The sequence below is a fragment of the Pleurodeles waltl genome, chromosome 12, assembly GCF_031143425.1.
Source record: "Pleurodeles waltl isolate 20211129_DDA chromosome 12, aPleWal1.hap1.20221129, whole genome shotgun sequence".
Classification (NCBI taxonomy): Eukaryota; Metazoa; Chordata; class Amphibia; order Caudata; family Salamandridae; genus Pleurodeles; species Pleurodeles waltl.
Genome location: NC_090451.1, coordinates 579,988,161 through 581,045,585, shown reverse-complemented (window position 1 = coordinate 581,045,585; position 1,057,425 = coordinate 579,988,161). Strand labels below are relative to the sequence as shown.

The 1,057,425-nt window shown below is 47.8% G+C and overlaps 1 protein-coding gene across 1 annotated transcript; it reads right to left on the bottom strand.

Annotated features, from left to right (window-relative positions):
- Positions 1-170,923: 170,923 nt before the first annotated feature.
- Positions 170,924-759,355, bottom strand: LOC138268246 (E3 ubiquitin-protein ligase TRIM39-like). The gene is made up of 6 exons (XM_069217726.1): positions 758,867-759,355; positions 618,472-618,567; positions 616,731-616,961; positions 489,917-489,939; positions 325,575-325,690; positions 170,924-171,549 (listed from the first exon to the last, which is right to left on the bottom strand). The coding sequence occupies exons 1-6, from the start codon at positions 759,266-759,268 to the stop codon at positions 171,032-171,034; spliced, it is 1,386 nt and encodes a 461-aa protein (XP_069073827.1). The 5' UTR covers positions 759,269-759,355; the 3' UTR covers positions 170,924-171,031.
- Positions 759,356-1,057,425: the final 298,070 nt, after the last annotated feature.

The window sequence follows — 1,057,425 nt, the reverse complement described above, 5'->3', positions numbered from 1 at the left end:
ACCGAGGTCCTTTATTCCTTCCCTGGCTCCAAACTCCAAAGGTGGGCAGCCCTTTGTGTGAAGGCAGGACACAGCCAATTAAGGTGTAAGTGGGAGGCTGTGCCCAGCTCCTCCCTTCCATCTGGCCCAGGATGGCACATTAGGATGTGAATGGGCCATCATGTCACACCTAAGCTCTCTTTGTGTGAGGCTGTCTAGAGGGAAAGTACAAAGCCCAGCTGTCACCCACCCCAGATGTGAATTCAGAGACCAGCAGTAGACGCAAGGGGAATATTTAAGAAAAGTGGTGCTGCACACAGTGCAGCACCACTTTTCTTGTGTGCCCCTTAGTGCATCCCCCAACGCCACCATCAGTGCATCATATTTAAAATACAGCACACCATGGCAGTAGTTAGGGGACTAGCGTCAGAATTTTTTACGATAGTCCAGAGCTTTGAAGGATGAAAATGTTGCCAATAATCATGCAAAGCCCATTGAGGCCCATTTTAATCAATGGTGTGCATCCTTTTAACACCTGCTCTGAGCAGGAGTTAAAAGTGCGGAAAAAAATGACACAAAAAAATCTGTTAGCTTTCGTTGCACCATTTGTTTAGCCCCCCCCCCGACAGGGGAATGCCCCCTTTGCATACATTAAGCTTTGTGCAACCATAATGTAGCGCAAAGGGTTACAAAGTGGCACAATCTATGCATTGCGCCACTTTGTAAATATGGTGGGGGATTTTGGCCTTGTTGGGCTACATTACCGTAAAAGAAATGATGCTATTGTGGCGAAAGGAGGAGCTAGGAACTCTTGAATATGCCCCCAAATGACTAAAGTAAGAAAATGGCAACTTTCTAAAAGTGAAAAGAAAGGGCTTGGGTCTTTTAAATCAGCAAGGTTGGACCACTTACAAATCAAAAGTAGCAAAATATACATCGTATGACATTTTTTGACAAACACAAACCCTTTTTTCTTTGATCAAAAAAATTAAATACCTTGACCACATTTTTCATGTTATATAAATATTTTGCACCTTTAGAGCAAACTATTTGTTTTTGCCTATTATATCATATACATTTGGGAGTCATTGACATTAAACAAAATCCAAGTCAATTTTTAAATCAACAATCTTTTGTGTGTCACTCAAGAGAGAACTTTATTTCGGCTACAAGAGCCATAAAAGCACATAGTAGCAATAAATAAATACACAAGGTTACGTAAAATGTGTATAGTACATGTGATTAGATAAAAATAATAAAATTAAATGCACTCCCAGAGTGAATTGATACATTCTTGCTAAAACCATTATACACAGATAAAAGTTTTTCATCTGACAATCCAACTTGCCCAAAGGAACTTGGCAACAGCAATCACTAACATTGGGCAAGTGTCTGATCTGAGAATTCGGAGGGCTGTGTCGGACCTGTGAACTCCCAGCTGTCTACAAGCCAGGGCCAGCCATTTCCTACGAGAGGAAGCACATGCAGGGCAGACAAATAGGACATGAGCGAGGTTTTCAATAGGTGCTTTGCAAGCTGGGCAGATGGTTGTTTCTTCATGTGACCAGCAACTGGTAAGTAATGTTAGTGGCAAGGTGCCAATGCGGAACTGAAAGTACAACTTCCTTTCTCTTGGCACCGTGATTATGTCCCAGAAAGCCACATATTTGCACGTCTCTTTTAGGTAGGCAAAATCACATGATAGTGTAGAGTGAAGTGTAACCCTCAGATCGTCAGAGTCTACCATATGCCAATACTATTTTTTGAGGTCGCTTTTTGAAGGAAAGGAGGTAGTAGTTGGAGAATCACAGAGTTCTCTAAGCCCAAGAGAATAAAGTAGCCCCTTGATGTGTCTGAGCCAGGGTATACTATGAGAATTGTCAGCATCTAAAATGACCTGCAGGGCTACAGTAAAGGAGGCAACCTCTGGGGTAGTTCAATGACGCCGCCAGTACAAAAGGGGACGTAGGTGGGCTTTGTGGCCAATGCGTTTCATGCCTGGGTGTAGGAGGCTGGACTGGCTTGTAGTGAGTACCAAGGGGTACTTGCACCTTGCACCAGGCCCAGTTATCCCTTATTAGTGTATAGGGTGTCTAGCAGCTTAGGCTGATAGATAATGGTAGCTTAGCAGAGCAGCTTAGGCTGAACTAGGAGACGTGTGAAGCTACTACAGTACCACTCAGTGTCATATGCACAATATCATAAGAAAACACAATACACAGTTATACTAAAAATAAAGGTACTTTATTTTTATGACAATATGCCAAAGTATCTTAGAGTGTACCCTCAGTGAGAGGATAGGAAATATACACAAGATATATATACACAATAGCAAAAATATGCAGTATAGTCTTAGAAAACAGTGCAAACAATGTATAGTTACAATAGGATGCAATGGGGAAACATAGAGATAGGGGCAACACAAACCATATACTCCAAAAGTGGAATGCGAACCACGAATGGACCCCAAACCTATGTGACCTTGTAGAGGGTTGCTGGGACTATTAGAAAATAGTGAGAGTTAGAAAAATAACCCTCCCCAAGACCCTGAAAAGTGAGTGCAAAGTGCACTAAAGTTCCCCTAAGGACAAAAGAGTCGTGTTAGAGGAATAATGCAGGAAAGACACACACCAGCAATGCAACAACTGTGGATTTCCAATCTAGGGTACCTGTGGAACAAGGGGACCAAGTCCAAAAGTCACAAGCAAGTCGGAGATGGGCAGATGCCCAGGAAATGCCAGCTGCGGGTGCAAAGAAGTTTCGACTGGACAGAAGAAGCTGAGGTTTCTGCAGGAACGAAAAGGGCTAGAGACTTCCCCTTTGGTGGACGGATCCCCCTCGCCTTGGAGAGTCGTGCAGAAGTGTTTTCCCGCCGAAACGACGCCAACAAGCCTTGCTACATGCAAATCGTGCGTTTGGCGTTTTTGGACGCTGCTAGGGCCCAGGAGGGACCAGGAGGTCGCAAATTGGACCTGAAGAGAGAGGGGACGTCGAGCAAGAAAAAGAGCCCTCACTGAAGCAGGTAGCACCCGGAGAAGTGCCAGAAACAGGCACTACGAGGATGCGTGAAACGGTGCTCGCCGAAGTTGCACAAAGGGGTCCCACGTCGCCGGAGACCAACTTAGAAAGTCGTGCAATGCAGGTTACAGTGCCGTGGACTCAGGCTTGGCTGTGCACAAAGGATTTCCGCCGGAAGTGCACAGGGGCCGGAGTAGCTGCAAAGTCGCGGTTCCCAGCAATGCAGCCCAGCGAGGTGAGGCAAGGACTTACCTCCACCAAACTTGGGCTGAAGAGTCACTGGACTGTGGGGGTCACTTGGACAGCGTCGCTGGATTCGAGGGACCTCGCTCGTCGTGCTGAGAGGAGACCCAAGGGACCGGAAATGCAGCTTTTTGGTGCCTGCGGTTGCAGGGGGAAGATTCCGTCGACCCACGGGAGATTTCTTCGGAGCTTCTGGTGCAGAGAGGAGGCAGGCTACCCCCACAGCATGCACAAGCAGGAAAACAGTCGAGAAGGCGGCAGGATCAGCGTTACAGAGTTGCAGTAGTCGTCTTTGCTACTATGTTGCAGGTTTGCAGGCTTCCAGCGCGGTCAGCGGTCGTTTCCTTATCAGAAGGTGAAGAGAGAGATGCAGAGGAACTCGGCTGAGCTCATGCATTCGTTATCTAAAGTTTCCCCAGAGACAGAGACCCTAAATAGCCAGAAAAGAGGGTTTGGCTACCTAGGAGAGAGGAAAGGCTACTAACACCTGAAGGAGCCTATCAGCAGGAGTCTCTGACGTCACCTGGTGGCACTGGCCACTCAGAGCAGTCCAGTGTGCCAGCAGCACCTCTGTTTCCAAGATGGCAGAGGTCTGGAGCACACTTGAGGAGCTCTGGACACCTCCCAGGGGAGGTGCAGGTCAGGGGAGTGGTCACTCCCCTTTCCTTTGTCCAGTTTCGCGCCAGAGCAGGGGCTAAGGGGTCCCTGAACCGGTGTAGACTGGCTTATGCAGAATTGGGCACATCTGTGCCCAACACAGCATTTCCAGAGGCTGGGGGAGGCCTTCACACCATTTTCCAAAGGGAGAGGGTGTCACACCCTCTCTCAGAGGAAGTTCTTTGTTCTGCCATCCTGGGCCAGGCCTGGCTGGACCCCAGGAGGGCAGCTGCCTGTCTGAGGGGTTGGCAGCAGCTGCAGTGAAACCCCAGGAAGGGCAGTTTGGCAGTACCAGGGTCTGTGCTACAGACCACTGGGATCATGGGATTGTGCCAACTATGTCAGGATGGTATAGAGGGGGCAATTCCATGATCATAGACATGTTACATGGCCATATTCGGAGTTACCATGGTGAAGCTACATATAGGTAGTGACCTATATGTAGTGCACGGGTGTAATGGTGTCCCCGCACTCACAAAGTTCAGGGAATTGGCTCTGAACAATGTGGGGGCACCTTGGCTAGTGCCAGGGTGCCCTCACACTAAGTAACTTTGCACCTAACCTTTACCAGGTAAAGGTTAGACATATAGGTGACTTATAAGTTACTTAAGTGCAGTGTAAAATGGCTGTGAAATAACGTGGACGTTATTTCACTCAGGCTGCAGTGGCAGGCCTGTGTAAGAATTGTCAGAGCTCCCTATGGGTGGCAAAAGAAATGCTGCAGCCCATAGGGATCTCCTGGAACCCCAATACCCTGGGTACCTCAGTACCATATACTAGGGAATTATAAGGGTGTTCCAGTAAGCCAATGTAAATTGGTAAAATTGGTCACTAGCCTGTTAGTGACAATTTGAAAGTAATGAGAGAGCATAACCACTGAGGTTCTGGTTAGCAGAGCCTCAGTGAGACAGTTAGGCACCACACAGGGAACATATACATGCACACCTATGAGCACTGGGGCCCTGTGTGACAGGGTCCCAGTGACACATACATATAGGCCACAAACCTATGAGCACTGGGGTCCTGACCAGCAGGATCCCAGTGACACATAACAAACATACTGAAAACATAGTGTTTTCACTATGAGCACTGAGGCCTGGCTATCAGGATCCCAGTGAGACAGTGAAAACAGTGACAAACACCCTGACATACACTCACAAACAGGCCAAAAGTGGGGGTAACAAGGCTAGAAAGAGGCTACCTTCTCACACAACCCCCCCCCCAAACGAAGGACAATAAGGCTAACCTTGGCCAGTTGAGACTTTATTGTCTAAGTGGTGATAAGTAGAGAGTAGCTCTGCAATAGACTGGTTACTCCCTTTATCATCCACTATATGGTTACTTCCCTGTGGGGATGTAAACCACCCTGTTTGAAGTTTTTTGGCTAAGCAACAATGTGAAGATGTATTTTCAGAGTTTCTATCAGTAAGTTTTAGTTTAGAGCAGTGGGAATTGTCCACTGAACCTATTTGTAGTGATGGAAATGCCAGACAGGGATGCTGTCTCAGAAAAGCCATAGCTGGGCAAAAACTTTATCCATATGGCTGGGAGAGAGAACAGGGATGCTGTTTCTCTTTGGTTGGAGCAGGGCAGGGATGCTGTCCTATCAGCTCCACACTAGGGCAGGGATGCTGTCCTAAGTGTTGTGAGGCAGTGCAGAGTTTCTGCACTAAAGTTTCTCTGGGAGGGTTGGAGGGATGCTCCATGTTAACTAAAATGGTGTTCTTTTTCTCACCAATGATAGTTATCCCACAGAGAGGTACTTCCACCTCAGGGAGTACAGTTTTGCTAACTGATGATTCCCTTGGAACAGGTGCCACCCCAGGAGAGGTTTCTCCCACCACAGGAATAGTATCCTGAATGGTAGGGTGGTTAGGGGATACTGTGATACCCTTTTTACCTGTTGATGGAGAGGGATCCTGAGTTTTCAGGCCTTCTCTCCTTTGCTTTTTCATTTCACTTGAAATGAGAGGGAACAATTCCTCAGGGATGCCCAGCATGGCTGCATGGGCATAAAACTCTACATCAGCCCAACCTGAGGCCTCTAGGTCATTACCTAAGAGACAGTCTACAGGTAAGCTAGGTGATACCACCACCTGCTTAGGGCCAGTAACTCCACCCCAACTAAACTGAATTATAGCTAAGGGAAGAAACTTAGTGGAGTTATGGACATCAATAATCTTATACTGTTGTCCAATGATGTGTTGTTCAGGAGGCACTAGGTTTTCAGTCACCAAAGTGAAACTGGCACCTGTGTCCCTGTAGGCCAAGGCCTCAACACCATTTATTGAAACTGTCTGCCTGTACTTATCCATTGTAAGGGGACAAGCAGCCAGTGTGGCAAGGCCAGTGCCACTAGGTGTGACAGAAACTGTCTTGGGACTGATTACATCAGTTTCCACTATGGACCCATAAGTGAACCCAACTACACCCTTTGCTTGACTGTTGCCAGCAGTCCCACCACTAGTACCACTACTGCTAGGGGCACTAGAGCTTGATGTATTAGTGGTGGTAGGCTCAGGGGGTTTACCTGGACAGGACTTATCCCCTGGCCTATGGCCTCTATTTTTACACACAAAGCACCAAGGCTTTTTAATGTGTGCAGGTTGGGAAGAAGAGGAAGAATTTGTTTTATCCCCACCCTCTGAAGAGTGTTTAAGATTTGAAGTGGGATCTTTGGTTTTACCCTTATCCCCATGCTTATCTTGAGATTTTTCACCATCTTTCTTCTTATTGCCATCTTTGTCACCCCCTGTATGAACTTTTCTGTTCACCCTTGTTCTGACCCATTTGTCTGCCTTCTTTCCCAATTCTTGGGGAGAGGTCAGATCAGAGTCTACCAGGTACTGGTGCAACAAATCAGACACACAATTATTAAGTATATGCTCTCTCAGGATTGTGTTATACAGGCTTTCATAATCAGTAACTTTACTGCCATGTAACCACCCCTCCAAGGCCTTCACTGAATGGTCAATGAAATCAACCCAGTCTTGTGAAGACTCCTTTTTGGTCTCTCTGAACTTTATCCTGTACTGTTCAGTGGTTAAGCCATAACCATCCAGGAGTGCATTCTTAAGAACTTGGAAATTATTGGCATCATTTTCTTTCACTGTAAGGAGCCTATCCCTACCTTTTCCACTAAATGATAGCCATAGGATAGCAGCCCACTGCTTTTGAGGGACATCCTGTACAGCACAGGCCCTCTCAAGTGCAGCAAACCACTTGTTAATGTCATCCCCCTCCTTATAAGGGGGAACTATCTTGTGCAGATTCCTGGAATCATGCTCTTTTGCAGGATGACTATGGGGAATACTGCTGCTGCCACCATGGGTATCTAAACCCAACTTCTGTCTTTCCTTCTCTAATTCAAAAGACTGTCTATCCAAATCCAGCTGTTGCTTTTTAAGCTTCAGTCTGGTTTGTTCCACCCTCAACTTATTGAGTTCCCTCTCTAACATTCTGTCATCAGGGTTGGTGGGAGGGACATTCCTAGAAACAGAGCTATGATGGGAATGAAAAGAAGGAGACCTGTCCCTTACAGAAGCCACCCTAACAGCTTGGTTTACAGAAACATTACTACCAGTATGGTGAGAATAAATGCTTTTGCTATGGTGTGAGACAACACTATTTATATGGTGTGGCTCATCATCATTACCACCTATGCTAGATTGTCTAGTAATGGGCAGGCTAGGAAGTTTCTTTCCTGAATCTTTTCCTGGGGGAGTCCCTGAATCAGATTGAGAACTATTAGGTACTTTTTCAACAGATGGGGCACCTATGGCCTTATCCTGTTCTCTAAGCATGTTAAGTAACAGTTCCAAGGAAGGATTCTTCCCTACACTCAAACCTCTCTCTATACAGAGACTCCTTGCTCTTTTCCAGCTAAGGTTGTCATATGCAAGTTTGGACAGATCAACACTTTGGCCTGTGCCAGACATTTTTTAGAGAGAGTTAAAGTGATAGAAAAAGAGAAAAAAGTTTTCAGAACTTTTTGGAAAGACAGAAAAAAACTTTTTAAACTTTTAAGAACTTTTTGAAAGTTTAGGAGTACTTTTCAGCACTTAGAAAAGAGTGAAAAGAGAAAATGCAAAACTTTTTGGTTATGTGTATATACACTGACCTTGTTTTGTATATTTTTCTCTTATGAAAAGTACAATGACAAGAGTGGTAAGTAGTCTCAAGCACTTATCCCACCACTGCACAACCAATGTAGGAGGCTGGACTGGCTTGTAGTGAGTACCAAGGGGTACTTGCACCTTGCACCAGGCCCAGTTATCCCTTATTAGTGTATAGGGTGTCTAGCAGCTTAGGCTGATAGATAATGGTAGCTTAGCAGAGCAGCTTAGGCTGAACTAGGAGACGTGTGAAGCTACTACAGTACCACTCAGTGTCATATGCACAATATCATAAGAAAACACAATACACAGTTATACTAAAAATAAAGGTACTTTATTTTTATGACAATATGCCAAAGTATCTTAGAGTGTACCCTCAGTGAGAGGATAGGAAATATACACAAGATATATATACACAATAGCAAAAATATGCAGTATAGTCTTAGAAAACCGTGCAAACAATGTATAGTTACAATAGGATGCAATGGGGAAACATAGAGATAGGGGCAACACAAACCATATACTCCAAAAGTGGAATGCGAACCACGAATGGACCCCAAACCTATGTGACCTTGTTGAGGGTTGCTGGGACTATTAGAAAATAGTGAGAGTTAGAAAAATAACCCTCCCCAAGACCCTGAAAAGTGAGTGCAAAGTGCACTAAAGTTCCCCTAAGGACAAAAGAGTTGTGTTAGAGGAATAATGCAGGAAAGACACACACCAGCAATGCAACAACTGTGGATTTCCAATCTAGGGTACCTGTGGAACAAGGGGACCAAGTCCAAAAGTCACAAGCAAGTCGGAGATGGGCAGATGCCCAGGAAATGCCAGCTGCGGGTGCAAAGAAGTTTCGACTGGACAGAAGAAGCTGCGGTTTCTGCAGGAACGAAAAGGTCTAGAGACTTCCCCTTTGGTGGACGGATCCCCCTCGCCTTGGTGAGTCGTGCAGAAGTGTTTTCCCGCCGGAAGGACGCCAACAAGCCTTGCTACACGCAAATCGTGCGTTTGGCGTTTTTGGACGCTGCTGGGGCCCAGGAGGGACCAGGAGGTCGCAAATTGGACCTGAAGAGAGAGGGGACGTCGGGCAAGACAAAGAGCCCTCACTGAAGCAGGTAGCACCCGGAGAAGTGCCAGAAACAGGCACTACGAGGATGCGTGAAACGGTGCTCGCCGAAGTTGCACAAAGGGGTCCCACGTCGCCGGAGACCAACTTAGAAAGTCGTGCAATGCAGGTTGGAGTGCCGTGGACTCAGGCTTGGCTGTGCACAAAGGATTTCCGCCGGAAGTGCACAGGGGCCGGAGTAGCTGCAAAGTCGCGGTTCCCAGCAATGCAGCCCAGCGAGGTGAGGCAAGGACTTACCTCCCCCAAACGTGGGCTGAAGAGTCACTGGACTGTGGGGGTCACTTGGACAGCGTCGCTGGATTCGAGGGACCTCGCTCGTCGTGCTGAGAGGAGACCCAAGGGACCGGAAATGCAGCTTTTAGGTGCCTGCGGTTGCAGGGGGAAGATTCCGTCGACCCACGGGAGATTTCTTCGGAGCTTCTGGTGCAGAGAGGAGGCAGGCTACCCCCACAGCATGCACAAGCAGGAAAACAGTCGAGAAGGCGGCAGGATCAGCGTTACAGAGTTGCAGTAGTCGTCTTTGCTACTATGTTGCAGGTTTGCAGGCTTCCAGCGCGGTCAGCGGTCGTTTCCTTATCAGAAGGTGAAGAGAGAGATGCAGATGAACTCGGCTGAGCTCATGCATTCGTTATCTAAAGTTTCCCCAGAGACAGAGACCCTAAATAGCCAGAAAAGAGGGTTTGGCTACCTAGGAGAGAGGAAAGGCTACTAACACCTGAAGGAGCCTATCAGCAGGAGTCTCTGGCGTCACCTGGTGGCAGTGGCCACTCAGAGCAGTCCAGTGTGCCAGCAGCACCTCTGTTTCCAAGATGGCAGAGGTCTGGAGCACACTGGAGGAGCTCTGGACACCTCCCAGGGGAGGTGCAGGTCAGGGGAGTGGTCACTCCCCTTTCCTTTGTCCAGTTTCGCGCCAGAGCAGGGGCTAAGGGGTCCCTGAACCGGTGTAGACTGGCTTATGCAGAATTGGGCACATCTGTGCCCAACACAGCATTTCCAGAGGCTGGGGGAGGCTACTCCTCCCCTGCCTTCACACCATTTTCCAAAGGGAGAGGGTGTCACACCCTCTCTCAGAGGAAGTTCTTTGTTCTGCCATCCTGGGCCAGGCCTGGCTGGACCCCAGGAGGGCAGCTGCCTGTCTGAGGGGTTGGCAGCAGCAGCAGCTGCAGTGAAACCCCAGTAAGGGCAGTTTGGCAGTACCAGGGTCTGTGCTACAGACCACTGGGATCATGGGATTGTGCCAACTATGCCAGGATGGTATAGAGGGGGCAATTCCATGATCATAGACATGTTACATGGCCATATTCGGAGTTACGATGGTGAAGCTACATATAGGTAGTGACCTATATGTAGTGCACGGGTGTAATGGTGTCCCCGCACTCACAAAGTTCAGGGAATTGGCTCTGAACAATGTGGGGGCACCTTGGCTAGTGCCAGGGTGCCCTCACACTAAGTAACTTTGCACCTAACCTTTACCAGGTAAAGGTTAGACATATAGGTGACTTATAAGTTACTTAAGTGCAGTGTAAAATGGCTGTGAAATAACGTGGACGTTATTTCACTCAGGCTGCAGTGGCAGGCCTGTGTAAGAATTGTCAGAGCTCCCTATGGGTGGCAAAAGAAATGCTGCAGCCCATAGGGATCTCCTGGAACCCCAATACCCTGGGTACCTCAGTACCATATACTAGGGAATTATAAGGGTGTTCCAGTAAGCCAATGTAAATTGGTAAAATTGGTCACTAGCCTGTTAGTGACAATTTGAAAGTAATGAGAGAGCATAACCACTGAGGTTCTGGTTAGCAGAGCCTCAGTGAGACAGTTAGGCACCACACAGGGAACATATACATGCACACCTATGAGCACTGGGGCCCTGTGTGACAGGGTCCCAGTGACACATACATATAGGCCACAAACCTATGAGCACTGGGGTCCTGACCAGCAGGATCCCAGTGACACATAACAAACATACTGAAAACATAGTGTTTTCACTATGAGCACTGAGGCCTGGCTATCAGGATCCCAGTGAGACAGTGAAAACAGTGACAAACACCCTGACATACACTCACAAACAGGCCAAAAGTGGGGGTAACAAGGCTAGAAAGAGACTACCTTCTCACACTGGGTCCTTAAAAAAGGGGGAAGAGTGGAGTACTTGGTGGGAGGGACACGAGATTTCTTGGAAATTATTTTCAGAAATCGTCATTTCTTGGGCTTTGGCATAGCCCCACAGTTCAGCCTCATAAAAGGCTGAGCTTACAGCGTTGGCTTGATATATCTGAATTGCAGGCCATATTGGTTTGGTATGCGAGAGGTTAAAATCCCTGCTGTTTGCTTTAGTGCTTGCTTTGCAATATGTGATTTCCAAGACATTTTTTCAGTTAACATTATGCCCAGGTAACTAAATGTGCCCACCTTTTCAAGAGGAGTACTCTTGAGAATAAACTTCCCTCTACAGGATCTGTGGCGATTGAGCTTCATCAGTTTCATTTTAGAAGCATTGATTTCAAGTCCCCGCATGGAACAAAATTCCTCAAAGCACGTGAGGAGTTTCTGTAATCCGATTGGGGTCTTGGATATCAGGGGTGTATCATCTGCAAAGAGCAAGACCGGAATTTTCTGTGTGCCTAACGATGGTGCGTCAGCCTCCACTCTAAGTAGAGAGGGGACGATATCATTAAAGTACAAGGAGAACAGCGTGGGGGCAAGGACACACCCTTGCCGTACACCCCTTGACACCGGGATTCTGTCAGTTAGCTGCCCCTTGTCATCCCACCTGACACGTGCATAATTACCCTCATGGAGCCAAATTAATAGCACAAGAATGTGTTTGGGGATTCCCATTAGGGAAAGGACTTCCCACAGCTTGTTACCGGGTACTAGGTTGAATGCAGATTTAAAATCCACAAAAGCAACATACAGATTCCCTTTGCCGATAAAAACTGTTTTCCAATATAAAAGCAAAAACCTAAGGGCTTGCTCAATGGTAGATATTTTTTTACGAAAACCTGCCTGGAGGGGCCTAAGGATGTCGTGTTCAGTCATCCAGTCTTGAATCTTACCCAAAAGGCAGTGACAGAACACTTTCTGCAGCAATCTATTAAGCTAATTGGCCTATAATTACAGGGGAGGGCTCTGTCACCCTTTTTTAAAATTGGGACAACAATGGCCCCCGTCCAGGACTCAGGGATTGGCGTCCCAGATGCTAATGCATTCGCTATGATGGTGATATATCCTGACCAGATTGCAATATCGGTTAAGAATAGGTCTGCTGGAACACCATCCAAGCCAGGTGCCCTACCACGCTTTAGAGTACCTAAGGAATATGCTATGTCCGCTTGGGAGAACAGTTGCAGCACTGGAGGGGTGGATGTTAGAGTAATATTTGAGCAAGGGTCCTTATGTTCAGAAGTTGTACTGTCATGGTCATAAGAGTACAACCCACTAAAATGGTCTACCCAGTCCTTTGGAGCAATATTAGTTGTAATGTTCAATTCACTGTTTCTTGGGCCGCACGCTACCAGGGACCAGAATGCACTACAGTTCCTCTCTTGTGCAGCGTCACTAAGTGCTGCCTACCACTTGTCATCTTGTTCACACTTGGCTTTGCACATAGCTGATTTGTAAGACTTTCTAACTGAGCGAATGGCATTTACATCCTTAGATTTAATAGCTTGGATTAGATGCTTGTTTGAGGACCGTCACTCTTTGTTAAACCAGCGATGCCTACCCTTAAACCTCTTGCTATCAGGAGCTATATCTACTAAGAAGTGGGCCGCAATACCCTTGAAGCTTATTTCCTTGTTGGGGATTCTGGGACCCGCCTCTAAACCCATCAATGTGGTCCTCAAGGTGTTGTTAGCAGCATTGATGAGCGTGGGTCGGGTCAGAACGTTATTCCACTTTAGGTGACATTTGTCATTAACAAGACTAATTCACTCTGGTGCTATTACTGAGGTGTTAATCATGGACAAGTGGTTACACAAAGCTGACATATGGACTGAAAGAGTGTTATGGTCGCTTTCAGATCTCTCAATGACCATCATGTCACTGGCTAGGAGCCATAGTCTTATGTCGACTAGACAATAATCAATTCTACTAGCATGGTTGACTTTGTTACATTGCGTCTGATTTGGTCCTGCCGTTAAGTGCCCTGAGTCCAAATTCCATGGTCAATGATTTTACTTGGACAGCAACCTGCTTCCACCTTTTAATGGGTGGAATATCCAGGGCAGGGATAGACCATGCCCGATCCTCCTTTTGGGTGGACCCAAGATCATCCCAGTCAAGAGGTTCAACTGTGACATTGAAGTCGCCTGCCACAATGATTTTATGATGCCGGGGACAGTTTTGCAAAAATGCCTCCAGAATACAGAGGGTTTTGCAGACCCGAACCTCCCCAACCCCTTTAGTGTGAATATTAAAAATGATCACAACTGTGTCTGTCCCAAATGACAGGCAAAGACCTAACAGGTCAGGAGAATCAATAGATAGCTGTGATATGCAGCAGTTTAGTGATGTTCCAGTCCAAATGGTTAAACCCCCGGAAGACCTGCCCCTGATACTGGACAAAGCAGGGATATAAAAATGTGAATAGCCAGTTCGAAAGAGTGGATCGGTCGACCATGTCTCCTGGAAAAGACATATGTTGTGCTCCTCAATAAAGGAGGTAAAGGACGGGATGGGGAGGACAGATCTCAAACCTACCACATTTCATGAGACAAGTCGTACCCCGGTGGTTGGAGGGACCGCCCTGTCCACTGACATGATATTTGAAGGTTTAGTTACCAGAGGTTGGTTTAGCAGGTGGAGTTGGTTGAGGGGGGAGGAGTCGTTATCACTATTGCCCTGCAGGTCCTGGGTTGAGTAGTGGTATCCATCTAGGGGAGCTGGCCTAACCCTACGAGAGGTGTGCTCACGCTCAGCTGTCTGTTCTTGGATTGGTAAGTGATTTTCGTGGGGGAGGTAAAGTACAATGTTATCACGGTTGTGCAATGGGTCATGGGCGGTCCGGTGGAATCTGTTAGGAAGAGGAACGTGGGTACTTGTGGTGATACTGTTGGGAACTACAGCCATACCAGGGACAGTTCTTTTATGTAAGTCGGAGGGAAGTTCAACATGTGTTTTGGATGGTACTTCAAGTCAATATTTCTGACTGAGAGCAGATAGATTACCCGTTGGGCAATGAGTAGGGCAAACCCCATAGTGCACAGGTGGCCTAGGGTATTTGAACTGAATAAAGGATTGCCCTGGAGCACTTGTCGTTGGGTCTAAGGCCACCAGGTTATCCACCATGCTCCTGTCCCTAAATGTCAACTGTAGCATGTCACTGTGTGTGCCTGGATCAGGTCCTCTGACTGCATCAATTATATCCTCAAGTATTACAGAGTAGCAGCCTCTTACGTGGCAAATCCAATGAATTGCCTTATTTCAGATAGAATCTCCCCCTTCCCTTTGTGCCAGTGGGTGTAGCTTTGGAACGTTGACCATTACAACAGTGCTTTTAGATTGAAACCGGTCAATGGCAGGCTCTGTAGTGCATTTAGGGACAATGTCGCTCCTGAATTTGGGGATTTGGTAGCAGGCATCAGATGCCTTTCCTGCACCTAAGCTGTTGTTTGGGGGAGCCTGATAGAAATTCTTGATCTTAGGACCAGCTAAAGGTTGGCCAGCACAACTGGTTGCTGGCAATTTGGGAAACTTCAACAAGGTACCTAATGGATTTGGTGTTGGGCTACGGATATAATTCATGATGGTCGTGGCGTATGAAGGAATTAGCTGCCTGACTATTGCAATTACGGAATTAACCATAGACTTGAGTTCCGACACCTCTTTAAATCTTGTATGCATAAAATGTGCTGGGTATTTGTGGGCTGAATACACATTTACATCTACTGACCCACCCACCCTAGTGCCTGGGTCGGGGTCATCATGTGGGTCTGAGATATTTATTAAAGGGCTAAGGCGGTTGGTACACTGAATAGAGTCACTAGGATCTGGTGGTGGCTCATTCGCTGATAATGAGGGAGCATGGGTGATGACATTCCTACCCTCCGCTGCCCTGTAGTGGCTGTGACCTGTTGGTCGGGTTTTACGAATATGTCAGCAATTTTCTTCTGACGCCGCTTAGGAGGCTGGACTGGCTTGTAGTGAGTACCAAGGGGTACTTGCACCTTGCACCAGGCCCAGTTATCCCTTATTAGTGTATAGGGTGTCTAGCAGCATAGGCTGATAGATAATGGTAGCTTAGCAGAGCAGCTAAGGCTGAACTAGGAGACGAGTGAAGCTCCTACAGTACCACTAATGTCACTTGCACAATATCATAAGAAAACACAATACACAGTTATACTAAAAATAAAGGTACTTTATTTTTATGACAATATGCCAAAGTATCTCAGAGGGTACCCTCAGTGAGAGGATAGGAAATATACACAAGATATATGTACACAATACCAAAAATATGCAGTATAGTCTTAGAAAACAGTGCAAACAATGTATAGTTACAATAGGATGCAATGGGGACACATAGGGATAGGGGCAACACAAACCATATACTCCAAAAGTGGAATGCAAACCACGAATGGACCCCAAACCTATGTGACCTTGTAGAGGGTCGCTGGGACTATTAGAAAATAGTGAGGGTTAGAAAAATAGCCCACACCAAGACCCTGAAAAGTGAGTGCAAAGTGCACTAAAGTTCCCGAAAGGACATAGAAGTCGTGATAGGGGAATTCTGCAGGAAAGACACAAACCAGCAATGCAACAACGATGGATTTCCAGTTGAGGGTACCTGTGGAACAAGGGGACCAAGTCCAAAAGTCACAAGCAAGTCGGAGATGGGCAGATGCCCAGGAAATGCCAGCTGTGGGTGCAAAGAAGCTTCTACTGGACAGGAGAAGCTAAGGTTTCTGCAGGAATGACAAGGGCTAGAGACTTCCCCTTTGGAGGACGGATCCCTCACGCCGTGGAGAGTCGTGCAGAAGTTTTTTCCCGCCGAAAGACCGCCAACAAGCCTTGCTAGCTGCAAATCATGCGGTAAGTGTTTTTGGATGCTGCTGTGGCCCAGGAGGGACCAGGATGTCGCAAATTGCGTCAGGCGACAGAGGGGACGTAGAGCAAGACAAGGAGCCCTCTCAGCAGCAGGTAGCACCCGGAGAAGTGCCAGAAACAGGATGCGTGAAACGGTGCTCACCCGAAGTTGCACAAAGGAGTCCCACGTCGCCGGAGACCAACTTAGAAAGTCGTGCAATGCAGGTTAGAGTGCCGTGGACCCAGGCTTGGCTGTGCACAAAGGATTTCCGCCGGAAGTGCACAGGGGCCGGAGTAGCTGCAAAAGTCGAGGTTCCCAGCAATGCAGTCTGGCGTGGGGAGGCAAGGACTTACCTCCACCAAACTTGGACTGAAGAGTCACTGGACTGTGGGAGTCACTTGTACAGAGTTGCTGGATTCAAGGGACCTCGCTCGTCGTGCTGAGAGGAGACCCAGGGTACCGTTAATGCAGTTCTTTGGTGCCTGCGGTAGCAGGGGGAAGATTCCGTCGACCCACAGGAGATTTCTTCGGAGCTTCTAGTGCAGAGAGGAGGCAGACTACCCCCACAGCATGCACCACCAGGAAAACAGTCGAGAAGGCGGCAGGATCAGCGTTACGGAGTTGCAGTAGTCGTCTTCGCTACTTTGTTGCAGTTTTGCAGGCATCCAGCGCGGTCAGCAGTCGATTCCTTGGCAGAAGGTGAAGAGAGAGATGCAGGGGAACTCTGATGAGCTCTTGCATTCTTTATCTAAAGAAATCCCCAAAGCAGAGACCCTAAATAGCCAGAAAAGAGGGTTTGGCTACTTAGGAGAGAAGATAGGCTAGCAACACCTGAAGGAGCCTATCAGAAGGAGTCTCTGACGTCACCTGCTGGCCCTGGCCACTCAGAGCAGTCCAGTGTGCCAGCAGCACCTCTGTTTCCAAGATGGCAGAGGTCTGGAGCACACTGGAGGAGCTCTGGGCACCTCCCAGGGGAGGTGCAGGTCAGGGGAGTGGTCACTCCCCTTTCCTTTGTCCAGTTTCGCGCCAGAGCAGGGCTGAGGGGTCCCTGAACCGGTGTAGACTGGCTTATGCAGAAATGGGCACCATCTGTGCCCATGAAAGCATTTCCAGAGGCTGGGGGAGGCTACTCCTCCCCAGCCCTGACACCTTTTTCCAAAGGGAGAGGGTGTAACACCCTCTCTCTGTGGAAGTCCTTTGTTCTGCCATCCTGGGCAAAGCCTGGCTGGACCCCAGGAGGGCAGAAACCTGTCTGAGGGGTTGGCAGCAGCAGCATCTGCAGTGAAACCCCGGGAAAAGTAGTTTGGCAGTACCCAGGTCTGAGCTACAGACCTGTGGGATCATGGGATTGTGCCAACTATGCCAGGATGGCATAGAGGGGGCAATTCCATGATCATAGACATGTTACATGGCCATATTCGGAGTTACCATTGTGAAGCTACACATAGGTCACTACCTATGTGTAGTGCACACGTGTAATGGTGTCCCCGCACTCACAAAGTCCGGGGAATTTGCCCTGAACAATGTGGGGGCACCTTGTCTAGTGCCAGGGTGCCCACACACTAAGTAACTTAGCACCCAACCTTCACCAGGTGAAGGTTAACATATAGGTGACTTATAAGTTACTTAAGTGCAGTGGTAAATGGCTGTGAAATAACGTGGACGTTATTTCACTCAGGCTGCAGTGGCAGGCCTGTGTAAGAATTGTCAGAGCTCTCTATGGGTGGCAAAAGAAATGCTGCAGCCCATAGGGATCTCCTGGAACCCCAATACCATGGGTACCTCAGTACCATATACTAGGGAATTATAAGGGTGTTCCAGTATGCCAATGTAAATTGATAAAATTGGTCACTAGCCTGTTAGTGACAATTTGAAAGAAATGAGAGAGCATAACCACTGAGGTTCTGGATAGCAGAGCCTCAGTGAGAAAGTTAGGCATCACACAGGGAACACATACATACAGGCCACAACTTATGAGCACTGGGGTCCTGGCTAGCAGGGTCCCAGTGACACATAACAAACAAACTGAAAACATAGGGTTTTCACTATGAGCACTGGGCCCTGGCTGGCAGGATCCCAGTGAGACAGTGAAAACACCCTGACATACACTCACAAACAGGCCAAAAGTGGGGGTAACAAGGCTAGAAAGAGGCTACTTTCTCACAATTCACAAGAAGGTTGTCAATTCTGTCCATAACACAGTTTTTAGCTGCATGCTTATGTCTTTTCTGCTTAGTTTTTAACACCACCCCTGCTCCACCCTCTGTTGCTTTCCATTTACCCATCAAAGGACTGTCATTGGTGAATGTGTTCCATAGAGAGTTAGTTCAATGATACAACCTGCAAGAGGATACAATAATAAAAAACGAGAGTTAACGATACCTGCTTGGAGATAAATGTTAGGGGGGTGGCTCAGCCTAGCCCCCCCCAGGCCCTGATGGGCGTGGACGGGCCTGTCCTTGGCCCGGCTTTTGCCAGGGCTTGGCCCATGCGCGTCCCAAATTGCCCCCACACGCTTTATAGCACTCGTTGGTCTGGTCAAGTAGATGCAGGTGCTGGTGAAAATGGCCGCCTCCTGGGGCCCCAAAGCAGTCTGGGATATGTAGTCCCTTGCCAAAGTAGCTAGCACGTCCCGCACCGCGAAGTGCCCCCACGCTCTTCATAGCGCTCGTTGGTCTGGTCAAGTGGATGCAGGTGCTGGTGAAAATGGCCGCCTCCTGGGGTCACAAAGCAGTCTGGAATATGTAGTCCCTTGCCAAAGTTTCTAGCACATTCCGCGCAGAGAAGTGCCCCTACGTGCTTTATAGCGCATGTTGGTCTGGTCAAGTGGATGCAGGTGCTGGTGAAAATGGCCGCTCCTGGAGCCACAAAGCAGTCTGGGATATGTAATCCCTTGCTAAAGTTTCTAGCACATCCCGCGCAGAGAAGTGCCCCACGTGCTTTATAGCGCATGTTGGTCTGGTCAAGTGGATGCAGGTGCTGGTGAAAATGGTTGCTCCTAGAGCCACAAAGAAGTCTGGGATATGTAGTCCCTTGCCAAAGTTTCTAGCGCGTCCCGTGATGTGAAGTGCCCCCACGCGCTTTATAGCACTCGTTGGTCTGGTCAAGTGGATGCAGGTGTCGGTGAAAATGGCCACCTCCTTGGACCACAAAGCAGTCTGGGATATGTAGTCCTTTGCCAAAGTTTCTAGCGCGTCTTTTGGGTGATTTTATCACTAAGCATTTACATCAATAACAACCCACACCCATTTCCAAAAAGTGATACAAATTCAAACTCAATAAAATGCACTAGTTTAGGACTTTTCTGAAGTAAGAAGTGACATATCTGCATAATTGATTAAAGTGCAACAGGGGTTGTAACAACTTATTTTTTTGAGTAGGGCCATGCACCAACATTTCTGTCAGGGGTGCCAACAGACAGAAATCACTTTTAGAGCTCCTTGGTGCATATATTGTCAATGTGTTTCAAACCCTCTAATTTTGGGTTCTCCTCAGGACTGGGTGCAACTTTTTCAGTTTTTGATTTCATTAGTTTCCAGTGAGCGGGTGGAGGTGATTCTCTCCAAAATTGAAGGGGTTGCAGCTTTTTCTGTTTTCACATTTATTATTGAGTGGCATTATTGCAAAGTTCAATTTCTTTGCTGGGGTAGTAGCCATTATCTCCCTGACCTTTCATTTTGTTCTTCTTTTTTAACACTTGTGTCAGCAACTGGCTGTGTGCTTCTTCCTGAAGAGATTTTAGATAGAACCGTGCAGAGGTGAAATCTAAATTGAACTGCACGCTTACGCCACCTGACAGAAACTAAACTTGGGGAAAGAGATGGATAAAAAGCTACTAATGGGTTCATTGAAGTTGTTTTGGAAAATTAGTATGTAAGAGGGACTGTATCTCTGCTGATTACTTTGCCCCATGCAGGTCATAGGTTTCATGGGCAGATGTGAGTGCCACTTTTTTTAAAATCAATAGTGCTTTTACTCTGCTCAGGTTGTCGAAATTGACATTAGAAGTAGCAATGTGAGGACACAAATTTGCTACTATTTTAAAGACGGTTATGTTTAGCATAAGCTTATTCCTGGAGAGGAGGTTTTGGGAACTTATCCATTTCTTAAGGTTTGAGATAGGTAAATGTGCATGGTTAATTTGAGACTTTGTAGGTGAGGCTTACTGTTTTAAGGTGGTAGTGTTTTCAAGGTTCAAACTTTGAAGGAGGTGTAGGCCATCGCAATGTGGTCATTACTTTCATTTTTTTTAATGTCTGTCCTGCTGTGTGAAGGAACTCTCTCCATGGAAAAACAGTTATTTAATTGTTTCAAGAGTCCGTTAGAAAATTAACGTGGGAGAAGATTAAAACCTCAGCAGCTGTTTTGTGTTCTTCAGATGGAACATTTTTGATGATCTTCATTTTTCAGCTTGACTCTGGCTGATTTTCCCACCGTGAAGATGTGGTCTTTATAAACAAGCTTTTTATTTAGGATGAAACCAAATATCTTGGCTAAGACTGCATGATGTCAAGATGCCTGGGTGTATTTTGCCAAGAGAGCTTCAAGTTATGGCATGATTAGGGTTAAGAGGAAGGAATTCTGTCTTTGGTTCATTAAATTTGAAATACATGCATTTGATTCATCAATTTTTGCAACTTTTTTAAGATTTAAAAGTTGTAAAAGATTCATTAGAGTCAATTGTTGGATATAACGGGGTGTTATACACATAGAGGAGAAGGTTAGAGAGCATATACCTGGGAGATTCCACACATAGGTGAAACATAGTTGTGTGCCAATATGGAGACTTGAAAAACACCTCTTCCACTTATCCTTTTTACCTTATGCTTAACTCATTTCCTTTCCTCTTTTCTTTCTGCCACCTTCAGTGCACATCTTATGGTGAAGGGACAAGTGGAGGGAGCAGTTGATTTTGAGTTTGCAAAGTTCCTAGAAGGTCTAAGGCATACAAAGAGCTAACAGTACGGCTCAAGAAGCTGGTCAGATCTGCTCTTAATGTCCTTGCCCAAGGGGGAATCATCCCTTTTTATATCATACAATCTTTTTAATGAAGTTGGGTGAAGTATGACAATTCAGCTACATAGCAGAGAACGGTCATCACATGTGACCTTACTCTGCTCAGTGCTTTACATGGCGATTGCTATGGCTCCTTGTAATAAAATTGTCTGAAACAAAATAGAGAAGAGGCTCAAAAACAGAAACAAGACCCATTTGCAATTAATTCATTTTAATTGAATGCAAAGGACATTCACAGTGTGTGTGAGAAGTGTACTACAGCCAATACTTTTAGGGCCAGATGTAAAAAATTCTCATTTTGCATTTCCTAAATAGCGACTCCTTAGAAATTGCTATTTAGGAAATGTGAAATGGAATGTACAAAAATTGTGATTTCCTAATAGTGATTCCTACAAAGTAAGAATCGCTATTAGGAAATCGTTATTTAAGAAATGCTAAATCATTCCTTTCAATGAGTCTAATGGCCTATAGGTAGGATTCTTTTTTCATTTTCTAACAGGAAATCACAAATTAGGAAAAGCAATAACAAGGGAGACAATGGCCGTAAGGCCCCCCTTGATGTACCCAAAAGCAGGTGGTGCACATGTAGCGTGCACAAATGCCCTAGGGGCATGTGTGCGCTTCATGTAACTTTAAAAAATGCATTTTGGGTGCATTTTGTAAATTTGCATATGGTTATCATCAAATTGGAGTCGATGGTAATTGCATTGCCTAAATGCCCATTTCACATTTAGAATGCTTTTCACATGTGCTTAGGAAATCACAAACAGGAAATCCTTATTTGAGATTTGGAGATCACAAAATGTAATTTCTACTGGATAGAGATCACATTTTGCAGTTCCCTAAATGCCTTTGTACATATGGAAAAGTAATTTAGCATTTCTTAATGGACTGAAATTGTGATTTGGTCTGTTAAGAAATGCAAACTACTTTCGTACACCTGGCCCTTAGTTATAGGCATAAACAGAAAATCGCAAAAAGATACAAAGGATGTTTGTTGTTTAACTAACAGCTAGCTGTCATGGCAGGGCGCTGTAGCTCACTGGTGACGGCTGGTAATAGAGTCATCAGCAGACAGGGATCACAACATAATGCTCCATGGTTAAACTTGTCCAATGGCCTTAGGGGGCATTAAGGACCTGGGTGGAATTGAGGAGCACTGTATAGAGTGTGCCAACTGTGGCTAGTCGGAAGCAGTTGAGATCTTGTTATACTCCATTCAGACAGTTGGAGAATGGCAATAATGCAAAACACCTAGGGCACCATGTGCATCACTGGTTGATTTCCATGGTTATCATGTTGAGGCTGCCCAAAGCTACTGCTTGAGCAGTTGGAAGGACCAAGCATATTGTAGTTGGGCATGTAGTGTCTGCCAATGAGTTTCACTTTGTTTAACAAGCAGATAACTTGAGTGTACTGTGTGCACACTTATGGCTTTTCCTCTACATAGGGAGGCTGGGCATCTTGCTGGCTTTTGTCATGAAAGTGTTGGGCCAACAAATGCTCCGGTTCTGGAGGGGCAGTTAGTAGGACTAAGAGTACTCTGATTGGGCATGGAGTGTCTGTCAATAAGTTTTGGTTTGTTTAACAAGCTGTTGGCGTGAATGTGCTGAGTGCATACTGGTGGCATTTCCCTGCGTATAGGTTAGCTGGGCATTTTTCTGGCTTTTGCCAGGAAAGTGTTGGTCATACAAATGTTCCAGTGCTGCCTAGAGTTGTTGCAATAGCCTCTGGTGGGATGAAGTATATATTCCTGATAAGGAAGACAGCCATGGGAATACTCAGCAATAGTGTCCACTAGGAACCAGTTTAGGGCTACAATGTGTACAGTGGTGTTCTCCCCTGGGACAGAGTCCACTTGTCTGACTTCTGCTGGGAGTGCATTGTTTGTTTGCTTTGTTTGCTACTAAGGTGCACTCCGGGTGAATTAGTTGCATTTAGGGCGGGGGAATCTGTGCACACCAGTTATCTACATGCACTGTGGCAAACAATGTGGTAAAAACTAAAGATTGTGGATAGGTTGTGGCACCTGCTATCAAATTAAAATTGGTCTAAACTAACTCTGATGTGGGTTGCGGGGTAGTTAGGGGTGAAGGGGCTTCTGCTGGTACTCTTTGCCTTCTAGATCTACTGTTGGCTTGCTCACGTTATGGTTTCTTCATTTGCTGGGAGCCCTGCAATATGTCTAGCAGGACTACAGTGTCAATTTAGAAAACAGTGAAACACACTGACAAGCAGGCCATAAACCATAAGAACTGGGGTCCTGACTAGCAGGATCCCAGGGACACAGTAAAAAACACACTGACATTAGGCAGAAATTGGGGGTAAAATCCCCAGAAAGATGGTACTTTCCTACAAAACCCCTCCCTGGTTATGTGGCATCCATCTGGTTGTAGGAGGCTGGCCTGGTTTGTAGTGGGTACCTTGAGTACTTACACCTTATACCAGGTCCATTTATCCCTTATTAGTGAAATGTAGTAGTGTTCTAGCAGATTAGGCTGATAGAGGTAGCTATAGCAGAGCAGCTTAGGCTGAACTAGGAGACATGCAAAGCTCATGCAATACCATTTATAGTTACACAGTACGTATACACAAGTAAAGACAATACTCAGTGTTACCAAAAATAAAGGTATTTATTTGGGTGACTGTAGGAAAGTACCATCTTGCCTGGCATGTTACCCCCATATTTCACTGTATGTAGGTTGTTTTAGTCCTTGTGTCACTGGGACCCTGCCAGGAAGGGCCCCACTGCTCATAGTAAGTGCCCTGTATGTGCTCCCTGTGTGGTGCCTAACTGTCTCACTGAGGCTGTGATAACCAGAACCTCAGTGGTAAGGCTCTCTCTGCTTTCCAAATTTGTCACTAACTGGCTAGTGACTAAATTTACCAATTCACATTGACATACTGGTACACCCATATAATTCCCATGTACATGGTACTGAGGTACCCAAGGTATTGGGGTTCCAGGAGATCCCTATGAGCTGCAGCATTTCTTTTGCAACCCTAGGGAGCTCTGACAATTCTTACACAGGCCTGCCACTGCAGCCTGCGTGAAATAACGTCCAAGTTATTTCGCAGCCATTTACCACTGCACATAAGTAACTTATAAGTCACCTATATGTCTAACCTTCACCTGGTGAAGGTTGGGTGCAAAGTTACTTAGTGTGTGGGCACCCTGGCACTAGCCAAGGTGCCCCCACATCGTTCAGGGCAAATTCCCCAGACTTTCTGAGTCCGGGGACACCATTACATGCGTGCACTATACATAGGTCACTACCTATGTATATCGTCACAATGGTAACTCCGAACATGGCCATGTAACATGTCTAAGATCATAGAATTGTCCCCCCAATGCCATTCTGGCATTGGGGGGACAATTCCATGATACCCCGGGTCTCTAGCATAGTACCCGGGTACTGCCAAACTGCCTTTCCGGGGTCCCCAATGCAGCTGCTGCCAACCCCTCAGACAGGTTTCTGCCCTCCTGGGGTCCAGGCAGCCCTGGCCCAGGAAGGCAGAACAAAGGATTTCCTCTGAGAGAGGGTGTAACACCCTCTCCCTTTGGAAATAGGTGTCAGGGCTGGGGAGGAGTAACATGTCTAAGATCATGGAATTGTCACCCCAATGCCATTCTGGTATTGGGGGGACAATTCCATGATCCTCTGGATCTCTAGCACAGAACCCGGTGTAGGAGGCCAGCCTGGCTTGTAGTGGGTACCAGAGGTACTTACACCTTGTTCCAGGTCCAGTTATTCCTTATTAGTGTAGAAGAGGTGTTTCTAGCAGCTTAGGCTGATAGAAGGTAGCTATGGCAAAGCAGCATAGGCTGGACTAGGAGACATGTAAAGCTCCTACTATACCACTGGTGTCATATGACCAATATCATAAGAAACCACAATACACAGAAGTACTAAAAATAAAGGTACTTTATTTTTATGACAATATGCCAAAAGTATCTCAGTGAGTACCCTCAGTATGAGGATAAGATATATACACAAGATATATGTACACAAACCAAAATTATGCAGGTAATAGCAAGAAAAATAATGCAAGCAGTGTAAAATTACAGTAGATTGCAATAGGAGCACATAGGTATGGGGGCAACACAAACCATATACTCCAAAAGTGGAATGCGAACCATGAATGGACCCCAAACCTATGTGAGCTTGTAGAGGGTCACTGGGACTGTAAGAAAACAGTGAGGGTTATAAAAATAGCCCACCCCCAAGACCCTGAAAGGTAGGTGTAAAGTGCACCTGCTACCCCCAGAGAGCACAGAAGTCGTGATAGGGGGATTCTGCAGGACGAACAAACACCAGCAATGCAACAACAGTGGATTTCCAGACCTGAGTACCTGTAAGATAAGGGGACCAAGTCCAATAGTCGCGACAGTGTCGAGAGTGGGCAGGAGCCCAGGAAATGCCAGATGAGGGTGTAAGGAAGCTGCCACCTGTTGGAAGAACCTTGGCATTCTGCAAGAAAGAAGAGGACTAGGAACTTCTCCTTTGGAAGACGGATGTCCCACATCGCGAGGAAGCTTGCAGAGGTGTTCCCATGCAGAAAGACCGCAAACAAGCCTTGCTAGCTGCAAGGGTCGTGGTAGAAGTTTTTGGGTGCTGCTGTGGCCCAGGAGGGACCAGGATGTCGCCACTTGGAGGAGGAGACAGAGGGGGCACCAGCAACTCAGGGAGCCCTCACAGAAGCAGACAGCTTCCGCAGAAGTACCTGAACAGGCACTTGGAATAAAAGTGAACCGGAGTCCACCCAAAGTCACAAAAGGGAGTCCCACGACGCCGAAGGACAACTCAGAAGGTTGTGCACTGCAGGTTAGTGTGTTGGGGACCCAGGCTTGACTGTGCACGAAGGAAAACCTGCAAGAGTGCACAGGAGCCGGAGCAGCTGCAAATCCCGCGATACCCAGCAATGCAGTCTAGCGTGGAGAGGCAAGGACTTACCTACACCAAACGTGGACTGAAGAGTCACTGGACTGTGGGAGTCACTTGGACAGAGTTGCTGAGTTCCAGGGACCACGCTCGTTGTGCTGATAGGGGACCCAGAGGACCAGTGATGCAGTTTTTTGGTGCCTGCGGTTGCAGGGGGAAGATTCCTTCGACCCACAGGAGATTTCGTCAGAGCTCCTGGTGCAGAGAGGAGGCAGGCTACCCCCAGAGCATGCACCACCTGGAAACAGTTGAGAAAGCCGGCAGGATGACGCGATACAAGGTTGCTAGTAGTCGTCTTGCTACTTTGTTGCGGTTTCGCAGGCGTCCTGAGCAGTCAGCGGTCGAACCTTTGGTAGAAGGTGAAGAGGGAGATGCAGAGGAACTCTGGTGAGCTCTTGCATTCGTTATCTGAAGAATTCCCCAAAGCAGAGACCTTTAATAGCAAGAAAAGGAGGTTTGGCTACCTAGGAAGGAGGATTGGCTACCAAGAGAGGTAAGAGCCTATCGGAAGGAGTCTCTGAAGTCACCTGCTGGCACTGGCCACTCAGAGTAGTCCAGTGTGCCACAGACACCTCTGTTTCCAAGATGGCAGAGATCTGGGACACACTGGAGGAGCTCTGGGCACCTCCCCTGGGAGGTGCAGGTCAGGGGAGTGGTCACTCCCTTTTCCTTTGTCCATTTTCGTGCCAGAGTAGGGCTGGGGGATCCCTGAACTGGTGTAGGCTGGCTTATGTAGAGATGGGCACCATCTGTGCCCATCAAAGCATTTCCAGAGGCTGGGGGAGGCTACTCCTCCCCAGACCTCACGCCTTTTTCCAAAGGGAGAGGGTGTTACACCCTCTCTCAGAGGAAGTCCTTAGTTCTGCCTTCCTGGGCCAGGGCTGCCTGGATCCCAGGAGGGCAGAAACCAGTCTGAGGGGTTGGCAGCAGCAGCAGCTGCAGTGGAGACCCCGGAAAGGCAGTTTGGCAGTACCCGGGTTCTGTGCTAGAGACCCGGGGGATCATGGAATTATCCCCCATATACCAGAATGGCATTGGGGTGACAATTCCATGATCTTAGACATGTTACATGGCCATGTTCGGAGTTACCATTGTGACGCTGTACATAGGTAGTGACCTATGTACAGTGCACATGCGTAATGGTGTCCCCGCACTCACAAAGTCCGGGGAATTTGCCCTGAACGATGTGGGGGCACCTTGGCTAGTGCCAGGGTGCCCACACACTAAGTAACTTTGCACCCAACCTTTATCAGGTGAAGTTTAGACATATAGGTGACTTATAAGTTACTTAAGTGCAGTGGTAAATGGCTGTGAAATAACATGGACGTTATTTCACTCAGACTGCACTGGCAGGCCTGTGTAAGAATTGGCAGAGCTCCCTATGGGTGGCAAAAGAAATGCTGCAGCCCATAGGGGTCTCCTGGAACCCCAATACCCTGGGTACCTCAGTACCATATACTAGGGAATTATATGGGTGTGCCAGTATGCCAATGTGAATTGGTAAATTTAGTCACTAGCCTGTTAGTGAGAAATTTGGAAAGCAGCGAGAGCATAACCACTGAGGTTCTGGTTAGCAGAGCCTCAGTGACATAGTTGGGCATCACACAGGGAACACATACAGGGCACATACCTTTGAGCAATGGGGCCCTGCCTGACAGGGTCCCAGTGACACATAGACTAAAACAACATATATACAGTGTAATATGGGGGTAACATGCCAGGCAAGATGGTACATTCCTACACAACCCCCCGCCCCCAAACGAAGGACAATAAGACTAGCCATGACCTGATGAGTCTTCATTGTCTAAGTGGAAATATCTGGAGATTCCATCTGCATTGGAGTGGGTATTCCAAGGTCTATGTGCCACTGTATAGTCCATTCCCTGTAGAGATATGGACCACCTCAACAATTTAGGGTTTTCACCTTTCATTTGCTTTAGCCAAAGTAGAGGTTTGTGGTCTGTCTGAACAATAAAGTGACTGCCAAACAGGTATGGCCTCAACTTCTTTAGTGCCCAGACCACAGCAAAGGCCTCCCTCTCTATGGCAGACCAGTGCTTTTCTCTAGGGGTCAACCTTCTGCTGATAAAAGCAACTGGTTGATCCTGGCCCTTAGAATTCAGTTGTGAAAAGACTGCCCTTACCCCTAATTCAGATGCATCAGTTTGAACAATTAATTTCTTGGAGTAACATGGGCTTTTTAGGACAGGTGCAGAGCACATGCCCTGTTTGAGCTCCTCAAAACCTTTCTGACAGCTAGCTGTCCACAATACCCTTTTAGGCATCTTCTTACTAGTGAGATCATTAAGTGGGGCTGCTATGGAGCCATAGTTTTTAATGAATCTCCTGTAATACCCAGTAAGGCCTAAGAAGGCTCTCACCTGGGTTTAAGTTGTAGGGGGAACCCAATCCATGATTGTTTGGATTTTCCCCTGCAGTGGTGCAATCTGTTCTCCACCTCCCAGGTGTCCCAGATAAACCACCTTTCTCTGCCCTATCTGGCAATTTGAGGCTTGAATAGAGAGGCCTGCCTTTTGCAGGGCCTCCAAAACTTTCCAAAGGTGGACCAGGTGCTCATCCCAGGTGGAGCTAAAGACAGCTATATTATCTAGATATGCTACACTAAAAGTCTCCAACCCTTGCAGGACTGTGTTCACCAACCTCTGAAAAATGGCAGGTGCATTTTTCAAACCAAAGGGCATCACTGTAAATTGGTAGTGCCCTCCTATAGTTGAAAATGCAGTTTTAGGTTTAGCATCCTCAGCCAATTTGATCTGCCAATACCCTGCAGTCAAATCAAAGGTGCTTAGATACTTGGCAGATGCCAGTGTATCTATGAGCTCATCTGCCCTGGGTATAGTGTGAGCATCAGTTTTTGTTACCTGATTGAGACCTCTATAGTCTACACAAAACCTCATCTCCCTTTTTCCATCTTTTGAGTGAGGCTTTGGTACAAGCACCACAGGACTCGCCCATGGGCTTTCAGAAGGTTCAACCACTCCTAGATCAAGCATTTTCTGAACTTCTTGTTTTATGCAGTCCCTGACATGGTCAGGCTGCCTATAGATTTTACTTTTGACAGGCATGCTGTCTCCAGTATCAATTGTGTGTTCACACCACGATGTGGTGCCTGGCACAGTTGAGAGGGGTTCAGAAAATTGTCCAAGGAGATTTATGCAGTTGTCTTTCTGTTCAGCAGTCAGACAATCTGCCAAAATGACTCCCTCCACTAAAGCATCATTTTCAGTGGTGGAAATGAGATCAGGGAGAGGGTCACTTTCTTCTTCCTGTCCCTCATCTGTTGCCATGAGCAGGGTGAGATCAGCCCTGTCATAGTAGGGTTTTAGGCGGTTGACATGAATCACCCTAAGAGGACTCCTGGCAGTGCCCAGGTCTACCAGATAGGTAACCTCAACCTTTTTCTCAACAATTAGATGGAGTCCACTCCATTTGTCTTGGAGTGCTCTTGGGGACACATGCTCCAATACCCACACCTTCTGTCCTGGTTGGTACTGAATCAGAACAGCCTTCTGGTCATGCCATTGCTTCTGGAGCTCTTAGCTGGCCTGAAGGTTTTTACTGGCCTTTTTCATGTACTCGGCCATTCTGGATCTTAGGCCAAGTACATAGTCCACTATGTCCTGTTTGGGAGCTTTTAAAGGTTGTTCCCAACACTCCTTCACAAGTGTTAGAGGACCTCTTACAGGGTGTCCAAAGAGGAGTTCAAAGGGGCTGAAGCCCACTCCTTTCTGGGGTACCTCCCTGTAAGCAAAAAGGAGGCAAGGTAACAGGACATCCCATCTCCTCCTGAGTTTTTCAGGGAGTCCCATTATCATACCTTTGAGAGTTTTATTAAACCTCTCTACCAGTCCATTAGTCTGTGGATGATATGGAGTGGTGAATTTGTAGGTTACACCACATTCCTTCCACATAGCTTTCAAGTATGCAGACATAAAGTTGCTAACCCTGTCTGATACAACCTCTTTAGGGAAACCCACCCTGGAAAAGATTCCCAGGAGGGCCTTTGTCACTACAGGAGCTGTAGTGGTCCTTAGAGGGATTGCTTCAGGATATCTTGTGGCATGGTCAACAACCACCAAGATAAACCTATTGCCTAAAGCAGTAGGAGGGTCAAGGGGGCCAACTAGGTCAACCCCTACCCTTTCAAAGGGGACCCCAACCACAGGTAGTGGAATAAGGGGGCCTTTGGTGTGCCACCAGTCTTGCCACTGGCTTGGCAGGTCACACAAGACTTACAAAAATCTTTAGTGTCCTCTGACATGCTAGGCCAGTGAAACAGGGGGACAAGCCTTTCCCATGTTTTGATCCGGCCCAAATGCCCAGCCAAGGGAATGTCATGTGCAAGAGTTAGGAGGAACTCTCTGTACTGCAGGGGAATGACCAATCTCCTGACTGCTCCAGGTTCTGGGTCCCTTGTCTCAGTGTACAAGAGGTTGTCCTCCCAGTAAACTCTATGTGAGTCACTGACATCCCCATTTTGCTGTTTGACAGCTTGCTGTCTGAGGCCCTCTAATGGGGGACAGATTTTCTGTGCCACACTCAGCTCTTCCCTGGCAGGCCCCCCTCCACCCAAAAGCTCAGCAGTGTCTGCTGCCAGCTCATCTGGTGAAGGTTCTGCACAGGGAGGAAATTCTTCTTCCTCAGAAGGAGAATCATCTGTAGAGGGAGGGATAGTGGGTAGGGATTTACTCTTGCTACCCCTAGCTTTATGGAGCACTTGGTCCATTGTTGCAGGATCCAAGTTACCCTGTCCTTTTTGCTTTTTGGCCTGAGCCCTTGTCAAAGCACAAATATGCCCAGGAATGCCCAGCATTGCTGCATGAGCCTCCAACTCCACTTCTGCCGAAGCTGATGTCTCTAAATCATTTCCTAGTAGACAGTCTACCTGTAAATCTGAGGCAACTACAACTTTCTTAGGACCAGTAACCGCCCCCCAGTTGAGATTCACAACAGCAGTGGGGTGGCTAAGAGTGTTGTTATGAGCGTCTGTCACTTGGTACTGCTGACCAAGTAGGTGTTGTTCAGGGAGCACCAGTTTCTCTATTACCATGATAACACTGGCATCTGTGTCCCTGTAGGCCTGAACCTCAACACCATTTATTAGGGGAAGTTGCTTGTACTTATCCATATTAAGGGGACAAGCACCCAAGGTGGCCAAATCAATGGCACCTTCAGAGACTAACACAGCCTCTGTGGTCTCCCTAACAAGACCAACCCCAACTAAATTACCAAAAGTGAGCCCAGCTACTCCCTTGGATTGGTTATTCGTAGGTTTGCTCCCACCACCACTGCTATTACTAGGGGCACTAGAATTTGCATTAGAGGTTGTGGTAGTGGGATGTTTGGTGTTTTTCTTTGGACAACTGGCATCAGTTCTCCAATGGCCTTTGACTTTACACAAATAACAGCAAGGCTTTTTAGGTTGATTATTGGAAGGGGATTTGGATGCACCACCCCTACCAGAGGACTTTTGTGGGCCTGATGAAGACTCAGTTTTACTTTTGTCCCCACCCTTGTCAGAAGACTTACCATCCTTCTTCTTGCCATCCTTGTCACCCCCTGTATGAACGTTTCTGTTCACTCTTGTTCTGACCCATTTGTCTGCCTTCTTTCCCAAATCTTGGGGAGAGGGCAGATCTGAGTTCACTAGATATTGGTGTAACAAGTCAGACACACAGTTATTCAGAATATGCTCTCTCAGAATAAGATTATACAGGCTTTCATAGTCAGAAACTTTACTGCCATGTAACCACCCCTCCGAGGCCTTCACTGAACAGTCAACAAAGTCTATCCAGGCTTGTGAGGACTCTTTTCTGGTGTATCTAAACTTAATTCTGTATTGTTCAGTGGTTAAGCCAAATCCATATAAGAGAGCATCCTTCAAAACTGCAAAATTATTAGCATCACTTTCTCTAACAGTAAGGAGCCTATCCCTACCCTTTCCATTGAAAGATAGCCATAGAATAGCAGCCCGCTGCCTTTGAGGGACCCCCTGTACCATACAGGCCCTCTCAAGCGCAGCAAACCACTTGTTAATGTCATCCCCCTCCTTGTAAGGGGGAACTATCTTGTGCAGATTCCTGGAATCATGCTCTCTCACAGGATTACTATCAGGAATACTGCTGCTGCCACCATGGGGTCCAAACCCCAATCTCTGTCTCTCCTTCTCCAGGTCTAGGGATTCCCTGTCTAGAGCCAGCTGTTGCTGTTTAAGCTTCAGCCTGGTCTCTTCCACTCTCAACGTTTTGAGTTCCCTTTCTAATATGTTGTCTTCAGGGTGGGTGGGTTGGGAATGCTTGGACACTGAGGATATATTGGAACCAACAGAGGGAGATCTCTCCCCAACAGCTTGGACTCTAACAACCTAGCCTCCAGGAATAAAAACATCCCTACTATGATGGGAGCTCCTATTACTACCAGCATTGCTAGGTGGCCTGCTAAGGGGCAGATTTGGAATAGAACCCTCCTCACATCCCTCAAGGGGTTCCCCTGAGTCAGAGTGTGAGGTATCTACCATCTTCTCAATTGAAGTGCCAGCTAGGGACGTATCAATCTCAATGAGCAAATTAAATAGAAATTCTCTTGAAGGATTCTTTCCTATCACTAAACCTCTATCAATGCAGAGACTCCTTAGGCTCTTTAAGTTTAGATTGTCATAAGTATTATTGACCATTTTAAGAGAAGTTCCTACATCAGACATGATAGAAGAAGGTTTAGAAACAGTGAGAAGAGAGAAAATGTTTCAGGGCTTTTTAAAGAACAGAAAAAAAAACTTTTTCAAACTTTTAGAAAGTTTAGAAGTACTTTTCAGCACTTAGCAGAAAGTGCAAGAGGAGAAAAGCAAAACTTTTTGGTTAGGTGTACATACACTGAACTTGTTTTGTATATTTTTCTCTTCTGAAAAGTACAAAATGACAAAGTGGTAAGTAGTTACAAGTACTTATCCCACCGCTGCACAACCAATGTAGGAGGCTGGCCTGGCTTGTAGTGGGTACCAGAGGTACTTACACCTTGTGCCAGGTCCAGTTATCCCTTATTAGTGTAGAAGAGGTGTTTCTAGCAGCTAAGGCTGATAGAAGGTAGCTATGGCAAAGCAGCTTAGGCTGAACTAGGAGACATGTAAAGCCCCTACTATACCACTGGTGTCATATGCACAATATCATAAGAAAACACAATACACAGATATACTAAAAATAAAGGTACTTTCACACAGTCAACACAGCTTTATTCGATCATTTGACCATGAAAGCAACATAAAACGAAGCTCGTGAATATACAAAAATAAATAATCATTTTTGATAAAATACAGCAGCTTACACATCAATAAATTAATTTGAGATCATAAAAACATAAAACATTAAAACAGTAAAAGCTCAACTTGCACATAAAGCTCTAAGAAGAGATAATAACCTTAAGTTGCTTTTTGGAAATGGCAACGTATGCGCCAGGCTGTCACTAAATACTTGCTCACTGGAAGAATTACATCAGCTGAATTATGACTTTTTAACACCCGTAGAGCCTACAAGTGTTGCGGATCCATTTTGATCGCAGGTTCGCATAAGCTGGACAGAAGAACATAAAGTGTTCAATGGTTTTGGAGGCACTGCCACAAGCAGGTCATATATCAGGGAGACCGATCGGCCCCCACCTGTAGGTCAATGACATCAGAGGCAAGGAGCCGAAACGAAACCTTGCATATAGGCTTTTGCCACGCAGATCCGGTATAATGTCCAAATAGGCTTCAAATTTTGGAGTCCATTTAAGATCAATAAAAAAGTTAGTTAAACGACCATGAGATTTACAGGTTATGTTCTTATCCCTAACATAAGACCAATAAGTTAACTTTAAAACATGTTTGTGCCGTCTCTCTAGCTTGTGGGGATTTTCCCAATAATCACCCAAGCCAAACAAGCGGAACCAATGGGACACATGGCAAATCCAGGGGAGAGTATTGGCATTTTGGCATTTTAATAGATCAAGTAATGAGATCTTATATATATCTAGTTCAGGGGTAGTCCATAACCTGATCCAGTACAAGAGAGGTCTTAAAATAGCTAAGTCTGCTGCTCGACTTAACCCCAGATCCAAAAATATTGGGAGCAGGGGTGTGGAGCGTGAACACTCTATCAAGGCCCTCGCAAAGTTGTTTTCTCCCACTGAGATCTTGTTACAGTTGGAGAAACCTCCGCTCCATACAGGGCTGCACCTTGTGCCTTGGCTATATAAATCTTTAATGCTGGAGAAACAGCTTTTGCAACGGAGCCCTGATAAAAGCGCAGTATGGACGAAGCTCTATGTTGTAACAACCCTGCGCTTTTTGTGATCTGCTCTTCCCATGATAGTTTACTAGTTAACCTGACTCCCAAATAGTCTATAGAACTAACTTCCTTCAGGAAAACACCATCGATGTGGATGGAACATCTTTTACTAGGCCCTTTGGATAACACCATTAGTTTTGTTTTGTTAATGTTATCCTCCAACCCGTGATCGCGACAGAATGAATAAAATTGATCAACAAGGATTTGTAACTCCATCGGTGTCTTGGAAATGAGGAGCGAATCATCTGCGAAAAGCAGGATAGGGATTTTTTGTGTGTTGAGGGAGGGAGCGTCATTCTGGCATATGGACACAGTCTTCACTACTTCGTTGATAAATAGAGTGAATAATAAGGGGGCTAGCACACAACCTTGGCGGACTCCCCTTCTGATTGGGATCTGTTCTGTCAATTCGCCTTGTTCGCCCCACCTCACTTGGGCATAGGTATTTTCATGTAATCGTTTTAGCAGGAGTAGTAGGTCCTCTGGAACTCCCAGTCTGCCCAGCACTTCCCACAGTTTAGCTCTTGGAACCAGATCAAAAGCAGATCGCAGGTCTATAATTACTACATATAGACATTGCTTGGCGATAAGGACATATTTCCAGTGCAATATAGCCAATCGAAAGACCTGGTCTACCGTGCTAGTTTTAGCACGGAACCCGGCCTGTAGTTGAGAAAGAATTTGGCGCTCCTCAACCCAGCTAGTTAGCCTCTGCAGAATATGTTTAGCAAAAATCTTTTGCAAGTTATCTATAAGGCTAATTGGCCTGTAGTTGGTTGGAAGGTTAGCATTTCCTTTTTTGTAAATAGGTATAATTTCGGCCCCCTTCCATGTGCTCGGGATATGTCCCCCTGCAGCTATACTATTTGAGATGGCATTGATATACCAGGACCAGATATTTGGTTCAGATTTATAAAGATCTCCAGGGAGATTGTCCGGTCCGGGTGCTTTGCCAAGTTTCAGACTGTTTATAGCCTCAAGGGTTTCTTCTACTTTAAAAATGAGATGACCCTTGGGGATACACTGGGCCCCCACTTGGACTGGCGTACTTGGGATCAAATTCAGTAGCATAGGTGAGGAGTTAACTACATTGGTGTCCGTTGAGCCCTCTGGTAGGGCATAAAGAGTGGAAAAATGTTCTACCCAGCTTTCTGGTTGTATGTGGTTGCTGGGACAACTCCTGCCTCCATTATCTATTTTAGACAGGAGTTCCCAGAAGTGCTTATTATCCTTCTCTCTAGAAGCATTTAATAATTCCTGCCACAGGGAGTCCTCCCACTACTTTTTTGCATTAGACACGGTTTCTTTATATAGAGTCCTAGCTTGTTAGTTGCGGGATCCCACACAGCTCATCCTCTTCGTCAGTTAGGTCACTAATAAGGGTGGAAGGTTCAAAGGTACAATTAAAATCTCCAACTACAATTAAAATAGTCGAGGGGTGAAGGCTTTCTACAAATTCAGACAAAATGGCCAAGGTATGGGACTCGGAGCTACATGAGACCGATCGTATATAAACATTATCAATAACAATTGATAACGTTTTTTTTAACGTAATACACATAGCTTTTATATCTACAGAATCAATTTCCAGGAGCTTGTAATCACACTGCAGGTTCTTGTTTACAAGTAGTAACAATCCACCTTTCGCCCGGCCCAACCCCTTCTCTGGAGGTATAGCAGGAACACTAAATGAAAGAAATCCATCTATAGTAGTAGCCTCCTCTACCCAATTTTCCTGGAAGAGACAAACATCTATATCCTTAATAAAAAAGGCCCATTCGCTATCATCTAGTTTCTTTGCCAACCCAGCAATGTTCCAGGACATGAGTGTAGGAGGCTGGACTGGCTTGTAGTGAGTACCAAGGGGTACTTGCACCTTGCACCAGGCCCAGTTATCCCTTATTAGTGTATAGGGTGTCTAGCAGCTTAGGCTGATAGATAATGGTAGCTTAGCAGAGCAGCTTAGGCTGAACTAGGAGACGTGTGAAGCTACTACAGTACCACTTAGTGTCATATGCACAATATCATAAGAAAACACAATACACAGTTATACTAAAAATAAAGGTACTTTATTTTTATGACAATATGCCAAAGTATCTTAGAGTGTACCCTCAGTGAGAGGATAGGAAATATACACAAGATATATATACACAATAGCAAAAATATGCAGTATAGTCTTAGAAAACAGTGCAAACAATGTATAGTTACAATAGGATGCAATGGGGAAACATAGGGATAGGGGCAACACAAACCATATACTCCAAAAGTGGAATGCGAACCACAAATGGACCCCAAACCTATGTGACCTTGTAGAGGGTCGCTGGGACAATTAGAAAATAGTGAGAGTTAGAAAAATAACCCTCCCCAAGACCCTGAAAAGTGAGTGCAAAGTGCACTAAAGTTCCCCTAAGGACAAAATAGTCGTGTTAGAGGAATAATGCAGGAAAGACACAAACCAGCAATGCAACAACTGTGGATTTCCAATCTAGGGTACCTGTGGAACAAGGGGACCAAGTCCAAAAGTCACAAGCAAGTCGGAGATGGGCAGATGCCCAGGAAATGCCAGCTGCGGGTGCAAAGAAGCTTCGACTGGACAGAAGAAGCTGAGGTTTCTGCAGGAACGAAAAGGGCTAGAGACTTCCCCTTTGGTGGACGGATCCCTCTCGCCTTGGAGAGTCGTGCAGAAGTGTTTTCCCGCCGGAAGGACGCCAACAAGCCTTGCTACACGCAAATCGTGCGTTTGGCGTTTTTGGACGCTGCTGGGGCCCAGGAGGGACCAGGAGGTCGCAAATTGGACCTAAAGAGAGAGGGGACGTCGAGCAAGACAAAGAGCCCTCACTGAAGCAGGTAGCACCCAGAGAAGTGCCAGAAACAGGCACTACGAGGATGCGTGAAACGGTGCTCGCCGAAGTTGCACAAAGGAGTCCCACGTCGCCGGAGACCAACTTAGAAAGTCGTGCAATGCAGGTTAGAGTGCCGTGGACCCAGGCTTGGCTGTGCACAGGGGCCGGAGTAGCTGCAAAGTCGCGGTTCCCAGCAATGCAGCCCAGCGAGGTGAGGCAAGGACTTACCTCCACCAAACTTGGGCTGAAGAGTCACTGGACTGTGGGGGTCACTTGGACAGCGTCGCTGGATTCGAGGGACCTCGCTCGTCGTGCTGAGAGGAGACCCAAGGGACCGGTAATGCAGCTTTTTGGTGCCTGCGGTTGCAGGGGGAAGATTCCGTCGACCCACGGGAGATTTCTTCGGAGCTTCTGGTGCAGAGAGGAGGCAGGCTACCCCCACAGCATGCACAAGCAGGAAAACAGTCGAGAAGGCGGCAGGATCAGCGTTACAGAGTTGCAGTAGTCGTCTTTGCTACTATGTTGCAGGTTTGCAGGCTTCCAGCGCGGTCAGCAGTCGTTTCCTTATCAGAAGGTGAAGAGAGAGATGCAGAGGAACTCGGATGAGCTCTTGCATTCGTTATCTAAAGTTTCCCCAGAGACAGAGACCCTAAATAGCCAGAAAAGAGGGTTTGGCTACCTAGGAGAGAGGAAAGGCTACTAACACCTGAAGGAGCCTATCAGCAGGAGTCTCTGACGTCACCTGGTGGCACTGGCCACTCAGAGCAGTCCAGTGTGCCAGCAGCACCTCTGTTTCCAAGATGGCAGAGGTCTGGAGCACACTGGAGGAGCTCTGGACACATCCCAGGGGAGGTGCAGGTCAGGGGAGTGGTCACTCCCCTTTCCTTTGTCCAGTTTCGCGCCAGAGCAGGGGCTAAGGGGTCCCTGAACCGGTGTAGACTGGCTTATGCAGAATTGGGCACATCTGTGCCCAACAAAGCATTTCCAGAGGCTGGGGGAGGCTACTCCTCCCCTGCCTTCACACCATTTTCCAAAGGGAGAGGGTGTCACACCCTCTCTCAGAGGAAGTTCTTTGTTCTGCCATCCTGGGCCAGGCCTGGCTGGACCCCAGGAGGGCAGCTGCCTGTCTGAGGGGTTGGCAGCAGCAGCAGCTGCAGTGAAATCCCAGGAAGGGCAGTTTGGCAGTACCAGGGTCTGTGCTACAGACCACTGGGATCATGGGATTGTGCCAACTATGCCAGGATGGCATAGAGTGGGCAATTCCATGATCATAGACATGTTACATGGCCATATTCGGAGTTACCATGGTGAAGCTACATATAGGTAGTGACCTATATGTAGTGCACGCGTGTAATGGTGTCCCCGCACTCACAAAGTTCAGGGAATTGGCTCTGAACAATGTGGGGGCACCTTGGCTAGTGCCAGGGTGCCCTCACACTAAGTAACTTTGCACCTAACCTTTACCAGGTAAAGGTTAGACATATAGGTGACTTATAAGTTACTTAAGTGCAGTGTAAAATGGCTGTGAAATAACGTGGACGTTATTTCACTCAGGCTGCAGTGGCAGGCCTGTGTAAGAATTGTCAGAGCTCCCTATGGGTGGCAAAAGAAATGCTGCAGCCCATAGGGATCTCCTGGAACCCCAATACCCTGGGTACCTCAGTACCATATACTAGGGAATTATAAGGGTGTTCCAGTAAGCCAATGTAAATTGGTAAAAATGGTCACTAGCCTGTCAGTGACAATTTGGAAAGAAATGAGAGAGCATAACCACTGAGGTTCTGATTAGCAGAGCCTCAGTGAGACAGTTAGTCACTACACAGGTAACACATTCAGGCACACTTATGAGCACTGGGGCCCTGGGTTACCAGGGTCCCAGTGACACATACAACTAAAACAATATATATAGTGAAAAATGGGGGTAACATGCCAGGCAAGATGGTACTTTCCTACAATGAGTTCTAATGTGCATTTGCTTTTGTTTATCACCACAGTTGAGCAACCAACGTCCCCTGGGCCCAGGTCATTGTTACAAATGTCGAATATTGGTACTTTATTGTTCCCCTTTGAATGTGAGACCTTAGAGCATGCCATCACATGAGTCACTGGTTCAGAAGTCAGTCATACAAAATCAGGCAGCGGCCCAAAATCGGTAGCTGCCTTACATACAACACCTCCACAGGAACTAGTTGAGCCATCTGGTCCATCCGGTCCCCTATCTGGTCCATGATTGTATGGGTTTAACATAATTCTTATCCCCCCATAGTTGTTGCTCTGTTCAAGTGAGTGCAAGAGTCAAAATCCATTAGTTGAGTCACCATAGTCTCATCTTCAAAATGAATAGTAATTATGTCAAAATTGGTCCCTGAGATGCTGTTCCTCTCGGCCGATGTTATATCCGAACGAATGACAGAAAGGCAACTTTGTCGGGAGCGTATCCAGTGTGTGACTTTATTAATCAAGGAGGCTTGGTTCTCAACTGACCCTGGCAATAATTTTGGAACATTAGTCAAATAGATTTAATTTGTTCCATAGCTTGTACACAAATCCTGTTCTTTATTAACTGTGTTCTCAATATTGTTTCGGGGGGAGTTGCTGTTATAGAAGGTTTGTATAGCCTGTTAGAAGATTGTGTAGAATTGTCCCCTTGGACAGTTTCAAGGGGGTCGGATCTGTTGATCCTACCTCTGGCTCTACCACTAGTTGGATTAATCGCCCAGTTCCCTAGACAATCCCGGTTTCTGGGTGCATTACCAACCCTCCCTTTAGGCCTCAAGTTATCTTTGGTAGGGTTGCGGCGGTTAACTTCCCTCCCTTGTGGAATTGTCCCCCCTCTGACGGGGAGACAAGAATTAACCCTTGGCTCAGCCCCCTTGTTTGGGGCAGAGGAGGGGAATACTTCTGTGCCTCTGACCTCTCCACAAACCCTACAAATCCCTTCACAAGCACAGTTATCCCCATGCTGGTGCGCAAGATTACTCTTCAAGAGATCTATTAATACTAGAACCAGTCCCTTGACTTCGTCAACTCTCTGGAGAACTTTAACCAGATTGCCTCTGCAAGCTGCTGGTTCATTACCTTCCGGATCGGGCTGGGAGATCGATGGAATAACACGAGGATTAGATATTCCAACTACAGGCTTGATCGCACTCACAGGCGGGTCCTCTGTTGCCAACAGTGTTTCAAAGCGATTAGTACACAATAGACTTGGAACCACTTTAATCACCGGGCTCAACGGAAGGAAAGACAGAGTATTTGGTACATATGGGGAACCCCCCTGGGGTACTAGGGGACTCTCTATGCTAAAAGTGGGTTTTGGAGTGGGATCCCTACAAATGTACGGGGCCCCATCCCCATCATCCTCTGTTGTTAAATCTGGAGGAATCCTCTTCCCCTTTTTTTAAAGGTACTTTATTTTTATGACAATATGCCAAAAGTATCTCAGTGAGTACCCTCAGTATGAGGAAGACAAATATACCCAAGATATATGTACACAATACCAAAATTCTGCAATAACAGCAAAAGGAAGTAATGCAAGCAGTGTAAAGTTACAATAGATTGCAATAGGAGCACATAGGTATGGGAGCAACGCAAACCATATACTCCAAAAGTGGAATACGAACCACGAATGGACCCCAAACCTATGTGAGCTTGTAGAGGGTCGCTGGGACTGTAAGAAAACAGTGAGGGTTAGAAAAATAGCCCAACCCAAGACCCTGTAAGGTAGGTGAAAAGTGCACCTACAACGCCCCCAGAGGACAGAAGTTGTGACAGGGGGATTCTGCAAGGAAAACCAAAACCAGCAATGCAACAACAGTGGATTTCCAGACCTGAGTACCTGTAAGACAAAGGGACCAAGTCCAAGAGTCGCGACAGTGTCATGAGTGGGCAGGAGCCCAGGAAATGCCAGCTGAGGGTGCAAGGAAGCTGCCACCGGATGGAAGAAGCTTGGTGTTTTGCATGAACGAAGAGGACTAGGAACTTCCCCTTTGGAGGATGGATGTCCCACGTCGTGAAGAAGCTTGCAGAGGTGTTCCCATGCAGAAAGACCACAAACAAGCCTTGCTAGCTGCAAGGGTTGCGGTTAGGGTTTTTGGATGCTGCTGTGGCCCAGGAGGGACCAGGATGTCGCCACTTGGATGAGGAGACGGAGGGGGTGCCCAGCAAGTCAGGGAGTCCTCACAGAAGCAGGCAGCACCCGAAGAAGTACCAGATCAGGCGCTTAGAAGAGGAGTGAACCGGAGTCCACCTGAAGTCACAAAAGGAAGTCCCACGACACCGGAGGACAACTCAGAAGGTTGTGCACTGCAGGTTAGAGTGTCGGGGACCCAGGCTTGGCTCTGCATGAAGGAAATCCTGGAAGAGTGCACAGGAGCCAGAGCAGCTGCAAATCACGCATTACCCAGCAATGCAGTCTAGCGTGGGGAGGCAAGGACTTACCTCCACCAAACTTGGACTGAAGAGTCACTGGACTGTGGGAGTCACTTGGACAAACTTGCTGAGTTCCAGGGACCACCCTCGTCGCGCTGAGAGGGGACCCAGAGGACCGGTGATGCAGTCTTTTGTTGCCTGCGGTTGCAGGGGGAAGATTCCGTCGACCCACGGGAGATTTCTTCGGAGCTCCTGGTGCAGAAAGGAGGCAGCTACCCCCAGAGCATGCACCACCAGGAAACAGTTGAGAAAGCCGTCAGTATGAAGCGATACAAGGTTGCAGTAGTCGTCTTTGCTACTTTGTTGCAGTTTCCAGGCGTCCTGAGCAGTCAGCGGTCGATCCTTTGGCAGAAGGTGAACAGGGAGATGCAGAGGAACTCTGGTGAGCTCTTGCATTCGGTATCTGAAGAATTCCCCAAAGCAGAGACCCTAAATAGCCAGAAAAGCAGGTTTGGCTACCTAGGAAGGAGGATTGGCTACTAAGAGAGGTAAGCGCCTATCAGAAGGAGTCTCTGACGTCACCTGCTGGCACTGGCCACTCAGAGCAGTCTAGTGTGCCAGCAACACCTCTGTTTCCAAGATGGCAGAGGTCTGGGGCACACTGGAGGAGCTCTGGGCACCTCCCCTGGGAGGTGCAGGTCAGGGGAGTGGTCACTCCCCTTTCCTTTGTCCAGTTTCGCACCAGAGCAGGGCTGGGGGATCCCTAAACAGGTGTAGACTGGCTTATACAGAGATGGGCAGCATCTGTGCCCATCAAAGCATTTCCAGAGGCTGGGGGAGGCTACTCCTCCCCAGCCATCACACCTATTTCCAAAGGGAGAGGGTGGCACACCCTCTCTCAGAGGAAATCCTTTGTTCTGCCTTCCTGGGCCAGGGCTACCTGGACCCCAGGAGGGCAGGAACCTGTCTGAGGGGTTGGCAGCAGCAGCAGCTGCAGTGGAGACCCCGGAAAGTCAGTTTGGCAGTACCCGGGTTCTGTGCTAGAGACCCGGGGGATCATGGAATTGTCTCTCCAATGCCAGAATGACCTTGGGATGACAATTCCCTGATCTTAGACATGTTACATGACCATGTTCGGAGTTACCATTGTGACGCTATGCATAGGTAGTGACCTATGTATAGTGCATGCGTGTAATGGTGTCCCCGCACTCACAAAGTCCGGGGAATTTGCCCTGAACAATGTGGGGGCACCTTGGCTAGTGCCAGGGTGCCCACACAATAAGTAACTTTGCACCCAACCTTCACCAGGTGAAGGTTAGACATATAGGTGACTTATAAGTTACTTAAGTGCAGTGGTAAATGGCTGTGAAATAACGTGGACGTTATTTCACTCAGGCTGCACTGGCAGGCCTGTGTAATAATTGTCAGATCTCCATATGGGTGGCAAAAGAAATGCTGCAGCCCATAAGGATCTCCTGGAACCCCAATACCCTGGGTACCTCAGTACCATATACTAGGGAATTATATGGGTGTTCCAGTATGCCAATGTAAATTGGTGAAATTGGTCACTAGCCTGTTAGTGACAATTTGGAAAGCAGAGAGAGCATAACCACTGAGGTTCTGATTAGCAGAGCCTCAGTGAGACAGTTAGCCATCACACAGGGAACACATACAGGGCACACACTTATGAGTACTGGGGCCCTGCCTGGCAGGGTCCTAGTGACACATAGACTAAAACAACATATATACAGTGAAATATGGGGGTAACATGCCAGGCAAGATGGTACTTTCCTACACTGACATCCCCATTTTGCTGCTTGACAGCTTGCTGTCTGAGACCCTCTAATGTGGGACAGGTTTGCTGTGCCACACTCAGCTCTTCCCTGGCAGGCCCCCCTCCACCCAAAAGCTCAACAGTGTCTGCTGCTAGCTCATCTGGTGAAGGTTCTGCACAGGGACGAAATTCTTCTTCCTCAGAAGGAGAATCATCTGTAGAGGGAGGGATAGTGGGTAGGTATTTACCCTTGCTACCCCTAACTTTAGGGGGCACTTGGTCCATTGTTCCAGGATCAAAGTTACCCTGTCCTTTTTGCTTTTTGGCCTGAGCCCTTGTCAAAGCAAAAATATGCCACAGATGTGCCCAATTCTGCATAAGCCAGTCTACACCGGTTCAGGGGACCCCTTAGCCCTGCTCTGGCGCGAAACTGGACAAAGGAAAGGGGAGTGACCACTCCCCTGACCTGCACCTCCCCTGGGAGGTGTCCAGAGCTCCTCCAGTGTGCTCCAGACCTCTGCCATCTTGGAAACAGAGGTGCTGCTGGCACACTGGACTGCTCTGAGTGGCCAGTGCCACCAGGTGACGTCAGAGACTCCTTGTGATAGGCTCCTTCAGGTGTTGCTAGCCTATCCTCTCTCCTAAGTAGCCAAACCCTCTTTTCTGGCTATTTAGGGTCTCTGTCTCTGGGGAAACTTTAGATAACGAATGCAAGAGCTCATCCGAGTTCCTCTGCATCTCTCTCTTCACCTTCTGCCAAGGAATCGACTGCTGACCGCGCTGGAAGCCTGCAACACTGCAACAAAGTAGCAAAGACGACTACTGTAACTCTGTAACGCTGATCCTGCCGCCTTCTTGACTGTTTTCCTGGTGGTGCATGCTGTGGGGGTAGTCTGCCTCCTCTCTGCACTAGAAGCTCCGAAGAAATCTCCCGTGGGTCGACGGAATCTTCCCCCTGCAACCGCAAGCACCAAAAAGCTGCATTACCGGTCCCTTGGGTCTCCTCTCAGCACGACAAGCGAGGTCCCTCGAATCCAGCAACTCTGTCCAAGTGACTCCCACAGTCCAGTGACTCTTCAGTCCAAGTTTGGTGGAGGTAAGTCCTTGCCTCCCCACGCCAGACTGCATTGCTGGGAACCGCGACTTTTGCAGCTACTCCGGCCTCCGTGCACTTCCGGCAGAAATCCTTTGTGCACAGTCCAGCCTGGGTCCACGGCACTCTAACCTGCATTGCACGACCTCCTAAGTTGTTCTCCGGCGACGTGGGACTTCTTTGTGCGACTTCGGGTGAGCACTGTTTCACGCATCCTCGTAGTGCCTGTTTCTGGCACTTCTCCGGGTGCTACCTGCTGCTAAGAGGGCTCCTTGTCTTGCTCGACGTCCCCTCTACCACCTGGTCCAATTTGCGACCTCCTGGGCCCTCCTGGGCCACAGCAGCATCCAAAAACGCTAACCGCACGATTTGCAGCTAGCAAGGCTTGTTGGCGTTCTTTCGGCGGGAAAACACTTCTGCACGACTCTACAAGGCGAGAGGGATCCGTCCTCCAAAGGGGAAGTCTCTAGCCCTTTGCGTTCCTGCAGAAACCGCAGCTTCTTCTGTCCAGTAGAAGCTTCTCTGCACCCGCAGCTGGCATTTCCTGGGCATCTGCCCATCTCCGACTTGCTTGTGACTTTTGGACTTGGTCCCCTTATTCCACAGGTACCCTAGATTGGAAATCCACAGTTGTTGCATTGTTGGTTTGTGTCTTTCCTGCATTATTCCTCTAACACGACTTCTTTGTCCTTAGGGGAACTTTAGTGCACTTTGCACTCACTTTTCAGGGTCTTGGGGAGGGTTATTTTTCTAACTCTCACTATTTTCTAATAGTCCCAGCGACCCTCTACAAGGTCACATAGGTTTGGGGTCCATTCGTGGTTCGCATTCCACTTTTGGAGTATATGGTTTGTGTTGCCCCTATCCCTATGTTTCCCCATTGCATCCTATTGTAATTATACATTGTTTGCACTGTTTTCTAAGACTATACTGCATATTTTTGCTATTGTGTTTATATATCTTGTGTATATTTCCTATCCTCTCACTGAGGGTACACTCTAAGATACTTTGGCATATTGTCATAAAAATAAAGTACCTTTATTTTTAGTATAACTGTGTATTGTGTTTTCTTATGATATTGTGCATATGACACTAAGTGGTACTGTAGTAGCTTCACACGTCTCCTAGTTCAGCCTAAGCTGCTCTGCTAAGCTACCATTATCTATCAGCCTAAGCTGCTAGACACCCTATACACTAATAAGGGATAACTGGGCCTGGTGCAAGGTGCAAGTACCCCTTGGTACTCACTACAAGCCAGTCCAGCCTCCTACATTGGTTGTGCAGCGGTGGGATAAGTGCTTTGAGACTACTTACCACTCTTGTCATTGTACTTTTCATAAGAGAAAAATATACAAAACAAGGTCAGTGTATATACACATAGCCAAAAGTTTTGCATTTCCTCTTTTCACTCTTTTCTAAGTGCTGAAAAGTACTTCTAACTTTCTAAAAAGTTCTAAAAAGTTTTAAAAGTTTTTTTTCTCTGTCTTTCTAAAAGCTCTGACAAACTTTTTTCTCTTTTTCTATCACTTTAACTCTCTCTAAAAATGTCTGGCACAGGCCAAAATGTTGATCTGTCCAAACTTGCATATGATCACCTTAGCTGGAAAGGAGCAAGGAGTCTCTGCATAGAGAGAGGTTTGAGTGTAGGGAAGAATCCTTCCTTGGAATTGTTACTTAACATGCTTAGAGAACAAGATAAGGCAAGAAGTGCCCCATCTGTTGAAAAAGTAGCTAATGGTTCCCAATCTGATCCAGGGACTCCCCCAGGAAAAGATTCAGGAAAGAAACTTCCTAGCCTGCCCATTACTAGACAGTCTAGCATAGTTGGTAATGATGAAGAGCCACACCATACAAATAGTGTTGTCTCACATCATAGCAAAAGCATTTATTCACACCACAGTGGTACTGATGTTTCTGTTAGCCAAGCTGTTAGGGTGCCCTCTGTAAGGGACAGGTCTCCTTCTGTCCATTCTCACCATACTTCTGTTTCAAGGCATGTCCCTCCCACCCACCCTGATGACAGATTGTTAGAAAGGGAGCTCAGTAGATTGAGAGTGGAACAAACCAGACTGAAGCTCAAGAAGCAACAGCTTGATTTGGATAGACAGACTTTAGAAGTAGAGAAGGAGAGACAGAAACTGGGTTTAGAAACCCATGGTGGCAGCAGCAGTATTCCCTATAGTCATCCTGCAAAAGAGCATGATTCCAGGAATCTGCACAAGATAGTTCCCCCTTATAAGGAGGGGGATGACATTAACAAGTGGTTTGCTGCACTTGAGAGGGCCTGTGTTGTACAGGATGCCCCTCAAAGGCAGTGGGCTGCTATCCTATGGCTATCATTTAGTGGAAAAGGTAGGGATAGGCTCCTTACTGTGAAAGAAAGTGATGCCAATAATTTTACAGTTCTTAAGAATGCACTCCTGGATGGTTATGGCTTAACCACTGAACAGTACAGGATAAAGTTCAGAGAGACCAAAAAGGAGTCTTCACAAGACTGGGTTGATTTCATTGACCATTCAGTGAAGGCCTTGGAGGGGTGGTTACATGGCAGTAAAGTTACTGATTATGACAGCCTGTATAACTTGATCCTGAGAGAGCATATTCTTAATAACTGTGTGTCTGATTTGTTGCACCAGTACTTGGTGGACTCTGATCTGACCTCTCCCGAAGAATTGGGAAAGAAGGCAGACAAATGGGTCAGAACAAGGGTGAACAGAAAAGTTCATACAGGGGGTGACAAAGATGGCAACAAAAAGAAGGATGGTAAGTCTTCTGACAAGGGTGGGGACAAATCTAAAAATGAGTCTTCATCAGGCCCACAAAAACACTCTGGTGGGGGTGGTGGGCCCAAATCCTCCTTTAATCAAAACAAAGAAAAGAAACCATGGTGCTATTTATGTAAAGTAAAAGGCCATTGGACAACAGATCCCAGTTGTCCAAAGAAAAGCACCAAGCCTCCTACCACTACAACCCCTACTGCTACCCCTAGTGTCCCTACTAATAGCAGTGGTGGTGGGAGCAAGCCTACTAATAGCCAATCCAAGGGAGTAGCTGGGCTCACTATTGGTAACTTAGTTGGGGTTGGCCTTGTTAGGGAGGCCACAGAGGCTGTGTTAGTCTCTGAGGGGGCTATTGATTTAGCCACCTTAGTTGCTTGTCCCCTTAATATGGATAAGTACAAGCAGCTACCCCTAATAAATGGTGTTGAGGTTCAGGCCTACAGGGACACTGGAGCCAGTGTGACTATGGTCATAGAGAAACTGGTCCACCCTGAACAACACCTACTTGGTCACCAGTACCAAGTAACCGATGCTCACAACAACACACTTAGCCACCCCATGGCTGTTGTTAATCTCAACTGGGGGGGGGGGATTACTGGTCCAAAGAAAGTTGTGGTAGCCACAGATTTACCTGTAGACTGTCTACTAGGAAATGATTTGGAGACATCAGCTTGGTCAGATGTGGAGTTAGAGGCACATGCAGCAATGCTGGGCATCCCAGGGCATATTTTTGCTTTGACAAGGGCTCAGGCCAAAAAGCAAAAAGGACAGGGAAGCTTGGATCCTGGAACAATGGACCAAGTGCTCCCTAAAGCTAGGGCTAGTAGAAGCAAACCACTTCCTACTATCCCTCCCTCTACAGTGGATTCTACTTCTGAGGAAGAAGAATTCCCTGCCTGTGCAGAACCTACACCAGAGGAGCTTCAAGCAGACACTGCTGAGCTTTTGGGTGAAGGGGGGCCTGCCAGGGAGGAGCTGAGTGTGGCACAGCAAACCTGTCCCACATTAGAGGGTCTAAGACAGCAAGCTGTCAAACAGGCTAATGGGGATGTCAGTGACTCTCACAGAGTTTACTGGGAGGACAACCTCTTGTACACTGAGCACAGGGATCCTAAACCTGGAGCTGCCAGGAGACTAGTGATTCCTCAGGAGTACAGAAAGTTCCTCCTAACTCTTGCACACGACATTCCCCTAGCTGGGCACCTGGGTCAAATGAAAACTTGGGACAGACTGGTTCCCTTGTTTCATTGGCCTAGGATGTCTGAGGACACAAAAGATTTTTGTAAGTCCTGTGAAACCTGTCAAGCCAGTGGCAAGACAGGTGGCACCCCAAAGGCACCCCTTATTCCACTGCCTGTGGTTGGGGTTCCCTTTGAAAGGGTAGGGGTTGACATAGTTGGCCCCCTTGACCCTCCTACTGCTTCAGGCAATAGGTTTATCTTGGTGGTAGTGGACCATGCCACAAGATACCCTGAAGTTATTCCTTTAAGGACCACTACAGCACCTGCAGTGGCAAAGGCCCTCCTGGGAATATTTTCCAGTGTGGGCTTCCCAAAGGAAGTGGTATCAGACAGGGGAAGCAATTTCATGTCTGCATACTTAAAGGCCATGTGGAAGGAGTGTGGTGTAACGTACAAGTTCACAACACCCTATCATCCACAAACAAATGGACTGGTGGAGAGATTTAATAAAACTCTCAAAGGCATGATTATGGGTCTCCCTGAAAAACTCCGCAGGAGATGGGATATCCTTCTACCATGCCTCCTTTTTGCCTACAGGGAGGTACCCCAGAAAGGAGTGGGCTTTAGCCCCTTTGAACTTCTTTTTGGACACCCTGTTAGGGGTCCACTCACACTTGTAAAGGAGGGTTGGGAACAACCTTTAAAAGCTCCTAAGCAGGATATTGTGGATTATGTACTTGGCCTCAGATCAAGAATGGCTGAGTACATGAAAAAGGCCAGTAAAAACCTTCAGGCCAGCCAAGAGCTCCAGAAGCAATGGCATGATCAGAAGGCTGTTTTGGTTCAGTACCAACCAGGGCAGAAAGTGTGGGTCTTGGAGCCTGTGGCCCCAAGAGCACTCCAAGATAAATGGAGTGGACCCCACACAATTGTTGAGAAAAAGGGAGAAGTCACCTATTTAGTTGACTTAGGCACTGCAAGGAGTCCCCTTAGGGTACTCCATGTAACCCGCCTGAAACCCTACTATGACAGGGCTGATCTCACCCTGCTAATGGCAACAGATGAGGGGCAGGAAGAAGACAGTGATCCTCTACCTGATCTCTTCTCTTCCACAGAACAAGATGCTCTGGTGGAAGGTGTAGTTTTGGCTGATTGTCTTACTGCTGAGCAGAAAGACAATTGCATAAACCTCCTAGATCAATTCTCTGAACTCTTCTCTACTGTGCCAGGTACCACTTCTTGGTGTGAGCACACTATAGATACTGGAGACAGCTTGCCTGTCAAAAGTAACATCTATAGGCAGCCTGACCATGTCAGGGACTGCATAAAGCAAGAAGTCCAGAAAATGTTAGAACTAGGAGTGGTTGAGCACTCTGACAGTCCATGGGCTTCTCCTGTGGTACTTGTACCAAAACCCCATTCCAAAGATGGAAAGAAGGAAATGTGGTTTTGTGTAGACTATAGAGGTCTCAACTTGGTAACCAAAACTGATGCTCACCCTATACCCAGGGCAGATGAGCTCATAGATACACTGGCATCTGCCAAGTATCTAAGCACTTTTTACTTGACTGCAGGGTATTGGCAGATCAAATTGTCAGAAGATGCTAAACCTAAGACTGCATTTTCAACCATTGGAGGACATTACCAGTTTACTGTAATGCCTTTTGGTTTGAAAAATGCACCTGCCACTTTTCAGAGGTTGGTGAACACAGTCCTGCAAGGGCTGGAAGCTTTCAGTGCAGCATATTTGGACGATATAGCTGTCTTTAGCTCCAGCTGGGATGATCACCTGGTCCACCTATGGAAAGTTTTGGAGGCCCTGCAAAAGGCAGGCCTCACTATCAAGGCTTCAAAGTGCCAGATAGGGCAGGGTAAGGTGGTTTATCTGGGACACCTTGTTGGTGGGGAACAGATTGCACCACTTCAGGGGAAAATCCAAACAATTATTGATTGGGTTCCCCCTACCACTCAGACTCAGGTGAGAGCCTTCCTAGGCCTCACTGGGTATTACAGGAGGTTCATTAAGAACTATGGCTCCATTGCAGCCCCTCTTAATGACCTCACTTCCAAAAAGATGCCTAAAAAGGTATTATGGACAGCAAACTGTCAGAAAGCTTTTGAGGAGCTGAAGCAGGCCATGTGCTCTGCACCTGTCCTGAAAAGCCCTTGTTACTCTAAAAAATTCTATGTCCAAACAGATGCATCTGAATTAGGAGTAGGGGCAGTCCTATCACAACTTAATTCTGAGGGCCAGGATCAACCTGTTGCTTTTATTAGTAGGAGGTTGACCCCTAGAGAAAAGCGTTGGTCTGCCATAGAGAGGGAGGCCTTTGCTGTGGTCTGGGCTCTGAAGAAGTTGAGGCCATACCTGTTTGGCACTCACTTCATTGTTCAGACAGACCACAAACCTCTACTTTGGCTAAAACAAATGAAAGGTGAAAATCCTAAATTGTTGAGGTGGTCCATATCCCTACAGGGAATGGACTATACAGTGGAACATAGACCTGGGAGTAGCCACTCCAATGCAGATGGACTCTCCAGATATTTCCACTTACACAATGAAGACTCATCAGGTCATGGCTAGTCTTATTGTCCTTCGTTTGGGGGGGGGTTGTGTAGGAAAGTACCATCTTGCCTGGCATGTTACCCCCATTTTTCACTGTATATATGTTGTTTTAGTTGTATGTGTCACTGGGACCCTGTTCACCAGGGCCCCAGTGCTCATAAGTGTGCCTGAATATGTTACCTGTGTAGTGACTAACTGTCTCACTGAGGCAGAACCTCAGTGGTTATGCTCTCTCATTTCTTTCCAAATTGTCACTAACAGGCTAGTGACCATTTTTACCAATTTACATTGGCTTACTGGAACACCCTTATAATTCCCTAGTATATGGTACTGAGGTACCCAGGGTATTGGGGTTCCAGGAGATCCCTATGGGCTGCAGCATCTCTTTTGCCACCCATAGGGAGCTCTGACAATTCTTACACAGGCCTGCCACTGCAGCCTGAGTGAAATAACGTCCACGTTATTTCACAGCCATTTTACACTGCACTTAAGTTACTTATAAGTCACCTATATGTATAACCTTTAACTGGTAAAGGTTGGGTGCTAAGTTACTTAGTGTGAGGGCACCCTGGCACTAGCCAAGGTGCCCCCACATTGTTCAGGGCCAATTCCCCGGACTTTGTGAGTGCGGGGACACCATTACACGCGTGCACTACATATAGGCCACTACCTATATGTAGCTTCACAATGGTAACTCCGAATATGGCCATGTAACATGTCTATGATCATGGAATTGCCCCCCTCTATACCATCCTGGCATAGTTGGCACAATCCCATGATCCCAGTGGTCTGTAGCACAGACCCTGGTACTGCCAAACTGCCCTTCCTGGGGTTTCACTGCAGCTGCTGCTGCTGCCAACCCCTCAGACAGGCATCTGCCCTCCTGGGGTCCAGCCAGGCCTGGCCCAGGATGGCAGAACAAAGAACTTCCTCTGAGAGAGGGTGTGACACCCTCTCCCTTTGGAAAATGGTGTGAAGGCAGGGGAGGAGTAGTCTCCCCCAGCCTCTGGAAATGCTTTCTTGGGCACAGATGTGCCCAATTCTGCATAAGCCAGTCTACACCGGTTCAGGGGACCCCTTAGCCCTGCTCTGGCGCGAAACTGGACAAAGGAAAGGGGAGTGACCACTCCCCTGACCTGCACCTCCCCTGGGAGGTGTCCAGAGCTCCTCCAGTGTGCTCCAGACCTCTGCCAGCTTGGAAACAGAGGTGCTGCTGGCACACTGGACTGCTCTGAGTGGCCAGTGCCACCAGGTGACGTCAGAGACTCCTTGTGATAGGCTCCTTCAGGTGTTGCTAGCCTATCCTCTCTCCTAAGTAGCCAAACCCTCTTTTCTGGCTATTTAGGGTCTCTGGGGGTGATTCTGATATTGGCGGGCGGCGGGAGCCGCCCGCCAAGCGGGAACAGCCAGAAGACCGTACCGCGGTCGAAAGAGCGCGGCGGTCATTCTGGGTTTCCCACTGGGCTGGCGGGCGACCGCCAAAAGGCCGCCCGCCAGCCCAGTGGGAAACAGCCTTCCCACGAGGACGCCAGCTCAGAATTGACCCGGCGGAGTGGGAAGGTGCGACGGGTGCAGTGGCACCCGTCGCGTATTTCAGTGTCTGCATAGCAGACACTGAAATACTTTGTGGGGTCCTCTTACGGGGGCCCCTGCAGTGCCCATGCCATTGGCATGGGCACTGCAGGGGCCCCCAGGGGCACCGCGGCACCCCCTACCGCCATCCTGTTCCTGGCGGGAGACCCGCCAGGAACAGGATGGCGGTAGGGGGTGTCAGAATCCCCATGGTGGCGGAGCACGCTCCGCCGCCATGGAGGATTCTCAAGGGCAGCGGAAAGTCGGCGGTACACCGCCGACTTTCCGTTTCTGGCCGCGGCTGAACCGCCGCGGTCAGAATGCCCAGCGGTGCACCGCCAGCCTGTTGGCGGTGCTACCGCGGTCATTCGCCCTGGCGGTTTTTACCGCCAGGGTTAGAATGACCACCTCTGTCTCTGGGGAAACTTTAGATAACGAATGCAAGAGCTCATCCGAGTTCCTCTGCATCTCTTTCTTCACCTTCTGCCAAGGAATCGCCTGCTGACCGTGCTGGAAGCCTGCAACACTGCAACAAAGTAGCAAAGACGACTACTGCAACTCTGTAACGCTGATCCTGCCGCCTTCTCGACTGTTTTCCTGGTGGTGCATGCTGTGGGGGTAGTCTGCCTCCTCTCTGCACTAGAAGCTCCGAAGAAATCACCCGTGGGTCGACGGAATCTTCCCCCTGCAACCGCAGGCACCAAAAAGCTGCATTACCGGTCCCTTGGGTCTCCTCTCAGCACGACGAGCGAGGTCCCTCGAATCCAGCAACTCTGTCCAAGTGACTCCCACAGTCCAGTGACTCTTCAGTCCAAGTTTGGTGGAGGTAAGTCCTTGCCTCACCTCGCTAGACTGCATTGCTGGGAACCGCGACTTTTGCAGCTACTCCGGCCTCCGTGCACTTCCGGCGGAAATCCTTTGTGCACAGTCCAGCCGGGGCCCACGGCACTCTAACCTGCATTGCACGACCTCCTAAGTTGTTCTCCGGCGACGTGGGACTTCTTTGTGCGACTTCGGGTGAGCACCGTTTCACGCATCCTCGTAGTGCCTGTTTCTGGCACTTCTCCGGGTGCTACCTGCTGCTAAGAGGGCTCCTTGTCTTGCTCGACGTCCCCTCTACCTCCTGGTCCAATTTGCGACCTCCTGGTCCCTCCTGGGCCACAGCAGCATCCAAAAACGCTAACCGCACGATTTGCAGCTAGCAAGGCTTGTTGGCGTTCTTTCGGCGGGAAAACACTTCTGCACGACTCTACAGGGCGAGTGGGATCCGTCCTCCAAAGGGGAAGTCTCTAGCCCTTTGTGTTCCTGCAGAAACCGCAGCTTCTTCTGTCCAGTAGAAGCTTCTCTGCACCCGCAGCTGGCATTTCCTGGGCATCTGCCCATCTCCGACTTGCTTGTGACTTTTGGACTTGGTCCCCTTGTTCCACAGGTACCCTAGATTGGAAATCCACAGTTGTTGCATTGTTGGTTTGTGTCTTTCCTGCATTATTCCTCTAACACGACTTCTTTGTCCTTAGGGGAACTTTAGTGCACTTTGCACTCACTTTTCAGGGTCTTGGGGAGGGTTATTTTTCTAACTCTCACTATTTTCTAATAGTCCCAGCGACCCTCTACAAGGTCACATAGGTTTGGGGTCCATTCGTGGTTCGCATTCCACTTTTGGAGTATATGGTTTGTGTTGCCCCTATCCCTATGTTTCCCCATTGCATCCTATTGTAACTATACATTGTTTGCACTGTTTTCTAAGACTATACTGCATATTTTTGCTATTGTGTATATATATCTTGTGTATATTTCCTATCCTCTCACTGAGGGTACACTCTAAGATACTTTGGCATATTGTCATAAAAATAAAGTACCTTTATTTTTAGTATAACTGTGTATTGTGTTTTCTTATGAAATTGTGCATATGACACTAAGTGGTACTGTAGTAGCTTCACACGTCTCCTAGTTCAGCCTAAGCTGCTCTGCTAAGCTACCATTATCTATCAGCCTAAGCTGCTAGACACCCTATACACTAATAAGGGATAACTGGGCCTGGTGCAAGGTGCAAGTACCCCTTGGTACTCACTACAAGCCAGTCCAGCCTCCTACAGTCAGTGACTCACATAGAGTTTACTGGGAGGACAACCTCTTGTACACCGAGGCAAGGGACCCAAAACCTGGAGCAGCCAGGAGATTGGTCATTCCCCTGCAGTACAGAGAGTTCCTCCTAACACTTGCACATGACATTCCTTTGGCTGGGCATTTGGGCCAGATCAAAACATGGGAAAGGCTTGTCCCCCTGTTTCACTGGCCTAGGATGTCAGAGGACACTAAAGACTTTTGCAAGTCTTGTGTGACCTGCCAAGCCAGTGGCAAGACCGGTTGCACACCAAAGGCTCCCTTTATTCCACTACCTGTGGTTGGGGTGCCCTTTGAAAGAGTAGGGGTTGACATAGTTGGCCCCCTTGACCCTCCAACTGCTTCAGGCAATAGATTTATCCTTGTGGTAGTGGATGTAGGAGGCTGGCCTGGGTTATAGTGGGTACCTTGTGGTACTTACACCCTGGGCCAGGTCCAGTTATCCCTTATTAGTGTAGAAGAGGTGTTTCTAGCAGCTTAGGCTAATAGAAGGTAGCTATGGCAAAGCAGCTTAGGCTGAACTAGGAGACATGCAAAGCTCCTACTATACCACTTACATAGCACAATATCATAAGAAAACACAATACTCAGAGTTACTAAAAATAAAGGTACTTTATTTTTATAACAATATGCCAAAAGTATCTCAGAGAATACCCTCACTTAGAAGGTAAGTAATATACACAAGTTATATGTACACAAACCCAAAACAGGTAAGTAACAGTAAGAAAAGTAGTGCAACCAATGTATAATCACAATAGGATGCAATAGGGGGACATAGGTCTAGGGGCAACACAAACCATATACTCCAAAAGTGGAATGTGTAGGAGGCTGGCCTGGCTTGTAGTGGGTACCAAGGGGTACTTACACTCTGTACCAGGTCCAGATATCCCTTATTAGTGTAGAAGAGGTGTTTCTAGCAGCTTAGGCTAATAGAAGGTAGCTATGGCAGAGCAGCTTAGGCTGAACTAGGAGACATGCAAAGCTCCTACTATACCACTGGTGTCATATGCACAATATCATAAGAAAACACAATACACAGATATACTAAAAATAAAGGTACTTTATTTTTATGAAAATATGCCAAAAGTATCTCAGTGAGTACCCTTAGTATGAGGATGCCAAATATACACAGGATATATGTACACAATACCAAAAATATGCAGTAATAGCAAAAGGAAGTAATGCAAGCAGTGTAAAGTTACAATAGATTGCAATAGGAGCACATAGGTATAGGGGCAACACAAACCATATACTCCAAAAGTGGAATGCGAACCACCAAACCTATGTGAGCTTGTAGAGGGTCACTGGGATTGTAAGAAAACAGGGAGGGTTAGAAAAACAGCCCACCCCAAGACTCTGTAAGGTAGGTGTAAAGTGCACCTACAACCCCCAGAGAGCACAGAAGTCGTGATAGGGGGATTCTGCAAGGAAAACCAACACCAGCAAAGCAACAACAGTGGATTTCCGGACCTGAGTACCTGTAAGAGAAGGGGACCAAGTCCAAGAGTCGCGACAGTGTCGAGAGTGAGCAGATACCCAGGAAATGCCAGCTGAGGGTGCAATGAGGCTGCCACCGGATGGGAGAAGCCTGGTGTTTTGCAAGAACGAAGAGGACTAGGAACTTCCCCTTTGGAGGATCGATGTCCCACATCGTGAAGAAGCTTGCAGAGATGTTCCCACGCAAAAAGACCGCAAACAAGCCTTGCTAGCTGCAAGGGTCACGATTAGGGTTTTTGGATGCTGCTGTGGCCCAGGAGGGACCAGGATGTCGCCACTTGGATGAGGAGACAGAGGGGGCACCCAGCAAGTCAGGGAGCCTTCACAGAAGCAGGCAGCACCCGCAGAAGTACCGGATCAGGCACTTAGAAGAGGAGTGAACTGGAGTCCACCCGAAGTCAGAAAAGGGAGTCCCACGACGCCGGAGGACAACTCAGAAGGTTGTGCACTACAGGTTAGAGTGTCGGGGACCCAGGCTTGGCTGTGCACAAAGGAAATCCTGGAAGAGTGCACAGGAACCGGAGCAGCTGCAAATCATGCGGTACCCAGCAATGCAGTCTAGCATGGGGAGGCAAGGACTTACCTTCACCAAAATTGGACTGAAGAGTCACTGGACTGTGGGAGTCACTTGGACAGAGTTGCTGAGTTCCAGGGACCACGCTCGTCATGCTGAGAGGGGACTCAGAGGACCGGTGATGCAGTCTTTTGTTGCCTGCAGTTGCAGGGGGAAGATTCCGTCGACCCATGGGAGATTTCTTCAGAGCTCCTGGTGCGAGAAGGAGGCAGACTACCCCCAGAGCATGCACCACCAGGAAACAGGCGAGAAAGCCGGCAGGATGAAGCGATACAAGGTTGCAGTAGTCGTCTTTGCTACTTTGTTGCGGTTTTGCAGGCGTCCTGAGCAGTCAGCAGTCGATCCTTTGGCAGAAGGTGAAGAGGGAGATGCAGAGGAACTCTGGTGAGCTCTTGCATTCGGTATCTCAAGAATTCCCCAAAGCAGAGACCCTAAATAGCCAGAAAAGGAGGTTTGGCTACCTAGGAAGGAGGATAGGCTAGTACGAATGGTAAGAGCCTATCAGAAGGAGTCTCTGATGTCACCTGATGGCAATGGCCACTCAGAGCAGTTCAGTGTGCCAGCAACACCTCTGTTTCCAAGATGGCAGAGGTCTGGGGCACATTGGAGGAGTTCTGGGCACCTCCCCGGGAGGTGCAGGTCAGGGGAGTGGTCACTCCCCTTTCCTTTGTCCAGTTTCGCGGCAGAGCAGGGCTGGGGGATCCCTAAACTGCTGTAGACTGGCTTATGCAGAGATGGGCAGCATCTGTGCCCATCAAACCATTTCCAGAGGCTGGGGGAGGCTACTCCTCCCCAGCCTTCACACCTATTTCCAAAGGGAGAGGGTGTCACACCCTCTCTCAGAGGAAATCCTTTGTTCTGCCTTCCTGGGCCAGGGCTGCCTGGACCCCAGGAGAGCAGAAACCTGTCAGAGGGGTTGGCAGCAGCAGCTGCAGTGGAGACCCAGGGAAGGCAGTTTGGTAGTACCCGGGTTCTGTGCTAGAGACCCGGGGGATCATGGAATTGTCTCCCCAATGCCATAATGGCATTGGGGTGACAATTCCATGATCTTAGACATGTTACATCGCCATGTTCGGAGTTACCATTGTGACGCTATACATAGGTAGTGACCTATGTATAGTGCACGTGTGAAATGGTGTCCCCACACTCACAAAGTCCGGGGAATTTGCCCTGAACAATGTGGGGGCACCTCGGCTAGTGCCAGGGTGCCTACACACTAAGTAACTTTGCACCTAACCTTCACCAGGTGAAGGTTAGACATATAGGTGACTTAAGAGTTACTTAAGTGCAGTGGTAAATGGCTGTGAAATAACGTGGACGTTATTTCACTCAGGCTGCACTGCCAGGCCTGTGTAAGAATATTCAGATCTTCCTATGGGTGGCAAAAGAAATGATGCAGCCCATAGGGATGTCCTGGAACCCCAATACCCTGGGTACCTCACTACCATATACTAGGGAATTATAAGGGTGTTCCAGTATGCCAATGTGAATTGGTGAAATTGGTCACTAGCCTGTTAGTGACAATTTAGAAAGCAGAGAGAGCATAACCACTGAGGTTCTGGTTAGCAGAGCCTCAGTTAGACAGGTAGGCATCACACAGGGGACACATACATGTAGGCCACAAACTTATGAGCATTGGGGTCCCGGCTAGCAGGGTCCCAGTGACACATAACAAACATACTGACAACATAGGGTTTTCACTATGAGCACCGGGCCCTGGCTAGCAGGATCCCAGTGAGACAGTGAAAACACCCTGACATATACTCACAAACAGGCCACAAGTGGGGGTAACAAGGCTAGAAAGAGGCTACTTTCTCACAGAATGCGAATCACGAATGGACCCCAGACCTATGGGAGCTTGTAGAGTGTCGATGGGAGTGTAGGAAAACAGTAAGGGTGTCCAAAATACCCCACTCCAAGACCCTAGAAAGTAGGAGTAAAGTTACCTTGCTACCCCAGAAAGACACAATAGTTGTGATAGGGGAATTCTGCAAGAACCACAAGCACCAGCAAAACACTGAAGACGGATTCCTGGACGTGAGGACCTGCAAGGCAAGGGGACCAAGTCCAAGAGTCGCGATAGTGTCCATGGGGGGCAGGAGCCCTGGAAACCCCGGATGAAGTTGCAAAAGCATTGCCTCCGGGTGGAAGAAGCCGAAGATTCTGCAACAACGAAAAGGGCTAGGAACGTCTCCTTCGGAGGGAAGATGTCCCACGGCGTACTGGATGTTGCAGAAGTGTTTCCTCTCAGAAATACCGCAAACAAGCCTTGCTAGCAGCAAGGGTTGCGGTACAGGTTTTTGGGTGCTGCTGGGTGTGAGAAGGTAGCCTCTTTCTAGCCTTGTTACCCCCACTTTTGGCCTGTTTGTGAGTGTATGTCAGGGTGTTTGTCACTGTTTTCACTGTCTCACTGGGATCCTGATAGCCAGGCCTCAGTGCTCATAGTGAAAACACTATGTTTTCAGTATGTTTGTTATGTGTCACTGGGATCCTGCTGGTCAGGACCCCAGTGCTCATAGGTTTGTGGCCTATATGTATGTGTCACTGGGACCCTGTCACACAGGGCCCCAGTGCTCATAGGTGTGCATGTATATGTTCCCTGTATGGTGCCTAACTGTCTCACTGAGGCTCTGCTAACCAGAACCTCAGTGGTTATGCTCTCTCATTACTTTCAAATTGTCACTAACAGGCTAGTGACCAATTTTACCAATTTACATTGGCTTACTGGAACACCCTTATAATTCCCTAGTATATGGTACTGAGGTACCCAGGGTATTGGGGTTCCAGGAGATCCCTATGGGCTGCAGCATTTCTTTTGCCACCCATAGGGAGCTCTGACAATTCTTACACAGGCCTGCCACTGCAGCCTGAGTGAAATAACGTCCACGTTATTTCACAGCCATTTTACACTGCACTTAAGTAACTTATAAGTCACCTATATGTCTAACCTTTACCTGGTAAAGGTTAGGTGCAAAGTTACTTAGTGTGAGGGCACCCTGGCACTAGCCAAGGTGCCCCCTCATTGTTCAGAGCCAATTCCCTGAACTTTGTGAATGCGGGGACACCATTACACGCGTGCACTACATATAGGTCACTACCTATATGTAGCTTCACCATGGTAACTCCGAATATGGCCATGTAACATGTCTATGATCATGGAATTGCCCCCTCTATACCATCCTGGCATAGTTGGCACAATCCCATGATCCCAGTGGTCTGTAGCACAGACCCTGGTACTGCCAAACTGCCCTTCCTGGGGTTTCACTGCAGCTGCTGCTGCTGCCAACCCTCAGACAGGCAGCTGCCCTCCTGGGGTCCAGCCAGGCCTGGCCCAGGATGGCAGAACAAAGAACTTCCTCTGAGAGAGGGTGTGACACCCTCTCCCTTTGGAAAATGGTGTGAAGGCAGGGGAGGAGCAGCCTCCCCCAGCCTCTGGAAATGCTTTGTTGGGCACAGATGTGCCCAATTCTGCATAAGCCAGTCTACACCGGTTCAGGGACCCCTTAGCCCCTGCTCTGGCGCGAAACTGGACAAAGGAAAGGGGAGTGACCACTCCCCTGACCTGCACCTCCCCTGGGAGGTGTCCAGAGCTCCTCCAGTGTGCTCCAGACCTCTGCCATCTTGGAAACAGAGGTGCTGCTGGCACACTGGACTGCTCTGAGTGGCCAGTGCCACCAGGTGACGTCAGAGACTCCATGTGATAGGCTCCTTCAGGTGTTAGTAGCCTTTCCTCTCTCCTAGGTAGCCAAACCCTCTTTTCTGGCTATTTAGGGTCTCTGTCTCTGGGGAAACTTTAGATAACGAATGCATGAGCTCAGCCGAGTTCCTCTGCATCTCCCTCTTCACCTTCTGATAAGGAATCGACCGCTGACCGCGCTGGAAGCCTGCAAACCTGCAACATAGTAGCAAAGACGACTACTGCAACTCTGTAACGCTGATCCTGCCGCCTTCTCGACTGTTTTCCTGCTTGTGCATGCTGTGGGGGTAGTCTGCCTCCTCTCTGTACCAGAAGCTCCGAAGAAATCTCCCGTGGGTCGACGGAATCTTCCCCCTGCAACCGCAGGCACCAAAAAGCTGCATTACCGGTCCCTTGGGTCTCCTCTCAGCACGACGAGCGCGGTCCCTCGAATCCAGCGACGCTGTCCAAGTGACCCCCACAGTCCAGTGACTCTTCAGCCCAAGTTTGGTGGAGGTAAGTCCTTGCCTCACCTCGCTGGGCTGCATTGCTGGGAACCGCGACTTTGCAGCTACTCCGGCCCCTGTGCACTTCCGGCGGAAATCCTTTGTGCACAGCCAAGCCTGGGTCCACGGCACTCTAACCTGCATTGCACGACTTTCTAAGTTGGTCTCCGGCGACGTGGGACTCCTTTGTGCAACTTCAGCGAGCACCGTTTCACGCATCCTCGTAGTGCCTGTTTCTGGCACTTCTCCGGGTGCTACCTGCTTCAGTGAGGGCTCTTTGTCTTGCTCGACGTCCCCTATCTCTTCAGGTCCAATTTGTGACCTCCTGGTCCCTCCTGGGCCCCAGCAGCGTCCAAAAACGCCAAACGCACGATTTGCGTGTAGCAAGGCTTGTTGGCGTCTTTCCGGCGGGAAAACACTTCTGCACGACTCTCCAAGGCGTGAGAGATCCGTCCACCAAAGGGGAAGTCTCTAGCCCTTTTCGTTCCTGCAGAAACCTCAGCTTCTTCTGTCCAGTCGAAGCTTCTTTGCACCCGCAGCTGGCATTTCCTGGGCATCTGCCCATCTACGACTTGCTTGTGACTTTTGGACTTGGTCCCCTTGTTCCACAGGTACCCTAGATTGGAAATCCACAGTTGTTGCATTGCTGGTTTGTGTCTTTCCTGCATTATTCCTCTAACACAACTCTTTTGTCCTTAGGGGAACTTTAGTGCCCTTTGCACTCACTTTTCAGGGTCTTGGGGAGGGTTATTTTGCTAACTCTCACTATTTTCTAATAGTCCCAGCGACCCTCTACAAGGTCACATAGGTTTGGGGTCCATTCGTGGTTCGCATTCCACTTTTGGAGTATATGGTTTGTGTTGCCCCTATCCCTATGTTTCCCCATTGCATCCTATTGTAACTATACATTGTTTGCACTGTTTTCTAAGACTATACTGCATATTTTTGCTATTGTGTATATATATCTTGTGTATATTTCCTATCCTCTCACTGAGGATACACTCTAAGATACTTTGGCATATTTTCATAAAAATAAAGTACCTTTATTTTTAGTATAACTGTGTATTGTGTTTTCTTATGATATTGTGCATATGACACTAAGTGGTACTGTAGTAGCTTCACACGTCTCCTAGTTCAGCCTAAGCTGCTCTGCTAAGCTACCATTATCTATCAGCCTAAGCTGCTAGACACCCTATACACTAATAAGGGATAACTGGGCCTGGTGCAAGGTGCAAGTACCCCTTGGTACTCACTACAAGCCAGTCCAGCCTCCTACATTGGTTGTGCAGTGGTGGGATAAGTGCTTGAGACTACTTACCACTCTTGTCATTGTGCTTTTCATAAGAGAAAAATATACAAAACAAGGTCAGTGTATATACACATAGCCAAAAAGTTTTGCATTTCCTCTTTTCACTCTTTTCTAAGTGCTGAAAAGTACTCCTAAACTTTCAAAAAGTTCTTAAAAGTTTAAAAAGTTTTTTCTGTCTTTCCAAAAAGTTCTGAAAACTTTTTTCTCTTTTTCTATCACTTTAACTCTCTCTAAAAAATGTCTGGCACAGGCAAAAATGTTGAACTGTCCAAAATTGCATATGATCACCTTAGCTGGAAAGGAGCAAGGAGTCTCTGCATAGAGAGAGGTTTGAGTGTAGGGAAGAATCCTTCCTTAGAACTGTTAATTAATATGCTTAGAGTACAAGATAAGGCCATAAGTGCCCAATCTGGTGAAAAAGTAGCTAATGGTTCTCAATCTGATCCAGGGACTCCCCCAGGAAAAGGTTCAGAAAAGAAACTTCTCAGCCTGCCCATTACTAGACAGTCTAGCATAGTTGGTACAGAGGTTGAATCACACCATACTGATGGTGTGCTCTCACATTATACTGGTAGCCAAGCTGTTAGGGTGCCCTCTGTAAGGGACAGGTCTCCTTCTGTTCATTCCCATCATACCTCTGTATCTAGAAATGTCCCTCCCACCCACCCTGATGACAGATTGTTAGAAAGGGAGCTCAATAGATTGAGAGTGGAACAAACCAGACTGAAGCTCAAGAAGCAACAGCTGGATTTGGATAGACAGTCTTTAGAATTAGAGAAGGAAAGACAGAAGTTGGGTTTAGATACCCATGGTGGCAGCAGCAGTATTCCCCATAGTCATCCTGCAAAAGAGCATGATTCCAGGAATCTGCACAAGATAGTTCCCCCTTATAAGGAGGGGGATGACATTAACAAGTGGTTTGCTGCACTTGAGAGGGCCTGTGCTGTACAGGATGTCCCTCAAAGGCAGTGGGCTGCTATCCTATGGCTATCATTTAGTGGAAAGGGTAGGGATAGACTCCTTACTGTGAAAGAAAATGATGCCAATAATTTTACAGTTCTTAAGAATGCACTCCTGGATGGTTATGGCTTAACCACTGAACAATACAGGATAAAGTTCAGAGAGACCAAAAAGGAGTCTTCACAAGACTGGGTTGATTTCATTGACCATTCAGTGAAGGCCTTGGAGGGGTGGTTACATGGCAGTAAAGTTACTGATTATGAAAGCCTGTATAACACAATCCTGAGAGAGCATATACTTAATAATTGTGTGTCTGATTTGTTGCACCAGTACCTGGTAGACTCTGATCTGACCTCTCCCCAAGAATTGGGAAAGAAGGCAGACAAATGGGTCAGAACAAGGGTGAACAGAAAAGTTCATACAGGGGGTGACAAAGATGGCAATAAGAAGAAAGATGGTGAAAAATCTCAAGATAAGCATGGGGATAAGGGTAAAACCAAAGATCCCACTTCAAATCTTAAACACTCTTCAGAGGGTGGGGATAAAACAAATTCTTCCTCTTCTTCCCAACCTGCACACATTAAAAAGCCCTGGTGCTTTGTGTGTAAAAACAGAGGCCATAGGCCAGGGGATAAGTCCTGTCCAGGTAAACCCCCTGAGCCTACCACCACTAATACATCAAGCTCTAGTGCCCCTAGCAGTAGTGGTACTAGTGGTGGGACTGCTGGCAACAGTCAAGCAAAGGGTGTAGTTGGGTTCACTTATGGGTCCATAGTGGAAACTGATGTAATCAGTCCCAAGACAGTTTCTGTCACACCTAGTGGCATTGGCCTTGCCACACTGGCTGCTTGCCCCCTTACAATGGATAAGTACAGGCAGACAGTTTCAATAAATGGTGTTGAGGCCTTGGCCTACAGGGACACAGGTGCCAGTTTCACTTTGGTGACTGAAAACCTAGTGCCTCCTGAACAACACATCATTGGACAACAGTATAAGATTATTGATGTCCATAACTCCACTAAGTTTCTTCCCTTAGCTATAATTCAGTTTAGTTGGGGTGGAGTTACTGGCCCTAAGCAGGTGGTGGTATCACCTAGCTTACCTGTAGACTGTCTCTTAGGTAATGACCTAGAGGCCTCAGGTTGGGCTGAGGTAGAGTTTTATGCCCATGCAGCCATGCTGGGCATCCCTGAGGAATTGTTCCCTCTCATTTCAAGTGAAATGAAAAAGCAAAGGAGAGAAGGCCGGAAACCTCAGGATCCCTCTCCATCAACAGGTAAAAAGGGTATCACAGTATCCCCTAACCACCCTACCATTCAGGATACTATTCCTGTGGTGGGAGAAACCTCTCCTGGGGTGGCACCTGTTCCAAGGGAATCATCAGTTAGCAAAACTGTACTCCCTGAGGTGGAAGTACCTCTCTGTGGGATAACTAACATTGGTGAGAAAAAGAACACTATTTTAGTTAACATGGAGCATCCCTCCAACCCTCCCAGAGAAACTTTAGTGCAGAAACTCTGCACTGCCTCACAACACTTAGGACAGCATCCCTGCCCTAGTGTGGAGCTGATAGGACAGCATCCCTGCCCTGCTCCAACCCAAGAGAAACAGCATCCCTGTTCTCTCTTCCAGCCATATGGACAAAGTTTTTGCCCAGCTATGGCTTTTCTGAGACAGCATCCCTGTCTGGCATTTCCATCACTACAAATAGGTTCAGTGGACAATTCCCACTGCTCTAAACTAAAACTTACTGATAGAAACTCTGAAAATACATCTTCACATTGTTGCTTAGCTAAAAAACTTCAAACAGGGTGGTTTACATCCCCACAGGGAAGTAACCATATAGTGGATGATAAAGGGAGTAACCAGTCTATTGCAGAGCTACTCTCTACTTATCACCACTTAGACAATAAAGTCTCAACTGGCCAAGGTTAGCCTTATTGTCCTTCGTTTGGGGGGGGGTTGTGTGAGAAGGTAGCCTCTTTCTAGACTTGTTACCCCCACTTTTGGCCTGTTTGTGAGTGTATGTCAGGGTGTTTGTCACTGTTTTCACTGTCTCACTGGGATCCTGATAGCCAGGCCTCAGTGCTCATAGTGAAAACACTATGTTTTCAGTATGTTTGTTATGTGTCACTGGGATCCTGCTGGTCAGGACCCCAGTGCTCATAGGTTTGTGGCCTATATGTATGTGTCACTGGGACCCTGTCACACAGGGCCCCAGTGCTCATAGGTGTGCATGTATATGTTCCCTGTGTGGTGCCTAACTGTCTCACTGAGGCTCTGCTAACCAGAACCTCAGTGGTTATGCTCTCTCATTACTTTCAAATTGTCACTAACAGGCTAGTGACCAATTTTACGAATTTACATTGGCTTACTGGAACACCCTTATAATTCCCTAGTATATGGTACTGAGGTACCCAGGGTATTGGGGTTCCAGGAGATCCCTATGGGCTGCAGCATTTCTTTTGCCACCCATAGGGAGCTCTGACAATTCTTACACAGGCCTGCCACTGCAGCCTGAGTGAAATAACGTCCACGTTATTTCACAGCCATTTTACACTGCACTTAAGTAACTTATAAGTCACCTATATGTCTAACCTTTACCTGGTAAAGGTTAGGTGCAAAGTTACTTAGTGTGAGGGCACCCTGGCACTAGCCAAGGTGCCCCCTCATTGTTCAGAGCCAATTCCCTGAACTTTGTGAGTGCGGGGACACCATTACACGCGTGCACTACATATAGGTCACTACCTATATGTAGCTTCACCATGGTAACTCCGAATATGGCCATGTAACATGTCTATGATCATGGAATTGCCCCCTCTATACCATCCTGGCATAGTTGGCACAATCCCATGATCCCAGTGGTCTGTAGCACAGACCCTGGTACTGCCAAACTGCCCTTCCTGGGGTTTCACTGCAGCTGCTGCTGCTGCCAACCCCTCAGACAGGCAGCTGCCCTCCTGGGGTCCAGCCAGGCCTGGCCCAGGATGGCAGAACAAAGAACTTCCTCTGAGAGAGGGTGTGACACCCTCTCCCTTTGGAAAATGGTGTGAAGGCAGGGGAGGAGTAGCCTCCCCCAGCCTCTGGAAATGCTTTGTTGGGCACAGATGTGCCCAATTCTGCATAAGCCAGTCTACACCGGTTCAGGGACCCCTTAGCCCCTGCTCTGGCGCGAAACTGGACAAAGGAAAGGGGAGTGACCACTCCCCTGACCTGCACCTCCCCTGGGAGGTGTCCAGAGCTCCTCCAGTGTGCTCCAGACCTCTGCCATCTTGGAAACCGAGGTGCTGCTGGCACACTGGACTGCTCTGAGTGGCCAGTGCCACCAGGTGACGTCAGAGACTCCTTGTGATAGGCTCCTTCAGGTGTTAGTAGCCTTTCCTCTCTCCTAGGTAGCCAAACCCTCTTTTCTGGCTATTTAGGGTCTCTGTCTCTGGGGAAACTTTAGATAACGAATGCATGAGTTCAGCCGAGTTCCTCTGCATCTCCCTCTTCACCTTCTGATAAGGAATCGACCGCTGACCGCGCTGGAAGCCTGCAAACCTGCAACATAGTAGCAAAGACGACTACTGCAACTCTGTAACGCTGATCCTGCCGCCTTCTCGACTGTTTTCCTGCTTGTGCATGCTGTGGGGGTAGTCTGCCTCCTCTCTGCACCAGAAGCTCCGAAGAAATCTCCCGTGGGTCGACGGAATCTTCCCCCTGCAACCGCAGGCACCAAATAGCTGCATTACCGGTCCCTTGGGTCTCCTCTCAGCACGACGAGCGAGGTCCCTCGAATCCAGCGACGCTGTCCAAGTGACCCCCACAGTCCAGTGACTCTTCAGCCCAAGTTTGGTGGAGGTAAGTCCTTGCCTCACCTCGCTGGGCTGCATTGCTGGGAACCGCGACTTTGCAGCTACTCCGGCCCCTGTGCACTTCCGGCGAAAATCCTTTGTGCACAGCCAAGCCTGGGTCCACGGCACTCTAACCTGCATTGCACGACTTTCTAAGTTGGTCTCCGGCGACGTGGGACTCCTTTGTGCAACTTCGGCGAGCACCGTTTCACGCATCCTCGTAGTGCCTGTTTCTGGCACTTCTCCGGGTGCTACCTGCTTCAGTGAGGGCTCTTTGTCTTGCTCGACGTCCCCTCTCTCTTCAGGTCCAATTTGCGACCTCCTGGTCCCTCCTGGGCCCCAGCAGCGTCCAAAAACGCCAAACGCACGATTTGCGTGTAGCAAGGCTTGTTGGCGTCTTTCCGGCGGGAAAACACTTCTGCACGACTCTCCAAGGCGAGCGGGATCCGTCCACCAAAGGGGAAGTCTCTAGCCCTTTTCGTTCCTGCAGAAACCTCAGCTTCTTCTCTCCAGTCGAAGCTTCTTTGCACCCGCAGCTGGCATTTCCTGGGCATCTGCCCATCTACGACTTGCTTGTGACTTTTGGACTTGGTCCCCTTGTTCCACAGATACCCTAGATTGGAAATCCACAGTTGTTGCATTGCTGGTTTGTGTCTTTCCTGCATTATTCCTCTAACACGACTCTTTTGTCCTTAGGGGAACTTTAGTGCCCTTTGCACTCACTTTTCAGGGTCTTGGGGAGGGTTATTTTGCTAACTCTCACTATTTTCTAATAGTCCCAGCGACCCTCTACAAGGTCACATAGGTTTGGGGTCCATTCGTGGTTCGCATTCCACTTTTGGAGTATATGGTTTGTGTTGCCCCTATCCCTATGTTTCCCCATTGCATCCTATTGTAACTATACATTGTTTGCACTGTTTTCTAAGACTATACTGCATATTTTTGCTATTGTGTATATATATCTTGTGTATATTTCCTATCCTCTCACTGAGGGTACACTCTAAGATACTTTGGCATATTGTCATAAAAATAAAGTACCTTTATTTTTAGTATAACTGTGTATTGTGTTTTCTTATGATATTGTGCATATGACACTAAGTGGTACTGTAGTAGCTTCACACGTCTCCTAGTTCAGCCTAAGCTGCTCTGCTAAGCTACCATTATCTATCAGCCTAAGCTGCTAGACACCCTATACACTAATAAGGGATAACAGGGCCTGGTGCAAGGTGCAAGTACCCCTTGGTACTCACTACAATGCGAACCACGAATGGACCCCAAACCTATGTGACCTTGTAGAGGGTCGCTGGGACTATTAGAAAATAGTGAGGGTTAGAAAAATAGCCCACCCCAAGACCCTGAAAAGTGAGTGCAAAGTGCACTAAAGTTCCCCAAAGGACATAGAGGTTGTGATAGGGGAATTCTGCAGGAAAGACACAAACCAGCAATGCAACAACAACAGATTTCCAGTTGAGGGTACCTGTGGAACAAAGGGACCAAGTCCAAAAGTCACAAGCAAGTCAGAGATGGGCAGATGTGCAGGAAATGCCAGCTGTGGGTGCAAAGAAGCTGCTACTGGACAGTAGAAGCTTAGGTTTCTGCAGGAACGACAAAGGCTAGAGACTTCCCCTTTGGAGGACGGATCCCTCACGCCGTGGACAGTCGTGCAGAAGTGTTTTCCCGCCGAAAGACCACCAAAAAGCCTTGCTAGCTGCAAATCGTGTGGTTAGTGTTTTTGGATGCTGCTGTGGCCCAGGAGCGACCAGGATGTCGCAAATTGCGTCAGGAGAGAGACGGGACGTCGAGCAAGACAAGGAGCCCTCTCAGCAGCAGGTAGCACCCGGAGAAGTGCCAGAAACAGGCACTACGAGGATGCGTGAAACGGTGCTGACCCGAAGTTGCACAAAGGAGTCCCACGTCGCCGGAGACCAACTTAGAAAGTCGTGCAATGCAGGTCAGAGTGCCGTGGACCCAGGCTTGGCTGTGCACAAAGGATTTCCGCCAGAAGTGCACAGTAGCTGCAAAAGTCGTGGTTCCCAGCAATGCAGTCTGGCGTGGGGAGGCAAGGACTTACCTCCACCAAACTTGGACTGAAGAGTCACTGGACTGTGGGGGTCACTTGGACACAGTTGCTGGATTCGAGGGACCTCGCTCGTCGTGCTGAGAGGAGACCCAAGGGACCGGTAATGCAGCTTTCTGGTGCCTGCGGTTGCAGGGGGAAGATTCCGTCGACCCACGGGAGATTTCTTCGGAGCTTCTAGTGCAGAGAGGAGGCAGACTACCCCCACAGCATGCACCACCAGGAAAACAGTCGAGAAGGCGGCAGGATCAGCGTTACAGAGTTGCAGTAGTCGTCTTTGCTACTATGTTGCAGTTTTGCAGGCTTCCAGCGCGGTCAGCAGTCGATTCCTTGGCAGAAGGTGAAGAGAGAGATGCAGAGGAACTCGGATGAGCTCTTGCATTCGTTATCTAAAGTTTCCCCAGAGACAGAGACCCTAAATAGCCAGAAAAGAGGGTTTGGCTACCTAGGAGAGAGGATAGGCTAGCAACACCTGAAGGAGCCTATCAGAAGGAGTCTCTGACGTCACCTGGTGGCACTGGCCACTCAGAGCAGTCCAGTGTGCCAGCAGCACCTCTGTTTCCAAGATGGCAGATGTCTGGAGCACACTGGAGGAGCTCTGGACACCTCCCAGGGGAGGTGCAGGTCAGGGGAGTGGTTACTCCCCTTTCCTTTGTCCAGTTTCACGCCAGAGCAGGGCTAAGGGGTCCCTGAACCGGTGTAGACTGGCTTATGCAGAAATGGGCACCAAAAGTGCCCATGAAAGCATTTCCAGAGGCTGGGGGAAGCTACTCCTCCCCTGCCTTCACACCATTTTCCAAAGGGAGAGGGTGTAACACCCTCTCTCAGAGGAAGTCCTTTGTTCTGCCATCCTAGGACAAGCCTGGCTTGACCCCAGGAGGGCAGAAACCTGTCTGAGGGGTTGGCAGCAGCAGCAGCTGCAGAGAAACCCCAGGAGAGGCAGTTTGGCAGTACCAGGGTCTGTGCTACAGACCACTGGGATCATGGGATTGTGCCAACTATGCCAGGATGGCATAGAGGGGGCAATTCCATGATCATAGACATGTTACATGGCCATATTCGGAGTTACCATTGTGAAGCTACATATAGGTAATGACCTATATGTAGTGCACGCGTATAATGTTGTCCCCGCACTCACAAAGTCCGGGGAATTGGCCCTGAACAATGTGGGGGCACCTTGGCTAGTGCCAGGGTGCCCTCACACTAAGTAACTTTGCACCTAACCTTTACCAGGTAGAGGTTAGACATATAGGTGACTTATAAGTTACTTAAGTGCAGTGTAAAATGGCTGTGAAATAACGTGGACGTTATTTCACTCAGGCTGCAGTGGCAGGCCTATGTAAGAATTGTCAGAGCTCCCTATGGGTGGCAAAAGAAATGCTGCAGCCTATAGGGATCTCCTGGAACCCCAATACCCTGGGTACCTCAGTACCATATACCAGGGAATTATAAGGGTGTTCCAGTAAGCCAATGTAAATTGGTAAAATTGGTCACTAGCCTGTTAGTGACAATTTGAAAGAAATGAGAGAGCATAACCACTGAGGTTCTGATTAGCAGAGCCTCAGTGAGACAGTTAGTCACTACACAGGTAACACATTCAGGCACACTTATGAGTACTGGGGCCCTGGATACCAGGGTCCCAGTGACACATACAACTAAAACAACATATATACAGTGAAAAATGGGGGTAAAATGCCAGACAAGATGGTACTTTCCTACACAACCCCCCCCAAACGAAGGACAATAAGTCTAGCCATGACCTGATGAGTCTTCATTGTCTAAGTGGAAATATCTGGAGAGTCCATCTGCATTGGAGTGGCTACTCCCAGGTCTATGTTCCACTGTGTAGTCCATTCCCTGTAGGGATATGGACTACCTCAACAATTTAGGATTTTCACCTTTCATTTGTTTTAGCCAAAGTAGAGGTTTGTGGTCTGTTTGAACAATGAAGTGAGTGCCAAACAGGTATGGCCTCAACTTCTTCAGTGCCCAGACCACAGCAAAGGCCTCCCTCTCAATGGCAGACCAACGCTTTTCTCTAGGGGCCAACCTCCTACTAATAAAAGCAACAGGTTGATCCTGGCCCTCAGAATTAAGTTGTGATAGGACTGCCGCTACTCCTAATTCAGATGCATCAGTTTGGACATAGAATTTTTTAGAGTAACAAGGGCTTTTCAGGACAGGTGCAGAGCACATGGCCTGCTTCAGCTCCTCAAAAGCTTTCTGACAGTTTGCTGTCCATAATACCTTTTTAGGCATTTTCTTGGATGTGAGGTCATTAAGAGAGGCTGCAATGGAGCCATAGTTCTTAATGAACCTCCTGTAATACCCAGTGAGGCCTAGGAAGGATCTCACCTGAGTCTGTGTGGTAGGGGGAACCCAATCAATAATTTTTGGATTTTCCCCTGTAGTGGTGCAATCTGTTCCCCACCAACAAGGTGTCCCAGATAAACCACCTTACCCTGCCCTATCTGGCACTTTGAAGCCTTGATAGTGAGGCCTGCCTTTTGCAGGGCCTCTAAAAGTTTCCATAGGTGGACCAGGTGATCATCCCAGCTGGAGCTAAAGACAGCTATATCGTCCAAATATGCTGCACTGAAAGCTTCCAGCCCTTGCAGGACTGTGTTCACCAACCTCTGAAAAGTGGCAGGTGCATTTTTCAATCTAAAAGGCATTACAGTGAACTGGAAATGTCCTCCAATGGTTGAAAATGCAGTTTTAGGTTTTGCATCTTCTGATAATTTGATCTGCCAATACCCTGCAGTCAAATCAAAAGTGCTTAGATACTTGGCAGATGCCAGTGTGTCTATGAGCTCATCTGCCCTGGGTATAGGGTGAGCATCAGTTTTGGTTACCTGGTTGAGACCTCTGTAGTCTACACAAAACCGCATTTCCTTCTTTCCATCTTTGGAATGGGGTTTTGGTACAAGTACCACAGGAGAAGCCCATGGACTCTCAGAGTGCTCAACCACTCTCAGTTCTAACATTTTCTGCACCTCTTGCTTTATGCAGTCTCTGACATGGTCAGGCTGCCTATAGATCTTACTTTTGACAGGCAAGCTGTCTCCAGTATCTATAGTGTGCTCACACCAAGAAGTGGTACCTGGCACAGTAGAGAAGAGTTCAGAAAACTGACCCAGGAGATTTATGCAATGGTCTTTCTGCTCAGCAGTAAGACAATCAGCCAAAACTACCCCTTCCACCAGAGCATCTTGTTCTGTGGAAGAGAAGAGATCAGGAAGAGGATCACTGTCTTCTTCTTGTCCCTCTTCAGTTGCCATGAGCAGGGTGAGATCAGCCCTGTCATAGTAGGGTTTCAGGCGGTTGACATGGAGCACCCAAAGGGGACTCCTGGCGGTGCCTAAGTCAACTAAATAGGTGACTTCACCCTTTTTCTCAACAATTGTGTGGGGACCACTCCATTTATCTTGGAGTGCTCTTGGGGCCACAGGCTCCAAGACCCACACTTTCTGCCCTGGTTTGTACTGAACCAAAACAGCCTTCTGGTCATGCCATTGCTTTTGGAGCTCTTGGCTGGCCTGAAGGTTTTTACTGGCCTTTTTCATATACTCAGCCATCCTTGATCTGAGGCCAAGTACATAATCCACAATATCTTGTTTTGGAGCTTTTAAAGGTTGTTCCCAACCCTCCTTGACAAGTGTTAGTGGACCCCTAACAGGGTGTCCAAAGAGGAGTTCAAAGGGGCTGAAGCCCACTCCTTTCTGGGGTACCTCCCTGTAGGCAAAAAGGAGGCATGGTAACAGGATAGCCCATCTCCTGCGGAGTTTTTCAGGGAGACCCATAATCATGCCTTTGAGAGTTTTGTTAAATCTCTCCACCAGTCCATTTGTTTGTGGATGATAGGGTGTAGTGAACTTGTATGTCACACCACACTCCTTCCACATGGCCTTTAAGTATGCAGACATAAAATTGCTTCCTCTGTCTGATACTACTTCCTTTGGGAAGCCCACCCTGGAAAATATTCCCAGGAGGGCCTTTGCCACTGCAGGTGCTGTAGTGGTCCTTAAAGGAATAGCTTCAGGGTATCTTGTGGCATGGTTCACTACCACCAATATAAACCTATTGCCTGAAGCAGTAGGAGGGTCAAGGGGGGCAACTATGTCAACCCCTACCCTTTCAAAGGGAACCCCAACCACAGGTAGTGGAATAAGGGGTGCCTTTGGAGTGCCACCTGTTTTGCCACTGGCTTGACAGGTTTCACAGGACTTACAAAATTCCTTTGTGTCCTCAGACATCCTAGGCCAATGAAACAAGGGAACAAGCCTGTCCCAAGTTTTCATTTGTCCCAGATGTCCAGCTAGGGGAATGTCGTGGGCTAGAGTTAGGAGGAACTTTCTGTACTCCTGAGGAATCACTAACTCCTGGCAGTTCCAGGTTTAGGATCCCTTGCTTCAGTGTACAAGAGGTTGTCCTCCCAGTAAACTCTGTGAGAGTCACTGACATCCCCATTAGCCTGTTTGACAGCTTGCTGTCTTAGACCCTCTAGTGTGAGACAGGTTTGCTGTGCCACACTCAGCTCCTCCCTGGCAGGCCCCCCTTCACCCAAAAGCTCAGCAGTGTCTGCTTCCAGCTCCTCTGGTGTAGGTTCTGCACAGGGTGGAAATTCTTCTTCCTCAGAAGTAGAATCCACTGTAGAGGGAGGGATAGTAGGAAGTGGTTTACTTCTACTAGCCCTAGCTTTAGGGAGCACTTGGTCCATTGTTCCAGGATCCAAGCTTCCCTGTCCTTTTTGCTTTTTGGCCTGAGCCCTGGATAAAGCAAAAATATGCCCTGGGATGCCCAGCATTGCTGCATGGGCCTCCAACTCCACATCTGACCAAGCTGATGTCTCCAAATCATTTCCTAGTAGACAGTCTACAGGTAAATCTGTGGCTACCACAACTTTCTTTGGACCAGTAACCCCCCCCCAGTTGAGATTTACAACAGCCATGGGGTGGCTAAGTGTGTTGTTGTGAGCATCGGTTACTTGGTACTGGTGACCAAGTAGGTGTTGTTCAGGGTGGACCAGTTTCTCTATGACCATAGTCACACTGGCTCCAGTGTCCCTGTAGGCCTGAACCTCAACACCATTTATTAGGGGTAGCTGCTTGTACTTATCCATATTAAGGGGACAAGCAACTAAGGTGGCTAAATTAATAGCCCCCTCAGAGACTAACACAGCCTCTGTGGTCTCCCTAACAAGACCAACCCCAACTAAGTTACCAAAAGTGAGCCCAGCTACTCCCTTGGATTGGCTATTAGTAGGTTTGCTCCCACCACCACTGCTATTAGTAGGGACACTAGGTGTAGCAGTAGGGGTTGTAGTGGTAGGAGGCTTGGTGCTTTTCTTTGGACAACTGGGATCTGTTGTCCAATGGCCTTTTATTTTACATAAATAGCACCATGGTTTCTTTTCCTTGTTTTGATTAGAAGAGGATTTGGGCCCACCACCCCCACTAGAGTATTTTTGTGGGCCTGATGAAGACTCATTTTTAGATTTGTCCCCACCCTTGTCAGAAGACTTACCATCCTTCTTCTTGCCATCTTTGTCACCCCCTATATGAACTTTTCTGTTCACCCTTGTTCTGACCCATTTGACTGCCTTCTTTCCCAATTCTTGGGGAGAGGTCAGATCAGAGTCCACCAAGTACTGGTGCAACAAATCAGACACACAATTATTAAGAATATGCTCTCTCAGGATCAAGTTATACAGGCTGTCATAATCAGTAACTTTACTGCCATGTAACCACTGTGGTTCTAAAAATTCTGGACCCATGTAATTTACTTTGCCACAGCAGTACGATTTTAGTATCAAAAGACCGATAATGACTAGTACACTAAGCATGAGCATTTTCGCTCAATTCCAGCAGCGTTTTCACCTCGAAATCGCCATTTTCGTCCTGCACTCGTGGCTCCCATTTTATACACGGCAGCCATTTTAAAAGTTGCCCTCACATAGGCTTATAATACAGTCAGATTTGATTCCAAGGACACGTACACCTTGATTGACTTTTCTCTGACCTGGGCAAGCTGGAACCATTGCCTCAGGCCAAACCTGTTTGGTCAGTCCCTCTCCCAGTGGCCGAATCAGATAGCATCAAGGCACACCATGCCATAAAACCCTTATTATCGCTCACACACCCTGCCTAATCTTGCTCACACCTGCACCTGCTCTTTTCTTCTTCTTACTTTACGAGGGGGAGGTGCCCGTTTTTATTGGGGGTCCACACTTATCTGATGTAAAATACTAGGCCTTGCCGGGTAATTGATTATGGGTTGGATGACATGAAATATGAGGTTTCATCATGACACTGTTTTTTCCTTTGTAGTGAAAACATTTGAATTACCAACCAAAATGTCAAGAATGTTTGCCTGAAGCTTAAAAAACTGTATATAAGGAAACCTGACTTTGCATTGAAACACAGTCTCCTGAGAACATACAAACCGTGCTGTTGTACTTCTAGGACGCTTGTTACTTGGTTGCAGCCAATAAATTCGATCTTTGACTTCACCTAGAAGACTCTGAGTTTCTATGGTCTGAATCAGGAAAGTACCCGAGGTCTTTGGGTGTACCCTGGCACCACTGGGTTACCGGATCAGTACCGGTTCTGAAAAACCCAGTACCTCAGTTGGCGCCCAACGTGGGGCGATACCAGCGGTACCGGTCCAAGCCTGAGGTCCGTGGGGAGCTTTGTGTGAAAATTCTGGAGGAAGGCCGCCACTTCATCGACCCCTGCATGTCGACGTGGTCCGAAAGTCTTTGCTGCGAGGTTCCCCGCTTCCCGACGGCTAATAAGGACTGCTGCCCTGGCTATCGCCCTGATTTGGACCCTTGATGTTTGGTAGAGCGAAACGATAAGACGAGTCTTCTGGTGACGTCATCGATATTTTCAGTTAAGTATAAGTGGAGCGTCTCCCAGTCCTTAGTTGGACACTTGGTTTGGTCCTTAAGTTGGACATTTGGTTTGGTATCCCTTTGGGATCACTTTGATTTGTAACTTGCAAGTACCAAAGCCGAAGGACTCGTGTATTCACGAGACTATCGTAAACGATAATCCTTTGAAGTTTGAAGCTAGACTAGTGAGCGAAGATGCCTGGTCTTAGCAGACTTGGAAATTTGTTTTGTCTTGGTTGTAAAAGGGACTCCTGGTTGGAGGACTCATGTCCGGTTCCTCCGATTGGAACTCCAACCTATGAACTATATGTGAAGCACGGAGTAGGCCCCATCACGTTTAATAAAGTATGGGTCCGCTATTCTTGGAAATAATTGAGAAAAGTTTTCTTTTTTTCTTGTAAATATGACTTACAACTAGGATCTGCAAACGGTTCTGTAAGTAAATTGCGACGGCGCTATTTATGAAAAATGGCTAAAGCGCGCTGTATTGTGTGTACTGAGTGTTTTCTGTTTATATCTGAAATGAGCTCAATGTGTGTTTGTGGGTCTTCTTGATGTTTACAGTTTGTTAAGTAAAATGTTGGTTAATTAATATTAAGTAGAAACTTAGAAAAAATCCAGAAATGAACCATGTGATGTGCTAACATAGCTATATGTTGCTCTTTAATTTATAGAATGAGCAATTGTGCACATATACAAAACTGCCGTTAAATGCCTAATAAATTAGAAAACACATTCAATAGATATAAATAGGGCCCCAAAAAAAAACCCGAAATTATCTATTTTTGCAAAAAAATAAATAAATTTACAGCATTTTTCTTAGATGCATTGTATTAGATGTTCACAGGCAAACTTTTCAGCTGCAGTATATTTGATAGGAATGTTCAATTCAGCCAGCACTTTCCCAGTTAAACACGGGTGGAATTTTGCATAACCTTCCTTTTAAATGAAAGTGGCGCAAAAATGTGACGCATTTCAAGTTAGGCTTATGCGCTTAGGCTTGTGAGTTAATGTATCCCAAATAATAGGCAAGGGATGCAGCTTGCTTTTATATGTGGAATTATCACCAAAAAAAGAATAATTGGGTTTTTATTTTTTTTTTTAAAGAAAATTATTAATTATGGAAAAATTATTTAAAAAATTAGTGCCTTTCAAAATCGTTTTTTAATATTTATAAAGCTTAATACCTATACTATGACCTCCTAACATAAAAATTTAATTTAAGTCATGTTGCACCGCTAAAATGACATTTGTATGTGCAATTTTCCCTTGGCGCAGGAGCAAACAAGCTCATTTCTATAAAGTATAAGTTAATATTTTCAATGGCTGACTCATGGATTGTGTAATAGACATTCTGGTAATGCATATTATGCAAGAAAATTGTAGGATATTGATTTTTTAATGCCTAAAATATCAAAGTAGATTTTGGGCAAAAGCACTGTTTAAACTGCATTTTCTTTCATTCAGAGTACTTTTTAAAGTGTCTCAGGCTTCAGTAAATGCATACATTTAGGTTTGATATATATTTGCAGGTTGTGCCTTCTTATGATTCAATGAGTCAATGTGCCAGTACAAAGGCTTGTTTTAATATCGAGGTTGAAGGTTCTAACTTCAGCTGGGCCTACTGAGACGTTCATTCATTCGAGGTTGATGAAATATGTACCATTGCATGGGATTGCAACAAGTATTTATTCTAACAACTGGTATGTGTGTTATTAAGGTTTGCGAATTATTCACAGTAAATGTAGTTTAATAATCTGGAAATAGAGATAAAAAAATTTTAGCGCCTAAAAAGGAAAACATTTTTTTTTGTAAATAGAGTGAATTATTGCAGGTTAGAAGGAAAATAGGAAGGCCTACTGTCTTTGACAGATTCAGAGTGGCGGAAGCTAGGAGAGCTACACAGGCTGGCTCAAGTCACGCTGCTGAGATGCTATCTTTAGTTTTCCCATAAACAATGGAGGAGGCTGTCATGTTGACACTTGTGACCTTTTAAATTAGGGCCTTGTCTCTGTGAAATGCAGAATGACCCTACGGGCCTCTAAAAGTGGGATTTCTGGTTTCTCCAGAAGAACATCAGTACAATTAAAGAACTTAATTCCAAAGGGAAAATATAAAAAAAAGGGGTTTCTTCGAAAGTCCCAACATCATGTTAAATGCTCTGCAGAACTGATACATTTGTGTCTCCGCTCTAAAAAAATAAAATGATGCCTGCTAGTTGCTTTTATTTGACAGAAAACGAAGTGTTGCATTAAGTCTTAGACAGAAAATAAGATGCAGCCCTTTTCTAAAATTTTGAAGGCTACATGCCTTAATGAGAACGATTTACCAATTAAGACTTATTTTTCACAGTGGAAATTGTAGGTGCCAAATTAATATGGAGTGTCAGTGTAACAATTTTTACTTTTAGAAAGGTAAAACTAAGGTGGCTTGATGTTGCGAAGTAACTGACAAGAGGGTAACAGTTAAGTAATGGAAATTTATTTTCATGTATTTGGTCCTATCATGAATTGTTCTTGCTGGTCCTGTATGTTAGAAGAGAAACAGTAAAGTTATATTTGACAGCAGATTTCCATTGCCTGGTGATCTACTGTCAAAAGGAGGGTAAGGATTTTAAACCTGACAAATTAAACAGGCCCAAATATTGGGTTTTGGGCTGCAGGTTTACAGTCCATAAAGTACATGACATGGTGTTGTGTGTCACCGCTTATTCACACATGCTATTGTTTTGTCTATGCTTTTTCTGCTTGATACACAGCAAGTATATCTGATGGCTTGACGTTTTGTGCGTTTTTATTATTTTTTATTTGTTTTTTTGCATGTTTGTTGCTGCTTTTGATACTATTACAAGCTCCCCTGTGTTGTGAGGGGATGGTCATGACGATGCCCATCGCTACGCAACAGTTGGTTGAACTTGTTCTGGTTACTAAATTCCACAAGATAATGATATTTCATGCTGTGAACATAAAAGAAAACACTTCACCAGTGCATGTCTATTTGGCTATAATGGTATTGAAGGAAAATAAAAAGAGATATACAGGATCAAAGTGTGTCCCCTGCAGTTAGTCACGTTACTGCCCCTTCCCTTAAAGGAACAGGCAGCCCTACATTTATGTAGCCTTGATTGGACCTAAGGATGAAATTATAGATCTGTGACTCAAGGTGGCCTAATTTCTATATTACATTAGTTAATGATGTTCTGTTTCCTAAGTAGCATATGGCTTTCGTTCCTTAAAAGAAAACCAGGTTTTCATTTTTTTCTGAAGAAGGAACTGAAACATTAGCTAGGAGTACCGTATATGGTGTAGTCACCAACGGTAGAGTTAAAATTTGTGTAACTTTGGCCTTTGTGTATCACCCGTACTCTCGGTGTTGTGTCACATGCCTGACTATCACCCAAATATTTTTTTTTGTTCTTCCTATAGATTTTTTCTTTTGTTACTTCCCCTGACCAATGTCGCATCATGCTTAGTTATTGAGATTTTAGCTATGTCCTAGTCCCATTTCTCTTTTTCAAATTCCTTTCACCAGTCAGACCTTTTATTATTATTGATGTATTGTTCAGGTTCACATTTCCAGACTGCAGTGATGTACCAGGGACCCCCATGTTATGTATAATTCCCTTTGGTATGACCAGACTGGTTTTCAAGAATTTGCCTTAGGCCTGCTTCAATGTTTTCCAGCCTGACTGTCAGGGTAGCGATAGACTGGTTAACTGACTCAATATTATAGTAAGACAAGTTTTCCATTTCAATAGGAGATATCTTATGTTTACCTTTTTTGAACATGACGAATTTTCAATGTCTATTTTAATTTGGTTTTCGGTTCCCTTCTGTTCCTGCTACTTTAATTTTTGGTGGGATCAGATGTGTCCTAATCATGCAAATATCAGGACCCTCTAGTTCTTGTCTTTTTGTTTGCACATTTGACCATTAGCCTGTGTATTGCATAGTGCACCTGATGCACAGTTTTTAAAGGAAGGTTTCTACATGTCCCTGATAATCGGTATCATGTGATTTCTCTATTGAGATGTTCTAAGGTAAGGAGGAACACCTAGACTTAATCATTGAGGAAAATATGTGTTTACCCCATTAGACAATGCCACTGTGTGAGGAAATCCATTCAGATAGAATTCTCATGTAGCTATAGATGGCAGAGAATAATGGAGAGAACCCAATTAAAGATGCTAGAGACCCTGTTTTGCCCTTCTGCCTTTGTCTTTGTATTTTATGCCCATGGTGTATGGCTACTCCTTTGAAGATTGCAGACCACCTGCTTGCAGTCCCCTTGTTAAAAACCATGAACTGTTTTTGTACTAAATTGAAGGAAACTAACAACTGTGGCACATTTCCTACGTCACTAGATTCTGCGGGTATCAAGTCATAATAACCTGCAGGTCATTGATTTAAGCCTAATTCCCATCAGTGACAGCTACAGATGAAAGACGGACGTTTTGGCCCTACAGTCTCAGCACCCAGAAAGTAGCAAAGCTGGACAGCGATCGCCAGCGCATGGTATCGTACTTGCTCCATCAGACGGCGTTGGACATCACAAAACCAAAGTTTCAGTGTAAAGGAGCTAAAGAGAAGGATTCCTGTTGTTGATGGCAGAGCTGTTTTAAGGTTTCATTTCTCTACCTGTCATGTGCTGGTAACCTCTGACAGTGTGCAATCCCTTGAGCCCCTTGGCCTGAGTTTTGGCCACACCCCCCCTTTTCTTTGCTCCAACGGAAGAAGGGCAGTGCACCGGAGATTTCAAGTTTGGAAAAAGGCACTATATTGTGGTGCCCAAGAAAGAGCAGCTTGAGCGTCCTCTGACACTAAATAATGAGTGTTGGAGTCTGAAAGTGCTGCTGAGCTTGAGCTATTTCCCAATTAATGGTGCTTGGGTCTGCACGAGATGATTTGTGCCCTTGATCAATGAAGAGCACATTGTTTGTAGTGTCTGCCACAGAGGAGAGACACTGGTGCATTGCTTTAAGACATTGAGACTTTCGAGTGAGCTGTGGGTGTTTGCCAGGAGGGCACTCCAACTAAGCAGTACTTTTCTCACGAAGAGGCCTGAATTGAGAGGCCCATGCGAAAGAAAACAACAAAAGAAAATTTGATGGACAATAGAAGCCTGCCAGAGAGGCTTTTTGAACGGACTCTGGCCATAGTTGGTTTCACAAGAGGTTTCCGTGTGATTGTATAGACTAGGTGTTAGGAGACTGATTGTTTTGCTGGCATTGTTTTAAAGTACTATTCTGTTTAGTAAAAGCAGAATAAAGTCCATTTTCTGTGGAAAGAGTACCCCCTTTTCACCTTAGAGCATTGATGAGAGTCACCACTGTTCCACCTGAACATACAAAAATTACTGAAATGCAGAGGAGCCCTAAAAATGTAACTAGATAATTTTAGGATTTGCTTTTTGGTTAGGATTGTGAAAAATTATTATTTCATTTGTACTAGTGGTCACTACTTTCTCCCGTTGTCTATATGTTCTTAATAACGTGTTTTCTAGTGTCTTTTAAACATGACGTTGTCATTTATGGGTGGGATTGTTTTTCTCTACTCAATTGACTTCTGCACCCACTTCCCAACCTATGTCTTTTCCTACAATTGTTTCTTTGCACTCTTTTCACCCTTTTCCTGAACATGAGCAGGTTAGAAGATCAGAATTCGTAAGCAATTCTTTTGTACAGCTTCTGCATCAACACTAGTTAGTAGTGACCATCACTAATTGTTGGGTGTGTGATCTTATGCCACCTACTGCAGATAGAGGTATTCCTTATTTTGTCCTGCCATATGTGGCCTTTTGTGCTACTTCATGTTCAAGGAGACCTGTCCAGAGAGAGTTACCAAGTACTAGAATTTTGCTCCAGCAACATCTCCATGGCCTTATAAACATAGACCTGGACTCAGATTAGCATGAGAATAGGTTTATTGCCTATGTAAGGGCAAAAGGAGGGTTTGTGGTTCTAAAAATTCTGTACCCATGTAATTTACTTTGCCACAGCAGTACGATTTTAGTATCAAAACACCGATAATGACTAGTACACTAAGCATGAGCATTTTCGCTCAATTGCAGCAGCGTTTTCACCTCGAAATCGCCATTTTCGTCCTTCACTCGTGGCTCCCATTTTATACACAGCAGCCATTTTTAAAAGTTGCCCTCACATAGGCTTATAATACAGTCAGATTTGATTCCAAGGACACGTACACCTTGATTGACTTTTCTCTGACCTGGGCAAGCTGGAAGCATTGCCTCAGGCCAAACCTGTTTGGTCAGTCCCTCTCCCAGTGGCCGAATCAGATAGCATCAAGGCACACCAGGCCATAAAACCCTTATTATCGCTCACACACCCTGCCTAACTTGCTCACACCTGCACCTGCTCTTTTCTTCTTCTTACTTTACGAGGGGGAGGTGCCCGTTTTTATTAGGGGTCCACACTTATCTGATGTAAAATACTAGGCCTTGCCGGGTAATTTATTATGGGTTGGATGACATGAAATATGAGGTTTCATCATGACACTGTTTTTTCCTTTGGAGTGAAAACATGTGAATGACCAACCAAAATGTCAAGAATGTTTGCCTGAAGCTTAAAAAACTGTATATAAGGAAACCTGACTTTGCATTGAAACACAGTCTCCTGAGAACATACAAACCGTGCTGTTGTACTTCTAGGACGCTTGTTACTTGGCTGCAGCCAATAAATTCGATCTTTGACTTCACCTAGAAGACTCTGAGTTTCTGTGGTCTGAATCAGGAAAGTACCCGAGGTCTTTGGGTGTACCATGGCACCGCTGGGTTACCGGATCAGTACCGGTTCTGAAAAACCCAGTACCTCAGATTCTGTCGACCCACGGGAGATTTCTTCGGAGCTTCTAGTGCAGAGAGGAGGCAGACTACCCCCACAGCATGCACCACCAGGAAAACAGTCGAGAAGGCGGCAGGATCAGCGTTACAGAGTTGCAGTAGTCGTCTTTGCTACTATGTTGCAGTTTTGCAGGCTTCCAGGGCGGTCAGCAGTCGATTCCTTGGCAGAAGGTGAAGAGAGAGATGCAGAGGAACTCGGATGAGCTCTTGCATTCGTTATCTAAAGTTTCCCCAGAGACAGAGACCCTAAATAGCCAGAAAAGAGGGTTTGGCTACCTAGGAGAGAGGATAGGCTAGCAACACCTGAAGGAGCCTATCAGAAGGAGTCTCTGACGTCACCTGGTGGCACTGGCCACTCAGAGCAGTCCAGTGTGCCAGCAGCACCTCTGTTTCCAAGATGGCAGAGGTCTGGAGCACACTGGAGGAGCTCTGGACACCTCCCAGGGGAGGTGCAGATCAGGGGAGTGGTTACCTGTGAGAAGGTAGCCTCTTTCTAGCCTTGTAACCCCCACTTTTGGCCTGTTTGTGAGTGTATGTCAGGGTGTTTGTCACTGTTTTCACTGTCTCACTGGGATCCTGATAGCCAGGCCTCAGTGCTCATAGTGAAAACACTATGTTTTCAGTATGTTTGTTATGTGTCACTGGGATCCTGCTGGTCAGGACCCCAGTGCTCATAGGTTTGTGGCCAATATGTATGTGTCACTGGGACCCTGTCACACAGGGCCCCAGTGCTCCTAGGTGTGCATGTATATGTTCCCTGTGTGGTGCCTAACTGTCTCACTGAGGCTCTGCTAACCAGAACCTCAGTGGTTATGCTCTCTCATTACTTTCAAATTGTCACTAACAGGCTAGTGACCAATTTTACCAATTTACATTGGCTTACTGGAACACCCTTATAATTCCCTAGTATATGGTACTGAGGTACCCAGGGTATTGGGGTTCCAGGAGATCCCTATGGGCTGCAGCATTTCTTTTGCCACCCATAGGGAGCTCTGACAATTCTTACACAGGCCTGCCACTGCAGCCTGAGTGAAATAACGTCCACGTTATTTCACAGCCATTTTACACTGCACTTAAGTAACTTATAAGTCACCTATATGTCTAACCTTTACCTGGTAAAGGTTAGGTGCAAAGTTACTTAGTGTGTGGGCACCCTGGCACTAGCCAAGGTGCCTCCACATTGTTCAGAGCCAATTCACTGAACTTTGTGAGTGCGGGGACACCATTACACGCGTGCACTACATATAGGTCACTACCTATATGTAGCTTCACCATGGTAACTCCGAATATGGCCATGTAACCTGTCTATGATCATGGAATTGCCCCCTCTATGCCATCCTGGCATAGTTGGCACAATCCCATGATCCCAGTGGTCTGTAGCACAGACCCTGGTACTGCCAAACTGCCCTTCCTGGGGTTTCACTGCAGCTGCTGCTGCTGCCAACCCCTCAGACAGGCATCTGCCCTCCTGGGGTCCAGCCAGGCCTGGCCCAGGATGGCAGAACAAAGAACTTCCTCTGAGAGAGGGTGTGACACCCTCTCCCTTTGGAAAATTGAGTGAAGGCAGGGGAGGAGTAGCCTCCCCCAGCCTCTGGAAATGCTTTGTTGGGCACAGAGGTGCCCAATTCTGCATAAGCCAGTCTACACCGGTTCAGGGACCCCTTAGCCCCTGCTCTGGCGCGAAACTGGACAAAGGAAAGGGGAGTGACCACTCCCCTGACCTGCACCTCCCCTGGGAGGTGTCCAGAGCTTCTCCAGGGTGCTCCAGACCTCTGCCATCTTGGAAACAGAGGTGCTGCTGGCACACTGGACTGCTCTGAGTGGCCAGTGCCACCAGGTGACGTCAGAGACTCCTGCTGATAGGCTCCTTCAGGTGTTAGTAGCCTATCCTCTCTCCTAGGTAGCCAAACCCTCTTTTCTGGCTATTTAGGGTCTCTGTCTCTGGGGAACCCTCAGATAACGAATGCATGAGCTCAGCCGAGTTCCTCTGCATATCTCTCTTCACCTTCTGATAAGGAATCGACTGCTGACCGCGCTGGAAGCCTGCAAACTTGCAACATAGTAGCGAAGACGACTACTGCAACTCTGTAACGCTGATCCTGCCGCCTTCTCGACTGTTTTCCTGCTTGTGCATGCTGTGGGGGTAGTCTGCCTCCTCTCTGCACCAGAAGCTCCGAAGAAATCTCCTGTGGGTCGACGGAATCTTCCCCCTGCAACCGCAGGCACCAAAAAGCTGCATTACCGGTCCCTTGGGTCTCCTCTCAGCATGACGAGCGAGGTCCCTCGAATCCAGCGACTCTGTCCAAGTGACCCCCACAGTCCAGTGACTCTTCAGTCCAAGTTTGGTGGAGGTAAGTCCTTGCCTCACCTCGCTGGGCTGCATTGCTGGGAACCGCGACTTTGCAGCTACTCCGGCCCCTGTGCACTTCCGGCGGAAATCCTTCGTGCACAGCCAAGCCTGGGTCCACGGCACTCTAACCTGCATTGCACGACTTTCTAAGTTGGTCTCCGGCGACGTGGGACTCCTTTGTGCAACTTCGGCGAGCACCGTTTCACGCATCCTTGTAGTGCCTGTTTCTGGCACTTCTCCGTGTGCTACCTGCTTCAGTGAGGGCTCTTTGTCTTGCTCGACGCCCCCTCTCTCTTCAGGTCCAATTTGCGATCTCCTGGTCCCTCCTGGGCCCCAGCAGCGTCCAAAAACGCCAAACGCACGATTTGCGCCTAGCAAGGCTTGTTGGCGTCCTTTCGGCGGGAAAATACTTCTGCACGACTCTCCAAGGCGAGAGGGATCCGTCCACCAAAGGGGAAGTCTCTAGCCCTTTTCGTTCCTGCAGAAACCTCAGCTTCTTCTGTCCAGTCGAAGCTTCTTTGCACCCGCAGCTGGCATTTCCTGGGCATCTGCCCATCTCCGACTTGCTTGTGACTTTTGGACTTGGTCCCCTTGTTCCACAGGTACCCTAGATTGGAAATCCACAGTTGTTGCATTGCTGGTTTGTGTCTTTCCTGCATTATTCCTCTAACACGACTACTTTGTCCTTAGGGGAACTTTAGTGCACTTTGCACTCACTTTTCAGGGTCTTGGGGAGGGTTATTTTTCTAACTCTCACTATTTTCTAATAGTCCCAGCGACCCTCTACAAGGTCACATAGGTTTGGGGTCCATTCGTGGTTCGCATTCCACTTTTGGAGTATATGGTTTGTGTTGCCCCTATCCCTATGTTTCCCCATTGCATCCTATTGTAACTATACATTGTTTGCACTGTTTTCTAAGACTATACTGCATATTTTTGCTATTGTGTATATATATCTTGTGTATATTTCCTATCCTCTCACTGAGGGTACACTCTAAGATACTTTGGCATATTGTCATAAAAATAAAGTACCTTTATTTTTAGTATAACTGTGTATTGTGTTTCCTTATGATATTGTGCATATGACACTAAGTGGTACTGTAGTAGCTTCACACGTCTCCTAGTTCAGCCTAAGCTGCTCTGCTAAGCTACCATTATCTATCAGCCTAAGCTGCTAGACACCCTATACACTAATAAGGGATAACTGGGCCTGGTGCAAGGTGCAAGTACCCCTTGGTACTCACTACAAGCCAGTCCAGCCTCCTACATTGGTTGTGCAGTGGTGGGATAAGTGCTTGAGACTACTTACCACTCTTGTCATTGTACTTTTCATAAGAGAAAAATATACAAAACAAGGTCAGTGTATATACACATAGCCAAAAAGTTTTGCATTTCCTCTTTTCACTCTTTTCTAAGTGCTGAAAAGTACTCCTAAACTTTCAAAAAGTTCTTAAAAGTTTAAAAAGTTTTTTTCTGTCTTTCCAAAAAGTTCTGAAAACTTTTTTCTCTTTTTCTATCACTTTAACTCTCTCTAAAAAATGTCTGGCACAGGCCAAAGTGTTGATCTGTCCAAACTTGCATATGACAACCTTAGCTGGAAAAGAGCAAGGAGTCTCTGTATAGAGAGAGGTTTGAGTGTAGGGAAGAATCCTTCCTTGGAACTGTTACTTAACATGCTTAGAGAACAGGATAAGGCCATAGGTGCCCCATCTGTTGAAAAAGTACCTAATAGTTCCCAATCTGATTCAGGGACTCCCCCAGGAAAAGATTCAGGAAAGAAACTTCCTAGCCTGCCCATTACTAGACAATCTAGCATAGATGGTAATGATGATGAGCCACACCAAATAAATAGTGTTGTCTCACATCATAGCAAAAGCATTTATTCTCACCATACTGGTAGTAATGTTTCTGTAAACCAAGCTGTTAGGTTGGCTTCTGTAAGGGACAGGTCTCCTTCTGTTCATTCCCATCATAGCTCTGTTTCTAGAAATGTCCCTCCCACCAACCCTGATGACAGAATGTTAGAGAGGGAACTCAATAAGTTGAGGGTGGAACAAACCAGACTGAAGCTTAAAAAGCAACAGCTGGAATTGGATCGACAGTCTTTTGAATTAGAGAAGGAAAGACAGAAGTTGGGTTTAGATACCCATGGTGGCAGCAGCAGTATTCCCCATAGTCATCCTGCAAAAGAGCATGATTCCAGGAATCTGCACAAGATAGTTCCCCCTTATAAGGAGGGGGATGACATTAACAAGTGGTTTGGTGCACTTGAGAGGGCCTGTGTTGTACAGGATGTCCCTCAAAGGCAGTGGGCTGCTATCCTATGGCTATCATTTAGTGGAAAAGGTAGGGATAGGCTCCTTACTGTGAAAGAAAGTGATGCCAATAATTTTACAGTTCTTAAGAATGCACTCCTGGATGGTTATGGCTTAACCACTGAACAATACAGGATAAAGTTCAGAGAGACCAAAAAGGAGTCTTCACAAGACTGGGTTGAGTTCATTGACCATTCAGTGAAGGCCTTGGAGGGGTGGTTACATGGCAGTAAAGTTACTGATTATGAAAGCCTGTATAACACAATCCTGAGAGAGCATATACTTAATAATTGTGTGTCTGATTTGTTGCACCAGTACCTGGTAGACTCTGATCTGACCTCTCCCCAAGAATTGGGAAAGAAGGCAGACAAATGGGTCAGAACAAGGGTGAACAGAAAAGTTCATACAGGGGGTGACAAAGATGGCAATAAGAAGAAAGATGGTGAAAAATCTCAAGATAAGCATGGGGATAAGGGTAAAACCAGAGATCCCACTTCAAATCTTAAACACTCTTCAGAGGGTGGGGATAAAACTAATTCTTCCTCTTCTTCTCAACCTGCACACATTAAAAAGCCTTGGTGCTTTGTGTGTAAAAACAGAGGCCATAGGCCAGGGGATAAGTCCTGTCCAGGTAAACCCCCTGAGCCTACCACCACTAATACATCAAGCTCTAGTGCCCCTAGCAGTAGTGGTACTAGTGGTGGGACTGCTGGCAACAGTCAAGTTAAGGGTGTAGTTGGGTTCACTTTTGGGTCCATAGTAGAAACTGGGGTAGTCACTCCCAAGACAGTTTCTGTCACACCTAGTGGCACTGGCCTTGCCACACTGGCTGCTTGTCCCCTTACAATGGATAAGTACAGGCAGACAGTTTCAATAAATGGTGTTGAGGCCTTGGCCTACAGGGACACAGGTGCCAGTTTCACTTTGGTGACTGAAAACCTAGTGCACCCTGATCAACACATCATTGGACAACAGTATAAGATTATTGATGTCCATAACTCCACTAAGTTTCTTCCCTTAGCTATAATTCAGTTTAGTTGGGGTGGAGTTACTGGCCCTAAGCAGGTGGTGGTATCACCTAGCTTACCTGTAGACTGTCTCTTAGGTAATGACCTAGAGGCCTCAGGTTGGGCTGATGTAGAGTTTTATGCCCATGCAGCCATGCTGGGCATCCCTGAGGAATTGTTCCCTCTCATTTCAAGTGAAATGAAAAAGCAAAGGAGAGAAGGCCTGAAAACTCAGGATCCCTCTCCATCAACAGGTAAAAAGGGTATCACAGTATCCCCTAACCACCCTACCATTCAGGATACTATTCCTGTGGTGGGAGAAACCTCTCCTGGGGTGGCACCTGTTCCAAGGGAATCATCAGCTGGCAAAGATGGACTCCCTGAGGTGGAAGTACCTCTCTGTGGGATAACTAACATTGGTGAGAAAAACAGCACCATTTTAGTTAACCTGGAGCATCCCTCCAACCCTCCCAGAGAAACTTTAGTGCAGAAACCCTGCACTACCTCACAACACTTAGGACAGCATCCCTGCCCTAGTGTGGAGCTCATAGGACAGCATCCCTGCCCTGCTCCAACTCAAGAGAAACAGCATCCCTGTTCTCTCTTCCAGCCAGATGGACAAAGTTTTTGCCCAGCTATGGCTTTTCTGAGACAGCATCCCTGTCTGGCATTTCCATCACTACAAATAGGTTCAGTGGACAATTCCCACTGCTCTAAACTAAAACTTACTAATAGAAACTCTGAAAATACATCTTCACATTGTTGCTTAGCTAAAAAACTTCAAACAGGGTGGTTTACATCCCCACAGGGAAGTAACCATATAGTGGATGATAAAGGGAGTAACCAGTCTACTGCAGAGCTACTCTCTACTTATCACCACTTAGACAATAAAGTCTCAACTGGCCAAGGTTAGCCTTATTGTCCTTCGTTTGGGGGGGGGGGTTGTGTGAGAAGGTAGCCTCTTTCTAGCCTTGTTACCCCCACTTTTGGCCTGTTTGTGAGTGTATGTCAGGGTGTTTGTCACTGTTTTCACTGTCTCACTGGGATCCTGATAGCCAGGCCTCAGTGCTCATAGTGAAAACACTATGTTTTCAGTATGTTTGTTATGTGTCACTGGGATCCTGCTGGTCAGGACCCCAGTGCTCATAGGTTTGTGGCCTATATGTATGTGTCACTGGGACCCTGTCACACAGGGCCCCAGTGCTCATAGGTGTGCATGTATATGTTCCCTGTGTGGTGCCTAACTGTCTCACTGAGGCTCTGCTAACCAGAACCTCAGTGGTTATGCTCTCTCATTACTTTCAAATTGTCACTAACAGGCTAGTGACCAATTTTACCAATTTACATTGGCTTACTGGAACACCCTTATAATTCCCTAGTATATGGTACTGAGGTACCCAGGGAATTGGGGTTCCAGGAGATCCCTATGGGCTGCTGCATTTCTTTTGCCACCCATAGGGAGCTCTGACAATTCTTACACAGGCCTGCCACTGCAGCCTGAGTGAAATAACGTCCACGTTATTTCACAGCCATTTTACACTGCACTTAAGTAACTTATAAGTCACCTATATGTCTAACCTTTACCTGGTAAAGGTTAGGTGCAAAGTTACTTAGTGTGTGGGCACCCTGTCACTAGCCAAGGTGCCCCCACATTGTTCAGAGCCAATTCACTGAACTTTGTGAGTGCGGGGACACCATTACACGCGTGCACTACATATAGGTCACTACCTATATGTAGCTTCACCATGGTAACTCCGAATATGGCCATGTAACCTGTCTATGATCATGGAATTGCCCCCTCTATGCCATCCTGGCATAGTTGGCACAATCCCATGATCCCAGTGGTCTGTAGCACAGACCCTGGTACTGCCAAACTGCCCTTCCTGGGGTTTCACTGCAGCTGCTGCTGCTGCCAACCCCTCAGACAGGCATCTGCCCTCCTGGGGTCCAGCCAGGCCTGGCCCAGGATGGCAGAACAAAGAACTTCCTCTGAGAGAGGGTGTGACACCCTCTCCCTTTGGAAAATGGTGTGAAGGCAGGGGAGGAGTAGCCTCCCCCAGCCTCTGGAAATGCTTTGTTGGGCACAGAGGTGCCCAATTCTGCATAAGCCAGTCTACACCGGTTCAGGGACCCCTTAGCCCCTGCTCTGGCGCGAAACTGGACAAAGGAAAGGGGAGTGACCACTCCCCTGACCTGCACCTCCCCTGGGAGGTGTCCAGAGCTCCTCCAGGGTGCTCCAGACCTCTGCCATCTTGGAAACAGAGGTGCTGCTGGCACACTGGACTGCTCTGAGTGGCCAGTGCCACCAGGTGACGTCAGAGACTCCTGCTGATAGGCTCCTTCAGGTGTTAGTAGCCTATCCTCTCTCCTAGGTAGCCAAACCCTCTTTTCTGGCTATTTAGGGTCTCTGTCTCTGGGGAAACCTCAGATAACGAATGCATGAGCTCAGCCGAGTTCCTCTGCATCTCTCTCTTCACCTTCTGATAAGGAATCGACTGCTGACCGCGCTGGAAGCCTGCAAACCTGCAACATAGTAGCGAAGACGACTACTGCAACTCTGTAACGCTGATCCTGCCGCCTTCTCGACTGTTTTCCTGCTTGTGCATGCTGTGGGGGTAGTCTGCCTCCTCTCTGCACCAGAAGCTCCGAAGAAATCTCCCGTGGGTCGACTGAATCTTCCCCCTGCAACCGCAGGCACCAAAAAGCTGCATTACCGGTCCCTTGGGTCTCCTCTCAGCACGACGAGCGAGGTCCCTCGAATCCAGCGACTCTGTCCAAGTGACCCCCACAGTCCAGTGACTCTTCAGTCCAAGTTTGGTGGAGGTAAGTCCTTGCCTCACCTCGCTGGGCTGCATTGCTGGGAACCGCGACTTTGCAGCTACTCCGGCCCCTGTGCACTTCCGGCGGAAATCCTTCGTGCACAGCCAAGCCTGGGTCCACGGCACTCTAACCTGCATTGCACGACTTTCTAAGTTGGTCTCCGGCGACGTGGGACTCCTTTGTGCAACTTCGGCGAGCACCGTTTCACGCATCCTCGTAGTGCCTGTTTCTGGCACTTCTCCGGGTGCTACCTGCTTCAGTGAGGGCTCTTTGTCTTGCTCGACGCCCCCTCTCTCTTCAGGTCCAATTTGCGACCTCCTGGTCCCTCCTGGGCCCCAGCAGCGTCCAAAAACGCCAAACGCACGATTTGCGCCTAGCAAGGCTTGCTGGCGTCCTTTCGGCGGAAAAACACTTCTGCACGACTCTCCAAGGCGAGAGGGATCCGTCCACCAAAGGGGAAGTCTCTAGCCCTTTTCGTTCCTGAAGAAACCTCAGCTTCTTCTGTCCGGTCGAAGCTTCTTTGCACCCGCAGCTGGCATTTCCTGGGCATCTGCCCATCTCTGACTTGCTTGTGACTTTTGGACTTAGTCCCCTTGTTCCACAGGTACCCTAGATTGGAAATCCACAGTTGTTGCATTGCTGGTTTGTGTCTTTCCTGCATTATTCCTCTAACACGACTACTTTGTCCTTAGGGGAACTTTAGTGCACTTTGCACTCACTTTTCAGGGTCTTGGGGAGGGTTATTTTTCTAACTCTCACTATTTTCTAATAGTCCCAGCGACCCTCTACAAGGTCACATAGGTTTGGGGTCCATTCGTGGTTCGCATTCCACTTTTGGAGTATATGGTTTGTGTTGCCCCTATCCCTATGTTTCCCCATTGCATCCTATTGTAACTATACATTGTTTGCACTGTTTTCTAAGACTATACTGCATATTTTTGCTATTGTGTATATATATCTTGTGTATATTTCCTATCCTCTCACTGAGGGTACACTCTAAGATACTTTGGCATATTGTCATAAAAATAAAGTACCTTTATTTTTAGTATAACTGTGTATTGTGTTTCCTTATGATATTGTGCATATGACACTAAGTGGTACTGTAGTAGCTTCACACGTCTCCTAGTTCAGCCTAAGCTGCTCTGCTAAGCTACCATTATCTATCAGCCTAAGCTGCTAGACACCCTATACACTAATAAGGGATAACTGGGCCTGGTGCAAGGTGCAAGTACCCCTTGGTACTCACTACAAGCCAGTCCAGCCTCCTACATTACTCCCCTTTCCTTTGTCCAGTTTCGCGCCAGAGCAGGGATAAGGGGTCGCTGAACCGGTGTAGACTGGCTTATGCAGAAATGGGCACCAAAAGTGCCCATGAAAGCATTTCCAGAGGCTGGGGGAGGCTACTCCTCCCCTGCCTTCACACCATTTTCCAAAGGGAGAGGGTGTAACACCCTCTCTCAGAGGAAGTCCTTTGTTCTGCCATCCTGGGACAAGCCTGGCTTGACCCCAGGAGGGCAGAAACCTGTCTGAGGGGTTGGCAGAAGCAGCAACTGCAGTGAAACCCCAGGAAAGGCAGTTTGGCAGTACCAGGGTCTGTGCTACAGACCACTGGGATCATGGGATTGTGCCAACTATGCCAGGATGGCATAGAGGGGGCAATTCCATGATCATAGACATGTTACATGGCCATATTCGGAGTTACCATTGGGAAGCTACATATAGGTAGTGACCTATATGTAGTGCACGCGTGTAATGGTGTCCCCGCACTCACAAAGTCCGGGGAATTGGCCCTGAACAATGTGGGGGCACCTTGGCTAGTGCCAGGGTGCCCTCACACTAAGTAACTTTGCACCTAACCTTTACCAGGTAAAGGTTAGACATATAGGTGACTTATAAGTTACTTAAGTGCAGTGTAAAATGGCTGTGAAATAATGTGGACGTTATTTCACTCAGGCTGCAGTGGCAGGCCTGTGTAAGAATTGTCAGAGCTCCCTATGGGTGGCAAAAGAAATGCTGCAGCCCATAGGGATCTCCTGGAACCCCAATACCCTGGGTACCTCAGTACCATATACTAGTGAATTATAAGGGTGTTCCAGTAAGCCAATGTAAATTGGTAAAATTGGTCACTAGCCTGTTAGTGACAATTTGAAAGAAATGAGAGAGCATAACCACTGAGGTTCTGATTAGCAGAGCCTCAGTGAGACAGTTAGTCACTACACAGGTAACACATTCAGGCACACTTATGAGCACTGGGGCCCTGGATACCAGGGTCCCAGTGACACATACAACTAAAACAACATATATACAGTGAAAAATGGGGGTAACATGCCAGGCAAGATGGTACTTTCCTACACACGGTGAACGCAGACAGCCCTCAGAGCATGCAACACCAGGAAGCAGTCGAGAAAGCCGGCAGGATTAGGCGCTACAATGTTGCTGGTAGTCGTCTTGCTACTTTGTTGCGGTTTTGCAGGCGTCCTGGAGCAGTCAGCGGTCGATCATTGGCAGAAGTCGAAGAAGGAAGTGCAGAGGAACTCTGGTGAGCTCTTGTATTCATTATCTGAAGGATACCCCAGGGGAGAGACCCTAAATAGCCAGAAAAGGAGGTTTGGCTACCAAGAAAGGAGGTTTGGCTACCAAGAGAGGAAAGAACCTATCAGATGGGGTCTCTGACGTCACCTGCTGGCACTGGCCACTCAGAGCAGTCCATTGTGCCCCCAACACCTCTGAATCCAAGGTGGCAGAGGTCTGGGACACACTGGAGCAGCTCTGGGCTCCTCCCCTGGGAGGTACTGGTCAGGGGAGTTGTCACTCCCATTTCCTTTGTCAGTTTCGCGCCAGAGCAGGGCTGGGGGATCCCTGAACCGGTGTAGACTGGCTTATGCATAGATGGGCACCATCTGTGCCCATCAAAGCATTTCCAGAGGCTTGGGGAGGCAACTCCTCCCCAGCCCTTCACACCTATTTCCAAAGGGAGAGGGTGTAACACTCTCTCTCAGAGGAAATCCTTTGTTCTGCCTTCCTGGGCCGTGGCTGCCCAGACCCCAGGAGGGCAGAATCCTGTCTGAGGGGTTGGCAGCAGCAGCAGCTGCAGTGGAAACCCTGGAAAGGCAGTTTGGCAGTACCCGGGTTCTGTGCTAGAGACCAGGGGGATCATGGAATTGTCACCCCAATACCAGAATGATATTGGGGTGACAATTCCATGATCTTAGACAAGTTACATGGCCATGTCCGGAGTTACCATTGTGACGCTACACATAGGTAGTGACCTATGTGCAGTGCACGCGTGTAATGGTGTCCCGCACTCACAAAGTAAGGGGAATTTGCCCTGAACGATGTGGGTGCACCTTGGCTAGTGCCAGGGTGCCCACACACTAAGTAACTTTGCACCTAACCTTCACCAAGTGAGGGTTAGACATATAGGTGACTTATAAGTTACTTATGTGCAGTGAAAGATGGCTGTGAAATAATGTGGATGTTATTTTACTCAGGCTGCAGTGGCAGGCCTGTGTAAGAATTGTCTGAGCTCCCTATGGGTGGTAAAAGAAATGCTGCAGCCCATAGGGATCTCCTGGAACCCCAATACCCTGGGTACCTAAGTACCATATACTAGTGAATTATAAGGGTGTACCAGTATGCCAATGAGAATTGGTAAAATTAGTCACTAGCTGTGAGAACGTAGCCTCTTTCTAGCCTTGTTACCCCCACTTTTGGCCTGTTCGTGAGTGTATGTCAGGGTGTTTTCACTGTCTCACTGGGATCCTGCTAGCCAGGGCCCAGTGCTCATAGTGAAGACCCTATGTTTTCAGTATGTTATTATGTGTCACTGGGACCCTGCTAGCCAGGACCCCAGTGCTCATAAGTTTGTGACCTATATGTATGTGTTCCCTGTGTGATGCCTAACTGTCTCACTGAGGCTTTGCTAACCAGAACCTCAGTGGTTATGCTCTCTCATTTCTTTCCAAATTGTCACTAACAGGCTAGTGACCAATTTCACCAATTCACATTGGCATACTGGAACACCCTTATAATTCCCTAGTATATGGTACTGAGGTACCCAGGGTACTGGGGTTCCAGGAGATCCCTATGGGCTGCAGCATTTCTTTTGCCACCCATAGGGAGATCTGACAATTCTTACACAGGCCTGCCACTGCAGCCTGAGTGAAATAACGTCCACGTTATTTCACAGCCATTTACCACTGCACTTAAGTAACTTATAAGTCACCTATATGTCTAACCTTTACCTGGTAAAGGTTGGGTGCTAAGTTACTTAGTATGTGGGCACCCTGGCACTAGCCAAGATGCCCCCACATGGTTCAGGGCCAATTCCCCGGACTTTGTGAGTGCGGGACACCATTACACGCGTGCACTACATATAGGTCAGTACCTATGTGTAGCTTCACAATGGTAACTCCGAATATGGCCATGTAACATGTTTAAGATCATGGAATTGCCCCCTCTATGCCATCCTGGCATTGTTGGCACAATCCCATGATCCCACGGGTCTCTAGCACAGACCCTAGTACTGTGAGGTACTGGGTTTTTCAGAACCGGTACTGATCCGGTAACCCAGCGGTGCCAGGGTACACCCAAAGACCTCGGGTACTTTCCTGATTCAGACCACAGAAACTCAGAGTCTTCTAGGTGAAGTCAAAGATCGAATTTATTGGCTGCAACCAAGTGACAAGCGTCCTAGAAGTACAACAGCACGGTTTGTATGTTCTCAGGAGACTGTGTTTCAATGCAAAGTCAGGTTTCCTTATATACAGTTTTTTAAGCTTCACGCAAACATTCTTGACATTTTGGTTGGTCATTCACATGTTTTCACTACAAAGGAAAAAACAGTGTCATGATGAAACCTCATATTTCATGTCATCCAACCCATAATAAATTACCAGGCAAGGCCTAGTATTTTACATCAGATAAGTGTGGACCCCAAATAAAAACGGGCACCTCCCCCTCGTAAAGTAAGAAGAAGAAAAGAGCAGGTGCAGGTGTGAGCAAGATTAGGCAGGGTGTGTGAGCGATAATAAGGGTTTTATGGCATGGTGTGCCTTGATGCTATCTGATTCGGCCACTGGGAGAGGGACTGACCAAACAGGTTTGGCCTGAGGCAATGGTTCCAGCTTGCCCAGGTCAGAGAAAAGTCAATCAAGGTGTACGTGTCCTTGGAATCAAATCTGACTGTATTATAAGCCTATGTGAGGGCAACTTTTAAAAATGGCTGCCGTGTATAAAATGGGAGCCACGAGTGCAGGACGAAAATGGCGATTTCGAGGTGAAAACGCTGCTGGAATTGAGCGAAAATGCTCATGCTTAGTGTACTAGTCATTATCGGTCTTTTGATACTAAAATCGTACTGCTGTGGCAAAGTAAATTACATGGGTCCAGAATTTTTAGAACCACAAACCCTCCTTTTGCCCTTACATAAGCAATAAACCTATTCTCATGCTAATCTGAGTCCAGGTCTATGTTTATAAGGCCATGGAGATGTTGCTGGAGCAAAATTCTAGTACTTGGTAACTCTCTCTGGACAGGTCTCCTCGAACATGAAGTAGCACAAAAGGCCACATATGGCTGGACAAAATAAGGAATACCTCTATCTGCAGTAGGTGGCATAAGATCACACACCCAACAATTAGTGATGTTCACTACTAACTAGTGTTGATGCAGAAGCTGTACAAAAGAATTGCTTACGAATTCTGATCTTCTAACCTGCTTATGTTCAGGAAAAGGGTGAAAAGAGTGCAAAGAAACAATAGTAGGAAAAGACATAGGTTGGAAAGTGGGTGCAGAAGTCAATTGAGTAGAGAAAAACAATCCCACCCATAAATGACAACGTCATGTTTAAAAGACACTAGAAAACACGTTATTAAGAACATATAGACAACGGGAGAAAGTAGTGACCACTATTACAAATGAAATAATAATTTTTCACAACCCTAACCAAAAAGCAAATCCTAAAATTATCTAGTAACATTTTTAGGGCTCCTCTGCATTTCAGTAATTTTTGTATGTTCAGGTGGAACAGTGGTGACTCTCATCAATGCTCTAAGGTGAAAAGGGGGTACTCTTTACACAGAAAATGGACTTTATTCTGCTTTTACTAAACAGAATAGTACTTTAAAACAATGCCAGCAAAACAATCAGTCTCCTAACACCTAGTCTATACAATCACACGGAAACCTCTTGTGAAACCAACTATGCCCAGAGTCCGTTCAAAAAGCCTCTCTGGCAGGCTTCTATTGTCCATCAAATTTTCTTTTGTTGTTTTCTTTCGCATGGGCCTCTGAATTCAGGCCTCTTCGTGAGAAAAGTACTGCTTAGTTGGAGTGCCCTCCTGGCAAACACCCACAGCTCACTCGAAAGTCTCAATGTCTTAAAGCAATGCACCAGTGTCTCTCCTCTGTGGCAGACACTACAAACAATGTGCTCTTCATTGATCAAGGGCACAAATCATCTCGTGCAGACCCAAGCACCATTAATTGGGAAATAGCTCAAGCTCAGCAGCACTTTCAGACTCCAACACTCATTATTTAGTGTCAGAGGACGCTCAAGCTGCTCTTTCATGGGCACCACAATATAGTGCCTTTTTCCAAACTTGAAATCTCCGGTGCACTGCCCTTCTTCCGTTGGAGCAAAGAAAAGGGGGGGTGTGGCCAAAACTCAGGCCAAGGGGCTCAAGGGATTGCACACTGTCAGAGGTTACCAGCACATGACAGGTAGAGAAATGAAACCTCAAAACAGCTCTGCCATCAACAACAGGAATCCTTCTCTTTAGCTCTTTTACACTGAAACTTTGGTTTTGTGATGTCCAACGCCGTCTGATGGAGCAAGTACGATACCATGCGCTGGCGATCGCTGTCCAGTTTTGCTACTTTCTGGGTGCTGAGACTGTAGGGCCAAAACGTCCGTCTTTCATCTGTAGCTGTCACTGATGGGAATTAGGCTTAAATCAATGACCTGCAGGTTATTATGACTTGATACCCGCAGAATCTAGTGACGTAGGAAATGTGCCACAGTTGTTAGTTTCCTTCAATTTAGTACAAAAAAACAGTTCATGGTTTTTAACAAGGGGACTGCAAGCAGGTGGTCTGCAATCTTCAAAGGAGTAGCCATACACCATGGGCATAAAATACAAAGACAAAGGCAGAAGGGCAAAACAGGGTCTCTAGCATCTTTAATTGGGTTCTCTCCATTATTCTCTACCATCTATAGCTACATGAGAATTCTATCTGAATGGATTTCCTCACACAGTGGCATTGTCTAATGGGGTAAACACATATTTTCCTCAATGATTAAGTCTAGGTGTTCCTCCTTACCTTAGAACATCTCAATAGAGAAATCACATGATACCGATTATCAGAGACATGTAGAAACCTTCCTTTAAAAACTGTGCATCAGGTGCACTATGCAATACACAGGCTAATAGTCAAATGTGCAAACAAAAAGACAAGAACTAGAGGGTCCTGATATTTGCATGATTAGGACACATCTGATCCCACCAAAAAAAAAAAAAAAAAAGTAGCAGGAACAGAAGGGAACCGAAAACCAAATTAAAATAGACATTGAAAATTCGTCATGTTCAAAAAGGTAAACATAAGATATCTCCTATTGAAATGGAAAACTTGTCTTACTATAATATTGAGTCAGTTAACCAGTCTATCGCTACCCTGACAGTCAGGCTGGAAAACATTGAAGCAGGCCTAAGGCAAATTCTTGAAAACCAGTCTGGTCATACCAAAGGGAATTATACATAACATGGGGGTCCCTGGTACATCACTGCAGTCTGGAAATGTGAACCTGAACAATACATCAATAATAATAAAAGGTCTGACTGGTGAAAGGAATTTGAAAAAGAGAAATAGGACTAGGACATAGCTAAAATCTCAATAACTAAGCATGATGCGACATTGGTCAGGGGAAGTAACAAAAGAAAAAATCTATAGGAAGAACAAAAAAATTATTTGGGTGATAGTCAGGCATGTGACACAACACCGAGAGTACGGGTGATACACAGAGGCCAAAGTTACACACATTTTAACTCTACCGTTGGTGACTACACCATATACGGTACTCCTAGCTAATGTTTCAGTTCTTTCTTCAGGAAAAAATGAAAACCTGGTTTTCTTTTAAGGAACGAAAGCCATATGCTACTTAGGAAACAGAACATCATTAACTAATGTAATATAGAAATTAGGCCACCTTGAGTCACAGATCTATAATTTCATCCTTAGGTCCAATCAAGGATACATAAATGTAGGGCTGCCTGTTCCTTTAAGGTAAGGGGCAGTAACGTGACTAACTGCAGGTGACACACTTTGATCCTGTATATCTCTTTTTATTTTCCTTCAATACCATTATAGCCAAATAGACATGCACTGGTGAAGTGTTGTCTCTTATGTTCACAGCATGAAATATCATTATCTGTGGAATTTAGTAACCAGAACAAGTTCAACCAACTGTTGCGTAGCGATGGGCATCGTCATGACCATCCCCTCACAACACAGGGGAGCTTGTAATAGTATCAAAAGCAGCAACAAACATGCAAAAAAAACAAATAAAAAATAATAAAAACGCACAAAACGTAAAGCTATCAGATATACTTGCTGTGTATCAAGCACAAAAAGCATAGACAAAACAATAGCATGTGTGAATAAGCGGTGACACACAACACCATGTCATGTACTTTATGCACTGTAAACCTGCAGCCCAAAACCCAATATTTGGGCCTGTTTAATTTGTCAGGTTTAAAATCCTTACCCTCCTTTTGACAGTAGATCACCAGGCAATGGAAATCTGCTGTCAAATATAACTTTACTGTTTCTCTTCTAACATACAGGACCAGCAAGAACAATTCATGATAGGACCAAATACACGAAAATAAATTTCCATTACTTAACTGTTACCCTCTTGTCAGTTACTTCGCAACATCAAGCCACCTTAGTTTTACCTTTCTAAAAGTAAAAATTGTTACACTGACACTCCATATTAATTTGGCACCTACAATTTCCACTGTGAAAAATAAGTCTTAATTGGCAAATCGTTCTCATTAAGGCATGTAGCCTTCAAAATTTTAGAAAAGGGCTGCATCTTATTTTCTGTCTAAGACTTAATGCAACACTTCGTTTTCTGTCAAATAAAAGCAACTAGCAGGCATCATTTTATTTTTTTAGAGCGGAGACACAAATGTATCAGTTCTGCAGAGCATTTAACATGATGTTGGGACTTTCGAAGAAACCCCTTCTTTTTATATTTTCCCTTTGGAATTAAGTTCTTTAATTGTATTGATGTTCTTCTGGAGAAACCAGAAATCCCACTTTTAGAGGCCCGTAGGGTCATTCTGCATTTCACAGAGACAAGGCCCTAATTTAAAAGGTCACAAGTGTCAACATGACAGCCTCCTCCATTGTTTATGGGAAAACTAAAGATAGCATCTCAGCAGCGTGACTTGAGCCAGCCTCTGTAGCTCTCCTAGCTTCTGCCACTCTGAATCTGTCAAAGACAGTAGGCCTTCCTGTTTTCCTTCTAACCTGCAATAATTCACTCTATTTAAAAAAATAAAAAAAATTCCTTTTTAGGCGCTACATTTTTTTATCTCTATTTCCAGATTATTAAACTACATTTACTGTGAATAATTCACAAACCTTAATAACACACATACCAGTTGTTAGAATAAATGCTTGTTGCAATCCCATGCAAAGGTACATATTTCATCAACCTCGAATGAATGAACGTCTCAGTAGGCCCAGCTGAAGTTAGAACCTTCAACCTTGATATTAAAACAAGCCTTTGTACTGGCACATTGACTCATTGAATCATAAGAAGGCACAACCTGCAAATATATATCAAACCTAAATGTATGCATTTACTGAAGCCTGAGACACTTTAAAAAGTACTCTGAATGAAAGAAAATGCAGTTTAAACAGTGCTTTTGCCCAAAATCGACTTTGATATTTTAGGCATTAAAAATCAATATCCTACAATTTTCTTGCATAATATGCATTACCAGAATGTCTATTACACAATCCATGAGTCAGCCATTGAAAATATTAACTTTATACTTTATAGAAATGAGCTTGTTTGCTCCCGCGCCAAGGGAAAATTGCACATACAAATGTCATTTTAGCGGTGCAACATAACTTAAATTAAATTTTTATGCTAGGAGGTCATAGTATAGGTATTAAGCTTTATAAATATTAAAAAACGATTTTGAAAGGCACTTATTTTGTAAATAATTTTTCCATAATTAATATTTTTTTTTTTTTTTTTTTTTAAACCCAATTATTCTTTTTTGTGTGATAATTCCACATATAAAAGCAGGCTGCATCCCTTGCCTATTATTTGGGATACATTAACTCACAAGCCTAAGCGCATAAGCCTAACTTGAAATGCGTCACATTTTTGCGCCACTTTCATTTAAAAGGAAGGTTATGCAAAATTCCACCCGTGTTTAACTGGGAAAGTGCTGGCTGAATTGAACATTCCTATCAAATATACTGCAGCTGAAAAGTTTGCCTGTGAACATCTAATACAATGCATCTAAGAAAAATGCTGTAATTTTTTTTTTTTTTTGCAAAAATAGATAATTTCGTTTTTTTGGGGGGGCCCTATTTATATCTATTGAATGTGTTTTCAAATTTCTTAAGCATTTAACGGCAGTTTTGTATATGTGCACAATTGCTCATTCTATAAATTAAAGAGCAACATATAGCTATGTTAGCACATCACATGGTTCATTTCTGGATTTTTTCTAAGTTTCTACTTAATATTAATTAACCAACATTTTACTTAACAAACTGTAAACATCAAGAAGACCCACAAACACACATTGAGCTCATTTCAGATATAAACAGAAAACACTCAGGACACACAATACAGCGCGCTTTAGCCATTTTTCATAAATAGCGCCGTCGCAATTTACTTACAGAACCGTTTGCAGATCCTAGTTGTAAGTCATATTTACAAGAGAAAAGAAAACTTTTATCAATAGTGTTCCAAAAAACTGCAAAAACAGCCTCACAGACATTTATTTCCAAGAATAGTGGACCCATACTTTATTAAACGTGATGGGGCCCACTCCGTGCTTCACATATAGTTCATAGGTTGGAGTTCCAATCGGAGGAACCGGACATGAGTCCTCCAACCGGGAGTCCCTTTTACAACCAAGACAAAACAAATTTCCAAGTCTGCTAAGACCAGGCATCTTCGCTCACTAGTCTAGCTTCAAACTTCAAAGGATTATCGTTTACGATAGTCTCGTGAATACACGAGTCCTTCGGCTTTGGTACTTGCAAGTTCCAAATCAAAGTGATCCCGAAGGGATACCAAACCAAATGTCCAACTAAGGACCAAACCAAGTGTCCAACTAAGGACTGGGAGACGCTCCACTTATACTTAACTAAAAATATCGATGACGTCACCAGAAGACTCGTATTATCGTTTCGCTCTACCAAACATCAAGGGTCCAAATCAGGGCGATAGCCAGCGCAGCAGTCCTTCGTAGCCGTCGGGAAGCGGGGAACCTCGCAGCAAAGACTTTCGGACCATGTCGACATGCAGGGGTCGATGAAGTGGCGGCCTTCCTCCAGAATTTTCACACGAAGCTCCTCACGGACCTCAGGCTTGGACCGGTACCGCTGGTATCGTCCCATGTTGGGCGCCAACTGAGGTACTGGGTTTTTCAGAACCGGTACTGATCCGGTAACCCAGCGGTGCCAGGGTACACCCAAAGACCTCGGGTACTTTCCTGATTCAGACCACAGAAACTCAGAGTCTTCTAGGTGAAGTCAAAGATCGAATTTATTGGCTGCAGCCAAGTAACAAGCGTCCTAGAAGTACAACAGCATGGTTTGTATGTTCTCAGGAGACTGTGTTTCAATGCAAAGTCAGGTTTCCTTATATACAGTTTTTTAAGCTTCAGGCAAAAATTCTTGACATTTTGGTTGATCATTCACATGTTTTCACTACAAAGGAAAAAACAGTGTCATGATGAAACCTCATATTTCATGTCATCCAACCCATAATAAATTACCCGGCAAGGCCTAGTATTTTACATCAGATAAGTGTGGACCCCCAATAAAAACGGGCACCTCCCCTCGTAAAGTAAGAAGAAGAAAAGAGCAGGTGCAGGTGTGAGCAAGATTAGGCAGGGTGTGTGAGCGATAATAAGGGTTTTATGGCATGGCGTGCCTTCATGCTATCTGATTCGGCCACTGGGAGAGGGACTGACCAAACAGGTTTGGCCTGAGGCAATGGTTCCAGCTTGCCCAGGTCAGAGAAAAGTCAATCAAGGTGTACGTGTCCTTGGAATCAAATCTGACTGTATTATAAGCCTATGTGAGGGCAACTTTTAAAAATGGCTGCCGTGTATAAAATGGGAGCCACGAGTGCAGGACGAAAATGGCGATTTCGAGGTGAAAACGCTGCTGGAATTGAGCGAAAATGCTCATGCTTAGTGTACTAGTCATTATCGGTCTTTTGATACTAAAATTGTACTGCTGTGGCAAAGTAAATTACATGGGTCCGGAATTTTTAGAACCACAACTGCCAAACTGCCTTTCCCGGGGTTTCACTGCAGCTGCTGCTGCTGCCAACCCCTCAGACAGGTTTCTGCCCTCCTGGGGTCCAGCCAGGCTTGGCCCAGGATGGCAGAACAAAGGACTTCCTCAGAGAGAGGGTGTTACACCCTCTCCCTTTGGAAAATGGTGTTAAGGCTGGGGAGGAGTAGCCTCCCCCAGCCTCTGGAAATGCTTTCATGGGCACAGATGGTGCCCATTTCTGCATAAGCCAGTCTACACCGATTCAGGGACCCCCCAGCCCTGCTCTGACGCGAAACTGGACAAAGGAAAGGGGAGTGACCACTCCCCTGACCTGCACCTCCCCTGGGAGGTGCCCAGAGCTCCTCCAGTGTGCTCCAGACCTCTGCCATCTTGGAAACAGAGGTGCTGCTGGCACACTGGACTGCTCTGAGTGGCCAGTGCCAGCAGGTGACATCAGAGACTCCTTCTGATAGGCTCCTTCAGGTGTTGCTAGCCTATCTTCTCTCCTAAGTAGCCAAACCCTCCTTTCTGGCTATTTAGGGTCTCTGCTTTGGGGATTTCCTTAGATAACGAATGCAAGAGCTCATCCGAGTTCCTCTGCATCTCTCTCTTCACCTTCTGCCAAGGAATCGACTGCTGACAGCGCTGGAAGCCTGCAAAACTGCAACAAAGTAGCGAAGACGACTACTGCAACTCTGTAACACTGATCCTGCCGCCTTCTCACCTGTTTTCCTGGTGGTGCATGCTGTGGGGGTAGTCTGCCTCCTCTCTGCACTAGAAGCTCCGAAGAAATCTCCTGTGGGTCGACGGAATCTTCCCCTTGCTACCGCAGGCACCAAAGAACTGCATCACTGGTCCCCTGGGTCTCCTCTCAGCACGATGAGCGAGGTCCCTTGAATCCAGCAACTCTGTCCAGGTGACGCCCACAGTCCAGTGACTCTTTAGTCCAAGTTTGGTGGAGGTAAGTCCTTGCCTCCCCACGCCAGACTGCATTGCTGGGAATCGCGGCTTTTGCAGCTACTCCGGCCTCTGTGCACTTCAGGCGGAAATCCTTTGTGCACAGCCAAGCCTGGGTCCACAGCACTCTAACCTGCATTGCACGACTTTCTAAGTTATCCTCCGGAGGCGTGGGACTCCTTTGTGCAACTTCGGATGAGCACTGTTTCACTCCTCTTCGTAGTGCCTGTTCTGGCACTTATGCGGGTGCTGCCTGCTTCTGAGAGGGCTCCTTATCTTGCTGGGCGCCCCCTCTGACCCCTGACGCAAATGGCGACATCCTGGTCCCTCCTGGGCCACAGCAGCATCCAAAAACTCTAACCGCACGATTTGCAGCTAGCAAGGCTTGTTGGCGGTCTTTCGGCGGGAAAACACTTCTGCACGACTCTTCACGACGTGGGACATCCATCCTCCAAAGGGGAAGTTTCTAGCCCTTGTCGTTCCTGCAGAATCCTCAGCTTCTACTGCCTAGTAGCAGCTTCTTTGCACCCACAGCTGGCATTTCCTGGGCATCTGCCCATCTCCGACTTGCTTGTGACTTTTGGACTTGGTATCCTTGTTCCACAGGTAGCCTCGTTTGGAAATCCATCGTTGTTCCATTGCTGGTTTGTGTCTTTCCTGCAGAATTCCCCTATCATGACTTCTGTGCTCTTGGGGGAACTTTAGTGCACTTTGCACTCACTTTTCAGGGTCTTGGGGTGGGCTATTTTATTAACCCTCACTGTTTTCTTACAGTCCCAGCAACCCTCTACAAGGTCACATAGGTTTGGGGTCCATTTGTGGTTCGCATTCCACTTTTGGAGTAAATGGTTTGTGTTGCCCCTATCCCTATATGTCCCCATTGGATCCTATTGTAACTATACATTGTTTGCACTGTTTTCTAATACTATACTGCATATTTTTGGTATTGTGTACATATATCTTGTGTATATTTGCTATCCTCATACTGAGGGTACTCACTGAGATACTTTTGGCATATTGTCATAAAAATAAAGTACCTTTATTTTTAGTATATCTGTGTATTGTGTTTTCTTATGATATTGTGCATATGACACTAGTGGTACTGTAAGAGCTTCACTCGTCTCCTAGTTCAGCCTAAGCTGCTCTGCTAAGCTACCATTATCTATCAGCCTAAGCTGCTAGACACCCTATACACTAATAAGGGATAACTGGGCCTGGTGCAAGGTGTAAGTACCCCTAGGTACTCACTACAAGCCAGTCCAGCCTCCTACATTGGTTGTGCAGCGGTGAGGATAAGTACTTGCAACTACTTACCACTTTTGTCATTGTACTTTTCATAAGAGAAAAATATACAAAACAAGTTCAGTGTATGTACACCTAACCAAAAAGTTTTGCTTTTCTTTTCTCACTCCTTTTCTAAAGTGCTGAAAAGTACTTCTAAACTTTCAAAAAGTTCTTAAAAAGTTTTAAAAGTCTTTTTCTGTCTTTCCAAAACTTCTGTAAAACTTTTTTCTCACTTTTTCTATCACTTAAACACTTTCTAAAATGTCTGGCACAGGCCAAACTGTTGATCTGTCCAAACTTGCTTATGATGACCTTAGCTGGAAAGGAGCAAGGAGTCTCTGCATAGAAAGAGGTTTAAGTGTAGGGAAGAATCCCCCTAAAGAACTGTTGGTGAATATGCTTGTTGAACAGGATAAGGCCAGAGGTGGCACTTCTGTTGAAAAGTTAGCTGATGGTTCCCAATCTGATCCTGGGGCACCCCTAGCAAAAGATTTAGAAGGGAAACTTCCTATCCTGCCCATTAGCAGACAACCTAGCATAGCTGGTACTGATGTAGAGTCACATCATACAGATAGTGTGGTCTCACATCACAGTAAGAGTATTCCTTCTCATCATAGTAGAAGTGCTGTTCCTGTTAGCCAAGTTGTTAGGGTGCCATCTGTTAGGGCCAGGTCTCCTTCTGTACATTCTCACTATACTTCTGTTTCTAGGCATATCCCTCCCACCCACCCTGATGACAGAGTGTTAGAAAGGAAGCTCAATAGAGTGGAGAGTGGAGGAATCCAGGCTGAAGCTCAAGAAGCAACAGCTGGATTTAGATAGGCAGTCCTTAGAGATAGAAAGAGAAAGACAGAAATTGGGTTTAGAAACCCATGGTGGCAGCAGCACCATATTCATCCTGCAAAAGAGCATGATTCCAGGAATCTGCACAAGATAGTTCCCCCTTATAAGGAGGGGGATGACATTAACAAGTGGTTTGCTGCACTTGAGAGGGCCTGTGTTGTACAGGATGTCCATCAAAGGCAGTGGGCTGCTATCCTATGGCTATCATTTAGTGGAAAGGGTAGGGATAGGCTCCTTACTGTAAAAGAAAGTGATGCCAATAATTTTGCAGTTCTTAAGAATGCACTCCTAGATGGTTATGGCTTAACCACTGAACAGTACAGGATGAAGTTCAGAGAAACCAAAAAGGAGTCTTCACAAGACTGGGTAGACTTTGTTCACCATTCAGTGAAGGCCTTGGAGGGGTGGTTACATGGCAGTAACGTTACTGACTATGAAAGCCTATATAACATAATCCTGAGAGAGCATATACTTAATAATTGTGTGTCTGATTTGTTGCACCAGTATCTAGTGGACTCAGATCTGACCTCTCCCCAAGAATTGGGAAAGAAGGCAGACAAATGGGTCAGAACAAGAGTGAAAAGAAAAGTTCATACAGGTGGTGACAAGGATGGCAAGAAGAAAGATGGTGAAAAATCTCAAGATAAGCATGGGGATAAGGGTAAAACCAAAGATCCCACTTCAAATCTTAAACACTCTTCAGAGGGTGGGGATAAAACAAAATCTTCCTCTTCTTCTCAAGCTGCACACATTAAAAAGCCTTGGTGCTTTGTGTGTAAAAACAGAGGCCATAGGCCAGGGGATAAGTCCTGTCCGGGTAAACCCCCTGAGCCTACCACCACTAATACATCAAGCTCTAGTGCCCCTAGCAGTAGTGGTACTAGTGGTGGGACTGCTGGCAACAGTCAAGCGAAGGGTGTAGTTGGGTTCACTTATGGGTCCATCATAGAAACTGGGGTAGTCAGTCCCAAGACAGTTTCTGTCACACCTAGTGGCATTGCCCTTGCCACACTGGCTGCTTGTCCCCTTACAATGGATAAGTACAGGCAGACAGTTTCAATAAATGGTGTTGAGACCTTGGCCTACAGGGACACAGGTGCCAGTATCACTTTGGTGACTGAAAACCTAGTGCATCCTGAACAACACATCATTGGACAACAGTATAAGATTATTGATGTCCATAACTCCACTAAGTTTCTTCCCTTAGCTATAATTCAGTTTAGTTGGGGTGGAGTTACTGGCCCTAAGCAGGTGGTAGTATCACCTAGCTTACCTGTAGATTGTCTCTTAGGTAATGACCTAGAGGCCTCAGGTTGGGCTGATGTAGAGTTTTATGCCCATGCAGCCGTGCTAGGCATCCCAGAGGAATTGTTCCCTCTCATTTCTACTGAAATGAAAAAGCAAAGGAGAGAAGGCCTGAAAACTCAGGATCCCTCTCCAGCAACAGGTAAAAAGGGTATCACAGTATCCCCTAACCACCCTGCCAATCAGGATATCATTCCTGTGGTGGGAGAAACCTCTCCTGGGGTGGCACCTGCTGTAGGAGGCTGGACTGGCTTGTAGTGAGTACCAAGGGGTACTTGCACCTTGCACCACGCCCAGTTATCCCTTATTAGTGTATAGGGTGTCTAGCAGCTTAGGCTGATAGATAATGGTAGCTTAGCAGAGCAGCTTAGGCTGAACTAGGAGACGTGTGAAGCTACTACAGTACCACTTAGTGTCATATGCACAATATCATAAGAAAACACAATACACAGTTATACTAAAAATAAAGGTACTTTATTTTTATGACAATATGCCAAAGTATCTTAGAGTGTACCCTCAGTGAGAGGATAGGAAATATACACAAGATATATATACACAATAGCAAAAATATGCAGTATAGTCTTAGAAAACAGTGCAAACAATGTATAGTTACAATAGGATGCAATGGGGAAACATAGGGATAGGGGCAACACAAACCATATACTCCAAAAGTGGAATGCGAACCACGAATGGACCCCAAACCTATGTGACCTTGTAGAGGGTCGCTGGGACTATTAGAAAATAGTGAGAGTTAGAAAAATAACCCTCCCCAAGACCCTGAAAAGTGAGTGCAAAGTGCACTAAAGTTCCCCTAAGGACAAAGAAGTCGTGTTAGAGGAATAATGCAGGAAAGACACAAACCAACAATGCAACAACTGTGGATTTCCAATCTAGGGTACCTGTGGAACAAGGGGACCAAGTCCAAAAGTCACAAGCAAGTCGGAGATGGGCAGATGCCCAGGAAATGTCAGCTGCGGGTGCAAGGAAGCTTCTACTGGACAGAAGAAGCTGAGGTTTCTACAGGAACGAAAAGGGCTAGAGACTTCCCCTTTGGTGGACGGATCCCTCTCGCCTTGGAGAGTCGTGCAGAAGTGTTTTCCCGCCGAAAGAACGCCAACAATCCTTGCTAGTGCAAATCGTGCGGTTAGCGTTTTTGGACGCTGCTGAGGCCCAGGAGGGACCAGGAGGTCGCAAATTGGACCAGCAGAGAGAGGGGACGTCGAGCAAGACAAGGAGCCCTCTCTGAAGCAGGTAGCACCCGGAGAAGTGCCAGAAACAGGCACTACGAGGATGCGTGAAACGGTGCTCGCCGAAGTTGCACAAAGGAGTCCCACGTCGCCGGAGACCAACTTAGAAAGTCGTGCAATGCAGGTTAGAGTGCCGTGGACCAAGGCTTGGCTGTGCACAAAGGATTTCCGCCGGAAGTGCACAGGGGCCGGAGAAGTTGCAAAAGTCGCGGTTACCAACAATGCAGTCTGGAGTGGGGAGGCAAGGAGTAAGTAACTCCACCAAACTTGGACTGAAGAGTCACTGGACTGTGGCAGTCTCTTGGACAGAGTTGCTGGATTCAAGGGACCTCGCTCGTCGTGCTGAGAGGAGACCCAAGGGACCGGTAATGCAGCTTTTTGGTGCCTGTGGTTGCAGGGGGAAGATTCCGTCGACCCACGGGAGATTTCTTCGGAGCTTCTGGTGCAGAGAGGAGGCAGACTACCCCCACAGCATGCACAAGCAGGAAAACAGTCGGGAAGGCGTCAGGATCAGCGTTACAGAGTTGCAGTAGTCGTCTTTGCTACTATGTTGCAGGTTTGCAGGCTTCCAGCGCGGTCAGCAGTCGATTCCTTATCAGAAGGTGAAGAGAGAGATGCAGAGGAACTCGGCTGAGCTCATCCATTCGTTATCTAAAGTTTCCCCAGAGACAGAGACCCTAAATAGCCAGAAAAGAGGGTTTGGCTACTTAGGAGAGAGGATAGGCTACTAACACCTGAAGGAGCCTATCAGAAGGAGTCTCTGACGTCACCTGGTGGCACTGGCCACTCAGAGCAGTCCAGTGTTCCAGCAGCACCTCTGTTTCCAAGATGGCAGAGGTCTGGAGCACACTGGAGGAGCTCTGGACACCTCCCAGGGGAGGTGCAGGTCAGGGGAGTGGTCACTCCCCTTTCCTTAGTCCAGTTTCGCGCCAGAGCAGGGCTAAGGGGTCCCCTGAACCGGTGTAGACTGGCTTATGCAGAATTGGGCACATCTGTGCCCAACAAAGCATTTCCAGAGGCTGGGGGAGGCTACTCCTCCCCTGCCTTCACACCATTTTCCAAAGGGAGAGGGTGTCACACGCTCTCTCAGAGGAAGTTCTTTGTTCTGCCATCCTGGGCCAGGCCTGGCTGGACCCCAGGAGGGCAGATGCCTGTCTGAGGGGTTGGCAGCAGCTGCAGTGAAACCCCAGGAAGGGCAGTTTGGCAGTACCAGGGTCTGTGCTACAGACCACTGGGATCATGGGATTGTGCCAACTATGCCAGGATGGCATAGAGGGGGCAATTCCATGATCATAGACATGTTACATGGCCATATTCGGAGTTACCATTGTGAAGCTACATATAGGTAGTGACCTATATGTAGTGCACGCGTGTAATGGTGTCCCCGCACTCACAAAGTTCAGGGAATTGGCTCTGAACAATGTGGGGGCACCGTGGACGTTATTTTACTCAGGCTGCAGTGGCAGGCCTGTGTAAGAATTGTCAGAGCTCCCTATGGGTGGCAAAAGAAATGCTGCAGCCCATAGGGATCTCCTGGAACTCCAATACCCTGGGTACCTCAGTACCATATACTAGGGAATTATAAGGGTGTTCCAGTAAGCCAATGTAAATTGGTAAAAATGGTCACTAGCCTGTTAGTGACAATTTGGAAAGAAATGAGAGAGCATAACCACTGAGGTTCTGATTAGCAGAGCCTCAGTGAGACAGTTAGTCACTACACAGGTAACACATTCAGGCACACTTATGAGCACTGGGGCACTGGGTTACCAGGGTCCCAGTGACACATACAACTAAAACAACATATATACAGTGAAAAATGGGGGTAACATGCCAGGCAAGATGGTACTTTCCTACACCTGCTCCAAGGGAATCATCAGCTGGCAAAGCTGTACTCCTTGAGGTAGAAGTACCTCTCTGTGGGATAACTAACATTGGTGAGAAAAAGAGCACCATTTTAGTTAACATGGAGCATCCCTCCAACCCTCCCAGAGAAACTTTAGTGCAGAAACCCTGCACTGCCTCACAACACTTAGGACAGCATCCCTGCCCTAGTGTGGAGCTCACAGGACAGCATACCTGCCCTGCTCCAAATCAAGAGAAACAGCATCCCTGTTCTCTCTTCCAGCCATATGGACAAAGTTTTTGCCCAGCTATGGCTTTATTGAGACAGCATCTCTGTCTGGCATTTTCCTCACTACAAATAGGTTCAGTGGACAATTCCCACTGCTCTAAACTAAAACTTACTGATAGAAACTCTGAAAATACATCTTCACATTGTTGCTTAGCTAAAAAACTTCAAACAGGATGGTTTACATCCCCACAGGGAAGTAACCCTATAGTGGATGATAAAGGGAGTAACCAGTCTATTGCAGAGCTACTCTCTACTTATCACCACTTAGACTATAAAGTCTCAACTGGCCAAGGTTAGCCTTATTGTCCTTCGTTTGGGGGGGGGGGGGGGTTGTGTGAGAAAGTAGCCTCTTTCTAGCCTTGTTACCCCCACTTTTGGCCTGTTTGTGAGTGTATGTCAGGGTGTTTTCACTGTCTCACTGGGATCCTGCTAGGCAGGGCCTAGTGCTCATAGTGAAGACCCTATGTTTTCAGTATGTTTGTTATGTGTCACTGGGACCCTGCTAGCCAGGACCCCAGTGCTCATAAGTTTGTGACCTATATGTATGTGTTCCCTGTGTGATGCCTAACTGTCTCACTGAGGCTCTGCTAACCAGAATCTCAGTGGTTATGCTCTCTCATTTCTTTCCAAATTGTCACTAACAGGCTAGTGACCAATTTCACCAATTCACATTGGCATACTGGAACACCCTTATAATTCCTTAGTATATGGTACTGAGGTACCCAGGGTATTGGGGTTCCAGGAGATCCCTATGGGCTGCAGCATTTCTTTTGCCACCCATAGGGAGCTCTGACAATTCTTACACAGGCCTGCCACTGCAGCCTGAGTGAAATAACGTCCACGTTATTTCACAGCCATTTACCACTGCACTTAAGTAACTTATAAGTCACCTATGTGTCTAACCTTTACCTGGTAAAGGTTGGGTGCTAAGTTACTTAGTGTGTGGGCACCCTGGCACTAGCCAAGGTGCCCCCACATGGTTCAGGGCCATTTCCCTGGACTTTGTGAGTGCGGGGACACCATTACACGCGTGCACTACATATAGGTCACTACCTATGTGTAGCTTCACAATGGTAACTCCGAATATGGCCATGTAACATGTCTAAGATCATGGAATTGCCCCCTCTATGCCATCCTGGCATTGTTGGCACAACCCCATGATCCCACGGGTCTCTAGCACAGACCCTGGTACTGCCAAACTGCCTTTCCCGGGGTTTCACTGCAGCTGCTGCTGCTGCCAACCCCTCAGACAGGTTTCTGCCCTCCTGGGGCCCAGCCAGGCTTGGCCCAGGATGGCAGAACAAAGGACTTCCTCAGAGAGAGGGTGTTACACCCTCTCCCTTTGGAAAATGGTGTTAAGGCTGGGGAGGAGTAGCCTCCCCCAACCTCTGGAAATGCTTTCATGGGCACAGATGGTGCCCATTTCTGCATAAGCCAGTCTACACCGGTTCAGGGACCCCTCAGCCCTGCTCTGGCGCGAAACTGGACAAAGGAAAGGGGAGTGACCACTCCCCTGACCTGCACCTCCCCTGGGAGGTGCCCAGAGCTCCTCCAGTGTGCTCCAGACCTCTGCCATCTTGGAAACAGAGGTGCTGCTGGCACACTGGACTGCTCTGAGTGGCCAGTGCCAGCAGGTGACGTCAGAGACTCCTTCTGATAGGCTCCTTCAGGTGTTGCTAGCCTATCTTCTCTCCTAAGTAGCCAAACCCTCTTTTCTGGCTATTTAGGGTCTCTGCTTTGGGGATTTCCTTAGATGACGAATGCAAGAGCTCATCCGAGTTCCTCTGCATCTCTCTCTTCACCTTCTGCCAAGGAATCGACTGCTGACCGCGCTGGAAGCCTGCAAAACTGCAACAAAGTAGCGAAGACGACTACTGCAACTCTGTAACGCTGATCCTGCCGCCTTCTCAACTGTTTTCCTGGTGGTGCATGCTGTGGGGGTAGTCTGCCTCCTCTCTGCACTAGAAGCTCCGAAGAAATCTCCCGTGGGTCGACAGAATCTTCCCCCTGCTACCGCAGGCACCAAAGAACTGCATCACCGGTCCCCTGGGTCTCCTCTCAGCACGACGAGCGAGGTCCCTTGAATCTAGCAACTCTGTCCAAGTGACTCCCACAGTCCAGTGACTCTTCAGTCCAAGTTTGGTGGAGGTAAGTCCTTGCCTCCCCACGCCAGACTGCATTGCTGGGAACTGCGTCTTTTGCAGCTACTCCGGCCTCTGTGCACTCCCGGCGGAAATCCTTTGTGCACAGCCAAGCCTGGGTCCACGGCACTCTAACCTGCATTGCACGACTTTCTAAGTTGTCCTCCGGCGGCGTGGGACTCCTTTGTGCAACTTCGGGTGAGCACCGTTTCACTCCTCTTCGTAGTGCCTGTTCCGGCCCTTCTGCGGGTGCTGCCTGCTTCTGAGAGGGCTCCTTGTCTTGCTGGGCGCCCGCTCTGTCCCCTGACGCAATTGGCGACATCCTGGTCCCTCCTGGGCCACAGCAGCATCCAGAAACCCTAACCGCACGATTTGCAGCTAGCAAGGCTTGTTGGCGGTCTTTCGGCGGGAAAACACTTCTGCACGACTCTTCACGACGTGGGACATCCAGCCTCCAAAGCGGAAGTTTCTAGCCCTTGTCGTTCCTGCAGAATCCTCAGCTTCTACTGCCTAGTAGCAGCTTCTTTGCACCCACAGCTGGCATTTCCTGGGCATCTGCCCATCTCCGACTTGCTTGTGACTTTTGGACTTGGTCCCCTTCTTCCACAGGTACCCTCGTTTGGAAATCCATTGTTGTTGCATTGCTGGTTTGTGTCTTTCCTGCAGAATTCCCCTATCACGACTTCTGTGTTCTTGGGGGAACTTTAGTGCACTTTGCACTCACTTTTCAGGGTCTTGGGGTGGGCTATTTTTCTAACCCTCACTGTTTTTTTACAGTCCCAGCGACCCTCTACAAGGTCACATAGGTTTGGGGTCCATTCGTGGTTCGCATTCCACTTTTGGAGTATATGGTTTGTGTTGCCCCTATCCCTATGTGTCCCCATTGCATCCTATTGTAACTATACATTGTTTGCACTGTTTTCTAATACTATACTGCATATTTTTGGTATTGTGTACATATATCTTGTGTATATTTGCTATCCTCATACTGAGGGTACTCACTGAGATACTTTTGTCATAAAAATAAAGTACCTTTATTTTTAGTATATCTGTGTATTGTGTTTTCTTATAATATTGTGCATATGACACTAGTGGTACTGTAAGAGCTTCACTCGTCTCCTAGTTCAGCCTAAGCTGCTCTGCTAAGCTACCATTATCTATCAGCCTAAGCTGCTAGACACCCTATACACTAATAAGGGATAACTGGGCCTGGTGCAAGATGTAAGTACCCCTAGGTACTCACTACAAGCCAGTCCAGCCTCCTACACTAGCCTGCAGTGACAAATTTAGAAAGCAGAGAGGGCATAAACACTGAGGTTCTGGTTAGCAGAGCCTCAGTGATACAGTTAGGCACCACACAGGGAACACATACAGGGCAGACACTATGAACACTGGGGTCCTGCCTTGCAGGATCACCAGCGACACAAGGGCAAAAACCGACATACATACAGTGAAAATGGGGGTAACATGTCAGGCAAGATGGTACTGTCCTACAGTGGACCATGCTACTAGGTATCCTGAAGCTATACCCTTAAGGACCACTACAGCACCTGCAGTGGCAAAAGTCCTCCTGGGAATATTTTACAGAGTGGGTTTCCCTAAGGAAATGGTGTCAGACAGAGGTAGCATCTTCATGTCTGCATACCTCAAAGCTATGTGGAAGGAATTTGGTGTAACTTATAAGTTCACTACTCCTTATCATCCACAGACAAATGGTCTGGTTGAGAGGTTTAATAAAACTCTCAAAGGCATGATCATAGGACTCCCTGAAAAACTCAGGAGGAGATGGGATGTCCTGTTGCCATGCCTTCTTTTTTGCTTATAGGGAGGTACCCCAAAAAGGAGTGGGCTTCAGCCCCTTTGAACTCCTCTTTGGGCACCCTGTAAGAGTTCCACTTGCTCTTGTGAATGAGGGCTGAGAACAACCTTTAAAAGCTCCCAAGCAAGACATTTTGGATTATGTACTTGGCCTCAGATCTAGGATGGCTGAATACATGAAAAAGGCCAGTAAGGACCTTCAGGCCAGCCAAGAGCTCCAATAGCAATGGCATGAACAGAAGGCTGTTCTGGCTCAGTACCACCCAGGACAGAAGGTGTGGGTATTGGAGCCTGTGGCCCCAAGAGCACTCTAGGACAAATGGAGTCGACCCCATCTCATTGTGGAGAAAAAAGGCATGGTTATCTATTTGGTAGACCTGGGCATTGCCAGAAGCCCCCTTAGGGTGCTTCATGTCAATCGCCTGAAACCTTATTATGACAGGGCTGACTTAACCCTGCTCATGGCCACTGATGAGGAGCAGGAAGAAGATAGTGACCCTCTCCCTGACCTCTTCTTACCTACCACTGAAGCCGATGGCTTAGTGGAGGGACTTGTGCTGGCAGATTGCCTTACTTCTGAGCAGAAGGACAACTGCATAAATCTCCTAGATTAGTTCTATGACCTCTTCTCACTGATCCCAGGTACAACTACCTAGTGTGAGCACTTAATCGACACTGGAGACAGTCTACCTGTCAAAAGTAAGATTTATAGGCAGCCTGACTGTTGGACCTGGCTTTTTGACAGGGTCATCCTCAAACTTTTTGCCTTCTTCCTCCTCCTTTTCTGACCTGTTGTTGTTGGCTTTTGACCTCTGGGCACTTTACCACTGCTAACCCGTGCTAAAGTGCATATGCTCTCTGTGTAAATTGTACTATTGATTGGTTTATCCATGATTGGCTATTTAATTCTAACACTGACCATGTCAGAGATTGCATTAAACAAGAGGTACAGAAAATGTTAGATCTGAGAGTGACTGAACCTTCTGAAAGTCCCTGGGCTAGCCCAGTGGTACTCGTCCCCAAACCTCACTGTAAAGATGGTAAAAAGGAAATTAGGTTTTGTGTGGACTATAGAGGTCTCAATTAAGTAACCAAAACTGATGTTCACCCTATACCGAGGGCAGATGAGCTAATAAATACACTGGCTTCTGCCAAGTATCTAAGCACTTTAGACTTAACTGCAGGGTATTGGCACATTAAATTGTCAGAAGATGCTAAACCTAAAACAGCATTTTCAACCATTAGAGGGCACTATCAGTTCACTGTTATGCCCTTTGGATAGAAAAATGCACCTGCCACTTTTCAGAGGTTGGTGAATACAGTCCTCCAAGGATTGGAAGCCTTTAGTGCAGCATATCTAGATGATATAGCTGTCTTTAGCTCTACCTGGGATGATCACCGGGTCCACCTGTGGAAAGGTTTGGCGGCCCTGCAAAAGGTAGGACTCACTATCAAGGCTTCAAAGTGCCAGATAGGGCAGGGGAAAGTGGTTTATCTGGGCCACCTGGTAGGTGGAGAACAGATTGCACCACGGCAGGGGAAGATCCAAACCATTATGGAATGGACTCCCCCCTACCACTCAAACCCAGGCGAGACTCTTCCTAGGCCTCACAGGGTACTATAGGAGGTTCATTAAGGACTATGGCACCATAGCTGCCCCTCTTAATGAACTCACATCCAAAAAGATGCCTAAAAAGGTATTATGGACAGCTAGCTGTCAAAAGGCTTTTGATGAGCTCAAACAGGCCATGTGCTCTGCACCTGTCTTAAAAAGCCCTTGTTACTCCATACAATTCATAGTCCAGATGGATGCTTCTGAATTAGGGGTGGGGGCAGTTCTATCACAGCTTATCACTGAGGTCCAGGATCAATCTGTTGCTTTTATCAGCAGGAGGTTGACCCCTAGAGAAAAGTGTTGGTCTGCCATAGAGAGGGAGACCTATGCTGCAGTCTGTGCCCTGAAAAAGTTGAAACCATACCTCTTTGGGACTTACTTTATTGTTCAGACAGACCACAAACCTCTATTATGGCATAAACAAATGAAAGGTGAAAACCCTAAATTGTTGAGGTGGTCCATCTCCCTACAGGGAATTGACAGGGAGTGGAACATAGACCTGGGAGTACACTCCAATGCAGATGGACTCTCCAGATATTTCCACTTAGACAATGAAGACTCATCTGGGCAAGGTTAGCCTTATAGTCCCTCATTTGGGGGGGGGGGTTGGTGGAGTTGTGTAGGAAGGTACTATCTTGCCTGGCATGTTACCCCCATTTGTACATGTATGTAAGTTTGTTTTTGCCTGTCTCACTGGGATCCTGATAGCCAGGACCCCAGTGCTCATTATTTGTGGCCTGAATGTGTGCACCTGAGTAGTGACTAACTGTGTCATTGAGGCTCTGCTAACCGGAACCTCAGTGCTTATGCTCTCTCTGCCTTTAAATTTGTCACTATAGGCTAGTGACCACTTTTACCAATTTCAATTGGCACGCTGGAACACCCTTATAATTCCCTAGTATATGGTACCTAGGTACCTAGAGTATTGGGGTTCCAGGAGATCCCTATGGGCTGCACCATTTATTTTGCCACCCATAGGGATCTCAGACAAACCTTTACACAGGACTGCCACTGCAGCCTGAGTGAAATAGCGCACACATTATTTCACAGCCATTTTCACTGCACGTAAGTAACTTATAAGTCACCTATATGTTTAACCTTCACTTGCTGAAGGTTAGGTGCAAGGTTACTAAGTGTGAGGGCACCCTTGCACTAGCAAAGGTGCCCCACATAGTTTAGGGACATTTGCCCGGACATTGTGAGTGCGGAGACGCCATTACATGTGTGCACTACATATAGGTCAATACCTATATGTAGCTTCACAATGGTAACTCCGAATATGGCCATGTAACATGTCTAAGATCATGGAATTGTCCCCTCATGCCAAATCTGGTATTGGGGTGCCAATCCCATGCATCCCCCAGGGCCCCACTATGGACCCCGGGTACTGCCAAACCAGCTTTCTGGGGTTTTCTCTGCAGCTACCGTTGCTGCCACCCCACTGACAGGGTTCTGCCCTCCTGGGGTCTGGGCAGCCCAGTCCCAGGAAGGCAGAACAAAGAATTTCCTCTGAGAGAGGGTGTTACACCCTCTCCCTTTGGAAAGAGGTGTTAAAGGCTGGGGAAGGGTAGCCTCTCCCAGCCTCTGGAAATGCTTTGAAGGGCACAGATGGTGCCCTCCTTGCATAAGGCAATCTACACCGGTTTAGGGAACCCCCAGTCCCTGCTCTGGCACGAAACTGGACAAAGGAAAGGGGAGTGACCACTCCCCTGTCCAACACCACCCCAGTGGTGGTGTCCAGAGCTCCTCCAGTGTGTCCCAGACCTCTGCCATCTTGGATCCAGAGGTGTTAGGGCAGTCTGGAGGCCTCTGAGTGGCCAGTGCCAGCAGGTGTCTTCAGAGACTCCTCCTGATAGGTGCTTACCTGACTATGTGGCCAATCCTCCTCTGAGGGCTATTTAGGGTCTCTCCATTGGGCTTTTCCTCAGATTACGACTTGCAAGAATTCATCAGGGTTCCTCTGCACTTCTCTCTTCGACTTCTGCCAAGGATCGACTGCTGACTGCTCCAGGACGCCTGCAAAACTGGAACAAAGTAGCCAGAAGACTACCAGCGACATTGTAGCGCCTAATCCAGCCGGCTTTCTTGACTGTTTCCTGGTGGTGCATGCTCTGGGGGCTGCCCGCCTTCACCCTGCACTGGAAGCCACAAAGAAATCTCCTGTGGGTCGACTGAATCTTCCCCCTGCTCCAGCAGGCACCAAACTTCAGCTTCACCGGTACTCTGAGTCTCCTCTCATCCTGACGAGATTGGCCCCTGGAACACAGGTGGTGGACCCAAGTGACCCAGTGTAGGAAAGTACCATCTTGCCTGGCATGTTACCCCCATATTTCACTGTATATATGTTATTTTAGTTGTAGGTGTCACTGGGACCCTGCTAGCCAGGGCCCCAGTGCTCATAAGTGTGCCCTGTATGTGTTACCTGTGTTATGACTAACTGTTTCACTGAGGATCTGCTAATCATAACCTCAGTGGTTATGCTCTCTCATTTCTTTCCAAATTGTCACTAACAGGCTAGTGACCAATTTCACCAATTTACATTGGCATACTGGAACACCCTTATAATTCCCTAGTATATGGTACCGAGATACCCAGGGTATTGGGGTTCCAGGAGATCCCTATGGGCTGCAGCATTTCTTTTGCCACCCATAGGGAGCTCTGACAATTCTTACACAGGCCTGCCACTGCAGCCTGAGTGAAATAACGTCCACGTTATTTCACAGCCATTTACCACTGCACTTAAGTAACTTATAAGTCACCTATATGTCTAACCTTTACCTGGTAAAGGTTGGGTGCTAAGTTACTTAGTGTGTGGGCACCCTGGCACTAGCCAAGGTGCCCCCACATTGTTGAGGGCCAATTCCCCGAACTTTGTGAGTGTGGGGACACCATTACAAGCGTGCACTACACATAGGTCACTACCTATGTGTAGCTTCACAATGGTAACTCCGAATATGGCCATGTAACATGTCTAAGATCATGGAATTGCCCCACCAATGCCATCCTGGTATTGGAGAGACAATCCCATGATTCCCCGGGTCTCTAGCACAGACCCGGGTACTGCCAAACTGCCTTTCCCGGGGTTACACTGCAGCTGCTGCTGCTGCCAACCCCTCAGACAGGTTTCTGCCCTCCTGGGGTCCAGCCAGGCTTGGCCCAGGAAGGCAGAACAAAGGACTTCCTCAGAGAGAGGGTGTTACACCCTCTCCCTTTGGAAAAAGGTGTTAAGGCAGGGGAGGAGTAGCCTCCCCCAGCCTCTGGAAATGCTTTCATGGGCACAGATGGTGCCCATTTCTGCATAAGCCAGTCTATACCGGTTCAGGGACCCTTCAGCCCTGCTCTGGCACGAAACTGGACAAAGGAAAGGGGAGTGACCACTCCCCTGACCTGCACCTCCCCTGGGAGGTGCCCAGAGCTCCTCCAGTGTGCTCCAGACCTCTGCGATCTTGGAAACAGAGGTGCTGCTGGCACACTGGACTGCTCTGAGTGGCCAGTGCCAGCAGGTGACGTCAGAGACTCCTTCTGATAGGCTCCTTCAGGTGTTGCTAGCCTATCCTCTCTCCTAAGTAGACAAACCTCCTTTTCTGGCTATTTAGGGTCTCTGCTTTGGGGAATTCCTTAGATAACGAATGCAAGAGCTCATCGGAGTTCCTCTGCATCTCTCTCTTCACCTTCTGCCAAGGAATCGACTGCTGACCGCGCTGGAAGCCTGCAAAACTGCAACATAGTAGCAAAGACGACTACTGCGACCTTGTAACGCTGATCCTGCCGCCTTCTCAACTGTTTTCCTGGTGGTGCATGCTGTGGGGGTAGTCTGCCTCCTCTCTGCACTAGAAGCTCCGAAGAAATCTCCCGTGGGTCGACGGAATCTTCCCCCTGCAACCGCAGGCACCAAAGAACTGCATCACCGGTCCCCTGGGTCTCCTCTCAGCACGACGAGCGAGGTCCCTTGAACTCAGCAACTCTGTCCAAGTGACTCCCACAGTCCAGTGACTCTTCAGTCCAAGTTTGGTGGAGGTAAGTCCTTGCCTCCCCACGCTAGACTGCATTGCTTGGAACCGCATGTTTTGCAGCTACTCCGGCTCCTGTGCACTCACCGAGGATTTCCTTCGTGCACAGCCAAGCCTGGGTCCCTGGCACTCTAACCTGCATTGCACGACCTCCTGAGTTGTCCTCCGGCGGCGTGGGACTCTCTTGTGCAACTTCGGGTGAGCACCGATTCACTCCACTTCGTAGTGCCTGTTCCGGCACTTCTGCGGGTGCTGCTTGCTTTTGAGTGGGCTCTTTGTCTTGCTGGACGCCCCCTCTGTCCCCTCACACAATTGGTGACATCCTGGTCCCTCCTGGGCTACAGCAGCATCCAAAAACCCTAACTGCAACCCTTGCATCTAGCAAGGCTTGTTTGCGGTCTTCCTGCGGGAAAACACTTCTGCACGACTCTTCACGACGTGAGACATCCATCCTCCAAAGGGGAAGTTTCTAGCCCTTGTCGTTCGTGCAAAATCCTCAGCTTCTACCATCCAGTGGCAGCTTCTTTGCACCCACAGCTGGCATTTCCTGGGCATCTGCCCACTCCCGACTTGATCGTGACTTTTGGACTTGGTCCCCTTGTTTCACAGGTACTCTCGTCTGGAAATCCATCGTTGTTGCATTCCTGGTGTTAGTCTTTCCTGCAGAATTCCCCTATCACGACTTCTGTGCTCTTTGGGGAACTTAGGTGCACTTTGCACCCACTTTTCAGGGTCTTGGGGTGGGCTATTTCTCTAACCCTCACTGTTTTCTTACAGTCCCAGCGACCCTCTACAAGGTCACATAGGTTTGGGGTCCGTTCGTGGTTCGCATTCCACTTCTAGAGTATATGGTTTGTGTTGCCCCTATCCCTATGTGCCCCCATTGCATCCTATTGGGACTATACATTGTTTGCATTGTTTTCTATTACTATTACTGCATATTTTGGTATTCGGTACATATATCTTGTGTATATTTGCTATCCTCATACTGAGGGTACTCACTGAGATACTTTTGGCATATTGTAATAAAAATAAAGTACCTTTTTTAGTATATCTGTGTATTGTGTTTTCTTATGATATTGTGCATATGACACTAGTGGTACTGTAGGAGCTTCACTCGTCTCCTAGTTCAGCCTAAGCTGCTCTGCTAAGCTACCTTTTCTATCAGCCTAAGCTGCTAGACACCCCTCTACACTGCAGCAATGAGGATAGCAAATATACACAAGATATATGTACACAATACCAAACAATATGCAGTATAGTCTTAGAAAACAGTGCAAACAATGTATAGTTACAATAGGATGCAATGGGGACACATAGGGATAGGGGCAACACAAACCATATACTCCAAAAGTGGAATGCGAACCACAAATGGACCCCAAACCTATGTGACCTCGTAGAGGGTCGCTGGGACTATTAGAAAATAGTGAGGGTTAGAAAAATAGCCTACCCCAAGACCCTGAAAAGGGAGTGCAAAGTGCACTAAAGTTCCCCAAAGGACAAAGAAGTTGTGATAGGGGAATTCTGCAGGAAAGACACAAACCAGCAATGCAACAACAATGGATTTCCAGTCGAGGGTACCTGTGGAACAAGGGGACCAAGTGCAAAAGTCACAAGCAAGTCGGAGATGGGCAGATGCCCAGGAAATGCCAGCTGTGGATGCAAAGCAGCTGCTACTGGGATGTAGAAGCTGAGGATTCTGCAGGAACGACAAGGGCTAGAGACTTCCCCTTTGGAGGATGGATCCCCCAAGCCGTGGAGAGTCGTGCATAAGTGCTTTCCTGAAGAAAGACCGCCAACAAGCCTTGCTAGCTGCAAGTCGTGCTGTTAGCGTTTTTGGATGCTGCTGTGGCCCAGGAGGGACCAGGATGTCGCCAATTGCGTCTGGGGACAGAGGGGGCGTCGAGCAAGTGCTCATAGGTGTGCATGTATATGTTCCCTGTGTGGTGCCTAACTGTCTCACTGAGGCTCTGCTAACCAGAACCTCAGTGGTTATGCTCTCTCATTACTTTCAAATTGTCACTAACAGGCTAGTGACCAATTTTACCAATATACATTGGCTTACTGGAACACCCTTATAATTCCCTAGTATATGGTACTGAGGTACCCAGGGTATTGGGGTTCCAGGAGATCCCTATGGGCTGCAGCATTTCTTTTGCCACCCATAGGGAGCTCTGACAATTCTTACACAGGCCTGCCACTGCAGCCTGAGTGAAATAACGTCCACGTTATTTCACAGCCATTTTACACTGCACTTAAGTAACTTATAAGTCACCTATATGTCCAACCTTTACCTGGTAAAGGTTAGGTGCAAAGTTACTTAGTGTGAGGGCACCCTGGCACTAGCCAAGGTGCCCCCACATTGTTCAGGGCCAATTCCCCGGACTTTGTGAGTGCGGGGACACCATTACACGCGTGCACTACATATAGGTCACTACCTATATGTAGCTTCACCATGGTAACTCCGAATATGGCCATGTAACATGTCTATGATCATGGAATTGCCCCCTCTATGCCATCCTGGCATTGTTGGTACAATTCCATGATCCCAGTGGTCTGTAGCACAGACCCTGGTACTGCCAGACTGCCCTTCCTGGGGTTTCACTGCAGCTGCTGCTGCTGCCAACCCCTCAGACAGGCAGCTGCCCTCCTGGGGTCCAGCCAGGCCTGGCCCAGGATGGCAGAACAAAGGACTTCCTCTGAGAGAGGGTGTGACACCCTCTCCCTTTGGAAAATGGTGTGAAGGCAGGGGAGGAGTAGCCTCCCCCAGCCTCTGGAAATGCTTTGTTGGGCACAGAGGTGCCCAATTCTGCATAAGCCAGTCTACACAGGTTCAGGGACCCCTTAGCCCCTGCTCTGGCGCGAAACTGGACAAAGGAAAGGGGAGTGACCACTCCCCTGACCTGCACCTCCCCTGGGAGGTGTCCAGAGCTCCTCCAGTGTGCTCCAGACCTCTGCCATCTTGGAAACAGAGGTGCTGCTGGCACACTGGACTGCTCTGAGTGGCCAGTGCCACCAGGTGACGTCAGAGACTCCTGCTGATAGGCTCCTTCAGGTGTTAGTAGCCTATCCTCTCTCCTAGGTAGCCAAACCCTCTTTTCTGGCTATTTAGGGTCTCTGTCTCTGGGGAAACTTTAGATAACGAATGCATGAGCTCAGCCGAGTTCCTCTGCATCTCTCTCTTCACCTTCTGATAAGGAATCGACCGCTGACCGCGCTGGAAGCCTGCAAACCTGCAACATAGTAGCAAAGACGACTACTGCAACTCTGTAACGCTGATCCTGCCGCCTTCTCGACTGTTTTCCTGCTTGTGCATGCTGTGGGGGTAGCCTGCCTCCTCTCTGCACCAGAAGCTCCGAAGAAATCTCCCGTGGGTCGACGGAATCTTCCCCCTGCAACCGCAGGCACCAAAAAGCTGCATTACCGGTCCCTTGGGTCTCCTCTCAGCACGACGAGCGAGGTCCCTCGAATCCATCGATGCAGTCCAAGTGACCCCCACAGTCCAGTGACTCTTCAGCCCAAGTTTGGTGGAGGTAAGTCCTTGCCTCACCTCGCTGGGCTGCATTGCTGGGAACCGCGACTTTGCAGCTACTCCGGCCCCTGTGCACTTCCGGCGGAAATCCTTCATGCACAGCCAAGCCTGGGTCCACGGCACTCTAACCTGCATTGCACGACTTTCTAAGTTGGTCTCCGGCGACGTGGGACTCCTTTGTGCAACTTCGGCGAGCACCGTTTCACGCATCCTCGTAGTGCCTGTTTCTGGCACTTCTCCGGGTGCTACCTGCTTCAGTGAGGGCTCTTTGTCTTGCTCGACGTCCCCTCTCTCTGCAGGTCCAATTTGCGACCTCCTGGTCCCTCCTGGGCCCCAGCAGCGTCCAAAAACGCCAAACGCACGATTTGCGTGTAGCAAGGCTTGTTGGCGTCCTTAAGGCGGGAAAACACTTCTGCACGACTCTCCAAGGCGAGTCGGATCCGTCCACCAAAGGGGAAGTCTCTAGCCCTTTTCGTTCCTGCAGAAACCTCAGCTTCTTCTGTCCAGTCGAAGCTTCTTTGCACCCGCAGCTGGCATTTCCTGGGCATCTGCCCATCTCCGACTTGCTTGTGACTTTTGGACTTGGTCCCCTTGTTCCACAGGTACCCTAGATCGGAAATCCACAGTTGTTGCATTGCTGGTTTGTGTCTTTCCTGCATTATTCCTCTAACACGACTCTTTTGTCCTTAGGGGAACTTTAGTGCACTTTGCACTCACTTTTCAGGGTCTTGGGGAGGGTTATTTTGCTAACTCTCACTATTTTCTAATAGTCCCAGCGACCCTCTACAAGGTCACATAGGTTTGGGGTCCATTCGTGGTTCGCATTCCACTTCTGGAGTATATGGTTTGTGTTGCCCCTATCCCTATGTTTCCCCATTGCATCCTATTGTAACTATACATTGTTTGCACTGTTTTCTAAGACTATACTGCATATTTTTGCTATTGTGTATATATATCTTGTGTATATCTCCTATCCTCTCACTGAGGGTACACTCTAAGATACTTTGGCATATTGTCATAAAAATAAAGTACCTTTATTTTTAGTATAACTGTGTATTGTGTTTTCTTATGATATTGTGCATATGACACTAAGTGGTACTGTAGTAGCTTCACACGTCTCCTAGTTCAGCCTAAGCTGCTCTGCTAAGCTACCATTATCTATCAGCCTAAGCTGCTAGACACCCTATACACTAATAAGGGATAACTGGGCCTGGTGCAAGGTGCAAGTACCCCTTGGTACTCACTACAAGCCAGTCCAGCCTCCTACACAGACAGTTTCAATAAATGGTGTTGAGGCCTTGGCCTACAGGGACACAGGTGCCAGTTTCACTTTGGTGACTGAAAACCTAGTGCACCCTGATCAACACATCATTGGACAACAGTATAAGATTATTGATGTCCATAACTCCACTAAGTTTCTTCCCTTAGCTATAATTCAGTTTAGTTGGGGTGGAGTTACTGGCCCTAAGCAGGTGGTGGTATCACCTAGCTTGCCTGTAGACTCTCTCTTAGGTAATGACCTAGAGGCCTCAGGTTGGGCTGATGTAGAGTTTTATGCCCATGCAGCCATGCTGGGCATCCCTGAGGAATTGTTCCCTCTCATTTCTACTGAAATGAAAAAGCAAAGGAGAGAAGGCCTGCAAACTCAGGATCCCTCTCCATCAACAGGTAAAAAGGGTATCACAGTATCCCCTAACCACCCTACCATTCAGGATACCATTCCTGTGGTGGGAGAAACCTCTCCTGGGGTGGCACCTGTTCCAAGGGAATCATCAGCTGGCAAAGCTGGACTCCCTGAGGTAGAAGTACCTCTCTGTGGGATAACTAACATTGGTGACAAAAAGAGCAGCATTTTAGTTAACATGGAGCATCCCTCCAACCCTCCCAGAGAAACTTTAGTGCAGAAACCCTGCACTGCCTCACAACACTTAGGACAGCATCCCTGCCCTAGTGTGGAGCTCATAGGACAGCATCCCTGCCCTGCTCCAACTCAAGAGAAACAGCATCCCTGTTCTCTCTTCCAGCCAAATGGACAAAGTTTTTGCCCAGCTATGGCTTTATTGAGACAGCATCCCTGTCTGGCATTTCCATCACTACAAATAGGTTCAGTGGACAATTCCCACTGCTCTAAACTAAAACTTACTGATAGAAACTCTGAAAATACATCTTCACATTGTTGCTTAGCTAAAAAACGTCAAACAGGGTGGTTTACATCCCCACAGGGAAGTAACCATATAGTGGATGATAAGGGGAGTTACCAGTCTATTGCAGAGCTACTCTCTACTTATCACCACTTAGACAATAAAGTCTCAACTGGCCAAGGTTAGCCTTATTGTCTTTCGTTTGGGGGGGGGTTGTGTGAGAAGGTAGCCTCTTTCTAGCCTTGTTACCCCCACTTTTGGCCTGTTTGTGAGTGTATGTCAGGGTGTTTGTCACTGTTTTCACTGTCTCACTGGGATCCTGATAGCCAGGCCTCAGTGCTCATAGTGAAAACACTATGTTTTCAGTATGTTTGTTATGTGTCACTGGGATCCTGCTGGTCAGGACCCCAGTGCTCATAGGTTTGTGGCCTATATGTATGTGTCACTGGGACCCTGTCACACAGGGCCCCAGTGCTCATAGGTGTGCATGTATATGTTCCCTGTGTGGTGCCTAACTGTCTCACTGAGGCTCTGCTAACCAGAACCTCAGTGGTTATGCTCTCTCATTACTTTCAAATTGTCACTAACAGGCTAGTGACCAATTTTACCAATTTACATTGGCTTACTGGAACACCCTTATAATTCCCTAGTATATGGTACTGAGGTACCCAGGGTATTGGGGTTCCAGGAGATCCCTATGGGCTGCAGCATTTCTTTTGCCACCCATAGGGAGCTCTGACAATTCTTACACAGGCCTGCCACTGCAGCCTGAGTGAAATAACGTCCACGTTATTTCACAGCCATTTTACACTGCACTTAAGTAACTTATAAGTCACCTATATGTCCAACCTTTACCTGGTAAAGGTTAGGTGCAAAGTTACTTAGTGTGAGGGCACCCTGGCACTAGCCAAGGTGCCCCCACATTGTTCAGAGCCAATTCCCTGAACTTTGTGAGTGCGGGGACACCATTACACGCGTGCACTACATATAGGTCACTACCTATATGTAGCTTCACCATGGTAACTCCGAATATGGCCATGTAACATGTCTATGATCATGGAATTGCCCCCTCTATACCATCCTGGCATAGTTGGCACAATCCCATGATCCCAGTGGTCTGTAGCACAGACCCTGGTACTGCCAAACTGCCCTTCCTGGGGTTTCACTGCAGCTGCTGCTGCTGCCAACCCCTCAGACAGGCAGCTGCCCTCCTGGGGTCCAGCCAGGCCTGGCCCAGGATGGCAGAACAAAGAACTTCCTCTGAGAGAGGGTGTGACACCCTCTCCCTTTGGAAAATGGTGTGAAGGCAGGGGAGGAGTAGCCTCCCCCAGCCTCTGGAAATGCTTTGTTGGGCACAGAGGTGCCCAATTCTGCATAAGTCAGTCTACACCGGTTCAGGGACCCCTTAGCCCCTGCTCTGGCGCGAAACTGGACAAAGGAAAGGGGAGTGACCACTCCCCTGACCTGCACCTCCCCTGGGAGGTGTCCAGAGCTCCTCCAGTGTGCTCCAGACCTCTGCCATCTTGGAAACAGAGGTGCTGCTGGCACACTGGACTGCTCTGAGTGGCCAGTGCCACCAGGTGACGTCAGAGACTCCTGCTGATAGGCTCCTTCAGGTGTTAGTAGCCTATCCTCTCTCCTAAGTAGCCAAACCCTCTTTTCTGGCTATTTAGGGTCTCTGTCTCTGGGGAAACTTTAGATAACGAATGCAAGAGCTCATCCGAGTTCCTCTGCATCTCCCTCTTCACCTTCTGATAAGGAATCGACTGCTGACCGCGCTGGAAGCCTGCAAACCTGCAACATAGTAGCAAAGACGACTACTGCAACTCTGCAACGCTGATCCTGCCGCCTTCTCGACTGTTTTCCTGCTTGTGCATGCTGTGGGGGTAGCCTGCCTCCTCTCTGCACCAGAAGCTCCGAAGAAATCTCCCGTGGGTCGACGGAATCTTCCCCCTGCAACCGCAGGCACCAAAAAGCTGCATTACCGGTCCCTTGGGTCTCCTCTCAGCACGACGAGCGAGGTCCCTCGAATCCAGCGACTCTGTCCAAGTGACCCCCACAGTCCAGTGACTCTTCAGCCCAAGTTTGGTGGAGGTAAGTCCTTGCCTCACTTCGCTGGGCTGCATTGCTGGGAACCGCGACTATGCAGCTACTCCGGCCCCTGTGCACTTCCGGCGGAAATCCTTTGTGCACAGCCAAGCCTGGGTCCACGGCACTCTAACCTGCATTGCACGACTTTCTAAGTTGGTCTCCGGCGACGTGGGACTCCTTTGTGCAACTTCGGCGAGCACCGTTTCACGCATCCTCGTAGTGCCTGTTTCTGGCACTTCTCCGGGTGCTACCTGCTTCAGTGAGGGCTCTTTGTCTTGCTCCACGTCCCCTCTCTCTTCAGGTCCAATTTGCGACCTCCTGGTCCCTCCTGGGCCCCAGCAGCGTCCAAAAACGCCAAAGGCACGATTTGCAGCTAGCAAGGCTTGTTGGCGTTCTTCCGGCAGGAAAACACTTCTGCACGACTCTCCACAGCGAGAGGGATCCGTCCACCAAAGTGGAAGTCTCTAGCCCTTTTCGTTCCTGCAGAAACCTCAGCTTCTTCTGTCCAGTCGAAGCTTCTTTGCACCCGCAGCTGGCATTTCCTGGGCATTTGCCCATCTCCGACTTGCTTGTGACTTTTGGACTTGGTCCCCTTGTTCCACAGGTACCCTAGATTGGAAATCCACAGTTGTTGCATTGCTGGTTTGTGTCTTTCCTGCATTATTCCTCTAACACGACTTCTTTGTCCTTAGGGGAACTTTAGTGCACTTTGCACTCACTTTTCAGGGTCTTGGGGAGGGTTATTTTTCTAACTCTCACTATTTTCTAATAGTCCCAGCGACCCCCTACAAGGTCACATAGGTTTGGGGTCCATTCGTGGTTCGCATTCCACTTTTGGAGTATATGGTTTGTGTTGCCCCTATCCCTATGTTTCCCCATTGCATCCTATTGTAACTATACATTGTTTGCACTGTTTTCTAAGACTATACTGCATATTTTTGCTATTGTGTATATATCTTGTGTATATTTCCTATCCTCTCACTGAGGGTACACTCTAAGATACTTTGGCATATTGTCATAAAAATAAAGTACCTTTATTTTTAGTATAACTGTGTATTGTGTTTTCTTATGATATTGTGCATATGACACTAAGTGGTACTGTAGTAGCTTCACACGTCTCCTAGTTCAGCCTAAGCTGCTCTGCTAAGCTACCATTATCTATCAGCCTAAGCTGCTAGACACCCTATACACTAATAAGGGATAACTGGGCCTGGTGCAAGGTGCAAGTACCCCTTGGTACTCACTACAAGCCAGTCCAGCCTCCTACAGTACCTCAGTACCATATACTAGGGAATTATAAGGGTGTTCCAGTAAGCCAATGTAGATTGGTAAAATTGGTCACTAGCCTGTTAGTGAAAATTTGTACAGAGAGAGCATAACCACTGAGGTTCTGGTTAGCAGAGCCTCAGTGAGACAGTTAGGCACCACACAGGGAACACATACATATAGGCCACAAACTTATGAGCACTGGGGTCCTGACTAGCAGGGTCCCAGTGACACATAACAAACATACTGAAAACATAGGGTTTTCACTATGAGCACTGGGCCCTGGCTAGCAGGATCCCAGTGAGACAGTGAAAGCACCTTGACATACACTCACAAACAGGCCAAAAGTGGGGTTAACAAGGCTAGAAAGAGGCTACTTTCTCACACAACCCCCCCCAAAACGAAGGACAATAAGGCTAACCTTGGCCAGTTGAGCCTTTATTGTCTAAGTGGTGATAAGTAGAGAGTAGCTCTGCAATAGACTGGTTACTCCCTTTATCATCTACTATATGGTTACTTCCCTGTGGGGATGTAAACCACCCTGTTTGAAGTTTTTTAGCTAAGCAACAATGTGAAGATGTATTTTCAGAGTTTCTATCAGTAAGTTTTAGTTTAGAGCAGTGGGAATTGTCCACTGAACCTATTTGTAGTGATGGAAATGCCAGACAGGGATGCTGTCTCAGAAAAGCCATAGCTGGGCCAAAACTTTGTCCATATGCTGGAAGAGAGAACAGGGATCCTGTTTCTCTTGAGTTGGAGCAGGGCAGGGATGCTGTCCTATGAGCTCCACACTAGGGCAGGGATGCTGTCCTAAGTGTTGTGAGGCAGTGCAGGGTTTCTGCACTAAAGTTTCTCTGGGAGGGTTGGAGGGATGCTCCATGTTAACTAAAATGGTGCTCTTTTTCTCACCAATGTTAGTTATCCCACAGAGAGGTACTTCTACCTCAAGGAGTCCAGCTTTGCCAGCTGATGATTCCCTTGGAACAGGTGCCACCCCAGGAGAGGTTTTTCCCACCACAGGAATGGTATCCTGAATGGTAGGGTGGTTAGGGGATACTGTGATACCCTTTTTACCTGTTGATGGAGAGGGATCCTGAGTTTTCAGGCCTTCTCTCCTTTGCTTTTTCATTTCAGTAGAAATGAGAGGGGAACAATTCCTCAGGGATGCCCAGTATGGCTGCATGGGCATAAAACTCTACATCAGGCCAACCTGAGGCCTCTAGGTCATTACCTAAGAGACAGTCTACAGGTAAGCTAGGTGATACCACCACCTGCTTAGGGCCAGTAACTCCACCCTAACTAAACTGAATTATAGCTAAGGGAAGAAACTTAGTGGAGTTATGGACATCAATAATCTTATACTGTTGTCCAATGATGTGTTGTTCAGGATGTGTAGGAGGCTGGACTGGCTTGTAGTGGGTACCTAGGGGTACTTGCACCTTGCACCAGGCCCAGTTATCCCTTATTAGCGTATAGGGTGTCTAGCAGCTTAGGCTGATAGATAATGGTAGCTTAGCAGAGCAGCTTAGGCTGAACTAGGAGACGTGTGAAGCTACTACAGTACCACTTAGTGTCATATGCACAATATCATAAGAAAACACAATACACAGTTATACTAAAAATAAAGGTACTTTATTTTTATGACAATATGCCAAAGTATCTTAGAGTGTACCCTCAGTGAGAGGATAGGAAATATACACAAGATATATATACACAATAGCAAAAATATGCAGTATAGTCTTAGAAAACAGTGCAAACAATGTATAGTTACAATAGGATGCAATGGGGAAACATAGGGATAGGGGCAACACAAACCATATACTCCAAAAGTGGAATGCGAACCACGAATGGGCCCCAAACCTATGTGACATTGTAGAGGGTCGCTGGGACTATTAGAAAATAGAGAGAGTTAGAAAAATAACCCTCCCCCAGACCCTGAAAAGTGAGTGCAAAGTGCACTAAAGTTCCCCTAAGGACAAAGAAGTCGTGTTAGAGGAATAATGCAGGAAAGACACAAACCAGCAATGCAACAACTGTGGATTTCCAATCTAGGGTACCTGTGGAACAAGGGGACCAAGTCCAAAAGTCACAAGCAAGTCGGAGATGGGCAGATGCCCAGGAAATGCCAGCTGCGGGTGCAAAGAAGCTTCTACTGGACAGAAGAAGCTGAGGTTTCTGCAGGAACGAAAAGGGCTAGAGACTTCCCCTTTGGTGGACGGATCCCTCTCGCCGTGGAGAGTCGTGCAGAAGTGTTTTCCCGCCGAAAGAACGCCAGCAAGCCTTGCTAGCTGCAAATCGTGCGGTTAGCGTTTTTGGACGCTGCTGAGGCCCAGGAGGGACCAGGAGGTCGCAAATTGGACCAGCAGAGAGAGGGGACGTCGAGCAAGACAAGGAGCGCTCTCTGAAGCAGGTAGCACCCGGAGAAGTGCCAGAAACAGGCCCTACGAGGATGCGTGAAACGGTGCTCGCCGAAGTTGCACAAAGGAGTCCCACGTCGCCGGAGTCCAACTTAGAAAGTCGTGCAATGCAGGTTAGAGTGCCGTGGACCCAGGCTTGGCTGTGCACAAAGGATTTCCGCCGGAAGTGCACAGGGGCCGGAGTAGCTGCAAAGTCGCGGTTCCCAGCAATGCAGCCCAGCGAGGTGAGGCAAGGACTTACCTCCACCAAACTTGGACTGAAGAGTCACTGGACTGTGGGGGTCACTTGGACAGAGTTGCTGGATTCGAGGGACCTCGCTCGTCGTGCTGAGAGGAGACCCAAGGGACCGGTAATGCAGCTTTTTGGTGCCTGCGGTTGCAGGGGGAAGATTCCGTCGACCCACGGGAGATTTCTTCGGAGCTTCTGGTGCAGAGAGGAGGCAGACTACCCCCACAGCATGCACAAGCAGGAAAACAGTCGAGAAGGCGGCAGGATCAGCGTTACAGAGTTGCAGTAGTCGTCTTTGCTACTATGTTGCAGGTTTGCAGGCTACCAGCGCGGTCAGCAGTCGATTCCTTATCAGAAGGTGAAGAGAGAGATGCAGAGGAACTCGGCTGAGCTCATGCATTCGTTATCTGAAGTTTCCCCAGAGACAGAGACCCTAAATAGCCAGAAAAGAGGGTTTGGCTACCTAGGAGAGAGGATAGGCTACTAACACCTGAAGGAGCCTATCAGCAGGAGTCTCTGACGTCACCTGGTGGCACTGGCCACTCAGAGCAGTCCAGTGTGCCAGCAGCACCTCTGTTTCCAAGATGGCAGAGGTCTGGAGCACACTGGAGGAGCTCTGGACACCTCCCAGGGGAGGTGCAGGTCAGGGGAGTGGTCACTCCCCTTTCCTTTGTCCAGTTTCGCGCCAGAGCAGGGGCTAAGGGGTCCCTGAACCGGTGTAGACTGGCTTATGCAGAATTGGGCACCTCTGTGCCCAACAAAGCATTTCCAGAGGCTGGGGGAGGCTACTCCTCCCCTGCCTTCACACAATTTTCCAAAGGGAGAGGGTGTCACACCCTCTCTCAGAGGAAGTTCTTTGTTCTGCCATCCTGGGCCAGGCCTGGCTGGACCCCAGGAGGGCAGATGCCTGTCTGAGGGGTTGGCAGCAGCAGCAGCTGCAGTGAAACCCCAGGAAGGGCAGTTTGGCAGTACCAGGGTCTGTGCTACAGACCACTGGGATCATGGAATTGTACCAACAATGCCAGGATGGCATAGAGGGGGCAATTCCATGATCATAGACATGTTACATGGCCATATTCGGAGTTACCATTGTGAAGCTACATATAGGTAGTGACCTATATGTAGTGCACGCGTGTAATGGTGTCCCCGCACTCACAAAGTTCAGGGAATTGGCTCTGAACAATGTGGGGGCACCTTGGCTAGTGCCAGGGTGCCCTCACACTAAGTAACTTTGCACCTAACCTTTACCAGGTAAAGGTTAGACATATAGGTGACTTATAAGTTACTTAAGTGCAGTGTAAAATGGCTGTGAAATAACGTGGACGTTATTTCACTCAGGCTGCAGTGGCAGGCCTGTGTAAGAAGTGTCAGAGCTCCCTATGGGTGGCAAAAGAAATGCTGCAGCCCATAGGGATCTCCTGGAACCCCAATACCCTGGGTACCTCAGTACCATATACTAGGGAATTATAAGGGTGTTCCAGTAAGCCAATGTAAATTGGTAAAAATGGTCACTAGCCTGTTAGTGACAATTTGGAAAGAAATGAGAGAGCATAACCACTGAGGTTCTGATTAGCAGAGCCTCAGTGAGACAGTTAGTCACTACACAGGTAACACATTCAGGCACACTTATGAGCACTGGGGCCCTGGGTTACCAGGGTCCCAGTGACACATACAAATAAAACAACATATATACAGTGAAAAATGGGGGTAACATGCCAGGCAAGATGGTACTTTCCTACAGGATGCACTAGGTTTTCAGTCACCAAAGTGATACTGGCACCTGTGTCCCTGTAGGCCAAGGCCTCATCACCATTTATTGAAACTGTCTGCCTGTACTTATCCATTGTAAGGGGACAAGCAGCCAGTGTGGCAAGGCCAATGCCACGAATTGTGACAGAAACTGTCTTGTGACTAACTACCCCAGTTTCTATTATGGACCCATAAGTGAACCCAACTACACCCTTAACTTGACTGTTGCCAGCAGTCCCACCACTAGTACCACTACTGCTAGGGGCACTAGAGCTTGATGTATTAGTGGTGGTAGGCTCAGGGGGTTTACCTGAACAGGACTTATCCCCTGGCCTATGGCCTCTGTTTTTACACACAAAGCACCAAGGCTTTTTAAATTGTGTAGGTTGAGAAGAAGAGGAAGAATTTGTTTTATCCCCACCCTCTGAAGAGTGTTTAAGATTTGAAGTGGGATCTTTGGTTTTACCCTTATCCCCATGCTTATCTTGAGATTTTTCACCATCTTTCTTCTTGCCATCCTCGTCACCACCTGTATGAACTTTTCTGTTCACTCTTGTTCTGACCCATTTGTCTGCCTTCTTTCCCAAGTCTTGGGGAGAGGTCAGATCTGAGTCCACTAGATACTGGTGCAACAAATCAGACACACAATTATTAAGTATATGCTCTCTCAGGATTAAGTTATACAGGCTGTCGTAATCAGTAACTTTACTGCCATGTAACCACCCCTCCAAGGCCTTCACTGAATGGTCAACAAAATCAACCCAGTCTTGTGAAGTCACCTTTTTGGTCTCTCTGAACTTCATCCTCTACTGTTCAGTGGTTAAGCCATAACCATCCAGGAGTGCATTCTTAAGAACTGTAAAATTATTGGCATCACTTTCTTTCACAGTAAGGAGCCTATCCCTACCCTTTCCACTAAATGATAGCCATAGGATAGCAGCCCACTGCCTTTGAGGGACATCCTGTACAACACAGGCCCTCTCAAGTCCAGCAAACCACTTGTTAATATCATCCCCCTCCTTATAAGGGGGAACTATCTTGTGCAGATTCCTAGAATCATGCTCTTTTGCAGGATGACTATTGGGAATACTGCTGCTGCCACCATGGGTTTCTAAATCCAATTTCTTTCTCTCTTTCTTTACTTCTAAGGACTGTCTATCCAAATCCAGCTGTTGCTTCTTGAGCTTCAGTCTGGTTTGTTCCACTCTCAATCTATTGAGCTCCCTTTCTAACAATCCGTCATCAGGGTGGGTGGGTGGGACATGCCTTGAAACCGAAGTATGGTGAGAATGGACAGAAGGAGACCGATCCCTTACAGAAGGCACCCTAACAGCTTGGTTAACAGAAACATCACTTCTACTGTGGTGAGAAGGAATACTCTTGCTAGGATGTGAGACAACACTATCTGTATGGTGTGACTCTATATCAGTACCAACTATGCTAGGCTGTCTAGTAATGGGCAGGCTAGGAAGTTTCTTTCCTGAATCTTTTCCTAGGGGAGTTCCTGGATCAGATTGGGAACCATTAGCTACTTTTTCAACAGATGGGGCCCTTCTGGCCTTATCTTGTTCTTTAAGCATGTTAAGCAATAATTCCAAAGAAGGATTCTTCCCTACACTCAAACCTCTCTCTATGCAGAGACTCCTTGCTCCTTTCCAGCTAAGGTGATCATATGCAAGATTGGACAGATCAACATTTTGGCCTGTGCCAGACATTTTTAGAAAGTGTTTAAGTGACAGAAAAAGTGAGAAAAAAGTTTTTCAGAACTTTTAGAAAGACAGATAAAAAACTTTAAAAACTTTTAAAGAACTTTTAGAAAGTTTAGAGGTACTTTTCAGCACTTTAGAAAAGAGGTGAGAAAAGAAATGCAAAACTTTTTGGTTAGGTGTACATACACTGAACTTGTTTTGTATATTTTTCTCTTATGAAAAGTACAATGACAAAAGAGGTAAGTAGTTACAAAGTACTTATCCCACCGCTGCACAACCAATGTAGGAGGCTGGACTGGCTTGTAGTGAGTACCAAGGGGTACTTACACCTTGCACCAGGCCCAGTTATCCCTTATTAGTGCATAGGGTGTCTAGCAGCTTATGCTGATAGATAATGGTAGCTTAGCAGAGCAGCTTAGGCTGAACTAGGAGACGAGTGAAGCTCCTACAGTACCACTAGTGTCATTTGCACAATATCATAAGAAAACACAATACACAGATATACTAAAAATAAAGGTACTTTATTTTTTTATGACAATATGCCAAAGTATCTCAGAGTGTACCCTCAGTATGAGGATAGCAAATATACACAAGATATATGTACACAATACCAAAAAATATGCAGTATAGTCTTAGATAACAGTACAAACAATGTATAGTTACAATAGGATGCAATGGGGACACATAGGGATAGGGGCAACACAAACCATATACTCCAAAAGTGGAATGCGAACCACGAATGGACCCCAAACCTATGTGACCTCGTAGAGGGTCGCTGGGACTATTAAAAAATAGTGAGGGTTAGAAAAATAGCCCACCCCAAGACCCTGAAAAGTGAGTGCAAAGTGCACTAAAGTTCCCCAAAGGACAAAGAAGTCGTGATAGGGGAATTCTGCAGGAAAGACACAAACCAGCAATGCAACAACGATGGATTTCCAGTCAAGGGTACCTGTGGAACAAGGGGACCAAGTCCAAAAGTCACAAGCAAGTCGGAGATGGGCAGATGCCCAGGAAATGCCAGCTGTGGATGCAAAGAAGCTGCTACTGGGATGTAGAAGCTGAGGATTCTGCAGGAACGACAAGGGCTAGAGACTTCCTCTTTGGAGGATGGATCCCCCACGCCGTGGAGAGTCGTGCAGAAGTGTTTTCCTGAAGAAAGACCACCAATAAGCCTTGCTAGCTGCAAGTCGTGCAGTTACCGTTTTTGGATGCTGCTGTGGCCCAGGAGGGACCAGGATGTCGCCAATTGCGTCTGGGGACAGAGGGGGCGTCGATCAAGACAAGGAGCCCTCTCAGAAGCAGGCAGCACCCGCAGAAGTGCCGGAACAGGCACTACGAAGAAGAGTGAAACGGTGCTCACCCGAAGTCGCACAAAGGATTCCCACGTCGCCGGAGGACCACTTAGAAAGTCGTGCAATGCAGGTTACAGTGCCGTGGACAAAGGATTTCCGCCGGAAGTGCACAGAGGCCGGAGTAGCTGCAAAAGTCGCGGTTCCCAGCAATGCAGTCTGGCGTGGGGAGGCAAGGACTTACCTCCACCAAACTTGGACTGAAGAGTCACTGTACTGTGGGAGTCACTTGGACACAGTTACTGGATTCAAGGGACCTCGCTCGTCGTGCTGAGAGGAGACCCAGGAGACCGGTGATGCAGTTCTTTGGTGCCTGCGGTTGCAGAGGGAAGATTCCGTCGACCCACAGGAGATTTCTTCGGAGCTTCTAGTGCAGAGAGGAGGCAGACTACCCCCACAGCATGCACCACCAGGAAAACAGTCGAGAAGGTGGCAGGATCAGCGTTACAGAGTTGCAGTAGTCGTCTTCGCTACTTTGTTGCAGTTTTACAGGCTTCCAGCACGGTCAGCAGTCGATTCCTTGGCAGAAGGTGAAGAGAGAGATGCAGAGGAACTCTGATGAGCTCTTGCATTCGTTATCTAAGGAAATCCCCAAAGCAGAGACCCTAAATAGCCAGAAAAGAGGGTTTGGCTACTTAGGACAGAAGATAGGCTAGCAACACCTGAAGGAGCCTATCAGAAGGAGTCTCTGACGTCACCTGCTGGCACTGGCCACTCAGAGCAGTCCAGTGTGCCAGCAGCACCTCTGTTTCCAAGATGGCAGAGGTCTGGAGCACACTGGAGGAGCTCTGGGCACCTCCCAGGGGAGGTGCAGGTCAGGGGAGTGGTCACTCCCCTTTCCTTAGTCCAGTTTCACGCCAGAGCAGGGCTGAGGGGTCCCTGAACCGGTGTAGACTGGCTTATGCAGAAATGGGCACCATGTGTTCCCATGAAAGCATTTCCAGAGGCTGGGGGAGGCTACTCCTCCCATGCCTTCACACCATTTTCCAAAGGGAGAGGGTGTAACACCCTCTTTCAGAGGAAGTCCTTTGTTCTGCCATCCTGGGCCAAGCCTGGCTGGACCCCAGGAGGGCAGAAACCTGTCTGAGGGGTTGGCAGCAGCAGCTGCAGTGAAACCCCGGGAAAGGCAGTTTGGCAGTACCAGGGTCTGTGCTACAGACCACTGGGATCATGGGATTGTGCCAACTATGCCAGGATGGCATAGAGGGGGCATTCCATGATCATAGACATGTTACATGGCCATATTCAGAGTTACCATTGTGAAGCTACATATAGGTAGTGTCCCCGCACTCACAAAGTCCGGGGAATTGGCCCTGAACAATGTGGGGGCACCTTGGCTAGTGCCAGGGTGCCCTCACACTAAGTAACTTTGCACCTAACCTATACCAGGTAAAGGTTAGACATATAGGTGACTTATAAGTTACTTAAGTGCAGTGTAAAATGGCTGTGAAATAACGTGGCCGTTATTTCACTCAGGCTGCAGTGGCAGGCCTGTGTAAGAATTGTCAGAGCTCCCTATGGGTGGCAAAAGAAATGCTGCAGCCCATAGGGATCTCCTGGAACCCCAATACCCTGGGTACCTCAGTACCATATACTAGGGAATTATAAGGGTGTTCCAGTGAGCCAATGTACATTGTTAAAATTGGTCACTAGCCTGTTAGTGACAATTTGTACAGAGAGAGCATAACCACTGAGGTTCTGGTTAGCAGAGCCTCAGTGAGACAGTTAGGCACCACACAGGGAACACATACATATAGGCCACAAACTTATGAGCACTGGGGTCCTGACTAGCAGGGTCCCAGTGACACATAACAAACATACTGAAAACATAGGGTTTTCACTATGAGCACTGGGCCCTGGCTAGCAGGATCCCAGTGAGACAGTGAAAACACCTTGACATACACTCACAAACAGGCCAAAAGTGGGGGTAACAAGGCTAGAAAGAGGCTACTTTCTCACAGGGGGCTATTGATTTAGCCACCTTGGTTGCTTGTCCCCTTAGCATGGAAAAGTACAAGCAACTACCCCTAATAAATGGTGTTGAGGTTCAGGCCTACAGGGACACAGGTGCCAGTGTTACCATGGTAATAGAGAAACTGGTCCACCCTGAACAACACCTACTTGGTCACCAGTACCAAGTAACTGATGCTCATAACAACACTCTTAGCCACCCCATGGCTGTTGTGAATCTCAACTGGGGGGGGGGTTACTGGTCCAAAGAAAGTTGTGGTTGCCTCAGATTTACCTGTAGACTGTCTATTAGGGAATGATTTAGAGAGATCAGCTTGGGCAGAAGTGGAGGTGGAGGCTCATGCAGCAATGCTGGGCATTCCAGGGCATATTTTTGCTCTGACAAGGGCTCAGGCCAAAAAGCAAAAAGGACATGGTGACTTGGATGCTGGACGAATGGACCAAGTGCTCCCTAAAGCTAGGGTTAGTAAAGGTAAAACAGTACCTACTATCCCTCCCTCTACAGTGGATTCTACTTCTGAGGAAGAAGAATTTCCACCCTGTGCAGAACCTACACCAGAGGAGCTGGAAGCAGACACTGCTGAGCTTTTGGGTGAAGGGGGGCCTGCCAGGGAGGAGCTGAGTGTGGCACAGCATACCTGTCCCACACTAGAGGGTCTAAGGCAGCAAGCTGTCAAAAAAAGCAAATGGGGATGTCAGTGACTCTCACAGAGTTTACTGGGAGGACAACCTCTTGTACACTGAAGCAAGGGATCCAAAACCTGGAGCTGCCAGGAGATTGGTGATTCCTCAAGAGTACAGAAAGTTCCTCCTAACTCTAGCCCACGACATTCCCTTAGTTGGACATTTGGGGCAAATGAAAACTTGGGACAGGCTTGTTCCCTTGTTTCATTGGCCTAGAATGTCAGAGGACACAAAGGAATTTTGTAAGTCCTGTGAAACCTGGCAAGCCAGTGGCAAGACAGGTGGCACTCCAAAGGCACCCCTTATTCCACTGCCTGTGGTTGGGGTTCCCTTTGAAAGGGTAGGGGTTGACATAGTTGGCCCCCTTGACCCTCCTACTGCTTCAGGCAATAGGTTTATCTTGGTGGTAGTGGACCATGCCACCAGATATCCTGAAGCAATTCCTCTAAGGACCACTACAGCTCCTGCAGTGGCAAAGGCCCTCCTGGGAATCTTTTCCAGGGTGGGCTTCCCAAAAGAGGTGGTATCAGACAGGGGAAGCAATTTCATGTCTGCTTACTTAAAGGCCATGTGGAAGGAATGTGGTGTGACATACAAGTTCACCACACCCTATCATCCACAAACAAATGGACTGGTGGAGAGATTTAACAAAACTCTCAAAGGTATGATAATGGGACTCCCTGAAAAACTCCGCAGGAGATGGGATATCCTTTTACCTTGCCTCCTTTTTGCTTACAGGGAGGTACCCCAAAAAGGAGTGGGCTTCAGCCCCTTTGAACTCCTATTTGGACACCCTGTGAGAGGTCCTCTAACACTTGTTAAGGAAGGTTGGGAACAACCTTTAAAAGCTCCAAAGCAAGACATAGTGGACTATGTACTTGGCCTCAGATCTAGGATGGCTGAGTACATGAAAAAGGCCATTAAAAACCTTCAGGCCAGCCAAGAGCTCCAAAAGCAATGGCATGACCAGAAGGCTGTTTTGGTTCAGTACCAACCAGGGCAGAAAGTGTGGGTCTTGGAGCCTGTGGCCCCAAGAGCACTCCAAGATAAATGGAGTGGACCCCACATAATTGTTGAAAAGAAGGGTGAAGTCACTTACTTAGTTGACTTAGGCACTGCCAGGAGTCCCCTTAGGGTGCTCCATGTCAATCGCCTGAAACCCTACTATGACAGGGCTGATCTCACCCTGCTCATGGCAACAGATGAGGGACAGGAAGAAGAGAGTGACCCTCTCCCTTATCTCTTCTCTTCCACAGAACAAGATGCTCTAGTGGAAGGTGTAGTTTTGGCAGATTGTCTGACTGCTGAGCAGAAAGACCACTGCATAAATCTCCTGGGTCAGTTTTCTGAACTCTTCTCTACTGTGCCAGGCACCACTTCTTGGTGTGAGCACACTATAGATACTGGAGACAGCTTGCCTGTCAAAAGTAAGATCTATAGGCAGCCTGACCATGTCAGAGACTGCATAAAGCAAGAAGTACAGAAAATGCTTGAACTAGGAGTGGTTGAGCACTCTGAAAGTCCATGGGCCTCTCCTGTGGTACTTGTACCAAAACCTCATTCCAAAGATGGAAAGAAGGAAATGCGGCTTTGTGTAGACTATAGAGGTCTCAACCAGGTAACCAAAACTGATGCTCACCCTATACCCAGGGCAGATGAGCTAATAGATACACTGGCATCTGCCAAGTATCTAAGCACTTTTGATTTGACTGCAGGGTATTGGCAGATCAAGTTATCAGAAGATGCAAAAGCAAAAACTGCATTTTCAACCATTGGAGGCCATTACCAATTCACAGTAATGCCTTTTGGATTGAAAAATGCACCTGCCACTTTTCAAAGGTTGGTGAACACAGTCCTGCAAGGGCTGGAAGCTTTTAGTGCAGCATATCTAGATGATATAGCTGTCTTTAGCTCCAGCTGGGATGATCACCTGGTCCACCTATGGAAAGTTTTGGAGGTCCTGCAGAAGGCAGGCCTCAATATCAAGGCTTCAAAGTGCCAGATAGGGCAGAGGAAAGTGGTTTATCTGGGACACCTGGTAGGTGGAGAACAGATTGCACCACTTCAGGGGGAAATCCAAACTAATATAGATTGGGTTCCCCCTACAACTCAGACTCAGGTGAGAGCCTTCTTAGGCCTCACTGGGTACTACAGGAGGTTCATAAAGAACTATGGCTCCATTGCAGCCCCTCTTAATGACCTCCCATCTAAGAAAATGCCTAAAAAGGTATTATGGACAGCAAACTGTCAGAAAGCTTTTGAGGAGCTGAAGCAGGCCATGTGCTCTGCACCTGTCCTGAAAAGCCCCTGTTACTCCAAAAAAATCATTGTCCAAACTGATGCATCTGAATTAGGGGTAGGGGCAGTCTTATCACAACTTAATTCTGAGGGCCAGGATCAACCTGTTGCTTTTATCAGCAGGAGGTTGACCCCTAGAGAAAAGCGTTGGTCTGCCATAGAGAGGGAGGCCTTTGCTGTGGTCTAGGCACTGAAGATGTTGAGGCCATACCTGTTTGGCACTCACTTCATTGTTCAGACAGACCACAAACCTCTACTTTGGCTAAAACAAATGAAAGGTGAAAACCCTAAATTGTTGAGGTGGTCCATATCCCTACAGGGAATGGACTATACTGTGGAACATAGACCTGGGAGTACCCACTCCAATGCAGATGGACTCTCCAGATATTTCCACTTAGACAATGAAGACTCATCAGGTCATGGCTAGTCTTATTGTCCTTCGTTTGGGGGGGGGTGGTTGTGTAGGAAAGTACCATCTTGCCTGGCATGTTACCCCCATATTTCATTGTATATATGTTGTTTTAGTTGTAGGTGTCACTGGGACCCTGCTAGCCAGGGCCCCAGTGCTCATAAGTGTGCCCTGTATGTGTTACCTGTGTTATGATTAACTGTCTCACTGAGGCTCTGCTAATCAGAACCTCAGTGGTTATGCTCTCTCATTTCTTTCAAATTGTCACTAACAGGCTAGTGACCAATTTTACCAATTTACATTGGCATACTGGAACACCCTTATAAATCCCTAGTATATGGTACTGAGGTACCCAGGGTATTGGGGTTCCAGGAGATCCCTATGGGCTGCAGCATTTCTTTTGCCACCCATAGGGAGCTCTGACAATTCTTACACAGGCCTGCCACTGCAGCCTGAGTGAAACCACGTTATTTCACAGCCATTTACCACTGCACTTAAGTAACTTATAAGTCACCTATATGTCTAACCTTTACCTGGTAAAGGTTGGGTGCTAAGTTACTTAGTGTGTGGGCACCCTGGCACTAGCCAAGGTGCCCCCACATTGTTCAGGGCCAATTCCCCAGACTTTGTGAGTGCGGGGACACCATTACACGCGTGCACTACATATAGGTCACTGCCTATATGTAGCTTCACAATGGTAACTCCGAATATGGCCATGTAACATGTCTATGATCATGGAATTGCCCCCTCTATACCATCCTGGCATAGTTGGCACAATCCCATGATCCCACAGGTCTGTAGCTCAGACCTGGGTACTGCCAAACTGCCTTTCCCAGGGTTTCACTGCAGCTGCTGCTGCTGCCAACCCCTCAGACAGGTTTCTGCCCTCCTGGGGTCCAGCCAGGCTTGTCCCAGGATGGCAGAACAAAGGACTTCCTCAGAGAGAGGGTGTTACACCCTCTCCCTTTGGAAAATGGTGTGAAGGCAGGGGAGGAGTAGCCTCCCCCAGCCTCTGGAAATGCTTTCATGGGCACACATGGTGCCCATTTCTGCATAAGCCAGTCTACACCGGTTCAGGGACCCCTTAGCCCTGCTCTGGCGCAAAACTGGACAAAGGAAAGGGGAGTGACCACTCCCCTGACCTGCACCTCCCCTGGGAGGTGTCCAGAGCTCCTCCAGTGGGCTCCAGAACTCTGCCATCTTGGAAACAGAGGTGCTGCTTGTAGGAGGCTGGACTGGCTTGTAGTGAGTACCAAAGGGTACTTGCACCTTGCACCAGGCCCAGTTATCCCTTATTAGTGTATAGGGTGTCTAGCAGCATAGGCTGATAGATAATGGTAGCTTAGCAGAGCAGCTTAGGCTGAACTAGGAGACGAGTGAAGCTTCTACAGTACCACAAGTGTCACTTGCACAATATCATAAGAAAACACAATACACAGTTATACTAAAAATAAAGGTACTTTATTTTTATGACAATATGACAAAGTATCTCAGAGTGTACCCTCAGTGAGAGGATAGGAAATATACACAAGATATATGTACACAATACCAAAAATATGCAGTATAGTCTTAGAAAACAGTGCAAACAATGTATGGTTACAATAGGATGCAATGGGGACACATAGGGATAGGGCAACACAAACCATATACTCCAAAAGTGGACTGCGAACCACGAATGGACCCCAAACCTATGTGACCTTGTAGAGGGTCGCTGGGACTATTAGAAAATAGTGAGGGTTAGAAAAATAGCCCACCCCAAGACCCTGAAAAGTGAGTGCAAAGTGCACTAAAGTTCCCCAAAGGACAAAGAAGTTGTGATAGGGGAATACTGCAGGAAAGACACAAACCAGCAATGCAACAACGATGGATTTCCAGTCGAGGGTACCTGTGGAACAAGGGGACCAAGTCCAAAAGTCACAAGCAAGTCGGAGATGGGCAGATGCCCAGGAAATGCCAGCTGTGGGTGCAAAGAAGCTTCTACTGGACAGAAGAAGCTAAGGTTTCTGCAGGAACGACAAGGGCTAGAGACTTCCCCTTTGGAGGACAGATCCCTCACGCCGTGGAGAGTCATGCAGAAGTGTTTTCCCGCCGAAAGACCGCCAACAAGCCTTGTTAGCTGCAAATCGTGCGGTAAGCATTTTTGGATGCTGCTATGGCCCAGGAGGGACCAGGATGTCGCAAATTGCGTCAGGAGAGAGAGGAGACGTAGAGCAAGACAAGGAGCCCTCTCAGCAGCAGGTAGCACCCGGAGAAGTGCCAGAAACAGGCACTACGAGGATGCGTGAAACAGTGCTCACCCGAAGTTACACAAAGGAGTCGCCGGAGACCAACTTAGAAAGTCGTGCAATGCAGGTTAGAGTGCCGTGGACCCAGGCTTGGCTGTGCACAAAGGATTTTCGCTGGAAGTGCACAGGGGCCGGAGTAGCTGCAAAAGTCGCGGTTCCCAGCAATGCAGTCTGGCGTGGGGAGGCAAGGACTTACCTCCACCAAACTTGGACTGAAGAGTCACTGGACTGTGGGAGTCACTTGGACAGAGTTGCTGGATTTGAGGGACCTCGCTCGTCGTGCTGAGAGGAGACCCAAGGGACCGGTAATGCAGCTTTTTGGTGCCTGCGGTTGCAGGGGGAAGATTCCGTCGACCCACGGGAGATTTCTTCGGAGCTTCTAGTGCAGAGAGGAGGCAGACTACCCCCACAGCATGCACCACCAGGAAAACAGTCGAGAAGGCGGCAGGATCAGCGTTACAGAGTTGCAGTAGTCGTCTTTGCTACTATGTTGCAGTTTTGCAGGCTTCCAGCGCGGTCAGCAGTCGATTCCTTGGCAGAAGGTGAAGAGAGAGATGCAGAGGAACTCGGATGAGCTCTTGCATTCGTTATCTAAAGTTTCCCCAGAGACAGAGACCCTAAATAGCCAGAAAAGAGGGTTTGGCTACCTAGGAGAGAGGATAGGCTAGCAACACCTGAAGGAGCCTATCAGAAGGAGTCTCTGAAGTCACCTGGTGGCACTGGCCACTCAGAGCAGTCCAGTGTGCCAGCAGCACCTCTGTTTCCAAGATGGCAGAGGTCTGGAGCACACTGGAGGAGCTCTGGACACCTCCCAGGGGAGGTGCAGGTCAGGGGAGTGGTCACTCCCCTTTCCTTTGTCCAGTTTCGCGCCAGAGCAGGGCTAAGGGGTCCCCTGAACCGGTGTAGATTGGCTTATGCAGAATTGGGCACATCTGTGCCCAAGAAAGCATTTCCAGAGGCTGGGGGAGGCTACTCCTCCCCTGCCTTCACACCATTTTCCAAAGGGAGAGGGTGTAACACTGTGAGAAAGTAGCCTCTTTCTAGCCTTGTTACCCCCACTTTTGGCCTGTTTGTGAGTGTATGTCAGGGTGTTTTCAGTGTCTCACTGGATCCTGCTAGCCAGGGCCCAGTGCTCATAGTGAAAACCCTATGTTTTCAGTATGTTTGTTATGTGTCACTGGGACCCTGCTAGTCAGGACCCCAGTGCTCATAAGTTTGTGGCCTATATGTATGTGTTCCCTGTGTGGTGCCTAACTGTCTCACTGAGGCTCTGCTAACCAGAACCTCAGTGGTTATGCTCTCTCATTTGTTTCCAAATTGTCACTAACAGGCTAGTGACCAATTTTACCAATTTACATTGGCTTACTGGAACACCCTTATAATTCCCTAGTATATGGTACTGAGGTACCCAGGGTATTGGGGTTCCAGGAGATCCCTATGGGCTGCAGCATTTCTTTTGCCACCCATAGGGAGCTCTGACAATTCTTACACAGGCCTGCCACTGCAGCCTGAGTGAAATAACGTCCACGTTACTTCACAGCCATTTTACACTGCACTTAAGTAACTTATAAGTCACCTATATGTCTAACCTTTACCTGGTAAAGGTTAGGTGCAAAGTTACTTAGTGTGAGGGCACCCTGGCACTAGCCAAGGTGCCCCCACATTGTTCAGGGCCAATTCCCGGACTTTGTGAGTGCGGGGACACCATTACACGCGTGCACTACATATAGGTCACTACCTATATGTAGCTTCACAATGGTAACTCCGAATATGGCCATGTAACATGTCTATGATCATGGAATTGCCCCCTCTATGCCATCCTGGCATAGTTGGCACAATCCCATGATCCCAGTGGTCTGTAGCACAGACACTGGTACTGCCAAACTGCCTTTCCTGGGGTTTCACTGCAGCTGCTGCTGCTGCCAACCCCTCAGACAGGTTTCTGCCCTTCTGGGGCCAAGCCAGGCTTGTCCCAGGATGGCAGAACAAAGGACTTCCTCTGAGAGAGGGTGTTACACCCTCTCCCTTTGGAAAATGGTGTGAAGGCAGGGGAGGAGTAGCCTCCCCCAGCCTCTGGAAATGCTTTCTTGGGCACAGATGTGCCCAATTCTGCATAAGCCAGTCTACACCGGTTCAGGGGACCCCTTAGCCCTGCTCTGGCGCGAAACTGGACAAAGGAAAGGGGAGTGACCACTCCCCTGACCTGCACCTCCCCTGGGAGGTGTCCAGAGCTCCTCCAGTGTGCTCCAGACCTCTGCCATCTTGGAAACAGAGGTGCTGCTGGCACACTGGACTGCTCTGAGTGGCCAGTGCCACCAGGTGACGTCAGAGACTCCTTCTGATAGGCTCCTTCAGGTGTTGCTAGCCTATCCTCTCTCCTAGGTAGCCAAACCCTCTTTTCTGGCTATTTAGGGTCTCTGTCTCTGGGGAAACTTTAGATAACGAATGCAAGAGCTCATCCGAGTTCCTCTGTATCTCTCTCTTCACCTTCTGCCAAGGAATCGACTGCTGACCGCGCTGGAAGCCTGCAAAACTGCAACATAGTAGCTAAGACGACTACTGCAACTCTGTAATGCTGATCCTGCCGCCTTCTCGACTGTTTTCCTGGTGGTGCATGCTGTGGGGGTAGTCTGCCTCCTCTCTGCACTAGAAGCTCCGAAGAAATCTCCCGTGGGTCGACGGAATCTTCCCCCTGCAACCGCAGGCACCAAAAAGCTGCATTACCGGTCCCTTGGGTCTCCTCTCAGCACGACGAGCGAGGTCCCTCGAATCCAGCAACTCTGTCCAAGTGACTCACACAGTCCAGTGACTTTTCAGTCCAAGTTTGGTGGAGGTAAGTCCTTGCCTCCCCACGCCAGTCTGCATTGCTGGGAACCGCAACTTTTGCAGCTACTCCAGCCCCTGTGCACTTCCGGCGGAAATCCTTTGTGCACAGCCAAGCCTGGGTCCACGGCACTCTAACCTGCATTGCACGACTTTCTAAGTTGGTCTCCGGCGACGTGGGACTCCTTTGTGTAACTTCGGGTGAGCACAGTTTCACGCATCCTTGTAGTGCCTGTTTCTGGCACTTCTCCGGGTGCTACCTGCTGCTGAGAGGGCTCCTTGTCTTGCTCGACGTCCCCTCTACCTCCTGGCGCAATTTGCGACATCCTGGTCCTTCCTAGGCCACAGCAGCATCCAAAAACGCTAACCGCACGATTTGCAGCTAGCAAGGCTTGTTGGCGTTCTTTCGGCATGAAAACACTTCTGCATGACTCTCCACGGCGTGAGGGATCCGTCCTCCAAAGGGGAAGTCTCTAGCGCTTGTCGTTCCTGCAGAAACCTAAGCTTCTTCTGTCCAGTAGAAGCTTCTTTGCACCCACAGCTGGCATTTCCTGGGCATCTGCCCATCTCCGACTTGCTTGTGACTTTTGGACTTGGTCCCCTTGTTCCACAGGTACCCTCGACTGGAAATCCATTGTTGTTGCATTACTGGTTTGTGTCTTTCCTGCAGTATTCCTCTATCACGACTTTTTTGTCCTTGGGGGAACTTTAGTGCACTTTGCACTCACTTTTCAGGGTCTTGGGGTGGGCTATTTTTCTAACCCTCACTATTTTCTAATAGTCCCAGCGACCCTCTACAAGGTCACATAGGTTTGGGGTCCATTCGTGGTTCGCATTCCACTTTTGGAGTATATGGTTTGTTTTGCCCCTATCCCTTTGTGTCCCTATGGCATCCTATTGTAACTATACATTGTTTGCACTGTTTTCTAAGACTATACTGCATATTTCTGGTATTGTGTATACATATCTTGTGTATATTTCCTATCCTCTCACTGAGGGTACACTCTGAGATACTTTGGCATATTGTCATAAAAATAAAGTACCTTTATTTTTAGGATAACTGTGTATTGTGTTTTCTTATGATATTGTGCATATGACACTAGGTGGTACTGTAGGAGCTTCACTCGTCTCCTAGTTCAGCCTAAGCTGCTCTGCTAAGCTACCATTATCTATCAGCCTATGCTGCTAGACACCCTATACACTAATAAGGGATAACTGGGCCTGGTGCAAGGTGCAAGTACCCCTAGGTACTCACTACAAGCCAGTCCAGCCTCCTACATTGGTTGTGCAGCGGTGGGATAAGTGCTTTGAGACTACTTACCACTCTTGTCATTGTACTTTTCATAAGAGAAAAATATACAAAACAAGCTGAGTGTATATACACATAACTAAAAAGTTTTGCATTTCCTCTTTTCACTCTTTTCTAAGTGCCGAAAAGTACTTCTAAACTTTCTAAAAAGTTCTAAAAAGTTTTTTTTCTGTCTTTCTAAAAAGTTCTGAAAAGTTTTTTCTCTTTTTCTATCACTTTAACTCTCTCTAAAAATGTCTAGCACAGGCCAAAATGTTGATCTGTTCAAACTTGCATATGATCACCTTAGCTGGAAAGGAGCAAGGAGTCTCTGCATAGAGAGAGGTTTGAGTGTAGGGAAGAATCCTTCCTTGGAATTGTTACTTAACATGCTTAGAGAACAAGATAAGGCTAAAAGTGCCCCATCTGTTGAAAAAGTAGCTAATGGTTCCAAATCTGATCCAGGGACTCCCCCAGGAAAAGATTTAGGAAAGAAACTTTTAAGCCTGCCCATTACTAGACAGTCTAGCATAGTTGGTACTGAGGTGGAGTCACATCATACAGATGGTGTGCTCTCACATTACACTGTCAGCCAAGCTGTTAGGGTGCCCTCTGTAAGGGACAGGTCTCCTTCTGTTCATTCTCATCATACCTCTGTATCTAGAAATGTCCCTCCCACCAACCCTGATGACAGATTGTTAGAAAGGGAACTCAATAAGTTGAGAGTGGAACAAACCAGACTGAAGCTTAAAAAGCAACAGCTGGATTTGGATAGACAGTCTTTAGAACTAGAGAAGGAAAGACAGAAGTTGGGTTTTGAAACCCATGGTGGCAGCAGCAGTATTCCCCATAGTCATCCTGCAAAAGAGCATGATTCCAGGAATCTGCATAAGATAGTTCCCCCTTATAAGGAGGGGGGTGACATTAACAAGTGGTTTGCTGCACTTGAGAGGGCCTGTGTTGTACAGGATGTCCCTCAAAGGCAGTGGGCTGCTATCCTATGGCTATCATTTAGTGGAAAAGGTAGGGATAGGCTCCTTACTGTGAAAGAAAGTGATGCCAATAATTTTACAGTTCTTAAGAATGCACTCCTGGATGGTTATGGCTTAACCACTGAACAATACAGGATAAAGTTCATAGAGACCAAAAAGGAGTCTTCACAAGACTGGGTTGATTTCATTGACCATTCAGTGAAGGCCTTGGAGGGGTGGTTACATGGCAGTAAAGTTACTAATTATGACAGCCTGTATAACTTGATCCTGAGAGAGCATATTCTTAATAATTGTGTGTCTGATTTGTTGCACCAGTACTTGGTGGACTCTGATCTGACCTCTCCCCAAGAATTGGGAAAGAAGGCAGACAAATGGGTCAGAACAAGGGTGAACAGAAAAGTTCATACAGGGGGTGACAAAGAGAACAATAAGAAGAAAGATGGTGAAAAATCTCAAGATAAGCATGGGGATAAGGGTAAAACCAAAGATCCCACTTCTAATCTTAAACACTCTTCAGGGGGTGGGGATAAAACAAATTCTTCCTCTTCTTCTCAACCTACACAAGTTAAAAAGCCTTTGTGCTTTGTGTGTAAAAACAGAGGCCATAGGCCAGGGGATAAGTCCTGTCCAGGTAAACCCCCTGAGCCTACCACCACTAATACATCAAGCTCTAGTGCCCCTAGCAGTAGTGGTACTAGTGGTGGGACTGCTGGCAACAGTCAAGTTAAGGGTGTAGTTGGGTTCACTTAAGGGTCCATAGTAGAAACTGGGGTAGTCAGTCCCAAGACAGTTTCTGTCACACCTAGTGGCATTGGCCTTGCCACACTGGCTGCTTGTCCCCTTACAATGGATAAGTACAGGCAGACAGTTTCGATAAATGGTGTTGAGGCCTTGGCCTACAGGGACACAGGTGCCAGTATCACTTTGGTGACTGAAAACCTAGTGCACCCTGATCAACACATCATTGGACAACAGTATAAGATTATTGATGTCCATAACTCCACTAAGTTTCTTCCCTTAGCTATAATTCAGTTTAGTTGGGGTGGAGTTACTGGCCCTAAGCAGGTGGTGGTATCACCTAGCTTACCTGTAGACTGTCTCTTAGGTAATGACCTAGAGGCCTCAGGTTGGCCTGATGTAGAGTTTTATGCCCATGCAGCCATGCTAGGCATCCCAGAGGAATTGTTCCCTCTCATTTCTACTGAAATGAAAAAGCAAAGGAGAGAAGGCCTGAAAACTCAGGATCCCTCTCCATCAACAGGTAAAAAGGGTATCACAGTATCCCCTAACCACCCTACCATTCAGGATACCATTCCTGTGGTGGGAGAAACCTCTCCTGGGGTGGCACCTGTTCCAAGGGAATCATCAGTTGGCAAAGCTGGACTCCCTGAGGTGGAAGTACCTCTCTGTGGGATAACTAACATTGGTGAGAAAAAGAGCACCATTTTAGTTAACATGGAGCATCCCTCCAACCCTCCCAGAGAAACTTTAGCGCAGAAACCCTGCACTGCCTCACAACACTTAGGACAGCATCCCTGCCCTAGTGTGGAGCTCATAGGACAGCATCCCTGCCCTGCTCCAACTCAAGAGAAACAGCATCCCTGTTCTCTCTTCCAGCCATATGGACAAAGTTTTTGACCAGCTATGGCTTTTCTGAGACAGCATCGCTGTCTGGCATTTCCATCACTACAAATAGGTTCAGTGGACAATTCCCACTGCTCTAAACTAAAACTTACTGATAGAAACTCTGAAAATACATCTTCACATTGTTGCTTAGCTAAAAAACTTCAAACAGGGTGGTTTACATCCCCACTGGGAAGTAACCATATAGTGGATGATAAAGGGAGTAACCAGTCTATTGCAGAGCTACTCTCTACTTATCACCACTTAGACAATAAAGTCTCAACTGGCCAAGGTTAGCCTTATTGTCTTTCGTTTGGGGGGGGTTGTGTGAGAAAGTAGCCTCTTTCTAGCCTTGTTACCCCCACTTTTGGCCTGTTTGTGAGTGTTTGTCAGGGTGTTTTCACTGTCTCACTGGGATCCTGCTAGCCAGGGCCCAGTGCTCATAGTGAAAACCCTATGTTTTCAGTATGTTTGTTATGTGTCACTGGGACCCTGCTAGTCAGGACCCCAGTGCTCATAGGTTTGTGGCCTATATGTATGTGTTCCCTGTGTGGTGCCTAACTGTCTCACTGAGGCTCTGCTATCCAGAACCTCAGTGGTTATGCTCCCTCATTTCTTTCAAATGGTCACTAACAGGCTAGTGACCAATTTTACCAATTTACATTGGCTTACTGGAACACCCTTATAAATCCCTAGTAAATGGTACTGAGGTACCCAGGGTATTGGGGTTCCGGGAGATCCCTATGGGCTGCAGCATTTCTTTTGTCACCCATAGGGAGCTCTGACAATTCTTACACAGGCCTGCAACTGCAGCCTGAGTGAAATAACGTCCACGTTATTTCACAGCCATTTTACACTGCACTTAAGTAACTTATAAGTCACCTATATGTCTAACCTTTACCTGGTAAAGGTTAGGTGCAAAGTTACTTAGTGTGAGGGCACCCTGGCACTAGCCAAGGTGCCCCCACATTGTTCAGGGCCAATTCCCCGGACTTTGTGAGTGCGGGGACACCATTACACGCGTGCACTACATATAGGTCACTACCTATATGTAGCTTCACAATGGTAACTCCGAATATGGCCATGTAACATGTCTATGATCATGGAATTGCCCCCTCTATGCCATCCTGGCATAGTTGCCACAATCCCATGACCCCAGTGGTCTGTAGCACAGACCCTGGTACTGCCAAACTGCCTTTCCCGGGGTTTCACTGCAGCTGCTGCTGCTGCCAACCCCTCAGACAGGCTTCTGCCCTCCTGGGGTCCAGCCAGGCCTGGCCCAGGATGGCAGAACAAAGGACTTCCTCTGAGAGAGGGTGTTACACCCTCTCCCTTTGGAAAATGGTGTGAAGGCAGGGGAGGAGTAGCCTCCCCCAGTCTCTGGAAATGCTTTCATGGGCACACATGGTGCCCATTTCTGCATAAGCCAGTCTACACCGGTTCAGGGACCCCTTAGCCCTGCTCTGGCGCGAAACTGGACAAAGGAAAGGGGAGTGACCACTCCCCTGATCTGCACCTCCCCTGGGAGGTGTCCAGAGCTCCTCCAGTGTGCTCCAGACCTCTGCCATCTTGGAAACAGAGGTGCTGCTGGCACACTGGACTGCTCTGAGTGGCCAGTGCCACCAGGTGACGTCAGAGACTCCTTCTGATAGGCTTCTTCAGGTGTTGCTAGCCTATCCTCTCTCCTAGGTAGCCAAACCCTCTTTTCTGGCTATTTAGGGTCTCTGTCTCTGGGGATTCTTTAGATAACGAATGCAAGAGCTCATCCGAGTTCCTCTGCATCTCTCTCTTCACCTTCTGCCAAGGAATCGACTGCTGACCGCGCTGGAAGCCTGCAAAACTGCAACATAGTAGCAAAGACGACTACTGCAACTCTATAACGCTGATCCTGCCGCCTTCTCGACTGTTTTCCTGCTTGTGCATGCTGTGGGGGTAGTCTGCCTCCTCTCTGCACTAGAAGCTCCGAAGAAATCTCCCGTGGGTCGACGGAATCGTCCCCCTGCAACCGCAAGCACCAAAGAACTGCATCACCGGTACCTTGGGTCTCCTCTCAGCACGACGAGCGAGGTCCCTTGAATCCAGCAACTGTGTCCAAGTGACTCCCACAGTCCAGTGACTCTTCAGTCCAAGTTTGGTGGAGGTAAGTCCTTGCCTCCCCACGCCAGACTGCATTGCTGGGAACCGCAACTTTTGCAGCTACTCCGGCCTCCGTGCACTTCCGGCGGAAATCCTTTGTGCACAGTCCAGCCTGGGTCCACTGCACTCTAACCTGCATTGCACGACCTCCTAAGTTGTTCTCCGACGACGTGGGACTCCTTTGTGCGACTTCGGGTGAGCACCGTTTCACGCATCCTTGTAGTGCCTGTTTCTGGCACTTCTCCGGGTGCTGCCTGCTGCTGAGAGGGCTCCTTGTCTTGTTCGACGCCTCCTCTGTCCCCTGACGCAATTGGCGACATCCTGGTCCCTCCTGGGCCACAGCAGCATCCAAAAACACTAACCGCACGATTTGCAGCTAGCAAGGCTTGTTGGCGGTCTTTCGGCGGGAAAACACTTCTGCACGACTCTCCACGGCTTGAGGGATCCGTCCTCCAAAGGGGAAGTCTCTAGCCCTTGTCGTTCCTGCAGAAACCTAAGCTTCTACTGTCCAATAGCAGCTTCTTTGCACCCACAGCTGGCATTTCCTGGGCATCTGCCCATCTCCGACTTGCTTGTGACTTTTGGACTTGGTCCCCTTGTTCCACAGGTACCCTCGACTGGAAATCCATCGTTGTTGCATTGCTGGTTTGTGTCTTTCCTGCAGAATTCCCCTATCACGACTTCTATGTCCTTTGGGGAACTTTAGTGCACTTTGCACTCACTTTTCAGGGTCTTGGGGTGGGCTATTTTTCTAACCCTTACTATTTTCTAATAGTCCCAGCGACCCTCTACAAGGTCACATAGGTTTGGGGTCCATTCGTGGTTCGCATTCCACTTTTGGAGTATATGGTTTGTGTTGCCCCTATCCCTATGTGTCCCCATTGCATCCTATTGTAACTATACATTGTTTGCACTGTTTTCTAAGACTATACTGCATATTTTTGGTATTGTGTACATATATCTTGTGTATATTTGCTATCCTCATACTGAGGGTACACTCTGAGATACTTTGGCATATTGTCATAAAAATAAAGTACCTTTATTTTTAGTATATCTGTGTATTGTGTTTTCTTATGATATTGTGCAAGTGACACTAGTGGTACTGTAGGAGCTTCACTCGTCTCCTAGTTCAGCCTAAGCTGCTCTGCTAAGCTACCATTATCTATCAGCCTATGCTGCTAGACACCCTATACACTAATAAGGGATAACTGGGCCTGGTGCAAGGTGCAAGTACCCCTTGGTACTCACTACAAGCCAGTCCAGCCTCCTACAATGTTCAACTGCTCTCTTCGGATGAAACACTGGGGCTCCAAACAAAGGAAACATCAGGTCTTCCAAACATCATCCCCCCCCCCCCCCCCAGCTGTTGCACTTAGGGGGCTCACTTTCTAACCAAACTCGGTTGAGGCCCTGTCAGTGGTAGCCAACTAAAAGATCTGTTTAGGACGCCTAGTTTGGATATGCTTCTGTAACAGTGATATGATCAGCATACTTGTCTTGGAGTTCAGACTTTTATTGTACCAGGTTAGTCCTTCTTTCCCGTGGTCTATATTCTTGTATTTATGAGATACGGACACAGATACACCCACCGTACAAAGTCATTGTACAAGTCCATCCTCTCCGATCTTACCTAGACCCTCCATACAATTCCCCCACACATGAGAAATTGATATTGCCATTCACCAGTGTTCAATAATTCTGATCTGACATGGAGCCATTCCTACACTGTGCTGGCTCACTGCTCAAATATCCAAGACCATGAAATCAAATTCATAATACACCACAATACAGCTAAAGTGATCTCAGAGAACCAAATGTAAAAAAGGATGAGAGAAGTAAAAGAAATGTGGTGCTTAACAGTAACAAAGGAACTGGTTGTGATGTTTTTTGAGTTACATTTTCTATATGAGAGGCAGTTTATTCACAACTTCTTCTCAAAAGCAAAAAAAGGTGTCCCTTCATTTTTATTCTGTCTCATTTAAGAATGGCCAGAATCCCAGAATCTAAGAACTCATGAATACCATCAAGTTGTAAGACAGAATATTACCTGAGAACTTTTTGGGTGTCAGTACATTAGGTTCTCGGTGATTCAGTCAGTTGGTGAATTTGGTTACACTCCCTTTTCCTATTCAATTCTGTGCCTTTATTCTGACAGGACAGTAGGTTGAAACTCGATAAACTGTAAGATTCCTGTTCTGGAACTCTCATTTTGGCACTCTTAAGAAAGGCAGAGTGAACCATAAACACTAGGATCTACAAGTCGCTCTGGAAGACTGTGTTGATGTCGCAGGGGAACGTTGCACCTATAAGCCTTGCTCCAGACTCCTCAGTAAGATCCCTGCACTATCTGGTGAGGGCATGAGGAAGCGAGCTGCAAGAAGGGAACCCGAGGGGAGAAGCAACAAGGTAGTGCAGCAGCGAGGCAGCACAGCGGCCATGACCGCAGAGGTCCTGGGACATCCAGTGGCTCTCCAGTTCTTGCGACTCCTCTCAAGAAAAAAGAGGGGTGAGGGAGCTCTTATATGAACCATACAAGCCTACCACCTAATATTACAGCCATCAATTGCCACACCCATCAGCACTCACCTACTGCCACCACTTCACCGCTAAATATTGTGCCAGTGCTCTGAGTGATCAGGCGGCCTATTCTGGGTCTACTCCAGGCAGTGCAACAGCAGATTTGGAGGTGAGCAGGAGGGCTGGCAGAAGAGAGCGCAGGTGCAGCAGGTGCGGTGGGGGGCCATGCAGGTAGCTCCAGTGTGGTGAGCTGTGGTGCAGTAGTTGCTGTGGTGAAGGGTAGAGAACTGGTAGAATTGAAGTGGCTGGTTCAGTGAGCCTCGTGGCTTGTGCAGCAGCTCTCCCCTGCCAAGCGTGTTCCCATCTTCATTATGCCAGAATTGTGCTTGCACTAAATCAATCAGGCTTTGGGGGACATAAGACCAAAGGGAGGTCTGTCCCCCGGGGGCATTGGAGGGATAGAGGCACAGCCTAGATGACTGTGCTTTATGGGTCACATCCGGTGAAGGACGTAGCCCAAGGATTATATATTATGCCCTTTTAGGGCTGCCACCCACCATTTTATGATGGGTGAGCACTGTGGCAGCCATTAGCGTTACAAATATTTTTTATTGGTATTTGCTAAACTGTAAAACATTAGTGTTCACAGTTATTACGCAACATTTCATTTTTTGCTCTGTGGGATTTCAGGTGCCCGCAAGGCATATCGCAGCAAATATATTTCTCCCTTACCTGTGAGGCAATGTTTGCAGCATTGGCACTCAGAGCATAATGAAAAATTAGCGTGTTTAGCAGGCGCTCCAGCAGTTGTCGGAAGCAGGGCTCCTGAACCTCTTAGTTAATGCAGTGCGCCTGCTACTTCGGTGCGGCCGGCGAGGTGGGTATCTAACAGAGTGTTGGCTGCCATGTTGGCATTTTCTCCAACGCGTGCCAGGACATTAGGCATTGCAGAGGTGAGTGTTCGGGGGCTGTCTGCATGCATGGGAGTGGCCCCTGCAGCAAGGGTAGATCTGGGTGGGTTGAAGGAGGGGCCACTGCCCATGAATGGCTTAACAGTGGGCGGAGCTGGTTGGAAGGAAAGCAAGGCAATCAAGGCCTTTACAAAAGTACACGGGTGGGGCAGCATGATAAAAGCTGCCCTTAGGACGATGCAGTTGGGCAGGAGAGGTGGCCGTGGAACACACAGAGCTTGAGCAGTCAGGCCCATAAGTGGGAGTGGGAGATGTGGAGCCGGCCCGTGGATCCATTTTAATGAGTTTTGGGGCAGATAATAAGGACACTCTGTCCTTGCCCCTTTTAATGTAGTGACCATCTTAGCTCATGGAAAGGGCCTCATCTTCCCAAATGAGGAGTTTTCGGAGTGCGAGTGCTAGGCATGCCAGCTTCTAAAAAAAAGACAGAAATGAGGATGGTGGGCCTGGTCCCCATGTCAGGTGGTATGGGGAATGGGACTGGTTGGAACGGGCTCCAGAGGACCTTCTGACAGGGGGTCACAGAGACCATCAAGCTACTCAGGTGGTGCAGCACAACCCTGAGTTGCACAGAAGGGCAAGCTATCAGCGATTGTCACTGCCATGCTAGCATGGAGCAAAAAGGATGAGATGGACACAGAGAGGGGGGCCCCTATAGTCAAGCCCCAAAAGGTATGTGCCAGTAGGTTTAAGAGGGAGCAGGAGGGTGGACGCAGCTATTCAGTAGGCAGATGTCAAGTTTCTGACATTTTCCAGACTAGGGGGAGCACAGTGTGGCTCCCACACTCCGGGGAGAGAAGAAGGCATGATCCAGAACAGCCAGTCGGACTGGGGCATGGGACCCCACATTATATGGCACTGAAAGGTCCAGGGAGGCCTTACCATGGAGATTGCAGGAGCGGCGCAGAACATCTTCAGATTGGGCAAAGCATGAGTCACTACAGCCTGCATCAAAGGAACTGCTGAGAGGGCTTGGTATGGCCCCTTGCAGTGTTACTTAAGGTAGCCCTCTGAGAGGCCAACAGGTGCCACATGGTATGGCTGGAATGCACGTGGTTTGGAGAAGGCCACATGGCAGGAGGAGGTTGAGTTGCATTTCGGAGTCTTCAACAGTCTTGAGGAGGGAGAGATTATTGACATGGAGAGGCTGCGCCTGCCAGCACAGCACAAGGGGCACATTGCCATCAGGTGGGTGGGCGGGGTCAACCTAATCCCATTTCTAGTCCTGTTTTGCAGGTTCCATGGATGGTACCGAGCCAGTCAACTGACATACAAGGGGCAAGGAGGCAACTTCCACTGGCAAGGCAGCACGCTTCGGAGTGAGCGCTAAACTTACAGCCAGGTAGGAGCACAAAGACAACTGCTGCGGCGGGGCTGGTGTTGGTCTCAATGGGTGTGGATATGAGTGGGAAGAGAAAGAGGCATGACTGATGAAGGGTAGGTGCATCAGGGACACTGGGTTAGTGACAGGTGAGAGGTGGGGACAGACATCAGCGTCAACACAGAAGACGGAGATTGATTGTGCAGAAGGAGGCAAAGAAAAAGGGACCACCCCAAGGGCCAGTGAGTAATTAAAGCAGGACCACAAGTGTAGGTGATGGGGACAACCAAGGGGATAAGAGAAAGGCAGATGAATCAGAGGGAAAGGAGAGTACGGAACGCAAGATACGAAAACTCCCCAATTTGGGGGTACCTAAACCACCGGGGGCACATTTGATGTTGTCCACAAAAGAGAAAACGGTCAACTCCTGCATGGGGAGCTCAGGGCCACGGAAGGTCCAAAGAGGAGGAGTATGAACTGGCAAAGCATCTGAAGGTGCCCATGAACATTGAAAATTAGACAGCAGCCTTTTTTAAGTATGCCAGTGTTTATTGTGAGGAATGGGCTGAAAGAAATGTGGCAGTATTTAAATATATAAATGTCATACGCAAGGACCAAATATCCTTTGGCAGTAATGCCTGGGCACAGTAGTACAATACATTTTGGGAGCGCATGGCCTGGGACCTGGACACTAAGTGGGGGGCGATAGATGGACCTATGGCAACAAACAATGGGCCCGGCAAAGTTTGGTATGACTATATTTACAGCGAACAGATTGCCAATAGAATATAGGCCCTTTCAAGCACATCCCACTCCCACTCCCATCTCACTGCAGTCAAGAGTCAGGGAAACACCCAAGGGCCTGTTGGGACTTCAATAAGGGGCTGTGCATGAGGGAGTATTGTGAATTCAGAAACACAAATGCTCAAAGTGTTCAGGGAAGCACTCCCTTGAGCACTGCTGCGGAAAAGCAGGTAGTTCATCAGGGACCCAGCCAAGTGGTCATAATTCACAATGGCAACAGAATTCAGGGGGAGCAGAGGCACACAATGCAATGAACTACAAGGGAGGTAGCAGGACCTAATGGGAAAAGCTCATACACCGGTTAAGTAGACAAGCCCACATTTTGGCTGCCTTCTTACTCTAACAGGGAAGATGCACAAATTCTTCAGAACGGTTTCACATGGGGATTCAGGTTGAGATATGAGTGCTGCGGGTGAGATATTGGGAGGAACATTTGAGGACAGTTAAAGCACATACACAAGTGGTGAGGGATAAGTTAAGTAAGGATGTGCCGGAAGGGAGAACGGGCAGTTCTTCGATGCATGGCCACTGGATGACTTGATTGTCTCACCGAATGGGGTAGTGCCCAAGAAGGAGAAAGGGTAATTCAGGCTCATTTAACACCTGTCATGGCCAGAAGGTCAATAAATAAATGATTTCATTGATGAGGAATTGACATCAGTGTCTTATTCCTCAATGGGTGTGGCAAAGGCCATGGCTAAACAAGATGGACCATGATCTTACATGGTGAAATGTGACATAAAATCAACATTTTGCTTGCTACCAGTACACCCAGATGATTTTCAGTTACTTGGGATTCAATTTGATGGGTAGTGGTGTGCTGACAAGGCTCTCCCAAAGGGGTACTTGATTTGTTGTGCTCTGTTTGAGCGTTTTAGCACTTTCCTGCAGTGGCTTATCATTCAAAGCACAGGACATGAGAAGGTTACACACTATATCCATGATTTCTTCCACGTCACTGACTCTGTTTCTGCAGACTGCCAGTGGCTGCTGGTAAGTTTTTAGGAGCTCATGGAGGATGTGGGGATGCTTTGGCTCCGGAAAAGACTGTGGACCTGGTGACAAGCATTCCATTTTTGGGGACTGAGCTGGATTCATAAGTGATGGTGGGCCGCCTTCCATTGGAGAAAATGTTGGCAATGCAAGTACCGTTGAACACGATGCTGGCAAAAAAGAAAGTCACAGTTCAAGAGATACAGGTACTTTTGGTACTCCTAAATTTTGCATGTAGAGTCATAAGGGGTGGCAGGACGTTTTGCATAGTGGTTTTGCACTATCAGGGCCGTCTCTCTCCCACCATCATGTCAGGTTGTCTGCAGGAGTGAAGGAGGATTCACTAATGTGGTGTTTCTTTTTGGATTCTTTCAATGGCATTCAGATTATGGCACAGGAGGAGTTTGAATGTGATATACCGATCTACTCAGATACCGCAGGTGGCATAGTCTTTGGATTGTACTAGCAGTGACACTGGTGTGTGGAAGAACGGCTAGACAAAAAAAGAGGGACGAAGTAAAGCATTTCTCGAGTTGTTTAATTTGGGGGGGGATCTGTCATTTTGTGGGGTGGGTTGCTACAGTACAGGAAGGAACTCTTTAGAATAGACAACATGGCTGTGGTCCATGTTGTTAACAGGCTGTCAGCTAAGGACATTCAGGTTCTCAAGCTGTTAAGGGTGTTTGTGCTTGAATGTTTGTGGCACAATATTTTGTTTAAAGTCCGGCATGTATCGGGTGTGGACAATGACATTGCAGATGCTTTGTCTTGCTCACAGTGGGAGAGGTTCCATGGACTGGCCACAGAGACAGGGACAGGACTCGGATTTATGGACAGTCGGAAACAGAAGATGTTTCAGCTGGTAGCAGGTTCCCTGGCTGCATTGACCCATAAGGCATATTCTCAGGCTTTGGAAGAGTTTTTGAGCACAGGAGTGTGTCACAATTCGGGGAATGGGAAAGGGTAGAAGACGTGGCACAGTTCATTTTAAGGTTCACAGAAAAAGGTTTATCTAGAGCCACAATTGTAGAAAAACTGGTGGGCATTACCTTTATGGGGAAAATGTTGTGGGGGGGAGGGTATGCACCATCGGCGGGGGATTTGGGTAAAAGGATGTTAGAAGGTTGGGATAGGGAAAAGGTAAGGTTGGACAGAGGAGGAGGTCCCTTTCTTGGCAGGATTTTTGTAGAGAAATTGATAGTCCTCTAGAAGTTTCTTTGTCATCGTAAGAAACTGTTTTGTTTTCCACACTGATGATGTGGATTTTTGGGGGGCTTTTAGGGTTTCAGAATTGCTAGGGGGAGGGGGTTTGGGAGGAAGTTAGCATGAGGCCAGAAGATCTGGAAATCCGCCTCCATAGGTCCAAAATGGACCAACGGTCAAAAGGAACAGTAATTTTGCAGGCACAACTGGGAACTGTCTGTCCAGTGGCATGGGGTAATTACGGATGCAGACAGGGAGACATACTGGGGTGGTTTTCACCCACAAACAGGGGGAACGGGTCACTGCCTTCCAGCTATTAGCAGTACTGAGAAAAGCAGTAACAAGGCAAGGTTTGGTGGCAACCAATTTCAGTACTCGTTCTTTTCAAATCAGGTAGCAACAGAGGCAGGCATGAGTAGGTGGTTAAGGGAGCAAATAATGGGTTTGGGTAGTGTTTTCAGAGGTATGTCAGGACCAATGATGGGGAATGGTTTGTCATAGCTTGTGCAATGTTTTTACACCATTTTCTTTTTCCAGGTTCAGTTCCAGTTCCGTTGGCTGCTGTCCTGTGAGTGTGAATTGTGGGTAATTCCTTCATAAAGTGGGCTGACCCGGCTGCAGGGAAGAGTGCATGGGGAAGAAATCCTGCTTTCGACAGCAGCCCTTTGTCAGTAGCATGGTATGGCAAAGGAGGCATGAAGTGGAGGGAGCTCTTAACCAAACTCAATGAGATCATGCACAGGAGTATTTGCCTGGACATTTAGCTGATACATTTAGGGGAGAACAACAAGGTGGTTGGAACAGGTTTGTCATCACTAAGAATGATGAAGCATGACTTGAGAGAAATTAAATCCCAAGAGTCAGGGTGTTTGGTATCTTTGATGGAGTTTATTCTCAGGAGGTGCTGGAGAGGAGCATCCAGGTCAGTAGCTATAGACAAAGCTAGGAGGAAGGTGAATAGAGAGATGAAGCAATTCTACAGGGATGAAGGATTAGGCAGAGTGGAGAATGTTGACTTGTGTTACGAGGAGGCTGAATATTTCAGGGATGATGGGGTACATCTCTCTAGGTACAGGAGAGAAGTATACCTGATGGAGATGAGTGAGCTTTTGGTTGGGACCTTGAGAAGACAGGTGTGAACCGTTCTGGGAGGAGAGGGCAGAAAAAGACTGGTTGGTGGCTTTTACTGGCGGCGGTTGGACCACAAGTTTGCAGGCCTTTACTTAAGGTTATTTTATTAACATTGGCTGAAAGGGAGGGTGTCAACAAGCCCACACATGAAGTTCTGGAGTTTACAACATGGGAATTTCAACTGGAGCACATTAAATGGTTCACCCTTAAGCGAGAGGGGAAGTTTAAAGTGATACAATCATAGAAGTGAAATAGGCCATGATGCACATTTTGAGGGTTATGTACATAGGGGGTGGGGTTAAGGGTTGGGGTAAAGAGTGTAGGTTATTAAATATAAGTGAGATTTTAGTTCTAAAGCATTAGGCTGAGGATGTTTTCTGTGATGCGTACCTGTTTCAATAAAGCGGCTTCTTTCACACATACAAGGAGTTAGTGGTCTGTGATGTGCCCCAGTTTCACCCAATCTGGTTATAGAAGACAGCAGACCAAAGGGAGGGCTGTCCACCAGGGGCATTGGAGGGATAGAGGAACAGTTTAGATGACTGTGCTTCTTGAGCTACAACTGGTAAAGGACGTAGCTCAATGGTTATATATTATACCGTTTTGGGGCTGCCACCCACCATTTTATGGTAGGTGCACATGGTGTCAAAAAGCATACACTGGAACTCCTTGAGTCAAAGTTTAGGTGTAGGAAAGTACCATCTTGCCTGGCATGTTACCCCCATATTTCACTGTATATATGTTGTTTTAGTCTATGTGTCACTGGGACCCTGCCAGGCAGGGCCCCAGTGCTCATAAGCATGTGCCCTGTATGTGTTCCCTGTGTGATGACTAACTGTCTCACCGAGGATCTGCTAACCAGAACCTCAGTGGTTATGCTCTCTCTGCTTTCCAAATTGTCACTAACAGGCTAGTGACCAATTTCACCAATTCACATTGGCATACTGGAACACCCATATAATTCCCTAGTATATGGTACTGAGGTACCCAGGGTATTGGGGTTCCAGGAGATCCCTATGGGCTGCAGCATTTCTTTTGCCACCAATAGGGAGATCTGACAATTCTTACACAGGCCTGCCAGTGCAGCCTGAGTGAAATAACGTCCACGTTATTTCACAGCCATTTACCACTACACTTAAGTAACTTATAAGTCACCTATATGTCTAACCTTCACCTGGTGAAGGTTGGGTGCAAAGTTACTTAGTGTGTGGGCACCCTGGCACTATCCAAGATGCCCCCACATTGTTATGGCAAATTCCCCGGACTTTGTGAGTGTGGGGACACCATTACACACGTGCACTATACATAGGTCACTACCTATGTATAGGGTCACAATGGTAACTCCGAACATGGCCATGCAACATGTCTAAGATCATGGAATTGTCACTCAATGCCATTCTGGCATTGGGGAGACAATTCCATGATCCCCCGGGTCTCTAGCACGGAACCCGGGTACTGCCAAACTGCCTTTCCGGGATCTCCACTGCAGCTGCTGCCAACCCCTCAGACAGGTTTCTGCCCTCCTGGGGTCCAGACAGCCCTGGCCCAGGAAGGCAGAACAAAGGATTTCCTCTGAGAGAGGGTGTAACACCCTCTCCCTTTGGAAATAGGTGTGATGGCTGGGGAGGAGTAGCCTCCCCCAGCCTCTGGAAATGCTTTGATGGGCACAGATGCTGCCCATCTCTGCATAAGCCAGTCTACACCAGTTTAGGGATCCCCCAGCCCTGCTCTGGCACGAAACTGGACAAAGGAAAGGGGAGTGACCACTCCCCTGACCTGCACCTCCCAGGTAAGGTGCCCGGAGCTCCTCCAGTGTGCCCCAGACCTCTGCCATCTTGGAAACAGAGGTGTTGCTGGCACACTGGACTGCTCTGAGTGGCCAGTTCCTGCAAGTGACGTCAGAGACTCCTTCTGATAGGCTCTTACCTCTCTTAGTAGCCAATCCTCCTTCCTAGGTAGCCAAACCTCCTTCTCTGGCTATTTAGGGTCTCTGATTTGGGTAATTATTCAGATACCGAATGCAAGAGCTCACCAGAGTTCCTCTGCATCCCCCTCTTCACCTTCTGACAAAGGATCAACTGTGACTGCTCAGGACGCCTGCAAAACCGCAACAAAGTAGCCAGACGACTACTAGCAACCTTGTATCGCTTCGTCCTGCCGGCTTTCTCTACTGTTTCCAGGTGGTGCATGCTCTGGGGGTAGCCTGCCTCCTCCTTGCACCAGGAGTTCTGAAGAAATCTCACGTGGGTCGACAGAATCTTACCCCTGCAACCGCAGGCAACAAAAGACTGCATCACCAGTCCTCTGGGTCCCCTCTCAGCACGACGGGCGTGGTCCCCGGAACTCAGCAACTCCGTCCAAGTGACTCCCACAGTCCAGCGACTCTTCAGTCCAAGTTTGGTGGAGGTAAGTCCTTGCCTCCCCACGCTACACTGCATTGCTGGGTACCGCGTGATTTGCAGCTGCTCCGGCTCCTGTGCACTCTTCCAGGATTTCCTTCGTGCACAGCCAAGCCTCGGTCCCCGACACTCTAACCTGCAGTGTACAACCTTCTGAGTTGTCCTCCGGCGTCGTGGGACTCCCTTTTGTGACTTCGGGTGGACTCTGGTTCACTCCTCTTCTAAGTGCCTGATCCGGTACTTCTGCGGGTGCTGCCTGCTTCTGTGAGGGCTCCCTGACTTGCTGGGCGCCCCCTCTGTCTCCTCATCCAAGTGGCGACATCCTGGTCCCTCCTGGGCCACAGCAGCATCCAAAAACCCTAACCGCGACCCTTGCAGCTAGCAAGGCTTGTTTGCGGTCTTTCTGCATGGGAACACCTCTGCAAGCTTCTTCACGACGTGGGGCATCCATCCTCCAAAGGGGAAGTTCCTAGTCCTCTTCGTTCTTGCAAAACACCAAGCTTCTTCCATCCGGTGGCAGCTTCCTTGCACCCTCAGCTGGCATTTCCTGGGCTCCTGCCCACTCTCGACACTGTCGCGACTCTTGGACTTGGTCCCCTTGTCTTACAGATACTCAGGTCTGGAAATCCATTGTTGTTGCATTGCTGGTGTTGGTTTTCCTTGCAGGATCCCCCTATCATGACTTCTGTGCTCTCTGGGGGTTGAAGTTGCACTTTACACCTACCTTACAGGGTCTTGGGGTGGGCTATTTTTCTAACCCTCACTGTTATCTTACAGTCTCAGCGACCCTCTGTGAGAAAGTAGCCTCTTTCTAGCCTTAGTACCCCCACTTTTGGCCTGTTTGTGAGTGTATGTCAGGGTGTTTTCACTGTCTCACTGGGATCCTGACAGCCAGGGCCCAGTGCTCATAGTGAAAACCCTATGTTTTCAGTATGTTTGTTATCTGTCACTGGGACCCTGCTAGTCAGGACCCCAGTGCTCATAAGTTTGTGGCCTATATGTATGTGTTCCCTGTGTGGTGCCTAACTGTCTCACTGAGGCTCTGCTAACCAGAACCTCAGTGGTTATGCTCTCTCATTTCTTTCAAATTGTCACTAACAGGCTAGTGACCAATTTTACCAATTTACATTGGCTTACTGGAACACCCTTATAATTCCCTAGTATATGGTACTGAGGTACCCAGGGTATTGGGGTTCCAGGAGATCCCTATGGGCTGCAGCATTTCTTTTGCCACCCATAGGGAGCTCTGACAATTCTTACACAGGCCTGCCACTGCAGCCTGAGTGAAATAACGTCCACGTTATTTCACAGCCATTTTACACTGCACTTAAGTAACTTATAAGTCACCTATATGTCTAACCTTTACCTGGTAAAGGTTAGGTGCAAAGTTACTTAGTGTGAGGGCACCCTGGCACTAGCCAAGGTGCCCCCACATTATTCAGGGCCAATTCCCCGGACTTTGTGAGTGCGGGGACACCATTACACGCGTGCACTACATATAGGTCACTACCTATATGTAGCTTCACAATGGTAATTCCGAATATGGCCATGTAACATGTCTATGATCATGGAATTGCCCCCTCCATGGTTGGCACAATCCCATGATCCCAGTGGTCTGTAGCACAGACCCTGGTACTGCCAAACTGCCTTTCCTGGGGTTTCACTGCAGCTGCTGCTGCTGCCAACCCCTCAGACAGGTTTCTACCCCCCTGGGGTCAAGCCAGGCATGTCCCAGGATGGCAGAACAAAGGACTTCCTCTGAGAGAGGGTGTTACACCCTCTCCCTTTGGAAAATGGTGTGAAGGCAGGGGAGGAGTAGCCTCCCCCAGCCTCTGGAAATGCTTTCATGGGCACATTTGGTGCCCATTTCTGCATAAGCCAGTCTACACCGGTTCAGGGACCCCTTAGCCCTGCTCTGGCGCGAAACTGGACAAAGGAAAGGGGAGTGACCACTCCCCTGACCTGCACCTCCCCTGGGAGGTGTCCAGAGCTCCTCCAGTGTGCTCCAGACCTCTGCCATCTTGGAAACAGAGGTGCTGCTGGCACACTGGACTGCTCTGAGTGGCCAGTGCCACCAGGTGACGTCAGAGACTCCTTCTGATAGGCTCCTTCAGGTGTTGCTAGCCTATCCTCTCTCCTAGGTAGCCAAACCCTCTTTTCTGGCTATTTAGGGTCTCTGTCTCTGGGGAAACTTTAGATAACGAATGCAAGAGCTCATCCGAGTTCCTCTGCATCTCTCTCTTCACCTTCTGCCAAGGAATCGACTGCTGACCGCGCTGGAAGCCTGCAAAACTGCAACATAGTAGCAAAGACGACTACTGCAACTCTGTAACGCTGATCCTGCCGCCTTCTCGACTGTTTTCCTGGTGGTGCATGCTGTGGGGGTAGTCTGCCTCCTCTCTGCACTAGAAGCTCCGAAGAAATCTCCCGTGGGTCGACGGAATCTTCCCCCTGCAACCGCAGGCACCAAAAAGCTGCATTACCGGTCCCTTGGGTCTCCTCTCAGCACGACGAGCGAGGTCCCTCGAATCCAGCAACTGTGTCCAAGTGACCCCCACAGTCCAGTGACTCTTCAGTCCAAGTTTGGTGGAGGTAAGTCCTTGCCTCCCCACGCCAGACTGCATTGCTGGGAACCGCGACTTTTGCAGCTACTCCGGCCTCTGTGCACTTCCGGCGGAAATCCTTTGTGCACAGCCAAGCCTGGGTCCACGGCACTCTAACCTGCATTGCACGACTTTCTAAGTTGGTCTCCGGCGACGTGGGACTCCTTTGTGCAACTTCGGGTGAGCACCGTTTCACGCATCCTCGTAGTGCCTGTTTCTGGCACTTCTCCGGGTGCTACCTGCTGCTGAGCGGGCTCCTTGTCTTGCTCATCGTCCCCTCTGTCTCCTGGCGCACTTTGCGACATCCTGGTCCCTCCTGGGCCACAGCAGCATCCAAAAACACTAACCGCACGATTTGCAGCTAGCAAGGCTTGTTGGCGTTCTTTCGGCGGGAAAACACTTCTACATGACTCTCCACGGCGTGAGGGATCCGTCCTCCAAAGGGGAAGTCTCTAGCCCTTGTCGTTCCTGCAGAAACCTAAGCTTCTCCTGTCCAGTAGAAGCTTCTTTGCACCCACAGCTGGCATTTCCTGGGCATCTGCCCATCTCCGACTTGCTTGTGACTTTTGGACTTGGTTCCCTTGTTCCACAGGTACCCTTGACTGGAAATCCATCGTTGTTGCATTGCTGGTGTGTGTCTTTCCTGCAGAATTCCCCTATCACGACTTCTATGTCCTTTGGGGAACTTCAGTGCACTTTGCACTCACTTTTCAGGGTCTTGGGTTGGGCTATTTTTCTAACCCTCACTATTTTCTAATAGTCCCAGCGACCCTCTACAAGGTCACATAGGTTTGGGGTCCATTCGTGGTTCGCATTCCACTGTTGGAGTATATGGTTTGTGTTGCCCCTATCCCTATGTGCCCCCATTGCATCCTATTGTAACTATACATTGTTTGCACTGTTTTCTAAGACTATACTGCATATTTTTGGTATTGTGTACATATATCTTGTGTATATTTCCTATCCTCTCACTGAGGGTACACTCTGAGATACTTTGGCATATTGTCATAAAAATAAAGTACCTTTATTTTTAGTATAACTGTGTATTGTGTTTTCTTATGATATTGTGTATATGACACTAAGTGGTACTGTAGGAGCTTCACTCGTCTCCTAGTTCAGCCTAAGCTGCTCTGCTAAGCTACCATTATCTATCAGCCTATGCTGCTAGACACCCTATACACTAATAAGGGATAACTGGGCCTGGTGCAAGGTGCAAGTACCCCTTGGTACTCACTACAAGCCAGTCCAGCCTCCTACACCCTCTACAAGCTCACATAGGTTTGGGGTCCATTCGTGGTTCACATTCCACTTTTGGAGTATATGGTTTGTGTTGCCCCTATACCTATGTGCTCCTATTGCAATCTATTGTAACTTTACACTGCTTGCCTTACTTCCTTTTGCTATTACTGCATCATTTTGGTATTGTGTACATATATCTTGTGTATATTTCTCATCCTCATACTGAGGGGACTCACTGAGATACTTTTGGCATATTGTCATAAAAATAAAGTACCTTTATTTTTAGTATATCTGTGTATTGTGTTTTCTTATGATATTGTGCATAGGACACCAGTGGTATAGTAGGACACTGGGTTGTAAGGACACACCAGGAAGTCAGAAATCTCTCTGAATTCGATAGGTGTTGACAAGATCCTCCGTGTCGAACAGATTTGAGGTCTTGGGAGATGACAAGTGAAGGGTTTGCTGTTTTGAGGTTTAACGTCAGTATTTACATGTCTCCTAGTTCAGCCTAAGCTGCTTTGCCATAGCTACCTTCTATAAGCCTTAGCTGCTAGAAACACCTCTTCTACACTAATAAGGGATAACTGGACCTGGCACAAGGTGTAAGTACCTCTGGTACCCACTACAAGCCAGGCCAGCCTCCTACATTATGACTTAGGAATATCAAGTTGGGCACATGTTAATTGATTCACCACTAAGCAGGAGGGAACTTTTACAGTGATACAATCACAGAAGTGTAATAAGTCCTGATGCACATTTTGAGGGGTATGTATGCAAGTGCAGGATTTAGGGGTGGGTGTAAGGAGTGTAGATTATCAAATGTATAGTGATATTGTAGTTCTGTAAGGCATTAGACCAAGGATGTTTTTATGTGATCCGCACCTGTTTCAATAAAGTGGTCTTTTTCACACAGACACTGAGTCAGTGGTGTTTGGCACTAAATTCACCCAGTGCTGAGTCCTGCTGCTGGTTTCTGCTGAACTGTTGAGAACAATGTTTCGGTTTAACTGTGAGACCACAATCTAGGCCAACTGCAGAGGGCTGATGAGGAGGCACAGAGGGGCAGAGAGAGCCTCATATGCACTAGTCTAAACTAAAAGAACTCCGGGACGTGAAATGCTCATGACACATTTGCCTCCACAGTGAGTCAGTCACTCTTTGCCTTTGGGGTAAAGCTTTAGGATTAACAGACAATCCCCACTGTAACTGTAAGCAAGCAATGAGGGGATTCTGTTGCCTGTTGTCATCAACAAAGCTATGAATTATCAAATTCAGTCATGGAGGTATAAAATAACAAAAACATCAATGCAAATAGCAAACCAACATATAAAAACTGCAAATCAAAATGCAAAATATCTTGATGAAAGACAGTAGAGCCTCATGAGCATACTTGAAAACTATGCATAGTTAAACTTAAAATTGTCTGCAATTCAGACATTTGTTTTAATAATAATATGTAGACATGTTTAGCTGCATGTTCAATGGTAATTGACGTATGGAATCCGCCGTATATTTAGTATGTTATGAGTTCAGTGTTATTTCTGTTTCCAAGTGTCTCAGCCAAAAGAAAGGATATATTTTCTCATGAAATGAGGCAGTAAAAGTGTACAGACGAGCCATAGTGTCAGCATTGAAAAATGAGAGCCATCCTCCTTCGTAGTCTAGATATATTTTAATTCTGTTGAGCCTCTCCTTTGCAAGGGTTGTCATCTCTGGAAAGGTGTGGGCATAGTTCTGGCCATCAAGAAGACCAATTGCCCAGAACCCCTCCTGTGGGTCTAGTCTGACTGCCCCCTTCCTCCTTGCAGATTGCTTAGTCACGCCCACAGCCCAGCGTTCAGAATCATTCACTTTGATCAACCAGCAACATCTTCCCGATGAGAAGCCCTGGGTTGTAAGGACACACCAGGAAGTCAGAAATCTCTCTGAATTCGATAGGTGTTGACAAGATCCTCCGTGTCGAACAGATTTGAGGTCTTGGGAGATGACAAGTGAAGGGTTTGCTGTTTTGGGGTTTAACGTCAAATCCACTTGAGAGACTAGAATTAAATAAAAATGTAGAGATTTAGTTTGAAAGATACTCTCACAAAAGAATGACAAATATAACAATGCAGAGAAATTGACAATGGAATTCGTAATTCATCTGAATGAATCCCAAGCCGGTGCTCAACTGATAGGAAATAGTAGAAATTTACAACAATGATTACTTGTTTTTTTGTGCACAGTACTACCTGGAAAATATTTAGGGGACTCTGTAATGAGTCCCATAATATTATTTAATTAGAAAGTAAAACTACATACACGTAATACAACTTAGTAGTATACAGTGTAGGATCAAAATACTGATACTTAACTAGCCAAAACTGTAGAAAAGTCTATCTGCAAATACACAAAAGGAGAGCACTGGGAGTGTTGCTAGCCCACACCGCCTCCCTAAAGAAATCTATAATCACTAAAGGTGTGGGGTAGTAGGGAACCGAAAGTAAGACTGGGTCAGTCTTAAATCGGTGTTGGTTAGGTCGCTTTGGATCCTAACGCGAGGGAATCATTGTTGGAGAATATCCAGACAGGGGGGGGGGTTTGTTGCTGTGTAGTCCCACAGGGGAAGGGGGAGTCTCCCTTACGGACTAGGTGGTCTCACACACATAATAGTGTCATGCTTCATCATATGGCCACCTAGCCCCACCCAAGCAAGATGATACTGCTTGGGCGGACTCAACCTCTTGGTTAAAAGAACCAGAGGGAGTACTGAAATTAAACTTACTGGGTAGTTACTTAGATCCAGATGAGGTGAGTAATAAAATTACCAAGCATGTCACTGATAGTTGCTGCTAGTTTTAATATAGGTGCATGCTGGTAAGACTAAAAGCAAGGGGAAGAGGCTCGTTGGAGGGTAATGTCTCCTGGAGTCTAAAATCAAAAGTGGATGACCAACATGTTTCTGCCCTCACTAGGTGCTGGTAGGTCAGGGGCATTCATCAGGGTCGGAGCACACGCAAAAAGTGGGGTGCTCAAAGTGGATAATGAATGGCCTACCTGAACGGGTAGTTCACGGTGGGGTAGGTCTGTGATAGTAAATAGATAGACCACAGTTATTCAGAACATATTTAGAGTGAGAAAAACCGTGGCAAACCACTGCAAAGCACACAGCACAAGGTGAAAAAATGTAAACGGCAATCACACACGCATGCAGATGTGACTTACCAGGGGGTAGGGGGCGATATGCCTCTGGTCTGGCAAATGCCGGGGAGGGGTTTTCCCTTGTAGTCACACTCTGAGGAGATTAGGCGTTTAGGTAGAATGGGAGAAGAAGATAAAAAATGTGTAGAGAAAGGGCTAGATAGGGAAGACAGGAAAGACAGGGAAAGCAAAAACAGGGAAAAAAAAGGGGGGGAGGGAAAAGGGGAAAAAAAAGGGAGTAATATAGGTGCATGCTGGTAAGACTAAAATCAAGGGGAAGAGGCTCGTTGGAGGGTAATGTCTCCTGGAGTCTAAAATCAAAAGTGGATGACCAACATGTTTCTGCCCTCACTAGGTGCTGGTAGGTCAGGGGCATTCATCAGGGTCGGAGCACACGCAAAAAGTGGGGTGCTCAAAGTGGATAATGAATGGCCTACCTGAACGGGTAGTTCACGGTGGGGTAGGTCTGTGATAGTAAATAGATAGACCACAGTTATTCAGAACATATTTAGAGTGAGAAAAACCGTGGCAAACCACTGCAAAGCACACAGCACAAGGTGAAAAAATGTAAACGGCAATCACACACGCATGCAGATGTGACTTACCAGGGGGTAGGGGGCGATATGCCTCTGGTCTGGCAAATGCCGGGGAGGGGTTTTCCCTTGTAGTCACACTCTGAGGAGATTAGGCGTTTAGGTAGAATGGGAGAAGAAGATAAAAAATGTGTAGAGAAAGGGCTAGATAGGGAAGACAGGAAAGACAGGGAAAGCAAAAACAGGGAAAAAAAAGGGGGGGAGGGAAAAGGGGAAAAAAAAGGGAGTAAAGAACAGGGGGGGGAGGAAGGGGTTGCTGGGGTTAGCGGTTGGTGACAGAGAAAGGAAGAAAGGAAAAAAGAAAAAAAGAAAAAAAGGAAAAAAGAAGAGGAGGAGAAAAGAAGAAAACAAGGGAGACGGGACAAAGAGAGAAGAGAAGAAAGAGACAAACAGGAAAAAAGGAAAAAGAAGAAAAAAAAAAAAAGAAAAAGGGGGGAAGGAACGGGGTAGGAGCTAGGCAGAATGAGGAAAAGAAAGGTGAAAGAAAATATCCAAGGGGCCAGGGAGGCCAACACTTACCACTCCAAAGGGAATACCATGGGGGGTACCTACATGCCGGAGCCAGGCCGCTCTGGTACTGACTGAAGGGTTGATCTGCAGTTTATGTCGATCCACAACCAATAGGCAAGAGGCTGGGAGGCCTGGGGGCGGGGTCCGGAGTGAGGATTAGCAGGTGTGTCGGGCGTGTTGCCTAAAAAAAAAAAACCCCGATACTCGAGGAGTAATTCTGCCACGCCTATAGACCGGCCGCACCCCCCATACGGGGTGCGCCGGTGCTTCAATGCGGAATCCACCCGCGGGACCTCTAAGGAAACGGGGCCCGCGGTAGACGAGTTAGAAGATGTGATGAGGATGTGTTGCGGCTGGCAGGCGCGGAAAGCGTCCTGCCGAGATGCGTCGCGGGAGGCGCGGCGCGTCATCTGCGCCCGCGGGACTCTGGGAAATGGAGTCCCGTGGAGCGCGCCTGGTAGTCCATGTAGGACGCCCAGGCCGAGTCAAGAGAAGAGAGAAGGGGCGGGCGGGGGGAGCCGGGTGAACAGAGAGGGAAGAGAGAAAAGGGGGATGGGGGGGGGAAAGGGGAAGGGAAAGGAGGGAAGGGGGAAGGGAAGGAAAAGGGGAAAAAAGGGGATACAGGAGGAAAGACTAAAGAAGGGGGTGGGGGGGTGGGGGGAGGGGGTTTGGTGTGGGGATAAAGAGGGAGAGGAGGAGGCGGGGGGAAGAAGACAAGAAGAAAGAAGAAAGACAGGAAAAGGGATAAGAAGGGATGAAAGGGAAGGCTAAAAAGGGGGGGGAAAGGGTGAGGAAAAGAGGAGAGCACAGAGGGTAAAAACATGAAGGGGGCGAGTGGGAAAGAGAGGAAAAGAAAGAAGAAAGACAAAGGAAAGTTGAGGAAGGAGCACAAGGGTCGGGGAGAGGAGACAGACGGGATGGATGCGGAAAGGGGAGGGTATCAAAGAGAGAGAGCGACAAGGGGGGGAAAAAGAAAAAGAGGAAGGAACGGGGAAAGAGGAGGGAAAAGAAGACAGAGAACGGGTGAAAAGAGGGGTAAGTACAGGAGGGAAAAGGAACAAGATGAGAGAGAGAGAGAGAAAAAAAGAAAAAATGAAAAAATGAGCGACAATAGCTCTGATGGCAGGAGAGGGGGGACTAATCTGGTTAATAGGGGTACAACCCTGGTCAAAAGTAAAAACACAAAAATGAAAAATAAACACATAAGCGAGAGGGTGATTTAACACACAATAGGGCATTATAAGGCCCCAGGGGGGGATCTCAGGTGGCGGGGGAATCGTAAAGATATCTAGTCATCAACCTAAAGATGACCACTGGATATTGTCATTCAATCCTCTAGTGTCTGTTTGCAGCCTCCATATCCACCTCTGTTCATATAGTAGTAGTCTATGTTTGGCATTGGTTGTTGTTGATTTCAATTGGTCCAACACCACCCATTGCATGTGGTCAGGATGGTGATTGTTGGAGATATAATGCTCAGTGAGTCTTGTGGCATCTCTTTTACAACGGATGGTGCTCCTATGTTCGACGATGCATGTGCCCACTTTTCTCGTTGTCATCCCAATGTATCTCTTGTCACAGGGGCATGTGATCATATATACCACGTTTTTGCTGTTGCAGTTCGTTAATTGTCTCAGTTCCCAGGGCGTCCGTAGTCCTAAATCAAGTGTAAGGGTTTTCTTGGTGAATGCGCACACGCTGCAGCTACCGCAGGGAAAGTGTCCTTTGGGGGGAGGAAGGTCCCAGAGGGTCCTTTGTCTAATTGTGGTAGGATTTACCCGTGGGCGTGTATGTATGATCATATCCCGAATACTTTTTGCTTTTTTGTAGGCATTCATTGGGATCTGAAAGGGGAGACCACCAGAAGTGAGGATTTTCCAGTTTTCATTTAGTATCTTTTTGATCATATTAGACGCTGGGTTAAATGTAGTCACACAGATCAATGGTTCTCCCTTACTGGCTCTACTGCTAGGATGTAGTAGAGTGTCCCTCGGGCTCACACGAGCACGTTTCTCGGCTCATCTCAGTAGGTGGTCCGGGTATCCTCTTGCTTGGAGTTTCTTAGTGAGCTGCTGCGCATGTTTTTTATAATCCGTTAGTTCGGTACAGTTCCGCCGAAGACGTAGAAATTGGCCCACTGGCAGGTTTTCCTTGAGGGAGCGTGGATGGAAGCTCTGAAACTGAAGGAGAGTGTTTCGATCAGTCGGTTTGTAGAATACTTCTGTTGCCAGTGAGCCATTTCTTTCTGTGATTAATAAGTCAAGGAAGGAGACCGCTGGGTCACCCAGTGTGGCTGTGAATCTCAGAAAGGGATTCAGGGTATTTAGCCAAGTGACAAAAATATTTGCTTCTTCCCTTGTGCCTCTCCAGATGACCAGGATGTCATCGATGTATCTCTTCCACAGCCTGATATGATTGACATATGGGTTCTCTTCAGTAAGGACCATTTCTTTCTCGAAGTGATCCACATATAGACATGCCAGGCTTGGAGCGAAGGTGCTACCCATGGAGGTGCCCTGGATCTGTAAGAAAAAGTTCTTATCGAACTCAAAGAAGTTTCTAGTAAGGGCCAGATGAGCTAAGTCCAGGATAAATTCTGGGGGGGTAATGTAGTTCCAGGTACCCCTATTTAGTAGGTCACTGATCACTTCCAGAGTTGCTTCCTGTGGAATGTTGGTATATAATGATTCCACATCTAGTGTTATGAGATGTTCTTTGTCTTTATCAAATTCCAGGGTATCTAGAAGGGAGAGCACATCTGTTGTGTCTTTGAGGTATGTGGGAATTTGTTTCACGAGTGGTTGGAGGAACCAGTCGCAAAATTGGGACAATGGTTCTAATATAGAGCCAATTCCGGAAACTATTGGTCTTCCCGGGGGTGGGTGTTTATTTTTGTGAATTTTGGGCAGGATGTAGAAGTACGGGGTTTTGGGGTCAGATTGGTTGAGGAAGGCGGCCTCATGTTTAGTGATCCACCCGTTGTTCATACCCTTGTCAATCAGGAAAGTGATTTCTTCCCTGACCTCTTCTGTCGGGTCCCTAGAAAGTTTCTTATAGTGATGGTTGTTGTTCAGTAGGCGTAGACATTCAGTATCGTACATCACTGTGGAAATTATCACTATGGCCCCGCCCTTGTCGGCTGGTTTAATAGTAATGGAGGAGTCATTGGTAAGGTTCTGGAGGGCTGAGAGTTCTTCGGTACTGATATTGTGGAAGATCTCCCTTTGTGTATTCTGTAAGTTGTCGATCCTCCTACTCACTGATTTCTCAAACGCCAAGACTTCTGGTGGCATCAAGTGAGGGGAGGGGGTGAACTTGGATTTGGGACGTAGCCCGGTGTTCCTTATATGATCACATGCCCCTGTGACAAGAGATACATTGGGATGACAACGAGAAAAGTGGGCACACGCATCGTCGAACATAGGAGCACCATCCGTTGTAAAAGAGATGCCACAAGACTCACTGAGCATTATATCTCCAACAATCACCATCCTGACCACATGCAATGGGTGGTGTTGGACCAATTGAAATCAACAACAACCAATGCCAAACATAGACTACTACTATATGAACAGAGGTGGATATGGAGGCTGCAAACAGACACTAGAGGATTGAATGACAATATCCAGTGGTCATCTTTAGGTTGATGACTAGATATCTTTACGATTCCCCCGCCACCTGAGATCCCCCCCTGGGGCCTTATAATGCCCTATTGTGGGTTAAATCACCCTCTCGCTTATGTGTTTATTTTTCATTTTTGTGTTTTTACTTTTGACCAGGGTTGTACCCCTATTAACCAGATTAGTCCCCCCTCTCCTGCCATCAGAGCTATTATCGCTCATTTTTTCATTTTTTCTTTTTTTCTCTCTCTCTCTCTCATCTTGTTCCTTTTCCCTCCTGTACTTACCCCTCTTTTCACCCGTTCTCTGTCTTCTTTTCCCTCCTCTTTCCCCGTTCCTTCCTCTTTTTCTTTTTTCCCCCCCTTGTCGCTCTCTCTCTTTGATACCCTCCCCTTTCCGCATCCATCCCGTCTGTCTCCTCTCCCCGACCCTTGTGCTCCTTCCTCAACTTTCCTTTGTCTTTCTTCTTTCTTTTCCTCTCTTTCCCACTCGCCCCCCTTCATGTTTTTACCCTCTGTGCTCTCCTCTTTTCCTCACCCTTTCCCCCCCCCCTTTTTAGCCTTCCCTTTCATCCCTTCTTATCCCTTTTCCTGTCTTTCTTCTTTCTTCTTGTCTTCTTCCCCCCGCCTCCTCCTCTCCCTCTTTATCCCCACACCAAACCCCCTCCCCCCCACCCCCCCACCCCCTTCTTTAGTCTTTCCTCCTGTATCCCCTTTTTTTCCCCTTTTCCTTCCCTTCCCCCTTCCCTCCTTTCCCTTCCCCTTTCCCCCCCCCCATCCCCCCTTTTCTCTCTTCACTCTCTGTTCACCCGGCTCCCCCCGCCCGCCCCCGCCCCTTCTCTCTTCTCTTGACTCGGCCTGGGCGTCCTACATGGACTACCAGGCGCGCTCCACGGGACTCCATTTCCCAGAGTCCCGCGGGCGCAGATGACGCGCCGCGCCTCCCGCGACGCATCTCGGCAGGACGCTTTCCGCGCCTGCCAGCCGCAACACATCCTCATCACATCTTCTAACTCGTCTACCGCGGGCCCCGTTTCCTTAGAGGTCCCGCGGGTGGATTCCGCATTGAAGCACCGGCGCACCCCGTATGGGGGGTGCGGCCGGTCTATAGGCGTGGCAGAATTACTCCTCGAGTTTCGGGGTTTTTTTTTTAGGCAACACGCCCGACACACCTGCTAATCCTCACTCCGGACCCCGCCCCCAGGCCTCCCAGCCTCTTGCCTATTGGTTGTGGATCGACATAAACTGCAGATCAACCCTTCAGTCAGTACCAGAGCGGCCTGGCTCCGGCATGCAGGTACCCCCCATGGTATTCCCTTTGGAGTGGTAAGTGTTGGCCTCCCTGGCCCCTTGGATATTTTCTTTCACCTTTCTTTTCCTCATTCTGCCTAGCTCCTACCCCGTTCCTTCCCCCCTTTTTTTTTTTTTTTTTTTTGTCTTCTTTTTCCTTTTTTCCTGTTTGTCTCTTTCTTCTCTTCTCTCTTTGTCCCGTCTCCCTTGTTTTCTTCTTTTCTCCTCCTCTTCTTTTTTCCTTTTTTTCTTTTTTCCTTTCTTCCTTTCTCTGTCACCAACCGCTAACCCCAGCAACCCCTTCCTCCCCCCCCACCTGTTCTTTACTCCCTTTTTTTTCCCCTTTTCCCTCCCCCCTTTTTTTCCCTGTTTTTGCTTTCCCTGTCTTTCCTGTCTTCCCTATCTAGCCCTTTCTCTACACATTTTTTATCTTCTTCTCCCATTCTACCTAAACGCCTAATCTCCTCAGAGTGTGACTACAAGGGAAAACCCCTCCCCGGCATTTGCCAGACCAGAGGCATATCGCCCCCTACCCCCTGGTAAGTCACATCTGCATGCGTGTGTGATTGCCGTTTACATTTTTTCACCTTGTGCTGTGTGCTTTGCAGTGGTTTGCCACGGTTTTTCTCACTCTAAATATGTTCTGAATAACTGTGGTCTATCTATTTCCTATCACAGACCTACCCCACCGTGAACTACCCGTTCAGGTAGGCCATTCATATCCACTTTGAGCACCCCACTTTTTGCGTGTGCTCCGACCCTGACGAATGCCCCTGACCTACCAGCACCTAGTGAGGGCAGAAACATGTTGGTCATCCACTTTTGATTTTACACTCCAGGAGACATTACCCTCCAACGAGCCTCTTCCCCTTGCTTTTAGTCTTACCAGCATGCACCTATATTAAAACTAGCAGCAACTATCAGTGACATGCTTGGTAATTTTATTACTCACCTCATCTGGATCTAAGTAACTATCCAGTAAGTTTAATTTCAGTACTCCCTCTGGTTCTTTTAACCAAGAGGTTGAGTCCGCCCAAGCAGTATCATCTTGCTTGGGTGGGGCTAGGTGGCCATATGATGAAGCATGACACTATTATGTGTGTGAGACCACCTAGTCCGTAAGGGAGACTCCCCCTTCCCCTGTGGGACTACACAGCAACAAACCCCCCCCCCCTGTCTGGATATTCTCCAACAATGATTCCCTCGCGTTAGGATCCAAAGCGACCTAACCAACACCGATTTAAGACTGACCCAGTCTTACTTTCGGTTCCCTACTACGTGGTAGTAACCTTTAGTGATTATTGAAAAGTCTATCTGTTTCTGTTTTGTTTTGCTTTTTGGACTGCTAGGGTTTTGAATCCTGAGGTTGCCTTATGCCTACTAAATAGGACTCTTCATATGTATGCCCTGTATAAACGTCATCTTTAACCTCTTCAAATTAGGCTAACACTGGGAAGTGCAAAATACTAATAATAACTATATAGAATCCAAAATCTTGTACAGATTAGCACATATTTTTGATTCCTGTTGCATATGTGGTCTAGTTCATCGACTGTAAAGAATACGTATCATATACAAAACCCGAAGTATCTCTGTAGGAGGCTGGCCTGGCTTGTAGTGGGTACCAAGGGGTACTTACACTCTGTACCAGGTCCAGTTATCCCGTATTAGTGTAGAAGAGGTGTTTCTAGCAGCTTAGGCTGATAGAAAGAAGCTATAGCAGAGCAGCTTAGGCTGAACTAGGAGACATGCAAAGCTCCTACTATACCACTGGTGTCATACCCACAATATCATAAGAAAACACAATACACAGATATACTAAAAATAAAGGTACTTTATTTTTATGACAATATGCCAAAAGTATCTCAGTGAGTACCCTCAGTATGAGGATGCCAAATATACACAAGATATATGTACACAATACCAAAAATATGCAGTAATAGCAAAAGTAAGTAATGCAAGCAATGTAAAGTTACAGTAGATTGCAATAGGAGCACATCGGTATAGGGGCAACACAAACCATATACTCCAAAAGTGGAATGCGAACCACGAATGGACCCCAAACCTATGTGAGCTCGTAGAGGGTCGCTGGGACTGTAAGAAAACAGTGAGGGTTAGAAAAATAGCCCACCCCAAGACCCTGAAAAGTAGGTGTAAAGTGCAACAATAACCCCCAGAGAACACATAAGTCGTGATAGGGGGTTTCTGCGAGGAAGACCAACACCAGCAAAGCAACAACAGTGGATTTCCGGACCTGAGTATGTGAAACAAGGGGACCAATTCCAAGAGTCATGACAATGTCGAGAGTGGGCAGATGCCCGGAAAATGCCAGCTGAGGGAGTAAAGAAGCTGCATCCGGATGGAAGAAGCTTTGGTTTCTGCAAGAACGAAGAGGGCTACAAACTTCCCCTTAGGAGGATGGATGTCCCACGTCGTGAATAAGCTTGCAGAGGTGTTCCCATGCAAAAAGACCGCAAACAAGCCTTGCTAGCTGCAAGGGTCGCGGTTAGGGTTTTTGGATGCTGCTGTGGCCCAGGAGGGACCAGGATGTTGCCACTTGGATGAGGAGACAGGGGGGCGCCCAGCAAGTCAGGGAGCCCTCACAGAAGCAGGCAGCACCCGCAGAAGTACTGGAACAGGCACTTGGAAGAGGAGTGAACCGGAGTCCACCCGAAGACACAAAAGGAAGTCCCACGACACCGGAGGACAACTCAGAAGGTTGTGCACTGCAGGTTAGAGTGTCGGGGACCCAGGCTTGGCTGTGCACAAAGGAAATCCTGGAAGAGTGCACAGGAGCCGGAGCAGCTGCAAATCATGCGATACTCAGCAATGCAGTCTAGCGTAGGGAGGCAAGGACTTACCTCCACCAAACTTGGACTGAAGAGTCACTGTACTGTGGGAGTGACTTGGACAGAGTTGCTGAGTTCCAGGGACCACGCTCGTCGTGCTGAGAGGACAGGTGATGCAGTCTTTTGTTGCCTGCGGTTGCAGGGGGAAGATTCCATCGTCCCACGGGAGATTTCTCCAGAGCTCCTGGTGCAAGAAGGAGGCAGGCTACCCCCAGAGCATGCACCACCATGAAACAGGCGAGAAAGCCAGCAGGATTAAGCGATACAAGGTTGCAGTAGTCGTCTTTGCTACTTTGTTGCAGTTTTGCAGGCGTCCTGAGCAGTCAGCGGTCGATCCTTTGGCAGAAGGTGAAGAGAGAGATGCAGAGGAACTCTGATGAGCACTTGCATTCGTTATCTGAAGAATTCCCCAAAGCAGAGACCCTAAATAGCCAGAAAAGGAGATTTGGCTACCTAGGAAGGAGGATAGGCTAGTAACACAGGTAAGAGCCTATCATAAGGAGTCTCTGACGTCACGTGCTGTCCCTGGCCACTCAGTGCAGTCCAGTGTGCCAGCACACCTCTGAATCCAAGATGGCAGAGGTCTGGGGCACGCTGGAGGAGCTCTGGGCACCTCCCCTGGGAGGTGCAGGTCAGGGGAGTGGTCACTCCCCTTTCCTTTGTCCAGTTTCGCGCCAGAGCAGGGCTGGGGGTTCCCTAAACCGTTGTAGGCTGGCTTATGCAGAGATGGGCAGCATCTGTGCCCATCAAAGCATTTCCAGAGGCTGGGGGAGGCTACTCCTCCCCAGCCATCACACCTATTTCCAAAGGGAGAGGCTGTCACACCCTCTCTCAGAGGAAATCCTTTGTCTGCCTTCCTGGGCCAGGGCTGCCTGGACCCCAGGGGGGCAGAAACCTGTCTGAGGGGTTGGCAGCAGCAGCAGCTGCAGTGCAAACCCTGAAAAGGCAGTTTGGCAGTACCTAGGTTCTGTGCTAGAGACCCGGGGGATCATGGAATTGTCCCCCCAATGCTAGAATGGCATTAGGGTGACAATTCCATGATCTTAGACATGTTACATGGCCATGTTCGGAGTTACCATTGTGACGCTGTACATAGGTAGTGACCTATGTATAGTGTACGCGTGTAATGGTGTCCCCGCCCTCACAAAGTCTGGGGAATTTGCCCTGAACGATGTGGGGGCACCTTGGCTAGTGCCAGGGTGCCCACACACTAAGTAATTTAGCTCCCAACCTTCACCAGGTGAAAGTTAGACATATAGGTGACTTATAAGTTACTTAAGTGCAGTGGTAAATGGCTGTGAAATAACGTGGACGTTATTTCACTCAGGCTGCAGTGGCAGGCCTGTGTAAGAATTGTCAGAGCTCCCTATGGGTGGCAAAAGAAATGCTGCAGCCCATAGGGATCTCCTGGAACCCCAATACCCTGGGTACCATAGTACCATATACTAGGGAATTATAAGGGTGTTCCAGTATGCCAATGTGAATTGGTGAAATTGGTCACTAGCCTGTTAGTGACAATTTGTAAAGCAGAGAGAGCATAACCACTGAGGTTCTGGTTAGCAGAGCCTCAGTGAGACAGTTAGGCATCACACAGGGAACACAAACTTATGAGCACTGGGGTCCTGGCTAGCAGGGTCCCAGTGACACATAACAAACATACTGACAACATAGGGTTTTCAATATGAGCACTGGGCCCTGGCTAGCAGTATCCCAGTGAGACAGTGAAAACACCCTGACATATACTCACAAACAGGCCAAAAGTGGGGGTAACAATGCTAGAAAGAGGCTACTTTCTCACAATCTCTTTCACACATGTAGAGTCACACTGCTGGCTCTTAGTCTGAAATAATGTTCTCCAATATCAGCCATATCGAATGTGTCAAACTCCTTTCAGAGGGCCACAGAGAAAGCAAGAGCTACTGGGTCCAAACATGGTGGTCGGGCCTTTTACTCCTGATGTCCCGGGGCTTGACCTACTATGGTTCTTGACAGATGGGCCAAGTACTCTTTCAGCCCTTGACTCAGTGATAGCATGGGTTCAGCAGCCCAAGGCTTCTCTGTTGGGAGGTAGGTGCGAGGTAAACACAGGCTCAACACTCAAAATACATCCAACAACCCCAATAAATGAATGCCCAGACAGATACTAGCTTTTATGAAAAAAGCAGGATTTATATAAAAATGCAAAATGAAATATGACATGCACAAACAATATACATAGCCTCCTATGGCCAGCTTTCTGGCGTTGTCCAGGTACAGAACTGAGTCCCACTTCTTGGTCCATTGTAAAGGAGGCAAGCATGGTTTGTAGTGGGTACCCTAGGTACTAACACCTTATACCATTTCCAGTTATCCCTTATTAGTGAAATTTAGGCAGCGTTCTAGTAGCTTAGGCTGTGTAGAGGTAGGTGTAGCAGAGCAGCTTAGGCTTAACTACGAGACATGTAAAGCTCATGCAATACCACTATAGTTACACAGTACTTATACACAACAAAAGGCAATACTCGGTGTTACCAAAAATAAAGGTACTTTATTTTAGAGACAAAAGGCCAAAAATATCTTAGAGACGATACTCCTTCTGGAGATAAGTATTATACACAATATATACAATAGAGACCAAAATCAGGTAAGTAAATAGTCGTAGAATAGTGCAACAAGTAGAAAATAGAATAGAATGCAAAAGCCATAGGGGCAACACAAACCATATACTAAGAAAGTGGAATGTGAACCACAAATTCCACCCCCTAGGCAAGTGTAGTGTATAGAGGTGTGCTGGGAGTGTGAGCAAATACCAAAGGTAAGTAAAATACCCCACCCCAGAGCCCAGGAAAGTAGGAGTAAAGTACTGCAAGTTTCCTCAGGCCACACTACAAGTCGTGATCAGAGTTATTGCAAGAACCAAGCAAGACAGCAAACAACAAATGGTGGATTTGTGGACCTGAAGACCTGTATAGAGAGGAGACCAAGTCCAGAAGTCACAGAAGATTCCAGGAAGGACAGGAGCCCCTGCCATCCTAGAAGATGAGGAGGAATAGGGGGCTCTCAGCACTTCAGAGAGCCCTCAGGATGCCAGCCAGCACCCCCGGGAGTCACAGGACATGGGGACAAAGGTGGTGCAAAAGTGGTTGATGCAGCACAAAAAAGGAAGGTCCCACACCGCCGGAAATCAGCTCACCGAGTTGAGCGTTACAGGATGGAGTGCTGGGGACCTGGGCGAGGTTGTGCACGAAGGAATTTTGCATATAGTGCACAGAGGCCTCAGGAGGTGAAGAAGACGCAGCTCACAGGGGTACCATCGCTCTCTAGGAAGGCAAGGTCTTACCTCCTCCAAATTGCGTCAGCAGGACCTCAGTGTAGGAAAGTACCATCTTGCCTGGCATGTTACCCCCATTTTCACTGTATGTATGTATGTATGTTTTAGCCCCTGTGTCACTGGGATCCTGCTAGGTAGGACCCCAGTGCTCATAGTATGTGCCCTGTATGTGTTCCCTGTGTGGTGCCTAACTGTATCACTGATGCTCTGCTAACCAGAACCTCAGTGTTTATGCTCTCTCTGCTTTCTAAATTTCTCACTGCAGGCTAGTGACTACATTTACCAATTCTCATTGGCACACTGGTACACCCATATAATTCCCTTGTATATGGTACTTAGGTACATTGGGGTTCCAGGAGATCCGTATGGGCTGCAGCATTTCTTTTGTCAGCCATAGGGAGCTCAGACAATTCTTACACAGGCCTGCCACTGCAGCCTGAGTGAAATAACGTCCACGTTATTTCACAGCCATTTTTCACTGCACATAAGTAACTTATAAGTCACCTATATGTCTAACCATCACCTGGTGAAGGTTGGGTGCAAAGTTACTTAGGCCCATATTTATACTTTTTGACGCTAAACTGCGCTAACGCAGTTTAGCGTAAAAAAATTTAGCGCCGTCTAACGCCATTCTGAAGCGCCATGCGGGCGCCGTATTTATGGAATGGCGTTAGCCGGCGCTAGCAGACCGGCGCTGCCTGGTGTGCGTGGAAAAAAAACACGTAGACCAGGCAGCGCCGGCGTAGGGGGAAAATGTCGTTAGGGCGTCTTAAAATGGGGCAAGTCAGGTTGAGGCAAAAAAATCGCCTCAACCCGATTTGCGCCATTTTTTTCGACGCCCAGACGCCTAAGGCCCGTATTTATACTCCGTTTGCGCCGAATTAGCGTCGTTTTTTTCGACGCAAATTCGGCGCAAAACTAACGCCATATTTATACTTTGGCGTTAGACGCGTCTAGCGCCAAAGTATGGGCAAATAGCGCAATTTTTTTGCGTGAACGCCTTCCTTGCGTTAATGAGATGCAAGGATGGCGTTCCCGTCTAAAAAAATGACGGCGACGCAAATGCATCGTATTTATACTCCCGGGCAAAAATCACGCCCGGGAGTGGTCGGGTCAAAAAACCCCGCATTTGCGCCACTTTTTAACACCTGGGTCAGGGTAGGCGTTAAGGGGCCTGTGGGCTCAAAATGAGCCCACAGGTGCCCTCCCCTGCCCCCAGGGACCCCCCCTGCCACCCTTGCCCACCCCAGGAGGGCACCCAAGGATGGAGGGACCCACCCCAGGGACATTCAGGTAAGTTCAGGTAAGTATAATTTTTTATATATATTTTTTTTTTTGGTGGCATAGGGGGGCCTTATTTGTGCCCCCCTACATGCCACTATGCCCAATGACCATGCCCAGGGGACATAAGTCCCCTGGGCATGGCCATTGGGCAAGGGGGCATGACTCCTGTCTTTACTAAGACAGGAGTCATTTAAATGGCATCTGGGCGTCGAAAAAAATGGCGCAAATCGTGTTAAGGCGATTTTTTTGCCTCAACCTGACTTGCCCCATTTTAAGACGCCCTAACGCCATTTTCCCCCTACGCCGGCGCTGCCTGGTCTACGTGGTTTTTTTCCACGCACACCAGGCAGCGCCGGTCTGCTAGCGCCGGCTAACGCCATTCCATAAATACGGCGCCCGCATGGCGCTTCAGAATGGCGTTAGACGGCGCTAAATTTTTTTACGCTAAACTGCGTTAGCGCAGTTTAGCGTCAAAAAGTATAAATATGGGCCTTAGTGTGTGGGCACCCTGGCACTAGCCAAGGTGGCCCCACATCATTCAGGGCAAATTACCCAGACTTTGTGAGTGCGGGGACACCATTACACGTGTGCACTATACATAGGTCACTACCTATGTATAGCGTCACAATGGTAACTCCAAACATGGCCATGTAACATGTCTAAGATCATGGAATTGTCACCCCAATACCATTCTGGTATATGGGGGATAATTCCATGATCCCCGGGTCTCTAGCACAGAACCCGGGTGCGGCCAAACTGCCTTTACGGGGTGTCCACTGCAGCTGCTGCTCCTGCCAACCCCTCAGACAGGTTTCTGCCCTCCTGGGGTCTAGGCAGCTCTGGCCCAGGAAGGCAGAACAAAGGATTTCCTCTGAGAGAGGGTGTTACACCCTCTCCCTTTGGATATAGGTGTGAAGGGCTGGGGAGGAGTAACCTCCACCAGCCTCTGGAAATGCTTTGATGGGCACAGATGGTGCCCATCTCTGCATAAGCTAGTCTACACCGGGTCAGGGATCCCCCAGCCCTGCTCTGGCGTGAAACTGGACAAAGGAACGGGGAATGACCACTCCCCTGACCAGTACCTCCCAGGGCACCAATAGACTGCATCACCGGTCCTCTGGGTCCTCTCTCATCCTGACAAGCGTGGTCCCTGGAACACAGGAACTCTACCCAAGTGACTCCCACAGTCCAGTGGCCCTTCAGTTCAAGTTTGGTGGAGGTAAGTCCTTGCCTCCCCACACTAGACTGCAAACCTGTGTACTGCGTGATTTGCAGCTGCTCCGGCTTCTGTGCAGTCTTCTAGGATTTCCTTTGTGCACAGCCTAGCCTGGGTCCCCAGCACTGCGTCCTTCAGTGCTCAACCCGCTGAGTTGGCCTCCGACGTCGTGGGACCCTCTTTTGTAACTCTGCGTGGACTCAGGTTCACAAATCTTCCAAGTGCCTGTTCAGGTACTTCTGAGGGTGTTGCCTGCTTTTGTGAGGGCTCTCTGAGTTGCTGAGCGCCCCCTCTGTCTCCTCCTCCAAGGGGCGACATCCTGGTCCTCAGCAGCACCCAAAAACCTCTACCGCGACCCTTGCAGCTAGCAAGGCTTATTTGCGTTATTTCTGCGTGGGAACAATTCTGCAACCTTCATCGCGACGTGGGACATCTTTCCTCCAAAGGAGAAGTTCGTAGTCCTCTTCGTTCTTGCAGAATTCCAAGCTTCTTCCGTCCCGAGGCAGCTTCCCGGCATTTTCATCTGGGATTTCCTGGGCTCCTGCCCCCCCTGGACACTGTCGCGACTATTGGACTTGGTCCCCTTGCTTTGCAGGTCCTCAGGTCAAGGAATCCGTTGTCAGTGCACTGCTGGTGTTTGTTGTTCTTGCAGAATCCCCCTATCGCGACTATTGTGCTCTTTTGGGGTAGTAGGTATACTTTACTCCTACTTTTCAGGGTCTTGGGGTGGGGTATCTTGGACACCCTGACTGTTTTCTTACAGTCCCAGCGACCCTCTACAAGCTCCCATAGGTCTGGGGTCCACTCGTGATTCGCATTCCACTTTTGGAGTATATTGTTTGTGTTGCCCCTAGACCTATGCTTGCCTATTGAAACCTATGGTAATTCTACACTGTTTGCATTACTTTTCTGACTCTTACTTACCTATTTGTGGTTTTTGTACATATAACCTATGTATATTACTTACCTTCTTACTGAGGGTACTCACTGAGATACATGTGGCATATTGTCATAAAAATAAAGTACCTTTATTTTTAGTAACTCTGTATTGTGTTTTCTTATGATATTGTGCATATGATATAAGTGGTGTAGTAGAAGCTTTACATGTCTCCTAGTTCAGCCTAAGCTGCTTTGCCATAGCTACCTTCTATCAGCCTAAGCTGCTAGAAACACCTCTATTCTACTAATAAGGGATACCTGGACCTGGCACAAGGTGTAAGTACAACAAGGTACCCACTACAAGCCAGGCCAGCCTCCTACATTGGTGGCAGCGGTGGGATAAGTACTTGTAACTACTTACCACTTTGTCATGGTGTACTTTTCATAAGAGAATAATATACAAAACAGTTCAGTGTATGTACACCTAACCAAAAATGTTGCTTTTCTCCTCTTAAACTTTTTACAAAGTTCTGAAAAGCATTCTAAAACTTCTAAAAGTTTTCTAAAAGTTAGAAAAAGTTTTTTTTCTCTGTTCTTTAAAAAGTCCTGAAACTTTTTCTTCCTTCTCACTGTCTCTAAACCTTTTGACATCATAACTGTAGTAGAGTCAGCTCTTAAAATGGTCAATACAACTTATGACAATTTTAATTACAAGAGCCTAAGGAGTCTCTGTTTAGAAAGAGGTTTAGTGATACAAAAGAACCCTACCAAATAATTTCTATTTAACATGCTTATTGTAAATGATGAGTCCCAAACAGGCACATCAAATGAGAGGTTAATCGAAGGTTCCCAATCTGACTCAGGAGATCTCCTTGAGGGAGGTAGGGAGGGTTCTGAATAGGATCTGCCCCCTAGCAGGACACCCAGTAATGTTGGTAGTAATGGAGGTTCCCATCACAGTAGGGAAGTCTTTATTCCTAGAGGCCAAGTTGCTAGGGTCCAGTCAGTTACGGACAGATCCCCCTCTGTTGTTTCAAACTAGTCTTCTGTGTCCAAGCATTCCCAACCCACCCACCCTGATGATAACTTGTTAGAAAGGGAACTCAAAAAGTTGAGGGTTGAAGAGACCAGACTGAAGCTTAAACAGCAACAGCTGGCCTTAGATAGGGAATCCCTAGAAATTGAGAAGAAGAGACAGAGGTTGGGGTTAGGACCCCATGGTGGCAGCAGCAGTATTCCTGATAGTAATCCTGTTAGAGAGCATGATTCCAGGAATCTGCACAAGACAGTACAAGGAGGGGAATGACATCAACAAGTGGTTTGCTGCACTTGAGAGGGCCTGTATGGTATAGGGGGCTGCCTCAAAGGCAGTGGGCTTCTATATTGTGGCTATCTTTCACTGGAAAGGGTAGGGATAGGCTCCTTACTGTTAGAGAAAGTGATGCTAACAATTTTGCAGTTTTGAAGGATGCACTCTTGGATGGATTTGTCTAACCACTGAACAATACAGGATTAAGTTCAGAGACACCAGAAAAAAGTCCTCACAGGACTAGACAGACTTCGTAGACTGTTCAGTGAAGGCCTTGGAGGGGTGGTTACATGGCAGTAAAGTATCTGACTATGAAAGCATGTATAATCTTATTCTGAGAGAGCATATTCTGAATAACTGTATGTCTCACTTGTTACACCAATATCTAGTGGACTCAGATCTGACCTCTCACCAAGAATTGGGAAAGAAGGCAGACAAATGGGTCAGAACAAGAGTGAACAGAAAGGTTCATACAAGGGGTGACAAGGATGACAAGAAGAAGGATGGTAAGTCTTCTGACCAGGATGGGGACAAAAGTAAAACTGAGTCTTCATCAGGCCCACAAAAATCCTTTGGTAGGGGTGGTAGGTCCAAATCCTCTTCCAATAATCAACCTAAAAAGCCTTTGTGTTATTTGTGTAAAATCAAAGGCCATTCGACAACTGATGCCAGTTGTACAAAGCAAAACACCAAACCTCCCACTGACAATTCCATGATCTTAGACATGTGACATGGCCATGTTCGGAGTTACCATTGTGACGCTATACATAGGTAGTGACCTATGTATAGTGCACGCGTGTAATGGTTTCCCCACACTCACAAAGTCCGGGGAATTTGCCCTGAACAATGTGGGGGAACCTTGGCTAGTGCCAGGGTGCCCACACACTAAGTAACTTTGCACCCAACCTTCACCAGGTGAAGGTTAATCAACAACAAAAGGCAACTCATAACTTGAAATAAATGCACATTCTAAACATATAGGAAAAAACTTTTGAGTGCTCATACACTGACACACATCGTTGCCTTGATATGTACTTCCGGGTTTACAATAGTAGACCCGTTTTAATAATGAACAAACAATTCAGTGGGGCACATCAACAATCAATGTCTAAACTATTATATTATCAAAATGAGATGACATGAGAGAAACTAGTATGATCAAACTAAATTGCTAATTGATAAATCTTCCTTTTCTGAAATAAACAATAACTAACCAAAGAGAAAAACCATGTACTCATATAAAACTAACCAAACAGAAATGTCCATGCAAATAGAGAATTTTAATACAAAAGAATATATCATATTATACACATAGACATATAAACATATATACACAACATGTAGAAAAAGAATGAAAAGCCATCAGCCTACACATAAACATATAAACATATATACACAAAATGTAGAAAAAGAATGAAAAGCCATCAGCCATGGCTTTTCATTCTTTTTCTACATGTCTATGTGTATAATATGATATATCTATATGATATTGCTGTCTTTATCTCCACCTGGGATGAGCACCTGGTCCACCTTTGGAAGGTTTTGGAGGCCCTGCAAAAGGCAGGCCTCACTATCAAGGCCTCAAAGTGCCAGATAGGGCAGGGAAAGGTGGTTTATCTGGGACACCTGGTAGGTGGAGAACAGATTACACCACTTCAGGGGAAAATCCAGACAATCATGGATTGGGTTCCCCCTACAACACTGACCCAGGTGAGAGCCTTCTTAGGTCTCACTGGTTATTACAGGAAATTCATTAAAAACTATGGCTCCATAGCAGCCCCTCTTAATGATCTCACAAGTAAGAAGAAGCCTAAAAATGTATTGTGGACAGATAGCTGTCAGAAAGCTTTTGAGGAGCTCAAACAGGCCATGTGCTCTGCACCTGTCCTAAAAAGCCCATGTTACTCCAAGAAATTAATTGTTCAAACTGATGCATCTGAATTAGGGGTAGGGGCAGTCTTATCACAACTGAATTCTGAGGGCCAGGATCAACCAGTTGCTGTTATCAGCGGAAGGTTGACCCCTAGAGAAAAGCGTTGGTCTGCCATTGAGAGGAAGGCCTTTGCTGTGGTCTGGGCACTGAAAAAGTTGAGGCCATACCTGTTTGGCACTCACTTTATTGTTCAGTCAGACCACAAACCTCTATTTTGGCTAAAACAAATGAAAGGTGAAAACCCTAAATTGTTGAGGTGGTCCATATCTCTACAGGGAATGGACTATACAGTGGAACATAGACCTGGGAGTACCCACTCCAATGCAGATGGACTCTCCAGATATTTCCACTTAGACAATGAAGACTCATCAGGTCATGGCTAGTCTTATTGTACTTCGTTTGGGGGGGGGGGGTTTGTAGGAAAGTACCATCTTGCCTGGCATGTTACCCCCATAATCCACTGTATATATGTTGTTTTAGTCTATGTGTCACTGGGACCCTGCCAGGCAGGGCCCCAGTGCTCATACGTATGTGCCCTGTATGTGTTCCCTATGTGATGCCTAACTGTCTCAGTGAGGCTCTGCTAACCAGAACCTCAGTGTTTATGCTCTCTCTGGTTTCCAAATTTGTCACTAACAGGCTAGTGACTAAATTTACCAATTCACATTGGCATACTGGTACACCCACATAATTCCCTAGTATATGGTACTGAGGTACCCAGGTTATTGGGGTTCCAGGAGATCCCTATGGGCTGCAGCATTTCTTTTGCCACCCATAAGGAGTGCTGACAATTCTTACACAGGCCTGTCAGTGCAGCCTGAGTGAAATAACGTCAACGTTATTTCACAGCCATTTACCACTGCACTTAAGTAACTTATAAGTCACCTATATGTCTATCCCTCACCTGGTGAAGGTTGGGTGCAAAGTTACGTAGTGTGTGGGCACCCTAGCACTAGCCAAGGTGCCCCCACATCATTCAGGGCAAATTCCCCGGACTTTGTGAGTGCGGGGACACCATTACACATGTGCACGATACATAAGTCACTACCTATGTATAACATCACAATGGTAACTCCGAACATGGCCATGTAACATGCCTAAGATCATGGAATTGTCACCCCAATACCATTCTGGTTTTGGGGGAACAATTCCATGATCCCCCGGGTCTCTAGCACAGTACCTGGGTACTGCCAAACTGCCTTTCCGGGGTATCCACTGCAGCTGCTGCTCCTGCCAACCCCTCAGACAGGTTTCTGCCCTCCTGGGGTCCAGGCAGCTCTGGCCCAGGAAGGCAGAACAAAGGATTTCCTCTGAGAGAGAGTGTGACACCCTCTCCCATTGGAAATAGGTGTGAAGGCTGGGGAGGAGTAGCCTCCCCCAGCCTCTGGAAATGGTTTGATGGGCACAGATGCTGCCCATCTCTGTATAAGCCAGTCTACAGTGGTCTAGGGATCCCCCAGCCCTGCTCTGGTGCAAAACTGGACAAAGGAAAGGGGATTGACCACTCCCCTGACCTGCACCTCCCAGGGGAGGTGCCCAGAGCTCCTCCAGTGTGTCCCAGACCTCTGCCATCTTGGAAGCAGAGGTGTTGGGGGCACCCTGGACTGCTCTGAGTGGCCAGTGCCAGCAGGTGACGTCAGAGGCTCCTTCTGATAGACTCTTACCTCTCTTGGTAGCCAATCCTCCTTCCTTGGTAGCCAAACCTCCTTTTCTGGCTATTTAGGGTCTCTGCTTTGGGGAATTCTTCAGATAACGAATGCAAGAGCTCACCAGAGTTGGCAGTACCCGGGTTCTGTGCTAGAGACCCGGGGGATCATGGAATTGTCCAATAGCATTGGGGTGACAATTCCATGATCTTAGACATGTTACATGGCCATGTTCGGAGTTACCATTGTGACGCTGTACATAGGTAGTGACCTATGTACAGTGCACATGTGTAATGGTGTCCCCGCACTCTCAAAGTCTGGGGAATTTCCCCTGAACGATGTGGGGGTATCTTGGCTAGTGCCTGGGTGCCCACACACTAAGGGCCATATGTACGAACACTTTTTCCCATAGGCACAGAATGGGTAAAAAGCTTTGCTACATCTGGCCCTAAGTAATTTTGCACCCAACCTTCACTAGGTGAAGGTTAGACATATAGGTGACTTATAAGTTACATAAGTGCAGTGGTAAATGGCTGTGAAATAACGTGGATGTTATTTCACTCAGGCTGCACTAGCAGGCCTGTGTAAGAATTGTCAGAGCTCGCTATGGGTGGCAAAAGAAATGCTGCAGCCCATAGGGATCTCCTGGAACCCCAATACCCTGGGTACCTCAGTACGATATACTAGGTAATTATATGGGTGTACCAATATGCCAATGTGAATTGGTAAAATTAGTCACTAGCCTGTTAGTGACAAATTTGGAAAGCAGAGAGAACATAACCACTGAGTTTCTGGTTAGCAGAGTCTCAGTGAGACAGTTAGGCATCACACAGGGAACACATACAGGGCACATACGTTATATAGAAAAGCGTTGGTCTGCCATAGAGAGGGAGGCCTTTGCTGTGGTCTGGGCGGAAGAAGTTGAGGCCATACCTGTTTGGCACTCACTTCATTGTTCAGAAAGACCACAAACCTCTACTTTGGCTAAAACAAATGAAAGGTGAAAAGCCTAAATTGTTGAGGTCGTCCATATCTCTACAGGGAATGGACTATACAGTGGAACATAGACCTGGGAGTACCCACTCCAATGCAGATGGACTCTCCAGATAGTTCCACTTAGACAATAAAGACTCATCAGGTCATGGCTAGTCTGATTGTCCTTCGTTTGGGAGGGGAGTTGTGTAGGAAAGGAAAGTACCATCTTGCCTGGCCTGTTAGCCCCATATTTCACTGTATATATGTTGTTTTAGTCTGTGGGGGTCATTCCAACCCTGGCGGTCGGTGTTAAACCAGCGGCCAAACTGCAAACAGGCTGTCGGGAAATTTTTTTTAATTCCGACCCTGGTGGAAACCTCCAACAGAGACCGCCACATTACCACACCGCCCGCCACGGCGGCACAAACAAACAGCGCGGCGGTCACCGCCAACAGACAGGCGGGAGACAATGTACCGCCCACCCTATCACAACCTACCAATCTGCCACCTTTTCCGGGGCGGCAGCCCCGCCGATAAAAACACGGCGGAAACAGCCATTTCGAAGGGAAAACGCTCACCTCCATATAGCCCACGAGGAATCAGGACAGCATGGAACCCGAACTCCACATACTCCCAGCGATAGTGTTCCTACTCCTCTACCAGGAGCACGAACGCTGGCGCAGAAGACAACGGTGTGTACTGCACCTACGACACAGGGGAGGGGGGAGGAGAAAATATTACGGGTACACACATACGCGACACCCCCACCCTCACCCACTACAACACACACATCAATGCATAGCAACACATCAGAGTGACACCCCCCAAACCCCCCGGAAGAATGCAAATACAAAAGGAAATTATTCTAAACATTGGAATATATTGTATTACTGGCTTAAAAATATATATACACATCAAAAACTCTTATATACATAAATGTACAAGTCCGAGCATAGTAGCAGGCATTGTCCGTGGACCACTGGGCCCAAATCACATGGGCAAAGCCCACACAGGATACCTGACTCCAACGGAGAGAACACTGCAGGGTCATCAGATAGCAAAACTACAGGCACCACAGGGGGAAGGGAAGGGGGGCACCTCAGCCAGATGAATGTACAACGCCAGATCCACGAGGGGCCTCCATGGCCACTGTACCATCCTGGGGAGTGCAAAGCCACAGTCTCTCAAGTCTCTACAGTGGGTGGTTTGCCCACTGTACCATCCTGGGGAGTGCAAAGCCACAGTCTCTCAAGTCTCTACAGTGGGTGGCTTGCCCACTGTGCCATCCTGGGGAGTACAAAGCCACAGTCTCACAAGTGGATAACAGTCTCCAGTGGTTCTGGAGGGGGACTGGTGCCCAGAGTGCTTCGAGCAGCCCTGCCCGACACAGATGCGGGCCAGCCCCTGCCGCTCATGGGGCAGCGGTACTGGAGATGAAGGGCCCAGTGCAGCGGTACTTGAGATGAAGGGCCCAGTTCAGCGGTGCTTGAGATGAAGGGCCCAGTTCAGCGGTGCTTGAGACGGCGGTGCCCAGTTCAGCGGTACTTGAGACGGTGGTGCCCAGTGCAGCGGTGCTTGAGATGAAGGGCCCAGTTCAGCGGTGCTTGAGATGAAGGGCCCAGTTCAGCGGTACTTGAGATGAAAGGCCCAGTGCAGCGCGGTACTTGAGACGGCGGTGCCCAGTGCAGCGGTGCTTGAGACGGCGGTGTCCAGTGCAGCGGTGCTTGAGACGGCGGTGCCCAGTTCAGCGGTACTTGAGACGGCGGTGCCCAGTTCAGCGGTGCTTGAGACGGCGGTGCCCAGTTCAGCGGTACTTGAGACGGCGGTGCCCAGTGCAGCGGTGCTTGAGATGAAGGGCCCAGTTCAGCGGTGCTTGAGACGGCGGTGCCCAGTTCAGCGGTACTTGAGACGGCGGTGCCCAGTGCAGCGGTGCTTGAGATGAAGGGCCCAGTTCAGCGGTGCTTGAGACGGCGGTGCCCAGTGCAGCGGTGCTTGAGATGAAGGGCCCAGTTCAGCGGTGCTTGAGACGGCGGTGCCCAGTTCAGCGGTACTTGAGACGGTGGTGCCCAGTGCAGCGGTACTTGAGATGAAGGGCCCAGTTCAGCGGTGCTTGAGATGAAGGGCCCAGTTCAGCGGTACTTGAGACTGCGGTGCCCAGTGCAGCGGTGCTTGAGATGAAGGGTCCAGTTCAGCGGTGCTTGAGATGAAGGGCCCAGTTCAGCGGTACTTGAGATGAAGGGCCCAGTGCAGCGGTGCTTGAGACGGCGGTGCCCAGTGCTGCGGTGCTTGAGACGGTGGTGTCCAGTGCAGCGGTGCTTGAGACGGCGGTGCCCAGTTCAGCGGTACTTGAGACGGCGGTGCCCAGTGCAGCGGTGCTTGAGATGAAGGGCCCAGTTCAGCGGTGCTTGAGACGGCGGTGCCCAGTTCAGCGGTACTTGAGACGGTGGTGCCCAGTGCAGCGGTACTTGAGATGAAGGGCCCAGTTCTGCGGTGCTTGAGATGAAGGGCCCAGTTCAGCGGTGCTTGAGACGGCGGTGCCCAGTTCAGCGGTACTTGAGACGGCGGTGCCCAATGCAGCGGTGCTTGAGATGAAGGGCCCAGTTCAGCGGTGCTTGAGATGAAGGGCCCAGTTCAGCGGTACTTGAGATGAAGGGCCCAGTGCAGCGGTGCTTGAGACGGCGGTGCCCAGTGCTGCGGTGCTTCAGACGGCGGTGTCCAGTGCAGCGGTGCTTGAGACGGCGGTGCCCAGTTCAGCGGTACTTGAGACGGCGGTGCCCAGTTCAGCGGTGCTTGAGACGGTGGTGCCCAGTTCAGCGGTACTTGAGACGGCGGTGCCCAGTGCAGCGGTACTTGAGATGAAGGGCCCATTTCAGCGGTGCTTGAGATGAAGGGCCCAGTTCAGTGGTGCTTGAGACGGCGGTGCCCAGTTCAGCGATACTTGAGACGGCAGTGCCCAGTGCAGCGGTGCTTGAGATGAAGGGCCCAGTTCAGCGGTGCTTGAGATGAAGGGCCCAGTTCAGCGGTACTTGAGATGAAGGGCCCAGTGCAGCGGTGCTTGAGACGGTGGTGCCCAGTGCAGCGGTGCTTGAGACGGCGGTGTCCAGTGCAGCGGTGCTTGAGACGGCGGTGCCCAGTTCAGCGGTACTTGAGACAGCGGTGCCCAGTTCAGCGGTGCTTGAGACGGCGGTGCCCAGTTCAGCTGTACTTGAGACAGCGGTGCCCAGTGCAGCGGTGCTTGAGATGAAGGGCCCAGTTCAGCGGTGCTTGAGACGGCGGTGCCCAGTTCAGCGGTACTTGAGACGGCGGTGCCCAGTGCAGCGGAGCTTGAGATGAAGGGCCCAGTTCAGCGGTGCTTGAGACGGCGGTGCCCAGTGCAGTGGTGCTTGAGATGAAGGGCCCAGTTCAGCGGTGCTTGAGACGGCGGTGCCCAGTTCAGCGGTACTTGAGACGGCGGTGCCCAGTGCAGCGGTACTTGAGATGAAGGGCCCAGTTCAGCGGTGCTTGAGATGAAGGGCCCAGTTCAGCGGTGCTTGAAACGGCGGTGCCAAGTTCAGCGGTACTTGAGACGAAGGGCCCAGTGCAGCGGATCCGGCCATGGCGTGGAGGTCATTTGCCACCTGTCCTGTGGCTGGCGGGGCCTTCCTGCCCATCTGTCCTGTGGCTGGCAGGGCCCTCCTGGGCTGCAGTGCCGGGCCTGTTGGTGGCCTCCTGCCCACCTGGGATGGGGCTGGCGGGGCCCTCCTGGCCAGCTGGGCTGATGGCGGTGTTGTCGGGCGTGCTGCCCTTCCCAGCCTTCCCTGATCGCCTGTGGCCCTTCCCCACCTTGGGCGGTGTGCCAGCTGTCTCCACACTTCCTGCCGGAGCCATGGTAGGGGTTTTAGTCCCTGGTGTTTTCACCCTCTCGCGCCGGCCACTGCCTATCTTGGGATGTTTTTCCGGGGGTGGGCTGCCCGTGCCTTCGCTCCGTACTGAACTGGCTGCCCTGGAGGGTGGGGGACTCCACAGTCCATGGCAGACTGTCATGACAGGGCCCGGTTTTGTCGTGGCTGAGGTGCTGACTGTAGTCCTATGACATGGACGGGGTGGGGGAGTTGGTGGAAAGAGGTTAAGTTTGGACAGGAAAAGCTTTTTAGGAGCAGTGGGACAGGTAGGTGTAGTGGGTATGGGAGTGGAGGAAGAGGTTGTGGTTGTAGGAGTTGTAAGTCTGGTGTCTTTGGGTGCAGGTGCTTGGGCTGGAGGCTGTCGTGAGGTGGATGGCTGTTGGGTGGGTGGCTGCCTGCGTTTGTGTATCTTGGAAGAGGGGGTCACAGACACACTGGGAGAGGACACAGGGGACGTGTAAATGGTAGTGGGGGTGGTGACTGCACGTGTGCGGGGGGTTCTGGTGTGTGTGCTGGTGATGGACGTAGTGGCTGAAGATGTTGTGCATGCAGGTGTGAGTGGAGACGTGACAGGGAGGGAGGAAGGAGACGAGGAGGAGGGGGACACAGTGGAGGCAGTGGGTGTTGGTATGTCTGTATGTGGATGTTGCTTGTGTGAATGCCTGTGTGATGTGTGGTGCTTATGTCTGGCTGAGCTTCCCTTGGGTGTTGAGGTGTGTGCAGGCTGGTCTGATGGTGTGTCTGGGATAGGCAGAGGTACAGGTGATAGGGTATGGGTGGAGGAAGTTGGAGGGGGGAGGCTAGAGACAGGGACAATGGCTGCCATCAGTGCTGAGGCCAGAGTGTTGAACGATCGCTGAAGGGCAGCCTGACCAGAATGAATGCCCTCCAGGTATGCATTCCTCTGGTGCACCTCTCTTTCGACACCCTGGATGGCATTCAAAATTGTAGACTACCCAACAGTGAGCGTCCTCAGGAGGTCAATGACCTCCTCTCTGAGGGCAGCAGGGGTGACTGGGGCGGGGCCTGAGGTGCCTGGGGCGAAGGAGATGCCCACCTTCCTGGGTGAGTGGGCACAGGGCAAACGCTGAGGGGCTGCTGGGAGGGCGGTGCTGGTGCGGTGGGTGGCGGCTGTACCTGTTGTTGCGGGGGGCACAAATGTTGCCGCCACCACAAGAGAGCTCCCTTCAGAGGACGAGTCTGTGTCACTGATGTCTGCCCGAGTCCCCGCTGTGGAGCTCCCCTCGCCCTCCGTCCCACTGGTGAATTCGGAGTCCGTTGCATGGCCCTCCAAGGCCATGTGGGATGCAGCTCCCTCGTGCTCCGATGCCACTTCTCCTCCGCCTGATGATGCTAATGCACACATGAACAGGAAGACCACAAAAAAGGGGAGGGGGGAAATAAAGACATGTTGAGTGCATGCATTGGCGACACCGTTGGCGGACAGGACAGACACAGAAGCCGCCTGCACTACGCCGCGCACTTGGGGTCCACTACTCAATCCGTGGGACATGGCCTACAAGCCTATGGACGACATCTGCACACATAGATGACACAGGGGCATGAATAGCTGTACTTGGCACCCTACAGAGGTGGGGGGCGGCGGCACAGGGCCATGCCTTACGGAGGGGCTTAGCCTACAGAAATCGCCCTGGCCTAGGGATACCCACAGCCCTCCTCCCCCACCCAGACACCTCCACTGTGCGCAAAGTCACCAGGATGAGAGTGTACTCACCCCCTTGTGTCTGCTGTGATGTCCTCACGCGCCCATCCAAATCGGGGTAGGCCACCGCCAGGATCCGGGACATCAGGGGGGTCAAAGTCCGACTGGCACCCCTCCCACATTGGGAGGCCATCCCCAGCTGAGCCTCCGCCGTCTTCCTGCTCCAGCGTCGGATGTCCTCCCATCTCTTCCGGCAGTGGGTGCCCCGTCTGTGGTGGACCCCCAGGGTCCGGACGTCCTTGGCGATGGCACGCCAAATATCGATCTTCTGGTGGGCGCTGACCTATGTGAAATGTACAGGGGGAGAAAAATAGTCATCACCTTCTGCATGCTCAATGTGAGTGGCCCCCCATCCCTACCCTTGCTATGTGGCACATGCTCTCATCCGTCGTTTGATGCAAGCCTCAATCGCTCCCCTCCCCACCATCTTTCGTCCACCCCACTCAACACAGGCATTGCCCACAATGCATGGTCCCAGTGTACTACCTGTTGGTCTGGAGGACCGTAGAGTAGCCCATACTGGGGGAGGACCCCATCCACAAGTTTCTCCAATTCCTGAGCAGTGAAGGCAGGGGCCCTTTCCCCAGTCGCATGAGCCATTGTCTCTTCCAGACCAAGGTCACAGCAGCACTTGCAGTGTAGGTCCTCTCCTGTCGAAGATCAGGTATCGAGTGATTAAGCAGATAGAAAATGGCGGTCACGCCCGCAGCGGTGCGTACCGCGGCGGAGAGTACTGCGACCGCCGGTGCACATCGTCATTGGCTCCTGAGCCCCATAGGGTTCATGTTAACCAATGCTGCTTTGCGCCGCGGTCTTCGACCGCCTACCGCCATGGTGTGCCACGCCAGCGCATTTACCTCACATCCCATTGTCGCACTTCACATGTCAGGCAGCCGCCATTTCAGGGGCCCACATGGCTTAGTTTCTACTGCGTCACACATACCTAGGGCTTGAATAAACACTCATACAACCCATTCAATGCATTGGGAATCGTGTTATGTGCAAGCTGTGGTTACGTACCTGTGGGTTGATTGACTCTGTTGTCCTTCATAGGCACCGTCCGCTGGGACAGGCGAGGAGATGGAGGAATCTTCCCGTGTACAGACCGCTGGTGGACCTGTCGACAATGGAGGAAAGACATGTCATACTGACATACAGGCTTGACCGAGCCACTATTCATGAACTGTGTGCCCAGCTGGAGCCAGGCCTGATGTCACCAATCCGCCAACCCACAGGGATCCCCCCTATAGTGCAGGTGCTGTCAGTACTCCATTTCTTTGCAAGTGGGTCATTTCAAACAACAGTGGCCATATCATCAGGGATGTCTCAGCCTATGTTTTCCAAGGTGTTGTCCAGAGTGTTGTCTGCCCTGCTGAAACACATGCGGAGCTACATCATTTTCCCTGAGGTGGGGGATTTGCCTACAGTGAAGGGTGATTTCTATGCCCTTGGACATATCCCCAACATCATAGGTGCCATTGATGGGACACATGTGGCTTTGGTACCCCCCAGCAGGAGTGAACAGGTGTACAGAAACAGGAAGAGTTATCATTCGATGAATGTACAGATGGTGTGTTTGGCAGACCAGTACATCTCCCATGTTAATGCCAAGTTCCCTGGCTCAGTGCATGACGCCTACATCCTGCGGAATAGCAGCATCCCTTATGTGATGGGTCAACTCCAGAGGCACCGTGTGTGGCTAATTGGTGACTCTGGTTACCCCAACCTGTCATGGCTACTGACCCCAGTGAGGAATCCCAGGACAAGGGCAGAGGAACGGTACAATGAGGCCCATGGGCGAACTAGGAGGGTGATCGAGAGAACCTTTGGCCTCCTGAAGGCCAGGTTCAGGTGCCTCCATATGACAGGTGGATCCCTATTGTACTCACCAAAGAAGGTGTGCCAGATCATCGTGGCCTGCTGTATGCTTCACAATCTGGCTTTGCGACGCCAAGTGCCTTTTCTGTAGGAGGATGGTCCAGATGGTGGTGTTGTAGCAGCTGTGGTGCCCGTGGAGAGTGAAGACGAGGAAGCCGAAGAGGACGACATAGACAACAGGAACACAGTAATACAGCAGTATTTTCAATGACACAAAGGTAAGAATACACACCGGCATTTTACATATACCTAAACACTACTACCTCTCTACTGTCTGACCTTTTCCCCCAGTGTATGGTAACTGAGTTGTGACTTTCCCTTCCGATTTCAGAGATGTGGGCCCCACTGCGTGACATCTGCTTTGTTTCCACATGGACTACAGCTGTGTGACAGAGGTATGTTGGCATCACAATGTAAATAAGCATTTTGGCACGGTAATGTCTAATACATTTGTACAAAATCACAGCCAGACTCCTGAATGTTTTGTGCAATAACTGTGTTTATTACAGTGCTTTATATTGGTGGGTGGTTGCAAATCGGTGAGGGGTGATGGTGGAGGATTGTCCATGGCAGAGTCCAGGCTATTTGTATCACAGGTGCATTCCAAATGCCTGTGGAAAGTGGAGCAGGGTCAGTTTAAGGATGGACAGGGTGACAATGTGGGACAGTGGGATGACAATCAGGGAGGTATCCTTTCCTGGCAGGGGTCTTGGCATCTTACTCTGTCTTCTTCCTGGATCTCAGGGCCCGCTTGCGGGGTGGTTCTCCTTCTGCAGGGGGTGGGGTGCTGGTGGCCTGTTGGTCCTGTGGCGGGGCCTCCTGTCCACTAGCGCCGGCAGAGGTGGTAGGCAGTTCTTGGTCCATGCTAGTGTCAGGGGCCCTTTGTGGTGCCACAGTGTTCCGCAATGTGGTGACTACCTGACTCAGAGCCCCTACAATGGTGCCCAGGGCGGAACTGATGTTTCGTAGTTCCTCCCTAAACCCCAAATAATGTTCCTCCTGCAGGAGCTGGATCTCCTGAAACCTGGCCAGGACCGTCGCCATCGTCTCCTGGGAATTATGGTAGGCTCCCATGATGGAGGAGAGGGCCTTGTGGAGAGTGGGTTCCCTGGGCCTGTCCCCCCCTGTCGCACAGCAGCCCTCCCAGTTCCCCTGTTTCCCTGGGCCTCTGTCCCCTGGACTGTGTGCCCATTACCACTGCCCCCAGGTCCCTGTTGTTGTTGGGGTGGTGGGTTAACCTGGATGCCCTGTAGTGGTGGACACACCGCTGATTGATGTGTCCTGGGGACAGAGGTATGGGCCCGCTGGGTGGGTGCTGTGCTGGTGTTCCCAGAGGGGGGAAGGTCTGCTGTGGCCTGTGGCTGTCTGAGGGGAACCGACTGTCCCGAGGTCCCCGATGGGCCGGGCTGGTCATCTAGATCCAGGTCGACAGAGGTGCTGTCATCACTGTGGGCCTCTTCTGGGGGTGGAGTGGACATTTGTGGACCCTCCTGTGCGGTGACGTGGCGTTCGGGTCCTGCAGGGGTATAAAAGTATGGTTATTGCATCTGTGTGTGCCATAGCGTGCAATGGGTTGGTGCCCGTGTACCCCAGTGCTGGCATTCCCGTGTGGGGGCTTTTGTGACGGTGGTTTGGGGGGGGGGATGGGTATGGTCAGTGGGCATGCTTTGGTGATGGGTGTCCATGCTTTGTGGTCGCATGCAGGGCTTGGGGTTGGGATGGGTGGGTTGTGATGGTGAGACATTTGCAAGGAGTAGGTGTGATGGGTGTGAGGGTGAGGGTGGGGGTATGAGTTGGCATGCTGGTGGGGTGGGGGGATGAAGTAGTGAAGATGAGACTTACCAGAGTCCATTCCTCCAGATACTCCTGCGAGGCCCTCAGGATGCAGGATCGCCAAGACCTGCTCCTCCCATGTTGTAAATTCTGGGGGAGGAGGTGGGGGTCCGCTGCCAGTCCGCTGCACCGCGATGTTGTGCCTGGATACCATTGAACGCACCTTCCCCCGTAGGTCGTTCCACCGCTTCCTGATGTCGTCCCTATTTCTTGGGTGCTGTCCCACAGAGTTGACCCTATCGACTATTCTGCTCCATAGCTCCATCTTCCTGGCAATGGTGGTGTGCTGCACCTGTGTCCCGAAGAGCTGTGGCTCTACCCGTACAATTTCCTCCACCATGACCCTGAGTTCATCCTCAGAAAACCTGGGGTGTCTTTGCGGTGCCATGGGGTGGTGTGGGTGATGTGTGGGGTGGATTGTGTGGTGCCAAGTGAGGTGATGTGTATTGGTGTGTTGTGTGAAGTGCGTGGTAATATTGCTGGGTGAAAGTAAAATGCGCGCCTGGGTGCTCGGATCTCTATTTCTCTGTGCGTGGTCCCAATTCTGTTGGAGTGGAGGTTTGAGGGTGATGTGGGTGTGTGTTTTATATTTAATTGGGTGTGTGGGAGTGGTGTGTGTATGTGTATCAGGTGTGTGTATTTTGAATTGTCCAATGTGGCTGTGTTTTGTAAGAGTGTGTGTATCTTGAGCGCGGCGGTGTGTACCGCCAATGGAATACCGCGGTTGAAAGACCGCCGCGTGGATTCGTGTGTCGTGATAGTGTGGGCGTATTTCTGTTGGCGTGACGGTGGAGGTTTGGTCATCGCCAGTTTCTCGCTGCCCTTTGGTGTGGCGGACTTTTGTGGATGTCTGTATTTTGGCGGTTTGCCTGTTGTGGGTCAGAATGACCGTGGCGGTTTACCGCGGCCGCGGCGGTATGTTGGCGGTCTTCTGACAGCGGCTTTTACCACCAAGGTTGGAATGACCACCTATGTGTCACTGAGACCCTGCCAGGCAGGGCTCCAGTGCTCATAAGTATGTGCCCTGTATGTGTTCCCCGGGTGATGCCTGTGAGAAAGTAGCCTCTTTCTAGCCTTGTTACCCCCACTTTTGGCCTGTTTGTGAGTATAAGTCAGGGTGTTTTCACTGTCTCACTGGGATCCTGCTAGCTAGGGCCCAGTGCTCATAGTGAAAACCCTATGTTTTCAGTATGTTTGTTATGTGTCACTGGGACCCTGCTAGCCAGAACCCCAGTGTAGGAGGCTGGACTGGCTTGTAGTGAGTACCAAGGGGTACTTGCACCTTGCACCAGGCCCAGTTATCCCTTATTAGTGTATAGGGTGTCTAGCAGCTTAGGCTGATAGATAATGGTAGCTTAGCAGAGCAGCTTAGGCTGAACTAGGAGACGTGTGAAGCTACTACAGTACCACTTAGTGTCATATGCACAATATCATAAGAAAACACAATACACAGTTATACTAAAAATAAAGGTACTTTATTTATATGACAATATGCCAAAGTATCTTAGAGTGTACCCTCAGTGAGAGGATAGGAAATATACACAAGATATATATACACAATAGCAAAAATATGCAGTATAGTCTTAGAAAACAGTGCAAACAATGTATAGTTACAATAGGATGCAATGGGGAAACATAGGGATAGGGGCAACACAAACCATATACTCCAGAAGTGGAATGCGAACCACGAATGGACCCCAAACCTATGTGACCTTGTAGAGGGTCGCTGGGACTATTAGAAAATAGTGAGAGTTAGCAAAATAACCCTCCCCAAGACCCTGAAAAGTGAGTGCAAAGTGCACTAAAGTTCCCCTAAGGACAAAAGAGTCGTGTTAGAGGAATAATGCAGGAAAGACACAAACCAGCAATGCAACAACTGTGGATTTCCAATCTAGGGTACCTGTGGAACAAGGGGACCAAGTCCAAAAGTCACAAGCAAGTCGGAGATGGGCAGATGCCCAGGAAATGCCAGCTGCGGGTGCAAAGAAGCTTCGACTGGACAGAAGAAGCTGAGGTTTCTGCAGGAACGAAAAGGGCTAGAGACTTCCCCTTTGGTGGACGGATCCCTCTCGCCTTGGAGAGTCGTGCAGAAGTGTTTTCCCGCCGAAAGGACGGCAACAAGCCTTGCTACACGCAAATCGTGCGTTTGGCGTTTTTGGACGCTGCTGGGGCCCAGGAGGGACCAGGAGGTCGCAAATTGGACCTGCAGAGAGAGGGGACGTCGAGCAAGACAAAGAGCCCTCACTGAAGCAGGTAGCACCCGGAGAAGTGCCAGAAACAGGCACTACGAGGATGCGTGAAACGGTGCTCGCCGAAGTTGCACAAAGGAGTCCCACGTCGCCGGAGACCAACTTAGAAAGTCGTGCAATGCAGGTTAGAGTGCCGTGGACCCAGGCTTGGCTGTGCACGAAGGATTTCCGCCGGAAGTGCACAGGGGCCGGAGTAGCTGCAAAGTCGCGGTTCCCAGCAATGCAGCCCAGCGAGGTGAGGCAAGGACCTACCTCCACCAAACTTGGGCTGAAGAGTCACTGGACTGTGAGGGTCACTTGGACAGCGTCGCTGGATTCGAGGGACCTCGCTCGTCGTGCTGAGAGGAGACCCAAGGGACCGGTAATGCAGCTTTTTGGTGCCTGCGGTTGCAGGGGGAAGATTCCGTCGACCCACGGGAGATTTCTTCGGAGCTTCTGGTGCAGAGAGGAGGCAGACTACCCCCACAGCATGCACAAGCAGGAAAACAGTCGAGAAGGCGGCAGGATCAGCGTTACAGAGTTGCAGTAGTCGTCTTTGCTACTATGTTGCAGGTTTGCAGGCTTCCAGCGCGGTCAGCGGTCGATTCCTTATCAGAAGGTGAAGAGGGAGATGCAGAGGAACTCGGCTGAGCTCATGCATTCGTTATCTAAAGTTTCCCCAGAGACAGAGACCCTAAATAGCCAGAAAAGAGGGTTTGGCTACCTAGGAGAGAGGAAAGGCTACTAACACCTGAAGGAGCCTATCAGCAGGAGTCTCTGACGTCACCTGGTGGCACTGGCCACTCAGAGCAGTCCAGTGTGCCAGCAGCACCTCTGTTTCCAAGATGGCAGAGGTCTGGAGCACACTGGAGGAGCTCTGGACACCTCCCAGGGGAGGTGCAGGTCAGGGGAGTGGTCACTCCCCTTTCCTTTGTCCAGTTTCGCGCCAGAGCAGGGGCTAAGGGGTCCCTGAACCGGTGTAGACTGGCTTATGCAGAATTGGGCACATCTGTGCCCAACAAAGCCTTTCCAGAGGCTGGGGGAGGCTACTCCTCCCCTGCCTTCACACCATTTTCCAAAGGGAGAGGGTGTCACACCCTCTCTCAGAGGAAGTTCTTTGTTCTGCCATCCTGGGCCAGGCCTGGCTGGACCCCAGGAGGGCAGCTGCCTGTCTGAGGGGTTGGCAGCAGCAGCAGCTGCAGTGAAACCCCAGGAAGGGCAGTCTGGCAGTACCAGGGTCGGTGCTACAGACCACTGGGATCATGGAATTGTACCAACAATGCCAGGATGGCATAGAGGGGGCAATTCCATGATCATAGACATGTTACATGGCCATATTCGGAGTTACCATGGTGAAGCTACATATAGGTAGTGACCTATATGTAGTGCACGCGTGTAATGGTGTCCCCGCACTCACAAAGTTCAGTGAATTGGCTCTGAACAATGTGGGGGCACCTTGGCTAGTGCCAGGGTGCCCTCACACTAAGTAACTTTGCACCTAACCTTTACCAGGTAAAGGTTAGACATATAGGTGACTTATAAGTTACTTAAGTGCAGTGTAAAATGGCTGTGAAATAACGTGGACGTTATTTCACTCAGGCTGCAGTGGCAGGCCTGTGTAAGAATTGTCAGAGCTCCCTATGGGTGGCAAAAGAAATGCTGCAGCCCATAGGGATCTCCTGGAACCCCAATACCCTGGGTACCTCAGTACCATATACTAGGGAATTATAAGGGTGTTCCAGTAAGCCAATGTAAATTGGTAAAAATGGTCACTAGCCTGTCAGTGACAATTTGGAAAGAAATGAGAGAGCATAACCACTGAGGTTCTGATTAGCAGAGCCTCAGTGAGACAGTTAGTCACTACACAGGTAACACATTCAGGCACACTTATGAGCACTGGGGCCCTGGGTTACCAGGGTCCCAGTGACACATACAACTAAAACAACATATATACAGTGAAAAATGGGGGTAACATGCCAGGCAAGATGGTACTTTCCTACACAACCCCCCCCCAAATGAAGGACAATAAGACTAGCCATGACCTGATGAGTCTTCATTGTCTAAGTGGAAATATCTGGAGAGTCCATCTGCATTGGAGTGGCTACTCCCAGGTCTATGTTCCACTGTATAGTCCATTCCCTGTAGGGATATGGACCACCTCAACAATTTAGGATGTTCACCTTTCATTTGTTTTAGCCAAAGTAGAGGTTTGTGGTCTGTCTGAACAATGAAGTGAGTGCCAAACAGGTATGGCCTCAACTTCTTCAGAGCCCAGACCACAGCAAAGGCCTCCCTCTCAATGGCAGACCAACGCTTTTCTCTAGGGGTCAACCTCCTACTAATAAAAGCAACAGGTTGATCCTGGCCCTCAGAATTAAGTTGTGATAGGACTGCCCCTACTCCTAATTCAGATGCATCAGTCTGGACATAGAATTTTTTAGAGTAACAAGGGCTTTTCAGGACAGGTGCAGAGCACATGGCCTGCTTCAGCTCCTCAAAAGCTTTCTGACAGCTTGCTGTCCACAATACCTTTTTAGGCATTTTCTTGGATGTGAGGTCATTAAGAGGGGCTGCAATGGAGCCATAGTTCTTAATGAACCTCCTGTAATACCCAGTGAGGCCTAGGAAGGCTCTCACCAGAGTCTGAGTGGTAGGGGGAACCCAATCAATAATAGTTTGGATTTTCCCCTGAAGTGGTGCAATCTGTTCCCCACCAACAAGGTGTCCCAGATAAACCACCTTACCCTGCCCTATCTGGCACTTTGAAGCCTTGATAGTGAGGCCTGCGTTTTGCAGAGCCTCCAAAACTTTCCATAGGTGGACCAGGTGATCATCCCAGCTGGAGCTAAAGACAGCTATATCGTCCAAATATGCTGCACTGAAAGCTTCCAGCCCTTGCAGGACTGTGTTCACCAACCTCTGAAAAGTGGCAGGTGCATTTTTCAAACCAAAAGGCATTACAGTAAACTGGTAATGTCCTCCAATGGTAGAAAATGCAGTCTTAGGTTTAGCATCTTCTGACAATTTGATCTGCCAATACCCTGCAGTCAAATCAAAAGTGCTTAGATACTTGGCAGATGACAGTGTATCTATAAGCTCATCTGCCCTGGGTATAGGGTGAGCATCAGTTTTGGTTACCAAGTTGAGACCTCTATAGTCTACACAAAACCTCATTTCCTTCTTTCCATCTTTAGAATTGGGTTTTGGTACCAGTACCACAGGAGAAGCCCATGGACTGTCAGAGTGCTCAACCACTCCTAGTTCTAACATTTTCTGAACTTCTTGCTTTATGCAGTCCCTGACATGGTCAGGCTGCCTATAGATATTACTTTTGACAGGTAAACTGTCTCCAGTATCTATAGTGTGCTCACACCAAGAAGTGGTGCCTGGCACAGTAGAGAAGAGTTCTGAAAATTGTCCTAGGAGATTTATGCAATTGTCTTTCTGCTCAGCAGTAAGACAATCAGCCAAAACTACACCTTCCACAAGAGCATCTTGATCTGTGGAAGAGAAGAGATCAGGTAGAGGATCACTGTCTTCTTCCTGTCCCTCATCTGTTGCCATGAGCAGGGTGAGATCAGCCCTGTCATAGTAGGGTTTCAGGCGGTTGACATGGAGCACCCTAAGGGGACTCCTGGCAGTGCCTAAGTCAACCAAGTAGGTGACTTCACCCTTCATTTCAACAATTGTGTGGGGTCCACTCCATTTATCTTGGAGTGCTCTTGGGGCCACAGGCTCCAAGACCCACACTTTCTGCCCTGGTTGGTACTGAACCAAAACAGCCTTCTGATCATGCCATTGCTTCTGGAGCTCTTGGCTGGCCTGAAGGTTTTTACTGGCCTTTTTCATGTACTCAGCCATCCTTGATCTGAGGCCAAGTACATAATCCACAATATCCTGCTTAGGAGCTTTTAAAGGTTGTTCCCAACCCTCCTTTACAAGTGTGAGTGGACCCCTAACAGGGTGTCCAAAAACAAGTTCAAAGGGGCTGAAGCCCACTCCTTTCTGGGGTACCTCCCTGTAGGCAAAAAGGAGGCATGGTAGAAGGATATCCCATCTCCTGCGGAGTTTTTCAGGGAGTCCCATAATCATGCCTTTGAGAGTTTTATTAAATCTCTCCACCAGTCCATTTGTTTGTGGATGATAGGGTGTTGTGAACTTGTAAGTTACACCACACTCCTTCCACATGGCCTTTAAGTATGCAGACATGAAATTGCTTCCTCTGTCTGATACTACTTCCTTTGGGAAGCCCACCCTGGAAAATATTCCCAGGAGGGCCTTTGCCACTGCAGGAGCTGTAGTGGTCCTTAAAGGAATAGCTTCAGGATATCTTGTGGCATGGTCCACTACCACTAAGATAAACCTATTGCCTGAAGCAGTAGGAGGGTCAAGGGGGCCAACTATGTCAACCCCTACCCTTTCAAAGGGAACCCCAACCACAGGCAGTGGGATAAGGGGTGCCTTTGGAGTGCCACCTGTCTTGCCACTGGCTTGACAGGTTTCACAGGACTTACAAAATTCCTTTGTGTCCTCAGACATCCTAGGCCAATGAAACAATGGTACCAATCTGTCCCAAGTTTTCATTTGACCCAGGTGCCCAGCTAAGGGAATGTCATGTTCCAGTGTTAGGAGGAACTTTCTGTACTCCTGAGGAATCACTAATCTCCTGGCAGCTCCAGGTTTAGGATCCCTATGCTCAGTGTACAAGAGGTTGTCCTCCCAGTAAACTCTGTGAGAGTCACTGACATCCCCATTAGCCTGTTTGACAGCTTGCTGTCTGAGACCCTCTAATGTGGGACAGGTTTGCTGTGCCACACTCAGCTCCTCCCTGGCAGGCCCCCCTTCACCCAAAAGCTCAGCAGTGTCTGCTTCCAGCTCCTCTGGTGTAGGTTCTGCACAGGGAGGGAATTCTTCTTCCTCAGAAGTAGAATCCACTCTAGAGGGAGGGATAGTAGGAAGTGGTTTGCTTCTACTAGCCCTAGCTTTAGGGAGCACTTGGTCCATTGTTCCAGGATCCAAGCTTCCCTGTCCTTTTTGCTTTTTGGCCTGAGCCCTTGTCAAAGCAAAAATATGCCCTGGAATGCCCAGCATTGCTGCATGGGCCTCCAACTCCACATCTGACCAAGCTGATGTCTCCAAATCATTCCCTAATAGACAGTCTACAGGTAAATCTGAAGCTACCACAACTTTCTTTGGACCAGTTATTCCCCCCCAGTTGAGATTTACAACAGCCATGGGGTGGCTTTGTGTTATGTTGTGAGCATCGGTTACTTGGTACTGGTGTCCAAATATGTGTTGTTCAGGGTGCACCAGTTTCTCAATCACCATTGTGACACTGGCACCTGTGTCCCTGTAGGCCTGGACCTCAACACCATTTATTAGGGTTAGTTGCTTGTACTTCTCCAAGTTATGGGGGCAAGCAACCAAAGTGGCTAAATCAATAGCCCCTTCAGAGACTAAAGTAGCCTCTGTGGTCTCCCTAATCAGACCAACCCCAACTAAATTACCAAAAGTGAGCCCAGCTACTCCCTTGGATTGGCTATTAGTAGGTTTGCTCCCACCACCACTGCTATTAGTAGGGACACTAGGTGTAGCAGTAGGGGTTGTAGTGGTAGGAGCTGTGGTGCCTTTCTTTGGACAACTGGGATCTGTTGTCCAATGGCCTTTTATTTTACATAAATAGCACCATGGTTTCTTTTCCTTGTTCTGATTAAAGGAGGATTTGGACCCACCACCCCCACTAGAGTGTTTTTGTGGGCCTGATGAAGACTCATTTTTAGATTTGTCCCCACCCTTGTCAGAAGACTTACCATCCTTCTTTTTGTTGCCATCTTTGTCACCCCCTGTATGAACTTTTCTGTTCACTCTTGTTCTGACCCATTTGTCTGCCTTCTTTCCCAATTCTTGGGGAGAGGTCAGATCAGAGTCCACCAAGTACTGGTGCAACAAATCAGACACACAATTATTAAGAATATGCTCTCTCAGGATTAAGTTATACAGGCTGTCATAATCAGTAACTTTACTGCCATGTAACCACCCCTCCAAGGCCTTCACTGCCTGGTCAATGAAATCAACCCAGTCTTGTGAAGACTCCTTTTTGGTCTCTCTGAACTTTATCCTGTACTGTTCAGTGGTTAAGCCATAACCATCCAGGAGTGCATTCTTAAGAACTTGGAAATTATTGGCATCATTTTCTTTTACAGTAAGGAGCCTATCCCTACCTTTTCCACTAAATGATAGCCATAGGATAGCAGCCCACTGCTTTTGAGGGACATCCTGTACAGCACAGGCCCTCTCAAGTGCAGCAAACCATTTGTTAATGTCATCCCCCTCCTTATAAGGGGGAACTATCTTGTGCAGATTCCTGGAATCATGCTCTTTTGCAGGATGACTATGGGGAATACTGCTGCTGCCACCATGGGTATCTAAACCCAACTTCTGTCTTTCCTTCTCTAATTCTAAAGACTGTCTATCCAAATCCAGCTGTTGCTTCTTGAGCTTCAGTCTGGTTTGTTCCACTCTCAATCTATTGAGCTCCCTTTCTAACAATCTGTCATCAGGGTGGGTGGGAGGGACATTTCTAGATACAGAGGTATGATGGGAATGAACAGAAGGAGACCTGTCCCTTACAGAGGGCACCCTAACAGCTTGGCTACCAGTATAATGTGAGAGCACACCATCAGTATGGTGTGATTCAACCTCTGTACCAACTATGCTAGACTGTCTAGTAATGGGCAGGCTGAGAAGTTTCTTTCCTGAACCTTTTCCTGGGGGAGTCCCTGGATCAGATTGAGAACCATTAGCTACTTTTTCACCAGATTTGGCACTCATGGCCTTATCCTGTACTCTAAGCATATTAATTAACAGTTCTAAGGAAGGATTCTTCCCTACACTCAAACCTCTCTCTATGCAGAGACTCCTTGCTCCTTTCCAGCTAAGGTGATCATATGCAAGTTTGGACAGTTCAACATTTTTGCCTGTGCCAGACATTTTTTAGAGAGAGTTAAAGTGATAGAAAAAGAGAAAAAAGTTTTCAGAACTTTTTGGAAAGACAGAAAAAACTTTTTTAAACTTTTAAGAACTTTTTGAAAGTTTAGGAGTACTTTTCAGCACTTAGAAAAGAGTGAAAAGAGGAAATGCAAAACTTTTTGGCTATGTGTATATACACTGACCTTGTTTTGTATATTTTTCTCTCATGAAAAGTACAATGACAAGAGTGGTAAGTAGTCTCAAGCACTTATCCCACCACTGCACAACCAATGTAGGAGGCTGGACTGGCTTGTAGTGAGTACCAAGGGGTACTTGCACCTTGCACCAGGCCCAGTTATCCCTTATTAGTGTATAGGGTGTCTAGCAGCTTAGGCTGATAGATAATGGTAGCTTAGCAGAGCAGCTTAGGCTGAACTAGGAGACGTGTGAAGCTACTACAGTACCACTCAGTGTCATATGCACAATATCATAAGAAAACACAATACACAGTTATACTAAAAATAAAGGTACTTTATTTTTATGACAATATGCCAAAGTATCTTAGAGTGTACCCTCAGTGAGAGGATAGGAAATATACACAAGATATATATACACAATAGCAAAAATATGCAGTATAGTCTTAGAAAACAGTGCAAACAATGTATAGTTACAATAGGATGCAATGGGGAAACATAGGGATAGGGGCAACACAAACCATATACTGCAAAAGTGGAATGCGAACCACGAATGGACCCCAAACCTATGTGACCTTGTAGAGGGTCGCTGGGACTATTAGAAAATAGTGAGAGTTAGAAAAATAACCCTCCCCAAGACCCTGAAAAGTGAGTGCAAAGTGCACTAAAGTTCCCCTAAGGATAAAGAAGTCGTGTTAGAGGAATAATGCAGGAAAGACACAAACCAACAATGCAACAACTGTGGATTTCCAATCTAGGGTACCTGTGGAACAAGGGGACCAAGTCCAAAAGTCACAAGCAAGTCGGAGATGGGCAGATGCCCAGGAAATGCCAGCTGCGGGTGCAAAGAAGCTTCTACTGGACAGAAGAAGCTGCGGTTTCTGCAGGAATGAAAAGGGCTAGAGACTTCCCCTTTGGTGGACGGATCCGTCTCGCCGTGGAGAGTCGTGCAGAAGTGTTTTCCCGCCGAAAGAACGCCAGCAAGCCTTGCTAGCTGCAAATCGTGCGGTTAGCGTTTTTGGACGCTGCTGTGGCCCTGGAGGGACCAGGAGGTCGCAAATTGGACCAGGAGAGAGAGGGGACGTCGAGCAAGACAAGGAGCCCTCTCAGCAGCAGGTAGCACCCGGAGAAGTGCCAGAAACAGGCACTACGAGGATGCGTGAAACGGTGCTCACCCGAAGTCGCACAAAGGAGTCCCACGTCGCCGGAGACCAACTTAGAACGTCGTGCAATGCAGGTTAGAGTGCCGTGGACCCAGGCTTAGCTGTGCACAAAGGATTTCTGCCGGAAGTGCACAGGGGCCGGAGTAGCTGCAAAAGTCACGGTTCCCAGCAATGCAGCCCAGCGAGGTGAGGCAAGGACTTACCTCCACCAAACTTGGACTGAAGAGTCACTGGACTGTGGGGGTCACTTGGACAGAGTCGCTGGATTCGAGGGACCTCGCTCGTCGTGCTGAGAGGAGACCCAAGGGACCGGTAATGCAGCTTTTTGGTGCCTGCGGTTGCATGGGGAAGATTCCGTCGACCCACGGGAGATTTCTTCGGAGCTTCTGGTGCAGAGAGGAGGCAGACTACCCCCACAGCATGCACAAGCAGGAAAACAGTCGAGAAGGCGGCAGGATCAGCGTTACAGAGTTGCAGTAGTCGTCTTTGCTACTATGTTGCAGGTTTGCAGGCTTCCAGCGCGGTCAGCAGTCGATTCCTTATCAGAAGGTGAAGAGAGAGATGCAGAGGAACTCGGCTGAGCTCTTGCATTCGTTATCTAAAGTTTCCCCAGAGACAGAGACCCTAAATAGCCAGAAAAGAGTGTTTGGCTACTTAGGAGAGAGGATAGGCTACTAACACCTGAAGGAGCCTATCAGAAGGAGTCTCTGACGTCACCTGGTGCCACTGGCCACTCAGAGCAGTCCAGTGTGCCAGCAGCACCTCTGTTTCCAAGATGGCAGAGGTCTGGAGCACACTGGAGGAGCTCTGGACACCTCCCAGGGGAGGTGCAGGTCAGGGGAGTGGTCACTCCCCTTTCCTTTGTCCAGTTTCGCGCCAGAGCAGGGCTAAGGGGTCCCCTGAACCGGTGTAGACTGGCTTATGCAGAATTGGGCACATCTGTGCCCAACAAAGCATTTCCAGAGGCTGGGGGAGGCTAATCCTCCCCTGCTTTCACACCATTTTCCAAAGGGAGAGGGTGTCACACCCTCTCTCAGAGGAAGTTCTTTGTTCTGCCATCCTGGGCCAGGCCTGGCTGGACCCCAGGAGGGCAGATGCCTGTATGAGGGGTTGGCAGCAGCAGCAGCTGCAGTGAAACCCCAGGAAGGGCAGTTTGGCAGTACCAGGGTCTGTGCTACAGACCACTGGGATCATGGGATTGTGCCAACTATGCCAGGATGGCATAGAGGGGGCAATTCCATGATCATAGACATGTTACATGGCCATATTCAGAGTTACCATTGTGAAGCTACATATAGGTAGTGACCTATATGTAGTGCAGGCGTGTAATGGTGTCCCCGCACTCACAAAGTTCAGGGAATTGGCTCTGAAAAATGTGGGGGCACCTTGGCTAGTGCCAGGGTGCCCTCACACTAAGGGCCTCATTATGACCCTGGCGGGCGGCGGAGGCCGCCCGCCAGGATGCCGCCCTCCAAAATACCGCGCCGCGGTCAAAAGACCGTGGCGGGTATTACGAGTTTTCCCCTGGGCTGGCGGGCGGATGCTGAAAAACCGCCCGCCAGCCCAGGGGAAAACGACCTTCCCACGAGGATGCCGGCTCGTAATCGAGCCGGCGGAGTGGGAAGGTGCGACGGGTGCAGTGGCACCCGTCGCGTATTTCAGTGTCTGCAAGGCAGACACTGAAGTACTTTGCGGGGCCCTCTTACGGGGGCCCCTGCCGTGCCCATACCATTGGCATGGGCACGGCAGGGGCCCCCAGGGGCCCCGCGACCCCCCCTACCGCCATCCTGTTCATGGCGGCTTTCCCGCCATGAACAGGATGGCGGTAGGGGGGGTCAGAATCCTCATGGCTGCGGAGCGCGCTCCGCAGCCATGGAGGATTCAAACGAGCAGCGGAAAGTCAGCGGGAGACCGCTGACTTTACGCTTCTGACCGCGGCTGAACCGCCGCGGTCAGAATGCTCGTTGGAGCACCGCCAGCCTGTTGGCGGTGCTCCCGTGGTCGGTGGCCCTGGCGGCCACCGGACGCCAGGGTCAGAATGACCCTCTAAGTAACTTTGCACCTAACCTTTACCAGGTAAAGGTTAGACATATAGGTGACTTATAAGTTACTTAAGTGCAGTGTAAAATGGCTGTGCAATAACGTGGGCGTTATTTCACTCAGGCTGCAGTGGCAGGCCTGTGTAAGAATTGTCAGAGTTCCCTATGGGTGGCAAAAGAATTGCTGCAGCCCATAGGGATCTCCTGGAACCCCAATACCCTGGGTACCTCAGTACCATATACTAGGGAATTATAAGGGTGTTCCAGTAAGCCAATGTAAATTGGTAAAAATGGTCACTAGCCTGTTAGTGACAATTTGGAAAGAAATGAGAGAGCATAACCACTGAGGTTCTGATTAGCAGAGCCTCAGTGACACAGTTAGTCACTACACAGGTAACACATTCAGGCACACTTATGAGCACTGGGGCCCTGGGTTACCAGGGTCCCAGTGACACATACAACTTAAACAACATATATACAGTGAAAAATGGGGGTAACATGCCAGGCAAGATGGTACTTTCCTACACAACCCCCCCCCAAACGAAGGACAATAAGACTAGCCATGACCTGATGAGTCTTCATTGTCTAAGTGGAAATATCTGGAGAGTCCATCTGCATTGGAGTGGCTACTCCCAGGTCTATGTTCCACTGTATAGTCCATTCCCTGTAGGGATATGGACCACCTCAACAATTTAGGATTTTCACCTTTCATTTGTTTTAGCCAAAGTAGAGGTTTGTGGTCTGTCTGAACAATGAAGTGAGTGCCAAACAGGTATGGCCTCAACTTCTTCAGTGCCCAGACCATAGCAAAGGCCTCCCTCTCAATGGCAGACCAACGCTTTTCTCTAGGGGTCAACCTCCTACTAATAAAAGCAACAGGTTGATCCTGGCCCTCAGAATTAAGTTGTGATAGGACTGCCCCTACTCCTAATTCAGATGCATCAGTTTGGACATAGAATTTTTTAGAGTAACAAGGGCTTTTCAGGACAGGTGCAGAGCACATGGCCTGCTTCAGCTCCTCAAAAGCTTTCTGACAGTTTGCTGTCCATAATACCTTTTTAGGCATTTTCTTGGATGTGAGGTCATTAAGAGGGGCTGCAATGGAGCCATAGTTCTTAATGAACCTCCTGTAATACCCAGTGAGGCCTAGGAAGGCTCTCACCTGAGTCTGAGTGGTAGGGGGAACCCAATCAATAATTGTTTGGATTTTCCCCTGAAGTGGTGCAATCTGTTCCCCACCAACAAGGTGTCCCAGATAAACCACCTTACCCTGCCCTATCTGGCACTTTGAAGCCTTGATAGTGAGGCCTGCCTTTTGCAGGGCCCCCAAAACTTTCCATAGGTGGACCAGGTGATCATCCCAGCTGGAGCTAAAGACAGCTATATCGTCCAAATATGCTGCACTGAAAGCTTCCAGCCCTTGCAGGACTGTGTTCACCAACCTCTGAAAAGTGGCAGGTGCATTTTTCAAACCAAAAGGCATTACAGTAAACTGGTAATGTCCTCCAATGGTTGAAAATGCAGTCTTAGGTTTAGCATCTTCTGTCAATTTGATCTGCCAATACCCTGCAGTCAAGTCAAAAGTGCTTAGATACTTGGCAGATGCTAGTGTATCTATGAGCTCATCTGCCCTGGGTATAGGGTGAGCATCAGTTTTGGTTACCAAGTTGAGACCTCTATAGTCTACACAAAACCGCATTTCCTTCTTTCCATCTTTGGAATGGGGTTTTGGTACCAGTACCACAGGAGAAGCCCATGGACTTTCAGAGTGCTCAACCACTCCTAGTTCTAACATTTTCTGGACCTCTTGCTTTATGCAGTCCCTGACATGGTCAGGCTGCCTATAGATCTTACTTTTGACAGGTAAACTGTCTCCAGTATCTATAGTGTGCTCACACCAAGAAGTGGTACCTGGCACAGTAGAGAAGAGCTCAGAGAATTGATCTAGGAGGTTTATGCAATTGTCTTTCTGCTCAGCAGTAAGACAATCAGCCAAAACTACACCTTCCACAAGAGCATCTTGTTCTGTGGAAGAAAAGAGATCAGGTAGAGGATCACTGTCTTCTTCCTGTCCCTCATCTGTTGCCATGAGCAGGGTGAGATCAGCCCTGTCATAGTAGGGTTTCAGGCGGTTTACATGGAGTACCCTAAGGGGACTCCTTGCAGTGCCTAAGTCAACTAAATAGGTGACTTCACCCTTTTTCTCAACAATTGTGTGGGGCCCACTCCATTTATCTTGGAGTGCTCTTGGGGCCACAGGCTCCAAGACCCACACTTTCTGCCCTGGTTGGTACTGAACCAAAACAGCCTTCTGATCATGCCATTGCTTCTGGAGCTCTTGGCTGGCCTGAAGGTTTTTACTGGCCTTTTTCATGTACTCAGCCATCCTTGATGTGAGGCCAAGTACATAATCCACAATATCCTGCTTAGGAGCTTTTAAAGGTTGTTCCCAACCCTCCTTTACAAGTGTGAGTGGACCCCTAACAGGGTGTCCAAAAAGAAGTTCAAAGGGGCTGAAGCCCACTCCTTTCTGGGGTACCTCCCTGTAGGCAAAAAGGAGGCATGGTAGAAGGATATCCCATCTCCTGCGGAGTTTTTCAGGGAGACCCATAATCATGCCTTTGAGAGTTTTATTAAATCTCTCCACCAGTCCATTTGTTTGTGGATGATAGGGTGTTGTGAACTTGTACGTTACACCACACTCCTTCCACATGGCCTTTAAGTATGCAGACATGAAATTGCTTCCCCTGTCTGATACTACTTCCTTTGGGAAGCCCACCCTGGAAAATATTCCCAGGAGGGCCTTTGCCACTGCAGGTGCTGTAGTGGTCCTTAAAGGAATAGCTTCAGGATATCTTGTGGCATGGTCCACTACCACCAAGATAAATCTATTGCCTGAAGCAGTAGGAGGGTCAAGGGGGCCAACTATGTCAACCCCTACCCTTTCAAAGGGAACCCCAACCACAGGCAGTGGAATAAGGGGTGCCTTTGGGGTGCCACCTGTCTTGCCACTGGCTTGACAGGTTTCACATGACTTACAAAATTCCTTTGTGTCCTCAGACATTCTAGGCCAATGAAACAGGGGAACAAGCCTGTCCCAAGTTTTCATTTGTCCTAGATGCCCAGCTAGGGGAATGTCATGTGCCAGTTTTAGGAGGAACTTTCTGTACTCCTGAGGAATCACTCATCTCCTGGCAGCTCCAGGTTTAGGATCCCTATGCTCAGTGTACAAGAGGTTGTCCTCCCAGTAAACTCTGTGAGAGTCACTGACATCCCCATTAGCCTGTTTGACAGCTTGCTGTCTGAGACCCTCTAATGTGGGACAGGTTTGCTGTGCCACACTCAGCTCCTCCCTGGCAGGCCCCCCTTCACCCAAAAGCTCAGCAGTGTCTGCTTCCAGCTCATCTGGTGTAGGTTCTGCACAGGGAGGGAATTCTTCTTCCTCAGAAGTTGAATCCACTGTAGAGGGAGGGATAGTAGGAAGTGGTTTGCTTCTACTAGCCCTAGCTTTAGGGAGCACTTGGTCCATTGTTCCAGGATCCAAGCTTCCCTGTCCTTTTTGCTTTTTGTCCTGAGCCCTTGTTAAAGCAAAAATATGCCCTGGGATGCCCAGCATTGCTGCATGGGCCTCCAACTCCACATCTGACCAAGCTGATGTCTCCAAATCATTCCCTAATAGACAGTCTACAGGTAAATCCGTGGCTACCACAACTTTCTTTGGACCAGTAACCCCCCCCCAGTTGAGATTAACAACAGCCATGGGGTGGCTAAGTGTGTTGTTGTGAGCATCGGTTACTTGGTACTGGTGACCAAGTAGGTGTTGTTCAGGGTGGACCAGTTTCTCTATGACCATAGTCACACTGGCACCAGTGTCCCTGTAGGCCTGAACCTCAACACCATTTATTAGGGGTAGCTGCTTGTACTTATCCATATTAAGGGGACAAGCAACTAAGGTTGCTAAATCAATAGCCCCCTCAGAGACTAACTGTAGGAGGCTGGACTGGCTTGTAGTGAGTACCAAGGGGTACTTGCACCTTGCACCAGGCCCAGTTATCCCTTATTAGTGTATAGGGTGTCTAGCAGCTTAGGCTGATAGATAATGGTAGCTTAGCAGAGCAGCTTAGGCTGAACTAGGAGACGTGTGAAGCTACTACAGTACCACTTAGTGTCATATGCACAATATCATAAGAAAACACAATACACAGTTATACTAAAAATAAAGGTACTTTATTTTTATGACAATATGCCAAAGTATCTTAGAGTGTACCCTCAGTGAGAGGATAGGAAATATACACAAGATATATATACACAATAGCAAAAATATGCAGTATAGTCTTAGAAAACAGTGCAAACAATGTATAGTTACAATAGGATGCAATGGGGAAACATAGGGATAGGGGCAACACAAACCATATACTCCAAAAGTGGAATGCGAACCACGAATGGACCCCAAACCTATGTGACCTTGTAGAGGGTCGCTGGGACTATTAGAAAATAGTGAGAGTTAGAAAAATAACCCTCCCCAAGACCCTGAAAAGTGAGTGCAAAGTGCACTAAAATTCCCCTAAGGACAAAGTAGTCGTGTTGGAGGAATAATGCAGGAAAGACACAAACCAGCAATGCAACAACTGTGGATTTCCAATCTAGGGTACCTGTGGAACAAGGGGACCAAGTCCAAAAGTCACAAGCAAGTCGGAGATGGGCAGATGCCCAGGAAATGCCAGCTGCGGGTGCAAAGAAGCTTCGACAGGACAGAAGAAGCTGAGGTTTCTGCAGGAACGAAAAGGGCTAGAGACTTCCCCTTTGGTGGACGGATCCCTCTCGCCGTGGAGAGTCGTGCAGAAGTGTTTTCCCGCCGAAAGAACGCCAACAAGCCTTGCTAGCTGCAAATCGTGCGTTTGGCGTTTTTGGATGCTGCCGGGGCCCAGGAGGGACCAGGAGGACGCAAATTGGACCTGAAGAGAGAGGGGATGTCGAGCAAGACAAAGAGCCCTCACTGAAGCAGGTAGCACCCGGAGAAGTGCCAGAAACAGGTACTACGAGAATGCGTGAAACGGTGCTCGCCGAAGTTGCACAAAGGAGTCCCACGTCGCCGGAGACCAACTTAGAAAGTCGTGCAATGCAGGTTAGAGTGCCGTGGACCCAGGCTTGGCTGTGCACAAAGGATTTCCGCCGGAAGAGCACAGGGGCCGGAGTAGCTGCAAAGTCGCGGTTCCCAGCAATGCAGCCCAGCGAGGTGAGGCAAGGACTTACCTCCACCAAACTTGGACTAAAGAGTCACTGGACTGTGGGGGTCACTTGGACAGAGTCGCTGGATTCGAGGGACCTCGCTCGTCGTGCTGAGAGGAGACCCAAGGGACCGGTAATGCAGCTTTTTGGTGCCTGCGGTTGCAGGGGGAAGATTTCGTCGACCCACGGGAGATTTCTTCGGAGCTTCTGGTGCAGAGAGGAGGCAGACTACCCCCACAGCATGCACAAGCAGGAAAACAGTCGAGAAGGCGGCAGGATCAGCGTTACAGAGTTGCAGTAGTCGTCTTCGCTACTATGTTGCAGGTTTGCAGGCTTCCAGCGCGGTCAGCAGTCGATTCCTTATCAGAAGGTGAAGAGAGAGATGCAGAGGAACTCGGCTGAGCTCATGCATTCGTTATCTGAGGTTTCCCCAGAGACAGAGACCCTAAATAGCCAGAAAAGAGGGTTTGGCTACCTAGGAAAGAGGATAGGCTACTAACACCTGAAGGAGCCTATCAGCAGGAGTCTCTGACGTCACCTGGTGGCACTGGCCACTCAGAGCAGTCCAGTGTGCCAGCAGCACCTCTGTTTCCAAGATGGCAGAGGTCTGGAGCACCCTGGAGGAGCTCTGGACACCTCCCAGGGGAGGTGCAGGTCAGGGGAGTGGTCACTCCCCTTTCCTTTGTCCAGTTTCGCGCCAGAGCAGGGGCTAAGGGGTCCCTGAACCGGTGTAGACTGGCTTATGCAGAATTGGGCACCTCTGTGCCCAACAAAGCATTATCCAGAGGCTGGGGGAGGCTACTCCTCCCCTGCCTTCACACCATTTTCCAAAGGGAGAGGGTGTCACACCCTCTCTCAGAGGAAGTTCTTTGTTCTGCCATCCTGGGCCAGGCCTGGCTGGACCCCAGGAGGGCAGATGCCTGTCTGAGGGGTTGGCAGCAGCAGCAGCTGCAGTGAAACCCCAGGAAGGGCAGTTTGGCAGTACCAGGGTCTGTGCTACAGACCACTGGGATCATGGGATTGTGCCAACTATGCCAGGATGGCATAGAGGGGGCAATTCCATGATCATAGACAGGTTACATGGCCATATTCGGAGTTACCATGGTGAAGCTACATATAGGTAGTGACCTATATGTAGTGCACGCGTGTAATGGTGTCCCCGCACTCACAAAGTTCAGTGAATTGGCTCTGAACAATGTGGGGGCACCTTGGCTAGTGCCAGGGTGCCCACACACTAAGTAACTTTGCACCTAACCTTTACCAGGTAAAGGTTAGACATATAGGTGACTTATAAGTTACTTAAGTGCAGTGTAAAATGGCTGTGAAATAACGTGGACGTTATTTCACTCAGGCTGCAGTGGCAGGCCTGTGCAAGAATTGTCAGAGCTCCCTATGGGTGGCAAAAGAAATGCTGCAGCCCATAGGGATCTCCTGGAACCCCAATACCCTGGGTACCTCAGTACCATATACTAGGGAATTATAAGGGTGTTCCAGTAAGCCAATGTAAATTGGTAAAAATGGTCACTAGCCTGTCAGTGACAATTTGGAAAGAAATGAGAGAGCATAACCACTGAGGTTCTGATTAGCAGAGCCTCAGTGAGACAGTTAGTCACTACACAGGTAACACATTCAGGCACACTTATGAGCACTGGGGCCCTGGGTTACCAGGGTCCCAGTGACACATACAACTAAAACAACATATATACAGTTAAAAATGGGGGTAACATGCCAGGCAAGATGGTACTTTCCTACACAACCCCCCCCCCCAAATGAAGGACAATAAGACTAGCCATGACCTGATGAGTCTTCATTGTCTAAGTGGAAATATCTGGAGAGTCCATCTGCATTGGAGTGGCTACTCCCAGGTCTATGTTCCACTGTATAGTCCATTCCCTGTAGGGATATGGACCACCTCAACAATTTAGGATTTTCACCTTTCATTTGTTTTAGCCAAAGTAGAGGTTTGTGGTCTGTCTGAACAATGAAGTGAGTGCCAAACAGGTATGGCCTCAACTTCTTCAGAGCCCAGACCACAGCAAAGGCCTCCCTCTCAATGGCAGACCAACGCTTTTCTCTAGGGGTCAACCTCCTACTAATAAAAGCAACAGGTTGATCCTGGCCCTCAGAATTAAGTTGTGATAGGACTGCCCCTACTCCTAATTCAGATGCATCAGTCCGGACATAGAATTTTTTAGAGTAACAAGGGCTTTTCAGGACAGGTGCAGAGCACATGGCCTGCTTCAGCTCCTCAAAAGCTTTCTGACAGCTTGCTGTCCACAATACCTTTTTAGGCATTTTCTTGGATGTGAGGTCATTAAGAGGGGCTGCAATGGAGCCATAGTTCTTAATGAACCTCCTGTAATACCCAGTGAGGCCTAGGAAGGCTCTCACCTGAGTCTGAGTGGTAGGGGGAACCCAATCAATAATAGTTTGGATTTTCCCCTGAAGTTGGGCAATCTGTTCCCCACCAACAAGGTGTCCCAGATAAACCACCTTACCCTGCCCTATCTGGCACTTTGAAGCCTTGATAGTGAGGCCTGCGTTTTGCAGAGCCTCCAAAACTTTCCATAGGTGGACCAGGTGATCATCCCAGCTGGAGCTAAAGACAGCTATATCGTCCAAATATGCTGCACTGAAAGCTTCCAGCCCTTGCAGGACTGTGTTCACCAACCTCTGAAAAGTGGCAGGTGCATTTTTCAAACCAAAAGGCATTACAGTAAACTGGTAATGTCCTCCAATGGTAGAAAATGCAGTCTTAGGTTTAGCATCTTCTGACAATTTGATCTGCCAATACCCTGCAGTCAAATCAAAAGTGCTTAGATACTTGGCAGATGCCAGTGTATCTATAAGCTCATCTGCCCTGGGTATAGGGTGAGCATCAGTTTTGGTTACCAAGTTGAGACCTCTATAGTCTACACAAAACCTCATTTCCTTCTTTCCATCTTTAGAATTGGGTTTTGGTACCAGTACCACAGGAGAAGCCCATGGACTGTCAGAGTGCTCAACCACTCCTAGTTCTAACATTTTCTGAACTTCTTGCTTTATGCAGTCCCTGACATGGTCAGGCTGCCTATAGATCTTACTTTTGACAGGTAAACTGTCTCCAGTATCTATAGTGTGCTCACACCAAGAAGTGGTGCCTGGCACAGTAGAGAAGAGTTCTGAAAATTGTCCTAGGAGATTTATGCAATTGTCTTTCTGCTCAGCAGTAAGACAATCAGCCAAAACTACACCTTCCACAAGAGCATCTTGATCTGTGGAAGAGAAGAGATCAGGTAGAGGATCACTGTCTTCTTCCTGTCCCTCATCTGTTGCCATGAGCAGGGTGAGATCAGCCCTGTCATAGTAGGGTTTCAGGCGGTTGACATGGAGCACCCTAAGGGGACTCCTGGCAGTGCCTAAGTCAACCAAGTAGGTGACTTCACCCTTCTTTTCAACAATTGTGTGGGGTCCACTCCATTTATCTTGGAGTGCTCTTGGGGCCACAGGCTCCAAGACCCACACTTTCTGCCCTGGTTGGTACTGAACCAAAACAGCCTTCTGATCATGCCATTGCTTCTGGAGCTCTTGGCTGGCCTGAAGGTTTTTACTGGCCTTTTTCATGTACTCAGCCATCCTTGATCTGAGGCCAAGTACATAATCCACAATATCCTGCTTAGGAGCTTTTAAAGGTTGTTCCCAACCCTCCTTTACAAGTGTGAGTGGACCCCTAACAGGGTGTCCAAAAAGAAGTTCAAAGGGGCTGAAGCCCACTCCTTTCTGGGGTACCTCCCTGTAGGCAAAAAGGAGGCATGGTAGAAGGATATCCCATCTCCTGCGGAGTTTTTCAGGGAGTCCCATAATCATGCCTTTGAGAGTTTTATTAAATCTCTCCACCAGTCCATTTGTTTGTGGATGATAGGGTGTTGTGAACTTGTAAGTTACACCACACTCCTTCCACATGGCCTTTAAGTATGCAGACATGAAATTGCTTCCTCTGTCTGATACTACTTCCTTTGGGAAGCCCACCCTGGAAAATATTCCCAGGAGGGCCTTTGCCACTGCAGGAGCTGTAGTGGTCCTTAAAGGAATAGCTTCAGGATATCTTGTGGCATGGTCCACTACCACTAAGATAAACCTATTGCCTGAAGCAGTAGGAGGGTCAAGGGGGCCAACTATGTCAACCCCTACCCTTTCAAAGGGAACCCCAACCACAGGCAGTGGGATAAGGGGTGCCTTTGGAGTGCCACCTGTCTTGCCACTGGCTTGACAGGTTTCACAGGACTTACAAAATTCCTTTGTGTCCTCAGACATCCTAGGCCAATGAAACAATGGTACCAATCTGTCCCAAGTTTTCATTTGACCCAGGTGCCCAGCTAAGGGAATGTCATGTGCCAGTGTTAGGAGGAACTTTCTGTACTCCTGAGGAATCACTAATCTCCTGGCAGCTCCAGGTTTAGGATCCCTATGCTCAGTGTACAAGAGGTTGTCCTCCCAGTAAACTCTGTGAGAGTCACTGACATCCCCATTAGCCTGTTTGACAGCTTGCTGTCTGAGACCCTCTAATGTGGGACAGGTTTGCTGTGCCACACTCAGCTCCTCCCTGGCAGGCCCCCCTTCACCCAAAAGCTCAGCAGTGTCTGCTTCCAGCTCCTCTGGTGTAGGTTCTGCACAGGGAGAGAATTCTTCTTCCTCAGAAGTAGAATCCACTGTAGAGGGAGGGATAGTAGGAAGTGGTTTGCTTCTACTAGCCCTAGCTTTAGGGAGCACTTGGTCCATTGTTCCAGGATCCAAGCTTCCCTGTCCTTTTTGCTTTTTGGCCTGAGCCCTTGTCAAAGCAAAAATATGCCCTGGAATGCCCAGCATTGCTGCATGGGCCTCCAACTCCACATCTGACCAAGCTGATGTCTCCAAATCATTCCCTAATAGACAGTCTACAGGTAAATCTGAAGCTACCACAACTTTCTTTGGACCAGTTACTCCCCCCCAGTTGAGATTTACAACAGCCATGGGGTGGCTTTGTGTTATGTTGTGAGCATCGGTTACTTGGTACTGGTGTCCAAGTATGTGTTGTTCAGGGTGCACCAGTTTCTCAATCACCATTGTGACACTGGCACCTGTGTCCCTGTAGGCCTGGACCTCAACACCATTTATTAGGGTTAGTTGCTTGTACTTCTCCAAGTTATGGGGGCAAGCAACCAAAGTGGCTAAATCAATAGCCCCTTCAGAGACTAAAGTAGCCTCTGTGGTCTCCCTAATCAGACCAACCCCAACTAAATTACCAAAAGTGAGCCCAGCTACTCCCTTGGATTGGCTATTAGTAGGTTTGCTCCCACCACCACTGCTATTAGTAGGGACACTAGGTGTAGCAGTAGGGGTTGTAGTGGTAGGAGCTGTGGTGCCTTTCTTTGGACAACTGGGATCTGTTGTCCAATGGCCTTTTATTTTACATAAATAGCACCATGGTTTCTTTTCCTTGTTCTGATTAAAGGAGGATTTGGACCCACCACCCCCACTAGAGTGTTTTTGTGGGCCTGATGAAGACTCATTTTTAGATTTGTCCCCACCCTTGTCAGAAGACTTACCATCCTTCTTTTTGTTGCCATCTTTGTCACCCCCTGTATGAACTTTTCTGTTCACTCTTGTTCTGACCCATTTGTCTGCCTTCTTTCCCAATTCTTGGGGAGAGGTCAGATCAGAGTCCACCAAGTACTGGTGCAACAAATCAGACACACAATTATTAAGAATATGCTCTCTCAGGATTAAGTTATACAGGCTGTCATAATCAGTAACTTTACTGCCATGTAACCACCCCTCCAAGGCCTTCACTGCCTGGTCAATGAAATCAACCCAGTCTTGTGAAGACTCCTTTTTGGTCTCTCTGAACTTTATCCTGTACTGTTCAGTGGTTAAGCCATAACCATCCAGGAGTGCATTCTTAAGAACTTGGAAATTATTGGCATCATTTTCTTTTACAGTAAGGAGCCTATCCCTACCTTTTCCACTAAATGATAGCCATAGGATAGCAGCCCACTGCTTTTGAGGGACATCCTGTACAGCACAGGCCCTCTCAAGTGCAGCAAACCATTTGTTAATGTCATCCCCCTCCTTATAAGGGGGAACTATCTTGTGCAGATTCCTGGAATCATGCTCTTTTGCAGGATGACTATGGGGAATACTGCTGCTGCCACCATGGGTATCTAAACCCAACTTCTGTCTTTCCTTCTCTAATTCTAAAGACTGTCTATCCAAATCCAGCTGTTGCTTCTTGAGCTTCAGTCTGGTTTGTTCCACTCTCAATCTATTGAGCTCCCTTTCTAACAATCTGTCATCAGGGTGGGTGGGAGGGACATTTCTAGATACAGAGGAATGATGGGAATGAACAGAAGGAGACCTGTCCCTTACAGAGGGCACCCTAACAGCTTGGCTACCAGTATAATGTGAGAGCACACCATCAGTATGGTGTGATTCAACCTCTGTACCAACTATGCTAGACTGTCTAGTAATGGGCAGGCTGAGAAGTTTCTTTCCTGAACCTTTTCCTGGGGGAGTCCCTGGATCAGATTGAGAACCATTAGCTACTTTTTCACCAGATTTGGCACTCATGGCCTTATCCTATACTCTAAGCATATTAATTAACAGTTCTAAGGAAGGATTCTTCCCTACACTCAAACCTCTCTCTATGCAGAGACTCCTTGCTCCTTTCCAGCTAAGGTGATCATATGCAAGTTTGGACAGTTCAACATTTTTGCCTGTGCCAGACATTTTTTAGAGAGAGTTAAAGTGATAGAAAAAGAGAAAAAAGTTTTCAGAACTTTTTGGAAAGACAGAAAAAAGTTTTTTAAACTTTTAAGAACTTTTTGAAAGTTTAGGAGTACTTTTCAGCACTTAGAAAAGAGTGAAAAGAGGAAATGCAAAACTTTTTGGCTATGTGTATATACACTGACCTTGTTTTGTATATTTTTCTCTCATGAAAAGTACAATGACAAGAGTGGTAAGTAGTCTCAAGCACTTATCCCACCACTGCACAACCAATGTAGGAGGCTGGACTGGCTTGTAGTGAGTACCAAGGGGTACTTGCACCTTGCACCAGGCCCAGTTATCCCTTATTAGTGTATAGGGTGTCTAGCAGCTTAGGCTGATAGATAATGGTAGCTTAGCAGAGCAGCTTAGGCTGAACTAGGAGACGTGTGAAGCTACTACAGTACCACTTAGTGTCATATGCACAATATCATAAGAAAACACAATACACAGTTATACTAAAAATAAAGGTACTTTATTTTTATGACAATATGCCAAAGTATCTTAGAGTGTACCCTCAGTGAGAGGATAGGAAATATACACAAGATATATATACACAATAGCAAAAATATGCAGTATAGTCTTAGAAAACAGTGCAAACAATGTATAGTTACAATAGGATGCAATGGGGAAACTTAGGGATAGGGGCAACACAAACCATATACTCCAGAAGTGGAATGCGAACCACGAATGGACCCCAAACCTATGTGACCTTGTAGAGGGTCGCTGGGACTATTAGAAAATAGTGAGAGTTAGCAAAATAACCCTCCCCAAGACCCTGAAAAGTGAGTGCAAAGTGCACTAAAGTTCCCCTAAGGACAAAAGAGTCGTGTTAGAGGAATAATGCAGGAAAGACACAAACCAGCAATGCAACAACTGTGGATTTCCAATCTAGGGTACCTGTGGAACAAGGGGACCAAGTCCAAAAGTCACAAGCAAGTCGGAGATGGGCAGATGCCCAGGAAATGCCAGCTGCGGGTGCAAAGAAGCTTCGACTGGACAGAAGAAGCTGAGGTTTCTGCAGGAACGAAAAGGGCTAGAGACTTCCCCTTTGGTGGACGGATCCCTCTCGCCTTGGAGAGTCGTGCAGAAGTGTTTTCCCGCCGAAAGGACGCCAACAAGCCTTGCTACACGCAAATCGTGCGTTTGGCGTTTTTGGACGCTGCTGGGGCCCAGGAGGGACCAGGAGGTCGCAAATTGGACCTGCAGAGAGACGGGACGTCGAGAAAGACAAAGAGCCCTCACTGAAGCAGGTAGCACCCGGAGAAGTGCCAGAAACAGGCACTACGAGGATGCATGAAACGGTGCTCGCCGAAGTTGCACAAAGGAGTCCCACGTCGCCGGAGACCAACTTAGAAAGTCGTGCAATGCAGGTTAGAGTGCCGTGGACCCAGGCTTGGCTGTGTACGAAGGATTTCCGCCGGAAGTGCACAGGGGCCGGAGTAGCTGCAAAGTCGCGGTTCCCAGCAATGCAGCCCAGCGAGGTGAGGCAAGGACTTACCTCCACCAAACTTGGGCTGAAGAGTCATTGGACTGTGAGGGTCACTTGGACAGCGTCGCTGGATTCGAGGGACCTCGCTCGTCGTGCTGAGAGGAGACCCAAGGGACCGGTAATGCAGCTTTTTGGTGCCTGCGGTTGCAGGGGGAAGATTCCATCGACCCACGGGAGATTTCTTCGGAGCTTCTGGTGCAGAGAGGAGGCAGACTACCCCCACAGCATGCACAAGCAGGAAAACAGTCGAGAAGGTGGCAGGATCAGCGTTACAGAGTTGCAGTAGTCGTCTTTGCTACTATGTTGCAGGTTTGCAGGCTTCCAGCGCGGTCAGCGGTCGATTCCTTATCAGAAGGTGAAGAGGGAGATGCAGAGGAACTCGGCTGAGCTCATGCATTCGTTATCTAAAGTTTCCCCAGAGACAGAGACCCTAAATAGCCAGAAAAGAGGGTTTGGCTACCTAGGAGAGAGGAAAGGCTACTAACACCTGAAGGAGCCTATCAGCAGGAGTCTCTGACGTCACCTGGTGGCACTGGCCACTCAGAGCAGTCCAGTGTGCCAGCAGCACCTCTGTTTCCAAGATGGCAGAGGTCTGGAGCACACTGGAGGAGCTCTGGACACCTCCCAGGGGAGGTGCAGGTCAGGGGAGTGGTCACTCCCCTTTCCTTTGTCCAGTTTCGCGCCAGAGCAGGGGCTAAGGGGTCCCTGAACCGGTGTAGACTGGCTTATGCAGAATTGGGCACATCTGTACCCAACAAAGCATTTCCAGAGGCTGGGGGAGGCTACTCCTCCCCTGCCTTCACACCATTTTCCAAAGGGAGAGGGTGTCACACCCTCTCTCAGAGGAAGTTCTTTGTTCTGCCATCCTGGGCCAGGCCTGGCTGGACCCCAGGAGGGCAGCTGCCTGTCTGAGGGGTTGGCAGCAGCAGCAGCTGCAGTGAAACCCCAGGAAGGGCAGTCTGGCAGTACCAGGGTCTGTGCTACAGACCACTGGGATCATGGAATTGTACCAACAATGCCAGGATGGCATAGAGGGGGCAATTCCATGATCATAGACATGTTACATGGCCATATTCGGAGTTACCATGGTGAAGCTACATATAGGTAGTGACCTATATGTAGTGCACGCGTGTAATGGTGTCCCCGCACTCACAAAGTTCAGTGAATTGGCTCTGAACAATGTGGAGGCACCTTGGCTAGTGCCAGGGTGCCCTCACACTAAGTAACTTTGCACCTAACCTTTACCAGGTAAAGGTTAGACATATAGGTGACTTATAAGTTACTTAAGTGCAGTGTAAAATGGCTGTGAAATAACGTGGACGTTATTTCACTCAGGCTGCAGTGGCAGGCCTGTGTAAGAATTGTCAGAGCTCCCTATGGGTGGCAAAAGAAATGCTGCAGCCCATAGGGATCTCCTGGAACCCCAATACCCTGGGTACCTCAGTACCATATACTAGGGAATTATAAGGGTGTTCCAGTAAGCCAATGTAAATTGGTAAAAATGGTCACTAGCCTGTCAGTGACAATTTGGAAAGAAATGAGAGAGCATAACCACTGAGGTTCTGATTAGCAGAGCCTCAGTGAGACAGTTAGTCACTACACAGGTAACACATTCAGGCACACTTATGAGCACTGGGGCCCTGGGTTACCAGGGTCCCAGTGACACATACAACTAAAACAACATATATACAGTGAAAAATGGGGGTAACATGCCAGGCAAGATGGTACTTTCCTACACCCAGTGCTCATAAGTTTGTGGCCTATATGTATGTGTTCCCTGTGTGATGCCTAACTGTCTCAATGAGGCTCTGCTAACCAGAACCTCAGTGGTTATGCTCTCTCTGCTTTACAAATTGTCACTAACAGGCTAGTGACCAATTTCACAAATTCACATTGGCATACTGGAACACCCTTATAATTCCCTAGTATATAGTACTGAGGTACCCAGGGTGTAGGGGTTCCAGGAGATCCCTATGGGCTGCACCATTTCTTGTGCCACCCATAGGGAGATCTGACAATTCTTACACAGGCCTGCCACTGCAGCCTGAGTGAAATAATGCCCACATTATTTCACAGCCATTTCACACTGCATATAAGTAACTTATAAGTCACCTATATGTCTAACCTTCACCTGGTGAAGGTTGGGTGCAAAGTTACTTAGTGTGTGGGCATCCTGGCACTAGCCAAGGTGCCCCCACATCGTTCAGGGCAAATTCCCCGGACTTTGTGAGTGTGGAGACACCATTTCACGCGTGCACTATACATAGGTGCGACAATTCATGTATAGCGTCACAATGGTAACTCCGAACATGGCCATTAACATGTCTAAGATCATGGAAGTGTCACCCCAATGCCATTCCGGCATTGGGGAGACAATTCCATGATCCCCGGGTCTCTAGCACAGAACTCGGGTACTGCCAAACTGCCTTTCCAGGGGTTTCACTGCAGCTGCTGCCAACCCCTCAGACAGGTTTCTGCCTTCCTGGGGTCCAGCCAGGCTTGGCCCAGGAAGGCAGAACAAAGGACTTCCTCAGAGAGAGGGTGTTACACCCTCTCCCTTTGGAAAAAGGTGTCAGGGCTGGGGAGGAGTAGCCTCCCCCAGCCTCTGGAAATGCTTTTATGGGCACAGATGGTGCCCATCTCTGCATAAGCCAGTCTACACCGCTTCAGGGATCCCCCAGCCCTGCTCTGGTGCGAAACTGGACAAAGGAAAGGGGAGTGACCACTCCCCTGACCTGCACCTCCCAGGGGAGGTGCCCAGAGCTCCTCCAGCGTGCCCCAGACCTCTGCCATCTTGGATTCAGAGGTATGCTGGCACACTAGACTGCTCTGAGTGGCCAGGGTCAGCAGGTGACGTCAGAGACTCCTTCTGATAGGCTCTTACCTGTGTTACTAGCCTACCCTCCTTCCTAGGTAGCCAAACCTCCTTTTCTGGCTATTTAGGGTCTCTGCTTTGGGGAATTCTTCAGATAACGAATGCAAGTGCTCATCAGAGTTCCTCTGCATCTCTCTCTTCACCTTCTGCCAAAGGATCGACCGATGACTGCTCAGGACGCCTGCAAAACCGCAACAAAGTAGCAAAGTTGACTACTGCAACCTTGTATCGCTTCTTCCTGCTGGCTTTCTCGCCTGTTTCCTGGTGGTGCATACTCTGGGGGTAGGCTGCCTCCTTCTTGCACCAGGAGATCTGAAGAAATCTCCGTGGGTCGACGGAATCTTCCCCCTGCAACCGCAGGCAACAAAAGACTGAATCACCGGTCCTCTGGGTCCCCTCTCAGCATGACGAGCGTGGTTCCTGGAACTCAGCAACTCTGTCCAAGTGACTCCCACAGTCCAGTGACTCTTCAGTCCAAGTTTGGTGGAGGTAAGTCCTTGCCTCCCAACGCTAGACTGCATTGCTGGGTACTGCGTGATGTGCAGCTGCTCCGGCTCCTGTGCACTCTTCCAGGATTTCCTTCGTGCACAACCAAGCCTGGGTCCCCGACACTCTAACCTGCAGTGCACAACCTTCTGAGTTGTCCTCCAGCGTCGTGGGACTCCATTTTCTGACTTCGGGTGGACTACGGTTCACTCCTCTTCTAAGTGTCTGATCCGGTACTTCTGCGGGTGCTGCCTGCTTCTGTGAGGGCTCCCTTACTTGCTGGGCGCCCCCTCTGTCTCCTCATCCAAGTGGCGACATCCTGGTCCCTCCTGGGCCACAGCAGCATCCAAAAACCCTAACCGCAACCCTTGCAGCTACCAAGGCTTGTTTGCGGTCTTTCTGCATGGGAACACCTCTGCAAGCTTCTTCACGACATGAGACATCCATCCTCCAAAGGGGAAGTTTCTAGCCCTCTTCGTTCTTGCAGAAACCAAAGCTTCTTCTATCCGGTGGCAGCTTCCTTGCACCCTCAGCTGGCATTTCCTGGGCATCTGCCCACTCTCGACATTGTCGCGACTCTTGGACTTGGTCCCCTTGTTTCACAGGTACTGAGGTCCTGAAATCCACTGTTGTTGCTTTGCTGGTGTTGGTCTTCCTTGCAGAAACCCCCTATCACGACTTCTGTGCTCTCTGGGGGTTATAGGTGCACTTTACACCTACTTTTCAGGGTCTTGGGGTGGGCTATTTTTCTAACCCTCACTGTTTTCTTACAGCCCCAGCGACCCTCTACAAGCTCACATAGGTTTGGGGTCCATTTGTGGTTCGCATTCCACTTTTGGAGTACATGGTTTGTGTTGCCCCTATACCTATGTGCTCCTATTGCAATCTACTGTAACTTTACACTGCTTGCATTACTTCCTTTTGCTATTACTGCATATTTTTGGTATTGTGTACATATATCTTGTGTATATTTGGCATCCTCATACTGAGGGTACTCACTGAGATACTTTTGGCATATTGTCATAAAAATAAAGTACCTTTACTTTTAGTAGATCTGTGTATTGTGTTTTCTTATGATATTGTGCTTATGACACCAGTGGAACAGTAGGAGCTTTGCATGTCTCCTAGTTCAGCCTAAGCTGCTTTGCCATATGTAGGAGGCTGGACTGGCTTGTAGTGAGTACCAAGGGGTACTTACACCTTGCACCAGGCCCAGTTATCCCTTATTAGTGTATAGGGTGTCTAGCAGCTTAGGCTGATAGATAATGGTAGCTTAGCAGAGCAGCTTAGGCTGAACTAGGAGACGTGTGAAGCTACTACAGTACCACTCAGTGTCATATGCACAATATCATAAGAAAACACAATACACAGTTATACTAAAAATAAAGGTACTTTATTTTTATGACAATATGCCAAAGTATCTTAGAGTGTACCCTCAGTGAGAGGATAGGAAATATACACAAGGGGCCATATTTATACTCCGTTTGCGCCGAAATTGCGTCGTTTTTTTTGACGCAATTTCGACGCAAAACTAACGCCAACTAACGCCATATTTATACTATGGCGTTAGAGGCGAATAGCGCCAAAGTTCCCGGAATGTGCGTCATTTTTTAGCGTGAACCCCTTCCTTGCGTTAATGATATGCAAGGGAGGCGTTCCCGTCTAAAAAATGACTCCCAGGCCTTTACGTGGTATTTATACTCCCGGGCAAAAGAGACGCCCGGGAGTTGGCGTGGCTAAAAACGGCGCATTTGCGCCACTTTTTAACGCCTGCTCAGGGCAGGCGTTAAGGGGCCTGTGGGCTCAAAATGAGCCCACAGGTGCCCTCCCATGCCCCCAGGGACCCCCCCTGCCACCCTTGCCCACCCCAGGAGGACCCCCAAGGATGGAGGGACCCACCCCAGGGACATTCAGGTAAGTTCAGGTAAGTATAATTTTTTATTTTTTTATATTTTGTTTTGGTGGCATAGGGGGGCCTTATTTGTGCCCCCCTACATGCCACTATGCCCAATGACCATGCCCAGGGGACATAAGTCCCCTGGGCATGGCCATTGGGCAAGGGGGCATGACTCCTATCTTTACAATGATAGGAGTCATGTTGATGGGGGATGGGCGTCGTTAAAAAATGGCGCAAGTCGGGTTAAGACGATTTTTTCGACGTAACCTGACTTGCCCCATTTTAAGACGCCCATGCGCCATTTTCCCCCTACGCCGGCGCTGTCTGGTCTACGTGGTTTTTTCCCACGCAAACCAGGCAGCGCCGGTCTGATTGCGCCGTCTAACGCCATTCCATAAATACGGCGCCCGCATGGCGCTTCAGAATGGCGTTAGACGGCGCAAAACTTTTTGACGCTAAACTGCGTTAGCGCAGTTTAGCGTCAAAAAGTATAAATATGGGCCAAGATATATATACACAATAGCAAAAATATGCAGTATAGTCTTAGAAAACAGTGCAAACAATGTATAGTTACAATAGGATGCAATGGGGAAACATAGGGATAGGGGCAACACAAACCATATACTCCAAAAGTGGAATGCGAACCACGAATGGACCCCAAACCTATGTGACCTTGTAGAGGGTCGCTGGGACTATTAGAAAATAGTGAGAGTTAGAAAAATAACCCTCCCCAAGACCCTGAAAAGTGAGTGCAAAGTGCACTAAAGTTCCCCTAAGGATAAAGAAGTCGTGTTAGAGGAATAATGCAGGAAAGACACAAACCAACAATGCAACAACTGTGGATTTCCAATCTAGGGTACCTGTGGAACAAGGGGACCAAGTCCAAAAGTCACAAGCAAGTCGGAGATGGGCAGATGCCCAGGAAATGCCAGCTGCGGGTGCAAAGAAGCTTCTACTGGACAGAAGAAGCTGCGGTTTCTGCAGGAATGAAAAGGGCTAGAGACTTCCCCTTTGGTGGACGGATCCGTCTCGCCGTGGAGAGTCGTGCAGAAGTGTTTTCCCGCCGAAAGAACGCCAACAAGCCTTGCTAGCTGCAAATCGTGCGGTTAGCGTTTTTGGACGCTGCTGTGGCCCTGGAGGGACCAGGAGGTCGCAAATTGGACCAGGAGAGAGAGGGGACGTCGAGCAAGACAAGGAGCCCTCTCAGCAGCAGGTAGCCCCCGGAGAAGTGCCAGAAACAGGCACTACGAGGATGCGTGAAACGGTGCTCACCCGAAGTCGCACAAAGGAGTCCCACGTCGCCGGAGACCAACTTAGAACGTCGTGCAATGCAGGTTAGAGTGCCGTGGACCCAGGCTTAGCTGTGCACAAAGGATTTCCGCCGGAAGTGCACAGGGGCCGGAGTAGCTGCAAAAGTCACGGTTCCCAGCAATGCAGCCCAGCGAGGTGAGGCAAGGACTTACCTCCACCAAACTTGGACTGAAGAGTCACTGGACTGTGGGGGTCACTTGGACAGAGTCGCTGGATTCGAGGGACCTCGCTCGTCGTGCTGAGAGGAGACCCAAGGGACCGGTAATGCAGCTTTTTGGTGCCTGCGGTTGCATGGGGAAGATTCCGTCGACCCACGGGAGATTTCTTCGGAGCTTCTGGTGCAGAGAGGAGGCAGACTACCCCCACAGCATGCACAAGCAGGAAAACAGTCGAGAAGGCGGCAGGATCAGCGTTACAGAGTTGCAGTAGTCGTCTTTGCTACTATGTTGCAGGTTTGCAGGCTTCCAGCGCGGTCAGCAGTCGATTCCTTATCAGAAGGTGAAGAGAGAGATGCAGAGGAACTCGGCTGAGCTCTTGCATTCGTTATCTAAAGTTTCCCCAGAGACAGAGACCCTAAATAGCCAGAAAAGAGTGTTTGGCTACTTAGGAGAGAGGATAGGCTACTAACACCTGAAGGAGCCTATCAGAAGGAGTCTCTGACGTCACCTGGTGCCACTGGCCACTCAGAGCAGTCCAGTGTGCCAGCAGCACCTCTGTTTCCAAGATGGCAGAGGTCTGGAGCACACTGGAGGAGCTCTGGACACCTCCCAGGGGAGGTGCAGGTCAGGGGAGTGGTCACTCCCCTTTCCTTTGTCCAGTTTCGCGCCAGAGCAGGGCTAAGGGGTCCCCTGAACCGGTGTAGACTGGCTTATGCAGAATTGGGCACATCTGTGCCCAACAAAGCATTTCCAGAGGCTGGGGGAGGCTAATCCTCCCCTGCCTTCACACCATTTTCCAAAGGGAGAGGGTGTCACACCCTCTCTCAGAGGAAGTTCTTTGTTCTGCCATCCTGGGCCAGGCCTGGCTGGACCCCAGGAGGGCAGATGCCTGTATGAGGGGTTGGCAGCAGCAGCAGCTGCAGTGAAACCCCAGGAAGGGCAGTTTGGCAGTACCAGGGTCTGTGCTACAGACCACTGGGATCATGGGATTGTGCCAACTATGCCAGGATGGCATAGAGGGGGCAATTCCATGATCATAGACATGTTACATGGCCATATTCAGAGTTACCATTGTGAAGCTACATATAGGTAGTGACCTATATGTAGTGCAGGCGTGTAATGGTGTCCCCGCACTCACAAAGTTCAGGGAATTGGCTCTGAACAATGTGGGGGCACCTTGGCTAGTGCCAGGGTGCCCTCACACTAAGGGCCTCATTATGACCCTGGCGGGCGGCGGAGGCCGCCCGCCAGGATGCCGCCCTCAAAAATACCGCGCCGCGGTCAAAAGACCGCAGCGGGTATTACGAGTTTTCCCCTGGGCTGGCGGGCGGTTGCTGAAAAACCGCCCGCCAGCCCAGGGGGAAAACGACCTTCCCACGAGGATGCCGGCTCGTAATCGAGCCGGCGGAGTGGGAAGGTGCGACGGGTGCAGTGGCACCCGTCGCGTATTTCAGTGTCTGCAAGGCAGACACTGAAATACTTTGCGGGGCCCTCTTACGGGGGCCCCTGCCGTGCCCATACCATTGGCATGGGCACGGCAGGGGCCCCCAGGGGCCCCGCGACCCCCCCTACCGCCATCCTGTTCATGGCGGCTTTCCCGCCATGAACAGGATGGCGGTAGGGGGGGTCAGAATCCTCATGGCTGCGGAGCGCGCTCCGCAGCCATGGAGGATTCAAACGAGCAGCGGAAAGTCAGCGGGAGACCGCTGACTTTACGCTTCTGACCGCGGCTGAACCGCCGCGGTCAGAATGCTCGTTGGAGCACCGCCAGCCTGTTGGCGGTGCTCCCGTGGTCGGTGGCCCTGGCGGCCACCGGACGCCAGGGTCAGAATGACCCTCTAAGTAACTTTGCACCTAACCTTTACCAGGTAAAGGTTAGACATATAGGTGACTTATAAGTTACTTAAGTGCAGTGTAAAATGGCTGTGCAATAACGTGGGCGTTATTTCACTCAGGCTGCAGTGGCAGGCCTGTGTAAGAATTGTCAGAGTTCCCTATGGGTGGCAAAAGAATTGCTGCAGCCCATAGGGATCTCCTGGAACCCCAATACCCTGGGTACCTCAGTACCATATACTAGGGAATTATAAGGGTGTTCCAGTAAGCCAATGTAAATTGGTAAAAATGGTCACTAGCCTGTTAGTGACAATTTGGAAAGAAATGAGAGAGCATAACCACTGAGGTTCTGATTAGCAGAGCCTCAGTGACACAGTTAGTCACTACACAGGTAACACATTCAGGCACACTTATGAGCACTGGGGCCCTGGGTTACCAGGGTCCCAGTGACACATACAACTAAAACAACATATATACAGTGAAAAATGGGGGTAACATGCCAGGCAAGATGGTACTTTCCTACACAACCCCCCCCCAAACGAAGGACAATAAGACTAGCCATGACCTGATGAGTCTTCATTGTCTAAGTGGAAATATCTGGAGAGTCCATCTGCATTGGGGTGGCTACTCCCAGGTCTATGTTCCACTGTATAGTCCATTCCCTGTAGGGATATGGACCACTTCAACAATTTAGGATTTTCACCTTTCATTTGTTTTAGCCAAAGTAGAGGTTTGTGGTCTGTCTGAACAATGAAGTGAGTGCCAAACAGGTATGGCCTCAACTTCTTCAGTGCCCAGACCATAGCAAAGGCCTCCCTCTCAATGGCAGACCAACGCTTTTCTCTAGGGGTCAACCTCCTACTAATAAAAGCAACAGGTTGATCCTGGCCCTCAGAATTAAGTTGTGATAGGACTGCCCCTACTCCTAATTCAGATGCATCAGTTTGGACATAGAATTTTTTAGAGTAACAAGGGCTTTTCAGGACAGGTGCAGAGCACATGGCCTGCTTCAGCTCCTCAAAAGCTTTCTGACAGTTTGCTGTCCATAATACCTTTTTAGGCATTTTCTTGGATGTGAGGTCATTAAGAGGGGCTGCAATGGAGCCATAGTTCTTAATGAACCTCCTGTAATACCCAGTGAGGCCTAGGAAGGCTCTCACCTGAGTCTGAGTGGTAGGGGGAACCCAATCAATAATTGTTTGGATTTTCCCCTGAAGTGGTGCAATCTGTTCCCCACCAACAAGGTGTCCCAGATAAACCACCTTACCCTGCCCTATCTGGCACTTTGAAGCCTTGATAGTGAGGCCTGCCTTTTGCAGGGCCTCCAAAACTTTCCATAGGTGGACCAGGTGATCATCCCAGCTGGAGCTAAAGACAGCTATATCGTCCATATATGCTGCACTGAAAGCTTCCAGCCCTTGCAGGACTGTGTTCACCAACCTCTGAAAAGTGGCAGGTGCATTTTTCAAACCAAAAGGCATTACAGTAAACTGGTAATGTCCTCCAATGGTTGAAAATGCAGTCTTAGGTTTAGCATCTTCTGTCAATTTGATCTGCCAATACCCTGCAGTCAAGTCAAAAGTGCTTAGATACTTGGCAGATGCTAGTGTATCTATGAGCTCATCTGCCCTGGGTATAGGGTGAGCATCAGTTTTGATTACCAAGTTGAGACCTCTATAGTCTACACAAAACCGCATTTCCTTCTTTCCATCTTTGGAATGGGGTTTTGGTACCAGTACCACAGGAGAAGCCCATGGACTGTCAGAGTGCTCAACCACTCCTAGTTCTAACATTTTCTGGACCTCTTGCTTTATGCAGTCCCTGACATGGTCAGGCTGCCTATAGATCTTACTTTTGACAGGTAAACTGTCTCCAGTATCTATAGTGTGCTCACACCAAGAAGTGGTACCTGGCACAGTAGAGAAGAGCTCAGAGAATTGATCTAGGAGGTTTATGCAATTGTCTTTCTGCTCAGCAGTAAGACAATCAGCCAAAACTACACCTTCCACAAGAGCATCTTGTTCTGTGGAAGAAAAGAGATCAGGTAGAGGATCACTGTCTTCTTCCTGTCCCTCATCTGTTGCCATGAGCAGGGTGAGATCAGCCCTGTCATAGTAGGGTTTCAGGCGGTTTACATGGAGTACCCTAAGGGGACTCCTTGCAGTGCCTAAGTCAACTAAATAGGTGACTTCACCCTTTTTCTCAACAATTGTGTGGGGCCCACTCCATTTATCTTGGAGTGCTCTTGGGGCCACAGGCTCCAAGACCCACACTTTCTGCCCTGGTTGGTACTGAACCAAAACAGCCTTCTGATCATGCCATTGCTTCTGGAGCTCTTGGCTGGCCTGAAGGTTTTTACTGGCCTTTTTCATGTACTCAGCCATCCTTGATGTGAGGCAAAGTACATAATCCACAATATCCTGCTTAGGAGCTTTTAAAGGTTGTTCCCAACCCTCCTTTACAAGTGTGAGTGGACCCCTAACAGGGTGTCCAAAAAGAAGTTCAAAGGGGCTGAAGCCCACTCCTTTCTGGGGTACCTCCCTGTAGGCAAAAAGGAGGCATGGTAGAAGGATATCCCATCTCCTGCGGAGTTTTTCAGGGAGACCCATAATCATGCCTTTGAGAGTTTTATTAAATCTCTCCACCAGTCCATTTGTTTGTGGATGATAGGGTGTTGTGAACTTGTACGTTACACCACACTCCTTCCACATGGCCTTTAAGTATGCAGACATGAAATTGCTTCCCCTGTCTGATACTACTTCCTTTGGGAAGCCCACCCTGGAAAATATTCCCAGGAGGGCCTTTGCCACTGCAGGTGCTGTAGTGGTCCTTAAAGGAATAGCTTCAGGATATCTTGTGGCATGGTCCACTACCACCAAGATAAATCTATTGCCTGAAGCAGTAGGAGGGTCAAGGGGGCCAACTATGTCAACCCCTACCCTTTCAAAGGGAACCCCAACCACAGGCAGTGGAATAAGGGGTGCCTTTGGGGTGCCACCTGTCTTGCCACTGGCTTGACAGGTTTCACATGACTTACAAAATTCCTTTGTGTCCTCAGACATTCTAGGCCAATGAAACAGGGGAACAAGCCTGTCCCAAGTTTTCATTTGTCCTAGATGCCCAGCTAGGGGAATGTCATGTGCCAGTTTTAGGAGGAACTTTCTGTACTCCTGAGGAATCACTCATCTCCTGGCAGCTCCAGGTTTAGGATCCCTATGCTCAGTGTACAAGAGGTTGTCCTCCCAGTAAACTCTGTGAGAGTCACTGACATCCCCATTAGCCTGTTTGACAGCTTGCTGTCCGAGACCCTCTAATGTGGGACAGGTTTGCTGTGCCACACTCAGCTCCTCCCTGGCAGGCCCCCCTTCACCCAAAAGCTCAGCAGTGTCTGCTTCCAGCTCCTCTGGTGTAGGTTCTGCACAGGGAGGGAATTCTTCTTCCTCAGAAGTTGAATCCACTGTAGAGGGAGGGATAGTAGGAAGTGGTTTGCTTCTACTAGCCCTAGCTTTAGGGAGCACTTGGTCCATTGTTCCAGGATCCAAGCTTCCCTGTCCTTTTTGCTTTTTGTCCTGAGCCCTTGTTAAAGCAAAAATATGCCCTGGGATGCCCAGCATTGCTGCATGGGCCTCCAACTCCACATCTGACCAAGCTGATGTCTCCAAATCATTCCCTAATAGACAGTCTACAGGTAAATCCGTGGCTACCACAACTTTCTTTGGACCAGTAACCCCCCCCCAGTTGAGATTAACAACAGCCATGGGGTGGCTAAGTGTGTTGTTGTGAGCATCGGTTACTTGGTACTGGTGACCAAGTAGGTGTTGTTCAGGGTGGACCAGTTTCTCTATGACCATAGTCACACTGGCACCAGTGTCCCTGTAGGCCTGAACCTCAACACCATTTATTAGGGGTAGCTGCTTGTACTTATCCATATTAAGGGGACAAGCAACTAAGGTTGCTAAATCAATAGCCCCCTCAGAGACTAACTGTAGGAGGCTGGACTGGCTTGTAGTGAGTACCAAGGGGTACTTGCACCTTGCACCAGGCCCAGTTATCCCTTATTAGTGTATAGGGTGTCTAGCAGCTTAGGCTGATAGATAATGGTAGCTTAGCAGAGCAGCTTAGGCTGAACTAGGAGACGTGTGAAGCTACTACAGTACCACTTAGTGTCATATGCACAATATCATAAGACAACACAATACACAGTTATACTAAAAATAAAGGTACTTTATTTTTATGACAATATGCCAAAGTATCTTAGAGTGTACCCTCAGTGAGAGGATAGGAAATATACACAAGATATATATACACAATAGCAAAAATATGCAGTATAGTCTTAGAAAACAGTGCAAACAATGTATAGTTACAATAGGATGCAATGGGGAAACATAGGGATAGGGGCAACACAAACCATATACTCCAAAAGTGGAATGCGAACCACGAATGGACCCCAAACCTATGTGACCTTGTAGAGGGTCGCTGGGACTATTAGAAAATAGTGAGAGTTAGAAAAATAACCCTCCCCAAGACCCTGAAAAGTGAGTGCAAAGTGCACTAAAGTTCCCCTAAGGACAAAGTAGTCGTGTTAGAGGAATAATGCAGGAAAGACACAAACCAGCAATGCAACAACTGTGGATTTCCAATCTAGGGTACCTGTGGAACAAGGGGACCAAGTCCAAAAGTCACAAACAAGTCGGAGATGGGCAGATGCCCAGGAAATGCCAGCTGCGGGTGCAAAGAAGCTTCGACTGGACAGAAGAAGCTGAGGTTTCTGCAGGAACGAAAAGGGCTAGAGACTTCCCCTTTGGTGGACGGATCCCTCTCGCCGTGGAGAGTCGTGCAGAAGTGTTTTCCCGCCGAAAGAACGCCAACAAGCCTTGCTAGCTGCAAATCGTGCGTTTAGCGTTTTTGGATGCTGCCGGGGCCCAGGAGGGACCAGGAGGACGCAAATTGGACCTGAAGAGAGAGGGGACGTCGAGCAAGCCAAAGAGCCCTCACTGAAGCAGGTAGCACCCGGAGAAGTGCCAGAAACAGGTACTACGAGAATGCGTGAAACGGTGCTCGCCGAAGTTGCACAAAGGAGTCCCACGTCGCCGGAGACCAACTTAGAAAGTCGTGCAATGCAGGTTAGAGTGCCGTGGACCCAGGCTTGGCTGTGCACAAAGGATTTCCGCCGGAAGTGCACAGGGGCCGGAGTAGCTGCAAAGTCGCGGTTCCCAGCAATGCAGCCCAGCGAGGTGAGGCAAGGACTTACCTCCACCAAACTTGGACTGAAGAGTCACTGGACTGTGGGGGTCACTTGGACAGAGTCGCTGGATTCAAGGGACCTCGCTCGTCATGCTGAGAGGAGACCCAAGGGACCGGTAATGCAGCTTTTTGGTGCCTGCGGTTGCAGGGGGAAGATTCCGTCGACCCACGGGAGATTTCTTCGGAGCTTCTGGTGCAGAGAGGAGGCAGACTACCCCCACAGCATGCACAAGCAGGAAAACAGTCGAGAAGGCGGAAGGATCAGCGTTACAGAGTTGCAGTAGTCGTCTTTGCTACTATGTTGCAGGTTTGCAGGCTTCCAGCGCGGTCAGCAGTCGATTCCTTATCAGAAGGTGAAGAGAGAGATGCAGAGGAACTCGGCTGAGCTCTTGCATTCGTTATCTAAAGTTTCCCCAGAGACAGAGACCCTAAATAGCCAGAAAAGAGGGTTTGGCTACTTAGGAGAGAGGATAGGCTACTAACACCTGAAGGAGCCTATCAGAAGGAGTCTCTGACGTCACCTGGTGGCACTGGCCACTCAGAGCAGTCCAGTGTGCCAGCAGCACCTCTGTTTCCAAGATGGCAGAGGTCTGGAGCACACTGGAGGAGCTCTGGACACCTCCCAGGGGAGGTGCAGGTGAGGGGAGTGGTCACTCCCCTTTCCTTTGTCCAGTTTCGCGTCAGAGCAGGGCTAAGGGGTCCCCTGAACCGGTGTAGACTGGCTTATGCAGAATTGGGCACATCTGTGCCCAACAAAGCATTTCCAGAGGCTGGGGGAGGCTACTCCTCCCCTGCCTTCACACCATTTTCCAAAGGGAGAGGGTGTCACACCCTCTCTCAGAGGAAGTTCTTTGTTCTGCCATCCTGGGCCAGGCCTGGCTGGACCCCAGGAGGGCAGATGCCTGTCTGAGGGGTTGGCAGCAGCAGCAGCTGCAGTGAAACCCCAGGAAGGGCAGTTTGGCAGTACCAGGGTCTGTGCTACAGACCACTGGGATCATGGGATTGAGCCAACTATGCCAGGATGGCATAGAGGGGGCAATTCCATGATCATAGACATGTTACATGGCCATATTCGGAGTTACCATTGTGAAGCTACATATAAGTAGTGACCTATATGTAGTGCACGCGTGTAATGGTGTCCCCGCACTCACAAAGTTCAGGGAATTGGCTCTGAACAATGTGGGGGCACCTTGGCTAGTGCCAGGGTGCCCTCACACTAAGTAACTTTGCACGTAACCTTTACCAGGTAAAGGTTAGACATATAGGTGACTTATAAGTTACTTAAGTGCAGTGTAAAATGGCTGTGCAATAACGTGGGCGTTATTTCACTCAGGCTGCAGTGGCAGGCCTGTGTAAGAATTGTCAGAGTTCCCTATGGGTGGCAAAAGAATTGCTGCAGCCCATAGGGATCTCCTGGAACCCCAATACCCTGGGTACCTCAGTACCATATACTAGGGAATTATAAGGGTGTTCCAGTAAGCCAATGTAAATTGGTAAAAATGGTCACTAGCCTGTTAGTGACAATTTGGAAAGAAATGAGAGAGCATAACCACTGAGGTTCTGATTAGCAGAGCCTCAGTGAGACAGTTAGTCACTACACAGGTAACACATTCAGGCACACTTATGAGCACTGGGGCCCTGGGTTACCAGGGTCCCAGTGACACATACAACTAAAACAACATATATACAGTGAAAAATGGGGGTAACATGCCAGGCAAGATGGTACTTTCCTACACCATAGCTACCTTCCATCAGCCTAAGCTGCTAGAAACAGCTCTTCTACACTAATAAGGGCTAACTAGACCTGGCACAAGGTGTAAGTACCTCTGGTACCCACTACAAGACAGGCCTGTCTCCTACATTGGTTGTGCAGCGGTGGGATAAGTACTTGTTACTACTTACCACTTTGGCATTTTGTACTTTTCATAAGAGAATCATATACCAAACAGTTCAGTGTATGTACACTTAACCAAAAAAGTTGGCTTTTCTTCTCTAAAACTTTTGACAAGGTTCTGAAAAGTTTCCTAAAACGTCTAAAAGTTTTCTAAAAGTTAGAAAAAGTTTTTTTCTGTAATCTTTAAAAAGTTCTGAAACTTTTTCTTCCTTCTCACTATCTCTAAACCTTTTGCTATCATGTCTGTGGTAGATTCAGCTCTTAAAACTGTCAATGCAACTTATGACTATTTGAATTACAAGAGCTTAAGGAGTCTCTGCTTAGATAGAGGTTTAGTTATAGGAAAGAACCCTACAAAAGAGTTTCTGTTCAACATGCTTATTGTAAATGATGAGTCCCAAGCTGGCCCATCAAATGAGAGGTTAATAGAAGCTTCCCAGTCTGACTCAGAGGAACCCCTTGAGGAAGGTGGGGAGGGCTCTGTCAAGGGTCTGCCCCCTAGAAGGACACCTAGTAATGTTGGTAGTAATGGAGGGTTCCATCACAGTAGGACATACTTTATTCCTAGAGGACAAGTTACCAGGGTCCAGACAGATAGGGACAGATCCAAATCTGATGTTTCCCATTTGTCATCTGTGTCAAAGCATTACCAACCCACCCACGCACCCTGAGGATAACATGTTAAAAAGGGAACTCAAAAAGTTGAGGGTTGAAGAGACCAGACTGAAGCTTAAACAGCAACAGCTGGCCTTATATAGGGAATCCCTAGACATTGAGAAGGAAAGAAAGAGGTTGGGTTAGGACCCCATGGTGGCAGCAGCAGTATTCCTGATAGTAATCCTGTTAGAGAGCATGATTCCAGGAATCTGCAAAAGAAGGTCCCCCCTTACAAGGAGGGGATGACATCAACAAGTGGTTTGCTGCACTTGAGAGGGCCTGTATGGTACAGGGGGTCCCTCAAAGGCAGTGGGCTGCTGTTTTGTGGCTATCTTTCACTGGAAAGGGTAGGGATAGGCTCCTTACTGTTAGAGAAAGTGAAGCTAACAATTTCAAAGTATTGAAGGTTGTACTCTTGGATAGATTTAGCTTAACCACTGAACAATACAGGATTAAGTTCAGAGACACCAGAAAAGAGTCCTCTCAAGACTGGACAGATTTTGTGGACTGTTCAGTGTAGGCCTTGGAAGGGTGGTTACATGGCAGTAAGGTATCTGACTATGAAAGCCTGTATAATCTTATTCTGAGAGAGCATATTCTGAACAACTGTGTGTCTCACTTGTTGCACCAATACCTAGTAGACTCAGATCTGACCTCTCCCCAAGAATTGGGAAAGAAGGTAAACAAGTGGGTCGGAACAAGGGTGAACAGAAAAGTTCATATAGGGGGTGACAAGGATGGCAAGAAGAAGGATGGTAAGTCTTCTGAAAAGGGTGGGGACAAAGGTAAAAATACTGAGTCTTCATAAGGCCCACAAAAATCCTCTGGTGGGGGTGGTGGGTCCAAATCCTCTTCCAATAATCAACCTAAAAAGCCTTGCTGTTATTTGTGTAAAGTCAAAGGCCATTGGGCAACTGATTCCAATTGTCCAAAGAAAAACACCAAACCTCCCATTACCACAACCCCTGCTGCAAATTCTAGTGCCCCTAGTAATAGCAGTGGTGGTGGGAAACCTACAAATAGCCAATCCAAGGGTGTAGCTGGGCTTACTATTGGCAATGTAGTTGGGGTTGGTCTTGTTAGGGAGACAACAGAGGCTGTTTTAGTCTCTGAGGCCCATATTTATACTTTTTGATGCAAAGCTGCGCCGGCGCAGTTTTGCGGAATTTGTTTTACCGCCGGCTAACGCCATTTCGATGCGCCGTTCGGGCGTCAAATTTATACTTTGACGCACGGCGGCCAACCACCAGGTGGGAGTCATTTTTTTTTACGCACATCGCGGCATCAAGTCGTAAAGGAAAACGACGTTAACGTGACGTAAATGACTGTAGGTCGATTTACGACAGCGCAACCCGGAAATCGCCGTTTTTTTTTAAGCAATAGCGTCAAAATTACCTGCGAACACTGCCCTTTCAGCAGAGGAGAGCCAAAATGGATCCCAGATGCCACTACAGACCCCAGCAAGATGATAGCAGACCAGGAACCAGCCAGGATGATCCATACAGGAACCAGGACATATATAGAAAAAAAAGAAAGTGTCGCTTCAGTGCAGAGGAGCAGGAAATCCTGGTTAAAGAGGTGACGGAATATCAGCACCAACTGTTCATCACCTCTAAGTTGCCAATCAGCAGGAGAGAGGCCATATGGCAACAAATTGTTGACAAGATCAACAGTGTGGCTGAAGTACGCAGAACAGTCACCGAGTGTAAGAAACGCTGGCATGACTGCAAACGTAGGACAAAGGAAAAAATGGCCAGGAACAGGAAGGCAGCACTGCAGACTGGAGGGGGGAGTCCAGCACACCAGGAGGCCCAGGACCACATGGAGGAGATGGTCACAGCCGTCATCCCTGAGGAGATCGTCACAGGGATTCAAGGACAGAACAGCGCAGACTACCACGAGACAACGCACATGCAGGGTAAGTCGCATGGGGAATTATAATGCAATAATGTTAACTGCAACCGGGGTGGGGAATACCTACTACACAATGCATGTAAGTCAGCATATATATGGAGTGGCATGGGTAAAGGGGCACGCCAGGGGGGCATGCCCTGCACAGACAGAAGCTGGGGCACAACATTACACAACACCAACAACAGTCCCATGGGGGCATCCTGTCATGTCAACAATGGAGCTAAGGGAAATCCTCGACAGGTGGGAAGGCCACTACGTCAAACTTACATCCTGGCACTCGTCAGACAAAATATCTCCTACATCAACTAGGTCCCTATCAGTAATCCAGTACCCAAACAACAACTGCAATGTAACTGCAACAACAGTTGACACTAACACCTCTGATCTCTGTGCAGCTATAGTAGCCAATGGCAGTAACCTCCCCATGGAACATACATACCTAAATTAGGGGGTGAGGATGACATCTGCAACAATCTCCTGAAACAAGACAAAGGCACCAATACACTCAAATGTCAATGCCCATAGTTGTCACATACATCAGCCAAAGTAAACAGCAATAGGAGCCACACAGCACTAAGGACACACACATGCTGCATATGTCAGGGTCCTTCACGTGCCTGGCTAACAAGGCAACATCACAAATGTCATACTGCTCAGACAACAACATTGAGGAGGGGACACATGCAACTGGTCCCTGAAATACACCTGCACAGTCAGAGGACCAAATAGGACATTGATACTATAAACAGGGCAATCCAATTAAACACACATTACCCAACATCAGCTGGAAACATTAACAATGTCTACACCATATCACATCGTAACATTGCCATGCATAGGGTATGCCACATAACAATTACAATTAGGTCAATGTGAACAATCAGAGATTGGGGCAGGTCCTGAGAGGCAAGTGTGCTGCCAGGGCAATCACAACACCCACAGCCAGTGAAAGGTCTCACCATAAGAATAGATATACACGGAGGGTCGAGTAGGACAAATAAATGGCTATTCCCTAATTGGTACAAAGCAACACCTAGAGGCGATTAGGCAGACAAGTCTGATAACTCTATATCATACATGTGACACACAGGTGGGCCATAGGCCTATAACAATGCCCATATGAAGGACAGCAGATACCAATACCAAACAAGATCACAAAGTAAATTCATCCAAAGGCTTGCATGTTACGGCAAAATTGTCACACTAATTGTCCCCTGTTTCATTGCAGAGGGACATGGATCTCCTGCCGATATGCCTGTCCCTGATTTCCCTGATGACATGGATGACGAGCCCATAAACATTCCCCAGGAGACCATCCAAAAGGTCCTTGAAACCCTCCAGACCCCACCTTCAGTCACAAGGAGGAGCACAGAACAAGCAGCCATCACAGAAGAACCACCCACCACCCCAATTGCAAGACCTGCCAGCTCCAACACAGCTGAGGACTCTGATGACACTGGCACCAGCTTTGAAAGAATTGTAGTTGGAGTACAGCGGGAGCTGGCCAAGGAGGTGCGGGTGGGGATGCAAACTATGGCAGCCAGCCTTGAGGGGGTGCGCTCGTGCATGATGTCATCTGCAGATCAGGAAGCAGCTATGCAAGCCCTAACATCCATACTGCAAGGACTACAAGAAACTATAAAGGAATTCACCACTGCAGTAAGGGAGTTGCCACAACACCTCGCACCCCAAACTTTCCACTGCATGCACGAATGCAATCATGATTCCCTCAGGGCTGACCTGGCTGCCTACCATTGTGATGTAGCTGCTATTCTCAAAAACCAGCAGGCCTTCCTTGCTGCAGTACTGCCCTTAAGAACTTCACAGGGAGCAGCGACCGGGATGTCTGACTCCACGTCTTCTAACACTGAGGTGTGTGTTGCCCCTTCACAACCAACAACAACAAGGAAAAAGCAGGCAACACACACACCAGAAGAAGAAGACATGGAACAGATCACATTCTCACGGAAGAGTACCCGGAAGCACTAGTCCCTGCACCATGGCCTACTTTGACCAAGGTCCTACGTTTTGTCAATTGCCAGTCTCACTACAACTATACTCAATGACTGTTCTGCTAACCACTGTATGACTTGTCAGCATTGCCAGTGAATGTCTCTCTCCTACTATTCGGCAAATTCTGTCCCTCTGCATTGTCTGTTACATCACCCCAGCATGTCAGGAGCATCATCCACACCCCTTCTGTAGGATCACCATGTAAGAATGCACCAGAATGGACTCAGCAAACATGGACAATGTACATTTTGCACTACAGCACCTATCAATAAATAGCACTTGCACACCTAATATGTCTCTGTGTTATTTGACACATCAACTGTGCAGTAGATAACTCTAAAGTGCCTGTGTGACAACCATGTAGCTTGTCAATACAACTGTCCTGACATCATGTAGTCTGATACATCTGTGCAGTGGCCAGGATTGCATCATAGCCTGACCATCCTGAGGAGAATAACTGATGAAGGGACAAACCACACACAATTATGCTGTGTTGGACAGAATAATGCTCCTACTATAGCAATCAAAGTCAACTAATGGTGGCTGATAAATGTAGGCACCATGCAATACTAAAACATGAAATTATGCAGTATAATCTAAGCAAACACAACTAAACACAGCATCAATCACCCTTTCTGAGTATACTTCCATGAAGGGAAGTCATGCTGAATTTTTGCACACATGATTTATGTCAGCAATGAAGACAACAAGACAAGAGTGTTAACAACACCTCATCTACAAAGATGTCCCTGAACATCACACTGCAGTCCGACCTAATAAATTACCCACAATACCAAGTCTGGAAGCACACTTTGTGATGTAGAATACCTACTCATCAACACAAATCCTTGGTGATCCATGTAAACTACTAATGGTGGGTCTATCAAATGGTGGATACTTCCCAAGTTAGCACAGGGGTAGCTGCCATGTTAAACATCTATTTTCTTTGGTGTGTAGCATAGGACCCAAATGTCATAGAAAAACAATCACCTACACTGATGTCAAGGCCATGATCAAGTAGCAGTTAACACATAATGCAAAGGGTTAACTATATGTTTATTCATATGTATTCACACCAGAGGCAACTAAGGGAAAAGTCATACCTACACTAATCTAACCTGACTACTCCTAACCCACAACTGTCCCTAACTAACCTAAGCTAAACTTACTCTACACATATAACGAATCGATCTAAACATCAACCCCCCACCCACCATTATGAGACAGGACACATGCAGGACAACACATACTAACCTACACACATACTATACTATCCTAAACAATCATATATATATATATATTTTTTTTCTAAACAGACAGGAATCCCAACATTGACCCACACACACAAAAATGAAAAATAGAAAGAATAAGGACCCCCCACCCTCCTCCCTAACACTAACTAAGCTAACAACCTATACTAACCTAACACTAATCCCCAAAACCCAACTATCATGACAAAAAGGAAAGAGGAGAGAGGGGAGGGATCAATTTAAAAGAATCAATTAAGTCCTAGAGGTTGGCCCTCCGTAGAGTCCGCCTGATGGACCTAACCCTCTTCTTAATGTACGCCACATCCTGGCTCAGCTTGTCCACCTTACGAATAAACTTGTCCATTTTCCTGTCTAAAGCCTGGAATGCCGCAGGGTCAATAGGAGGGGCTGCTGCTGTCTGTGTGCTGGCAGAGGTGCTCGGTGTGGGAGTTGGTGATAGTCCTGCAGCTCTGAAATTGCTGGGTCCAGGTCGTGCTGCAGAGGCAGGGTCAACTGTCCCCGCCGTTGCTGGGGCCACTTGGGGAGAACTGGTGGATGTGGTGGCTGTAGTGGGCAACATTGGGCCACCCTGTGGTGAGGCCCACCATGCTCCGGAGGCCCGATCCGCTTGGTATTTTCGGGCCATCCTTCGGAACCCCGACTGCACCTGCAGGATGTGCCGGTATCTCATTGCCCGCCTTTCAAAATCATGTCTCTGTGCGGCACTCATGTTTGCAGCTGTGAAGAGAAAGGGCAACTATTTACCATAGGAAATGCATTGGGTGTAATAGCACAATGGGTCAATTGCACATTACTTTTACTGTAGTAGTAACAGCTATTTTCACCACATAGATCATTGAAAGTCTCAGAGGAAGTACATGGGAAGCCTGCATACAAAAGGGCATCTCACACCTAGCATATCCATGTCTCTACATGATGGGTGACATCGGTCTCGAGGTACCAAGAACCTGTGTTGCAGGAGGAACATGGCGGACAGCTAACGCGCTGGCCGTGAATCTCTCGTCGGGCGAGAGACGCCAAACAACGCGCGACCTCAGACGTGAGACGGATCTCGCCGTTAGCGTCCAGGAGAGCTGCGGCGGTACACTTGCGACTCCGGCATCGGCATCGGAGCCCACCCGGCGAGGGGGTGAAGATTGGAGGGACGGTGCGACGGTGCGATTCCGGGGAGGAATCCTTGGAGGAATTCTTCTCGCGCATTGTCGCGCGCTTCTCCCTTTCCAGCGTTCGGGGAAGCCCTTGGAGGCGCTCCAGGAGGATCTTTTCAGCGGTGTGACGGCGGTAATATTGACTGTGCGCTTTAGGCACTTTAGGCGAGTCAGGGTATACACGCTATACACATTCTGGTAGGCGCCTTTGTTTTTTTTTTTCTTGGACAGAGTGTACCATCGGGGCTGCTTCTCCAGGAGGAACAGGTATTACTCTAATCCTGTTGAAAGGGCTGCAACTTAAGTAGGTGCAAGGGTTTGTGGAGAATTTGAATACCCGGCTTTTGGCTTTGCGCTCTGCATTCTGTCAGGACTTATTAGGCTTTCCTACATTTAAACTTCTGACATTTTCTTTGATACTGTATAACTTGACTGCGCAAAAGGGGTTTAACGCTCCGATTTGTATTGGGTGGTGAAACAGACACCGTCTACCTGGCGTTCCCGTGTTTCATCTTGCACTGTTTTTTCCAGCTTTACCTGTGAATATGGCACGGGCATAAGGACTCTGGTCAATAGGCGTGCTAATTTGTTTTTTTCCCTGATAGTGGTTGGTTGGTCTTTGAAACCCCCGTGGTGGACTGGTAACCTAAAAAAAAAAGGGGGGGATGAATAATCTCTCCTATTAGGCCACGTTAGTTTCTAAATCTCCCCCTCCGAGTGGTTTTTTTTTTAGGTCGGAAATAAATTAAGAAGAAAAAACGGCGAACAAGAAGGGGGGGTTATTGCCCTCGGCGAAGGGTGGTGGGGTGGTGACCTGGAAGCAGGCATCGAACTCCAGTATTTGGACAGAAGCAGTGAGGGGTGTGCGACGTGGAAGATCTTTTACCTCTCGCTGTTATCTTCGTGGGAGTATACCGGAAACTCCGGGGGTCTTCACCAGATGTAACTTAAATGGGAGCGGAGTAAGAAGGGATTGCGAGAGTGTTGGAGCCTCACGGTGCATGTCACCAATTAAACGTCGTCCCAGGGGGGTTCGGGCAGAAGCCAATGACCCGATTGTTGCAAGGAAAAGTAAGCCCGGCACCAGGGGTGGGACTGTTAAGCTTCGGACTCAGTTATCTGGGACAGTAGAGGCAGGTAGAGCAGACCTAGACCTCAAATTGCACGGTGAGGGGATTGACTTTACAACATCATTGGGGGGGAACTCTCTACCACTTCTGGAGGAAAGCCAAATGGAGCCTCAAGGGAGGAGTGAATCTTTGATTACAAGGTACTTTCAGACTGCTATTCCTCCACCACAATCTATGGCAGGCGTTCAGCCGGCCTTAGCCGACTCTGGGGCATTAGATCTAGTTGAAGGCTGTTTAGCAGTAGATTCAGCCCAAAATCCACTAGAAGAGGAACCAGTTAAGCAGAGAGAGGGTCCCTCTAAGACAGCACCCTTGTTGGAAGTTGAGGGTAATTCCTCTAGTGGATTAGCATCGCGCGACATGGATGTTCAGGCTTTGTTAATCTCTCTTACTAATGAGATTAGGGGAAAATTTGAGATTTCAGAGAATAATCAAACTAGGATTCGGGAGGCCTGTGAAGCTTTGGAAAGTAAAATCAATTTGCTAACCGACCGGTTGGGGAAGTTGGAGGCAGTGGTGGAGGCTCATGAGGAGCGCGTGTTAGCCCATTCTAAGGATATTTTACAATTAAAACATGGAGAGAAGATGTTGCAGGACAAGTTAGAGACATTGGAAAACAACATGAGGAGAAATAATATCAGGCTTTTAGGAGTCCCAGAGGGTTTGGAAGGGGAGAACATTAAGGGCTATGTGATCGCTTTGATCAAGGAGGTCCTCCCCATTACAGTAGGGATTAATGTGGATGAGGACATCCAGAGAGTTCATTGTGATCCTTTCAAGAAAAATCCCGGAAGAAAGAACCCTAGGAGGATTTTGATAAATTTAAACACATATTCTATTAAGGAAAGAATCCTGTCTGAAGCCCTTAAAGTTGGAGCCTTCTCCAAGGGGGATTGGTCTTTCAAGATAAGATCAGATGTGTCTAAAGCAACGTTAGACAGGCAGTGGGAACTGGGAAACTTTATGCGGGAACTTCGTGCCCTAGGGGCTACAGTTCAACTAAGGTTCCCGGCTGCTCTCCGTATTATGTGGAAGAATAAAATGTATAACATGAGAGACCCCGGGGAGGTTAGCGCATTTATAGATCAGATTAAGGCGTCTCAATAAGACCTAGTGGAAAGTCCCGCCCGACGAGGAGTTCAAAACAAGGATAACAGGTTGGTTATCCTAGTAGAAATAGGGAGGGTTCCTCCGGGGGGGGGGGTGGTTTTGGGGGCGTGTTGGTGTTGGGTGTGGGGGTGGGAGGCACAGGGTGTAGGGGTTCGGTTTGGGTAAAGGGGTTTGAAAAGGATAAAAACATGAATAGTCCTCATAACTTGTCTAATAGGTTGGGGGGTTCTGCGTTTTGTGTTCTTCTTTTCCTTTACGATGTCTGAGTATGGCAATTTAAAGCTGAGATTTCTTTCTTGGAATGTGAATGGGTTAAGGGTGCTTGGTAGGAGGAGGAAGATTTTTGAATACTTGCGATTGGTGGAGGAGGAGATCATTATACTACAGGAAACCCACCTTCAACAAAGTGAGTGGGAGAGCTGCCTTAAACAGTTGAACTGGGTTTCATTTAGCGCTTGTTCTTCCCAAACTAGCACAATAAAAGGTGTGGCAGTTTTGGTTAAGAAATTTACGAGGTTTAAGGTAGGATTGGTACAGGTTGATTTCAGAGGAAGATGGGTAGTGGTAGAACTGTGTGTATGCGGTTATTGGATCACTGTGGCGGGTTATTACGGGCCGAACATCGACGATCCAACGCCATTTCAGGATTTATTTAATATTTTACTTTCAGCTAGGTACCCAGTGGTATTAGGTGGGGATTTTAACATTTTGTTAGACCCTGCTCAAGACAAGTCAACTCCCCGGGGTACAGTCAATTCACCTAAAACAAGGGCATTGGTGAAACAAGCGATGCAGGTTTAGGCATGGTAGATGTTTGGCATTGGAGAGGGGGTGAAGGAGACAGATACACATTTCACAATAAAAAATATGGGCACAGATCTAGAATAGATTTTTTTTAATTCATAAAAGTTTATGCCCAGAGGTGAGAAGGGTAGCCCACAATATACCATATCTTTCAGACCATTCAGCGGTAACACTACACTTGGGTATCAGGGTCACAAACAAGGGTATTAGAAGTTCAATTAATCGTGCTTTACTTTTAGACAACGTAATAGTAGAAGCATTAAAAAAAGATACAAGAGAATTTTTTCATATGAATCAAGGTACTGCTAGTTTATGGTGTGTTTGGGATGCATTCAAGGCTTATATAAGAGGAAGGTTAGTGAGTCTAGCTACTTACAAGTATCGAGAAGAGAGGGAAAAGCTGGGCAATATGGAATTGTCATTAAAAACGCTTCGAGTCTCAATGTATAATGCACGGTTAGAAGGGAAAAACGATCTATTAGAGGAGCTGTCTCGGCAAGAGGAAAAGGTTCGGACTTCCTTAGACGCGTTTTTGGAGAATCGCAGCAGGTTAAAGTGGGAAAGTAGTCAATATGCACACTTTGAATATGGAGAAGGTTGTAGTAAGCTGTTAGCGTGGAAGGTTAAGTCGGACCTTTCCAAAAGGCATATCCTATCAGTTAAATCCGAACTTACGAATCAGATCTGTACGGAGCAAGAAGAGATTGAGGCGGCATTCGTATCTTTTTTTCAGGAGATATATTTAGAAAGTTCGGTTAACTCGGAAGAGTCGGTGAGAGAGTTTTTAGATAAAGCATCTCTCCCAGCATTAGAGGAGTCTAAAATGCGCTCATTGAATGATAAGTTAAGTAAGGATGAGCTTGTTGAAGGTATAAAGGCGTTGAAAAAAGGAAAGGCAGCTGGGCCAGATTGTCTACCCAATGAATTATATAAGGCTTTGGGGGATGAACTCGTTCCATTCTTACTAGAGTTATTTAATTCTATGTTGATAGATGGGGCCCAAATACCGAATTCCTGGAGAGAGGCGATAATTTGTTTATTGCTAAAGCCAGGTAAGGACTCAATGTCTTGTTCATCATATAGGCCCATCTCCTTGTTGAATGCGGACTACAAACTTTATACAGGGATCTTAGCTAAGAGATTGGGGGGAGCCATTGGCAATTTGATACATTTGGATAAAAAGGGCTTCATGAAGGGGAGGCAACTTCATGAAGTAACTCACGAGTTATTTGCTGCAATAGATCTAGCGGAACAAGAGAAGGCCCCATTGGCAATTTTGACTTTTGATGCGGCTAAGGCCTTTGACCGTGTTAATTGGTTGTTTTTAAGGGCTGTGTTGGAAAAAGTAGGCTTGGGAGTTCCCTTTGTTAGGGCGATAGGGGAATTGTATAGATGCCCCTTAGCGAGAGTTTTGGTTAATGGCCATTTATCACAGGAATTTAGGATCTGGCGGGGTACGCGTCAGGGTTGTCCCCTATCTCCTTTGCTCTTCAATTTATACATTGAACCCTTGGCTATTTTACTTCGGTCTTGTAAGGAGGTTATTCCATTTCGAACTCGGGGTGGGAAAAAAAACTAGCGTTATACGCAGACGATTTAATGATATATATATGAGCGATGTTAGGTCTACTTTACCCAGGGTCAACACCTTGATGGAACAATTTGGTAGATTTTCTGGGTACAGCATAAACACAGAAAAGACGGAAATAATGTGTTGGAATTTGACGTATGTTTCCCCCTTAGTTAAACAGGAGATTAGATACTTGGGGATTCGATTAACAACTGATCTTAACGAGGTAGCTAAAGTGAATTTTGACATAGTACATAGGGAAACTAAAAAACTGTTAAAGGCGTGGCCCGCTCTTCCTCTCACGATAATCGGTAGATCCAATATTTTGAAGATGTGCATTCTTTCAAAATTTACTTTTTTGTTCAACTCTATCCCATTAGAGTTTAAGAAGAGCTGGTTTAAATAACTACAGGGGGACCTATCTTCATTTGTATGGGCTTCTAAGGGAGTAAGGATTTCATGGAAAAGGATGAGTAGGAAAAAAGAGTGGGGGGGTATTGCATCTCCGGACCTGTTTAGGTACTATTTGGCTTTTCAATTGAAAAACATTAGAGTCTTATTGAAGAAAAAGTCAGAGTATGTTTTAGTCTGGAGAGCGTTAACAGCACATCTTGAGGAAGGAGCAGATCATTTCTTACACAAATTCGGACATCCTAGGTATTTTAAGAAGGTTCGTTTGAAACTTCCCAGACAGGCATGCAATGTTTGGATGTATTTTCGGAGGGTGTTAGAGATTCCTTACTTCTGCAGTTCTGCCCCCATTTGGGACTCACCTGGTACCCCTGAATGCCTCATCGATAAATTATCAATCCCCTTGAGAGCGAGTGGGATGGTAAGATGGGGCCAGATAACAGATGGATCTGAAGTGTTAAGTTGGTCTGCTTTCCAGGATGCTACTGGGGGGACAGTTTCTAGATTCAAGTACTTTCAGATATCTAGTTGGGTAAAATCTCGACCAGTAGGAGAAATAGGGAGGAGCGTATGGGAAGGGAAATTAAACCAGATAATAATGAATAAAGAGGTTGCATTGTGGTACCACGCTCTGTTGGAAACAGCAGAGGATAGTGCATCCCTCCCCTTGTTGAAGTGGGGGGCGATCTTTCCAACATTAGATGTCATAGCACTGTGGCAAAAGTCTTGCTCAGAATTGTGGCTTACTACTAGGCTAGCAGGGTTGAAGAAAAATCACCTGTTTACACTCCATAGGGTGTATTGGACACCGGCCAGATTAACAGCCATCGGGAAAACCCATAAAAACTGTCCAAGATGCGGGGAAGACAAGGCAGACGATATTCATATGTTTTGGCAATGTTCTAAGTTGTTGAGCTATTGGGGGGCTATAGGGAATACCTTAAAGGTAATCTTCAACATTAATTTAGTCTTAAATCTATCAACAGTGGTGTTTGGGGTCTGGGAACAGGGTACAAAGTATCTGAGACTGTCAGTACATCAGGAGCATTTGTTGTTTATATTAATCCTCCTAGCTAGACGAGAAATATGTCGTAAATGGATTGATCCTTTTCCACCCCGTGCATCGGACTGGCAAACATCTGTAAATCGAATATGCACATTGGAACAACGATGCCCCCTTTCTAGAAAAGACAATTTTTGGATGCATTGGGAGAATGTTTATCAATAGTGTATTTTTTTGTTTTTTTGTATAGGTTTCTGTTTGGTCTCCTCCTCCTGAATTTTTGAATTCTCAAGTCCAATGATTAGAACTCCCCCTTACCCTTTTGGGCGCTGCTTTGGTTATGATCAGGTGCTAGATAATAATATTACTTGATCGATGATATACGTCTGGGAAAAACACAATTAGTGGAACAGGTGGGGCGGCTTACCTGTGGTATGGATTATATACCCGGAGATTTGCCGTGGTCTGACGAGCCTGTGCTTTTCCCCATTAACCAAAGCAAGGGTGATGAAATGAGGACAAAAAAAAAATGATGGGTGACATCAGCCTAAACTTCTCATCCAAATAATTGGTAATGCAGCTGACATTATGGCTGCACCTCTTCCGCCTACTGACTTCACTACATATGTCAGTCTATGTGATAACAATCACAACCCTCAATATCTTCCATTTGTAATTGATTTTTGCTATTATAGAGCTCATGTGCCATAACCAAGTGTGTTCACTAGGTTCAAAACAAAGTTGCAAATGGTCACAAGTATGTGTAACATACTGGTTGCTACAGTCCTAGGTACCCTATTCCCAAACACATGGCAGTCTTTGAGGGTGGGGTGGGAAGAACAACCAACAATCCCATATTCAATGCACACCCAGGAGTGTCTAGAAAGGTCAACAAGTATTTGCCTCCACACACAACACCAGTGAAGGCCTAGCAACAAATTGGAGTCAGCTAAACCTTGTCCTATCCAAGGTCCACACATGTCAAAATGTACTGACTTAGGCCAACATCACATACTACCAGTGAGGCATATTTTACCACACACACAGAGGAGCAAGAACACCCATGATCATGAGTAGAATGTACACCTAGGCCATTGCACTGTAGTCCCACACACTTCTAGTTCAACTTGTGGAAGTACATGCCCCCGGAAGATCCAACCTACAGTGTACTCAGTCCATCCTCAACTAGGGAAGCACCATATTTCAGACAAGCCTTTTGCAGAAGCTATCTGGGAGAATGTCAGTCTGAAATGCAGACTCAGTCCGAGACAAGTCCCAGAGCAACTCTTACATTAACCAGTGTATTCCACATGACTCATCCCATTCCCCATAGCGGGCCCTACTGGAATGGCCTACAGACCCAAAATCTGAGAAATGGATAAGCATAGGTGTACTCAAACTGAAGTGATATTTGAAATCCCACTAATGGAACAATACTAATGAATGGGCAGCGCATCAAGCTTTGAATTCTGTTGAACACACAGTAGTCCATCATGCATCACCAGCAAACAATAAAAATAGCACACATGCAACACTCACTGTAGGTGTCGGGGTCCTCAAAACGAGCCACCTCTCCCACTGTGTATGGTGCAGGTCCACCTGCAAAGCATAGAAGGAAGAATATACTCTGAATCCGTGCCTTGACAAACAATTGCAATTACAAAGACAATGTGAGAATATGACATGCGTAATGAAACACTTTCACACATGCTCATACTGCATGGAATAATTCTTGAGCAACATTTACATTGGATGAGTCTCCTGCTACAGATACACACCCTACTACACACATGCAGTGGCCTGGACAGTCATGTGGTGTCAAAGATGCACCTCCATTAGTATGCCCCAACAATATAGGGGTGCATTTATCTCATCATGTGCATCCAAGAGAGGCATCCAAAAGCTGGTTACTTGAGGATTGCATGACCCCTCAAACTCAAACAGCCTATGTGGTCATTTTCTCCACACACCAACCAGACTCACATGTGACATATGTGTGGACAACATAGCTAACTTCAATTGACGTTAAGGCAGCACTCATTTATAGCATCATATTGGGTTTACAAATGTCAGTCTAGCTATGGCGTCTACATATGTAGGTATGATGTTTCAACATCCATTTTTCATTGGCTATTGTGACCTGTAGAGTTCAAAATGAGTCATTAAAGTGTTGCTTGTCTGACACAAAGGCAGCACTACATTACATACTGCTACAGGCAACCGGTATGTGTAGAAAACATGAGCTACCTGACTGCTAGCATTTTTCTTCCCAAACAACAAACACCCAGTAGGTTTCCCTAGCATTACACACAGTCAGCTACTTATCTGGCAGATTGGGTAACAATCATCACATGTCCCCACACAGCTTTCAATTGTGCACATGTAATTGATGTGTACTCACCAACATGGCCACCAATCCTGATTCCCAGGTGGTCCAGCAGATCTTGCTCCCTGGATATCAGATCAGCCCAGCAGTGCTTAAGTTGATGGTCATTCCTCAGGCTACCATAGACACGGACCAAGTGATGGCGCACCTTCCCCCACCGGACTTTACGGGCCTCCGTGTGATACCCCTGTATCACACGACCCCCAGCCTCCAGCATGAGTGGGAGGAAATGGCAAACAAGCCATATAAATCCCCCCAATTCCTCCTCACCCATCCTGGCAAGCCGTGGACTTCCTGACATCTCTGCACTGACAAAGTGGAAAAAGTTGGAGAAAAAGGAAAAGGGGGAAATGAGGAAAGGTAGAGTAGTGAAAAACAAAGAAAACTTAAGAAGAAGAGCCCAACTAACCCCTAAATTACACTACCCACAACAGACTCCCACAGACAATAAAAGAAACACTGGACTTGACAAAATAATACAATACAGACTCAGACAGTATTCAACAACAATACAATGATGACAAAAGCACAATAGAGAAGGTACACTGGACACAAAAGCACTAAAACACAGGACAACACTTTCCACACAGCCACACAGTCTAGAATAATCTGAGACTGCAAAGTGAAAGTGAAAGTACACCCACAGTACAGATTCTGTAAACAGGATATCCTATTACATCACATCACATTACTGCATCACATCACATTACTGCATAAAATGGCCGCCGTTTTTTCCCCTCTATGCGTAATTTTTTCACGCATACAGATTGTGCGTCATATTTTTTGACGCATAGGAGTGCTCATAATGCAGAGTCAAAAAAAATTCCATCATTGTTCCCTTATATTTGTTTGAGGCTTATTTTAGAGTTCTAGAGTTAAAATTTAAGCCGCTGGCAAATATGATATCCAAATATGAAAATTAATTTTGACTCAGCATTATCTGCACTCCTGTGCGTCACAAATTATGACGCCCAAGCTGTATGCGTGGAAATATGACGCATTATAAAAAAAATGGTGGCCATGTAATGCTGGTTATTAATATATTTATTTGATTTTTTTGACTCAGCATTATGTGCACTCCTATGCGTCAAAAATTATGACGCCCAAGCTGTATGCGTGGAAATATGACGCATTATAGAAGAAAATGGTGGCCATGTAATGCTGGTTAGTAATATATTTATTTTTATTTGATTTGTTTGACTCAGCATTATGTGCACTCCTGTACGTCAAAAATTATGACGCACAAGCTGTATGCGTGGAAATATGACGCATTATGGATAAAAATGGAGAACATGTAATGCTGGATAGTATATCTATTTTTCATTTTTTGTTGACTCAGTATTATGTGCACTCCTATGCGTCAAAAATTATGACGCACAAGCTGTATGCGTGGAAATATGACGCATTATGACAAATATGTCTTTAATTTGTCAAATTGTGAAAAGAATTTTGTCATGACCAAACGGTGCTAAGTGATACACATTTGGGGTTAGCTATGGCAAATGTCCCTTATAGGATGTATAGAAAGTATTCACAGTGCAATAGTAATGATTGCTCAGAATGGTTATTACTCATAATTGTACTCATATGTGGGTAATTGCTGATGGCTAATTTCAAAATATGAATGGGATACCAGGATGTATTCCTTAGTAAAAATGTGTCCACATTTATCACGGTAATCAAAATTATATATAGGCCAAATAGGTAGTGCAATTGTCACCTACACTTTTTAAGGGGGTGACCATGTCCTAATTACGAGTTTATGTATCTTATATGTGTTTTACTTTTGACATGTAGGCCACACATGCGCCTTATGCATGTGTGTGCTTCACATGTGAATATATAATGTATATTTGGGGGGCGGTAGAGGTGGACTTAGGCCCCCAGCACCCTAGGGTTTGCTCTTCCAGACAAATTTATGCAAGGGTTTCCCAAATTCAGTAATGCTAAACCTGCAGCAGCAGGCTCATGGAAGCACATAGGGTATGATTCACTGTTTGCCATTCTGTAATCCCATTTCCCCATTTGACGTTTGCCCTATTGATTATTTGGAGAAATCTGACATACCATTTTGCATTGATATTTGTAGCTAAATCTCAACGTTCCTCATGTGCTGATGACAAATAGGTTGTTGATGTATGTGTCCCTTTATGCATTACCTGGTTTAGTGGCATGTTTCATTCTTCCTGCTAGGTTACAACTGGGACACTACTGTGATCGGCTGCTTGCAAATATTTTGTTGATTGGATGGTACATGTTTATGTGTGTGGTCCAATATAGATCCACTATCAGCTGTCACGGTGTATGTTGTCACTGTAACTTCCAGGTCTCCTCATGAGTTAGTGACAGCTAATCTTGTTTCAATTGGGCATTTTTTGTAGCAAAAATGGAGAGAAGCCATTGAGGAAATGGTCACCTACACATGGATGGTCCCACCCTGTCACTGAATACGTGTAATGAGACTTTCGAATGGGCAACCTTGGTGTGCTGAGTGATAGAATGTCTCAGGTGTCTGGATCTGGCATGTGTAATTGCAACATTTCTATTCCAGTTGGCCTCTGTGGATGGTAATGTATCATGAAACATCATAGCCTCTGTGCAAAAGTAAATGGCTGGTATTCAACACACAACTCATCTTTATCATTTGAAAAAGTGTTACTCAGCGTTTTTAACAGTCAGGGTCCTCATATGTGTAACCTTTTCATGGACATTATCTGAGGTTGCTGGCTTTGATAGAGGCCATTTACACCATCATACACTATGGTCCTGGTCCACTGTCACACTTTGTAGTTTAGGCATTAATGAAGGTCAGACAACGGAAGGGCCAAGATTTGGCTATTCATGGGCACTGTCACAAATCAGATGCAAATGACAGTCAGATGATGCACTACTATGTATTTGAGTATACATTGATGAGGCTAATGACAAATTAGTGTCTGAGGTACAAAAGGTTTTGGACAGCACGTGTGGTCCATAGGTGGACCCCAGGTATCTGTAGAGTGACCCACGGACAGGTGCCAGTCAGGCTGACAGGATGCTGGGTCAATCAGGAGCAAGCTCTTTCAGTAATTACATGATCACGTGTTCTGACTAGGACTGGTCAGAGGGAGCATTAGACAGTTGAGATGTCACACTGTGTATGTCCTGTGTTGCTTTGAAGGTGACACATGAACCCAGATAAAGTTTTCAACTGCAACATTTGTGTCAAAGCTTAATGATGTAATAGCTCACATTCAAACATGTATGCAGTAGGAGGCATCTGCAGGGACGGGGTATGTACATTTGGGTGGTGTGCATGGAGGGGATCACAGGTGTGGCCTCTATCTGTGTCTCACTAGTCCTGTCAGGTGGGATTTGCTGATAAAAAGCCTACAGTACCTTTCACAGAAGAATCAATCTACAGGTGATACCAGGCCTTATAAACTCCAATGCAGTGTATTATATGAGCTGTGTTCCATGCAGTGAGATGGTAGTATGACAATGGTAGGCATAGTAAAGGGTGTGGCACACTGGATGACTCTTGTGAGTGTGTGTGTGTAGATGAGGGAATCTCAGTGTACACAAATCGGCATTCCAGGGACCTCTTCAGACAGGTGGGGTGTGAGCAGCTGCAAGTGTGTGTAATGTTTTTAGAAAAGGGCTGACATGTAGATGGGATGTGATGTGCTGGATGCTTGTCATAGGTGTAGCACTTGTGCTGTGTATGTTCTGCTTATGTGTAACTCTAGTGACAGATAGTCATTGCAATGATAGTAAGTAGTTGGAATTACTGTTGGCAAGAGTCTAGTCCTACATTCCTGTTCCTGAAGCATTAGCATGTGAACTGCCTGATGTATGAGGCCTGTTTTCCCCTAGTTGAGTGATGGTGTTTTAGTTGTGTGCCATCTGCTGCGATGATCCATGTTTCCTACATGTATGTGAGCCATATGTGTGGTCCTCAGCTATTGCCCTTCAAAGGTGAACTGTACAGGATGTCTGTCATTTACATGGTGTGTGTATTTGACCATTGCATGGTGGCCATTACATTTGTGGTGTATTTTTTAGTGTCCTGATTGTTATATCATTATTGCTCAAAGAGACGACATTCTTCTTTAGCTATTTCAAGCTAAAGGTGGGCAGAATAGAATAGGCCAAACCATGATGTGGTGTTTGTTATCAGTGTTTATTTACAATAGTGCATTAAGTGGTGATAGTGATAATTATGAAAATAAATTATTTACAATGTGTTGGCGCCTAAGCACTCCAGCAGCCGTGTTTGGTTGTTCCCCCTCCTGTTGCAGGCCAGCATCTTTCTCTTTGTCTTCTTCAGGCATGTATGGGTCTGGTTCCAGGAGGGGAATGTTCCTTTTTACACAAATGTTGTGCAATATGGCACAAGTGAGTATGATCCTACAGACCATCTCTGGGGAATATAGTAGGCTACCGCCAGTGATGTCAAGGCAGCGGAACCTTGACTTTAGGATCCCAAAGGTGCGTTTGACAATGCTGCGTGTCCTCTTATGGGCCTCGTTGTATGCCCGCTCTGCAGCATTAGTCGGGTTCCCAAATGGTGTCATTAGCCATGGCTGGATGCCATACCCCTGATCAGCTGAAAGAAAAACACAGAATGGGATCATGTAGATGTAGCTGGCACTATTGAAAAGACCTTTAATGGCAGTAGTTGTCTTGTGTTGTCTGTGACTCTTTTGTGTACTAATGTGACATCCTATACTTGTAGGCTATACCATCTGCATTGTGTTTTTTCCTTGGCTGAGCAAGTGTTTGTCTGCTAACCGTTTGTCAGCAGTATGTTTTGGCATTTGCAGTAGAGTGTGCCCTCCCTAGCATTGTGACTTGTGATACAGGTGTCCGTGTGTCTTTACTGAGGGTGAGATGATAGTTCCATGCACATTTAAATTTGGAAGTGTTGTTAACACGTTCATATCAAAGTACCCTGTACATCCCATCCCTTGAAACTTATGCAATGTATTAATGTAAAGGCTATTGTGACACTTACAATTTGCAAGGTGACATTTAGGTAACCACACTCATTAATGTCTTCACATTAGGCTGTACAGTAAATTCCAATGTGTGACAGGTTCAATGGTGACATAAGAAACATGGCTAGTGATGTAAGGACCTCAGTGTGTTCCTGTCGAGATGTTGCTGTTGTGGTGTATGTGTTGTGTGTCCTAGAGGGTTGCTGTGCAGTGTGTATATAAGTAGGTTTTTGTACTTACCAACAGGTAGTCCATTGCCATACCGTCCATCCTGGAAGTGTTGGTTGATGGTGCTGTGACGGAAGATGAATGAGTCATGTACACTCCCAGGATATTTAGCCACGATGTTGGTGATCAATCCCTGGTGATCGACTATGGCCTGGACGTTGATTGAATGTGTGTGCTTCCTGTTGCGGTAGAGGTGTTCAGTTGCAGCAGGTGGCACAAGGCGTACGTGTGTGCAGTCGATTGCACCAAGGACGTGTGGGAAGCCACTGATGGCATAGAACCCCTGTTTTGTTTCCTGCTGCTTCTGCAGTGTTTTAGGGAAGCAGATGTGGAGGGGTGTCAGGTGAATGATGGCATCCAGTACATTGGGCAGAAATGCGGAGAATGATGGTTGTGATATTCCGCCAACCAGGGCACCAGTTGTTTGAAATGAGCCACTTGCCAGCAGGTGAAGTACGGCAAGCAGCTTTTTTCTGTTGGGATAGTGCGGGGTGTCACTAAAGTGGGGGCCAACTGCTGTTCAATGTTGCGCAGCAGCTGCTGAATGGCCTGCCAGTTCAACCGGTACCTCTGTATGATGTCGTGTTCCCTGAGGCCATGCAGGGTTGTTCTTGGGTGGAATATCCTCTCCAGCCTTCTGCGCTGCCTTTGGGGTCCCTGCTGGTGTTGTTGTAGCTGCTGTTGTTGCTGCTGGGCTCTGCGTCTACGTGCACGCTGATCACCTCCATGTCTCCCTGTTGCTGCTTTGCTGCTCTGCTGTTTGTTCTGTGTGTTTTGATTAAATACAGGTGTGTTTGCCCCATTTTAACGCCTGCCCTGACCCAGGCGTTAAATTTTGATGCAAATCGGGCTTTGCGTAATTTTTTTGCTCCGCCTCCCGGCCGAGAGTCATTTTTGCCCAGAAGCATAAATACGACGCACTGCTGTATGCGTCGTATTTTGGACGGGAACGCCTACCCTGCATATCATTAACGCAGGGCGGGTTGCCGCATCCAAAAATTGACGCACATGGCGGATTTTTGTCATCCGCAGGCTCGGGCGTCAGAGTTTAAATATGGGGCAACGTTTGCGCTGATTGTGTGTTAAATGTTTTGACGCACAATCGGCGCAAATGGAGTATAAATATGCCCCTGAAGGTGCCATTGATTTGGCCACCTTGGTTGCTTGTCCCCTTAATATGGATAAGTACAAGCAACTTCCCCTAATAAATGGTGTTGAGGTTCAGGCCTACAGGGACACAGGTGCCAGTGTTACTATGGTCATAGAGAAACTGGTCCACCCTGAACAACACCTACTTGGTCAGCAGTTCCAAGTGACAGACACTCATAACAACACTCTTAGCCACCCCATGGCTGTTGTGAATCTCAACTGGTCCAAAGAAAGTTGTGGTTGCCTCAGATTTACCTGTAGACTGTCTACTAGGGAACGATTTAGAGACATCAGCTTGGGCAGAAGTGGAGTTGGAGGCTCATGCAGCAATGCTGGGCATTCCTGGGCATATTTTTGCTTTAACCAGACTCAGGCCAAAAAACAAAAAGGACAGGGTAACTTGGATCCTGGAACAATGGACCAAGTGCTCCCTAAAGCTAGGGGTAGCAAGGGTAAATCCCTACCCACTATCCCTCCCTCTACAGATGATTCTCCTTCTGAGGAAGAACAATATCCTCCCTGTGCAGAACCTTCACCAGATGAGCTGGCAGCAGACACTGCTGAGATTTTGGGTGGAGGGGGGCCTGTAGGAAAGCACCATCTTGCCTGGCATGTTACCCCCATATTTCACTGTATATATGTTGTTTTAGTCTATGTGTCACTGGGACCCTGCCAGGCAGGGCCCCAGTGCTCATAAGTATGTGCCCTGTATGTGTTCCCTGTGTGATGCCTGTAGGAGGCTGGCCTGACTTGTAGTGGGTACCAGAGGTACTTACACCTTGTGCTAGGTCCAGTTATCCCTTATAAGTGTAGAAGAGGTGTTTCTAGCAGCTTAGGCTGATAGAAGGTAGCTATGGCAAAGCAGCTTAGGCTGAACTAGGAGACATGTAAAGCTGCTACTATACCACTGGTGTCATATGCGCAATATCATAAGAAAACACAATACACAGAAGTACTAAAAATAAAGGTACTTTATTTTTATGACAATATGCCAAAAGTATCTCAGTGAGTCCCCTCAGTATGAAGCTAAGATATATACACAAGATTATGCACACAAACCAAAATTATGCAGATAATAGCAAAAGGAAGTAATGCAAGCAATATAAAGTTACAGTAGATTGCAATAGGAGCACATAGGTATAGGGGCAACACAGACCATATACTCCAAAAGTGGAATGTGAACCACGAATGGACCCCAAACCTATCTGAGCTTGTAGAGGGTCGCTGGGACTGTAGGAAAACAGTGAGGGTTAGAAAAATAGCCCACCCCAAGACCCTGAAAGATAGGTGTACAGTGCACCTATTACCCCCAGAGAGCACAGAAGTCGTGATAGGGGGATTCTGCAGGAAGAACAGACACCAGCAATGCAACAACAGTGGATTCCCGGACCTGAGTACCTGTAAGACAAGGGGACCAAATCCAATAGTCGCGACAGTGTCAAGAGTGGGCAGGAGCCCAGGAAATGCCAGCTGAGGGGGCAAGGAAGCTGCCACCGGTTGGAAGAAGCTTGGAGTTCTGCAAGAAAGAAGAGGACTAGGAACTTCCCCTTTGGAGGATGGATGTCCCACATCGTGAAGAAGCTTGCAGAGGTGTCCCCACGCAGAAAGACCGCAAACAAGCCTTGCTAGCTGCAAGGGTCGAGGTTAGGGTTTATGAGTGCTGCTGTGGCCCAGGAGGGACCAGGATGTCGCCACTTGGCTGAGGAGACAGAGGGGGCGCCCAGCAACGTAGAGAGCCCTCACAGAAGCAGGCAGCACCCGCAGAAGTACCTGAACAGGCACTTAGAAGAAAAGTGAACCGGAGTCCCACGACGCCGGAGGACAACTCAGAAGGTTGTGCACTGCAGGTTAGAGTGTCGGGGACCCAGGCTTGGCTGTGCACGAAGGAAATCCTCGAAGAGTGCAGAGGAGCCGGAGCAGCTGCAAATCACGCGGTACCCAGCAATGCAGTCTAGCGTGGGGAGGCAAGGACTTACCTCCACCAAACTTGGACTGAAGAGTCACTGGACTGTGGGAGTCACTTGGACAGAGTTGCTGAGTTCCAGGGACCCCGCTCGTCGTGCTGAGAGGGGACCCAGAGGACCGGTGATGCAGTCTTTTGTTGCCTGCGGTTGCAGGGGGAAGATTCCGTCGACCCACAGGAGATTTCTTCAGAGCTCTTGGTGCAGAGAGGAGGCAGGATACTCCCAGAGCATGCACCACCTGGAAACAGTTGAGAAAGCCGGCAGGATGAAGCGATACAAAGTTGCTAGTAGTCATCTTGCTACTTTGTTGCGGTTTTGCAGGCCCCCTGAGCAGTCAGCGGTCGATCCTTTGGCAGAAGGTGAAGAGGGAGATGCAGAGGAACTCTGATGAGCTCATTCATTCGTTATCTGATGAGATCCCCAAAGCAGAGAACCTAGATAGCCAGAAAAGGAGGTTTGGCTACCTAGGAAGGAGGATTGACTACTAAGAGAGGTAAGAGCCTATCAGAAGGAGCCTCTGACGTCACCTGCTGGCACTGGCCACTCAGAGCAGTCCAGTGTGCCACAAACACCTCTGTTTCCAAGATGGCAGAGGTCTGGGACACACTGGAGGAGCTCTGGGCACCTCCTCTGGGAGGTGCAGGTCAGGGGAGTAGTCACTCCCCTTTCCTTTGTCCAGTTTCGCGCCAGAGCAGGGCTGGGGGATCCCTGAACTGGTGTAGACTGCCTTATGCAGAGATGGGCACCATCTGTGCCCATCAAAGCGTTTCCAGAGACTTGGGGAGGCTACTCCTCCCCAGCCTTCACACCTTTTTCCAAAGGGAAAGGGTGTTAAACCCTCTCTCAGAGGAAGTTCTTTGTTCTGCCTTCCTGGGCCAGGGCTGCCTGGACCCCAGGAGGGCAGAAACCTGTCTGAGAGGTTGGCAGCAGCAGCAGCTGCAGTGGAGACCCCGGAAAGGCAGTTTGGCAGTACCCGGGTTCTGTGCTAGAGACCCGGGTGATCATGGAATTGTCCCCCCAATGGCAGAATGGCACTGGGGTGACAATTCCATGAACTTAGACATGTTACATGGCCATGTTCGGAGTTACCATTGTGACGCTGTACATAGGTAGAGACGTGATAGATTCATGATGAGAGTACCTGTGGAACAAGGGGACCAAGTCCAAGAGTCACGATCAAGTCACGAGTGGGCAGATGCCCACGAAATGCCAGCTGTGGGTGCAAAGAAGCTGCCACCGGATGGTAGAAGCTGTGGATTCTGCAAGAACGACAAGGGCTAGAAACTTCCCCTTTGGAGGATGGATGTCCCACGTCGTGAAGAGTCGTGCAGATGTGTTTCCGTGTAGAAAGACCGCAAACAAGCCTTGCTAGCTGCAAGGGTCGCGGTTAGGGTTTTTGGATGCTGCTGTGGCCCAGGAGGGACCAGGATGTCGCCACTTTCGTGAGGAGACAGAGGGGGCATCCAGCAAGACAAAGAGCCCACTCAGAAGCAAGCAGCGCCCGCAGAAGTGCCGGAACAGGCACTATGAAGTGGAGTGAACCAGAGCTCACCCGAAGTCACAAAAGAGGGTCCCACGACGCCGGAGGACAACTCAGGAGGTCGTGCACTGCAGGTTAGAGTGCCGGGACCCAGGCTTGGCTGTGCACAAAGGAAATCCTGGAAGACTGCACAGGAGCCGGAGCAGCTGCAAAATACGTGGTTCCCAGCAATGCAGTCTAGCGTGGGGAGGCAAGGAGTTACCTCCACCAAACTTGGACTGAAGAGTCACTGGACTGTGGGAGTCACTTGGACAGAGTTGCTGGATTCAAGGGACCTCGCTCGTCGTGCTGAAAGGAGACCCTGGGTACTGGTGATGCAGTTCTTTGGTGCCTGCGGTTGCAGGGGAACGATTCCGTCGACCCACGGGAGATTTCTTCGGAGCTTCTAGTGCAGAGAAGAGGCAGACTACCCCCACAGCATGCACCACCAGGAAAGCAATCGAGAAGGCGGCAGGATCAGCGTTACAGAGTTGCAGTAGTCGTCTTCGCTACTTTGTTGCAGTTTTGCAGGCTTCCAGCGCGATCAGCAGTCGATTCCTTGGCAGAAGGTGAAGAGAGAGATGCAGAGGAACTCGGATGAGCTCTTGCATTCGTTATCTACAGAAATCCCCAAAGCAGAGACCCTAAATAGCCAGAAAAGAGGGTTTGGCTACTTAGGAGAGAAGATAGGCTAGCAACTGTAGGAAAGTACCATCTTGCCTGGCATGTCACCCCCATTTTTCACTGTATATATGTTGTTTTAGTTGTATGTGTCACTGGGACCCTGTCAGCCAGGGCCCCAGTGCTCATAAGTGTGCCTGAATGTGTTACCTGTGTAGTGACTAACTGCCTCACTGAGGCTCTGCTAATCAGAACCTCAGTGGTTATGCTCTCTCATTTCTTTCAAATTGTCACTAACAGGCTAGTGACCAATTTTAGCAATTTACATTGGCTTACTGGAACACCCTTATAATTCCCTAGTATATGGTACTGAGGTACCCAGGGTATTGGGGTTCCAAGAGATCCCTATGGGCTGCAGCATTTCTTTTGCCACCCATAGGGAGCTCTGACAATTCTTACACAGGCCTGCCACTGCAGCCTGAGTGAAATAACGTCCACGTTATTTCACAGCCATTTTACACTGCACTTAAGTAACTTATAAGTCACCTATATGTCTAACCTTTACCTGGTAAAGGTTAGGTGCAAAGTTACTTAGTGTGAGGGCACCCTGGCACTACCCAAGGTGCCCCCACATGGTTCAGGGCCAATTCCCCGGACTTTGTGAGTGCGGGGACACCATTACACGCGTGCACTACATATAGGTCACTACCTATATGTAGCTTCACAATGGTAACTCCGAATATGGCCATGTAACATGTCTATGATCATGGAATTGCCCCCTCTATGCCAACCTGGCATAGTTGGCACAATCCCATGATCCCAGTGGTCTGTAGCACAGACCCTGGTACTGCCAAACTGCCTTTCCTGGGGTTTCACTGCAGCTGCTGCTGCTGCCAACCCCTCAGACAGGTTTCTGCCCTCCTGGGGTCAAGCCAGGCTTGTCCCAGGATGGCAGAACAAAGGACTTCCTCTGAGAGAGGGTGTTACACCCTCTCCCTTTGGAAAATGGTGTGAAGGCAGGGGAGGAGTAGCCTCCCCCAGCCTCTGGAAATGCTTTCATGGGCACATTTGGTGCCCATTTCTGCATAAGCCAGTCTACACCGGTTCAGGGACCCCTTAGCCCTGCTCTGGCGCGAAACTGGACAAAGGAAAGGGGAGTGACCACTCCCCTGACCTGCACCTCCCCTGGGAGGTGTCCAGAGCTCCTCCAGTGTGCTCCAGACCACTGCCATCTTGGAAACAGAGGTGCTGCTGGCACACTGGACTGCTCTGAGTGGCCAGTGCCACCAGGTGACGTCAGAGACTCCTTCTGATAGGCTCCTTCAGGTGTTGCTAGCCTATCCTCTCTCCTAGCTAGCCAAACCCTCTTTTCTGGCTATTTAGGGTCTCTGTCTCTCGGGATTCTTTAGATAATGAATGCAAGAGCTCATCCGAGTTCCTCTGCATCTCCCTCTTCACCTTCTGCCAAGGAATCGACTGCTGACCGCGCTGGAAGCCTGCAAAACTGCAACAAAGTAGCTAAGACGACTACTGCAACTCTGTAACGCTGATCCTGACGCCTTCTCGACTGTTTTCCTGGTGGTGCATGCTGTGGGGGTAGTCTGCCTCCTCTCTGCACTAGAAGCTCCGAAGAAATCTCCTGTGGGTCGACGGAATCTTCCCCCTGCAACCGCAGGCACCAAAGAACTGCATTACCGGTCCCTTGGGTCTCCTCTCAGCACGACGAGCGAGGTCCCTTGAATCCAGCAACTGTGTCCAAGTGACTCCCACAGTCCAGTGACTCTTCAGTCCAAGTTTGGTGGAGGTAAGTCCTTGCCTCCCCACGCCAGACTGCATTGCTGGGAACTGCGACTTTTGCAGCTACTCCGGCCTCTGTGCACTTCCGGCGGAAATCCTTTGTGCACAGCCAAGCCTGGGTCCACGGCACTCTAACCTGCATTGGACGACTTTTTAAGTTGGTCTCCGGCGACGTGGGACTCCTTTGTGCGACTTCGGGTGAGCACCGTTTCACGCATCCTCGTAGTGTCTGTTTCTGGCACTTCTCCGGGTGCTGCCTGCTGCTGAGAGGGCTCCTTGTCTTGCTCGACTTCCCCTCTGTCCCCTGACGCAATTGGCGACATCCTGGTCCCTCCTGGGCCACAGCAGCATCCAAAAACACTAACCGCACGATTTGCAGCTAGCAAGGCTTGTTGGCGGTCTTTCGGCGGGAAAACACTTCTGCACGACTCTCCACAGCGTGAGGGATCCGTCCTCCAAAGGGGAAGTCTCTAGCCCTTGTCGTTCCTGCAGAAACCTAAGCTTCTACTGTTCAGTAGCAGCTTCCTTGCACCCACAGCTGGCATTTCCTGGGCATCTGCCCATCTCCGACTTGCTTGTGACTTTTGGACTTGGTCCCCTTGTTCCACAGGTACCCTCGACTGGAAATCCATCGTTGTTGTATTGCTGGTTTGTGTCTTTCCTGCAGAATTCCCCTATCACGACTTCTTTGTCCTTTGGGGAACTTTAGTGCACTTTGCACTCACTTTTCAGGGTCTTGGGGTGGGCTATTTTTCTAACCCTTACTATTTTCTAATAGTCCCAGCGACCCTCTACAAGGTCACATAGGTTTGGGGTCCATTCGTGGTTCGCATTCCACTTTTGGAGTATATGGTTTGTGTTGCCCCTATCCCTATGTGTCCCCATTGCATCCTATTGTAACTAATACATTCTTTGCACTGTTTTCTAAGACTATACTGCATATTTTTGGTATTGTGTACATATATCTTGTGTATATTTGCTATCCTCTTACTGAGGGTACACTCTGAGATACTTTGGCATATTGTCATAAAAATAAAGTACCTTTATTTTTAGTATAACTGTGTATTGTGTTTTCTTATGATATTGTGCAAGTGACACTAGTGGTACTGTAGGAGCTTCACTCGTCTCCTAGTTCAGCCTAAGCTGCTCTGCTAAGCTAATATTATCTATCAGCCTATGCTGCTAGACACCCTATACACTAATAAGGGATAACTGGGCCTGGTGCAAGGTGCAAGTACCCCTTGGTACTCACTACAAGCCAGTCCAGCCTCCTACAGCAACACCTGAAGGAGCCTATCTATCAGAAGGAGTCTCTGACGTCACCTGCTGACCCTGGCCACTCAGAGCAGCCCAGTGTGCCAGCAGCACCTCTGTTTCCAAGATGGCAGAGGTCTGGAGCACACTGGAGGAGCTCTGGGCACCTCCCAGGGGAGGTGCAGGTCAGGGGTGTGGTCACTCCCCTTTCCTTTGTCCAGTTTCGCGCCAGAGCAGGGCTGAGGGGTCCCTGAACCGCTGTAGGCTGGCTTATGCAGAAATGGGCACCATGTGTGCCCATGAAAGCATTTCCAGAGGCTGGGGGAGGCTACTCCTCCCCAGCCCTAACACCATTTTCCAAAGGGAGAGGGTGTAACACCCTCTCTCTGAGGAAGTCCTTTGTTCTGCCTTCCTGGGCCAGGCCTGGCTGGACCCTAGGAGGGCAGAAACCTGTCTGAGGGGTTGGCAGCAGCTGCAGTGAAACCCCAGGAAAGGCAGTTTGGCAGTGCCAGGGTCTGTGCTAGAGACCCGTGGGATCATGGGATTGCCAGGATGGCATAGAGGGGGTAATTCCATGATCTTAGACATGTTACATGGCCATATTCGGAGTTACCATTGTGAAGCTACACATAGGTAGTGACCTATATGTAGTGCACGCGTGTAATGGTGTCCCCGCACTCACAAAGTCCGGGGAATTGGCCCTGAACAATGTGGGGGCACCTTGGCTAGTGCCAGGGTGCCCACACACTAAGTATCTTAGCACCCAACCTTTACCAGGTAAAGGTTAGACATATAGGTGACTTATAAGTTACTTAAGTGCAGTGTAAAATGGCTGTGAAATAACGTGGACGTTATTTCACTCAGGCTGCAGTGGCAGGCCTGTGTAAGAATTGTCAGAGCTCCCTATGGGTGGCAAAAGAAATGCTGCAGCCCATAGGGATCTCCTGGAACCCCAATACTCTGGGTACCTCAGTACCATATACTAGGGAATTATAAGGGTGTTCCAGTAAGCCAATGTAAATTGGTAAAATTGGTCACTAGCCTGTTAGTGACAATTTAAAAGAAATGAGAGAGCATAACCACTGAGGTTCTGATTAGCAGAGCCTCAGTGAGACAGTTAGTCATAACACAGGTAACACTTTCAGGCACACTTATGAGCACTGGGGCCCTGGCTGGCAGGGTCCCAGTGACACATACAACTAAAACAACATATATACAGTGAAAAATGGGGGTAACATGTCAGGCAAGATGGTACTTTCCTACAGTGGTGCAATCTGTTCTCCACCTACCAGGTGTCCCAGATAAACCACCATTCCCTGCCCTATCTGGCACTTTGAGGCCTTGATAGTGAGGCCTGCCTTTTGCAGGGCCTCCAAAACTTTCCAAAGGTGGACCAGGTGCTCATCCCAGGTGGAGCTAAAGACTGCTATATCATCTAGATATGCTGCACTAAAAGCCTCCAACCCTTGCAGGACTGTGTTTACCAACCTCTGAAAAGTGGCAGGTGCATTTTTCAAACCAAAGGGTATTACTGTAAATTGGTAGTGCCCTCCTATAGTTGAAAATGCAGTTTTAGGTTTAGCATCCTCAGCTAATTTGATCTGCCAATACCCTGCAGTCAAATCAAAGGTGCTTAGATACTTGGCAGGAGCCAGTGTATCTATGAGCTCATCTGCCCTGGGTATAGGGTGAGCATCAGTTTTTGTTACCTGATTGAGACCTCTGTAGACTACACACAACTTAATTTCCCTTTTTCCATCTTTTGAGTGAGGCTTTGGTACAAGCACCACAGGACTCGCCCATGGGCTTTCAGAAGGTTCAAGCACTCCTAGATCAAGCATTTTCTGAACCTCTTGTTTTATGCAGACCTTGACATGGTCAGGCTGCCTATAGAATTTACTTTTGACAGGCAAGCTGTCTCCAGTATCAATTGTGTGTTCACACCAAGATGTGGTGCCTGGCACAGTTGAAAAGAGTTCAGAAAATTGTCCAAGGAGATTCATGCAGTTGTCTTTCTGTTCTGCAGTAAGACAGTCTGCCAAAACTACTCCCTCCACTAAAGCATCATTTTCAGTGGTGGAAAAGAGATCAGGGAGAGGGTCACTCTCTTCTTCCTGTCCCTCATCTGTTGCCATGAGCAGGGTGAGATCAGCCCTGTCATAGTAGGGTTTTAGGCGGTTGACATGAATCACTGGGTTATCGCTGCTCGAACAGCCAGGTCTTTAGGAGTCTCCGGAAAGCGGAGTGGTCCTGGGTGGTCCTGAGGCTGGTGGGGAGGGAGTTTCAGGTCTTGGCCGCCAGGAAGGAGAAGGATCTCCCACCCGCCGTGGAGCGGCGGATGCGAGGGACAGCAGCGAGTGCGAGGCCAGAGGAGCGGAGGAGGCGGGTGGGGACGTAGAAGCTGAGGCGTCTGTTGAGGTATTCCGGTCCCTTGTCGTGGAGGGCTTTGTGTGCGTGGGTGAGAAGTCAGAAGGTGATCCTTTTGCTGACTGGGAGCCAGTGCAGGTGTCTCAGGTGTGCGGAGATGTGGCTGCTGCGGGGTATGTCGAGGATGAGGCGGGCCGAGGCGTTTTGAATGCATTGCAGGCGATTTTGGAGTTTGGCTGTGGTCCCGCTCCCCTTTTTCCCCTAGCGCCTTGAGACCTGCACGGGTGAGTAGCGCGCTTTATAAATGTTAATGATTTAATTTGATTTGATTTCTTCACCAGGTTTGAGGAAACGTTTATCGACCACAGTGGTCAAGATATGAGTACAGAAGGTGGTCAACGGTTGTTCGTCGACAAGTTTGTGCACAATTTGCTTGCCGAGCTGTGTAAGAAATTGAAGGATTCAGAGAGTTCTTGGGCCGTTTCCTCTTCAGCACAAATATTGGCTACTGCACAGTACTACGAAAATAGGGATAAAGATGAGAAGGATAGAGCAGACAAGAAAACTAAAGAATTAAAGACGAAGGTTCTTTTACAACAGGCGTATCCGCTACGTGGTGGTCAGAGTAACTATCAGCAACCTCAACAGTTCCAGAGAAACTCGCAAAGGTTCGAGTTTTCTCAACCACGTGTTCCTGTAGGTCCCAATCAGTGTTCATATTGTAAAGAAGAGGGTCATTTCAAGTATAGTTGTCCTATTTTGTTACAGCGTACGAATGGTGCTTCTGGCGCAAGAGGTCGAGGTGTTCAACAAGCTCCTAGAGGTAGAGGACGTGGAAGTTTCCCCAAGAACACGCGTTCCTTTCCGTCTCAAAACTCAATGAATAGTTTTGACCAGCAACATAACGCGTCTGGTAGGACGGCTCAGTACTATGCTGACGACTACTATGCAGAAGATGAGAATCTGGAAGGTAATAATTGCTAGGACAGCCATAGACGAAGAGAGGGAGTTTTTTTAGTTCCAGTAGATCAGAATGGACCTTATGTTAAGGTGATTACATCAGGTGTGTCGGAGCCTTTTCTGTTGGATACTGGTGCTACAAAGAGTTCTATTATGCACTCAAAACTCCCTGGCGCACCTTTGTCTGGCGAGATGAATGTTTCAGTAGGTTTTTCTGGCGCCCCGGTTAGGAACCCGATTTCTAGTCCTATGTCCCTTTCTGTTGGACCTTGTGAATTGGAAGCACCCCTTATTCTGACGACAGGTTGTGGTGAAAACTTGTTAGGATTGGATTTGTTGAAAAGATTGTATGCAACATTATACTGTTCTCCTTCGGGAGTACAACTTACACTGGGTAGGAAAATGGTCTCTCCAATGTATTTGTCGAAGGATAAACTTCCGACCGAATTGTCGTTTCTTCCTGATATCATTTGGGCTACTGGTCCTAATGATGTGGGTCTTTTGGAAATACCGCCTTATGTTGTGACATTGAAAGCCAATGTTAAATTACCACGCATTCAACAATACAAGATCTCTAGTGAAGGTGAAAAGGCGTTGCTAGCGATCATTTATGATTTAATTGAAAAAGATGTCATTGAAGAGACAAGAGGCAACGTTTGTAATAGTCCTGTTCTGCCTGTTTTGAAACGTACTGACCCCTCTAAGCCACCTGTTTACAGGTTCGTGATTGATCTTAGAGAGGTCAATAAAATAGTTGTGCCACAGTTTCCAGTTGTTCCTAATATCACTGCCCTATTGACTATGATTCCAGCTTCCGCCACCTGGTTCTCAGTGATTGACTTAAAGAATGCTTTCTTCAGCATCCCGATTGCCGAGGAGAGCAGGGATATTTTTGGCTTCAGTTTAGGAGGCCGAAGTTTCCGCTTCAAACGCGCTCCTCAAGGCTACTGTGAAAGTCCATCAATATATAGTCAGGCTTTAAAAACACAGCTTGATGCAATTGTTTTACCTGACGGCGCTACCCTTATTCAGTACGTCGATGATTTGCTAGTCGCTACAGATACTGAAGAGATTTGTAAAGAAGCCACCTTGTCGTTGATGCGTCATTTATCTGATTTACATCACAAAGTGTCCCTTTCAAAACTGCAATATTGTCGACAAGAAGTGACCTACTTAGGTCATCTCTTATCGAAGGAGGGAAGGAAACTGACCTCAGAAAGAATTCAGGCAATTGCAAAATTGAGTGTGCCAAGGACACAGAGAGAAGTACGTGCTTTCTTGGGCATTACATCATACTGCAGACAATGGATACCGAATTTTTCTTTGCTGGCCAAACCTTTGGTAGCATTGACCTATAAAGATACACCGAACCCCGTTCCGTGGTCTGAAGATTGTCAGAAAATTTTTCCGAATTGCGTAATGCATTGTGTTCGGCTCCTGTGTTAGGTACTCCCGACTACAGTAAGCCCTTTACACTGTATGTCCATGAGAAAGAGGGTTGTGCATTGTCAGTGCTGACACAGTCTTTTGGAGACAAGCAGCGCCCATGCGCATATTTTTCGTCGAATTTGGATCCGGTAGCTAAAGCATTGCCGAGTTGCTTGAGAGCCACAGCGTCAGCAGCTGTTTCTATTCGACAGTCTGCTGGGTTAGTGATGAATAATATGTTGATTGTGATGGTTCCACATGCAGTGGACACGTTGTTAAACAGGACCAAGACACAGCATTTAACTAGTGCTCGATTGTCAGGTTACAAGTTGACACTGTTAGCGAGTCATGTGCACATAAAGAGGTGCAATACGTTGAATCCAGCCACGTTATTGCCGATTTCAGTAGAGACAGATGATGTTGAACAACATGATTGTTTTCTTAAGACAGAAGAAGAAACGAAAGGGAGAGTAGATCTTAAAGATACTCCTCTTGTAAAGAGTGATGGTACCTTATGGGTGGATGGTTCATGCTTCAAGCTTTCGAATGGTGATACGACTGCAGCATATGCTGTCACAACTTTGCATACGATTGTTGAAGCTGCACGTATACCACATAATTCAGCTCAAGCAGCAGAGCTGATTGCACTTACGAGAGCGTGTGTGTTATCGAAAGGAATGAAAGTGACCATATATACCGACAGCCAGTATGCGTTTGGTGTGGCCCATAGTTTTGGACGATTGTGGAAAGAACGTGGGTTCCTGACTTCGCATGGAGCTGAAATTCAGCCTGGTCAGTTGGTGAATGAGCTTCTTGAGTCACTGACCTTGCCATTACAAGTTGCGATTGTGAAATGCAGTGCACACAAGAAGGTTACTGATGATGTCGGTCGTGGCAATGCATTTGCTGACGAAATCGCAAAAGAAACAGCAAAAGATGTGATGAATCGAATGTATGTTGCAGGCCCCGCAAAATGGGTTGGTGACGTTGGAATGTGTGAAGATACGATAGAGGGTGTGAAGTTTCTTCAAGCTGAAGCTTCAGAGAAAGAGTTGAATGTGTGGAAAGAAAGTACGGGTAAATTGGATGAAAATGGTTGTTGGGTTGACTTGTCAGAACATCAGCGATGGTTGTTACCCGATGCGTATGTGCTTGCAGTGGTGACAATGGCTCATGGAATGGCCCATATCAGTGTGAAAGGGATTTGTAAGTTGTTGGCTCCAGTATGGCAAAATGCTGGAATTCCTAAATGTGCAGAGAATGTGGTCAAGAATTGCATGGTGTGTCTGAAATACAATCCTGGTAGGGGAACCCCAACTCCAGCTGGTCATTTTGCGCCTCCAACGTATCCGTTCGAGGTTTTGCAGCTAGATTTCATCCACATGGAAAGGTGCAACAATCTGAAATACGTACTCGTTGTTGTTTGTGCTTTTTCAAGATGGGTAGAAGCATATCCCTTAAAAGACAACACTGCCTTATCCACAGCTAAAGCCCTTGCCAAAGAATTCTTCCCTAGGTTTGGAATGCCGAGAATGGTCTGGAGTGATAATGGGAGTGAATTTGTGGGTTGAGTGATGAAAAAAGTATGTGAGGGGCTAGGTATCCAGCAAAAATTCCACGCTGCAAATCACCCCCAATCAGCTGGACTAGTAGAGTGCTATAATGGCACGCTAAAACTGAAGTTGGCAAAGATACAAGCGAGCTCTGGTCTTAAATGGCCTGACGCTCTGCCTCTAGCACTCCTATCAACAAGAATGACTGTGCATTCGCGAGTGGGACTTAGTCCCTATGAAATTGTGTTCGGCCGCCCGGCCAACATATGGGGAGTGCCAAGACCAACAAAATTCAGCGAGATCGAACACCCTGTACTGCTTGATTATTTGTATGAACTGACGGCTAAATTGCGTGTTCTACACCAACAGGTTCATGATACTCTGCCTCAGGTCTCTGAAGCTCCAGGACATCTTATCGATCCTGGATCATGGGTGCTGGTCAAGAACTTCCAGTGGACAAAGAATGACCAGCCCCGTTGGACCGGCCCCCACCTCGTCCTTCTCTCAACAAGATCAGCTGTTCGAGTGGAAGGGAAAAAGAACTGGATCCATGGCGTACACTGCAAGAGGGTCCCTTTTCCTCTACCGTACGACCGGTGGGTCCAGGAGGGGATCGCTGACTCTGAGACTGAGACCGTGTCTCGGTTTTTTACATTTAGCAATGAACGTGTAAAAGGAACAATTTCTGAACGAGAAAGTGACAATAATTTGCAAGAAGCTGTGCCACCGTCAATTCGATTGAACACTACAGAGCCTGAACTCTTGTTCCAGAACCAGACAGTACCTGGAAAAAGCCGTTATAATTTGAGACCAAGAACTAAGGACAAATAATTTTTTCCCGTTCCTTTGCTATTTTTTTTAAAGTGCGGCTCTCTCATCTGAGAAACTTTCTTATTTTTTTTTTTTTTTTCTGTAGCTGAAGACGTTAGGTCGACAGTTCTGGTCGGTCTAAGGGAGTTGCCCTGGACTGACAGAAGCATTCCCTAGCATAGAACACTCTACCACCGCGAGCAGCAATTAGAGAGGATGGAGTTTTTCAAGAATGAGAGACCTGCCAGACAGATGGACTTTAAAGCCAGAATGTGTATAATAATGACAAAGAAACGATTTTTGATATTATGTATTTTCATATTGCTTAGTGTAATGACGTTTTTAATTGGATATGTTTTATTCTCTTTTCAAGTGACATTTGCACCCATTATACAGCCCATACCTCCTTCTACTGTTTCCTCGCATTCTTTTCACCCCCTGCCTGAACACGAGTCTGCCAGAAGATTAGAATTTGTCAACAATTAATTCATTCAGCTTCTACACCAACACCAATTAGTAGTGAACACAACTAACTGTTGGGTGTGTGGTCTTATGCCTCATACCACTGATAAAGGTATCAGCCCAGGTCACCCACGCTCCACGAGGAGTGCCCGAGTTACCACCCGGCAGAAAACCTATCCCCTCTTGGCAAATATGATTGACTCACAGCCCTACCTAAAATCCATACAGGCAAACCTTGCTACCTTCCAACATCTATCACCCCCAGCTCTTCCTTTCACCCCATCACTGTTTGTCCATGTATTCACTGCCCTACTCACGACACCAAGACCATTTCCGGCTCTCTGAGCAGTCACGACAACGATGCTCCATCCATCTTGCAGGCACTTTGCCCACCAAAACCAAGAGCTGCTGCCTAGGCCCGCAAGCGCCCCCTGGATCAGGACCAGGCCAGTTCCAACAGAGGAACACCACAAACCACCACAAGCCTCACGGGCAAACATTGGTATCAACCCATCTCTGCTCCCTCAGTCACACCTGCCAGACCAACCCCCGACAGCCAACTTCACAAACCCCGGGCATTTAGCCAGGACAACTCAGCTACAATCTGGGGTACGACTTGTCTCATGGAACGTGGCAGGTCTGAAATCTATTCTTCCCCTTCCATCCTTCTCCTCATTTATTGACGAACATGACATATGTCTTTTCCAGGAAACATGGTCACTCAACTCTCTCTTCCGAACAGGCTACACAAATTTCCACATCCCCGCTGTGGCCAGCACGAGAGGCAGGCCCTCAGGGGGTCTGACCATCTGGATCAAAACATCACTTAGCTGCCACATATCACAGCTACCTACCGTCTCTCCCGACCTGTTAGGCCTTCGTCTATCCTTTGGGCCCGACTCTGTGGTGAACATCTTTAATATCTACACTCAAGGGGGCAGGGGGGGTCAAGTTTCCAAAACCCTCTGCGCCCTCGTAGCCCTCTTACAAAATTATCCCCGCCACCACAAAACCATCGTGGCTGGGGACTTCAATGTCACATTCGAACCCCTTGACTGGGATGATCTCAGGTCCACCACCCACCCGCGAGGAAGATCAAGCCTGGTCTATCCCCGCTCTGTCAATTCCACCCATCAAGAGGTGGACGTCGGTTGCTATTCAGGTCAAATCACTGACCATGGAGTTTGGACTCGGGGCGCTAAATGGCAGAACCAATTCAGACACAAACGGCAGTCACACGTACAACAAAACAAACCACACCAGCAGAATCGATTATTGCCTATTCGATATAAGATTATGGCCTCTAGTCATCGATATGACAATCATCGAAAGGACCGAAAGTGATCACAACCCTCTCTCTGTCCACACATTAGCCCTAGGTAACCTCCCAGCCACGTCTAACCCCGCAGCAGTAGCACCTGAGGGTATTAGCCTGGCCAACAACAAAAGACACCTAAAATGGGTCAATATTGCGGCCCGGCCCGCACTCATCAATGCTGCCAACAACACCCTAAAATCCACACTAATGGACCTAGAGGCAGGTCCTGCAACTCCCCACCAGGAAATAAGCTCAATCCACACATCCTGCTTTAGGGATATCGCAGCCCACTTCTCAGCACCCCCAGCCCACGTCAACAAACGACCCAAAACCAGGCACCGCTGGTTCAACAAAACGTGTCGGTCCCTAAACAAGCGCCTAGTTCAAGCCATTAAATCCAAGGACCCCATCGCCATCCGCGCAGCTAGGAAGTCCTATAAATCTGCAATATGCATAGCCAAGCGTGATCAAGATAGCAAATGGTGGACAGCACTCAGCGATGCTGTGCGTGAGAGAAATTATAGTCTGTTCTGGTCCCTGGCAGCGCGAGGCCCAGAAACCAGTGGTTTGGACATCTCAACCAATATTGCCCCAGGAGACTGGATAGTCCACTTTAGTAATCTGTACTCCCCTGATCACGACAGCCCCACCCCTGTTTGTATGGGCCCCCTCCCACTTCACCCATTAGCACCCACCACCACAGCACCCCTGTTGTTCTCTCAACGTGATATAACCTATTCTCTAAGCACTCTAAAATGCGGCAGGGCCCCTGGTTCAGACTGCGTCCCAGCAGACCTATTCTCAACAGACCTAGCATCCTGGTCAAGATACCTCACCATTCTAGCTAACGCAATAGCATCTGGGGCACCAATTCCCGACTCATGGAAAGCGGCCATTGTTATCCCAATCTTTAAAAAGGGCGACAGATCTCTTCCCTGTAACTATAGACCTATTAGCCTAATTGACTGTGTCCAAAAAGTCTTCTGCCACTGCCTCCTAGGGAAGATCGAAGAATGGATAATTGACCATGATATCCTTAGCCCCCTCCAAGCCGGTTTCCGGAAGAAGATTTCCACCACTGATCAAGCCCTCAGATTCCTACTATTATATTGGAAAACAGTGTTCATTGGCAAAGGCAGCCTTTATGTAGCTTTTGTGGACCTCAAATCTGCTTTTGACCTAGTACCTCGCAACCAACTGTGGGTCACTCTCTCTCGGATGGGAATACCGGAACACATCCTTGCCATTTTGATACGACTCCACAAGGACAACTATGCTCAAGTCAGGTGGGGCAACAGGGGCCAACTAACCGATAGAATCCACGTCTCCCGGGGTGTGCGGCAAGGCTGCGTACTTGCCCCGACCCTCTTCTCGTTGTACATCAACGAAATTGTCCCCTCCCTTCTCAGACTACAGGCAGACGCACCTTCACTTGGCACACAAAAAATCCCAGTCTTACTTTTTGCCGATGACACTCTTTTGATTTCCAAGACCCCCAGTGGTCTAAGGAAACTCCTCGCGTGCTTCAAGCATTTCTGTTCATCTCAGGGACTCGAAATCAACGCCCCAAAAACCAAACTAATGACCCTTAACCCCCACAGATCTTTCAAAGGGAAATTTACTCTAGAGGGCTCCTCTCTTGAGAAGGTGGGCATTTTCAGCTACCTGGGCATAACACTCACCGACAACATGTCCTGGAAGCCACACATAGGAAAACAAGGCCTTAAATTAAGACAAACAACTGGGGCTCTACTAAAAAATTTCCACCTCTCACATACAAAACCAATTCGCCCAGCATTACAGCTATACGAAGCCCAGGCAGTTTCCTCAGCGCTCTACGGGGCTGAACTTTGGGGTTATACCAAAACCCAAGACCTAACCACCGCTGAAAACAACTTCCTAAGAAACCTTGTGTCCCTTCCACAAAGCACCCCACTGTTCCCTCTTTGCAAGGATCTCGGCATCAAACGCATTGGTCACAAAGCCCGCCTGCGACCTCTGCTGTACTGGCGGCGTCTCTGGACCACTCCGGAACTTGACATCTTCACTGAAGCTCTACAGGTCATCCTAAAAGCCGACCACCTGCACAGAATCCCCTGGGTACGATCCATCAAGGATTTACTTCACTCTATCGGGCTCGATGATCTCTGGAACTCACCAGCCACGTCAGTCTTTCCCTCGAAAAGGGAACTAAAGAAACTATACTGGCAAAGGGCCAACCACGAAGACACTCGGGCTGCACTCCACACTACATTATCCTGTGACTTTGCCAACCTAAAAGATTCATGCAAGTATGAAACTTTTTGGGACCTAATCACGGCCCCAAGGGAAAGGAAACTGTACTTCCAGCTCCGTATTGGAACACTCCCATTAAGAACTTTCACCAGCAGCTGGTCACACAGTGAATCCACCGCATGCCCTGCTTGCAAAGCCCCCGTCGAGAATCTCCCTCACCTCCTTTTTGCATGCCCCGCGTATACCGCCCCCCGTAGGAAATGGCTGGCCCCGGCATGCAGACTACTGGGAGTACGCTGCTCTGTGCTAGCCCTGCGAATCCTTAGATCAGACACCAGGCCAACGCTAGTGATCGCTATCGCCAAATTCCTCTGAGCCAGTTGGCTTATCAGAGGGAAAACTCTTCTGGACAAAGACTCCTAATAAGACTGTCCTAACATCCTGCACAGCGCTTTTCATTTCATTTCATTTTATTCTATCTCACTTTTATTCCATTTTTATTTCTTTTATTACTTACTTTTTTTACTTCCTTTTTATCTACCTGCAATTTTATTTTATTACGTGTATTTATTTGTATTTATTACTGCTCGCGCTTTTTTGGCTCTTGTAGCCGCAATAAAGCTTCTTTGAATTGAATTGATAAAGGTATCCCTTATCTGGTCCTGCCTTTCAGCCATAATGGTTCTGTGTGGGCATATAGAACGGTGTTCATATACGCGTATGAAGCCAACCCCCTACGTTCTGTGAAAGATAATCCTAAGAATAGTGCTCTAGCTAAGGGTATAGTAGATATGATTAGGGAAGATATTTCCTATGAGACTATCCCGAGAGATGAGACACTAGCATATATTGGATGGAACATAACAGGATATGGAGTTACTCTGAGTGGGAACCAGCGAGCAACGAGATCCTCCCCGATTTGGATTGTATCCCATCAGGGTCACCTATGTCTGCAAGGTAATGGCAAGAATCCCAGAGCTCAGTTAGGGAAAAGTATCTGCATTGAAACATATGTTTTTGCGTCTCAGACTTCTCCTTCGTTATTAGCAGCTAAGGGTACCTATTTCATCTGCCATAATAGAGCCTATACATGGTTGCCCCCTGACTTCTCAGGCACATGTTTTGTTTCGTTCCTGTTACCTCCCACCTACACGGCCGCGGCAGATTACCATAAGACAAGGATAGTTAGAGGTGTCTTAAGTAAAGAAGACACTACAGGACAAGAATTTGGAGATTTCGTAAAGGGTATTCTGCCGTTTTGGGGTCCTATGGTTAACAGCAGGAACATAAGGCAATTGACAAGGGTGGTTGAATCCACAGTAGTTGAAACCGCCTGTGCCCTTAGTAATTTGACTGCCTAGATCCAGTCGGATCGCCTTATGACTCTTCAGAACAGGGTCGCATTAGACGTAATACTTGCAGACCGAGGTGGGGTATGTAAAGTGATCCAATCAAGTTGCTGTGTTTTCATCCCAGATAACGCTCCGACAGTCTACCAGGCCATTTCCAAACTGCATAAGATCTCCGAATCTATTCACATGGATAAAGGAGATTGGTCATTCATGGGGTGGTTCTGGGAGCTGATATCCGCCTGGGGATGGAAGACTCTGGTAGTCATTGGGATGATCTTAGCCATTCTTTTCCTGTCCTGTCTGTGTGTACAGTGTGCTCCTGCAATATGTGGCCTCTGTGCTACATCGTGTGTAAGGAAACCTGTATCAAAAGATGATCTAGGTAATAGGATGATGCGACAGCAACATCTCAGCGACTTTATGAATATAGACCTGGACTCAGATTAGCGTGAGTATAGGTTATTGCCTATGTAAGGGCAAAAGGAGGGTCTGTGGTACTGAAAATTCTGGACCTGTGTTATAAACATCATCGTATCACAACGATTTTGGTATCAGCAGACCGAGAATGATTAGAATATTATGTGTAGGAAAGTACCATCTTGCCTGGCATGTTACCCCCATTTTTCACTGTATATATGTTGTTTTAGTTGTATGTGTCACTGGGACCCTGTTCACCAGGGCCCCAGTGCTCATAAGTGTGCCTGAATGTGTTACCTGTGTAGTGACTAACTGTCTCACTGAGGCTCTGCTAACCAGAACCTCAGTGGTTATGCTCTCTCATTTCTTTCCAAATTGTCACTAACAGGCTAGTGACCAATTTTACCAATTTACATTGGCTTACTGGAACACCCTTAAAATTCCCTAGTATCTGGTACTGAGGTACCCAGGGTATTGGGGTTCCAGGAGATCCCTATGGGCTGCAGCATTTCTTTTGCCACCCATAGGGAGACAAATCTTACACAGGCCTGCCACTGCAGCCTGAGTGAAATAACGTCCACGTTATTTCACCGCCATTTTACACTGCACTTAAGTACCTTATAAGTCACCTATATGTCTAACCTTTACCTGGTAAAGGTTAGGTGCAAAGTTACTTAGTGTGAGGGCACCCTGGCACTAGCCAAGGTGCCCCCACATTGTTCAGGGCCAATTCCCCGGACTTTGTGAGTCCGGGGACACCATTACACGCGGTCACTACCTATATGTAGCTTCACAATGGTAACTCCGAATATGGCCATGTAACATGTCTATGATCATGGAATTGCCCCCTCTATGCCATCCTGGCATAGTTGGCACAATCCCATGATCCCAGTGGTCTGTAGCACACACCCTGGTACTGCCAAACTGCCTTTCCTAGGGCTTCACTGCAGCTGCTGCTGCTGCCAACCCCTCAGACAGGCATCTGCCCTCCTGGGGTCCAGCCAGGCCTGGCCCAGGATGGCAGAACAAAGAACTTCCTCTGAGAGAGGGTGTTACACCCTCTCCCTTTGGAAAAAGGTGTCAGGGCTGGGGAGGAGTAGCCTCCCCCAGCCTCTGGAAATGCTTTGATGGGCACAGATGGTGCCCATCTCTGCATAAGCCAGTCTACACCGGTTCAGGGATCCCCCAGCCCTGCTCTGGCGCGAAACTGGACAAAGGAAAGGGGAGTGACCACTCCCTTGACCTGCACCTCCCCTGGGAGGTGCCCAGAGCTCCTCCAGTGTGCTCCAGACCTCTGCCATCTTGGAAACAGAGGTGCTGCTGGCACACTGGACTGCTCTGAGTGGCCAGGGCCAGCAGGTGACGTCAGAGACTCCTTCTAATAGGCTCTTACCTGTGTTGCTAGCCTATCCTCCTTCCTATGTAGCCAAACCCCCTTTTCTGGCTATTTAGGGTCTCTGCTTTGGGGAATTCTTTAGATAACGAATGCAAGAGCTCATCAGAGTTCCTCTGCATCTCTCTCTTCGCCTTCTGCCAAGGAATTGACCGCTGACTGCTCTGGACGCCTGCAAAACCGCAACAAAGTAGCAAGGACGACTACTGCAACCTTGTATCGCTGATCCTGTGGCCTTCTCGACTGTTTTCCTGGTGGTGCATGCTGTGGGGGTAGTCTGCCTCCTCTCTGCACTAGAAGCTCCAAAGAAATCTCCAGTGGGTCTACGGAATCGTCCCCCTGCAACCGCAGGCACCAAAAGATTGCATCACTGGTCCTCTGGGTCCCCTCTCAGCATGACGAGCGTGGTCCCTGGAACTCAGCAACTCTCTCCAAGTGACTCCCACAGTCCAGTGACTCTTCAGTCCAAGTTTGGTTGAGGTAAGTCCTTGCCTCCCCACGCTAGACTGCATTGCTGGGTACCGCGTGATTTGCAGCTGCTCCTGCTCCTGTGCACTCTTCCAGGATTTCCTTTGTGCACAGCCAAGCCTGGGTCCCTGACACTCTAACCTGCAGTGCACGACCTCCTGAGTTGTCCTCCGGCGTCGTGGAACCTTCTTTTGTGACTTCGGGTGAGCTCCGGTTCACTCTTCTTCATATTGCCTGTTCCGGCACTTCTGCGGGTGCTGCTTGCTTCTGAGTGGGCTCCTTGTCTTGCTGGGCACCCCCTCTGTCTCCTCACGCAATTGGCGACATCCTGGTCCCTCCTGGGCCACAGCAGCATCCAAAAACCCTAACCGGGACCCTTGCAGCTAGCAAGGCTTGTTTGCGGTCTTTCTGCGTGGGAACACCTCTGCAAGCTTCTTCACGACGTGGGACATCCATCCTCCAAAGGGGAAGTTCCTAGTCCTCTTCGTTCTTACAGAATCCACAGCTTCTACCATCCGGTGGCAGCTTCTTTGCACCCTCAGCTGGCATTTCCTGGGCATCTGCCCACTCCCGACTTGAGTGTGACTCTTGGACTTGGTCCCCTTGTTCCACAGGTACTCTCGTCTGGAAATCCATCGTTGTTGCATTGCTGGTGTTGGTCTTCCTTGCAGTATTCCCCTATCACGACTTCTGTGCTCTCTGGGGAACTTTGGTGCACTTTACACCTACTTTTCAGGGTCTTGGGGTGGGCTATTTTTCTAACCCTCACTGTTTTCTTACAGTCCCAGCGACCCTCTACAAGCTCACGTAGGTTTGGGGTCCATTCGTGGTTCGCATTCCACTTTTGGAGTATATGGTTTGTGTTGCCCCTATACCTATGTGCTCTCATTGCAATCTTTTGTGACTGTACATTGCTTGCATTGCTTTCTATTGCTATTACTGCATATTTTTGGTATTGTGTACATATATCTTGTGTATATTTGCTATCCTCATACTGAGGGTACTCACTGAGATACTTTTGGCATATTGTCATAAAAATAAAGTACCTTTATTTTTAGTATATCTGTGTATTGTGTTTTCTTATGATATTGTGCATATGACACCAGTGGTATAGTAGGAGCTTTACACGTCTCCTAGTTCAGCCTAAGCTGCTCTGCTAAGCTACCCTTTTCTATCAGCCTAAGCTGCTAGACACCTCCTCTACACTAATAAGGGATAACTGGACCTGGTGCAGAGTGTAAGTACCCCTTGGTACCACTACAAACCAGGCCAGCCTCCTACACATAGTAGGGATGTTTTTGTTCCTGAAGGCCAGGTTGTTAGAGTGCAAGGTGTTAGAGGCAGGTCTCCCTCTGTTGATTCCAATATTTCTTCTGTATCCAAGCATTCCCAACCCACCCACCTTCAAGACAAATTGTTAGAAAGGGAACTCAATAAGTTGAGAGTGGAAGAGACCAGACTGAAGCTTAAACAGCAACAGTTGGCTCTAGACAGGGAATCCCTAGATCTGGAGAAGGAGAGAGAGAGGTTGGGGTTTGGACCCCATGGTATCAGCAGCAGGATTCCTGATAGTAATCCTGTGAGAGAGCATGATTCCAGGAATCTGCACAAGATAGTTCCCCCTTACAAGGAGGGGGGTGACATTAACAAGTGGTTTGCTGCACTTGAGAGGGCCTGCATGGTACAGGGGGTCCTTCAAAGGCAGTGGGCTGCTATCCTATGGTTATCTTTCAGTGGAAAGGGTAGGGATAGGCTCCTTACTGTTAGAGAAAGTGATGCCAATAATTTTGCAGTTTTGAAGGATGCACTCGTGGATGGATTTGGCTTAACTACTGAACAATACAGGATTAAGTTCAGAGAAACCAGAAAAGAGTCCTCACAAGACTGGGTAGACTTTGTTGACTATTCAGTGAAGGCCTTGGAGGGGTGGTTACATGGCAGTAAAGTTTCTGACTATGAAAGCCTGTACAATCTAATCCTGAGAGAGCATATTCTGAATAACTGTGTGTCTGATTTGTTACACCAATATCTAGTGGACTCAGATCTGACCTCTCCCTAAGAATTGGGAAAAAAGGCAGACAAATGGGTCAGAACAAGAGTTAACAGAAAAGCTCATACAGGGGGTGACAAGGATGGCAAGAAGAAAGATGGTGAGAAATTTCAGGATAAGCATGGGGATAAGGGTAAAACCAAAGATCCTTCTTCACATCCTAAACACTCTTCAGGGGGTGGGGATAAATCAAATTATTCCTCTTCTTCACAACATACACCCATTAAAAAGCCTTGGTGCTTTGTGTGTAAAAATAAAGGCCATTGGCAAGGGGATAAGTACTGTCCAGGTAAACCCCCTGAGCCAACCACCACTAATACATCAAACTCTCAGTGCTAATAGTGGCGGGACTGCTGGCAACAGTCAAACTAAGGGTGTAGTTGGCTTCCCTTATGGGTCCATCACAGAAACTGGGGTAGTCAGTCCCAAGACAGTTTCTGTCACACCTAGTGGCATTGGCCTTGCCACACTGGCTGCTTGTCCCCTTACAATGGATAAGTACAGGCAGACAGTTTCAATAAATGTTGTTGAGGCCCAGGCCTACAGGGACACAGGTGCCAGTATTGCTTTGGTGACTGAAAACCTAGTGCCTCCTGAACAACACATCATTGGACAACAGTACAAGATTATTGATGTCCATAACTCCACTAAGTTTCTTCCCTTAGCTATAGTTCAGCTTAGTTGGGGTGGAGTTACTGGCCCTAAGCAGGTGGTGGTATCACCTAGCTTACCTGTAGACTGTCTCTTAGGAAATGACCTAGAGACCTCAGGTTGGGCTGAGGTAGGGTTTTATACCCATGCAGCCATGCTGGGTATCCCTGAGGAATTGTTCCCTCTCATTTCTACTGAAATTAAAAAGCAAAGGAGAGTAAAAGGCCTGAAAACTCAGGATCCCTCTCCAACAACAGGTAAAAAGGGTATCAAAGTATCCCCTAACCACCCTGCCATTCAGGATACCATTCCTGTGGTGGGAGAAACCTCTCATGGGGTGGCACCTCTACCAAGGGAATCATCAGCTGGCATAGCTGTACTCCCTGAGGTAGAAGTACCTCTCTGTGGGATAACTAATATTGGTGAGAAAAAGAGCACCATTTTAGTTAACATGGAGCATCCCTCCAACCCTCCCAGAGAAACTTTAGTGCAGAAACCCTGCACTGCCTCACAACACTTAGAACAGAAGCCCTGCCCTAGTGTGGAGCTCATAGGACAGCATCCCTGCCCTGCTCCAACTCAAGAGAAACAGCATCCCTGTTCTCTCTTACCGCCATATGGACAAAGTTTTTGCCAAGCTATGGCTTTACTGAGTCAGCATTCCTGTCTGGCATTCTCATCACTAGAAATAGGTCCAATGGACAATTCCCACTGTTCTAAACTAAAACTTACTGATAGAAACTCTGAAAATATATCTTCACATTGTTGGTTAGCTAAAAAACTTCAAACAGGGTGGTTTACATCCCCACAGGGAAGTAACCATATAGTGGATGATAAAGGGAGTAACCAGTCTATTGCAGAGCTACTCTCCACTTATCACCACTTAGACAATAAAGTCTCAACTGGCCAAGGTTAGCCTTATTGTCCTTCGTTTGGGGGGGTTTATGCAACAAAGTAGCCTCTTTCTAGCCTTGTTACCCCCACTTTTGGCCTGCTTGTGAGTATATGTCAGGGTGTTTTCACTGTCTCACTGGGATCCTGCTAGCCAGAGCCCAGTGCTCATAGTGAAAACCCTATGTTTTCAGTATGTTTGTTATGTGTCACAGGGACCCTGCTAGCCAGGATCCCAGTGCTCATAAGTTTGTGGCCTATATATATGTGTTCCCTTTGTGATGCCTGTCTCACTGAGGCTCTGCTAACAAGAACCTCAGTGGTTATGCTCTCTCTGCTTTACAAATTGTCACTAACAGGCTAGTGACCAATTTCACCAATTCACATTGGCATACTGGAACACCCTTATAATTCCCTAGTATATGGTACTGAGGTACCCAGGGTATTGGGGTTCCAGGAGATCCCTATGGGCTGCAGCATTTCTTTTATCACCCATAGGGAGATCTGACTATTCTTACACAGGCCTGCCAGTGCAGCCTGAGTGAAATAACGTCCACGTTATTTCACAGCCATTTACCACTGCACATAAGTAACTTATAAGTCACCTATATGTCTAACCTTCAATTGGTGAAGGTTGGGTGCAAAGTTACTTTGTGTGTGGGCACCCTGGCACTAGCCAAGGTGCCCCCACATCGTTCAGGGCAAATTCCCCGGACTTTGTGAGTGCGGGGACACCATTTCACGCGTGCACTTTACATAGGTCACTACCTATGTATAGCGTCACAATGGTAACTCCGAACATGGCCATGTAACATGTCTAAGATCATGGAATTGTCACCCTAATGCCATTCTGGCATTGGGGAGACAATTCCATGATCCCCCGGGTCTCTAGCACAGAACCCGGGTACTGCCAAACTGCCTTTCCCGGGGTTTCACTGCAGCTGCTGCTGCTGCCAACCCCTCAGACAGGTTTCTGCCCTCCTAGGGTCCAGCCAGGCCTGGCCCAGGAAGGCAGGTCAAAGGACTTCCTCAGAGAGAGGGTGTTACACCCTCTCCCTTTGGAAAAGGAGGTGTCAGGGCTGGGGATGAGTAGCCTCCCCCAGCCTCTGGAAATGCTTTGATGGGCACAGATGCTGCCCACCTCTGCATAAGCCAGTCTACACCAGTTTAGGGATCCCCCAGCCCTGCTCTGGAGCGAAACTGGACAAAGGAAAGGGGAGTGACCACTCCCCTGACCTGCACCTCCCAGGGGAGGTGCCCAGAGCTCCTCCAGTGTGCCCCACACCTCTGCCATCTTGGAAACAGAGGTGTTGCTGGCACACTGGACTGCTCTGAGTGGCCAGTGCCAGCAGGTGACGTCAGAGACTCCTTCTGATAGGCTCTTACTTGTCTTGCTAGCCTATCCTCCTTCCTAGGTAGCCAAACCTCCTTTTCTGGCTATTTAGGGTCTCTGCTTTGGGGAATTCTTCAGATACCGAATGCAAGAGCTCATCAGAGTTCCTCTGCATCTCCCTCTTCACCTTCTGCCAAAGGATCGACCGCTGACTGCTCAGGACGCCTGCAAAACCGCAACAAAGTAGCAAAGACGACTACTGCAACCTTGTATCGCTTCATCCTGCTGGCTTTCTCGCCTGTTTCCTGGTGGTGCATGCTCTTGGGTAGCCTGCCTCCTTCTTGCACCAGGAGCTCTAAAGAAATCTCCTGTGGGTCGACGGAATCTTCCCCCTGCAACCGCAGGCAACAAAAGACTGCATCACCGGTCCTCTGGGTCCCCTCTCAGCACGACGAGTGTGGCCCCTGGAACTCAGCAACTCTGTCCAAGTGACTCCCACAGTCCAGTGACTCTTCTGTCCAAGTTTGGTGGAGGTAAGTCCTTGCCTCCCCACGCTCGACTGCATTGCTGGGTCCTGCCTGATTTGCAGCTGCTCCGGCTCCTGTGCAATCTTCCAGGATTTCCTTTGTGCACAGCCAAGCCTGGGTCCCTGACACTCTAACCTGCAGTGCACAACCTTCTGAGTCGTCCTCCGGCGTCGTGGGACTCCCTTTTCTGACTTCGGGTGGACTCCGGTTCACTCGTCTTCTAAGTGCCTGATCCGGTACTTCTGCGGGTGCTGCCTGCTTCTGTGAGGGCTCCCTGACTTGCTGGGTACCCCCTCTGTCTCCTCATCCAAGTGGCGACATCTTGGTCCCTGCTGTGCCACAGCAGCATCCAAAAACCCTAACTGCGACCCTTGCAGCTAGCAAGGCTTGTTTGCGATCTTTCTGCGTGGGAACACCTCTGCAAGCTTCCTCACGACGTGGGACATCCATCCTCCAAAGGGGAAGTTCCTAGTCCTCTTCGTTCTTGCAGAACACAAAGCTTCTTCCATCCGGTGGCAGCTTCTTTGCACCCTCAGCTGGAATTTCCTGGGCATCTGCCCACTCTCAACACTGTCGCGACTCTTGGACTTGGTCCCCTTGTCTTACAGGTACTCAGGTCCGGAAATCCACTACAAGCCAGGCCTGGCTTGTAGTGGGTACCAAGGGGTACTTACACTCTGTATCAGGTCCAGTTATCCCTTATTAGTGTAGAAGAGGTGTTTCTAGCAGCTTAGGCTGATGGAAGGTAGCTATAGCAGAGCAGCTTAGGCTGAACTAGGAGACATGCAAAGCCCCTACTATACCATTGGTGTCATATGCACAATATCATAAGAAAACACAATACACAGATATACTAAAAATAAAGGTACTTTATTGTTATGGCAATATGCCAAAAGTATCTCAGTGAGTACCGTCAGTATGAGGATGCCAAGTATACACAAGATTTATGTACACAATAGTAAAAATATGCAGTAATAGCAAAAGGAAGTAATGCAAGCAATGTAAAGTTACAGTGAATTGCAATAGAAGCACATAGGTATAGGGGCAACACAAACCATATACTCCAAAAGTGGAATGCGAACCACGAATGGACCCCAAACCTATGTGAGCTTGTAGAGGGTCACTGGGACTGTAAGAAAACAGTGAGGGTTAGAAAAATAGCCCACCCCAAGACCCTGAAAAGTAGGTGTAAAGTGCACCTATAACCCCCAGAGAGTACAGAGGTTGTGATAGGGGGTTTCTACAAGGAAGACCAACGCCAGCAAAGCAACAACAGTGGATTTCTGGACCTGAGTACCTGTGAAACAAGGGGACCAAGTCCAAGAGTCGCGACAAAGTCGCGAGTGGGCAGATGCCCAGGAAATGCCAGCTGAGGGTGCAAAGAAGCTGCCACCGGATGGTAGAAGCTGTGGTTTCTGCAAGAACGAAGTGGGCTTGAAATTTCCCCTTTGGAGGATGGATGTCCCACATCGTGAAGAAGCTTGTAGAGGTGTTCCCACGCAGAAAGACCGCAACAAAGCCTTGCTAGCTGCAAGGGTCGCGGTTAGGGTTTTTGGATGCTGCTGTGGCCCAGGAGGGAGCAGGATGTCACCACTTGGATGAGGAGACAGAGGGGGCGCCCAGGACGTCAGGGAGCCCTCACAGAAGCAGGCAGCACCTGCAGAAGTGCCTGAACAGGCACTTAGAAGAAAAGTGAACCGGAGTCCACCTGAAGTCACAAAAGGGAGTCCCAAGACGCCGGAGGACAACTCAGAAGGTTGTGCACTGCAGGTTAGAGTGTCGGGGACCCAGGCTTGGCTGTGCATGAAGGAAATCCTGGAAGAGTGCACAGGAGCCGGAGCAGCTGCAAATCATGCAGTACACAGCAATGCAGTCTAGCGTGGTGAGGCAAGGACTTACCTCCACCAAACTTGGACTGTAGAGTCACTGGACTGTGGGAGTCACTTGGACAGAGTTGCTAAGTTCCAGGGACCACGCTCATCGTGCTGAGAGGGGACCCAGAGGACCGGTGATGCAGTCTTTTGTTGCCTGCGGTTGCAGGGGGAAGATTCCGTCGACCCACGGGAGATTTCTTTAGAGCTCCTGCTGCAAGAAGGAGGCAAGCTACCCCCAGAGCATGCACCACCAGGAAACAGGCGAGAAAGCCAGCAGGATGAAGCGATACAAGGTTGCAGTAGTCGTCTTTGCTACTTTGTTGCAGTTTTGCAGGCGTCCTGAGCAGTCAGCGGTCGATCCTTTGGCAGAAGGTGAAGAGAGAGATGCAGAGGAACTCTGGTGAGCTCTTGCATTCGGTATCTGAAGAATTCCCCAAAGCAGAGACCCTAAATATCCAGAAAAGGAGGTTTGGCTACCTAGGAAGGAGGATAGGCTAGCAACACAGGTAAGAGCCTATCAGAAGGAGTCTCTGACGTCACCCGATGGCACTGGCCACTCAGAGCAGTCCAGTGTGCCAGCAACACCTCTGTTTCCAAGATGGCAGAGGTGTGGAGCACACTGGAGGAGCTCTGGGCACCTCCCCTGGGAGGTGCAGATCAGGGGAGTGGTCACTCCCCTTTCCTTTGTCCAGTTTCACGCCAGAGCAGGGGTGGGGGATCCCTGAACAGGTGTAGACTGGCTTATGCAGAGATGGGCACCATCTGAGCCCATCAAAGCATTTCCAGAGGCTGGGGGAGGCTACTCCTCCCCAGCCCTGACACCTTTTTCCAAAGGGAGAGGGTGTAACACCCTCTCTCTGAGGAAGTCCTTTGTTCTGCCTTCCTGGGCCAGGCCTGGCTGGACCCCAGGAGGGCAGAAAACTGTCTGAGGGGTTGGCAGCAGCAGCAGCTGCAGTGAAAGTCCGGGAAAGGCAATTTGGCAGTACCCGGGTCTGTGCTAGAGACTCGGGGGATCATGGAATTGTCTCCCCAATGCCAGAATGGCATTGGGGTGACAACTCCATGATCTTAGACATGTTACATGGCCATGTTCGGAGTTACCATTGTGACGCTATACATAGGTAGTGACCTATGTATAGTGCACGCGTGAAATTGTGTCCCTGCACTCACAAAGTGCGGGGAATTTGCCCTGAACGATGTGGGGGCACCTTGGCTAGTGCCAGGGTGCCCACACACTAAGTAACGTAGCACCCAACCTTCACCAGGTGAAGGTTAGACATATAGGTGAGTTAAAGGTTACTTATGTGCAGTGTAAAATGGCTTTGAAATAATGTGGGCATTTTTTCACTCAGGCTGCAGTGGCAGGCCTGTGTAAGAATTGTCAGAGCTCCCGATGGGTGGCAAAAGAAATGCTGCCGCCCATAGGGATCTCCTGGAACCCCAATACCCTGGGTACCTCAGTACCATATACTAGGAATTATAAGGGTGTTCCAGTATGCCAATGTGAATTGGTGAAATTGGTCACTAGCCTGTTAGTGACAATTTGTAAAGCAGAGAGAGCATAACCACTGAGGTTCTGGTTAGCAGAGCCTCAGTGAGACAGTTAGGCATCACACAGGGAACACATATATATAGGCCACAAACTTATGAGCACTGGGATCCTGGCTAGCAGGGTCCCAGTGACACATACCAAACATACTGAAAACATAGGATTTTCACTATGAGCACTGGGCCCTGGCTAGCAGGATACCTGTGAGACAGTGAAAACACCCTGTCACTCATGTCTAAGATCATGGAATTGTCACCCTAATGCCATTCTGGCATTGGGGAGACAATTCCATGATCCCCCGGGTCTCTAGCACAGAACCCGGGTACTGCCAAACTGCCTTTCCCGGGGTTTCACTGCAGCTGCTGCTGCTGCCAACCCCTCAGACAGGTTTCTGCCCTCCTGAGGTCCATCCAGGCCTGGCCCAGGAAGGCAGAACAAAGGACTTCCTCAGAGAGAGGGTGTTACACCCTCTCCCTTTGGAAATAGGTGTCAGGGCTGGGGAGGAGTAGCCTCCCCCAGCCTCTGGAAATGCTTTGATGGGCACAGATGCTGCCCATCTCTGCATAAGCAAGTCTACATCGGTTTACGGATCCCCCAGCCCTGCTCTGGCGCGAAACTGGACAAAGGAAAGGGGAGTGACCACTCCCCTGACCTGCATCTCCCAGGGGAGGTGCCCAGAGCTCCTCCAGTGTGCCCCAGACCTCTGCCATCTTGGAAACAGAGGTGTTGCTGGCACACTGGACTGCTCTGAGTGGCCAGTGCCAGCAGGTGCCGTCAGAGACTCCTTCTGATAGGCTCTTACCTTTCTTACTAGCCTATCCTCCTTCCTAGGTAGCCAAACCTCCTTTTCTGGCTATTTAGGGTCTCTGCTTTGGGGAATTCTTCAGATACTGAATGTAAGAGCTCATCAGAGTTCCCCTGCATCTCCCTCTTCACCTTCTGCCAAAGGATCGACCGATGACTGCTCAGGAAGCCTGCAAAACCGCAACAAAGTAGCAAAGAAGACTACTGCAATCTTGTATCGCTTCATCCTACCGGCTTTCTCGCCTGTTTCCTGGTGGTGCATGCTCTGGGGGTAGCCTGCCTCCTTCTTGCACCAGGAGCTCTGAAGAAATCTCCCGTGGGTCGACGGAATCTTCCCCCTGCAACCGCAGGCAACAAAAGACTGCATCACCGGTCCTCTGGGTCCCCACTCAGCACGACGAGCGTGGTCCCTGGAACTCAGCAACTCTGTCCAAGTGACTCCCACAGTCCAGTGACTCTTCAGTCCAAGTTTGGTGGAGGTAAATCCTTGCTTCCCCACGCTAGACTGCATTGCTGGGTACCGCGTGATTTGCAGCTTCTCCGGCTCCTGTGCGTTCTTCCAGGATTTCCTTCGTGCACAGCCAAGCCCGGATCCCCGACACTCTAACCTGCAGTGCACAACCTTCTGAGTTGTCCTCCGGCGTCGTGGGACTCCCTTTTCTGACTTCGGGTGGACTCCAGTTCATTCCTCTTCTAAGTGCCTCATCCAGTACTTCTGCGGGTGCTGCCTGCTTCTGTGAGGGCTCCCTAACTTGCTGGGCGCCCCCTCTGTCTCCTCATCCAAGTGGCGACATCCTGGTCCCTCCTGGGCCACAGCAGCATCCAAAAACCCTAACCGCGACCCTTGCAGCTAGCAAGGCTTGTTTGCGGTCTTTCTGCGTTGGAACACCTCTGCAAGCTTCTTCGCGACGTGGGACATCCATCCTCCAAAGGGGAAGTTCCTAGTCCTCTTCGTTCTTGCAGAACACAAAGCTTCTTCCATCTGGTGGCAGCTTCTTTGCACCCTCAGCTGGCATTTCCTGGGCATCTGCCCACTCTCGACACTGTCGCGACTCTTGGACTTGGTCCCCTTGTCTTACAGGTACTCAGGTCCGGAAATCCACTGTTGTTGCATTGCTGGTGTTGGTCTTCCTTGCAGAATCCCCCTATCACGACTTCTGTGCTCTCTGGGGGTTGTAGGTGCACTTTACACCTACCTTACAAGGTCTTGGGGTGGGCTATTTTTCTAACCCTCACTGTTTTCTTAATGTCCCAGCGACCCTCTACAACCTCACAAAGGTTTGGGGTCCATTCGTGGTTCGCATTCCACTTTTGGAGTATATGGTTTGTGTTGCCCCTATACCTATGTGCTCCTATTGCAATCTATTGTACTTTTACACTGCTTGCATTACTTCCTTTTGCTATTACTGCATATTTTTGGTATTGTGTACATATATCTTGTGTATATTTGGCATCCTCATACTGAGGGTACTCACTGAGATACTTTTGGCATATTGTCATAGAAATAAAGTACCTTTATTTTTAATATATCTGGGTATTTTGTTTTCTTATGAGATTGTGCATATGACACCAGTGGTATTGTAGGAGCTTTTCATGTCTCCTGGTTGACTGGACCTGGGACAGAGTGTAAGTACCCCTTGGTACCCACTACAAGCCAGGCCAGCCTCCTACACCATGGTAACACTGGCACCTGTGTCCCTGTAGGCCTGAACCTCAACACCATTTATTAGGGGAAGTTGCTTGTACTTATCCATATTAAGGGGACAAGTAACCAAGGTGACCAAATCATTGGCACCTTCAGAGACTAACACAGCCTCTGTGGTCTCCCTAACAAGACCAAACCAAACTACATTACCAATAGTGAGCCCAGCTACTTCCTTGGATTGGCTATTTGTAGGTTTACTCCCACCACCACTGCTATTACTAGGGGCACTAGAATTTGCAGTAGGGGTTGTGGTAGTGGGAGGTTTGGTGTTTTTCTTTGGACAACTGGCATCAGTTGTCCAATGGCCATTGACTTCACACAAATAACACCAAGGCTTTTTAGGTTGATTATTGGAAGAGGATTTGGACCCACCACCCCCACCAGAGGATTTTTGTAGGCCTGATGAAGACTCAGTTTTACTTTTCTCCCCACCCTTGTCAGAAGACTTACCATCCTTCTTCTTGCCATCCTTGTCACCCCCTGTATGAACTTTTCTGTTCACTCTTATTCTGACCCATTTGTCTGCCTTCTTTCCCAATTCTTGGGGAGAGGTCAGATCTGAGTCCATCAGATATTGATGTAACAAGTCAGACACACAGTTATTCAGAATATCCTCTCAGAATAAGATTATACATGCTTTTATAGTCAGATACTCTACTGCCATGTAACCACCCCTCCAAGGCCTTTACTGAACAGTCTACAAAGTCTGTTCAGTCTTGTGAGGGCTCTTTTCTGGTGTCTCTGAACTTAATCCTGTATTGTTCAGTGGTTAAGCCAAATCCATCCAAGAGTACATCCTTCAAAACTGAAAAACTGTTAGCATCACTTCCTCTAACAGTAGGGAGCCTATTGCTACCCTTTCCAGTGAAAGATAGCCACATAATAGCAGCCCACTGCCTTTGAGGGACCCCCTGTGCCATACAGGCCCTCTCAAGTGCAGCAAACCACTTGTTGATGTCATCCCCCTCCTTGTAAGGGGGGACTATCTTGTGCAGATTCCTGGAATCATGATCTCTAACAGGATTACTATCAGGAATACTGCTGTTGCTGCCACCATGGGGTCCTAACCCCAACCTCTGTCTTTCCTTCTCAATGTCTAGGGATTCCCAATCTAAGGCCAGCTGTTGCTGTTTAAGATTCAGTCTGGTCTCTTCAACCCTCAACTTTTTGAGTTCCCTTTCTAACAAGTTATCTTCAGGGTGGGTGGGTTGGGAATGCTTTGACACAGATGACAAATTGGAAACTTCAGAGGGGGACCTGTCCCTAACTGTCTGGACCCTGGTAACTTGGCTTCTAGGAATAAAGGATGCCCTACTGTGATGGGAACCTCCATTACTACCAACATTACTGGGTGTCCTGCTAGGGGGCAGACCCTGTTCAGAACCCTCCCCAGCTTCCTCAGGGGGTTCCTCTGAATCAGACTGGGAAGCTTCTACTCACCATAAGCATGTTATAGAGAAACTCTTTTGTAGGGTTCTTTCCTATAACTAAAGCTCTATCTAGGTAGAAACTCCTTAAGCTCTTGTAATTAAAAATGTCATAAGTAGCATTGACAGTTCTGGGAGCAGAATCTACCACAGACATGACAGCAAAAGGTTTAGAGATAGTGAGAAGAGAGAAAAAGTTTCAGAACTTTTTAAAGCACAAAGAAAAAAAACTTTTTCTAACTTTTAGAAATCTTTTAGAAGTTTTAGGAAACTTTTTAGAACTTTGTAAAATGTTTTTAGAGAAGAAAGCAAACTTTTTGGTTATGTGTACATACACTGAACTGTTTGGTATATGATTCTCTTATGAAAAGTACAAAATGACAAAGTGGTAAGTAGTTACAAGTACTTATCCCACCGCTGCACAACCAATGTAGGCGGCTGGCCTTGCTTGTAGTGGGTACCAGAGGTACTTACACCTTGTGCCAGGTCCAGTTATTCCTTATTAGTAGATTAGTAGTGTTCTAGCAGCTTAGGCTGATAGAGGTAGCTATAGCAAAGCAGCGTAGGCTGCACTAGGAGACATGCAAAGCTCCTACTATACCACTTATATCATATAGCACTATATCATGAGAAACAGAATATTCAGGGTTACTAAAAATAAAGGTACTTTATTTTAGCGAGAATGTGTCAGAAATATCTCAGAGGATATACTCCCTTAGGTGGTAGGTAAAATACACAAAATATGCACACAAACCAGAATCAGGTAAGTAAACAGTTAGAAAAGTAGTGCAAACACTGTAGAATACAATAGTATGCAATAGACCTAGGGGCAACACAAACCATATACTCTAAAAATGGTCTGTAAACCATGAATGGACACCAGGCCTAGTGTGGTGTGTAGAGGGTCGCTGGGAGCGTAAGAAAACACTAAGGGTGTCCAAGATACGCCACCCCAAGACCATGGAAAGTAGGAGTAAGACCCGGGGGATCATGGAATTGTCCCCCCAATACCAGAATGGTATTGGGGTGACAATTCCATGATCTTAGACATGTTACATGGCCATGTTTGGAGTTACCATTGTGATGCTATACACAGGTGTATAGTGCACGCGTGTAATGGTGTCCCCTGTAGGAGGCTGGCCTGGCTTGTAGTGGGTACCAGAGGTACTTACACCTTGTGCCAGGTCCAGTTATCCCTTATTAGTGTAGAAGAGGTGTTTCTAGCAGCTTAGGCTTATAGAAGGTAGCTATGGCAAAGCAGCTTAGGCTGAACTAGGAGACATCCAAAGCTCCTACTATACCACTTATATCATATGCACAATATCATAAGAAAACACAATACACAGAGTTACTAAAAATAAAGGTACTTTATTTTAGCGAGAATGTGTCAGAAATATCTCAGAGGATATACTCCCTTAGGTGGTAGGTAAAATACACAAAATATGCACACAAACCAGAATCAGGTAAGTAAACAGTTAGAAAAGTAGTGCAAACACTGTAGAATACAATAGTATGCAATAGACCTAGGGGCAACACAAACCATATACTCTAAAAATGGTCTGTAAACCATGAATGGACACCAGGCCTAGTGTGGTGTGTAGAGGGTCGCTGGGAGCGTAAGAAAACACTAAGGGTGTCCAAGATACGCCACCCCAAGACCCTGGAAAGTAGGAGTAAGACCCGGGGGATCATGGAATTGTCCCCCCAATACCAGAATGGTATTGGGGTGACAATTCCATGATCTTAGACATGTTACATGGCCATGTTTGGAGTTACCATTGTGATGCTATACACAGGTGTATAGTGCACGCGTGTAATGGTGTCCCCTGTAGGAGGCGGGCCTGGCTTGTAGTGGGTACCAGAGGTACTTACACCTTGTGCCAGGTCCAGTTATCCCTTATTAGTGTAGAAGAGGTGTTTCTAGCAGCTTAGGCTTATAGAAGGTAGCTATGGCAAAGCAGCTTAGGCTGAACTAGGAGACATCCAAAGCTCCTACTATACCACTTATATCATATGCACAATATCATAAGAAAACACAATACACAGAGTTACTAAAAATAAAGGTACTTTATTTTTATGACAATATGCCAAAAGTATCTCAGTGAGTACCCTCAGTAAGAAGGTAAGTAATATACACAAGTTATATGTTCACAAACACAAATCAGGTAAGTAAGAGCAAGAAAAGTAATGCAAACAGTGTAGAATTACAATAGGTTGCAATAGGAACACATAGGTATAGGGGCAACACAAACCATATACACCAAAAATGGAATGCGAACCACGAATGGACCCCAAACCTATGTGAGCTTGTAGAGGGTCGCTGGGACTGTAAGAAAACAGTTAGGGTTAGAAAAATACCCCACCCCAAGACCCTGAAAAGTAGGAGTAGAGTACACCTACTACTGCCAGAGAGCACAGAAGTCGTGATAGGGGGATTCTGCAGGAAGAACAAACACCAGCCGTGCACTGACAACGGATTTCCGGACCTGAGTACCTGTAAGACAAGGGGACTGTGAGAAAGTAGCCTCTTTCTAGCCTTGTTACCCCCACTTTTGGCCTGTTTGTGAGTGTATGTCAGGGTGTTATTACCGTCTTACTGGGATCCTGCTAGCCAGGGCCCAGTGCTCATAGTGAAAACCCTATGTTTTCAGTATGTTTGTTATGTGTCACTGGGACCCTGCTAGTCAGGACCCCAGTGCTCATAAGTTTGTGGCCTATATGTATGTGTTCCCTATGTGGTGCCTAACTGTCTCACTGAGGCTCTGCTAACCAGAACCTCAGTGGTTATGCTCTCTCATTTCTTTCAAATTGTCACTAACAGGCTAGTGACCAATTTTACCAATTTACATTGGCTTACTGGAACACCCTTATAATTCCCTAGTATATGGTACTGAGGTACCCAGGGTATTGGGGTTCCAGGAGATCCCTATGGGCTGCAGCATTTCTTTTGCCACCCATAGGGAGCTCTGACAATTCTTACACAGGCCTGCCACTGCAGCCTGAGTGAAATAACGTCCACGTTATTTCACAGCCATTTTACACTGCACTTAAGTAACTTATAAGTCACCTATATGTCTAACCTTTACCTGGTAAAGGTTAGGTGCAAAGTTACTTAGTGTGAGGGCACCCTGGCACTAGCCAAGGTGCCCCCACATTGTTCAGGGCCAATTCCCCGGACTTTGTGAGTGCGGGGACACCATTACACGCGTGCACTACATATAGGTCACTACCTATATGTAGATTCACAATGGTAACTCCGAATATGGCCATGTAACATGTCTATGAACATGGAATTGCCCCCTCTATGCCATCCTGGCATAGTTGGCACAATCCCATGATCCCAGTGGTCTGTAGCACAGACCCTGGTACTGCCAAACTGCCTTTCCTGGGGTTTCACTGCAGCTGCTGCTGCTGCCAACCCCCCAGACAGGTTTCTGCCCTCCTGGGGTCAAGCCAGGCTTGTCCCAGGATGGCAGAACAAAGGACTTCCTCTGAGAGAGGGTGTTACACCCTCTCCCTTTGGAAAATGGTGTGAAGGCAGGGGAGGAGTAGCCTCCCCCAGCCTCTGGAAATGCTTTCATGGGCACATTTGGTGCCCATTTCTCCATAAGCCAGTCTACACCGGTTCAGGGACCCCTTAGCCCTGCTCTGGCGCGAAACTGGACAAAGGAAAGGGGAGTGACCACTGCACCTCCTCCAGTGTGCTCCAGATCTCTGCCATCTTGGAAACAGAGGTGCTGCTGGCACACTGGACTGCTCTGAGTGGCCAGTGCCACCAGGTGACGTCAGAGACTCCTTCTGATAGGCTCCTTCAGGTGTTGCTAGCCTATCCTCTCTCCTAGGTAGCCAAACCCTCTTTTCTGGCTATTTAGGGTCTCTGTCTCTGGGGAAACTTTAGATAACGAATGCAAGAGCTCATCCGAGTTCCTCTGCATCTCTCTCTTCACCTTCTGCCAAGGAATCGACTGCTGACCGCGCTGGAAGCCTGCAAAACTGCAACATAGTAGCAAAGACGACTACTGCAACTCTGTAACGCTGATCCTGCCGCCTTCTCGTCTGTTTTCCTGGTGGTGCATGCTGTGGGGGTAGTCTGCCTTCTCTCTGCACTAGAAGCTCCGAAGAAATCTCCAGTGGGTCGACGGAATCTTCCCCCTGCAACCGCAGGCACCAAAAAGCTGCATTACCGGTCCATTGGGTCTCCTCTCAGCACGACGAGCGAGGTCCCTCAAATCCAGCAACTGTGTCCAAGTGACCCCCACAGTCCAGTGACTCTTCAGTCCAGTTTGGTGGAGGTAAGTCCTTGCCTCCCCACGCCAGACTGCATTGCTGGGAACCGTGACTTTTGCAGCTACTCCGGCCCCTGTGCACTTCCGGCGGAAATCCTTTGTGCACAGCCAAGCCTGGGTCTACGGCACTCTAACCTGCATTGCACGACTTTCTAAGTTGGTCTCCGGCGACGTGGGACTCCTTTGTGCAACTTCGGGTGAGCACCGTTTCACGCATCCTCGTAGTGCCTGTTTCTGGCACTTCTCCGGGTGCTACCTGCTGCTGAGAGGGCTCCTTGTCTTGCTTGACGTCCCCTCTGTCTCCTGACGCAATTTGCGACATCCTGGTCCCTCCTGGGCCACAGCAGCATCCAAAAACGCTTACCGCACGATTTGCAGCTAGCAAGGCTTGTTGGCAGTCTTTCGGCGGGAAAACACTTCTGCACGACTGTCCACGGCGTGAGGGATCCGTCCTCCAAAGGGGAAGTCTCTAGCCCTCGTCGTTCCTGCAGAAACCTTAGCTTCTCCTGTCCAGTAGAAGCTTCTTTGCACCCACAGCTGGCATTTCCTGGGCATCTGCCCATCTCCGACTTGCTTGTGAATTTTGGACTTGGTCCCCTTGTTCCACAGGTACCCTCGACTGGAAATCCATTGTTGTTGCATTGCTGGTTTGTGTCTTTCCTGCAGTATTCCCCTATCACGACTTCTATGTCCTTTGGGGAACTTTAGTGCACTTTGCACTCACTTTTCAGGGTCTTGGGGTGGGCTATTTTTCTAACCCTCACTATTTTCTAATAGTCCCAGCGACCCTCTACAAGGTCACATAGGTTTGGGGTCCATTCGTGGTTCGCATTCCACTTTTGGAGTATATGGTTTGTGTTGCCCCTATCCCTATGTGTCCCCATTGCATCCTATTGTAACTATACATTGTTTGCACTGTTTTCTAAGACTATACTGCATATTTGTGGTATTGTGTACATATATCTTGTGTATATTTCCTATCCTCTCACCGAGGGTACACTCTGAGATACTTTCGCATATTGTCATAAAAATAAAGTACCTTTATTTTTAGTATAACTGTGTATTGTGTTTTCTTATGATATTGTGCAAGTGACACTAGTGGTACTGTAGGAGCTTCACTCGTCTCCTAGTTCAGCCTAAGCTGCTCTGCTAAGCTACCATTATCTATCAGCCTATGCTGCTAGACACCCTATACACTAATAAGGGATAACCGGGCCTGGTGCAAGGTGCAAGTACCCCTTGGTACTCACTACAAGCCAGTCCAGCCTCCTACATTGGTTGTGCAGCGGTGGGATAAGTGCTTTGGGACTACTTACCACTCTTGTCATTGTACTTTTCATAAGAGAAAAATATACAAAACAAGTTCAGTGTGTGTACACATAACTAAAAAGTTTTGCATTTCCTCTTTTCACTCTTTTCTAAAGTGCTGAAAAGTACTTCTAAACTTTTAAAAAGTTCTAAAAAGTTTTAAACGTTTTTTTTCTCTGTCTTTCTAAAAGCTCTGACAAACTTTGTTCTGTTTTTCTATCACTTTAACTCTCTCTAAAAATGTCTGGCACAGGCCAAAATGTTGATCTGTCCAAAATTGCATATGATCACCTTAGCTGGAAAGAAGCAAGGAGTCTCTGCATAGAGAGAGGTTTGAGTGTAGGGAAGAATCCTTCCTTGGAATTGTTACTTAACATGCTTAGAGAACAAGATAAGGCTAAAGGTGCCCCATCTGTTGAAAAAGTAGCTAATGGTTCCCAATCTGATCCAGGGACTCCCCCAGGAAAAGATTCAGGAAAGAAACTTCTTAGCCTGCCCATTACTAGACAGTCTAGCATAGTTGGTACTGAGGTGGAGTCACATCATACAGATGATGTGCTCTCACATTACACTGTCAGCCAAGCTGTTAGGGTGCCCTCTGTAAGGGACAGGTCTCCTTCTGTTCATTCCCATCATACTTCTGTGTCTAGGAATGTCCCTCCCACCAACCCTGATGACAGATTGTTAGAAAGGGAACTCAATAAGTTGAAGGTGGAACAAACCAGACTGAAGCTTAAAAAGCAACAGCTGGATTTGGATAGACAGTCTTTAGAACTAGAGAAGGAAAGACAGAAGTTGGGTTTTGAAACCCATGGTGGCAGCAGCAGTATTCCCCATAGTCATCCTGCAAAAGAGCATGATTCCAGGAATCTGCATAAGATAGTTCCCCCTTATAAGGAGGGGGATGACATTAACAAGTGGTTTGCTGCACTTGAGAGGGCCTGTGTTGTACAGGATGTCCCTCAAAGGCAGTGGGCTGCTATCCTATGGCTATCATTTAGTGGAAAAGGTAGGGAAAGGCTCCTTACTATGAAAGAAAGTGATGCCAATAATTTTACAGTTCTTAAGAATGCACTCCTGGATGGTTATGGCTTAACCACTGAACAATACAGGATAAAGTTCAGAGAAACCAAAAAGGAGTCTTCACAAGACTGGGTTGATTTCATTGACCATTCAGTGAAGGCCTTGGAGGGGTGGTTACATGGCAGTAAAGTTACTGATTATGACAGCCTGTATAACTTGATCCTGAGAGAGCATATTCTTAATAATTGTGTGTCTGATTTGTTGCACCAGTACTTGGTGGACTCTGATCTGACCTCTCCCCAAGAATTGGGAAAGAAGGCAGACAAATGGGTCAGAACAAGGGTGAACAGAAAAGTTCATACAGGTGGTGACAAAGAGAACAATAAGAAGAAAGATGGTGAAAAATCTCAAGATAAGCATGGGGATAAGGGTAAAACCAAAGATCCCACTTCAAATCTTAAACACTCTTCAGGGGGGGGGGGGGATAAAACAAATTCTTCCTCTTCTTCTCAACCTACACAATTTAAAAAGCCTTGGTGCTTTGTGTGTAAAAATAGAGGCCATAGGCCAGGGGATAAGTCCTGTCCAGGTAAACCCCCTGAGCCTACCACCACTAATACATCAAGCTCTAGTGCCCCTAGCAGTAGTGGTACTAGTGGTGGGACTGCTGGGAACAGTCAAGTTAAGGGTGTAGTTGGGTTCACTTATGGGTCCATAGTAGAAACTGGGGTAGTCAGTCCCAAGACAGTTTCTGTTACACCTAGTGGCATTGGCCTTGCCACACTGGCTGCTTGTCCCCTTACAATGGATAAGTACAGGCAGACAGTTTCTATAAATGGTGTTGAGGCCTTGGCCTACAGTGACACAGGTGGCAGTATCACTTTGGTGACTGAAAACCTAGTGCACCCTGATCAACACATCATTGGACAACAGTATAAGATTATTGATGTCCATAACTCCACTAAGTTTCTTCCCTTAGCTATAATTCAGTTTAGTTGGGGTGGAGTTACTGGCCCTAAGCAGGTGGTGGTATCACCTAGCTTACCTGTAGACTGTCTCTTAGGTAATGACCTAGAGGCCTCAGGTTGGGCTGATGTAGAGTTTTATGCCCATGCAGCCATGCTGGGCATCCCTGAGGAATTGTTCCCTCTCATTTCTACTGAAATGAAAAAGCAAAGGAGAGAAGGCCTGAAAACTCAGGATCCCCCTCCATCAACAGGTAAAAAGGGGATCACAGTATCCCCTAACCACCCTACCATTCAGGATACCATTCCTGTGGTAGGAGAAACCTCTCCTGGGGTGGCACCTGTTCCAAGGGAATCATCAGCTGGCAAAGCTGGACTCCCTGAGGTAGAAGTACCTCTCTGTGGGATAACTAACATTGGTGAGAAAAAGAGCACCATTTTAGTTAACATGGAGCATCCCTCCAACCCTCCCAGAGAAACTTTAGTGTAGAAACCCTGCACTGCCTCACAACACTTAGGACAGCATCCCTGCCCTAGTGTGGAGCTCATAGGACAGCATCCCTGCCCTGCTCCAACTCAAGAGAAACAGCATCCTTTTTCTCTCTTCCAGCCATATGGACAAAGTTTTTGCCCAGCTATGGCTTTTCTGAGACAGCATCCTTGTCTGGCATTTCCATCACTACAAATAGGTTCAGTGGACAATTCACACTGCTCTAAACTAAAACTTACTGATAGAATCTCTGAAAATACATCTTCACATTGTTGCTTAGCTAAAAAACTTAAAAGAGGGTGGTTTACATCCCCACAGGGAAGTAACCATATAGTGGATGATAAAGGGAGTAACCAGTCTATTGCAGAGATACTCTACTTATCACCACCTAGACAATAAAGTCTCAACTGGCCAAGGTTAGCCTTATTGTCCTTCGTTTGGGGGGGGGGGGGTTGTGTGAGAAAGTAGCCTCTTTCTAGCCTTGTTACCCCCACTTTTGGCCTGTTTGTGAGTGTATGTCAGGGTGTTTTCACTGTCTCACTGGGATCCTGCTAGCCAGGACCCCAGTGCTCATAAGTTTGTGGCCTATATGTATGTTTTCCCTGTGTGGTGCCTAACTGTCTCACTGAGGCTCTGCTAACCAGAACCTCAGTGGTTATGCTCTCTCATTTCTTTCAAATTGTCACTAACAGGCTAGTGACCAATTTTACCAATTTACATTGGATTACTGGAACACCCTTATAATTCCCTAGTATATGGTACTGAGGTACCCAGGGTATTGGGGTTCCAGGAGATCCCTATGGGCTGCAGCATTTCTTTTGCCACCCATAGGGAGCTCTGACAATTCTTACACAGGCCTGCCACTGCAGCCTGAGTGAAATAACGTCCACGTTATTTCACAGCCATTTTACACTGCACTTAAGTAACTTATAAGTCACCTATATGTCTAACCTTTACCTGGTAAAGGTTAGGTGCAAAGTTACTTCGTGTGAGGGCACCCTGGCACTAGCCAAGGTGCTCCCACATGGTTCAGGGCCAATTCCCCGGACTTTGTGAGTGCGGGGACACCATTACACGCGTGCACTACATATAGGTCACTACCTATATGTAGCTTCACAATGGTAACTCCGAATATGGCCATGTAACATGTCTATGATCATGGAATTGCCCCCTCTATGCCATCCTGGCATAGTTGGCACAATCCCATGATCCCAGTGGTCTGTAGCACAGACCCTGGTACTGCCAAACTGCCTTTCCTGGGGTTTCACTGCAGCTGCTGCTGCTGCCAACCCCTCAGACAGGTTTCTGCCCTCCTGGGGTCAAGCCAGGCTTGTCCCAGGATGGCAGAACAAAGGACTTCCTCTGAGAGAGGGTGTTACACCCTCTCCCTTTGGAAAATGGTGTGAAGGCAGGGGAGGAGTAGCCTCCCCCAGCCTCTGGAAATGCTTTCATGGGCACATTTGGTGCCCATTTCTCCATAAGCCAGTCTACACCGGTTCAGGGACCCCTTAGCCCTGCTCTGGCGCGAAACTGGACAAAGGAAAGGGGAGTGACCACTCCCCTGACCTGCACCTCCCCTGGGAGGTGTCCAGAGCTCCTCCAGTGTGCTCCAGACCTCTGCCATCTTGGAAACAGAGGTGCTGCTGGCACACTGGACTGCTCTGAGTGGCCAGTGCCACCAGGTGACGCCAGAGACTCCTTCTGATAGGCTCCTTCAGGTGTTGCTAGCCTATCCTCTCTCCTAGGTAGCCAAACCCTCTTTTCTGGCTATTTAGGGTCTCTGTCTCTGGGGAAACTTTAGATAACGAATGCAAGAGCTCATCCGAGTTCCTCTGCATCTCTCTCTTCACCTTCTGCCAAGGAATCGACTGCTGACCGCGCTGGAAGCCTGCAAAACTGCAACATAGTAGCAAAGACGACTACTGCAACTCTGTAACGCTGATCCTGCCGCCTTCTCGACTGTTTTCCTGGTGGTGCATGCTGTGGGGGTAGTCTGCCTCCTCTCTGCACTAGAAGCTCCGAAGAAATCTCCTGTGGGTCGACGGAATCTTCCCCCTGCAACCGCAGGCACCAAAAAGCTGCATTACCGGTCCCTTGGGTCTCCTCTCAGCACAACGAGCGAGGTCCCTCGAATCCAGCAACTGTGTCCTAGTAACCCCCACAGTCCAGTGACTCTTCAGTCCAAGTTTGGTGGAGGTAAGTCCTTGCCTCCCCACGCCAGACTGCATTGCTGGGAAACGCGACTTTTGCAGCTACTCCGGCCCCTGTGTACTTCCGGCGGAAATCCGTTGTGCACAGCCAAGCCTGGGCACGGCACTCTAACCTGCATTGCACGACTTTCTAAGTTGGTCTCCGGCGACGTGGGACTCCTTTGTGCAACTTCGGGTGAGCACCGTTTCACGCATCCTCGTAGTGCCTGTTTCTGGTACTTCTCCGGGTGCTATCTGCTGCTGAGAGGGCTCCTTGTCTTGCTCGATGTCCCCTCTGTCTCCTGACGCAATTTGCGACATCCTGGTCCCTCCTGGGCCACAGCAGCATCCAAAAACGCTTACCGCACGATTTGCAGCTAGCAAGGCTTGTTGGCGGTCTTTCGGCGGAAAAACACTTCTGCACGACTCTCCACGGCGTGAGGGATCCGTCCTCCAAAGGGGAAGTCTCTAGCACTCGTCGTTCCTGCAGAAACCTTAGCTTCTCCTGTCCAGTAGAAGCTTCTTTGCACCCACAGCTGGCATTTCCTGGGCATCTGCCCATCTCCGACTTGCTTGTGACTTTTGGACTTGGTCCCCTTGTTCCACAGGTACCCTCGACTGGAAATCCATTGTTGTTGCATTGCTGGTTTGTGTCTTTCCTGCAGTATTCCCCTATCACGACTTCTATGTCCTTTGGGGAACTTTAGTGCATTTTGCACTCACTTTTCAGGGTCTTGGGGTGGCCTATTTTTCTAACCCTCACTATTTTCTAATAGTCCCAGCAACCCTCTACAAGGTCACATAGGTTTGGGGTCCATTCGTGGTTCGCATTCCACTTTTGGAGTATATGGTTTGTGTTGCCCCTATCCCTATGTGTCCCCATTGCATCCTATTGTAACTATACATTGTTTGCACTGTTTTCTAAGACTATACTGCATATTTTTGGTATTGTGTACATATATCTTGTGTATATTTCCTATCCTCTCACTGAGGGTACACTCTGAGATACTTTGGCATATTGTCATAAAAATAAAGTACCTTTATTTTTAGTATAACTGTGTATTGTGTTTTCTTATGATATTGTGCAAGTGACATTAGTGGTACTGTAGGAGCTTCACTCGTCTCCTAGTTCAGCCTAAGCTGCTCTGCTAAGCTACCATTATCTATCAGCCTATGCTGCTAGACACCCTATACACTAATAAGGGATAACTGGGCCTGGTGCAAGGTGCAAGTACCCCTTGGTACAGTCACAAGCAAGTCGGAGATGGGCAGATGCCCAGGAAATGCCAGCTGTGGGTGCAAAGAAGCTGCTACTGGACAGTAGAAGCTGAGGATTCTGCAGGAACGAAAAGGGCTAGAGACTTCCCCTTTGGAGGATGGATCCTCCACGCCGTGGAGAGTCGTGCAGAAGTGTTTACCCGCCGAAAGACCGCCAACAAGCCTTACTAGCTGCAAATCGTGCGGTTAGGGTTTTTGGATGCTGCTGTGGCCCAGGAGGGACCAGGATATCGCCAATTGCGTCTGGGGACAGAGGGGGCGTCTAGCAAGACAAGGAGCCCTCTCAGAAGCAGGCAGCACCCGCAGAAGTGCCGGAACAGGCACTACGAAGAAGAGTGAAACGGTGCTCACCCGAAGTTGCACAAAGGAGTCCCACGTCGCCAGAGACCAACTTAGAAAGTCGTGTAATGCAGGTTAGAGTGCCGTGGACCCAGGCTTGGCTGTGCACAAAGGATTTCCGCCGGAAGTGCACAGAGGCCGGTGTAGCTGCAAAAGTCGCGGTTCCCAGCAATGCAGTCTGGCATGGGGAGGCAAGGACTTACCTCCACCAAACTTGGACTGAAGAGTCACTGGACTGTGTGTAGGAGGCTGGACTGGCTTGTAGTGAGTACCAAGGGGTACTTGCACCTTGCACCAGGCCCAGTTATCCCTTATTAGTGTATAGGGTGTCTAGCAGCTTAGGCTGATAGATAATGGTAGCTTAGCAAAGCAGCTCAGGCTGAACTAGGAGACGTGTGAAGCTACTACAGTACCACTTAGTGTCATATGCACAATATCATAAGAAAACACAATACACAGTTATACTAAAAATAAAGGTACTTTATTTTTATGACAATATGCCAAAGTATCTTAGAGTGTACCCTCAGTGAGAGGATAGGAAATATACACAAGATATATATACACAATAGCAAAAATATGCAGTATAGTCTTAGAAAACAGTGCAAACAATGTATAGTTACAATAGGATGCAATGGGGAAACATAGGGATAGGGGCAACACAAACCATATACTCCAGAAGTGGAATGCGAACCACGAATGGACCCCAAACCTATGTGACCTTGTAGAGGGTCGCTGGGACTATTAGAAAATAGTGAGAGTTAGAAAAATAACCCTCCCCAAGACCCTGAAAAGTGAGTGCAAAGTGCACCAAAGTTCCCCTAAGGACAAAATAGTCGTGTTAGAGGGAGAATGCAAGGAAAACACAAATCAGCAATGCAACAACGATGGATTCCTGTCTGAGGGTACCTGTGGAACAAGGGGACCAAGTCCAAAAGTCACAAGCAGCTCGTAGCTGGGCAGATGCCCAAGAAATGCCAGCGGTTGGTGCAAAGAAGCTCTTACTAGGCTGAAGAACTGTGAATACTGCAGGAACGACAAGGGCTAGAGACTTCCCCTTTGGAGGATGGATCCCCCACGCCTTGGAGAGTCGTGCAGAAGTGTTTTCCCGCCGGATGGACGCCAACAAGCCTTGCTACACGCAAATCGTGCGTTTGGCGTTTTTGGACGCTGCTGGGGTCCAGGAGGGACCAGAAGGTCGCAAATTGGACCTGCAGAGAGAGGGGACGTCGAGCAAGACAAAGAGCCCTCACTGAAGCAGGTAGCACCCGGAGAAGTGCCAGAAACAGGCACTACGAGGATGCGTGAAACGGTGCTCGCCGAAGTTGCACAAAGGAGTCCCACGTCGCCGGAGACCAACTTAGAAAGTCGTGCAATGCAGGTTAGAGTGCCGTGGACCCAGGCTTGGCTGTGCACACAGGATTTCCGCCGGAAGTGCACAGGGGCCGGAGAAGCTTGCAAAGTCGCGGTTCCCAGCAATGCAGCCCAGCGAGGTGAGGCAAGGACTTACCTCCACCAAACTTGGGCTGAAGAGTCACTGGACTGTGGGGGTCACTTGGACGGTGTCGCTGGATTCGAGGGACCTCGCTCGTCGTGCTGAGAGGAGACCCAAGGGACCGGTAATGCAGCTTTTTGGTGCCTGCGGTTGCAGGGGGAAGATTCCGTCGACCCACGGGAGATTTCTTCGGAGCTTCTGGTGCAGAGAGGAGGCAGACTACCCCCACAGCATGCACAAGCAGGAAAACAGTCGAGAAGGCGGCAGGATCAGCGTTACAGAGTTGCAGTAGTCGTCTTTGCTACTATGTTGCAGGTTTGCAGGCTTCCAGCGCGGTCAGCGGTCGATTCCTTATCAGAAGGTGAAGAGGGAGATGCAGAGGAACTCGGCTGAGCTCATGCATTCGTTATCTAAAGTTTCCCCAGAGACAGAGACCCTAAATAGCCAGAAAAGAGGGTTTGGCTACCTAGGAGAGAGGAAAGGCTACTAACACCTGAAGGAGCCTATCAGCAGGAGTCTCTGACGTCACCTGGTGGCACTGGCCACTCAGAGCAGTCCAGTGTGCCAGCAGCACCTCTGTTTCCAAGATGGCAGAGGTCTGGAGCACACTGGAGGAGCTCTGGACACCTCCCAGGGGAGGTGCAGGTCAGGGGAGTGGTCACTCCCCTTTCCTTTGTCCAGTTTCGCGCCAGAGCAGGGGCTAAGGGGTCCCTGAACCGGTGTAGACTGGCTTATGCAGAATTGGGCACATCTGTGCCCAACAAAGCATTTCCAGAGGCTGGGGGAGGCTACTCCTCCCCTGCCTTCACACCATTTTCCAAAGGGAGAGGGTGTCACACCCTCTCTCAGAGGAAGTTCTTTGTTCTGCCATCCTGGGCCAGGCCTGGCTGGACCCCAGGAGGGCAGCTGCCTGTCTGAGGGGTTGGCAGCAGCAGCAGCTGCAGTGAAACCCCAGGAAGGGCAGTCTGGCAGTACCAGGGTCTGTGCTACAGACCACTGGGATCATGGAATTGTACCAACAATGCCAGGATGGCATAGAGGGGGCAATTCCATGATCATAGACATGTTACATGGCCATATTCGGAGTTACCATGGTGAAGCTACATATAGGTAGTGTAGGAAAGTACCATCTTGCCTGGCATGTTACCCCCATTTTTCACTGTATATATGTTGTTTTAGTTGTATGTGTCACTGGGACCCTGGTAACCCAGGGCCCCAGTGCTCATAAGTGTGCCTGAATGTGTTATCTGTGTAGTGACTAACTGTCTCACTGAGGCTCTGCTAATCAGAACCTCAGTGGTTATGCTCTCTCATTTCTTTCCAAATTGTCACTGACAGGCTAGTGACCATTTTTACCAATTTACATTGGCTTACTGGAACACCCTTATAATTCCCTAGTATATGGTACTGAGGTACCCAGGGTATTGGGGTTCCAGGAGATCCCTATGGGCTGCAGCATTTCTTTTGCCACCCATAGGGAGCTCTAACAAATCTTACACAGGCCTGCCACTGCAGCCTGAGTGAAATAACGTCCACGTTATTTCACAGCCATTTTACACTGCACTTAAGTAACTTATAAGTCACCTATATGTCTAACCTTTACCTGGTAAACGTTAGGTGCAAAGTTACTTAGTGTGAGGGCACCCTGGCACTAGCCAAGGTGCCCCCACATTGTTCAGAGCCAATTCACTGAACTTTGTGAGTGCGGGGACACCATTACACGCGTGCACTACATATAGGTCACTACCTATATGTAGCTTCACCATGGTAACTCCGAATATGGCCATGTAACATGTCTATGATCATGGAATTGCCCCCTCTATGCCATCCTGGCATTGTTGGTACAATTCCATGATCCCAGTGGTTTGTAGCACAGACCCTGGTACTGCCAGACTGCCCTTCCTGGGGTTTCTCTGCAGCTGCTGCTGCTGCCAACCCCTCAGACAGGCAGCTGCCCTCCTGGGGTCCAGCCAGGCCTGGCCCAGGATGGCAGAACAAAGGACTTCCTCTGAGAGAGGGTGTGACACCCTCTCCCTTTGGAAAATGGTGTGAAGGCAGGGGAGGAGTAGCCTCCCCCAGCCTCTGGAAATGCTTTGTTGGGCACAGAGGTGCCCAATTCTGCATAAGCCAGTCTACACCGGTTCAGGGACCCCTTAGCCCCTGCTCTGGCGCGAAACTGGACAAAGGAAAGGGGAGTGACCACTCCCCTGACCTGCACCTCCCCTGGGAGGTGTACAGAGCTCCTCCAGTGTGCTCCAGACCTCTGCCATCTTGGAAACAGAGGTGCTGCTGGCACACTGGACTGCTCTGAGTGGCCAGTGCCACCAGGTGACGTCAGAGACTCCTTGTGATAGGCTCCTTCAGGTGTTAGTAGCCTTTCCTCTCTCCTAGGTAGCCAAACCCTCTTTTCTGGCTATTTAGGGTCTCTGTCTCTGGGGAAACTTTAGATAACGAATGCATGAGCTCAGCCGAGTTCCTCTGCATCTCCCTCTTCACCTTCTGATAAGGAATCGACCGCTGACCGCGCTGGAAGCCTGCAAACCTGCAACATAGTAGCAAAGACGACTACTGCAACTCTGTAACGCTGATCCTGCCGCCTTCTCGACTGTTTTCCTGCTTGTGCATGCTGTGGGGGTAGTCTGCCTCCTCTCTGCACCAGAAGCTCCGAAGAAATCTCCCGTGGGTCGACGGAATCTTCCCCCTGCAACCGCAGGCACCAAAAAGCTGCATCTCCGGTCCCTTGGGTCTCCTCTCAGCACGACGAGCGAAGTCCCTCGAATCCAGCGACACCGTCCAAGTGACTCCCACAGTCCAGTGACTCTTCAGCCCGAGTTTGGTGGAGGTAAGTCCTTGCCTCACCTCGCTGGGCTGCATTGCTGGGAACCGCGACTTTGCAAGCTTCTCCGGCCCCTGTGCACTTCCGGTGGAAATCCTTCATGCACAGCCAAGCCTGGGTCCACGGCACTCTAACCTGCATTGCACGACTTTCTAAGTTGGTCTCCGTCGACGTGGGACTCCTTTGTGCAACTTCGGCGAGCACCGTTTCACGCATCCTCGTAGTGCCTGTTTCTGGCACTTCTCCGGGTGCTACCTGCTTCAGTGAGGGCTCCTTGTCTTGCTCGACGTCCCCTCTCTCTGCAGGTCCAATTTGCGACCTCCTGGTCCCTCCTGGGCCCCAGCAGCGTCCAAAAACGCCAAACGCACGATTTGCGTGTAGCAAGGCTTGTTGGCGTCCATCCGGCAGGAAAACACTTCTGCACGACTCTCCAAGGCGTGGGGGATCCATCCTCCAAAGGGGAAGTCTCTAGCCCTTGTCGTTCCTGCAGTATTCACAGTTCTTCAGCCTAGTAAGAGCTTCCTTGCACCAACCGCTGGCATTTCTTGGGCATCTGCCCATCTCCGAGCTGCTTGTGACTTTTGGACTTGGTCCCCTTGCTCCACAGGTACCTTCAGACAGGAATCCATCGTTGTTGCATTGCTGATTTGTGTTTTCCTTGCATTCTCCCTCTAACACGACTATTTTGTCCTTAGGGGAACTTTGGTGCACTTTGCACTCACTTTTCAGGGTCTTGGGGAGGATTATTGTTCTAACTCTCACTATTGTCTAATAGTCCCAGCGACCCTCTACAAGGTCACATAGGTTTGGGGTCCATTCGTGGTTCGCATTCCACTTCTGGAGTATATGGTTTGTGTTGCCCCTATCCCTATGTTTCCCCATTGCATCCTATTGTAACTATACATTGTTTGCACTGTTTTCTAAGACTATACTGCATATTTTTGCTATTGTGTATATATATCTTGTGTATATTTCCTATCCTCTCACTGAGGGTACACTCTAAGATACTTTGGCATATTGTCATAAAAATAAAGTACCTTTATTTTTAGTATAACTGTGTATTGTGTTTTCTTATGATATTGTGCATATGACACTAAGTGGTACTGTAGTAGCTTCACACGTCTCCTAGTTCAGCCTGAGCTGCTTTGCTAAGCTACCATTATCTATCAGCCTAAGCTGCTAGACACCCTACACACTAATAAGGGATAACTGGGCCTGGTGCAAGGTGCAAGTACCCCTTGGTACTCACTACAAGCCAGTCCAGCCTCCTACATTGGTTGTGCAGCGGTGGGATAAGTGCTCTGAGACTACTTACCACTCTTGTCATTGTACTTTTCATAAGAGAAAAATATACAAAACAAGGTCAGTGTATATACACATAGCCAAAAAGTTTTGCATTTCCTCTTTTCACTCTTTTCTAAGTGCTGAAAAGTACTTCTAAACTTTCAAAAAGTTCTTAAAAGTTTAAAAAGTTTTTTCTGTCTTTCCAAAAAGTTCAGAAAACTTTTTTCTCTTTGTCTATCACTTTAACTCTCTCTAAAAAAATGTCTGGCACAGGCCAAAAAGTTGAACTGTCCAAACTTGCATATGATCACCTTAGCTGGAAAGGAGCAAGGAGTCTCTGCATAGAGAGAGGTTTGAGTGTAGGGAAGAATCCTTCTTTAGAACTGTTAATTAATATGCTTAGAGTACAGGATAAGGCCATAAGTGCCCAATCTGTAGAAAAAGTAGCTAATGGTTCTCAATCTGATCCAGGGACTCCCCCAGGAAAAGGTTCAGGAAAGAAACTTCTCAGCCTGCCCATTACTAGACAGTCTAGCATAGTTGGTACAGAGGTTGAATCACACCATACTGATGGTGTGCTCTCACATTATACTGGTAGCCAAGCTGTTAGGGTGCCCTTGGTAAGGGACAGGTCTCCTTCTGTTCATTCCCATCACACCTCTGTATCTAGAAATGTCCCTCCCACCCACCCTGATGACAGATTGTTAGAAAGGGAGCTCAATAGATTGAGAGTGGAGCAGACCAGACTGAAGCTCAAGAAGCAACAGCTGGATTTGGATAGACAGTCTTTAGAAATAGAGAGGGAAAGACAGAAGATGGGTTTAGATACCCATGGTGGCAGCAGCAGTATTCCCCATAGTCATCCTGCAAAAGAGCATGATTCCAGGAATCTGCATAAGATAGTTCCCCCTTACAAGGAGGGGGATGACATTAACAAGTGGTTTGCTGCACTTGAGAGGGCCTGTGCTGTACAGGATGTCCCTCAAAAGCAGTGGGCTGCTATCTTATGGCTATCATTTACTGGAAAAGGTAGGGATAGGCTCCTTACTGTAAAAGAAAATGATGCTAACAATTTCCAAGTTCTTAAGAATGCACTCCTGGATGGTTATGGCTTAACCACTGAACAGTACAGGATAAAGTTCAGAGATACCAAAAAGGAGTCTTCACAAGACTGGGTTGATTTCATTGACCAGGCAGTGAAGGCCTTGGAGGGGTGGTTACATGGCAGTAAAGTTACTGATTATGACAGCCTGTATAACTTGATCCTGAGAGAGCATATTCTTAATAATTGTGTGTCTGATTTGTTGCACCAGTACTTGGTGGACTCTGATCTGACCTCTCCCCAAGAATTGGGAAAGAAGGCAGACAAATGGGTCAGAACAAGAGTGAACAGAAAAGTTCATACAGGGGGTGACAAAGATGGCAACAAAAAGAAGGATGGTAAGTCTTCTGACAAGGGTGGGGACAAATCTAAAAATGAGTCTTCATCAGGCCCACAAAAACACTCTGGTGGGGGTGGTGGGCCCAAATCCTCCTTTAATCAGAACAAGGAAAAGAAACCATGGTGCTATTTATGTAAAATAAAAGGCCATTGGACAACAGATCCCAGTTGTCCAAAGAAAGGCACCACAGCTCCTACCACTACAACCCCTACTGCTAAACCTAGTGTCCCTACTAATAGCAGTGGTGGTGGGAGCAAACCTACTAATAGCCAATCCAAGGGAGTAGCTGGGCTCACTTTTGGTAATTTAGTTGGGGTTGGTCTGATTAAGGAGACCACAGAGGCTACTTTAGTCTCTGAAGGGGCTATTGACTTAGCCACTTTGGTTGCTTGCCCCCATAACTTGGAGAAGTACAAGCAACTAACCCTAATAAATGGGGTTGAGGTCCAGGCCTACAGGGACACAGGTGCCAGTGTCACAATGGTGATTGAGAAACTGGTGCACCCTGAACAACACATACTTGGACACCAGTACCAAGTAACCGATGCTCACAACATAACACAAAGCCACCCCATGGCTGTTGTAAATCTCAACTGGGGGGGGGTATCTGGTCCAAAGAAAGTTGTGGTAGCTTCAGATTTACCTGTAGACTGTCTATTAGGGAACGATTTGGAGACATCAGCTTGGTCAGATGTGGAGTTGGAGGCCCATGCAGCAATGCTGGGCATCCCAGGGCATATTTTTGCTTTGACAAGGGCTCAGGCCAAAAAGCAAAAAGGACAGGGAAGCTTGGATCCTGGAACAATGGACCAAGTGCTCCCTAAAGCTAGGGCTAGTAGAAGCAAACCACTTCCTACTATCCCTCCCTCTACAGTGGATTCTACTTCTGAGGAAGAGGAATTCCCTCCCTGTGCAGAACCTACACCAGAGGAGCTGGAAGCAGACACTGCTGAGCTTTTGGGTGAAGGGGGGCCTGCCAGAGAGGAGCTGAGTGTGGCACAGCAAACCTGTCCCACATTAGAGGGTCTCAGACAGCAAGCTGTCAAACAGGCTAATGGGGATGTCAGTGACTCACACAGAGTTTACTGGGAGGACAACCTCTTGTACACTGAGAATAGGGATCCTAAACCTGGAGCTGCCAGGAGATTAGTGATTCCTCAGGAGTACAGAAAGTTCCTCCTAACACTGGCACATGACATTCCCTTAGCTGGGCACCTGGGTCAAATGAAAACTTGGGACAGATTGGTACCACTGTTTCATTGGCCTAGGATGTCTGAGGACACAAAAGAATTTTGTAAGTCCTGTGAAACCTGTCAAGCCAGTGGCAAGACAGGTGGCACTCCAAAGGCACCCCTTATCCCACTGCCTGTGGTTGGGGTTCCCTTTGAAAGGGTAGGGGTTGACATAGTTGGCCCCCTTGACCCTCCTACTGCTTCAGGCAATAGGTTTATCTTGGTGGTAGTGGACCATGCCACAAGATATCCTGAAGCTATTCCTTTAAGGACCACTACAGCTCCTGCAGTGGCAAAGGCCCTCCTGGGAATATTTTCCAGGGTGGGCTTCCCAAAGGAAGTAGTATCAGACAGGGGAAGCAATTTCATGTCTGCATACTTAAAGGCCATGTGGAAGGAGTGTGGTGTAACTTACAAGTTCACAACACCCTATCATCCACAAACAAATGGACTGGTGGAGAGATTTAATAAAACTCTCAAAGGCATGATTATGGGACTCCCTGAAAAACTCCGCAGGAGATGGGATATCCTTCTACCATGCCTCCTTTTTGCCTACAGGGAGGTACCCCAGAAAGGAGTGGGCTTCAGCCCCTTTGAACTTCTTTTTGGACACCCTGTTAGGGGTCCACTCACACTTGTAAAGGAGGGTTGGGAACAACCTTTAAAAGCTCCTAAGCAGGATATTGTGGATTATGTACTTGGCCTCAGATCAAGGATGGCTGAGTACATGAAAAAGGCCAGTAAAAACCTTCAGGCCAGCCAAGAGCTCCAGAAGCAATGGCATGATCAGAAGGCTGTTTTGGTTCAGTACCAACCAGGGCAGAAAGTGTGGGTCTTGGAGCCTGTGGCCCCAAGAGCACTCCAAGATAAATGGAGTGGACCCCACACAATTGTTGAAAAGAAGGGTGAAGTCACCTACTTAGTTGACTTAGGCACTGCCAGGAGTCCCCTTAGGGTGCTCCATGTCAACCGCCTGAAACCCTACTATGACAGGGCTGATCTCACCCTGCTCATGGCAACAGATGAGGGACAGGAAGAAGACAGTGATCCTCTACCTGATCTCTTCTCTTCCACAGAACAAGATGCTCTTGTGGAAGGTGTAGTTTTGGCTGATTGTCTTACTGCTGAGCAGAAAGATAATTGCATAAATCTCCTAGGACAATTTTCAGAACTCTTCTCCATTGTGCCAGGCACCACTTCTTGGTGTGAGCACACTATAGATACTGGAGACAGTTTACCTGTCAAAAGTAAGATCTATAGGCAGCCTGACCATGTCAGGGACTGCATAAAGCAAGAGGTGCAGAAAATGTTGGAACTAGGAGTGGTTGAGCACTCTGACAGTCCATGGGCTTCTCCTGTGGTACTGGTACCAAAACCCAATTCTAAAGATGGAAAGAAGGAAATGAGGTTTTGTGTAGACTATAGAGGTCTCAACTTGGTAACCAAAACAGATGCTCACCCTATACCCAGGGCAGATGAGCTAATAGATACACTGGCATCTGCCAAGTATCTAAGCACTTTTGATTTGACTGCAGGGTATTGGCAGATCAAAATGTCAGAAGATGCTAAACCTAAGACTGCATTTTCTACCATTGGAGGACATTACCAGTTTACTGTAATGCCTTTTGGTTTGAAAAATGCACCTGCCACTTTTCAGAGGTTGGTGAACACAGTCCTGCAAGGGCTGGAAGCTTTCAGTGCAGCATATTTGGACGATATAGCTGTCTTTAGCTCCAGCTGGGATGATCACCTGGTCCACCTTTGGAAAGTTTTGGAGGCCCTGCAAAAGGCAGGCCTCACTATCAAGGCTTCAAAGTGCCAGATAGGGCAGGGTAAGGTGGTTTATCTGGGACACCTTGTTGGTGGGGAACAGATTGCACCACTTCAGGGGAAAATCCAAACTATTATTGATTGGGTTCCCCCTACCACACAGACTCAGGTGAGAGCCTTCCTAGGCCTCACTGGGTATTACAGGAGGTTCATTAAGAACTATGGCTCCATTGCAGCCCCTCTTAATGACCTCACATCCAAGAAAATGCCTAAAAAGGTATTATGGACAGCAAACTGTCAGAAAGCTTTTGAGGAGCTGAAGCAGGCCATGTGCTCTGCACCTGTCCTGAAAAGCCCTTGTTACTCTAAAAAATTCTATGTCCAAACTGATGCATCTGAATTAGGAGTAGGGGCAGTCCTATCACAACTTAATTCTGAGGGCCAGGATCAACCTGTTGCTTTTATTAGTAGAAGGTTGACCCCTAGAGAAAAGCGTTGGTCTGCCATTGAGAGGGAGGCCTTTGCTGTGGTCTGGGCTCTGAAGAAGTTGAGGCCATACCTGTTTGGCACTCACTTCATTGTTCAGACAGATCACAAACCTCTACTTTGGCTAAAACAAATGAAAGGTGAAAATCCTAAATTGTTGAGGTGGTCCATATCCCTACAGGGAACGGACTATACAGTGGAACATAGACCTGGGAGTAGCCACTCCAATGCAGATGGACTCTCCAGATATTTCCACTTAGACAATGAAGACTCATCAGGTAATGGCTAGTCTTATTGTCCTTCGTTTGGGGGGGGGTTGTGTAGGAAAGTACCATCTTGCCTGGCATGTTACCCCCATTTTTCACTGTATATATGTTGTTTTAGTTGTATGTGTCACTGGGACCCTGGTAACCCAGGGCCCCAGTGCTCATAAGTGTGCCTGAATGTGTTACCTGTGTAGTGACTAACTGTCTCACTGAGGCTCTGCTAATCAGAACCTCAGTGGTTATGCTCTCTCATTTCTTTCCAAATTGTCACTGACAGGCTAGTGACTATTTTTACCAATTTACATTGGCTTACTGGAACACCCTTATAATTCCCTAGTATATGGTACTGAGGTACCCAGGGTATTGGGGTTCCAGGAGATCCCTATGGTCTGCAGCATTTCTTTTGCCACCCATAGGGAGCTCTAACAAATCTTACACAGGCCTGCCACTGCAGCCTGAGTGAAATAACGTCCACGTTATTTCACAGCCATTTTACACTGCACTTAAGTAACTTATAAGTCACCTATATGTCTAACCTTTACCTGGTAAAGGTTAGGTGCAAAGTTACTTAGTGTGAGGGCACCCTGGCACTAGCCAAGGTGCCCCCACATTGTTCAGAGCCAATTCACTGAACTTTGTGAGTGCGGAACAAAGGAACGCTAATCAATGAAGGAGCAACTGCTACCACTGATAAAAGCTATGGGTCTACAGTTTCACAACAGACCGGGAAATACAGTCGATCCTGGTAGCAGCTCCGTGAGAGTTGCTGTAAAATATGGAGTTCCATTTCTGCTCTTGTAATAAACTCAGAGAGTATGGCTTGGGTCGGAAGAGGGAGGAAGACTCAGCACAGTAGAAGATGGTGACAATGGATGGTGGCAGGACAGAGTATTTTAAATATTGGAATTTTTAAGGAGATGATGCTGCATTGGTGGCTGATGGTGGCAGAATTTTAAGCATTCTGTTAATACTGTTAAGTGTGGCATGATGCCAGAACTTATTTATGTATTTTTAGGAAGACTAAAGGTGAGAAGAACATATTGCATCAATTTGTTAATGCTGTCTAGATCACTGTGAATCGTTAAAGTTCACTGGGAGCATTTTCTTTGGTTCCCTCCTCTACTAATTACAGAAAGAAAACTAGAATCACTGCCACATGCACACATTCAGCTTTACCTTTTATTTTTTGTGTCATACTATTCAGAGTGGGACACAGCTGAGGGACTTTGTACGCCAAAGCTTGGAATTCATAAGAAAATTCAACAGGTGGCTCCAGATTGGCATCTTCATATCTAAGAACAAAATATTTGTTATAAATAGGAACATTGCCAAACATCATGATATTCTGTTGCATCATGATTACATCACTTCATGACAGGCAATAATTATCTGAGAAATAAAGCAAAAAGGCAAACTGGTTACATGATTCTCCTCCTTTCACTCAACCCTCCTACGCCGACAGGTACTACTTATAGTGAATGGAACAGAGATTGTGAAAATCCATATTAGACAAGCACTGGCAAAGCCAATAGGTCTGGCTTGTGAATGAAAGTGCCTCAGTCATTCTAAACATCAGTCATTATACACGCAATCGGTCACTCATCTTTCCCTCATGAACCCATTCATCAGTCTACTGACTCATCCTTCCATTCACCTTATGGCACAACCAAAATAAAGCACATACAAACTGTAGGAGGCTGGCCTGGCTTGTAGTGGGTACCAAAGGGTACTTACACTCTGTACCAGGTCCAGTTATCCCTTATTAGTGTAGAAGAGGTGTTTCTAGCAGCTTAGGCTGATAGAAGGTAGCTATAGCAGAGCAGCTTAGGCTGAACTAGGAGACATGCAAAGCTCCTACTCTACCACTGGTGTCATATGCACAATATCATAAGAAAACACAATACACAGATATACTAAAAATAAAGGCACTTTATTTTTATGGCAATATGCCAAAAGTATCTCAGTGAGTACCCTCAGTATGAGGATGCCAAATATACACAAGATATATGTACACAATACCAAAAATATGCAGTAAAAGCAAAAGGAGTAATGCAAGCAATGTAAAGTTACAGTAGATTGCAATAGAAGCATAGGTATAGGGGCAACACAAACCATATACTCCAAAAGTGGAATGCGAACCACGAATGGACCCCAAACCTATATGAGCTTGTAGAGGGTCACTGGGACTGTAAGAAAACAGTGAGGGTTAGAAAAATAGCCCACCCCAAGACCCTGAAAGGTAGGTGTAAAGTGCACCTACTACTCCCAGAGAGCACAGAAGTCGTCATAGGGGGATTCTACAAGGAAAACCAACACCAGCAATGCAACAACAGTGGATTTCCGGACCTCAGTACCTGTAAAACAAGGGGACCAAGTCCAAGAGTCGCGACAGTGTCAAGAGTGGGCAGATGCCCAGGAAATGCCAGTGGAGGGTGCAAGGAAGCTGCCACCGGATGAAAGAAGCTTGGTGTTTTGCAAGAACGAAGAGGACTAGGAACATCCCCTTTGGAGGATGGATGTCCCACGTCGTGAAGAAGCTTGCAGAGGTGTTCCCACGCAGAAAGACCGCAAACAAGCCTTGCTAGCTGCAAGGGTCACGGTTAGGGTTTTTGGGTGCTGCTGTGGCCCAGGAGGGACCCGGATGTCACCACTTGGATGAGGAGACAGAGGGGGCAGCAAGCAAGTCAGGGAGCCCTCACAGAAGCAGGCAGCACCCGCAGAAGTACCGGAACAGGTAGTTAGAAGAGGAGTGAACCGGAGTCCACCCGAAGTCAGAGAAGGGAGTCCCACAACGCCAGAGGACAACTCAGAAGGTTGTGAAGTGCAGGTTAGAGTGTTGGGGAACCAGTCTTGGCTGTGCACGAAGGAAATCCTGGAAGAGTGCACAGGAGCCGGAGCAGCTGCAAATCACGCGGTACCCAGCAATGCAGTCTAGCGTGGGGAGGCAAGGACTTACCTCCACCAAACTTGGACTGAAGAGTCACTGGACTGTGGGAGTCACTTGGACAGAGTTGCTGAGTTCCAGGGACCACGCTCGTCGTGCTGAGAGGGGACCCAGAGGACCGGTGATGCAGTCTTTTGTTGCCTGCGGTTGCAGGGGGAAGATTCCGTCGACCCACGGGAGATTTCTTCAGAGCTCCTGGTGCAAGAAGGAGGCAGGCTACCCCCAGAGCATGCACCACCAGGAAACAGGTGAGAAAGCCAGCAGGATGAAGCGATACAAGGTTGCAGTAGTCGTCTTTGCTACTTTGTTGCGGTTTTGCAGGCGTCCTGAGCAGTGAGCGGTCGATCCTTTGGCAGAAGGTGAAGAGGGAGATGCAGAGGAACTCTGGTGAGCTCTTGCATTCAGTATCTGAATAATTCCCCAAAGCAGAGACCCTAAATAGCCAGAAAAGGAGGTTTGGCTACCTATAAAGGAGGATAGGCTAGTAACACAGGTAAGAGCCTATCAGAAGGAGTCTCTGACGTCACCTGCTGGCCCTGGCCACTCAGAGCAGTCCAGTGTGCCAGCACACCTCAGAATCCAAGATGGCAGAGGTCTGGGGCACGCTGGAGGAGCTATGGGCACCTCCCCTGGGAGGTGCAGGTCAGGGGAGTGGTCACTCCCCTTTCCTTTGTCCAGTTTCGCGCCAGAGCAGGGCTGCGGGATCCCTGAACCGGTATAGACTGGCTTATGGAGAGATGGGCACCATATCTGCCCATCAAAGCATTTCCAGAGGCTGGCGGAGGCTACTCCTCCCCAGCCCTGACACCTTTTTCCAAAGGGAGAGGGTGTAACACTCTCTCTCTGAGGAAGTCCTTTGTTCTGCCTTCCTGGGCCAGGCCTGACAGGACCCCAGGAGGGCAGAAACCTGTCTGAGGGGTTGGCAGCAGCAGCAGCTGCAATGAAACCCCGGGAAAGGTAGTTTGGCAGTACCTGGGTCTGTGCTAGAGACTCGGGGGACCATGGAATTGTCTCCCCAATGCCAGAATGGCATTGGGGTGACAATTCCATGATCTTAGACATGTTACATGGCCATGTTTGGAGTTACCATTGTGACGCTATACATAGGTAGTGACCTATGTATAGTGCAAGCGTGAAATGGTGTCCCGCACCCAAAAAGTCCGGGGAATTTCCCCTGAACGATGTGGGGGCACCTTGGCTAGTGCCAGGGTGCCCACACACTAAGTAACTTAGCACCCAACCTTCACCAGGTGAAGGTTAGACATATAGGTGACTTATAAGTTACTTAAGTGCAGTGGTAAATGGCTGTGAAATAACGTGGACGTTATTTCACTCAGGCTGCAGTGGCAGGTCTGTGTAAGAATTGTCAGAGCTCCCTATGGGTGGCAAAAGAAATGCTGCAGCCCATAGGGATCTGCTGGAACCCCAATACCCTGGGTACCTCAGGACCATATTTTAGGGAATTATAAGGAGGTTCAAGTATTCCATTGTGAATTGGTGAAAGTGGCCGCTAGTCTGTTAGTGACAATTTAGAAAGCAGAGAGAGCATAACCATTGAGGTTCTGGTTAGCAGAGCCTCAGTGAGACAGTTAGTCATCACACAGGGAAACCATACATGGCACACTTATGAGCACTGGGGACCTGGCTGGCAGGGTCCCAGTGACACATACACTAAAACAACATATATACAGTGAAATATGGGGGTAACATGCCAGGCAAGATGGTACTTTCCTACACAACCCCCCCCCCCAAACGAAGGACAATAAGACTAGCCATGACCTGATGAGTCTTCATTGTCTAAGTGGAAATATCTGGAGAGTCCATCTGCATTGGAGTGGGTACTCCCAGGTCTATGTTCCACTGTATAGTCCATTCCCTGTAGAGATATGGACCACCTCAAAATTTAGGGTTTTCACCTTTCATTTGTTTTAGCCAAAGTAGAGGTTTGTGGTCTGCCTGAACAATGAAGTGAGTGCCAAACAGGTATGGCCTCAACTTCTTCAGTGCCCAGACCACAGCAAAGGCCTCCCTCTCTATGGCAGACCAACGCATTTCTCTAGGGGTCCACCTCCTGTTTATAAAAGCAACAGGTTGATCCTGGCCCTCAGAATTGAGTTGTGATAAGACTGCCCCTACCCCTAATTCAGATGCATCAGTTTGAATAATGAATTTCTTGGAGTAACATGGGCTTTTTAGGACAGGTGCAGTGCACATGGCCTGTTTCAGCTCCTCAAAAGCTTTCTGACAGCTAGTTGTCCACAATACCTTTTTAGGCATTTTCTTGGAAGTGAGATCATTAAGTGGGGCTGCAATGGAGCCATAGTTCTTAATGAACCTCCTGTAATACCCAGTGAGGCCTAAGAAGGCTCTCACCTGGGTCTGAGTTGTAGGGGGAACCCAATCCATGATCGTTTGGATTTTCCCCTGAAGTGGTGCAATCTGTTCTCCACCTACCAGGTGTCCCAGATAAACCACTTTCCCCTGCCCTATCTGGCACTTTGAAGCCTTGATAGTGAGGCCTGCCTTTTGCAGGGCCTCCAAAACTTTCCACAGGTGGACCAGGTGATCATCCCAGGTGGAGCTAAAGACAGCGATATCGTCCAGATATGCTGCACTAAAAGCCTCCAACTCCTGCAGGACTGTATTCACCAACCTCTGAAAAGTGGCAGGTGCATTTTTCAAACCAAAGGGCATTTCTATGAATTGGTAGTGCCCTCCATTAGTCGAAAATTCAGTTTTTGCTTTAGCATCCTCTGATAACTTGATCTGCCAATACCCTGCAGTCAAATTAAAGGTGCTTAGATACTTGGCAGATGCCAGTGTATCTATGAGCTCATCTGCCCTGGGTATAGGGTGAGCATCAGTTTTAGTTACTTGGTTGAGACCTCTGTAATCTACACAAAACCTCATCTCTCTTTTCCCATCTTTTGAGTGAGGCTTTGGTACAAGCACCACAGGAGAGGCCCATGGGCTTTCAGAATGTTCAACCACTCGTAGTTGAAGCATTTTCTGAATTTCTTGTTTTATGCAGTCCCTGACATGGTCAGGCTGCCTATAGATCTTACTTTTGACAGGCATGCTGTCTCCAGTATCTATAGTGTGCTCACACCAAGAAGTGGTGCCTGGCACAGTAGAAAAGAGTTCAGAAAACTGACCTAGGAGATTTATGCAGTTGTCTTTCTGCTCAGCAGTAAGACAGTCTGCCACAACTACACCTTCCATTAGAGCATCCTGTTCTGTGGAAGAGAAGAGATCAGGGAGAGGGTCACTCTCTTCTTCCTGTCCTTCATCTGTTGCCATGAGCATGGTGAGATCAGCCCTGTCATAGTAGGGTTTTAGGTGATTGACATGGAGCACCCTAAGGGGACTCCTAGCAGTGCCCAGGTCAACCAAGTAGGTGACCTCGCCCTTCTTTTCAACAATGATGTGGGGTCCACTCCATTTGTCTTGGAGTGCTCTTGGGGCCACAGGCTCCAATACCCACACCTTCTGTCCTGGTTGGTACTGAATCAGAACAGCCTTCTGGTCATGCCATTCCTTTTGGAGCTCTTGGCTGGCCTGAAGGTTTTTACTGGCCTTTTTCATGTACTCAGCCATTCTGGATCTTAGGCCGAGTACATAGTCCACTATGTCTTGCTTAGGAGCTTTTAAAAGTTGTTCCCAACCCTCCTTTACAAGTGTTAGGGGACCTCTTACAGGGTGACCAAATAGAAGTTCAAAGGGGCTGAAGCCCACTCCTTTCTGGGGTACCTCCCTGAAAGCAAAAAGGAGACAAGGTAACAGGACATCCCATCTCCTCCTGAGTTTTTCAGGGAGTCCTATTATCATTCCTTTGAGAGTTTTATTAAACCTCTCTACCAGTCCATTTGTTTGTGGATGATAAGGTGTGGTGAATTTGTACGTTACACCACATTCCTTCCACATGGCCTTTAAGTATGCAGACATAAAGTTTCTACCCCTGTCTGATACAACCTCTTTTGGGAAACCCACCCTGGAAAAGATTCCCAGGAGGGCTTTTGCCACTGCAGGTGCTGTAGTGGTCCTTAGAGGAATTGCTTCAGGATATCTTGTGGCATGGTCCACTACCACAGAGATAAACCTATTGCCTGAAGCAGTAGGAAGGTCAAGGGGGCTAACTATGTCAACCCCTACCCTTTCAAAGGGAACCCCAACCACAGGTAGTGGAATAAGGGGAGCCTTTGGGGTGCCACCAGTCTTGCCACTGGCTTGGCAGGTCACGTAAGATTTATAAAAGTCTTTTGTATCCTCTGACATCCTAGGTCAGTGAAACAGGGGGACAAGCCTTTCCCATGTTTTAATCTGACCCAAATGTCCAGCCAAAGGAATGTCATGTTTCAGAGCTAGGAGGAACTCTCTGAACTGCAGGGGAATGACCAATCTCCTGGAGGCTCCAGGTTTTGGGTCCCTTGCCTCTGTGTAGAAGAGGTTGTCCTCCCAGTAAACTCTATGTGAGTCACTGACATCCCCATTTTGCTGTTTGACAGCTTGCTGTCTTAGACCCTCTAATGTGGGAAAGGTTTGCTGTGCCACACTCAGCTCCTCCCTGGCAGGCCCCCCTCCACCCAAAAGCTCAGCAGTGTCTGCTGCCAGCTCCTCTGGTGAAGGTTCTGCACAGGGGGAAATTCTTCTTCCTCAGAAGTTGAATCATCTGTAGAGGGAGGGATAGTGGGTAGGGTTTTACCCTTATTAACCCTAGCTTTAGGGAGCAATTGGTCCATTGTTCCAGGATCCAAGTCACCCTGTCCTTTTTGCTTTTTGGTCTGAGCCCTCGTCAAAGCAAAAATATGCCCTGGAATGCCCAGCATTGCTGCATGAGCCTCCAACTCCACTTCTGCCCAAGCTGATGTCTCTAAATCGTTCCCTAGTAGACAGTCTACAGGTAAATCTGAGGCAACCACAACTTTCTTTGGACCAGTAACCCCCCCCAGTTGAGATTCACAGCAGCCATGGGGTAGCTAAGAGTGTTGTTATGAGCGTCTGTCACTTGGCACTGGTGACCAAGTAGGTGTTGTTCAGGGTGTACCAGTTTCTCTATTACCATGGTAACACTGGCACCTGTGTCCCTGTAGGCCTGAACCTCAACACCATTGATTAGGGGAAGTTGCTTGTACTTATCCATGTTAAGGGGACAAGCAACCAAGGTGGCCAAATCAATGGCACCGTCAGAGACTAACACAGCTTCTGTGGTCTCCCTAACAAGACCAACCCCAACTAAATTACCAAAAGTGAGCCCAGCTACTCCCTTGGATTGGCTATTAGTAGGTTTGCTCCCCCCACCACTGCTATTACTAGGGGCACTAAAGGTTGCAGTAGGGGTTGTGGTCGTGGGAGACTTGGTGCTTTTCTTTGGACAACTGGCATCAGTTGTCCAATGGCCTTTTACTTTACATAAATAGCACCATGGTTTCTTTACTTGATTGGAAGAGAATTTGGACCCACCGCCCCCACCAGAGTTTTTTTGTGGGCCTGATGAAGACTCATTTTTAGATTTGTCCCCACCCTTATCTGAAGACTTACCATCCTTCTTCTTGCCATCCTTGTCACCCCCTGTATGAACTTTTCTGTTCACTCTTGTTCTGACCCATTTGTCTGCCTTCTTTCCCAATTCTTGGGGAGAGGTCAGATCTGAGTCCACTAGATATTGGTGTAACAAATCAGACACACAGTTATTCAGAATATGCTCTCTAAGGATTAGATTGTACAGGCTTTCATAGTCAGAAACTTTATTGCCATGTAACCACCCCTCCAAGGCCTTCACTGAATAGTCAACAAAGTCTACCCAGTCTTGTGAGGACTCTTTTCTGGTTTCTCTGAACTTAATCCTATATTGTTCAGTGGTTAAGCCAAATCCATCCAAGAGTGCATTCTTCAAAACTGTAAAAGTATTGGCATCACTTTCCTTCACAGTAAGGAGCCTATCCCTACCCTTTCCACTGAAAGATAGCCATAGGATAGCAGCCCACTGTCTTAGAAGGACCCCCTGTACCATACAGGCCCTCTCAAGTGCAGCAAACCTCTTGTTAATGTCATCCCCCTCCTTGTAAGGGGGAACTATCTTGTGCAGATTCCTAGAATCTTGCTCTTTAACAGGACTGCTATCAGGAATACTGCTGCTGCCACCATGGGGTCCAAACCCCAACCTCTGTCTCTCTTTTTCTAAATCTAGGGATTCCCTGTCTAGAGCCAGCTGTTGCTGTTTAAGCTTCAGCCTGGTCTCTTCCACTCTCAACTTATTGAGTTCCTTTTCTAACATTTTGTCATCAGGGTGGGTGCGTTGGGAATGTTTTGACACAGAAGAAAGATTTGAATGAGCAGAGGGAGACCTGTCCCTAACAGTTGGCACTCTAACAACCTGGCCTCCAGGAACAAAAACATCCCTACTGTGATGGGAGCTTATATTACTACCAGTATTGCTAGGTGGTCTGCTAAGGGACAGGTTAGGAAGTGAACCCTGTAACACTCCCTCAAGAGCCTCCCCTGAGTCAGAGTGTGAGCTATCTATCAACTTTTCAGATGAGGTGCCACTAAGGGCCTTATCTTTCTCAATAAGCATATTAGACAGAAAATCTCTAGAAGGGTTCTTTCCTACCACTAAACCTCTATCAATGTAGAGACTCCTTAGGCTCTTAAAGTTAAGGTGGTCATAAGTTGTATTGACCAAATTAAGAGGAATTCCTACACCAGACATGATAGAAAAAGGTTTAGGGACAGACAAAAGAGAGAAAAAAGTTTTAGGAATTTTTAAAGAACAGAAAAAAAAAACTTTTTCAACTTTTTGTAACTTTTTAGAAAGTTTTAGGAGTACTTTTCAGCACTTAGAGAAGAAAAGCAAAACTTTTGGTTAGGTGTACATTGTAGGACAGTACCATCTTGCCTGGCATGTTACCACCATATTTCACTGTATATATGTTGTTTTAGTTGTATGTGTCCCTGGGACCCTGCCAGCCAGGGCCCCAGTGCTCATAAGTGTGCCCTGTATGTGTTACCTGTGTTACGACTAACTGTCTCACTGAGGCTCTGCTATCCAGAAACCTCAGTGGTTATGCTCTCTCATTTCTTTCCAAATTGTCACTAACAGGCTAGTGACCAATTTCACCAATTTACATTGGCATACTGGAACACCCTTATAATTCCCTAGCATATGGTACTGAGGTACCCAGGGTATTGGGGTTCCAGGAGATCCCTATGGGCTGCAGCATTTCTTGTGCCACCCATAGGGAGCTCTGACAATTCTTACACAGGCCTGGTACTGCAGCCTGAGTGAAATAACGTGCACGTTATTTCACAGCCATTTACCACTGCACTTAAGTAACTTATAAGTCACCTATATGTCTAACCTTTACCTGGTAAAGGTTGGGTGCTAAGTTACTTAGTGTGTGTGCACCCTGGCACTAGCCAAGGTGCTCCCACATTGTTCAGGGCAAATTCCCCAGACTTTGTGAGTGCGGGGACACCATTACACGCGTGCACTATACATATGTCACAACATATGTATAGCGTCACAATGGTAACTCCGAACATGGCCATGTAACATGTTTAAGATCATGGAATTGTCACCCCAATGCCATTCTGGCATTGGGGAGACAATTCCATGATCCCCCGAGTCTCTAGCTCAGACCCGGGTACTGCCAAACTACCTTTCCTGGGGTTTCACTGCAGCTACTGCCAACCCCTCAGACAGGTTTCTGCCCTCCTGGGGTCCAGCCAGGCTTGGCCCAGGAAGGCAGAACAAAGGGCTTCCTCAGAGAGAGGGTGTTACACCCTCTCTCTTTGGAAAAAGGTGTCAGGGCTGGGGAGGAGTAGCCTCCCCCAGCCGCTGGAAATGCTTTGATGGGCACAGATGGTGCCCATCTCTGCATAAGGCAGTCTACACCGGTTCAGGGATCCCCCAGCCCTGCTCTGGCGCGAAACTGGACAAAGGAAAGGGGAGTGACCACTCCCCTGACCTGCACCTCCCCTGGGAGGTGCCCAGAGCTCCTCCAGTGTGCTCCAGACCTCTGCCATCTTGGAAACAGAGGTGCTGCTGGCACACTGGACTGCTCTGAGTGGCCAGTGCCAGCAGGTGACGTCAGAGACTCCTTCCTTCTGATAGGCTCCTCCAGGTGTTGCTAGCCTAGCCTCTCTCCTAAGTAGCCCAACCTTCTTTTCTGGCTATTTAGGGTCTCTGCTTTGGGGAATTCTTCAGATAACGAATGCAAGAGCTCATCAGAGTTCCTCTGTATATCTCTCTTCACCTTCTGCCAAGGAATCGACCGCTGACTGCTCTGGAAGCCTGCAAAACTGCAACAAAGTAGCAAAGACGACTACTGCGACCTTGTAACGCTGATCCTGCCGCCTTCTCGACTGTTTTCCTGGTGGTGCATGCTGTGGGGGTAGTCTGCCTCCTCTCTGCACTAGAAGCTCCGAAGAAATCTCCTGTGGGTCGACGGAATCTTCCCCCTGCAACTGCAGGCACCAAAGAACTGCATCACCGGTCCTCTGGGTCTCCTCTCAGCACGACGAGCGAGGTCCCTCGAACTCAGCAACTCTGTCCAAGTGACTCCCACAGTCCAGTGACTCTTCAGTCCAAGTTTGGTGGAGGTAAGTCCTTGCCTCCCCACGCTAGACTGCATTGCTGGGAACCACATGTTTTGCAGCTACTCCGGCTCCTGTGCACTCTTCCAGGATTTCCTTTGTGCACAGCCAAGTCCCCGGCACACTAACCTGCAGTGCACGACCTCCTGAGTTGTCCTGCAGCGTTGTGGGACCCTCTTTTGTGACTTCGGGTGAGCTCCGGTTCACTCCACTTCGTAGTGCCTGTTCCGGCACTTCTGCGGGTGCTGCTTGCTTCTGAGTGGGCTTTTTGTCTTGCTGGACGCCCCCTCTGTCTCCTCACGCAATTGACGACATCCTGGTCCCTCCGGGGCCACAGCAGCATCCAAAAACCCTAACCGCGACCCTTGCAGCTAGCAAGGCTTGTTTGCGGTCTTTCTGCACGGAAACACCTCTGCACGACTCTTCACGCCGTGAGACATCCATCCTCCAAAGGGGAAGTTTCTAGCCCTTGTCGTTCTTGCAGAATCCACAGCTTCTACCATCCGGTGGCAGCTTCTTTGCACCCACAGCTGGCATTTCCTGGGCATCTGCCCACTCCCGACTTGATTGTGACTCTTGGACTTGGTCCCCTTGTTCCACAGGTACTCTCGTCAGGAAATCCATTGTTGTTGCATTGCTGGTGTTGTTCTTCCTTTCAGAATTCCCCTATCACAACTTCTGTGCTCTTTAGGGAACTTAGGTGCACTTTGCACCCACTTTTCAGGGTCTTGGGGTGGGCTATTTTTCTAACCCTCACTGTTTTCTTACAGTCCCAGCGACCCTCTACAAGGTCACATAGGTTTGGGGTCCATTCGTGGTTCGCATTCCACTCCTAGAGTATATGGTTTGTGTTGCCCATATCCTTAAGTGCCCCCATTGCATTCTATTGTGACTATACATTGTTTGCACTGTTTTCTATTGCTATTACTGCATATTTTGGTATTGTGTACATATATCTTGTGTATATTTGCTATCCTCATACTGAGGGTACTCACTGAGATACTTTTGGCATATTGTCATAAAAATAAAGTACCTTTATTTTTAGTATATCTGTGTATTGTGTTTTCTTATGATATTGTGCATATGACACTAGTGGTACTTTAGGAGCTTTACTCGTCTCCTAGTTCAGCCTAAGCTGCTCTGCTAAGCTACCTTTTCTATCAGCCTAAGCTGCTAGACACCCCTCTACACTAATAAGGGATACCTGGGCCTGGTGCAAAGTGTAAGTACCCCTTGGTACCCACTACAAGCCAGTCCAGCCTCCTACATTGGTTGTGCAGCGGTGGGATAAGTACTGGCAACCACTTACCACTTTGTCATTTTGTACTTTTCATAAGAGAAAAATATACAAAGCAAGTTCAGTGTATGTACACCTAACCAAAAACTTTTGCTTTTCTTCTCTTACTCCTTTGCTAAGTGCTGAAAAGTACCTCTAAAACTTTCAAAAAGTTCTTTAAAAGCTTAAAAAGTTTTTTTCCTGTTCTTTAAAAAGTTCTGAAAACTTTTTCTTTCTTTTTCTGTCCCTTAAACCTTTTCTATAATGTCTGGTACAGGTCAAACTGTTGATCTGACTAAACTTGCTTATGACCACCTTAGCTGGAAAGGAGCAAGGAGTCTCTGCGTTGAAAGAGGTTTAGGGGTAGGGAAGAATCCCTCCAGAGAACTATTAGTTAACATGCTCATTGAACAAGATAAGACCTTAGTTGGCACTTCTGGTGAGAGATTAGCTGATGGCTCCCACTCTGATTCTGGGGCACCCCTAGTAAAAGAGTTAGAAGGGAACCTTCCCAACCTGCCCATTAGCAGACCACCTAGCATAGCTGGTACTAATGTGAGTTCTCATCACAGTAGGAGTGTTACTTCTGTAGGCCAGGTTGTTAGAGTGCCATCTGTTAGGGACAGGTCTCCCTCTGTTCATTCACACCATTCTTCTGTGTCAAGGCATACCTAACCCACCCTCCCTGATGACAGAGTGTTAGAAAGGGAACTCAATAGATTGAGAGTGGAAGAATCCAGGCTGAAGATCAAGAAGCAACAGCTGGATTTAGATAGACAAGCATTTGACTTAGAAAAAGAAAGACAGAGATTGGCGTTTGGACCCCATGGTGGCAGCAGCAGTATTACAGATAGTAATCCTGTAAAAGAGCATGATTCTAGGAATCTGCACAAGATAGTTCCCCCTTACAAGGAGGGGGATGACATTAACAAGTGGTTTGCTGCACTTGAGAGGGCCTGTAATGTACAGGGGGTCCCTCAAAGGCAGTGGGCTGCTATCCTATGGCTATCTTTCAGTGGAAAGGGTAGGGATAGGCTCCTTACTGTTAAGGAAAGTGATGCCAATGGTTTTAAAGTTCTTAAGAATGCACTCCTTGATGGTTATGGCTTAACCACTGAACAGTACAGGATCAAGTTCAGAGAAACCAAAAAGGAGTCTTCACAAGACTGGGTAGACTTTGTTGACCATTCAGTGAAGGCCTTGGAGGGATGGTTACATGGCAGTAAAGTTTCTGACTATGAAAGCCTGTATAACTTAATCCTGAGAGAGCATATTCTTAATAATTGTATGTCTGATTTGTTACACCAGTACCTGGTAGACTCTGATCTGACCTCTCCCCAAGAATTGGGAAAGAAGGCAGACAAATGGGTCAGAACAAGGGTGAACAGAAAAGTTCATACAGGGGGTGACAAGGATGGCAAGAAGAAGGATGGTAAGTCTTCTGACAAGGGTGGGGACAAATCTTAAAATGAGTCTTCATCAGGTCCACAAAAACACTTTGGTGGGGGTGGTGGGCCCAAATCCTCTTCAAATCAAAATAAGGAAAAGAAACCACGGTGCTATTTATGTAAAATAAAAGGCCATTGGACAACTGATCCCAGTTGCCCAAAGAAAAGCACCAAGCCTCCTACCACTACAACCCCTGCTGCTACACCTAGTGCCCCTATGTAGGAGGCTGGACTGGCTTGTAGTGAGTACCAAGGGGTACTTGCACCTTGCACCAGGCCCAGTTATCCCTTATTAGTGTATAGGGTGTCTAGCAGCTTAGGCTGATAGATAATGGTAGCTTAGCAGAGCAGCTTAGGCTGAATTAGGAGACGTGTGAAGCTACTACAGTACCACTTAGTGTCATATGCACAATATCATAAGAAAACACAATACACAGTTATACTAAAAATAAAGGTACTTTATTTTTATGACAATATGCCAAAGTATCTTAGAGTGTACCCTCAGTGAGAGGATAGGAAATATACACAAGATATATATACACAATAGCAAAAATATGCAGTATAGTCTTAGAAAACAGTGCAAACAATGTATAGTTACAATAGGATGCAATGGGGACACATAGGGGCAACACAAACCATATACTCCAAAAGTGGAATGCGAACCACGAATGGACCCCAAACCTATGTGACCTTGTAGAGGGTCGCTGGGACTATTAGAAAATAGTGAGAGTTAGAAAAATAACCCTCCCCAAGACCCTGAAAAGTGAGTGCAAAGTGCACTAAAGTTCCCCTAAGGACAAAGAAGTCGTGTTAAAGGAATAATGCAGGAAAGACACAAACCAACAATGCAACAACAATGGATTTCCAATCTAGGGTACCTGTGGAACAAGGGGACCAAGTCCAAAAGTCACAAGCAAGTCGGAGATGGGCATATGCCCAGGAAATGCCAGCTGTGGATGCAAAGAAGCTTCTACTGGACAGAAGAAGCTGAGGTTTCTGCAGGAACGAAAAGGGCTAGAGACTTCCCCTAAGGTGGACGGATCCCTCTCGCCGTGGAGAGTCGTGCAGAAGTATTTTCCCGCCGAAAGAACGCCAACAAGCCTTGCTAGCTGCAAATCGTGAGGTTAGCGTTTTTGGGTGCTGCTGTGGCCCAGGAGGGACCAGGAGGTCGCAAATTGGTCCAGGAGGTAGAGAGGATGTCGAGCAAGACAAGGAGTCCTCTTAGCAGCAGGTAGCACCCGGAGAAGTGCCAGAAACAGGCACTACGAGGATGCATGAAACGGTGCTCACCCGAAGTTACACAAAGGAGTCCCACATCGCCGGAGAACAACTTAGAAAGTCGTGCAATGCAGGTTAGAGTGCCGTGGACCCAGGCTTGGCTGTGCACAAAGGATTTCCGCCGGAAGTGCACAGGGGCCGGAGTAGCTGCAAAAGTCGCGGTTCCCTGCAATGCAGCCCAGCGAGGTGAGGCAAGGACTTACCTCCACCAAACTTGGACTGAAGAGTCACTGGACTGTGCGGGTCACTAGGACAGAGTTGCTGGATTCGAGGGACCTCGCTCGTCGTGCTGAGAGGAGACCCAAGGGACCGGTAATGCAGCTTTTTGGTGCCTGCGGTTGCAGGGGGAAGATTCCGTCGACCCACGGGAGATTTCTTCTGAGATTCTAGTGCAGAGAGGAGGCAGACTACCCCCACAGCATGCACCACCAGGAAAACAGTCGAGAAGGCGGCAGGATCAGCGTTACAGAGTTGCAGTAGTCGTCTTTGCTACTATGTTGCAGTTTTGCAGGCTTCCAGCGCGGTCAGCAGTCGATTCCTTGGCAGAAGGTGAAGAGAGAGATGCAGAGGAACTCAGATGAGCTTTTGCATTCGTTATCTAAAGTTTCCCCAGAGACAGAGACCCTAAATAGCCAGAAAAGAGGGTTTGGCTACCTAGGAGAGAGGATAGGCTAGCAACACCTGAAGGAGCCTATCAGAAGGAGTCTCTGACATCGCCTGGTGGCACTGGCCACTCAGAGCAGTCCAGTGTGCCAGCAGCACCTCTGTTTTCAAGATGGCAGAGGTCTGGAGCACACTGGAGGAGCACTGGACACCTCCCAGGGGAGGTGCAGGTCAGGGGAGTGGTCACTCCCCTTTCCTTTGTCCAGTTTCGCGCCAGAGCAGGGCTAAGGGGTCCCCTGAACTGGTGTAGACTGGCTTATGCAGAATTGGGCACATCTGTGCCCAAGAAAGCATTTCCAGAGGCTGGGGGAGGCTACTCCTCCCCTGCCTTCACACCATTTTCCAAAGGGAGAGGGTGTAACACCCTCTCTCAGAGGAAGTCCTTTGTTCTGCCATCCTGGGACAAGCCTGGCTTGACCCCAGGGGGGCAGAAACCTGTCTGAGGGGTTGGCAGCAGCAGCAGCTGCAGTGAAACCCCAGGAAAGGCAGTTTGGCAGTACCAGGGTCTGTGCTACAGACCACTGGGATCATGGGATTGTGCCAACTATGTCAGGATGGCATAAAGGGGGCAATTCCATGATCATAGACATGTTACATGGCCATATTCGGAGTTACCATTGAGAAGCTACATATAGGTAGTGACCTATATGTAGTGCACGCGTGTAATGGTGTCCCCGCACTCACAAAGTCAGGGAAATTGGCCCTGAACAATGTGGGGGCACCTTGGCTAGTGCCAGGGTGCCCTCACACTAAGTAACTTTGCACCTAACCTTTACCAGGTAAAGGTTAGACATATAGGTGACTTATAAGTTACTTAAGTGCAGTGTAAAATGGCTGTGAAATAACGTGGACGTTATTTCACTCAGGCTGCAGTGGCAGGCCTGTGTAAGAATTGTCTGAGCTCCCTATGGGTGGCAAAAGAAATGCTGCAGCCCATATGGATCTCCTGGAACCCCAATACCTTGGGTACCTTAGTACCATATACCAGGGATTTATAAGGGTGTTCCAGTAAGCCAATGTAAATTGGTAAAATTGGTCACTAGCCTGTTAGTGACAATTTGAAATAAATGAGAGAGCATAACCACTGAGGTTCTGGTTAGCAGAGCCTCAGTGAGACAGTTAGGCACCACACAGGGAACACATACATATAGGCCACAAACTTATGAGCACTGGGGTCCTGACTAGCAGGGTCCCAGTGACACATAACAAACATACTGAAAACATAGGGTTTTCACTATGAGCACTGGGCCCTGGCTAGCAGGATCCCAGTGAGACAGTGAAAACACCCTGACATACACTCACAAACAGGCCAAAAGTGGGGGTAACAAGGCTAGAAAGAGGCTACTTTCTCACACCCTAGTAATAGCAGTGGTGGTGGGAGCAAACCTACTAATAGCCAATCCAAGGGAGTAGCTGGGCTCACTTTTGGTAATTTAGTTAGGATTGGTCTTGTTAGGGAGACCACAGAGGCTGTGTTAGTCTCTGAGGGGGCCATTGATTTGGTCACCTTGGTTGCTTGTCCCCTTAACATGGATAAGTACAAGCAACTTCCCCTAACAAATGGTGTTGAGGTTCAGGCCTACAGGGACACAGGTGCCAGTGTTACCATGGTAATGGAGAAACTGGTCCACCCTAAACAACACCTACTTGGTCACCAGTACCAAGTGACTGATGCTCATTGTAGGAGGCTGGACTGGCTTGTAGTGAGTACCAAGGGGTACTTGCACCTTGCACCAGGCCCAGTTATCCCTTATTAGTGTATAGGGTGTCTAGCAGCTTAGGCTGATAGATAATGGTAGCTTAGCAGAGCAGCTTAGGCTGAACTAGGAGACGTGTGAAGCTACTACAGTACCACTTAGTGTCATATGCACAATATCATAAGAAAACACAATACACAGTTATACTAAAAATAAAGGTACTTTATTTTTATGACAATATGCCAAAGTATCTTAGAGTGTACCCTCAGTGAGAGGATAGGAAATATACACAAGATATATATACACAATAGCAAAAATATGCAGTATAGTCTTAGAAAACAGTGCAAACAATGTATAGTTACAATAGGATGCAATGGGGAAACATAGGGATAGGGGCAACACAAACCATATACTCCAAAAGTGGAATGCGAACCAAGAATGGACCCCAAACCTATGTGACCTTGTAGAGGGTCGCTGGGACTATTAGAAAATAGTAAGAGTTAGAAAAATAACCCTCCCCAAGACCCTGAAAAGTGAGTGCAAAGTGCACTAAAGTTCCCCTAAGGACAAAGAAGTCGTGTTAGAGGAATAATGCAGGAAAGACACAAACCAGCAATGCAACAACTGTGGATTTCCAATCTAGGATACCTGTGGAACAAGGGGACCAAGTCCAAAAGTCACAAGCAAGTCGGAGATGGGCAGATGCCCAGGAAATGCCAGCTGCGGGTGCAAAGAAGCTTCTACTGGACAGAAGAAGCTGAGGTTTCTGCAGGAAAGAAAAGGGCTAGAGACTTCCCCTTTTGTGGACGGATCCCTCTCGCCGTGGAGAGTCGTGCAGAAGTGTTTTCCCGCCGAAAGAACGCCAACAAGCCTTGCTAGCTGCAAATCGTGCGGTTAGCGTTTTCGGACGCTGCTGTGGCCCTGAGGGACCAGGAGGTCGCAAATTGGACCAGGAGAGAGAGGGGATGTCGAGCAAGACAAGGAGCCCTCTCAGCAGCAGGTAGCACCCGGAGAAGTGCCAGAAACAGGCACTACGAGGATGCATGAAACGGTGCTCACCCGAAGTTACACAAAGGAGTCCCACGTCGCCGGAGACCAACTTAGAAAGTCGTGCAATGCAGGTTAGAGTGCGGTGGACCCAGGCTTGACTGTGCACAAAGGATTTCCGCCGGAAGTGCACAGGGGCCGGAGTAGCTGCAAAAGTCACGGTTCCCAGCAATGCAGCCCAGCGAGGTGAGGCAAGGACTTACCTCCACCAAACTTGGACTGAAGAGTCACTGGACTGTGGGGGTCACTTGGACAGAGTCGCTGGATTCGAGGGACCTCGCTCGTCGTGCTGAGAGGAGACCCAAGGGACCGGTAATGCAGCTTTTTGGTGCCTGCGGTTGCAGGGGGAAGATTCCGTCGACCCACAGGAGATTTCTTCGGAGCTTCTGGTGCAGAGAGGAGGCGGACTACCCCCACAGCATGCACAGACAGGAAAACAGTCGAGAAGGCGGCAGGATCAGCGTTACAGAGTTGCAGTAGTCGTCTTTGCTACTATGTTGCAGGTTTGCAGGCTTCCAGCGCTGTCAGCAGTCGATTCCTTGGCAGAAGGTGAAGAGAGAGATGCAGAGGAACTCGGATGAGCTCTTGCATTCGTTATCTAAAGTTTCCCCAGAGACAGAGACCCTAAATAGCCAGAAAAGAGGGTTTGGCTACCTAGGAGAGAGGATAGGCTAGCAACACCTGAAGGAGCCTATCACAAGGAGTCTCTGACGTCACCTGGTGGCACTGGCCACTCAGAGCAGTCCAGTGTGCCAGCAGCACCTCTGTTTCCAAGATGGCAGAGGTCTGGAGCACATTGGAGGAGCTCTGGACACCTCCCAGGGGAGGTGCAGGTCAGGGGAGTGGTCACTCCCCTTTCCTTTGTCCAGTTTCGCGCCAGAGCAGGGCTAAGGGGTCCCCTGAACCGGTGTAGACTGGCTTATGCAGAATTGGGCACATCTGTGCCCAAGAAAGCATTTCCAGAGGCTGGGGGAGGCTACTCCTCCCCTGCCTTCACACCATTTTCTAAAGGGAGAGGGTGTCACACCCTCTCTCAGAGGAAGTTCTTTGTTCTGCCATCCTGGGCCAGGCCTGGCTGGACCCCAGGAGGGCAGATGCCTGTCTGAGGGGTTGGCAGCAGCAGCAGCTGCAGTGAAACCCCAGGAAGGGCAGTTTGGCAGTACCAGGGTCTGTGCTACAGACCACTGGGATCATGGAATTGTGCCAACAATGCCAGGATGGCATAGAGGGGGCAATTCCATGATCATAGACATGTTACATGGCCATATTCGGAGTTACCATTGTGAAGCTACATATAGGTAGTGACCTATATGTAGTGCACGCGTGTAATGGTGTCCCCGCACTCACAAAGTTCAGGGAATTGGCTCTGAACAATGTGGGGGTACCTTGGCTAGTGCCAGGGTGCCCTCACACTAAGTAACTTTGCACCTAACCTTTACCAGGTAAAGGTTAGACATATAGGTGACTTATAAGTTACTTAAGTGCAGTGTAAAATGGCTGTGAAATAACGTGGACGTTATTTCACTCAGGCTGCAGTGACAGGCCTGTGTAAGAATTGGCAGAGCTCCCTATGGGTGGCAAAAGAAATGCTGCAGCCCATAGGGATCTCCTGGAACCCCAATACCCTGGGTACCTCAGTACCATATACTAGGGAATTATAAGGGTGTTCCAGTAAGCCAATGTAAATTGGTAAAATTGGTCACTAGCCTGTTAGTGACAATTTGGAAAGAAATGAGAGAGCATAACCACTGAGGTTCTGGTTAGCAGAGCTTCAGTGAGACAGTTAGGCACTACACAGGGAACACATACATATAGGCCACAAACTTATGAGCACTGGGGTCCTGACTAGCAGGGTCCCAGTGACACATAACAAACATACTGAAAACATAGGGTTTTCACTATGAGCACTGGGCCCTGGCTAGCAGGATCCCAGTGAGACAGTGAAAACACCCTGACATACACTCACAAACAGGCCAAAAGTGGGGGTAACAAGGCTAGAAAGAGGCTACTTTCTCACACTCATAACAACACTCTTAGCCACCCCATGGCTGTTGTGAATCTCAACTGGGTGGGGGTTACTGGTCCAAAGAAAGTTGTGGTTGCCTCAGATTTACCTGTAGACTGTCTACTAGGGAATGATTTAGAGACATCAGCTTGGGCAGAAGTGGAGTTGGAGGCTCATGCAGCAATGCTGGGCATTCCAGGGCATATTTTTGCTTTAACCAGGGCTCAGGCCAAAAAGCAAAAAGGACAGGGTGACTTGGATCCTGGAAGAATGGACCAAGTGCTCCCTAAAGCTAGGGTTAGTAAAGGTAAAACACTACCTACTATCCCTCCCTCTACAGTGGATTCAACTTCTGAGGAAGAAGAATTTCCACCCTGTGCAGAACCTACACCAGAGGAGCTGGAAGCAGACACTGCTGAGCATTTGGGTGGAGGGGGGCCTGCCAGGGAGGAGCTGAGTGTGGCACAGCAGACCCGTCCCACACTAGAGGGTCTAAGATAGCAAGCTGTCAAACAAGCAAATGGGGATGTCAGTTACTCTCACAAAGTTTACTGGGAGGACAACCTCTGGTATACTGAAGCAAGGGATCCAAAACCTGGAGCTGCCAGGAGATTGGTGATTCCTCAGCAATACAGAGAGTTCCTCCTAACTCTAGCCCACGACATTCCCTTAGCTGGACATTTAGGGCAAATTAAAACTTGGGACAGGCTTGTCCCCTTGTTTCCTTGGCCTAGACTGTCAGAGGACACAAAGGAATTTTGTAAGTCCTGTGAAACCTGTCAAGCCAGTGGCAAGCCAGGTGGCACTCCAAAGGCACCCCTTATTCCACTACCTGTGGTTGGGGCTCCCTATGAAAGGGTAGGGGTTGACATAGTTGGCCCCCTTGACCCTCCTACTACTTCAGGCAATAGGTTTATCTTGGTGGTAGTGGACCATGCCACCAGATATCCTGAAGCAATTCCTCTAAGGACCACTACAGCTCCTGCAGTGACAAAGGCCCTCCTGGGAATCTTTTCCAGGGTGGGCTTCCCAAAAGAGGTGGTATAAGACAGGGCAAGCAATTTCATGTCTGCTTACTTAAAGGCCATGTGGAAGGAATGTGGTGTAACATACAAGTTCACCACACCCTATCATCCACAAACAAATGGACTGGTTGAGAGGTTTAATAAAACTCTCAAAGGAATGATAATGGGACTCCCTGAAAAACTCCGCAGGAGATGGGATGTCCTGTTACCTTGCCTCCTTTTTGCTTACAGGGAGTTACCCCAAAAAGGAGCCCCTTTGAACTCCTATTTGGACACCCTGTGAGAGGTCCTCTAACACTTGTTAAGGAGGGTTGGGAACAACCTTTAAAAGCTCCAAAGCAAGACATAGTGGACTATGTACTTGGCCTAAGATCTAGGATGGCTGAGTACATGAAAAAGGCCAGTAAAAACCTTCAGGCCAGCCAAGAGCTCCAAAAGCAATGGCATGACCAGAAGGCTGTTCTGATTCAGTACCAACCAGGGCAGAAAGTGTGGGTCTTGAAGCCTGTGGCCCCAAGAGCACTCCAAGACAAATGGAGTGGACCCCATATAATTGTTGAAAAGAAGGGAGAAGTCACCTACTTGGTTGACTTAGGCACTGCCAGGAGTCCCCTTAGGGTGCTCCATGTCAATCGCCTGAAACCCTACTATGACAGGGCTGATCTCACCCTGCTCATGGCAACAGATGAAGGACAGGAAGAAGAGAGTGACCCTCTCCCTGATCTCTTCTCTTCCACAGAACAGGATGCTCTAGTGGAAGGTGTAGTACTGGCAGATTGTCTTACTGCTGAGCAGAAAGACCACTGCATAAATCTCCTGGGTCAGTTTTCTGAACTCTTTTCTACTGTGCCAGGCACCACTTCTTGGCACACTATAGATACTGGAGACAGCTTGCCTGTCAAAAGTAAGATCTATAGGCAGCCTGACCATGTCAGAGACTGCATAAAATAAGAGGTGCAGAAAATGCTTGAACTGGGAGTGGTTGAGCACTCTGAAAGTCCATGGGCCTCTCCTGTGGTACTTGTACCAAAGCCTCATTCCAAAGATGGGAAAAGGGAAATGAGATTTTGTGTTGACTACAGAGGTCTCAACCAGGTAACTAAAACTGATGCTCACCCTATACCCAGGGCAGATGAGCTAATAGATACACTGGCATCTGCCAAGTATCTAAGCACCTTTGATTTGACTGCAGGGTATTGGCAGATCAAGTTATCAGAGGATGCAAAGGCAAAAACAGCATTTTCAACCATTGGAGGGCACTACCAATTCACAGTAATGCCTTTTCAATTGAAAAATGCACCTGCCACTTTTCAAAGGTTGGTGAACACAGTCCTGCAAGGGCTGGAAGCTTTTAGTGCAGCATATCTAGATGATATAGCTGTCTTTAGCTCTAGCTGGGATGATCACCTGGTCCACCTATGGAAAGTTCTGGAGGCCCTGCAAAAGGCAGGCCTCACTATCAAGGCTTCAAAGTGCCAGATAGGGCAGGGGAAAGTGGTTTATCTGGGACACCTAGGCCCGTATTTATACTTTTTGACGCTAAACTGCGCTAACGCAGTTTAGCGTCAAAAATTTTTGCGCCGGCAAACGCCATTCTGAAGCGCCATGCGGGCGCCGTATTTATTGAATTGCGTTAGCCGGCGCAAGCAGACCGGCGCTGCCTGGTGTGCGTGGAAAAAAAACACGTACACCAGGCAGCGCCGGCGTAGGGAAAAATGGCGTTAGGGCGTCTTAAAAATGGCGCAAGTCAGGTTGACGCAAAAAAATCGTCTTAACCCGATTTGCGCCATTTTAAACGACGCCCAGACGCCATTTACATGACTCCTGTCTTAGTAAAGACAGGAGTCATGCCCCCTTGCCCAATGGCCATGCCCATGGGACTTATGTCCCCTGGGCATGGTCATTGGGCATTGAGGCATGTAGGGGGGCACAAACCAGGCCCCCCTATGCCACAAAAAATTATTTAAAAAAAAAATATTTATACTTACCTGAACTTACCTGAATGTCCCTGGGGTGGGTCCCTCCATCCTTGGGTGTCCTCCTGGGGTGGGCAAGGGTGGCAGGGGGGGTCCCTGGGGGCATGGGAGGGCAGCTGTGGGCTCATTTTGAGCCCACAGGTCCCTTAACGCTTGCCCTGACCCAGGCGTTAAAAAGTGGCGCAAATGCAGGGTTTTCTGCCCCGCCAACTCCCGGGCGTGATTTTTGCCCGGGAGTATAAATACGACGCATTTGCGTCGCAGTCATTTTTTTGGACGGGAACGCCTACCTTGCATCTCATTAACGCAAGGAAGGCGTTCACGCAAAAAAATGACGCTCTTTACTCATACTTTGGCGCTAGACGCGTCTAGCGCCAAAGTATAAATATGGCGTTAGTTTTGCGCCGAATTTGCGTAAAAAAAAACGACGCTAATTCGGCGCAAACGGAGTATAAATATGCCCCCTAGAAGGTGGAGAACAGATTGCACCACTTCAGAGGAAAATCCAAACTATTATAGATTGGGTTCCCCCTACAACTCAGACTCAAGTGAGAGCCTTTTTAGGCCTCACTGGGTACTACAGGAGGTTCATAAAGAACTATGGCTCCATTGCAGCCCCTCTTAATGATCTCACATCTAAGAAAATGCCTAAAAATGTATTATGGACAGCAAACTGTCAGAAAGCTTTTGAGGAGCTGAAGCAGGCCATGTGCTCTGCACCTGTCCTGAAAAGCCCCTGTCACTCCAAAAAATTCATTGTCCAAACTGATGCATCTGAATTAGGGGTAGGGGCAGTCTTATCACAACTTAATTCTGAGGGCCAGGATCAACCTGTTGCTTTTATCAGTAGGAGGTTGACCCCTAGAGAAAAGCGTTGGTCTGCCATAGAGAGGGAGGCCTTTGCTGTGGTCTGGGCACTGAAGAAGTTGAGGCCATACCTGTTTGGCAGTCACTTCATTGTTCAGACAGACCACAAACCTCTACTTTGGCTAAAACAAATGAAAGGTGAAAATCCTAAATTGTTGAGGTGGTCCATTTCCCTACAGGGAATGTACTATACAGTGGAACATAGACCTGGGAGTACCCACTCCAATGCAGATGGACTCTTCAGATATTTCCACTTAGACAATGAAGACTCATCAGGTCATGGCTAGTCTTATTGTCCTTCGTTTGGGAGGGGGTTGTGTAGGAAAGTACCATCTTGCCTGGCATGTTACCCCCATATTTCACTGTATATATGTTGTTTTAGTTGTATGTGTGTGAGAAAGTAGCCTCTTTCTAGCCTTGTTACCCCCACTTTTGGCCTGTTTGTGAGTGTATGTCAGGGTGTTTTCACTGTCTCACTGGGATCCTGCTAGCCAGGGCCCAGTGCTCATAGTGAAAACCCTATGTTTTCAGTATGTTTGGTATGTGTCACTGGGACCCTGCTAGTCAGGACCCCACTGCTCATAAGTTTGTGGCCTATATGTATGTGTTCCCTGTGTGGTGCCTGTGAGAAAGTAGCCTCTTTCTAGCCTTGTTACCCCCACTTTTGGCCTGTTTGTGAGTGTATGTCAGGGTGTTTTCACTGTCTCACTGGGATCCTGCCAGTCAGGGCCCAGTGCTCATAGTGAAAACCCTATGTTTTCAGTATGTTTGTTATGTGTCATTGGGACCCTGCTAGCCAGGACCCCAGTGCTCATAAGTTTGTGACCTATATGTATGTGTTCCCTGTGTAGGGCCTAACTGTCTCACTGAGGCTCTGCTATCCAGAACCTCAGTGGTTCTGCTCTCTCATTTCTTTCAAATTGTCACTAACAGGCTAGTGACAAATTTTACCAATTTACATTGGCTTACTGGAACACCCTTATAATTCCCTAGTATATGGTACTGAGGTACCCAGGGTATTGGGGTTCCAGGAGATCCCTATGGGCTGCAGCATTTCTTTTGCCACCCATAGGGAGCTCTGACAATTCTTACACAGGCCTGCCACTGCAGCCTGACGTTATTTCACAGCCATTTACTACTGCACTTAAGTAACTTATAAGTCACCTATATGTCTAACCTTCACCTGGTGAAGGTTGGGTGCTAAGTTACTTAGTGTGTGGGCACCCTGGCACTAACCAAGGTGCCCCCACATCATTCAGGGCAAATTCCACGGACTTTGTGAGTGCGGGGACACCATTTCATGCGTGCACTATACATAGGTCACTACCTATGTATAGCGTCACAATGGTAACTCCGAACATGGCCATGTAACATGCCTAAGATGATGGAATTGTCACCCCAATGCCATTCTGACATTGGGGAGACAATTTCATGATCCCCGAGTCTCTAGCACAGACCCGGGTACTGCCAAACTGCCTTTCCCGGGGTTTCACTGCAGCTGCTGCTGCTGCCAACTCCTCAGACAGGTTTCTGCCCTCCTGAGGTCCAGCCAGGCCTGGCCCAGGAAGGCAGAACAAAGGACTTCCTCAGAGAGAGGGTGTTACACCCTCTCCCTTTGGAAATAGGTGTGATGGCTGGGGAGGAGTTGCCTCCCCCAGCCTCTGGAAATGCTTTGATGGGCACAAAGGGTGCCCATCTCTGCATAAGCCAGTCTACACCGGTTCAGGGATCCCCCAGCCCTGCTCTGGCGCGAAACTGGACAAAGGAAAGGGGAGTGACCACTCCCCTGACCTGCACCTCCCAGGGGAGGTGCCCAGAGCTCCTCCGGTGTGCTCCAGACCTCTGCCATCTTGGAAACAGAGGTGTTGCTGGCACACTGGACTGCTCTGAGTGGCCAGTGCCATCAGGTGACGTCAGACACTCCTTCTGATAGGCTCTTACCTGTGTTACTAGCCTATCCTCCTTCCTAGGTAGCCAAACCTCCTTTTCTGGCTATTTAGGGTCTCTGCTTTGGGGTATTCTCCAGATACCGAATGCAAGAGCTCACCAGAGTTCCTCTGCATCTCTCTCTTCACCTTCTGCCAAAGGATCGACCACTGACGGCTCAGGACGCCTGCAAAACCGCAACAAAGTAGCAACGACGACTACTGCAACCTTGTATCGCTTATCCTGCCGCCTTCTCGACTGTTTCCTGGTGGTGCATGCTGTGGGGGTAGCCTGCCTCCTTCTTTTACCAGGAGCTCTGAAGAAATCTCCCGTGGGACGACGGAATCTTCCCCCTGCAACCGCAGGCAACAAAAGACTGCATCACTGGTCCTCTGGGTCCCCTCTCAGCACGACGAGCGTGGTCCCTGGAACTCAGCAACTATGTCCATGTGACTCCCACAGTCCAGTGACTGTTCAGTCCAAGTTTGGTGGAGGTAAATCCTTGCCTCCCCACGCTAGACTGCATTGCTGGGTACCGTGTGATTTGCGGCTGCTCCGGCTCCTGTGCACTCTTCTAGGATTTCCTTTGTGCACAGCCAAGCCTGGGTCCCCGACACTCTAACCTGCAGTGCACAACCTCCTGAGTTGCCCTCCGGCGTCGTGGGACTCCCTTTTGTGTCTTCGGGTGGACTCCGGTTCACTCCTCTTCCAAGTGCCTGTTCCGGTACTTCTGCGGGTGCTGTCTGCTTCTGTGAGGGCTCCCTGAGTTGCTGGGCGCTGTAGGAAAGTACCATCTTGCTTGGCATGTTACCCCCATTTTTCACTGTATATATGTTGTTTTAGTTGTATGAGTGTAGGAAAGTACCATCTTGCCTGGCATGTTACCCCCATTTTTCACTGTATATATGTTGTTTTAGTTGTATGTGTCACTGGGACCCTGGTAACCCAGGGCCCCAGTGCTCATAAATGTGCCTGAATGTGTTACCTGTGTAGTGACTAACTGTCTCACTGAGGCTCTGCTAATCAGAACCTCAGTGGTTATGCTCTCTCATTTCTTTCCAAATTGTCACTAACAGGCTAGTGACCATTTTTACCAATTTACATTGGCTTACTGGAACACCCTTATAATTCCCTAGTATATGGTACTGAGGTACCGAGGGTATTGGGGTTCCAGGAGATCCCTATGGGCTGCAGCATTTCTTTTGCCAACCATAGGGAGCTCTGACAAATCTTACACATGCCTGCCACTGCAGCCTGAGTGAAATAACGTCCACGTTATTTCACAGCCATTTCTCACTGCACTTAAGTAACTTATAAGTCACCTATATGTCTAACCTTTACCTGGTAAAGGTTAGGTGCAAAGTTACTTAGTGTGAGGGCACCCTGGCACTAGCCAAGGTACCCCCACATTGTTCAGAGCCAATTCCCTGAACTTTGTGAGTGCGGGGACACCATTACACGCGTCCACTACATATAGGTCACTACCTATATGTAGCTTCACAATGGTAACTCCGAATATGGCCATGTAACATGTCTATGATCATGGAATTGCCCCCTCTATGCCATCCTGGCATAGTTGGCACAATCCCATGATCCCAGTGGTCTGTAGCACAGACCCTGGTACTGCCAAACTGCCCTTCCTGGGGTTTCACTGCAGCTGCTGCTGCTGCCAACCCCTCAGACAGGCATCTGCCCTCCTGGGGTCCAGCCAGGCCTGGCCCAGGATGGCAGAACAAAGAACTTCCTCTGAGAGAGGGTGTGACACCCTCTCCCTTTGGAAAATGGTGTGAAGGCAGGGGAGGAGTAGCCTCCCCCAGCCTCTGGAAATGCCTTGTTGGGCACAGATGTGCCCAATTCTGCATAAGCCAGTCTACACCGGTTCAGGGGACCCCTTAGCCCTGCTCTGGCGCGAAACTGGACAAAGGAAAGGGGAGTGACCAGTCCCCTGACCTGCACCTCCCCTGGGAGGTGTCCAGAGCTCCTCCAGTGTGCTCCAGACCTCTGCCATCTTGGAAACAGAGGTGCTGCTGGCACACTGGACTGCTCTGAGTGGCCAGTGCCACCAGGTGACGTCAGAGACTCCTTGTGATAGGCTCCTTCAGGTGTTGCTAGCCTATCCTCTCTCCTAGATAGCCAAACCCTCTTTTCTGGCTATTTAGGGTCTCTGTCTCTGGGGAAACTTTAGATAACGAATGCAAGAGCTCATCCGAGTTCCTCTGCATCTCTCTCTTCACCTTCTGCCAAGGAATCGACTGCTGACCGCGCTGGAAGCCTGCAAACCTGCAACATAGTAGCAAAGACGACTACTGCAACTCTGTAACGCTGATCCTGCCGCCTTCTCGACTGTTTTCCTGGTGGTGCATGCTGTGGGGGTAGTCTGCCTCCTCTCTGCACTAGAAGCTCCGAAGAAATCTCCCGTGGGTCGACGGAATCTTCCCCCTGCAAACCACAGGCACCAAAAAGCTGCATTACCGGTCCCTTGGGTCTCCTCTCAGCACGACGAGCGAGGTCCCTCGAATCCAGCAACTCTGTCCAAGTGACCCCCACAGTCCAGTGACTCTTCAGTCCAAGTTTGGTGGAGGTAAGTCCTTGCCTCACCTCGCTATACTGCATTGCTGGGAACCGCAACTTTTGCAGCTACTCCGGCCTCCGTGCACTTCCGGCGGAAATCATTTGTGCACATTCCAGCCTGGGTCCACGGCACTCTAACCTGCATTGCACGACCTCCTAAGTTGTTCTCCGGCGACGTGGGACTTCTTTGTGCGACTTCGGGTGAGCACCGTTTCACGCATCCTCGTAGTGCCTGTTTCTGGCACTTCTCCGGGTGCTACCTGCTGCTGAGAGGGCTCCTTGTCTTGCTCGACGTCCCCTCTCTCTCCTGGTCCAATTTGCGACCTCCTGGTCCCTACAGGGCCACAGCAGCGTCCAAAAACGCTAACCGCACGATTTGCAGCTAGCAAGGCTTGTTGGCATTCTTTCGGCGGGAAAACACTTCTGCACGACTCTCCACGGCGAGAGGGATCCGTCCACCAAAGGGGAAGTCTCTAGCCCTTTTCGTTCCTGCAGAAACCTCAGCTTCTTCTGTCCAGTAGAAGCTTCTTTGCACCCGCAGCTGGCATTTCCTGGGCATCTGCCCATCTCCGACTTGCTTGTGACTTTTGGACTTGGTCCCCTTGTTCCACAGGTACCCTAGATTGGAAATCCACAGTTGTTGCATTGTTGGTTTGTGTCTTTCCTGCATTATTCCTCTAACACGACTTCTTTGCCCTTAGGGGAACTTTAGTGCACTTTGCACTCACTTTTCAGGGTCTTGGGGAGGGTTATTTTTCTAACTCTCACTATTTTCTAATAGTCCCAGCGACCCTCTACAAGGTCACATAGGTTTGGGGTCCATTCGTGGTTCGCATTCCACTTTTGGAGTATATGGTTTGTGTTGCCCCTATCCCCATGTTTCCCCATTGCATCCTATTGTAACTATACATTGTTTGCACTGTTTTCTAAGACTATACTGCATATTTTTGCTATTGTTTATATATATCTTGTGTATATTTCCTATCCTCTCACTGAGGGTACACTCTAAGATACTTTGGCATATTGTCATAAAAATAAAGTACCTCTATTTTTAGTATAACTGTGTATTGTGTTTTCTTATGATATTGTGCATATGACACTAGGTGGTACTGTAGTAGCTTCACACGTCTCCTAGTTCAGCCTGAGCTGCTCTGCTAAGCTACCATTATCTATCAGCCTAAGCTGCTAGACACCCTATACACTAATAAGGGATAACTGGGCCTGGTGCAAGGTGCAAGTACCCCTTGGTACTCACTACAAGCCAGTCCAGCCTCCTACATTGGTTGTGCAGCGGTGGGATAAGTGCTTTGAGACTACTTACCACTCTTGTCATTGTACTTTTCATAAGAGAAACATATACAAAACAAGGTCAGTGTATATACACATAGCCAAAAAGTTTTGCATTTCCTCTTTTCACTCTGTTCTAAGTGCTGAAAAGTACTTCTAAACTTTCAAAAAGTTCTTAAAAGTTTAAAAAGTTTTTTTTCTGTCTTTCTAAAAAGTTCTGAAAACTTTTTTCTCTTTTTCTATCACTTTAACTCTCTCTAAAAATGTCTGGCACAGGCCAAAATGTTGATCTGTCCAAACTTGCATTTGATCACCTTAGCTGGAAAGGAGCAAGGAGTCTCTGCATAGAGAGAGGTTTGAGTGTAGGGAAGAATCCTTCCTTGGAACTGTTACTTAACAAGCTTAGAGAACATGATAAGGCTAAAAGTGCCCCATCTGTTGAAAAAGTAGCTAATGGTTCTCAATCTGATCCAGGGACTCCCCCAGGAAAAGATTCAGGAAAGAAACTTCCAAGCCTGCCCATTACTAGACAGTCTAGCATAGTTGGTAATGATGATGAGCCACACCATACAAATAGTGTTGTCTCACATCATAGCAAAAGCATTTATTCTCACCATACTGGTAGTGATGTTTCTGTTAGCCAAGCTGTTAGGGTGGCTTCTATAAGGGACAGGTCTCCTTCTGTTCATTCCCATCATACCTCTGTATCTAGGAATGTCCCTCCCACCAACCCTGATGACAGAATGTTAGAGAGGGAACTCAATAAGTTGAGGGTGGAACAAACCAGACTGAAGCTTAAAAAGCAACAGCTGGATTTGGATAAACAGTCTTTTGAACTAGAGAAGGAAAGACAGAAGTTGGATTTAGATACCCATGGTGGCAGCAGCAGTATTCCCCATAGTCATCCTGCAAAAGAGCATGATTCCAGGAATCTGCACAAGATAGTTCCCCCTTATAAGGAGGGGGATGACATTAACAAGTGGTTTGCTGCACTTGAGAGGGCCTGTGTTGTACAGGATGTCCCTCAAAGGCAGTGGGCTGCTATCCTATGGCTATCATTTAGTGGAAAAGGTAGGGATAGGCTCCTTACTGTGAAAGAAAATGATGCTAATAATTTCCAAGTTCTTAAGAATGCACTCCTGGATGGTTATGGCTTAACCACTGAACAATACAGGATAAAGTTCAGAGAGACCAAAAAGGAGACTTCACAAGACTGGGTTGATTTCATTGACCATTCAGTGAAGGCCTTGGAGGGGTGGTTACATGGCAATAAAGTTACTGATTATGACAGCCTGTATAACTTGATCCTGAGAGAGCATATTCTTAATAATTGTGTGTCTGATTTGTTGCACCAGTACTTGGTGGACTCTGATCTGACCTCTCCCCAAGAATTGGGAAAGAAGGCAGACAAATGGGTCAGAACAAGGGTGAACAGAAAAGTTCATACAGGGGATGACAAAGATGGCAACAAAAAGAAGGATGGTAAGTCTTCTGACAAGGGTGGGGACAAATCTAAAAATGAGTCTTCATCAGGCCCACAAAAACACTCTGGTGGGGGTGGGGGGCCCAAATCCTCTTTTAATCAGAACAAGGAAAAGAAACCATGGTGCTATTTATGTAAAATAAAAGGCCATTGGACAACAGATCCCAGTTGTCCAAAGAAAAGCACCAATGCTCCTACCACTACAACCCCTACTGCTACCCCTAGTGTCCCTACTAATAGCAGTGGTGGTGGGAGCAAACCTACTAATAGCCAATCCAAGGGAGTAGCTGGGCTCACTATTGGTAACTTAGTTGGGGTTGGCCTTGTTAGGGAGGCCACAGAGGCTGTGTTAGTCTCTGAGGGGGCTATTGATTTAGCCACCTTAGTTGCTTGTCCCCTTAATATGGATAAGTACAAGCAGCTACCCCTAATAAATGGTGTTGAGGTTCAGGCCTACAGGGACACTGGTGCCAGTGTGACTATGGTCATAGAGAAACTTATCCACGCTGAACAACACCTACTTGGTCACCAGTACCAAGTAACCGATGCTCACAACAACACACTTAGCCACCCCATGGCTGTTGTTAATCTCAACTGGGGGGGGGTTACTGGTCCAAAGAAAGTTGTGGTAGCTTCAGATTTACCTGTAGACTGTCTATTAGGGAATGATTTGGAGACATCAGCTTGGTCAGATGTGGAGTTGGAGGCCCATGCAGCAATGCTGGGCATCCCAGGGCATATTTTTGCTTTGACAAGGGCTCAGGCCAAAAAGCAAAAAGGAAAGTGAAGCTTGGATCCTGGAACAATGGACCAAGTGCTCCCTAAAGCTAGGGCTAGTAGAAGCAAACCACTTCCTACTATCCCTCCCTCTACAGTGGATTCAACTTCTGAGGAAGAAGAATTCCCTCCCTGTGCAGAACCTACACCAGAGGAGCTGGAAGCAGACACTGCTGAGCTTTTGGGTGAAGGGGGGCCTGCCAGAGAGGAGCTGAGTGTGGCACAGCAAACCTGTCCCACATTAGAGGGTCTCAGACAGCAAGCTGTCAAACAGGCTAATGGGGATGTCAGTGACTCTCACAGAGTTTACTGGGAGGACAACCTCTTGTACACTGAGCATAGGGATTCTAAACCTGGAGCTGCCAGGAGATTAGTGATTCCTCAGGAGTACAGAAAGTTCCTCCTAACCCTGGCACATGACATTCCCCTAGCTGGGCATCTAGGACAAATGAAAACTTGGGACAGACTGGTTCCATTGTTTCATTGGCCTAGGATGTCTGAGGACACAAAATAATTTTGTAAGTCCTGTGAAACCTGTCAAGCCAGTGGCAAGACAGGTGGAACTCCAAAGGCACCCCTTATTCCACTGCCTGTGGTTGGGGTACCCTTTGAAAGGGTAGGGGTTGACATAGTTGGCCCCCTTGACCCTCCTACTGCTTCAGGCAATAGGTTTATCTTGGTGGTAGTGGACCATGCCACAAGATATCCTGAAGCTATTCCTTTAAGGACCACTACAGCACCTGCAGTGGCAAAGGCCCTCCTGGGAATATTTTCTAGGGTGGGCTTCCCAAAGGAAGTAGTATCAGACAGAGGAAGCAATTTCATGTCTGCATACTTAAAGGCCATGTGGAAGGAGTGTGGTGTAACTTACAAGATCACAAAACCCTATCATCCACAAACAAATGGACTGGTGGAGAGATTTAATAAAACTCTCAAAGGCATGATTATGGGTCTCCCTGAAAAACTCCGCAGGAGATGGGATATCCTTCTACCATGCCTCCTTTTTGCCTACAGGGAGGTACCCCAGAAAGGAGTGGGCTTCAGCCCCTTTGAACTTCTTTTTGGACACCCTGTTAGGGGTCCACTCACACTTGTAAAGGAGGGTTGGGAACAACCTTTAAAAGCTCCTAAGCAGGATATTGTGGATTATGTACTTGGCCTCAGATCAAGGATGGCTGAGTACATGAAAAAGGCCAGTAAAAACCTTCAGGCCAGCCAAGAGCTCCAGAAGCAATGGCATGAACAGAAGGCTGTTTTGGTTCAGTACCAACCAGGGCAGAAAGTGTGGGTCTTGGACCCTGTGGCCCCAAGAGCACTCCAAGATAAATGGAGTGGACCCCACACAATTGTTGAAAAGAAGGGAGAAGTCACCTATTTAGTTGACTTAGGTACTGCCAGGAGTCCCCTTAGGGTGCTCCATGTCAACCGCCTGAAACCCTACTATGACAGGGCTGATCTCACCCTGCTCATGGCAACTGATGAGGGACAGGAAGAAGACAGTGATCCTCTACCTGATCTCTTCTCTTCCACAGAACAAGATGCTCTTGTGGAAGGTGTAGTTTTGGCTGATTGTCTTACTGCTGAGCAGAAAGACCATTGCATAAATCTCCTAGATCAATTCTCTGAACTCTTCTCTACTGTGCCAGGTACCACTTCTTGGTGTGAGCACACTATAGATACTGGAGACAGTTTACCTTTCAAAAGTAAGATCTATAGGCAGCCTGACCATGTCAGGGACTGCATAAAGCAAGAGGTCCAGAAAATGTTAGAACTAGGAGTGGTTGAGCACTCTGAAAGTCCATGGCTTCTCCTGTGGTACTTGTACCAAAACCCCATTCCAAAGATGGAAAGAAGGAAATGCGGTTTTGTGTAGACTATAGAGGTCTCAACTTGGTAACCAAAACTGATGCTCACCCTATACCCAGGGCAGATGAGCTCATAGACACTGGCATCTGCCAAGTATCTAAGCACTTTTGATTTGACTGCAGGGTATTGGCAGATCAAATTGTCAGAAGATGCTAAACCTAAGACTGCATTTTCTACCATTGGAGGACATTACCAGTTTACTGTAATGCCTTTTGGTTTGAAAAATGCGCCTGCCACTTTTCAAAGGTTGGTGAACACAGTCCTGCAAGGGCTGGAAGCTTTCAGTGCAGCATATTTGGGCGATATAGCTGTTTTTAGCTCCAGCTGGGATGATCACCTGGTCCACCTATGGAAAGTTTTGGAGGCCCTGCAGAAGGCAGGCCTCACTATCAAGGCTTCAAAGTGCCAGATAGGGCAGGGTAAGGTGGTTTATATGGGACACCTTGTTGGTGGGGAACAGATTGCACCACTTCAGGGGAAAATCCAAACAATTATTGATTGGGTTCCCCCTACCACTCAGACTCAAGTGAGAGCCTTCCTAGGCCTCACTGGGTATTACAGGAGATTCATTAAGAACTATGGCTCCATTGCAGCCCCTCTTAATGACCTCACATCCAAGAAAATGCCTAAAAAGGTATTATGGACAGCAAACTGTCAGAAAGCGTTTGAGGAGCTGAAGCAGGCCATGTGCTCTGCGCCTGTCCTGAAAAGCCCTTGTTACTCTAAAAAATTCTATGTCCAAACTGATGCATCTGAATTAGGAGTAGGGGCAGTCCTATCACAACTTAATTCTGAGGGCCAGGATAAACCTGTTGCTTTTATTAGTAGGAGGTTGACCCCTAGAGAAAAGCGTTGGTCTGCCATTGAGAGTGAGGCCTTTGCTGTGGTCTGGGCTCTGAAGAAGTTGATGCCATACCTGTTTGGCACTCACTTCATTGTTCAGACAGACCACAAACCTCTACTTTGGCTAAAACAAATTAAAGGTGAAAATCCTAAATTGTTGAGGTGGTCCATATCCCTACAGGGAATGGACTATACAGTGGAACATAGACCTGGGAGTAGCCACTCCAATGCAGATGGACTCTCCAGATATTTCCACTTAGACAATGAAGACTCATCAGGTCATGGCTAGTCTTATTGTCCTTCGTTTAGGGGGGGGTTGTGTAGGAAAGTACCATCTTGCCTGGCATGTTACCCCCATTTTTCACTGTATATATGTTGTTTTAGTTGTATGTGTCACTGGGACCCTGGTAACCCAGGGCCCCACTGCTCATAAATGTGCCTGAATGTGTTACCTGTGTAGTGACTAACTGTCTCACTGAGGCTCTGCTAATCAGAACCTCAGTGGTTATGCTCTCTCATTTCTTTCCAAATTGTCACTAACAGGCTAGTGACCATTTTTACCAATTTACACTGGCATACTGGAACACCCTTATAATTCCCTAGTATATGGTACTGAGGTACCCAGGGTATTGGGGTTCCAGGAGATCCCTATGGGCTGCAGCATTTCTTTTGCCACCCAATGGGAGCTCTGACAATTCTTACACAGGCCTGCCACTGCAGCCTGAGTGAAATAACGTCCACGTTATTTCACAGCCATTTTACACTGCACTTAAGTAACCTATAAGTCACCTATATGTCTAACCTTTACCTGGTAAAGGTTGGGTGCTAAGTTACTTAGTGTGTGGGCACCCTGGCACTAGCCAAGGTGCCCCCACATTGTTCAGGGCCAATTCCCCGGACTTTGTGAGTGCGGGGACACCATTACACGCGTGCACTACATATAGGTCACTACCTATCTGTAGCTTCACAATGGTAACTCCGAATATGGCCATGTAACATGTCTATGATCATGGAATTGCCCCCTCTATGCCATCCTGGCATAGTTGGCACAATCCCATGATCCCACGGGTCTCTAGCACAGACCCTGGTACTGCCAAACTGCCTTTCCCGGGGTTTCACTGCAGCTGCTGCTGCTGCCAACCACTCAGACAGGTTTCTGCCCTCCTGGGGTCCAGCCAGGCCTGGCCCAGGATGGCAGAACAAAGGACTTCCTCAGAGAGAGGGTGTTACACCCTATCCCTTTGGAAAATGGTGTGAAGACAGGGGAGGAGTAGCCTCCCCAGCCTCTGGAAATGCTTTCATGGGCACACATGGTGCCCATTTCTGCATAAGCCAGTCTACACCGGTTCAGGGACCCCTCAGCCCTGCTGTGGCGCGAAACTGGACAAAGGAAAGGGTAGTGACCACTCCCCTGACCTGCACCTCCCCTGGGAGGTGCCCAGAGCTCCTCCAGTGTGCTCCAGACCTCTGCCATCTTGGAAACAGATGTGCTGTTGGCACACTGGACTGCTCTGAGTGGCCAGGGCCAGCAGGTGACGTCAGAGACTCCTTCTGATAGGCTCCTTCAGGTGTTGCTAGCCTATCTTCTCTCCTAAGTAGACAAACCCTCTTTTCTGGCTATTTAGGGTCTCTGCTTTGGGGAATTCCTTAGATAACGAATGAAAGAGCTCATCCGAGTTCCTCTGCATCTCTCTCTTCACCTTCTGCCAAGGAATCGACTGCTGACGCGCTGGTAGCCTGCAAAACTGCAACAAAGTAGCAAAGACGACTACTGCAACTCTGTAACGCTGATCCTGCCGCCTTCTCGACTGTTTTCCTGGTGGTGCATGCTGTGGGGGTAGTCTGCCTCCTCTCTGCACTAGAAGCTCCAAAGAAATCTCCCGTGGGTCGACGGAATCGTCCCCCTGCTACCGCAGGCACCAAAGAACTGCATCACCGGTACCCTGGGTCTTCTCTCAGCACGACGAGCGAGGTCCCTTGAATCCAGCAACTCTGTCCAAGTGACTCCCACAGTCCAGTGACTCTTCAGTCCAAGTTTGGTGGAGGTAAGTCCTTGCCTCCCCACGCCAGACTGCATTGCTGGGAACCGCGACTTTTGCAGCTACTCTGGCCTTTGTGCACTTCCGGCGGAAATCCTTTGTGCACAGCCAAGCCTTGGTCCACGGCACTCTAACCTGCATTGTACGACTTTCTAAGTTGTCCTCCGGCGGCGTGGGACTCCTTTGTGCAACTTCGGGTGAGCACCGTTTCACTCCTCATCATAGTGCCTGTTCCGGCACTTCTGCGGGTGCTGCCTGCTTCTGAGAGGGCTCCTTGTCTTGCTGGGCGACCCTCTGTCCCCTGACGCAATTGGCGTCATCCTGGTCCCTCCTGGGCTACAGCAGCATCCAAAAACCCTAACCGCACGACTTGCAGCTAGCAAGGCTTGTTGGCGGTCTTTCTTCAGGAAAACACTTCTGCACGACTCTCCACGGCGTGGTGGATCCATCCTCCAAAGGGGAAGTCTCTAGCCCTTGTCGTTCCTGCAGAATCCTCAGCTTCTACTGTCCAGTAGCAGCTTCTTTGCACCCACAGCTGGCATTTCCCGGGCATCTGCCCATCTCCGACTTGGTTGTGACTTTTGGACTTGGTCCCCTTGTTCCACAGGTACCCTCGTTTCGAAATCCATCGTTGTTGCATTGCTGGTTTGTGTCTTTCCTGCAGAATTCCCCTATCACGACTTCTGTGCTCTTGGGGGAACTTTAGTGCACTTTGCACTCCCTTTTCAGGGTCTTGGGGTGGGCTATTTTTCTAACCCTCACTGTTTTCTCACAGTCCCAGCGACCCTCTACAAGGTCACATAGGTTTGGGGTCCATTCGTGGTTCGCATTCCACTTTTGGAGTATATGGTTTGTGTTGCCCCTATCTCTATGTGTCCCCATTGCATCCTATTGTAACTATACATTGTTTGCACTGTTCTCTAATACTATACTGCATATTTTTGGTATTGTGTACATATATCTTGTGTATATTTGCTATCCTCATACTGAGGGTACTCACTGAGATACTTTTGGCATATTGTCATAAAAATAAAGTACCTTTATTTTTAGTATATCTGTGTATTGTGTTTTCTTATGATATTGTGCATATGACACTAGTGGTACTGTAGGAGCTTCACTCGTCTCCTAGTTCAGCCTAAGCTGCTCTGCTAAACTACCATTATCTATCAGCCTAAGCTGCTAGACACCCTATACACTAATAAGGGATAACTGGGCCTGGTGCAAGCCAGTCCAGCCTCCTACATTGGTTGTGCAGTGGTGGGATAAGTGCTTTGTAACTACTTACCACTTTTGTCATTGTACTTTTCATAAGAGAAAAATATACAAAACAAGTGCAGTATATGTACACCTAACCAAAAAGTTTTGCATTTCCTCTTTTCACTTATTTTCTAAGTGCTGAAAAGTACCTCTAAACTTTCTAAAAGTTTTTTAAAAGTTTAAAAAGTTTTTTTTCTGTCTTTCCAAAAGTTCTGAAAAACTTTTTCTCACTCTTTCTATCACTTAAACACTTTCCAAAATGTCTGGCACAGGCCAAACTGTTGATCTGTCCAAACCTGCTTATGATCACATTAGCTGGAAAGGAGCAAGGAGTCTCTGCATAGAAAGAGGTTTAAGTGTAGGGAAGAATCCCCCCAGAGAACTGTTGGTTAACATGCTTGTAGAACAGGATAAGGCCAGAGGTGCCCTTTCTGTTGAAAAAGTAGCTAATGGTTCCCAATCTGACCCGGGGACACCGTTAGGAAAAGATTCAGAAAAGAAACTTCCTAGCCTGCCCATTATCAGACAACCTAGCATAGTTGGTACTGAAGTAGAGTCACACCATACTGATAGTGTGGTCTCACATCATAGCAAGAGTATTCCTTCTCATCACAGTAGAAGTGATGTTTCTGTTAACCAAGCTGTTAGGATGCCTTCTGTTAGGGCCAGGTCTCCTTCTATCCATTCTCACCATACTTCTGTTTCTAGGCATATCCCTCCCACCCACCCTGATGACAGAGTGTTAGAAAGGGAGCTCAATAGATTGAGAGTGGAGGAATCCAGGCTGAAGCTCAAAAAGCAACAGCTGGATTTAGATAGGCAGTCCTTAGAAATTGAAAGTGAAAGACAGAAAATTGGGTTTGAAACCCATGGTGGCAGCAGCAGTATTCCACATAGTCATCCTGCAAGAGAGCATGATTCCAGGAATCTGCACAAGATAGTTCCCCCTTATAAGGAGGGGGATGACATTAACAAGTGGTTTGCTGCACTTGAGAGGGCCTGTGTTGTACAGGATGTCCCTCAAAGGCAGTGGGCTGCTATCCTATGGCTATCATTTAGTGGAAAGGGTAGGGATAGGCTCCTTACTGTGAAAGAAAGTGATGCCAATAATTTTACAGTTCTTAAGAATGCACTCCTGGATGGTTATGGCCTATCCACTGAACAGTACAGGATGAAGTTCAGAGAGACCAAAAAGGAGTCTTCACAAGACTGGGTAGATTTTGTCGACCATTCAGTGAAGGCCTTGGTGGGGTGGTTACATGGCAGTAAAGTTACTGATTATGAAAGCCTGTATAACTTGATCCTGAGAGAGCATATTCTTAATAATTGTGTGTCTGATTTGTTGCACCAGTACTTGGTGGACTCTGATCTGACCACTCCCCAAGAATTGGGAATAGAAGGCAGACAAATGGGTCAGAACAAGGGTGAACAGAAAAGTTCATACAGGGGGTGACAAAGATGGCAAAAAGAAGAAGGATGGTAAGTCTTCTGACAAGGGTGGGGACAAATCTAAAACTGAGTCTTCATCAGGCCCACAAAAACACTCTGGTGGGGGTTGTGGGCCCAAATCCTCTTCTAATCAAAACAAAGAAAAGAAACCATGGTGCTATTTATGTAAAATAAAAGGCCATTGGACAACAGATCCCAGTTGTCCAAAGAAAAGCACCAAGCCTCCTACCACTACAACCCCTACTGCTACACCTAGTGTCCCTACTAATAGCAGTGGTGGTGGGAGGAAGCCTACTAATAGCCAATCCAAGGGAGTAGCTGGGCTCACTATTGGTAACTTAGTTGGGGTTGGTCTGATTAGGGAGACCACAGAGGCTGTGTTAGTCTCTGAGGGGGCTATTGATTTAGCCACCTTGGTTGCTTGTCCCCTTAACATGGATAAGTACAAGCAACTACCCCTAATAAATGGTGTTGAGGTTCAGGCCTACAGGGACACTGGTGCCAGTGTTACTATGGTAATAGAGAAACTGGTACACCCTGAACAACACCTACTTGGTCACCAGTACCAAGTAACCGATGCTCACAACAACACACTTAGCCACCCCATGGCTGTTGTAAACCTCAACTGGGGGGGGGGGTTACTGGTCCAAAGAAAGTTGTGGTTGCCTCAGATTTACCTGTAGACTGTCTACTTGGAAATGATTTAGAGACATCAGCTTGGTCAGATGTGGAGTTGGAGGCCCATGCAGCAATGCTGGGCATTCCAGGGCATATTTTTGCTTTAACCAGGGCTCAGGCCAAAAAGCAAAAATGACAGGGTGACTTGGATCCTGGAACAATGGACCAAGTGCTCCCTAAAGCTAGGGGTAGTAGAAGTAAAGCACTACCTACTATCCCTCCCTCTACAGTGGATTCTACTTCTGAGGAAGAAGAATTTCCACCCTGTGCAGAACCTACACCAGAGGAGCTGGAAGCAGACACTGCTGAGCTTTTGGGTGAAGGGGGGCCTGCCAGGGAGGAGCTGAGTGTGGCACAGCATACCTGTCCCACACTAGAGGGTCTAAGGCAGCAAGCTGTCAAACAAGCAAATGGGGATGTCAGTGACTCTCACAGATCTTACTGGGAGGACAACCTCTTGTACACTGAAGCAAGGGATCCAAAACCTGGAACTGCCAGGAGATTAATGATTCCTCAGGAGTACAGAAAGTTCCTCCTAACTCTAGCCCACGACATTCCCTTAGCTGGACATTTGGGGCAAATGAAAACTTGGGACAGGCTTGTTCCCATGTTTCATTGGCCTAGAATGTCAGAGGACACAAAGGAATTTTGTAAGTCCTGTGAAACCTGTCAAGCCAGTGGCAAGACAGGTGGCACTCCAAAGGCACCCCTTATTCCACTTCCTGTGGTTGGGGTTCCCTTTGAAAGGGTAGGGGTTGACATAGCTGCCCCCCTTGACTCTCCTACTGCTTCAGGCAATAGTTTTATCTTGGTGGTAGTGGACCATGCCACCAGATATCCTGAAGCAATTCCTCTAAGGACCACTACAGTTCCTGCAGTGGCAAAGGCCCTCCTGGGAATCTTTTCCAGGGTGGGCTTCCCAAAAGAGGTGGTATCAGACAGGGGAAGCAATTTCATGTCTGCTTACTTAAAGGCCATGTGGAAGGAGTGTGGTGTGACATACAAGTTCACTACACCCTATCATCCACAAACAAATGGACTGGTGGAGAGGTTTAACAAAACTCTCAAAGGCATGATTATGGGACTCCCTGAAAAACTCAGCAGGAGATGGGATATCCTTTTACCATGCCTCCTTTTTGCTTATAGGGAGGTACCCCAAAAAGGAGTGGGCTTTAGCCCCTTTGAACTCCTCTTTGGACACCCTGTGAGAGGTCCTCTAACACTTGTTAAGGAGGGTTGGGAACAACCTTTAAAAGCTCCAAAGCAAGACATAGTGGACTATGTACTTGGCCTCAGATCAAGGATGGCTGAGTACATGAAAAAGGCCAGTAAAAACCTTCAGGCCAGCCAAAAGCTCCAAAAGCAATGGCATGACGAGAAGGCTGTTTTGGTTCAGTACCAACCAGGGCAGAAAGTTTGGGTCTTGGAGCCTGTGGCCCCAAGAGCACTCCAAGATAAATGGAGTGGACCCCACATAATTATTGAAAAGAAGGGTGAAGTCACCTACTTAGTTGACTTAGGCACTGCCAGGAGTCCCCTTAGGGTGCTCCATGTCAATCGCCTGAAACCCTACTATGACAGGGCTGATCTCACCCTGCTCATGGCAACTGATGAGGGACAGGAAGAAGAGAGTGACCCTCTCCCTGATCTCTTCTCTTCCACAGAACAAGATGCTCTAGTGGAAGGTGTAGTTTTGGCAGATTGTCTTACTGCTGAGCAGAAAGACCACTGCATAAATCTCCTGGGTCAGTTTTCTGAACTCTTCTCTACTGTGCCAGGTACCACTTCTTGCTGTGAGCACACTATAGATACTGGAGACAGCTTGCCTGTCAAAAGTAAAATCTATAGGCAGCCTGACCATGTCAGAGACTGCATAAAGCAAGAGGTGCAGAAAATGTTAGAACTGGGAGTGGTTGAGCACTCTGAAAGTCCATGGGCCTCTCCTGTGGTACTTGTACCAAAACCTCATTCCAAGGATGGATAGAAGGAAATGCGGTTTTGTGTAGACTACAGAGGTCTCAACCAGGTAACGAAAACTGATGCTCACCCTATACCCAGGGCAGATGAGCTCATAGATACACTGGCATCTGCCACGTATCTAAGCACTTTTGACTTGACTGCAGGGTATTGGCAGATCAAATTATCAGAAGATGCAAAAGCAAAAACTGCATTTTCAACCATTGGAGGCCATTACCAATTCACAGTACTGCCTTTTGGATTGAAAAATGCACCTGCGACTTTTCAGAGGTTGGTGAATACAGTCCTACAAGGGCTGGAAGCTTTTAGTGCAGCATATTTGGACGATATAGCTGTCTTTAGCTCCAGTTGGGATGATCACCTGGTCCACCTATGGAAAGTATATAGGCTGAACTAAGAGACGAGTGAAGCTCCTACAGTACCACTAGTGTCATATGCACAATATCATAAGAAAACACAATACACAGATATACTAAAAATAAAGGTACTTTATTTTTATGACAATATGCCAAAGTATCTCAGTGAGTACCCTCAGTATGAGGATAGCAAATATACACAAGATATATGTACACAATATCAAAATATGCAGTAATAGCAATAGAAAACAGTGCAAACAATGTATAGTCACAATAGAATGCAATGGGGGCACATAGGGATGGGGCAACACAAACCATATACTCTAGAAGTGGAATGCGAACCACAAATGGACCCCAAACCTATGTGACCTTGTAGAGGGTCGCTGGGACTGTAAGAAAACAGTGAGGGTTAGAAAAATAGCCCACCCCAAGACCCTGAAAAGTGGGTGCCAAGTGCACCTAAGTTCCCCAAAGAGCACAGAAGTCGTGATAGGGGAATTCTGCAGGAAAGACCAACACCAGCAACGCAACAACAATGGATTTCCAGACGAGGGTACCTGTGGAACAAGGGGACCAAGTCCAAAAGTCACGATCAAGTCGGGAGTGGGCAGATGCCCAGGAAATGCCAGCTGTGGATGCAAAGAAGCTGCCACCGGATGGTAGAAGCTGAGTATTCTGCATGAACGACAAGGGCTAGAAACTTCCCCTTTGGAGGATGGATGTCCCACGTCGTGAAGAGTCGTGCAGAAGTGTTTTCCCGCAGAAAGACCGCAAACAAGCCTTGCTAGCTGCAAGGGTTGCGGTTAGGGTTTTTGGATGCTGCTGTGGCCCAGGAGGGACCAGGATGTCACCAATTGCGTGTGGGGACAGAGGGGGCACCCAGCAAGACAAAGAGCCCTCTCAGAAGCAGGCAGCACCCGCAGAAGTGCAGGAACAGGCACTACGAAGTGGAGTGAAACGGTTGTAGGAGGCTGGACTGGCTTGTAGTGAGTACCAAGGGGTACTTGCACCTTGCACCAGGCCCAGTTATCCCTTATTAGTGTATAGGGTGTCTAGCAGCTTAGGCTGATAGATAATGGTAGCTTAGCAGAGCAGCTTAGGCTGAACTAGGAGACGTGTGAAGCTACTACAGTACCACATAGTGTCATATGCACAATATCATAAGAAAACACAATACACAGTTATACTAAAAATAAAGGTACTTTATTTTTATGACAATATGCCAAAGTATCTTAGAGTGTACCCTCAGTGAGAGGATAGGAAATATACACAAGATATATATACACAATAGCAAAAATATGCAGTATAGTCTTAGAAAACAGTGCAAACAATGTAAAGTTACAATAGGATGCAATGGGGAAACATAGGGATAGGGGCAACACAAACCATATACTCCAAAAGTGGAATGCGAACCACGAATGGACCCCAAACCTATGTGACCTTGTAGAGGGTCGCTGGGACTATTAGAAAATAGTGAGAGTTAGCAAAATAACCCTCCCCAAGACCCTGAAAAGTGAGTGCAAAGTGCACTAAAGTTCCCCTAAGGACACAGAAGTCGTGTTAGAGGAATAATGCAGGAAAGACACAAACCAACAATGCCACAACTGTGGATTTCCAATCTAGGGTACATGTGGAACAAGGGGACCAAGTCCAAAAGTCACAAGCAAGTCGGAGATGGGCAAATGCCCAGGAAATGCCAGCTGCGGGTGCAAAGAAGCTTCTACTGGACAGAAGAAGCTGAGGTTTCTGCAGGAACGAAAAGGGCTAGAGACTTCCCCTTTGGTGGACGGATCCCTCTCGCCGTGGAGAGTCGTGCAGAAGTGTTTTCCCGCCGAAAGAACGCCAACAAGCCTTGCTAGCTGCAAATCGTGCGGTTAGCGGTTATGGACGCTGCTGTGGCACTGGAGGGACCAGGAGGTCGCAAATTGGACCAGGAGAGAGAGGGGACGTCGTGCAAGACAAGGAGCCCTCTCAACAGCAGGTAGCACCCAGAGAAGTGCCAGAAACAGGCACTACGAGGATGCGTGAAACAGTGCTCACCCGAAGTTACACAAAGGAGTCCCACGTCGCCGGAGACCAACTTAGAAAGTCGTGCAATGCAGGTTAGAGTGCCGTGGACCCAGGCTTGGCTGTGCACAAAGGATTTCCGCTGGAAGTGCACAGGGGCCGGAGTACCTGCAAAAGTCGTGGTTCCCAGCAATGCAGCCCAGCGAGGTGAGGCAAGGACTTACCTCCACCAAACTTGGTCTGAAGAGTCACTGGACTGTGGGGGTCACTTGGACAGAGTCGCTGGATTCGAGGGACCTCGCTCGTCGTGCTGAGAGGAGACCCAAGGGACCGGTAATGCAGCTTTTTGGTGCCTGCGGTTGCAGGGGGAAGATTCCGTCGACCCACGGGAGATTTCTTCGGAGCTTCTGGTGCAGAGAGGAGGCCCCCACAGCATGCACAAGCAGGAAAACAGTCGAGAAGGCGGCAGGATCAGCGTTACAGAGTTGCAGTAGTCGTCTTTGCTACTATATTGCAGTTTTGCAGGCTTCCAGCGCGGCCAGCAGTCGATTCCTTGGCAGAAGATGAAGAGAGAGATGCAGAGGAACTCGGATGAGCTCTTGCATTCGTTATCTAAAGTTTCCCCAGAGACAGAGACCCTAAATAGCCAGAAAAGAGGGTTTGGCTACTTAGGAGAGAGGATAGGCTACTAACACCTGAAGGAGCCTATCAGCAGGAGTCTCTGACGTCACCTGGTGGCACTGGCCACTCAGAGCAGTCCAGTGTGCCAGCAACACCTCTGTTTCCAAGATGGCAGAGGTCTGGAGCACACTGGAGGAGCTCTGGACACCTCCCAGGGGAGGTGCAGATCAGGAGAGTTGTCACTCCCCTTTCCTTTGTCCAGTTTCGCGCCAGAGCAGGGGCTAAGGGGTCCCTGAACCGGTGTAGACTGGCTTATGCAGAATTGGGCACATCTGTGCCCAAGAAAGCATTTCCAGAGGCTGGGGGAGGCTACTCCTCCCCTGCCTTCACACCATTTTCCAAAGGGAGAGGGTGTAACACCCTCTCTCAGAGGAAGTCCTTTGTTCTGCCATCCTGGGCCAGGCCTGGCTGGACCCCAGGAGGGCAGATGCCTGTCTGAGGGGTTGGCAGCAGCAGCAGCTGCAGTGAAACCCCAGGAAGGGCAGTTTGGCAGTACCAGGGTCTGTGCTACAGACCACTGGGATCATGGGATTGTGCCAACTATGCCAGGATGGCATAGAGGGGGCAATTCCATGATCATAGACATGTTACATGGCCATATTCGGAGTTACCATTGTGAAGCTACATATAGGTAGTGACCTATATGTAGTGCACGCGTGTAATGGTGTCCCCGCACTCACAAAGTTCAGGGAATTGGCTCTGAACAATGTGGGGGCACCTTGGCTAGTGCCAGGGCGCCCTCACACTAAGTAACTTTGCACCTAACCTTTACCAGGTAAAGGTTAGACATATAGGTGACTTATAAGTTACTTAAGTGCAGTGTAAAATGGCTGTGAAATAACGTGGACGTTATTTCACTCAGGCTGCAGTGGCAGGCCTGTGTAAGAATTGTCAGAGCTCCCTATGGGTGGCAAAAGAAATGCTGCAGCCCATAGGGATCTCATGGAACCCCAATACCCTGGGTACCTCAGTACCATATACTAGGGAATTATAAGGGTGTTCCAGTAAGCCAATGTAAATTGGTAAAAATGGTCACTAGCCTGTTAGTGACAATTTGGAAAGAAATGAGAGAGCATAACCACTGAGGTTCTGATTAGCAGAGCCTCAGTGAGACAGTTAGTCACTACACAGGTAACACATTCAGGCACACTTATGAGCACTGGGGCCCTGGGTTACCAGGGTCCCAGTGACACATACAACTAAAACAACATATATACAGTGAAAAATGGGGGTAACATGCCAGGCAAGATGGTACTTTCCTACACAACCCCCCCCAAACGAAGGACAATAAGACTAGCCATGACCTGATGAGTCTTCATTGTCTAAGTGGAAATATCTGGAGAGTCCATCTGCATTGGAGTGGCTACTCCCAGGTCTATGTTCCACTGTATAGTCCATTCCCTGTAGGGATATGGACCACCTCAACAATTTAGGATTTTCACCTTTCATTTGTTTTAGCCAAAGTAGAGGTTTGTGGTCTGTCTGAACAATGAAGTGAGTGCCAAACAGGTATGGCCTCAACTTCTTCAGAGCCCAGACCACAGCAAAGGCCTCCCTCTCAATGGCAGACCAACGCTTTTCTCTATGGGTCAACCTCCTACTAATAAAAGCAACAGGTTGATCCTGGCCCTCAGAATTAAGTTGTGATAGGACAACCCCTACTCCTAATTCAGATGCATCAGTTTGGACATATAATTTTTTAGAGTAACAAGGGCTTTTCAGGACAGGTGCAGAGCACATGGCCTGCTTCAGCTCCTCAAAAGCTTTCTGACAGTTTGCTGTCCATAATACCTTTTTAGGCATTTTCTTGGATGTGAGGTCATTAAGAGGGGCTGCAATGGAGCCATAGTTCTTAATGAACCTCCTGTAATACCCAGTGAGGCCTAGGAAGGCTCTCACCTGAGTCTGAGTGGTAGGGGGAACCCAATCAATAATTGTTTGGATTTTCCCCTGTAGTGGTGCAATCTGTTCCCCACCAACAAGGTGTCCCAGATAAACCACCTTACCCTGCCCTATCTGGCACTTTGAAGCCTTGATAGTGAGGCCTGCCTTTTGCAGGGCCTCCAAAACTTTCCATAGGTGGACCAGGTGATCATCCCAGCTGGAGCTAAAGACAGCTATATCGTCCAAATATGCTGCACTGAAAGCTTCCAGCCCTTGCAGGACTGTGTTCACCAACCTCTGAAAAGTGGCAGGTGCATTTTTCAAACCAAAAGGCATTACAGTAAACTGGTAATGTCCTCCAATGGTTGAAAATGCAGTCTTAGGTTTAGCATCTTCTGACAATTTGATCTGCCAATACCCTGCAGTCAAGTCAAAAGTGCTTAGATACTTGGCAGATGCCAGTGTATCTATGAGCTCATCTGCCCTGGGTATAGGGTGAGCATCAGTTTTGGTTACCAAGTTGAGACCTCTATAGTCTACACAAAACCGCATTTCCTTCTTTCCATCTTTGGAATGGGGTTTTGGTACCAGCACCACAGGAGAAGCCCATGGACTGTCAGAGTGCTCAACCACTCCTAGTTCTAACATTTTCTGGACCTCTTGCTTTATGCAGTCCCTGACATGGTCAGGCTGCCTATAGATCTTACTTTTGACAGGCAAGCTGTCTCCAGTATCTATAGTGTGCTCACACCAAGAAGTGGTACCTGGCACAGTAGAGAAGAGTTCAGAGAATTGATCTAGGAGATTTATGCAATTGTCTTTCTGCTCAGCAGTAAGACAATCAGCCAAAACTACCCCTTCCACAAGAGCATCTTGTTCTGTGGAAGAGAAGAGATCAGGTAGAGGATCACTGTCTTCTTCCTGTCCCTCATCAGTTGCCATGAGCAGGGTGAGATCAGCCCTGTCATAGTAGAGTTTCAGGCGGTTGACATGGAGCACCCTAAGGGGACTCCTGGCAGTGCCTAAGTCAACTAAATAGGTGACTTCTCCCTTCTTTTCAACAATTGTGTGGGGTCCACTCCATTTATCTTGGAGTGCTCTTGGGGCCACAGGCTCCAAGACCCACACTTTCTGCCCTGGTTGGTACTGAACCAAAACAGCCTTCTGATCATGCCATTGCTTCTGGAGCTCTTGGCTGGCCTGAAGGTTTTTACTGGCCTTTTTCATGTACTCAGCCATCCTTGATCTGAGGCCAAGTACATAATCCACAATATCCTGCTTAGGAGCTTTTAAAGGTTGTTCCCAACCCTCCTTTACAAGTGTGAGTGGACCCCTAACAGGGTGTCCAAAAAGAAGTTCAAAGGGGCTGAAGCCCACTCCTTTCTGGGGTACCTCCCTGTAGGCAAAAAGGAGGCATGGTAGAAGGATATCCCATCTCCTGCGGAGTTTTTCAGGGAGACCCATAATCATGCCTTTGAGAGTTTGATTAAATCTCTCTACCAGTCCATTTGTTTGTAGATGATAGGGTGTTGTGAACTTGTACGTTACACCACACTCCTTCCACATGGCCTTTAAGTATGCAGACATGAAATTGCTTCCCCTGTCTGATACTACTTCCTTTGGGAAGCCCACCCTGGAAAATATTCCCAGGAGGGCCTTTGCCACTGCAGGTGCTGTAGTGGTCCTTAAAGGAATAGCTTCAGGATATCTTGTGGCATGGTCCACTACCACCAAGATAAATCTATTGCTTGAAGCAGTAGGAGGGTCAAGGGGGCCAACTATGTCAACCCCTACCCTTTCAAAGGGAACCCCAACCACAGGCAGTGGAATAAGGGGTGCCTTTGGGGTGCCACCTGTCTTGCCACTGGCTTGACAGGTTTCACAGGACTTACAAAATTCCTTTGTGTCCTCAGACATTCTAGGCCAATGAAACAGGGGAACAAGCCTGTCCCAAGTTTTCATTTGTCCTAGATGCCCAGCTAGGGGAATGTCATGTGCCAGGGTTAGGAGGAACTTTCTGTACTCCTGAGGAATCACTAATCTCCTGGCAGCTCCAGGTTTAGGATCCCTATGCTCAGTGTACAAGAGGTTGTCCTCCCAGTAAACTCTGTGAGAGTCACTGACATCCCCATTAGCCTGTTTGACAGCTTGCTGTCTGAGACCCTCTAATGTGGGACAGGTTTGCTGTGCCACACTCAGCTCCTCTCTGGCAGGCCCCCCTTCACCCAAAAGCTCAGCAGTGTCTGCTTCCAGCTCCTCTGGTGTAGGTTCTGCACAGGGAGGGAATTCTTCTTCCTCAGAAGTAGAATCCACTGTAGAGGGAGGGATAGTAGGAAGTGGTTTGCTTCTACTAGCCCTAGCTTTAGGGAGCACTTGGTCCATTGTCCAGGATCCAAGCTTCCCTGTCCTTTTTGCTTTTTGGCCTGAGCCCTTGTCAAAGCAAAAATATGCCCTGGGATGCCCAGCATTGCTGCATGGGCCTCCAACTCCACATCTGACCAAGCTGATGTTTCCAAATCATTCCCTAATAGACAGTCTACAGGTAAATCTGAAGCTACCACAACTTTCTTTGGACCAGTAACCCCCCCCCAGTTGAGATTAACAACAGCCATGGGGTGGCTAAGTGTGTTGTTGTGAGCATCGGTTACTTGGTACTGGTGACCAAGTAGGTGTTGTTCAGGGTGGACCAGTTTCTCTATGACCATAGTCACACTGGCACCAGTGTCCCTGTAGGCCTGAACCTCAACACCATTTATTAGGGGTAGCTGCTTGTACTTATCCATATTAAGGGGACAAGCAGCTAAGGTGGCTAAATCAATAGCCCCCTCAGAGACTAACACAGCCTCTGTGGCCTCCCTAACAAGGCCAACCCCAACTAAGTTTCCAATAGTGAGCCCAGCTACTCCCTTGGATTGGCTATTAGTAGGTTTGCTCCCACCACCACTGCTATTAGTAGGGACACTAGGTGTAGCAGTAGGGGTTGTAGTGGTAGGAGGCTTGGTGCCTTTCTTTGGACAACTGGGATCTGTTGTCCAATGGCCTTTTATTTTACATAAATAGCACCATAGTTTCTTTTCCTTGTTCTGATTAAAAGAGGATTTGGGCCCACCACCCCCACCAGAGTGTTTTTGTGGGCCTGATGAAGACTCATTGTTAGATTTGTCCCCACCCTTGTCAGAAGACTTACCATCCTTCTTTTTGTTGCCATCTTTGTCACCCCCTGTATGAACTTTTCTGTTCACCCTTGTTCTGACCCATTTGTCTGCCTTCTTTCCCAATTCTTGGGGAGAAGTCAGATCAGAGTCCACCAAGTACTGGTGCAACAAATCAGACACACAATTATTAAGAATATGCTCTCTCAGGATCAAGTTATACAGGCTGTCATAATCAGTAACTTTACTGCCATGTAACCACCCCTCCAAGGCCTTCACTGAATGGTCAATGAAATCAACCCAGTCTTGTGAAGACTCCTTTTTGGTCTCTCTGAACTTTATCCTGTATTGTTCAGTGGTTAAGCCATAACCATCCAGGAGTGCATTCTTAAGAACTTGGAAATTATTAGCATCATTTTCTTTCACAGTAAGGAGCCTATCCCTACCTTTTCCACTAAATGATAGCCATAGGATAGCAGCCCACTGCCTTTGAGGGACATCCTGTACAACACAGGCCCTCTCAAGTGCAGCAAACCACTTGTTAATGTCATCCCCCTCCTTATAAGGGGGAACTATCTTGTGCAGATTCCTGGAATCATGCTCTTTTGCAGGATGACTATGGGGAATACTGCTGCTGCCACCATGGGTTTCTAAACCCAGTTTCTGTCTCTCCTTCTCTACTTCTAAAGTCTGTCTATCCAAATCCAGCTGTTGCTTCTTGAGCTTCAGTCTGGTTTGTTCCACTCTCAATCTATTGAGCTCCCTTTCTAACAATCTGTCATCAGGGTGGGTGGGAGGGACATGCCTTGAAACAGAAGTATGGTGAGAATGGACAGAAGGAGACCTGTCCCTTACAGAAGCCACCCTAACAGCTTGGCTAACAGAAACATCACTACCAGTATGGTGAGAATAAATGCTTTTGCTATGATGTGAGACAACACTATTTGTATGGTGTGGCTCATCATCATTACCAACTATGCTAGACTGTCTAGTAATGGGCAGGCTAGGAAGTTTCTTTCCTGAATCTTTTCCTGGGGGAGTTTCTGGATCAGATTGAGAACCATTAGCTACTTTTTCTACAGATGGGGCACTTCTAGCCTTATCCTGTTCTCTAAGCATGTTAATTAACAGTTCTAAGGAAGGATTCTTCCCTACACTCAAACCTCTCTCTACACAGAGACTCCTTGCTCCTTTCCAGCTAAGGTGGTCATATGCAAGTTTGGACAGATCAACATTTTGGCCTGTGCCAGACATTTTTAGAGAGAGTTAAAGTGATAGAAAAAGATAAAAAGTTTGTCAGAGCTTTTAGAAAGACAGAGAAAAAAAACTTTTTAAACTTTTTAGAACTTTTTAGAAAGTTAGAAGTACTTTTCAGCACTTAGAAAAGAGTGAAAAGAGGAAATGCAAAACTTTTTGGCTATGTGTATATACACTGACCTTGTTTTGTATATTTTTCTCTTATGAAAAGTACAATGACAAGAGTGGTAAGTAGTCTCAAAGCACTTATCCCACCACTGCACAACCAATGTAGGAGGCTGGACTGGCTTGTAGTGAGTACCAAGGGGTACTTGCACCTTGCACCAGGCCCAGTTATCCCTTATTAGTGTATAGGGTGTCTAGCAGCTTAGGCTGATAGATAATGGTAGCTTAGCAGAGCAGCTTAGGCTGAACTAGGAGACGTGTGAAGCTACTACAGTACCACTTAGTGTCATATGCACAATATCATAAGAAAACACAATACACAGTTATACTAAAAATAAAGGTACTTTATTTTTATGACAATATGCCAAAGTATCTTAGAGTGTACCCTCAGTGAGAGGATAGGAAATATACACAAGATATATATACACAATAGCAAAAATATGCAGTATAGTCTTAGAAAACAGTGCAAACAATGTAAAGTTACAATAGGATGCAATGGGGAAACATAGGGATAGGGGCAACACAAACCATATACTCCAAAAGTGGAATGCGAACCACGAATGGACCCCAAACCTATGTGACCTTGTAGAGGGTCGCTGGGACTATTAGAAAATAGTGAGAGTTAGCAAAATAACCCTCCCCAAGACCCTGAAAAGTGAGTGCAAAGTGCACTAAAGTTCCCCTAAGGACAAAGAAGTCGTGTTAGAGGAATAATGCAGGAAAGACACAAACCAACAATGCAACAACTGTGGATTTCCAATCTAGGGTACCTGTGGAACAAGGGGACCAAGTCCAAAAGTCACAAGCAAGTCAGAGATGGGCAAATGCCCAGGAAATGCCAGCTGCGGGTGCAAAGAAGCTTCTACTGGACAGAAGAAGCTGAGGTTTCTGCAGGAACGAAAAGGGCTAGAGACTTCCCCTTTGGTGGACGGATCCCGCTCGCCGTGGAGAGTCGTGCAGAAGTGTTTTCCCGCCGAAAGAATGCCAACAAGCCTTGCTAGCTGCAAATCGTGCGGTTAGCGGTTTTGGACGCTGCTGTGGCCCTGGAGGGACCAGGAGGTCGCAAATTGGACCAGGAGAGAGAGGGGACGTCGAGCAAGACAAGGAGCCCTCTCAGCAGCAGGTAGCACCCAGAGAAGTGCCAGAAACAGGCACTATGAGGATGCGTGAAACGGTGCTCACCCGAAGTTACACAAAGGAGTCCCACGTCGCCGGAGACCAACTTAGAAAGTCGTGCAATGCAAGTTAGAGTGCCGTGGACCCAGGCTTGGCTGTGCACAAAGGATTTCCGCCGGAAGTGCACAGGGGCCGGAGTAGCTGCAAAAGTCGTGGTTCCCAGCAATGCAGCCCAGCGAGGTGAGGCAAGGACTTACCTCCACCAAACTTGGACTGAAGAGTCACTGGACTGTGGGGGTCACTTGGACAGAGTCGCTGGATTCGAGGGACCTCGCTCGTCGTGCAGAGAGGAGACCCAAGGGACCGGTAATGCAGCTTTTTGGTGCCTGCGGTTGCAGGGGGAAGATTCCGTCGACCCACGGGAGATTTCTTCGGAGCTTCTGGTGCAGAGAGGAGGCAGACTACCCCCACAGCATGCACAAGCAGGAAAACAGTCGAGAAGGCGGCAGGATCAGCGTTACAGAGTTGCAGTAGTCGTCTTTGCTACTATGTTGCAGGTTTGCAGGCTTCCAGTGCGGTCAGCAGTCGATTCCTTGGCAGAAGGTGAAGAGAGAGATGCAGAGGAACTCGGATGAGCTCTTGCATTCGTTATCTAAAGTTTCCCCAGAGACAGAGACCCTAAATAGCCAGAAAAGAGGGTTTGGCTACCTAGGAGAGAGGATAGGCTACTAACACCTGAAGGAGCCTATCAGAAGGAGTCTCTGACGTCACCTGGTGGCACTGGCCACTCAGAGCAGTCCAGTGTGCCAGCAGCACCTCTGTTTCCAAGATGGCAGAGGTCTGGAGCACACTGGAGGAGCTCTGGACACCTCCCAGGGGAGGTGCAGGTCAGGGGAGTGGTCACTCCCCTTTCCTTTGTCCAGTTTCGCGCCAGAGCAGGGCTAAGGGGTCCCCTGAACCGGTGTAGACTGGCTTATGCAGAATTGGGCACCTCTGTGCCCATCAAAGCATTTCCAGAGGCTGGGGGAGGCTACTCCTCCCCTGCCTTCACACCATTTTCCAAAGGGAGAGGGTGTAACACCCTCTCTCAGAGGAAGTCCTTTGTTCTGCCATCCTGGGCCAGGCCTGGCTGGACCCCAGGAGGGCAGATGCCTGTCTGAGGGGTTGGCAGCAGCAGCAGCTGCAGTGAACCACAGGAAGGGCAGTTTGGCAGTACCAGGGTCTGTGCTACAGACCACTGGGATCATGGGATTGTGCCAACTATGCCAGGATGGCATAGAGGGGGCAATTCCATGATCATAGACATGTTACATGGCCATATTCGGAGATACCATTGTGAAGCTACATATAGGTAGTGACCTATATGTAGTGCACGCGTGTAATGGTGTCCCCGCACTCACAAAGTTCAGGGAATTGGCTCTGAACAATGTGGGGGCACCTTGGCTAGTGCCAGGGTGCCCTCACACTAAGTAACTTTGCACCTAACCTTTACCAGGTAAAGGTTAGACATATAGGTGACTTATAAGTTACTTAAGTTCAGTGTAAAATGGCTGTGAAATAACGTGGACGTTATTTCACTCAGGCTGCAGTGGCAGGCCTGTGTAAGAATTGTCAGAGATCCCTATGGGTGGCAAAAGAAATGCTGCACCCCATAGGGATCTCCTGGAACCCCAATACCCTGGGTACCTCAATACCATATACTAGGGAATTATAAGGGTGTTCCAGTAAGCCAATGTAAATTGGTAAAAATGGTCACTAGCCTGTTAGTGACAATTTGGAAAGAAATGAGAGAGCCTCAGTGAGACAGTTAGTCACTACACAGGTAACACATTCAGGCACACTTATGAGCACTGGGGCCCTGGGTTACCAGGGTCCCAGTGACACATACAACTAAAACAACATATATACAGTGAAAAATGGGGGTAACATGCCAGGTAAGATGGTACTTTCCTACACAACCCCCCCCAAACGAAAGACAATAAGACTAGCCATGACCTGATGAGTCTTCATTGTCTAAGTGGAAATATCTGGAGAGTCCATCTGCATTGGAGTGGCTACTCCCAGGTCTATGTTCCACTGTATAGTCCATTCCCTGTAGGGATATGGACCACTTCAACAATTTAGGATTTTCACCTTTCATTTGTTTTAGCCAAAGTAGAGGTTTGTGGTCTGTCTGAACAATGAAGTGAGTGCCAAACAGGTATGGCCTCAACTTCTTCAGAGCCCAGACCACAGCAAAGGCCTCCCTCTCTATGGCAGACCAACGCTTTTCTCTAGGGGTCAACCTTCTACTAATAAAAGCAACAGGTTGATCCTGGCCCTCAGAATTAAGTTGTGATATGACTGTCCCTACTCCTAATTCAGATGCATCAATTTGGACATAGAATTTTTTAGAGTAACAAGGGCTTTTCAGGACAGGTGCAGAGCACATGGCCTGCTTCAGCTCCTCAAAAGCTTTCTGACAGTTTGCTGTCCATAATACCTTTTTAGGCATTTTCTTGGATGTGAGGTCATTAAGAGGGGCTGCAATGGAGCCATAGTTCTTAATGAACCTCCTGTAATACCCAGTGAGGCCTAGGAAGGCTCTCACCTGAGTCTGAGTGGTAGGGGGAACCCAATCAATAATTGTTTGGATTTTCCCCTGAAGTGGTGCAATCTGTTCCCCACCAACAAGGTGTCCCAGATAAACCACCTTACCCTGCCCTATCTGGCACTTTGAAGCCTTGATAGTGAGGCCTGCCTTTTGCAGGGCCTCCAAAACTTTCCATAGGTGGACCAGGTGATCATCCCAGCTGGAGCTAAAGACAGCTATATCGTCCAAATATGCTGCACTGAAAGCTTCCAGCCCTTGCAGGACTGTGTTCACCAACCTCTGAAAAGTGGCAGGTGCATTTTTCAAACCAAAAGGCATTACAGTAAACTGGTAATGTCCTCCAATGGTAGAAAATGCAGTCTTAGGTTTAGCATCTTCTGACAATTTGATCTGCCAATACCCTGCAGTCAAATCAAAAGTGCTTAGATACTTATAGATACTATAGAGACCTCTATAGTCTACACAAAACCGCATTTCCTTCTTTCCATCTTTGGAATGGGGTTGTGGTACCAGTACCACAGGAGAAGCCCATGGACTGTCAGAGTGCTCAACCACTCCTAGTTCTAACATTTTCTGGACCTCTTGCTTTATGCAGTCCGTGACATGGTCAGGCTGCCTATAGATCTTACTTTTGACAGGCAAGCTGTCTCCAGTATCTATAGTGTGCTCACACCAAGAAGTGGTACCTGGCACAGTAGAGAAGAGTTCAGAGAATTGATCTAGGAGATTTATGCAATTGTCTTTTTGCTCAGCAGTAAGACAATCAGCCAAAACTACACCTTCCACCAGAGCATCTTGTTCTGTGGAAGAGAAGAGATCAGGTAGAGGATCACTGTCTTCTTCCTGTCCCTCATCAGTTGCCATGAGCAGGGTGAGATCAGCCCTGTCATAGTAGGGTTTCAGGCGGTTGACATGGAGCACCCTAAGGGGACTCCTGGAAGTGCCTAAGTCAACTAAATAGTTGACTTCTCCCTTCTTTTCAACAATTGTGTGGGGTCCACTCCATTTATCTTGGAGTGCTCTTGGGGCCACAGGCTCCAAGACCCACACTTTCTGCCCTGGTTGGTACTGAACCAAAACAGCCTTTTGATCATGCCATTGCTTCTGGAGCTCTTGGCTGGCCTGAAGGTTTTTACTGGCCTTTTTCATGTACTCAGCCATCCTTGATCTGAGGCCAAGTACATAATCCACAATATCCTGCTTAGGAGCTTTTAAAGGTTGTTCCCAACCCTCCTTTACAAGTGTGAGTGGACCCCTAACAGGGTGTCCAAAAAGAAGTTCAAAGGGGCTGAAGCCCACTCCTTTCTGGGGTACCTCCCTGTAGGCAAAAAGGAGGCATGGTAGAAGGATATCCCATCTCCTGCGGAGTTTTTCAGGGAGACCCATAATCATGCCTTTGAGAGTTTTATTAAATCTCTCCACCAGTCCATTTGTTTGTGGATGATAGGGTGTTGTGAACTTGTACGTTACACCACACTCCTTCCACATGGCCTTTAAGTATGCAGACATGAAATTGCTTCCCCTGTCTGATACTACTTCCTTTGGGAAGCCCACCCTGGAAAATATTCCCAGGAGGGCCTTTGCCACTGCAGGTGCTGTAGTGGTCCTTAAAGGAATAGCTTCAGGATATCTTGTGGCATGGTCCACTACCACCAAGATAAATCTATTGCCTGAAGCAGTAGGAGGGTCAAGGGGGCCAACTATGTCAACAACTACCCTTTCATAGGGAACCCCAACCACAGGCAGTGGAATAAGGGGTGCCTTTGGGGTGCCACCTGTCTTGCCACTGGCTTGACAGGTTTCACAGGACTTACAAAATTCCTTTGTGTCCTCAGACATCCTAGGCCAATGAAACAATGGAACCAGTCTGTCCCAAGTTTTCATTTGACCCAGGTGCCCAGCTAGGGGAATGTCATGTGCCAGGGTTAGGAGGAACTTTCTGTACTCCTGAGGAATCACTAATCTCCTGGCAGCTCCAGGTTTAGGATCCCTATGCTCAGTGTACAAGAGGTTGTCCTCCCAGTAAACTCTGTGAGAGTCACTGACATCCCCATTAGCCTGTTTGACAGCCTGCTGTCTGAGACCCTCTAATGTGGGACAGGTTTGCTGTGCCACACTCAGCTCCTCTCTGGCAGGCCCCCCTTCACCCAAAAGCTCAGCAGTGTCTGCTTCCAGCTCCTCTGGTGTAGGTTCTGCACAGGGAGGGAATTCTTCTTCCTCAGAAGTAGAATCCACTGTAGAGGGAGGGATAGTAGGAAGTGGTTGGCTTCTACTAGCCCTAGCTTTAGGGAGCACTTGGTCCATTGTTCCAGGATCCAAGCTTCCCTGTCCTTTTTGCTTTTTGGCCTGAGCCCTTGTCAAAGCAAAAATATGCCCTGGGATGCCCAGCATTGCTGCATGGGCCTCCAACTCCACATCTGACCAAGCTGATGTCTCCAAATCATTCCCTAATAGACAGTCTACAGGTAAATCTGAAGCTACCACAACTTTCTTTGGACCAGTAACCCCCCCCAGTTGAGATTTACAACAGCCATGGGGTGGCTAAGTGTGTTGTTGTGAGCATCGGTTACTTGGTACTGGTGACCAAGTAGGTGTTGTTCAGGGTGGACCAGTTTCTCTATGACCATAGTCACACTGGCACCAGTGTCCCTGTAGGCCTGAACCTCAACACCATTTATTAGGGGTAGCTGCTTGTACTTATCCATATTAAGGGGACAAGCAACTAAGGTGGCTAAATCAATAGCCCCCTCAGAGACTAACACAGCCTCTGTGGCCTCCCTAACAAGGCCAACCCCAACTAAGTTACCAATAGTGAGCCCAGCTACTCCCTTGGATTGGCTATTAGTAGGTTTGCTCCCACCACCACTGCTATTAGTAGGGACACTAGGTGTAGCAGTAGGGGTTGTAGTGGTAGGAGGCTTGGTGCCTTTCTTTGGACAACTGGGATCTGTTGTCCAATGGCCTTTTATTTTACATAAATAGCACCATGGTTTCTTTTCCTTGTTCTGATTAAAAGAGGATTTGGGCCCACCACCCCCACCAGAGTGTTTTTGTGGGCCTGATGAAGACTCATTTTTAGATTTGTCCCCACCCTTGTCAGAAGACTTACCATCCTTCTTTTTGTTGCCATCTTTGTCACCCCCTGTATGAACTTTTCTGTTCACCCTTGTTCTGACCCATTTGTCTGCCTTCTTTCCCAATTCTTGGGGAGAGGTCAGATCAGAGTCCACCAAGTACTGGTGCAACAAATCAGACACACAATTATTAAGAATATGCTCTCTCAGGATCAAGTTATACAGGCTGTCATAATCAGTAACTTTACTGCCATGTAACCACCCCTCCAAGGCCTTCACTGAATGGTCAATGAAATCAACCCAGTCTTGTGAAGACTCCTTTTTGGTCTCTCTGAACTTTATCCTGTATTGTTCAGTGGTTAAGCCATAACCATCCAGGAGTGCATTCTTAAGAACTTGGAAATTATTAGCATCATTTTCTTTCACTGTAAGGAGCCTATCCCTACCTTTTCCACTAAATGATAGCCATAGGATAGCAGCCCACTGCCTTTGAGGGACATCCTGTACAACACAGGCCCTCTCAAGTGCAGCAAACCACTTGTTAATGTCATCCCCCTCCTTATAAGGGGGAACTATCTTGTGCAGATTCCTGGAATCATGCTCTTTTGCAGGATGACTATGGGGAATACTGCTGCTGCCACCATGGGTTTCTAAACCCAGTTTCTGTCTCTCCTTCTCTACTTCTAAAGTCTGTCTATCCAAATCCAGCTGTTGCTTCTTGAGCTTCAGTCTGGTTTGTTCCACTCTCAATCTATTGAGCTCCCTTTCTAACAATCTGTCATCAGGGTGGGTGGGAGGGACATGCCTTGAAACAGAAGTATGGTGAGAATGGACAGAAGGAGACCTGTCCCTTACAGAGGCCACCCTAACAGCTTGGCTAACAGAAACATCACTACCAGTATGGTGAGAATAAATGCTTTTGCTATGATGTGAGACAACACTATTTGTATGGTGTGGCTCATCATCATTACCAACTATGCTAGACTGTCTAGTAATGGGCAGGCTAGGAAGTTTCTTTCCAGAATCTTTTCCTGGGGGAGTCCCTGGATCAGATTGAGAACCATTAGCTACTTTTTCAACAGATGGGGCACTTCTAGCCTTATCCTGTTCTCTAAGCATGTTAATTAACAGTTCTAAGGAAGGATTCTTCCCTACACTCAAACCTCTCTCTATGCAGAGACTCCTTGCTCCTTTCCAGCTAAGGTGATCATATGCAAGTTTGGACAGATCAACATTTTGGCCTGTGCCAGACATTTTTAGAGAGAGTTAAAGTGATAGTAAAAGCTAAAAAGTTTGTCAGAGCTTTTAGAAAGACAGAGAAAAAAACTTTTAAAACTTTTTAGAACTTTTTAGAAAGTTAGGAGTACTTTTCAGCACTTAGAAAAGAGTGAAAAGAGGAAATGCAAAACTTTTTGGCTATGTGTATATACACTGACCTTGTTTTGTATATTTTTCTCTTATGAAAAGTACAATGACAAGAGTGGTAAGTAGTCTCAAAGCACTTATCCCACCGCTGCACAACCAATGTAGGAGGCTGGACTGGCTTGTAGTGAGTACCAAGGGGTACTTGCACCTTGCACCAGGCCCAGTTATCCCTTATTAGTGTATAGGGTGTCTAGCAGCTTAGGCTGATAGATAATGGTAGCTTAGCAGAGCAGCTTAGGCTGAACTAGGAGACGTGTGAAGCTACTACAGTACCACAAGTGTCACTTGCACAATATCATAAGAAAACACAATACACAGTTATACTAAAAATAAAGGTACTTTATTTTTATGACAATATGCCAAAGTATCTTAGAGTGTACCCTCAGTGAGAGGATAGGAAATATACACAAGATATATATACACAATAGCAAAAATATGCAGTATAGTCTTAGAAAACAGTGCAAACAATGTATAGTTACAATAGGATGCAATGGGGAAACATAGGGATAGGGGCAACACAAACCATATACTCCAAAAGTGGAATGCGAACCATGAATGGACCCCAAACCTATGTGACCTTGTAGAGGGTCGCTGGGACTATTAGAAAATAGTGAGAGTTAGAAAAATAACCCTCCCCAAGACCCTGAAAAGTGAGTGCAAAGTGCACTAAAGTTCCCCTAAGGACAAAGAAGTCGTGTTGGAGGAATAATGCAGGAAAGACACAAACCAACAATGCAACAACTGTGGATTTCCAATCTAGGGTACCTGTGGAACAAGGGGACCAAGTCCAAAAGTCACAAGCAAGTCGGAGATGGGCAAATGCCCAGGAAATGCCAGCTGCGGGTGCAAAGAAGCTTCTACTGGACAGAAGAAGCTGAGGTTTCTGCAGGAACGAAAAGGGCTAGAGACTTCCCCTTTGGTGGACGGATCCCTCTCGCCGTGGAGAGTCGTGCAGAAGTGTTTTCCCGCCGAAAGAACGCCAACAGGCCTTGCTAGCTGCAAATCGTGCGGTTAGCGTTTTTGGACGCTGCTGTGGCCCTGGAGGGACCAGGAGGTCGCAAATTGGACCAGGAGAGAGAGGGGACGTCGAGCAAAACAAGGAGCCCTCTCAGCAGCAGGTAGCACCCGGAGAAGTGCCAGAAACAGGCACTACGAGGATGCGTGAAACAGTGCTCACCCGAAGTCGCACAAAGGAGTCCCACGTCGCCGGAGACCAACTTAGAAAGTCGTGCAATGCAGGTTAGAGTGCCGTGGACCCAGGCTTGGCTGTGCACAAAGGATTTCCACCGGAAGTGCACAGGGGCCGGAGTAGCTGCAAAAGTCGCGGTTCCCAGCAATGCAGCCCAGCGAGGTGAGGCAAGGACTTACCTCCACCAAACTTGGACTGAAGAGTCACTGGACTGTGGGGGTCACTTGGACAGAGTCGCTGGATTCGAGGGATCTCGCTCGTCGTGCTGAGAGGAGACCCAAGGGACCGGTAATGCAGCTTTTTGGTGCCTGCAGTTGCAGGGGGAAGATTCCGTCGACCCACGGGAGATTTCTTCGGAGCTTCTGGTGCAGAGAGGAGGCAGACTACCCCCACAGCATGCACAAGCAGGAAATCAGTCGAGAAGGCGGCAAGATCAGCGTTACAGAGTTGCTGTAGTCGTCTTTGCTACTATGTTGCAGGTTTGCAGGCTTCCAGCGCGGTCAGCAGTCGATTCCTTGGCAGAAGGTGAAGAGAGAGATGCAGAGGAACTCGGATGAGCTCTTGCATTCGTTATCTAAAGTTTCCCCAGAGACAGAGACCCTAAATAGCCAGAAAAGAGGGTTTGGCTACCTAGGAGAGAGGATAGGCTACTAACACCTGAAGGAGCCTATCAGAAGGAGTCTCTGACGTCACCTGGTGGCACTGGCCACTCAGAGCAGTCCAGTGTGCCAGCAGCACCTCTGTTTCCAAGATGGCAGAGGTCTGGAGCACACTGGAGGAGCTCTGGACACCTCCCAGGGGAGGTGCAGGTCAGGGGAGTGGTCACTCCCCTTTCCTTTGTCCAGTTTCGCGCCAGAGCAGGGCTAAGGGGTCCCCTGAACCGGTGTAGACTGGCTTATGCAGAATTGGGCACCTCTGTGCCCAACAAAGCATTTCCAGAGGCTGGGGGAGGCTACTCCTCCCCTGCCTTCACACCATTTTCCAAAGGGAGAGGGTGTAACACCCTTTCTCAGAGGAAGTCCTTTGTTCTGCCATCCTGGGCCAGGCCTGGCTGGACCCCAGGAGGGCAGATGCCTGTCTGAGGGGTTGGCAGCAGCAGCAGCTGCAGTGAACCCCAGGAAGGGCAGTTTGGCAGTACCAGGGTCTGTGCTACAGACCACTGGGATCATGGGATTGTGCCAACTATGCCAGGATGGCATAGAGGGGGCAATTCCATGATCATAGACATGTTACATGGCCATATTCGGAGTTACCATTGTGAAGCTACATATAGGTAGTGACCTATATGTAGTGCACGTGTGTAATGGTGTCCCCGCACTCACAAAGTTCAGGGAATTGGCTCTGAACAATGTGGGGGCACCTTGGCTAGTGCCAGGGTGCCCTCACACTAAGTAACTTTGCACCTAACCTTTACCAGGTAAAGGTTAGACATATAGGTGACTTATAAGTTACTTAAGTGCAGTGTAAAATGGCTGTGAAATAACGTGGACGTTATTTCACTCAGGCTGCAGTGGCAGGCCTGTGTAAGAATTGTCAGAGCTCCCTATGGGTGGCAAAAGAAATGCTGCAGCCCATAGGGATCTCCTGAACCCCAATACCCTGGGTACCTCAGTACCATATACTAGGGAATTATAAGGGTGTTCCAGTAAGCCAATGTAAATTGGTAAAAATGGTCACTAGCCTGTTAGTGACAATTTGGAAAGAAATGAGAGAGCATAACCACTGAGGTTCTGATTAGCAGAGCCTCAGTGAGACAGTTAGTCACTACACAGGTAACACATTCAGGCACACTTATGAGCACTGGGGCCCTGGGATACCAGGGTCCCAGTGACACATACAACTAAAACAACATATATACAGTGAAAAATGGGGGTAACATGCCAGGCAAGATGGTACTTTCCTACACAATGGTAACTCCGAACATGGCCATGTAACATGTTTAAGATCATGGAATTGTCACCCCCAATGCCATTCTGACATTGGGGAGACAATTCCATGATCCCCTGAGTCTCTATCACAGACCTGGGTACTGCCAAACTGCCTTTCCCGGGGTTTCACTGCAGCTGCTGCTGCTGCCAACCCCTCAGACAGGTTTCTGCCCTCCTGGGGTCCAGCCAGGCCTGGCCCAGGAAGACAGAACAAAGGACTTCCTCAGAGAGAGGGTGTTACACCCTCTCCCTTTGGAAAAAGGTTTCAGGGCTGGGAAGGAGTAGCCTCCCCCAGCCTCTGGAAATGCTTTGATGGGCACAAAGGGTGCCCATCTCTGCATAAGCCAGTCTTCACCGGTTCAGGGATCCCCCAGCCCTGCTCTGGTGCGAAACTGGACAAAGGAAAGGGGAGTGACCACTCCCCTGACCTGCACCTCCCAGGGGGGGTGCCCAGAGCTCCTCCAGTGTGCTCCAGACCTCTGCCATCTTGGAAACAGAGGTGTTGCTGGCACACTGGACTGCTCTGAGTGGCCAGTGCCATCAGTTGACGTCTAAGACTCCTTCTGATAGGCTCTTACCTGTGTTACTAGCCTATCCTACTTCCTAGGTAGCCAAACCTCCTTTTCTGGCTATTTAGGGTCTCTGCTTTGGGGAATTCTTCAGATACCGAATGCAAGAGCTCATCAGAGTTCCTCTGCATCTCCCTCTTCACCTACTGCCAAAGGATCGACCGCTGACTGCTTAGGACGCCTGCAAAACAGCAACAAAGTAGCAAAGACGACTACTACAACCTTGTATCGCTTCATCCTGCCGGCTTTCTCGCCTGTTTCCTGGAGGTGCATGCTCTGGAGGTAGCCTTCTGTGAGAAGGTAGCCTCTTTCTAGCCTTGTTACCCCCACTTTTGGCCTGTTTGTGAGTGTATGTCAGGGTGTTTGTCACTGTTTTCACTGTCTCACTGGGATCCTGATAGCCAGGCCTCAGTGCTCATAGTGAAAACACTATGTTTTCAGTATGGTTGTTATGTGTCACTGGGATCCTGCTGGTCAGGACCCCAGTGCTCATAGGTTTGTGGCCTATATGTATGTGTCACTGGGACCCTGTCACACAGGGCCCCAGTGCTCATAGGTGTGCATGTATATGTTCCCTGTGTGGTGCCTAACTGTCTCACTGAGGCTCTGCTAACCAGAACCTCAGTGGTTATGCTCTCTCATTACTTTCAAATTGTCACTGACAGGCTAGTGACCAATTTTACCAATTTACATTGGCTTACTGGAACACCCTTATAATTCCCTAGTATATGGTACTGAGGTACCCAGGGTATTGGGGTTCCAGGAGATCCCTATGGGCTGCAGCATTTCTTTTGCCACCCATAGGGAGCTCTGACAATTCTTACACAGGCCTGCCACTGCAGCCTGAGTGAAATAACGTCCACGTTATTTCACAGCCATTTTACACTGCACTTAAGTAACTTATAAGTCACCTATATGTCTAACCTTTACCTAGTAAAGGTTAGGTGCAAAGTTACTTAGTGTGAGGGCACCCTGGCACTAGCCAAGGTGCCCCCACATTGTTCAGAGCCAATTCACTGAACTTTGTGAGTGCGGGGACACCATTACACGCGTGCACTACATATAGGTCACTACCTATATGTAGCTTCACCATGGTAACTCCGAATATGGCCATGTAACATGTCTATGATCATGGAATTGCCCCCTCTATGCCATCCTGGCATTGTTGGTACAATTCCATGATCCCAGTGGTCTGTAGCACAGACCCTGGTACTGCCAGACTGCCCTTCCTGGGGTTTCACTGCAGCTGCTGCTGCTGCCAACCCCTCAGACAGGCAGCTGCCCTCCTGGGGTCCAGCCAGGCCTGGCCCAGGATGGCAGAACAAAGAACTTCCTCTGAGAGAGGGTGTGACACCCTCTCCCTTTGGAAAATGGTGTGAAGGCAGGAGAGGAGTAGCCTCCCCCAGCCTCTGGAAATGCTTTGTTGGGCACAGAGGTGCCCAATTCTGCATAAGCCAGTCTACACCGGTTCAGGGACCCCTTAGCCCCTGCTCTGGCGCGAAACTGGACAAAGGAAAGGGGAGTGACCACTCCCCTGACCTGCACCTCCCCTGGGAGGTGTCCAGAGCTCCTCCAGTGTGCTCCAGACCTCTGCCATCTTGGAAACAGAGGTGCTGCTGGCACACTGGACTGCTCTGAGTGGCCAGTGCCACCAGGTGACGTCAGAGACTCCTGCTGATAGGCTCCTTCAGGTGTTAGTAGCCTTTCCTCTCTCCTAGGTAGCCAAACCCTCTTTTCTGGCTATTTAGGGTCTCTGCCTCTGGGGAAACTTTAGATAACGAATGCATGAGCTCAGCCGAGTTCCTCTGCATCTCCCTCTTCACCTTCTGATAAGGAATCGACCGCTGACCGCGCTGGAAGCCTGCAAACCTGCAACATAGTAGCAAAGACGACTACTGCAACTCTGTAACGCTGATCCTGCCGCCTTCTCGACTGTTTTCCTGCTTGTGCATGCTGTGGGGGTAGTCTGCCTCCTCTCTGCACCAGAAGCTTCGAAGAAATCTCCCGTGGGTCGACGGAATCTTCCCCCTGCAACCGCAGGCACCAAAAAGCTGCATTACCGGTCCCTTGGGTCTCCTCTCAGCACGACGAGCGAGGTCCCTCGAATCCAGCGACACCGTCCAAGTGACCCCCACAGTCCAGTGACTCTTCAGCCCAAGTTTGGTGGAGGTAAGTCCTTGCCTCACCTCGCTGGGCTGCATTGCTGGGAACCGCAACTTTGCAAGCTACTCCGGCCCCTGTGCACTTCCGGCGGAAATCCTGCGTGCACAGCCAAGCCTGGGTCCACAGCACTCTAACCTGCATTGCACGACTTTCTAAGTTGGTCTCCGGCGACGTGGGACTCCTTTGTGCAACTTCGGCGAGCACCGTTTCACGCATCCTCGTAGTGCCTGTTTCTTGCACTTCTCCGGGTGCTACCTGCTTCAGTGAGGGCTCTTTGTCTTGCTTGACGTCCCCTCTCTCTGCAGGTCCAATTTGCGACCTCCTGGTCCCTCCTGGGCCCCAGCAGCGTCCAAAAACGCCAAACGCACGATTTGCGTGTAGCAAGGCTTGTTGGCGTCCATCCGGCGGGAAAACACTTCTGCACGACTCTCCAAGGCGTGTGGGATCCATCCTCCAAAGGGGAAGTCTCTAGCCCTTGTCGTTCCTGCAGTATTCACAGTTCTTCAGCCTAGTAAGAGCTTCTTTGCACCAACCGCTGGCATTTCTTGGGCATCTGCCCATCTCCGAGCTGCTTGTGACTTTTGGACTTGGTCCCCTTGTTCCACAGGTACCCTCAGTCAGGAATCCATCGTTGTTGCATTGCTGATTTGTGTTTTCCTTGCATTTTCCCTCTAACACGACTATTTTGTCCTTAGGGGAACTTTAGTGCACTTTGCACTCACTTTTCAGGGTCTTGGGGAGGGTTATTTTTCTAACTCTCACTATTTTCTAATAGTCCCAGCGACCCTCTACAAGGTCACATAGGTTTGGGGTCCATTCGTGGTTCGCATTCCACTTCTGGAGTATATGGTTTGTGTTGCCCCTATCCCTATGTTTCCCCATTGCATCCTATTGTAACTATACATTGTTTGCACTGTTTTCTAAGACTATACAGCATATTTTTGCTATTGTGTATATATATCTTGTGTATATTTCCTATCCTCTCACTGAGGGTACACTCTAAGATACTTTGGCATATTGTCATAAAAATAAAGTACCTTTATTTTTAGTATAACTGTGTATTGTGTTTTCTTATGATATTGTGCATATGACACTAAGTGGTACTGTAGTAGCTTCACACGTCTCCTAGTTCAGCCTGAGCTGCTTTGCTAAGCTACCATTATCTATCAGCCTAAGCTGCTAGACACCCTATACACTAATAAGGGATAACTGGGCCTGGTGCAAGGTGCAAGTACCCCTTGGTACTCACTACAAGCCAGTCCAGCCTCCTACATTGGTTGTGCAGTGGTGGGATAAGTGCTTGAGACTACTTACCACTCTTGTCATTGTACTTTTCATAAGAGAAAAATATACAAAACAAGGTCAGTGTATATACACATAGCCAAAAAGTTTTGCATTTCCTCTTTTCACTCTTTTCTAAGTGCTGAAAAGTACTTCTAAACTTTCAAAAAGTTCTTAAAAGTTTAAAAAGTTTTTTCTGTCTTTCCAAAAAGTTCTGAAAACTTTTTTCTCTTTTTCTATCACTTCAACTCTCTCTAAAAAATGTCTGGCACAGGCCAAAATGTTGAACTGTCCAAACTTGCATATGATCACCTTAGCTGGAAAGGACCAAGGAGTCTCTGCATAGAGAGAGGTTTGAGTGTAGGGAAGAATCCTTCCTTAGAACTGTTAATTAATATGCTTAGAGTACAGGATAAGGCCATAAGTGCCCAATCTGTAGAAAAAGTAGCTAATGGTTCTCAATCTGATCCAGGGACTCCCCCAGGAAAAGGTTCAGGAAAGAAACTTCTCAGACTGCCCATTACTAGACAGTCTAGCATAGTTGGTACAGAGGTTGAATCACACCATACTGATGGTGTGCTCTCACATTATACTGTTAGCCAAGCTGTTAGGGTGCCTTCTGTAAGGGACAGGTCTCCTTCTGTTCATTCCCATCATACCTCTGTATCTAGAAATGTCCCTCCCACCCACCCTGATGACAGATTGTTAGAAAAGGAGCTCAATAGATTGAGAGTGGAACAAACCAGACTGAAGCTCAAGAAGCAACAGCTGGATTTGGATAGACAGTCTCTAGAATTAGAGAAGGAAAGACAGAAGTTGGGTTTAGATACCCATGGTGGCAGCAGCAGTATTCCCCATAGTCATCCTGCAAAAGAGCATGATTCCAGGAATCTGCACAAGATAGTTCCCCCTTATAAGGAGGGGGATGACATTAACAAGTGGTTTGCTGCACTTGAGAGGGCCTGTGTTGTACAGGATGTCCCTCAAAGGCAGTGGGCTGCTATCCTATGGCTATCATTTAGTGGAAAAGGTAGGGATAGGCTCCTTACTGTTAAAGAAAATGATGCCAATAATTTTACAGTTCTTAAGAATGCACTCCTGGATGGTTATGGCTTAACCACTGAACAGTACAGGATAAAGTTCAGAGAGACCAAAAAGGAGTCTTCACAAGACTGGGTTGATTTCATTGACCATTCAGTGAAGGCCTTGGAGGGGTGGTTACATGGCAGTAAAGTTACTGATTATGAAAGCCTGTATAACACAATCCTGAGAAAGCATATACTTAATAATTGTGTGTCTGATTTGTTGCACCAGTACCTGGTAGACTCTGATCTGACCTCTCCCCAAGAATTGGGAAAGAAGGCAGACAAATGGGTCAGAACAAGGGTGAACAGAAAAGTTCATACAGGGGGTGACAAAGATGGCAATAAGAAGAAAGATGGTGAAAAATCTCAAGATAAGCATGGGGATAAGGGTAAAACCAAAGATCCCACTTCAAATCTTAAACACTCTTCAGAGGGTGGGGATAAAACAAATTCTTCCTCTTCTTCCCAACCTGCACACATTAAAAAGCCTTGGTGCTTTGTGTGTAAAAACAGAGGCCATAGGCCAGGGGATAAGTCCTGTCCAGGTAAACCCCCTGAGCCTACCACCACTAATACATCAAACTCTAGTGCCCCTAGCAGTAGTGGTACTAGTGGTGGGACTGCTGGCAACAGTCAAGCAAAGGGTGTAGTTGGGTTCACTTATGGGTCCATAGTGGAAACTGATGTAATCAGTCCCAAGACAGTTTCTGTCACACCTAGTGGCATTGGCCTTGCCACACTGGCTGCTTGTCCCCTTACAATGGATAAGTACAGGCAGACAGTTTCAATAAATGGTGTTGAGGCCTTGGCCTACAGGGACACAGGTGCCAGTTTCACTTTGGTGACTGAAAACCTAGTGCCTCCTGAACAACACATCATTGGACAACAGTATAAGATTATTGATGTCCATAACTCCACTAAGTTTCTTCCCTTAGCTATAATTCAGTTTAGTTGGGGTGGAGTTACTGGCCCTAAGCAGGTGGTGGTATCACCTAGCTTACCTGTAGACTGTCTCTTAGGTAATGACCTAGAGGCCTCAGGTTGGGCTGATGTAGAGTTTTATGCCCATGCAGCCATGCTGGGCATCCCTGAGGAATTGTTCCCTCTCATTTCAAGTGAAATGAAAAAGCAAAGGAGAGAAGGCCTGAAAACTCAGGATCCCTCTCCATCAACAGGTAAAAAGGGTATCACAGTATCCCCTAACCACCCTACCATTCAGGATACCATTCCTGTGGTGGGAGAAACCTCTCCTGGGGTGGCACCTGTTCCAAGGGAATCATCAGCTGGCAAAGCTGGACTCCCTGAGGTGGAAGTACCTCTCTGTGGGATAACTAACATTGGTGAGAAAAACAGCACCATTTTAGTTAACATGGAGCATCCCTCCAACCCTCCCAGAGAAACTTTAGTGCAGAAACCCTGCACTACCTCACAACACTTAGGACAGCATCCCTGCCCTAGTGTGGAGCTCATAGGACAGCATCCCTGCCCTGCTCCAACTCAAGAGAAACAGCATCCCTGTTCTCTCTTCCAGCCAAATGGACAAAGTTTTTGCCCAGCTATGGCTTTACTGAGACAGCATCCCTGTCTGGCATTTCCATCATTACAAATAGGTTCAGTGGATAATTCCCACTGCTCTAAACTAAAACTTACTGATAGAAACTCTGAAAATACATCTTCACATTGTTGGTTAGCTAAAAAACTTCAAACAGGGTGGTTTACATCCCCACAGGGAAGTAACCATATAGTGGATGATAAAGGGAGTAACCAGTCTATTGCAGAGCTACTCTCTACTTATCACCACTTAGACAATAAAGTCTCAACTGGCCAAGGTTAGCCTTATTGTCCTTCGTTTGGGGGGGGGTTGTGTGAGAAGGTAGCCTCTTTCTAGCCTTGTTACCCCCACTTTTGGCCTGTTTGTGAGTGTATGTCAGGGTGTTTGTCACTGTTTTCACTGTCTCACTGGGATCCTGATAGCCAGGCCTCAGTGCTCATAGTGAAAACACTATGTTTTCAGTATGGTTGTTATGTGTCACTGGGATCCTGCTGGTCAGGACCCCAGTGCTCATAGGTTTGTGGCCTATATGTATGTGTCACTGGGACCCTGTCACACAGGGCCCCAGTGCTCATAGGTGTGCATGTATATGTTCCCTGTGTGGTGCCTAACTGTCTCACTGAGGCTCTGCTAACCAGAACCTCAGTGGTTATGCTCTCTCATTACTTTCAAATTGTCACTGACAGGCTAGTGACCAATTTTACCAATTTACATTGGCTTACTGGAACACCCTTATAATTCCCTAGTATATGGTACTGAGGTACCCAGGGTATTGGGGTTCCAGGAGATCCCTATGGGCTGCAGCATTTCTTTTGCCACCCATAGGGAGCTCTGACAATTCTTACACAGGCCTGCCACTGCAGCCTGAGTGAAATAACGTCCACGTTATTTCACAGCCATTTTACACTGCACTTAAGTAACTTATAAGTCACCTATATGTCTAACCTTTACCTAGTAAAGGTTAGGTGCAAAGTTACTTAGTGTGAGGGCACCCTGGCACTAGCCAAGGTGCCCCCACATTGTTCAGAGCCAATTCACTGAACTTTGTGAGTGCGGGGACACCATTACACGCGTGCACTACATATAGGTCACTACCTATATGTAGCTTCACCATGGTAACTCCGAATATGGCCATGTAACATGTCTATGATCATGGAATTGCCCCCTCTATGCCATCCTGGCATTGTTGGTACAATTCCATGATCCCAGTGGTCTGTAGCACAGACCCTGGTACTGCCAGACTGCCCTTCCTGGGGTTTCACTGCAGCTGCTGCTGCTGCCAACCCCTCAGACAGGCAGCTGCCCTCCTGGGGTCCAGCCAGGCCTGGCCCAGGATGGCAGAACAAAGAACTTCCTCTGAGAGAGGGTGTGACACCCTCTCCCTTTGGAAAATGGTGTGAAGGCAGGGGAGGAGTAGCCTCCCCCAGCCTCTGGAAATGCTTTGTTGGGCACAGAGGTGCCCAATTCTGCATAAGCCAGTCTACACCGGTTCAGGGACCCCTTAGCCCCTGCTCTGGCGCGAAACTGGACAAAGGAAAGGGGAGTGACCACTCCCCTGACCTGCACCTCCCCTGGGAGGTGTCCAGAGCTCCTCCAGTGTGCTCCAGACCTCTGCCATCTTGGAAACAGAGGTGCTGCTGGCACACTGGACTGCTCTGAGTGGCCAGTGCCACCAGGTGACGTCAGAGACTCCTGCTGATAGGCTCCTTCAGGTGTTAGTAGCCTTTCCTCTCTCCTAGGTAGCCAAACCCTCTTTTCTGGCTATTTAGGGTCTCTGTCTCTGGGGAAACTTTAGATAACGAATGCATGAGCTCAGCCGAGTTCCTCTGCATCTCCCTCTTCACCTTCTGATAAGGAATCGACCGCTGACCGCGCTGGAAGCCTGCAAACCTGCAACATAGTAGCAAAGACGACTACTGCAACTCTGTAACGCTGATCCTGCCGCCTTCTCGACTGTTTTCCTGCTTGTGCATGCTGTGGGGGTAGTCTGCCTCCTCTCTGCACCAGAAGCTCCGAAGAAATCTCCTGTGGGTCGACGGAATCTTCCCCCTGCAACCGCAGGCACCAAAAAGCTGCATTACCGGTCCCTTGGGTCTCCTCTCAGCACGACGAGCGAGGTCCCTCGAATCCAGCGACACCGTCCAAGTGACCCCCACAGTCCAGTGACTCTTCAGCCCAAGTTTGGTGGAGGTAAGTCCTTGCCTCACCTCGCTGGGCTGCATTGCTGGGAACCGCGACTTTGCAAGCTACTCCGGCCCCTGTGCACTTCCGGCGGAAATCCTGCGTGCACACCCAAGCCTGGGTCCACGGCACTCTAACCTGCATTGCACGACTTTCTAAGTTGGTCTCCGGCGACGTGGGACTCCTTTGTGCAACTTCGGCGAGCACCGTTTCACGCATCCTCGTAGTGCCTGTTTCTTGCACTTCTCCGGGTGCTACCTGCTTCAGTGAGGGCTCTTTGTCTTGCTCGACGTCCCCTCTCTCTGCAGGTCCAATTTGCGACCTCCTGGTCCCTCCTGGGCCCCAGCAGCGTCCAAAAACGCCAAACGCACGATTTGCGTGTAGCAAGGCTTGTTGGCGTCCATCCGGCGGGAAAACACTTCTGCACGACTCTCCAAGGCGTGGGGGATCCATCCTCCAAAGGGGAAGTCTCTAGCCCTTGTCGTTCCTGCAGTATTCACAGTTCTTCAGCCTAGTAAGAGCTTCTTTGCACCAACCGCTGGCATTTCTTGGGCATCTGCCCATCTCCGAGCTGCTTGTGACTTTTGGACTTGGTCCCCTTGTTCCACAGGTACCCTCAGTCAGGAATCCATCGTTGTTGCATTGCTGATTTGTGTTTTCCTTGCATTTTCCCTCTAACACGACTATTTTGTCCTTAGGGGAACTTTAGTGCACTTTGCACTCACTTTTCAGGGTCTTGGGGAGGGTTATTTTTCTAACTCTCACTATTTTCTAATAGTCCCAGCGACCCTCTACAAGGTCACATAGGTTTGGGGTCCATTCGTGGTTCGCATTCCACTTCTGGAGTATATGGTTTGTGTTGCCCCTATCCCTATGTTTCCCCATTGCATCCTATTGTAACTATACATTGTTTGCACTGTTTTCTAAGACTATACTGCATATTTTTGCTATTGTGTATATATATCTTGTGTATATTTCCTATCCTCTCACTGAGGGTACACTCTAAGATACTTTGGCATATTGTCATAAAAATAAAGTACCTTTATTTTTAGTATAACTGTGTATTGTGTTTTCTTATGATATTGTGCATATGACACTAAGTGGTACTGTAGTAGCTTCACACGTCTCCTAGTTCAGCCTGAGCTGCTTTGCTAAGCTACCATTATCTATCAGCCTAAGCTGCTAGACACCCTATACACTAATAAGGGATAACTGGGCCTGGTGCAAGGTGCAAGTACCCCTTGGTACTCACTACAAGCCAGTCCAGCCTCCTACACCTTCCTCCTTCTTGCACCAGGAGCTCTGAAGAAATCTCCAGTGGGTCGACAGAATCTTCCCCCTGCAACTGCAGGCAACAAAAGACTGCATCACCGGTCCTCTGGGTCCCCTCTCAGCACGACGAGCATGGTCCCTGGAACTCAGCAACTCTGTCCAAGTGACTCCCACAGTCCAGTGACTCTTCGGTCCAAGTTTGGTGGAGGTAAGTCCTTGCCTCCCCACGCTAGACTTCATTGCTGGGTACCGCGTGATTTGCAGCTGCTCCGTCTCCTGTGCACTCTTCCAGGATTTCCTTTGCGCACAGCCAAGCCTATATTCCCGACACTCTAACCTGCAGTGCACAACCTTCTGAGTTGTCCTCCGGCATCGTGGGACTCCCTTTTCTGACTTCGGGTGGACTCCGGTTCACCCCTCTTCTAAGTGCCTGATCCGGAACTTCTGCGGGTGCTGCCTGCTTCTGTGAGGGCTCCCTGACTTGCTGGGCGCCCCCTGTGTCTCCTCATTCAAGTGGCGACATCCTTCTCCCTCCTGGGCCACAACAGCATCCAAAAACCCTAACCGCGACCATTGCAGCTAACAAGGCTTGCTTGCGGTCTTTCTGCGTGGGAACACCTCTGCAAGCTTCTTCACGACGTGGGACATCCATCATCCAAAGGGGAAGTTCCTAGTCCTCTTCGTTCTTGCAAAACACCAAGCTTCTCCCATCCGGTGGCAGCTTCCTTGTACCCTCAGCTGGTATTTCCTGGGCATCTGCCCACTCTCGACACTGTTGCAACTCTTGGACTTGGTCCCCTTCTCTTACAAGTACTCAGGTCCGGAAATCCACTGTTGTTGCATTGCTGGTGTTGGTCTTCCTTGCAGAATCCCCCTATCACGACTTCTGTGCTCTCTGGGGGTTGCAGGTGCACTTTACACCTACCTTACAGGGTCTTGAGGTGGGCTATTTTTCTAACCCTCACTGTTTTCTTACAGCCCCAGCGACCCTCTACAAGCTCACATAGGTTTGGGGTCCATTCGTGGTTTGCATTCCACTTTTGGAGTATATGGTTTGTGTTGCCCCTATACCTATGTGCTCCTATTGCAATCTACTGTAACTTTACATTGCTTGCATTACTTCCTTTTGCTATTACTGCATATTTTTGGTATTGTGTACATATATCTTGTGTATATTTGGCATCCTCATACTGAGAGTACTCACTGAGATACTTTTGGCATATTGTCATAAAAATAAAGTACCTTTATTTTTAGTATATCTGTATATTGTGTTTTCTTATGATATTGTGCATATGACATCAGTGGTATAGTAGGAGCTTTGCATGTCTCCTAATTCAGCCTAAGCTGCTCTGCTATAGCTACCTTCTATCAGCCTAAACTGCTAGAAACACCTCTTCTACACTAATAAGGGATAACTGGACCTGGTACAAAGTGTAAGTACCCCTTGGTACCCACTACAAGCCAGGCCAGCCTCCTACACTTTATTTTTAGTATATCTGTGTATTGTGTTTTCTTATGATATTGTGCATATGACACCAGTGGTATAGTAGGAGCTTTGCATGTCTCCTAGTTCAGCCTAAGCTGCTCTGCTATAGCTACCTTCTATCAGCCTAAGCTGCTGGAAACACCTCTTCTACACTAATAAGGGATAACTGGACTTGGTACAGAGTGTAAGTACCCCTTGGTACCCACTACAAGCCAGACCAGCCTCCTACATTGGTTGTGCAGCGGTGGGATAAGTACTTGTAACTACTTACCACTTTGTCAAATTGTACTTTTCATAAGAGAAAAATATACAAAACAAGATCAGTGTATGTACACCGAACCAAAAAGTTTTGCTTTTCTTCTCTTACACTTTCTGCTAAGTGCTGAAAAGTACTCCTAAACTTGCTAAAAGTTTCAAAAAGTTTTTTTTTCTGTTCTTTAAAAAGTCCTGAAACTTTTTCTCTCTTCTCTCTGTCCCTAAACCTTCTTCTATCATGTCTGATGTAGGAACTTTTCTTAAAATGGTCAATACAACATATGACAATCTTAACTTTAAGAGCCTAAGGAGTCTCTGCATTGGTAGAGGTTTAGTGGTAGGAAAGAACCCTTCTAGAGAATTTCTGTCTAACATGCTTATTGAGAATGAAAAGGCCCAGGGTGGCACCTCATCTGAAAAGTTAATAGATAGCTCACACTCTGACTCAGGGGAAGCCCTTGAGGGAGTGGTACAGGGTTCTCTTCCTAATCTACCCCTTAGCAGACCACTTAGCATTGCTGGTAGTAATACAAGCTCCCATCATAGTAGGGATGTTTTTGTTCCTGAAGGCCAGGTTGTTAGAGTGCAAGCTGTTAGAGGGAGGTCTCCCTCTGTTGAATCCAATATTTCTTCTGTATCCAAGCATTCCCAACCCACCCACCCTCAAGACAAATTGTTAGAAAGGGAACTCAATAAGTTGAGAGTGGAAGAGACCAGACTGAAGCTTAAACAGCAACAGCTGGCTCTAGACAGGCGATCCCTAGATCTGGAGAAGGAGAGACAGAGGTTGGGGTTTGGACCCCATGGTGGCAGCAGCAGTATTCCTGATAACAATCCTGTGAGAGAGCATGATTCCAGGAATCTGCACAAGATAGTTCCCGCTTACAAGGAGGGGGATGACATTAACAAGTGGTTTGCTGCACTTGAGAGGGCCTGTATGGTACAAGGGGTCCCTCAAAGGCAGTGGGCTGCTATCCTATGGCTATCTTTCAGTGGAAAGGGTAGGGATAGGCTCCTTACTGTTAGAGAAAGTGATGCCAATAATTTAGCAGTTTTGCAGGATGCACTCTTGGATGGATTTGGCTTAACCACTGAACAATACAGGATTGAGTTCAGAGAAACCAGAAAAGAGTCCTCACAAGACTGGGTAGACTTTGTTGACTATTCAGTGAAGGACTTGGAGGGGTGGTTACATGGCAGTAAAGTTTCTGACTATGAAAGCCTGTACAATCTAATCCTGAGAGAGCATATTCTGAATAACTGTGTGTCTGATTTGTTGCACCAATATCTAGTGGACTCAGATCTGACCTCTCCCCAAGAATTGGGAAAGAAGGCAGACAAATGGGTCAGAACAAGCGTGAACAGAAAAGTTCATACAGGGGGTGACAAAGAAGGCAAGAAGAAGGATGGTAAGGCTTCAGACAAGGGTGGGGACAAATCTAAAAATGAGTGTTCATCAGGCCCACAAAAACACTCTGGTGGGGGGGGTGGGTCCAAATCCTCTTCTAATCAAGTAAAAAAGCCTTGGTGCTATTTATGTAAAGTAAAAGGCTATTGGACAACTGATGCCAGTTGTCCAAAGAAAAGCACCAAACCTCCCACTACCACAACCCCTACTGCAAACTCTAGTGCCCCTAGTAATAGCAGTGGTGGTGAGAGCAAACATACTAATAGCCAATCCAAGGGAGTAGCTGGGCTCACTTTTGGTAATTTAGTAGGGGTTGGTCTTGTTAGGGAGATCACAGAGGCTGTGTTAGTCTCTGAAGGTGCCATTGATTTTGCCTCCTTGGTTGCTTGTCCCCTTAATATGGATAAGTACAAGCAACTTCCCCTAATCAATGGTGTTGAGGTTCAGGCCTACAGGGACACAGGTGCCAGTGTTACCATGGTGATAGAGAAACTGGTACACCCTGGACAACACCTACTTGGTCACCAGTACCAAGTGACAGACGCTCATAACAACACTCTTAGCCACCCCATGGCTGTTGTGAATCTGAAATGGGGGGGGGGGGGTTTACTGGTCCAAAGAAAGTTGTGGTTGCCTCAGATTTACCTGTAGACTGTCTACTAAGGAACGATTTAGAGACATCATCTTGGGCAGAAGTGGAGTTGGAGGCTCATGCAGCAATGCTGGGCATTCTGGGCATATTTTTGCTTTGACAAGGGCTCAGGCCAAAAAGCAAAAAGGACAGGGTGACTTGAATCCTGGAACAATGGACCAAGTGCTCCCTAAAGCTAGGGGTAGCAAGGGTAAATCCCTACCCACTATCCCTCCCTCTACAGATGATTCAACTTCTGAGGAAGAAGAACTTCCTCCCTGTGCAGAACCTTCACCAGAGGAGCTGGCAGCAGACACTGCTGAGCTTTTGGGTGGAGGGGGGCCTGCTAGGGAACAGCTGAGTGTGGCACAGCAATCCTGTCCCACATTAGAGGGTCTCAGACAGCAAGCTGTCAAGCAGCAAAATGGGGATGTCAGCGACTCACATAGAGTTTACTGGGAGGACAACCTCTTGTACACAGAGGCAAGGGACCCAAAACCTGGAGCAGCCAGGAGATTGGTCATTCCCCTGCACTACAGAGAGTTCCTCCGAACTCTGGCACATGACATTCCTTTGGCTGGACATTTGGGTCAGATTAAAACATGGGAAAGGCTTGTCCCCCTGTTTCACTGGCCTAGGATATCAGAGGACATAAAAGACTTTTGTAAATCTTGCGTGACCTGCCAAGCCAGTGGCAAGACAGGTGGCACTCCAAAGGCTCCCCTTATTCCACTACCTGTGGTTGAGATCCCCTTTGAAAGGGTAGGGGTTGACATAGTTGGCCCCCTTGACCCTCCTACTGCTTCAGGCAATAGCTTTATCTTGGTGGTAGAGGACCATGCCACACAATACCCTGAAGTAATTCCTCTAAGGACCACTACAGCACCTGCAGTGGCAAAAGCCCTCCTGGGAATCTTTTCCAGGGTGGGTTTCCCAAAAGAGGTGGTATCAGACAGGGGTAGCAACTTTATATCTGCATACTTGAAGGCCATGTGGAAGGAATGTGGTGTAACATACAAATTCACCACACCTTATCATCCACAAACAAATGGACTGGTGTAGGAGGCTGGACTGGCTTGTAGTGAGTACCCTCAGTATGAGGATAGCAAATATACACAAGATATATGTACACAATACCAAAATATCCAGTAATAGCAATAGAAAACAGTGCAAACAATGTATAGTCCCAATAGAATGCAATGGGGGCACATAGGGGCAACACAAACCATATACTCTAGAAGTGGAATGCGAACCACGAATGGACCCCAAACCTATGTGACCTCGTAGAGGGTCGCTGGGACTGTAAGAAAACAGTGAGGGTTAGAAAAATAGCCCACCCCAAGACCCTGAAAAGTGGGTGCAAAGTGCACCTAAGTTCCCCAAAGAGCACAGAAGTCGTAATAGGGGAATTCTGCAAGGAAGACCAACACCAGCAATGCAACAACAATGGATTTCCTGACGAGAGTACCTGTGGAACAAGGGGACCAAGTCCAAGAGTCACGATCAAGTCGGGAGTGGGCAGATGCCCAGGAAATGCCAGCTGTGGGTGCAAAGAAGCTGCCACCGGATGGTAGAAGCTTAGGATTCTGCAAGAACGACAAGGGCTAGAAACTTCCCCTTTGGAGGATGGATGTCCCACGTCGTGAAGAGTCGTGCAGAAGTGTTTTCCCGCAGAAAGACCGCAAACAAGCCTTGCTAGCTGCAAGGGTCGCGGTTAGGGTTTTTGGATGCTGCTGTGGCCCAGGAGGGACCAGGATATCACCAATTGCGTGAGGGGACAGAGGGGGCGTCCAGCGAGACAAAGAGCCCACTCAGAAGCAAGCAGCACCCGCAGAAGTGCTGGAACAGGCACTACGAAGTGGAGTGAACCGGAGCTCACCCGAAGTTACACAAGAGGGTCCCACGAAGCCGGAGGACAACTCAGGAGGTCGTGCAATGCAGGTTAGAGTGCCGGGTACTGCCAAACTGCCTTTCCCGGGGTTTCACTGCAGCTGCTGCTGCTGCCAACCCCTCAGACAGGTTTCTGCCCTCCTGGGGTCCAGCCAGGCTTGGTGCCCAGAGCTCCTCCAGTGTGCTCCAGACCTCTGCCATCTGGGAAACAGAGGTGCTGCTGGCACACTGGACTGCTCTGAGTGGCCAGGGCCAGCAGGTGACGTCAGAGACTCCTTCTGATAGGCTCCTTCAGGTGTTGCTAGCCTATCTTCTCTCCTAAGTAGCCAAACCCTCTTTTCTGGCTATTTAGGGTCTCTGCTTTGGGGAATTCCTTAGATAACGAATGCAAGAGCTCATCAGAGTTCCTCTGCATCTCTCTCTTCACCATCTGCCAAGGAATCGACTGCTGACCGCGCTGGAAGCCTGCAAAACTGCCAGAAAGTAGCGAAGAAGACTACTGCAACTCTGTAACGCTGATCCTGCCGCCTTCTCAACCCTTTTTCCTGGTGGTGCATGCTGGGGGGGTAGTCTGCCTCCTCTCTGCACTAGAAGCTCCGAAGAAGAAATCTCCTGTGGGTCGACGGAATCATCCCCCTGCAACCGCAGGCACCAAAGAACTGCATCACCGGTCCTCTGGGTCTCCTCTCAGCACGACGAGCGAGGTCCCTTGAATCCAGCAACTCTGTCCAAGGGACTCCCACAGTCCAGTGACTCTTCAGTCCAAGTTTGGTGGAGGTAAGTCCTTGCCTCCCCACGCCAGACTGCATTGCTGGGAACCGCATGTTTTGCAGCCACTACGGCTCCTGTGCACTTTCCGAGGGAATCCTTTGTGCACAGCCAAGCCTGGGTCCACGGCACTCTAACCTGCATTGCACGACCTCCTGAGTTGTCCTCCGGCGGCGTGGGACTCCTTTGTGCAACTTCGGGTGAGCACTGTTTCACTCCACTTCGTAGTGCCTGTTCTGGCACTTCTGCGGGTGCTGCCTGCTTCTGAGAGGGCTCCTCCTCTTGCTGGGTGCCCCCTCTGTCCCCTGACACAATTGGCGACATCCTGGTCCCGCCTGGGCCACAGCAGCACCCAAAATCCCCAACCGCAAGCTTTGCAGCTAGCAAGGCTTGTTTACGGTCTTTCCGCAGGAAAACTCTTCTGCACAACTCTCCACGGCGTGGGACATCTATCCTCCAAAGGGGAAGTTTCTAGCCCTTGTCATTCCTGCAGAATCCTCAGCTTCTATCTTCCAGTAGCAGTTTCTTTGCACCCACAGCTGGCATTTCCTGGGCATCTGCCCACTCTCGACTTGATCGTGACTTTTGGACTTGGTCCCCTTGTTCCACAGGTACTCTAGTCTGGAAATCCATCATTGTTGCATTGCTGGTGATGGTCTTTCCTGCAGAATTCCCCTATCACGAGTTCTGTGCTCTTTGGGGAACTTCAGTGCACTTTGCACTCACTTTTCAGGGTCTTGGGGTGGGCTATTTTTCTAACCCTCACTGTTTTCTTACAGTCCCAGTGACCCTCTACAAGGTCACATAGGTTTGGGGTCCATTCGTGGTTCGCATTCCACTTTTGGAGTATATGGTTTGTGTTGCCCCTATCCCTATGTGCTCCCATTGCATCCTATTGTAACTATACATTGTTTGCACTGTTTTTTATTGCTATACTGCATATTTCTGGTATTGTGTACATATATCTTGTGTATATTTGCTATCCTCATACTGAGGGTACTCACTGAGATACTTTGGCATATTGTCATAAAAATAAAGCACCTTTATTTTTAGTATATCTGTGCATTGTGTTTTCTTATGATATTGTGCATATGACACTAGTGGTACTGTAGGAGCTTCACTCGTCTCCTAGTTCAGCCTAAGCTGCTCTGCTAAGCTACCTTTTCTATCAGCCTAAGCTGCTAGACACCCCTCTATACTAATAAGGGATACCTGGGCCTGGTGCAAGGTGTAAGTACCCCTTGGTACTCACTACAAGCCAGTCCAGCCTCCTACATTGGTTGTGCAGCGGTGGGATAAGTGCTTTGAGACTACTTACCACTCTTGTCATTGTACTTTTCATAAGAGAAAAATATACAAAACAAGTTCAGTGTGTGTACACATAACTAAAAAGTTTTGCATTTCCTCTTTTCACTCTTTTCTAAGTGCTGAAAAGTACTTCCAAACTTTCTAAAAGTTCTTAAAAAGTTTAAAAAGTTTTTTTCTGTCTTTCTAAAAGTTCTGAAAAACTTTTTCTTCACTTTTTCTATCACTTAAACTCTTTCTAAAATGTCTGGCACAGGCCAAACTGTTGATCTGTCCAAACTTGCATATGATCACCTTAGCTGGAAAGGAGCAAGGAGTCTCTGCATAGAAAGAGGTTTGAGTGTAGGGAAGAATCCTTCCTTGGAATTGTTGCTTAACATGCTTAGAGAACAAGATAAGGCCAGAAGGGCCCCATCTGTTGAAAATGTAGCTAATGGTTCCCAATCTGATCCAGGGACTCCCCTAGGAAAAGATTCAGGAAAGAAACTTCCTAGCCTGCCCATTACTAGACAGTCTAGCATAGTTGGTACTGATGTAGAGTCACACCATACAGATGGTGGTGTCTCACATCATAGCAAGAGTATTCCTTCTCACCACAGTAGAAGTGATGTTTCTGTTAACCAAGCTGTTAGGGTGCCTTCTGTAAGGGACAGGTCTCCTTCTGTCCATTCTCATCATACTTCTGTTTCAAGGCATGTCCCTCCCACCCACCCTGATGACAGAATGTTAGAAAGGGAGCTCAATAGATTGAGAGTGGAACAAACCAGACTGAAGCTCAAGAAGCAACAGCTGGATTTGGATAGACAGACCTTAGAAGTAGAGAAGGAAAGACAGAAACTGGGTTTAGAAACCCATGGTGGCAGCAGCAGTATTCCCCATAGTCATCCTGCAAAAGAGCATGATTCCAGGAATCTGCACAAGATAGTTCCCCCTTATAAGGAGGGGGATGACATTAACAAGTGGTTTGCTGCACTTGAGAGGGCCTGTGTTGTACAGGATGTCCCTCAAAGGCAGTGGGCTGCTATCCTATGGCTATCATTTAGTGGAAAAGGTAGGGATAGGCTCCTTACTGTGAAAGAAAATGAAGCCAATGATTACAAAGTTCTTAAGAATGCACTCCTGGATGGTTATGGCTTAACCACTGAACAGTACAGGATAAAGTTCAGAGAGACCAAAAAGGAGTCTTCACAAGACTGGGTTGATTTCATTGACCATTCAGTGAAGGCCTTGGAGGGGTGGTTACATGGCAATAAAGTTTCTGATTTTGAAAGCCTGTATAACTTGATCCTGAGAGAGCATATTCTTAATAATTGTGTGTCTGATTTGTTGCACCAGTACTTGGTGGACTCTGATCTGACCTCTCCCCAAGAATTGGGAAAGAAGGCAGACAAATGGGTCAGAACAAGGGTGAACAGATAAGTCCAAAGAAAAGCACCAAGCCTCCTACCACTACAACCCCTACTGCTACACCTAGTGTCCCTACTAATAGCAGTGATGGTGGGAGCAAACCTACTAATAGCCAATCCAAGGGAGTAGCTGGGCTCACTTTTGGTAACTTAGTTGGGGTTGGTCTTGTTAGGGAGACCACAGAGGCTGTGTTAGTCTCTGAGGGGGCTATTGATTTAGCCACCTTAGTTGCTTGTCCCCTTAATATGGATAAGTACAAGCAGCTACCCCTAATAAATGGTGTTGAGGTTCAGGCCTACAGGGACACAGGTGCCAGTGTCACAATGGTGATAGAGAAACTGGTCCACCCGGAACAACACCTACTTGGTCACCAGTACCAAGTAACCAATGCTCACAACAACACACTTAGCCACCCCATGGCTGTTGTAAATCTTAACTGGGGGGTGGGGTTACTGGTCCAAAGAAAGTTGTGGTAGCCTCAGATTTACCTGTAGACTGTCTACTCGGAAATGATTTGGAGACATCAGCTTGGTCAGATGTGGAGTTGGAGGGCCATGCAGCAATGCTGGGCATCCCAGGGCATATTTTTGCTTTAACCAGGGCTCAGGCCAATAAGCAAAAAGGACAGGGAAACTTGGATCCTGGAACAGTGGACCAAGTGCGCCCTAAAGCTAGGGCTAGCAAAAGTAAAGCACTTCCTACTATCACTCCTGTAGGAAAGTACCATCTTGCCTGGCATGTTACCCCCATTTTTCACTGTATATATGTTGTTTTAGTTGTATGTGTCACTGGGACCCTGGTAACCCAGGGCCCCAGTGCTCATAAGTGTGCCTGAATGTGTTACCTGTGTAGTGACTAACTGTCTCACTGAGGCTCTGCTAATCAGAACCTCAGTGGTTATGCTCTCTCATTTCTTTCCAAATTGTCACTAACAGGCTAGTGACCATTTTTACCAATTTACATTGGCTTACTGGAACACCCTTATAATTCCCTAGTATATGGTACTGAGGTACCCAAGGTATTGGGGTTCCAGGAGATCCCTATGGGCTGCAACATTTCTTTTGCCACCCATAGGGAGCTCTGACAATTCTTACACAGGCCTGCCACTGCAGCCTGAGTGAAATAACGTCCACGTTATTTCACAGCCATTTTACACTGCACTTAAGTAACTTATAAGTCACCTATATGTCTAACCTTTACCTGGTAAAGGTTAGGTGCAAAGTTACTTAGTGTGAGGGCACCCTGGCACTAGCCAAGGTGCCCCCACATTGTTCAGAGCCAATTCCCTGAACTTTGTGAGTGCGGGGACACCATTACACGCGTGCACTACATATAGGTCACTACCTATATGTAGCTTCACAATGGTAACTCCGAATATGGCCATGTAACATGTCTATGATCATGGAATTGCCCCCTCTATGCCATCCTGGCATTGTTGGTACAATTCCATGATCCCAGTGGTCTGTAGCCCAGACCCTGGTACTGCCAAACTGCCCTTCCTGGGGTTTCACTGCAGCTGCTGCTGCTGCCAACCCCTCAGACAGGCATCTGCCCTCCTGGGGTCCAGCCAGGCCTGGCCCAGGATGGCAGAACAAAGAACTTCCTCTGAGAGAGGGTGTGACACCCTCTCCCTTTGGAAAATGGTGTGAAGGCAGGGGAGGAGTAGCCTCCCCCAGCCTCTGGAAATGCTTTGTTGGGCACAGAGGTGCCGAATTCTGCATTAGCCAGTCTACACCGGTTCAGGGACCCCTTAGCCCCTGCTCTGGCGCGAAACTGGACAAAGGAAAGGGGAGTGACCACTCCCCTGACCTGCACCTCCCCTGGGAGGTGTCCAGAGCTCCTCCAGTGTGCTCCAGACCTCTGCCATCTTGGAAACAGAGGTGCTGCTGGCACACTGGACTGCTCTGAGTGGCCAGTGCCACCAGGTGATGTCAGAGACTCCTGCTGATAGGCTCCTTCAGGTGTTAGTAGCCTATCCTCTCTCCTAGGTAGCCAAACCCTCTTTTCTGGCTATTTAGGGTCTCTGTCTCTGGGGAAACTTCAGATAACGAATGCATGAGCTCAGCCGAGTTCCTCTGCATCTCTCTCTTCACCTTCTGATAAGGAATCGACTGCTGACCGCGCTGGAAGCCTGCAAACCTGCAACATAGTAGCAAAGACGACTACTGCAACTCTGTAACGCTGATCCTGCCGCCTTCTCGACTGTTTTTCTGCTTGTGCATGCTGTGGGGGTAGTCTGCCTCCTCTCTGCACCAGAAGCTCCGAAGAAATCTCCCGTGGGTCGACGGAATCTTCCCCCTGCAACCGCAGGCACCAAAAAGCTGCATTACCGGTCCCTTGGGTCTCCTCTCAGCACGACGAGCGAGGTGCCTCGAATCCAGCAACTCTGTCCAAGTGACCCCCACAGTCCAGTGACTCTTCAGTCCAAGTTTGGTGAAGGTAAGTCCTTGCCTCACCTCGCTGGGCTGCATTGCTGGGAATCGCGACTTTGCAGCTACTCCGGCCCCTGTGCACTTCCAGCGGAAATCCTTTGTGCACAGCCAAGCCTGGGTCCACGGCACTCTAACCTGCATTGCACGACTTTCTAAGTTGGTCTCCGGCGACGTGGGTCTCCTTTGTGCAACTTCGGCGAGCACCGTTTCACGCATCCTCGTAGTGCCTGTTTCTGGCACTTCTCCGGGTGCTACCGGCTTCAGAGAGGGCTCCTTGTCTTGCTCGACGTCCCCTCTCTCTGCTGGTCCAATTTGGGACCTCCTGGTGCCTCCTGGGCCTCAGCAGCGTCCAAAAACGCTAACCGCACGATTTGCAGCTAGCAAGGCTTGTTGGCGTTCTTTTGGCGGGAAAACACTTCTGCACGACTCTCCACGGCGAGAGGGATCCGTCCACCAAAGGGGAAGTCTCTAGCCCTTTTCGTTCCTGCAGAAATCTCAGCTTCTTTTGTCCAGTAGAAGCTTCTTTGCACCCGCAGCTGGCATTTCCTGGGCATCTGCCCATCTCCGACTTGCTTGTGACTTTTGGACTTGGTCCCCTTGTTCCACAGGTATCCTAGATTGGAAATTCACAGTTGTTGCATTGCTGGTTTGTGTCTTTCCTGCATTATTCCTCTAACACGACTTCTTTGTCCTTAGGGGAACTTTAGTGCACTTTGCACTCACTTTTCAGGGTCTGGGGGAGGGTTATTTTTCTAACTCTCACTATTTTCTAATAGTCCCAGCGACCCTCTACAAGGTCACATAGGTTTGGGGTCCATTCGTGGTTCGCATTCCACTTTTGGAGTATATGGTTTGTGTTGCCCCTATCCCTATGTTTCCCCATTGCATCCTATTGTAACTATACATTGTTTGCATTGTTTTCTAAGACTATACTGCATATTTTTGCTATTGTGTATATATATCTTGTGTATATTTCCTATCCTCTCACTGAGGGTACACTCTAAGATACTTTGGCATATTGTCATAAAAATAAAGTACCTTTATTTTTAGTATAACTGTGTATTGTGTTTTCTTATGATATTGTGCATATGACACTAACTGGTACTGTAGTAGCTTCACACGTCTCCTAGTTCAGCCTAAGCTGCTCTGCTAAGCTACCATTATCTATCAGCCTAAGCTGCTAGACACCCTATACGCTAATAAGGGATAACTGGGCCTGGTGCAAGCTGCAAGTACCCCTAGGTACCCACTACAAGCCAGTCCAGCCTCCTACTTTGGTTGTGCAGCGGTGGGATAAGTGCTTTGAGACTACTTACCACTCTTGTCATTGTACTTTTCATAAGAGAAAAATATACAAAACAAGGTCAGTGTATATACACATAGCCAAAAAGTTTTGCATTTCCTCTTTTCACTCTTTTCTAAGTGCTGAAAAGTACTTCTAACTTTCTAAAAAGTTCTAAAAATTTTAAAAAGTTTTTTTCTCTGTCTTTCTAAAAGCTCTGACAAACTTTTTATCTTTTACTATCACTTTAACTCTCTCTAAAAATGTCTGGCACAGGCCAAAATGTTGATCTGTCCAAACTTGCATATGATCACCTTAGCTGGAAAGGAGCAAGGAGTCTCTGCATAGAGAGAGGTTTGAGTGTAGGGAAGAATCCTTCCTTAGAACTGTTAATTAACATGCTTAGAGTACAGGATAAGGCCATAAGTGCCCAATCTGTTGAAAAAGTAGCTAATGGTTCTCAATCTGATACAGGGACTCCCCCAGGAAAAGATTCAGGAAAGAAACTTCCTAGCCTGCCCATTACTAGACAGTCTAGCATAGTTGGTAATGATGATGAGCCACACCATATAAATAGTGTTGTCTCACATCATAGCAAAAGCATTTATTCTCACCATACTGATAGTGATGTTTCTGTTAGCCAAGCTGTTAGGGTGGCTTCTGTAAGGGACAGGTCTCCTTCTGTCCATTCTCACCATACTTCTGTTTCAAAGCATGTCCCTCCCACCCACCCTGATGACAGATTGTTAGAAAGGGAGCTCAATAGATTGAGAGTGGAACAAACCAGACTGAAGCTCAAGAAGCAACAGCTGGATTTGGATAGACAGACTTTAGAAGAAGAGAAGGAGAGACAGAAACTGGGTTTAGAAACCCATGGTGGCAGCAGCAGTATTCCCCATAGTCATCCTGTAAAAGAGCATGATTCCAGGAATCTGCACAAGATAGTTCCCCCTTATAAGGAGGGGGATGACATTAACAAGTGGTTTGCTGCACTTGAGAGGGCCTGTGTTGTACAGGATGTCCCTCAAAGGCAGTGGGCTGCTATCCTATGGCTATCATTTAGTGGAAAAGGTAGGGATAGGCTCCTTACTGTGAAAGAAAATGATGCTAATAATTTCCAAGTTCTTAAGAATGCACTCCTGGATGGTTATGGCTTAACCACTGAACAGTACAGGATAAAGTTCAGAGAGACCAAAAAGGAGTCTTCACAAGACTGGGTTGATTTCATTGACCATTCAGTGAAGGCCTTGGAGGGGTGGTTACATGGCAGTAAAGTTACTGATTATGACAGCCTGTATAACTTGATCCTGAGAGAGCATATTCTTAATAATTGTGTGTCTGATTTGTTGCACCAGTACTTGGTGGACTCTGATCTGACCTCTCCCCAAGAATTGGGAAAGAAGGCAGACAAATGGGTCAGAACAAGGGTGAACAGAAAAGTTCATACAGGGGGTGACAAAGATGGCAACAAAAAGAAGGATGGTAAGTCTTCTGACAAGGGTGGGGACAAATCTAACAATGAGTCTTCATCAGGCCCACAAAAACACTCTGGTGGGGGGGGTAGGCCCAAATCCTCTTTTAATCAGAACAAGGAAAAGAAACCATGGTGCTATTTATGTAAAATAAAAGGCCATTGGACAACAGATCCCAGTTGTCCAAAGAAAGGCACCAAGCCTCCTACCACTACAACCCCTACTGCTACACCTAGTGTCCCTACTAATAGCAGTGGTGGTGGGAGCAAACCTACTAATAGCCAATCCAAGGGAGTAGCTGGGCTCACTATTGGTAACTTAGTTGGGGTTGGCCTTGTTAGGGAGGCCACAGAGGCTGTGTTAGTCTCTGATGGGGCTATTGATTTAGCCACCTTAGTTGCTTGTCCCCTTAATATGGATAAGTACAAGCAGCTACCCCTAATAAATGGTGTTGAGGTTCAGGCCTACAGGGACACTGGAGCCAGTGTGACTATGGTCATAGAGAAACTGGTCCACCCTGAACAACACCTACTTGGTCACCAGTACCAAGTAACCGATGCTCACAACAACACACTTAGCCACCCCATGGCTGTTGTAAATCTCAACTGGGGGGGGGTTACTGGTCCAAACAAAGTTGTGGTAGCTTCAGATTTACCTGTAGACTGTCTATTAGGGAATGATTTGGAGACATCAGCTTGGTCAGATGTGGAGTTGGAGGCCCATGCAGCAATGCTGGGCATCCCAGGGCATATTTTTGCTTTGACAAGGGCTCAGGCCAAAAAGCAAAAAGGACAGGGAAGCTTGGATCCTGGAACAATGGACCAAGTGCTCCCTAAAGCTAGGGCTAGTAGAAGCAAACCACTTCCTACTATCCCTCCCTCTACAGTGGATTCTACTTCTGAGGAAGAAGAATTCCCTCCCTGTGCAGAACCTACACCAGAGGAGCTGGAAGCAGACACTGCTCAGCTTTTGGGTGAAGGGGGGCCTGCCAGAGAGGAGATGAGTGTGGCACAGCAAACCTGTCCCACATTAGAGGGTCTCAGACAGCAAGCTGTCAAACAGGCTAATGGGGATGTCAGTGACTCTCACAGAGTTTACTGGGAGGACAACCTCTTGTACACTGAGCATAGGGATCCTAAACCTGGAGCTGCCAGGAGATTAGTGATTCCTCAGGAGTACAGAAAGTTCCTCCTAACCCTGGCACATGACATTCCCCTAGCTGGGCACCTGGATCAAATGAAAACTTGGGACAGACTGGTTCCATTGTTTCATTGGCCTAGGATGTATGAGGACACAAAGGAATTTTGTAAGTCCTGTGAAACCTGTCAAGTCAGTGGCAAGACAGGTGGCACCCCAAAGGCACCCCTTATTCCACTGCCTGTGGTTGGGGTTCCCTTTGAAAGGGTAGGGGTTGACATAGTTGGCCCCCTTGACCCTCCTACTGCTTCAGGCAATAGATTTATCTTGGTGGTAGTGGACCATGCCACAAGATATCCTGAAGCTATTCCTTTAAGGACCACTACAGCACCTGCAGTGGCAAAGGCCCTCCTGGGAATATTTTCCAGGGTGGGCTTCCCAAAGGAAGTAGTATCAGACAGAGGAAGCAATTTCATGTCTGCATACTTAAAGGCCATGTGGAAGGAGTGTGGTGTAACGTACAAGTTCACAACACCCTATCATCCACAAACAAATGGACTGGTGGAGAGATTTAATAAAACTCTCAAAGGCATGATTATGGGTCTCCCTGAAAAACTCCGCAGGAGATGGGATATCCTTCTACCATGCCTCCTTTTTGCCTACAGGGAGGTACCCCAGAAAGGAGTGGGCTTCAGCCCCTTTGAACTTCTTTTTGGACACCCTGTTAGGGGTCCACTCACACTTGTAAAGGAGGGTTGGGAACAACCTTTAAAAGCTCCTAAGCAGGATATTGTGGATTATGTACTTGGCCTCAGATCAAGGATGGCTGAGTACATGAAAAAGGCCAGTAAAAACCTTCAGGCCAGCCAAGAGCTCCAGAAGCAATGGCATGATCAGAAGGCTGTTTTGGTTCAGTACCAACCAGGGCAGAAAGTGTGGGTCTTGGAGCCTGTGGCCCCAAGAGCACTCCAAGATAAATGGAGTGGTCCCCACACAATTGTTGAAAAGAAGGGAGAAGTCACCTATTTAGTTGACTTAGGCACTGCCAGGAGTCCCCTTAGGGTGCTCCATGTCAACCGCCTGAAACCCTACTTTGACAGGGCTGATCTCACCCTGCTCATGGCAACTGATGAGGGACAGGAAGAAGACAGTGATCCTCTACCTTATCTCTTCTCTTCCACAGAACAAGATGCTCTTGTGGAAGGTGTAGTTTTGGCTGATTGTCCTTCTGCTGAGCAGAAAGATAATTGCATAAATCTCCTAGATCAATTCTCTGAACTCTTCTCTACTGTGCCAGGTACCACTTCTTGGTGTGAGCACACTATAGATACTGGAGACAGTTTACCTGTCAAAAGTAAGATCTATAGGCAGCCTGACCATGTCAGGGACTGCATAAAGCAAGAGGTCCAGAAAATGTTAGAACTAGGAGTGGTTGAGCACTCTGACAGTCCATGGGCTTCTCCTGTGGTACTGGTACCAAAACCTCATTCCAAAGATGGAAAGAAGGAAATGCGGTTTTGTGTAGACTATAGAGGTCTCAATTTGGTAACCAAAACTGATGCTCACCCTATACCCAGGGCAGACGAGCTCATAGATACACTGGCATCTGCCAAGTATCTAAGCACTTTTGATTTGACTGCAGGGTATTGGCAGATCAAATTGTCAGAAGATGCTAAACCTAAGACTGCATTTTCAACCATTGGAGGACATTACCAGTTTACTGTAATGCCTTTTGGTTTGAAAAATGCACCTGCCACTTTTCAAAGGTTGGTGAACACAGTCCTGCAAGGGCTGGAAGCTTTCAGTGCAGCATATTTGGACGATATAGCTGTCTTTAGCTCCAGCTGGGATGATCACCTGGTCCACCTATGGAAAGTTTTGGAGGCCCTGCAAAAGGCAGGCCTCACTATCAAGGCTTCAAAGTGCCAGATAGGGCAGGGTAAGGTGGTTTATCTGGGACACCTTGTTGGTGGGGAACAGATTGCACCACTTCAGGGGAAAATCCAAACAATTATTGATTGGGTTCCCCCTACCACTCAGACTCAGGTGAGAGCCTTCCTAGGCCTCACTGGGTATTACAGGAGGTTCATTAAGAACTATGGCTCCATTGCAGCCCCTCTTAATGACCTCACATCCAAGAAAATGCCTAAAAAGGTATTATGGACAGCAAACTGTCAGAAAGCTTTTGAGGAGCTGAAGCAGGCCATGTGCTCTGCACCTGTCCTGAAAAGCCATTGTTACTCTAAAAAATTCTATGTCCAAACTGATGCATCTGAATTAGGAGTAGGGGCAGTCCTATCACAACTTAATTCTGAGGGCCAGGATCAACCTGTTGCTTTTATTAGTAGGAGGTTGACCCCTAGAGAAAAGCGTTGGTCTGCCATTGAGAGGGAGGCCTTTGCTGTGGTCTGGGCTCTGAAGAAGTTGAGGCCATACCTGTTTGGCACTCACTTCATTTTTCAGACAGACCACAAACCTCTACTTTGGCTAAAACAAATGAAAGGTGAAAATCCTAAATTGTTGAGGTGGTCCATATCCCTACAGGGAATGGACTATACAGTGGAACATAGACCTGGGAGTAGCCACTCCAATGCAGATGGACTCTCCAGATATTTCCACTTAGACAATGAAGACTCATCAGGTCATGGCTAGTTTTATTGTCCTTCGTTTGGGGGGGGTTGTGTAGGAAAGTACCATCTTGCCTGGCATGTTACCCCCATTTTTCACTGTATATATGTTGTTTTAGTTGTATGTGTCACTGGGACCCTGGTAACCCAGGGCCCCAGTGCTCATAAGTGTGCCTGAATGTGTTACCTGTGTAGTGACTAACTGTCTCACTGAGGCTCTGCTAATCAGAACCTCAGTGGTTATGCTCTCTCATTTCTTTCCCAATTGTCACTAACAGGCTAGTGACCATTTTTACCAATTTACATTGTCTTACTGGAACACCCTTATAATTCCCTAGTATATGGTACTGAGGTACCCAGGGTATTGGGGTTCCAGGAGATCCCTATGGGCTGCAGCATTTCTTTTGCCACCCATAGGGAGCTCTGACAATTCTTACACAGGCCTGCCACTGCAGCCTGAGTGAAATAACGTCCACGTTATTTCACAGCCATTTTACACTGCACTTAAGTAACTTATAAGTCACCTATATGTCTAACCTTTACCTTGTAAAGGTTAGGTGCAAAGTTACTTAGTGTGAGGGCACCCTGGCACTAGCCAAGGTGCCCCCACATTGTTCAGAGCCAATTCCCTGAACTTTGTGAGTGCGGGGACACCATTACACGCGTGCACTACATATAGGTCACTACCTATATGTAGCTTCACAATGGTAACTCCGAATACGGCCATGTAACATGTCTATGATCATGGAATTGCCCCCTCTATGCCATCCTGGCATTGTTAATACAATTCCATGATCCCAGTGGTCTGTAGCACAGACCCTGGTACTGCCAAACTGCCCTTCCTGGGGTTTCACTGCAGCTGCTGCTGCTGCCAACCCCTCAGACAGGCATCTGCCCTCCTGGGGTCCAGCCAGGCCTGGCCCAGGATGGCAGAACAAAGAACTTCCTCTGAGAGAGGGTGTGACACCCTCTCCCTTTGGAAAATGGTGTGAAGGCAGGGGAGGAGTAGCCTCCCCCAGCCTCTGGAAATGCTTTGTTGGGCACAGAGGTGCCCAATTCTGCATAAGCCAGTCTACACCGGTTCAGGGACCCCTTAGCCCCTGCTCTGGCACGAAACTGGACAAAGGAAAGGGGAGTGACCACTCCCCTGACCTGCACCTCCCCTGGGAGGTGTCCAGAGCTCCTCCAGTGTGCTCCAGACCTCTGCCATCTTGGAAACAGAGGTGCTGCTGGCACACTGGACTGCTCTGAGTGGCCAGTGCCACCAGGTGACGTCAGAGACTCCTGCTGATAGGCTCTGTAGGAGGCTGGACTGGCTTGTAGTGAGTACCAAGGGGTACTTGCACCTTGCACCAGGCCCAGTTATCCCTTATTAGTGTATAGGGTGTCTAGCAGCTTAGGCTGATAGATAATGGTAGCTTAGCAGAGCAGCTTAGGCTGAACTAGGAGACGTGTGAAGCTACTACAGTACCACTTAGTGTCATATGCACAATATCATAAGAAAACACAATACACAGTTATACTCAAAATAAAGGTACTTTATTTTTATGACAATATGCCAAAGTATCTTAGAGTGTACCCTCAGTGAGAGGATAGGAAATATACACAAGATATATATACACAATAGCAAAAATATGCAGTATAGTCTTAGAAAACAGTGCAAACAATGTATAGTTACAATAGGATGCAATGGGGAAACATAGGGATAGGGGCAACACAAACCATATACTCCAAAAGTGGAATGTGAACCACGAATGGACCCCAAACCTATGTGACCTTGTAGAGGGTCGCTGGGACTATTAGAAAATAGTGAGAGTTAGAAAAATAACCCTGAAAAGTGAGTGCAAAGTGCACCAAAGTTCCCCTAAGGACAAAATAGTCGTGTTAGAGGGAAAATGCAAGGAAAACACAAATCAGCAATGCAACAACGATGGATTCCTGACTGAGGGTACCTGTGGAACAAGGGGACCAAGTCCAAAAGTCACAAGCAACTCAGAGATGGGCAGATGCCCAAGAAATGCCAGCGGTTGGTGCAAAGAAGCTCTTACTAGGCTGAAGAACTGTGAATACTGCAAGAACGACAAGGGCTAGAGACTTCCCCTTTGGAGGATGGATTCCCCACGCCTTGGAGAGTCGTGCAGAAGTGTTTTCCCGCCGGATGGACGCCAACAAGCCTTGCTACACGCAAATCGTGCGTTTGGCGTTTTTGGACGCTGCTGGGGCCCAGGAGGGACCAGGAGGTCGCAAATTGGACCTGCAGAGAGAGGGGACGTCGAGCAAGACAAAGAGCCCTCACTGAAGCAGGTAGCACCCGGAGAAGTGCCAGAAACAGGCACTACGAGGATGCGTGAAACGGTGCTCGCCGAAGTTGCACAAAGGAGTCCCACGTCGCCGGAGACCAACTTAGAAAGTAGTGCAATGCAGGTTAGAGTGCCGTGGACCCAGGCTTGGCTGTGCACGAAGGATTTCCGCCGGAAGTGCACAGGGGCCGGAGTAGCTTGCAAAGTCGCGGTTCCCAGCAATGCAGCCCAGCGAGGTGAGGCAAGGACTTACCTCCACCAAACTTGGGCTGAAGAGTCACTGGACTGTGGGGGTCACTTGGACGGTGTCGCTGGATTCGAGGGACCTCGCTCATCGTGCTGAGAGGAGACCCAAGGGACCGGTAATGCAGCTTTTTGGTGCCTGCGGTTGCAGGGGGAAGACTTCCGTCGACCCACGGGAGATTTCTTCGGAGCTTCTGGTGCAGAGAGGAGGCAGACTACCCCCACAGCATGCACAAGCAGGAAAACAGTCGAGAAGGCGGCAGGATCAGCGTTACAGAGTTGCAGTAGTCGTCTTTGCTACTTTGTTGCAGGTTTGCAGGCTTCCAGCGCGGTCAGCGGTCGATTCCTTATCAGAAGGTGAAGAGGGAGATGCAGAGGAACTCGGCTGAGCTCATGCATTCGTTATCTGAAGTTTCCCCAGAGACAGAGACCCTAAATAGCCAGAAAAGAGGGTTTGGCTACCTAGGAGAGAGGAAAGGCTACTAACACCTGAAGGAGCCTATCAGCAGGAGTCTCTGACGTCACCTGGTGGCACTGGCCACTCAGAGCAGTCCAGTGTGCCAGCAGCACCTCTGTTTCCAAGATGGCAGAGGTCTGGAGCACACTGGAGGAGCTCTGGACACCTCCCAGGGGAGGTGCAGGTCAGGGGAGTGGTCACTCCCCTTTCCTTTGTCCAGTTTCGTGCCAGAGCAGGGGCTAAGGGGTCCCTGAACCGGTGTAGACTGGCTTATGCAGAATTGGGCACATCTGTGCCCAACAAAGCATTTCCAGAGGCTGGGGGAGGCTACTCCTCCCCTGCCTTCACAGCATTTTCCAAAGGGAGAGGGTGTCACACCCTCTCTCAGAGGAAGTTCTTTGTTCTGCCATCCTGGGCCAGGCCTGGCTGGACCCCAGGAGGGCAGCTGCCTGTCTGAGGGGTTGGCAGCAGCAGCAGCTGCAGAGAAACCCCAGGACGGGCAGTCTGGCAGTACCAGGGTCTGTGCTACAGACCACTGGGATCATGGAATTGTACCAACAATGCCAGGATGGCATAGAGGGGGCAATTCCATGATCATAGACATGTTACATGGCCATATTCGGAGTTACCATGGTGAAGCTACATATAGGTAGTGACCTATATGTAGTGCACGCGTGTAATGGTGTCCCCGCACTCACAAAGTTCAGTGAATTGGCTCTGAACAATGTGGGGGCACCTTGGCTAGTGCCAGGGTGCCTTCACACTAAGTAACTTTGCACCTAACCTTTACCAGGTAAAGGTTAGACATATAGGTGACTTATAAGTTACTTAAGTGCAGTGTAAAATGGCTGTGAAATAACGTGGACGTTATTTCACTCAGGCTGCAGTGGCAGGCCTGTGTAAGAATTGTCAGAGCTCCCTATGGGTGGCAAAAGAAATGCTGCAGCCCATAGGGATCTCCTGGAACCCCAATACCCTGGGTACCTCAGTACCATATACTAGGGAATTATAAGGGTGTTCCAGTAAGCCAATGTAAATTGGTAAAAATGGTCACTAGCCTGTTAGTGACAATTTGAAAGTAATGAGAGAGCATAACCACTGAGGTTCTGGTTAGCAGAGCCTCAGTGAGACAGTTAGGCACCACACAGGGAACATATACATGCACACCTATGAGCACTGGGGCCCTGTGTGACAGGGTCCCAGTGACACATACATATAGGCCACAAACCTATGAGCACTGGGGTCCTGACTAGCAGGATCCCAGTGACACATAACAACCATACTGAAAACATAGTGTTTTCACTATGAGCACTGAGGCCTAGCCATCAGGATCCCAGTGAGACAGTGAAAACAGTGACAAACATCCTGACATACACTCACAAACAGGCCAAAAGTGGGGGTAACAAGGCTAGAAAGAGGCTACCTTCTCACACAACCCCCCCCCAAACGAAGGACAATAAGGCTAACCTTGGCCAGTTGAGACTTTATTGTCTAAGTGGTGATAAGTAGAGAGTAGCTCTGCAATAGACTGGTTACTCCCTTTATCATCCACTATATGGTTACTTCCCTGTGGGGATGTAAACCACCCTGTTTGAAGTTTTTTAGCTAAGCAACAATGTGAAGATGTATTTTCAGAGTTTCTATCAGTAAGTTTTAGTTTAGAGCAGTGGGAATTGTCCACTGAACCTATTTGTAGTGATGGAAATGCCAGACAGGGATGCTGTCTCAGAAAAGCCATAGCTGGGCAAAAACTTTGTCCATATGGCTGGAAGAGAGAACAGGGATGCTGTTTCTCTTGGGTTGGAGCAGGGCAGGGATGCTGTCCTATCAGCTCCACACTAGGGCAGGGATGCTGTCCTAAGTGTTGTGAGGCAGTGCAGAGTTTCTGCACTAAAGTTTCTCTGGGAGGGTTGGAGGGATGCTCCATGTTAACTAAAATGGTGCTCTTTTTCTCACCAATGTTAGTTATCCCACAGAGAGGTACTTCCACCTCAGGGAGTCCAGCTTTGCCAGCTGATGATTCCCTTGGAACAGGTGCCACCCCAGGAGAGGATTCTCCCACCACAGGAATAGTATCCTGAATGGTAGGGTGGTTAGGGGATACTGTGATACCCTTTTTACCTGTTGATGGAGAGGGATCCTGAGTTTTCAGGCCTTCTCTCCTTTGCTTTTTCATTTCACTTGAAATGAGAGGGAACAATTCCTCAGGGATGCCCAGCATGGCTGCATGGGCATAAAACTCTACATCAGCCCAACCTGAGGCCTCTAGGTCATTACCTAAGAGACAGTCTACAGGTAAGCTAGGTGATACCACCACCTGCTTAGGGCCAGTAACTCCACCCCAACTAAACTGAATTATAGCTAAGGGAAGAAACTTAGTGGAGTTATGGACATCAATAATCTTATATTGTTGTCCAATGATGTGTTGTTCAGGAGGCACTAGGTTTTCAGTCACCAAAGTGAAACTGGCACCTGTGTCCCTGTAGGCCAAGGCCTCAACACCATTTATTGAAACTGTCTGCCTGTACTTATCCATTGTAAGGGGACAAGCAGCCAGTGTGGCAAGGCCAGTGCCACTAGGTGTGACAGAAACTGTCTTGGGACTGATGACATCAGTTTCCACTATGGACCCATAAGTGAACCCAACTACACCCTTTGCTTGACTGTTGCCAGCAGTCCCACCACTAGTACCACTACTGCTAGGGGCACTAGAGCTTGATGTATTAGTGGTGGTAGGCTCAGGGGGTTTACCTGGACAGGACTTATCCCCTGGCCTATGGCCTCTGTTTTTACACACAAAGCACCAAGGCTTTTTAATGTGTGCAGGTTGGGAAGAAGAGGAAGAATTTGTTTTATCCCCACCCTCTGAAGAGTGTTTAAGATTTGAAGTGGGATCTTTGGTTTTACCCTTATCCCCATGCTTATCTTGAGATTTTTCACCATCTTTCTTCTTATTGCCATCTTTGTCACCCCCTGTATGAACTTTTCTGTTCACCCTTGTTCTGACCCATTTGTCTGCCTTCTTTCCCAATTCTTGGGGAGAGGTCAGATCAGAGTCTACCAGGTACTGGTGCAACAAATCAGACACACAATTATTAAGTATATGCTCTCTCAGGATTGTGTTATACAGGTATCATAAACAGTAACTTTACTGCCATGTAACCACCCCTCCAAGGCCTTCACTGAATGGTCAATGAAATCAACCCAGTCTTGTGAAGACTCCTTTTTGGTCTCTCTGAACTTTATCCTGTACTGTTCAGTGGTTAAGCCATAACCATCCAGGAGTGCATTCTTAAGAACTGTAAAATTATTGGCATCATTTTCTTTCACTGTAAGGAGCCTATCCCTACCTTTTCCACTAAATGATAGCCATAGGATAGCAGCCCACTGCTTTTGAGGGACATCCTGTACAGCACAGGCCCTCTCAAGTGCAGCAAACCACTTGTTAATGTCATCCCCCTCCTCATAAGGGGGAACTATCTTGTGCAGATTCCTGGAATCATGCTCTTTTGCAGGATGACTATGGGGAATACTGCTGCTGCCACCATGGGTATCTAAACCCAACTTCTGTCTTTCCCTCTCTATTTCTAAAGACTGTCTATCCAAATCCAGCTGTTGCTTCTTGAGCTTCAGTCTGGTTTGTTCCACTCTCAATCTATTGAGCTCCCTTTCTAACAATCTGTCATCAGGGTGGGTGGGAGGGACATTTCTAGATACAGAGGTATGATGGGAATGAACAGAAAGAGACCTGTCCCTTACAGAGGGCACCCTAACAGCTTGGCTACCAGCATAATGTGAGATCACATCATCAGTATGGTGTGATTCAACCTCTGTACCAACTATGCTAGACTGTCTAGTAATGGGCAGGCTGAGAAGTTTCTTTCCTGAACCTTTTCCTGGGGGAGTCCCTGGATCAGATTGAGAACCATTAGCTACTTTTTCTACAGATTGGGCACTTATGGCCTTATCCTGTACTCTAAGCATATTAATTAACAGTTCTAAGGAAGGATTCTTCCCTACACTCAAACCTCTCTCTATGCAGAGACTCCTTGCTCCTTTCCAGCTAAGGTGATCATATGCAAGTTTGGACAGTTCAACATTTTTTCCTGTGCCAGACATTTTTTAGAGAGAGTTAAAGTGATAGAAAAAAAGAAAAAAGTTTTCAGAACTTTTTGGAAAGACAGAAAAAACTTTTTAAACTTTTAAGAACTTTTTGAAAGTTTAGAAGTACTTTTCAGCACTTAGAAAAGAGTGAAAAGAGGAAATGCAAAACTTTTTGGCTATGTGTATATACACTGACCTTGTTTTGTATATTTTTCTCTTATGAAAAGTACAATGACAAGAGTGGTAAGTAGTCTCAAGCACTTATCCCACCACTGCACAACCAATGTAGGAGGCTGGACTGGCTTGTAGTGAGTACCAAGGGGTACTTGCACCTTGCACCAGGCCCAGTTATCCCTTATTAGTGTATAGGGTGTCTAGCAGCTTAGGCTGATAGATAATGGTAGCTTAGCAGAGCAGCTTAGGCTGAACTAGGAGACGTGTGAAGCTACTACAGTACCACTTAGTGTCATATGCACAATATCATAAGAAAACACAATACACAGTTATACTAAAAATAAAGGTACTTTATTTTTATGACAATATGCCAAAGTATCTTAGAGTGTACCCTCAGTGAGAGGATAGGAAATATACACAAGATATATATACACAATAGCAAAAATATGCAGAATAGTCTTAGAAAACAGTGCAAACAATGTATAGTTACAATAGGATGCAATGGGGAAACATAGGGATAGGGGCAACACAAACCATATACTCCAAAAGTGGAATGTGAACCACGAATGGACCCCAAACCTATGTGACCTTGTAGAGGGTCGCTGGGACTATTAGAAAATAGTGAGAGTTAGAAAAATAACCCTCCCCAAGACCCTGAAAAGTGAGTGCAAAGTGCACCAAAGTTCCCCTAAGGACAAAATAGTCGTGTTAGAGGGAAAATGCAAGGAAAACACAAATCAGCAATGCAACAACGATGGATTCCTGACTGAGGGTACCTGTGGAACAAGGGGACCAAGTCCAAAAGTCACAAGCAACTCGGAGATGGGCAGATGCCCAAGAAATGCCAGCGGTTGGTGCAAAGAAGCTCTTACTAGGCTGAAGAACTGTGAATACTGCAAGAACGACAAGGGCTAGAGACTTCCCCTTTGGAGGATGGATCCCCCACGCCTCGGAGAGTCGTGCAGAAGTGTTTTCCCGCCGGATGGATGCCAACAAGCCTTGCTACACGCAAATCATGCGTTTGGCGTTTTTGGACGCTGCTGGGGCCCAGGAGGGACCAGGAGGTCGCAAATTGGACCTGCAGAGAGAGGGGACGTCGAGCAAGACAAAGAGCCCTCACTGAAGCAGGTAGCACCCGGAGAAGTGCCAGAAACAGGCACTACAAGGATGCGTGAAACGGTGCTCGCCGAAGTTGCACAAAGGAGTCCCACGTCGCTGGAGACCAACTTAGAAAGTAGTGCAATGCAGGTTAGAGTGCCGTGGACCCAGGCTTGGCTGTGCACGAAGGATTTCCGCCGGAAGTTCACAGGTGCCGGAGTAGGTTGCAAAGTCGCGGTTCCCAGCAATGCAGCCCAGCGAGGTGAGGCAAGGACTTACCTCCACCAAACTTGGGCTGAAGAGTCACTGGACTGTGGGGGTCACTTGGACGGTGTCGCTGGATTCGAGGGACCTCGCTCGTCGTGCTGAGAGGAGACCCAAGGGACCGGTAATGCAGCTTTTTGGTGCCTGCGGTTGCAGGGGGAAGATTCCGTCGACCCACGGGAGATTTCTTCGGAGCTTCTGGTGCAGAGAGGAGGCAGACTACCCCCACAGCATGCACAAGCAGGAAAACAGTCGAGAAGGCGGCAGGATCAGCGTTACAGAGTTGCAGTAGTCGTCTTTGCTACTTTGTTGCAGGTTTGCAGGCTTCCAGCGCGGTCAGCGGTCGATTCCTTATCAGAAGGTGAAGAGGGAGATGCAGAGGAACTCGGCTGAGCTCATGCATTCGTTATCTGAAGTTTCCCCAGAGACAGAGACCCTAAATAGCCAGAAAAGAGGGTTTGGCTAGTATAACTGTGTATTGTGTTTTCTTATGATATTGTGCATATGACACTAAGTGGCACTGTAGTAGCTTCACACGTCTCCTAGTTCAGCCTAAGCTGCTCTGCTAAGCTACCATTATCTATCAGCCTAAGCTGCTAGACACCCTATACGCTAATAAGGGATAACTGGGCCTGGTGCAAGGTGCAAGTACCCCTAGGTACCCACTACAAGCCAGTCCAGCCTCCTACAACTCCCTCTACAGTGGATTCTAATTCTGAGGAAGAAGAATTTCCACCCTGTGCAGAACCTACACCAGAGGAGCTGGAAGCAGACACTGCTGAGCTTTTGGGTGAAGGGGGGCCTGCCAGGGAGGAGCTGAGTGTGGCACAGCAGACCTGTCCCACACTAGAAGGTCTAAGACATCAAGCTGTCAAACAAGCTAATGGGGATGTCAGTGACTCTCACAGAGTTTACTGGGAGGACAACCTCTTGTACACTGAAGCAAGGGATCCTAAACCTGGAACTGCCAGGAGGTTAGTGATTCCTCAGGAGTACAGAAAGTTCCTCCTAACTCTAGCCCACGACATTCCCCTAGCTGGACATTTGGGACAAATGAAAACTTGGGACAGACTTGTTCCCTTGTTACATTGGCCTAGAATGTCAGAGGACACAAAAGAATTTTGCAAGTCCTGTGAAACCTGTCAAGCCAGTGGCAAGACAGGTGGCACCCCAAAGGCACCCCTTATTCCACTGCCTGTGGTTGGGGTTCCCTTTGAAAGGGTAGGAGTTGACATAGTTGGGCCCCTTGACCCTCCTACTGCTTCAGGCAATAGGTTTATCTTGGTGGTAGTGGACCATGCCACCAGATATCCTGAAGCAATTCCTCTAAGGACCACTACAGCACCTGCAGTGGCAAAGGCCCTCCTGGGAATATTTTCCAGGGTGGGCTTCCCAAAAGAGGTGGTATCAGACAGGGGAAGCAATTTCATGTCTGCTTACTTAAAGGCCATGTGGAAGGAGTGTGGTGTGACTTACAAGTTCACTACACCCTATCATCCACAAACAAATGGACTGGTGGAGAGATTTAACAAAACTCTCAAAGGCATGATTATGGGACTCCCTGAAAAACTCCGCAGGAGATGGGATATCCTTTTACCATGCCTCCTTTTTGCCTACAGGGAGGTACCCCAGAAAGGAGTGGGCTTCAGCCCCTTTGAACTCCTCTTTGGACACCCTGTTAGGGGTCCACTAACACTTGTCAAGGAGGGTTGGGAACAACCTTTAAAAGCTCCAAAGCAAGATATTGTGGATTATGTACTTGGCCTCAGATCAAGGATGGCTGAGTACATGAAAAAGGCCAGTAAAAACCTTCAGGCCAGCCAAGAGCTCCAAAAGCAATGGCATGACCAGAAGGCTGTTTTGGTTCAGTACCAACCAGGGCAGAAAGTGTGGGTCTTGGAGCCTGTGGCCCCAAGAGCACTCCAAGATAAATGGAGTGGACCCCACACAATTGTTGAGAAAAATGGTGAAGTCACCTACTTAGTTGACTTAGGCACTGCCAGGAGTCCCCTTAGGGTGCTCCATGTCAATCGCCTGAAACCCTACTATGACAGGGCTGATCTCACCCTGCTCATGGCAACTGATGAGGGACAGGAAGAGGACAGTGATCCTCTACCTGATCTCTTCTCTTCCACAGAACAAGATGCTCTAGTGGAAGGTGTAGTTTTGGCTGATTGTCTTACTGCTGAGCAGAAAGACCATTGCATAAATCTCCTGGGTCAGTTTTCTGAACTCTTCTCTACTGTGCCAGGTACCACTTCTTGGTGTGAGCACACTATAGATACTGGAGACAGCTTGCCTGTCAAAAGTAAGATCTATAGGCAGCCTGACCATGTCAGAGACTGCATAAAACAAGAGGTGCAGAAAATGTTAGAACTGGGAGTGGTTGAGCACTCTGAAAGTCCATGGGCCTCCCCTGTGGTACTTGTACCAAAACCTCATTCCAAAGATGGAAAGAAGGAAATGCGGTTTTGTGTAGACTACAGAGATCTCAACCAGGTAACGAAAACTGATGCTCACCCTATACCCAGGGCAGATGAGCTCATAGATACACTGGCATCTGCCAAGTATCTAAGCACTTTTGATTTGACTGCAGGGTATTGGCAGATCAAATTATCAGAAGATGCTAAACCTAAAACTGCATTTTCAACCATTGGAGGACATAACCAATTCACAGTAATGCCTTTTGGATTGAAAAATGCACCTGCCACTTTTCAGAGGTTGGTGAACACAGTCCTGCAACGGCTGGAAGCTTTCAGTGCAGCATATCTGGACGATATAGCTGTCTTTAGCTCCAGCTGGGATGATCAACTGGTCCACCTATGGAAAGTTTTGGAGGCCCTGCAAAAGGCAGGCCTCACTATCAAGGCTTCAAAGTGCCAGATAGGGCAGGGGAAGGTGGTTTATCTGGGACACCTTGTTGGTGGGGAACAGATTGCACCACTTCAGGGGAAAATCCAAACTATTATAGATTGGGTTCCCCCTACTACTCAGACTCAGGTGAGAGCCTTCCTAGGCCTCACTGGGTATTACAGGAGGTTCATTAAGAACTATGGCTCCATTGCAGCCCCTCTTAATGACCTCACATCCAAGAAAATGCCTAAAAAGGTATTATGGACAGCAAACTGTCAGAAAGCTTTTGAGGAGCTGAAGCAGGCCATGTGCTCTGCACCTGTCCTGAAAAGCCCTTGTTACTCTAAATAATTATATGCCCAAACTGATGCATCTGAATTAGGAGTAGGGGCAGTCCTATCACAACTTAATTCTGAGGGCCAGGATCAACCTGTTGCTTTTATTAGTAGGAGGTTGACCCCTAGAGAAAAGCATTGGTCTGCCATAGAGAGGGAGGCCTTTGCTGTGGTCTGGGCACTGAAGAAGTTGAGGCCATACCTGTTTGGCACTCACTTCATTGTTCAGACAGACCACAAACCTCTACTTTGGCTAAAACAAATGAAAGGTGAAAAACCTAAATTGTTGAGGTGGTCCATATCCCTACAGGGAATGGACTATACAGTGGAACATAGACCTGGAAGTAGCCACTCCAATGCAGATGGACTCTCCAGATATTTCCACTTAGACAATGAAGACTCATCAGGTCATGGCTAGTCTTATCGTCCTTCGTTTGTGGGGGGGGGGTTGTGTAGGAAAGCACCATCTTGCCTGGCATGTTACCCCCATTTTTCACTGTATATATGTTGTTTTAGTTGTATGTGTCACTGGGACCCTGCCAGCCAGGGCCCCAGTGCTCATAAGTGTGCCTGAATGTGTTACCTGTGTTATGACTAACTGTCTCACTGAGGCTCTGCTAATCAGAACCTCAGTGGTTATGCTCTCTCATTTCTTTCAAATTGTCACTAACAGGCTAGTGACCCATTTTACCAATTTACATTGGCTTACTGGAACACCCTTATAATTCCCTAGTATATGGTACTGAGGTACCCAGGGTATTGGGGTTCCAGGAGATCCCTATGGGCTGCAGCATTTCTTTTGCCACCCATAGGGAGCTCTGACAATTCTTACACAGGCCTGCCACTGCAGCCTGAGTGAAATAACGTCCACGTTATTTCACAGCCATTTTACACTGCACTTAAGTAACTTATAAGTCACCTATATGTCTAACCTTTACTTGGTAAAGGTTAGGTGCAAAGTTACTTAGTGTGAGGGCACCCTGGCACTAGCCAAGGTGCCCCCACATTGTTCAGGGCCAATTCCCTGGACTTTGTGAGTGCGGGGACACCATTACACGCGTGCACTACATATAGGTCACTACCTATATGTAGCTTCACAATGGTAACTCCCAATATGGCCATGTAACATGTCTATGATCATGGAATTGCCCCCTCTATGCCATCCTGGCATAGTTGGCACAATCCCATGATCCCAGTGGTCTGTAGCACAGACCCTAGTACAGCCAAACTGCCTTTCCCGGGGTTTCACTGCAGCTGCTGCTGCTGCCAACCCCTCAGACAGGTTTCTGCCCTCCTGGGGTCCAGCAAGGCCTGGCCCAGGATGGCAGAACAAAGGACTTCCTCTGAGAGAGGGTGTTACACCCTCTCCCTTTGGAAAATGGTGTGAAGGCAGGGGAGGAGTAGCCTCCCCCAGTCTCTGGAAATGCTTTCATGGGCACACATGGTGCCCATTTCTGCATAAGCCAGTCTACACCAGTTCAGGGACCCCTTAGCCCTGCTCTGGCGCGAAACTGGACAAAGGAAAGGGGAGTGACCACTCCCCTGACCTGCACCTCCCCTGGGAGGTGTCCAGAGCTCCTCCAGTGTGCTCCAGACCTCTGCCATCTTGGAAACAGAGGTGCTGCTGGCACACTGGACTGCTCTGAGTGGCAAGTGCCACCAGGTGACGTCAGAGACTCCTTCTGATAGGCTCCTTCAGGTGTTGCTAGCCTATCCTCTCTCCTAGGTAGCCAAACCCTCTTTTCTGGCTATTTAGGGTCTCTGTCTCTGGGGATTCCTTAGATAACGAATGCAAGAGCTCATCCGAGTTCCTCTGCATCTCTCTCTTCACCTTCTGCCAAGGAATCGACTGCTGACCGCGCTGGAAGCCTGCAAAACTGCAACAAAGTAGCGAAGACGACTACTGCAACTCTGTAACGCTGATCCTGCCGCCTTCTCGACTGTTTTCCTGGTGGTGCATGCTGTGGGGGTAGTCTGCCTCCTCTCTGCACTAGAAGCTCCGAAGAAATCTCCCGTGGGTCGACGGAATCGTCCCCCTGCAACCGCAGGCACCAAAGAACTGCATCACCGGTACCCTGGGTCTCCTCTCAGCACGACGAGCGAGGTCCCTTGAATCCAGCAACTCTGTCCAAGTGACTCCTCCCCACGCCAGACTGCATTGCTGGGAACCGCGACTTTTGCAGCTACTCCGGCCCCTGTGCACTTCCGGCGGAAATCCTTTGTGCACAGCCAAGCCTGGGTCCACGGCACTCTAACCTGCATTGCACGACTTTCTAAGTTGGTCTCCGGCGACGTGGGACTCCTTTGTGTAACTCTGGGTGAGCACCGTTTCATGCATCTTTGTAGTGCCTGTTTCTGGCACTTCTCCGGGTGCTGCCTGCTTCTGAGAGGGCTCCTTGTCTTACTCGATGTCCCTCTGTCCCCAGACACAATTGGCGACATCCTGGTCCCTCCTGGGCCACAGCAGCATCCAAAAACCCTAACCGCACGATTTGCAGCTAGCAAGGCTTGTTGGCGGTCTTTCTTCAGTAAAACCCTTCTGCACGACTCTCCACGGCGTGGGGGATCCATCCTCCAAAGGGGAAGTCTGTAGCCCTTGTCGTTCCTGCAGAACCTTCAGCTTCTACTGTCCAGTAGCAGCTTCTTTGCACCCACAGCTGGCATTTCCTGGGCATCTGCCCATCTCCGACTTGCTTGTGACTTTTGGACTTGGTCCCCTTGTTCCACAGGTACCCTCGACTGGAAATCCATTGTTGTTGCATTGCTGGTTTGTGTCTTTCCTGCATAATTCCCCTATCACGACTTCTATGTCCTTTGGGGAACTTTAGTGCACTTTGCACTCACTTTTCAGGGTCTTGGGGTGGGCTATTTTTCTAACCCTCACTATTTTCTAATAGTCCCAGCGACCCTCTACAAGGTCACATAGGTTTGGGGTCCATTCGTGGTTCGCATTCCACTTTTGGAGTATATGGTTTGTGTTGCCCCTATCCCTCTGTGTCCCCATTGCATCCTATTGTAACTATACATTGTTTACACTGTTTTCTAAGACTATACTGCATATTTTTGGTATTGTGTACATATATCTTGTGTATATTTGCTATCCTCTCACTGAGGGTACACTCTGAGATACTTTGGCATATTGTCATAAAAATAAAGTACCTTTATTTTTAGTATAACTGTGTATTGTGTTTTCTTATGATATTGTGCATATGACACTAAGTGGTACTGTAGTAGCTTCACACGTCTCCTAGTTCAGCCTAAGCTGCTCTGCTAAGCTACCATTATCTATCAGCCTATGCTGCTAGACACCCTATACACTAATAAGGGATAACTGGGCCTGGTGCAAGGTGCAAGTACCTCTAGGTACTCACTACAAGCCAGTCCAGCCTCCTACACCAGGGCAGATGAGCTCATTGATACACTGGCATTTGCCAAGTATCTAAGCACCTTTGATTTGACTGCAGGTTATTGGCAGATCAAATTGGCTGAGGATGCTAAACCTAAAACTGCATATTCAACTATAGGAGGGTACTACCAATTTACAGTGATGCCATTTGGTTTGAAAAATGCACCTGCCACTTTTCAGAGGTTGGTGAACACAGTCCTGCAAGGGTTGGAGGCTTTTAGTGCAGCATATCTAGATGATATAGCTGTCTTTAGCTCCACCTGGGATGAGCACCTGGTCCACCTTTGGAAGGTTTTGGAGGCCCTGCAAAAGGCAGGTCACAGTATCAAGGCCAGAGAGGGCAGGAAAAGGTGGTTTATCTGGGACACCTGGTAGGTGGAGAACAGATCGCACCACTACAGGGGAAAATCCAAACAATAATGAATTGGGTTCCCCCTATAACACCGACCCAAGTGAGAGCCTTCTTAGGCCTCACTGGGTATTACAGGAGATTCATTACAAACTATGGCTCCATAGCAGCCCCACTTAATGATCTCACTAGTAAGAAGATGCCTAAAAAGGTATTGTGGACAGCCAGCTGTCAGAAAGCTTTTGAGGAGCTCAACCAGGCCATGTGCTCTGCACCTGTTCTAAAAAGCCCATGTTACTCCAAGATATTCATTGTTCAAACTGATGCGTCTGAATTAGGGGTAGGGGCAGTCTTATCACAACTGAATTCTGAGGGCCAGGATCAACCAGTTGCTTTCATCAGCAGAAGGTTGACCCCTAGAGATGGAGGCCTTTGCTGTGGTCTGGAAAAGTTGAGGTCATACCTGTTTGGCACTCACGTTATTGTTCAGACAGACCACAAACCTCAATTTTGGCTAAAACAAATGAAAGGTGAAAACCCTAAATTGTTGAGGTGGTCCATATCTCTACACAGGCTAGTGACTAAATTTACCAATTCACATTGGCATACTGGTACACCCATATAATTCCCTAGTATATGGTAGTGGGGTACCCAGGGTATTGGGGTTCCAGGAACTCCCTATGGGCTGCAACATTTCTTTTGCCACCCACAGGGAGATCTGACAATTCTTACACAGGCCTGCCAGTGCAGCCTGCGTGAAATAATTCTTTCACAGCCATTTACCACTGTACTTAAGTAACTTATAAGTCACCTATATGGCTAACCTTCACCTGGTGAAGGTTGGGTGCAAAGTTACTTAGTGTGTGGGCACCCTGGCACTAGCCAAGGTGCCCCCACGTCGTTCATGGCAAATTTCCCAGACTTTGTGAGTGCGGTGACACCATTATACGCGTAAACTATACATAGGTCACTACCTATGTATAGCGTCACAATGGTAACTCCAAACATGGCCATATAATATGTCTAAGATCATGGAATTGTCACCCCAATCCCATTCTGGCATTGGGGGGACAATTCCATGATCTCCCGGGTCTCTAGCATAGTACCTGGGTACTGCCAAACTGCCTTTCCAGGGTCTCCACTGCAGCTGCTGCCAACCCCTCAGACAGGTTTCTGCCCTCCTAGGGACCAGGCAGCCCTGGTCCAGGAAGGCAGAACAAAGGACTTCCTCTGAGAGAGGGTGTAACACCCTCTCCTTTTGGAAATAGGTGTGAGGGCTGGGGAGGAATAGCCTCCCCCAGCCTCTGGAAATGCATTGATGGGCACAGATGGTGCCCATCTCTGCATAAGCCAGTGTACACCGGTTCAGGGATCCCCCAGCCCTGCTCTGGCGCGAAACTGGACAAAGGAAAGGGGAGTGACCACTCCCCTGACCTGCACCTCCCAGGGGAGGTGCCCAGAGCTCCTCCAGTGTGTCCCAGACCTCTGCCATCTTGGGAACAGAGGTGTTGGGGGTACACTGGACTGCTCTGGGGGGCCAGTGCCAGCAGGTGACGTCAGATGCTACTTTTGATAGGCTCTTACCTCTCTTGGTAGCCAATCCTCCTTCCTTGGTAGGCAAACCTCCTTTTCTGGCTATTTAGGGTCTCTGCTTTGGGGAATTCTTTAGATAACGAATGCAATAGCTCACCAGAGTTCCTATGCATCTCCCTCTTCACCTTCTACCAAAGGATCAACCGATGACTGCTCAGGACGCCTGCAAAACCGCAACAAAGTAGCCAGACGACTACCAGCAACATTGTAGCGCCTCATCCTGCCGGCTTTCTCGACTCTATCCAGGTGGTGCATGCTCTGGGGGTTGCCTGCCTCCACCCTGCACCAGGGTCAACGGAATCTTCCCCCTGCTAATGCAGGCACCAAAAGACTGCATCACTGGTCCTCTGGGTCCCCTCTCATCCTGATGAGCGTGGTCCCTGGAACTCAGCAACTCTGTCCAAGTGATTCCCACAGTCCAGTGACTCTTCAGTCCAAGTTTGGTGGAGCTAAGTCCTTGCCTCCCCACGCTAGACTGCATTGCTGGGTATCGCATGATTTGCAGCTGCTCCGGCTCCTGTGCACTCTTCCAGGATTTCCTTTGTGCACAGCCAAGCCTGGGTCCCCGACACTCCTTCCTGCAGTGCACAACCGTCTGAGTTGTCCTCCGGCATCGTGGGACTCCATTTTGTGACTTCGCGTGGACTCCGGTTCACTTTCCTTCCAAGTGCCTGTTCAGGTAGTTTTGCGGGTGCTGCCTGCTTCTGTGAGGGCTCCCTGACTTGCTGGGTGCCCCCTCTGTCTCCTCATCCAAGTGGCGACATCCTGGTCCATTTCTGCGTGGGAATACCTCTGCAAGCTTTATCGAGACGTGGGACATCCGTCTTCGAAAGGAGAAGTCCCTAGCTCTCTTCTTTCTTGCAGAACTCCAAGCTTCTTCCATCCGGTGGCAGCTTCCTTGCACCCTCAGCTGGCATTTCCTGGGCTCGTGCCCACTCTCGACACTGTCGCGACTATTGGACTTGGTCCCCTTGTCTTACAGGTACTCAGGTCCGGAAATCCACTGTTGTTGCATTGCTGGTGTTTGTTCTTCCTGCAGAATCCCCCTATCACGACTTCTGTGCTCTCTGGGGGTAGTAGGTGCACTTTACACTTACCTTTCAGGGTCTTGGGGTGGGCTATTTTTCTAACCCTCACTGTTTTCTTACAGTCCCAGCGACCCTCTACAAGCTCACATAGGTTTGGGGTCCATTCGTGGTTCGCATTCCACATTTGGAGTATATGGTTTGTGTTGCCCCTATACCTATGTGCTCCTATTTCAATCTACTGTAATTTTACACTGCTTGCATTACTTTTCTTGCTATTACTTACCTAATTTTGGTTTGTGTACCTATATCTTGTGTATATAACTTATCCTCATACTGAGGGTACTCTCTGAGATACTTTTGGCATATTGTCATAAAAATAAAGTACCTTTATTTTTAGTAACTCTGTGTATTGTGTTTTCTTGTGATATTGTGCATATGACACCAGTGGTATAGTAGGAGCTTTACATGTCTCCTAGTTCAGCCTAAGCTGCTTTGCCATAGCTACCTTCTATCAGCCTAAACTGCTATAAACACCTCTTCTACACTAATATGGGATAACTGGACCTGGCACAAGGTGTTAGTACCTCTGGAACCCACTACAAGCCAGACCAGCCTCCTACAATATGTGAAGAGGAGTTAAAGTCTCCTACCTGTGTGTCACTGGAAGTACTGTATGATGATGTTCATTCTGTTGTCAATATCTTCTTCCTCTGCCTCCTCTTCCTCACTGTCCACAGGCTCCACCGCAGCCACAAGATCATCACCAGGCTCATCCCCCAGCAGAAAAGGCACCTGGCATCTCAATGCCAGGTTGTGCAGCATACAGCATGCCACGATGATCTGGCACACCTTCTTGGGTGACTAGTACAGGGAGCCACCTGTCAGATGGAGGCACTGGAATCTGGCCTTCAGGAGCCCGAATGTCCTCTCAATAATACTCCTAGTTCGCCCATGTGCCTCATTGTAGCGTTCCTCTGCCCTTGTCCTGGCATTCCTCGGTGGGGTCAGTAGCCATGAGAGGTTGAGGTAACCAGAGTCACCTGCAAATTTCGAGGGATACCTGTTAGACACACACTAACCCTTAGGGACTACCCCATACCCAGACACCTACTCATACTGTGTGGAGACCTTGGGCTCACCTATTAGCCACACCCGCTGCCTCTGGAGTTGGCCCATCACATAGGGGATGCTGCTATTCCTCAAGATATAGGCGTCATACACAGAGCCAGGATACTTGGCATTCACATGGGAGATGTACTGGTCCGCCAAACATACCATTTGCACATTCATCGAATGGTAGCTTTTTCTATTTCTGTACACTTGTTCATGTCTGCGGGGGGACAAATGCCACATGTGTCCCATCAATGGCACCAATGATTTTGGGGATATGTCCCAGGGCATAGATGTCAGCTTTCACTGTGGCCAAATCCTCCACCTGGGGGAACACGATGTAGCTGTGCATGTGTTTCAGCAGGGCAGACAACACCATGCTTAACACTTTGAGAGAGCATTGGCTGAGACATCCCAGATGCCATGGCCACTGTAGTTTGGAAGAAACCACATGCCAGAAAATGGATGACATCAGGAATGTGGGTACCCAAGTGTGTATGTATGTGCGTGTAGGTGTGTGTATGTCAGGGGGTTGGGAGGGGGAGGGTGGAGGAGGGCTCTGGGAAGGGGATGGGGGAGGGAGAGGCCCCTATCAGTGCCAGGGAAGGAATTCCCTGGCACTGATAGTGCCCACCTCCATGGTTTTCATGGCGGTACAGAAGCCACGGAAACCATGGCGGTGGGTGGGGTCATTTTGTCATGCTCGGCCTAGTGACGTCCGCTGGGCTGGAGACTGTAATCTCCAGCCCGGCGGTTGTTACCGCTGTGGCGGTCGGTGTGTCACATTGGCAGTTTGGCTTCAGCCAAACCGCCAATGTCATAATATGGCAGTATGTACCACCAGCCTGTTGGCGGTACTACCGCCACTATTACACCAACCGCCAGGGTCATAATGACCCCCACAATGTATAAAGCAAACAGCTGAGGGTAAAGAGGACACTCCTGCCTAGTACCACGGGAAATAACAAAGGAGTCAGAAAGAGATACCGAACAGTGAATCCTTGCCTTCAGACCTCTGCACAGTTAAAAGACTCTGGCACCCAGAACCAAGTCCAGCGGTCTCCATGACCGCCCAGAGGAAGTGCCAGGAAATATGGTTGAAGGCCTTCTCTGCGCCTAACTGAATTATACCTACTGAGCCCTTAGCAGCTGAGGCAGCCTCCAGGGCAGTTATTGTCACACTGAGGTGTGAGGATGTATCCCATCCCAGAATAAAGGCATTCTGGTGAGAATCCACCAAGCCAGTGATGACAGCTGGTAAGTGAATGCGAGTATAGATCTTTAAGTCAGGGTTAGTTAATGAAATCAGGCTATGTGAACCACAAAGAGTATGGTCCTTCCCCTTTTTAGGGAAAATGACGATATTGGTCTCCTTAGCTAGGGAGCCGACGACAGCCTCCACCTCCGAAAGAGTCATTGGTACTTTTAGATTAGCCCTCTGGATGTGACTAACCTTACAATGAAGATACCACCCAACAAACTGAGAGGTAGACTGAGCAGAAGGAAAGCAGTCTTCTGACAGAGATCCTGATAGAACTACCTGAAAGCATCATTAATAGTGAATGGATCAACAACAAGTCCCCCCTTTCTCAGTTGTGATCTTCTTAAAGGTGTTGAGGCTGGAAAGGTCCTTGACTCTAAAGTAGAGCAGCCACCTCATCTCTTCACTGTTCTCAAAACTCAACATCTGCCTAGCACAGGACTTTTTGACTGTCCGGTCCCCAATTCATTTCCTAAGAAAATCTTGAAGAACAATTCCTCAAGAGCATTGATATAGGGCCCATCCCTAGCAACTACGTTACATCCCAAATTGTTCACTACAATACCAAGAGTCTGGTGGGCCTCAGTCTCCTCCAACCTTGCCTCCCTTTGTTAGTAGGCAGTAAAGTGAAGCGTTTGTCCCCGACAAAAAGCCTTAAATACATCTAAAACACTGGGAGCTGCTGAGCCAACATTAACCTCCAAGAACTTGCATAAATAAAAGCTCATAGTGGAGATATAACCTTTCTCTAAAAGTAGTCTTCACTAAAATGTCCATCCCAGGAACCCCTAATGTCTGAAGTGGACCAACGGGGTGAATAGACAAAAATGTGCAATACATCAGCAGAGAATATATATATATATAGATCATAGTTAAGAATAAAAATGCATCACCATGGGGGTTAAACCATCATCCTTGCTATCACCAAGCTGCGAAACCCTCAAACAGCTGAGACAGGAGACCCTCCCTAAATGGGATTTTCCTGGGCAGTGTGTCCACTCCACAGGTGAGTTTCTCCTTCAGAGCTAAGTTTCCTTGTCTTTTATACCTTAAACTAAGGAAGATTCTAGTAACCTCACTCTTCAGTTTTGGAATTCAAACACTGGCTGTACTTGGTCTGCGTGGAAAACACGCAAAGGAACGCGCCCAGCCCTAATGCGCATTCCAGAGACAGAGCTGTACCTTTCCCTGCTAAAAACATTCCCAGCCTAAGGCTGTCTTATCATGTCCGCATTGCCCATATTACGTTCAAACACAGTATGACCCTGGTCTGGTAAGAAAAGCAAAAACACGTTCTGTGTGGAGAACAAGCTTGGTGTAGAAAAACCCTGTGACAACACCTGTAGCTAAGCACAAAATGGAGTCAATGATCAAGATGGAGTTGATGGTCAAATACACATAGTATTACACCTCCCTCAGTTGATGCTTCACTGGGGTCAGCCTTTAGCCTCAAGATCCCCCATTTGCTGTCCCAAACCAATAATGTAACACCCTTATGGGCAGACGGTAAACAGGAGGTACATAGAACTCTGGAACCAAGGTCCTTTAACAAAGGAATTTCTATGTGACAGAGGTGCATATCCTGAAGGCAGATAAGTTGTGGTTTAGAGGTCTTTAATTCTTCCCGGACCACCAAACCACCATGAAGCGACTTGACCCCATTAATATTTCAGGACTAGACATAAAATTACTGGCCACAATACTTATTATCACCAGCCCTGATCACCAGGACTCCAAATCCATGAGCTTCCCCTCAGATAAACACATTTCTACCATGACACCCCCTCAGTAACTTTCCGTAAATTGAAAATCACCATTATTTCCCAGCAAACCAATTTTGTCAGCATCACACTTTCTACTTTTTCCACCTCTACAACCATGAAACAAAACAGCCAACCCAGATAACCAACCTTAAAACCACCCCACCGTCCTCCCCAAACCCCTGGTTCCTGATCTGAAGAACAAACCCCCTATGCTTTGCCCTAGAAAAAGGGTCATTAACCCCAGCACACAGGGCAACCAACAATTTTTGTTTATAACCAAGGTCAACCCTGGGTCTGACTCTCCCCCAGGTGCACTAGAAGATGAGACCAAAAGAGAAAAATAATGATAGACCCTTCTCCAGAAGAGAAAATAAAGAGAACCCCATTTTTACACATCATGAACAACCCCCTAAGTCCCCCACAGGGAGCGCCTCCCAACCTAAGCCAGTATAAGAACCCCCCCGACCATACCCTCTAGCCCGCTCTACCTAAAGAGATGGAAGAGTAATTAAACATGAGACATGTAGCAGCACAAGTTCAGTTCCCCTGCTGCCATTTGGTTAGCAACCTCGTAATAAAAGTGAGTCTGGCCTACAAATTGAACCTGCAAAGTTGCAAGTTCCATAAGAGAAACAATTGTCCCCAGCTTCTGGAGTGCTGGGATATGCTCCGGGCGCTGCCAATGCCTCACAACAGTTTGATGCCAAAAATCTGAAAGAACAAAAAAAATCTATCCCATACACCTTAACAGGTGATTTTGGGGCAGCAGCTCGATAGATCTCCTGCTCCAGAATGAAATTTCCTACTTAGTTCAGAATGGCCTAGGGGTACCGAGAGGACACCCCTTTGTTGGGATGCCTGAAAGGAATGAGATGCTCCATCAGGATCATGCAATCCATGCCCCACTCATTCAGTGTATGGAGGCCTTCTTGGAACAGGTGGACAGCAAAGCCCCTAGGATCGTCTCCTTCAGGGACCCCCAGAACATGTAGGTTATTGTTACGTAAACGCTTCTCCAGATCTTCCACCCTGGAAGACAGGCTGGAAAACTGGGATTAATGGTGGGCAATCACTGAGTGATTTTCCTCGATCGCCATATGAAGGGCCTCCTGGGACGTCCCTACCACCCCAAGATGATTTTGAATGATATCCATATAGACAGCTTCTGTAGAAAGACCTGGGACTTTAGGCAAGCATCCTACAATGTCAGGGAATTTTTCCGATACTCCTCCCTGTGTTGCAAGAGGAGATGGTAAATAGCATTCAGGATGGGAGTACCATGCAACAATGATTATCCTGCCAAGGGAGGAGGATCCTCCCTGGGAGCCTGATCCTTAGAAGTAGACTGATTGGCGGCAGGTGAGGTGGCAGAGGGAACTGACATGGGTGGAGAGCGATTGATGGGGGGTTAGCCATGTCCCATCAGGATCCCATAATGACTCTTCTGTCCCAATGAGTGAAGGAGCGGGGTCCAATACTCCCTGCTCAAAAACAGCCATAACAAAATTGTCCCGCTGGATAGCTGACAACCACCCTAAACCACTCAAATCCCTTGAAGGAAGAATAGTAGTAACACCATGAGAGATATCTGAGCGCATGGGAGACCTACTTGAGAGCTATTGATGATCAATGTGATCCTTAGGTGCTAGAACTGATTGAACATCTTGATTGTCATTATCATCATTCTTGGATAAGCAACCTGAGTCTGAGAGGGAGAAGAAAGCCACCCGGCTGACCCTCCCCCTCTTCCACAGCAGCAGAATCCTGCTGTTGTGCCCCTGATACATGTGCTGAGCCAGGCTGTGAAGGCTGTGCCTGCCCATCTCCAAATTCTGACTGTCAAGCAGCCTCCTCCCAAGCATGGTGTTAGGTGTGTATAGGGGTTGGCCACAGGGACTGGCTGCAGGCCAGGCCCCACGACCAACCACACCACACACGCCAAACGCATGCGCAGCACGTGGTTGGATGGTTACAGGGGGTTGGGTGCAGAGCCTGGCCTTCAGCCATGCAGGGTGGTGATTTTATTAGCTTACAGTAATGAAAATTACTTTACAATATAAAAAAAATGAAATTCACTGAAAAAGCCAAAGGTTACAGGGACATTATAGTTAGGAAATAGAATTAAAAAAATATCAGAAATTCACATAAAAAACAAATATTACAGGAATGTTATAGTTAGGCTCATATTTTAAACGTACAAAACCATAGAAATTCAACTCTTATAGTTAGAGTTATCTCAAGCAACTATAATTCGTGCCCTAAGGTAACAATAACTTGCACGCTCACCATGCACTGCTAATTACCCCAGATATTACGGCACTCATGACATCTTTGATAACATAATTGATAATATCAATGTAGTATTTGAAGTAAATGTTTTGACAAAAAACTGTGCATGGCGGGTGCAGGAGTTATTGTTACCTTAGGGCTCTGCCTCTGACTTGATACTTTGTTTGGTATGCTGCTGCATACTTTGTTGCAGGGGCTGAATGCTGTGAACTCAGTGGTCACCTGTAAAGTTTTAAACTTATTGTGGCTCATATTTGGAGTCATTGGTTGCTCACTGAATAGGATGCCAGCTAAGGGGGTACTGAAGAGAAGGGGGCGGCTGGCTGTAGCTGGCACTCACCCCCCTCCAAACTTAGCAAGAAGTGGCTTCTCCCCAGTAAAAAGGGTGATATCCCTTACAGCAGTTGAAAGGCTTCGTGAGGGGTCATATGAGCTCTATTCAATCCTTAGTTGCCACTCCTCACCTTCCAAATCAAGATAGGGTGGCTCTGATTTGCCCAGACAGGACCTTAGGCCCAAAGGAATAGCAGATGATGCTGCTTCCCCAAATGCTTTTTCCCCTAACAACAACGCTAGTATGTCCCAGTCTCTCTCTGGCTCTATTGGGTCGGGGGTGCTTCTGCATTCACAGAGAACATTAGGCTAATTTATTGCCCTGCTTCCTCCTCCTGCTTTGCCACCTGTAGGAAAGTACCATCTTGCCTGGCATGTTACCCCCATATTTCACTGTATATATGTTGTTTTAGTCTATGTGTCACTGGGAGCCTGCCAGGCACGGCTGAAGGAAAGTACCATCTTGCCTGGCATGTTACCCCCATTTTTCACTGTATAAATGTTGTTTTAGTTGTATGTGTCACTGGGACCCTGCCAGCCAGGGCCCCAGAGCTCATAAGTGTGCCTGAATGTGTTACCTGTGTTATGAGTAACTGTCTCACTGAGGCTCTGCTATTCAGAACCTCAGTGGTTATGCTCTCTCATTTCTTTCAAATTGTCACTAACAGGCTAGTGACCAATTTTACCAATTTACATTGGCATACTGGAACACCCTTATAATTCCCTAGTATATGGTACTGAGGTACCCAGGGTATTGGGGTTCCAGGAGATCCCTATGGGCTGCAGCATTTCTTTTGCCACCCATAGGGAGCTCTGACAATTCTTACACAGGCCTGCCACTGCAGCCTGAATGAAATAACGTCCACGTTATTTCACAGCCATTTTACACTGCACTTAAGTAACTTATAAGTCACCTATATGTCTAACCTTTACCTAGTAAAGGTTGGGTGCTAAGTTACTTAGTGTGTGGGCACCCTGGCACTAGCCAAGGTGCCCCCACATTGTTCAGGGCCAATTCCCCGGACTTTGTGAGTGCGGGGACACCATTACACGCGTGCACTACATATAGGTCACTAACTATGTGTAACTTCACAATGGTAACTCCGAATATGGCCATGTAACATGTCTATGATCATGGAATTGCCCCCTCTATGCCATCCTGGCATAGTTGGCACAATCCCATGATCCCACGGGTCTCTAGCACAGACCCTGGTACTGCCAAACTGCCTTTCCCGGGGTTTCACTGCAGCTGCTGCTGCTGCCAACCCCTCAGACAGGTTTCTGCCCTCCTGGGGTCCAGCCAGGCTTGGCCCAGGATGGCAGAACAAAGGACTTCCTCAGAGAGAGGGTGTTACACCCTCTCTCTTTGGAATGGCAGGGGAGGAGTAGCCTCCCCAGCCTCTGGAAATGCTTTCATGGGCACACATGGTGCCCATTTCTGCATAAGCCAGTCTACACCGGTTCAGGGACCCCTCAGCCCTGCTCTGGCGCAAAACTGGACAAAGGAAAAGGGAGTGACCACTCCCCTGACCTGCACCTCCCCTGGGAGGTGCCCAGAGCTCCTCCAGTGTGCTCCAGACCTCTGCCATCTTGGAAACAGAGATGCTGCTGGCACACTGGACTGCTCTGAGTGGCCAGGGCCAGCAGGTGACGTCAGAGACTCCTTCTGATAGGCTCCTTCAGGTGTTGCTAGCCTATCTTCTCTCCTAAGTAGCCAAACCCTCTTTTCTGGCTATTTAGGGTCTCTGCTTTGGGGATTTCCTTAGATAACGAATGCAAGAGCTCATCCGAGTTCCTCTGCATCTCTCTCTTCACCTTCTGCCAAGGAATCGACTGCTGACCGCGCTGGAAGCCTGCAAAACTGCAACAAAGTAGCGAAGACGACTACTGAAACTCTGTAACGCTGATCCTGCCGCCTTCTCGACTGCTTTCCTGGTGGTGCATCCTCTGGGGGTAGTCTGCCTCCTCTCTGCACTAGAAGCTCCGAAGAAATCTCCCGTGGGTCGACGGAATCGTCCCCCTGCTACCGCAGGCACCAAAGAACTGCATCACCGGTACCCTGGGTCTCCTCTCAGCACGACGAGCGAGGTCCCTTGAATCCAGCAACTCTGTCCAAGTGACTCCCACAGTCCAGTGACTCTTCAGTCCAAGTTTGGTGGAGGTAAGTCCTTGCCTTCCCACGCCAGACTGCATTGCTGGGAACCACGACTTTTGCAGCTACTCCGGCCTCTGTGCACTTCCGGCGGAAATCCTTTGTGCACAGCCAAGCCTGGGTCCACGGCACTCTAACCTGCATTGCACGACTTTCTAAGTTGTCCTCCGGCGGCGTGGGACTCCTTTGTGCAACTTCGGGTGAGCACTGTTTCACTCCTCTTCGTAGTGCCTGTTCCGGCACTTCTGCGGGTGCTGCCTGCTTCTGAGAGGGCTCCTTGTCTTGCTGGGCGCCCCCTCTGTCCCCTGACACAATTGGCGACATCCTGGTCCCTCCTGGGCCACAGCAGCATCCAAAATTTGGAGCTAGCAAGACTTGTTGGCGGTCTTTCGGCGGGAAAACACTTCTGCACGACTCTTCACCACGTGGGACATCCATCCTCCAAAGGGGAAGTTTCTAGCCCTTGTTGTTCCTGCAGAATCCTCAGCTTCTACTGCCTAGTAGCAGCTTCTTTGCACCCACAGCTGGCATTTCCTGGGCATCTGCCCATCTCCGACTTGCTTGTGACTTTTGGACTTGGTCCCCTTGTTCCACAGGTACCCTCGGTTGGAAATCCATAGTTGTTGCATTGCTGGTTTGTGTCTTTCCTGAAGAATTCCCCTATCACGACTTCTGTGCTCTTGGGGGAACTTTAGTGCACTTTGCACTCACTTTTCAGGGTCTTGGGGTGGGCTATTTTTCTAACCCTCACTGTTTTCTTACAGTCCCAGCGACCCTCTACAAGGTCACATAGGTTTGGGGTCCATTCGTGGTTCGCACTCCACTTTTGGAGTATATGGTTTGTGTTGCCACTGTCCCTATGTGTCCCCATTGCATCCTATTGTAACTATCCATTGTTTGCACTGTTTTCTAATACTATACTGCATATTTTTGCTATTGTGTACATATATCTTGTGTATATTTGCTATCCTCATACTGAGGATACTCACTGAGATACTTTTGGCATATTGTCATAAAAATAAAGTACCTTTATTTTTAGTATATCTGTGTATTGTATTTTCTTATGATATTGTGCATATGACACTAGTGGCACTGTAGGAGCTTCACTCGTCTCCTAGTTCAGCCTAAGCTGCTCTGCTAAGCTACCATTATCTATCAGCCTAAGCTGCTAGACACCCTATACACTAATAAGGGATAACTGGGCCTGGTGCAAGGTGCAAGTACCCCTAGGTACTCACTACAAGCCAGTCCAGCCTCCTACATTGGTTGTGCAGCGGTGAGGATAAGTGCTTTGAGACTACTTACCACTCTTGTCATTGTACTTTTCATAAGAGAAAAATATACAAAACAAGTTCAGTGTATGTACACCTAACCAAAAAGTCTTGCATTTCTTTTCTCACTTCTTTTCTAAAGTGCTGAAAAGTACTTCTAAACTTTCAAAAAGTTCTTAAAAAGTTTTAAACGTTTTTTTTCTGTCTTTCCAAAAGTTCTGAAAAACCTTTTTCTCACTTTTTCTATCACTTAAACACTTTCTAAAATGTCTGGCACAGGCCAAACTGTTGATCTGTCCAAAATTGCTTATGATCACCTTAGCTGGAAAGGAGCAAGGAGTCTCTGCATAGAAAGAGGTTTAAGTGTAGGGAAGAATCCTCCTAGAGAACTGTTAGTGAATATGCTTGTTGAACAGGATAAGGCCAGAGGTGGCACTTCTGTTGAAAAGTTAGCTGATGGTTCCCAATCTGATCCTGGGGCACCCCTAGCAAAAGATTTAGAAGGGAAACTTCCTAGCCTGCCCATTAGCAGACAACTTAGCATAGCTGGTACTAATGTAGAGTCACATCATACAGATAGTGTGGTCTCACATCACAGTAAGAGTATTCCTTCTCATCATAGTAGAAGTGCTGTTCCTGTTAGCCAAGTTGTTAGGGTGCCATCTGTTAGGGCCAGGTCTCCTTCTGTTCATTCTCACCATACCTCTGTTTCAAGGAATGTCCCACCCACCCACCCTGATGACAGAGTGTTAGAAAGGGAGCTCAATAGATTGAGAGTGGAACAAACCAGACTGAAGCTCAAGAAGCAACAGCTGGATTTGGATAGACAGTCCTTAGAAGTGGAAAGAGAAAGACAGAAATTGGGTTTAGAAACCCATGGTAGCAGCAGCAGTATTCCCCATACTCATCCTGCAAAAGAGCATGATTCCAGGAATCTGCATAAGATAGTTCCCCCTTATAAGGAGGGGGATGACATTAACAAGTGGTTTGCTGCACTTGAGAGGGCCTGTGTTGTACAGGATGTCCCTCAAAGGCAGTGGGCTGCTATCCTATGGCTATCATTTAGTGGAAAGGGTAGGGATAGGCTCCTTACTGTGAAAGAAAGTGATGCCAATAATTTTACAGTTCTTAAGAATGCACTCCTGGATGGTTATGGCTTAACCACTGAACAATACAGGATAAAGTTCAGAGAGACCAAAAAGGAGTCTTCACAAGACTGGGTTGATTTCATTGACCATTCAGTGAAGGCCTTGGAGGGGTGGTTACATGGCAGTAAAGTTACTGATTATGAAAGTCTGTATAACACAATCCTGAGAGAGCATATACTTAATAATTGTGTGTCTGATTTGTTGCACCAGTACCTGGTAGACTCTGATCTGACCTCTCCCCAGGAATTGGGAAAGAAGGCAGACAAATGGGTCAGAACAAGGGTGAACAGAAAAGTTCATACAGGGGGTGACAAAGATGGCAATAAGAAGAAAGATGGTGAAAAATCTCAAGATAAGAATGGGGATAAGGGTAAAACCAAAGATCCCACTTCAAATCTTAAACACTCTTCAGAGGGTGGGGATAAAACTAATTCTTCCTCTTCTTCTCAACCTGCACACATTAAAAAGCCTTGGTGCTTTGTGTGTAAAAACAGAGGCCATAGGCCAGGGGATAAGTCCTGTCCAGGTAAACCCCCTGAGCCTACCACCACTAATACATCAAGCTCTAGTGCCCCTAGCAGTAGTGGTACTAGTGGTGGGACTGCTGGCAACAGTCAAGTTAAGGGTGTAGTTGGGTTCACTTTTGGGTCCATAGTAGAAACTGGGGTAGTCAGTCCCAAGACAGTTTCTGTCACACCTAGTGGCATTGGCCTTGCCACACTGGCTGCTTGTCCCCTTACAATGGATAAGTACAGGCAGACAGTTTCTATAAATGGTGTTGAGGCCTTGGCCTACAGGGACACAGGTGCCAGTATCACTTTGGTGACTGAAAACCTAGTGCATCCTGATCAACACATCATTGGACAACATATAAGATTATTGATGTCCATAACTCCAGTAAGTTTCTCCCCTTAGCTATAATTCAGTTTAGTTGGGGTGGAGTTACTGGCCCTAAGCAGGTGGTGGTATCACCTAGATTACCTGTAGACTGTCTCTTAGGTAATGACCTAGAGGCCTCAGGTTGGGCTGATGTAGAGTTTTATGCCCATGCAGCCATGCTGGGCATCCCTGAGGAATTGTTCCCTCTCATTTCTACTGAAATGAAAAAGCAAAGGAGAGAAGGCCTGAAAACTCAGGATCCCTCTCCATCAACAGGTAAAAAGGGTATCACAGTATCCCCTAACCACCCTACCATTCAGGATACCATTCCTGTGGTGGGAGAAACCTCTCCTGGGGTGGCACCTGTTCCAAGGGAAGCATCAGCTGGCAAAGCTGGACTCCCTGAGGTAGAAGTACCTCTCTGTGGGATAACTAACATTGGTGAGAAAAAGAGCACCATTTTAGTTAACATGGAGCATCCCTCCAACCCTCCCAGAGAAACTTTAGTGCAGAAACTCTGCACTGCCTCACAACACTTAGGACAGCATCCCTGCCCTAGTGTGGAGCTCATAGGACAGCATCCCTGCCTTGCTCCAACCCAAGAGAAACAGCATCCCTGTTCTCTCTTCCAGCCACATGGACAAAGTTTTTGCCCAGCTATGGCTTTACTGAGACAGCATCCCTGTCTGGCATTTCCATCACTACAAATAGGTTCAGTGGACAATTCCCACTGCTCTAAACTAAAACTTACTGATAGAAACTCTGAAAATACATCTTCACATTGTTGCTTAGCTAAAAAACTTCAAACAGGGTGGTTTTACATCCTCACAGGGAAGTAACCATATAGTGGATGATAAAGGGAGTAACCAGTCTATTGCAGAGCTACTCTCTACTTATCACCACTTAGACAATAAAGTCTCAACTGGCCAAGGTTAGCCTTATTGTCCTTCGTTTGGGGGGGGGTTGTGTGAGAAAGTAGCCTCTTTCTAGCCTTGTTACCCCCACTTTTGGCCTGTTTGTGAGTGTATGTCAGGGTGTTTTCACTGTCTCACTGGGATCCTGCTAGCCAGGGCCCAGTGCTCATAGTGAAAACCCTATGTTTTCAGTATGTTTGTTATGTGTCACTGGGACCCTGCTAGTCAGGACCCCAGTGCTCATAAGTTTGTGGCCTATATGTATGTGTTCCCTGTGTGGTGCCTAACTGTCTCACTGAGGCTCTGCTAACCAGAACCTCAGTGGTTATGCTCTCTCATTTATTTCAAATTGTCACTAACAGGCTAGTGACCAATTTTACCAATTTACATTGGCTTACTGGAACACCCTTATAATTCCCTAGTATATGGTACTGAGGTACCCAGGGTATTGGGGTTCCAGGAGATCCCTATGGACTGCAGCATTTCTTTTGCCACCCATAGGGAGCTCTGACAATTCTTACACAGGCCTGCCACTGCAGCCTGAGTGAAACAACGTCCACGTTATTTCACAGCCATTTTACACTGCACTTAAGTAACTTATAAGTCACCTATATGTCTAACCTTTACCTGGTAAAGGTTAGGTGCAAAGTTACTTAGTGTGAGGGCACCCTGGCACTAGCCAAGGTGCCCCCACATTGTTCAGGGCCAATTTCCCTGACTTTGTGAGTGCGGGGACACCATTACACGCGTGCACTACATATAGGTCACTCCCTGTATGTAGCTTCACAATGGTAACTCCGAATATGGCCATGTAACATGTCTATGATCATGGAATTGCCCCCTCTATGCCATCCTGGCATAGTGGGCACAATCCCATGATCCCAGTGGTCTGTAGCACAGACCCTGGTACTGCCAAACTGCCCTTCCTGGGGTTTCACTGCAGCTGCTGCTGCTGCCAACCCCTCAGACAGGCATCTGCCCTCCTGGGGTCCAGCCAGGCCTGGCCCAGGATGGCAGAACAAAGAACTTCCTCTGAGAGAGGGTGTGACACCCTCTCCCTTTGGAAAATGGTGTGAAGGCAGGGGAGGAGTAGCCTCCCCCCAGCCTCTGGAAATGCTTTCTTGGGCACAGATGTGCCCAATTCTGCATCAGCCAGTCTACACCGGTTCAGGGGACCCCTTAGCCCTGCTCTGGCGCGAAACTGGACAAAGGAAAGGGGAGTGACCACTCCCCTGACCTGCACCTCCCCTGGGAGGTGTCCAGAGCTCCTCCAGTGTGCTCCAGACCTCTGCCATCTTGGAAACAGAGGTGCTGCTGGCACACTGGACTGCTCTGAGTGGCCAGTGCCACCAGGTGACGTCAGAGACTCCTTGTGATAGGCTCCTTCAGGTGTTGCTAGCCTATCCTCTCTCCTAGGTAGCCAAACCCTCTTTTCTGGCTATTTAGGGTCTCTGTCTCTGGGGAAACTTTAGATAACGAATGCATGAGCTCAGCCGAGTTCCTCTGCATCTCTCTCTTCACCTTCTGATAAGGAATCGACTGCTGACCGCGCTGGAAGCCTGCAAACCTGCAACATAGTAGCAAAGACGACTACTGCAACTCTGTAACGCTGATCCTGCCGCCTTCTCGACTGTTTTCCTGCTTGTGCATGCTGTGGGGGTAGCCTGCCTCCTCTCTGCACCAGAAGCTCCGAAGAAATCTCCCGTGGGTCGACGGAATCTTCCCCCTGCAACCGCAGGCACCAAAAAGCTGCATTACCGGTCCCTTGGGTCTCCTCTCAGCACGACGAGCGAGGTCCCTCGAATCCAGCGACTCTGTCCAAGTGACCCCCACAGTCCAGTGACTCTTCAGTCCAAGTTTGGTGGAGGTAAGTCCTTGCCTCACCTCGCTGGGCTGCATTGCTGGGAACCGCGACTTTTGCAGCTACTCCGGCCCCTGTGCACTTCCGGCGGAAATCCTTTGTGCACAGCCAAGCCTGGGTCCACGGCACTCTAACCTGCATTGCACGACTTTCTAAGTTGGTCTCCGGCGACGTGGGACTCCTTTGTGCGACTTCGGGTGAGCACCATTTCACGCATCCTCGTAGTGCCTGTTTCTGGCACTTCTCTGGGTGCTACCTGCTGCTGAGAGGGCTCCTTGTCTTGCTCGACGTCCCCTCTCTCCCCCGGTCCAATTTGCGACCTCCTGGTCCCTCCAGGGCCACAGCATCGTCCGAAAACGCTAACCGCACGATTTGCAGCTAGCAAGGCTTGTTGGCGTTCTTTCGGCGGGAAAACACTTCTGCACGACTCTCCACGGCGAGAGGGATCCGTCCACCAAAGGGGAAGTCTCTAGCCCTTTTCGTTCCTGCAGAAACCTCAGCTTCTTCTGTCCAGTAGAAGCTTCTTTGCACCCGCAGCTGGCATTTCCTGGGCATCTGCCCATCTCCGACTTGCTTGTGACTTTTGGACTTGGTCCCCTTGTTCCACAGGTACCCTAGATTGGAAAACCACAGTTGTTGCATTGTTGGTTTGTGTCTTTCCTGCATTATTCCTCTAACACGACTTCTTTGTCCTTAGGGGAACTTTAGTGCACTTTGCACTCACTTTTCAGGGTCTTGGGGAGGGTTATTTTTCTAACTCTCACTATTTTCTAATAGTCCCAGCGACCCTCTACAAGGTCACATAGGTTTGGGGTCCATTTGTGGTTCGCATTCCACTTTTGGAGTATATGGTTTGTGTTGCCCCTATCCCTATGTTTCCCCATTGCATCCTATTGTAACAATACATTGTTTGCACTGTTTTCTAAGACTATACTGCATATTTTTGCTATTGTGTATATATATCTTGTGTATATTTCCTATCCTCTCACTGAGGGTACACTCTAAGATACTTTGGCATATTGTCATAAAAATAAAGTACCTTTATTTTTAGTATAACTGTGTATTGTGTTTTCTTATGATATTGTGCATATGACACTAAGTGGTACTGTAGTAGCTTCACACGTCTCCTAGTTCAGCCTAAGCTGCTCTGCTAAGCTACCATTATCTATCAGCCTAAGCTGCTAGACACCCTATACACTAATAAGGGATAACTGGGCCTGGTGCAAGGTGCAAGTACCCCTTGGTACTCACTACAAGCCAGTCCAGCCTCCTACATTGGTTGTGCAGCGGTGGGATAAGTGCTTTGAGACTACTTACCACTCTTGTCATTGTACTTTTCATAAGAGAAAAATATACAAAACAAGTTCAGTGTATATACACATTGCCAAAAAGTTTAGCATTTCCTCTTTTCACTCTTTTCTAAGTGCTGAAAAGTACTTCTAACTTTCTAAAAAGTTCTAAAAAGTTTTAAAAGTTTTTTTTCTCAGTCTTTCTAAAAGCTCTGACAAACTTTTTCTCTTTTTCTATCACTTTAACTCTCTCGAAAAATGTCTGGCACAGGCCAAAATGTTGATCTGTCCAAACTTGCATATGATCACCTTAGCTGGAAAGGAGCAAGGAGTCTCTGCATAGAGAGAGGTTTGAGTGTAGGGAAGAATCCTTCTTTGGAATTATTGCTTAACATGCTTAGAGAACAAGATAAGGCCATAGGGGCCACATCTGTTGAAAAAGTAGCAAATGGTTCCCAATCTGATCCAGGGACTCCCCCAGGAAAAGATTCAGGAAAGAAACTTCCTAGCCTGCCCATTACTAGACAGTCTAGCATAGTTGGTAATGATGATGAGCCACACCATACAAATAGTGTTCTCTCACATCATAGCAAAAGCATTTATTCTCACCATACTGGTAGTGATGTTTCTGTTAGCCAAGCTGTTAGGGTGGCTTCTGTAAGGGACAGGTCTCCTTCTGTCCATTCTCACCATACTTCTGTTTCAAGGCATGTCCCTCCCACCCACCCTGATGACAGATTGTTAGAAAGGGAGCTCAATAGATTGAGAGTGGAACAAACCAGACTGAAGCTCAAGAAGCAACAGCTGGATTTGGATAGACAGACTTTAGAAGTAGAGAAGGAGAGACAGAAACTGGGTTTAGAAACCCATGGTGGCAGCAGCAGTATTCCCCATAGTCATCCTGCAAAAGAGCATGATTCCAGGAATCTGCACAAGATAGTTCCCCCTTATAAGGAGGGGGATGACATTAACAAGTGGTTTGCTGCACTTGAGAGGGCCTGTGTTGTACAGGATGTCCCTCAAAGGCAGTGGGCTGCTATCCTATGGCTATCATTTAGTGGAAAAGGTAGGGATAGGCTCCTTACTGTGAAAGAAAATGATGCTAATAATTTCCAAGTTCTTAAGAATGCACTCCTGGATGGTTATGGCTTAACCACTGAAAAATACAGGATAAAGTTCAGAGAGACCAAAAAGGAGTCTTCACAGGACTGGGTTGATTTCATCGACCATTCAGTGAAGGCCTTGGAGGGGTGGTTACATGGCAGTAAAGTTACTGATTATGACAGCCTGTATAACTTGATCCTGAGAGAGCATATTCTTAATAATTGTGTGTCTGATTTGTTGCACCAGTACTTGGTGGACTCTGATCTGACCTCTCCCCAATAATTGGGAAAGAAGGCAGACAAATGGGTCAGAACAAGGGTGAACAGAAAAGTTCATACAGGGGATGACAAAGATGGCAACAAAAAGAAGGATGGTAAGTCTTCTGACAAGGGTGGGGACAAATCTAAAAATGAGTCTTCATCAGGCCCACAAAAACACTCTGGTGGGGGTGGTGGGCCCAAATCCTCTTTTAATCAGAACAAGGAAAAGAAACCATGGTGCTATTTATGTAAAATAAAAGGCCATTGGACAACAGATCCCAGTTGTCCAAAGAAAGGCACCAAGCCTCCTACCACTACAACCCCTACTGCTACACCTAGTGTCCCTACTAATAGCAGTGTTGGTGGGAGCAAACCTACTAATAGCCAATCCAAGGGAGTAGCTGGGCTCATTATTGGTAACTTAGTTGGGGTTGGCCTTGTTAGGGAGGCCACAGAGGCTGTATTAGTCTCTGAGGGGGCTATTGATTTAGCCACCTTAGTTGCTTGTCCCCTTAATATGGATAAGTACAAGCAGCTACCCCTAATAAATGGTGTTGAGGTTCAGGCCTACAGGGACACTGGTGCCAGTGTGACTATGGTCATAGAGAAACTGGTCCACCCTGAACAACACCTACTTGGTCAACAGTACCAAGTAACCGATGCTCACAACAACACACTTAGCCACCCCATGGCTGTTGTAAATCTCAACTGGGGGGGGGGGGGTTACTGGTCCAAAGAAAGTTGTGGTAGCTTCAGATGTACCTGTAGACTGTCTATTAGGGAATGATTTGGAGACATCAGCTTGGTCAGATGTGGAGTTGGAGGCCCATGCAGCAATGCTGGGCATCCCAGGGCATATTTTTGCTTTGACAAGGGCTCAGGCCAAAAAGCAAAAAGGACAGGGAAGCTTGGATTCTGGAACAATGGACCAAGTGCTCCCTAAAGCTAGGGCTAGTAGAAGCAAACCACTTCCTACTATCCCTCCCTCTACAGTGGATTCTACTTCTGAGGAAGAAGAATTCCCTCCCTGTGCAGAACCTACACCAGAGGAGCTGGAAGCAGACACTGCTGAGCTTTTGGGTGAAGGGGGGCCTGCCAGAGAGGAGCTGAGTGTGGCACAGCAAACCTGTCCCACATTAGAGGGTCTCAGACAGCAAGCTGTCAAACAGGCTAATGGGGATGTCAGTGACTCTCACAGAGTTTACTGGGAGGACAACCTCTTGTACACTGAGCATAGGGATCCTAAACCTGGAGCTGCCAGGAGATTAGTGATTCCTCAGGAGTACAGAAAGTTCCTCCTAACCCTGGCACATGACATTCCCCTAGCTGGGCACCTGGGTCAAATGAAAACTTGGGACAGACTGGTTCCATTGTTTCATTGGCCTAGGATGTCTGAGGACACAAAGGAATTTTGTAAGTCCTGTGAAACCTGTCAAGCCAGTGGCAAGACAGGTGGCACACCAAAGGCACCCCTTATTCCACTGCCTGAGGTTGGGGTTCCCTTTGAAAGGGTAGGGGTTGACATAGTTGGCCCCCTTGACCCTCCTACTGCTTCAGGAAATAGATTCATCTTAGTGGTAGTGGACCATGCCACAAGATATCCTGAAGCTATTCCTTTAAGGACCACTACAGCTCCTGCAGTGGCAAAGGCCATCCTGGGAATATTTTCCAGGGTGGGCTTCTCAAAGGAAGTAGTATCAGACAGGGGAAGCAATTTCATGTCTGCATACTTAAAGGCCATGTGGAAGGAGTGTGGTGTAACTTACAAGTTCACAACACCCTATCATCCATAAACAAATGGACTGGTGGAGAGATTTAATAAAACTCTCAAAGGCATGATTATGGGTCTCCCTGAAAAACTCCGCAGGAGATGGGATATCCTTCTACCATGCCTCCTTTTTGCCTACAGGGAGGTACCCCAGAAAGGAGTGGGCTTCAGCCCCTTTGAACTTCTTTTTGGACACCCTGTTAGGGGTCCACTCACACTTGTAAAGGAGGGTTGGGAACAACCTTTAAAAGCTCCTAAGCAGGATATTGTGGATTTTGTACTTGGCCTCAGATCAAGGATGGCTGAGTACATGAAAAAGGCCAGTAAAAACCTTCAGGCCAGCCAAGAGCTCCAGAAGCAATGGCATGATCAGAAGGCTGTTTTGGTTCAGTACCAACCAGGGCAGAAAGTGTGGGTCTTGGAGCCTGTGGCCCCAAGAGCACTCCAAGATAAATGGAGTGGTCCCCACACAATTGTTGAAAAGAAGGGAGAAGTCACCTATTTAGTTGACTTAGGCACTGCCAGGAGTCCCCTTAGGGTGCTCCATGTCAACCGCCTGAAACCCTACTATGACAGGGCTGATCTCACCCTGCTCATGGCAACTGATGAGGGACAGGATGAAGACAGTGATCCTCTACCTGATCTCTTCTCTTCCACAGAACAAGATGCTCTTGTGGAAGGTGTAGTTTTGGCTGATTGTCTTACTGCTGAGCAGAAAGATAATTGCATAAATCTCCTAGATCAATTCTCTGAACTCTTATCTACTGTGCCAGGTACCACTTCTTGGTGTGAGCACACTATAGATACTGGAGACAGTTTACCTGTCAAAAGTAAGATCTATAGGCAGCCTGACCATGTCAGGGACTGCATAAAGCAAGAGGTCCAGAAAATGTTAGAACTAGGAGTGGTTGAGCACTCTGACAGTCCATGGGCTTCTCCTGTGGTACTGGTACCAAAACCCCATTCCAAAGATGGAAAGAAGGAAATGCGGTTTTGTGTAGACTATAGAGGTCTCAACTTGGTAACCAAAACTGATGCTCACCCTATACCCAGGGCAGATGAGCTCATAGATACACTGGCATCTGCCAAGTATCTAAGCACTTTTGACTTGACTGCAGGGTATTGGCAGATCAAATTGTCAGAAGATGCTAAACCTAAGACTGCATTTTCAACCATTGGAGGACATTACCAGTTTACTGTAATGCCTTTTGGTTTGAAAAATGCACCTGCCACTTTTCAGAGGTTGGTGAACACAGTCCTGCAAGGGCTGGAAGATTTCAGTGCAGCATATTTGGACGATATAGCTGTCTTTAGCTCCAGCTGGGATGATCACCTGGTCCACCTATGGAAAGTTTTGGAGGCCCTGCAAAAGGCAGGCCTCACTATCAAGGCTTCAAAGTGCCAGATAGGGCAGGGTAAGGTGGTTTATCTGGGACACCTTGTTGGTGGGGAACAGATTGCACCACTTTAGGGGAAAATCCAAACAATTATTGATTGGGTTCCCCCTACCACTCAGACTCAGGTGAGAGCCTTCCTAGGCCTCACTGGGTATTACAGGAGGTTCATTAAGAACTATGGCTCCATTGCAGCCCCTCTTAATGACCTCACATCCAAGAAAATGCCTAAAAAGGTATTATGGACAGCAAACTGTCAGAAAGCTTTTGAGGAGCTGAAGCAGGCCATGTGCTCTGCACCTGTCCTGAAAAGCCCTTGTTACTCTAAAAAATTCTATGTCCAAACTGATGCATCTGAATTAGGAGTAGGGGCAGTCCTATCACAACTTAATTCTGAGGGCCAGGATCAACCTGTTGTTTTTTATAGTAGAAGGTTGACCCCTAGAGAAAAGCGTTGGTCTGCCATAGAGAGGGAGGCCTTTGCTGTGGTCTGGGCTCTGAAAAAGTTGAGGCCATACCTGTTTGGCACTCACTTCATTGTTCAGACAGACCACAAACCTCTACTTTGGCTAAAACAAATGAAAGGTGAAAATCCTAAATTGTTGAGGTGGTCCATATCCCTACAGGGAATGGACTATACAGTGGAACATAGACCTGGGAGTAGCCACTCCAATGCAGATGGACTCTCCAGATATTTCCACTTAGACAATGAAGACTCATCAGGTCATGGCTAGTCTTATTGTCCTTCGTTTGGGGGGGGGTTGTGTAGGAAAGTACCATCTTGCCTGGCATGTTACCCCTATTTTTCACTGTATATATGTTGTTTTAGTTGTATGTGTCACTGGGACCCTGATAACCCAGGGCCCCAGTGCTCATAAGTGTGCCTGAATGTGTTACCTGTGTAGTGACTAACTGTCTCACTGAGGCTCTGCTAATCAGAACCTCAGTGGTTATGCTCTCTCATTTCTTTCCAAATTGTCACTAACAGGCTAGTGACCATTTTTACCAATTTACATTGGCTTACTGGAACACCCTTATAATTCCCTAGTATATGGTACTGAGGTACCCAGGGTATTGGGGTTCCAGGAGATCCCTATGGGCTGCAGCATTTCTTTTGCCACCCATAGGGAGCTCTGACAATTCTTACACAGGCCTGCCACTGCAGCCTGAGTGAAATAACGTCCACGTTATTTCACAGCCATTTTACACTGCACTTAAGTAACTTATAAGTCACCTATATGTCTAACCTTTACCTGGTAAAGGTTAGGTGCAAAGTTACTTAGTGTGAGGGCACCCTGGCACTAGCCAAGGTGCCCCCACATTGTTCAGAGCCAATTCCCTGAACTTTGTGAGTGCGGGGACACCATTACACACGTGCACTACATATAGGTCACTACCTATATGTAGCTTCACAATGGTAACTCCGAATATGGCCATGTAACATGTCTATGATCATGGAATTGCCCCCTCTATACCATCCTGGCATAGTTGGCACAATCCCATGATCCCAGTGGTCTGTAGCACAGACCCTGGTACTGCCAAACTGCCCTTCCTGGGGTTTCACTGCAGCTGCTGCTGCTGCCAACCCCTCAGACAGGCATCTGCCCTCCTGGGGTCCAGCCAGGCCTGGCCCAGGATGGCAGAACAAAGAACTCCCTCTGAGAGAGGGTGTTACACCCTCTCCCTTTGGAAAATGGTGTGAAGGCAGGGGAGGAGTAGCCTCCCCCAGCCTCTGGAAATGCTTTCTTGGGCACAGATGTGCCCAATTCTGCATAAGCCAGTCTACACCGGTTCAGGGGACCCCTTACCCCTGCTCTGGCGCGAAACTGGACAAAGGAAAGGGGAGTGACCACTCCCCTGACCTGCACCTCCCCTGGGAGGTGTCCAGAGCTCCTCCAGTGTGCTCCAGACCTCTGCCATCTTGGAAACAGAGGTGCTGCTGGCACACTGGACTGCTCTTAGTGGCCAGTGCCACCAGGTGACGTCAGAGACTCCTGCTGATAGGCTCCTTCAGGTGTTAGTAGCCTATCCTCTCTCCTAGGTAGCCAAACCCTCTTTTCTGGCTATTTAGGGTCTCTGTCTCTGGGGAAACTTTAGATAACGAATGCATGAGCTCAGCCGAGTTCCTCTGCATCTCTCTCTTCACCTTCTGATAAGGAATCGACTGCTGACCGCGCTGGAAGCCTGCAAACCTGCAACATAGTAGCAAAGACGACTACTGCAACTCTGTAACGCTGATCCTGCCGCCTTCTCGACTGTTTTCCTGTCTGTGCATGCTGTGGGGGTAGTCTGCCTCCTCTCTGCACCAGAAGCTCCGAAGAAATCTCCCGTGGGTCGACGGAATCTTCCCCCTGCAACCGCAGGCACCAAAAAGCTGCATTACCGGTCCCTTGGGTCTCCTCTCAGCACGACGAGCGAGGTCCCTCGAATCCAGCGACTCTGTCTAAGTGACCCCCACAGTCCAGTGACTCTTCAGTCCAAGTTTGGTGGAGGTAAGTCCTTGCCTCACCTCGCTGGGCTGCATTGCTGGGAACCGCGACTTTTGCAGCTACTCCGGCCCCTGTGCACTTCCGGCGGAAATCCTTTGTGCACAGCCAAGCCTGGGTCCACGGCACTCTAACCTGCATTGCACGACTTTCTAAGTTGGTCTCCGGTGACGTGGGACTCCTTTGTGCGACTTCGGGTGAGCACCGTTTCACGCATCCTTGTAGTGCCTGTTTCTGGCACTTCTCCGGGTGCTACCTGCTGCTGAGAGGGCTCCTCGTCTTGATCGACGTCCCCTCTCTCTCCTGGTCCAATTTGCGACCTCCTGGTCCCTCCAGGGCCACAGCAGCGTCCGAAAACGCTAACCGCACGATTTGCAGCTATCAAGGCTTGTTGGCGTTCTTTCGGCGGGAAAACACTTCTGCACGACTCTCCACGGCGAGTGGGATCCGTCCCCCAAAGGGGAAGTCTCTAGCCCTTTTCGTTCCTGCAGAAACCTCAGCTTCTTCTGTCCAGTAGAAGCTTCTTTGCACCCGCAGCTGGCATTTCCTGGGCATCTGCCCATCTCCGACTTGCTTGTGACTTTTGGACTTGGTCCCCTTGTTCCACAGGTACCCTAGATTGGAAATCCACAGTTGTTGCATTGTTGGTTTGTGTCTTTCCTGCATTATTCCTCTAACACGACTTCTTTGTCCTTAGGGGAACTTTAGTGCACTTTGCACTCACTTTTCAGGGTCTTGGGGAGGGTTATTTTTCTAACTCTCACTATTTTCTAATAGTCCCAGCGACCCTCTACAAGGTCACATAGGTTTGGGGTCCATTCGTGGTTCGCATTCCACTTTTGGAGTATATGGTTTGTGTTGCCCCTATCCCTATGTTTCCCCATTGCATCCTATTGTAACTATACATTGTTTGCACTGTTTTCTAAGACTATACTGCATATTTTTGCTATTGTGTATATATATCTTGTGTATATTTCCTATCCTCTCACTGAGGGTACACTCTAAGATACTTTGGCATAGTGTCATAAAAATAAAGTACCTTTATTTTTAGTATAACTGTGTATTGTGTTTTCTTATGATATTGTGCATATGACACTAAGTGGTACTGTAGTAGCTTCACACGTCTCCTAGTTCAGCCTAAGCTGCTCTGCTAAGCTACCATTATCTATCAGCCTAAGCTGCTAGACACCCTATACACTAATAAGGGATAACTGGGCCTGGTGCAAGGTGCAAGTACCCCTTGGTACTCACTACAAGCCAGTCCAGCCTCCTACACTGTGGAACAAGGGGACCAATTCCAAAAGTCACAAGCAAGTCGGAGATGGGCAGATGCCCAGGAAATGCCAGCTGCGGGTGCAAAGAAGCTTCTACTGGACAGAAGAAGCTGCGGTTTCTGCAGGAACGCAAAGGGCTAGAGACTTCCCCTTTGGAGGACGGATCCCTCTCGCCTTGTAGAGTCGTGCAGAAGTGTTTTCCCGCCGAAAGAACGCCAACAAGCCTTGCTAGCTGCAAATCGTGCGGTTCGCGTTTTTGGATGCTGCTGTGGCCCAGGAGGGACCAGGAGGTCGCAAATTGGACCAGGAGGTAGAGGGGGACGTCGAGCAAGACAAGGAGCCCTCTTAGCAGCAGGTAGCACCCGGAGAAGTGCCAGAAACAGGCACTACGAGGATGCGTGAAACGGTGCTCACCCGAAGTCGCACAAAGGAGTCCCACGTCGCTGGAGACCAACTTAGAAAGTCGTGCAATGCAGGTTAGAGTGCCGTGGACCCAGGCTTGGGTGTGCACAAAGGATTTCCGCCGGAAGTGCACAGGGGCCGGAGTAGCTGCAAAAGTCGCGGTTCCCAGTAATGCAGTCTAGCGAGGTGAGGGAAGGACTTACCTCCACCAAACTTGGACTGAAGAGTCACTGGACTGTGGGAGTCACTTGGACAGAGTTGCTGGATTCGAGGGACCTCACTCGTCGTGCTGAGAGGAGACCCAAGGGACTGGTAATGCAGCTTTTTGGTGCCTGCGGTTGCAGGGGGAAGATTCCGTCGACCCATGTAGGAGGCTGGACTGGCTTGTAGTGAGTACCAAGGGGTACTTGCACCTTACACCAGGCCCAGTTATCCCTTATTAGTGTATAGGGTGTCTAGCAGCTTAGGCTGATAGATAATGGTAGCTTAGCAGAGCAGCTTAGGCTGAACTAGGAGACGTGTGAAGCTACTACAGTACCACTTAGTGTTATATGCACAATATCATAAGAAAACACAATACACAGTTATACTAAAAATAAAGGTACTTTATTTTTATGACAATATGCCAAAGTATCTTAGAGTGTACCCTCAGTGAGAGGATAGGAAATATACACAAGATATATATACACAATAGCAAAAATATGCAGTATAGTCTTAGAAAACAGTGCAAACAATGTATAGTTACAATAGGATGCAATGGGGAAACATAGGGATAGGGGCAACACAAACCATATACTCCAAAAGTGGAATGCGAACCACGAATGGACCCCAAACCTATGTGACCTTGTAGAGGGTCGCTGGGACTATTAGAAAATAGTGAGAGTTAGAAAAATAACCCTCCCCAAGACCCTGAAAAGTGAGTGCAAAGTGCACTAAAGTTCCCCTAAGGACAAAGTAGTCGTGTTAGAGGAATAATGCAGGAAAGACACAAACCAGCAATGCAACAACTGTGGATTTCCAATCTAGGGTACCTGTGGAACAAGGGGACCAAGTCCAAAAGTCACAAGCAAGTCGGAGATGGGCAGATGCCCAGGAAATGCCAGCTGCGGGTGCAAAGAAGCTTCGACTGGACAGAAGAAGCTGAGGTTTCTGCAGGAACGAAAAGGGCTAGAGACTTCCCCTTTGGTGGACGGATCCCTCTCGCCTTGGAGAGTCGTGCAGAAGTGTTTTCCCGCCGAAAGGACGCCAACAAGCCTTGCTAGGCGCAAATCGTGCGTTTGGCGTTTTTGGACGCTGCTGGGGCCCAGGAGGGACCAGGAGGTCGCAAATTGGACCTGAAGAGAGAGGGGGCGTCGAGCAAGACAAAGAGCCCTCACTGAAGCAGGTAGCTCCTGGAGAAGTGCCAGAAACAGGCACTACGAGGATGCGTGAAACGGTGCTCGACGAAGTTGCACAAAGGAGTCCCACGTCGCCGGAGACCAACTTAGAAAGTCGTGCAATGCAGGTTAGAGTGCCGTGGACCCAGGCTTGGCTGTGCACGAAGGATTTCCGCCGGAAGTGCACAGGGGCCGGAGTAGCTGCAAAGTCGCGGTTCCCAGCAAAGCAGCCCAGCGAGGTGAGGCAAGGACTTACCTCCACCAAACTTGGGCTGAAGAGTCACTGGACTGTGCGGGTCACTTGGACAGAGTCGCTGGATTTGAGGGACCTCGCTCGTCGTGCTGAGAGGAGACCCAAGGGACCGGTAATGCAGCTTTTTGGTGCCTGCGGTTGCAGGGGGAAGATTCCGTCGACCCACGGGAGATTTCTTCGGAGCTTCTGGTGCAGAGAGGAGGCAGGCTACCCCCACAGCATGCACAAGCAGGAAAACAGTTGAGAAGGCAGCAGGATCAGCGTTACAGAGTTGCAGTAGTCGTCTTTGCTACTATGTTGCAGGTTTGCAGGCTTCCAGCGCGGTCAGCAGTCGATTCCTTATCAGAAGGTGAAGAGGGAGATGCAGAGGAACTCGGATGAGCTCTTGCATTCGTTATCTAAAGTTTCCCCAGAGACAGAGACCCTAAATAGCCAGAAAAGAGGGTTTGGCTACCTAGGAGAGAGGATAGGCTAGCAACACCTGAAGGAGCCTATCACAAGGAGTCTCTGACGTCACCTGGTGGCACTGGCCACTCAGAGCAGTCCAGTGTGCCAGCAGCACCTCTGTTTCCAAGATGGCAGAGGTCTGGAGCACACTGGAGGAGCTTTGGACACCTCCCAGGGGAGGTGCAGGTCAGGGGAGTGGTCACTCCCCTTTCCTTTGTCCAGTTTCGCGCCAGAGCAGGGGCTAAGGGGTCCCTGAACCGGTGTAGACTGGCTTATGCAGAATTGGGCACATCTGTGCCCAAGAAAGCATTTCCAGAGGCTGGGAGAGGCTACTCCTCCCCTGCCTTCACACCATTTTCCAAAGGGAGAGGGTGTCACACCCTCTCTCAGAGGAAGTTCTTTGTTCTGCCATCCTGGGCCAGGCCTGGCTGGACCCCAGGAGGGCAGCTGCCTGTCTGAGGGGTTGGCAGCAGCAGCAGCTGCAGTGAAACCCCAGGAAGGGCAGTTTGGCAGTACCAGGGTCTGTGCTACAGACCACTGGGATCATAGGATTGTGCCAACTATGCCAGGATGGCATAGAGGGGGCAATTCCATGATCATAGACATGTTACATGGCCATATTCGGAGTTACCATTGTGAAGCTACATATAGGTAGTGACCTATATGTAGTGCACGCGTGTAATGGTGTCCCCGCACTCACAAAGTTCAGGGAATTGGCTCTGAACAATGTGGGGGCACCTTGGCTAGTGCCAGGGTGCCCTCACACTAAGTAACTTTGCACCTAACCTTTACCAGGTAAAGGTTAGACATATAGGTGACTTATAAGTTACTTAAGTGCAGTGTAAAATGGCTGTGAAATAACGTGGGCGTTATTTCACTCAGGCTGCAGTGGCAGGCCTGTGTAAGAATTGTCAGAGCTCCCTATGGGTGGCAAAAGAAAGGCTGCAGCCCATAGGGATCTCCTCGAACCCCAATACCCTGGGTACCTCAGTACCATATACTAGGGAATTATAAGGGTGTTCCAGTAAGCCAATGTAAATTGGTAAAAATGGTCACTAGCCTGTTAGTGACAATTTGGAAAGAAATGAGAGAGCATAACCACTGAGGTTCTGATTAGCAGAGCCTCAGTGAGACAGTTAGTCACTACACAGGTAACACATTCAGGCACACTTATGAGCACTGGGGCCCTGGGTTACCAGGGTCCCAGTGACACATACAACTAAAACAACATATATACAGTGAAAAATGGGGGTAACATGCCAGGCAAGATGGTACTTTCCTACAACCCACGGGAGATTTCTTCGGAGCTTCTAGTGCAGAGAGGAGGCAGACTACCCCCACAGCATGCACCACCAGGAAAACAGTCGAGAAGGCGGCAGGATCAGCGTTACAGAGTTGAAGTAGTCGTCTTTGCTACTATGTGCAGTTTTGCAGGCTTCCAGCGCGGTCAGCAGTCGATTCCTTGGTAGAAGGTGAAGAGAGAGATGCAGAGGAACTCGGCTGAGCTCTTGCATTCGTTATCTAAAGTTTCCCCAGAGACAGAGACCCTAAATAGCCAGAAAAGAGGGTTTGGCTACCTAGGAGAGAGGATAGGCTAGCAACACCTGAAGGAGCCTATCACAAGGAGTCTCTGACGTCACCTGGTGGCACTGGCCACTCAGAGCAGTCCAGTGTGCCAGCAGCACCTCTGTTTCCAAGATGGCAGAGGTCTGGAGCACACTGGAGGAGCTCTGGACACCTCCCAGGGGAGGTGCAGGTCAGGGGAGTGGTCACTCCCCTTTCCTTTGTCCAGTTTCGTGCCAGAGCAGGGCTAAGGGGTCCCCTGAACCGGTGTAGACTGGCTTATGCAGAATTGGGCACATCTGTGCCCAAGAAAGCATTTCCAGAGGCTGGGGGAGGCTACTCCTCCCCTGCCTTCACACCATTTTCCAAAGGGAGAGGGTGTAACACCCTCTCTCAGAGGAAGTCCTGTTCTGCCATCCTGGGCCAGGCCTGGCTGGACCCCATGAGGGCAGATGCCTGTCTGAGGGGTTGGCAGCAGCAGCAGCTGCAGTGAAACCCCAGGAAGGGCAGTTTGGCAGTACCAGGGTCTGTGCTATAGACCACTGGGATCATGGGATTGTGCCAACTATGCCAGGATGGTATAGAGGGGGCAATTCCATGATCATAGACATGTTACATGGCCATATTCGGAGTTACCATTGTGAAGCTACATATAGGTAGTGACCTATATGTAGTGCACGCGTGTAATGGTGTCCCCGCACTCACAAAGTCCGGGGAATTGGCCCTGAACAATGTGGGGGCACCTTGGCTAGTGCCAGGGTGCCCTCACACTAAGTAACTTTGCACCTAACCTTTACCAGGTAAAGGTTAGACATATAGGTGACTTATAAGTTACTTAAGTGCAGTGTAAAATGGCTGTGAAATAACGTGGACGTTATTTCACTCAGGCTGCAGTGGCAGGCCTGTGTAAGAATTGTCAGAGCTCCCTATGGGTGGCAAAAGAAATGCTGCAGCCCATAGGGATCTCCTGGAACCCCAATACCCTGGGTACCTCAGTACCATATACTAGGGAATTATAAAGGTGTTCCAGTAAGCCAATGTAAATTGGTAAAAATGGTCACTAGCCTGTTAGTGACAATTTGGAAAGAAATGAGAGAGCATAACCACTGAGGTTCTGGTTAGCAGAGCCTCAGTGAGACAGTTAGTCACTACACAGGTAACACATTTAGGCACACTTATGAGCACTGGGGCCCTGGGTTACCAGGGTCCCAGTGACACATACAACTAAAACAACATATATACAGTGAAAAATGGGGGTAACATGCCAGGCAAGATGGTACTTTCCTACACAACCCCCCCCCAAACGAAGGACAATAAGACTAGCCATGACCTGATGAGTCTTCATTGTCTAAGTGGAAATATCTGGAGAGTCCATCTGCATTGGAGTGGCTACTCCCAGGTCTATGTTCCACTGTATAGTCCATTCCCTGTAGGGATATGGACCACCTCAACAATTTAGGATTTTCAACTTTCATTTGTTTTAGCCAAAGTAGAGGTTTGTGGTCTGTCTGAACAATGAAGTGAGTGCCAAACAGGTATGGCCTCAACTTCTTCAGAGCCCAGACCACAGCAAAGGCCTCCCTCTCTATGGCAGACCAACGCTTTTCTCTAGGGGTCAACCTCCTACTAATAAAAGCAACAGGTTGATCCTGGCCCTCAGAATTAAGTTGTGATAGGACTGCCCCTACTCCTAATTCAGATGCATCAGTTTGGACATAGAATTTTTTAGAGTAACAAGGGCTTTTCAGGACAGGTGCAGAGCACATGGCCTGCTTCAGCTCCTCAAAAGCTTTCTGACAGTTTGCTGTCCATAATACCTTTTTAGGCATTTTTTTGGAAGTGAGGTCATTAAGAGGGGCTGCAATGGAGCCATAGTTCTTAATGAACCTCCTGTAATACCCAGTGAGGCCTAGGAAGGCTCTCACCTGAGTCTGAGTGGTAGGGGGAACCCAAACAATAATTGTTTGGATTTTCCCCTGAAGTGGTGCAATCTGTTCCCCACCAACAAGGTGTCCCAGATAAACCACCTTACCCTGCCCTATCCGGCACTTTGAAGCCTTGATAGTGAGGCCTGCCTTTTGCAGGGCCTCCAAAACTTTCCATAGGTGGACCAGGTGATCATCCCAGCTGGAGCTAAAGACAGCTATATCGTCCAAATATGCTGCACTGAAAGCTTCCAGCCCTTGCAGGACTGTGTTCACCAACCTCTGAAAAGTGGCAGGTGCATTTTTCAAACCAAAAGGCATTACAGTAAACTGGTAATGTCCTCCAATGGTTGAAAATGCAGTCTTAGGTTTAGCATCTTCTGACAATTTGATCTGCCAATACCCTGCAGTCAAGTCAAAAGTGCTTAGATACTTGGCAGATGCCAGTGTATCTATGAGCTCATCTGCCCTGGGTATAGGGTGAGCATCAGTTTTGGTTACCAAGTTGAGACCTCTATAGTCTACACAAAACCGCATTTCCTTCTTTCCATCTTTGGAATGGGGTTTTGGTACCAGTACCACAGGAGAAGCCCATGGACTGTCAGAGTGCTCAACCACTCCTAGTTCTAACATTTTCTGGACCTCTTGCTTTATGCAGTCCCTGACATGGTCAGGCTGCCTATAGATCTTACTTTTGACAGGCAAGCTGTCTCCAGTATCTATAGTGTGCTCACACCAAGAAGTGGTACCTGGCACAGTAGAGAAGAGTTCAGAGAATTGATCTAGGAGATTTATGCAATTGTCTTTCTGCTCAGCAGTAAGACAATCAGCCAAAACTACACCTTCCACCAGAGCATCTTGTTCTGTGGAAGAGAAGAGATCAGGTAGAGGATCACTGTCTTCTTCCTGTCCCTCATCTGTTGCCATGAGCAGGGTGAGATCAGCCCTGTCATAGTAGGGTTTCAGGCGGTTGACATGGAGCACCCTAAGGGGACTCCTTGCAGTGCCTAAGTCAACTAAATAGGTGACTTCTCCCTTTTTCTCAACAATTGTGTGGGGTCCACTCCATTTATCTTGGAGTGCTCTTGGGGCCACAGGCTCCAAGACCCACACTTTCTGCCCTGGTTGGTACTGAACCAAAACAGCCTTCTGATCATGCCATTGCTTCTGGAGCTCTTGGCTGGCCTGAAGGTTTTTACTGGCCTTTTTCATGTACTCAGCCATCCTTGATCTGAGGCCAAGTACATAATCCACAATATCCTGCTTAGGAGCTTTTAAAGGTTGTTCCCAACTCTCCTTTACAAGTGTGAGTGGACCCCTAACAGGGTGTCCAAAAAGAAGTTCAAAGGGGCTGAAGCCCACTCCTTTCTGGGGTACCTCCCTGTAGGCAAAAAGGAGGCATGGTAGAAGGATATCCCATCTCCTGCGGAGTTTTTCAGGGAGACCCATAATCATGCCTTTGAGAGTTTTATTAAATCTCTCCACCAGTCCATTTGTTTGTGGATGATAGGGTGTTGTGAACTTGTACGTTACACCACACTCCTTCCACATGGCCTTTAAGTATGCAGACATGAAATTGCTTCCCCTGTCTGATACTACTTCCTTTGGGAAGCCCACCCTGGAAAATATTCCCAGGAGGGCCTTTGCCACTGCAGGTGCTGTAGTGGTCCTTAAAGGAATAGCTTCAGGATATCTTGTGGCATGGTCCACTACCACCAAGATAAACCTATTGCCTGAAGCAGTAGGAGGGTCAAGGGGGCCAACTATGTCAACCCCTACCCTTTCAAAGGGAACCCCAACCACAGGCAGTGGGATAAGGGGTGCCTTTGGGGTGCCACCTGTCTTGCCACTGGCTTGACAGGTTTCACAGGACTTACAAAATTCCTTTGTGTCCTCAGACATTCTAGGCCAATGAAACAGGGGAACAAGCCTGTCCCAAGTTTTCATTTGTCCTAGATGCCCAGCTAGGGGAATGTCATGTGCCAGGGTTAGGAGGAACTTTCTGTACTCCTGAGGAATCACTAATCTCCTGGCAGCTCCAGGTTTAGGATCCCTATGCTCAGTGTACAAGAGGTTGTCCTCCCAGTAAACTCTGTGAGAGTCACTGACATCCCCATTAGCCTGTTTGACAGCTTGCTGTCTGAGACCCTCTAATGTGGGACAGGTTTGCTGTGCCACACTCAGCTCCTCCCTGGCAGGCCCCCCTTCACCCAAAAGCTCAGCAGTGTCTGCTTCAAGCTCCTCTGGTGTAGGTTCTGCACAGGGAGGGAATTCTTCTTCCTCAGAAGTAGAATCCACTGTAGAGGGAGGGATAGTAATAAGTGGTTGGCTTCTACTAGCCCTAGCTTTAGGGAGCACTTGGTCCATTGTTCCAGGATCCAAGCTTCCCTGTCCTTTTTGCTTTTTGGCCTGAGCCCTTGTCAAAGCAAAAATATGCCCTGGGATGCCCAGCATTGCTGCATGGGCCTCCAACTCCACATCTGACCAAGCTGATGTCTCCAAATCATTCCCTAATAGACAGTCTACAGGTAAATCTGAAGCTACCACAACTTTCTTTGGACCAGTAACCCCCCCCAGTTGAGATTTACAACAGCCATGGGGTGGCTAAGTGTGTTGTTGTGAGCATCGGTTACTTGGTACTGGTGACCAAGTAGGTGTTGTTCAGGGTGGACCAGTTTCTCTATGACCATAGTCACACTGGCACCAGTGTCCCTGTAGGCCTGAACCTCAACACCATTTATTAGGGGTAGCTGCTTGTACTTATCCATATTAAGGGGACAAGCAACTAAGGTGGCTAAATCAATAGCCCCCTCAGAGACTAACACAGCCTCTGTGGCCTCCCTAACAAGGCCAACCCCAACTAAGTTACCAATAGTGAGCCCAGCTACTCCCTTGGATTGGCTATTAGTAGGTTTGCTCCCACCACCACTGCTATTAGTAGGGACACTAGGGGTAGCAGTAGGGGTTGTAGTGGTAGGAGCATTGGTGCTTTTCTTTGGACAACTGGGATCTGTTGTCCAATGGCCTTTTATTTTACATAAATAGCACCATGGTTTCTTTTCCTTGTTCTGATTAAAAGAGGATTTGGGCCCACCACCCCCACCAGAGTGTTTTTGTGGGCCTGATGAAGACTCATTTTTAGATTTGTCCCCACCCTTGTCAGAAGACTTACCATCTTTCTTTTTGTTGCCATCTTTGTCACCCCCTGTATGAACTTTTCTGTTCACCCTTGTTCTGACCCATTTGTCTGCCTTCTTTGCCAATTCTTGGGGAGAGGTCAGATCAGAGTCCACCAAGTACTGGTGCAACAAATCAGACACACAATTATTAAGAATATGCTCTCTCAGGATTAAGTTATACAGGCTGTCATAATCAGTAACTTTACTGCCATGTAACCACCCCTCCAAGGCCTTCACTGAATGGTCAATGAAATCAACCCAGTCTTGTGAAGACTCCTTTTTGGTCTCTCTGAACTTTATCCTGTATTGTTCAGTGGTTAAGCCATAACCATCCAGGAGTGCATTCTTAAGAACTTGGAAATTATTAGCATCATTTTATTTCACAGTAAGGAGCCTATCCCTACCTTTTCCACTAAATGATAGCCATAGGATAGCAGCCCACTGCCTTTGAGGGACATCCTGTACAACACAGGACCTCTCAAGTGCAGCAAACCACTTGTTAATGTCATCCCCCTCCTTATAAGGGGGAACTATCTTGTGCAGATTCCTGGAATCATGCTCTTTTGCAGGATGACTATGGGGAATACTGCTGCTGCCACCATGGGTTTCTAAACCCAACTTCTGTCTTTCCTTCTCTAGTTCAAAAGACTGTCTATCCAAATCCAGCTGTTGCTTTTTAAGCTTCAGTCTGGTTTGTTCCACCCTCAACTTATTGAGTTCCCTCTCTAACATTCTGTCATCAGGGTTGGTGGGAGGGACATTCCTAGATACAGAGGTGTGATGGGAATGAACAGAAGGAGACCTGTCCCTTACAGAAGCCACCCTAACAGCTTGGCTAACAGAAACATGTGAGAAAGTAGCCTCTTTCTAGCCTTGTTACCCCCACTTTTGGCCTGTTTGAGAGTGTATGTCAGGGTGTTTTCACTGTCTCACTGGGATCCTGCTAGCCAGGGCCCAGTGCTCATAGTGAAAACCCTATGTTTTCAGTATGTTTGTTATGTGTCACTGGGACCCTGCTAGTCAGGACCCCAGTGCTCATAAGTTTGTGACCTATAGGTATGTGTTCCCTGTGTGATGCCTAACTGTCTCACTGAGGCTCGGCTAACCAGAACCTCAGTGGTTATGCTCTCTCATTGCTTTAAAATTGTCACTAACAGGCTAGTGACCAATTTTACCAATTTACATTGGCTTACTGGAACACCCTGATAATTCCCTAGTATAGGGTACTGAGGTACCCAGGGTATTGGGGTTCCAGGAGATCCCTATGGGCTGCAGCATTTCTTTTGCCACCCATAGGGAGCTCGGACAATTCTTACACAGGCCTGCCACTGCAGTCTGAGTGAAATAACATCCACGTTATTTCACAGCCATTTTACACTGCACTTAAGTAACTTATAAGTCACCTATATGTCTAATCTTTACCTGGTAAAGGTTAGGTGCAAAGTTACTTAGTGTGAGGGCACCCTGGCACTAGCCAAGGTGCCCCCACATTGTTTAGAGCAAATTCCCTGAACTTTGTGAGTGCGGGGACACCATTACACGCGTGCACTACATATAGGTCACTACCTATATGTAGCTTCACAATGGTAACTCCGAATATGGCCATGTAACATGTCTATGATCATGGAATTGCCCCCTCTATGCCATCCTGGCATAGTTGGCACAATCCCATGATCCCAGTGGTCTGTAGCACAGACCTTGGTACTGCCAAACTGCCCTTCCTGGGGTTTCACTGCAGCTGCTGCTGCTGCCAACCCCTCAGACAGGCATCTGCCCTCCTGGGGTCCAGCCAGGCCTGGCCCAGGATGGCAGAACAAAGAACTTCCTCTGAGAGAGGGTGTGACACCCTCTCCCTTTGGAAAATGGTGTGAAGGCAGGGGAGGAGTAGCCTCCCCCAGCCTCTGGAAATGCTTTCTTGGGCACAGATGTGCCCAATTCTGCATAAGCCAGTCTACACCGGTTCAGGGGACCCCTTAGCCCTGCTCTGGCACGAAACTGGACAAAGGAAAGGGGAATGACCACTCCCCTGCACCTCCCCTGGGAGGTGTCCAGAGCTCCTCCAGTGTGCTCCACACCTCTGCCATCTTGGAAACAGAGGTGCTGCTGGCACACTGGACTGCTCTGAGTGGCCAGTGCCACCAGGTGACGTCAGAGACTCCTTCTGATAGGCTCCTTCAGGTAGCCTATCCTCTCTCCTAGGTAGCCAAACCCTCTTTTCTGGCTATTTAGGGTCTCTGTCTCTGGGGAAACTTTAGATAACGAATGCAAGAGCGCATCCGAGTTCCTCTGCATCTCTCTCTTCACCTTCTGCAAAGGAATCGACTGCTGACCGCGCTGGAAGCCTGCAAACCTGCAACATAGTAGCAAAGACGACTACTGCAACTCTGTAACGCTGATCCTGCCGCCTTCTCAACTGTTTTCCTGCTTGTGCATGCTGTGGGGGTAGTCTGCCTCCTCTCTGCACCAGAAGCTCCGAAGAAATCTCCCGTGGGTCGACGGAATCTTCCCGCTGCAACCGCAGGCACCAAAAAGCTGCATTACCGGTCCCTTGGGTCTCCTCTCAGCACGACGAGCGAGGTCCCTCAAATCCAGCGACTCTGTCCAAGTGACCCCCACAGTCCAGTGACTCTTCAGTCCAAGTTTGGTGCAGGTAAGTCCTTGCCTCACCTCGCTGGCCTGCGTTGCTGGGAACCGCGACTTTTGCAGCTACTCCGGCCCCTGTGCACTTCCGGCGGAAATCCTTTGTGCACAGCCAAGCCTGGGTCCACGGCACTCTAACCTGCATTGCACGACTTTCTAAGTTGGTCTCCGGCGACGTGGGACTCCTTTGTGCGACTTCGGGTGAGCACCGTTTCACGCATCCTCGTAGTGCCTGTTTCTGGCACTTCTCCGGGTGCTACCTGCTGCTAAGAGGGCTCCTTGTCTTGCTCGACGTCCCCTCTCTCTCCTGGTCCAATTTGCGACCTCCTGGTCCCTCCAGGGCCACAGCAGCGTCCAAAAACTCTAACCGCACGATTTGCAGCTAGCAAGGCTTGTTGGCATTCTTTCGGCGGGAAAAAACTTCTGCACGACTCTCCACGGCGAGAGGGATCCGTCCACCAAAGGGGAAGTCTCTAGCCCTTTTCGTTCCTGCAGAAACCTCAGCTTCTTCTGTCCAGTAGAAGCTTCTTTGCACCCGCAGCTGGCATTTCCTGGGCATTTGCCCATCTCCGACTTGCTTGTGACTTTTGGACTTGGTCCCCTTGTTCCACAGGTACCCTAGATTGGAAATCCACAGTTGTTGCATTGTTGGTTTGTGTCTTTCCTGCATTATTCCTCTAACACGACTTCTTTGTCCTTAGGGGAACTTTAGTGCACTTTGCTCTCACTTTTCAGGGTCTTGGGGAGGGTTATTTTTCTAACTCTCACTATTTTCTAATAGTCCCAGCGACCCTCTACAAGGTCACATAGGTTTGGGGTCCATTCGTGGTTTGCATTCCACTTTTGGAGTATATGGTTTGTGTTGCCCCTATCCCTATGTTTCCCCATTGCATCCTATTGTAACTATACATTGTTTGCACTGTTTTCTAAGACTATACTGCATATTTTTGCTATTGTGTATATATATCTTGTGTATATTTCCTATCCTCTCACTGAGGGTACACTCTAAGATACTTTGGCATATTGTCATAAAAATAAAGTACCTTTATTTTTAGTATAACTGTGTATTGTGTTTTCTTATGATATTGTGCAAGTGACACTTGTGGTACTGTAGTAGCTTCACACGTCTCCTAGTTCAGCCTAAGCTGCTCTGCTAAGCTACCATTATCTATCAGCCTAAGCTGCTAGACACCCTATACACTAATAAGGGATAACTGGGCTTGGTGCAAGGTGCAACTACCCCTTGGTACTCACTACAAGCCAGTCCAGCCTCCTACAAAACATCACTACCAGTATGGTGAGAATAAATGCTTTTGCTATGATGTGAGACAACACTATTTGTATGGTGTGGCTCTCCATCATTACCAACTATGCTAGACTGTCTAGTAATGGGCAGGCTAGGAAGTTTCTTTCCTGAATCTTTTCCTGGGGGAGTCCCTCAATCAGATTGGGAACTATTAGGTACTTTTTCAACAGATGGGGCACTTATAGCCTTATCTTGTTCTCTAAGCATGTTAATTAACAATTCCAAGGAAGGATTCTTCCCTACACTCAAACCTCTCTCTATGCAGAGACTCCTTGCTCCTTTCCAGCTAAGGTGATCATATGCAAGTTTGGACAGATCAACATTTTGGCCTGTGCCAGACATTTTTAGAGAGAGTTAAAGTGATAGAAAAAGAGAAAAAAGTTTTCAGAACTTTTTGGAAAGACAGAAAAAACTTTTTAAACTTTTAAGAACTTTTTGAAAGTTTACAAGTACTTTTCAGCACTTAGAAAAGAGTGAAAAGAGGAAATGCAAAACTTTTTGGCTATGTGTATATACACTGACCTCGTTTTGTATATTTTTCTCTTATGAAAAGTACAATGACAAGAGTGGTAAGTAGTCTCAAAGCACTTATCCCACCACTGCACAACCAATGTAGGAGGCTGGACTGGCTTGTAGTGAGTACCTAGGGGTACTTGCACCTTGCACCAGGCCCAGTTATCCCTTATTAGTGTATAGGGTGTCTAGCAGCTTAGGCTGATAGGTAATGGTAGCTTAGCAGAGCAGCTTAGGCTGAACTAGGAGACGTGTGAAGCTACTACAGTACCACCTAGTGTCATATGCACAATATCATAAGAAAACACAATACACAGTTATACTAAAAATAAATGTACTTTATTTTTATGACAATATGCCAAAGTATCTTAGAGTGTACCCTCAGTGAGAGGATAGGAAATATACACAAGATATATATACACAATAGCAAAAATATGCAGTATAGTCTTAGAAAACAGTGCAAACAATGTATAGTTACAATAGGATGCAATGGGGAAACATAGGGATAGGGGCAACACAAACCATATACTCCAAAAGTGGAATGCGAACCACAAATGGACCCCAAACCTATGTGACCTTGTAGAGGGTCGCTAGGACTATTAGAAAATAGTGAGAGTTAGAAAAATAACCCTCCCCAAGACCCTGAAAAGTGAGTGCAAAGTGCACTAAAGTTCCCCTAAGGATAAAGTAGTCGTGTTAGAGGAATAATGCAGGAAAGACACAAACCAACAATGCAACAACGCTGGATTTCAAATCTGGGGTACCTGTGGAACAAGGGGACCAAGTCCAAAAGTCACAAGAAAGTCGGAGATGGGCAGATGCCCAGGAAATGCCAGCTGCGGGTGCAAAGAAGCTTCTACTGGACAGAAGAAGCTGCGGTTTCTGCAGGAACGCAAAGGGCTAGAGACTTCCCCTTTGGAGGACAGATCCCTCTCCCCTTGTAGAGTCGTGCAGAAGTGTTTTCCCGCCGAAAGAACGCCAACAAGCCTTGCTAGCTGCAAATCGTGCGGTTAGCGTTTTTGGACGCTGCTGTGGCCCAGGAGAGACCAGGAGGTCGCAAATTGGACCAGGAGGTAGAGGGGACGTCGAGCAAGACAAGGAGCCCTCTTAGCACCAGGTAGTACCCGGAGAAGTGCCAGAAACAGGCACTACGAGGATGCGTGAAACGGTGCTCACCCGAAGTCGCACAAAGGAGTCCCACGTCGCCGGAGACCAACTTAGAAAGTCATGCAATGCAGGTTAGAGTGCCGTGGACCCAGGCTTGGCTGTGCACAAAGGATTTCCGCCGCAAGTGCACAGGGGCCGGAGTAGCTGCAAAAGTCGCGGTTCCCAGCAATGCAGTCTAGCGAGGTGAGGCAAGGACTTACCTCCACCAAACTTGGACTGAAGAGTCACTGGACTGTGGGAGTCACTTGGACAGAGTTGCTGGATTCGAGGGACCTCACTCGTCGTGCTGAGAGGAGACCCAAGGGACCGGTAATGCTGCTTTTTGGTGCCTGCGGTTGCAGGGGGAAGATTCCGTCGACCCACAGGAGATTTCTTCGGAGCTTCTAGTGCAGAGAGGAGGCAGACTACCCCCACAGCATGCACCACCAGGAAAACAGTCGAGAAGGCGGCAGGATCAGCGTTACAGAGTTGCAGTAGTCGTCTTTGCTACTATGTTGCAGTTTTGCAGGCTTCCAGCGCGGTCAGCAGTCGATTCCTTGGTAGAAGGTGAATAGAGAGATGCAGAGGAACTCGGCTGAGCTCTTGCATTCGTTATCTAAAGTTTCCCCAGAGACAGAGACCCTAAATAGCCAGAAAAGAGGGTTTGGCTACCTAGGAGAGAGGATAGGCTAGCAACACCTGAAGGAGCCTATCACAAGGAGTCTCTGACGTCACCTGGTGGCACTGGCCACTCAGAGCAGTCCAGTGTGCCAGCAGCACCTCTGTTTCCAAGATGGCAGAGGTCTGGAGCACACTGGAGGAGCTCTGGACACCTCCCAGGGGAGGTGCAGGTCAGGGGAGTGGTCACTCCCCTTTCCTTTGTCCAGTTTCGCGCCAGAGCAGGGCTAAGGGGTCCCCTGAACCGGTGTAGACTGGCTTATGCAGAATTGGGCACATCTGTGCCCAAGAAAGCATTTCCAGAGGCTGGGGGAGGCTACTCCTCCCCTGCCTTCACACCATTTTCCAAAGGGAGAGGGTGTAACACCCTCTCTCAGAGGAAGTCCTTTGTTCTGCCATCCTGGGCCAGGCCTGGCTGGACCCCAGGAGGGCAGATGCCTGTCTGAGGGGTTGGCAGCAGCAGCAGCTGCAGTGAAACCCCAGGAAGGGCAGTTTGGCAGTACCAGGGTCTGTGCTACAGACCGCTGGGATCATGGGATTGTGCCAACTATGCCTGGATGGTATAGAGGGGGCAATTCCATGATCATAGACATGTTACATGGCCATATTCGGAGTTACCATTGTGAAGCTACATATAGGTAGTGACCTATATGTAGTGCACGCGTGTAATGGTGTCCCCGCACTCACAAAGTCCGGGGAATTGGCCCTGAACAATGTGGGGGCACCTTGGCTAGTGCCAGGGTGCCCTCACACTAAGTAACTTTGCACCTAACCTTTACCAGGTAAAGGTTAGACATATAGGTGACTTATAAGTTACTTAAGTGCAGTGTAAAATGGCTGTGAAATAACGTGGACGTTATTTCACTCAGGCTGCAGTGGCAGGCCTGTGTAAGAATTGTCAGAGCTCCCTATGGGTGGCAAAAGAAATGCTGCAGCCCATAGGGATCTCCTGGAACCCCAATACCCTGGGTACCTCAGTACCATATCCTAGGGAATTATAAGGGTGTTCCAGTAAGCCAATGTAAATTGGTAAAAATGGTCACTAGCCTGTTAGTGACAATTTGGAAAGAAATGAGAGAGCATAACCACTGAGGTTCTGGTTAGCAGAGCCTCAGTGAGACAGTTAGTCACTACACAGGTAACACATTCAGGCACACTTATGAGCACTGGGGCCCTGGGTTACCAGGGTCCCAGTGACACATACAACTAAAACAACATATATACAGTGAAAAATGGGGGTAACATGCCAGGCAAGATGGTACTTTCTTACACCTATGGCCTCTATTTTTACACAAAGCACCAAGGCTTTTTAAATTGTGTAGGTTGAGAAGAAGAGGAAGAATTTGTTTTATCCCCACCCCCTGAAGAGTGTTTAAGATTTGAAGTGGGATCTTTGGTTTTACCCTTATCCCCATGCTTATCTTGAGATTTTTCACCATCTTTCTTCTTATTGTTCTCTTTGTCACCCCCTGTATGAACTTTTCTGTTCACCCTTGATCTGACCCATTTGTCTGCATTCTTTCCCAATTCTTGGGGAGAGGTCAGATCAGAGTCCACCAAGTACTGGTGTAACAAATCAGACACACAATTATTAAGAATATGCTCTCTCAGGATCAAGTTATACAGGCTGTCATAATCAGTAACTTTACTGCCATGTAACCACCCCTCCAAGGCCTTCACTGAATGGTCAATGAAATCAACCCAGTCTTGTGAAGACTCCTTTTTGGTCTCTCTGAACTTTATCCTGTATTGTTCAGTGGTTAAGCCATAACCATCCAGGAGTGCATTCTTAAGAACTTTGTAATCATTGGCTTCACTTTCTTTCACAGTAAGGAGCCTATCCCTACCTTTTCCACTAAATGATAGCCATAGGATAGCAGCCCACTGCCTTTGAGGGACATCCTGTACAACACAGGCCCTCTCAAGTGCAGCAAACCACTTGTTAATGTCATCCCCCTCCTTATAAGGGGGAACTATTTTGTGCAGATTCCTGGAATCATGCTCTTTTGCAGGATGACTATGGGGAATACTGCTGCTGCCACCATGGGTTTCTAAACCCACTTTCTGTCTTTCCTTCTCTAGTTCTAAAGACTGTCTATCCAAATCCAGCCGTTGCTTTTTAAGCTTCAGTCTGGTTTGTTCCACCCTCAACTTATTGAGTTCCCTTTCTAACAATCTGTCATCAGGGTTGGTGGGAGGGACATTTCTAGATACAGAGGTATGATGGGAATGAACAGAAGGAGACCTGTCCCTTACAGAGGGCACCCTAACAGCTTGGCTGACAGTGTAATGTGAGAGCACATCATCTGTATGATGTGACTCCACCTCAGTACCAACTATGCTAGACTGTCTTGTAATGGGAAGGCTAAGAAGTTTCTTTCCTGAACCTTTACCTTGGGGAGTCCCTGGATCAGATTGGGAACCATTAGCTACTTTTTCAACAGATGGGGCACTTTTAGCATTATCTGATTCTCTAAGCATGTTAAGTAACAATTCCAAGGAAGGATTCTTCCCTACACTCAAACCTCCCTCTATGCAGAGACTCCTTGCTCCTTTCCAGCTAAGGTGATCATATGCAAGTTTGGACAGATCAACATTTTGGCCTGTGCCAGACATTTTTAGAGAGAGTTAAAGTGATAGAAAATGAGAAAAAAGTTTTCAGAACTTTTAGAAAGACAGAAAAAAAACTTTTAAAACTTTTTAGAACTTTTTAGAAAGTTTAGAAGTACTTTTCAGCACTTAGAAAAGAGTGAAAAGAGGAAATGCAAAACTTTTTAGTTATGTGTATATACACTGAACTTGTTTTGTATATTTTTCTCTTATGAAAAGTACAATGACAAGAGTGGTAAGTAGTCTCAAAGCACTTATCCCACCGCTGCACAACCAATGTAGGAGGCTGGACTGGCTTGTAGTGAGTACCTAGGGGTACTTGCACCTTGCACCAGGCCCAGTTATCCCTTATTAGTGTATAGGGTGTCTAGCAGCATAGGCTGATAGATAATGGTAGCTTAGCAGAGCAGCTTAGGCTGAACTAGGAGACGTGTGAAGCTACTACAGTACCACCTAGTGTCATATGCACAATATCATAAGAAAACACAATACACAGTTATACTAAAAATAAAGGTACTTTATTTTTATGACAATATGCCAAAGTATCTTAGAGTGTACCCTCAGTGAGAGGATAGGAAATATACACAAGATATATATACACAATAGCAAAAATATGCAGTATAGTCTTAGAAAACAGTGCAAACAATGTATAGTTACAATAGGTTGCAATGGGGACACATAGGGATGGGGCAACACAAACCATATACTCCAAAAGTGGAATGCGAACCACGAATGGACCCCAAACCTATGTGACCTTGTAAAGGGTCGCTGGGACTATTAGAAAATAGTGAGAGTTAGAAAAATAACCCTCCCCAAGACCCTGAAAAGTGAGTGCAAAGTGCACTAAAGTTCCCCTAAGGATAAAGAAGTTGTGTTAGAGGAATAATGCAGGAAAGACACAAACCAACAATGCAACAACGATGGATTTCCAATCTAGGGTACCTGTGGAACAAGGGGACCAAGTCCAAAAGTCACAAGCAAGTCGGAGATGGGCATATGCCCAGGAAATGCCAGCTGTGGATGCAAGGAAGCTTCTACTGGACAGAAGAAGCTGAGGTTTCTGCAGGAACGAAAAGGGCTAGAGACTTCCCCTTTTGTGGACGGATCCCTCTCGCCGTGGAGAGTCGTGCAGAAGTGTTTTCCCGCCGAAAGAACGCCAACAAGCCTTGCTAGCTGCAAATCGTGCGGTTAGCGTTTTTGGACGCTGCTGTGGCCCAGGAGGGACCAGGAGGTCGCAAATTGGACCAGGAGGTAGAGGGGACATCGAGCAAGACAAGGAGCCCTCTTAGCAGCAGGTAGCACCCGGAGAAGTGCCAGAAACAGGCACTACAAAGATGCATGAAACGGTGCTCACCCAGAGTTACACAAAGGAGTCCCACGTCGCCGGAGACCAACTTAGAAAGTCGTGCAATGCAGGTTAGAGTGCCGTGGACCCAGGCTTGGCTGTGCACAAAGGATTTCCGCCGGAAGTGCACAGGGGCCGGAGTAGCTGCAAAAGTCGCGGTTCCCAGCAATGCAGTCTAGCGAGGTGAGGCAAGGACTTACCTCCACCAAACTTGGACTGAAGAGTCACTGGACTGTGGGGGTCACTTGGACAGAGTTGCTGGATTCGAGGGACCTCGCTCGTCGTGCTGAGAGGAGACCCAAGGGACCGGTAATGCAGCTTTTTGGTGCCTGCGGTTGCAGGGGGAAGATTCCGTCGACCCACGGGAGATTTCTTCGGAGCTTCTAGTGCAGAGAGGAGGCAGACTACCCCCACAGCATGCACCACCAGGAAAACAGTTGAGAAGGCGGCAGGATCAGCGTTACAGAGTTGCAGTAGTCGTCTTAGCTACTATGTTGCAGTTTTGCAGGCTTCCAGCGCGGTCAGCAGTCGATTCCTTGGCAGAAGGTGTAGAGAGAGATGCAGAGGAACTCAGATGAGCTCTTGCATTCGTTATCTAAAGTTTCCCCAGAGACAGAGACCCTAAATAGCCAGAAAAGGGGGTTTGGCTACCTAGGAGAGAGGATAGGCTAGCAACACCTGAAGGAGCCTATCAGAAGGAGTCTCTGACGTCACCTGGTGGCACTGGCCACTCAGAGCAGTCCAGTGTGCCAGCAGCACCTCTGTTTCCAAGATGGCAGAGGTCTGGAGCACACTGGAGGAGCTCTGGACACCTCCCAGGGGAGGTGCAGGTCAGGGAAGTGGTCACTCCCCTTTCCTTTGTCCAGTTTCGCGCCAGAGCAAGGCTAAGGGGTCCCCTGAACCGGTGTAGACTGGCTTATGCAGAATTGGGCACATCTGTGCCCAAGAAAGCATTTCCAGAGGCTGGGGGAGGCCACTCCTCCCCTGCCTTCACACCATTTTCCAAAGGGAGAGGGTGTAACACCCTCTCTCAGAGGAAGTTCTTTGTTCTGCCATCCTGGGCCAGGCCTGGCTGGACCCCAGGAGGGCAGATGCCTGTCTGAGGGGTTGGCAGCAGCAGCAGCTGCAGTGAAACCCCAGGAAAGGTAGTTTGGCAGTACCAGGGTCTGTGCTACAGACCACTGGGATCATGGGATTGTGCCAACTATGCCAGGATGGCATAGAGGGGGCAATTCCATGATCATAGACATGTTACATGGCCATATTCGGAGTTACCATTGTGAAGCTACATATAGGTAGTGACCTATATGTAGTGCACACGTGTAATGGTGTCCCCGCACTCACAAAGTCGGGGGAATTGGCCCTGAACAATGTGGGGGCACCTTGGCTAGTGCCAGGGTGCCCTCACACTAAGTAACTTTGCACCTAACCTTTACCAGGTAAAGGTTAGACATATAGGTGACTTATAAGTTACTTAAGTGCAGTGTAAAATGGCTGTGAAATAACGTGGACGTTATTTCACTCAGACTGCAGTGGCAGGCCTGTGTAAGAATTGTCAGAGCTCCCTATGGGTGGCAAAAGAAATGCTGCAGCCCATAGGGATCTCCTGGAACCCCAATACCCTGGGTACCTCAGTACCATATACTAGGGAATTATAAGGGTGTTCCAGTAAGCCAATGTAAATTGGTAAAATTGGTCACTAGCCTGTTAGTGACAATTTGAAAGAAATGAGAGAGCATACCCACTGAGGTTCTGATTAGCAGAGCCTCAGTGAGACAGTTAGGCACCACACAGGGAACACATACATATAGGCCACAAACTTATGAGCACTGGGGTCCTGACTAGCAGGGTCCCAGTGACACATAAGAAACATACTGAAAACATAGGGTTTTCACTATGAGCACTGGGCCCTGGCTGGCAGGATCCCAGTGAGACAGTGGAAACACCCTGACATACACTCACAAACAGGCCTAAAGTGGGGGTAACAAGGCTAGAAAGAGGCTACTTTCTCATACAACCCCCCCCCCCCCAAACGAAGGACAATAAGGCTAACCTTGGCCAGTTGAGACTTTATTGTCTAAGTGGTGATAAGTAGAGAGTAGCTCTGCAATAGACTGGTTACTCCCTTTATCATCCACTATATGGTTACTTCCCTGAGGGGATGTAAACCACCCTGTTAGAAGTTTTTTTAGCTAAGCAACAATGTGAAGATGTATTTTCAGAGTTTCTATCAGTAAGTTTTAGTTTAGAGCAGTGGGAATTATCCACTGAACCTATTTGTAATGATGGACATGCCAGACAGGGATGCTGTCTCAGTAAAGCCATAGCTGGGCAAAAACTTTGTCCATATGGCTGGAAGAGAGAACAGGGATGCTGTTTCTCTTGAGTTGGAGCAGGGCAGGGATGCTGTCCTATGAGCTCCACACTAGGGCAGGGATGCTGTCCTAAGTGTTGTGAGGCAGTGCAGAGTTTCTGCACTAAAGTTTCTCTGGGAGGGTTGGAGGGATGCTCCATGTTAACTAAAATGGTGCTCTTTTTCTCACCAATGTTAGTTATCCCACAGAGAGGTACTTCTACCTCAGGGAGTCCAGCTTTGCCAGCTGATGATTCCCTTGGAACAGGTGCCACCCCAGGAGAGGTTTCTCCCACCACAGGAATGATATCCTGAATGGTAGGGTGGTTAGGGGATACTGTGATACCCTTTTTACCTGTTGATGGAGAGGGATCCTGAGTTTTCAGGCCTTCTCTCCTTTGCTTTTTCATTTCAGTAGAAATGAAAGGGAACAATTCCTCTGGGATGCCCAGCATGGCTGCATGGGCATAAAACTCTACATCAGCCCAACCTGAGGCCTCTAGGTCATTACCTAAGAGACAGTCTACAGGTAAGCTAGGTGATACCACCACCTGCTTAGGGCCAGTAACTCCACCCCAACTAAACTGGATTATAGCTAAGGGAAGAAACTTAGTGGAGTTATGGACATCAATAATCTTATACTGTTGTCCAATGATGTGTTGTTCAGGATGCACTAGGTTTTCAGTCACCAAAGTGATACTGGCACCTGTGTCCCTGTAGGCCAAGGCCTCAACACCATTTATTGAAACTGTCTGCCTCTACTTATCCATTGTAAGGGGACAAGTAGCCAGTGTGGCAAGGCCAATGCCACCAGGTGTGACAGAAACTGTCTTGGGAGTGACTACCCCAGTTTCTACTATGGACCCATAAGTGAACCCAACTACACCCTTAACTTGACTGTTGCCAGCAGTCCCACCACTAGTACCACTACTGCTAGGGGCACTAGAGCTTGATGTATTAGTGGTGGTAGGCTCAGGGGGTTTACCTGGACAGGACTTATTCCCTGGCCTATGGCCTCTATTTTTACACACAAAGCACCAAGGCTTTTTAAATTGTGTAGGTTGAGAAGAAGAAGAAGAATTTGTTTTATCCCCACCCCCTGAAGAGTGTTTAAGATTTGAAGTGGGATCTTTGGTTTTACCCTTATCCCCATGCTTATCTTGAGATTTTTCACCATCTTTCTTCTTATTGTTCTCTTTGTCACCCCCTGTATGAACTTTTCTGTTCACCCTTGTTCTGACCCATTTGTCTGCCTTCTTTCCCAATTCTTGGGGAGAGGTCAGATCCGAGTCCACCAAGTACTGGTGCAACAAATCAGACACACAATTATTAAGAATATGCTCTCTCAGGATCAAGTTATACAGGCTGTCATAATCAGTAACTTTACTGCCATGTAACCACCCCTCCAAGGCCTTCACTGAATGGTCAATGAAATCAACCCAGTCTTGTGAAGACTCCTTTTTGGTCTCTCTGAACTTTATCCTGTATTGTTCAGTGGTTAAGCCATAACCATCCAGGAGTGCATTCTTAAGAACTTTGTAATCATTGGCTTCACTTTCTTTCACAGTAAGGAGCCTATCCCTACCTTTTCCACTAAATGATAGCCATAGGATAGCAGCCCACTGCCTTTGAGGGACATCCTGTACAACACAGGCCCTCTCAAGTGCAGCAAACCACTTGTTAATGTCATCCCCCTCCTTATAAGGGGGAACTATTTTGTGCAGATTCCTGGAATCATGCTCTTTTGCAGGATGACTATGGGGAATACTGCTGCTGCCACCATGGGTTTCTAAACCCACTTTCTGTCTTTCCTTCTCTAGTTCTAAAGACTGTCTATCCAAATCCAGCTGTTGCTTTTTAAGCTTCAGTCTGGTTTGTTCCACCCTCAACTTATTGAGTTCCCTTTCTAACAATCTGTCATCAGGGTTGGTGGGAGGGACATTTCTAGATACAGAGGTATGATGGGAATGAACAGAAGGAGACCTGTCCCTTACAGAGGGCACCCTAACAGCTTGGCTGACAGTGTAATGTGAGAGCACATCATCTGTATGATGTGACTCCACCTCAGTACCAACTATGCTAGACTGTCTTGTAATGGGAAGGCTAAGAAGTTTCTTTCCTGAACCTTTACCTGGGGGAGTCCCTGGATCAGATTGGGAAACATTAGCTACTTTTTCAACAGATGGGGCACTTTTAGCCTTATCTTGTTCTCTAAGCATGTTAAGTAACAATTCCAAGGAAGGATTCTTCCCTACACTCAAACCTCTCTCTATGCAGAGACTCCTTGCTCCTTTCCAGCTAAGGTGATCATATGCAAGTTTGGACAGATCAACATTTTGGCCTGTGCCAGACATTTTTAGAGAGAGTTAAAGTGATAGAAAATGAGAAAAAAGTTTTCAGAACTTTTAGAAAGACAGAAAAAAAACTTTTAAAACTTTTTAGAACTTTTTAGAAAGTTTAGAAGTACTTTTCAGCACGTAGAAAAGAGTGAAAAGAGGAAATGCAAAACTTTTTAGTTATTTGTATATACACTGAACTTGTTTTGTATATTTTTCTCTTATGAAAAGTACAATGACAAGAGTGGTAAGTAGTCTCAAAGCACTTATCCCACTGCTGCACAACCAATGTAGGAGGCTGGACTGGCTTGTAGTGAGTACCTAGCGGTACTTGCACCTTGCACCAGGCCCAGTTATCCCTTATTAGTGTATAGGGTGTCTAGCAGCATAGGCTGATAGATAATGGTAGCTTAGCAGAGCAGCTTAGGCTGAACTAGGAGACGTGTGAAGCTACTACAGTACCACCTAGTGTCATATGCACAATATCATAAGAAAACACAATACACAGATATACTAAAAATAAAGGTACTTTATTTTTATGACAATATGCCAAAAGTATCTCAGTGAGTACCCTCACTATAAGGATAGCAAATATACACAAGATATATGTACACAATACCAAAAATATGCAGTATAGTATTAGAAAACAGTGCAAACAATGTATAGTTACAATAGGATGCAATGGGGACACATAGGGACAGGGGCAACACAAACCATATACTCCAAAAGTGGAATGCGAACCACGAATGTACCCCAAACCTATGTGACCTTGTAGAGGGTCGCTGGGACTGTAAGAAAACAGTGAGGGCTAGAAAAATAGCCCACCCCAAGACCCTGAAAAGTGAGTGCAAAGTGCACTAAAGTTCCCCCAAGAGCACAGAAGTCGTGATAGGGGAATTCTGCAGGAAAGACACAAACCAGCAATGCAACAACAATGGATTTCCAACCGAGGGTACCTGTGGAACAAGGGGCCCAAGTCCAAAAGTCACAAGCAAGTCGGAGATGGGCAGATGCCCAGGAAATGCCAGCTGTGGGTGCAAAGAAGCTGCTACTAGGCAGTAGAAGCTGGGGATTCTGCAGGAACGACAAGGGCTAGAAACTTCCCCTTTGGAGGATGGATGTCCCACATCGTGAAGAGTCGTGCAGAAGTGTTTTCCCACCGAAAGACCGCCAACAAGTCTTGCTAACTGCAAATCGTGCAGTTAGGGTTTTTGGATGCTGCTGTGGCCCAGGAGGGACCAGGATGTCGCCAATTGCGTCAGGGGACAGAGGGGGCGCCCAGCAAGACAAGGAGCCCTCTCAGAAGCAGGCAGCACCTGCAAAAGTGCCGGAACAGGCACTACGAAGAGGAGTGAAACGGTGCTCACCCGAAGTTGCACAAAGGAGTCCCACACCGCCGGAGGACAACTTAGAAAGTCGTGCAATGCAGGTTAGAGTGCCGTGGACCCAGGCTTGGCCCACTCTGCACAACCTTCTGAGTTATCCTCTGGCGTCGTGGGACTCCCTTTTGTGACTTCGCGTGGACTCCGGTTCACTCCTCTTCTAAGTGCCTGTTCCGGTACTTCTGCGGGTGCTGCCTGCTTCTGTGAGGGCTCCCTGACTTGCTGGTCGCCCCCTCTGTCTCCTTATCCAAGTGGCGACATCCTGATCCCTCCAGGGCCACAGCAGCATCCAAAAACCCTAACCGCGACCCTTGCAGCTAGCAAGGCTTGTTTGCGGTCTTTCTGCGTGGGAACACCTCTGCAAGCTTCTTCACAACGTGGGACATCCATCCACCAAAGGGGAAGTTCCTAGTCCTCTTCGTTCTTGTAAAACACCAAGCTTCTTCCATCCTGTGGCAGCTTCCTTGCACCCTCAGCTGGCATTTCCTGGGCTCCTGCCCACTCTCGACACTGTTGCAACTCTTGGACTTGGTCCCCTTGTCTTTCAGGTACTCAGGTCTGGAAATCCACTGTTGTTGCATTGCTGGTGTTGGTTTTCCTTGCAGAATCCTCTTATCACGACCTGTGCTCTCTGCGGGTTGTAGGTGCACTTTACACCTACCTTACAGGGTCTTGGGGTGGGCTATTTTTCTAACCCTCACTGTTTTCTTACAGTCCCAGCGACCCTCTACAAGCTCACATAGGTTTGGGGTCCATTCGTGGTTCGCATTCCACTTTTGGAGTATATGGTTTGTGTTGCCCCTATACCTATGTACTCCTATTGCAACCTATTGTAACTTTGCGCTGCTTGCATTACTTCCTTTTGCTATTACTGCATAATTTTGGTATTGTGTACACATATCTTGTGTATATTTCTCATCCTCATACTGAGGGTACTCACTGAGATACTTTTGGCATATTGTCATAAAAATAAAGTACCTTTATTTTTAGTATATCTGTGTATTGTGTTTTCTTATGATATTGTGCATATGACACCAGTGGTATAGTAGGAGCTTTACATGTCTCCTAGTTCAGCCTAAGCTGCTTTGCCATAGCTACCTTCTATCAGCCTTAGCTGCTAGAAACACCTCTTCTACACTGATAAGGGATAACTGGACCTGGCACAAGGTGTAAGTACCTCTGGTACCCACTACAAGCCAGGCCAGCTTCGTACACCACCCTTAGCAGCACAATGGGTGCCGGGAGTAAAGCAACCAAGGAAGCACATTTAGCATCAGTGACCTTGGCTCCCTCTCCTCCAGCGCAGCTCATGACAGCTACTAGGGAGCCCCATGTTTGGACAGTCACCTCCCTCTTCCAGCAGGGATCGATCAATGGGACTAATGGCCTTTGGCCATGTGCAGCAGGAGTAGGCCGCCGGTCCGTGTGCCCCCTCCTGGGCAAATTTCAGCCTGAGGACCCAATCCCCTGGGGTCAGCCTTCTTCTCTCATTTTTGGGGGAGGGGGGCTGCATGGCCCCCCCTCCCCTGGCCGATCTTGGCCTCGGGAACCCCATCATCCGGGCCCCGGCCCAAACATTTTATTTTTTGGACGAGGGAGGCTGAGCGCCCCCTCTGCTCTTGGCCGATCTCGGCCCCAGGGACCCGTTCCCCAGGGGCCTGGCCTAAATATTTAATTTTTGGGGGGGAAAGCGGGCCGCGCCATGTCATCTGGGTGTCCCCCCTGGGCACTTAGCCAAAATGGTTGGGGACCTCAAGGGTAGCCTGAGGGTCCTTACGGTCAGAACTTTTCTTCCTGCCTCCTGTGGGAGCAGCATTGCTGTCACAGAGAAGGAGCTGCTAAAGATGCAGCTGCTCGTCTGTGAGAGCAATTGTTTCCTCTCTTTTCTTCCATGCATGTCTGTGGGCAGGCAAACAGAGGAAATCTCCACTTCCAGCAAGTGAGAGCTGACAACTCTCAGTTGGTGGAACTGGAGTGTTTGATCTGACTTGGCAGGAGCTGTCAAAGCTCCTGCCAATTCAGAGCAAACAGCTGTGTCCCGGGGGTGAGCATCCTGGGGTATAGCAGGAGCCGGCCGTGGAGGGCGGTGGCCCCCCTTGCCATCTATGGCTCCCACCTCCAAACTATACAGCCTTGGGGATGTGGTGGTCCCTGGGTTGCATGGGGGCCATGTGACCCCCCTGCATTCTTGATCTATTTCACCCTGGAGAGGTTGTGGTCTCTGTGGCTGCGGGTGGGCTGGTCAGCCTCCCCACATTTACTTAGATCATAGCCAATGGGAGGTGGCTGTCCCGGGGGCTGCGAGGGGCCAGGCAGCCCCCCCCACATTAAAAATGTCAATGCCCCCGGGACCTGGCCCACCAGGGGCTTCATTTAAACAAGTGCGGAGCCTGTGCTTTTTTTGTTTTGTTTTTACTTCGGTGGATCTCCAGATCCGTCACTACTCCCTCCAGAATTAAAATAAATAAAATATTTTTTGTCCTGGAGGGGGTGGGTCCCTCTGAGAACCCAGCACACAGCTAAGGCGTCAGGGTGTCCCTACCCTGGCCCCTTTTCTTTTTTTTTTTTTTTCTGGGACTCGGTTGAAGCCAAGTCCCAACATGGCTGCCAACACTTCCTGTTGAAGTGTTGGCAGCCAATCAGATCTCAGCACGAGATCTGGAGGGTTTGCGAAGCCTTCATGTCCCTATATATTCAAATTTGGATTTTCTTTAATTTCTCAAAAACTACTGAACGGATTTACACCAAATAACAAAGAGGTCACTTCCTGGAGCAGAAGCTACATTTCTGCCAAATTTGGTGTAATTCTGTTCAGTGGTTCGGGCGGTAGGCCAGTTCAAAATCCTATAAAAACATGCATGGGAAAAAAGTGTTTTGGGACCCCCTCTTTTTCCTTCCCCTGCTTGACGGATCACCCCAAAACTTTCCACGTAGGCGCTGAAGTGAGCGTCATATTCTTTTGGAATATTTTGTGACGATTCATCGAATGGCACCAAAGGTATTAACAAAACAAAAAACACTTTTTCTGTAGATGTTTCACTATTGCAAGACCTATCACTCCCATAGGTTAACATGGGGACTGCCTTGCAATAGCTTTTAAGTACAGTTTCTCATTGGGAGCAGATGCAGACTGGAGTTTGGGGTCTCTGAACTTACAATTTAAAAATAAATCTTTTGGCAAAGTTGATTTTGAGATTGTCTGTTTTAAAATGCCACTTTAAAAAGTGGGCATTTTTTTGCTTAACCATTCTGGGTCTCTGCTTGGCTGCTGAATCCACGTCTGAGTTAGAATGACAGTTGGGCTGTTTGTGAATTCACTCTAGACGGTGACATGAAGGGAGCTGAGGTGTGTCCTGCATATCCTGATGAGACTTCCTGGGCTAGAGTGGGAGGGAGGAGCTAACATCTGCACTTGAAAGGACTGTGCCTGCCCTCACACAATACAGCCTCCAACCCCCTAGAGTGTGTCTGGGTCAGGGCAAAGAAGAGGCGGGGTATTGTGCACTACAAAAACTTTCCTTTGGACTTGGCCTACTTCAAAGGTAGAAATGATTATAATTATTGGGCTGCCAACCCCATAACTTTAGATTACTTCTAGATCCATAGGAACCTCTGCCAAGAAGAAGAGCTTGATGCTTGTTGCTTTGCTGTGCTGGTGGGAAGCTGCTGCTTCTGTCTTAAGAGGGAAAGGACTGGACTTTGCTTTCTGAAATCCTGCCTGTGAAGTGTCTCCAAGTGCTTGGACTGAGTTGCCTGTTCTGAAATCTCAGGGCCATCAAACACTTCATATGCCAGTGCCTGGGCTCTCTTGTTGAGACCCTTTCCCTGCCAAGTGGTGTCAAATCCAGTCCCAGGGCCTTTGAAAGGAGAAGCTGGTGAACCCAAGAATCACCGGAACCGAGCAGCAGAAAAATTGACGCAGCGCCTACAACACAACTGACAAATCGACGCAGCGCCAGTGAAATCGACACAGCACCAGTTCAGAATGGATTAATCACTGCCATGCATCCAGATTTTCCATGCATCGTCCCTAGGCGTCAAATCTTCAACATCATCGCATGCACCCAAGACTGCATGAATGCATCCCTTCCATGCGAGGAAGGGATCGACACAACGCTACCCAGCGGAGAAAGAATCAATGCACAGTCTCACTTATGAGTAAGGAATCGATGCATCGCTTGCATTTCCAAGGCATGCCCGCCCAGCAGCTTTATTTTTGACGCATATCAGGTACTTCATGCTAAAATAATGATCTATTGATTCTTAGGGATTAAGACTCTTTTTAATTTAAAATTTGATATCTTTACTTGTGTATGTTGGATTTTTGTAATTTTGGCCTTGTTTGATTTAGATAAACATTAGCTATTTCTCTAAACAGGTGTGCAGTCCTTTTGTGGTGTTTTTACTGGGTTACTGTACACGTTTGTACAAATGCTTTATACATTGCCTTTGAAATAAGCCTGACTGCTTGTGCTAAGCTACCAAGGGGGAAGGCAGGGGTTATCTGAGCTGTGTATTATCTCCCTTACACTGGCTAGTGTGAGGGTCCCTACTTAGACAGGGTGTAAACTGACTACCAACTAGAGACCTCATTTCTAACATGCATATATATAACATATATATGTATAGATTTTTCTTTGGATGACCTACTGAGTCATATAATAAAACATCTGTGTTTGCATGCATACATCCATCCATACATATAGACAAAAACACTGATTTCTTTTTGGAGTATGCATCTATATATTAATCTCTGCATTGTCTGCATACATACCTGTATGTATTGATGTTATTTGTGTAAGCATAAGTGTGTTTGTGTGCATGCTTGCCTAGGGGTGTCAGCTTGTGTGCATGGGCTCATAGATCTACGCTCCTCAGTGTGGATGTAAATATGCTTATAGGTGTGCTCTTTGTTTGTATGTGTGCATGTAATCTATCTACGTATGTGTGCATCATCAGTGCACAATCCTACCCTATTGGCTTTGCCTTTATTCTATTTACACAAAATCTCATTATGTCTGTCACTCCAGCTCACATGAAGCAACAGAACTCTAACACCTTCATTACTTATTGGGTCGCAGGGTGCGACATAAAACATGAATGTCCATAATTTGTCATGTTCCTTCAAGTCTCACGGGACACTAGTTAACCCACTGGATCATATGTAAGTCTATGTTTAACATGTATCTAAGCATGATTTGAAACTATCTGTATGAAAACAAACACATGGTTATATTTGTATAAATACACTCACAGAAAAGAAAGAGGAAAGCGACCGAATGATAAAAGAGAAACCATACCTTTTTAATGTGGTTTTAATATCCTAAATAAAACAAAGAGAAAATATAAGTTAAAGCATCTAAATTTAGGTTATTATTTACCTTTTAACATACATTTCTTACATTTAAACCAGTTAAACCCAGTTTCAAGAAAGCATGCATTTTCACGTAAAAAACAGTCCTTTTCTGGTGCTGCTTCATCTTTCTTCAGTTTCACTAAAACACTACGGGGCATATTTAAAATGAACTGGCGCATCGGCTCCGATGCAGCAGTTTCCTTGCGTCATCCGTGCCCCCTAACCACACCATGGTAGAGCTGCATTTACAATACAGCGCACCATGGCGCAGGATAGCACAGAGGCGTCGACATTTTTTTTGCAATTGAGGCACTTTGCTGGACTAGCGCCAAAATGTTTGATGCTAGTCCAGCAAAGCTCGGGGAGGCCCAGAGGAAATAGCCTAGCGTCACTTTAACACCTGCCCTGCGCAGGTGTTAATAAATATCGTTTGAATGGCGCAGTGAAATCTTGTAAATTTCACTGCGCCATTTTTTTGGGCCTCTCTGTGAGGGAACGCCCCCCCTTGCATACATTATACCTGCTGCAGGTATAATGTGGCACAAGGTTTTGCAAAGTGGCACAATGCTAGTTGCGCCACTTTGTAAATATGGCGCTGGGTGGAGGACTGGTTAGCACCGCTGTAGAGCACAAAAAAAAGGACGCTACAGCGGTACTAAGGGACACAAGAGGCTTGTAAATATGGCCTTTCAGATTTATAATTTCCATTTCCATATTGTCATTTTCTTCTTTAGCTCCATTATTGTTTTCTAACCTAACTCGCCCCAAGCAAAGGTTTCTTTCTTTCTGTCCTTTCCTCGCCCCATCCACAACTGCCTTCACTCCCATCTCTTCCTTCTATTGTAACATCAGCCGGCTCACATGTTTCCTCTCTTTTTTTATACTGAATCTAATATGAGCTCTAAGATATTTCCCCCCTAGCTCACCAATGCCTTTGATAGAGAAAGTTGTGCTATATAAAAAAAGTGCAGTACATAAATTAAATAAAATGCTAGTATTTCAAAGATAACTTGTTGCCAGCAACTGAAAATACAGAACACCTAGTCTAATTTCTACATTCTACCTCACTTAGGTAAATCCAATCTCTCATGATCCCAACTGACACCAACTGACACCAAATCCCAGACACTGCTGTTTCCAATTTACTTTTGTTCTTAAAAATTTACAATTCCACTCAGTGTCTTCTCTTTTAATCTTATCTTTCAATCTTTCCTTGTTTTCATACTCTGGTACCAATCAGTTTGCTTTCAAAGCCCAGTAACAGCAACCTTTTTTTTTCTCCAATGGTATGGAATTTCCATTCCCACTAACAGAGCTTAGCATGGTTACATTGATAATCAGCTGTTGTTATCTATATATTTTTCATGCTCTGATTTTGTTTTCAATGTCCAGTTTCATACACAGGTATTGGAAATCCATATGTGCCTTTGTACTCCGTTAGATACACTTGTCATGCTTGCATCCTAATATAATAACTCAAATTTGTGTACAAACTCATACTTGGCTTGTCCAACCTTTTGTGCCTCTACTACAGAGATACTTTTCATTATGGCACAGTGGGGAGCACCTGATTTTACATTCTCATTATTCCTATCGGATCTCCTTTTATTCCCTAATGATGTCTAAGCACTGTATCTCCACTTTCTAACTGATGGTTCCAAGAAATCCGCACACAAATCATTATAATTGTAATCATGTTTCCTTCCATAATCAGCAAGTACACGCTGTCGTTTTTCGTTGAGAGTCTATTTTATGGAAACGTTTTTATCTGACAGAATTAAAGTTTTAGAAAACATCTGACTTTAGGAAGGTAGCCCCTTTCTAGCCTTGTTACCCCCACTTTTGGCCTGTTTGTGAGTATATGTCTGTAGGAAAGTACCATCTTTCCTGGCATGTTACCCCCATATTTCACTGTATATATGTTGTTTTAGTGTATGTGTCACTGGGAACCTGCCAGCCAGGGCCCCAGTGCTCATAAGTATGTACCCTGTATGTGTTCCCTGTATGATGATTAACTGTCTCACTGAGGCTCTGCTAACCAGAACTCAGTGGTTATGCTCTCTCTGCTTTCTAAATTGTCACTAACAGGCTAGTGACTGTAGGAAAGTACCATCTTGCCTGGCATGTTACCCCCATTTTTCACTGTATATATGTTGTTTTAGTTGTATGTGTCACTGGGACCCTGCCAGCCAGGGCCCCAGTGCTCATAAGTGTGCCTGACTGTGTTACCAGTGTTATGACTAACTGTCTCACTGAGGCTCTGCTATCCAGAACCTCAGCGGTTATGCTCTCTCATTTCTTTCAAATTGTCACTAACAGGCTAGTGACCAATTTAACCAATTTACATTGGCTTACTGGAACACCCTTATAATTCCCTAGTATATGGTACTGAGGTACCCAGGGTATTGGGGTTCCAGGAGATCCCTATGGGCTGCAGCATTTCTTTTGCCACCCATAGGGAGCTCTGACAATTCTTACACAGGCCTGCCACTGCAGCCTGAGTGAAATAACGTCCACGTTATTTCACAGCCATTTACCACTGCACTTAAGTAACTTATAAGTCACCTACATGTCTAACCTTCACCTGGTGAAGGTTCGATGCAAAGTTACTTAGTGTGTGGGCACCCTGGCACTAGCCAAGGTGCCCCCACATTGTTCAGGGCAAATTCCCCGGACTTTGTGAGTGCGGGGACACCATTACACGCGTGCACTACACATAGGTCACTACCTATGTGTAGCTTCACAATGGTAACTCCGAATATGGCCATGTAACATGTCTATGATCATGGAATTGCCCCCTCTATGCCATCCTGGCATAGTTGGCACAATCCCATGATCCCAGTGGTCTGTAGCAGAGACCCTGGTACTGCCAAACTGCCTTTTCAGGGGTTTCACTGCAGCTGCTGCTGCTGCCAACCCCTCAGACAGGTTTCTGCCCTCCTGGGGTCCAGCCAAGCTTGTCCCAGGATGGCAGTACAAAGGACTTCCTCTGAGAGAGGGTGTTACACCCTCTCCCTTTGGAAAATGATGTGAAGGCAGGGGAGGAGTAGCCTCCCCCAGCCTCTGGAAATGCTTTCATGGGCACAGATGTGCCCATTTCTGCATAAGCCAGTCTACACCGGTTCAGGGACCCCTTAGCCCTGCTCTGGCGCGAAACTGGACAAAGGAAAGGGGAGTGACCACTCCCCTGACCTGCACCTCCCCTGGGAGGTGTCCAGAGCTCCTCCAGTGTGCTCCAGACCTCTGCCATCTTGGAAACAGAGGTGCTGCTGGCACACTGGACTGCTCTGAGTGGCCAGGGCCAGCAGGTGACGTCAGAGACTCCTTCTGATAGGCTCCTTCAAGTGTTGCTAGCCTATCCTCTCTCCTAAGTAGCCAAACCCTCTTTTCTGGCTATTTAGGGTCTCTGCTTTGGGGAATTCCTTAGATAACGAATGCAAGAGCTCATCAGAGTTCCTCTGCATCTCTCTCTTCACCTTCTGCCAAGGAATCGACTGCTGACCGCGCTGGAAGCCTGCAAAACTGCAACAAAGTAGCAAAGACGACTACTGCAACTCTGTAACGCTGATCCTGCCGCCTTCTCAACTGTTTTCCTGGTGGTGCATGCTGTGGGGGTAGTCTGCCTCCTCTCTGCACTAGAAGCTCCGAAGAAATCTCCCGTGGGTCGACGGAATCTTACCCCTGCTACCGCAGGCACCAAAGAACTGCATCACCAGTCCCCTGGGTCTCCTCTCAGCACGACGAGCGAGGTCCCTTGAATCCAGCAACTGTGTCCAAGTGACTCTCACAGTCCAGTGACTCTTCAGTCCAAGTATGGTGGAGGTAAGTCCTTGCCTCCCCACGCCAGACTGCATTGCTGGGAACCGCGACTTTTTTTTTTTTATAAAGAATTTTTTATTGGTTTTGCAATTGAATAAGATAATACAAAACAAGCTAAACAATTTTATACAGAAATAACAAGGCGCCAATGGGCACCAAACAGTGGTCAAATCTAATGCCCCAGACAACACCCTGAATGAATAGATTGTACATGTCAATATCGGCGTGTCACGTATGTGCCCCGTTTCCCACCAGAGGAATTAGAGGAATGTGTGTGGGTTCTTCCTCTCATTGTGTCGGTCTGCGGCATCGGGGGTTAAGTTGTCATGCCCTCCCACCTCCCCCAGATCTTGTTATATTTATTCGGGCACCCTCTAGCCTCATATACGAGCTTTTCACATTGGGCACACCAATCCATCCCTCTCTTCCGGTCAGGGCCGGTGCCTTATTGGCTTTCCAGTCCGGCACGATATCTCTTTTGGCCACTAGGCATGCCACCCCTAGCAAGGTTCGCTCTGCTCTGCGTAATCCCGAATCTCCCATAACCCCTAGTAGGGATGTCAATGGTGTCAGCTCCATGTCCACTTGCAGGGTCAACGAGATCTCTCGCGAGATCATCTTCCAATAAGTATTAATAGTCGAGCATGACCACACCATGTGGAAAAAGTCAGCGTCTGGGCTCATACATCGGGGACAGTCTGCTGTAGGCCGGAGCCCCGCCCTGTGCATTTTGGAGGGTGTAAGGTAGGCAGTATGGAGGTAATAAGTCTGTATTAGTCGGAGACGTGTCGCCATGGTCAGGGCGTGGGGAGCTGCCAATGCCTCAGTCCAGTCCTCCTCGTCCACAGGGCCCACCCATCCCTCCCATTTCCGACGAAGTTCCTCCAGGGAGCAGGCAGTGGAAGTGATTAATGTGCGATATACCCGGGAAACGCCTCCCCTACCCAGATTCCCCATCAGGGCCCTCCTCTCCATAGGACTGCTTACGGGTATGCTGTCCCCTGTTTGGACCTGCGTCAGAAGGGCATGTCGTACTTGGAGATACTTGTGGAATTGTGTCTTATTTAATGCAAAGGTTTCTTGGAGATCTCCGAAGGAACGCATATGCGTGCCCTCCCATACATCACCCAGTGTAGAGATGCCTATATTATCCCATTTCTGGAATCCCTCAAGACCCGCCACCTCTCCCAAGCATGTCCCATGCCACAGTGGGGTCTGCTGAGTAGGGCGCCCCCACCATCCTGAAATCTTTTGAGCCATCCGCCATCCCTGCAACACCACCCCTGTCACCCCAGGAGTCCCACGTGTGATCGGACCGCCATACAGGGCGTCAAAGATCTTGGGGTAGCTCAGTGTCTGAAGTTCCAGTTGGTACGCCGGGTCTGTCCATCCCCCCCCTCAACCAGTCGTTGATCACAAGTAGTTGCATCACCAGGTGGTAGTAAAGGACATTAGACATTCCTAGGCCCCCTTCGTAGACGTCTCTCTGGCAGGTTTTAAGCGCTAGCCGGGGACGGGTACCACTCCACAGAAATTGGCGTGCTAGCGAGTCCATTTCTCTAAACCATTTCATGGGGATGGGGGTCAGGATAATTTTGGAGGAGGTAGAGAAGCCTGGGAAGGGCCATCATCTTATAGAGTGCGATTCTTCCAAGCAAGTTAAGGGGGAGGTCCTTCCACCGTTGAAGATCGTCTTTGATTCTTCTGGTTAAAGGCGTGACGTTGAGCTCCCATGTTAATTCAGGGAGCGTTGCGACATGCACCCCCAGGTATTTAAAGCTATTCCTCCGCACTGGTACACTTTGTTGCCAGTCTATACAGTCTCTAGATTGATGGAGCGGAACCAACAGGGATTTTTTGGGGTTTAGGGCGAGACCCGAGGCCTCCGAGAAGATGTCTAGAATTTGCATGATACGGGGGGCGCTCCTGGCCGGGTTAGCTATGTATAGTAGGACATCGTCCGCATATAATGCCACTCGGTCTTCTGGACACACGGGCCAAGACCAGCCCTCCATCAGAGGGTCCTCTCGAAATAACTTCGCCAGGGGTTCTATTATTAATGCAAAGAGTAGGGGGGATAGCGGGCATCCTTGTTGGGTGCCACGGCCAATCGGGAACACACCCGAGACCACTCCGTTTACCTGGACCTGAGCCGTTGGATTAGAGTAGAGCAGTCCCACAAGGCCTCGGAACTTGGGTCCAAGTCCATTTTTTTTTAATACTTGTTCAAGATAGGACCAATCCACTGTGTCAAAGGCCTTCTCAAAATCAAGTAAGAGCAGCGCCAGAGGGGTGTGTGACAGGATTTTATGGTGTGCTAAGGCGAGATGTAGTCGCCTGATGCAGTGCCTGGTGCTCCGCGCAGGCATGAAGCCGCATTGGTCAGGGTGCACCAAGGCGGGCATTGCCTCTTTTAATCTAGTGGCGAGGATTGACGCTAACACCTTGATCTCAGTGTTGAGGAGGGAGATAGGTCGGTAAGCCGAGCAGTTTGGCGATGGGGGTTGGGTCTTCGGAATTACTACTATTGTAGCTAGGTCAATTCCTGAAGGGAAGTGACCTTTTTGCTCAGCTTCTTTATACATCTCAAGTAAGTGTGGGGCCAAAATGTCACTACATTTCCTATACAGTTCCGCAGGAAACCCATCTGGTCCTGGTGTCTTGCCTGAAGCCAGACTGGCAATCGCATTCGTTACTTCTGTGAGATCAAGTGCCTCGTCTAGCCTGTCCTTGGTCGCCTGAGAAACTCTGGCGAGTGTTATGTCATTCAAGAGGGGAGAAGCTATTTCAACAGCAGGCCGGGGGTGCTCTGCATACAGGCGTGCATAATAGGAAGCAAAATTCTGTGCAATCTCGATGGGTGTCTTGAGAAGGGTGCCTGTATCATCTCTAATTTCGGGAATGAATCTGTTAACTAAGGGTCGGGTGGCCAACCAGTGTAAGAGCTTCCCATTTTTGTCTCCCCATCCATATATTCGGGCAGACGATGCCCTCCACATATGCTTCGCTGACTCAAATGCTAAGTGTTTGATTTCTTCTTGGACCCTGGTGAGCTGCCTCAATGCGGAGACTTCGGATAAGGCCGTTTGTTGGCGTTCCAGTTTTAACGCTTCAGCTTCTAGCTCGGACATTCGTGAGTCACGGGTGCGCTCACGTGCGCGCAGGAGGCACTTAGCATGTCCTCTTAAGGTAGCCTTGTAGGCAGCCCATATTGTGCCTGACGACTGGACCGTTCCCACAGTCAGTTCAAAGTACTGCGTGAGACGATCCCTAATCTCGAGGGTATAATCATCATCCTGTAAGAGCCATGCATTTAGGCGCCATACCGGGCGTCTAGTGAGATCTACTCCGCCCAGCCGAACTCGCATCGGTGCGTGGTCCGACACCCCTCGAGGCAGTATCTCTGCCCCCGTGACACCGGTGAAGTCCATGGCCGGCATAAATACTAAGTCAATTCTAGAGTGTGTCCGGTGGGCAGCAGACGTGTGCGTATATTGACGCTCCATAGGGTGCCAGGTTCTCCACACTTCACATAGGCCAAGGCTATCGGCCCATCCCTTGAGGCCTGCGGCTCGGGTAGACCTACCCTCAGTGACATCTCCTGACACATCTAATCTGGGGTCTAGAACCGCGTTAAAGTCCCCTCCTACTATTGTGATTCCTTGGGGGAGTCCCGCTACCACCTGCCAAAGTGAAAGAAGAAAGGCGTCAAATCCCGCTGGGGGGGCATACACACACACAAGATTCAGTGTCGCCCCACGAAGTAGCCCTGAGACTACTACAAATCTGCCTTGCGGATCGGATCTCGTAGATGTAACCACCATGGGTAGTGAACGGTGGAGCAGGATAGCCACCCCCCTGGATCCCCTAGAGAATCCTGCGTGGTAGACCCTATCAAATCCTCCTTGAGCCAGCATAGGGCATTTAGTTCCCAGAAGGTGGGTTTCCTGCAGTAGGGCCACCAAGGGGGAATATCTACGGAGAGTGTTAATTACTGCGGATCTTTTGATCTTATCTAGCAGCCCGTTCACATTCCATGAGATGATTTGTGTCAATGGGGACCAGGCGTGAGTCGCGTAGGAGTCTTACGGTGTTGGGTGTCAGTCAGTGGACAAAGGAATGACCAGTTAAAACTTAACAGTGCAATACTCAAAATATACCTACCTAACCCTAACTTAACCTTCTTCCCCCAAAACCACCCCCCTCCCCATACTCCCACCCAGGAAGCATCTGTCGCCCTAACAACCAACCAGAACAAAACAGCCATAGGGCTGCCATAGGAGTGGAGTGGTGGACCCACTAATCACAACTAATCACAAAAAGTCAAGCCATACTTTACAAGTCTTAAGGAAAGCCCATATCCCCGATGCAGCCCATCACGGATTTCCTCAAGATGGACCGGGCCCTTCGGCCCCCCCCACACGCTCCGTTCGGGGCTTCGTGCAACATGTCAGCCAAGTGCCGGGGATTGGCTCAGGCGGTCATCGTCTCCAGTCTGTGTCTGAATCCGCCCCTCTGGAGACTCAACAGGCAACCCTCCTCTCTGTGAGCCAGTCTCTCCCACCGTCTCTCCACCCATGGGAGCATCCGAGTTTCCTCGTCTTCCTCTCCGAGACCTAGTGCGTTTACGGCCCCTCCAGGGCCCCCCAGCGGGGGGGGATCCGCCCGGGAGGGCTCCCCTCTCCGCGCCGCGGGCCCCTTTCGAGCCCCAACGCCCTCCTCAGTTAGCCAATCCCATGCCTCCTCCGGGGAGTCGAAGAAGTACGCCTTGCCCGCCATAATGACTTTAAGTCTCGCAGGAAAGAGGAGCATGTACGAAAGTTGCATCGCCCTAAGTTTTTGTTTAACTTGCTCATATGAGCGGCGACGGGCCTGGACCTCCCTGGTGTAGTCCGGGAATACTAAGATTTTGTGGTTTTCCCATTGAAGATTTTCGGAGCGCCTTGCCTCTTTAAGGATATTGTCACGGTCTCTAAAGTTGAGGATTCGGGCAATCATCGGGCGTTTTGGACCGCCCGGAGGGGGGCGTGGGGCAAGGGCCCTGTGAGCACGTTCCACTGCAAACCAGGGTGAAAGAGTTTGGTCTGGCATCCAATTTTTGATCCACTGCTCTAAGAATTCTGTGGCTTTATCTTCCTCCGAGCCTTCCGGGAATCCCTCGTTGTGGGAGACTCGGCCCTCCACTTCAGTGATACGATTTAGCGCGTTTCTGAGGTCCTGCCTGATGAGGCCCATGTCCTCGCGCACCTCCCCGATTTTAGTCTCCACAGCTGTTTGCGATGATTGAATTGCCAGGAGAATGGCATTCACTCCGTCTGGTGCCAGGCCCCCCGCGGCTGTCTCTCCGTCTCCTCTAGGGCCTGTTGAAGTTGTAAATTGATAAATCTTTTGCTGAGAGGGTGGGGGATGTTTACTCGCTCTATCCTTCCCCTTTTTGTCTCGGAGGGAGGGGATGGAGTGTCTAATTCGAATTATGCAGCTCTTCTGTCCAAATTCTACACCCTAGACGCACCCACAGGGAAGGTCCCAGGGGAGGACCATCGGCAGGGTCTCATCAGGGCGCGTCGGCGATAGATGTCGCAGTCCCCTCCCCGGGACTTGGTGGCCTCCGGTCAGCCACGTGTTGCTGATCTGCCAAGTGTCTGGTTTCTCCCCGTTCCAGGTCCTGTCAGACGACTTCGGGAAGTCGCGAGGCGCAATGATTCCCTGGAGACTTCAGCACGTCTTCAGTGGGTTCCCATCACCGGGGTGTGTTGGCGTGCTTTATCAAACTTATGGCCGTGGGATGGGAACAGGTCTCCGGGGAGTCTCTTTAAATTGAAGATTGGGAATCGCGGGGCACAACACTGTTGCCCAAATCTGCTGCGCCCTTTTGAGTTCCTATTGCGTTGTTTATTTGGGAGGGGGGGGGCCCGGACTCTCTTCTCCCTTCTTCCTCTTTCTCCCAGGAGGGGGCAGCTTCGTTCCTGGGCGGCCGGACCCGGGGGCCGAGGGCCACCCACTTCACCCCGGTCGCCCGGGAGCAGCAGACAGGAGAGCGGCCGCACCGCACAGCTGCGCCCTACCTGGCTCAAGCGACGTAGCCCCCACCGTACGGCTCACCTCTTCAGCACCAGCATCATTGCGTTCATTTCGCCAGGGCGGGGTACATGAAATCGGCTGCGTCGCCTCTTCTCTTGCGGGGGGCTCCAGATTACATGGCCAGGTCCAGGCGCCCCCTGCAGAACGCGCGGCTCGCTCACCCGCAGCAGTTTTCTTAGCGGGCAGGCCCCCGTCCCGGGGCCCGGCCGCGCTTGTCTGAGTCAGACAGGGGAGCCCCCGTCCCAGGGCTCACCCTCTCCGGGCTTCCCTTCTGCTTCCCGAGCCCGGTGCCACGGAGTCCGAGTCTCCGAAGGCCAACGAGGGACGCCAGCCGCGTCGCTCCACCATCTGTCGGGGGCCCCAGGTCACAGTCCGCTCCAGGCACTTCAGCGCCGCACACGGCACTCACTTCGGAGGCGGCCCCATCAGCGGGTGGGCCCCGATCCCCGGGCTCGCCGAGACGCCGTCAGCCCGGTCGCCATCTTGGGAGACCTATCGATCCGGTCGCGGCCAGCGTTCACGGCTTGGGCCGTGCCGACACCGGTGCCGGAGGTCTCTTCGAGGTCTGGGAGATAGCGGGAACAACTAGGGCAGCATAATACATTTCCTGGTGGCAGCTTCTTAGGGCGGATGACGGAGGGGTCCAGAGCACTCTCAGAGTGCGACCGCCATCTTGACGCCCGAAGCCACGCAGCCGGGAACCGCGACTTTTGCAGCTACTCCGGCCTCTGTGCACTTCCGGCGGAAATCCTTTGTGCACAGCCAAGCCTGGGTCCACGGCACTCTAACCTACATTGCACGACTTTCTAAGTGGCCCTCCGGCGACGTGGGACTCCTTTGTGCAACTTCGGGTGAGCACCGTTTCACTCTTCTTCGTAGTGCCTGTTCCGGCACTTCTGCGGGTGCTGCCTGCTTCTGAGAGGGCTCCTTGCCTTGCTCGATGCCCCCTCTGTCCCCAGACGCAATTGGCGACATCCTGGTCCCTCCTGGGCCACAGCAGCATCCAAAAACAATAACCGAACAATTTGCAGCTAGCAAGGCTTGTTGGCAGTCGTTCGGCGGGAAAACACGTCTGCACGACTCTCCACGGCGTGGGGGATCCATCCTCCAAAGGGGAAGTCTCTAGCCCTTGCCGTTCCTGCAGAATCCTCAGCTTCTACTGTCCAGTAGCAGCTTCTTTGCACCCACAGCTGGCATTTCCTGGGCATCTGCCCATCTCCGACTTGCTTGTGACTTTTGGACTTGGTCCCCTTGTTCCACAGGTACCCTCGACTGGAAATCCATTGTTGTTGCATTGCTGGTTTGTGTCTTTCCTGCAGAATTCCCCTATCACGACTTCTATGTCCTTTGGGGAACTTTAGTGCACTTTGCACTCACTTTTCAGGGTCTTGGGGTGGGCTATTTTTCTAACCCTTACTATTTTCTAATAGTCCCAGCGACCCTCTACAAGGTCACATAGGTTTGGGGTCCATTCGTGGTTCGCATTCCACTTTTGGAGTATATGGTTTGTGTTGCCCCTATCCCTATGTGTCCCCATTGCATCCTATTGTAACTATACATTATTTGCACTGTTTTCTACGACTATACTGCATATTTTTGGTATTGTGTACATATATCTTGTGTATATTTGCTATCGTCATACTGAGGGTACACTCTGAGATACTTTGGCATATTGTCATAAAAATAAAGTACCTTTATTTTTAGTATATCTGTGTATTGTGTTTTCTTATGATATTGTGCAAGTGACACTAGGGGTACTGTAGGAGCTTCACTCGTCTCCTAGTTCAGCCTAAGCTGCTCTGCTAAGCTACCATTATCTATCAGCCTAAGCTGCTAGACACCCTATACACTAATAAGGGATAACTGGGCCTGGTGCAAGGTGCAAGTACCCCTTGGTACTCACTACAAGCCAGTCCAGCCTCCTACAGTGACCAATTTCACCAATTCACATTGGCATACTGGAACACCCTTATAATTCCCTAGTATATGGTACTGAGGTACCCAGGGTATTGGGGTTCCAGGAGATCCCTATGGGCTGCAGCATTTCTTTTGCCACCCATAGGGAGCTCTGACAATTCTTACACAGGCCTGCCACTGCAGCCTGAGTGAAATAACGTCCACGTTATTTCACAGCCATTTTTCACTGCACATAAGTAACTTATAAGTCACCTATATGTCTAACCCTCACTTGGTGAAGGTTGGTGTCAAGTTACTTAGTGTGTGGGCACCCTGGCAATAGCCAAGGTGCCCCCACATCGTTCAGGGCAAATTCCCCGAATTTTGTGAGTGCGTGGACACCATTACACGCGTGCACTATACATAGGTCACTACCTATGTATAGCATCACAATGGTAACTCCGAACATGGCCATGTAACATGTCTAAGATCATGGAATTGTCACCCCAATACCATTCTGGTATTGGGGGAGACAATTCCATGATCCCCGGGTCTGTAGCACAGACCTGGGTACTGCCAAAAGTGCCTTTCCGGGATTTCCACTGCAGCTGCTGCTGCTGCCAACCCCTCAGACAGGATTCTGCCCTCCTGGGGTCTGGGCAGCCCCGGCCCAGGAAGGCAGAACAAAGGATTTCCTCTGAGAGAGGGTGTTACACCCTCTCCCTTTGGAAATAGGTGTGAAGGGCTGGGGAGGAATAACCTCCCCCAGCCTCTGGAAATGCTTTGATGGGCACAGCTGGTGCCCATCTCTGCATAAGCCAGCCTACACCGGTTTAGGGATCCCCCAGCCCTGCTGTGGTGCGAAACTGGACAAAGGAAAGGAGAGTGACCACTCCCCTGACCAGTATTGTAGGAAAGTACCATCTTACCTGGCATGTTACCCCCATTTTCACTGTATGTATGTTTGTTCTTGCCTATGTGTCACTGGAACCCTGCTAGACAGGACCCCAGTGCTCATAATGTGTGCCCTGTATGTGTTCCCTGTGTGGTGCCTAACTCTATCACTGAGGCTCTGCTAACCAGAACCTCAGTGTTTGTGCTCTCTCTGCTTTCTAAATTTGTCACTGCAGGCTAGTGACTAAATTTACCAATTCTCATTGGCACACTGGTACACCCATATAATTCCCTTGTATATGGTACTTAGGTACCCAGGGTATTGGGGTTCCAGGAGATCCCTATGGGCTGCAGCATTTCTTTTGCCACCCAAAGGGAGCTCAGACAATTCTTACACAGGCCTGCCACTGCAGCCTGCATGAAATAACTTCCACGTTATTTCACAGCCATTTTACACTGCACATAAGTAACTTATAAGTCACCTATATGTCTAACCTTCACCTGGTGAAGGTTTGGTGCCAAGTTACTTAGTGTGTGGGCACCCTGGCAATAGCCAAGGTGCCCCCACATCGTTCAGGGCAAATTCCCCGGACTTTGTGAGTGCGGGGATACCATTACACGCGTGCACTATACATAGGTAGTGACCTATGTATAGCGTCACAATGGTAACTTCAAACATGGTCATGTAACATGTCTAAGATCATGGAATTGTTACCCCAATTCCATTCTGGTATTGGGGGGACAATTCCATGATCCCCCGGGTCTCTAGCACAGAACCAGGGTACTGCCAAACTGCCTTTCCGGGGTTTCCACTGCAGCTTCTGCTGCTGCTAACCCCTCAGACAGAATTCTGCCCTCCTAGGGTCCTGGCAGCCCTGGCCCATGAAGGCAGAACAAAGGATTTCCTCTGAGAGAGGGTGTTACACCCTCTCCCTTTGGAAATAGGTGTGAAGGGCTGGGGAGGAGTATCCTCCCCCAGCCTCTGGAAATGCTTTGATGGGCACAGATGGTGTCCATCTCTGCATAAGCCAGTCTACACCGGTTCAGGGATCCCCCAGCCCTGCTCTGGCACGAAACTGGACAAAGGAAAGGGGAGTGACCACTCCCCTGACCAGTACCTCCCAGGGGAGGTGCCCAGAGCTCCTCCAGTGAGTCCCAGACCTCTGCCATCTTGGAAACAGAGGTGTTGGGGGCACACTGGACTGCGCTGAGTGGCCAGTGCCAGCAGGTGACGTCAGAGGCCCCCTCTGATAGGCCCCTACCTTTCTTGGTAGCCAAACCTCCTTTTCTGGCTATTTAGGGTCTCTGCTTTGGGGAATTCTTCAGATAACAAATGCAAGAGCTCACCAGAGTTCCTCTGCATCTCCCTCTTCGACTTCTAGCAAGGATCGACCACTCACTGCTCCAGGACGCCTGCAAAACTGCAACAAAGTAGCAAGACGACTACCAGCAACATTGTAGCGCCTCATCCTGCCGGCTTTCTCGACTGTTTCCTGGTGGTGCATGCTCTGGGGGTCATCTGCCTTCACCCTGTACTGGAAGCCAAGAAGAAATCTCCTGTGGGTCGACGGAATCTTCCCCCTGCTAACGCAGGCACCAAAAGACTGCATCACCCGTCCTCTGGGTCCCCTCTCATCCTGACAAGCGTGGTCCCTGGAACACAGGAACTCTAGCCAAGTGACTCCCACAGTCCAGTGATTCTTCAGTCCAAGTTTGGTGGAGGTAAGTCTTTGCGTCCCCACGCTAGACTGCAAACCTGTGTACTGCGTGATTGGCAGCTGCTCCGGCTCCTGTGCACTCTTCCAGGATTTCCTTCGTGCACAGCCTAGCCTGGGTCCCCAGCACTCCGTCCTGCAGTGCTCAACCCTCTGAGTTGGCCTCCGGTGTTGTGGGACCCTCCTTTGTGAGTCTGAGCCAGCTCTGGTTCACAAATCTTCTAAGTGCCTGTTCGGGTACTTCTGCAGGTGATGCCTGCTTCTGTGGGGGCTCTCTGAGTTGCTGAGCGCCCCCTCTGTCTCCTCCTCCAAGGGGTGACATCCTGGTCCTTCCTGGTCCTCAGCAGCACCCAAAAACCTCTACTGCGACCATGCAGCTAGCAAGGCTTGTTTGCGGTATTTCTGCATGGGAACACTTCTGCAACCTTCATCGCGACGTGGGACATCTTCCATCCAAAGGAGAAGTTCCTAGTCCTCTTCGTTGTTGCAGAACTCCAAGCTTCTTCCATCTGGAGGCAGTTTCCTTGCACCTTCATCCGGGGTTTCCTGGGCTCCTGCCCCCCCTGGACACTGTCGCGACTATTGGACTTGGTCCCCTTGCTTTGCAGGTCCTCTGGTCCAGGAATCCGTTTTCAGTGCACTGCTAGTGTTTGCTGTTCTTGCAGAATCCCCCTATCACAACTATTGTGCTCTTTTGGGGTAGTAGGTGTACTTTTCTCCTACTTATCAGGGTCTTGGGGCAGGGTATCTTGGACACCCTGACAGTTTTCTTACAGTCCCAGCAACCCTCTACAAGCTCCCATAGGTCTGGGGTCCATTCGTGATTCGCATTCCACTTTTGGAGTATATGGTTTGTGTTGCCCCTAGACCTATGTTCTCTTATTGCAACCTATTGTAATTCTACACTGTTTGCATTACTTTTCTTGCTCTTACTTACCTAATTTTGGTTTGTGTACATATAACTTGTGTATATTACTTACCTACTTACTGAGGGTACTCACTGAGATACTTTTGGTATATTGTCATAAAAATAAAGTACCTTGATTTTTAGTAACTCTGTGTAATGTGTTTTCTTATGGTATTGTGCATATGATATGAGTGGTATAGTAGGAGCTTTACATGTCTCCTAGTTCAGCCTAAGCTTCTTTGCCATAGCTACCTTCTATCAGCCGAAGCTGCTAGATACACCTCTGTTCTACTAATAATGGATACCTGGTCCTGGCACAGGGTGTAAGTACCACAGGGTACCCACTATAAGCCAGGCCAGCCTCCTACAATTCCTCCTAATTCTTGCTCATGAAATTCCCTTAGCTGGGCACTTAGGCCAGAGTAAAACATGGAACAGACTTGTTCCACATTTTCACTGGCCCCATATGTCAGAAGACACAAAGGAGTTCTGTTGCTCCTGTGTCACCTGCCAAGCCAGTGGCAAGACTGGTGGCACCCCAAAGGCCCCCTTAAATCAACTGCCAGTGACTAGGGTGCCCTTTGAAAGGGTAGGGGTTGATATTGTTGCCCCCTTGACCCTCCAACAGCTTCTGGCAATAGATTCATCCTTGTGGTGGTGGACCATGACACAAGGTATCCAGAAGCAATCCCCTTAAGGACCACTACAGCACCAGCAGTGGCAAAGGCCCTCCTGGTAATCTTTTCCAGGGTGGGTGTCCCTAAGGAAGTGGTGTCAGACAGAAGTAGTAACTTCATGTCTGCATATCTGAAAGCAATGTGGAAGGAGTGTGGTGTTACCTACAAGTTCACCACCCCTTATCATCCACAAATTAATGGATTGGTTGAGAGGTTTAATAAAACTCTCAAAAGCATGATCAGGGGTCTCTATGAAAAACTCAAAAGGAGATGGGATGTACTCTTGTCATGCCTCCTTTCGCCTACAGGGAGGTACCCCAAAAAGGAGTTGGTTACAGCCCCTTTGAACTCCTATTTGGTCCCCTTGCTCTTGTTAAGGGGGGTTGGGAACAACCTTTAAAACCTCCAAAACAAGACATTGTGGACTATGTACTTGGCCTAAGAAGTTGAACGGCTGAGTACATAAAAAATGCCACTAAAAACCTTCAGGCCAGCCAAGAGCTCCAAAAGCAATTGCACAACCAGAAGCCTGTCCTGACAGAGTACCACCCTGTAGGAGGCTGGACTGGCTTGTAGTGAGTACCAAGGGGTACTTGCACCTTGCACCAGGCCCAGTTATCCCTTATTAGTGTATAGGGTGTCTAGCAGCATAGGCTGATAAATAATGGTAGCTTAGCAGAGCAGCTTAGGCTGAACTAGGAGACGAGTGAAGCTCCTACAATACCACTAGTGTCACTTGCACAATATAAGAAAACACAATACACAGTTATACTAAAAATAAAGGTACTTTATTTTTATGACAATATGCCAAAGTATCTCAGAGTGTACCCTCAGTGAGAGGATAGGAAATATACACAAGATATATGTACACAATACCAAAAATATGCAGTATAGTCTTAGAAAACAGTGCAAACAATGTATAGTTACAATAGGATGCAATGGGGACACATAGGGATAGGGGCAACACAAACCATATACTCCAAAAGTGGAATGCGAACCACGAATGGACCCCAAACCTATGTGACCTTGTAGAGGGTCGCTGGGACTATTAGAAAATAGTGAGGGTTAGAAAAATAGCCCACCCCAAGACCCTGAAAAGTGAGTGCAAAGTGCACTAAAGTTCCCCAAAGGACATAGAAGTCGTGATAGGGGAATTCTGCAGGAAAGACACAAACCAGCAATGCAACAACGATGGATTTCCAGTTGAGGGTACCTGTGGAACAAGGGGACCAAGTCCAAAAGTCACAAGCAAGTCGGAGATGGGCAGATGCCCAGGAAATGCCAGCTGTGGGTGCAAAGAAGCTGCTACTGGACAGTAGAAGCTTAGGTTTCTGCAGGAACGACAAGGGCTAGAGACTTCCCCTTTGGAGGACGGATCCCTCACGCCGTGGAGAGTTGTGCAGAAGTGTTTTCCCGCCGAAAGACCGCCAACAAGCCTTGCTAGCTGCAAATCGAGCGGTTAGTGTTTTTGGACGCTGCTGTGGCCCAGGAGGGACCAGGATGTCGCAAATTGCGCCAGGAGACAGTGGCAGAAGCTAGGAGAGCTACAGAGGCTTGCTCAAGTCACGCTGCTGAGATGCTATCTTTAGTTTTCCCATAAACAATGGAGGAGGCTGTCATGTTGACACTTGTGACCTTTTAAATTAGGGCCTTGTCTCTGTGAAATGCAGAATGACCCTACGGGCCTCTAAAAGTGGGATTTCTGGTTTCTCCAGAAGAACATCAATACAATTAAAGAACTTAATTCCAAAGGGAAAATATAAAAAAAAGGGGTTTCTTCGAAAGTCCCAACATCATGTTAAATGCTCTGCAGAACTGATACATTTGTGTCTCCGCTCTAAAAAAATAAAATGATGCCTGCTAGTTGCTTTTATTTGACAGAAAACAAAGTGTTGCATTAAGTCTTAGACAGAAAATAAGATGCAGCCCTTTTCTAAAATTTTGAAGGCTACATGCCTTAATGAGAACGATTTACCAATTAAGATTTATTTTTCACAGTGGAAATTGTAGGTGCCAAATTAATATGGAGTGTCAGTGTAACAATTTTTACTTTTAGAAAGGTAAAACTAAGGTGGCTTGATGTTGCGAAGTAACTGACAAGAGGGTAACAGTTAAGTAATGGAAATTTATTTTTGTGTATTTGGTCCTATCATGAATTGTTCTTGCTGGTCCTGTATGTTAGAAGAGAAACAGTAAAGTTATATTTGACAGCAGATTTCCATTGCCTGGTGATCTACTGTCAAAAGGAGGGTAAGGATTTTAAACCTGACAAATTAAACAGGCCCAAATATTGGGTTTTGGGCTGCAGGTTTACAGTGCATAAAGTACATGACATGGTGTTGTGTGTCACCGCTTATTCACACATGCTATTGTTTTGTCTATGCTTTTTGTGCTTGATACACAGCAAGTATATCTGATAGCTTGACGTTTTGTGCGTTTTTATTATTTTTTATTTGTTTTTTTTGCATGTTTGTTGCTGCTTTTGATACTATTACAAGCTCCCCTGTGTTGTGAGGGGATGGTCATGACGATGCCCATCGCTACGCAACAGTTGGTTGAACTTGTTCTGGTTACTAAATTCCACAGATAATGATATTTCATGCTGTGAACATAAGAGACAACACTTCACCAGTGCATGTCTATTTGGCTATAATGGTATTGAAGGAAAATAAAAAGAGATATACAGGATCAAAGTGTGTCACCTGCAGTTAGTCACGTTACTGCCCCTTCCCTTAAAGGAACAGGCAGCCCTACATTTATGTAGCCTTGATTGGACCGAAGGATGAAATTATAGATCTGTGACTCAAGGTGGCCTAATTTCTATATTACATTAGTTAATGATGTTCTGTTTCCTAAGTAGCATATGGCTTTTGTTCCTTAAAAGAAAACCAGGTTTTCATTTTTTCCTGAAGAAGGAACTGAAACATTAGCTAGGAGTACCGTATATGGTGTAGTCACCAACGGTAGAGTTAAAATTTGTGTAACTTTGGCCTTTGTGTATCACCCGTACTCTCGGTGTTGTGTCACATGCCTGACTATCACCCAAATAATTTTTTGTTCTTCCTATAGATTTTTTCTTTTGTTACTTCCCCTGACCAATGTCGCATCATGCTTAGTTATTGAGATTTTAGCTATGTCCTAGTCCCATTTCTCTTTTTCAAATTCCTTTCACCAGTCAGACCTTTTATTATTATTGATGTATTGTTCAGGTTCACATTTCCAGACTGCAGTGATGTACCAGGGACCCCCATGTTATGTATAATTCCCTTTGGTATGACCAGACTGGTTTTCAAGAATTTGCCTTAGGCTTGCTTCAATGTTTTCCAGCCTGACTGTCAGGGTAGCGATAGACTGGTTAACTGACTCAATATTATAGTAAGACAAGTTTTCCATCTCAATAGGAGATATCTTATGTTTACCTTTTTGAACATGACGAATTTTCAATGTCTATTTTAATTTGGTTTTCGGTTCCCTTCTGTTCCTGCTACTTTAATTTTTGGTGGGATCAGATGTGTCCTAATCATGCAAATATCAGGACCCTCTAGTTCTTGTCTTTTTGTTTGCACATTTGACTATTAGCCTGTGTATTGCATAGTGCACCTGATGCACAGTTTTTAAAAGAAGGTTTCTACATGTCCCTGATAATCGGTATCATGTAATTTCTCTATTGAGATGTTCTAAGATAAGGAGGAACACCTAGACTTAATCATTGAGGAAAATATGTGTTTACCCCATTAGACAATGCCACTGTGTGAGGAAATCCATTCAGATAGAATTCTCATGTAGCTATAGATGGCAGAGAATAATGGAGAGAACCCAATTAAAGATGCTAGAGACCCTGTTTTGCCCTTCTGCCTTTGTCTTTGTATTTTATTCCCATGGTGTATGGCTACTCCTTTGAAGATTGCAGACCACCTGCTTGCAGTCCCCTTGTTAAAAACCATGAACTGTTTTTGTACTAAATTGAAGGGAACTAACAACTGTGGCACATTTCCTACGTCACTAGATTCTGCGGGTATCAAGTCATAATAACCTGCAGGACATTGATTTAAGCCTAATTCCCATCAGTGACAGCTACAGATGAAAGACGGACGTTTTGGCCCTACAGTCTCAGCACCCAGAAAGTAGCAAAGCTGGACAGCGATCGCCAGCGCATGGTATCGTACTTGCTCCATCAGACGGCGTTGGACATCACAAAACCAAAGTTTCAGTGTAAAAGAGCTAAAGAGAAGGATTCCTGTTGTTGATGGCAGAGCTGTTTTGAGGTTTCATTTCTCTACCTGTCATGTGCTGGTAACCTCTGACAGTGTGCAATCCCTTGAGCCCCTTGGCCTGAGTTTTGGCCACCCCCCCACTTTTCTTTGCTCCAACGGAAGAAGGGCAGTGCACCGGAGATTTCAAGTTTGGAAAAAGGCACTATATTGTGGTGCCCATGAAAGAGCAGCTTGAGCGTTATCTGACACTAAATAATGAGTGTTGGAGTCTGAAAGTGCTGCTGAGCTTGAGCTATATCCCAATTAATGGTGCTTGGGTCTGCACGAGATGATTTGTGCCCTTGATCAATGAAGAGCACATTGTTTGTAGTGTCTGCCACAGAGGAGAGACACTGGTGCATTGCTTTAAGACATTGAGACTTTCGAGTGAGCTGTGGGTGTTTGCCAGGAGGGCACTCCAACTAAGCAGTACTTTTCTCACGAAGAGGCCTGAATTGAGAGGCCCATGCAAAAGAAAACAACAAAAGGAAATTTGATGGACAATAGAAGCCTGCCAGAGAGGCTTTTTGAACGGACTCTGGGCATAGTTGGTTTCACAAGAGGTTTCCGTGTGATTGTATAGACTAGGTGTTAGGAGACTGATTGTTTTGCTGGCATTATTTTAAAGTACTATTCTGTTTAGTAAAAGCAGAATAAAGTCCATTTTCTGTGTAAAGAGTACCCCCTTTTCACCTTAGAGCATTGATGAGAGTCACCACTGTTCCACCTGAACATACAAAAATTACTGAAATGCAGAGGAGCCCTAAAAATGTTACTAGATAATTTTAGGATTTGCTTTTTGGTTAGGGTTGTGAAAAATTATTATTTCATTTGTAATAGTGGTCACTACTTTCTCCCGTTGTCTATATGTTCTTAATAACGTGTTTTCTAGTGTCTTTTAAACATGACGTTGTCATTTATGGGTGGGATTGTTTTTCTCTACTCAATTGACTTCTGCACCCTCTTCCCAACCTATGTCTTTTCCTACTATTGTTTCTTTGCACTCTTTTCACCCTTTTCCTGAACATGAGCAGGTTAGAAGATCAGAATTCGTAAGCAATTCTTTTGTACAGCTTCTGCATCAACACTAGTTAGTAGTGAACATCACTAATTGTTGGGTGTGTGATCTTATGCCACCTACTGCAGATAGAGGTATTCCTTACTTTGTCCTGCCATATGTGGCCTCTGTGTTACATCATGCATAAGGAAACCTGCACCAAGAGACGAGCTAAATACTAGGATGATGTTACAGCAACATCTCAACGACTTTAGAAACATAGACCTGGACTCAGATTAGCATGAGAATAGGTTTATTGACTATGTAAGGGCAAAAGGAGGGTTTGTGGTTCTAAAAATTCTGGACCCATGTAATTTACTTTGCCACAGCAGTACGATTTTAGTATCAAAAGACCGATAATGACTAGTACACTAAGCATGAGCATTTTCGCTCAATTCCACCTTGAAATCGCCATTTTCGTCCTGCACTCGTGGCTCCCATTTTATACACGGCAGCCATTTTTAAAAGTTGCCCTCACATAGGCTTATAATACAGTCAGATTTGATTCCAAGGACACGTACACCTTGATTGACTTTTCTCTGACCTGGGCAAGCTGGAACCATTGCCTCAGGCCAAACCTGTTTGGTCAGTCCCTCTCCCAGTGGCCGAATCAGATAGCATCAAGGCACACCATGCCATAAAACCCTTATTATCGCTCACACACCCTGCCTAATCTTGCTCACACCTGCACCTGCTCTTTTCTTCTTCTTACTTTACGAGGGGGAGGTGCCCGTTTTTATTGGGGGTCCACACTTATCTGATGTAAAATACTAGGCCTTGCCGGGTAATTTATTATGGGTTGGATGACATGAAATATGAGGTTTCATCATGACACTGTTTTTTCCTTTGTAGTGAAAACATGTGAATGACCAACCAAAATGTCAAGAATGTTTGCCTGAAGCTTAAAAAACTGTAAATAAGAAAACCTGACTTTGCATTGAAACACAGTCTCCTGAGAACATACAAACCGTGTTGTTGTACTTCTAGGACGCTTGTTACTTGGTTGCAGCCAATAAATTCGATCTTTGACTTCACCTAGAAGACTCTGAGTTTCTGTGGTCTGAATCAGGAAAGTACCCGAGGTCTTTGGGTGTACCCTGGCACCACTGGGTTACCGGATCAGTACCGGTTCTGAAAAACCCAGTACCTCAGGAGAAGTGCCAGAAACAGGCACTACGAGGATGCGTGAAACAGTGCTCACCCGAAGTTGCACAAAGGAGTCCCACGTCGCCGGAGACCAACTTAGAAAGTCGTGCAATGCAGGTTAGAGTGCCGTGGACCCAGGCTTGGCTGTGCACAAAGGATTTCCGCCGGAAGTGCACAGAGGCCGGAGAAGCTGCAAAAGTCGCGGTTCCCAGCAATGCAGTCTGGCGTGGGGAGGCAAGGACTTACCTCCACCAAACTTGGACTGAAGAGTCACTGGACTGTGGGGGTCACTTGGACACAGTTGCTGGATTCGAGGGACCTCGCTCGTCGTGCTGAGAGGAGACCTAAGGGACCGGTGATACAGTTCTTTGGTGCCTGCGGTTGCAGGGGGAAGATTCCGTCGACCCACGGGAGATTTCTTCGGAGCTTCTAGTGCAGAGAGGAGGCAGACTACCCCCACAGCATGCACCACCAGGAAAACAGTCGAGAAGGCGGCAGGATCAGCGTTACAGAGTTGCAGTAGTCGTTTTAGCTACTTTGTTGCAGTTTTGCAGGCTTCCAGCGCGGTCAGCAGTCGATTCCTTGGCAGAAGGTGAAGAGAGAGATACAGAGGAACTCGGATGAGCTCTTGCATTCGTTATCTAAAGTTTCCCCAGAGACAGAGACCCTAAATAGCCAGAAAAGAGGGTTTGGCTACCTAGGAGAGAGGATAGGCTACTAACACCTGAAGGAGCCTATCAGAAGGAGTCTCTGACGTCACCTGGTGGCACTGGCCACTCAGAGCAGTCCAGTGTGCCAGCAGCACCTCTGTTTCCAAGATGGCAGAGGTCTGGAGCACACTGGAGGAGCTCTGGACACCTCCCAGGGGAGGTGCAGGTCAGGGGAGTGGTCACTCCCATTTCCTTTGTCCAGTTTCGCGCCAGAGCAGGGCTAAGGGGTCCCTGAACCGGTGTAGACTGGCTTATGCAGAAATGGGCACCAAATGTGCCCATGAAAGCATTTCCAGAGGCTGGGGGAGGCTACTCCTCCCCTGCCTTCACACCATTTTCCAAAGGGAGAGGGTGTAACACCCTCTCTCAGAGGAAGTCCTTTGTTCTGCCATCCTGGGACAAGCCTGGCTTGACCCCAGGAGGGCAGAAACCTGTCTGAGGGGTTGGCAGCAGCAGCAGTTGCAGTGAAACCCCAGGAAAGGCAGTTTGGCAGTACCAGGGTCTGTGCTACAGACCACTGGGATCATGGGATTGTGCCAACTATGTCAGGATGGCATAGAGGGGGCAATTCCATGATCATAGACATGTTACATGGCCATATTTGGAGTTACCATTGTGAAGCTACATATAGGTAGTGACCTATATGTAGTGCATGCGTGTAATGGTGTCCCCGCACTCACAAAGTCCGGGGAATTGGCCCTGAACAATGTGGGGGCACCTTGGCTAGTGCCAGGGTGCCCTCACACTAAGTAATTTTGCACCTAACCTTTACCAGGTAAAGGTTAGACATATAGGTGACTCATAAGTTACTTAAGTGCAGTGTAAAATGGCTGTGAAATAACGTGGACGTTATTTCACTCAGGCTGCAGTGGCAGGCCTGTGTAAGAATTGTCTGAGCTCCCTATGGATGGCAAAAGAAATGCTGCAGCCCATAGGTATCTCCTGGAACCCCAATACCCTGGGTACCTCAGTACCATATACCTGGGAATTATAAGGGTGTTCCAGTATGCCAATGTAAATTGGTAAAATTGGTCACTAGCCTGTTAGTGACAATTTGTAAAGAGATGAGAGAGCATAACCACTGAGGTTCTGGTTAGCAGAGCCTCAGTGAGGCATCACACAGTGAATACATATAGCCACAAACTTATGAGCACTGGGGTCCTGACTAGCAGGGTCCCAGTGACAAATAACAAACATACTGAAAACATAGGGTTTTCACTATGAGCACTGGGCCCTGGCTAGCAGGATACCAGTGAGACAGTGAAAACACCCTGACATACACTCACAAACAGGCCAAAAGTGGGGGTAACAAGGCTAGAAAGAGGCTACTTTCTCACACAACCCCCTCCCAAACGAAGGACAATAAGGCTAACCTTGGCCAGTTGAGACTTTATTGTCTAAGTGGTGATAAGTAGAGAGTAGCTCTGCATTAGACTGGTTACTCCCTTTATCATCCACTATATGGTTACTTCCCTGTGGGGATGTAAACCACCCTGTTTGAAGTTTTTTAGCTAAGCAACAATGTGAAGATGTATTTTCAGAGTTTCTATCAGTAAGTTTTAGTTTAGAGCAGTGGGAATTGTCCACTGAACCTATTTGTAGTGATGGAAATGCCAGACAGGGATGCTGTCTCAGAAAAGCCATAGCTGGGCAAAAACATTGTCCATATGGCTGGAAGAGAGAACAGGGATGCTGTTTCTCTTTAGTTGGAGCAGGGCAGGGATGCTGTCCTATGAGCTCCACATTAGGGCAGGGATGCTGTCCTAAGTGTTGTGAGGCAGTGCAGGGTTTCTGCACTAAAGTTTCTCTGGGAGGGTTGGAGGGATGCTCCATGTTAACTAAAATTGTGTTCTTTTTCTCACCAATGTTAGTTATCCCACAGAGAGGTACTTCCACCTCAGGGAGTCCAGCTTTGCCAGCTGATGATTCCCTTGGAACAGGTGCCACCCCAGGAGAGGTTTCTCCCACCACAGGAATGGTATCCTGAATGGTAGGGTGGTTAGGGGATACTGTGATACCCTTTTTACCTGTTGATGGAGAGGGATCCTGAGTTTTCAGGCCTTCTCTCCTTTGCTTTTTCATTTCAGTAGAAATGAGAGGGAAAAATTCCTCTGAGATGCCCAGCATGGCTGCATGGGCATAAAACTCTACATCAGCCCAACCTGAGGCCTCTAGGTCATTACCTAAGAGACAGTCTACAGTTAAGCTAGGTGATACCACCACCTGCTTAGGGCCAGTAACTCCACCCCAACTAAACTGAATTATAGCTAAGGGAAGAAACTTAGTGGAGTTATGGACATCAATAATCTTATACTGTTGTCCAATGATGTGTTGTTCAGGATGCACCAGGTTTTCAGTCACCAAAGTGATACTGGCACCGGTGTCCCTGTAGGCCAAGGCCTCAACACCATTTATTGCAACTGTCTGCCTGTACTTATCCATTGTAAGGGGACAAGCAGCCAGTGTGGCAAGGCCAATGCCACTAGGTGTGACAGAAACTGTCTTGGGACTGACTACCCCAGTTTCTACTATGGACCCATAAGTGAACCCAACTACACCCTTAACTTGACTGTTGCCAGCAGTCGTACCACTAGTACCACTACTGCTAGGGGCACTAGAGCTTGATGTATTAGTGGTGGTAGGCTCATGGAGTTTACCTGGACAGGACTATGGCCTCTGTTTTTACACACAAAGCACCAAGGCTTTTTAAATTCTGTAGGTTGAGAAGAAGAGGAAGAATTTGTTTTATCCCCACCCCCTGAAGAGTGTTTAAGATTTGAAGTGGGATCTTTGGTTTTACCCTTATCCCCATGCTTATCTTGAGATTTTTCACCATCTTTCTTCTTAGTGTTCTCTTTGTATGAACTTTTCTGTTCACCCTTGTTCTGACCCATTTGTCTGCCTTCTTTCCCAATTCTTGGGGAGAGGTCAGATCAGAGTCCACCAAGTACTGGTGCAACAAATCAGACACACAATTATTAAGAATATGCTCTCTCTGGATCAAGTTATACAGGCTGTCATAATCAGTAACTTTACTGCCATGTAACCACCCCTCGAAGGCCTTCACTGAATGGTCAATGAAATCAACCCAGTCTTGTGAAGACTCCTTTTTGGTCTCTCTGAACTTTATCCTGTATTGTTCAGTGGTTAAGCCATAACCATCCAGGAGTGCATTCTTAAGAACTTTGTAATCATTGGCTTCATTTTCTTTCACAGTAAGGAGCCTATCCCTACCTTTTCCACTAAATGATAGCCATAGGATAGAAGCCCACTGCCTTTGAGGGACATCCTGTACAGCACAGGCCCTCTCAAGTGCAGCAAACCACTTGTTAATGTCATCCCCCTCCTTATAAGGGGGAACTATCTTGTGCAGATTCCTGGAATCATGCTCTTTTGCAGGATGACTATGGGGAATACTGCTGCTGCCACCATGGGTTTCTAAACCCATCTTCTGTCTTTCCTTCTCTAGTTCTAAGGACTGTCTATCCAAATCCAGCTGTTGCTTCTTAAGCTTCAGTCTGGTTTGTTCCACCCTCAACTTATTGAGTTCCCTTTCTAACATTCTGTCATCAGGGTTGGTGGGAGGGACATTCCTAGACACAGAGGTATGATGAGAATGAACAGAAGGAGACCTGTCCCTTGCAGAGGGCACCCTAACAGCTTGGCTGACAGTGTAATGTGAGAGCACACCATCTGTATGATGTGACTCAACCGCAGTACCAACTATGCTAGACTGTCTAGTAATGGGCAGGCTAGGAAGTTTCTTTCCTGAATCTTTTCCTGGGGGAGTCCCTGGATCAGATTGGGAACCATTAGCTACTTTTTCAACAGATGGGGCACTTTTAGCCTTATCTTGTTCTCTAAGCATGATAAGTAACAATTCCAAGGAAGGATTCTTCCCTACACTCAAACCTCTCTCTATGCAGAGACTCCTTGCTCCTTTCCAGCTAAGGTGATCATATGCAAGTTTGGACAGATCAACATTTTGGCCTGTGCCAGACATTTTTAGAGAGAGTTAAAGTGATAGAAAAAGAGAAAAAAGTTCGTCAGAGCTTTTAGAAAGACAGAGAAAAAAACTTTTAAAACGTTTTTTAGAACTTTTTAGCAAGTTTAGAAGTACTTTTCAGCACTTTAGAAAAGAGTGAAAAGAGGAAATGCAAAACTTTTTAGTTATGTGTACACACACTGAACTTGTTTTGTATATTTTTCTCTTATGAAAAGTACAATGACAAGAGTGGTAAGTAGTCTCAAAGCACTTATCCCACCGCTGCACAACCAATGTAGGAGGCTGGACTGGCTTGTAGTGAGTACCAAGGGGTACTTGCACCTTGCACCAGGCCCAGTTATCCCTTATTAGTGTATAGGGTGTCTAGCAGCATAGGCTGATAGATAATGGTAGCTTAGCAGAGCAGCTTAGGCTGAACTAGGAGACGAGTGAAGCTCCTACAGTGCCACTAGTGTCACTTGCACAATATCATAAGAAAACACAATACACAGTTATACTAAAAATAAAGGTACTTTATTTTTATGACAATATGCCAAAGTATCTCAGAGTGTACCCTCAGTGAGAGGATAGGAAATATACACAAGATATATGTACACAATACCAAAAATATGCAGTATAGTCTTAGAAAACAGTGCAAACAATGTATAGTTACAATAGGATGCAATGGGGACACATAGGGATAGGGGCAACACAAACCATATACTCCAAAAGTGGAATGCGAACCACGAATGGACCCCAAACCTATGTGACCTTGTAGAGGGTCGCTGGGACTATTAGAAAATAGTGAGGGTTAGAAAAATAGCCCACCCCAAGACCCTGAAAAGTGAGTGCAAAGTGCACTAAAGTTCCCCAAAGGACATAGAAGTCGTGATAGGGGAATTCTGAAGGAAAGACACAAACCAGCAATGCAACAACAATAGATTTCCAGTCGAGGGTACCTGTGGAACAAGGGGACCAAGTCCAAAAGTCACAAGCAAGTCGGAGATGGGCAGATGCCCAGGAAGTCCAGCTGTGGGTGCAAAGAAGCTGCTACTGGACAGTAGAAGCTTAGGTTTCTGCAGGAACGACAAGGGCTAGAGACTTCTCCTTTGGAGGACGGATCCCCCACGCCGTGGAGAGTCGTGCAGAAGTGTTTTCCCGCCGAAAGACCGCCAACAAGCCTTGCTAGCTGCAAATCGTGCGGTTAGTGTTTTTGGACGCTGCTGTGGCCCAGGAGGGACCAGGATGTCGCAAATTGCGCCAGGAGACAGAGGGGACGTCGAGCAAGACAATGAGCCCTCTCAGCAGCAGATAGCACCCGGAGAAGTGCCAGAAACAGGCACTACGAGGATGCATGAAACAGTGCTCACCCGAAGTTGCACAAAGAAGTCCCACGTCGCCGGAGACCAACTTAGAAAGTCGTGCAATGCAGGTTAGAGTGCCTTGGACCCAGGCTTGGCTGTGCACAAAGGATTTCCGCCGGAAGTGCACAGAGGCCGGAGTAGCTGCAAAAGTCGCGGTTCCCAGCAATGCAGTCTGGCGTGGGGAGGCAAGGACTTACCTCCACCAAACTTGGACTGAAGAGTCACTGGACTGTGGGGGTCACTTGGACACAGTTGCTGGATTCGAGGGACCTCGCTCGTCGTGCTGAGAGGAGACCCAAGGGACCGGTGATGCAGTTCTTTGGTGCCTGCGGTTGCAGGGGGAAGATTCCGTCGACCCACAGGAGATTTCTTTGGAGCTTCTAGTGCAGAGAGGAGGCAGACTACCCCCAAATCAAATCAAATCATTAGCATTTATAAAGCGCGCTACTCACCCGTGCGGGTCTCAAGGCGCTAGGGACAAAGGGGGTGGTTATCGCTGCTCGAACAGCCAGGTCTTTAGGAGTCTCCGGAAAGCGGAGTGGTCCTGGGTGGTCCTGAGGCTGGTGGGGAGGGAGTTCCAGGTCTTGGCCGCCAGGAAGGAGAAAGATCTCCCACCCGCCGTGGAGCGTCGGATGCGAGGGACGGCGGCGAGTGCGAGGCCAGAGGAGCGGAGGGGGCGGGTGGGGACGTAGAAGTTGAGGCGTCTGTTGAGGTATTCCGGTCCCTTGTCGTGGAGGGCTTTGTGCACAGCATGCACCACCAGGAAAACAGTCGAGAAGGCGGCAGGATCAGCGTTACAGAGTTGCAGTAGTCGTCTTAGCTACTTTGTTGCAGTTTTGCAGGCTTCCAGCGCGGTCAGCAGTCGATTCCTTGGCAGAAGGTGAAGAGAGAGATGCAGAGGAACTCGAATGAGCTCTTGCATTCGTTATCTAAAGTTTCCCCAGAGACAGAGACCCTAAATAGCCAGAAAAGAGGGTTTGGCTACCTAGGAGAGAGGATAGGCTAGCAACACCTGAAGGAGCCTATCAGAAGGAGTCTCTGACGTCACCTGGTGGCACTGGCCACTCAGAGCAGTCCAGTGTGCCAGCAGCACCTCTGTTTCCAAGATGGCAGAGGTCTGGAGCACACTGGAGGAGCTCTGGACACCTCTGGAGGTCAGGGGAGTGGTCACTCCCCTTTCCTTTGTCCAGTTTCGCGCCAGAGCAGGCCTAAGGGGTCCCTGAACCGGTGTAGACTGGCTTATGCAGAAATGGGCACCAAATGTGCCCATGAAAGCATTTCCAGAGGCTGGGAGAGGCTACTCCTCACCTGCCTTCACACCATTTTCCAAAGGGAGAGGGTGTAACACCCTCTCTCAGAGGAAGTCCTTTGTTCTGCCATCCTGGGACAAGCCTGGCTTGACCCCAGGAGGGCAGAAACCTGTCTGAGGGGTTGGCAGCAGCTGCAGTGAAACCCCAGGAAAGGCAGTTTGGCAGTACCAGGGTCTGTGCTACAGACCACTGGGATCATGGGATATGGGATTGTCCAACTATGTCAGGATGGCATAGAGGGGGCAATTCCATGATCATAGACATGTTACATGGCCATATTTGGAGTTACCATTGTGAAGCTACATATAGGTAGTGACCTATATGTAGTGCACGCGTGTAATGGTGTCCCCGCACTCACAAAATCCGGGGAATTGGCCCTGAACAATGTGGGGGCACCTTGGCTAGTGCCAGGGTGCCCTCACACTAAGTTACGTTGCACCTAACCTTTACCAGGTAAAGGTTAGACATATAGGTGACTCATAAGTTACTTAAGTGCAGTGTAAAATGGCTGTGAAATAACGTGGACGTTATTTCACTCAGGCTGCAGTGGCAGGCCTGTGTAAGAATTGTCTGAGCTCCCTATGGGTGGCAAAAGAAATGCTGCAGCCTATAGGGATCTCCTGGAACCCCAATACCCTGGGTACCTCAGTACCATATACTAGGGAATTATAAGGGTGTTCCAGTAAGCCAATGTAAATTGGTAAAATTGGTCACTAGCCTGTTAGTGACAATTTGTAAAGAGATGAGAGAGCATAACCACTGAGGTTCTGGTTAGCAGAGCCTCAGTGAGACAGTTAGGCATCACACAGGGAACACATACCTATAGGTCACAAACTTATGAGCACTGGGGTCCTGACTAGCAGGGTCCTAGTGACACATAACAAACATACTGAAAACATAGGGTTTTCACTATGAGCACTGGGCCCTGGCTAGCAGGATACCAGTGAGACAGTGAAAACACCCTGACATACACTCACAAACAGGCCAAAAGTGGGGGTAACAAGGCTAGAAAGAGGCTACTTTCTCACACACCCAGGCCAGAAGGTGTGGGTATTGGAGCCTGTGGCCCCAAGATCACTCCAGGACAAATGGAGTGGCCCCATCTCATTGTAGAAATAAAGGTGAGGTCAGCTGTCTGGTGGACATGGGCACTGCTAGACGCCCCCTTAGGGTGCTTCATGTCAACTGCCTGAAACCTTACTATGAGAGGGCTGATTTAACCATGCTCATGGCTACAGATGAGGGGCAGGAGGAAGAGAGTGACCCTCTCCCAGACCTCTTCTCCAACACTGAAGCTAGTAGTTTAGTGGAAGGAGTGGTTCTTGCAGACTGCCTTACTGCTGAGCAGAAGGACGACTGTAAACAACTCCTAGGTCAGTTTTCTGAACTCTTCTCATTCACACCTGGTACAACTACTTGGTGTGAACATACAATTGACACTGGAGACCGTTTACCTGTCAAAAGTAAAATTTACAGGCAACCTGACCATGTCAGATAGTACATAAAAACAGAAGTTCAGAAAATGTTAGACCTTGGAGTTATTGAGGCTTTTGATAGCCCCTGGACCAGCTCAGTGGTGCTTGTCCCCAAACAGCATAGTAAAGATTGAAAGAGAGAAATGCAATTTTCAGTGTACTAAAGGGGTCTTAATACAGTAACCAAAACAGATGCTCACCCTATACCCAGGGCAGATGAGCTAATAGATACACTGGCATCTGCCAAGTATCTAAGCACCTTTGATTTGTATTGGCAGATCAAATTGGCAGAGGATGCTAAACCTAAAACTGCATTACCATAGGAGGGCATTATCAATTCACAGTTATGCCCTTTGGTTTGAAAAATGCACCTGCCACTTTTCAGAGACTGATGAATACAGTCCTCCAAGGTTTTGAAGCTTTCAGTGTAGCATACTTAGATGATATTGCCGTTTTTAGCTCCACCTGGGATGAACACCTGGTCCACCTCTGGAAAGTTTTGGAGGCCCTGCAAAAGGCAGGCCTAACTATCACGGCTTCAAAGTGCCAGATAGGGCAGGAGAAAGTAGTTTACCTGGGCTACCTGGTAGGTGGAGAACAGAATGAACCACTACAGGGGAAGAATCCGACCATTATGGACTGGGCTCCCCCTATTACTCAGACCCAGGTCAGAGCCTTCTTAGGTCTCACTGGGTATTACAGGAGGTTCATTAAGAACTATGGCTCCATTGGTGCTCCTCTTAATGACCTCACCAGTAAGAAAATGCCTAAAAAGGTATTGTGGACAGCTAGCGTCAGAAAGCTTTTGAGGAGCTTAAGCAGGCAATGTGCTCTGTGGGAGCAGAAGTAGGAATGCACTGCAATGACCAAGTAGTAGGGAGGGACTGCGGGACAGCACCCCCTATAAATAAGATCAACGAGAGACTGCAAAATGTTGGGGATGGTAATGACCCGCTAATCAAACTTCTATCTTGGAATGTGGCAGGTGTGCTATCAAAAACAACCAACCCGCAGTGGCGCAGTTTCATAGACCATCATCATATCATTCTACTTCAGGAGACATGGGCCCCCTCTACGATTTACAGAGTAGGTTACTGGACCTTCCAGAAGACTGTGCTTCCTTCACCATCTGGGAGGGCATCATAGGGTCTGATAATTTGGTTAAAGCATGATCTGTTCCCCAAGGCAAAGGAGCTATCTACCCCAACTAGGGATATACTAGCTGTGGAGGTTGAACTGAGTAGTCCAAGGGGGCCTACTCGCATAGTGCTTGTAAATATATACATCAGACCTGGACCACAAAGCACCCAGATTGCTCTGTTAAATTTGCTCATAGATCTTTTGAACCAACTACCGGGGGCAGAGCTTAATTGTTGCAGGAGACTGCAATATGCAGCTGAGTTGCAAGGATGATTATCAGCAAGAAGGAATCCAGTTTGCAGATCCCTGGGATAGATTAGGCCCGGTCCAGGTTATAACAAAGAAAACAGGGGGAGCATTAGATTTATTTGAGAACCTAATAAAAACTATGGGGCTAAGAATAGCAAATGGAAACACGAAGTCGGACACTCCGGCGCTCCCGACATACAGGAAAGGACCATATTTTAGTCATTTAGATTACATCTTAGTAGATGATACACTCTGGAATTCTCTTATTGATATGGCTGTCTCTCCACGAGACGATAGCAACCATCATGCTCTCTGTACATCTTTCTCAACTTCCACATTTTATTGTAATACTCTGACTAAATGGGTGAAGGATCATTTTTTAGTTGCAACTGTAGGAAAGTACCATCTTGCCTGGCATGTTACCCCCATATTTCACTGTATATATGGCAGGGAATTATAAGGGTGTTCCAGTATGCCAATGTAAATTGGTGAAATTGGTCACTAGCCTGTTAGTGACAATTTGGAAAGAAATGAGTGAGCATAACCACTGAGGTTCTGGATAGCAGAGCCTCAGTGAGACAGTTAGACATAACACAGGTAACACATACAGGGCACACTTATGAGCAACTTCCCCTTTGGAGGATGGATGTCCCACATCGTGAAGAGTCGTGCAGAGGTGTTTCCGTGCAGAAAGACCGCAAACAAGCCTTGCTAGCTGCAAGGGTCGCGGTTAGGGCTTTTGGATGCTGCTGTGGCCCAGGAGGGACCAGGATGTCGCCAATTGCGTGAGGAGACAGAGGGGGAGTCCAGCAAGACAAAGAGCCCACTCAGAAGCAAGCAGCACCCGCAGAAGTGCCGGAACAGGCACTATGAAGTAAAGTGAAACGGAGCTCACCCGAACTCACAAAGGAGGGTCCCACGACGCCGGAGGACAACTCAGGAGGTCGTGCACTGCAGGTTAGAGTGCCGGGGACCCAGGCTTGGCTGTGCACAAAGGAAATCCTGGAAGAGTGCACAGGAGCCGGAGTAGCTGCAAAACACGCAGTTCCCAGCAATGCAGTCTAGCGTGGGGAGGCAAGGACTTACCTCCACCAAACTTGGACTGAAGAGTCACTGGACTGTGGGAGTCACTTGGACAGAGTTGCTGAGTTCAAGGGACCTCGCTCGTCATGCTGAGAGGAGACCCAGAGGACCGGTGATGCTGTTCTTTGGTGCCTGCGGTTGCAGGGGGAAGATTCCGTCGACCCACGGGAGATTTCTTCGGAGCTTCTAGTGCAGAGAGGAGGCAGACTACCCCCACAGCATGCACCACCAGGAAAACAGTCGAGAAGGCGGCAGGATCAGCGTTACAATGTCGCAGTAGTCATCTTTACTACTTTGTTGCAGTTTTGCAGGCTTCCAGCGCGGTCAGCAGTCGATTCCTTGGCAGAAGGTGAAGAGAGAGATACAGAGGAACTCTGATGAGCTCTTGCATTCGTTATCTAAGGAATTCCCCAAAGCAGAGACCCTAAATAGCCAGAAAAGGAGGTTTGGCTACTTAGGAGAGAGGATAGGCTAGCAACACCTGAAGGAGCCTATCAGAAGGAGTCTCTGACGTCACCTGCTGGCCCTGGCCACTCAGAGCAGTCCAGTGTGCCAGCAGCACCTCTGTTTCCAAGATGGCAGAGGTCTGGAGCACACTGGAGGAGCTCTGGGCACCTCCCTGCAGGAGGCTGGACTGGCTTGTAGTGAGTACCAAGGGGTACTTGCACCTTGCACCAGGCCCAGTTATCCCTTATTAGTGTATAGGGTGTCTAGCAGCTTAGGCTGATAGATAATGGTAGCTTAGCAGAGCAGCTTAGGCTGAACTAGGAGACGTGTGAAGCTACTACAGTACCACTCAGTGTCATATGCACAATATCATAAGAAAACACAATACACAGTTATACTAAAAATAAAGGTACTTTATTTTTATGCCAATATGCCAAAGTATCTTAGAGTGTACCCTCAGTGAGAGGATAGGAAATATACACAAGATATATATACACAATAGCAAAAATATGCAGTATAGTCTTAGAAAACAGTGCAAACAATGTATAGTTACAATAGGATGCAATGGGGAAACATAGGGATAGGGGCAACACAAACCATATACTCCAAAAGTGGAATGCGAACCACGAATGGACCCCAAACCTATGTGACCTTGTAGAGGGTCGCTGGGACTATTAGAAAATAGTGAGAGTTAGAAAAATAACCCTCCCCAAGACCCTGAAAAGTGAGTGCAAAGTGCACTAAAGTTCCCCTAAGGACAAAGAAGTCGTGTTAGAGGAATAATGCAGGAAAGACACAAACCAACAATGCAACAACTGTGGATTTCCAATCTAGGGTACCTGTGCAACAAGGGGACCAAGTCCAAAAGTCACAAGCAAGTCGGAGATGGGCAAATGCCCAGGAAATGCCAGCTGCGGGTGCAAAGAAGCTTCTACTGGACAGAAGAAGCTGAGGTTTCTGCAGGAACGAAAAGGGCTAGAGACTTCCCCTTTGGTGGACGGATCCCTCTCGCCGTGGAGAGTCGTGCAGAAGGGTTTTCCCGCCGAAAGAACGCCAACAAGCCTTGCTAGCTGCAAATCATGCGGTTAGCGTTTTTGGACGCTGCTGTGGCCCTGGAGGGACCAGGAGGTCACAAATTGGACCAAGAGAGAGAGGGGGCGTCGAGCAAGACAAGGAGCCCTCTCAGCAGCAGGTAGCACCCGGAGAAGTGCCAGAAACAGGCACTACGAGGATGCGTGAAACGGTGCTCACCTGAAGTCGCACAAAGGAGTCCCACGTCGCCGGAGAACAACTTAGAAAGTCGTGCAATGCAGGTTAGAGTGCCGTGGACCCAGGCTTGGCTGTGCACAAAGGATTTCCGCCGGAAGTGCACAGGGGCCGGAGTAGCTGCAAAAGTCGCGGTTCCCAGTAATGCAGCCCAGCGAGGTGAGGCAAGGACTTACCTCCACCAAACTTGGACCGAAGAGTCACTGGACTGTGGGGGCCACTTGGACAGAGTCGCTGGATTCGAGGGACCTCGCTCGTCGTGCTGAGAGGAGACCCAAGGGACCGGTAATGCAGCTTTTTGGTGCCTGCGGTTGCAGGGGGAAGATTCCGTCGACCCACGGGAGATTTCTTCGGAGCTTCTGGTGCAGAGAGGAGGCAGACTACCCCCACAGCATGCACAAGCAGGAAAACAGTCGAGAAGGCGGCAGGATCAGCGTTACAGAGTTGCAGTAGTCATCTTTGCTACTATGTTGCAGGTTTGCAGGCTTCCAGCGCGGTCAGCAGTCGATTCCTTGGCAGAAGGTGAAGAGAGAGATGCAGAGGAACTTGGATGAGCTCTTGCATTCGTTATCTAAAGTTTCCCCAGAGACAGAGACCCTAAATAGCCAGAAAAGAGGGTTTGGCTACCTAGGAGACAGGATAGGCTACTAACACCTGAAGGAGCCTATCAGAAGGAGTCTCTGACGTCACCTGGTGGCACTGGCCACTCAGAGCAGTCCAGTGTGCCAGCAGCACCTCTGTTTCCAAGATGGCAGAGGTCTGGAGCACACTGGAGGAGCTCTGGACACCTCCCAGGGGAGGTGCAGGTCAGGGGAGTGGTCACTCCCCTTTCCTTTGTCCAGTTTCGCGCCAGAGCAGGGCTAAGGGGTCCCCTGAACCAGTGTAGACTGGCTTATGCAGAATTGGGCACATCTGTGCCCAACAAAGCATTTCCAGAGGCTGGGGGAGGCTACTCCTCCCCTGCCTTCACACCATTTTCCAAAGGAGGAAGTTCTTTGTTCTGCCATCCTGGGCCAGGCCTGGCTGGACCCCAGGAGGGCAGATGCCTGTCTGAGGGGTTGGCAGCAGCAGCAGCTGCAGTGAAACCCCAGGAAGGGCAGTTTGGCAGTACCAGGGTCTGTGCTACAGACCACTGGGATCATGGGATTGTGCCAACTATGCCAGGATGGCATAGAGGGGGCAATTCCATGATCATAGACATGTTACATGGCCATATTCGGAGTTACCATTGTGAAGCTACATATAGGTAGTGACCTATATGTAGTGCACGCGTGTAATGGTGTTCCCGCACTCACAAAGTTCAGGGAATTGGCTCTGAACAATGTGGGGGCACCTTGGCTAGTGCCAGGGTGCCCTCACACTAAGTAACTTTGCACCTAACCTTTACCAGGTAAAGGTTAGACATATAGGTGACTTATAAGTTACTTAAGTGCAGTGTAAAATGGCTGTGAAATAACGTGGACGTTATTTCACTCAGGCTGCAGTGGCAGGCCTGTGTAAGAATTGTCAGAGCTCCCTATGGGTGGCAAAAGAAATGCTGCAGCCCATAGGGATCTCCTGGAACCCCAATACCCTGGGTACCTCAGTACCATATACTAGGGAATTATAAGGGTGTTCCAGTAAGCCAATGTAAATTGGCAAAAATGGTCACTAGCCTGTTAGTGACAATTTGGAAAGAAATGAGAGAGCATAACCACTGAGGTTCTGATTAGCAGAGCCTCAGTGAGACAGTTAGTCACTACACAGGTAACACATTCAGGCACACTTATGAGCACTGGGGCCCTGGGTTACCAGGGTCCCAGTGACACATACAACTAAAACAACATATATACAGTGAAAAATGGGGGTAACATGCCAGGCAAGATGGTACTTTCCTACACTCCCAGGGGAGGTGCAGGTCAGGGGAGTGGTCACTCCCCTTTCCTTTGTCCAGTTTCGCGCCAGAGCAGGGCTGAGGGGTCCCTGAACCGGTGTAGACTGGCTTATGCAGAAATGGGCACCATCTGTGCCCATGAAAGCATTTCCAGAGGCTGTGGGAGGCTACTCCTCCCCTGCCTTAACACCTTTTTCCAAAGGGAGAGGGTGTAACACCCTCTCTCTGAGGAAGTCCTTTGTTCTACCTTCCTGGGCCAAGCCTGGCTGGACCCCAGGAGGGCAGAAACCTGTCTGAGGGGTTGGCAGCAGCAGCAGCTGCAGTGAAACCCCGGGAAAGGCAGTTTGGCAGTACCCGGGTCTGTGCTAGAGACCCGGGGAATCATGGGATTGTCTCCCCAATACCAGGATGGCATTGGTGGGGCAATTCCATGATCTTAGACATGTTACATGGCCATATTCGGAGTTACCATTGTGAAGCTACACATAGGTAGTGACCTATGTGTAGTGCACGCGTGTAATGGTGTCCCCGTACTCACAAAGTCCGGGGAATTGGCCCTGAACAATGTGGGGGCACCTTGGCTAGTGCCAGGGTGCCCACACACTAAGTAACTTAGCACCTAACCTTTACCAGGTAAAGGTTAGACATATAGGTGACTTATAAGTTACTTAAGTGCAGTGTAAAATGGCTGTGAAATAACGTGGACGTTATTTCACTCAGGCTGCAGTGGCAGGCCTGTGTAAGAATTGTCCGAGCTCCCTATGGGTGGCAAAAGAAATGCTGCAGCCCATAGGGATCTCCTGGAACCCCAATACCCTGGGTACCTCAGTACCATATACTAGGGAATTATAAGGGTGTTCCAGTATGCCAATGTAAATTGGTGAAATTGGTCACTAGCCTGTTAGTGACAATTTGGAAAGAAATGAGAGAGCATAACCACTGAGGTTCTGATTAGCAGAGCCTCAGTGAGACAGTTAGTCATAACACAGGTAACACTTACAGGGCACACTTATGAGCACTGGGGCCCTGGCTGGCAGGGTCCCAGTGACACATACAACTAAAACAACATATATACAGTGAAATATGGGGGTAACATGCCAGGCAAGATGGTACTTTCCTACAATGGGCCATAAGAAGCAGAGGAATCCTTGCTGACTGACTGGCAAAACCAAAAGTATTGAAGGCTGAAGTAGATTATTAAGTGGAATTAAGTAAAATAGGTTTCAGATTTTTAAAGCTTGATGCTCATTTTGTATTGTTATAGTAATTGTGTGCTCTAATAGTTTATTTTATAAGGAAGCTGTCAAGACGTTTTAATGTACTATGTGGCACTCTTCTTTTTTATTTGTAATTATTTATTTATTGCATGATTGTGGTATGCTGTTTTACTGGACACTTTTATGGCTTTTAGCCGAAATAAAGTTATTTATATAACAGCCCAAACTACTCCAAAAAACTAATTGGCTAAACAGATGCTTCTGAATTAGGAGTAGGGGCTGTACTATCACAACTAAAATCATAGATAAAAACCTATATGTCAGTATGTTTTGCCTGTCTCACTGGGATCCTGCTAGCCAGGATCCCAGTGCTCATAGTTTTTGGCCTAATGTGTATACTTGTGTAGTGCCTAACTGTGTCGATGAGGCTCTGCTATTCAGAACCTCAGTGCTTATGCTCTCTCTGCTTTTAAATTTGTCACTGTAGGCCAGTGACTTTATTTACCAATTTCAATTGGCACACTGGACCCCCGTTATAAGTCCCTAGTATAGGGTATCTAGGTATCCAGTGCATTGGGGTTCCAGGAGATCCTTATGGGCTGGGGCATTTCTTTTGCCACCAATAAGGAGCCCAGACAAACCCTTACACAGGCCTGCCATAGCAGCCTGCGTGAAATAGTGCACACACTTTTTCACAGCTATTGTCACTGCACTTAAGTAACTTATAAGTCACCTATATGTCTAACCTTCACTTGCTGAAGGTTAGGTGCAAGGTTACTCAGTGTGAGGGCACCCTTGCACTAGCAAAGGTTCCCCCACATAGCTCAGGGCCATTTCTCCAGACTTTGTGAGTGCGGGGATGCCATTACAAGCTTGCATTACGTATAGGTAAATACCTATATGTAGCTTCACAATGGTAACTCCAAATATGGCCATGTAACATGTCTAAGATCATGGAATTATCCCCCCATTCCAAATCTGGTATTGGGGAGCCAATTCCATGCATCCTGGAGGCTCCACCATGGACCCCCAGTACTGCCAAACCAGCGTTCTGAGGCTTGCACTGCAGTTACAGCTGCTGCCATCTCACAGACAGGGTTCTGCCCTCCTGGGGTCTGGGCAGCCCAGTCACAGGAAGGCAGAACAAAGCATTTCCTCTGAAAGCAGGGTGTTACACCCTCTCCTTTAGAAATAGGTGTTACAGGCTGTGGAGGGGTAGTCTCCCCCAGCCTCTCGAAATGCTTTGAAGGGCACAGATGGTGCCTTCCTTGAGTAGGAAAGTACCATCTTGCCTGGCATGTTACCCCCATATTTCACTGTATATATGTTGTTTTAGTGTATGTGTCACTGGGACCCTGCCAGGCAGGGCCCCAGTGCTCATAAGTATGTGCCATGTACGTGTTCCCTGTGTGATGCCTAACTGTCTCACTGTGGCTCTGCTAACCAGAACCTCAGTGGTTATGCTCTAACTGCTTTCCAAATTTGTCACTAACAGGCTAGTGACTAAATTTGCCAATCCACATTGGCATACTGGTACACCCATATAATTCCCTAGTATACGGTACTGAGGTACTCAGGGTACTGGGATTCCAGGAGATCCCTATGGGCTGCAGCATTTCTTTTGCCACCCACAGGGAGCTCTGAGAATTCTTACACAGGCCTGCCACCGGAGCCTGCCTGAAATAACGCCCACGTTATTTCACAGCCATTTACCACTGCACATAAGTAACTTATAAGTCACCTATATGTCTAACCGTCACCTGGTGAAGGTTGGGTGCATAGTTACTTAGTGTGTGGGCACCCTGGCACATAGTCAACAACTATGAAGAAATCTCCCGTGGGTCGACGGAATCTTCCCCCTGCAACCGCAGGCAACAAAAGACTGCATAACCGGCCCTCTGGGTCCCCTCTCAGCACGACGAGCGTGGTCCCTGGAACTCAGCAACTCTGTCCAAGTGACTCCCACAGTCCAGTGACTCTTCAGTCCAAGTTTGGTGGAGGTAAGTCCTTGCCTCCCCACGCTAGACTGCATTGCTGGGTACCGCGTGATTTGCAGCTGCTCCGGCTCCTGTGCACTCTTCCAGGATTTCCTTCGTGCACAGCCAAGCTTTGGTCCCGATACTCTAACCTGCAGTTCACAACCTTCTGAGTTGTCCTCCGGCGTCGTGGGACTCCCTTTTCTGACTTCGGGTGGACTCCGGTTCACTCCTCTTCTAAGTGCCTGATCCGGTACTTCTGCGGGTGCGGGGCTCTCTGACTTGCTGGGCGCCCCCTCTGTCTCCTCATCCAAGTGGCGACATCCTGGTCCCTCCTGGGCCACAGCAGCATCCAAAAACCCTAACCGCGACCCTTGCAGCTAGCAAGGCTTGTTTGCGGTCTTTCTGCATGGGAACACCTCTGCAAGCTTCTTCACAACGTGGGACATCCATCCTCCAAAGGGGAAGTTCCTAGTCCTCTTCGTTCTTGCAGAACACAAAGCTTCTTCCATCCGGTGGCAGCTTCTTTGCATCCTCAGCTGGCATTTCCTGGGCATCTGCCCACTCTCGACACTATCACGACTCTTGGACTTGGTCCCCTTGTCTTACAGGTACTCAGGTCCGGAAATCCACTGTTGTTGCATTGCTGGTGTTAGTCTTCCTTGCAGAATCCCCCTATCACGACTTCTGTGCTCTCTGGGGGTTATAGATGCACTTTACATCTACTTTTCAGGGTCTTGGGGTGGGCTATTTTTCTAACCCTCACTGTTTTCTTACAGTCCCAGCGACCCTCCACAACCTCACATAGGTTTGGGGTCCATTCGTGGTTCGCACTCCACTTTTGGAGTATATGGTTTGTGTTGCCCCTATACCTATGTACTCCTATTCCAATCTACTGTAACTTTACATTGCTTGCATTACTTCCTTTTGCTATTACTGCATATTTTTGGTATTGTGTACATATCTCTTGTGTATATTTGGCATCCTCATACTGAGGGTACTCACTGAGATACTTTTGGCATATTGTCATAAAAAATAAAGTACCTTTATTTTTAGTATATCTGTGTATTGTGTTTTCTTATGATATTGTGCATATGACACCAGTGGTATAGTAGGAGCTTTGCATGTCTCCTAGTTCAGCCTAAGCTGCTCTGCTATAGCTACCTTCTATCAGCCTAAGCTGCTAGAAACACCTCTTCTACACTAATAAGGGATAACTGGACCTGGTACAGAGTGTAAGTACCCCTTGGTACCCACTACAAACCAGGCCAGCCTCCTACATTGGTTGTGCAGTGGTGGGATAAGTACTTGTAACTACTAACCACTTTGTCATTTTGTACTTTTCATAAGAGAATAATATACAAAACAAGTTCAGTGTATGTACACCTAACCAAAAAGTGTTGCTTTTCTTCTCTTACACTATCTGCTAAGTGCTGAAAAGTACTCCTACACTTTCAAAAAGTTTCAAAAAGTTTCAAAAAGTTTCAAAAAGTTGAAAAAGTTTTTTTTAATGTTCTTTAAAAAGTCCTGAAACTTTTTCTCTCTTTTATCTGTCTCTAAACCTTCTTCTATCATGTCTGGTGTAGGAACTCCTCTTAATTTGGTCAATACAACTTATGACCACCTTAACTTTAAGAGCCTAAGGAGTCTCTGCATTGATAGAGGTTTAGTGGTAGGAAGGAACCCTACTAGAGAATTTCTGTCTAATATGCTTATTGAGAATGATAAGGCCCAGGGTGGCACCTCATCTGAAAAGTTGATAGATAGCTCACATTCTGACTCAGGGGAGCCCCTTGAGGGAGTGGTACAGGCTTCTCTTCCTATTCTGCCCCTTAGCAGACCACCTAGCAATGCTGGTAGTAATAGAAGCTCCCATCACAGTAGGGATGTTTTCGTTCCTGAAGGCCAGGTTGTTAAGAGAGCCAACTGTTAGGGACAGGTCTCCCTCTGCTCATTCCAATATTTCTTCTGTGTCAAAACATTCCCTGCCCACCCACCCTTATTACAAAATGTTAGAAAGGGAACTCAGTAAGTTGAGAGTGGAAGAGACCAGGCTGAAGCTTAAACAGCAACAGCTGGCTCTAGACAGGGAATCCCTGGACTTACAAAAAGAGAGACAGAGGTTGGGGTTTGGACCCCATGGTGGCAGCAGCAGTATTCCTGATAGTAATCCTGTTAGAGAGCATGATTCCAGGAATCTGCACAAGATAGTTACCCTTTACAAGGAGGGGGATGACATCAACAAGTGGTTTGCTGCACTTGAGAGGGCCTGTATGGTACAGGGGGTCCCTCAAACAGCAGTGGGCTGCTATCCTACAGCTATCTTTCAGTGGAAAGGGTAAGGATAGGCTCCTTACTGTGAAGGAAAGTGATGCCAATAATTTTACAGTTTTGAAGAATGCACTCTTGGATGGATTTAGCTTAACCACTGAACAATACAGGATTAAGTTCAGAGAAACCATAAAAGAGTCCTCACAAGACTGGGTAGACTTTGTTGACTATTCAGTGAAGGCCTGGGAGGGGTGGTTACTGTGAGAAGGTAGCCTCTTTCTAGCCTTGTTACCCCCACTTTTGGCCTGTTTGTGAGTGTATGTCAGGGTGTTTGTCACTGTTTTCACTGTCTCACTGGGATCCTGATAGCCAGGCCCCAGTGCTCATAGTGAAAACACTATGTTTTCGGTATGGTTGTTATGTGTCACTGGGATCCTGCTGGTCAGGACCCCAGTGCTCATAGGTTTGTGGCCTATATGTATGTGTCACTGGAACCCTGTCACACAGGGCCCCAGTGCTCATAGGTGTGCATGTATATGTTCCCTGTGTGGTGCCTAACTGTCTCACTGAGGCTCTGCTAACCAGAACCTCAGTGGTTATGCTCTCTCATTACTTTCAAATTGTCACTAACAGGCTAGTGACCAATTTTACCAATTTACATTGGCTTACTGGAACACCCTTATAATTCCCTAGTATATGGTACTGAGGTACCCAGGGTATTGGGGTTCCAGGAGATCCCTATGGGCTGCAGCATTTCTTTTGCCACCCATAGGGAGCTCTGACAATTCTTACACAGGCCTGCCACTGCAGCCTGAGTGAAATAACGCCCACGTTATTTCACAGCCATTTTACACTGCACTTAAGTAACTTATAAGTCACCTATATGTCTAACCTTTACCTGGTAAAGGTTAGGTGCAAAGTTACTTAGTGTGAGGGCACCCTGGCACTAGCCAAGGTGCCCCCACATTGTTCAGAGCCAATTCCCTGAACTTTGTGAGTGCGGGGACACCATTACACGCGTGCACTACATATAGGTCACTACCTATATGTAGCTTCACAATGGTAACTCCGAATATGGCCATGTAACATGTCTATGATCATGGAATTGCCCCCTCTATGCCATCCTGGCATAGTTGGCACAATCCCATGATCCCAGTGGTCTGTAGCACAGACCCTGGTACTGCCAAACTGCCCTTCCTGGGGTTTCACTGCAGCTGCTGCTGCTGCCAACCCCTCAGACAGGCATCTGCCCTCCTGGGGTCCAGCCAGGCCTGGCCCAGGATGGCAGAACAAAGAACTTCCTCTGAGAGAGGGTGTGACACCCTCTCCCTTTGGAAAATGGTGTGAAGGCAGGGGAGGAGTAGCCTCCCCCAGCCTCTGGAAATGCTTTCTTGGGCACAGATGTGCCCAATTCTGCATAAGCCAGTCTACACCGGTTCAGGGACCCCTTAGCCCCTGCTCTGGCGCGAAACTGGACAAAGGAAAGGGGAGTGACCACTCCCCTGACCTGCACCTCCCCTGGGAGGTGTCCAGAGCTCCTCCAGTGTGCTCCAGACCTCTGCCATCTTGGAAACAGAGGTGCTGCTGGCACACTGGACTGCTCTGAGTGGCCAGTGCCACCAGGTGACGTCAGAGACTCCTGCTGATAGGCTCCTTCAGGTGTTAGTAGCCTATCCTCTCTCCTAGGTAGCCAAACCCTCTTTTCTGGCTATTTAGGGTCTCTGTCTCTGGGGAAACTTTAGATAACGAATGCAAGAGCTCATCCGAGTTCCTCTGCATCTCCCTCTTCACCTTCTGATAAGGAATCGACTGCTGACCGCGCTGGAAGCCTGCAAACCTGCAACATAGTAGCAAAGACGACTACTGCAACTCTGTAACGCTGATCCTGACGCCTTCTCGACTGTTTTCCTGCTTGTGCATGCTGTGGGGGTAGTCTGCCTCCTCTCTGCACCAGAAGCTCCGAAGAAATCTCCCGTGGGTCGACGGAATCTTCCCCCTGCAACCGCAGGCACCAAAAAGCTGCATTACAGGTCCCTTGGGTCTCCTCTCAGCACGACGAGCGAGGTCCCTCGAATCCAGCGACTCTGTCCAAGTGACCCCCACAGTCCAGTGACTCTTCAGTCCAAGTTTGGTGGAGGTAAGTCCTTGCCTCACCTCGCTGGGCTGCATTGCTGGGGAACCGCGACTTTGCAGCTACTCCGGCCCCTGTGCACTTCCGGCGGAAATCCTTTGTGCACAGCCAAGCCTGGGTCCACGGCACTCTAACCTGCATTGCACGACTTTCTAAGTTGGTCTCCGGCGACGTGGGACTCCTTTGTGCAACTTCGGTGAGCACCGTTTCACGCATCCTCGTAGTGCCTGTTTCTGGCACTTCTCCGGGTGCTACCTGCTTCAGTGAGGGCTCTTTGTCTTGCTCGACGTCCCCTCTCTCTTCAGGTCCAATTTGCGACCTCCTGGTCCCTCCTGGGCCCCAGCAGCGTCCAAAAACGCCAAACGCACGATTTGCAGCTAGCAAGGCTTGTTGGCGTTCTTTCGGCGGGAAAACACTTCTGCACGACTCTCCACGGCGAGAGGGATCCGTCCACCAAAGGGGAAGTCTCTAGCCCTTTTCGTTCCTGCAGAAACCTCAGCTTCTTCTGTCCAGTAGAAGCTTCTTTGCACCCGCGGCTGGCATTTCCTGGGCATCTGCCCATCTCCGACTTGCTTGTGACTTTTGGACTTGGTCCCCTTGTTCCACAGGTACCCTAGATTGGAAATCCACAGTTGTTGCATTGCTGGTTTGTGTCTTTCCTGCATTATTCCTCTAACACGACTTCTTTGTCCTTAGGGGAACTTTAGTGCACTTTGCACTCACTTTTCAGGGTCTTGGGGAGGGTTATTTTGCTAACTCTCACTATTTTCTAATAGTCCCAGCGACCCTCTACAAGGTCACATAGGTTTGGGGTCCATTCGTGGTTCGCATTCCACTTTTGGAGTATATGGTTTGTGTTGCCCCTATCCCTATGTTCCCCATTGCATCCTATTGTAACTATACATTGTTTGCACTGTTTTCTAAGACTATACTGCATATTTTTGCTATTGTGTATATATATCTTGTGTATATTTCCTATCCTCTCACTGAGGGTACACTCTAAGATACTTTGGCATATTGTCATAAAAATAAAGTACCTTTATTTTTAGTATAACTGTGTATTGTGTTTTCTTATGATATTGTGCATATGACACTAAGTGGTACTGTAGTAGCTTCACACGTCTCCTAGTTCAGCCTAAGCTGCTCTGCTAAGCTACCATTATCTATCAGCCTAAGCTGCTAGACACCCTATACACTAATAAGGGATAACTGGGCCTGGTGCAAGGTGCAAGTACCCCTTGGTACTCACTACAAGCCAGTCCAGCCTCCTACAGTTACATGGCAGTAAAGTTTCTGACTATGAAAGCCTGTACAATCGAATCCTGAAAGAGCATATTCTGAATAACTGTGTGTCTGATTTGTTACACCAATATCTAGTGGACTCAGATCTGACCTCTCCCCAAGAATTGGGAAAGAAGGCAGACAAATGGGTCAGAACAAGAGTGAACAGAAAAGTTCATACAGGGGGTGACAAGGATGGCAAGAAGAAGGATGGTAAGTCCTCAGACAAGGGTGGGGCCAAATCTAAAAATGAGTCTTCATCAGGCCCACAAAACACTCTGGTGGGGGTGGTGGGTCCAAATCCTCTTCTAATCAAGTAAAAAAAACATGGTGCTATTTATGTAAAGTAAAAGGCCATTGGACAACTGATGCCAGTTGTCCAAAGAAAAGCACCAAGCCTCCCACTACCACAACCCCTACTGCAACCTCTAGTGCCCTTAGTAATGCAGTGGTGGAGGGAGCAAACCTATTAATAGCCAATCCAAGGGAGTAGCTGGGCTCACTTTTGGTAATTTAGTTGGGGTTGGTCTTGTTAAGGAGACCACAGAGGCTGTATTAGTCTCTGAAGGTGCCATTGATTTGGCCACCTTGGTTGCTTGTTCCCTTAATATGGATAAGTACAAGCAACTTCCCCTAATCAATGGTGTTGAGGTTCAGGCCTACAGGGACACAGGTGCCAGTGTTACCATGGTAATAGAGAAACTGGTACACCCTGAACAACACCTACATGGTCACCACATGGTGTTGAGGTTCAGGCCTACAGGGACACAGGTGCCAGTGTTACCATGGTAATAGAGAAACTGGTACACCCTGAACAACACCTACATGGTCACCAGTACCAAGTGACAGACGCATATAACAACACTCTTAGCCACCCCATGGCTGTTGTGAATCTCAACTGGGGGTGGAGGGGGGGTTACTGGTCCAAAGAAAGTTGTGGTTGCCTCAGATTTACCTGTAGACTGTCTACTAGGGAACCATTTAGAGACATCAGCTTGGGCTGAAGTGGAGTTGGAGGCTCATGCAGCAATGCTGGGCATTCCTGGGCATATTTTTCCTTTGACAAGAGCTCAGGCCAAAATGCAAAAAGGACAGGGTGACTTGGATCCTGGAACAATGGACCAAGTGCTCCCTAAAGCTAGGGTTAGTTAGGGTAAATCCCTACCCACTATCCCTCCCTCTACAGATGATTCTACTTCTGAGGAAGAAGAAATTCCCCCCTGTGCAGAACCTTCACCAGAGGAGCTGGCAGCAGACACTGCTGAGCTTTTGGGTGGAGGGGGGCCTGCCAGGGAGGAGCTGAGTGTGGCACAGCAGTCCTGTCCCACATTAGAGGGTCTCAGACAGGAAGCTGTCAAACAGCAAAATGGGGATGTAAGTGACTCACATAGAGTTTACTGGGAGGACAACCTCTTGTACACAGAGGCAAAGGACCCAAAACCTGGAGCAGCCAGGAGAATGGTCATTCCCCTGCAGTACAGAGAGTTCCTCCTAACTCTGGCACATGACATTCCTTTGGCTGGACATTTAGGTCAGATTAAAACATGGGAAAGGCTTGTCCCCCTGTTTCACTGGCCTAGGATGTCAGAGGACACAAAATACTTTTGTAAATCTTGTGTGACCTGTCAAGCCAGTGGCAAGACTGGTGGCACTCCAAAGGCTCCCCTTACTCCACTGCCTGTGGTTGGGGTTCCCTTTGAAAGGGTAGGGGTTGACATAGTTGGCCCCCTTGACCCTCCTACTGCTTCAGGCAATAGGTTTATCTTGGTGGTAGTGGACTATGCCACAAGATATCCTGAAGCAATTCCTCTAAGGACCACTACAGCACCTGCAGTGGCAAAAGCCCTCCTGGGAATCTTTTCCAGGGTGGGTTTTCCAAAAGAGGTTGTATCAGACAGGGGTAGCAACTTTATGTATGGATAGTTTAAGGCCATGTGGAAGGAATGTGGTGTAACATACAAATTCACCACACCTTATCATCCACAAACAAATGGACTGGTAGAGAGGTTTAATAAAACTCTAAAAGGAATGATAATGGGACTCCCTGAAAAACTCAGGAGGAGATGGGATGTCCTGTTACCTTGCCTCGTTTTTGCTGCTTACAGGGAGGTACCCCAGAAAGGAGTGGGCTTCAGCCCCTTTGAACTCCTATTTGGACACCCTGTAAGAGGTCCCCTAACACTTGTGAAGGAGGGTTGGGAACAACCTTTAAAAGCTCCCAAGCAAGACATAGTGGACTATGTACTCGGTCTAAGATCCAGAATGGCTGAGTACATGAAAAAAGGGCCAGTAAAAACCTTCAGGCCTGCCAAGAGCTCCAAAAGCAATGGCATGTCTAGAAGGCTGTTCTGATTCAGTACCAACCAGGACAGAAGGTGTGGGTATTGGAGCCTGTGGCCCCAAGAGCACTCCAAGACAAATGGAGTGGACCCCATCTCATTGTTCAAAAGAAGGGCGAGGTCACCTACTTGGTTGACCTGGGCACTGCCAGGAGTTCCCTTAGGGTGCTCTATGTCAATCACCTAAAACCCTACTATGACAGGGCTGATCTCACCCTGCTCATGGCAACAGATGAAGGACAGGAAGAAGAGAATGACCCTTTCCCTGATCTCTTCTCTTCCACAGAACAGGATGCTCTAGTGGAAGGTGTCGTTTTGGCAGACTGTCTTACTGCTGAGCAGAAAGACAACTGGATAAATCTCCTAGGTCAGTTTTCTGAACTCTTTTCTACTGTGCCAGGCACCACCTCTTGGTGAGAGCACACTATAGATACTGGAGACAGCATGCCTGTCAAAGGTAAAATCTATAGGCAGCCTGACCATGTCAGGGACTGCATAAAACAAGAAGTTCAGAAAATGCTTGAACTAGGAGTGGTTGAACATTCCGAAATCCCATGGGCCTCTCCTGTGGTGCTTGTACCAAAGCTTCACTCAAAAGATGGGAAAAGAGAGATGAGGTTTTGTGTAGATTACAGAGGTCTCAACCAGGTAACAAAAAATGATGCTCACTTTATACCCAGGGCAGATGAGGTCATAGATACACGCATCTGCTAAGTATCTAAGCACCTTTGATTTGACTGCAGGGTATTGGCAGATCAAGTTATCAGAGGATGCTAAAGCAAAAACTGCATTTTCAACTATTGGAGGGCACTAACAATTCACAGTAATGCCCTTTGGTTTGAAAAATGTACCTGCCACTTTTCAGAGGTTGGTCAATACAGTCCTGAAAGGGTTGGAGGCTTTTAGTACAGCATATCTGGACGATATAGCTGTCTTTAGCTCCACCTGGGATGATCACCTGGTCCACCTGTGGAAAGTTTTGGAGGCCCTGCAGAAGGCAGGCCTCTCTATCAAGGCTTCAAAGTGCCAGATAGGGCAGGGGAAAGTGGTTTATCTGGGACACCTGCTACGTGGAGAACAGATTGCACCTCTTCTGGGGAAAATCCAGACAATCATGGATTGGGTTCCCCCTACAACTCAGACCCAGGTGAGAGCCTTCTTAGGCCTCACTGGGTATTACAAGGAGATTCATTAAAAACTATGGCTCCATTGCAGCCCCACTTAATGATCTCACTTCCATGAAAATGCCTAAAAAGGTATTGTGGACAGCTAGCTCTCAGAAAGCTTTTGAGGAGCTGAAACAGGCCATGTGCACTGCACCTGTCCTAAAAAGCCCATGTTACTCCAAGAAATTCATTGTTCAAACTGATGCATCTGAATTAGGGGTAGGGGCAGTCTTATCACAACTCAATTCTGAGGGGCAGGATCACCTGTTGCTTTTATCAGCAGGAGGTTGACCCCTAGAGAAAAGTGTTGGTCTGCCATAGAGAGGGAGGCCTTTTCTGTAGCCTGGGCACTGAAGAAGTTGATGCCATACCTGTTTGGCACTCACATCATTGTTCAGACAGACCACAAACCTCTACTTTGGCTAAAACAAATGAAAGGTGAACACCCTAAATTGTTAAGGTGGTCCATATCTCTACAGGGAATGGACTATACTGTGGAACATAGACCTGGGAGTACCCACTTTAATGCAGATGGACTCTCCAGAGATTTCCACTTAGACAATGAAGACTCATCAGGTCATGGCTAGTCTTATTGTCTTTCGTTTGGGGGGCGGGGGTTGTGTAGGAAAGTACCATCTTGCCTGGCATGTTACCCCCATATTTCACTGTTTATATGTTGTTTTAGTGTATGTGTCACTGGGACCCTGCCAGCCAGGGCCCCAGTGCTCATAAGTGTGCCCTGTATGTGTTCCCTGTGTGATGACTAACTGTCTCACTGAGGCTCTGCTAATCAGAACCTCAGTGGTTATGCTCTCTCTGCTTTCTAAATTGTCACTAACAGGCTAGTGACCAATTTCACCAATTCACATTGGCATACTGGAACACCCTTATAATTCCCTAGTATATGGTACTGAGGTACCCAGGGTATTGGGGTTCCAGGAGATCCCTATGGGCTGCAGCATTTATTTTGCCACCCATAGGGAGCTCTAACAATTCTTACACAGGCCTGCCACTTCAGCCTGAGTGAAATAACGTCCACGTTATTTCACAGCCATTTACCACTGCACTTAAGTAACTTATAAGTCACCTATATGTCTAACCTTTACCTGGTGAAGGTTGGGTGCTAAGTTACTTAGTGTGTGGGTACCCTGGCACTAGCCAAGGTGCCCCCACATTGTTCAGGGCAAATTCCCTGGACTTTGTGAGTGCGGGGACACCATTTCACACGTGCACTATACATAGGTCACTTCCTATGTATAGCGTCACAAAGGTAACTCCGAACATGGACATGTAACATGTCCAAGATCATGGAATTGTCACCCCAATGCCATTCTGGCATTGGGGAGACAATTCCATGGTCCCCCGAGTCTCTAGCACAGACCCGGGTACTGCCAAACTGCCTTTACCGGGGTTTCACTGTAGCTGCTGCTGCTGCCAACCCCTCAGACAGGTTTCTGCCTTCCTGGGGTCCAGGCAGCCCTGGCCCAGGAAGGCAGAACAAAGGATTTCCTCTGAAAGAGGGTGTAACACTCTCTCCCTTTGGAAATAGGTGTGATGGCTGGGGAGGAGTAGCCTCCCCCAGCCTCTGGAAATGCTTTGATGGGCACAGATGCTGCCCATCTCTGCATAAGCCAGTCTACACCGGTTCAGGGATCCCCCACCCTGCTATGGCGTGAAACTGGACAAAGGAAAGGGGAATGACCACTCCCCTGACCTGCACCTCCCAGGGGAGGTGCCCAGAGCTCCTCCAGTGTGCCCCAGACCTCTGCCATGTTGGATTCAGAGGTGTTGCTGGCACACTGGACTGCTCTGAGTGGCCAGTGCCAGCAGGTGACGTCAGAGACTCCTTCTGATAGGCTCTTACCTCTCTTAGTAGCCAATCCTCCTTCCTAGGTAGCCAAACCTCCTTTTCTGGCTATTTAGGGTCTCTGCTTTGGGGAATTCTTGAGATAACGAATGCAAGAGCTCACTCCTCTGTATCTCCCTCTTCACCTTCTGCCAAAGGATCGACCGATGACTGCTCAGGACGCCTGCAAAACCGCAACAAAGTAGCCAGACGACTACTAGCAACCTTGTAACGCTTCATCCTGCTGGCATTCTCGACTGTTTCCAGGTGGTGCATACTCTGGGGGTAGCCTGCCTCCTTCTTGCACCAGGAGCTCTGAAGAAATCTCCAGTGGGTCGACGTAATCTTCCCCCTGCAACAGCAGTCAACAAAAGACTGCATCACTGGTCCTCTGGGTCCCCTCTCAGCACGACGAGCGTGGTCCCTGGGACTCAGCAACTCTGTCCAAGTGACTCCCACAGTCCAGTGACTCTTCAGTCCAAGTTTGGTGGAGGTAAGTCCTTGCCTCCCCACGCTAGACTGCATTGCTGGGTACCGCGTGATTGGCAGCTGCTCCGGCTCCTGTGCACTATTCCAGGATTTCCTTTGTGCACAGCCCAGCCTGGGTCCCGACACTCTAACCTGCAGTGCACAACCTTCTGAGTTGTCCTCCGGCGTCGTGGGACTCCCTTTTGTGACTTCGCGTGAACTCCGGTTCACTTTCCTTCCAAGTGCCTGTTCAGGTACTTCTGTGGGTGCTGCCTGCTTCTGTGAGGGCTCCCTGACTTGCTGGGCGCCCCCTCCGTCTCCTTCTCCAAGTGGCGACATCCTGGTCCCTCCTGGGGCACAGCAGCAGGCAAAAACCTCTACTGCGACCCTTGCAGCTAGCAAGGCGTGTTTGCGGTCTTTCTGCGTGGGAACACCCCTGCAAGCTTCATCGCGACGTTGGACATCCGTCTTCCAAAGGAGAAGTCCCTAGCTCTCTTCTTTCTTGCAGAACTCCAAGCTTCTTCCATCCGGTAGCAGCTTCCTTGCACTCTCAGCTGGCATTTCCTGGTCACCTGCCCACTCTCGACACTGTCACAACTATTGGACTTGGTCCCCTTGTCTTACAGGTACTCAGGTCCGGAAAGCCACTGTTGTTGCATTGCTGGTGTTTGTTCTTCCTGCAGAATCCCCCTATCATGACTTCTGTGCTCTCTGGGGGTAGTAGGTGCACTATACATCTACCTTTCAGGGTCTTGGGCTGGGCTAGTTTTTCTAACCCTCACTGTTTTCTTACAGTCCCAGCGACCCTCTACAAGCTCACATAGGTTTGGAGTCCATTCGTGGTGGAGGGAGGAGGCAGGCTACCCCCAGAGCATGCACCACCTGGAAACAGTCAAGAAAGCCGGCAGGATGAAGCGATACAAGGTTGCTAGTAGTCGCTTTGCTACTTTGTTGGGGTTTTGCAGGCGTCCAGCGGTCAATCCCTTGGCAGAAGGTGAAGAGGGAGATGCAGAGGAACTCTGGTGAGCTCTTGCATTCATTATCTGAAGAATTCCCCAGAGCAGAGACCCTAAATAGCCAGAAAAGGAGGTTTGGCTACCAAGGAAGGAGGATTGGCTACCAAGAGAGGTAAGAGCCTATCAGAAGGAGCCTCTGACGTCACCTGCTGGCACTGGCCACTCAGAGCAGTCCAGTGTGCCACAAACACCTCTGTTTCTAAGATGGCAGAGGTCTGGGACACACTGGAGGAGCTCTGGGCACCTCCCCTGGGAGGTGCAGGTCAGGGGAATGGTCACTCCCCTTTCCTTTGTCCAGTTTTGAGCCAGAGCAGGGCTGAGGGATCCCTAAACCGGTGTAGACTGGCTTATGCAGAGATGGGCACCATTTGTGCCCATCAAAGCATTTCCAGAGGCTGGGGGAGGCTACTCCTCCCCAGCCTTCACACCTGTTTCCAAAGGGAGAGGGTGTGACACCCTCTCTCAGAGCAAATCCTTTGTTCTACCTTCCTGGGCCAGGGCTGCCTGGACCCCAGGAGGGCAGAAACCTGTCTGAGGGGTTGGCAGCAGCTGCAGTGGAGACCCGGGAAAGGCAGTTTGGCAGTACCCGGGTACTATGCTAGTGACCCGGGGGATCATGGAATTGTCCCCCCAATGCCAGAATGGCATTGGGGTGACAATTCCATGATCTTAGACATGTTACAGGGCCATGTTCGGAGTTACCATGGTGCACTGTACATAGGTAGTGACCTATGTACAGTGCTCGCGTGTAATGGTGTCCCCGCACTCACAAAGTCGGGGAATTTGCCCTGAACGATGTAGGGGCACCTTGGCTAGTGCCAGGGTGCCCACACACTAAGTAACTTTGCACCCAACCTTTACCAGGTGAAGGTTAGACATATAGGTGACTTATAAGTCACTTAAGTGCAGTGGTAAATGGCTGTGAAATAACGTGGATGTTATTTCACTCAGGCTGCACTGGCAGGCCTGTGTAAGAATTGTCAGAGCTCCCTATGGGTGGCAAAAGAAATGCTGCAGCCCATAGGGACTTCCTGGAACCCCAATACCCTGGGTACCTAAGTACCATATACTAGGGAATTATATGGGTGTACCAGTATGCCAATGTGAATTGGTAAATTTAGTCACTAGCCTGTTAGTGACAAATTTGGAAATAAAGAGAGAGCATAACTACTGAGGTTCTGATTAGCAGAGCCTCAGTGAGACAGTTAGACATCACACAGTGAATACATATAGGCCACAAACTTATGAGCACTGGGGTCCTGGCTAGCAGGGTCCCAGTGATACATAACAAACATACTGACAACATAGGGTTTTCACTATGAGCACTGGGCCCTGGCTAGCAGGATCCCAGTGAGACAGTGAAAACACCCTGACATATATTCACAAACAGGCCAAAAGTGGGGGTAACAAGGCTAGAAAGAGGCTACTTTCTCACACAATCCCTCCCCCCCACCAAACGAATGACAATAAGGCTAACCTTGGCCAGTTGAGTCTTTATTGTGGTGATAAGTGGAGAGTAGCTCTGCAATAGACTGGTTACTCCCTTTATCATCCACTATATGATTACTTCCCCGTGGGGATGTAAACTACCTTGTTTGAAGTTTTTTAGCTAACCAACAATGTGAAGATATATCATCAGAGTTCCTATCAGTAGGTTTTAGTTTAGAACAGTGGGAATTGTCCACTGGACCTATTTCTAGTGATGAGAATGCCAGACAGGGATGCTGTCTCACTAAAGCCATAGCTGGACAAAAAATGTGTCCATATGGCTGTAAGAGAGAACAGGGATACTGTTTCTCTTGTTTTGGAGCAGGGCAGGTATGCTGTCCTATGAGCTCCACACTAGGGCAGGGCTGCTGTCCTAAGTGTTTAGAGGCAGTGCAGGGTTGCTGCACTAAAGTTTCTCTGGGAGGGTTGGAGGGATGCTCCATGTTAACTACAATGGAGGACTTTTTCTCACCAATATTAGTTATCCCACAGAGAGGTACTTTCACCTCAGGGAGTACAGCTGTGCCAGCTGATGGTTCCCTTGGTACAGGTGCCACCCCAGGAGAGGTTTCTCCTACCACAGGAATGGTATCCTGAATGGCAGGGTGGGTAGGGGATACTGTGATGCCCTTTTTACCTGTTGTTGGAGAAGGATCCTGAGTTTTCAGGCCTGTTCCTCTCCTTTGCTTTTTCATTTCAGTAGAAATGAGAGGAAGCAATTCCTCAGGGATACCCAGCATGGCTGCATGGGTATAAAACTCTACCTCAGCCCAACCTGAGGTCTCTAGGTCATTACCTAAGAGACAGTCTACAGGTAAGCTAGGTGACACTACCACCTGCTTAGGGCCAGTAACTCCACCCCAACTAAGCTGAACTATAGCTTAGCGAAGAAACTTAGTGGAGTTATGGACATCAATAATCTTGTACTGTTGTCCAATGATGTGTTATTCAGGATGCACTAGGTTTTCAGTCACCAAAGTGATACTGGCACCTGTGTCCCTGTAGGCCTGGGCCTCAACACCATTTATTGAAACTTTCTGCCTGTAATTATCCATTATAAGGGGACAAGCAGCCATTGTGGCAAGGCCAATGCCACTAGGTGTGACAGAAACTGTCTTGGGACTGACTACCCCAGTTTCTATGATGGACCCATAAGTGAACCCAACTACACCCTTGCTTTGACTGTTGCCAGCAGTCCCACCACTATTACCAGTACTGCTAGGGGCACTACAGTTTGATGTATTGGTGGTGGTTGGCTCAGGTGGTTTACCTGGACAGGACTTATCCCCTTGCCAATGGCCTTTATTTTTACACACATAGCACCAAGGCTTTTTGATGTGTGTATGTTGTGAAGAAGAGGAAGAATTTGATTTATCCCCACCCCCTAATGAGTGTTTAGGATGTGAAGAAGGATCTTTGGTTTTACCACTATCCCATGCTTATCCTGAGATTTCTCACCATCTTTCTTCTTGCCATCCTTGTCACTTCCTGTATGAACTTTTCTGTTCACTCTTGTTCTGACCCATTTGTCTGCCTTCTTTCCCAATTCTTGGGGAGAGGTCAGATCTGAGTCCACTAGATATTGGTGTAACAAGTCAGACACACAGTTATTCAGAATATGCTCTCTCAGAATAAGATTATACAGGCTTTCATAGTCAGAAACTTTACTGCCATGTAACCACCCTTCCAAGGCCTTCACTGAACAGTCAACAACGTCTGTCCAGTCTTGTGAGGACTCTTTTCTGGTGTCTCTGAACTTAATCCTGTATTGTTCAGTGGTGAAGCCAAATCCATCCAAGACTGCATCCTTCAAAACTGAAAATTTGTTAGCATCACTTTCTCTAACAGTAAGGAGCCTATCCCTACCATTTCCAGTGAAAGATAGCCACAATATAGCAGCCCACTGCCTTTGAGGGACCCCCTGTACCATACAGGCCCCCTCAAGTGCAGCAAATCACTTGTTGATGTCATCCCCCTCCTTGTAAGGGGGGACCAACTTGTGCAGATTCCTGGAATCATGCTCTCTAACAGGATTACTATCAGGAATACTGCTGTTGCTGCCACCATGGGGACCAAACCCCATTCTCTGTCTTTCCTTCTCCAGGTCTAAGGATTCCCTATCTAAGGCCAGCTGTTGATGTTTAAGCTTCAGTCTGGTCTCTTCAACTCTCAACTTTTTGAGTTCCCTTTCTAACATGTTGTCTTCAGGGTGGGTGGGTTGGGAATGCTTGGACACAGAAGATATATTGGAACCAACAGAGGGGGACCTGTCCCTACCTGACTGAACCCTAGCAACTTGGCCTCTGGGAATAAATACTTCCCTACTGTGATGGGGACCTCCATTACTACCAACATTACTGGGTGTCTTGTTAGAGGGCAAATCCTGATCAGAACCCTCCCTACCTCCCTCAAGGAGATCCCCTGAGTCAGATTGGGAACCTTCTATTAACCTCTCATTTGATGTGCCTGCTTGGGACTCATCATTCACAATAAGCATGTTAAAAAGAAATTCTTTGGTAGGGTTATTTCCTATCACTAAACCTTTCTCTAAGCAGAGACTCCTTAGGCTCTTGTAATTCAAATTGTCATAGGTTGTATTGACCATTGTAAGAGCTGACTCTACTTCAGACATGATAGTAAAAGGTTTAGAAGTAGTGAGAAGGAAGAAAAAGTTTCAGAACTTTTTAAAGAACAGAGAAAAAAAACTTTTTGAAACTTTTAGAAACTTTTAGAAGTCTTAGAATACTTTTCAGCACTTTGTAGAAAGTTTAAGAGGAGAAAAGCAAAACTTTTTGGTTAGGTGTACATACACTGAACTGTTTTGTATATTCTCTTATGAAAAGTACAAAATGACAAAGTGGTAACACCTTGTGCCAGGTCCTGTTATCCCTTATTAGTGTAGAAGAGGTGTTTCTAGCAGCTTAGACTGATAGAAGGTAGCTATGGCAAAGCAGCTTAGGCTGAACCAGGAGACATGTAAAGCTCCTACTATACCACTGGTGTCATATGCACATTATCGTAAGAAAACACAATACACAGAAGTACTAAAAATAAAGGTACTTTATTTTTATGACAATATGCCAAAAGTATCTCAGTGAGTATTCTCAGGAGGATAAGTTATATACACAAGATATATGTACACAAACCAAACTTAGGTAAGTAATAACAAGAAAAGTAATGCAAACAGTGTAGAATTACAGTAGATTGCAATAGGAACACATAGGTATAGGGGCAACACAAACCATAACCTTTCGGCTGGAGCTCGCTCCCGTGTGCCGACAGCTCCACCTTGCTGCGACGCCTCTCCCCATCCCCGCCCACGCGACCGATTGCGAGTTCGAAGCCCCCGTCCTCTTCCCTGGTGCCCAGCGGCGCTGGCAAGTGCCATCCCAGTGCTCTGTGCCTCTGCTATCTGTTCCCTCTATCCGATCCCTCCACCTTGTATTTTCTGCCTTGCTCTGCCATCCTCGGCATCTCTCTACCTTTATTTCTGCGCTTTCCCTCTGTTTCTGCTCTTTGTATTTCCCGTTTTGCTCTGCGATCCTCGGCATCTCTGTGCCTCTATTTCTGCGCTCTTCCCTCTGATTCTGCACTTTGTATTTCCCGCTTTGCTCTGCCATTCTTAGCGTCCCCGTTCCTCTATTTCTGCACTTTTCCCTCTGTTTCTGCACTTTGAATTTCCCGCTCTGCTCTGCCATTCTTAGCGTCCCTGTTGTTGTGACTGCGCCCTCCCACTGTTTCTGACTCCATCCCTCCTGTAGCCTCTTACCTTCCGTTGCTTTTTCTGCATTATTTCCTTGTACTTTCAGCTTTTCACACTGTTTCCTCCTCGCCGGGCCATCTAGACCCTTGTGCGATCCCCTTTCTCTGTTTACTCTCCGCCCCCATTTGCTCGCCCGTTCCCGCCCGCCTCCCGCCTCCCAGCTGCCCCTCTCTCCCACCTTCCCCTCTTAATGGCAGTCGCTGCGTGGCCGTGCAGCGGACGCGCGCAGCGGGCGTGCCGCTGGCGCGCCGGAGGTGCACCAGAAGCAAGCCCGTCTGCGCCTGTCCGCGCCCAAACCGCGCCCAGTGCCAGTCCCCCTGGCCCTGCCAGCCAAAAGCCCCCCAGACTACACTACCACCCCCACTCCCTCCTCTCCCTCAACCCCGGAGTCCGCCCCAACTGCTGGCAAACCACACACACACCCCTTCTCCTGCCACACACACACCCCTTCTCCTGCCGCACCTGCCTATTCTCCTGCTCCATCCCCGACGCACCGCACCACAACACCAAACACTTCAGCCCCCACACAACAACCCCAGCCCCTACCAACACACCCCACAACCCACACAACCTGCACGCCAAAGCCACCCCCACTCTCAACAACACCACAAACACCCACACAAACACTATCACACACCACAACAACCACACCACCCGCAACCACCTCTACTGCCTACTACTGAACACCCGGTCCATACACAAACATGCCATAGAACTCTGGGACATCATCACTTCACACTCACCCGACATCGTCTTCCTCACTGAAACATGGACAAACCCCACATCCGAGCCAGACATAGCCATAGCCACCCCGGAAGGCTACAAACTCCAACGCAGCGACCGCCCCAACAAACCAGGAGGCGGCATTGCCATCCTCCACAGAGATTCCATCAAGGTCCCAACCAACACCCTCGACACCCTCAACAATGCAGAACACATGCACTTCCTCATCCACGTCAACACCACCACCCTCAGAGGCACACTCATATACAGACCCCCGGGACCTCGCCCCCATTTGCCGACACCATCGCGGACACCATCAGCACACACGCTCTCACCTCCACAGACTACATACTCCTCGGCGACTTCAACTTCCACCTAGAAAACCCTCACGATCACAACTCCTCTTCCCTCCTAGACAACCTTTCAAACCTAGGACTCAAACAACTGGTCACAGCCCCCACCCACTCAGCTGGACACACACTTGACGCAATTTTCACATCTAGCCAACACGTCACCTACACCCACACCACCAAACTCCAATGGACGGATCACCAATGCGTCCACTTCTCCTACAACAAACCTCCCAAACACCACCACCATCACACCACCCCCTACCGCATGTGGGACAAGATCCCTACAGAGCACCTAATCTACCAACTGACGCAACCCCCCCCCAACATAACCAACCCCAACACCGCCGCTCACAACCTCAATGAATGGATCACCTCCTGTGCCGACAACCTCACCCCCCTCAGAAAAAACATCACCACCCGCAAAATGAAGAACACACCATGGTTCACCACTGAACTCCACGAATCCAAACGCAAATGCCGCAAAGCAGAGAAAATCTGGAGACAAGAACCCACCACCACTAACTTCACCACCCTCAAAACCACCACACGCATCCACCACCAACTCATGCGCACCGCCAAAAGAGCACACTACAAGGAACACATTGACAACAACTCACATAGCAGCAAGGAACTCTTTACCATCATCAAAGAGCTCTCCAAACCCAACGCCAGCAACCTAGACCCCACGCACACACAAACCCTCTGCGACTCCCTCTCAGATCACTTCCACCGCAAAATACTAGACATACATAACAGCTTCGCACCACACACGTCCCCCTCTCACACCACTCACCCCTCACACACAAACCCACCACACACACCCTGTAGTGTGGTTAGTTTTACGTATATTTTGCGCATTACCTTCAGGCTTTAGGCCTTTGTGCACTTTGCCCTGAATGTATTTTATTAATTTGCTGACAGCTTAGAGCCTCTGTGCACTTTGCTCTAAATGCTTTTTATTAGGCTTCGTACTGTTATTTTACAAAATAGCCAGTTCTATGGTGTTGTTTTTTATTCATATCACACTGTTTTGCCTACTTCAGCACTGGAGTTCTTCATAACATATTCACTCTGTGCTTAAGTCAAGGATACAGTCTGGTACATTGCCGATAGACGTGGTAGGAGTTTAGATTTGGCATTCCTGCGTAGGGACATTTTGTGATCACGATGACATGTTAGTTATAAAATCACTTCCTTGTCCCAATACATGCAAGAGGGAGATTCCGACCAGGGAACCACAACTAGACGCTGACTGCCTCATTGCAGATGCTGAACCAGATCACAGGCCTTTGCTCAGGTATGAGGGCTTATGTCTCCCCTTTGATTCGGAAAGGCAAGCTAGAAGCTTAACATGCTGTGCTCTAAATAGAACAAGCAGAGGGAGAGTAGAAACTGTTAGGCAATATGATAGCTTTGTTCTTATGTTTTACTCTCCTGGTGACTATTTCAATCCTACTATGTTGTATTGTTCTGGTTATTGCGGCTCACGCCTTATTATCTAAAATACAGTTGTTTTATTAAAACATTATATAAAACTTATACTGTCTTTGTCATTTGTATATGAGACCATATTGTAAATGAGAGAGTTGGTTTGGATCTGAGTGACCACGACTTCCCTGAGAAGTCCCAAAGATGTCATGCGCTCGGCTGCCCAATCATCTCTTCCCCATGGGAGAAATGAGGCACTGCTAGTTAGCCGGAGCAAAAACCGGATTTAGGGTGACAGAGTTCTTTACAAGTGGGTCAGACTCAGTCCCCCACACCGTTATCGATCCTGCTACCTAAAAATCCAGTAGTCTCATTTAGGATAATGAGAGCCCACGCGACATGGCGCCGCCAACGATTGGTCTGGCCCTGATGTTTAGGTCCGACTGACTCTCTCGGTCTCGTATATTTTTTTACTCCTCGGTTCCGTATGCGGAGACGTCCGTGGGGCTGAGAGTTTCCGCCTCCACGGGATAGGTACATCCTATTGCTTAGTGGTTGGTTGTTCAAGCTTGAACTTTGAAAGGAAAAACCCTGATATTGGTGTGCCTTCTCTGACCTAGTGCTATTTTTTTACAAAATGGCGAATCCTAATGTAGTGAATATAGCGCTTAATATGCAACATCCGCTCACCGGTCATCTGATAGCACATGGACTGACAGTCCAGGGGGGTCCGGTCACTTTTGTGGTGGACGACCATGCAGCCTATAGAACAGAACTTTTTTATTCTTGGGTCATATTTCCAGCAGCTGATGGGGGTACAAATACTTTTCACGAATACACTGCTGCGAATGTCCCTGGACAATACAGGGCTTATGCAGACTTAGAGATACCTTTATCTTATCAAGAACACCATAATTGGCTTGATGGCGCCCTCCCACACACAGTAGCACAAGTACGGTTAGGTCCGTTGAGTAATGATGGTCCGACCTGGCCTTTATTGGCTACTTACACACCATATCCTGCGGTTGCAAATTTGGCAGTGGCTGATGTGCGTCGTTTATATAAAGACGTAGCAACAACATACAGAAGATTGGTTCAGTTTGTGATGCAGACATTAAATACTAATGCAGCGCGTGCTGCTCCGGCGCACCCACAAGCAGTGGTTCCGGGAATCAAGCCGGCCACTGTACACTCAGTTATGGGTAAGGTACCGGCTAAAACTGAGGAGACTCCATTTTGGCTGGCGCAAAAGATTAATACGCTGGAAGCAGTATTTCCCCATACGGGACCTCAGGATAAACATAGAATTTTGATGATGTGTTTGCCGTATGGGATGGTTCCTCTGGTGGACCTTTGTAATACTTGGGGCACGGTGTTTGCCGCGCTCTATACTACAGCACACGGTACACCGACTTTGACTAATTTACCGGAGGTGCTTAAACAAATTCAAAATGAATATGGGGCTACCCCTGCCTTAGATTTGGGCATGCAATTGATGGGCAATTTTGACGCGGTTTCTTCTATTATTTTGAGTAATCTCAAAGCGGAGGCTGTAGCACTAGCTGTGCGAATGCGTCTTCGGGACGTTCCGCAGATTAATCAGGAGCGGGAACTTCCGAGAATAATAGCAGAAACATATTCTAGTATTGGTCGTGATAGCCTAGGGGCTAGACCGCAGAAACCACAATTGCAGGGTAAAAATAATAAAGATAATGCTAAGCAACAGCAACCTGAGGGTACGAAAAAGCGCTGGGAAAAGAAACAGCAAACACCTAAAAAAGATGGGGGACAGTCTCCGCAACCGGAGACCCCGCAGAATAGGTATAATCTCCGAAATAGGGATAATTTGAAAACGCCTGATAGATATCAATATGCTGATACACGCCAATCTCGTTCCTCTCAGGACTCCTCAGAGAAGAGAAGTGAGAGAGGTGGGCGGTCAGAGCGGAGAACGGAGTACGTGAAACCGAGACAGGATTCACAACGCTCAGCGGAGGTTTCTGTTAAACAAGAAGAGAAACCGCTGCAACAAAAACAACAATTGAAAAAGAAAAAAGTGGCAGCAGTCTCTGTTAGACATGCCGCTCAAGAAGAGAGTTCTCTTGATGAACAAGACATGGGCATTAGCACTGTTAGACAGCGCGGCAGAGGTCACAATAGTTCGCCAGAGTCTTCTAGAGCATCTGGAGGTGAAAGCAACTGATGACTTCATACAAGTCGAAACGGCGGATATGCGGGTCTCTGATCCTGATAGAGTATATCTAGTGACTCTACGATTAGAAGGGGACATTGACCGCATTGTAAACGCCATCTTTTGGGACCATGTGGTAAAATCATATGATGTTCTATTGGCCGAACAAGATTGGCCACCTGACTTTGTTCGCGACTGTCCGGTTGGGGAGGAGGTTATTACACCTTCCTTCTCACCACTTGTTCCGAGAGAACTAGCGGAGTCCTATAGTAAATCATGGGCTCTAGCACAAGCCCCCACCCTATATAGAAATAATGTGGGGTGGGATAAACAATCACCTTATCATGTCATTCCAATAAGGGGCGAACCTCAGCCACAGCCGCAGTATCCTATTAAATTTGAGGCAAGGGCATTGGTTAGGAAAATTCTTACACAATTGGAGTACCAGGGTGTTATTGAGCCCTGTGTCTCGCCGATGAATAATCCCTTGTTTCTGGTTGCTAAACCGGACCATTCATATAGGATAGTGGTGGATTACAGACATTTGAATGGTCATACACGCACATATGCAATACAGAATTCACATAGCGCAGCGCTTATGAACAATATAGTGCGTAAAAAATACAACGACGTTGGATATCTCGAATGGATTTTTCTGCCAAAATATAGTGCCCGAAAGTCGGGACTATACAAGTTTCAGTGCGTTTGGCTCTCAGAAATTTTTTGTCGTTTGCCTCAGGGGTATAAAAATAGCCCAGGACTGTTTTCGGCTTGTGTGACTGAAATGCTGCACGAGTTGGACCCTGAAGCGTTGTCATATGTTGATGACATATATTTGACAGACGATGAGATTATGCAACATCTAAGGCGCATTGTTGTGGGATTTGCTGATATTGGCTATAAGTTTAATTTTAAGAAATCAAAGATTGCCTTCCTCAGCGTCATTTTCCTGGGATATGAGTTATCGAGTGAGGGCGGAGCCTAGCGCCACATTTTGGAGAAATGTGCTTTATTACAGCCTCCTAATACGGTTCGGAAGCTTCAGTCATTGTTGGGGTTTCTGAATTTTGGCAGAACTTACATTCCTGATTATGCTGCGAGTATAAAACCCTTATACGAACTGATTCGCCCGAATTTTTCGAGTAAATTTTGGACGATTGAGCATACACCCATACTGCAAGAGTTACAGACTGATCTCTTAGCGGTTAAACACTTACACACACGGGACAATAAGACACATTTAGTCATCTGGGTGATACCTGGGGCTGTTAGGTTTACGTATGTCACCTTTAATGAGGGTGAGACAGTCCTGATTGCATACAAGTCCCACTTGTATTCTGCTGCAGAACAACGATTTGCACAGGCTGAAAAAATACTGACTGCAGTACAGATGGCTGTGATCAAAGAAAGACCGCTTGCCCAGGGCCAACGCATCACTGTCGTTTCCCCGATTCCGGCCTTAGAGGCTGTTACAAAAGCGAGTGTTCCTAATTCGAAAGCTTTACACCCGCGATGGATACAATGGGCTACGTCTTTGACAGCCACTGATGTGGATTACATATTTGACCCTAAACTGCATACTCAAGAATTTCTTCAATATGAAATAGAGTACCCAGTTCCTGCTGGCACATTACCTATTGACCAATATCAAGTGGTCAAGTATACCGATGGCTCTGCGCAACCAGCGGTTGGGACTAAACAACAGTATTCTGCTGCATGTGCGGTGGTGAGCGGCACTATGGAGGGGGAAGTGTTCTGCCCCGGACATACTTATATTAAAACCTTGGGAGATTGCACGGTGCAGCTGGCTGAGCTCAAAGCTCTTTTGTTAGCATTGGAGCACGCGGATCCGGCGATTTTGACCTTGCTGGTCTGTGACTCCTACTACTGTGTTCAGTCTTTCAATGAATATCTGCACTATTGGAAGTTGAATGGGTTCAGAGATTCTAAAGGCAACACCAATAAACATAAATTGTTGTGGGGTAAGGTTGCGGATCTGAAAGAAACGCTTCCTAAGGTCCATGTTGTGCATACACTTGGACACCAGCGCGTTGGAATACACGTTGCTGGGAATACTTTGGCTGATGAAGCTGCAAAGTTGGCAGTGGCTGTCGCCACTGTAGCCGCTGTGACTCGTTCGAGTTCCAAACCAGACACAGAGATTTCGGCTGCCATAAAAGCTACGCTGATGGCACGCCGTTTCCTAAAGGATTTCCTTCTAAATATAGTTACTGCTTGAGTAGTGCGCTACATGCTGTTGTTAATATTCCAGGCATTGGTGTACGTGATATACCCAATAAAATTGAGAGACCTCGATTAATTTCTGCAGCACATGAAGGGGTGGCATCTGCACATGCTGGTGTGGCTGCCACGATTTCACTTTTACAGGATCGTTACTGGTGGCCTGGTCTCTATAAAGAGACAAAGCAGTATGTCCTCTGTTGTGACGTCTGTCAACAAATTAAAGCATCGTCGGCTAGACGCCCGCAGCAGACGCCCCTTCTGATTTCAAATAAACCTTTACAGTGTGTGTACTTGGATCATTGTGGTCTGCTGACACCAGATAGTGCATATAAATATATTTTGGTTGCTGTAGATTCGTGCTCCAGATTTGTGTGGGTCTGGCCACAACGCTCGGCTGACGCTCTGACTGTTATTAAAGATTTGCGCATCTTTGTCGATACATTTGCAGTTGCGGCTTTTCATTCGGACCAGGGCCCTGCTTTTGCCTCTAAGGCTTTCAGGGACACTATGGCTTCGTTGGGGGTCCAGCTCCAATTCTCGTCTCCTTTTCATCCCGAGGGAAATTCTGTCGTGGAGCATTTAAATCGTGATTTAAAGCAATCCTTAACAGCCAGAGTTATAGGTACGGGTCGTAGTTGGCTAGCCCACCTGTATGGAGTACAGAGAGCACTTAATAACTTGCCTAGACGGTCACTGGGGGGTCGTACTTCATATGAGTGCCTGTTTGGAACACGGATGTATGTTCCTGATCTAGATGGTCCTGGTGTGGAGGCGGCAGTTACGCCCTTTGACATAAATGATCATGTCACTGTTTTGCAGGCTTTACAACAATTCCGTGAAGATAACTCTTCTGCAAGTGCTGCCTCCTCAGGAATTAAGGATGAGGCAGTAACACCTACTGGTTGGATACCCAGGATTGGGGATCTAGTGCGTGAAAAGGTCGCAGTAAAGAAAGAATTTGGTCCTTCTTATCGAGCACCTGTCCCTGTGTTAGGGGTGAGCGGCAGGAGAACTGTTATTTTACCGCCGCTGCAAGGGGCCAAAGGAAATCGCTTTGTTTCTATTGATAATGTCAAGTTACAACATGTGGCCGATTCTGCACAGCAGACCAAGAGGGGCACCCAGTAGTTCCGGCATCCCTCTCACTACTGGGGAAGAAGTCCCGCTGCAGGTGATTCACACCGACGCTGTTTCCTCTCCGAGCTTGGGGAGGGTGGAAGATGATCTTGCGATTGTTCCACAGACAACGATTAATGTGGAATCTTTTGATCAAGTTGCTGTACGTTCTACTGATGTTTCTGAACATGTGGTTTATAGCGTGCCTAGGAGAGAGCCTCCATCTGCTTCTTTATTCACGATTGCACCTTTTGCAAGAACTGCTTCTGGCTGCTTCAACGACGCTGATGAAGCAGTGTCCAGCTCCTTGTCCTCGATGTCTTCTGTCCGAGGTCCACGTAAGCTGCTGAGTTGGCTTAAACGTACATATTTTGTTTTTCCTTGGAACTATTTGTGGGTTTTTATGGCTGTGATGACTCTTTTTTTGTGGTTGGGATTTGTGGTTACTTTTTTCCTTGTAATACATGGTCATTTTCTTCCTGATCGATCTGACATTGAGCACGTGGAGACTGTGTTGAGACCACATTTTTCGTCTCATATGGTTCGAAGAGACTTGTCCAATGTGAACATTTCTGCAATACCGATTCCGGATGGGATTGTGTGGGATAAAGTAATGTTTGATATATATGGTCCCACTGAATTGGTTCAAATACCGTATGTCCTCAAGTTATCAATGAATGATATTGTTATACCAGGCATTGTTTCTGATGATTGGGATGTGAAGTCAGTAGATTCTATGCTAACAGATTTGCAATATTATACTGTCTATGACGATGAAGATGCTTACCAATTTAGAGATAATCATGGTGACATGTTTTGCTAAAACTATTATGGACACCACTTTATTCATAAAGCTAGTAGCCCTAAGTCCATATTTAATTATGTGCAATGGGAACATTGCTCGACTCCTCCACAAGGGAGTTCGAAAACGTATTATGATAAATTTGCATATTTTTCTGGGCATGATCAACGAAATGCTAGGTCTTACTATTTTAAAGTTACTCCGTATTCCAATAAGCAAATGTTACTGACCGATACTAAATTACTGTATTCTGTATTCAAATTTGTTTGTATCTAAACTTTCGGTCGAGGGGTATGAATACTGGTTTAAGACTGTTGACTTGAAAAGTGTTTGGGGTACGAAAAATTGGCAGATGCAAGGCAGGGATACATTATTTAGAGCATGTATTATCCCTGTACAGATGATTTCCCTCAATGACACAATACAACAGACTAGCTGTTTGGGCTTGGCGACAATTAGAGAGTTGAATTTGCCTAGTATACCTGTCCCTTCCAAATTAAACAACTGGCAGCACTATGTGAATGCTACTTTTAGTGAATTTACACATTGGGTCCAGAATGGTACGCTTAACACTTCATCGTTACATCCGGGCGGGTGGTTATTATGGCACATAGACACTAATGAGTGTCATCAACGTTTTGTTACCTCTTTAGGGGGGTTCCGGACTAGCAGGGCAGACCCTCGTTACATTTCACCAGAACATGCTGATATTATAACTACGTACAGCGTGGGGAAGCTTTGTCAACAATGGTTGAAGTCATCCACGCTGGATGCAGTTAAGTCACATCTCAAGTTACTGTCTAATGGTACTGATTTACAAGATTTTTTGTCAGGTCCCAAGGTACCACGGAAGAAAAGGTTTTTATATGAAGTTTATAATGAGATTGGAAACTTTCACAACAGGAGGCTGCAGCCCGGTTGAGGCAGATTGATCAGGAAAATCTGCTGCAGACTTTGGGGGTGATTCTCACCCTGGCGGGCGGCGGAGGCCGCCCGCCAGAGTTCCCCCCTCCAAAATACCGCTCTGCGGTCGAAAGACCGCTGAGGGTATTTTGGGTTTTGCACTGGGCTGGCGGGCGACCGCCCGCCAGCCCAGTGCAAAACACCCTTCCCACGAGGACGCCGGCTCAGAATTGAGCCGGCGGAGTGGGAAGGTGCGACGGGTGCAGTTGCACCCGTCGCGAATTTCAGTGTCTGCAAAGCAGACACTGAAATTCTTAGTGGGGAACTCTTACGGGGGCCCCTGCAGTGCCCATGCCATTGGCATGGGCACTGCAGGGGCCCCCAGGGGCCCCGCGACACCCCATACCGCCATCCTGTTCCTGGCGGGAGAACCGCCAGGAACAGGATGGCGGTATGGGGTGTCAAAATCCTCCATGGCGGCGCAGCTTGCTGCGCCGCCATGGAGGATTCATTTGGGCAGCGGAAAACCGGCGGGAGACCGCCGGTTTTCCACTTCTGACCGCGGCCGAACCGCTGCGGTCAGAATGCCCAGCGGGGCACCGCCAGCCTGTTGGCGGTGCCCCCGTCATTTTAGCCCTGGCGGTCTTGGACCGCCAGGGTTAGAATGACCCCCTTTGTCTGTTGTTGATAATGGCATGCATACCCTTTCTGACTGTGTTTACACGATTGACAGCATTGTTTCCTCTGCTATTGACATTATTAAATCAGACATGTCTTCTTTATATCATGGGCAGAGTCAGACACGGTCCATCATGCAGCTGGGTTGGACTCTTCAGACCTTGAAGGCGGGTCGCGTTCCATGGCAGCACATTCGTGCCAGAGAGATCTTTATCTCGTTTAATTTGACTCGTCAACAACAGTTGATGGCTAAAAAGGAAGCGACATATGTTATGTTGAATATTGAGAAATTGGAGAAACTGCCTTTCACGGTGGCTGAGATTCCGTCAGCTGAGTGGTTGATTCATGGGGTTATTAATTTGCCTATTTCCACTCTGCAATTTACTTCTTGTTTGAAGCACATTCCGGTGGGTAGATATGAACTATTGGGAGACAGTTACATACACGAGGTGTGGGAGCTTCCCTTTCAATACAGATGTGTTAATGGTTTGAGGGAGGTTTTTCTTAGCGGTAGCGAATGCGAAGCTTCTGTCAGCCATTCCATGGTTTGTAAACAGCTGTCCTTGCACGGAGCGTGTAACGCTTCGATTGCTAACTTAGCTTGTTATTTGAAGGGTGTTCCGGTCCCGGTTATTAAAAACACATTCCAGATGCTTTCTAACGGCAGTTACATTGTTCTTAACAGCGAACGCTGCTGTGGCATGCGTGCCGGAATAGTTTACGTTGTCGTTGTCAACAAGGCTGTTACGTGCTGCGGGAATGTGTTGTTTCCCCCCACTCAAATTAGGGAGGTAGCGGACATCTGGCCTCATATTGCTACTTCCAAGGTTGATTTCGACAAGTTGAGTTGGCTGAAAGCTTTATTGTTTCAAAAGCATGTGGCCCTTACATCTGCTAGCGAGACCTACGCACTTCAGGTGGCAAGGTCATCGGCGGAGAAACAGTCCCTTTTGAATACTAACTTTCCAAGTCACTTCAGTGAACTTGTGGGACGTATATTTAATGCATCCAGCACTGCTGGTATTGCTCATTTTTTCAAAGCCGTTGGTGTTGGTTTCGCTCACACCTTCTCTTCCATATTCGGTTTGATACCTTCGGCTATACACTCTATTTTCGGAAGCATTTTTGAGGGTTTCCCGATTACTTTGGCTTTGTTGGCTGGAGTCTTACTATTGTTGCTATTTTTTCGCAATGGCTGTCCCACCACGACGAGATCCTATATTGCTGCTCCCGTCAGTGCAGCTGTGTCGTGAACGCATGATGCAGCATTTTGGAGCTACACTCCTGGGACATTTGGAGTGTGACTGGTCTCTGTCATTCAGACCGGTTTTGGATTGTGTACAACCCGTGTTTCGGTGCCTTTGGTGCTCGTTTGAACATGCACTGGCTTTCTGTCTCTCACTGCAGCGCCCTCCAGTGGTCGATCCTGATCTGTTGATGTTCCCGATTAGGGCTCATTCCCAGACTTGTGCACTACGGTTGCGTTTGCTTCGTGAGGCTGTTTATGAGATTCCCTTCCTGGAGGAAGATGGTATTGTCTCTTTCATTGGCCCTGCATGGGGTGCCGCCCTGAATGGTTTTGGGGCTTTGGAACACACCTGCTCCATGGTACTTTGTGGCGTGGATCTTCCGATATTAACATATATCGAAGTGGAGGAGCTCCTAATCTCTATTGCTTCTGTCTGACAATTGGATTTTTTTTCTTCAGCTAAATTGACACTATATTGAATTTGGCTTTATCGTCACATGTTTCCTAAATTTCTGACTTTGTTGTCTTCTTACCTTGTCGAAATATATTGTTTATATTTGGGGCATGTTTTTATGTTATTGGAACCACTTGCTACCGACAAGGGGAGGGTGTAGTGTGGTTAGTTTTACGTATATTTTGCGCATTAGCTTCAGGCTTTAGGCCTTTGTGCACTTTGCCCGGAATGTATTTTATTCATTTGCTGACAGCTTAGAGCCTCTGTGCACTTTGCTCTAAATGCTTTTTATTAGGCTTCGTACTGTTATTTTACAAAATAGCCAGTTCTACGGTGTTGTTTTTTATTCATATCACACTGTTTTGCCTACTTCAGCACTGGAGTTCTTCATAACATATTCACTCTGTGCTTTAGTCAAGGATACAGTCTGGTACATTGCCGATAGACGTGGTAGGAGTTTAGATTTGGCATTCCTGCGTAGGGACATTTTGTGATCACGATGACATGTTAGTTATAAAATCACTTCCTTGTCCCAATACATCCAAGAGGGATATTCCGACCAGGGAACCACAACTAGAAGCTGACTGCCTCATTGCAGATGCTGAACCAGATCACAGGCCTTTGCTCAGGTATCAGGGCTTATGTCTCCCCTTTGATTCGGAAAGGCAAGCTAGAAGCTTAACATGCTGTGCTCTAAATAGAACAAGCAGAGGGAGAGTAGAAACTGTTAGGCAATATGATAGCTTTGTTCTTATGTTTTACTCTCCTGGTGACTATTTAAATCCTACTATGTTGTATTGTTCTGGTTATTGCGGCTCGCGCCTTATTATCTAAAATACAGTCGTTTTATTAAAACATTATATAAAACTTATACTGTCTTTGTCATTTGTATATGAGACCATATTGTAAATGTGAGAGTTGGTTTGGATCTGAGTGACCACGACTTCCCTGAGAAGTTCCAAAGATGTCATGCGCTCGGCTGCCCAATCATCTCTTCCCCATGGGAGAAATGAGGCACTGCTAGTTAGCCGGAGCAAAAACCGGATTTAGGGTGACAGAGTTCTTTACAAGTGGGTCAGACTCAGTCCCCCACACCGTTATCAATCCTGCTACCTAAAAATCCAGTAGTCTCATTTAGGATAATGAGAGCCCACGCGACAACCCCACAACCTACTCACCACCTGGGCCCCCACCACCGACGAAGAAACAAACCACTATGAACTCCATTCACTCTGGCTCCCCCTCCGACCCATGCCCCCACCATATATACAACAGAGCCAGCCCCGCCATCGCCCCCATACTCCGAGCCACATTCAACAGCTCCTTCGAAACCGCCACCTTCCCAGACCTTTGGAAACACGCAGAAGTCACTGCGCTCCTAAAAAAAACCAAAGTCAACCCAGACGACCTCTCCAACTACCGCCCCATCTCCCTCCTCCCTTTCCCAGCCAAGGTTACGGAAAAAATAGTCAACTCCCACCTATCCCACTTCCTCGAGACAAACAACACACTCAACCCTTCCCAATCTGGGTTCCGCAAGAACCACAGCACAGAAACCGCTCTCTTAGCATGCACCGACAAAATCAGATCCATAGTCGACATGGGCGAAACCGTAGCACTCATACTCCTGGATCTCTCTGCAGCCTTTGACACTGTCTGCCACCACACACTCAGCACACGCCTTCATGACGCAGGGATAAGACACAAAGCCCTGGACTGGCTCACCTCCTTCCTCACCAACAGAACCCAAAAAGTCCGACTCCCCCCCTTCCAATCGCCCGCCACCAAAATCACCTGAGGAGTCCCCCAAGGCTCCTCCCTCAGCCCCACACTATTTAACATATACATGACCCCACTAGCCAACATCATCAAACCCCACGGAATCTCCATCCTCTCATACGCCGATGACAGTCAACTCATCCTCTCCCTCACCCGCAACCCCAACACTGCCAAATCCAACCTACACAACGCACTCCTCGACACCGCCACATGGATGACAGCCAACCACCTAAAACTCAACTCAAGCAAAACCGAAATAATCCTCTTTGGCCCACACAAAAACACTTGGGACCCCTCATGGTGGCCCACCACGCTAGGCCCCGCGCCCACCCCCGCCAACCACGCACGCAACCTCGGCATCATCCTGGACTCCTCCCTCTCGATGACCCAACAAATCAACGCTCTCACCTCCTCATGCTTCAACACACTCCGCATACTGAAAAAAACATTCAAGTGGATCCCCACCAAGACCAGAAAGACTGTCACTCATGCACTCATCAGCAGCAGACTTGATTACGGAAACGCCCTCTACGCTGGCACCACACTAAAACTCAAGCGCAAGCTACAGCGCATCCAGAACTCAGCAGCACCACTCATCCTCGACCTCCCCCGACACGAACACATCTCACCACACCTCAAATCCCTCCACTGGCTCCCCATAGACAAAAGGATCACCTTTAAGATCCTCATCCTCGCACACAAATCACTCCACAACACAGGCCCTGCCTACCTCAACGAAAGAGTCACCTTCCACACGCCCACACGCCACCTCCGCTCAGCCGACCTCTCTCTCGCCTCTGTCCCCCGCATCAAACACACCACCACCGAGGGCAGATCCTTCTCCTACCTCGCACCCAAAGCCTGGAATCCCTCCCAACCCACCTCCGCAAGACCCAAAACCTACTTCTTTTCAGGAAGAGCCTCAAGACCCGGCTGTTCGAACAGTGATCCTCCCAGCCCTTTTCCCCTCCCCGTCCCCCCAGTGCCTTGAGACCCTCACAAGTGAGTAGCGTGCTTTACAAATCTCTTTGAGTGATTGATTGATTGAACCATATACTCCAAAAGTGGAATGCGAACCACAAATAGACCCCAAACCTATGTGAGCTGGTAGAGGGTCGCTGGGACTGTAAGAAAACAGTGAGGGTTAGAAAAATAGCCCACCCAAAGACCCTGAAAGGTAGGTGTAAAGTGCACCTACTACCCCCCGAGAACACAGTGATAGGGGGATTCTGCAGGAAGAACAAACACCAGCAATGCAACAACAGTGGATTTCCAGACCTGAGTACCTGAAAGACAAGGGGACCAAGTCCAATAGTCGCGACAGTGTCGAGAGTGGGGAAGCACCCAGGGAATGCCAGCTGAGGGTGCAAGGAAGCTGCCACCGGATGGAAGAAGCTTGGAGTTCTGCAAGAAAGCAGAGAGCTAGGGACTTCTCCTTTGGAAGATGGATGTCCCACGTCGCGATGAAGCTTGCAGAGGTGTTCCCACGCAGAAAGACCGCAAACAACCCCTGCTAGCTGCAAGGGTTGCGGTAGAGGTTTTTGAGTGCTGCTGTGGCCCAGGAGGGACCAGGATGTCGCCGCTTAGAGGAGGAAACAGAGGGGGCGTCCAGCAACTCAGGGAGCCCTACCAGAAGCAGGCAGCTCCTGCAGAAGTACCTGAACAGGCACTTGGAAGTAAAGTGAACCAGAGTCCACGCGAAGTCACAAAAGGGAGTCCCACGACGCCGGAGGACAACTCAGAAGGTTGTGCACTGCAGGATAGAGTGTCGGGGACCCAGGCTTGGCTGTGCACGAAGGAAATCCTGGAAGAGTGTACACGAGCCGGAGTAGCTGCAAATCACGCGGTACCCAGCAATGCAGTCTAGCGTGGGGAGGCAAGGACTTACCTCCACCAAACTTGGACTGAAGAGTCACTGGACTGTGGGAGTCACTTGGACAGAGTTGCTGAGTTCCAGGGACCACGCTCGTCGGGCTGAGAGGGGACCCAGAGGACCAGTGATGCAGTCTTTTGGTCCACTACAGCACCTGCAGTGGCAAAAGCCCTCCTGGGAATCTTTTCCAGGGTGGGTTTCCCAAAAGAGGTTGTATCAGACAGGGGTAGCAACTTTATGTCTGCATACTTGAAAGCTATGTGGAAGGAATGTGGTGTAACCTACAAATTCACCACACCTTATCATCCACTGACTAATGGACTGGTAGAGAGGTTTAATCAAACTCTCAAAGGAATGATAATGGGACTCCTTGAAAAACTCAGGAGGAGATGGGATGTCCTGTTACCTTGCCTCCTTTTTGCTTACAGGGAGGTACCCCAGAAAGGAGTGGGCTTCAGCCCCTTTGAACTCCTATTTGGGTACCCTGAAAGAGGTCCACTAAACCTTGTGAAGGAGGGTTGGGAACAACCTTTTAAAAGCTCCCAAAACAAGACATAGTGGACTATGTACTTGGCCTAAGATCCAGAATGGCCGAGTATATGAAAAAGGCCAGTAAAAACCTTCAGGCCAGCCAAGAGCTCCAGAAGAAATGGCATGACCAGAAGGCTGTTCTATTCAATACCAACCAGGTGTGGGCATTGGAGCCTGTGGCCCCAAGAGCACTCCAAGACAAATGGAGTGGATGTAGGAGGCTGGACTGGTTTGTAGTGAGTACCAAGGGGTACTTGCACCTTGCACCAGGCCCAGTTATCCCTTATTAGTGTATAGGGTGTCTAGCAGCTTAGGCTGATAGATAATGGTAGCTTAGCAGAGCAGCTTAGGCTGAACTAGGAGACGTGTGAAGCTACTACAGTACCACTTAGTGTCATATGCACAATATCATAAGAAAACACAATACACAGTTATACTAAAAATAAAGGTACTTTATTTTTATGACAATATGCCAAAGTATCTTAGAGTGTACCCTCAGTGAGAGGATAGGAAATATACACAAGATATATATACACAATAGCAAAAATATGCAGTATAGTCTTAGAAAACAGTGCAAACAATGTATAGTTACAATAGGATGCAATGGGGAAACATAGGGATAGGGGCAACACAAACCATATACTCCAAAAGTGGAATGCGAACCACGAATGGACCCCAAACCTATGTGACCTTGTAGAGGGTCGCTGGGACTATTAGAAAATAGTGAGAGTTAGAAAAATAACCCTCCCCAAGACCCTGAAAAGTGAGTGCAAAGTGCACTAAAGTTCCCCTAAGGACAAAGTAGTCGTGTTAGAGGAATAATGCAGGAAAGACACAAACCAGCAATGCAACAACTGTGGATTTCCAATCTAGGATACCTGTGGAAGAAGGGGACCAAGTCCAAAAGTCACAAGCAAGTCGGAGATGGGCAGATGCCCAGGAAATGCCAGCTGCGGGTGCAAAGAAGCTTCGACTGGACAGAAGAAGCTGAGGTTTCTGCAGGAACGAAAAAGGCTAGGAACTTCCCCTTTGGTGGACGGATCCCTCTCGCCTTGGAGAGTCGTGCAGAAGTGTTTTCCCGCTGAAAGGACGCCAACAAGCCTTGCTAGCCGCAAATCGTGCGTTTGGCGTTTTTGGACGCTGCAGGGGCCCAGGAGGGACCAGGAGGTCGCAAATTGGACCTGAAGAGAGAGGGGACGTCGAGCAAGACAAAGAGCCCTCACTGAAGCAGGTAGCACCCGGAGAAGTGCCAGAAACAGGCACTACAAGGATGCGTGAAACGGTGCTCGCCGAAGTTGCACAAAGGAGTCCCACGTCGCCGGAGACCAACTGAGAAAGTCGTGCAATGCAGGTTAGAGTGCCGTGGACGCAGGCTTGGCTGTGCACGAAGGATTTCCGCCGGAAGTGCACAGGGGCCGGAGTAGCTGCAAAGTCGCGGTTCCCAGCAATGCAGCCCAGCGAGGTGAGGCAAGGACTTACCTCCACCAAACTTGGGCTGAAGAGTCACTGGACTGTGGGGGTCACTTGGACAGAGTCGCTGGATTCGAGGGACCTCGCTCGTCGTGCTGAGAGGAGACCCAAGGGACCGGTAATGCAGCTTTTTGGTGCCTGCGGTTGCAGGGGGAAGATTCCGTCGACCCACGGGAGATTTCTTCGGAGCTTCTGGTGCAGAGAGGAGGCAGGCTACCCCCACAGCATGCACAAGCAGGAAAACAGTCGAGAAGGCGGCAGGATCAGCGTTACAGAGTTGCAGTAGTCGTCTTTGCTACTATGTTGCAGGTTTGCAGGCTTCCAGCGCGGTCAGCAGTCGATTCCTTATCAGAAGGTGAAGAGGGAGATGCAGAGGAACTCGGATGAGCTCTTGCATTCGTTATCTAAAGTTTCCCCAGAGACAGAGACCCTAAATAGCCAGAAAAGAGGGTTTGGCTACCTAGGAGAGAGGATAGGCTACTAACACCTGAAGGAGCCTATCAGCAGGAGTCTCTGACGTCACCTGGTGGCACTGGCCACTCAGAGCAGTCCAGTGTGCCAGCAGCACCTCTGTTTCCAAGATGGCAGAGGTCTGGAGCACACTGGAGGAGCTCTGGACACCTCCCAGGGGAGGTGCAGGTCAGGGGAGTGGTAACTCCCCTTTCCTTTGTCCAGTTTCGCGCCAGAGCAGGGGCTAAGGGGTCCCTGAACCGGTGTAGACTGGCTTATGCAGAATTGGGCACCTCTGTGCCCAACAAAGCATTGCCAGAGGCTGGGGGAGGCTACTCCTCCCCTGCCTTCACACCATTTTCCAAAGGGAGAGGGTGTCACACCCTCTCTCAGAGGAAGTTCTTTGTTCTGCCATCCTGGGCCAGGCCTGGCTGGACCCCAGGAGGGCAGCTGCCTGTCTGAGGGGTTGGCAGCAGCAGCAGCTGCAGTGAAACCCCAGGAAGGGCAGTTTGGCAGTACCAGGGTCTGTGCTACAGACCACTGGGATCATGGAATTGTACCAACAATGCCAGGATGGCATAGAGGGGGCAATTCCATGATCATAGACATGTTACATGGCCATATTCGGAGTTACCATTGTGAAGCTACATATAGGTAGTGACCTATATGTAGTGCACGTGTGTGATGGTGTCCCCGCACTCACAAAGTTCAGGGAATTGGCTCTGAACAATGTGGGGGCACCTTGGCTAGTGCCAGGGTGCCCTCACACTAAGTAACTTTGCACCTAACCTTTACCAGGTAAAGGTTAGACATATAGGTGACTTATAAGTTACTTAAGTGCAGTGTAAAATGGCTGTGAAATAACGTGGACGTTATTTCACTCAGGCTGCAGTGGCAGGCCTGTGTAAGAATTGTCAGAGCTCCCTATGGGTGGCAAAAGAAATGCTGCAGCCCATAGGGATCTCCTGGAACCCCAATACCCTGGGTACCTCAGTACCATATACTAGGGAATTATAAGGGTGCTCCAGTAACCCAATGTAAATTGGTAAAAATGGTCACTAGCCTGTTAGTGACAATTTGAAAGTAATGAGAGAGCATAACCACTGAGGTTCTGGTTAGCAGAGCCTCAGTGAGACAGTTAGGCACCACACAGGGAACATATACATGCACACCTATGAGCACTGGGGCCCTGTGTGACAGGGTCCCAGTGACACATACATATAGGCCACAAACCTATGAGCACTGGGGTCCTGACCAGCAGGATCCCAGTGACACATAACAACCATACTGAAAACATAGTGTTTTCACTATGAGCACTGGGGCCTGGCTATCAGGATCCCAGTGAGACAGTGAAAACAGTGACAAACACCCTGACATACACTCACAAACAGGCCAAAAGTGGGGGTAACAAGGCTAGAAAGAGGCTACTTTCTCACAGTGGACCCCATCTAATTGTTGAAAAGAAGAGCGAGGTCACCTACTTGGTTGACTTGGGCACTGCCAGGAGTCCCCTTAGGGTGATTCATGTCAACTGCCTAAAACCCTACTATGACAGGGCTGATCTCACCCTGCTCATGGCAACAGATGAAGGACAAGAAGAATTGAGTGACCCTCTCCCTGATCTCTTCTCTTCCACTGAAGATGATGCTTTAGTGGAGGGAGTAGTTTTGGCAGACTGTCTTACTGCAGAACAGAAAGACAACTGCATAAATCTCCTTGGTCAGTTTTCTGAACTCATTTCAACTGTGCCAGGCACCACATCTTGGTGTGAACACACAATTGATACTGAAGACAGCATGCCTGTCAAAAGTAAAATCCATAGGCAGCCTGACCATGTCAGGGACTGCATAAAGCAAGAAGTTCACAAAATGCTTGACTTAGGAGTGGTTGAACATTCTGAAAGCCCATGGGCCTCTCCTGTGGTGCTTGTATCGAAGCCTCAATCAAGAGATGGAAAAAGGGAGATTAGGTTTGTGTAGATTACAGAGGTCTCAACCAGGTAACAAAAACTGATGCTCACCCTATACCCAGGGCAGATGAGCTCATAGATAAACTGGCATCTGCCAAGTATCTAAGCACCTTTGATTTGACTGCAGGGTATTGGCAGATCAAATTGGGAGAGGATGCTAAAGCTAAAACTGCATTTTCAACTATAGGAGGGCACTACTAATTTACAGTGATCCCCTTTGGTTTGAAAAATGCACCTGCCACTTTTCAGAGGTTGGTGAATACAGTCCTGCAAGGGTTGGTGGCTTTTAGTGCAGCTAAAGATATAGCTGTCTTTAGCTCCACCTGGGATGACCACCTGGTCCACCTGTGGAAAGTTTTGGAGGACCTGCAAAAGGCAGGCCTCACTATCAAGGCTTCAAAGTGCCAGATAGGGCAGGGAAAAGTGGTTTATCTGGGACACCTGGTAGGTGGAGAACAGATTGCACCACTTCAGGGGAAAATCCAGACAATCATGGATTGGGTCCCCCCTACAACACAGACCCAGGTGAGAGCCTTCCTAGCCCTCATTGGGTATTACAGGGGATTCATTAAAAACTATGGCTGCATTGCAGCCCCACTTAATGATCTCACTAGCAAGAAGATGCCTAAAAAGGTATTGTGGACAGCTAGCTGTCAGAAAGCTTTTGAGGAGCTCAAACAGGCCATGTGCACTGCACCTGTCCTAAAAAGCCCATGTTACTCCAATAAATTCATTGTTCAAACTGATGCATCTGAATTAGGGGTAGCAGCAGTCTTTTCACAACTCAATTCTGAGGGCCAGGATCAACCTGTTGCTTTTATCAGCAGGAGGTTGATCCCTAGAACAAAGCGTTGGTCTGCCAAAGAGAGGGCGGCCTTTGCTGTGGTCTGGGCACTGAAGAAGTTGAGGCCATAACTGTTTGGCACTCACTTCATTGTTCAGACAGACCACAAACCTCTACTTTGGCTAAAACAAATAAAATGTGAAAACCCTAAATTGCTGAGGTGGTCCATATCTCTACAGGGAAAGGACTATACAGTGGAACATAGACCTGGGAGTACCCAAGTTGTCCTTCGTTTGGGGCGGGGTTGTGTAGGAAAGTACCATCTTGCCTGGCATGTTACCCCCATATTTCACTGTATATATGTTGTGTTAGTCTATGTGTCACTGAGACCCTGCCAGGCAGGCCAGCTGGCTTGTAGTGGGTACCAGAGGTACTTACACCTTGTGCCAGGTCCAGTTATACATTATTAGTGTAGAAGAGGTGTTTCTAGCAGCTTAGGCTGAGAGAAGGTAGCTATGGCAAAGCAGCTTAGGCTGAACCAGGAGACATGTAAAGCTCCTACTATACCACTGGTGTCATATGAACAATATCATAAGAAAACACAATACACAGATATACTAAAAATAAAGGTACTTTATTTTTATGACAATATGTCAAAAGTATCTCAGTGAGTACCCTCAGTATGAGGATAAGATATATACACAAGATATATGTACACAAAGCAAAATTATGCAAGTAATAGCAAAAGGAAGTAATGCAAGCAATGTAAAGTTACAGTAGATTGCAATAGGAGCACATAGGTATAGGGACAACACAAACCATATACTCCAAAAGTGGAATGTGAACCACGAATGGACCCCAAACCTATGTGAGCTTGTAGAGGGTCGCTGGGACTGTAAGAAAACAGTGAGGGTTAGAAAAATAGCCCACCCCATGACCCTGTAAGGTAGGTGTAAAGTGCACCTACAACCCCCAGAAAGCACAGAAGTCGTGATAGGGGGATTCTGCAAGGAAAACCAACACCAGCAATGCAACAACAGTGGATTTCCAGACCTGAGTACCTGTAAGACAAGGGGACCAAGTCCAAGAGTCACAACAGTGTCGAGAGTGGGCAGGTGCCCAGGAAATGCCAGCTGAGGGTGCAAGGAAGCTGCCACCGGATGGAAGAAGCTTGGTGTTTTGCAAGAACGAAGAGGACTACGCAGAATGACCGCAAACAAGCCTTTCTAGCTGCAAGGGTCGCGGTTAGGGTTTTTCGATGGTGCTGTGGCCCAGGAGGGGCCAGGATGTCGCCACTTGGATGAGGAGACAGAGGGGACGCCCAGCAAGTAAAGGAGCCCTCACAGAAGCAGGCAGCTCCCGCAGAAGTACCTGAACAGGCACTTGGTAGAAGAGTGAACCGGCGTCCATGCGAAGTCACAAAAGGGAGTCCTACGACGCCGGAGGACAACTCAGAAGGTTGTGCACTGCAGGATAGAGTGTCGGGACCCAGGCTTAGCTGTGCCCAAAGGAAATCCTGGAAGAGTGCACAGGAGCCGGAGCAGCTGCAAATCACGCAGTACCCAGCAATGCAGTCTAGCGTGGGGAGGCAAGGACTTACCTCCACCAAACCTGGACTGAAGAGTCACTGGACTGTAAGAGTCACTTGGACAGAGTTGCTGAGTTCCAGGGACCACGCTCGTCGTGCTGAGAGGGGACCCAGAGGACCGGTGATGCAGTCTTTTGTTGCCTGCGGTTGCAGGGGGAAGATTCCGTCGACCCACAGGAGATTTCTTCAGAGCTCCTGGTGCACAGAGGAGGCAGGCTACCCCCAGAGCATGAACCACCTGGAAACAGTCGAGAAAGCCAGCAGGATGAAGCGATACAAGGTTGATAGTAGTCGTCTTGCTACTTTGTTGCGGTTTTGCAGGCGTCCTGAGCAGTCAGCGGTCGATCCTTTGGTAGAAGGTGAAGAGGGAGATGCAGAGGAACTCTGGTGAGCTCTTGCATTCGTTATCTGAAGAATTCCCCAAAGCAGAGACCCTAAATAGCCAGAAAAGGAGGTTTGGCTACCTAGGAAGGAGGATTGGCTACTAAGAGAGGTAAGAGCCTATCAGAAGGAGCCTCTGACGTCACCTGCTGGCACTGGCCACTCAGAGCAGTCCAGCGTGCCAGCAACACCTCTGAATCCAAGATGGCAGAGGACTGGGGCACACTGGAGGAGCTCTGGGCACCTCCCCTTGGAGGTGCAGGTCAGGGGAGTGGTCACTCTCCTTTCCTTTGTCCAGTTTCGCACCAGAGCAGGGCTGGGGGATCCCTCAACCGGTGTGGACTGGCTTACGCAGAGATGGGCACCATCTGTGCCCATCAAAGCATTTCTAGAGGCTAGGGGAGGCTACTCCTCCCCAGCCTTCACACCTATTTTCAAAGGGAGAGGGTGTTACACCCTCTCGCAGAGGAAGTCCTTTGTTCTGCCTTCCTGTGCCGGGGGATCATGGAATTGTCTCCCCAATGCCAGAATGGCATTGGGATGACAATTCCATGATCTTAGACATGTTACATGGCCATGTTCGGAGTTACCATTGTGACGCTATACATAGGTAGTGACCGATGTATAGTGCACACGTGTAATGGTGTCCCTGCACTCACAAAGTCCGGGGAATTTGCCCTGAAGAATGTGGGGGCACCTTGGCTAGTGCCAGGGTGGCCACACACTAAGTAACTTTGCACCCAACCTTCACCAGGTGAAGGTTAGACATGTAGGTGACTTATGAGTTACTGAAGTGCAGTGGTAAATGGCTGTGAAATAACGTGGACGTTATTTCACTCAGGCTGCACTGGCAGGCCTATGTAAGAATTTTCAGATCTCCCTATGGGTGGCAAAAGAAATGCTGCAGCCCATAGGGATCTCCTGGAACCCCAATACCCTGGGTACCTCAGTACCATATACTAGGGAATTATATGGGTGTATCAGTATGCCAATGTAAATTGGAGAAATTGGTCACTAGCCTGTTACTGACAAATTTGGAAAGCAGAGAGAGCAAAAACACTGAGGTTCTGGTTAGCAGAGCCTCAGTGAGACAGTTAGTCATCACACAGGGAACACATACAGGGCACATACTTATGAGCACTGGGGCCCTGCCTGGCAGGGTCCCAGTGACACATACACTAAAACAACATATATACAGTGAAATATGGGGGTAACATGCCAGGCAAGATGGTATCGCCTCCTGAGTTTTTCAGGGAGTCCCATTATCATTCCTTTGAGAGTTTTATTAAACCTCTCTACCAGGCCATTAGTCTGTGGATGTTAAGGTGTGGTGAATTTGGAGGTTACACCACATTCCTTCCACATAACCTTCAAGTATGCAGACATAAAGTTGCTACCCCTGTCTGATACAACCTCTTTTGGGAAACCCACCCTGGAAAAGATTCCCAGGAGGGCTTTTGCGACTGCAGGTGCTGTAGTGGTCCTTGGAGGAATTGCTTCAGGATATCTTGTGGCATGGTCCACAACCACCAAGATAAACCTATTGCCTGAAGCAGTAGGAGGGTCAAGGGGGCCAACTAGGTCAACCCCTACCTTTTCAAAGGGGACCCTAACCATAGGTAGTGGAATAAGGGGAGCCTTTGGTGTGCCACCAGTCTTGTCACTGGCTTGGTAGGTCACGCAAGATTTACAAAAGTCTTTTGTGTCCTCTGACATCCTAGGCCAGTGAAACAGGGGGACAAGTCTTTCCCATGTTTTAATCTGACCCAAATGTCCAGCCAAAGGAATGTCATGTGCCAGAGGTAGGAGGAACTCTCTGTACTGCAGGGGAATGACCAATCTCCTGGCTGCTCCAGGTTTTGGGTCCCTTGCCTCGGTGTACAAAAGGTTGTCCTTCCAGTAAACTCTATGTGAGTCACTGACATCCCCATTTTGCTGCTTGACAGCTTGCTGTCTGAGACCCTCTAATGTGGGACAGGTTTGTTGTGCCACACTCAGCTCTTCTCTGGCAGGCCCCCCTCCACCCAAAAGCTCAGCAGTGTCTGCTGCCAGCTCATCTGGTGCAGGTTCTGCACAGGGAGGAAATTCTTCTTCCTCAGAAGGAGAATCATCTGTAGAGGGATGGATAGTGGGTAGGGATTTACCCTTGCTACCCCTAGCTTTAGGAAGCACTTGGTCCATTGTTCCAGGATCCAGGTCACCCTGTCCTTTTTGCTTTTTGGCCTGAGCCCTTGTCAAAGCAAACATATGCCCAGGAATGCCCAGCATTGCTGCATGAGCCTCCAACTCCACTTCTGCCCAAGCTGATGTCTCTAAATCATTTCCTAGTAGACAGTCTACCGGTAAATCTGAAGCAACCACAACTTTCTTTGGACCAGTAACCCTCCCCCAAAGTTGAGATTCACAACAGTCATGGGGTGGCTAAGAGTGTTGTTATGAGCGTCTGTCACTTGGTACTGGTGACCAAGTAGGTGTTGTTCAGGGTGTACCAGTTTCTCTATCACCATGGTAACACTGGCACCTGTGTCCCTGTAGGCCTGAACCTCAACACCATTTATTAGGGGAAGTTGCTTGTACTTATCCATATTAAGGGGACAAGCAACCAAGGTGGCCAAATCAATGGCACCTTCAGAGACTAACACAGCCTCTGTGGTCTCCCTAACAAGACCAACCCCAACTAAATGACCAAAAGTGAGCCCAGCTACTCCCTTGGATAGGCTATTAGTAGGTTTGCTCCCACCACCACTGCTATTACTAGGGGCACTAGAGTTTGCAGTATGGGTTGTGGTAGTGGGAGGTTTTGTGTTTTTCTTTGGACAACTGGCATCAGTTGTCCAATGGCCTTTGACTTTACACAAATAACAGCAAGGGGGTCATTACAACCCTGGCGGACGGTGTTAAAGGTGCGGCAATACCGCAAACAGGGGGGCGGACCAAAAAAGGGAATTATGACCCTGGCGGAAACCGCCAACAAAGATAGCCACTTTAACACACCGCCCGCCACGGCAGTACAGACAAGCAGCGCAGCGGTCACCGCCAACAGACAGGCGGAAGACAATGTACCGCCCATAGTATCACAACCCGCCAATCCGCCACCTTTTCCGGGGCGGATTCACCGTGGATAAAAACACAGCGGAAATAGTTACTGCAATGGGAAAACGCTCACCTAAACACATCCCACGAGGAACGAGGACTCCATGGAGCCCGAATTACACATTCTTCCGGCCCTTGTATTCCTACTCATCTACGAAGGCCAACAGCGGCGCGGCCGAAGACAATGGTGAGTGCAGCACCTACGACATGGGGGAGGGGGGAGACAAAAGTTAGGGGGACACCCACGAAACACTCCCACCCCCACCCTCACATATTACAACATACACACCAATGCATCCAAAAAAATCACAGTAACAACCCACAATCCCCCTGGAAAAATGCAAAGACAAAGCGAAATCTGATCAAACATTGTAATGTATCAATATATATGTCTGTCAAAAATATACAGATATATAAGAAAATCAGCCAGAAATATATACATTACGAGAAGTGGTGCAGATATGCACATAGCAATGTCCGTGCACCACTAGTCCAAAAACGTATGGGCGAGGCCCACAAAAGATACCTGTCCTCAATCGGAGAGAAGACTGCCGGGCATCAGATAGAAATACTACAGGCACCTCAGGGGGAAGGGAAGGGGGGGCACCTCAGCCCGATGACTGCAAATCCAGATCCACGACGGGGCTCCATGCCCATTGATGTATCCTGGGGAGTGCAAAGCCACAGTCTCTCAAGTCTCACAAGTGGGTGGGTTGCCCACTGATCAATCATGGGGAGTGCAAAGCCACAGTCTCTCAAGTCTCTACAGTGGGTGGGTTGCCCAGTGTACCATCCTGGGGAGTGCAAAGCCACAGTCTCTCAAGTAGATAACATCCGCCAGTGGCTCTGAAGGGGGACTGGTGGCCAGACTGGATCAGTCTCCCCGTGAAAGTTCCTGTCCTGTCACTGTCCCAGATGCACATGGGATAAGGATGCTTGATGTGGCGGTCTTTACATTCTTAGCCGGATCATGCCCTGTTCAGCGGTTCTTTGCCATGGCGGTCTCTGGACTGTTCAGTGGTGCTTTGCCATGGCGGTTCTGGACTGTTCAGCTGTGCTTTGCCATGGCAGTGCTTGCCCTGTTCAGCGGTGCTTTGCCATGGCGGTCTCTGGACTGTTCAGCGGTGCTTTGCCATGGCGGTGTCTGGACTGTTCAGCTGTGCTTTGCCATGGCGGTGCTTGCCCTGTTCAGCGGTGCTTTGCCATGGCGGTCTCTGGACTGTTCAGCGGTGCTTTGCCATGGCGGTGTCTGGACTGTTCAGCGGTGCTTTGCCATGGCGGTCTCTGGACTGTTCAGCGGTGCTTTGCCATGGCGGTGCTTGCCCTGTTCAGCGGTGCTTTGCCATGGCGGCCACTGGACTGTTCAGCGGTGCTTTGCCATGGCGGTTTCTGGACTGTTCAGCGGTGCTTTGCCATGGCGGTGTCTGGACTGTTTAGCGGTGCTTTGCCATGGCGGTGCTTGCCCTGTTCAGTGGTGCTTTGCCATGGCGGTGCTTGCCCTGTTAAGCAGTGCTTTGCCATGGCGGTCTCTGGACTGTTCAGCGGTGCTTTGCCATGGCGGTGCTTGCCCTGTTCAGCGGTGCTTTGCCATGGCGGTTTCTGGACTGTTCACCGGTGTTTTGCCATGGCGGTGCTTACCCTGTTCAGCGGTGCTTTGCCATGGCGGTGCTTTCCCTGTTCAGCGGTGCTTTGCCATGGCGGTCTCTGGACTGTTCAGCGGTGCTTTGCCATGGCGGGCTCTGGACTGTTCAGCGGTGCTTTGCCATGGCGGTGCTTGCCCTGTTCAGCGGTGCTTTGCCATGGCGGTGCTTGCCCTGTTCAGCGGTGCTTTGCCATGGCGGTCTCTGAACTGTTCAGCGGTGCTTTGCCATGGCGGTGCTTGCCCTGTTCAGCAGTGCTTTGCCATGGCGGTGTCTGGACTGTTCAGCGGTGCTTTGCCATGGCGGTGCTTGCCCTGTTCAGCGGTGCTTTGCCATGGCGGTGCTTGCCCTGTTCAGCGGTGCTTTGCCATGGCGGTCTCTGGACTGTTCAGCGGTGCTTTGCCATGGCGGTGCTTGCCCTGTTCAGCAGTGCTTTGCCATGGCGGTCTCTGGAACGGGCATTGGTGTGTGGCATGACGATCCATGGACTGGGCATTGGTGTGCGGCATGACAATACCCAGACTGGGCATTGGTGTGTGGCATGATGTTCCCTCATAGCGCACCGGGGCTGTGGCAGCCGGGTCCCTCCTGGGCACTGACTCCGGCGGTGGTCTCCTGACCAGTGACGATAGTTGGGCCCTCCTGGGCACTGACTCCGGCGGTGGTCTCCTGACCAGTGACGATACTTGGGCCCTCCTGGGCAATGACTTGGGCGGTGGTCTCCTGACCAGTGACGACGGTGCTGGCGGTGGCGTCTCAACCGCCTGGAATGATGCCGCCCTTCTCCGCCGTGAGACTCACAACAGGCTGGGCAGACTTCCTCTGGCCCTTCCCCACCTTTGGTGGAGTCACAGCTGACTCTCCAATCCCCTTGGGACCCCTGTGAGTTGTTTTCCCACCAGGAGTCTTCACACAGTCCCGTCGTCCACTTTCCAATTTCAGAGCCTTTACAGTGGGTGGGCTGCCAGTGCCTGGGCTCCGGGTCATACTGCCTGCCCTGGTGGCCAGTGCACTCCACATACCTTGAACAGGCACCACTGGTATTGGAGACTTTTTGGCTGAGGCGCTATGACGGGACTGATGAATTGGAGGGGGGGGCAAAAGGGTCAACTTTACACAGGGACAGTTTCTGACGAACACTGGGATGGGTAGTTGGAGGGGGTCTGGGAGTGGAGGAAGAGGAGGTGGTTGTAGGAGTTGCCACTTTAGGTGTTTTGGGTGCAGGTGCAAGTACTGGAGGCTGTCGTGAGGTGGATGGATGTTGGGTGTGTGGGTGCCCGCGTTTGTGTACTTTGGGAGGGGGCGTCACAGACACACTGGGAGAGGACACAGGGGACGTGTAAATGGCAGTGGAGGTGGTGAGTGCAGGTGAGCAGCTTGTGGTGCTGGGTGTCCTGGTGCGATTCCTGGTGCCTGTAGATGTGGTGCATGCAGGTGTGTGTGTAGACGAGACTGAGAGGGAGGAGGGAGAAGAGGAGGAGGGGGACACAGTGGAGGCAGTGGATGTTGCTGTGGCTGTATGTGTGTGATACTGGCGTGAGTGCCTGTGGGTTGTGTGGTGCCTATGTTTGCTTGAGCTACTTGTGTGTGCTGACTTGTGTGCATGCTGGTCTGTAGGTGTGCTTGGGATGGGCTGGGGTACAGGGGATTGGGTCTGGGTGGAGGAGGTTGGAGGGGGGAGGCTAGACACAGGGACAATGGCTGCCATCAGTGCTGAGGCCAGAGATTGCAGGGTTCGCTGAAGGACAGCCTGACCAGAATGAATGCCCCCCAGGAATGCATTACCGTGTTGCAACTCTCGTTCTACACCCTGGATGGCATTCACAGTGGTAGACTGCCCAACAGTGAGTGACCTGAGGAGGTCAATGGCCTCCTCACTGAGGGCAGCAGGGGTGACTGGGGCAGGGCCTGAGGTACCTGGGGCGAATGTGATGCCCACCCTCCTGGGTGAGCGGGCACGGGGCGAACGCTGAGGGGCTGCTGGGAGGGCGGTGCTGGTAGGGGAGGAGGCGGCTGTACCTGTAGTAGTGGGGCGCACAGATGGTGTGCCGCCACCACAAGTGAGCCCCCATCGGCGGACGAGTCCGTGTCGCTGGTTGGTGATCCGGTGGCCGACGTGAAGCTCCCCTCGCCCTCCATCCCACAGGTGCATTCTGAGTCCGTGGTGTGGCCCTCCATGGCCATGTGGGATGCAGCTCCCTCGTGCTCCGATGCCACTGTACCTCCGCCTGATAATGCTGGTGCACAAAAGAACAGGGAGAGCACAAAAAGGGGGGGGGGAGACAGAAGAAGAACAGGTTGAGTGCATGGCATACCGCTACCGTTGGCGGACAAGACAGACACAGCAGCCCCCTGCATTACGCCGTGCTCCTGGCCTCGTGCAATTCCTGGGATATGGCCTACATGGCTATGGTGGACATCTGCACACATGGATGCCACAGGGGCAACTATACCTGTACTTGGCACAGTACTGAGGTGGGGTAGAGTGCCACATGGGCTGCATTACAGAGGGGCCTAGTCTACGCATTTCTGGCTGGCCTAGATACACCCACAGCACTCCTCCCCCACCCAGACCCCTCTAGTGCACGCAAAGTCCGCAGAATGAGGTTGTACTCACCCCCTTGTGTCTGCTGTGATGCCCTCAAGCGCCCATCCAACTCCGGGTAGGCCACCGCCAGGATCCGGAACATCAGGGGGGTCATAGTGCGACGGGCACCCCTCCCACGTTGGGAGGCCGTCCCCAGCTGAGCCTCCGCCGTCTTCTTGCTGCAGCGGCGAATGTCCTCCCATCTTTTACGGCAGTGGGTGCCCCGTCTCTGGTGGGCCCCCAGGGTCCGGACGTCCTTGGCGATGGCACGCCAAATGTCCCTCTTCTGGTGGGCGCTGACCTACATGACATGCACAAGGGAAGAAGAGAAGTCATTACCAACTGCACCGTCGATGTGAGTGGCCCTCCTCCCTACTCTAGCCATGTGGCCCATTCATTGACATGCATTAATGTTCCCTGAACTCTGCCCCCTTCCCTCTTCCACCCAGCCCTCTCCACCCAGGCCTAGCCCATACAACGTGCTCCCTGTGTACTAACCTGTTGGTCTGGAGGACCGTAGAGTAGTGTGTACTGGGGGAGGACCCCGTCTACAAGTTTCTCCAACTCCTGAGCAGTGAAGGCAGGGGCCCTTTCCCCAGACGCAGCAGCCATCGTCGCTTCCAGACCGAGGTCACAGCAGCACTTGCAGTGTAGGTCCTCTCCTGTCGAAGGTCAGGTATCTAGTGATTGAACAAATAGAAAATGGCAGTGACGTCCGCGGCGGTGCGTATCATCACCGCCGGCGCACCTGTTCATTGGCTCCTGGGACCCATAGGGTCCTATGTGAACCAATGCAGCATTGCGCCGCGGTCTACGACCGCCTACCGCGACGGTGTGCAACGCCAGCGCAGTTACCCCACAATCCCATTGTCCCAGTGTAGAGGTCAGGCAGCCGCCATTTCAGGGGCCCACGTGGCTTCATTTAATTCTGTGTCACACATAGCTAGGCCTACACTCAACCCACATACAGGAAGGGTTTTGTGTGTGGTGTTGTGTTCTGTGTAACTGTGGGTACATACCTGGATGAAAATTGACTTTATCGTCTCTCTTGTCCTTCATAGGCGCCGTCAGCTGGGACATGTGAGAAGATGGAGGAATCCTCCGGTGTACCGACCGCTGGTGGACCTGTTGACAATGGAAGAGCGACATGTCATCGTCACCTAAAGGTTTGACCGTGCCACAATCCAGGAACTATGTACCCAGTTGGAGCCAGACCTGATGTCACCAATCCGCCATCCCACAGGAATCCCCCCTGACATGCAGGTGCTGTCAGTGCTCCATTTCCTTGCAAGTGGCTCTTTTCAGACAACAGTGGCCATGGCATCAGGGATGTCCCAGCCTATGTTTTCCAACGTCTTGTCCAGAGTGTTGTCTGCCCTGCTGAAACACGTAAGGAGATACATCATTTTCCCTGAGGTGGAGGATTTGCCTACAGTTAAAGGTGACTTCTATGCCCTTGGACATATCCCCAACGTCATAGGTGCCATTGATGGGACCCATGTAGCTCTGCCCCCCCCCCCACAGGAGTGAACAGGTGTACAGAAACAGGAAGAGTTATCATTCTATGAATGTACAGATGGTCTGTTTGGCAGAGCAGTACATCTCCCAGGTTAATGCTATGTTCCCTGGCTCTGTGCATGACGCCTACATCCTGCGGAATAGCAGCATCCCTGATATGATGGGTCAACTCCAGAGGCACCGTGTATGGCTGTTATGGGACTCTTGTTACCCCAACCTTTCCTGGCTACTGACCCCAGTGAGGAATCCCAGGACCAGGGCAGAGGAACGCTACAATGAGGCCCATGGGCGGACTAGGAGGGTGATCGAACGCACCTTCGGCCTCCTTAAGGCCAGGTTCAGGTGCCTCCATATGACAGGTGGTTCCCTATTCTACTCACCGAAGGTGTGCCAGATCATCATTGTAGGAAAGTACCATCTTGCCTGGCATGTTACCCCCATATTTCACTGTATATAAGTTGTTTTAGTTGTATGTGTCACTGGGACCCTGCCAGCCAGGGCCCCAGTGCTCATAAGTGTGCCCTGTATGTGTTCCCTGTGTGATGACTAACTGTCTCACTGAGGCTCTGCTAACCAGAATCTCAGTGGTTATGCTCTCTCTTTGCTTTCCAAATTGTCACTAACAGGCTAGTGACCAATTTCACCAATTCACATTGGCATACTGCAATACCCTTATAATTCCCTAGTATATGGTACTGAGGTACCCAGGGTATTGGGGTTCCAGGAGATCCCTATGGGCTGCAGCATTTCTTTTCCCACCCATAGGGAGCTCTGACAATTCTTACACAGGCCTGCCACTGCAGCCTGAGTGAAATAACGTCCACGTTATTTCACAGCCATTTACCACTGCACTTAAGTAACTTATAAGTCACCTATATGTCTAACCTTTACCTGGTAAAGGTTGGGTGCTAAGTTACTTAGTGTGTGGGCACCCTGGCACTAGCCAAGGTGCCCCCACATCGTTCAGGGCAAATTCCCCGGACCTTGTGAGTGTGGGGACACCATTACACGCGTGCACCATCCATAGGTCACTACCTATGTATAGCGTCACAATGGTAACTCCGAACATGGCCATGTCTAAGATCTTGGAATTGTCACCCCAATGCCATTCTGGCATTGGGGAGACAATTCCATGATCCCCCAAGTCTCTAGCACAGACCCGGGTACTGCCAAGCTACCTTTCCCGGGGTTTAACTGCAGCTGCTGCTGCTGCCAACCCCTCAGACAGGTTTCTGTCCTCCTGGGGTCCAGCCAGGCTTGGCCCAGGAAGGCAGAACAAAGTACTTCCTCAGAGAGAGGGTGTTACACCCTCTCCCTTTGGAAAAAGGTGTCAGGGCTGGGGAGGAGTAGCCTCCCCCAGCCTCTGGAAATGCTTTGATGGGCACAGACGGTGCCTATCTCTGCATAAGGCAGTCTACACCGGTTCAGGGATCCCCCAGCCCTGCTCTGGCGCGAAACTGAGCCCAGAGCTCCTCCATTGTGCTCCAGACCTCTGCCATCTTGGAAACAGAGGTGCTGCTGGCACACTGGACTGCTCTGAGTGGCCGGGCCAGCAGGTGACGTCAGAGACTCCTTCTGATAGGCTCTTACCTGTGTTGCTAGCCTATCCTCCTTCCTAAGTAGCCAAACCTCCTTTTCTGGCTATTTAGGGTCTCTGCTTTGGGGAATTCTTTAGATAACAAATGCAAGAGCTCATCAGAGTTCCTCTGCATCTCTCTCTTCACCTTCTGCCAAGGAATCGACCGCTGACTGCTCTGGATGCCTGCAAAACCGCAACAAAGTAGCAAAGACGACTACTGCAACCTTGTATCGCTGATCCGGCCGCCTTCTCAACTGTTTTCCTGGTGGTGCATACTGTGGGGGTAGTCTGCCTCCTCTCTGCACTAGAAGCTCCGAAGAAATCTCCCGTGGGTCGACGGAATCTTCCCCCTGCAACCGCAGGCAACAAAAGACTGCATCATCAGTCCTCTGGGTCCCCTCTCAGCACGACGAGCGTGGTCCCTGGAACTTAGCAACTCTGTCCAAGTGACTCCCACAGTCCAGTGACTCTTCAGTCCAAGTTTGGTGGAGGTAAGTCCTTGCCTCCCCACGCTAGACTGCATTGCTGAGTACCGCGTGATTTGCAGCTGCTCCGGCTCCTGTGCACTCTTCCAGGATTTCCTTTGTGCACAGCCAAGCCTGGGTCCCCGACACTCTAACCTGCAGTGCACAACCTCCTGAGTTGTCCTCCGGCGTCGTGGGATCTTCTTTTGTGACTTCGGGTGAGCTCCGGTTCACTCTTCTTCGTAGTGCCTGTTCCGGCACTTCTGCGGGTGCTGCCTGCTTCTGTGAGGGCTCCTTGTCTTGCTGGGCACACCCTCTGTCTCCTCACATAATTGGTGACATCCTGGTCCCTCCTGGGGCACAGCAGCATCCAAAAACCCTAACCGCGACCCTTGCAGCTAGCAAGGCTTGTTTGCGGTCTTTCTGCGTGGGAACACCTCTGCAAGATTCTTCACGATGTGGGAAATCCATCCTCCAAAGGGGAAGTTCCTAGTCCTCTTCGTTCTTGCAGAATCCACAGCTTCTACCATCCGGTGGCAGCTTCTTTGCACCCTCAGCTGGCATTTCCTGGGCATCTGCCCAATCTCGACTTTGTTGCGACTCTTGGACTTGGTCCCCTTGTTCCACAGGTACTCTCGTCCGGAAATCCATCGTTGTTGCATTGCTGGTGTTGGTCTTCCTTGCAGAATTCCCCTATCACGACTTCTGTGCTCTTTGGGGAACTTAGGTGCACTTTACACCTACTTTTCAGGGTCTTGGGGTGGGCTATTTTTCTAACCCTCACTGTTTTCTTACAGTCCCAGCGACCCTCTACAAGTTCACATAGGTTTGGGGTCAACTCGTGGTTCGCATTCCACTTTTGGAGTATATGGTTTGTGTTGCCCCTATACCTATGTGCTCTCATTGCAATCTATTGTGACTGTACATTGCTTGCATTGCTTTCTTTTGCTATTACTGCATATTTTTGGTATTGTGTACATATATCTTGTGTATATGTGCTACCCCAATACCCTGGGTACCTCAGTACCATATACTAGGGAATTATAAGGGTGTTCCAGTAAGCCAATGTAAATTGGTAAAATTGGTCACTAGCCTGTTAGTGACAATTTGAAAGAAATGAGAGAGTATAACCACTGAGGTTCTGATTAGCAGAGCCTCAGTGAGACAGTTAGTCACTACACAGGTAACACAGTCAGGCATACTTATGAGCTCTGGGGCCCTAGATGACAGGGTCCCAGTGACACATACAACTAAAACAACATATATACAGTGAAAAATGGGGGTAACATGCCAGGCAAGATGGTACTTTCCTACACAACCCCTCCCCAAATGAAGGACAATAAGACTAGCCATGACCTGATGAGTCTTCATTGTATAAGTGGAAATATCTGGAGAGTCCATCTGCATTGGAGTGGCTACTCCCAGGTCTATGTTCCATTGTATAGTCCATTCCCTGTAGGGATATAGACCACCTCAACAATTTAGGATTTTCACCTTTCATTTGTTTTAGCCAAAGTAGAGGTTTGTGGTCTGTCTGAACAATGAAGTGAGTGCCAAACAGGTATGGCCTCAACTTCTTCAGTGCCCAGACCACAGCAAAGGCCTCCCTCTCAATGGCAGACCAACACTTTTCTCTAGGGGTCAACCTCCTACTAATAAAAGCAACAGGTTGATCCTGGCCCTCAGAATTAAGTTGTGATAGGACTGCCCCTACTCCTAATTCAGATGCATCAGTCTGGACATAGAAGTTTTTAGAGTAACAAGGGCTTTTCAGGACAGGTGCAGAGCACATGGCCTGCTTCAGCTCCTCAAAAGCTTTCTGACAGTTTGCTGTCCATAATACCTTTTTAGGCATTTTCTTGGATGTGAGGTCATTAAGAGGGGCTGCAATGGAGCCATAGTTCTTAATGAACCTCCTGTAATACCCAGTGAGGCCTAGGAAGGCTCTCACCTGAGTCTGAGTAGTAGGGGGAACCCAATCAATAATTGTTTGGATTTTCCCCTGTAGTGGTGCAATCTGTTCTCCACCAACAAGGTGTCCCAGATAAACCACCTTACCCTGCCCTATCTGGCACTTTGAAGCCTTGATAGTGAGGCCTGCCTTTTGCAGGGCCTCCAAAACTTTCCATAGGTGGACCAGGTGATCATCCCAGCTGAAGCTAAAGACAGCTATATCGTCCAAATATGCTGCACTGAAAGCTTCCAGCCCTTGCAGGACTGTGTTCACCAACCTCTGAAAAGTGGCAGGTGCATTTTTCAATCCAAAAGGCATTACAGTGAACTGGTAATGCCCTCCAATGGTTGAAAATGCAGTTTTAGGTTTAGCATCTTCTGATAATTTGATCTGCCAATACCCTGCAGTCAAATCAAAAGTGCTTAGATACTTGGCAGATGCCAGTGTATCTATGAGCTCATCTGCCCTGGGTATAGGGTGAGCATCAGTTTTGGTTACCTGGTTGAGACCTCTGTAGTCTACACAAAACGGCATTTCCTTCTTTCCATCTTTGGAATGGGGTTTTGGTACAAGTACCACAGGAGAAGCCCATGGACTTTCAGAGTGCTCAACCACTCCCAGTTCTAACATTTTCTGCACCTCTTGCTTTATGCAGTCCCTGACATGGTCAGGCTGCCTATAGATCTTACTTTTGACAGGCAAGCTGTCTCCAGTATCTTTAGTGTGCTCACACCAAGAAGTGGTACCTGGCACAGTAGAGAAGAGTTCAGAAAACTGACCCAGGAGATTTATGCAATGGTCTTTCTGCTCAGCAGTAAGACAATCAGCCAAAACTACACCTTCCACTAGAGCATCCTGTTCTGTGGAAGAGAAGAGATCAGGTAGAGGATCACTGTCTTCTTCCTGTCCCTCATCAGTTGCCATGAGCAGGGTGAGATCAGCCCTGTCATAGTAGGGTTTCAGGCGATTGACATGGAGCACCCTAAGAGGACTCCTGGCAGTGCCTAAGTCAACTAAGTAGGTGACTTCACCCTTTTTCTCAACAATTGTGTGGGGTCCACTCCATTTATCTTGGAGTGCTCTTGGGGCCACAGGCTCCAAGACCCACACTTTCTGCCCTGGTTTGTACTGAACCAAAACAGCCTTCTGGTCATGCCATTGCTTTTGGAGCTCTTGGCTGGCCAGAAGGTTTTTACTGGCCTTTTTCATGTACTCAGCCATCCTTGATCTGCGGCCAAGTACATAATCCACAATATCTTGTTTTGGAGCTTTTAAAGGTTGTTCCCAACCCTCCTTGACAAGTGTTAGTGGACCCCTAACAGGGTGTCCAAAGAGGAGTTCAAAGGGGCTGAAGCCCACTCCTTTCTGGGGTATCTCCCTGTAGGCAAAAAGGAGGCATGGTAACAGGATATCCCATCTCCTGCAGAGTTTTTTAGGGAGACCCACAATCATGCCTTTGAGAGTTTTGTTAAATCTCTCCACCAGTCCATTTGTTTGTGGATGATAGGGTGTAGTAAACTTTTAAGTTACACCACACTCCTTCCACATGGCCTTTAAGTATGCAGATATGAAATTGCTTCCCCTGTCTGATACTACTTCCTTTGGGAAGCCCACCCTGGAAAATATTCCCAGGAGGGCCTTTGCCACTGCAGGTGCTGTAGTGGTCCTTAAAGGAATTGCTTCAGGGTATCTTGTGGCATGGTCCACTACCACCAAGATAAACCTATTGCCTGAAGCAGTAGGAGGGTCAAGGGGGCCAACTATGTCAACCCCTACCCTTTCAAAGGGAACCCCAACCACAGGCAGTGGAATAAGGGGTGCCTTTGGGGTGCCACCTGTCTTGCCACTGGCTTGACAGGTTTCACAGGACTTACAAAATTCCTTTGTGTCCTCAGACATTCTAGGCCAATGAAACAAGGGAACAAGCCTGTCCCAAGTTTTCATTGGTCCCAGATGTCCAACTAGGGGAATGTCGTGGGCTAGAGTTAGGATGAACTTTCTGTACTCCTGAGGAACCACTAACCTCCTGGCAGTTCCAGGTTTAGGATCCCTTGTTTCAGTGTACAAGAGGTTGTCCTCCCAGTAAACTCTGTGAGAGTCACTGACATCCCCATTAGCCTGTTTGACAGCTTGCTGTCTTAGACCCTCTAGTGTGGGACAGGTTTGCTGTGCCACACTCAGCTCCTCCCTGGCAGGCCCCCCTTCACCCAAAAGCTCAGCAGTGTCTGCTTCCAGCTCTTCTGGTGTAGGTTCTGCGCAGGGTGGAAATTCTTCTTCTTCAGAAGTTGAATCCACTGTAGAGGGAGGGATAGTAGGAAGTGCTTTACTTCTACTAGCCCTAGCTTTAGGGAGCACTTGGTCCATTGTTCCAGGATCCAAGCTTCCCTGTCCTTTTTTGCTTTTTGGCCTGGGCCCTGGTTAAAGCAAAAATATGCCCTGGGATGCCCAGCATTGCTGCGTGGGCCTCCAACTCCACATCTGACCAAGCTGATGTCTCCAAATCATATCCTAGTAGACAGTCTACAGGTAAATCTGTGGTTACCACAACTTTCTTTGGACCAGTAACCCCCCCCCCCCAGTTGAGATTAACAACAGCCATGGGGTGGCTAAGTGTGTTGTTGTGAGCATCGGTTACTTGGTACTGGTGACCAAGTAGGTGTTGTTCAGGGTGGACCAGTTTCTCTATGACCATAGTCACACTGGCACCAGTGTCCCTGTAGGCCTGAACCTCAACACCATTTATTAGGGGTAGCTGCTTGTACTTATCCATATTAAGGGGACAAGCTACTAAGGTGGCTAAATCAATAGCCCCCTCAGAGACTAACACAGCCTCTGTGGTCTCCCTAACAAGACCAACCCCAACTAAGTTACCAAAAGTGAGCCCAGCTACTCCCTTGGATTGGCTATTAGTAGGTTTGCTCCCACCACCACTGCTATTAGTAGGGACACTAGGTGTAGCAGTAGGGGTTGTAGTGGTAGGAGGCTTGGTGCTTTTCTTTGGACAACTGGGATCTGTTGTCCAATGGCCTTTTATTTTACATAAATAGCACCATGGTTTCTTGTCCTTGTTTTGATTAGAAGAGGATTTGGGCCCACCACCCCCACCAGAGTGTTTTTGTGGGCCTGATGAAGACTCAATTTTAGATTTGTCCCCACCTTTGTCAGAAGACTTACCATCCTTCTTCTTGTTGCCATCTTTGTCACCCCCTGTATGAACTTTTCTGTTCACCCTTGTTCTGACCCATTTGTCTGCCTTCTTTCCCAATTCTTGGGGAGAGGTCAGATCAGAGTCCACCAAGTACTGGTGCAACAAATCAGACACACAATTATTAAGAATATGCTCTCTCAGGATCAGGTTATACAGGCTGTCATAATCAGTAACTTTACTGCCATGTAACCACCCCTCCAAGGCCTTCACTGAATGGTCAATGAAATCAACCCAGTCTTGTGAAGACTCCTTTTTGGTCTCTCTGAACTTTATCCTGTATTGTTCAGTGGTTAAGCTATAACCATCCAGGAGTGCATTCTTAAGAACTTTGTAATCATTGGCTTCACTTTCTTTCACAGTAAGGAGCCTATCCCTACCTTTTCCACTAAATGATAGCCATAGGATAGCAGCCCACTGCCTTTGAGGGACATCCTGTACAGCACAGGCCCTCTCAAGTGCAGCAAACCACTTGTTTATGTCATCCCCCTCCTTATAAGGGGGAACTATCTTGTGCAGATTCCTGGAATCATGCTCTTTTGCAGGATGACTATGGGGAATACTGCTGCTGCCACCATGGGTTTCTAAACCCAACTTCTGTCTCTCCTTTTCTACTTCTAAGGTCTGTCTATCCAAATCCAGCTGTTGCTTCTTGAGCTTCAGTCTGGTTTGTTCCACTCTCAATCTATTGAGCTCCCTTTCTAACAATCTGTCATCAGGGTGGGTGGGAGGGACATTCCTAGACACAGAAGTATGATGAGAATGAACAGAAGGAGACCTGTCCCTTACAGAGGGCACCCTAACAGCTTGGCTAACAGTGTAATGTGAGAGCACACCATCTGTATGATGTGACTCAACCTCAGTACCAACTATGCTAGACTGTCTAGTAATGGGCAGGCTAGGAAGTTTCTTTCCTGAATCTTTCTCTAGGGGAGTCCCTGGATCAGATTGGGAACCATTAGCTACTTTTTCAACAGATGGGGCCCTTCTGGCCTTATCTTGTTCTCTAAGCATGTTAAGTAATAATTCCAAGGAAGGATTCTTCCCTACACTCAAACCTCTCTCTATGCAGAGACTCCTTACTCCTTTCCAGCTAAGGTGATCATATGCAAGTTTGGACAGATCAACATTTTGGCCTGTGCCAGACATTTTTAGAGAGAGTTAAAGTGATAGAAAAAGAGAAAAAAGTTTGTCAGAGCTTTTAGAAAGACAGAGAAAAAAACTTGTAAAACTTTTTAGAACTTTCTAGAAAGTTTAGGAGTACTTTTCAGCACTTAGAAAAGAGTGAAAAGAGGAAATGCAAAACTTTTTAGCTATGTGTACACACACTGAACTTGTTTTGTATATTTTTCTCTTATGAAAAGTACAATGACAAGAGTGGTAAGTAGTCTCAAAGCACTTATCCCACCGCTGCACAACCAATGTAGGAGGCTGGACTGGCTTGTAGTGAGTACCAAGGGGTACTTACACCTTGCACCAGGCCCAGTTATCCCTTATTAGTGTATAGGGTGTCTAGCAGCATAGGCTGATAGATAATGGTAGCTTAGCAGAGCAGCTTAGGCTGAACTAGGAGACGAGTGAAGCTCCTACAGTACCACTAATGTCACTTGCACAATATCATAAGAAAACACAATACACAGTTATACTAAAAATAAAGGTACTTTATTTTTATGACAATATGCCAAAGTATCTCAGAGTGTACCCTCAGTGAGAGGATAGGAAATATACACAAGATATATGTACACAATACCAAAAATATGCAGTATAGTCTTAGAAAACAGTGCAAACAATGTATAGTTACAATAGGATGCAATGGGGACACATAGGGATAGGGGCAACACAAACCATATACTCCAAAAGTGGAATGCGAACCACAAATGGACCCCAAACCTATGTGACCTTGTAGAGGGTCGCTGGGACTATTAGAAAATAGTAAGGGTTAGAAAAATAGCCCACCCCAAGACCCTGAAAAGTGAGTGCAAAATGCACTAAAGTTCCCCAAAGGACATAGAAGTCGTGATAGGGGAATTCTGCAGGAAAGACACAAACCAGCAATGCAACAATGATGGATTTCCAGTCGAGGGTACCTGTGGAACAAGGGGACCAAGTCCAAAAGTCACAAGCAAGTCGGAGATGGGCAGAGGCCCAGGAAATGCCAGCTGTGGGTGCAAAGAAGCTGCTACTGGACAGCAGAAGCTTAGGTTTCTGCAGGAATGACAAGGGCTAGAGACTTCCCCTTTGGGGGACGGATCCCTCACGCCGTGGAGAGTCGTGCAGAAGTGTTTTCCCGCCGAAGGACCGCCAACAAGCCTTGCTAGCTGCAAATCGTGCGGTTAGTGTTTTTGGATGCTGCTGTGGCCCAGGAGGGACCAGGATGTCGCAAATTGCGTCAGGAGACAGAGGGGACGTCGAGCAAGACAAGGAGCCCTCTCAGCAGCAGGTAGCACCCGGAGAAGTGCAAGAAGCAGGCACTACGAGGATGCGTGAAACGGTGCTCACCCGAAGTTGCACAAAGGAGTCCCACGTCACCGGAGACCAATTTAGAAAGTCGTGCAATGCAGGTTAGAATGCCGTAGACCCAGGCTTGGCTGTGCACAAAGGATTTCCGCCGGAAGTGCACAGAGGCCGGAGTAGCTGCAAAAGTCGCGGTTCCCAGCAATGCAGTCTGGAGTGGGGAGGCAAGGACTTACCTCCACCAAACATGGACTGAAGAGTCACTGGACTGTGGGGGTCACTTGGACACAGTTGCTGGATTCGAGGGACCTCGCTCGTCGTGCTGAGAGGAGACCCAAGGGACCGGTAATGCAGTTCTTTGGTGCCTGCGGTTGCAGGGGGAAGATTCCGTCGACCCACGGGAGATTTCTTCGGAGCTTCTAGTGCAGAGAGGAGGCAGACTACCCCCACAGCATGCACCATCAGGAAAACAGTCGAGAAGGCGGCAGGATCAGCGTTACAGAGTTGCAGTAGTTGTCTTTGCTACTATGTTGCAGTTTTGCAGGCTCCAGCGCGGTCAGCAGTCGATTCCTTGGCAGAAGGTGAAGAGAGAGATGCAGAGGAACTCGGATGAGCTCTTGCATTTGTTATCTAAAGTTTCCCCAGAGACAGAGACCCTAAATAGCCAGAAAAGAGGGTTGAGCTTCCTAGGGGAGAGGATAGGCTAGCAACACCTGAAGGAGCCTATCAGAAGGAGTCTCTGACGTCACATGGTGGCACTGGCCACTCAGAGCAGTCCAGTGTGCCATCAGCACCTCTGTTTCCAAGATGGCAGAGGTCTGAAGCACACTGGAGGAGCTCTGGACACCTCCCAGGGGAGGTGCAGGTCAGGGGAGTGGTCACTCCCCTTTCCTTTGTCCAGGTTCACGCCAGAGCAGGGCTAAGGGGTCCCTGAACCGGTGTAGACTGGCTTATGCAGAAATGGGCACCAAATGTGCCCATGAAAGCATTTCCAGAGGCTGGGGGAGGCTACTCCTCCCCTGCCTTCACACCATTTTCCAAAGGGAGAGGGTGTAACACCCTCTCTCAGAGGAAGTCCTTTGTTCTGCCATCCTGGGACAAGCCTGGCTTGACCCCAGGAGGGCAGAAACCTGTCTGAGGGGTTGGCAGCAGCAGCAGCTGCAGTGAAACCCCAGGAAAGGTAGTTTGGCAGTACCAGGGTCTGTGCTACAGACCACTGGGATCATGGGATTGTGCCAACTATGCCAGGATGGCATAGAGGGGGCAATTCCATGATCATAGACATGTTACATGGCCATATTCGGAGTTACCATTGTGAAGCTACATATAGGTAGTGACCTATATGTAGTGCACGCGTGTAATGGTGTCCCCGCACTCACAAAGTCCGGGGAATTGGCCCTGAACAATGTGGGGGCACCTTGGCTAGTGCCAGGGTGCCCTCACACTAAGTAACTTTGCACCTAACCTTTACCAGGTAAAGGTTAGACATATAGGTGACTTATAAGTTACTTAAGTGGAGTGTAAAATGGCTGTGAAATAACGTGGACGTTATTTCACTCAGGCTGCAGTGGCAGGCCTGTGTAAGAATTGTTAGAGCTCCCCATGGGTGGCAAAAGAAATGCTGCAGCCCATAGGGATCTCCTGGAACCCCAATACCCTTGGTACCTCAGTACCATATACTAGGGAATTATAAGGCTGTTCCAGTAAGCCAATGTAAATTGGTAAAATTGGTCACTAGCCTGTTAGTGACAATTTGAAAGAAATGAGAGAGCATAACCACTGAGGTTCTGATTAGCAGAGCCTCAGTGAGACAGTTAGTCACTACACAGGTAACACATTCAGGCACACTTATGAGCACTGGGGCCCTGGATGACAGGGTCCCAGTGACACATACAACTAAAACAACATATATACAGTGAAAAATGGGGGTAACATGCCAGGCAAGATTGTACTTTCCTACAGTACTCACTGAGATACTTTTGGCATATTGTCATAAAAATAAAGTAGCTTTATTTTTAGTATATCTGTGTATTGTGTTTTCTTATGATATTGTGCATATGACACCAGTGGTATAGTGGGAGCTTTGCATGTCGCCTAGTTCAGCCTAAGCTGCTCTACTAAGCTACCCTTTTCTATCAGCCTAAGCTGCTAGACTCCTCTTTGTAGGAAAGTACCATCTTGTCTGGCATGTTACCCCCATATTTCACTGTATATATGTTGTTTTAGTTGTATGTGTCACTGGGACCCTGCCAGCCAGGGCCCCAGTGCTCATAAGTGTGCCCTGTATGTGTTACCTGTGTTATGACTAACTGTCTCACTGAGGCTCTGCTATCCAGAACCTCAGTGGTTATTCTCTCTCATTTCTTTCCATATTGTCACTAACAGGCTAGTGACCAATTTCACCAATTTACATTGGCATACTGGAACACCCTTACAATTACCTAGTATATGGTACTGAAGTACCCAGGGTATTGGGGTTCCAGGAGATCCCTATGGGCTGCAGCATTTCTTTTGCCACCCATAGGGAGCTCTGACAATTCTTACACAGGCTTGCCACTGCAGCCTGAGTGAAATAACGTCCACGTTATTTCACAGCCATTTACCACTGCACTTAAGTAGCTTATAAGTCACCTATATGTCTAACCTTTACCTGGTAAAGGTTGGGTGCTAAGTTACTTAGTGTGTGGGCACCCTGGCACTAGCCAAGGTGCCCCCACATTGTTCAGGGCAAATTCCCCGGACTTTGTGAGTGCGGGGACACCATTACACACGTGCACTATACATATGTCACGACATATGTATAGCGTCACAATGGTAACTCCGAACATGGCCATGTAACATGTCGAAGATCATGGAATTGTCACCCCAATGCCATTCTGGCATTGGGGAGACAATTCCATGATCCCCCGAATCTCTAGCACAGACCCGGGTACTGCCAAACTACCTTTCCTGGGTTTTCACTGCAGCTGCTGCTGCTGCCAACCCCTCAGACAGGTTTATGCCCTCCTGGGGTCCAGCCAGGCTTGGCCCAGGAAGGCAGAACAAAAGACTTCCTCAGAGAGAGGGTGTTACACCCTCTCCCTTTGGAAAAAGGTGTTAGGGCTGTGGAGGAGTAGCCTCCCCCAGCCTCTGGAAATGCTTTGATGGGCACAGATGGTGCCCATCTCTGCATAAGCCAGTCTACACCAGTTCAGGGATCCCCCAGCCCTGCTCTGGCGCGAAACTGGACAAAGGAAAGGGGAGTGACCACTCCCCTGACCTGCACCTCCCCTGGGAGGTGCCCAGAGCTCCTCCAGTGTGCTCCAGACCTCTGCCATCTTGGAAACAGAGGTGCTGCTGGCACACTGGACTGCTCTGAGTGGCCAGTGCCAGCAGGTGACGTCAGAGACTCCTTCTGATAGGCTCCTCAAGGTGTTGCTAGCCTATCCTCTCTCCTAAGTAGCCAAACCTCCTTTTCTGGCTATTTAGGGTCTCTGCTTTGGGGGATTCTTTAGATAACGAATGCAAGAGCTCATCAGAGTTCCTCTGCATCTCTCTCTTCACCTTCTGACAAGGAATCGACCGCTGACTGCTCTGGAAGCCTGCAAAACTGCAAGAAAGTAGCAAAGACGACTACTGCGACCTTGTAACGCTGATCCGGCCGCCTTCTCGACTGTTTTCCTGGTGGTGCATGCTGTGGGGGTAGTCTGCCTCCTCTCTGCACTAGAAGCTCAGAAGAAATCTCCCGTGGGACGACGGAATCCTCCCCCTGCAACCGCAGGCACCAAAAGACTGCATCACCGGTCCTCTGGGTCTCCTCTCAGCACGACGAGCGAGGTCCCTTGAACTCAGCAACTCTGTCCAAGTGACTCCCACAGTCCAGTGACACTTCAGTCCAAGTTTGGGGGAGGTAAGTCCTTGCCTCCCCATGCTAGACTGCATTGCTGGGTACCGCATGATTTGCAGCTGCTCCGGCTCCTGTGCACTCTTCCAGGATTTCCTTTGCGCACAGCCAAGCCTCGGTCCCCGGCACTCTAACCTGCAGTGCACGACCTCCGGAGTTTTCCTCCGGCGTCGTGGGACCTTCTTTTGTGACTTCGGGTGAGCTCCGGTTCACTCCACTTCGTAGTGCCTGTTCCGGCACTTCTGCGTGCTGCTTGCTTCTGAGTGGGCTCTTTGTCTTGCTGGACGCCCCCCTCTGTCTCCTCACGCAATTGGCGACATCCTGGTCCCTCCTGGGCCACAGCAGCATCCAAAAACCCTAACCGCGACCCTTGCAGCTAGCAAGGCTTGTTTGCGGTCTTTCTGCATGGAAACACCTCTGCAAGCTTCTTCACGACGTGGGGCATCCATTCTCCAAAGGGGAAGTTTCTAGCCCTCTTCGTTCTTGCAGAATCCACAGCTTCTACCATCCAGTGGCAGCTTCTTTGCACCAACAGCTGGCATTTCCTGGGCATCTGCCCACTCCAGACTTGATCGTGACTCTTGGACTTGGTCCCCTTGTTCCACAGGTACTCTCGTCTGGAAATCCATCATTGTTGCATTGCTGGTGTTGGTCTTCCTGGCAGAATTCCCCTATCATGACTTCTGTGCTCTCTGGGGAACTTAGATGCACTTTGCACCCACTTTTCAGGGTCTTGGGGTGGGCTATTTTTCTAATCCTCACTGTTTTCTTACAGTCCCAGCGACCCTCAACAAGGTCACATTGGTTTGGGGTCCATTCGTGGTTCGCATTCCACTTCTAGAGTATACGGTTTGTGTTGCCCCTATCCCTATGTGCTCTCATTGCAATCTATTGTGACTGTACATTGCTTGCATTGCTTTCTATTGCTATTACTGCATAATTTTGGTATTGTGTACATATATCTTGTGTATATTTGCTATCCTCAACTGAGGGTACTCACTGAGATACTTTTGGCATATTGTCATAAAAATAAAGTACCTTTATCTTTAGTATATCTGTGTATTGTGTTTTCTTATGATATTGTGCATATGACACCAGTGGTATAGTAGGAGCTTTACACGCCTCCTAGTTCAGCCTAAGCAGCTCTGCTAAGCTACCTTTTCTATCAGCCTAAGCTGCTAGACACCCCTCTACACTAATAAGGGATACCTGGACCTGGTGCAAGGTGTAAGTACCCGTTGGTACCCACTACAAGCCAGGTCAGCCTCCTACATTGGTTGTGCAGCGGTGGGATAAGTACTTGCAACTGCTTACCACTTTGTCATTTTGTACTTTTCATAAGAGAAAAATATACACAACAAGTTCAGTGTATGTACACCTAACCAAAAAGTTTTGCTTTTCTTCTCTTACTCTTTTGCTAAGTGCTGAAAAGTACCTCTAAAACTTTCAAAAATTTCTTAAAAAGTTAAAAAAGTTTTTTTCTGTTCTTTAAAAAGTTCTGAAAAAGTTTTCTTTTTTTTTCTGTCCCTTTTCTATAATGTCTGGTACAGGTCAAACTGTTGATCTGACCAAAGTTGCTTATGACCACCTTAGCTGGAAAGGAGCAAGGAGTCTCTGCATTGAAAGAGGTTTAGGGGTAGGGAAGAATCCCTCAAGAGAATTGTTAGTTAATATGCTCATTGAACAGGATAAGACCTTAGTTAGCACCTCTGGTGAGAGATTAGCTGATGGTTCACACTCTGATTCTGGGGCACCCCCAGTAAATGGGTTAGAAGGGAACCTTCCCAACCTGCCCCTTAGCAGGCCACCTAGCAGGGCTGGTACTGATGTGAGTTCTCATCATAGTATAGAGATTGCTCCTTTAGGCCAGGTTGTTAGAGTGCCATCTGTTAGTGTTGTAATTTAGCAGTGATTAGATTAAGCATTAGCAGAAGACATCTTGTATTTAGTAACTATTGTGAACATTTTGCGGAATCCATTTTGTATTCATGGCAGCCATTTTCTCTGCTACATGCTGCCATGTGCTCACCCTGTGCTCTGTCCTACCTTTCTGTTAACTGCTCTTGAAATCTGCCTAGTGACAAGTTATATTTAGCATCTCTTACTTTCGCACATGCTCAGTAAGGTCTGCAGCTGTTAGTCCTTGGAAACTGTTAGCTCCTCCTACCTGTCGACTGTGCATTTTCCACATGACCTTACATGTATACAAGTCTTGTTTCCATAATTGTACCATCTCCTTTTAGCCCCTGTGTGGGTATAAAAGGACCATGCTCTCTCAGTTCAGTGTGCTACTTCAGACATTACCCTAGGGTGCTGTTTGAACTGTAGTACCACCTCATGAGGTTAATAAACTTTTGTCTTTTATTCCAGTTTCTGTGCCAACTTCTTCCTACATGGTCTGAGGACTTTGTGCAGAGAAAGGTGAACCCCTTGCACTAGTAGGCCTTGCTGAGGCTTACTTGAACAAATTGGCGCCCGAACAGGGACTCATCGGCGACTCGGATGCCCAATGGATTGGTCGCGACGAAGGATTGGAATCTGGCTGCGGACGATCAATGCCTGAGGAGACCCGAGTCTTGGCAACCACGGCGTTTTTCCCTTCTTTCTGATTTGTCCATCCAGGTGGCGCCGGTCCTCGACTGAGATCCTTTTTGTTCATTCGTCATGCAGTGACCATTTGGTCAATTTTAGAACTTGGCAGTTGGAACCTGGACACCCTGTGATTGGTAAGAGCCGTTTTACGGCACTTACTATGGGTTTTGATGCCTGTGTTTGGTAATGTAGTTTAGCACTACTTACTGTGGCTATCGTGATTTGGGTGACTAGTCAATTTGTATTCTTTGGATTTGAAATATAAATTGCAATTTATATAGGCAGGTAATGAGGAGAATTTTCTACAATTTAATTTTGATTTGAACGGCACCTTAAGTGCTACTTTGATTATAATATTGCATATTCTGCACTATTTTTGGCATGCCTGTTTTTAGCTCACTTCGTAGGATGTGTTGCTTTTGTAATGGTACCAATTTGAGACTGGAAGAATCGCAACCAGCACCCCCAGAGGGGACGCCAAATAGAGATATGTATGTTAAACATGGTCTTTCTTCTATAATGTACAGCACATTATGGAATAAATACACCCGCGCGGATCCTGAGTTACGTTGGCCTATGCATGGGTTATTTGATTTGAGAAAGATTGAGTATGTGGAACAATGTATGTGTAAGCGAAAGTCTAGGCAAGATATGTTTGACTGTGTACGAATGTGGGAGAAAGAAGCGTGTGGACGAGTGAAGCGTGAGCAAACCTTGCTTGAGAAAGAGCAGCGGAAGAATGTATACGTGAAAGCATTGGAAATGAGAAAGAAAGAAATAAATGACTTAAAGGAGCTAGAAGAGAAAGAACGTAAGCTACAGGTAACTGGCCAATACACTGTTAGCCAAACCTCTCTATCCTATCCTTAATAAACCACATGATGATTTATTGTTACTAGATTGCCCTCCACCTCCGTATGTCGTCCCTTCTGCCCCTCATGAGTTACCTAAAGTCTCCAGTTCGGAGCAACAGAAGATGCGGGACAGTCGCTCTATGCTGCCTGCTGACCGTGCGTCTGAGCTTAGATCTATTGCTCGTAAAACAATTTGTAGCGTTGTTTCTGCTTCTGAACTTTTAGACAACATGAAAGGGTGGACGGAAAAGGAGCAGCTATATTTTACTGAGGCATTTGGCTCAGAAGTTATTGAACTATATCGGAAATATTCTGATGAGTTAGAGCCCGATGATGTAGCAGCTGATCATAAGCAAATGCGTGATGGTCTTTTTGTTTTCTCCCAGGTGGCTGATGCAATCAGGCGTTTAATGAAATTACGTATTGTGGCAGTCCGTTTGCAAGAAGAGAAAAGGGCTGCGGACGCAGTTGCACAAGCATCTCAGACCGAAGGGGCGCAAGCTTCCATCTTTGAAACAGATAAGACTATGATAGTTCACGCGAAACCAATGCGGGAGGCCGCGCCTTTGTATGTTCCTCCTAAAGGATTGGGTACAAATGATTATAAAACTTCTGTTGATGCTAAGGGTTATTTTATTTATAATTGGGTGTATACTCCTTGGAATAGGGCAGATGTAATGGCACTTAAAACAGCATTACCTGACCCGCGGAAAAATCCAGCCGCCTTTTATGAGGAAGTTGAGGGAGCAATTAGTTCTTGTACTATGACTTTGGCTGACATTGATTTATTTTTCGGATTGATATTACCGCCAGATATGTGGAGAACTGTTCGTAAAATTGATGATCGTACAGTTTTTGGGGCATCATGGAAAGAAATAGAACAGATAGACGGGGATAGGGAACCTGCGAAAAAGCCATATTAGTTGATTCTAGATCTTCCTGCAGCCATATTAGTTAAGTTGAAAACGATTATTCCCCCTAAAAAGATAGATTGGACTGTTTTAGCGTCTTGTAAACAAAAGGCAGATGAATCGGTCTCTGATTTCTTTACACGCTTTGAAGAAGCATTTCATGATTTTAGCGGTCAGTCATTGTCAGATGATACGGGCAGACATTTGTTCGTCGATAAATATGTTGCAAATCTGTTACCAGGAATAGCTAGTCGTCTAAAAGCTAGTGAAAGTTCATGGACTACCTCTACTCCGGTTTCTCTTTTGACTATGGCTCAGTATTATGAACAACAGGAATTAGAAGCAAAAGGTAGCAAGGAGAAAAAGATTAAAGAATTAAAGACGAAGGTTATGTTGGCTCAAGCTTATGGTCTGCCTTTTAGAGCTAGTGATAGAAGTGGACGTGGATCTTATGGTTCTTCTTACACTCGTTCGAAAATGTCTGATGATCAGTGTGCGTATTGTAAGAAATTTGGGCACTGGGCTGCCGATTGTCCAGCACTACGTGTTCAGCAGTGTTCACGTGGTCGGGGACAAATGAGAAATCGCTCAGGATATTCAGGACCTAGAAGAAACACAAATGATCATGCTAGGGTTGATGCTAATACACGAGGGCAGGATGGGTTTAACACTTTTGATAGACGGAACCAATACCAGATGTCTGATCATGTGCAGCCTGATTTCCAAGATTCTGCTTATGCATAGGATTGCCTAGGATGGGGTACGGAATCAGTTGAAGTTCCAGTAGATCAGAGCGGTCCCTATGTTACAGCACATGTTTTGGGTCTTACTGATCAGTTTCTGGTTGATACAGGAGCTACTCGTAGCGCCTTGTCTAAACAATTGATTCCAAGGGCTCCCCTGTCTGGCTTAACCATTACATTGATAGGTTTCGATGGAACACCTTCCCCTAGCCCATTGTCACAACCACTTGCATTCCATGTTGATAAATTTACTGCTCCATGTCCATTTTTGCTTTCTCCAAATACACCAGACAATATTGTGCTCAAGTATTTCAGGGCTACAATACGATGCTCTCCTGAAGGGGTGCGTGTTATTTTAAATGATAATCATCCTGTGATGGAAAGAGTTTGTCTTGTTAAAGAGGATGTTGCATTAGCTTCACTCCCTAGTACTTTGTGGGCTACTTCAGATACTGATGTGGGACAAATGATTATTCCACCGGTACATATTAGTGTCAAGGAGGGAGCTGTATTGCCACGTTTGCCTCAATACAAAATTTCACAGGAGGGCGAAGAAGCACTCACACAAATTGTGCATGATCTTATTGCAGTTTGAGTTGTCGAGGAAGTTCTGTATAATGTTTGTAACAGTCCGATTCTTCCTATTCTGAAAAAGGATACTGATACTAGGATTTACCGATTCATTATTGATTTACGAGAAGTCAATAAGATTGTGATACCACAATATCCTGTGGTATCTGACATCACGACACTCCTTACTTTGGTTCCCCCGACAGCAACTACGTTCTCTGTGATAGACTTGAAGAATGCTTTCTTTTCGATCCCTATTCATCCTGACAGCCGATATTTGTTTGGTTTTACTTTGAATAAAAGATCATGTAGATTTTGCAGAGTTCCTCAAGGCTATACGGAGAGTCCAAGTATTTATAGTCAGGCATTAAAACGACAACTTGATTCTTTTGTTTTGCCTGAAGGTGTGTCTCTCATACAATATGTTGATGATATTTTGTTGGCAGCTGATACCCCGGAGCAATGTGAAAAGTGCACTTTGTCCTTACTTTCTTTTCTTGCTTCACACCATCATAAAGTGTCACGAAAGAAATTGCAATATTGTAGACCAAAGGTAACCTATTTAGGTCACCTTTTGTCTAAGGAGGGCCGTGCACTTACATCAGATCATATTCAAGCAATTTTAGACACACCAGTACCCTCTACTCAGAAAGATGTTCGTGCATTCCTTGGTCTTACTTCTTTTTGTAGGCAATGGATATTAGGGTTTTCACACATTGCCAAACCTTTGCTAGCACTTTTGACTAAAGATACTCCAATGCCCCTCCCATGGACAGATGAATGTGAGTCTGCTTTCGGTCAGCTACGACAAGCCCTTTGTTCTGCACCAGTGTTAGGTACTCCAGATTACATGAAGTCTTTTGCACTTTACGTACACGAGAAAGATGGATGTGCATTGTCAGTTTTAGTACAGACACATGGCGATAAGCAGCATCCCTGTGCATATTTTTCAGCAGTACTTGATCCTGTCGCTCGAGCGTTGCCCGGGTGTTTTCGTTCAGTTGCCACAATAGCTGTCTCAATACGTCAGAGTGAAGGGTTATTTTTGTCACATAAGCTGTTGGTGCTAATACCCCATGCGGTTGATGCTCTTTTAAATCAAACAAAGACACAACATTTAACTAGCGCCCGTATGACAGGTTATGAGTTGACATTGTTGGCTCCTCACATTACACTGAAGAGATGTGCGACACTAAATCCAGCTACTTTGTTGCCATATCCGGTAACTCAGCCTCAGTCACAAGAAACACATGATTGTATATTCCTTACCGAAGAACAGACAAAGGGTCGTGTTGATTTACAAGATACGCCCCTTTTAGATGTAGAAGGGGAACTGTGGGTTGATGGGTCTTGTTTGAAGTTGCCAGATGGTACGACCACAGCTGCATATGCAATCACCACAATACACACGGTAGTGGAGACAGCTCGTATACCACAGAAGTCAGCTCAAGCAGCTGAACTAATAGCTTTGACACGAGCATGTGAGCTTAGTACTGATTTAAGTGTGAACATTTACACAGACAGCCGCTATGCTTTTGGAGTGGCTCATGATTTTGGTTTGCTTTGGAAGGAGAGAGGTTTTCTCACATCCCACGGGATGCAGATAATGCACGGAGAATTAGTGCATAACCTCTTGACTGCATTGACATATCCAAATAAACTAGCTATTGTGAAATGTAGTGCACATAAGAAAGTGACCGATAAGATAGGGCAAGGTAATGCTCTTGCAGACCGTGTAGCACGTGAGACTGCGATGCAGCGAAGTACTACTTCTATGTATGTAGTGAAGTCACAAGCTGAACGTTGGCATAATGCTAGAAAAGACGTATTAGATATACAGAAATCTGCTTCTGTGAAGGAACGTGAGCAATGGTCTAAAGATGAAGAATTGGATGATGAGGGCTGTTGGCGGAATAAGCAGACGGATAAATGGAAATTGCCTATAGCTTTTGTACAACCTATGGTTCAGATGGCACATGGGCTGGCACATGTTGGACTTCAACAATAACGAAGTTGCTTACGCAAGTTTGGGAGCATCCAGAAATTTCCAGTACAGCTAAGAGAGTAGTACAGTCTTGTTTGATCTGCTTACAATACAATCCTGGAAAAGGGACATGTACTCCTGCAGGAGGGTTTGCTACACCAACTGCACCTTTTGAAGTTCTACAAATGGATTATATTCAGCTTGAACGCTGCAACAATTTAAAGTATGTCTTGGTGGTGGTTTGTGCCTTCAGTAAATGGATAGAGGCGTACCCCACAAAGGATAATACTGCCATTACCACAGCGAAGGTGCTTTTGAAATAATTTTTCCCTAGGTTTGGTGTTTGCAGACTTTTATGGAGTGATAACGGACCTCATTTTGTTGGGGAAGTTATTAAGTATGTCCTGAAAGGATTAGGGATCAAACAGAAGTTCCATGCGGTTTTCCACCCACAATCAGCAGGGTTGGTGGAAAGGTATAATGCTACATTGAAGCTGAAATTAGCGAAGATACAGGCTTCCACATCCTCAACTTGGCCGGATGCATTACCATTGGCATTATTGTCTGTTAGGTCAGTGCCACACTCCCGACTTGGCCTTAGCCCCTATGAAGTAGTATTTGGGAGACCAATGAATATTTGGGGAGTTCCTAAACCAAAATCTGTATATGATGTACCTTGTGTCCTGATGAATGATTATTTGGCACAGTTAACCGACAATTTGGTTTCTATTCATCAACAGGTTCGAGAAGCACTTCCTGACAGATCTACAAGTGAAGGCCATGAACTCCGACCTGGTGACCAGGTGATGATTAAGTCTTTTGAAAGATCAAGCAGCTTGGAACCAAGGTGGCGAGGCCCAGAACAGGTGCTCCTTGCGACAAGGACAGCAGTTCGAGTGATGAACCGAAAGAATTGGGTCCATAGTACTCACTGCAAGAGAGTGCTACCTACCTTGGTGGAACCTGCTGTGCTGACCGATCATCGAGAGATTTTGACTACGGAGAAAGGCCGTGCTATATCACCTGACGAATCTGCAGAGGTCTTCCCGGACCATACGACTTCTGGAGTGTCGCGATATAATTTGAGACCAAGGAAAGAATCTGAAAATTGTTTTGAAAAGACTGGTTGAGCTACCGCCCTGGGTTAGTGAAACGGAGAGCCAATGTGGCAAGGGGGGTGGATCAGCCGTGCATTAGAGTAGTGACACCCGTCTTGGCCCGTGGTGAAGAAATCAGCGGCTGCCCAGGGATAAGAGCTCCAACGATTGTTTTTAATTCATTTCTGAAAGGGTCGATTATCTCTGTTGCTAAAATGAATAACAAATTGTTCATTAGTATTATGGGGTTTGTTGTTGTTTTGGTGGTTACAGCAACAATCACCTGGTTTATTGAAAAGAAGTCTCCTGCTCGTGAGTTTTTTGTTGCCACTACTCTAGTACCAGAGGATCACTATTACTTTACGCTTCCCTATCAAGAGCAGAAGCACCGTCAATCGTACTTCAATAATACTTTCATTCAGATGTTGCATCATACTCATAATGCTACAAATACTACTAACTGTTGGGTATGTGGAATGATACCTGCGCATCAAAAGAAAGGAGGAACACCTTTCATTCCTCTTCCTTTTTCACACAATGGTTCTTGTCAAGCTTGGTACATGCTTTTGTTTTCATCTGGAAAACGTACAGAGGGCGGACTTCTTTTTCGCCTTAATAAAGTGTGCTACCAAGACAAAGATGGGTATCCCCAAGCTAAAGGAACTAAATGGGAATCGGAAGAGTATCAACCGGACAATGTTTCAATACCATATGTCTTCACAAATATACGAGACTCTGACAACAAAGAACAATTTGTGATTTCTGTTACAAAAACGAAAGCAGATTTATGTATACGAAGCATTGGACGAATTCCAGTAGGGATAAGCGATTGTACCTTGATTTTAAGTATTGAGAGCATAAATAATAGTCGTTTTACAGCTTCACATAATACATATTTTGTTTGTGGTAACTATGGATATTACCAACTACCTGTTGGGTGGTCAGGTGTGTGTTATGTATCTTTTCTATTACCCCCTGTGTTTTTGGCTCCTGCATCATATCACCGAGATTTAAAACTGTTCAATGACATCATTAACAATAGATATAAAAGGGAAATAAGTACAAATGAGGTAGACCAAACGGATACTAGCCTGCAACAATATGTTGATTTTAATTTAGGATTGTTCCACTTTGTAGGTGTTGCGTTAAACAGTAGGAAAGTGAGACAATTGACTAGGGTTGTGGAAGCTGTTACCAATCAGGCAGCTCTGGCACTTGGGAATATTACTGAGGAGCTCCAAGTTGCGAGGATTGTAGCGCTCCAAAATCGTATGGTACTAGATGTGATATTAGCTGATCGAGGTGGTGCATGTCGAATCATCGGTAGTAGTTGTTGTGTTTTTATCCCAGATCACTCACCTTCAGTATATGATGCAATATCTAAATTGCATAAAATTGCTGCAGAAATCCATACAGAGACTGGTACTTGGACTTTTTCTGGATGGTTTTGGGCTCTTGTTTCCGCATGGGGCTGGAAACTACTGACTATCCTGTGTGTAATAATTGCAATATTTTTTACATGCTGTATCTGTATTCAGTGTGGTCCAATGTTCTGCTCCATGTGTATTACTGCTTGTATGCCTACCAAAAGAAATATTACAAAAATGAAAGCACAACATATGTTAGATAAGGAAATAGCTGAAATGATGAGCATAAATATACAAGATGAATATTTAGATTATCCCAGAAAGACGAATGTCTTCAGCTAATGCTGAAAGGGTCGTCTGTTGTAATTTAGCAGTGATAAGATTAAGCATTAGCAGAAGACATCTTGTATTTAGTAACTATTGTGAACATTTTGCGGAATCCATTTTGTATTCATGGCAGCCATTTTCTCTGCTACATGCTGCCATGTGCTCACCCTGTGCTCTGTCCTACCTTTCTGTTAACTGCTCTTGAAATCTGCCTAGTGACAAGTTATATTTAGCATCTCTTACTTTCGCACATGCTCAGTAAGGTCTGCAGCTGTTAGTCCTTGGAAACTGTTAGCTCCTCTTACCTGTCGACTGTGCTTTTTCCACATGACCTTACATGTATACAAGTCTTGTTTCCATAATTGTACCATCTCCTTTTAGCCCCTGTGTGGGTATAAAAGGACCATGCTCTCTCAGTTCAGTGTGCTACTTCAGACATTACCCTAGGGTGCTGTTTGAACTGTAGTACCACCTCATGAGGTTAATAAACTTTTGTCTTTTATTCCAGTTTCTGTGCCAACTTCTTCCTACATGGTCTGAGGACTTTGTGCAGAGAAAGGTGAACCCCTTGCACTAGTAGGACTTGCTGAGGCTTACCTCAACATTAGGGACAGGTCTCCCTCTGTTCATTGACACCATTCTTCTATGTCAAGGCATGCCCAACCCACCCACCCTGATGACAGAGTGTTAGAAAGGGAACTCAATAGATTGAGAGTGGAAGAATCCAGGCTGAAGCTCAAGAAGCAACAGCTGGATTTAGATAGGCAAGCATTTGACTTAGAAAAGGAAAGACAGAGGTTGGCGTTTGGACCCCATGGTGGCAGCAGCAGTATTACAGATGGTAATCCTGTAAAAGAGCATGATTCTAGGAATCTGCACAAGATAGTTCCCCCTTACAAGGAGGGGGATGACATTAACAAGTGGTTTGCTGCACTTGAGATGGCCTGTAATATACAGGGGGTCCCTCAAAGGCAGTGGGCTGCTATCCTATGGCTATCTTTCAGTGGAAAGGGTAGGGATAGGCTCCTTACTGTTAAGGAAAGTGATGCCAATGATTTTACAGTTCTTAAGAATGCACTCCTTGATGGTTATGGCTTAACCACTGAACAGTACAGGATCAAGTTCAGAGAAACCAAAAAGGAGTCTTCACAAGACTGGGTAGACTTTGTTGACCATTCAGTGAAGGCCTTGGAGGGGTGGTTACATGGCAGTAAAGTTTCTGACTATGAAAGCCTGTATATCTTAATCCTGAGAGAGCATATTCTTAATAATTGTGTGTCTGATTTGGTGCACCAGTACCTGGTAGACTCTGATCTGACCTCTCCCCAAGAACTGGGAAAGAAGGCAGACAAATGGGTCAGAACAAGGGTGAACAGAAAAGTTCATACAGGGGGTGACAAGGATGGCAAGAAGAGGGATGGTAAGTCTTCTGACAAGGGTGGGGACAAATCTAAAAATGAGTCTTCATCAGGCCCACAAGAACACTCTGGTGGGGGTGGTGGGCCCAAATCCTCTTCAAATCAAGTTAAGAAACCATGGTGCTATTTATGTAAAATAAAAGGCCATTGGACAACTGATCCCAGTTGTCCAAAGAAAAGCACCAAGCCTCCTACCACTACAACCCCTACTGCTACACCTAGTGCCCCTAGTAATAGCAGTGGTGGTGGGAGCAAACCTACTAATAGCCAATCCAAGGGAGTAGCTGGGCTCACCTTTGGTAATTTAGTTGGGGTTGGTCATGTTAGGGAGACCACAGAGGCTGTGTTAGTCTCTGAGGGTGCCATTGATTTGGCTACCTTGGTTGCTTGTCCCCTTAATATGGATAAGTACAAGCAACTTCCCCTAATAAATGGTGTTGAGGTTCAGGCCTACAGGGACACAGGTGCCAGTGTTACCATGGTAATAGAGAAAATGGTCCACCCTGAACAACACCTACTTGGTCACCAGTACCAAGTGACTGATGCTCATAACAATACTCTTAGCCACCCCATGGCTGTTGTGAATCTCAACTGGGGGGGGGGGTTACTGGTCCAAAGAAAGTTGTGGTTGCCCCAGATTTACCTGTAGACTGTCTACTAGGGAACGATTTAGAGACATCAGCTTGGGCAGAAGTGGAGTTGGAGGCTCATGCAGCAATGCTGGGCATTCCAGGGCATATTTTTGCTTTAACCAGGACTCAGGCCAAAAAGCAAAAAGGACAGGGTGACTTGGATCCTGGAAGAATGGACCAAGTGCTCCCTAAAGCTAGGGTTAGTAAAGGTAAAACACTATCTACTATCCCTCCCTCTACAGTGGATTCAACTTCTGAGGAAGAAGAATTTCCACCCTGTGCAGAACCTACACCAGAGGAGCTGGAAGCAGACACTGCTGAGCTTTTGGGTGGAGGGGGGCCTGCCAGGGAGGAACTGAGTGTGGCACAGCAGACCTGTCCCACACTAGAGGGTCTAAGACAGCAAGCTGTCAAACAAGCAAATGGGGATGTCAGTGACTCTCACAGAGTTTACTGAGAGGACAACCTCTTGTATACTGAAGCAAGGGATCCAAAACCTAGAGCTGCCAGGAGATTGGTGATTCCTCAGCAATACAGAGAGTTCCTCCTAACTCTAGCCCATAACATTCCCTTGGCTGGACATTTAGGGCAAATGAAAACTTGGGACAGGCTTGTCCCCTTGTTTCATTGGCCTAGAATGTCAGAGGACACATAGGAATTTTGTAAGTCCTGTGAAACCTGTCAAACCAGTGGCAAGACAGGTGGCACTCCAAAGGCACCCCTTATTCCACTACCTGTGGTTGGGGTTCCCTTTGAAAGGGTAGGGGTTGACATAGTTGCCCCCCTTGACCCTCCTACTGCTTCAGGCAATAGGTTTATCTTGGTGGTAGTGGACCATGCCACCAGATATCCTGAAGCAATTCCTCTAAGGACCACTACAGCTCCTGCAGTGGCAAAGGCCTTCCTGGGAATCTTTTCCAGGGTGGGGTTCCCAAAAGAGGTGGTATCAGACAGGGGAAGCAATTTCATGTCTGCTTACTTAAAGGCCATGTGGAAGGAATGTGGTGTAACATACAAGTTTACCACACCCTATCATCCACAAACAAATGGACTGGTTGAGAGGTTTAATAAAACTCTCAAAGGACTGATAATGGGACTCCCTGAAAAACTCCGCAGGAGATGGGATGTCCTGTTACCTTGCCTCCTTTTTGCTTACAGGGAGGTACCCCAAAAAGGAGTGGGCTTCAGCCCCTTTGAACTCCTATTTGGACACCCTGTGAGAGGTCCTCTAACACTTGTGAAGGAGGGTTGGGAACAACCTTTAAAAGCTCTAAAGCAAGACATAGTGGACTATGTACTTGGCCTAAGATCTAGGATGGCTGAGTACATGAAAAGGGCCAGTAAAAACCTTCAAGCCAGCCAAGAGCTCCAAAAGCAATGGCATGACCAGAAGGCTGTTCTGATTCAGTACCAACCAGGGCAGAAAGTGTGGGTCTTGGAGCCTGTGGCCCCAAGAGCACTCCAAGACAAATGGAGTGGACCCCACATAATTGTTGAAAAGAAGGGAGAAGTCACCTACTTGGTTGACTTAGGCACTGCCAGGAGTCCCCTTAGGGTGTTCCATGTCAATCGCCTGAAACCCTACTATGACAGGGCTGATCTCACCCTGCTCATGGCAACAGATGAAGGACAGGAAGAAGAGAGTGACCCTCTCCCTGATCTCTTCTCTTCCACAGAACAAGATGCTCTAGTGGAAGGTGTAGTTTTGGCAGAATGTCTTACTGCTGAGCAGAAAGACCACTGCATAAATCTCCTGGGTCAGTTTTCTGAACTCTTTTCTACTGTGCCAGGCACCAATTCTTGGTGTGAGCACACTATAGATACTGGAGACAGCTTGCCTGTCAAAAGTAAGATCTATAGGCAGCCTGACCATGTCAGAGACTGCATAAAACAAGAGGTGCAGAAAATGCTTGAACTGGGAGTGGTTGAGCACTCTGAAAGTCCATGGGCCTCTCCTATGGTACTTGTACCAAAGCCTCATTCCAAAGATGGGAAAAGGGAAATTAGATTTTGTGTTGACTACAGAGGTCTCAACCAGGTAGCTAAAACTGATGCTCACCCTATACCCAGGGCAGATAAGCTAATAGATACACTGGCATCTGCCAAGTATCTAAACACCATCGATTTGACTGCAGGGTATTGGCAGATCAAGTTATCAGAGGATGCTAAAGCAAAAACTGCATTTTCTACCATTGGAGGGCACTACCAATTCACAGTAATGCCCTTTGGTTTGAAAAATGCACCTGCCACTTTTCAGAGGTTGGTGAATACAGTCCTGCAAGGGTGGGAGGCTTTTAGTGCAGCATATCTAGATGATATAACTGTCTTTAGCTCCAGCTGGGATGATCACCTGGTCCACCTATGGAAAGTTTTGGAGGCCCTGCAAAAGGCAGGCCTCACTATCAAGGCTTCAAAGTGCCAGATAGGGCAGGGGAAAGTGGTTTATCTGGGACACCTTGTAGGTGGAGAACAGATTGCACCACTTCAGGGGAAAATCCAAACTATCATAGATTGGGTTCCCCCTACAACTCAGACTCAGGTGAGAGCCTTTTTAGGCCTCACTGGGTACTACAGGAGGTTCATAAAGAACGATGGCTCCATAGCAGCCTCTCTTAATGACCTCACTTCAAAGAAAATGCCTAAAAAGGTATTATCAACAGCAAACTGTAAGAAAGCTTTTGAGGAGCTGAAGCAAGCCATGTGCTCTGCACTTGTCCTGAAAAGCCCCTGTTACTCCCAAAAAATAATTGTCCAAACTGATGTATCTGAATTAGGGGTAGGGGCAGTCTTATCACAACTTAATTCTGAGGGCCAGGATCAACCTGTTGCTTTTATCAGCAGGAGGTTGACCCCTAGAGAAAAGCGTTGGTCTGCCATAGAGAGGGAGGCCTTTGCTGTGGTCTGGGCACTGAAGAAGTTGAGGCTATACCTGTTTGGCATTCACTTCATTGTTCAGACAGACCTCAAACCTCTACTTTGGCTAAAACAAATGAAAGGTGAAAACCCTAAATTGTTGAGGTGGTCCATATCCCTACAGGGAATGGATTATACAGTGGAACATAGACCTGGGAGTACCCACTCCAATGCAGATGGACTCTCCAGATATTTCCACTTAGACAATGAAGACTCATCAGGTCATGGCTAGTCTTATTGTCCTTCGTTTGGGGGGGGTTGTGTAGGAAAGTACCATCTTGCCTGGCATGTTACCCCATATTTCACTGTATATACTCAGGAGGTCGTGCACTGCAGGTTAGAGTGCCGGGGACCCAGGCTTGGCTGTGCACAAAGGAAATCCTGGAAGAGTTCACAGGAGCCGGAGCAGCTGCAAATCACGTGGTACCCAGCAATGCAGTCTAGCGTGGGGAGGCAAGGACTTACCTCCACCAAACTTGGACTGAAGAGTCACTGGACTGTGGGAGTCACTTGGACAGAGTTGCTGAGTTCAAGGGACCTCGCTCGTCGTGCTGAGAGGAGACCCAGAGGACCGGTGATGCAGTTATTTGGTGCCTGCGGTTGCAGGGGGAAGATTCTGTCGACCCATGGGAGATTTCTTCGGAGCTTCTAGTGCAGAGAGGAGGCAGACTACCCCACAGCATGCACCACCAGGAAAACAGTCGAGAAGGCGGCAGGATCAGCGTTACAGTGTCGCAGTAGTCGTCTTTGCCACTTTGTTGCAGTTTTGCAGGCTTCCAGCGCGGTCAGCAGTCGATTCCTTGGCAGAAGGTGAAGAGAGAGATGCAGAGGAACTCTGATGAGCTCTTGCATTCGTTATCTAAGGAATTCCCAAAAGCAGAGACCCTAAATAGCCAGAAAAGGAGGTTTGGCTACTTAGGAGAGAGGATAGGCTAGCAACACCTGAAGAAGCCTATCAGAAGGAGTCTCTGACGTCACCTGCTGGCCCTGGCCACTAGGAGCAGTCCAGTGTGCCAGCAGCACCTCTGTTTCCAAGATGGCAGAGGTCTGGAGCACACTGGAGGAGCTCTGGGCACCTCCCAGGGGAGGTGCAGGTCAGGGGAGTGGTCACTCCCCTTTCCTTTGTCCAGTTTCGTGTCAGAGCAGGGCTGAGGGGTCCCTGAACCGGTGTAGACTGGCTTATGCAGAAATGGGCACCATCTGTGCCCATGAAAGCATTTCCAGAGGCTGGGGGAGGCTACTCCTCCCCTGCCTTAACACCTTTTTCCAAAGGGAGAGGGTGTAACACCCTCTCTCTGAGGAAGTCCTTTGTTCTGCCTTCCTGGGCCAAGCCTGGCTGGACCCCAGGAGGGCAGAAACCTGTCTGAGGGGTTGGCAGCAGCAGCAGCTGCAGTGAAACCCCTGAAAAGGCAGTTTGGCAGTACCCAGGTCTGTTCTAGAGACCCGGGGAATCATGGGATTGTCTCCCCAATACCAGGATGGCATTGGTGGGGCAATTCCATGATCTTAGACATGTTACATGGCCATATTCGGAGTTACCATTGTGAAGCTACACATAGGTAGTGACCTATGTGTAGTGCACGCGTGTAATGGTGTCCCCGCACTCACAAAGTCCGGGGAATTGGCCCTGAACAATGTGGGGGCACCTTGGCTAGTGCCAGGGTGCCCACACACTAAGTAACTTAGCACCCAACCTTTACCAGGTAAAGGTTAGACATATAGGTGACTTATAAGTTACTTAAGTGCAGTGTAAAATGGCTGTGAAATAACGTGGACGTTATTTCACTCAGGCTGCAGTGGCAGGCCTGTGTAAGAATTGTCAGAGCTCCCTATGGGTGGCAAAAGAAATGCTGCAGCCCATAGGGATCTCCTGGAACCCCAATACCCTGGGTACCTCAGTACCATATACTAGGGAATTATAAGGGTGGTCCAGTATGCCAATGTAAATTGCTAAAATTGGTCACTAGCCTGTTAGTGACAATTTGGAAAGAAATGAGAGAGCATAACCACTGAGGTTCTGATTAGCAGAGCCTCAGTGAGACAGTTAGTCATAACACAGGTAACACATACAGGGCACACTTATGAGCACTGGGGCCCTGGCTGGCAGGGTCCCAGTGACACATTGTAGGAGGCTGGACTGGCTTGTAGTGAGTACCAAGAGGTACTTGCACCTTGCACCAGGCCCAGTTATCCCTTATTAGTGTATAGGGTGTCTAGCAGCATAGGCTGATAGATAATGGTAGCTTAGCAGAGCAGCTTAGGCTGAACTAGGAGACGAGTGAAGCTCCTACAGTACCACCTAGTGTCATATGCACAATATCATAAGAAAACACAATACACAGTTATACTAAAAATAAAGGTACTTTATTTTTATGACAATATGCCAAAGTATCTCAGAGTGTACCCTCAGTGAGAGGATAGGAAATATACACAAGATATATGTACACAATACCAAAAATATGCAGTATAGTCTTAGAAAACAGTGCAAACAATGTATAGTTACAATAGGATGCAATGGGGACACATAGGGCTAGGGGCAACACAAACCATATACTCCAAAAGTGGAATGCGAACCACGAATGGACCCCAAACCTATGTGACCTTGTAGAGGGTCGCTGGGACTATTAGAAAATAGTAAGGGTTAGAAAAATAGCCCACCCCAAGACCCTGAAAAGTGAGTGCAAAGTGCACTAAAGTTCCCCAAAGGACAAAGAAGTCGTGATAGGGGAATACTGCAGGAAAGACACAAACCAGCAATGCAACAACGATGGATTTCCAGTCGAGGGTACCTGTGGAACAAGGGGACCAAGTCCAAAAGTCACAAGCAAGTCGGAGATGGGCAGATGCCCAGGAAATGCCAGCTGTGGGTGCAAAGAAGCTTCTACTGGACAGAAGAAGCTTAGGTTTCTGTAGGAACGACAAGGGCTAGAGACTTCCCCTTTGGAGGACGGATCCCTCACGCCGTGGAGAGTCGTGCAGAAGTGTTTTCACGCCGAAAGAACGCCAACAAGCCTTGCTAGCTGCAAATCGTGCGGTAAGCGTTTTTGGATGCTGCTGTGGCCCAGGAAGGACCAGGATGTCGCAAATTGCGCCAGGAGGTAGAGGGGACGTCGAGCAAGACAAGGAGCCCTCTCAGCAGCAGGTAGCACCCGAAGAAGTGCCAGAAACAGGCACTACGAGGATGCGTGAAACGGTGCTCACCCGAAGTTGCACAAAGGAGTCCCACGTCGCCGGAGACCAACTTAGAAAGTCGTGCAATGCAGGTTAGAGTGCCGTGGACCCAGGCTTGGCTGTGCACAAAGGATTTCCGCCGGAAGTGCACAGGGGCCGGAGTAGCTGCAAAAGTCGCGGTTCCCAGCAATGCAGTCTAGCGTGGGGAGGCAAGGACTTACCTCCACCAAACTTGAACTGAAGAGTCACTGGACTGTGGGAGTCACTTGGACAGAGTTGCTGAGTTCCAGGGACCACGCTCGTCGTGCTGAGAGGGGACCCAGAGGACCGGTGATGCAGTCTTTTGTTGCCTGCGGTTGCAGAGGGAAGATTCCGTCGACCCACAGGAGATTTCTTCAGAGCTCCTGGTGCAGAGAGGAGGCAGGCTACCCCCAGAGCATGCACCACCTGGAAACAGTCGAGAAAGCCGGCAGGATGAAGCGATACAAGGTTGCTAGTAGTCGTCTTGCTACATTGTTGCGGTTTTTGCAGGCGTCCTGAGCAGTCAGCAGTCGATCCTTTGGCAGAAGGTGAAGAGGGAGATGCAGAGGAACTCTGGTGAGCTCTTGCATTCGTTATCTGGTGAGATCCCCAAAGCAGAGACCCTAAATATCCAGAAAAGGAGGTTTGGCTTCCTAGGAAGGAGGATTGGCTACCAAAAGAGGTAAGAGCCTATCAGAAGGAGCCTCTGACGTCACCTGCTGGCACTGGCCACTCAGAGAAGTCCAGTGTGCCACAAACACCTCTGTTTCCAAGATGGCAGAGGTCTGGGACACACTGGAGGAGCTCTGGGCTCTGGGAGGTGCAGGTCAGGGGAGTGGTCCCTCCCCTTTCCTTTGTCCAGTTTCGTGCCGGAGCAGTGGTGGGGGATCCCTGAACCGGTGTAGACTGGCTTATGCAGAGATGGGCACCATCTGTGCCCATCAAAGCATTTCCAGAGGCTGGGGGAGGCTACTCCTCCCCAGCCCTCACACCTATTTCCAAAGGGAGAGGGTGTTACACCCTCTCTCAGAGGAAGTCCTTTGTTCTGCCTTCCTGGGCCAGGGCTGCCTGGACCCCAGGAGGGCAGAAACCTGTCTGAGGGGTTGGCAGCAGCAGCAGCTGCAGTGGAGACCCCTGAAAGGCAGTTTGGCAGAACCCGGGTTCTGTGCTAGAGACCTGGGGGATCATGGAATTGTCCCCCCAATGACAATTCCATGATCTTAGACATGTTACATGGCCATGTTCGGAGTAACCATTATGACGCTGTACATAGGTAGTGACCTATGTACAGTGCACGCGTGTAATGGTGTCCCCACACTCACAAAGTCCGGGGAATAAGCCCTGAACGATGTGGGGGCACCGTGGCTAGTGCCAGGGTGCCCACACACTAAGTAACTTAGCACCCAACCTTTACCAGGTAAAGGTTAGACATATAGGTGACTTATAAGTTACTTAAGTGCAGTGGTAAATGGCTGTGAAATAACGTGGATGTTATTTCACTCAGGCTGCAGTGGCAGGCCTGTGTAAGAATTGTCAGAGCTCCCTATGGGTGGCAAAAGAAATGCTGCAGCCCACAGGGATCTCCTGGAACCCCAATACCCTGGGTACCTCAGTACCATATACTAGGGAATTATATGGGTGTACCAGTATGCCAGTGTGAATTGGTAAATTTAGACACTAGCCTGTTAGTGACAAATTTGGAAAGCAGAGAGAGCATAACCACTGAGGTTCTGGTTAGCAGAGCCTCAGTGAGACAGTTAGGCATCACACAGGGAACACATACATATAGGCCACAAACTTATGAGCACTGGGGTCCTGGCTAGCAGGGTCCCAGTGACACATAACAAACATACTGACAACATAGGGTCTTCACTATGAGTACTGGGCCCTGGCTAGCAGGATCCCAGTGAGACAGTGAAAACACCCTGACATATACTCACAAACAGGCCAAAAGTGGGGGTAACAAGGCTAGAACGAGGCTACTTTCTCACACACTGTCAGTAGCAAGATTTGTGAGATACTTGATCATTTTTATTTTATCAGTCCCTTCAAGTAAATCAATTACATTTTCAAATGTCTCTATCCAAGCAGTACAGTTATCACCAATATTTTGCTTTTTGGTGGTATCAAAAGGTGGTGGTTTCAGGAAGGCCACAGCATTGTAACTGTCCATGGGAGTGGCTGGCCTTTATGGTGGAGCTCTTTCAGAGGCTGTCTGCTGTCCATTAGAACCTGCATCATCACTGAGGTTTTTCCCTAAATGCTGATGGATCGGAGTCTCTGTCATCCAGAACAGTCTTGGGGTCCATCGGAGGCCCATCACTTGTGGAGAGCTCTGGAGTTGTTCTGAGCCGCCACCTGGTAGCTTTGGTTGTGTGCCGCTTCTGGTATTGGACAGCTCAGTGAACACAACCCTAGTGCTTCTTCTTGGGTTTCCCCACCTGCTGCGGTTTGTAAACGTGATTGTATCCGCATTAAGTGTTAATGCTTCGTACAACGTTGTGGTGGGGCGTGGATGTTGGGCTTGCTAGTACAGAGGCTCAGACCCAGTTTTATAAGGATTTATAAGGCCGAAGCCAGGATTTTATTGGTTAGTAGGAGAAAAAATTATCAAAAACAAAAAAAATAAACACTTGAAACTGGTCTTCTCTTTCGTCTTTTCTCCGAGGAGTCTCAGTTTATAGGTGCGGTGGTGTATGCAGGTCCTCAATGTTTCCTTCTTTCTTTTTAGGGTCGTTCCACTGACGGCTTCTTCTTGGATGCACGTGGACTCTCGACAGAACCAGAGGACAAGACACGGTAAGTGGGACGGTAAGTTATTATATTTATATCTTATTAATAGAAGAGAGGGGTGTGAGGGAAAAACCGATAGGGCTTGGTGTAGTTAGGGGGGGGTTTGGTGGGCGACTGTTGGGTCTGTGTCAGGGTAGTGCCAGGCAGTGGACGTGCTTTGTGACTTCCCCAGTTCCTCAACCAAAACTGCCCTGTTCCCCTTCTACCCTCCCCGGTTCCTTTTCCCTCCTTTTTCCTCCCTCCTGCCCCTTTTGAGTAAGTGTCCCTGAATAAACCCCGTACCTTGTTTAGCCACGACCCTCCTGGGTCGTGGCAGGATTCTTCGTCTTCTTTGGAGGTTTCTCCCTCTCCGACATAAGTGTGGGGTTGCTGCTCCTTCCTTCTGGATTCGGCTGCCGGTGGTATCACGTTCTCTCCTTCTTTACTCCACTCGTCCTCCTCACTCGTCTCTGCTGCGGCGTCTCCCTTTATCCGGCTTTCGGCGTCTTCGGAGCCGACAACCCGGAAGTCCGGTTGCGCCCCGAGGCGCGGTTCCGATGCGTCTCCATGACAACGCGTCATGGAGAGGGAGGAAAGACTCCTCCGGTGCCAAGGCTGCAGCTCTGTAGGCGAGGTGTAGGACACCCGCCTACAAACGTATAATTTTATTTTGTGTGGCAGCACAGTACCTTTCTGTATAGTCCTGATGTAGCTTCTTGACCAACAATGCATATACTTCTCAGTAAACCTATTTGTATCTTCAAATGCTTTCCACTGGTTGGAGTTGCACTATGACTCCTCATATGCCAACTGTCAACACAGCACTTTGACGAAGTCACATGTGGCAGGCACAGACAGTTTGCTTTGACCACAGCAAACTCTCCAAGAGACCACTGTCTTTCTTTAGGTTGCTTATCACCCGACTCGTCACCAGTTGTAGCATCCTCCCTAGCCTGGGTACACGCCAAACAAGGAGCTGTAAATCAGACATCTTTATTATTCTGTGTGTACGTGTGAACTCCCAATAGTCTAAACAAAGCTTTCATTCCTTCCTATTCTAGTGATTATGTCACACTGCTACAGAGTCTGTTTGGACCCAAAAACGGTTCTATCATAAAACTTGCAAGACACTACAGCAAGGAAAGTAATCTCCCTTATCTACAAGAAGATAGTTAATAATTTACTAGAGATGCTGGGGACTACAGGAGAAATGGGAGCAATTGTATACCGGGAAATATTCTGTAAAGTGGGCTTGGTAGTAGTATAGCTAGGTACTGAGGTTCGCTTTCTATGCCATTGTTTGTGCAGTTGGGGAATGATATAGAGTTTATGTGTGTGAAAAGGTTATTTGTGAAAGAAGAGGCTGCCTTCATAAGTTGGAAAAGGTATGGAGCGCATAGAAGAGCACAGAGCATATACATGAAATTCCTCCTACCCATTTGAAGAGGTTCATATGCCTGACTTGGCATGGATATCACAATAAAATTAAAGCTGCTTTGTACGTTGTGGGAATTTATTGGTCAAAGAACTGCTATGTCTGATATACTCTATGGAGGTGTGTTGCATTGCACAAGTCTCCTGAATGGTGCTGTGATGATTTGTGCAATAAAACAATACAAAGGTTCATTTAAAAAAAACATAGAGAAGACTGGAGGGATTCACGTAATTTGTAATTAGCAAAGCAGCACAGTTAAATACAGTTGCATGCAGTGGAACTTGAAAAGGAAGCCTTACCTTCAGTAATTCACAAGCTGGCTGCATAAGCTTCGCCTCCATTTCTGCTATCAGTTCCTTAAGGTCTGACACCTGATCTGACAGTCTGCTCTGGTTTTGCTCCATTTTCTTCACTATTTCCTTCTCGTCCTCTTCCAGCCTGTCAAGAAGAGCTTGCTGCTCCACTATCAGAAACTGATGAAGTTTTTCAAATTCAGACACAATTGTTTCTCGCTCAGCCTTGATTTTTTCCTGATTAAAACATAATATACATGGTGAAATAGAGAAATCCATATTATTACCATTTCAATGAACCACAAACGAATATCTGAACTTTGAAACCTAGGCAGAGTGTTAATATATGTGTCATGGACATTTCTCCTAGAACCATCACTTTAATGAATCACAAAATAAATCGGATAGTTAAATTAATTTCCTAGTTTGGCCTAATGAAGTTTTTCACCACTTCCATTATTTTTTTTGTAATAAAGCTCAGTGAATCAGGGAACAGCAAGACATACCAATTTCCTACAGTGTTTTTAAGGATTCCACGTGGGATTATGGAATGGGTAATCGTTTGAACAGGGAAGCTACCAATGGGCAGCTGGTTATTGTCTTACATGTCAATTTCAGTCTCCTCTAGGAGTGTTCCAAATCACAAACACTGAGCATCACAAATGCTACTGACTGGAAGGCATTGGAAGGTTTGCTGTTAGTCCTTGGCAGAGGAGTCATCTTAATTGGACATGGGCAAAAGCTTAGTACATCGTGGAGAATACAACACTTCTGGGCGGTAAACATGTTTAGAGGTAAAATGAAGATTTGTGTTGATGAGTCAGAGGGAGTGAGAAAATAATAAAAAATATATATATGAGCCTCATTCAAAGCTATACAGCTAGTGCACATACATCACGAAAAGCATTAAGGAACTTCAGATGCAGCCTTAAAATTACCAGATAGGATATGGAAAAAATAAGGATAGTTGGTGTAAAAAGGGGAGCACTGTTGCCACTATACACATTTTAATACACTCACTCGATAAGATCCCCAACATTTATGAATAAGAAAACTCGAGGTAGAGTACAACAGCGTGCAAGACGGAGACTTAGGTGTAGCATAAAAATGTATGGACATGCGGGGTGTGGTCATTCAAGGACAAAGGGGCTACCTATTCCTAATATCTCTCTGGCACCAGAGAAGAGAAGATTCACTCAAACTAGTCATTAAGTCCTACTAGCAATGACTACACCCCTTTAGCACTTGACCCTCACAGTAGGGAAGCAAAGCTGTACGTGGGGTACTCAGGGAGGTGGTAGAAACTCAGAACTTCACAAAGAACTTAATAACGCCTAATAAATCAAAGACAAGTCAGGGAGTTTATGTTTGAGAAAGGTACTTTAATTCACACACAATTAAATATTCAATAAATAAAGTGACTAATGTACACAATGGAAACCTGACTTCTCTAGAGCCTTATGAACTAGAAACGACATCGAGAAGGCCTCTCAGCATTAAACATTCTAAAGTGATTTCCTGTAGTGTTACTCACAGAATACACAATATGAAACTCCTTGCTATTTGTCAGAAAGTCCACAATGTAAAATCTCTTAATACTCTACTTGTCAGAAAATCCACAATGTAAAATCCCCTTCCAACTGTACGTATAAAGAGTAAGCACTTGAAATGGGCAATTCCTGTATTTTTTATTTAAAAATATACAGTTATATCACAGCAGTTTTAAAAAAAGGTACATTACACCTGCCTTTATTTCTGCAGCTCTCATGCCCTCTTCACCTTCAAAGTTGGCAAGATTTTCCAAGCTCTTTTTTAACACGTCCAAGCGATGCTGGATCTTTTTCTAGAAAAGAGAGAAACAACATTTATGGCCTGATTTATACTTTTTTAGCGCCGTATTTGCGTCATTTTTTTGACGAAAAAGCGGTGCACACTTACAAAATATAATTGAATTTTGTAAGTTTGTGCCGCTTTTGAGTCACAAAATGATGCAAATGCGGCGTGTAGGAGGCTGGCCTGGTTTTTAGTGGGTACCAAGGGGTACTTACACTCTGCACCAGGTCCAGGTATCCCTTATTAGTGTAGAAGAGGTGTTTCTAGCAGCTTAGGCTGATAGAAGGTAGCTATAGCTGAGCAGCTTAGGCTGAACTAGGAGACATGCAAAGCTCCTACTATACCACTGGTGTCATATGCACAATATCATAAGAAAACACAATACACAGATATACTAAAAATAAAGGTACTTTATTTTTATGACAATATGCCAAAAGTATCTCAGTGAGTACCCTCAGTATGAGGATAGCAAATATACACAAGATATATGTACACAATACCAAAAATATGCAGTAATAGCAAAAGGAAGTAATGCAAGTAGTGTATAGTTACAATTGATTGCAATAGGAGCACATAGGTATAGGGGCAACACAAACCATATACTCCAAAAGTGGAATGCGAATAACGTATGGACCCCAAACCTATGTGAGCTTGTAGAGGGTCGCTGGGATTCTAAGAAAACAGTGAGGGTTAGAAAAATAGCCCACCTCAAGACCCTGAAAAGTAGGTGTAAAGTGCACCTATATTCCCCAGAGAGCACAGAAGTCGTGATAGGGGAATTCTGCAAGGAGGAACAACACCAGCAATGCAACCAAAGTGGATTTCCGGATGAGAGTACCTGTGGAACAAGGTGACCAAGTCCAAGAATCGTGACAAAGTCGAGATTGGGCAGATGCCCATGAAATGCCAGCTGAGAGTGCAAAGAGGCTGCCACCGGATGGTATAAGCTGTGGATTATGCAAGAACGAAGAGGACTAGGAACTTCCCCTTTGGAGGATGGATGTCCAACGTCGTGAAGAAGCTTGCAGAGGTGTTCCCACGCAGAAAGACCACAAACAAGCCTTGCTAGCTGCAAGGGTCGTGGTTAGGGTTTTTGGATGCTGCTGTGGCCCAGGAGGGATCGGAATGTCGCCACTTGGATAAGGAGACAGAGGGGGCGCCCAGCAAGTCAGGGAGCCCTCACAGAAGCAGGCAGCACCCGCAGAAGTGCCGGAACAGGCACTACGAAGAGGAGTGAACCGGACATCACCCGAAGTCACAAAAGGAGATACCACGACGCCGGAGGACAACTCAGGAGGTTGTGCACTGCAGGTTAGAGTGTCGGGGACCCAGGCTTGGCTGTGCACAAAGGAAATCCTGGAAGAGTGCACAGGAGCTGGAGCAGCTACAAATCACGCGGTACCCAGCAATGCAGTCTAGCGTGGAGAGGCAAGGACTTACCCCCACCAAACTTGGACTGAAGAGTCACTGGACTGTGGGAGTCACTTGGACAGAGTTTCTGAGTTCCAGGGACCACGCTCGTCGTGATGAGAGGGGACCCAGAGGACCGGTGATGCAGTTCTTTTGGTGCCTGCGGTTGCAGAGGGAGGATTCCGTCGTCCCACGGGAGATTTCTTCGGAGCTTCTAGTGCAGAGAGGAGGCAGACTACCCCCACAGCATGCACCACCAGGAAAACAGTCGAGAAGGCGGCAGGATCAGCGATACAAGGTTGCAGTAGTCGTCTTTGCTACTTTGTTGCGGTTTTGCAGGCGTCCTGAGCAGTCAGCGGTCGATTCCTTGGCAGAAGGTGAAGAGAGAGAGATGCAGAGGAACTGTGATGAGCTCTTGCATTCGTTATCTAAAGAATTCCCCAAACCAGAGACCCTAATTAGCCAGAAAAGGAGGTTTGGCTACCTAGGAAGGAGGATAGGCTAGTAACACAGGTAAGAGTCTATCAGAAGGAGTCTCTGATGTCACCTGCTGGCACTGGCCACTCAGAGCAGTCCAGTGTGCCAGCAGCACCTCTGTTTCCAAGATGGCAGTGGTCTGGAGCACACTGGAGGACCTCTGGGCACCTCCCCTGGGAGGTGCAGGTCAGGGGAGTGGTCACTCCCCTTTCCTTTGTCCAGTTTCGCGCCAGAGCAGGGCTGGGGGATCCTTGAACCGGTGTAGACTAGCTTATGCAGAGATGGGCACCATCTGTGCCCATCAAAGCATTTCCAGAGGCTGGGGGAGGCTACTCCTCCCCAGCCCTGACACCTTTTTCCAAAGGGAGAGGGTGTAACACCCTCTCTCTGAGGAAGTCCTTTGTTCTGCCTTCCTGGGCCAAGCCCGGCTGGACCCTAGGAGGGCAGAAACCTGTCTGAGGGGTTGGCAGCAGCAGCAGCTGCAGTGAAACCCCGGGAAAGGCAGTTTGGCAGTACCTGGGTCTGTGCTAGAGACTCGGGGGATCATGGAATTGTCTCCCCAATGCCAGAATGGCATTGGGGTGACAATTCCATGATCCGAGACATGTTACATGGCCATGTTCGGAGCTACCATTGTGACGCTATACATAGGTAGTGATCTATGTATAGTGCACGCGTGTAATGGTGTCCCCGCACTCACAAAGTCCGGGGAATTTGCCCTGAACGATGTGGGGGCACCTTGACTAGTGCCAGGGTGCCCACACACTAAGTAACTTAGCACCCAACCTTTACCAGGTAAAGGTTAGACATATAGGTGACTTATAAGTTACTTAAGTGCAGTGGTAAATGGCTGTGAAATAACGTGGACGTTATTTCACTCAGGCTGCAGTGGCAGGCCTGTGTAAGAATTGTCAGAGCTCCCTATGGGTGGCAAAAGAAATGCTGCTGCCCATAGGGATCTCCTGGAACCACATTACCCTGGGTACCTTAGTACCATATACTAGGGAATTATAAGGGTGTTCCAGTATGCCAATGTGAATTGGTGAAATTGGTCACTAGCCTGTTAGTGACAATTTGGAAAGCAGAGAGAGCATAACCACAGAGGTTCTGGATAGCAGAGCCTCAGTGAGACAGTTAGTCATCACACAGGGAACACATACAGGGCACACTTATGAGCACTGGGGCCCTGGCTGGCAGGGTGTAGGAAAGTACCATCTTGCCTGGCATGTTACCCCCATATTTCACTGTATATATGTTGTTTTAGTTGTATGTGTCACTGTGACCCTGCCAGCCAGGGCCCCAGTGCTCATAAGTGTGCCCTGTATGTGTTACCTGTGTTATGACTAACTGTCTCACTGAGGCTCTGCTAATCAGAACCTCAGTGGTTATGCTCTCTCATTTCTTTCCAAATTGTCACTAACAGGCTAGTGACCAATTTTACCAATTTACATTGGCATACTGGAACACCCTTATAATTCCCTAGTATATGGTACTGAGGTACCCAGGGTATTGGGGTTCCAGGAGATCCTTATGGGCTGCAGCATTTCTTTTGCCACCCATAGGGAGCTCTGACAATTCTTACACAGGCCTGCCACTGAAGCCTGAGTGAAATAACGTCCACGTTATTTCAAAGCCATTTTACACTGCACTTAAGTAACTTATAAGTCACCTATATGTCTAACCTTTACCTGCTAAAGGTTGGGTGCTAAGTTACTTAGTGTGTGGGCACCCTGGCACTAGCCAAGGTGCCCCCACATTGTTCAGGGCCAATTCCCCGGACTTTGTGAGTGCGGGGACACCATTACACGCGTGCACTACACATAGGTCACTACCTATGTGTAGCTTCACAATGGTAACTCCGAATATGGCCATGTAACATGTCTAAGATCATGGAATTGCCCCACCAATGCCATCCTGGTATTGGGGAGACAATCCCATGATTCCCCGGGTCTCTAGCACAGATCCGGGTACTGCCAAACTGCCTTTTCAGGGGTTTCACTGCATCTGCTGCTGCTGCCAACCCCTCAGACAGGTTTCTGCCCTCTTGGGGTCCATCCAGGCTTGGCCCAGGAAGGCAGAACAAAGGACTTCCTCAGAGAGAGGGTGTTACACCCTCTCCCTTCCGAATAAGGTGTCAGGGCTGGGGAGGAGTAGCCTCCCCCAGCCTCTGGAAATGCTTTCATGGGCACAGAAGGTGCCTATCTCTGCATAAGCCAGTCTACACCGGTTCAAGGATCCCCCAGCCCTGCTCTGGCACGCAACTGGACAAAGGAAAGGGGAGTGACCACTCCCCTGACCTGCACCTCCCCTGGGAGGTGCCCAGAGCTCCTCAAGTGTGCTCCAGACCTCTGCCATCTTGGAAACAGAGGTGCTGCTGGCACACTGGACTGCTCTGAGTGGCCAGGGCCAGCAGGTGACGTCAGAGACTCCTTCAGGTGTTGCTAGCCTATCCTCTCTCCTAAGTAGCCAAACCTCCTTTTCTGGCTATTTAGGGTCTCTCCTTTGGGGAATTCTTTAGATAACGAATGCAAAACCTCATCAGAGTTCCTCTGCATCTCTCTCTTCACCTTCTGCCAAGGAATCGACTGCTGACCGCGCTGGAAGCCAACAAAACTGCAAAAAAGTGGCAAAGACGACTACTGCGACACTGTAACGCTGATCCTGCCGCCTTCTCGACTGTTTTCCTGGTGGTGCATGCTGTGGGGGTAGTCTGCCTCCTCTCTGCACTAGAAGCTCCGAAGAAATCTCCTGTGGGTCGACAGAATCTTCCCCCTGCAACTGCAGGCACCAAAGAACTGCATCACCGGTCCTCTGGGTCTCCTCTCAGTACGACGAGCGAGGTCCCTTGAAGTCAGCAACTCTGTCCAAGTGACTCCCACAGTCCAGTGACTCTTCAGTCCAAGTTTGGTGGAGGTAAGTCCTTGCCTCCCCACGCTAGACTGCATTGCTGGGAACCGCGTGTTTTGCAGCTGCTCCGGCTCCTGTGCACTCACCGAGGATTTCCTTTGTGCACAGCCAAGCCTGGGTCCCCGGCACTCTAACCTGCATTGCACGACCTACTGAGTTGTCCTCTGGCGGCAGGGGACTCTCTTGTGGAACTTCGGGTGAGCACTGATTCACTCCACTTCGTAGTGCCTGATCCGGCACTTCTGCGGGTGCTGCTTGCTTCTGAGTGGGCTCTTTGTCTTGCTGGACGCCCCCTCTGTCCCCTCACGCAATTGGTGACATCCTGGTCCCTCCTGGGCCACAGCAGCATCCAAAAACCCTAACCGCGACCCTTGCTGTTAGCAAGGCTTGTTTGCGGTCTTTCTGTGGGAAAACACTTCTGCACGACTCTTCACGACGTGGGACATCCATCCTCCAAAGGGGAAGTTTCTAGCCCTTGTCGTTCTTGCAGAATCCTCAGCTTCTACCATCCGGTGGCAGCTTCTTTGCACCCACAGCTGGCATTTCCTGGGCATCTGGCCACTCCCGACTTGATCGTGACTTTTGGACTTGGTCCCCTTGTTCCACAGGTACTCTCGTCTGGAAATCCATCGTTGTTGCATTGCTGGTGTTGGTCTTTCCTTCAGAATTCCCCTATCACGACTTCTGTGCTCTTTGGGGAACTTAGGTGCACTTTGCACCCACTTTTCAGGGTCTTGGGGTGGCTATTTTTCTAACCCTCACTGTTTTCTTACAGTCCCAGCGACCCTCTACAAGGCCACATAGGTTTGGGGTCCATTCGTGGTTTGCATTCCACTTCTAGAGTATATGGTTTGTGTTGCCCCTATCCCTATGTGCCCCCATTGCATTCTATTGTGACTATACATTGTTTGCACTGTTTTCTATTGCTATTACTGCATATTTTGGTATTGTGTACATATATCTTGTGTATATTTGCTATCCTCATACTGAGGGTACTCACTGAGATACTTTGGCATATTGTCATAAAAATAAAGTACCTTTATTTTTAGTATATCTGTGTATTGTGTTTTCTTATGATATTGTGCAAGTGACACTAGTGGTACTGTAGGAGCTTCACTCGTCTCCTAGTTCAGCCTAAGCTGCTCTGCTAAGCTACCTTTTCTATCAGCCTAAGCTGCTAGACACCCCTCTACACTAATAAGGGATACCTGGGCCTGGTGCAAGGTGTAAGTACCCCTTGGTACTCACTACAAACCAGTCCAGTCTCCTACACAGGGTCCCAGTGACACATACACTAAAACAACATATATACAGTGAAATATGGGGGTAACATGCCAGGCAAGATGGTACTTTCCTACACGGCGCTAAAAAAGTGTAAATCAGGGCCTTAACGTCCTCGTGAAATGCACTTAGTCAACAGCACCGAAGATGGAAGAATCATAAACACTTTTATACCATTCAACAGATGAATCACTTTATAGGTCAGCGCACAAATGGGTCATTATTTCCCTCACATAACTGACAGATGTAGCAATTCTCTCCACAACAAAAAATAAGCACAGGCAAAGCTAATAGGCCTGGCCTCTAATAGACGAGTGTTGACGTTTTGGCATTGCTAATGCTTTTCATGCCATTGGCCATACTGGACAATAACATTTAAACAAGCCAAAATGACTGTGGTGTAGGAAAACTCGTGCATGCGCATGTGTGGCGATGTATGTGGTCACATGAGAGCACAACGCACCATTCTGGAATGTTTTTATTCAAATGGGACAGATGGGTGCTCGCATGCAAATACGTCACAACGCAATGGTCCCTGTACCCTAGCATGCACAGAACACAAAAGCTAATTTGGATATTGTAGGAAAGTAGCTTCTTTCTAGCTTGGTTACCCCCACTTTTGGCCTGTTTGTCAGTGTGTTTGACTGTGTTCACTGGGATCCTACTTACCAGGACCCCAGTGACTGTGCTCTCTCCTCTAAATTTGGTTGCTGGTAACTTTTTATCCTCCCAATTTGCATAATGGTGCCCCCATGTAAGTCTGTAGTACATGGTACCTAGGGCATTGGGGTTCCAGGGGAGCCCTACGGGCTGCAGCAGTTATTCTGCCGCCCAAAAGGAGCCCATGCAAAGGGTTTTGCAGGCCTGCCAATGCAGTCTGAGTGAACCGGATGCATGCACCCGGTTTCACTACAGGTCACTGCACTGGGTCACTCTAAGTCAACCCTATGGTAGGCGCTCTCAGCCTAGAAGGCAGGGTGCAGGTACCTGTGTGTGAGGGCACCCCTGCACTAGCAGAGGTGCCCCCACGACCCACGAACTCAAGCCCCATTTCACTGGCCTTCGTGAATCCGGGGACGCCATTTTATATGTGTACCGGACACAGGTCACTATCTATGGCCAGCTACATAATGGTAACTCCAAACCTGGGCATGTTTGGCATCAAACATGTGTGAGAAAGTAGCCTCTTTCTAGCCTTGTTACCCCCACTTTTGGCCTGTTTGTGAGTGTATGTCAGGGTGTTTTCACTGTCTCACTGGGATCCTGCTAGCCAGGGCCCAGTGCTCATAGTGAAAACCCTATGTTTTCAGTATGTTTGTTATGTGTCACTGGGACCCTGCTAGTCAGGACCCCAGTGCTCATAAGTTTGTGGCCTATATGTATGTGTTCCCTGTGTGGTGCCTAACTGTCTCACTGAGGCTCTGCTAACCAGAACCTCAGTAGTTATGCTCTCTCATTTCTTCCCAAATTGTCACTAACAGGCTAGTGACCAATTTTACCAATTCACATTGGCATACTGGAACACCCTTATAATTCCCTAGTATATGGTACTAAGGTACCCAGGGTATTGGGGTTCCAGGAGATCCCTATAGGCTGCAGCATTTCTTTTGCCACCCATAGGGAGCTCTGACAATTCTTGCACAGGCCTGTCACTGCAGCCTGAGTGAAATAATGCACACATTATTTCACAGCCATTTTCACTGCACTTAAGTAACTTATAAGTCACCTATATGTCTAACCTTTACCTGGTAAAGGTTAGGTGCAAAGTTACTTAGTGTGAGGGCACCCTGGCACTAGCCAAGGTGCCCCCACATTGTTCAGGGCCAATTCCCCGGACTTTGTGAGTGCGGGGACACCATTACACGCGTGCACTACATATAGGTCACTACCTATATGTAGCTTCACAATGGTAACTCCGAATATGGCCATGTAACATGTCTATGATCATGGAATTGCCCCCGCTATGCCATCCTGGCATAGTTGGCACAATCCCATGATCCCAGTGGTCTGTAGCACAGACCCTGGTACTGCCAAACTTCCTTTCCTGGGGTTTCACTGCAGCTGCTGCTGCTGCCAACCCCTCAGACAGGTTTCTGCCCTCCTGGGGTCAAGCCAGGCTTGTCCCAGGATGGCAGAACAAAGGAATTCCTCTGAGAGAGGGTGTTACACCCTCTCCCTTTGGAAAATGGTGTGAAGGCAGGGGAGGAGTAGCCTCCCCCAGCCTCTGGAAATGCTTTCTTGGGCACAGATGTGCCCAATTCTGCATAAGCCAGTCTACACCGGTTCAGGGACCCCTTAGCCCTGCTCTGGCGAGAAACTGGACAAAGGAAAGGGGAGTGACCACTCCCCTGACCTGCACCTCCCCTGGGAGGTGTCCAGAGCTCCTCCAGTGTGCTCCAGACCTCTGCCATCTTGGAAACAGAGGTGCTGCTGGCACACTGGACTGCTCTGAGGGGCTAGTGCCACGAGGTGACGTCAGAGACTCCTTCTGATAGGCTCCTTCAGGTGTTGCTAGCCTATCCTCTCTCCTAGGTAGCCAAACCCTCTTTTCTGGCTATTTAGGGTCTTTGTCTCTGTGGAAACTTTAGATAACGAATGCAAGAGCTCATCCGAGTTCCTCTGCATCTCTCTCTTCACCTTCTGCCAAGGAATCGACTGCTGACCGCGCTGGAAGCCTGCAAAACTGCAACATAGTAGCAAAGACGACTACTGCAACTCTGTAACGCTGATCCTGCTGCCTTCTCGACTGTTTTCCTGGTGGTGCATGCTGTGGGGGTAGTCTGCCTCCTCTCTGCACTAGAAGCTCCGAAGAAATCTCCCGTGGGTCGACGGAATCTTCCCCCTGCAACCGCAGGCACCAAAAAGCTGCATTACTGGTCCCTTGGGTCTCCTCTCAGCAAGACGAGCTAGGTCCCTCGAATCCAGCAACTGTGTCAAAGTGACCCCCACAGTCCTGTGACTCTTCAGTCCAAGTTTGGTCGAGGTAAGTCCTTGCCTCCCCACTCCAGACTGCATTGCTGGGAACCGCGACTTTTGCAGCTACTCCGGCCCCTGTGCACTTCCGGCGGAAATCCTTTGTGCACAGCCAAGCCTGGGTCCACGGCACTCTAACCTGCATTGCACGACTTTCTAAGTTGGTCTCCGGCGATGTGGGACTCCTTTGTGTAACTTCGGGTGAGCACCGTTTCATGCATCCTCGTAGTGCCTTTTTCTGTCACTTCGCCGGGTGCTACCTGCTGCTGAGAAGGCTCCTTGTCTTGCTCGACGTCCCCTCTCTCTCCTGACGCAATTTGAGACATCCTGGTCCCTCCTGGGCCACAGCAGCATCCAAAAACGCTTACTGCACAATTTGCAGCTAGCAAGGCTTGTTGGCGGTCTTTCGGTGGGAAAACACTTCTGCACGACTCTCCACGGCGTGAGGGATCCGTCTTCCAAAGGGGAAGTCTCTAGCCCTTGTCGTTCCTGCAGAAACCTAAGCTTCTTCTGTCCAGTAGAAGCTTCTTTGCACCCACAGCTGGCATTTCCTGAGCATCTGCCCATCTCCGACTTGCTTGTGACTTTTGGACTTGGTCCCCTTGTTCCACAGGTACCCTCGACTGGAAATCCATCGTTGTTGCATTGCTGGTTTGTGTCTTTCCTGCAGTATTCCCCTATCACGACTTCTTTGTCCTTTGGGGAACTTTAGTGCACTTTGCACTCACTTTTCAGGGTCTTGGGGTGGGCTAATTTTCTAACCCTCACTATTTTCTAATAGTCCCAGCGACCCTCTACAAGGTCACATAGGTTTCGGGTCCATTCGTGGTTCGCATTCCACATTTGGAGTATATGGTTTGTGTTGCCCCTATCCCTATGTGTCCCCATTGCATCCTATTGTAACTATACATTGTTTGCACTGTTTTCTAAGACTATACTGCCTATTTTTGGTATTGTGTACATATATCTTGTGTATATTTCCTATCCTCTCACTGAGGGTACACTCTGAGATACTTTGGCATATTGTCATAAAAATAAAGTACCTTTATTTTTAGTATAACTGTGTATTGTGTTTTCTTATGATATTGTGCAAGTGACACAAGTGGTACTGTAGGAGCTTCACTCGTCTCCTAGTTCAGCCTAAGCTGCTCTGCTAAGCTACCATTATCTATCAGCCTATACTGCTAGACACCCTATACACTAATAAGGGATAACTGGGCCTGGTGCAAGGTGCAAGTACCCCTAGGTACTCACTACAAGCTAGTCCAGACTCCTACATTGGTTGTGCAGCGGTGGGATAAGTGCTTTGAGACTACTTACCACTCTTGTCATTGTACTTTTCATAAGAGAAAAATATACAAAACAAGTTCAGTGTGTGTACACACATAACTAAAAAGTTTTGCATTTCCTCTTTTCACTCTTTTCTAAAGTGCTGAAAAGTACTTCTAAACTTTCAAAAAGTTCTTAAAAGTTTAAAAAGTTTTTTTCTGTCTTTCTAAAAAGCTCTGACAAACTTTTTTCTCTTTTTCTATCACTTTAACTCTTTCTAAACATGTCTGGCACAGGCCAAAATGTTGACCTGTCCAAAATTGTATATGACCACCTTAGCTGGAAAGGAGCCAGGAGTCTCTGTGTAGAAAGAGGTTTGAGTGTAGGGAAGAATCCGTCCTTGGAATTGTTACTTAACATGCTTAGAGAACAAGATAAGGCTAAAAGTGCCCCATCTGTTGAAAAAGTAGCTAATGGTTCCCAATCTGATCCAGGGACTCCCCCAGGAAAAGATTCAGGAAAGAAACTTCTTAGCCTGCCCATTACTAGACAGTCTAGCATAGTTGGTACTGAGGTGGAGTCACATCATACAGATGATGTGCTCTCACATTACACTGTCAGCCAAGCTGTTAGGGTGCCCTCTGTAAGGGACAGGTCTCCTTCTGTTCATTCCCATCATACTTCTGTGTCTAGGAATGTCCCTCCCACCAACCCTGATGACAGATTGTTAGAAAGGGAACTCAATAAGTTGAGGGTGGAACAAACCAGACTGAAGCTTAAAAAGCAACAGCTGGATTTGGATAGACAGTCTTTAGAACTAGAGAAGGAAAGACAGAAGTTGGGTTTTGAAACCCATGGTGGCAGCAGCAGTATTCCCCATAGTCATCCTGCAAAATAGCATGATTCCAGGAATCTGCATAAGATAGTTCCCCCTTATAAGGAGGGGGATGACATTAACAAGTGGTTTGCTGCACTTGAGAGGGCCTGTGTTGTACAGGATGTCCCTCAAAGGCAGTGGGCTGCTATCCTATGGCTATCATTTAGTGGAAAAGGTAGGGATAGGCTCCTTACTGTGAAAGAAAGTGAAGCCAATGATTACAAAGTTCTTAAGAATGCACTCCTGGATGGTTATGGCTTAACCACTGAACAGTACAGGATAAAGTTCAGAGAGACCAAAAAGGAGTCTTCACAAGACTGGGTTGATTTCATTGACCATTTAGTGAAGGCCTTGGAGGGGTGGTTACATGGCAGTAAAGTTACTGATTATGAAAGCCTGTATAACTTGATCCTGAGAGAGCATATTATTAATAATTGTGTGTCTGATTTGTTGCACCAGTACTTGGTGGACTCTGATCTGACCTCTCCCCAAGAATTGGGAAAGAAAGCAGACAAATGGGTCAGAAAAAGGGTGAACAGAAAAGTTCATACAGGGGGTGACAAAGAGAACAATAAGAAGAAAGATGGCGAAAAATCTCAAGATAAGCAGGGGGATAAGGGTAAAACCAAAGATCCCACTTCAAATCTTAAACACTCTTCAGGGGGTGGGGATAAAACAAATTCTTCCTCTTCTTCTCAACCTACACAATTTAAAAAGCCTTGGTGCTTTGTGTGTAAAAATAGAGGCCATGGGCCAGGGGATAAGTCCTGTCCAGGTAAACCCCCTGAGCCTACCACCACTAATACATCAAGCTCTAGTGCCCCTAGCAGTAGTGGTACTAGTGGTGGGACTGCTGGCAACAGTCAAGTTAAGGGTGTAGTTGGGTTCACTTATGGGTCCATAGTAGAAACTGGGGTAGTCAGTCCCAAGACAGTTTCTGTCACACCTAGTGGCATTGTCCTTGCCACACTGGCTGCTTGTCCCCTTACAATGGATAAGTACAGGCAGACAGTTTCAATAAATGGTGTTGAGGCCTTGGCCTACAGGGACACAGGTGACAGTATCACTTTGGTGGTAGAAAACCTAGTGCATCCTGAACAACACATCATTGGACAACAGTATAAAATTATTGATGTCCATAACTCCACTAAGGTTCTTCCCTTAGCTATAATTCAGTTTAGTTGGGGTGGAGTTACTGGCCCTAAGCAGGTGGTAGTATCACCTAGCTTACCTGTAGATTGTCTCTTAGGTAATGACCTAGAGGCCTTAGGTTGGGCTGAAGTAGAGTTTTATGCCCATGCAGCCATGCTGGGCATCCCTGAGGAATTGTTCCCTCTCATTTCTACTGAAATGAAAAAGCAAAGGAGAGAAGGCCTGAAAACTCAGGATCACTCTCCATCAACAGGTAAAAAGGGTATCACAGTATCCCCTAAACACCCTACCATTCAGGATACCATTCCTGTGGTGGGAGAAACCTCTCCTGGGGTGGCACCTGTTCCAAGGGAAGCATCAGCTGGCAAAGCTGTACTCCCTGAGGTATAAGTACCTCTCTGTGGGATAACTAACATTGGTGAGAAAAAGAGCACCATTTTAGTTAACATGGAGCATCCCTCCAACCCTCCCAGAGAAACTTTAGTGCAGAAACTCTGCACTGCCTCACAACACTTAGGACAGCAACCCTGCCCTAGTGTGGAGCTCATAGGACAGCATCCCTGCCCTGCTCCAACTCAAGAGAAACAGCATCCCTGTTCTCTCTTCCAGCCATATGGACAAAGTTTTTGCCCAGCTATGGCTTTACTGAGACAGCATCCCTGTCTGGCATTTTCATCACTACAAATAGGTTCAGTGGACAATTTCCCACTGCTCTAAACTAAAACTTACTGATAGAAACTCTGAAAATACATCTTCACATTGTTGCTTAGCTAAAAAACTTCAAACAGGGTGGTTTACATCCCCAGAGGGAAGTAACCATATAGTGGATGATAAGGGGAGTAACCAGTCTATTGCAGAGCTACTCTCTACTTATCACCACTTAGACAATAAAGTCTCAACTGGCCAAGGTTAGCCTTATTGTCCTTCGTTTGGGGGGGGGTTGTGTGAGAAAGTAGCCTCTTTCTAGCCTTGTTACCCCCACTTTTGGCCTGTTTGTGAGTGTATGTCAGGGTGTTTTCACTGTCTCACTGGGATCCTGCTAGCCAGGGCCCAGTGCTCATAGTGAAAACCCTATGTTTTCAGTATGTTTGTTATGTGTCACTGGGACCCTGCTAGTCAGGACCCCAGTGCTCATAAGTTTGTGGCCTATATGTATGTGTTCCCTGTGTGGTGCCTAACTGTCTCACTGAGGCTCTGCTAACCGGAACCTCAGTGGTTATGCTCTCTCATTTCTTCCCAAATTGTCACTAACAGGCTAGTGACCAATGTTACCAATTCACATTGGCATACTGGAACACCCTTATAATTCCCTAGTATATGGTACTAAGGTACCCAGGGTATTGGGGTTCCATGAGATCCCTATGGGCTGCAGCATTTCTTTTGCCACCCATAGGGAGTTCTGACAATTTTTACACAGGCCTGCCACTGCAGTCTGAGTGAAATAATGCACACATTATTTCACAGCCATTTTCACTGCACTTAAGTAACTTATAAGTCACCTATATGTCAAACCTTTACCTGGTAAAGGTTAGGTGCAAAGTTACTTAGTGTGAGGGCACCCTGGCACTAGCCAAGGTGCCCCCACATTGTTCAGGGTCAATTCCCCGGACTTTGTGAGTGCGGGCACACCATTACACGCGTGCACTACATATAGGTCACTACCTATATGTAGCTTCACAATGGTAACTCCGAATATGGCCATGTAACATGTCTATGATCATGGAATGGCCCCCTCTATGCCATCCTGGCATAGTTGGCACAATCCCATGATCCCAGTGGTCTGTAGCACAGACCTGGTACTGCCAAACTGCCTTTACTGGGGTTTCACTGCAGCTGCTGCTGCTGCTGCTGCCAACCCCTCTGACAGGTTTCTGCCCTCCTGGGGTCAAGCCAGGCTTGTCCCAGGATGGCAGAACAAAGGACTTCCTCTGAGAGAGGGTGTTACACCCTCTCCCTTTGGAAAATGGTGTGAAGGCAGGGGAGGAGTAGCCTCCCCCAGCCTCTGGAAATGCTTTCTTGGGCACAGATGTGCCCAATTCTGCATAAGCCAGTCTACACCGGTTCAGGGACCCCTTAGCCCTGCTCTGGCGCGCAACTGGACAAAGGAAAGGGGAGTGACCACTCCCCTGACCTGCACCTCCCCTGGGAGGTGTCCAGAGCTCCTCCAGTGTGCTCCAGACCTCTGCCATCTTGGAAACAGAGGTGCTGCTGGCACACTGGACTGCTCTGAGGGGCCAGTGCCACCAGGTGATGTCAGAGACTCCTTCTGATAGGCTCCTTCAGGTGTTGCTAGCCTATCCTCTCTCCTAGGTAGCCAAACCCTCTTTTCTGGCTATTTAGCGTCTCTGTCTCTGGGGAAACTTTAGATAACGAATGCAAGAGCTCATCCGAGTTCCTCTGCATCTCTCTCTTCACCTTCTGCCAAGGAATCGACTGCTGACCGCGCTAGAAGCCTGCAAAACTGCAACATAGTAGCAAAGACGACTACTGCAACTCTGTAACGCTGATCCTGCCGCCTTCTCGACTGTTTTCCTGGTGGTGCATGCTGTGGGGGTAGTCTGCCTCCTCTCTGCACTAGAAGCTCCGAAGAAATCTCCCGTGGGTCAACGGAATCTTCCCCCTGCAACCGCAGGCACCAAAAAGCTGCATTACCGGTCCCTTGGGTCTCCTCTCAGCACGACGAGCGAGGTCCCTCGAATCCAGCAACTGTGTCCAAGTGACCCCCACAGTACCGTGACTCTTCAGTCCAAGTTTGGTGGAGGTAAGTCCTTGCCTCCCCACGCCAGACTGCATTGCTAGGAACCGCGACTTTTGCAGCTACTCCGGCCCCTGTGCACTTCCGGCGGAAATCCTTTGTGCACAGCCAAGCCTGGGTCCACGGCACTCTAACCTGCATTGCACGACTTTCTAAGTTGTTCTCCGGCGACGTGGGACTCCTTTGTGTAACTTCGGGTGAGCACCGTTTCACGCATCCTCGTAGTGCCTGTTTCTGGCACTTCTCCGGGTGCTACCTGCTGCTAAAAGGGCTCTTTGTCTTGCTCGACGTCCCCTCTCTCTCCTGACGCAACTTGTGACATCCTGGTCCCTCCTGGGCCACAGCAGCATCCAAAAACGCTTACCGCACGATTTGCAGCTAGCAAGGCTTGTTGGCGGTCTTTCGGCGGGAAAACACTTCTGCACGACTCTCCACGGCGTGAGGGATCCGTCCTCCAAAGGGGAAGTCTCTAGCCCTTGTCGTTCCTGCAGAAACCTAAGCTTCTTCTGTCCAGTAGAAGCTTCTTTGCACCCACAGCTGGCATTTCCTGGGCATCTGCCCATCTCCGACTTGCTTGTGACTTTTGGACTTGGTCCCCTTGTTCCACAGGTACCCTCGACTGGAAATCCATCGTTGTTGCATTGCTGGTTTGTGTCTTTCCTGCAGTATTCCCCTATCACGACTTCTTTGTCCTTTGGGGAACTTTAGTGCACTTTGCACTCACTTTTCAGGGTCTTGGGGTGGGCTAATTTTCTAACCCTCACTATTTTCTAATAGTCCCAGCGACCCTCTACAAGGTCACATAGGTTTGGGGTCCATTCGTGGTTCGCATTCCACTTTTGGAGTATATGGTTTGTGTTGCCCCTATCCCTATGTGTCCCCATTGCATCCTATTGTAACTATACATTGTTTGCACTGTTTTCTAAGACTATACTGCCTATTTTTGGTATTGTGTACATATATCTTGTGTATATTTCCTATCCTCTCACTGAGGGTACACTCTGAGATACTTTGGCATATTGTCATAAAAATAAAGTACCTTTATTTTTAGTATAACTGTGTATTGTGTTTTCTTATGATATTGTGCAAGTGACACTAGTGGTACTTTAGGAGCTTCACTCGTCTCCTAGTTCAGCCTAAGCTGCTCTGCTAAGCTACCATTATCTATCAGCCTATGCTGCTAGACACCCTATACACTAATAAGGGATAACTGGGCCTGGTGCAAGGTGCAAGTACCCCTAGGTACTCACTACAAGCCAGTCCAGCCTCCTACAACATGTCGGAATCATACCCCACTACTATTGCAAGTATTGTAAGTATGATTCTATGCACTCTGGGGGCTCTTATAGGACCCCTAGCATTTCTACCACTAGTCTTACAGGGTTTTTTCGGGCAGCCCAGCTGCTGCCACCCTTCAGACAGGTTTCTGCCCTTCTGCTACTTGATCTGATCAAGCCTAAGAAGGCAGAACAAAGGATTTCCTTTGGGAGAGGGAGGTAACACCCTCTCCCTTTGGAAATAGGGGTGACTGGCTTGGGAGGGGTAGCCTCTCCAAGCCACTGGTTTGCTTTGAAGGGCAAATTTGGTGGCCTCTATTCATAAACCAGTCCACACCGGTTCAGGGACCCCCTGTCCATCACTACCCCAGGGGTGGTGTCCAGGGCTCCTCCAGAGGGTCCCTGGGATCGGCCATCTTGATTCCAAGGTTGGCAGGAAACTCTAGGAGCATCGGAGTGGCCAGGCCAGGCAGGTGACATCAGAGGTGCCCTCTGATAGGTAGTTACCTGGTTAGGTGACCAAGCCCCCTCTTTGGGCTATATGGGGTCTTTCTCTAGGGTGGGCCCTCAGATTCAGCTTGCAAGATTCCAGCAGGACTCCCCTGCAACCTCTGCTTTGACTTCTGGCCTCCGGAATCACAACTGGACCCTCCAGGAACCTACAAGCTGCAGATCCACGAGGAAGACTCTTCTGCAACATTGTATCCAGATTTGCTGCCAGCTTTGCAACATTTCCCCAGCTGTGCATCCTCAGAAGACTGCAACTCTCCAGCCTGCACTAGAAGAAGAAGGAATCTCCCTTGGGGTGAAGGCATAACTCCCCTGTATCTGCAGGTACCTGGCTGCAACGACGACTGGCTGTGTGGATCTCCCCTCATCCGGAGTGGCATGGGTCCTGCATCATGGGTGGCGGTCTGAAGATTTCCGCTTGGTCCTCTCTACCAGCTGTAGCACTTTGGGGGTAGTAAGTCCTTTCCATTCCACGCAGGACAGCACCCCTGTGCACAGAGTCCTTTGCAGCTACCGAGGCTTGTTTGCTTCACCTCCAAGGGGAACTTCAGGCAATGTGTAGATCCAGCCCCCAGCACTCCCTCCTGCAACTCCTGGGCCTCTGGATGGTCCTCCGGTGATGTGGAGCAACTTCTGTGGTGCTGTGTGGGCTGCTTCAGCGACTTCTGTGTCCCTGTCCTGTGGGACATTTGTGGGTGCTGCCTCTGCTCCTGTGGGCCTTCTACTATGTGGAGGGCCCCCTGTAACTCCCCCTCTTAGATAGAGTACTCCTGGGCCTTGCTGGTCCCCGGCAGCACCTCTTTTCTTCCAGCCGGGAATTTGCCTTTGTCAAAGCTTGTTGGTGGAAATCTTTCACTGACACCCTCTGCAATCCAGCTTCCAGCGTGGGACACTTTTGCACACATCAGAAGCTCTTCTCCAGCTTCTGTGCTGCAGTGCTGACCTGTCTTCCTTTTTCATCGACCAACTACAAAAGGTACCTCTGGGTGGGTAGTATTTCCTACTCCCCCTGGACTCCACAGACACTTCTGGACTTGGTCCCCTCTCTCCACAGGTCTCCATCTTCGGTAATCCATTGCTGATTTCTTGCAGGCTGTTCTGGGTGTCTTCTCTTTCTTTTTTTCATCCTTTGGGGAGTTTTTGGGGAAATCCAGTGCTTTACTATTGCATTTCTGGTCACTGATGGGTACTGCATCACTTACCTGTGGGGTTTCCTAGTACCAATAACAATAGTAAAGTACACTGTTCCACAGAAAATATAAATAATTGAAGAACAACTACTACAACGGGGAACTTGATAGTCAGGAGCAGAACAGCCCTCACACATCCAATAGGATGTCAAGCTTCATCACTGAGCAAGCTCCTCGTCAGACTGGCACTGCAATGCCTGACGGGCCACCCCTTTAGAAAGAAGGAGGTAGCTCTTAACCGGAGATGTTATTAGCAATGGTGGATGTGCCTGTAATAAACACAAAGTATAGGTGTGTGCAGGAGAGAAAAGAAGGTGAAATATAAAATTGGCTCTGAACCATACCCATCACATTTAATAATTCAGAGAATAGTTCAGGCCATGATTAAAAAAGATAATGGGGAGTGCTTGTGGAGACAATGCTCAGCTGCACTCCTTTCCTAGTACTCCCAGCTCCCCTCTACATGATTTAATTACCTAGGTGGCGCCCCTGTGTTCGCATTCCACTTTCTTAGTATATGGTTTGGGCTCTCCTTAGGGCTACTATTGCTTATTGCTATTTTACAGTTTCCAACCTTTTTATGCCTCTTACTGTTTATTTTATATATATATATATATATATATATATATATATATATATATATATATATATATATATATATATATATATATATATATATAATGTATTTACTTACCTCCTATAAAGTACCTTTATTTTTGTACAACCAAGTGTTTCCTTTCTTATGCGTAAGTACTGTGTGACTGTAGTGGTATTGCATGAGCTTTGCATGTCTCCTAGATAAACCTTGGATGCTCATCCACAGCTACCTCTAGAGAGCCTGGCTTCTAGACACTGCCTACACTTCACTGAGAGGGGATACCTGGTATAAGATGTAAGTACCAAAGGAACTCACCACACATCAGGCCAGCTTCCTCCAGATATTTTAAAATGTTGTCAATCCAACATGAGCAGTGTGTTAGAACAGTAGATTTAAAAATACAAAACTGATGTGCACACAAGTGGCAATATAAAAAAAAAAGAAAAGGAGTTACTCCAGAAAAGGAGAAAGCAACAGATTAGCGGGGAAGCTGGAAGGGACATTTGGCATATCAACAGAGCACAGGACCAAGGGTGCTCTTTATTCTAAAAATGATAATAATTAAAAAAAAAACTTGAAAGAGGCATTAAAAGCAATGTGAATGTTCACATCTGCAAAATGCTGTGGGCTGATTTAAAAGTTGTTAGCCAAAATCTAAAGTTAATGCCTAAACCCGTCTAAACCACGGTAGCTAAAATGGGCTGTAATGCAGTCCCTTTCTATATTTTTATGAATGAGTGTGTATGTTGTGTGAGGTGTGTGAAAACATGAGATCTTGCCGGATAGCTAATGGTGTCTATACTCAGGACATAATGAGGCTTCGCATGGGTGAAAAGAAAGGAGCATTAGAACACAAACATGCTGTCTAAAACTTGAATCCCACTATGATATCACCACTGAAGATATCGTGCTATACTCTTTACAAAAGTATTATGCTGCTCCTTTTACTTATATAAGAAGCATGGAATTGAATTCCTAAAAGGCACCTTCTTCACACTTTCTCATGCACTGTTCATCATTGGCCAACTTCAGAACATCTGAATACCAGACTTTACCAAGCAAATGTGTACAGCGCTAGACTTTACCACAAAGGTTTTACAATATACTTTACCAGGCATTCAAACGTAACCATATGTAAATTACCTTAAATATGTAAGCTTTTACAATGCGTATTATATTTACCACAAGTATATCTGAATTAGTCAAAATAAACGTTCTAAATGTACAAAATACATTTTTTCAATAAAAAATTCAAATGATGACAACATATTATCATGGGCGTCAATTAACCAAAATGCCAGTGGTTGCGGAAGTGACATCACACCCCATTTAATCTTTAGTTAGGCACACACACACATATGCTTAAACATACACACACATTCACACACTCTCATCCACTTGCACGCATACATTTAAAAGCATGTTTTACTTACCGTAGCTGCGAGATAGGGTCATATTCCAGCTAATTGTATTTCATTTTCTATTAACCAAATAGTGAATACAATTATTCACTATTTGTTTAATTAAAAAATTGACAGAAAACTATTAAAGTGAAGCCCCAATCAACGTCCATTAGAACGAGCTACACCTGAGCTCCAGACACTGATCTTGCAACCTCTGAAGCCAGGGGTCGCAAAGGCAGTGCCAGCGGCCGCAAGCGGCAAGCCAGGAGACGCAGTAGCGACCCCTGTCAACACCTAAATGATGTCCATGCATATTATCCCCCACCAAGATGGGATTTATTTTGGATCAGTGAAGTCAACGTACTGTAGAAAAAATAGCAATACAAATAAAACATGTTTAGTCAGATTTACAGTTAAGTGTTTTTTATTTTTAAAATAGACATTTCTGACGGCAAGTACTAAACCCCTTCGCTGCCAGGCCTTTTCCCCTCAGGTGGCAGGCCTTTTTTTGGCTATTTGGGGCAGTTCGCGCTTAGGACCTCATAACCTTTTGTCCACAGCAGCTACCCATGCCAAATTTGCGTCCTTTTTTCCCAACATCCTAAGGAGTCTAGAGGTACCCAGACTGTGGGTTCCCCTGAAGGAGACCAAGAAATTCGCCAAAATACAGCAATTTTTTTTTTTTTTAATGGGAAAAAAAGGCTTGTGGTTTTTTCCCTGAAAATGGCATCAACAAAGGGTTTGAGGTGCTAAAATCACCATCTTCCCAGCTTTCAGGAATAGGCAGACTTAAATCAGAAAACCAAAGTTTTCAACACAATTTTGGCATTTTACTGGGACATACCCCATTTTTACTATTTTTTGTGCTTTCACCCTCCTTCCAGTTAGTGACAGAAGTGGGTGTGAAACCAATGCTGGATCCCAGAAACCTAAACATTTATGAAAAGTAGACACAATTCTGAATTCAGAAAGAGGTAATTTGTGTAGATCCTACAAGGTTTTCCTACAGAAAATAACAGCTGAAATAAAAAAATATTGAAATTGAGGTGAAAAAAACAGCTATTTTCCTCAACGTTTTACTCTGTAACTTTTGCCTGCAATGTCAGATTTTTTAAAGCAATATACCGTTACGTCTGCTGGACTCTTCTGGTTGCGGGGATATATAGGACTTGTAGGTTCATCAAGAATCCTAGGTACCCAAAGATAATAAATGAGCTGCACCTTGCAATGGGTTTTCATTCTATATCAGGTATACAGCAATTCATTTGCTGACATATAAAGAGTGAAAAATAGGTATCAAGAAAACCTTTGTATTTCCAAAATGGACACAAGATAAGATGTTGAGAAGCAGTGGTTATTTGAGCATTTCTGAATTCCGGGGTGCCCATACTAGCATGTGAATTACAGGGCATTTCTCAAATAGACGTCTTTTTTACACACCCTCTTACATTTGGAAGGAAAAAATGTAGAGAAAGACAAGGGGCAATAACACTTGTTTTGCTATTCTGTGTTCCCCCAAGTCTCCCGATAAAAATGGTACGGCACTTGCATGGGTAGGCCTAATGCTCACGAAAGGAAACGCAACATGGACACATCACATTTTTACATTGAAATCAAACGTGTTTTTTGCAAAGTGCCTAGCTGTGGATTTTGGCCTCTAGCTCAGCCGGCACCTAAGGAAACCTACTAAACCCACGCATTTTTGAAAACTGGACACCTAGGGGAATCCAAGATGGGGTGACTTCTGGGGCTCTCACCAGCTTCTGTTACCCAGAATCCTTTGCAAACCTCAAGATTTGGCCAAAAAAACACTTTTTCCTCATATTTCGGTGACAGAAAGTTCTGGAATCTGAGAGAAGCCACATATTTCCTTCTACTCAGTGTTCCCCAAAGTCTCCTGATAAAATTAGTACCTCACTTGTGTGGGTAGGCCTAGCGCCCACAACAGTAAATGCCCCAAAACACAACGTGGACACATCACATTCTCCCAAAGAAAACAGAGCTGTTTTTTGCAAGGTGCCTAGCTGTGGATTTTTGCCTCTAGCTCAGCCGGCACCTAGGGAAACCTACCAAACCTGTGCATTTTGGAAAACTACATACCTTGGGGAATCCAGGATGGGGTCACTTGTGAGGCTCTCACCAGGTTTTGTTACCCAGAATCTTTGCAAACCTCAAAATGTGGCTAAAAAACACTTTTTCCTCACATTTCGGTGACAGAAAGTTCTGGAATCTGAGAGAAGCCAGAAATGTCCTTCCACCCAACATTCCCCCAAGTCTCCCAATAAAAATGGTACCTCACTTGTGTGGGTAGGCCTAGTGTCCGCGAAAGGAAATGCCCCAAAACACCATGTAGACACATCAAATTTATCAAATACAAAACTACATTTTTGCAGGGGGGCACCTGCGTTTTTGTTCCTGGGTTCAGCAGCCATCTAGGGAAACCTACCAAACCCAGCCATTTCTGAAAACTAGACACCCAAGGGATTCCAGGGAGGGGTGACTTGCGTGGATCTCCCAATGTTTTCTTACCCAGAATCCTCACCAAACCTCAAATTTAGCTAAAAAATCTAATTTTTCCCACACTTCTGTGTGGGATCACCGGGACAAGTTTCCTACCACCCAACGCTCCCCTCAGTCTCCCGGTAAAAATTATACTTCACTTGTGTAGGTGGGCCAAGTGCCCTGTGACAGGGAAGAGCCAAAAACATGTAGAAATTGAGGGGGAACCAAAGCGGGTCCAAATAGCAGTTTAAAAAAAACATTTTTAGGCTGACAAGTGCAGCAGCATTTTTATCGATATAGATGAGACAATGCTGGGTGGTAGGAATTTTGTGGATTCCTGCAGATTCCTGAAGTTTCCATCACAGAAATGTGGGAAAATGTGTGATTTCCAGCAAAGTTGGAGGTTTTTAGGGCATTGTGGGTAAGAAAATGGTGCAGGGTGAATGTGAAGCACACCACCCTGGACTCACCCAGATGTTTAGTTTTCAGATGTGTCTAGGTCTTGTGGATTTTTCTACATGGCAGCCTCCCAAAGTCCAAAAAGTGCAGCCCTCACCATTCCAAGTGGGACGATTTTGAGAGTTAGCCAAGCTCTTATGGCCCAAATGTAAAACCAAAACTCAAAATAATCAAATATCCCGCTTGCTTGCCGTAGGATAAGATGTTTTAGTGTGTGCGGAGGTAGAGCTGAAAGACTGTTACCCCTCCAGTTGGGGTGGAGGCATAACCAGGCCCATACTGGTTGGTAGCCACCAGCCCACTGTGTTTTTTTTTTTTAAAATTCCCTGCATCTAGTAGACTTTTTGCCCCCCCCCTGGAGTATGGATCAGGGATAATTGCCCCATTTGCATACTAGTGGGTAGAAAAACTTTGGCCCCATTTACTTGGAGTGGGGTATTTTGGATAAAAAATATTCCCAGGTCTCTGGTTGGCTTTCTGCCGCCCTTGGGGGCAGATGGGCCTTCCAAAAATAGGCCGATCTGCCCCCAAGGGGGGCAGATTTGACCAACAGTAACGTGCCCCATGGGGAGTGACCATTGCCCAAGGGGCTTCCCCCCCCCAAACAAAACACACACACACACCAATCCCTGGAGCCTAAGTGGTTTCTACCCTCGGCCTAATACAAATAGGCTGAAGGGCAGAAATGGCATAAATGCAATTTGCCCCCAGGGGAGCGACCCTTGCCTAAGGGGTCGCTCCGCATATATAAAAAAACAAGTAAACATAAAAAAATATATATCCTTGGTGTCTAGGGGTTTCTGGCCCCCCCTGGGGGCAGATCGGCCTAACTATAATAGGCCAATCTGCCCGGGGGGGCGCAGAAGAAGGCCTAAAAATATTTTGCCCCCCTGGGGAGAGGCCCATGCCCAAGGGGCCGCTCCCCTTATTGTAGGAGGCTGGACTGGCTTGTAGTGAGTACCAAGGGGTACTTGCACCTTGCACCAGGCCAAGTTATCCCTTATTAGTGTATAGGGTGTCTAGCAGCTTAGGCTGATAGATAATGGTAGCTTAGCAGAGCAGCTTAGGCTGAACTAGGAGACGTGTGAAGCTACTACAGTACCACTTAGTGTCATATGCACAATATCATAAGAAAACACAATACACACTTATACTAAAAATAAAGGTACTTTATTTTTATGACAATATGCCAAAGTATCTTAGGCCCTCATTCTAACCCCGGCGGTCTCAGACCGCCGGGGCCAGGGTCGGTGGGAGCACCGCCGACAGACCGGCGGTGCCCCGCAGGGCATTCTGACCGCGGCGGTTTGGCCGCGGTCAGAAAGGGTAAACCGGCGGTCTCCCGCCGGTTTACCGCTGCCCTTAGAATCCCCCATGGCGGCGCAGCTTGCTGCGCCGCCATGGGGGATTCTGACACCCCCTACCGCCATCCTGTTCCTGGCGGTTCGCCCGCCAGGAACAGGATGGCGGTAGGGGGTGCCGCGGGGCCCCTGGGGGCCCCTGCCGTGCCCATGCCAATGGCATGGGCACGGCAGGGGCCCCCGTAAGAGGGCCCCACAAAGTATTTCAGTGTCTGCCTAGCAGACACTGAAATACGCGACGGGTGCAACTGCACCCGTCGCACCTTCCCACTCTGCCGGCTCAATTCTGAGCCGGCATCTTAGTAGGAAGGTTGATTTGCCCTGGGCTGGCGGGCGGCCTTTTGGCGGCCGCCCGCCAGCCCAGGGCAAATCCCAAAATACCCTCAGCGGTCTTTCGACCGCGGAGCGGTATTTTGGTGGGGGAACTTTGGCGGGCGGCCTCCGCCGCCCGCCGAAGTTAGAATCACCCCCTTAGAGTGTACCCTCAGTGAGAGGATAGGAAATATACACAAGATATATATATACACAATAGCAAAAATATGCAGTATAGTCTTAGAAAACAGTGCAAACAATGTATAGTTACAATAGGATGCAATGGGGAAACACAGGGATAGAGGCAACACAAACCATATACTCCAAAAGTGGAATGCGAACCACGAATGGACCCCAAACCTATGTGACCTTGTAGAGGGTCGCTGGGACTATTAGAAAATAGTGAGAGTTAGAAAAATAACCCTCCCCAAGACCCTGAAAAGTGAGTGCAAAGTGCACTAAAGTTCCCCTAAGGACAAAGAAGTCGTGTTAGAGGAATAATAGGAAAGACACAAACCAACAATGCAACAACTGTGGATTTCCAATCTAGGGTACCTGTGGAACAAGGGGACCAAGTCCAAAAGTCACAAGCAAGTCGGAGATGGGCAGATGCCCAGGAAATGCCAGCTGCGGGTGCAAAGAAGCTTCTACTGGACAGAAGAAGCTGAGGTTTCTGCAGGAACGAAAAGGGCTAGAGACTTCCCCTTTGGTGGACGGATCTCTCTCGCCGTGGAGAGTCGTGCAGAAGTGTTTTCCCGCCGAAAGAACGCCAACAAGCCTTGCTAGCTGCAAATCATGCGGTTAGCGTTTTTGGACGCTGCTGTGGCCCTGGAGGGAGCAGGAGCTCGCAAATTGGACCAGGAGAGAGAGGGTACGTCGAGCAAGACAAGGAGCCCTCTCAGCAGCAGGTAGCACCCGGAGAAGTGCCAGAAACAGGCACTACGAGGATGCGTGAAACGGTGCTCACCCGAAGTCGCACAAAGGAGTCCCACGTCGCCGGAGACCAACTTAGAAAGTCATGCAATGCAGGTTAGAGTGCCGTGGACCCAGGCTTGGCTGTGCATGAAGGATTTCCGCCGGAAGTGCACAGGGGCCGGAGTAGCTGCAAAAGTCGCGGTTCCCAGCAATGCAGCCCAGCGAGGTGAGGCAAGGACTTACCTCCACCAAACTTGGACTGAAGAGTCACTGGACTGTGGGGGTCACTTGGACAGAGTCGCTGGATTCGAGGGACCTCGCTCGTCGTGCTGAGAGGAGACCCAAGGGACCGGTAATGCAGCTTTTTGGTGCCTGCGGTTGCAGGGGGAAGATTCCGTCGACCCACAGGAGATTTCTTCGGAGCTTCTGGTGCAGAGAGGAGGCAGACTACCCCCACAGCATGCACAAGCAGGAAAACAGTCGAGAAGGCGGCAGGATCAGCGTTACAGAGTTGCAGTAGTCGTCTTTGCTACTATGTTGCAGGTTTGCAGGCTTCCAGCGCGGTCAGCAGTCGATTCCTTGGCAGAAGGTGAAGAGAGAGATGCAGAGGAACTCGGATGAGCTCTTGCATTCGTTATCTAAAATTTCCCCAGAGACAGAGACCCTAAATAGCCAGAAAAGAGGGTTTGGCTACCTAGGAGAGAGGATAGGCTAGCAACACCTGAAGGAGCCTATCACAAGGAGTCTCTGACGTCACCTGGTGGCACTGGCCACTCAGAGCAGTCCAGTGTGCCAGCAGCACCTATGTTTCCAAGATGGCAGAGGTCTGGAGCACACTGGAGGAGCTCTGGACACCTCCCAGGGGAGGTGCAGGTCAGGGGAGTGGTCACTCCCCTTTCCTTTGTCCAGTTTCGCGCCAGAGCAGGGCTAAGGGGTCCCCTGAACCGGTGTAGACTGGCTTATGCAGAATTGGGCACCTCTGTGCCCAACAAAGTATTTCCAGAGGCTGGGGGAGGCTACTCCTCCCCTGCCTTCACACCATTTTCCAAAGGGAGAGGGTGTCACACCCTCTCTCAGAGGAAGTTCTTTGTTCTGCCATCCTGGGCCAGGACTGGCTGGACCCCAGGAGGGCAGATGCCTGTCTGAGGGGTTGGCAGCAGCAGCAGCTGCAGTGAAACCCCAGGAAGGGCAGTTTGGCAGTACCAGGGTCTGTGCTACAGACCACTGGGATCATGGGATTGTGCCAACTATGCCAGGATGGCATAGAGGGGGCAATTCCATGATCATAGACATCTTACATGGCCATATTCGGAGTTACCATTGTGAAGCTACATATAGGTAGTGACCTATATGTAGTGCACGCGTGTAATGGTGTCCCCGCACTCACAAAGTTCAGGGAATTGGCTCTGAACAATGTGGGGGCACCTTGGCTAGTGCCAGGGTGCCCTCACACTAAGTAACTTTGCACCTAACCTTTACCAGGTAAAGGTTAGACATATAGGTGACTTATAAGTTACTTAAGGGCAGTGTAAAATGGCTGTGAAATAACGTGGACGTTATTTCACTCAGGCTGCAGTGGCAGGCCTGTGTAAGAATTGTCAGAGCTCCCTATGGGTGGCAAAAGAAATGCTGCAGCCCATAGGGATCTCCTGGAACCCCAATACCCTGGGTACCTCAGTACCATATACTAGGGAATTATAAGGGTGTTCCAGTAAGCCAATGTAAATTGGTAAAAATGGTCACTAGCCTGTTAGTGACAATTTGGAAAGAAATGAGAGAGCATAACCACTGAGGTTCTGATTAGCAGAGCCTCAGTGAGACAGTTAGTCACTACACAGGTAACACATTCAGGCACACTTATGAGCACTGGGGCCCTGGGTTACCAGGGTCCCAGTGACACATACAACTAAAACAACATATATACAGTGAAAAATGGGGGTAACATGCCAGGCAAGATGGTACTTTCCTACACAACCCCCCCCCCAAACGAAGGACAATAAGACTAGCCATGACCTGATGAGTCTTCATTGTCTAATTGGAAATATCTGGAGAGTCCATCTGCATTGGAGTGGCTACTCCCAGGTCTATGTTCCACTGTATAGTCCATTCCCTGTAGGGATATGGACCACCTCAACAATTTAGGATTTTCACCTTTCATTTGTTTTAGCCAAAGTAGAGGTTTGTGGTCTGTCTGAACAATGAAGTGAGTGCCAAACAGGTATGGCCTCAACTTCTTCAGAGCCCAGACCACAGCAAAGGCCTCCCTCTCAATGGCAGACCAACGCTTTTCTCTAGGGGTCAACCTCCTACTAATAAAAGCAACAGGTTGATCCTGGCCCTCAGAATTAAGTTGTGATAGGACTGCCCCTACTCCTAATTCAGATGCATCAGTTTGGACATAGAATTTTTTAGAGTAACAAGGGCTTTTCAGGACAGGTGCAGAGCACATGGCTTGCTTCAGCTCCTCAAAAGCTTTCTGACAGTTTGCTGTCCATAATACCTTTTTAGGCATTTTCTTGGATGTGAGGTCATTAAGAGGGGCTGCAATGGAGCCATAGTTCTTAATGAACCTCCTGTAATACCCAGTGAGGCCTAGGAAGGCTCTCACCTGAGTCTGAGTGGTAGGGGGAACCCAATCAATAATTGTTTGGATTTTCCCCTGAAGTGGTGCAATCTGTTCCCCACCAACAAGGTGTCCCAGATAAACCACCTTACCCTGCCCTATCTGGCACTTTGAAGCCTTGATAGTGAGGCCTGCCTTTTGCAGGGCCTCCAAAACTTTCCATAGGTGGACCAGGTGATCATCCCAGCTGGAGCTAAAGACAGCTATATCGTCCAAATATGCTGCACTGAAAGCTTCCAGCCCTTGCAGGACTGTGTTCACCAACCTCTGAAAAGTGGCAGGTGCATTTTTCAAACCAAAAGGCATTACAGTAAACTGGTAATGTCCTCCAATGGTTGAAAATGCAGTCTTAGGTTTAGCATCTTCTGACAATTTGATCTGCCAATACCCTGCAGTCAAGTCAAAAGTGCTTAGATACTTGGCAGATGCCAGTGTATCTATGAGCTCATCTGCCCTGGGTATAGGGTGAGCATCAGTTTTGGTTACCAAGTTGAGACCTCTATAGTCTACACAAAACCGCATTTCCTTCTTTCCATCCTTGGAATAGGGTTTTGGTACCAGTACCACAGGAGAAGCCCATGGACTGTCAGAGTGCTCAACTACTCCTAGTTCTAACATCTTCTGGACCTCTTGCTTTATGCAGTCCCTGACATGGTCAGGCTGCCTATAGATCTTACTTTTGACAGGTAAACTGTCTCCAGTATCTATAGTGTGCTCACACCAAGAAGTGGCACCTGGCACAGTAGAGAAGAGTTCAGAGAATTGATCTAGGAGGTTTATGCAATTGTCTTTCTGCTCAGCAGTAAGACAATCAGCCAAAACTACACCTTCCACAAGAGCATCTTGTTCTGTGGAAGAGAAGAGATCAGGTAGAGGATCACTGTCCTCTTCCTGTCCCTCATCTGTTGCCATGAGCAGGGTGAGATCAGCCCTGTCATAGTAGGGTTTCAGGCGGTTGACATGGAGCACCCTAAGGGGACTCCTGGCAGTGCCTAAGTCAACTAAATAGGTGACTTCTCCCTTCTTTTCAACAATTGTGTGGGGTCCACTCCATTTATCTTGGAGTGCTCTTGGGGCCACAGGCTCCAAGACCCACACTTTCTGCCCTGGTTGGTACTGAACCAAAACAGCCTTCTGATCATGCCATTGCTTCTGGAGCTCTTGGCTGGCCTGAAGGCTTTTACTGGCCTTTTTCATGTACTCAGCCATCCTTGATCTGAGGCCAAGTACATAATCCACAATATCCTGCTTAGGAGCTTTTAAAGGTTGTTCCCAACCCTCCTTTACAAGTGTGAGTGGACCCCTAACAGGGTGTCCAAAAAGAAGTTCAAAGGGGCTGAAGCCCACTCCTTTCTGGGGTACCTCCCTGTAGGCAAAAAGGAGGCATGGTAGAAGGATATCCCATCTCCTGCGGAGTTTTTCAGGGAGACCCATAATCATGCCTTTGAGAGTTTTATTAAATCTCTCCACCAGTCCATTTGTTTGTGGATGATAGGGTGTTGTGAACTTGTACGTTACACCACACTCCTTCCACATGGCCTTTAAGTATGCAGACATGAAATTGCTTCCCCTGTCTGATACCACTTCCTTTGGGAAGCCCACCCTGGAAAATATTGCCAGGAGGGCCTTTGCCACTGCAGGTGCTGTAGTGGTCCTTAAAGGAATAGCTTCAGGATATCTTGTGGCATGGTCCACTACCACCAAGATAAACCTATTGCCTGAAGCAGTAGGAGGGTCAAGGGGGCCAACTATGGCAACCCCTACCCTTTCAAAGGGAACTCCAACCACAGGCAGTGGAATAAGGGGTGCCTTTGGGGTGCCACCTGTCTTGCCACTGGCTTGACAGGTTTCACAGGACTTACAAAATTCCTTTGTGTCCTCAGACATTCTAGGCCAATGAAACAGGGGAACAAGCCTGTCCCAAGTTTTCATTTGTCCTAGATGCCCAGCTAGGGGAATGTCATGTGCCAGTGTTAGGAGGAACTTTCTGTACTCCTGAGGAATCACTAATCTCCTGGCAGCTCCAGGTTTAGGATCCCTATGCTCAGTGTACAAGAGGTTGTCCTCCCAGTAAACTCTGTGAGAGTCACTGACATCCCCATTAGCCTGTTTGACAGCTTGCTGTCTGAGACCCTCTAATGTGGGACAGGTTTGCTGTGCCACACTCAGCTCCTCTCTGGCAGGCCCCCCTTCACCCAAAAGCTCAGCAGTGTCTGCTTCCAGCTCCTCTGGTGTAGGTTCTGCACAGGGAGGGAATTCTTCTTCCTCAGAAGTAGAATCCACTGTAGAGGGAGGGATAGTAGGAAGTGGTTTGCTTCTACTAGCCCTAGCTTTAGGGAGCACTTGGTCCATTGTTCCAGGATCCAAGCTTCCCTGTCCTTTTTGCTTTTTGGCCTGAGCCCTTGTCAAAGCAAAAATATGCCCTGGGATGCCCAGCATTGCTGCATGGGCCTCCAACTCCACATCTGACCAAGCTGATGTCTCCAAATCATTCCCTAATAGACAGTCTACAGGTAAATCCGAAGCTACCACAACTTTCTTTGGACCAGTAACCCCCCCCCAGTTGAGATTAACAACAGCCACGGGGTGGCTAAGTGTGTGGTTGTGAGCATCGGTTACTGGGTACTGGTGACCAAGTAGGTGTTGTTCAGGGTGGACCAGTTTCTCTATGACCATAGTCACACTGGCACCAGTGTCCCTGTAGGCCTGAACCTCAACACCATTTATTAGGGGTAGCTGCTTGTACTTATCCATATTAAGGGGACAAGCAACTAAGGTGGCTAAATCAATAGCCCCCTCAGAGACTAACACAGCCTCTGTGGCCTCCCTAACAAGGCCAACCCCAACTAAGTTACCAACAGTGAGCCAAGCTACTCCCTTGGATTGGCTATTAGTAGGTTTGCTCCCACCACCACTGCTATTAGTAGGGACACTAGGGGTAGCAGTAGGGGTTGTAGTGGTAGGAGCATTGGTGCTTTTCTTTGGACAACTGGGATCTGTTGTCCAATGGCCTTTTATTTTACACAAATAGCACCATGGTTTCTTTTCCTTGTTCTGATTAAAAGAGGATTTGGGCCCACCACCCCCACCAGAGTGTTTTTGTGGGCCTGATGAAGACTCATTTTTAGATTTGTCCCCACCCTTGTCAGAAGACTTACCATCCTTCTTTTTGTTGCCATCTTTGTCACCCCCTGTATGAACTTTTCTGTTCACCCTTGTTCTGACCAATTTGGCTGCCTTCTTTCCCAATTCTTGGGGAGAGGTCAGATCAGAGTCCACCAAGTACTGGTGCAACAAATCAGACACACAATTATTAAGAATATGCTCTCTCAGGATCAAGTTATACAGGCTGTCATAATCAGTAACTTTACTGCCATGTAACCACCCCTCCAAGGCCTTCACTGAATGGTCAATGAAATCAACCCAGTCTTGTGAAGACTCCTTTTTGGTCTCTCTGAACTTTATCCTGTACTGTTCAGTGGTTAAGCCATAACCATCCAGGAGTGCATTCTTAAGAACTTGGAAATTATTAGCATCATTTTCTTTCACAGTAAGGAGCCTATCCCTACCTTTTCCACTAAATGATAGCCATAGGATAGCAGCCCACTGCCTTTGAGGGACATCCTGTACAACACAGGCCCTCTCAAGTGCAGCAAACCACTTGTTAATGTCATCCCCCTCCTTATAAGGGGGAACTATCTTATGCAGATTCCTGGAATCATGCTCTTTTGCAGGATGACTATGGGGAATACTGCTGCTGCCACCATGGGTATCTAAACCCAACTTCTTTCTTTCTTTCTCTAGTTCAAAAGACTGTCTATCCAAATCCAGCTGTTGCTTTTTAAGCTTCAGTCTGGTTTGTTCCACTCTCAACTTATTGAGTTCCCTCTCTAACATTCTGTCATCAGGGTTGGTGGGAGGGACATTCTTAGACACAGAAGAATGAACAGAAGGAGACCTGTCCCTTACAGAAGCCACCCTAACAGCTTGGCTAACAGAAACATCACTACCAGTATGGTGAGAATAAATGCTTTTGCTATGATGTGAGACAACACTATTTCTATGGTGAGGCTCTCCATCATTACCAACTATGCTAGACTGTCTAGTAATGGGCAGGCTAGGAAGTTTCTTTCCTGAATCTTTTCCTGGGGGAGTCCCTGGATCAGATTGGGAACCATTTGCTACTTTTTCAACAGATGTGGCCCCTATGGCCTTATCTTGTTCTCTAAGCATGTTAAGCAATAATTCCAAAGAAGGATTCTTCCCTACACTCAAACCTCTCTCTACACAGAGACTCCTTGCTCCTTTCCAGCTAAGGTGGTCATATGCAAGTTTGGACAGATCAACATTTTGGCCTGTGCCAGACATTTTTAGAGAGAGTTAAAGTGATAGAAAAAGAGAAAAAAGTTTTCAGAACTTTTTAGAAAGACAGAAAAAAACTTTTTAAACTTTTAAGAACTTTTTGAAAGTTTAGAAGTACTTTTTAGCACTTAGAAAAGAGTGAAAAGAGGAAATGCAAAACTTTTTGGCTATGTGTATATACACTGACCTTGTTTTGTATATTTTTCTCTTATGAAAAGTACAATGACAAGAGTGGTAATAGGCTCAAAGCACTTATCTCACCGCTGCACAACCAATGTAGGAGGCTGGACTGGCTTGTAGTGAGTACCAAGGGGTACTTGCACCTTGCACCAGGCCCAGTTATCCCTTATTAGTGTATAGGGTGTCTAGCAGCTTAGGCTGATAGATAATGGTAGCTTAGCAGAGCAGCTTAGGCTGAACTAGGAGACGTGTGAAGCTACTACAGTACCACTTAGTGTCATATGCACAATATCATAAGAAAACACAATACACAGTTATACTAAAAATAAAGGTACTTTATTTTTATGACAATATGCCAAAGTATCTTAGAGTGTACCCTCAGTGAGAGGATAGGAAATATACACAAGATATATATACACAATTGCAAAAATATGCAGTATAGTCTTAGAAAACAGTGCAAACAATGTATAGTTACAATAGGATGCAATGGGGAAACATAGGAATAGGGGCAACACAAACCATATACTCCAAAAGTGGAATGCGAACCACGAATGGACCCCAAACCTATGTGACCTTGTAGAGGGTCGCTGGGACTATTAGAAAATAGTGAGAGTTAGAAAAATAACCCTCCCCAAGACCCTGAAAAGTCAGTGCAAAGTGCACTAAAGTTCCCCTAAGGACAAAGAAGTCGTGTTAGAGGAATAATGCAGGAAAGACACAAACCAACAATGCAACAACTGTGGATTTCCAATCTAGGGTACCTGTGGAACAAGGGGACCAAGTCCAAAAGTCACAAGCAAGTCGGAGATGGGCAGATGCCCAGGAAATGCCAGCTGCGGGTGCAAAGAAGCTTCTACTGGACAGAAGAAGCTGAGGTTTCTGCAGGAACGAAAAGGGCTAGAGACTTCCCCTTTGGTGGACGGATCCCTCTCGCCGTGGAGAGTCGTGCAGAAGTGTTTTCCCGCCGAAAGAACGCCAACAAGCCTTGCTAGCTGCAAATCGTGCGGTTAGCGTTTTTGGACGCTGCTGTGGCCCTGGAGGGACCAGGAGGTCGCAAATTGGACCAGGAGAGAGAGGGGACGTCGAGCAAGACAAGGAGCCCTCTCAGCAGCAGGTAGCACCCGGAGAAGTGCCAGAAACAGGCACTACGAGGATGCGTGAAACGGTGCTCACCCGAAGTCGCACAAAGGAGTCCCACGTCGCCGGAGACCAACTTAGAAAGTCGTGCAATGCAGGTTAGAGTGCCGTGGACCCAGGCTTGGCTGTGCACGAAGGATTTCCGCCAGAAGTGCACAGGGGCCGGAGTAGCTGCAAAAGTCGCGGTTCCCAGCAATGCAGCCCAGCGAGGTGAGGCAAGGACTTACCTCCACCAAACTTGGACTGAAGAGTCACTGGACTGTGGGGGTCACTTGGACAGAGTCGCTGGATTCGAGGGACCTCGCTCGTCGTGCTGAGAGGAGACCCAAGGGACCGGTAATGCAGCTTTTTGGTGCCTGCGGTTGCAGGGGGAAGATTCCGTCGACCCACAGGAGATTTCTTCGGAGCTTCTGGTGCAGAGAGGAGGCAGACTACCCCCACAGCATGCACAAGCAGGAAAACAGTCGAGAAGGCGGCAGGATCAGCGTTACAGAGTTGCAGTAGTCGTCTTTGCTACTATGTTGCAGGTTTGCAGGCTTCCAGCGCGGTCAGCAGTCGATTCCTTGGCAGAAGGTGAAGAGAGAGATGCAGAGGAACTCGGATGAGCTCTTGCATTCGTTATCTAAAATTTCCCCAGAGACAGAGACCCTAAATAGCCAGAAAAGAGGGTTTGGCTACCTAGGAGAGAGGATAGGCTAGCAACACCTGAAGGAGCCTATCACAAGGAGTCTCTGACGTCACCTGGTGGCACTGGCCACTCAGAGCAGTCCAGTGTGCCAGCAGCACCTCTGTTTCCAAGATGGCAGAGGTCTGGAGCACACTGGAGGAGCTCTGGACACCTCCCAGGGGAGGTGCAGGTCAGGTGAGTGGTCACTCCCCTTTCCTTTGTCCAGTTTCGCGCCAGAGCAGGGCTAAGGGGTCCCCTGAACCGGTGTAGACTGGCTTATGCAGAATTGGGCACCTCTGTGCCCAACAAAGCATTTCCAGAGGCTGGGGGAGGCTACTCCTCCCAAACCTTCACACCATTTTCCAAAGGGAGAGGGTGTCACACCCTCTCTCAGAGGAAGTTCTTTGTTCTGCCATCCTGGGCCAGGCCTGGCTGGACCCCAGGAGGGCAGATGCCTGTCTGAGGGGTTGGCAGCAGCAGCAGCTGCAGTGAAACCCCAGGAAGGGCAGTTTGGCAGTACCAGGGTCTGTGCTACAGACCACTGGTATCATGGGATTGTGCCAACTATGCCAGGATGGCATAGAGGGGGCAATTCCATGATGATAGACATGTTACATGGCCATATTCGGAGTTACCATTGTGAAGCTACATATAGGTAGTGACCTATATGTAGTGCACGCGTGTAATGGTGTCCCCGCACTCACAAAGTTCAGGGAATTGGCTCTGAACAATGTGGGGGCACCTTGGCTAGTGCTAGGGTGCCCTCACACTAAGTAACTTTGCACCTAACCTTTACCAGGTAAAGGTTAGACATATAGGTGACTTATAAGTTACTTAAGTGCAGTGTAAAATGGCTGTGAAATAACGTGGACGTTATTTCACTCAGGCTGCAGTGGCAGGCCTGTGTAAGAATTGTCAGAGCTCCCTATGGGTGGCAAAAGAAATGCTGCAGCCCATAGGGATCTCCTGGAACCCCAATACCCTGGGTTCCTCAGTACCATATACTAGGGAATTATAAGGGTGTTCCAGTAAGCCAATGTAAATTGGTAAAAATGGTCACTAGCCTGTTAGTGACAATTTGGAAAGAAATGAGAGAGCATAACCTCTGAGGTTCTGATTAGCAGAGCCTCAGTGAGACAGTTAGTCACTACACAGGTCACACATTCAGGCACACTTATGAGCACTGGGGCCCTGGGTTACCAGGGTCCCAGTGACACATACAACTAAAACAACATATATACAGTGAAAAATGGGGGTAACATGCCAGACAAGATGGTACTTTCCTACACTTATGTATAAACATTAATAAAAAACAAAACTCCCTGGTGTCTAGTGGTTTCTGCCCCCCTTGGGGGCAGATTGGCTTAATAAAAATAGGCCGGGCAGAAATGGCCTAAAAGTAAATCTTACCCCAAGGGAGCAAGCCTTGCCTAAAGGGTCGCTCCCCACATAAATTTAAAAAAAAGAAACAAAAACAAAATATATCCCTGGTGCCTAGAAGTTTTTCCCCCCTGGGGGCGGATCAGCCTAATTATAATAGGCTGATCTGCCCCCGGGGGGGGGGTGAAATGGGCTAAAAATAAATTGCCCCTTTGGGGAGCGGCCCTTGCCCAAGGGGCCGCTCCCCTTATTCAGTTACAAGAACAAAAAATTCCCTGGTGTCCAGTGGGCATTTCTGCTGCTGCATCGCAATAGGGCAGCATAAATGCTGAGAAAGGCATCAAAGGAAAGGAAAGGCCTTTCCTTTGATGCCTTTCTCGGCCGCTCTACGTGATCAGAGGAGAAATTCAAAAGCATTTTTCCTCCAATCGGCGCTGGAAGTTGAGCTTCCAGCACGGAGGGGCAGGCCTCTGATGAGGTCAGAGCGCGAATACGGGCTGATGTCATCAGATGCCACAGGGAGGGGGGGCGCAGGTGGAAGGAGGAAATGATTCCCCTTCCAGCCCTGCCCAGTGGACGGGGTTGCCCGGCCCCAGGGGGGAGCACTAGCACGTCCCCCGTGGGCCCCTATCTCGATGTAACGGTTACGTCATGGGCACCCGAGTGGTGCTAACCGTTACGTCCAGGGCACCCAAGGGGTTAAAAAACGACAGTCCTCCATTTTGTCACCACTCCTCAAAAAGCTCAGTAGGAAGGATGCACTGCACAAACACTGCTTACAGTAATAGAGAACCACTTATCTTTCAAATTGTGTAAGTACATATAGACTCACGTTATACAATATTACTTTAAAATACAGTAAATAATAAACAAAAGAGGGCATGGCTTGTAGGCTGAAGATGGCAGACGCATGAGCCTGTTGCCCTGCGCCTGCCCACACAACACTTTCCTTCATCTGTGGATTGGGGCATCCAGTGCGCCCCATCAGGCAAGACACCTGCTAAGGCTGCATCTAATTCTGTACCCCAGAACAGAGAAAGCCCTGAGGTGTGGAAGAGACTGTGGCCCCGGTGGCGATCAGGGCCCGACTTCGGCCCACAAAATGGCAGCCCGCCCTGAATGGAGCTACTCCTCTGAGCCGGCGGGCTGGCAGTAGAGAGCCAGTGTGGCCCCCGAATAGTCCTGATGCCTCGATTGGATCAAGAGGAGCCCCAAGAAAGGGCCTTGGGAATCCATGCAGGAAGGCCTGCCATGCCAGCCACTCTCTGCCACAACAACTCAAGCTGCAGTCCGGGCAGAGACACCATGCTGCGACTCAGACCTTCAGCCCACTAGAAAACTGCCTTTGGCAAGAACAACACTGGAGGCCTCCCTGACTCCTGCAACAGCCCCTGAGTGAGCCAAGACCTGGGGGGTGGGGGGGTGCTGGGGGCTGAGGCTCATGCTCTAGGCCTAAAAGGAGGGCTTCCACCACCTGTTGATTGCACAAGGAAGCACTAACCCAACAGCTAACCCCTACGCTCCTGAGCAGCTGACCGGTGAGTGACGCCTCGCAGCAGAAAGCACCAATCCGACGGCTACCCCCTACATTCCAGAGCAGCTGACTGGTGAGTGACACCTCACAGCTGAAATACAAGGATTGAAGTGAGGAGAGACTCAAGACCGATGTTGGGGCCCGGCACCTGGTTTCCCTGCTCGGAAATACCTGTAGACTGACTAATGGCCTCACTTCTCCCCATCCTACCACTGGGAGAGCCTGGCAGTGGTGCACCAGGGAGAGCACGGAACATTGGTGAAACTGGGCCTCAAATTCACAGGGAAGAAGAGGGAGAGTGCCCGCACAGCACCCGAGGGACCACACAGAACATAGTGGTGGTGCTTGCACCTGGGAGTTCTCCACCTGACAAAGACTATTGGAATCAGATCACTTTTCAGAGACAGGACCCTGTGAGGAAAAGTGTCCCTACACTAAATACCTCCCTTGAGAAGGGAGCGTGCTGCAAGACCCTGGTCCCCCGATTCCCTTACTTGCTTGTGGTGTCAGGGTACAGAGGAGACGCCACTGACCACACACTTTCACTGGAGGTACCTTCCAGGACTGTTAGGAAGGTGACATCCCCCCTTCAGGGGCCTGCCATACTACTGAACATGATCAAGAGGCCAAAGCCCCCCTACTTCTGCTTCAGTGGAGGACATTATGCCAAGGGTGTGCAGGACCCCAAACCGTGCTCCACTGCCCAACACATCTGAGGTGAGAGCTGAGAGTCACAGCTGGGGCAGTGCATGTATCTCCTTTGACCTAACCAAGACACACTGATACACAAAGGTCTTGGGATTGTTTTCCTCCTTGGGGAGGGAACTTTTGAGGAGCTACTTGTGTCCAGCTTGTTGATCTCCCAGGGGCCTTGTATCAAATCTCATATATGGATATACCAAAGACCAAGGTGACCAGCACCCAGGCCAGACCGGGGAAAGCTGCTCAGCCCCCAACCACCTACCCCAAGGGCCTGGATGCACCCTCAGCTTCCATCCATCTTTAATTGGACAAGATACTGGCTGCAACAGTGGACACTCTCAAACAAGATATAAGCGCAGTATCAAGATGACTTGACCTCTTGAAAACCGAACACCAAAAATTGGCGCAATGGGATTAAGGAAGTGCAAGCCAGTGTGGGTGAGCTGCAGCCACAGCACCACAAGGTGGCTCGTTGGATGGATGAACTGACTGACAAGGTGAGCATCCTAGCAAATAGGGAGGAGGATGTGGAGGGCTGCAACTGTTGAAATAATGTCCAGGTGGTGGGACTGCTTGAAGGTTCAGAGGGGGACAAAATGGTGGCATACCTGGAACAATGGCTTCAAATCGAGTTGGCCCTGAAGCATCTTATCCCTTTCTTCATCTTGGAATGTGCACATAGGGTACCCTGACACACCATCGCCCACCCCAGCCTGTACTGGCACAAATACATTACAACAACAGAGATATTATACTTCAGGCAGCATGGACTTCGGACCCATTCACAGTAGGCAATAGTAAAATATTTTTGTGTCTCGACTGTAGGGCAGCAGTGCAGGCCAAGAGTGCTTCCTTTCTGGAGGTAAAGAAAGCCCTCAAGGACGAAGGCTTACAGTACTATGACGTTTCCTGCCAGGCTCAGGTCATTCTTGATGGTATTACCCTGTTCTGTGATGGCACAGCCTTGGCCTGGGAATGGTTAGAGGCCTACAAAGTGAGGTCTGGGTTACCGGGGTCTGGACCCAAATACAGGGGGCCTCGGCGTGGGACTCAGAAGAGAGTGTGGAGAACCCCAGGGGCCGGATACTGAAAAAGCCTCCTCCGTTACAAACTAAGCAGGGAAGGGTAGCAGCGCTAAAGGTGATGATGGAAAAGGCAACTACTCAGAGAATTGACTCGGAGCCTGGCTCACCCTCAGAATGCAGATAGAGGCCTCTGATTCTGGTTATTCTCTGGCAGATGAGGTCGACTTATCTTTGGTGACTCCAAAATGAGTGGAAGACCTGATCTGGGGTGTTGAGTTGCCCATCAGAGGGTTGACTAGTAGAAGGGGGCCGAGGATATTGTATTCTTTGCTGTTAGGAGGAATTGGTGTTGGATGTTGGACCTAGGGGAATTACCAACATGTTTTCCTGATGCTTATTAGGGTTTTCTAGAATGCCAGCGCAGGGAATACTGAGTAGGCTCATTCCTGGATGATCCAGTAGTGATTCATTTGGGGGCCGACGTGGACACGGACATGGTCTGGCTGGGGCTGTATTGCCCGCCCCTCACAGAGTTGACCCTGCCAGGAAACTGGATAAGGCTTTCTTATGATAATGTTTTCACTTTACAAGTTTGAGTGGCCAATGTAGGAGGCCCGCCTGGTTTGTAATGGGTACCTTGGGTACTTACACCTTATACCAGGTCCAGTTATCCCGTATTAGTGAAGTAGTAGTATTCTAGTAGCTCAGGCTGCTAGAGGTAGCTATAGCAGAGCAGCTTAGGCTGATCTAGGAGACATGCAAAGCTCATGCAATACCACTTATAGTTACACAGTACTTGTACACAACTAAAGACAATAATGAGTGTTACCAAAAATAAAGTTATTTATTTGGGTGACACAGTACCAAAAATATCTTAGAGACAATACTCCTTCTGGAGGTAAGTATTATATACAATATATACACTAGACACCAAAATTAGACAAGTAATTAGTCACAGAGCAGTGCAAACAATAGGAAATGCTATAGAATGCAATGGGAGAAAATAAGTCTAGGGGCAACACAAACCATATACTAAGAAAGCGGAATGCCAATCAGGAATGCCCCCCTAGACAAGTGCAGTGTGTCCAGAATTGCTGGGAGAGTAAGAATACAGTAAAGGTAAACAAATTACCCCACCCCAGAGCCCAGAAAAGCAGGAGTAAAGTACTGCAAGTTTCCTTAGGACACACTACACCTCGTGATATGGATTATTGCAGTAACCAACCAAGTCTGCAAACAACAACTGCTGGATTCCTGGACCTGAAGACCTGTAAAAGAAGGGGACCAAGTCCAGAAGTTGAAAGAAGTTCCAGGAAGGACAGGAGTCTCTGCCAACCCAGAAGAGGGTGCAAAAGAAGAGTCCCTGGTTAGTCGAAGACTGCAGGAATCCACTCTAGGAAGATGCCAGCGGGTTCCTGCATGATGCAAAAGATGTCCCACGACCTGAAGAAGGATGCAGACGTGATTTTGTGTTGGAAGTTGCCAACAAGCCTTGGTTACGGCAAATATGCGTTTTGCGTCACAATGGCAATGGCTGGACCAGGAGGGACCTGAGGGCCTCAACTCTCTATGAGGAGGAAGACGGGGCTCTCAGCACTTTAGAGAGCCCTCAGGATGCCAGGAAGCACCCACGGGAGTCCTAGGACACAGGGACAAAGGATGTGCAAAACACGGTTGGTGCAGCACAACAAAGGAAGGTCCCACGCCGCCGGAGAACAACTCAGCGAGTTGAGCGTCGCAGGATGGAGTCCTGGGCCAGGTTGTGCATAAAGGAATTTTGAAAATAGTGCACTGAGGCTTCAGGAGGTGAAGAAGACACAGGATACAGGCGTACCGTCGCTCTCAGGGAAGGCAAGGTCTTACCTCCTCCAAATTTCATCAGCAGGACCTCAGGACAGTCTAGGTCGATGGGATCTACCCTCTGTGTCCTTAGGAGCACACTCGTCGCTGTGAGAGGAGTCCAAGGGTACCTGTCGTCGTCTTAGAAGGTGCCTGTGTGAGCAGGGGAGTGACTTTGTCACTCCACTGGAGATTTCTTCGGTCCTTCTGGTGCAGGATGAAGACAGAGAGTCCCCAGAGTGTGCACACCATGGAAACTGTTGCAGTTGCTGGCTGCAGCTGAAGTTGCAGGGGAAAAGTATCCCTTGTGGATACTTTGTTGCGGTTGCAGCGGTTCCTGGACCAGGCTGCGGTTGATCCGAGGTCAGAGAATGGAGTAGTAGTTGTAGAGGATTCCTGAAGGAAACTTGCAAGAAGAATCAGGCACTGTGCTCTGCAACTGTCTTAAGGAGCTCAAACTACTTCAAAAAATTGATTGTTCAAACAGATGCTTCTGAATTAGGGGTAGGGGCTGTACTATCACAATTAAACTCAGAGGGCCAGGATCAACCTGTTGCTTTCATTAGCAGGAGGTTGACCCCTATAGAAAAGCTTGAAAGAAGAGTGGCCAGGGCACACCAATAGCATGAATCCTGATCCTGATAATGTTCAAGAATAAGTAGAAAGTTCGTTCTTGGAAGATGATGTGTAGATATTTATTATAAGTGCAGGTAGAAAGTAGAAATCTCAATCAAAAGACTGCGTTGTACAAAATTACCATGTGTCCAGAGCAGCCAGATGGTGATAAATGGTCAAAGTTACAATAGGATGTTCGAATGTAACAATAAGTCCATACAGCAAAACAGCCAACACGTGTTTCGTCTTCAAGACTTTGTCAAGGCTTCAGATGTATATAAAACATTATATGTAAACACGAAAGGTACATAGATGAAGCTGCTGGTAGTCATGAGTCCTTGGGAGAAATCAAATAGTATGGGCAAATGATGGCCATGATAAGCCTCAAGTATTTGTGGAGCGAATAAACCTGTGCCGTGCACGTCGGGGTTTTGGCAGAGTGTTTGACTTACCCTATAGAAAAGCGTTGGTCTGCCAAAGAGAGGGAGGCCTTTTCTGTGGTCTGGGCACTGAGGAAGCTGATACCCTACTTGTTTGGGACTCACTTCATTGTTGAGACAGACCATAGCCCTCTATTATGGCTTAAACAAATGAAAGGTGAAAACCCCACATTGTTGAGGTGGTCCATTTCCCTACAGGGAATGGACTATACAGTGGAACATAGTCCTGGGAGGACCCACTCCAATGCAGATGGACCCTCCAGATATTTACCGTTAGACAATGAAGATTCATCTGGGCAAGTTTAGCCTTATTGTCCCTTGTTAGGGGGGGTTGTGTAGAAAACTACCATCTTCCTTGATATGTTACCCCCATTTTTATATGTATGTCAGTATGTTTTTGCCTCCATCACTGGGATCCTGCTGGTCAGGACCCAAGTGCTCATAGTTTATGGCCTAATGTGTGTGTCTGTATAGTGGTTGATTGTGTCACTGAGGCTCTGCTAATCTGAACCTCAGTGCTTATGCTCTCTCTGCTTTTACATTTGTCACTATAAGCTAATGACTTCATTTACCAATTTCAATTGGCACACTGGACCCCCCTTATAAATCCTTAGTATATGGTACCTAGGTAGCCAGGGCATTGGGGTTCCAGGAGATCCATATGGGCTGCAGGATTTCTTTTGCCACCCATAAGCAGCTCAGACAAACCCTTGCACAGGCCTGCCATAGCAGCCTGAGTGAAATTTCACAGCCATTTTCACACAGTTAAATAACTTATAAGTCACCTATATGTCTAACCTTCACTTGCTGAAGGTTAGGTGCAAAGTTACTAAGTGTGAGGGCACCCTTGCACTAGCAAAGGTGCCCCCACATAGTGCAGGGCCATTTCCCCGGACTTTGTGAGTGTGGGGACACCATTACACGTGTGCACTACATATAGGTCAATACCTATATGTAGCTTCACAATGGTAATTCCGAATATGGCCATGTAACATGTCTAAGATCATGGAATTGTCCCCCATTCCAAATCTGGGATTGGGGAGCCAATTCCATTCATCCTGGGGGTACCGCCATGGACCCCCAGCACTGCCAAACCAGCTCTCTGAGGCTTGCACTGCAGCTACAGCTGCTGCCACCTCACAGACAGGGTTCTGCCCTCCTATGTCTGAGCAGCTCACTTCCAGAAAGGCAGAACAAAGCATTTCCTCTGAGAGCCAAGTGTCACTCCCTCTCCCTTTGGAAATAGGTGTTACAGGCTGGTGAGGGGTAACCTCCCCCAGCCTCTGGAAATGCTTTGAACGGCACAGATGGTGCCTGTGAGAAAGTAGCCTCTTTCTAGCCTTGTTACCCCCACGTTTGGCCTGTTTGTGAGTATATGTCAGGGTGTTTTCACTGTCTCACTGGGATCCTGCTAGCCAGGGCCCAGTGCTCATAGTGAAAACCCCAGGTTTTCAGTATGTTTGTTATGTGTCACTGGGACCCTGCTAGCCAGGACCACAGTGCTCATAAGTTTGTGGCCTATATGTATGTGTTCCCTGTGTGATGCCTAACTGTCTCACTGAGGCTCTGCTAACCAGAACCTCAGTGGTTATGCTCTCTCTTTACTTTACAAATTGTCACTAACAGGCTAGTGACCAATTTTACCAATTCACATTGGCATACTGGAACACCCTTATAATTCCCTAGTATATGGTACTGAGGTACCCAGGGTATTGGGGTTCCAGGAGATCCCTATGGGCTCCAGCATTTCTTTTGCCACCCATAGGGAGCTCTGACAATTCTTACACAGGCCTGCCACTGCAGCCTGAGTGAAATAACGTCCACGTTATTTCACAGCCATTTACCACTGCACTTAAGTAACTTATAAGTCACCTATATGTCTAACCTTCACCTGGTGAAGGTTGGGTGCTAAGTTACTTAGTGTGTGGGCAACCTGGCACTAGCCAAGGTGCCCCCACATTGTTCAGGGCAAATTCCCCAGACTTTGTGAGTGCCGGGACACCATTACACGCCTGCACTATACATAGGTCACTACCTATGTATAGCGTCACAATGGTAACTCCAAACATGGCCATGTAACATATCTAAGATCATGCAATTGTCACCCCAATGCCATTCTAGCATTGGGGAGACAATTCCATGATCCCCCGAGTCTCTAGCACAGACCCGGGTACTGCCAAACTGCCTTTACCGGGGTTTCACTGCAGCTGCTGCTGCTGCCAACCACTCAGACAGGTTCCTGCCCTCCTGTGATCCAGCCAGGCCTGGCCCAGGAAGGCAGAACAAAGGACTTCCTCAGAGAGAGGGTGTTACACCCTCTCCCTTTGGAAAAAGGTGTCAGAGCTGGGGAGGAGTAGCCTCCCCCAGCCTCTGGAAATACTTTGATGGGCACAGATGGTGCCCATCTCTGCATAAGCCAGTCTACACCGGTTCAGGGATCCCCCAGCCCTGCTCTGGCGCAAAACTGGACAAAGGAAAGGGGAGTGACCACTCCCCTGACCTGCACCTCCAAGGGGAGGTGCCCAGAGCTCCTCCAGTGTGCTCCAGACCTCTGCCATCTTGGAAAGAGAGGTGTTGCTGGCACACTGGACTGCTCTGAGTGGCCAGTGCCATCAGGTGACGTCAGAGACTCCTTCTGATAGGCTCCTACCTGTGTTACTAGCCTATCCTCCTTCCTAGGTAGCCAAACCTCCTTTTCTGGCTATTTAGGGTCTCTGCTTTGGGGAATTCTTCAGATACCGAATGCAAGAGCTCATCAGAGTTCCTCTGCACTTCTCTCTTCACCTTCTGACAAAGGATCGACCGCTGACTGCTCAAGACGCCTGCAAAACCGCAACAAAGTAGCAAAGACGACTACTGCAACCTTGTATCACTGATCCTGCCGCTTTCTCGCCTGTTTCCTGGTGGTGCATGCTCTGGGGGTAGCCTGCCTCCTTCTTGCACCAGGAGCTCTGAAGAAATCTCCCGTGGGTCGACGGAATCTTCCCCCTGCCACCGCAGGCAACAAAAGACTGCATCACCAGTCCTCTGGGTCCCCTCTCAGCACGACGAACGTGGACCCTGGAACTCAGCAACTCTGTCCAAGTGACTCCCACAGTCCAGTGACTCTTCAGTCCAAGTTTGGTGGAGGTAAGTTTTTGCCTCCCTAGGCTAGACTGCATTGCTGGGTACCGCGTGATTTGCAGCTGCTCCGGCTCCTGTGCACTCTTCCAGGATTTCCTTCGTGCACAGCCAAGCCTGCGTCCCTGACACTCTAACCTGCAGTGCACAACCTTCTGAGTTGTCCTCCGACGTCGTGGAACTCCATTTGTGACTTCGGGTGGACTCCGGTTCACTCCTCTTCTAAGTGCCTGTTCCGGTACTTCTGCGGATGCTGCCTGCTTCTGTGAGGGCTCCCTGACTTGCTGGGCGCCCCCTCTATCTCTTCATCCAAGTGGCGACATCCTGGTCCCTCCTGGGCCACAGCAGCATCCAAAAACCCTAACCGCGACCCTTGCAGCTAGCAAGGCTTGTTTGCGGTCTTCTGCATGGGAACACCTCTGCAAGCTTCGTCACGACGTGGGACATCCATCCTCCAAAGGGGGACTTCCTAGTCCTCTTCGTTCTTGCAGAATCCACAGCTTCTACCATCCGGTGGCAGCTTCTTTGCACCCTCAGCTGGCATTTCCTGGGCATCTGCCCTCTCTCGACATTGTCGCGACTCTTGGACTTGGTCCCCTTGTTTCACAGGTACTCAGGTCCGGAAATCCACTTTGATTGCATTGCTGGTGTTGGTCTTCCTTGCAGAATTCCCCTATCACGACTTCTGTGCTCTCTGGGGAATATAAGTGCACTTTACACCTACTTTTCAGGGTCTTGGGGTGGGCTATTTTTTCTAACCCTCACTGTTTTCTTACAGTCCCAGCGACCCTCTACAAGCTCACATAGGTTTGGGGTCCATTCGTGGTTCACATTCCACTTTTGGAGTATATGATTTGTGTTGCCCCTATACCTATGTGCTCCTATTGCAATCTACTGTAACTTTACATTGCTTGCATTACTTCCTTTTGCTATTACTGCATATTTTTGGTATTGTGTACATATATCTTGTGTATATTTGGCATCCTCATACTGAGGGTACTCACTGAGATACTTTTGGCATATTGTCATAAAAATAAAGTACCTTTATTTTTAGTATATCTGTGTATTGTGTTTTCTTATGATATTGTGCATATGACACCAGTGGTATAGTAGGAGCTCTGCATGTCTCCTAGTTCAACCTAAGCTGCTCTGCTATAGCTACCTTCTATCAGCCTAAGCTGCTAGAAACACCTCTTCTACACTAATAAGGGACAACTGGACCTGGTACAGAGTGTAAGTACCCATTGGTACCCACTACAAGCCAGGCCAGCCTCCTACATTGGTTGTGCAGCGGTGGGATAAGTACTTGCAACTACTTACCACTTTGTCATTTTGTACTTTTCATAAGAGAAAAATATACAAAACAAGTTCAGTATAGGTACACCTAACCAAAACGTTTTGCTTTTCTTCTCTTACACTATCTGCTAAGTGCTGAAAAGTACTCTTAAACTTTCAAAAAGTTTCAAAAAGTTTAAAAAGTTTATTTTCCTGTGCTTTAAAAAGTCCTAAAACTTTTTCTCTCTTTTATCTGTCCCTAAACTTTTTCTATCATGTCTGATATAGGAACTCCTCTTAATTTGGTCAGCACAGGTTATGACCACATTAACCTTAAGGGCCTAAAGAGTCTCTTCATTGATAGGTTTAGTGGTAGGAAAGAACCCCTCTAGAGAATTATTGTCTAACATGCTTATTGAAAATGATAAGGCCTTAGCTGGCACTTCAATTGAGAAGTTAGGAGATAGCTCACACTCTGACTCAGGGGAACCCCAGTAAGAGTGTTAGAGGGTGCCCTTCCTAACCTGCCCCTTAGCAGACCACATAGCATAGCTGGTAGTAATGGAAGCTCCCATCACAGTAGGGATATTTTTGTTCCTGCAGGCCAGGTTGCTAGGGTGCCAACTGTTAGGGACAGGTCTCCCTCTGTTCATTCACATCATTCTTCTGTGTCAAAGCTTTCCCAACCCACCCACCCTGATGACAGAATGTAGAATGTTAGAAAGGGAACTCAATAGATTGAGAGTGGAAGAGTCCAGGCTGAAGCTTAAACAGCAACAGCTGGCTCTAGACAGGGAAACCCTAGACTTAGAAAAAGAGAGACAGAGGTTGGGGTTTGGACCCCATGGTGGCAGCAGCAGTATCCCAGATAGCAATCCTGTGAGAGAACATGAATCTAGGAATCTGCATAAGATAGTTCCCCCTTACAAGGAGGGGGATGACATTAACAAGTGTTTTGTTGCACTTGCGAGGGCCTGTATGGTACAGGGGGTCCCTCAAAGGCAGTGGACTGCTATCCTATGGCTATCTTTCAGTGGAAAGGGTAGGGATAGGCTCCTTACTGTGAAGGGAAGTGATGCCAATAATTTTACAGTTTTGAAGAATGCACTCTTGGATGGATTTGGCTTAACCACTGCACAATACAGGATTAAGTTCAGAGAAACCAGAAAAGAGACCTCACAAGACTGGGTAGACTTTGTTGACTATTCAGTGAAGGCCTTGGAGGGGTGGTTACATGGCAGTAAAGTTTCTGACTATGAAAGCCTGTACAATCTAATCTTGAGAGAGCATATTCTGAATAACTGTGTGTCTGATTTGTTACACCAATATCTAGTGGACTCAGATCTGACCTCTCCCCAAGAATTGGGAAAGAAGGCAGACAAATGGGTCAGAACAAGAGTGAACAGAAAAGTTTATACAGGGGGTGACAAGGATGGCAAGAAGAAAGATGGTGAGAAATCTCAGGATAAGCATGGGGATAAGGGTAAAACCAAAGATCCTTCTTCAAATCCTAAACACTCTTCAGGGGGTGGGGATAAAACAAATTCTTCCTCTTCTTCACAACCTACACACATTAAAAAGCCTTGGTGCTTTGGGTGTAAAAATAAAGGCCATAGGCCAGGGGATAAGTCCTGTCCAGGTAAACCCCCTGAGCCTACCACCACTAATACATCAAACTCTAGTGCCCCTAGCAGTAGTGGTAATAGTGGTGGGACTGCTGGCAACAGTCAAGCTAAGGGTGTAGTTGGGTTCACTTATGGGTCCATCATAGAAACTGGGGTAGTCAGTCCCAAGACAGTTTCTGTCACACCTAGTGGCATTGGCCTTGCCACACTGGCTGCTTGTCCCCTTACAATGGATAAGTACAGGCAGACAGTTTCAATAAATGGTGCTGAGGCCCAGGCCTACAGGGACACAGGTGCCAGTATCACTTTGGTGACTGAAAACCTAGTGGCTCCTGAACAACACATCATTGGACAACAGTACAAGATTATTGATGTCCATAACCACTAAGTTTCTTCCCTTAGCTATAGTTCAGCTTAGTTGGGGTGGAGTTACTGGCCCTAAGCAGGTGGTAGTGTCACCTAGCTTACCTGTAGACTGTCTCTTAGGTAATGACCTAGAGGCCTCAGGTTGGGCTCAGGTAGAGTTTTATACCCATGCAGCCATGCTGGGTATCCCTGAGGAATTGTTCCCTCTCATTTCTACTGAAATGAAAAAGCAAAGGAGAGAAGAAGGCCTGAAAACTCAGGATCCCTCTCCAACAACAGGTAAAAAGGGTATCACAGTATCCCCTAACCACCCTGCCATTCAGGATACCATTCCTGTGGTGGGAGAAACCTCTCCTAGGGTGGCACCTGTTCCAAGGGAATCATCAGCTGGCATAGCTGTACTCCTTGAGGTGGAAGTACCTCTCTGTGGGATAACTAATATTGGTGAGAAAAAGAGCACCATTTTAGTTAACATGGAGCATCCCTCCAACACTCCCAGAGAAACTTTAGTGCAGAAACCCTGCACTGCCTCACAACACTTAGGACAGCAGCCCTGCCCTAGTGTGGAGCTCATAGGACAGCATCCCTGCCCTGCTCCAAATCAAGAGAAACAGCATCCCTGTTCTCTCTTCCAGCCATATGGACACAGTTTTTGCCCAGCTATGGCTTTACTGAGACAGCATCCCTGTCTGGCATTCTTATCACTAGAAATAGGTCCAGTGGACAATTCCCACTGTTCTAAACTAAAACTTACTGATAGAAACTCTGAAAATATATCTTCACATTGTTGCTTAGCTAACAAACTTCAAACAGGGTGGTTTACATCCCCACAGGGAAGTAACCATATAGTGGATGATAAAGGGAGTAAGCAGTCTATTGCAGAGCTACTCTCTACTTATCACCACTTAGACAACAAAGTCTCAACTGGCCAAGGTTAGCCTTATTGTCCTTTGTTTGGGGGGGGGGGGGGGGTTGTGTGAGAAAGTAGCCTCTTTCTAGCCTTGTTACCCCCACTTTTGGCCTGTTTGTGAGTATATGTCAGGGTGTTTTCACTGTCTCACTGGGATCCTGCTAGCCAGGGCCCAGTGCTCATAGTGAAAACCCTATGTTTTCAGTATGTTTGTTATGTGTCACTGGGACCCTGCTAGCCAGGATCCCAGTGCTCATACGTTTGTGGCCTATATGTATGTGTTCCCTGTGTGATGCCTAACTGTCTCACTGAGGCTCTGCTAACCAGAACCTCAGTGGTTATGCTCTCTCTTTACTTTACAAATTGTCACTAACAGGCTAGTGACCAATTTTACCAATTCACATTGGCATACTGGAACACCCTTATAATTCCCTAGTATATGGTACTGAGGTACCCAGGGTATTGGGGTTCCAGGAGATCCCTATGGGCTCCAGCATTTCTTTTGCCACCCATAGGGAGCTCTGACAATTCTTACACAGGCCTGCCACTGCAGCCTGAGTGAAATAACGTCCACGTTATTTCACAGCCATTTACCACTGCACTTAAGTAACTTATAAGTCACCTATATGTCTAACCTTCACCTGGTGAAGGTTGGGTGCTAAGTTACTTAGTGTGTGGGCAACCTGGCACTAGCCAAGGTGCCCCCACATTGTTCAGGGCAAATTCCCCAGACTTTGTGAGTGCCGGGACACCATTACACGCCTGCACTATACATAGGTCACTACCTATGTATAGCGTCACAATGGTAACTCCGAACATGGCCATGTAACATATCTAAGATCATGCAATTGTCACCCCAATGCCATTCTAGCATTGGGGAGACAATTCCATGATCCCCCGAGTCTCTAGCACAGACCCGGGTACTGCCAAACTGCCTTTACCGGGGTTTCACAGCAGCTGCTGCTGCTGCCAACCACTCAGACAGGTTTCTGCCCTCCTGTGATCCAGCCAGGCCTGGCCCAGGAAGGTAGAACAAAGGACTTCCTCAGAGAGAGGGTGTTACACCCTCTCCCTTTGGAAAAAGGTGTCAGGGTTGGGGAGGAGTAGCCTCCCCCAGCCTCTGGAAATACTTTGATGGGCACAGATGGTGCCCATCTCTGCATAAGCCAGTCTACACCGGTTCAGGGATCCCCCAGCCCTGCTCTGGCGCGAAACTGGACAAAGGAAAGGTGAGGGACCACTCCCCTGACCTGCACCTCCCAGGGGAGGTGCCCAGAGCTCCTCCAGTGTGCTCCAGACCTCTGCCATCTTGGAAACAGAGGTGTTGCTGGCACACTGGACTGCTCTGAGTGGCCAGTGCCATCAGGTGACGTCAGAGACTCCTTCTGATAGGCTCCTACCTGTGTTACTAGCCTATCCTCCTTCCTAGGTAGCCAAACCTCCTTTTCTGGCTATTTAGGGTCTCTGCTTTGGGGAATTCTTCAGATACCGAATGCAAGAGCTCATCAGAGTTCCTCTGCACTTCTCTCTTCACCTTCTGACAAAGGATCGACCGCTGACTGCTCAAGACGCCTTCAAAACCGCAACAAAGTAGCAAAGATGACTACTGCAACCTTGTATCACTGATCCTGGCGCTTTCTCGCCTGTTTCCTGGTGGTGCATGCTCTGGGGGTAGCCTGCCTCCTTCTTGCACCAGGAGCTCTGAAGAAATCTCCCGTGGGTCGACGGAATCTTCCCCCTGCCACCGCAGGCAACAAAAGACTGCATCACCGGTCCTCTGGGTCCCCTCTCAGCACGACGAGCGTGGACCCTGGAACTCAGCAACTCTGTCCAAGTGACTCCCACAGTCCAGTGACTCTTCAGTCCAAGTTTGGTGGAGGTAAGTTTTTGCCTCCCTAGGCTAGACTGCATTGCTGGGTACCGCGTGATTTGCAGCTGCTCCGGCTCCTGTGCACTCTTCCAGGATTTCCTTAGTGCACAGCCAAGCCTGGGTCCCTGACACTCTAACCTGCAGTGCACAACCTTCTGAGTTGTCCTCCGACGTCGTGGAACTCCATTTGTGACTTCGGGTGGACTCCGCTTCACTCCTCTTCTAAGTGCCTGTTCCGGTACTTCTGCGGGTGCTGCCTGCTTCTGTGAGGGCTCCCTGACTTGCTGGGCGCCCCCTCTATCTCTTCATCCAAGTGGCGACATCCTGGTCCCTCCTGGGCCACAGCAGCATCCAAAAACCCTAACCGCGACCCTTGCAGCTAGCAAGGCTTGTTTGCGGTCTTCTGCATGGGAACACCTCTGCAAGCTTCTTCACGACGTGGGACATCCATCCTCCAAAGAGGGACTTCCTAGTCCTCTTCGTTCTTGCAGAATCCACAGCTTCTACCATCCGGTGGCAGCTTCTTTGCACCCTCAGCTGGCATTTCCTGGGCATCTGCCCTCTCTCGACATTGTCGCGACTCTTGGACTTGGTCCCCTTGTTTCACAGGTACTCAGGTCCGGAAATCCACTTTGATTGCATTGCTGGTGTTAGTCTTCCTTGCAGAATTCCCCTATCACGACTTCTGTGCTCTCATAAGTGCACTTTACACCTACTTTTCAGGGTCTTGGGGTGGGCTATTTTTTCTAACCCTCACTGTTTTCTTACAGTCCCAGCGACCCTCTAAAGCTCACATAGGTTTGGGGTCCATTCGTGGTTCACATTCCACTTTTGGAGTATATGGTTTGTGTTGCCCCTATACCTATGTGCTCCTATTGCAATCTACTGTAACTTTACATTTCTTGCATTACTTCCTTTTGCTATTACTGCATATTTTTGGTATTGTGTACATATATCTTGTGTATATTTGGCATCCTCATACTGAGGGCACTCACTGAGATACTTTTGGCATATTGTCATAAAAATAAAGTACCTTTATTTTTAGTATATCTGTGTAGTGTGTTTTCTTATGATATTGTGCATATGACACCAGTGGTATAGTAGGAGCTTTGCATGTCTCCTAGTTCAGCCTAAGCTGCTCTGCTATAGCTACCTTCTATCAGCCTAAGCTGCTAGAAACACCTCTTCTACACTAAATAGGGACAACTGGACCTGGTACAGAGTGTAAGTACCCATTGGTACCCACTACAAGCCAGGCCAGCCTCCTACATTGGTTGTGCAGCGGTGGGATAAGTACTTGAAACTACTTACCACTTTGTCATTTTGTACTTTTCATAAGAGAAAAATATACAAAACAAGTTCAGTATAGGTACACCTAACCAAAACGTTTTGCTTTTCTTCTCTTACACTATCTGCTAAGTGCTGAAAAGTACTCTTAAACTTTCAAAAAGTTTAAAAAGTTTCTTTTCCTGTGCTTTAAAAAGTCCTAAAACTTTTTCTCTCTTTTATCTGTCCCTAAACTTTTTCTATCATGTCTGATATAGGAACTCCTCTTAATTTGGTCAGCACAGGTTATGACCACATTAACCTTAAGGGCCTAAAGAGTCTCTTCATTGATAGAGGTTTTGTGGTAGGAAAGAACCCCTCTAGAGAATTATTGTCTAACATGCTTATTGAAAATGATAAGGCCTTAGCTGGCACTTCAATTGACAAGTTAGGAGATAGCTCACACTCTGACTCAGGGGAACCCCCAGTAAGAGTGTTAGAGGGTGCCCTTCCTAACCTGCCCCTTAGCAGACCACATAGCATAGCTGGTAGTAATGGAAGCTCCCATCACAGTAGGGATATTTTTGTTCCTGCAGGCCAGGTTGCTAGGGTGCCAACTGTTAGGGACAGGTCTCCCTCTGTTCATTCACATCATTCTTCTGTGTCAAAGCTTTCCCAACCCACCCACCCTGATGACAGAATGTTAGAAAGGGAACTCAATAGATTGAGAGTGGAAGAGTCCAGGCTGAAGCTTAAACAGCAACAGCTGGCTCTAGACAGGGAAACCCTAGACTTAGAAAAAGAGAGACAGAGGTTGGGGTTTGGACCACATGGTGGCAGCAGCAGTATCCCAGATAGCAATCCTGTGAGAGAACATGAATCTAGGAATCTGCATAAGATAGTTCCCCCTTACAAGGAGGGGGATGACATTAACAAGTGTTTTGTTGCACTTGCGAGGGCCTGTATGGTACAGGGGGTCCCTCAAAGGCAGTGGACTGCTATCCTATGGCTATCTTTCAGTGGAAAGGGTAGGGACAGGCTCCTTACTGTGAAGGGAAGTGATGCCAATAATTTTACAGTTTTGAAGAATGCACTCTTGGATGGATTTGGCTTAACCACTGCACAATACAGGATTAAGTTCAGAGAAACCAGAAAAGAGACCTCACAAGACTGGGTAGACTTTGTTGACTATTCAGTGAAGGCCTTGGAGGGGTGGTTACATGGCAGTAAAGTTTCGGACTATGAAAGCCTGTACAATCTAATCTTGAGAGAGCATATTCTGAATAACTGTGTGTCTGATTTGTTACACCAATATCTAGTGGACTCAGATCTGACCTCTCCCCAAGAATTGGGAAAGAAGGCAGACAAATGGGTCAGAACAAGAGTGAACAGAAAAGTTTATACAGGGGGTGACAAGGATGGCAAGAAGAAAGATGGTGAGAAATCGCAGGATAAGCATGGGGATAAGGGTAAAACCAAAGATCCTTCTTCAAATCCTAAACACTCTTCACGGGGTGTGGATAAAACAAATTCTTCCTCTTCTTCACAACCTACACACATTAAAAAGCCTTGGTGCTTTGGGTGTAAAAATAAAGGCCATAGGCCAGGGGATAAGTCCTGTCCAGGTAAACCCCCTGAGACTACCACCACTAATACATCAAACTCTAGTGCCCCTAGCAGTAGTGGTAATAGTGGTGGGACTGCTGGCAACAGTCAAGCTAAGGGTGTAGTTGGGTTCACTTATGAGTCCATCATAGAAACTGGGGTAGTCAGTCCCAAGACAGTTTCTGTCACACCTAGTGGCATTGGCCTTGCCACACTGGCTGCTTGTCCCCTTACAATGGATAAGTACAGGCAGACAGTTTCAATAAATGGTGCTGAGGCCCAGGCCTACAGGGACACAGGTGCCAGTATCACTTTGGTGACTGAAAACCTAGTGGCTCCTGAACAACACATCATTGGACAACAGTACAAGATTATTGATGTCCATAACCACTAAGTTTCTTCCCTTAGCTACAGTTCAGCTTAGTTGGGGTGGAGTTACTGGTCCTAAGCAAGTGGTAGTGTCACCTAGCTTACCTGTAGACTGTCTCTTAGGTAATGACCTAGAGGCCTCAGGTTGGGCTCAGGTAGAGTTTTATACCCATGCAGCCATGCTGGGTATCCCTGAGGAATTGTTCCCTCTCATTTCTACTGAAATGAAAAAGCAAAGGAGAGAAGAAGGCCTGAAAACTCAGGATCCCTCTCCAACAACAGGTAAAAAGGGTATCACAGTATCCCCTAACCACCCTGCCATTCAGGATACCATTCCTGTGGTGGGAGAAACCTCTCCTGGGGTGGCACCTGTTCCAAGGGAATCATCAGCTGGCATAGCTGTACTCCCTGAGGTGGAAGTACCTCTCTGTGGGATAACTAATATTGGTGAGAAAAAGAGCACCATTTTAGTTAACATGGAGCATCCCTCCAACACTCCCAGAGAAACTTTAGTGCAGAAACCCTGCACTGCCTCACAACACTTAGGACAGCAGCCCTGCCCTAGTGTGGAGCTCATAGGACAGCATCCCTGCCCTGCTCCAAATCAAGAGAAACAGCATCCCTGTTCTCTCTTCCAGCCATATGGACACAGTTTTTGCCCAGCTATGGCTTTACTGAGACAGCATCCCTGTCTGGCATTCTTATCACTAGAAATAGGTCCAGTGGACAATTCCCACTGTTCTAAACTAAAACTTACTGATAGAAACTCTGAAAATATATCTTCACATTGTTGCTTAGCTAACAAACTTCAAACAGGGTGGTTTACATCCGCACAGGGAAGTAACCATATAGTGGATGATAAAGGGAGTAAGCAGTCTATTGCAGAGCTACTCTCTACTTATCACCACTTAGACAACAAAGTCTCAACTGGCCAAGGTTAGCCTTATTGTCCTTCGTTTGGGGGGGGGGGGTTGTGTGAGAAAGTAGCCTCTTTCTAGCCTTGTTGCCCCCACTTTTGGCCTGTTTGTGAGTATATGTCAGGGTGTTTTCACTGTCTCACTGGGATCCTGCTAGCCAGGGCCCAGTGCTCATAGTGAAAACCCTATGTTTTCAGTATGTTTGTTATGTGTCACTGGGACCCTGCTAGCCAGGATCCCAGTGCTCATAGGTTTGTGGCCTATATGTATGTGTTCCCTGTGTGATGCCTAACTGTCTCACTGAGGCTCTGCTAACCAGAACCTCAGTGGTTATGCTCTCTCTTTACTTTACAAATTGTCACTAACAGGCTAGTGACCAATTCACATTGGCATACTGGAACACCCTTATAATTCCCTAGTATATGGTACCGAGGTACCCAGAGTATTGGGGTTCCAGGAGATCCCTATGGGCTGCAGCATTTCTTCTGCCACCCATATGGAGCTCTGACAATTCTTACACAGGCCTGCCACTGCAGCCTGAGTGAAATAACGTCCACATTATTTCACAGCCATTTACCTCTGCACTTAAGTAACTTATAAGTCACCTATATGTCTAACCTTCACCTGGTGAAGGTTGGGTGCTAAGTTACTTAGGGCCGTATTTATACTCCGTTTGCGCCGAATTTGCGTCGTTTTTTTCGACGCAAATTCGACGCTAAACTAACGCCAACTAACGCCATATTTATACTATGGCGTTAGAGGCGTATAGCGCCAAAGTTCCCGGAATGTGCGTCATTTTTTAGCGTGAACCCCTTCCTTGCGTTAATGATATGCAAGGGAGGCGTTCCCGTCTAAAAAATGACTCCCAGGCCTTTACGTGGTATTTATACTCCCGGGCAAAAGAGACGCCCGGGAGTGGGCGTGGCTAAAAACGGCGCATTTGCGCCGCTTTTTAACGCCTGGGTCAGGCATGGCGTTAAGGGACAAGTGGGCTCAAAATGAGCCCAGAGTGCCCTCCCCTGCCCCCAGGGACCCCCCCTGCCACCCTTGCCCACCCCAGGAGGACACCCAAGGACGGAGGGACCCATCCCATGGACATTAAGGTAAGTTCAGGTAAGTATTTTATTTTTTATTTTTTGTGGCATAGGGGGGCCTTATTTGTGCCCCCCTACATGCCACTATGCCCAATGACCATGCCCAGGGGACCGAAGTCCCCTGGGCATGGCCATTGGGCAAGGGGGCATGACTCCTATCTTTACAATGATAGGAGTCATGTTGATGGGGGATGGGCGTCGAAAAAAAATGGCGCAAGTCGGGTTACGACGATTTTTTCGACGTAACCTGACTTGCCCCATTTTAAGACGCCCATGCGCCATTTTCCCCCTACGCCGGCGCTGCCTGGTGTACGTGGTTTTTCTCGCGCACACCAGGCAGCGCCGGTCTGCTTGCGCCGGCTAACGCCATTCAATAAATACGGCGCCCGCATGGCGCTTCAGAATGGCGTTAGCCGGCGCAAAACTTTTTGACGCTAAACTGCGTTAGCGCAGTTTAGCGTCAAAAAGTATAAATATGGGCCTTAGTGTGTGGGCACCCTGGCACTAGCCAAGGTGCCCCCTTATTGTTCAGGGCAAATTTCCCGGACTTTGTGAGTGCCGGGACACCATTACACACGTGCACTATACATAGGTCACTACCTATGTATAGCGTCACAATGGTAATGTCGAACATGGCTATGTAACATGTCTAAGATAATGGAATTGTCTCCCCAATACCATTCTGGTATTGGGGGGACAATTCCATGATCCCTCGGGTCTCTAGCGCAGAACCCAGATACTGCCAAACTGCCTTTGCGGGGTTTCCACTGCAGCTGCTGCCAACCCCTCAGACAGGTTTCTGCCTTCCTGGAGTCCAGGCAGCCCTGGCCCAAGAAGGCAGAACAAAGGATTTCCTCTGAGAGAGGGTGCTACACCCTCTCCCTTTGGAAATAAGGTGTGAAGGGCTGGGGAGGAGTACCCTCCCCCAGCCTCTGGAAATGCATCAATGGGCACAAATGGTGCCCATCTCTGCATAAGCCAGTCTACACCGGCTCAGGGAACCCCCGGGCCCTGCTCTGGCGCGAAACTGGACAAAGGAAAGGGGAGTGACCACTCCCCTGACCAGTACCTCCCAGGGGAGGTGCCCAGAGCTCCTCCAGTGTGTCCCAGACCTCTGCCATCTTGGAAACAGAGGTCTTGGGGGCACACTGGACTGCTCTGAGTGACCAGTGCCAGCAGGTGACGTCAGAGACTCCTTTTGGTAGGCTCTTACCTGTTTTGGTAGCCAATCCTCCTTTCTTGGTAGCCAAACCTCCTTTTCTGGCTATTTAGGGTCTTTGCTTTGGGGAATTCTTCAGATAACGAATGCAAGAGCTCACCAGAGTTCCTATGCATCTCCCTCTTCGACTTCTACTAAGGATCGACCACTGACTGCTCCAGGACGCCTGCAAAACTGCAACAAAGTAGCAAGACGACTACCAGCAACATTTTAGCGCCTCATCCTGCCGGCTTTCCCGACTGTTTCCAGGTGGTGCATGCTCTGGGGGTAGCCTGCCTTCACCCGGCACCAGAAGCTCGGAAGAAATCTCCCGTGGGTTGACGGAATCTTCCCCCTGCTAACACAGGCACCAAAAGACTGCATCACCGGTCCTCTAGGTCCCCTCTCATCCTGACGAGCGTGGTCCCTGGAACACAGCAACTCTGTCCAAGTGACTCCCACAGTCCAGTGACTCTTCAGTCCAAGTTTGGTGGAGGTAAGTCCTTGCCTCCCCACGCTAGACTGCAAAGCTGTGTACTGCGTGATTTGCAGCTGCTCCAGCTCCTGTGCACTCTTCCAGGATTACCCTTCGTGCACAGCCTAGCCGGGGTCCCCAGCACTCTGTCCTGCAGTGCACAACCCTCTGAGTTGGCCTCCGACGTCGTGGTACCCTCTTTTGTAACTTCGCGTGAACTCCGGTTCACTAATCTTCTAAGTGCCTGATGGGGTACTTCTGCGGGTGCTACCTGCTTCTGTGAGGGCTCCCTGAGTTGCTGAGCGCCCCCTCTGTCTCCTCCTCCAAAAAGTGACATCCTGGTCCTTCCTGGTCCTCAGCAGCACCCAAAAACCTCTACTGCGACCTTTGCAGCTAGCAAGGCTTGTTTGCAGTATTTCTGCGTGTAAACACCTCTGCAAGCTTCATCGCAACGTGGGACATCTGTCTTCCAAAGGAGAAGTTCCTAGTCCTCTTCTTTCTTGCAGAACTCCAAGCTTCTTCCATCCGGAGGCAGCTTCCTTGCACCTTCATCTGGGGTTTCCTGGGCTCCTGCCCCCCTAGGACACTGTCGCGACTACTGGACTTGGTCCCCTTGCCTTGCAGGTCCTCAGGTCCGGAAATCCGTTGTCAGTGCACTGCTGGTGTTTTTTGTTCTTGCAGAATCCCCCTATCAAGACTATTGTGCTCTTTTGGGGTAGTAGGTGTACTTTACTCCTACATTTCAGGTTATTGGGGTGGGGTATATAGGACACCCTGACTATTATCTTACAGTCCCAGCGACCCTCCACAAGCTCCCATAGGTCTGGGGTCCATTCAAGATTCACATTCCTCTTTTGGAGTATATGGTTTGTGTTGCCCCTAGACCTATGTTCTCCTATTGCAACCTATTGTAATTCTACACTGTTTGCATTACTTTTCTGACTCTTACTTACCTGATTTTGGGTTTGTGTACATATAACTTGTGTATATTACTTACCTTCTTACTGAGGGTACTCACTGAGATACTTGTGGCATATTGTCATAAAAATAAATAACTTTTATTTTTAGTAACTCTGTGTATTGAGTTTTCTTATGAGATTGTGCATATGATATAAGTGGTATAGTGGGAGCTTTGCATGTCTCCTAGTTCAGCCTAAGCTGCTTAGCCATAGCTACCTTCTATCAGCCTAAGCTGCTAGAAACACCTCTATTCTACTAATAAGGGATAACTGGACCTGGCACAAGGTGTAAGTATTATTGGTACCCACTACAAGCCAGGCCAGCCTCCTACATTGGTGGCGCAGTGGTGGGATAGGTACTTGCAACTGCTTTACCACTTTGTCATGTTGTACTTTTCATAAGAGAATCATATACCAAACAGTTCAGTGTATGTAGACTTAACCAAAAAAGTTTGCTTTTCTACTCTAAATCTTTTTACAATGTTCTGAAAAGTTCCTTAAAACTTCTAAAAGTTTTCTAAAAGTTAGAAAAAGCTTTTTCTCTGTAGTTTCTAAAGTTCTAAAACTTTTTCTCTCTTCTCCCTATCTCTAAACCTTTTTTGCTATCATGTCTGTGGTAGATTCCCCTTTCAAAACTGTCAATGCTACTTATGACATTTTGAATTACAAGAGCTTAAGGAGTTCGGCTTAGATAGAGGATTAGTTACAGGAAAGAACCCTACAAAAGAGTTTCTGTTTAACATGCTTATGGTGGATGACCAGAACCAGTCTTGCCCATCCAATGAGAGGTTAGTAGAAGCTTCCCACTCTGATTCAAAGGAACCCCCTGAGGAAGCTGGGGAGGGTTCTGACAAGGGTCTACCCCCTAGCAGGGCACCTTGTAATACTGGTAGTGATAGAGGTTCCCATCACAGTAGGGCATCCTTTATTCCTAGAGGCCAGGTTACCAGGGTCCAGACAGTTAGGGACAGGTCCGCCTCTGAAGTTTCCAATTTTTCATCTGTGTCAAAGCATTCCCAACCCACCCACTCTGAGGATAACTTGTTAGAAAGGGAACTCAAAAAGTTGAGGGTTGAAGAGACCAGACTGAAGTTTAAACAGCAACAGCTGGCCTTAGATAGGGAATCCCTAGACATTGAGAAGGAAAGACAGAGGATGGGGTTAGGACCCTATGGTGGCAGCAGCAGTATTCCTGATAGTAATCCTGTTAGAGAACATGATTCCAGGAATCTGCACAAGATAGTCCCCCCTTACAAGGAGGGGTATGACATCAACAAGTGGTTTGCTGCACTTGAGAGGGCCTGTATGGTGCAGTGGGTCCCTCAAAGGCTGCTATTTTGTGGCTATCTTTCACTGGAAAGGGTAGGGATAGGCTCCTTACTGTTAGAGAAAGTGAAACTAACAGCTACACAGTATTGAAGGATGCACTCTTGGATGGATTTGGCTTAACCACTGAACAATACAGGATTAAGTTCAGAGACACCAGAAAAAAGTCCTCTCAAGACTGGATAGACTTTGTAAACTGTTCAGTGAAGGCCTTGGAGGGGTGGGTACATAGCAGTACAGTATCTGACTATGAAAGCCTGTATAATCTTATTCTGAGAGAGCATATTCTGAATAACTGTATGTCTGACTTGTTACACCAATATCTAGTGGACTCAGATCTGACCTCTCCCCAAGAATTGGGAAAGAAGGCAGACAAATGGGTCAGAACAAGAGTGAACAGAAAAGTTCATACAGGGGGTGACAAGGATGGCAAGAAGAAAGATGGTGAGTGTTAGACTTTTCATCCTTGGTGTGGTATCCATTAACTTTTTGCCTCTGTTCCCCAGGTTGTTGATGTGTGCTGGACTCTGATTTTACTGTTTATGTTACTCTGGGCACTTTACCACTGCTAACCAATGCTAAAGTGCAAGTGCTCCTTTACAAAATGTGTATGTGTTTGGTTTATCCATGATTGGCATATTTGATTTATTAGTAAGTCCCTAGTACAGTGCACTAAAGGTGCCCGGGGCCTGTAAATCAAATACTACTAGTGGGCCTGCAGCACTGGTTGTGCCACCCACATAAGTAGCTCTGTAATCATGTCTCAGACCTGCCACTGCAGTGTCTGTGTGTGTGGTTTTATCTATAAATTCGACTTGGCAAGTGTACCCACTTGCCAGGCCTAAACCTTCCCTTTTCTTACATGTAAGACACCCCTAATGTAGGCCCTAGGTAGCCCCAAGGGCAGGGTGCAGTGTATGGTTAAGGTAGGACATATAGGGGGTCATTCTGACCCTGGCGGCCGGTGGCCGCCAGGGCCACCGACCACGGGAGCACCGCCAACAGGCTGGCGGTGCTCCCACGAGCATTCTGACCGCGGCGGTTCAGCCGCGGTCAGAAGCGGCAAGTCGGCGGGCTCCCGCCGACTTACCGCTGCTCGGGGGAATCCTTCATGGCGGCGGAGCGCGCTCCGCCGCCATGAGGATTCTGACAGCCCCTACCGCCATCCTGTTCATGGCGGGAAACCCGCCATGAACAGGATGGCGGTAGGGGGTGCCGCGGGGCCCCTGGGGGCCCCTGCCGTGCCCATGCCAATGGCATGGGCACGGCAGGGGCCCCCGTAAGAGGGCCCCGCAAAGTATTTCAGTGTCTGCCTTGCAGACACTGAAATACGCGACGGGTGCAACTGCACCCGTCGCACCCCTGCAACTACGCCGGCTCAATTCTGAGCCGGCGTCCTCGTTGCAGGGGCATTTCCTCTGGGCCGGCGGGCGCTCTTTTGGAGAGCGCCCGCCGGCCCAGAGGAAATGTCTGAATGGCCGCCGCGGTCTTTTGACCGCGGTGCGGTCATTTGGCGGCGGTACTATGGCGGACGGCCTCCGCCGTCCGCCATAGTCAGAATCACCCCCATAGTAATGTGTTTTAAATGTCCTGACAGTGAAATATTGCTAAATTCGTTTTTCACTGTTGCAAGGCCTGTCCCTCTCATAGGTTAACATGGGGGCTACCTTTAAATCTGATTAAAGTGTAGATTCCCTTTGGAAGCGGATGGACATGTGGAGTTTGGGGTCTCTGAGCTCACAATTTAAAAATACATCTTTTAGTAAAGTTGATTTTAAGATTGTGTGTTTGAAAATGCCACTTTTAGAAAGTGAGCATTTTCTTGCTTATACCATTTCTGTGACTCTGCCTGTTTGTTGATTCCCTGTCTGGGTCAGTTTGACAGTTGGGCTGGTTGCACCTCACACTAGACAGTGACACAAAGGGAGCTGGGGTGTAGCCTGCATGAGCCATCTGTGCTAGGAAGGAGGGGAGGAGTGGTCATTCACACCTGAAAGGGCTGTGCCTGCCCTCACACAATGCAGTCTCCAAACCCCTGGTGAGTGACTGGGGCCTGGCCTGGGCAATGCAGGATTTCACATTCCAAAGAGACTTTACTTTGAAGTAGGCCTACTTCAAAGGAGAAACTGGGTATAAGAAGGGCACCCAAAACCACAGACTTTAGAAAATACTCCTGGAACAAAGAGGAACCTCTGCCTGGAGAAGAGCTGAATAGCTGAGGAAGAAGTGCTGCCCTGCCTGTGACTGTGCTTTGTGGAGCTTTCCTGCAGTGCTGCTTTTGCCAGAGTAAGAGGGCAAAGACTGGACTTTGTGTGCCTTCCATCTTGTGAAGAAATCTCCAAGGGCTTGATTTAGAGCTTGCCTCCTGTTGTTTGAAGTCTCAGGGACAGCAAAGACTTCTCTCTGCCAGCACCTGGAGTCTCTGGAGAGACTTCTGCTCTGACAGGTGGTGTGTAGGAGGCTGGACTGGCTTGTAGTGAGTACCAAGGGGTACTTACACCTTGCACCAGGCTCATTTATCCCTTATTAGTGTATAGGGTGTCTAGCAGCATAGGCTGATAGATAACGGTAGCTTAGCAGAGCAGCTTAGGCTGAACTAGGAGACAAGTGAAGCTCCTACAGTACCACTTAGTGTCATATGCACAATATCATAAGAAAACACAATACACAGTTAAACTAAAAATAAAGTGCAAACAATGTATAGTTACAATAGGATGCAATGGGGACACATAGGGATAGGGGCAACACAAACCATATACTCCAAAAGTGGAATGCGAACCACGAATGGACCCCAAACCTATGTGACCTTGTAGAGGGTCGCTGGGACTATTAGAAAATAGTGAGGGTTAGAAAAATAGCCCACCCCAAGACCCTGAAAAGTGAGTGCAAAGTGCACTAAAGTTCCCCCAAGGACAAAGAAGTCGTGATAGAGGAATACTGCAGGAAAGACACAAACCAGCAATGCAACAATGATGGATTTCCAGTCGAGGGTACCTGTGGAACAAGGGGACCAAGTCCAAAAGTCACAAGCAAGTCGGAGATGGGCAGATGCCCAGGAAATGCCAGCTGTGGGTGCAAAGAAGCTTCTACTGGACAGAAGAAGCTAAGGTTTCTGCAGGAACGACAAGGGCTAGAGACTTCCCCTTTGGAGGACGGATCCCTCACGCCGTGGAGAGTCGTGCAGAAGTGTTTTCCCGCCGAAAGAACGCCAACAAGCCTTGCTAGCTGCAAATCGTGCGGTTAGCGTTTTTGGATGCTGCTGTGGCCCAGGAAGGACTAGGATGTCGCAAATTGCGCCAGGAGGTAGAGGGGACGTCGAGCAAGACAAGGAGCCCTCTTAGCAGCAGGTAGCACCCGGAGAAGTGCCAGAAACAGGCACTACGAGGATGCGTGAAACGGTGCTCACCCGAAGTTACACAAAGGAGTCCCACGTCGCCGGAGACCAACTTAGAAAGTCGTGCAATGCAGGTTAGAGTGCCGTGGACCCAGGCTTGGCTGTGCACAAAGGATTTCCGCCGGAAGTGCACAGGGGCCGGAGTAGCTGCAAAAGTCGCGGTTCCCAGCAATGCAGTCTGGCGTGGGGAGGCAAGGACTTACCTCCACCAAACTTGGACTGAAGAGTCACTGGACTGTGGGAGTCACTTGGACAGAGTTGCTGGATTCGAGGGACCTCGCTCATCGTGCTGAGAGGAGACCCAAGGGACCGGTAATGCAGCTTTTTGGTGCCTGCGGTTGCAGGGGGAAGATTCCGTCGACCCACGGGAGATGTCTTCGGAGCTTCTAGTGCAGAGAGGAGGCAGACTACCCCCACAGCATGCACCACCAGGAAAACAGTCGAGAAGGCGGCAGGATCAGCGTTACAGAGTTGCAGTAGTCGTCACTCCCCTTTCCTTTGTCCAGTTTCGCGCCAGAGCAGGGCTAAGGGGTCCCCTGAACCAGTGTAGACTGGCTTATGCAGAATTGGGCACATCTGTGCCCAAGAAAGCATTTCCAGAGGCTGGGGGAGGCTACTCCTCCCCTGCCTTCACACCATTTTCCAAAGGGAGAGGGTGTAACACCCTCTCTCAGAGGAAGTCCTTTGTTCTGCCATCCTGGGCCAGGCCTGGCTGGACCCCAGGAGGGCAGAAGCCTGTCTGAGGGGTTGGCAGCAGCAGCAGCTGCATTGAAACCCCAGAAAAGGCAGTTTGGCAGTACCAGGGTCTGTGCTACAGACCACTGGGATCATGGGATTGTGCCAACTATGCCAGGATGGCATAGAGGGGGCAATTCCATGATCATAGACATGTTACATGGCCATATTCGGAGTTACCATTGTGAAGCTACATATAGGTAATGACCTATATGTAGTGCACGCGTGTAATGGTGTCCCCGCACTCACAAAGTCCGGGGAATTGGCCCTGAACAATGTGGGGGCACCTTGGCTAGTGCCAGGGTGCCCTCACACTAAGTAACTTTGCACCTTACCTTTACCAGGTAAAGGTTAGACATATAGGTGACTTATAAGTTACTTAAGTGCAGTGTAAAATGGCTGTGAAATAACGTGGACGTTATTTCACTCAGGCTGCAGTGGCAGGCCTGTGTAAGAATTGTCAGAGCTCCCTATGGGTGGCAAAAGAAATGCTGCAGCCCATAGGGATCTCCTGGAACCCCAATACCCTGGGTACCTCAGTACCATATACTAGGGAATTATAAGGGTGTTCCAGTAAGCCAATGTGAATTGGTAAAATTGGTCACTAGCCTGTTAGTGACAATTTGGAAAGAAATGAGAGAGCATAACCACTGAGGTTCTGGTTAGCAGAGCCTCAGTGAGACAGTTAGTCACTACACAGGTAACACATTCAGACACACTTATGAGCACTGGGGCCCTGGATGCCAGGGTTCCAGTGACACATACAACTAAAACAACATACATACAGTGAAAAATGGGGGTAACATGCCAGGCAAGATGGTACTTTCCTACACAACCCCCCCTCAAACGAAGGACAATAAGACTAGCCATGACCTGATGAGTCTTCATTGTCTAAGTGGAAATATCTGGAGAGTCCATCTGCATTGGAGTGGCTACTCCCAGGTCTATGTTCCACTGTATAGTCCATTCCCTGTAGGGATATGGACCACCTCAATAATTTAGGATTTTCACCTTTCATTTGTTTTAGCCAAAGTAGAGGTTTGTGGTCTGTCTGAACAATGAAGTGAGTGCCAAACAGGTATGGCCTCAACTTCTTCAGAGCCCAGACCACAGCAAAGGCCTCCCTCTCTATGGCAGACCAACGCTTTTCTCTAGGGGTCAACCTCCTACTAATAAAAGCAACAGGTTGATCCTGGCCCTCAGAATTAAGTTGTGATAGGACTGCCCCTACTCCTAATTCAGATGCATCAGTTTGGACATAGAATTTTTTAGAGTAACAAGGGCTTTTCAGGACAGGTGCAGAGCACATGGCCTGCTTCACCTCCTCAAAAGCTTTCTGACAGTTTGCTGTCCATAATACCTTTTTAGGCATTTTCTTGGATGTGAGGTCATTAAGAGGGGCTGCAATGGAGCCATAGTTCTTAATGAACCTCCTGTAATACCCAGTGAGGCCTAGGAAGGCTCTCACCTGAGTCTGAGTGGTAGGGGGAACCCAATCAATAATTGTTTGGATTTTCCCCTGAAGTGGTGCAATCTGTTCCCCACCAACAAGGTGCCCCAGATAAACCACCTTACCCTGCCCTATCTGGCATTTTGAAGCCTTGATAGTGAGGCCTGCCTTCTGCAGGGCCTCCAAACCTTTCCATAGGTGGACCAGGTGATCATCCCAGCTGGAGCTAAAGACATCTATATCGTCCAAATATGCTGCACTGAAAGCCTCCAGCCCTTGCAGGACTGTGTTCACCAACCTTTGAAAAGTGGCAGGTGCATTTTTCAATCCAAAAGGCATTACTGTGAATTGGTAATGTCCTCCAATGGTTGAAAATGCAGTTTTAGGTTTAGCATCTTCTGCCAATTTGATCTGCCAATACCCTGCAGTCAAATCAAAAGTGCTTAGATACTTGGCAGATGCCAGTGTATCTATGAGCTCATCTGCCCTGGGTATAGGGTGAGCATCAGTTTTGGTTACCTGGTTGAGACCTCTATAATCTACACAAAACCGCATTTCCTTCTTTCCATCTTTGGAATGGGGTTTTGGTACAAGTACCACAGGAGAAGCCCATGGACTTTCAGAGTGCTCAACCACTGCTAGTTCTAGCATTTTCTGCACCTCTTGCTTTATGCAGTCCCTGACATGGTCAGGCTGCCTATAGATCTTACTTTTGACAGGTAAACTGTCTCCAGTATCTATAGTGTGCTCACACCAAGAAGTGGTACCTGGCACAGTAGAGAAGAGTTCAGAAAACTGACCCAGGAGATTTATGCAATGGTCTTTCTGCTCAGCAGTAAGACAATCAGCCAAAACTACACCTTCCACAAGAGCATCTTGTTCTGTGGAAGAGAAGAGATCAGGTAGAGGATCACTGTCTTCTTCCTGCCCCTCATCAGTTGCCATGAGCAGGGTGAGATCAGCCCTGTCATAGTAGGGTTTCAGGCGGTTGACATGGAGCACCCTAAGGGGACTCCTGGCAGTGCGTAAGTCAACTAAATAGGTGACTTCACCCTTTTTCTCAACAATTGTGTGGGGACCACTCCATTTATCTTGGAGTGCTCTTGGGGCCACAGGCTCCAAGACCCACACTTTCTGCCCTGGTTTGTACTGAACCAGAACAGCCTTCTGATCATGCCATTGCTTCTGGAGCTCTTGGCTGACCTGAAGGCTTTTACTGGCCTTTTTCATATACTCAGCCATCCTTGATCTGAGGCCAAGTACATAATCCACAATATCTTGCTTTGGAGCTTTTAAAGGTTGTTCCCAACCCTCCTTGACAAGTGTTAGTGGACCCCTAACAGGGTGTCCAAAGAGGAGTTCAAAGGGGCTGAAGTCCACTCCTTTCTGGGGTACCTCCCTGTAGGCAAAAAGGAGGCATGGTAACAGGATATCCCATCTCCTGCGGAGTTTTTCAGGGAGACCCATAATCATGCCTTTGAGAGTTTTGTTAAATCTCTCCACCAGTCCATTTGTTTGTGGATGATAGGGTGTACTGAACTTGTAAGTTACACCACACTCCTTCCACATGGCCTTTAAGTATGCAGACATGAAATTGCTTCCCCTGTCTGATACTACTTCCTTTGGGAAGCCCACCCTAGAAAATATTCCCAGGAGGGCCTTTGCCACTGCAGGTGCTGTAGTGGTCCTTAAAGGAATTGCTTCAGGATATCTTGTGGCATGGTCCACTACCACCAAGATAAACCTATTGCCTGAAGCAGTAGGAGGGTCAAGGGGGCCAACTATGTCAACCCCTACCCTTTCAAAGGGAACCCAAACCACAGGCAGTGGAATAAGGGGTGCCTTTGGAGTGCCACCTGTCTTGCCACTGGCTTGACAGGTTTCACAGGACTTACAAAATTACTTTGTGTCCTCAGACATTCTAGGCCAATGAAACAAGGGGACAAGTCTGTCCCAAGTTTTCATTTGTCCTAGGTGTCCAGCTAGGGGAATGTCGTGTGCTAGAGTTAGGAGGAACTTTCTGTACTCCTGAGGAATCACTAACCTCCTGGCAGTTCCAGGTTTAGGATCCCTTGCTTCAGTGTACAAGAGGTTGTCCTCCCAATAAACTCAGTGAGAGTCACCGACATCCCCATTAGCCTGTTTGACAGCTTGCTGTCTTAGACCCTCTAGTGCGGGACAGGTTTGCTGTGCCACACTCAGCTCCTCCCTGGCAGGCCCCCCTTCACCCAAAAGCTCAGCAGTGTCTGCTTCCAGCTCCTCTGGTGTAGGTTCTGCACAGGGTGGAAATTCTTCTTCCTCAGAAGTAGAATCCACTGTAAAGGGAGGGATAGTAGGAAGTGGTTTGCTTCTACTAGCCCTAGCTTTATGGAGCACTTGGTCCATTGTGCCAGGATCCAAGCTTCCCTGTCCTTTTTGCTTTTTGGCCTGAGCCCTGTTTAAAGCAAAAATATGCCCTGGGATGCCCAGCATTGCTGCATGGGCCTCCAACTCCACATCTGACCAAGCTGATGTCTCCAAATCATTTCCTAGTAGACAGTCTACAGGTAAATCTGTGGCTACCACAACTTTCTTTGGACCAGTAACCCCCCCCAGTTGAGATTTACAACAGCCATGGGGTGGCTAAGTGTGTTGTTGTGAGCATCGGTTACTTGGTACTGGTGACCAAGTAGGTGTTGTTCAGGGTGGACCAGTTTCTCTATGACCATAGTCACACTGGCCCCAGTGTCCCTGTAGGCTTGAACCTCAACACCATTTATTAGGGGTAGCTGCTTGTACTTATCCATATTAAGGGGACAAGCAACTAAGGTGGCTAAATCAATAGACCCCTCAGAGACTAATATAGCCTCTGTGGTCTCCCTAACCAGACCAACCCCAACTAAGTTACCAATAGTGAGCCCAGCTACTCCCTTGGATTGGCTATTAGTAGGTTTGCTCCCACCACCACTGCTATTAGTAGAGACACTAGGTGTAGCAGTAGGGGTTGTAGTGGTAGGAGGCTTGGTGCTTTTCTTTGGACAACTGGGATCTGTTGTCCAAAGGCCTTTTACTTTACATAAATAGCACCATGGTTTCTTTTCTTTGTTTTGATTACAAGAGGATTTGGGCCCACCACCCCCACCAGAGTGTTTGTGTGGGCCTGATGAAGACTAATTTTTAGATTTGTCCCCACCCTTGTCAGAAGACTTACCATCCTTCTTTTTGTTGCCATCTTTGTCACCCCCTGTATGAACTTTTCTGTTCACCCTTGTTCTGACCCATTTGTCTGCCTTCTTTCCCAATTCTTGGGGAAAGGTCAGATCAGAGTCCACCAAGTACTGGTGCAACAAATCAGACACACAATTATTAAGAATATGCTCTCTCAGGATCAAGTTATACAGGCTGTCATAATCAGTAACTTTACTGCCATGTAACCACCCCTCCAAGGCCTTCACTGAATGGTCAATGAAATCAACCCAGTCTTGTGAAGACTCCTTTTTGGTTTCTCTGAACTTTATCCTGTATTGTTCAGTGGTTAAGCCATAACCATCCAGGAGTGCATTCTTAAGAACTGTAAAATTATTGGCATCACTTTCTTTCACAGTAAGGAGCCTATCCCTACCTTTTCCACTAAATGATAGCCATAGGATAGCAGCCCACTGCCTTTGAGGGACATCCTGTACAACACAGGCCCTCTCAAGTGCAGCAAACCACTTGTTAATGTCATCCCCCTCCTTATAAGGGGGAACTATCTTATGCAGATTCCTGGAATCATGCTCTTTTGCAGGATGACTATGGGGAATACTGCTGCTGCCACCATGGGTTTCAAAACCCAACTTCTGTCTTTCCTTCTCTAGTTCTAAAGACTGTCTATCCAAATCCAGCGGTTGCTTTTTAAGCTTCAGTCTGGTTTGTTCCACTCTCAACTTATTGAGTTCCCTTTCTAACAATCTGTCATCAGGGTTGGTGGGAGGGACATTTCTAGATACAGAGGTATGATGGGAATGAACAGAAGGTGACCTGTCCCTTACAGAAGGCACCCTAACAGCTTGGCTGACAGTGTAATGTGAGAGCACATCATCTGAATGATGTGACTCCACCTCAGTAACAACTATGCTAGACTGTCTAGTAATGGGCAGGCTAAGAAGTTTCTTTCCTGAATCTTTTCCTGGGGGAGTCCCTGGATCAGATTGGGAACCATTAGCTACTTTTTCAACAGATGGGGCACTTTTAGCCTTATCTTGTTCTCTAAGCATGTTAAGTAACAATTCCAAGGAAGGATTCTTCCCTACACTCAAACCTCTCTCTATGCAGAGACTCCTTGCTCCTTTCCAGCTAAGGTGATCATATGCAATTTTGGACAGATCAACATTTTGGCCTGTGCCAGACATTTTTAGAGAGAGTTAAAGTGATGGAAAAAGAGAAAAACGTTTTCAGAACTTTTTAGAAAGACAGAAAAAAAACTTTTAAAACTTTTTAGAACTTTTTAGAAAGTTTAGAAGTACTTTTCAGCACTTTAGAAAAGAGTGAAAAGAGGAAATGCTAAACTTTTTGACTATGTGTATATACACTGAACTTGTTTTGTATATTTTTCTCTTATGAAAAGTACAATGACAAGAGTGGTAAGTAGTCTCAAAGCACTTATCCCACCGCTGCCACCAATGTAGGAGGCTGGACTGGCTTGTAGTGAGTACCAAGGGGTACTTACACCTTGCACCAGGCCCAGTTATCCCTTATTAGTGTATAGGGTGTCTAGCAGCATAGGCTGATAGATAATGGTAGCTTAGCAGATCAGCTTAGGCTGAACTAGGAGACGAGTGAAGCTCCTACAGTACCACTTAGTGTCATATGCACAATATCATAAGAAAACACAATACACAGTTATACTAAAAATAAAAGTACTTTATTTTTATGACAATATGCCAAAGTATCTCAGAGTGTACCCTCAGTGAGAGGATAGGAAATATACACAAGATATATATACACAATAGCAAAAATATGCAGTATAGTCTTAGAAAACAGTGCAAACAATGTATAGTTACAATAGGATGCAATGGGGACACATAGGGATAGGGGCAACACAAACCATATACTCCAAAAGTGGAATGCGAACCACGCATGGACCCCAAACATAAGTGACCTTGTAGAGGGTCGCTGGGACTATTAGAAAATAGTGAGGGTTAGAAAAATAGCCCACCCAACGACCCTGAAAAGTGAGTGCAAAGTGCACTAAAGTTCCCCCAAGGACAAAGAAGTCGTGATAGAGGAATACTGCAGGAAAGACACAAACCAGCAATGCAACAACGATGGATTTCCAGTCGAGGGTACCTGTGGAACAAGGGGACCAAGTCCAAAAGTCACAAGCAATTCGGAGATGGGCAGATGCCCAGGAAATGCCAGCTGTGGGTGCAAAGAAGCTTCTACTGGACAGAAGAAGCTAAGGTTTCTGCAGGAACGACAAGGGCTAGCGACTTCCCCTTTGGAGGACGGATCCCTCACACCGTGGAGAGTCGTGCAGAAGTGTTTTCCCGCCGAAAGAACGCCAACAAGCCTTGCTAGCTGCAAATCGTGCGGTTAGCATTTTTGGATGCTGCTGTGGCCCAGGAAGGACCAGGATGTCGCAAATTGCGCCAGGAGGTAGAGGGGACGTCGAGCAAGACAAGGAGCCCTCTTAGCAGCAGGTAGCACCCGGAGAAGTGCCAGAAACAGGCACTACGAGGATGCGTGAAACTGTGCTCACCCGAAGTTACACAAAGGAGTCCCACGTCGCCGGAGACCAACTTAGAAAGTCGTGCAATGCAGGTTAGAGTGCCGTGGACCCAGGCTTGGCTGTGCACAAAGGATTTCCGCCGGAAGAGCACAGGGGCCGGAGTAGCTGCAAAAGTCACTGTTCCCAGCAATTCAGTCTGGCGTGGGAAGGCAAGGACTTACCTCCACCAAACTTGGACTGAAGAGTCACTGGACTGTGGGAGTCACTTGGACAGAGTTGCTGGATTCGAGAAACCTCGCTCGTCGTGCTGAGAGGAGACCCAAGGGACCGGTAATGCAGCTTTTTGGTGCCTGCGGTTGCAGGGGGAAGATTCCGTCGACCCACGGGAGACTTCTTCGGAGCTTCTAGTGCAGAGAGGAGGCAGACTACCCCCACAGCATGCACCACCAGGAAAACAGTTGAGAAGGCGGCAGGATCAGCGTTACAGAGTTGCAGTAGTCGTCTTTGCTACTATGTTGAAGTTTTGCAGGCTTCCAGCGCGGTCAGCAGTCGATTCCTTGGCAGAAGGTGAAGAGAGAGATGCAGAGGAACTCGGATGAGCTCTTGCATTCGTTATCCAAAGTTTCCCCAGAGACAGAGACCCTAAATAGCCAGAAAAGAGGGTTTGGCTACTTAGGAGAGAGGATAGGCTAGCAACACCTGAAGGAGCCTATCAGAAGGAGTCTCTGACGTCACCTGGTGGCACTGGCCACTCAGAGCAGTCCAGTGTGCCAGCAGCACCTCTGTTTCCAAGATGGCAGAGGTCTGGAGCACACTGGAGGAGCTCTGGACACCTCCCAGGGGAGGTGCAGGTCAGGGGAGTGGTCACTCCCCTTTCCTTTGTCCAGTTTCGCGCCAGAGCAGGGCTAAGGGGTCCCCTGAACCGGTGTAGACTGGCTTATGGAGAATTGGGCACATCTGTGCCCAAGAAAGCATTTCCAGAGGCTGGGGGAGGCTACTCCTCCCCTGCCTTCACACCATTTTCCAAAGGGAGAGGGTGTAACACCCTCTCTCAGAGGAAGTCCTTTGTTCTGCCATCCTGGGCCAGGCCTGGCTGGACCCCAGGAGGGCAGAAGCCTGTCTGAGGGGTTGGCAGCAGCAGCAGCTGCAGTGAAACCCCAGAAAAGGCAGTTTGGCAGTACTAGGGTCTGTGCTACAGACCACTGGGATCATGGGATTGTGCCAACTATGCCAGGATGGCATAGAGGGGGCAATTCCATGATCATAGACATGTTACATGGCCATATTCGGAGTTACCATTGTGAAGCTACATATAGGTAGTGACCTATATGTAGTGCACGCGTGTAATGGTGTCCCCGCACTCACAAAGTCCGGGGAATTGGCCCTGAACAATGTGGGGGCACCTTGGCTAGTGCCAGGGTGCCCTCACACTAAGTAACTTTGCACCTAACCTTTACCAGGTAAAGGTTAGACATATAGGTGACTTATAAGTTACTTAAGTGCAGTGTAAAATGGCTGTGAAATAACGTGGACGTTATTTCACTCAGGCTGCAGTGGCAGGCCTGTGTAAGAATTGTCAGAGCTCCCTATGGGTGGCAAAAGAAATGCTGCAGCCCATAGGGATCTCCTGGAACCCCAATACCCTGGGTAGCTCAGTACCATATACTAGGGAATTATAAGGGTGTTCCAGTAAGCCAATGTGAATTGGTAAAATTGGTCACTAGCCTGTTAGTGACAATTTGGAAAGAAATGAGAGAGCATAACCACTGAGGTTCTGGTTAGCAATGCCTCAGTGAGACAGTTAGTCACTACACAGGTAACACATTCAGGCACACTTATGAGCACTGGGGCCCTGGATGCCAGGGTCCCAGTGACACATACAACTAAAACAACATATATACAGTGAAAAATGGGGGTAACATGCCAGGCAAGATGGTACTTTCCTACATGGTGCCCTAGCCAGTCCTTGGGCCCTTGAAAGGAAAGCTGTTGGAAATCCAAGGAAATCGACTTCGGACGACTTCAGACCGACGCCGCTGCTGAATCCGGTGACACCGCTTGCACCAGACGCCGCAACCTTGGTGGAACGGGACGCTCTTCGCAGGCCCGAAGCCGCTGCAGCCTCACTGAAATCCACGACTCCATGAAGTCGCCGCACCACGTCGTGACCGACGCCGCTCGAAGTGCGCAGATTCAACGTTTCGCACAGACGCCGCGATCCCCGACTTCGCACATCGGCTTGTTTTCACACTTCACCAAAGGTACTTTACTTGGGGGTCTACGCGACTCCGTGTCTGGCGCCGCTGGTGTCGGCTTGTTGGGAACGACTCCGTCACGACGCCGTGTTAACACCTCATCGAAGCATTTTTGTTTTCTAAGCGCTATTTTTGAGTTTAATCTTTAAAAAAATTCATAACTTGACTTGTGTATGTTGGATTTTTGTCGTTTTGGTCTTGTTTTGTTTAGATAAATATTTCCTATTTTTCTAAACTGGTGTTGTGTCATTTTGTAGTGTTTTCATTAAGTTACTGTGTGTGTTGGTACAAATACTTTACACCTAGCACTCTGAAGTTAAGCCTACTGCTCTGCCAAGCTACCAAGGGGGTAAGCAGGGGTTAGCTGAGGGTGATTCTCTTTTACCCTGACTAGAGTGAGGGTCCTTGCTTGAACAGGGGGTAACCTGACTGTCAACCAAAGACCCCATTTCTAACAGTGAGAAATCTCAGGATAAGCATGGGGATAAGGGTAAAACCAAAGAAACCCTAGACCTGGAGAAGGAGAGACAGAGATTGGGGTTAGGACCCCATGGTGGCAGCAACAGCAGTATTCCTGATAATAATGCTGTTAGAGAGGATGATTCCAGGAATCTGCACAAGATAGTCCCCCCTTACAAGGAGGGGGATGACATCAAAAAGTGGTTTGCTGCACTTGAGTGGGCCTGTATGGTACAGGGGGTCCCTCAAAGGCAGTGGGCTGCTATATTGTGGCTATCTTTCACTGGAAAGGGTAGGGATAGGCTCCTTACAGTTAGAGAAAGTGATGCTAACAATTTTGAAGTATGCACTCTTGGATGGATTTGGCTTAACCACTGAACAATACAGGATTAAGTTCAGAGACACAAGAAAAGAGTCCTCACAAGACTGGATAGACTTTGTTGACTGTTCAGTGAAGGCCTTGGAGGGGTGGTTACATGGCAGTAAGGTTTCTGACTATGAAAGCCTGTATAATCTTATTCTGAGAGAGCATATTCTGAATAACTGTGTGTCTGACTTGTTACACCAATATCTAGTGGACTCAGATCTGACCTCTCCCCAAGAATTGGGAAAGAAGGCAGACAAATGGGTCAGAACAAGAGTGAACAGAAAACTTCATACAGGGGGTGACAAGGATGGCAAGAAGAAAGATGGTGAAAAATCTCAGGATAAGCATGGGGATAAGGGTAAAACCAAAGATCCTTATTCAAATCCTAAACACTCTTCAGGGGGTGGGGATAAATCAAATTCTTCCTCTTCTTCAGAACATACAAACATTAAAAAGCCTTGGTGCTATCTGTGTAAAAAATAAAGGCCATTGGCAAGGGGATAAGTCCTGTCCAGGTAAACCCCCTGAGACAACGACCACTAATACATCAAACTCTAGTGCCCCTAGCAGTAGTGGTAATAGTGGTGGGACTGCTGGCAACAGTCAAAGTAAGGGTGTAGTTGGGTTCACGTATGGGTCCATCATAGAAACTGGGGTAGTCAGTCCCAAGACAGTTTCTGTCACACCTAGTGGCATTGGCCTTGCCACACTGGCTGCTTGTCCCCTTACAATGAATAAGTACAGCCAGACAGTTTCAATAAATGGTGTTGAGGCCCAGGCCTACAGGGACACAGGTGCCAGTATCACTTTGGTGACTGAAAACCTAGTGCCTCCTGAACAACACATCATAAGACAACAGTACAAAATTATTGGTGTCCATAACTCCACTAAGTTTCTTCCCTTAGCTATAGTTCAGCTTAGTTTGGGTAGAGTTACAGGTCCTAGGCAGGTGGTAGTGTCACTAAGCTTACCTGTAGACTGTCTCTTAGGTAATGACCTAGAGACCTCAGGTTGGGCTGAGGTAGAGTTTCATACCCATGCAGCCATGCTGGGTATCCCTGAGGAATTGTTTCCTCTCATTTCAGCTGAAATGAAAAAGCAAAGGAGAGGAACAGGCCTGAAAACTCAGGATCCTTCTCCAACAACAGGTAAAAAGGGCATCACAGTATCCCCTACCCACCCTGTGTAGGAGGCTGGCCTGGCTTGTAGGTGGTACCAAGGGGTACTTACACTCTGTACCAGGTCCAGTTATCCCTTATTAGTATAGAAGAGGTGTGTCTAGCAGCTTAGGCTGATAGAAGGTAGCTATAGCAGAGCAGCTTAGGTTGAGCTAGGAGACATAGGGGGTTATTCTAACTTTGGAGGAGGTGTTAATCCGTCCCAAAAGTGACGGTAAAGTGACGGATATACCACCAGCCATATTACGAGTTCCATAGGATATAATGGACTCGTAATACGGCTGGTGGTAAATCCGTCACTTTACCGTCACTTTTGGGACGGATTAACACCTCCTCCAAAGTTAGAATAACCCCCATAGTGTACCACTGGTGTCATATGCACAATATCATAAGAAAACACAATACACAGATATACTAAAAATAAAGGTACTTTATTTTTATGACAATATGCCAAAAGTATCTCAGTGAGTACCCTCAGTATGAGGATGCCAAATATACACAAGATATATTTACACAATACCAAAAATATGCAGTAAAAGCAAAAGGAAGTAATGCAAACAATGCAAAATTACAGTAGATTGCAATAGGAGCACTTAGGTATAGGGGCAACACAAACCATATACTCCAAAAGTGGAATGCGAACCACGAATGGACCCCAAACCTATGTGAGCTTGTAGAGGGTCGCTGGGGCTGTAAGAAAACAGTGAGGGTTAGAAAATTAGCCCACCCCAAGACCCTGAAAAGTAGGTGTAAAGTGCACCTATATTCCCCAGAGAGCACAGAAGTCGTGATAGGGGAATTCTGCAAGGAAGACCAACACCAGCAATGCAACCAAAGTGGATTTCCGGACGAGAGTACCTGTGGAACAAGGGACCAAGTCCAAGAGTCGCGACAAAGTCGAGAATGGGCAGATGCCCAGTAAATGCCAGCTGAGGGTGCTAGCAAGCTGCCACCGGATGGTAGAAGCTGTGGATTCTGCAAGAAAGAAGAGGGCTAGAAACTTCCCCTTTGGAGGATGGATGTCCCATGTCGTGAAGAAGCTTGCAGAGGTGTTCCCACGCAGAAAGACCGCAAACAAGCCCTGCTAGCTGTAAGGGTCGCGGTTAGGGTTTTTGGATGCTGCTGTGGCCCAGGAGGGACCAGGATGTCGCCACTTGGATGAGGAGACAGAGGGGGCGCCCAGCAAGTCAGGGAGCCCTCACAGAAGCAGGCAGCACCCGCCGAAGTACTGGAACAGGCACTTAGAAGAGGAGTGAACCGGAGCTCACCCGAAGACACAAAAGGGAGTCCCATGACGCCGGAGGACAACTCAGAAGGTTGTGCACTGCAGGTTAAAGTGTCGGGGACCCAGGCTTGGCTGTGCGCGAAGGAAATCCTGGAAGAGTTCACAGGAGCCGGAGCAGCTGCAAATCACGTGGTACCCAGCAATGCAGTCTAGCATGGGGAGGCAAGGACTTACCTCCACCAAACTTGGACTGAAGAGTCACTGGACTGTGGGAGCAACTTGGACAGAGTTGCTGAGTTCCAGGGACCACGCTCGTCGTGCTGAGAGGGGACCCAGAGGACCGGTGATGCAATCTTTTGTTGCCTGCAGTTGCAGGGGGAAGATTCCGTCGACCCACGGGAGATTTCTTCAGAGCTCCTGGTGCAAGAAGGAGGCAGGCTACCACCAGAGCATGCACCACCAGGAAACAGGCGAGAAAGCGTCAGGATAAGCGATACAAGGTTGCAGTAGTCGTCTTTGGCTACTTTGTTGCGGTTTTGCAGGCGTCCTGAGCAGTCAGCGGTCGATCCTTTGGCAGAAGGTGAAGAGAGAGATGTAGAGGAACTCTGATGAGCTCTTGCATTCGTTATCTGAAGAATTCCCCAAACCAGAGACCCTAATTACCCAGAAAAGGAGGTTTGGCTACCTAGGAAGGAGGATAGGCTAGTAACACAGGTAAGAGTCTATCAGAAGGAGTCTCTGATGTCACCTGCTGGCACTGGCCACTCAGAGCAGTCCAGTGTGCCAGCAGCACCTCTGTTTCCAAGATGGCAGTGGTCTGGAGCACACTGGAGGACCTCTGGGCACCTCCCCTGGGAGGTGCAGGTCAGGAGAGTGGTCACTCCCCTTTCCTTTGTCCAGTTTTGTGCCAGAGCAGGGCTGGGGGATCCCTGAACCGGTTTAGACTGGCTTATGCAGAGATGGGCACCATCTGTGCCCATCAAAGCATTTCCAGAGGCTGGGGGAGGCTACTCCTCCCCAGCCCTGACACCTTTTTCCGAAGGGAGAGGGTGTAAAACCCTCTCTCTGAGGAAGTCCTTTGTTCTGCCTTCCTGGGCCAGGCCTGGCTGGACCCCAGAAGGGCAGAAACCTGTCTGAGGGGTTGGCAGCAGCAGCAGCTGCAGTGAAACCCCGGGAAAGGTAGTTTGGCAGTACCCGGGTCTGTGCTAGAGACTCGGGGGATGATGGAATTGTCTCCCCAATGCCAGAATGGCATTCGGGTGACAATTCCATGATCTTAGACATGTTACATGGTCATGTTCAGAGTTACCATTGTGACGCTATACATAGGTAGTGACCTATATATAGTGCACACGTGTAATGGTGTCTCCGCACTCTCAAAGTCCGGGGAATTTGCCCTGAACAATGTGGGGGCACCTTGGCTAGTGCCAGGGTGCCCACACACTAAGTAACTTAGCACCTAACCTTCACCAGGTGAAGGTTAGACATATAGGTGACTTATAAGTTACTTAAGTGCAGTGGTAAATGGCTGTGAAATAACGTGGACGTTATTTCACTCAGGCTGCAGTGGCAGGCCTGTGTAAGAATTGTCAGAGCTCCCTATGGGTGGCAAAAGAAATGCTGCAGCCAATAGGTGTCTCCTGGAACCCCAATACCCTGGGTACCTCAGTACCATATACTAGGGAATTATAAGGGTGTTCCAGTATGCCAATGTGAATTGGTGAATTGGTCACTAGCCTGTTAGTGACAATTTAGAAAGTTGCTAGAAACACCTCTTCTACACTAATAAGGGATAACTGGACCTGGCACAAGGTCAAAGTACCTCTGGTACCCACTACAAGCCAGGCCAGCCTCCTACAGGCACCACACAGGGAACGCATACAGGGCACATACTATGAGCACTGGTGTCCTGTCTGGCAGGATCCCAGTGACACAAGGGCTAAAACAACATACATACAGTGAAATATGGGGGTAACATAACAGACAACATGGTACTTTCCTACAGTAGTCTGCTATCAAATAAAAGGCAACCTATCTTAGCGAATGGCTAAAGGGTAACCTGTGAAAAGTAGGGAATATGGGATTTTACAGCAATCCGTGAGCTGTAATATTTGGTTCCCCATAGTAGAACATGTAAACCACGAGGAAAACAAATGTTGCTAGTTGGCATAAAAATACTCTGTTCACCCAGACAACATACGACAATGTCAAACTGAATCCCGGTAACGTTTAAACACTAGAAACATAGGGGATATCAAATAGTATAGTCAGCATGGGCTATTATATTTGGTATCCCAAAAAGGAACTGGATGTAAAAACCTGTGAAATTATATCATAAAAGCATAAAGATATTGTAGTCTGCTATCAATTAAATGGCAACTTTGATTGGTCAATGGCTAAAAGGTAACCCTTGAAAAGCAGGGGACAACAGGAATTACAGCAATGCTAGAGCTGTAATATTTGGTACCCCCATAGTAAAGGATGTTGGGAAGCACAAGGAAGGGTGGTAATTGGCAGAAAAATGCTGTGTTCACCCAGCAAACTTAAGACCATTTCAGGTTGTAATCTCTAAAGTTGTAACCTTGGAAATGTAGGGTATACAAAATATTATAGTACATATGGGCTATTATATTTGGTATTCCCCAAAGAAACCCTACGTGAAAGCATGTGGAATGAAATCAAAAATGCAAAAAGATACTGCATTCTGACTTCAAACAAAAGGCAACTTCAGTTAGTCAATGGCTAAAGGGTGACCCTTGAAAAGTAAGGATTACGAGATACTACAGAAATGCATGAGCCGTAATATTTGGTATCCCCACAGAAAGAGCCAATGGAAGACACAACAAAGGGTGATAGTCGATAGAAAGATCTGTACTTATCCAGGCAACATAAAACCATGTCAATCAGTATTCTGTTACGTTCTGACCCTAGAAACATAAGGCAAACCAAATATTATAGCTCATATGAGGCATTATATTTGGTCGCCCCCCCAAAAGGAACCGGATGTGAAAGCTTGTGGAATGATATACAAAATACGAAATGATACTGTAGTCTGCCATCAAATATAAGGCAACTTCAATTGGTCAATGGCTAAAGGGTAAACCATGAAAAGTAGGAGATACCACATAATACAGCAATCCGTAAGATGTAATATTTGGTAGCCCAATAGTAAAAGATGTAGTAAATCACAAGGAAGGGTGCTATTTGGCAGACAAATACTGTGACCACCAGCCAACATACGACTTTGACAAAAATGAATCCTGGTAAGTTCAAACCCTAGAAACATTTAAGATACCAAATATTACAACCAATGTGAGGCATTATATTTGGTATCCCCTAAAGGAACCAGAAGAAAAAGCGTTTGAAATGATATAAAAAATGCAAAAATATATTGTAGTCTGCTATAAATAAAAGGCAACTTCAATCACTCAATGGCTAAAGGGTGGTCCATGAAAAGTAGGAGATACGTGATATTGCAGCAATGAACGAGCCATAATATTTGGTATCCTCACTGTGAAGGATGTTGGAAAACACAAGGAAGTGTGTTATTTGGTAAATAATGTGATGACCCAGCCAACAAAGGACCATGTGACATTAAATCCTGGTAAGTAAGAATCCTAGTACCATGGAGGATAACAAATATGATAGCCCATACAGGGCATTATATTTGGTACTCCCCCAAAGAAACTGGATGTAAACGTTTGTAGAAGAATATGAAAAATGTGAAATAATGTGTAGTCTGCTACCAAATAAAAGGCAACTTCACTGGTCAATGGCTAAAGGATAGCCCATGAGAATTAGGGGATACGAGAAATGGGAGCAATGCAAGAGCTGTAATATTTGGTAGCCACACAGTAAAAGATGTTGGAAAAACACAAGGAAGGGTGCTATTTGACATTTAAAAAAATCTTTGTTCACCCAGTCAACATAAGACCAGTTCAAGTTGTATCCTACGGCATACCAAAGACTATAGCCCATATGAAGCATCATATTTGATATCCCACAAATGAACCGGATGAAACAGATTGTGAAATGATATAAACAATTTTAAAATGTACTTTAGTCTAATATCAAATAAAAGGCAACTTCAGTTGATTAATGGTGAAAAAGTAACCCTTGAAAAGTAGCACATACAAGATATTACAGTAGTGTATAAGCTATAATGTTTGGTTATCCTCATAGTAAAAGATGTTGTAAAACACAAGGAATGGTGCTATTTGGCAGAAACTACTGCGATCTCCTGCCAACATAGGACTATGTCAAATTGAATTCTGGTAAGTTGGAACCCTAGGAATGTGGGGATACAAAACAGTACAGCCCAGATATGGCATTATAATTGGGAACCCTTCAAAGAAACCAGATGTAAGATCTTGTGCAATGATATAAGAAATGTGAAAAGGTACTGAGAAAAGATACTGTAGTCTGCCATCTGCTGTCAACAGCTAAAGGGTGACCCATAAAACGTAGGTAATACGAGATATTACAGCAATGCATAAGCAGTAATATTTGGTATCCCCGTGGTAAAAGATGTTGGAAAACATGAGGAGGGTGCTACTTAGTGGAAATAAACTGTGCTCAGCAAGCCAACAAAAGACCAAGTCAAATTGAATCCTGGTACATTTGAACCCTAGAAACATAGAGGATACCAAATATTATAGCCCTAATGAGGCATTGTATTTGGCATCCACTTAGGCAAAAAATGTAAAAACTTGGGGAATGATATAGAAAAATGCAAAAAGATACTGTCGTCTGCTATGAAATTAAAGGCAACTTCAGTTGGTCAACAGCGAAAGGGTAACTGTAGGAGGCTGGCCTGGATTGTAGTGGGTACCTTGGCTACTTGCACCTTATATCAGGTCCAGTTATCCCTTATTATTGAAATGTAGTAGTGTTCTAGCAGCTTAGGCTGATAGAGGTAGCTGTTGCAGAGCAGCTTAGGCTGAACTAGGAGACATGCAAAGCTCCTGCAATACCACCATAGTTACCCAGTACTTATACACAATATAAGACAATATTCAGTGTTACCATAAATAAAGGTAGTTCATTTTAGTGACACAAGACCAAAAATATCTTAGAGGCAATACTCCTTTTGGAGTATTATACACAATCTATACATTAGACACCAAAATAAGGTAAGTAATTAGTCATAGGATAGTGCAAACAATAGAAAATACCATAGAATGTAATAGGAAAAAATTGGTCTAAGGGCAACATAAACCATATACTAAGAAAGTGGAATGTAAATTGCGAATTCCCCCCTTGACAAGTGTAGTATGTAGAGAATCGCTGGGAGAGTAAGAAAACCAAACCACAAAGGTGAGTAAAATACCCCACCCCAGAGACCAGGAAAGTAGGAGTAAAGTACTGCATGTTTCCTTACGACACACTACAAGTCGTGATTAGAGTTATTGCAAGAACCAAGCAAGACTGCAAGCAACAAATGGAAACAAGAAAAACGGTCACCCATGCCCTCATCAGCAGAAGACTGGATTACGGCAATGCCCTCTACGCTGGTACCACAGCCGAGCTTAAAAAATCTCCAGCGAATCCAGAACACAGCCGCACGTCTTATCCTCAACCTTCTCCACCACAAACACATCTCAGCTCACCTCAGATCCCTACACTGGCTGCCCATCAGCAAAAGGATCATCTTCAAAGACCTTATCCACGCTCACAAATCTCTCCACGACACTGGACCGGCCTACCTTAACAAACGCGTAAACTTCCACACACCTACTCGACTTCTCCGCTCCAGTGACCTCACCCTCGCCACAGTCCCCCGCATCCAACGCACCACCTCCGGCAGCAGATCCTTCTTCCACCTCGCCGCCAAAACCTGGAACTCTCTCCCCACTAACCTACGCAAGACCCAGGACCTTCTAACTTTCAGAAAGCACCTCAAGAAATGGATTTTTGAGCAGTACACGGCAACCCTTCCCCCTGCCCCCCCCCCCCCCCCCACCCTCAGCGCCTTGAGACCCTACCGGGTGAGTAGTGCACTTAATACATTTTTTGATTGATTGATTGGATTCCTGGACCTGAAGACCTGTAAAGAAAGAAGACCAAGTCCAGAAGTCGTAGAAGATTCCAGGAAGGACAGGAGCCCCTGCCAACCTAGAAGATGGTGCAAAAGAGGATTCTCTGGTTGGAAGAAGTCGGCAGAAGAACACCAAAGAAGATGGCTGCGGGTTCCTGCGTGATGCATTGTATGTCCTAAATGGAGATGTTGGATGCAGGTGAGTTGCAGCGCTGGATTCGTCCAATAATCCTTGGTTCACGCAATTTCGCCGATTGCATCAAAATGTCGCTGCCTGGACCCAGGAGGGACCTGAGGGCCTCAACTCGGACTGAGGAGGCAGAGGGGGCTCCCAACACTGGAACGCACAGATGACCAGGTGTAGGAAAGTACCATCTTGCCTGGCATGTTACCCCCATTTTTCACTGTATATATGTTGTTTTAGTTGTATGTGTCACTGGGACCCTGGTAACCCAGGGCCCCAGTGCTCATAAGTGTGCCTGAATGTGTTACCTGTGTAGTGACTAACTGTCTCACTGAGGCTCTGCTAATCAGAACCTCAGTGGTTATGCTCTCTCATTTCTTTCCAAATTGTCACTAACAGGCTAGTGACCATTTTTACCAATTTACATTGGCTTACTGGAACACACTTATAATTCCCTAGTATATGGTACTGAGGTACCCAGGGTATTGGGATTCCAGGAGATCCCTATGGGCTGCAGCATTTCTTTTGCCACCCATAGGGAGCTCTGACAATTCTTACACAGGCCTGCCACTGCAGCCTGAGTGAAATAACGTCCACGTTATTTCACAGCCATTTTACACTGCACTTAAGTAACTTATAAGTCACCTATATGTCTAACCTTTACCTGGTAAAGGTTAGGTGCAAAGTTACTTAGTGTGAGGGCACCCTGGCACTAGCCAAGGTGCCCCCACATTGTTCAGAGCCAATTCCCTGAACTTTGTGAGTGCGGGGACACCATTACACGCGTGCACTACATATAGGTCACTACCTATATGTAGCTTCACAATGGTAACTCCGAATATGGCCATGTAACATGTCTATGATCATGGAATTGCCCCCTCTATGCCATCCTGGCATAGTTGGCACAATCCCATGATCCCAGTGGTCTGTAGCACAGACCCTGGTACTGCCAAACTGCCCTTCCTGGGGTTTCACTGCAGCTGCTGCTGCTGCCAACCCCTCAGACAGGCATCTGCCCTCCTGGGGTCCAGCCAGGCCTGGCCCAGGATGGCAGAACAAAGGACTTCCTCTGAGAGAGGGCGTTACACCCTCTCCCTTTGGAAAATGGTGTGAAGGCAGGGGAGGAGTAGCCTCCCCCAGCCTCTGGAAATGCTTTGTTGGGCACAGATGTGCCCAATTCTGCATAAGCCAGTCTACACCGGTTCAGGGGACCCCTTAGCCCTGCTCTGGCGTGAAACTGGACAAAGGAAAGGGGAGTGACCACTCCCCTGACCTGCACCTCCCCTGGGAGGTGTCCAGAGCTCCTCCAGTGTGCTCCATACCTCTGACATCTTGGAAACAGAGGTGCTGCTGGCACACTGGACTGCTCTGAGTGGCCAGTGCCACCAGGTGACGTTAGAGACTCCTTCTGATAGGCTCCTTCAGGTGTTAGTAGCCTATCCTCTCTCCTAGGTAGCCAAACCCTCTTTTCTGGCTATTTAGGGTCTCTGTCTCTGGGGAAACTTTAGATAACGAATGCAAGAGCTCATCCGAGTTCCTCTGCATCTCTCTCTTCACCTTCTGCCAAGGAATCGACTGCTGACCGCGCTGGAAGCCTTCAAACCTGCAACATAGTAGCAAAGACGACTACTGCAACTCTGTAACGCTGATCCTGCCGCCTTCTCGACTGTTTTCCTGCTTGTGCATGCTGTGGGGGTAGTCTGCCTCCTCTCTGCACCAGAAGCTCCGAAGAAATCTCCCGTGGGTCGACGGAATCTTCCCCCTGCAACCGCAGGCACCAAAAAGCTGCATTACCGGTCCCTTGGGTCTCCTCTCAGCACGACGAGCGAGGTCCCTCGAATCCAGCGATTCTGTCCAAGTGACCCCCACAGTCCAGTGACTCTTCAGTCCAAGTTTGGTGGAGGTAAGTCCTTGCCTCACCTCGCTGGGCTGCATTGCTGGGAACCGCGACTTTTGTAGCTACTCCGGCCCCTGTGCACTTCCGGCGGAAATCCTTTGTGCACAGCCAAGCCTCGGTCCACGGCACTCCAACCTGCATTGCACGACTTTCTAAGTTGGTCTCCGGCGACGTGGGACTCCTTTGTGCGACTTCGGGTGAGCACCGTTTCACGCATCCTCGTAGTGCCTGTTTCTGGCACTTCTCCGGGTGCTACCTGCTGCTGAGAGGGCTCCTTGTCTTGCTCGACGTCCCCTCTCTCTCCTGGTCCAATTTGCGACCTCCTGGTCCCACCAGGGCCACAGCAGTGTCCAAAAATGCTAACCGCACGATTTGCAGCTAGCAAGGCTTGTTGGCGTTCTTTCGGCGGGAAAACACTTCTGCACGACTCTCCACGGCGAGAGGGATCCGTCCACCAAAGGGGAAGTCTCTAGACCTTTTCGTTCCTGCAGAAACCTCAGCTTCTTCTGTCCAGTAGAAGCTTCTTTGCACCCGCAGCTGGCATTTCCTGGGCATTTGCCCATCTCCGACTTGCTTGTGACTTTTGGACTTGGTCCCCTTGTTCCACAGGTACCCTAGAGTGGAAATCCACAGTTGTTGCATTGTTGGTTTGTGTCTTTCCTACATTATTCCTCTAACACGACTTCTTTGTCCTTAGGGGAACTTTAGTGCACTTTGCACTCACTTTTCAGGGTCTTGGGGAGGGTTATTTTTCTAACTCTCACTATTTTCTAATAGTCCCAGCGACCCTCTACAAGGTCACATAGGTTTGGGGTCCATTCGTGGTTCGCATTCCACTTTTGGAGTATATGGTTTGTGTTGCCCCTATCCCTATGTTTCCCCATTGCATCCTATTGTAACTATACATTGTTTGCACTGTTTTCTAAGACTATACTGCATATTTTTGCTATTGTGTATATATATCTTGTGTATATTTCCTATCCTCTCACTGAGGGTACACTCTAAGATACTTTGGCATATTGTCATAAAAATAAAGTACCTTTATTTTTAGTATAACTGTGTATTGTGTTTTCTTATGATATTGTGCATATGACACTAAGTGGTACTGTAGTAGCTTCACACGTCTCCTAGTTCAGCCTAAGCTGCTCTGCTAAGCTACCATTATCTATCAGCCTAAGCTGCTAGACACCCTATACACTAATAAGGGATAACTGGGCCTGGTGCAAGGTGCAAGTACCCCTTGGTACTCACTACAAGCCAGTCCAGCCTCCTACATTGGTTGTGCAGCGGTGGGATAAGTGCTTTGAGACTACTTACCACTCTTGTCATTGTACTTTTCATAAGAGAAAAATATAAAAAACAAGGTCAGTGTATATACACATAGCCAAAAAGTTTTGCATTTCCTCTTTTCACTCTTTTCTAAGTGCCGAAAAGTACTTCTAACTTTCTAAAAAGTTCTAAAAAGTTTTAAAAGTTTTTTTTCTCTGTCTTTCTAAAAGCTCTGACAAACTTTTTATCTTTTACTATCACTTTAACTCTCTCTAAAAATGTCTGGCACAGGCCAAAATGTTGATCTGTCCAAACTTGCATATGACCACCTTAGCTGGAAAGGAGCAAGGAGTCTCTGTGTAGAGAGAGGTTTGAGTGTAGGGAAGAATCCTTCCTTGGAACTGTTACTTAACATGCTTAGAGAACAGGATAAGGCTAGAAGTGCCCCATCTGTTGAAAAAGTAGCTAATGGTTCTCAATCTCATCAAGGGACTCCCCCAGGAAAAGATTCTGGAAAGAAACTTCCTAGCCTGCCCATTACTAGAAAGTCTAGCATAGTTGGTAATGATGATGAGCCACACCATACAAATAGTGTTGTCTCACATCATAGCAAAAGCATTTATTCTCACCATACTGGTAGTGATGTTTCTGTTAGCCAAGCTGTTAGGGTGGCTTCTGTAAGGGACAGGTCTCCTTCTGTCCATTCTCACCATACTTCTGTTTCAAGGCATGTCCCTCCCACCCACCCTGATGACAGATTGTTAGAAAGGGAGCTCAATAGATTGAGAGTGGAACAAACCAGACTGAAGCTCAAGAAGCAACAGCTGGATTTGGATAGACAGACTTTAGAAGTAGAGAAGGAGAGACAGAAACTGGGTTTAGAAACCCATGGTGGCAGCAGCAGTATTCCCCATAGTCATCCTGCAAAAGAGCATGATTCCAGGAATCTGCACAAGATAGTTCCCCCTTATAAGGAGGGGGATGACATTAACAATTGGTTTGCTGCACTTGAGAGGGCCTGTGTTGTACAGGATGTCCCTCAAAGGCAGTGGGCTGCTATCCTATGGCTATCATTTAGTGGAAAAGGTAGGGATAGGCTCCTTACTGTGAAAGAAAATGATGCTAATAATTTCCAAGTTCTTAAGAATGCACTCCTGGATGGTTATGGCTTAACCACTGAACAATACAGGATAAAGTTCAGAGAGACCAAAAAGGAGTCTTCACAAGACTGGGTTGATTTCATTGACCATTCAGTGAAGGCCTTGGAGGGGTGGTTACATGGCAGTAAAGTTACTGATTATGACAGCCTGTATAACTTGATCCTGAGAGAGCATATTCTTAATAATTGTGTGTCTGATTTGTTGCACCAGTACTTGGTGGACTCGGATCTGACCTCTCCCCAAGAATTGGGAAAGAAGGCAGACAAATGGGTCAGAACAAGGGTGAACAGAAAAGTTCATACAGGGGGTGACAAAGATGGCAACAAAAAGAAGGATGGTAAGTCTTCTGACAAGGGTGGGGACAAATCTAAAAATGAGTCTTCATCAGGCCCACAAAAACACTCTGGTGGGGGTGGTGGGCCCAAATCCTCTTTTAATCAGAACAAGGAAAAGAAACCATGGTGCTATTTATGTAAAATAAAAGGCCATTGGACAACAGATCCCAGTTGTCCAAAGAAAGGCACCAAGCCTCCTACCACTACAACCCCTACTGCTACACCTAGTGCCCCTACTAATAGCAGTGGTGGTGGGAGCAAACCTACTAATAGCCAATCCAAGGGAGTAGCTGGGCTCACTATTGGTAACTTAGTTGGGGTTGGCCTTGTTAGGGAGGCCACAGAGGCTGTGTTAGTCTCTGAGGGGGCTATTGATTTAGCCACCTTAGTTGCTTGTCCCCTTAATATGGATAAGTACAAGCAGCTACCCCTAATAAATGGTGTTGAGGTTCAGGCCTACAGGGACACTGGTGCCAGTGTGACTATGGTCATAGAGAAACTGGTCCACCCTGAACAACACCTACTTGGTCACCAGTACCAAGTAACCGATGCTCACAACAACACACTTAGCCACCCCATGGCTGTTGTAAATCTCAACTGGGGGGGGGTTACTGGTCCAAAGAAAGTTGTGGTAGCTTCAGATTTACATGTAGACTGTCTATTAGGGAATGATTTGGAGACATCAGCTTGGTCAGATGGGGAGTTGGAGGCCCATGCAGCAATGCTGGGCATCCCAGGGCATATTTTTGCTTTGACAAGGGCTCAGACCAAAAAGCAAAAAGGACAGGGAAGCTTGGATCCTGGAACAATGGACCAAGTGCTCCCTAAAGCTAGGGCTAGTAGAAGCAAACCACTTCCTACTATCCCTCCCTTTACAGTGGATTCTACTTCTGAGGAAGAAGAATTCCCGCCCTGTGCAGAACCTACACCAGAGGAGCTGGAAGCAGACACTGCTGAGCTTTTGGGTGAAGGGGGGCCTGCCAGAGAGGAGCTGAGTGTGGCACAGCAAACCTGTCCCACATTAGAGGGTCTCAGACAGCAAGCTGTCAAACAGGCTAATGGGGATGTCAGTGACTCTCACAGAGCTTACTGGGAGGACAACCTCTTGTACACTGAGCATAGGGATCCTAAGCCTGGAGCTGCCAGGAGATTAGTGATTCCTCAGGAGTACAGAAAGTTCCTCCTAACCCTGGCACATGACATTCCCCTAGCTGGGCATCTAGGACAAATGAAAACTTGGGACAGGCTTGTTCCCCTGTTTCATTGGCCTAGAATGTCTGAGGACACAAAGGAATTTTGTAAGTCCTGTGAAACCTGTCAAGCCAGTGGCAAGACAGGTGGCACCCCAAAGACACCCCTTATTCCACTGCCTGTGGTTGGGGTTCCCTTTGAAAGGGTAGGGGTTGACATAGTTGGCCCCCTTGACCCTCCTACTGCTTCAGGCAATAGATTTACCTTGGTGGTAGTGGACCATGCCACAAGATATCCTGAAGCTATTCCTTTAAGGACCACTACAGCACCTGCAGTGGCAAAGGCCCTTCTGGGAATATTTTCCAGGGTGGGCTTCCCAAAGGAAGTAGTATCAGACAGGGGAAGCAATTTCGTGTCTGCATACTTAAAGGCCATGTGGAAGGAGTGTGGTGTAACGTACAAGTTCACAACACCCTATCATCCACAAACAAATGGACTGGTGGAGAGATTTAATAAAACTCTCAAAGGCATGATTATGGGTCTCCCTGAAAAACTCCGCAGGAGATGGGATATCCTTCTACCATGCCTCCTTTTTGCCTACAGGGAGGTACCCCAGAAAGGAGTGGGCTTCAGCCCCTTTGAACTTCTTTTTGGACACCCTGTTAGGGGTCCACTCACACTTGTAAAGGAGGGTTGGGAACAACCTTTAAAAGCTCCTAAGCAGGATATTGTGGATTATGTACTTGGCCTCAGATCAAGGATGGCTGAGTACATGAAAAAGGCCAGTAAAAACCTTCAGGCCAGCCAAGAGCTCCAGAAGCAATGGCATGATCAAAAGGCTGTTTTGGTTCAGTACCAACCAGGGCAGAAAGTGTGGGTCTTGGAGCCTGTGGCCCCAAGAGCACTCCAAGATAAATGGAGTGGTCCCCACACAATTGTTGAAAAGAAGGGAGAAGTCACCTATTTAGTTGACTTAGGCATTGCCGGGAGTCCCCTTAGGGTGCTCCATGTCAACCGCCTGAAACCCTACTATGACAGGGCTGATCTCACCCTGCTCATGGCAACTGATGAGGGACAGGAAGAAGACAGTGATCCTCTACCTGATCTCTTCTCTTCCACAGAACAAGATGCTCTTGTGGAAGGTGTAGTTTTGGCTGACTGTCTTACTGCTGAGCAGAAAGACAATTGCATAAATCTCCTAGATCAATTCTCTGAACTCTTCTCTACTGTGCCAGGTACCACTTCTTGGTGTGAGCACACTATAGATACTGGAGACAGCTTGCCTGTCAAAAGTAAGATCTATAGGCAGCCTGACCATGTCAGGGACTGCATAAAGCAAGAGGTCCAGAAAATGTTAGAACTAGGAGTGGTTGAGCACTCTGACAGTCCATGGGCTTCTCCTGTGGTACTGGTACCAAAACCCCATTCCAAAGATGGAAAGAAGGAAATGCGGTTTTGTGTAGACTATAGAGGTCTCAACTTGGTAACCAAAACTGATGCTCACCCTATACCCAGGGCAGATGAGCTCATAGATACACTGGCATCTGCCAAATATCTAAGCACTTTTGATTTGACTGCAGGGTATTGGCAGATCAAATTGTCAGAAGATGCTAAACCTAAGACTGCATTTTCTACCATTGGAGGACATTACCAGTTTACTGTAATGCCTTTTGGTTTGAAAAATGCACCTGCCACTTTTCAGAGGTTGGTGAACACAGTCCTGCAAGGGCTGGAAGCTATCAGTGCAGCATATTTGGACGATATAGCTGTCTTTAGCTCCAGCTGGGATGATCACCTGGTCCACCTATGGAAAGTTTTGGAGGCCCTGCAAAAGGCAGGTCTCACTATCAAGGCTTCAAAGTGCCAGATAGGGCAGGGTAAGGTGGTTTATCTGGGACACCTTGTTGGTGGGGAACAGATTGCACCACTTCAGGGGAAAATCCAAACAATTATTGATTGGGTTCCCCCTACCACTCAGACTCAGGTGAGAGTCTTCCTAGGCCTCACTGGGTATTACAGGAGGTTCATTAAGAACTATGGCTCCATTGCAGCCCCTCTTAATGACCTCACATTCAAGAAAATGCCTAAAAAGGTATTATGGATAGCAAACTGTCAGAAAGCTTTTGAGGAGCTGTAGCAGGCCATGTGCTCTGCACCTGTCCTGAAAAGCCCTTGTTACTCTAAAAAATTCTATGTCCAAACTGATGCATCTGAATTAGGAGTAGGGGCAGTCCTATCACAACTTAATTCTGAGGGCCAGGATCAACCTGTTGCTTTTATTAGTAGGAGGTTGACCCCTAGAGAAAAGCGTTGGTCTGCCATTGAGAGGGAGGCCTTTGCTGTGGTCTGGGCACTGAAGAAGTTGAGGCCATACCTGTTTGGCACTCACTTCATTGTTCAGACAGACCACAAACCTCTACTTTGGCTAAAACAAATGAAAGGTGAAAATCCTAAATTGTTGAGGTGGTCCATATCCCTACAGGGAATGGACTATACAGTGGAACATAGACCTGGGAGTAGCCACTCCAATGCAGATGGACTCTCCAGATATTTCCACTTAGACAATGAAGACTCATCAGGTCATGGCTAGTCTTATTGTCCTTCGTTTGGGGGGGGGTTGTGTAGGAAAGTACCATCTTGCCTGGCATGTTACCCCCATTTTTCACTGTATATATGTTGTTTTAGTTGTATGTGTCACTGGGACCCTGGTAACCCAGGGCCCCAGTGCTCATAAGTGTGCCTGAATGTGTTACCTGTGTAGTGCCTAACTGTCTCACTGAGGCTCTGCTAATCAGAACCTCAGTGGTTATGTTCTCTCATTTCTTTCCAAATTGTCACTAACAGGCTAGTGACCAATTTTACCAATTTACATTGGCTTACTGGAACACCCTTATAATTCCCTAGTATATGGTACTGAGGTACCCAGGGTATTGGGGTTCCAGGAGATCCCTATGGGCTGCAGCATTTCTTTTGCCACCCATAGGGAGCTCTGACAATTCTTACACAGGCCTGCCACTGCAGCCTGAGTGAAATAACGTCCACGTTATTTCACAGCCATTTTACACTGCACTTAAGTAACTTATAAGTCACCTATATGTCTAACCTTTACCTGGTAAAGGTTGGGTGCTAAGTTACTTAGTGTGTGGGCACCCTGGCACTAGCCAAGGTGACCGCACATTGTTCAGGGCCAATTCCCTGAACTTTGTGAGTGCGGGGACACCATTACACACGTGCACTACATATAGGTCACTACCTATATGTAGCTTCACAATGGTAACTCCGAATATGGCCATGTAACATGTCTATGATCATGGAATTGCCCCCTCTATGCCATCCTGGCATTGTTGTCACAATCCCATGATCCCACGGGTCTCTAGCACAGACCCTGGTACTGCCAAACTGCCTTTCCCGGGGTTTCACTGCAGCTGCTGCTGCTGCCAACCCCTCAGACAGGCATCTGCCCTCCTGGGGTCCAGCCAGGCCTGGCCCAGGATGGCAGAACAAAGGACTTCCTCAGAGAGAGGGTGTTACACCCTCTCCCTTTGGAAAATGGTGTGAAGGCAGGGGAGGAGTAGCCTCCCCCAGCCTCTGGAAATGCTTTGTTGGGCACAGATGTGCCCAATTCTGCATAAGCCAGTCTACACCGGTTCAGGGGACCCCTTAGCCCTGCTCTGGCGCGAAACTGGACAAAGGAAAGGGGAGTGACCACTCCCCTGACCTGCACCTCCACTGGGAGGTGTCCAGAGCTCCTCCAGTGTGCTCCAGACCTCTGCCATCTTGGAAACAGAGGTGCTGCTGGCACACTGGACTGCTCTGAGTGGCCAGTGCCATCAGGTGACGTCAGAGACTCCTTCTGATAGGCTCCTTCAGGTGTTAGTAGCCTATCCTCTCTCCTAGGTAGCCAAACCCTCTTTTCTGGCTATTTAGGGTCTCTGTCTCTGGGGAAACTTTAGATAACGAATGCAAGAGCTCATCCGAGTTCCTCTGCATCTGTCTCTTCACCTTCTGCCAAGGAATCGACTGCTGACCGCGCTGGAAGCCTGCAAACCTGCAACATAGTAGCAAAGACGACTACTGCAACTCTGTAACGCTGATCCTGCCGCCTTCTCGACTGTTTTCCTGCTTGTGCATGCTGTGGGGGTAGTCTGCCTCCTCTCTGCACCAGAAGCTCCGAAGAAATCTCCCGTGGGTCGACGGAATCTTCCCCCTGCAACCACAGGCACCAAAAAGCTGCATTACCGGTCCCTTGGGTCTCCTCTCAGCACGACGAGCGAGGTCCCTCGAATCCAGCGACTCTGTCCAAGTGACCCCCACAGTCCAGTGACTCTTCAGTCCAAGTTTGGTGGAGGTAAGTCCTTGCCTCACCTCGCTGGGCTGCATTGCTGGGAACCGCGACTTTTGCAGCTACTCCGGCCCCTGTGCACTTCCGGCGGAAATCCTTTGTGCACAGCCAAGCCTGGGTCCACGGCACTCTAACCTGCATTGCACGACTTTCTAAGTTGGTCTCCGGCGACGTGGGACTCCTTTGTGCGACTTCGGGTGAGCACCGTTTCACGCATCCTCGTAGTGCCTGTTTCTGGCACTTCTCCGGGTGCTACCTGCTGCTGAGAGGGCTCCTTGTCTTGCTCGACGTCCCCTCTCTCTCCTGGTCCAATTTGCGACCTCCTGGTCCCACCAGGGCCACAGCAGCGTCCAAAAACGCTAACTGCACGATTTGCAGCTAGCAAGGCTTGTTGGCGTTCTTTCGGCGGGAAAACACTTCTGCACGACTCTCCACGGCGAGAGGGATCCGTCCACCAAAGGGGAAGTCTCTAGCCCTTTTCGTTCCTGCAGAAACCTCAGCTTCTTCTGTCCAGTAGAAGCTTCTTTGCACCCGCAGCTGGCATTTCCTGGGCATTTGCCCATCTCCGACTTCCTTGTGACTTTTGGACTTGGTCCCCTTGTTCCACAGGTACCCTAGATTGGAAATCCACAGTTGTTGCATTGTTGGTTTGTGTCTTTCCTGCATTATTCCTCTAACACGACTTCTTTGTCCTTAGGGGAACTTTAGTGCACTTTGCACTCACTTTTCAGGGTCTTGGGGAGGGTTATTTTTCTAACTCTCACTATTTTCTAATAGTCCCAGCGACCCTCTACAAGGTCACATAGGTTTGCGGTCCATTCGTGGTTCGCATTCCACTTTTGGAGTATATGGTTTGTGTTGCCCCTATCCCTATGTTTCCCCATTGCATCCTATTGTAACTATACATTGTTTGCACTGTTTTCTAAGACTATACTGCATATTTTTGCTATTGTGTATATATATCTTGTGTATATTTCCTATCCTCTCACTGAGGGTACACTCTAAGATACTTTGGCATATTGTCATAAAAATAAAGTACCTTTATTTTTAGTATAACTGTGTATTGTGTTTTCTTATGATATTGTGCATATGACACTAAGTGGTACTGTAGTAGCTTCACACGTCTCCTAGTTCAGCCTAAGCTGCTCTGCTAAGCTACCATTATCTATCAGCCTAAGCTGCTAGACACCCTATACACTAATAAGGGATAACTGGGCCTGGTGCAAGGTGTAAGTACCTCTTGGTACTCACTACAAGCCAGTCCAGCCTCCTACAGGGCCCCATCTGTGCCCTTCAAAGCATTTCTAGAGGCTCTGGGAGGCTACCCCTCCCAAGCCTCTAACACCTATTTCCAAAGGGAGAGGGTGTAATACCCTCCTCCCAAAGGAAATGCTTTGTTCTGCCTTCCTGGGACTAAGCTGCTCAGACCCGAGGAGGGCAGAACCCTGTCTGTGAGGTGGCAGCAGCTGTAGCTGCAGTGCAAGCCTCAGAGACCTGGTTTGGAAGTACTGGGGGTCCATGGTGGAGCCCCCTGGATGCATGGAATTGTCTCCCCAATACCAGATTTGGAATGGGGACAAATCCATGATCTTAGACACCTTACATGGCCATATTCTGAGTTACCATTGTGATGCTACATATAGGTATTGACCTATATGTAGTGCACACGTGTAATGACATCCCCGCACTCACAAAGTCTGGGAAATTGGCCCTGGACTGCGTGGGGACACCTTTGCTAGTGCAAGGATGCCCTCACACTTAGTAACTTTGCACCTAGCCTTCAGTAAATGAAGGTTAGACATATAGGTGACTTACAAGTTAATTAAGTGCAGTGAAAATGGCTGTGAAGTAGTGTGTGCACTATTTCACATGCAGGCTGCAATGGCAGTCATGTGAAAGGAATTGTCTGACCGCCTTATGGGTGGCAAAATAAATACTGCAGCCGAAATGGATCTCCTGAAACCCCAATGCCCTGGGTACCAGGGTACCATATACTAAGGACTTATATGGAGGGTCCAGTGTGCCAATTGGAATTGGTAAGTGAAGTCACCATACTATAGTGACTAATTTGGAAGCAGAGAGAGCATAACCACTGAGGTTCTGGTTAGCAGAGTCTCAGTGACACAGTTAAGCACTACTGACAACACACACATTAGGCCACAAACTATGAGCATTGGGGTCCTGACCAGCAGGATCCCAGTGAGACAAGCAAAAACATACTGACAAATAGGGTTTTCACTATGAGCACTGGGGTACTGGCTAACAGGATCCCAGTTACACAGTAAAAACACACTGGCACACACTCACAAACAGGCCAAAAGTGGGGGTAACCATGCTAGAAAGAGGCTACTTTCTCACAGTAACCCATGAAAAGTAAGGGATAATATGCTTTCAAATAAAAGGCAACTTCAACTGGTCAGTGGCTAAAGGGTAACCCATGACACATACGGTATACAAGATTTTACAGGCATGTATGAGTTGTAATATTTGGTATCCCCATAGTAGATGTTGTAAAACAAAAGAAATGGTGCTATTTGGTAGAAAAATACCGTGCTCACTGAGCCAACATAATACCATGTCAGATTGTATCCTGTCAAGTTAAAACCCTAGAAACATAGGGGATTCAAAATATTATAGCTCATTGGAGGAAGTATGTATTTGTTATCATCCAAAGGAACCAAATATGAAAGCTTGTGGGAGGATATGGAAAATGGGATAAGATACCGTAATGTGCAATCAAATAAATTCCAACTTTGATTGGCCAACAGCTAAAAGGTAACCCATTAAATGTAGGGGACATGAGGTATTACAGCAATGCATTTGTCGTAATATTTGGTATTCCATGCTAAAAGATGATGGAAAACAGAAGGAAGGGGGCTATTTGACAGAAAAACACTGTGTTCACCCAGGCAACACAAGACCATGTCAAAATGAAGCCTGGCAAGTTCCAACCCTAGAACGATAAGGGGTATCATATCATATATTATAGTCTATAGGGGATATTATATTTGGTATCCCCAAAATGAACCGGATGTAAATGCTTCTGGAATTAAATAAAAATGACATATCTTGGGTAAAGATATTTTTTTTTAATTTGGAAAATTTTCCCTTGAATTTGGCATACACTTTATTTGGCACCTTAAGCAACCACCACTAAGTATGTACCTATAAACCCTGACAGTAGCTATTATGTGCTAGAGTGAAGCTTACGCTGCAGGTGCCAAGAAGTCCGGATTCTCTGGGAGTTGTTGATTATTGCACTATTTATGCCCACACAGCGCTTTTCGTGTTCCCAAGACTTCTAGTCTTCTCTTTTTAGTCACAATAGTCATTTGCTTCTTACAATTTGTCAGTTTTACTGGATATCTTAAAATAGAAACTACAAGTACCAGGATGCATAATGTGGATCATAACCCCTTTTTACAGGTAAAACATTTCTTTTAAATATTAAAAAGTAACCCCTGTGTAGGCCTTTAGCCCGCAACACAGGGTGCATTGTATTTAAAAGTAGAACAGTAGAAATTTAGTTAACATGCCCTTATAGTGACTAGCACCCAAAAGCTATTTTCACTGTAAAAATGCATAAAGAAGCACTGGGAAGCAATAGTAAAAATACATTTTAGTATCCCAGGTTAGGGACCAGCTAGAAAAACAATTAAACAACTATTTTAATAGTCATTTAAAGACCAACTCAATGGTGTGAATTTGATTTTTAAGACTATTAAGGAAAAGTATATTTTATAAAGTTACCTTTGTAGGAACAGAAGAGGAGTTGACCAACTGTCCTGAGAGGAGCTTTGATGGATTGGGCTCGCTTCCCTTTCTACCACGGACAAAAAGGTAGACTGCAAGGATTATTTGTCTGACTGTGAGAAAGTAGCCTCTTTCTAGCCTTGTTACACCCACTTTTGGCCTGTTTGTGAGTATATGTCAGGGTGTTTTCACTGTCTCACTCGGATCCTGCTAGCCAGGGCCCAGTGCTCATAATGAAAACCCTATGTTGTCAGTATGTTTGTTATCTGTCACTGGGACCCTGCTAGCCAGAACCCCAGTGCTCATAAGTTTGTGGCCTGTATGTATGTGTTCCCTGTGTGATGCCTAACTGTCTCACTGAGGCTCTGCTAACCAGAACCTCAGTGGTTATGCTCTCTCTGCTTTACAAATTGTCACTAACATGCTAGTGACCAATTTTACCAATTCACATTGGCATACTGGAACACCCTTATAATTCCCTAGTATATGGTACTTAGGTATTGGGGTTCCAGGAGATTCCTATGGGCTGCAGCATTTCTTTTGCCACCCATAGGGCGCTCTGACAATTCTTACACAGGCTTGCAAGTGCAGCCTCAGTGAAATAACGTCCACGTTATTTCACAGCCATTTACCACTGCACTTAAGTAACTTATAAGTCACCTATATGTCTAACCTTCACCTGGTGAAGGTTGGGTGCTAAATTACTTAGTGTGTGGACACCCTGTCACTAGCCAAGGTGCCCCCACATTGTTTAGGGCAAATTCCCCGGACTTTGTGAGCGCGGGGACACCATTTCACACGTGCACTGTACATAGGTCACTACCTATGTATATCGTCACAATGGTAACTCCGAACATGGCCATGTAACATGTCTAAGATCATGGAATTGTCACCCCAATGCCATCCTGGAATTGAGGAGACAATTCCATGATCCCCCGGGTCTCTAGCACAGAACCCGGGTACTGCCAAACTGCTTTTCCCGGGGTTGCACTGCAGCTGCTGCCAACCCCTCAGACAGGTTACTGCCCTCCTGGGGTCCAGCCAGGCCTGGCCCAGGAAGGCAGAACAAAGGACTTCCTCAGAGAGAGGGTGTTACACCCTCTCCCTTTGGAAAAAGGTGTGATGGCTGGAGAGGAGTAGCCTCCCCCAGCCTCTGGAAATGCTTTGATGGGCACAGATGCTGCCCATCTCTGCATAAGCCAGTCTAAACCGGTTCAGGGATCCCCGAGCCCTGCTCTGGCGCGAAACTGGACAAAGGAAAGGGGAGTGACCACTCCCCTGACCTGCACCTCCCAGGGGAGGTGCCCAGAGCTCCTCCAGTGTGCCCCAGACCTCTGCCATCTTGGAAACAGAGGTGTTGCTGGCACACTGGACTGCTCTGAGTGGCCAGTGCCATCAGGTGACGTCAGAGACTCCTTCTGATAGGCTCTTACCTTTCATACTAGCCTATCCTCCTTCCTAGGTAGCCAAACCTCCTTTTCTGGCTATTTAGGGTCTCTGCTTTAGGGAATTCTTCAGATAACGAATGCTAGAGCTCACCAGAGTTCCTCTGCATCTCCCTCTTCACCTTCTGCCAAAGGATCGACCGCAGACTGCTCAAGACGCCTGCAAAACCGCAACAAAGTAGCAAAGACGACTACCAGCAACCTTGTATCGCTCATCCTACCGGGTTTCTCGACTATTTCCTGTTAGTGCATGATCTGGGGGTAGCCTGCCTCCTTCTTGCACCTGGAGCTCTGAAGAAATCTCCCGTGGGTCGACGGAATCTTCCCCCTGCAACCGCAGGCAACAAAAGACTGCATCACCGGTCCTCTGGGTCCCCTCTCAGCACGACGAGCGTGGTCCCTGGAACTCAGCAACTCTGTCCAAGTGACTCCCACAGTCCAGTGACACTTCAGTCCAAGTTTGGTGGAGGTAAGTCCTTGCCTCCCCACGCTAGACTGCATTGCTGGGTACCGCGTGATTTGCAGCTGCTCCGGCTCCTGTGCACTCTTCCAGGATTTCCTTCGTGCACAGCCAAGCCTGGGTCCCCGACACTCTAACCTGCAGTGCACAACCTTCTGAGTTGTCCTCCGGCATCGTGGGACTCCCTTTTCTGACTTCGGGTGGACTCCGACTCACTCCTCTTCTAAGTGCCTGATCCGGTACTTCTGCAGGTGCTGCCTGCTTCTGTGAGGGCTCCCTGACTTGCTGGGGGCCCCCTCTGTCTCCTCATCCAAGTGGCGACATCCTGGTCCCTCCTAGGCCACAGCAGCATCCAAAAACCCTAACCGCGACCCTTGCAGCTAGCAAGGCTTGTTTGCGGTCTTTCATCGTGGGAACACCTCTGCAAGCTTCTTCACGACGTGGGACATCCATCCTCCAAAGGGGAAGTTCCTAGTCCTCTTCGTTCTTGCAAAACACCAAGCTTCTTCCATCCGGTGGCAGCTTCCTTGCACCCTCAGCTGGCATTTCCTGGGCTCCTGCCTACTCTCGACACTGTCATGACTCTTGGACTTGGTCCCCTTGTCTTACAGGTACTCAGGTCTGGAAATCCACTGTTGTTGCATTGCTGGTGTTGGTTTTCCTTGCAGAATCCCCCTATCACGACTTCTGTGCTCTCTGGGGGTTGTAGGTGCACTTTACACCTACCTTACAGTGTCTTGGGGTGGGCTATTTTTCTAACCCTCACTGTTTTCTTACAGTCGCAGCGACCCTCTACAAGCTCACATAGGTTTGGGGTCCATTCGTGGTTCGCATTCCACTTTTGGAGTATATGGTTTGTGTTGCCCCTATACCTATGTGCTCCTATTGCAATCTACTGTAATTCTTCACTGCTTGCATTACTTCCTTTTGCTATTACTGCATATTTTTGATATTGTGTACATATATCTTGTGTATATTTGGCATCCTCATACTGAGGGTACTCACTGAGATACTTTTGGCATATTGTCATAAAAATAAAGTACCTTTATTTTTAGTATATCTGTGTATTGTGTTTTCTTATGATATTGTGCATATGACACAAGTGGTATAGTAGGAGCTTTGCATGTCTCCTAGTTCAGCCGAAGCTGCTCTGCTATAGCTACCTTCCATCAGCCTAAGCTGCTAGAAACACCTCTTCTACACTAATAAGGGATAACTGGACCTGGTACAGAGTGTAAGTACCCCTTGGTACCCACTACAAGCCAGGCCAGCCTCCTACATTGGTTGTGCAGCGGTGGGATAAGTACTTGCAACTACTTACCTATTTGTCATTTTGTACTTTTCATAAGAGAATAATATACAAAACAAGTTCAGTGTATGTACACCTAACCAAAAAGTTTTGCTTTTCTTCTCTTACACTTTCTGCTAAGTGCTGAAAAGTACTCCTAAACTTTCTAAAACTTTCAAAAAGTTTGAAAAAGTTTTTTTTTCTGTTCTTTAAAAAGTCCTGAAACTTTTTCTCTCTTCTCTCTGTCCCTAAACCTTCTTCTATCATGTCTGATGTAGGAACTTCTCTTAAAATGGTCAATACAACATATGACAATCTTAACTTTAAGAGCCTAAGGAGTCTCTGCATTGATAGAGGTTTAGTGGAAGGAAAGAACCCTTCTAGAGAATTTCTGTCTAACATGCTGATTGAGAATGATAAGGCCCAGGGTGGCGCCTCATCTGAAAAGTTAGTAGATAGCTCACACTCTGACTCAGGGGAGCCCCCTGAGGGAGTGGTACAGGGTTCTCTTCCTAATCTACCCCTTAGCAGACCACCTAGCAATGCTGGCAGTAATAGAAGCTCCCATCATAGTAGGGATGTTTTTGTTCCTGAAGGCCAGGTTGTTCCCTAGATCTGGAAAAGGAGAGACAGAGGTTGGGGTTTGGACCCCATGGTGGCAGCAGCAGTATTCCTGATAGCAAGATAGTTCCCCCTTACAAGGAGGGGGATGACATTAACAAGTGGTTTGCTGCACTTGAAAGGGCCTGTATGGTACAGGGGGTCCCTCAAAGGTAGTGGGCTGCTATCCTATGGCTATCTTTCAATGGAAAGGGTAGGGATAGGCTTCTTACTGTTAGAGAAAGTGATGCCAATAATTTTGCAGTTTTGAAGGATGCACTCTCGGATGGATTTGGCTTAACCACTGAACAATACAGGATTAAGTTCAGAGACACCAGAAAAGAGTCCTCACAAGATTGGATAGACTTTGTTGATTGTTCAGTGAAGGCCTTGGAGGGGTGGTTACATGGCAGTAAGGTTTCTGACTATGAAAGCCTGTATAATCTTATTCTGAGAGAGCATATTCTGAATAACTGTGTGTCTGACTTGTTACACCAATATCTAGTGGACTCAGATCTGACCTCTCCCCAAGAATTGGGAAAGAAGGCAGACAAATGGGTCAGAACAAGAGTGAACAGAAAAGTTCATACAGGGGGGGACAAGGATGGCAAGAAGAAAGATGGTGAGAAATCTTAGGATAAGCATGGTGTAGGAAAGTACCATCTTGCCTGGCATGTTACCCCCATATTTCACTGTATATATGTTGTTTTAGTTGTATGTGTCACTGGGACCCTGCCAGCCAGGGCCCCAGTGCTCATAAGTGTGCCCTGTATGTGTTACCTGTGTTATGACTAACTGTCTCACTGAGGCTCTGCTATCCAGAACCTCAGTGGTTATGCTCTCTCATTTCTTTCCAAATTGTCACTAACAGGCTAGTGACCAATTTCACCAATTTACATTGGCATACTGGAAAACCCTTATAATTCCCTAGTATATGGTACTGAGTTAACCAGGGTATTGGGGTTCCAGGAGATCCCTATGGGCTGCAGCATTTCTTGTGCCACCCATAGGGAGATCTGACAATTCTTACACAGGCCTGCCACTGCAGCCTGAGTGAAATAACGTCCACGTTATTTCACAGCCATTTACCACTGCACTTAAGTAACTTATAAGTCACCTATATGTCTAACCTTTACCTGGTAAAGGTTGGGTGCTAAGTTACTTAGTGTGTGGGCACCCTGGCACTAGCCAAGGTGCTCCCACATTGTTCAGGGCAAATTCCCCGGACTTTGTGAGTGCGGGGACACCATTACACGTGTGCACTTTACATATGTCACCAGATATGTATAGCGTCACAATGGTAACTCCAAACATGGCCATGTAACATGTCTAGGATCATGGAATTGTCACCCCAATGCCATTCTGGCATTGGGGAGACAATTCCATGATCCCCCGAGTCTCTAGCTCAGACCCGGGTACTGCCAAACTACCTTTCCCGGGGTTTTACTGCTGCTGCTGCCAACCCCTCAGACAGGTTTCTGCCCTCCTGGGGTCCAGCCAGGCTTGGCCCAGGAAGGCAGAACAAAGGACTTCCTCAGAGAGAGGGTGTTACACCCTCTCCCTTTGGAAAAAGGTGTCAGGGCTGGGGAGGAGTAGCCTCCCCGGCCTCTGGAAATGCTTTGATGGGCACAGATGGTGCCCATCTCTGCATAAGCCAGTCTGCACTGGTTCAGGGATCCCTCAGCCCTGCTCTGGCGCGAAACTGGACAAAGGAAAGGGGAGTGACCACTCCCCTGACCTGCACCTCCCCTGGGAGGTGCCCAGAGGTCCTCCAGTGTGCTCCAGACCTCTGCCATCTTGGAAACAGAGGTGCTGCTGGCACACTGGACTGCTCTGAGTGGCCAGTGCCAGCAGGTGACGTCAGAGACTCCTTCTGATAGGCTCCTTCAGGTGTTGCTAGCCTATCCTCTTTCCTAGGTAGCCAAACCTCCTTTTCTGGCTATTTAGGGTCTCTGCTTTGGGGAATTCCTTAGATAACGAATGCAAGAGCTCATAAGAGTTCCTCTGCATCTCTCTCTTCACCTTCTGCCAAGGAATCGACTGCTGACCGCGCTGGAAGCCTGCAAAACTGCAACAAAGTAGCAACGACGACTACTGCGACCTTGTAACGCTGATCCTGCCGCCTTCTCAACTGTTTTCCTGGTGGTGCATGCTGTGGGGGTAGTCTGCCTCCTCTCTGCACTAGAAGCTCCGAAGAAATCTCCTGTGGGTCGACGGAATCTTCCCCCTGCAACCGCAGGCACCAAAGAACTGCATCACTGGTCTTCTGGGTCTCCTCTCAGCACGACGAGCGAGGTCCCTTGAACTCAGCAACTCTGTCCAAGTGACTTCCACAGTCCAGTGACTCTTCAGTCCAAGTTTGGTGGAGTTAAGTCCTTGCCTCCCCACGCTAGACTGCATTGCTGGGAACCGCGTGTTTTGCAGCTACTCGGCTCCTGTGCACTCTTCCAGGATTTCCTTTGTGCACAGCCAAGCCTGGGTCCCCTGCACTCTAACCTGCATTGCACGACCTCCTGAGTTGTCCTCCGGCTTCGTGGGACCCTCTTGTGCAACTTCGGGTGAGTTCCGGTTCACTCCACTTCGTAGTGCATGTTCCGGCACTTCTGCGGGTGCTGCTTGCTTCTGAGTGGGCTCTTTGTCTTGCTGGACGCCCCCTCTGTCTCCTCACACAATTGGCGACATCCTGGTCCCTCCTGGGCCACAGCAGCATCCAAAAACCCTAACCGCGACCTTTACAGCTAGCAAGGCTTGTTGGCGGTCTTTCTGCACGAAAATACCTCTGCACGACTCTTCACGATGTGGGACATCCATCCTCCAAAGGGGAAGTTTCTAGCCCTTGTCGTTCTTGCAGAATCCACAGCTTCTACCATCCGCTGGCAGCTTCTTTGCACCCACAGCTGGCATTTCCTGGGCATCTGCCCACTCCCAACTTGATTGTGACTTTTGGACTTGGTCCCCTTGTTCCACAGGTACTCTCGTCTGGAAATCCATCGTTGTTGCATTGCTGGTGTTGGTCTTTCCTGCAGAATTCCCCTATCACGACTTCTGTGCTCTTTGGGGAACTTAGGTGCACTTTGCACCCACTTTTCAGGGTCTTGGGGTGGGCTATTTTTCTAACCCTCTCTGTTTCCTTACAGTCCCAGCGACCCTCTACAAGGTCACATAGGTTTGGGGTCCATTTGTGGTTCGCATTCCACTTCTAGAGTATATGGTTTGTGTTTCCCCTATCCCTATGTGCCCCCATTGCATTCTATTGTGACTATAAATTGTTTGTACTGTTTTCTATTGCTATTACTGCATATTTTGGTATTGTGTACATATATCTTGTGTATATTTGCTATCCTCATACTGAGGGTACTCACTGAGATACTTTTGGCATATTGTCATAAAAATAAAGTACCTTTATTTTTAGTATATCTGTGATTTGTGTTTTTTTATGATATTGTGCATATGACACCAGTGGTATAGTAGGAGCTTTGCATGTCTCCTAGTTCAGCCTAAGTTGCTCTGCTATAGCTACCTTCTATCAGCCTAAGTTGCTAGAAACATCTCTTCTAAACTAATAAGGGATAACTGGACCTGGTACAGAGTGTAAGTACCCCTTGGTACCCACTACAAGCCAGGCTAGCCTAGGTCCTACACTGACCTCCTGGGTAGCTACAGGGCCACAACACGCTTCAAGAGGCCTGTTAACACAGCTGGACCTAACCTGGAATGCGCTGATGGCCTCTGTTGGAGTGTCTCTTGGCTTCCAAGTGCTGCTCCTCTGCTCCTGGAAACCTGAGCAGTGCCTAACTGAACCTTTTGAACCACCTCTGAAAAGCTGGGTCTTAGAAACTTTTTTGATTTCCAGACCTCGGGAGGACCACAACAAACCAACCACTGTGTAACACAGCCCCGCAGCCCCTGGGGTGTGGGAGGTGAGCTCCAGCAACCCACCTCAGCACAATACACTGACCACAGGCGGCGGGCCCCAGACTGGGTCTGGGATGAGGGGGCCACCTCAGGATACTTTGCAGGGGCCCCCCCTCAGCTTTCGTTACGCCTCTGAAACCAACCCAGCCTATCCGCCCAAGACGCATCCTCACATGTGGGGCAGCATATTTATTGGCACAGGTGGGGCAATGCTGAGTGGTAGGAATTTTGTGGATTCCTGCAGATTCCAGAAGTTTCCATCACAGAAATGTGAGGAAAATGGGTGATTTCAGGAAAAGTGTGAGGTTTGCAGGGCACTGTGGGCAAGAAAACCTAATGGGATCTAGGCAAGTCACAGCCTTCTGGATTTCCCTAGGTGTCTAGTTCTCACAAATGTGCAGGTTCGCTAGGCTTCCCTAGGTGCCGGCTGAGGTAGGGTCCAAAATCTAGAACTACCAAGACTGAAAAAGGTCAGTTTTCCGTGGAAAACTATGTTGCATACATGTTACGGTTTGGGCCATTTCCTGTTGCAGGCACTAGGTCAACCAATACAAGTGAGGTACCTTTTCTATTGAGAGACTTGGGGAAATGCCGGGTGAAAGGAATTTTGTGGCTCCCACAGTTTCCAGAACTTTCCATCACAGAAGTGTGAGCGAAATGTGTTTTTTAGACAAATTTTGAAGTTTGTGTAGGATTCTGGGTGACAGAACCTGGTGAGAGGCCTGACAAGTCATCCCATCCGGGATTCCCTTAGGTGTCTAGTTTTTAAAAATGTACAGGTTTGCTAGGTTTTCCTAGGTGCCGGCTGAGCTAGAGCCCAAAATCCACAGCTAGGTAATTTGCTAAAAAGGAGTCTGTTTTCAGTGCAAAAATGCGATGAGTCCACATTGCGTTTTGGGGCATTTCCTGTCCTGGGCACTAGGCCTACCCACACAAGTAAGGTGCCATTTTTACCGGGAGACTTGGAGGAATACAGAATAGCAGAAGTTGTGTTATTACCCATTGCCTCCAAATGTAAGACAGTGTGTAAGAAAGAAATCATTTTGAGAAATGCCCTGTAACACACATGCTGGTATGGGTACCCCCAAATTTAGAGATGTGCAAATAAATATTGCTTCTAAACTCCATATTGTGTGCCCATTGCAGTAATACATAGGTTTACTTGATCTATTTTTCACTCTTGCTATTTTAGAAAATGAATTGCTGTATGCCCGGGGCACAGTGAAAAACCATTGCAAGGTGCAGCTCAGGAATTGGCTTTGGGAACACAGGGTTCTTAGTGAAACTACAAGCCCTATATATCTTTGCAACCAGAAGGATCCAGCAGATGTCATGGTAAGTTGCTTATAAAAATATGCCACTGTTAGAAGAATTTACAGATGAAAACATAGATACAAATAGCTGTTTTTTTTTCAACTCAATTTCAATATTTTTTTATTTCAACTGCTACTTTCTATGAGAAAACATTGAAGGATCTACACAAATGATCCCTTGCTGAATTCAGAATTGTGTCTACCTTTAAGAAATGTATAGCTTTCAGTGATCCACCATTAGTTTTACACCCATTTCTACCACTAACTGGAAGGAGGTTGAAAGCACAAAAAATAGGAAAAATGGGCTGAGTCAGTAAAATGCCAAAACTGTGTTGAAAAATTTGGGCCCAGATTTAAGAGGGCCTAGAGCCTCCTTGCGCTACACTAGCATCATGTTTTATGATGCTAATGTGGCCCAATGAGGCCAAACTCACCACGCTATATTTACCAAGTGGTGCAATGCAAGCATTGCGCCACTTTGTAACCCCTTGCGCCACAATATACCTGCGCCAGGCATAGTGTATGCAAGGGGGACCGCAAAAATGGCACTGTGGAATCTAAGAGATTCTACTGCTCCATTCTTATCGGCTATTTTTAACTCCTGCGCAGAGCAGGCGTTAAAAGGGTGGCATACCATTGTTTTCAATGGTCCCTCCCCTATGTACTCTGCAGGATTAACACCAACATTTTGAGCTAATCTTGCACAGTACATCAATAGCATAAAAAATTGATGCTATTGACCCTTCCTTGCGCCATGTTGTGCTGTATATTAAATACGGCACACAGATGGTGGAGGTAGGGGGGTGCTAAGGGGCACAAGAAAAGTGGTGCTGCATTGGATGCAGTGCCACTTTTCTTAAATCTGGGTCTTGGTTTTCTGATTCAAAACTGCCTGTTCCCGAAAGCTGCGACGATGGTGATTTTAGCACCGCAAACCCTTCGTTGGTACCAATTGCAAAGAAAAAAAACAGGTGCTTTCTTCTGCAGACCCTTTTTCCCCCAAAAAAACACAGATTTTAGCTACAATTTGGCTAATTGCTCAGTTCCCTCCAGGGAATCCAAAAACCCTGGGTACCTTTAGAATCCCCAGCAGGTTGGAAAAAAGGACGCAAATTTGGAGTGGATAGCTTATGTGGACAAACAGCTATGGGGGCCTAAGCACAAAATATCCCAAATAGCCAAAAATAAAGGCTTAGCAGCAAAGGGGTTATATAAAAATCACTCCGCTTTATTTACCCGTTTTCATCTCTTGCTTTTCTCATTGCCTTTTTCTTTCGTTTCACCCTTAAATGTTTCTCACATTTTTATGTTGTTTTTCCCCTAGTAGCTTTCTATTTTAATTCTGTTTCAGGACTGGAGGCTCCGATTATGCTATCTCCTTCTTTGCTGACCCAAACAGCAGCCAATCAAAACAGAGAAAAACATTAACTACATTTCCCATGATGGTTAGTCTTAATATCACATGGTCCAATCACCTCCCTTGCACTCTGTCCATAAATGCTTTGACCCCAATGTCACTTCCTCTTTCTTTGCTGCTCCGCAGCAGATAAGTGATATTTTATTTCTTCTCTGATTACATTGTACTGGTATTATTACTGTTCTTAGCATTGTATTTATTGTAGTAGCGACGCGATTTAGCTCGCTTTGATGCATTGTTAGAAGCTTTACATGCTCATAATTTTCGGCTCCGTGCCGATAATTGAACTAAGCCCTGTGGAGCGGGGGCGGGCGCTATCTACACGTTCCCCATGTAGTCCGTTTTTTATTTTTATTGCTCGCGCTTCGCGCGCTCGCGCTTCGAGCCGATCCCATCAATTCCATGTTTGTGATGTATCGGCTCGATAGCGGACGTGCAGGGCAACAGTAAGCCCTATACCTGAATTTCATACTATTCTTGGCTCCCTGACGCCCAGTTTGTCAAAAAAGAACTTGGGCTGTAATAATTTAAAAGGCTCTGCCTAGAGTGCCATTCAGAGGCTGCTCCTACCACATTTTAAGTGGGCTTTCATTGCCTGTCAGGGGTTTGCACTTGCCCTCTGTTGATTTACACAACTAAATTGCTTTAACCCAGATCCTGATGGCTCAGTGGAGCGAAAATGAAACAGGGTACTACCCTGAAGAGCTGGGCAACCAGCTTGAAGTGAACTTGGTGGAAGCCCTTGACAATAGGGTCCAACAATCTGTAAATGACGTCCTGGTAAGACTTTTAGGACCCTTTTCAGGGCAACTTTTTGACTACGCAAAGTCCCAGGGTTGGCTTAATGAACAACACTCACCTCTAAATGAGAAAAGGTCGAAATGCAGATCCAAAACCAAAAACCAAGAGGAAAGCGAAGGGACGGCTGGTGGATTACATGCAGATGCATTTGATAAATTGCGTAAGAAACGTTCAGCTGAGCACAATTATAGCTCCAATAAGGATGTGGTATCCTCTCAGTCCTCGTCTGATTCTGACTCAGATGTCCCAGATACTCCGGTCCCCAGTAAAAAACGTAAGAAACAGGCACCCACACCTAGAGTTCTGTATTTCGATCCAACGGAAATTATACACCCTAGAGCCTCCAATTGGGTTACGTCCTCAGAAGTGGCGCAGTACGTCCACGACAATATCAGGAGGAGCTTTGACAAGGAAGTCTGATCACGCCTTAGAGCAGAATGTCCTAGACCAGATGTGGAAGAGAAGGTAACGGACACTCCTGACATTGACCCTACGATGGTCACCTTTATGAGAAAATTTGGCAAAGACCCCAAGAAAGGCTTAGACAGATCTTGGCGTATATGCCAAGATAAATTACTTGACGTCACAGGCCCTCTGAGGAAAATCCTAGACATGGCATTTCTTGCCAAAGAGTCGGGTGATCCTGTGGACACAGATGTCCTGATTGGTTGGACCCAGAGGTCCCTGTGCCTTTTGGGCAATGCAAATTGTGCGATTTCTTCAGAACAACGTAAATCAATCCTCATGAGGATTGATCCTAAGTTATCAGACCTGGCCACCTGAAGCAGGCCCTTCTGCAGATGGACTACTATTTGGTTCATCCTTTATTAAGGAGTTAGCCAAGTTTTGCTCCATATTCTCCTCTCTAGACAAAGCGCAAATATCACTTAAAAAAGTGTTTAAAAGAAACCTTTTTGCCAGGGCCGGACGTTTCGGAGGACGTATGCCCGGCCGAGGAACCTTTCAGAGTCCTCAAAACCAATGCCCAAGAGAGAGAGGAAATTGATATACCGACCAGGCGGCGCCACCTTCTATCCCACTCGCAATGGAGGAGGATGCTCCAGATATCGAAGAGGACCGCGCAGGGGTCAGCAGGGAGCAATCCAGGAATCCAGTTATTCAGGTGAGCATTATTCAATATTCTCAAGTGCGTCTTGGGGGCAGAGTGGGCTTGTTTCTGGAAAACTGGAAAAAGATTTCAGGGGACCCATGGATTCTTTAAACAGTATTAGGGTTTCATCAGGACTCCGATTCAACTACCTCTTCCAGCGCAAATGTCTTTTTCCCTCGCAGATCAGACCTTTATAGACATAGAGGTTCAGGCTTTATTACACAAAGGAGCAGGGAGTTTTTCGTCTCCTCATCCTTCTGGATTCCTCAGCCCCATATTTGTCGTAGAAAAAAAGGGTGGGGGGTCATCGTCTAGTATTGAATCTAAAGGATTTCAACTACTGGATATTATACATACATTTCAAGATGGAAGGAATCCACATGTTACGAGATATCCTAGTAGAGGGAGATTCAATGGTCCGTCTAGACCTGAAGGATGCGTATCTTTCGGTCCCCATTTACCTCCCTCACAGGAGATTCCTACAATTCCTATGGAATGGACATTGTCTAGAATTCAATGCGCTTCCATTTGGCAGCCCCCTGGTGCTTCACAAAACTGTTGAGGCCAGTGATGGAATGGCTGAGAACCAAGGGAGTCAGATTGATAATTTATCTGGACGACATCTTGTTGATGGCTCAGAACCCTCAAACTCTCATGTCTCATCTGGAATGGACCATCAGTATTCTGCAGGATCTGGGTTTTCTGATCAATGTGCAGAAGTCAATATTGAATCCCTTCCAGGTGATAGATTTCCTGGGGTTCAAGATAGATTCTATCCGCTCCCAACTGATTTTTCCATCTCAGAAAATTCGAAGTATCAAGAGAGAATTGAGATCGGCTCTATCCAATCAGATGATATCTTTGAGGAACATTGCCAGAATAGTGGGCCTTCTGGCCTCTTCGATTCAGGCAATCTTCCCAGCCCCCTTGCATTATCGAGCTCTACAGAGACTCAAGATCAGGCATTTACAACAGTGCCTGAGTTACTCAGAGATGATTCCCCTGACCAACAAAGTAAAAGCAGAAATTTGTTGGTGGCTCCAACACATGGAAGCTTGGAACGGCAGAGCGATATTCGGTTCTCATCCAAATAGTGATTGAATCCGACGCCAGCCGATGGGGATGGGGAGCCCGCTGCAGCTCCCTAGTAGCCGGAGGTGGCTGGTCGACTTGGGAGCAGACTCTGCATATCAATTGTCTAGAGCTCCTAGCAGGCTCGTTTGCCATAAGGTGCCTTTCTCCTCAGAAGACAGACTGCTGCGTCTTGTTGCGGATGGACAACATTTCTGCAGTGAAGTACCTCAACAAACTAGAGGGGACGAAATCCAGAATCTTGGCAGAGATAGCCAAAGAGTTCTAGCATTATTGTCTCAGTCATCGTCTGATTTTCATGGCAGAATATCTCCCAGGCGATCAGAACACAATAGCAGACTGGAACTCCAGGTATCTAACGGATTCCAGCAACTGGAGACTGGATCCGGTAATTTTCCTGCAGATAATCAAGGTGTGGGGCCCATGAAAAGTGGATCTATTTGTCTCTCTGCTCAATACCCAGATTCCAAAATTCTTCCGCTGGTGCCCGGATCCTCTGGCACTGGCGACAGATGCCTTCCTTCAGGATTGGTCAAGGTTTCGGGGATATGCCTTCCCTCCTTTTCTAATGATCTCCAGACTTCTCTCTCAGATAAGGCGTCAGAAAGTGGAGATCATATTAGTGACTCCTTTTTGGAGAGCTCAACCTTGGTTCCCGCTTGCCCTGCAGTTAGCTTGCGCTCCCCCTCTACTCATTCCTCCACATCCGGATCTTCTCTTGAACCCAGAGAACCATCAACATCCAATGATCATTTCAGAGAAACTGACATTGATGGCTTGGAGGGTTTCAGGGCAAGATGGAATTCCCCAGGAATTTTGCAACAGGTTGCTGATTTCATCAAGCAAGCTTGGGCATCAGGCATAAAAGATATGCATCTGCATGGCGCAGATGGAATGGCTGGTGTGTTAGACGGGATATTAATCCCATGGAATCAAGTGTTGAGATGATAGTTAACTTTCTAGCAGAATTGGAAGGTTCAAGCTTAGCTTATAGAACCATCAATAATTTTAGATCGCCCATTTCAGCTGGTCATGTTCATATAGAGGGTAGACCTGTTGGTGAACATCGTCTTATCTGTAAGTTACTTAGAGGTATTTATCTAACCCTCCTCAAACCAGGTATTCAGTATTGTGGGATATGAACATTATATTGAGATTTTTAGATTCCCGGCCATCCAATAGATATCTGTCTCGTAAACAGATTTCAGCTAAATTGACAATGTTATAATGCCTGATTTATTGTAAGTGTGTATCGGATGTCAAAGCCTTGGACTTGGCTGGTAGAGTTTACACTCCTGAAGGAGTTACGTTTAATATTACCAGACGGACGAAAACTAATTACAGGTCAGTAACATATCAATGTTTTTGATAATTCAAAACTTTGTGTTTTTCAATGTATAAAGGAGTATGGAGTGGTTACAGACAAATTCCGACAAGATGCTACTGGTCAGTTGCTTATATCTTTGCAAAAACCTTTCAAACCAGTCTCGTCAGCCACATTATCTCGATGGATTAAATGGTTAATGAATGAAGCTGGGATAGATATCAACCAATTTGGAGCCCATTCAGTTAGAGGGGCTTTGGCATCCAAGACATATGCATTAGGTTCCCGTCTAGAAGACATTATGAAGGCGGCTGATTGGTCTTCAGAATCTAAGTTTCACAAATTTTATCATAAACCTTTGGTAGATGTTGCCTCTGTAGTTATTAGTCAGCTTTAAACGAGCATAATCGGAGCCTCCGGTCCTGAAATAGAATTAAAAAAATTCTAGCTTACGCGTCAAGAATTTGCAATTCTATTAAGGGCACGGAGGCAAGGATTATCCCTCCCATTGAAATAATACTGTTTGGAGTAAAATGTTTTCATAATATATTGGCTATATATCAAACTTATATTTACCCACCCTGAGATATATGTATGGACTTAAGGTTTTTCTTTGTTATACTAAATCACATGATATTACCTTTGATTATGTTATTTTTCCTAGGCTCTGATCTGAAGAATACTTGAGGTTTTCGGTATATTCCTTTGAGGACATCTTTATTCGGATCTGTTGTCCGGTTCAGTTTCAAAGACTTGGTTCCGGTGGAGATCGGGTCGTGTTGCACTAATGAGTTTGAGGAACTTTGGCTCTTTGACTATGTAAGAAGTTTAGTTTCAGAAGTTCAAAACTGTCGATTTGGACAAAGAAAGAGGAAGTGACATTGGGGGTAAAAGCATTTATGGACAGAGGGCAATGGAGGTGATTGGACCATTGTAGGAAAGTACCATCTTGCCTGGCATGTTACCCCAATATTTCACTGTATATATGTTGTTTTAGTTCTATGTGTCACTGGGACCCTGCCAGCCAGGGCCCCAGTGCTCATAAGTGTGCCCTGTATGTGTTACCTGTGTTATGACTAACTGTCTCACTGAGGCTCTGCTATTCAGAACCTCAGTGGTTATGCTCTCTCATTTCTTTCCAAATTGTCACTAACAGGCTAGTGACCAATTTCACCAATTTACATTGGCTTACTGGAACACCCTTATAATTCCCTAGTATATGGTACTGAGGTACCCGGGGTATTGGGGTTCCAGGAGATCCCTATGGCATTTCTTTTGCCACCCATAGGGAGATCTGACAATTCTTACACAGGCCTGCCAGTGCAGCCTGAGTGAAATAACGTCCACGTTATTTCACAGCCATTTACCACTGCACTTAAGTAACTTATAAGTCACCTATATGTCTAACCTTTCCCTGGTAAAGGTTGGGTGCTAAGTTACTTAGTGTGTGGGAACCCTGGCACTAGCCAGGGTGCTTCCACATTGTTCAGGGCAAATTCCCCGGACTTTGTGAGTGCGGGCACACCATTACACGCGTGCACTATACATATGTCACAACATATGTGTAGCGTCACAATGGTAACTCCGAACATGGCCATGTAACATGTCTAGGATCATGGAATTGTCACCCCAATGCCATTTTGGCATTGGGGAGACAATTCCATGATCCCCCGAGTCTCTAGCTCAGACCCGGGTACTGCCAAACTACCTTTCCTGGGGTTTCACTGCAGCTGCTGCTGCTGCCAACCCCTCAGACAGGTTTCTGCCCTCCTGGGGTCCAGCCAGGCTTGGCCCAGGAAGGCAGAACAAAGGACTTCCTCAGAGAGAGGGTGTTACACCCTCTCCCTTTGGAAAAAGGTGTCAGGGCTGGGGAGGAATAGCCTCCCCCAGCCTCTGGAAATGCTTTGATGGGCACAGATGGTGCCCATCTCTGCATAAGCCAGTCTGCACCGGTTCAGGGATCCCTCAGCCCTGCTCTGGCGCGAAACTGGACAAAGGAAAGGGGAGTGACCACTCCCCTGACCTGCACCTCCCCTGGGAGGTGCCCATAGCTCCTCCAGTATGCTCCAGACCTCTGCCATCTTGGAAACAGAGGTGCTGCTGGCACACTGGACTGCTCTGAGTGGCCAGTGCCAGCAGGTGACGTCAGAGACTCCTTCTGATAGGCTCCTTCAGGTGTTGCTAGCCTATCCTCTCTCCTAGGTAGCCAAACCTTCTTTTCTGGCTATTTAGGGTCTCTGCTTTGGGGGAATTCCTTAGATAACGAATGCAAGAGCTCATCAGAGTTCCTCTGCATCTCTCTCTTCACCTTCTGCCAAGGAATCGACTGCTGACCGCGCTGGAAGCCTGCAAAACTGCAACAAAGTAGCAACGACGACTACTGCGACCTTGTAACGCTGATCCTGCCGCCTTCTCAACTGTTTTCCTGGTGGTGCATGCTGTGGGGGTAGTCTGCCTCCTCTCTGCACTAGAAGCTCCGAAGAAATCTCCCGTGGGTCGACGGAATCTTCCCCCTGCAACCGCAGGCACCAAAGAACTGCATGACCGGTCCTCTGGGTCTCCTCTCAGCACGACGAGCGAGGTCCCTTGAACTCAGCAACTCTGTCCAAGTGACTCCCACAGTCCAGTGACTCTTCAGTCCAAGTTTGGTGGAGGTAAGTCCTTGCCTCCCCACGCTAGACTGCATTGCTGGGAACCGCGTGTTTTGCAGCTACTCCGGCTCCTGTGCACTCTTCCAGGATTTCCTTTGTGCCCAGCCAAGCCTGGGTCCCCGGCACTCTAACCTGCATTGCACGACCTCCTGAGTTGTCCTCCAGCTTCGTGGGACCCTCTTGTGCAACTTCGGGTGAGCTCCGGTTCACTCCACTTCGTTGTGCCTGTTCTGGCACTTCTGTGGGTGCTGCTTGCTTCTGAGTGGGCTCTTTGTCTTGCTGGACGCCCCCTCTGTCTCCTCACGCAATTGGTGATATCCTGGTCCCTCCTGGGCCACAGCAGCATCCCAAAACCCTAACCATGACCTTTGCAGCTAGCAAGGCTTGTTGGCGTTTTTTTTGCACGAAAACACCTCTGCACGACTCTTCACGACGTGGGACATCCATCCTCCAAAGGGGAAGTTTCTAGCCCTTGTCGTTCTTGCAGAATCCACAGCTTCTACCATCCGGTGGCAGCTTCTTTGCACCCACAGCTGGCATTTCCTGGGCATCTGCCCACTCCCGACTTGATCGTGACTTTTGGACTTGGTCACCTTGTTCCACAGGTACTCTCGTCTGGAAATCCATCGTTGTTGCATTGCTGGTGTTGGTCTTTCCTGCAGAATTCCCCTATCACGACTTCTGTGCTCTTTGGGGAACTTAGGTGCACTTTGCACCCACTTTTCAGGGTCTTGGGGTGGGCTATTTTTCTAACCCTCACTGTTTTATTACAGTCCCAGCGACCCTCTACAAGGTCACATAGGTTTGGGGTCCATTCGTGGTTCGCATTCCACTTCTAGAGTATATCGTTTGTGTTGCCCCTATCCCTATGTGCCCCCATTGCATTCTATTGTGACTATACATTGTTTGCACTGTTTTCTATTGCTATTACTGCATATTTTGGTATTGTGTACATATATCTTGTGTATATTTGCTATCCTCATACTGAGGGTACTCACTGAGATACATTGGCATATTATCATAAAAATAAAGTACCTTTATTTTTAGTATATCTGTGTATTGTGTTTTCTTATGATATTGTGCATATGACACTAGTGGTACTGTAGGAGCTTCACTCATCTCCTAGTTCAGCCTAAGCTGCTCTGCTAAGCTACCTTTTCTATCAGCCTAAGCTGCTAGACACCCCTCTACACTAATAAGGGATACCTGGGCCTGGTGCAAGGTGTAAGTACCTCTTGGTACCCACTACAAGCCAGTCCAGCCTCCTACATTGGTTGTGCAGCGGTGGGATAAGTACTTTGCAACTACTTACCACTTTTGTCATTTTGTACTTTTCATAAGAGAAAAATATACAAAACAAGTTCAGTGTATGTACACCTAACCAAAAATTTTAGCTTTTCTTCTGTCACTTCTGTGCTAAGTGCTGAAAAGTACCTCTAAACTTTAAAAAAGTATAAAAAGTTTTTTTTTTCTGTTCTTTAAAAGTTCTGAAACTTTTTCTTTCTTTTTCTGTCCCTTAAACTCTTGTCTATCATGTCTGGTACAGGCCAAACTCTTGATCTGGCCAGCATAGCTTATGACAACCTTAGCTGGAAGGAAGCAAGGAGTCACTGCATAGATAGAGGTTTAGGGGTAGGGAAGAATCCCTCAAGACAACTGTTAGTTAATATGCTCATTGAACAAGATAAGACCTTAGTTGGCACTTCTGGTGAGAAATTAGCTGATGGTTCCCACTCTGATTCTGGGGCACCCCCAGTGAAAGATTTGGGAGGGAATCTTTCCAACCTGCCCCTTAGCAGGCCACCTAGCATAGCTGGTACTGATGTGAATTCACATCACAGTAATAGTGTTACTTCTCATCACAGTAGGAGTGTTACTTCTGTAGGCCAGAATGTTAGAGTGCCATCTGTTAGGGCCAGGTCTCCCTCTGTTCATTCTCACCATTCTTCTGTTTCAAGGCATGCCCAACTCACCCACCCAGGATGACAGGGTGTTAGAAAGGGAGCTCAATAGATTGAGAGTGGAAGAATCCAGGCTCAAGCTCAAGAAGCAACAGCTGGATTTAGATAGGCAGTCCTTTGATTTAGAAAGAGAAAGACAGAGGTTGGGGTTAGGACCCCATGGTGGCAGCAGCACTATTCCAAATAGTCATCCTGCAAAAGAGCATGATTCTAGGAATCTGCACAAGATAGTTCCCCCTTACAAGGAGGGGGATGACATTAACAAGTGGTTTGCTGCACTTCAAAGGGCCTGTGTTGTACAGGAGGTCCCTCAAAGGCAGTGGGCTGCTATCCTATTGTTATCTTTCAGTGGAAAGGGTAGGGATAGGCTCCTTACTTTAAAGGAAAGTGATGCCAATAATTTTGCAGTTCTTACGAATGCACTCCTTGATGGTTATGGCTTAACCACTGAACAGTACAGGATGAAGTTCAGAGAAACCAAAAAGGAGTCTTCACAAGACTGGGTAGACTTTGTTGACCATTCAGTGAAGGCCTTGGAGGGGTGGTTACATGGCAGTAAAGTTTCTGACTATGAAAGTCTGTATAACTTAATCCTGAGAGAGCATATTCTTAATAATTGTGTGTCTGATTTGTTACACCAGTACCTGGTAGACTCTGATCTGACCTCTCCCCAAGAATTGGGAAAGAAGGTAGACAAATGGGTCAGAACAAGGGTGAACAGAAAAGTTCATACAGGGGGTGACAAGGATGGCAAGAAGAAGGATGGTTAGTCTTCTGACAAGGGTGGGGACGAATCTAAAAATGAGTCTTCATCAGGCCCACAAAAACACTCTGGTGGCGGTGGTGGGCCCAAATCCTCTTCAAATCAAAACAAAGAAAAGAAACCATGGTGCTATTTATGTAAAATAAAAGGCCATTGGACAACTGATCCCAGTTTCCCAAAGAAAAGCACCAAGCCTCCTACCACTACAACCCCTGCTGCTACACCTAGTGCCCCTAGTAATAGCAGTGGTGGTGGGAGCAAACCTACTAATAGCCAATCCAAGGGAGTAGCTGGGCTCACTTTTTGTAATTTAGTTGGGGTTGGTCTGGTTAGGGAGACCACAGAGGCTGTGTTAGTCTCTGAGGGGGCCATTGATTTGGCCACCTTGGTTGGTTGTCCCCTTAATATGGATAAGTACAAGCAACTTCCCCTAATAAATGGTGTTGAGGTTCAGGCCTACAGGGACACAGGTGCCAGTGTTACCATGGTAAAAGAGAAACTGGTCCACCCTGAACAACACCTACTTGGTCACCAGTACCAAGTAACTGATGCTCATAACAACACTCTTAGCCACCCCATGGCTGTTGTGAATCTCAACTGGGGGGGGGGGGTGTTACTGGTCCAAAGAAAGTTGTGGTTGCCTCAGATTTACCTGTAGACTGTCTACTAGGGAACGATTTAGAGACATCAGCTTGGGCAGAAGTGGAGTTGGAGGCTCATGCAGCAATGCTGGGCATTCCAGGGCATATTTTTGCTTTCACAAGGGCTCAGGCCAAAAAGCAAAAAGGACAGGGTGACTTGGATCCTGGAAGAATGGACCAAGTGCTCCCTAAAGCTAGGGTTAGTAAAGGTAAAACACTACCTACTATCCCTCCCTCTACAGAGGATTCAACTTCTGAGGAAGAAGAATTTCCACCCTGTGCAGAACCTACACCAGAGGAGCTGGAAGCACACACTGCTGAGCTTTTGGGTGAAGGGGGGCCTGCCAGGGAGGAGCTGAGTGTGGCACAGCATACCTGTCCCACACTAGAGGGTCTAAGGCAGCAAGCTGTCAAACAAGCAAATGGGGATGTCAGTGACTCTCACAGAGTTTACTGGGAGGATAACCTTTTGTACACTGAAGCAAGGGATCCAAAACCTGGAGCTGCCAGGAGATTGGTGATTCCTCAGGAGTACAGAAAGTTCCTCCTAACTCTAGCCCACGACATTCCCTTAGCTGGACATATGGGGCAAATGAAAACTTGGGACAGGCTTGTCCCCTTGTTTCATTGGCCTAGAATGTCAGAGGACACAAAGGAATTTTGTAAGTCCTGTGAAACCTGTCAAGCCAGTGGCAAAACAGGTGGAACTCCAAAGGCACCCCTTATTCCACTGCCTGTGGTTGGGGTTCCCTTTGAAAGGGTAGGGGTTGACATAGTTGCCCCCCTTGACCCTCCTACTGCTTCAGGCAATAGGTTTATCTTGGTGGTAGTGGACCATGCCACCAGATATCCTGAAGCAATTCCTCTAAGGACCACTACAGCTCCTGCAGTGGCAAAGGCCCTCCTGGGAATCTTTTCCAGGGTGGGCTTCCCAAAAGAGGTGGTATCAGACAGGGGAAGCAATTTCATGTCTGCTTACTTAAAGGCCATGTGGAAGGAATGTGGTGTGACATACAAGTTCACCACACCCTATCATCCACAAACAAATGGACTGGTTGAGAGGTTTAATAAAACTCCCAAAGGAATGATAATGGGACTCCCTGACAAACTCCGCAGGAGATGGGATGTCCTGTTACCTTGCCTCCTTTTTGCTTACAGGGAGGTACCCCAGAAAGGAGTGGGCTTCAGCCCCTTTGAACTCCTATTTGGACACCCTGTAAGAGGTCCTCTAACTCTTGTGAAGGAGGGTTGGGAACAACCTTTAAAAGCTCCAAAGCAAGACATGGTAGACTATGTACTTGGCCTAAGATCTAGGATGGCTGAGTACATGAAAAAAGCCAGTAACAACCTTCAGGCCAGCCAAGAGCTCCAAAAGCAATGGCATGACCAGAAGGCTGTTTTGGTTCAGTACCAACCAGGGCAGAAAGTGTGGGTCTTGGAGCCTGTGGCCCCAAGAGCACTCCAAGACAAATGGAGTGGACCCCACATAATTGTTGAGAAAAAGGGTGAAGTCACCTACTTAGTTGACTTAGGCACTGCCAGGAGTCCCCTTAGGGTGCTCCATGTCAATCGCCTGAAACCCTACTATGACAGGGCTGATCTCACCCTGCTCATGGCAACAGATGAGGGACAGAAAGTGTAGGAGGCTGGACTGGCTTGTAGTGAGTACCAAGGGGTACTTGCACCTTGCACCAGGCCCAGTTATCCCTTATTAGTGTATAGGGTGTCTAGCAGCTTAGGCTGATAGATAATGGTAGCTTAGCAGAGCAGCTTAGGCTGAACTAGGAGACGTGTGAAGCTACTACAGTACCACTTAGTGTCATATGCACAATATCATAAGAAAAAACAATACACAGTTATACTAAAAATAAAGGTACTTTATTTTTATGACAATATGCCAAAGTATCTTAGAGTGTACCCTCAGTGAGAGGATAGGAAATATACACAAGATATATATACACAATAGCAAAAATATGCAGTATAGTCTTAGAAAACAGTGCAAACAATGTATAGTTACAATAGGATGCAATGGGGAAACATAGGGATAGGGGCAACACAAACCATATACTCCAGAAGTGGAATGCGAACCACGAATGGACCCCAAACCTATGTGACCTTGTAGAGGGTCGCTGGGACTATTAGACAATAGTGAGAGTTAGCAAAATAACCCTCCCCAAGACCCTGAAAAGTGAGTGCAAAGTGCACCAAAGTTCCCCTAAGGACAAAATAGTCGTGTTAGAGGGAGAATGCAAGGAAAACACAAATCAGCAATGCAACAACGATGGATTCCTGTCTGAGGGTACCTGTGGAACAAGGGGACCAAGTCCAAAAGTCACAAGCAGCTCGGAGATGGGCAGATGCCCAAGAAATGCCAGCGGTTGGTGCAAAGAAGCTCTTACTAGGCTGAAGAACTGTGAATACTGCAGGAACGACAAGGGTTAGAGACTTCCCCTTTGGAGGATGGATCCCCCACGCCTTGGAGAGTCGTGCAGAAGTGTTTTCCCGCCGGATGGACGCCAACAAGCCTTGCTACACGCAAATCTTGCGTTTGGCGTTTTTGGACGCTGCTGGGGCCCAGGAGGGACCAGGAGGTCGCAAATTGGACCTGCAGAGAGAGGGGACGTCGAGCAAGACAAAGAGCCCTCACTGAAGCAGGTAGCACCCGGAGAAGTGCCAGAAACAGGCACTACGAGGATGCGTGAAACGGTGCTCGCCGAAGTTGCACAAAGGAGTCCCACGTCGCCGGAGACCAACTTAGAAAGTCGTGCAATGCAGGTTAGAGTGCCGTGGACCCAGGCTTGGCTGTGCACGAAGGATTTCCGCCGGAAGTGCACAGGGGCCGGAGTAGCTTGCAAAGTCGCGGTTCCCAGCAATGCAGCCCAGCGAGGTGAGGCAAGGACTTACCTCCACCAAACTAGGGCTGAAGAGTCACTGGACTGTGGGGGTCACTTGGACGGTGTCGCTGGATTCGAGGGACCTCGCTCGTCGTGCTGAGAGGAGACCCAAGGGACCGGTAATGCAGCTTTTTGGTGCCTGCGGTTGCAGGGGGAAGATTCCGTCGACCCACGGGAGATTTCTTCGGAGCTTCTGGTGCAGAGAGGAGGCAGACTACCCCCACAGCATGCACAAGCAGGAAAACAGTCGAGAAGGCGGCAGGATCAGCGTTACAGAGTTGCAGTAGTCGTCTTTGCTACTATGTTGCAGGTTTGCAGGCTTCCAGCGCGGTCAGCGGTCGATTCCTTATCAGAAGGTGAAGAGGGAGATGCAGAGGAACTCGGCTGAGCTCATGCATTCGTTATCTAAAGTTTCCCCAGAGACAGAGACCCTAAATAGCCAGAAAAGAGGGTTTGGCTACCTAGGAGAGAGGAAAGGCTACTAACACCTGAAGGAGCCTATCAGCAGGAGTCTCTGACGTCACCTGGTGGCACTGGCCACTCAGAGCAGTCCAGTGTGCCAGCAGCACCTCTGTTTCCAAGATGGCAGAGGTCTGGAGCACATTGGAGGAGCTCTGGACACCTCCCAGGGGAGGTGCAGGTCAGGGGAGTGGTCACTCCCCTTTCCTTTGTCCAGTTTCGCGCCAGAGCAAGGGCTAAGGGGTCCCTGAACCGGTGTAGACTGGCTTATGCAGAATTGGGCACCTCTGTGCCCAACAAAGCATTTCCAGAGGCTGGGGGAGGCTACTCCTCCCCTGCCTTCACACCATTTTCCAAAGGGAGAGGGTGTCACACCCTCTCTCAGAGGAAGTTCTTTGTTCTGCCATCCTGGGCCAGGCCTGGCTGGACCCCAGGAGGGCAGCTGCCTGTCTGAGGGGTTGGCAGCAGCTGCAGTGAAACCCCAGGAAGGGCAGTCTGGCAGTACCAGGGTCTGTGCTACAGACCACTGGGATCATGGAATTGTACCAACAATGCCAGGATGGCATAGAGGGGGCAATTCCATGATCATAGACATGTTACATGGCCATATTCGGAGTTACCATGGTGAAGCTACATATAGGTAGTGACCTATATGTAGTGCACGCGTGTAATGGTGTCCCCGCACTCACAAAGTTCAGTGAATTGGCTCTGAACAATGTGGGGGCACCTTGGCTAGTGCCAGGGTGCCCTCACACTAAGTAACTTTGCACCTAACCTTTACCAGGTAAAGGTTAGACATATAGGTGACTTATAAGTTACTTAAGTGCAGTGTAAAATGGCTGTGAAATAACGTGGACGTTATTTCACTCAGGCTGCAGTGGCAGGCCTGTGTAAGAATTGTCAGAGCTCCCTATGGGTGGCAAAAGGAATGCTGCAGCCCATAGGGATCTCCTGGAACCCCAATACCCTGGGTACCTCAGTACCATATACTAGGGAATTATAAGGGTGTTCCAGTAAGCCAATGTAAATTGGTAAAAATGGTCACTAGCCTGTTAGTGACAATTTGAAAGTAATGAGAGAGCATAACCACTGAGGTTCTGGTTAGCAGAGCCTCAGTGAGACAGTTAGGCACCACACAGGGAACATATACATGCACACCTATGAGCACTGGGGCCCTGTGTGACAGGGTCCCAGTGACACATACATATAGGCCACAAACCTATGAGCACTGGGGTCCTGACCAGCAGGATCCCAGTGACACATAACAACCATACTGAAAACATGGTGTTTTCACTATGAGCACTGAGGCCTGGCTATCAGGATCCCAGTGAGACAGTGAAAACAGTGACAAACACCCTGACATACACTCACAAACAGGCCAAAAGTGGGGGTAACAAGGCTAGAAAGAGGCTACCTTCTCACACAACCCCCCCCAAACGAAGGACAATAAGGCTAACCTTGGCCAGTTGAGACTTTATTGTCTAAGTGGTGATAAGTAGAGAGTAGCTCTGCAATAGACTGGTTACTCCCTTTATCATCCACTATATGGTTACTTCCCTGTGGGGATGTAAACCACCCTGTTTGAAGTTTTTTAGCTAAGCAACAATGTGAAGATGTATTTTCAGAGTTTCTATCAGTAAGTTTTAGTTTAGAGCAGTGGGAATTGTCCACTGAACCTATTTGTAGTGATGGAAATGCCAGACAGGGATGCTGTCTCAGAAAAGCCATAGCTGGGCAAAAACTTTGTCCATCTGGCTGGAAGAGAGAACAGGGATGCTGTTTCTCTTGAGTTGGAGCAGGGCAGGGATGCTGTCCTATGAGCTCCACACTAGGGCAGGGATGCTGTCCTAAGTGTTGTGAGGTAGTGCAGGGTTTCTGCACTAAAGTTTCTCTGGGAGGGTTGGAGGGATGCTCCATGTTAACTAAAATGGTGCTGTTTTTCTCACCAATGTTAGTTATCCCACAGAGAGGTATTTCCACCTCAGGGAGTCCAGCTTTGCCAGCTGATGATTCCCTTGGAACAGGTGCCACCCCAGGAGAGGTTTCTCCCACCACAGGAATAGTATCCTGAATGGTAGGGTGGTTAGGGGATACTGTGATACCCTTTTTACCTGTTGATGGAGAGGGATCCTGAGTTTTCAGGCCTTCTCTCCTTTGCTTTTTCATTTCACTTGAAATGAGAGGGAACAATTCCTCAGGGATGCCCAGCATGGCTGCATGGGCATAAAACTCTACATCAGCCCAACCTGAGGCCTCTAGGTCATTACCTAAGAGACAGTCTACAGGTAAGCTAGGTGATACCACCACCTGCTTAGGGCCAGTAACTCCACCCCAACTAAACTGAATTATAGCTAAGGGAAGAAACTTAGTGGAGTTATGGACATCAATAATCTTATACTGTTGTCCAATGATGTGTTGTTCAGGAGGCACTAGGTTTTCAGTCACCAAAGTGAAACTGGCACCTGTGTCCCTGTAGGCCAAGGCCTCAACACCATTTATTGAAACTGTCTGCCTGTACTTATCCATTGTAAGGGGACAAGCAGCCAGTGTGGCAAGGCCAATGCCACTAGGTGTGACAGAAACTGTCTTGGGACTGATTACATCAGTTTCCACTATGGACCCATAAGTGAACCCAACTACACCCTTTGCTTGACTGTTGCCAGCAGTCCCACCACTAGTACCACTACTGCTAGGGGCACTAGAGCTTGATGTATTAGTGGTGGTAGGCTCAGGGGGTTTACCTGGACAGGACTTATCCCCTGGCCTATGGCCTCTATTTTTACACACAAAGCACCAAGGCTTTTTAATGTGTGCAGGTTGGGAAGAAGAGGAAGAATTTGTTTTATCCCCACCCTCTGAAGAGTGTTTAAGATTTGAAGTGGGATCTTTGGTTTTACCCTTATCCCCATGCTTATCTTGAGATTTTTCACCATCTTTCTTCTTATTGCTATCTTTGTCACCCCCTGTATGAACTTTTCTGTTCACCCTTGTTCTGACCCATTTGTCTGCCTTCTTTCCCAATTCTTGGGGAGAGGTCAGATCAGAGTCTACCAGGTACTGGTGCAACAAATCAGACACACAATTATTAAGTATATGCTCTCTCAGGATTGTGTTATACAGGCTTTCATAATCAGTAACTTTACTGCCATGTAACCACCCCTCCAAGGCCTTCACTGAATGGTCAATGAAATCAACCCAGTCTTGTGAAGACTCCTTTTTGGTCTCTCTGAACTTTATCCTGTACTGTTCAGTGGTTAAGCCATAACCATCCAGGAGTGCATTCTTAAGAACTGTAAAATTATTGGCATCACTTTCTTTCACAGTAAGGAGTCTATCCCTACCCTTTCCACTAAATGATAGCCATAGGATAGCAGCCCACTGCCTTTGAGGGACATCCTGTACAACACAGGCCCTCTCAAGTGCAGCAAACCACTTGTTAATGTCATCCCCCTCCTTATAAGGGGGAACTATCTTGTGCAGATTCCTGGAATCATGCTCTTTTGCAGGATGACTATGGGGAATACTGCTGCTGCCACCATGGGTATCTAAACCCAACTTCTGTCTTTCCCTCTCTATTTCTAAAGACTGTCTATCCAAATCCAGCTGTTGCTTCTTGAGCTTCAGTCTGGTTTGTTCCACTCTCAATCTATTGAGCTCCCTTTCTAACAATCTGTCATCAGGGTGGGTGGGAGGGACATTTCTAGATACAGAGGTATGATGGGAATGAACAGAAGGAGACCTGTCCCTTACAGAGGGCACCCTAACAGCTTGGCTACCAGCATAATGTGAGATCACATCATCAGTATGGTGTGATTCAACCTCTGTACCAACTATGCTAGACTGTCTAGTAATGGGCAGGCTGAGAAGTTTCTTTCCTGAACCTTTTCCTGGGGGAGTCCCTGGATCAGATTGAGAACCATTAGCTACTTTTTCTACAGATTGGGCACTTATGGCCTTATCCTGTACTCTAAGCATATTAATTAACAGTTCTAAGGAAGGATTCTTCCCTACACTCAAACCTCTCTCTATGCAGAGACTCCTTGCTCCTTTCCAGCTAAGGTGATCATATGCAAGTTTGGACAGTTCAACATTTTTTTCTGTGCCAGACATTTTTTAGAGAGAGTTAAAGTGATAGAAAAAGGGAAAAAAAAAGTTTTCAGAACTTTTTGGAAAGACAGAAAAAACTTTTTTAAACTTTTAAGAACTTTTTGAAAGTTTAGAAGTACTTTTCAGCACTTAGAAAAGAGTGAAAAGAGGAAATGCTAAACTTTTTGGCTATGTGTATATACACTGACCTTGTTTTGTATATTTTTCTCTTATGAAAAGTACAATGACAAGAGTGGTAAGTAGTCTCAAGCACTTATCCCACCGCTGCACAACCAATGTAGGAGGCTGGACTGGCTTGTAGTGAGTACCAAGGGGTACTTGCACCTTGCACCAGGCCCAGTTATCCCTTATTAGTGTATAGGGTGTCTAGCAGCTTAGGCTGATAGATAATGGTAGCTTAGCAGAGCAGCTTAGGCTGAACTAGGAGACGTGTGAAGCTACTACAGTACCACTTAGTGTCATATGCACAATATCATAAGAAAACACAATACACAGTTATACTAAAAATAAAGGTACTTTATTTTTATGACAATATGCCAAAGTATCTTAGAGTGTACCCTCAGTGAGAGGATAGGAAATATACACAAGATATATATACACAATAGCAAAAATATGCAGTATAGTCTTAGAAAACAGTGCAAACAATGTATAGTTACAATAGGATGCAATGGGGAAACATAGGGATAGGGGCAACACAAACCATATACTCCAGAAGTGGAATGCGAACCACGAATGGACCCCAAACCTATGTGACCTTGTAGAGGGTCGCTGGGACTATTAGACAATAGTGAGAGTTAGCAAAATAACCCTCCCCAAGACCCTGAAAAGTGAGTGCAAAGTGCACCAAAGTTCCCCTAAGGACAAAATAGTCGTGTTAGAGGGAGAATGCAAGGAAAACACAAATCAGCAATGCAACAACGATGGATTCCTGTCTGAGGGTACCTGTGGAACAAGGGGACCAAGTCCAAAAGTCACAAGCAGCTCGGAGATGGGCAGATGCCCAAGAAATGCCAGCGGTTGGTGCAAAGAAGCTCTTACTAGGCTGAAGAACTGTGAATACTGCAGGAACGACAAGGGTTAGAGACTTCCCCTTTGGAGGATGGATCCCCCACGCCTTGGAGAGTCGTGCAGAAGTGTTTTCCCGCCGGATGGACGCCAACAAGCCTTGCTACACGCAAATCTTGCGTTTGGCGTTTTTGGACGCTGCTGGGGCCCAGGAGGGACCAGGAGGTCGCAAATTGGACCTGCAGAGAGAGGGGACGTCGAGCAAGACAAAGAGCCCTCACTGAAGCAGGTAGCACCCGGAGAAGTGCCAGAAACAGGCACTACGAGGATGCGTGAAACGGTGCTCGCCGAAGTTGCACAAAGGAGTCCCACGTCGCCGGAGACCAACTTAGAAAGTCGTGCAATGCAGGTTAGAGTGCCGTGGACCCAGGCTTGGCTGTGCACGAAGGATTTCCGCCGGAAGTGCACAGGGGCCGGAGTAGCTTGCAAAGTCGCGGTTCCCAGCAATGCAGCCCAGCGAGGTGAGGCAAGGACTTACCTCCACCAAACTTGGGCTGAAGAGTCACTGGACTGTGGGGGTCACTTGGACGGTGTCGCTGGATTCGAGGGACCTCGCTCGTCGTGCTGAGAGGAGACCCAAGGGACCGGTAATGCAGCTTTTTGGTGCCTGCGGTTGCAGGGGGAAGATTCCGTCGACCCACGGGAGATTTCTTCGGAGCTTCTGGTGCAGAGAGGAGGCAGACTACCCCCACAGCATGCACAAGCAGGAAAACAGTCGAGAAGGCGGCAGGATCAGCGTTACAGAGTTGCAGTAGTCGTCTTTGCTACTATGTTGCAGGTTTGCAGGCTTCCAGCGCGGTCAGCGGTCGATTCCTTATCAGAAGGTGAAGAGGGAGATGCAGAGGAACTCGGCTGAGCTCATGCATTCGTTATCTAAAGTTTCCCCAGAGACAGAGACCCTAAATAGCCAGAAAAGAGGGTTTGGCTACCTAGGAGAGAGGAAAGGCTACTAACACCTGAAGGAGCCTATCAGCAGGAGTCTCTGACGTCACCTGGTGGCACTGGCCACTCAGAGCAGTCCAGTGTGCCAGCAGCACCTCTGTTTCCAAGATGGCAGAGGTCTGGAGCACATTGGAGGAGCTCTGGACACCTCCCAGGGGAGGTGCAGGTCAGGGGAGTGGTCACTCCCCTTTTCTTTGTCCAGTTTCGCGCCAGAGCAGGGGCTAAGGGGTCCCTGAACCGGTGTAGACTGGCTTATGCAGAATTGGGCACCTCTGTGCCCAACAAAGCATTTCCAGAGGCTGGGGGAGGCTACTCCTCCCCTGCCTTCACACCATTTTCCAAAGGGAGAGGGTGTCACACCCTCTCTCAGAGGAAGTTCTTTGTTCTGCCATCCTGGGCCAGGCCTGGCTGGACCCCAGGAGGGCAGCTGCCTGTCTGAGGGGTTGGCAGCAGCTGCAGTGAAACCCCAGGAAGGGCAGTCTGGCAGTACCAGGGTCTGTGCTACAGACCGCTGGGATCATGGAATTGTACCAACAATGCCAGGATGGCATAGAGGGGGCAATTCCATGATCATAGACATGTTACATGGCCATATTCGGAGTTACCATGGTGAAGCTACATATAGGTAGTGACCTATATGTAGTGCACGCGTGTAATGGTGTCCCCGCACTCACAAAGTTCAGTGAATTGGCTCTGAACAATGTGGGGGCACCTTGGCTAGTGCCAGGGTGCCCTCACACTAAGTAACTTTGCACCTAACCTTTACCAGGTAAAGGTTAGACATATAGGTGACTTATAAGTTACTTAAGTGCAGTGTAAAATGGCTGTGAAATAACGTGGACGTTATTTCACTCAGGCTGCAGTGGCAGGCCTGTGTAAGAATTGTCAGAGCTCCCTATGGGTGGCAAAAGGAATGCTGCAGCCCATAGGGATCTCCTGGAACCCCAATACCCTGGGTACCTCAGTACCATATACTAGGGAATTATAAGGGTGTTCCAGTAAGCCAATGTAAATTGGTAAAAATGGTCACTAGCCTGTTAGTGACAATTTGAAAGTAATGAGAGAGCATAACCACTGAGGTTCTGGTTAGCAGAGCCTCAGTGAGACAGTTAGGCACCACACAGGGAACATATACATGCACACCTATGAGCACTGGGGCCCTGTGTGACAGGGTCCCAGTGACACATACATATAGGCCACAAACCTATGAGCACTGGGGTCCTGACCAGCAGGATCCCAGTGACACATAACAACCATACTGAAAACATGGTGTTTTCACTATGAGCACTGAGGCCTGGCTATCAGGATCCCAGTGAGACAGTGAAAACAGTGACAAACACCCTGACATACACTCACAAACAGGCCAAAAGTGGGGGTAACAAGGCTAGAAAGAGGCTACCTTCTCACACAACCCCCCCCAAACGAAGGACAATAAGGCTAACCTTGGCCAGTTGAGACTTTATTGTCTAAGTGGTGATAAGTAGAGAGTAGCTCTGCAATAGACTGGTTACTCCCTTTATCATCCACTATATGGTTACTTCCCTGTGGGGATGTAAACCACCCTGTTTGAAGTTTTTTAGCTAAGCAACAATGTGAAGATGTATTTTCAGAGTTTCTATCAGTAAGTTTTAGTTTAGAGCAGTGGGAATTGTCCACTGAACCTATTTGTAGTGATGGAAATGCCAGACAGGGATGCTGTCTCAGAAAAGCCATAGCTGGGCAAAAACTTTGTCCATCTGGCTGGAAGAGAGAACAGGGATGCTGTTTCTCTTGAGTTGGAGCAGGGCAGGGATGCTGTCCTATGAGCTCCACACTAGGGCAGGGATGCTGTCCTAAGTGTTGTGAGGTAGTGCAGGGTTTCTGCACTAAAGTTTCTCTGGGAGGGTTGGAGGGATGCTCCATGTTAACTAAAATGGTGCTGTTTTTCTCACCAATGTTAGTTATCCCACAGAGAGGTACTTCCACCTCAGGGAGTCCAGCTTTGCCAGCTGATGATTCCCTTGGAACAGGTGCCACCCCAGGAGAGGTTTCTCCCACCACAGGAATAGTATCCTGAATGGTAGGGTGGTTAGGGGATACTGTGATACCCGTTTTACCTGTTGATGGAGAGGGATCCTGAGTTTTCAGGCCTTCTCTCCTTTGCTTTTTCATTTCACTTGAAATGAGAGGGAACAATTCCTCAGGGATGCCCAGCATGGCTGCATGGGCATAAAACTCTACATCAGCCCAACCTGAGGCCTCTAGGTCATTACCTAAGAGACAGTCTACAGGTAAGCTAGGTGATACCACCACCTGCTTAGGGCCAGTAACTCCACCCCAACTAAACTGAATTATAGCTAAGGGAAGAAACTTAGTGGAGTTATGGACATCAATAATCTTATACTGTTGTCCAATGATGTGTTGTTCAGGAGGCACTAGGTTTTCAGTCACCAAAGTGAAACTGGCACCTGTGTCCCTGTAGGCCAAGGCCTCAACACCATTTATTGAAACTGTCTGCCTGTACTTATCCATTGTAAGGGGACAAGCAGCCAGTGTGGCAAGGCCAATGCCACTAGGTGTGACAGAAACTGTCTTGGGACTGATTACATCAGTTTCCACTATGGACCCATAAGTGAACCCAACTACACCCTTTGCTTGACTGTTGCCAGCAGTCCCACCACTAGTACCACTACTGCTAGGGGCACTAGAGCTTGATGTATTAGTGGTGGTAGGCTCAGGGGGTTTACCTGGACAGGACTTATCCCCTGGCCTATGGCCTCTATTTTTACACACAAAGCACCAAGGCTTTTTAATGTGTGCAGGTTGGGAAGAAGAGGAAGAATTTGTTTTATCCCCACCCTCTGAAGAGTGTTTAAGATTTGAAGTGGGATCTTTGGTTTTACCCTTATCCCCATGCTTATCTTGAGATTTTTCACCATCTTTCTTCTTATTGCTATCTTTGTCACCCCCTGTATGAACTTTTCTGTTCACCCTTGTTCTGACCCATTTGTCTGCCTTCTTTCCCAATTCTTGGGGAGAGGTCAGATCAGAGTCTACCAGGTACTGGTGCAACAAATCAGACACACAATTATTAAGTATATGCTCTCTCAGGATTGTGTTATACAGGCTTTCATAATCAGTAACTTTACTGCCATGTAACCACCCCTCCAAGGCCTTCACTGAATGGTCAATGAAATCAACCCAGTCTTGTGAAGACTCCTTTTTGGTCTCTCTGAACTTTATCCTGTACTGTTCAGTGGTTAAGCCATAACCATCCAGGAGTGCATTCTTAAGAACTGTAAAATTATTGGCATCACTTTCTTTCACAGTAAGGAGTCTATCCCTACCCTTTCCACTAAATGATAGCCATAGGATAGCAGCCCACTGCCTTTGAGGGACATCCTGTACAACACAGGCCCTCTCAAGTGCAGCAAACCACTTGTTAATGTCATCCCCCTCCTTATAAGGGGGAACTATCTTGTGCAGATTCCTGGAATCATGCTCTTTTGCAGGATGACTATGGGGAATACTGCTGCTGCCACCATGGGTATCTAAACCCAACTTCTGTCTTTCCCTCTCTATTTCTAAAGACTGTCTATCCAAATCCAGCTGTTGCTTCTTGAGCTTCAGTCTGGTTTGTTCCACTCTCAATCTATTGAGCTCCCTTTCTAACAATCTGTCATCAGGGTGGGTGGGAGGGACATTTCTAGATACAGAGGTATGATGGGAATGAACAGAAGGAGACCTGTCCCTTACAGAGGGCACCCTAACAGCTTGGCTACCAGCATAATGTGAGATCACATCATCAGTATGGTGTGATTCAACCTCTGTACCAACTATGCTAGACTGTCTAGTAATGGGCAGGCTGAGAAGTTTCTTTCCTGAACCTTTTCCTGGGGGAGTCCCTGGATCAGATTGAGAACCATTAGCTACTTTTTCTACAGATTGGGCACTTATGGCCTTATCCTGTACTCTAAGCATATTAATTAACAGTTCTAAGGAAGGATTCTTCCCTACACTCAAACCTCTCTCTATGCAGAGACTCCTTGCTCCTTTCCAGCTAAGGTGATCATATGCAAGTTTGGACAGTTCAACATTTTTTTCTGTGCCAGACATTTTTTAGAGAGAGTTAAAGTGATAGAAAAAGGGAAAAAAAAAGTTTTCAGAACTTTTTGGAAAGACAGAAAAAACTTTTTTAAACTTTTAAGAACTTTTTGAAAGTTTAGAAGTACTTTTCAGCACTTAGAAAAGAGTGAAAAGAGGAAATGCTAAACTTTTTGGCTATGTGTATATACACTGACCTTGTTTTGTATATTTTTCTCTTATGAAAAGTACAATGACAAGAGTGGTAAGTAGTCTCAAGCACTTATCCCACCGCTGCACAACCAATGTAGGAGGCTGGACTGGCTTGTAGTGAGTACCAAGGGGTACTTGCACCTTGCACCAGGCCCAGTTATCCCTTATTAGTGTATAGGGTGTCTAGCAGCTTAGGCTGATAGATAATGGTAGCTTAGCAGAGCAGCTTAGGCTGAACTAGGAGACGTGTGAAGCTACTACAGTACCACTTAGTGTCATATGCACAATATCATAAGAAAACACAATACACAGTTATACTAAAAATAAAGGTACTTTATTTTTATGACAATATGCCAAAGTATCTTAGAGTGTACCCTCAGTGAGAGGATAGGAAATATACACAAGATATATATACACAATAGCAAAAATATGCAGTATAGTCTTAGAAAACAGTGCAAACAATGTATAGTTACAATAGGATGCAATGGGGAAACATAGGGATAGGGGCAACACAAACCATATACTCCAGAAGTGGAATGCGAACCACGAATGGACCCCAAACCTATGTGACCTTGTAGAGGGTCGCTGGGACTATTAGACAATAGTGAGAGTTAGCAAAATAACCCTCCCCAAGACCCTGAAAAGTGAGTGCAAAGTGCACCAAAGTTCCCCTAAGGACAAAATAGTCGTGTTAGAGGGAGAATGCAAGGAAAACACAAATCAGCAATGCAACAACGATGGATTCCTGTCTGAGGGTACCTGTGGAACAAGGGGACCAAGTCCAAAAGTCACAAGCAGCTCGGAGATGGGCAGATGCCCAAGAAATGCCAGCGGTTGGTGCAAAGAAGCTCTTACTAGGCTGAAGAACTGTGAATACTGCAGGAACGACAAGGGTTAGAGACTTCCCCTTTGGAGGATGGATCCCCCACGCCTTGGAGAGTCGTGCAGAAGTGTTTTCCCGCCGGATGGACGCCAACAAGCCTTGCTACACGCAAATCTTGCGTTTGGCGTTTTTGGACGCTGCTGGGGCCCAGGAGGGACCAGGAGGTCGCAAATTGGACCTGCAGAGAGAGGGGACGTCGAGCAAGACAAAGAGCCCTCACTGAAGCAGGTAGCACCCGGAGAAGTGCCAGAAACAGGCACTACGAGGATGCGTGAAACGGTGCTCGCCGAAGTTGCACAAAGGAGTCCCACGTCGCCGGAGACCAACTTAGAAAGTCGTGCAATGCAGGTTAGAGTGCCGTGGACCCAGGCTTGGCTGTGCACGAAGGATTTCCGCCGGAAGTGCACAGGGGCCGGAGTAGCTTGCAAAGTCGCGGTTCCCAGCAATGCAGCCCAGCGAGGTGAGGCAAGGACTTACCTCCACCAAACTTGGGCTGAAGAGTCACTGGACTGTGGGGGTCACTTGGACGGTGTCGCTGGATTCGAGGGACCTCGCTCGTCGTGCTGAGAGGAGACCCAAGGGACCGGTAATGCAGCTTTTTGGTGCCTGCGGTTGCAGGGGGAAGATTCCGTCGACCCACGGGAGATTTCTTCGGAGCTTCTGGTGCAGAGAGGAGGCAGACTACCCCCACAGCATGCACAAGCAGGAAAACAGTCGAGAAGGCGGCAGGATCAGCGTTACAGAGTTGCAGTAGTCATCTTTGCTACTATGTTGCAGGTTTGCAGGCTTCCAGCGCGGTCAGCGGTCGATTCCTTATCAGAAGGTGAAGAGGGAGATGCAGAGGAACTCGGCTGAGCTCATGCATTCGTTATCTAAAGTTTCCCCAGAGACAGAGACCCTAAATAGCCAGAAAAGAGGGTTTGGCTACCTAGGAGAGAGGAAAGGCTACTAACACCTGAAGGAGCCTATCAGCAGGAGTCTCTGACGTCACCTGGTGGCACTGGCCACTCAGAGCAGTCCAGTGTGCCAGCAGCACCTCTGTTTCCAAGATGGCAGAGGTCTGGAGCACATTGGAGGAGCTCTGGACACCTCCCAGGGGAGGTGCAGGTCAGGGGAGTGGTCACTCCCCTTTTCTTTGTCCAGTTTCGCGCCAGAGCAGGGGCTAAGGGGTCCCTGAACCGGTGTAGACTGGCTTATGCAGAATTGGGCACCTCTGTGCCCAACAAAGCATTTCCAGAGGCTGGGGGAGGCTACTCCTCCCCTGCCTTCACACCATTTTCCAAAGGGAGAGGGTGTCACACCCTCTCTCAGAGGAAGTTCTTTGTTCTGCCATCCTGGGCCAGGCCTGGCTGGACCCCAGGAGGGCAGCTGCCTGTCTGAGGGGTTGGCAGCAGCAGCAGCTGCAGTGAAACCCCAGGAAGGGCAGTCTGGCAGTACCAGGGTCTGTGCTACAGACCACTGGGATCATGGAATTGTACCAACAATGCCAGGATGGCATAGAGGGGGCAATTCCATGATCATAGACATGTTACATGGCCATATTCGGAGTTACCATGGTGAAGCTACATATAGGTAGTGACCTATATGTAGTGCACGCGTGTAATGGTGTCCCCGCACTCACAAAGTTCAGTGAATTGGCTCTGAACAATGTGGGGGCACCTTGGCTAGTGCCAGGGTGCCCTCACACTAAGTAACTTTGCACCTAACCTTTACCAGGTAAAGGTTAGACATATAGGTGACTTATAAGTTACTTAAGTGCAGTGTAAAATGGCTGTGAAATAACGTGGACGTTATTTCACTCAGGCTGCAGTGGCAGGCCTGTGTAAGAATTGTCAGAGCTCCCTATGGGTGGCAAAAGGAATGCTGCAGCCCATAGGGATCTCCTGGAACCCCAATACCCTGGGTACCTCAGTACCATATACTAGGGAATTATAAGGGTGTTCCAGTAAGCCAATGTAAATTGGTAAAAATGGTCACCTGCCTGTTAGTGACAATTTGAAAGTAATGAGAGAGCATAACCACTGAGGTTCTGGTTAGCAGAGCCTCAGTGAGACAGTTAGGCACCACACAGGGAACATATACATGCACACCTATGAGCACTGGGGCCCTGTGTGACAGGGTCCCAGTGACACATACATATAGGCCACAAACCTATGAGCACTGGGGTCCTGACCAGCAGGATCCCAGTGACACATAACAACCATACTGAAAACATGGTGTTTTCACTATGAGCACTGAGGCCTGGCTATCAGGATCCCAGTGAGACAGTGAAAACAGTGACAAACACCCTGACATACACTCACAAACAGGCCAAAAGTGGGGGTAACAAGGCTAGAAAGAGGCTACCTTCTCACAGAAAGAAGAGAGTGACCCTCTCCCTGATCTCTTCTCTTCCACAGAACAGGATGCTCTAGTGGAAGGTGTAGTACTGGCAGATTGTCTTACTGCTGAGCAGAAAGACCACTGCATAAATCTCCTGGGTCAGTTTTCTAAACTCTTCTCTACTGTGCCAGGCACCACTTCCTGGTGTGAGCACACACTATAGACACTGGAGTCAGCTTGCCTGTCAAAAGTAAGATCTATAGGCAGCCTGACCATGTCAGAGACTGCATAAAACAAGAGGTGCAGAAAATGCTTGAACTAGGAGTGGTTGAGCACTCTGAAAGTCCATGGGCCTCTCCTGTGGTACTTGTACCAAAACCTCATTCCAAAGATGGTAAAAGGGAAATGAGATTTTGTGTTGACTACAGAGGTCTCAACCAGGTAACTAAAACTGATGCTCACCCTATACCCAGGGCAGATGAGCTCATAGATACACTGGCATCTGCCAAGTATCTAAGCACATTTGATTTGACTGCAGGATATTGGCAGATCAAGTTATCACAGGATGCAAAAGCAAAAACTGCATTTTCAACCATTGGAGGCCATTACCAATTCACAGTAATGCCTTTTGGATTGAAAAATGCACCTGCCACTTTTCAGAGGTTGGTGAATACAGTCCTGCAAGGGCTGGAAGCTTTTAGTGCAGCATATTTGGACGATATAGCTGTCTTTGCCTCCAGTTGGGATGATCACCTGGTCCACCTATGGAAAGTTTTGGAGGCCCTGCAAAAGGCAGGCCTCACTATCAAGGCTACAAAGTGCCAGATAGGGCAGGGGAAAGTGGTTTATCTGGGACACCTGGTAGGTGGAGAACAGATTGCACCACTTCACGGGAAAATCCAAACTATTATAGATTGGGTTCCCCCTACAACTCAGACTCAGATGAGAGCCTTTTTAGGCCTCACTGGGTACTACAGGAGGTTCACAAAGAACTATGGCTCCATTGCAGCCCCTCTTAATGACCTCACATCTAAAAAAATGCCTAAAAAGGTATTATGGACAGCAAACTGTCAGAAAGCTTTTGAGGAGCTGAAGCAGGCCATGTGCTCTGCACCTGTCCTGAAAAGCCCCTGTTACTCCAAAAAAATAATTGTCCAAACTGATGCATCTGAATTAGGGGTAGGGGCAGTCTTATCACAACTTAATTCTGAGGGCCAAGATCAACCTGTTGCTTTTATCAGCAGGAGGTTGACCCCTAGAGAAAAGCGTTGGTCTGCCATAGAGAGGGAGGCCTTTGCTGTGGTCTGGGCACTGAAGAAGTTGAGGCCATACCTGTTTGGCACTCACTTCATTGTTCAGACAGACCACAAACCTCTACTTTGGCTAAAACAAATGAAAGGTGAAAACCCTAAATTGTTGAGGTGGTCCATATCCCTACAGGGAATGGACTATACAGTGGAACAAAGACCTGGGAGTACCCACTCCAATGCAGATGGACTCTCCAGATATTTCCACTTAGACAATGAAGACTCATCAGGTCATGGCTAGTCTTATTGTCCTTCGTTTGGGGGGGGTTGTGTACGAAAGTACCATCTTGCCTGGCATGTTACCCCCATATTTCACTGTATATATGTTGTTCTAGTTGTATGTGTCACTGGGACCCTGCCAGCCAGGGCCCCAGTGCTCATAAGTGTGCCCTGTATGTTTTACCTGTGTTATGACTAACTGTCTCACTGAGGCTCTGCTATTCAGAACCTCAGTGGTTATGCTCTCTCATTTCTTTCCAAATTGTCACTAACAGGCTAGTGACCAATTTCACCAATTTACATTGGCATACTGGAACACCCTTATAATTCCCTAGTATATGGTACTGAGGTACCCAGGGTATTGGGGTTCCAGGAGATCCCTATGGGCTGCAGCATTTCTTTTGCCACCCATAGGGAGATCTGACAATTCTTACACAGGCCTGCCAGTGCAGCCTGAGTGAAATAAAGTCCACGTTATTTCACAGCCATTTACCACTGCACTTAAGTAACTTATAAGTCACCTATATGTCTGACCTTTACCTGGTAAAGGTTGGGTGCTAAGTTACTTAGTGTGTGGGCACCCTGGCACTAGCCAGGGTGCTCCCACATTGTTCAGGGCAAATTCCCCGGACTTTGTGAGTGCGGGGACACCATTACACGCGTGCACTATACATATGTCACGACATATGTGTAGCGTCACAATGGTAACTCCGAACTTGGCCATGTAACATGTCTAGGATCATGGAATTGTCACCCCAATGCCATTCTGGCATTGGGGAGACAATTCCATGATCCCCCGAGTCTCTAGCTCAGACCCGGGTACTGCCAAACTACCTTTCTCGGGGTTTCACTTCAGCTGCTGCTGCTGCCAACCCCTCAGACAGGTTTCTGCCCTCCTGGGGTCCAGCCAGGCTTGGCCCAGGAAGGCAGAACAATGGACTTCCTCAGAGAGAGGGTGTTACACCCTCTCCCTTTGGAAAAAGGTGTCAGGGCTGGGGAGGAGTAGCCTCCCCCAGCCTCTGGAAATGCTTTGATGGGCACAGATGGTGCCCATCTCTGCATAAGCCAGTCTGCACCGGTTCAAGGATCCCTTAGCCCTGCTCTGGCGCGAAACTGGACAAAGGAAAGGGGAGTGACCACTCCCCTGACCTGCACCTCCCCTGGGAGGTGCCCAGAGCTCCTCCAGTGTGCTCCAGACCTCTGCCATCTTGGAAACAGAGATGCTGCTGGCACACTGGACTGCTCTGAGTGGCCAGTGCCAGCAGGTGACGTCAGAGACTCCTTCTGATACGCTCCTTCAGGTGTTGCTAGCCTATCCTCTCTCCTAGGTAGCCAAACCTTCTTTTCTGGCTATTTAGGGTCTCTGCTTTGGGGAATTCCTTAGATAACGAATGCAAGAGCTCATCAGAGTTCCTCTGCATCTCTCTGTTCACCTTCTGCCAAGGAATCGACTGCTGACCGCGCTGGAAGCCTGAAAAACTGCAACAAAGTAGCAACGACGACTACTGCGACCTTGTAACGCTGATCCTGCCGCCTTCTCGACTGTTTTCCTGGTGGTGCATGCTGTGGGGGTAGTCTGCCTCCTCTCTGCACTAGAAGCTCCGAAGAAATCTCCCGTGGGTCGACGGAATCTTCCCCCTGCAACCGCAGGCACCAAAGAACTGCATCACCGGTCCTCTGGGTCTCCTCTCAGCACGACGAGCGAGGTCCCTTGAACTCAGCACCTCTGTCCAAGTGACTCCCATAGCCCAGTGACTCTTCAGTCCAAGTTTGGTGAAGGTAAGTCCTTGCCTCCCCACGCTAGACTGCATTGCTGGGAAATGCGTGTTTTGCAGCTATTCCGGCTCCTGTGCACTCTTCCAGGATTTCCTTTGTGCACAGCCAAGCCTGCGTCCTCGGCACTCTAACCTGCATTGCACGACCTCCTGAGTTGTCCTCCGGCTTCGTGGGACCCTCTTGTGCAACTTCGGGTGAGCTCCGGTTCACTCCTCTTCGTAATGCCTGTTCCGGCACTTCTGCGGGTGGTGCTTGCTTCTGAGTGGGCTCTTTGTCTTGCTGGACGCCCCCTCTGTCTCCTCACGCAATTGGTGACATCCTGGTCCCTCCTGGGCCACAGCAGCATCCCAAAACCCTAACACGACCTTTGCAGCTAGCAAGGCTTGTTTGCGATCTTTCTGCACGAAAACACCTCTGCACGACTCTTCACGACGTGGGACATCCATCCTCCAAAGGGTAAGTTTCTGGCCCTTGTCGTTCTTGCAGAATCCACAGCTTCTACCATCCGGTGGCAGCTTCTTTGCACCCACAGCTGGCATTTCCTGGGCATCTGCCCACTCCCGACTTGATCGTGACTTTTGGACTTGGTCCCCTTGTTCCACAGGTACTCTCGTCTGGAAATCCATTGTTGTTGCATTGCTGGTGTTGGTTTTCCTGCAGAATTCCCCTATCACGACTTCTGTGCTCTTTGGGGAACTTAGGTGCACTTTGCACCCACTTTTCAGGGTCTTGGGGTGGGCTATTTTTCTAACCCTCACTGTTTTCTTACAGTCCCAGCGACCCTCTACAAGGTCACATAGGTTTGGGGTCCATTCGTGGTTCGCATTCCACTTCTAGAGTATATGGTTTGTGTTGCCCCTATCCCTATGTGCCCCCATTGCATTCTATTGTGACTATACATTGTTTGCACTGTTTCTATTGCTATTACTGCATATTTTGGTATTGTGTACATATATCTTGTGTATATTTGCTATCCTCATACTGAGGGTACTCACTGAGATACTTTGGCATATTGTCATAAAAATAAAGTACCTTTATTTTTAGTATATCTGTGTATTGTGTTTTCTTATGATATTGTGCATATGACACTAGTGGTACTGTAGGAGCTTCACTCGTCTCCTAGTTCAGCCTAAGCTGCTCTGCTAAGCTACCTTTTCTATCAGCCTAAGCTGCTAGACACCCCTCCACACTAATAAGGGATACCTGGGCCTGGTGCAAGGTGTAAGTACCTCTTGGCACCCACTACAAGCCAGTCCAGCCTCCTACAACCATGTGATATTAGACTGAGCATCATGGGAAATGTAGTTAATGTTTTTCTCTGTTTTGATTGGCTGATTGGGTCAGTAAAGAAAGAGATAGCATAATCCTCGCCTCAGTGTCCTTAATAGAAGTGAAAATTCTTGAGGTGTAAGCTAAAAAATGTTTTACTCATGCTATCGTTTCCATTCTCTTTCTCATGTGTTTTTTAGTTATATTATTCTGTTTTCTCCACCATTCTCCTTGCGTTCACCACGTACGTGCATTCATTTAATTGTCCTTTATTTACGTTTAATGTTTGCATTAAGCGCGCTTTTTTGCTTGTTTCTACCGGTGCAGCAGTGAACCGCTGGAGTATTTAACAACTGTCACGTAATGTATAGCCCTTGAATCGTGTATCCACCCTAACTCAGCTCGAGGAGAGATCTGCTGCTTCTGTCTGGCGCTGCTAGGGTGGAATTTTGTTCCCTTAAAGAGCCACAGCTACACGATTCCGAGGGGGGGGGGGTCTCATGGTATTACACAACACCGGAAGTCTGTAAAACTTAATGAGAGTGGGGGACGCGCACATGGCGACATCTACTCTGCAGGTACCTTATACTCTTGCACAGACTCCAGGATGTTCACCACATTGTGGGACCGGTGATCCCGCGACTCACGGCACACCACGCAGATTGCCCTCTGGTCGTCCTCGCAAAAGAGTTTCAGCTTTTCTTGGTGCTCGTCGCACTTTCCCTCTTCGTGTTGCAGCTTCAGCTTTAAATTCAGCTGCTTGGAGATCTCCACCACCTTGGCGAGCTGCCTGCTGGGCCTGAGGTCGTCCCGCTGGAAACCTTGTCTGCACTCGGGGCAGGAGGCTTCGCTTTGGACCCCTTTGCAGTACTGGCTAATGCAGCTGCGGCAGAAGCTGTGCCCACACTCGATGGCCACTGGGTCAGTGAAGTACTCCAGGCAAATGGAGCAGGTGACCTCGGCTAAGAGATTTACAACAGCCATTTCCGTGCACCAAGAGAAGCGTTGAAGCTGCTTTAGTTTGAGTTCCTTTCTCCGCAACAAGATCCAAGAGAAGCATGGAGTGGTTTCTAATTCCGGAACCTCCCCTTCTGCTCACATGCTTTTCATGGATACCATATAAATGTCAACACTCCCACAGACATTGGAACCATCTGTGCCGCTGTGTACGCTGTCATAGCAGTTATGTCTTTATTAGACTTTGAATTATTGTCTTTTTTTGCTTATTCGTGACTAATTATGACTATGGGAGGACACGGGACTTCACAGTTTGTTGCACTAAATATACTTCAATCCCGAAACAATAAAAAAAGGAAAGCTATTGTAATAAACTGCCTATATTAAAATTAGTGTTCCTCCTAGTCATCACCTGCCCCCTTCATTTGGAATCAATAGTGATATTATATTAAGAGTAGTGAAACAAATTATGTGGTATGTTTCTGTGAGAAAGTAGCTGTAGGAAAGTACCATCTTGCCTGGCATGTTACCCCCATTTTTCACTGTATATATGTTGTTTTAGTTGTATGTGTCACAGGGACCCTGTCACCCAGGGCCCCAGTGCTCATAAGTGTGCCTGAATGTGTTACCTGTGTAGTGACTAACTGTCTCACTGAGGCTCTGCTAATCAGAACCTCAGTGGTTATGCTCTCTCATTTCTTTCAAATTGTCACTAACAGGCTAGTGACCAATTTTACCAATTTACATTGGCTTACTGGAACACCCTTATAATTCCCTAGTATATGGTACTGAGGTACCCAGGGTATTGGGGTTCCAGGAGATCCCTATGGGCTGCAGCATTTCTTTTGCCACCCATAGGGAGCTCTGACAATTCTTACACAGGCCTGCCACTGCAGCCTGAGTGAAATAACGTCCACGTTATTTCACAGCCATTTTACACTGCACTTTAGTAACTTATAAGTCACCTATATGTCTAACCTTTACCTGGTAAAGGTTAGGTGCAAAGTTACTTAGTGTGAGGGCACCCTGGCACTAGCCAAGGTGCCCCCACATTGTTCAGGGCCAATTCCCCGGACTTTGTGAGTGCGGGGACACCATTACACGTGTGCACTACATATAGGTCACTACCTATATGTAGCTTCACAATGGTAACTCCGAATATGGCCATGTAACATGTCTATGATCATGGAATTGCCCCCTCTATGCCATCCTGGCATAGTTGGCACAATCCCATGATCCCAGTGGTCTGTAGCACAGACCCTGGTACTGCCAAACTGCCTTTCCTGGGGTTTCACTGCAGCTGCTGCTGCTGCCAACCCCTCAGACAGGTTTCTGCCCTCCTGGGGTCAAGCCAGGCTTGTCCCAGGATGGCAGAACAAAGGACTTCCTCTGAGAGAGGGTGTTACACCCTCTCCCTTTGGAAAATGGTGTGAAGGCAGGGGAGGAGTAGCCTCCCCCAGCCTCTGGAAATGCTTTCTTGGGCACAGATGTGCCCAATTCTGCATAAGCCAGTCTACACCGGTTCAGGGGACCCCTTAGCCCTGCTCTGGCGTGAAACTGGACAAAGGAAAGGGGAGTGACCACTCCCCTGCACCTCCCCTGGGAGGTGTCCAGAGCTCCTCCAGTGTGCTCCAGACCTCTGCCATCTTGGAAACAGAGGTGCTGCTGGCACACTGGACTGCTCTGAGTGGCCAGTGCCACCAGGTGACGTCAGAGACTCCTTCTGATAGGCTCCTTCAGGTGTTGCTAGCCTATCCTCTCTCCTAGGTAGCCAAACCCTCTTTTCTGGCTATTTAGGGTCTCTGTCTCTGGGGAAACTTTAGATAATGAATGCAAGAGCTCATCCGAGTTCCTCTGCATCTCTCTCTTCACCTTCTGCCAAGGAATCGACTGCTGACCGTGCTGGAAGCCTGCAAAACCGCAACATAGTAGCAAAGACGACTACTGCAACTCTGTAACGCTGATCCTGCCGCCTTCTCAACTGTTTTCCTGGTGGTGCATGCTGTGGGGGTAGTCTGCCTCCTCTCTGCACTAGAAGCTCCGAAGAAATCTCCCGTGGGTCGACGGAATCTTCCCCCTGCAACTGCAGGCACCAAAAAGCTGCATTACCGGTACCTTGGGTCTCCTCTCAGCACGACGAGCGAGGTCCCTCGAATCCAGCAACTGTGTCCAAGTGACCCCCACAGTCCAGTGACTCTTCAGTCCAAGTTTGGTGGAGGTAAGTCCTTGCCTCCCCACGCCAGACTGCATTGCTGGGAACCGCGACTTTTGCAGCTACTCCGGCCCCTGTGCACTTCCGGCGGAAATCCTTTGTGCACAGCCAAGCCTGGGTCCACGGACTCTAACCTGCATTGCACGACTTTCTAAGTTGGTCTCCGGCGACGTGGGACTCCTTTGTGTAACTTCAGGTGAGCACCGTTTCACGCATCCTCGTAGTGCCTGTTTCTGGCACTTCTCCGGGTGCTACCTGCTGCTGAGAGGGCTTCTTGTCTTGCTCGACGTCCCCTCTGTCTCCTGACGCAATTTGCGACATCCTGGTCCCTCCTGGGCCACAGCAGCATCCAAAAACACTAACCGCACGATTTGCAGCTAGCAAGGCTTGTTGGTGGTCTTTCAGCGGGAAAACACTTCTGCACGACTCTCCACGGCGTGAGGGATCCGTCCTCCAAAGGGGAAGTCTCTAACCCTTGTCGTTCCTGCAGAAACCTAAGCTACTGTCCAGTATCAGCTTCTTTGCACCCACAGCTGGCATTTCCTGGGCATCTGCCCATCTCCGACTTGCTTGTGACTTTTGGACTTGGTCCCCTTGTTCCACAGGTACCCTCGACTGGAAATCCATCGTTGTTGCATTGCTGGTTTGTGTCTTTCCTGCATAATTCCCCTATCACGACTTCTATGTCCTTTGGGGAACTTTAGTGCACTTTGCACTCACTTTTCAGGGTCTTGGGGTGGGCTATTTTTCTAACCCTCACTATTTTCTAATAGTCCCAGCGACCCTCTACAACGTCACATAGGTTAGGGGTCCATTCGTGGTTCGCATTCCACTTTTGGAGTATATGGTTTGTGTTGCCCCTATCCCTATGTGTCCCCATTGCATCCTATTGTAACTATACATTGTTTGCACTGTTTTCTAAGACTATACTGCATATTTTTGGTATTGTGTACATATATCTTGTGTATATTTCCTATCCTCTCACTAAGGGTACACTCTGAGATACTTTGGCATATTGTCATAAAAATAAAGTACCTTTATTTTTAGTATAACTGTGTATTGTGTTTTCTTATGATATTGTGCATATGACACTAAGTGGTACTGTAGGAGCTTCACTCGTCTCCTAGTTCAGCCTAAGCTGCTCTGCTAAGCTACCATTATCTATCAGCCTATGCTGCTAGACACCCTATACACTAATAAGGGATAACTGGGCCTGGTGCAAGGTGCAAGTACCCCTTGGTACTCACTACAAGCCAGTCCAGCCTCCTACATTGGTTGTGCAGCGGTGGGATAAGTGATTTGAGACTACTTACCACTCTTGTCATTGTACTTTTCATAAGAGAAAAATATACAAAACAAGTTCAGTGTGTGTACACATAACTAAAACGTTTTGCATTTCCTCTTTTCATTCTTTTCTAAAGTGCTGAAAAGTACTTCTAAACTTTCAAAAAGTTCTTAAAAGTTTAAAAAGTTTTTTTCTCTGTCTTTCTAAAAGCTCTGAGAAACTTTTTTTTCTCTTTTTCTATCACTTTAACTCTCTCTAAAAATGTCTGGCACAGGCCAAAATGTTGATCTGTCCAAACTTGCATATGATCACCTTAGCTGGAAAGGAGCAAGGAGTCTCTGCATAGAGAGAGGTTTGAGTGTAGGGAAGAATCCTTCCTTGGAATTGTTACTTAACATGCTTAGAGAACAAGATAAGGCTAAAAGTGCCCCATCTGTTGAAAAAGTAGCTAATGGTTCCCAATCTGATCCAGGGACTCCCCCAGGAAAAGATTCAGGAAAGAAACTTCTGAGCCTGCCCATTACTAGACAGTCTAGCATAGTTGTTACTGAGGTGGAGTCACATCATACAGATGATGGGCTCTCACATTACACTCTCAGCCAAGCTGTTAGGGTGCCCTCTGTAAGGGAAAGGTCTCCTTCTGTTCATTCTCATCATACCTCTGTATCTAGGAATGTCCCTCCCACCAACCCTGATGACAGATTGTTAGAAAGGGAACTCAATAAGTTTAGGGTGGAACAAACCAGACTGAAGCTTAAAAAGCAACAGCTGGATTTGGATAGACAGTCTTTAGAACTAGAGAAGGAAAGACAGAAGTTGGGTTTAGAAACCCATGGTGGCAGCAGCAGTATTCCCCATAGTCATCCTGCAAAAGAGCATGATTCCAGGAATCTGCATAAGATAGTTCCCCCTTATAAGGAGGGGGATGACATTAACAAGTGGTTTGCTGCACTTGAGAGGGCCTCTGTTGTACAGGATGTCCCTCAAAGGCAGTGGGCTGCTATCCTATGGCTATCATTTAGTGGAAAAGGTAGGGATAGGCTCCTTACTGTGAAAGAAAGTGATGCCAATAATTTTACAGTTTTTAAGAATGCACTCCTGGATGGTTATGGCTTAACCACTGAACAATACAGGATAAAGTTCAGAGAGACCAAAAAGGAGTCTTCACAAGACTGGGTTGATTTCATTGACTATTCAGTGAAGGCCTTGGAGGGGTGGTTACATGGCAGTAAAGTTACTGATTATGACAGCCTGTATAACTTGATCCTGAGAGAGCATATTCTTAATAATTGTGTGTCTGATTTGTTGCACCAGTACTTGGTGGACTCTGATCTGACCTCTCCCCAAGAATTGGGAAAGAAGGCGACAAATGGGTCAGAACAAGGGTGAACAGAAAAGTTCATACAGGGGGTGACAAAGATGGCAACAAAAAGAAGGATGGTAAGTCTTCTGACAAGGGTGGGGACAAATCTAAAAATGAGTCTTCATCAGGCCCACAAAAACACTCTGGTGGGGGTGGTGGGCCCAAATCCTCTTTTAATCAAAACAAAGAAAAGAAACCATGGTGCTATTTATGTAAAGTAACAGGCCATTGGACAACAGATCCCAGTTGTCCAAAGAAAAGCACCAAGCCTCCTACCACTACAACCCCTACTGCTACACCTAGTGTCCCTACTAATAGCAGTGGTGGTGGGAGCAAACCTACTAATAGCCAATCCAAGGGAGTAGCTGGGCTCACTTTTGGTAACTTAGTTGGGGTTGGTCTTGTTAGGGAGACCACAGAGGCTGTGTTAGTCTCTGAGGGGGCTATTAATTTGGCCACCTTAGTTGCTTGTCCCCTTAATATGGATAAGTACAAGCAGCTACCCCTAATAAATGGTGTTGAGGTTCAGGCCTACAGGGACACTGGTGCCAGTGTGACTATGGTCATAGAGAAACTGGTCCACCCTGAACAACACCTACTTGGTCACCAGTACCAAGTAACCGATGCTCACAACAACACACTTAGCCACCCCATGGCTGTTGTAAATCTCAACTGGGGGGGGGGGGGGGGGGGGGGGGTTACTGGTCCAAAGAAAGTTGTGGTATCCACAGATTTACCTGTAGACTGTCTACTAGGAAATGATTTGGAGACATCAGCTTGGTCAGATGTGGAGTTGGAGGCCCATGCAGCAATGCTGGGCATCCCAGGGCATATTTTTGCTTTAACCAGGGCTCAGGCCAAAAAGCAAAAAGGACAGGGAAGCTTGGATCCTGGAACAATGGACCAAGTGCTCCCTAAAGCTAGGGCTAGTAGAAGCAAACCACTTCCTACTATCCCTCCCTCTACAGTGGATTCTACTTCTGAGGAAGAAGAATTTCCACCCTGTGCAGAACCTACACCAGAGGAGCTGGAAGCAGACACTGCTGAGCTTTTGGGTGAAGGGGGGCCTGCCAGGGAGGAGCTGAGTGTGGCACAGCAAACCTTTCCCACACTAGAGGGTCTAAGACAGCAAGCTGTCAAACAGGCTAATGGGGATGTCAGTGACTCTCACAGAGTTTACTGGGAGGACAACCTCTTGTACACTGAAGCAAGGGATCCTAAACCTGGAACTGCCAGGAGATTAGTGATTCCTCAGGAGTACAGAAAGTTCCTCCTAACTCTTGCCCACGACATTCCCCTAGCAGGACATCTGGGACAAATGAAAACTTGGGACAGGCTTGTTCCCTTGTTTCATTGGCCTAGGATGTCTGAGGACACAAAAGAGTTTTGTAAGTCCTGTGAAACCTGTCAAGCCAGTGGCAAGACAGGTGGCACCCCAAAGGCACCCCTTATTCCACTGCCTGTGGTTGGGGTTCCCTTTGAAAGGGTAGGGGTTGACATAGTTGGCCCCCTTGACCCTCCTACTGCTTCAGGCAATAGGTTTATCTTGGTGGTAGTGGACCATGCCACAAGATATCCTGAAGCTATTCCTTTAAGGACCACTACAGCACCTGCAGTGGCAAAGGCCCTCCTGGGAATATTTTCCAGGGTGGGCTTCCCAAAAGAAGTTGTATCAGACAGGGGAAGCAATTTCATGTCTGCATACTTAAAGGCCATGTGGAAGGAGTGTGGTGTGACTTACAAGTTCACTACACCCTATCATCCACAAACAAATGGACTGGTGGAGAGATTTAACAAAACTCTCAAAGGCATGATTATGGGTCTCCCTGAAAAACTCCGCAGGAGATGGGATATCCTGTTACCATGCCTACTTTTTGCCTACAGGGAGGTACCCCAGAAAGGAGTGGGCTTTAGCCCCTTTGAACTCCTCTTTTGACACCCTGTTAGGGGTCCACTAACACTTGTCAAGGAGGGTTGGGAACAACCTTTAAAAGCTCCAAAACAAGATATTGTGGATTATGTACTTGGCCTCAGATCAAGGATGGCTGAGTATATGAAAAAGGCCAGTAAAAACCTTCAGGCCAGCCAAGAGCTCCAAAAGCAATGGCATGACCAGAAGGCTGTTTTGGTTCAGTACAAACCAGGGCAGAAAGTGTGGGTCTTGGAGCCTGTGGCCCCAAGAGCACTCCAAGATAAATGGAGTGGTCCCCACACAATTGTTGAGAAAAAGGGTGAAGTCACCTATTTAGTTGACTTAGGCACTGCCAGGAGTCCCCTTAGAGTGCTCCATGTCAACCAACTGAAACCCTACTATGACAGGGCTGATCTCACCCTGCTCATGGCAACTGATGAGGGACAGGAAGAAGACAGTGATCCTCTACCTGATCTCTTCTCTTCCATAGAACAAGATGCTCTTGTGGAAGGTGTAGTTTTGGCTGATTGTCTTACTGCTGAGCAGAAAGACCATTGCATAAATCTCCTGGGTCAGTTTTCTGAACTCTTCTCTACTGTGCCAGGTACCACTTCTTGGTGTGAGCACACTATAGATACTGGAGACAGCTTGCCTGTTAAAAGTAAGATCTATAGGCAGCCTGACCATGTCAGGGACTGCATAAAGCAAGAGGTGCAGAAAATGTTAGAACTGGGAGTTGTTGAGCACTCTGAAAGTCCATGGGCCTCTCCTGTGGTACTTGTACCAAAACCTCATTCCAAGGATGGAAAGAAGGAAATGCGGTTTTGTGTAGACTACAGAGGTCTCAACCAGGTAACCAAAACTGATGCTCACCCTATACCCAGGGCAGATGAGCTCATAGATACACTGGCATCTGCCAAGTATCTAAGCACTTTTGATTTGACTGCAGGGTATTAGCAGATCAAATTATCAGAAGATGCTAAACCTAAAACTGCATTTTCAACCATTGGAGGACATTACCAGTTCACAGTAATGCCCTTTGGGTTGAAAAATGCACCTGCCACTTTTCAGAGGTTGGTGAACACAGTCCTGCAAGGGCTGGAAGCTTTCAGTGCAGCATATTTGGACGATATAGCTGTCTTTAGCTCCAGCTGGGATGATCACCTGGTCCACCTATGGAAAGTTTTAGAGGCCCTGCAAAAGGCAGGCCTCACTATCAAGGCTTCAAAGTGCCAGATAGGGCAGGGTAAGGTGGTTTATCTGGGACACCTTGTTGGTGGGGAACAGATTGCACCACTTCAGGGGATAATCCAAACTATTATAGATTGGGTTCCCCCTACTACTCAGACTCAGGTGAGAGCCTTCCTAGGCCTCACTGGGTATTACAGGAGGTTCATTGAGAACTATGGCTCCATTGCAGCCCCTCTTAATGACCTCACATCCAAGAAAATGCCTAAAAAGGTATTATGGACAGCAAACTGTCAGAAAGCTTTTGAGGAGCTGAAGCAGGCCATGTGCTCTGCACCTGTCCTGAAAAGCCCTTGTTACTCTAAAAAATTCTATGTCCAAACTGATGCATCTGAATTAGGAGTAGGGGCAGTCCTATCACAACTTAATTCTGAGGGCCAGGATCAACCTGTTGCTTTTATTAGTAGGAGGTTGACCCCTAGAGAAAAGCGTTGGTCTGCCATTGAGAGGGAGGTCTTTGCTGTGGTCTGGGCACTGAAGAAGTTGAGGCCATACCTGTTTGGCACTCACTTCATTGTTCAGACAGACCACAAACCTCTACTTTGGCTAAAACAAATGAAAGGTGAAAATCCTAAATTGTTGAGGTGGTCCATATCCCTACAGGGAATGGACTATACAGTGAGGTACTGGGTTTTTCAGAACTGGTACTGATCCGGTAACCCAGTGGTGCCAGGGTACACCCAAAGACCTCGGGTACTTTCCTGATTCAGACCACAGAAACTCAGAGTCTTCTAGGTGAAGTCAAAGATCGAGTTTATTGGCTGCAACCAAGTAACAAGCGTCCTAGAAGTACAACAGCACGGTTTGTATGTTCTCAGGAGACTGTGTTTCAATGCAAAGTCAGGTTTCCTTATATACAGTTTTTTAAGCTTCAGGCAAACATTCTTGACATTTTGGTTGGTCATTCACATGTTTTCATTACAAAGGAAAAAACAGTGTCATGATGAAACCTCATGTTTCATGTCATCCAACCCATAATAAATTACCCGGCAAGGCCTAGTATTTTACATCAGATAAGTGTGGACCCCCAATAAAAACGGGCACCTCCCCCTCGTAAAGTAAGAAGAAGAAAAGAGCAGGTGCAGGTGTGAGCAAGATTAGGCAGGGTGAGTGAGCGATAATAAGGGTTTTATGGCATGGTGTGCCTTGATGCTATCTGATTCGGCCACTGGGAGAGGGACTGACCAAACAGGTTTGGCCTGAGGCAATGGTTCCAGCTTGCCCAGGTCAGAGAAAAGTCAATCAAGGTGTACGTGTCCTTGGAATCAAATCTGACTGTATTATAAGCCTATGTGAGGGCAACTTTTAAAAATGGCTGCCGTGTATAAAATGGGAGCCACGAGTGCAGGACGAAAATGGCGATTTCGAGGTGAAAACGCTGCTGGAATTGAGCGAAAATGCTCATGCTTAGTGTATTAGTCATTATCGGTCTTTTGATACTAAAATCGTACTGCTGTGGCAAAGTAAATTACATGGGTCCAGAATTTTTAGAACCACAAACCCTCCTTTTGCCCTTACATAGGCAATAAACCTATTCTCATGCTAATCTGAGTCCAGGTCTATGTTTCTAAAGTCGTTGAGATGTTGCTGTAACATCATCCTAGTATTTAGCTTGTCTCTTGGTGCAGGTTTCCTTATGCATGATGTAACACAGAGGCCACATATTGCAGGAGCACACTGCACGCATAGACAGAACAGGAAAAGAATGGCCAAGATCATCCCAATGACCATCAGTATCTTCCATCCCCATGCTGATATCAGTTCCCAGAACCATCCCATTAATGACCAATCTCCTCTATCTAAATGAATAGATTTGGAAATTCTATGCAGTTTGGAGATGGCCTGGTATACTGTTGGAGCGTTATCTGGGACAAAAACACAGCAACTCGATTGGATCAATGTACATACTCCACCCCGGTCTGCAAGTATGACATCTAATGCGACCCTGTTCTGAAGGGTCATAAGACGATCCGACTGGAGCTCAGCAGTCAAGTTACCAAGGGTACCAGCGGTTTCAGCCACGGTGGATTCAACCACTCTTATCAATTGCCTTATGCTCCTGCTATTACCTATTTGTCCCCAGAACGGCAGAAAACCCTTTACGAAGTCCCCAAATTCTTGTCCTGCAGTGTCTTCTTCACTGAAGACGCCTCTAACTATCCTTGTCTTGTGGTAATCTGCCGCTGCTGTGTAGGTAGGGGGCAACAGGAACGAAACGAAGCATGTGCCCGAAAAGTCAGGGGGCAACCATGTAAAGGCTCTATTATGGCAGATGAAATAGGAACCCTTAGCTGCCAAGAGCGGAGGGGAGGTCTGAGATGCGAAGACATATGTCTCAGTGCAGACGCTTTCCCCTAGCTGAGCTCTGGGATTCTTGCCAGTACCTTGCAGACACAGGTGACCCTGATGGGGTACAACCCAAATCAGGGAAGATATCTTAGCTTGCTGTTTCTCACTCATTGTGGCTTCATATCCGGTCATGTTCCATCCTATATATGCTATTGTCTCATCTCTGGGGATAGTCTCGTAGAAGATATTGTCCTTCATCATGTCTATGATACCTTTAACTAAAGCATTTTTCTTAGGGTTGTCTTCCGCAAAACGTAGGGGGTAGTGTGCATAGATGAATATCGTTCTGAATGCCCACACGGAACCATTGTGGCTGAAAGGCAGGATCAGATAAGGGATACCTTTATCTGCTGTGTGAGGCATAAGGCCACACACCCAACAGTTAGTTGTATTTATCACTAGTTGGTGTTGGTGCAAAAGCTGGATGAAGGAGTTATTAATGAACTCTAGTCTCCTAGCAGATTCATGTTTAGGGAGGAGTTGAAAAGAATGTGGGGAAACAGTGGAAGGAGGAGGTGTAGACGAGGTAGTGGGTGCCAATATCACGTTAAAACAGAATAAAACATATCCTATAAAAAACATAAGTATACTAAATAACATAAAAATGCACAGCAGCAAAAAACGTTTCCTGGTTATCGTTTCATATAGTCTCTTCTTGAAACTCAGTCTTTCAACATGTTCTCCATTTTGGAAAGATTCCATCCTCTAACCGTTGCCGTTCGTGGCGGTTGGTTTACTTCACTTAGGAGTGTTCTGAATGTTCCAGGCCGCCCTAGAACAAACCAGACCTGTAGACCTTGTGTCCACAGGCTACCTCCCTAAGTCTTTTCAGCCACGATCCTACAGCTAAACCCGGATGGAGGTTCGAAAAACAAAAAAAACAAAAAAAGTCATTCAAAAATAATTTTCCATATTGGAGAACTTTGCTAAAGGGAAGAAAAGTAAACTGTTTTATTTGTCCTTTATTCTTGGTCGTAGATTATAACGGTTAGTCCCAGGTATCGTGTGGTCCTGAAAAAGGAGTTCAGGTTCTGTAGTGTCCAATCGAACTGACGGTGATACTGCTGATTGTAAAATGTCATCACTTTCTTTCTCAGTGAGTGTTCCTTTTATTCGTGCATCGCTGAAAGGCAGAAAACGTGGCACGGTTTCAGTCTCTGAGTCGGCGACACCTTCCTGGACCCACCGGTCATATGGCAGAGGTAGGGGTACCCTTTTGCAATGGGTCCCATGGATCCAGTGTTTCTTCCCTTCTACTCGAACAGCTGATCTTGTGGAGAGAAGAACGAGGTGCGGTCCGGTCCACCTGGGCTGCTCGTTTTTGGTTCGCTGAAAGTTCTTTATTAAAACCCAGGATCCAGGCTCAATGGGATGACCTGGAGATTCAGAGACCGGAGGCAGGGTGTCGTGGACCTGTTGATGTAAAACACGCAATTTAGCCGTCAATTCATACAGATAGTCAAGCAAAACAGGATGCTCTATCTCGCTAAACTTCTTGGGCCTGGGCACTCCCCATATATTGGCCGGGCGGCCAAAGACTATTTCATAAGGACTAAGTTTCACTCGTGAATGCACAGTCATTCTGGTTGATAGGAGTGCTAAGGGTAGAGCGTCAGGCCATTTAAGACCAGAGCTCGCTTGTATCTTGGCCAATTTTAGCTTTAGAGTGCCATTATAGCACTCCACTAATCCAGCTGATTGGGGGTGATTTGCAGCGTGAAACTTTTGGTTTATCCCTAGACCTTCGCATACTTTCTTCATCACTTGACCCACAAATTCACTTCCATTGTCACTCCAGATCATTCTCGGCATTCCGAATCTAGGGAAGAACTCTTTCACAAGGGCTTTGGCTGTGGATAGCGCAGTATTGTCTTTTAGGGGATAGGCTTCCACCCATCTTGAAAAGGCACAAACAACAACGAGTACGTATTTTAAGTTGTTGCGCCTCTCCATGTGGATGAAATCTAGCTGCAAAACCTCAAACGGATACGTAGGAGGTGCAAAATGACCAGCTGGAGTTGGGGTTCCTCTACCAGGGTTGCGTTTCAGGCATACCATGCAATTTTTAACCACATTTTCTGCGCACTTGGGAATTCCTGCATTTTGCCATACTGGGGCCAACAACTTACAAATCCCTTTCACACTGATGTGAGCCATTCCATGAGCCATTGTAACTACTGCAAGCACATACGCATCGGGTAGCAACCATCTTTGATGTTCTGACAACTCAACCCAACAACCATTCGCATCCAATTTACCCGTACTTTCTCTCCACACACTCAATTCTCTCTCTATGGCTTCAGCTTGAATCGATTTCACGCTTTCTATCGTGTCTTCACACATTCCAACATCACCAATCCATCTTGCAGGGCCCGCGACATACATTCGGTTCATCACATTCCTTGCCGTTTCTTTTGCGACCTCGTCAGCAAATGCATTCCCACGACCAACATCATCAGTCACCTTTTTATGTGCGCTACAATTCACAATCGCAACTTGCAACGGTAAAGTAAGTGAATCAAGGAGCTCATTTACCAACTGACCATGCTGTATTTTAGTTCCATGCGAGGTCAGGAACCCACGTTCCTTCCACAAACGCCCAAAACTATGGGCCACACCAAACGCATATTGGCTATCGGTATAGATAGTCACTTTCATTCCTTTTGATACTGTACATGCTCTTGTTAGGGCTATTAACTCAGCTGTTTGGGCTGAATTGTGTGGGATACGTGCAGCTTCAACAATCGTACACAAAGTTGTCACAGCATACGCCACAGTTGTGTCACCATTCGTGAGCTTAAAGCATGAACCATCCACCCACAAAGTACCATCACTCTTTGCAAGGGGAGTGTCCAGAAGGTCTATTCTCCCTTTCGTTTCTTCTTCTGTTCTATGGAGACAATCATGTTGTTCAGAAGTATCTAACTCCGTCACAATTGGCAATAACGTAGCTGGGTTAAGTGTAGTGCATCTTTTTATATGTACATGGCTTGCTAACAATGTCAACTCGTAACCTGACAATCGAGCACTAGTTAAATGCTGTGTCTTGGTTCTGTTTAACAACGTGTCCACTGCATGTGGAACCATTACGATTAATGTGTTATTCATCAGTAAACCAGCAGACTGTCGGATAGAAACAGCAGTTGCCGCTGCCGCTCTTAAGCAGCTTGGTAGTGCCTTAGCTACTGGGTCTAAGGTTGAAGAGAAATAGGCGCATGGACGCTCCCTGTCTCCAAACTGTTGTGTCAAAACTGCTAACGCACAACCTTCTTTCTCATGGACATACAATGTAAAAGGCTTGCTGTAGTTGGGGGTACCCAACACAGGAGCTGAACATAATGCATCACGTAATTCGACAAAACTTTTCTGACGATCTTCAGACCATGGGACGGGATTTGGTGTATCTTTACAAGTTAATGCCACCAAGGGTTTGGCTATTAACGAAAAATTAGGTATCCATTGTCTGCAATATGATGTAATACCCAAGAAAGCACGCACTTCTCTCTGTGTTCTTGGCACACTCATTGCTGCAACAGCCCTGATTCTCTCTGGGGTCAGTTGCCTTCCCTCCTTCGAAAAGAGATGACCTAAATAGGTCACTTCTTTTTGACAATACTGTAACTTTGAAAGGGACACTTTGTGGTGTAAATCAGACAAATGACGCAATAATGACAATGTTGCTTCTTTGCAGATCTCCTTAGTATCTGCAGCAACTAGCAAATCATCGACATATTGAATGAGAGTGGCGCCATCAGGTAACATAAGAGTGTCAAGTTGTGCTTTCAAAGCCTGACTATAGATAGATGGACTTTCACAATAGCCTTGAGGAGCTCTCTTAAATCTGAAGCTTCGTCCTCCCAAATTGAAGCCAAAAATGTCCCTGCTCTCTTCTGCAATAGGGATGCTGAAGAAAACATTTTTCAGGTCTATCACTGAAAACCAAGTGGCTGAAGCTGGAATCATTGTCAACAATGCAGTGATATCGGGGACGACTGGAAACTGTGGCACAACTATTTTGTTCACCTCTCTAAGATCAATTACAAACCTATAAACATGTGGCTGAGTAGGGTCAGTATGCTTCAAGACAGGCAAAACAGGACTATTGCAAACGTTGCCTCTTGTCTCTTCAATTACATCCTTCTCAATCAGATCACAAATAATTGCTAACAACGCTTTTTCCCCTTCACTAGAGATCTTGTAATGGGGAATACGTGGCATTTTAACATTGGCTTTTAATGCTATCACATATGGCTGAATTTCCAAAAGACCTACATCATTAGGTCCAGTAGCCCAAAGAGTATTAGGAAGAGACGAAAATTCTGGTGGAAATCTATCCTTTGACAAATACATTGGTGAAACCACTTTCTTACCCAATGTGAGTTGCACTCCAGAAGGAGAGCAATACAATGTTGCATACAATCTCTTTAACAGATCTAATCCTAACAAGTTCTCGCCACAACCTGTCGTCAAAATAAGGGGTGTTTCAAATTTACAAGGTCCAACAGAAAGAGATATAGGGTTAGAAATCGGATTTCTAACTGGGGCGCCGGAAAACCCTACTGATACATTTGTTTCGCCAGACAAAGGTGCGCCAGGGAGTTTTGAGTGCATAATAGAACTCTTGGTAGCACCAGTATCCAACAGAAAAGGTTCTGACACACCTGATGCAATCACCTTAACATAAGGCCCACTCTGATCTACTGGAACTGAAACAACTCCCTCTCTTTGTCTATGGCTGTCCTAGCAATCATTACTGTCCAAATGCTCATCCTCTGTATAGTAATCATCAGTATAGTACTGAGCCGTCCTACCAGATGCATTAACCTGTTGATCAAATCTGTTCATTGAGTTTTGAGGGAGGAATGGGCGCGCGGCTCTGGGGAACATATCCACGTCCTCTTCCTCTAGGTGCTTGTGGAACACCTCGACCTCTTAAACCAGAAGTACCATTTGCGCGCTGTAGCAAAGCAGGGCAACTATACTTGAATTGACCCTCTTCCTTGCAATATGAACACTGATTGGGACCTACTGGGATACGTGGTTGAGCATACTCGGCTCTTTGCGAGTTTCTCCGGAACGGTTGGGGCTGATAGTTATTCTGATAGTTGTTCTGATAGTTACTCTGTGCACCAATATTTTGACCACCACGTGGCGGGTACGCTTGTTGTAACAGAACCTTCGTTTTCAATTCTTTAGTTTTCTTCTCTACTCTATCTCTCTAATCTTTATCTCTATTTTCGTAGTACTGTGCAGTAGCCAATATCTGCGCTGAAGAGGAAACTGCCCAAGAACTTTCTGAATCTTTTGACTTTTTACACAACTCAGGAAGCAGATTATGCACAAATTTATCGACGAACAAACGTTGACCACCTTCTGTGCTCATATCTTGACCACTGTGGTCCACAAACGTTTCTTTAAACATGGTGAAGAAATCTGATACCGTTTCTTCTTTCTTTTGCTTACATGCAGACAATTTATCCCAGTTTACACGCATCGCAGGCATTATAGTTTTCATGTAATCAATAATCCTACCAGGAAGCTCTGTCACTAAAGGCTCAGGTTTAGCACCACCAATTTGTCGGGCATCTGCAGCAGAAATATTAGCCCATGTGTCACCTAACTCTTGAGCATGGTCTGTATGGCGAATCTTTCCCCATAAAGGCTGTGGAACAACATTCCCAAACAACATGCCTATGTCAGCTAAATTCATAATGCAAGACCCAGCAGTCTGTGACAATTCCTTGTAATACCCTGTAGGATTCTTACGGGGATCAGGCAATGTCTGCTTAAGGGCTAAAACTTCAGCTCGCTTCCATGGAACGTGTACCCATACACGCTGGAAATGAGGCAGGACAGGTGGATTAGCATTTGGGTCCCCTTCCCTCCATTGTGGGGGAACTTCTCTCATGGGGTACTGTTTCCCTTTCTTTTTAGCAGAAGAATCATATTTAAACAATAACCTGGAAACACCTTCAGTCCTAAACGACAATAACATCGCAACTGCTTTCTCGACATCTGAACCCACAATCAAACCTGTCGCAAAATCGAACCGTACACGACACAACTTAGGCGGATTGGGCTCCAAACCATTTTCCTCTAAATCCTCAGAAAGAAAAGTACACATTTTCTCAAAAAAGTATCTCTGTTTCGGTTCTTCCCACTGATGGAAGACATCCATAACAGACTCTAGTTCATATCTCGCTGGTTCAGTAACCTATTTATGCGCCAAATAATTCAGTGTCTCTTTCTCCATACCATCAGGCAATTGGCTACGCAATTGTTTACGCTCTGAAACTGGGGTCGTAGCTAATGACCCAAAGAGAGGGGATAAAAGACTAGTCACAGTGTTTGTCATTCTCTGACGGATAGAGGGAGTGGTTGACAAATGAACAGGAGGAAAAACAGAATGAGACAAGGCAGAGACAGAAGCAGTGTCAGAAACAATACCAGGAGTGGTAGTCGCTATAGTAGTCAAAGTTGTAGGAAGTAAAGGCAGAGCAGATGTTAAAGCCAGTGGCCCTTGAGGAGGCTGCACCGGAGGAATAGGAACCAACTGAAGAATAGCTGGTGGGTGCTGTGGAGGAGCAGGAGGCAATGCAACCACTGGTTGTGCAACTAGAGGTTGCGGAGGTGCCGTGGCATTCTGCGCATAGGGTGGTGGCGAACTTAGCAAATGCGACATTAGGGGATCTTTTTCAGAGTCTTTTGCTGCATCTTGCTGAAGAGGCGGCAAAACTGGATAGCATTTATCTACTGTCATTTTATGTCGCCTATGCAACTGCTCATTCAACTGTTCTACTTCGTTATCTTTAAACTGTATAGAAGCTTGCATAATCGAAATACCTTTTTCTCTCTTATTTTTCTTAGCTAATTTAATTTCCTTTTGCTTGGCTTCCTTACGCCATAAGCGGAAAGAATCAAACATTGCCGGCCGGGCTTTCTTCTTAAAAAGTCTAACTTCGAGGTTATCTAAGATTTCTGTGTCAAAGCTACCATTTTGGGGCCATTTTAAAACACCATCTTTTCTGGTGTAACGGATCCATACTTCATTATATGTGATGGGGCCTACTCCGTGCTTCACATATAGTTCATAGGTTGGAGTTCCAATCGGAGGAACCGGACATGAGTCCTCCAACCGGGAGTCCCTTTTACAACCAAGACAAAACAAATGTCCAAGTCTGCTAAGACCAGGCATCTTCGCTCACTAGTCTAGCTTCAAACTTCAAAGGATTATCGTTTACGATAGTCTCGTGAATACACGAGTCCTTCGGCTTTGGTACTTGCAAGTACCAAATCAAAGTGATCCCGAAGGAATACCAAACCAAATGTCCAACTAAGGACCAAACCAAGTGTCCAACTAAGGACTGGGAGACGCTCCACTTATACTTAACTGAAAATATCGATGACGTCACCAGAAGACTCGTCTTATCGTTTCGCTCTACCAAACATCAAGGGTCCAAATCAGGGCGATAGCCAGGGCAGCAGTCCTTCGTAGCCGTCGGGAAGCGGGGAACCTCGCAGCAAAGACTTTCGGACCACGTCGACATGCAGGGGTCGATGAAGTGGCGGCCTTCCTCCAGAATTTTCACACGAAGCTCCTCACAGACCTCAGGCTTGGACCGGTACCGCTGGTATCGCCCCACGTTGGGCGCCAACTGAGGTACTGGGTTTTTCAGAACCGGTACTGATCCGGTAACCCAGTGGTGCCAGGGTACACCCAAAGACCTCGGGTACTTTCCTGATTCAGACCACAGAAACTCAGAGTCTTCTAGGTGAAGTCAAAGATCGAATTTATTGGCTGCAACCAGGTAACAAGCGTCCTAGTAGTACAACAGCACGGTTTGTATGTTCTCAGGAGACTGTGTGTCAATGCAAAGTCAGGTTTCCTTATATACAGTTTTTTAAGCTTCAGGCAAACATTCTTGACATTTTGGTTGGTCATTCACATGTTTTCATTACAAAGGAAAAAACAGTGTCATGATGAAACCTCATATTTCATGTCATCCAACCCATAATAAATTACCCGGCAAGGCCTAGTATTTTACATCAGATAAGTGTGGACCCCCAATAAAAACGGGCACCTCCCCCTCGTAAAGTAAGAAGAAGAAAAGAGCAGGTGCAGGTGTGAGCAAGATTAGGCAGGGTGTGTGAGCGATAATAAGGGTTTTATGGCATGGTGTGCCTTGATGCTATCTGATTCGGCCACTGGGAGAGGGACTGACTGTAGGAAAGTACCATCTTGCCTGGCATGTTACCCCCATTTTTCACTGCATATATGTTGTTTTAGTTGTATGTGTCACTGGGACCCTGGTAACCCAGGGCCCCAGTGCTCATAAGTGTGCCTGAATGTGTTACCTGTGTAGTGACTAACTGTCTCACTGAGGCTCTGCTAATCAGAACCTCAGTGGTTATGCTCTCTCATTTCTTTCAAAATTGTCACTAACAGGCTAGTGACCATTTTTACCAATTTACATTGGCTTACTGGAACACCCTTATAATTCCCTAGTATATGGTACTGAGGTACCCAGGGTATTGGGGTTCCAGGAGATCCTTATGGGCTGCAGCATTTCTTTTGCCACCCATAGGGAGCTCTGACAATTCTTACACAGGCCTGCCACTGCAGCCTGAGTGAAAGAACGTCCACGTTATTTCACAGCCATTTTACACTGCACTTAAGTAACTTATAAGTCACCTATATGTCTAACCTTTACCTAGTAAAGGTTAGGTGCAAAGTTACTTAGTGTGAGAGCACCCTAGCACTAGCCAAGGTGCCCCCACATTGTTCAGGGCCAATTTCCCTGACTTTGTGAGTGCGGGGACACCATTACACGCGTGCACTACAGATAGGTCACTACCTATATGTAGCTTCACAATGGTAACTCCGAATATGGCCATGTAACATGTTTATGATCATGGAATTGCCCCCTCTATGCCATCCTGGCATAGTTGGCACAATCCCATGATCCCAGTAGTCTGTAGCACAGACCCTGGTACTGCCAAACTGCCCTTCCTGGGGTTTCACTGCAGCTGCTGCTGCTGCCAACCCCTCAGACAGGCATCTGCCCTCCTGGGATCCAGCCAGGCCTGACCCAGGATGGCAGAACAAAGAACTTCCTCTGAGAGAGGGTGTGACACCCTCTCCCTTTGGAAAATGGTGTGAAGGCAGGGGAGGAGTAGCCTCCCCCAGCCTCTGGAAATGCTTTCTTGGGCACAGATGTGCCCAATTCTGCATAAGCCAGTCTACACCGGTTCAGGGGACCCCTTAGCCCTGCTCTGGCGCGAAACTGGACAAAGGAAAGGGGAGTGACTACTCCCCGGACCTGCACCTCCCCTGGGAGGTGTCCAGAGCTCCTCCAGTGTGCTCCAGACCTCTGCCATCTTGGAAACAGCGGTGCTGCTGGCACACTGGACTGCTCTGAGTGGCCAGTGCCACCAGGTGACGTCAGAGACTCCTTGTGATAGGCTCCTTCAGGTGTTGCTAGCCTATCCTCTCTCCTAAGTAGCCAAACCCTCTTTTCTGGCTATTTAGGGTCTCTGTCTCTGGGGAAACTTTAGATAACGAATGCAAGAGCTCATCCGAGTTCCTCTGCATCTCTCTCTTCACCTTCTGCCAAGGAATCGACTGCTGACCGCGCTGGAAGCCTGCAAAACTGCAACATAGTAGAAAAGACGACTACTGCAACTCTGTAACGCTCATCCTGCCGCCTTCTCGACTGTTTTCCTGGTGGTGCATGCTGTGGGGGTAGTCTGCCTCCTCTCTGCACTAGAAGCTCCGAAGAAATCTCCCGTGGGTCGACGGAATCTTTCCCCTGCAACCGCAGGCACCAAAAAGCTGCATTACCGGTCCCTTGGGTCTCCTCTCAGCACGACGAGCGAGGTCCCTCGAATCCAGCAACTCTGTCCAAGTGGCCCCCACAGTCCAGTGACTCTTCAGTCCAAGTTTGGTGGAGGTAAGTCCTTGCCTCACATCGCTAGACTGCATTGCTGGGAACCGCGACTTTTGCAGCTACTCCGCCCTCCGTGCACTTCTGGCGGAAATCCTTTGTGCACAGTCCAGCCTGGGTCCACGGCACTCTAACCTGCATTGCACGACCTCCTAAGTTGTCCTCCGGCGACGTGGGACTTCTTTGTGCGACTTCGGGTGAGCACCGTTTCACGCATCCTCGTAGTGCCTGTTTCTGGCACTTCTCCGGGTGCTACCTACTGCTAAGAGGGCTCCTTGTCTTGCACGACGTACCCTCTACCTCCTGGTCCAATTTGCGACCTCCTGGTCCCTCCTGGGCCACAGCAGCATCCAAAAACGCTAACCGCACGATTTGCAGCTAGCAAGGCTTGTTGGCGTTCTTTCGGCGGGAAAACACTACTGCACGACTCTACAAGGCGAGAGGGATCCGTCCTCCAAAGGGGAAGTCTCTAGCCCTTTGCGTTCCTGCAGAAACCGCAGCTTCTTCTGTCCAGTAGAAGCTTCTTTGCACTCGCAGCTGGCATTTCCTGGGCATCTGCCCATCTCTGACTTGCTTGTGACTTTTGGACTTGGTCCCCTTGTTCCACAGGTACCCCAGATTGGAAATCCAGCGATGTTGCATTGTTGGTTTGTGTCTTTCCTGCATTATTCCTCTAACACGACTTCTTTGTCCTTAGGGGAACTTTAGTGCACTTTGCACTCACTTTTCAGGGTCTTGGGGAGGGTTATTTTTCTAACTCTCACTATTTTCTAATAGTCCCAGCGACCCTCTACAAGGTCACATAGGTTTGGGGTCCATTCGTGGTTCGCATTCCACTTTTGGAGTATATGGTTTGTGTTGCCCCTATCCCTATGTTTCCCCATTGCATCCTATTGTAACTATACATTGTTTGCACTGTTTTCTAAGATTATACTGCATATTTTTGCTATTGTGTATATATATCTTGTGTATATTTCCTATCCTCTCACTGAGGGTACACTCTAAGATACATATTGTCATAAAAATAAAGTACCTTTATTTTTAGTATAACTCTGTATTGTGTTTTCTTATGATATTGTGCATAAGACACTAGGTGGTACTGTAGTAGCTTCACCCGTCTCCTAGTTCAGCCTAAGCTGCTCTGCTAAGCTACCATTATCTATCAGCCTAAGCTGCTAGACACCCTATACACTAATAAGGGATAACTGGGCCTGGTGCAAGGTGTATGTACCCCTTGGTACTCACTACAAGCCAGTCCAGAATCCTACATTGGTTGTGCAGCGGTGGGATAAGTGCTTTGAGACTACTTACCATTCTTGTCATTGTACTTTTCATAAGAGAAAAATATACAAAACAAGTTCAGTGTATATACACATAGCCAAAAAGTTTTGCATTTCCTCTTTTCACTCTTTTCTAAGTGCTGAAAAGTACTTCTAACTTTCTAAAAAGTTCTAAAAAGTTTAAAAAGTTTTTTTCTCTGTCTTTCTAAAAGCTCTGACAAACTTTTTTCTCTTTTTCTATCACTTTAACTCTCTCTAAAAATGTCTGGCACAGGCCAAAATGTTTATCTGTCCAAATTTGCATATGATCACCTTAGCTGGAAAGGAGCAAGGAGTCTCTGCATAGAGAGAGGTTTGAGTGTAGGGAAGAATCCTTCCTTGGAACTGTTACTTAACATGCTTAGAGAACAAGATAAGGCTAAAAGTGCCCCATCTGTTGAAAAAGTAGCTAATGGTTCTCAATCTGATCCAGGGACTCCCCCAGGTAAAAGTTCAGGAAAGAAACTTCTTAGCCTTCCCATTACAAGACAGTCTAGCATAGTTGGTAATGATGAAGAGCCACACCATACAAATAGTGTTGTCTCACATCATAGCAAAAGCATTTACTCACACCACATTGGTACTGATGTTTCTGTTAGCCAAGCTGTTAGGTTGCCCTCTGTAAGGGACAGGTCTCCTGTTCATTCCCATCATACCTCTGTATCTAGAAATGTCCCTCCCACCAACCCTGATGACAGATTGTTAGAAAGGGAACTCAATAAGTTGAGGGTGGAACAAACCAGACTGAAGCTTAAAAAGCAACAGCTGGATTTGGATAGACAGTCTTTAGAATTAGAGAAGGAAAGACAGAAGTTGGGTTTAGAAACCCATGGTGGCAGCAGCAGTATTCCCCATAGTCATCCTGCAAAAGAGCATGATTCCAGGAATCTGCATAAGATAGTTCCCCTTATAAGGAGGGGGATGACATTAACAAGTGGTTTGCTGCACTTGAGAGGGCCTGTGTTGTACTGGATGTCCCTCAAAGGCAGTAGGCTGCTATCCTATGGCTATCATTTAGTGGAAAAGGTAGGGATAGGCTCCTTACTGTGAAAGAAAGTGATGCCAATAATTTTACAGTTCTTAAGAATGCACTCCTGGATGGTTATGGCTTAACCACTGAACAATACAGGATAAAGTTCAGAGAGACCAAAAAGGAGTCTTCACAAGACTGGGTTGATTTCATTGACCATTCAGTGAAGGCCTTGGAGGGGTGGTTACATGGTAGTAAAGTTACTGATTATGACAGCCTGTATAACTTGATCCTGAGAGAGCATATTCTTAATAATTGTGTGTCTGATTTGTTGCACCAGTACTTGGTGGACTCTGATCTGACCTCTCCCCAAGAATTGGGAAAGAAGGCAGACAAATGGGTCAGAAAAAGGGTGAACAGAAAAGTTCATACAGGGGGTGACAAAGATGGCAACAAAAAGAAGGATGGTAAGTCTTCTGACAAGGGTGGGGACAAATCTAAAAATGAGTCTTCATCATGCCCACAAAAACACTCTGGTGGGGGTGGTGGTTCCAAATCCTCCTTTAATCAAAACAAAGAAAATAAACCATGGTGCTATTTATGTAAAGTAAAAGGCCATTGGACAACAGATCCCAGTTGTCCAAAGAAAAGCACCAAGCCTCCTACCACTACAACCCCTACTGCTACCCCTAGTGTCCCTACTAATAGCAGTGGTGGTGGGAGCAAACCTACTAATAGCCAATCCAAGGGAGTAGCTGGGCTCACTATTGGTAACTTAGTTGGGGTTGGCCTTGTTAGGGAGGCCACAGAGGCTGTGTTAGTCTCTGAGGGGGCTATTGATTTAGCCACCTTAGTTGCTTGTCCCCTTAATATGGATAAGTACAAGCAGCTACCCCTAATAAATGGTGTTGAGGTTCAGGCCTACAGGGACACTGGAGCCAGTGTGACTATGGTCATAGAGAAACTGGTCCACCCTGAACAACACCTACTTGGTCACCAGTACCAAGTAACCGATGCTCACAACAACACACTTAGCCACCCCATGGCTGTTGTTAATCTCAACTGGGGGGGGTTACTGGTCCAAAGAAAGTTGTGGTAGCCACAGATTTACCTGTAGACTGTCTACTAGGAAATGATTTGGAGACATCAGCTTGGTCAGATGTGGAGTTGGAGGCCCATGCAGCAATGCTGGGCATACCAGGGCATATTTTTGCTTTGACAAGGGCTCAGGCCAAAAAGCAAAAAGGACAGGGAAGCTTGGATCCTGGAACAATGGACCAAGTGCTCCCTAAAGCTAGGGCTAGTAGAAGCAAACCACTTCCTACTATCCTTCCCTCTACAGTGGATTCAACTTCTGAGGAAGAAGAATTCCCTCCCTGGGCAGAACCTACACCAGAGGAGCTGGAAGCAGACACTGCTGAGCTTTTGGGTGAAGGGGGGCCTGCCAGGGAGGAGCTGAGTGTGGCACAGCAAACCTGTCCCACATAAGAGGGTCTAAGACAGCAAGCTGTCAAACAGGCTAATGGGGATGTCAGTGACTCTCACAGAGTTTACTGGGAGGACAACCTCTTGTACTCTGAGCATAGGGATCCTAAACCTGGAGCTGCCAGGAGATTAGTGATTCCTCAGGAGTACAGAAAGTTCCTCCTAACTCTTGCCCACGACATTCCCCTAGCTGGACACCTGGGACAAATGAAAACTTGGGACAGACTTGTCCCCTTGTTTCATTGGCCTAGGATGTCTGAGGACACAAAGGAATTTTGTAAGTCCTGTGAAACCTGTCAAGCCAGTGGCAAGACAGGTGGCTCTCCAAAGGCACCCCTTATTCCACTGCCTGTGGTTGGGGTTCCCTTTGAAAGGGTAGGGGTTGACATAGTTTGCCCCCTTGACCCTCCTACTGCTTCAGGCAATAGGTTTATCGTGGTGGTAGTGGACCATGCCACAAGATACCCTGAAGCAATTCCTTTAAGGACCACTACAGCACCTGCAGTGGCAAAGGCCCTCCTGGGAATATTTTCTAAGGTGGGCTTCCCAAAGGAAGTAGTATCAGACAGGGGAAGCAATTCCATGTCTGCATACTTAAAGGCCATGTGGAAGGAGTGTGGTGTAACTTACAAGTTCACAACACCCTATCATCCACAAACAAATGGACTGGTGGAGAGATTTAATAAAACTCTCAAAGGCATGATTATGGGTCTCCCTGAAAAACTCTGCAGGAGATGGGATATCCTTCTACCATGCCTCCTTTTTGCCTACAGGGAGGTACCCCAGAAAGGAGTGGGCTTCAGCCCCTTTGAACTTCTTTTTGGACACCCTGTTAGGGGTCCACTCACACTTGTAAAGGAGGGTTGGGAACAACCTTTAAAAGCTCCTAAGCAGGATATTGTGGATTATGTACTTGGCCTCAGATCAAGGATGGCTGAGTACATGAAAAAGGCCAGCAAAAACCTTCAGGCCAGCCAAGAGCTCCAGAAGCAATGGCATGATCAGAAGGCTGTTTTGGTTCAGTACCAACCAGGGCAGAAAGTGTGGGTCTTGGAGCCTGTGGCCCCAAGAGCACTCCAAGATAAATGGAGTGGACCCCACACAATTGTTGCAAAGAAGGGAGAAGTCACCTATTTAGTTGACTTAGGCACTGCCAGGAGTCCCCTTAGGGTGCTCCATGTCAACCGCCTGAAACCCTACTATGACAGGGCTGATCTCACCCTGCTCATGGCAACTGATGAGGGACAGGAACAAGACAGTGATCCTCTACCTGATCTCTTCTCTTCCACAGAACAAGATGCTCTTGTGACAGGTGTAGTTTTGGCTGATTGTCTTACTGCTGAGCAGAAAGACCATTGCATAAATCTCCTAGATCAATTCTCTGAACTCTTCTCTACTGTGCCAGGTACCACGTCTTGGTGTGAGCACACTATAGATACTGGAGACAGTTTACCTGTCAAAAGTAAAATCTATAGGCAGCCTGACCATGTCAGGGACTGCATAAAGCAAGAGGTGCAGAAAATGTTAGAACTAGGAGTGGTTGAGCACTCTGAAAGTCCATGGGCTTCTCCTGTGGTACTTGTACCAAAACCCCATTCCAAAGGTGGAAAGAAGGAAATGCGGTTTTGTGTAGACTATAGAGGTCTCAACTTTGTAACCAAAACTGATGCTCACCCTATACCCAGGGCAGATGAGCTCATAGATACACTGGCATCTGCCAAGTATCTAAGCACTTTTGATTTGACTGCAGGGTATTGGCAGATCAAATTGTCAGAAGATGCTAAACCTAAAACTGCATTTTCAACCATTGGAGGACATTACCAGTTTACTGTAATGCCTTTTGGTTTGAAAAATGCACCTGCCACTTTTCAAAGATTGGTGAACACAGTCCTGCAAGGGCTGGAAGCTTTCAGTGCAGCATATTTGGACTATATAGCTGTCTTTAGCTCCAGCTGGGATGATCACCTGGTCCACCTATGGAAAGTTTTGGAGGCCCTGCAAAAGGCAGGCCTCACTATCAAGGCTTCAAAGTGCCAGATAGGGCAGGGTAAGGTGGTTTATCTGGGACACCTTGTTGGTGGGGAACAGATTGCACCACTTCAGGGGAAAATCCAAACAATTATTGATTGGGTTCCCCCTACCACTCAGACTCAGGTGAGAGCCTTCCTAGGCCTCACTGGGTATTACAGGAGGTTCATTAAGAACTATGGCTCCATTGCAGCCCCTCTTAATGACCTCACATCCAAGAAAATGCCTAAAAAGGTATTATGGACAGCAAACTGTCAGAAAGCTTTTGAGGAGCTGAAGCAGGCCATGTGCTCTGCACCTGTCCTGAAAAGCCCTTGTTACTCTAAAAAATTCTATGTCCAAACTGATGCATCTGAATTAGGAGTAGGGGCAGTCCTATCACAACTTAATTCTGAGGGCCAGGTTCAACCTGTTGCTTTTATTAGTAGGAGGTTGACCCCTAGAGAAAAGCGTTGGTCTGCCATAGAGAGGGAGGCCTTTGCTGTGGTCTGGGCTCTGAAGAAGTTGAGGCCATACCTGTTTGGCACTCACTTCATTGTTCAGACAGACCACAAACCTCTACTTTGGCTAAAACAAATGAAAGGTGAAAATCCTAAATTGTTGAGGTGGTCCATATCTCTACAGGGAATGGACTATACAGTGGAACATAGACCTGGGAGTAGCCACTCCAATGCAGATGGACTCTCCAGATATTTCCACTTAGACAATGAAGATTCATCAGGTCATGGCTAGTCTTATTGTCCTTCGTTTGGGGGGGGGGGTTGTGTAGGAAAGTACCATCTTGCCTGGCATGTTACCCCCATTTTTCACTGTATATATGTTGTTTTAGTTGTTTGTGTCACTGGGACCCTGGTAACCCAGGGCCCCAGTGCTCATAAGTGTGCCTGAATGTGTTACCTGTGTAGTGACTAACTGTCTCACTGAGGCTCTGCTAATCAGAACCTCAGTGGTTATGCTCTCTCATTTCTTTCAAAATTGTCACTAACAGGCTAGTGACCATTTTTACCAATTTACATTGGCTTACTGGAACACCCTTATAATTCCCTAGTATATGGTACTGAGGTACCCAGGGTATTGGGGTTCCAGGAGATCCCTATGGGCTGCAGCATTTCTTTTGCCACCCATAGGGAGCTCTGACAATTCTTACACAGGCCTGCCACTGCAGCCTGAGTGAAATAACGTCCACGTTATTTCACAGCCATTTTACACTGCACTTAAGTAACTTATAAGTCACCTATATGTCTAACCTTTACCTAGTAAAGGTTAGGTGCAAAGTTACTTAGTGTGAGGGCACCCTGGCACTAGCCAAGGTGCCCCCACATTGTTCAGGGCCAATTTCCCTGACTTTGTGAGTGCGGGGACACCATTACACGCGTGCACTACATATAGGTCACTACCTATATGTAGCTTAACAATGGTAACTCCGAATATGGCCATGTAACATGTCTATGATCATGGAATTGCCCCCTCTATGCCATCCTGGCATAGTTGGCACAATCCCATGATCCCAGTGGTCTGTAGCACAGACCCTGGTACTGCCAAACTGCCCTTCCTGGGGTTTCACTGCAGCTGCTGCTGCTGCCAACCCCTCAGACAGGCATCTGCCCTCCTGGGGTCCAGCCAGGCCTGGCCCAGGATGGCAGAACAAAGAACTTCCTCTGAGAGAGGGTGTGACACCCTCTCCCTTTGGAAAATGGTGTGAAGGCAGGGGAGGAGTAGCCTCCCCCAGCCTCTGGAAATGCTTTCTTGGGCACAGATGTGCCCAATTCTGCATAAGCCAGTCTACACCGGTTCAGGGGACCCCTTAGCCCTGCTCTGGCGCGAAACTGGACAAAGGAAAGGGGAGTGACCACTCCCCTGACCTGCACCTCCCTCTGCACTAGAAGCTCCGAAGAAATCTCCCGTGGGTCGACGGAATCTTCCCCCTGCAACCGCAGGCACCAAAAAGCTGCATTACCGGTCCCTTGGGTCTCCTCTCAGCACGATGAGCGAGGTCCCTCGAATCCAGCAACTCTGTCCAAGTGGCCCCCACAGTCCAGTGACTCTTCAGTCCAAGTTTGGTGGAGGTAAGTCCTTGCCTCACCTCGCTAGACTGCATTGCTGGGAACCGCGACTTTTGCAGCTACTCCGGCCTCCGTGCACTTCCGGCAGAAATCCTTTGTGCACAGTCCAGCCTGGGTCCACGGCACTCTAACCTGCATTGCACTACCTCCTAAGTTGTCCTCCGTCGACGTGGGACTTCTTTGTGCGACTTCGGGTGAGCACCGTTTCACGCATCCTCGTAGTGCCGGTTTCTGGCACTTCTCCGGGTGCTATCTACTGCTAAGAGGCCTCCTTGTCTTGCTCGACGTCCCCTCTACCTCCTGGTCCAATTTGCGACCTCCTGGTTCCTCCTGGGCCACAGCAACATCCAAAAACGCTAACCGCATGATTTGCAGCTAGCAAGGCTTGTTGGCATTCTTTCGGCGGTAAAACACTTCTACACGACTCTACAAGGCGAGATGGATCCGTCCTCCAAAGGGGAAGTCTCTAGCCCTTTGCGTTCCTGCAGAAACCGCAGTTTCTTCTGTCCAGTAGAAGCTTCTTTGCACCCGCAGCTGGCATTTCCTGGGCATCTGCCCATCTTCGACTTTCTTGTGACTTTTGGACTTGGTCCCCTTGTTCCACAGGGACCCCAGATTGGAAATCCAGCGTTGTTGCATTGTTGGTTTGTGTCTTTCCTGCATTATTCCTCTAACACGACTTCTTTGTCCTTAGGGGAACTTTAGTGCACTTTGCACTCACTTTTCAGGGTCTTGGGGAGGGTTATTTTTCTAACTCTCACTATTTTCTAATAGTCCCAGCGACCCTCTACAAGGTCACATAGGTTTGGGGTCCATTCGTGGTTCGCATTCCACTTTTGGAGTATATGGTTTGTGTTGCCCCTATCCCTATGTTTCCCCATTGCATCCTATTGTAACTATACATTGTTTGCACTGTTTTCTAAGACTATACTGCATATTTTTGCTATTGTGTATATATATCTTGTGTATATTTCCTATCCTCTCACTGAGGGTACACTCTAAGATACTTTGGCATATTGTCATAAAAATAAAGTACCTTTATTTTTAGTATAACTGTGTATTGTGTTTTCTTATGATATTGTGCATATGACACTAGGTGGTACTGTAGTAGCTTCACCCGTCTCCTAGTTCAGCCTAAGCTGCTCTGCTAAGCTACCATTATCTATCAGCCTAAGCTGCTAGACACCCTATACACTAATAAGGGATAACTGGGCCTGGTGCAAGGTGTAAGTACCCCTTGGTACTCACTACAAGCCAGTCCAGCCTCCTACACTGACCAAACAGGTTTGGCCTGAGGCAATGGTTCCAGCTTGCCCAGGTCAGAGAAAAGTCAATCAAGGTGTACGTGTCCTTGGAATCAAATCTGACTGTATTAGAAGTCTATGTGAGGGCAACTTTTAAAAATGGCTGCCGTGTATAAAATGGGAGCCACGAGTGCAGGACGAAAATGGCGATTTCGAGGTGAAAACGCTGCTGGAATTGAGCGAAAATGCTCATGCTTAGTGTACTAGTCATTATCGGTCTTTTGATACTAAAATCGTACTGCTGTGGCAAAGTAAATTGCATGGGTCCAGAATTTTTAGAACCACAACAGTGGAACATAGACCTGGGAGTAGCCACTCCAATGCAGATGGACTCTCCAGATATTTCCACTTAGACAATGAAGACTCATCAGGTCTTATTGTCCTTCGTTTGGGGGGGGGGGGGGTTGTGTAGGAAAGTACCATCTTGCCTGGCATGTTACCCCCATTTTTCACTGTATATATGTTGTTTTAGTTGTATGTGTCACTGGGACCCTGTCACCCAGGGCCCCAGTGCTCATAAGTGTGCCTGAATGTGTTACCTGTGTAGTGACTAACTGTCTCACTGAGGCTCTGCTAATCAGAACCTTAGTGGTTATGCTCTCTCATTTCTTTCAAATTGTCACTAACAGGCTAGTGACCAATTTTACCAATTTACATTGGCTTACTGGAACACCCTTATAATTCCCTAGTATATGGTACTGAGGTACCCAGGGTATTGGGGTTCCAGGAGACACCTATTGGCTGCAGCATTTCTTTTGCCACCCATAGGGAGCTCTGACAATTCTTACACAGGCCTGGCCTGCCTTTCTTCAGGAAAACACTTCTGCACGACTCTCCACGGCGTGTGGGATCCATCCTCTAAAGGGGAAGTCTTTAGCCCTTGTCGTTCCTGCAGAATCCTCAGCTTCTACATCCCAGTAGCAGCTTCTTTGCACCCACAGCTGGCATTTCCTGGGCATCTGCCCATCTCCGACTTGCTTGTGACTTTGGGACTTGGTCCCCTTGTTCCACAGGTACCCTCGACTGGAAATCCATCGTTGTTGCATTGCTGGTTTGTGTCTTTCCTGCAGAATTCCCCTATCACGACTTCTTTGTCCTTTGGGGAACTTTAGTGCACTTTGCACTCACTTTTCAGGGTCTTGGGGAGGGTTATTTTTCTAACTCTCACTATTTTCTAATAGTCCCAGCGACCCTCTACAAGGTCACATAGGTTTGGGGTCCATTCGTGGTTCGCATTCCACTTTTGGAGTATATGGTTTGTGTTGCCCCTATCCCTATGTGTCCCCATTGCATCCTATTGTAACTATACATTGTTTGCACTGTTTTCTAAGACTATACTGCATATTTTTGGTATTGTGTACATATATCTTGTGTATATTTCCTATCCTCTCACTGAGGGTACACTCTGAGATACTTTGGCATATTGTCATAAAAATAAAGGCCCATATTTATACTTTTTGACGCTAAACTGCGCTAACGCAGTTTAGCGTCAATAAATTTTGCGCCGTCTAACGCCATTCTGAAGCGCCATGCGGGCGCCGTATTTATGGAATGGCGTTAGCCGGCGCAAGCAGACCGGCGCTGCCTGGTGTGCGTGGAAAAAAACCACGTAGACCAGGCAGCGCCGGCGTTGGGCAAAAATGACGTTAGGGCGTCTTAAAATGGGGCAAGTCAGGTTGAGGCAAAAAAATCGTCTTAACCCGACTTGCGCCATTTTTTAACGACGCCCATCCCCCATCAACATGACTCCTATCATTGTAAAGATAGGAGTCATGCCCCCTTGCCCAATGGCCATGCCCAGGGGACTTCTGTCCCCTGGGCATGGTCATTGGGCATAGTGGCATGTAGGGGGGCACAAATCAGGCCCCCCTATGCCAAAAAAAATTATTAAAAAAAAAAAAAAAATACTTACCTGAACTTACCTGAATGTCCCTGGGGTGGGTCCCTCCAGCCTTGGGTGTCCTCCTGGGGTGGGCAAGGGTGGCAGGGGGGGTCCCTGGGGGCAGGGGAGGGCACTCTGGGCTCATTTTGAGCCCACTTGTCCCTTAACGCCATGCCTGACCCAGGCGTTAAAAAGCGGCGCAAATGCGCCGTTTTTAGCCACGCCCACTCCCGGGCGTCTCTTTTGCCCGGGAGTATAAATACCACGTAAAGGCCTGGGAGTCATTTTTTAGACGGGAACGCCTCCCTTGCATATCATTAACGCAAGGAAGGGGTTCACGCTAAAAAATGACGCACATTCCGGGAACTTTGGCGCTATACGCCTCTAACGCCATAGTATAAATATGGCGTTAGTTGGCGTTAGTTTAGCGTCGAATTTGCGTCGAAAAAAACGACGCAAATTCGGCGCAAACGGAGTATAAATACGGCCCAAAGTACCTTTATTTTTAGTATAACTGTGTATTGTGTTTTCTTATGATATTGTGGAAGTGACACTTGTGGTACTGTAGGAGCTTCACTCGTCTCCTAGTTCAGCCTAAGCTGCTCTGCTAAGCTACCATTATCTATCAGCCTAAGCTGCTAGACACCCTATACACTAATAAGGGATACCTGGGCCTGGTGCAAGGTGTAAGTACCCCTTGGTACTCACTACAAGCCAGTCCAGCCTCCTACACCAACCCTCCTTTACAAGTGTTAGAGGACCTCTTACAGGGTGTCCAAATAGGAGTTCAAAGGGGCTGAAGCCCACTCCTTTTTGGGGTACCTCCCTGTAAGCAAAAAGGAGGCAAGGTAACAGGACGTCCCATCTCCTCCTGAGTTTTTCAGGGAGTCCCATTATCATTCCTTTGAGAGTTTTGTTAAACATCTCTACCAGTCCATTTGTTTGTGGATGATAAGGTGTGGTGAATTTGTATGTGTAGGAAAGTACCATCTTGCCTGGCATGTTACCCCCATTTTTCACTGTATATATGTTGTTTTAGTTGTATGTGTCACTGGGACCCTGGTAACCCAGGGCCCCAGTGCTCATAAGTGTGCCTGAATGTGTTACCTGTGTAGTGACTAACTGTCTCACTGAGGCTCTGCTAATCAGAACCTCAGTGGTTATGCTCTCTCATTTCTTTCCAAATTGTCACTAACAGGCTAGTGACTATTTTTACCAATTTACATTGGCTTACTGGAACACCCTTATAATTCCCTAGTATATGGTACTGAGGTACCCAGGGTATTGGGGTTCCAGGAGATCCCTATGGGCTGCAGCATTTCTTTTGCCACCCATAGGGAGCTCTGACAATTCTTACACAGGCCTGCCACTGCAGCCTGAGTGAAATAACGTCCACGTTATTTCACCGCCATTTTACACTGCACTTAAGTAACTTATAAGTCACCTATATGTCTAACCTTTACCTGGTAAAGGTTAGGTGCAAAGTTACTTAGTGTGAGGGCACCCTGTCACTAGCCAAGGTGCCCCCACATTGTTCAGAGCCAATTCCCTGAACTTTGTGAGTGCGGGGACACCATTACACGCGTGCACTACATATAGGTCACTACCTATATGTAGCTTCACAATGGTAACTCCGAATATGGCCATGTAACATATCTATGATCATGGAATTGCCCCCTCTATGCCATCCTGGCATAGTTGGCACAATCCCATGATCCCAGTGGTCTGTAGCACAGACCCTGGTACTGCCAAACTGCCCTTCCTGGGGTTTCACTGCAGCTGCTGCTGCTGCCAACCCCTCAGACAGGCATCTGCCCTCCTGGGGTCCAGCCAGGCCTGGCCCAGGATGGCAGAACAAAGAACTTCCTCTGAGAGAGGGTGTGACACCCTCTCCCTTTGGAAAATGGTGTGAAGGCAGGGGAGGAGTAGCCTCCCCCAGCCTCTGGAAATGCTTTGTTGGGCACAGATGTGCCCAATTCTGCATAAGCCAGTCTACACCGGTTCAGGGGACCCCTTAGCCCTGCTCTGGCGCGAAACTGGACAAAGGAAAAGGGAGTGACCACTCCCCTGACCTGCACCTCCCCTGGGAGGTGTCCAGAGCTCCTCCAGTGTGCTCCAGACCTCTGCCATCTTGGAAACAGAGATGCTCCTGGCACACTGGACTGCTCTGAGTGGCCAGTGCCACCAGGTGACGTCAGAGACTCCTTCTGATAGGCTCCTTCAGGTGTTAGTAGCCTATCCTCTCTCCTAAGTAGCCAAACCCTCTTTTCTGGCTATTTAGGGTCTCTGTCTCTGGGGAAACTTTAGATAACGAATGCAAGAGCTCATCCGAGTTCCTCTGCATCTCTCTCTTCACCTTCTGCCAAGGAATCGACTGCTGACCGCGCTGGAAGCCTGCAAACCTGCAACATAGTAGCAAAGACGACTACTGCAACTCTGTAACGCTGATCCTGCCGCCTTCTCGACTGTTTTCCTGCTTGTGCATGCTGTGGGGGTAGTCTGCCTCCTCTCTGCACCAGAAGCTCCGAAGAAATCTCCCGTGGGTCGACGGAATCTTCCCCCTGCAACTGCAGGCACCAAAAAGCTGCATTACCGGTCCCTTGGGTCTCCTCTCAGCACGACGAGCGAGGTCCCTTGAATCCAGCAACTCTGTCCAAGAGACCCCCACAGTCCAGTGACTCTTCAGTCCAAGCTTGGTGGAGGTAAGTCCTTGCCTCACCTCGCTGGGCTGCATTGCTGGGAACCGCCACTTTTGCAGCTACTCCGGCCCCTGTGCACTTCCGGCGGAAATCCTTTGTGCACAGCCAAGCCTGGGTCCACGGCACTCTAACCTGCATTGCACGACTTTCTAAGTTGGTCTCCTGCGACGTGAGACTCCTTTGTGCAACTTCGGCGAGCACTGTTTCACGCATCCTCGTAGTGCCTGTTTCTGGCACTTCTCCGGGAGCTACTGGCTTCAGAGAGGGCTCCTTGTCTTGCTCGACGTCCCCTCTCTCTGCTGGTCCAATTTGCGACCTCCTGGTCCCTTCTGGACCTCAGCAGCGTCCAAAAACGCTAACCGCACGATTTGCAGCTAGCAAGGCTTGTTGGCGTTCTTTCGGCAGGAAAACACTTCTGCACGACTCTCCACGGCAAGCGGGATCCGTCCACCAAAGGAGAAGTCTCTAGCCCTTTTCGTTCCTGCAGAAACCTCAGCTTCTTCTGTCCAGTAGAAGCTTCTTTGCACCCGCAGCTGGCATTTCCTGGGCATCTGCCCATCTCCGACTTGCTTGTGACTTTTGGACTTGGTCCCCTTGTTCCACAGGTACCCTAGATTGGAAATCCACAGTTGTTGCATTGCTGGTTTGTGTCTTTCCTGCATTATTCCTCTAACACGACTTCTTTGTCCTTAGGGGAACTTTAGTGCACTTTGCACTCACTTTTCAGGGTCTTGGGGAGGGTTATTTTTCTAACTCTCACTATTTTCTAATAGTCCCAGCGACCCTCTACAAGGTCACATAGGTTTGGGGTCCATTCGTGGTTCGCATTCCACTTTTGGAGTATATGGTTTGTGTTGCCCCTATCCCTATGTTTCCCCATTGCATCCTATTGTAACTATACATTGTTTGCACTGTTTTCTAAGACTATACTGCATATTTTTGCTATTGTGTATATATATCTTGTGTATATTTCCTATCCTCTCACTGAGGGTACACTCTAAGATACTTTGGCATATTGTCATAAAAATAAAGTACCTTTATTTTTAGTATAACTGTGTATTGTGTTTTCTTATGATATTGTGCATATGACACTAAGTGGTACTGTAGTAGCTTCACACGTCTCCTAGTTCAGCCTAAGCTGCTCTGCTAAGCTACCATTATCTATCAGCCTAAGCTGCTAGACACCCTATACACTAATAAGGGATAACTGGGCCTGGTGCACGGTGCAAGTACCCCTTGGTACTCACTACAAGCCAGTCCAGCCTCCTACATTGGTTGTGCAGCGGTGGGATAAGTGCTTTGAGACTACTTACCACTCTTGTCATTGTACTTTTCATAAGAGAAAAATATACAAAACAAGGTCAGTGTATATACACATAGCCAAAAAGTTTTGCATTTCCTCTTTTCACTCTTTTCTAAGTGCTGAAAAGTACTTCTAACTTTCTAAAAAGTTCTAAAAAGTTTAAAAAGATTTTTTTCTCTGTCTTTCTAAAAGCTCTGACAAACTTTTTATCTTTTACTATCACTTTAACTCTCTCTAAAAATGTCTGGCACAGGCCAAAATGTTGATCTGTCCAAACTTGCATATGATCACCTTAGCTGGAAAGGAGCAAGGAATCTCTGCATAGAGAGAGGTTTGAGTGTAGGGAAGAATCCTTCCTTAGAACTGTTAATTAACATGCTTAGAGTACAGGATAAGGCCATAAGTGCCCAATCTGTTGAAAAAGTAGCTAATGGTTCTCAATCTGATCCAGGGACTCCCCCAGGAAAAGATTCAGGAAAAAAACTTCCTAGCCTGCCCATTACTAGACAGTCTAGCATAGTTGGTAATGATGATGAGCCACACCATATAAATAGTGTTGTCTCACATCATAGCAAAAGCATTTATTCTCACCATACTGGTAGTGATGTTTCTGTTAGCCAAGCTGTTAGGGTGGCTTCTGTAAGGGACAGGTCTCCTTCTGTCCATTCTCACCATACTTCTGTTTCAAGGCATGTCCCTCCCACCCACCCTGATGACAGATTGTTAGAAAGGGAGCTCAATAGATTGAGAGTGGAACAAACCAGACTGAAGCTCAAGAAGCAACAGCTGGATTTGGATAGACAGACTTTAGAAGTAGAGAAGGAGAGACAGAAACTGGGTTTAGAAACCCATGGTGGCAGCAGCAGTATTCCCCATAGTCATCCTGCAAAAGAGCATGATTCCAGGAATCTGCACAAGATAGTTCCCCCTTACAAGGAGGGGGATGACATTAACAAGTGGTTTGCTGCACTTGAGAGGGCCTGTGTTGTACAGGATGTCCCTCAAAGGCAGTGGGCTGCTATCCTATGGCTATCATTTAGTGGAAAAGGTAGGGATAGGCTCCTTACTGTGAAAGAAAATGATGCTAATAATTTCCAAGTTCTTAAGAATGCACTCCTGGATGGTTATGGCTTAACCACTGAACAATACAGGATAAAGTTCAGAGAGACCAAAAAGGAGTCTTCACAAGACTGGGTTGATTTCATTGACCATTCAGTGAAGGCCTTGGAGGGGTGGTTACATGGCAGTAAAGTTACTGATTATGACAGCCTGTATAACGTGATCCTGAGAGAGCATATTCTTAATAATTGTGTGTCTGATTTGTTGCACCAGTACTTGGTGGACTCTGATCTGACCTCTCCCCAAGAATTGGGAAAGAAGGCAGACAAATGGGTCAGAACAAGGGTGAACAGAAAAGTTCATACAGGGGGTGACAAAGATGGCAACAAAAAGAAGGATGGTAAGTCTTCTGACAAGGGTGGGGACAAATCGAAAAATGAGTCTTCATCAGGCCCACAAAAACACTCTGGTGGGGGTGGTGGGCCCAAATCCTCTTTTAATCAGAACAAGGAAAATAAACCATGGTGCTATTTATGTAAAATAAAAGGCCATTGGACAACAGATCCCAGTTGTCCAAAGAAAGGCACCAAGCCTCCTACCACTACAACCCCTACTGCTACACCTAGTGTCCCTACTAATAGCAGTGGTGGTGGGAGCAAACCTACTAATAGCCAATCCAAGGGAGTAGCTGGGCTCCCTATTGGTAACTTAGTTGGGGTTGGCCTTGTTAGGGAGGCCACAGAGGCTGTGTTAGTCTCTGAGGGGGCTATTGATTTAGCCACCTTAGTTGCTTGTCCCCTTAATATGGATAAGTACAAGCAGCTACCCCTAATAAATGGTGTTGAGGTTCAGGCCTACAGGGACACTGGTGCCAGTGTGACTATGGTCATAGAGAAACTGGTCCACCCTGAACAACACCTACTTGGTCACCAGTACCAAGTAACTGATGCTCACAACAACACACTTAGCCACCCCATGGCTGTTGTTAATCTCAACTGGGGGGGGTTACTGGTCCAAAGAAAGTTGTGGTAGCTTCAGATTTACCTGTAGACTGTCTATTAGGGAATGATTTGGAGACATCAGCTTGGTCAGATGTGGAGTTGGAGGCCCATGCAGCAATGCTGGGCATCCCAGGGCATATTTTTGCTTTGACAAGGGCTCAGGCCAAAAAGCAAAAAGGACAGGGAAGCTTGGATCCTGGAACAATGGACCAAGTGCTCCCTAAAGCTAGGGCTAGTAGAAGCAAACCACTTCCTACTATCCCTCCCTCTACAGTGGATTCTACTTCTGAGGAAGAAGAATTCCCTCCCTGTGCAGAACCTACACCAGAGGAGCTGGAAGCAGACACTGCTGAGCTTTTGGGTGAAGGGGGGCCTGCCAGAGAGGAGCTGAGTGTGGCACAGCAAACCTGTCCCACATTAGAGGGTCTCAGACAGCAAGCTGTCAAACAGGCTAATGGGGATGTCAGTGACTCTCACAGAGTTTACTGGGAGGACAACCTCTTGTACACTGAGCATAGGGATCCTAAACCTGGAGCTGCCAGGAGATTAGTGATTCCTCAGGAGTACAGAAAGTTCCTCCTAACCCTGGCACATGACATTCCCCTAGCTGGGCACCTGGGTCAAATGAAAACTTGGGACAGACTGGTTCCATTGTTTCATTGGCCTAGGATGTCTGAGGACACAAAGGAATTTTGTAAGTCCTGTGAAACCTGTCAAGCCAGTGGCAAGACAGGTGGCACCCCAAAGGCACCCCTTATTCCACTGCCTGTGGTTGGGGTTCCCTTTGAAAGGGTAGGGGTTGACATAGTTGGCCCCATTGACCCTCCTACTGCTTCAGGCAATAGATTTATCTTGGTGGTAGTGGACCATGCCACAAGATATCCTGAAGCTATTCCTTTAAGGACCACTACAGCACCTGCAGTGGCAAAGGCCCTCCTGGGAATATTTTCCAGGGTGGGCTTCCCAAAGGAAGTGGTATCAGACAGGGGAAGCAATTTCATGTCTGCATACTTAAAGGCCATGTGGAAGGAGTGTGGTGTAACGTACAAGTTCACAACACCCTATCATCCACAAACAAATGGACTGGTGGAGAGATTTAATAAAACTCTCAAAGGCATGATTATGGGTCTCCCTGAAAAACTCCGCAGGAGATGGGATATCCTTCTACCATGCCTCCTTTTTGCCTACAGGGAGGTACCCCAGAAAGGAGTGGGCTTCAGCCCCTTTGAACTTCTTTTTGGACACGCTGTTAGGGGTCCACTCACACTTGTAAAGGAGGGTTGGGAACAACCTTTAAAAGCTCCTAAGCAGGATATTGTGGATTATGTACTTGGCCTCAGATCAAGGATGGCTGAGTACATGAAAAAGGCCAGTAAAAACCTTCAGGCCAGCCAAGAGCTCCAGAAGCAATGGCATGATCAGAAGGCTGTTTTGGTTCAGTACCAACCAGGGCAGAAAGTGTGGGTCTTGGAGCCTGTGGCCCCAAGAGCACTCCAAGATAAATGGAGTGGACCCCACACAATTGTTGAAAAGAAGGGAGAAGTCACCTATTTAGTTGACTTAGGCACTGCCAGGAGTCCCCTTAGGGTGCTCCATGTCAACCGCCTGAAACCCTACTATGATAGGGCTGATCTCACCCTGCTCATGGCAACTGATGAGGGACAGGAAGAAGACAGTGATCCTCTACCTGATCTCTTCTCTTCCACAGAACAAGATGCTCTGGTGGAAGGTGTAGTTTTGGCTGATTGTCTTACTGCTGAGCAAAAAGACAATTGCATAAATCTCCTAGATCAATTCTCTGAACTCTTCTCTACTGTGCCAGGTACCACTTCTTGGTGTGAGCACACTATAGATACTGGAGACAGCTTGCCTGTCAAAAGTAAGATCTATAGGCAGCCTGACCATGTCAGGGACTGCATAAAGCAAGAGGTCCAGAGAATGTTAGAACTAGGAGTGGTTGAGCACTCTGACAGTCCATGGGCTTCTCCTGTGGTACTGGTACCAAAACCCCATTCCAAAGATGGAAAGAAGGAAATGCGGTTTTGTGTAGACTATAGAGGTCTCAACTTGGTAACCAAAACTGATGCTCACCCTATACCCAGGGCAGATGAGCTCATAGATACACTGGCATCTGCCAAGTATATAAGCACTTTTGATTTGACTACAGGGTATTGGCAGATCAAATTGTCAGAAGATGCTAAACCTAAGACTGCATTTTCTACCATTGGAGGACATTACCAGTTTACTGTAATGCCTTTTGGTTTGAAAAATGCACCTGCCACTTTTCAGAGGTTGGTGAACACAGTCCTGCAAGGGCTGGAAGCTTTCAGTGCAGCATATTTGGACGAAATAGCTGTCTTTAGCTCCAGCTGGGATGATCACCTGGTCCACCTATGGAAAGTTTTAGAGGCCCTGCAAAAGGCAGGCCTCACTATCAAGGCTTCAAAGTGCCAGATAGGGCAGGGTAAGGTGGTTTATCTGGGACACCTTGTTGGTGGGGAACAGATTGCACCACTTCAGGGGAAAATCCAAACAATTATTGATTGGGTTCCCCCTACCACTCAGACTCAGGTGAGAGCCTTCCTAGGCCTCACTGGGTATTACAGGAGGTTCATTAAGAACTATGGCTCCATTGCAGCCCCTCTTAATGACCTCACATCCAAGAAAATGCCTAAAAAGGTATTATGGACAGCAAACTGTCAGAAAGCTTTTGAGGAGCTGAAGCAGGCCATGTGCTCTGCACCTGTCCTGAAAAGCCCTTGTTACTCTAAAAAATTCTATGTCCAAACTGATGCATCTGAATTAGGAGTAGGGGCAGTCCTATCACAACTTAATTCTGAGGGCCAGGATCAACCTGTTGCTTTTATTAGTAGGAGGTTGACCCCTAGAGAAAAGCGTTGGTCTGCCATTGAGAGGGAGGCCTTTGCTGTGGTCTGGGCACTGAAGAAGTTGAGGCCATACCTGTTTGGCACTCACTTCATTGTTCAGACAGACCACAAACCTCTACTTTGGCTAAAACAAATGAAAGGTGAAAATCCTAAATTGTTGAGGTGGTCCATATCCCTACAGGGAATGGACTATACAGTGGAACATAGACCTGGGAGTAGCCACTCCAATGCAGATGGACTCTCCAGATATTTCCACTTAGACAATGAAGACTCATCAGGTCATGGCTAGTCTTATTGTCCTTCGTTTGGGGGGGGGGGTTGTGTAGGAAAGTACCATCTTGCCTGGCATGTTACCCCCATTTTTCACTGTATATATGTTGTTTTAGTTGTATGTGTCACTGGGACCCTGGTAACCCAGGGCCCCAGTGCTCATAAGTGTGCCTGAATGTGTTACCTGTGTAGTGACTAACTGTCTCACTGAGGCTCTGCTAACCAGAACCTCAGTGGTTATGCTCTCTCATTTATTTCAAATTGTCACTAACAGGCTAGTGACCATTTTTACCAATTTACATTGGCTTACTGGAACACCCTTATAATTCCCTAGTATATGGTACTGAGGTACCCAGGGTATTGGGGTTCCAGGAGATCCCTATGGGCTGCAGCATTTCTTTTGCCACCCATAGGGAGCTCTGACAATTCTTACACAGGCCTGCCACTGCAGCCTGAGTGAAATAACGTCCACGTTATTTCACAGCCATTTTACACTGCACTTAAGTAACTTATAAGTCACCTATATGTCTAACCTTTACCTGGTAAAGGTTAGGTGCAAAGTTACTTAGTGTGAGGGCACCCTGGCACTAGCCAAGGTGCCCCCACATTGTTCAGAGCCAATTCCCTGAACTTTGTGAGTGCGGGGACACCATTACACGCGTGCACTACATATAGGTCACTACCTATATGTAGCTTCACAATGGTAACTCCGAATATGGCCATGTAACATGTCTATGATCATGGAATTGCCCCCTCTATGCCATCCTGGCATAGTTGGCACAATCCCATGATCCCAGTGGTCTGTAGCACAGACCCTGGTACTGCCAAACTGCCCTTCCTGGGGTTTCATTGCTGCTGCTGCTGCTGCCAACCCCTCAGACAGGCATCTGCCCTCCTGGGGTCCAGCCAGGCCTGGCCCAGGATGGCAGAACAAAGAACTTCCTCTGAGAGAGGGTGTGACACCCTCTCCCTTTGGAAAATGGTGTGAAGACAGGTGAGGAGTAGCCTCCCCCAGCCTCTGGAAATGCTTTCTTGGGCACAGATGTGCCCAATTCTGCATAAGCCAGTCTACACCGGTTAAGGGACCCCTTAGCCCCTGCTCTGGCGCGAAACTGGACAAAGGAAAGGGGAGTGACCACTCCCCTGACCTGCACCTCCGCTGGGAGGTGTCCAGAGCTCCTCCAGTGTGCTCCAGACCTCTGCCATCATGGAAACAGAGGTGCTGCTGGCACACTGGACTGCTCTGAGTGGCCAGTGCCACCAGGTGACGTCAGAGACTCCTGCTGATAGGCTCCTTCAGGTGTTTGTAGCCTATCCTCTCTCCTAGGTAGCCAAACCCTCTTTTCTGGCTATTTAGGGTCTCTGTCTCTGGGGAAACTTTAGATAACGAATGCAAGAGCTCATCCGAGTTCCTCTGCATCTCCCTCTTCACCTTCTGATAAGGAATCGACTGCTGACCGCGCTGGAAGCCTGCAAACCTGCAACATAGTAGCAAAGACGACTACTGCAACTCTGTAACGCTGATCCTGCCGCCTTCTCGACTGATTTCCTGCTTGTGCATGCTGTGGGGGTAGTCTGCCTCCTCTCTGCACCAGAAGCTCCGAAGAAATCTCCCGTGGGTCGACGGAATCTTCCCCCTGCAACCGCAGGCACCAAAAAGCTGCATTACCGGTCCCTTGGGTCTCCTCTCAGCACGACGAGCGAGGTCCCTCGAATCCAGCGACTCTGTCCAAGTGACCCCCACAGTCCAGTGACTCTTCAGTCCAAGTTTGGTGGAGGTAAGTCCTTGCCTCACCTCGCTGGGCTGCATTGCTGGGAACCGCGACTTTGCAGCTACTCCGGCCCCTGTGCACTTCCGGCGGAAATCCTTTGTGCACAGCCAAGCCTGGGTCCACCGCACTCTAACCTGCATTGCACGACTTTCTAAGTTGGTCTCCGGCGACGTGGGACTCCTTTGTGCAACTTCGGCGAGCACTATTTCACGCATCCTCTTAGTGCCTGTTTCTGGCACTTCTCTGGGTGATACCTGCTTCAGTGAGGGCTCTTTGTCTTGCTCGACGTCCCCTCTCTCTTCAGGTCCAATTTTCAACCTCCTGGTCCCTCCTGGGCCCCAGCAGCGTCCAAAAACGCCAAACGCACGATTTGCGACTAGCAAGGCTTGTTGGCCTCCTTTAGGCGGGAAAACACTTCTGCACGACTCTCCAAGGAGAGTGGGATCCGTCCACCAAAGGGGAAGTCTCTAGCCCTTTTCGTTCCTGCAGAAACCTCAGCTTCTTCTGTCCAGTAGAAGCTTCTTTGCACCCGCAGCTGGCATTTCCTGGGCATCTGCCCATCTCCGACTTGCTTGTGACTTTTGGACTTGGTCCCCTTGTTCCACAGGTACCCTAGATTGGAAATCCACAGTTGTTGCATTGCTGGTTTGTGTCTTTCCTGCATTATTCCTCTAACACGACTTCTTTGTCCTTAGGGGAACTTTAGTGCACTTTGCACTCACTTTTCAGGGTCTTGGGGAGGGTTATTTTGCTAACTCTCACTATTTTCTAATAGTCCCAGCGACCCTCTACAAGGTCACATAGGGTTGGGGTCCATTCGTGGTTCGCATTCCACTTTTGGAGTATATGGTTTGTGTTGCCCCTATCCCTATGTTTCCCCATTGCATCCTATTGTAACTATACATTGTTTGCACTGTTTTCTAAGACTATACTGCATATTTTTGCTATTGTGTATATATATCTTGTGTATATTTCCTATCCTCTCACTGAGGGTACACTCTAAGATACTTTGGCATATTGTCATAAAAATAAAGTACCTTTATTTTTAGTATAACTGTGTATTGTGTTTTCTTATGATATTGTGCATATGACACTAGGTGGTACTGTAGTAGCTTCACACGTCTCCTAGTTCAGCCTAAGCTGCTCTGCTAAGCTACCATTATCTATCAGCCTAAGCTGCTAGACACCCTATACACTAATAAGGGATAACTGGGCCTGGTGCAAGGTGCAAGTACCCCTTGGTACTCACTACAAGCCAGTCCAGCCTCCTACATTGGTTGTGCTGTGGTGGGATAAGTGCTTGAGACTACTTACCACTCTTGTCATTGTACTTTTCATAAGAGAAAAATATACAAAACAAGGTCAGTGTATATACACATAGCCAAAAAGTTTTGCATTTCCTCTTTTCATCTTTTCTAAGTGCTGAAAAGTACTTCTAAACTTTCAAAAAGTTCTTAAAAGTTTAAAAAGTTTTTTTCTGTCTTTCCAAAAAGTTCTGAAAACTTTTTTCTCTTTTTCTATCACTTTAACTCTCTCAAAAAAATGTCTGGCACAGGCCAAAGTGTTGATCTGTCCAAACTTGCATATGACAACCTTAGCTGGAAAAGAGCAAGGAGTCTCTGTATAGAGAGAGGTTTGAGTGTAGGGAAGAATCCTTCCTTGGAACTGTTACTTAACATGCTTAGAGAACAGGATAAGGCCATAGGTGCCCCATCTGTTGAAAAAGTACCTAATAGTTCCCAATCTGATTCAGGTACTCCCCCAGGAAAAGATTCAGGAAAGAAACTTCCTAGCCTGCCCATTACTAGACAATCTAGCATAGATGGTAATCATGATGAGCCACACCAAATAAATAGTGTTGTCTCACATCATAGCAAAAGCATTTATTCTCACCATACTGGTAGTAATGTTTCTGTAAACCAAGCTGTTAGGGTGGCTTCTGTAAGGGACAGGTCTCCTTCTGTTCATTCCCATCATAGCTCTGTTTCTAGAAATGTCCCTCCCACCAACCCTGATGACAGAATGTTAGAGAGGGAACTCAATAAGTTGAGGGTGGAACAAACCAGACTGAAGCTTAAAAAGCAACAGCTGGATTTGGATAGACAGTCTTTTGAATTAGAGAAGGAAAGACAGAAGTTGGGTTTAGATACCCATGGTGGCAGCAGCAGTATTCCCCATAGTCATCCTGCAAAAGAGCATGATTCCAGGAATCTGCATAAGATAGTTCCCCCTTATAAGGAGGGGGATGACATTAACAAGTGGTTTGCTGCACTTGAGAGGGCCTGTGTTGTACAGGATGTCCCTCAAAGGCAGTGGGCTGCTATCCTATGGCTTTCATTTAGTAGAAAAGGTAAAGATAGGCTCCTTACTGTGAAAGAAAATGATGCTAATAATTTCCAAGTTCTTAAGAATGCACTCCTGGATGGTTATGGCTTAACCACTGAACAGTACAGGATAAAGTTCAGAGAGACCAAAAAGGAGTCTTCACAAGACTGGGTTGATTTCATTGACCATTCAGTGAAGGCCTTGGAGGGGTGGTTACATGGCAGTAAAGTTACTGATTATGACAGCCTGTATAACTTGATCCTGAGAGAGCATATTCTTAATAATTGTGTGTCTGATTTGTTGCACCAGTACTTGGTGGACTCTGATCTGACCTCTCCCCAAGAATTGGGAAAGAAGGCAGACAAATGGGTCAGAACAAGAGTGAACAGAAAAGTACATACAGGGGGTGACAAAGATGGCAACAAAAAGAAGGATGGTAAGTCTTCTGACAAGGGTGGGGACAAATCTAAAAATGAGTCTTCATCAGGCCCACAAAAACACTCTGGTGGGGGTGGTGGGTCCAAATCCTCCTTTAATCAGAACAAGGAAAATAAACCATGGTGCTATTTATGTAAAATAAAAGGCCATTGGACAACAGATCCCAGTTGTCCAAAGAAACGCACCACAGCTCCTACCACTACAACCCCTACTGCTACACCTAGTGTCCCTACTAATAGCAGTGGTGGTGGGAGCAAACCTACTAATAGCCAATCCAAGGGAGTAGCTGGGCTCACTTTTGGTAACTTAGTTGGGGTTGGTCTGATTAGGGAGACCACAGAGGCTACTTTAGTCTCTGAAGGGGCTATTGATTTAGCCACTTTGGTTGCTTGCCCCCATAACTTGGAGAAGTACAAGCAACCAACCCTAATAAATGGTGTTGAGGTCCAGGCCTACAGGGACACAGGTGCCAGTGTCACAATGGTGATTGAGAAACTGGTGCACCCTGAACAACACATACTTGGACACCAGTACCAAGTAACCGATGCTCACAACATAACACAAAGCCACCCCATGGCTGTTGTAAATCTCAACTGGGGGGGGTAACTGGTCCAAAGAAAGTTCTGGTAGCTTCAGATTTACCTGTAGACTGTCTATTAGGGAATGATTTGGAGACATCAGCTTGGTCAGATGTGGAGTTGGAGGCCCATGCAGCAATGCTGGGCATCCCAGGGCATATTTTTGCTTTGACAAGGGCTCAGGCCAAAAAGCAAAAAGGACAGGGAAGCTTGGATCCTGGAACAATGGACCAAGTGCTCCCTAAAGCTAGGGCTAGTAGAAGCAAACCACTTCCTACTATCCCTCCCTCTACAGTGGATTCTACTTCTGAGGAAGAAGAATTCCCTCCCTGTGCAGAACCTACACCAGAGGAGCTTGAAGCAGACACTGCTGAGCTTTTGGGTGAAGGGGGGCCTGCCAGAGAGGAGCTGAGTGTGGCACAGCAAACCTGTCCCACATTAGAGGGTCTCAGACAGCAAGCTGTCAAACAGGCTAATGGGGATGTCAGTGACTCTCACAGAGTTTACTGGGAGGACAACCTCTTGTACACTGAGCATAGGGATCCTAAACCTGGAGCTGCCAGGAGATTAGTGATTCCTCAGGAGTACAGAAAGTTCCTCCTAACACTGGCACATGACATTCCCCTAGCTGGGCACCTGGGTCAAATGAAAACTTGGGACAGATTGGTTCCATTGTTTCATTGGCCTAGGATGTCTGAGGATACAAAGGAATTTTGTAAGTCCTGTGAAACCTGTCAAGCCAGTGGCAAGACAGGTGGCACTCCAAAGGCACCCCTTATCCCACTGCCTGTGGTTGGGGTTCCCTTTGAAAGGGTAGGGGTTGACATAGTTGGCCCCCTTGACCCTCCTACTGCTTCAGGCAATAGGTTTATCTTGGTGGTATTGGACCATGCCACAAGATATCCTGAAGCAATTCCTTTAAGGACCACTACAGCTCCTGCAGTGGCAAAGGCCCTCCTGGGAATATTTTCCAGGGTGGGCTTTCCAAAGGAAGTAGTATCAGACAGAGGAAGCAATTTCATGTCTGCATACTTAAAGGCCATGTGGAAGGAGTGTGGTGTAACGTACAAGTTCACAACACCCTATCATCCACAAACAAATGGACTGGTGGAGAGATTTAATAAAACTCTCAAAGGCATGATTATGGGTCTCCCTGAAAAACTCCGCAGGAGATGGGATATCCTTCTACCATGCCTCCTTTTTGCCTACAGGGAGGTACCCCAGAAAGGAGTGGGCTTCAGCCCCTTTGAACTTCTTTTTGGACACCCTGTTAGGGGTCCACTCACACTTGTAAAGGAGGGTTGGGAATAACCTTTAAAAGCTCCTAAGCAGGATATTGTGAATTATGTACTTGGCCTCAGATCAAGGATGGCTGAGTACATGAAAAAGGCCAGTAAAAACCTTCAGGCCAGCCAAGAGCTCCAGAAGCAATGGCATGATCAGAAGGCTGTTTTGGTTCAGTACCAACCAGGGCAGAAAGTGTGGGTCTTGGAGCCTGTGGCCCCAAGAGCACTCCAAGATAAATGGAGTGGACCCCACACAATTGTTGAAAAGAACGGTGAAGTCACCTACTTGGTTGACTTAGGCACTGCCAGGAGTCCCCTTAGGGTGCTCCATGTCAACCGCCTGAAACCCTACTATGACAGGGCTGATCTCACCCTGCTCATGGCAAAGGATGAGGGACAGGAAGAAGACAGTGATCCTCTACCTGATCTCTTCTCTTCCACAGAACAAGATGCTCTTGTGGAAGGTGTAGTTTTGGCTGATTGTCTTACTGCTGAGCAGAAAGATAATTGCATAAATCTCCTAGATCAATTCTCTGAACTCTTCTCTACTGTGCCAGGTACCACTTCTTGGTGTGAGCACACTATGGATACTGGAGACAGTTTAACTGTCAAAAGTAAGATCTATAGGCAGCCTGACCATGTCAGGGACTGCATAAAGCAAGAGGTCAAGAAAATGTTAGAACTAGTAGTGGTTGAGCACTCTGACAGTCCATGGGCTTCTCCTGTGGTACTGGTACCAAAACCCCATTCCAAAGATGGAAAGAAGGAAATGCGGTTTTGTGTAGACTATAGAGGTCTCAACTTAGTAACCAAAACTGATGCTCACCCTATACCCAGGGCAGATGAGCTCATAGATACACTGGCATCTGCCAAGTATCTAAGCACTTTTGATTTGACTGCAGTGCAGGGTATTGGCAGATCAAATTGTCAGAAGATGCTAAACCTAAGACTGCATTTTCTACCATTGGAGGACATTACCAGTTTACTGTAATGCCTTTTGGTTTGAAAAATGCACCTGTCACTTTTCAAAGGTTGGTGAACACAGTCCTGCAAGGGCTGGAAGCTTTCAGTGCAGCATATTTGGACGATATAGCTGTCTTTAGCTCCAGCTGGGATGATCACCTGGTCCACCTATGGAAAGTTTTGGAGGCCCTGCAAAAGGCAGGCCTCACTATCAAGGCTTCAAAGTGCCAGATAGGGCAGGGTAAGGTGGTTTATCTGGGACACCTTGTTGGTGGGGAACAGATTGCACCACTTCAGGGGAAAATCCAAACTATTATTGATTGGGTTCCCCCTACCACTCAGACTCAGGTGAGAGCCTTCCTAGGCCTCACTGGGTATTACAGGAGGTTCATTAAGAACTATGGCTCCATTGCAGCCCCTCTTAATGACCTCACATCCAGGAAAATGCCCAAAAAGGTATTATGGACAGCAAACTGTCAGAAAGCTTTTGAGGAGCTGAAGCAGGCCATGTGCTCTGCACCTGTCCTGAAAAGCCCTTGTTACTCTAACAAATTCTATGTCCAGACTGATGCATCTGAATTAGGAGTAGGGGCAGTCCTATCACAACTTAATTCTGAGGGCCAGGATCAACCTGTTGCTTTTATTAGTAGGAGGTTGACCCCTAGAGAAAAGCGTTGGTCTGCCATTGAGAGGGAGGCCTTTGCTGTGGTCTGGGCTCTGAAGAAGTTGAGGCCATACCTGTTTGGCACTCACTTCATTGTTCAGACAGACCACAAACCTCTACTTTGGCTAAAACAAATGAAAGGTGAAAATCCTAAATTGTTGAGGTGGTCCATATCCCTACAGGGAATGGACTATACAGTGGAACATAGACCTGGGAGTAGCCACTCCAATGCAGATGGACTCTCCAGATATTTCCACTTAGACAATGAAGACTCATCAGGTCATGGCTAGTCTTATTGTCCTTCGGTTGGGGGGGGGTTGTGTAGGAAAGTACCATCTTGCCTGGCATGTTACCCCCATTTTTCACTGTATATATGTTGTTTTAGTTGTATGTGTCACTGGGACCCTGGTAACCCAGGGCCCCAGTGCTCATAAGTGTGCCTGAATGTGTTACCTGTGTAGTGACTAACTGTCTCACTGAGGCTCTGCTAACCAGAACCTCAGTGGTTATGCTCTCTCATTTATTTCAAATTGTCACTAACAGGCTAGTGACCATTTTTACCAATTTACATTGGCTTACTGGAACACCCTTATAATTCCCTAGTATATGGTACTGAGGTACCCAGGGTATTGGGGTTCCAGGAGATCCCTATGGGCTGCAGCATTTCTTTTGCCACCCATAGGGAGCTCTGACAATTCTTACACAGGCCTGCCACTGCAGCCTGAGTGAAATAACGTCCACGTTATTTCACAGCCATTTTACACTGCACTTAAGTAACTTATAAGTCACCTTTATGTCTAACCTTTACCTGGTAAAGGTTAGGTGCAAAGTTACTTAGTGTGAGGGCACCCTGGCACTAGCCAAGGTGCCCCCACATTGTTCAGAGCCAATTCCCTGAACTTTGTGAGTGCGGGGACACCATTACACGCGTGCACTACATATAGGTCACTACCTATATGTAGCTTCACAATGGTAACTCCGAATATGGCCATGTAACATGTCTATGATCATGGAATTGCCCCGTCTATGCCATCCTGGCATAGTTGGCACAATCCCATGATCCCAGTGGTCTGTAGCACAGACCCTGGTACTGCCAAACTGCCCTTCCTGGGGTTTCACTGCAGCTGCTGCTGCTGCCAACCCCTCAGACAGGTATCTGCCCTCCTGGGGTCCAGCCAGGCCTGGCCCAAGATGGCAGAACAAAGAACTTCCTCTGAGAGAGGGTGTGACACCCTCTCCCTTTGGAAAATGGTGTGAAGACAGGGGAGGAGTAGCCTCCCCCAGCCTCTGGAAATGCTTTCTTGGGCACAGATGTGCCCAATTCTGCATAAGCCAGTCTACACCGGTTCAGGGACCCCTTAGCCCCTGCTCTGGCGCGAAACTGGACAAAGGAAAGGGGAGTGACCACTCCCCTGACCTGCACCTCCCCTGGGAGGTGTCCAGAGCTCCTCCAGTGTGCTCCAGACCTCTGCCATCTTGGAAACAGAGGTGCTGCTGGCACACTGGACTGCTCTGAGTGGCCAGTGCCACCAGGTGACGTCAGAGACTCCTGCTGATAGGCTCCTTCAGGTGTTAGTAGCCTATCCTCTCTCCTAGGTAGCCAAACCCTCTTTTCTGGCTATTTAGGGTCTCTGTCTCTGGGGAAACTTTAGATAACGAATGCAAGAGCTCATCCGAGTTCCTCTGCATCTCCCTCTTCACCTTCTGATAAGGAATCGACTGCTGACCGCGCTGGAAGCCTGCAAACCTGCAACATAGTAGCAAAGACGACTACTGCAACTCTGCAACGCTGATCCTGCCGCCTTCTCGACTGATTTCCTGCTTGTGCATGCTGTGGGGGTAGTCTGCCTCCTCTCTGCACCAGAAGCTCCGAAGAAATCTCCCGTGGGTCGACGGAATCTTCCCCCTGCAACCGCAGGCACCAAAAATCTGCATTACCGGTCCCTTGGGTTCCTCTCAGCACGACGAGCGAGGTCCCTCGAATCCAGCGACTCTGTCCAAGTGACCCCCACAGTCCAGTGACTCTTCAGTCCAAGTTTGGTGGAGGTAAGTCCTTGCCTCACCTCGCTGGGCTGCATTGCTGGGAACCGCGACTTTGCAGCTACTCCGGCCCCTGTGCACTTCCGGCGGAAATCCTTTGTGCACAGCCAAGCCTGGGTCCACGGCACTCTAACCTGCATTGCACGACTTTCTAAGTTGGTCTCCGGCGACGTGGGACTCCTTTGTGCATCTTCGGCGAGCACCGTTTCACGCATCCTTGTAGTGCGTGTTTCTGGCACTTCTTTGGGTGCTACCTGCTTCAGTGAGGGCTCTTTGTCTTGCTTGACGTCCCCTCTCTCTTCAGGTCCAATTTGCGAGCTCCTGGTCCCTCCTGGGCCCCAGCAGCGTCCAAAAACGCCAAACGCACGATTTGCAACTAGCAAGGCTTGTTAGCGTCCTTTCGGCGGGAAAACACTTCTGCACGACTCTCCAAGGCAAGTCGGATCCGTCCACCAAAGGGGAAGTCTCTAGCCCTTTTCGTTTCTGCAGAAACCTCAGCTTCTTCTGTCCAGTAGAAGCTTCTTTGCACCCGCAGCTGGCATTTCCTGGGCATCTGCCCATCTCCGACTTGCTTGTGACTTTTGGACTTGGTCCCCTTGTTCCACAGGTACCCTAGATTGGAAATCCACAGTTGTTGCATTGCTGGTTTGTGTCTTTCCTGCATTATTCCTCTAACACGACTACTTTGTCCTTAGGGGAACTTTAGTGCACTTTGCACTCACTTTTCAGGGTCTTGGGGAGGGTTATTTTGCTAACTCTCACTATTTTCTAATAGTCCCAGCGACCCTCTACAAGGTCACATAGGGTTGGGGTCCATTCGTGGTTCGCATTCAACTTTTGGAGTATATGGTTTGTGTTGCCCCTTTCCCTATGTTTCCCCATTGCATCCTATTGTAACTATACATTGTTTGCACTGTTTTCTAAGACTATACTGCATATTTTTGCTATTGTGTATATATATCTTGTGTATATTTCCTATCCTCTCACTGAGGGTACACTCTAAGATACTTTGGCATATTGTCATAAAAATAAAGTACCTTTATTTTTAGTATAACTGTGTATTGTGTTTTCTTATGATATTGTGCATATGACACTAGGTGGTACTGTAGTAGCTTCACACGTCTCCTAGTTCAGCCTAAGCTGCTCTGCTAAGCTACCATTATCTATCAGCCTAAGCTGCTAGACACCCTATACACTAATAAGGGATAACTAGGCCTGGTGCAAGGTGCAAGTACCCCTTGGTACTCACTACAAGCCAGTCCAGCCTCCTACAGAGCTCAATAGATTGAGAGTGGAACAAACCAGACTGAAGCTCAAGAAGCAACAGCTGGATTTGGATAGACAGACTTTAGAAGTAGAGAAGGAGAGACAGAAACTGGGTTTAGAAACCCATGGTGGCAGCAGCAGTATTCCCCATAGTCATCCTGCAAAAGAGCATGATTCCAGGAATCTTCACAAGATAGTTCCCCCTTACAAGGAGGGGGATGACATTAACAAGTGGTTTGCTGCACTTGAGAGGGCCTGTGTTGTACAGGATGTCCCTCAAAGGCAGTGGGCTGCTATCCTATGGCTATCATTTAGTGGAAAAGGTAGGGATAGGCTCCTTACTGTGAAAGAAAATGATGCTAATAATTTCCAAGTTCTTAAGAATGCACTCCTGGATGTTATGGCTTAACCACTGAACAATACAGGATAAAGTTCAGAGAGACCAAAAAGGAGTCTTCACAAGACTGGGTTGATTTCATTGACCATTCAGTGAAGGCCTTGGAGGGGTGGTTACATGGCAGTAAAGTTACTGATTATGACAGCCTGTATAACTTGATCCTGAGAGAGCATATTCTTAATAATTGTGTGTCTGATTTGTTGCACCAGTACTTGGTGGACTCTGATCTGACCTCTCCCCAAGAATTGGGAAAGAAGGCAGACAAATGGGTCAGAACAAGGGTGAACAGAAAAGTTCATACAGGGGGTGACAAAGATGGCAACAAAAAGAAGGATGGTAAGTCTTCTGACAAGGGTGGGGACAAATCGAAAAATGAGTCTTCATCAGGCCCACAAAAACACTCTGGTGGGGGTGGTGGGCCCAAATCCTCTTTTAATCAGAACAAGGAAAAGAAACCATGGTGCTATTTATGTAAAATAAAAGGCCATTGGACAACAGATCCCAGTTGTCCAAAGAAAGGCACCAAGCCTCCTAACACTACAACCCCTACTGCTACACCTAGTGTCCCTACTAATAGCAGTGGTGGTGGGAGCAAACCTACTAATAGCCAATCCAAGGGAGTAGCTGGGCTCACTATTGGTAACTTAGTTGGGGTTGGCCTTGTTAGGGAGGCCACAGAGGCTGTGTTAGTCTCTGAGGGGGCTATTGATTTAGCCACCTTAGTTGCTTGTCCCCTTAATATGGATAAGTACAAGCAGCTACCCCTAATAAATGGTGTTGAGGTTCAGGCCTACAGGGACACTGGTGCCAGTGTGACTATGGTCATAGAGAAACTGGTCCACCCTGAACAACACCTACTTGGTCACCAGTACCAAGTAACCGATGCTCACAACAACACACTTAGCCACCCCATGGCTGTTGTTAATCTCAACTGGGTGGGGGTTACTGGTCCAAAGAAAGTTGTGGTAGCTTCAGATTTACCTGTAGACTGTCTATTAGGGAATGATTTGGAGACATCAGCTTGGTCAGATGTGGAGTTGGAGGCCCATGCAGCAATGCTGGGCATCCCAGGGCATATTTTTGCTTTGACAAGGGCTCAGGCCAAAAAGCAAAAAGGACAGGGAAGCTTGGATCCTGGAACAATGGACCAAGTGCTCCCTAAAGCTAGGGCTAGTAGAAGCAAACCACTTCCTAATATCCCTCCCTCTACAGTGGATTCAACTTCTGAGGAAGAAGAATTCCCTCCCTGTGCAGAACCTACACCAGAGGAGCTGGAAGCAGACACTGCTGAGCTTTTGGGTGAAGGGGGGCCTGCCAGAGAGGAGCTGAGTGTGGCACAGCAAACCTGTCCCACATTAGAGGGTCTCAGACAGCAAGATGTCAAACAGGCTAATGGGGATGTCAGTGACTCTCACAGAGTTTACTGGGAGGACAACCTCTTGTACACTGAGCATAGGGATCCTAAACCTGGAGCTGCCAGGAGATTAGTGATTCCTCAGGAGTACAGAAAGTTCCTCCTAACCCTGGCACATGACATTCCCCTAGCTGGGCAGCTGGGTCAAATGAAAACTTGGGACAGACTGGTTCCATTGTTTCATTGGCCTAGGATGTCTGAGGACACAAAGGAATTTTGTAAGTCCTGTGAAACCTGTCAAGCCAGTGGCAAGACAGGTGGCACCCCAAAGGCACCCCTTATTCCACTGCCGGTGGTTGGGGTTCCCTTTGAAATGGTAGGGGTTGACATAGTTGGCCCCCTTGACCCTCCTACTGCTTCAGGCAATAGATTTATCTTGGTGGTAGTGGACCATGCCACAAGATATCCTGAAGCTGTTCCTTTAAGGACCACTACAGCACCTGCAGTGGCAAAGGCCCTCCTGGGAATATTTTCCAGGGTGGGCTTCCCAAAGGAAGTGGTATCAGACAGGGGAAGCAATTTCATGTCTGCATACTTAAAGGCCATGTGGAATGAGTGTGGTGTAACGTACAAGTTCACAACACCCTATCATCCACAAACAAATGGACTGGTGGAGAGATTTTATAAAACTCTCAAAGGCATGATTATGGGTCTCCCTGAAAAACTCCGCAGGAGATGGGATATCCTTCTACCATGCCTCCTTTTTGCCTACAGGGAGGTACCCCAGAAAGGAGTGGGCTGCAGCCCCTTTGAACTTCTTTTTGGACACCCTGTTAGGGGTCCACTCACACTTGTAAAGGAGGGTTGGGAACAACCTTTCAAAGCTCCTAAGCAGGATATTGTGGATTATGTACTTGGCCTCAGATCAAGGATGTCTGAGTACATGAAAAAGGCCAGTAAAAACCTTCAGGCCAGCCAAGAGCTCCAGAAGCAATGGCATGATCAGAAGGCTGTTTTGGTTCAGTACCAACCAGGGCAGAAAGTGTGGGTCTTGGAGCCTGTGGCCCCAAGAGCACTCCAAGAGAAATGGAGTGGACCCCACACAATTGTTGAAAAGAAGGGAGAAGTCACCTATTTAGTTGACTTAGGCACTGCCAGGAGTCCCCTTAGGGTGCTCCATGTCAACCGCCTGAAACCCTACTATGACAGGGCTGATCTCACCCAGCTCATGGCAACTGATGAGGGACAGGAAGAAGACTGTGATCCTCTACCTGATCTCTTCTCTTCCACAGAACAAGATGCTCTGGTGGAAGGTGTAGTTTTGGCTGATTGTCTTACTGCTGAGCAAAAAGACAATTGCATAAATCTCCTAGATCAATTCTCTGAACTCTTCTCTACTGTGCCAGGTACCACTTCTTGGTGTGAGCACACTATAGATACTGGAGACAGCTTGCCTGTCAAAAGTAAGATCTATAGGCAGCCTGACCATGTCAGGGACTGCATAAAGCAAGAGGTCCAGAGAATGTTAGAACTAGGAGTGGTTGAGCACTCTGACAGTCCATGGGCTTCTCCTGTGGTACTGGTACCAAAACCCCATTCCAAAGATGGAAAGAAGGAAATGCGGTTTTGTGTAGACTATAGAGGTCTCAACTTGGTAACCAAAACTGATGCTCACCCTATACCCAGGGCAGATGAGCTCATAGATACACTGGCATCTGCCAAGTATCTAAGCACTTTTGATTTGACTGCAGGGTATTGGCAGATCAAATTGTCAGAAGATGCTAAACCTAAGACTGCATTTTCTACCATTGGAGGACATTACCAGTTTACTGTAATGCCTTTTGGTTTGAAAAATGCACCTGCCACTTTTCAGAGGTTGGTGAACACAGTCCTGCAAGGGCTGGAAGCTTTCAGTGCAGCATATTTGGACGATATAGCTGTCTTTAGCTCCAGCTGGGATGATCACCTGGTCCACCTATGGAAAGTTTTGGAGGCCCTGCAAAAGGCAGGCCTCACTATCAAGGCTTCAAAGTGCCAGATAGGGCAGGGTAAGGTGGTTTATCTGGGACACCTTGTTGGTGGGGAACAGATTGCACCACTTCAGGGAAAAATCCAAACAATTATTGATTGGGTTCCCCCTACCACTCAGACTCAGGTGAGAGCCTTCCTAGGCCTCACTGGGTATTACAGGAGGTTCATTAAGAACTATGGCTCCATTGCAGCCCCTCTTAATGACCTCACATCCAAGAAAATGCCTAAAAAGGTATTATGGACAGCAATCTGTCAGAAAGCTTTTGAGGAGCTGAAGCAGGCCATGTGCTCTGCACCTGTCCTGAAAAGCCCTTGTTACTCTAAAAAATTCTATGTCCAAACTGATGCATCTGAATTAGGAGTAGGGGCAGTCCTATCACAACTTAATTCTGAGGGCCAGGATCAACCTGTTGCTTTTATTAGTAGGAGGTTGACCCCTAGAGAAAAGCGTTGGTCTGCCATTGAGAGGGAGGCCTTTGCTGTGGTCTGGGCACTGAAGAAGTTGAGGCCATACCTGTTTGGCACTCACTTCATTGTTCAGACAGACCACAAACCTCTACTTTGGCTAAAACAAATGAAAGGTGAAAATCCTAAATTGTTGAGGTGGTCCATATCCCTACAGGGAATGGACTATACAGTGGAACATAGACCTGGGAGTAGCCACTCCAATGCAGATGGACTCTCCAGATATTTCCACTTAGACAATGAAGACTCATCAGGTCATGGCTAGTCTTATTGTCCTTCGTTTGGGGGGGGGTTGTGTAGGAATGTACCATCTTGCCTGGCATGTTACCCCCATTTTTCACTGTATATATGTTGTTTTAGTTGTATGTGTCACTGGGACCCTGGTAACCCAGGGCCCCAGTGCTCATAAGTGTGCCTGAATGTGTTACCTGTGTAGTGACTAACTGTCTCACTGAGGCTCTGCTAATCAGAACCTCAGTGGTTATGCTCTCTCATTTCTTTCCAAATTGTCACTAACAGGCTAGTGACTATTTTTACCAATTTACATTGGCTTACTGGAACACCCTTATAATTCCCTAGTATATGGTACTGAGGTACCCAGGGTATTGGGGTTCCAGGAGATCCCTATGGGCTGCAGCATTTCTTTTGCCACCCATAGGGAGCTCTGACAATTCTTACACAGGCCTGCCACTGCAGCCTGAGTGAAATAACGTCCACGTTATTTCACAGCCATTTTACACTGCACTTAAGTAACTTATAAGTCACCTATATGTCTAACCTTTACCTGGTAAAGGTTAGGTGCAAAGTTACTTAGTGTGAGGGCACCCTGGCACTAGCCAAGGTGCCCCCACATTGTTCAGAGCCAATTCCCTGAACTTTGTGAGTGCGGGGACACCATTACACGCGTGCACTACATATAGGTCACTACCTATATGTAGCTTCACAATGGTAACTCCGAATATGGCCATGTAACATGTCTATGATCATGGAATTGCCCCCTCTATGCCATCCTGGCATAGTTGGCACAATCCCATGATCCCAGTGGTCTGTAGCACAGACCCTTGTACTGCCAAACTGCCCTTCCTGGGGTTTCACTGCAGCTGCTGCTGCTGCCAACCCTTCAGACAGGCATCTGCCCTCCTGGGGTCCAGCCAGGCCTGGCCCAGGATGGCAGAACAAAGAACTTCCTCTGAGAGAGGGTGTGACACCCTCTCCCTTTGGAAAATGGTGTGAAGGCAGGGGAGGAGTAGCCTCCCCCAGCCTCTGGAAATGCTTTGTTGGGCACAGATGTGCCCAATTCTGCATAAGCCAGTCTACACCGGTTCAGGGGACCCCTTAGCCCTGCTCTGGAGCGAAACTGGACAAAGGAAAGGGGAGTGACCACTCCCCTGACCTGCACCTCCCCTGGGAGGTGTCCAGAGCTCCTCCAGTGTGCTCCAGACCTCTGCCATCTTGGAAACAGAGGTGCTGCTGGCACACTGGACTGCTCTGAGTGGCCAGTGCCACCAGGTGACGTCAGAGACTCCTTCTGATAGGCTCCTTCAGGTGTTAGTAGCCTATCCTCTCTCCTAAGTAGCCAAACCCTCTTTTCTGGCTATTTAGGGTCTCTGTCTCTGGGGAAACTTTAGATAACGAATGCAAGAGCTCATCCGAGTTCCTCTGCATCTCTTTCTTCACCTTCTGCCAAGGAATCGACTGCTGACCGCGCTGGAAGCCTGCAAACCTGCAACATAGTAGCAAAGACGACTACTGCAACTCTGTAACGCTGATCCTGCCGCCTTCTCGACTGTTTTCCTGCTTGTGCATGCTGTGGGGGTAGTCTGCCTCCTCTCTGCACCAGATGCTCCGATGAAATCTCCCGTGGGTCGACGGAATCTTCCCCCTGCAACCGCAGGCACCAAAAAGCTGCATTACCGGTCCCTTGGGTCTCCTCTCAGCATGACGAGCGAGGTCCCTTGAATCCAGCAACTCTGTCCAAGAGACCCCCATAGTCCAGTGACTCTTCAGTCCAAGTTTGGTGGAGGTAAGTCCTTGCCTCACCTCGCTGGGCTGCATTGCTGGGAACCGCGACTTTTGCAGCTACTCCGGCCCCTGTGCACTTCCGGCGGAAATCCTTTGTGCACAGCCAAGCCTGGGTCCACGGCACTCTAACCTGCATTGCACGACTTTCTAAGTTGGTCTCCGGCGACGTGGGACTCCTTTGTGCAACTTCGGCGAGCACCATTTCACGCATCCTTGTAGTGCCTGTTTCTGGCACTTCTCCGGGTGCTACCGGCTTCAGAGAGGGCTCCTTGTCTTGCTCGACGTCCCCTCTCTCTGCTGGTCCAATTTGCGACCTCCTGGTCCCTTCTGGGTCTCAGCAGTGTCCAAAAACGCTAACCGCATGATTTGCAGCTAGCAAGGCTTGTTGGCGTTCTTTCGGCGGGAAAGCACTTCTGCACGACTCTCCATGGCAAGAGGGATCCGTCCACCAAAGGGGAAGTCTCTAGCCCTTTTCGTTTCTGCAGAAACCTCAGCTTCTTCTGTCCAGTAGAAGCTTCTTTGCACCCGCAGCTGGCATTTCCTGGGCATCTGCCCATCTCTGACTTGCTTGTGACTTTTGGACTTAGTCCCCTTGTTCCACAGGTACCCTAGATTGGAAATCCACAGTTGTTGCATTGCTGGTTTGTGTTTTTCCTGCATTATTCCTCTAACACGACTTCTTTGTCCTTAGGGGAACTTTAGTGCACTTTGCACTCACTTTTCAGGGTCTTGGGGAGGGTTATTTTTCTAACTCTCACTATTTTCTAATAGTCCCAGCGACCCTCTACAAGGTCACATAGGTTTGGGGTCCATTCGTGGTTCGCATTCCACTTTTGGAGTATATGGTTTGTGTTGCCCCTATCCCTATGTTTCCCCATTGCATCCTATTGTAACTATACATTGTTTGCACTGTTTTTTAAGACTATACTGCATATTTTTGCTATTGTGTATATATATCTTGTGTATATTTCCTATCCTCTCACTGAGGGTACACTCTAAGATACTTTGGCATATTGTCATAAAAATAAAGTACCTTTATTTTTAGTATAACTGTGTATTGTGTTTTCTTATGATATTGTGCATATGACACTAAGTGGTACTGTAGTAGCTTCACACGTCTCCTAGTTCAGCCTAAGCTGCTCTGCTAAGCTACCATTATCTATCAGCCTAAGCTGCTAGACACCCTATACACTAATAAGGGATAACTGGGCCTGGTGCAAGGTGCAAGTACCCCTTGGTACTCACTACAAGCCAGTCCAGCCTCCTACAGTATGTTACACCAGATTCCTTCCACATGGTCTTTAAGTATGCAGACATAAAGTTGCAACCCCTGTCTGATACCACCTCTTTTGGGAAACCCACCCTGGAAAAGATTCCCAGGAGGGCTTTTGCCACTGCAGGAGCTGTAGTGGTCCTTAGAGGAATTGCTTCAGGATATCTTGTGGCATGGTCCACTACCACCAAGATAAACCTATTGCCTGAAGCAGTAGGAGGGTCAAGGGGGCCAACTATGTCAACCCCTACCCTTTCAAAGGGAACCCCAACCACAGGCAGTGGAATAAGGGGAGCCTTTGGGGGTGCCACCAGTCTTGCCACTGGCTTGACAGGTGACACAGGACTTACAAAAATCTTTTGTGTCCTCTGACATTCTAGGCCAATGAAACAGGGGGACAAGCCTTTCCCTTGTTTTAATTTGCCCTAAATGTCCAGCCAAGGGAATGTCGTGGGCTGGAGTTAGGAGGAACTCTCTGTATTGCAGGGGAATGACCAATCTCCTGGCTACTCCAGGTTTAGGGTCCCTTGCCTCTGAACACAAGAGGTTGTCCTCCCAGTAAACTCTATGTGAGTCACTGACATCCCCATTTTGCTGTTTGACAGCTTGCTGTCTTGGACCCTCTAATGCGGGACAGGTTTGCTGTGCCACACTCAGCTCCTCCCTGGCAGGCCCCCCTCCACCCAAAAGCTCAGCAGTGTCTGCTTCCAGCTCCTCTGGTGAAGGTTCTGCACAGGGAGGAAATTCTTCTTCCTCAGAAGTTGAATCATCTGTAGAGGGAGGGATAGTGGGTAGGGATTTACCCTTACTAACCCTAGCTTTAGGGAGCACTTGGTCCATTGTTCCAGGATCCAAGTCACCCTGTCCTTTTTGCTTTTTAACCTGAGCCCTGGTTAAAGCAAAAATATGCCCAGAAATGCCCAGCATTGCTGCATGAGCCTCCAACTCCACTTCTGCCCAAGCTGATGTCTCTAAATCGTTCCCTAGTAGACAGTCTACAGGTAAATCTGAGGCAACCACAACTTTCTTTGGACCAGTAAACCCTCCCCCCCCCCCCAAGGGGAGGCTTGGTGCTTTTCTTTGGACAACTGGCATCAGTTGTCCAATGGCCTTTTATTTTACATAAATAGCACCATGGTTTCTTTACTTGATTAGAAGAGGATTTGGACCCACCACCCGCACCAGAGTTTTTTTTTGTGGGCCTGATGAAGACTCAATTTTAGATTTGTCCCCACCCTTGTCTGGAGACTTACCATCCTTCTTCTTGCCATCCTTGTCACCCCCTGTATGAACGTTTCTGTTCACTCTTGTTCTGACCCATTTGTCTGCCTTCTTTCCCAATTCTTGGGGAGAGGTCAGATCTGAGTCCACTAGATATTGATGTAACAAATCAGACACACAGTTATTCAGAATATGCTCTCTCAGGATCAGATTATACAGGCTTTCATAGTCAGAAACTTTACTGCCATGTAACCACCCCTCCAAGGCCTTCACTGAATAGTCAATAAAGTCTACCCAGTCTTGTGAGGACTCCTTTCTGGTTTCTCTGAACTTAATCCTATATTGTTCAGTGGTTAAGCCAAATCCATCCAAGAGTGCATTCTTCAAAACTGTAAAATTATTGACATCACTTTCCTTCACAGTAAGGAGCCTATCCCTACCCTTTCCACTGAAAGATAGCCATAGGATATAGGAGGCTGGACTGGCTTGTAGTGAGTACCAAGGGGTACTTACACCTTGCACCAGGCCCAGGTATCCCTTATTAGTATAGAGGGGTGTCTTGCAGCTTAGGCTGATAGAAAAGGTAGCTTAGCAGAGCAGCTTAGGCTGAACTAGGAGACAAGTGAAGCTCCTACAGTACCACTAGTGTCATATGCACAATATCATAAGAAAACACAATACACAGATATACTAAAAATAAAGGTACTTTATTTTTATGACAATATGCCAAAAGTATCTCAGTGAGTACCCTCAGTATGAGGATAGCAAATATACACAAGATATATGTACACAATACCAAAATATGCAGTAATAGCAATAGAAAATAGTGCAAACAATGTATACTCAATATAGAATGCAATGGGGGCACATAGGGACAGGGGCAAGACAAACCATATACTCTAGAAGTGGAATGCGAACCACGAATGGACCCCAGACCTATGTGACCTTGTAGAGGGTCGCTGGGAGTGTAAGAAAACAGTGAGGGTTAGAAAAATAGCCCACCCCAAGACCCTGAAAAGTGGGTGCAAAGTGCACCTAAGTTCCCCAAAGAGCACAGAAGTCTTGATGGGGGAATTCTGCAAGGAAGACCAACACCAGCAATGCAACAACAATGGATTTCCTGACGAGAGTACCTGTGGAACAACGGGACCAAGTCCAAGAGTCACGATCAAGTCAGGAGTGGGCAGATGCCCAGGAAATGCCAGCTGTGGGTGCAAAGAAGCTGCCACCGGATGGTAGAATGAAGAAACAAATCAGTGGGGCACAACTACAAGACAGTGTCTATACTTTAAAGATAATATGATATCTTGATGAGATAACATGAGAAAACCTAATGAATTCTAACTAGAATGCTTATTACGTTTTCTCCCTTTCTAGAGAAGTGTAGACAGACAGTAACTAACCAAAGAATATGACATATACAAATGTAAAACTAACCGAGAAAGGAGTATGTCCATGCAGATAGAAATTTTAATACAAAAAGAAAATATCTTATTATACACATAAACATATATACATATACACAAAACATATAGAAAAAGAATAAAAAGCCATCAGCCGACACGTGTTTCGTCCTGACTGGACTTCTTCAAGGCTGAGAAAATCACAACAAACAACAATCAATCACAACAAATATACATGTACAGTTTTATACAAAAATTAAAATATATATACATCTAACGTTTTGTTCTTTCATTTTCCAAAACACATAACCAAAGAAATTTTTGGTCAGTTGAATACACAAACTCTTATATACACATCTTGTTTGTAATATGACTCTTGATTTAAATCTGAACAAGAGACTACAAAGGAAAGGAAGAGAACCACCACCACACAGCCTTAGTGGCAAAGTGTTTTTTTCTAAATGTCCGAAGGTATAATGTAAAGTACTTCCCATGTCTCCAAGAGTGGGTCTGTTACAGCCACAGCAATAGTCGACCATGCCGCATGCAAACCCAAGTGTGAAAGAATTTCTTTTTTGTTGGCTTTAGATCACTTCATATCTAAAATTTCTCTTTTGTCGGCATTAAACCGCTTCCTATCCAAAAAAAAAAAAACTCCTTGTGTAATGGTGAGGAAAGAGAATCCAATAAGTATATACCTTTAATCACTTCTATGTCCGTATATTCATATCCCATCTATCATCCTCTACAGAGAAGGGGGGGAAAATGACAATTTTATTACTCTCCTTTCGCTTGTAAAAAATTGTTTCTCAGGAATGTAAATATAATATATTGTAATATCATTACTGACCTGTTTTAAACCACAGTCAGTCACCTCTTTTCTTTCTTCGAAATCAATCTAAATAATGGGCATCGCAAACCTCATATATTGAGGAACCAACTGCAATACAAATAATTAAAATATCTCTAGTATCCTCTCTCAAAAGACCTCTATATAATCATCATCCACCCATCTAGCAAACTTTGTACCAATGTCTCCACAGTATCCAGTAATGGAGCAAACACTCAAATGAGGCTCCATTTTTCCATTAAATTACATGAAATACACTTCCCAGACTTGTGCTATACACTTACCTATACACCCCTCTTTCTGTTCTTTTATTTCATTCCAGTTTTGTTTTCTGATATATCTCGTCAAAAACGTTGAGGGCTTGCGTGCCTCTTTTGGACCTTCCGACTTTTTCAAAGTGAGTGCAAGCCCCTCGCCGGCATTTTAAGCGCCGCGTTCATACTCAAAAGGAGCTAATTATCAACAAAAACGGACTTACGCCTATCCATTAAAACCGCGGCAGCCATTTTAAAGTGGTTCGTATTAGATAAAAACTACCACACAATGAGGACGGATTGCCTGTATATACGGCGGCTATTTTGAAGTGATGATTTTAATATATCATATCATTCAACTGATACACCGGCCGTATTATCAACCTCCTGTGAGTCTTCCAGCTATCTCAAAAGTGAGTGTAAGTTCCACGCCGGCATTTTAAGCGCCGCGTTCATACTCAAAAGGAACTAATTAGCAACAAGAACGGACTTACGCCTATCCATTAAAACCGCGGCGGCCATTTTGAAGTGGTTCGTATTCAGTAAAAACTAACACACAAAGAGGACGGATTGCCTGTGTATCCGGCGGCCATTTTAAAGTGATGATTTTAATATATCATATCATTCAACTGATACACCGGCCGTGTTGTCAACCTCCTGTGAGTCTTCCCGTGTTCTCAAAAGTGAGTGCAAGTTCCACGCCGGCATTATAAATGCTGCATATGTATTCAGATTTTTTTTTTTTTTTTTTAAGTCAGCAATGACCACAGATTTCTGCCTAGCCACAGTGACTACGGCGGCCATTTTCAAGTGGTTCGTATTCACCAGAGACTAATAAACAACGAAGATGAACTTCTGTCTATTGCATACAACTACGGCTGCCATTTTTAAGTGGCAATCACCATATATCATATATCATTATAACATACAGTATAACATTTCGGCAATATGCTTTAAAGTAATAAACTTTAAACTTTATGATAAGATACAAATTAGATCTATTTGCCAACAATAGAAATGAATTTTCAACCATCCAGTGTCATGATGGAAACGTAATTCTTACCCTAAATCTGTACAGAAATGTCACATTAGTAAACATGTAGAGAAAAGAGGTGAAAGATACCCCCAGCATGTAGAAAATTCGAATGAGAAAAGTAAAGACCCCCCCAATCTATAGAAGAATAGGGTATGCAGTATATGTCACCAAAATTAGTAACTCATATCATTCGTATGTTATTCTTCATCAATAGTGTACCAAATAGATACATTCAAAGGAAATGGTACAATTTGTCATCCAAATTCATGCCCATTTCAATCGTTCTTAATTTAATAATCCATTTTGCTTCATTTTTACGCAAATCTAATGTTCTATTTCCACCCCTTACATTCATCGGGATGTGATTTATACCCATGTATTTTACTAATGGGACCTCAGTTCCTGGATGTTTATCTTTAACATGCCGTACTAGCGGTGATGCTGTGTCATGATTTCTTAGGGCTCTGATATGTTCTTGAATACGTTCCTTCAAGGGCCTTATTGTGCTGCCCACATATATCTGGCCACATATACATTCCAATATATATGCCACAAATTTCGTATTGCAGTTAATAAAAGTGGAGATTTTGTATTTGTCACTACCATTATAACTGAATTCAGCAGTTTTGTGCAGTGCCATACTGCACATATTGCAATTCCTACACCTATAGAAACCCACAATTTTTTTATTAGGAAGCCATGTTACTTTGCTTTCCATTAAGGGTGGTAAAAAACTTTTGCAGACTTCATTTCTAATAGTTTTACCTCTTTTATGGATCATTTTAGGTTTCTTAGGAAGTAGAGCAGCAAGTGTCTCATCTGTCTGTAGGACATTCCAATGTTATCATAAGAAAACACAATACACAGATATACTAAAAATAAAGGTACTTTATTTTTATGACAATATGCCAAAAGTATCTCAGTGAGTACCCTCAGTATGAGGATAGCAAATATACACAAGATATATGTACACAATACCAAAAATATGCAGTATAGTAATAGAAAACAGTGCAAACAATGTATAGTTACAATAGGATGCAAAGGGGACACATAGGGATAGGGGCAACACAAACCATATACTCCAAAAGTGGAATGCGAACCTCTCAAGTGCAGCAAACCACTTGTTAATGTCATCCCCCTCCTTATAAGGGAGAACTATCTTATGCAGATTCCTAGAATCATGCTCTTTTGCAGGATGACTGTGGGGAATACTGCTGCTGCTACCATGGGTTTTTACCCAATTTCTGTCTTTCTCTTTCCACTTCTAAGGACTGTCTATCCAAATCCAGCTGTTGCTTCTTGAGCTTGAGCCTGGTTTGTTCCACTCTCAATCTATTGAGCTCCATTTGTAACACTCTGTCATCAGGGTGGGTGGGTGGGACATGCCTTGAAACAGAAGTATGGTGAGAATGAACAGAAGGAGACCTGTCCCTAACAGATGGCACCCTAACAGCTTGGCTAACAGAAACATCACTTCTACTATGATGAGAAGGAATACTCTTACTGTGATGTGAGACAACACTATCAGTATGGTGTGACTCTACATCAGTACCAGCTATGCTAGGTTGTCTGATAATGGGCAGGCTGGGAAGTTTCCTTTCTAAATCTTTTGCTAGGGGTGCCCCGGGGTCAGATTGGGAACCATCAGCTAATTTCTCAACAGAAGTGGCACCTCTGGCCTTATCCTGTTCAACAAGCATATTAACCAACAGTTCTCTAGAGGGATTCTTCCTTACACTTAAACCTCTTTCTATGCAGAGACTCCTTGCTCCTTTCCAGCTAAGGTGATCCTAAGCAAGTTTGGACAGATCAACAGTTTGGCCTGTGCCAGACATTTTAGAAAGTGTTTAAGGGATAGAAAAAGTGAGAAAAAAGTTTTTCAAAACTTTTGGAAAGACAGAAAAAAAAACTTTTAAAACTTTTTAAGAACTTTTTAGAAAGTTTAGAGGTACTTTTCAGCACTTTAGAAAAGAAGTGAGAAAAGAAAAGCAAAACTTTTTGGTTAGGTGTACATACACTGAACTTGTTTTGTATATTTTTCTCGTATGAAAAGTACAATGACAAAAGTGGTAAGTAGTTGCAAGCACTTATCCCACCACTGCACAACCAATGTAGGAGGCTGGACTGGCTTGTAGTGAGTACCAAGGGGTACTTACACCTTGCACCAGGCCCAGGTATCCCTTATTAGTGTATAGGGTGTCTAGCAGCTTAGGCTGATAGATAATGGTAGCTTAGCAGAGCAGCTTAGGCTGAACTAGGAGACGTGTGAAGCTCATACAGTACCACTAGTGTCATATGCACAATATCATAAGAAAACACAATACACAGATATACTAAAAATAAAGGTACTTTATTTTTATGACAATATGCCAAAAGTATCTCAGTGAGTACCCTCAGTATGAGGATAGCAAATATACACAAGATATATGTACACAATACCAAAAATATGCAGTATAGTAATGTATAGTTACAATAGGATGCAAAGGGGACACATAGGGATAGGGGCAACACAAACCATATACTCCAAAAGTGGAATGCGAACCACGAATGGACCCCAAACCTATGTGACCTTGTAGAGGGTCGCTGGGACTGTAAGAAAACAGTGAGGGTTAGAAAAATAGCCCACCCCAAGACCCTGAAAAGTGAGTGCAAAGTGCACTAAAGTTCCCCAAAGAGCACAGAAGTCGTGATAGGGGAATTCTGCAGGAAAGACCAACACCAGCAATGCAACAACTATGGATTTCCAGATGAGAGTACCTGTGGAACAAGGGGACCAAGTCCAAAAGTCACGATCAAGTCGAGAGTGGGCAGATGCCCAGGAAATGCCAGCTGTGGGTGCAAAGAAGCTGCTACTAGGAAGTAGAAGCTGAGGATTCTGCAGGAACGACAAGGGCTAGAAACTTCCCCTTTGGAGGATGGATGTCCCACGCCGTGGAGAGTCGTGCAGACATGTTTTCCTGAAGAAAGACCGCAAACAAGCCTTGCTAGCTGCAAGTGGTGCGGTTAGGGTTTTTTGGATGCTGCTGTGGCCCAGGAGGGACCAGGATGTCGCCAATTGTGTCAGGGGACAGAGGGGGCTCCCAGCTAGACAAGGAGCCCTCTCAGAAGCAGGCAGCACCTGCAGAAGTGCCAGAACAGGCACTATGAAGTGGAGTGAAGCGGTGCTCACCCGAAGTTGCACAAAGGAGTCCCACGCCGCCGGAGGACAACTCAGGAGGTCGTGCAATGCAGGTTAGAGTGCCGTGGACCCAGGCTTGGCTGTGCACAAAGGATTCCCTCGGAAAGTGCACAGGAACCGGAGTAGCTGCAAAAGACGCGGTTCCCAGCAATGCAGTCTGGCGTGGGGAGGCAAGGACTTACCTCCACCAAACTTGGACTGAAGAGTCACTGGACTGTGGGAGTCACTTGGACAGAGTTGCTGGATTCAAGGGACCTCACTCGTTGTGCTGAGAGGAGACCCAGGGGACCGGTGATGCAGTTCTTTGGTGCCTGCGGTTGCAGGGGGACGATTCCGTCGACCCACGGGAGATTTCTTCGGAGCTTCTAGTGCAGAGAGGAGGCAGACTACCCCCACAGCATGCACCACCAGGAAAGCAGTCGAGAAGGCGGCAGGATCAGCGTTATAGAGTTGCAGTAGTCGTCTTCGCTACTTTGTTGCAGTTTTGCAGGCTTCCAGCGCAGTCAGCAGTCGATTCCTTGGCAGAAGGTGAAGAGGGAGATGCAGAGGAACTCGGATGAGCTCTTGCATTCGTTATCTAAGGAAATCCCCAAAGCAGAGACCCTAAATAGCCAGAAAAGAGGGTTTGGCTACTTAGGAGAGAAGATAGGCTAGCAACACCTGAAGGAGTCTATCAGAAGGAGTCTCTGACGTCACCTGCTGGCCCTGGCCACTCAGAGCAGTCCAGTGTGCCAGCAGCACCTCTGTTTCCAAGATGGCAGAGGTCTGGAGCACACTGGAGGAGTTCTGGGCACCTCCCATGGGAGGTGCAGGTCAGGGGAGTGGTCACTCCCCTTTCCTTTGTCCAGTTTCGCGCCAGAGCAGGGCTGAGGGGTCCCTGAACCGGTGTAGACTGGCTTATGCAGAAATAGGCACCATCTGTGCCCATGAAAGCATTTCCAGAGGCTGGGGGACGCTACTCCTCCCCTGCCTTAACACCTTTTTCCAAAGGGAGAGGGTGTAACACCCTCTCTCTGAGGAAGTCCTTTGTTCTGCCATCCTGGGCCAAGCCTGGCTGGACCCCAGGAGGGCAGAAACCTGTCTGAGGGGTTGGCAGCAGCAGCAGCTGCAGTGAAACCCCGGGAAAGGCAGTTTGGCAGTACCAGGGTCTGTGCTAGAGACCCGTGGGATCATGGGATTGTGCCAACAATGCCAGGATGGCATAGAGGGGGCAATTCCATGATCTTACACATGTTACATGGCCATATTCGGAGTTACCATTGTGAAGCTACACATAGGTATTGACCTATGTGTAGTGCACGCGTGTAATGGTGTCCCCGCACTCACAAAGTCCGGGGAATTTGCCCTGAACAATGTGGGGGCACCTTGGCTAGTGCCAGGGTGCCCACACACTAAGTAACTTAGCACCCAACCCTTACCAGGTAAAGGTTAGACATATAGGTGACTTATAAGTAAGTGCAGTGGTAAATGGCTGTGAAATAACGTGGACGTTATTTCACTCAGGCTGCAGTGGCAGGCCTGTGTAAGAATTGTCAGAGCTCCCTATGGGTGGCAAAAGAAATGCTGCAGCCCATAGGGATCTCCTGGAACCCCAATACCCTGGGTACCTCAGTACCATAGACTAGTGAATTATAAGGGTGTTCCAGCAAGCCAATGTAAATTGGTAAAATTGGTCACTAGCCTGTTAGTGACAATTGGAAAGAAATGAGAGAGCATAACCACTGAGGTTCTGATTAGCAGAGCCTCAGTGAGACAGTTAGTCACTACACAGGTAACACATTCAGGCACACTTATGAGCACTGGGGCCCTGGCTGACAGGGTCCCAGTGACACATACAACTAAAACAACATATATACAGTGAAAAATGGGGGTAACATGCCAGGCAAGATGGTACTTTCCTACACAACCGCCCCCCCCCAAACGAAGGACAATAAGACTAGCCATGACCTGATGAGTCTTCATTGTCTAAGTAGAAATATCTGGAGAGTCCATCTGCATTGGAGTGGCTACTCCCAGGTCTATGTTCCACTGTATAGTCCATATCCTGTAGAGAAATGGACCACCTCAACAATTTAGGATTTTCACCTTTCATTTGTTTTAGCCAAAGTAGAGGTTTGTGGTCTGTCTGAACAATGAAGTGAGTGCCAAACAGGTATGGCCTCAACTTCTTCAGTGCCCAGACCACAGCAAAGGCCTCCCTCTCAATGGCAGACCAACGCTTTTCTCTAGGGGTCAACCTTCTACTAATAAAAGCAACAGGTTGATCCTGGCCCTCAGAATTAAGTTGTGATATCACTGCCCCTACTCCTAATTCAGATGCATCAGTTTGGACATAGAATTTTTTAGAGTAACAAGGGCTTTTCAGGACAGGTGCAGAGCACATGGCCTGCTTCAGCTCCTCAAAAGCTTTCTGACAGTTTGCTGTCCATAATGCCGTTTTAGGCATTTTCTTGGATGTGAGGTCATTAAGAGGGGCTGCAATGGAGTCATAGTTCTTAATGAACCTCCTGTAATACCCAGTGAGGCCTAGGAAGGCTCTCACCTGAGTCTGAGTAGTAGGGGGAACCCAATCTATAATAGTTTGGATTTTCCCCTGAAGTGGTGCAATCTGTTCCCCACCAACAAGGTGTCCCAGATAAACCACCTTACCCTGCCCTATCTGGCACTTTGATGCCTTGATAGTGAGGCCTGCCTTTTGCAGGGCCTCCAAAACTTTCCATAGGTGGACCAGGTGATCATCCCAGCTGGAGATAAAGACAGCTATATCGTCCAAATATGCTGCACTAAAAGCTTCCAGCCCTTGCAGGACTGTGTTCACCTGTGAGAAAGTAGCCTCTTTCTAGCCTTGTTACCCCCACTTTTGGCCTGTTTGTGAGTGTATGTAAGGATGTTTTCACTGTCTCACTGGAACCCTGCTAGCCAGGGCCCAGTGCTCATAGTGAAAACCCTATGTTTTCAGTATGTTTGTTATGTGTCACTGGGGCCCTGCTATTCAGGACCCCAGTGCTCATAAGTTTGTGGCCTATATGTATGTGTTCCCTGTGTAGTGCCTAACTGTCTCACTGAGGCTCTGCTAACCAGAACCTCAGTGGTTATGCTCTCTCATTTCTTTCAAATTGTCACTAACAGGCTAGTGACCAATTTTACCAATTTACATTGGCTTACTGGAACACCCTTATAATTCCCTAGTATATGGTACTGAGGTACCCAGGGTATTGGGGTTCCAGGAGATCCCTATGGGCTGCAGCATTTCTTTTGCCACCCATAGGGAGCTCTGACAATTCTTCCACAGGCCTGCCACTGCAGCCTGAGTGAAATAACGTCCACGTTATTTCACAGCCATTTTACACTGCACTTAAGTAACTTATAAGTCACCTATATGTCTAACCTTTACCTGGTAAAGGTTAGGTGCAAAGTTACTTAGTGTGAGGGCACCCTGGCACTAGCCAAGGTACCCCCACATTGTTCAGAGCCAATTCCCTGAACTTTGTGAGTGCGGGGACACCATTACACGCGTGCACTACATATAGGTCACTACCTATATGTAGCTTCACAATGGTAACTCCGAATATGGCCATGTAACATGTCTATGATCATGGAATTGCCCCCTCTATGCCATCCTGGCATAGTTGGCACAATCCCATGATCCCAGTGGTCTGTAGCACAGACCCTGGTACTGCCAAACTGCCCTTCCTGGGGTTGCACTGTAGCTGCTGCTGCTGCCAACCCCTCAGACAGGCATCTGCCCTCCTGGGGTCCAGCCAGGCCTGGCCCAGGATGGCAGAACAAAGAACTTCCTCTGAGAGAGGGTGTGACACCCTCTCCCTTTGGAAAATGGTGTGAAGGCAGGGGAGGAGTAGCCTCCCCCAGCCTCTGGAAATGCTTTCTTGTGCACAGATGTGCCCAATTCTGCATAAGCCAGTCTACACTGGTTCAGGGGACCCCTTAGCCCTGCTCTGGCGCGAAACTGGACAAAGGAAAGGGGAGTGACCACTCCCCTGACCTGCACCTCCCGTGGGAGGTGTCCAGAGCTCCTCCAGTGTGCTCCAGACCTCTGCCATCTTGGAAACAGAGGTGCTGCTGGCACACTGGACTGCTCTGAGTGGCCAGTGCCACCAGGTGACGTCAGAGACTCCTTGTGATAGGCTCCTTCAGGTGTTGCTAGCCTATCCTCTCTCCTAGGTAGCCAAACCCTCTTTTCTGGCTATTTAGGGTCTCTGGGGAAACTTTAGATAACGAATGCAAGAGCTCATCCGAGTTCCTCTGCATATCTCTCTTCACCTTCTGCCAAGGAATCGACTGCTGACCGCGCTGGAAGCCTGCAAACCTGTAACATAGTAGCCAAGACGACTACTGCAACTCTGTAACGCTGATCCTGCCACCTTCTCGACTGTTTTCCTGGTGGTGCATGCTGTGGGGGTAGTCTGCCTCCTCTCTGCACTAGAAGCTCCGAAGAAATCTCCTGTGGGTCGACGGAATCTTCCCCCTGCAACCGCAGGCACCAAAAAGCTGCATTACTGGTCCCTTGGGTCTCCTCTCAGCACGACGAGCGAGGTCCCTCGAATCCAGCAACTCTGTCCAAGTGGCCCCCACAGTCCAGTGACTCTTCATTCCAAGTTTGGTGGAGGTAAGTCCTTGCCTCACCTCGCTAGACTGCATTGCTGGGAACCGCGACTTTTGCAGCTACTCCGGCCTCCGTGCACTTCCATCGGAAATCCTTTGTGCACATTCCAGCCTGGGTCCACGGCACTCTAACCTGTATTGCACGACCTCCTAAGTTGTTCTCCGGCGACGTGGGACTTCTTTGTGCGACTTCGGGTGAGCACCGTTTCACGCATCCTCGTAGTACCTGTTTCTGGCACTTCTCTGGGTGCTACGTGCTGCTGAGAGGGCTCCTTGTCTTCCTCCTCGTCCCTTCTCTCTCTTGGTCCAATTTGCGACCTCCTGGTCCCTCCAGGGCAACAGCAGTGTCCAAAAACGCTAACCGCACGATTTGCAGCTAGCAAGGCTTGTTGGCGATATTTCGGCGGGAAAACACTTCTGCACGACTTTCCACGGCGAGCGGGATCCGTCCACCAAAGGGGAAGTCTCTAGCCCTTTTCGTTCCTGCAGAAACCTCAGCTTCTTCTGTCCAGTAGAAGCTTCTTTGCACCCACAGCTGGCATTTCCTGGGCATATGCCCATCTCCGTCTTGCTTGTGACTTTTGGACTTGGTCCCCTTGTTCCACAGGTACCCTAGATTGGAAATCCACAGTTGTTGCATTGTTGGTTTGTGTCTTTCCTGCATTATTCCTCTATCACGACTTCTTTGTCTTTTGGGGAACTTTAGTGCACTTTGCACTCACTTTTTAGGGTCTTGGGGAGGGCTAATTTTCTAACTCTCACTATTTTCTAATAGTCCCAGCGACCCTCTACAAGGTCACATAGGTTTGGGGTCCATTCGTGGTTCGCATTCCACTTTTGGAGTATATGGTTTTTGTTGCCCCTATCCCTATGTGTCCCCATTGCATCCTATTGTAACTGTACATTGTTTGCACTGTTTTCTAAGACTATACTGCATATTTTTGCTATTGTGTATATATATCTTGTGTATATTTCCTATCCTCTCACTGAGGGTACACTCTAAGATACTTTTGCATATTGTCATAAAAATAAAGTACCTTTATTTTTAGTATAACTGTGTATTGTGTTTTCTTATGATATTGTGCAAGTGACATTTGTGGTACTGTAGTAGCTTCACACGTTTCCTAGTTCAGCCTAAGCTGCTCTGCTAAGCTACCATTATCTATCAGCCTAAGCTGCTAGACACCCTATACACTAATAAGGGATAACTGGGCCTGGTGCAAGGTGCAAATACCCCTTGGTACTCACTACAAGCCAGTCCAGCCTCCTACATTGGTTGTGCAGCGGTGGGATAAGTGCTTTGAGACTACTTACCACTCTTGTCATTGTACTTTTCGTAAGAGAAAAATATACAAAACAAGGTCAGTGTATATACACATAGCCAAAAAGTTTTGCATTCCCTCTTTTCACTCTTTTCTAAGTGCTGAAAAGTACTTCTAAACTTTCAAAAAGTTCTTAAAAGTTTAAAAAGTTTTTTTCTGTCTTTCTAAAAAGTTCTGAAAACTTTTTTCTCTTTTTCTATCACTTTAACTCTCTCTAAAAATGTCTGGCACAGGCCAAAATGTTGACCTGTCTAAGATTGCATATGATCACCTTAGCTGGAAAGGAGCAAGGAGTCTCTGCATAGAGAGATGCTTGAGTGTAGGGAAGAATCCTTCCTTGGAACTGTTACTTAATATGCTTAGAGAACAGGATAAGGCTAAAAGTGCCCCATCTGTTGAAAAAGTAGCTAATGGTTCTCAATCTGATCCAGGGACTCCCCCAGGTAAAGGTTCAGGAAAGAAACTTCTTAGCCTTCCCATTACAAGACAGTCTAGCATAGTTGGTACTGAGGTGGAGTCACATCATCCAGATGATGTGCTCTCACATTACACTGTCAGCCAAGCTGTTAGGGTGCCCTCTGTAAGGGACAGGTCTTCTTCTGTTCATTCCCATCATACCTCTGTATCTAGAAATGTCCCCCCCACCAACCCTGATGACAGATTGTTAGAAAGGGAACTCAATAAGTTGAGGGTGGAACAAACCAGACTGAAGCTTAAAAAGCAACAGCTGGATTTGGATAGACAGTCTTTAGAATTAGAGAAGGAAAGACAGAAGTTGGGTTTAGAAACCCATGGTGGCAGCAGCAGTATTCCCCATAGTCATCCTGCAAAAGAGCATGATTCCAGGAATCTGCACAAGATAGTTCCCCCTTATTAGGAGGGGGATGACATTAACAAGTGGTTTGCTGCACTTGAGAGGGCCTGTGTTGTACAGGATGTCCCTCAAAGGCAGTGGGCTGCTATCCTATGGCTATCATTTAGTGGAAAAGGTAGGGATAGGCTCCTTACTGTGAAAGAAAGTGATGCCAATAATTTTACAGTACTTAAGAATGCACTCCTGGATGGTTATGGCTTAACCACTGAACAGTACAGGATAAAGTTCAGAGAGACCAAAAAGGAGTCTTCACAAGACTGGGTTGATTTCATTGACCATTCAGTGAAGGCCTTGGAGGGGTGGTTACATGGCAGTAAAGTTACTGATTATGACAGCCTGTATAACTTGATCCTGAGAGAGCATATTCTTAATAATTGTGTGTCTGATTTGTTGCACCAGTACTTGGTGGACTCTGATCTGACCTCTCCCCAAGAATTGGGAAAGAAGGCAGACAAATGGGTCAGAACAAGGGTGAACAGAAAAGTTCATACAGGAGGTGACAAAGAGAACAACAAGAAGAAAGATGGTGAAAAATCTCAAGATAAGTATGGGGATAAGGGTAAAACCAAAGATCCCACTTCAAATCTTAAACACTCTTCAGGGGGTGAGGATAAAAAAAATTCTTCCTCTACTTCTCAACCTACACAATTTAAAAAGCCTTGGTGCTTTGTGTGTAAAAACAGAGGCCATATGCCAGGGGATAAGTCCTGTCCAGGTAAACCCCCTGAGCCTACCACCACTAATACATCAAGCTCTAGTGCCCCTAGCAGTAGTGGTACTAGTGGTGGGACTGCTGGCAACAGTCAAGTTAAGGGTGTAGTTGGGTTCGCTTATGGGTCCATAGTAGAAACTGGGGTAGTCAGTCCCAAGACAGTTTCTGTCACACCTAGTGGCATTGGCCTTGCCACACTGGCTGCTTGTCCCCTTACAATGGATAAGTACAGGCAGACAGTTTCAATAAATGGTGTTGAGGCCTTGGCCTACAGGGACACAGGTGCCAGTATCACTTTGGTGACTGAAAACCTAGTGCACCCTGATCAACACATCATTGGACAACAGTATAAGATTATTGATGTCCATAACTCCACTAAGTTTCTTCCCTTAGCTATAATTCAGTTTAGTTGGGGTGGAGTTACTGGCCCTAAGCAGGTGGTGGTTTCACCTAGCTTACCTGTAGACTGTCTCTTAGGTAATGACCTAGAGGCCTCAGGTTGGGCTGATGTAGAGTTTTATGCCCATGCAGCCATGCTGGGCATCCCAGAGGAATTGTTCCCTCTCATTTCTACCGAAATGAAAAAGCAAAGGAGAGAAGGCCTGAAAACTCAGGATCCCTCTCCATCAACAGGTAAAAAGGGTATCACAGTATCCCCTAACCACCCTACCATTAAGGATACCATTCCTGTGGTGGGAGAAACCTCTCCTGGGGTGGCACCTGTTCCAAGGGAATCATCAGTTGGCAAAACTGTACTCCCTGAGGTAGAAGTACCTCTCTGTGGGATAACTAACATTGGTGAGAAAAAGAGCACCATTTTAGTTAACATGGAGCATCCCTCCAACCCTCCCAGAGAAACTTTAGTGCAGAAACTCTGCACTGCCTCACAACACTTAGGACAGCATCCCTGCCCTAGTGTGGAGCTCATAGGACAGCATCCCTGCCCTGCTCCAAACCAAGAGAAACAGCATCCCTGTTCTCTCTTCCAGCCATATGGACAAAGTTTTTGCCCAGCTATGGCTTTTCTGAGACAGCATCCCTGTCTGGCATTTCCATCACTACAAATAGGTTCAGTGGACAATTCCCACTGCTCTAAACTAAAACTTACTGATAGAAACTCTGAAAATACATCTTCACATTGTTACTTAGCTAAAAAACTTCAATCAGGGTGGTTTACATCCCCACAAGGAAGTAACCATATAGTGGATGATAAAGGGAGTAACCAGTCTATTACAGAGCTGCTCTCTACTTATCACCACTTAGACAATAAAGTCTCAACTGGCCAAGGTTAGCCTTATTGTCCTTCGTTTGGGGGGGGGGTTGTGTGAGAAAGTAGCCTCTTTCTAGCCTTGTTACCCCCACTTTTGGCCTGTTTGTGAGTGTATGTCAGGGTGTTTTCACTGTCTCACTGGAATCCTGCTAGCCAGGGCCCAGTGCTCATAGTGAAAACCCTATGTTTTCAGTATGTTTGTTATGTGTCACTGGGACCCTGCTAGTCAGGACCCCAGTGCTCATAAGTTTGTGGCCTATATGTATGTGTTCCCTGTGTAGTGCCTAACTGTCTCACTGAGGCTCTGCTAACCAGAACCTCAGTGGTTATGCTCTCTCATTTCTTTCAAATTGTCACTAACAGGCTAGTGACCAATTTTACCAATTTACATTGGCTTACTGGAACACCCTTATAATTCCCTAGTATATGGTACTGAGGTACCCAGGGTATTGGGGTTCCAGGAGATCCCTATGGGCTGCAGCATTTCTTTTGCCACCCATAGGGAGCTCTGACAATTCTTACACAGGCCTGCCACTGCAGCCTGAGTGAAATAACGTCCACGTTATTTCACAGCCATTTTTCACTGCACTTAAGTAACTTATAAGTCATCTATATGTCTAACCTTTACCTGGTAAAGGTTAGGTGCAAAGTTGCTTAGTGTGAGGGCACCCTGGCACTAGCCAAGGTACCCCCACATTGTTCAGAGCCAATTCCCTGAACTTTGTGAGTGCGGGGACACCATTACACGCGTGCACTACATATAGGTCACTACCTATATGTAGCTTCACAATGGTAACTCCGAATATGGCCATGTAACATGTCTATGATCATGGAATTGCCCCCTCTATGCCATCCTGGCATAGTTGGCACAATCCCATGATCCCAGTGGTCTGTAGCACAGACCCTGGTAGTGCCAAACTGCCCTTCCTGGGGTTGCACTGCAGCTGCTGCTGCTGCCAATCCCTCAGACAGGCATCTGCCCTCCTGGGGTCCAGCCAGGCCTGGCCCAGGATGGCAGAACAATGAACTTCCTCTGAGAGAGGGTGTGACACCCTCTCCCTGTGGAAAATGATGTGAAGGCAGGGGAGGAGTAGCCTCCCCCAGCCTCTGGAAATGCTTTCTTGGGCACAGATGTGGCCAATTCTGCATAAGCCAGTCTACACCGGTTCAGGGGACCCCTTAGCCCTGCTCTGGCGCGAAACTGGACAAAGGAAAGGGGAGTGACCACTCCCCTGACCTGCACCTCCCCTGGGAGGTGTCCAGAGCTCCTCCAGTGTGCTCCAGACCTCTGCCATCTTGGAAACAGAGGTGCTGCTGGCACACTGGACTGCTCTGAGTGGCCAGTGCCACCAGGTGACGTCAGAGACTCCTTGTGATAGGCTCCTTCAGGTGTTGCTAGCCTATCCTCTCTCCTAGGTAGCCAAACCCTCTTTTCTGGCTATTTAGGGTCTCTGTCTCTGGGGAAACTTTAGATAACGAATGCAAGAGCTCATTCGAGTTCCTCTGCATCTCTCTCTTCACCTTCTGCCAAGGAATCGACTGCTGACCGCGCTGGAAGCCTGCAAACCTGCAACATAGTAGCAAAGACGACTACTGCAACTCTGTAACGCTGATCCTGCTGCCTTCTCGACTGTTGTCCTGGTGGTGCATGCTGTGGGGGTAGTCTGCCTCCTCTCTGCACTAGAAGCTCCGAAGAAATCTCCCGTGGGTCGACGGAATCTTCCCCCTGCAACCGCAGGCACCAAAAAGCTGCAATACCGGTCCCTTGGGTCTCCTCTCAGCACGATGAGCGAGGTCCCTCGAATCCAGCAACTCTGTCCAAGTGGCCCCCACAGTCCAGTGACTCTTCAGTCCAAGTTTGGTGGAGGTAAGTCCTTGCCTCACCTCGCTAGACTGCATTGCTGGGAACCGCGACTTTTGCAGCTACTCCGGCCTCCGTGCACTTCCGGCGGAAATCCTTTGTGCACAGTCCAGCCTGGGTCCACGGCACTCTAACCTGCATTGCACGACCTCCTAAGTTGTTCTCCGGCGACGTGGGACTTCTTTGTGCGACTTCGGGTGAGCACTGTTTCACGCATCCTTGTAGTGCCTGTTTCTGGCACTTTTCCGGGTGCTACCTGCTGCTGAGAGGGTTCCTTGTCTTGCTCGACGTCCCCTCTCTCTCCTGGTCCAATGTGCGACCTCCTGGTCCCTCCAGGGCCACAGCAGCGTCCAAAAACGCTAACCGCACGATTTGCAGCTAGCAAGGCTTGTTGGCGTTCTTTCGGCGGGAAAACACTTCTGCACGACTCTCCACGGTGAGCGGGATCCGTCCACCAAAGGGGAAGTCTCTAGCCCTTTTCGTTCCTGCAGAAACCTCAGCTTCTTCTGTCCAGTAGAAGCTTCTTTGCACCCACAGCTGGCATTTCCTGGGCATATGCCCATCTCCGACTTGCTTGTGACTTTTGGACTTGGTCCCCTTGTTCCACAGGTACCCTAGATTGGAAATCCACAGTTGTTGCATTGTTGGTTTGTGTCTTTCCTGCATTATTCCTCTATCACAACTTCTTTGTCTTTTGGGGAACTTTAGTGCACTTTGCACTCACTTTTCAGGGTCTTGGGGAGGGCTAATTTTCTAACTCTCACTATTTTCTAATAGTCCCAGCGACCCTCTACAAGGTCACATAGGTTTGGGGTCCATTCGTGGTTCGCATTCCACTTTTGGAGTATATGGTTTGTGTTGCCCCTATCCCTATGTGTCCCCATTGCATCCTATTGTAACTACACATTGTTTGCACTGTTTTCTAAGACTATACTGCATATTTTTGCTATTGTGTATATATATCTTGTGTATATTTCCTATCCTCTCACTGAGGGTACACTCTAAGATACTTTGGCATATTGTCATAAAAATAAAGTACCTTTATTTTTAGTATAACTGTGTATTGTGTTTTCTTATGATATTGTGCAAGTGACATTTGTGGTACTGTAGTAGCTTCACACGTCTCCTAGTTCAGCCTAAGCTGCTCTGCTAAGCTACCATTATCTATCAGCCTAAGCTGCTAGACACCCTATACACTAATAAGGGATAACTGGGCCTGGTGAGAGGTGCAAGTACCCCTTGGTACTCACTACAAGCCAGTCCAGCCTCCTACATCACCAACCTCTGAAAAGTGGCAGGTGCATTTTTCAATCCAAAAGGCATTACTGTGAATTGGTAATGGCCTCCAATGGTTGAAAATGCAGTTTTAGGTTTAGCATCTTCTGATAATTTGATCTGCCAATACCCTGCAGTCAAATCAAAAGTGCTTAGATACTTGGCAGATGCCAGTGTATCTATGAGCTCATCTGCCCTGGGTATAGGGTGAGCATCAGTTTTGGTTACCTGGTTGAGACCTCTGTAGTCAACACAAAACCGCATTTCTTTCTTTCCATCCTTGGAATGAGGTTTTGGTACAAGTACCACAGGAGAAGCCCATGGACTTTCAGAGTGCTCAACCACTCCCAGTTCGAACATTTTCTGCACCTCTTGCTTTATGCAGTCCCTGACATGGTCAGGCTGCCTAGAGATCTTACTTTTGACAGGCAAGCTGTCTCCAGTATCTATAGTGTGCTCACACCAAGAAGTGGTACCTGGCACAGTAGAGAAGAGTTCAGAAAACTGACCCAGGAGATTTATGCAATGGTCTTTCTGCTCAGCAGTAAGACAATCAGCCAAAACTACACCTTCCACTAGAGCATCTTGCTCTGTGGAAGAGAAGAGATCAGGTAGAGGATCACTGTCTTCTTCCTGTCCCTCATCAGTTGCCATGAGCAGGGTGAGATCAGCCCTGTCATAGTAGGGTTTCAGGCGATTTACATGGAGCACCCTAAGGGGACTCCTGGCAGTGCCTAAGTCAACTAAGTAGGTGACTTCACCCTTTTTCTCAACAATTGTGTGGGGTCCACTCCATTTATCTTGGAGTGCTCTTGGGGCCACAGGCTCCAAGACCCACACTTTCTGCCCTGGTTGGTACTGAACCAAAACAGCCTTCTGGTCATGCCATTGCTTCTGGAGCTCTTGGCTGGCCTGAAGGTTTTTACTGGCCTTTTTCATATACTCAGCCATCCTTGATCTGAGGCCAAGTACATAATCCACAATATCTTGCTTTGGAGCTTTTAAAGGTTGTTCCCAACCCTCCTTGAAAAATGTTAGTGGACCCCTAACAGGGTGTCCAAAGAGGAGTTCAAAGGGGCTGATGCCCACTCCTTTCTGGGGTACCTCCCTGTAGGCAAAAAGGAGGCATGGTAACAGGATATCCCATCTCCTGCGGAGTTTTTCAGGGAGACCCATAATCATGCCTTTGAGAGTTTTGTTAAATCTCTCCACCAGTCCATTTGTTTGTGGATGATAGGGTGTAGTGAACTTGTAAGTCACACCACACTCCTTCCACATGGCCTTTAAGTACGCAGACATGAAATTGCTTCCCCTGTCTGATACTACTTCCTTTGGGAAGCCCACCCTGGAAAATATTCCCAGGAGTGCCTTTGCCACTTCAGGTGCTGTAGTGGTCCTTAATGGAATTGCTTCAGGATATCTTGTGGCATGGTCCACTACCACCAAGATAAACCTATTGCCTGAAGCAGTAGGAGGGTCAAGGGGGCCAACTATGTCAACCCCTACCCTTTCAAAGTGAACCCGAACCACAGGCAGTGGAATAAGGGGTGCCTTTGGTGTGCCACCTGTCTTGCCACTGGCTTGACAGGTTTCACAGGACTTACAAAACTCTTTTGTGTCCTCAGACATTCTAGGCCAATGAAACAAGGGAACAAGCCTGTCCCAAGTTTTCATTTGTCCCAGATGTCCAGCTAGGGGAATGTCGTGGGCTAGAGTTAGGAGGAACTTTCTGTACTCCTGAGGAATCACTAACCTCCTGGCAGTTCCCGGTTTAGGATCCCTTGCTTCAGTGTACAAGAGGTTGTCCTCCCAGTAAACTCTGTGAGAGTCACTGACATCCCCATTAGCCTATTTGACAGCTTGCTGTCTTAGACCCTCTAGTGTGGGACAGGTTTGCTGTGCCACACTCAGCTCCTCCCTGGCAGGCCCCCCTTCACCCAAAAGCTCAGCAGTGTCTGCTTCCAGCTCCTCTGGTGTAGGTTCTGCACAGGGTGGAAATTCTTCTTCCTCAGAAGTAGAATCCACTGTAGAGGGAGGGATAGTAGGAAGTGGTTTACTTCTTCTAGCCCTAGCTTTAGGGAGCACTTGGTCCATTGTTCCAGGATCCAAGTTTCCCTGTCCTTTTTGCTTTTTGGCCTGAGCCCTGGTTAAAGCAAAAATATGCCCTGGGATCCCCAGCATTGCTGCATGGGCCTCCAACTCCACATCTGACCAAGCTGATGTCTCCAAATAATTTCCTAGTAGACAGTCTACAGTTAAATCTGTGGCTACCACAACTTTCTTTGGACCAGTAACCCCCCCCCAGTTGACATTTACAACAGCCATGGGGTGGCTAAGTGTGTTGTTGTGAGCATCGGTTACTTGGTACTGGTGACCAAGTAGGTGTTGTTCAGGGTGGACCAGTTTCTCTATCACCATTGTGACACTGGCACCTGTGTCCCTGTAGGCCTGAACCTCAACACCATTTATTAGGTGTAGTTGCTTGTACTTATCCATGTGAAGGGGACAAGCAACCAAGGTGGCTAAATCAATAGCCCCCTCAGAGACTAACCCAGCCTCTGTGGTCTCCCTAATCAGACCAACCCCAACTAAGTTACCAAAAGTGAGCCCAGCTACTCCCTTGGATTGGCTATTAGTAGGTTTGCTCCCACCACCACTGCTATTAGTAGGGTCACTAGGTGTAGCAGTAGGGGTTGTAGTGGTAGGAGGCTTGGTGCTTTTCTTTGGACAACTGGGATCTGTTGTCCAATGGCCTTTTATTTTACATAAATAGCACCATGGTTTCTTTTCTTTGTTTTGATTAGAAGAGGATTTGGGCCCACCACCCCCACCAGAGTGTTTTTGTGGGCCTGATGAAGACTCATTTTTAGATTTGTCCCCACCCTTGTCAGAAGACTTACCATCCTTCTTCTTGTTACCATCTTTGTCACCCCCTGTATGAACTTTTCTGTTCACCCTTGTTCTGACCCATTTGTCTGCCTTCTTTCCCAATTCTTGGGGAGAGGTCAGATCAGAGTCCACCAAGTACTGTTGCAACAAATCAGACACACAATTATTAAGAATATGCTCTCTCAGGATCAAGTTATACAGGCTGTCATAATCAGTAACTTTACTGCCATGTAACCACCCCTCCAAGGCCTTCACTGAATGGTCAATGAAATCAACCCAGTCTTGTGAAGACTCCTTTTTGGTCTCTCTGAACTTTATCCTGTATTGTTCAGTGGTTAAGCCATAACCATCCAGGAGTGCATTCTTAAGAACTTTGTAATCATTGGCTTCACTTTCTTTCACAGTAAGGAGCCTATCCCTACCTTTTTCACTAAATGATAGCCATAGGATAGCAGCCCACTGCCTTTGAGGGACATCCTGTACAGCACAGGCCCTCTCAAGTGCAGCAAACCACTTGTTAATGTCATCCCCCTCCTTATAAGGAGGAACTATCTTGTGCAGATTCCTGGAATCATGCTCTTTTGCAGGATGACTATGGGGAATACTGCTGCTGCCACCATGGGTTTCTAAACCCAACTTCTGTCTCTCCTTCTCTACTTCTAAGGTCTGTCTAACCAAATCCAGCTGTTGCTTCTTGAGCTTCAGTCTGGTTTGTTCCACTCTCAATCTATTGAGCTCCCTTTGTAACAATCTGTAATCAGGGTGGGTGGGTGGGACATGTCTTGAAACAGAAGTTTGGTGAGAATGGACAGAAGGAGACCTGTCCCTTACAGAAGGCACCCTAACAGCTTGCTTAACAGAAACATCACTTCTACTGTGGTGAGAATGAATGCTCTTGCTATGATGTGAGTGTAGGAGGCTGGACTGGCTTGTAGTGAGTACCAAGGGGTACTTGCACCTTGCACCAGGCCCAGTTATCCCTTATTAGTGTATAGGGTGTCTAGCAGCTTAGGCTGATAGATAATGGTAGCTTAGGAGAGCAGCTTAGGCTGAACTAGGAGACGTGTGAAGCTACTACGGTATCACTTAGTGTCATATGCACAATATCATAAGAAAACACAATACACAGTTATACTAAAAATAAATGTACTTTATTTTTATGACAATATGCCAAAGTATCTCAGAGTGTACCCTCAGTGAGAGGATAGGAAATATACACAAGATATATATACACAATAGCAAAAATATGCAGTATAGTCTTAGAAAACAGTGCAAACAATGTATAGTTACAATAGGATGCAATGGGGACACATAGTGATAGGGGCAACACAAACCATATACTCCAAAAGTGGAATGCGAACCACGAATGGACCCCAAACCTATGTGACCTTGTAGAGGGTCGCTGGGACTATTAGAAAATAGTGAGAGTTAGAAAAATAACCCTCCCCAAGACCCTGAAAAGTGAGTGCAAAGTGCACTAAAGTTCTCCTAAGGAAAAAGAAGTCGTGTTAGAGGAATAATGCAGGAAAGACACAAACCAACAATGCAACAACGCTGGATTTCCAATCTAGGGTACCTGTGGAACAAGGGGACCAAGTCCAAAAGTCACAAGCAAGTCGGAGATGGGCAGATGCCCAGGAAATGCCAGCTGTGGGTGCAAAGAAGTTTCTACTGGACAGAAGAAGCTGAGGTTTCTGCAGGAACGAAAAGGGCTAGAGACTTCCCCTTTGGTGGACGGATCCCTCTTGCCGTGGAGAGTCGTGCAGAAGTGTTTTCCCGCCGAAAGAACGCCAACAAGCCTTGCTAGCTGCAAATCGTGCAGTGAGCATTTTTGGACGCTGCTGTAGCCCAGGAGGGACCAGGAGGTCGCAAATTGGACCAGGAGGTAGAGGGGACGTCGAGCAAGACAAGGAGCCCTCTCAGCAGCAGGTAGCACCCAGAGAAGTGCCGGAAACAGGCACTACGAGGATGCATGAAACAGTGCTCACCCGAAGTTACACAAAGGAGTCCCACGTCGCCGGAGACCAACTTAGAAAGTCGTGCAATGCAGGTTAGAGTGCGGTAGACCCAGGCTTGGCTGTGCACAAAGGATTTCCGCCGGAAGTGCACAGGGGCCGGAGTAGCTGCAAAAGTCGCGGTTCCCAGCAATGCAGTCTAGCGAGGTGAGGCAAGGACTTACCTCCACCAAACTTGGACTGAAGAGTCACTGGACTGTGGGAGTCACTTGGACAGAGTTGCTGGATTCGAGGGACCTCGCTCGTCGTGCTGAGAGGAGACCCAAGGGACCGGTAATGCAGCTTTTTGGTGCCTGCGGTTGCAGGGGGAAGATTCTGTCGACCCACGGGAGATTTCTTTGGAGCTTCTAGTGCAGAGAGGAGGCAGACTACCCCCACAGCATGCACCACCAGGAAAACAGTCGAGAAGGCGGCAGGATCAGCGTTACAGAGTTGCAGTAGTCGTCTTTGCTACTATGTTGCAGTTTTGCAGGCTTCCAGCGCGGTCAGCAGTCGATTCCTTGGCAGAAGGTGAAGAGAGAGATGCAGAGGAACTCTGATGAGCTCTTGCATTCGTTATCTAAAGTTTCCCCAGAGACAGAGACCCTAAATAGCCAGAAAAGAGGGTTTGGCTACCTAGGAGAGAGGATAGGCTAGCAACACCTGGGGGTGCCTATCAGAAGGAGTCTCTGACGTCACCTGGTGGCACTGGCCACTCAGAGCAGTCCAGTGTGCCAGCAGCACCTCTGTTTCCAAGATGGCAGAGGTCTGGAGCACACTAGAGGAGCTCTGGACACCTCCCAGGGGAGGTGCAGGTCAGGGGAGTGGTCACTCCCCTTTCCTTTGTCCAGTTTCGCGCCAGAGCAGGGCTAAGGGGTCCCCTGAACCAGTGTAGACTGGCTTATGCAGAATTGGGCACATCTGTGCCCAAGAAAGCATTTCCAGAGGCTGGGGGAGGCTACTCCTCCCCTGCCTTCACACCATTTTCCAAAGCGAGAGGGTGTAACACCCTCTCGCAGAGGAAGTCCTTTGTTCTGGCCTCCTGGGCCAGGCCTGGCTGGACCCCAGGAGGGCAGATGCCTGTCTGAGGGGTTGACAGCAGCAGCAGCTGCAGTGAAACCCCAGATAGGGCAGTTTGGCAGTACCAGGGTCTGTGCTACAGACCACTGGGATCATGGGATTGTGCCAACTATGCCAGGATGGCATAGAGGGGGCAATTCCATGATCATAGACATGTTACATGGCCATATTCGGAGTTACCATTGTGAAGCTACATATAGGTAGTGACCTATATGTAGTGCACGCGTGTAATGGTGTCCCCGCACTCACAAAGTCCGGGGAATTGGCCCTGAACAATGTGGGGGCACCTTGGCTAGTGCCAGGGTGCCCTCACACTAAGTTACTTTGCACCTAACCTTTACCAGGTAAAGGTTAGACATATAGGTGACTTATAAGTTACTTAAGTGCAGTGTAAAATGGCTGTGAAATAACGTGGACGTTATTTCACTCAGGCTGCAGTGGCAGGCCTGTGTAAGAATTGTCAGAGCTCCCTATGGGTGGCAAAAGAAATGCTGCAGCCCATAGGGATCTCCTGGAACCCCAATACCCTGGGTACCTCAGTACCATATACTAGGGAATTATAAGGGTGTTCCAGTAAGCCAATGTAAATTGGTAAAATTGGTCACTAGCCTGTTAGTGACAATTTGAAAGAAATGAGAGAGCATAACCACTGAGGTTCTGGTTAGCAGAGCCTCAGTGAGACAGTTAGGCACCACACAGGGAACACATACATATAGGCCACAAACTTATGAGCACTGGGGTCCTGACTAGCAGGGTCCCAGTGACACATAACAAACATACTGAAAACATAGGGTTTTAACTATGAGCACTGGGCCCTGGCTAGCAGGATCCCAGTGAGACAGTGAAAACACCCTGACATACACTCACAAACAGGCCAAAAGTGGGGGTAACAAGGCTAGAAAGAGGCTACTTTCTCACACAACCCCCCCCCCAAACGAAGGACAATAAGGCTAACCTTGGCCAGTTGAGACTTTATTGTCTAAGTGGTGATAAGTAGAGAGTAGCTCTGTAATAGACTGGTTACTCCCTTTATCATCCACTATATGGTTACTTCCCTGTGGGGATGTAAACAACCCTGTTTGAAGTTTTTTAGCTAAGCAACAATGTGAAGATGTATTTTCAGAGTTTCTATCAGTAAGTTTTAGTTTAGAGCAGTGGGAATTGTCCACTGAACCTATTTGTAGTGATGGAAATGCCAGACAGGGATGCTGTCTCAGAAAAGCCATAGCTGGGCAAAAACTTTGTCCATATGGCTGGAAGAGAGAACAGGGATGCTGTTTCTCTTCGGTTGGAGCAGGGCAGGGATGCTGTCCTATGAGCTCCACACTAGGGCAGGGATGCTGTCCTAAGTGTTGTGAGGCAGTGCAGAGTTTCTGCACTAAAGTTTCTCTGGGAGGGTTGGAGGGATGCTCCAAGTTAACTAAAATGGTGCTCTTTTTCTCACCAATGTTAGTTATCCCACAGAGAGGTACTTCCACCTCAGGGAGTACAGTTTTGCCAACTGATGATTCCCTTGGAACAGGTGCCACCCTAGGAGAGGTTTCTCCCACCACAGGAATGGTATCCTGAATGGTAGGGTGGTTAGGGGATACTGTGATACCCTTTTTACCTGTTGATGGAGAGGGATCCTGAGTTTTCAGGCCTTCTCTCCTTTGCTTTTTCATTTCAGTAGAAATGAGAGGGAACAATTCCTCTGGGGTGCCCAGCATGGCTGCATGGGCATAAAACTCTACATCAGCCCAACCTGAGGCCTCTAGGTCATTACCTAAGAGACAGTCTACAGGTAAGCTAGGTGATACCACCACCTGCTTAGGGCCAGTAACTCCACCCCAACTAAACTGAATTATAGCTAAGGGAAGAAACTTAGTGGAGTTATGGACATCAATAATCTTATACTGTTGTCCAATGATGTGTTGATCAGGGTGCACTAGGTTTTCAGTCACCAAAGTGATACTGGCACCTGTGTCCCTGTAGGCCAAGGCCTCAACACCATTTATTGAAACTGTCTGCTTGTACCTATCCATTGTAAGGGGACAAGCAGCCAGTGTGGCAAGGCCAATGCCACTAGGTGTGACAGAAACTGTCTTGGGACTGACTACCCCAGTTTCTACTGATGGACCCATAAGTGAACCCAACTACACCCTTTGCTTGACTGTTGCCAGCAGTCCCACCACTAGTACCACTACTGCTAGGGGCACTAGAGCTTGATGTATTAGTGGTGGTAGGCTCAGGGGGTTTACCTGGACAGGACTTATCCCCTGGCCTATGGCCTCTGTTTTGACACACAAAGCACCAAGGCTTTTTAATGTGTGTGGGTTGAGAAGAAGAGGAAGAATTTGTTTTATCCCCACCCTCTGAAGAGTGTTTAAGATTTGAAGTGGGATCTTTGGTTTTACCCTTATCCCCATGCTTATCTTGAGATTTTTCACCATCTTTCTTCTTATTGCCATCTTTGTCACCCCCTGTATGAACTTTTCTGTTCACCCTTGTTCTGACCCATTTGTCTGCCTTCTTTCCCAATTCTTCGGGAGAGGTCAGATCAGAGTCTACCAGGTACTGGTGCAACAAATCAGACACACAATTATTAAGAATATGCTCTCTCAGGATCAAGTTATACAGGCTGTCATAATCAGTAACTTTACTGCCATGTAACCACCCCTCCAAGGCCTTCACTGAATGGTCAATGAAATCAAACCAGTCTTGTGAAGACTCCTTTTTGGTCTCTCTGAACTTTATACTGTACTGTTCAGTGGTTAAGCCATAACCATCCAGGAGTGCATTCTTAAGAACTGTAAAATTATTGGCATCACTTTCTTTCACAGTAAGGAGCCTATTCTTACCTTTTCCACTAAATGATAGCCATAGGATAGCAGCCCACTGCCTTTGAGGGACATCCTGTACAACACAGGCCCTCTCAAGTGCAGCAAACCACTTGTTAATGTCATCCCCCTCCTTATAAGGGGGAACTATCTTGTGCAGATTCCTGGAATCATGCTCTTTTGCAGGATGACTATGGGGAATACTGCTGCTGCCACCATGGGTTTCTAAACCCAACTTCTGTCTTTCCTTCTCTAATTCTAAAGACTGTCTATCCAAATCCAGCTGTTGCTTCTTGAGCTTCAGTCTGGTTTGTTCCACTCTCAATCTATTGAGCTCCCTTTCTAACAATCTGTCATCAGGGTGGGTGGGAGGGACATTTCTAGATACAGAGGTATGATGGGAATGAACAGAAGGAGACCTGTCCCTTACAGAGGACACCCTAACAGCTTGGCTGACAGTGTAATGTGAGAGCACACCATCTGTATGATGTGACTCCACCTCAGTACCAACTATGCTAGACTGTCTAGTAATGGGCAGGCTTGGAAGTTTCTTTCCTGAATCTTTTCCTGGGGGAGTCCCTGGATCAGAATGGGAACCATTAGCTACTTTTTCAACAGATGGGGCACTTTTAGCCTTATCTTGTTCTCTAAGCATGTTAAGTAACAATTCCAAGGAAGGATTCTTCCCTACACTCAAACCTCTTTCTACACAGAGACTCCTTGCTCCTTTCCAGCTAAGGTGGTCATATGCAAGTTTGGACAGATCAACATTTTGGCCTGTGCCACACATTTTTAGAAAGAGTTAAAGTGATAGAAAAAGAGAACAAAGTTTGTCAGAGCTTTTTAGAAAGACAGAAAAAAAACTTTTTAAACTTTTAAGAACTTTTTGAAAGTTTAGAAGTACTTTTCAGCACTTAGAAAAGAGTGAAAAGAGGAAATGCAAAACTTTTTAGCTATGTGTACACACACTGAACTTGTTTTGTATATTTTTCTCTTATGAAAAGTACAATGACAAGAGTGGTAATTAGTCTCAAAGCACTTATCCCACCGCTGCACAACCAATGTAGGAGGCTGGACTGGCTTGTAGTGAGTACCAAGGGGTACTTGCACCTTGCACCAGGCCCAGTTATCCCCTTTTTAGTGTATAGGGTGTCTAGCAGCTTAGGCTGATAGATAATGGTAGCTTAGCAGAGCAGCTTAGGCTGAACTAGGAGACGTGTGAAGCTACTACGGTACCACTTAGTGTCATATGCACAATATCATAAGAAAACACAATACACAGTTATACTAAAAATAAAGGTACTTTATTTTTATGACAATATGCCAAAGTATCTCAGAGTGTACCCTCAGTGAGAGGATAGGAAATATACACAAGATATATATACACAATAGCAAAAATATGCAGTATAGTCTTAGAAAACAGTGCAATCAATGTATAGTTACAATAGGATGCAATGGGGACACATAGGGATAGGGGCAACACAAACCATATACTCCAAAAGTGGAATGCGAACCACGAATGGACCCCAAACCTATGTGACCTTGTAGAGGGTCGCTGGGACTATTAGAAAATAGTGAGAGTTAGAAAAATAACCCTCCCCAAGACCCTGAAAAGTGAGTGCAAAGTGTACTAAAGTTCCCCTAAGGAAAAATAAGTTGTGTTAGAGGAATAATGCAGGAAAGACACAAACCAACAATGCAACAACGCTGGATTTCCAATCTAGGGTACCTGTGGAACAAGAGGACCAAGTCCAAAAGTCACAAGCAAGTCGGAGATGGGCAGATGCCCAGGAAATGCCAGCTGTGGGTGCAAAGAAGCTTCTACTGGACAGAAGAAGCTGAGGTTTCTGCAGGAACGAAAAGGGCTAGAGACTTCCCCTTTGGTGGACGGATCCCCCTCACCGTGGAAAGTTGTGCAGAAGTGTTTTGCCGCCGAAAGAACGACAACAAGCCTTGCTAGCTGCAAATCATGCGGTTAGCATTTTTGGATGCTGCTGTGGCCCAGGAGAGACCAGGAGGTCGCAAATTGGACCAGGAGGTAGAACGGACGTCGACCAAGACAAGGAGCCCTCTCAGCAGCAGGTAGCACCCGGAGAAGTGCCGGAAACAGGCACTACGAGGATGCGTGAAACGGTGCTCACCCGAAGTTACACAAAGGAGTCCCACGTCGCCGGAGACCAACTTAGAAAGTCGTGCAATGCAGGATAGAGTGCCGTGGACCCAGGCTTGGCTGTGCACAAAGGATTTCCGCCGGAAGTGCACAGGGGCCGGAGTAGCTGCAAAAGTCGCGGTTCCCAGCAATGCAGTCTAGCGAGGTGAGGCAAGGACTTACCTCCACCAAACTTGGACTGAAGAGTCACTGGACTGTGGGAGTCACTTGGACAGAGTTGCTGGATTCGAGGGACCTCGCTCGTCGTGCTGAGAGGAGACCCAAGGGACCGGTAATGCAGCTTTTTGGTGCCTGCGGTTGCAGGGGGAAGATTCCGTCGTCCCACGGGAGATTTCTTCGGAGCTTCTAGTGCAGAGAGGAGGCAGACTATCCCCACAGCATGCACCACCAGGAAAACAGTCGAGAAGGCGGCAGGATCAGCGTTACAGAGTTGCAGTAGTCGTCTTTTCTACTATGTTGCAGTTTTGCAGGCTTCCAGCGCGGTCAGCAGTCGATTCCTTGGCAGAAGGTGAAGAGAGAGATGCAGAGGAACTCTGATGAGCTCTTGTATTCGTTATCTAAAGTTTCCCCAGAGACAGAGACCCTAAATAGCCAGAAAAGAGGGTTTGGCTACCTAGGAGAGAGGATAGGATAGCAACACCTGAAGGAGCCTATCAGAAGGAGTCTCTGACGTCACCTGGTGGCACTGGCCACTCAGAGCAGTCCAGTGTGCCAGCAGCACCTCTGTTTCCAAGATGGCAGAGGTCTGGAGCACACTGGAGGAGCTCTGGACACCTCCCAGGGTAGGTGCAGGTCAGGGGAGTGGTCACTCCCCTTTCCTTTGTCCAGTTTCGTGCCAGAGCAGGGCTAAGGGGTCCCCTGAACCGGTGTAGACTGGCTTATGCAGAATTGGGCACATCTGTGCCCAAGAAACCATTTCCAGAGGCTGGGGGAGGCTACTCCTCCCCTGCCTTCACACCATTTTCCAAAGGGAGAGGGTGTAACACCCTCTCTCAGAGGAAGTCCTTTGTTCTGCCATCCTGGGCCAGGCCTGGCTGGACCCCAGGAGGGCAGATGCCTGTCTGAGGGGTTGGCAGCAGCAGCAGCTGCAGTGAAACCCCAGGAAGGGCAGTTTGGCAGTACCAGGGTCTGTGCTACAGACCACTGGGATCATGGGATTGTGCCAACTATGCCAGGATGGCATAGAGGGGGCAATTCCATGATCATAGACATGTTACATGTGTGAGAAAATAGCCTCTTTCTAGCCTTGTTACCCCCACATTTGGCCTGTTTGTGAGTTTATGTCAGGGTGTTTTCACTGTCTCACTGGGATCCTGCTAGCCAGGGCCCAGTGCTGATAGTGAAAACCCTATGTTTTCAGTATGTTTGTTATGTGTGACTGGGACCTTGCTAGTCAGGACCCCAGTGCTCATAAGTTTGTGGCCTATATGTATGTGTTCCATGTGTAGTGCCTAACTGTCTCACTGAGGCTCTGCTAACCAGAACCTCAGTGGTTATGCTCTCTCATTTCTTTCAAATTGTCACTAACAGGCTAGTGACCAATTTTACCAATTTACATTGGCTTACTGGAACACCCTTATAATTCCCTAGTATATGGTACTGAGGTACCCAGGGTATTGGGGTTCAGGGAGATCCCTATGGGCTGCAGCATTTCTTTTGCCACCCATAGGGAGCTCTGACAATTCTTACACAGGCCTGCCACTGCAGCCTGAGTGAAATAACGTCCACGTTATTTCACAGCCATTTTACACTGCACTTAAGTAACTTATAAGTCACCTATATGTCTAACCTTTACCTGGTAAAGGTTAGGTGCAAAGTTACTTAGTGTGAGGGCACCCTGGCACTAGCCAAGGTGCCCCCACATTGTTCAGGGCCAATTCCCTGGACTTTGTGAGTGCAGGGACACCATTACACGCGTGCACTACATATAGGTCACTACCTATATGTAGCTTCACAATGGTAACTCCGAATATGGCCATGTAACATGTCTATGATCATGGAATTGCCCCCTCTATACCATCCTGGCATAGTTGGCACAATCCCATGATCCCAGTGGTCTGTAGCACAGACCCTGGTACTGCCAAACTGCCTTTTCAGGGGTTTCACTGCAGCTGCTGCTGCTGCCAACCCCTCAGACAGGCTTCTGCCCTCCTGGGGTCCAGCCAGGCCCAAGGTGGCAGAACAAAGGACTTCCTCTGAGAGAGGGTGTTACACCCTCTCCCTTTGGAAAATGGTGTGAAGGCAGGGGAGGAGTAGCCTTCCCCAGCCTCTGGAAATGCTTTCATGGGCACTTTTGGTGCCCATTTCTGCATAAGCCAGTCTACACCGGTTCAGGGACCCCTTAGCCCTGCTCTGGCGCGAAACTGGACAAAGGAAAGGGGAGTGACTACTCCCCTGACCTGCACCTCCCCTGGGAGGTGTCCAGAGCTCCTCCAGTGTGCTCCAGACCTCTGCCATCTTGGAAACAGAGGTGCTGCTGGCACACTGGACTGCTCTGAGTGGCCAGTGCCACCAGGTGACGTCAGAGACTCCTTCTGATAGGCACCCCCAGGTGTTGCTAGCCTATCCTCTCTCCTAGGTAGCCAAACCCTCTTTTCTGGCTATTTAGGGTCTCTGTCTCTGGGGAAACTTTAGATAACAAATGCAAGAGCTCATCCGAGTTCCTCTGCATCTCTCTCTTCACCTTCTGCCAAGGAATCGACTGCTGACCGCGCTGGAAGCCTGCAAAACTGCAACATAGTAGCAAAGACGACTACTGCAACTCTGTAACGCTGATCCTGCCGCCTTCTCGACTGTTTTCCTGGTGGTGCATGCTGTGGGGGTAGTCTGCCTCCTCTCTGCACTAGAAGCTCCGAAGAAATCTCCCGTGGGTCGACGGAATCTTCCCCCTGCAACCGCAGGCACCAAAAAGCTGCATTACTGGTCCCTTGGGTCTCCTCTCAGCATGACGAGCGAGGTCCCTCGAATCCAGCAACTCTGTCCAAGTGGCCCCCACAGTCTAGTGACTCTTCAGTCCAAGTTTTGTGGAGGTAAGTCCTTGCCTCACCTTGCTAGACTGCATTGCTGGGAACCGCGACTTTTGCAGCTACTCCGGCCTCCGTGCACTTCTGGCGGAAATCCTTTGTGCACAGTCAAGTCTGGGTCCACGGCACTCTAACCTGCATTGCACGACCTCCTAAGTTGTTCTCCGGCGACGTGGGACTCCTTTGTGTAACTTCGGGTGAGCACTGTTTCACGCATCCTCATAGTGCCTGTTTCTGGCATTTCTCCGGGTGCTACCTGCTGCTAAGAGGGCTCCTTCTCTTGCTCTGCGTCCCCTCTATCTCCTGGTCCAATTCGCGACCTCCTGGTCCCACCTGGGCCGCAGCAGCGTCCAAAAACGTTAACTGCACGATTTGCTGCTAGCAAGGCTTGTTGGCGTTATTTCGGCGGGAAAACACTTCTGCACGACTCTACAAGGCGAGCGGGATCCGTCCTCCAAAGGGGAAGTCTCTAGCCCTTTGCGTTCCTGCAGAAACCACAACTTCTTCTGTCCAGTAGAAGCTTCTTTGCACCCGCAGCTGGCATTTCCTGGGCATCTGCCCATCTCCGACTTGCTTGTGACTTTTGGACTTGGTCCCCTTGTTCCACAGGTACCCTAGATTGGAAATCCACAGTTGTTGCATTGTTGGCTTGTGTCTTTCCTGCATTATTCCTCTAACACGACTTCTTTGTCCTTAGGGGAACTTTAGTGCACTTTGCACTCACTTTTCAGAGTCTTGGGAGGGCTAATTTTCTAACTCTCACTGTTTTCTAATAGTCCCAGCGACCCTCTATAAGGTCACATCGGTTTGGGGTCCGTTCGTGGTTCGCATTCCACTTTTGGAGTATATGGTTTGTGTTGCCCCTATCCCTATGTTTCCCCATTGCATCCTATTGTAACTATACATTGTTTGCACTGTTTTCTAAGACTATACTGCATATTTTTGCTATTGTGTATATATATCTTGTGTATATTTCCTATCCTCTCACTGAGGGTACACTCTAAGATACTTTGGCATATTGTCATAAAAATAAAGTACCTTTATTTTTAGTATAACTGTGTATTGTGTTTTCTTATGATATTGTGCATATGACACTAGGTGGTACTGTAGTAGCTTCACACGTCTCCTAGTTCAGCCTAAGCTGCTCTGCTAAGCTACCATTATCTATCAGCCTAAGCTGCTAGACACCCTATACACTAATAAGGGATAACTGGGCCTGGTGCAAGGTGCAAGTACCCCTTGGTACTCACTACAAGCCAGTCCAGCCTCCTACATTGGTTGTGCAGCTGTGGGATAAGTGCTTTGAGACTACTTACCACTCTTGTCATTGTACTTTTCATAAGAGAAAAATATACAAAACAAGTTAAGTGTATATACACATAACCAAAAAGTTTTGCATTTCCTCTTTTCACTCTTTTCTAAGTGCTGAAAAGTACTTCTAAACTTTCTAAAAAGTTCTAAAAAGTTAAAAAAGTTTTTTTCTGTCTTTCTAAAAAGTTCTGAAAACTTTTTTCTCTTTTTCTATCACTTTAACTCTCTCTAAAAATGTCTGGCACAGGCCAAAATGTTGATCTGTCCAAACTTGCATATGACCACCTTAGCTGGAAAGGAGCAAGGAGTCTCTGTGTAGAGAGCGGTTTGAGTGTAGGGAAGAATCCTTCCTTGGAATTTTTACTTAACATGCTTAGAGAACAAGATAAGGCTAAAAGTGCCCCATCTGTTGAAAAAGTAGCTAATGGTTCCCAATCTGATCCAGGGACTCCCCCAGGAAAAGATTCAGGAAAGAAACTTCTTAGCCTGCCCATTACTAGACAGTCTAGCATAGTTGGTACTGAGGTGGAGTCGCATCATACAGATGATGCGCTCTCACATTACACTGTCAGCCAAGCTGTTAGGGTGCCCTCTGTAAGGGACAGGTCTCCTTCTGTTCATTCCCATCATACCTCTGTATCTAGAAATGTCCCTCCCACCAACCCTGATGACAGATTGTTAGAAAGGGAACTCAATAAGTTGAGAGTGGAACAAACCAGACTGAAGCTTAAAAAGCAACAGCTGGATTTGGATAGACAGTCTTTAGAATTAGAGAAGGAAAGACAGAAGTTGGGTTTTGAAACCCATGGTGGCAGCCGCAGTATTCCCCATAGTCATCCTGCAAAAGAGCATGATTCCAGGAATCTGCATAAGATAGTTCCCCCTTATAAGGAGGGGGATGACATTAACAAGTGGTTTGCTGCACTTGAGAGGGCCTGTGCTGTACAGGATGTCCCTCAAAGGCAGTGGGCTGCTATCCTATGGCTATCATTTAGTGGGAAAGGTAGGGATAGGCTCCTTACTGTGAAAGAAAATGAAGCTAATGATTACAAAGTTCTTCAGAATGCACTCCTGGATGGTTATGGCTTAACCACTGAACAATACAGGATAAAGTTCAGAGAGACCAAAAAGGAGTCTTCACAAGACTGGGTTGATTTCATTGACCATTCAGTGAAGGCCTTGGAGGGGTGGTTACATGGCAGTAAAGTTACTGTTTATGACAGCCTGTATAACTTGATCCTGAGAGAGCATATTCTTAATAATTGTGTGTCTGATTTGTTGCACCAGTACTTGGTGGACTCTGATCTGACGTCTCCCCAAGAATTGGGAAAGAAGGCAGACAAATGGGTCAGAACAAGGGTGAACAGAAAAGTTCATACAGGGGGTGACAAAGAGAACAATAAGAAGAAAGATGGTGAACAATCTCAAGATAAGCATGGGGATAAGGGTAAAACCAAAGATCCCACTTCAAATCTTAAACACTCTTCAGGGGGTGGGGATAAAACAAATTCTTCCTCTTCTTCTCAACCTACACAATTTAAAAAGCCTTGGTGCTTTGTGTGTAAAAACAGAGGCCATAGGCCAGGGGATATGTCCTGTCCAGGTAAACCCCCTGAGCCTACCACCACTAATACATCAAGCTCTAGTGCCCCTAGCAGTAGTGGTACTAGTGGTGGGACTGCTGGCAACAGTCAAGCAAAGGGTGTAGTTGGGTTCACTTATGGGTCCATCATAGAAACTGGGGTAGTCAGTCCCAAGACAGTTTCTGTCACACCTAGTGGCACTGGCCTTGCCACACTGGCTGCTTGTCCCCATACAATGGATAAGTACAGGCAGACAGTTTCAATAAATGGTGTTGAGGCCTTGGCCTAAAGGGATACAGGTGCCAGTATCACTTTGGTGACTGAAAACCTAGTGGCTCCTGAACAACACATCATTGGACAACAGTATAAAATTATTGATGTCCATAACTCCACTAAGTTCCTTCCCTTAGCTATAATTCAGTTTAGTTGGGGTGGAGTTACTGGCCCTAAGCAGGTGGTGGTATCACCTAGCTTACCTGTAGACTGTCTCTTAGGTAATGACCTAGAGGCCTCAGGTTGGGCTGATGTAGAGTTTTATGCCCATGCAGCCATGCTGGGCATCCCAGAGGAATTGTTCCCTCTCATTTCTACTGAAATGAAAAAGCAAAGGAGAGAAGGCCTGAAAACTCAGGATCCCTCTCCATCAACAGGTAAAAAGGGTATGACAGTATCCCCTAACCACCCTACCATTCAGGATACCATTCCTGTGGTGGGAGAAACCTCTCCTGGGGTGGAACCTGTTCCGAGGGAATCATCAGTTGGCAAAACTGTACTCCCTGAGGTAGAAGTACCTCTCTGTGGGATAACTAACATTGGTCAGAAAAAGAGCACCATTTTAGTTAACATGGAGCATCCCTCCAACCCTCCCAGAGAAACTTTAGTGCAGAAAACCTGCACTGCCTCACAACACTTAGGACAGCATCCCTGCCCTAGTGTGGAGCTCATAGGACAGCATCCCTGCCCTGCTCCAACTCAAGAGAAACAGCATCCCTGTTCTCTCTTCCAGCCATATGGACAAAGTTTTTGCCCAGCTATGGCTTTATTGAGACAGCATCCCTGTCTGGCATTTCCATCATTACAAATAGGTTCAGTGGACAATTCCCACTGCCCTAAACTAAAACTTACTGATAGAAACTCTGAAAATACATCTTCACATTGTTGCTTAGCTAAAAAACTTCAAACAGGGTGGTTTACATCCCCAAAGGGAAGTAATCATATAGTGGATGATAAAGGGAGTAACCAGTCTATTGCAGAGCTACTCTCTACTTATCACCACTTAGACAATAAAGTCTCAACTGGCCAAGGTTAGCCTTATTGTCGTTCGTTTGGGGGGGGGGTTGTGTGAGAAAGTAGCCTCTTTCTAGCCTTGTTACCCCCACATTTGGCCTGTTTGTGAGTGTATGTCAGGGTGTTTTGACTGTCTCACTGGGATCCTGCTAGCCAGGGCCCAGTGCTCATAGTGAAAACCCTATGTTTTCAGTATGTTTGTTATGTGTCACTGGGACCTTGCTAGTCAGGACCCCAGTGCTCATAAGTTTGTGGCCTATGTGTATGTGTACCATGTGTAGTGCCTAACTGTCTCACTGAGGCTCTGCTAACCAGAACCTCAGTGGTTATGCTCTCACATTTCTTTCAAATTGTCACTAACAGGCTAGTGACCAATTTTACCAATTTACATTGGCTTACTGGAACACCCTTATAATTCCCTAGTATATGGTACTGAGGTACCCAGGGTATTGGGGTTCCAGGAGATCCCTATGGGCTGCAGCATTTCTTTTGCCACCCATAGGGAGCTCTGACAATTCTTACACAGACCTGCCACTGCAGCCTGAGTGAAATAACGTCCACGTTATTTCACAGCCATTTTACACTGCACTTAAGTAACTTATAAGTCACCTATATGTCTAACCTTTACCTGGTAAAGGTTAGGTGCAAAGTTACTTAGTGTGAGGGCACCCTGGCAATAGCCAAGGTGCCCCCACATTGTTCAGGGCCAATTCCCTGGACTTTGTGAGTGCGGGGACACCATTACACGCGTGCACTACATATAGGTCACTACCTATATGTAGCTTCACAATGGTAACTCCGAATATGGCCATGTAACATGTCTATGATCATGGAATTGCCCCCTCTATGCCATCCTGGCATAGTTGGCACAATCCCATGATCCCAGTAGTCTGTAGCACAGACCCTGGTACTGCCAAACTGCCTTTTCTGGGGTTTCACTGCAGCTGCTGCCAACCCCTCAGACAGGCTTCTGCCCTCCTGGGGTCCAGCCAGGCCTGGCCCAGGATGGCAGAACAAAGGACTTCCTCTGAGAGAGGGTGTTACACCCTCTCCCTTTGGAAAATGGTGTGAAGGCAGGGGAGGAGTAGCCTCCCCCAGCCTCTGGAAATGCTTTCTTGGGCACAGATGTGCCCAATTCTGCATAAGCCCGTCTACACCGGTTCAGGGGACCCCTTAGCCCTGCTCTGGCGCGAAACTGGACAAAGGAAAGGGGAGTGACCACTCCCCTGACCTGCACCTCCCCTGGGAGGTGTCCAGAGCTCCTCCAGTGTGCTCCAGACCTCTGCCATCTTGGAAACAGAGGTGCTGCTGGCACACTGGACTGCTCTGAGTGGCCAGTGCCACCAGGTGACGTCAGAGACTCCTTGTGATAGGCTCCTTCAGGTGTTGCTAGCCTATCCTCTCTCCTAGGTAGCCAAACCCTCTTTTCTGGCTATTTAGGGTCTCTGTCTCTGGGGAAACTTTAGATAACGAATGCAAGAGCTCATCCGAGTTCCTCTGCATCTCTCTCTTCACCTTCTGCCAAGGAATCGACTGCTGACCGCGCTGGAAGCCTGCAAAACTGCAACATAGTAGCTAAGACGACTACTGCAACTCTGTAACGCTGATCCTGCCGACTTCTCGACTGTTTTCCTGGTGCATGCTGTGGGGGTAGTCTGCCTCCTCTCTGCCCTAGAAGCTCCGAAGAAATCTCCCGTGGGTCGACGGAATCTTCCCCCTGCAACCGCAGGCACCAAAAAGCTGCATTACCGGTCCCTTGGGTCTCCTCTCAGCACGACGAGCGAGGTCCCTCGAATCCAGCAACTCTGTCCAAGTGACTCCCACAGTCCAGTGACTCTTCAGTCCAAGTTTGGTGGAGGTAAGTCCTTGCCTCCCCACGCCAGACTGCATTGCTGGGAACCGCGACTTTTGCAGCTACTCCGGCCCCTGTGCACTTCCGGCAGAAATCCTTTGTGCACAGCCAAGCCTGGGTCCACGGCACTCTAACCTGCATTGCACGACTTTCTAAGTTGGTCTCCGGCGACGCGGGACTCCTTTGTGTAACTTCAGGTGAGCACTGTTTCACGCATCCTCGTAGTGCCTGTTTCTGGCACTTCTCCGGGTGCTAACTGCTGCTGAGAGGGCTCCTTGGGCCAGATGTAGCAAACCATTTGCGACTCGCAAATGGCAAAAATCGCCGTTTGCGAGTCGCAAACGTGGGTTTGCTATGCAGAAATGCATATTGCGAGTCGTTACCGACTCGCAATATGCATTTCCGACTCGCAAATAGGAAGGGGTGTTCCCTTCCTATTTGCGAGTCGCAGTGGGATGCAATACCATTTGCGACCGCGTACGCGGTCGCAAATGGCATCGCAGTTACCATCCACTTCAAGTGGATGGTAACCCACTCGCAAATTGGAAGGGGTCCCCATGGGACCCCTTCTAGTTTGTCACTGGACCCAAAAATATTTTTTCAGGTCCGGGAGTGGTCCAAGGGACCACTCCCTGCCCTGAAAAAATACCGAAACTAAAGGTTTCGGTTTTTTTTTTACGTGCAGCTCGTTTTCCTGTAAGGAAAATGGGCTACACTTTAAAAAAAAAAAAACTGCTTTATTTAAAAGCAGGTCACGAACATGGAGGTCTGCTGACGTCAGCAGGCCTCCATGTTAGCGAGTGCCTATACTCGCTATGGGGCCGCAATTTGCGACCCACCTCATGAATATTCATGAGGTGGGTCATTGCGACCCCATGGCGAGTTGCAGTCGGTGTCTGAGACACCGTACTGCATACGAATTTGCGAGTTGCAAATTGCGAGTCGCATGGACTCGCACTTTGCAACTCGCAAATTCATCAGTTGCTACATCTGGCCCCTTGTCTTTCTCGACGTCCCCTCTACCTCCTGGCGCAATTTGCGACATCCTGGTCCTTCCTGGGCCACAGCAGCGTCCAAAAACGCTAACCGCACGATTTGCAGCTAGCAAGGCTTGTTGGCGTTCTTTCGGCGGGAAAACACTTCTGCACGACTCTCCACGGCGTGAGGGATCCGTCCTTCAAAGGGGAAGTCTCTAGCCCTTGTCGTTCCTGCAGAAACCTTAGCTTCTTCTGTCCAGTAGAAGCTTCTTTGCACCCACAGCTGGCATTTCCTGGGCATCTGCCCATCTCCGACTTGCTTGTGACTTTTGGACTTGGTCCCCTTGTTCCACAGGTACCCTCGACTGGAAATCCATTGTTGTTGCATTGCTGGTTTGTGTCTTTCCTGCCTTATTCCCCTATCACGACTTCTTTGTCCTGTGGGGAAGTTTAGTGCACTTTGCACTCACTTTTCAGGGTCTTGGGGTGGGCTATTTTTCTAACCCTTACTATTTTCTAATAGTCCCAGCGACCCTCTACAAGGTCACATAGGTTTGGGGTCCATTCGTGGTTCGCATTCCACTTTTGGAGTATATGGTTTGTGTTGCCCCTATCCCTATGTGCCCCCATTGCATCCTATTGTAACTATACATTGTTTCCTCTGTTTTCTAAGACTATACTGCATATTTCTGGTATTGTGTATATATATATCTTGTGTATATTTCCTATCCTCTCACTGAGGGTACACTCTGAGATACTTTGGCATATTGTCATAAAAATAAAGTACCTTTATTTTTAGTATAACTGTGTATTGTGTTTCTTATGATATTGTGCATATGACACTAAGTGGTACTGTAGTAGCTTCACACGTCTCCTAGTTCAGCCTAAGCTGCTCTGCTAAGCTACCATTATCTATCAGCCTAAGCTGCTAGACACCCTATACACTAATAAGGGATAAGTGGGCCTGGTGCAAGGTGCAAGTACCCCTTGGTACTCACTGCAAGCCAGTCCAGCCTCCTACATTGGTTGTGCAGCGGTGGGATAAGTACTTGCAACTACTTACCACTTTGTCATATTGTACTTTTCATAAGAGAAAAATATAAAAAACCAGTTCAGTGTATGTACACCTAACCAAAAAGTTTTGCTTTTCTTCTCTTACTCTTTTGCTGAGTGCTGAAAAGTACCTCTAAAACTTTCAAAAAGTTCTTTAAAAGTTTTTAGAGTTTTTTTTTCTGTCCTATAAAAAGTTCTGAAAACTTTTTCTTTCTTTTTCTGTCCCTTAAACCTTTTCTATAATGTCTGGTACAGGCCAAACTGTTGATCTGAACAAACTTGCTTATGATCTCCTTAGCTGGAAAGGAGCAAGGAGTCTCTGCATTGAAAGAGGTTTAGGGGTAGGGAAGAATCCCTCAAGAGAACTGTTAGTTAATATGCTCATTGAACAGGATAAGACCTTAGTTGGCACATCTGTTGAGAAATTAGCTGATGGTTCACACTCTGACTCTGGGGCACCCCCAGTAAGAGAGTTAGAAGGGAACCTTCCCAGCCTGCCCCCTAGCAAGCCACCTAGCATGGCTGGTACTAATGTGACTTCACGTCACAGTAAGAGTGTTACTTCTCATCACAGTAGGAGTGTTACTTCTGTAGGCCAGAATGTTAGAGTGCCATCTGTTAGGGACAGGTCTCCCTCTGTTCATTCTCACCATTCTTCTACGTCAAGGCATGCCCAACCCACCCACCCTGATGACAGAGTGTTAGAAAGGGAGCTCAATAGATTGAGAGTGGAAGAATCCAGGCTGAAGCTTAAAAAGCAACAGCTGGATCTAGACAGGGAAGCATTTGACTTAGAAAAAGAAAGACAGAGGTTGGGGTTAGGACCCCATGGTGGAAGCAGCAGTATTCCAAATAGTCATCCTGCAAAAGAGCATGATTCTAGGAATCTGCACAAGATAGTTCCCCCTCACAAGGAGGGGGATGACATTAACAAGTGGTTTGCTGCACTTGAAAGGGCCTGTGTTGTACAGGAGGTCCCTCAAAGGCAGTGGGCTGCTATCCTACGGCTATCTTTCAGTGGAAAGGATAGGGATAGGCTCCTTACTGTTAAGGAAAGTGATGCCAATAATTTTACAGTTCTTAAGAATGCACTCCTTGATGGTTATGGCTTAACCACTGAACAGTACAGGATCAAGTTCAGAGAAACCAAAAAGGAGTCGTCACAAGACTGGGCAGACTTTGTTGACCATTCAGTGAAGGCCTTGGAGGGGTGGTTACATGGCAGCAAAGTTTCTGACTATGAAAGCCTGTATAACGTAATCCTGAGAGAGCATATTCTTAATAATTGTGTGTCTGATTTGTTACACCAGTACCTGGTAGACTCTGATCTGACCTCTCCCCAAGAATTGGGAAAGAAGGCAGACAAATGGGTCAGAACAAGGGTGAACAGAAAAGTTCATACAGGGGGTGACAAGGATGGCAAGAAGAAGGATGGTAAGTCTTCTGACAAGGGTGGGGACAAATCTAAAAATGAGTCTTCATCAGGCCCACAAAAACACTCTGGTGGGGGTGGTGGGCCCAAATCCTCTTCAAATCAAAACAAAGAAAATAAACCATGGTGCTATTTATGTAAAATAAAAGGCCATTGGACAACTGATCCCAGTTGCCCAAAGAAAAGCACCAAGCCTCCTACCACTACAACCCCTGCTGCTACACCTAGTGCCCCTAGTACTAGCAGTTGTGGTGGGAGCAAACCTACTAATAGCCAATCCAAGGGAGTAGCTGGGCTCACTTTTGGTAATTTAGTTGGGGTTGGTCATGTTAGGGAGACCACAGAGGCTGTGTTAGTCTCTGAGGGGGCCATTGATTTGGCCACCTTGGTTGCTTGTCCCCTTAATATGGATAAGTACAAGCAACTACCCCTAATAAATGGTGTTGAGGGTCAGGCCTACAGGAACACAGGTGCCAGTGTTACCATGGTAACAGAGAAACTGGTCCACCCTGAACAACACCTACTTGGTCACCAGTACCAAGTGACTGGTGCTCATAACAACACTCTTAGCCACCCCATGGCTGTTGTGAATCTCAACTAGGGGGGGGGGGTTACTGGTCCAAAGAAAGTCGTGGTTGCCTCAGATTTACCTGTAGACTGTCTACTAGGGAACTATTTAGAGACATCAGCTTGGACAGAAGTGGAGTTGGAGGCTCATGCAGCAATGCTGGGCATTCTAGGGCATATTTGTGCTTTGACAAGGACTCAGGCCAAAAAGCAAAAAGGACAGGGTGACTTGGATCCTAGAAGAATGGACCAAGTGCTCCCTAAAGCTAGAGTTAGTAAAGGTAAAACACTACCTACTATCCCTCCCTCTACAGTGGATTCAACTTCTGAGGAAGAAGAATTTCCACCCTGTGCAGAACCTACACAGAGGAGCTGGAAGCACACACTGCTGAGCTTTTGGGTGAAGGGGGGCCTGCCAGGGAGGAGCTGAGTGTGGCACAGCATACCTGTCCCACACTAGAGGGTCTAAGGCAGCAAGCTGTCAAACAAGCAAATGGGGACGTCAGTGACTCTCACAGAGTTTACTGGGAGGACAACCTTTTGTATACTGAAGCAAGGGATCCAAACCTGGAGCTGCCAGGAGATTGGTGATTCCTCAGGAATACAGAAAGTTCCTCCTACCTCTAGCCCACGACATTCCCTTAGCTGGACATTTGGGACAAATGAAAACATTGGACAGGCTTGTCCCCTTGTTTCATTGGCCTAGAATGTCAGAGGACACAAAGGAATTTTGTAAGTCCCGTGAAACCTGTCAAGCCAGTGGCAAGACAGGTAGCACCCCAAAGGCACCCCTTATTCCACTACGTGTGGTTGGGGTTCCCTTTGAAAGGGTGGGGGTTGACATAGTTGGCCCCCTTGACCCTCCTACTGCTTCAGGCAATAGGTTTATCTTGGTGGTAGTGGACCATGCCACCAGATATCCTGAAGCAATTCCTCTAAGAACCACTGCAGCTCCTGCAGTGGCAAAGGCGCTCCTGGGAATCTTTTCCAGGGTGGGCTTCCCATAAGAGGTGGTATCAGACAGGGGAAGCAATTTCATGTCTGCTTACTTAAAGGCCATGTGGAAGGAATGTGGTGTGACATACAAGTTCACTACATCCTATCATCCACAAACAAATGGACTGGTTGAGAGGTTTAATAAAACTCTCAAAGGAATGATAACGGGACTCCCTGAAATACTCCGCAGGAGATGGGATGTCCTGTTACCTTGCCTCCTCTTTGCTTACAGGGAGGTACCCCAGAAAGGAGTGGGCTTCAGCCCCTTTGAACTCCTATTTGGACACCCTGTAAGAGGTCCTCTAACACTTGTTAAGGAGGGTTGGGAACAACCTTTGAAAAACTCCTAAGCAAGACATAGTGGACTATGTACTTGGCCTAAGATCTAGGATGGCTGAGTACATGAAAAAGGCCAGTAAAAACCTTCAGGCCAGCCAAGAGCTCCAAAAGCAATGGCACGACCAGAAGGCTGTTCTGATTCAGTACCAACCAGGGCAGAAAGTGTGGGTCTTGGAGCCTGTGGCCCCAAGAGCACCCCAAGACAAATGGAGTGGACCCCACATAATTGTTGAGAAAAAGGGTGAAGTCACCTACTTAGTTGACTTAGGCACTGCCAGGAGTCCCCTTAGGGTGCTCCATGTCAATCGCCTGATACCCTACTATGACAGGGCTGATCTCACCCTGCTCATGGCAACAGATGAAGGACAGGAAGAAGAGAGTGACCCTCTCCCTGATCTTTTCTCTTCCACAGAACAAGATGCTCTAGTGGAAGGTGTAGTTTTGGCAGATTGTCTTACTGCTTAGCAGAAAGACCACTGCATAAATCTCCTGGGTCAGTTTTCTGAACTCTTTTCTACTGTGCCAGGCACCACTTCTTGGTGTGAGCACACTATAGATACTGGAGACAGCTTGCCTGTCAAAAGTAAGATCTATAGGCAACCTGACCATGTCAGAGACTGCATAAAACAAGAGGTGCAGAAAATGCTTGAAAAAGGAGTGGTTGAGCACTCTGAAAGTCCATGGGCCTCTCCTGTGGTACTTGTACCAAAACCTCATTCCAAAGATGGTAAAAGGGAAATTAGATTTTGTGTTGACTACAGAGGTCTCAACCAGGTAACCAAAGCTGATGCTCACCCTATACCCAGGGCAGATGAGCTAATAGATACACTGGCATCTGCCAAGTATCTAAGCACCTTTGATTTGACTGCAGGGTATTGGCAGATCAAGTTATCAGAGGATACAAAAGCAAAAACTGCATTTTCAACCATTGGAGGGCACTACCAATTCACAGTAATACCTTTTGGATTGAAAAATGCACCTGCCACTTTTCAAAGGTTGGTGAACACAGTCCTGCAAGGGCTGGAAGCTTTTAGTGCAGCATATCTAGACGATATAGCTGTCTTTAGCTCTAGCTGGGATGATCACCTGGTCCACCTATGGAAAGTTTTGGAGGCCCTACAAAAGGCAGGCCTCACTATCAAGGCTTCAAAGTGCTAGATAGGGCAGGGGAAAGTGGTTTATCTGGGACAACTGGTAGGTGGAGAACAGATTGCACCACTTCAGGGGAAAACCCAAACTATTATAGATTGGGTTCCCCCTACAACTCAGACTCAGGTGAGAGCCTTTTTAGGCCTCACTGGGTACTACAGGAGGTTCATAAAGAACTATGGCTCCATTGCAGCCCCTCTTAATGACCTCACTTCTAAGAAAATACCTAAAAAGGTATTATGGACAGCACACTGTCAGAGAGCTTTTGAGGAGCTGAAGCAGGCCCTGTGCTCTGCACCTGTCCTGAAAAGCCCCTGTTACTCCAAGAAATTCATTGTCCAAACTGATGCATCTGAATTAGGGGTAGGGGCATTCTTATCACAACTTAATTCTGAGGGCCAGGATCAACCAGTTGCTTTTATCAGCAGGAGGTTGACCCCTAGAGAAAAGCTTTGGTCTGCCATAGAGAGCGAGGCCTTTGCTGTGGTCTGGGCACTGAAGAAGTTGAGGCCATACCTGTTTGGCACTCACTTCATTGTTCAGACAGACCACAAACCTCTACTTTGGCTAAAACAAAGGAAAGGTGAAAACCCTAAGTTGTTGAGGTGGTCCATATCCCTACAGGGAATGGACTATACAGTGGAACAAAGACCTGGGAGTACCCACTCCAATGCAGATGGACTCGCCAGATATTTCCACTTAGACAATGAAGACTCATCAGGTCATGGCTAGTCTTATTGTCCTTCGTTTGGGGGGGGGGTTGTGTAGGAAAGTACCATCTTGCCTCGCATGTTACCCCCATATTTCACTGTATATATGTTGTTTTAGTTGTATGTGTCACTGGGACCCTGCCAGCCAGGGCCCCAGTGCTCATAAGTGTCCCCTGTATGTGATCCCTGTGTTATGACTAACTGTCTCACTGAGGCTCTGCTATCCAGAACCTCAGTGGTTATGCTCTCTCATTTTCTTTCCAAATTGTCACTAGCAGACTAGTGACCAATTTCACCAATTTACATTGGCATACTGAAACACACTTATAATTCCCTAGTATATGGTACTGAGGTACCCAGGGTATTGGGGTTCCAGGAGATCCCTATGGGCTGCAGCAATTCTTGTGCCACCCATAGGGAGATCTGACAATTCTTACACAGGCCTGCCTTTGCAGCCTGAGTGAAATAACTTCCACGTTATTTCACAGCCATTTACCACTGCACTTAAGTAACTTATAAGTCACCTATATGTCTAACCTTTACCTGGTAAAGGTTAGGTGCTAAGTTACTTAGTGAATGGGCACCCTGGCACTAGCCAAGTTGCTCCCACATTGTTCAGGGCAAATTCCCAGGACTTTGTGAGTGCGGGGACACCATTACACGCGTGCACTGTATGTAGGAGGCTGGACTGGCTTGTAGTGAGTACCAAGGGGTACTTGCACCTTGCACCGGGCCCAGTTATCCCTTATTAGTGTATAGGGTGTCTAGCAGCTTAGGCTGATAGATAATGGTAGCTTAGCAGAGCAGCTTAGGCTGAACTAGGAGACGTGTGAAGCTACTACAGTACCACTTAGTGTCATATGCACAATATCATAAGAAAACACAATACACAGTTATACTAAAAATAAAGGTACTTTATTTTTATGACAATATGCCAAAGTATCTTAGAGTGTACCCTCAGTGAGAGGATAGGAAATATACACAAGATATATATACACAATAGCAAAAATATGCAGTATAGTCTTAGAAAACAGTGCAAACAATGTATAGTTACAATAGGATGCAATGGGGAAACATAGGGATAGGGGCAACACAAACCATATACTCCATAAGTGGAATGCGAACCACGAATGGACCCCAAACCTATGTGACCTTGTAGAGGGTCGCTGGGACTATTAGAAAATAGTGAGAGTTAGAAAAATAACCCTCCCCAAGACCCTGAAAAGTGAGTGCAAATTGCACCAAAGTTCCCCTAAGGACAAAGAAGTCGTGTTAGAGGAATAATGCAGGAAAGACACAAACCAACAATGCAACAATGCTGGATTTCCAATCTGGAGTACCTGTGGAACAAGAGGACCAAGTCCAAAAGTCACAAGCAAGTCGGAGATGGCCAGATGCCCAGGAAATGCCAGCTGCGGGTGCAAAGAAGCTTCTACTGGACAGAAGAAGCTGTCGTTTCTGCAGGAACGCAAAGGGCTAGAAACTTACCCTTTGGAGGACAGATCCGTCTCGCCTTGTAGAGTCGTGCAGAAGTCTTTTCTTGCCGAAAGAACGCCAACAAGCCTTGCTAGCTGCAAATCAAGCGGTTTGCGTTTTTGGACGCTGCTGTGGCCCTGGAGGGACCAGGAGGTCGCAAATTAGACCAGGAGAGCGAGGGGACGTCGTGCAAATCAAAGAGCCCTCTCACCAGCAGGTAGCACCCGGAGAAGTGCCAGAAACAGGCACTAGGAGGATGCGTGAAACGGTGCTCACCCGAAGTCGCACAAAGGAGTCCCACGTCGCCGGAGACCAACTTAGAAAGTCATGCAATGCAGGTTAGAGTGCCGTGGACCCAGGCTTGGCTGTGCACAAAGGATTTCCGCCGGAAGTGCACAGGGGCCAGAGTAGCTGCAAAAGTCACGGTTCCCAGCAATGCAGCCCAGCGAGGTGAGGCAAGGACTTACCTCCACCAAACTTGAACTGAAGAGTCACTGGACTGTTGGGGTTACTTGGACAGAGTCGCTGGATTCGAGGGACCTCGCTCGTCGTGCTGAGGGGAGACCCAAGGGACCGGTAATGCAGCTTTTTGGTGCCTGCGGTTGCAGGGGGAAGATTCCGTCGACCCACGGGAGATTTCTTCGGAGCTTCTGGTGCAGAGAGGAGGCAGACTACCCTCACAGCATGCACAAGCAGGAAAACAGTCGAGAAGGCGGCAGGATCAGCGTTACAGAGTTGCAGTAGTCGTCTTTGCTACTATGTTGCAGGTTTGCAGGCTTCCAGCGCGGTCAGCAGTCGATTCCTTGGCAGAAGGTGAAGAGAGAGATGCAGAGGAACTCGGATGAGCTCTTGCATTCGTTATCTAAAGTTTCCCCAGAGACAGAGACCCTAAATAGCCAGAAAAGAGGGTTTGGCTACCTAGGAGAGAGGATAGGCTAGCAACACCTGAAGGAGCCTATCACAAGGAGTCTCTGACGTCACCTGGTGGCACTGGCCACTCAGAGCAGTCCAGTGTGCCAGCAGCACCTCTGTTTCCAAGATGGCAGAGGTCTGGAGCACACTGGAGGAGCTCTGGACACCTCCCAGGGGAGGTGCAGGTCAGGGGAGTGGTCACTCCCCTTTCCTTTGTCCAGTTTCACGCCAGAGCAGGGGCTAAGGGGTCCCTGAACCGGTGTAGACTGGCTTATGCAGAATTGGGCACATCTGTGCCCAAGAAAGCATTTCCAGAGGCTGGGGGAGGCTACTCCTCCCCTGCCTTCACACCATTTTCCAAAGGGAGAGGGTGTCACACCCTCTCTCAGAGGAAGTTCTTTGTTCTGCCATCCTGGGCCAGGCCTGGCTGGACCCCAGGAGGGCAGATGCCTGTCTGAGGGGTTGGCAGCAGCAGCAGCTGCAGTGAAACCCCAGGAAGGGCAGTTTGGCAGTACCAGGGTCTGTGCTACAGACCACTGGGATCATGGGATTGTGCCAACTATGCCAGGATGGTATAGAGGGGGCAATTCCATGATCATAGACATGTTACATGGCCATATTCGGAGTTACCATTGTGAAGCTACATATAGGTAGTGACCTATATGTAGTACACGCGTGTAATGGTGTCCCGGCACTCACAAAGTTCAGGGAATTGGCTCTGAACAATGTGGGGGCACCTTGGCTAGTGCCAGGGTGCCCTCACACTAAGTAACTTTGCACCTAACCTTTACCAGGTAAAGGTTAGACATATAGGTGACTTATAAGTTACTTAAGTGCAGTGTAAAATGGCTGTGAAATAACGTGGGCGTTATTTCACTCAGGCTGCAGTGGCAGGCCTGTGTAAGAATTGTCAGAGCTCCCTATGGGTGGCAAAAGAAATGCTGCAGCCCATAGGGATCTCCTGGAACCCCAATACCCTGGGTACCTCAGTACCATATACTAGGGAATTATAAGGGTGTTCCAGTAAGCCAATGTAAATTGGTAAAATTGGTCACTAGCCTGTCAGTGACATTTTGAAATAAATGAGAGAGCATAACCACTGAGGTTCTGGTTAGCAGAGCCTCAGTGAGACAGTTAGGTACCACACAGGGAACACATACATATAGGCCACAAACTTATGAGCACTGGGGTCCTGACTAGCAGGGTCCCAGTGACACATAACAAACATACTGAAAACATGGGGTTTTCACTATGAGCACTGGGCCCTGGCTAGCAGGATCCCAGTGAGACAGTGAAAATACCCTGACATACACTCACAAACAGGCCAAAAGTGGGGGTAACAAGGCTAGAAAGAGGCTACTTTCTCACACAACCCCCCCCAAACGAAGGACAATAAGGCTAACCTTGGCCAGTTGAGACTTTATTGTCTAAGTGGTGATAAGTAGAGAGTAGCTCTGCAATAGACTGGTTACTCCCTTTATCATCCACTCTATGGTTACTTCCCTGTGGGGATGTAAACCACCCTGTTTGAAGTTTTTTAGCTAAGCAACAATGTGAAGATGTATTTTCAGAGTTTCTATCAGTAAGTTTTAGTTTAGAGCAGTGGGAATTGTCCACTGAACCTATTTGTAATGATGGAAATGCCAGACAGGGATGCTGTCTCAGAAAAGCCATAGCTGGGCAAAAACTTTGTCCATATGGCTGGAAGAGAGAACAGGGATGCTGTTTCTCTTGGTTTGGAGCAGGGCAGGGATGCTGTCCTATGAGCTCCACACTAGGGCAGGGATGCTGTCCTAAGTGTTGTGAGGCAGTGCAGAGTTTTTGCACTAAAGTTTCTCTGGGAGGGTTGGAGGGATGCTCCATGTTAACTAAAATGGTGCTCTTTTTCTCACCAATGTTAGTTATCCCACAGAGAGGTACTTCTACCTCAGGGAGTACAGTTTTGCCAACTGATGATTCCCTTGGAACAGGTGCCACCCCAGGAGAGGTTTCTCCCACCACAGGAATGGTATCCTGAATGGTAGGGTGGTTAGGGGATACTGTGATACCCTTTTTACCTGTTGATGGAGAGGGATCCTGAGTTTTCAGGCCTTCTCTCCTTTGCTTTTTCATTTCAGTAGAAATGAGAGGGAACAATTCCTCAGGGATGCCCAGCATGGCTGCATGGGCATAAAACTCTACCTCAGCCCAACCTGAGGCCTCTAGGTCATTACCTAAGAGACAGTCTACAGGTAAGCTAGGTGATACCACCACCTGCTTAGGGCCAGTAACTCCACCCCAACTAAACTGAATTATAGCTAAGGGAAGAAACTTAGTGGAGTTATGGACATCAATAATCTTATACTGTTGTCCAATGATGTGTTGATCAGGGTGCACTAGGTTTTCAGTCACCAAAGTGATACTGGCACCTGTGTCCCTGTAGGCCAAGGCCTCAACACCATTTATTGAAACTGTCTGCCTGTACTTATCCATTGTAAGGGGACAAGCAGTGTGGTTCTAAAAATTGTGGACCCATGTAATTTACTTTGCCACAGCAGTACGATTTTAGTATCAAAAGACCGATAATGACTAGTACACTAAGCATGAGCATTTTCGCTCAATTCCAGCAGCGTTTTCACCTCGAAATCGCCATTTTCGTCCTGCACTCGTGGCTCCCATTTTATACACGGCAGCCATTTTAAAAGTTGCCCTCACATAGGCTTATAATACAGTCAGATTTGATTCCAAGGACACGTACACCTTGATTGACTTTTCTCTGACCTGGGCAAGCTGGAACCATTGCCTCAGGCCAAACCTGTTTGGTCAGTCCCTCTCCCAGTTGCCGAATCAGATAGCATCAAGGCACACCATGCCATAAAACCCTTATTATCACTCACACACCCTACCTAATCTTGCTCACACCTGCACCTGCTCTTTTCTTCCTCTTACTTTACGAGGGGGAGGTGCCCGTTTTTATTGGGGGTCCACACTTATCTGATGTAAAATACTAGGCCTTGCCGGGTAATTTATTATGGGTTGGATGACATGAAATATGAGGTTTCATCATGACACTGTTTTTTCCTTTGTAGTGAAAACATGTGAATGACCAACCAAAATGTCAAGAATGTTTGCCTGAAGCTTAAAAAACTGTATATAAGGAAACCTGACTTTGCATTGAAACACAGTCTCCTGAGAACATACAAACCGTGCTGTTGTACTTCTAGGACGCTTGTTACTTGGCTGCAGCCAATAAATTCGATCTTTGACTTCACCTAGAAGACTCTGAGTTTCTGTGGTCTGAATCAGGAAAGTACCCGAGGTCTTTGGGTGTACCCTGGCACCGCTGGGTTACCGGATCAGTACCGGTTCTGAAAAACCCAGTACCTCAGCAGCCAGTGTGGCAAGGCCAATGCCACTAGGTGTGACAGAAACTGTCTTGGGACTGACTACCCCAGTTTCTATGATGGACCCATAAGTGAACCCAACTACACCCTTTGCTTGACTGTTGCCAGCAGTCCCACCACTAGTACCACTACTGCTAGGGGCACTAGAGCTTGATGTATTAGTGGTGGTAGGCTCAGGGGGTTTACCTGGACAGGACTTATCCCCTGGCCTATGGCCTCTATTTTTACACACAAAGCACCAAGGCTTTTTAATGTGTGTGGGTTGAGAAGAAGAGGAAGAATTTGTTTTATCCCCACCCTCTGAAGAGTGTTTAAGATTTGAAGTGGGGTCTTTGGTTTTACCCTTATCCCCATGCTTATCTTGAGATTTTTCACCATCTTTCTTCTTATTGCCATCTTTGTCACCCCCTGTATGAACTTTTCTGTTCACCCTTGTTCTGACCCATTTGTCTGCCTTCTTTCCCAATTCTTGGGGAGAGGTCAGATCAGAGTCTACCAAGTACTGGTGCAACAAATCAGACACACAATTATTAAGAATATGCTCTCTCAGGATCAAGTTATACAGGCTGTCATAATCAGTAACTTTACTGCCATGTAACCACCCCTCCAAGGCCTTCACTGAATGGTCAATGAAATCAACCCAGTCTTGTGAAGACTCCTTTTTGGTCTCTCTGAACTTTATCCTGTATTGTTCAGTGGTTAAGCCATAACCATCCAGGAGTGCATTCTTAAGTACTGTAAAATTATTGGCATCATTTTCTTTCACAGTAAGGAGCCTATCCCTACCTTTTCCACTAAATGATAGCCATAGGATAGCAGCCCACTGCCTTTGAGGGACATCCTGTACAACACAGGCCCTCTCAAGTGCAGCAAACCACTTGTTAATGTCATATCCCTCCTTATAAGGGGGAACTATCTTGTGCAGATTCCTGGAATCATGCTCTTTTGCAGGATGACTATGGGGAATACTGCTGCTGCCACCATGGGTTTCTAAACCCAACTTCTGTCTTTCCTTCACTAATTCTAAAGACTGTCTATCCAAATCCAGCTGTTGCTTTTTAAGCTTCAGTCTGGTTTGTTCCACCCTCAACTTATTGAGTTCCCTTTCTAACAATCTGTCATCAGGGTTGGTGGGAGGGACATTTCTAGATACAGAGGTATGATGGGAATGAACAGAAGGAGACCTGTCCCTTCCAGAGGGCACCCTAACAGCTTGGCTAACAGAAACATCAGTACCACTGTGGTGTGAATAAATGCTTTTGCTATGATGTGAGACAACACTGTTTATATGGTGTGGCTCATCATCATTACCAACTATGCTAGACTGTCTAGTAATGGGCAGGCTAGGAAGTTTCTTTCCTGAATCTTTTCCTGGGGGAGTCCCTGGATCAGATTGAGAACCATTAGCTACTTTTTCAACAGATGGGGCACTTCTAGCCTTATCCTGTTCTCTAAGCATGTTAAGTAACAGTTCCAAGGAAGGATTCTTCCCTACACTCAAATCTCTCTCTACACAGAGACTCCTTGCTCCTTTCCAGCTAAGGTGGTCATATGCAAGTTTGGACAGATCAATATTTTGGCCTGTGCCAGACATTTTTAGAGAGAGTTAAAGTGATAGTAAAAGATAAAAAGTTTGTCAGAGCTTTTAGAAAGACAGAGAAAAAAAACTTTTTAAACTTTTTAGAACTTTTTAGAAAGTTAGGAGTACTTTTCAGCACTTAGTAAAGAGTGAAAAGAGGAAATGCAAAACTTTTTGGCTATGTGTATATACACTGACCTTGTTTTGTATATTTTTCTCTTATGAAAAGTACAATGTCAAGAGTGGTAAGTAGTCTCAAAGCACTTATCCCACCGCTGCACAACCAATGTAGGAGGCTGGACTGGCTTGTAGTGAGTACCAAGGGGTACTTGCACCTTGCACCAGGCCCAGTTATCCCTTATTAGTGTATAGGGTGTCTAGCAGCTTAGGCTGATAGATAATGGAAGCTTAGCAGAGCAGCTTAGGCTGAACTAGGAGACGTGTGAAGCTACTACAGTACCACTTAGTGTCATATGCACAATATCATAAGAAAACACAATACACAGTTATACTAAAAATAAAGGTACTTTATTTTTATGACAATATGCCAAAGTATCTTAGAGTGTACCCTCAGTGAGAGGATAGGAAATATACACAAGATATATATACACAATAGCAAAAATATGCAGTATAGTCTTAGAAAACAGTGCAAACAATGTATAGTTACAATAGGATGCAATGGGGAAACATAGGGATAGGGGCAACACAAACCATATACTCCATAAGTGGAATGCGAACCACGAATGGACCCCAAACCTATGTGACCTTGTAGAGGGTCGCTGGGACTATTAGAAAATAGTGAGAGTTAGAAAAATAACCCTCCCCAAGACCCTGAAAAGTGAGTGCAAATTGCACCAAAGTTCCCCTAAGGACAAAGAAGTTGTGTTAGAGGAATAATGCAGGAAAGACACAAACCAACAATGCAACAATGCTGGATTTCCAATCTGGAGTACCTGTGGAACAAGGGGACCAAGTCCAAAAGTCACAAGCAAGTCGGAGATGGGCAGATGCCCAGGAAATGCCAGCTGCGGGTGCAAAGAAGCTTCTACTGGACAGAAGAAGCTGTCGTTTCTGCAGGAACGCAAAGGGCTAGAAACTTACCCTTTGGAGGACAGATCCGTCTCGCCTTGTAGAGTCGTGCAGAAGTGTTTTCTTGCCGAAAGAACGCCAACAAGCCTTGCTAGCTGCAAATCAAGCAGTTTGCGTTTTTGGACGCTGCTGTGGCCCTGGAGGGACCAGGAGGTCGCAAATTATACCAGGAGAGAGAGGGGACGTCGTGCAAGACAAAGAGCCCTCTCACCAGCAGGTAGCACCCGGAGAAGTGCCAGAAACAGGCACTACGAGGATGCGTGAAACGGTGCTCACCCGAAGTCGCACAAAGGAGTCCCACGTCGCCGGAGACCAACTTAGAAAGTCATGCAATGCAGGTTAGAGTGCCGTGGACCCAGGCTTGGCTGTGCACAAAGGATTTCCGCCGGAAGTGCACAGGGGCCAGAGTAGCTGCAAAAGTCACGGTTCCCAGCAATGCAGCCCAGCGAGGTGAGGCAAGGACTTACCTCCACCAAACTTGGACTGAAGAGTCACTGGACTGTGGGGGTCACTTGGACAGAGTCGCTGGATTCGAGGGACCTCGCTCGTCGTGCTGAGGGGAGACCCAAGGGACCGGTAATGCAGCTTTTTGGTGCCTGCGGTTGCAGGGGGAAGATTCCGTCGACCCACGGGAGATTTCTTCGGAGCTTCTGGTGCAGAGAGGAGGCAGACTACCCCCACAGCATGCACAAGCAGGAAAACAGTCGAGAAGGCGGCAGGATCAGCGTTACAGAGTTGCAGTAGTCGTCTTTGCTACTATGTTGCAGGTTTGCAGGCTTCCAGCGCGGTCAGCAGTCGATTCCTTGGCAGAAGGTGAAGAGAGAGATGCAGAGGAACTCGGATGAGCTCTTGCATTCGTTATCTAAAGTTTCCCCAGAGACAGAGACCCTAAATAGCCAGAAAAGAGGGTTTGGCTACCTAGGAGAGAGGATAGGCTAGCAACACCTGAAGGAGCCTATCACAAGGAGTCTCTGACGTCACCTGGTGGCACTGGCCACTCAGAGCAGTTCAGTGTGCCAGCAGCACCTCTGTTTCCAAGATGGCAGAGGTCTGGAGCACACTGGAGGAGCTCTGGACACCTCCCAGGGGAGGTGCAGGTCAGGGGAGTGGTCACTCCCCTTTCCTTTGTCCAGTTTCGCGCCAGAGCAGGGGCTAAGGGGTCCCTGAACCGGTGTAGACTGGCTTATGCAGAATTGGGCACATCTGTGCCCAAGAAAGCATTTCCAGAGGCTGGGGGAGGCTACTCCTCCCCTGCCTTCACACCATTTTCCAAAGGGAGAGGGTGTCACACCCTCTCTCAGAGGAAGTTCTTTGTTCTGCCATCCTGGGCCAGGCCTGGCTGGACCCCAGGAGGGCAGATGCCTGTCTGAGGGGTTGGCAGCAGCAGCAGCTGCAGTGAAACCCCAGGAAGGGCAGTTTGGCAGTACCAGGGTCTGTGCTACAGACCACTGGGATCATGGGATTGTGCCAACTATGCCAGGATGGTATAGAGGGGGCAATTCCATGATCATAGACATGTTACATGGCCATATTCGGAGTTACCATTGTGAAGCTACATATAGGTAGTGACCTATATGTAGTGCACGCGTGTAATGGTGTCCCCGCACTCACAAAGTTCAGGGAATTGGCTCTGAACAATGTGGGGGCACCTTGGCTAGTGCCAGGGTGCCCTCTCACTAAGTAACTTTGCACCTAACCTTTACCAGGTAAAGGTTAGACATATAGGTGACTTATAAGTTACTTAAGTGCAGTGTAAAATGGCTGTGAAATAACGTGGACGTTATTTCACTCAGGCTGCAGTGGCAGGCCTGCGTAAGAATTGTCAGAGCTCCCTATGGGTGGCAAAAGAAATGCTGCAGCCCATAGGGATCTCCTGGAACCCCAATACCCTGGGTACCTCAGTACCATATACTAGGGAATTATAAGGGTGTTCCAGTAAGCCAATGTAAATTGGTAAAATTGGTCACTAGCCTGTCAGTGACAATTTGAAATAAATGAGAGAGCATAACCACTGAGGTTCTGGTTAGCAGAGCCTCATTGAGACAGTTAGGCACCACACAGGGAACACATACATATAGGCCACACACTTATGAGCACTGGGGTCCTGACTAGCAGGGTCCCAGTGACACATAACAAAAATACTGAAAACATGGGGTTTTCACTATGAGCACTGGGCCCTGGCTAGCAGGATCCCAGTGAGACAGTGAAAATACCCTGACATACACTCACAAACAGGCCAAAAGTGGGGGTAACATGGCTAGAAAGAGGCTACTTTCTCACACTATACATATGTCACGACATATGTATAGCGTCACAATGGTAACTCCGAACATGGCCATGTAACGTATCTAAGATCATGGAATTGTCACCCCAATGCCAGACAATTCCATGATCCCCCGAGTCTCTAGCACAGACCCGGGTACTGCCAAACCACCTTTCCCGTGGTTTCACTGCAGCTGCTGCTGCTGCCAACCCCTCAGACAGGTTTCTGCCCTTCTGGGGTCCAGCCAGGCTTGGCCCAGGAAGGCAGAAAAAAGGACTTCCTCAGCGAGAGGGTGTTACACCCTCTCCCTTTGGAAAAAGGTGTTAGGGCTGGGGAGGAGTAGCCTCCCCCAGCCTCTGGAAATGCTTTCATGGGCACAGATGGTGCCCATTTCTGCATAAGCCAGTCTACACCGGTTCAGGGATCCCCCAGCCCTGCTCTGGCGCGAAACTGGACAAAGGAAAGGGGAGTGACCACTCCCCTGACCTGCACCTCCCCTGGGAGGTGCCCAGAGCTCCTCCAGTGTGCTCCAGACCTCTGCCATCTTGGAAACAGAGGTGCTGCTGGCACACTGGACTGCTCTGAGTGGCCAGTGCTAGCAGGTGACGTCAGAGACTCCTTCTGATAGGCTCCTTCAGGTGATGCTAGCCTATCCTCTCTCCTAAGTAGCCAAACCTCCTTTTCTGGCTATTTAGGGTCTCTGCTTTGGGGAATTCTTGAGATAACGAATGCAAGAGCTCATCAGAGTTCCTCTGCATCTCCCTCTTCACCTTCTGCCAAGGAATCGACCGCTGACTGCTCTGGAAGCCTGCAAAACTGCAATAAAGTAGCAAAGACGACTGCTGCGACTTTGTAACGCTGATCCGGCCGCCTTCTCAACTGTTTTCCTGGTGGTGCATGCTGTGGGGGTAGTATGCCTCCTCTCTGCACTAGAAGCTCCGATGAAATCTCCCCTGGGTCGACGAAATCTTCCCCCTGCAACCGCAGGCACCAAAAGACTGCATCACCGGTCCTCTGGGTCTCCTCTCAGCACGACGAGCGAGGTCCCTTGAACTCAGCAACTCTGTCCTAGTGACTCCCACTGTCCAGTGACTCTTCAGTCCAAGTTTGGTGGAGGTAAGTCCTCGCCTCCCCACGCTAGACTGCATTGCTGGGTACCACGTGATTTGCAGCTGCTCTGGCTCCTGTGCACTCTTCCAGGATTTCCTTTGTGCACAGCCAAGCCTGGGTCCCCGACACTCTAACCTGCAGTGCACGACCTCCTGAGTTGTCCTCCGGCGTCGTGGGACCTTCTTTTGTGACTTCAGGTGAGCTCCGGTTCACTCCAGTTTGTAGTGCCTGTTCTGGCACTTCTGCGGGTGCTGCTTGCTTCTGAGTGGGCTCTTTGTCTTGCTGGACGCCCCCTCTGTCTCCTCACGCAATTGGCGACATCCTGATCCCTCCTGGGCCACAGCAGCATCCAAAACCCCTACTCGCAACCCTTGCAGCTAGCAAGGCTTGTTTGTGGTTTTTCTGCACGGAAAGACCTCTGCAAGCTTCTTCATGACGTGGGACATCCATCCTCCAAAGAGGAAGTTTCTAGCCCTCTTCGTTCTTGCAGAATCCACAGCTTCTACCATCCGGTGGCAGCTTCTTTGCACCAACAGCTGGCATTTCCTGGGCATCTGCCCACTCCCGACTTGATTGTGACTCTTGGACTTGGTCCCCTTGTTCCACAGGTACTCTCGTCTGGAAATCCATCGTTGTTGCAGTGCTGGTGTTGGTCTTCCTTTCAGAATTCCCCTATCACGACTTCTGTGCTCTCTGGGGAACTTAGCTGCACTTTGCACCCTCTTTTCAGGGTCTTGGGGTGGGCTATTTTTCTAACCCTCACTGCTTTCTTACAGTCCCAGTGACCCTCTACAAGGTCACATAGGTTTGGGGTCCATTCGTGGTTCGCATTCCACTTCTAGAGTATATGGTTTGTGTTGCCCCTATACCTATGTGCTCCCATTGCATTCTATTGTGACTATACATTGTTTGCACTGTTTTCTATTGCTATTACTGCATATTTTGGTATTGTGTACATATATCTTGTGTATATTTGCTATCCTCATACTGAGGGTACTCACTGAGATACTTTGGCATATTGTCATAAAAATAAAGTACCTTTATTTTTAGTATATCTGTGTATTGTGTTTTCTTATGATATTGTGCATATAACACTAGTGGTACTGTAGGAGCTTCACTCGTCTCCTAGTTCAGCCTAAGCGGCTCTGCTAAGCTACCTTTTCTATCAGCCTAAGCTGCTAGACACCCCTCTACACTAATAAAAGATACCTGGGCCTGGTGCAAAGTGTAAGTACCCCTTGGTACCCACTACAAGCCAGTCCAGCCTCCTACATTGGTTTGTCAGCCGTGGGATAAGTACTTGCAACTACTTACCACTTTGTCATATTGTACTTTTCATAAGAGAAAAATATAAAAAACAAGTTCAGTGTATGTACACCTTACCAAAAAGTTTTGCTTTTCTTCTCTTACTCTTTTGCTAAGTGCTGAAAAGTACCTCTAAAACTTTCAGAAAGTTCTTAAAAAGTTTTAAACGTTTTTTTTTCTGTCCTTTAAAAAGTTCTGAAAACTTTTTCTTTCTTTTTCTGTCCCTTAAACCTTTTCTATAATGTCTGGTACAGGCCAAACTGTTGATCTGACCAAACTTGCTTATGATCACCTTAGCTTGAAAGAAGCAAGGAGTCTCTGCATTGAAAGAGGTTTAGGGGTAGGGAAGAATCCCTCAAGAGAACTGTTAGTTAATATGCTCATTGAACAGGATAAGACCTTAGATGGCACATCTGTTGAGAAATTAGCTGATGGTTCACACTCTGACTCTGGGGCACCCCCAGTAAGAGAGTTAGAAGGGAACCTTCCCACCCTGCCCCCTAGCTAGCCACCTAGCATGGCTGGTACTAATGTGACTTCACATCACAGTAAGGGTGTTACTTCTCATCACAGTAGGAGTGTTACTTCTGTAGGCCAGAATGTGAGAGTGCCATCTGTTAGGGACAGGTCTCCCTCTGTTCATTCTCACCATTCTTCTGTGTCAAGGCATGCCCAACCCACCCACCCTGATGACAGAGTGTTAGAAAGGGAGCTCAATAGATTGAGAGTGGAATAATCCAGCTGAAGCTTAAAAAGCAACAGCTGGATCTAGACAGGGAAGCATTTGACTTAGAAAAAGAAAGACAGAGGTTGGGGTTAGGACCCCATGGTGGCAGCAGCAGTATTCCAAATAGTCATCCTGCAAAAGTGCATGATTCTAGGAATCTGCACAAGATAGTTCCCCCTTACAAGGAGGGGGATGACATTAACAAGTGGTTTGCTGCACTTGAAAGGGCCTGTGTTGTACAGGAGGTCCCTCAAAGGCAGTGGGCTGCTATCCTATGGCTATCTTTCAGTGGAAATGGTAGGGATAGGCTCCTTACTTTTAAGGAAAGTGATGCCAATAATTTTACAGTTCTTAAGAATGCACTCCTTGATGGTTATGGCTTAACCACTGAACAGTACAGGATCAAGTTCAGAGAAACCAAAAAGGAGTCTTCACAAGACTGGGCAGACTTTGTTGACCATTCAGTGAAGGCCTCGGAGGGGTGGTTACATGGCAGCAAAGTTTCTGACTATGAAAGCCTGTATAACGTAATCCTGAGAGAGCATATTCTTAATAATTGTGTGTCTGATTTGTTACACCAGTACCTGGTAGACTCTGATCTGACCTCTCCCCAAGAATTGGGAAAGAAGGCAGACAAATGGGTCAGAACAAGGGTGAACAGAAAAGTTCATACAGGGGGTGACAAAGATGGCAAGAATTAGGATGGTAAGTCTTCTGACAAGGGTGGGGACAAATCTAAAAATGAGTCTTCATCAGGCCCACAAAAACACTCTGGTGGGGGTGGTGGGCCCAAATCCTCTTCAAATCAAAACAAAGAAAATAAACCATGGTGCTATTTATGTAAAATAAAAGGCCATTGGACAAATGATCCCAGTTGCCCAAAGAAAAGCACCAAGCCTCCTACCACTACAACCCCTGCTGCTACACCAAGTGCCCCTAGTACTAGCAGTGGTGGTGGGAGCAAACCTACTAATAGCCAATCCAAGGGAGTAGCTGGGCTCACTTTTGGTAATTTAGTTGGGGTTGGTCTTGTTAGGGAGACCACAGAGGCTGTGTTAGTCTCTGAGGGGGCCATTGATTTGGCCACCTTGGTTGCTTGTCCCCTTAATATGGATAAGTACAAGCAACTGCCCCTAAAAAATGGTGTTGAGGGTCAGGCCTACAGGGACACAGGTGCCAGTGTTACGGTGGTAATAGAGAAACTGATCCACCCTGAACAACACCTACTTGGTCACCAGCACCAAGTGTCTGGTGCTCATAACAACACTCTTAGCCACCCCATGGCTGTTGTGAATCTCAACTGGGGGGGGGGGGTTACTGGTCCAAAGAAAGTTTTGGTTGCCTCAGATTTACCTGTAGACTTTCTACTAGGGAACGATTTAGAGACATCAGCTTGAGCAGAAGTGGAGTTGGAGGCTCATGCAGCAATGCTGGGCATTCTAGGGCATATTTTTGCTTTGACAAGAGCTCAGGCCAAAAAGCAGAAAGGACAGGGTGACTTGGATCCTGGAAGAATGGACCAAGTGCTCCCTAAAGCTAGAGTTAGTAAAGGTAAAACACTACCTACTATCCCTCCCTCTACAGTGGTTTCAACTTCTGAGGAAGAAGAATTTCCACCCTGTGCAGAACCTTCACCAGAGGAGCTGGAAGCAGACACTGCTGAGCTTTTGGGTGAAGGGGGGCCTGCCAGGGAGGAGCTGAGTGTGGCACAGCATACCTGTCCCACACTAGAGAGTCTAAGGCAGCAAGCTGTCAAACAAGCAAATGGGGATGTCAGTGACTCACAGAGTTTACTGGGAGGACAACATTTTGTATACTGAAGCAAGGGATCCAAAACCTGGAGCTGCCAGGAGATTGGTGATTCCTCAGGAATACAGAAAGTTCCTCCTAACTCTAGCCCACGACATTCCCTTAGCTGGACATTTGGGGCAAATGAAAACTTGGGACAGGCTTGTCCCCTTGTTTCATTGGCCTAGAATGTCAGAGGACACAAAGGAATTTTGTAAGTCCCGTGAAACCTGTCAAGCCAGTCGCAAGACAGGTGGCACCCCAAAGGCACCCCTTGTTCCACTACCTGTGGTTGGGGTTCCCTTTGAAAGGGTAGGGGTTGACATAGTTGGCCCCCTTGACCCTCCTACTGCTTCAGGCAATAGATTTATCTTGGTGGTAATGGACCATGCCACCAGATATCCTGAAACAATTCCTCTAAGGACCACTGCAGCTCCTGCAGTGGCAAAGGCCCTCCTGGGAATCTTTTCCAGGGTGGCCTTCCCAAAAGAGGTGGTATCAGAAAGGGGAAGCAATTTCATGTCTGCTTACTTAAAGGCCATGTGGAAGGAATGTGGTGTGACATACAAGTTCACTACACCCTATCATCCACAAACAAATGGACTGGTTGAGAGGTTTAATAAAACTCTCAAAGGAATGATAACGGGACTCCCTGAAAAATGCCGCAGGAGATGGGATGTCCTGTTACCTTGCCTCCTTTTTGCTTACAGGGAGGTACCCCAGAAAGGAGTGGGCTTCAGCCCCTTTGAACTCCAATTTGGACACCCTGTAAGAGGTCCTCTAACACTTGTTAAGGAGGGTTGGGAACAACCTTTAAAACCTCCTAAGCAAGACATAGTGGACTATGTACTTGGCCTAAGATCTACGATGGCTGAGTACATGAAAAAGGCCAGTAAAAACCTTCAGGCCAGCCAAGAGCTCCAAAAGCAATGGCACGACCAGAAGGCTGTTCTGATTCAGTACCAACAAGGGCAGAAAGTGTGGGTCTTGGAGCCTGTGGCCCCAAGAGCACTCCAAGACAAATGGAGTGGACCCCACATAATTGTTGAGAAAAAGGGTGAAGTCACCTACTTAGTTGACTTAGGCACTGCCAGGAGTCCCCTTAGGGTGCTCCATGTCAATCTCCTGATACCCTACTATGACAGGGCTGATCTCACCCTGCTCATGGCAACAGATGAAGGACAGGAAGAAGAGAGTGACCCTCTCCCTGATCTTTTCTCTTCCACAGAACAAGATGCTCTAGTGGAAGGTGTAGTTTTGGCAGATTGTCTTACTGCTGAGCAGAAAGACCACTGCATAAATCTCCTGGGTCAGTTTTCTGAACTCTTTTCTACTGTGCCAGGCACCACTTCCTGGTGTGAGCACACTATAGATACTGGAGATGGCGTGCCTGTCAAAAGTAAGATCTATAGGCAGCCTGACCATGTCAGAGACTGCATAAAACAAGAGGTGCAGAAAATGCTTGAACTAGGAGTGGTTGAGCACTCTGAAAGTCCATGGGCCTCTCCTGTGGTACTTGTACCAAAACCTCATTCCAAAGATGGTAAAAGGGAAATGAGATTTTGTGTTGACTACAGAGTCTCAACCAGGTAACCAAAGCTGATGCTCACCCTATACCCAGGGCAGATGAGCTAATAGATACACTGGCATCTGCCAAGTATCTAAGCACCTTTGATTTGACTGCAGAGTATTGGCAGATCAAGTTATCAGAGGATGCAAAAGCATAAACTGCATTTTCAACCATTGGAGGGCACTACCAATTCACAGTAATACCTTTTGGATTGAAAAATGCACCTGCCACTTTTCAAAGGTTGGTGAACACAGTCCTGCAAGGGCTGGAAGCTTTTAGTGCAGCATATCTAGACGATATAGCTGTCTTTAGCTCCAGCTGGGATGATCACCTGGTCCACCTATGGAAAGTTTTGGAGGCCCTGCAAAAGGCAGGCCTCACTATCAAGGCTTCAAAGTGCTAGATAGGGCAGGGGAAAGTGGTTTATCTGGGACAACTGGTAGGTGGAGAACAGATTGCACCACTTCAGGGGAAAACCCAAACGATTATAGATTGGGTTCCCCCTACAACTCAGACTCAGGTGAGAGCCTTTTTAGGCCTCACTGGGTACTACAGGAGGTTCATAAATAACTATGGCTCCATTGCAGCCCCTCTTAATGACCTCACTTCTAAGAAAATACCTACAAATGTATTATGGACAGCAAACTGTTAGAAAGCTTTTGAGGAGCTGAAGCAGGCCATGTGCTCTGCACCTGTCCTGAAAAGCCCCTGTTACTCCAAGAAATTCATTGTCCAAACTGATGCATCTGAATTAGGGGTAGGGGCAGTCTTATCACAACTTAATTCTGAGGGCCAGGATCAACCTGTTGCTTTTATCAGCAGGAGGTTGACCCATAGAGAAAAGCGTTGGTCTGCCATAGAGAGCGAGGACTTTGCTGTGGTCTGGGCACTGAAGAAGTTGAGGCCATACCTGTTTGGCACTCACTTCATTGTTCAGACAGACCACAAACCTCTACTTTGGCTAAAACAAAGAAAAGGTGAAAACCCTAAGTTGTTGAGGTGGTCCATATCCCTACAGGGAATGCACTATACAGTGGAACATAGACCTGGGAGTACCCACTCCAATGCAGATGGACTCTCCAGATATTTCTACTTAGACAATGAAGACTCATCAGGTCATGGCTAGTCTTATTGTCCTTCGTTGGGGGGGGGGTAGGAAAGTACCATCTTGCCTGGCATGTTACCCCCATATTTAACTGTATATATGTTGTTTTAGTTGTATGTGTCACTGGGACCCTGCCAGCCAGGGCCCCAGTGCTCATAAGTGTCCCCAGTATGTGTTACCTGTGTTATGACTAACTGTTTCACTGTCACTGTCTATAAGGGTGTTCCAGTATGCCAATGTAAATTGGTGAAATTGGTCACTAGCCTGTTAGTGACAAATTGTACAGAGAGAGCATAACCACTGAGTTTCTGGTTAGCAGAGCCTCAGTGAGACAGTTAGGCACAACACAGGGAACACATACATATAGGTCACAAACTTATGAGCACTGGGGTCCTGGCTAGCAGGGTCCCAGTGACACATAACAAACACACTGAAAACATAGGGTTTTCACTATGAGCACTGGGCCCTGGCTGGCAGGATCCCAGTGAGACAGTGAAAACACCCTGACATACACTCACAAACAGGCCAAAAGTGGGGGTAACAAGGCTAGAAAGAGGCTACTTTCTCACAGCACATCTGGTGAGAAATTGGCTGATGGTTCACACTCTGATTCTGTGGCACCCCCAGTAAAAGGGTTATAATGGAACCTTCCCAACCTGCCCCTTAGCAGGCCACCTAGCAGGGTTGGTACTGATGTGAGTTCTCATCATAGTATAGAGGTTACTCTTTTAGGCCAGGTTGCTAGAGTGCCATCTGTTAGGGACAGGTCTCCCTCTGTTCATTCACACCATTCTTCTGTGTCAAAGCATGCCCATCCCACCCTCCCTGAAGACAGAATGTTAGAAAGGGAACTCATTAGATTGAGAGTGGAACAATCCAGACTGAAGCTCAAGAAGCAACAGATGGATCTAGATAGACAAGCATTTGACTTAGAAAAAGAAAGACAGAGGTTGGGGTTTGGACCCCATGGTGGCAGCAGCAGTATTACAGATAGTAATCCTGTAAAAGAGCATGATTCTAGAAATCTGCACAAGACAGTTCCCCCTTACAAGGAGGTGGATGACATTAACAAGTGTTTTGCTGCACTTGAGAGGGCCTGTAATGTACAGGGCGTCCCTCAAAGGCAGTGGGCTGCTATCCTATGGCTATCTTTCAGTGGAAAGGGTAGGGATAGGCTCCTTACTGTTAAGGAAAGTGATGCCAATGATTTTACAGTTCTTAAGAATGCACTCCTAGATGGTTATGGCTTAACCACTGAACAGTACAGGATCAAGTTCAGAGAAACCAAAAAGGAGTCTTCACAAGACTGGGTAGACTTTGTTGACCATTCAGTGAAGGCCTTGGAGGGGTGGTTGCATGGCAGTAAAGGTTCTGACTATGAAAGCCTGTATAACATAATCCTGAGAGAGCATATTCTTAATAATTGTGTGTCTGATTTGTTGCACCAGTACCTGGTAGACTCTGATCTGACCTCTCCCCAAGAATTGGGAAAGAAGGCAGACAAATGGGTCAGAACAAGGGTGAACAGAAAAGTTCATACAGGGGGTGACAAGGATGGCAAGAAGAAGGATGGTAAGTCTTCAGACAAGGGTGGGGACAAATCTAAAAATAAGTCTTCATCAGGCCCACAAAAACATTCTGGTGGGGGTGGTGGGCCCAAATCCACTTCAAATCAAGTAAAGAAACCATGGTGCTATTTATGTAAAATAAAAGTCCATTGGACAACTGATCCCAGCTGTCCAAAGAAAAGCACCAAGCCTCTTACCACTAGAACCCCTGCTGCTACACCTAGTGCCCCTAGTAATAGCAATGGTGGTGGGAGCAAACCTACTAATAGCCAATCCAAGGGAGTAGCTGGGCTCACTTTTGGTAATTTAGTTGGGGTTGGTCTTGTTAGGGAGACCACAGAGGCTGTGTTAGTCTCTGAGGGGGCCATTGATTTGGCTACCTTGGTTGCTTGTCCCCTTAATATGAATAAGTACAAGGAACTTCCCCTAATAAATGGTGTTGAGGTTCAGGCCTACAGGGACACAGGTGCCAGTGTTACCATGGTAATAGGGAAACTGGTCCACCCTGAACAACACCTACTTGGTCACCAGTACCACGTGACTGATGCTCATAACAACACTCTTAGCCACCCCATGGCTGTTGTGAATCTCAACTGGGGGGGGGGGGTTACTGGTCCAAAGAAAGTTGTGGTTGCCTCAGATTTACCTGTAGACTGTCTACTAGGGAACGATTTAGAGACATCAGCCTGGGCAGAAGTGGAGTTGGAGGCTCATGCAGCGATGCTGGGCATTCCTGGGCATATTTTTGCTTTAACCAGGGCTCGGACCAAAAAGCAAAAAGGACAGGGTGACTTGGATCCTGGAACAATGGACCAAGTGCTCCCTAAAGCTAGGGTTAGTAAGGGTAAATCCCTACCCACTATCCATCCCTCTACAGATGATTCTACTTCCGAGGAAGAAGAATTTCCCCCCTGTGCAGAACCTTCACCAGAGGAGCTGGCAGCAGACACTGCTGAGCTTTTGGGTGGAGGGGGGCCTGCCAGGGAGGAGCTGAGTGTGGCACAGCAAACCTGTCCCACATTAGAGGGTCTAAGACAGCAAGCTGTCAAACAGCAAAATGGGGATGTCAGTGACTCACATAGAGTTTACTGGGAGGACAACCTCTTGTACACAGAGGCAAGGGACCCAAAACCTGGAGCAGCCAGGAGATTGGTAATTCCCCTGCAGTACAGAGAGTTCCTCCTAACTCTGGCACACAACATTCCCTTGGCTGGACACTTGGGTCAGATTAAAACATGGGAAAGACTTGTCAACCTGTTTCACTGGCCTGGGATGTCAGAGGACACAAGGGATTTTTGTAAGACCTGTGTGACCTGCCAAGCCAGTGGCAGGACTAGTGACACTCCAAATGCTCCCCTTATTCCACTGCCTGTGGTTGGGGTTCCCTTTGAAAGGGTAGGGGTTGACATAGTTGGTCCCCTTGACCCTCCTACTGCTTCAGGCAATAGGTTTATCTTGGTGGTAGTGGACCATGCCACAAGATATCCTGAAGCAATTCCTCTAAGGACCACTACAGCACCTGCAGTGGCAAAAACCCTCCTGGGAATCTTTTCCGGGGTGGGTTTCCAAAAAGAGGTGGTATCAGACATGGGTAGCAACTTTATGTCTGCATACTTGAAGGCCATGTGGAAGGAATGTGGTGTAACATACAAATTCACCACACCTTATCATCCACAAACAAATTGACTGGTAGAGAGGTTTAATAAAACTATCAAAGGAATGATAATGTGACTCCCTGAAAAACTCAGTAGGAGATGGGATGTCCTGTTACCTTGCCTCCTTTTTGCTTACAGGGAGGTACCCCAGAAAGGAGTGGGTTTCAGCCCCTTTGAACTCCTATTTGGACACCCTGTAAGAGGTCCTCTAACACTTGTGAAGGAGGGTTGGGAACAACCTTTAAAAGCTTCCAAGCAAGACATAGTGGACTATGTACTCGTCCTAAGATCCAGAATGGCAGAGTACATGAAAAAGGCCAGTAAAAACCTTCAGGCCATCCAAGAGCTCCAAAAGCAATGGCATGACCAGAAGGCTGTTCTGATTCAGTACCAACCAGGACAGAAGGTGTGGGTATTGGAGCCTGTGGCCCCAAGAGCACTCCAAGACAAATGGAGTGGAACCCTCATCATTGTTGAAAAGAAGGGAGAGGTCACCTACTTGGTTGTCCTGGGCACTGCCAGGAGTCCCCTTAGGGTGCTCCATGTCAATCGCCTAAAACCCTACTATGACAGGGCTGATCTCACCCTGCTCATGGCAACAGATGAAGGACAGGAAGAAGAGAGTGACCCTCTCCCTGATCTCTTCTCTTCCACAGAACAAGATGCTCTAGTGGAAGGTGTATTTTTGGCAGACTGTCTTACTGCTGAGCAGAAAGACAACTGCATAAATCTCCTAGGTCAATTTTCAGAACTCTTTTCTACTGTGCCAGGCACCACTTCTTGGTGTGAGCACACTATAGATACTGGAGACAGCATGCCTGTTAAAAGTAAGATGTATAGGCAGCCTGACCATGTCAGAGACTGCATAAAACAAGAGGTTCCGAAAATGCTTGAACTAGGAGTGGTTGAACATTCTGAAATCCCATGGGCCTCTCCCGTGGTGCTTGTATCAAAGCCTCACTCAAAAGATGGGAAAAGAGAGATGAGGTTTTGTGTAGATTACAGAGGTCTCAACCAGGTAACTAAAACTGATGCTCACCATATACCCAGGGCAGATGAGCTAATAGATACACTGGCATCTGCCAAGTATCTAAGCACCTTTGATTTGACTGCAGGGTATTGGCAGATTGTAGGAGGCTGGCCTGGTTTGTAGTGGGGCCAAGGGGTACTTACACTCTGCACCAGGTCCAGTTATCCCTTATTAGTGTAGAAGAGGTGTTTAGCAGCTTAGGCTGATAGAAAAGGGTAGCTTAGCAGAGCAGCTTAGGCTGAACTAGGAGACATACAAAGCTCCCACTATACCACTGGTGTCATATGCACAATATCATAAGAAAACACAATACACAGATATACTAAAAATAAAGGTACTTTATTTTTATGACAATATGCCAAAAGTATCTCAGTGAGTACCCTCAGTATGAGGATGGCAAATATACACAAGATATATGTACACAATACCAAAAACATGCAGTAATAGCAATAGAAAGCAATGCAAGCAATGTACAGTCACAATAGATTGCAATGAGAGCACATAGGTATAGGGGCAACACAAACCATATACTCCAAAAGTGGAAGGCGAACCACGAATGGACCCCAAACCTATGTGAGCTTGTAGAGGGTCGCTGGGACTGTAAGAAAACAGTGAGGGTTAGAAAAATAGCCCACCCCAAGACCCTGAAAAGTAGGTGTAAAGTGCACCTAAATTCCCCAAAGAGCACAGAAGTCGTGATAGGGGAATTCTGCAAGGAAGACCAACACCAGCAATGCAACAACGATGGATTTCCAGACGAGAGTACCTGTGGAACAAGGGGACCAAGTCCAAGAGTTGCGACAAAGTCGAGATTGGGCAGATGCCCAGGAAATGCCAGCTGAGGGTGCAAAGAAGCTGCCACCGGATGGTAAAAGCTGTGGATTCTGCAAGAACGAAGAGGACTAGGAACTTCCCCTTTGGAGGATGGATGTCCCACGTCGTGAAGAAGCTTGCAGTGGTGTTTCCACGCAGAAAGACCGCAAACAAGCTTTCCTAGCTGCAAGGGTCGCGTTAGGGTTTTTGGATGCTGCTGTGGCCCCGGAGCGACCAGGATGTCGCCAATTGCGTGAGGAGACAGAGGGTGCGCCCAGCAAGACAGGGAGCCCTCACATAAGCAGGCAGCACCCGCAGAAGTGCCGGAACAGGCACTATGGAGAGGAGTGAACCGGAGCTCACCCGAAGTCACAAAAGAAGATCCCACGACTGTAGGAGGCTGGACTGGCTTGTAGTGAGTACCAAGGGGTACTTGCACCTTGCACCAGGCCCAGTTATCCCTTATTAGTGTATAGGGTGTCTAGCAGCTTAGGCTGATAGATAATGGTAGCTTAGCAGAGCAGCTTAGGCTGAACTAGGAGATGTGTGAAGCTACTACAGTAACACTTAGGGGGTTATTCTAACTTTGGAGGAGGTGTTAATCCGTCCCAAAAGTGACGGAAAAGTGACGGATTTACCACCAGCCGTATTACGAGTCCATTATATCCTATGGAACTCGTAATACGGCTGGTGGTATATCCGTCACTTTACCGTCACTTTTGGGACGGATTAACACTCCTCCAAAGTTAGAATAACCCCATTAGTGTCATATGCACAATATCATAAGAAAACACAATACACAGTTATACTAAAAATAAAGGTACTTTATTTTTATGACAATATGCCAAAGTATCTTAGAGTGTACCCTCAGTGAGAGGATAGGAAATATACACAATAGCAAAAATATGCAGTATAGTCTTAGAAAACAGTGCAAACAATGTATAGTTACAATAGGATGCAATGGGGAAACATAGGGATAGGGGCAACACAAACCATATACTCCAAAAGTGGAATGCGAACCACGAATGGACCCCAAACCTATGTGACCTTGTAGAGGGTCGCTGGGACTATTAGAAAATAGTGAGAGTTAGAAAAATAACCCTCCCCAAGACCCTGAAAAGTGAGTGCAAAGTGCACTAAAGTTCCCCTAAGGACAAAGAAGTCGTGTTAGAGGAATAATGCAGGAAAGACACAAACCAACAATGCAACAACTGTGGATTTCCAATCTAGGGTACCTGTGGAACAAGGGGACCAAGTCCAAAAGTCACAAGCAAGTCGGAGATGGGCATATGCCCAGGAAATGCCAGCTGTGGATGCAAAGAAGCTTCTACTGGACAGAAGAAGCTGAGGTTTCTGCAGGAACAAAAAGGGCTAGAGACTTTCCCTTTGGTGGACTGATCTCTCTCGCCGTGGAGAGTCGTGTAGAAGTCTTTTCCCGCCGAAAGAACGCCAACAAGCCTTGCTAGCTGCAAATCGTGCGGTTAGCGTTTTTGGACGCTGCTGTGGCCCTGGAGGGACCAGGAGGTCGCAAATTGGACCAAGAGAGAGAGGGGACGTCGAGCAAGACAAGGAGCTCTCTCAGCAGCAGGTAGCACCCGGAGAAGTGCCAGAAACAGGCACTACGAGGATGCGTTAAACAGTGCTCATCCGAAGTAGCACAAAGGAGTCCCACGTCGCCGGAGACCAACTTAGAAAGTCGTGCAATGCAGGTTAGAGTGCCGTGGACCCAGGCTTGGCTGTGCACAAAGGATTTCTGCCGGAAGTGCCCAGGGGCCGGAGTAGCTGCAAAAGTCGCGGTTCCCAGCAATGCAGCCCAGCGAGGTGAGGCAAGGACTTACCTCCACCAAACTTGGACTGAAGAGTCACTGGACTGTGGGGGTCACTTGGACAGAGTCGATGGATTCGAGGGACCTCGCTCGTCGTACTGAGAGGAGACCCAAGGGACCGGTAATGCAGCTTTTTGGTGCCTGCGGTTGCAGGGGGAAGATTCCGTCGACCCACTGGAGATTTCTTCGGAGCTTCCAGTGCAGAGAGGAGGCAGACTACCCCCACAGCATGCACAAGCAGGAAAACAGTCAAGAAGGCGGCAGGATCAGCGTTACAGAGTTGCAGTAGTCGTCTTTGCTACTATGTTGCAGGTTTGCAGGCAGCGCGGTCAGCAGTCGATTCCTTGGCAGAAGGTGAAGAGAGAGATGCAGAGGAACTCGGATGAGCTCTTGCATTCGTTATCTAAAGTTTCCTCAGAGACAGAGACCCTAAATAGCCAGAAAAGAGGGTTTGGCTACCTAGGAGAGAGGATAGGCTACTAACACCTGAAGGAGCCTACCAGAAGGAGTCTCTGACGTCACCTGTTGGCACTGGCCACTCAGAGCAGTCCAGTGTGCCAGCAGCACCTCTGTTTCCAAGATGGCAGAGGTCTGGAGCACACTGGAGGAGCTCTGGACACCTCCCAGGGGAGGTGCAGGTCAGGGGAGTGGTCACTCCCCTTTCCTTTGTCCAGTTTCGCGCCAGAGCAGGGCTAAGGGGTCCCCTGAACCGGTGTAGACTGGCTTATGCAGAATTGGGCACATCTGTGCCCAACAAAGCATTTCCAGAGGCTGGGGGAGGCTACTCCTCCCCTGCCTTCACACCATTTTCCAAAGGGAGAGGGTGTAACACCCTCTCTCAGAGGAAGTCCTTTGTTCTGCCATCCTGGGCCAGGCCTGGCTGGACCCCAGGAGGGCAGATGCCTGTCTGAGGGGTTGGCAGCAGCAGCAGCTGCAGTGAAACCCCAGGAAGGGCAGTTTTGGCAGTACCAGGGTCTGTGCTACAGACCACTGGGATCATGGGATTGTGCCAACTATGCCAGGATGGTATAGAGGGGGCAATTCCATGATCATAGACATGTTACATGGCCATATTCGGAGTTACCATTGTGAAGCTACATATAGGTAGTGACCTATATGTAGTGCACGCGTGTAATGGTGTCCCCGCACTCATAAAGTTCAGGGAATTGGCTCTGAACAATGTGGGGGCACCTTGGCTAGTGCCAGGGTGCCCTCACACTAAGTAACTTTGCACCTAACCTTTACCAGGTAAAGGTTAGACATATAGGTGACTTATAAGTTACTTAAGTGCAGTGTAAAATGGCTGTGAAATAACGTGGACGTTATTTCACTCAGGCTGCAGTGGCAGGCCTGTGTAAGAATTGTCAGAGCTCCCTATGGGTGGCAAAAGAAATGCTGCAGCCCATAGGGATCTCCTGGAACCCCAATACCCTGGGTACCTTAGTACCATATACTAGGGAATTATAAGGGTGTTCCAGTAAGCCAATGTAAATTGGTAAAAATGTTCACTAGCCTGTTAGTGACAATTTGGAAAGAAATGAGAGAGCATAACCACTGAGGTTCTGATTAGCAGAGCCTCAGTGAGACAGTTAGTCACTACACAGGTAACACATTCAGGCACACTTATGAGCACTGGGGCCCTGGTGAACAGGGTCCCAGTGACACATACAACTAAAACAACATATATACAGTGAAAAATGGGGGTAACATGCCAGGCAAGATGGTACTTTCCTACACAACCCCCCCCCAAACGAAGGACAATAAGACTAGCCATGACCTGATGAGTCTTCATTGTCTAAGTGGAAATATCTGGAGAGTCCATCTGCATTGGAGTGGCTACTCCCAGGTCTATGTTCCACTGTATAGTCCATTCCCTGTAGGGATATGGACCACCTCAACAATTTAGGATTTTCACCTTTCATTTGTTTTAGCCAAAGTAGAGGTTTGTGGTCTGTCTGAACAATGAAGTGAGTGCCAAACAGGTATGGCCTCAACTTCTTCAGTGCCCAGACCACAGCAAAGGCCTCCCTCTCAATGGCAGAACAGTGCTTTTCTCTAGGGGTCAACCTCCTACTAATAAAAGCAACAGGTTGATCCTGGCCCTCAGAATTAAGTTGTGATAGGACTGCCCCTACTCCTAATTCAGATGCATCAGTCTGGACATAGAATTTTTTAGAGTAACAAGGGCTTTTCAGGACAGGTGCAGAGCACATGGCCTGCTTCAGCTCCTCAAAAGCTTTCTGACAGTTTGCTGTCCATAATACCTTTTTAGGCATTGTTTTGGAAGTGAGGTCATTAAGAGGGGCTGCAATGGAGCCATAGTTCTTAATGAACCTCCTGTAATACCCAGTGAGGCCTAGGAAGGCTCTCACCTGAGTCTGAGTGGTAGGGGGAACCCAATCAATAATTGTTTGGATTTTCCCCTGAAGTGGTGCAATCTGTTCCCCACCAACAAGGTGTCCCAGATAAACCACCTTACCCTGCCCTATCTGGCACTTTGAAGCCTTGATAGTGAGGCCTGCCTTTTGCAGGGCCTCCAAAACTTTCCATAGGTGGACCAGGTGATCATCCCAGCTGGAGCTAAAGACAGCTATATCGTCCAAATATGCTGCACTGAAAGCTTCCAGCCCTTGCAGGACTGTGTTCACCAACCTCTGAAAAGTGGCAGGTGCATTTTTCAAACCAAAAGGCATTACAGTAAACTGGTAATGTCCTCCAATGGTTGAAAATGCAGTCTTAGGTTTAGCATCTTCTGACAATTTGATCTGCCAATACCCTGCAGTCAAGTAAAAAGTGCTTAGATACTTGGCAGATGCCAGTGTATCTATGAGCTCATCTGCCCTGGGTATAGGGTGAGCATCAGTTTTGGTTACCAAGTTGAGACCTCTATAGTCTACACAAAACCGCATTTCCTTCTTTCCATCTTTGGAATGGGGTTTTGGTACCAGTACCACAGGAGAAGCCCATGGACTGTCAGAGTGCTCAACCACTCCTAGTTCTAACATTTTCTGGACCTCTTGCTTTATGCAGTCCCTGACATGGTCAGGCTGCCTATAGATCTTACTTTTGACAGGCAAGCTGTCTCCAGTATCTATAGTGTGCTCACACCAAGAAGTGGTACCTGGCACAGTAGAGAAGAGTTCAGAGAATTGATCTAGGAGATTTATGCAATTGTCTTTCTGCTCAGCAGTAAGACAATCAGCCAAAACTACACCTTCCACCAGAGCATCTTGTTCTGTGGAAGAGAAGAGATCAGGTAGAGGATCACTGTCTTCTTCCTGTCCCTCATCAGTTGCCATGAGCAGGGTGAGATCAGCCCTGTCATAGTAGGGTTTCAGGCGGTTGACATGGAGCACCCTAAGGGGACTCCTGGCAGTGCCTAAGTCAACTAAATAGGTGACTTCTCCCTTCTTTTCAACAATTGTGTGGGGTCCACTCCATTTATCTTGGAGTGCTCTTGGGGCCACAGGCTCCAAGACCCACACTTTCTGCCCTGGTTGGTACTGAACCAAAACAGCCTTCTTATCATGCCATTGCTTCTGGAGCTCTTGGCTGGCCTGAAGGTTTTTACTGGCCTTTTTCATGTACTCAGCCATTCTTGATCTGAGGCCAAGTACATAATCCACAATATTCTGCTTAGGAGCTTTTAAAGGTTGTTCCCAACCCTCCTTTACAAGTGTGAGTGGACCCCTAACAGGGTGTCCAAAAAGAAGTTCAAAGGGGCTGAAGCCCACTCCTTTCTGGGGTACCTCCCTGTAGGCAAAAAGGAGGCATGGTAGAAGGATATCCCATCTCCTGCGGAGTTTTTCAGGGAGACCCATAATCATGCCTTTGAGAGTTTTATTAAATCTCTCCACCAGTCCATTTGTTTGTGGATGATAGGGTGTTGTGAACTTGTACGTTACACCACACTCCTTCCACATGGCCTTTAAGTATGCAGACATGAAATTGCTTCCCCTGTCTGATACTACTTCCTTTGGGAAGCCCACCCTGGAAAATATTCCTAGGAGGGCATTTGCCACTGCAGGTGCTGTAGTGGTCCTTAAAGGAATAGCTTCAGGATATCTTGTGGCATGGTCCACTACCACTAAGATGAATCTATTGCCTGAAGCAGTAGGAGGGTCAAGGGGGCCAACTATGTCAACCCCTACCCTTTCAAAGGGAACCCCAACCACAGGCAGTGGAATAAGGGGTGCCTTTGGTGTGCCACCTGTCTTGCCACTGGCTTGACAGGTTTCACAGGACTTACTAAATTCCTTTGTGTCCTCAGACATTCTAGGCCAATGAAACAGGGGAACAAGCCTGTCCCAAGTTTTCATTTGTCCTAGATGCCCAGCTAGGGGAATGTCATGTGCCAGGGTTAGGAGGAACTTTCTGTACTCCTGAGGAATCACTAATCTCCTGGCGGCTCCAGGTTTAGGATCCCTATGCTCAGTGTACAAGAGGTTGTCCTCCCAGTAAACTCTGTGAGAGTCACTGACATCCCCATTAACCTGTTTGACAGCTTGCTGTCTGAGACCCTCTAATGTGGGACAGATTTGCTGTGCCACACTCAGCTCCTCCCTGGCAGGCCCCCCTTCACCCAAAAGCTCAGCAGTGTCTGCTTCCAGCTCCTCTGGTGTAGGTTCTGCACAGGGAGGGAATTCTTCTTCCTCAGAAGTTGAATCCACTGTAGAGGGAGGGATAGTAGGAAGTGGTTTGCTTCTACTAGCCCTAGCTTTAGGGAGCACTTGGTCCATTGTTCCAGGATCCAAGCTTCCCTGTCCTTTTTGCTTTTTGGCCTGAGCCCTTGTCAAAGCAAAAATATGCCCTGGGATAGCCAGCATTGCTGCATGGGCCTCCAACTCCACATCTGACCTAGCTGATGTCTCCAAATCATTCCCTAATAGACAGTCTACAGGTAAATCTGAAGCTACCACAACTTTCTTTGGACCAGTAACCCCCCCCCAGTTGAGATTTACAATAGCCATGGGGTGGCTAAGTGTGTTGTTGTGAGCATCGGTTACTTGGTACTGGTGACCAAGTAGGTGTTGTTCAGGGTGGACCAGTTTCTCTATGACCATAGTCACACTGGCACCAGTGTCCCTGTAGGCCTGAACCTCAACACCATTTATTAGGGGTAGCTGCTTGTACTTATCCATATTAAGGGGACAAGCAACTAAGGTGGCTAAATCAATAGCCCCCTCAGAGACTAACACAGCCTCTGTGGCCTCCCTAACAAGGCCAACCCCAACTAAGTTACCAATAGTGAGCCCAGCTACTCCCTTGGATTGGCTATTAGTAGGTTTGCTCCCACCACCACTGCTATTAGTAGGGACACTAGGTGTAGCAGTAGGGGTTGTAGTGGTAGGAGGCTTGGTGCCTTTCTTTGGACAACTGGGATCTGTTGTCCAATGGCCTTTTATTTTACATAAATAGCACCATGGTTTCTTTTCCTTGTTTTGATTAGAAGAGGATTTGGGCCCACCACCCCCACCAGAGTGTTTTTGTGGGCCTGATGAAGACTCATTTTTAGATTTGTCCCCACCCTTGTCAGAAGACTTACCATCCTTCTTCTTGTTGCCATCTTTGTCACCCCCTGTATGAACTTTTCTGTTCACCCTTGTTCTGACCCATTTGTCTGCCTTCTTTCCCAATTCTTGGGGAGAGGTCAGATCAGAGTCCACCAAGTACTGGTGCAACAAATCAGACACACAATTATTAAGAATATGCTCTCTCAGGATCAAGTTATACAGGCTGTCATAATCAGTAACTTTACTGCCATGTAACCACCCCTCCAAGGCCTTCACTGAATGGTCAATGAAATCAACCCAGTCTTGTGAAGACTCCTTTTTGGTCTCTCTGAACTTTATCCTGTATTGTTCAGTGGTTAAGCCATAACCATCCAGGAGTGCATTCTTAAGAACTTGGAAATTATTAGCATCATTTTCTTTCACAGTAAGGAGCCTATCCCTACCTTTTCCACTAAATGATAGCCATAGGATAGCAGCCCACTGCCTTTGAGGGACATCCTGTACAACACAGGCCCTCTCAAGTACAGCAAACCACTTGTTAATGTCATCCCCCTCCTTATAAGGGGGAACTATCTTGTGCAGATTCCTGGAATCATGCTCTTTTGCAGGATGACTATGGGGAATACTGCTGCTGCCACCGTGGGTTTCTAAACCCAGTTTCTGTCTCTCCTTCTCTACTTCTAAAGTCTGCCTATCCAAATCCAGCTGTTGCTTCTTGAGCTTCAGTCTGGTTTGTTCCACTCTCAATCTATTAGCTCCCTTTCTAACAATCTTTCATCAGGGTGGGTGGGAGGGACATGCCTTGAAACAGAAGTATGGTGAGAATGGACAGAAGGAGACCTGTCCCTTACAGAGGCCACCCTAACAGCTTGGCTAACAGAAACATCACTACCAGTATGGTGAGAATAAATGCTTTTGCTATGATGTGAGACAACACTATTTGTATGGTGTGGCTCATCATCATTACCAACTATGCTAGACTGTCTAGTAATGGGCAGGCTAGGAAGTTTCTTTCCAGAATCTTTTCCTGGGGGAGTCCCTGGATCAGATTGAGAACCATTAGCTACCTTTTCAACAGATGGGGCACTTTTAGCCTTATCCTGTTCTCTAAGCATGTTAATTCACAGTTCTAAGGAAGGATTCTTCCCTACACTCAAACCTCTCTCTATGCAGAGACTCCTTGCTCCTTTCCAGCTAAGGTGATCATATGCAAGTTTGGACAGATCAACATTTTGGCCTGTGCCAGACATTTTTAGAGAGAGTTAAAGTGATAGAAAAAGATAAAAAAGTTTGTCAGAGCTTTTAGAAAGACAGAGAAAAAAAACTTTTAAAACTTTTTAGAACTTTTTAGAAAGTTAGAAGTACTTTTCAGCACTTAGAAAAGAGTGAAAAGAGGAAATGCAAAACTTTTTGGCTATGTGTATATACACTGACCTTGTTTTGTATATTTTTCTCTTATGAAAAGTACAATGACAAGAGTGGTAAGTAGTCTCAAAGCACTTATCCCACCGCTGCACAACCAATGTAGGAGGCTGGACTGGCTTGTAGTGAGTACCAAGGGGTACTTGCACCTTGCACCAGGACCACTTATCCCTTATTAGTGTATAGGGTGTCTAGCAGCTTAGGCTGATAGATAATGGTAGCTTAGCAGAGCAGCTTAGGCTGAACTAGGAGACGTGTGAAGCTACTACAGTACCACTTAGTGTCATATGCACAATATCATAAGAAACACAATACACAGTTATACTAAAAATAAAGGTACTTTATTTTTATGACAATATGCCAAAGTATCTTAGAGTGTACCCTCAGTGAGAGGATAGGAAATATACACAAGATATATATACACAATAGCAAAAATATGCAGTATAGTCTTAGAAACCAGTGCAAACAATGTATAGTTACAATAGGATGCAATGGGGAAACATAGGGATAGGGGCAACACAAACCATATACTCCAAAAGTGGAATGCGAACCACGAACGGACCCCAAACCTATGTGACCTTGTAGAGGGTCGCTGGGACTATTAGAAAATAGTGAGAGTTAGAAAAATAACCCTCCCCAAGACCCTGAAAAGTGAGTGCAAAGTGCACTAAAGTTCCCCTAAGGACAAAGAAGTCGTGTTAGAGGAATAATGCAGGAAAGACACAAACCAACAATGCAACAACGCTGTATTTCCAATCTAGGGTACCTGTGGAACAAGGGGACCAAGTCCAAAAGTCACAAGCAAGTCGGAGATGGGCATATGCCCAGGAAATGCCAGCTGTGGATGCAAAGAAGCTTCTACTGGACAGAAGAAGCTGAGGTTTCTGCAGGAACGAAAAGGGCTAGAGACTTCCCCTTTGGTGGACGGATCCCACTCGCCGTGGAAAGTCGTGCAGAAGTGTTGTCCTGCCGAAAGAACGCCAACAAGCCTTGCTAGCTGCAAATTGTGCTGTTAGAGTTTTTGGACGCTGCTGTGGCCCAGGAGGGACCAGGATGTCGCAAATTGCGTCAGGAGAGAGAGGGGATGTCAAGTAAGACAAAGAGCCCTCTCAGCAGCAGGTAGCACCCGGAGAAGTGCCAGAAACAGGCACTACGAGGATGCGTGAAACGGTGCTCACCCGAAGTCACACAAAGGAGTCCCACGTCGCCGGAGACCAACTTAGAAAGTCGTGCAATGCAGGTTAGAGTGCTGTGGACCCAGGCTTGGCTGTGCACAAAGGATTTCCACAGGAAGTGCCCAGGGGCCGGAGTAGCTGCAAAAGTCGCGGTTCCCAGCAATGCAGCCCAGCGAGGTGAGGCAAGGACTTACCTCCACCAAACTTGGACTGAAGAGTCACTGGACTGTGGGGGTCACTTGGACAGAGTCGCTGGATTCGAGGGACCTCGCTCGTCGTGCTGAGAGGAGACCCAAGGGACCGGTAATGCAGCTTTTTTGTGCCTGCGGTTGCAGTGGGAAGATTCCGTCGACCCACGGGAGATTTCTTCGGAGCTTCTGGTGCAGAGAGGAGGCAGACTACCCCCACAGCATGCACAAGCAGGAAAACAGTAGAGAAGGCGGCAGGATCAGCGTTACAGAGTTGCAGTAGTCGTCTTTGCTACTATGTTGCAGGTTTGTAGGCTTCCAGCGCGGTCAGCAGTCGATTCCTTGGCAGAAGGTGAAGAGAGAGATGCAGAGGAACTCGGATGAGCTCTTGCATTCGTTATCTAAAGTTTCTTCAGAGACAGAGACCCTAAATAGCCAGAAAAGAGGGTTTGGCTACCTAGGAGAGAGGATAGGCTACTAACACCTGAAGGAGCCTATCAGAAGGAGTCTCTGACGTCACCTGGTGGCACTGGCCACTCAGAGCAGTCCAGTGTGCCAGCAGCACCTCTGTTTCCAAGATGGCAGAGGTCTGGAGCACACTGGAGGAGCTCTGGACACCTCCCAGGGGAGGTGCAGTTCAGGGGAGTGGTCACTCCCCTTTCCTTTGTCCAGTTTCGCGCCAGAGCAGGGCTAAGGGGTCCCCTGAACCGGTGTAGACTGGCTTATGCAGAATTGGGCACATCTGTGCCCAAGAAAGCATTTCCAGAGGCTGCGGGAGGCTACTCCTCCCCTGCCTTCACACCATTTTCCAAAGGGAGAGGGTGTAACACCCTCTCTCAGAGGAAGTCCTTTGTTCTGCCATCCTGGGCCAGGCCTGGCTGGACCCCAGGAGGGCAGATGCCTGTCTGAGGGGTTGGCAGCAGCAGCAGCTGCAGTGAAACCCCAGGAAGGGCAGTTTTGGCAGTACCAGGGTCTGTGCTACAGACCACTGGGATCATGGGATTGTGCCAACTATGCCAGGATGGTATAGAGGGGGCAATTCCATGATCATAGACATGTTACATGGCCATATTCGGAGTTACCATTGTGAAGCTACATATAGGTAGTGACCTATATGTAGTGCACGCGTGTAATGGTGTCCCCGCACTCACAAAGTTCAGGGAATTGGCTCTGAACAATGTGGGGGCACCTTGGCTAGTGCCAGGGTGCCCTCACACTAAGTAACTTTGCACCTAACCTTTACCAGGTAAAGGTTAGACATATAGGTGACTTATAAGTTACTTAAGTGCAGTGTAAAATGGCTGTGAAATAACGTGGACGTTATTTCACTCAGGCTGCAGTGGCAGGCCTGTGTAAGAATTGTCAGAGCTCCCTATGGGTGGCAAAAGAAATGCTGCAGCCCATAGGGATCTCCTGGAACCCCAATACCCTGGGTACCTTAGTACCATATACTAGGGAATTATAAGGGTGTTCCAGTAAGCCAATGTAAATTGGTAAAAATGGTCACTAGCCTGTTAGTGACAATTTGGAAAGAAATGAGAGAGCATAACCACTGAGGTTCTGATTAGCAGAGCCTCAGTGAGACAGTTAGTCACTACACAGGTAACACATTCAGGCACACTTATGAGCACTGGGGCCCTGGTGAACAGGGTCCCAGTGACACATACAACTAAAACAACATATATACAGTGAAAAATGGGGGTAACATGCCAGGCAAGATGGTACTTTCCTACAACGACGCCGGAGGACAACTCAGGAGGTTGTGCAGTGCAGGTTAGAGTGTCGGGGACCCAGGCTTGGCTGTGCACAAAGGCAATCCTGGAAGAGTGCACAGGAGCTGGAGCAGCTGCAGATCACGCTGTACCCAGCAATGCAGTCTAGCGTGGGGAGGCAAGGACTTACCTCCAACAAACTTGGACTGAAGAGTCACTGGACTGTGGGAGTCATTTGGACAAAGTTGCTGAGTTCCAGGGACCACGCTCATCGTGCTGAGAGGGGACCCAGAGGACCGGTGATGCAGTCTTTTGTTGCCTGCGGTTGCAGGGGGAAGATTCCGTCGACCCACGGGAGATTTCTTCGGAGCTTCTAGTGCAGAGAGGAGGCAGACTACCCCCACAGCATGAACCACCAGGAAAACAGTCGAGAAGGCGGCCGGATCAGCGATACAAGGTTGCAGTAGTCGTCTTTGCTACTTTGTTGCGGTTTTGCAGGCGTCCAGAGCAGTCAGCGGTTGATTCCTTGGCAGAAGGTGAAGAGAGAGATGCAGAGGAACTCTGATGAGCTCTTGCATTCGTTATCTAAAGAATTCCCCAAAGCACAGACCCTAAATAGCCAGAAAAGGAGGTTTGGCTACTTAGGAAGGAGGATAGGCTAGCAACACAGGTAAGAGCCTATCAGAAGGAGTCTCTGACGTCACCTGCTGGCACTGGCCACTCAGAGCAGTCCAGTGTGCCAGCAGCACCTTTGTTTCCAAGATGGCAGAGGTCTGGAGCACACTGGAGGAGCTCTGGGCACCTCCCAGGGGAGGTGCAGGTCAGGGGAGTGGTCACTCCCCTTTCCTTTGTCCAGTTTCGCGCCCGAGCAGGGCTGGGGGATCCCTGAAGCGGTGTAGACTGGCTAATGCAGAGATGGGCACCATCTGTGCCCATCAAAGCATTTCCAGTTGCTGGGGGAGGCTACTCCTCCCCAGCCCTGACACCTTTTTCCAAAGGGAGAGGGTGTAACACCCTCTCTCTGAGGAAGTCCTTTGTTCTGCCTTCCTGGGCCAGGCCTGGCTGGACCCCAGGAGGGCAGAAACCTGTCTGAGGGGTTGGCAGCAGCAGCAGCTGCAGTGAAACCCCGGGAAAGGTAGTTTGGCAGTACCCGGGCCTATGCTAGAGACTCGGAGGTCAACCTCCTGCTGATAAAAGCAACAGGTTGATCCTGGCCCTCAGAATTGAGTTGTGATAAGACTGCCCCTACCCCTAATTCAGATGCATCAGTTTGAACAATGAATTTCTTGGAGTAACATGGGCTTTTTAGGACAGGTGCAGAGCACATGGCCTGTTTCAGCTCCTCAAAAGCTTTCTGACAGTTAGCTGTCCACAATACCTTTTTAGGCATTTTCTTTGAAGTGAGGTCATTAAGAGGGGCTGCTATGGAGCCATAGTTCTTAATGAACCACCTGTAATACCCAGTGAGGCCTAAGAAGGCTCTCACCTGGGTCTGAGTTGTAGGGGGAACCCAATCCATGATTATTTGGATTTTCCCCTGAAGTGGTGCAATCTGTTCTCCACCTACCAGGTGTCCCAGATAAACCACTTTCCCCTGCCCTATCTGGCACTTTGAAGCCTTGATAGTGAGGCCTGCCTTCTGCAGGGCCTCCAAAACTTTCCACAGGTGGACCAGGTGATCATTCCAGGTGGTGCTAAAGACAGCAATATCGTCCAGATATGCTGCACTAAAAGCCTCCAACCCTTGCAGGACTGTATTCACCAACCTCTGAAAAGTGGCAGGTGCATTTTTCAAACCAAAGGGCATTACTGTGAATTGGTAGTGCCCTCCAATAGTCGAAAATGCAGTTATTGCTTTAGCATCCTCTGATAACTTGATCTGTGTAGGAAAGCACCATCTTGCCTGGTATGTTACCCCCATATTTCACTGTATATATGTTGTTTTAGTTGTATGTGTCACTGGGACCCTGCCAGCCAGGGCCCCAGTGCTCATAAGTGTGCCGTGTATGTGTTCCCTGTGTGATGACTAACTGTCTCACTGAGGCTCTGCTAACCAGAACCTCAGTGGTTATGCTCTCTCTTTGCTTTCCAAATTGTCACTAACAGGCTAGTGACCAATTTCACCAATTCACATTGGCATACTGGAACACACTTATAATTCCTGGTAAAGGTTGGGTGCTAAGTTATTTAGTGTGTGGGCACCCTGGCACTAGCCAAGGTGCCCCCACATTGTTCAGGGCCAATTCCCCGGACTTTGTGAGTGCGGGGACACCGTTACACGCGTGCACTACATATAGGTCACTACCTATGTGTAGCTTCACAATGGTAACTCCGAATATGGCCATGTAACATGTCTATGATCATGGAATTGCCCCCTCTATGCCATCCTGGCATGGTTGGCACAATCCCATGATCCCACGGGTCTCTAGCACAGACCCTGGTACTGCCAAACTGCCTTTCCCGGGGTGCTGCTGGCACACTGGACTGCTCTGAGTGGCCAGGGCCAGCAGGTGACGTCAGAGACTCCTTGTGATAGGCTCCTTCAGGTGTTGCTAGCCTATCTTCTCTCCTAAGTAGCCAAACCCTCTTTTCTAGCTATTTAGGGTCTCTGCTTTGTGGAATTCGTTAGATAACGAATGCAAGAGCTCATCCGAGTTCCTCTGCATCTCTCTCTTCACCTTCTGCCAAGGAATCGACTGCTGACCGCGCTGGAAGCCTGCAAAACTGCAACAAAGTAGCTAAGACGACTACTGCAACTCTGTAACGCTGATCCTGCCGCCTTCTCGACTGTTTTCCTGGTGGTGTATGCTGTGGGGGTAGTCTGCCTCCTCTCTGCACTAGAAGCTCTGAAGAAATCTCCCGTGGGTCGACGGAATCTTCCCACTGCAACCGCAGGCACCAAAAAGCTGCATTATCGGTCCCTTGGGTCTCCTCTCAGCACAACGAGCGAGGTCCCTCAAATCCAGCAACAATGTCCAAGTGACTCCCACAGTCCAGTGACTCTTCAGTCCAAGTTTGGTGGAGGTAAGTCCTTGCCTCCCCACGCCAGAGTGCATTGCTGGGAACCGTGACTTTTGCAGCTACTCCGGCCCCTGTGCACTTCCGGCGGAAATCCTTTGGGCACAGCCAGGCCTGGGTCCACGGCACTCTAATCTGCATTGCACGACTTTCTAAGTTGGTCTCCGGCGACGTGGGACTCCTTTGTGTAACTTCGGGTGAGCACCGTTTCACGCATCCTCGTAGTGCCTGTTTCCAGCACTTTTCCGGGAGCTACCTGCTGCTGAGAGGGCTTCTTGTCTTGCTCGACGTCCCCTCTCTCTCCTGATGCAATTGGCGACATCCTGGTCCCTCCTGGGCCATAGCAGCATCCAAAAACGCTTACTGCACGATTTGCAGCTAGCAAGGCTTGTTGGCGGTCTTTCGGCGGGAAAACACTTCTGCACGACTCTCCACGGCGTGAGGGATCTGTCCTCCAAAGGGGAAGTCTCTAGCCCTTGTCGTTTCTGCAGAAACCTCCGCTTCTTCTGTCCAGTAGAAGCTTCTTTGCACCCACAGCTGGCATTTCCTGGGCATCTGCCCATCTCCGACTTGCTTGTGACTTTTGGACTTGGTCCCCCTGTTCCACAGGTACCCTCGACTGGAAATCCATTGTTGTTGCATTGCTGGTTTGTGTCTTTCCTGCAGTATTCCCCTATCACGACTTCTTTGTCCTTTGGGGAACTTTAGTGCACTTTGCACTCACTTTTCAGGGTCTTGGGGTGGGCTATTTTTCTAACCCTCACTATTTTCTAATAGTCCTAGCGACCCTCTACAAGGTCACATAGGTTTGGGGTCCATTCGTGGTTCGCATTCCACTTTTGGAGCATATGGTTTGTGTTGCCCCTATCCCTATGTGTCCCCATTGCATCCTATTGTAACTATACATTGTTTGCACTGTTTTCTAAGACTATACTGCATATTTTTGGTATTGTGTACATATATCTTGTGTATATTTCCTATCCTCTCACTGAGGGTACTCTCTGAGATACTTTGGCATATTGTCATAAAAATAAAGTACCTTTATTTTTAGTATACCTGTGTATTGTGTTTTCTTATGATATTGTGCAAGTGACATTAGTGGTACTGTAGTAGCTTCACACGTCTCCTAGTTCAGCCTAAGCTGCTCTGCTAAGCTACCATTATCTATCAGCCTAAGCTGCTAGACACCCTATACACTAATAAGGGATAACTGGGCCTGGTGCAAGGTGCAAGTACCCCTTGGTACTCACTACAAGCCAGTCCAGCCTCCTACATTGGTGGCAGCGGTGGGATAAGTGCTTTGAGACTACTTACCACTCTTGTCATTGTACTTTTCATAAGAGAAGAATATACAAAACAAGTTCAGTGTGTGTACACATAACTAAAAAAGTTTTGCATTTCCTCTTTTCACTCTTTTCTAAAGTGCTGAAAAGTACTTCTAAACTTTCAAAAAGTTCTAAAAAGTTTAAAAAGTTTTTTTTCTGTCTTTCTAAAAAGCTCTGACAAACTTTTTTCTCTTTTTCTATCACTTAAACTCTTTCTAAAAATGTCTGGCACAGGCCAAAATGTTGACCTGTCCAAAATTGCATATGACCACCTTAGCTGGAAAGGAGCATGGAGTCTCTGTGTAGAAAGAGGTTTGAGTGTAGGGAAGAATCCTTCCTTGGAATTGTTACTTAACATGCTTAGAGAACAAAATAAGGCTAAGAGTGCCCCATCTGTTGAAAAAGTAGCTAATGGTTCCCAATCTGATCCAGGGACCCCCCCAGGAAAAGATTCTGGAAAGAAACTTCTGAGCCTGCCCATTACTAGACAGTCTAGCATAGTTGTTACTGGGGTGGAGTCACATCATACAGATGATGTGCTCTCACATTACACTGTCAGCCAAGCTGTTAGGGTGCCCTCTGTAAGGGACAGGTCTCCTTCTGTTCATTCCCATCATACCTCTGTGTCTAGGAATGTCCCTCCCACCAACCCTGATGACAGATTGTTAGAAAGGGAACTCAATAAGTTGAGGGTGGAACAAACCAGACTGAAGCTTAAAAAGCAACAGCTGGATTTGGATAGACAGTCTTTAGAACTAGAGAAGGAAAGACAGAAGTTGGGTTTTGAAACCCATGGTGGCAGCAGCAGTATTCCCCATAGTCATCCTGCAAAAGAGCATGATTCCAGGAATCTGCATAAGATAGTTCCCCATTATAAGGAGGGAGATGACATTAACAAGTGGTTTGCTGCACTGGAGAGGGCCTGTGTTGTACAGGATGTCCCTCAAAGGCAGTTGGCTGCTATCCTATGGTTATCATTTAGTGGAAAAGGTAGGGATAGGCTCCTTACTGTGAAAGAAAGTGATGCCAATAATTTTACAGTTCTTAAGAATGCACTCCTGGATGGTTATGGCTTAACCACTGAACAATACAGGATAAAGTTCAGAGAGACCAAAAGGAGTCTTCACAAGACTGGGTTGATTTCATTGACCATTCAGTGAAGGCCTTGGAGGGGTGGTTACATGGCAGTAAAGTTACTGATTATGACAGCCTGTATAACTTGATCCTGAGAGAGCATATTCTTAATAATTGTGTGTCTGATTTGTTGCACCAGTACTTGGTGGACTCTGATCTGACCTCTCCCCAAGAATTGGGAAAGAAGGCAGACAAATGGGTCAGAACAAGGGTGAACAGAAAAGTTCATACAGGGGGTGACAAAGATGGCAACAAAAAGAAGGATGGTAAGTCTTCTGACAAGGGTGGGGACAAATCTAAAAATGAGTCTTCAACAGGCCCACAAAAACACTCTGGTGGGGGTGGTGGGCCCAAATCCTCTTTTAATCAAAACAAAGAAAAGAAACCATGGTGCTATTTATGTAAAGTAAAAGGCCATTGGACAACAGATCCCAGTTGTCCAAAGAAAAGCACCAAGCCTCCTACCACTACAACCCCTACTGCTACACCTAGTGTCCCTACTAATAGCAGTGGTGCTGGGAGCAAACCTACTAATAGCCAATCCAAGGGAGTAGCTGGGCTCACTTTTGGTTACTTAGTTGTAATTGTAATTGTAATTGTAATCGTATTTATATAGCGCTTACTACCCCTGACGAGGCGTCGAAGCGCTTTTCGATGAGTAGCACGCTACTCCGGTACCCAACAAGAATTAGTGATGGATTAGTATAATTTAATAAGGAGTACAGTTTTAGTATTATTATGAGTTAATTTGAGTTGCGGATATGAGAGTTTGTTAGTTAGATTGACTGGAGTAATGGAGGGGTGGAGGAGGAAAGAAATCCAGAAGTGTTAATTGGGAGTTTATCCTTCATTTGCTCAATCCAAAGGCTTGAGATGAATAAAAGGGGGGCGGAGGGGAAAGAGGATGTGGAAGGGTTAGGGAGAGCATAGTAGCAGGGTGAGATGAATGCAGGAGAATTTAGTAGGGTTGTGTGGGAGGTCACAGAGGTAGAGTGAGGTTTGGTGAGTTAGAGGTGGGGGTGGAGGGATGAGCTTAGGCAGAGATATTTAGGAGATGGAAGTGGTCGAAGGGATTTGGGATGAGTCCGAGTGAGAATGGAGGATAGTTTGATAGAGACATGACATAAGAGCGATGAGTAGATAAGTGTGATAAAAAGAGAGCAGAAATTCATAGAAACATGCCAGGCAGAGAAACAACATATACACATATATATATATATTTATACATACACACACACATGACTATACACACACATCTGCACATACAATACATAATTAGAAACATGGGTAAAAAATACTTAGTCGTCCATCCATCATCCTGGTAAAAAGGCGGGAACTCCCCCACCTACCTCGAGGGTGGACGGGGCGTGGCCCAGCGGGCGGAGCCCACAGGTGCTCCACAAAGGGAGAAACCCTCCACTCTGTGTCTCCAGCAGAGGAAGACAGAAACCGCGCGTCCCAGTCAGACAGAGACCACGCTCCAGCACATCATCAGCTCACCTCCAGGAAGGATTCCAGATCCCCTCCGCCATGGGATCTCTGAGCGCACAGCCCCGCCCCGCCCCATCCCTGCTAAGCCCAAGAGCCATGGTGGGCCGTCCTTTCCAGAAGGTGAGCTTCAACCGCGGCATCTGCCGCGTCCACATTGTACACTAGGGTACGTGATGGGCCACGGGGGCAAAACGTCTTCAGCAACCTTGTGTGCCCCCGGCAATGTCATTGCCACTAGTGCGTCCCCGCGGAGATGTCCTCGCGCCCCTGCACATCAACGACGCACCACGCGAGTCGGCGGCAAACGCAGTGGGGTCGCCTTGGAAAGCTGTCCATCATTCTGGCAAGAGGTGGGAATTCCCCTACCTACTTCGAGGGTTGACGGGGCGTGGCTCAGCGGGCGGAGCTTACAGGTGCTTCATAAAGGGAGAACCTTCTACTCTGTGTCTCCAGGAGAGGAAGATAGAAACCGCGCGTCACAGTCAGATACAGATTACGCTCCAGTACATCATCAGTTCACCTCCAGGAAGGATTCTGGATCTTCCTCTGCTATGGGATCTCTGAGCGCACAGCCTTGCTTTATCTTTGCCAAGCCCGAGAGTTAGGGTGGCTTGTCCTTTCCAGAAGCTGAGCTTCGACTGCGGCACCTGCTACGTTTATATTGGTAAGTGCTTCCTTTGAGGTTTAGTTTCTGTAAAATGAGCATCGTGGCCTACACAACCGGAGTATTTTCTACGAGTATGTCAGTAAGCGTTACCTAGCATGTTTTATATACCCTGTTTATATTGTACACTAGGGGTACGTGATGGGCCACGGGGTAAACGTCTCCAGCAACCTTGTGTGCCTTTGGCAATGTTATTGTTACTAGTGCGTCTTTGTGGAGATGTCCTCGTGCTTCTGCGCATCAACAACACACCACCGGAATCGGCGGTAAAATGCAGTGGGGTCGTTTTGGAAAGCTGTCCGTCATCCTGGCAAGAGGCGGGAATTCCCTACCTACTTCGAGGGTGGACGGGGCGTGGCTCAGCGGGCGGAGCTTACAGGTGCTTCATAAAGGGAGAACCTTCTACTCTGTGTCTCCAGGAGAGGAAGATAGAACCCGCGCGTCACAGTCAGATACAGATTACGCTCTAGTACATCATCAGTTCACCTCCAGGAAGGATTCTGGATCTTTTTTTGCTATGGGATCTCTGAGCGCACAGCCGTGCTTCATCCTTGCCAAGCCCAAGAGCCAGGGTGGCTTGTCCTTTCCAGAGGCTGAGCTTCGACTGCGGCACCTGCTACGTTTATATTGGTAAGTGCTTCCTGTTGAGGTTTAGTTTCTGTAAAATGAGCATCGTGGCCTACACAACCGGAGTATTTTCTACGAGTATGTCAGTAAGCGTTACCTAGCATGTTTTATACACCCTGTTTATATTGTACACTAGGGGTACGTGATGGGCCACGGGGTGAACGTCTCCAGCAACCTTGTGTGCCTTTGGCAATGTTATTGTTACTAGTGCGTCTTTGTGGAGATGTCCTCGTGCTTCGGCGCATCAACAACGCACCACCGGAAACGGCGGTAAACGCAGGGGGTCGTTTTGGAAAGCTGTCCATCATCCTGGTAAAAGACGGGAATTCTTTTACCTACTTCGAGGGTGGACGGGGCGTGGCTCAGCGGGCGGAGCTTACAGGTGCTTCATAAAGGGAGAACCTTCTACTCTGTGCCTCCAGGAGAGGAAGATAGAACCCGCGCGTCACAGTCAGATACAGATTACGCTCTAGTACATCATCAGTTCACCTCCAGGAAGGATTCTGGATCTTTTTTTGCTATGGGATCTCTGAGCGCACAGCCTTGCTTTATCTTTGCCAAGCCCGAGAGTTAGGGTGGCTTGTCCTTTCCAGAAGCTGAGCTTCAACTGAGGCACCTGCTACGTTTATATTGGTAAGTGTTTCCTGTTGAGGTTTAGTTTCTGTAAAAATGAGCATCGTGACCGAACCAACCGGAGTATTTTCTACGAGTATGTCAGTAAGCGTTACCTAGCATGTTTTATACGCCCCGTTTATATTGTACACTAGGGGTACCTGACGGGCCACGGGGTAAACGTCTCCAGCAACCTTGTGTGCCTTTGGCAATGTTATTGTTACTAGTGTGTCTCTGTGGAGATGTCCTCGTGCTTCTGTGCATCAACAACGCACCACCGGAATCGGCGGTAAACGCAGTGGGGTCGTTTTGGAAAGCTGTCCGTCATCCTGGTAAAAAGCGGGAATTCCTTTACCTACATTCGAGGGTGGACGGGGCGTGGCTCAGCGGGCGGAGCTTACAGGTGCTTCATAAAGGGAGACCTTCTACTCTGTGTCTCCAGGAGAGGAAGATAGAACCCGCGCGTCACAGTCAGATACAGATTACGCTCTAGTACATCATCAGTTCACCTCCAGGAAGGATTCTGGATCTTTTTTTGCTATGGGATCACTGAGCGCACAGCCTTGCTTTATCTTTGCCAAGCCCGAGAGTTAGGGTGGCTTGTCCTTTCCAGAAGCTGAGCTTCAACTGGGGCACCTGCTACGTTTATATTGGTAAGTGTTTCCTGTTGAGGTTTAGTTTCTGTAAAAATGAGCATCGTGACCGAACCAACCGGAGTATTTTCTACGAGTATGTCAGTAAGCGTTACCTAGCATGTTTTATACGCCCCGTTTATATTGTACACTAGGGGTACCTGATGGGCCACGGGGTAAACGTCTCCAGCAACCTTGTGTGCCTTTGGCAATGTTATTGTTACTAGTGTGTCTCTGTGGAGATGTCCTCGTGCTTCTGTGCATCAACAACGCACCACCGGAATCGGCGGTAAACGCAGTGGGGTCGTTTTGGAAAGCTGTCCGTCATCCTGGTAAAAAGCGGGAATTCCTTTACCTACATTCGAGGGTGGACGGGGCGTGGCTCAGCGGGCGGAGCTTACAGGTGCTTCATAAAGGGAGAACCTTCTACTCTGTGTCTCCAGGAGAGGAAGATAGAACCCGCGCGTCACAGTCAGATACAGATTACGCTCTAGTACATCATCAGTTCACCTCCAGGAAGGATTCTGGATCTTTTTTTGCTATGGGATCTCTGAGCGCACAGCCTTGCTTTATCTTTGCCAAGCCCGAGAGTTAGGGTGGCTTGTCCTATCCAGAAGCTGAGCTTCAACTGGGGCACCTGCTACGTTTATATTGGTAAGTGTTTCCTGTTGAGGTTTAGTTTCTGTAAAAATGAGCATCGTGACCGAACCAACCGGAGTATTTTCTACGAGTATGTCAGTAAGCGTTACCTAGCATGTTTTATACGCCCCGTTTATATTGTACACTAGGGGTACCTGACGGGCCACGGGGTAAACGTCTCCAGCAACCTTGTGTGCCTTTGGCAATGTTATTGTTACTAGTGCGTCTTTGTGGAGATGTCCTCGTGCTTCGGCGCATCAACAACGCACCACCGGAAACAGCGGTAAACGCAGGGGGTCGTTTTGGAAAGCTGTCCATCATCCTGGTAAAAGACGGGAATTCCTTTACCTACTTCGAGGGTGGACGGGGCGTGGCTCAGCGGGCGGAGCTTACAGGTGCTTCATAAAGGGAGAACCTTCTACTCTGTGCCTCCAGGAGAGGAAGATAGAACCCGCGCGTCACAGTCAGATACAGATTACGCTCTAGTACATCATCAGTTCACCTCCAGGAAGGATTCTGGATCTTTTTTTGCTATGGGATCTCTGAGCGCACAGCCTTGCTTTATCTTTGCCAAGCCCGAGAGTTAGGGTGGCTTGTCCTTTCCAGAAGCTGAGCTTCAACTGGGGCACCTGCTACGTTTATATTGGTAAGTGTTTCCTGTTGAGGTTTAGTTTCTGTAAAAATGAGCATCGTGACCGAACCAACCGGAGTATTTTCTACGAGTATGTCAGTAAGCGTTACCTAGCATGTTTTATACGCCCCGTTTATATTGTACACTAGGGGTACCTGACGGGCCACGGGGTAAACGTCTCCAGCAACCTTGTGTGCCTTTGGCAATGTTATTGTTACTAGTGTGTCTCTGTGGAGATGTCCTCGTGCTTCTGTGCATCAACAACGCACCACCGGAATCGGCGGTAAACGCAGTGGGGTCGTTTTGGAAAGCTGTCCGTCATCCTGGTAAAAGGCGGGAATTCCTTTACCTACTTCGAGGGTGGACGGGGCGTGGCTCAGCGGGCGGAGCTTACAGGTGCTTCATAAAGGGAGACCTTCTACTCTGTGTCTCCAGGAGAGGGAGATAGAACCTGCGCGTCACAGTCAGATACAGATTACGCTCTAGTACATCATCAGTTCACCTCCAGGAAGGATTCTGGATCTTTTTTTGCTATGGGATCTCTGAGCGCACAGCCTTGCTTTAGTTTCCAAAGAAACTATAAATCAATAGAAATATACATATAATCTGAAAAAAAAAATTATCCCCATAGGCATATGCAGTTCATAGTTGTTTGAAAAAGGTGGTTATGAAGGAAAGAGCCAACTCTTGAGTAGTTTCCTGAAAACAAGAAAGTTATCTGTGGCTCTTATAGTTGGGGGTAATGAATTCCATAGTTTGGCTGCTTGGACGGAGAAGGATGTACCACCTACTGTCTTTTTCTTGTATGGTGGTGTTCTAAGGCGGGGTGCCAGTCTTGAGCGGAGGGTTCTTTGTTGGATGTATTTGGTAATTTTCTTTCTGATGAAAAGCGGTCCTGTTCCATGTATAGCTTTGTGGGTGATACAAAGCAGCTTGAAAGTGCATCTTCTGGCAACGAGTAGCCAGTGTAGTGCTCTCAAGGCAGGGGAGATGTGGGCTTGCGGCTTTATATGTAGTAGTAGCCTGGCTGCGGAATTCTGGATACGTTGTAGTTTTTTCATAACAGATAGAGATGATCCATGGTAGAGGCTATTGGCATAATCCAGTTTGGATAATACAAGTGAGATAGTAGCTTGGACCTGGTGTGGAAATCCGAGGTGAGGGAAAATGCGTTGTAAAGTCTTTAAGGCGATGAAGCTTGTGCGTGCTAATTTGTCTACTTGGGCATTCAAAGTTAGTTTGGAATCCATGGTGATTCCTAGGTTTTTCACTTCCTTGGATAATTGAGGAGGTGGTCCGAGAACGTCAGGCCAGCCGCACAGAGGGTCATAATGTTTCCAGTCACCACATGTGAGTATTTCAGTTTTGGAGGTATTTAGTTTGAGATGGCTCCAGGTCATCCACTGATCAACGGCTCTGAGGCAACTGAAGATTTGAGAGTTTTCAATGTTTTTGGGGTCTTCTAATTGAAGTAGTATTGTGTGTCATCTGCATAGTTGTAGCATGTGAGATGGAAATCATTGATCAGTTCTGGTAAAGATATCATGTAGATGTTAAAAAGCAAAGGTGAGATGATTGACCCTTGGGGGACCCCTGTTTTTGTGAGGTAGGGTTCGGATGAGAAGGGGGGTGAGTGGACGATATTTGTTCTTTTTTGGAGATAGGAAGTAATCCAGTCGAGCGCAATCCCTTGTATGCCGGCTTCGAGGAGTCTTTGAGTTAGGGTGTCATGGTCAACTGTATCAAAGGCAGCTGAGAGGTCCAAGAGAAGTAGTGCAGCAACTCCATTTCGGTCAACTGTGTTTTTAAGATCGTCCCAGATTGCCATGAGTGCCGATTCAGTGCTTCTTCCTGGGCGGAATCCAGTTTGGAAGTCTGAAAGTATAGAGTTGTCTTCAATGAATTGTGACATTTGGGCGAATGCTGCTCTTTCTATCAATTTGCCCAGGAAAGGTCCATTTGTGATAGGTCTGTAGTTGTTTGTGTCTTGCGGGTCTAGATTTGTTTTCTTTAATAATGGTCGTATGTATGCCTTTTTCAGGTCTGTAGGAAAAGTTCCTGAAGTTAAAGAGTTGTTGATGATTCTTCTTACAGGTGTGGCAGCGGAAGTAGATAGCAGGATGTTCTTGAAGATCTGTGGTGGGCAAGGGTCAGAAGGGCAACCAGAAGGTCTGCTTGCTTTGACCAAATCCATAAATTCATCCTGGGATATTTGTTTGAAGGACTGTAGAGGTTGGGATGGTTTATTCTTAAAGGGTATTTTAGTAAAGGGGTTGGTGCTGATGGTTTTCTTCTGTTTTAAATAGGAGTCCAGTGTGTCTGCCTTGGTTGTGTAGTGAGTTGCCAATTTGTTTGTGAAATCTTGAGTGGTGGGATGACTTCCTTCCATGCATGTGGGTTTTCGAAATTCATTGAGAATTTTTTTAAATTCCTTGGTTGTAGATTGAGCATTTAGAATTCTGTCTGAGTAGTATCTTTTTTTAGCTTTTTTGATTGATGATTTGTATATCCTGTTAAGTTTGTGTAGCTGCAGTTTGTCTTGACTGTTGTTTGTTTTGAGCCAGGTCCGCTGCAACTTTCTGATTTGTTTTTTAATCTTTTTAAGTTCTGTGTTTCTCCAAGGTGTTGGTTTTCTTTTGTCATGTTTAGTTTTTCTGAGTGGTATTAGGACATCAAAAGCTTCCTGTAGCCACTCATAAAGTTTAGGTACAGAATTGATTGTATCTAGATCTGTCTTTGCTGTTAGTTGTGTTTCTAAGTGATCCAAATTGAGTTTTCTCCATGGTCTATAGGTGTATGTATGTAGGTGGTTGTGGGGTGTGTTGATTTGTGGAGTTGTCTGTCGGAAAGTTATCAGATGGTGGTCTGACCAGGTGGTTGGTGTGATGCTATGAATAGTAACAAGTTCAGGCTTAGCAAAAATGACATCTAGGATGTGACCAGCGATGTGTGTGGGATTGTGTACAATCTGATGTAGATTCAATGCGAGTAGGCCAGTGGTGATAGCTTTTGGATGGGGCATATTGGGTTTGTCAAACCAAATGTTTAGATCCCCAAGAATGCATAGATTGGAGTATAGTGTAATAAGGTTTGAGACTATGTCAAGAAAGGCATCTGGGAAAGTGGAGTTGTTAGGTGGAGGTCTGTAAAGGAGGAGAAAGTTACAGGTGGAAGTTGGAGTAGGGTGGCATCTGGTAAGGAGGGCTTCACAACCTTGTATGGAGATGTTGTCTGTTTTACTGAGGTTTATTGCCTGTTTGAATATAATAGCTAGTCCACCTCCTCTCTTGCCTATACGGTTTTGTGTGATGGTTTGATAGCCTGGAGGAAGGGCTTCGTGCAATACTGGTGCCATGTCATCTCCCAACCAGGTTTCCGTAATGAATAGTAAGTCAGGTTGTGTGTCTGTGAGCAGGTCGTAGATGTGGTGCTTGTTTTTTGAGAGTGATCGAGCATTTATGAGCTGGCAGTTTAGATAGGGTGTGTTAGTGGTAGTGTTGTTTTGTTTAGTAGAAGGGTAAGTAGTATAATGTGAGCTCGAAGCAGGAGTGTTGTGTAGGAGGCTGGACTGGCTTGTAGTGAGTACCAAGGGGTACTTGCACCTTGCACCAGGCCCAGTTATCCCTTATTAGTGTATAGGGTGTCTAGCAGCTTAGGCTGATAGATAATGGTAGCTTAGCAGAGCAGCTTAGGCTGAACTAGGAGACGTGTGAAGCTACTACAGTACCACTTAGTGTCATATGCACAATATCATAAGAAAACACAATACACAGTTATACTAAAAATAAAGGTACTTTATTTTTATGACAATATGCCAAAGTATCTTAGAGTGTACCCTCAGTGAGAGGATAGGAAATATACACAAGATATATATACACAATAGCAAAAATATGCAGTATAGTCTTAGAAAACAGTGCAAACAATGTATAGTTACAATAGGATGCAATGGGGAAACATAGGGATAGGGGCAACACAAACCATATACTCCAAAAGTGGAATGCGAACCACGAATGGACCCCAAACCTATGTGACCTTGTAGAGGGTTGCTGGGACTATTAGAAAATAGTGAGAGTTACAAAAATAACCCTCCCCAAGACCATGAAAAGTGAGTGCAAAGTGCACTAAAGTTCCCCTAAGGACAAAATAGTCGTGTTAGAGGGAAAATGCAAGGAAAACACAAATCAGCAATGCAACAACGATGGATTCCTGACTGAGGGTACCTGTGGAACAAGGGGACCAAGTCCAAAAGTCACAAGCAACTCGGAGATGGGCAGATGCCCAAGAAATGCCAGCGGTTGGTGCAAAGAAGCTCTTACTAGGCTGAAGAACTGTGAATACTGCAGGAACGACAAGGGCTAGAGACTTCCCCTTTGGAGGATGGATCCCCCACGCCTTGGAGAGTCGTGCAGAAGTGATTTTCCGCCGGATGGACGCCAACAAGCCTTGCTACACGCAAATCGTGCGTTTAGCGTTTTTGGACGCTGCTGGGGCCCAGGAGGGACCAGGAGGTCGCAAATTAGACCTGCAGAGAGAGGGGACGTCGAGCAAGTCAAAGAGCCCTCACTGAAGCAGGTAGCACCCGGAGAAGTGCCAGAAACAGGCACTACGAGGATGCGTGAAACGGTGCTCGCCGAAGTTGCACAAAGGAGTCCCACGTCGCCGGAGACCAACTTAGAAAGTCGTGCAATGCAGGTTAGAGTGCCGTGGACCCAGGCTGGGCTGTGCACGAAGGATTTCCGCCGGAAGTGCACAGGGGCCGGAGTAGCTTGCAAAGTCCCGGTTCCCAGCAATGCAGCCCAGCGAGGTGAGGCAAGGACTTACCTCCACCAAACTTGGGCTGAAGAGTCACTGGACTGTGGGGGTCACTTGGACGGTGTCGCTGGATTCGAGGGACCTCGCTCGTCGTGCTGAGAGGAGACCCAAGGGACCGGTAATGCAGCTTTTTGGTGCCTGCGGTTGCAGGGGGAAGATTCCGTCGACCCACGGGAGATTTCTTCGGAGCTTCTGGTGCAGAGAGGAGGCAGACTACCCCCACAGCATGCACAAGCAGGAAAACAGTCGAGAAGGCGGCAGGATCAGCGTTACAGAGTTGCAGTAGTCGTCTTTGCTACTATGTTGCAGGTTTGCAGGCTTCCAGCGCGGTCAGCGGTCGATTCCTTATCAGAAGGTAAAGAGGGAGATGCAGAGGAACTCGGCTGAGCTCATGCATTCGTTATCTACAGTTTCCCCAGAGACAGAGACCCTAAATAGCCAGAAAAGAGGGTTTGGCTACCTAGGAGAGAGGAAAGGCTACTAACACCTGAAGGAGCCTATCAGCAGGAGTCTCTGACGTCACCTGGTGGCACTGGCCACTCAGAGCAGTCCAGTGTGCCAGCAGCACCTCTGTTTCCAAGATGGCAGAGGTCTGGAGCACACTGGAGGAGCTCTGGACACCTCCCAGGGGAGGTCAGGGGAGTGGTCACTCCCCTTTCCTTTGTCCAGTTTCGCGCCAGAGCAGGGGCTAAGGGGTCCCTGAACCGGTGTAGACTGGCTTATGCAGAATTGGGCACATCTGTGCCCAACAAAGCATTTCCAGAGGCTGGGGGAGGCTACTCCTCCCCTGCCTTCACACCATTTTCCAAAGGGAGAGGGTGTCACACCCTCTCTCAGAGGAAGTTCTTTGTTCTGCCATCCTGGGCCAGGCCTGGCTGGACCCCAGGAGGGCAGCTGCCTGTCTGAGGGGTTGGCAGCAGCAGCAGCTGCAGTGAAACCCCAGGAAGGGCAGTCTGGCAGTACCAGGGTCTGTGCTACAGACCACTGGGATCATGGAATTGTACCAACAATGCCAGGATGGCATAGAGGGGGCAATTCCATGATCATAGACATGTTACATGGCCATATTCGGAGTTACCATGGTGAAGCTACATATAGGTAGTGACCTATATGTAGTGCACGCATGTAATGGTGTCCCCGCACTCACAAAGTTCAGTGAATTGGCTCTGAACAATGTGGGGGCACCTTGGCTAGTGCCAGGGTGCCCTCACACTAAGTAACTTTGCACCTAACCTTTACCAGGTAAAGGTTAGACATATAGGTGACTTATAAGTTACTTAAGTGCAGTGTAAAATGGCTGTGAAATAACGTGGACGTTATTTCACTCAGGCTGCAGTGGCAGGCCTGTGTAAGAATTGTCAGAGCTCCCTATGGGTGGCAAAAGAAATGCTGCAGCCCATAGGGATCTCCTGGAACCCCAATACCCTGGGTACCTCAGTACCATATACTAGGGAATTATAAGGGTGTTCCAGTAAGCCAATGTAAATTGGTAAAATTGGTCACTAGCCTGTTAGTGACAATTTGAAAGTAATGAGAGAGCATAACCACTGAGGTTCTGGTTAGCAGAGCCTCAGTGAGACAGTTAGGCACCACACAGGGAACATATCCATGCACACCTATGAGCACTGGGGCCCTGTGTGACAGGGTCCTAGTGACACATACATATAGGCCACAAACCTATGAGCACTGGGGTCCTGACTAGCAGGATCCCAGTGACACATAACAACCATACTGAAAACATGGTGTTTTCACTATGAGCACTGAGGCCTGGCTATCAGGATCCCAGTGAGACAGTGAAAACAGTGACAAACACCCTGACATACACTCACAAACAGGCCAAAAGTGGGGGTAACAAGGCTAGAAAGAGGCTACCTTCTCACACAACCCCCCCCCAAACGAAGGACAATAAGGCTAACCTTGGCCAGTTGAGACTTTATTGTCTAAGTGGTGATAAGTAGAGAGTAGCTCTGCAATAGACTGGTTACTCCCTTTATCATCCACTATATGGTTACTTCCCTGTGGGGATGTAAACCACCCTGTTTGAAGTTTTTTAGCTAAGCAACAATGTGAAGATGTATTTTCAGAGTTTCTATCAGTAAGTTTTAGTTTAGAGCAGTGGGAATTGTCCACTGAACCTATTTGTAGTGATGGAAATGCCAGACAGGGATGCTGTCTCAGAAAAGCCATAGCTGGGCAAAAACTTTGTCCATCTGGCTGGAAGAGAGAACAGGGATGCTGTTTCTCTTGAGTTGAAGCAGGGCAGGGATGCTGTCCTATGAGCTCCACACTAGGGCAGGGATGCTGTCCTAAGTGTTGTGAGGTAGTGCAGGGTTTCTGCACTAAAGTTTCTCTGGGAGGGTTGGAGGGATGCTCCATGTTAACTAAAATGGTGCTGTTTTTCTCACCAATGTTAGTTATCCCACAGAGAGGTACTTCCACCTCAGGGAGTCCAGCTTTGCCAGCTGATGATTCCCTTGGAACAGGTGCCACCCCAGGAGAGGTTTCTCCCACCACAGGAATAGTATCCTGAATGGTAGGGTGGTTAGGGGATACTGTGATACCCTTTTTACCTGTTGATGGAGAGGGATCCTGAGTTTTCAGGCCTTCTCTCCTTTGCTTTTTCATTTCACTTGAAATGAGAGGGAACAATTCCTCAGGGATGCCCAGCATGGCTGCATGGGCATAAAACTCTACATCAGCCCAACCTGAGGCCTCTAGGTCATTACCTAAGAGACAGTCTACAGGTAAGCTAGGTGATACCACCACCTGCTTAGGGCCAGTAACTCCACCCCAACTAAACTGAATTATAGCTAAGGGAAGAAACTTAGTGGAGTTATGGACATCAATAATCTTATACTGTTGTCCAATGATGTGTTGATCAGGGTGCACTAGGTTTTCAGTCACCAAAGTGAAACTGGCACCTGTGTCCCTGTAGGCCAAGGCCTCAACACCATTTATTGAAACTGTCTGCCTGTACTTATCCATTGTAAGGGGACAAGCAGCCTGTGTGGCAAGGCCAATGCCACTAGGTGTGACAGAAACTGTCTTGGGAGTGACTACCCCAGTTTCTACTATGGACCCAAAAGTGAACCCAACTACACCCTTAACTTGACTGTTGCCAGCAGTCCCACCACTAGTACCACTACTGCTAGGGGCACTAGAGCTTGATGTATTAGTGGTGGTAGGCTCAGGGGGTTTACCTGGACAGGACTTATCCCCTGGCCTATGGCCTCTGTTTTTACACACAAAGCACCAAGGCTTTTTAATGTGTGCAGGTTGGGAAGAAGAGGAAGAATTTGTTTTATCCCCACCCTCTGAAGAGTGTTTAAGATTTGAAGTGGGATCTTTGGTTTTACCCTTATCCCCATGCTTATCTTGAGATTTTTCACCATCTTTCTTCTTATTGCCATCTTTGTCACCCCCTGTATGAACTTTTCTGTTCACCCTTGTTCTGACCCATTTGTCTGCCTTCTTTCCCAATTCTTGGGGAGAGGTCAGATCAGAGTCTACCAGGTACTGGTGCAACAAATCAGACACACAATTATTAAGTATATGCTCTCTCAGGATTGTGTTATACAGGCTTTCATAATCAGTAACTTTACTGCCATGTAACCACCCCTCCAAGGCCTTCACTGCCTGGTCAATGAAATCAACCCAGTCTTGTGAAGACTCCTTTTTGGTCTCTCTGAACTTTATCCTGTACTGTTCAGTGGTTAAGCCATAACCATCCAGGAGTGCATTCTTAAGAACTGTAAAATTATTGGCATCATTTTCTTTCACAGTAAGGAGCCTATCCCTACCTTTTCCACTAAATGATAGCCATAGGATAGCAGCCCACTGCTTTTGAGGGACATCCTGTACAGCACAGGCCCTCTCAAGTGCAGCAAACCACTTGTTAATGTCATCCCCCTCCTTATAAGGGGGAACTATCTTGTGCAGATTCCTGGAATCATGCTCTTTTGCAGGATGACTATGGGGAATACTGCTGCTGCCACCATGGGTATCTAAACCCAACTTCTGTCTTTCCTTCTCTAATTCTAAAGACTGTTGCTTCTTGAGCTTCAGTCTGGTTTGTTCCACTCTCAATCTATTGAGCTCCCTTTCTAACAATCTGTCATCAGGGTGGGTGGGAGGGACATTTCTAGATACAGAGGTATGATGGGAATGAACAGAAGGAGACCTGTCCCTTACAGAGGGCACCCTAACAGCTTGGCTACCAGTATAATGTGAGAGCACACCATCAGTATGGTGTGATTCAACCTCTGTACCAACTATGCTAGACTGTCTAGTAATGGGCAGGCTGAGAAGTTTCTTTCCTGAACCTTTTCCTGGGGGAGTCCCTGGATCAGATTGAGAACCATTAGCTACTTTTTCACCAGATTGGGCACTTATGGCCTTATCCTGTACTCTAAGCATATTAATTAACAGTTCTAAGGAAGGATTCTTCCCTACACTCAAACCTCTCTCTATGCAGAGACTCCTTGCTCCTTTCCAGCTAAGGTGATCATATGCAAGTTTGGACAGTTCAACAATTTTTCCTGTGCCAGACATTTTTTAGAGAGAGTTAAAGTGATAGAAAAAGAGAAAAAAGTTTTCAGAACTTTTTGGAAAGACAGAAAAAAACTTTTTAAACTTTTAAGAACTTTTTGAAAGTTTAGAAGTACTTTTCAGCACTTAGAAAAGAGTGAAAAGAGGAAATGCAAAACTTTTTGGCTATGTGTATATACACTGACCTTGTTTTGTATATTTTTCTCTTATGAAAAGTACAATGACAAGAGTGGTAAGTAGTCTCAAGCACTTATCCCACCACTGCACAACCAATGTAGGAGGCTGGACTGGCTTGTAGTGAGTACCAAGGGGTACTTGCACCTTGCACCAGGCCCAGTTATCCCTTATTAGTGTATAGGGTGTCTAGCAGCTTAGGCTGATAGATAATGGTAGCTTAGCAGAGCAGCTTAGGCTGAACTAGGAGACGTGTGAAGCTACTACAGTACCACTTAGTGTCATATGCACAATATCATAAGAAAACACAATACAAAGTTATACTAAAAATAAAGGTACTTTATTTTTATGACAATATGCCAAAGTATCTTAGAGTGTACCCTCAGTGAGAGGATAGGAAATATACACAAGATATATATACACAATAGCAAAAATATGCAGTATAGTCTTAGAAAACAGTGCAAACAATGTATAGTTACAATAGGATGCAATGGGGAAACATAGGGATAGGGGCAACACAAACCATATACTCCAAAAGTGGAATGCGAACCACGAATGGACCCCAAACCTATGTGACCTTGTAGAGGGTCGCTGGGACTATTAGAAAATAGTGAGAGTTAGAAAAATAACCCTCCCCAAGACCCTGAAAAGTGAGTGCAAAGTGCACTAAAGTTCCCCTAAGGACAAAATAGTCGTGTTAGAGGGAAAATGCAAGGAAAACACAAATCAGCAATGCAACAACGATGGATTCCTGACTGAGGGTACCTGTGGAACAAGGGGACCAAGTCCAAAAGTCACAAGCAACTCGGAGATGGGCAGATGCCCAAGAAATGCCAGCGGTTGGTGCAAAGAAGCTCTTACTAGGCTGAAGAACTGTGAATACTGCAGGAACGACAAGGGCTAGAGACTTCCCCTTTGGAGGATGGATCTCCCACGCCTTCGAGAGTCGTGCAGAAGTGTTTTCCCGCCGGATGGACGCCAACAAGCCTTGCTACACGCAAATCGTGCGTTTGGCGTTTTTGGACGCTGCTGGGGCCCAGGAGGGACCAGGGGGTCGCAAATTGGACCTGCAGAGAGAGGGGACGTCGAGCAAGTCAAAGAGCCCTCACTGAAGCAGGTAGCACCCGGAGAAGTGCCAGAAACAGGCACTACGAGGATGCGTGAAACGGTGCTCGCCGAAGTTGCACAAAGGAGTCCCACGTCGCCGGAGACCAACTTAGAAAGTCGTGCAATGCAGGTTAGAGTGCCGTGGACCCAGGCTGGGCTGTGCACGAAGGATTTCCGCCGGAAGTGCACAGGGGCCGGAGTAGCTTGCAAAGTCGCGGTTCCCAGCAATGCAGCCCAGCGAGGTGAGGCAAGGACTTACCTCCACCAAACTTGGGCTGAAGAGTCACTGGACTGTGGGGGTCACTTGGACGGTGTCGCTGGATTCGAGGGACCTCGCTCGTCGTGCTGAGAGGAGACCCAAGGGACCGGTAATGCAGCTTTTTGGTGCCTGCGGTTGCAGGGGGAAGATTCCGTCGACCCACGGGAGATTTCTTCGGAGCTTCTGGTGCAGAGAGGAGGCAGACTACCCCCACAGCATGCACAAGCAGGAAAACAGTCGAGAAGGCGGCAGGATCAGCGTTACAGAGTTGCAGTAGTCGTCTTTGCTACTATGTTGCAGGTTTGCAGGCTTCCAGCGCGGTCAGCGGTCGATTCCTTATCAGAAGGTGAAGAGGGAGATGCAGAAGAACTCGGCTGAGCTCATGCATTCGTTATCTACAGTTTCCCCAGAGACAGAGACCCTAAATAGCCAGAAAAGAGGGTTTGGCTACCTAGGAGAGAGGAAAGGCTACTATCACCTGAAGGAGCCTATCAGCAGGAGTCTCTGACGTCACCTGGTGGCACTGGCCACTCAGAGCAGTCCAGTGTGCCAGCAGCACCTCTGTTTCCAAGATGGCAGAGGTCTGGAGCACACTGGAGGAGCTCTGGACACCTCCCAGGGGAGGTGCAGGTCAGGGGAGTGGTCACTCCCCTTTCCTTTGTCCAGTTTCGCGCCAGAGCAGGGGCTAAGGGGTCCCTGAACCGGTGTAGACTGGCTTATGCAGAATTGGGCACATCTGTGCCCAACAAAGCATTTCCAGAGGCTGGGGGAGGCTACTCCTCCCCTGCCTTCACACCATTTTCCAAAGGGAGAGGGTGTCACACCCTCTCTCAGAGGAAGTTCTTTGTTCTGCCATCCTGGGCCAGGCCTGGCTGGACCCCAGGAGGGCAGCTGCCTGTCTGAGGGGTTGGCAGCAGCAGCAGCTGCAGCTGCAGTGAAACCCCAGGAAGGGCAGTCTGGCAGTACCAGGGTCTGTGCTACAGACCACTGGGATCATGGAATTGTACCAACAATGCCAGGATGGCATAGAGGGGGCAATTCCATGATCATAGACATGTTACATGGCCATATTCGGAGTTACCATGGTGAAGCTACATATAGGTAGTGACCTATATGTAGTGCACGCGTGTAATGGTGTCCCCGCACTCACAAAGTTCAGTGAATTGGCTCTGAACAATGTGGGGGCACCTTGGCTAGTGCCAGGGTGCCCTCACACTAAGTAACTTTGCACCTAACCTTTACCAGGTAAAGGTTAGACATATAGGTGACTTATAAGTTACTTAAGTGCAGTGTAAAATGGCTGTGAAATAACGTGGACGTTATTTCACTCAGGCTGCAGTGGCAGGCCTGTGTAAGAATTGTCAGAGCTCCCTATGGGTGGCAAAAGAAATGCTGCAGCCCATAGGGATCTCCTGGAACCCCAATACCCTGGGTACCTCAGTACCATATACTAGGGAATTATAAGGGTGTTCCAGTAAGCCAATGTAAATTGGTAAAATTGGTCACTAGCCTGTTAGTGACAATTTGAAAGTAATGAGAGAGCATAACCACTGAGGTTCTGGTTAGCAGAGCCTCAGTGAGACAGTTAGGCACCACACAGGGAACATATACATGCACACCTATGAGCACTGGGGCCCTGTGTGACAGGGTCCTAGTGACACATACATATAGGCCACAAACCTATGAGCACTGGGGTCCTGACTAGCAGGATCCCAGTGACACATAACAACCATACTGAAAACATGGTGTTTTCACTATGAGCACTGAGGCCTGGCTATCAGGATCCCAGTGAGACAGTGAAAACAGTGACAAACACCCTGACATACACTCACAAACAGGCCAAAAGTGGGGGTAACAAGGCTAGAAAGAGGCTACCTTCTCACATGTTGCTAGTTGTGTTGACTGTTTGAGGCTCACAATAGTCTTGCTTTTCAACATAGTGTTCCTCTTCCAGCAGGTTAAGGAGGCATTTTGTTGGGTCTGTGTGTGTGGGTGGTGAACTTGGTGGCTGAGAGAGCCATGAGGAGTGTAGTGTTTTTTGTAGGGTAGTTTTATTATGAAACAAACAAGGGGATGCGAGGTTGCTATGAGTGGCATGTTTTTTATTATGTTTGCGTTTGTTTAGTGTGGAAGGAGTATGGGTTAGGGGTGGGGGAGGAGCATGTGGATCATGATGTAAGGCTCTAAATTGTGCAATGGAGGAGAGGCGACTGAATGAAGGTTGCTGGGATGGGGTGCTTGTGGTAGGTGTTTGTGAAGAGTGGGGGGGTAGGGGTTTGAGATAGGGTGGAATTTGTATCCTGTGTGTAGTCTTGGGGGTGAGAGTGGGTATGATGAAGAGTGTAATGTAAGTTTGTGTTGCTTTGATGTGCTGATGTTTGTGGTTGGTATTGTTTTTGTGGAATAATGAGAGGGGTTATTGGTGTAGTTGTTTTTGGTGAGGGACTTGTATGCGAGTTAGTGCTGTTAAGTGGAATTTGAGTGTTAGATGGGGTGTTGATGTGTTTTGGAGATGAATGTATGAGGTGTATATGAGGTGATGGATGTGTGTCAGGGAGATAAGTATTAGTTGAGATTACTGGAAGAGGTAATATGTGTGGTGGAGTGAAATGTGGGAATTGTATGGTTGTGTGTAATTGGTGAGGCAGGGTTTGGGCATTGTTATGAGTTCAGGCGGTCTGTGTGAAGCGAACAGCGGATAGTGTTTTTGGTTAGTATGTGTAGAGAGTGTGTATCTGGGAGACTGAAACTGAGAGAGTTGTATGTTGTAGTTTTGTATTGTGTGGGCGGTGGCAGGTAGTGTTAGTGGGAGGGGATAGAGTAGTGTTTGCTGTGAGTATGAAGGTGTTTGACTGTAATAGTTATGGGGTGTATGTGTATATGTGTTGTATGTAGGGTATTGTGTTGGGTGGTGGGGCAATGCATTATGTCTGTAATCAGTTTGTGATGCATGAATTGGATATCTTTGCGGATAATGTGTTTGCATGTTGAGGGATGTGTTGGGGCAGAAACCATTTCTGGTGGAATGAGAATGGGAATTGGGCAGCATTTCTGGCCCTAGTCCCTAGTCCCTACCTGTCCCGAACAGACCCAAACAGACAGCTGCCCTTGTCCTCTCCGCCCTTTGCCTCGACGCCCGGGCTCAGACGCCCTGAATCCTAGCCTTTTATAGCCCTACTGGCCAATAAGAAGCTGGTCCTAACCCTAGCCAATCCGATTTTTAAACCCTAATTTAGCCAATTAGTGGGAGACCCAGCCCTAATCGCCAGTCACAGCCCTATTTCCTGACCCCCAATCACAGCCCCAGCCCTAGAACCAACAGCCAATCAGAATCCCAGCCCTATCCACCAATCACAGCCCTAGAAACCAACAGCCAATCAGAATCCCAGCCCTATCCACCAATCACAGCCCTAGAACCAACAGCCAATCAGAATCCTAGCCCTATCCACCAATCACAGCCCTAGAACCAACAGCCAATCAGAATCCCAGCCCTATCCACCAATCACAACCCTAGAACCAACAGCCAATCAGAATCCCAGCCCTATCCACCAATCACAGCCCTAGAACCAACAGCCAATCAGAAAACCCAGCCCTATCCACCAATCACAGCCCTAGAACCAACAGCCAATCAGAATCCCAGCCCTATCCACCAATCACAGCCCTAGAACCAACAGCCAATCAGAATCCCAGCCCTATCCACCAATCACAGCCCTAGAACCAACAGCCAATCAGAAAACCCAGCCCTATCCACCAATCACAGCCCTAGAACCAACAGCCAATCAGAATCCCAGCCCTATCCACCAATCACAGCCCTAGAACCAACAGCCAATCAGAATCCCAGCCCTATCCACCAATCACAGCCCTAGAAACAAACAGCCAATCAGAATCCCAGCCCTATCCACCAATCATAAATGCATCCCTGGAGCTAGCAACCAATGAAACACCATCTCCCAAAATAACCTATCATAACAGCATGTGCAACAACCACGAGGAACCTATATAAGGAGCAAGTTAACTAAAGTCCAGTCCCTGGGGCCTGGGGGAGGCTACTGGTGCTCTATTCAGTATCTCCTTGGATACAGACAGGCTGAATCCACACTTTCAAGCTAGCAGAGTCTACTTTTCAGGTAAGGGGGAGATTGTTTAAGAGACAAACACTGCAATAGTTCTGGGCGCACACTCTAAAAATCGGGCTTTTTAAGGCAAAAAAGACAGGGGGGCAGACAGCTTTTAAGCACAATTTAAATCACACAAACAGATTAAAAAACAGTCTCCTAAAACCACACTCTGAAAGGTCTATGTAGTCTTTTTACTAAGAATAGGGGTGAAAAAAAGGGGGGCAAGGGGGGGGGGGAGCCACTAAACTAGCAAGGGAATTCACACAGTCACAGCAAAAAAACGATTTTGAAACAAACACCACTTTAAAAGAGGCCAAGCTGCCTGAAAAACACAGAGAGTCCACAGTAAAACAAACACTGTTTGAACAATTAATACTATTTGACTAGAAAATATCTTTGGGCTCCTTACCTAGGTCTCTTTGCAATCCTTGAACACTGGGCTGTATCAGGACACAGGAGAGAATGCACAGAGGAACACAAAATGGAGGTGCCTGTCTTTGGCCTTCCCTCCACAAACTTAAGGAGCCAGAGCAGGTGGGGGGGGGCGGGTCTCAGGTGCAGCAGAGACTCAGGGAGCCAATCAGCTAAGTCCAGTCCCTGGGGCCTGGGGGAGGCTACTGGTGCTCTATTCAGTATCTCCTTGGATACAGACAGGCTGAATCCACACTTTCAAGCTAGCAGAGTCTACTTTTCAGGTAAGGGGGAAATTGTTTAAGAGACAAACACTGCAATAGTTCTGGGCGCACACTCTAAAAATCGGGCTTTTTAAGGCAAAAAAGACAGGGGGGCAGACAGCTTTTAAGCACAATTTAAATCACACAAACAGATTAAAAAAACAGTCTCCTAAAACCACACTCTGAAAGGTCTATGTAGTCTTTTTACTAAGAATAGGGGTGAAAAAAAGGGGGGCGGGGGGGGGGAGCCACTAAACTAGCAAGGGAATTCACACAGTCACAGCAAAAAAACGATTTTGAAACAAACACCACTTTAAAAGAGGCCAAGCTGCCTGAAAAACACAGAGAGTCCACAGTAAAACAAACACTGTTTGAACAATTAATACTATTTGACTAGAAAATATCTTTGGGCTCCTTACCTAGGTCTCTTTGCAATCCTTGAACACTGGGCTGTATCAGGACACAGGAGAGAATGCACAGAGGAACACAAAATGGAGGTGCCTGTCTTTGGCCTTCCCTCCACAAACTTAAGGAGCCAGAGCAGGTGGGGGGGGGGGGGGGGCGGGTCTCAGGTGCAGCAGAGACTCAGGGAGCCAATCAGCTAAGTCCAGTCCCTGGGGCCTGGGGGAGGCTACTGGTGCTCTATTCAGTATCTCCTTGGATACAGACAGGCTGAATCCACACTTTCAAGCTAGCAGAGTCTACTTTTCAGGTAAGGGGGAGATTGTTTAAGAGACAAACACTGCAATAGTTCTGGGCGCACACTCTAAAAATCGGGCTTTTTAAGGCAAAAAAGACAGGGGGGCAGGTCTTGTTAGGGAGACCACAGAGGCTGTGTTAGTCTCTGAGGGGGCTATTGATTTAGCCACCTTAGTTGCTTGTCCCCTTAATATGGATAAGTACAAGCAGCTACCCCTAATAAGTGGTGTTGAGGTTCAGGCCTACAGGGACACTGGTGCCAGTGTGACTATGGTCATAGAGAAACTGGTCCACCCTGAACAACACCTACTTGGACACCAGTACCAAGTAACCGATGCTCACAACAACACACTTAGCCACCCCATGGCTGTTGTAAATCTCAACTGGGGGGGGTTACTGGTCCAAAGAAAGTTGTGGTAGCCTCAGATTTACCTGTAGACTGTCTATTAGGAAATGATTTGGAGACATCAGCTTGGTCAGATGTGGAGTGGGAGGCCCATGCAGCAATGCTGGGCATCCCAGGGCATATTTTTGCTTTAACCAGGGCTCAGGCCAAAAAGCAAAAAGGACAGGGTGACTTGGATCCTGTAAGAATGGACCAATTGACCCTAAAGCTAGGGTTAGTAAGGGTAAAACACTACCTACTATCCCTCCCTCTACAGTGAATTCAACTTCTGAGGAAGAAGAATTTCCACCCTGTTCAGAACCTACACCAGAAGAGCTGGAAGCAGACACTGCTGAGCTTTTGGGTGAAGGGGGCCTGCCAGGGAGGAGCTGAGTGTGGCACAGCATACCTGTCCCACACTAGAGGGTCTAAGGCAGCAAGCTGTCAAACAAGCAAATGGGGATGTCAGTGACTCTCACAGAGTTTACTGGGAGGACAACCTTTTGTATACTGAAGCAAGGGATCCAAAACCTGGAGCTGCCAGGAGATTGGTGATTCCTCAGGAATACAGAAAGTTCCTCCTAACTCTAGCCCACAACATTCCCTTAGCTGGACATTTGGGGCAAATGAAAACTTGGGACAGGCTTGTCCCCTTGTTTCATTGGCCTAGAATGTCAGAGGACACAAAGGAATTTTGTAAGTACTGTGAAACCTGTCAAGCCAGTGGCAAGACAGGTGGCACCCCTTATTCCACTACCTGTGGTTGGGGTTCCCTTTGAAAGGGTAGGGGTTGACATAGTTGGCCCACTTGACCCTCCTACTGCTTCAGGCAATAGGTTTATCTTGGTGGTAGTGGAGCATGCCACCAGATACCCTGAAGCAATTCCTCTAAGGACCACTACAGCTCCTGCAGTGGCAAAGGCCCTCCTGGGAATCTTTTCCAGGGTGGGCTTCCCAAAAGAGGTGGTATCAGACAGGGGAAGCAATTTCATGTCTGCTTACTTAAAGGCCATGTGGAAGGAATGTGGTGTGACATACAAGTTCACCACACCCTATCATCCACAAACAAATGGACTGGTTGAGAGGTTTAATAAAACTCTCAAAGGAATGATAATGGGACTCTGACAAACTCCGCAGGAGATGGGATGTCCTGTTACCTTGTCTCCTTTTTGCTTACAGGGAGGTACCCCAAAAAGGAGTGGGCTTCAGCCCCTTTGAACTCCTATTTGGACACCCTGTAAGAGGTCCTCTAACACTTGTTAAGAAGGGTTGGGAACAACCTGTAAAAGCTCCAAAGCAAGACATAGTGGACTATGTACTTGGCCTAAGATCTAGAATGGCTGAGTACATGAAAAAGGCCAGTAAATCCCTTCAGGCCAGCCAAGAGCTCCAAAAGCAATGGCATGACCAGAAGGCTGTTTTGGTTCAGTACCAACCAGGCAAGAAAGTGTGGGTCTTGGAGCCTGTGGCCTCAAGAGCACTCCAAGACAAATGGAGTGGACCCCACATAATTGTTGAAAAGAAGGGAGAAGTCACCTACTTAGTTGACTTAGGCACTGCCAGGAGTCCCCTTAGGGTACTCCATGTCAATCGCCTGAAACCCTACTATGACAGGGCTGATCTCACCCTGCTCATGGCAACAGATGAGGGACAGGAAGAAGAGAGTGACCCTCTCCATGATCTCTTCTCTTCCACAGAACAAGATGCTCTAGTGGAAGGTGTAGTTTTGGCAGATTGTCTTACTGCTGAGCAGAAAGACCACTGCATAAATCTCCTGGGTCAGTTTTCTGAACTCTTCTCTACTGTGCCAGGTACCACTTCTTGGTGTGAGCACACTATAGACACTGGAGACAGCTTGCCTGTCAAAAGTAAGATCTATAGGCAGCCTGACCATGTCAGAGACTGCATAAAGCAAGAAGTGCAGAAAATGCTTGAACTGGGAGTGGTTGAGCGCTCTGAAAGTCCATGGGACTCTCCTGTGGTACTTGTACCAAAACCTCATTCCAAAGATGGTAAAAGGGAAATGAGATTTTGTGTTGACTACAGAGGTCTCAACCAGGTAACCAAAACTGATGCTCACCCTATACCCAGGGCAGATGAGCTCAGGGCAGATGAGCTCATAGATACACTGGCATCTGCCAAGTATCTAAGCACCTTTGATTTGACTGCAGGGTATTGGCAGATCAAGTTATCAGAGGATGCAAAAGCAAAAACTGCATTTTCAACCATTGGAGGCCATTACCAATTCACAGTAATGCCTTTTGGATTGAAAAATGCACCTGCCACTTTTCAAAGGTTGGTGAATACAGTCCTGCAAGGGCTGGAAGCCTTTAGTGCAGCATATCTAGATGATATAGCTGTCTTTAGCTCCAGCTGGGATGATCACCTGGTCCACCTATGGAAAGTTGTGGAGGCCCTGCAAAAGGCAGGCCTCACTATCAAGGCTTCAAAGTGCCAGATAGGGCAGGGGAAAGTGATTAATCTGGGACACCTGGTAGGTGGAGAACAGATTGCACCACTTCAGGGAAAAATCCAAACTATTATAGATTGGGTTCCCCCTACAACTCAGACTCAGGTGAGAGCCTTTTTAGGCCTCACTGGGTACTACAGGAGGTTCATAAAGAACTATGGCTCCATAGAAGCCCCTCTTAATGACCTCACATCTAAGAAAATGCCTAAAAAGGTATCATGGACAGCAAACTGTCAGAAAGCTTTTGAGGAGCTGAAGCAGGCCATGTGCTCTGCACCTGTCCTGAAAAGCCTCTGTTACTCCCAAAAATTCATTGTCCAAACTGATGCATCTGAATTAGGGGTAGGGGCAGTCTTATCACAACTTAATTCTGAGGGCCAGGATCAACCTGTTGCTTTTATCAGCAGGAGGTTGACCCCTAGAGAAAAGCGTTGGTCTGCCATAGAGAGGGAGGCCTTTGCTGTGGTCTGGGCACTGAAGAAGTTGAGGCCATACCTGTTTGGCACTCACTTCATTGTTCAGACAGACCACAAACCTCTACTTTGGCTAAAACAAATGAAAGGTGAAAACCCTAAATTGTTGAGGTGGTCCATATCCCTACAGGGAATGGACTATACAGTGGAACACAGACCTGGGAGTACCCACTCCAATGCAGATGGACTCTCCAGATATTTCCACTTAGACAATGAAGACTCATCAGGTCATGGGTAGTCTTATTGTCCTTCGTTTGGGGGGGGGGGGGTTTGTGGTACTGAAACTTCTGGACCCATGTAATAAACATCGTCGTATCACAACGATTTTGGTATCAGCAGACCGAGAATGATTAGAATACTATGCACAAGGATTGTATTCATATTCGGGTGACGAAATCACCCGAATATCAGAGTTTCCGGCCTGAACCCTCAGGTTCCATTTAAACAAAAGCCATTTTGTGATTGCCCTCACATAGGCCAATGACAATGCCGAAAACGGAGTCTGAAGGACACGTACATCTTTGCTGACTCCTCTGTGACCTGGGCAAGCTGACTCCACTGCCTGAAGCCAAACCTGTTCGGCCAGTTTCTTTCCCAGTGGCCGAATGAGATTAGTATCAAGGCACAACACATCATAAAACCTTTCATCACACACAAACCATGCCTAATCTTACACGCACCTGTCCCTGTTTCTTTCTTTATGACTTGCTTTACAAGGAGGAGGTGCCTGTTTATATTGGGGGTCCGTCGATATCTGATGAAAGTACTGAGCCTTGCCGGGTAATTGATTGAGGGCTGGACAAACTGAAATATGGGCTTGTCATCATAACCCTGCTATTTCTTTGTAGTGAAAATATGTGAATGGTCAACTGTAAAATAAGGAATGTTTGCCTAAAGCATAATATTTTGTATAAAAGAGAAGGTTAGCTTTGCAAGGGGAGCAGTCTCCTGAGAATATACACCTTGTTGTACTTCTAGGATACCTGTTACTGGCTGCAGCCAATAAACAAGATCTTTCACTTCACCAAGAAGACTCTGTGTTTCTGTAGTCTGAAACAGGAAGGACTCGAAGTCTTAGGGTGTGTTCCCTGGCACCACTGGGTTCTGAAAAACCCAGTACTTCAGTTGGCGCCCAACGTGGGGCGATTTCAGCGGTACCAGTCCAAGCCAGAGGTTCGTGAGGAGCTTCGTGTGAAAATTCTGGAGGGAGGCTTCATCGACCCCTGTATGTCGACGTGGTCCGAAAGTCTTTGCTGCGAGGTTCCCCGCTTCCCGACGGCTACGAAGGACTGCTGCCCTGACTATCGCCCTGTTTTGGACCCTTGATGGTTTGGTAGAGCGAAACGATAAACGAGTCTTCTGGTGACGTCATCGATACCTCAGTTAAGTATAAGTGGAGCGTCTCCCAGTCCTTAGTTTGGTTCTTAGTTTGGTATCCCCTTGGGATCTTTGATTTGGAACTTGCAAGTACCAAAGCCGAGGGATTCGTGTATTCACGAGACTATCGTAGTCGATAATCCTTTGAAGTTTGACGCTAGACTGGAGAGCGAAGATGCCTGGTCTTAGCAGATGTGGAAATTTGTTTTGTCTTGGTTATAATAGGGATTCCCGATTGGAGGACTCGTGTCCGGTTCCTCCGATTGGAACTCCAACCTATGAACTATATGTGAAACATGGCATAGGCCCCCTCACATATAATGAAGTATGGATCCGATACACCAGGAAAGATGGTGTTTTAAAATGGCCCCAATATGGTAGTTTTGACACAGAGATTCTGGATAATCTGGAGGTTAAACTTTTTAAGAAGAAAGCCCGGCCGGCGATGTTTGACTCTTTCCACCTATGGCGTAAGGAAGCCAAACAGAAGGAAATTAAATTAGCAAAGAGAAATAAGAGGGAAGAGGGTATCTCGATAATGCAAGCTGCCATGCAGTTTAAAGATGATGAAGAAGAACAGATGAATGAGCAGTTGCACAGGCAACGTAAAATGGTGACCGATAAATGTTATCCAGTTTTTCCGCTTCTTCAGCAAGATGCAGCAAAAGAACTTGAGAAAGATCCTTTTATGTCACACTTGTTGAGTTCGCCACCCCCTTATGCGCAGAATGCTACAGCACCCCCATAACCTTTAGTTGTGCAACCTCCGGTTACTGTGCCTCAGGTTCTTCCACAGCCGCCAGCTCCTCTTCAGTTGGCTCCTACTACTATGGCGCAGCCCCTTCAAGGGCCGCCGACTTCGCTACCTGCTCCATCCGTACCTCATACGACTTTATGTACTACATCGACTGCCTCTTCTGGTGTTCTTCCTGATACTGCCTCTGCGTCTGCCTCTGCGTCTGCCTTGCATCCCTCTGTTTTTCCTCCTGTTCTTTCATCAACTTCTCCTTCTGTCCGACAGAGAATAACAGATACTGTTGCCACCCTTATATTTCCTCTCTTTGGGTCGTCTGGTGTGACCCCAGATTCGGAGCGTAAGCAGTCGCGTAGTCAGCTGCCTAATTCTCGAGAGAGAGAAATGTTTGACCGCATGGCACGTAAATGGGTTGTTTACCCTTTAAGATACGATGTAGAGTCTGTTATGGATGTCTTCCGTCAATGGGAAGCACCGAAACAAAGATACGTTTTTGAGAAAATGTGTGCTTTCCTTTGTGAGGAATTGGCGGATAATGATTTGGAAACAAATCCGCCTGATTTGTGCCGTGTACGGTTTGAGTTTGAAAAGGGCACGATTGTGGGTTCCGATGTTGAGAAAGCAGTTGCAACGTTAAAAAAAGGTGCAACAGTACCCAATGAGAGAAGTCCCTCCGGTATGGAAGGACGCCGTTGCGACTGATGTTGCTAATCAAAATCAAAATCAGCTCATTTTCAGCGTGTTTGGGTACATGTTCCGTGGAAGCGAGCTGAAGTTTTAGCCCTTAAGCAGACTTTGCCTGATCCCCGTAAAAACCCTGCAGGGTTTTATAAGGAATTATCACAGACTGCAGACTCATGCATTATGAATTTAGCCGACGTAGACATGTTATTTGGGAATGTTGTTCCACAGCCTTTGTGGGGATTGATTCGCCATACAGATCATGCACAAGAGTTAGGTGACTCATGGGCTAATATTAGTGCTGCAAATGATAGACAAGTTGGTGGTGCCACGCCTGAGCCTTTGGTAGCAGAACTGCCTGCTAGGATCATTACTTACATGAAGACTTTAATGCCTGCGATGCATGTGAATTGGGATAAATTGTCTGCGTGTAAGCAGAAGAAAGATGAAATAGTGTCTGATTTCTTCACCAGGTTTGAGGAAACGTTTATCGACCACAGTGGTCAAGATATGAGTACAGAAGGTGGTCAACGGTTGTTCGTCGACAAGTTTGTGCACAATTTGCTTGCCGAGCTGTGTAAGAAATTGAAGGATTCAGAGAGTTCTTCGGCCGTTTCCTCTTCAGCACAAATATTGGCTACTGCACAGTACTACGAAAATAGGGATAAAGATGAGAAGGATAGAGCAGACAAGAAAACTAAAGAATTAAAGACGAAGTTTCTTTTACAACAGGCGTATCCGCCACGTGGTGGTCAGACTAACTATCAGCAACCTCAACAGTTCCAGAGAAACTCGCAAAGGTTCGAGTTTTCTCAACCACGTGTTCCTGTAGGTCCCAATCAGTGTTCATATTGTAAAGAAGAGGGTCATTTCAAGTATAGTTGTCCTATTTTGTTACAGCGTACGAATGGTGCTTCTGGCGCAAGAGGTCGAGGTGTTCAACAAGCTCCTAGAGGTAGAGGACGTGGAAGTTTCCCCCAGAACACGCGTTCCTTTCCGTCTCAAAACTCAATGAATAGTTTTGACCAGCAACATAACGCGTCTGGTAGGACGGCTCAGTACTATGCTGACGACTACTATGCAAAAGATGAGAATCTGGAAGGTAATAATTGGTAGGACAGCCATAGACGAAGAGAGGGAGTTTTTTTAGTTCCAGTAGATCAGAATGGACCTTATGTTAAGGTGATTACATCAGGTGTGTCGGAGCCTTTTCTGTTGGATACTGGTGCTACAAAGAGTTCTATTATGCACTCAAAACTCCCTGGCGCACCTTTGTCTGGCGAGATGAATGTTTCAGTAGGTTTTTCTGGCGCCCCGGTTAGGAACTCGATTTCTAGTCCTATGTCCCTTTCTGTTGGACCTTGTGAATTGTAAGCACCCCTTATTCTGACGACAGGTTGTGGTGAAAACTTGTTAGGATTGGATTTGTTGAAAAGATTGTATGCAACATTATATTGTTCTCCTTCGGGAGTACAACTTACACTGGGTAGGAAAATGGTCTCTCCAATGTATTTGTCGAAGGATAAACTTCCGACCGAATTGTCGTTTCTTCCTGATATCATTTGGGCTACTGGTCCTAATGATGTGGGTCTTTTGGAAATACCGCCTTATGTTGTGACATTGAAAGCCAATGTTAAATTACCACGCATTCAACAATACAAAATCTCTAGTGAAGGTGAAAAGGCGTTGCTAGCGATCATTTATGATTTAATTGAAAAAGATGTAATTGAAGAGATAAGAGGCAACGTTTGTAATAGTTCTGTTCTGCCTGTTTTGAAACGTACTGACCCCTCTAAGCCACCTGTTTACAGGCTCGTGATTGATCTCAGAGAGGTAAATAAAATAGTTGTGCCACAGTTTCCAGTTGTTCCTAATATCACTGCCCTATTGACTATGATTCCAGCTTCCGCCACCTGGTTCTCGGTGACTGACTTAAAGAATGCTTTCTTCAGCATCCCGATTGCCGAGGAGAGCAGGGATATTTTTGGCTTCAGTTTAGGAGGCCGAAGTTTCCGCTTCAAACGCGCTCCTCAAGGCTACTGTGAAAGTCCATCAATATATAATCAGGCTTTAAAAACACAGCTTGATGCAATTGCTTTACCTGACGGCGCTACCCTTATTCAGTACGTCGATGATTTGCTAGTCGCTACATATACTGAAGAGATTTGTAAAGAAGCCACCTTGTCGTTGTTGCGTCATTTGTCTGATTTACATCACAAAGTGTCCCTTTCAAAACTGCAATATTGTCGACAAGAAGTGACCTAGTTAGGTCATCTCTTATCGAAGGAGGGAAGAAAACTGACCTCAGAAAGAATTCAGGCAATTGCAAAATTGAGTGTGCCAAAGACACAGAGAGAAGTACGTGCTTTCCTGGGCATTACATCATACTGCAGACAATGGATACTGAATTTTTCTTTGCTGGCCAAACCTTTGGTAGCATTGACCTATAAAGATACACCGAACCCCGTTCCGTGGTCTGAAGATTGTCAGAAAAGTTTTTCCGAATTGCGTAATGCATTGTGTTCGGCTCCTGTGTTGGGTACCCCCGACTACAGTAAGCCCTTTACACTGTATGTCCATGAGAAAGAGGGTTGTGCATTGTCAGTGCTGACACAGTCTTTTGGAGACAAGCAGCGCCCATGCACATATTTTTCGTCGACTTTGGATCCGGTAGCTAAAGCATTGCCGAGTTGCTTGAGAGCCACAGCATCAGCAGCTGTTTCTATTCGACAGTCTGCTGGGTTAGTGATGAATAATATGTTGATTGTGATGGTTCCACCATGCAGTGGACACGTTGTTAAACAGGACCAAGACACAGCATTTAACTAGTGCTCGATTGTCAGGTTACAAGTTGACACTGTTAGCGAGTCATGTGCACATAAAGAGGTGCAATACGTTGAATCCAGCCACGTTATTGCCGATTTCAGTAGAGACAGATGATGTTGAACAACATGATTGTTTTCTTAGGACAGAAGAAGAAACGAAAGGGAGAGTAGATCTTAAAGATACTCCTCTTGTAAAGTGTGATGGTACCTTATGGGTGGATGGTTCATGCTTCAAGCTTTCGAATGGTGATACGACTGCAGCATATGCTGTCACAACTTTGCATACGATTGTTGAAGCTGCACGTATACCACATAATTCAGCTCAAGCAGCAGAGCTGATTGCACTTACGAGAGCGTGTGTGTTATCGAAAGGAATGAAAGTGACCATATATACCGACAGCCAGTATGCGTTTGGTGTGGCCCATAGTTTTGGACGATTGTGGAAAGAACGTGGGTTCCTGACTTCGCATGGAGCTAAAATTCAGCATGGTCAGTTGGTGAATGAGCTTCTTGAGTCACTGACCTTGCCATTACAAGTTGCGATTGTGAAATGCAGTGCACACAAGAAGGTTACTGATGATGTCGGTCGTGGCAATGCATTTGCTGACGAAATTGCAAAAGAAACAGCAAAAGATGTGATGAATCGAATGTATGTTGCAGGCCCCGCAAGATGGGTTGGTGACGTTAGAATGTGTGAAGATACGATAGAGGGTGTGAAGTCTCTTCAAGCTGAAGCTTCAGAGAAAGAGTTGAATGTGTGGAAAGAAAGTACGGGTAAATTGGATGAAAATGGTTGTTGGGCTGACTTGTCATAACATCAGCGATGGTTGTTACCCGATGCGTATGTGCTTGCAGTGGTGACAATGGCTCATGGAATGGCCCATATCAGTGTGAAAGGGATTTGTAAGTTGGTGGCTCCAGTATGGCAAAATGCTGGAATTCCTAAATGTGCAGAGAATGTGGTCAAGAATTGCATGGTGTGTCTGAAATACAATCCTGGTAGGGGAACCCCAACTCCAGCTGGTCATTTTGCACCTCCAACGTATCCGTTCGAGGTTTTGCAGCTAGATTTCATCCACATGGAAAGGTGCAACAATCTGAAATACGTACTTGTTGTTGTTTGTGCTTTTTCAAGATGGGTAGAAGCATATCCCTTAAAAGACAACACTGCCTTATCCACAGCTAAAGCCCTTGCCAAAGAATTCTTCCCTAGGTTTGGAATGCCGAGAATGGTCTGGAGTGATAATGGGAGTGAATTTGTGGGTCGAGTGATGAAAAAAGTATGTGAGGGGCTAGGTATCCAGCAAAAATTCCATGCTGCAAATCACCCCCAATCAGCTGGACTAGTAGAGTGCTATAATGGCACGCTAAAACTGAAGTTGGCAAAGATACAAGCGAGCTCTGGTCTTAAATGGCCTAACGCTCTGCCTTTAGCACTCCTATCAACAAGAATGACTGTGCATTCGCGAGTGGGACTTAGTCCCTATGAAATTGTGTTCGGCCGCCCGGCCTACATATGGGGAGTGCCAAGACCAACAAAATTCAGTGAGATCGAACACCCTGTACTGCTTGATTATTTGTATGAATTGACGGCTAAATTGCGTGTTCTACACCAACAGGTTCACGATACTCTGCCTCAGGTCTCTGAAGCTCCAGGACATCTTATCGATCCTGGATCATGGGTGCTGGTCAAGAACTTCCAGTGGACAAAGAATGACCAGCCCCGTTGGACCGGCCCCCACCTCGTCCTTCTCTCAACAAGATCAGCTGTTCGAGTGGAAGGGAAAAAGAACTGGATCCACGGCGTACACTGCAAGAGGGTCCCTTTTCCTCTACCGTACGACCGGTGGGTCCAGGAGGGGATCGCTGACTCTGAGACCGTGCCTCTGTTTTTGCCATTTAGCGATGCACGTGTAAAAGGAACAATTTCTGAACGAGAAAGTGACAATAATTTGCAAGAAGCTGTGCCACCGTCAATTCGATTGAACACTACAGAGCCTGAACTCTTGTTCCAGAACCAGACTGTACCTGGAAAAAGCCGTTATAATTTGAGACCAAGAACTAAGGACAAATAATTTTTTTCACGTTCCTTTGCTATTTTTTTTAAAAGTGCGGCTCTCTCATCTGAGAAACTTTCTTATTTTTGTTTTTTTCTTTTCGAACCGCCATCCGGGTTCAGCTGTAGGGTCGTGGTTGCCCAAGTCTTTGGAGTGCAGCTGAAGACGTTAGGTCGACAGTTCTGGTCGGTCTAAGGGAGTTGCCCTGGACTGACAGAAGCATTCCCTAGCATAGAACACCCTACCACCGCGAGCAGCAATTAGAGAGGATGGAGTTTTTCAAGAATGAGAGACCTGCCAGACAGATGGACTTTAAAGCCAGAATGTGTATAATAATGACAAAGAAACGATTTTTGATATTATGTATTTTCATGTTGCTTAGTGGAATGAAGTTTTTAATAGGATATGTTTTATTCTCTTTTCAAGTGACATTTGCACCCATTACACAGCCCATACCTCCTTCTACTGTTTCCTCGCATTCTTTTCACCCCTTGCCTGAACACGAGTCTGCCAGAAGATTAGAATTTGTCAACAATTCATTCATTCAGCTTCTACACCAACACCAATTAGTAGTGAACACAACTAACTGTTGGGTGTGTGGTCTTATGCCTCATACTACTGATAAAGGTGTCCCTTATCTGGTCCTGCCTTTCAGCCATAATGGTTTTGTATGGGCATATAGAACGGTGTTCATATATGCGTATGAAGCCAACCCCCTACGTTCTGTGAAAGATAATCCTAAGAATAGTGCTCTAGCTAAGGGTATAGTAGATATGATTAGGGTAGATATTTCCTATGAGACTATCCCGAGAGATGAGACACTAGCATATATTGGATGGAACATAACAGGATATGGAGTTACTCTGAGTGGGAACCAGCGAGCAAAGAGATCCTCCCCGATTTGGATTGTACCCCATCAGGGTCACCTATGTCTGCAAGGTAATGGCAAGAATCCCAGAGCTCAGTTAGGGAAAAGTATCTGCATGGAAACATATGTTTTTGCGTCTCAGACTTCTCCTTCGTTCTTAGCAGCTAAGGGTACCTATTTCATCTGCCATAATAGAGCCTATACATGGTTGCCCCCTGACTTCTCAGGCACATGTTTTGTTTCGTTCCTGTTACCTCCCACCTACACGGCCGCGGCAGATTACCATAAGACAAGGATAGTTAGAGGTGTCATAAGTAAAGAAGACCCTACAGGACAAGAATTTGGAGATTTTGAAAAGGGTATTCTGCTGTTTTGGGGTCCTATGATTAACAGCAGGAACATAAGGCAATTGACAAAGGTGGTTGAATCCACAGTAGTTGAAACTGCCGGTGCCCTTGGTAATTTGACTGCTGAGCTCCAGTCGGATCGCCTTATGACTCTTCAGAACAGGGTCGCATTAGACGTCATACTTGCACACCGAGGTGGGGTATGTAAAGTGATCCAATCAAGTTGCTGTGTTTTCATCCCAGATAACGCTCCTACAGTCTACCAGGCCATTTCCAAACTGCATAAGATCTCCAAATCTATTCACGTGGATAAAGGAGATTGGTCATTGATGGGGTGGTTCTGGGAGCTGATATCCGCCTGGGGATGGAAGACTCGGGTAGTCATTGGGATGATCTTAGCCATTCTTTTCCTGTCCTGTCTGTGTGTACAGTGTGCTCCTGCAATATGTGGCCTCTGTGCTACATCGTGTGTAAGGAAACCTGTATCAAGGGACGAGCTAGGTAATAGGATGATGCTACAGCAACATCTCAACGACTTTATGAATATAGACCTGGACTCAGATTAGCGTGAGCATAGGTTATTGCCTATGTAAGGGCAAAAGGAGGGTCTGTGGTACTGAAAATTCTGGACCCGTGTTATAAACATCGTCGTATCACAACGATTTTGGTATCAGCAGACCGAGAATGATTAGAATAGTATTCACAAGCATTGTATTCATATTCGGGTGACGAAATCACCCGAATATCAGAGTTTCCGTCCTGAACCCTCGGGTTCCATTTAAACAACAGCCATTTTGTGATTGCCCTCACATAGGCCAATGACTAATGCCGAAAACGAGTCTGAAGGACACGTACATCTTTGCTGACTCCTCTTGACCTGGGCAAGCTGACTCCACTGCCTGAAGCCAAACCTGTTCGGCCAGTTTCTTTCCCAGTGGCCGAATGAGATTAGTATCAAGGCACAACACATCATAAAACCTTTCATCACACACAAACCATGCCTAATCTTACACGCACCTGTCCCTGTTTCTTTCTTTATGACTTGCTTTACAAGGAGGAGGTGCCTGTTTATATTGGGGGTCCGTCGATATCTGATGAAAGTACTGAGCCTTGCCGGGTAATTGATTGAGGGCTGGACAAACTGAAATATGGGCTTGTCATCATAACCCTGCTCCCTGAAAAACCCAGTACTTCAGGTTGTGTAGGAAAGTACCATCTTGCCTGGCATGTTACCCCCATATTTCACTGTATATATGTTGTTTTAGTTGTATATGTCACTGGGACCCTGCCAGCCAGGGCCCCAGTGCTCATCAGTGTGCCCTGTATGTGTTACCTGTGTTATGACTAACTGTCTCACTGAGGTTCTGCTATCCAGAACCTCAGTGTTTATGCTCTCTCATCTCTTTCCAAATTGTCACTAGCAGGCTAGTGACCAATTTCACCAATTTACATTGGCATACTGGAACACCCTTATAATTCCCTAGTATATGGTGCTGAGGTACCCAGGGTATTGGGGTTCCAGGAGATCCCTATGGGCTGCAGCATTTCTTTTGCTACCCATAGGGAGCTCTGACAATTCTTACACAGGCCTGCCACTGCAGCCTGAGTGAAATAACGTCCACGTTATTTCACAGCCATTTACCACTGCACTTAAGTAACTTATAAGTCACCTATATGTCTAACCTTTACCTGGTAAAGGTTAGGTGCAAAGTTACTTAGTGTGTGGGCACCCTGGCACTAGCCAAGGTGCCCCCACATTGTTCAGGGCAAATTCCCCGGACTTTGTGAGTGCGGGGACACCATTACACGCGTGCACTACACATAGGTCCCTACCTATGTGTAGCTTCACAATGGTAACTCCGAATATGCCCATGTAACATGTGATCATGGAATTGCCCCCTCTATGCCATCCTGGCATAGTTGGCACAATCCCATGATCCCAGTGGTCTGTAGCACAGACCCTGGTACTGCCAAACTGCCTTTTCAGGGGTTTCACTGGAGCTGCTGCCAACCCCTCAGACAGGTTTCTGCCCTCCTGGGGTCAAGCCAGGCTTGTCCCAGGGTGGCAGAACAAAGGACTTCCTCTGAGAGAGGGTGTTACACCCTCTCCCTTTGGAAAATGGTGTGAAGGCGGGGAGGAGTAGCCTCCCCCAGCCTCTGGAAATGCTTTCATGGGCACAGATGGTGCCCATTTCTGCATAAGCCAGTCTACACCGGTTCAGGGACCCCTCAGCCCTGCTCTGGTGCAAAACTGGACAAAGGAAAGGGGAGTGACCACTCCCCTGACCTGCACCTCCCCTGGGAGGTGCCCAGAGCTCCTCCAGTGTGCTCCAGACCTCTGCCATCTTGGAAACAGAGGTGCTGCTGGCACACTGGACTGCTCTGAGTGGCCAGTGCCACCAGGTGACATCAGAGACTCCTTCTGATAGGCTCCTTCAGGTGTTGCTAGCCTATCCTCTCTCCTAAGTAGCCAAACCCTCTTTTCTGGCTATTTAGGGTCTCTGCTTTGGGGAATTCCTTAGATAACGAATGCAAGAGCTCATCAGAGTTCCTCTGCATCTCTCTCTTCACCTTCTGCCAAGGAATCGACTGCTGACCGCGCTGGAAGCCTGCAAAACTGCAACAAAGTAGCAAAGACGACTACTGCAACTCTGTAACGCTGATCCTGCCGCCTTCTTGACTGTTTTCCTGGTGGTGCATGCTGTGGGGGTAGTCTGCCTCCTCTCTGCACTAGAAGCTCCGAAGAAATCTCCCGTGGGTCGACGGAATCTTCCCCCTGCTACCGCAGGCACTAAAGAACTGCATCACCAGTCCCCTGGGTCTCCTCTCAGCACAATGAGCGAGGTCCCTTCAATCCAGCAACTGTGTCCAAGTGACTCCCACAGTCCAGTGACTCTTCAGTCCAAGTTTGGTGGAGGTAAGTCCTTGCCTCCCCACGCCAGACTGCATTCCTGGGAACCGTGACTTTTGCAGCTACTCCGGCCTCTGTGCACTTCCGGCAGAAATCCTTTGTGCACAGCCAAGCCTGGGTCCACGGCACTCTAACCTATATTGCACGACTTTCTAAGTTGGTCTCCGGCGACGTGTGACTCCTTTGTGCAACTTCGGATGAGCACCGTTTCACTCTTCTTTGTAGTGCCTGTGCTGGCACTTCAACGGGTGCTGCCTGCTTCTGAGAGGGCTCCTTGACTTGCACGACGCCCCCTCTGTCCCCAGACGCAATTGGCGACATCCTGGTCCCTCCTGGGCCACAGCAGCATCCAAAAACGCTAACTGCACGACTTGCAGCTAGCAAGGCTTGTTGGCGGTCTTTCAGCGGGAAAACACTTTTGCACAACTCTACACGGCGTGTTGGCTCCATCCTCCAAAGGGGAAGTCTTTAGCCCTTGTCGTTCTTGCAGAATCCTCAGCTTCTACTGTCCAGTAGCAGCTTCTTTGCACCCACAGCTGGCATTTCCTGGGCATCTGCCCATCTCCGACTTGCTTGTGACTTTTGGACTTGGTCCCCTTGTTCCACAGGTACCCTCGACTGGAAATCCATTGTTGTTGCATTGCTGGTTTGTGTCTTTCCTGCAGAATTCCCCTATCACGACTTCTATGTCCTTTGGGGAATTTTAGTGCACTTTGCACTCACTTTTCAGGGTCTTGAGGTGGGCTATTTTTCTAACCCTTACTATTTTCTAATAGTCCCAGCGACCCTCTACAAGGTCACATAGGTTTGGGGTCCATTCGTGGTTCGCATTCCACTTTTGGAGTATATGGTTTGTGTTGCCCCTATCCCTATGTGTCCCCATTGCATCCTATTGTAACTATACATTGTTTGCACTGTTTTCTAAGAATATACTGCATATTTTTGGTATTGTGTACATATATTTTGTGTATATTTGCTATCCTCATACTGAGGGTTCACTCTGAGATACTTTGGCATATTGTCATAAAAATAAAGTACCTTTATTTTAGTATATCTGTGTATTGTGTTTTCTTATGATATTGTGCATATGACACTAAGTGGTACTGTTGGAGCTTCACTCGTCTCCTAGTTCAGCCTAAGCTGCTGTGCTAAGCTTCCTTTTCTATCAGCCTAAGCTGCTAGACACCCCTCTACACTAATAAGGGATACCTGGGCCTGGTGCAAGGTGTAAGTACCCCTTGGTACTCAATACAAGCCAGGCCAGCCTCCTACATTGGTTGTGCAGCGGTGGGATAGGTACTTGTAACTACTTTCCAGTTTGTCATTGTGTACTTTTCATAAGAGAATAATATACAAAACAAGTTCAGTGTATGTACACCTAACCAAAAAGTTTTGCTTTTCTTTTCTTACACTTTCTACTAAGTGCTGAAAAGTACTCCAAAACTTCTAAAAAGTTTCTAAAAGTTTGAAAACGTTTTTAGGCTGTTAGAGGTAGCTATAGCAGAGCTGCTTAGGCTGAACTAGAAGACATGCAAAGCTCATGCAATACCACTCATGGTTACACAGTGCACTGGCTGTGCACAAAGGAAATACTGGAAGAGTGCACAGGAGCCGGAGCAGCTGCAAATCACGCGGTACCCAGTAATGCAGTCTAGTGTGGGGAGGCAAGGACTTACCTCCACCAAACTTGGACTGAAGAGTCACTGGACTGTGGGAGTCACTTGGACAGAGTTGCTGAGTTCCAGGGTGTAGGAGGCTGGACTGGCTTTTAGTGAGTACCAAGGGGTACTTGAACCTTGCACCAGGCCCAGTTATCCCTTATTAGTGTATAGGGTGTCTAACAGCTTAGGCTGATAGATAATGGTAGCTTAGCAGAGCAGCTTAGGCTGAACTAGGAGACGTGTGAAGCTACTACAGTACCACTTAGTGTCATATGCACAATATCATAAGAAAACACAATACACAGTTATACTAAAAATAAAGGTACTTTATTTTTATGACAATATGCCAAAGTATCTTAGAGTGTACCCTCAGTGAGAGGATAGGAAATATACACAAGATATATATACACAATAGCAAAAATATGCAGTATAGTCTTAGAAAACAGTGCAAACAATGTATAGTTACAATAGGATGCAATGGGGACACATAGGGATAGGGTCAACACAAACCATATACTCCAAAAGTGGAATGCGAACCACGAATGGACCCCAAACCTATGTGACCTTGTAGAGGGTCGCTGGGACTATTAGAAAATAGTGAGAGTTAGAAAAATAACCCTCCCCAAGACTCTGAAAAGTGAGTGCAAAGTGCACTAAAGTTCCCCACAGGACAAAGAAGTCGTGTTAGAGGAATAATGCAGGAAAGACACAAACCAACAATGCAACAACGATGGATTTCCAATCTAGGGTACCTGTGGAACAAGGGGACCAAGTCCAAAAGTCACAAGCAAGTCGGAGATGGGCATATGCCCAGGAAATGCCAGCTGTGGGTGCAAAGAAGCTTCTACTGGACAGAAGAAGCAGAGGTTTTTGCAGGAATGAAAAGGGCTAGAGACTTCCCCTTTGGTGGACGGATCCCTCTCGCCGTGGAGAGTTGTGCAGAAGTGTTTTCCTGCCGAAAGAACGCCAACAAGCCTTGCTAGCTGCAAATCGTGCGGTTAGCGTTTTTGGATGCTGCTGTGACCCAGGAGGGACCAGTAGGTCGCCAATTGGACCAGGAGGTAGAAGGGATGTCGAGCAAGACAAAGAGCCCTCTTAACAGCAGGTAACACCCAGAGAAGTGCCAGAAACCGGCACTAAAAGGATGCGTGAAACGGTGCTCACCCGAAGTTACACAAAGGAGTCCCACGTCGCCGGAGACCAACTTAGAAAGTCGTGCAATGCAGGTTAGAGTGCCGTGGACCCAGGCTTGGCTGTGCACAAAGGATTTCCGCCGGAAGTGCACAGGGGCCGGAGTAGCTGCAAAAGTCGCGGTTCCCAGCAATGCAGTCTAGCGAGGTGAGGCAAGGACTTACCTCCACCCAACTTGGACTGAAGAGTCACTGGACTGTGGGGGTCACTTGGACAGAGTTGCTGGATTCGAGGGACCTCGCTCGTCGTGCTGAGAGGAGACCCAAGGGACCGGTGATGAAGCTTTTTGGTGCCTGCGGTTGCAGGGGGAAGATTCCATCTACCCACGGGAGATTTCTTCGGAGCTTCAAGTGCAGAGAGGAGGCAGACTACCCCCTGTAGGAAAGTACCATCTTGCCTGGCATGTTACCCCCATTTTTCACTGTATATATGTTGTTTTAGTTGTATGTGTCACTGGGACCCTGGTAACCCAGGGCCCCAGTGCTCATAAGTGTGCCTGAATGTGTTACCTGTGTAGTGACTAACTGTCTCACTGAGGCTCTGCTAATCAGAACCTCAGTGGTTATGCTCTCTCATCTCTTTCCAAATTGTCACTGACAGGCTAGTGACCATTTTTACCAATTTACATTGGCTTACTGGAACACCCTTATAATTCCCTAGTATATGGTACTGAGGTACCCAGGGTATTGGGGTTCCAGGAGATCCCTATGGGCTGCAGCATTTCTTTTGCCACCCATAAGGAGCTCTGACAATTCTTACACAGGACTGCCACTGCAGCCTGAGTGAAATAACGTCCACGTTATTTCACAGCCATTTTACACTGCACTTAAGTAAGTTATAAGTCACCTATATGTCTAACCTTTACCTGGTAAAGGTTAGGTGCAAAGTTACTTAGTGTGAGGGCACCCTGGCACTAGCCAAGGTGCCCCCACATTGTTCAGAGCCAATTCACTGAACTTTGTGAGTGCGGGGACACCATTACACGCGTGCACTACATATAGGTCACTACCTATATGTAGCTTCACCATGGTAACTCTGAATATGGCCATGTAACATGTCTATGATCATGGAATTGCCCCCTCTATGCCATCCTGGCATTGTTGGTACAATTCCATGATCCCAGTGGTCTGTAGCACAGACCCTGGTACTGCCAGACTGCCCTTCCTGGGGTTTCACTGCAGCTGCTGCTGCTGCCAACCCCTCAGACAGGCAGCTGCCCTCCTGGGGTCCAGCCAGGCCTGGCCCAGGATGGCAGAACAAAGAACTTCCTCTGAGAGAGGGTGTGACACCCTCTCCCTTTGGAAAATGGTGTGAAGGCAGGGGAGGAGTAGCCTCCCCCAGCCTCTGGAAATGCTTTGTTGGGCACAGATGTGCCCAATTCTGCATAAGCCAGTCTACACCGGTTCAGGGACCCCTTAGCCCCTGCTCTGGCGCGAAACTGGACAAAGGAAAGGGGAGTGACCACTCCCCTGACCTGCACCTCCCCTGGGAGGTGTCCAGAGCTCCTCCAGTGTGCTCCAGACCTCTGCCATCTTGGAAACAGAGGTGCTGCTGGCACACTGGACTGCTCTGAGTGGCCAGTGCCACCAGGTGACGTCAGAGACTCCTGCTGATAGGCTCCTTCAGGTGTTAGTAGCCTTTCCTCTCTCCTAGGTAGCCAAACCCTCTTTTCTGGCTATTTAGGGTCTCTGTCTCTGGGGAAACTTTAGATAACGAATGCATGAGCTCAGCCGAGTTCCTCTGCATCTCCCTCATCACCTTCTGATAAGGAATCGACCGCTGACCGCGCTGGAAGCCTGCAAACCTGCAACATAGTAGCAAAGACGACTACTGCAACTCTGTAACGCTGATCCTGCCGCCTTCTCGACTGTTTTCCTGCTTGTGCATGCTGTGGGGGTAGTCTGCCTCCTCTCTGCACCAGAAGCTCCGAAGAAATCTCCCGTGGGTCGACGGAATCTTCCCCCTGCAACCGCAGGCACCAAAAAGCTGCATTACCGGTCCCTTGGGTTTCCTCTCAGCACGACGAGCGAGGTCCCTCGAATCCAGCGATGCTGTCCCAGTGACCCCCACAGTCCAGTGACTCTTCAGCCCAAGTTTGGTGGAGGTAAGTCCTTGCCTCACCTCGCTGGGCTGCATTGCTGGGAACCGCGACTTTGCAGCTACTCCGGCCCCTGTGCACTTCCGGCGGAAATCCTTTGAGCACAGCCAAGCCTGGGTCCACGGCACTCTAACCTGCATTGCACGACTTTCTAAGTTGGTCTCCGGCGACGTGGGACTCCTTTGTGCAACTTCGGCGAGCACCGTTTCACGCATCCTCGTAGTGCCTGTCTCTGGCACTTCTCCGGGTGCTACCTGCTTCAGTGAGGGCTCTTTGTCTTGTTCGACGTCCCCTCTCTCTGTAGGTCCAATTTGCGACCTCCTGGTCCCTCCTGGGCCCCAGCAGCTTCCAAAAACGCCAAACGCACGATTTGCGTGTAGCAAGGCTTGTTGGCGTCCTTCCGGCGGGAAAACACTTCTGCACGACTCTCCAAGGCGAGAGGGATCCGTCCACCAAAGGGGAAGTCTCTAGCCCTTTTCGTTCCTGCAGAAACCTCAGCTTCTTCTGTCCAGTCGAAGCTTCTTTGCACCCGCAGCTGGCATTTCCTGGGCATCTGCCCATCTACGACTTGCTTGTGACTTTTGGACTTGGTCCCCTTGTTCCACAGGTACCCTAGATTGGAAATCCACAGTTGTTGCATTGCTGGTTTGTGTCTTTCCTGCATTATTCCTCTAACACGACTCTTTTGTCCTTAGGGGAACTTTAGTGCACTTTGCACTCACTTTTCAGGGTCTTGGGGAGGGTTATTTTTCTAACTCTCACTATTTTCTAATAGTCCCAGCGACCCTCTACAAGGTCACATAGGTTTGGGGTCCATTCGTGGTTCGCATTCGACTTCTGGAGTATATGGTTTGTGTTGCCCCTACCCCTATGTTTCCCCATTGCATCCTATTGTAACTATACATTGTTTGCACTGTTTTCTAAGACTATACTGCATATTTTTGCTATTGTGTATATATATCTTGTGTATATTTCCTATCCTCTCACTGAGGGTACACTCTAAGATACTTTGGCATATTGTCATAAAAATAAAGTACCTTTATTTTTAGTTTAACTGTGTATTGTGTTTTCTTATGATATTGTGCATATGACACTAAGTGGTACTGTAGTAGCTTCACACGTCTCCTAGTTCAGCCTAAGCTGCTCTGCTAAGCTACCATTATCTATCAGCCTAAGCTGCTAGACACCCTATACACTAATAAGGGATAACTGGGCCTGGTGCAAGGTGCAAGTACCCCTTGGTACTCACTACAAGCCAGTCCAGCCTCCTACATTGGTTGTGCAGTGGTGGGATAAGTGCTTGAGACTACTTACCACTCTTGTCATTGTACTTTTCATAAGAGAAAAATATACAAAACAAGGTCAGTGTATATACACATAGCCAAAAAGTTTTGCATTTCCTCTTTTCACTCTTTTCTAAGTGCTGAAAAGTACTCCTAAACTTTCAAAAAGTTCTTAAAAGTTTAAAAAGTTTTTTTTCTGTCTTTCCAAAAAGTTCTGAAAACTTTTTTCTCTTTTTCTATCACTTTAACTCTCTCTAAAAAATGTCTGGTACAGGCCAAAATGTTGAACTGTCCAAAATTGCATATGATCACCTTAGCTGGAAAGGAGCAAGGAGTCTCTGCATAGAGAGAGGTTTGAGTGTAGGGAAGAATCCTTCCTTAGAACTGTTAATTAATATGCTTAGAGTACAGGATAAGGCCATAAGTGCCCAATCTGGTGAAAAAGTAGCTAATGGTTCTCAATCTGATCCAGGGACTCCCCCAGGAAAAGGTTCAGGAAAGAAACTTCTCAGCCTGCCCATTACTAGACAGTCTAGCATAGTTGGTACAGAAATTGAATCACACCATACTGATGGTGTGCTCTCACATTATGCTGGTAGCCAAGCTGTTAGGGTGCCCTCTGTAAGGGACAAGTCTCCTTCTGTTCATTCCCATCATACCTCTGTATCTAGAAATGTCCCTCCCACCCACCCTGATGACAGATTGTTAGAAAGGGAGCTCAATAGATTGAGAGTGGAACAAACCAGACTGAAGCTCAAGAAGCAACAGCTGGATTTGGATAGACAGTCTTTAGAAATAGAGAGGGAAAGACAGAAGTTGGGTTTAGATACCCATGGTGGCAGCAGCAGTATTCCCCATAGTCATCCTGCAAAAGAGCATGATTCCAGGAATCTGCACAAGATAGTTCCCCCTTATAAGGAGGGGGATGACATTAACAAGTGGTTTGCTGCACTTGAGAGGGCCTGTGCTGTACAGGATGTCCCTCAAAAGCAGTGGGCTGCTATCCTATGGCTATCATTTAGTGGAAAAGGTAGGGATAGGCTCCTTACTGTAAAAGAAAATGATGCTAATAATTTCCAAGTTCTTAAGAATGCACTCTTGGATGGTTATGGCTTAACCACTGAACAGTACAGGATAAAGTTCAGAGAGACGAAAAAGGAGTCTTCACAAGACTGGGTTGATTTCATTGACCAGGCAGTGAAGGCCTTGGAGGGGTGGTTACATGGCAGTAAAGTTACTGATTATGACAGCCTGTATAACTTAATCCTGAGAGAGCATATTCTTAATAATTGTGTGTCTGATTTGTTGCACCAGTACTTGGTGGACTCTGATCTGACCTCTCCCCAAGAATTGGGAAAGAAGGCAGACAAATGGGTCAGAACAAGAGTGAACAGAAAAGTTCATACAGGGGGTGACAAATATGGCAACAAAAAGAAGGATGGTAAGTCTTCTGACAAGGGTGGGGACAAATCTAAAAATGAGTCTTCATCAGGCCCACAAAAACACTCTGGTGGGGGTGGTGGGTCCAAATCCTCCTTTAATCAGAACAAGGAAAAGAAACCATGGTGCTATTTATGTAAAATAAAAGGCCATTGGACAACAGATCCCAGTTGTCCAAAGAAAGGCACCACAGCTCCTACCACTACAACCCCTACTGCTACACCTAGTGTCCCTACTAATAGCAGTGGTGGTGGGAGCAAACCTACTAATAGCCAATCCAAGGGAGTAGCTGGGCTCACTATTGGTAACTTAGTTGGGGTTGGTCTGATTAGGGAGACCACAGAGGCTACTTTAGTCTCTGAAGGGGCTATTGATTTAGCCACTTTGGTTGCTTGCCCCCATAACTTGGAGAAGTACAAGCAACTAACCCTAATAAATGGTGTTGAGGTTCAGGCCTACAGGGACACAGGTGCCAGTGTCACAATGGTGATTGAGAAACTGGTGCACCCTGAACAACACATACTTGGACACCAGTACCAAGTAACCGATGCTCACAACATAACACAAAGCCACCCCATGGCTGTTGTAAATCTCAACTGGGGGGGGGTAACTGGTCCAAAGAAAGTTGTGGTAGCTTCAGATTTACCTGTAGACTGTCTATTAGGGAATGATTTGGAGACATCAGCTTGGTCAGATGTGGAGTTGGAGGCCCATGCAGCAATGCTGGGCATTCCAGGGCATATTTTTGCTTTGACAAGGGCTCAGGCCAAAAAGCAAAAAGGACAGGGAAGCTTGGATCCTGGAAGAATGGACCAAGTGCTCCCTAAAGCTAGGGCTAGTAGAAGCAAACCACTTCCTACTATCCCTCCCTCTACAGTGGATTCTACTTCTGAGGAAGAAGAATTCCCTCCCTGTGCAGAACCTACACCAGAGGAGCTGGAAGCAGACACTGCTGAGCTTTTGGGTGAAGGGGGGCCTGCCAGGGAGGAGCTGAGTGTGGCACAGCAAACCTGTCCCACATTAGAGGGTCTCAGACAGCAAGCTGTCAAACAGGCTAAAGGGGATGTCAGTGACTCTCACAGAGTTTACTGGGAGGACAACCTCTTGTACACTGAGCATAGGGATCCTAAACCTGGAGCTGCCAGGAGATTAGTGATTCCTCAGGAGTACAGAAAGTTCCTCCTAACACTGGCACATGACATTCCCCTAGCTGGGCACCTGGGTCAAATGAAAACTTGGGACAGATTGGTTCCATTGTTTCATTGGCCTAGGATGTCTGAGGACACAAAGGAATTTTGTAAGTCCTGTGAAACCTGTCAAGCCAGAGGCAAAACAGGTGGCACTCCAAAGGCACCCCTTATCCCACTGCCTGTGGTTGGGGTTCCCTTTGAAAGGGTAGGGGTTGACATTGTTGGCCCCCTTGACCCTCCTACTGCTTCAGGCAATAGGTTTATCTTAGTGGTAGTGGACCATGCCACAAGATATCCTGAAGCTATTCCTTTAAGGACCACTACAGCTCCTGCAGTGGCAAAGGCCCTCCTGGGAATATTTTCCAGGGTGGGCTTCCCAAAGGAAGTAGTATCAGACAGAGGAAGCAATTTCATGTCTGCATACTTAAAGGCCATGTGGAAGGAGTGTGGTGTAACTTACAAGTTCACAACACCCTATCATCCACAAACAAATGAACTGGTGGAGAGATTTAATAAAACTCTCAAAGGCATGATTATGGGACTCCCTGAAAAACTCCGCAGGAGATGGGATATCCTTCTACCATGCCTCCTTTTTGCCTACAGGGAGGTACCCCAGAAAGGAGTGGGCTTCAGCCCCTTTGAACTTCTTTTTGGACACCCTGTTAGGGGTCCACTCACACTTGTAAAGGAGGGTTGGGAACAACCTTTAAAAGCTCCTAAGCAGGATATTGTGGATTATGTACTTGGCCTCAGATCAAGGATGGCTGAGTACATGAAAAAGGCCAGTAAAAACCTTCAGGCCAGCCAAGAGCTCCAGAAGCAATGGCATGATCAGAAGGCTGTTTTGGTTCAGTACCAACCAGGGCAGAAAGTGTGGGTCTTGGAGCCTGTGGCCCCAAGAGCACTCCAAGATAAATGGAGTGGACCCCACACAATTGTTGAAAAGAAGGGTGAAGTCACCTACTTGGTTGACTTAGGCACTGCCAGGAGTCCCCTTAGGGTGCTCCATGTCAACCGCCTGAAACCCTACTATGACAGGGCTGATCTCACCCTGCTCATGGCAACAGATGAGGGACAGGAAGAAGACAGTGATCCTCTACCTGATCTCTTCTCTTCCACAGAACAAGATGCTCTTGTGGAAGGTGTAGTTTTGGCTGATTGTCTTACTGCTGAGCAGAAAGATAATTGCATAAATCTCCTAGGACAATTTTCAGAACTCTTCTCTACTGTGCCAGGCACCACTTCTTGGTGTGAGCACACTATAGATACTGGAGACAGTTTACCTGTCAAAAGTAAGATCTATAGGCAGCCTGACCATGTCAGGGACTGCATAAAGCAAGAAGTTCAGAAAATGTTGGAACTAGGAGTGGTTGAGCACTCTGACAGTCCATGGGCTTTCCTGTGGTACTGGTACCAAAACCCAATTCTAAAGATGGAAAGAAGGAAATGTGGTTTTGTGTAGACTATAGAGGTCTCAACTTGGTAACCAAAACTGATGCTCACCCTATACCCAGGGCAGATGAGCTTATAGATACACTGGCATCTGCCAAGTATCTAAGCACTTTTGATTTGACTGCAGGGTATTGGCAGATCAAATTGTCAGAAGATGCTAAACCTAAGACTGCATTTTCTACCATTGGAGGACATTACCAGTTTACTGTAATGCCTTTTGGTTTGAAAAATGCACCTGCCACTTTTCAGAGGTTGGTGAACACAGTCCTGCAAGGGCTGGAAGCTTTCAGTGCAGCATATTTGGACGATATAGCTGTCTTTAGCTCCAGCTGGGATGATCACCTGGTCCACCTTTGGAAAGTTTTGGAGGCCCTGCAAAAGGCAGGCCTCACTATCAAGGCTTCAAAGTGCCAGATAGGGCAGGGTAAGGTGGTTTATCTGGGACACCTTGTTGGTGGGGAACAGATTGCACCACTTCAGGGGAAAATCCAAACTATTATTGATTGGGTTCCCCCTACCACTCAGACTCAGGTGAGAGCCTTCCTAGGCCTCACTGGGTATTACAGGAGGTTCAATAAGAACTATGGCTCCATTGCAGCCCCTCTTAATGACCTCACATCCAAGAAAATGCCTAAAAAGGTATTGTGGACAGCAAGCTGTCAGAAAGCTTTTGAGGAGCTGAAGCAGGCCATGTGCTCTGCACCTGTCCTGAAAAGCCCTTGTTACTCTAAAAAATTCTATGTCCAAACTGATGCATCTGAATTAGGAGTAGGGGCAGTCCTATCACAACTTAATTCTGAGGGCCAGGATCAACCTGTTGCTTTTATTAGTAGAAGGTTGACCCCTAGAGAAAAGCGTTGGTCTGCCATTGAGAGGGAGGCCTTTGCTGTGGTCTGGGCTCTGAAGAAGTTGAGGCCATACCTGTTTGGCACTCACTTCATTGTTCAGACAGACCACAAACCTCTACTTTGGCTAAAACAAATGAAAGGTGAAAATCCTAAATTGTTGAGGTGGTCCATATCCCTACAGGGAATGGACTATACAGTGGAACATAGACCTGGGAGTAGCCACTCCAATGCAGATGGACTCTCCAGATATTTCCACTTAGACAATGAAGACTCATCAGGTAATGGCTAGTCTTATTGTCCTTCGTTTGGGGGGGGGGTTGTGTAGGAAAGTACCATCTTGCCTGGCATGTTACCCCCATTTTTCACTGTATATATGTTGTTTTAGTTGTATGTGTCACTGGGACCCTGGTAACCCAGGGCCCCAGTGCTCATAAGTGTGCCTGAATGTGTTACCTGTGTAGTGACTAACTGTCTCACTGAGGCTCTGCTAATCAGAACCTCAGTGGTTATGCTCTCTCATCTCTTTCCAAATTGTCACTGACAGGCTAGTGACCATTTTTACCAATTTACATTGGCTTACTGGAACACCCTTATAATTCCCTAGTATATGGTACTGAGGTACCCAGGGTATTGGGGTTCCAGGAGATCCCTATGGGCTGCAGCATTTCTTTTGCCACCCATAAGGAGCTCTGACAATTCTTACACAGGACTGCCACTGCAGCCTGAGTGAAATAACGTCCACGTTATTTCACAGCCATTTTACACTGCACTTAAGTAAGTTATAAGTCACCTATATGTCTAACCTTTACCTGGTAAAGGTTAGGTGCAAAGTTACTTAGTGTGAGGGCACCCTGGCACTAGCCAAGGTGCCCCCACATTGTTCAGAGCCAATTCACTGAACTTTGTGAGTGCGGGGACACCATTACACGCGTGCACTACATATAGGTCACTACCTATATGTAGCTTCACCATGGTAACTCCGAATATGGCCATGTAACATGTCTATGATCATGGAATTGCCCCCTCTATGCCATCCTGGCATTGTTGGTACAATTCCATGATCCCAGTGGTCTGTAGCACAGACCCTGGTACTGCCAGACTGCCCTTCCTGGGGTTTCACTGCAGCTGCTGCTGCTGCCAACCCCTCAGACAGGCAGCTGCCCTCCTGGGGTCCAGCCAGGCCTGGCCCAGGATGGCAGAACAAAGAACTTCCTCTGAGAGAGGGTGTGACACCCTCTCCCTTTGGAAAATGGTGTGAAGGCAGGGGAGGAGTAGCCTCCCCCAGCCTCTGGAAATGCTTTGTTGGGCACAGATGTGCCCAATTCTGCATAAGCCAGTCTACACCGGTTCAGGGACCCCTTAGCCCCTGCTCTGGCGCGAAACTGGACAAAGGAAAGGGGAGTGACCACTCCCCTGACCTGCACCTCCCCTGGGAGGTGTCCAGAGCTCCTCCAGTGTGCTCCAGACCTCTGCCATCTTGGAAACAGAGGTGCTGCTGGCACACTGGACTGCTCTGAGTGGCCAGTGCCACCAGGTGACGTCAGAGACTCCTGCTGATAGGCTCCTTCAGGTGTTAGTAGCCTTTCCTCTCTCCTAGGTAGCCAAACCCTCTTTTCTGGCTATTTAGGGTCTCTGTCTCTGGGGAAACTTTAGATAACGAATGCATGAGCTCAGCCGAGTTCCTCTGCATCTCCCTCTTCACCTTCTGATAAGGAATCGACCGCTGACCGCGCTGGAAGCCTGCAAACCTGCAACATAGTAGCAAAGACGACTACTGCAACTCTGTAACGCTGATCCTACCGCCTTCTCGACTGTTTTCCTGCTTGTGCATGCTGTGGGGGTAGTCTGCCTCCTCTCTGCACCAGAAGCTCCGAAGAAATCTCCCGTGGGTCGACGGAATCTTCCCCCTGCAACCGCAGGCACCAAAAAGCTGCATTACCGGTCCCTTGGGTCTCCTCTCAGCACGACGAGCGAGGTCCCTTGATTCCAGCGACGCTGTCCAAGTGACCCCCACAGTCCAGTGACTCTTCAGCCCAAGTTTGGTGGAGGTAAGTCCTTGCCTCACCTCGCTGGGCTGCATTGCTGGGAACCGCGACTTTGCAGCTACTCCGGCCCCTGTGCACTTCCGGCGGAAATCCTTTGTGCACAGCCAAGCCTGGGTCCACGGCACTCTAACCTGCATTGCACGACTTTCTAAGTTGGTCTCCGGCGACGTGGGACTCCTTTGTGCAACTTCGGTGAGCACCGTTTCACGCATCCTCGTAGTGCCTGTTTCTGGCACTTCTCCGGGTGCTACCTGCTTCAGTGAGGGCTCTTTGTTTTGCTCGACGTCCCCTCTCTCTGCAGGTCCAATTTGCGACCTCCTGGTCCCTCCTGGGCCCCAGCAGCGTCCAAAAACGCCAAACGCACGATTTGCGTGTAGCAAGGCTTGTTGGCATCCTTCCGGAGGGAAAAAAGTTCTGCACGACTCTCCAAGGCGAGTGGGATCCGTCCACCAAAGGAGAAGTCTCTAGCCCTTTTCGTTCCTGCAGAAACCTCAGCTTCTTCTGTCCAGTCGAAGCTTCTTTGCACCCGCAGCTGGCATTTCCTGGGCATCTGCCCATCTACGACTTGCTTGTGACTTTTGGACTTGGTCCCCTTGTTCCACAGGTACCCTAGATTGGAAATCCACAGTTGTTGCATTGCTGGTTTGTGTCTTTCCTGCATTATTCCTCTAACACGACTCTTTTGTCCTTAGGGGAACTTTAGTGCACTTTGCACTCACTTTTCAGGGTCTTGGGGAGGGTTATTTTTCTAACTCTCACTATTTTCTAATAGTCCCAGCGACCCTCTACAAGGTCACATAGGTTTGGGGTCCATTCGTGGTTCGCATTCCACTTCTGGAGTATATGGTTTGTGTTGCCCCTACCCCTATGTTTCCCCATTGCATCCTATTGTAACTATACATTGTTTGCACTGTTTTCTAAGACTATACTGCATATTTTTGCTATTGTGTATATATATCTTGTGTATATTTCCTATCCTCTCACTGAGGGTACACTCTAAGATACTTTGGCATATTGTCATAAAAATAAAGTACCTTTATTTTTAGTATAACTGTGTATTGTGTTTTCTTATGATATTGTGCATATGACACTAAGTGGTACTGTAGTAGCTTCACACGTCTCCTAGTTCAGCCTAAGCTGCTCTGCTAAGCTACCATTATCTATCAGCCTAAGCTGCTAAACACCCTATTCACTAATAAGGGATAACTGGGCCTGGTGCAAGGTGCAAGTACCCCTTGGTACTCACTACAAGCCAGTCCAGCCTCCTACACCCCCACAGCATGCACCACCAGGAAAACAGTTGAGAAGGCGGCAGGATCAGCGTTACAGAGTTGCAGTAGTCGTCTTTGCTACTATGTTGCAGTTTTGCAGGCTTCCAGCGCGGTCAGCAGTCGATTCCTTGGCAGAAGGTGAAGAGAGAGATGCAGAGGAACTCGGCTGAGCTCTTGCATTTGTTATCTAAAGTTTCCCCAGAGACAGAGACCCTAAATAGCCAGAAAAGAGGGTTTGGCTACCTAGGAGAGAGGATAGGCTAGCAACACCTGAAGGAGCCTATCACAAGGAGTCTCTGACATCACCTGGTGGCACTGGCCACTCAGAGCAGTCCAGTGTGCCAGCAGCACCTCTGTTTCCAAGATGGCAGAGGTCTGGAGCACACTGGAGGAGCTCTGGACACCTCCCAGGGGAGGTGCAGGTCAGGGGAGTGGTCACTCCCCTTTCCTTTGTCCAGTTTCACGCCAGAGCAGGGCTAAGGGGTCCCCTGAACCGGTGTAGACTGGCTTATGCAGAATTGGGCACATCTGTGCCCAAGAAAGCATTTCCAGAGGCTGTGTGAGGCTACTCCTCCCCTGCCTTCACACCATTTTCCAAAGGGAGAGGGTGTAACACCCTCTCTCAGAGGAAGTTCTTTGTTCTGCCATCCTGGGCCAGGCCTGGCTGGACCCCAGGAGGGCAGCTGTCTGTCTGAGGGGTTGGCAGCAGCTGCAGTGAAACCCCAGGAAGGGCAGTTTGGCAGTACCAGGGTCTGTGCTACAGACCACTGGGATCATGGGATTGTGCCAACTATGCCAGGATGGTATAGAGGGGACAATTCCATGATCATAGACATGTTACATGGCCATATTCGGAGTTACCATTGTGAAGCTACATATAGGTAGTGACCTATATGTAGTGCACGCGTGTAATTGTGTCCCTGCACTCACAAAGTCCGGGGAATTGGCCCTGAACAATGTGGGGGCACCTTGGCTAGTGCCAGGGTGCCCTCACACTAAGTAACTTTGCACCTAACCTTTACCAGGTAAAGGTTAGACATATAGGTGACTTATAAGTTACTTAAGTGCAGTGTAAAATGGCTGTGAAATAACGTGGACGTTATTTCACTCAGGCTGCAGTGGCAGGCCTGTGTAAGAATTGTCAGAGCTCCCTATGGGTGGCAAAAGAAATGCTGCAGCCCATAGGGATCTCCTGGAACCCCAATACCCTGGGTACCTCAGTACCATATACTAGGGAATTATAAGGGTGTTCCAGTAAGCCAATGTAAATTGGTAAAATTGGTCACTAGCCTGTTAGTGACAATTTGGAAAGAAATGAGAGAGCATAACCACTGAGGTTCTGATTAGCAGAGCCTCAGTGAGACAGTTAGTCACTACACAGGTAACACATTCAGGCACACTTATGAGCACTGGGGCCCTGGGTTACCAGGGTCCCAGTGACACATACAACTAAAACAACATATATACAGTGAAAAATGGGGGTAACATGCCACGCAAGATGGTACTTTCCTACACACCCCCCCCCCCCAAACCAAGGACAATAAGACTAGCCATGACCTGATGAGGCTTCATTGTCTAAGTGGAAATATCTGGAGAGTCCATCTACATTGGAGTGGCTACTCCCAGGTCTATGTTCCACTGTATAGTCCATTCCCTGTAGGGATATGGACCACCTCAACAATTTAGGATTTTCACCTTTCATTTGTTTTAGCCAAAGTAGAGGTTTGTGGTCTGTCTGAACAATGAAGTGAGTGCCAAATAGGTATGGCCTCAACTTCTTCAGAGCCCAGACCACAGCAAAGGCCTCCCTCTCTATGGCAGACCAACGCTTTTCTCTAGGGGTCAACCTCCTACTAATAAAAGCAACAGGTTGATCCTGGCCCTCAGAATTAAGTTGTGATAGGACTGCCCCTACTCCTAATTCAGATGCATCAGTTTGGACATAGAATTTTTTAGAGTAACAAGGGCTTTTCAGGACAGGTGCAGAGCACATGGCCTGCTTCAGCTCCTCAAAAGCTTTCTGACAGTTTGCTGTCCATAATACCTTTTTAGGCATTTTCTTGGATGTGAGGTCATTAAGAGGGGCTGCAATGGAGCCATAGTTCTTAATGAACCTCCTGTAATACACAGTGAGGCCTAGGAAGGCTCTCACCTGAGTCTGAGTGGTAGGGGGAACTCAATCAATAATTGTTTGGATTTTCCCCTGAAGTGGTGCAATCTGTTCCCCACCAACAAGGTGTCCCAGATAAACCACCTTACCCTGCCCTATCTGGCACTTTGAAGCCTTGATAGTGAGGCCTGCCTTTTGCAGGGCCTCCAAAACTTTCCATAGGTGGACCAGGTGATCATCCCAGCTGGAGCTAAAGACAGCTATATCGTCCAAATATGCTGCACTGAAAGCTTCCAGCCCTTGCAGGACTGTGTTCACCAACCTCTGAAAAGTGTCAGGTGCATTTTTCAATCCAAAAGGCATTACAGTAAACTGGTAATGGCCTCCAATGGTTGAAAATGCAGTTTTAGGTTTAGCATCTTCTGACAATTTGATCTGCCAATACCCTGCAGTCAAATCAAAAGTGCTTAGATACTTGGCAGATGCCAGTGTATCTATGAGCTCATCTGCCCTGGGTATAGGGTGAGCATCAGTTTTGGTTACCAGGTTGAGACCTCTATAGTCTACACAAAACCGCATTTCCTTCTTTCCATCTTTGGAATGGGGTTTTGGTACAAGTACCACAGGAGAAGCCCATGGACTTTCAGAGTGCTCAACCACTCCTAGTTCTAACATTTTCTGCACCTCTTGCTTTATGCAGTCCCTGACATGGTCAGGCTGCCTATAGATCTTACTTTTGACAGGTAAACTGTCTCCAGTATCTATAGTGTGCTCACACCAAGAAGTGGTACCTGGCACAGTAGAGAAGAGTTCAGAGAATTGATCTAGGAGATTTATGCAATGGTCTTTCTGCTCAGCAGTAAGACAATCAGCAAAAACTACACCTTCCACAAGAGCATCTTGTTCTGTGGAAGAGAAGAGATCAGGTAGAGGATCACTGTCTTGTTCCTGTCCCTCATCAGTTGCCATGAGCAGGGTGAGATCAGCCCTGTCATAGTAGGGTTTCAGTCGGTTTACATGGAGTACCCTAAGGGGACTCCTTGCAGTGCCTAAGTCAACTAAATAGGTGACTTCACCCTTTTTCTCAACATTTGTGTGGGGACCACTCCATTTATCTTGGAGTGCTCTTGGGGCCACAGGCTCCAAGACCCCCACTTTCTGCCCTGGTTGGTACTGAACCAAAACAGCCATCTGATCATGCCATTGCTTCTGGAGCTCTTGGCTGGCCTGAAGGTTTTTGCTGGCCTTTTTCATGTACTCAGCCATCCTTGATCTGAGGCCAAGTACATAATCTACAATATCCTGCTTAGGAGCTTTTAAAGGTTGTTCCCAACCCTCCTTTACAAGTGTGAGTGGACCCCTAACAGGGTGTCCAAAAAGAAGTTCAAAGGGGCTGAAACCCACTCCTTTCTGGGGTACCTCCCTGTAGGCAAAAAGGAGGCAAGGTAACAGGATATCCCATCTCCTGCGGAGTTTTTCAGGGAGACCCATAATCATGCCTTTGAGAGTTTTATTAAATCTCTCCACCAGTCCATTTGTTTGTGGATGATAGGGTGTAGTGACCTTGTAAGTTACACCACACTCCTTCCACATGGTCTTTAAGTATGCAGACATGAAATTGCTTCCTCTGTCTGATACTACTTCCTTTGGGAAGCCCACCCTAGAAAATATTCCCAGGAGGGCCTTTGCCACTGCAGGTGCTGTAGTGGTCCTTAAAGGAATTGCTTCAGGGTATCTTGTGGCATGGTCCACTACCACTAAGATAAACCTATTGCCTGAAGCAGTAGGAGGGTCAAGGGGGCCAACTATGTCCACCCCTACCCTTTCAAAGGGAACCCCAACCACAGGCAGTGGGATAAGGGGTGCCTTTGGAGTGCCACCTGTTTTGCCACTGGCTTGACAGGTTTCACAGGACTTACAAAAATCTTTTGTGTCCTCAGACATCCTAGGCCAATGAAACAAGGGGACAAGTCTGTCCCAAGTTTTCATTTGTCCCAGGTGTCCAGCTAGGGGAAGGTCGTGGGCTAGAGTTAGGAGGAACTTTCTGTACTCCTGAGGAATCACTAATCTCCTGGCAGCTCCAGGTTTAGGATCCCTATGCTCAGTGTACAAGAGGTTGTCCTCCCAGTAAACTCTGTGAGAGTCACTGACATCCCCATTAGCCTGTTTGACAGCTTGCTGTCTTAGACCCTCTAATGTGGGACAGGTTTGCTGTGCCACACTCAGCTCCTCCCTGGCAGGCCCCCCTTCACCCAAAAGCTCAGCAGTGTCTGCTTCAAGCTCCTCTGGTGTAGGTTATGCACAGGGAGGGAATTCTTCTCCCTCAGAAGTTGAATCCACTGTAGAGGGAGGGATAGTAGGAAGTGGTTTGCTTCTACTAGCCCTAGCTTTAGGGAGCACTTGGTCCATTGTTCCAGGATCCAAGCTTCCCTGTCCTTTTTGCTTTTTGGCCTGAGCCCTTGTCAAAGCAAAAATATGCCCTGGGATGCCCAGCATTGCTGCATGGGCCTCCAACTCCACATCTGACCAAGCTGATGTCTCCAAATCATTTTCTAGTAGACAGTCTACAGGTAAATCTGTGGCTACCACAACTTTCTTTGGACCAGTAACCCCCCCCCCAGTTGAGATTTACAACAGGCATGGGGTGGCTAAGTGTGTTGGTGTGAGCATCGGTTACTTGGTACTGGTGACCAAGTAGGTGTTGTTCAGGGTGGACCAGTTTCTCTATGACCATAGTCACACTGGCTCCAGTGTCCCTGTAGGCCTGAACCTCAACACCATTTATTAGGGGTAGCTGCTTGTACTTATCCATGTTAAGGGGACAAGCAATTAAGGTTGCTAAATCAATAGCCCCCTCAGAGACTAACACAGCCTCTGTGGCCTCCCTAACAAGGCCAACCCCAACTAAGTTACCAATAGTGAGCCCAGCTACTCCCTTGGATTGGCTATTAGTAGGTTTGCTCCCACCACCACTGCTATTAGTAGGGACACTAGGTGTAGCAGTAGGGGTTGTAGTGGTAGGAGGCTTGGTGCTTTTCTTTGGACAACTGGGATCTGTTGTCCAATGGCCTTTTACTTTACATAAATAGCACCATGGTTTCTTTTCTTTGTTTTGATTAAAGGAGGATTTGGACCCACCACCCCCACCAGAGTGTTTTTGTGGGCCTGATGAAGACTCATTTTTAGATTTGTCCCCACCCTTGTCAGAAGACTTACCATCCTTCTTTTTGTTGCCATCTTTGTCACCCCCTGTATGAACTTTTCTGTTCACCTTTGTTCTGACCCATTTGTCTGCCTTCTTTCCCAATTCTTGGGGAGAGGTCAGATCAGAGTCCACCAAGTACTGGTGCAACAAATCAGACACACAATTATTAAGAATATGCTCTCTCAGGATTAAGTTATACAGGCTGTCATAATCAGTAACTTTACTGCCATGTAACCACCCCTCCAAGGCCTTCACTGCCTGGTCAATGAAATCAACCCAGTCTTGTGAAGACTCCTTTTTGGTCTCTCTGAACTTTATCCTGTATTGTTCAGTGGTTAAGCCATAACCATCCAGGAGTGCATTCTTAAGAACTGTAAAATTATTGGCATCACTTTGTTTCACAGTAAGGAGCCTATCCCTACCTTTTCCACTAAATGATAGCCATAGGATAGCAGCCCACTGCCTTTGAGGGACATCCTGTACAACACAGGCCCTCTCAAGTGCAGCAAACCACTTGTTAATGTCATCCCCTCCTTATAAGGGGAAACTATCTTATGCAGATTTCTGGAATCATGCTCTTTTGCAGGATGACTATGGGGAATACTGCTGCTGCCACCATGGGTTTCTAAACCTAGTTTCTGTCTCTCCTTCTCTACTTCTAAGGTATGTCTATCCAAATCCAGCTGTTGCTTCTTGAGCTTCAGTGTGGTTTGTTCCACTCTCAATCTATTGAGCTCCCTTTCTAACAATCTGTCATCAGGGTGGGTGGGAGGGACATGCCTTGAAACAGAAGTATGGTGAGAATGGACAGAAGGAGACCTGTCCCTTACAGAGGGCACCCTAACAGCTTGGCTAACAGAAACATCAGTACCACTGTGGTGTGAATAAATGCTTTTGCTATGATGTGAGACAACACTATTTGTATGGTGTGGCTCTTCATCATTACCAACTATGCTAGACTGTCTAGTAATGGGCAGGCTAGGAAGTTTCTTTCCTGAATCTTTTCCTGGGGGAGTCCCTGGATCAGATTGGGAACCATTAGCTACTTTCTCAACAGATGGGGCACTTCTAGCCTTATCCTGTTCTCTAAGCATGTTAAGTAACAATTCCAAGGAAGGATTCTTCCCTACACTCAAACCTCTCTCTATGCAGAGACTCCTTGCTCCTTTCCAGCTAAGGTGATCATATGCAAGTTTGGACAGATCAACATTTTGGCCTGTGCCAGACATTTTTAGAGAGAGTTAAAGTGATAGTAAAAGATAAAAAGTTTTCAGAACTTTTAGAAAGACAGAAAAAAGCTTTTTACATTTTTAGAACTTTTTAGAAAGTTAGAAATACTTTTCAGCACTTAGAAAAGAGTGAAAAGAGGAAATGCAAAACTTTTTGGCTATGTGTATATACACTGAACTTGTTTTGTATATTTTTCTCTTATGAAAAGTACAATGACAAGAGTGGTAAGTAGTCTCAAAGCACTTATCCCACCGCTGCACAACCAATGTAGGAGGCTGGACTGGCTTGTAGTGAGTACCAAGGGGTACTTGCACCTTGCACCAGGCCCAGTTATCCCTTATTAGTGTATAGGGTGGCTAGCAGCTTAGGCTGATAGATAATGGTAGCTTAGCAGAGCAGCTTAGGCTGAACTAGGAGACGTGTGAAGCTACTACAATACCACTTAGTGTCATATGCACAATATCATAAGAAAACACAATACACAGTTATACTAAAAATAAAGGTACTTTATTTTTATGACAATATGCCAAAGTATCTTAGAGTGTACCCTCAGTGAGAGGATAGGAAATATACACAAAATATATATACACAATAGCAAAAATATGCAGTATAGTCTTAGAAAACAGTGCAAACAATGTATAGTTACAATAGGATGCAATGGGGACACATAGGGATAGGGGCAACACAAACCATATACTCCAAAAGTGGAATGCGAATCACGAATGGACCCCAAACCTAGGTGACCTTGTAGAGGGTCGCTGGGACTATTAGAAAATAGTGAGAGTTAGGAAAATAACCCTCCCCAAGACCCTTAAAAGTGAGTGCAAAGTGCACTAAAGTTCCCCTAAGGACAAAGAAGTCGTGTTAGAGGAATAATGCAGGAAAGACACAAACCAACAATGCAACAACGATGGATTTCCAATCTAGGGTACCTGTGGAACAAGGGGACCAAGTCCAAAAGTCACAAGCAAGTCGGAGATGGGCATATGCCCAGGAAATGCCAGCTGTGGGTGCAAAGAAACTTCTACAGGACAGAAGAAGCAGAGGTTTCTGCAGGAACGAAAATGGCTAGAGACTTCCCCTTTGGTGGACTGATCTCTCTCGCCGTGGAAAGTCGTGTAGAAGTGTTTTCCCACCGAAAGAACGCCAAAAAGCCTTGCTAGCTGCAAATCGTGCGGTTAGCGTTTTTGGATGCTGCTGTGGCCCAGGAGGGACCAGGAGGTCGCAAATTGGACCAGGAGGTAGAGGAGACGTCGAGCAAGACAAGGAGCCCTCTTAGCAGCAGGTAGCACCCGGAGAAGTGCCAGAAACCGGCACTACGAGGATGCGTGAAACAGTGCTCACCCGAAGTTACACAAAGGAGTCCCACGTCGCCGGAGACCAACTTAGAAAGTTGTGCAATGCAGGTTGGAGTGCCGTGGACCCAGGCTTGGCTGTGCACAAAGGATTTCCGCCGGAAGGGCACAGGGGCCGGAGTAGATGCAAAAGTCGCGGTTCCCAGCAATGCAGTCTAGCGAGGTGAGGCAAGGACTTACCTCCACCAAACTTGGACTGAAGAGTCACTGGACTGTGGGGGTCACTTGGACAGAGTTGCTGGATTCGAGGGACCTCGCTCGTCATGCTGAGAGGAGACCCAAGGGACCGGTAATGCAGCTTTTTGGTGCCTGCGGTTGCAGGGGGAAGATTCCGTCGACCCACGGGAGATTTCTTCAGAGCTTCTAGTGCAGAGAGGAGGCAGACTACCCCCACAGCATGCACCACCAGGAAAACAGTCGAGAAGGCCGCAGGATCAGCGTTACAGAGTTGCAGTAGTCGTCTTTGCTACTATGTTGCAGTTTTGCAGGCTTCCAGCGCGGTCAGCAGTCGATTCCTTGGCAGAAGGTGAAGAGAGAGATGCAGAGGAACTCGGCTGAGCTCTTGCATTCGTTATCTAAAGTTTCCCCAGAGACAGAGACCCTAAATAGCCAGAAAAGAGGGTTTGGCTACCTAGGAGAGAGGATAGGCTAGCAACACCTGAAGGAGCCTATCAGAAGGAGTCTCCGACGTCACCTGGTGGCACTGGCCACTCAGAGCAGTCCAGTGTGCCAGCAGCACCTCTGTTTCCAAGATGGCAGAGGTCTGGAGCACACTGGAGGAGCTCTGGACACCTCCCAGGGGAGGTGCAGGTCAGGGGAGTGGTCACTCCCCTTTCCTTTGTCCAGTTTCATGCCAGAGCAGGGCTAAGGGGTCCCCTGAACCGGTGTAGACTGGCTTATGCAGAATTGGGCACATCTGTGCCCAAGAAAGCATTTCCAGAGGCTGGGGGAGGCTACTCCTCCCCTGCCTTCACACCATTTTCCAAAGGGAGAGGGTGTAACACCCTCTCTCAGAGGAAGTCCTTTGTTCTGCCATCCTGGGCCAGGCCTGGCTGGACCCCAGGAGGGCAGATGCCTGTCTGAGGGGTTGGCAGCAGCAGCAGCTGCAGTGAAACCCCAGGAAGGGCAGTTTGGCAGTACCGGGGTCTGTGCTACAGACCACTGGGATCATGGGATTGTGCCAACTATGCCAGGATGGTATAGAGGGGGCAATTCCATGATCATAGACATGTTACATGGCCATATTCGGAGTTACCATTGTGAAGCTACATATAGGTAGTGACCTATATGTAGTGCACGTGTGTAATGGTGTCCCCGCACTCACAAAGTCCGGGGAATTGGCCCTGAACAATGTGGGGGCACCTTGGCTAGTGCCAGGGTGCCCTCACACTAAGTAACTTTGCACCTAACCTTTACCAGGTAAAGGTTAGACATATAGGTGACTTATAAGTTACTTAAGTGCAGTGTAAAATGGCTGTGAAATAACGTGGACGTTATTTCACTCAGGCTGCAGTGGCAGGCCTGTGTAAGAATTGTCAGAGCTCCCTATGGGTGGCAAAAGAAATGCTGCAGCCCATAGGGATCTCCTGGAACCCTAATACCCTGGGTACCTCAGTACCATATACTAGGGAATTATAAGGGTGTTCCAGTAAGCCAATGTAAATTGGTAAAATTGGTCACTAGCCTGTTAGTGACAATTTGGAAAGAAATGAGAGAGCATAACCACTGAGGTTCTGATTAGCAGAGCCTCAGTGAGACAGTTAGTCACTACACAGGTAACACATTCAGGCACACTTATGAGCACTGGGGCCCTGGGTTACCAGGGTCCCAGTGACACATACAACTAAAACAACATATATACAGTGAAAAATGGGGGTAACATGCCAGGCAAGATGGTACTTTCCTACACAGGGACCACGCTCGTCGTGCTGAGAGGGGACCCAGAGGACCGGTGATGCAGTCTTTTGTTGCCTGCGGTTGCAGGGGGAGGATTCCGTCGACCCACAGGAGATTTCTTCAGAGCTCCTCGTGCAAGAAGGAGGCAGGCTACCCCCAGAGCATGCACCACCTGGAAACAGTTGAGAAAGCCGGCAGGATGAAGCAATACAAGGTTGCTAGTAGTCGTCTGGCTACTTTGTTGCGGTTTTGCAGGCGTCCTGAGCAGTCAGCGGTCGATCCTTTGGCAGAAGGTGAAGATGGAGATGCAGAGGAACTCTGGTGAGCTCTTGCATTTGTTATCTGAAGAATTCCCCAAAGCAGAGACCCTAAATATCCAGAAAAGGAGGTTTGGCTACCTAGGAAGGAGAATTGGCTACTAAGAGAGGTAAGAGCCTATCAGAAGGAGTCTCTGACGTCATCTGCTGGCACTGGCCACTCAGAGCAGTCCAGTGTGCCAGCAACACCTCTAAATCCAAGATGGCAGAGGTCTGGGGCACACTGGAGGAGCTCTGGGCACCTCCCCTGGGAGGTGCAGGTCAGGGGAGTGGTCACTCCCCTTTCCTTTTCCAGTTTCACGCCAGAGCAGGGCTGGGGGATCCCTGAACCAGTGTGGACTGGCTTATGCAGAGATGGGCACCATCTGTGCCCATCAAAGCATTTCCAGAGGCTGGGGGAGGCTACTCCTCCCCAGCCTTCACACCTATTTCCAAAGGGAGAGGGTGTTACACCCTCTCTCAGAGGAAGTACTTTGTTCTGCCTTCCTGGGCCAGGGTTGCCTGGACCCCAGGAGGGCAGAAACCTGTCTGAGGGGTTGGCAGCAGCAGCAGCTGCAGTGGAGACCCCGGAAAGGCAGTTTGGCAGTACCCGGGTTCTGTGCTAGAGACGCGGGGATCATAGAATTGTCCACCCAATGCCAGAACAATTCCATGATCTTAGACATGTTACATGGCCACGTTCTGAGTTACCAGTGTGACGCTATACATATGTAGTGACCTATGTGTAGTGCACGCGTGTAATGGTGTCCCCACACTCACAAAGTCCGGGGAATTTGCCCTGAACGATGTGGGGGCACCTTGGCTAGTGCCAGGGTGCCCACACACTAAGTAACATTGCACCCAACCTTCACCAGGTGAAGGTTAGACATATAGGTGACTTATAAGTTACTTAAGTGCAGTGGTAAATGGCTGTGAAATAACATGGACGTTATTTCACGCAGGCTGAAGTGGCAGGCCTGTGTAAGAATTGTCAGAGCTCCCTATGGGTGGCAAAAGAAATGCTGCAGCCCATAGGGATCTCCTGGAACCTCAATACCCTGGGTACCTCAGTACCATATACTAGGGAATTATATGGGTGTACCAGTATGCCAATGTGAATTGGTAAGTTTTGTCACTAGCCTGTTAGTGACAAATTTGGAAATCAGAGAGAGCATAACCACTGAGGTTCTGGTTAGCAGAGCCTCAGTGAGTCAGTTAGGCATCACACAGGCAACACATACAGGGCACATACTTATGAGCACTGGGGCCCTGCCTGGCACGGTCCCAGTGACACATAGACCAAAACAACATATAGACAGTGAAATATGGGGTAACATGCCAGGCAAGATGGTACTTTCCTACAGACAGTGAGTTGTCAAAGGGCTTTTGAGTCTCTAAAGGTTGCATTGTGCCCTGCCCCAGTCCTGAGAGCGCCATATTACTCCAGGTAGTTTATCGTCCAAGCAGATGCCTCTGAACTTGAGATAGGAGCAGTCCTTGCCCAGACAAATGATGAGGGACATGACCAGCCTGCTGCTTTTATAAGATGTAGGCTGGCTGACCTTATACCAGGTCCTGTTATCCCTTATTAGTGAAGTAGTAATGTTCTAGCAGCTTAGGCTGTTAGAGGTAGCTATAGCAGAGCTGCTTAGGCTGAACTAGAAGACATGCAAAGCTCATGCAATACCACTTATGGTTACACAGTACTTATACACAAGTAAAGACAATACTCAGTGTTACCAAAAAATAAAGGTATTTATTTGACTGACAGAGTACCAAAAATATCTTAGAGACAATACTCCTTCTGGAGGTAAGTATTATACACAATATATACACTAGACGCCAAAATTAGACAAGTAGTTAGTCATAGGATAGTGCAAACAATAGGAAATGCTATAGAATACAATGGGAGAAAATAGGTCTAGGGGAAACACAAACCATATACTAAGAAAGTGGAATGAGAATCACTAATTCCCCCCTAGGCAAGTGCAGTGTGTGCAGAATGGCTGGGAGAGTAAGAATACAGTAAAGGTAAGTAAATTACCCCACCCCAGAGCCCAGAAAAGCAGGAGTAAAGTACTGCAATTTTCCTTAGGACACACTACACCTCGAGTTTGGGATTTTGCAGCAGCCAACCAAGTCTGCAACTGCTGGATTATTGGACCTGAAGACCTGCAAAGGAAGGGGAGCAAGTCCAGAAGTCCAAAGAAGTTCCAGGAAGGACAGCCTCTGTGGCCTCCCTAACAAGGCCAACCCCAACTAAGTTACCAATAGTGAGCCCAGCTACTCCCTTGGATTGGCTATTAGTAGGTTTGCTCCCACCACCACTGCTATTAGTAGGGACACTAGGGGTAGCAGTAGGGGTTGTAGTGGTAGGAGGCTTGGTGCTTTTCTTTGGACAACTGGGATCTGTTGTCCAATGGCCTTTTACTTTACATAAATAGCACCATGGTTTCTTTTCTTTGTTTTGATTAAAGGAGGATTTGGACCCACCACCCCCACCAGAGTGTTTTTGTGGGCCTGATGAAGACTCATTTTTAGATTTGTCCCCACCCTTGTCAGAAGACTTACCATCCTTCTTTTTGTTGCCATCTTTGTCACCCCCTGTATGAACTTTTCTGTTCACCTTTGTTCTGACCCATTTGTCTGCCTTCTTTCCCAATTCTTGGGGAGAGGTCAGATCAGAGTCCACCAAGTACTGGTGCAACAAATCAGACACACAATTATTAAGAATATGCTCTCTCAGGATTAAGTTATACAGGCTGTCATAATCAGTAACTTTACTGCCATGTAACCACCCCTCCAAGGCCTTCACTGCCTGGTCAATGAAATCAACCCAGTCTTGTGAAGACTCCTTTTTGGTCTCTCTGAACTTTATCCTGTATTGTTCAGTGGTTAAGCCATAACCATCCAGGAGTGCATTCTTAAGAACTGTAAAATTATTGGCATCACTTTGTTTCACAGTAAGGAGCCTATCCCTACCTTTTCCACTAAATGATAGCCATAGGATAGCAGCCCACTGCCTTTGAGGGACATCCTGTACAACACAGGCCCTCTCAAGTGCAGCAAACCACTTGTTAATGTCATCCCCTCCTTATAAGGGGAAACTATCTTATGCAGATTCCTGGAATCATGCTCTTTTGCAGGATGACTATGGGGAATACTGCTGCTGCCACCATGGGTTTCTAAACCTAGTTTCTGTCTCTCCTTCTCTACTTCTAAGGTCTGTCTATCCAAATCCAGCTGTTGCTTCTTGAGCTTCAGTGTGGTTTGTTCCACTCTCAATCTATTGAGCTCCCTTTCTAACAATCTGTCATCAGGGTGGGTGGGAGGGACATGCCTTGAAACAGAAGTATGGTGAGAATGGACAGAAGGAGACCTGTCCCTTACAGAGGGCACCCTAACAGCTTGGCTAACAGAAACATCAGTACCACTGTGGTGTGAATAAATGCTTTTGCTATGATGTGAGACAACACTATTTGTATAGTGTGGCTCTTCATCATTACCAACTATGCTAGACTGTCTAGTAATGGGCAGGCTAGGAAGTTTCTTTCCTGAATCTTTTCCTGGGGGAGTCCCTGGATCAGATTGGGAACCATTAGCTACTTTCTCAACAGATGGGGCACTTCTAGCCTTATCCTGTTCTCTAAGCATGTTAAGTAACAATTCCAAGGAAGGATTCTTCCCTACACTCAAACCTCTCTCTATGCAGAGACTCCTTGCTCCTTTCCAGCTAAGGTGATCATATGCAAGTTTGGACAGATCAACATTTTGGCCTGTGCCAGACATTTTTAGAGAGAGTTAAAGTGATAGTAAAAGATAAAAAGTTTTCAGAACTTTTAGAAAGACAGAAAAAAGCTTTTTAAATTTTTAGAACTTTTTAGAAAGTTAGAAATACTTTTCAGCACTTAGAAAAGAGTGAAAAGAGGAAATGCAAAACTTTTTGGCTATGTGTATATACACTGAACTTGTTTTGTATATTTTTCTCTTATGAAAAGTACAATGACAAGAGTGGTAAGTAGTCTCAAAGCACTTATCCCACCGCTGCACAACCAATGTAGGAGGCTGGACTGGCTTGTAGTGAGTACCAAGGGGTACTTGCACCTTGCACCAGGCCCAGTTATCCCTTATTAGTGTATAGGGTGGCTAGCAGCTTAGGCTGATAGATAATGGTAGCTTAGCAGAGCAGCTTAGGCTGAACTAGGAGACGTGTGAAGCTACTACAATACCACTTAGTGTCATATGCACAATATCATAAGAAAACACAATACACAGTTATACTAAAAATAAAGGTACTTTATTTTTATGACAATATGCCAAAGTATCTTAGAGTGTACCCTCAGTGAGAGGATAGGAAATATACACAAGATATATATACACAATAGCAAAAATATGCAGTATAGTCTTAGAAAACAGTGCAAACAATGTATAGTTACAATAGGATGCAATGGGGACACATAGGGATAGGGGCAACACAAACCATATACTCCAAAAGTGGAATGCGAATCACGAATGGACCCCAAACCTAGGTGACCTTGTAGAGGGTCGCTGGGACTATTAGAAAACAGTGAGAGTTAGGAAAATAACCCTCCCCAAGACCCTTAAAAGTGAGTGCAAAGTGCACTAAAGTTCCCCTAAGGACAAAGAAGTCGTGTTAGAGGAATAATGCAGGAAAGACACAAACCAACAATGCAACAACGATGGATTTCCAATCTAGGGTACCTGTGGAACAAGGGGACCAAGTCCAAAAGTCACAAGCAAGTCGGAGATGGGCATATGCCCAGGAAATGCCAGCTGTGGGTGCAAAGAAACTTCTACAGGACAGAAGAAGCAGAGGTTTCTGCAGGAACGAAAATGGCTAGAGACTTCCCCTTTGGTGGACCGATCTCTCTCGCCGTGGAAAGTCGTGCAGAAGTGTTTTCCCACCGAAAGAACGCCAAAAAGCCTTGCTAGCTGCAAATCGTGCGGTTAGCGTTTTTGGATGCTGCTGTGGCCCAGGAGGGACCAGGAGGTCGCAAATTGGACCAGGAGGTAGAGGAGACGTCGAGCAAGACAAGGAGCCCTCTTAGCAGCAGGTAGCACCCGGAGAAGTGCCAGAAACCGGCACTACGAGGATGCGTGAAACAGTGCTCACCCGAAGTTACACAAAGGAGTCCCACATCGCCGGAGACCAACTTAGAAAGTTGTGCAATGCAGGTTGGAGTGCCGTGGACCCAGGCTTGGCTGTACACAAAGGATTTCCGCCGGAAGGGCACAGGGGCCGGAGTAGCTGCAAAAGTCGCGGTTCCCAGCAATGCAGTCTAGCGACGTGAGGCAAGGACTTACCTCCACCAAACTTGGACTGAAGAGTCACTGGACTGTGGGGGTCACTTGGACAGAGTTGCTGGATTCGAGGGACCTCGCTCGTTGTTCTGAGAGGAGACCCAAGGGACCGGTAATGCAGCTTTTTGGTGCCTGCGGTTGCAGGGGGAAGATTCCGTCGACCCACGGGAGATTTCTTCAGAGCTTCTAGTGCAGAGAGGAGGCAGACTACCCCCACAGCATGCACCACCAGGAAAACAGTCGAGAAGGCGGCAGGATCAGCGTTACAGAGTTGCAGTAGTCGTCTTTGCTACTATGTTGCAGTTTTGCAGGCTTCCAGCGCGGTCAGCAGTCGATTCCTTGGCAGAAGGTGAAGAGAGAGATGCAGAGGAACTCGGCTGAGCTCTTGCATTCGTTATCTAAAGTTTCCCCAGAGACAGAGACCCTAAATAGCCAGAAAAGAGGGTTTGGCTACCTAGGAGAGAGGATAGGCTAGCAGCACCTGAAGGAGCCTATCAGAAGGAGTCTCCGACGTCACCTGGTGGCACTGGCCACTCAGAGCAGTCCAGTGTGCCAGCAGCACCTCTGTTTCCAAGATGGCAGAGGTCTGGAGCACACTGGAGGAGCTCTGGACACCTCCCAGGGGAGGTGCAGGTCAGGGGAGTGGTCACTCCCCTTTCCTTTGTCCAGTTTCATGCCAGAGCAGGGCTAAGGGGTCCCCTGAACCGGTGTAGACTGGCTTATGCAGAATTGAGCACATCTGTGCCCAAGAAAGCATTTCCAGAGGCTGGGGGAGGCTACTCCTCCCCTGCCTTCACACCATTTTCCAAAGGGAGAGGGTGTAACACCCTCTCTCAGAGGAAGTCCTTTGTTCTGCCATCCTGGGCCAGGCCTGGCTGGACCCCAGGAGGGCAGATGCCTGTCTGAGGGGTTGGCAGCAGCAGCAGCTGCAGTGAAACCCCAGGAAGGGCAGTTTGGCAGTACCGGGGTCTGTGCTACAGACCACTGGGATCATGGGATTGTGCCAACTATGCCAGGATGGTATAGAGGGGGCAATTCCATGATCATAGACATGTTACATGGCCATATTCGGAGTTACCATTGTGAAGCTACATATAGGTAGTGACCTATATGTAGTGCACGTGTGTAATGGTGTCCCCGCACTCACAAAGTCCGGGGAATTGGCCCTGAACAATGTGGGGGCACCTTGGCTAGTGCCAGGGTGCCCTCACACTAAGTAACTTTGCACCTAACCTTTACCAGGTAAAGGTTAGACATATAGGTGACTTATAAGTTACTTAAGTGCAGTGTAAAATGGCTGTGAAATAACGTGGACGTTATTTCACTCAGGCTGCAGTGGCAGGCCTGTGTAAGAATTGTCAGAGCTCCCTATAGGTGGCAAAAGAAATGCTGCAGCCCATAGGGATCTCCTGGAACCCCAATACCCTGGGTACCTCAGTACCATATACTAGGGAATTATAAGGGTGTTCCAGTAAGCCAATGTAAATTGGTAAAATTGGTCACTAGCCTGTTAGTGACAATTTGGAAAGAAATGAGAGAGCATAACCACTGAGGTTCTGATTAGCAGAGCCTCAGTGAGACAGTTAGTCACTACACAGGTAACACATTCAGGCACACTTATGAGCACTGGGGCCCTGGGTTACCAGGGTCCCAGTGACACATACAACTAAAACAACATATATACAGTGAAAAATGGGGGTAACATGCCAGGCAAGATGGTACTTTCCTACACAGGGACCACACTCGTCGTGCTGAGAGGGGACCCAGAGGACCGGTGATGCAGTCTTTTGTTGCCTGCGGTTGCAGGGGGAGGATTCCGTCGACCCACAGGAGATTTCTTCAGAGCTCCTCGTGCAAGAAGGAGGCAGGCTACCCCCAGAGCATGCACCACCTGGAAACAGTTGAGAAAGCCGGCAGGATGAAGCAATACAAGGTTGCTAGTAGTCGTCTGGCTACTTTGTTGCGGTTTTGCAGGCGTCCTGAGCAGTCAGCGGTCGATCCTTTGGCAGAAGGTGAAGAGGGAGATGCAGAGGAACTCTGGTGAGCTCTTGCATTCGTTATCTGAAGAATTCCCCAAAGCAGAGACCCTAAATATCCAGAAAAGGAGGTTTGGCTACCTAGGAAGGAGAATTGGCTACTAAGAGAGGTAAGAGCCTATCAGAAGGAGTCTCTGACATCATCTGCTGGCACTGGCCACTCAGAGCAGTCCAGTGTGCCAGCAACACCTCTAAATCCAAGATGGCAGAGGTCTGGGGCACACTGGAGGAGCTCTGGGCACCTCCCCTGGGAGGTGCAGGTCAGGGGAGTGGTCACTCCCCTTTCCTTTTCCAGTTTCACGCCAGAGCAGGGCTGGGGGATCCCTGAACCAGTGTGGACTGGCTTATGCAGAGATGGGCACCATCTGTGCCCATCAAAGCATTTCCAGAGGCTGGGGGAGGCTACTCCTCCCCAGCCTTCACACCTATTTCCAAAGGGAGAGGGTGTTACACCCTCTCTCAGAGGAAGTACTTTGTTCTGCCTTCCTGGGCCAGGGCTGCCTGGACCCCAGGAGGGCAGAAACCTGTCTGAGGGGTTGGCAGCAGCAGCAGCTGCAGTGGAGACCCCGGAAAGGCAGTTTGGCAGTACCCGGGTTCTGTGCTAGAGACGCGGGGATCATAGAATTGTCCACCCAATGCCAGAACAATTCCATGATCTTAGACATGTTACATGGCCACGTTCTGAGTTACCAGTGTGACGCTATACATATGTAGTGACCTATGTATAGTGCACGCGTGTAATGGTGTCCCCACACTCACAAAGTCCGGGGAATTTGCCCTGAACGATGTGGGGGCACCTTGGCTAGTGCCAGGGTGCCCACACACTAAGTAACATTGCACCCAACCTTCACCAGGTGAAGGTTAGACATATAGGTGACTTATAAGTTACTTAAGTGCAGTGGTAAATGGCTGTGAAATAACATGGACGTTATTTCACGCAGGCTGAAGTGGCAGGCCTGTGTAAGAATTGTCAGAGCTCCCTATGGGTGGCAAAAGAAATGCTGCAGCCCATAGGGATCTCCTGGAACCTCAATACCCTGGGTACCTCAGTACCATATACTAGGGAATTATATGGGTGTACCAGTATGCCAATGTGAATTGGTAAGTTTTGTCCCTAGCCTGTTCGTGACAAATTTGGAAATCAGAGAGAGCATAACCACTGAGGTTCTGGTTAGCAGAGCCTCAGTGAGTCAGTTAGGCATCACACAGGCAACACATACAGGGCACATACTTATGAGCACTGGGGCCCTGCCTGGCACGGTCCCAGTGACACATAGACCAAAACAACATATAGACAGTGAAATATGGGGTAACATGCCAGGCAAGATGGTACTTTCCTACAGACAGTGAGTTGTCAAAGGGCTTTTGAGTCTCTAAAGGTTGCATTGTGCCCTGCCCCAGTCCTGAGAGCGCCATATTACTCCAGGTAGTTTATCGTCCAAGCAGATGCCTCTGAACTTGAGATAGGAGCAGTCCTTGCCCAGACAAATGATGAGGGACATGACCAGCCTGCTGCTTTTATAAGATGTAGGCTGGCTGACCTTATACCAGGTCCTGTTATCCCTTATTAGTGAAGTAGTAATGTTCTAGCAGCTTAGGCTGTTAGAGGTAGCTATAGCAGAGCTGCTTAGGCTGAACTAGAAGACATGCAAAGCTCATGCAATACCACTTATGGTTACACAGTACTTATACACAAGTAAAGACAATACTCAGTGTTACCAAAAAATAAAGGTATTTATTTGACTGACAGAGTACCAAAAATATCTTAGAGACAATACTCCTTCTGGAGGTAAGTATTATACACAATATATACACTTGACACCAAAATTAGACAAGTAGTTAGTCATAGGATAGTGCAAACAATAGGAAATGCTATAGAATACAATGGGAGAAAATAGGTCTAGGGGAAACACAAACCATATACTAAGAAAGTGGAATGAGAATCACTAATTCCCCCCTAGGCAAGTGCAGTGTGTGCAGAATGGCTGGGAGAGTAAGAATACAGTAAAGGTAAGTAAATTACCCCACCCCAGAGCCCAGAAAAGCAGGAGTAAAGTACTGCAATTTTCCTTAGGACACACTACACCTCGAGTTTGGGATTTTGCAGCAGCCAACCAAGTCTGCAACTGCTGGATTATTGGACCTGAAGACCTGCAAAGGAAGGGGAGCAAGTCCAGAAGTCCAAAGAAGTTCCAGGAAGGACAGAAGCCCCTGCCAACCCAGAATGAGGTGCAAAAGAACAGTCCCTGGGTAGTTGAAGACTTCAGGAATGAACCCTAGGAAGATGCCAGTGGGTTTCTGCATGATGCAAAAGATGTCCCACGACGTGAAGATCGTTGCAGACGAGATTTCATGTTGGAAGGCGCCAACAAGCCTTGGCTACGACAAAAGTGCATTTTGCGCCAAAATGGCACTGGATGGACCCAGGAGGGACCTGGTGGCCTCAGCTCTGTGTGAGGAGGAGGAGGGGGCTCTCAGCATGCCACCCAGCACCTCCAGAATCCGCAGGATCCGGGTTCACAGGAGGTGCAAAACACGGTTGCTGCAGCACAACAAAAGAAGGTCCCATGCCGCTGGAGAGCAACTGCTAACCAGAACCTCAGTGCTTATGCTCTCTCTGCTTTTAAATTTGTCACTATAGGCTAGTGACTTCATTTACCAATTTCAATTGGCACACTGGACCCCCCTTATAAGTCCTAAGTATATGGTACCTATGTACCCAGGGCGTTGGGGTGCCAGGAGATCCTTATGGGCTGCAGCAATTCTTTTGCCACCCATAAGGAGCTCAGAGAAATCCTTCCACAGGCCTGCCATTGCAGTCTGCGTGAAATAGTGCACACACTATTTCACAGCCATTTTCACTGTACTTAAGTAACTTATAAGTCACCTATATGTCTAACCTTCATTTAATGAAGGCTAGGTGGAAAGTTACTAAGTGTGAGGGCACCCTGGCACTAGCAAAGGTGCCCCCACATAGTTCAGGGCCAATTCCTGGGACTTTGTGAGTGCAGGGACGCCATTACACGTGTGCACTACATATAGGTCAATACCTATATGTAGCTTCACAATGGTAACTCTGAATATGACCATGTAAGGTGTCTAAGATCATGGAATTGTCCCCCCATTCCAAATCTGGTATTGGGGAGCTAATTCCATGCATCCTGGGGTCTCCACCATGGACCCCCAGTACTGCCAAACCAGCTCTCTGAGGCTTGCACTGCAGCTACAGCTGCTGCCATCTCACAGACAGGGTTCTGCCCTCCTGAGGTCTGAGCAGCTCAGTCCCGGGAAGGCAGAACAAAGCATTTCCTTTGGGAGCAGGGTGTTACACCCTCTCCCTTTGGAAATAGGTGTTACAGACTGGGTAGCCTTCCCCAGCCTCTGGAAATGCTTTGAAGGGCACAGATGGTGCCCTCCTTGCATAAGCTAGTCTACACCGGTTCAGGGACCCCCAGTCCCTGCTCTGGCGCGAAAATGGACAAAGGAAAGGGGAGTGACCACTCCCCTGTCCATCACCACCCCAGGGTTGGTGCCCAGAGCTCCTCCAGTGTGTCCCAGACTTCAGCCATCTTGTTTTCCAAGGTGTGAGGACACTCTGGGGGCCACTGAGGGGCCAGTGCCAGCAGGTGACGTCAGAGACCCCTCCTGATAGGTCCATACCTGATAAGGTAGCCAATCCCCCTCTCAGGGCTATTTATGGTCTCTCCTGTGGGTTTCCCTTGAGATTCTACTTGCAAGTTTCCTTCAGGAATCCTCTGCAACTACTACTTCATCCTCTGACCTCAGACTGCTCCAGGAACTTCTGTAGCAACAACAACGTATTCAGAAGGGCTACTTTTCCTCTGCATCTTCAACTCCAGCCAGCAACTGCAACAGTTTCCACAGTGTGCACGCTCTGGGGACTCCCTGTCTTCATCCTGCACCAGAAGGACTGAAGAAGTCTCCTGTGGAGTGAATGAGTCACTTCCCTGCTCACGCAGGCACCTTCTAAGTCCACGACTGGTTCTCTTGGACTCCTCTCCTGGCGACGAGCATGCTCCTTGGAACACAGGTGGTGAACCCCTTCGACACAGACTGTCCTAAGGTCCTGCTGCTCCAATTTGGAGGAGGTAAGAGCTTGCCTTCCCTGAGTACGACAGTACCCCTGTGCACAGCGTCTTCTTCACCTCCTGAGGCCTCTGTACACCGTTTGCAAAATTCATTCATGCACAGCCTGGCCCAGGTCCCCAGCACTCTATCCTGTGATGCTCAACTTGCTGAGTTGACTTCCGGCGACGTGCGACCTTCCTTTGTAATGCTGCACCAACCGCATTTTGCATCTCCTTTGTCCCCATGTCCTGGGACTCCCGTGGGAGCTGTCTGGTCCACTGTGGGCTCTCTGAAATGCTGAAAGCCCCCTCTTCCTCCTCACGCAGAGTTGAGGCCCCCAGGGCCCTCCTCGCTGTAGACAGCGCCACTTTGACACTAAGGCCCTCATTACAACCCTGGCGTTAAATCCCACTTTCTGACGTGCAGAAGACTGCCAACATACCGCTGCAGCCGCGGAATTCCGCTACAGGTATTACGACCCACATCCCGTATTCCGCCACAATACAGACACCCACACAAGTCCGCCACACTAAAGGTCAGTGATAAACTGGCAATACCAAAACCTCCACCATCACGCCAACAGGAATACGCCCACACTATCACGACCCACAAATCAACGCAGCAGTAATTTAACCATGGTAAACTATTGGCGGTACACACCACCGCGCTCAAAATGCACACACACTTACAAAACACAACCACATTGAACAAATCGAAATACACACACCTGATACATATACACTCATCACACCCACACACCCAATCCAATATAAAGCACACACCCACATCACCCACAAACCCTTACAACCAAAAATTAGAAAGAAGGCCAGAGAGAGAGACTACCAAAACAACACCGGCATCCACAGACATACAACACCATCACTTACACAACATCCACGCACCTCAAACAAAACACACCAACACATCCCCTCACACATCACAACAGACACCACCTCACACATCACCCACACCACATCATGGCACCTCAAAGATACCCCAGGTTCTCTGAGGAGGAGCTCGGGGCCTTGTTGGAGGAAATCATCCAGGTAGAGCCACAACTATTCGGATCACAGGTGCAGCAGACATCCATTGCAAGGAAGATGGAGCTATGGCGCAGAATTGTCGACAGGGTTAACGCAGTGGGACAGCATTGTGGTTCTAAAAATTCTGGACCCTTGTAATTTACTTTCCCACAGCAGTACGATTTTAGTATCAAAAGACCGATAATGACTAGTACACTAAGCATGAGCATTTTCGCTCAATTCCAGCAGCGTTTTCACCTCGAAATCGCCATTTTCGTCCTGCACTCGTGGCTCCCATTTTATACACGGCAGCCATTTTTAAAAGTTGCTCTCACATAGGCTTATAATACAGTCAGATTTGATTCCAAGGACACGTACACCTTGATTGACTTTTCTCTGACCTGGGCAAGCTGGAACCATTGCCTCAGGCCAAACCTGTTTGGTCAGTCCCTCTCCCAGTGGCCGAATCAGATAGCATCAAGGCACACCATGCCATAAAACCCTTATTATCGCTCACACACCCTGCCTAATCTTGCTCACACCTGCACCTGCTCTTTTCTTCTTCTTACTTTACGAGGGGGAGGTGCCCGTTTTTATTGGGGGTCCTTACTTATCTGATGTAAAATACTAGGCCTTGCCGGGTAATTTATTATGGGTTGGATGACATGAAATAGGAGGTTTCATCATGACACTGTTTTTTCCTTTGTAGTGAAAACATGTGAATGACCAACCAAAATGTCAAGAATGTTTGCCTGAAGCTTAAAAAACTGTATATAAGGAAACCTGACTTTGCATTGACACACAGTCTCCTGAGAACATACAAACCGTGCTGTTGTACTTCTAGGACGCTTGTTACTTGGTTGCAGCCAATAAATTCGATCTTTGACTTCACCTAGAAGACTCTGAGTTTCTGTGGTCTGAATCAGGAAAGTACCCGAGGTCTTTGGGTGTACCCTGGCACCACTGGGTTACCAGATCAGTACCGGTTGTGAAAAACCCAGTACCTCAGTTGGTGCCCAACGTGGGGCGATACCAGCGGTACCGGTCCAAGCCTGAGGTCCGTGAGGAGCTTCGTGTGAAAATTCTGGAGGAAGGCCGCCACTTCATCGACCCCTGCATGTCGACGTGGTCCGAAAGTCTTTGCTGCGAGGTTCCCCGCTTCCCGACGGCTACGAAGGACTACTGCCCTGGCTATCGCCCTGATTTGGACCCTTGATGTTTGGTAGAGCGAAACGATAAGACGAGTCTTCTGGTGACGTCATCGATATTTTCAGTTAAGTATAAGTGGAACGTCTCTCAGGCCTTAGTTGGACACTTGGTTTGGTCCTTAGTTGGACATTTGGTTTGGTATCCCTTCGGGATCACTTTGATTTGGAACTTGCAAGTACCAAAGCCGAAGGACTCGTGTATTCACGAGACTATCGTAAACGATAATCCTTTGAAGTTTGAAGCTAGACTAGTGAGCGAAGATGCCTGGTCTTAGCAGACTTGGAAATTTGTTTTGTCTTGGTTGTATAAGGGACTCCCGGTTGGAGGACCCATGTCCGGTTCCTCCGATTGGAACTCCAACCTATGAACTATATGTGAAGCACGGAGTAGGCCCCATCACATATAATGAAGTATGGATCCGTTACACCAGAAAAGATGGTGTTTTCAAATGGCCCCAAAATGGTAGCTTTGACACAGAAATCTTAGATAACCTCGAAGTTAGACTTTTTAAGAAGAAAGCCCGGCCGGCAATGTTTGATTCTTTCCGCTTATGGCGTAAGGAAGCCAAGCAAAAGGAAATTAAATTAGCTAAGAAAAATAAGAGAGAAAAAGGTATTTCGATTATGCAAGCTGCTATACAGTTTAAAGATAATGAAGTAGAACAGTTGAATGAGCAGTTGCATAGGCGACATAAAATGACAGTAGATAAATGCTATCCAGTTTTGCCGCCTCTTCAGCAAGATGCAGCAAAAGACTCTGAAAAAGATCCCCTAATGTCGCATTTGCTAAGTTCGCCACCACCCTATGCGCAGAATTCCACGGCACCTCCGCAACCTCTAGTTGCACAACCAGTGGTTGCATTGCCTCCTGCTCCTCCACAGCACCCACCAGCTATTCTTCAGTTGGCTCCTATTCCTCCGGTGCAGCCTCCTCAAGGGCCACCGGCTTTGACATCTGCTCTGCCTTTACTTCCTACAACTTTGACTACTATAGCGACTACCACTCCTGGTATTGTTTCTGACACTGCTTCTGTCTCTGCCTTGTCTCATTCTGTTTTTCCTCCTGTTCATTTGTCAACCTCTCCCTCTATCCGTCAGAGAATGACAAACACTGTGACTAGTCTTTTATCCCCTCTCTTTGGGTCATTAGCTACTACCCCAGTTTCAGAGCGTAAACAATTGCGTAGCCAATTGCCTGATGGTAGGGAGAAAGAGACACTGAATTATTTGGCACATAAATGGGTTACTGAACCAGCGAGATATGAACTAGAGTCTGTTATGGATGTCTTCCATCAGTGGGAAGAACCGAAACAGAGATACGTTTTTGAGAAAATGTGTACTTTTCTTTCTGAGGATTTAGAGGAAAATGGTTTGGAGCCCAATCCGCCTAAGTTGTGTCGTGTACGGTTCGATTTTGCGACAGGTTTGATTGTGGGTTCAGATGTCGAGAAAGCAGTTGCGATGTTATTGTCGTTTAGGACTGAAGGTGTTTCCAGGTTATTGTTTAAATATGATTCTTCTGCTAAAAAGAAAGGGAAACAGTACCCCATGAGAGAAGTTCCCCCACAATGGAGGGAAGGGGACCCAAATGCTAATCCACCTGTCCTGCCTCATTTCCAGCGTGTATGGGTACACGTTCCATGGAAGCGAGCTGACGTTTTAGCCCTTAAGCAGACATTGCCTGATCCCCGTAAGAATCCTACAGGGTATTACAAGGAATTGTCACAGACTGCGGGGTCTTGCATTATGAATTTAGCTGACATAGACATGTTGTTTGGGAATGTTGTTCCACAGCCTTTATGGGGAAAGATTCGCCATACAGACCATGCTCAAGAGTTAGGTGACGCATGGGCTAATATTGCTGCTGCAGATGCCCGACAAATTGGTGGTGCTAAACCTGAGCCTTTAGTGACAGAGCTTCCTGGTAGGATTATTGATTACATGAAAACTATAATGCCTGCGATGCGTGTAAACTGGGATAAATTGTCTGCATGTAAGCAAAAGAAAGAAGAAACAGTATCAGATTTCTTCACCAGGTGTGAAGAAACGTTTGTGGACCACAGTGGTCAAGATATGAGCACGGAAGGTGGTCAACGTTTGTTCGTCGATAAATTTGTGCATAATCTGCTTCCTGAGTTGTGTAAAAAGTTAAAAGATTCAGAAAGTTCTTGGGCAGTTTCCTCTCCAGCGCAGATATTGGCTACTGCACAGTACTACGAAAATAGAGATAAAGATGAGAGAGATAGAGTAGAGAAGAAAACTAAAGAATTTAAAACGAAGGTTCTGTTACAACAAGCGTACCCGCCACGTGGTGGTCAAAATAGTGGTGCACAGAGTAACTATCAGAACAACTATCAGAATAACTATCAGCCCCAACCGTTTCAGAGAAACTCGCAAAGAGCCGAGTATGCTCAACCACGTATCCCAGTAGGTCCCAATCAGTGTTCATATTGCAAGGAAGAGGGTCATTTCAAGTATAGTTGCCCTGCTTTGCTACAGCGTGCAAATGGTACTTCTGGTTTAAGAGGTCGAGGTGTTCCACAAGCACCTAGAGGAAGAGGACGTGGATATGTTCCCCAGAGCGCGCGCCCATTCCTCCCTCAAAACTCAATGAACAGATTTGATCAACAGGTTAATGCATCTGGTAGGACGGCTCAGTACTATACTGATGATTACTATACAGAGGATGAGCATTTGGACAGTAATGATTGCTAGGACAGCCATAGACAAAGAGAGGGAGTTGTTTCAGTTCCAGTAGATCAGAGTGGGCCTTATGTTAAGGTGATTGCATCAGGTGTGTCAGAACCTTTTCTGTTGGATACTGGTGCTACCAAGAGTTCTATTATGCACTCAAAACTCCCTGGCGCACCTTTGTCTGGTGAAACAAATGTATCAGTAGGGTTTTCCGGCGCCCCAGTTAGAAATCCGATTTCTAACCCTATATCTCTTTCTGTTGGACCTTGTAAATTTGAAACACCCCTTATTTTGACGACAGGTTGTGGCGAGAACTTGTTAGGATTAGATCTGTTAAAGAGATTGTATGCGACATTGTATTGCTCTCCTTCTGGAGTACAACTCACATTGGGTAAGAAAGTGGTTTCACCAATGTATTTGTCAAAGGACAGATTTCCACCAGAATTTTCGTCTCTTCCTAATACTCTTTGGGCTACTGGACCTAATGATGTAGGTCTTTTGGAAATTCAGCCATATGTGATAACATTAAAAGCCAATGTTAAAATGCCACGTATTCCCCAATACAAGATCTCTAGTGAAGGGGAAAAAGCGTTGTTAGCAATTATTTGTGATCTGATTGAGAAGGATGTAATTGAAGAGACAAGAGGCAACGTTTGCAATAGTCCTGTTTTGCCTGTCTTGAAGCATACTGTCCCTACTCAGCCACATGTTTATAGGTTTGTAATTGATCTTAGAGAGGTGAACAAAATAGTTGTGCCACAGTTTCCAGTCGTCCCCGATATCACTGCATTGTTGACAATGATTCCAGCTTCAGCCACTTGGTTTTCAGTGATAGACCTGAAAAATGCTTTCTTCAGCATCCCTATTGCAGAAGAGAGCAGGGACATTTTTGGCTTCAATTTGGGAGGACGAAGCTTCAGATTTAAGAGAGCTCCTCAAGGCTATTGTGAAAGTCCATCTATCTATAGTCAGGCTTTGAAAGCACAACTTGACACTCTTATGTTACCTGATAGCGCCACTCTCATTCAATATGTCGATGATTTGCTAGTTGCTGCAGATACTAAGGAGATTTGCAAAGAAGCAACATTGTCATTATTGCGTCATTTGTCTGATTTACACCACAAAGTGTCCCTTTCAAAGTTACAGTATTGTCAAAAAGAAGTGACCTATTTAGGTCATCTCTTTTCGAAGGAGGGAAGGCAACTGATCCCAGAGAGAATCAGGGCTGTTGCAGCAATGAGTGTGCCAAGAACACAGAGAGAAGTGAGTGCTTTCTTGGGTATTACATCATATTGCAGACAATGGATACCTAATTTTTCGTTAATAGCCAAACCCTTGGTGGCATTAACTTGTAAAGATACACCAAATCCCGTCCCATGGTCTGAAGATTGTCAGAAAAGTTTTGTCGAATTACGTGATGCATTATGTTCAGCTCCTGTGTTGGGTACCCCCAACTACAGCAAGCCTTTTACATTGTATGTCCATGAGAAAGAAGGTTGTGCGTTAGCAGTTTTGACACAACAGTTTGGAGACAGGGAGCGTCCATGCGCCTATTTCTCTTCAACCCTAGACCCAGTAGCTAAGGCACTACCAAGCTGCTTAAGAGCGGCAGCGGCAACTGCTGTTTCTATCCGACAGTCTGCTGGTTTAGTGATGAATAACACATTAATCGTAATGGTTCCACATGCAGTGGACACGTTGTTAAACAGAACCAAGACACAGCATTTAACTAGTGCTCGATTGTCAGGTTACGAGTTGACATTGTTAGCAAGCCATGTACATATAAAAAGATGCACCACACTTAACCCAACTACGTTATTGCCAATTGTGACGGAGTTAGATACTTCTGAACAACATGATTGTCTCCATAGAACAGAAGAAGAAACGAAAGGGAGAATAGACCTTCTGGACACTCCCCTTGCAAAGAGTGATGGTACTTTGTGGGTGGATGGTTTATGCTTTAAGCTCACGAATGGTGACACGACTGCGGCGTATGCTGTGACAACTTTGTGTACGATTGTTGAAGCTGCACGTATCCCACACAATTCAGCCCAAGCAGCCGAGTTAATAGCCCTAACAAGAGCATGTACAGTATCAAAAGGAATGAAAGTGACTATCTATACCGATAGCCAATATGCGTTTGGTGTGGCCCATAGTTTTGGGCGTTTGTGGAAGGAACGTGGGTTTCTGACCTCGCATGGAACTAAAATACAGCATGGTCAGTTGGTAAATGAGCTCCTTGATTCACTTACTTTACCGTTGCAAGTTGCGATTGTGAAGTGTAGCCCACATAAAAAGGTGACTGATGATGTTGGTCGTGGGAATGCATTTGCTGACGAGGTCGCAAAAGAAACGGCAAGGAATGTGATGAGCCGAATGTATGTCGCGGGCCCTGCAAGATGGATTGGTGATGTTGGAATGTGTGAAGACACGATAGAAAGCGTGAAATCGATTCAAGCTGATGCCACAGAGAGAGAATTGAGTGTGTGGAGAGAAAGTACGGGTAAATTGGATGCGAATGGTTGTTGGGTCGAGTTGTCAGAACATCAAAGATGGTTGCTACCCGATGCGTATGTGCTTGCAGTAGTTACAATGGCTCATGGAATGGCTCACATCAGTGTGAAAGGGATTTGTAAGTTGTTGGCCCCAGTATGGCAAAATGCAGGAATTCCCAAGTGCGCAGAAAATGTGGTTAAAAATTGCACGGTATGCCTGAAACACAACCCTGGTAGAGGAACCCCAACTCCAGCTGGTCATTTTGCGCCTCCTACGTATCCGTTTGAGGTTTTGCAGCTAGATTTCATCCACATGGAGAGGTGCAACAACTTAAAATACCTACTCGTTGTTGTTTGTGCCTTTTCAAGATGGGTGGTAGCCTATCCCCTAAAAGACAATACTGCGCTATCCACAGCCAAAGCCCTTGTGAAAGAGTTCTTCCCTAGATTCGGAATGCCGAGAATGATCTGGAGTGACAATGGAAGTGAATTTGTGGGTCAAGTGATGAAGAAAGTATGCGAAGGGCTAGGCATAAACCAAAAGTTTCACGCTGCAAATCACCCCCAATCAGCTGGATTAGTGGAGTGCTATAATGGCACTCTAAAGCTAAAATTGGCCAAGATACAAGCAAGCTCTGGTCTTAAATGGCCTGACGCTCTACCCTTAGCACTCCTATCAACCAGAATGACTGTGCATTCACGAGTGAAACTTAGTCCTTATGAAATAGTCTTTGGCCGCCCGGCCAATATATGGGGAGTGCCCAGGCCCAAGAAGTTTAGCGAGATAGAGCATCCTGTTTTGCTTGACTATCTGTATGAATTGACAGCTAAATTGCGTGTTTTACATCAACAGGTCCACGACACCCTGCCTCCGGTCTCTGAATCTCCAGGTCATCCCATTGAGCCTGGATCCTGGGTTTTAATAAAGAACTTTCAGCGAACCAAAAACGAGCAGCCCAGGTTCGTTCTTCTCTCCACAAGATCAGCTGTTCGAGTAGAAGGGAAGAAACACTGGATCCATGGGACCCATTGCAAAAGGGTACCCCTACCTCTGCCATATGACCCGTGGGTCCAGGAAGGTGTCGCCGACTCAGAGACTGAAACCGTGCCACGTTTTCTGCCTTTCAGCGATGCTCGAATAAAAGGAACACTCACTGAGAAAGAAAGTGATGACATTTTACAATCAGCAGTATCACCGTCAGTTCGATTGGACACTACAGAACCTGAACTCCTTTTTCAGGACCACACGATACCTGGGACTAACCGTTATAATCTACGACCAAGAATAAAGGACAAATAAAATAGTTTACTTTTCTTCCCTTTAGCAAAGTTCTCCAATATGGAAAATTATTTTTGAATGACTTTTTGTTTTTTTTGTGTTTTTCGAACCTCCATCCGGGTTCAGCTGTAGGATCGTGGCTGAAAAGACTTAGGGGGGTAGCCTGTGGACACAAGGTCTACAGGTCTGGTTTGTTCTAGGGCGGCCTGGAACATTCAGAACACTCCTAAGTGAAGTAAACCAACCGCCACGAACGGCAACGGTTAGAGGATGGAATCTTTCCAAAATGGAGAACATGTTGAAAGACTGAGTTTCAAGAAGAGAATATGTGAAACGATAACCAGGAAACGTTTTTTGCTGCTGTGCATTTTTATGTTATTTAGTATACTTATGTTTTTTATAGGATATATTTTATTCTGTTTTAACGTGATATTGGCACCCACTACCTCGTCTACACCTCCTCCTTCCACTGTTTCCCCACATTCTTTTCAACTCCTCCCTAAACATGAATCTGCTAGGAGACTAGAGTTCATTAATAACTCCTTCATCCAGCTTTTGCACCAACACCAACTAGTGATAAATACAACTAACTGTTGGGTGTGTGGCCTTATGCCTCACACAGCAGATAAAGGTATCCCTTATCTGATCCTGCCTTTCAGCCACAATGGTTCCGTGTGGGCATTCAGAACGATATTCATCTATGCACACTACCCCCTACGTTTTGCGGAAGACAACCCTAAGAAAAATGCTTTAGTTAAAGGTATCATAGACATGATGAAGGACAATATCTTCTACGAGACTATCCCCAGAGATGAGACAATAGCATATATAGGATGGAACATGACCGGATATGAAGCCACAATGAGTGAGAAACAGCAAGCTAAGATATCTTCCCTGATTTGGGTTGTACCCCATCAGGGTCACCTGTGTCTGCAAGGTACTGGCAAGAATCGCAGAGCTCAGCTAGGGGAAAGCGTCTGCACTGAGACATATGTCTTCGCATCTCAGACCTCCCCTCCGCTCTTGGCAGCTAAGGGTACCTATTTGATCTGCCATGATAGAGCCTTTACATGGTTGCCCCCTGACTTTTCGGGCACATGCTTCGTTTCGTTCCTGTTGCCCCCTACCTACACAGCAGCGGCAGATTACCACAAGACAAGGATAGTTAGAGGCGTCTTCAGTGAAGAAGACACTGCAGGACAAGAATTTGGGGACTTCGTAAAGGGTTTTCTGCCGTTCTGGGGACAAATAGGTAACAGCAGGAGCATAAGGCAATTGATAAGAGTGGTTGAATCCACCGTGGCTGAAACCGCTGGTGCCCTTGGTAACTTGACTGCTGAGCTCCAGTCGGATCGTCTTATGACCCTTCAGAACAGGGTCGCATTAGATGTCATACTTGCAGACCGGGGTGGAGTATGTACATTGATCCAATCGAGTTGCTGTGTTTTTGTCCCAGATAACGCTCCAACAGTATACCAGGCCATCTCCAAACTGCATAGAATTTCCGAATCTATTCATTTAGATAGAGGAGATTGGTCATTAATGGGATGGTTCTGGGAACTGATATCAGCATGGGGATGGAAGATACTGATGGTCATTGGGATGATCTTGGCCATTCTTTTCCTGTTCTGTCTATGCGTGCAGTGTGCTCCTGCGATATGTGCCCTCTGTGTTACATCATGCATAAGGAAACCTGCACCAAGAGACGAGCTAAATACTAGGATGATGTTACAGCAACATCTCAACGACTTAAGAAACATAGACCTGGACTCAGATTAGCATGAGAATAGGTTTATTGCCTATGTAAGGGCAAAAGGAGGGTTTGTGGTTCTAAAAATTCTGGACCCATGTAATTTACTTTGCCACAGCAGTACGATTTTAGTATCAAAAGACCGATAATGACTAGTACACTAAGCATGAGCATTTTCGCTCAATTCCAGCAGCGTTTTCACCTCGAAATCGCCATTTTCGTCCTGCACTCGTGGCTCCCATTTTGTACACGGCAGCCATTTTTAAAAGTTGCCCTCACATAGGCTTATAATACAGTCAGATTTGATTCCAAGGACACGTACACCTTGATTGACTTTTCTCTGACCTGGGCAAGCTGGAACCATTGCCTCAGGCCAAACCTGTTTGGTCAGTCCCTCTCCCAGTGGCCGAATCAGATAGCATCAAGGCACACCATGCCATAAAACCCTTATTATCGCTCACACACCCTGCCTAATCTTGCTCACACCTGCACCTGCTCTTTTCTTCTTCTTACTTTACGAGGGGGAGGTGCCCGTTTTTATTGGGGGTCCACACTTATCTGATGTAAAATACTAGGCCTTGCCGGGTAATTTATTATGGGTTGGATGACATGAAATATGAGGTTTCATCATGACACTGTTTTTTCCTTTGTAGTGAAAACATGTGAATGACCAACCAAAATGTCAAGAATGTTTGCCTGAAGCTTAAAAAACTGTATATAAGGAAACCTGACTTTGCATTGACACACAGTCTCCTGAGAACATACAAACCGTGCTGTTGTACTTCTAGGACGCTTGTTACTTGGTTGCAGCCAATAAATTCGATCTTTGACTTCACCTAGAAGACTCGGAGTTTCTGTGGTCTGAATCAGGAAAGTACCCGAGGTCTTTGGGTGTACCCTGGCACCACTGGGTTACCGGATCAGTACCGGTTCTGAAAAACCCAGTACCTCAGCATCCAAGATTACAGGATGACATCAGGAAGAGATGGAACGACCTACGGGGTAAGGTACGTTCCGTGGTATCCAGACGCCAGATTGCTCTACAGAGGACTGGCGATGGACCCCCACCTCCTCCCCCTCAATTAACAACATGGGAGGAGCAAGTCTTGGCGATCATGCATCCTGGGGGCCTCGCAGGAGGAGCAGGAGGACTGGACTCTGGTAAGTCATATTTTAACTACTTTATCCCCTCCACCCCACCTGCATGCCATCACATACCGCCACCCTTACCCTCACACCCATCACCCCAACAACCCACAAATACCCCACTAACACAACTCACACATCCCAAAACCAAGCCCTGCATGTAACACCAATGCATGGACACCCATCACCAAAGCATGTCCAGTAGAGAGACTCACTCAACTCATGCCCCAAAATCAACAATCACACAAGGGCCACGGTGTAGGAAAGTACCATCTTGCCTGACATGTTACCCCCATATTTCACTGTATATATGTTGTTTTGGTGTATGTGTCACTGGGACCCTGCCAGCCAGGGCCCCAGTGCTCATAAGTGTGCCCTGTATGTGTTCCCTGTGTGATGACTAACTGTCTCACTGAGGCTCTGCTAACCAGAACCTCAGTGGTTATGCTCTCTCTGCTTTCTAAATTGTCACTAACAGGCTAGTGACCAATTTCACCAATTCACATTGGGATACTGGAACACCCTTATAATTCCCGAGTATATGGTAGTGAGGTACCCAGGGTATTGGGGTTCCAGGAGATCCCTATGGGCTGCAGCATTTCTTTTGCCACCCATAGGGAGCTCTGACAATTCTTCCACAGGCCTGCCACTGCAGCCTGAGTGAAATAACGTTCACGTTATTTCACAGCCATTTACCACTGCACTTAAGTAACTTTAAGCCACCTATATGTCTAACCTTCACCTGGTGAAGGTTGGGTGCTAAGTTACTTTGGCCCTCATTCCAACCCTGGCGGTCATAGACCGCCAGGGTGGCTGATGACGGAAGCACCGCCAACAGGCTGGCGGTGCTTCATTCGTCATTCCGACCGTGGCGGTACAGCCGCGGTCACCCAGCCGGGTCCGGCGGTTTCCCGCCGGATTAACCCCGGCTGGGAGAATCCTCCATGGCGGCGCTGCAAGCAGCGTCGCCATAGGGATTCTGACCCCCTTCCCGCCAGCCTGTTTCTGGCGGTTTTCACCGCCAGGAACAGGATGGCGGGAACGGGTGTCCTGGGGGCACCTGCACTGCCCATGCCACTGGCATGGGCAGTGCAGGGGCCCCCTAACAGGGCCCAATGGAGCTTTTCACTGTCTGCTTAGCAGACAGTGAAAAGCGCGACGGGTGCAACTGCACCCTTCGCACACCTGCAACACCGCCAGCTCCATTCGGAGACAGCTTCTGTGTTGCAGGCCCCTTTCCCGCTGGGCCGGCGGGCGCTATATTGGCTAGCGCCCGCCGGCCCAGCAGGAAAGTTAGAATGGCCCCAGCGGTGTTTTGACCGCGGGGCAGCCAATGGCGGTTCCCGCCTGGCGGCCGGCAACCGCCACCCGCCAATGTTAGAATGAGGGCCTTAGTGTGTGGGCACCCTGGCACTAGTCAAGGTGCCCCCACATCGTTCAGGGCAAATTCCCCGGACTTTGTGAGTGCGGGGACACCATTACACGCGTGCACTATACATAGGTATAGCGTCACAATGGTAACTCCGAACATGGCCATGTAACATGTCTAAGATCATGGAATTGTCACCCCAATGGCATTCTGGCATTGGGGAGACAATTCCATGATCCCCCGAGTCTCTAGCACAGACCCGGGTACTGCCAAACTGCCTTTCCCGGGGTTTCACTGCAGCTGCTGCTGCTGCCAACCCCTCAGACAGGTTTCTGCCCTCCTGGGGTCCAGCCTGGCCTGGCCCAGGAAGGCAGAACAAAGGATTTCCTCAGAGGGAGGGTGTTACACCCTCTCCCTTTGGAAAAAGGTGTCAGGGCTGGGGAGGAGTAGCCTCCCCAAGCCTCTGGAAATGCTTTGATGGGCACAGATGGTGCCCATCTCTGCATAAGCCAGTCTACACCGGTTCAGGGATCCCCCAGCCATTCTCTGGCGCGAACCTGGACAAAGGAAAGGGGAGTGACCACTCCCCTGACCTGCACCTCCCCTGGGAGGTGCCCAGAGCTCCTCCAGTGTGCTCCAGACCTCTGCCATCTTGGAAACAGAGGTGCTGCTGGCACACTGGACTGCTCTGAGTGGCCAGTGCCAGCAGGTGACATCAGAGATTCCTTCTGATAGGCTCTTACCTGTGTTTCTAGCCTATCCTCCTTCCTAGGTAGCCAAACCTCCTTTTCTGGCTATTTAGGGTCTCTGCTTTGGGGAATTCTTCAGATAACGAATGCAAGTGCTCATCAGAGTTCCTCTGCATCTCTCTCTTCACCTTCTGCCAAAGGATCGACCACTGACTGCTCAGGACGCCTGCAAAACCGCAACAAAGTAGCAAAGACAACTACTGCAACCTTGTATCGGTGATCCTGCCGCTTTCTCTCCTGTTTCCTGGTGGTGCATGCTCTGGGGGTAGCCTGCCTCCTTCTTGCACCAGGAGCTCTGAAGAAATCTCCCGTAGGTCGACGGAATCTTCCCCCTGCAACTGCAGACAACAAAAGACTGCATCACCGGTCCTCTGGGTCCCCTCTCAGCATGACGAGCGTGGTCCCTGGAACTCAGCAACTCTGTCCAAGTGACTCCCACAGTCCAGTGTCTCTTCAGTCCAAGTTTGGTGGAGGTAAGTCCTTGCCTCCCCACGCTAGACTGCATTGCTAGGTACCACGTGATTTGCAGCTGCTCCGGTTCCTGTGTACTCTTCCAGGATTTCCTTTGTGCACAGCCAAGCCTGCGTCCCCGACACTCTAACATGCAGTGCACAACCTTCTGAGCTGTCCTCCGGCGTCGTGGGACTCCCTTTTGTGTCTTCGAGTGGACTCCGGTTCACTCCTCTTCCAAGTGCCTGTTCCGGTACTTCTGCGGGTGCTGCCTGCTTCTGTGAGGGCTCCCTGACTTGCTGGGTGCCCCCTCTGTCTCCTCATCCAAGTGGCAACATCCTGGTCCCTCCTGGGTCACAGCAGCATCCAAAAACCCTAACCGTGACCCTTGCAGCTAGCAAGGCTTGTTTGCGGTCTTCCTGTGTGGGAAAACCTCTGCAAGCTTCTTCACGACGTGGGACAAACGAAGGACAATAAGACTAGCCATGACCTGATGAGTCTTCATTGTCTAAGAGGAAATATCTGGAGAGTCCATCTGCATTGGAGTGGGTACTCCCAGGTCTATGTTCCACTGTATAGTCCATTCCCTGTAGGGATATGGACCACCTCAACAATTTAGGGTTTTCACCTTTCATTTGCTTTAGCCAAAGTAGAGGTTTGTGGTCTGTCTGAACAATGAAGTAAGTGCCAAACAGGTATGGCCTCAACTTCTTCAGTGCCCAGACCACAGCAAAGGCCTCCCTCTCTATGGCAGACCAACGCTTTTCTCTAGGGGTCAACCTCCTGCTGATAAAAGCAACAGGTTGATCCTGGCCCTCAGAATTAAGTTGTGATAAGACTGCCCCTACCCCTAATTCAGATGCATCAGTTTGGAAAATGAATTTTTCGGAGTAACAGGGGCTTTTGAGGACAGGTGCAGAGCACATGGCCAGCCTCAGCTCCTCAAAAGCTTTCTGACAGTTTGCTGTCCAGAATACCGTTGTGGGCATTTTCTGAGATGTGAGGTCATTAAGAGGGGCTGCAATGGAGCCATAGTTCTTTATGAACCTCCTGTAGTACCCAGTGAGGCCTAAAAAGGCTCTCAACTGAGTCTGAGTTGTAGGGGGAACCCAATCTATAATAGTTTGGATTTTCCCCTGAAGTGGTGCAATCTGTTCTCCACCTACCAGGTGTCCCAGATAAACCACTTTCCTCTGCCCTATCTGGCACTTTGAAGCCTTGATAGTGAGGCCTGCCTTTTGCAGGGCCTTCCAAACTTTCCATTGGTGGAACAGGTGATCATCCCAGCTGGAGCTAAAGACATCTATATCATCTAGATATGCTGCACTAAAAGCTTCCAGCCCTTGCAGGACTGTGTTCACCAACCTTTGAAAAGTGGCAGGTGCATTTTTCAATCCAAAAGGCATTACTGTGAATTGGTAGTGCCCTCCAATGGTTGAAAATGCAGTTTTTGCTTTTGCATCCTCTGATAACTTGATCTGCCAATACCCTGCAGTCAAATCAAAGGTGCTTAGATACTTGGCAGATGCCAGTGTATCTATTAGCTCATCTACCCTGGGTATAGGGTGAGCATCAGTTTTGGTTACCTGGTTGAGACCTCTGTAGTCAACACAAAATCTCATTTCCCTTTTACCATCTTTGGAATGAGGTTTTGGTACAAGTACCACAGGAGAGTCCCATGGACTTTCAGAGTGCTCAACCACTCCCAATTCAAGCATTTTCTGAACCTCTTGTTTTATGCAGTCTCTGACATGGTCAAGCTGCCTATAGACTTTACTTTTGACAGGCAAGCTGTCTCCAGTATCTATAGTGTGCTCACACCAAGAAGTGATGCCTGGCGCAGTAGAAAAGAGTTCAGAAAACTGACCCAGGAGATTTATGCAGTGGTCTTTCTGCTCAGCAGTAAGACAATCTGCCAAAACTACACCTTCCACTAGAGCATCTTGTTCTGTGGAAGAGAAGAGATCAGGGAGAGGGTCACTCTCTTCTTCCTGTCCCTCATCTGTTGCCATGAGCAGGGTGAGATCAGCCCTGTCATAGTAGGGTTTCAGGCGATTGACATGGAGCACACTAAGGGGACTCCTGGCAGTGCCTAAGTCAACCAAGTAGGTGACTTCTCCCTTCTTTTCAACAATTATGTGGGGTCCACTCCATTTGTCTTGGAGTGCTCTTGTGGCCACAGGCTCCAAGACCCACACTTTCTGCCCTGGTTGGTACTGAAACAGAACAGCCTTCTGGTCATGCCATTGCTTTTGGAGCTCTTGGCTGGCCTGAAGGTTTTTACTGGCCTTTTTCATGTACTCAGCCATCCTAGATCTTAGGCCAAGTACATAGTCCACTATGTCTTGCTTTGGAGCTTTTAAAGGTTGTTCCCAACCCTCCTTCACAAGTGTTTGAGGACCTCTCACAGGGTGTCCAAATAGGAGTTCAAAGGGGCTGAAGCCCACTCCTTTTTGGGGTACCTCCCTGTAAGCAAAAAGGAGGCAAGGTAACAGGACATCCCATCTCCTGCGGAGTTTTTCAGGGAGTCCCATTATCATTCCTTTGAGAGTTTTATTAAACCTCTCAACCAGTCCATTTGTTTGTGGATGATAGGGTGTGGTGAACTTGTATGTAACACCATATTCCTTCCACATGGCCTTTAAGTAAGCAGACATGAAATTGCTTCCCCTGTCTGATACCACCTCTTTTGGGAAGCCCACCCTGGAAAAGATTCCCAGGAGGGCCTTTGCCACTGCAGGAGCTATAGTGGTCCTTAGAGGAATTGCTTCAGGATATCTGGTGGCATGGTCCACTACCACCAAAATAAACCTATTACCGGAAGCAGTAGGAGGGTCAAGGGGGCCAACTATGTCAACCCCTACCCTTTCAAAGGGAACCCCAACCACAGGCAGTGGAATAAGGGGTGCCTTTGGAGTGCCACCTGTCTTGCCACTGGCTTGACAGGTTTCACAGGACTTACAAAATTCCTTTGTGTCCTCTGACATTCTAGGCCAATGAAACAAGGGAACAAGCCTGTCCCAAGTTTTCATTTGCCCTAAATGTCCAGCTAAGGGAATGTCGTGGGCTAGAGTTAGGAGGAACTCTCTGTATTGCTGAGGAATCACCAATCTCCTGGCAGCTCCAGGTTTTGGATCCGTTGCTTCAGTATACAAGAGGTTGTCCTCCCAGTACTGTGAGAGTCACTGACATCCCCATTTGCTTGTTTGACAGCTTGCTGTCTTAGACCCTCTAGTGTGGGACAGGTCTGCTGTGCCACAGTCAGCTCCTCCCTGGCAGGCCCCCCTCCACCCAAAAGCTCAGCAGTGTCTGCTTCCAGCTCCTCTGGTGTAGGTTCTGCAGAGGGTGGAAATTCTTCTTCCTCAGAAGTTGAATCCACTGTAGAGGGAGGGATAGTAGGAAGTTTTTTACCTTTACTAACCCTAGCTTTAGGGAGCACTTGGTCCATTCTTCCAGGATCCAAGTCACCATGTCCTTTTTGCTTTTTGGCCTGAGCCCTGGTTAAAGCAAAAATATGCCCTGGAATGCCCAGAATTGCTGCATGAGCCTCCAACTCCACTTCTGCCCAAGCTGATGTCTCTAAACCGTTCCCTAGTAGACAGTCTACAGGTAAATCTGAGGCAACCACAACATTCTTTGGACAAGTAACCCCCCCCCCAGTTGAGATTCACAACAGCCATGGGGTGGCTAAGAGTGTTGTTATGAGCATCAGTCACTTGGTACTGGTGACCAAGTAGGTGTTGTTCAGGGTGGACCAGTTTCTCTATTACCATGGTAACACTGGCACCTGTGTCCCTGTAGGCCTGAACCTCAACACCATTTATTAGGGGAAGTTGCTTGTACTTATCCATATTAAGGGGACAAGCAACCAAGGTGGCCAAATCAATGGCCCCCTCAGAGACTAACACAGCCTCTGTGGTCTCCCTAACAAGACCAACCCCAACTAAATTACCAAAAGTGAGCCCAGCTACTCCCTTGGAATGGCTATTAGTAGGTTTGCTCCCACCACCACTGCTATTACTAGGGGCACTAGGTGTAGCAGCAGGGGTTGTAGTGGTAGGAGGCTTGGTGCTTTTCTTTGGACAACTGGGATCAGTTGTCCAATGACCTTTTATTTTGCATAAATAGCACCATGGTTTCTTTTCTTTGTTTTGATTTGAAGAGGATTTGGGCCCACCACCCCCACTAGAGTGTTTTTGTGGGCCTCATGAAGACTCATTTTTAGATTTGTCCCCACCCTTGTCAGAAGACTTACCATCCTTCTTCTTGCCATCCTTGTCACCCCCTGTATGAACTTTTCTGTTCACCCTTGTTCTGACCCATTTGTCTGCCTTCTTTCCCAATTCTTGGGGAGAGGTAAGATCAGAGTCTACCATGTACTGGTGTAACAAATCAGACACACAATTATTAAGACTATGCTCTCTCAGGATTAAGTTATACAGGCTTTCATAGTCAGAAACTTTACTGCCATGTAACCACCCCTCCAAGGCCTTCATTGAATGATCAACAAAGTCTTGTGAAGACTCCTTTTTGGTTTCTCTGAACTTGATCCTGTACTGTTCAGTGGTTAAGCCATAACCATCTAGGAGTGCATTCTTAAGAACTGTAAAATTATTGGCATCACTTTCCTTCACAGTAAGGAGCCTATACCTACCCTTTCCACTGAAGGATAGCCATAGGATAGCAGCCCACTGCCTTTGAGGGACCCCCTGTACAACACAGGCCCTCTCAAGTGCAGCAAACCACTTGTTAATGTCATCGCCCTCCTTGTAAGGGGGAACTATCTTATTCAGATTCCTAGAATCATGCTCTTTCACAGGATTACTATCTGTAATACTGCTGCTGCCACCATGGGGTCCTAACCCCAACCTCTGTCTTTCTTTTTCTAAGTCTAAAGATTCCCTGTCTAGAGCCAGCTGTTGCTGTTTAAGCTTCATCCTGGACTCTTCCACTCTCAATCTATTGAGCTCCCTTTCTAACATTCTGTCATCAGGGTGGGTGGCTTGGGCATTCTTTGACACAGAAGAATGGTGTGAATGAACAGAGGGAGAATTGTCCCTAACAGCTGGCACTCTAACAACTTGACCTGCAGGAATGATATCCCTACTGTGATGAGAGCTCACATTAGTACCAGTTATGCTAGGTGGTTTGCTAAGGGGCAAGTTGGAAAGAATACCATCTAACATTCTTACTGGGGCTACCCCAGAATCAGAGTGTGAACCATCTGCTAACTTCTCAACTGATGTGCCAGCTAAGGCCTTATCATTTCAATGAGCATCTTAATCAACAATTCTCTAGAGGGATTCTTCCCTACCCCTAAACCTCTATCAATGCAGAGACTCCTTACACCTTTCCAGCTAAGGTTATCATAAGCAGTGCTGGCCAGATCAAGAGTAGGACCTGTACCAGACATGATAGAAAAAGGTTTAGGGACAGATAAAGGAAAGAAAAAGTTTCAGGACTTTTTAAGGAAACAGAAAAAAAAACGTTTTCAACTTTTTAGAAACTTTTTGAAAGTTTAGAGGTACTTTTCAGCACTTTGCAATAGAGTAAGAGGAGAAAAGCAAAACTTTTTGGTTAGGTGTACATACACTGAACTTGTTTTGTATATTTTTCTCTTATGAAAAGTACAAAATGACAAAGTGGTAAGAAGTTGCAAGTACTTATCCCACCGCTGCACAACCAATGTAGGAGGCTGGCCTGGCTTGTAGTGGGTACCAAGGGGTACTTACACTCTGTACCAGGTCCAGTTATCCCTTATTTGTGTAGAAGAGGTGATTCTAGCAGATTAGGCTGAAAGAAGGTAGCTATAGCAGAGCAGCTTAGGCTGAACCAGGAGACATGCAAAGCTCCTACTAAACCACTGGTGTCATATGCGCAATATCATAAGAAAACACAATACACAGATATACTAAAAATGATGGTACTTTATTTTTATGACAATATGCCAAAAGTATCTCAGTGAGTACCCTCAGTATGAGGATGCCAAATATACACAAGATATATGTACACAATACCAAAAATATGCAGTAATAGCTAAAGGAAGTAATGCCAGCAATGTATAGTTACAATAGATTGCAATAGGAGCACATAGGTATAGGGGCAACACAAACCATATACTCCAAAAGTTGAATGCGAATAACATATGGACCCCAAACCTATGTGAGCTTGTAGAGGGTTGCTGGGACTGTAAGAAAACAGTGAGGGTTAGAAAAATAGCCCACCCCAAAACCCTGAAAAGTAGGTGTAAAGTGCACCTATATTCCCCAGAGAGCACAGAAGTCGTGATAGGGGAATTCTGCAAGGAAGAACAACACCAGCAATGCAACCAAAGTGGATGTCCGGACGAGAGTACCTGTGGAATAAGGGGACCAAGTCCAAGAGTCACGACAAAGTCGGGATTGGGCAGATGCCCAGGAAATGCGAGCTGAGGGTGCAAAGAAGCTGCCACCGGATGGTAGAAGCTGTGGATTCTGCAAGAACGAAGAGGGCTAGAAACTTCCCCTTTGGAGGATGGATGTCCCACGTCGTGATGAAGCTTGCAGAGGTCTTCCCATGCAGAAAGACTGCAAACAAGCCTTGCTAGCTGCAAGGGTTGCAGTTAGGGTTTTTGGATGCTGCTGTGGCCCAGGAGGGACCAGGATGTCGCCACTTGCGTGAGGAGACAGACGGGGCGCCCAGCAAGATAGGGAGCCCTCACAGAAGCAGGCAGCACCCGCAGAAGTGCCAGAACAGGCACTACGAAGAAGAGTGAACCAGAGCTACCCTGAAGTCACAAAAGGAGATCCCACGACGCCGGAGGACAACTCAGGAGGTTGGGCACTGCAGGTTAGGGGGTTGGGGACCCAGGCTTGGCTGTGCACAAAGGAAATCCTGGAAGAGTGCACAGGAGCCGGAGCAGCTGTAAATCATGCCTTACTCAGCAATGCAGTCTAGCGTGGGGAGGCAAGGACTTACCTCCACCAAACTTGGACTGAAGAGTCACTGGACTGTGGGAGTCACTTGGACAGAGTTGCTGAGTTCCAGGGACCACGCTTGTTGTGCTGAGAGGGGACCCAGAGGACCGGTGATACCGTCTTTTGTTGCCTGCGGTTGCAGGGGGAAGATTCCGTCGACCCACGGGAGATTTCTTCGGAGCTTCTAGTGCAGAGAGGAGGCAGACTACCCCCACAGCATGCACCATGAGGAAAACAGTTGAGAAGGTGGCAGGATCAGCGATACAAGGTTGCAGTAGTCGTCTTTGCTACTTTGTTGCGGTTTTGCAGGAGTCCTGAGCAGTCAGCGGTCGATTCCTTGGCAGAAAGTGAAGAGAGAGATGCAGAGGAACTCTGATGAGCTCTTGCATTCGTTATCTAAAGAATTCCCCAAAGCAGAGACCCTAAATAGCCAGAAAAGGAGGTTTGGCTACCTAGGAAGGAGGATAGGCTAGCAACATCTTCCAGGTGTTGCTAGCCTATCCTCTCTGCTAAGTAGCCAAACCTCCATTTCTGGCTATTTAGGGTCTCTGCTTTGGGGAATTCTTTAGATAACGAATGCAAGAGCTCATCAGAGTTCCTCTGCATCTCTCTCTTCACCTTCTGCCAAGGAATCGACCGTTGACTGGAAGCCTGCAAAACTGCAACAAAGTAGCAAAGACGACTTCTGCGACCTTGTAATGCTGATACGGCCGCCTTCTCGACTGTTTTCCTGGTGGTGCATGCTGTGGGGGTAGTCTGCCTCCTCTCTGCACTAGAAGTTCCGAAGAAATCTCCAGTGGGTCGACGGAATCGTCCCCCTGCAACCGCAGGCACCAAAAGACTGCATCACCGGTCCTCTGGGTCTCCTCTCAGCACAACGAGCGAGGTCCCTCGAACTCAGCAACTCTATCCAAATGACTCCCACAGTTCAGTGACTCTTCAGTCCAAGTCTGGTGGAGGTAAGTCCTTGCCTCCCCACGCTAGACTGCATTGCTGGGTACCGCGTGATTTGCAGCTGCTCCGGCTCCTGTGCACTCTTCCAGGATTTCCTTTGTGCACAACCAAGCCTGGGTCCCCGACACTCTAACCTGCAGTGCACGACCTCCTGAGTTGTCCTCCGGCATCGTGGGACTTTCTTTTGTGACTTCGGGTGAGCTCCGGTTCACTCTTCTTCGTAGTGCCTGTTCTGGCACTTCTGCAGGTGCTGCTTGCTTCTGAGTGGGCTCTTTGTCTTGCTGGATGTCCCCTCTGTCTCCTCGCGAAATTGGCGACATCCTGGTCTCTCCTGGGCCACAGCAGCATCCAAAAACCCTAACCGCGACCCTTGCAGCTAGCAAGGCTTGTTTGCGGTCTTTCTGCATGGAAACACCTATGCAAGCTTCTTCGCGACGTGGGACAGCCATCCTCCAAAGGGGAAGTTCCTAGTCCTCTTCGTTCTTGCAGAATCCACAGCTTCTACCATCCAGTGGCAGCTTCTTTGCACCCACAGCTGGCATTTCCTGGGCATCTGCAAACTCCTGACTTGATCGTGACTCTTGGACTTGGTCCCCTTGTTCCACGGGTACTCTCATCTGGAAATCCATCATAGTTGCTTTGCTGGTGTTGGTCTTCCTTGCAGAATTCCCTTATCACGACTTCTGTGCTCTCTGGGGAACTTAGGTGCACTTTGCACCCACTTTTCAAGGTCTTGGGGTGGGCTATTTTTCTAACCCTCACTGTTTTCTTACAGTCCCAGCAACCCTCTACAAGCTCACATAGGTTTGGGGTCCATTCGTGGTTCGCATTCCACTTCTAGAGTATATGGTTTGTGTTGCCCCTATTCTTATGTGCTCCCATTGCAATCTATTGTGACTATACATTGCTTGCACTGTTTTCTATTGCTATTACTGCATATTTTGGTATTGTGTACATATATCTTGTGTATATTTGCTATCCTCATACTAAGGGTACTCACTGAGATACTTTGGCATATTGTCATAAAAATAAAGTACCTTTATTTTTAGTATATCTGTGTATTGTGTTTTCTTATGATATTGTGCATATGACACCAGTGGTATAGTAGGAGCTTCACACGTCTCCTAGTTCAGCCTAAGCTGCTCTGCTAAGCTACCCTTTTCTATCAGCCTAAGCTGCTAGACACCTCTTCTACACTAATAAGGGATAACTGGACCTGGTGCAGAGTGTAAGTACCCCTTGGTACCGCTACAAACCAGGCCAGCCTCCTACATTGGTTGTACAGCGGTGGGATAAGTACTTGCAACTACTTACCACTTTGTCATTTTGTACTTTTCATAAGAGAAAAATATACAAAACAAGTTCAGTGTATGTACACATAACCAAAAGGTGTTGCTTTTCTTCTCTTACTCTATTGCTAAGTGCTGAAAAGTACCTCTAAAACCTTCAAAAACTTCTTAAAAGTTGAAAAAGTTTTTTTTTTTTTTTCCTGTTCTTTAAAAAGTCCTGAAACTTTTTCTTTCTTTTTCTGTCCCTTAAACCTTTTCTATCATGTCTGGTACAGGTCAAACTCTGGATCTGTCCAGAATTGCTTATGACCACCTTAGCTGGAAAGGAGCAAGGAGTCTCTGCGTTGAAAGAGGTTTAGGGGTAGGGAAGAATCCCTCAAGAAAACTATTAGTTAATATGCTCATTGAACAGGATAAGACCTTAGTTGGCACATCTGGTGAGAAATTAGCTGATGTTTCACACTCTGACTCTGGGGCATCCCCAGTAAAAGGGTTGGAAGGGAACCTTCCCAACCTGCCCATTAGCGCGCCACTTAGCAGGGCTGGTACTGATGTGAGTTCTCATCATAGTATAGAGGTTACTCCTTTAGGCCAAGTTGTTAGAGTGCCATCTGTTAGGGACAGGTCTCCCTCTGTTCATTCACACCATTCTTCTGTGTCAAAGCATACCCAACCCACCCTCCCTGAAGACAGAATGTTAGAAAGGGAACTCAATAGATTGAGAGTGGAAGAATCCAGACTGAAGCTCAAGAAGCAACAGCTGGATCTAGACAGACAAGCATTTGACTTAGAAAAAGAAAGACAGAGGTTGGGGTTTGGACCCCATGGTGGCAGCAGCAGTATTACAGATAGTAATCCTGTAAAAGAGCATGATTCTAGGAATCTGCACAAGATAGTTCCCCCTTACAAGGAGGGGGGTGACATTAACAAGTGGTTTGCTGCACTTGAGAGGGCCTGTAATGTACAGGGGGTCCCTCAAAGGCAGTGGGCTGCTATCCTATGGCTATCTTTCAGTGGAAAGGGTAGGGATAGGCTCCTTACTGTTAAGGAAAGTGATGCCAATGATTTTACAGTTCTTAAGAATGCACTCCTAGATGGTTATGGCTTAACCACTGAACAGTACAGGATGAAGTTCAGAGAAACCAAAAAGGAGTCTTCACAAGACTGGGTAGACTTTGTTGACCATTCAATGAAGTCCTTGGACGGTTGGTTACATGGCAGTAAAGAATCTGACTATGAAAGCCTGTATAACTTAATCCTGAGAGAGCATATTCTTAATAATTGTGTGTCTGATTTGTTACACCAGTACCTGGTAGACTCTGATCTGACCTCTCCCCAGGAATTGGGAAAGAAGGCAGACAAATGGGTCAGAACAAGAGTGAATAGAAACGTTCATACAGGGGGTGATAAGGATGGCAAGAAGAAGGATGGTAAGTCTTCTGACAAGGGTGGGAACAAATCTAAAAATGAGTCTTCATCAGGCCCACAAATACACTCTGGTGGGGGTGGTGGGCCCAAATCCTCTTCAAATCAAAATAAGGAAAAGAAACCATGGTGCTATTTATGTAAAATAAAAGGCCATTGGACAACTGATCCCAGTTGCCCAAAGAAAAGCACCAAGCCTCCTACCACTACAACCCCTGCTGCTACACCTAGTGCCCCTAGTACTAGCAGTGGTGGTGGGAGCAAACCTACTAATAGCCAATCCAAGGGAGTAGCTGGGCTCACTTTTGGTAATTTAGTTGGGGTTGGTCTTGTTAGGGAGACCACAGAGGCTGTGTAAGTCTCTGAGGGGGCCATTGATTTGACCACCTTGGTTGCTTGTCCACTTAATATGGATAAGTACAAGCAACTTCCCCTAATAAATGGTGTTGAGGTTCAGGCCTACAGGGACACAGGTGCCAGTGTTACCATGGTAATAGAGAAAGTGGTCCACCCTGAACAACACCTACTTGGTCACCAGTACCAAGTAACTGATGCTCATAACAACACTCTTAGCCACCCCATGGCTGTTGTGTATCTCAACTGGGGGGGGGGGGGTTTACTGGTCCAAAGAAAGTTCTGCCCTCCTGGGGTCCAGCCAGGCTTGGCCCAGGAAGGCAGAACAAAGGACTTCCTCAGAGAGAGGGTGTTACACCCTCTCTCTTTGGAAAAGGTGTCAGAGCTGGGGAGGAGTAGCCTCCCCCAGCCTCTGGAAATGCTTTGAGGGGCACAGATGGTGCCCATCTCTGCATAAGCCAGTCCACACTGGTTCAGGGATCCCGCAGCCCTGCTCTGGCGCGCAACTGGACAAAGGAAAGGGGAGTGACCACTCCCCTGACCTGCACCTCCCAGGGGAGGTGCCCAGAGCTCCTCCAGTGTGCTCCAGACCTCTGCCATCTTGGAAACAGAGGTGCTGCTGGCACACTGGACTGCTCTGAGTGGCCAGTGCCAGCAGGTGACATCAGAGACTCCTCCTGATAGGCTCTTACCTGTGTTGCTAGCCTATCCTCCTTCCTACGTAGCCAAACCTCCTTTTCTGGCTATTTAGGGTCTCTGCTTTGGGGTATTCTTTAGATAACGAATGCAAGAGCTCATCAGAGATCCTCTGCATCTCTCTCTTCACCTTCTGCCAAGGAATCGACCGCTGACTGCTCAGGACTCCTGCAAAACCGCAACAAAGTAGCAAAGACGACTACTGCAACCTTGTATCGCTGATCCTCCCGCCTTCTCAACTGTTTTCCTGGTGGTGCATGCTGTGGGGGTAGTCTGCCTCCTCTCTGCACTAGAAGCTCTGAAGAAATCTCCCGTGGGTCGACGGAATCTTCCCCCTGCAACCGCAGGCAACAAAACACTGCATCACCGGTCCTTTGGGTCCCCCCTCAGCACGACGAGCATGGTCCCTGGAACTCAGCAACTCTGTCCAAGTGACTCCCACAGTCCAGTGACTCTTCAGTCCAAGTTTGGTGGAGGTAAGTCCTTGCCCCCCCACGCTAGACTGCATTGCTGGGCACCGCGTGATTTGCAGCTGCTCCGGCTCCTGTGCACTCTTCCAGGATTACCTTTGTGCACACCCAAGCCTGGGTCCCCGACACTCTAACCTGCAGTGCACAACCTTCTGAGTTGTCCTCCTGCGTCGTGGGATCTCCTTTTGTGACTTCGGGTGATCTCCGGTTCACTCTTCTTCGTAGTCCCTGTTCCGGCACTTCTGCGGGTGCTGCCTGCTTCTGTGAGGGCCCCCTGTCTTGCTGGGCGCCCCCTCTGTCTCCTCACGCAATTGGCGACATCCTGGTCCCTCCTGGGCCACAGCAGCATCTAAAAACCCTAACCGCAACCCTTGCAGCTAGCAAGGCTTGTTTGTGGTCTTTCTCCGTGCGAACACCTCTGCAAGCTTCATCGCGACATTTGACATCCGTCCTCCAAAGGAGAAGTTCCTAGTCCTTTTCTTTCTTGCAGAACTCGAGGCTTCTTCCAACAGGTGGCAGCTTCCTTGCAACCTCATCTGGCATTTCCTGGGCTCCTGCCCACTGTCGACTTTGTTGCGACTCTTGGACTTGGTCCCCTTGTTCCACAGGTACTCTCGTCCGGAAATCCACTTTGGTGGCATTGCTGGTGTTGTTCTTCCTTGCAGAATTCCCCTATCACGACTTATGTCGTCTCTGGGGAATATAGGTGCACTTTACACCTACTTTTCAGGGTCTTGGGGTGGGCTATTTTTCTAACCCTCACTGTTTTCTTACAGTCCCAGCAACCCTCTACAAGCTCACATAGGTTTGGGGTCCATACGTTATTCGCATTCCACTTTTGGAGTATATGGTTTGTGTTGCCCCTATACCTATGTGCTCCTATTGCAATCTATTGTAACTATACATTGCTTGCATTACTTCCTTTTGCTATTACTGCATATTTTTGGTATTGTGTACATATATCTTGTGTATATTTGGCATCCTCATACTGAGGGTACTAACTGAGATACGTTTGGCATATTGTCATAAAAATAAAGTACCTTTATTTTTAGTATATCTGTGTATTGTGTTTTCTTATGATATTGTGCATTTGACACCAGTGGTATAGTAAGAGCTTAGAATGTCTCCTAGTTCAGCCTAAGCTGCTCAGCTATAGCTACCTCCTATCAGCCTAATCTGCTAGAAACACCTCTTCTACACAAATAAGGGATAACTGGACCTGGTACAGAGTGTAAGTACCCCTTGATACCCACTGCAAGCCAGGCCAGCCTCCTACAGGTACCCAGGGTATTGGGGTTCCAGGAGATCCCTATGGGCTGCAGCATTTCTTTTGCCACCCATAGGGAGCTCTGACAATTCTTACACAGGCCTGCCAGTGCAGCCTGAGTGAAATAACGTCCACGTTATTTCACAGCCATTTACCACTGCACTTAAGTAACTTATAAGTCACCTATATGTCTAACCTTCACCTAGTGAAGGTTGGGTGCAAAAGTTACTTAGTGTGTGGGCACCCTGGCACTAGCCAAGGTGCCCCCACATCGTTCAGGGCAAATTCCCCGGACTTTGTGAGTGCGGGGACACAATTACACGCGTGCACTGTACATAGGTCACTACCTATGTACAGCGTCACAATGGTAACTCCGAACATGGCCATGTAGCATGTCTAAGATCATGGAATTGTCCCCTCAGACAGGTTTCTGCACTTCTGGGGTCCAGGCAGCCCTGGCCCAGGAAGGCAGAACAAAGGACTTCCTCTGAGAGAGGGTGTAACACCCTCTCCCTTTGGAAATAGGTGTGAGGGCTGGGGAGGAGTAGCCTCCCCCAGCCTCTGGAAATGCTTTGATGGGCCCAGATGGTGCCCATCTCTGCATAAGCCAGTCTACACTGGTTAAGGGAACCCCCAGCCCTGCTCTGGTGCGAAACTGGACAAAGGAAAGGGGAGTGACCACTCCCCTGACCTGCACCTCCCAGGGGAGGTGCCCTGAGCTCCCCCAGTGTGTCCCAGACCTCTGCCATCTTGGAAACAGAGGTGTTTGTGGCACACTGGACTGCTCTGAGTGGCCAGTGCCAGCAGGTGACGTCAGAGGCTCCTTCTGATAGGCACTTACCTCTCTTGGTAGCCAATCCTCCTTCCTAGGTAGCTAAACCGCCTTTTCTGGCTATTTAGGGTCTCTACTTTGGGGATCTCACCAGATAACGAATGCAAGAGCTCACCAGAGTTCCTCTGCATCTCCCTCTTCAACTTCTGCCAAAGGATCGACTGCTGACTGCTCAGGACGCCTGCAAAACCGCAACAAAGTAGCAAGACGACTACTAGCAACCTTGTATCGCCTCATCCTGCTGGCTTTCTCAACTGTTTCCTGGTGGTGCATGCTCTGGGGGTAGCCTGTCTCCTCCCTGCACCAGGAGCTCTAAAGAAACGTCCTGTGGGTCGACGGAATCTTTCCCCTGCTAACTCAGGCACCAAAAGACTACATCACTGGTCCTCTGGGTCCCTTCTCATCCTGACGAGCGTGGTCCCTGGAAGTCAGCAACTCTTTCCAAGTGACTCCCACAGTCCAGTGACTCTTCAGTCCAAGTTTGGTGGAGGTAAGTCCTTGTCTCCCCACGCTAGACTGCATTGTTGGGTTCAACGTGATTTGCAGCTGCTCTGGCTCCTGTGCACTCTTCCAGGATTTCCTTCATGCACAGCCAAGCCTAGGTCCCTGACACTCTAAAATGCAGTGCACAACCTTCTGAGTTGTCCTCCGGCGTCGTGGGACTAACTTTTGTGACTTCGCGTGGACTCCAGTTCACTCTTCTTCCAAGTGCCTGTTCAGGTACTTCTGGGGGTGCTGCCTGCTTCTGTGAGAGCTCCTTGAGTTGCTGGGCACCCCCTGTCTCCTCCTCCAAGTGGCGACAACCTGGTCCCTCCTGGGCCACAGCAGCACCCAAAAACCTCTACCGTGACCCTTGCAGCTACCAAGGCTTGTTTGCGGTCTTTCTGCGTGGGAACACCTCTGCAAGCTTCATCACGACATGGGACATCCATCCTCCAAAGGAGAAGTTCCTAGTCCTCTTCTTTCTTGCAGAACTCAAAGCTTCTTCCAACAGGTGGCAGCTTCCTTGCAACCTCAGCTGGCATTTCCTGGGCTCCTGCCCACTCTCGACACTGTTGCGACTATAGGACTTGGTCCTCTTGTCTTACAGGTTCTCAGGTCCTGAAATCCACTGTTGTTGCATTGCTGGTGTTTGTTCTTCCTGCAGAATCCCCCATCACGACTTCTGTGCTCTCTGGGGGTAGTAGGTGCACTTTACACCTACCTTTTGTGGTCTTGGAGTGGGCTATTTTTCTACCCCCCACTGTTTTCTTACAGTCCCAGCGACCCTCTACAAGCTCACATAGGTTTGGGGTCCATTCGTGGTTCGCGTTCCACTTTTGGAGTATATGGTTTGTGTTGCCCCTATACCTATGTGCTCCTATTGCAATCTACTGTAATTTTACACTGCTTACATTACTTTCCTTGCTATTACCTGCATCATTTTGGTTTGTGTACATATATCTTGTGTATATAACTTATCCTCATACTGAGGGTACTCACTGAGATACTTTTGGCATATTGTCATAAAAAATAAAGTACCTTTTATTTTTAGTACTTCTGTGTATTGTGTTTTCTTATGATATTGTGCATATGACACCAGTGGTATAGTAGGAGCTTTACATGTCTCCTAGTTCAGCCTAAGCTGCTTTGCCATAGCCACCTTCTATCACCCTAAACTGCTAGAAACACCTCTTCTACACTAATAAGGGATAACTGGACCTGACACAAGGTGTAAGTACCTCTGGTACCCACTACAAGCCAGGCCAGCCTCCTACATTGATTGTGCAGCGGTAGGATAAGTACTTGTAACTACTTACCACTTTGTCATTGTGTACTTTTTATAAGAGAATAATATACAAAACAAGTTCAGTGTATGTACACTTAACCAAAAAGTTTTGCTTTTCTCCTCTTAAACATTTTACAAAGTGTTGAAAAGTAATCTAAAAATTCTAAAACTTTCTAAAAAGTTAGAAAAAGTTTTTTTCTCTGTTCTTTAAAAAGTTCTGAAACTTTTTCTTCATTCTCACTATTTCTCAACCTTTTACTAACATGTCTTCAGAAGATTCTATTCTTAAAATGGTCAATACTACTTATGACAATTTGAATTATAAGAGCCTAAGGAGTCTCTGCTTAGAGAGAGGTTTAGTGATAGGAAAGAACCCTACCAAAGAATTTCTATTTAACTTGCTTATTGTGAATGATGAGTCCCAAGCAGGCACTTCAAATGAGAGGTTAATAGAAGGTTCCCAATCTGACTCAGGGGATCTCCTTGAGGGAGGTAGGGAGGGTTCTGATCAGGATTTGCCCTCTAACAAGACACCCAGTAACGTTGGTAGTAATGGAGGTTCCCATCACAGTAGGGAAGTCTTTATTCCTAGAGGCCAAGTTGCTAGGGTTCAGTCAGTTAGGGACAGATCCCCCTCTGTTGTTTCCAATTTATCTTCTGTCTCCAAGCATTCCCAACCCACCCACCCTGAAGACAACATGTTAGAAAGGGAACTCAAAAAGTTGAGGGTTGAAGAGACCAGACTGAAGCTTAAACAGCAACAGCTGGCCTTAATTAGGGAATCCCTAGACCTGGAGAAGGAAAGACAGAGAATGGGGTTTGGACCCCCTGGTGGCAGCAGCAGTATTCCTGATAGTAATCATGTTAGAGAGCATGAGTCCAGGAATCTACACAAGATAGTCCCCCCTTACAAGAAGGGGGATGACATCAACAAGTGGTTTGCTGCACTTGAGAGGGCCTGTATGGTACAGGGGGTCCCTCAAAGGCAGTGGGCTGCTATATTGTGGCTATCTTTCACTGGAAAGGGTAGGGATAGGCTCCTTACTGTTAGAGAAAGTGATGCTAACAATTTTGCAGTTTTGAAGGATGCACTCTTGGATGGATTTGGCTTAACCACTGAACAATACAGGATTAAGTTCAGAGACACCAGAAAAGAGTCCTCACAAGACTGGAGAGACTTTGTAGACTGTTCAGTGAAGGCCTTGGAAGGGTGGTTACTTGGCAGTAACGTTTCTGACTATGAAAGCCTCTATAATCTTATTCTGAGAGAGCATATTCTGAATAACTGTGTGTCTGACTTGTTACACCAATATCTAGTGGACTCAGATCTGACCTCTCCCCAAGACTGTCTACTAGGGAACGATTTAGAGACATCAGCTTGGGCAGAAGTGGAGTTGGAGGCTCATGCAGCAATGCCTGCAATTCCTGGGTATAATTTTGCTTTGACAAGGGTTCAGGCCAAAAAGCAAAAAAGACAGGGTAACTTGGATCCTGGAACAATGGACCAAGTGCTCCCTAAAGCTAGGGATAGCAAGCGTAAATCCCTACCCACTATCCCTCCCTCTACAGATGATTCTCCTTCTGAGGTAGAAGAATTTCCTCCCTGTGCAGAACCTTCACCAGATGAGCTGGCAGCAGACACTGCTGAGCTTTTGGGTGGGGGGGGCCTGCCAGGGAAGAGCTGAGTGTGGCACAGCAAACCTGTCCCACATTAGAGGGTCTCAGACAGCAAGCTGTCAAACAGCAAAATGGGGATGTCAGTGACTCACTCACATTGAGTGTACTGGGAGGACAACCTCTTGTACACTGAGGCAAGGGACCCAAAACCTGGATCAGCCAGGAGATTGATCATTCCCCTGCAGTACAGAGAGTTCCTCCTAACTCTTGCACATGACATTCCTTTGGCTGGGCATTTAGGCCAGATCAAAACATGGGAAAGGCTTGTCCCCCTGTTTCATTGGCCTTGAATGTCAGAGGACACAAAAGACTTTTGCAAGTCTTGTGTGCAAGTCAGCGGCAAGACTGGGTGCACACCAAAGGCTCCCCTTTTTCCACTACCTGTGGTTGGGGTCCCCTTTGAAAGGGTAGGGGTTGACATAGTTGGCCCCCTTGACCCTCCTACTGCTTCAGGCAATAGGTTTATCTTGGTGGTTGTGGACCATGCCACAAGATATCCTGAAGCAATTCCTCTAAGGACCACTACAGCTCCTGCAGTGTCAAAGGCACTCCTGGGAATCTTTTCCAGGGTGGGTTTCCCTAAGGAGGTTGTATCAGACAGGGGTAGCAACTTTATGTCTGCATACTTGAAAGCAATGTGGGAGGAATGTGGTGTAACCTACAAATTCACCACTCCTTATCATCTACAGACTAATGGACTGGTAGAGAGGTTTAATAAAACTCTCAAAGGTATGATAATGGGACTCTTTGAAAAACTAAGTAGGAGATGGGATGTCCTGTTACCTTGCCTCCTTTTTGCTTACAGTGAGGTACCCCAGAAAGGAATGGGCTTCAGCCCATTTGAACTCCTCTTTGGACACTCTGTAAGGGGTCCACTAACATTTGTGAATAAGGGTTGGGAACAACCTTTATAAGCTCCCAAACAGGAGATAGTGGACTATGTACTTGGCCTAAGATCCAGAATAGCCGAGTACATAAAAAAAGGCCAGTAAAAACCTTCAGGCCAGCCAAGAGCTCCAGAAGCAATGGCATGACCAGAAGGCTGTTCTGATTCAGGACAGGACAGAAGGTGTGGGTATTGGAGCCTGTGGCCCCAAGAGGGCTCCAAGACAAATGGAGTGGACCCCATCTCATTGTTGAAAAGAAGGGTGAGGTTACCTATCTGGTAGACCTGGGCACTGCCAGGAGTCCCCTTAGGGTGATTCATGTCAACCGCCTAAAACCCTACTATGACAGGGCTGATCTCACCCTGCTCATGGCAACAGATGAGGGACAGGAAGAAGAGAGTGACACTCTCCCTGATCTCTTTTCCACCACTGAAAACAATGCTTTAGTGGAGGGAGTAGTTTTGGCAGATTGTCTGACTGCAGAACAGAAAGACAACTGCATAAATCTCCTTGGACAATTTTCTGAACTCTTTTCAACGGTGCCAGGCACCACATCTTGGTGTGAACACACAATTGATACTGGAGACAGCTTGACTGTCAAAAGTAAAATCTATGGGCAGCCTGACCATGTCAGAGACTGCATAAAACAAGAGGTTCAGAAAATGCTTGATCTAGGAGTTGTTGAACCTTCTGAAAGCCCATGAGCGAGTCCAGTGGTGCTTTAACGAAAGCCTCCCTCAAAAGATGGAAAAAGGGAGATGAGGTTTTGTGTAGACTACAGAGGTCTCAATCAGGAAACAAAAACTGATGCTCACCCTATACCCAGGGCAAATGAGCTCATAGATACACTGGCATCTGCCAAGTATCTAAGCACCTTTGATTTGACAGCAGGGTATTGGCAGATCAAATTGGCTGAGGATGCTAAACCTAAAACTGCATTTTCAACTATAGGAGGGCACTACCAATTTACAGTCATGCCCTTTGGTTTGAAAAATGCACCTGCCACTTTTCAGAGGTTGGTGAACACAGTCCTGCAAGGGTTGGAGGCTTTTAGTGCAGCATATCTAGATGGTATAACTGTCTTTAGCTCCACCTGGGATGAGCACCTGGTCCACCTTTGGAATGTTTTGGAGGCCCTGCAAAAGGCAGGCCTCACTATCAAGGCCTCAGAGTGACAGATAGGGCAGGGAAAGGTGGTTTATCTGGGACACCTGGTAGGTGGAGAACAGACTGCACCACTTCAGGGGAAAATCCAAACAATCATGGATTGGGTTCCCCCTACAACACAGACCCAGGTGAGAGCCTTCTTAGGCCTCACTGGGTATTACAGGAGATTCATCAAAAATTATGGCTCCTTAGCAGCCCCTCTTAATGATCTCACTAGTAAGAAGATGCCTAAAAAGGTATTGTGGACAGCTAGCTGTCAGAAAGCTTTTGAGGAGCTCAAACAGGCCATGTGCTCTGCACCTGTCCAAAAAAGTCCATGTTACTCCAAGAAATTCATTGTTTAAACTGATGCATCTGAATTAGGGGTAGGGGCAGTCTTATCACAACTGAATTCTGAGGGCCAGGATAAACCAGTTGCTTTTATCAGCAGAAGGTTGACCCCTAGAGAAAAGCGTTGGTCTGCCATAGAGAGGGAGGCCTTTGCTGTGGTCTGGGCACTGAAAAAGTTGAGGCCATACCTGTTTGGCACTCACTTTATTGTTCAGACAGACCACAAACCTCTAATTTGGCTAAAACAAATGAAAGGTGAAAACCCTAAATTGTTGAGGTGGTCCATATCTCTACAGGGAATGGACTATACAGTGGAACGTAGACCTGGGAGTACCCACTCCAATGCAGATGGACTCTCCAGGTATTTCCACTTAGACAATGAAGACTCATCCGGTCATGGCTAGTCTTATTGTCCTTTGTTTGGGTAGGGTTGTGTAGGAAAGTACCATCTTGCCTGGCATGTTACCCCCATGTTTCACTGTATATATGTTGCTTTAGTCTATGTGTCACTGGGACACTGCCAGGTAGGGCCCCAGTGTTCATAAGTATGTGCCCTGTATGTGTTCCCAATGTGATGCCTAACGGTCTCACTGAGGCTCTGCTAACCAGAACCTCAGTGATTATGCTCTCTCTGCTTTCCAAATTTGTCACTAACAGGCTAGTGCAGTGGTTCCCAAACTTTTTTGATCCCCGGCTCCTTTGACCTATTGGCTGTGTTGGCCACGGCTCCCCGTTATGTTACTTTTTTTGGCTGGTGGGGGACCGTAATCCCAGCCTGTACCTGTACCTACACTATTTACCGTTTGTCTTCTTTATTCTCTCCTTCACGTTGCTGAAAACCATTTATTGGAAACTATTTTTGTTATAGGGATATTATTAATGGTACTTTGGCGCCCTCCGCTGGTCAGAATAATTAATGCAGGGTGTTTTTTTCCAATACCACGAGGAAAAGCTACCGATTCAAAGCACCTCCGAGTGGTTTCCAGACTGTGTGCGGCGCCCCTGGCTAGTTTTGACGGCGCACCAGGGAGCCGCGGCGCACAGTTTGGGAACCACTGGGCTAGTGACTAAATTTACCAATTCACATTGGCATACTGGTACACCCATATAGTTCCCTTGTATATGGTACTGAGGTACCCAGGGTACTGGGGTTGTAGGAAAGTACCATCTTGCCTGGCATGTTACCCCCATTTTTCACTGTATATATGTTATTTTAGTTGTATGTGTCACTGGGACCCTGCCAGCCAGGGCCCCAGTGCTCATAAGTGTGCCTGAATATGTTACCTGTGTTATGACTAACTGTCTCACTGAGGCTCTGCTAATCAGAACCTCAGTGGTTATGCTCTCTCATTTCTTTCCAATTGTCACTAACAGGCTAGTGACCAATTTTACCAATTTACATTGGCATACTGGAACACCCTTATAATTCCCTAGTGTATGGTACTGAGGTTGTGGTACTGAAAATTCTGGACCTGTGTTATAAACATCGTCGTATCACAACGATTTTGATATCAGCAGACCGAGAATGATTAGAATAGTATGCACAAGCATTGTATTCATATTCGGATGACGAAATCACCCGAATATCAGAGTTTCCGTCCTGAACCCTCGGGTTCCATTTAAACGACAGCCATTTTGTGATTGCCCTCACATAGGCCAATGACTAATGCCGAAAACGAGTCTGAAGGACACGTACATCTTTGCTGACTGCTCTGTGACCTGGGCAAGCTGACTCCACTGCCTGAAGCCAAATCTGTTCGGCCAGTTTCTTTCCCAGTGGCCGAATGAGATTAGTATCAAGGCACAACACATCATAAAACCTTTCATCACACACAAACCATGCCTAATCTTACACGCACCTGTCCCTGTTTCTTTCTTTATGACTTACTTCACAAGGAGGAGGTGCCTGTTTATATTGGGGGTCCGTCTCACATCTGATCAAAGTACTGAGCCTTGCCAGGTAATTGATTGAGGGCTGGACAAACTGAAATATGGGCTTGTCATCATAACCTTGCTATTTCTTTGTAGTGAAAATATGTGAATGGTCAACTGTAAATAAGGAATGTTTGCCTAAAGCATAATATTTTGCATAAAAGAGAAGGTTAGCTTTGCAAGGGGAGCAGTCTCCTGAGAATATACACTGTGTTGTACTTCTAGGATACCTGTTACTGGCGCAGCCAATAAACAAGATCTTTGACTTCACCAAGAAGACTCTGTGTTTCTGTAGTCTGAAACAGGAAGGACTCGAAGTCTTAGGGTGTGTTCCCTGGCACCACTGGGTTCTGAAAAACCCAGTACTTCAGTTGGCGCCCAACGTGGGGCGATTTCAGCGGTACCGGTCCAAGCCAGAGGTTCTTGAGGAGCTTCGTGTGAAAATTCTGGAGGAAGGCCGCCACTTCATCGACCCCTGTATGTCGACGTGGTCCGAAAGTCTTTACAGCGAGGTTCCCCGCTTCCCGACGGCTACGAAGGACTGCTGCCCTGACTATCGCCCTGTTTTGGACCCTTGATGATTTGGTAGAGCGAAACGATAAACGAGTCTTCTCGTGACGTCATCGATACCTCAGTTAAGTATAAGTGGAGCGTCTCCCAGTCCTTAGTTTGGTTCTTAGTTTGGTATCCCCTTGGGATCTTTGATTTGGAACTTGCAAGTACCAAAGCCGAGGGATTCGTGTATTCACAAGACTATCGTATTCGATAATCCTATGAAGTTTGATGCTAGACTGGAGAGCGAAGATGCCTGGTCTTAGCAGACATGGAAATTTGTTTTGTCTTGGTTATAATAGGGATTCCCGATTGGAGGACTCGTGTCCGGTTCCTCCGATTGGAACTCCAACCTATGAACTATATGTGAAACATGGCATAGGCCCCCTCACATATAATGAAGTATGGATCCGATACACCAGGAAAGATGGTGTTTTAAAATGGCCCCAATATGGTAGTTTTGACACAGAGATTCTGGATAATCTGGAGGTTAAACTTTTTAAGAAGAAAGCCCGGCCGGCGATGTTTGACTCTTTCCGCCTATGGCGTAAGGAAGCCAAACAGAAGGAAATTAAATTAGCAAAGAGAAATAAGAGGGAAGAGGGTATCTCGATAATGCAAGCTGCCATGCAGTTTAAAGATGATGAAGAAGAACAGATAAATGAGCAGTTGCACAGGCAACGTAAAATGGTGACCGATAAATGTTATCCAGTTTTTCCGCTTCTTCAGCAAGATGCAGCAAAAGAACTTGAGAAAGATCCTTTAATGTCACACTTGTTGAGTTCGCCACCCCCTTATGCGCAGAATGCTACAGCACCCACGCAACCTTTAGCTGTGCAACCTCCAGTTATTGTGCCTCAGGTTCTTCCACAGCCGCCAGCTCCTCTTCAGTTGGCTCCTACTACTATGGCGCAGCCCCTTCAAGGGCCGCCGACTTCGCTACCTGCTCCATCTGTACCTCCTACGACTTTATGTACTATATCAACTGCCTCTTCTGGTGTTCTTCCTGATACTGCCTCTGCGTCTGCCTCTGCGTCTGCCTTGCCTCCCTCTGTTTTTCCTCCTGTTCTTTCATCAACTTCTCCTTCTGTCCGACAGAGAATGACAGATACTGTTGCCAGCCTTATATTTCCTCTCTTTGGGTCGTCTGGTGAGACCCCAGATTCGGAGCGTAAGCTGTCGCGTAGTCAACTGCCTAATTCTCAAGAGAGAGAAATGTTTGACCGTATGGCGCGTAAATGGGTTGTTTACCCTTTAAGATACGATGTAGAGTCTGTTATGGATGTCTTCCGTCAATGGGAAGCACCGAAACAAAGATACGTTTTTGAGAAAATGTGTGCTTTCCTTTGTGAGGAATTGGAGGATAATGATTTGGAAACAAATCCGCCTGATTTGTGCCGTGTACGGTTTGAGTTTGAAAAGGGCACGATTGTGGGTTCCGATGTTGAGAAAGCAGTTGCGACGTTGTTGTCCATAGGAATAAGGATCCTTCTCAGTCATTGTTCGAACATGACTCCTCTGTTAAAAAAAAGGTGCGACAGTACCCAATGAGAGAAGTCCCTCCGGTATGGAAGGACGCTGTTGCGGCTGATGTTGCTAATCAAATTGATGCTGTCCCAGCTCATTTTCAGCGTGTTTGGGTACATGTTCCGTGGAAGCGAGCTGAAGTTTTAGCCCTTAAGCAGACTTTGCCTGATCCCCGTAAAAACCCTGCAGGGTATTATAAGGAATTATCACAGATTGCAGACTCATGCATTATGAATTTAGCCGACATAGACATGTTATTTGGGAATGTTGTTCCACAGCCTTTGTGGGGATTGATTCGCCATTAGTGCTGCAAATGATAGACAAGTTGGTGGTGCCAAGCCTGAGCCTTTGGTAGCAGAACTGCCTGCTAGGATCATTACTTACATGAAGACTTTAATGCCTGCGATGCGTGTGAATTGGGATAAATTGTCTGCGTGTAAGCAGAAGAAAGATGAAACAGTGTCTGATTTCTTCACCAGGTTTGAGGAAACGTTTATCGACCACAGTGGTCAAGATATGAGTACAGAAGGTGGTCAACGGTTGTTCGTCGACAAGTTTGTGCACAATTTGCTTGCCGAGCTGTGTAAGAAATTGAAGGATTCAGAGAGTTCTTGGGCCGTTTCCTCTTCAGCACAAATATTGGCTACTGCACAGTACTACGAAAATAGGGATAAAGATGAGAAGGATAGAGCAGACAAGAAAACTAAAGAATTAAAGACGAAGGTTCTTTTACAACAGGCGTATCCGCCACGTGGTGGTCAGAGTAACTATCAGCATCCTCAACAGTTCCAGAGAAACTCGCAAAGGTTTGAGTTTTCTCAACCACGTGTTCCTGTAGGTCCCAATCAGTGTTCATATTGTAAAGAAGAGGGTCATTTCAAGAATAGTTGTCCTATTTTGTTACAGCGTACGAATGGTGCTTCTGGCGCAAGAGGTCGAGGTGTTCAACAAGCTCCTAGAGGTAGAGGACGTGGAAGTTTCCCCCAGAACACGCGTTCCTTTCCGTCTCAAAACTCAATGAATAGTTTTGACCAGCAACATAACGCGTCTGGTAGGACGGCTCAGTACTATGCTGACGACTACTATGCAGAAGATAAGAATCTGGAAGGTAATAATTGCTAGGACAGCCATAGACGAAGAGAGGGAGTTTTTTTAGTTCCAGTAGACCAGAATGGACCTTATGTTAACGTGATTACATCAGGTGTGTCGGAGCCTTTTCTGTTGGATACTGGTGCTACAAAGAGTTCTATTATGCACTCAAAACTCCATGGCGCACCTTTGTCTGGCGAGATGAATGTTTCAGTAGGTTTTTCTGGCGCCCCGGTTAGGAACCCGATTTCTAGTCCTATGTCCCTTTCTGTTGGACCTTGTGAATTGGAAGCACCCCTTATTCTGACGACAGGTTGTGGTGAAAACCTGTTAGGATTGGATTTGTTGAAAAGATTGTATGCAACATTATATTTTCTCCTTCGGGAGTACAACTTACACTGGGTAGGAAAATGGTCTCTCCAATGTATTTGTCGAAGGATAAACTTCCGACCGAATTGTCGTTTCTTCCTGATACCATTTGGGCTACTGGTCCTAATGATGTGGGTCTTTTGGAAATACCGCCTTATGTTGTGACATTGAAAGCCAATGTTAAATTACCACGCATTCAACAATACAAGATCTCTTGTGAAGGTGAAAAGGCGTTGCTAGCGATCATTTATGATTTAATTGAAAAAGATGTAATTGAAGAGACAAGAGGCAACGTTTGTAATAATCCTGTTCTGCCTGTTTTGAAACGTACTGACCCCTCTAAGCCCCCTGTTTACAGGTTCGTGATTGATCTTAGAGAGGTAAATAAAATAGTTGTGCCACAGTTTCCAGTTGTTCCTAATATCACTGCCCTATTGACTATGATTCCAGCTTCCGCCACCTGGTTCTCGTGATTGACTTAAAGAAGGCTTTCTTCAGCATCCTGATTGCTGAGGAGAGCAGGGATATTTTTGGCTTCAGTTTAGGAGGCCGAAGTTTCCGCTTCAAACGCGATCCTCAAGGCTACTGTGAAAGTCCATCAATATATAGTCAGGCTTTAAAAACACAGCTTGATGCAATTGTTTTACCTGACGGCGCTACCCTTATTCAGTACGTCGATGATTTGCTAGTCGCTACAGATACTGAAGAGATTTGTAAAGAATCCACCTTGTCGTTGTTGCGTCATTTGTCTGATTTACATCACAAAGTGTCCCTTTCAAAACTGCAAAATTGTCGACAAGAAGTGACCTACTTAGGTCATCTCTTATCGAAGGAGGGAAGGAAACTGACCTCAGAAAGAATTCAGGCAATTGCAAAATTGAGTGTGCCAAGGACACAGAGAGAAGTACGTGCTTTCTTGGGCATTACATCATACTGCAGACAATGGATACCAAATTTTTCTTTGCTGGCCAAACCTTTGGTAGCATTGACCTATAAAGATACACCGAACCCCGTTCCGTGGTCTGAAGATTGTCAGAAAAGTTTTTCCGAATTGCGTAATGCATTGTGTTCGGCTCCTGTGTTGGGTACCCCCGACTACAGTAAGCCCTTTACACTGTATGTCCATGAGAAAGAGGGTTGTGCATTGTCAGTGCTGACACAGTCTTTTGGAGACAAGCAGCGCCCATGCGCATATTTTTCGTCGACTTTGGATCCGGTAGCTAAAGCATTGCCGAGTTGCTTGAGAGCCACAGCGTCAGCAGCTGTTTCTATTCGACAGTCTGCTGGGTTAGTGATGAATAATATGTTGATTGTGATGGTTCCACATGCAGTGGACACGTTGTTAAACAGGTCCAAGACACAGCATTTAACTAGTGCTCGATTGTCAGGTTACGAGTTGACACTGTTAGCGAGTCATGTGCACATAAAGAGGTGCAATACGTTGAATCCAGCCACGTTATTGCCGATTTCAGTAGAGACAGATGATGTTGAACAACATGATTGTTTTCTTAGGACAGAAGAAGAAACGAAAGGGAGAGTAGATCTTAAAGATACTCCTCTTGTAAAGTGTGATGGTACCTTATGGGTGGATGGTTCATGCTTCAAGCTTCCGAATGGTGATACGACTGCAGCATATGCTGTCACAACTTTGCATACGATTGTTGAAGCTGCACGTATACCACATAATTCAGCTCAAGCAGCAGAGCTGATTGCACTTACGAGAGCGTGTGTGTTATCGAAAGGAATGAAAGTGACCATATATACCGACAGCCAGTATGCGTTTGGTGTGGCCCATAGTTTTGGATGATTGTGGAAAGAACGTGGGTTCATGACTTCGCATGGAGCTAAAATTCAGCATGGTCAGTTGGTGAATGAGCTTCTTGAGTCACTGACCTTGCCATTACAAGTTGCGATTGTGAAATGCAGTGCACACAAGAAGGTTACTGATGATGTCGGTCGTGGCAATGCATTTGCTGACGAAATCGCAAAAGAAACAGCAAAAGATGTGATGAATCGAATGTATGTTGCAGGCCCCGCAAGATGGGTTGGTGACGTTGGAATGTGTGAAGATACGATAGAGGGTGTGAAGTCTCTTCAAGCTGAAGCTTCAGAGAAAGAGTTGAATGTGTGGAAAGAAAGTAAGGGTAAATTGGATGAAAATGGTTGTTGGGTTGACTTGTCAGAACATCAGTGATGGTTGTTACCCGATGCGTATGTGCTTGCAGTGGTGACAATGGCTCATGGAATGGCCCATATCAGTGTGAAAGGGATTTGTAAGTTGTTGGCTCCAGTATGGCAAAATGCTGGAATTCCTAAATGTGCAGAGAATGTGGTCAAGAATTGCATGGTGTGTCTGAAATACAATCCTGGTAGGGGAACCCCAACTCCAGCTGGTAATTTTGCGCCTCCAACGTATCCGTTCGAGGTTTTGCAGCTAGATTTCATCCACATGGAAAGGTGCAACAATCTGAAATACGTACTCGTTGTTGTTTGTGCTTTTTCAAGATGGGTAGAAGCATATCCCTTATAAGACAACACTGCCTTATCCACAGCTAAAGCCCTTGCCAAAGAATTCTTCCCTAGGTTTGGAATGCCGAGAATGGTCTGGAGTGATAATGGGAGTGAATTTGTGGGTCGAGTGATGAAAAAAGTATGTGAGGGGCTAGGTATCCAGCAAAAATTCCACGCTGCAAATCACCCCCAATCAGCTGGACTAGTAGAGTGCTATAATGGCACGCTAAAACTGAAGTTGGCAAAGATACAAGCGAGCTCTGGTCTTAAATGGCCTGACGCTCTGCCTCTAGCACTCCTATCAACAAGAATGACTGTGCATTCGCGAGTGGGACTTAGTCCCTATGAAATTGTGTTCGGCCGCCCGGCCAACATATGGGGAGTGCCAAAACCAACAAAATTCAGTGAGATCGAACACCCTGTACTGCTTGATTATTTGTATGAATTGACGGCTAAATTGCGTGTTCTACACCAACAGGTTCACGATACTCTGCCTCAGGTCTCTGAAGCTCCAGGACATCTTATCGATCCTGGATCATGGGTGCTGGTCAAGAACTTCCAGCGGACAAAGAATGACCAGCCCCGTTGGACCGGTCCCCACCTCGTCCTTCTCTCAACAAGATCAGCTGTTCGAGTGGAAGGGAAAAAGAACTGGATCCACGGCGTACACTGCAAGAGGGTCCCTTTTCCTCTACCGTACGACCGGTGGGTCCAGGAGGGGATCGCTGACTCTGAGACTGAGACTGTGCCTCGTTTTTTGCCATTTAGCAATGCACATGTAAAAGGAACAATTTCTGAACGAGAAAGTGACAATAATTTGCAAGAAGCTGTGCCACCGTCAATTCGATTGAACACTACAGAGCCTGAACTCTTGTTCCAGAACCAGACAGTATCTGGAAAAAGCCATTATAATTTGAGACCAAGAACTAAGGACAAATAATTTTTTTTCCGTTCCTTTGCTATTTTTTTTAGAAAGTGCGGCTCTCTCATCTGAGAAACTTTCTTATTTTTGTTTTTTTCTTTTCGAACCGCCATCCGGGTTCAGCTGTAGGGTCATGGTTGCCCAAGTCTTTGGAGTGCAGCTGAAGACATTAGGTCGACAGTTCTGGTCGGTCTAAGGGAGTTGCCCTGGACTGACAGAAGCATTCCCTAGCATAGAACACCCTACCACCGCGAGCAGCAATTAGAGAGGATGGAGTTTTTCAAGAATGAGAGACCTGCCAGACAGATGGACTTTAAAGCTAGAACGTGTATAATAATGACAAAGAAACGATTTTTGATATTATGTATTTTCATGTTGCTTAGTGTAATGACGTTTTTAATAGGATATGTTTTATTCTCTTTTCAAGTGACAATTGCACCCATTACACAGCCCATACCTCCTTCTACTGTTTCCTCGCATTCTTTTCACCCCCTGCCTGAACACGAGTCTGCCAGAAGATTAGAATTTGTCAACAATTCATTCATTCAGCTTCTACACCAACACCAATTAGTAGTGAACACAACTAACTGTTGGGTGTGTGGTCTTATGCCTCATACTACTGATAAAGGTATCCCTTATCTGGTCCTGCCTTTCAGCCATAATGGTTCTGTATGGGCATATAGAACGGTGTTCATAAATGCGTATGAAGCCAACCCCCTACGTTCTGTGAAAGATAATCCTAAGAATAGTGCTCTAGCTAAGGGTATAGTAGATATGATTAGGGAAGATATTTCCTATGAGACTATCCTGAGAGATGAGACACTAGCATATATTGGATGGAACATAACAGGATATGGAGTTACTCTGAGTGGGAACCAGCGAGCAAAGAGATCCTCCCCGATTTGGATTGTACCCCATCAGGGTCACCTATGTCTGCAAGGTAATGGCAAGAATCCCAGTGCTCAGTTAGGGAAAAGTATCTGCACTGAAACATATGTTTTTGCGTCTCAGACTTCTCCTTCGTTCTTAGCAGCTAAGGGTACCTATTTCATCTGCCATAATAGAGCCTATACATGATTGCCCCCTGACTTCTCAGGCACACGTTTTGTTTCGTTCCTGTTACCTCCCACCTACACGGCCGCAGCAGATTACCATAAGACAAGGATAGTTAGAGGTGTCATAAGTAAAGAAGACACTACAGGACAAGAATTTTGGAGATTTCGTAAAGGGTTTTCTGCTGTTTTGTGGTCCTATGGTTAACAGCAGGAACATAAGGCAATTGACAAAGGTGGTTGAATCCACAGTAGTTGAAACCGCCGGTGCCCTTGGTAATTTGACTGCTGAGCTCCAGTCGGATCGCCTTATGACTCTTCAGAACAGGGTCGCATTAGACGTCATACTTGCAGACCGAGGTGGGGTATGTAAAGTGATCCAATCAAGTTGCTGTGTTTTCATCCCAGATAACGCTCCGACAGTCTACCAGGCCATTTCCAAACTGCATAAGATCTCCGAATCTCTTCACGTGGATAAAGGAGATTGGTCATTGATGGGGTGGTTCTGGGAGCTGATATCCGCCTGGGGATGGAAGACTCTGGTAGTCATTGGGATGAACTTAGCCATTCTTTTCCTGTCCTGTCTGTGTGTACAGTGTGCTCCTGCAATATGTGGCCTCTGTGCTACATCGTGTGTAAGGAAACCTGTATCAAAAGACGAGCTAAGTAATAGGATGATGCTACAGCAACATTTCAACGACTTTATGAATATAGACCTGGACTCAGATTAGCGTGAGTATAGGTTATTGCCTATGTAAGGGCAAAAGGAGGGTCTGTGGTACTGAAAATTCTGGACCCGTGTTATAAACATCGTCGTATCACAACGATTTTAGTATCAGCAGACCGAGAATGATTAGAATAGTATGCACAAGCATTGTATTCATATTCGGGTGACGAAATCACCCGAATATCAGAGTTTCCGTCCCGAACCCTCGGGTTCCATTTAAACGACAGCCATTTTGTGATTGTCCTCACATAGGCCAATGACTAATGCCGAAAACGAGTCTGAAGGACACGTACATCTTTGCTGACTCCTCTGTGACCTGGTCAAGCTGACTCCACTGCCTGAAGCCAAACCAGTTCGGCCAGTTTCTTTCCCAGTGGCCGAATGAGATTAGTATCAAGGCACAACACATCATAAAACCTTTCATCACACACAAACCATGACTAATCTTACACGCACCTGTCCCTGTTTCTTTCTTTATGACTTACTTTACAAGGAGGAGGTGCCTGTTTATATTGGGGGTCCGTCTCATATCTGATGAAAGTACTGAGCCTTGCCGGGTAATTGATTGAGGGCTGGACAAACTGAAATATGGGCTTGTCATCATAACCTTGCTATTTCTTTGTAGTGAAAATATGTGAATGGTCAACTGTAAAATAAGGAATGTTTGCCTAAAGCATAATATTTTGTATAAAAGAGAAGGTTAGCTTTGCAAGGGGAGCAGTCTCCTGAGAATATACACCGTGTTGTACTTCTAGGATACCTGTTACTGGCTGCAGCCAATAAACAAGATCTTTGACTTCACCAAGAAGACTCTGTGTTTCTGTAGTCTGAAACAGGAAGGACTCGAAGTCTTAGGGTGTGTTCCCTGGCACCACGGGGTTCTGAAAAACGCAGTACTTCAAGGTACCCAGGGTATTGGGGTTCCAGGAGATCCCTATGGGCTGCAGCATTTCTTTTGCCACCCATAGGGAGCTCTGACAATTCTTACACAGGCCTGCCACTGCAGCCTGAGTCAAATAACGTTCACGTTATTTCGCAGCCATTTTACACTGCACTTAAGTAACTTATAAGTCACCTATATGTCTAACCTTTACCTGGTAAAGGTTGGGTGCTAAGTTACTTAGTGTGTGGGCACCCTGGCACTAGCCAAGGTGCCCCCACATTGTTCAGGGCCAATTCCCCGGACTTTGTGCGTGCGGGGACACCATTACACGCGTGCACTACATATAGGTCACTACCTATATGTAGCTTCACAATGGTAACTCCGAATATGGCCATGTAACATGTCTATGATCATGGAATTGCCCCCTCTATGCCATCCTGGCATAGTTGGCACAATCCCATAAACCCACAGGTCTGTAGCTCAGACCTGGGTACTGCCAAACTGCCTTTCCCGGGGTTTCACTGCAGCTGCTGCAGCTGCCAAGCCCTCAGACAGGTTTCTGCCCTCCTGGGGTCCAGCCAGGCTTGGCCCAGGATGGCAGAACAAAGGACTTCCTCTGAGAGAGGGTGTTACACCCTCTCCCTTTGGAAAATGGTGTGAAGGCAGGGGAGGAGTAGCCTCCCCCAGCCTCTGGAAATGCTTTCATGGGCACACATGGTGCCCATTTCTGCATAAGCCAGTCTACACCGGTTCAGGGACCCCTCAGCCCTGCTCTGGCGCGAAACTGGACAAAGGAAAGGGGAGTGACCACTCCCCTGACCTGCACCTCCCCTGGGAGGTGCCCAGAGCTCCTCCAGTGTGCTCCAGACCTCTGCCATCTTGGAAACAGAGGCGCTGCTGGCACACTGGACTGCTCTGAGTGGCCAGTGCCAGCAGGTGACGTCAGAGACTCCTTCTGATAGGCTCCTTCAGGTGTTGCTAGCCTATCCTCTCTCCTAAGTAGACAAACCCTCTTTTCTGGCTATTTAGGGTCTCTGTCTTTTGGGATTCCTTAGATAACGAATGCAAGAGCTCATCCGAGTTCCTCTGCATCTCTCTCTTCACCTTCTGCCAAGGAATCGACTGCTGACCGCGCTGGAAGCCTGCAAAACTGCAACAAAGTAGCAAAGACGAATACTGCAACTCTGTAACGCTGATCCTGCCGCCTTCTCGACTGCTTTCCTGGTGGTGCATGCTGTGGGGGTTAGTCTGCCTCCTCTCTGCACTAGAAGCTCTGAAAAATCTCCCGTGGGTCGACGGAATCGTCCCCCTGCAACCGCAGGCACCAAAGAACTGCATCACCGGTACCCTGGGTCTCCTCTCAGCATGATGAGCGAGGTCCCTCGAATCCAGCAACTCTGTCCAAGTGACTCCCACAGTCCAGTGACTCTTCAGTCCAAGTTTGGTGGAGGTAAGTCCTTGCCTCCCCACGCCAGATTGCATTGCTGGGAACGGCGACTTTTGATGCTACTCCGGCCCCGTGCACTTCCGGTGGAAATCCTTTGTGCACAGCCAAGCCTGGGTCCACGTCACTCCAACCTGCATTGCACGACCTCCTAAGTTGTCCTCCGGCGGCGTGGGACTCCTTTGTGCAACTTCGGGTGAGCACCATTTCACTCCACTTCGTAGTGCCTGTTCCAGCACTTCTGCAGGTGCTGCCTGCTTCTGAGAGGGTTCCTTGTCTTGCCCGACGCCCCGTCTGTCCCCAGATGCAATTGGCGACATCCTGGTCCCTCCTGGGCCACAGCAGCATCCAAAAACCCTAACCGCATGATTTGCAGCTACCAAGGCTTGTTGGTGATCTTTCTTCAGGAAAATACTTCTGCACGACCCTCCACGGCGTGAGGGATCTGTCCTCCACAGGGCAAGTTCCTAGCCTTTGTCGTTCCTGCAGAATCTTCAGCTTCTACTGTCCAGTAGCAGCTTTTTTGCACCCACAGCTGGCATTTCCTGGGCATGTGCTCATCTCCGACTTGCTTGTGACTTTTGGACTTGGTCCCCTTATTCCACAGGTACCCTCGTTTGGAAATCCATCGTTGTTGCATTGCTGATTTGTGTCTTTCCTACAGAATTCCCCTATCACGACTTCTATGTCCTTTGGGGAACTTTAGTGCACTTTGCACTCACTTTTCAGGGTCTTGGGGTTTGCTATTTTTCTAACCCTTACTATTTTCTAATAGTCCCAGCGACCCTCTACAAGGTCACATAGGTTTGGGGTCCATTCGCGGTTCGCATTCCACTTTTGGAGTATATGGTTTGTGTTGCCCCTATCCCTATGTGTCCCCATTGAATCCAATTGTAACTATACATTGTTTGCACTGTTTTCTAATACTATTACTGCATATTTTGGTATTGTGTACATATATCTTGTGTATATTTGCTAGCCTCATACTGAGGGTACTCACTGAGATACTTTTGGCATATTGTCATAAAAATAAAGTACCTTTATTTTTAGTATATCTGTGTATTGTGTTTTCTTATGATATTGTGCATATGACACTAGTGGTACTGTAGGAGCTTCACTCATCTCCTAGTTCAGCCTAAGCTGCTCTGCTAAGTTACCATTATCTATCAGCCTAGGCTGCTAGACACCCTATACACTAATAAGGGATAACTGGGCCTGGTGCAAGGTGTAAGTACCCCTTGGTACTCACTACAAGCCAGTCCAGCCTCCTACATTGGTTGTGCAGTGGTGGGATAAGTGCTCTGTAACTACTTACCATTTTTGTCATTGTACTTTTCATAAGAGAAAAACATACAAAACAAGTTCAGTGTATGTACACCTAACCAAAAAGTTTTGCATTTCTTTTCTCACCTCTTTTCTAAAGTGCTGAAAAGTACATCTAAACTTTCTAAAAAGTTCTTAAAAAGTTTTAAAAGTTTTTTTTTCTGTCTTTCCAAAAGTTCTGAAAAACGTTTTCTTCACTTTTTCTGTCTCTTAAACACTGTCTAAAATGTCTGGCACAGGCCAAACTGTTGATCTGTCCAAACGTGCTTATGATAACCTTAGCTGGAAGGAAGCAAGGAGTCTCTGCATAGATAGAGGTTTAAGTGTAAGGAAGAATCCTTCTAGAGAACTGTTAGTGAGTATGCTTATTGAACAGGATAAGGCCACAGCTGGCACTCCTGTTGAAAAGTTAGCTGATGGTTCCCACTCTGATTCTGGGGCACCCCTAGCAAAAGAGGTGGGAGGGAAACTTCCAAGCCTGCCCCCTAGCAGACAACCTAGCATAGTTGGAACTGATGTTGAGTCACATCATACAGATAGTGTGGTCTCACATCTCAGTAAGAGTATTCCTTCTCATCATAGTAGAAGTGCTGTTTCTGTGAGCCAAGCTGTCAGGGTGCCTTCTGTTAGGGACAGGTCTCCTTTTGTCCTTTCACATCATACTTCTGTTTCTAGACATGTCCCTCCCACCCACCCTGATGACAGATTGTTAGAAAGGGAGCTCAATAAATTGATGTAGGAGGCTGGACTGGCTTGTAGTGAGTACCAAGGGGTACTTACACCTTGCACCAGGCCCAGTTATCCCTTATTAGTGTATAGGGTGTCTAGCAGCATAGGCTGATAGATAATGGTAGCTTAGCAGAGCAGCTTAGGCTGAACTAGGAGACGAGTGAAGCTCCTACAGTACCACTAATGTCACTTGCACAATATCATAAGAAAATACAATACACAGATATACTAAAAATAAAGATACTTTATTTTTATGACAATATGCCAAAGTATCTCAGAGTGTACCCTCAGTGAGAGAATAGGAAATATACACAAGATATATGTACACAATACCAAAAATATGCAGTATAGTCTTAGAAAACAGTGCAAACAATGTATAGTTACAATAGGATGCAATGGGGACACATAGGGATAGGGGCAACACAAACCATATACTCCAAAAGTGGAATGCGAACCACGAATGGACCCCAAACCTATGTGACCTTGTAGAGGGTCGCTGGGACTATTAGAAAATAGTAAGGGTTAGAAAAATAGCCCACCCCAAGACCCTGAAAAGTGAGTGCAAAGTGCACTAAAGTTCCCCAAAGGACATAGAAGTCGTGATAGGGGAATTCTGCAGGAAAGACAAAAACCAGCAATGCAACAACGATGGATTTCCAGTCGAGGGTACCTGTGGAACAAGGGGACCAAGTCCAAAAGTCACAAGCAAGTCGGAGATGGGCAGATGCCCAGGAAATGCCAGCTGTGGGTGCAAAGAAGCTGCTACTGGACAGTAGAAGCTTAGGTTTCTGCAGGAACGACAAGGGCTAGAGACTTCCCCTTTGGAGGACTGATCCCACACGCCGTGGAGAGTCGTGCTGAAGTGTTTTCCCGCCAAAAGACAGCCAACAAGCCTTGTGTAGGAGGCTGGACTGGCTTGTAGTGAGTACCAAGGGGTACTTGCACCTTGCACCAGGCCCAGTTATCCCTTATTAGTGTATAGGGTGTCTAGCAGCTTAGGCTGATAGATAATGGTAGCTTAGCAGAGCAGCTTAGGCTGAACTAGGAGACGTGTGAAGCTACTACAGTACCACTTAGTGTCATATGCACAATATCATAAGAAAACACAATACACAGTTATACTAAAAATAAAGGTACTTTATTTTTATGACAATATGCCAAAGTATCTTAGAGTGTACCCTCAGTGAGAGGATAGGAAATATACACAAGATATATATACACAATAGCAAAAATATGCAGTATAGTCTTAGAAAACAGTGCAAACAATGTATAGTTACAATAGGATGCAATGGGGAAACATAGGGATAGGGGCAACACAAACCATATACTCCAGAAGTGGAATGCGAACCACGAATGGACCCCAAACCTATGTGACCTTGTAGAGGGTCGCTGGGACTATTAGAAAATAGTGAGAGTTAGAAAAATAACCCTCCCCAAGACCCTGAAAAGTGAGTGCAAAGTGCACTAAAGTTCCCCTAAGGACAAAAGAGTCGTGTTAGAGGAATAATGCAGGAAAGACACAAACCAGCAATGCAACAACTGTGGATTTCCAATCTAGGGTACCTGTGGAACAAGGGGACCAAGTCCAAAAGTCACAAGCAAGTCGGAGATGGGCAGATGCCCAGGAAATGCCAGCTGCGGGTGCAAAGAAGCTTCGACTGGACAGAAGAAGCTGAGGTTTCTGCAGGAACGAAAAGGGCTAGAGACTTTCCCTTTGGTGGACGGATCCCTCTTGCCTTGGAGAGTCGTGCAAAAGTGTTTTCCCGCCGGAAGGACGCCAACAAGCCTTGCTACACGCAAATTGTGCGTTTGGCGTTTTTGGACGCTGCTGGGGCCCAGGAGGGACCAGAAGGTCGCAAATTGGACCTGCAGAGAGAGGGGACGTCGAGCAAGACAAAGAGCCCTCACTGGAGCAGGTAGCACCCGGAGAAGTGCCAGAAACAGGCACTACGAGGATGTGTGAAACAGTGCTCGCCGAAGTTGCACAAAGGAGTCCCACGTCGCCGGAGACCAACTTAGAAAGTCGTGCAATGCAGGTTAGAGTGCCGTGGACCAAGGCTTGGCTGTGCACGAAGGATTTCCGCCGGAAGTGCACAGGGGCCGGAGTAGCTGCAAAGTCGCGGTTCCCAGCAATGCAGCCCAGCGAGGTGAGGCAAGGACTTACCTCCACCAAACTTGGGCTGAAGAGTCACTGGACTGTGGGGGTCACTTGGACAGCGTCGCTGGATTCGAGGGACCTCGCTCGTCGTGCTGAGAGGAGACCCAAGGGACCGGTAATGCAGCTTTTTGGTGCCTGCGGTTGCAGGGGGAAGATTCCGTCGACCCACAGGAGATTTCTTCGGAGCTTCTGGTGCAGAGAGGAGGCAGACTACCCCCACAGCATGCACAAGCAGGAAAACAGTCGAGAAGGCGGCAGGATCAGCGTTACAGAGTTGCAGTAGTCGTCTTTGCTACTATGTTGCAGGTTTGCAGGCTTCCAGCGCGGTCAGCGGTCGATTCCTTATCAGAAGGTGAAGAGGGAGATGCAGAGGAACTCGGATGAGCTCTTGCATTCGTTATCTAAAGTTTCCCCAGAGACAGAGACCCTAAATAGCCAGAAAAGAGGGTTTGGCTACCTAGGAGAGAGGAAAGGCTACTAACACCTGAAGGAGCCTATCAGCAGGAGTCTCTGACGTCACCTGGTGGCACTGGCCACTCAGAGCAGTCCAGTGTGCCAGCAGCACCTCTGTTTCCAAGATGGCAGAGGTCTGGAGCACACTGGAGGAGCTCTGGACACCTCCCAGGAGAGGTGCAGGTCAGGGTTGTGGTCACTCCCCTTTCCTTTGTCCAGTTTCACGCCAGAGCAGGGGCTAAGGGGTCCCTGAACCGGTGTAGACTGGCTTATGCAGAATTGGGCACATCTGTGCCCAACAAAGCATTTCCAGAGGCTGGGGGAGGCTACTCCTCCCCTGCCTTCACACCATTTTCCAAAGGGAGAGGGTGTCACACCCTCTCTCAGAGGAAGTTCTTTGTTCTGCCATCCTGGGCCAGGCCTGGCTGGACCCCAGGAGGGCAGCTGCCTGTCTGAGGGGTTGGCAGCAGCAGCAGCTGCAGTGAAACCCCAGGAAGGGCAGTCTGGCAGTACCAGGGTCTGTGCTACAGACCACTGGGATCATGGAATTGTACCAACAATGCCAGGATGGCATAGAGGGGGCAATTCCATGATCATAGACATGTTACATGGCCATATTCGGAGTTACCATGGTGAAGCTACATATAGGTAGTGACCTATATGTAGTGCACGCGTGTAATGGTGTCCCCGCACTCACAAAGTTCAGTGGATTGGCTCTGAACAATGTGGGGGCACCTTGGCTAGTGCCAGGGTGCCCTCACACTAAGTAACTTTGCACCTAACCTTTACCAGGTAAAGGTTAGACATATAGGTGACTTATAAGTTACTTAAGTGCAGTGTAAAATGGCTGTGAAATAACGTGGACGTTATTTCACTCAGGCTGCAGTGGCAGGCCTGTGTAAGAATTGTCAGAGATCCCTATGGGTGGCAAAAGAAATGCTGCAGCCCATAGGGATCTCCTGGAACCCCAATACCCTGGGTACCTCAGTACCATATACTAGGGAATTATAAGGGTGTTCCAGTAAGCCAATGTAAATTGGTAAAAATGGTCACTAGCCTGTCAGTGACAATTTGGAAAGAAATGAGAGAGCATAACCACTGAGGTTCTGATTAGCAGAGCCTCAGTGAGACAGTTAGTCACTACACAGGTAACACATTCAGGCACACTTATGAGCACTGGGGCCCTGGGTTACCAGGGTCCCAGTGACACATACAACTAAAACAACATATATACAGTGAAAAATGGGGGTAACATGCCAGGCAAGATGGTACTTTCCTACACAACCCCCCCCAAAGGAAGGACAATAAGACTAGCCATGACCTGATGAGTCTTCATTGTCTAAGTGGAAATATCTGGAGAGTCCATCTGCATTGGAGTGGCTACTCCCAGGTCTATGTTCCACTGTATAGTCCATTCCCTGTAGGGATATGGACCACCTCAACAAATTAGGATTTTCACCTTTCATTTGTTTTAGCCAAAGTAGAGGTTTGTGGTCTGTCTGAACAATGAAGTGAGTGCCAAACAGGTATGGCCTCAACTTCTTCAGAGCCCAGACCACAGCAAAGGCCTCCCTCTCAATGGCAGACCAACGCTTTTCTCTAGGTGTCAACCTCCTACTAATAAAAGCAACAGGTTGATCTTGGCCCTCAGAATTAAGTTGTGATAGGACTGCCCCTACTCCTAATTCAGATGCATCAGTTTGGACATAGAATTTTTTAGAGTAACAAGGGCTTTTCAGGACAGGTGCAGAGCACATGGCCTGCTTCAGCTCCTCAAAAGCTTTCTGACAGCTTGCTGTCCATAATACCTTTTTAGGCATTTTCTTGGATGTGAGGTCATTAAGAGGGGCTGCAATGGAGCCATAGTTCTTAATGAACCTCCTGTAATACCCAGTGAGGCCTAGGAAGGCTCTCACCTGAGTCTGAGTGGTAGGGGGAACCCAATCAATAATAGTTTGGATTTTCCCCTGAAGTGGTGCAATCTGTTCCCCACCAACAAGGTGTCCCAGATAAACCACCTTACCCTGCCCTATCTGGCACTTTGAAGCCTTGATAGTGAGGCCTGCCTTTTGCAGAGCCTCCAAAACTTTCCATAGGTGGACCAGGTGATCATCCCAGCTGGAGCTAACGACAGCTATATCGTCCAAATATGCTGCACTGAAAGCTTCCAGCCCTTGCAGGACTGTGTTCACCAACCTCTGAAAAGTGGCAGGTGCATTTTTCAAACCAAAAGGCATTACAGTAAACTGGTAATGTCCTCCAATGGTAGAAAATGCAGTCTTAGGTTTAGCATCTTCTGACAATTTGATCTGCCAATACCCTGCAGTCAAATCAAAAGTGCTTAGATACTTGGCAGATGCCAGTGTATCTATAAGCTCATCTGCCCTGGGTATAGGGTGAGCATCAGTTTTGGTTACCAAGTTGAGACCTCTATAGTCTACACAAAACCTCATTTCCTTCTTTCCATCTTTAGAATTGGGTTTTGGTACCAGTACCACAGGAGAAGCCCATGGACTGTCAGAGTGCTCAACCACTCCTAGTTCCAACATTTTCTGAACTTCTTGCTTTATGCAGTCCCTGACATGGTCAGGCTGCCTATAGATCTTACTTTTGACAGGTAAACTGTCTCCAGTATCTATAGTGTGCTCACACCAAGAAGTGGTGCCTGGCACAGTAGAGAAGAGTTCTGAAAATTGTCCTAGGAGATTTATGCAATTGTCTTTCTGCTCAGCAGTAAGACAATCAGCCAAAACTACACCTTCCACAAGAGCATCTTGATCTGTGGAAGAGAAGAGATCAGGTAGAGGATCACTGTCTTCTTCCTGTCCCTCATCTGTTGCCATGAGCAGGGTGAGATCAGCCCTGTCATAGTAGGGTTTCAGGCGGTTGACATGGAGCACCCTAAGGGGACTCCTGGCAGTGCCTAAGTCAACCAAGTAGGTGACTTCACCCTTCTTTTCAGCAATTGTGTGGGGTCCACTCCATTTATCTTGGAGTGCTCTTGGGGCCACAGGCTCCAAGACGCACACTTTCTGCCCTGGTTGGTACTGAACCAAAACAGCCTTCTGATCATGCCATTGCTTCTGGAGCTCTTGGCTGGCCTGGAGGTTTTTACTGGCCTTTTTCATGTACTCAGCCATCCTTGATCTGAGGCCAAGTACATAATCCACAATATCCTGCTTAGGAGCTTTTAAAGGTTGTTCCCAACCCTCCTTTACAAGTGTGAGTGGACCCCTAACAGGGTGTCCAAAAAGAAGTTCAAAGGGGCTGAAGCCCACTCCTTTCTGGGGTACCTCCCTGTAGGCAAAAAGGAGGCATGGTAGAAGGATATCCCATCTCCTGCGGAGTTTTTCAGGGAGTCCCATAATCATGCCTTTGAGAGTTTTATTAAATCTCTCCACCAGTCCATTTGTTTGTGGATGATAAGGTGTTGTGAACTTGTAAGTTACACCACACTCTTTCCACATGGCCTTTAAGTATGCAGACATGAAATTGCTTCCTCTGTCTGATACTACTTCCTTTGAGAAGCCCACCCTGGAAAATATTCCCAGGAGGGCCTTTGCCACTGCAGGAGCTGTAGTGGTCCTTAAAGGAATAGCTTCAGGATATCTTGTGGCATGGTCCACTACCACTAAGATAAACCTATTGCCTGAAGCAGTAGGAGGGTCAAGGGGGCCAACTATGTCAACCCCTACCCTTTCAAAGGGAACCCCAACCACAGGCAGTGGGATAAGGGGTGCCTTTGGAGTGCCACCTGTCTTGCCACTGGCTTGACAGGTTTCACAGGACTTACAAAATTCCTTTGTGTCCTCAGACATCCTAGGCCAATGAAACAATGGTACCAATCTGTCCCAAGTTTTCATTTGACCCAGGTGCCCAGCTAAGGGAATGTCATGTGCCAGTGTTAGGAGGAACTTTCTGTACTCCTGAGGAATCACTAATCTCCTGGCAGCTCCAGGTTTAGGATCCCTATGCTCAGTGTACAAGAGGTTGTCCTCCCAGTAAACTCTGTGAGAGTCACTGAGATCCCCATTAGCCTGTTTGACAGCTTGCTGTCTGAGACCCTCTAATGTGGGTCAGGTTTGCTGTGCCACACTCAGCTCCTCCCTGGCAGGCCCCCCTTCACCCAAAAGCTCAGCAGTGTCTGCTTCCAGCTCCTCTGGTGTAGGTTCTGCACAGGGAGGGAATTCTTCTTCCTCAGAAGTAGAATCCACTGTAGAGGGAGGGATAGTAGGAAGTGGTTTGCTTCTACTAGCCCTAGCTTTAGGGATCACTTGGTCCATTGTTCCAGGATCCAAGCTTCCCTGTCCTTTTTGCTTTTTGGCCTGAGCCCTTGTCAAAGCAAAAATATGCCCTGGAATGCCCAGCATTGCTGCATGGGCCTCCAACTCCACATCTGACCAAGCTGATGTCTCCAAATCATTCCCTAATAGACAGTCTACAGGTAAATCTGAAGCTACCACAACTTTCTTTGGACCAGTTACCCCCCCCCAGTTGAGATTTATAACAGCAATGCGGTGGCTTTGTGTTATGTTGTGAGCATCGGTTACTTGGTACTGGTGTCCAAGTATGTGTTGTTCAGGGTGCACCAGTTTCTCAATCACTATTGTGACACTGGCACCTGTGTCCCTGTAGGCCTGGACCTCAACACCATTTATTAGGGTTAGTTGCTTGTACTTCTCCAAGTTATGGGGGCAAGCAACCAAAGTGGCTAAATCAATAGCCCCTTCAGAGACTAAAGTAGCCTCTGTGGTCTCCCTAATCAGACCAACCCCAACTAAATTACCAAAAGTGAGCCCAGCTACTCCCTTGGATTGGCTATTAGTAGGTTTGCTCCCACCACCACTGCTATTAGTAGGGACACTAGGTGTAGCAGTAGGGGTTGTAGTGGTAGGAGCTGTGGTGCCTTTCTTTGGACAACTGGGATCTGTTGTCCAATGGCCTTTTATTTTACATAAATAGCACCATGGTTTCTTTTCCTTGTTCTGATTAAAGGAGGATTTGGACCCACCACCCCCACCAGAGTGTTTTTGTGGGCCTGATGAAGACTCATTTTTAGATTTGTCCCCACCCTTGTCAGAAGACTTGCCATCCTTCTTTTTCTTGCCATCTTTGTCACCCCCTGTATGAACTTTTCTGTTCACTCTTGTTCTGACCCATTTGTCTGCCTTCTTTCCCAATTCTTGGGGAGAGGTCAGATCAGAGTCCACCAAGTACTGGTGCAACAAATCAGACACACAATTATTAAGAATATGCTCTCTCAGGATTAAGTTATACAGGCTGTCATAATCAGTAACTTTACTGCCATGTAACCACCCCTCCAAGGCCTTCACTGCCTGGTCAATGAAATCAACCCAGTCTTGTGAAGACTCCTTTTTGGTCTCTCTGAACTTTATCCTGTACTGTTCAGTGGTTAAGCCATAACCATCCAGGAGTGCATTCTTAAGAACTTGGAAATTATTGGCATCATTTTCTTTTACAGTAAGGAGCCTATCCCTACCTTTTCCACTAAATGATAGCCATAGGATAGCAGCCCACTGCTTTTGAGGGACATCCTGTACAGCACAGGCCCTCTCAAGTGCAGCAAACCACTTGTTAATGTCATCCCCCTCCTTATAAGGGGGAACTATCTTGTGCAGATTCCTGGAATCATGCTCTTTTGCAGGATGACTATGGGGAATACTGCTGCTGCCACCATGGGTATCTAAACCCAACTTCTGTCTTTCCTTCTCTAATTCTAAAGACTGTCTATCCAAATCCAGCTGTTGCTTCTTGAGCTTCAGTCTGGTTTGTTCCACTCTCAATCTATTGAGCTCCCTTTCTAACAATCTGTCATCAGGGCGGGTGGGAGGGACATTTCTAGATACAGAGGTATGATGGGAATGAACAGAAGGAGACCTGTCCCTTACAGAGGGCACCCTAACAGCTTGGCTACAAGTATAATGTGAGAGCACACCATCAGTATGGTGTGATTCAACCTCTGTACCAACTATGCTAGACTGTCTAGTAATGGGCAGGCTGAGAAGTTTCTTTCCTGAACCTTTTCCTGGGGGAGTCCCTGGATCAGATTGAGAACCATTAGCTACTTTTTCACCAGATTTGGCACTCATGGCCTTATCCTGTACTCTAAGCATATTAATTAACAGTTCTAAGGAAGGATTCTTCCCTACACTCAAACCTCTCTCTATGCAGAGACTCCTTGCTCCTTTCCAGCTAAGGTGATCATATGCAAGTTTGGACAGTTCAACATTTTTGCCTGTGCCAGACATTTTTTAGAGAGAGTTAAAGTGATAGAAAAAGAGAAAAAAGTTTTCAGAACTTTTTGGAAAGACAGAAAAAACTTTTTTAAACTTTTAAGAACTTTTTGAAAGTTTAGAAGTACTTTTCAGCACTTAGAAAAGAGTGAAAAGAGGAAATGCAAAACTTTTTGGCTATGTGTATATACACTGACCTTGTTTTGTATATTTTTCTCTTATGAAAAGTACAATGACAAGAGTGGTAAGTAGTCTCAAGCACTTATCCCACCACTGCACAACCAATGTAGGAGGCTGGACTGGCTTGTAGTGAGTACCAAGGGGTACTTGCACCTTGCACCAGGCCCAGTTATCCCTTATTAGTGTATAGGGTGTCTAGCAGCTTAGGCTGATAGATAATGGTAGCTTAGCAGAGCAGCTTAGGCTGAACTAGGAGACGTGTGAAGCTACTACAGTACCACTTAGTGTCATATGCACAATATCATAAGAAAACACAATACACAGTTATACTAAAAATAAAGGTTTTATGACAATATGCCAAAGTATCTTAGAGTGTACCCTCAGTGAGAGGATAGGAAATATACACAAGATATATATACACAATAGCAAAAATATGCAGTATAGTCTTAGAAAACAGTGCAAACAATGTATAGTTACAATAGGATGCAATGGGGAAACATAGGGATAGGGGCAACACAAACCATATACTCCAAAAGTGGAATGTGAATCACGAATGGACCCCAAACCTATGTGACCTTGTAGAGGGTCGCTGGGACTATTAGAAAATAGTGAGAGTTAGAAAAATAACCCTCCCCAAGACCCTGAAAAGTGAGTGCAAAGTGCACCAAAGTTCCCCTAAGGACAAAATAGTCGTGTTAGAGGGAAAATGCAAGGAAAACACAAATCAGCAATGCAACAACGATGGATTCCTGACTGAGGGTACCTGTGGAACAAGGGGACCAAGTCCAAAAGTCACTAGCAACTCGGAGATGGGCAGCTGCCTAAGAAATGCCAGCGGTTGGTGCAAAGAAGCTCTTACTAGGCTGAAGAACTGTGAATACTGCAGGAACGACAAGGGCTAGAGACTTCCCCTTTGGAGGATGGATCACCCACGCCTTGGAGAGTCGTGCAGAAGTGTTTTCCCGCCGGATGGACGCCAACAAGCCTTGCTACACGCGTTTGGCGTTTTTGGACGCTGCTGGGGCCCAGGAGGGACCAGGAGGTCGCAAATATGACCTGCGGAGAGAGGGGACGTCGAGCAAGACAAAGAGCCCTCACTGAAGCAGGTAGCACCCGGAGAAGTGCCAGAAACAGGCACTACGAGGATGCATGAAACGGTGCTCGCCGAAGTTGCACAAAGGAGTCCCACGTCGCCGGAGACCAACTTAGAAAGTCGTGCAATGCAGGTTAGAGTGCCGTGGACCCAGGCTTGGCTGTGCACGAAGGATTTCCGCCGGAAGTGCACAGGGGCCGGAGTAGCTTGCAAAGTTGCGGTTCCCAGCAATGCAGCCCAGCGAGGTGAGGCAAGGACTTACCTCCACCAAACTTGGGCTGAAGAGTCACTGGACTGTGGGGGTCACTTGGACGGTGTCGCTGGATTCGAGGGACCTCGCTCGTCGTGCTGAGAGGAGACCCAAGGGACCAGTAATGCAGCTTTTTGGTGCCTGCGGTTGCAGGGGGAAGATTCCGTCGACCCACGGGAGATTTCTTCGGAGCTTCTGGTGCAGAGAGGAGGCAGACTACCCCCACAGCATGCACAAGCAGGAAAACAGTCGAGAAGGCGGCAGGATCAGCGTTACAGAGTTGCAGTAGTCGTCTTTGCTACTATGTTGCAGGTTTGCAGGCTTCCAGCGCGGTCAGCGGTCGATTCCTTATCAGAAGGTGAAGAGGGAGATGCAGAGGAACTCGGCTGAGCTCATGCATTCGTTATCTAAAGTTTCCCCAGAGACAGAGACCCTAAATAGCCAGAAAAGAGGGTTTGGCTACCTAGGAGAGAGGAAAGGCTACTAACACCTGAAGGAGCCTATCAGCAGGAGTCTCTGACGTCACCTGGTGGCACTGGCCACTCAGAGCAGTCCAGTGTGCCAGCAGCACCTCTGTTTCCAAGATGGCAGAGGTCTGGAGCACACTGGAGGAGCTCTGGACACCTCCCAGGGGAGGTGCAGGTCAGGGGAGTGGTCACTCCCCTTTCCTTTGTCCAGTTTCGCGCCAGAGCAGGGGCTAAGGGGTCCCTGAACCGGTGTAGACTGGCTTATGCAGAATTGGGCACATCTGTGCCCAACAAAGCATTTCCAGAGGCTGGGGGAGGCTACTCCTCCCCTGCCTTCACACCATTTTCCAAAGGGAGAGGGTGTCACACCCTCTCTCAGAGGAAGTTCTTTGTTCTGCCATCCTGGGCCAGGCCTGGCTGGACCCCAGGAGGGCAGCTGCCTGTCTGAGGGGTTGGCAGCAGCAGCAGCTGCAGTGAAACCCCAGGAAGGGCAGTCTGGCAGTACCAGGGTCTGTGCTACAGACCACTGGGATCATGGAATTGTACCAACAATGCCAGGATGGCATAGAGGGGGCAATTCCATGATCATAGACATGTTACATGGCCATATTCGGAGTTACCATGGTGAAGCTACATATAGGTAGTGACCTATATGTAGTGCACGCGTGTAATGGTGTCCCCGCACTCACAAAGTTCAGTGAATTGGCTCTGAACAATGTGGGGGCACCTTGGCTAGTGCCAGGGTGCCCACACACTAAGTAACTTTGCACCTAACCTTTACCAGGTAAAGGTTAGACATATAGGTGACTTATAAGTTACTTAAGTGCAGTGTAAAATGGCTGTGAAATAACGTGGACGTTATTTCACTCAGGCTGCAGTGGCAGGCCTGTGTAAGAATTGTCAGAGCTCCCTATGGGTGGCAAAAGAAATGCTGCAGCCCATAGGGATCTCCTGGAACCCCAATACCCTGGGTACCTCAGTACCATATACTAGGGAATTATAAGGGTGTTCAAGTAAGCCAATGTAAATTGGTAGAAATGGTCACTAGCCTGTTAGTGACAATTTGAAAGTAATGAGAGAGCATAACCACTGAGGTTCTGGTTAGCAGAGCCTCAGTGAGACAGTTAGGCACCACACAGGGAACATATACATGCACCCCTATGAGCACTGGGGCCCTGTGTGACAGGGTCCCAGTGACACATACATATAGGCCACAAACCTATGAGCACTGGGGTCCTGACGAGCAGGATCCCAGTGACACATAACAAACATACTGAAAACATAGTGTTTTCACTATGAGCACTGAGGCCTGGCAATCAGGATCCCAGTGAGACAGTGAAAACAGTGACAAACACCCTGACATACACTCACAAACAGGCCAAAAGTGGGGGTAACAAGGCTAGAAAGAGGCTACCTTCTCACACAACCCCCCCCCCAAACGAAGGACAATAAGGCTAACCTTGGCCAGTTGAGACTTTATTGTCTAAGTGGTGATAAGTAGAGAGTAGCTCTGCAATAGACTGGTTACTCCCTTTATCATCCACTATATGGTTACTTCCCTGTGGGGATGTAAACCACCCTGTTTGAAGTTTTTTAGCTAAGCAACAATGTGAAGATGTATTTTCAGAGTTTCTATCAGTAAGTTTTAGTTTAGAGCAGTGGGAATTGTCCACTGAACCTATTTGTAGTGATGGAAATGCCAGACAGGGATGCTGTCTCAGAAAAGCCATAGCTGGGCAAAAACTTTGTCCATCTGGCTGGAAGAGAGAACAGGGATGCTGTTTCTCTTGAGTTGGAGCAGGGCAGGGATGCTGTCCTATCAGCTCCACACTAGGGCAGGGATGCTGTCCTAAGTGTTGTGAGGCAGTGCAGAGTTTCTGCACTAAAGTTTCTCTGGGAGGGTTGGAGGGATGCTCCATGTTAACTAAAATGGTGCTCTTTTTCTCACCAATGTTAGTTATCCCACAGAGAGGTACTTCCACCTCAGGGAGTCCAGCTTTGCTAGCTGATGATTCCCTTGGAACAGGTGCCACCCCAGGAGAGGTTTCTCCCACCACAGGAATAGTATCCTGAATGGTAGGGTGGTTAGGGGATACTGTGATACCCTTTTTACCTGTTGATGGAGAGGGATCCTGAGTTTTCAGGCCTTCTCTCCTTTGCTTTTTCATTTCACTTGAAATGAGAGGGAACAATTCCTCAGGGATGCCCAGCATGGCTGCATGGGCATAAAACTCTACATCAGCCCAACCTGAGGCCTCTAGGTCATTACCTAAGAGACAGTCTACAGGTAAGCTAGGTGATACCACCACCTGCTTAGGGCCAGTAACTCCACCCCAACTAAACTGAATTATAGCTAAGGGAAGAAACTTAGTGGAGTTATGGACATCAATAATCTTATACTGTTGTCCAATGATGTGTTGTTCAGGAGGCACTAGGTTTTCAGTCACCAAAGTGAAACTGGCACCTGTGTCCCTGTAGGCCAAGGCCTCAACACCATTTATTGAAACTGTCTGCCTGTACTTATCCATTGTAAGGGGACAAGCAGCCAGTGTGGCAAGGCCAATGCCACTAGGTGTGACAGAAACTGTCTTGGGACTGATGACATCAGTTTCCACTATGGACCCATAAGTGAACCCAACTACACCCTTTGCTTGACTGTTGCCAGCAGTCCCACCACTAGTACCACTACTGCTAGGGGCACTAGAGCTTGATGTATTAGTGGTGGTAGGCTCAGGGGGTTTACCTGGACAGGACTTATCCCCTGGCCTATGGCCTCTGTTTTTACACACAAAGCACCAAGGCTTTTTAATGTGTGCAGGTTGGGAAGAAGAGGAAGAATTTGTTTTATCCCCACCCTCTGAAGAGTGTTTAAGATTTGAAGTGGGATCTTTGGTTTTACCCTTATCCCCATGCTTTTCTTGAGATTTTTCACCATCTTTCTTCTTATTGCCATCTTTGTCACCCCCTGTATGAACTTTTCTGTTCACCCTTGTTCTGACCCATTTGTCTGCCTTCTTTCCCAATTCTTGGGGAGAGGTCAGATCAGAGTCTACCAGGTACTGGTGCAACAAATCAGACACACAATTATTAAGTATATGCTCTCTCAGGATTGTGTTATACAGGCTTTCATAATCAGTAACTTTACTGCCATGTAACCACCCCTCCAAGGCCTTCACTGCCTGGTCAATGAAATCAACCCAGTCTTGTGAAGACTCCTTTTTGGTCTCTCTGAACTTTATCCTGTACTGTTCAGTGGTTAAGCCATAACCATCCAGGAGTGCATTCTTAAGAACTGTAAAATTATTGGCATCATTTTCTTTCACAGTAAGGAGCCTATCCCTACCTTTTCCACTAAATGATAGCCATAGGATAGCAGCCCACTGCCTTTGAGGGACATCCTGTACAGCACAGGCCCTCTCAAGTGCAGCAAACCACTTGTTAATGTCATCCCCCTCCTTATAAGGGGGAACTATCTTGTGCAGATTCCTGGAATCATGCTCTTTTGCAGGATGACTATGGGGAATACTGCTGCTGCCACCATGGGTATCTAAACCCAACTTCTGTCTTTCCCTCTCTATTTCTAAAGACTGTCTATCCAAATCCAGCTGTTGCTTCTTGAGCTTCAGTCTGGTTTGTTCCACTCTCAATCTATTGAGCTCCCTTTCTAACAATCTGTCATCAGGGTGGGTGGGAGGGACATTTCTAGATACAGAGGTGTGATGGGAATGAACAGAAGGAGACCTGTCCCTTACAGAGGGCACCCTAACAGCTTGGCTACCAGCATAATGTGAGATCACATCATCAGTATGGTGTGATTCAACCTCTGTACCAACTATGCTAGACTGTCTAGTAATGGGCAGGCTGAGAAGTTTCTTTCCTGAACCTTTTCCTGGGGGAGTCCCTGGATCAGATTGAGAACCATTAGCTACTTTTTCTACAGATTGGGCACTTATGGCCTTATCCTGTACTCTAAGCATATTAATTAACAGTTCTAAAGAAGGATTCTTCCCTACACTCAAACCTCTCTCTATGCAGAGACTCCTTGCTCCTTTCCAGCTAAGGTGATCATATGCAAGTTTGGACAGTTCAACATTTTGGCCTGTGCCAGACATTTTTAGAGAGAGTTAAAGTGATAGACAAAGAGAAAAAAGTTTTCAGAACTTTTTGGAAAGACAGAAAAAAACTTTTTAAACTTTTAAGAACTTTTTGAAAGTTGAGTAGTACTTTTCAGCACTTAGAAAAGAGTGAAAAGAGGAAATGCAAAACTTTTTGGCTATGTGTATATACACTGACCTTGTTTTGTATATTTTTCTCTTATGAAAAGTACAATGACAAGAGTGGTAAGTAGTCTCAAGCACTTATCCCACCACTGCACAACCAATGTAGGAGGCTGGACTGGCTTGTAGTGAGTACCAAGGGGTACTTGCACCTTGCACCAGGCCCAGTTATCCCTTATTAGTGTATAGGGTGTCTAGCAGCTTAGGCTGATAGATAATGGTAGCTTAGCAGAGCAGCTTAGGCTGAACTAGGAGACGTGTGAAGCTACTACAGTACCATTTAGTGTCATATGCACAATATCATAAGAAAACACAATACACAGTTATACTAAAAATAAAGGTACTTTATTTTTATGACAATATGCCAAAGTATCTTAGAGTGTACCCTCAGTGAGAGGATAGGAAATATACACAAGATATATATACACAATAGCAAAAATATGCAGTATAGTCTTAGAAAACAGTGCAAACAATGTATAGTTACAATAGGATGCAATGGGGAAACATAGGGATAGGGGCAACACAAACCATATACTCCAAAAGTGGAATGTGAATCACGAATGGACCCCAAACCTATGTGACCTTGTAGAGGGTCGCTGGGACTATTAGAAAATAGTGAGAGTTAGAAAAATAACCCTCCCCAAGACCCTGAAAAGTGAGTGCAAAGTGCACCAAAGTTCCCCTAAGGACAAAATAGTCGTGTTAGAGGGAAAATGCAAGGAAAACACAAATCAGCAATGCAACAACGATGGATTCCTGACTGAGGGTACCTGTGGAACAAGGGGACCAAGTCCAAAAGTCACAAGCAACTCGGAGATGGGCACCTGCCTAAGAAATGCCAGCGGTTGGTGCAAAGAAGCTCTTACTAGGCTGAAGAACTGTGAATACTGCAGGAACGACAAGGGCTAGAGACTTCCCCTTTGGAGGATGGATCACCCACGCCTTGGAGAGTCGTGCAGAAGTGTTTTCCCGCCGGATGGACGCCAACAAGCCTTGCTACACACAAATCGTGCGTTTGGCGTTTTTGGACGCTGCTGGGGCCCAGGAGGGACCAGGAGGTCGCAAATATGACCTGCGGAGAGAGGGGAGGTCGAGCAAGACAAAGAGCCCTCACTGAAGCAGGTAGCACCCGGAGAAGTGCCAGAAACAGGCACTACAAGGATGCGTGAAACGGTGCTCGCCGAAGTTGCACAAAGGAGTCCCACGTCGCCGGAGACCAACTTAGAAAGTCGTGCAATGCAGGTTAGAGTGCCGTGGACCCAGGCTTGGCTGTGCACGAAGGATTTCCGCCAGAAGTGCACAGGGGCCGGAGTAGCTTGCAAAGTTGCAGTTCCCAGCAATGCAGCCCAGCGAGGTGAAGCAACGACTTACCTCCACCAAACTTGGGCTGAAGAGTCACTGGACTGTGGGGGTCACTTGGACGGTGTCGCTGGATTCGAGGGACCTCGCTCGTCGTGCTGAGAGGAGACCCAAGGGACCGGTAATGCAGCTTTTTGGTGCCTGCGGTTGCAGGGGGAAGATTCCGTCGACCCACTGGAGAGTTCTTCGGAGCTTCTGGTGCAGAGAGGAGGCAGACTACCCCCACAGCATGCACAAGCAGGAAAACAGTCGAGAAGGCGGCAGGATCAGCGTTACAGAGTTGCAGTAGTCGTCTTTGCTACTATGTTGCAGGTTTGCAGGCTTCCAGCGCGGTCAGCGGTCGATTCCTTATCAGAAGGTGAAGAGGGAGATGCAGAGGAACTCGGCTGAGCTCATGCATTCGTTATCTAAAGTTTCCCCAGAGACAGAGACCCTAAATAGCCAGAAAAGAGGGTTTGGCTACCTAGGAGAGAGGAAAGGCTACTAACACCTGAAGGAGCCTATCAGCAGGAGTCTCTGACGTCACCTGGTGGCACTGGCCACTCAGAGCAGTCCAGTGTGCCAGCAGCACCTCTGTTTCCAAGATGGCAGAGGTCTGGAGCACACTGGAGGAGCTCTGGACACCTCCCAGGGGAGGTGCAGGTCAGGGGAGTGGTCACTCCCCTTTCCTTTGTCCAGTTTCGCGCCAGAGCAGGGGCTAAGGGGTCCCTGAACCGGTGTAGACTGGCTTATGCAGAATTGGGCACATCTGTGCCCAACAAAGCATTTCCAGAGGCTGGGGGAGGCTACTCCTCCCCTGCCTTCACACCATTTTCCAAAGGGAGAGGGTGTCACACCCTCTCTCAGAGGAAGTTCTTTGTTCTGCCATCCTGGGCCAGGCCTGGCTGGACCCCAGGAGGGCAGCTGCCTGTCTGAGGGGTTGGCAGCAGCTGCAGTGAAACCCCAGGAAGGGCAGTCTGGCAGTACCAGGGTCTGTGCTACAGACCACTGGGATCATGGAATTGTACCAACAATGCCAGGATGGCATAGAGGGGGCAATTCCATGATCATAGACATGTTACATGGCCATATTCGGAGTTACCATGGTGAAGCTACATATAGGTAGTGTAGGAGGCTGGACTGGCTTGTAGTGAGTACCAAGGGGTACTTGCACCTTGCACCAGGCCCAGTTATCCCTTATTAGTGTATAGGGTGTCTAGCAGCTTAGGCTGATAGATAATGGTAGCTTAGCAGAGCAGCTTAGGCTGAACTAGGAGACGTGTGAAGCTACTACAGTACCACTTAGTGTCATATGCACAATATCATAAGAAAACACAATACACAGTTATACTAAAAATAAAGGTACTTTATTTTTATGACAATATGCCAAAGTATCTTAGAGTGTACCCTCAGTGAGAGGATAGGAAATATACACAAGATATATATACACAATAGCAAAAATATGCAGTATAGTCTTAGAAAACAGTGCAAACAATGTATAGTTACAATAGGATGTAATGGGGAAACATAGGGATAGGGGCAACACAAACCATATACTCCAAAAGTGGAATGTGAACCACGAATGGACCCCAAACCTATGTGACCTTGTAGAGGGTCGCTGGGACTATTAGAAAATAGTGAGAGTTAGAAAAATAACCCTCCCCAAGACCCTGAAAAGTGAGTGCAAAGTGCACCAAAGTTCCCCTAAGGACAAAATAGTCGTGTTAGAGGGAAAATGCAAGGAAAACACAAATCAGCAATGCAACAACGATGGATTCCTGACTGAGGGTACCTGTGGAACAAGGGGACCAAGTCCAAAAGTCACAAGCAGCTCGGAGATGGGCAGATGCTCAAGAAATGCCAGAGGTTGGTGCAAAGAAGCTCTTACTAGGCTGAAGAACTGTGAATACTGCAGGAACGACAAGGGCTAGAGACTTCCCCTTTGGAGGATGGATTCCCCACGCCTTGGAGAGTCGTGCAGAAGTGTTTTCCCGCCGGATGGACGCCAACAAGCCTTGCTACACGCAAATCGTGCGTTTGGCTTTTTTGGACGCTACTGGGGTCCAGAAGGGACCAGAAGGTCGCAAATTGGACCTGCAGAGAGAGGGGACGTCGAGCAAGACAAAGAGCCCTCACTGAAGCAGGTAGCACCCGGAGAAGTGCCAGAAACAGGCACTACGAGGATGCGTGAAACGGTGCTCGCCGAAGTTGCACAAAGGAGTCCCACGTCGCCGGAGACCAACTTAGAAAGTCGTGCAATGCAGGTTAGAGTGCCGTGGACCCAGGCTTGGCTGTGCACGAAGGATTTCCGCCGGAAGTGCACAGGGGCCGGAGTAGCTTGCAAAGTCGCAGTTCCCAGCAATGCAGCCCAGCGAGGTGAGGCAAGGACTTACCTCCACCAAACTTGGGCTGAAGAGTCACTGGACTGTGGGGGTCACTTGGACGGTGTCGCTGGATTCGAGGGACCTCGCTCGTCGTGCTGAGAGGAGACCCAAGGGACCGGTAATGCAGCTTTTTGGTGCCTGCGGTTGCAGGGGGAAGATTCCGTCGACCCACGGGAGATTTCTTCGGAGCTTCTGGTGCAGAGAGGAGGCAGACTACCCCCACAGCATGCACAAGCAGGAAAACAGTCGAGAAGGCGGCAGGATCAGCGTTACAGAGTTGCAGTAGTCGTCTTTGCTACTATGTTGCAGGTTTGCAGGCTTCCAGCGCAGTCAGCGGTCGATTCCTTATCAGAAGGTGAAGAGGGAGATGCAGAGGAACTCGGCTGAGCTCATGCATTCGTTATCTAAAGTTTCCCCAGAGACAGAGACCCTAAATAGCCAGAAAAGAGGGGTTGGCTACCTAGGAGAGAGGAAAGGCTACTAACACCTGAAGGAGCCTATCACAAGGAGTCTCTGACGTCACCTGGTGGCACTGGCCACTCAGAGCAGTCCAGTGTGCCAGCAGCACCTCTGTTTCCAAGATGGCAGAGGTCTGGAGCACACTGGAGGAGCTCTGGACACCTCCCAGGGGAGGTGCAGGTCAGGGGAGTGGTCACTCCCCTTTCCTTTGTCCAGTTTCGCGCCAGAGCAGGGGCTAAGGGGTCCCTGAACCGGTGTAGACTGGCTTATGCAGAATTGGGCACCTCTGTGCCCAACAAAGCATTTCCAGAGGCTGGGGGAGGCTACTCCTCCCCTGCCTTCACACCATTTTCCAAAGGGAGAGGGTGTCACACCCTCTCTCAGAGGAAGTTCTTTGTTCTGCCATCCTGGGCCAGGCCTGGCTGGACCCCAGGAGGGCAGATGCCTGTCTGAGGGGTTGGCAGCAGCAGCAGCTGCAGTGAAACCCCAGGAAGGGCAGTCTGGCAGTCCCAGGGTCTGTGCTACAGACCACTGGGATCATGGAATTGTACCAACAATGCCAGGATGGCATAGAGGGGGCAATTCCATGATCATAGACATGTTACATGGCCATATTCGGAGTTACCATGGTGAAGCTACATATAGGTAGTGACCTATATGTAGTGCACGCGTGTAATGGTGTCCCCGCACTCACAAAGTTCAGTGAATTGGCTCTGAACAATGTGGGGGCACCTTGGCTAGTGCCAGGGTGCCCTCACACTAAGTAACTTTGCACCTAACCTTTACCAGGTAAAGGTTAGATATATAGGTGACTTATAAGTTACTTAAGTGCAGTGTAAAATGGCTGTGAAATAACGTGGACGTTATTTCACTCAGGCTGCAGTGGCAGGCCTGTGTAAGAATTGTCAGAGCTCCCTATGGGTGGCAAAAGAAATGCTGCAGCCCATAGGGATCTCCTGGAACCCCAATACCCTGGGTACCTCAGTACCATATACTAGGGAATTATAAGGGTGTTCCAGTAAGCCAATGTAAATTGGTAAAATTGGTCACTAGCCTGTTAGTGACAATTTGAAAGTAATGAGAGAGCATAACCACTGAGGTTCTGGTTAGCAGAGCCTCAGTGAGACAGTTAGGCACCACACAGGGAACATATACATGCACACCTATGAGCACTGGGGCCCTGTGTGACAGGGTCCCAGTGACACATACATATAGGCCACAAACCTATGAGCACTGGGGTCCTGACCAGCAGGATCCCAGTGACACATAACAACCATACTGAAAACATAGTGTTTTCACTATGAGCACTGAGGCCTGGCTATCAGGATCCCAGTGAGACAGTGAAAACAGTGACAAACACCCTGACATACACTCACAAACAGGCCAAAAGTGGGGGTAACAAGGCTAGAAAGAGGCTACCTTCTCACACAACCCCCCCCCAAACGAAGGACAATAAGGCTAACCTTGGCCAGTTGAGACTTTATTGTCTAAGTGGTGATAAGTAGAGAGTAGCTCTGCAATAGACTGGTTACTCCCTTTATCATCCACTATATGGTTACTTCCCTGTGGGGATGTAAACCACCCTGTTTGAAGTTTTTTAGCTAACCAACAATGTGAAGATGTATTTTCAGAGTTTCTATCAGTAAGTTTTAGTTTAGAGCAGTGGGAATTATCCACTGAACCTATTTGTAATGATGGAAATGCCAGACAGGGATGCTGTCTCAGTAAAGCCATAGCTGGACAAAAACTTTGTCCATTTGGCTGGAAGAGAGAACAGGGATGCTGTTTCTCTTGAGTTGGAGCAGGGCAGGGATGCTGTCCTATCAGCTCCACACTAGGGCAGGGATGCTGTCCTAAGTGTTGTGAAGCAGTGCAGAGTTTCTGCACTAAAGTTTCTCTGGGAGGGTTGGAGGGATGCTCCATGTTAACTAAAATGGTGCTCTTTTTCTCACCAATGTTAGTTATCCCACAGAGAGGTACTTCCACCTCAGGGAGTACAGTTTTGCCAACTGATGATTCCCTTGGAACAGGTGCCACCCCAGGAGAGGTTTCTCCCACCACAGGAATGGTATCCTGAATGGTAGGGTGGTTAGGGGATACTGTGATACCCTTTTTACCTGTTGATGGAGAGGGATCCTGAGTTTTCAGGCCTTCTCTCCTTTGCTTTTTCATTTCACTTGAAATGAGAGGGAACAATTCCTCAGGGATGCCCAGCATTGCTGCATGGGCATAAAACTCTACATCAGCCCAACCTGAGGCCTCTAGGTCATTACCTAAGAGACAGTCTACAGGTAAGCTAGGTGATACCACCACCTGCTTAGGGCCAGTAACTCCACCCCAACTAAACTGAATTATAGCTAAGGGAAGAAACTTAGTGGAGTTATGGACATCAATAATCTTATACTGTTGTCCAATGATGTGTTGATCAGGGTGCACTAGGTTGTCAGTCACCAAAGTGAAACTGGCACCTGTGTCCCTGTAGGCCAAGGCCTCAACACCATTTATTGAAACTGTCTGCCTGTACTTATCCATTGTAAGGGGACAAGCAGCCAGTGTGGCAAGGCCAGTGCCACTAGGTGTGACAGAAACTGTCTTGGGACTGATGACATCAGTTTCCACTACGGACCCATAAGTGAACCCAACTACACCCTTTGCTTGACTGTTGCCAGCAGTCCCACCACTAGTACCACTACTGCTAGGGGCACTAGAGCTTGATGTATTAGTGGTGGTAGGCTCAGGGGGTTTACCTGGACAGGACTTATCCCCTGGCCTATGGCCTCTGTTTTTACACACAAAGCACCAAGGCTTTTTAATGTGTGCAGGTTGGGAAGAAGAGGAAGAATTTGTTTTATCCCCACCCTCTGAAGAGTGTTTAAGATTTGAAGTGGGATCTTTGGTTTTACCCTTATCCCCATGCTTATCTTGAGATTTTTCACCATCTTTCTTCTTATTGCCATCTTTGTCACCCCCTGTATGAACTTTTCTGTTCACCCTTGTTCTGACCCATTTGTCTGCCTTCTTTCCCAATTCTTGGGGAGAGGTCAGATCAGAGTCTACCAGGTACTGGTGCAACAAATCAGACACACAATTATTAAGTATATGCTCTCTCAGGATTGTGTTATACAGGCTTTCATAATCAGTAACTTTACTGCCATGTAACCACCCCTCCAAGGCCTTCACTGCCTGGTCAATGAAATCAACCCAGTCTTGTGAAGACTCCTTTTTGGTCTCTCTGAACTTTATCCTGTACTGTTCAGTGGTTAAGCCATAACCATCCAGGAGTGCATTCTTAAGAACTTGGAAATTATTAGCATCATTTTCTTTTACAGTAAGGAGCCTATCCCTACCTTTTCCAGTAAATGATAGCCATAGGATAGCAGCCCACTGCTTTTGAGGGACATCCTGTACAGCACAGGCCCTCTCAAGTGCAGCAAACCACTTGTTAATGTCATCCCCCTCCTTATAAGGGGGAACTATCTTGTGCAGATTCCTGGAATCATGCTCTTTTGCAGGATGACTATGGGGAATACTGCTGCTGCCACCATGGGTATCTAAACCCAACTTCTGTCTTTCCCTCTCTATTTCTAAAGACTGTCTATCCAAATCCAGCTGTTGCTTCTTGAGCTTCAGTCTGGTTTGTTCCACTCTCAATCTATTGAGCTCCCTTTCTAACAATCTGTCATCAGGGTGGGTGGGAGGGACATTTCTAGATACAGAGGTATGATGGGAATGAACAGAAGGAGACCTGTCCCTTACAGAGGGCACCCTAACAGCTTGGCTACCAGTATAATGTGAGAGCACACCAACAGTATGGTGTGATTCAACCTCTGTACCAACTATGCTAGACTGTCTAGTAATGGGCAGGCTGAGAAGTTTCTTTCCTGAACCTTTTCCTGGGGGAGTCCCTGGATCAGATTGAGAACCATTAGCTACTTTTTCTACAGATTGGGCACTTATGGCCTTATCCTGTACTCTAAGCATATTAATTAACAGTTCTAAAGAAGGATTCTTCCCTACACTCAAACCTCTCTCTATGCAGAGACTCCTTGCTCCTTTCCAGCTAAGGTGATCATATGCAAGTTTGGACAGTTCAACTTTTTGGCCTGTGCCAGACATTTTTTAGAGAGAGTTAAAGTGATAGACAAAGAGAAAAAAAAGTTTTCAGAACTTTTTGGAAAGACAGAAAAAACTTTTTAAACTTTTAAGAACTTTTTGAAAGTTTAGAAGTACTTTTCAGCACTTAGAAAAGAGTGAAAAGAGGAAATGCAAAACTTTTTGGCTATGTGTATATACACTGACCTTGTTTTGTATATTTTTCTCTTATGAAAAGTACAATGACAAGAGTGGTAAGTAGTCTCAAAGCACTTATCCCACCGCTGCACAACCAATGTAGGAGGCTGGACTGGCTTGTAGTGAGTACCAAGGGGTACTTGCACCTTGCACCAGGCCCAGTTATCCCTTATTAGTGTATAGGGTGTCTAGCAGCTTAGGCTGATAGATAATGGTAGCTTAGCAGAGCAGCTTAGGCTGAACTAGGAGACGTGTGAAGCTACTACAGTACCACTTAGTGTCATATGCACAATATCATAAGAAAACACAATACACAGTTATACTAAAAATAAAGGTACTTTATTTTTATGACAATATGCCAAAGTATCTTAGAGTGTACCCTCAGTGAGAGGATAGGAAATATACACAAGATATATATACACAATAGCAAAAATATGCAGTATAGTCTTAGAAAACAGTGCAAACAATGTATAGTTACAATAGGATGCAATGGGGAAACATAGGGATAGGGGCAACACAAACCATATACTCCAAAAGTGGAATGTGAACCACGAATGGACCCCAAACCTATGTGACCTTGTAGAGGGTCGCTGGGACTATTAGAAAATAGTGAGAGTTAGAAAAATAACCCTCCCCAAGACCCTGAAAAGTGAGTGCAAAGTGCACCAAAGTTCCCCTAAGGACAAAATAGTCGTGTTAGAGGGAAAATGCAAGGAAAACACAAATCAGCAATGCAACAACGATGGATTCCTGACTGAGGGTACCTGTGGAACAAGGGGACCAAGTCCAAAAGTCACAAGCAGCTCGGAGATGGGCAGATGCCCAAGAAATGCCAGAGGTTGGTGCAAAGAAGCTCTTACTAGGCTGAAGAACTGTGAATACTGCAGGAACGACAAGGGCTAGAGACTTTCCCTTTGGAGGATGGATTCCCCACGCCTTGGAGAGTCGTGCAGAAGTGTTTTCCCGCCGGATGGACGCCAACAAGCCTTGCTACACGCAAATCGTGCGTTTGGCGTTTTTGGACGTTGCTGGGGCCCAGAAGGGACCAGAAGGTCGCAAATTGGACCTGCAGAGAGAGGGGACGTCGAGCAAGACAAAGAGCCCTCACTGAAGCAGGTAGCACCCGGAGAAGTGCCAGAAACAGGCACTACGAGGATGCGTGAAACGGTGCTCGCCGAAGTTGCACAAAGGAGTCCCACGTCGCCGGAGACCAACTTAGAAAGTCGTGCAATGCAGGTTAGAGTGCCGTGGACCCAGGCTTGGCTGTGCACGAAGGATTTCCGCCGGAAGTGCACAGGGGCCGGAGTAGCTTGCAAAGTCGCGGTTCCCAGCAATGCAGCCCAGCGAGGTGAGGCAAGGACTTACCTCCACCAAACTTGGGCTGAAGAGTCACTGGACTGTGGGGGTCACTTGGACGGTGTCGCTGGATTCGAGGGACCTCGCTCGTCGTGCTGAGAGGAGACCCAAGGGACCGGAGATGCAGCTTTTTGGTGCCTGCGGTTGCAGGGGGAAGATTCCGTCGACCCACGGGAGATTTCTTCGGAGCTTCTGGTGCAGAGAGGAGGCAGACTACCCCCACAGCATGCACAAGCAGGAAAACAGTCGAGAAGGCGGCAGGATCAGCGTTACAGAGTTGCAGTAGTCGTCTTTGCTACTATGTTGCAGGTTTGCAGGCTTCCAGCGCGGTCAGCGGTCGATTCCTTATCAGAAGGTGAAGAGGGAGATGCAGAGGAACTCGGCTGAGCTCATGCATTCGTTATCTAAAGTTTCCCCAGAGACAGAGACCCTAAATAGCCAGAAAAGAGGGTTTGGCTACCTAGGAGAGAGGAAAGGCTACTAACACCTGAAGGAGCCTATCACAAGGAGTCTCTGACGTCACCTGGTGGCACTGGCCACTCAGAGCAGTCCAGTGTGCCAGCAGCACCTCTGTTTCCAAGATGGCAGAGGTCTGGAGCACACTGGAGGAGCTCTGGACACCTCCCAGGGGAGGTGCAGGTCAGGGGAGTGGTCACTCCCCTTTCCTTTGTCCAGTTTCGCGCCAGAGCAGGGGCTAAGGGGTCCCTGAACCGGTGTAGACTGGCTTATGCAGAATTGGGCACCTCTGTGCCCAACAAAGCATTTCCAGAGGCTGGGGGAGGCTACTCCTCCCCTGCCTTCACACCATTTTCCAAAGGGAGAGGGTGTCACACCCTCTCTCAGAGGAAGTTCTTTGTTCTGCCATCCTGGGCCAGGCCTGGCTGGACCCCAGGAGGGCAGATGCCTGTCTGAGGGGTTGGCAGCAGCAGCAGCTGCAGTGAAACCCCAGGAAGGGCAGTCTGGCAGTCCCAGGGTCTGTGCTACAGACCACTGGGATCATGGAATTGTACCAACAATGCCAGGATGGCATAGAGGGGGCAATTCCATGATCATAGACATGTTACATGGCCATATTTGGAGTTACCATGGTGAAGCTACATATAGGTAGTGACCTATATGTAGTGCACGCGTGTAATGGTGTCCCCGCACTCACAAAGTTCAGTGAATTGGCTCTGAACAATGTGGGGGCACCTTGGCTAGTGCCAGGGTGCCCTCACACTAAGTAACTTTGCACCTAACCTTTACCAGGTAAAGGTTAGATATATAGGTGACTTATAAGTTACTTAAGTGCAGTGTAAAATGGCTGTGAAATAACGTGGACGTTATTTCACTCAGGCTGCAGTGGCAGGCCTGTGTAAGAATTGTCAGAGCTCCCTATGGGTGGCAAAAGAAATGCTGCAGCCCATAGGGATCTCCTGGAACCCCAATACCCTGGGTACCTCAGTACCATATACTAGGGAATTATAAGGGTGTTCCAGTAAGCCAATGTAAATTGGTAAAATTGGTCACTAGCCTGTTAGTGACAATTTGAAAGTAATGAGAGAGCATAACCACTGAGGTTCTGGTTAGCAGAGCCTCAGTGAGACAGTTAGGCACCACACAGGGAACATATACATGCACACCTATGAGCACTGGGGCCCTGTGTGACAGGGTCCCAGTGACACATACATATAGGCCACAAACCTATGAGCACTGGGGTCCTGACCAGCAGGATCCCAGTGACACATAACAACCATACTGAAAACATAGTGTTTTCACTATGAGCACTGAGGCCTGGCTATCAGGATCCCAGTGAGACAGTGAAAACAGTGACAAACACCCTGACATACACTCACAAACAGGCCAAAAGTGGGGGTAACAAGGCTAGAAAGAGGCTACCTTCTCACAGGTAGTGACCTATATGTAGTGCACGCGTGTAATGGTGTCCCCGCACTCACAAAGTTCAGTGAATTGGCTCTGAACAATGTGGGGGCACCTTGGCTAGTGCCAGGGTGCCCACACACTAAGTAACTTTGCACCTAACCTTTACCAGGTAAAGGTTAGACATATAGGTGACTTATAAGTTACTTAAGTGCAGTGTAAAATGGCTGTGAAATAACGTGGACGTTATTTCACTCAGGCTGCAGTGGCAGGCCTGTGTAAGAATTGTCAGAGCTCCCTATGGGTGGCAAAAGAAATGCTGCAGCCCATAGGGATCTCCTGGAACCCCAATACCCTGGGTACCTCAGTACCATATACTAGGGAATTATAAGGGTGTTCCAGTAAGCCAATGTAACTTGGTAGAAATGGTCACTAGCCTGTTAGTGACAATTTGAAAGTAATGAGAGATCATAACCACTGAGGTTCTGGTTAGCAGAGCCTCAGTGAGACAGTTAGGCACCACACAGGGAACATATACATGCACCCCTATGAGCACTGGGGCCCTGTGTGACAGGGTCCCAGTGACACATACATATAGGCCACAAACCTATGAGCACTGGGGTCCTGACGAGCAGGATCCCAGTGACACATAACAAACATACTGAAAACATAGTGTTTTCACTATGAGCACTGAGGCCTGGCAATCAGGATCCCAGTGAGACAGTGAAAACAGTGACAAACACCCTGACATACACTCACAAACAGGCCAAAAGTGGGGGTAACAAGGCTAGAAAGAGGCTACCTTCTCACAACCCACGGGAGATTTCTTCGGAGCTTCTGGTGCAGAGAGGAGGCAGACTACCCCCACAGCATGCACAAGCAGGAAAACAGTCGAGAAGGCGGCAGGATCAGCGTTACAGAGTTGCAGTAGTCGTCTTTGCTACTATGTTGCAGGTTTGCAGGCTTCCAGCGCGGTCAGCGGTCGATTCCTTATCAGAAGGTGAAGAGGGAGATGCAGAGGAACTCGGATGAGCTCTTGCATTCGTTATCTAAAGTTTCCCCAGAGACAGAGACCCTAAATAGCCAGAAAAGAGGGTTTGGCTACCTAGGAGAGAGGAAAGGCTACTAACACCTGAAGGAGCCTATCAGCAGGAGTCTCTGACGTCACCTGGTGGCACTGGCCACTCAGAGCAGTCCAGTGTGCCAGCAGCACCTCTGTTTCCAAGATGGCAGAGGTCTGGAGCACACTGGAGGAGCTCTGGACACCTCCCAGAGGAGGTGCAGGTCAGGGGAGTGGTCACTCCCCTTTCCTTTGTCCAGTTTCGCGCCAGAGCAGGGGCTAAGGGGTCCCTGAACCGGTGTAGACTGGCTTATGCAGAATTGGGCACATCTGTGCCCAACAAAGCATTTCCAGAGGCTGGGGGAGGCTACTCCTCCCCTGCCTTCACACCATTTTCCAAAGGGAGAGGGTGTCACACCCTCTCTCAGAGGAAGTTCTTTGTTCTGCCATCCTGGGCCAGGCCTGGCTGGACCCCAGGAGGGCAGCTGCCTGTCTGAGGGGTTGGCAGCAGCAGCAGCTGCAGTGAAACCCCAGGAAGGGCAGTCTGGCAGTACCAGGGTCTGTGCTACAGACCACTGGGATCATGGAATTGTACCAACAATGCCAGGATGGCATAGAGGGGGCAATTCCATGATCATAGACATGTTACATGGCCATATTCGGAGTTACCATGGTGAAGCTACATATAGGTAGTGACCTATATGTAGTGCACGCGTGTAATTGTGTCCCTGCACTCACAAAGTCCGGGGAATTGGCCCTGAACAATGTGGGGGCACCTTGGCTAGTGCCAGGGTGCCCTCACACTAAGTAACTTTGCACCTAACCTTTACCAGGTAAAGGTTAGACATATAGGTGACTTATAAGTTACTTAAGTGCAGTGTAAAATGGCTGTGAAATAACGTGG

What these genes read in the sequence shown, in the direction of transcription:
- LOC138268246 (XM_069217726.1), bottom strand. Translation starts at nt 759,268, where the DNA reads ATGGCTGTTGTAAATCTCTTAGCCGAGGTCACCTGCTCCATTTGCCTG. An exon ending in ATTAAAACCACATTAAAAAG is followed by an intron (nt 325,691 to 489,916) that starts GTATGGTTTCTC and finishes TTTTGTTCTTAG; the next exon opens with ATATGAAGATGCCAATCTGG. An exon ending in TATGACACAAAAAATAAAAG is followed by an intron (nt 171,550 to 325,574) that starts GTAAAGCTGAAT and finishes ATTTAATTCTAG; the next exon opens with TCTCTCAAGTGGATTTGACG.